Here is a 1,025,387-nt window from a genome sequence, read left to right as displayed (position 1 = left end):
TCCGAAGATTGCTTTTACTTAAATCAAGGAAAACCTTTGATTTTTCTCGGTCGTAAGTTCTGAGGAACTTTTTCCAGTGTTTTAGACCGTTGGAGGACACCCATTCCAAGTTACGGATGGAGTCTTCCAGATTCTTCAGTTGCGTAGTTCTTCAGTTGGTTCCCGTTTGGAAAACAGAACGGTTCTGGTCCAGTTAGTGGAGCGTTCGCTCTTTTTCTAGCTAGATCATTTGCTTTTTCATTGCCTTCTATCCCTTGGTGAGCAGACACCCAGAATAGGAGCACTTTATTTTCTTTGCCTAATTTGTTGAGGACAATAAATCGTACGGCTTTTTTTGTAAAATAAAAAGAATGTTTAGTAGACCCTGATTAGCCACATCCCAGAATGAAATTCCATACCGGAGATGAGACCCAAATAAACTAAAATTGACCGTCCTAGCCACTTGTGAACCCAGTTCTTCCCTAATTGCCCTAACAGCAAAGCATTCAGAAGACAACTTGCCACTTAAGGCCAGAATATGGTCTTCAAATCACAGATTTCCATCAATAATAATTCCTAGGAATCTAGTCGCATGAAGTCCTGTAAGCAAACACCCCTCGAAATGGAGATATGCGATGTCACACCTAAGCCCAACAACATGTCTCTTGGATAAATTTAAACAAAGGTGATTTGAGTTAAAATACTCTTTAATGAAGGATAAGTCCTTGCTTATGATTCCCTTAAGATGCTCAATGGCCTTAGCCTGCCATAAAATTGAAGTGTCATCTGCAAAGAGTGTGAAATGTCCAGAGATGTGCAGTTCTGTCAAATCGTTACCTAATATATAATAAGAATAAAATATCTCGAGAACGATTGCTTGCTACGATTTTTCTCAGGAGATATTTTTTTATGTAGAAAAAGCAAAAATGTATATTTTTTTACTCAGTATAACGTATAATACAGGGACGGACAAAAAGGTATTATTCCTCAAAGCAGTTAAAAAAGATGTAAGTTATGCCTCCTACAAGCAGGAGTCATATTGACATCGAAATCAAATTTTTCACATTAAAAAACCCCCCGGTACTAATTTTTATCCAAATACCGAATATAGTTCAGAAATTATAAGAAAAAAATCGAAATAAAAATGAAACTTTTACACCCTGTATCTCCGAAACGAAGCATTTTACGACATAAGTTTATACAAACTTTTTTACTTGTTTTTATGTGCAGAATATGCTGCCAAAGTTTCCGGAATACAATTCGGACCACCCTGTACAAACGATATTTATAAATAAAATGTATTTCAATATAGTGTCAGAATCATACATTAGCACTCTTTCAATTTTAAACTCTGTATAACCAAACCGCTCAATAACCTGTAAGAAATCCTGAATCACTGTAAAACGACAATGCCGATTCTCTAAAGTAAAAAATCCCAATTCTTATGATTTCGAAGCTTTTAACTGTGGTTAAAATATCATGAAATGAGCCACATCACTCTGAAGAGTCAATATTAACTTAGAGAAAACCGTAGCTGTAAGAAAGTTAGATGAAATGCATATAAATGTAGCTTAAGTATAAACCTATTCACGTAGGCCTATCTTGTACTAAAAATTTATTAGTTTTATACACTTCGAGATAATTTAATTAACTTTGTAAGATGTGTGCGAAAATCTATTTCCAAGTTGTTACATTTAATGTTATTTTTATTTCGATCCTTTATATGTTGTGTTGTGTTATCTTATCTGATTAATATAATGTATATTCCCAAAATTTGTTTTTTATTTGATGTACTTGAGTATTCCTAGCGATATTATTAGGTATAGTATTCCTAACGTCATCTTGGATTGGTTTTGATTGAACCATATTTTTATTTTTTTTTTAATTTTCATTAAAACGGTATAGAAATTTGGAAAAGTGTAAACTGAGTTAAACATTTTGAAACAAGCACAAACTTTTATAAAGAATGCATTTTTCCTAAATTGTCAATAATAAAAAGATTTTGCCCTATTACTAGCAGGAAGAAAATCCGGGGATATACTCAATATTTGTTTTGTGTGGTACTTATAAGTGGTAATTAGCACAATATAACAAATTTTGATATAGAATATCAAAAATGGAATGGCCAAATGAAGTTGTTTTAGAACTAATAGAGGAGTACAAAAATCGCTAAGGTTATATCTAGCCTTTCTCTAGGTGAAATTGCTTTTCGGTAATTGGATCACTTTTCATTATTTTTATGTCAATTAAATCTAATAACGTATTAAAATCTGTAAGTGACATCCGACAAAAGTTCTTAAATTTTCTAGAATCTTCTGTTTCAACATCGTTTAGTAAATTGTTAACACCATGAGAAACTCGATTTTTAAAAAGAGTTATGTACCACCATCTCCTCTGCAGTCGTTTTCTCTTTTGACGTTTTCAACAATTTATAAAATAACAATGAAAGACGCACAAGCAATAATTTTTCCGACATTATGAACATGAAGTGCCACACACCGATCAACACCGAACATACAAATAATCGCTAGGTCTGGACGGAAGCTGATCATGTGCTCGAGAGCAGCAGAAATCAGGAGCGAATTTGAATAAATGTTTGCTCGCGCTCGTTACTGCTCGCTCATCTAGTCTGGACGCCCCTTTAAGCTGCGTCCACATTGCTCGCGAGCAGGCCGAACGAACACGTGAAACACGAAAAACATGGCAAACAGTCGGAGCGAGGTGTTTGCGGCGCTCGCGGTGCTCCACATGCTTGCGATCTCATAAAATGTCTGTTTTGACTGTTCGGCTCTGTAGCGGTACATCAAAGAGACGCTTCGGAGCCATGCAAGCATACTTTACGGCGCTTCGAAGGGCTCGAGCTGTTTGCGTTGTTTGTTAAGTTTTTAGTTTGATTTCATTCATAGGATTCGGTATTTACTGCAGTATGATGATACTACCATGATTTATTTATTTTATTTTGTTCAGAATTACAAATATTTGTGTTTTTTTCTTGGATTAATATTATTAAATATACTTTTAATACAATATACTTTTATTTAATATGCCTATTTATCTTAATCTGATCTTTGAGACTTTAATTTATATTTTGGCATAGCCTGGTATTATTTAGGAAATGCTTTGCTTGGAAACTTTGAATAAATAACTCAAACTGGTATGTGAGTCTCTAGTTGCAAAGAATCCTAATCTTATGGCCAATCTTTATTAAACTCTTTCTTTACGGAATAACACTTCTCAAATTTGTATTTTTCCTTTCTATACGGGGGGCCAAACTAAGTTAATAATCTTTCAAAATCAAAGTAGCGAATGCATAAAAAATATTAAAAACCATTTTCTCTGTCTGTTTGTAAATCGCGTAGATGTTTACTTTCACTGTGCTGGGATCTACTTTTGAAATTATTAGACATCCAACACCGCCCTTTTTTCTCTTTGTCTCCTTCGTTTTGCAATAATGATCGCACTAGCAGCCGCTATTAAATATATTTCGGTATTATCCATGTCCGAACACGAACACTACATTTCAATGTGGACGCGGTTGCTTGCGAGCCGAAAGATCTTGAGAAACAAGAAGCACAAGCAACGCAAGCACAGTCAGAAGTAAGAGCGCGAGCAGGATGACGAGCAATGTGGACGCACCTTTATAAATAATTCTACAGTCTGTCCAAAGAGACAGGACAGATTTTGGGATAGATCATAGATCATATCAAAATATGACAGAAAATACAATTTACCTCTGGATTAAAATGACCGACAACATGCTGTCACTGTGATGTATTCTCTCAATGGAAAGACTTTGTTTCCATTTGCTGTATGTTATTCAACTAGATTACCCTCTTCCCTAGGGCAAAGATCTCAGTCTTTAATTAATATGCTTTCTGTAAGGGGTAGTTATACGCTTTGGGCATTGAGTATTCTGCTAAAATGATAATATACATGTAATATTAGAGAATTAATTATTAAATTTCCGGTATAAATCTATTACAAAAGCTAGTTAACTAAATAATGTGTAATGCTTATTTTGATTTTCATAACTACCATTCTATACCTACTATTCAATTTTTTACAAAGAACACAAGTACAAACTAAGAACTATAAAAACTAAAATCATAAGTAATAAAAAAAATTGTAAAAAAAATCAAAAATAAATATTATTTTCATTTCGAACTTTTTAATTTAGCCAATTATTTTTACAATTACCCAGTATTCACGCTTCTCTTATACCGGGTGCATCTCAAAAGTGGCTCACTCCTATAACTTTTTTATTTTTTCAGATAAAAAAACGAGGTTTGGTATGTTAGTATATGACATAAATTGGGATTGATTGACATTGACGTATTCAATAGTTTTTGGTCACTTCCTGTTTCGCCGGAAATGACTACACAACTTTTGATTATTAATGACCCTCGGTATTTTTGCCTTTATTCGATAGAAATGAACTTCTGAATAGAATTACATGTCTTATGTCAACTTTTGATATTTTAGATTTAAAACAAATTAATAATTTTAAATTTCAAATTTAGAGTGCATGGCTGTGTTAACAACTATTTTTAATCAAGGAGCCTTGAAAAAATATATTTGATCGTATAATGTTTTTTAGTGGTCTTGTACTGGACGGTTTAAAAATGCCCATTGTATTTTCATAATATCTTCATTTTTTTCAATGGAAAGAGGTGGCTCATTAGCATATTTTTAGAAATTTTTTTTTTTTTTTTAAATTATATTTTTGGTGTATTATACACTTGATATTTCGAGACAAATTGTTATGAATCGCATGTTGGCAATTTAAAATAAACCATATTCAAAAATGTCAAAAGTTGACATATGATATGTCATTCTATTCAGAGTGCCATTTTCTATCGAATAGAGTAAAAAAATTCCGAGGATGCCATTTAAAAATCAAAAGTTGTAGTCATTTCCGGTGAAACAGGAAGTGACCGAAAACAATTGAATACGTCAATCAATCCTAATTTATGTCATAAATATACTAACATACCAAATCTCGTTTTTTATTTGAAAAAATGAAAAAGTTATAGCGGCGAGACACTTTTGAGACGCACCGGGTATATAGTAGTGACAGTTCTATTTATCATTTTAATTAACAGAAAAAATGTAATTTCTGTCATTTTTTGGTTGGCGTCTGTCGAAATTTTCCCTGACCTGTTAGACAGACTCTAGCCATTATACCTTTCCATCTGCTAATCAATAAAAGTCCTATGTTGACTGAAAACCATATAATTACAACCGTTTTACTGAAAAAAACTCTGAAAGATCTTGCCTTGACACAAATTTAACCTAATAACCCGAAAAGTGTTCCATTTCCAAAACAGGTAGTAGATCAAGAACTTCTCCGTTGATATTAGAAAACGGAACACGCAGGCAGACGATTCTCTATCTAGATGAATTATATCTGGGTGATTTATGGAAAAATGTCCACTAAGAAGACCGATCTCTAACACGCAACAGTGTAAATATGCAAATTACTATAAGAGGTATTCAGGAATTAAAGTTAATTAAGCAACTGGTGAGTTTATTGAGAGTTATGCTATTTTAAAATTTATTTTTTTTTAAATTGTTTACCTTAACATGTACTATAGTATGTCCAACGACAAGATCCTTGCCAGTGATATATGCGTCTGTCATTTTAATTTCAAGTAAGTTATTTTTTTTACAAATTTTTTTTTTTTTTTTTTTTTTAATGAAATTATATATTTTATATTTTAAAATTAACTCACGGGGGGTCACTTGTATGGGAAAACAGGCAACAGTCAAATTTAAACGTGCCAGGACCAACGACAAAGAAAGCAACATCTGCCAGGCATTGGCTTTTTTGTCACTCACATTGCTTAATCATGATACCGCGGCCTTTTTGTCAACAAAGAAGCTGGCCCGGGCTGTCCTGGCAAGTGATTTAACAATTTTGCTTTTTTTAACAATATTAAATACCAATTTTTGGATGTTATTTTAATGCGATTATTCAGTTACTGGTAAGTCAGAAATTACACACAAATACTTTTTTCGTAAATACAACTAAGATGTTAAAACGTATTTTGTATTTTTTAGATTTCACTCTTGCAAAGACCCGCCGATAGAACTTGCCTGGCAGCGTACTGTTTAACTAAACGTATTATCCTGATAAATATCAAAAACCGTAAAGTACCTGTCTATAATTTATGATGAAAATGATTTTTGATTTGTTTTATATTATTTAATCTTCTTATAACCTCATAATAGTAAGATCCTTGTTTATATCGCACCGCCAGTTCAAATAACTGTATTGTCTTTAAAAAATGTTTACAAAACACCAATTATTAAAAAAACAATGTCTTTTATCTGATTTATACCTCAGAAGGATGCCAGTAATTTTTATTAAATCAACATTATATTATTTGGCCGTTAATATGTAAAAAGGAGCATATTGCCTTAACTTTAATTTTCTTTTACTTCTCCTGACAATGTTTTCTATATTCTCTATTTGAGTTAGTAAACTTTTGAAATCGGGATGTCGATATATAAAATAACATAATATATCCAAGGGTATGATTGTAAAAGTATTTTTGATGCATTTTTTGGTTATTTAATGAGTTGGCTTGTTTATTGTTTTTATTCAGCTTATTTTATGTGGTATAACCAGTTTTTTGCCTTTGATGGGCATGCATTGAGACTGATAGTGTTCAAATTGACATTAGGAATTTTAAATTAGCATATATTTTTGTCATATTAGTGTTATCATGATACAGGTAGTTGTATCATAGTGCCTTAATGCATGTTATTTACCTATTATATACTTGCAATGTATTATCAGTAAAATGGATATACATACTACTAAAAATGTCTTTTAATAGTATGTTTATATTTCCAATTCACTAGTTATTTGCAAATGTATTTTTGGAACTAATTTAAGTAATAATTGATCATCTTCTTTTTTTCAGGTTCCGGGATATTCTTTTTAATTGTTAAAAAGAATATATATATTTCAAATTATTGTAAATAATAATAGTCAGCTCTAAAAATTGATATTGTTTACTAATGTGTATTTATTTACTTATGAATTTTTCTCTGAAAATAATAAATCTTTTAATAATATCATTGATTTGCTGTGTAAAGTTAATAGACATATTTTTAAATACCATTAATTATATTAAAGTAAATAAAATATGTTTATTACTTTAAACAGTAAGTCAGTGATACTTTATAAAAATATTTTTTTTTAAATTTCCGCTCTTTTAAGTCCCGCCCCTCCAATTCCCCTCAATTTAGCTAGGACTGCCAGGCGACACCAGGTGGCGTCTGTTTCCATTTTTTAACATGAAGTCAGCATTTCTTTAATGTACCTATTCTCTGATTTAACTGATAAGTGATTACTTCAAAATATTGTGAAAAAAAAACTGTATAAAACTGCAAAAATGTAATCGAGTTATTTTATTTATTTTTTTTTTTTTTTTTTTTTTTTGTATTAACACATACCAAAAAAATTTAACGAATTAAACTATAGCATAGATCTTGTTATATCAAATTTATTAAATTTAATTATTTATATTTATATAACATAACTTATGTACAAATACAAATTTGTAATATTCCACAGGAATAAATAAATCAAACTATTTTATTGATATAATAACACTTACAAAATGTTATACCTTAAAGAGGTTGATTAATTACCTTTAATCTTAACTTTTTTAAACCAGTACCTTTTGACATTATTTTTCTGTAGTGGTATATGTTTAGTACGTCCTTGTAGCATATACGAGATGCAATTATCTACGGCGAGATGGTATACAAACTTCATTGATTGAAAGACTTTCTGCCTGGGCAGCGAGTATTAACTATAAACTGTACTATGGGTCTACAGTAGTTAATTTTCCCTCGATTTTTCCTCCACTTGCCTGCAAAAGACACAAAACACACGTAATAACACGAATCAAATTGCATCATCTACCAAAATGCAGATATTTGACATATAAGCTGACACAAAATTATAACCTATAATTTGGCAAGACTTTGACAAGCGTCAAAAATCTAAAGGCGAGTTCATACGCATCGGCATCCGTTTGTCGTTCATCGTTCCGTCAAACCAATAAAATTGAAATATGATTTGTCATTTTTTTTGAAATAAGACCAATAAACTGGTTTAAAAACAACAAGAGACGACGCGACGGGAAGACGGAGTTTATATTTAAATCCATTCATAGTTAACTTAAAAAAAAATTTATTAGAAATACAGAATTTTTTTTTGCAAAATAATTAGATTGGTATGGGAACGTCATCTGCTTTTCTTCTGTCATCGTCTGTCGAAATGAGAAAGAAAAGAAGAGAGAAGAAAAGAACTGAGAAAAAAAAGAGTATAATAATACTATCCATAGTGCTACATAGTTAGAATAATTATTATAATGAATCATTGCAAATATAAAAACAACTATTTTAGTTTTCCCTGTAAATGTAATTAATACATGTTCAATTGCTGGCCGTCTTCAATTTTTAATTCCCCTAGCCTTGAGCATAATAACGTTGCTAGCACCTTGAAAGAATTGAACCCATTTATATTTAAACTTGACATTTAATTCCAAACATCAATATTTCATTATTCTGCTATATATAATCCTGCAGAAAGATACATCATATAATTCGCAATACGAGAATTGATAATAAAGCGTATAAAATATACAGGGTCCTGCAAAAATGTGTTGCGCATACATAGTTCCTATAATAAAAAACATATTCGAAGAGATAGATGCAGAGATATTGTGTATTAAGATGTAGTTTTTGTGTCTCAAAATCCAGTCTCATAACTGGGATCGAGAAAAATAGGGCAGATAAATTTGTGCAATTTAATGGTGATGAAAATGGAACAAGCTTCCACGTCAATGTTGCCGTTTGTCGTCGCCTTTAATCATGATTTCATTGGGCATCTACTACAGTCGTTTATTTTTACGGTTTATTTTAAAGTTTGTTGTTATTTGGTTTATTTTGTTAAAACGTTCTTAATAGTAATCAGAATACCAGATAAAGTAGGAATATAAGTGAAGTGAATACCAAAGTTTTTGTGCGTTTTGTGTAGGTTGTTTATTCTGCTGGCTATAATATAATATTACTAGGATTTAAGATTAAAAAAAAATCAATATTTTTTTATTTTATTTATGAAAATTATTCGTCCATTTGCTGCCAAAGTCATTAACTAACTTTTTTCCGAACAACCAAATTCAATCACTATGTTTTGAAGCGGAGAATCGATTGCAAAGTCATTAACGATTTCGGCTATTTTATGTTTATTTTAATCATTGAATAGTTCTAAACTTAAACATCTTTATGCAATTCATCTTTAGGCGCATTTTTCTCGGAAGTAATTAAAAGTAAGTTAGTGACTTTTGGCAGCAATGGGGAAGATATGTACTTTTTTTAAGTACTAGATACTTGTTTTAGCTCCAGAGAGAGCTGTTCGATATTTCACTGGGACTAAACAGCAGAACTCATTGCCAAGAGCTTTTTTAAAAATTAAAAAAATATTAATTCTTCCTTCCTTAATTTATATTTGAATCGTTTGCCTAATACGTAGCATGTATCACTTCTTCAAGAAGGCCATCCCACACTTTCATATCCGGAACGTGTTTCCATTCCAAAAACAGGTAGTAGATCAAGAACTTCTTCGTTGATATTAGAAAACGGAACACGCAGGCAGACGATTCTCTATCTAGATGAATTATATCTGGGTGATTTATGGAAAAATGTCCATCAGAAAAATCCCGTAACACGCCAACAGCTGTAATATGCAAATTACTATAAGAGGTATTCAGGAATTAAAGTTAATTAAGCAACTGGTGAGTTTATTGAGAGTTATGCTATTTTAAAATTTATTTTTTTTTAAATTGTTTACCTTAACATGTACTATAGTATGTCCAACGACAAGATCCTTGCCAGTGATATATGCGTCTGTCATTTTAATTTCAAAGTAGTTTATTTTATTTTACAACAAAAAAAAAAAAAAAAAAAAAAAAAAAAAAAAACAGAAAATTAATATTTTATATATTTAAAATTTAACTCACGGGGGTGTCACTTGTATGGGAAAAAAGGCAACAGTCAAATTTAAACGTGCCAGGACCAAAGACAAACAAAGCAACATCTGCCAGGAATTGGCTTTCTTTGTCACTTGCTTAAATCGTGATACCGCGGCCATTTTGCTAACAAAGAAGCTGGCCGGTCTGTCCTGGCAAGTGATTAAAACATTTTGCTTTTTTAACAATATTAAACTAACCATTTGGATGTATTTATGCGATTATTCAGTTAACTGGTAAGTCAGAAAATACACACAAATACTTTATTTGTAAAATACCACCGCCCCACTCAGATGTAAACGTATTTTTGTAAATTTTTAGATTGCAACTATTGCAAAGACCCGCCGATAGAACTTGCCTTGCAGCGTACCTGTTTAACTAAACTATATTTTCCTGATAATATATAAAACACGTAGTACCTCTATAATTTAATGATGAAAAGATGATTTTGATTAGTTTTATATTATGTAAATACTTTCTAACCTCAATAATAGTAAGATCCTTGTTTTATATCGCACAGCCAGTGTCTAAAATGTATTGTCTTTAAAAAATGTTTCAAAATTTTTTTTAAATTTATTAAAAAACAATGTTCCTTTAATCTGATTACCTCAGAAGGATCAGTTAAAATTCTTATTAATTCAACATTATTTTTTTGGCCGTTAATCATAGTAAAAGGGCATATTGCGGGTAAATTTCTCCTTTTACTTCTCTCTGACAATGTTTCTATTTCTCTTTTTGAGTTAGTAAACTTTTGAACGGGATTTGTCGTATATATAAAATACTAATATATCCAAGGGTATTGATCTGATAAAAGTATTCTTTTGATGATAAAAAAGTTATAAGTTATAACTAAATTTTATTTTTTTATTCAGCTTATATTTTGTGGTATAACAGTTTTCTTTGCCTTTGGAATGGCATGCTTTGAGACTAGATAGGGTTTCATTAGATCATTAAAGGAATTTAAATTAGCATATATTTTTGTTCATTTAGTCGTGTTATCATGATACAGGTAGTTGTATCGTAGTGCCTTATGCATGTTATATACCTATTATACTTGCAATGGTATTTCATAAATGGATGATAACATCTAACTAAAATGTCTTTTTTAATTTTTTTTTTTTTTTTTTTTTTTTTTTTTTTTTTTTTTATGTATTTTGAAATAATTTAAGTAAGTTAATTGATCATTCTTTTTTTTCAGGTTCCGGGATAATCTTTTTCATTGTTAAAAGAATAATTCTTTCAATATTATGTAATTAAATAGCAGCTCTAAAAAATAATGATATTGTTTTACTAATGCTGTAATTTATTTACTATGGAATTTCTTGAAAATAATAAGTCCTTTTAATAATATATTGATTTTTTTTTTTTTTTTTTTTTTTTTTTTTTTTTTTTAATACATTAAATTATATTAAAGTATAAAAAATATGTTTTATTAACTTTAACAGTAATCAGTGATACTTATAATATTTTTTTTAAAATTTCCGCTCTTTATAGTCCGCCCCTCAATTCCCTCAATTTTTAGCTAGGACTGCAGGCCGACATACAGGTGGGTCTGTTCCATTTTTAACAGAAAGGTCAGCATTTTTTATGTACCTATTCTCTGATTTAACTGATAAGTGATTACTCAACAATATTGTGAAAAAAAAACTCTATATAAAAATGCAAAAATGTAATCGAGTTATTTTATTAAAAAAAAACGGTATTATTGTGTTATAAAATAAACAAAATAAAAATCACATACCAAAAAAATATATAAACGAACTATTTCTTACTTTCAAGCTTTTAAGAAACTCCCCGCATTTATTATTATATTTATATAACATAACTTATGTACAAATACAAATTTGTAATATTCCACAGGAATAAATAAATCAAACTATTTTATTGATATAATAACACTTACAAAATGTTATACCTTAAAGAGGTTGATTAATTACCTTTTAAATTCCCCCCTAACTTTTTTAACAGTACCTTTTGCAATTATTTTATGTTAGTGGTATATGTTTAGTACGATCCTTGTAGCAATATACGAGATGCACTTACTTATCTACGACGAGACGCGAGATGGTATACAAACTTCATTGATTGAAAGACTTTCTGCTGGGCAGCGAGTATTACTATAAATGTACTATGGGTCTAGCCAGTAGTAATTTTCCCTCGATTTTTTCCTCCACTTGCCTGCAAAAGAACAAAACACACGTATAACACGAATCAAAATGAATCATCTACCAAAATGCGATAATTTTGAACATATTAAGCTGACAAAATTTAAACCGATAATTTGGCAAGACTTTGACAAGCGTGAAAAATCTAAAGGCGAGTTAATACGCATCGCATCTTTGGCGTCATCGTTCCGTCAAACCAATAAAATGAAAATATGATTTGTCATTTTGAAATAACAATAAAACTGGTTAAAACAACAAGAGACGAACGGCGACGTAATGACGAGTATATTTAAACCATTCATATTACTTAAAAAATATCTAGAAAGTTTTTGCAAAATAATTAGATGGTAGGGACCAAATCTCTTTTTCCTTTGTCATCGTCTGTCGAAATGAGAAAGAAAAGAAGAGAGAAGAAAAGAACTGAGAAAAATAAAGAGTATAATATACAAATATAAAATAAAAAAAAAAAAAAAAAAAAAAAAAAAATTGCAAATAAAAAACAATAATTTTTAGTTTTCCCTGTAATGTAATTTAATACATTTCAATTGCTGGCCGTCTTCAATTTTTAATTCCCCTAGCCTTGAGCATAATAACGTTGCTAGCACCTTGAAAGAATTGAACCCATTTATATTTAAACTTGACATTTAATTCCAAACATCAATATTTCATTATTCTGCTATATATAATCCTGCAGAAAGATACATCATATAATTCGCAATACGAGAATTGATATAAAGCGTATATCAAATATACAGGGTCTGCAAAATGTGATGTGCGCATCATAGTTCTATAATAAAAAGCTATTCGAGAGATAGCTGAGAGATATTGTGCTATTGTGCAGTTTTTGTGTCTCAAAATCCAGTCTCATAACTGGGATCGAGAAAAATAGGGCAGATAAATTTGTGCAATTTAATGGTGATGAAAATGGAACAAGCTTCCACGTCAATGTTGCCGTTTGTTGTCCCTTAATTTCATGATTTTCAATTGGCATCTACTACAGACGTTTATTTTTACGGTTTATTTTAAAGTTTGATTGTTATTTGGTTTATTTTGTTAGAACGTTCTTAATAGTAATCAGAATACCAGATAAAGTAAGAATATAAGTGAAGTGAATACCAAGTTTTGTGCGTTTTAGTGTAGGTTGTTTATTCTGCTATAATATAATATTTACTAGAGATTTAAGATTTAAAAAAAAATTCAAATATTTTTATTTATGAAAATATATCGCCCTATTGCTGCCAAAAGTCGTTAACTAACATTTTTCCGAACAACCCAATTCAATCACTATGTTTTGAAGCGGAGAATCGATTAGAAAAGTCATTAACTACGATTTCTGGCTATTTATGTTTTATTTTAATATCGAATAGTTACTAACTATAACATCTTAATGCAATCCATCTTTAGACGCCTTTTTCTCGGAAGTAATAAAAAGTAAGTTAGTGACTTTTGGCAGCAATGGGACGATATGATACTTTTTTTAACAACTAGATATTTTTTTAAGCTCCAGAAGAGAGCTGTTCGATATTCACTGGGACTAAACAGCAGAACTCATTGCCAGAACTTTTTTAAAAAATTAAAAATATTAATTCTTCCTTCCTTATTTATATTTGAATCCGTTTGCCTAATATGTAAGCATGTATCAGCTTCTCAAGAAAGGCCATCCCACACTTATCCATTCGGGAACGCGGAGCAAGATCTTTATCTACCTACCCCACGCTCAGAGTTAGTTAAAAGTTCAATATTATATAACTCAAAAAAAATGCACAATCACCTGCCATTTGAAATCAAATCCATAACATCATCTTCTTCATTTCGCAAAGCATTGAAATCTTATTTACTAGACAAGGCATTCTACGCCGTAAATGACTTATATTTTGATAATCGAATTTGATCTTCTAAACACTGGTCTAATGTTTGCTATTACTATATTTACCAATGACATTGTGGTAAATTTATCCAGAGGTCATTGATATTTAGTATAAACTTACTAAATATTTTTGAATCTTATTTTGATTTTTTTGTTCTTTGAGATTGTAAACATTTATAAATGTTTATTTTAAACAATAAGACTGACAATGTTATTTGTATAATGTTTTGTATTCTCTTTTGTTTGTTTGTTTGTTTCCTTTGTTTGTTTACTTCACCTTTGTCTACAAATTGTAAAATTTTTTGACAATAAAGGCATTTATTTATTTATAGATCTTAATTTTCTGCATTTTATTCAGAGTGAACGTTAGTCAAACCAACTAGAAAGATTTTTTTCTACTAGTTTTGAATTCAAATATTATATTGTGTTTATTTTGAGAAAACAATGAATTCAATAATTGTTCAGTCAAGGAAAAGTTTATGTAATATTATTTTAACACTAATATCACGATCCCGTTTAAAATGTTCATGTAAATCATCTTTAAACCTACTGACAAAATCACACATTAAACATGTTTTTCTAATATTTTGTACAGGTATTATATAAACCATCACCTAAAACAGTTCTATTATTATCCCTCAATCAAGGATATTAAGATCAAATTTTCCATTCTTAAAGAGGACAAAGAAAGACACAGTCAAAGTCTATTCACCATCATTACTAATACCTGGATAACAATGCTTGCACTTGATTCTACCTCACTTCTTTGATAATTTGGTCAATTACCTTGTGCCACTTGTGCATGTCATTTTAAATGCCATGCTAAACTCTTCTTTGCACTAAAATGTATATTACAAAATTCGCAGGTAACTGCATATACTTATTTCCTCTATCTGATTCGGATGACATTTTTTAAAGTGTTTCCGAAGCACACTAGAACACACAAAACTGCGATTACATTCGCAGCAAACACTGATATTAGAAATACTGGAATTTATTTCCCTTATTTAGTAACCAAATAAATTATAGGGAATGCCATCGATGTTCATTTCCAAGATCATACGGTATATGTGTTGTTTATGTAAACCGTTCATAAAATAAGGTGACAGCAAACGGCAACATTGTTGAGTATGCGAGTTGACTAGTGGGACGTAGAAGCTAGTAAAAATGGATAGAATAGAAGAAAAAAATCACCGGTTGGCTTGAACAAGAATTTACGGTTAAAATAACAATAGCTATGTATGTAATAATACCAGAAATATGCGATTTTAGTTTACTAAAATTATAACACAAATTAATTTACCTATACACTATATTTTTTTGCTACTGGTACACTAGAATATAGGTAATAATATTTATGGACAAATATTTACATGCTATAACCGTCAAACTGGAAGACAAAGTAAATAAATACATACATTATCCGAAAATGTAGCCGTGGAAGCCTTTGCACTACATTAATTAACTAATTAATTAAGTGACTGACATTGAAACGGGTCGAGTTTCGAAAATCTCCGCTGCTGATATAACTTTTCAACCCGAGGCTTCGCACAGTAGCGTCTCTCAACATTAGCTATTTTATAGGTTATTACCTACTATAACTATTGCCCCTATAAAGAGTGAAATGGTTTCTTGTTATAAATTTTTAAAGAAATCCTGGATATTTAGCCACTGAAAGTGAGAGCTTTTTTTGTAAACACCACTATATATAGGGTTCAGAACCGGGAATTCCCGATTCTGAACCCTAACCGATTCTTTTCAGACATCAAAGAACCGGGACTCTAAATTATTAATTCCCCGTTCTTTTGGTGTTTTCGGGACTCTGTAATAATAATTAAAAACATATTTTTTGTTACGTGCGAAAGACTATTGATACTTTCTAACGGTCGAAATCAAATTCTTCTAAATAAGTAGCGATGCTCTCTCTTGCTGTTCTTGCTTCTGAAGTTATTTTGAAGTTCCTATAATTTTTATTAGCAATTAATGAAGTTTAAATACGAGGGCGGTCTGAAAAGTTTCCGACCTAACAAAGATACAAGACATTTTTTCAGAATATTTTTTTTATTTTTCAACATAGTCCCCTTGTAACTCTACACACTTTTCCCAGCGATGCTCCCATCTCTGTAACCCGTCCAAATAGTACTCGGAGTTTTTCTCTGCAAAATAGTGGTTCACGAAGGTTATTGTCTCTTCATTTGACGAAAATCTCTGTCCTCCGAGCGCAATTTTTAAATGAGAGAACAAAAAGAAGTCGCTAGGGGCTAGATCTGGTGAGTAAGGCGGATGGTCAAGCAGTTCAAACCGTAATTCGTGGATTTTCGCCATGGCAGCTGCTGAGGTGTGAGATGCCGAAATAACAGTCGAACACAACAGCCGAAATAACAGTTTTTGCTTTTTTTGGAGCCGGTTCTCCCTCTGCCGTCCACTGTTTGGACTGTATTTTTGTTTCTGGTGTATAGTGGTGTATCCAAGTTTCATCTGCAGTAATTAATAGACGCCAAACCTCGGATTTATTGACCCTAAACTGCGCCAACATAGAGTTGGAAATGTTCATACGAACACGCTTTTGGTCTAACGTGAGCAAACGCGGCACCCAACGCGCGGACAGCTTTCTCATGCCTAAATCTTGATTTAATGTGTGACAAACATAATCTTTTGAGATGTTCATAACCTCTGCTATCTTTCTCACTTTAATTCGGCGGTCGTCTAACATCATTTGGTGAACTTTGGCGATGTTATCGTCGGTTGTTGCAGTTTTTGGACGTCCCGAACGTTCATCGTCTCCCAAGCTCTTACGGCCACGTTTAAATTCAGCTGCCCAAAATTTCACTGTGGTAAATGATGGTGCAGAGTCCTCATACACAGAATCAAACTCATGTTTAATTTGTGTAGGCGTATTGCCTTTCAAAACCAGATATTTAATGACAGCTCGATACTCGATTTTGTCCATTTTCACAAAAACACTGACGTCAACTCACTCAAACGACTGTTACATAACAACTGCGAATCCAAAATGGCTGAAACTTTGGTGAATAACTGTCAACAGATGAACAATGAAAATTCACTAGCTTTTATCTACGAGTGCTGCCATCTTCACGTTGAGGTCGGAAAGTTCTCAGACCATCCTCGTATGTTATTTTATTATTCAGTATAATATTGCTGAATGTATTAGTAACTAATTTTTTGTGTTATGTTTTTATAGGAATTTAATTGAAAATGTTAAGTTTTTTTTTCTAATTTAGTTAAGTTTTTTACGAGGTTGGTCTTTTTTTTGCTGGCGTTCATTATTTGTGTTCATGGTTCATGTTTGCTTTCTCAAGACTTATTAATTTGATATTATTTTCATTTGAAATTCAATTTTTTTTATCGGTTTTACTTTTGAATCCCTTGCTTGCTAATTGACGAACTCCACAATCGTTGAACGAAAATATTTTGGTATATGGTTCTGGAAACTCTAATTAATACTACCAATTAGGGTAATTTTTTAGTATTATTAATTTATGTTTTGTGGTGTTCTAGAAAAAAATCGAAAAAGTAATAGCCATACATCACTAATCTTCACAGATGGAGAACTGGCCTAGTGTTCGGAAAATTCGAATTAAATAATACGACTAATTCGATAGTAAATTAAAACTAACAAATTCGAATTACCTTTTTCGATATAATCGAGATAAAATAGTAGTATTTTATATTATATCTGTGGTAACCGAATTACAAATGAACATAAAACATAACCTCTTATGGACGAATACGAATATTAGTAATTAGTATAGTACTATTAGTAGTATCTGAACGAACTGAAAATTCTGAACGAACTGAAAATTTTCACTTAAACTGATTTATAAAGGGAATCGACAAAGAAAGGAACGATCCGATATAGGAAAATCCAGAAATCATTGTTATTTCCTATACCACGTAGGAATAAATCAGTTTAAGTGAAAATTTTCATTTCGTTCAGAACGAAAGAATACTACTATTATTTGGTTCATTTCCATCTCACCCAAATTTCACCAAACACCTGCCGAACACTAAAATTAATTTTCTTCTTTTATCTAAATAATTATTGATTTCAACTGATAAAATAAAAAGAAATACGAACCGCACGTAAACAAGGACATACTTATATTGTTTTAGAAGAAGCTTTTATTTTAGATATGAGCTTTTCAATAGGAATTGAAACAATCATAAACTAGGCACTTTTAAATTTAAAACTTTAAATTATGGTTTAATTTATTAAACGGCTTCGGCACAGTTAATAGAATACATTGAATAAAGAATATTTTTTTTTATTTTTTATTCAGTGATAGAATATAGGTATGGCAATGTTTCAGATTTGTATAAAATAGCCCCTAGACGAGCACTAGTTGGGACGAATTTATTTTTAGGTTAAATTTATAATACTACTAAATAATTCGAATTATTAATTCGATTGTGAAATATGAATTATTACTAATTATTCGATGGTGAAAAAAATTCGATTATTCCCATCACTAAACTGGCCTCTGTGGAGCCGTCTCAGATACTGGCTTCTGTCAAAGCCCTGAGACTGTATAGATCGCGGTGGTTCCCCCCTCCCCAAATTTTTATCCTATTCTTCTTCTCTTTTCAGAGACATATTTATTGTGTGTATTCTGTTTAAGATTTGGTGTTGTTGACAATATAGTTGGTCGGGTTTTGTAAACACTGTCCTTAACATATTCCCATAAAAATCCCAGACTAGATAAAATCAAGAGCATTTAAGTATTCATTAGTGAATGCACACTACATTCACCAACTAATAGAATCGTATCAATTCTCTCTGATGTAGGATAAGTTTGCATTTTCGACAAATTTCTGAGAAATTTTTTTTGTTTTAACTGACACAAAATGATAATTAATTGTTACAGTTGGACTAATTAGATTGCTATGCTGAAGTAACGTCGGACATATCACAGCCAACTAGATTTTATGAAATAATAAAGATTTACTCAGATCAAATCATGTAAATGAAAATATCTAGGAAAACCTTTGTTTGAGGGGTAGGAAACCTTAATAGTATTTTGAAGAGATATGAATTCTCCATTGAATATCGGAATAATATACAGGGTGTTCCATTTAAAATAAAAGAGTAACGTGCTTTTAAAGATGACCAATGTTGAATATTAATTTTCTCACCCTGTATAACTTTTTGGATCAAGTTTTAATTTGATTTAAAGTACAATAGTTAATTTTAATAAATATTAAGCTATACCGGGTAAACTTCAATTTAGGTAATTTTTATTGTAATTTAAAAATTGTTCTTTATTTCTAGAAAATGCTAAATATGTCAAAAACTTTACATTTTAGTCATATACTTCTCTTATAAAACTCACCTTTATTTTTTTCGCAGAATCCGAAAATCAATTAATATATAGGGTGTTCCATTAGAAAAAACAAAACTTTGATATGTAACTTTTTTTGGACACACCCTGTAGAATTCTCTATATTTTTAAAAAGTGCTCTGAATTAATCTACATACGCTCACAAAATTTCATTTCAATACAAACTGTCGTTCTCCTTAGAGAAGCGCCACCCCTGTATTATTCAAATCTTAAGAAAATTGAAAATTAATAATAATCATTTAGGTAGCTTAATGTGCCTAGTACGGTTTAAGTCAAACTTTATTGTATAGTTTAGAAATTTTATACGTCAAAATATGCCCTTGAATACCTGAATAAAAATATGAATATTTTTCCTACAGGGAACTATGTGAAAATGAAATCAATTTATATAAATAATTATGGTATAATACTTTTGTCGTTTTCCTTTCAATCACTACCATCTTACTACAGATTTGTAGAAAGAGATGAAAATTATACATATTATATTTTATAGAATTCCATACAAATTACATTTTAACACAGTAATGGGTCATTAATTTTACAATAAAAATTAATTTTGTTTTTAATAAATTTGCAGATTCATTATAAGGATTTTAAATTTCCATAATATAGGATTAAAGAAATAATTTTTAACAGCTTTTAATAAAGAATATTAGATCATTGGTCTTAGGATAATAACACACCTAAATAGCTGCAAAGAGTTATACATTATATTTATGTGATTTGCGTTTATATTTTATTGCGACTAGACACTTTTTTTTGAGGTATTATTTATTTAAGTTGTTCTTTTTAATTATTTTTGTTTTTTGCTTCTGAGGAAAAATGATTATGCTTGCAAAGCATTTTTGGGGAGTTAAACAAATATTTTTACAAGAAAAAAACCACTGTCAAGTTTTTTCTGTTTGGATCTTACGCAATAGTAGATATTTTACAAAAAAAATAGATTTCTCTTACAGTGGCGGTATCTACATACAGTGGTGGCCAAAAGTATGGAAACTTTTTTAATTTGTCATTTATGCTGAGAAATTAAAATATGAAATAAAACGACTTATATAATCGTGACCTACAAATAATTTCCTACAAAACCTAATACATTTAAATAAAAAAATACAGCTATCAAAAAAATTAAAAATTATGAATATTTTCTTGGTCAAAAGTGTGGAAACTTAAGAAGAATGTTTATTAAAATTCAAGATAATATAAAAATTACTAATATTTAGTGGAATATCCCTTTGAATTAATTATTTCTCTACATCTTCGTGGCATCGAATCGATCAATCTCGTACAATCTTTACTGCAAATGGCCGCCCATTCAGTTTTTAGCACTTCCCATAATTCATTTTTATTTGAAATAGAATGGCTTCGAATTTTGCTATCCAAATGGTCCCATAAATTTTCTATGGGGTTAAGATCCAGAGACTGTGAGGGCCAATCCATTAGTGGAACATTATGTTCATTTAACCAATTTTGAACAAACCGAGATTTGTGCTTGGGATCATTGTCTGGCTAGAACAACCATCTGAGTGGCATTTCTTCATCAGCATGAGGCAGCATATTATTCTCCAATATGTCTTTGTACAAAAAACGGTCCAATATCCCATCAATTTTAACAAGAGGACCAACACCTGAACGAGAAAAACACCCCCATACCATTATACTCCCACCCCCATGTTTTACTGTGGGCATCTGGTACTTATGGCTGTACCGTGTACCTTTTGGTCTTCGGACATAACGTCTCCCGTCACTACCAAACAGTTGAAACTTGCTTTCGTCGCTAAACAGTACAGTATTCCATTTCTGATAAGACCAGGTGAGATGATCTTGAGCAAATTTAAAGCGGGCCATCCTATTTTTCTTTGATATTAGTGGTTTCTTCACCGCAACTCTTCCAAAAAGTCCCATGTCATCCAACCTTCTTCTCACCGTGCGTGCAGACACCGATATTCGCCTTTCACCCATTTCTCGAGAAATGTCTGTGGATGTTTTTCTTGGATCTCCCATTGATATTCTCTTCATTACTTTCATTGTCCTGTTGCACAACTTTCTTGGTCTTCCTGACTTAAAAGCTGCTGAAACGTTCCCTGTTTTATTAAATTTACGAATTATTTTCGAAACGGTGCCTTTTAAAATGTTTAAATTTTTACTTATTTGAAGTTGTTTATAACCGCTCTTGTATAATTCAACTATTTTATTTTTTAAATTCGTAGAGAAATATTTAGACTTGGGCATGATGTTTATATTTATCTGAAGCAAATCGTACCGTTTATCAGCTTAATCTAAATAATTTTAATGTATTTATTTATGGTTTCCATACTTTTGGCCACAAGAAATCTATTGTTCTCCTACAAAAACTGCTAAACAGATTTTTTTCGCTGTGTAATTTTTGGAATACTTTTATTTGCTGATAAGCTGTTCATTTATCTTCCTGAGAATTATAGCATAGCAATATTTTCTGTGATATTTTAAAAAGTAAAAAGTTTCCATACTTTTGGCCACCACTGTATATAAAATGCTAATGTTTATCTGTGTCGTCTCTACTGAAGTAACCACTTGTTCTAGAAGGTGGTTTTTTTTACTAAAAGATAGCTAATTGGCTGTTCTAAAAACTGTCGTCGCCGGATTTTTTGTTTTTTATTTAATTAAAAAAGAAAAATAAAAAGTATTTTATTTCCTGATGTCGGGGCGGATGCGCCAGGCTTCAACTAGTATCACTATATGTTTTTCAAAAAAGTAAACCGCCAAAATGATTTTATATGCATTATTAACTTACTTGTAATGCATAAACATCTCTAAATAAAATAGGAAGTTGGTATTGGTTAACAATTAGGAGTAAAAACCTTGTATTAACAGTATAACGCGTAAGTAAATATTTTGTACCTCAATTTCATATTTTCCTAAAATCAATTAGCAACATAAATAAGAAATTTTATATTTAAATAGACGCAATAAACAACAAAGCTTAAAAAATATTTTGATTTTTTCAAGACAAGTTTTTTGAATTTGTAGACTGTTTAATATGCAATTTTTTTTATTTATTTATTCATATACTCTATTATTGTTTTTTTTATAAATTTAATTACATAAAATGCATAAGAAATTAAAATACATAATGCATAAGAAATGATGAGGTAAAGAAAGTAAACATATAGGCTCATAAGAGCATGAATATTTTTAAATAGTTGTTGGTCACATAATTCACTATACAGGGTCGGCAAGGTGTGGCTTTGGGAGCCAATTTTCATGTGTAGGAAACTAATAATTATAACATCTATTTGTTGAAATATTTTATTATACCTGTCGCAAATTATCTAAATAAATAACAATGCTTCATGCAGACTGACGAAAATCGTCATCGATAGTAAATGTCTAGCTAAATGATAATTATACGCGAATTATCATTAACCATTGGATAGCGATAAATCATTTAGATAATTTTACGTCATGTTAACAATAATTTTACTGTTTTTTTACGACAAAAATTGTTAATTTTGATTTATGCACTAACTCTCGGATTTATGCACTTATACTCGGTCAGAATTCTCTATTTTATTGAGAAATATACATTTAAATATTTTCATAATAATACCCAATTTCCCTCTACCTATAGCTAATTTTCTTAATTTTTTTTCTTTTAGATCTATTAAAAATTAAGGTAATCGACAGATAAGGCAAAAAAAAGTAGAAAAATCGTATCTGTCGAGGAGCCCTGTCGTATATATAATTTTAATTAATTTTTTCTTCACATTTGTTACATTTTCAATGGTTAGAACATTTATTTAATGTCTAGTGAGGTTGTTGATGTAATAATATGGTTTTAAATAATCTGCTGTTTTTTTCACGATACAGGGTGCTACAAATTCCAAGTACTGGTAACTCGGAAAACATAATAGCCTTGTTTATATATTCTTAAAGTTGCCCAACCGACTAGACAAAATGTGCTGCCAACTGGGGGACAAATCGTGAACCTTTCGGGGCGGAGTCAAAAATATCGATTATTTTCGTTATTTTCCTCAGAGTAATGTAATAATATAGCCCAGGGTTTCTGCGAACTTTAATAGTGATCAGCTGATTAAGAAATTTAAACGAAACTTTCATTTTATTGTAAATTGTGGATTATTTTTGCCTGTTATTTTAAGAATTCTAAACCGTATTAACAAAGAAATTATTATTTTGATATGTTGGTACATTATTTATAATTTATGATAATGCTAATTGCTGTTAATTAATATTTAAAAAAAAAGTTTCATACCTATTTTAATTTGATTTAATGCAGGTTTATAAAAGAATCATTTCATTCTTAGATTATTTTATTCTAAATTGAGTGCTTTACGAATTTTATGATATTTTTTTGAAAACATGAAACTTTTTACATTTTTGATGCCAACTAATTGGCATGGTATTATTGGTATGGAAATTAGCCAAGAAAGAAAAGAATTGGCTATAACTTGTAATTTTTCGAAAAAAAAACATATTATACCTATATCGCTGAAAAGCTAAAAAAATGGCGCTTTTTATGAAGTCATGGCCAACTATGGTTACCATTTAAAAAAACATAATGTTTGTGTCATGTCAAAAATGACAGGCTTTAGAAAAAATAACAGAAAACACAAACTCATTAGGTATGTGATTATCTACAACTTTTATCTGAAATTTTTTGGCTAAAATACCGTATGATCGAATAAAAACGGCTTCAGCGATGGCTATGAAATGACGATCGATGATATTTCCCATATAATTTTACATAGATATAAAATGACAGCGATCTTCATTTCATAGCCATCGTTGACGCCGTTTTTATTCGATCATACGGTAGATTATAATGGAATTAGAGACAAAGTTTTAAAATAGCCAAAATTTGTTTTCTTCGAAATATCTAGTAAGCCTTGAATTTCTCCGAAAAATCCGAAATGCGCATATTTATGACCCCACAAAACTGCAATTTTTTCCCCATTTAACCGACTCTCTATCTCCAGTAGTTTCCGAGATACCCATAGAGAACATCGTAGGAAACTCACCCTGTATAGTATTTAGAAACTAACTATTATTATTATTTGACTAGATTAATTTGATCAATAAAACTCGATTAATTTAATTTAAAATAAATTTGATCAGATTTTTTTTTTCGTATATTCTACTACCAGGAAACCAAAATTATATGATAACGCACTTTTCAACGAAGTTGAAGGAAGATATAGTGTATCTATCACAATACTTAATAGAATTACTACAATTAGAAGAAAAACAAAAAGAAAAAATACCCAAATACCTTCACCTACTACTCATCTACAAAATAAACTAATATAATCTCTTATAAAAACACTACACAACTACTTCTTCACTACTTCAACCACTTCTACACTGAAAAATTATCAAACTTACTAATTAATCAAACAAAAAGAAAAAATAACCAAATTATCCCTTCACCTACTACTTAACTGCAAAATAATAAACTATAAAAACACTACTAAACTATTTCTGGTATTCTACACTAAACATTATAATTAAACTTAATAAAATTAATCTAATTTTACACTACAACCACTACAACTACAAAGAAATAAGAACATTTTTTAAAACTAGAAGAAACAGAACCTCGATACGTGCGACCAGTATAACAGAGCTTTCAGATGGAGCGGACCGTCCGCGACGGACCGTTCGTCGTGTTTTTTCAAGATAGCCGTCGGACGAACTCCGTCGGACGTAGCATACGCGCCCATGTGAAATTGTTCATATAAACTTTTTATTGTTAATCTAAGTATAAACTCATGGTGTTTGCTCGTAGTAGCTCGTAGTTTGCTCCGTCGCGGACGCTCCGCTCCATCTGAAAGCGCTGTAATAGATCAAGCGGACAAAGAATATAAAATACTTTAAAAATGTGCATTCAGAAAGAAAAAATATATCGAAAATTATCTAAACAAACATTTTTTTTCTTATCAGTGAAAAGCATCGGCCTCGTCGGCCTTGCGAAATTTGTCGGGTATTTACAATGGTCGAATTGTATAATTACCAGCTTTTATAGCATATCTAAAAGACAAAAAGTATCTGGTCGATTAGTAACCAATTGGCACAGTCCGAAAATTATCGATTTTTATTTTCTCTGTTTTTATTGGTCTTTCTCTTGGCCTTTCTTATCAGTGAAAAGCATCGGCCTCGTCGGCCTTGCGAAACTTGTAGGGTATTTACAATGGTCGAATTGTATAATTACCAGCTTTTATAGCATATCTAATAGACAAAAAGTATCTGGTCGATTAGTAACCAATTGGCACAGTCCGAAAATTATCGATTTTTATTTTCTCTGTTTTTATTGGTCTTTCTCTTGGCCTTTCTTATCAGTGAAAAGCATCGGCCTCGTCGGCCTTGCGAAATCTGTCGGGTATTTACAATGGTCGAATTGTATAATTACCAGCTTTTATAGCATATCTAATAGACAAAAAGTATCTGGTCGATTAGTAACCAATTGGCACAGTCCGAAAATTATCGATTTTTATTTTCTCTGTTTTTATTGGTCGCTTCAAAATTCAGAGTAACAAAAAATATTTTTCCGTAGTAAAAGACTGTGAAATACGCCCCGCCATCTGGTGCTTTACATCCATAAACGTCTTAGGTGGAGCTACTTTAAAAATTCATATACAAGGATAATAGAGACAAACATAGTTAAATTGGGGCAAAGTTGGAACGTTCACCAAAATGCCATCAAAAAAGTTTCTAAAATTTCAAGAAAATCCAAAAACGAATTACACATTTTCATAGCCGCTCTATCAAAGCTATCTGATAGCATTTTTAGATTTAGCAAATAAATAAATGTATGCACTAAATCTACCGTTTTTATCAAATATTTTCTTAACAGATTCGTTTATCTGTATTTCCTACATTTGGGCATAGATATGAATAATAGAAATATAATTAATTTTATTTATATCGCAACTACGTAACATATACATAATTTTAGAAATAATTCTCTGTAATTTAGTGTCAGGCAATTTTATTTTTTATGATTTGCTGGCAATATTTTTTTTAATATTTCCATAAAATATGCAAATAACATAAAAATTAATATCCCGCTATCGTAATTATATAATTCACATTTTTTATTACTGTAATATCGATACTTACATCCTTAAGATAATTGCAAAAAAATATTGAAAAGTGCTAAATCGTTTTAGATCATCTTCGTTATGGAATGATTCTGGAAATTACAGTATAATTTAAATTCTTAATTGTTTTACCATGCTTGCATAATATTAAAAGGAAACCATGCAGTTTTTAAAATTATTACAATAATCATAATTCCTAATAGTACTTAAAGGATATACAAGTATGTGTAATAAATATTGATATTTATATTGATTAACACTTAAACTAAAAAAAATAAGGCATATTGATGCAATCTATCACCATCCATCTGAAACCAAAAGAGGCGACCATCATGGTCTTTCTGCCCAGGAGCAAGGGGAAAGAAACCACCTACCTGCTGAGCCTTATACTGGCTCAGAGCTCCAATGCAAGGACATCGAGTTGGCGAGTCATCAATTCGAGGGAGGAGAGTCATTGTCAGGTCCTCACAATAGGAAATGACTTCAAATCCAAGGAGGCAATAGAGAAAGAGGGATATATCCTCTAATATAGTTTCGAGACAACACCAGTATCAGGTCTAAGGAGAGACCAAGTTAGAGACTTGGAGAATATAGAGACAGACCCTCCAGCCAAAAACAGAGACAGATCACAGGTACCTCAGCCGGAGCCGGAGACAAGTTCCTCGACTGTGAAAGGCACGGAGAGCCAAACCCCATTCGTCGAAGGGTATATATACCCTAGGAGGAGGGACATCTGTTGTCCGAAGAGGATGGGAAATACCTCGGAAAATATCCTGTCAATATTTTATAAAAACTACTTTTTGTTGTACGAGCCCTAACAACTATATGTTGGGACAAGGTCTTTTTTGCAATAAAAACAGTAATTTGTTAAAACGACTCAATTTATTTTGTTTATTATTCTAAATTCAAACATTAAATATGATCTAGACAATTTTTCTATATTTTTATAACTTTGCAAACAAATCACTTTTTATAATAGCTTATTTTGCCAAAATCAAGCCAAATTTGCTGGCAACTACATATATTGGGACAGCACAACAGGAAATTTGTTTAATACGGAGTTACATCACCTTTCGGCTTAACAACTGCCTGAACTCTTAATGGCATTGTATTTACCAAAGATTGACACATTTGAGGAGAAAAATTATCCCAAATTTCCTGCAGTTTTGTCCACAAATCAAAAATGGTTCGTTGAGGGTGGTTTCTCAAAAAATTGCTTCATTTTATGCCACACAGTTTCTATAACATTGAGGTCCGGAGTACTTGCAGGATAGGATAGAACTTTTATATTATTATTACCAAACCGATTTTTAGTTGATTTTGTTGAATGGCGCGATGCTCCATCTTGTTGAAAAATATAGTCTTCGTTTGGAAATAATTCTTGAGCACTAGGCAAAAGTGAGGTCTCAACTATATGTTGATATTTTTGGGCGTTAACAGTGCCATCTATAAAATTTAATTTGCCCAAACCTCTTGCTGACATGCAACCCCAAACCATAATCTCCTTAGGAAATTTAACAACCCTCTTTAAGCAATCTTTATGTAAGACTGCTTTATTTCGTATTATTCTGTTTCGATGATCTCCAACGCAAACATTAAATTTAGACCCATCGCTAAATATGACCTTATTCCAATCATTTTGTGTCCACGATAATTTAGATTTTGCCCAATTGTAGCGAATTTTCTTTTGAATTTCTGTCAGTAGCGGTTTTTCTTTGGCCTAAATAAGAATTTGTATCAATAATCTTCAGGTAATTGATTATCCACACAAAATAAAGTTTACCTTGTAAAACCCCAGACCGCATTTATGGATATATTTTCGGCAACATTCTCTTGATATATTTAACTGTTACTTCGCGAAGAGTACTTTTTCTCGCAGACTTGCAAATTTTTACTAAATTTCGTAAATCTCTCTGAGATACAACTTTAGGCCTTCCCGAACTTTTACCTCTAACGCCTACACTGGCAGATTCGCCGTATTTTTTTTATTATATTAAAGACCGTGGTTTTTGGAATACTTAAATCATCAGAAATTTTTTTTCCCGCACTGTATTGACGAATGATAATTTTGCGTAGTTTTTGATTTGTAGCTTTTTCACGGACCATTACTTTGGATTAAATTAACAAAATTGAAAATTAAAAAAATTAAAATTACTTACAGTAAGTCTCACTACTCAAAGTATCGAGACACTTACAAGCTGTCAATGCTGAAGTAAACAGTTTGCGACATTTGTGACGTTTATAGCAAAGCTGCCTATGATATTAATTATTTAAAAATACTTGTCCCGACATTTAGTTGTCAGGCAAATTTGTCCTTTTATGAACAAAATCCGCTACTGTCAATATGGATTGATTTACAAATTCATAAAAATATTGTCAAGTTGTTTAGGATATATGGCTATGTTTATATTTAAAAAATTAAACATATATTTTTCAGTCATTTTGAAAAACCAGGGCAATAATTCCAAAATATGACCTTGTTCCAACATATAGTTGTTAGGGCTCGTAGACTTTTATCTCTTTTCCCGCCTACTCTACAATTGCAATTATTACTACAAATGCAAAAAAAAATATTTTTCATTGGATATAGTAAAAACTGCGCAATTTTATGAGTCTTATTATTTTTTTCTATATTGTATAATATTTATTTTATGACACTGTCGGTATTTCTTATAACGACTTTGTTATTGTTTGTATACTGTATTGCGGATCAAATTAAAGCTGTTTCGTATTTTAAGATTCATGAAATCCGTACGTATCCATTAAATATTACCACGAATTTGCTATTTAACTTAATGCATGTGTTTTTCTCAAACCTTTTAATAAATAATAACAAGTAGTAAATACCGATAGGGTATAGAGGAGTGTCAGTATAATGACGATGAAAACGTGCTAATTGTTTGATTAAACAAAAATACGCGAGTAACTTGAATTCAGTCTAGCGAAAAAAAATAAGGCCAGACTGTTATTTCATAAACATCTTTTAAAAAAATAGTGTTTACAATTATATATTCTGTGAATTTTTTGGATACAAAATATGTTTATGTGACTTATTGACGTACATAAGTACAAATATACGTCTTTACAAACTTCTAAGTAATTCTTTACATTTTCATTACACACCTAACAGGTTTTTAGTAAAAAATATAACTAACTAATGCAACATAATGGTTTTTCTCGAAGAAGAAACAATCTCGAAGCAACTCATGACACTTTTAACTTCCCTGTATATTCGTTGTGGATAAAGCAAGAAATTTAATTATTAATGAAGATGATGAAGAGAGCATGCTATAATTTGCTATGTTATCAACATATTTACTAATTATACCTTATAGTTTATGAATTATCACTATTCAAATTTCTTCACATCTGATAAAAAGAGTAAATTATAGTATTCTTAGGTATCTATCTGGGGGATAGATCCCTAGGGATAGGAGTATTTGGGTCGAGAACTAAATACTCCGAACCAATGGGCACCTACCCCAGTATCCTTCAGGCAGAAATTTACGCTATCGAAAGATGCGTACAATTTATCTTAAATAGGAACTATCGAAAACAGGAAATTGCCATCCTATCCGATTTTTTTATTTATTTATTTCGTATGAGAAGCACAAATACAGGATATGTGAATACATTCTATAAACATACACAGAGATAAGCATATATAAACAAACAAATAGTTGTAAAAGAAAAAAGAAAGCATGCATGAGAAATATAAGGACTTAAAAATATTACAAGTATATATAAAACATATATAGTCAGGGACAAAATTTACATTAAACATTTATATTGAGGTCATTTATCCAGTCAATTGCCGAAGAAGTAGCGCATAATAAGTTCTGGATGCCCCCAGGAAAGGCTCTGGGTGGACATTCGGTCAGAATGTGTTCCATCGTTTGTCGTGGAGCGACACAGTCGCAAGCTGGTGAGTCTTCAATTCCCCATTTATGAAGCATATCACGGCATCTACCATGACCCACCCTAAAACGATTTAGACGACTCCAGGTATGACGAGGAAGGTCCATGTCCGGGAGGGCACCCGATATATCGGCAACTAAGTTCAAGTTGCGTGTTCCCAGACTGCTAGTCACAAGCTCGTTCCATTTGGAGTGCATATTGTACTGGCTTTTAAGTTCGTCGTCCATCCAGATTAGGTTGCGAGATTTGAGGCGCTTAGAAGGAGGAGGATTGATAGACAGTTGAATAGGTAAGCCGTCTTGGGTGGAAGCCTTCATCCACTCCTTTTGTGCCATAGCTGTTCTGCGAATTTGAGGGGGGGCAATATTCGCCAGGATCGGGAGCCATACTGTTGGGGTTGATCTTAATGTCCCAGTTACAACTCTCATAGCTTCATTGAGCTGCACGTTGATTTTATACGTGTGGTGACTTTTGTACCATACCGGTGGCACAGTACTCTGCCGCCGAGTAAGTTAGAGCCAGCGCGTCAGTTCTGAGTGTGTTTCCATCCGCACCCCACGAAGTTCCTGCGAGTTTACTCAAGATATTATTTCTGGATTTAATTTTCTGTCGGTTTTTGTAATGTGCTGATTATAGGATAAAGTCCTGTCCAACGTGACACCCAGATATGTTGGGCATTGGTTGTGTCTAATTCTTTCTCCCCCAAAATATACATTCAGTTCTTCTTTAGCTAACCTATTCGACAAGTGAAATGCCCCAGTTTCCGATTTTAGCGGGTTGGGCTTAAGGCACCATTTCTTGAATATGCATGCAGTATTTCAAGATCTCGCGTAAGCTGGTTGCCACCTGTTTCCAAGGACTGATGTTGTGTAGCCAGTGCCATGTCATCTGCGTATATAAATTTATGAGCCGTAGTTGGCGGGACGTCATTTGTATATACGTTGAAAAGAAGTGGAGCGAGTACTGACCCCTGTAGGAGACCATTATTAAATGTGCGAGGGGAGCTAGTTTTATCGTTCAAATATACTGTTATTCTTCTGTTGCTCAGCATGTTCTGTATGAGGTTTGTGATCTTTCTGCAGGGAATTATTTGTTGGAGCTTGTACATCATACCCTTTCTCCACACTGTGTCGTAGGCTGATGATAAATCAACGAATGCGCATGCAGTTTTCATCCCCGTCTGGAAACCTGCTTCGATGAAAGTGGAAAGAGCAAGAACTTGATCAGTGCAGTTGCGCTTGGCTCTGAAACCTGCCTGTTGTTGGATAAGAACGTCTTCGACTGATGGCGAGATTCTGTTATAAAGTAATCTCCCAAGCAGTTTATAGGTCATGCTAAGTAATGCAATGGGTCTATAGCTTGAAGAGACGTCAGCCGGTTTTCCTGGTTTAAGTGTTGCAAGGATCTTCGAATGTCTGAAAACATTGGGGATCTCGCCGGTCCGAAGGAGGTCATTAAAGAAGTCCAAGAGCCATTGTTTAGCTAAATTTCCGAGATTTTTTAGGAACTCCGGAAACACGCCATCCGGGCCAGGAGCCTTCCCCTGTTTCATTTTCTTTAAGGCGCTATTTAGGTCATCCATGGAGAAATCATGCGACCACTGAGACACGGAAGGTATTGAGCGAGATGTTGTTGTTACAGCTTTTTTAATTTCTCTGGAAAATTCCTTATCTTCTTGCTTGATCTTGGCTACCTTCTCAAGCCGGTCTGCAATTGTGTTTGGATGAATGCTTGGGGTTTTTAAGGGTGGAGGGGCAGCAGCTCCAAGGCGTCTAAGGAGGTTCCAACCCTTCCTGCTTGAGTGGGTGAAGTCTATTCCTTTGGAAGTCTCTCTCCATCTCTTCGTTCTAGCAGAATCTAAGGATATCATTTGTTGTGCAATTTGGGGATCGCCAGTGTCCTCGAATACTCTCTTAAGGTTCTCCGTGTCGTTCAACCAACATGGGATATACTCTTTACGGAAGCCTCGTGGAATGCTCTCCTTAGCTGATTTGATCAGTACCTTTACAAACTTTTTATAACTCTTCACTGTGGCAGGCAGATGCTGAATGCCTAGTTCGACTGCTTCTTGGAAAACACTCCAGTTTGCCTTTCTAAAATTCCACCGCTTGAGTTTAGCAGTTCTAATTACTGAAACTTGAACACCTACAGTGAGAAGGACTGGTCTGTGTTGACTGTTTGGAAATTTATGTAATACTTTCCGAGTGGAAGGGAGGAGAAGGTTCCGGTCGTTCCTATTAACGAAACAGAGGTCAGGATTGAAGTCCTTCTGCCATCTTGCCGAGTGGAAGGTCTTATTGTCCTTAGCATCATATAGTAGGCAGAGATTGTTACGCTCCGCCCAATCGTAAAGCGTCTCCCCATCTCTGTTATTGGTAGCGTAGCCCCAGGTAGTATGATGGCTATTAAAATCGCCTATGTAAACGCTAGGGGAAGGCTGAATTGTGATAACGTTCTCTGGCCATGTAAGACTTTTGCACTGAAACAATTTTAAGATGTGGAAGCTGCAGCTCTAGTAGCTCCAATCCAGCGGCGGAGTCAGCGGGTTCAGCGGAGAATTCAGTGATATTATTTTTCACGTATATAGCAGACCCATGGATGACGGATAGGATATAGGTTGCTATCTTAAAACCCTCTATTCTTGCTCTGTAGTTCAGTTGATCAGCATGACCGACATGGAGCTCCTGAACGCAAATAACATCTATAGACTCGCCCAAAGCTATGCGTTTTCTCAGTAAAGTAACTCAGTAACCATCAATTCGAAGTTAGTCAAAGAATGCATAGAGGAGCTCAACAAATTAGGCAGAGAAAATAAAGTCCCCCTACTCTGGGTGCCTGCTCACCAAAAGGGATAGAAGGCAATGAAAAAGCAAATGATCTAGCTAGAAAAGGAGCGAATACTACACTAACTGGACCAGAACCGTTCTGTTTTCCAAACAGGAACCAACTGAAAGCGGAGCTTAAGAATCTGGAGGAGTCCATCCGTAACTTGGAATGGGGTCCTCAAAGGGGTCTAAGACACTCGAAAAAATTAATGAGAATTTACGATCGAGAAAAATTAAAGGTTTTTCTTGATTTAAGTAAAAACAATCTTCGGATTGTCACGAGGTTTCAAACAGAACACTGTCTCCTCAACGAACACTAAAGCTGAGAAACAACGGCGAATGCAGATTCTTTGTGGAAAATCGGGAAACACCAGAACACCTTATCACTGAGTGCGTCGAGACGACGACCATTCGTGCCATGAACTTTGATACGGCTGATGTCGAGGATGGAGAGCTGGCCTCTGTGGAGCCGTCTCAGATACTGGCTTTTATTAAAGCCCAGAGACTGTATGAAGAAAGGGGAACACACAATAGATCTGTAAGGTCGCGGTGATTAACTCCCCTCCTAAACATTCTACATTCTAGAGATCTATTTTTAAAAGCAATATTTTGAGAAAAGTCAACTATGTAGTCAAGGATTGTATCTAAAAAAATATATTTTCCATAAGAATAAAATTAAAATATATATTATTCAAGTAGGAAAATAGCATTCGCCTACTGAAAGCACGCCTACATCGAACAAAGTTAATAATCTGAACTTAATCTCTAGAGAGGAAAGTCGAATTTTAACTTTAGAATGAGAGAAATATACTATTCGAGAAGATTTGATAACGAAAATATTCCGTAGAACAAAAAGTCGTGAATCATAGAGAATATTATACCAGATGTTTCTCAAAAAAGGCTATCCCTATAGCTTTTTTATTTTTGGAATAGAAAAAACAGATTTGGTGCTTTAGTTTATGGCATAAATTAGGATTGATTGACGTATTCAATTGTTTTCAGTGACTTCCTGTTTACAGCGAAAATGACTACGACTTTGACTACGACCAGGATAAAACTATTTTTTCAAGGCTCCTTCACTAAAAATTAGTGTTCTTATACAGCGATGGCACTCTACATTAAAATTTAAAATACGATGTTTTTAAGTGAAAACGTCAAAAGTTGATATATATGATATGTCATTCAATTCAATATTCATTCTATTCAGAAATAAAGTAAAGAAAAATATATTTCTAAAAAAGGGCCTTTTAACCTTTAAAAAAATTAACTTTTTAGATTGTTTTGTGATCGTATTTTATAATTTTGACCTCTGTTTGACTATTGGAATTTTCTATTATTTTGATTGTAATTGTTTTAGCTTTCTGGGCCTGATGATGGGACTTGTTTAAGTCCCGAAACATATCTCCCCCTGCTTTTTTTGAAGCATTTAAATTTAAATAAACATCTTAAAGATTGTGAGTTATTTGTCCCCTTACCCGCCTTCAGAGGTTTTACTTTGAAAAAATATATTTTTTATTTAATATGCATCACAGATCGGATATATTAACAACCAAACTTGGGTTTTCAACACTGGGTCAATATTTGTATACTTATTGTTTCTTTTTTCTATTCTTAGTTATAGTTTATTGATACTTATTAATTTTTAATATTATTTAATATTTATCTTTAGTTTTTAGAAGAATAAACAACAGCAAAATTGCCATTTCTTTTAAGCATCTTACTTAACCAAATCTATTTTTCTTTTCGACAACTTTCCGACTGAAAAATGAGAAAAGTCGGAAAGTTTTAACACCATTAAAAATAATGAAAAATTAGTTTTCTAAAGTTTTGCATAATTTAAAACAGAAACATGGTTCGGTCAAGTATTAGTTTTGTTTTCCTAAACTAGTTGAACTTAAGTTTCGGAAAATTTGTAATGATTGTTGGTTTAATAAATTATATAGAATGTTTGGGTGGTTCAGGAAGCTATATAAAAAATTGTTGTTCTATTATATATACTCTGTTTTTTTCTCAGGTAAGATTTCGACAGACGATGACAGAAGAAAAGCAGATGACGTCCCAAACCAATCTATTTATTTTACTAAAAAAAGTTTCTAAAATTTTTTAAGTTAACTATTGATGGGTTTAAATATAAATCCGTCATGCGTCGTCTCTTGTTGTTTTAACCAGTTTTATTGGTTTATTTCAAAAATGACAGATCATATTTCAATTTTATTGGTTTGACGGAACGATGAACGACGAACAGAAGCCGATGCGTACGAACCCGCCTTTAGATTTTAGACGCTTGTCAAAGTCTTGCCAAATTATAGGTTATAATTTTGTGTCAACTTATGTCAAATATCGGCGTTTTGGAAGATGATGCATTTTGATTCGTGTTATTACTTGTGTTTTGTGTCTTTTGAAGTCAAGTGGAGGAAAAATCGAGGGAAAATTAACTGTAGATCCAGAGCACAGTTTATAGTTAATGCTGCCCAGGCAGAAAGTCTTATACACCAATAAAGTTACCATCAATAACGTTTGTACACCATCTCAGTAGATAAGTGCATCTCGTATATGCTACAAGTATCGTACTACACATATACTACTTCACAATATTTTGAAGTAATCACTGATCAGTCAAATTTTAAATATATGAATTTCCTGCTATGCGTTGCAGTTGTACCAACCTATTTCTTTGTAAAATAAAATAAAACTACTTTGAAATTAAAATGACACATGTATCACTGTTTCTTCAAATGAACCCTATCACAGTTTAAGTTGTATTCTTAAAACATCGGAGCATATTAACATTATCGTTTTCATCAACCCAGAGAAAACAGCTATAAATAACACCTAGGTATTAGCACTGATTACATTAGTTAAACAGCGACTATTAAATTGCTATTACATTCATATAGGTGCTTCATTAAAATAAGATATAAACAGGTGTTCAAAATAGATGGCTAATGGATTATAATTTATTATAATACGTCCGATTTTATGTGACCAACTTTTCTTTTTTCAGACTTTTAGAAACCGATCGAGACAGACCAGATACGTTTTAATAAACATCTTGTCTGGTCCATTAACCAATAGTTTTATTGATTATAACAAGCTATTAAATTTTTATTCGCGGAACGGGAGATTAAGTGTCTTGATACTTTTGCTAGTCAGGATTATATAAATCGTTATAGATAGTGTGAGTTTATTACAAGAATTAACATACGAAAAAGAGATGTTTCTTTCTAATTGAGAAACAGGTTTGAGGTTTTAAAACTGGGATAAATATGTTGTAATTTATAAAAAAGTAGGCATTCTACATAAACATATATTATTTTGTCAATATTGGTTTATCTTTATTATCATTTTATTATCTCCAGTTAAAAAACTCAGCTACAAAGTATAGGATTCTCATAAACATATACAGGATAACAACAAAATTGTTTTTCATTGCACATTGTATGGGTCAACTTTCGTTTAGCTGAAATCAGTTATTACAAAAAAAAATGTTGTCTTTAAGAAGCTACTGTGAACCACGGAAAACACAAATTTTCCTGCGGAAATGCGTAATTTCCAAATTTCGCACTTTAGAATAACTGAAATCTGCTATAAAAAAAATACATTTTGCGTTTTATTTTTAACATTTTTGTGAATATACAGGGAATATTGTAGCTTAACAATTAGATTTTTACAAATTGTAAGTTTTGGGTTCGTTGAAGGACTATTAGAGCTACAATTTAAAAATATTTTTACAAGTTACAGAGTGTCCCAAATAAATAAAAAATATCAAAGTTTTATTTTTTTAAATGGAACACCCTGTATATTATTACATTTTCAGTTTCTACGATTAAAATAAAGGTAAATTTGATTAAGGTTTATTACACTTAAACCTTACCGTTTTTGAAATATTTTCAATTTTGCAAAATTGCAGTATAAATTTTAAGGCTTCATTTCTGCGAGGGTATCAAATTTTTTAATACTAAATATTTACTGAAGTTTATTTATTGATCAGTTATTGTGTCGCAATAATAAAAATTTTACTACCTTATACAGAGTGTCTAAATATTTATTTTAAATAATTATTAGCTTTAAACGGCAATAACTTGTTTAATTTAAATGGAACACCCTGTATATTTTATGAGAATCAGATGCACAATTTAATTGTCTACCAAATTGTATTATACCATTTTTTACCTATCTCTTAAAGTTTCCGCAGAAAATGCATTTTCTTGTAATTTAGAACTCATTTATCAATATACCCATGGAATACTGACATTTTAGATTATTTTTAAAGATGTACCAAATTTTTAAAGAGGACAGATACTAATACTGTAGATATAATTCGTTTATTTCATTAAAAAATAAAAAAGCTGTTTAAATATTTTTTGTTAAAGAGGACCAATTAATATGATTTCAGTATTCAAACTACATTAATTGACTGTTTGCGTTGATTAATAATATTTGCTCCAAATACTAGAAAACTGAATTATGTATGTGTATTAGACAGTGTGGTTAAAAGTAACACCTTAAAAATGATATTTAATTTTTTGACAAATGGTTATTTATAACAACAGAGACGTTCATTTTCATAACTTATTATTATATTGATTTTTGATTCAAATCCACATTTATTTAAAATAATCCATTAACGAACACAATTAAGTAGGTAGGTAGTTAATCAGTATTTGGGCGGAAATACTGGTGGTATATTTAATTAATGGTATGCTCTTTTATAAAGATTTAAATAGTTTTCTTTTTGCATACAAATGTGCTAGTAATATTATCGTTTTACTAAAAACGATAATATTACTAGCCTGTACATTTTGCACATTTGTTGTTTTAAAAACAATCTAAAATGTCAATATTCCATGGGTATATTGATAAATGAGGTCTAAATTATAAGAAAATGCATTTTCTACGAAAACTTGAAGGAATAGGTAAGAAGTGATATAATGATATAATACACTTTGATAGACAATTAAATTGTGCATCTGATTCTCATAAAATATGCAGGGTGTTCTATTTAAATTAACAATATCTGATCAATAAATAATCTTCAGTAAATATTTAGTATTAAAAACTTTGATACCCTAGAAGAAATAAAGCCTTAAAATTCTTACTGAAATTTCATAAAATTGAAAATATTCCAAAAACGGTAACGTTTAAGTGTAATAAACCTTAATCAAATTTACCTTTATTTTAATCGTAGAAACTAAAAATGCAATAATATACAGGGTGTTCCATTTAAAAAAATACAACTTTGAATTTTTTTATTTATTTGGGACACTCTGTATCTTGTAAAAATATTTTTAAATTGTAGCTCTAATAGTCCTTCAACGAACCCAAAACTTACAATTTGCAAAAATCTAATCGTTTATTTACAATACTCCGTGTCGTATGTGGTGAACAACCCTGTATAATATAAACATGAATATAACATGATTTGAAAACAAAATAAATACATTCAAATATGATGCCAAAGTAATAACAAGACCGCTGACTGAACAGCCACACATTTGGATTTTTTTTTGTTAGTCGTATTTAAATAATTGGATGATTTAGCGATTGATGTTGTCAATGACAGTCCGAGTGGGTGTTTAGTACTGTATTTCATTCATAGACTTAATTGCAAAATCGTGTTTTGGATGAAATAGCGGAAAGACAGCCCATGGTCATTGTACTATACTGTTTGATTTCTAATTATTGCATTTTTTCGTGAAATTATTCATTTTAATGGTAATTTTATGTATGAGAAAAAATTAAAATGTTGAATTAATATAGTACTTATGTTTTAAAAAATATATACCAAAGATTATCAATAATTATTGTTAGTCTTCTATTAAAATGAAGAAAAATATCCAAACTAAGAATAGAATCATGAAAATGTGAAGGTTATATGGAATGCCTGACTGGAAAATATAGACTTATGATTCTATGCCTAAGTATAGTACGTATAATTATTCTTATCTATAACAGTTATCAAGCTGATACTAAATGCGTGAAATGTAAGCCATAATTAACATCTCAGACAAATAATATTAATAGACAAACCTTACTGTAGAAAACAAAGGTATCCAGTATACCGGGTGGTGCATCAGCGTTGGAAACATTGGAAATCCCATGCAAATTTTGAATTCTCCAAATAATGGCACCCCTATTAATTTTACAACAAAGTCATAAATAAGTTTTTTAATTTTTCAGGTTAAATTTAAGTGTTAAAAAATCTGTCTGTAATCTCTTTCTGTAAAAAATATTTGGACATAATGAGAATATTAAAGTAAGTACGTACTCGTATGTATAAAAAGTGACTGATTTGTTAAATTTACAGCAAAAATGGGAAAATATTGTGTCTGGATCATATAGATAATATGCTATATGTATTATATCTAAAACCATACAGTGTGTTCAAAATTGTATGCCAATATAATAACGTTCTAAAATATAAAATAGTTTTTCTCCATTTTTTTTAACGAACCACCCTGTTATTATTTCTCTGTTAGATAGAGAATTAAAAATTACCATTTTTTGTATTTAAAGCATTTTAGAATTTTTAGCGGTTCCATTAAAAAAACGAAGAAAAACTATTTTATATTTCAGATAGTTTGGCATAGAATTTTGAACGCCCTGAATGGTTTAAGATTACGATATTTATAACAAAGTAAGTACAGACCAACTATAGTAAATGCCTAGTATAGTTTTAACCGAAAAAACTGTACGAACACTTAAGGAAAATATTCCAAGACTGCATAAACGGAACAGATGTACCACAAGAATGGAATGAGGCTTACCTGTCAACTATGTACAAAAAGGGAGATCGTCCTAAGTGCGAAAACTACAGGGGAATATCGGTAACAGCCACCGTGAGTAGAATATATGGAAAAATTTTGAGAAATAGAATCGAAAACGAATACCAAGAAATAGAAGCCGAAGAACAAGCAGGATTTAGAGCCGGAAGATCGACGGTGGACCACTTATTTACAGTCACTCAAGTAATAAGTAAAAAGAGCAATGTAAACCAAGAGCTACATCTTGTGTTCGTGGACCTGCAGAAGGCATACGACAGCGTTCCTCTTGTGAGACTTTGGGAAGCTATGGAAAAAACCAATATAAATGTAGAGCTAATAAAAGCAGTATAATCATTATATAAACAAACAAAAACTAGAATAAAAGTCGGCAAAAAGTTAACAACAGGATTTAATGGAACCAAAGGTCTGAAACAAGGGTGCTGTATTTCACCAACACTGTTCAAGATATATCTCGAACAAGTTCTCAAAGGTTGAAAGCAAAAATGTAGCAATATGGGAGTACCTATAGGGGATAACATGCTCTACACACTTTGCTTCGCGGACGATCAGGTGAGCATAGCACAAGATTACGATGACATAAATTATATGACACGTAAGCTTATAGAAGAATATCAGAAATGGGGACTCGAGATCAATACTAACAAAACAGAATATATGTGTATCGGAGAAGAACAACAAGATCTAATACTAGAAGAAGGGAAAAAAATTAAGTGCTGCACAAAATACAAATATTTGGGTATGCAAATCACAAATGATGGTCTGTTGGATAGAGCAATCAAAGAACGAAACCAACTTGGAAGGAATGCTATCACGGTATTGAATGGGATACTGTGGGACAGAAGCTAAACAACAAGAACAAAACTCTAATATATAATACCATCTTCAAGAGTATAACCACGTACAGCTGTGAAGTGTGGCCAATTAAGGAAACAACAAAACGAATGCTGGAAGCTACAGAGATGGATTTTTGGAGAAGTTCAGCAGGCAAATCAAGACTCGAGCATATAACTAATGAACGCATAAGAGAGATTATGGAAGTTAAACATACGATAGTGGACGACATAAAGAACAGTCAACTCATATGGTACGGGCATGTCCAAAGAATGGTAGAAATAAGAATCCCAAAGCAAATTATAAACTGGAAACCTGCAGGAAGAAGAAAACCAGGTAGACCGAGAAGAAGTTGGCAGGAAGGGATTGACACGTTTATGGAGGAAAGATCTCTCGGAGACGGTGCATGGAGAGACAGACAGGCATGGAGAGTTGGCATCGGAAGACGTAGAACGTTTTAAACCGATTAATATATGTATACGTAAAAATTAGGTTTTATTTATTATATTTTTTCTGTTTTATTAGAGATTCTTAAACTAAAACGCCAATATCGTAAAATCTTAAAAATTACGATTAAGGTATTAGTTTGTGATTTGCACTGTTAAGTTTTCTGTTCAAAACATCAAAAATATACGAAATATTATATTTTTTATAATCTCATGGTGTTTCACTGAGTAGATTTTTACCTTGTAGAACAAAATTGTGTTATCTAAAACAATAATTAATTCATAGTAGCGGTTTACAGTAAATCAGAGTTATAAAGTAATAAATATTACAAAAGGCTTGACGTTTTAGTATAATTTTAATGTTTTATTAAAGGAATTGTACGATTGTCATTTTTTGAATATATAAACGAATGGTGACAAATTAATCAGTCTCTTCTAAAAACAGTATTGTAAAAGGACGTTTATGAATAATAATATATATTATCTTGTTTCTTAAAATTACACTACGACTCAATCTTAATTTGAATTTTAACACCTCATAAATAAAAGTGTCTGTAGTTTCGTATAATATAGTAAAAATACAGTGAAATTTAGAACGCGTGCATGTTTCCTTGATTTTTTGAACATGTCTATATTTTAAAACGCTGTCTTCCTGTTTTTGTAACTATATTTGTATACAGTGAAGATGTTTATATGTTTTTCAATGTCTCTATTTGACAAGTCTCATTTCTATTACCAAACATTGTAAAATTTTAATTTAAATTATATTTTAATGTAAATTGTTAGCGCTGATATTTTCCTGTTAATAAATTTGTAAATGATTTCTTTTCAAACAAACGTATAGTCTATATGTTTGTTTGATATTAAATGTAGTAATGTGACTATTACTGGTGTTAAAATGTAACTATATAATTGTGATTTTGTGACGTCCAAGTTTAACCAAAAATGTTTTGATAAAGATTGAAACGTAAACAATGATAATGTGATTGACTTAAAACCATTTTTATTACGGACCATAAACCCAAGAACACAATCTTAGGATATCATAGAATCCCATGTAAATTTTGAAAGGATCAAATATTATCTCCGCAGGTGATTTTATGCAAAAATTGTATTAGACTTTTTTGAAGAGGCATTAAAGTTGTATTATCTAGAGTTTCGTTTTATTTGAAATAGGCATCTAAAAGTTATTAATAATAATATGCATCTAAAGATATTAGCTACAATTAAAATACCAGCAAAAATATGATTTTGTCACTGTCAAATTCAATGTCACATATTCACAAAACATCCCCCTTTAGAACTTTTTCTTTAATGGCCATAAGCGGGAGTAAAAGACCAACCGCCCGAACAAACACTAGAGGCGCCCCGGTCATCAAATGGTGTAAAAATTGCGAAAATTTAATCATCTAATTTTGACACAAGGGGTCGCGCTTAACTTTTTCAATTTTAATTCAATATTCATTGTTTTCAAACTATATTATTAGACTTTGTTGTATTTTGTGAATATATAAATGTTTTCTTAGTATAAAGTTGCATTATAGTAATTTAAATTACATTACATACATATTTAAGATTCAAATATTATGACATATATGTCAGTTGCCGTCTAAAATGTCATCTTGATAACAAAAAGTTGTTTATTGTCAAAAGTAGTTAAAATCATGTTAAAATATTAAAATTTACAAGTTATAATTAGATATTTTATATTATTTCAACAACAAACACATAATAGTACAGCGTAATGTTGATATGCAGGTCCAAAACAAAAAGTGCCGTTATATTTTTCAGTTTTCGTTGTCAGCCGCGAAAGTTTCAGTGATTTTAGTGTTGTCGGATATTTTTATTTGTGAAATAGAAATATTTCGTTTGGATTGCAAAACTAAAAGTGGAAGTTTTATTGCAATGTAAGTAAGCGGTTGTCCATTTTATATTTTACTTTTTTCATACCAACGACAAATATAAATATATTGAAATTTTATAATTCGTTTTATTTAAAAAAATGTTGGAAAACAAGCTTGTAATCCTGTAATTGACATAATTGTTATGTAATATTCCATTTCTAGTTATTAACGTAATAAGGCCGATAAACAACAAATAACGGCCGGGCTGAAGTTTGTGATCCGAGGCGATAGCCGAGGATCATAAGCAGCCAAGGCCGTTATTTGTTATCGGCCGTGTTGCGTTCTAGATTTTTCGTCATACTGCAGATTTTTTAGAGCAATAAACACTACTATTTAATAACAAATTTTATTGAACAATAACACAAGTAAGGATAAAAAATACATAATGTCTTATACTAAAATTCATTTTTCATGATAATGAACATGGAAATTAAAAGTGCACTTGTTGTTCTTAGAAATCTGTAATCCTTCCCAGGGATTTACAGATTTTATAGAAGAAGATGATGCTACTGAAGAATGGCAAATATTTGTATCCACTAAAGACACATTATTTTTTGGAGCTATCATGAAAAAAGTTGATTTGTTATTTTCATTCTTTTGGAAACTGATTTTTCTATGTAAGTTTCTGCCACTGTTGAAGACTCCCATCCTCCTAGCTCCTTTAGCGATAGTAAATCACCACCATTTTCGGCGAGCATGGTTGCTGATGATCTACGAAATGAATGCCCTGTATAACGTTCTGGATTCTCCAAGTTCAAAAATTTTGCAATTTTCTGCGGTACGCTCCCGATGGTATGTATACCGACGATTTGCTTAACACACTTGCCTTTCTTGTTTGTAACCAATGAAAAATTTTGGATTGTCAAAGTTACGAGGACGCAGGTTGATGTATTTTTGTATAAACCATAGGCATCAAACGGAAGGCCCGTTTTTGGAATAAGAAATTTCCTATCTTTCTTATTTTTAGTATTTCTTAATGAGACAAGAATATTTTCTCCGAATCTTCGAAATCATCAACTGTGAGTGACCAAAGCTCGCTGCGCCTACAAGCTCCAAGAATACCAAGCACCAATACAATTTTTCGAGTAACCAGGTGTAATCATCGGCATCCAGTAGAAAATTATTTATGTCATTCTCCGACAGAACTTTGGCTTTTTTTGGTGAATAACCTTCGTTTTGCGCCTCAGAAACATGAACAGTTTACCAAATCTATGAACAAATATAATTTAGATGAGTATGATTAAATATCGAAGAATATAATGGCTTTTTTACCTTGATATGTCGATGTTTTCATACTCTCAACGCAAGCTTCAGCATGGATATCTTTGTCCACAGTGATGTAGGAGAATACATTTCAGACATTCTTTTAGCATAAGCCAGCAATACCGCTTCATTTACGCTGTTTATACTTCTATCCTGCCGCCACTTCAAAAAATTGTCATATTCCTGCTGATATCTCTCTCTGGTTATAGTCGGAAGTATAATTTTGAGTAGCCGCAGCCGCTTCCTCCTGTATTTCCAACGGAATTTCTCGCGACATCTCGCTATGGTCTATTTTCCCAATTTTTGAAAAGTCCAACTGACAATAAATAGTCATTGTTGCAGGTGACAGACGTTACGATTACCTTAGAAACTTAACGGCCGCCGGCCGTTATGATAACGTCCGGCGGACGTTATATGCATCTTTTCCATTCTGATTTTGCTTATGTTATAATAATATAACAATATAGTATGACGAAAAATGTAATATATTACTTTACAATTAAAAAATGCAAATTTAAAAAATATATTAAAAATATATACAGGTATTAATTGAAACTTTTTGACATTTTTTTTTCATTTCTTAACATGATAGAGGAAGTTCTAAAGGGGGATGTTTTGTGCACATATTTTTTTGTTTACAAGAATTTATGTGGTTTAAAAAAGATGGTTAATATTTTTCTGAATTGTAATGATCATCTACAAAAGAATAAGTTCTTGTAACGTTTTTAGTTCGTTACATGTCTTTTTTATATATAATATATGATGTCTAGCCTATCATCACCGGATTCCCTCTCGTTCAGGCCGGATAGTTTATTTGACAGGTAATTTTTACGTTCTCTAGTCGCCAACCCTGTCATCGTTTGACACAACCCTGTTATCGCTCTGTGGAGGCGCTGTCAACATCGCTTCTGTCAACTCTCTCCGTGCTTAACTTCACTTAGCTTTGACTTTGGCTTTGACCTTCCGACTGTCACCGTCAAAAAATCCTTGCTTCGAGAAACTGCAATTATAAAAATCTTGCTGTATAATTTGAATCAGCTGCTATTTCGAAGTTACAGGTAAAAATGAGATATTATCTTTTTTGATTCGTTATTATTACTGCGTATTTTTAGGGTAGAGTTTTGGATGTCCCAACCTAACTTGTATTTGTATTTTGCTGGCACGTTGGCGTCCCTTTTCTTTTGTCCTCCTGAATGTCACATGGAAGAAAGGACATGTTTTTTTATGTCCTGTGAACGAGTGTCCCCAGTAGGAATGATTTTTCTTGCATATAAAGTGCCCCAGCGTGGATGTAGCTTGAGCCCCATGCTGCTTCGTTCCCATCCATAAGCTAGTTAGTAGTTACGGCTGTTCCAATTCATGGTGTCCTCATTCTGGCCCCTTTTGTTGTATTGGATGGCCGAGTACAGAGATGCGAGCCCACCTCACGCTGTTACTGTTTGAACTTAGTGCCAAACCTGTAGTTTCAAACCTCTGGCTTATTCTTTAAATTGTTGACTTATTCGGTATATGCTTTCCGGAGACTGAGCTGCGAACATATCTTCTTCTTCTGCTTCTTCTTTCTCAGCCTGGTTCCATCCAGTGTTGTATATAGGCCTCTTCTAGGTTTTTTCATGCTTAGCGATCTCTAGCCAATCTTATCCATTGTCTTCTCGGCACTGTCCTGACATCATCGACCCATCTTTTTTTTGGTCGGCCCATACTTCTTGTTGTTCCCCTGGGTCTCCATAGGATGACTTTTTGAGGCCATCGGTCTGGATCCTGTCTTGCCACATGTTCTATCCATTGCCACTTCAGACTTGCTACTCTTTTAACAACATGTATTAATTTTGTTTTTTGACGTATGTGGGTGTTCCGTATTTTTTCCCTAATGGTGACTCCCAGCATGATTCTTTCCATGGCTCTTTGTGCTACTCGTAGTTGTTCTGCTGTTTTTCGGAAAATTGCCATAGTCTCTAAGCCATACATAAGCACAGGTAGAATGCAGCTGTCGTAAGTTTTTTTCTTTAGGTTGATGGGCACCTTTTTATCCTTGAAAATATCGCTCATATTTCCAAATATTTAGAACATCTAACGCAGCGACAATACTATTTTCTGCAAAATGCCGTTTCAACTTGCCTGTTGAAAATCGCATTTTTGCTGGTATTTTAATTGTAGCTTCTCTGGGCCGTATTATAAATTTTACTAACTTGAAGGTAGATTTTTACAAATAACTTTTAAATGACTATTCAAAATGAAACGAAATTCTAGAAATAAATACAACTTTAACGCCTCTTCAAAAAAGTCTAATACAACTTTTGCATAAAATTATCTGGGGAGATAATACTTGATCCTTTCAAACTTTACATATGATTTCCTATGTCCCGTTTTCCGATGCACCACACGCATTTTTAGAATAAACCAAAAAAAATAGATTATTATTATTTATAATTATTAATAATTAAACCAAATTTATTAATACAAAAAATAACTAAATATAGAACTACCCAAGTAGCAAAAAGAAAGTCTAAAAGGATTGAATTATTTTATAACAGTCGAATAGCGTTGTCTTAGGACTGCTTGATTTTATTAAGCGTTTGGTTTCGACCATTCTGTTTTTTAATAAAAGTTGTCATATTAAACTATTTTCTAGTGGTTTTTACAACGTATCCTATAACACATTAAACGATAATTTCTTTTAGTATGATATAACACTTAATAAGACAATGCTATATGATAACAAACATATTATTTTATTAGATTCTTATACCCACCATGTAAGAGTTCTTTAATATTCAAACTAGTAGTCACAAGATCATATAATAGTTACTTAAACTTGTCTTATTAAAGTTGTATTACGTTGTATGATAGAATGTTTTATTGCGTTAAACTACGGTGCTGTATACAACACCAGTTATATAGCCTTATATGATAAAATTGTGATTAACAAAATAAATTCGTTGTAATATCTGCATTATAAAACTGGTAATGTATAATATAACCTCATTTTAAATTAAATGGTATACCTAGTTATTTATTTTGTTATTGTTGTTGTTGCAAAAGTAATATCTACGTACGAGTATAATCAATCACAGCTATTATGAATTCTGGGCAAAGTTTGAAAAAAGTTAACAAACGCAGTGGTCGTTATAAAGGGCATGTAAGAAAAAACTCCTCGAAATTACGGCAAATAATCCCGAGAATTCCCTGAGTTCTCAAAAGTCAAAATCTCTCAGGTTGTCTGGCTTCTTCAAAGCATTGTTGCCACGTTGATGTAAAAGTTTTACTGTAGTAATGTTTGTATTGTTTTTTTGTTGTTTTTCCAAGTCCTTAGGTTGCCGCTCACTCGTCGAGCACGCATGAAATGCATTGCGTGCATGAATCCATGAAAATCTGATCATGTTTGTTAGTTTAAATACTAATCAAATGAGATTTGGCAACATCTATTTTTCATAAATCTCAATATGTCCAAAATAGATCTATAGTGCCTGGAAATTCTGCGTAATGATAGATATTTATCCTATACCGTTTTATTTTACAACAAAGACTTATTTAAGGGATTCAGTTATAATAAAATGGTTGCATTATAATTCGCCATGTTTAAGGCAGAATTTTTGTATGGCCTATGGCCGCCATTATATGAAGCAAAATTAAAAACATCAAACTAAATTGTAAAATGTTATTTTTGAGAACTATTTTGTGATAAGATTCCCACATACAGTAATAAAGTGTTTAATTAAATTAAAAACAAGAATTTTTGAAAATTTTATTTTATTTTATTGTTTAAATTTATATGTAAATCTTAATCGAAATTAAAGCGCTTTAATTTTTTGTCAAATGTACCTGTAAAATTTTCGGCGCAACAAAAATTGTCCCTACTTTTCAAACCCTATTAATGATTTTTTATATTACATATTTGTTGTACCTTCTGACTCTACCCGCCATTTTCATTATCGAGTAAAGTCTCCTTTTTAACAATCCACATCCTCTAGATTCATTTTACGACACGCTTAAAATATAATTTGCTCCTAATATTCTTCGGCAAAAAATAAAATACTCTTATACCTCGCTAAATGATCAAATGTTTTTATTGTTCTGTTTCTTAGATGTGACCACGTAATACACAATAAAACTAGTTTTATAATAGTCATATAACGCTGTGTAAAACAGTTGCATAAGAGTTGTATACCCTTTTCATAGAACTTCTATACTACTAAACGGTTTTATAAAAATGGGCCTTTTTTGGTTGTAAAGCTATCATATTACGGTCATATAGCACGTTATATGAATTGAGGTATCCTATAAAAATTATCACATAGCTGTTTATACAGCCTTTATAAAATATAATTTGCTACTTGGGTATCTATAACTAGAAATAGAAGATATCAGCCTGAAATAGAACATTATTTTGATGAATTTTATGCAAATGTCTTTCCCACTTTACGCTCCAGTATGAACTTGCAGCATTCTCTATATTTTCTATATTCGTCTAGACAAGTTGACGACGTTCCAATTCCAAGAAAATGCAATTATTAATATTAATATTAATTTAATATTTCCACTTAATCTAAAAATGGGTCACGTGAGAAATCAAATAATACAACTAGAAACTAAGAATATAAATCATACTTCATCTACATATAATTTAAATATTTAACGAGATTAAAATCAATTCATCTGATATTGCGATTTATCAAAAAAATCTACGGATGATTAAGTTTAATAAACTTCTTAAATGTGAGTCAAGGAGTGTTAAGGTCTATTGTATTTCTTCGCCAGATGTTTCTATAATTTATTTAAGGTTTAGAACCCGTGATTTTACGTCAACTTTATTTTGCCAACAATATTTATAGTTAAGCCATAAAGATAGATTTTTTTCGATATGGACATAATAGCCTTTGTAGGATTTAGGAAATTATATCTTGATAATATAAACATTTATGCGCCCGTTAATAAGGATTATAGATGAATCACAATAGGATTGGCGCTTCAAATTTATTAAATAAAAGTTAAAAAATCGAATATAGTTCTATAATACAGGTGAATCACTTAATGCTAATGCATTATTTTAGTAAAAACTGTTAGAGAAATAAATCATCACCTAGTTAATACATAGGACATTGGGTGTAGAATGTCTTAAGCCCCATCTTCATATAACGTTTGAAATTACGTCTTACCTGTTGGTAAAGATGCAAGATCATCTAGAGAGCTGACGGAATCATATAGTTTCACAACAAAACGGTCGTATTATTAACACTGAAAGAAATATAAGTAAATTTACAAACAATAACATTACAACATCTTTAATAAGTGACTTTACTTTAAGTATAGTTTTGAATAGTTTGAAGTATAGTATTAAAAAATACAAAGTAATATAAGGTTGTCCCAATACTCCATGGACATTATTTTCGTAAAATGGTCACTCTAGTATTTACAAATTTTTTTGTCTCTTGTAAAAAATTGCCACTGCACAAAAAAAATATTTTTCCAAAGGTGACCAAAAAATGTTTTCTTTCATTTTGGTGAAAGTTAAAATCTATTTTATGACGTCATTTTTTTAAGAAAATGCCCGAAATTCGGATGCACGAAAACTGAACTTAAACGTTTTGATATTTTAACGTAACCAATTTACCTCTTTTTGTTTCCTACTACTATAATTTTTAGACCATAATAATCCTAAGCGGCAGCCTAACATAATTTGTTCTCTTAATATCTCCGGTTAGAGACAAGATAGAAAATTGCCGTTTACGCTGATATTTTGGAAATTTTGTGCTCTATTTAACTGTGCAAAGAAAAATATAGCATCCCATTTAATTTTTTATGCAAAAGCGCAATATCTGTTATGATGTCAAATAGCGCCCTCTAGCTACCACGAAAAAAAATATGGAAACAAAATTTATACTGGGAATCATTAAGGAAGAAAAGCTCTTTTAAACGAGCCCTAGTTTGTTTAAATCAGGTATCCTAAACCAGAGGTATCCTTATTTTAATAAAAGCAAGTTTAACCTTCCCCCACCACTTTATTTTATGAGATAGAGCAAAATACTCTATATCAAAAAAAATTCAAATTTCTCGATGTTTACAATAGTAATATTTAAGATACCTGTTCACCTGCATATTTTTGAGAAAAACTCTGTTTTCTGACTTTCTGCGGCTATCAGAGAAACGCCCCCTAGCGGACATTTTTCGAACTTGAAAATAATTTCCAGCTATTTCTCTTGGTCGATTTACTTATTAGAATTCTTTTCCTAAAGCTATACGATAAGTTGATTCTGAGATACAGCCGGCGCGCGGCATCCATTTTTAGTTGGCCACCCGGTACGAATAGAAAAAGACGCTCATCGTCTTACTTTGAATAAGAAGACTAAGGAAGGAGCATAATGCTATCCATGTATTCATGCATGGTGGGCGGAAAAGGCACCATAAAAGCTCTCTAGGGTGGGGATCTTTGACAGTACTTTTTGACGATTCATTTGACACATTTGAATTTGATTTGAAATTTTGTTGATTTGTCAGTCTTTATGGAGCTTATTTTATGTTATTTATTATTTATTCTACTACTGATAGTTGTATAAAGGTAGTAAATCTAGATGGAAATTGTGCCAGAACTTAAATTAACAGTGACACTATCGCGATTTATCGAAAAAGACTCTAAAATAGTTGGTTGTGTAGCGTGCGGTAGATCTCGGCAAAAATTGAGTGAAATAATGGAACAACTTTTCGCTAGTAAGTGACTATATAATATACATACGTGTAGTAAACCTCATCATTTATGAAATTCACTTAAATTAACTAAATTATATATTTTTCTCGCATTTTAGCTTTTATTTATTACTTGTCAAAGATTAGATGTCAAAGAATTTAGATACGTTAATTTGTCTTACCTGCTTCAGTAGCGTATCGGATGTTTGTGTTAATAAATACTTATTATAATTTATCTATTTTTATTAGAATTATATATTTTTATAACAATTTTAATAACTACCAACGTTTATTCACAACGTAAAATAAAACAACAAATTATTGAGTCTACCCCACGTCTACCCTACATCATAGTTTTACATTTTTTAAATAAAATTAGAACGACACTGATAAACCGGAATTTAAGTCGGCCATATTTGAGGCCCATCGCGGTGTACCTAAGATTTTTGATATGCTCCTTCCTTAGTCTTCTTATTCAAAGTCGTCTTAGTATTAAGAGTTGAAAACTTATGGACCAATTCAGGAAATACGTAAAAACCAATATGGCGTCGAAAATGATGACGTAACTGCCAAGGATCGAAAAACAAACCGTTCATATACAAAGTGCCATTGGTTAAGCTTTTTTAGGAGTCTGTAAAGATCTGTGGTAGTTTGGAATGATATTTTTTGCACCTCAATATTCATCTTATTGTGATATGAGTGTATATTTCAAAACATTTTAATGCATTATAGGTATAGATATTTAATGTATTTTTATAAAAAAATTAGCGCCGATATTTCCTTCTAACTGTTGTTTAAATGTAAGCAATTATGTTGTAAAATAACTCTGCAACTCGTAAAAACAGATATTATTATCCATATGACTTAACAAGTAAACAATTTGTAATCGAAAAACGTGCGGACAAACTAAATGGCAAATATTTTCCATTAAGTTATTATAAAGGTTAAAAGTCTATTATATAGTATAAATATATATATTTTTCTTCAAATGTCAGGACAGTAAGTACAGGGTGGATCAAATTCGAAGCTTTTAAATGGAAGCACCATTTTCTATAGCAGATAGATGAAAACTAATATCGGTGTCTGGAGCTCAATTTTCATCAAAAACATGATGGTGAAAACTGCATATCAATATCTGTTACCGTTTAGGAGTTACGGGGTGTTTTTCAAAAATGTGCATTTTTAACAAATCGCTGTAACTTTTTTGCTATGGAAAATTTTGTATTTCTATGAAAACATTTCCAAAGCACCTTTTTACGTAGAATTTAATGGTATAAGTATAATTTTTTTAAAATTAATAATTTAAGAGTTATCAACAGAAAAATTGATTTTTTATTTGGGACACCCTCTATATTTTTAATTAACCGAAAAGAATTTAAAATTACCTTTCCAAAAATATTGCACACTTGATATTTGTTATATTCCCCTTCGAAATACAGAATTTTTAAAAGTTTGCCACTTTTAACTTAGGCGAGCCCACAATAGTAGGCTTTGGGCCCCTTATTGATGATATGCCCTTAATGGAACTCGAAAACATATTTTTCCAGCAAGAAGAGGCACCGCCTCAGAACGCTGAAGTTATCAGCAAATTGAATAGCTAACCAAGATCCCAGCCGTTGGCCGTCGAGTCCACCTGACTTAGTGCCCATGGATCTAATCCTATGCATATATTTGCGGAAGAATAAAGGTTCCTTATTCTTCAGTATAATTTAGACAAGAATTAGAAATACTTAGCAGTTATAAGAGGGTATCTTTCACCCCCACTGAGTTAATGAATTCCACGAGAAATTTTCAGAAACGGCCCCGTCTGTCCATAACAGAAGATGGTCGATATTACAGAAGACGGTCCAACACCTGCAGCGAAATCTCATGTCTTGGTTTGCTATTTATTTTTATTGTTATTAGATATAGTTTAAATGTGTTGATGTTGGTTAAATATATTTTAAATTGTTATAAAATTCTGCATCTCTAATAGCAAATATTATTTTCGTTTTAATTGATGCTCACAGCTAGAATTTTTTTGCATTACAGCCGGTGCCATTCAAAGCCTACTTATTTAAAGCGGGCGAATTTTTGTATACTCTATATCTCGAAGAGGAATCGAGGAAAATATCAAGTGTTTTATATTTTTGGAAAGGTAATTTTAAATTATTTTCAATAAATTAAAAATATACAGGGTGTCCTATATAAAAAATCAAATTTTCTGTTCATAATTCTTAAATTATTAATTTTAAAAAATTATACTTAAACCATTAAATTCGACGTAAAAAGGTGCTTTGGAAATGTTTTCATAAAAATACAAAGTTTCCCATAACAAAAAAGTTACAGCGATTTGTTAAAAATGCATATTTTTGAAAAGCGCCCCGTAACTCCGAAACGATAACAGATATCGATATGCGGTTTTCACCATCATGTTTTTGACAAAAATTGAGCTCCAGACACCGATATTAGTTTTCGTCTATCTCCTATAGAAAAGGGTGTTTCCATTTAAAAGCGTCAAATTTGACCCACACTGTACATTTAGAATAAGATACATATAACTCTTGATTTTCTTACTAAACAAGCATATTCATATTACATCAAAGTGTCAAATTACTGTACTCGTTAACTTTTCAACAATTTTAAATAAATTGTGTTCAAATATCAAAACAAAAAAAAGAAAGTTAAGTGTGGCATATCCTTGTACTCAGGAGACCGAATTCTTTCAAAACCTCAAATAAAAAATGCAGGTCCGTATTTAAAAAAATTAACTTGGCTTCTGTATTTCACAAATTTTCAGCTAATTTGAAAATCTGAAAATACTATCAGATAGCCCTAATAAAGTGACTATGAAAATGTGCAATTAGTTTTTTGATTTTCTAAAAAGTAACGACAGAAAAAAATAAAATTGATTTTCAAAAAAATCCGTTTTTTCCAAAAAAACTCAGCAATCCTTGAAATTTTCAAAAGCTTTTTGATGGCATCTTGGTGAACATCCCAAAGCGCAACTTTGCGGAACCGTGTTCGTATCTATTACGGTTACCGAGATACCAATGCTCGTACCTCGAATTTGTAGCACCCTGTATAATAAAATCTTTGTTAATAAATATCGTTAATAAACTTTTATATTCGTATCACTTCCTGTGATCTATATAAAGCTCTAAACTTTAGCCTTAATTTAAATGTGTTTTTTTAATGATCATTTTAAACAATACCCATCCCAAGAACTGCTTGACAATAGAAACTGCTTTAAAAAACATTATCGAAGGGCAATTAAAGTCGCGAAAAGGGAATATAATGATAGACTTATTTCTAACTCAACAAATAAGTCCAAAAATATTTGGAAAATCGTGAATAACAACCGTGCAAACAAGCAGAAACAAAATCCCTCAATGACAATTGGTCCCGATGCATTTAATGATTTTTTCTCTAGTGTGGCGGATGTCTTGGTCGGAAATGGATAGTATTCTACACAAGATATTCCATTTCGGATTACTCATCTGCCGGATGAGGAATTCAAGTTCGGAGATGTGGGTTTTAATGAGGTCAGGGACGTAATACTTAACTTAAAAAATAAAGATTCGCGTGAGAAATTTGGGTTCAGTGTTAGGATTATAAAGATGATAAGGGAGCTTATCCTTATACCGCTAAAAAAAATAATTAATTTGTGCTTTAGGGAATGCATTTATCCATGTTGTCTCAAGGAGGCTGTTGTCGTACCGGTATTCAAAAAGGGCGACAAGAATATATCTAATTATCGTCCGATTTCACTGCTTCCTGTTTTTTAAAAAATCATTGAGAAATGTATGGCCTCAAGAATGGCGTTATTCCTTGAAGAGAATTTATTGCTGAACGACCAACAGTTCGGCTTCAGGTCCGGACGCAGCACTGTGCTGGCTATTCTGGACCTCATTCATCTTGGATGGCTTTGAGGGTAGGGAACATGTTGGCGCGGTATTTTGCGATTTAAGTAAAGCCTTCGATTGTGTGTCTCACGAGTTGCTCATTAAAAAACTCGACTATTATAAATTTAGTGAGGGTAGTGTTGCCCTTTTGAAATCCTACATGGAGGACAGAATACAGAGAGTGGTCGTTGATGGTGTGTGGTCGAACCCAAGACCTCTTAAAAATGGTGTCCCACAAGGCTCAGTACTGGGCCCTTTACTTTTTTTGATTTATATAAACAACTTACCACATATCCGACGTGACGACCACTACGTTTTATTCGCAGATGATACAGCGGTCTCGGTCAGAGGAAAAGAACTAAAAGACCTAGAGGGAGGCGCGGATGACGCTCAAGCGAGGGCGGCTGACTGGTTCCGGAAAAATAACCTAGTTTTAAATGAGGCCAAAACAAATCGTGTAATTTTTTCTTTGAGGAGTGTGCCTGAGGACTGTCGCTTCTCCAGGGAATCTGTTCCATTTTTAGGGGTTCAGTTGGACAGTGAAATGAGATGGAATGCTCATATTGAGCAACTATGCAAGAAGCTAAGAAGCGCGCTCTTCGTTCGCGTAATTTGTCAGGTACTGTTTCCTGTTGCGTATTGCGGACGGCTTACTACGCTCTTTTTCATTCTGTGATGTCCTACGCTGTTTTGGCTTGGGGTCACGCACCTCAGTGGCGCAGGGTTTTCGCGCTTCAGAGGAGGGCTGTGAGAGTTGTCGGAGGTCTGGGCTACAGGGATGATTGCAGGGAAACCTTTAAAATGTTAAATATACTTACTCTCCCAAATCTTTATATATTGGAAAATCTATTATATGTTAAAGCCAATACGAAGAAATATCCCACAAATGCTCAGCAAGGCTCTCATGACACTCGTAGGGCGGAGCACCTCAGTATCCCTATACATAGATTAGAAAGGTCTCGAGATGGACCTAGATACTGGGGTGTGAAGCTTTACAATAAACTCCCGGTGGGTATAAACTATTGTCCGATAAGGTGTTTAAGGGCAGGGTTCGTGGCTGGTTACTTGAAAATCCACTGTATGACTCGAGGGAGTTTCTTTCAAGTGATATACAAATTAATCTCACTTGATGGAAATTCCTTCTACAACAGAATGTGGGAACTGGAAACTCCCACCCTATATTTATATTACAATGTATTAACTAGAGTCTATAATTGTCATTGTATACCCATCTAATATGATGGTCTTAACTTTATGTTTACGTCAATGGTATGTGTTAAGTTAATTGTGTTTTATATATGTTTTATATTTTATATTTTGACTTATGTACGACACTATTTGTATGGTATTGACATCAATAAATTATTCGATTCTAAATCATTGAAGAACAACGTTTTCATATCATAAATACATAATTTTATTTAATAGAAAGTTTTTCTAAACTAACTTTTTAATTCATCTAGTCAAACGTATGAATAATTCGTTAGGATATTAATATAAAGTTATAAATTTGTAATAATAGTTTTCAGATGAACATTTAGCATCTGGAGAATGTAAATTTCCTTGGAAGTGTGTTATCTGATTTCAGTTAGATAAATGCTGAACGAAGAAAAAAATATCTTAAAATGCTAAATTAGCATATTAGTTACTGGAAAGACTGCGATAATTTATGCATCGGCTGACATTCTTTTTTTTTTCTTAATTAGTGTAGTTAAATTTTCAGGGTTGTTGACTTCAAACCGTTTTATTAATGATATCGATGCATCTCAAATACAGCGAGAATTTATTTTCATTTTTTTGCGTAGGTACCTTAGGTTTACTTATTTGGTGTTTTTTGGTGCGGTACTTTCTTTAAATACAGGAAAATTTGAAGGATACTTGTAATCTTTTCAAGGTTTTGGAATTTCTAAACATAATGAAAGAGAACGCATTTTGAATTACGTTTTTATCCGGAAATATAATTTCTATCCAACATTACAATGTCTTGATGTTTGATTCCTATTTGTTTGTTTTTACCAACTTTCATATGAAATACAAAATGTAAACATTCAACCATGGTAGCCAGTTTTTAAATTTTTCTAAGTACCAAAATGCCTACCTGGAGAAATAGTCGAAAAACATGGTACCACTGCTTGGCGAATTTGGATAAGCATAATTTTTTGTCAATATGCAGGGTTGTTCACCACATACGACACGGAGTATTGTAGCTAAACGATGAGATTTTTACAAATTGTAAGTCTTGGGTTCGATGAAGGACTATTAGAGGTACAATTTAAAAATAATTTTACAAGATACAGAGTGTTCTAAATAAGTAAAAAATATCAAAGTTTTTTTAAATGGAACACCCTGTATATTATTGCCTTTTTAGTTTCTACGATTAAAATAAAGGTAAATTTGATTAAGGTTTATTATACTTAAACCTTACCGTTTTTGAAATATTTTCAATTTTGTGAAATTGCAGTAAAAATTTTAAGGCTTCATTCCTCCAAGGGTACCAAAGTTTTTAATACTAAATATTTACTGAAGTTTATTTACTGATCAGTTATTGTGTTGCAATAATAAAAATAATACTACCTTATACAGAGTGTCTAAAAATTTATTTTAAATAATTATTAGCTTCAAACGGCGATAACTTCTTTAATTTAAATAGAAAGCCCTGTATATTTTAGGAGAATCAGATGCACAATTTAATTGTCTATCAAATTATATTATACCATTTTTTACCTATCTCTTTAAGTTTCCGTAGAAAATGCATTTTCTTGTAATTTAGAACTTATTTATCAATATACCCATGGACTATTGACATTTTAGATTATTTTTAAAGATGTACCAAATTTTTAAAGAGTACAGATACTAATATTGTCGATATAATTCGTTTATTTCATTAAAAAAAAAACTGTTTAAATATTTGTTAAAGAGGACCAATTAATATGATTCCAGTATTCAAACTACATTAACTGACTGTTTGCGTTGATTAATAATAATTGCTCCAAATACTAAAAAACTGAATTTTATATGGGCATTAGACAGTGTGATAAAAAGTAACACCTTAAAAAATGATATTTCATTTTTTAATAAATGCTTATTGTATACCCTGTATATTTTACGAGAATCAGATGCACAATTTAATTGTCTATCAAATTATATTATACCATTTTTTACCTATCTCTTTAAGTTTCCGTAGAAAATGCATTTTCTTGTCATTTAGAATTTATTTATTAATATACCCATGGAATATTGACATTTTAGATTATTTTTAAAGATGTACCAAATTTTTAAAGAGTACAGATATTAATATTGTGGATATAATTCGTTTATTTCATTAAAAAATAAAAAAAACTGTTTAAATATTTGTTAAAGAGGACCAATTAATATGATTCCAGTATTCAACCTACATTAACTGACTGCATTGATTAATAATAATTGTTCCAAATACTAAAAAAACTGAATTTTGTATGGGTATTAGACAGTGTGATAAAAAGTAACACCTTAAAAATGATATTTCATTTTTTAATAAATGCTTATTTATAACAATAGAGACTTTAATTTTGATAACTTATTATTATATTGATTTCTGACTCAATTCCACATTTATTTAGAATAATTTATTAACGAATACAATTAAGTATGTAATTAATTAGTATACGGGCGGAAATAATGGTGCTATATTTAATTAATGGTATACTCTTTTATAAAGATTTAAATAGTTTTCTTTTTGCATACAACATTATTGTTTTTAGCAAAACGATAATGTTACTAGAATGGCAATATATTATGTCAATATTCCATAGGTGTCAATAATAAAATGTCAATATTCCATGGGTTTGATAATATTCAATGCATTTTCTACGAAAACTTGAAGGGATAGGTAAAAATGGTGTAATACAATTTGATAGACAATTAAATTGTGCATCTGATTCTCCTAAAATATACATGGCGTTCCATTTAAATTAAACAAGTTATTGGCGTTTAAAGCTATAAATTATTTAAAATAAATTTTTAGACACTCTGTATAAGGTAGTATTATTTTTATTATTGCACCACAATAACTGATCAATAAATAAACTTCAGTAAATATTTAGTATTATAAACTTTGATACCCTTGGAGAAATGAAGCCTTAAAATTTTTACTGCAATTTCACAAAATTGAAAATATTTCAAAAACGGTAAGGTTTAAGTGTAATAAACCTTAATCAAATTTACCTTTATTTTACTCGTAGAAACTAAAAATGTAATATCTACAGGGTGTTCCATTTACCAGAAAGAATATGATGTTTTTAATGAATGGAAAGACAAAAATGGCGTATTCGTTGTAAATGAAGATGTATTGCTAAATTATTTCCACGAAAAAGTAACGAATTTAGACATTTTAGTCCATAAAGGTTGCCATGACGACCTTTACGGCCTAGGCCGAAAAAGAAACATTTTACGGACTGAAATGAGTCCGTAAAATAGCTGTTTTTGGGAGCGTATGACAAAAAATAATTAATGTAAATATAATATTATATAAACAATCAAATCATTTTCCCGGAAGATGGATTCGAAACGGTAAAGCAGTATAATGTTCAGAGAGGTTTCTGGACCCATCGTCAAGGGGCTACATTACTTGACGTCATTTGTAAAAGTGAAATCAATTCATCTCAACATTTACAATAGAGAGTATAAAATGCATTCGGAAGTATAAGACGAAAGTTCAAAGAGCTATAAATAAAATCGAACGAAAAATAAATTTGTGCAATAGGGAAAAGGTGGTAACCCTTTCGAACATGTAGAACATTAGAAACTAGTGTGTAGAAGTTGATTAATTTATAACTACGATTAATATTATGCATATTATTAGATCGCCACACTGAGATTTCAAATTCACAATAAAAAAGTAAAAACAATATCTTTAAATTTCGGACCTAGATGTTATTTATTTGAATCCAATTTGAGCCAATTGGAAGGCTCGATTTTCCTTATCCAATGTTAATTAGCGCTGATCAATATTGTTGCGATGAATATAACCAGATTAAATAATTTAAGAAACCAGAGTCGGACTTGAAATTATTGTGAATAATAATTAACTAGTGTTGTTGCTGTTAAGGTACCCAAAATAAAAAAAGTATAAAGTGTGTCATATCATTGTACTCAGGAAACCGAGTTCTTTCAAAATCTGAAATAAAGAAATCAGATCCGTATTTAAAAAAATTAAGTTGGCCTCTGTATCTTACAAATTATGAGTTTATTTGAAAATATAAAAATACTATCAGATAGCCCTAATAAGGTGGCTATGAGAATGTGCAATTAGTTTTTTGATTTTCTAAAAACTAACGACATGAAAAAATTAAATTGATTTTCAAATCCGTTTTTTCCAAAAAACTCAGCAATCCTTCAAATTTTTAAAAAAATTTTGGTGAACATCCCAATTTAACCATGTTTGTATCTATTACGGTTACCGAGATACCAATGCTCGTACTTGGAATTTGTAGCACCCTGTATATGATTACAGCAAAATGAATAAAAAGTAAATATTTTGATACCTTTAGAAGGTCTAACTTGTAGTATAATTTATTATTCCAGGCAGAAAACACTTTTTAGATGAGTTTTTTTTTGACCGGTTTTGCTAGTGGGGTCATAATTGTGGTTATTTCGGCTATAACAAATTTTTTAAAGGTACATAATGATAATTTTAGAAGATGTTCATAAAACATTTAATCACCTGTTCATAAAAAAAGTTCACCATTAATATTGCACATTATATTTTATCCTGTCATCGTATATATGTCTATTTAATATTTTGATTATGTAACGAACACTTTGTTTACTCACTTGTTTTGTCAAACTGCTTGAATCCATTTTTGCTTTTGGTCAAATCGGTGTGAGAAACTAAAGTTGAGTTATTGAATGTTATTGCACCCAACAACGCCCTGATCACACTTTTATTAACATTTGAAATTGTCACAACACAACCGGGTTCTTTTTCACTTATTTTTCCTACCCGAAACAGCGTTACATCACACACAAAACAAACCTCGTACTTGAGTGTCTTATAAGGTTTGTTCCAACCAGCATTTCGGGATCGTTTCTAAATCGTACTCGAATCGGTTTCCTTGCACTTTGTTAGCATGCGCGGACTTCGAATAGTTTCGTGACGGTGCAAAAAGTATCAACGTTGGAACGCTTTTTGGATTGTTTTCTGGACTGTCAAAAGTAGCAAGCGTGCGTGTATCGATCGGTTTTTGTTTTTGTTTAGAATTTCATAACATAACCCTATTATTTTTGTTTGCAATTTTCAATAATAATAATTATTATTCTTGAAATGGAGAATCAGAATCCAGTAATTGTTGGTAAGTGTTGTTTCAACTGTATACTCACTAACTCACTTACCTATCCTCTCTTTTATGATCCTGTTACGCGTAGTTTCCTGTAATTTCATTGCAGTGGTAGAATCTTTGAACATTATTTTATAAATAAAAAATTAATTAAAATTTCCGAACGATTTACTCCACACAAACACAAGCAAAAGTAATGCACACGTATTCGCATTCGTAAAAAATAACCAAGACAGAAGCATCAGCCGGACGCCGGACCAGAATCAGCTGTTACAAATCGATAATCCCTGCCAATATGCTTTAATGCGCAAGTCTACCCAAACAGTTCTCAATTTCGACCATGTACCGAAATTACCGTTCTGAAATCGTAACTAAACGATCCCAAGGTAAGTTAGTACGCAAATAGGATAGTCCGATAACCGTCAAATCTCGGTTGGAACACATTTAAATTATTGCGCACGAGCGTGATCGTTCGGTGACGGTTCTGCGGCGCACAGTGGAGTATTAGCATGAAAAAGGTGATCGAAATTCGAAAAAGCAAATGTGTTTAAGATTTCCCAAAAAAAGATAAATGATAAGTTAAATCATGTCTGCCATGAATGGCGTTGCTATGGGTGTGTTTAGTTACATTCATTTGTTTCAAGGAAACGTCGAAGTTGTTACTTCTCACAGATAAGAGGTAAATGGCTAAATTTTATGTTTAAAATTATAAATTGTTGTTGTTCTTGTGCTCCTTTTACGTTTATATTATTGTTTTGATTGAAAATGGCTGAGCAAGCTGCAGGTATGTATTCTACAAAAACGTAATATTAATTTTGATATTCTCTATACTAACGATTTTTTTTGCAACTAAAAGTTAGACGTTCAGAAAATTTGATTAAATTTGTGAGATTTTTATAATACTTAGAGATTTAGTTGCGCATTTCGAACAATTCGGCATATTGTCTATATACGTTTTACTTAGTAAACATTGGGCTTTCATACAGTAAAATAAAATACTGCGACTTTTTGCGACTTTGCTGATAAAATGAGAAAAACATTCTTGGTTTCCTCTAATTTGCAAATCAGTGATATACTAATACGAGGTGTAAACCGCTAAGGCATTGTTGTGTACAAAGCGATCGCATTAGTGCCATTAGCAGTATAGCACAATTTGGCATTAGTAGCGGCTTTAGTGGTATGGGCATTGGTCGCGGATTATTCGTAGCATTAGTAGTATTAGTTGCGATATTACTACTGGCATTAGTGGCATTGACCGTAGAAACACCGGAACAGTGATTTTTCTTTCCTTTTTTTTAGAATCGACGAATTATCCTTTATTTTGTTCACATTATTTCCTCTCTAATTTAAAACGGCAAAAATTTATATAAGGTCTACATAAAAAAAATTCGATCAACTATCGGTGTCAAATACCCCACTGTGCGGCGGGTTGGAACAAACCTATTGTGACAAAGCCACGATTTCAATGCGATCAACAGCAACTTACAGGGATGACGCGGCGTGGAATATATAGCGATGATTTCTGCCGTATACAGCGCTGCGGTCGGAATTTTTTGAAATCAACTAAAATGCACGAAGCCTATATGTGATGGGCAAAATAAAATCAATGTTGATCAATAAAAAAACCTGGTAGTTTTATTTTTACATAAAGGAGTCTTGAAAATTCTGAAATGACCATATAACTGTAAAGTTCTGCTCACTTTCTTTATCCACCCACTGTTTTGATATATTCAAGCATAATAAACACGTTTAATAGATAAACCTCATTATAGAAAAATAAAAATGTTAAAATTCAGCTTAATATATTAGTGGGAAAAAAGTTTTATTAGCATATTAATGATCTTTGACTGATCTAAAATATAAAAATAGTTGCTAAAATGGGAATAATATTATGCAAGATTCGTTTATCTTCAAACGACCTGCTGTGAGTTTTAGTGCCATTAAAAGCTTATTATTAGATTCGAATTAATCAAATATCTAAAAAAACAAAGAAAAAAATCTTTCTTAATTTAACGGCATGCCCAAAATATAGCTAATTATAAAAACAAAGCTAGTTTAACGAGAATATTAAGTTTCCAGTGTAGATATTATGTCAAAACAGATAAATATCAATATACTTGCTAGTTTATTCATTTCTTTTATCTTTTTTCTAATTAGTTCTTGTATATCTTTTGTAAATTATTAGTAGGAAAAATATCAATTAAGGAATATTAATGCATTAATATAATTAGAAAAAAGTTTGAAATTAAACAATATCTTAACCATCTGAGATTCGCTGATGACATAGTGACATACCTAATGACATAGACACAATTGCCAATAGTCCTGAAGAATTACAAGCAAAAAATAATGAACGAAACACAGTCAGCTATAAAATGGATCTCAAAATAAATTTAGCAAAAACTAAAGTAATGTACAATGAACTAGTGGACAGAAAAGGCATTCTAATAAATATCACAACACTGGAAATAGTAGAAAAATATATATATTTGGGACAACTAATACACAGCTCGGGATCTCTACTACCATAAATGAACAGAAAAATTAAATTAGCATGGAAAAATTTCTGGTTATTTGGTTAGCGGTGATTTCCGGTTATTTGGTTAACAGAAATTTCCTGTTATTTGGTTAAGTGATTTCCGGTTATTTGGTTAGCAGCGATTTCCTGTTATTTGGTTAACAGCGATTTCCTCTTATTTGGTTAACAGTGATTTTGGTTATTTGGTTAGCAGTGATTTCCGGTTATTTGGTTAACAGCGATTTCCTGTTATTTGGTTAATAGTTATTTCTGGTTATTTGGTTAACATCGTTTTCCTGTTATTTGGTTAACAGTGATTTCCGGTTATTTGGTTAGCAGTGATTTCCGGTTATTTGATTAGCAGTGATTTTGACAAATATGTACTACCAATAGGTAGTACGGATATCATAAGGAAACTGCAGGTCGCTCAACGCTCAATGGAACGAAATATGCTAGGAATAACCAAGAGAGACCGTAAAAGAATAGAGTGGATGACAAAAGACCCAGGTAATAGATGTCATCCACAGAGTCAAATCTAGATGGACTACAGAAATTACAGCATGGTACCCACAAGGAATTAAGAGATCTAGAAGAAGACAGAATCTGAGATGGGACCATGATATTAGGAAATTAGCAGGGATAACTTAGTCCCGCATAACCAACAATAGACAACAATGAGCCAAGAGAGTATGTAACTTACATACACAGGCTACACTATAATTGGAAATGGTCGAATAAGCTGAAAATGGTGACGATGATGAATGCATTAAAATAAATATATAAAAAAGAATTTTACTTTGTTTTAAATTATATTTTTGTTAGTTTGTCATTTTTATTGTTTATATTAATTATAAAACTCATAGTAGTCTCACATAAATATACAGTAAAAACATATAAGATAAAATTTCAAACTAGACATAGAGCAAAAACTTCAATGTTGTTACTTTTAAATGAGCAACTGGGGTGTTATATTAAATTTTGAAAACCGAAAACAGACGTATATGATTATCCAGTTCTGGTATTATGGTATGTTATAATGAATTGTTGATACAGAACCAAATAAATATTATATATCTATGGATAAAGATCTATTAATATTTAAATAAAAAAAAAGTTTTGTTTGGTTTGGTTTGGATACATTTTTTAAGCTGACAATCGCCTTAAGATCATCCTGTATAAATTAATCTATATCGTCGCTATATTCTTGGTAGATTGGAAATCTTTTCAATTTTCAGTAATATAATACCCCCATTAACAAAAAAAAATATTTCCTTCATGTTTCACGCTGAGGAATCTACAGCATCTGATTTATATTGAAAGGTGTGTTTGTGAGAGAATTACTGCATGGTGAATGAAAATTTATGTATATATAAGTATGATTATGCAGGTATCTTCTTCCCCTAGGAGATGCAAGACCTTGTCGTTGGTGGGGAAGCTCCTGGTCAGGTGCTGGGGGGAATCCCCTCTAGCACTTGGCTTGGTCTAAGAAGCATATCACTCATCGTCTTGTCCCTGACTGTAGTGTCGTGGCCAGGGAATTGCACCAAGACATATAACGATACCGGGCGGGGCTACGGACAGCCTCAACCTTGGGGCACCGGGGAGCACCCCATTGTATTTTACCCCTTACTTCTACATGCGGGGCTCTGTAGAAGTGTACCGACTGTCCCTAGCGACTCATAGGAACACTATGAGATCTGGTAATAACAGTAATAAAAACATCACCGGTGAAGCTGTGGGGAAACCCCCTAGCGATACTGGGAACAGTAACAATGAAAGTTCCAAGGGCCAAACCCAAAAAGAACTACAGGAGAGGTGGGTGACACTTGCGTGAGACCATCTTCCGCAAGTGGCATACAAGCTACCACCTCCTCCAAGGGTGGGGAGCCTACCTCCTACCTCTAAACCCAACAGGCGACACAAGCTACCGTTTCGTCTACCCGGCTTGGGTCGTAGCTCCTAAACTGTGAGGGACACGGGTCTCCGTAGGAAGTCCTGGGACTGTATGATGGGCCACCCTGTATGTAGTTCTGCTTCTGACTGATGGATGTTCTTTATGTTTTTCTAATCGATTATCTCTGGAATAAAAAAAGGAATAGTTTAATGTAATGAAATAACGCGAAAGAAATGTACTAAAAACTTATTGTTTTTAGCCTTGACGTTTGTGCAAAAAATATGAAATCGAAAACGCACACATCTTTAATTATATAAGAAATATATAATCATTCTTGTTGAAGCATCCAATAAAAGTCTGAAAAACAGATAAAGCAAAAAATTGTTTAATTGGTTGTTATATAAGAACATTTATTGTTAATATCGTTATTTTTTTAACAATGAAGAATATTATTGTTTAATAGCAGACACCAGCTTTTTACAACAAATCCACGCTTAAGCTTAATAGTACCTACCCGTGTAGTAATTATACGGTAATAAGGAATTGTTGTTTTGTCGGTGTGTATCAGCGCCGAGATAATATGCTTTAATTGCTCTTAAACATGATTGTTAATGGTTAATGATATCGATATTACCTTGTCCACAGAAAAGCCAACATCTTACATTAATTATCAGGATTTTTTTAATTTATTTTAAAATTGGAATTTTCATATATCTTATTTGATCAGAACAGGATTGACTATGCTCCCATTGAAATGCATTAAATAAATTAATTTTTAAACCAAATTTTTTATTTTAGGAGCTACAGATGCCCTATGCTAGGCCTGTTCCAAACACCGGAACACCGTTTTAACACCGGTGCGTGTTGGGCTGACAAACTGAAATTTTTATCTTTGCGGAAGAATAAAGGTTCTTATTTTAAAATTGCCTGTACGATCTAGACAAGAATTTGAAGTAGTTAGCGGTTATGCGAGGGTATCTTTCATCCCCACTGATATAATGAATTCCACGAGAAATGTTCAAAAACGGTCCCGTCTGGCCATAACAGAAGACGGTCGTGACCAAGAACGGTAAGCTAATAGGATTGTTCATCCTCATAAGACGTACGTTCGCCTCTTCCCGCGCTTCAGCTGACAGTTGTGACGTCATTGTAGCCCTTGTCAAAGCCTTCGTGGCCTTGTCATGATAGTGTGTATTATTAGTTGCCTATAGTAAACTTATAAAAATAACAGCTGAGAAATTTTGAGTTAATTATTTTGTCAATTTTAAATGTGAAGAAGGTGTCTTTAAAGTTTTTAGATCTGTAGAGTGTATAAATACGTTCATTTTTGTTGTGGATTGTGACAAAGTTCATACTAAGTGCCCACGATTTTGTTTATTAATTATTTTAAAGCAAAATATGGAAGTACTCTAGAAAGAATGCTTGCAAAAGGTGATGCTGGGAACTGCTGTTCTTAAAAATGCATTATCCGAGTATTTAATACGATTTATACAGTTAATTTTCTATACTGCATACATATAAGGTGTTTAAATAAATAAACTAAATAATGAACGTTTTGCATTCGGCAACCAATAATGCACGTGTGTGTATTATTGGTTGCCGGATAAGGACTAATAACTATGACAAGAACTACAATGACGTCACAAAGCGAGTAGTTTTCGCATGCACCTGGCGGACACTTTTGGCTGAATGAGCAGTCCTATTAGGTTAACTGTTCTTGCGCGTCGGCCACTTCTCTCCATAACTGAAGCCACTGTTCTCGAGAATTGTAGTTACTGCTTTTTAGTTGTTCAGCTGTTCGTAAAGGTGGATTTCTCGACTTCAGTGTATTCAGCTGTAAAGCAGGAAGTGTTTCATGAACATGTAGTGTTGGGTTAGCTAGATTTGGAGGTAGGATGTTACTCAGAACTGGAAGCCAGTAACTAGGTGTGCATCTGATTGTCCTTGTAATCAGCCGCATGGTGTTGTTCAGCTGTCTGTCTACGAGATTTGTGTGGTGACTGTTCAACCACACGGGTGTACAATATTCGGCCACACTGAATACCAGGCCAAGGGCGGAGATCCGAAATGTTGTTGCTTTTGCACCCCAAGAAGTACCAGAAAGTTCATGTTGTTTCGTGTTCTGATTTTACCAGCAACATTTTCTAGGTGTTTTCGAAATGAGAGTGTACGGTCTAGAGTAATCCCCAGTTATTGTGGATATTTGTTATTACGCAGAGTGGTGTTATCAAACTGACGCTTATTTCAGTATTCGCCAGCTTGTTATTAAGATAGAAGGTAGCCACTTCTGTTTAATTTGCACTGGGTTGAAGTCTCCATTTTATAAAATAGGCATTCAAGGATGCGAGATCCTTTGTAAGCGTTTCTTGGGTTTGATATAGCGATTCATGTTCAGTTGCTATGGCTATATCGTCTGCGTAACAAAATGTTCTAGATTGCGTATCTGGTAGGTCAGAGATGTATAAGTTGAATAAGAGAGGGGCGAGAACGGAGCCTTGGGGTAAGCCGTTGTTAAGTTTTTTAGGTTTACTTGTGCTTCTTCTCCCTGAAATACTAAAACTCTATATCTCGAAAAGGAATTGACGAAAATATCAAGTAGGTATGCTACATTTCTGGAAAAGTAATTTTAAATTATTTTCAATGATTTAAAAATATACAGTGTGCCCCATATAAAAAATCAAATTTTCTGTTGATAATTCTTAAATTATTAATTTAACAAAATACACTTCAATCATTAAATTCTACGTAAAAAGGTAATTTGCGAATAAATTACAACATTTTCCATAGCAAAATAGTTATAGCGATTAGTTAAAAATTCACATTTTTGAAAAACACAACGTAACTCCGAAACGATAACAGATATCGCGGTGCGGTTTTCATCATCATGTTTTTGATAAAAATTGAGCCCTAGATACCAATATTAGTTTTCGTCTATCTTCTATTTTGGATGTTTCCCTTTAAAGACGTCGAATTTGGCCCACCCTGTACAATAGCTTATTAATGTAATTTTAAAAAGCAAAATAAAAACACTAAATCACCACAATACACCAAAACCCTTTTACTTTTACACTGGACGCGCGTTTCGCTAACCATGTTAGCATCATCAGCAGATGATTATAAACTAAAGTATAATCTACAAGTTGAGCGTTTATATACTCGCTCTGTGGTCACCGAGTGGGCGTGGCAAAATCTAGCCAACCGAGTCAGAGCCAACTGAGCCAACCGAGTAGTAGGAACAAAGAACTTGAAGGACTTGGACCGTTGACTCTGTTCATACTATCTTTACATTTATTAATTCTGATGCTTTCATATGCATCTAATTGCCTGTAATTTGAGACTTGTTTAATTAATTTTAAATTATTAAGATCTATACAATGTTCATTATCAACAATATGTTCGGCAACGCAAGATTTATCCGGTCTACCATATCTTATCTCAGCTAAATGTTCTTTAAATCTAGTTAATACTGATCTTCTAGTTTGCCCAACATATTTCTGATTACAATCTTTTATTATTACAAGAAATTTCATAAATACCCGACCTTTCCAGTGGAGGTGTTTTATCTTTTGGATTACCTAATAATTGTTGTAATTTATTATTAGCACTATACACAAGTTTATAATTGACATTCTTAAAAATTCCTTTTAGACCACGGGATAACTCTCTATCAAACGGTATCGAAAAATATTTAGACGTACCTTTCTCCACTTGAAAAGTCGAATTTTCAGAAATCATTAACCTATACCTACGTTTTCTAATTAATTTATCAACTAGTGAAGGAGAATATCCATTACACTCAGCTACATTCCTAATGTAATCTCTTTCTATTTCATATCTTTCGTTGGAAAGTGGGAAACTAAGTAATCTATGAACTAAGAAATTTAAACTAGCCATTTTATGTTCAACACTATGATGTAATTCATTAGGAATATATCTGCGTGTGGTCGTATTTTTCCTATAGATATCAAATTCCAGGCAATTATTAGTATTTCTAATAACTAATACATCTAGAAATGGTAATCTGTCGTTCTCAATTTCATGCGTAAATTTAATGGAAGGAAAACGATTATTTAACTTAGAAATAAAATTATCTATGGTGTCTGAATGTGTGTCAAAAACAGCAAAAATATCATCCACATACCTAAACCATACTCTTGGAAAATACTCAAACTGATTCCTAGCCTCCACTTCAAACCTGCTCATGAATAAATTAGCGCTCATGAATAAATTAATTAAAATGGAGACAATGGATTACCCATTGCTGTACCTTCCCGCTGTTCAAAAAAGTTGTTATTAAATTGAAAACAATTTTGTTTCATACATAACGATGTAAGCTCAATATATTCACTCACAGTTTTGTTGTCGAGACCATTTGCGTTCAGTAATTCCTTTAAGTAGCCTAAAGTATGTGGAATTGGAACACTTGGGAACAACGAAGATACATCAAAGGAGACCAAAATTTCACCTTCATGCAATGTTATATCTTTAATTTTGTTAATGAATTCAATATTATTTTTAACTGAGAAAGAAGGTTCATGATCAGGTAAATTTTCGAACTCCCTTGATAACCATTTTGCCAATTGCCAAATTCTAAGTCGGAGAACCTACAACCGAAACAATTGGGCGCATAGACTTGTCCGGTTTATGAATTTTTGGCAAAGCATACAATTTTGGTAATGAGGGATTGGATACTTGCAATTTCCTCTTTAAAGAAAGATCAATAAGGGTGTTACATTCTTTTAGAGTTTTTTTAAGCCTATGGACTTTACAAAAAACTTACTTATAAGCTAACTAATGTAGAGTATGAATGTTGGTGTCTCTTTCAGAGGCCCAACTAACCTTAAAAATATTGGGCCCTAAATTACCCAAGGGTGATTAAAAATAATATAATGGCGTTTAGACTGGACTTATTATATTAGGGTGTACCCAGGATTGGTAAGTACTAGTTAGCGTAAGTCACTAGTTAAAGCAAGTAACGACGTTGGTAGTACGGAAGGTCTATGACATTTCTGGGCCCGATTGTCGATCTGCATCTCGTTCGGCCACACCACCAGCGAGCAAGATCTCGGAAACTGTCCTTGACAATCAAGTTCGCTAATTCCGCGCTATATATAATCAGATATCGAGGCAGCTGCCGCGAGAGTACCTGGGTACCAGACAGATTGGCGGCAGCGATTTTTTTGCGTTCGGCTTCTTTTCATTCATCGAACGTTTCCGCGTTTAATCTTGCGCGTGAAGGTGATTCGGGTGGTTTCGTTGCTTTCTTTGGTTTTCGAAGAGATACTGCTTTTATTGGTGATTTTATTAATTGAATTTTCTTCGCTATAATGAGGTGAGTAGCGATATTTTTATATATAATTTTTATCTTTATTTAACTCTTTTTCAATAAAAGGTTCTAAAATATATTGTTGTTAATTTCTAGATTTTTTTTTCAAAGTAAACTAAATAATTCATCAAATTCTTAATTAATGAGGAAACAAAAGCTTGGTCAGCTGAAATGACGAAAAATAGGGCATGGTCAGCTCACAACGTAGGGCAACCTTTCTTTTAGTTTTCAATTTTTAGATGGTACTTTTCTATAGGAAATAGACAAAAACTAATATCGGTGTCTGGAGTTTAATTTTTGTCAAGAACATGATGGTGAAAACAGCATATCGGTGTCCCATATAAAAAATCAAATTTTCTGTTGATAACTCTTAAATTATTAATTTTAAAAAAATTATACTTAAACCATTAAATTCTACGTAAAAATGTGCTTTGGAAATGTTTTTATAGAAATACAAAATTTTCCATAGCAAAAAAGTTACAGCGATTTGTTAAAAATGCACATTTTTGAAAAACACCCCGTAACTCCGAAACGGTAACAAATATTGATGTGCGGTTTTCACCATCATGTTTTTGATGAAAATTGAGCTCCAGACACCAATATTAGTTTTCGCCTATCTCCTATAGAAAAGGGTGTTTCCATTTAAAAGCGTCGAATTTGACCCACCCTGTACATATTTTTAAAATATATTTTTTGTTAATTTCTTCACTAGTAGTGATAATTTTATATGTTATTTTTCTTTATCTTCTTTATTTTTTCTCAAAGTAGTAACCAATTACTTGTATTTTGAAAATATATTTTTCATTTTAATTTCTAAGATAAATATTTTTTAATTAATATTATAAAATAAAGCATGGTCAGCTAACAGAGAATAGCATTTTCTATTTTTTACAGCCTGTAGTAAAAACATATGTTAGTAACAACTATAGACGTGTTTCTGGGGTCGAAATATACTAACCCTAAAAATATCGGCACTTATTTAAGACTCACCCTGTATAATAATATTTTCCATTTAATTAATTTTATTAATTAAAACTTTTATATTTAATAGTAAATATCATTAAAATTCTTGAGTTACAAATGGTGTAACTAACCCGAGTTTATTTTAATTATTTAGATTTACACAATTAATATAATTACATATTATATTAATTATTTTTAATCCCTGTTTAATTTTGTTTACTGAAACAAATATCTCGTTTTTATAACAAATGTAACATTACCATTTAAATCTCTGAATTTCCAATAAAAAAGAATCAAAATAATTGTATGGAAATATTTCATAAATTAATTCAGAATATTAATTTTTAATTAATCTAGTGTATTCCAAGTGTAAAATACAATACGGTTTTAATTTAAAAAAAAATATCAACCGAATATTACGGTTTACATTTGCATCTAAAAATAAAACGGAATTAATTAATTTATATTGGACCTCCGCTAAATCTAAACCAATGTCGATAGAATAATTTGAACGGCCAGCCGGCAGTGATCGGTCTGGCCAATAGTTAATACATGCTAATGTTATTCAAACAAGATTCTCTGGTTTCGTTAACATTGGCGGTCTTTAATTTTTAAAGTGATTTCTAATGGGAAATAAAAGTTTATAAAATTAATCTCCTACCTTTTTCGATTTCAAAAATTGTACAAGGTTTTCAAAGATATTAGTGCGATACCTGCGGGCTTAAGCTTGATTTTCATGCATCCGTTATCCGTTGATACGATGATCCGTGTGTGTTCTTACAGATCTATTGTGTGTTCCCCTTTCTTGAGTTATAAATAGTTATAACTCATCAGACAGTCTCAGGGCTTTAACAAAAAACAGTATCTGAGACGGAGGTCAGCTCTCCATGCTCGATATCAGCCGTGCCAAAGTTCATGGCACGAACGGTCGTCGCCGTCGTCTCGGCGCACTCAGTGATAAGGTGTTCTGGTGTTTCCCCATTTTCCCCACAGAATAGGCATCCGCAGTTGTTTCTCAGCTTTAGCCTACTGAGATATTCGTTGAGGAGTTCAGTATCCTGTTAGAAACACCGTGACAATCCGAAGATTGTTTTTACCTAAATCAAGGAAAACCTTTGATTTTCTCGGTAGTAAGTTCTGAAATTGTTGTCGAGTGTCTTAGACCCTTGGAGGACATCCATTCCAGGTTCCACATGGAGTCTTCCAGATTCTTCAGTTCCGCTTTCAGTTGGTTCCCGCTTGGAAAACAGAACGGTTCTGGACCAGTTAGTGGTGTGTTCGCTCCTTTTCTAGCTAGATCATGGAGCTAGAGTAGGAGGAGGATTTTATTTTCTTCGCCTAATTTGTTGAGCTTCTCTAGGCATTCTTTGATCAACTTCGATAGCGTAAATTTCTGCCTCAAGGATGCTGGGGTAGGTGTCCAATGGTTCGGAGTATTTAGTTTTCGGCCCAAATACTCCTATCCCTGTCCCTGCTTTGGTTTTGAAAGCATCAATATACCATGTTATGGTATGGTCTTTTACATGCTGAGCAAACGTTTCTTCCTTCCCAATCCTATTTATTACTCAATACTACAGTTACGTGTTTCTCAAAGTTGTAAATTCTTGGTATGTCATCCACTGGGAGTTGGAGAAGTGGAATTTTCTTTTTGAGGGTGTTCCAAGCATCTGACCTAAAAATTCTCTCAGTACTGTTTCCGTCAATGACCACTCTAATCATTGTCGCATTGACATAACTACCGACGACAATGTGCAGTGGTGTTAGGTCTAGAATGACCTCCATTGCTGCTGTTGGACATGTTCTCATTGGCGCTGTGATGCTCTAGTTTTGTGTACCAACAACTGCTCCATAGGTAATCATGGGTCTTACTATCATGGTATACAGCCAGCGCAAAATGTTAGGGGCACAGCCCCACCTATTTCCTGCCAGTTTTCTGCATATCATAAAAGTTTTTGTGGCTTTGCTGGTAATGTTCTTAATATGTCTGTTCCAAGTTTACTGTCCAGGGTTATTCCCAAATATTTAACTTCCTGTGATGGCAGTATTTCCCTTCGACAAATTGACGAAAAAAACTGTCAACTTGAATATTAATGTATAGATTATAATTATAGTCCATTTCGAAGATATATACACATATATCATGTTTAAAAATTTCTTACTATACAGAGTGTCCCAGAAATAAGTGCAAATATTTTAAGGGGTGGTAGATCTCGATAAAAATATTTTCTCTTTGTCGTTTTTCAAATAAGTCCAAAATAACGGAGTTATTTTACAAAATTTCCAAAAATGATTTTTTGCTTAAATTTTGAGAACCACTGGATCTTTTCTGGATTTTCTTTCTTGTAAATTTAATCTACTACCTATGTTGTCATATTATCAAGAAATTATGTTTTTTAAATAAAAACTAAAAACATTTCCAAAAAAATTTTCAAAAAATTTCGAATTTTCAAAAAAAAAATTTCGCGAAAAAACGTCATAGGCGTGTTTTTGGAGTTCACGTCATAGGCGTGTTTTTGGAGTTCAACTATACTACCAGTTAAAATATTTGCATTTATTTCTGGGACGCCCTGTATAACTAAATAATCAAAAAAATTATACAAAAATTTGGAAATTAAAAAAAAACGTATAATAAAATAAAATAACTAAATTAATAAGAATAGACAGAAAAATCCAAGTGATTCAGCAAAGTATACAGTTTACAGCATAGCTTGCTTATGTAGCGTATTGAATAATGCATATTTGCGATAAGATCTCAAAGTCATTTTTTAGTCCTCCGTATAATGCACCTAGGTTAAGAGTTGCATTGTGGTTGTTGAACTCGGGTTGCCAAGCCGTTTATCTGCTAAAATGTTTTGCGCTGTACAAATACATTAATAATCTATCTAACAAAGCAGCTGGGGTATTATTACAACAGCTTAAAGTGCTGTTAAAAGTAAATTTATCTAACTGAACCTAAACGTTATATCTATTTGACTCTTTCATGTGCATACATATTTAATTTCTTTTATTTTATTAATTCTCATTAGTATTTGCAGTTAATTCTTTATTACATCAACTTTAAGAATAATAAAAAAACTATCAAATGTTAAATATTAACGTTTAAATTTTTATAAATACCATTGCAGAAAATTTTCACATTAATCATAGATAATAATATTTCATCTAATTTATAAATTTTTTCTATAGCTTAACTCCCAAAATTGCCTTATGTCAATAAAAATAGTAGATAAATAGTACTTTAACCACAAGGGTAGATTAAATGATACTTTAACAAAGGCATGAGGAGAATTGATTTTATTTGATATTTGACAAAATTGCTTAACATAACCAAGACATTGTTATTATTGAAGATTTCGTTTATTCCAATAAATTCGATTTTAGATTATTTGGAAAAGACTTACCTATTCTGAGTATGTAGGCTATAATCGTATGGAGTATAAACACCCATAAACACATTGAAATGGTGCAAAAAACGATTGTTGCTAGTGCCGGACTTTGTAAGGACTGTTACAAAATAAAGAGAGTCCCTGTTCTGTTAGATCATCAGAACGAAGAGAATGCATTAAGTTAGGATAATAGTGATAAAACAGTAATTTATAAATTATTTTATTTAATTCCTTTCAATTATAAACCATTACTACATATTATATAAAATGCTAATGTTTATCTGTGTCGTCTCTACTGAAGTAACGACTTGCTCTAGAAAGTTGCTTTTTTTACTAAAAGATAGTTAATTGGCTCGTCTAAAAACTGTCGTCGCCGGATTTTTTGTTTTTCATTTAATTAAAAAAAATAAAAAGTATTTTTTTTTCCTGATGTCGTGGCGGATGCGCTAGGCTTTAACTAGTTTTTAATAAAGCTCTAAAGTAGGTAAAAAATAAATAAAACTTTTTAAATCAAACTACATATTTATTTCATTTTCAATTCGCATATCTTAATTTATTAATATTATAACAGGAACCTTATAAAACCAGTTATTCAACTCACATTTGCTTTTATTTCTTTTGTGTTACAATTTTAGTTTAATTTTTTGCACTATGTACCTTATACCGTATGATCGAAAACAAAACGGCGTCCAGTTGGCTGGGAAATGATGATCGATGATATTTCCCATATAAATTTACATATGAAATGACAGCAATCTTTATTTCATAGCCATTGCTGACGCCGTTTTTTTCGATCATACGGTACATCTCTTCTCCATGCTGTTTTTTAAGTAACTCTCTAGCTAAACCTTGCTAAAACATCTGTATTGTGGTCCTTTGAATTCCAGTTAGTTCAACTTTGTTTAGACAAGATTTTTCCTTTATTTTTTGAAGTTCCATCACTTTGAGTTCTTAAAAATAAAAGTAATATGACAAAATTGTTTTTATTTAATTTTTTTTATTAAATAATTTGTGCATATAATGTGTAAATGTAACAATTATTATAGGTACTATTCATTTATTATTATTAAGACAAAAGTATAAGTGCATTTATCTATTTTATAAAATAAAAACTCACCTTAATTACTATCATTCATGCTATCCTACCTATTTCTTTACTATGAGAAGCCCTAGAACAATTAATTTGTTATTACTAACAGTCTTATGCTATTTTTAATTTTCAATATTAATAACTTACCAGATGGTGGTTTTAGGATTTGTTTATAAATCTCTGCTTGCACTTCACCAGCTTCTTCCATATTTTCTATTATCAATTGTACTAAAATGTTAATATAATAAATATAACAGTAATATCATGTAATTAAACTATAAATTACTTACAGATTATTTTTTCTTGTTATAATTTCTTATAAATCGCATTCCATCAAGAGATCTATTGCACCACCACCAGTGCTGAAATTGAATTATCTTTCCCTTTTTCCATAAAGGTAAATGTAAATAGCCTATACCATAATAGGACTAGTTGGAGTTGAACACAAAATATATTTTAGTTGAATTTTATTGTTTTTATTTTCATTTTGACGATTTTTTGACAACTGAACAATAACCTCACTTTTTAATCTAACCATTTGAAATTCCGGGTTTCTGTCTCTGTCTGTTGTATCGACTTTTCATATTTAACCATCTCAATTTCAGATATCTTATATTGGCAACACTTTCTCTACGGAGTGTCTACCGGTCCGTAGGCGGCCGTCCTCCAAATTGTTATCTATTGGATTATTTTGTATGAAAATACCCAAATGTTATATCCTATAGATATCAGGCTCTAGATTGTTTATCTTTTAGATGGTTATTTGTTAGATAAAAGTTATTTATTTATAACTGAAGAGACCGCGCCTAAGAATAATAAAAAAAAACTATCAAATGTTAAATATTGACGTTTAAATTATAATTCTTTATTAGTTATTTATTTTTATAAATACCACTGAGATAATTTTCACATTAATCATAGTTAACAATATTTCAGTAATTTATAATTTTTTTCTATAGCAACTATTAAATTGCCTTATATCATCAAAAATAGTAGATAAAATAGTAATTTAACCACAAGCGAGGATAGGTTAAAAACTTTATTTCTTCTCGCACGTTTTTTAATTGCTTCCACTTTTGAAAATTTTTGTATTCCTTTTCATAAGTTATTTGGGATTTAAATGGAAGTAGTTTGGATATGGCTTTTGTCGCCTCAGCCTGAATATCTGTTGGTAATTTACTTATTTCGTTTTGAGCCATTTGAGCCTCCAATTCAATCAGCAATCGACACGAAAAAGAATTAAAAAATATTGACTCAAAACTGACAACTAAAGAGACAGTTTTATTTATTTGTCAAATTACATAGAAACCAACGCCAACCCAGCAAAATATTTTTTCTACTCTTAATAAATTCCTTGAAATAATAATTTCTGAATATTTTTTAAAATGTAACTCGCTATGGAAAAAAATAACGATAATGCAATTTTATCGTCGTGTATAAAAACGACGATAAAATTGCATTATCGTCTCCCGAAATTAATCTTTTCGGTCGACGATAAAATACCATTTTATCGTCTTGTATAAAAAATAACTATTTCTTTACTTTTGCAAATTTATTTAGTAGGCATTATTTCTGTTATAATTTTCAAAAAGTAAACATATTACCTAGTTGATTATAAAGTTTTTATTCTTGTCTTTTAATTTCCTCTTGGTATTTAGAATATTAACTGCGTTTATTTAAATTTGGTATAGCAGTAATGAAAACAAATTTGCTTATGCAGATTTTTAGTGACGAATAATACAAATATGCATTAGGAAAATTATATTTTGAGAATATTAAAAGCATTCCTAGGTATTCCTAGGATAAAAATATTTATATTACAGAAACGTAATATTATCAGGGCTATTCATTACCTTAATTTGCGTCCAGGGCTAAAATGTCACCCCAAAAAACATTCAAAATCACTCGACAGGTAATTAGGTCCAAAGATTTACTTAATTCCGGAATAAACGGACCTGTTACGGAATTCGGCTTTTTTAAAAACCATCCATCATTGTCACGTTTTTTGTTCTAGATGGCAATTGATTTAAAGCAGCTTTAAATTTAGTACGGGCTGCCAGGAGTGAAAAAAGAAATGGGGACAAAGTATTCAGGTTTAGAAACAGAATGTTTAAAAGTTAAAAAATAGATTTAAATATTTATCTCTATTTAAAAAACACCAGCCCTTGATTACAATACGTTACTATTATTAACGGACTAAAATATGATACTTGTAGATTTATCCGTTAGAGGAACCACCTTGTGCGTATAATTATTTTTAAGGCATCGTTGTTTAAATCTTTTTTTGTCTTTTTAGCAACATTTTTTGACAAAGTAATTCTGACTTTCTGTTATTCAAAAATTTTAACTCTTTCTTATATAGTGTTGCACAAGAGTCTTGAAAAAGTCTTGTAAGACCAAGACTCTTGCAAGAAATTCAAGACAAGACTTTCAAAATTTCTTGTCTTGAATTTCAAGACAAGACTTTAATATGCAAGAAATTTCAAGTCTTGAAAGATTTCTTGAATTCAAGATTTCTTGAAAGTTAGAAATGATACATTTTTTTAAGTGATAATTAGGTTTTTGCTTAAGTTATGACGGGTTTATACAACTTTTACATAGTCGTAATCACAATCATAGTCATAATCATAAAAGTTAAACTATCCACTTCTTATAAACCTGTTGACATCTACCATGAACTTAGCCTTTAATTATGATACCCAACTTCACTGATGTAAAAAAATGATTATGAAAATGTTCTATAAACGCACATTAAAATTGCATTGTGGTTATGACGATGATTGAGACTGTGATTATGATTACGACTTATGCAAATGTTGTATAAACCCGGCATTAATATTGACCAGTGTTCATTTTTTTTCTATCAAAGCCAGTGTTTTAGAGTTGAAATAAAATGAAGTCGAGACAACAAACCGTATATTGGTAATTGGTATTATACACAAAATTATATTGGTATAAAGGTATTATAAAAAGAAACTAACGGTAGTTGAAACTAATGGTGGGTTCGTGGAGCACGCTATTTGCGCTATTTGGTACTACTTGTCATGCACGAAATTGCCCCGCGAACAAAAAGTAGTATCAAATAGCGCAAATAGTGCACTCTAGCATGACTTTCCGTACACCCTGTGTCCAAACTTTTCCAACCAATCTTCCATAATAAAAAAATAAAATAAATACCATAAAAAATAAAAGTAACAAACGGGTAATCAAAATAGAACATAATAAACCAACAAGAATTAACAGCTTTTATTTGGTAATGGCTCCTGTTTCGTCAAACGGGCGAGTTGACGTAGTTTGTTTGCGGTCCGTTAAGAATTTTTTTGCTAAAATTAGCATAGTTGTTGTTCATTTTTCCGTACTACATTTTGTATACGAGGCTTACTAGGAAATAAAATATAGAAATATTATTACCTTTTTGTTAGAATGTAAAATTTTTCAAGACAAGAAATTTCAAGACTCTTGCAAGACAAGACAAGACTTTGCCATTCAAGAAATCTGCATGACAAGACTTTGAAAATTTCTTGTCTTGAATTTCAAGACAATACAAGAAATTTATATATATTTTCTAGACAAGAATTCTTGTCTTTTGCAACACTATTCTTATATCAATTTTATTTATCTGATGATATCTTGTTCTATTAAAAATAAAGGTGTGTTTTTTTCCATTATAGAATGCTCTATTTTACAAATTGTTATATAAGCCTACACAAATTTACTGTCATTACTCGCTGACGAGTATGTGACACGCATCAGAAGATGGTCACGCAAGGCGTTTTCTTTCTTGAGCTTTTCTGTGACTGAAAAGTTTGATACGTGATGCCATCTCTCTACTGCACTCCGGGCATTCAAAAATCTCATTGCTTTGTTGCCTTTTTACTTTTTGGTTGTCTCTGTTATCTGAATTAACAACTATTCTCCTCCATTGTTTCTCCACTATTGTGCACTGCTTCTTCCCACTTATTCTGCATGGTTATCTCGTTTAAGTTTTCCTGGGAAATATCCTTTTTAGTCGTCCACCCGGTTTCCTATTATCGTCTACAAGCTCACCGTAAAGAAGAGATTTTGGTGGGCGGTTTTCTTGCATCCTGCATACGTGACCAGCCCATTTTAAGCAGGATTTTTCGTTTTTGTGCTCAAGTCGTGATTGTAAAGAACCCTGTCTTTTAATTTCCAGAATGCTCTTGAGGCGCTGGTAATTCTGTGCTGAACTTCAGAGTCGATATTAGCCTTTTCTGAAATCAAACTTTCCTACATAAACTACAAACCTATAAACAAACAATAAATTAATTCTAAATTCAATAATTTTATATTTTTATTAAGATAAGATACACCTCTACGAAGTTATTTTTTATTGTTTAAAAGTGAATAATACCAATATGCAATGTAACTTATTTCATTAATTACAGAGGTTATACACAATCAAACATAAACACCAATAAAAGTGAATACAAAAATGTACCTAAATATATTAAGCTAAAATATTTTTTTTTATAATTTCAGGTGTTCTTCCAGTTCAGACTATTTCATTGCTGCCGTTCTAAGCTTTTCATTCCTAGCAACATGCAGGGCATGTCAGCGAACTATCTTAAGTAAGTATATTTATTTTTCATAAAATACTCTTTAAATGGGTTTGTTCGAGTCACATAAGATTTTTTTCACTAATAGGAGCAAATGGTGTAACACTAGAAGAAAAGAAGGTCATTTTGGAAAGACATAACACAATGAGACAATCAGTAGCGTTAGGACAAATTGGTGGACAACCACCAGCTTCAAATATGATGGAAATGGTATGTAATTATCTATTTGAATACTTTTTGTATTAATACTATTTGAATAATTTTTATTTGTACACATGATTCAACTGAAGAAACCGAAAACCACCAGAATATGCTATATCGTTGAAAAACAATTTTAATGTTTTTTTTTTAATTAATACACAGAGGTAATACCACAATTTAATACAATATAGACAATACTGTGTGATTGTAACTGATGATAAAGCAAATTATCAATCAAAAATGTTTTGCTAATTATAAAATAAAATAAATGCTTTTATTGTCAAAAAAATTTACAATTTGTAGTCAAAGGTAAACAATTTGTAGTCAAAGGTCCTCTGAACAAACAAAAGAGAATACAAAAGCAAGTATAAAAATTACATTGTCAGTCTTGTTTAAAATAAACATTTATAAATATTTACAATGTCAAAGAATAAAAAAATAAAAATAGGATTCAAAAATATTTAGTAAGTTTATAGTAAATATAGTAATAGCAAATATTAGACCAGTCTTTACAAGATCAAATTTGATTATCAAAATATAAGTCATTTACGGCGTAGAAAGCCTTGTCTAGTAAACTTTGCTAAATGAAGAAAATTATGTTATGGATTTGATTTCAAATGGCACATTCTTTTCGAGTTGTATAATATTGAATTTTTAACTAACTCTGAGCGTTGTGTAGGTAGATAAAGATCTTGCTCCGCGTTCCTGAGTGGATAAGTGTGAGATGGCCTTTCTTGAGAAGCTGAAACATGCTTACGTATTAGGCAAACGGATTCAAAAATAAATAAGGAGGGAAGAGTTAATATTTTAAATTTTTTAAAACAGTCCTGGCAATGAGTTCTGCTGTTCAGTCCCAGTGAATATCGAACAGCTCCCTTCTGGAGCTGTCAAATTGAGTCGCACATCACGTACCCCAGAATGGAAGAGCATACCTGAGGTGCGACTCAAAAAGTGCATAATAAACAGTTCTAGCCACTGACAAGTTAAGCTCCTTAGAAACAGATCTTAATGCAAAATAGGCAGAGCTTAATTTTTCCGACAAAGCATCGATATGCATGTCCCATTTTAGAGAATTGTCTACAACAAACCCTAAGAATTTTACAGATTTTACGACGTCAATGGTGGTATTGTTAAGTACAAAAGGCTGCAGCGAGTTTTTATACGACAAAGCTGTTGTTTTAGAAATGTTGAGACTCGAGGAGGTTCGAATCGCACCAAGATTTAATGTGAGATTTTTTGATGTGATTAAGTCATTTGATATAATCCTATGAAGTGCCGTGACGTCCTTGTTGCTCCAAGTGAAGCTAGTGTAGTCCGCAAAAAGACATATTTTACCACTGATGTTAATGTTAGCAATGTCGTTAATAAAAAGAAGAAAGAAAATAGGGCCTAATACTGAGCCTTGAGGTACTCCACATTCTATTGGCTTGCTAGAAGACAACGTGGTATCTACCCTCACAAGTTGACTTCTGTTGCTCAGATACGATTTAAACCATTCGAGAGATGTTCCTCTGAACCCATAGTGCTGCAGTTTATTAATTAGGATCTTATGATTTAGAAATAAAAAAATTAAGTTAATTCTATTACAATTTTCAGCAGAATGAAATCGTTAAAAATAAAGTTAATTAAATAAACACAATATAATAACATATTTATGAATATAATTTTTTAATTTTTTTTTCCACAGAAATGGGACGATGAATTGGCGAATCGGGCGCAATGGTGGGCATCGTCCTGTCATTCGGAGAGGCACGACAAGGGTCGGCACAACTGTAAGTACCTTTTAGTGCATTTTCCATTCCTCCTCACACCCTCCTCCCTCCTATGAATAATAGATTCGCCATTGACATATTTTAATGGAGTATTTCGGGTCGATCGCCGTGCCCATTAGTGGTATAATGGCCGGTCAAGGCATATTTTATTTAAACTAAATTAGTAAACGTATAAACAGAAAAGTTTTTATTTTTTATTGCAATCGTTATGCATTCAGCATTATCGGGAAGCGCATTATATCGTTGAAGACCGGAAGAAATTCGATATAATTTATGCTTGTTAAAGGGACACTATATCGTTTGACGTTTTATCCCAGTGGCGTACCTACATAGCTTTGTTTTTCTGGGGTAACTGGTTAATAATTTGTTGTTGATGATGAGATTATAATCTAAATAAATAAAACAAAATTGGGTTAGTTACATTTACACCAATTATAACTTAGAAACGGCTGAACTGATTATACAGGGTGTCCCAGAAATAAGTGCAGATATTTTAAGGGGTGGTAGATCTGACCAAAAGAGATATCTTTTCCCTTTACCATTTTTAAAATAAATTGAAAGTAACCGAGTTATTTAGCTTTAAAAATTAAAAAAAAAATAACAACATTTTGAGAACCGCTGGCGATAGTCGGCTATGAAGGGGTTTTCCAATGAGGTTATATACAAGGAGACGCTATGAGCCTTTAAAGTGCTTGCGAAAAATGGTAACACTAGGCGTGGTTTAAGCCAGCACCAATATGGCGGCATTAGCAGGGCCGGATTACAGAAATTTTTTGAAAAATTTTATTTTACACAATATAACGACCTCAACTATTTTAAATAAAAAATTAATTAATCAAAATCACTATAAAAAACCTACAATTTTTTCAAAAATATAAATTACAAGATTAGTTTTAATGACTATATACTATGTACATTTAGAGAGGAAACACAAAAAAATAATACACATTAAATAAATTAAATTTTATTGCTCACTAAATAACACTGTTTTGTTGCTAGTATGTCTTAAACTAATTGCCTTGTTTTTATTGATGTATCTAACAATAATAACCTTAACATTTTTAAAAAAAAAATAGAAAAAAAGCGGAAAATAATTAAACATGATTACTGATTTACCATAATTAACATTTTGATAATCATTAAAATTTAGAAATCTTAGGAAATGATTATTTATTTGAGATATTTTATTGAGATTTTCTGTCAAAACAGCTATCAGAAAAATGTTTCGAGCATAGAACACTACCTGATGTAGGTTGCCAGTTTCTCCTGTTCAAAAACTTCACCCATGCTTCTCGACGGATGAGATTTTTGAAACCTAAAAATCAGATTTAATATAATATTTATTTGATAAAAATTTTCTAAAGAGAGCAAAATTTATATACTACGTACTAAATTTAAAATGTTCTGATATAAAATTTTATTAAAATAATAAATGTTTATCAATAAATATAAGTCGTTAAGACTTTATCTGCAAAAAGTAAATTTACTTTATTGATTTTGTAATATTTATCTAAAAATTAAAGCTATACTATATAAAGTTTGTACATAGTATATGCTAGCAGATGCTAAAAAGGAATGTAAATAAATGTTTAAGTACAAAATCTTAGTGTAAAAATAGAAAAATAAACCGTAGTTAAAACAAAACTTTTAAATTTGGCCTAGCAAAATACTCTTTCCTGTCAAAAAAAATATATGTAGTAAAAATAACAGATATTGTTAAGAATTTTTTTTTACAAGAATAGAAGTCGAGGCATGTTTTAATTGCTGAATTGCCTCTAACAAAGTATTAAATAACTAAACACTTTGTCAATATAGAAACACTTAATATTTAATTAATAAACGCAGTTTATAATATGCAGTAATATATAAAACTAGTTAAATGGAAAATACGAAAATAATTTAATCAGGTCCTGTATTATGTTTACACTTACCTGTGAAATGCAATTTCAGTGGATTTCTTCCTCTCTACACGTTGTCGACTGCAACAACTACTTACAGCACATGAAGACATGTTCGGAAAGTCCAAATATTCAAATAAAAACACAAAAATAGTCTTGGAAAATTAAAAAAACACTCGCAGCAACGCACTTAACCTCAAAAACTGAACTGTCAGAATTGCCAGTACCAATATGGCGTAACTGGGTACATTTCTCGATAGCTTATGTCGCCTCCCCCCCCTCATAACCTCATTGGGGTTTTCACAAGGGTTTTCAGCTTATTCGACGCCTCAGATGAATAAACAAGTGGCACTAAAAAGTTTTTTACAATTTCCCGGAAAATGTCAAGAAAAATATAAAATTTTCAACATTTTTTTTGCAAAAAAAAACCTCATAGGCGTGTTTCTGGGGTCAAAATATACTTCCAGTTAAAATATTTGCACTTATTTCTGGGACAACCTCAAGGCCAACAGTTAGTAAGCGCCATTAAAAAATAAAGATTTCAAGCAAATGACGTCTAGGGCTTGACCTCACCAAAATTATCATCGATTTTCATTGGAACTTTCCTGAGCAGTTATTCACCTGGTATTATTTAGAACGAAATGTTTTACTGTAAAGAGTTCAGTTAGAGAAACTAACAACAAAAAATAGCGCTAATTTAATTTAACATAATAAGTATTGACAATATAATTCGGTACTGCTAGCTTAGGTATTTGAAATAAAAATTAAATACGATAATAGATCATGAAACATGTGTCGATGTTCTCCAGACAAATTAGTATAAGAATCATAATTAAATATCTGCCACCTGCTCGCTACCATTTAAAGAAAATTTTATTTGTTTTTATGTTTATATTTGCTAATTATTTTTTTATTGTCGAAATTATTTGTTTCCATGCCAGTGAAAAATATAGCCCTCCAATAATAATTTTATTAAAGGTTTGTGTGGCGAGTCCAGTTAATTTTTTAGGTAGTAAGATTAGAAAAAAAAAATATCAAAATCTCACAGGAAATGTAATAATTCCACGATAATATGATATTCATTACATTAAAAAATAATGGATAAGTTGATATTATAATACTACACCTCCACATACAATATTAGATATTATAATAAATAATATAAATTTAATGTATGTATTAGGTTTAAAAAGCCATGTGTAATAATAATTATAAACGGACATATTTATTTGCTCAATTTGCGTTATAACATTATTATTATTTTCAATGGTTTTGTTTAACATTTACGTTAAAATACTCACGGGTCGATAAACGTGTGTTTGTCTTTGTAGTTATCACTATAATTGTGTTGGTTTTATTTGATTTTGGTAACTATTTACTAATTAGTTGATCATTTACTGTGTACAGGGTGGGTCAAATTCGACGCTTTTAAATGGAAACACCCTTTTCTATTGGAGATAGACGAAAACTAATATCGGTGTCTGGAGCTCAATTTTTATCAAAAACATGATGGTGAAAACCGCTCATCAATATCTGTTACCGTTTCGAAGTTACGGGGTGTTTTTCAAAAATGTGCATTTTTAACAAATCGCTGTAACTTTTTTACTATGGAAAATTTTGTATTTCTATGAAAACATTTCCAAAGCACCTTTTAACGTAGAATTTAATGGTTTAAGTAGAATTTTTTTAAAATTAATAATTTAACAGAATAATTCAACAGAAAAATTGATTTTTTATTTGGGACGCCCTCTATATTTTTAATTAACTGAAAATAATTTAAAATTAACTTACCAAAATTATAGCACACTTGATATTTTGTTATAATCCCCTTCGAAATACAGAATTTTTAGAAGTTCGCCACTTTTAACTAGTAGGCTTAGGACCCCTTATTGATGATATGCCCTTATTGGAATTCGAAAACATATTTTTCCAGCAAGACGATGCACAACCTCTGATCGCTGAAGTTATCAGCAATTTTTTGCAGCCAATTTCAAGAATAATTGAACAGCTAACCATGATTCCAGCCGTTGGCCGTCGAGGCCGCCTGACTTAGTGCCCATGGATCTAATCCTATGAATATATTTGCGAAAGAATAAAGGTTCCTTATTCTTCCGTATAATCGAGAAAAGAATTAGAAATACTTAGCAGTTATGAGTGGGTATTTTTCACCCCCACTGAGCTAATGAATTCCGCGAGAAATGTTCAAAAACTGCCCCGTAACAGAAGACGGTTGATATGTCGAACACCTGTAGCAAAATCTCATGTCTTGGTTTGCTATTTATTTTTATTGTTATTAGATATAGTTTAAATGTGTTGATGTTGGTTAAATATATTTTAAATTGTTAGAAAATTCTGCATCTCTCATAGCAAAATATTATTTTCGTTTTAATTGATGCTCACAGCTAGAATTTTTGCATTACAGCCGATGCCGTTCAAAGCCTACTTATTTAAAGCGGGCGAATTTCTATATACTCTATATCTCGAAGAGAATCGTGCAAAATATCAAGTGTGTTATATTTTGGAAAGGTAATTTTAAATTCCTTTCAATAAATTAAAATATACAGGGTGTCCCATATAACAAATCAAATTTTCTGTTGATAATTCTTAAATTATTAATTTAAAAAAATTATTCTTAAACCATTAAATTCTACGTAAAAAGGTGCTTTGGAAATGTTTCCATAAAAATATTAAAGTTTTCCATAGCAAAAAAGTTACAGCGATTTGTTAAAAATGCATATTTTTTAAAAATACCCTGTAACTCCGAAACGGTAACAGATATCGATATGCGGTTTTCACCATCATGTTTTTGACAAAAATTGAGCTCCAGACACCGATATTAGTTTTTGTCTATCTCCTATAGAAAAGAGTGTTTCCATTTAAAAGCGTCGAATTTGACCCACCCTGTACAGGGTGAGTCTTAAATAAGTGCAAATATTTTTAGGGGTAGTATATTTCGATCCCAGAAACACGATTATGAGATTTTTTCGGCAAAAAAAAATTATAATTTAGAATTCTTTGCAAAAATTCTCTGGAATTTTGTTTAATTTTTAGTTAAAAACATAATTTTTTGATAATATGGCAACACAGGTAGTAGGTTAAATTTATAAAAAAGAAAACCCAGGAAAGATCCAGTGGTTCTTAAAATCTAAGAAAAAAATATTTTTTTTTTGGAAATGATCCAAATAATTGGAATTAAAAAAAATTTGACTTATTTGAAAAACGGCAAAGAGAAAATATGTTTCTTTTATCGAGATCTAGCAGCCCTCAAAAATATGTATTTATAGGTACTTGGTGTCACGTATGTCATGAAGAAAAACATCGAAAAGTAACGATAATTGAAAAAATTGCAAAATGTTTTGTGGCAGGTTCATTTTGATCTTAAAAATTGACCAAGGCATTTGTTGACATGAATCAAAAAGCAAACACAACTTAAACAGAGTTGGCGGCTTTAAAGTAGTGGTTAACTTCAGGAAATAGGTTAGCAATACCTTTTCTGTGAAATTCACAACATGTTTTTCTTTGACCAAGGTTTCAAAGTTGTTGTAGGTGGTCTCGTATAAGGTTTTCGACTTCTCGGGCACTAACGTAGATAGCGCAGTTTCAGCAGCTTGTTGAATATCCAAAGACTCGTCATTATCACTCATTTTTTCACAAAACTTTGTAGGAAATACGGCGACGGCGACGTTTGAACCTGACAGAACTTTGTCATTAAAAAATACATAAACAATGCCTTAGAAACCGATTACCGAACATTTAAAAAAATGTTTAAAAATAAATAAATAATAAATAGCATGAAAATCTCAAATTATCCGCTTTCCCAAAAAATCTTGTATGAAATTCGTTGTGAGAAGCCTGTTTTAAGCAGTCGACCCGACGCGTACAAAGCATTGGCCACAATTTTGCGTCCCGTCCTTAAAACACATTTATTTCGCAACTTGTTACATAAATAGCTATTTTAATGATTTGGAGAAAAGCTACTATAGTCTATAAAATGAATAACTTTGAATTTTGACCGTTAATTTTTACCAACATGGCAAATATAAAATCCCTCTATCAAAAAAGTTACTGATATTCTTTAAATTGAGTTCCTGAACGAATCAGATAGGTAACTCTTTTTACTTTCGTGAAATAGAAAAGGAAAATAATAAAACAAGTGACAGTTCTTCCTCTTCTTACAAAAATCAACACGAAATGTCATAATTATCAAAAGTAAAATGTCATCAGCTTTTGACATTTCTAAATATCAGACCAATGCCGTCTCTAATAGAACAGCCCCGGAGCGAGATTTATGGCGTCACGCGAGTTAGATACTACGGATTAATAAATATGTTGTAGAATATGTATATTTTTTTTTCGGTTAAAAAAAACGTTTCGGCTAACATTATAGTATAGTATATAATATAGTATATTATGTACTAGTTGAAGCCTGGCGCATCCGCCACGACATCAAGAAAAAAATACTTTTTATTTTTTTTAAATAAATGAAAAACAAAAAATCCGGCGACGACAGTTTTTAGAAGAGCCAATTAGCTATCTTTTAGTAAAAAAGCAACTTTCTAGAGCAAGTCGTTACTTCTGTAGGGACGACACAGATAAACATTAGCATTTTATATATGTAGATATTTCATGTAAACTATATCATTTTTAAAATACAAACCAAAAATAGGAGGAATAATTATGTTTTCGATGTATTCTACAACATATTTATTAATCCGTAGTATCTAACTAGCGTGACGTAATAAATCTCGCTCCGAGGCTGTTCTATTAGAGACGGCATTGCGTCAGCATGGCAGCACGTTGCTAACCTAATAAAATTAACACAAGGAAAGCCCGCGTGAACTGTCAAATTTAAAGTTATTCGTTTCACAGACTATAATATTGTGCTACTACAATATTTATACAGGTACAAATTTTGAACTGTACAGATATTGGCTATTCGCTTGAGCCAACAGCCAAGCTGCTTACAATTATATAATAATAATAATAATAATAATAGCTACTTTAACTACTCAACTAAATTTAAATCTCATCGTTGATCTCATCTTATGATGGAAAATCAATACTAACTAGATTTAAAGAACATATATGACTCAGATAATATAGAGTAGACAAAAAATCTTGTATGAAATTCGTTTCGAAAAGAGTGTTTTAAAAACTCGACGCATTGTCGTCGACAATTTTGCGCCCCTTGCTTAAAACACATTGATTTCGTAAACCGTTACATAAATAGCTATTTTATTCAGTCACGTCGCAAAAATTAATACTTTTGTGACGTTTGAATAAAAAGCACTTTACTGTTTTTAAAGTCTCTTTTGTACATTTTATTCGCACACAATCGTTTATAATTAAGAATAAAATTAATAAGAAGATTTATATTGCTTTATTATTATGTTGTATTGGTTTTATCTGAACAAAACGTCTACGAGCAATATCCAATTTTCCGAAACCGCAGGATAAAAAACAATCTTTATTTTCCTTTTCAGCACGTTTCCCAGTCGGTCAAAATATAGCGACAACGTGGACGACGAAACCGCCTTCTTCTTACGCCGATATTGATTCAGATTTCCCGGACGCAATCTACAAATGGTTCAACGAATACAAATTCTTTAATTTCGGAGGAATAGGCCGGGGCAAAACCGGCCATTACACCCAGGTATTTTATTTTTTCGACCCTTTTCATAGTTACGGCGCTGTAAAATCGTTTCTCGTTGCCTTTTTCATCGAAGGGGTGCGCTAATGCCGATCCGATTCGGTGAAAAAAAAACGGTTTTATAAAGCCTATCTCAATATTCTTTTATTTGTTATCGTGGTATTCACTGAAATAAAAAAGAGCAAAATAAAATATTTATCTACTAAATAAAAATAAACAGAAAAATGACATCTTAATATTTTTTTTTCATAGCAGCTGTTAAAATTGCCTTATATCTATCAAAATAGTAGATAAAATAGTACTTTAACCGCAAGAGATTAAATAATACTTTAACAGCGAGGATAGGTTAAAAACTTTATTTCTTCTCGCACGTTTTTTAATTGCTTCCATTTTTGGAAATTTTTGTATTCCTTTTCATAAGTTATTCGGGATTTAAATGGAAGTAGTATGGATATGGCGTTTGTCGCCTCAGCCTGAATATCTTTGGTAATTTACTTATTTCGTTTTGAGCCATTTCTGGCTCCAATTCAATCAGCAATCGACACGAAAGAGGATTAAAAAATATTGACTCAAAACTGACAACAAGAGCTGACAACTAAAGAGACAGCTTTATTTATTTGTCAAATTACATAGAAACCAACGCCAACCCAGCACAATATTTTTTCTACTCGTAATAAATTCCATGAAATAATAATTTCTGAATATTTTTTAAAACTTACCTTGCTATGGAAAAAATATTGTTTTATACACGACGATAAAATGGCATTATCGTCTCCCGAAATTAATTCTATCGAAAATTTTAATCTTTTCGGTCGACGATAAAATACTGAAATGTGTTCTAGGTGACGTCGTTGTTGCGTTCTTGTGACGTAACTGTTACGTTACGTTCTCAAAGACGTCCTGGTAACGTAACAACGACGTCACAGTTCCATTAAAGGAATACAATGCTCACTGGGTTGTTTTTTGGTTCATCCCAATAGAATTTGTTTTTATTTTGTTGAAAATAATCGCTTTTGAAGAAGACTATAACAATTATTGAAGAGATGGCTGCAATAACCAGGCAGCTCCACTTTTTTTCGAAAATGAGATTTTTAGTGAATTACCCTTTAAAAAAATTGGCCGATCGTTTCCTGCAACAATCAGTTCTTTCAATATAACAGTACATAAATGGCGACCTTAGTTAGAGCTTAGTTAGAGCATTAAAATGGAACTCCCTGGTTATTGGAGCCACCCCTTCAATTAATAACAATTTTACCATTAAAAGGATGTTTTTTCTTCGGACCCTAATCAACACATGTATACAGGGTGGTCCGAGCTGTATTCCGAAAATTTCGGCAGCATATTCTGCAGATAAAAATAAATAAAAAAGTTCGTATAAATGTACATCCCAAGTAGCATTTTCACGACTTGCGACCACATGTTTACTAAACACAACGTTGGATTAGTTACAAAAAATAGTTAGCTCCCTACCTTGAGTATTAAAATAAATTTAAACGTTTTTATAACGTTGTGCCGACGTTTCTGCGACGTCGAATGAACGTTGTCTTGTAACCTTTTTTGCTTAAGTGATCTTTAGGTGATTCGGACAACGTAGTTACAACGTTGGACAATATAGAGTTTTCCGACGTCAGTTTCAGGACCTATTCCAACGTTATGCAAACGTCGTCTGTTTTACTAATTCCAACGTTGTTTAGATTTCCTTATTCTTACGTTGGTAGGACGTCGAGTCACTACCTTTTGCAACTATATTGAACCATAACCTTAAATCTTAAATTTTCACTTCATTGTTCTGTTCAGTCAGACAGTTCAGTGCTGTTTTTGTTTTTATAAAAAAAAACTTAATTAAAATGGGACATAAGAAAGGTACATATAAAACTAAATTTAAATATACATCGACATATATTACCGATGTTTATCCACTCCCTCGTTTATTTAGATTATAGAGGGCGGCACAAGCTAGACTCTAAGATGACTAAATTAGGCAATCTTGCGACTAATATACTACCTGTTAAGGCCGAACTGCGACTTTATTAGTCCAGTATGCGACTACTCGAACTACTCCATCTTAATCTCCAAAACAACAAAGTGAAAGCCGCCATGTTGTTAAATAAGAAAATGTTTCATCATCCATTTTCCTAAAATAGCAATTCCTGCTTTTTGAATACATTAACTTGAAATATTTGACCCTAAAAAACACGCGGAAACAATTTTTTCGACTGCGAATAAATTATTCTCATTTTACTAAAAAAAACTTCAAATTTTTTTTTTAAAACTTCTTTAATTTTAAGGCCCATTAGTATTTTTCAAAGTAGAAACAATACATTTATCAATAAAGTTGTTTGCGTTTAACTTTTTGCTTGGGTAACGAGTTACAGAGTCGGTTAAAGTGTTTCAATAATTATGATCTTCAAACATCCTCCACACTTAAATACTTTTGTTTTATTTTCCTTCACTGCCATCTGACATATGTCTCTAACTAAATCATAAAAATAATATTTTTACTATAATTATCCCAATTTAGGAAAAAACGCGACTTAGACGCCATATTAGTTTTGTATTTCTGTGAATTAGGATTTTAAACAACGTTGCAGTTTGTACTAAATTAGGCTTCTAGCCAACCTCGGTATCCAACGTCGTTTCGACCCAAAAATTATTCTCCAAACTAGTGCAGACTAGGGTTGGCACGAGGTTGTACCGACGTTGCGCCCCGACGTTGCGCCCCTACGTTTGGTCGCGTGACACAACGTTGTCCCGACGTCCAAATGCTGCTTGGGATATGTCCTAAAATGATTAGTTTCGGAGATACGTTTCGGAGAGTGCAAAAATTTCATTTTTATTTCGATTTTTTGCAAATAATTTCTGAACTAATGTCAATATTTGGATGAAAATAGGTGTCTGGGAGTTTTTTGACATGAGAAATTTGATTTTGATGTCAATGACTCCTATTTGTAGGGGGCGATACCAAAGGGCGATACCTACATGTGTTTTAACTTTTTTGAATAGTAATAAGTTTTTTTCCGTACCTGTATAAAGCTATTGAGTGAAAAAATATACATTTCCGTGATTTTTTACGTAAAAAATGTATTTTGGTAAAAATCGTTAGGCGCAACCATTCTCAAGATATGGAAATATGGAAAATATAATGGATATCAATATATGGAAAATATAATGGAAATAATTGAAGTATTGACTAAAAATGACAAAAAATAAACATGTTGAGTAGATAGTTATTTGACTAAAATGATAAATTTGGTAACTTTTTAAGTTAATCATAAACTTTTCTTCGAAAAAATGATGATTGTTCAATTATGACAGGTATTGATAATTTCGATTCCAAATATCTCGAGAACCATTACTCATAACGACTTTTACCAAGAGACCTTTTTTATGTAGAAAACATCATAAATGTATATTTTTTTACTCAGTAGTTTTATACAGGTACGGACGAAAAGTTATTACGCTTTAAACCAGTTAAAAAATATGTAGGTGGCGCCCTCTACAAGTAGGAGTCATATAAACATCAACAATTGTTTTTTTTAAAAATAGGCTAAAAAGTCAAATAATTTAGCTAAAAACTAGTTAAAAAAATATCAATATCGGGCCACCAAAAACAAAATTTTTAAAGTTTCTGAGAATCTTATAATCAAGACTTACGAAATAACAAACTATTTCCTCAATCTTTTTATTCGAGTTTGGACATAATACAATAAAAAACTGTTTGAATCAATTTCTCAGAACTTTTCAGAGATTAACACCCTTTGAGAATTAGCACCCAATCCCGAAACGCCTACATATTATGTACTAGTTTCAAGTTCCTTTTCACTCAATATAACAAAAATAACTCGATATAACTGGGTTTCAGATGTTATGGGCCGAAACTAATTTAATTGGATGTGGCTTTGCTTTCTATTACGACCCCTCCAAAGGTTACACGAAGAACTACGTCTGTAATTACGGGCCCGGGTAAGTTTTAAACTAGATGCTTATAAAGAAGAACTTTTATAACTTGTTACAGATAAAATATCTATCTAGTTCATGGTGGGAATTTTTTCACTCCTGTAGTCCATTTCGTTTAAACCTTTGAATAAGAAGACTAAGGAAGGAGCATAATGCTATCCATGTATTCATGCATGGTGGGCGGAAAAAGCACCATAAAAGCACTCTAGGGTGGGGATCATTGACAGTTCTGTTTGACGATTCATTTGACACATTTGAATTTGATTTGAAATTTTGTGGATTTGTCAGTCTTTACGGAGCTTATTTTATGTTATTTATTATTTATTCTACTACTGATAGTTGTATAAAGGTAGTAAATCTAGATGGAAATTGTGGCAGAACTTAAATTAACAGTGACACTATCGCGATTTATCGAAAAAGATTCTAAAATAGTTGGTTGTGTAGCGTGCGGTAGATCTCGGCAAAAATTGAGTGAAATAATGGAACAACTTTTCGCTAGTAAGTGACGATAATATAATATACATACGTGTAGTAAACCGATCATTTATAAAATTCACTTAAATTAACTAAATTATATATTTTTCTTGCATGTTAGCTTTTATTTATTACTTGTCAAAGATTAGATGTCAAAGAATTTAGATACGTTCATGCCCTAGACACTCAATGGTAATTTTATAGAACTACAAATTTAGTTTCATCGCCAGACGGCGCAAAAGACATTAAAGTACAGATTTTTTTAACTACTGTCTGTGGTCTAGGTTTGTCTAGTTGACAAAATGTTGGTGATCCGTCAAGTTATTTTTAAATCATTATTTAAATAATTATTAATTCAAATATTCCTGATTTGTTGGAAAGTTCAGTGATTTCAGTGATTTGTGATTTTATTAGTTTGTGCATTCTGATATTTACAGTCGATCATCATCTTCGTGTTAGCTACTAAACTTTTTTTTATTAAAGTCATTTTGACATTGTAGAAATGATAAATTTATGAACCAAATAAAAAAAGAGTTTAATCATAAATAAGTAAGTACATAGTTGGTAATATATAGTATTTTTAGTAACAGTTAATTAGTAGTCTATAATATTTTTACTATATTATAATTTAGTTGCTAAATCAAAAAAAAAAATAGGCGCTATGTGATCTACAGTTGGTGTTTAAAATGTACATATTCATAATTTTAATTTTGTTTTAATTATATTACACTTCAATGATCTAATAAAACATAAAATGGCAGTAAAAAAGTCTATATTTATTATTTTATATTTTACAAGGAATAATTTTGCGCTTGAATAACGTTACCGTTTTAATTAGCGTTAATAAGTAACGGAACGCTAAAATTATGTTATGCCAAAACTCTCCATTAGTTTCTTCCGGATCACCAGGTGGCTCTAAATGACGGACCCATTTGTTTTATATCAGTGTCCAATCTATCTCTAGTACGTGACATTAGTCTATGGATACGTTTAATTTGACTTACCTGCTTCAGTAGCGTATCGGATGTTTGTGTTAATAAATACTTATTATAACTTATCTATTTTTATTAGAATTATATATTTTTATAACAATTTTAATAACTACCAACATTTATTCACAACGTAAAATAAAACAACGAATTATTGAGTCTACCCCACGTCATAGTTTTACATTTTTTAAATAAAATTAGAACGCCACTGATAAACCGGAATTTAAGTCGGCCATATTTGAGGCCCATCGCAGTGTACCTAAGATTTTTGATATGCTCCTTCCTTAGTTTTCTTATTTAAAGGTTTATCTTATCTAAGTAATATTTTTATTCTATGGCTATACAGGGTGCTACAAATTCGAGGTACGAGCATTGGTATCTCGGTAACCATAATACATACGAAGATGATTAAATTGGAGCAAAGTTGCCACTTTGGGATGTTCACCAAGATGCCATCAAAAAAGTTTTAAAAATGTCAAGGATTGCTGAGTTTTTTGGAAAAAAACTGATTTTTTTGAAAATCAATTTTATTTTTTCCTGTCGTTACCTTTTAGAAAATCAAAAAACTAATTGCACATTCTCATAGCTACTTAACTAGGCCTATCTGATAGTATTTTTAGATGTTCAAATTAGCTGATAATTTGTGAGATACAGACTGACTGATTTTTTTTAAATACGGACCTGCATTTTTTATTTCACTGTTTGAAAGAACTCGGTCTGCTGAGTAGAACGATGTGCTACACTTGATACTTTTCTTTTGTTTCGGACATTTGAATACTATTTATGTAAACCAATTTTAAGTCCGGCTCTGTTTTTCTTAAATATTTAATCTATTCATCGTTACAATATTGACGTGGAGTAAAACTTTGAATACGGAACCTGGATATTATTTATTTGAATCTTTCAATTGGATCTATTTTCCTCATTCAATCTTAATTAGAGCTGATCAATATTATTGCGATGAATATAATCAGATTAAATAATTTAAAAAACCAGAGTCGAACTTGAAATTATTTTAAATAATAATTAAATAGTTTGTACCAAAAACAAGTGTGGCTGTGTACTCAGGAGACCAAGTTCTTTCAAAAACTGAAATAAAAAAAACAGGTCCCTATTTAAAAAAATTAAGTTGACCTCTGTATCTCACAAATTATTAGCTAATTAGAAAATATAAAAATACTTTCAGATAGCCCTAATAAAGTGGCTATGAAAATGTGCAATTAGTTTATTGATTTTCTAAAAAGTAACGACAGGAAAAAATAAAATTGATTTTCAAAAAAAAATTTTTTTTCCTAAAAACTCAGCAATCCTTGAAATTTTTAAAACTTTTTTGATGGCATCTTGATAAGCATCCTAAAGCGCAACTTTGCCCCAATTTAACCGTCTCCGTATCTATTACGGTTTCCGAGATACCAATGCTCGTACCTCAAATTTGTAGCACCCTGTATAACGTTTGTAAAAATAAATAAAATTATTTTTTTTATTAAATTAAAAATAATATCTAACAATAACTATAGCTAAGCAGCGATCAATAATGACCGAAATAGTTGGCAAAAAATTTTAGTGTGACTTAGTATTCTAAAGAATATTATAGGAGAACTTTTTTTAATTCTGAATATAGTGTTTATTAGTTGATACTATAAAGTGACTGTCAATATAGTCAAAGGACAAAATATTGACAAAGTGTTTTATTTTTCAGTGGCAATGTTTTGGGACAACCCCCATATGAAAAGGGATATCCTAGCTGTACTGAATACGGCTTACAAGAATCAAACAGTTACTCCGGACTTTGTTGTAAGTATATCAGAAATTATAGATCGTTTTATATAAGTAAAAAATATTCTTTTCTTGCTCTATGTATTATTTATTTATATTATCATAATTATGGTGTTTTAAGAAGTTATGTTAATATGTATGATCCTTATCATCAAAGATTTTTCACTGGTATATTATCATGTCATAATAAAAACTCTAACCCAAACTACAGCTTATTCAGTATTAGCTGATTCCTAATTTGAGTATTCGCCTGTCAATCACTACTGGTATCAATCTTTCTAAACAAAGCACCAATAGAGATCAGAAAATGAGTCAAAATGAGATCAAAATATTAGAAAATAAGATAAACAAATATCTAGGTAGGTAACAGGCTTGCCCGAGAAACGGTCGGCAGGCTGGTTATTAGTGGTTATGTGCGTTTTGAATATGCAGTATACCTTCTTCTTCTTTGGGTTCCATCTCCTAATGGAGGTTGGAAATCATGATGGCAATTCTAACTTTGTTAACGGTTGCTCTGAATAACTGGTTTGAAGTCATTCCAAACCATTCTCTCAAATTCTTGAGCCATGATATTCTTCTTGTTCCTTGGCTCCTTCTGCACTTTATTTTTCCTTCTATTACGTTCTGCAGCAGGACATATTTAGATCCTCTCATTATGTGTCCAAAGTACTCAAGTTTTCTCTTTTTAAGGGTGTTAATCACCTCGTGGTCCTTCTGAATTCTGCGTCGCAGTTCTACATTTGTAACCTTGTCAGTCCATGCAATCCTCAGCATACGCCGATAAAACCATCTTTCGAATGCCTCAAGCTTCTCCATTTCGGCCTTTTTAAGTGTCCAAGCCTCTGAACCATAGAGTAGAGTTGCAAATATGTAACCCCTTAGCATTCTTAATCTAAGCTTTAAGTTGATGTCTCCACTGCAGAGACATTTTTTGAGTTTTACAAAGGCTGCTCTGGCTATTTCTATGCGAGCTTTTATTTCTGCTGATTGATCCAAGTTTTCGGTCAACCAACTACCTAGATATTTATATTTTTGTACTCCCTCCATAGGTGTATCATCTATTAGAACATTGGCAGTATACCTACTAAATAATAAAGAGAGCCTTCTTCCAAAAAACAATTGGTGAAGATAAGAATTTTCTTAATAGTAATTTTATAACAAATTAATGGCTCTGAGCAAAAATAAAAAAAACTCCCCGAATACAGTAAAATTATACTTTTTATTAGAGTATAGTATAATACTAAAAAGGCACTAACATCACAGATAACAGAGATTATACCGGGTGTTGCATCGTCGGACGGGGCATTGGAAATCCCATGTAAATTTTAATGGGGTCAATTATTGGCTTCCCTAATTATTTTCGAGAATAATTCCATTTAGGTTTATTGAAGAGCACTAAAACCCACATTCAAAAGAATAACTTTAGATATTTTTGATTAGCTCGTTTACGAGTTATCGCCGATTTCTTTTTAAATATTTCTCCTTTCTTATGGCCATGTATTTTCTTATGAGCACCAGTCAAGGTAAAAGATAACTGTCAAATGAAGTTGTCATTTCAGAAATTTACCTATTTAGTGCTTTATTATTATTGAAAACTCATTCCTACATCGGAAATCTCAAAGATGTATTTATAAATACAAATTAATATGAATTAAAGTAAAATAAAGTAATAAATTACAAGGTTAATTATAGTATTACTACAATATTCAATAACTTATTAATTTAGGTACTATTAAATTGTTAGAACTTTAGGATTTAAGATGTTAAATAAAAAATAATCTCTTCTTACATTCGCTAGTTGGTAAACTGAAATTCTATTGCATTCGGCAAAAATAGCATTTTTTAACTCGTCTAGATTTAGGTATTTTTTTATCCTTGTATATCCTGTTTTTTGAATGGCCCCAGAGAAAGAAATCATTTGGCGAAATATCAGGAGACCTTGCTGGCCAATTTACTGTATGATTTAGGCCAATAACGTTTCCGTTAAAACTATTGTCTAAATATTCCCGAACAGCCAGGCTACTATGTGCCGGGCAGCCATCCATTTGGTACCAAACTTCCTGATTTTCCCTAGCGGCATCATGTAAAGCAGGTAAAATATGATTTTCGAGTAGTTCCAAATAATGTTCTGCATTTAAATTTCGCGTAAGAAATAATGGCCCGATAAGATTGTGTCCGAATATCCCTGCCCAAACATTTACTTTCTGTGGATATTGCCTCCTTGTTTCGACAAACCTGTTTTGTTTTTCTTTGTTCCAATATCTATAATTTTGAACGTTGGGTTCATTATTTAAGGTAAACGTGCATTCGTCAGTAAAACATATGTTTTTTAAAAATTCCCTATCTGTGTTTGCTCTTTCCATCATATCAAAACAAAACGCCTGCCGCCGTATTTCGTCCCCATCTCGTAGCTCTCGGTGCTTTTCATATTTGAAGGAATTGTATTTATGTCGTTTCAAAATTCGAAACGCTGTAGTGTGATCTATTCCTATTTCATCCTCAAGTTTCCTTGTGCTGATCTTTCCATCGTTCTCTTCCACGCACAATAAAACTTCCAAGTCGGTATCATTTCTTGCATCTTCTCTTTGTTCCTGCCTTGCTTCACATCTGCAGTTATTTATTAGGGTACCTTTGGTCTCAAATCTCTGGATATTCCTTGCGATTGTAGATTTTCCAGGTATCGGTCTATTCGGATACAGAGCAGCAAACATGTCCGACACCTTTTGATAACTATTTCCTTGATAATACCATTTAATCATCAATACTTTTTCTTCGGTAGTGTAATTCATGGCTAATATTTTCGATGTAGGTATGAGTTTTTAATAATAATAATAAAGCACTAAATAGATAAATTTCTAAAATGACAACTTCATTTGACAGTTATCTTTTACCTTGACTGGTGCTCATAAGTAAATACAGGGCCATAAGAAAGGAGAAATATTTAAAAAGAAATCGGCGATAACTCGTAAATGGGCCAATCAAAAATATATAAAGTTATTCTTTTGAATGTGGGTTTTAGCGCTCTTCAATAAACCTAAATAGAATTATTCTCTAAAATAATTAGGGAAGCCAATAATTGACCCCATTAAAATTTACATGGGATTTCCTATGTCCCGCTCGACGATGCAACACCCGGTATATGTTATCTACGCTAACATATTCTAGATAGGTTATATCTAGATAATTTAGAATCACAAACGATATATATTTATAATTTATAATTATTTATAATATTAGCTACTAGAAACAATAATATTATACAAGTACAAATATTGATATATCCCATGTTTGTGATTGGCTTAAATGGATGCAATCTACGATTTGAAATTAATGTCTTTTTATTATTACATCGCTATCGATATGCACGTAGTCTGCGATTGACACGTTAATTTGAAATTGTGTCATCGACGAAGTTATTTTGCCCTTCAACCAGAAATTAAATATAGTTTTGACTTCTGTTTTATCTAGAGCCCTGTATAGTTGATGAAAGCTCTTACTCTTTTATTGATTTAAATTATACAGACTAAAGAAAATATTAGATTAATAAAAGGAATTTATAAAAAATAATATTAAATTTTAATTCAATTATTTACACAGAGTTGTTCACCACATACGACACAGAGTATTGTAGCTAAACGATGAGATTTTTACAAACTGTAAGTTTTGGGTTCGATCTCGGGTTCGATGAAGGACTATTAGAGGTACAATTTAAAAATAATTTTACAAGATACAGAGTGTCCCAAATAAGTAAAAAATATCAAAGTTGTATTTTTTTAAATGGAACACCCTGTATATTATTACATTTTTAGTTTCTACGATTAAAATAAAGGTAAATTTGATTAAGGTTTATTATACTTAAACCTTACCGTTTTTGAAATATTTTCAATTTTGTGAAACTGCAGTAAAAATTTTAAGGCTTCATTTCTCCAAGGGTATCAAAGTTTTTAATACTAAATATTTACTGAAGTTTATTTACTGATCAGTTATTGTGTTGCAATAAAAATAATACTACCTTATACAGAGTGTCTAAAAATTTATTTTAAATAATTATTAGCTTCAAACGGCAATAACTTGTTTAATTTAAATGGAACACCCTGTATATTTTACGAGAATCAGTTGCACAATTTAATTGTCTATCAAATTATATTATACCATTTTTTACCTATCTCTTTAAGTTTCCGTAGAAAATGCATTTTCTTGTAATTTAGAACTTATTTATCAATATACCCATGGACTATTGACATTTTAGATTATTTTTAAAGATGTACCAAATTTATAAAGAGTACAGATACTAATATTGTCGATATAATTCGTTTATTTCATTAAAAAATAAAAAAAAACTGTTTAAATATTTGTTAAAGAGGACCAATTAATATGATTCCAGTATTCAAACTACATTAACTGACTGTTTGCGTTGATTAATAATAATTGCTCCAAATACTAAAAAGTTGAATTTTGTATGGGCATTAGACAGTGTGATAAAAAGTAACACCTTAAAAATTATATTTCATTTTTTAATAAATGCTTATTTATAACAGAGACTTTAATTTGATAACTTATTATTATATTGATTTCTGACTCAAATCCACATTTATTTATAATAATTTATTAACGAACACAATTAAGTATGTAATTAATTAGTATATGGGCGGAAATAATGGTGTTATATTTAATTAATGGTATACTCTTTTATAAAGATTTAAATAGTTTTCTTTTTGCATACAAATGGGCTAGTAATATTATCGTTTTGCTAAAAACGATAATATTACTAGTCTGTACATTTTATACATTTGTTGCTTTAAAAACAATCTAAAATGTCAATATTCCATGGATATATTGATAAATGAGGTCTAAATTATAAGAGAATGCATTTTCTACGGAAACTTGAAGGGATAGGTAAAAAACGGTATGATACAATTTGATAGACAATTTAATTGTGCATCTGATTCTCCTAAAATATACAGGGCATTCCATTTAAATTAAAGAAGTTATTGCCGTTTGAAGCTAATAATTATTTAAAATAAATTTTTAGACACTCTATATAAGGTAGTATTATTTTTATTATTGCAACACAATAACTGATCAATAAATAGACTTCATTAAATATTTAGTATTAAAAACATTGATACCCTTGGAGAAATGAAGCTTTAAAATTTTTACTGCAATTTCACAAAATTGAAAATATTTCAAAAACGGTAAGGTTTAAGTATAATAAACCTTAATCAAATTTACCTTTATTTTAATCGTAGAAACTAAAAATGTAATAATATACAGGGTGTTCCATTTAAAAAAAATACAACTTTGATATTTTTTAATTATTTGGGACACTCTGTATCTTGTAAAAATATTTTTAAATTGTAGCTCTAATAGTTCTTCAACGAACCCCAAACTTACAATTTGTAAAAATTTCATCGTTTAGCTACAATACTCCGTGTCGTATGTGGTGAACAACCCTGTATATTCTTAAGATATTAACTTTACTAATTAAACAAAGTCAAAAGAAGTTTTATGTAAATTATTTTTTTTAAATAAATAATGCATCTTTAGTAGAAGAACAATGGTAGTCTTGAGAAAAAGTCTATTGAGACGCTTTATTGCTTAACTTGGTTATTCTGACTTGTTTCTGGTAAGTATGTTTATTATATGTGTCTTGTTTAGATCAAGGGTTTAATAAAATTGAGCTAAATAAATGTATTTTTTAAAAAATACTTGTACTACCTCAAATTCCAATATTATTTTAACGATCTAGGTATTGAGAAATATAAGAGTGCTCCCACTCGCATGATATTTAGCATTAAACATTTTTGCTTCTCTATTCTGTTCGTTATTTTTGAACCAGCCACTATCGATCGCAGAGCATTTTTAGTTTTGAATATTATTAAAAATGCTATAACAAATGTATATATTTTCTTATCTTTATATTGCTTAAAAAACAAATTTCTTATTTTGTCTACAAATTATGTTTTCCTATCACGAGATTCTATTTTTCTGGTATTCGGTTATTTGTTAATTGCATCTTTACATTACTTTGTTCTGCTATTAACAAATATAGAAATTAGGAGCTATACATTCAATTCCATAAGGTCAAGTGGAGTAAAAATGGAGACACGCCCATATTTAGGCAAAAAATGAGATATTCAAATAAAACTACTAAAAACTTATACTCAGTCAGTTTTCTTGTAAGGACCCAAGTAGCATTTTCACGACTTGCGACCACATGTTTACTAAACACAACGTTGGATTAGTTACAAAAAATAGTTAGCTCCCTACCTTGGGTATTAAAATCAATTTAAACGTTTTTATAACGTTGTGCCGACGTTGGACTAGTACTACAGCAAAGTAGAAGCTTCTGCGACGTCGAATAAACGTTGTCTTGTAACCTTTTTTGCTTAAGTGATCTTTAGGTGATTCGGACAACGTAGTTACAACGTTGGACAATATAGAGTTTTTCCGACGTCAGTTTCAGGACCTATTCCAACGTTATGCAAACGTCGTCTGTTTTACTAATTCCAACGTTGTTTAGATTTCTTTATTCTTACGTTGGTAGGACGTCGAGTCACTACCTTTTTGCAACTGTATTGAACCATAACCTTAAATCTTAAATTTTCACTTCATTGTTCTGTTCAGTCAGACAGTTCAGTGCTGTTTTTGTTTTTATAAAAAAAAAGACTTAATTAAAATGGGACATAAGAAAGGTACATATAAAACTAAATTTAAATATACATCGACATATATTACCGATAGTTTATCCACTCCCTCGTTTATTTATATTATAGAGGGCGGCACAAGCTAGACTCTAGGATGACTAAATTAGGCAATCTTGTGACTAGTATACTACCTGTTAAGGCCGAACTGCGACTTTATTAGTCCAGTATGCGACTGCTCGAACTACTCCATCTTAATCTCCAAAACAACAAAGTGAAAGCCGCCATGTTGTTAAATAAGAAAATGTTTCGTTCCTAAAATAGCAATTCCTGCTTTTTGAATACATTAACTTGAAATATTTGACCCTAAAAACACGCGGAAACAATTTTTTCGACTGCGAATAAATTATTCTCATTTTACTAAAAAAAAAAATTCAAGAAAATTTTTAAAACTTCTTTAATTTTAAGGCCCATTAGTATTTTTCAAAGTAGAAACAATACATTTATCAATAAAGTTGTTTGCGTTTAACTTTTTGCCTTGGGTAACGAGTTACAGAGTCGGTTAAAGTGTTTCAATAATTATGATCTTCAAACATCCTCCACACTTAAATACTTTTGTTTTGTTTTCCTTCACTGCCATCTGACATATGTCTCTAACTAAATCATAAAAATAATATTTTTACTATAATTATCCCAATTTAGGATAAAAACGCGACTTAGGCGCCATATTAGTTTTGTATTTCTGTGAATTAGGATTTTAAACAACGTTGCAGTTTGTACTAAATTAGGCTTCTAGCCAACGTCGGTATCCAACGTCGTTTCGACCCAAAAATTATTCTCCAAACTAGTGCAGACTAGGGTTGGCACGAGGTTGTGCCGACGTTGCGCCCCGACGTTTGGTCGCATGACACAACGTTGTCCCGACGTCCAAATGCTGCTTGGGGAATATTTAACAATAATTGTTAACAAATGATCCCTATAATTTGTTTAATGTTTGTGGTTTGGGTGAATCATGGCAAAACTTAAATTACAAATCCATTTTCTTGTGTTGAGGTTTAAAGTTTTTGAAAGTATGAAGATGAAGTAGTAAGCGTTCGAATCCTGTTGTCGCGTGCGTTTATAGATAGGTTATGGTCTAGAAAGCCCATATTCATTTAAATTAAATTCTTTTGGTATGAGAAACTGTTTTTTTGAGGAGTAAATTTGAGAAACACACAGGGCTAATAATGAGACAAAGGTAACGGTAAATATTACATGTACATTTTTAAATTTTAGTCACAACTCAGAAATAAAAAAAAATGTAAAGAAACTGTAGTTACTGAGATAAATAATGTTCTAAAAATGAACATTGCTTTAAAATTAACACTATCATATTTGAAAGGCGGGACTTCTAGAACTGTTGAGATTTTTGCTCTTTCAATAGATTTTGAGAAATATTTAGTTCATTAATTGGTATATTTGTATTTTTTTTTGTTTCATTCTTTAAGAGTAACTTTTTTTTTACAATATTGTTTTATACTTTCAGTTTATAAATGTTTTGCTGCGGTGTAATTTTACTGTATTTTGATTCGAATTGTCTGTAGCTGTTCTTTATTAGTTTAGATTTTTTTATTTCAGATCTACTAATAAAAAAGATAAATTTCTATGTCAAATTTCTGTCATTTTAGTCTCATCTTTACTTCAGCGTTTAATATAAACGATAGCAAGGCATTTAAATGCGCGTTTAAAATGTATGTTGTAAAATGCTTAGTTTTGGAGATATAGGGTGTAGAAGTTTCATTTTTATTTCGATTTTTTCGCAAAATTTATGAAGTAACGTCAATATTTGGATGAAAATTGGGGTCTGGAAGTTCAATATGACTCCTACTTGTAGAGGGCGCCACCTACATATTTTTTAACTGGTTTGAAAACTAATAACTTTTCGTCTGTACCTGTACAAAACTACTTAGTGAAAAAATATACATTTACGAAAGGTATCTTAGTAAAAAATCTTTACGAGTAATGGTTCTCCAGATATTTGGAATCGAAATCATCAATACCTATCATCATTGACATATATTAAACATGTTGACTAAATAGTTATTAGACGAAAATCATAAATTTGAAATATTTTTGTGCCAAAAGGTCAATAGAAACTGTTTTATCATCATTTTTTCGCAGAAAAATTTATGATTAATTCAAAAAATAAAAAATTCCCAAATTTATTATTTGAATCGAATAAATATCTGCTCAGTGTGTTTATTTGTTGTCAATAATGATATGTATTGACTATTTCCATTCTAAATATCTTGAGAACGGTTGCTCGTAGCGATTTTTACCAAGAGACATTTTTTACGTAAAAAGTCACGGAAATGTATGTTTTTTCACTCAGTAATTTTATACAGGTACCGACGAAAAGTTATTACTCTTCAAAACAGTTAAGACATATGTAGGTGGCGCCCCCTACAAATAGGAGTGATATTGACATCAAAATAAAATTTCTCATGTCAAAAAACTCCCAGACACCAATTTTCATCCAAATATTCACGTTACTTCAGAAATTACTGGGAAAAAATCAAAATTAAAATGAAACTTCTACATCCTGTATCTCCGAAACTAAGCAATTTATAACATACATTTACACGAACTTTTTAACTTATTTTTATCTGCAGAATATGCTGCCGAAGTTTCCGGAATACAGTTTGGATCACCCTGTATAATTACATACAAGATATTATGACTTTTAAATATTTTTATATTATTTGGAACGTTTCAAAAAAAAATTGCATGTTCTATGTTCTATTCGGAGTAAAAATTACTTTTTGTGCCGCGGCGGTATGACGTACAGCCCAAGGGCGTAGATAAGGGGGGGGGGTACTGGGGGACAGTACCCCCCCCTGACGCTTGACGAGATACGAGAATTGAAATAGTCATTGACTATGAAAGGATTTTTTTTAATTAATATCCGACATATAAGAACACTTTGTATGCTTTTAATTATGTTGATTTATCGTTTATAATATGTTCGACCTAATTAAAAGCACACAAAGTGTTCTTATTGGCCAGGACAGATTAGTGGGGTTAACTCTAATCAATATCCATAAAGATATTGAAATAAAGGTTGATGCTGTTATTGATAGGTTTTCCAAACAGCGTACTAGAAAACTTGATTTTGTTTTGTAGTTTTATTTATAGTTTTATATATTTTTTGATAGTTTAGATTTTTTTTTATAGTTTATAGAAAATTAACTAACGTCGTTGTTTCATTTTTGTGTATGTTATTTACAAATCTATATTTTAATTTTTGTGTTATGTTTTTATATCTTTTTGAAGACAAAAAAATCGCCGTCGTTTTAATTCGACAAAAAAATTCCGACGGTGATTTTTTTTGCGACTTAATCATAGTACCACCCCCATAGCATACACCTATCTACGCCCCTGGTACAGCCTCGTCAACGTACAGTCGATCAAACGTACAGCCTCGCCACAAGAAGTGTCATTTTTACTCCTAATAAAACAATATACTATTTTCAAAATATTCATAAACATATTATGAAAAATATTATAATCAATAACACAAAAGCAATTACCTAGAGCTGTATTTTTATAACCAAGTCTACTCTTCCCTGAAATAACGCCCTATTATATCCGCCGAATTTAAATTATTTAATACCGGCGCATACGTTTTGAAAATCGCTTATTTATTTTAATTCGAATTTATTGTTTCAGCAAAACCAGCCAATTACTACTTCGGCATATCAAATTTTATACTGGATCGAGTTTCGCATTAGAATAAACATTAATTAACCCAAGCGATTATTACTTGATTGTACCTAAAATGAATTTAATGTGTTGTGATTAAATTGTAGCGTAAACTGATTTCGTATCTAGGCAAGTTTAATTAACTGAGAGGAAAATTGGAGTTTTCAACGGGGGCCAGCCACTTAACTGTTAGTGGCTTTCGGTGCAAGTGCATCGGATATATATGGTAATTAAATTATACGTCTAGTTTATCTAGCAATTGAGGCAAAGCAAAAAATCAGAAACCATAGAGAAGAAATTTCACATACATTATCACCAAAAAGTTTGGACATGGGACTGTTTTTTTATCGAATTAAAATTAAAAAAATATACAGGGTTAACCCGGGACCCCATTAAGCCACACGCCACGCCACGCCACGTCATGAAGATCTGTGCCTATGTTTTTCCATTTAATTACATGTATTGCGTACACACTAAGCAACACGCCATCCCACGCCATCCCACGCCACCACACGCTATCACACGTGTGTCGTCTGTCCCAGATCTATTGTGTACACTCTTTCCCACGTCGCAACACATATCGTGGCGTCGCGTGGCGTGTGGCCTAATGGAGTCCCAGCATTATTCACCTCATTCGACACGGAGTATTATAGTCACACGTGATTCTTAGAAATTGTGAGTAATGGAATCATTAGAGGACTAATTAAAGCTACAATTTAAAATAATTTTCAAAAGGGAAGAATCAAGTAAATAACCTCTAGGGCTTAACCTCGCCAAAATTATCATATATTTTGACTCACCAGCCTTTTTTACAACGTTTTTTTTTCTAGATCGTATGGTATTTCACAATGGCCAATTTTCAATAAAATGAAAAAACTTCTATTATATATTTTGATTTTTGAAACAGATCGTCACTAATTTTTTTAGGTCTGTTATTTTTTTCTTACTTTTTTATAGCCATAGAGTAATGCCAGTTTTTCATATATCGAAAGTTCAACATTATTTTTTATGCTGAAAACATTAAAACATTGATACCATTTATTTCAAACTTTTTGATGATAATGCCTGATTGATAGATATTTGCCAATAAAAATGTATTAAGCTTTAATTTTGTCTTTAGATTTTTATACCTACATTTAAGTTTATTGTTAGTTAGTTAAATTAATATTACATGTTCGAATATAGTTTGATATGTAATTTTATTTGCATTCGTAGAATGCCACTATATGTCTCTAGTTTCTAAATTTATAGTATTATAGATTTAAGGAAAAATGTAATTGTTCTAGTTATATATTTTTATAAATAAATTATGATTAAAACTTAAGTGGTTTGTAATTATTTTTCTTTATGTAATAGGATATAAAATAAATATATATAATAAAATAAATTTCCACAAAAATATCTTATTTGCAGTAACGAGCGATACTGCTCCTAGTCTTGCGGTTTTGGTTCTGGTCTTGTACAAGAATCAAGACCAAGACCAAAACTAGAGTTTGATCTGAAAGACCAAGACCAAAACCAACCAGACTTTTAAGACTAGCAAGAGTGTTGTAGCGAGACTAAGATAAGAGTACATTCTTCTAAGACCAAGCCTTGAGTCTTGGTTTTGGTCATACATCTGTTCATCACTATTTAATTGCTAAAAAATAACAAAAGTGTTGTAAGATCAAAAAAAAATCTCAGATCAAAAAAAAAAATATCTTCGATCTGCCAAGCTTCACTCAGATAATGCACGTTAAGTAAGTAGTAGTGGGGTATTTTTTGATAGTGGAATATTAGATACAGACATCATTTTTTTTTAACTTGTAATTAAAATTATACCTATATCAATTTTAAAATATTTCCAAAGAAGGAAAACTATAAGAATGGGGACATCTATTGAAAAATTATGAAAATGTATATTATGGATTACCTACACATATATTTCAGAATGAAAGTTACTTTAGTATAAAAATCATTATAAAAGAGATTATCGATCCCACTGCTAAATTCGGTAAGCTCAATCTAGATGTCACTTCTAGTAGTATTATAATAACGTTAAGGGATATTTTTGAAAAGCAGTTAATCACATCACAAATTAACAGCTCTTGCATGGAAATCCTGCAAAATGTAGCCAATAAATTGAAAGAAGAAATGACACCCAACTGTTAATAATAACATATATTTAATTACAGGTTCGGTCTTAAATAAGTGCAAATATTTTTAAGAGTTATATATTTCGACCCCAGCAACACGATCATGAGGTTTTTTTCGCAAAAAAAATAACATTTGAATTTTTTGGATTTCTTTTTAGTTTTTAGTTAAAAAACATAACTTCCTGATAATATGGCAACATAAGTAGCAGATTAAATTTACAAGAAAGAAATCTCAGAATAGATCCAGCAGTTCTCAAAATGTAAGCGAATTTTTAGAAGTAAAATATCCCGGTTATTTTGGACTTATTTGGAAAACGGAAAGAGAAAATCTGTTTCATTTATCGAGATCTACAATTCGTAAACATATTTGCACCTATTTAAGGCTCACCCTGTATATTTAACTAAATTGTTATTTATATGCTAAACACTCTTGACATATACAATTGTCATTAATGGACATTTTTGTCTTTGTTGTGTCCCCCGCCCCTTTAATCAACTTAATTATTATTATTTTGTAAACATATTTCAATAAAATCTAACTTGTTTTAATAATTTAAACAACAATGTGTGGCTATTTGTACAAAAAGCCACACATCAAAGATGTACAGAATAAAAAAAATCGCATTTAAAAATAGGCATTTTTACACTTTTCTTTTAGAGTAATGTAATAATAGTGTGTGTAATTTTTAAGTAATAATAACTGTATTTAGTTACAAAATATAAGAACAATATTATGTAAATGTATTTCATAGATACGATATATTATGAAGGCTTCTTCAACTTTCAGTTTCATAAGGATAGGAACCAACCATGTTACCACTAGAAAAATAAATAGGAAATATAATATAGTTTTGATAGAATATCTGAAGCACAGGGCCCGAATTCTGTAACTTAGAAAACGCTAAGCGCTTTTAGACGCTCAGCGTATATGACGTTAATTTTTGCTGAGCGCGCACTTAACTAACGATTTGGGAATTCTTGTCTGACGCGCTTAGCGTCTCTACTGATTGCGCTAAGCGCTTTGAAAACGGTTGCCTTAAAGGATCGTTTTGCTTGTCGAACTGTCAGTATGCTGTCAGTGAAAATCGAAAAAATTGTGATTTCGTGCGTTATCTTGCTCTTTAGTGAAAACTACTACCTACTTGTTCTATAAATTCATAAATAAGTAATCGACAAATTACAAGTTGGTAGCTATAAATATTGTTCAAAACATCGAAAATGCTGAGAAGCGTCTTCAACATTTCCCTCGTATAATAAGAATAATGACATATCCATAGAAAAATAGGTTGACATAACTCAACAATAGGTTATAAAATTCACGTAACATTGACATTTTTCATTGTTTTAGTCACATTTGACTATTAGATACCTAGAAAATTACGATGCTGTCAATATGTGCTCAACGCGTATCCAGAAAACGATTCGCACAGCAACGAGAATACCAAAATCGACCGCTTGACGTTCCGCTTATCGCATACTTTCGCTCACCGCTTTGAAAGCGTAACGTTTTTATGTCAAAGTTACAGAATTCGGGCCCTGGTTTACATACCCTGGTCCATAATTGCATACATAATAGTAATTAAAGGCAAATTTTTCCGACGTTTTGAAGTAGGTAAAACCACAACCAATATATTGTGTAGTTGCCCAAACCACCTACAGTTTAAAAAAAATAAATTTCCTTTCAAGCTCTACTTAGTTACCAGCTAAAAAAACTAGCTATCCTTTCAAACACCGAATCTTCATTTAGAAACGATGAAAATAATGATGTAGATTGATATAATATCCTTACTTGAGTGTAATGTAAACTACCACCGCTACAGCATTTTCCATATGTGTAAGTTTTATGTTCGCTAACCCAGGATAATATTGCTTGGGTCCAATTTCCTATGCCTGTTCCAGCCCCTGTCGAATACAGGAGGAACAAATTTTGTCCAACATAGAAACGATCTGTAATAATTCATATCATATTTTTATAAACGGATAGGTATACGTAATACAAGATTTAAAATTATATATGAAAATAACTAATTTCACTTATGTTCCATCATTATAACATAAAACAAATTATTAGCTATGTTCAGTAAAATAAGACTGTGCTTTGTTGGATTTACACAATACATATATCAAACTGTTGCTGTCTTCCAACCGTGGCTCTAAATAATTATACCGTCAATAGAATACCGAGTTCTAAATAACTTACCGTCAGGCACTGTGACATGTGCAAAGACGGTAGTATTGGCTATTTCCTGTGCTGCTTCAGCAAGACGGCTATCATATTGCTAAAACACAAAAAAGATCATTGGTTTAGAAATGTAAAAATATGACGTATCTACTTATAATAATTTCTAAATTAAAAATAAACTAAAAAATATATTTCGTTTGTTTTAAATAATATTGTGATTATTTAACTTTTATTGTTTCGAAATGTAAATTATTGTTCATACCATTTTAAGGAAATTAATACCCTTTGGTTGTCCAGGAAATGTGCCATTCTTTAATTGTTCCCTGACAGCGTTATGTACATTAACTATTTCTTTCTGTTGGGCCACAGATACTCCAAAATCTGTAAATAAAGAACAAAGTATTTATGAAAGCTGATAGAAAGGGCGCGCATATGTAGATACTTTCATTACGCTAAAACATATTTGGGTGATGGTCTACAGACGACTTGCACACAAAAAATATATCTTAAACCATTAAAAAAATTAACAAATGTTTTTTTATTTTACAATAAGGCATTTAAACTCTTGTTTGAATTATATAATTTTTGAAAATTTGGGTTTACTACTTACCAAGTATCGTCCCTTTTCCTGCACCTAACTTAAAATACACAGCAATTAAAAGTATAACAACTTGTAGGTTAGCCATCTTTACTATAGGAACTAAAACTAGACTCTAAACTCCTAGAGTTTTACTTAAGCTTTTTATAAACGAAAAAGTAAATATTTTGGTGTACAAATTGGATCAAATTAATACTTAATTCTGAGAATATATAATCTCTTCACTATTGATTTCATAATATTTTTAATAAAAAATAAAGGGATTAGGTTTAATCAGTGAATTGCATCAGTTCAGTTATTGAGAAAAAATTCAGGATTCCCCAAAAGTCCTTAATTTCAATTAGAAATAAATAAATATTTCTAATGCGTACTTGTATTAATGTATTAAGTTGTTTTCCTACTTATTTTCAAAAATAGTAGTTTGACTCGATAAAGTTATATCTTTATTGAATTAAAAGAAAATGTTCAAAGTTATTACTAAAAAGTCTGTCTTACAAGTTAGGAAAAATTTTACAAGACGACATCCAAAAAATGACAGAAAATACAATTTACCTTTGACCTAAAATGACGATTTTAGGTCAGAGGGAGATTTTTTCTTAAAAAATATATAAACAAGATATCGGCTAGTATTGGTAATGCAGAGATCCATATTAGAAGACTCTAGAAATACGATGCACAAAACTCTAGACTATGACAGTTATTTAGCAGCAGAGGGTTGCCTAACCAAAAGCAGTAAAATTTTTACAGTGGCCTACAAGAAAGAAACGTACCGTTCAAATGACAATTATTGATACTTCAACAATTTTAAAATGAAAAAAATTCTTAAATTTTTTATAATACAAAAATGAAATTAATTTAGTTGTAATAAAACTACTAGGTAAATTGTTTATTGTAATACTGTATAATTGAAAAAAACGGCGTCAACGATGGCTATGAAACGAATATCGCTGTCAATTTATATGGAAAATTGTATGGGGTATGTCATCGATCGTCATTTCCATGCCAACTGGACGCCCTTTTTTATTCGATCATACGCTATTTTTATGGTCTGCCTATGTTCTACCATATATTATCCAATTTAAATCATTATAAAAGTAGAGTATCGATCCAAAGACTAAATTCGGTAAGATCAACCTAGATGTCACTTCCACTAGTATTATATACAGGATGAGTCTTAAATAAGTGTAAATATTTTTAGGCGTAATATATTTCAACCGCAGAAACTTTACAACGTTTTTTTCGCGAAAGAGAGTTTGGACTTTTCTGAAAAAAAAATTTTTTTTAGTTAAAAAATATAATTTTTTGATTGAAGAAAATACAGACAAGAACCAGTTTGTGATCCAGTGGTTCTCAAAATTTCAACAAAAAATCATTTTTTTTTATTTTCAAAGTAAAATAACTCGTTTATTATGGAATTATTAGAAAAACGATTAAGAGGAAATATGTTTCTTTTATCGATATTTACCAACCGTGAAAATATTTGCACTTATTTAAGACTAACCCTGTATAATATAAAGTCACTTTTAAACAGCATTTCTAAATTTATAACAGTTACGGATTCTAAAATATTTAACTAAATTGTTCTTTTGAAACTAAACATTCTTGAAAAATTATGCACACCAATCTCATACAGGGAATTTTATTGAATATTGTTTTAAGTTATTTTTTTTTTCATGTTTGAACTACACTTTGTCTATTGTATGTATATATATATATATATCAGTATAATCTTTATTAATTTATATTAAAATAACTAATCGCCAATAAATAACATACACTGAAAATACTTTCTTTAAATAAAATAAAAATATTAAAGAAAAGAATATACGAAAATGATGACGATGATGGCTATTTGTTTTTATTCAAGACACGTATCTATGGCAAAATATAAAAGAAACACAACGACTTATTAAAAAATACATTTATTTTTTATACTTTATTTTTATAAACTTAATTATTGTTTAGCTTAATGTGAAACGTACTTCATAGACACCAAATCAGAGCTTCTTCAACTTTCAGTTTCATAAGGATAAGAACCAACAGAGTTACCACTATGAAAATAAATAGAAAATATATAGTTTTAATTCTAATCTAAAATATATATTTACTTACCCCGGTCCATAATTGCATACATACAGATAATTATAGGCATATTTTCCTGTCGTTTTAAAGTAGCTAAAACCGCAACCAACATATTGAGTTTTTGCCCAAATGACCTACAATTTCCAAAAAAAAATCATTTCATACTCTATTTAATATCATACTAATAGTTAAAATAAGATTTGCAAGTTATTTCAAATATTCGAAATATTCTAGAGCATTTATGTTCAAAGTCGAATCTGATGATATAAATGACATTTATTTCTGATACCTCTCGATATACTGTCAGATAACAACGTATATAACATATTTGATAACGTCTACAAGTAATGCCAATGAGTAAACTGAACTAAGAATGTTTGAAATAACCAAGAACCATTTTATGTTCAAATTTAAAACGGATGAAAATGATAAAACTGATTGTCAATTTTCTTACTTGAGTGTAATGTCCAGTGCCGCTGACACAGCATTTTGCGTATGTGTAAGATTTATGTTCACTAACCCAGGATGAGATTATTGCGCTGGTCCAGTTTGCTATGCCTGATCCAGGCGCTGTGGATGCTGCGGCGAACAGATTTTGGCCAACATAAAAGCGATCTGTAATAAACGTTTGCAATTAATTATCATTAGCTTAATTTACATTTTATGGGACTATAATATGGGCGAATTCTATTGCGATTTTCTGTATTGTAGTCCTCTGATCTCTAGATTATAATATTCTTCAATCGTATCCTTTTTTCAAAGGATAATAACTTGGAGACTAAACGTTCCATACAGCCCTTTGCTAACATCTCATGTTTGCTTGGAACCTTTTGTCAAACTATCGTATTGACATAGAGTGTCTTTGGTCATGTCTTCCTTTAATTGACAGATTCGGCACATGGTTCGTCAGTCAACCCCAACAGCATTAAAGGCATATTCAGCTTGCAATGCCCTGAGTTTTGACAGTTTTGTAAGTTTATATTGAAATAAAATTTTATTATTTAATAATCAAACGTTTTTATAATTTATAATGTAACTTTTTTCATGAGGTATAATGACATGATATAATTGAGATCTACGATCATTACTGATATCTCAAAAAAAACTAAAAGTGCGTTTTTCTTGTGTTGAAAAAAAATACTTACCATCAGAAACTGCAGCGTGCTTAAAAATAGTAGTATTGGCTATTTCCTGTGCTGCTTCGGCAAGACTGCTGTCATATTTCTAAAACGTATAGGAAATAAGTAAATTTTTATTCCAATTATATGAAATGTATGAGTCATATCTATTTAAAATATAATATTAAAATAAATTATTAAACTATTTTTAGGTTTTTGAAGCAAATTTTTTTCTTGAGATATTAAAAATCGAAATAAGCAATATATATCATCATTGAAAAAAATTGAACATGAGGAATAGATAATATTTATTAGACTGAAATCATAAATTTGAAATGTTTTTGTGCCAAAGGTTCAATAAAAAGAGTTCCTATTGATTAACTAAATCTTATGGTTAATTTAAAAAAACTCTTATTATTTCAGGCAAATAACTATCTAGTCAGCATGCTTATTTTTTGTCAATGATGTCATATAGTGATAATTTATATTCCACCCTGTATATTCATACCAGTTGAAGAAGATTAACACCCTTTGGTTGGCCAGAAAGCGTGCCTTCCATTATTTGATTCCTCACGGAGTTATGAAGATCGACTATTTGTTTCTGTTCAGCAGCAGATACTCCAAAGCCTGTAAATAATAAAAAAATAGTTTCTTCATGTAACATTATTCCTTTTACTATTGATAGTATAACGATTGATAATAACTAGCCAGCTATTTTGTTGGTTAGATGTCATTTTGTAGTGTCGGTTGTGCTGTTTGTTTGCAAAAAAGCTGGCTAGTTTGAAAACAAGTATTCATTTGAACCGCAACAGTAGACTAAACAAATGAGGACCATAGTGATATATTTCTATCACATATAAACAACTACATTAAGAAATGAGTATTAAAAGTTATACTAATTTTATATGAAGAAGTGACCTACAACTTATAAAGCATTCCTACTTACCAAGTAAAGTCCCTTCTCCTGCTCCTAACTTAAAACACACAGCAATTAAAAGTATAACAACTTGTAGGTTAGCCATCTTTTCTATAGTAAACGAAGAATTCAACTATGACATCCTAAATTTTTTCGTTAGTTTTATATGAATGAATAAGTAAATATTTTGATTTTTCAATCGGATGGAATTAAATGTTCTCGGTATCAAGTTCATCGTATTTTTAATGAACAATAAAGGGATTAATTTTAATCAGTTCACTAGATCAGTTAACCTGTTGAGAGAAATACTGGATTTCCCGAAAGAGTAAAACAATTAAAAAATAAATAAATAAATATATATAGTGCGCGATAATTATATTAAAAATATTTATGTTGTTTTCATAATTGTTTTAAGAAATAGTAAAGTTAGATTTAATAAAATTAAAATAATGTTTAACTTTAATTGGAATATTTTGTTCAGAGAACTACTTATTATCCTTGATATAAATTTTTAAATAGAAAATACGTAATAATAATTTTTTTTTCAGATTGTAACTGTAAAATGTCGGAATGTCCCATTATAAGATCATCTTATATAGACATCTATAGGATATCCTCCAGACATCCTGAAATCTGTCTCAGAATAGAATATCCTATGAATATCTCTGTCGTATATCTAATGTACATCCAGCTGAGATATCCAAACATGCTCATGATAATAAAATATCCTAACAATATCGTCTAGATATTTAGGAAAAATAAATAATGTACTACTTTTTATATTACATAAAATGCAATAAACCATACAGATAGATATATATTACGTCAAGGCAACAAAATATCCTGTTGGTATCTTCTGGATAATCTAGATATTTATGAGCTCCCAGGGCAGTCCCAGCAGGGTTCGGAAGTAGTTAATTAAGACGTAATTTACCTGATTAACTACGTGTAGTTTTTCTTAAAAAAAATACGTCTTTTCCCGTTCATTAACTACATGAAAACTACGTTAATAAACTATGTATTGATATTATGAATGATTTTCCTTTGTATGAGGTGTAATAGAGATAATATGATGTAAATATTATATTTAAAGCCATATTTCTTCTGTTTTCTTAAATACATTATGTGTTTTTAAAGCTTCAACTTATTATAACCTCACCTCAAACCTTTGACATTTGAAAGTTACATATACATAGGTTACATAAACTACACCCTCTACATAAACTACATTAACTACATGAAATGTAGTTTATGTAGTTTTTAAAAGTAACATGTAGTTTTCCGAATCCTGAGTCCCAGTAATACAGAGAATTTAAAACGCCCGCGCAAAAAATGTCCCACAATTCATCTCGACAGTTGTTTGTTTTTGCATCGTGTATTATTCAGTTCTTTGATTTAGTGAAATTCGAGGTGAGTTCGGTCGTTTGTCGATATTGAATGGGCTTAAAATGACTGAAACTAACAAAACTGGTTGAGTTTGACAAAAAACCTATTATAAAAAAATAGTAAACCCTTTGCTTGAAATTGTCTATTCTAAAATATAACTCTTTTAAATAAAAATACGGATTACACGTCAGAAAATCTTCGGCTTCAGCGACATAAATTTGGACATCCCGAAGTGCCAGTTTTATAGGGATAGGAGCCGGCAATATTCCCACTAAAATTTATACGAAATTAATTATATCCAACACTTTGTATTACAAGTGTTTTTCAATTGCTTACCCTGGCCCGTAGTTACATGTATAAAACTTTTTATAAGGATATTGAGTCCCAGCCTCATAGTAGTATGTGTAGCCACAACCAACGTACCTGGTATCTGCCCAAACAACCTGCAAATACCAAAAATAACTTGTTGGCGCGGATTCGTTAATTGGATTCATTCTAAACATGATATTAGTTCATCTTAGATTAAGTTAATCAGGTTGAGATAAACTTAAATTAATTTAACTTCAGGTTAAGTTTTCTCCGATTAAGTTAGTCTGGGATTACCTAACGAAATGGACAGTAACAGTCAGTCATTAGTTATACAGTGCAAAATTGCCAGATCTGTCTAACTCTAAACCAATATGTATTGTTCGAGCTTAACCTCATTTAAGCTATACAGGGTGAGTCTTAAATAAGTGCAAATATTTTCAGGGCTGGTAGACCTTGATAAAAGAAAAATATAGATTTTATTTACCGTTTTTCAAATAAGTCGAAAATAACCGAATTATTTTACTTTGAAAATTAAAAAAAAATTATTTTTGAGAACCACTGCATCTTTTCTGGGTTTTCTTTCTGGTAAATTTGTTGCCAGATTATCAAGAAATTGTGTTTTTAACTAAAAACTAAAAAAAATCCAAAAATGTTTTCAAACTATTCCCTGTATAATAACACATTCTAGACTTTTACAGAATGAATTTAACGCTCAGTAATGTGGTCCCTAAAGATCTTGAGCAATTGGAAGTCTTATCAAAGGCTTAGAGAGTAAATAAAAAATTCATCAAAGATATCAGAATCTTTAACAGAAATTTGAACAGTTAAAAACGATGAAAAACTAACAGTCTAAATTATTAAATTATTAATAACTATTACAGTTGGGGCTTGGAAGCCTTGGTATTACTAACAACAGCAAAATAAAACACTAATTAACCACAATACAGCAAAACACTTTACTGTTGCACTGACATATATCATATAGATTATTAATGTATCATCAGCAGATTTTTAAAACATCTGTGCTGAGATTTAATTATCTGCTGATAATGCTAACATGGTTAGCGAAACGCGCGTCTAGTGCAAAAGTAAAGTGTTTTGGTGTATTGTGGTGAATTAGTAATTTATTATTTTCCAAATATCACTAAAATTGTACTTGGGTATAATGTCCGGTCTTTTCAAATCCAGCACAGCATTTATCATATTTATAAGACTTATACTCGCTAAACCATCCTGTTATTGCTGCATTCCAATCTGATGGGCCTCCAGCAGCTGTTGATGAAGTTAGATATAAATTTTGTCCAACGTAAAATCGACCTAAAAAAATAAAGCATACATACCAATGATCTAAAAAACGGCGTCAAGTTGGCTTGGAAATGAAGATCATTAATATTCCCTAAATAATTTTACATATAAAATGACAGCGATCTTCATTTCATAGCTGATGCGATTTTTGTTTTCATTCATTCTGTATTTTCTACTAAACTACAATAGATATCCTTAAAAGTTGAAGCAATAGCTTCATTCATACTACTCTTAGTTCACAAAAAAAACACTATAACAGATATCTCGACTTTTCATGATACATAAATCTTTTGTAGTATCTAATATTCTAGATTATTAAATTATTAAAATAATAAAATATACATACTGTCTTTTACAGCAACATGTTGAAAAACCATGGTATTTGATATTTTCTGGGCTTCCTCGGCAAGTTTGCTGTCATAACTCTAGAAAATTATGGTACTTCTGTCATTTTCATTCAGTAACTTTTATCACCTTGATAAAAAATATCGTAAAAAGTAAAAAAAGCAATAAAATAGCACGTATTTTATAGAAAGAAATTTGGGACAGCATATTTTTGTCCTTAATTAATTATAAGTAGGCAAGAATCAACCTATATCTGCGCTGTAAATGTTCAGGGTGTTTCAAAAAGCAGTGTAGCTATTCGAATGAAATTTTGAGGATAAAAGTTACTATAAGTGCAACATAGTTTAATGCTTAAGAAGTGTCAACATATTCCGTGGATATAGGTTCATCATCTGGACTATTTCTAAAAAAAACATATGCGCCACAAACTTTTTCTTCGAGATGGCAGATGTTTTTTGAAACACCCTGTATATTTAAGTACTAAATTTCATACTAAAAAAATATTTTTGCAGGCTTTTATGTCTTAATCGAATTTAATAAAACTACCGAATTAAATTATAAATTTTAGAAATTCATACAAAACGGCGAAGATTGATTCCTTTTGGTTGACCAGGAACAGAACCGCTGGCTATTTGTTGTCTGAAATTGTTGTGAATATTTACAATTGCGTTCTGTTCAGATTGTGACACACCAGATCCTACAATTAGAAACAATATATTTTATAAACAATTATTGTTTTATGTTTAGAGGGAAGTTTACCAAGTATAGTTCCAGCTCCTGAACCTAATTGAAAATACACAGCCATCAGAATTATAGAAATCCACATAATATGGCTCATTTTCAAAGCAACTAAAAATACTGATTTAAAGTGGGATAGATATACAGGGTGGTCCGAACTGTATTCTGGAAACTTTGGCAGCATATTCTGCAGATAAAAATAAGTAAAAAAGTTCGTATAAATGTATGTCCGAAAATGCCTAGTTTCGGAGATACAGGGTGTAGAAGTTTTATTTTTATTTCGATTTTTTCCAAATAATTTCTGAAGTAACGTCATTATTTGGATGAAAATTGGTGTCTAGGAGTTTTTATGCGTGAGAAATTTGATTTTGATGTCTATATGACTCCTATTTGTAGGGGGCGCCACCTACATATGTTTTAACTGCTTTGATAAGTAATAACTTTTCGTCCGTACCTGTATAAAACTACTGAGTGAAAAATTAACACTTCCGTGATTTTTTACGTAAAAAATGTCTCTTGGTAAAAATCGCTACGAGCAACCGTTTTCAAGATATTTAGAATGGAAGTAATCACTCCATGTCATTATACTGACAAAAAAATAAAAATGTTGAGTAGATAGTTATTTGACTAAAATGATAAATTTGTGAAATTTTAATTTTTTTAAATTAATCATAAATTTTTCTTCAAAAAAATGATGAGAAAACAGTTTCTGTTGAACTTTTGGTCAAAAACATTTCAAATTTATGATTTTAGTGTAATAACTATTTCATCAACATGTTTAATTTAACTCAATGATGACAGGTATTGATAATGTTGATTCAAAATATCTCGAGAACCGTTACTCGTAGCGATTTTTACCAAGAGACATTTTTTGCGTAAAAAATGTCGTAAATATATGATTTTTTACTCAGTAGTTCTATACATGTACGTACGAAAAGATATCACTCTTCAAACCAGTTAAAAAATATGTAGGTGGCGCCCTCTACAAGTAGGAGTCATATTGACATCAAAATCAAAATCAAAATTTTTATGTCAAAAAACTCCAGACACCAATTTTCATCCAAATGTTGACGTTACTTCAGAAATTATTGAAATATATCGCGCGAAATAAAAATGAAACTTCTACACCCTGTATCTCCGAAACTAAGCATTTTAGGACATACATTTATACGAACTTTTTTAGTTATTTTTATCTGTATAATATGCTGCCGAGGTTTCCGAAATACAGTTCGGACCACCCTGTATAGTTATTAGAGTTTATATACAATTATTAAATACACAGTTAAAAAAATTGAATGCATTCACAAGAAAAACGTTTTTTTTTGTTACAAATTACAAATTGTTACAAAGCCAAGATCTTCAACTTGAAATAATCTGTTAATTGAAAATATGTTTTTAAAGATAAACGTAACATCTTTTGTTTATATTTTAATGATATAATTTTATTAATTCCTGATTTCTAATTTTGTAAAAAAAACGACAACTAATAATAACGACTTTAAAACAAATACATAATTTATATACTTACTCGTCAAAATTTCTTGATTACTTACTCAAAATGGTTACTCAAAACTTTATTCTTAACTTATTCTGTTATTTTGGTTCTAATCTTTTTTAGTTTATTCAGTCCATAGTAATTTTGATGGTCTATACTACACAGTTGTTAACAAATTTATTATCTAATACAGAAAATGTATATGTTTTTATATAAACCATATTAGTAGATATGTCACTTGCTAAATTACAATAATGGGAGATAGATAATACAACTTCAATTATATTGTGTAGATACTTTGGTAAATATTTTTTTAACATTAGACAAAAAACTTTTAAAAACTGTCAACATTATTATTGCTATTTAGTGTAATTACCTTATCTTTATAGATAAAAACGCGTGAAAATTTTACTAAAGTGACTATGTAGAATTCCTGTAATGCAAAAAATATAACAGCACAAAAGTCAGTTACATTCTTACAAAATGTATTTTATTTAAATAAAAATAAAAGCAACACAGATCACAGTCACAGGATTATCCAAGAAGAAAAATTTCATAGACTGCAATAAAATTCGCCATCTACAGTAGGTCACGTGTTCTAAAATAATATAAGTAAATCCGTGATACAAACTAAATTTTCACATTTTTTTAATTTCTTAAAATAGTAACTTTATTGAGTTAATAAATAAGGAGCAGACTTACTAAATGTATCTTGTCCATTTTTTTAATTTGCAACCAAATGTGGCATTGCAAACTACATACACAGAGTTACAATATGATGCCAGAAACGACGTGTTAAATACATTTTATCCCATTCGAATTTAATGGTGAAAATACCTTAGACTTTCTATGTGCTCTATGTCCATTAATTGGCAGTAGACAAACAGAAGTATATGTCCTTGTGTGCTGTGGACATACTGCTGTTTGTCATTGCCAGATAGAGTTTTTTTGTAGTACAGCTATTCTATTTTTTGAATAATATAATACTATTTAAAATATAGAATAAAACTACGGCGGGATGTTGTTGGGGATACGGACCGTGGTAGCAGAAAAATAAAGAGAAATTTCACGTCTAAAGGACAGTCAAGAGTTTTTTCAATTTTTTCAGAATATTATTAATATATAATATAATATTACCTTTAGAAGATATTCCTTAGTTGAAGGGGTGGCAATAATCAGACAGCTCCATTTTAAGAAATTTTGCTAGCCAAACCAGACAGTGTAATAACTTTCCGGTTTTTGTTGCAAACTGAAAGCAAGGTAGATCCGGTAACGTTGCCATATAGGTACTGTTCCATAACGTGGCCTGATAATTGCAGGGTACGATCGGCCTATTTTTAAAGGGTATCTAACTAAAAAACTCATTTTCGCAAAAAAGTGGAGCTGGTTGCAGTGGGATTCTGTAAGCTCCGTAGCAAAACAATTTTCTGTCTAGCCTATGTTATTTGTACGATTGATGAGATGAATCACTAGACATGAAATATATTTACAGAATCAAGAATATCAAGATCAAGAATCAGAGCTGTGGAATCAAGCCCCTGATTATTGCAGCCACCCCTTCAATTGCTCTGAAACTTTAAATTCGCCATCTCTTGATAGACTTTCTCATCATCTCTATTTCTATTACAGAATTCTGCCGTTACAGTTAGGTTACAGTAGAAATCTGTTCGCAGGTTGATTAGTTTAGCCCTTGGAAGATGGCGCAAGTCGTTTCAAATTTTACTGTATTAATTATTATTATTTTGAAAGTTTACTACTTTCTTTTATGTTTTTGTTACTTAATCCAATTAGCATATAGTTAACATGTTAGTACAGACCAACTTTTAATTAAATATGTGGTAATACTTATAAACAAAAATGTTTTTCTATGTTTGCTAGCTGGTTGTTCTCTAGCCAGAACCCGCTGGCAAAAAATGCAGCTTTCATTCATTTGTTATAGTAGCTAGTAACTAGTTTCAAATAAATTATAGATATTTAAACAAAAATACATATATTTACTTAAAATGTATATAATACGAATAAAAAAACACATTCATATAAGTATAATTCGCTTCAACACAGGTTTGGACATCCCGAACTACCAGTTTTGTATGGGTATGAGCCTCCAATATTGCCACTAAAATATAATACAAAATTAATGGTATTCATTTCGTCGTATCATCCTGTATATCTTCCTTACGCTGGACCATAATTACAGACGTAGAACTTATTGTAAGGATACTTTCCGGCTTCGTAGTAGTATGCGTAACCGCAACCAACGTATTGAGTTGTGGCCCAAACAACCTGGAATTCGAAAAAAGTTTTCAAAAATTCAATATACAAATTTCTATTTAGCAAAAAGCAAAAAAAGCTGTTGATGTTTTAACGGACATATTTCCACCCTACAAAAGTAAACAGTGCTTACACGAATACATTTTTCAAATCATGACAATATGGTGAAGGTAAATATTAAATCTGGTACAAATACAGCGTCATCTGTGACTACGTTGCAAAAAAATTATTGAAAGCCTCGAAACCTATTTTTATTACTATTAAAAACAGAAAAAAATAGAATATATTATATTCATATAATATAGAGTATTTTAATATTAGTATAGTAAGTTTTATTATAGTATAGTAAGTTTTCGAGTGGGAATTATAGAGAATATCCACTAAGCAAGATTCAAAATTTAAAAATACATTCTTCCTGTTTAAAAAAATATAATTGTAGTGAAAAATATATTTGAATCACCCTGTATATATATAAACCTATATTGCCTCCATATATTATAAAAATATTGCAGTAAAAGTCAAAAACAGTAAATTAGATATTGGCGCTTTTCGAAACACTGGGCCACTGTAAATAATATAATATTGTTACGGATTCCGTGGGTCCACTAATTTAAACTCACGATAAAATACTTAACGAATTTATTTTCTCACTTTATACACAATTACTAACTTATAACACACAACAAACTAACTATTTATAAGATTCCTTCACCAAATTGTCCGATTTTCAATTTCCACGCGGTATATTCAAATGATTCAAACAAATTAGTCTAGAACGGGCCTTAATTTTCCCTTTGCTAAAGTACTGCGTGACTGTGAAGTTTTGAGAAGTTGGCCCTGGCTGTCATAAAATAACAAGTGGCTGTGCTGTGGTTATTGACAATTTAACAAAAAACTCTCAACGATAAAAAACAGTTCCTTGCAAAAGCGTGTTAGATAATAAGTTTTATTTAATTTTATGAACTATATAAACCGATATATTTTGAACCCTAGTATCGTTGGTAGTATCTCATTTTGTGTGTTGTTTTGTGTAATGTTTGATATTAGCAGAGACAACTAATACTAGTGTTGTCGTATATGGGGCTGAACACGCTGAACGTAAGTAACTTTATTATGTTCTTGATATTATTGCATTGGTGTTTTATGGTACCGTATGATCGAAAAAAAACCGGCGTTCAGTCAGCTTGGAAATGACGATCGATATACCATTGCCCGTATAAATTTACATATAAAATAACAGCGATCTTCATTTCGTAGCCATCGCTAACCCCATTTTTTTCGATCAAATTGTATTTACAACGTTTGTCTTGTTTAAGCTTCATTCAGAACCTCGTAATTAGTGGAATAAATTAGTGGTTTCAATTACACTTTATACTTTTTAGTTTACGATCATTCACAATGTCTAAAAAACACAATTAAAACTAATAGAATTTCCTAGCAACAGCTTGCGGTAGTCAGCTGTATCCATAAAGCTAGAATGCCAAATATTAAGCTTATAAAACAATCACATAACTTTTGATTTTTAACCACAACCACAATTTCTTTTGACGGATAGAAAATCAAAGGCGAAAATGACATTCCTGGCAAATTTTGAGGTATAATTAGTGGAAATGTCAAAAGTTTGTTAATTTTTTGTATTAACCTTTGTACTATCTGAAAATGACTACCCAGTGCCTTCTATTAAAAGATCAGCCCACGGGCGAGATTTATGACGTCACGCTAGTTAGATATAACGGATTAATAAATATGTTGTAGAATACATGGAAAACATAATTATTCCTCAGATTTTTGGTTTGTATTTTAAAAATGATATAGTTTACATGAAATATACATAATATACAGTTAATAACTACAACATATATACCTATTTATAGTAATAAATACTTTGGCAAATAAACTATGAACCATACAAATGCAGCAAATGTTTTACAATGTACAAATAATGTATAGGTACATAAGATAATGGGTAAAATGTAAATATATTTTAAATTTTGGGGTTTGAAAATCGATCTAATTTAACAAAAAACATTCAATATCTACTAATAGTGATGTATTATTATTTGCATTCACAAAATTTATTTGTATATTTTGCAAGTATCAATGTTCGAAAAATTATATTTACAAATAATACAATATTATCTAAAAAAAGGCGTCAGCGATGGGTATGAAATGAAGATCGCTGGCATTTTATAAATAAAATTATTCTAAAATTTTGTTTTTCTTGTGATTTTAGGTTCGGGAAAAACGCTGATTTAAGTTTTCATTTGGGTTTCATTATTTTTATTTGGTTTAAAAAACGTTTCGGCTAAATATAGCCTTCATCAGTGTTGTGTCATATGAGAAAAATAGTGTCGAATATAATCCAAAAAATTACATATACAATATAATTCACACCTCATAATGTTTACTGCAATTAATAAACTAATATAAACTTATCAAAAGATGACCACATATTTTTTAAAATTATTATTCTTAACACTAAAATTATCTACATTGACTATGGAGTACGCAGTAAACATTATGTGTGTGGTGTGAATATTTTATATGTAATTTTTTGGATTATACTCGACACTATTTTTTTCATATGACACAACACTGATGAAGGCTATAATGTTAGCCGAAACGTTTTTTTTTTAAACCAAATAAAAATAATGAAAAACCAAATGAAAACTTAATCAGCGTTTTTCCCGAACTTAAATCCCAAGAAAATCAAAAAATTTAGAATATTTAGAAACAAGGTTCAAGAATATCAAATTTTCCAAGATTGTAAAATTCTAGTTAATTATTTTATGTGTACAGTTATTTAGGGAATGTCATCGATGTTCATTTCCAAGCCAACTAGACGCCGATTTTTTTCGATGATACGGTATAATTCTTACGTAAAATGTAAATAACATTAGACCAATTAAAACAAAGAAATATGAATTTCTTAGTATTTTTCTTTGGTATTTTTAGTAACACCTTTATTCTTAAAACTTAATTTTGTATTATGCAAATATACCGATTTTATTGTTATTTTATTCATATTGTATTCAGCCATCACTTAAATATTTGATATTAATTTGGTATTATAAATAATCAACACTATTCATTAAAAATTACTGAACAAAAATATATGTTATGCTTGACAACTTGACATACATTATATATTATCAAACAAAAACACATTCTTCTTTTAAACTGTATCAGTCTTGTCTTTACAAAAATCTTTTTTTAAAATTTGAACTCAAAATAATAATCCTTTTCATGATCTTTAATACACATATTCTTTATTTTTCCCTAGATCATAATACCTACTTACGTGTTTGAATCTATCGAAGCTGAACCAACAACACTTGGAGTGGACATTCCACAATATGAATAAAATAAACATAATTGTCCAGTTTTCATTAATACCATCATGGGAGAATATTATTTTAAAACTTATTAAAGATATTTTCAATAGAATTCTCTTGATTTATAACTCGAACCCACTTTTCTTGCTCTTCCGGACACTTTAGGCTGCGTAGTGTAACTATCCTTTTCACCAGGAACACCACAAAGATGAGGCATAGCACCAAAAACACACTCCACTTAAGCTTTATTGATGAATTGTTAGAGTCTTAAAAAACATACACAAAAATCACGATGAGTACAAAATGTATGGGCACTTTTAGGTTAAATCACTTACACAACGTGTAATTTTTCAATTTTTCTATTTTTTTATGGGAAACGAGAGTGACCATATATCTGGTAGTAGTTTATGTCACTTAAACACCAAAATAATTAGTTTTTTGCACTACAATAATAAATAATTCCAAAAATCATAGAATTAAAACCAAAAATCAACTGACAAAATATGAAACGGAATCTGACCCAATATCTAAGTATGTACAGCTGATGAAGTAAACAAAAGTCCGCCCCCAGGCTGATCTTTTAAAGAACGGCAGTGGACTACCACTAATTTTGGCGTTCTGAATGCATACATTGAAATTGGAGGAACATTTAAAAGCTAACCCTAATGCCGTTTTTGTCGATGGTATATTATTAAATTAGTACAAACGCAATTCATACTTGAGTATAGTGTCCAGTCTTCTCATAACCAGCGCAGCATTTAACAAACTTATAAGACTTATATTCGTTAAACCACCCTGTTATAGCTCCGTTCCAATTTGAAGAACCACCAGCTGCCGTTGAAGACGTTTTATATAAATTTTGACCAACGGAAAATCTACCTATAAAAAAATAAATGGTATAAAATTAAACATGACTTGGTTAAAATTTTTAAAAGCGAAATGAATTTGCCACCAACAATTTGCATTTTTTTCAATTATCATTTCTTTTTGAAAATTAATGATATAATTTAATAATCACCAAAGCAGCCTTGTCATATTGAAAAATAATCAAAAAGTAATGATAATTAAAAAAATTGCAAATTAATCGTTATCAGTTCATTTCGCTTTTAAAAATTAACCAAAGCATGTATTAACATGAATGAAAAAACAAAATGCTCAGAAGTAGTAGTGGGAACTATCGAATGAATACTATCGAAACATTCGATAGTTGCAATTCATTCGAATAATTCGATAGCTAGTAAAAAACATTCGTTGAAAACTATTCGAATAAAAATTATCGAATAGATGCGTCATCTGCCTTGAAATATTGTATTCTAGTAATTCGGCAGCAAAAACCATTCATTTATAAAATTCATTCATTTATCAAATTCATTTATTCGTCAGGATCGATTATAATAAAATATTAACTGGATTTTAGTTGTCGCCCGGCGACGTAGGTTTCTTTCCGAGAAACCCGACAGCGGTCGGTGGCAATGCTATGAAAGAAGCCGGCATCTTTGATTTTTTGCGGAGTCATATAAAGATAAGGACATATTATTTTTTTTATTGAGGTGGTAGTATTTACACAGAAAATACATTATGAAGGGCGCTGTTGCCATATATTGGTATTAGTTGATATTAGCAAAGAATATTATTATGTTTGGCTTTAGTTAGTTAGCGATAGTATGTATAAATATTTTGCATTTTTTTTATTAATATTCTGTTGTTAGGTTAGGTTATGTTAGATAATAAAATATTTTGGATGTAGGAAAATGATTTTTAATGTTTTTAAGCAAAGACTGGTTTAATAAAAATAATAATAACAGTAAGAATTTGTTATACCTATAACAACAAAATTTAAAATAATTTAATATAAACATTTTTTTACGTAGTAGCAAAATATAAACAACAAATTAGATGTCAAAATTATTTATATTAGATCCTATTTAAAAATAATTGGTCTTTAAATTTTTTGTGGCAACGTTGGTTTATTAAATAATAATCATTACAGAACTAATTTGTTATATTAACAACAAACTTTAAAATCATGAAATATAAACATTTATTAATTTTCTAAGCATGCAGTGTAATGGAAGGAAAATATAAATAAAAAATTAGAAATCAAAATTATTTATATTAGGTACTTTATATTACTATTTAAAAATAATATTTACTTTTACTGGCATTTACTTTAAAAAATAAATTAAATATTTCTTCGCAAAAAACTACATGTAAGAGAATTAGCTTAAACAAAAAACAAACATTGTTAACTTTTTTTTTAAATTGGCACGTGTAAAACTTCCAATTTAATTTTCTCACCCCATAGTTTGAGTTCGAGAACCATTTACTTAACCAGATTACTTAAATATGGTTATTAAGTTCAACTAATTCGTATTATTAAAACATCTAAAATACAAATATGTATTTTTAAAATTAATTCTAAGTTCATCTCATCTCTGTTAAAAATTGCTACTTCTCAAAATTTCCCATTAAAAAATAGACCATATATACCATATAAAATAAAATAATTGAAAGATCGGGCTACGGAAAATCACAAAAATTTTGACACCTGCACACGCACACAATCGTCAATTAAAAAAAACTACTATTTTAGTATTTTAAATATTTTAATAAACGTAAAAATAGCACAGTATTTATAAGGTGAAGTTATAAAAATTTGGAAGAACTAATAATGCACTGACGCACACAAAAATCAAACGAATACTATTTCATTTATCAAAAGCATTCGATAGTCGTGGCTCAACGATAACCATTTAGTCGCACGGCGAGGTTGTCACATATGCTTTAGTATACAAATGAATGAATGATTTTATTCGAATAAAACCATTCGATAGTTGAAATCATTCATTCAGTAACCATTCGATAGTCTAATTCATTCCATAGTTCCCATCGCTACTCAGAAGTCATGGTTCTAACCCTAAAATTATATTTTAGGAAAATTTTTACAGACGAAATTATTGCACAGGGTGTTTTGAAGTTAGGGTAACAAAACAACCCCTCGATTAACCCTATACCGGGTGTTGCATCGTCGAGCGGGACATAGGAAATCCCATGTAAATTTTAATGGGGTCAATTATTGGCTTCCCTAATTATTTTAGAGAATAATTCTATTTAGGTTTATTGAAGAGCACTAAAACCCACATCCAAAAGAATAACTTTATTACAGTTGAGGATTGGAACCTTTGGTGTTACACAGCAAAATAAAAACACTAAATCACCACAATACACCAAAACACTTTTACTTTTACACTGGACGCGCGTCCAGTGTAAAAGTGTTTTGATGTATTGTGGTGATTTAGTGTTTTTATTTTGCAGAATAACTTTAGATATTTTTGATTAGCCCGTTTACGAGTTATCGCCGATTTCTTTTTAAATATTTCTCCTTTCTTATGGCCCTGTATTTACTTATGAGCACCAGTCAAGGTAAAAGATAACTGTCAAATGAAGTTGTCATTTCAGAAATTTATCTATTTAGTGCTTTATTATTATTATTAATAACTCATACCTACATCGAAAATATCAGCCATGAATTACACTACCGAAGAAAAAGTATTGATGATTAAATGGTATTATCAAGGAAATAGTTATCAAAAGGTGTCGGACATGTTTGCTGCTCTGTATCCGAATAAACCGATACCTGGAAAATGTACAATCGCAAGGAATATCCAGAGATTTGAGACCAAAGGTACCCTAATAAATAACTCCAGATGTGAAGCAAGGCAGGAACAAAGAGAAGATGCAAGAAATGATACCGACTTGGAAGTTTTATTGTGCGTGGAAGAGAACGATGGAAAGATCAGCACAAGGAAACTTGAGGATGAAATAGGAATACATCACACTACAGCGTTTCGAATTTTGAAACGACATAAATACTATTCCTCCATATGAAATACTATTTCCATATAAGACCTACGAGATGGGGACGAAATACGGCGGCAGGCGTTTTGTTTTGATATGATGGAAAGAGCAAACACGGATAAGGAATTTTTAAAAAAAACATGTTTCACTGACGAATGCACGTTTACCTTAAATAATGAACCCAATGTTCAAAATTATCGATATTGGAACAAAGAAAACCAGCACAGGTTTGTCGAAACAAGGACGCAATATCCACAGAAAGTAAATGTTTGGGCAGGGATATTCGGACACAATATTATCGGGCCATTATTTCTTACACGAAATTTAAATGCAGAATATTATTTGGAACTACTCGAAAATCATATACTACCTGCTTTACATGATGCCGCTTGGGAAAATCAGGAAGTTTGGTACCAAATGGATGGCTGCTCGGCACATAGTACAGTACATAGTACCCTGGCTGTTCGGGAATATTTAGACAATAGTTTTAACGGAAACGTTATTGGCCTAAAGCATACAGTAAATTGGCCAGCAAGGTCTCCTGATATTTCGCCAAATGATTTCTTTCTCTGGGGCCATTTAAAAAACAGGATATACAAGGATAAAAAATACCCAAATCTAGATGAGTTAAAAAATGCTATTTCTGCGGAATGCAATAGAATTTCAGTTTACCAACTAGCTAATGTAAGAAGAGAATTTTATGATGGCCTGGGTTAATTGTCCAGCAGTCGATGGAGGAATATTTGAACATCTTCTTAAATTCTAAAGTTCTAACAATTTAATAGTCCAATTTAAAAAGCTGAGTTTACGAATTAAGGTTGATATAATTATATACAACTTGCTAAAAAAATTAATGAAAATAGGGTTAAAAATAACAAAAATATAACGCTTTTTGACCAAAAATTTCTCCGTTTTTTTTGCATCTAAGTGTATATGACCGTCATAATAGATCTTTCTAGTTCTTAAACTAAAAAAATAAATATACTTACTGTCTTTAACCCCAACGTGTCGAAAAACGGTTGTATTTGCTATTTTCTGTGCTTCTAGAGCAAGTTTGTGATCATAACGCTAAAATATTACAAAAATATGAGAATTTTTTTTTTATAATTCACAACATCTAAATATTAAATCCCTTTTTAAATTAATACACTCATTTAGACGAGAAGATTTTTTTTCTTTCTAAATCCGTTATGAAACTTAAATTATATTTAATACCAATCGGCGAAGATTGATGCCTTTCGGTTGACCAGGAACAGAACCACTTGCTATTCGTTTTCTGAAATTGTTGTGAATATTGACAATTGCATTCTGCTCAGCTTGTGAGACTCCATATGCTATAATTACAAAAATATTTTTTTTTCATTTCTATTGTTTAAGTATTTTACAAAGATTACCAATTATTCTTCCAGCTCCTGATCCTAATTTAAAATATACAGCTATCAGAATTATAGTGACAAATAGATAATTCATTTTCTTGGGTAACTAAAATATAAATATATTGGCTTAAACTAATAATTAGGAATGATAAAATCAATAAAATATAGATAATTATACTTAATTTTATTAACTTGTAAATAATTGAAAAAATATATTTAGAGCAAAATGCAATTTTCAAACTTAAAATTCTAGTATTTCAAAAAACACTTTAATACTTACTAAGATATTAAAATTTCTTATTATTACAAAGCAAAACTTTTTTGGGACACTCTTATTTAGTTTTTTCTCTATAGTTAGGTATATTTTATGTATTATTTTGTATAGAGGTTTATTGGTGTTAACGATAACTTTAGTTACTTATTGAGGAAAATGTATATGCTTTTATATTAACAATTATTACTATATTACCTGGCTGATGATAACAAAAATGATAAAAATACCGCTTCAGTTATTATATTATGTAGACGTAAATAACAAGAGCCTTTTAAACAAATTAAATATTAATTTATAAGTTTATGGTAATGACCTTAAAGATAAAGACATTAGTGAAAATTTTTACTGGATGTCATTATCTAAAACGCCTTTAATACAACAAATTGCAAGGATAAAACAAAACATACAATTAGATTTCAAATATTTATTGAAATAAATCTTCGCACAGGTATAGGTATACATACAGTTGATATAAAGATATAAAATTGTCATCTACTTAAAATATATAACTTTGAAATAATCAATCAACTCAAACAGAAATTAATAAAGCTGTCCAATTTAGAGTATTTAGTATAGTATTAAGTTCATGGTAATGAGCTTATAGATAAAGATATTAGTGAAAATTATACTGATATCATTATCTAAAAAGTTTTTAATGCACAAAAGTGCAAGGGTAAAACACAACCCAAGTAGCATTTTCACGACTTGCGACCACATGTTTACTAAACACAACGTTGGATTAGTTACAAAAAATAGTTATCTCCCTACCTTGGGTATTAAAATAAATTTAAACGTTTTTATAACGTTGTGCCGACGTTGGACTAGTACTACAGCAAAGTAGAAGCTTCTGCGACGTCGAATAAACGTTGTCTTGTAACCTTTTTTGCTTAAGTGATATTTAGGTGATTCGGACAACGTAGTTACAACGTTGGACAATATTGAGTTTTCCGACGTCAGTTTCAGGACCTATTCCAACGTTATGCAAACGTCGTCTGTTTTACTAATTCCAACGTTGTTTAGATTTCCTTATTCTTACGTTGGTAGGACGTCGAGTCACTACCTTTTTGCAACTGTATTGAACCATAACCTTAAATCTTAAATTTTCACTTCTTTGTTCTGTTCAGTCAGACAGTTCAGTGCTGTTTTTGTTTTTATAAAAAAAAAACTTAATTAAAATGGAACATAAGAAAGGTACATATAAAACTAAATTTAAATATACATCGACATATATTACCGATAGTTTATCCACTCCCTCGTTTATTTAGATTATAGAGGGCGGCACAAGCTAGACTCTAGGATGACTAAATTAGGCAATCTTGCGACTAGTATACTACCTGTTAAGGCCGAACTGCGACTTTATTAGTCCAGTATGCGACTACTCGAACTACTCCATCTTAATCTCCAAAACAACAAAGTGAAAGCCGCCATGTTGTTAAATAAGAAAATGTTTCGTTCTAAAATAGCAATTCCTGCTTTTGAATACATTCACTTGAAATATTTGACCCTAAAAACACGCGGAAACAATTTTTTCGACTGCGAATAAATTATTCTCATTTTACTAAAAAAAAATTCAAGAAAATTTTTAAAACTTCTTTAATTTTAAGGCCCATTAGTATTTTTCAAAGTAGAAACAATACATTTATCAATAAAGTTGTTTGCGTTTAACTTTTTTTGCCTTGGGTAACGAGTTACAGAGTCGGTTAAAGTGTTTCAATAATTATGATCTTCAAACATCCTCCACACTTAAATACTTTTGTTTTGTTTTTCTTCACTGCCATCTGACATATCTCTCTAACTAAATCATAAAAATAATATTTTTACTATAATTATCCCAATTTAGGATAAAACGCGACTTAGACGCCATATTAGTTTTGTATTTCTATGAATTAGGATTTTAAACAACGTTGCAGTTTGTACTAAATTAGGCTTCTAGCCAACGTCGGTATCCAACGTCGTTTCGACCCAAAAATTATTCTCCAAACTAGTGCAGACTAGGGTTGGCACGAGGTTGTGCCGACGTTGCGCCCCGACGTTTGGTCGCGTGACACAACGTTGTCCCGACGTCCAAATGCTGCTTGGGAATTAAATTTCAAACATTTATTGATATAAATATTCGCATAGAGGTATACATACAGTTAAAGATATAAAAAAATGTAATTTAATTAAAAATTTAAAAACGTTTTTTTTCCAAACAGTAAGTTTTATTTTATTCTCTATCAATTTAAAATTTTACAAAGTGGAAATAGTTTTCTTGCAGTTTTACGTTTATAAATAAATAGATTGTATAATTCTTGCCGTGAGTTGCTATGAAAAAATCCACGTTGTGTTTGTCATTTCGGGCTTTGTTGATTTTCCCAAAATGATAAACCCAACGTGGACATTTTTCATAGCAATTCACGAAAAGAATTATATATAATCTATTTAAAAATTTAAATAGAAATTAATAAAAATGTCCAACTTATAAATTAATTTAAATATGTATAAAATAGCATAGTTTCATTAAATATTATTCTACATTAAATTAATAAAATATAAATTAAGCACTTATGAAAAAATTCTTAGCTACTTATATCAGCATAAATCTTCGCAGCCTGAAGATCCTGTTTGGTATGGTTGTTCGCCAATGTAGTTTCCTCTGAAAGAAGTATTCAAATTATTAAAATGTTTTTATTACTATTTCTTAATTGGCTTACGCTGGGCCATAATTACAGACATATAATTTCTTATATTTCCAAAAATCGTTTCCACTGAAATAGACGTATCCGCAACCTACATACTCTGTTTTAGCCCAAACCATCTGTAAGAAAACATATAATATGAGATACTAAAAGGCAATAATTTTTAAATTATGATTTTCAAATACTTTTTAAGACCTTGGAAATTGAAATAAAGTATTAGAAATTCTATTTAAATAATATTAAATTGTAGAAAAAATAAAAAGTAAGAAACACATTATATTAATTGGTAAAAACAAGCTTAAATAATAGAATAATAAAATTTATATAAAAATGGTAATTAAAAGTAAAAAACTATTAATACTATTTACGTCCCGTCTACACATAACCTTTATCTGCCAGTCTTATAGGGTCAGTCAAAAATTACAAAAAGCTAATATAGATATTCACATGGTAGTTTGTATATTAAATAATAATATATTGTGATAAATTTCATATTGGTGAAACATCTTAACCATTAAATGTTCGAATTAAAGAATATAAAGACAAAAACATTGAGAAAGAGAAAAACTTCTGTCTACCGTTTCTGGATGTTCTAGTCAGTAGAAGCTATGGAGCGATTAGCACTGCTGTATACTAAGGGCTGGCAAAGGTTAAGCTTGGGTCGAGATTTCCGTATGTAACAAGAGTACAATGCGTTTATAATGTACTGAACAAAGAGAGAACAGTAAATATGTTGCCAAACGTATGAAATAAACCGAGAAACTGTACACATTGCTTTGAGACGTGGAAGGGGATATAGCAGATTTGTCACTTGTGTTTAGCCCCAGCAGGCAACTATTAAGCCCGACCAATCACGTTAGAGTATTTTACCAAACACAAATGAATTAACACCCTCCAAATAACCACGATAACCAACCTGATTGGTCAAGCTTAATAGTTGCCTGCTGGGCCTAGACACTTCCGATTTGTCGCAGTTAACCGGTCGACCCAATCAGTACCTTTGTCAGTACTTAAAGTTCTAGGGAAAGGTGTACATTACATGGGTTCAGCTTCACGATTTAATTACGTCTCGTGATATTTTATTTGTTTATTTATTAACGAGTCGTTGTAATTTTCTCTATAGCATAAAAATGTTTAAGTGCAAGTTAGAAAGACTTGCATTTTTGGTAAAAATAAGTGGAATTGAGTTAGTGTTTGACAGTGATTGCGCTATTAGAACTCTGAATTCAAAAATCAATATCTCGAAATATATTAGAAATAAATGATTGTAGTTTTTTCAAAAACTTTCTTAATATTTCTGCTATATTTTCTTCGCAGACAGTATGTGAAAATCTTTATAAATAAAAAAGTTACACGATTGCTGAAAATTTCTATGCACTAACAGTAAATAGATAGATTAAACACATTGTAAAAGATCCGATCTTCAAAATAAAAAAAAAGTTTCTAAAGTGGTTTTATGATTATCGTGATTACTGACGTTTTCTCGTTATAAAAAAATGGACACCTTAACGATATCTTTATAATTCCATTTCAGATGCCGAGAAACGTATCTATAATGTCATCATCTTTTAAAAATAAGCGGTTTATGATCGTGATTTTACTTTAGCTGATAGGGAAAGGCATACCGGCAACGTCGCATTTCTCTCACTCGGACTTAATAAGATCCCTATGCGATTTACTTCCACACATGTAAATACCGACCCAAAAGTAACAGTTGCCAGCACGGTATAGAAAACCCACACATATGGGACAATATTTAAACTCTCATTCGAACCATTCTGAAGCAACCAAAAGAGGTATAATTAAAACACTATGTTATAGATCACTATATGCACTGACCAAGAATCTCAGAATCCAAGAAGACCAAGAATCAATTCAGAATGGTTAACTCACTGCAAAATCCCTAGACAATATTATATCAAATTGCAAGTCAAATGTAAAAGGAACATCGGAGAAGATCAATACCTAAGTAATATAAAATAAAACTGTCTAAATAAAACTACTCTAAGAAGTGTCCTAACAAAAACAAAACCTGGATCATCAAACCAAGAGAAAGAGTGCATTTACCACTAAAGTTAAACACTAAAAGAGACTTTTTTAATCAAATCTAATAAAAATAAATGTATTGCTCAAGTATTTGTAGAGATTAGAAATGTATGGCTATCGCTTCTTTGATCTTAATGAACATATACAGAAAGTTTGAGACTTACTTTTACCTCATTAAGTAATTGTTATCAGGTAGCTATTGTTAATAGATTCCATATTTTTCCTTTTCGTACTACGTTATGTGTAGATGAGATTAGGTTTGCTAATGGGAGTTCTTCGTCATGGTTAGTAATATAAAAATGTTTAACCAAATTTTCGATGCAGTTATTAATTACCTGAGTATAGTGCCCTGTACTTTTTGAAAATCTGCTCCCGTAAGTGTAAATTTTATGTTCATCAAACCACGCTTGAATAGCTGCTGACCAGTCTGGTTTTGGATCATATCCAGTAGAATAGGAAATATATAGATTCTGCCCAACAGCATGCCATCTGCCTAGAGAATAAGAAGTTATAGCAAAACTTTTAATTACATTAATGAATGATATTTAAAAACTTTTGCCTATCAATCATAGCCTATTTATTAGACAGCTATAGTCAACTTTCGGTCATTTACATGAAACTTTGCGTACATAGATATTCGCTTATCTATACCCTTGTTTATATACAGGGTGTTTCAAAACAAATGCGAAAAACTTCAAGGGGTGATTCCTTGTTCAAAATAAAGGGTAGTTTGCTTCATAAACGTTGAAAAAATAATGTTTTTATTTTTTATCTTGAAAATGAAAAGAGATAGACTAATGAAATTTTATGGAAGCATTACTGTTATGAAACCACCCTTTCTAGTGATAATAACGATAATAATAATCATCTAGATAATAACCTATTGCAGTAAAGTAATGTCAAATAAAATAATATTAGAAACATCCTAAAAAGTAACAGCGGCCGACTAGATTTATTCCTAAAAAAATTACAGCAGCCCACTAGATTCTTTATCAGAAAATGTTTTTTGTCCTGACATGTAATGCTATACATTTTATTTTTTAATTTCAAATCGGTGAGTTTTATCAAAAAAACACAAGAGATAAAAAAGTTTCTAAACAAACTAAACTATCCAAATTAATTTTTTTGCATGTGTTTGATAAGATTTTTCTTTAAATTTCGTTAACAAGAATGATAGGGGTAGTTTATTTCAATTTAATTGAATTATAGTTATTACCTATGTTCGTATTCGATAAGAAGGGATTTTACGAAATTCCAGATCCAAGGGGGTGAAACCACCCCTAAATATTACAACATTTTTTATTTAAAAAACGGTCAAGTTTCCGAAAAAACGCTTAAACACGTATATTTTATTTTGTCTTTTTTACACATTTTAAGATTTTTTAAAAATGTATACAGGGTGTTTCGAACTATCTGGTCATTGATAAATCACGATCCTGCTTAAAGCGCTTGACGTAAAAAGCTGATTTTTGGAAAACGAATTGACTTTAGGGTGTAGAGGTTCGATAAGAAGGGATTTTTCGAAACTCGAATTCTAAGGGGGTGAAACCACCCCTCAAATATTAGAATATTTTTTATTTAAAAACCGGTGAGTTTTTCGGAAAAAAACTCTTAAACACGTATATTTTATTTTGTTGTTTTACATATTTTAAGATTTTTTAAAAAAATTTACAGGGTGTTTCATAAAATATGACCATTGAGTAATCACGATTCTGCTTAAATTGCTTGACGTTTAAAGCTGATTTAAACGGATTGACTGTGGGGTGTAGAGGTTCGATAAGGAGGGGTTTTTCGAATCTCAAATTCCAAGAGGGTGAAAACGCCCCTAAAATATTACAATATTTGTTATTTAAAAAACGGTTAGTCTTTCGGGAAAACGCTTGGACACGCATAATTTATTTTGTTTTTTACATATTTTGAAATTTTTTTAAAAATCATACAGGGTGTTCCAAAAAGTTGGGTAATTAATTAATCACGATTCTGCTTAAACTGCTTGACGTAAAAAGCTTATTTTTGGTAAACGGATTTTTCGAAAGTCAAATCCAACGAGATGAAACTACCCCTCAAATATTACCAAGTTATATAATAATATCGCCATATTGTTTTTTGTCATGTTGACATAAATGTGAAAAATTTTTATCCAGTTTGTATGTTAATAGAAATATGTTAATGGAAATTCTTGCTTTGCTTTATCATCACCATTACAAATGATTAATTCGACGCGAACGAAGTCGCGGTACACGCTAGTCTTATGTATAAAGTTGGACTCTAAGTTCCATATTGATTGAAAACTATCGATACTGGTGGTCTAACGGCCTGCATGTGTCATAAATCAGCTGTTGTGTATTGTGTAAATAAACGAAATATTTAATAACATTGATTTTTGATTTAGATTTTGAAAAAAAAATTATGATTACTTACCATCAACTACAGTTTGATGGGCAAATATACAAGAATTCGCTATTATTTGTGCCTCAGCTGCCAGTAAGGAATCATATTTCTAAAACAAACACCCATAGTCAATATTAAAAGTATCTAACTGAATTCAGAAATTAAGACAAACCATTTTTTTCAAATTAACTCCTCTTGGTTGTCCCGGAATCTTTCCCCTGGCAATAAGTTTGCGAAGTTCATTATGCTTGTTGAGGATTAGCTTTTCGTCATCATTTGATACTTCTAAACCTACAATGGGTGACTTTATTAGCAGGTCTTAGTGAAATAATAAAAAAATACTTATTATTATCTTCTTTTAGATTTATACAGGGTTGTTCACCACATGCGACACGGAGTATTGTAGCTAAACGTTTATATTTTTAGAAATTGTAAGTTTTGGATTCGTTAAAGGACTATTAGTCCTTCAGTAAGTTTTGGATTTGGTAAAAGACTATTAGTCATTCAACGAACCTAAAACTGACAATTTGTAAAAATCTAATCGTTTAGCTACAATAGGTACTCCGTGTCGTATGTGGTGAACAGCCCTGTATATTTTAGACTTATATATTACATATCTTTAATTTTAAAATACTCTTCAATAATTCATAATCCTTAAATTTCACTAATAAATCATGCATTAGTCACTAGATGATGGAAACAAATTATTGAATAAATTAATTTACTAATTATTTCAAGCATTTTGTTATCTTTTTACAAACATGTAGCTAAATTGCAAATTCGAATAACACATGCATATTTAAGTAGGTAATTAAAATTGAAATAATGGTTTTAAACAATTAAACAATTTTAGCTTATTAAAAAGTAAATACTCCTGAAATAAAAAATAATATCTGAATATACTTTTTGGTCCTAAATATAAGATTAATATTTCTTTGGATAATATTTAATCAAATACAGATTATTTTTGTCTATATTTCATAAAAATATATTGATATTCAATGCATAGGTCAAGAAGTACTAAGTACATACCATAGATAAAAGAGGTTATAGTAGTGTGTCCCATTTTCGTGTGTTTTTGAAGGGTTTCTCGTTCACGATTTATTTTAGGCTAGCCTAAGCAAATTTATGTCTAGCATCTTTAGTTTCATAAAAAATAGTACAGTGTATAGTAGTACAATAGTACATAGGCTAAACGATAAATTATATTGAAATATAAAAATTGAAAGAAAAGAAAAAAAACACTGAACAGATATCGATAAAAATGGCTTAATGCTAGAAACAGAAAACAAAAAGAATAATCAAAATATATTTTAAATGTATAAATGTATTATTTAGTTTATTTAAATAATATAATAAATGGGCGGAATTTTGTAGCAAAAAATCAAATAAACTTGTTTCTCTATCAAAGTAATATTTATATTTCGAACTAACCTTTTTATTCGAATTTTCCGGTAAAAGGTTTTATTTCTTTGTACACTATGAACTATACAGGGTGGGTCTTAAATAAGTGCAAATATTTTTAGGGGTAGTATATTTCGACCCCAGAAACATGATTATGAGTATTTTTCGCGAAAAATAAATTGAAAATCTGGAATGTATTTTTTTGAAATTTTCAAAGTAAAATAACTCGGTTATTTTGGACTTATTTGTAAAACGGTAAAGAGAAAATATGTTTCTTTTATCGAGATCTACCAACCCTGAAAATATTTGCGTATATCCTATTATTCTATTTGCGACTCACCCTCTATAAGTAGCTCTTTATCATTACCACACAAATATTAAATTTATACCAACACAATAAGGATTGGAAAAATTGAAAATATTCTTTGGATTGGACATTGGAAAAAAGAAAATTTAATTACATGCAAATGTATAAATTATTGATCAAAAATATACTTTTTTGTTGGTCTATTCATTAAAATAAAAGCAATATTTATACTTCGCAAACTTTTTTTTTATTTAAATTTTCCGGTAAAATGTTTTATTTCTTTGTACAGTATGAACTATACAGGGCGAATGTTAAATAATTACAAATATTTTTAGGGGGAGTATTTTTCGACATAAGCACAACTATGAGTTTCTTTTTGTTGTTTCAACAAAAAATGAAAATTTGGAATTTATTGAAAAAAAAAATATTTTTTTAAATTTTTAGCTAAAAAAAATAAAATCTTCATAATATGGCAACATACTAGATGGTAGATTAAGTTTACAAGAAAGAAAACCCAGAAAAAATCCGGTGGTTCTCAAAATTTAAGCGAAGAATCAATCTTTTTTGAAATTTTCAAAGTAAAATATCTTGGTTATTTTAAACTTATTTGAAAACCGATAAAGAGAAAATATGTTTCTTTTTTCAATATCTACCAGCCCTGAAAATATTTGTACTTATTTAAGACTCACCCTGTATAAGTAGCTTTTTAATATTATCACACTAACATTAAATTTATACTAACACATTAGGATTGAAGAAATTGAAAATATTCAATCATTAAGTAATTTAACTACATACAAATCTATGTTTAGTCTATAAATTTTTGATTGGGTTTAAACAAACATACAGTGTATAAAAAACTTAACAAAACCCCAATACTCACTATATATCTTTCCACATTCTTCTGATTTGGCCAATGCTACTCCAATCAGCCCAAAGCACACTACAAAACTTAACAGTTCCATTTCAATCGGAGCCTAATGTTGGCCTAACTGAAATCTAAAATGACTTGATATACCCTTTTATACTGAATATATACAAACGTGACACAAAATTTCCAGTGACAATATCTCTCTAAAATGTATAAAATACAAATTGCTATTGTTTACAATTTTAAATAGACGTTTTACTGTGCATGTAATAATTAAACATACAGTTCTTAGAAGCGATTTTTAAAACTGATTGTATCACATTTTATTGTCTTATGTAGTTCAGAAAAAAACCTCTAAATATCAATAGCATGCAGGGTGGTTTCTTCTAACAATCGTAATATAACTATATTTGTTACAGTTAAATTATACATTTGTATCGATAATGGACTTATAATTAAGCGTTTCTTAGCAATCAAATTATTTGAAAGAAAACCAACTTCTTTACCACATGCAAATTCTTACACATACGTTTATATTTTCAGAAAGCACGTATATATAAACAAAATCGTCAACTGTTTGATAAAAATTTAGTAATTTTATTTCAGCAAATTATTGGTTAAAAATTTGCAATCAATTCATAAGAAAACATGTAGGTTTTATGGATGACTTATTTCCCACGTTAGGTTTGTGTATGATTAAAAAAAATATAATTTTATATACAGGGTCGCTGATATGTATGGGAACGTTCGATTATGGGGTAAAATATACAAGGTACCGCAAAAAGTTAAATACGAAAGTTATAAGGTTTTTAAATGTCTATTAGCTGGCAGCAAATTTAAGCATTTTTTAAAACTAAAAAAATAATTTCCAGACTTGATATAACTTCATATATACATCTATGAATTCTAACTTGATGCCAAATATTAATGTCAAATATTATTAAGTATCGCACTTACAAACAAAAGGAGATGAACCAAATATTTTTAAAAATCGTTAGTTTCGTTTGTTCTGCTTTTATGAACAATTGCGATTTAAAAACATTTGAGCTCTTGTAATATATCATACCATACCAAATAGACTAGAGGCAAAATTAGACTTCTACCAACCTAAAGAACAAGCTGGTTTCCGTTCCGAATTTGGTACCAACGATCATCTGCAGTGTTTAAAAACCTTAATAGAAAAAACCATCGAATACAATCGTCCCCTAGCACTGATATTTGCCGATTTTAAAAAAGCGTTCGATACGGTAGAATTACCGGCCATCCTAACAGCGCTACAAGAATGTAGAATCGACCATCGATATTATAACATAATAAAAAACATATATGACAATGCTACAACAACTGTAAATCTACATTCCACAACTAACCAGATAAAAATAAAAAGGGGAGCAAAAATTGTTTATTACTCTTCTTGAGCATGCATTCAAAATGCTGGCTTGGCAACAAAAAGGAATAGTTATCGATGGAGAGAGACTCAACCACCTACGCTTTGCGGATTATATCGTTATAGTGTCAGATAGTCTGGGAGAGATCAAAGACATGCTTCAAGAACTTAACGATGCATTACACGAGATTGGACTTACAATAAATTTTAACAAGACTAAGATAATGTCTAATATGGTGCCCAGCGAACACATACAAATTCACAAAAACAGAATAGAATTAGTCCACAAATATGTATACTTGGGCCATGAGATCAAAATAAGCAGAGATAATCAAACCTGTGAACTGGCTAGACGAATTACCTTGGGATGGGCGGCTTACGGAAAAATGAGGGACATCTTTAGAGCAAATATCCCAATACACCTGAAAAGAAAGGCATATAACCAATGTATCCTCCCGGTTTTGACCTATGGCGCCGAGACACTCACTCTAACAAAATCAACCGCAGAAAAATTGAGAGTGACATAAAGGCGGATGGGGAGATCTATGATTGGCCTGACTTTGAGAGATCGAGTAAGAAATGAAGAGATACGCCGACGTACGGGAGTGGATGACATTATCCAGCGAATCACAAAACAAAAGTGGAGATGGGCTGACACATTGCTAGAATGGCAGACGGGAGATGGACCAAAAGACTTATAGAGTGGAGACCAAGAGCCGACAAGCGTAGCCAAGGCAGACCTCCCACCCGATGGACCGACGACCTGAAACGAATAACAACTAACTGGATTGCAACAGCTAAAAACCGCGAGAACTGGAGACGTTTGGAGGAGGCCTATGTTCTACTATGGACGTGAAAAGGGGCTGCGTGATGATGATGATGATGATGATATATCATGCCACGTGGAATTAACTTGTCCGCAGATCTTAATTTGCGAGTAGTGAATGCTTTTAAGGAGGGTTTGAAGCCATCGGAAATCGTTAAGCAATTACGCCTTGGAAAATCAGCGGTACATTATATTTTATATATATATTTAAGAGATATAATGAGAGAGATGTCTCTATAAAAAGAAAACCAGGACGACCTAAAAAAGTTGGTCCCAATGTGATAAAAGCCATAAAATTAATTTCTTCACAAGATCCATTTTTGCCGTCAACGAAGATAAAAGCAAAACTTGAAGAAATGGGCTATCCACCAGTGAGTACAAGGACGATCCGACGTAAATTAGTTAACCACAAGTTGTTTTCCCGAAGACCCTTCCAAGAAACCATTGCTATCAAAAAAAAATTTGAAGGCCCGATTAGCATTTGCCAAGGAACATCAAAACTGGACTGTGGCACAATGGAAAAAAAATGTTTTAGTGATGAATCAAAGTTTAATTTGGTGTCATCAGATGGATTTCAACATGTAAGAAGACCTCCCAACACACGATTGCTACCAAAATACACGCGACCCACTGTAAAACACGATGTGGGCTCAATCATGGTATGGGGCTGTTTTTCTGGGTATGGGATGGGGCCTCTCCATAAAATTGAGGGCATAATGGATCGGTTTGGCTACAGAGACATTTTACAAAAGCTTTTAGTGCCTTATTTGGAGGAAAAATGCCAGTTGTACGCTACTTCCAAAATGATAACGACCCGAAACATGCCTTACAATTGGTTAAAAGGTTTTTGGAAGATGAAATGGTGCCTGTTCTCAAATGGCCATCGCAATCCCCAGAGCTGAATCCAATAGAAAATTTATGGAAAATTTTGGATCAACATATTAGGACCAAATTCTACAAAAATAAGCAAGAATTATTTGCAGCTTTGGAGGAGTCTTGGAAAAATATCGATTTTTCAATAATTGACAATCTTCTGGGATCTATGCCTAAGCGATGTCTGAAAGTAATTAAGAATAAGGGTTATTACACTAAGTACTAGTAAATTATAAGTTAATTTTTCAGTTTTTGTTAACATAAGATTTTTTTTTATTAAATATATCTACTTTTGTCCAATGGTTTTTTCAATTTAAATTTTTTGCTGCCTTATTAAAGCAAATTTAAAAAAAAACAATGCTATTTATTTTTATAGCACTGACACTAGACTTCAAGTAAATATAGCTGGAATTTTAATTTTATTAACATATTAAGAAAAACCCATTATTTTAACAAAGTTCATCCACTTATGGCCAATACTGTAAATACAAAAGCCAAAACAATAAGACTCTATATTAAATGTTGAGGCCGAGACTTAGAGTCTTTTTGCTTTGGTTTTTGTACATCTAAATTAATTAAATCGAATTTTGTTTAAGTGATATTTTCAAAAGCCAATAACTCGGAAAATGTCGGTTTAAGGTACATTGTGTGTATCTCTATTTTAGCTTGGAACTGAACGAAGAATTGAAATATGCAATAATAAAATCGTAATAATCGACCGTTTCCACACATCACCAGCGACCCTGTATAAAACTACAGCGATTTTATTTTCATGATCTGCCCTGACGCCTTTGACACTAAATATTATAGAATCAGTATATCAAAATGTGTGATTTTTCGGTAGTTTGGTATTAAATTATATAAAAAATTTATAATAAATAGTAGCTGCCATATATTGTTATTGTTCAAAATTTACTGTTGCTAATATTTAATAAAAAAACTTCTATATTTTTAACAAACTTACCACTAGCTTTTGGGTATGTATCTATCACATACTAAGCACTTTTTTACATTATTAACAGTTTTCCTAACAATCGATGATATAAGTAATGTGTCAATGAAAAATTCATGTAGGCCTATTAAAAAAACATACGCACACTACAATTTAGAAAACGTAATTTTTATGGAGTTTTTGTGTAAATACTTCACGCATGGATTGCATTTATTTTTACAATATATTTTAAGTGATCTCAGATTTTTGCTGCAAAATTACATCCACTTAATAGGTGCTATTAGTATATTTGGAATTATTTTTTTCTAGGTCACCTATAAATAAATGTAGGCTACTATACAATAGAGTAAATCATAAATTATTAAGCAACCTATATGGACAAATCTTAATAATAATAATAAAAATAATAAACCACGAACTATGACTATGAATTTAAAAAAAAAACAAAAAAGCACGAAATATAAATTTAAAAAACGTAAAACACAAATAACTGAATTATTCTTTTCCGGAATATCAGGCGCCAAGCTGGTCCCATCTTCATAGAGTATTATAGTAGTAGTAGTACTGTATTCGTCAGTTTCTATTTCCAAATCAGATATATTTGATGTATCATCTGGTTCTGATTCTGAAGGATGGACCTCTACCTCCACGAGTTCTAGTGGTCCTGGACGAATTTCATGTTGTTGAATATCATGCTCCATATACACTTTTTGTTTTTGTAGTAATAATTTATTGTTATGAGCTACGAACATTATTTTACCGGCTCTTTAGCAGTTAAGCGATTCCTTTTTTTAGTATGGATAAAAATGTAAGTACTGAAACTTCTCTCTGTGGCTGCAGATGACTGTATGTATATAGATGACTGATGTAAAGACAGCAGAGCAACAGCTAAATATTTCAACTGAGTATTTTTACACATTGCTTGCCACCAACTTAGGTAGTCTACATTTTCAACTGACATCCAAACGTAGTCGAGAGCCCATAAACCCGATTTGGCGCAATAATTTGTTACATCTGTAAAAATGGCTTATTATTGACAAACTCAGGATGATTGTTGGTGATATTGTTAATAAATTCCATAGCGGCCATAGCTATCTGCATTGTTAAGGTGCTCTCCCAGGAAACAGGGGTCCAAGAGATTCGCGGCAAAATGCATTGATTTAAGAGTCATACGTTTTCTATTTTGTAAGGCGGAGAAGCATTCTTTTTCTTCTGACTTAAGAATCGGCATACTTGATACACTTTCGTTAAATTTTTGCTCAATGTCTTGAATTTTGAAAAGAAATTTCTTGCAAAATTCGGATTTTTTGCGAATATTCGCGATTTTGGGACCAAATATTTCGGAAATTTCTGAAATTTTCTGCAAAATTCGAATGGAAATATTCGCTACCAACATCACTAGTTACAATTACTGAATTTTTTAATGCAGCCCTTTTTTGTCTGCTCTCAAAAATGGTGTGGTAGAGCAACCATTTTTAGTTTCAACAGTTGATATGTCTGTATTAGATTTTATTTAACTTGGTGTCAGTAAAAATCGATTTTTTAGATCATAAACTGAACAGAAATTATCTTGTTATTGTCACTAAATGGCGTTATTTTATAATTTGAAATTGTTATCAATTGCCATGCGAAAAAAATAGGGTTAAGTTAGTTTTAAATGACAATTGATGTAAAATCATATTAATAGTGAATACCGTGGATCGTCATTTCTAAGATAGTTTCATGCTGTTTTTTATTTGATCATACAGTATTTATATTTTTTTCACCAACAAAAAATATCAATTGTAAGTCATGTTGATTATAACTACGACGTGCAATATTTTACACACACTTCGCTTGTTTTCAATACTCAAAAGGTATCAGTAAGGTCGTTAGTCACGACAATCATAACGTGACTTTTGATAAAATTCACATTGAAAATAGTATATTTCTAGAAACTATTAAATACTACAATGTTTGTATGAATGATACATTTAATATAATACTAATAAGTTAGTTGCTTATTCGTATCTTATATAGTCCTACAGAATTACCCACGGTTGATTACATTTATTCCTATATTATATTTACATAATAATTTTTAACAAACCCCAAATCATAGACACAATGATAACAATACAATATATATATATATATATATATATATATATATATATATATATATATATATATATATATATATATATATATATATATATATATATATATATATATATATATATATATATATATATATATATATATATATATATATATATATATATATATATATATATATATATATATATATATATATATATATATATATATATATATATATATATATATATATATATATATATATATATATACAACTTACAATTCGTCGCTTTCCTATTAAAAGCGACGTCGTTGGATCCGAGTCGGTAAATCCAACGATATGTCGACGTACAAAATAACAACGTACCATTTTTATTAATTTCCCAACGTCGTTCCCACGTTGGCTTGCACGACGTACATGTACTTGAACTAGCCCGACGTCTACCCATTGTCCGAATAGGATACGTCTCACTGATAATCCCTAAAGTAACGTCCAGTTATATTTTGTTGTATTTTATGTTCATATTTATAACCTAATTTACGTATCTCTATTTATGTCCGTAAATACAATCCATTAAGTAGCATTTGCGACCTAATGAACATCATGAACATAACCTAATAAAAAGTTTTTGTAAACAAACTTAAATTTTTTATTATGCCTAAAAAACACTAAAAAGGCATTTAGGCATTCATCTACATTTTACAGAAAGAGGTCGAGGCTTTTGCAAAATAATAATAGTAGTAGTGATGTCTTGCCTCCACACGTAAATGCGTTTTATCCGGAAGAGATGCTGCATTACACTGGTGCATCTTAATTTCATTTTTTAGCTTAGGATACCAGCAGACCCCATCCTCCTCCGACATGTGAGGTTAGGCTTAAAAAAGTGGCTGCCCATTTTTTTTAACGAGAAAACAAAAACTAAAATATAGTTGCACAAATCCACAAATCACTGATACGCAAAATGCAAAGTGAGGTTACGTGGCGTACGTTGGAATTATATACGTCATAATACGATTGCCCGTCGTCCGGTTTGATGACTTCGGTCGTGTGAGACGACTAATGTTGGAGACCCGGTCGGAATTGGTATATTGGTAGTTCATATTAAGTCGGACACAGAAATCCGCCATTCTTAACACGTATCCGATTGTCAGCCATTTTAAAATCGTTTTTTTTTAAATTTATATTCACATTTCGATTTCTAGTAGAATAATATTGATAAGGTTGAGTTTGGGGGGAACCACAGTACAGTTTTATGATTAAACCAGCTAGAATATCAAAAAATATATTTTGCGAGTTACTTTTTTATAGATATTTTTATTTCATCAATCTACCTAATTTTGAAGACGCTCGTTGTTTTCCGGAGTATTTTAATCAGATATATCAAGAAAGTGACTTCCGTTGACAAAACTGATGTCTGGATTAATGATTCAGAATTATTATAATATGAAATTAGATAGGCACTCATAGTTATATTCGAGGAGTGATTATGAATCCATTTGTAATTAGGTAGTTTGGTTAGGTTTTTATGTATTCTTGTACCAAACGTAACGTAAGTGCTTAGCGACGAATTTTAAATAACTAAAATCCAACGTAATATGACGTTGGTAATTGGTAGAATTACATTCCCTATTAGGTCAGATATCGACGTCGAGGCGACCCGAATCTGCATTCCCCATTTAGGTGCAAATAAGGATCGTCAGGCGGTCGAACCGACGTTGGTACCCGACGTCGGGTTTATTGAACGCGACGTATACCCGACGTTAGATAACGTCCAAATGCTACTTGGGATGTAATACATATACAAAATACCATGTGAATGCGATAAATTTTACATTGGTGAAACATCTAGACCCTTAAATGTTCGAATTAAAGAACATAAAGATTATTTAAGAAAGGGAGATTTTCACCAATCTAAGATTTATCAGCATTCTTGGAACACAGGGTACAGAATAAATTTTAATAACACTAAAATTATAATGAAAGAATCGATAGCCTCTAAAAGAAAAATAAAAGAGGTTTTTTTAATACATTCTAATAAAAATAAATGTATTGCTCATGCATCTGTAGATGTTAGTAATGTGAATTCGATTTTAATCAATCGCTTCTTTGATTTTAAAGAATATAACATAAATAAACATAACATAAAAGTTTGGGGTTTTTTGGTTTTACCTTATTAAGTAATTTTTATCAGATAGTAATTGTTAATTTTGAAGTTTAACTTGATATAATGTCATTTTAGCAGAACGTCAACGGTTTTTGTAGACATATTTGTTTTAAAAAACTAAAGTGTTCTCGAATAGCTGAATTCAAATATTTTAAACATTTTTTTCCTTTATTCTTTGTATTTTTTTGCTTCCGACGACGGAAAGAGATAAACTTTCCGAAACGTTAAGAATTTTTTTTTGTTCGTTAGGCAAATTTGTATATCTGTAAACCCTTAGATTAAGAATAATGTAAACCTAACTTCTGACAAGTAGTTTCCGTTTGGATTAACACAGAAGTGTTAACAAAAATAACTATTTTATTTTGTAGATTTTCTTGCAGTGGCGAAATACCCATATAAGATTTTTTAGAGAGATGAATCCGCCACATAGATATAGACATTTTTAATAATAATTTTTAATCTGCTTTATACTGTAGAAATAAACATTCATTGTTAGGTCAATAATTGATAAAAAGAAAGACGTAGACACAAACGACTTTATTCAGAACAAAACTTTTTTAAATAACAATATAAACTTAAAACTAGATTAATCTTCATCGCTTTCAATAATTCTGCCTTTCTTTGGAACTGGATCTTCTCCATCTGAACCAGAATCGCCCCTGTCCCGTTTGGTAGATCTTCTTTTTTCACTGTCTTCATCTTCTTCGCTATCACTCGTCAGGGCCTTCCTAAAGCTGGTAGAAGTAGTTTCATTTCCTGTTGACACTTCATCATCATTCAAGCTTTGAAGTTTTGCATTATCATTACTTTCATCTTCGCTGTCTGAAATATTAGTCTGAATTCTTAACTTTTTCTTTGAGCGAGGAGTATCAGAATCAGATCTGTCTCTTTTGGTTGATGTTTTATCATTATTTATATCGTCTTCTTCGCTATCACTCTCAAGAGCTTTTCGAAAACTAGTTGAAGTATTTTCCTCTGTCACTGACATTTCATCATCGTTTACGTTTTGGAGAGTATTATTATCATTACTCTCATCGTCACTATCCAAAATATTACGCTGAATTCTTGATTTTTTCTTAGCTAGCTCTCCATTTTCAGAACTAACCTGCTTGTCAGTATTTCTTAACTTATCAAAAACATCATTGGGTTCAGTTGGTACCTCCCTGGGGTTTTGCTCTTCGGTACTATTTGAAGTAATAGTTCGTAGTTTATTAAAAAGATCTTCGTCTTCTGATGATTCGTCTTGTTGTAAAGCCTCAGAATCTGGCAAAATTTCAGTGTCTTCTTCAATTTCTAGTGTTTTATCTATGGCTTGTTGAATCATCTCGCAGTAATTTGTTAATTGGACGGGGGTAATATGACTTGGTATTCGCCAATAACTTTCCTGAAAAAAAAGACAAAAACATGTTGAAATCCTATATAACTGCTTAATTAGGAACAAAAATTCAAATTAACAAATCAACAAATTACAACAAATGATTGTAGTTTTTTGGGAAAATAGTAAAGAAGTAGGTAGTTAAAATAGAAATAAAATTGCAATTATTAATGATTTGTTGTGTACAATAAACAAGCTACTTTTTTAAAGTTCTATCTAATAATATAATTAATAATAATATTAAATTTTTAATAATATAATTAATAATATTAAAAGATTTTTGATTTAAAAAGTTAATTGTCGTACGTTATTCCATATTTTATAGCCAATATACCGGGTATTTTTATTGCTATTTGTTCAAACAAAAAACGAGAGTTGGTATGTATATAACATAAATCAGGAGTGAATGACGTATTCATTTATTTACGGTCACTTCCTGTTTCACCAGAAATGACTACAACTTTTGATTTTTAAATCGTATCCTCGGTATTTTTTTTTACTTTATGCAACAGTAAATGATCTCATATGTCATCTCTTGTCATTTTAGCTTTGTGTGTAGCTTAAAAAAATAGTAGGTAGTAACCGAAACTAATTGAATAGATCAATCAATCCTTATTTGTATCATATACATACCAAATTTCGCTTTTTATTTCAAAAAAAGTTATAGGCGTGACCCACTTTTGAAAAGACCCTGTATATCTTGAAGCGCGTAGCAACATCTACCAATGACGTACAAAAACATTTAACTAAAAAATCAATACAGAAAGATATCTCATTCTCGCCGTAGCTAGTACATGCGCTTATTGATAGGTGGCATCAGTGGTCTATATATTTGTAATTGTTACTGAACTACAGCCGACTCAGGTTACATATACAGTGTGGTCCAAATTGTATTCTGGAAACTTCGGCTAAAAGATAAAAACAAGAAAAAAAGTTTGTATAAATGTATGTCCTAAATTGCTTAGTTTAGGACATACAGGGTGTAGAAGTTTAATTTTTATTTCGATTTTTTCCATATAATTTCTGAACCAAGGGCAACGTAGATATTCGGATGAAAATTGGTGTCTGGAAGTTTTCTGACATAAAAAAATTTGATTTTGATGTCAATATGATTCCTACTTTTAGAGAATGCCATCTACATATCTTTTAACTGGTTTGAGGAGTAATAACTTTTCGTCTGTATCTGTATAAAATCATAGAGGACAAAATGTACATTTACGACATTTTCTGCGTAAAAAAGGTCTCTTGGTAAAAATCGCTAAGAGTAATGGTTCTCAAGATATTCCATATATCTTGAGAACCATTACTCTTAGCGATTTTTACCAAACCAAACTCAAAATTATCAATATCTGTCATCATCCACCTAAATTAAACATGTTGTCTAAATAGTTATTACAGCGCTTTCAGATCGAGCGCTTTCAACATACGCGCGGAGCGTCCGCGCGGATGTTTTTTCAATATAGCTCATCCGGACGGAGCATACGCGACCCATGTGAAATCGTTCATATAGACTCATGGTACTTGCTCGAAGTCGCGGACGCTCCGCTCCATCTGAAAACGCTGTTAGACTGAAATAATAAATTTGATTTATTAAAAGATTTGCCAAAAGTTCAACAGAAACTGTTTTTCCATAATTTAAAAAAAAATCTTCTGATTAATTTAAAAATAAAAAGTTCCCAAATTTATCATTTCAGTTAAATGCCTATCAAACGTTTATTTTTTGTCAATAATTACATGTACTCGTATTTATTAATTTAATTATACTATTTTGTCATATATAACAATGCGATTTTTACCAAGATACATTTTTTACGTATAAATGACGGAAATGTGTATTTTTTCACTAAGTAGGTTTTATACAGGTACGGATGAAAAGTTATTATGCTTCAAAACAGTTAAAACCTTTGAATAAGAAGACTATGGAAGGAGCATATCAAAAATCTTAGGTACACCGCGATGGGCCTCAAATATGGCCGACTTAAATTCCGGTTTATCAGTGTCGTTCTAATTTTATTTAAAAAATGTAAAACTATGATGTAGGGTAGACGTGGGGTAGACTCAATAATTTGTTGTTTTATTTTACGTTGTGAATAAATGTTGGTAGTTATTAAAATTGTTATAAAAATATATAATTCTAATAAAAATAGATAAGTTATAATAAGTATTTATTAACACAAACATCCGATACGCTACTGAAGCAGGTAAGTCAAATTAACGTATCTAAATTCTTTGACATCTAATCTTTGACAAGTAATAAATAAAAGCTAAAATGCAAGAAAAATATATTATTTAGATAATTTAAGTGAATTTCATAAATGATCGGTTTACTACACGTATGTATATTATATAGTCACTTACTAGCGAAAAATTGTTCCATTATTTCACTGAATTTTTGCCGAGATCTACCGCACGCTACACAACCAACTATTTTCGAGTCTTTTTCGATAAATCGCGATAATTTCACTGTTAATTTAAGTTCTGCCACAATTTCCATCTAGATTTACTACCTTTATACAACTATCAGTAGTAGAATAAATAATAAATAACATAAAATAAGCTCCGTAAAGACTGACAAATCCACAAAATTTCAAATCAAATTCAAATGTGTCAAATCGTCAAACAGAACTGTCAAGGATCCCCACCCTAGAGAGCTTTTATGGTGGCTTTTCCGCCCACCATGCATGAATACATGGATAGCATTATGCTCCTTCCTTAGTCTTCTTATTCAAAGGTTTAGGTTAAAACCCATGTAGGTGGCGCCTCCTACAAGTAGGAGTTATATTCACATCGAAATCAAATTTCTAATGACAAAAAAATACCAGACACCAATTTTTATCCAAATATCGACTATAGTTCAGAAATTATTTGGAAAAAACGAAATAAAAATAAAATTATACTCTGTATCCTCGCCTGTATCTCTGAAACGAAGCATTTTAGGACATAAATTTATAGGAACTTTTAAGATATCTTGATAAATTTATAGGAACCTTATTTTTATCTGCCGACTATAATGCCAAAGTTTCCCGAATACGATTCGGACCACCCTGTATAAGACATGACCTGTTTTTATACTTAAACATCATTGTAAAATATAAAATACTATCAAATGAATAGAAAATCTAGAATGATCCAGAATTTGTTGATATTTCAAAAATAACTGACAAAAAATATATATTTTGATAAAAATTGTATATTTATTTTCATAAAGATGAAAGCGTAATAACATAATCTTCAGAATAACACGTACCTGTTCGTCAAACGGTGGACAAATGCCTATTCCCTTGAGCATTTGTTGGATGTCTGCATTTTCCATGGCGGCCTCGGCGTAATCCATTACGGGAACTAATGGAATACCTTCGTTATTCCCGACCTCGTAATCTTCAATGGCATCGGATAAACTCTCCTTTAACCACCCGAGAGCTTCCTGCATTTCTATAAGGAGTATTAATTAATATTAAAATTTCTCGGCTGCTATATTAATATGCCTATTTAGGCGCTAAGTTTCAAATTCAAACAAATACCAGTTTAAATCTTTGGGGGTTTGAGAAACTTTTGGAATATGTTCGGGATCAAAAGTATTATTACAATATACTACAGTATGAAACACGATTAAAAACATTTATACTGATAATATGCATTTAAGTAAAATTAAATAGCTCAGGGCCCGTATTCTGTAACTTTGACATCAGAACGTTACGTTTTCAAAGCGGTGAGCGCAAGTATTCGATTAGCGAAACGCAAGGCAGTCGATTTTGGTATTCTCGTTGCCATGCGAATCGTGTTCTGGATACGCGTTGAGCACATATTGGCAACATCACAATTTCTAATGTAGGTAACAGTCAAAAGTTGATAACTGACGGATGTAACAATGAAAAATGTCAATGTTACGTGAATTTCATAACCTATTGTTGAGTTATGTCAAGCTATTTTTCTATAGATATGTCATTATTCTTATTATACGAGGGAAGTGTTGAAGACGCTTCTCAGCATTTTCGATGTTTTGAACAATATTTATAGCTGCCAAGTCTTAAATTATCAATTACTTATTGAGGAATTTATAGAAGAAGTAGTAATTTTGACTAAAGAGCAAGATAACGCACAAAATCACAATTTTTTCGATTTTCACTGACAGTTCGACAAGCAAAACGATCATTTAAGGCGACCTTTTCAAAGCGCTCAGCGCAATCAGTAAAAACGCTAAGCGCGTCAGATGAGTCAGATGAGAATACCGAAATCGTTAATTAAGTGCGCGCTCAGCGAAAATTAACGTCGTATACGCTGAGCGTCTAAAAGCGCTTAGCGTTTTCAAAGTTACAGAATACGGGCCCAGGTAATTTGAATATGTTAGCTACTCATAATATTATTATTCATTACTAGGGAATGGAAATAACTTATAAAGGATGGTCCGAACTGTATTCTGGAAACTTCGGCAGCATATTATCCAGATAAAAATAAGTAAAAAAGTTCGTATAAATGTATGTCCTAAAATGCTTAGTTTCAGAGATACAGGGTGTAAAAGTTTCAATTTTATTTCGATTTTTTCCAAATAATTTCTGAAGTAACGTCAATATTTGGATGAAAATTGGCGTCTGGGAGTTTTTTGACATGAGAAATTAGATTTTGATGTCAATATGACTCCTACTAGTAGATGGCGCAACCTACATGTGTTTCAACTGTTTTGAAGCGTAATAACTTTTTGTCCGTAGCTGTATAAAACTACCAAGCGAAAAAATATATATCTATATATTATCTCTGATTTTTTACGTAAAAAATATCTCTTTTATAAAAATTGCTACGAGCAACCGTTCTTAAGATATTTAGAATGGAAATAGTCAATACATGTCATTATTGACGAAAAATAGACACGTTGAGTAGATAGTTATTTCAGTGAAATAGTAAATTTGGGAAATTTTTATTTTTTTTAAATTAATCATAATTTTTTCTGTAAAAAATAATGGTAAAACAATTTCTGTTGAACTTTTGGTACAAAAACATATCAAATTTATGATTTCAGTCTAATAACTATTTAGTCAACATGTTTAATTTATGTCAATGATGACAGGTATTGATAATTTCGATTCCAAATATCTCGAAAACCATTACTCGTAGCGATTTTTACCAAGAAGCCTTTTTCACGTAAAAAACGTCGTAAATGCATATTTTTTTACTCATTAGCTTTATACAGGTACGGACGAAAAGTTATTACTCTTCAAACCAGTTAAAAATATGTAGGTGGCGCCCTCTACTAATAGGAGTCATATTGACAACACAACACATTTCTCATGTCAAAAAACTCCCAGACACCAATTTTCATCCAAATATTGATGTTACTTCAGAAATTATTTCGAAAAAATCGAAATAAAAATGAAACTTCTACACCCTGTATCTCCGAAACTAGACATTTTAGGACATACATTTATATGAACTTTTTAACTTAATTTATCTGCAGAATATGCTGCCGAAGTTTCCGGAATACAGTTCAGACCACCCTGTAGAAAATATATAATGCACCTTTATAAACCGTGCAAAAATTATATTAAACTTTTTTTCATATCTTTGCCAACAATAATGATATTGGACTTCCTCACACTAATGGGCCACCCGGTATAATACCTAATCATAATGCAATCAAATGGTTTTTTCGTTTTTGTTCTTTACCTGAATCAGTAATTTTGATCAACAATTCAGCAATGCGCTTCTTTGAAACTGGAGCATTAACTTTTCTTTTAGCTGCGCGATTCTTGTTACTAGATGCCGTTTTTTTCTTCTGGCGCTTTTGTGTTGGGATTGGTTTATTTTTAGATACCAGTTGAGATGATCCGTCATCTTCACTGTCACTGTGTAAGGAATCTCCGTCACTTCTATCATCTTCCAAAGCAGCTGGAAAAATCAAATCAAAAATTGGGGAGTACAAAAAAGATACAATTAAGAAAATAATTTAATAATTAACAGTAAAAATAAAAAGTCTAGAAAGCAGTGTACCAAAAGTAGAAATAACAAAAACTATAGAAGTTATGGTTATACTGCTAGATGTTTGCAGCAATAAACGTGTTACAGAGATATAGTCTGTCCTTGGTTGTACAACGAAAGAGTATCTGACAGTGAAAGTTCTTTTCTGTCATTTTTTTAATGTTGTGTGTCAAAATCTTCCCTGATTGGTTAGACAGACTTTATTTGCAGCAAAATTTATATTTTAAAACTTATTATATGATTTGTGATCAAAATAAAATAGATGTAAACATTTCACCTTAACTTTTAACATGCTTATCTCCATTTTCATCTTATTTTATTATTTACCTTTAAAAGCAAATTTTCTAAAATGGACCGAAATAGGTATTCTCCTTAAACATCGTTTTGAGCGAAGACTATAATTTCCCTATGGATTATAATCTTGAGGTAACACGGTATTTGAACTACTTTTACCCTAACAAAACTCTCGCGAGGTGTCTTTAATATTCATATACAACTTTCGAGCATCATGAAATTTTAAGCAACGCTGTTTAATAAAATTAAGATATTAAACAAAATACCGTTTTATAGCCCTCTTAAAAAGTCGCTTTCATAATAATAAAACGGGTGATATTATATGCATGATACCCCGGTAGACGTTATCATCAACATTCCGTAGTATATAATAATGTTTATATCTTTGAGACGGGTGGCGTGTAAGAAGCCATTAAACTGAGGTATCTGTAAAAAAGAGATAAGGAAGATGCTCTCATTACAGTTAGAATTCGTTATTTTAATAGATATTTACGATACAAGTTACGCGTGTGACAGTTACACAACGAGTGCGTAGCACGAGTGCTTTATGTTATGATAATAATTTCATATCCAAAATTTTAATTTGAATCACAGCAAATCAGTTAAACAAACGGAATAGGCTAATGAGTCGGCAAACGCTTCCTTGCCCACTGCGAAACAATGAAAAACCAAATAATTCCAATTGTTTGGATAAACAAACTAAGTAATGCGAAATTCACAAATAAAATTAATGACTCAATTTATAAACATACTTTCCATTTCACAAACTTTTTTAGGAATACAATCAAAATTACCGAACAATCAAAACACAGCAATAAAAATATATTCATTCGATTATGATTTCCAAACAACGGAAAAAGAATGCAATTTATACAAAGTATGAAGATATTTTCGGTATTTTCGTTAGGATAAAAAGAAAATATGACCTCTAAAAGATATTTGATGGTTCAAAAATATTATTAGGGCTCTCGTAAAGTTTAACTTCATTCTGAACTGGTCTAATAAAATATAAGTGTTCAAATAATATAAAATGTCCTAGAATCATCCTTTTTTCAGTTAATATACAGTAAGTATGTTTCCTTAACAGTCAAGTAAAGGTGAAAAAGAAGAATATATATTTATTATATTTATTTATTTATTTTTTTTTAATTTTATTTCATTTTCTTTTAATTTTTCTTACTGAATAGAAAACGAATTTCCATAGATTAAAAACTATATTTGTTTGCATTGTTCTTTAATCTACATCAATTTTATATTTACTGTATAATACACAATAGTAGGTTAGACACCTATAACTATAAAAATTAAGAGCTAAGGGATCATCTGCTTGTTGCGTGAAAAATGGTCATATTTCATTTCTTCGAATTAAGTGGACCCTTTGGGTAAGTATAACATACATCCGGCATGCTATATAGACACTATATTAAGTCTATCAAACAATGAAAACCAAATTATATTACCATGAAAACGCATTTTGATTTATAGGACTTAAATTCAACTCACAAAACATCCCCCTTTAGAACTTTTTCTTTAATGGCCATAAACGGGAGTAAAAGACCAACCGCCCGAACAAACACTAGAGGCGCCACCGGTCATCAAATGGTGTAAAAATTGCGAAAATTTAATCATCTAATTTTGACACAAGGGGTCGCGCTTAACTTTTTCAATTTTAATTCAATATTCATTGTTTTCAAACTATATTATTAGACTTTGTTGTATTTTGTGAATGTATAAATGTTTTCTTAGCATAAAGTCGCATTATAGTAATTTAAATTATATTACATACATATTTAAGATTCAAATATTATGACATATATGTCAGTTACCGTCTAAAATGTCAACTTGATAACAAAAAGTTAGTTATTGTCAAAAGTAGTTAAAATCGTGTTAAAATATTAACATTTACAAGTTATAATTATATATTTTATATTATTTCAACAACAAACACATAATAGTACAGCGTAATGTTGATATGCAGGTCCAAAACAAAAAGTGCTGTTATATTTTTCAGTTTTCGTTGTCAGCCGCGGAAGTTTCAGTGATTTCAGTGTTGTAGTATAATTTTATTTGTGAAATAGAAATATTGCGTTTGAATTGCAAAACTAAAAGTGGAAGTTTTATTGCAATGTAAGTAAGCATTTGTCCATTTTATATTTTACTTTTTTCATACCTACGACAAATATACATAGATTGAAATTTTATAATTCGTTTTATTTAAAAAATGTTGTTTGTTAACAAGCTTGTAATCCTGTAATTGACATAACTGTTATGTAATATATTCCATTTAAATGTAATATATTACTTTACAATTAAAAAAATGTAAATCTAAAAAATATATTAAAAATATATACAGCCATTAATTGAAATTTTTTGAGTGCGAACAAACACGAGAGGCGCTTTATTATTTACTTTCATTCCTTAACATGATAGACGAAGTTCTAAAGGGGGATGTTTTGTGATTCAACTATATTTTCATGTCTTTTAATTTTCTCTTAACTTAATATTTTATTCAAATTTTTATCTAAATTTGATTCCAAAACAACCTTTAATATACCAGAGATATGAAAAAACTGTTACCTGTTATATTAAAAAACAGTCCCTAAAATGAGAATAAAATTTAAATTTTAAAAGAAAAATTCCAACGACGCTAGAGAGTTCTCGTATTTTACATTTAAAATACTACAATTTATTAGGGAGGGTAAAAATAGAAAATCCTACCGAACACAATTTCAGTTTTTCATTCTTACCATCGCATAATAGTTGACTTACAGCAAAGGCAATAATAGGAACTACTCCGATTTAAAAGAGGTTTCCGAGTTAAAATCGATGATTTTGCATATGGAGCCAGTGAATCGTGCAAATTTCGTTGGCTGAACATCCGCAATCAGTCTAGCGTGCAGCTTCGCAATGTGCTTTTTCAGCAAACACCTACTTTTTGCCGAGAGAGATAGATAGGGCCCTACACAACAGGTCAGAATTTTAACTGGAAATGAACGGATGGATTTGTTTTTTTTTTCGAAAACGAGTAAAAAAGGCAGAGAGAACTGACGCTTGTCTGTAAATAATTAAAAGCTAGAGCATAGTAAGTAATAATAAAAATTAGGTAATAAACGTAATACGTCAAAATAAAACACTAACGCACTACAATACATCAAAACATTTTACTTTTACACGGGACGCGCGTTTCGTTAACTATGATCAGCAGATGATTAAAACTAAACTAATATCTACAAATAAAAAACTAAACAAATTTATACAGAGGCTCAGTTGGCACCGAGTATGCGTGGCAAACTAGCCAAGCGAGTCGAAATCAACCGAGTGTAAAACAGCGTACACACTATGCGAGAAGCAATTCGAAACATGTCAAGGTCGCATTTCGATTTATTTCCAGTTGTCTTGACCCACTTCGGTTTGCCTCGACTCTAGATCATATATATACTTACGTGGATAAATTAACGCCATAAGTTTAGCATTAAAAAATATATCCCCAACATCACGACATGCCATTTTCAAACCTTCTTTATTGCACTTATGAACGTTCAATAGGTTTGTCTTTCTCGAGGACCTGACTTTACGCATGCGCATTAAAAGTGGCACGTATTTCCAAAATAATTACAATTTATCCGGTTTAGAAAGTACAAATTATACATTGTTATGGAAACCAACTTTTCATTGTCATCGTATTGTCATAATCATATGTCATAATGTTATTTCCATTGTGTAACGACGCTTGTTTTTTGCGTTTTTTATTTTAAACATTGTATTAATTACTCTTCTATCGACCGCTTTTATATAGCCAAGGATGCAAGTGTGTTCAGTGAGAAGTTAATTTTAAGTTTGTGCAATTATATTTCTATTTTTTACTCGTTGGGTTTTAATTTTTGGGTAAATACTCGTAAAAATGACAAGAAAGTGTTTGGTGTGTTGAAATATAATATAAATGTCCCCGAATTATCTTTTCACAGGCAAGTAAAGTATTCAGTTGTTCTTTTATGTATATTAAACCACATGCATACTTTCTGGTTAGATTTCCTAAGAATATTGATATTCGTACGGAGTGGCTAATTTATTTTTTATCGAGGGGTAAACCGCAGAGGGAAAAGTGTACACCGTAATTCCTTTTACTCAAATAATCCTATCCTAATTTCTCGTAGTTCCTTCGGAATTCCTTGGAATTCCTTGGTCTTCAAGGTCAAGGTCAATCATTCAAGGTCTTCCTTAGAATTCCTTGGTACGAACTCGGTAACTCTTTCAGTCTGAATCAGCGTTGCCACCTCGGTTTGGCAGTTCCGCAATGAATTTTCTCGTGATTTTTATAAATGTCTAATGTCTCTATAAGTACTAGATCTAACAATAAAAAGTACTATTACGAGATTTACGTTTTTTAGTTAAATTTTAGGATTAATAGGGGATCATGAGGTGAAAATACTGGAAATATGTCGGCACTTACTTATTAAAATTAATTTTTCTCGGGATTTTTTAAAAATATTAGGTACCTAGTTGTATCTATAGGAAAGGAAATTAATAAAACTTCAGTTGCACGTCATAATACGATCACCAGTAAATTCCATAAGATTACGCATGGTATCATTGATGAAGTGCACCCAAAGTTGAATTAATTTCCCTATAGTATACCTAGGTATTATTCCGAGGAAATGAAAAAACAACTTTCTGAGTATAAAGTGAGTGAATAAAAAAAATCTTATGAGGGTTTCTTTAAAATGGCGAAATCAGGGAACGTTATAAGTAGATCTCTCGGGGGTGGTTCTGCCGTACTATTGGAATATATTTTAGATATATAATCGAGGGTACAATATTAAATTAAAATAATATCTAACCTGTAGATATTTGATATTAGGAAATTTTGGAAGCGATTCGAAAACGAAAAACAGATAGTAAAAAATCGCCTGCAAAACGTTTTTCTTTAAATTCAGTACTACCTATTCTAGTATTCATGGTCTACTAATGTTTGTTAATTCTTTATAAAGTTGCTTGTAATTCCTCTTAATTCCTGTGGAATTCCTCTAAATTCCTAAGGAATTCCTTGGAATTCATCGGAATTCTTACGGAAATCATTGGAATTCCTAGTAATTCCTAGGAATTCCTCGTAATTCCTTGGAATTTCTGTAGAATTCCTTCATAATGTACACCATAATTCCTCTGCGGTTTACCCCTCGTTTTTTATTTAATTTAATTTTTTTGACAGTGACCATAGATAAAAGAAAATAATCTTCTATTAAGATAGATATGAAACTTAATAGTAAAATTTTGGGTCAAAGCGCCCCTCCGTGTTCTTAGTAGAGACTACGTTTAACCCAGCACCTTCGCCTTTTCTGCTGTAAATATTTTTTATGTTTATATTTGATTTCAAAGGATTTAGATTTAAAGTTACACTGATATATTAATATATCAGAGTAACTTTAATAAAACATAAGAATATATATATTTTACAGTTTATTAAATATAAATTTTGACTACAAGGTAGAAAATAAATCACAATATTTGATAAAACTTAGAAGTATACCATTTTTACAGTTAATAAATAATAAAACTATTTCTGACTATGATATTTAAAATTTAGATCGATAGAATATTAAAAAACATACCGGTATTTGCAGACGCACGTCCAAATTCAATAAGAACCAAAATTTTTCCTGCGAAAATCGGGCTTTTTTTCCAAGAAAAGGTATTTTTTGATTTATCAACAATCATTGTCAAGTTGACAATATACAGGGTGTTTTCTAATTAGTCTAAAAAATTGTGGTGTGATTCCTCATGTGTTCTTAAAACAATTTTTATATAACCATTGGGTCTAAAGTACTTCCTTTCTGAGGGTGTTAAAAATAAAAAAAAACTCGATATTTTGCTTAACATAAATGGTACACTACTGCTTTTTTAAAGAAAATATATTTTTTTCTTGACTGGCCATCCTTTTTCAACAAAATTGATCTTTTGAGTTTTTCTTGTTCATCAAACGGTTGCCGAGAAAAAAATGAATATACTTATTAAGAGCCCTCCTTAAGCCGTTTTCTAACGATTTTTTATTTTTTAGATTAATTAGGAAACACCCTGTAAAAACCTCTAAAAACTGTGTAGTAACCTCTAAAAATTATTTTCCCTACCACTAGCGATATACCGTGTTTTTAGTGAGTACTAAATTATTTTATCAAAATTTCACCCTATAAGTTTCCAGGCAATGACAGTGACATTCAATTATTGTTCAAATATATACATTTTACAAATTAAATTTTTAAAATTAATGTTCAAATTTGACGCGTGGACGATAGGTCCTCGACAAGGATAGATAGTGTAGAAGCACCGCGTGTGCAACAAAAAAAGAACATAAATGGAAGTCGTTGATATGTTTGGGACAGTTTCCATAGTGATTTACTTATCCACGTAAGTATATATGATCTAGGACCTCTCGACCCACTTTCGATTCTTAAAAGCGCCTGAAAACTACTCGTGAGGAGAGCGAGGGGGGTATTTTTATGGCGTTTTTTGTTGCCTCGTTCAATTTTGTTTTGTTTTGTGCTGTTTCCAAAACGTGGCGGTATCTGTATCCAAGGCAAAGAATTTTTTTTTCATAAATCTCAATGAAATAAGTAAACCTAGACGTTTCTAAAACAGCTGTTGTTACGATGATATTTCGTTAATAACATCTCGTTTTATGTTATATTGATATAGTATATTCCACAGAATTAATATTTGAACACGCGTTTATTATATGTATAGTAGATATTTAGGAACAAAACTTTTCACTTAAACTGCAGGAATATAATTACAATATTTTTATAATTTAATTTTATTATAATGAATTAGTATATAAAATTGTATATGATATGTCTGTTTACGGCATTAATTTATTAATATAATAGTAGTATTAATATAATAGCAGAATAATACTGGTAACATTATCAATGTATCGGCTTGAGAAAATTATTAATTGACCCGATGTCAACAAAAGTTCCACGGACATTATTTAAAAAAGCAATGTTCTTTTACTGTTCTTAAGAGAAATCTGTAAATTATACTTTTATTAGCACCTAGCATGGTTTGATATAAATCCATTCAACTAGTATTTATTATGCAGGGATTTAGACAATTAAAACTAGAAAAACAAAACAAAATTCGTAAACTAAACTTTGCTACAGACTACAGTATAAATGTTACTTCAGCATAACCAGAAATAATAAATAATTAGACGATTTTTTAAATAGTTTTGTGTATATTTTATTCATGACGCGCACTACCGTGGATTATAATTCGATGAATGGTAGACCGCTAGTTAGTCACTGTTTTATACAGGGTGGCCCATCGAAAACGTTCCGCAAGGCATAACGGCCAGGGTAATTTTTTTTCAGAAAATTCAAAAACACGTCAATTTTTTTTTGTGAGGGCGACAACTTTTGCCCCAAAAATGATTGCAAAATCTTCAACCCTCTGAAAATGAAGTGGTACCGCAATGAAAAGGGCTTTCTATTATCTATATTTTCCCGTTTCGTTTTTGAAAATCGGTCGAGTCATTGAGAAAACATGAAAGATTGAAATTTGAAAAGTTTATTTAAACATTTATCAGAGTAAATGATGAGGAAAAATTCCTTCGACCAATTTGCCGTTTTTTCTTATTATTTCTAGATGTTTTCGCATTTTTTCATTTGTCACAAGGTTGAACGATCAGGTGCGGTAGTTGCTAGATAGCTGTTCTGTGATTTGTGCGTTGAATTTCTTCTCAATACCGTTAAACCTTTTAACAATTATGGTGTACTCACTTGCAGAAAAAGTGGAAATAATCGAACTTTATTTTAAAAATAATGAATGTGGCATGTATTCAATGAACGCCATCCTAACAAACACCTTTATGGCAAAATTGTTCGCGAGGTAGTAGAAAAATTTCGCGAGACTGGTTCCGTTAAGAATAAAAAAAGGATGCGGGAAAAATCCTCTAGTAAATAAAGCTATAGAGGTATTCGTATTAGGCCAAGTTGTCAAGTACGCTGAGTACAAGAAAATAAGGTAATGAGACCTGCGTGAATCGTACAAGCGTTCAAAGGATATTAAAAAAAGTTCCACCCGTACAAAATTCAGTTGGTACAAGAACTGAACGAAGACGTTTTAAAATAAAGTAAAATCAAGTAGTAGAGGGAGATGGGGGTTTCTGCATCAGGAGCAAGGAGCAGGAAGTGACGTCAGACGTAAATCAGGTAAGAACGGTTAAAATACGCTAATAAACAAAATTAAACAGGTTTAAACAAGAAACAACCGCTTTAAAACAGAAATAAACGCGTATGAACAAAGAATGAACAGGTCTGTTGTTTTAAGCTAAAAAGCGGATCAAAGCAGTTCAAAAGCGGTTCAAAGATGTTCAGACCTGTTTATTCTTATTTATTAGCGTATTTTAACCGTTCTTACCTGATTTACGTCTGACGTCACTTCCTGCTCCTTGCTCCTGATGCAGAAACCCCTATCTCCCTCTACTACAAGTTTATTTTTAAAATAAAGTTCGATTATTTCCAATTATTCTGCAAGTGAGTACACCATAACTGTTAAAAATTTAACGATATTGAGAAGAACTTTCACGCACAAGTCACAGAACAGCTATCTCGCAACTACCGCACCAGATCGTTCAACTTTGTGGCAAGTAAAAAAATGCGAAAACATCTAGGAATAATAAGAAAAAACAGCAAATTGGTGAAGGAATTTATCTTTATCATTTACTCTGATAAATTTTTAAATAAACTTTTCAAATTTCAATTCTTCATATTTTCTCAATGACTCGACCGATTTTCAAAAACAAAGCGGGAAAGTATAGATAATAGAAAGCCCTTTTCATTGCGGTACCACTTGACCCCCCTTCCCATTTGAAAAAAAATTGGGGGATGACACCCCCGCTCAGAGGGTTGAAGATTTTGCAATCATTTTTGGGGCAAAAGTTGTCCCCTCACAAACAAAATTGACGTGTTTTTGGATTTTTTGAAAAAAAAAAAATACCCTAGCCGTTATGCCTTGCGGAACGTTTTCGATGGGCCACCCTGTATATTTTTTACTACATATATTGTAATTAATAATATTAGACAATGATTAAAACTAAATATTCTTGTGTAACCTTAGAGGAATAGCCAATTTAATCTACCATCGGTAACTAATGCAACCTAAATGCACTGTTTTTGATTTTTCATATCAGTTTAATATAGTGCTATTACATTACACTCCATTACAAAGTAATGATATTAATTCATGCTCCATGTTTACTTATTTTTCTGAACCCACCTCAACGTTTCACCTTGATTGCCTCATGCTATTTCACAAAATAGTACTATAAATATAAGCCCGTGTTATAAAAATTAGTTCCCACGTTTCCTGAAATTGATCACGCGCCGTGATTGGTCGTTTGTTTTTTATTGTTAATCTGAGTTAACAATAAAAAACTGTGTCTGAAAATTTTATATTCTTTTTTAATCCTTCTATTCTTCTTCTTAAAGTGCCTTCTCCATTCAGTGAAGATCGGCAATAACCATGGCAAATTCCTCTCTATTTTTCGCTCTTCTCAGCAAAGTATGTGAGTCCAGGCCTGTCCAATCTCTGATGTTCTTCAGCCAGGAGCATTGCCGTCGTCCGGGTCCGCGCTTTCCCTCAATTTTACCCTCGATGATGAGCTGAAGGAATTCATACTTGCTATGTCTCATGGTATGGCCCAAATAGGCTGCTTTCCTCTTTTTTATTATGTCGAGGAGTTCTCGGTCCTTGTTCATTTGGTTTAGAACTCGTTCATTCGAGACACGGTCAGTCCATGGTATTCCCAGCATTTTGCGATATACCCACATCTCAAATGCTTCCAACTTATTCATTGCGCTTACTTTGAGTGTCCACGACTCAACCCCGTAGAGAAGTGTGGAAAGTACGTAGCACTTGACGAAGTTGTCTTTTATATGGATGTTGAGACGTTTATCGCACAGTAGGTTCCGCAATTTTAGGAAGTTTGATCTAGCCATCTCAATTCGAGCTCTGATCTCAATGTCTGGGTTTAGGTCTTCACTAATCCAACTGCCCAAATATCTAAACTTTGAGACTCTTGCTATTGGTGTCCCACTTACGACTACCTCCGTTGCCTGTCTTGCAATCCTTCTATAATTAGTGTTAATTTTTGATAAGTTTTATGTCAGAGAGAGTTTTAGTAAATGACGTCTAGAGATTGATCTGGCCAAAGTTATTATCGATCTTTTTAAACAAAAAAGAAAGAAATAATTAAATAAAAAATGATTGATAAAAAATAAACCTACCATCACATTCAAATGAAGCTAACCCCGTAAGTGCTCGTCCTATTTTGAAAGCGCAACAAAAAGCGCTTTAATGTGACGAAAAAACGCCGACTTTAAGAAAACATTTCCTCGACAGACTGTAACCCCTTTCCAAGCGGCGTTATTTATATCGGGACGCTGTTTACAGACAGCGGCGTATCGAGCGTATACGAACGCAAAAAGTTTGCCTTAATGCAGTATAGATAGACTTTGATTTACGAGCTTAATATCTGCCGATTTCCGCTGTTATGTTTTCGGTTAGGAAAGATATATGAGTCTGCGTGAAGGCCGTATCGGCACACAAGGACGCAGATGTCGTCTTGCGATAGCGAGAACATTTTTTCCACGTTGAGCGTGACCACATAATTGAGCGTCAGTATCAGGAATGTCAATTTAGCGGTCAGTGACGGGTCAGAATTTTAGTTATTTCTTGTTAATATCGTGCATCATCATGCTTTAATATATACGAGATTTCTAATTAAGATTCTCGATATAGCAATGATTTTTTTTCATAATTCAATATAATATGATACTTATGTTTTTGTATAGGATATTATTTACCCAATCATTATAGACGGTGGGTATTAAATAAGTACAAAAATACTTTAGGGGTAGTATATTTCGATCTGAAAACATTTTTTAGATTTTTTTTAGTTAAAAAACATAATTTCTTGATAATAAAGCAACATAAGTAGTACATTAAATTTACAAGAAAGAAAACCCAGAAAAAAAACCAATGGTTCCCAAAATTTAACTCAAAAAATATATTTTTTTAATTTTCAAAGTAAAATAACTCGATTATTTTGGACTTTTCGACTGATATACAGGGTGGTCCGAACTGTATTCCGGAAACTTCTGCAGATAAAAATAAGTAAAAAAAATCGTATAAATGTATGTTCTAAAATGGTTAGTTTCCTAGATACAGGGTGTAGAATATTCATTTTTATTTCGATTTATTCCAAATAATTTATGAAGTAACGTCAATATTTGGATGAAGATTGGCGTCTGGGAGTTTTTTGATATGAGAAATTTGATTTTGATGTCAATATGGCTCCTACTTGTAGAGGGCGCCACCTGCATATTTTTTAACTGGTTTGAATAGAAATAACTTTTCGTCCGTACCTGTATAAAACCACTTAGTAAAAAAATATATATTTACGACGTTACGAAAAAAGGTCTCTTGGTAAAAATTGCTACGAGTAATGGTTCTCGCGATATTTGGAATTGAAATTATCAATACCTATCATCATTGACATAAATTAAACATGTTAAGTTGGTTAGTTATTAGACTGAAATCATAAATTTGAATTTTTTTTGTGCCTAAAGTTCAATAGAAACATATATCAACATTTTCTCGAAGAAAAATTTATGAATAATTTAAAAAAATAAAAATTTCCCAAATTTAATATTTCAGTCAAATAACTATCTACTCAACGTGTTTGTTTTTTGTCAATAATGACATGTATTGACTATTTCCATTCTAAATATCTTGAGAACGGTTGCTCGTAGCGATTTTTACCAAGAGACATTTTTTACGCAAAAAGTCATGGAAATGTGTATTTTTTCACTCAGTAGTTTTATACAGGTACGGACGAAAAGTTATTACTCTTCAAAACAGTTAAAACACATGTTGGTGGCGCCCCCTGCCAATAGGAGAGGAGTCTTATTGACATCAAAATCAAATTTCTCATGTCAAGAAACTCCCAGACACCAATTTTTATCCAAATATTGACCTTACTTCAGAAATTATTTCAGAAAAAATCATAATAAAAATGAAACTTCTACACCCTGTATCTTCGAAACTAAGCCATTTTAGGACATACATTTTACTCACTTTTTTACTTTTAAAGAAATATTGAAAGAATTGGCTTCGCTATTTTGTTACTAATGTAAATAGTTTTCATACATGAAATTAATATATTAATGAGATAAAACCCTAGCTTTTTTGGACAATATTTATTAAAATTTTAAAACAATGCAGACATTTTTATAAATATCCCGAATATCTCTAATCTCTAATTTAGTCTAAAAAAGCTGAAAGAAAGAGAAGATTTTCGCTTAATGTAAACATAGTTTTACATTTGCTTTCGGACAAAAACAAATATTTCTTTACTCAACCGAATATGTCCAAAAAAGCTGCTTTGAACAAAAACAGTAAACAACTCTCACGAAAGTATGGAAATTCCAGCAAAGCTTGGCAAAATGTTTTGCCACCGACCAGCGACTCGCAAAAAATCGGGTAATAAGTGACAATAAACGGTGGGTTGGCTACATTTCAAAGCTGTTTATTCCGTTAGAGGGCAAAAAATAGCGACGCTAAAATATTTCATTTTATAAAAGGGGAGACACCGTCACAGCCTGGATGACGAAATTAACGGCACGTCGCAATTTTATTTTCGAATTATGCTGGAACTCGGCGTAATAATTTTAAATTGTACCTTGAAATATGTCGACTAATAAACTGTCAGTTACAGTATGCTAAAAATTTCGTCGCTAAAGGAACAAATTGTGTGTTCTTTAAGGGAAAAAATGTATTACACATTTACAGAGACGAATTTCTAAATCAACAATTCTTTTAGAAAAGAATATACATCGTTACAGTAAAAAATCTCAGTAATATTTAATTTCCTGCTTCTTTGATTATATCTTATTATACCGGATGCGTCTCAAAAGTGGCTCACCCCTATAACTTTTTTATTTTTTTCAGATAAAAAAAAACAAATTTCGTATGTTAATATACAGGGTGTTTCAAAACAAATGCGAAAAACTTCAGGGGTGATTCCTTGTTCAAAATAAAGGGTAGTTTGCTTTATAAACGTTGGGTCAAAAGTCAACCATTAGGGAGATATCGCGGTACAAAGATGGCGGAAAAATAATGTTTTTATTTTTTATCTTGAAAACGAAAAGAGATAGACTAATGAAATTTTACGGAAGTATTACTGTTATGAAAACACACTTTCTGGTAATTTTTTCACTTTTTAAAATGAGTGGAAGTGGTTGAAATAAACTACCCCTATCATTCATGTTAATGAAATTTAAAGAAAAATCTTATCAAACACATGCAAAAAAAAATAATTTTGATAGTCTAGTTTATTTAGAAACTTTTTTATCTCTTGTGTTTTTTTGATAAAACTCACCGATTTGAAATTAAAAAATAAAATGTAAAGCATTACATGTCAGGACAAAAAACATTTTTAGATACAGAATCTAGTGGGCAGCTGTAATTTTTTTAGGAAAAAATCTAGTCGGCCGCTGTCACTTTTTAGGATGTTTCTAATATTGTTTTATTTGACATTACCCTACTGCAATACGTTATTATCTAGATTATTATTATTGTCATTATTATCACTAGATTCTTAATCTAAAAATATTTTCAGTCCTGACATGTAATGCTTTACATTTTATTTTCTAAACAAACTAAACTATCCAAATTAATTTTTTTGCATGTGTTTGATAAGATTTTTCTTTAAATTTCGTTAACAAGAATGATAGGGGTAGTTTATTTCAACCCCTTCCACTCATTTTAAAAAAGTGAAAAAATTACCAGAAAGTGTGTTTTCATAACAGTAATGCTTCCATAAAATTTCATTAGTCTATCTCTTTTCGTTTTCAAGATAAAAAATAAAAACATTATTTTTCCGCCATCTTTGTACCGCGATATCTCCCTAATGGTTGACTTTTGACCCAACGTTTATGAAGCAAACTACCCTTTATTTTGAACAAGGAATCACCCCCTGAAGTTTTTCGCATTTGTTTTGAAACACCCTGTATAACATAAATTAGGATTTATTGACGTATTCAATTGTTTTTTTGATAGAAAATGACACTCTGAATGGAATGACATATCGTATGTCAACTTTTGACATTTTCGCATATGGTTTATTTAAAATTGTAACTTGTGATTCATACCGAGAATTTGACTCGAAATACCAAGTGTGCGGTATCAAATTATTCGTAATAAATGCTTTTTCCAAATATGCTAATGAGCCACCTAAATCTATTTTTCAACGGGTCCTTGATTAAAAATTAGTGTTTTTAACAAAGTCATGGCATTCTAAATTGAAATTTAAAATACGATTTTTTTAACAAAATGTCATAAGTTGGCGTATGATGTGTCATTCTATTCAGAGTGTCATTTTCTGCCGAATAAAGTAAAAATATACCTAGGGTGAAAAGTCGTAATCATTTCCGGTAAAACAGGAAGTGACCAAAACCAACTGAATACGTCAATCAATCCTAGTCTATGTCATTTACCAACATACGAAATCTCGTTTAATCTGAAAAAATAAAAGTTATAGGGGTGAGTCACTTTTGAAACGCACCCGGTATACTAAAAATATGTTTTATATAATATAAAATATCTACACGATTTATATTTTATTTATGTGAACATCAAAAATATCTTTAAGCAGTTTTAACAACAGACAGTAACAACATAGTCCTTATAAGATATTTCCAGACAGTAACAACACAGTCCTTATAAATTCCATATTTCATTTATAATATTTTATATTTATATTATTTTTTAATTTAAATTACCGTCACCGGAATTTTTTTTTCGGATTACGTGTGCCAAGACACTAAAATTATGTTACATAACCAATAAAACATCAGTTACAGTCAAAAATCTTAGCCACTAAAAAATTATATTATCTATTCTTTGGAAAAAAAGGCTAAACCAGCTACTTGAAAGTATCAAAATCTTCTGTTAGTAGTATATATTATGTAAACAACTTCCACGTTTAATATATTTTCTGTAAAAAATGTATACAACTAAATCCAATGTTATTAAATTTTTCACAATTTCAACGGCTACGAGTCGCATATTTTTAAATAATTTTATACACGGGTGAGTCTGTTCCGTTACTTTTTTAATTCCTTTTTTCATATTGTACCTAAACTTTCTTATATATTTTTTTGTACATCTTACGTATTATTATATTTTACAGCTATAGTATAGTATTTGTATTGTATTTGACTAAGAGTGGGTCCCAAGGGGGACCCTCCACTGAGGCCGCGAGGGCCTATTGTGGCTCAGTTTCTACAAGCTCTAATTTACAAAAGCGTCAAAGTTCATCCTCAAGACCCAGCCTCTTAATATAGGCCGTTATGTCTGAGGGCGATATGTCTCCTAGGTCTGATAGGTCTAGCATGGGTTTGCCAAACATCTCAAACCTGGTCCTGCCTCCCAGCGGGGCAGGTACACATAACGTGCTTCATTGTTTCATCATCTTCCATACAGAGTCGGCATTCGGCGTCTTCCACCAGTCCCGTCCTCTGCAGGTGAGATCTCAGCCGGCAGTGGCCCGTGTACACTGCAGTGAGCACACGCGTTCCATTCCTACCGGCCTTTAGGAGTTCTCCTTATATATAGTATAGTAAAATAAAACACTAAATCACCACAATACACCCAAAACACTTTTACTTTTACACTGGACGCGCGTTTCGCTAACCATATTAGCATCATCAGCAGATGATTATAAACTGAAGAGCTTCTTAACTCACGCATTTTCATTACCGCACTCCTTGTTTAGATGACTACCAAAGAGAAAAAAATATTTTGTAAAACCATTATTTTGCACTAAATTGGAAAAATATGTTATGAGTATCTTTTCATTTCCATAGTTGTGTACTTTTTTTTCGGTGCACCATTTTTCATACTTTGAGCACGGCTTATAAATCACACCGCAGGCCAACTCGCTTTGGCGGGAACGCCACGCGCATATCCTTGCACACGCCGCCATTATGGGTGCCAGCAACAGAAATTAACCAGTGTCGTAGTCTTTGTCATCGACATCATACAGTTACGGCAGCTTTGAGTCAGTAGCGTGCGGCTTAATTTATTTCATTCTTTTCTTGAGTGATATATTTTGTTTTTTTATTTTTGTTTATTGTGTGATATATTTGGTTTTTGTAGTTTAGTAGTACAATGGAAGTCCGAAATTCTTTTAGTTTTAATACTCAATCCTTGCCTACCTCAAAAAAAGGTCTGCCGTTTTTAATAAGATGTTTGCCAGATTTTGGCAATTTTCAGTACCCGTGTGTAATATTCGGACACAAAGTTTTTTAAATGTTCTTCTAAACTGGATGAATTTATCCTGGATGGGAATAATAATAGGTTTACAAGATATTGGAATTACAAGAATTACAGGAATTACAAGATAAAGTTGTCGTACCAGATTTTTATGAGTGCAACTGTACACTCAAATCTCGCGAAAAGCTTTTATATAATATAAAATTCTGTAATGACGTTATAAGTTCATAATAAAGGTTTTAAAGAAAAAGTTTATTTTTTTCATTTTAATGTATTTTTTTTAGTTTCTTTTTTCTTAAATTTATTTTTTACTTTTTAGTTATGCTGGTTTCTCAGTGCCACACACTTAAACTCAATCCTTTTTCTTAAATAACTTCCTATGGGCATCCTAATAATATGTATATCGATTTTCATTAAAAAAGGAGAACTTAAATAAAAACGACAGCTGTCAAATTTGATAGTTCAAATGTGAGACAAATAAAATGAAAACCGACTATGGGGTAGGGAGCATCCAATATATCGATTTTTATCAAAATCGGACAACTTTGAGATTTTTTTTACAGCTGTCAAATTTGACAGCTCAATTTTTTTTCTTTCATTAATTGATTTTATTTATTAGTTTAGACAAAAGTATTGTGTAAATAAAATTCAGTTTCAGTCAATTACAGTATTCCTGTCCTGTCATCAATATTTTATTTTCTGGGAATTTTTTTGATACGTTTTAATTCGGCCCTGACTCGGCACCCATAATGGTGTTTTCAAGGTCAAATTTAGAAATTAAATTTAAATTAGAAATTTTAAACAATGGAATTTGGGCAGAGTTAGCCTGCCGTGTGATTTATATGCCGTGCTTAGAGTGTGTATATTCATATACTTCTGTTTCGATCTTGCTGGAAGCAATCCAGAAATGGCTCTGAATGCCTCTTCTTCAATGACGGAGGGAATACTTTCCGAATCGCTCATTTTTTAAACTAGTGACATCAATATTATTTACTGTCATATTGACATTGCCATGCATGGTGTTATTTGAACAAAGGTATTAAAGTAATTGATTTTTAGGATGGCATATAATTAAGTACAATAATTTTTAAAATTCATTGTCTGTCTTTATAGTTAGATGTAGATAAAATATTGTACAATACACGCAAGTTAACTCCATTAAGATACTTGCGTGGTTACACACGTATCTTAATGATGCTGTTAACTCACTTGTATCGTAAATATCTATTATAATTTCTAACAAATGTAGAATGGAATCATCCATAGATATTACAAGAAAAAATAAAAAAAAATAAAACTTCAAGCGAGACTTCAAGTAAATTTTCGACTCCATTTATAGAACGTCCACATAAAAGCCTTCTTCATCTTGAAATACAGACGCGCCGATTTTAGAAAATTTCAAATGCAACGGAGGAACTGACGGTTTAATTTAATAAGGCGGAATAAGATATAGAAATATCGCCGTAAATAGAATGAGTTGAGTCTCTGTGGATTGTTGGCGACGCGCTGCAATATAGATTCCGGTAGCCAAATAGATATTGCGGAAGAATGGCTTTCCTGGCGGCGGAGTATAAAAGTAATATATTTCTAAAGAACGGATGGTATTTAATTAAAGAAAACGGGCGAAAAAGATTTATCTCTTTGTGTTCTTTCTATTCCGAATTTCCGTCCTTGCACCTGAGTCCTCTAGCGTAACTTTATTATGAAATAATTTTAAGGAAGCACTGCATTTAGTGACTTTTAAATGCGATTTTTCGTAGTAATTTCTATAAATTGCAGCTAGTCATAATAAATATTTTTTTTAATTAAATTCGGTAATACAGGGTGGGGGACACAAGTGTTCCGAAAAACTCCATATCAGCAGTGGGATTCTGTAAGCTCGTAATATGAAATTTCTTGCCAGTGACTCATTATTCTTATATTTTTAGGATGTATAATGGATGTAAATTGGCCGATGATATTTTAATCCCAACCAATCAAAAAATTTCTAGAAATTTATTGATTGGTTATTCGGAAACTATCATGACTCGAACGCGGTGTTCGGCTAGACTCGGCAAGACAGATGTTAAAAGGGCTTGTTATATTGATAACAATATACATAAAGGGTAAAATTTAAAAATATATCGATACATTTATTTTTGAAGAGTGTTCCATATATCGTCAATTTTTTTCATAGATTCATTGATATTCTCTTGAATATGTATAATCGAAATAAAAAGAGTGCAAATTACCTTGGGAATGATCGATAACATTCACAATATAATTTTACGTATAAAATATCATTCATCATTAATTTTAAGGTAATTTGACACTGTCTTTTCCCGGTATTTATTTACCAACACAGCTTTGAAATGAAGATCGCTGTCAGTTTATATGTAAAATCATATAAGGAATGTCATCGATCGTCATTTCCAAGCCAACTGGACGACGTTCTTTTCGGTCATATGGTATTTTCTATGGAAAACATTGATGAGTATATCGATTAATTTTATAAAATATATCGATATTTTATCGCCGTTCCTACATTCTAAATTTTATTTACAAAATGATTCAGACCATAACCAAGAATTTCAGTGTCAAAACAAATAAACTAGATGATGAAATCTATCTGTAAATAAATGCGAAAGATAAACTCATTTTATTACATACGAGGATATTAGATTTTTCTCTAGACTAGACATAACGTATAATAATATATTTTTGTCCAAATAACATTTCTATTTAAAATTCTAAAATATTTCAAAGATATAAAGTTCACCAAACTTTATATTTTCAGTTAAAAAAGATGATTTATCAAAACCGCGACGCTCAAACTCGTTGTTGTCTGGCTGAGAAAATTTAACAGCGTTTCAAAATTGCGTAGTAAATTTATTCCATAAGCCATAGTAATTTTTAGATCTTTTTTAATAAATCTCCGGCGTGTTAGTGTTTCCTCAGGAACAATTTATTGGATAAGTGATAAAATATGAGTGAAAAATATGAAAACTGTTGAGTACATTATATCACATAATCTTCACATAACAAATTTCCTGATTATTGATATAATTAATGTATATGTCGGCACAACACACTCGCCAAGGCAACCCCCCATTCATGTTAAACTGCAATTTTGGTATATTTTATTTGGAAATCACACTTAACATTCACGTTTACGATCAATATTTCTCAATGTCTAAGAACAAGTTTTTATAAAATATTTTCACTAAACAGATTGCTAAATATATCTTTATCTTCATTTCTATAAAACTCCTAATTTTGAGTATTACCTACTTAGCTATACGTGGTGCGTCTCAAAAGCGGCTGACCACTATATTGAATATGGTTTATTCGAAATTGCAACATGTGGTTCATAACAACAATTTGACTCGAAGTACCAAGTGTGTGGTACCAAATTATTCGTAAAAAAGTAACCAAATATGCTAATAAGTCGCCCTCGTTCCATTTGAAAAGATTGAGATATGATTAAAAATACGATTTGGACATCTTTTAATCGGTTAGGACAAGACACTAAAAACATTAGACGATGAAATCTATGTTTCCAAGATTCCTTGGTTCAAAATTAGTGTTTTTAACACAGCCATGTTACTCTAGATTAAAATTTAAATACAATTTTGTTTGAAGCAAAAAGGTCAAAAGACATATCATATGACAATCTATTCAGAGTGTTATTTTCTATCGAATGAAGTAGAAAAATACCAAGGGTGCCATTTAAAAATCAAAAGTTCTAGTAATTTCCGGTGAAACAGGAAGTGACCATTCAATCCTGGTTTACGTCATATAATAACATACCAAATCTCGTTTTTTATCTGAAAAAGTAAAAAAAAAATCATAGGGGTGAGCCACTTTAAGTCCAAAATAACTGAGATATTTTATTTTGAATATTAAAAAAAAAGAAATTTTCCCTAAATTTTAGAATTTTTCTTGTAAATACAGGGTTGTTCACCACATACGACACGGAGTATTGTAGCTAAACGATGAGATTTTTACAAATTGTAAGTTTTGGGTTCGTTGAAGGACTATTAGAGCTACAATTTAAAAATATTTTTACAAGATACAGAGTGTCCCAAATAAATAAAAAATATCAAAGTTGTATTTTTTTAAATGGAACACCCTGTATATTATTACATTTTTAGTTTCTACGATTAAAATAAATGTAAATTTGATTAAGGTTTATTATACTTAAACCTTACCGTTTTTGAAATATTTTCAATTTTGTGAAATTGCAGTAAAATTTTTAAAGCTTCATTTCTCCAAGGGTATCAATGTTTTTAATACTAAATATTTAATGAAGTTTATTTATTGATCAGTTATTGTGTTGCAATAATAAAAATAATACTACCTTATACAGAGTGTCTAAAAATTTATTTTAAATAATTATTAGCTTCAAACGGCAATAACTTCTTTAATTTAAATGGAATGCCCTGTATATTTTAGGAGAATCAGATGCACAATTAAATTGTCTCAAATCAAATGTCTCAATCAAATTGTATTATACCATTTTTTACCTATCCCTTCAAGTTTTCGTAGAAAATGCATTTTCTTATAATTTAGACCTCATTTATCAATATATCCATGGAATATTGACATTTTAGATTGTTTTTAAAGCAACAAATATACAAAATGTACAGACTAGTAATATTATCATTTTTAGCAAAACGATAATATTACTAGCCCATTTGTATGCAAAAAGAAAACTATTTAAATCTTTATAAAAGGGTATACCATTAATTAAATATAACACCATTATTTCCGCCCATATACTAATTAATTACATACTTAATTGTGTTCGTTAATAAATTATTATAAATAAATGTGGATTTGAGTCAGAAATCAAAATAATAATAAGTTATCAAATTAGTCTCTGTTGTTATAAATAAGCATTTATTAAAAAATGAAATATCATTTTTAAGGTGTTACTTTTATCACACTGTCTAATGCCCATACAAAATTCAGTTTTTTAGTATTTGGAGCAATTATTATTAATCAACGCAAACAGTCAGTTAATGTAGTTTGAATACTGGAATCATATTAATTGATCCTCTTTAACAAATATTTAAACAGTTTTTTTTTATTTTTTAATGAAATAAACGAATTATATCGACAATATTAGTATCTGTACTCTTTAAAAATTTGGTACATCTTTAAAAATAATCTAAAATGTCAATAGTCCATGGGTATATTGATAAATAAGTTCTAAATTACAAGAAAATGCATTTTCTACGGAAACTTAAAGAGATAGGTAAAAATGGTATAATATAATTTGATAGACAATTAAATTGTGCAACTGATTCTCGTAAAATATACAGGGTGTTCCATTTAAATTCAACAAGTTATTGCCGTTTGAAGCTAATAATTATTTAAAATAAATTTTTAGACACTCTGTATAAGGTAGTATTATTTTTATTATTGCAACACAATAACTGATCAGTAAATAAACTTCAGTAAATATTTAGTATTAAAAATTTTGATACCCTTGGAGAAATAAAGCCTTAAAATTTTTACTGCAATTTCACAAATTTGAAAATATTTCAAAAACGGTAAGGTTTAAGTATAATAAACCTTAATCAAATTTACCTTTATTTTAATCGTAGAAACTAAAAATGTAATAATATACAGGGTGTTCCATTTAAAAAAATACAACTTTGATATTTTTTATTTATTTGGGACACTCTGTATCTTGTAAAATTATTTTTAAATTGTACCTCTAATAGTCCTTCATCGAACCCAAAACTTTTGTAAAAATCTCATCGTTTAGCTACAATACTCCGTGTCGTATGTGGTGAACAACCCTGTATAATTTACTCCCTGTGTTGCCATATCATTAAGAAATAATTGTGTTTCTTATCTAAAAACTAAAAATAGTTTGAAAAAATTCCAAATTTTCAAAATATTTTTTTCGCGAAAAAAAAACCATAGACGTGTTTCTCGGGTCGAAATATACTACCGTCTATCGTCTAGACAACAAAATAGAGCAGTAATTTTTTTTATATTTCTAATTTTCAAAAGTCGCCTGCGGTTTACTTTCCGATTATCTTTCGCAGACAAACATTCGTTTTGTAACACGAATGGAAATTCTGGGATGGCCCCTAAATTTTGGCCGCCAGACAGCAGCGATTTAGTCGCGCCCCTCCATTATAAATCAAATACTTTATCGTCGGTAATTTTTTGTGCCGGTTCGCAAATAAACGAGCTTGAAAAGTAGCCAACCCCCATCTATTGTCACTTATTATCTGATTTTACGTGGAGCCACTCGGAGCTCCACCGGTAAAATGTTTTGCCAGCGAAGCTTTGTGCTATGGGAAATATATTTACCGGAATTATTTACTAGTTTGAATTGGGAAATTTTGATAGCGTCGTACTGAAATGTAGATTATTTTATATCTATATATTTTATGAGTCAGATAATTTAAATAAAATAAACCAAAGTCAGCTACGTCCCACTACGGCGGAAGACTAGATCACCGAAATTAAGCGACGTTATACGATGCGAGAGGATGGACGTGATGGAACGTAGTTACAATGTTGGGCAATAAAGAGTTTCCCGACGTCACTTTCAGGACCTATTCCAACGTTATACAAACGTCGTCTGTTTTACTAATTCCAACGTTGTTTAAATTTCCTTATTCTTACGTTGGTAGGACGTCGAGCCACTACCTTTTTGCAACTGTATTGAATCACAACCATAACCTTAAATCTTAAATTGTCACTTCATTGTTCTGTTCAGCAGACAATTCAGTGCTGTTTTTGTTTTTATAAAAAATTTAATTAAAATGGGACATATGAAAGGTACATATAAAACTAAATTTAAATATACATTGACATATTACCGATACTTTATCCACTCCCTCGTTTATTTAGAATAGAGAGCGGCACAAGCGGCACATTAGAGAGCGGCACATTAGAGAGCGGCACAAGCTAGACTCTAGGATGACTAAATTAGGCAATGTTGCGACTAGTATACTACCTGTTAAGGCTAAACTGCGACTTTATTAGTCCAGTATGCGACTACTCGAACTGCTCCACCTTAATCTCCAGAACAACAAAGTGAAAGCCGCCATGTTGTTGAATAAGAAAATGTTTCGTTCCTAATATAGCAATTCCTGCTTTTTGAATACATTAACTTGAAATATTTGACCCTAAACAACACGCGGAAACAATTTTTTCGACTGCGAATAAATTATCCTCATTTTAATAAAAAAAAAATCAAGAAATTTTTTAAAACTTCTTTAATTTTAAGGCCCATTAGTATTTTTCAAAGTAGAAACAATACATTTATCAATAAAGTTGTTTGCGTTTAACTTTTTTGCCTTGGGTAACGAGTTACAGAGTCGGTTAAAGTGTTTTAATAATTATGAGCTTCAAACATCCTCCACACTTAAATATTTTTGTTTTGTTTTCGTTTACTGCCATCTGGCATATGTCTCTAACTAAATCATAAAAATAATATTTTTACTATAATTATCCCAATTTAGGATAAAACGCGACTTAGACGCCATTTTTGTGAAGATCCTAGTCACTTCATGAAGCGTCGGATAGGTTAGCAGTCTATTTATGTTACTAGGTTAGTTTTTTTCATTAAGTGACTAGGCTCTTCATGAAAAGACGGAATACACTATGAGACTACGACATAATATACATGTGAGTAATGTCTGTATAAGTAGTAGCTGTTGGATAAATGACTGTTATTGTAATTCGAGTCCCAAAAATTAATACTTTTGTGACGTTTGGAAAAAAAACTTAATTCGATAAATCGATTTCCGTATTGTAAGACCTGAAAACTTGTTTTGTGTGGCTAAATTAAGCATTCCAGAAGGAAAGCTCCTTCAAGAACCAAACTAAAAAAGTAATTTATTTCTACGGTATAGATCGCATTTAATTAAAGAAAGTGCTCGCGCGAAGATATATTTCTTTGGAATACATTTTCAATTGCTAAATTTAAAACCTTTGCACCGGTCCTACCGTAAAGGTTTAAATTTAATGACGGCTTTGTGTTTTACTGCCGAAACAAATGGATGTGAAAACTAATCCCAAATGCGCTTACGTTTCTTTATTTTCTTTAACCATAAATAGTCGAAGGTAGTAATCTTAAAAGTTCTAGAAAAAGATGGTAAAAGGCCGAAGGTTATCTATCTAAAAGAGAGTTTTACACACAATTTTTTAATTGTATTCTATCAGTGTACAACCAGTAAACTCACAGAATATGTATTTCTTCTGCATAATCAAAATTGACACTCTAAATTTTATATAACTAAATTGTCACTCTAAATCGCTGTCTTTTTTTACATAGATGTCGTTAGAATGTTGTTAACAAAAGTTTCATCTTAAAATAAAATTTTAATCAATCACTATTGTTTATCTCCATCGTTTACCGGATTAATAATACAGATATTACAGTTCAATTACAAACAATTCATTATTTATAGAGATTTACAGTAATTTTATTAAATTATACGCATATTCTCGTTGATTATTGGTTTGCTAAAATGCGAGTTACTAACTCTAAACTCTAATTCTGAGCTGGCAAATAAGCTAAATGCTTTACCTAGACCGTTACTCAGAAGCTACAAACCTATCGATGAAAATATGCATGAAATCAAGGTTGGGACAGTATCAAGTTTATTATAGTGATTTTCTTAGCCGCGTATAGCATAGATTGTTACTCAGTGTTGCCACAGGCTGATTTTTCATTGAGGTAGATTATCACGAGATAGCAGGGTAAAATTGTCGATTTCGGCATATTGGGAACGAGCTACAGGATGACGCCCACATAGTTTCGAACCAATGGTCGCGTTCATCAGGACGTAGCGCTACTGCAGCGATCACTAATTTTCTGCTGAACGCGCCGATTAGTTGTTAGCGCTCTGGGATCAGTCGCCATTTTTTCCATCAGATTTAAAATACGCTACGCTACAGATGCATGATGGATTAAACGTCACATACGCCAAATGTCACAAAATGTTTTGGAAAACGAAAACAAAGCATTTTGTTTATTGTTCTCGGTTGACTAATCTCCTCGATTTGTGCCAAAAATGGGTGAAAACAATTTAATATGCATTACTTATGATTTTGATCTAAAAAGCACGTTCAGCAAGACGACCAATCGATCGTACATCGCTCACTGATCAACTTGTCCTGATAAACGCGACCAATGTGTCTAAATAGACTAAATCATCAGGATTTTTTTAATTATGGGTCAATTGGAACCAAACTCGACACGTGGATGGAGGTATCCCAATGGAGTCCTCAGACGGACACTCGGATAGACGGTCATTTTAATCCAAATTTTGTGAAAGTGAATCAAATTATTTATTAATTTTTAATTTATTACTTTTTCTACATTCGAAACTACACTTTCAAACATGTCTTTCAAACCCTTCAATTTAATAGCAGTTAGTAAGAAGTTTCAAATTTCAAATATGCGCACATAGTGTACACAAAATTTTTTGATACATTTTTTAAACATGTATCAAATTCTTGAAATAATAGGTATTCAAATTCTGATTATTGCACGCATACATTGTAGTTTACGTATGTATCGGCTGGCATTTATCTAGTCGATACGTTATACTAAAAATTTAGAATTCCTCTCTGGTTCGCTACAGAAACGGTATGTTAAAATTTGCAATAATGACGTACGTACAATTTGTTAAACAAAATTCCATAATTCTGGACATCATGGATTACCACTGTAATCAAATAATTGCATTAAAAAGAAATAAAGATATATGGATTAAGTAAAAAGGCAATATACAAACACACAATTGGAGTAAATTACAGTAAAGACCGTTTCTATCCTATCTTACTGAAATTAAATGCAACCGGTTCCTGTGAAAGAAATTGTTTTTTTAGTCAGTCGCTAGGAGCGCTCTGCTTTTAGAATATCTAATTTAACCGTTGAAACGGACACCTGCACAGCGCGCTATTGCAAACAATCTAAGAAATGAACTCTTTGTGTTTAGGATTTTATTTTCTTTATGCCTGCATTACTAAATTAAAGTGTCAACCTTTATTCTTTGTCCTTGATGTTTTTCTATTGTAAACCATTTCTAGCCCTAGCGAAACAAGGTATTGACAGGCTTATATAGAAACTCTCGCCAATATATACAAAGCAGCCAAAGCAAGAGTAATGGTATATGAAACAACCCCAGAGTTCCCAACTGAAAAAGGAGTACGACAGGGAGACGAGATATCCCCACAGCTGTTTACAGCAATATCAGAAGAACATTTTCGTGAACTGGACTGGACCAACAAAGGATTAAAAATAGATGGAGAATATTTCAACTATCTAAGATTCGATGATGACATAGTCCTAATTGCCAATAGTCCTGAAGATATTCATGTGTTAATAAACTAGCAAGTGGGTCTCAAAATAAATTTAGAGAAAACTAAAATGATGTACAACAAACTAGTGGAAAGAAAAGACATTCTAATAAATAAGACAACACTGGAAATAGTAGAATATATATATTTGAGACAACTAATACACAGCTCGCGATCTCTACTACCAGAAATCAACAGAAGAATTAAGTTAGCATGGAGTACTTATGGAAGAAGCTGAATCATATTCAAATTTAGAAGGCTGTATTTAAACTGCCGTTAAACGGTAGCTTACTAAAATGCCGTTAATAGGTATGACGTTGTTGACGTGATGCACTTGACGGCTTTATGAAACATAGAAATTTTATAAGGACTAACCAACTGAACTAACGCAACTAACCTCGACACTGATAAAAAAATATAAAAAACAAATATAAATTAGTAAAAACCAACCAACCCCACTAAATAACCAACTAACCAATGAATTAACACCCTCCAAATAACCACGCTAACCAACCCGCCAAATAACTACACCAATCCAACCAAAAAGAGTGAAACCAATGCAATAAGATATAAGCAATAAGCAAAAAAATATAAAAAAGTCTTGGTTGGCGTGAGATTTGAACCACGGACCATTCGCTCACGAAGCGATAGCCTCAGCCACGGAGCCACAGGTGCTCATGCAAAATGCTTATAGCCAGGCATTACTTTCCGCCGACATGAACGACGTCACAATATCTATTAACGGCGTTTTAGTAGGCTACCGTTTAACGGCTGTTTAAGAACATGGAATTTAGAATGCCACTCTATCTAAAGAAGAAAGCATTCGACCAATGTGTAGGGACATCATAAGGAAACTGCAGGTCGCACAAAGTTCAATGGAACGAAATATGTTAGGAATAACCAAGAGAGACCGTAAAAGAATAGAGTGGATACGACAAAAGACGCAGGTTATAGATGTCATCCACAGAGTTAAATCCCTCAAATTGCAATGGGCAGGACACCTGGCAAGAAGAACAGACGACAGATGGACCACAAAAATTACAGCATGGTACCTACGAGGAACTAGTAGAGAGACCTAGAGGAAAACCAAACCTGACATGGGACCAAGATATTAGAAAATTGGCAGGGATGACTTGGGCCCGCATAGCCAACAATAGACAACAGAGGGTATGTAAGGGAGGGGGGAAGCCCAGGGGAGGGTATGTGGGGGGAAGCCCAACTACAAAGGGAGTATGTAAGGGAGGCTACACCATAATTAGAAATGGTTGAATAAGCTGAAAATGATGATGATGATGACACCATTTCTCTAATGTACACGGTATCGCAGATTACTACATGCACACTAAATGAGAGATCCAATAAACCACAAGAGTTACAAAGATGATTAAATTGGAAATTACAACGCCATGATTCGAATTTTTATTGGATGTTAGTAAATTTTCAATCACACGTTTCGTTTCTGAAATACCATCATCAATTTTATTTTTTCAGATACGGTTCTAGATTTTTATTTTATTGCTTAAAACTGAAAAAGCTTATATCCTCCCAAATAGAATAATGTAGCACATGATGTGCCCACACAATTTATGATAAAGAATATCCCAACAAAAGGTAATATGTTGAGAGATGGGTATATGGATCACTTTGATTGTGTGTGAGTAAAAAACAAACCATATTTATTGAAGTGCGAAACACTATTACATTTGGGAGCTCATAAGCTTACAGTTGAGGGTTGGAACCTTTGGTGTTACACAGCAAAATAAAAACACTAAATCACCACAATACACCAAAACACTTTTACTTTTACACTGAAACGCGCGTTTCGCTAACCATGTTAGCATCATCAGCAGATGATTATAAACTAAAGTACAATCTACAAGTTGAGCGTTTATATACTGGCTCAGTGGGCACCGAGTGGGCGTGGCAAAATCTAGCCAACCGAGTCAGAGCCCACTAGAGTAGTAGGAACAAAGAACTTGAAGGAATTGGACCGTTGTCTCTGTTCATACTATCTTTACATTTATTAATAATTCTGATGCTTCCATATGCATCTAATTGCCTGTAATTTGAGACTTGTTTAATTAATTTTAAATTATTAAGATCTATACAATGTTCTTTATCAACAATTTTCAGTGTAAAAGTAAATGTGTTTTAGTGTATTGTGGTGTTTTAGTGTTTTTATTTAGCTCATAAGCTTTAAAACAAAGATAAAAAACCCATAGATTTACCAAAAATAAATTCAAGCAGAAATGAACTAAAATTATATACAAAGGTCCATATTTAAAAAAACAAAATTGATGATGGTTAACTAAGAAATGAAACAACAAATTGAAATCTAATTATATCTTTTAGTACAGCAGGAAAAGTAGCAATAGGAATGTAAAATTTGTACCAGCATAACTTTTATACTCCTTGGAGGATGAAGAGCTGTTGTTAGAGGAGGATGGGAAGTTATAGGGATGAAGAGCCACTTTTGTAAAACACCCGATATACATATTCGGACATACAAACGAAGTCATTTTTCAGCGTGTTAAAAATATCTTCGTTTAAAATAAAATAATAAAATACATTTTAACAATGCATAAATTACAACGAAAGAAGCGATAGCCTCTAAAATAAAAATAAAAGAGGTTTTTTTAATACAATCAAATAAAAATAAATGGATTGCTCATGCATCTGTAGATGTTAGTAATGTATGTCAATCGCTTCTTTGATTTTAAAGAACACAACATACGTAAAAATTAAAAACAAAGTAAAAGTAAAGATTTCAGTTAACATCTCCTTTTTGCTGCCAGGGCTAATCTGGACGGGGCCTACTTTGTTTACGCGGAATCCGAACCGCGGTCCTCGGCCATATCATGGTCAATGGCCTACCGACTTGGCAAGTGCAGCACGAGTTACTTGGAAGCAACAGCACGATAAACGATTTCGAACCGGTAACCCGTCCATTCACTAGCATCGCCTTACGTCGCTTAACTTCGGTGTTCTAATGGGAACCGGTGCGCGTGTTTCGACGTAGCTGAACTGTTGCTTAAATTAAAAACAAATTAAAGATAATTATACAGAAAGTTTGAAGCTTTTTGGTTATACCTTATTAAGTTATTGTTTTCAGGTAGTAATTGTTAATTTTGAAGTTTAACTTGATATAATGTCATTTAAACAGAACGTCAACGGTTTTTGTAGATGTATCTGTTTAAAAAAAACTAAAGTGTTCTCCATAGATAAATTAAATTTTTTTGCTTCCGACAACGGAAAGAGATAAACTTTCCGAAACGTTAAGCATTTTTTGTCCGTTAGGCAAATTTGTTTATTGGTTAAGCCACTCCTGACAATTAGTCTCCGTTGGATTAACGCAACAGTGTTTACAAAAAATAACTATTTTATTTTGTAGTTTTTATTACAGTGGCGAAATAACCATAGGATTTTTGGGAGTGTTAAAAATGTCTCTTTCTTGAATTTATTATGAGTAAAGGTACATATACCATTTGAGTCTATATATTCAAATTTGGACCAAACTTGATTCTTTTTACAGTATAGTATGACTTCCTTCCTTCATTTTTAAAGCGCGAATATAAATTCAAACTGTGTATCGGATTGTCTCTCCGCGCCACGTAAATATCGAACTTTGCGAATATCTCCGTTTCGAATTCCTTTTACGGGGAAAACTGCGAAGCTGCGCGAAGCATTTAGAAAACTGCAGCGGTGCTGCATATAAAAGATACGACTGGAGCGAGTGATTCAAAAAGGGAGCGTAACGACGACGCGCCATGGCTGAACGTTTTTTAAAAGGCTTCGGATATTAAATATAATGGAACTTTGGAGAAAGAGTAGGTATGCCGCACGTTTAACGCTCGTAATTAAATACTGAAAAGGTATTAAATGTTTTCATTTAAAATGCATATTCATAGATATTTTTCTTATTTTCTTTCTGAAATTTTTTATCTACATTTTTTGCTGTAGTAAACTGTTATTGAGAAGTAAAAAAAGTAGGAAACTAATAAAGTAGAAAACCAGGGACAATAATAAATTAGATCCAAATAACTAAAATTGTTATAAGCCACCATATTGATTATCAGTAATAAACTCTTTCGTCCTACAGATGTTTTTTGCGTAAAAGAAATTAATGCCACTTTATTTTAAGATCGAATAGCTAAAAATCTGATGCGGTGATTGTTGTGCGGAAATCGTTTCTGCATTGGCTGGAAGGAAATTAAGAGGTTACAATTTATTTGTAAATCAAAAAATGCATTTTGAAGACATATATCAAATTTCACAAAGATATCTATAATATCAATGATATTATGAAAAAACGTCGTTTTTTAGAAAATTTTAAAATGTTATGTTCTAAACATCTTAAAAATTAAGATGTTTAGAACGTACATTCATACGAAACTTTTTTTCCTCATAGGTTCAAGAATCATCCCCTTAATTATTAGCATGTTATTAAGAAACACCCCGTATAAATGCCATTCAATTTTATTTCCTAAAACTACTATGTAAAACAGAAGAAAATACCCTGTAGGTAGAATGTAGAATGTTTAAAAGGGGAAAAAATCACCGCAACCTTACAGATCTATTGTGTGTTCCCCTTTCTTGAGTTATAACGAATTATAACTCATCATACAGTCTCAGGGCTTTAACAAAAGCCAGTATCTGAGACGGCTCCACAGAGGCCAGCTCTCCATCCTCGACATCAGCCGTATCTAAGCTCCTGGCACGAAAGGTCGTCGTCTCGGCGCACTCAGTGATAAGGTGTTCTGGTGTTTCCCCATTTTCCCCACAGAATCTGCATTCGCCGTTGCTTTCAGCCTATTGAGGTGTTCGTTGAGGAGACAGTGTCCTGTTAGAAACCCCGTGACAATCCGAAGATTGTTTTTACTTAAATCAAGGAAAACCTTTGATTTTTCTCGGTCGTAGGTTCTGAGGAACTTTTTCGAGTGTCTCAGACCGTTGGAGGACACCCGTTTCAAGTTACGGATGGAGTCTTCCAGATTTTTCAGTTCCGCTTTCAGTTGGTTCCCGTTTGGAAAACAGAACGGTTCTGGTCCAGTTAGTGGAGTGTTCGCTCCTTTCCTAGCTAGATCCTTTGCTTTTTCATTGCCTTCTATCCCTTGGTGAGCAGGCACCCAGAGTAGGAGGACTTTGAGGTTACTGAGTTGATCGCGTTAAGTGCTGATTGACTATTGGATAGGTTGGCCTCCTGTAGGTAGGATCTTCGCAGTAAATACAGAATAATCTAATAAAACGGTGTCAGCGATGGCTATGAATTAAAGACTCGCTAATAGAGACATTTAAAAACCCTATAGCTTTTATATTTAACATTTTGCGGTACCTCGTATATTTTACCTAATAATCTACCATTCCCATACATAACAGTGACCCTGTATAAAAACTTTATTTATTCTCGTTTAGAAAACTGTCGACGATGCTCAGATTTATCAGCTGTCATATTCTGATAAAGGTAAAAGTCAAGTACGCACTAAAATATGAAAGCGACACCACTTAGTAAATTGATTGTACAGAAAGTTGCCACAGAATATCAAAAAGGTCGTTTTTGGAATCTACCTGTTGTCTGATATTGCCCACTTTATATACTTTGAAGTTAATAGAAATGTGTACACTTATTTCAAGCTTTTATATTATTTTTCATTGTAGTAAATAATAACTTTAAAGATTATAAGGAAATATTACAACCTATAAACACATTTTAATAATTTATTAACTATAATTCATATTATATCGTTAATATGTAATTAAAAGTAAATAAAAAAACTACAACTTTAGCCTTAAAATATATTTTAATCAACATGCATATCTGTAAAATCATGGATGGGCAAAGATCATCGAAATGCCATCTTGCTCCAGAGCCAGTATTGGGAATACCCAAATGTATGATCGGTAACTCTAGGTCAGAGAAAAGCAGACCATCGATTGGAGAAACACCCTATGAAACTGCTAATGCTCAGCAGGAATAAAAGACGAATTAGAACAGGTCTCTTGGCAGGACATACAGCTGTCAAATGCTACATGAAGAAGCTCAACCTGTATCATGGAAGTCTTTGCAATAAAGTTTTGCGATAAAAATCTTGAAACAGCAGAGCACGTCATTCCGAGGTTATGGATTGCAAGCGACACACTCTATTTGGGAAAGCAAGGCTAGAACCGGAGGAACTATACTCCCATCTTATCAAGGACCTGCACAAGCTGGTGCAGGGTACGAGGATAGTAGACTGGGTGCACACATAGAAAGGGAACAAACACAATAGGCCTTACAGGTCGCAGTGTTTCCGGCATTGGACGGCCCTGTAATAGTAAGGAAACATTATTATAAATGAGAGAGCTGGTATTGTCCGCATATTTAATCTAGATTGGAGTGATTATATACAGTGGAGACATGCTATCGATCTGTTTCGTCAATACTGAGTCACTCTGTACAGTATATAATTCTTATAATAGTATTATCTATATTAAAAAATGTATATAGAAAACATACAAAATTATACAGTTAATTCAAATTATATGAATATAATGATACATTATTCTATTCCATAAATAAATAAAAACCGTTGATGAAGTTAGCAAAACGATTTATAAGCAAGAGGTACGTGTATAAAACACAAAGGACAAAAAATAGCCTATTTTTCATTTTAAGTGAGCTTAGCAAAGTACGAAATGCGTGATAACTGCTATTAAAGAGAAGGTCGGAGCTTTTATACTGCTCACTGAAGACATTTACGAAAGCTTCTATCTTGCCTGAAATTGTGATTTTAATAATTTATTGTGTTACAGACCCGAAAAAGTAATTTAGAGCTCCCGAAAATGGAAAATAGCATTTGAAAAGGTTAAATTATTGAAGGGGTGTATTGCTTAGATGTGAGTGGGGAACAAAGGAATAACCGCTGATATCCATTAACGGTTGACAGAATTGGGTAAATTAAGTAAAAAATAACGAACGTTCTTGAAATGTGTCCATTAAATAAGTATCCCAAAAATATCTCATTTCTAATTATTGAATAATGATATGATAAATAATAAACTAGATAAAATTAATAAAGATATTTCCCAAACCTTCCAAACTCAATATTTTTATAATTACTGTTGTTATTATTTTAAATTATAACACATAGTTGTGATTTGACAATTTTTTTTTAATTAAAAAAGTTTCAAAAAAAGTCATACTATATCTACAAATTAATTTATCCAGTAGTAGGTATAAACATTTTTTTTGGTAAACTCTGTCTCAAATAGTTTCTGAAAAAAATTGGCGCCGGGAGGCACGTATAGCCGCCCATACTAAAATATGTTGAACTTGTATATGATGGAGTCGCGTCCGATGGAAGTTTGGAGTTCTCCACACGGATTTTCTCAAAAACGGACTACGGAAACACGGAATATCTCAAAAACTGCGACTTTGACTGATTTTGATGGTATTACAAATTTTGTTGCAAATATTATTGCTAATCTTAAATTGAAAACCACGTTTCGCTAGCTACTGTAATTTTGGTGTTACGATTTTTTAAAATTTTTAACCCCCTCCCATACCCCCTTACCAACCCCCCACCCCCACCAAAAACTAATGGCCAGATTCTCGGGTGCCACAGTATTTTTGTGCTAATTTGGTTAAAATCGGTTTAGTGGTTTTTGAGTTATCGTGTTACAGACGGACAGACTTTAGGTGATTTATCACCCAAATAACTCTCTTTTTTGTCGATCTTAATAGCCTACCATACCTGTTGGTATGGTCGGCTAAAAAATATTTTTTTAAAGGGTCCAATTAAATTTAAATCTAAACTAAAGTTTCAAAAAAAGTCATACTATATCTACAAATTCATTTACCCTGTAGTAGGCATAAAAAAACACTTTTGGTAAACTCTGTCTCAAATAGTTTCTGAAATAAATTAATTTTTTCTTTTTAGATATTCCTAATTCATTTCTTTGGCTTCACTTTCATTCACTCATTGTGTAAATGCGGTACTAGCAATATATTCTTATAATATATTTGAAGCAATCCATCTATATAAAATGCAATGACGAATCTAAATTGAATTTATGATAAAATCTGGCCAGTTTTCTTCGGCTCGTCCACATTGAACTCTTCAACTCTGATCCTGTGTTTGCGCTCTCCTCGATCTGTCAACGTCGCGACGAGAGACGGGAACAGCGTTCCAGGACCGCTCTAAGCTGTTTGAACTGGAAGGTATATGTTTGCCGGTCTAATAGGTTTTAGTTGTGAGCCTAACGTCGACAAGAATTATAACTCGCAGTTGCAAGAAGTTAAAGTTTAGGTGTTATGGTTTATTAACGAATATTGTGATGATTGTTTAGGAGTGAAGATAAAATTTATGTCAAATTAATTGAAAAACTTACAGTGTTATTCATAAATATCCCAGATTTTTTTATAGTACAAATTAATGTTTTTTTTGAATTGATAATTCAATGAGGTTGAGGAGAAAATGTGAACTTCAAGCCACTTTATGTTGTTGTGCTGCTAGGACAATATGAACTGCTATTCGTGATTTCATTGTTTCAACTCTTTGCATATCGTTTTTTTCTGCTAATTAAGTCTTTACACTTGGATAATGTCTGGTCTATCCAATATACCACTCACCAGACTCAAAAGATGCCTGGTAGATGCACACTTTCTTTCTGCCTTTTTCATGATGCCTGATCATTCCGGATGTTTTCTTTTACATAAAGTTCACTTTTTTTAATCAACTCTATCTAATACTTTTCAAGTGAAACTTCTTTACGCGCTTGAGAGTAATTTATTGGCCTTGAATGACGGCCGCGAGACCGCTGTGACGCGCGATCTAGCGAGAGGTACAGTGTTAGTGGCAGTGTTACCACATGCAGTGTTGCTACCCCTTTGTAAAACAATTTAACCCCGCCATCTCATGTTAATCTATCCCGATAAAAAATAAGCTTGTGGCAACGATCTGTGCCATACGCAACTAAGAAAATTACTATATAATAAACTTGATTGAACAGTAGCAACTTTGATTTCATGCATATTTTTATCGATAGGTTTATAACGTTTGCCTAATACGTAAGCATGTATCAGCTTCTCAAGAAAGACCATCTCACACTTATCCACTCAGGAACGCGTAGCAAGATCTTTATCTACCTACCCCACGCTCAGAGTTAGTTAAAAGTTCAATATTATACAACTCGAAAAAAATGCACAATCACCTGCCATTTGAAATCAAATCCATAACATCATTTTCTTCATTTCGCAAAGCATTGAACTCTTATTTACTAGACAAGGCTTTCTACGCTGTAAATGATTTATATTTTGAAAATCGAATTTGATCTTGTAAACACTGGTCTAATGTTTGCTATTGCTATATTTACTAATGACATCCTTTAGAGGTCATTAGTAAAAAGAAGTCAATGACCTTTAGAGGTCATTGATATTTACTATAAACTAGCTAAATATTTTTTAATGTTGTTTTTATTTTTTTGTTCTTTGACATTGTAAACATTTATAAATGTTTATTTTAAACAATAAGACTGACAATATTATTTGTATGTTTTGTATTATCTTTTGTTTGTTTGTTTGTTTAGTTTACCTTTGTCTACAAATTGAAACATTTTTTGACAATAAAGGCATTTATTTATTTATTTAGCTTCTGAATAATAGTCTAGGTAAAGCATCTAGCTCATTTGCCAGCTCAGAATTACAATTTAGAGTTAGTAACTCGCATTTTCATTGGAGGACACTGCCATATTTGCTTCAAACCAATAATCAACCAGAATATTCGAATAATTTAACACAATTACTGTAAATCACTATAAATAATAAAGTGTTTGTAATTGAGCTGTAATTTCTGTATTATTAATCCGGTAAATGATGGAGATAAACAATTGTGATTGATTAAAATTTTATTTTAAGATTAAACTTTTGTTAACCACATTCTGAGAATTCGAATATTGAATTGAATAATGACAAGTGACATCATCTAGACAGCGATTTAGAGTGACAATTTCGTTATGCAAAAGAAATACATATTTTATGAGCATACTGGTTGCCTAACCATTAATATTAATTGACAAATAAATCCCCAACAAGAATAATGAACAATTAAACAAAAGCAGATCACACAAAACAAATTGTTGGTTAGTAACAGTTAGTAGCAGTCAGAGATATAGATGTAGTAGTATTTTGGTTTAATGGCCACAGCTGCTAGGGCTATCCGGCCGGGTGACAGACTTATCGTTTTTAATAAAAATTAAAAAAAAACATAAAATTATAAAGCTAGAATAGTATACGGTTTTATACTAAATCTAATTTTTTTGGTTTATAAAAAGCATTCATAAAAAAATGTATATCCTACAAATCCTTCAATTTAATAGCTGTAGAGTAAGACGTTTCACTTCAAATGTGCACACATAATTTTCTTTTTTTTTAATTAGCTACGAGGCATGTTATTTAAGTAAGTACCGTTTTGCGATTCCGCCGCCGCAGCGCTACGGTCGGCGTTCCGCGCATGCGCTCTGGTTACCTACATCTCTTGTCTATGCACAGACGCCAGTACAGTCTGAGTCTTCATTGTATACGTTGTTTATTGAGTGTTTAAGATGCCTCCGACAATCGTGAGCCCCGCCGATTGTGAAGTACGGGCTGTCATACGATTTCTTAGTGCTAAGGCGTAAAACCGATAGATATTCATCGTGAGATCTATGAAGTTTACGGACAAAACATTATGAGTGATGAAATGGTAAGGAAATGGGTGAGAGCATTTAAAGATGGCCGCACAAATGTGCATGATGAAGAACGGAGTGGGCGTCCTTCGGTCGTTAATGAAGATTTGGTGCAGAAAGTGGACGAAAAGGTGAAAGAAAACAGACGCTTTACAATTTCATCATTGTGCGACTACTTTCCTCAATGTTCTCGTAGTGTTTTGTATCGCATTGTGACCGAGAACTTGAATTACCGGAAATTGTGTTCACGTTGGGTTCCGAAAATGTTGACGGATTTGCACAAAACCCAACGTTTAGGCAGTGCATTGACTTTCCTTGAGCAGTACCACAATGAAGGTGAAGATTTTTTAGACAAAATTGTTACTGGTGACGAAACATTGGTGGCCTAAGTCACACCAGAATCGAAACAACAGTCCATGGAATGGCGACATTCATCATCACCCAAAACAGTGAAGTTTAAGCAAACAATTTCTGCCCGGAAAATCATGTGCACAGTTTTTTGGGACAGAAAAGGAGTATTGCTAGTGGAGTTTCTGCCTCGTAATGAGACAATCAATGCAGCATCTTATTGTGAGACATTGAACAATCTGCGCCGTGCAATCCAAAACAAAAGACGTGGCAAGTTGAGTAAGGGTATTGTTTTGCTGCATGACAATGCCCGTCCACATGTGGCTAATCGGACCAAAGATCTCATCAAATCTTTTAAATGGGAAACTCTAGATCATCCTCCATACAGCCCTGATCTGGCGCCCAGTGACTACCATTTATTCATGCACTTGAAGAAACACCTGGGCGGTCAGCGTCTTCAAGACGATAACGAAGTCAAAACAGTTGTGATACAGTGGTTAACCAGTCAGGCGGCAGAATTTTATGAGGAGGGTATTGAAAAACTGGTGCCACGTTATGACAAGTGCCTTAATATTCACGGAAATTATGTAGAAAAGTATATCAGGCTTTCATGTAAAAATAAAATTATTGCGATATCTTTGCACGTTTTTTTTAATTCCAAAACGGTACTTACTTAAAAAACATGCCTCGTATTAAAAAGAGTATGAATTTTATAGTTAAAAAATACATAGTATATAACTTTGAACGCTCAAAATACCACTATATTGCTTCGAACACTACCATTTCATTTTTTATTCATACAGCTCTCGAGGAAAAACTTCTAAAGTAGCCGTATCCGGCAAACGATACCGATGATGTTACTTAAACGCGAAACTCAGCTGCTAGCCGCCGTTTTAATAGTAACTACGAGCCGTGATCGATTCTCCCAAGATCTAAAAGCCTCTTTTCTGGCGCTCGCTTTGGAAATCGCATTCTGTGATTAGAGCGGCCCAATTTTCTTTGAACTGCAACGAAACGGGTGGAGCGCTGCAGCATCCGTAATTATTTAAGAAACCTTTTACGATTTTCCGGGCTCATTTTATATTGATTAAACCAAACCGATGGATTTCTTTCACACAGGAAATGCTTACTTAAAAAAAAACGTTAGAAAACTGCATTAAGTAGATAATTATAAATTAAAATATTTATGTTGTAAAACAATAAAAGTACTGTTAAAAGTGGTAAACAATGGTGAATATTATGAACCAAAATATTTTCTCGGACTGCCATTGTGTTTGTAATTGAAATTTTATATTATATTTTAACTTCTATCACTAGCAGATTATAAAGGGTGAGTCCTAATAAGTAAATAAGTGCAAATATTTTCAGGGCTGGTAGATCTCGAGAAAAGAAACATATTTTATTTTTACCGTTTTTGAGATAAGTCTAAAATAACCGAGTTATTTTGCATTGAAAATTTCCAAAAAAATGATTTGCTTAAATTTTGAGAACTACTGAATCTTTTTTACTTTAGACATTGATTTTTTTTATTTTGAAGTTCGGATCTTTGACGAGATGTTTAAGTAAGAAAAATTCTATTCAAAACTTTAAAAAAACCCATCCATTTACTTTTAGTGCATTACAATTTTCAGCAATCGTGCAATTTTTTTCTCACATACTGTCTGCGAAGAAAATATAACAGAAAGATTAAGAAAATGTTTAAAAAAACTACAATCAATTATTTCTAATCGATTTTGAGATATCGATTTTTGAATTCAGAGTTTTAATAGCGCGACCACTGTCGAACACCAACTTAATTCCACTTATTTTTACCAAAAGTGCAAGTGTTTCTAACTTGCACTTAAAAATTGACAAGCTATAGGGTAAATTACAACGATTTGAAAATAAATAATGAAATAAAGTATCACGAAACGTAATTAAATCGTGAAGCTGAACGCATGATGTACACACTTTCCTAGAATTTTAAGTACTGATCATAGGTACTGATTGAGTCGACCGGTCGATCTCGACGAATCTGCTATATCCCCTTCCACGTCTCTTAGCAATGTGCACAGTTTCTCGGTTTATTTTGTACGTTTGGCAACGTTTTTGCTGTTCTTTCTTTGTTCAGTACATTATAAACGTATTGTATTCTTCTTACATACGGAAATCTCTACCCAAGACTAACCTTTGCTAGCCTTTAGTATTATATCTTAACTTCTATCACTAGCAGATTATATGATTGATATTAACACTGCCTTCGATCACTGAAGATCATAGGATAAAAACTATGAATTTCTGTAAAAGTTAATAGTAAACCTAATAAATTAAAATGGATTTGATTCAAAAAGGTTACTCTGAAATATCCATCAATACAATGAAGCCCATGAAGACTGTATCGAGCTGCAAAACAGACTCATTGACGCGTCAACCTGAGATCTTCCCCTTTGATGATTCCATATTTAAAACGTTCGTCCAAATCAAACAATATATAAAATTAACACTATTAATCTAGAACTACTCTAATAAGTATCTTGACAAAAACACGGCCTTCTTACAGTGCGTCGGCTACCTCTACCTGCTACCTCTGGCATGTGCTTGTGATGTGTGTCATCAGTATTTTACAAGTACACGGGACCTACAGTTTATCACTGAATAGGAACAAAACTATTTGATTGACTATTTTTAAATAAATAAAGCAACCGTACTGGATGGGGATAGAACCCAGTACCTCTCTCGCACCGCAGATCGACAAGAGAAAATGTTTGTCTGAAATTACAAAATTAACTCCGCCGTAGAATAGATTTTACTCCATCATAAATAGGTTACGTTACCACCAATATTTAGATAGAAACTTTATTTCAGATTAATTAAAGTTTTCTTTTAGGTCCAACTTTATTACAACAAAGAATAGTTCTGCACAAGTAGCATCAAAATTAGGTAATCGAATTAAGTAGGCGATAACGAAATTACAACCCTTCTTAATAATACACCCTTAAATCGCATTAAACCCCATTTCCGAATTACGAAATTTCAATCGGATAGGTTAAATCGTTGTAGTGTGTTATTGTATTAAGTGCTTTAACAAAATTATGGGAACGCCTTCAATCTTGGGCTCATAATTTGAAATCGGACAAAGCCCGAGCTCGATAATTCCATCTTCCGAAGAAACCGCCATTTTAGGCAGGAACGGTTATGAAATTAATTAACAATTAGTCCCGTTTCAGTAATTAAATCTCGAGAATGTCGAGAACGGTAAAATAAATTAATCTTCCTACCGACTTGAATTTTATAAATAAGATTATTATAATAAGTGATAAGTGAGTAAGATTAAAATATAAATTTATCTGAAAGAGGACTTTACATACAGGGTGTCCAAATATTCCGTGGACATAGAGCTACTACGTACTTTTAGAATCAAAATAAGTTCGTTGGGCACAATTTACCTCTATACAAAAGTTCTTCGTTTGTCCGCTAGAGAGCATCAAACTTTAAAAAAAATAAACACATTTTTTCAGATATTTTAAGAACCGCTATCCCGACATGAATGAGATTTTGGGTGTCTATGTTTTGCTAAGTGCTTTAACATTTGACTTTCACAAAAATCAAGAAAAAATACGGGAAGGGTGAAAACTACCCCCACCCCCACATAAATTTTAGTAGAAATATTTTTCAACTCAACAGACGACCGATTTTTTTTCGTAAAATGGTCCCTCTAGTATTTAATACATTTTTTGTCTCTTTTAAAAAAAAACCGGCACATCGCATAAGTGATTTGTATGTGATGAGCATTTGTATAATTTATTTTTCCAAAGAAGACCTACCAAATATACAGGGAGTTATATATAACAAGTACGTATGTTTTGAATCAAAATAAGTTAATTGCACATACTTAAAACCCTTAAGTACTAACATATTGAAATAGTCGCGTCTATACTAACAGACCGTCTGAGAGACGCATTAAAAAAAATACATATTTTGTTTGTGTCTAACAGAATTTTTTTAAGTGCAGTGAATCATTAGCATTAAAACTACAGGAAAAAGAATATCTAATGCTTATATTATGCAAACATGTTTTATATTTCTGAAATAAAAGTACTAGTTTTGGATTTTTGACATATCTTTGTTTCTCATCGAGACAGAAAAAAAAAACGAAAAGAAAATGAAAAAATATATTTATTATTATATTTAGCATATAAAAACCTACCCACTAAGCACAAAAAAAGCATAAGAAAATATAAGGAATAAAAAAATGGCAATGCCTATAGATGGGCTTGTTCCCTACACTTTTTTTGCGCATACCAAACAAATTGTTCTCTTCGCTTTCTTCGATATTAGTATACTGATCGTCCACATCCATATTTTCATCATATATAACAAAACATACACAGCTATATACCATTCATAAACATATTTTTTTACTTTCTAATTCGCCACATTCGGATTCTATGTCACTATTTTGCTATTATCGCTGCCAGTCTCTTTGCTATTATTGCTCGCCATACTTCACATGTTTTGAGCAATTAGGTGCTCGATTCTTTCCACAAATTAAGAAAAAAACTTACGTTAACGCTAACACTCCGTCTGTCAGACGGCATCGACAGTTTGAACTAAAATATTTCGAAAACTACCGACCTTCGCAAATTGCCCTGTCGGCCTTTAACTCGTTTTGGTGCGTACAGAAATTACATAGTTGGATGATAATTAGAAGCGGAGAGGAAGGGAGATGTCATATGCCCAGTTGGTCCGTTGCGTCTGTGAGACGGGGTGTTATAGTAAACGCCACGAATGTTTGGGAGCTTTGAATAAGAAGACTAAGGAAGGAGCATAATGCTATCCATGTATTCATGCATGGTGGGCGGAAAAAGCACTCTAGGGTGGGGATCCTTGACAGTTTTGTTTGACGATTCATTTGACACATTTGAATTTGATTTGAAATTTTGTGGATTTGTCAGTCTTTACGGAGCTTATTTTATGTTATTTATTATTTATTCTACTACTGATAGTTGTATAAAGGTAGTAAATCTAGATGGAAATTGTGGCAGAACTTAAATTAACAGTGACACTATCGCGATTTATTGAAAAAGATTCTAAAATAGTTGGTTGAAAAATTAAGTGAAATAATGGAACAACTTTTCGCTAGTAAGTGACTATATAATATACATACGTGTGGTAAACCGATCATTTATGAAATTCACTTAAATTAACTAAATTATATATTTTTCTTGCATTTTAGCTTTTATTTATTACTTGTCAAAGATTAGATGTCAAAGAATTTAGATACGTTAATTTGACTTACCTGCTTCAGTAGCGTATCGGATGTTTGTGTTAATAAATACTTATTATAACTTATCTATTTTTATTAGAATTATATATTTTTATAACAATTTTAATAAGTACCAACATTTATTCACAACGTAAAATAAAACAACAAATTATTGAGTCTACCCCACGTCTACCCTACATCATAGTTTTACATTTTTTAAATAAAATTAGAACGACACTGATAAACCGGAATTTAAGTCGGCCATATTTGAGGCCCATCGCGGTGTACCTAAGATTTTTGATATGCTCCTTCCTTAGTCTTCTTATTCATAGGTGTGTAACATATTTCTTTAACGAATGAACCTGTAACAGACATTTATATGCCCAGTATATTTTTGTTTAACAAACCAATCAGGAAAAATCCAAAACCTACCGTTATAGGAGGTATAAGATGATTAAACTTATATAATGACAACTACTTATCGGATAACAAATTAATTACTACTGTCAACTAGTTCAGCTACTGTCTAGGTAGAATATACCTAGAGTACGTACACCTACCTATGATGTAGGTAGATTAAAGCTTATTTTGACGTTACCTCTCACTTCGGTGTCACAAGCTGAATTTTTCAGGGATGGAAGTACAGTACATGATATGGGGACCCTTTTTCCGAAAGTAGTACAAAATTAGACCGGGTAAAAAGAGCACTATCATCAAAATCGATATATTAATACCACCGTATAGAGAAACAAATACTTATTTTTGATCCAGTACACAATAAAGTCTTCGTAGGGAATAATTTTTATAATTATTTACAAAAAACATTTCCATTAGCGCTTATGACCAAAAAGCTTTAAACATGAATAATCATTTCAATCATGAAAATTTGGTTTAAAAATAGATTTTTTAATATAACTTTCATTTAACGAAAAACGGAGGCCTAAATGAAAAAAAAGAAACAATTTAAAAGTTTCTCTATGTCTTAACAAGGTATCAAAGCAAACCCCATATTTTTTGCTTTTAAACTAATAAAGATATATCAATAAACAATTAGCGATGTAATGGTTTTTGCGCGCGCTGGCCGACTGCCGCCGCTGCGCCGAGATTTCCTATACCCTTGTATATATGACGTCATGGTGTGGCAAATGTAGCATTTTAATTCGATTTGGGCTCCCTTATATAGGATAACAGAAACATTTTCAATGTTAAAAAAAACTTACGTTAACGCTAACACTCCGTCTGTCAGACGGCATCGACAGTTTGAACTAAAATATTTCGAAAACTACCGACCTTCGCAAATTGCCCTGCCGGCCTTTAAATTATTTTGATGCGTACAGAAATTACATAGTTGGATGATAATTAGAAGCGGAGAGGAAGGGAGATGTCATATGCCCAGCTGGTCCATTGCGTCTGTGAGACGGGGTGTTATAGTAAACGCCACGAATGTTTGGGAGCGATTCATCGGTCGCTACCATGTGAACTAATCTGTTCAAGGTCACATAAAATTTAATTCCAGTGCCGTGGTGTTTCAAGTCATATAATAATCAATATATAATCTGTTGTAATTTGTTGTTTTAACTGTCAAAGTCTTGTCAAAACATATATTTGGTTATAAATATTAAATGGAATTGGACTGACCAATGGACTGACTGCACAAAAACGAATCAATCAAAAAAACGCGATATAGTATCGTCTTTGTCAATCACGCTAACCTTTTAGAATAAGTAGGAGGAGCGCAGGCAGATTATTAGACCGGGCCTTTAAAAACCTACGTCTGCGGTAAAAATTTACGTTTTTAATGTAAAAATGATAGCGCGCGTGTCGATTCTAACTTCATCAAGCGATGAATCACTCCCAAACATTCGTGGCGTTTACAATAGTACTTTAAGGTTAACCTTTATACAAAAGTGCTTCGTTGTCCGTTAGAGGGCATCAATAAAAAATAAACCCGAACGTTAATTAATTTGAAATCTATTATTTTTTTTAAGCTTTTTATGAAACTTATTGTCAAATATAATTTGTAGTACAAACATAAAATTTCATATTTTCGCCAACTAGACTATTAGAGCATAATAGATTTTATTGCTCTTCATAGCTTGATGTGGCAAAAACATTTTTGGAAGTCGGCTTCTGGAAAAAATGTAGTAAATACTCTAAGGACCCCAAGTAGCATTTGGACGTTATCTAACGTCGGGTATACGTCGCGTTCAATAAACCCGACGTCGTGTACCAACGTCGGTTCGACCGCCTGACGACCCTTATTTGCGCCTAAATGGGGAATACAGATTCGGGTCGCCTCGACGTCGGTATCTGACCTAATAGGGAATGTAATTCTACCAATTACCAACGTCATATTACGTTGGATTTTAGTCACTTAAAATTCATCGCTAAGCACTTACGTTACGTTTGGTTTCATATTCGCTACCAAGAATACATAAAAACCTAACCAAACTACCTAATTACAAATGGATTCATAATCACTCCTGGAATAGAACTATAAGTGCCTATCTAATTTCATATTATAATAATTCTGAATCATTAATCTAGACATCAGTTTTGTCAACGGAAGTCACTTTTTTGATATATCTGATTAAAATACTCCGGAAAACAACGAGCGCCTTCAAAAGTAGGTAGATTTATGAAATAAAAATATCTATAAAAAAGTAACACGCAAAATATTTTTTTTATTTTCTAGCTGGTTTAATCATAAAACTGTACTGTGGTTCCCCCCAAACTCAACCTTATCAATATTATTTTACTAGAAATCGGAATGTGAATATAAATTTTAAAAACAACAAACGATTTTAAAATGGCTGACAATCGGATACCTATTAAGAATGGCGGATTTCTGTGTCCGACTTAATATGAACTACCAATATACCAATTCCGACCGGGTTTCCAACATTAGTCGTCTCACACGACCGAAGTCATCAAACCGGACGACCGGCAATCGTATTATGACGTATATAATTCCAACGTACGCTACGTAACCTCAATTTGCGTATCAGTGATTTGTGGATTTGTGCAACTATATTTTAGTTTTTGTTTTCTCTTTAAAACAATGGGCAGCCACTTTTTTAAGATAGTATATACAAAATTTAAATGAATTGGAACCAGTACCTCACATGTGGGAGGAGGATGGGGTCTGCTGGTTTCCTAAGCTAACAAATGAAATTAAGATGCACCAGTGTAATGCAGCGTCTCTTCCGGATAAAAAGCATTCGTGGGCGGAGGGAAGACATCACTACTAGTATTATTATTTTGCAAAAGCCTCGACCTCTTTCTGTAAAATGTAGATGAATGTCTAAATGCCTTTCTAGTGTTTTTTTAGGCATAATAAAAAAAAAGTTTGTTTACAAAAACTTTTTATTAGGTTATGTTTATGATGTTTATTAGGCCGCAAATGCTACTTAATGGTTTGTATTTACGGACGTAAATAGAGATACGTAAATTAGGGTTAAAATATGAACATAAAATACAACAAAATATAATTGGACGTTACTTTAGGGATTATCAGTGAGACGTATCCTATTCGGACAACAGGTAGACGTCGGGCTAGTTCAAGTATAGGTACGTCGTGCAAGCCAACGTTGGAACGACGTTGGGAAATTAATAAAAATGGTACGTTGTTATTTTGTACGTCGACAGATTGTTGGATTTACCGACTCGGATCCAACGACGTCACTTTTAATAGGAAAGCGACGTCACCAGTCGTATCACCAGCATCCGACCTAAATTTGCACAAAGTCTGACGTCGCTTCAGGTCAGATTTAGTTCGAAGTCAGATAGATGCTACTTGGGACTATTCTACGAAAAAAAAATCTGTGGTCGGTTGAGCTAGAAAATATTTATATTAAAAATTATATAGAGGTGAGGGTAGTTTTCACCCTTCCCGTACTTTTTTTTGATTTTTGTGAAAGTCAAATAATAAGGCACTTAGCAAAACATAGACACCTAAAATCTCATTCAAATCAATCCTTAAAATATCTGAAAAAATGTGATTTTTTGAAAGTTTGATGCCTTCTAACGGACAAACGAAGCACTTTTGTATAGAGGTAAATCGTGTCCAATGCACTTATTTTTATTCCAAAAATACGTAGTAGTTTTATGTCCACGGAATTTGGGACACCCTCTATTTTAAATATACTTCCAAAGACGAAAATATAGATAATAAAAAAAACGTAACGACATTAAGCAGCGGTATAATTCATTTAGGTAAAACCGTATTGGCGCTGTGTTCTACGCTCCAATAGAGCTAACTTCGACAACGAACGTTTTTTGGGATCGATTTGTTTTTGCCGTTTTGCGCGCTTTGAAACGCAATAGTCGACAGAATAAATAATTTCGATGTTTTCGATTCCAATATTCACCCTTTTCAATAACCGCTCTGTCGTTATGTTTATGTGTACATTTGCCATCGTTACATCAGGGTATTGGCTTTGATATTGCGCTTTGGCTGGGGACCCGACCACCTCTTTTATTAAAATGCCGATTCGGCCAATTTTTATGTACGTTATGTCGCCTGAATTTGGTTTGGTGTTTTGGAGCCGCTGTATAATGTGGGAATGAAATCAAAAATAAATCGCTTGAAAATAAACAAATTGTATGGCGTTTAGTTCAAATGAAATACAATAAATTAAGATTGTCAAAGAGGGCATTTTCACTATACTAATATATAAAATCCACAAGTGACTCACTGATTAATCACGATCCTGCTCAAACCACTCAAAGTAAGAAGCTCAATTTTGGCATACAGGTTGATTCTAGGGTGTAGAGGTTCGATAAGAAGGGATTTTTCGAAATTCCAGTTCCAAGGGGGTGAAACCACCCCTCAAATATTACAATATTTTTTTATTTAAAAAACGGCCAAGTTTCCGAAAAAACGCTTAAACACGTATATTTTGTTTTGTTTTTTACATATTTTCAGATTTTTTAAAAATGTACCCAGAGTGTTTCAAAAAATCTGGTCATTGATTAATCACGATCCTGCTTAAAGCGCTTGACGTAAAAAGCTGATTTTTGGAAAACGGATTGACTTTAGGGTGTAGTGGTGCGATAAAAAGAGATTTTTCGAAACTTGAATTCTAAGGGGGTGAAACCACCCCTCAAATATTAAAATATTTTTTATTTAAATACCGGTGAGTTTTTCGGAAAAACTCTTAAACACTTTTTTAGCTCTAAACTTTAACATGTGTGTTAAACTCGCACACAGCGTTAAATTTTATGGACTTGATCCAGTTCACTTCTGAAATTAACCAACCAGAAACAGGCTATAGCTGCTTAATGTTTGAAGTGTGACCTGATTTATTTCTCTACTAGAAAAACAATATTTTATAAATGAATAAAGACGTATATATATCTTAAAATAGTAGGAAATTGGACTTGATCCATTTTAATTCTAACCACTCCAATTATTAGCCCATAATAAATTTACTTTTTTGTAATTATTAGAATGTTATTGTTTAACATCGAAAGTTATTGACCAAAAATGTACAAAGATAAAGTTTTTAGGAGCAGAAATATTGTTAATCACTAATGAATACTTAAGTACAAACGGTGCATTTCAAATACTTCAATGAGTTACTAACTCTAAAGGTAGATGCATTACCTAGACCGTTATTCAGAAGCTACAAACCTATCAATGAAAATATGCATGAAAATTCAATTCCGTTATTTTCAAAATTGACTTCCTAGCACACAACCAGTAGATACTGGTACACATCAAGGTGGGTACAGTATCAAGATTATCAGAGTGATTTTGTGTCACGGCCTTCACTTTTTACTCCCAACGCGCGTAAAGCAGTTTCACTTCAATAATTTAAGGAGGGTTCATTCTCCAAGTTGTTAGACTTTTTGAAAAGGGCAGGACTGAAGGCTGTACTCTATAAATCAGAAGGGAACTACAAAAGATCTGAAAAGGTCACAATGGAAGAGTAAAACCAAACTATTTCCATCCGGGTAATAAATAAGCTGCAATTTTGTAATATGCAAAAGTAATATATTCTATTATTGTTCGGCATCGCGCAATGGTTGCTGGCTCAAAAATAATACGCTGCATAATAAGCAAATAACCGAGGATGCATATCGCCACTACCAGAAAATATAAGGTGAAGTTTGCGAAACATCTACAACAGAGAAATTTCGTAGTCTCTAATTAGACTCCCCGCTTTCGTCGGTAAACATTAAGCGCACTGGTGAAATATAACGTTCGTTCCTGCAACGACCGACCGGCCCGGCCGGGTCGTCCCGCGTATAAATCAAATATTTTATCAGCGTGCATTTCCTACAAATGAGCAAATAAACGAGTTTGAAATGTAGCCGGGCCCTCATCGTCAGTCGCTTATCAGTTTGGCCTCGGCTTATGCCGATCGGCGGATGCACGGTTGCGTTCGTTCGTTGCCAAAAGAGAGAAGTCGGCAAGACGACGATTTATTGATTTAATCGTCGATTTCTAATTCAATTAGCGAAATAGGGGTGTGCGGTATCGAGGTCGAACATATATATCAATTACTGTTTCTTTATTTTTTTTAACTGAAATATAGTTTCTTGGAAAATATGTCATTTTTAGTGTTCTAGTGTTTAGTTTCATTCAGAACCTCGCAATTAGTGGAATAAATTAGTGGTTTCAATTACACTTTTTTCATATGTGACATGTTGTTGATCTGAATAAAACTGCACGAGGAAGAAAAATCTTATCTATATATATAAATCTCTAAGTCCTGACTCATCACTGACTCATCAACGCCCAGACCAAACCCTTGACCCTAGAAAGCTGAAATTTTGCACAGAGGTTCTTTTTATGATGTTTACGTGAGACAAGAAAGAATTTTTTAAAATTCATCCCCTAAGGGGGTAAAAAGGGGGGTGGAGTATTAAAATATTTTTTATTTAAAAAACGGTCAAGTTTTCGAAAAAACGCTTAAACACGTATATTTTATTTTCTTTTTTTTTACATATTTTGAGATTTTTTAAAAATGTATACAGGGTGTTCGAAAAATCTGGTCATTGATTAATCACGATCCTGCTTAAAGCGCTTGACGTAAAAAGCTGATTTTTGGAAAACGGATTGACTTTAGGGTTTAGAGGTTCGATAAGAAGGGATTTTTCGAAACTCTAATTCTAAGGGGGTGACACCACCCCTCAAATATTAGAATATTTTTTATTTAAAAACCGGTAAGTTTTTCGGAAAAACTCTTAAACACGTATATTTTATTTTGTTGTTTTACATATTTTAAGGTTTTTTATAAATTTATACAGGGTGTTTCATAAAATATGACCATTGAGTAATCACGATTCTGCTTAAACTGCTTGACGTTTAAAGCTGATTTTGGTAAACGGGTTGACTGTGGGGTGTAGAGGTTCGATGAGGTGGGGTTTCTGTAATCTCAAATTCCAAGAAGAAAACGCCCCTCAAATATTACAATATTTGTTATTTAAAAAACGGTTAGTCTTTCAGGAAAACGCTTGGACACGTATAATTTATTTTATTTTTTACATATTTTTAAATTTTTTAAAAAATCATACAGGGTGTTCCAAAAAGTTGATTTCATACAGACGTAAGAATGTAACAATGAACCAATTTATATCTAAAATTTCAAATATTTTCAGAGATAAAATGGTTCAAATCCAAAAAAGTATAAACAAACATTCTTAAAAATGACCACAGTTATTTTGAGCTACTTTAGTTTGCAATTATATAATTTAAAATATAATTATATAATAAAAGTTTTCTTCTCCAGCTTGTTTTATTTTAATTAAGTAACATTAAAAAATGTTAACTCTGATTTTCTCCATAATTATCTTCTAGGACTTGATCCAGTTCACTTCTGAATTCCCCAATTATACATTAATAAACTGTTCATAATACTGCTCAGTACGATACGCCGCTGGTTGAAGGACCGTCTTGCCGCTCTTCCCATCGCGCTGGACAATTTATCTTTCAAGTGGAAACCGGCTGTTTGATTGTTTGTTTTGAATGGATGTGTCATACGAGAGAAAGGTAAAATATTACAACTCGCTTTTTTTAAAAAAATCAAGTTTTATGCGATTTTTCGATTGGAGTAACCTGAAAAGACTAGGCGGCTTTCATTTTTTTTCTTTGTGCTTCTTTACCAAATATATAAAAGATTTTCTTTTAATATTTAGAACGACAAATGTTTCAATGTTACATTTAATGCCATATGTTTTTGAATTTCTATTACACGTTTTACATGATTATTTTTTTATAATATGTCAAGAAAAGTTTTGGTATATGTTCGTACATTTGCATACATCTAGAATATTACCTTAGTTTTAAAACAACTTTCTACAAGTTGCTGAATAGCCTAGAACTCGAAGGAACTTTTTAACCTTTCTGAAAGTTCAAGCACTTTGAATATATGAAATTTAGATTTTTCAGCGTATATTATATAAAAGAGTTGGATTTTTCTGAAATATATTCACTATACAGGATGTCCTAAATTCCAGTATGATTCCCAATATCAATATCTCAGAAATCAATGAAATACAGTTTTGCAAATTAAAAATATCGAAATATTTCGAAAAATGCATTTATTATTTAGAATGTGGATATGGATGTTAATAGGCATTTACTTTATTATGTATTTTTGGACAATTATTGTGCCACATCATTATACAGGGGGGTCCGAACTGTATTCCGGAAACTTCGGTAGCATATTCTGCAGATAAAAATCAGTAAAAAAGTTCGTATAAATATATTGTCCTAAAATATTTTTGAAACTGAAATTATCAATACCTGTCATCATTGACATAAATTAAACATGTTGACTAAATAGTTACTAAACTGAAATTTGAAATGTTTTTGCGCCAAAAGTCCAACACAGTTTTAAGGCCATTTTTTTCGAAAAAAAATTTATGATTAATTTAAAAATTAAATGTTCCCAAATTTGTCATTTCACTCAAATAATTATCTACTCAATATTTCTTTTTTTTATAATTTATTTTCTGTCAATAATTACATGTATTGACTATTTCCATTCTAAATATTTTGAGAACGGTTGCTCGTAGCGATTTTTAAAAAAAGACATTTTTAAGGTAAGAAATCACGGAAATGTATATTTTTACACTCAGTAGTTTTATAAAGGTACGGACAAAAAGTTATTACTCTTCAAAACCATTAAACCACATGTAGGTGGCGCCCCCTACAAATAGGAGTGATATTGACATCAAAATCAAATTTCTCATGTCAAAAAACTTCCAGACACCAATTTTCATCCAAATATTGACGTTACTTCAGAAATTATTTGGAAAAAATCGAAATAAGAATACACCCTGTATCTCCGAAATTAAGCATTTGAGGATATACATTTATACGAAATTTTTTACTTATTTTTATCTGCAGAATATGTTGCCGAAGTTTCCGTAATACAGTTTGGACCACCCTGTATTTTGGAAATTATAAGTGTTTAAATATTAAAAAAAAGTTGATGATTTTTTCAGATATCTTGGACAGTATTCGGATATATTTATTTTGCTAAATTGTAATTGGTTAGTCATAAAATTGTATAATTTGCCTTTATTTGATCTCCTTCATATCTCTTACTCTTTGCGAGATTCCATTCTTTACTCTCGAAGTTTCAACACCCTAAATACAGCACCTGAGACTTAGCTCACCATTGAAATTTAATTATTAGGTTCTATTTCAACCATTCATTTATTTTTGTAAAATGTACGATAACTACGAAAACAATTTAATACTTCTCTCATTGTATAAAATAACAAAAGTCAAATGCATTAAAAATAGAACTCCCTACATAAACCAACTTCTTAAAACTCAAAGTTATCTTTTCGAAATATTTTACTCCATTAAATACCACGTCTTCTCGTTGTACGCTTCGAAATGTTTATGTAATTTAGTTAACAAAGCAAATATTTGTAAAAGATCCTCCCAACTAAACTGCAACTTCTTTAACTATTTCAGCCAACGATCCTTGTCTATTTCAAGATGATTTTCCGTCTCTGTAGTTTACTCTCGCTCTTTCATCTCGGACTTAAATGACTGAGTAGAGCGGAAAATGAGAAAAAAGTAACGCAATAAATATTCAGACTGAACAATCAATCTCCGCTGAAGTACAATCTATTTAAAATTCGAACTTGGGTTTAGAGCTCATCGAGTAGCGAACTGATTTACTGATTAAGATGGGATAGATTTTATTGAAAGCAGTCAAGTTCAAAATAAATAGAAAACTTTTCTTCGGAGCAATGCAAAAAGTTTCCAATTTCCGACTGATTTTAAGGACAATTTTATTGCGACTTTTTTTAAAATTGTCAGAGAATTGTCAAAGTTGAACTACTGATACTCCTAATTATTCATCTGTTTAAATTCTTGTTTTATGTTGTTTATTTTATAAATTAATAACTGAAAAAAGGTCAAAATTAAATTCAAATACGATTTTCTATTTCTAGATCCAATTAACAGTAAGAGATGTACCTATACAGGGTGTCCCACTTAAGATGGATACAAGCCAATATCTTGATTGTTTGTTGAGCGATCTTTTTCATTTTTGGCATGAGGCTGTATGGCTATAAGACGCACATTTTGCCCAGGATAAGAAATGCGATACCTCATAGACGTACGTTTTAATGGGGTTTGATATTTTTGGAATCAATGGATAAATTATATTGAATCCCCCTTACCTAAAATACTTAAGTTCTAATTTTTATAAATATTGATACAGGGTGTGTCATTAAAATAAGACATTTTTATTTTTATTATTATTTTTTAAGTACTTACGACGCCACTGGATAAACAACTGGTTTATTATCAATAACCAATTATATCCAATTATTAATTAATAATCGATTTAAGTTTGGTCGAAGATGGTCGAAGATGTTGACTTTTAGTTCGTTACGGTTTTATAAATCTTTGTTTCGAGCATATTTTTCAAACTTACTAGTGATTGTTTTAAATAACTATTTTTTGGATTATTTAAAATATTCGTCAATAAAACGAATAAAAATCAAAGTTCAGATACCATTAAAAACTAGATTTTTAAATTATTTTGTGACTCTTATTCATTTGTATTAGCAAATTCAATTTAATAACAACTTTTTTGAACAGCGGGAAGGTACAACAATGGGTAATCCATTGTCTCCATTTTTGGCTAATTTATTCATGAGCAGGTTTGAAGTGGAGGCTAGGAATCAGTTTGAGTATTTTCCAAGAGTATGGTTTAGGTATGTGGATGATATTTTTGCTGTTTTTGACACACATTCAGACACCATAGATAATTTTATTTCTAAGTTAAATAATCGTTTTCCTTCCATTAAATTTACGCATGAAATTGAGAACAACGACAGATTACCATTTCTAGATGTATTAGTTATTAGAAATACTAATAATTGCCTGAATTTGATATCTATAGGAAAAATACGACCACACGCAGATATATTCCTAATGAATCACATCATAGTGTTGAACATAAAATGGCTAGTTTAAATTTCTTAGTTCATAGATTACTTAGTTTCCCACTTTCCAACGAAAGATATGAAATAGAAAGAGATTATATTAGGAATGTAGCTGAGTGTAATGGATATTCTCCTTCACTAGTTGATAAATTAATTAGAAAACGTAGGTATAGGTTAATGATTTCTGAAAATTCGACTTTTCAAGTGGAGAAAGATACATCTAAATATTTTTCGATACCGTTTGATAAAGAGTTATCCCGTGGTCTAAAAGGAATTTTTAAGAATGTCAATTATAAACTTGTGTATAGTGCTAATAATAAATTACAACAATTATTAGGTAATCCAAAGGATAAAACACCTCCACTGGAAAGGTCGGGTATTTATGAAATTTCTTGTAAAGATTGTAATCAGAAATATGTTGAGCAAACTAGAAGATCAATATTAACTAGATTTAAGGAACATTTAGCTCAGATATGGTAGACCGGATAAATCTTGCGATGCCGAACATATTGTTGATAAAGAACATTGTATAGATTCTTCAAGTCTCAAATTACAGGCAATTAGATGCATATGAAAGCATCAGAATTAATAAATGTAAAGATAGTATGAACAGAGACAACGGTCCAATTCCTTCAAGTTCTTTGTTCCTACTACTCTAGTGGCGGAAATCTAACTGTGACGCTCAGTGGGCTCTGACTCGGTTGGCTAGATTTTGCCACGCCCACCCGGTACCCACTGGGCGAGTATATAAACGCTCAACTTGTAAATTGTACTTTAGTTTATAATCATCTGCTGATGATGCTAACATGGTTAGCGAAACGCGCGTCCAGTGTAAAAGTAAAAGTGTTTTGGTGTATTGTGGTGATTTATTGTATTTATTTTGCTGTGTAACACCAAAGGACCAACCAAACCCTCAAATGTAATATCAGATTGGAAATAAATACTTTCCTAAGGGTAGTTTACTCTTGACTCGAAAAATATCAAACCCCATTAAAAAGTACGTCTATGAGGTATAGCATTTCTTACCCTGAGCAAAATGTACGTCTTATAGCCATGCAGCCTCCTGCCAAAAATGAAAAAGATCGCTCAACAAACAACTAAGATATTGGCTTGTATCCATCTTAAGTGGGACACCCTGTATGTGATGCCAATTAAACTTTTAGTTACGTAATCGAGGGTCCGATTTTTAAATTCAGTGTTACCAATCATGGACATATTCGGCGCCAGGCTAACTAACTGGAATTTAAATTTCCCGCTGGGAATTCAGGTGGTAGCTCTGCTGTAAAAAAATGTCAAGTTGTTTTGCCACATTTATTTATTTATTTCCATTTCCAGACACTGTCATTCGTTTTGACAATTTAGTTTTGTATTACGAGTTTTTGGTTTAAATGAATTATTCTGAGATAATTTAGGCTTAATTTTTTTTTCTGGCAGGCCTTGCAGTCGAACGTTGTTCCTTTTAGAACCTCTTTTGGCGTGAAGTGTAGAAGATAACTTAATAGCCGTTGCAAAAAAACTCATCGCAACCTTACTAGAATATTTTGAACGGGAAAGTGGTAGTAATGACCCTTTATGTCCCTTTAAGTGCTGTTAAGGAGGTGAGTTTTGTTTATGTAAATAATAACTGTTTATAAATTTATAATTAATTTATTTTAGTTTCCTAAAATATTTGGATTAAAAGATAATATGTAAAAGTCGGCAACGCTGTGCCGGTCAAGTTTAATCACGTCACAAAAAGTTTATTTATGATCTAACTATCAAGAGCTTTCCAATTTATATATTATATATAAATACACTTACCATATCTAACATATATCTTAGAGTAGGCCGGCTTCCAAGATCAATATCTTATGTTATTGTTAGCGTACTAATTTACCTAATTGTATGAATAATCTACACTATATATTGCATTGACTTAGCATACCCATCAGCTTAGATTTTCCCAAATCCCATCTCATATCTTAATAATATCAATTCCCATCTGCATATACATACATACGTTCCTACATACGTATAGGACTGAACGTAATCTCGATTAGACAACGAAATTAATGCATTTCTGGCCTAGTTTCTAGACTAATCACGCAAGATCTCGTCGAAGAAAACAGCTCGGAATTAATTAGGCGATAAATAAATTCAATTAAAACGGTTTTAGGATCGGCGCGCTAACGGCTGATCGCGAGAATCGTGATTCAATTTCCTGATAAGGGCTGCTAGTGACAGCAGTTAAATTATAGATTTATTGACTCCTTATTATTTTCATTTTCTTATAGCACGAGCCAGAAAAAAATGATAAACTAGATTGTTAAAACGTAAAAAAACCAATAGAAAAATAATTGAAAGAAAATATAAGAAAAGGAAACCTAAAAACAAAAAGAAAGCAGACAATTTGAATAAATTACAGTTAAAATAACTGCATTCTCTTACACAATTGACTTACGACTGACCCATAAAAAGTAATCTATAAAACCATTAATAATAAATAAAAATTGGCGCCGAGAGGCACGTATAGCCGCCCATACTAAAATATGTCAATAAAAAGTTGGTAGGCAGTTCTTTTAGTTTCAAAGTAAAGGAATTTTTCAAATTTTTTTTATCTCAAAAATTGCGACTTTGACTGATTTTGATGTTATTACAAATTTTGTTGCAAATATTATTCCTAATCTTAAACTGAAAACCGCGTTTCGCTAGCTACTGTAATTTTTGAGTTACAAGTTTCTAAAATGTTTAACCCCCTCGCTGCACCCTTACCAACACCCCATCACCACCAAAAATTAATGGCCAGATTCTCGAGTGCCACAGTATTTTTGTGCCAAATTTGGTTAAAATCGGTTTAGCGGTTTTTGAGTTATCGTGTTACAGACGGACAGACAGACAGACAGACATACAGACACCATAAAAATATTTTGTATTTAGGTCATTTATGACCCAAATAATAATAACTCATTTTGAGTGAAATTAAAAAAAACTTTTTTTGCCGATCTCAATAGCCTACCATACCTGTTGGTATGGTCGGCTAAATATCATGAAAATAATTGCAAAAAATATTCAAAAAATATTTCACTATATAGAAAAATAATAATAAAATTATATAAGGATTCTTGCCACTTAACTGCTGAAAGAGAAATTTAAATTTCTATATCAGCAGTGTTACTATATACCTATACTGCAAGAAATTTGTTTTCTATTTTAGAAAAATAATAATTTATGAAACATTTTATATTGCGAAGACGAAAACAACTTGAACCATATTTCATAAATTGTAATTATATGTGTCCAGGGCGGCTTCATTGTGGAACTTTGCTGTCTTTTAGAATAAAATGAACTTAGTTATTTATAATAATCGTTCATGACCACACTCTCATTAACAGAATCATAATATTGAAAATAGTATTGAAAAATGAAAAATCAATATTGAAAGGGAAGTTCAAGAAATGTCCTTGGATAAATTTAGGTTAGATATACAAATCCCTCGTAAAGTTTAGTGCGATCTGACTACTCTTCTTTAGGCATTTTGAAGATTGACTGAAAACGACAGGTCTTTTTCCAGAAATGTTCAGCAAATAGCACCATTGTTTAATGTGCCTAATTCTAATTAGGTACTTTGCAAAGCGACTGAAAACATACTCTTTGTAAAATTTGCCATGTTTCTGGGGTCGAAATATACTACCAGTTAAAATAAATGCGCTTATTTCTGAGACACCCTGTATATCAATTAGTTTATCTAACCTATAGGCCAATAAAAAAAAGTGTGTGCACTATGTGCGCATTTGAAGTGAAATTGCCTTTTTAATTTTTATTAAAAACGATAATTCTGTCACCCGGCCGGATAGCCCTGGCAGCTGTGGCCATTAAACGAAAATATTACTACATCTATATCTCTGACTACTACTAACCAACAATTTGTTTTGTGTGGTCTGTTTTTTTAAATGTCTTGTTTATTATTCATTATTTATAGTGATTTACAGTAATTTTATTAAATTATACGAATATTTTCGTTGATTTATTGGTTTGAAATAAATATGACAGTGTTCTCCAATGAAAATACGAGTTACTAACTCTAAATTCTAATTCTGAGCTGGAAAATGAGCTAGATGCTTTACCTAGACCGTTATTCAGAAGCTACAAACCAATCGATGAAAATATGCATGAAAATTTACTTCCTAACATACAATCAGAGGATATTGGTACATATCAACGTTGGTAGAGTATCAAGTTTATTATAGTGATTTTCTTAGCCACGCATGGCACAGATCGTTACTCAGTGTTGCCAGAAGCTTATTTTTCATCGAGGTAGATTATCACGAGTTAACGGGATTAAATTGTTTTAGAAAGGGATAGATCTACCCCGAATGGGGTGGCTGTGGCAACACTGCCGTTACCAGTTTTCCTCTCGCTAGCTCGTGCGTTGCGGCCGTCACGGCCTTGAATTTTTACTCCCAACGCGCGTAAAGAAGTTTCACTTCAAAAACGAATATTTGCTGCAATTTTTGACAAACAGAAATAATGCATTTTCTTTTTAATAAAACAGGTACTTTATTGGCGATATTCTGAGAGATATGCAGAAATACAACAGCCACAAAGGGTACATTACTTATATGAATTTCAATAAAATTCCAAACCATAGGTAGAATTTTGTACCAAAAAAGACCGAGATGTAACAATGACGTCTCTATTGAAGAACTACTCAAACATTTTCCCCGATAGAAACGAGCTCTTGACACAATTCCGAGGCAAAGGGAAACAGGCAGACGCGCATTATTTAGAAGACAAATTGTATAACGACACGAACACTCGACCGGTTTTTTGCCGCCGGACCTACAAAGCTCTAGTTGCGATTAAGTCTGGGATAGAGATTATCTGGGATAGAGATCACGAGCGATGCCTCTTTCGTTGTAAATAATTAAAATCTAATTTGCTAAAAGTGGAGTAAAAGCTGCTTTAAAAAAGTGAACAGCGCAAAAAAGCAAATCAGAGCTGGCTGTTGAAAAATGAAGTACTAAAATAGAAATCAGGGGCATTTAATTACTTAGTTATATTTATACGTATAAATGTCTCTAAATATTTTTACTGGCTAAGTATTGTTTGCATAGATTTATAGTAAAATTACTACATTCGATTTTTTATATTTTTTTCCAAGTACTTTTAGTAATTTGAATGAAATTTTGAGGGTAAAAGTTACTATAAGTGCTACGTATGTTAATGCTAAAAAAGTGTCGATAAATTCATCAGGAGAGCACGTGGGTTATCACTGGAATATTTTTCAAAAATAAAAACATGTGCGCTACTAACTTTTTTCTTTTGATATCAAAATTGTGTTGACCGTTTAATGCCAATTAAAAGTTATCTCTTGATATTTTGTCGAATTCGACCTCCTTGAAGAGATAAACGCAATTTTATTAATCACAATTAATAATAAAATTAAAATAAAAATAAAATTAATACATTACATATTATATACCTAATTTATTATTAAATAATATTACTATTAGTTATTGTTGTTACTATTAGTCCAACCTACAGCAATTTTAAATAAAAAAAAATAATGGTATTTAAGATAATTACAAAAAATATAATTTTAAAAAGTTTTAACATCCTGTAACTCTAAAACTATGCATTTCCATACCCATGTTTATAGGAACTTTTTTTCACATTTTTTGATGAGGAATCAATAAGTACTTATTTAAAACTTTTACAAGTTAATGATAATAATTTTTTTAAAGGTTGCTTAGGCTAAAATATTAAAATAATACGAATCCGTTTTGGTCATGCGTATTCTGTAAATAATTTTTATTTCTTAGTACATTTTTAAACATATCACGTACAATAGTTAACGAAGATAGCGATAATTTACGTTGATATTTCATTTTATTATAGCGCGAAGCATTATATTTTACGCCTTTCTTGACATAAACTGCTTACAGTACTGTATTAGAAAACTAGGTTGTAAACAGTTTATGCCGCCTTTAAAAAAGCCTTAATAAAGTTGGTTTATTTTTACTTTTACTACCAACGTGTATTACTGTTTTATATTTAATTCTACATTATTCTAGTCATAATATATCGGGCCGTGATACACATTTTACTGTAGAATTTTTTACATGTCTTTTAGAACGTAATTTACTGTGGTCCTTGTAAATAGATTGATATATTATTGTGTACTATTGCTTTGTTTAAAACTTGTTTTATGTTTATGTTTGAACTGGTGTGTTGTTTGACTTAGTTTTTTATACGAGCCCTAACAACTATATGTTGGGACAAGGTCATATTATGGAATTATTGCCATGGTTTTTCAAAATGACTGAAAAATATATGTTTAATTTTTTAAATATAAACATAGCCATATATCCTAAACAACTTGACAATATTTTTATGAATTTGTAAAGCAATCCATATTTACAGTAGCGGATTTTGTTCATAAAGGACAAATTTGCTGACAACTAAATGTTGGGACAAGTATTTTTAAATAATTAATATCATCATAGGCGGCTTTGCTATAAACGTCACAAATGTCGCAAACTGTTTACTTCAGCATTGACAGCTTGTAAGTGACTCGATACTTTGAGTAGTGAGATTTACTGTAAGAAAATTTAATTTTTTTAATTTTCAATTTTGTTAATTTAATCCAAAGTAATGGTCCGTGGAAAAGCTACAAATCAAAAACTACGCGAAATTATCATTCGTCAATACAGTACGGGAAAAACAATTCGAACAATTTCTGATGATTTAAGTATTTCACAAACCACGGTCTTTAATATAATAAAAAAATACAGCGAATCTGCCAATGTGGACGTTAGAGGTAAAAGTTTGGGAAGGCCAAAAGTTTGTATCTCAGAGAGATTTACGAAATTAGTAAAAATTTGCTAGTCTGCGAGAAGAAGTATTCTTCGCGAAGTAACAGATAAATGGAATACTGTAACTGGTTTAAATATATCAAGAGAATGTTGCCGAAAATATATCCACAAATGCGGTCTGGGGTTTTACAAAATAAACTTTATTTTGTGTGGATACTCAATTACCTAGATAGATTATTGATACAAATTCTTATTTAGGCCAAAGGAAAACCGCTATTGACAGAAATTCAAAAGAAAAATCGCTACAATTGGGCAAAATCTAAATTATCGTGGACACAAAATGATTGGATTAAGGTCATATTTAGCGAAGAGTCTAAATTTGATGTTTGCGTTGGAGATCATCGAAAACGAACAATACGAAATAAAGCAGAAGCCTTTCATAAAGATTGCTTAAAGAGGGTTGTTAAATTTCCTAAGGGGATTATGGTTTGGGGTTGCATGTCAGCAAGAGGTTTGGGCACTGGTAACTGTTAACGCCCAAAAATATCAACATATTCTTGAGATCTCACTTTTGCCTAGTGCTCAAGAATTGTTTCCAAACGAAGACTATATTTTCCAACAAGATGGAGCATCGTGCCATTCAGCAAGATCAACTAAAAATTGGTTCGGTAATAATAATATAAAAGTTCGATCCCATCCTTCAAGTAGTCCGGACCTTAATGTTATAGAAACTGTGTGGCATAAAATGAAGCAATATTTAAGAAACCACCCTCAACGAACAATTTTTGATTTGCGGACAAAACTGCAGGAAATTTGGGATAATTTTTCTCCTCAAATGTGCCAATCTTTGGTAAATACAATGCCATTAAGAGTTCAGGCAGTTGTTAAAGCGAAAGGTGATGTAACTCCGTATTAAACAAATTTCTTGTTGTGCTGTCCCAATATATAGTTGTCAGCAAATTTGGCTTGATTTTGTCAAAATAAGCTATTATCAAAAGTGATTTGTTTGCAAAGTTATAAAAATATAGTAAAACTGTCTAGTCTTTTTAACAAATTACTATTTTTATTGCAAAAAAAGACCTTGTCCCAACATATAGTTGTTAGGGCTCGTATGTATGTAACGTTATAATGATTTACGTTAGATTGTCTCTTTGAATGTTTTTCTGTCGTAATATTGTTTGTTAGATTTATAATAGAACTATATTAATTATAATTTAAGCACCTGTTTAATTTTATTATAGTAGGTTATTACTTTACGTTTCTGTAACATAAACTCGTAAACTGCTGACACTACTCTATCGGAAAATTAGGTCGTGAACAGTTTACTCCGCCTTTAACAAAGCGATAACTCTTTAATTAACTCCGTTTATTAGTGTTTTAGATCAAATTCCCAGATTAAGGTGATTAGATATTCATAATATATCGGAACACTGTACACAATTCACAATAGAAATTTAATACGTATTCCTTTTACAGCTTAATTTACTGTGGCCCTCCCACAGGACCGCAAGTAATACGGTTTAGTGCACGTTATAAAGCGAAAATACAGGTATGGCTTCCGACGGAACTAATTAATGTAAACTAGCTCTAATCTAGTTATCTGATTTCCGTGTGAAATAATTCGCTTGGGTTAACAGAAAATTCGATAGTTCCACCTACATAAGGGCGCAGCGAGAACCATCTGGCGTGAAAATAAAATTAAACGTGTCTTTGATTTGTCATGTAGAACGTTGCATCACTGCTCAACGAACTCCTATTTTCAAGTTGGTTTCTACGCATTTTTACTGGGTATTACCTATATTGATGGTGTAAATATTAATTTGATTAACGCAATTAAAACTAATTAAAATATAAGGAGGCTTTTCAATGGACATGAGATTTGTCAAATGTTTTAAACAACTAATGAAGTCAGATGTTGCAGGCCCTATGTGCTACTAACAGCATACTGTGATCAGAAGATCGGGTTGTTCACAAGGATCCTCATTGAAAGAAATGTAAATTTAAAGAGTTTTTATGCCCAGTAATATTAACATTTACAGCAATACAAGTATGGAAATTTCTACAATATGGCAACCACTAGTTAAATATACGATATTGTGGTCTCTAGCGGACAACCTCTCACTTCAGTGTATCTAACTTTGCCATTGCTGAATGGTTTGCTCTAGTATATAAGCTCAGTAATTATAGAAATTAAATTAGTTCATATTTGATAACAGTGACATACATCTGACCAAAACCTTGTATACATTTTCCAAATTAATGATAATGTCAGCAAGGTGCAACCAAGCAATTTTTCTACATAAGGTAGGAGGTCTGGATCTCCACAATATCGTACATTATCGTTTTTTAAATTAAAAAAAATAATGTACAATGATTTCTGTCAACTCAATTTCATAACATATATCTCAATTTGGCGTAAGCGTATTTTTTTGGTAATAATTTAGAGATTGGGACTATTCAATAATAACTACAACAATAATAAATAAATAAATGGGCCTCAAACTAGTCTAACCTCTTAGTTTTTGAGATAAAAAATAAAATATGTGTAAAATTGCCAAAAATATGATCGTGAACAAGCATTGGTAAAGTCATGAATTAAACATTTTTAAAGTCGAAATTTGGGTTATAAGTTAACGAAAGTCGATATATTCGATCTGTCTAAATAAACCGATTATATATTTCACAGGGAGAGCAAAAATATCATTTATTTCCATTTCTTACAAAATTGCTCAAATCTTTGTTATTTTAAATTCAGCCCTATGTACAGGGTGGGTCAAATTCGACGTTTTAAATGGAAACACCCTTTTCTATAGGAGATAGGCGAAAACGAATATCGGTGTCTGAGCTCAATTTTCATCAAAAACAAGATGGTGAAAACCGCATATCGATATCTGTTACCGTTTCGGAGTTACGGGGTGTTTTTCAAACATATGCATTTTTAACAAATCGCTGTAACTTTTTTGCTATGGAAAATTTTGTATTTTTATGAGAACATTTCCAAAGCACCTTTTTACGTAGAATTTAATGGTTTCAGTATAATTTTTTTAAAATTAATAATTTAAGGATTATCAACAGAAAATTTGATTTTTTATATGGGACACCCTGTATATTTTTAATTTATCTAAAAGAATTTAAAATTACCTTTCCAAAAATATAACACACTTCATATTTTGCTCGATTTCTCTTCGAGATATAGAGTATATAAAAATTCGCTCGCTTTAAATAAGTAGGCTTTGAGAGGCACCGGCTGTAATGCAAAAAAATTCTAGCTGTGAGCATCAATTAAAACGAAAATAATATTTGCTATGAGAGATGCAGAATTTTATAACAATTTAAAATATATTTACCCAATATCAACAACATTTAAACTATATCTAATAACAATAAAAATACCAAACCAAGAAATGAGATTTTGCTACAGGTGTTCAACATATCAACCGTCTTCTGTTATGGACAGACGGGGCAGTTTTTGAACATTTCTCGCGGAATTCATTAACTCAGTGGGGGTGAAAGATACCCTCTCATAACTGCTAAGTCTTTCTAATTCTTGTCTAGATTATACGGAAGAATAAGGAACCTTTATTCTTCCGCAAATATATCCATAGGATTAGATCCATGGGTACTAAGTCAGACGGCCTCGACGGTCAACGGCTGGGATCTTGGTTAGCTATTCAATTGTTCTTGAAATTGGCTGCAAAAATTTGCTGATAACTTCATCGTTCAGAGGCGGTGCGTCTTGCTGGAAAAATATGTTTTCGAGTTCCATTAAGGGCATATCATCAATAAGGGGTCCAAAGCCTACTAGTTAAAAGTGACGAACTTTTAAAAATTCTGTATTTCGAAGGGGATTATAACAAAATATCAAGTGTGCTATATTTTTGGAAAGGTAATTTTAAATTCTTTTCAGTTAATTAAAAATATAGAGGGTGTCCCAAATAAAAATTAAATTTTTCTGTTGATAACTCTTAAATTATTAATTTTAAAAAAATTATACTTAAACCATTAAATTCCACGTAAAAAGGTGCTTTGGAAATGTTTTCATAGAAATACAAAATTTTCCATAATAAAAAAGTTACAGCGATTTGTTAAAAATGCACATTTTTGAAAAACACCCCGTAACTCCGAAACGGTAACAGATATTGATGTGCGGTTTTCACCATCATGTTTTTAATGAAAATTGAGCTCCAGACACTGATATTAGTTTTCGTATAGAAAGGGTGTTTCCATTTAAAAGCGTCGAATTTGACCCACCCTGTACACTATTTCCTTAAGCAAGTTTACATCTTAAAAACGTAACGTTGCGACATACCAATCTGAATAAAGTCCTAATAAAAATGTATCCACGTTGAAGTTTCCTTGAATTACATCTAAGTTTTTAAAATCGAATTTCAAGAGCGCGTAGCTGTACTTTCATAAATCTCCCTCCTCACTTTTCCCCTTTTTTACGTTTCTACAGGAATAGCGCCGTTTTCTCCTCCTATTTAACTCAAATTAAATGCCCTATTCAATAATTTATGAGTATAAATTACATCCGGCGAAAAGTTTCTATAAAATGTCGGAACATGTCGGCCTCGTGCGTAATTTATTTCCACCCCTGAAGGGCAGGAGACGCTCCAACAATTTTTCTTAAGGGCACTTCGCTTCCCTTTTGTGCGCGGCCTATCCAGTCGTACGATAATGGTCAGAAATTATTCATTAGACTTGGCATTGATGACGGGGCAATCAGGTAAAGAAAAAGTCATCCCATGCATATGAGCCGTTTCTTTTGTGTTGGGATAAAGTTTTTTGATGGAAGCGATTTTTTAGGGAAAGGGTCAATTCTGGAGGGGAATTTTATATTAGGGTACGTTGTAACGTTTGATTAAGTATGATATATGTAGAGGCTGATACCGAGGTTTGATAACTATTATTAGGGGAAGTTTTGAAGTTATGATGATATATCGACTAGCGATATACTGGTATACTTTTTCTTAAAAATATAGACTCAGTTGATGACAAGTGAAAAATCCAACAGTTCTCGCTTGTATATCAGTCTTTCCTTTTGTATATTTATACAGACCGGACCACCGTAGTAGTAACATAGGCAGAACCGGACAAATTAGCGTATACCCGTCCGCCGGATAAAAAGCAGGCGAAAAAATGCGATAAAATAAAAATAGGTCGATATGTGATAAGAATGTTTCAGAATTTGTATTTATTCGTGTTTTAACTAGCGATGGGAACTATCGAATGAATTAGACTATCGAATGGTTACTGAATGAATGATTTCAACTATCGAATGGTTTCATTCGAATAAAATCATTCATTCATTTGTATACTAAAGCATGTGACAACCTCGCCGTGCGACTAAATGATTATCGTTAAGCCACGACTATCGAATGCTTTTTATAAATGAAATTTAGTATTCGTTTGATTTTTGTCTGCGTCAGTGCATCATTAGTCCTTCAAATTTTTATAACTTGCCTTCTAAATACTGTGCTATTTTTGCGTTTATTAAAATATTTAAAATACTAAAGTAGTAGTGTTTTTTTTTTAAATTGATGATTGTGTACGTGTGCAGGTGGTTAAAATTTTTCTGAAAATTTGTGTGATTTTCCGATCTTTCAATTACTTAATTTTATACGGTATATGGTCTATTTTTTTAATGGGAAATTTTGAGAAGTAACAATTTTTAAGAGAGATGAGGTGAACTTACAATTAATTTTAAAAATACATATGTATTTGTATTTTAGATGTTTTAGTAATATGAATTAGTTGAACTTAATAATCATATTTAAGTAATGTGGTAATGTGGTTAAGTAAATGGTTATCGAACTCAAATTTTGGGATGAGAAAATTAAATTGATTGATTAAAGTTTTACACGTGCCAATTTAAAAAAAAAAGTTAACGATATTTGTATTTTGTTTATGCTAATTCTCTTACATGTAGATTTTTGCGGAGAAATATTTCATTTATTTTTTGAAGTAAATGCCAGTAAAAGCAAATATTATTTTTAAATACTAATACAAAGTAATAAAAAGTAATACACATATATAATTTTGATTTCTAATTTTTTATTTATATTTTTCTTCTATTACACTGCATGCTTAGAAACTTAATAAATGTTTATATTTCATGATTTTAAAATTTGTTGTTAATATAACAAATTAGTTCTGTAATTATTATTATTTAATAAACCAACGTTGCCAAAAAATTTAGAGACTATTATTTTTAAACAGGATCTAATATAAATAATTTTGACTTCTAATTTGTTGTTTATATTTCGCTACTACTTAAAAAAATGTTTATATTAAATGATTTTAAATTTTGGTGTTAATAGGTATAACAAATTATTACTGTTATTATTATTTATTAAACCAGTTTTGCTTAAAAACATTAAAAATAATTTTTCTACATCCAAAATATAAAGTATTATTGCAGTGTAACAACAGAATATTAATAAAAAAATGCAAAATATATAGTCATACTATCACTAACTATAATACCAAAGAATAATATTCTTTGCTAATACCAACTAATACGAATATACGGCAACAGCGCCGTTCATAATGTATTTTCTGTGTAAATACTAGCACCTCAATAAAAAAAATAATGTGTCCTTATCTTTATCTGACTCAAAATCAAAGATGCCGGCTTTTTTCATACCATTGCCACCGACCGCTGTCGGGTTTCTAGGAAGAAACCTACGTCGCCGGGCGACAACTAAAATCCAGTTTATATTTTATTATAATCGATCCTGACGAATAAATGAATTTTACAAATGAATGAATTTTATAAATGAATGGTTTTTGCTGCCGAATTAATATATTTCAAGGCAGATGACGCATCTATTCGATATTTTTATTCGAATAGTTTTCGACGAATGTTTTCTTACTAGCTATCGAATTATTCGAATGAATTGCAACTATCGAATGTTTCGATAGTATTCATTCGATAGTTCCCACTACTAGTTTTAACAGCCAAAACGAATACGTAGATTCTCGCGACAGTTCTCGTGTAAAATTTATTTTTTAAGTAAAATAATGGATGTTTATGAGTTCGTGAGAAAATTCAAATTGCAAAATGGTATTTCCAAAATAGCGATATACAAACAATTTTTCCACAAACTTTTGTAAACAGGCCAATTCCATCTTTATCTACTATATCAAGAGTTATTAATAATTTTCAAACACATGGGTGCGTGTCCCCACAAAAACACAAAAAGCCTGATGTTGATTAATGAAGAACAGGAGTTAAAGCAAGTGTTCGTTTGTGCTACCGCGGATCAAAAAATCCCACGTTTTCAAGTAATCAAATCGCTGAGGTGCTTGCCCTGCACAATGCCCGTATTGTTCAAGGATATTTGAACAATACGTTTCCCAACCGTTTAATTAGTGGATATGGAACTATTTTGTGGCCCCCGAGATCACCAGATCTTTCTCCCAGTGATTTCTTTTTGTGGGATTATGTAAAATCCAAAGTGTATGGTCATAATAGGGCTAATAATCTGAATGAGCTTCAAGTAAAAATACGAGAGGCTTTCCAAACTATTAGCCCTAATATGTTAGCCAATGTCAGACGGGGATTTTACGACCGCCTAGGCTTCTGTCTAGCACAAGAAGGTGGTCTTTTTGAACACTTTTTTTTATTTAGAGTAATATTATAGTTTTTTTTTGGGTTTAGAGAATTTATTTATTTTTAGTTTTGGCTTGTAAACACACTCAAATAATAAATATTTAAGTATTTTTATTTTAAATGTTACCTTAAGTGAAGGTAAACACTTAAATTGAAAATAATAAATACACGGCACTCCTCGCGTCGTATTCCTAGTCTGTCACGACCGACCCGTCCAAGCACAACTGCAACTGCGTACTGCCTGACCAGCCGACTAGCTGGCAGTGACTCTCGAGTACGAACGCAAAACGGGTAAACGTAAATTCGTCCGGCACCTTGCTATGTTACTAGTAGCCTGGTCTTCTCTGTATACCTAACCTAACCAAACTAACATATTTAGATACTCTCTGTGTTGTTGTTTATGCGGACCCAAGTTATTCTCTACTAATTTCCTAATATCATGGTCTCATCTCAGGTTTGGTCTTCTTCTAGGTCTCTAAGGTTCTTCGTGGGTACCAAGCTATACAGGGTGTCCCAGAAATAAGTGCGAATAAGTATTTTAAGGGTTGGTATATGTCGATAAAAGAAACAAATTTTCTCTTTATCGTTTTTCAAATAAGTCCAAAATAACACAGTTGTACTTATTCATAACACCCTGTATAATAAAATATTATATGTTTTAATATATTTACGATGCTGTTTTGTTCTGCGTATATTTCCGCAAGTCTAATGCGAAACAACACCGCGGGGCGCCCGATTTAAACTTTTCGTATTAATCTTTGATGCATGTTCTTGAAAGCGATTCAAGAACCATTTATACATACCACTTTTACCCCAATTTCCGTGGCGCAGTTTTTGTCTCCTGCCAAAAGGAGAATCCAGCCGGCGACGGACGGAGAGCGTAGATAAAAGATAAACGATTTTGATGAAGGGCAATTCGAGCATGTCGTGTCGTTGAATTCGGCGGACCCCTTGTACGCTCTGTTCCTGACGTTGGCGACGTACAGCTTCATCTTGTTTCAGGAAACGATTTTCGGGGAGCGCAAAAAGTCAACAGGCATGTCGAGAGAGAACCATTATGCGTTTTTATACCGGGTGGTTCTGAAAAGTGGCTCTATAACTTTCTTATTTTTTCAGATAAGAAAACGAGATTTGTTATGTTAGTCTCTCTTCAATCCTTCACCCTATGTGAGAGTATGGTGACATCATGTGTTGATTAACCTCACTTCCTCGGACCAAGTTGTTCGACACTGCGCCATATGTGAGGCTTCGGGGAGGTTGTGGCCCACTAGGGTTTTGACTTGGTCTAACCACATCTTAAGTGACCTTCCACGTGGTCGTCTTCCCTCTATCTTCCTTTCCACCATCAGTCTCTCAATTGAGCTGCCACTCCTGGCAATATGGCCAAAATACCGGAGGATTGACTGATTTAATTTGGTAACCAGGCGTGTCTCAATTTTTAGTTCATTGTCTAAATTTTTCGTCCATGCTATTCGCAGCAGCCGTCGATATACCCACATCTCCAAGGCGTTTATTCTTTGCTTATCATTTTCCTTTAGTGTCCATGTTTCAGAGCTATACATAGGTATGGGGAAAATGAGGGAGTTCGCAATGCGCTGTTTAATTTTTCATGTGATTGCTGAAGTCTTCCATATCTTAATCAGCTTTATAATTGCATTCCTCACCATTGCCACTCTGCACCTGATTTCAGCCTCGCATCCTCCAAAGTATAGTCATGGAATCATGGAACCTAAATAGTTGAACTGGCTCACAACTTCGTATCCAGCCACGGATCGGACATCAGGTTGTTTGTTGCGGAAGCGATCAACAATCGTCGTCTTGGTTTTCCGTTTGTTTAGTTCCAAGCTATATTCTTCACTAATAGAGCACAGTGCAGTCATAACTTCTTGCAATTCTTGCTTTTGATATGTTACGTACAGTATTGGCCATAAGTGGATGAACTTTGTTAAAATAATGGGTTTTTCCTAATATGTTTAAAATTAAAAAATTTGAGCTATATTTACTTGAAGTCTAGTGTCAGTGCTATAAAAATAAATAGCATTGTTTTTTTAAAATGTGCTTTAATAAGGTAGCAAAAAATTTAAATTGAAAAAACTATTAGACAAAAGTAGATGAACAAAATATATATTTAATAAAAAAAATCTTATGTTAACAAAAACTGAAAAATTAACTTATAATTTACTAGTACTTAGTGTAATAACCCTTATTCTTAATTACTTTCAGACATCGCTTAGGCATGGATCCCAGAAGATTTTCAATTATAGAAAAATCGATATTTTTCCAAGACTCTTCCAAAACTGCAAATAATTCTTGCTTATTTTTGTAGAATTTGGTCCTAATGTGTTGATCCAAAATTTTCCATAAATTTTCTATTGGATTCAGGTCTGGGGATTGCGATGGCCATTTGAGAACAGTCACCATTTCATCTTCCAAAAACCTTTTAACCAATTGTGAGGCATGTTTCGGGTCGTTATCATGTTGGAAGTAGTGTACAACTGGCATTTTTCCTCCAAATAAGGCACTAAAAGGTTTTGTAAAATGTCTCTGTAGCCAAACCGATCCATTATGCCCTCAGTTTTATGGAGAGGCCCCATCCCATACCCCAGAAAAACACCCCCATACCATGATTGAGCCCCCACCATGTTTTACAGTGGGTCGCGTGTACTTTGGTAGCAATCGTGTGTTGGGAGGTCTTCTTACATGTTGAATTCCATCTGATAATACCAAATTAAACTTTGATTCATCACTAAAACAAACTTTTTCCATTGTGCCACAGTCCAGTTTTGATATTCGTTGGCAAATGCTAATCGGGCCTTCAAATTTTATTTTGATAGCAGTGGTTTCTTGGCGGGTCTTCGGGAAAACAACTTCTGGTCAACTAATTTACGTCGGATAATCGTCCTTGTACTCACTGGTGGATAGCCCATTTCTTCAAGTTTTGCTTTTATCTTCGTTGACGGCAAAAATGGATCTTGTGAAGAAATTCGTTTTATGGCTTTTATCATATTGGGACCAACTTTTTTAGGGCGTCCTGGTTTTCTTTTTATAGAGACATCTCCTCTCTCATTATATCTCTTTAAAATATAATGTACCGCTGATTTTCCAAGGCGTAATTGCTTAGCGATTTCCGATTGCTTCAAACCATCCTTAAAAGCATTCACTACTCGCAACTTAAGATCTGCAGAAAAGTTAATTCCACGTGGCATGATATATCACAAGAGCTCAAATGTTTTTAAATCGCAATTGTTCATAAAAGCAGAACAAATGAAACTAACGATTTTTAAAAATATTTGGTTGATCTACTTTTGTCCAAGACAAAAAAGCAATATTTGCCAATTCTTATCTATAAATAATAAGACTAACAGAAGAATTTATATTTGTTTGTAGTATTTTGGTGAGAATGTATTAAACTTTTAACATACAAAGGTACATAAAATAATTTTGATATTTAACACCTCAAATCTGATTTTCTTCGCAATTATTGGTATTGGTTCATCCACTTTTGGCCAATACTGTATGTTAGTATATGACATAAATTAGGATTGATCGACGTATTCATACGTCTTCATACTTTTTTTACGTGAAAAAAGAAAAGTAATAGATGGTGTTAAACGAGTGGCAAGTCTGATTTTCATTCTAATTTAATACTGATTAGTCCTTGTATAAATACTTTTAACCGATATTGAAAAAAAAATTTATGAAGTAAATAAAAAATCAAAAATCTGAACACGAAACGAAACAAAACGAAATATGATATATTTTCCAGACTTTACTAAAACTTGCTGAAAGAAAAATGCGATGAAAAATTATAGTGATTTTTTTTTTGTTTAGAATCGATAGAAGATACCTCGCTTTTCTTTTCCTTTTATATATTTCTTGTCGTCGCGGCACATTGATCTTCGTCGTCAATTGTGTCACGATTTTCTTGAAAGACCGTGATTTTTTCTGTTTCATTTTTTGGAAAATGGCGCAGAGCGTGTTCGTCGAACAAAAATCGCGAAAAAAAGCGGATTGTTGTGGTTAGGATTTTTCTATTAAATATCTTATTATAAGTGACTTTTAGTCAGTTATTCCATGATTGCAATGGTTCGGTGAAAGTGTCCTTTTATGGATACGTGAAAATTTAAAACTTACAAACTACTTAAAACCTTATTTTGTTTATTTCATAATGTAATCTAAAAGTGAGCCACTTTCATAAATTATTAAAAAAAATTAAAAATGTATGGCTATAGTTTGTAAAATATTTACATTATCCAACCAACAAGAGTAGTGTTTTTCGCTTAAAGAAATTAATGACCTGGATTAGCATTTTAAAATTATTCTGAATTTATATAACCATGAAAAAGATTGATGAATGTTTTCCAGTTAATCCAGTAAACAAAATTTGGATTTTAAATTTCAGTAGCATCAAAAATACATCGTCACAACCATTATTCAAATTAAATTCAATATATTTGTTCGAAAACAGTAATCAATTAACAATTAAAATTTCTTTCATATAGCTATCTTCATAGAACAACAAAAACATATTTTCATGTAAACGTTAACATCCTAATAGTATATCTAGTATATTCAATTTATTGTATTCTTGCTTTGGAAGATAAAATAAATAATATATACTGCAAAATCTTAAGCTTAATTTACTTAGATTGTTTGATCTATACTACTCCCCCCCCCCCCTTAATAATAATATAATATTCCCAAAACCCAAACAACCCATATATTAACTTACATTTCGTGCTCTTTTTAGATCTTTTCTTGTACACTTCTCGTTTATCTTGAATTAACCCCATCACTAGAAGTTTCTCGACCACTCTATTTTTAGGTCTTGGAACCTCGAGCTGATCCATGATGTTTCCAAGAACGTCTAAAAAATACCAACAATTTAAGACTTATTTACAATTAACACAATTAAGATTAAAATACTTATGCATTACCATTTGAATCCCGGAATAACTCAAATAATTCTTGTAAATTATTTTCTTCGTCCTGAGTCCATACCTTCGGTGGCCTGGAAGCAGCACCAGATTTCTTTTTGCCTTTATAATCAACCAATAACATAAGGTCTTTTAATTTCTTCAACACTTGTCTTCGAGATCTAGTATTATCCACTAGATTATTAGTAATCCAGTCAACAATATCTGAAAAATTTAATATACAAAATTAGTTTGAGTAAAAATGTTGTAGGATCAGTTAAAAATTGTTCAGTAATGACAGCGATATGTTTTTCTTGGTTAGACAAATTTGTGTTTAACGTGCAACAATATAACATTTTATGCCCATTGAATTTAAATCTAGTGACTATGTTAGATAAAACCAGAAGATCTAAATATATATCCGATAATAAAATAAACACTTTTATTGGTATGTTAAAAACAATAGTTTTTATTAAAAAATTACCTTCATCTTTGGGAGCTTCTTGATATTCCATAAAAAGATGCCTTAGTTCATCTTCCTGTTCATCAGTCCAATCTGATTTCAACCTAAATGAAAGATAATTAATTAAATTTAATCTTAACCATTTATAAAGTGTCATCAAACATCAATAGATATGAAAAAATTAAAATTTTTATAACTGATTTCAGATCAAGATCAAATTTCTAATTTAACATGAAATTCAAATTTTCTTTCAAAAAGGGAAAGATCAACTTCTGAACTGTATAATGATGCTTCAAAGTGGTAAAATTAGTTTTAACTTTAACTTGAAATTAATTTTAGCAAGCGAGATAGACGTTAAGAGAAAATCAATATCTTATGCATTTAATGAATCAATAGATAATTAAAATTTTAGCAGAAAAAAATAAAATTGAAATATTTATATTTTTAAGCAAATAAATGTATTTTTTCCATAGCAACTGTTAAAACTGCCTTATGTCTATCAAAAATAGTAGATAAAATAGTACTTTAACGGCAAGAGTAGATTAAATCAAAGGATTAAATGATACTTTACAGCGAGGATAGGTTAAAAACTTTATTTCTTCTCGCACGTTTTTTAATTGCTTCCATTTTTGAAAATTTTTGTATTCCTTTTCATAAGTTATTCAGGATTTAAATGGAAGTAGTTTAGATATGGCGTTTGTCGCCTCAGCCTGAATATCTGTTGGTAATTTACTTATTGCGTTTTGAGCCATTTCTGGCTCCAATTCAATCAGCAATCGACACGAAAGAGAATTAAAAAATATTGACTCAAAACTGACAACTAAAGAGACAGCTTCATTTATTTGTCAAATTACATAGAAACTATGGAGGGTTTAAAAAAGGAGGTATATCGGCAATGGGCATATTTGAAATTTCTGTCCCCACTTTTAAGTAGGTTCCTCGGTTTGACAGTAGAGGCACTGCGATCGATAGGGATACTATATTTTCATTGTTATTATACGGTTTAAGTTTGTTTTTGCTAAAATTATAGTTAATTTTTTGAACTTTTAGCAGTATAACAATGAGCATTGTGAAAAAAAAAACTATACAGTAGAAATAGTTCAGTATCTGGCTGTAGAAGTGGATATTTCAATGAAAAAAAAGCGAAGAAAGAAAAGTAACCCAAAACTTTTCAAAGCTCCTAATGTAAGTAATATGATTATTTATTTAAAAAAAATTATGATAGATGTTAAGAAAAACATTAAAATTATATATAATCAGTGTACAGATTTATTTAAAAATCATATTAATAGAGAATATAGCCCAAAATCGAACATCTGCATGACATAACCTAGAGAGCCTAAAATAATAATTTAATACTTTAATACCTACTAACATGTTATTATATATGTGCTACTAGGTGTTTAAATTACCTATTATTAAATAAGTAGATATTAATAATATATATTAACAACCATTGCTATTAAATATTATTTGAATATTATAGAAAGTGAATATTAAACATTATTTACACTTCAAAAATGTAGTTTCAAAATAACAGCTACCTCGAATAGTGAAAAAATATTTTTTTAAATTTGTTTAATAATTAGGTATATCTCTTTTACTAGGATGACTAGGATCCTAGCATCGACAAAGAAGAAAGACATCCTAACTTGCTACAGCATTGGCAAAGGACAGTTCCCCAGACAAAATACTTCGCAGATGCTTCGCAGTAGTGATGTGTTTTATGCACTTATTTAGACAAAATTAGTTGACGGAACCAAAACGGAACTATCAGTAGATAAGGGTAGATAATTTATTTTACTATTAGTAGATAATTTCTTTATTGTATATTCAGGTGTATATTACATTTATTAAATTTAGCTATTTGGAGTTAGTCAATTAATCAAAATAAAAGTTATGTATTTATATTCCTAAATAAATAAATTTAATATTTCAATGCTTTCAATGTTTCCTGTAAGCCTATTTTTTAATGCAGTTTTTTTAGAGAAGGTTTTTTACCACGTTGAGTAAGTTCTTTCTTCTTGACGACTTTTATAGCCTTTTTTCTGTAACATGTATTTCCATTTCAGTGTCCTGAGGATGGAATAAATAAATTCCGAAAGATTGACCATTAACAAAGTGTATTAATTCTAGTCCAAACCCTTCCGACTGCAACCTCACTAGTTCCTATATTTTCTTTCTCACTAGTCAGTCGATACTACTCATAGATACTACCCTTATACTACTGCCTGCCTAAATAAATATATGAAGGAATACATACAATATGATAAAATGATATGACAAATGTCAAAGATGTTCATTTCCCAGCCAACTGGACGCCGTTTTTTTCGATCATACGTTAGTCCTTGACTTATTATTTTATTTACAAACCTACCTCATACTTGTATTAATAGTAAAGTGGATGAAACTTTAAAGTGCATCAGCAAAATTATTAATAAATCACTAACACACTCACATCATAAACTATTTAATTCACATTTCTCATCAAGGAACAATTACTGTTTACATCAAATCAAAGGTTGAACTGGTGATACGTTTGTTGCTGGAACTTCTATATTTTTTGTACACCAGTTGAAGGAAACATTTACTTTAGCAGCTTATATTTTTCTTCGGCCGTGTATGCACTAAATAGAACCCCATAATAAAACATTTTTATAATAACAACTTAGGAAAAGAATATCTAAAACCGGCATCTGATATAACCTAACTAACTTTTCAAACTCAAATTTAAAGTATCGTATTCACAATTTTACCCACGCACATTGCTCAATTCGAAAAAAACACGTTTCTAAAAGCTAACTCTGGTAAAAATATGTCCAAATATTAACATGGCTCTATAATTTATAACAAAATAGTTATTCTTGCCATAAGAAGCTGTGTATTTTTAGTATCCCTATCATCACAAGCGCCCCTAACGGCGATCTTCGAACTTCATTTAGATCATGAAATCTGGACCCAAAATGTTTGCGTTCGATTCGCCTCCTCCGTTTAGACTCCATAATAGAAACCAACGCCAACCAAGCACAATATTTTTTCTACTCGTAATAAATTCCTTGAAATAATAATTTCTGAATATCTTTTAAAACGTAACTCGCTATGGAAAAAAAAATTGTTTTATACACGACGATAAAATTGCATTATCGTAAAATACCATTTTATCGTCTTGTATAAAAAATAACTGTTGTACAAAGGTAAATGGTTTTATAATATAGAGGAAAGCAAGTAAAAATAGTAAAAGTTCTGTTCATTCGTTATTTTGTAATTCTTTTATACCTAAACTAATATATCTAATTCGTATCTCCTAGGTACACTTTAAAAGTTTCTGTTTAAAGAAAAGCACTCGTTAATGTTTATGTACCTATTCCTTCTGCAAAGTTCAAAACTAGCACTCACTGTATTTCCCCAAGCTACGAAAACAGTGGAGTCATCTCCACCGTGCCTCTGAAAATATTCCTATAAAGCGATAAAACTTTGATAAGAAAAAGGGAATAAAAAATTACAAACGGTCGTTTATAATGTAGGAAGCCGCGTAAATCTACGCTTAACTTTTTTCTGTGCGATAAAGTTTCTCAAGAAATGGCCCGAAACCTTTACAGTAGCTAACTTTATTTTTCTCCCAAAAGGAAAAATCGCTTATAGTTCGCATACATTATTTACGGCAGGCATTTGACTTTGACAAAAAAATATCTTTGAAGACAAATTGTTCAAACGGCGTCTTTCATCTGCAAAGGCAAAAAATCCTTTACTGCTTTGTTCAGATCAATCCTGCCTATTCTATTCTACAATATAGTACTGGGATATAGTCAAAAAAGAATCTTAGATCATATCGTCGGCTTTATGACGAAAAGGCCTATCTCGATTTTTGGCGATTTTGAGATATCAACGTCATGACATGCCCAATGGGTCATATTTTAACATAGCGAATTTGCGCCTCTCAATATTGTACCTTTTTTCATTTTATATTAGTTTAAAAATTTGCCTCATCTCAAATACTACAATTCTTCGTTATGACGAAGAGACGTATGTTGAGATAGGGCTCTTTGTAATATCAATTATTGTTATACCAATTGTTATGCTACAAGAAAGATGGAATTTGAGATAGGTCCTTTTGTTTGAAGTTATGAAAATGCATGCGAGAGAAAATCACACCATTCTACCTAATTATTTTCTGACGGTTGCTTGAAACAAAATAAAACTTCTATCATGGCAGCAGCTCTCTTTTACAGTGTGATTTTAGAGTCTATTTTTTGCCAAAAACCATTGTTAGAATGAGCTAGACACTGCACATAGCTGTATCGGGCATGCAAAAGATTGTCCGATAATAAATGGCTGAATAAAAGGAAAATTTTTATCGAAAGCAAAATAACGAAACGAAAATTGCCCTAATGGAAAATTTCCCGAAATCATAATTTCTCTAAGAACATTTTAGAACCAAAAACTTGCCCGAAAAATACAATAATTTTCATCTCATTATCATTGTCAGGCCATTGGCATTGTCAGCCCTACCAATTTTTGGAAAATTTTATTTATTTTGCTATCATCATCCAGCATAAACACGTAGAATGGAAGTTGAATTTGTTATCATTGAACAGGGAAAACAGAAACTGTTACTCCACAGTTATTTGTATAAAAAAAACGAATGAAGAAACATGTTTTGTTTTTGTTTAGTTTGGTTTTTACTATATGGACCGTGAGTTTAAATACCCTGAATTAATGCCCTCAATTAGCTAAAAAATTACTAAAAATATATTAGTTAAAAGAATGCGTTTTTGTCTGAAAAACAATATTATTAAAATAAGCTAGATAAGAGTATTTTAATTGATTATTGTCTTTGCTTCTGGCATGAAAATTGTCTTTGTTTTCAGTTGATCTAATCTAACGCGAATAAAAGTATTTAAAAATATTTGTTGCTGATTTTTGGCGATTTTCAGATTTTTTCTTGTATGTATGTATTGTATTTTCTTGTAAGTATTCCATAATGTGAATATTGTATCATTTTTTTCTTATTAAGAACACTTTACCGTCATTTTTAAATTTATTTTACATGGGCGTATGTATACTATTCGTTCGGAAATAAATTTATTATTATTATAACAAAAAGGCCTATCTCTATTAAACAACTAAAAATAAATTATTTATTAGAATTTACGCTCAATTTATCTTCAGAACGTTTCCTCAATGTCTCCGTTTAAGTGTTAATACAAAAACACTATTAAAAAATTAAAGACTTTACATTTATTGGCCAAATAAAGTAAGTGATTTTCTTTAAATTGCTCTCCTAAAAAGTAGAAAAAATCGAGATACGCCTTTTCGTCATAAAGCCGACCATATATTCTCTACATAATCCAGATGTAATATGCGGCGTGCCCATGTCCGGTCTACTACTATCTTCAAAAATGTCCTCGGATTGACAAGAGGAACATTTTTTTGTTATCGAAATTGTGAAAAAAATGCGTTCTTCATTCAATGCGTTTGGCATTTTTGCTTATTCCCAAATGGTTAATTCCGTTTATACCTTTCCAAATTCCCATATCGTTTTACAGAAATAATACGTTAAATAACCATGAATATATGGTTGATTTAGTTGTTTTCCTAAAGTCCTAAGAAGAGAATAAGATGTTTTTCCTATGCCCTTCCTGAAGTTCTAAAAATCAAAACGCGTTTCTATGAAAATATATTTTGGTTTTCATTCTTTGATAGATTGATATTAATAGAATACTAATTAACGTCATATTTTTTTCTGTCTTAAAATGTTAAAGAAGAACCTATACATAAATATATAATAAATTTGTTTGGACGGTAGTAATAACAGTCGATAAACCAAACGAACAAAATCAGAATAGCCAACAATTTCATTTTTGATCGCTCTGTATTAGCTAATTAAAATTTTAATGTTGTTTTTAAATAGCTATAAATATTTCATCAAATATCGTAAATTGAAGAATATCAGTTAAATTGCCTCAACAAAAATTCTTTTGCAATTCGAAGAACGGAAAAATAGGAGCAAACAAAGTTTTCCTGCACAAGAGACGTTTATAAAGACAAACAAAAGAAAAAAAAAGAAAAAAGGAGAGACAGTTCATTTTATCTCTCTAAGTTGTTCTTTACTTACTTTCCATCGGACATATTGTATCCGTTCTCGATCTCGCAGCATTCCCCGCTGGACTTCCAGAACAAAGCCTCCATGAAAACTTTTTTGTTAGTTTCGGATACTTTTATGAATTGCCGCACGATGTAAGTTGCGAACTTAACCAATTCCTGAAATAGTTTTTGGGTCGGTTTTAGTAAGTGGAAATGTTTGGCGTGTTTATTGGGAACCGTAACAAAAGAGTGGTTTTATTACTCCAAGTACCTGGCCAAGTTTCGATCAAGAATGTTCGCCGAAGCTATTAACCTACTGCAATTACAATATTTTCAAAGGTTCGACATTTACTCTATATCGTAAAATTTAAGGACTATTTTTAAGGATAAATTTTTCATATAAATTAGTTTTAAATGTAAAAAGAATTTAATCAATTTTCTTTTACGATACAAAGGGCAGATACAAGATTACTTCCAGTTGCATATTGTTCACTTGCTGGTTTTAAACGGAACTAGCTGCTAATTTATTTATTTTATATAGGATCACCTATACAGGGTGCTACAAATTCTGGAATACGAACATTGGTATCTCGGTAATCGTAATAGATCCGAACATGGTTAAATTGGGGCAAAGTTGCGCTTTGGGATGTTCACCAAGATGCCATCAGAAAAGTGTTAAAACATTTTAAGGATTACTGAGTTTTTTGGAAAAACGGATTTTTTTGAAAATCAATTTTATTTGTTCCTGTCGTTACTTTTTAGAAAATTAAAAAACTAATTGCACATTCTCATAGCCACTTTATTAGGGCTATCTGTATTCAAATGTCCGAAACAAAAAAAAATAAGTGTGGCATATCATTATACCCAGGGGACTGAGTTCTTTCAAAACCTGAAATAAAAATGCAGGTCCGTATTAAAAAAAAGTTGGCCTCTGTATCTCACAAATTATCAGCTAATTTGAAAATCTAAAAATACTATCATAGTCTAAGAGCTGGCTACATAAAAAAAAACCTTATCATCGTTACATGGTTAATGTTTTGTGTGAAGTATCCTTTTCTGTAGCCATTATGAAATAGTCATGTCTGCCAGCGCGATCCCGGGGCTTAAAGCGGGGGCCTGCCAATCGAAAGAGTGAAATTTGGACACTAAAAATTTTATAGTAAAGGTATTTAAGTACACGAGGTATAATTGCGAAAATAGCTTTTATTTATTATTAAAAAACGTGGAAAATTGTTGGCAGACATTTTTCTGGTCGCTAAAATGCCGACAGACAACGCGAAAGAGGCATGAAATTTTAAAAATTATCTCGAAAATTATTAAAAATGAAATTTGAAGAATGAAAAAAAAATATGGCATACATGCATGCCGATTGGTGGAATGTCATATTTATTTATTTTAAAAGCCGTATGCAAAAGGCCAGACAAAAATATCGTGGCTAAATCAGCTGCAGACAGTTATCAAAAGCGCGATATTACTCTCTAGCCCTTTCAAGGAACGCTCGCCGCCTCATCCATTAAAGTATAGATAATTCATGTATACGATTATATTATAAATATATATTTTTTTATTATTTCAAAACAGATATCATAAATTTACTATTCTGTCTCACTATTTGTATCTGACTCATCGTACTGCAGATCCCCGCTCTCACAAACGAGTCTTCCTCTGGGTCGATATCTGCACCGTAATTTTTTTACAGACTTACAGATATTATGATTCAATTGATAAAACGGCCAGCGTTTCCTGAAAACGCTTATACAGGGTGAGTCTTAAATAAGTGAAAATACTTTTAAGGGTGATATTATATATTTCGACCCCAGGAACACGTCTGAGTTTTTTTTCGCATAAAAAGATGTAGAAAATCGTGCATTATTTTTAAGTTTTTCTGTATATTTTAGAAAACTGTTTAGAATTGCCTGCTCACTGCAAATTTACCAGCGGTATAATTATTTCTTAACCTAAATATCATGCTTACGGCTTTACTCTATGGCTATATACGACACTAAAATAATGGATGCAAGTACAGAAAAAAAACTGGTGTCTCACAAAATTATTTAAAAATAAATCAATTTCTTTTGAAATTTTCAAACTTGAATAACTCGATTATTTTCGACTTATTTGGAAAACGGTAAAAAGAAAATATGTTTCTTTTATCGAGATCTACCAGCTCTGAAAATATTTGCACTTATTCAAGATTCACCCTGTAGAGTAATATTGCGTTTTTTATAACTGTCTACCACTGATTGAGCCACGATTATTTTGTTTGTCCTTTTGCATACGGCTTTTTAAATAAATAAACATGACATTCCTCCAATCGACATGCATGTATACGATGATTTTTTTTGTCAAATTCCATGCCTCTTTCAGGTTGTATGCCGGCATTTTAGCCACGAGAAAAATATCTGTCAACAGTTTTACACGTTTCTTAATAATAAATAAAAGCTATTTTCGCAATTATAACACGTGTAATAATATTTTTAGTGTCAAAATTTCACCCTTTCGATTGGCCGCCACCACTTTAAGCCCCGGGATCGCGCTGGCAGACATGACTATTTCATAATGGCTACACAAGAGGATACTTCACACAAAAAATTAGCCATGTAACGATGATAAGGTTTTTTATGTAGCCAGCTCTCCGTCTATCAAATAGTCCTAATAAAGTGGCTAGAATGTGCAATTGATTTTTTTATTTTCAAAAAAGTAACGACAGGAAAAAATAAAATTGATTTTGAAAAAAACTCTTTTTTCCAAAAAAACTCAGCAATCTTTTTTGATGACATCTTGGTAAATATTCCAAAGCCCAACTTTGCCCCAGTATAACAATGTTCGTATCTATTACGATTATCGAGATATCAATCCTCGTACCCCGAATTTGTAGCACTCCGTATATGGTGTTATTGTTTTATAGAACATCAATATCTTAAATTCAGTTATATTTATAATATCGTTATAATAATCTTATTATAATTACAAATTTTGGGTCGGATAACAGTAGCTATTAACTGAATAATGTTTCTTCCAAAAGAATTTTTTTATTTAATATATGTTTGGTGCATTCTTCGTCGGTGCTGCCACAATCGGAGAATACTGTAAACAGCGGACTAAACAAATAAACGGATTTATATAACGAATACACGAAAAAATTATTATAATTTATTATTCAAGCTAATAAAACTTTTTAGATGAGTTCAACTACGGTAGCAAGCATAGTTTTACATACCGGTTTTATTAGTGGTGGCATAACTGGGGCTATTTCGGCTATAATGACATTTTTTAAAGGTACATAATTATAATTTTAGAAGATGTTCATAAAAATTTAAGCATTAGTTGATTAAGAGAGGTATACCATTAATATTATAATGAGCACTTTGCGGTTTCCCGCGGCGCATTTTGGCACCTTTTTCGTCCTGCCCGATGAGGGATTGGAGTGCACTTTGATGCGCAGTGCAATTCCTAACTGGTAGAGACGAGCAATCGGTGTCACATAGGATGTATTGTAAATGTGCTAACGGGACTGCGTGAAATACTTTAGTCGGACAGTTTTAATTTCTGCCGTATCGAGCGCTGCGGTCGGAATTTTTAAAATCAACTGAAATGCACCAAAATTACCATTTTGACAGTCAAAAAAAATTAACATGCAATATTTCATTAGATATGTAGAGCTCATGTAGATCATAGAGCTCAACATTATAAGACAAATTGCTTTTAACAACGGGTTTCCGCTAGGAACTATTAACAAGATTTACTATAAGTTTGTAAATAGGTACAAGATGTCTTATAATGTCATACACATTCGAAAAATTTACAGAGAGGCCCGTATAAAGATTTAACATTTTTTGGTAATATTTCACTCCAATTGGCAAAATGTTTTAAAAATCTTAATTTATCTATTTCCTTTAAAACTATTAATACATTAAAAGCAAATTTGGTTAGAAATAAAGACAAAACGGAGAGGCTCTCTAAATCGGGAGTTTATTCTTTGAATTGTGGCGACTGTCAAGCGGTCTATGTGGGGCAATCAGGTAGAAAGATTTCCACCCGAGTACAGGAACATCTGAGCATTGTCAATAAATACAGAAATTCGGATATAACTGAGACTAAATCGGCTTTTGCGAACCACTTATTAGCCACTGGTCACGAGTTTTCCATCTCAGAAAACGTTAGTGTTCTGCACGAATGCCAAAAAAATAAAAAACTTGATTTATTGGAGAAAATGGAAATAACTAGAGCTAAAAAGTCCGGTTCTTGTGTGCGTGAATGACATTTTTAATTTCGAACCAACATTAATTTTCAATAATCTGAAAGATTAATTCGGCCGTGTATTATTGTTGAGGTCTGAATCTTTACTTCAGTAGTATGGTAGCTTGGTGGCTTTGCTCTCTGGTTCCCACCCGGGAGGCCAGAGTTCAAATCCCGCTGGGCTATTCTATTTTTTATTTTATTTTTGATTTTGTTTGATTTTTTGTTCCTGTTTGTTTTTTATTGGCAAATATTTGCCGGTCATTTCAGCCTCGTCCCAGTGTTGTTTTAATTGTAAAATGTGAACGTGTATTTGGATTAATTTTAATTGTATATGTAAGTTATAACGACCTTTTTATTATTTGTTATTTATTTAGGTTCTTTCTTCTTAGGTCTGATGATGCTCGTATAGGTATGAGCGAAACACGTGTAACAGTTTCACATTGTATAAACGTTGAGACCGAGACTTTGAGTCTTTTTTCTACCTTTTTTAATGCAATATTTCGAAAACTGTTGAATGTAGATATAGACAATACACTTGTATCTTGTATACAAAGAAGAATTATATACAAATTTACGTTTATATTTGACGCTTATTTTAAACTTTTATATTCTTTGAATGTAATAGTTCTCATAACCTTCATAGAGAGCTTTTATTGAACTTTTTAGAGTCTTTAGATCTCCATATAAAAGTCAGAATTTTATTAGAAAATTCTGACGTTTATACGGAGATCAGTATTGAAAGAACGGCTTATCTCGACATTTGACCAGAAACATTCGTTTCTATAATCTGCCAAGCCCAAACCCGTCCTTATTGGCGCAACCCCGGAACCGCACGCATTACAGCTCCGCAGTCGAAGTAATAAAATTCAAACGCAAAAGCGAAAAAGATATTCAAAACTTCAATAAAGCTCGACGAAAGCGACACAAATTTAAATATTGACTGTTAAGAGAGCTCCCAGAACTGTTGACCCCAATTCAATCGAAGCAGGCAAAAAATGAGATTCCCGGTCCCGGGGCTCAGGCATTAGAAATTCTTCCGAATCGATTTAAATATGTTTTCTAGAAAAGGTTGTCGATGGAGCCGAAATATGTATTTTTTATCATAAATGAAGATAGAATGAAGAATAGAAAAGTAAAATGTGCAAAGAAAAATGTCTTTCGCACAGGGTGTCACTCTAGGAATAACAAAAAATTATATAACAATTCTTGCCATATAACTGCTGATATAGAAATTTAATTCCAGGCTGTGTTTGTCATAATGTGGATCAACCTGCTCTCACTACCGGTTTCGGAGCCCTACTCCATCATCAGGTGAGCCTAGGAATAACGTACAATAGCAAAATCTACATTTAGGTGTCTGATGAATCAAAATTTGATAGTATTTCATTACAGTGTGGTCCAGTGTACAAAAAACCTAATATATGTATGGTTTCCCCTTGAGATTTTCACTCAAATCTTTTCACAAGCTTTTATTTAACTTGGTGTATAAATATTGTACAGGGTACAGGGTACTCATTTTGGGTAATTGCATATAGATTTAATTTATAACATACTGATTTCACATCACTATGCTACTTTTATTGTGAAACTAAAGATGCTCTACCTAACGCTCTTAGTTCCTGAAATACGGAGTAAATTTCAAAATCTTTTTAAATGGAATACCCTGTATATTTTTATTTGGTTTGCCTTGTTATGAACTTTCTAAAAATATATCATACTCTAACCTATTTTCATAAACAAGGTAAAAACTTGCATTACTTAACTTTTTAAGGTTAGATTAGAAGTTAAGAGACAAATAAAGAGTTTAAAATAAAATTATTAATTAAAAATATACTTTTAAAAAAAAATTTTTAATTAAATGCTCTAAAAAGAAGAGAACAAACTTTAAATTAAATTAAATTCATCAATTTATTATACAGGGTGAGTCTTAAATAAGTGTAAATACAGTATGATCGGAAAAAATGGCGTCAGCGATGGTGATCCAAAATTCCAGATTGAAAATCTGAAATTTTTTGAAAAAAATTTTGCAAATTTTTTTAGTTTTTAGTTACAAAACACGATTTCTTGATAATATGGCAAAGTAGGTAGTAGAATAAATTTACAAGAAAGAAAATTCAGAAAAGATCCAGTGCCCAAGTAGCATTTGGACGTTATCTAACGTCGGGTATACGTCGCGTTCAATAAACCCGACGTCGGGTACCAACGTCGGTTCGACCGCCTGACGACCTTATTTGCACCTAAATGGGGAATAGAGATTCGGGTCGCCTCGACGTCGGTATCTGACCTGATAGGGAATGTAATTCTACCAATTACCAACGTCATATTACGTTGGATTTTAGTCACTTAAAATTCGTCGCTAAGCACTTACGTTACGTTTGGTTTCATATTCGCTTCCAAGAATACATAAAAACCTAACCAAACTACCTAATTACAAATGGATTTATAATCACTCCTCGAATATAACTATAAGTGCTTATCTAATTTCATATTATAATAATTCTGAATCATTAATCCAGACATCAGTTTTGTCAACGAAAATCACTTTTTTGATATATCTGATTAAAATACTCCGGAAAACAACGAGCACCTTCAAAATTAGGTAGATTTATGAAATAAAAATATCTATAAAAAAGTAACTCGCAAAATATTTTTTTAATTTTCTAGCTGGTTTAATCATAAAACTGTACAGTGGTTTCCTCCAAACTCAACCTTATCAATATTATTCTACTAGAAATCGAAATGTGAATATAAATTTTAAAAACAAAAAACGATTTTAAAATGGCTGACAATCGGATACTTGTTAAGAATGGCGGATTTCTGTGTCCGACTTAATATGAACTACCAATATACCAATTCCGACCGGGTCTCCAACATTAGTCGTCTCACACGACCGAAGTCATCAAACCGGATGACCGGCAATCGTATTATGACGTATATAATTCCAACGTACGCCACGTAACCTCACTTTGCGTATCAGTGATTTGTGGATTTGTGCAACTATATTTTAGATTTTGTTTTCTCCTTAAAAAAAAATGGGCAGCCACTTTTTAAGCCTAACCTCACATGTGGGAGGAGGACGAAGGGTCTGCTGGTTTCCTAAGCTAAAATAAAATTAAGATGCACCAGTGTAATGCAGCATCTCTTACGGATAAAAGCATTTATGGGTGGAGGCAAGACATCACTACTACTATTATTATTTTGCAAAAGCCTCGACCTCTTTCTGTAAAATGTAGATGAATGTCTAAATGCCTTTTAGTGTTTTTTAGGCATAATAAAAAAAGTTTGTTTACAAAAACTTTTTATTAGGTTATGTTCATGATGTTCATTAGATCGCAAAAATGCTACTTAATGGGTTGTATTTACGGACGTAAATAGAGATACGTAAATTAGGTTATAAATATGAACATAAAATATAACAAAATATAATTGGACGTTACTTTAGGGATTATCAGTGAGACGTATCCTATTCGGACAACGGGTAGACGTCGGGCTAGTTCAAGTATATGTACGTCGTGCAAGCCAACGTGGGAACGACGTTGGGAAATTAATAAAAATGGTACGTTGTTATTTTGTACGTCGACAGATCGTTGGATTTACCGACTCGGATCCAACGACGTCGCTTTTAAATAGGAAAGCGACGTCACCGGTCGTATCACCAGCATCCGACCTAAATTTGCACAAAGACTGGCGTCGCTTCAGGTCAGATTTAGTTCGAAGTCAGATAGATGCTACTTGGGTGGTTCTCAAAATTTAAGGAAAACATTTTTTTCGAATATTTTTTTTCGAAAGTAAAATAACTCGGTTATTTTTGACTTATTTGAAAAACGGTAAAGAGAAAATATGTTTCTTTTATCAATATCTAACAGCCCTAAAAATATTTGCACTTATTTAAGACTCACCCTGTATAACACGATTTATAATATATCAAATCTTGTCGCCAGATAAAGAAATATATAAAACTAGTTATTGCCCGCGGCCAGACACAAAATTTAACAGTAACTATTTAAAACATTTGTTTTTTAAAAAAATATAATAATTAATTAATGTCTATAATATTATTATTAGAAAATAATTCAAATAATAATACTCAAAACCTAGACTCAACTAAATGCATTACCTTATTTAAACGTATCTTTACTTACTTTGTGTTCAGGCAAATCCTTTAGCTGAAAGATCCTTTGAAAAGTCCGGAAAATACTTAACTGGAAAACCATTATGGGCATCTTGCAGTCGAAAGCAATTCGATGTAGTAATTTAACAATGCAATGGTTGGCATTGACTGTGTTCCTGTCGAATTGTCTTAACGCTAGTCCGCAAGCTCTAACAATTTTCGGGTGAGGAAGTCTAAAAGCAGTTTTATATCAAATTAAAAGAAACATATCCACGAAATTGTACATTAGTATGTCAGTTATTTACAAAGTTATCATTTCTTTCACGACGCCCTCTAAATTTTTAGTTTACTGTCTAAAAAAAATAACAGACCATTATAAACCCTTAATATTCAAAATAAACATTGCCCTAAATACGATTCGTATTTATGTAAACTATAAAAAATTGATGATGATACATTGATTTATCAATAAAGTATAAAATTCTGAATATACACACAATTTTTACAAACCTTTTAGTAAAGTCTTCAAATTTAAAATTAGTTTCATTATATACAGGACCATCTTCCTCTTCCTCGTCATCTTCTTCCTGATCTTCATCTATATAAAAAATCAACAGTATTTTTAATATGACTTTTTATCATCTCCACTGCAAATTTCTTTTTGACTATTTTAAAACTACAGTTTAATGATATTTGCATATAAAGTGAAACGAAAAAAAAATACTTACCATCTTCCCCAACGTTGACTGCCGGAGTAACATTGTTTTCTGAAAAATAAATAGGATATACTATATTATAAGTTGAATTGTTTCTGTCGTTACTTGGCTCAACTCCATAAGCTAACGAAAAATTAAATAACAGTTTATTAAATTCCGCAATATTGAAACAATTTAAATTAACAAATTATCGAAATGCTTCGCTAATACTGTAGATTTTTCAAGAAAAATATCGATAATTTGTTAATTTATATTATTTCAATATTGTGGAATTTAATAAACAGTTGTTCAATTTTCAGATTTTATATTATAAAGTTGCATTAGAACTTGCTATAATATTCTAAAGAATTTATTTTATAATAGAAATATTAAAAATGTAAACAGAACTAATGTAGCATTAATAAAAAACAATCTTTTTCCCGCGACTTCGTTTGCGTTATACCTCGAATCGTTCATGCATTGATTTCTCCTTATAGAGCTAGTGAAACTTACAAATGCATTATTTAAACTATGTTATTAACAGTTTTAGAGCTACTCGTATTTCATATGAAAGTTTGCAATTGTCGATTTTCTGAGTATTATACAAGGCGAGTCTTGAATAAGTGCAAATATTTTCAGGGCTGGCAGATCTCGATAAAAGAAACATATTTTCTTTTTTTCAATATCTCCAAAATAACCGAGTTATTTTAAAAAATTGATAAAAATATATTTTTTACTTAAATTTTGAGAACCACTGGATCTTTTTGTTTTTTTTTGTCTGGTAAATTTTATCTACTACCTATGTTACCTGTCGTATTATCAAGAAATTATGGTTTTTAACTAAAAACTAAACAAAATTCCATTTTTTTTTAAATGACACACCACTGACAATGACAAATAATTTATATACAGGTTGAGTTTCCTACGATGTTCTCTATGGGAATCTCGGAAACTACTGGAGATAGAGAGTCAGTTAAATGGGGAAAGAATTGCAGTTTTGTGGGGTCATAAATATGCGCTTTTCAGATTTTCGAAAAAGTTCATGGCTTACTAGATATTTCGAAAAAAACAAATTTTGGCTATTTTAAAAATTGTCCCTAATTGCATTATAATCTATTTTAGACAAAAAATTTTCAGATAAAAGTTGTAGATAATCACATCCCTAATGAGACTGTGTTCTCCGATTTTTTCTAAAGCCTGTCATTTTTGACATGTGACACAAACATATGTTTTTTTAAATGGAAACCATAGTTGGCCATGACTTCATAAAAAGCGCCGTTTTTTAAGCTTTTCAACGATATAAGCTATAATATGTTTCTTTCACAAAATTACTGAGTTATAACCAATTCTTATCTTTCTTGACTAATTTCACTTAGTTAACCATGGAAACAAGTTCAATCTTCGTTGCTCTCAGAAATGTGAAATTGTCACATCCAATCTTTGTAAATTAACATAAACAAAAATTGTAAATAAGAGTTTTTTTAAATGAAGAAGACCGTGTAGAATTATTGGTTCAACTTTTCTTGGCCATACAGTTTCGAGGATATGTTGACCGGTGAACGTTACCTTTTTTAGAAAACGGTTTTCAAGACATGTTAGAAAAGTTAAATTTAGATACTCGCGCATTAATACAGTGGTTCCAACATGACTTTCATTATGACGCACCAACCCCCCCCCCTACAATGAAAGAAATGTTATTTAAAAAATTATTTATATCATAATTACGTAGACTCAAGGAGGTGGACCAATTGCATGGGTTTCCTCGGTCACCTGACCTATCCATTTTAGATTTTTTTATGCGGTATGGTTAACAACAAGGTTTACAAAAAAACTTATGAATTAAGAGAGGCACTCGAAGAGGCGGAACAGGAGAAGTTTAATTAAGGCGACCGGTCGTTCTGTGACAATAGCTAGAAATTCAGTTTTAAAAAGATGCATTTATGTACTCAAAATAATTGCGGATTTTTTCAGAGTGACATTTTCTATGGAATAAAGTAAAAAAATACCGGGGGTGCTATTTAAAAATCAAAAGTTGTAGTCATTTCCGGTGAAACCGGAAGTGACCGAAAACAATTGAATACGTCAATCAATCCTAATTTATGTCATAGACTAACATACCAAATCTCGTTTTCTTAACTAAAAAAATAAAAAAAGTTATAGGGGTGGGCCACTTTTGCGACTCACCGGGTATATGTATGGATAAGATACTTTATTAAACTAAAAAGTCCTCAAAGTAGTTAGATTAAGAGATTTTTAATATTTTTTCTTTATTCTTTTTTTTTGTTTCTGACGACAGGAGGAAATATATACCCCCTAAAACGTAAAGCATTTCTTTGTGATTAGGAAAATGTGTTTACAGGTACAAAGTACAAAGTGATAAATTAGTTTCCGTTTCAATTCTAATGCAGTTGGCTTCAGGACCCAGACTTTTTCAAGAAATATTATAACTATTATTTTCTTGTAATTAAAGGGAAATTAATTTAATCACCATTATATTTAAATTAAATCCTACAGAAATACATTAAATCTCATAAAATATTTAATACAAATAACGTTGTATAGGCGGTATGGGGTGTTGCGCACCACAATGGCGGAAGCGAATGAAAATTATACGAAAAGGGAAATATCTAATAACATTCCAAATTAGAAGTTACGAGGCCAATTTCAATTTAGTAGCGGTTGGTTGCTTCATTATAAATTTCATTTTCTGGTATTAAACACCCCGCCCGGAGTAATTTGTTCATTAATTCGTTTCATATTTCATACACTTATAGAGGACTGTGGAGTCTCGGTGTGTGTCTAACTTTTAAGTCGCTCAAAATTATATTTATTTTTCAGCGAGCTCTGGTTGCGAGCACAATACCGTGACATTTCATATAAAGTTCGCTAAACAATGACAAGGATAAAGGATCTGTTTAAAATTGCAGGACTTTACTTTTAGAATATTCATTACCAAGACTAAAATTTTTAAACTGAGCGTAAGACAATAAAAATTAAATCATTTATTATTTCTAATACAACATTAATAAAAGAGAATAGAAGTCAGTCAAAAGTAACTATGATACGAAGTTATATAGAATTTTATTATATAAAATGCTTATATAATAGAAAATTTCTTTATTTCTAGACACAAAATTACATTGATGATAATTCAAGTGGCCCAATAAAGAGCAGGAAGACTTTAAAATGAAGCAAAAAGGCAGGCGGCCACTGCGAGCGAAATTAAACTAAGCTAAAAATATAGAAAGAAACGGTAACTAAACGAAAATAAGTTTCATCGGCCACTGGGAGCGATTTTTTCTTAGTAGTCAGCTAAGTAAGCTGCGTTTTCGTATTGTGTCTCTGTTATCATAGAACTAATCGCTGCAAAAAATTCGCTGGAACCTGTCACGAACTAAAACGAGCGAAACTAAACTACGATTTGAATCTTCGTTCATATATTTTCGTTTAGTTTCGCTCAAGTGGCCGCCGATATATTTAAAAGTATGGGAGTTCATTTTTACAAATCTTATCTTCGCTTGGCTTAGTTTAGTTTCGCTCGCAGTGGCCGCCTGCCTTAATAGTATATTGTTTTATCAGGAGTAAGAATGATACTTTTTGGGGCGATGCTTAGCACTACGCTTTAACCGCCTATTATTTCCTCAGGATTGTGAATCCCAAGTACTCATTTAAGGCTGAGTCGACCTAGGTACCCAAACTATTTTTATTTTAATAAAAATAGTCGGCTGATGAAACGCCGGGTGTGGGATTCGAACCCACTACCTTCAGATTGGTAGACGAGAGTCTGTATCTCTACGCCACCGGACCCCGTCGCAAAATTAATTGTTTGAAAAAAAATTAGAACGATTTTCAATATACATTACAGTGTCATATTCTGTATAGAGCGTAAGAGTCCTTCTCTATGTATTTGTAATTTATGTCATTAATTTTTCACAAGTATATAGGATCAATGGCTTATTGACGAATCCGAACGGCACTATTTTCGAGATTGTACTAAGAAAATATAATCTAGGTTTGTTTGTCATACCATCAGTATATACAGATACTACCAATGAAAATACAAGAAAAAGTTCCTATGAACATATTATGTAGTATGCAGTATAACATTAGTACACTATTTTTATACCCTATATAAACACTATAAAACCAGGAAATGTTAGCAAAATGTATGATGTTGATATAATTAAAAATGTATTGTACGAAAAAATTTGTTTCAATACACAAACACATAAAAAAGAGAACGTGTTCATCATAACATCTTACATTATGACAAAATAACGTGATACCTCTGAATTCAGTACAACAGGCATAGAATTACGAAATGAACAGATTAGCCAAATTGTTTAGTCATGTTTTTAATTAGCTTAGAAAATATAAACCTATCCGCTTAGACGTATTAGCTTAATTAAAAAGGAGTCCATTAATTTGATTAAAATGTGGTCTCTTTGTGCACTTGCTGTTATTTAGGGTTATCGCCTATACGAGTTCTACTAATAACGGGTCTATAATTATATCTAATTAGAAACCTACATAAAACTAATTAATTAGTTTATTTATTTTATTCACACACATATAATATTAATTATAATAATGACGTACAAAGATACGTATTTATCTAATTGATAAATCTAATAAAAAACTTTCAAAAAATAAAATAATAAAAATGTAAAAAAGTCGACATTACAAATTAATCTTACTGCATAGAAATTCTCGTTTTGGAAACTAAACATTTGAAAAAAATATTATACAGGGTTAGTCTTAAATAAGTGCACATATTTTCAGGGCTGATAGATCACGATAAAAGAAACATATTTTCTCTTTACCGTTTTTGAAATAAATCCAAAACAACAATTTCAAAAAAATGATTTTTTGATAAAATGTTGAGAACCACTGAATCTTTTATGGATTTTCTTTCATGTAAATTTAATCTACTACCTCTGTTGCCATATTATGAACAAATTAGGTTTTTTTAACTAAAAACTAAAACAATTTCCTAAAATATTTTTAAAAAATTTCAAATCTTTCATTTTTTTTCGCGAAAAAACTCTCATAATCTTGTTTCTGGGGTCGAAAAAAAAAATATTCGCACTTATTTAAGACTCGCCCTGTATATAAGTTATTATGTAAAAATTTACTGTTTTCTGAATTTATAGTTTTTCCAGTGTTTGTCATCAAGTTAAATATGTAGAACCAGCTGAACAAGCTAATTTTGTACCACCTAAAACTGAAGTCCTATTTTGTGGTCAACATCAACTGTCAAACCAAACCATTGTGTCTCATATTGACACTTATTTTTATCAAATCGAATGAAAATAAATAAATGATAAGTAAATGTTATAATATTTATTCTGTTTTTTGCAAGTCAAATAAAATATTCGAGCTCCGTTTTTTGCAAGTCAAATAAAATATTCGGAGCTCCATCAATAATATCAGACATTTTTTATTTCACAATTAATTTATTGCTATCAAACTCGACATTTTTATTCTGCAAAATGTGATTTAAAGGGGAAACAAAAAACCATCAGTCACCAATTTTAATTTTTTTTGACGGTAACTCGAAAACATTTCTCAGCCGCTTAATGAAAGCGACTTCTTTTTCTACGTCGCTCTTTTCGCTCTCGTGCAAATTGGAATAATTTTGACGAATCACTCCCTCTCGTTGTTTAAATTGTGTTATTTCGGTTTTAAGGGCGCGTGAGTAGAAATTACTAAATTAATTAAATTACATTCCGTCTTATCTTCTGCGTTTCTTAACAAAGGAGTTAGAGAAAGGCATGTGGTCTAATTAAAATGGTAACTGAGTTTTGCGGCTTCGTAAACATTACTATTACAAGGGAGCGTTGTTGGTTGCTGATGAGAAAACGTAGGCCTGAATGAAGCAAGATTCTCTTATTTTATTACCGCCTTTTGTACGAAAACCTTTCGGTGCGTCCACAAGGGTCGCTTATTGTGGCTTTATTATACAAACAACATTTACTCTCTTTAAATACACTACCTCTTACCGTTATATTCAATTTAATTTTGGTCAAAGAATGATTAGAAAAGCTTACAAACTATTTTCAAAAATTCCAAATCTTCAATTTTTTTTTCGCGAAAAAAACCTCATAATCGGTTTCTGGGGTCGAAAAAATATTTCTTCGCTATTCTTACCCTGTATATAAGTTTTTATGTGAAAATTCATCGTTTTGTGAATTTATAGTTGTTTTTCCAGCGTTTTTTTACTCTAATAATGAAAATCAAGTTAAATATGTAAAACCAGCTAATTTTGTACCACCAAACACTGAAGTCAATCAACACTGGTCAACATCAACTGTCAAACCAAACCATCAGACGTTTACGAAAATTATACCTTCGGTCTTTACCGTTACCCAGCGGTAAACATATGTTTTATGTCAAATATGAATCTGGTAGAATATTTTTAAAACGAACTGGTTAATATCTTAAGATTAAATTTATTATACTAATTAATATAATAATAACATAGAGAAAAGATTCCTCTGATATATAGTTAATAATTGATCAAATTTGATTTTGTGCCACAACCTTTAAGCCTATAAGCTGGATGAAAAGATGAATGAAGTAGATTCTTCATCTAATTCTCCAGTTAAATCTCTGCTGATATGTTCTTCAAAATGGTTCTGAATTTCAGTCAAATCTCCCTCAAGACCACATACAGAGCATTTCCCCTGCTCAATTTCAAATACATCCATGTCCATGGCGATTTTCAATAATGGGTCTGTGATCTCTTATTTTTTAAACGCGTTTTAAACTCTTATAGGTTAGGTTTTCTCTCATAACGGTCATTTACCGAGACCTTATCCCGATCCATAATCTATAAACCGAATCCATGCACCGGTAAATGTGTGATAAAATTAGAACAAGGAACAAAAATACCGTTATCAATTTCGAACGTAAAAAAGTTACCCGGTACCTACCGGTGCAATTTTCGTAAACGCCTGTTACGGTTATATATTTTAAAGGGGAATTAATTTTCTTATATTTATTTTAATTGATATATCTTGACAAAATGGTGAATGTGGTGATTTATTATTTTATTTATAACCTTGAAGATGGCACGTTATTAAAATATAACAGTACATTTCTTAATACATATTAATTATTTATTTATTTTCTATTTACAAGTAAAGTAAATGTGCATTAACTTTAAATCATAATTTAACTTCATATTGTTGTATTTTTAGCCAAATGTAATATTTTGTAAATAATATCTTTGACTCGATCTTGAGGTATTATTCTTCAGGTTATGGAAGGGTAAATGCATCGTGTAAAGACTTCTTATTTATCTAAAATAACGTTAATTAAAGTAATATTAATAATAACCACTTTATATACTTACTTTTGGTATTTGTTTACTTCTGTTCAAGTGGAAATATTCATTGCATTTTGTTAGTTGTTTGGTTGCTACAAAGGGAAACCATATTATATTAATTATATTATACGAAACGATGTACATACCTTTTTAATAACAATAATACCTTCAATAATTATTATTAATAAATAATCTGATTGTGATTTTTGTTTAGATTAATTAATTTGTGGTTAGGGCAGAAACGTCAAATCATCAACGGGTCTAACGGTGTTGCCAGCTTCTTGAAGTTTTCTTAAATCATATTTCACCTCATTCATATTTAGTCTCTAAATAATTAATTTTAGCATTTAACTTATTTTAATACTTTTATTTATTAATGATCTTAAACTCTTATCAATTGTATCTAGTTGTAATTGCATTTAACTTATTATTATTGTTTGATTTATTATTAAGTTTCTTTTATTATCGGATTACTCCTGCAACATTGGTACTTAACTGGTTGCGGATGTACCTAGGGATTTTATAGCTAAATTTATATCAGGAGGGGGTTTCGATATTAAAATTCCAAGCGCCCACCTGTCTGGTGATTTCCTTTTCTTTTCTTTTCGGCACGCTGGCAGTGAAGTCACGTTTTGAGTTGAAAAATCCTTTCATTTGATTTTGGGAAAGGTTAATAATTCTCTACGTTTAGTTGATATTATTTATATCATACAGCTACGGCTGGATTGAGACGAAACTAATAGCGTTGCATTTTTTGTATTATTTCCAAGGAAATCGCCCGCAGTTTGGGTAAGTTAATTTTGGTTTATTAATTATCACGTGGGACAAATTTTTATTGGGTTAATTTTAAATTAGGCACCTTGGTTTGGTTTTTCTTTTTACGCACCAACTTAATTCCACGAGGGTTTTCACGACTGGCTAGCGAGGTTCCTGTTCAAACCAATTGATCAGCTAAGGGGAAGCCACGTGGTTGGGCCTTCTGGTTGTGCGGCAGATCCTGGCGTAGGGGATTTTTTTTGGGACCCTTACGAATAAAAGCTAAGTACCAAACTCTTTATTAGCTCCCTCTCGTTCCTGCGTACTTAATAAATATTGTACCTATTTTTTTTTGTTGCTTCTGATTAGTTTTAGTAAAGACCATTTATTTAGTAATTTAAGTATCATTTATATCGTGGGTACCCCGTTTTTCATATATATTAAATTTTAGTAGAGTAGGTAATTTTTTTAGTCTAGGTTACACTAACTGGTCATCTAACGGGTAACCAGGATTATCAATTGTTGCAAATATTTAATTTATAATATAGTCATTTTAATTTCCCTATATTATTGTAATAATTATTTAAACCATTTTAAATTGTATTGTTTCAAATGATGAGCTACCCTACTCTGAATAAACGTCTGTCTTGTTAATCTGTGTTTTATTGTGTAATTACATTGAACTAAAATTTGGTGTTTTATATAGGTACAATTTTGAACCCACCTCCCAAACGGGAAGGTAGCAATACAGAGCGTCCCATTTAAAATGTAAGTTTTAGTAATATCTCGAAAATGACAGCTCCCAGTGAAAAACTAGTTACGCCACTGAATTCTACGGGAAAAACTCTTCGTGACACATGTTTCACCTTCTCGATAAGTAGCAGAGTGATGTGACAACCGCATCTTTTATCACTACTCATAAACAATTAAATCCTAAAAAATACACGAAAAAGAGACCCTATACAATATTTTACATTAATCGTATTAAATTATTTTGCCTCTTTCCTAAATTACTTTTCTATTTTTTAACTAATATTCTGGCTCCGACTGGAGCTTTTCATTAGAAAAATCTATTATAAAGTAAAGCGGGCGAAATCCTTCATCTAATTTAATCTTCGTGACGGCAATTTAGAAATATTTTCAGTTTCTTAATGAAGACGACTTCTTTTTTGCTTCTCTGGTATTACTCATTTGAAATGAAATAATTTTGAAGAATTTTCTCTTCTTTCGTAGATATTTTTCCACTGGTTCTTTTACGTTTTAAGAAAATATTAGTTACGTTGGTGAGTAAGAGTATATTTATGATATTTTGTAATAAATTTTACATAAAATATTGGGTTTTGTCACATAACTAACTCATTCATTAATTCTTTTAGAGTGTAATTAAATAAATTGTTGTCTATACTTCCTACTATACAGGGTATGAGACTTAAATATGTGAGAATATTTTCAGTGCTCGATAAAAGAAACATATTTTCTCTTTACCATTTTTCCAAAATAACCGATTTATTTTACTTTTAAAATTTAAACAAAATTTAATATTTTGCTTGAATTTTGAGAACCACTAGATTTTTTCTGGTTTCGTTCTTCTAAATTTAATCTACTTATCTAACTGCCATTACTCGCTAACGATTATTTGACCCGCATCAGAAGATGTTTACGCAAGGCGTTTTCTTTCATGAGCTTTCCTGTAACTGAAAAGCCCAATACGTGATGTTATCTCCCTTCCGCACTCCGGACATTCAAAAATCTCATCATACTGGAGACGACGACCATTCGTGCGATAAACTTTAGTACGACTATTATCGGAGATGGAGAACTAACATCCATAAAACCGTATCACATACTGGTTTTTGTGAAAGCCCTGAGACTGTATAATGAGTTAGAGCTGATGAAAGGGGAATAATAGATCTATAATCGCCGTTGATTAACTTCCTCCTCCCATAACAATATACCTTCTATATTATAATAAACAAATATTATACAGGGTTGTTCACCACATACGACACGGAGTATTGTAGCTAAACGATTATATTTTTACAAATTTGAAGTTTTGGGTTCGATGAAGGACTATTAGAGGTACAATTTAAAAATAATTTACAAGATACAGAGTGTCCCAAATAAGTAAAAAATATCAAAGTTGTATTTTTTTAAATGGAACACCCTGTATATTATTACATTTTTAGTTTCTACGATTAAAATAAAGGTAAATTTGATTAACCTTACCGTTTTTGAAATATTTTCAATTTTGTGAAATTGCAGTAAAAAAGCAAGTATCAAAGTTTTTAATACTAAATATTTACTGAAGTTTATTTATTGATCAGTTATTGTGTTGCAATAATAAAAATCATACTATCTTATACAGAGTGTCTAAAAATTTATTTTAAATAATTATTAGCTTCAAACGGCAATAACTTGTTTAATTTAAATGGAACGCCCTGTATATTTTAGGAGAATCAGATGCACAATATAATTGTCTATCAAATTGTATTATACCATTTTTACCTATCCCTTCAAGTTTTCGTAGAAAATGCATTTTCTTATAATTTAGACCTCATTCATCAATATACCCATGGAATATTGACATTTTATTATTGACACCTATGGAATATTGACATCATATATTGACATTCTAGTAATATTATCGTTTTGCTAAAAACAATAATGTTGTATGCAAAAAGAAAACTATTTAAATCTTTATAAAAGAGTATACCATTAATTAAATATAGCACCATTATTTCCGCCCATATATAATAATTAATTACATACATTAATTACATACTTAATTGTATTCGTTAATAAATTATTCTAAATAAATGTGGATTTGAGTCAGAAATCAATATAATAATAAGTTATCAAAATTAAAGTCTCTATTGTTATAAATAAGCATTTATTAAAAAATGAAATATCATTTTTAAGGTGTTACTTTTTATCACACTGTCTAATACCCATACAAAATTCAGTTTTTTTAGTATTTGGAACAATTATTATTAATCAATGCAGTCAGTTAATGTAGTTTGAATACTGGAATCATATTAATTGGCCCTCTTTAACAAATTTTTAAACAGTTTTTTTTATTTTTTAATGAAATAAACGAATTATATCCACAATATTAGTATCTGTACTCTTTAAAAATTTGGTACATCTTTAAAAATAATCTAAAATGTCAATATTCCATGGGTATATTGATAAATAAAATCTAAATTACAAGAAAATGCATTTTCTACGGAAACTTAAAGAGGTAGGTAAAAAATGGTATAATATAATTTGATAGACAATTAAATTGTGCATCTGATTCTCGTAAAATATATAGGGTGTTCCATTTAACTTAAACACGTTATTGCCGTTTGAAGGTAATAATTATTTAAAATAAATTTTTAGACACTCTGTATAAGGTAGTATTATTTTTATTATTGCAACACAATAACTGATCAATAAATAAACTTCAGTAAATATTTAGTATTAAAAGCTTTGGTACCCTTGGAGGAATGAAACCTTAAAATTTTTACTGCTATTTCACAAAATTGAAAATATTTCAAAAACGGTAAGGTTTAAGTATAATAAACCTTAATCAAACCTTTATTTTAATCGTAGAAACTAAAAATGCAATAATATACAGGGTGTTCCATTTAAAAAATACAACTTTGATATTTTTTACTTATTTGGGACAATCTGTATCTTGTAAAATTATTTTTAAATTGTACCTCTAATAGCCCTTCATCGAACCCAAGACTTACAATTTGTAAAAATCTCATCGTTTAGCTACAATACTCCGTGTCGTATGTGGTGAACAACCCTGTATATGTAAAAACTATATTAATTCAGAAATAAGTTAATTTTATATACTAATACTACTCTAAATAAACAACATATCGAAAAGACCTGCGAAGATTCCCACATTTATCATTTTGTCCCGGAGCAAAAAAGATCAGTAATTAGAAAAATACACCCCGGAAAGTGGAAGCCTCACTTAGTCGTATTAAGCCAATTCCTTTTTGCGTTCTTTTCCATCGGAGTCGAGTTGTGTTGGGAAGTCACTAAACTAATTTAAGTCTAATTATGCCTTTTTTAACGACTAGTCCGGACAAATACTTAAACGATCTTCTTCTTCGGATGTAGTTTTTAGATAACGAAGATTAATTTCGGAGTAAATCCGGCTACGAAAATGGGAATAAAAGTGTGAAACTTGGAAAGAGTGGGCGAGTTAAATTAATTTATCACACGGAATAAATGAACTAAAAATAATGTAAAAGATAACAATTTGATAAACGAAATAAAATAAATAGCTATTGGGAATGGAAAGCTAACATTATTAATATAAAAAGATAATTTATAAATAAATAAAACAAAGTTGGGTCAGATACATCCTCGGATATATCATACAAGAACAGCTGTACCGATATTTAACTAAAAATAAAAAAAAAATCCATTGTTGTCCATTGTTCCATGTTGTTTACTTAAAGTAGTATGAGTTAGTGTTTAAAGTTAACTTATTTCTGAGTTAATATAGATCTTACATATACAATACAAAAATATTGTATATTATATTCTTATAAACAAATGTTTATAAGAATATAGAAGGTAGATTGGTATGGGAAGGGGAAACTTAATCACCGCAACTTTCTAGATCTTTTGTGTTCTCCTTTCACAAGTTACAGCTCGTCATACAGTTTCAGGGCTTTCACAAAAACCAGTATGTGAGGCGGTTTTACCGATGTTAGTTTCCCATCTCCGTTATCAGTAGTACTAAACACAATTTAATTAAACTCAGAATCTGACTTGATATATAAGATAAACTAACATCTAGGTAGATACGCAGAGTTCCATGCAAAGAATCATAAACCGACAGGCTGATTATTAACAGGCTGTTGTAGTATAACCAAGAAAAAGTAACTTAAAATTTACTGTTATTCACTAATCGTAAATATTAATTTCTTATTTGTTTCAAAAATTCGGAACACAATTCTTACAAAAAGAAAGTTCGTTAACGTTATTTCATTTTAAAGAAGACAGAAAAGAGAAAAAAGAAGATAAAAAGTTGCCTTCATTAAGAAACTAGAAATAATATTTCTAAATTGTCAACCTGAGGATTAAATTAGATGAAATATGGTTCCTGGCCTTACTATAAAATAGAGTTTCCTTTTTGGTAAAACTTTTAATCATTTGTAAAAAATGTTTGTTATTATATTTTGGAATGGAAGTGTCAAAATATGGGTAACTTGTCAGCACACTTAATAATATAAATTTAAACTTTTGATAAAAATAATACAAATACTTGCATTTAAAAATGTTACAAATTCTTAGACTACTTTTGGTTGTACCTTTCGTTGTGACCTGCCACGTGTTATAATAAATAATGAAAAGACGTGCCTTTTGAAATATGAATAACTAATTCGCTTTTAAATTCTTTTATTTTATTTTCTGACTTCCCTTATACCCTAATTAGACATGCAAATACTCAAGTTATAATATACCATCGATCATTTAAGAGGATATAGCTTCGGATATATTGAAAGCAAGCTCGCAACTTGTTCAAATTGTTAACTTTTGAGAGGAAAGTTTACAGGTTAAAATGCGTCTGGTAACTTTGGGTATTGTATTAAATATAGAAGTGCAAACTTTCGAAAGTATGAGGAAGGCACCAACATCAAGAGTCAATATGTTGGTGTGTCAAACCAAAGTTTCATAACCGGAAACGAGAACTTTGTCTATCTCGGATGCATCTCACGTGTTTATAAACTTTGAAAATATATTTTTAAAACTCAAAGTACGATATGGATAAACAGTAAGTCAGTGATTCTTTGAGAATTCGTGTAGTTTACTATCGATCATCATTTTGATATACTATATCCAAAACAAAGTTTTACGTATAAAAAAACAGATTGAACTTTGCTTTATTATAAATATTTATTTTGTTATAAACTTTGATTAACTTGTTTTGTGTTCGTCAAATTTTAAAACTAAATTTTAATTCAGATTTTCTCAAATTATTAAGCTGTCATTAAGCATTTGGTTTGCAAGCAAGTTTAGCCATTTGCTGAAGATGATAATATGATTAACGAAATGTGCGTCTGGAATTATAAAAAATGTTAGGATGTATTGCGGCAAATTTGAGTAATTTAAAAATCATTCAGTCACTAATTTCACTAAAAATATTGATTACAGAATATCTATTAAAATATCAGAAAAATGTCGAAGAAAAAAATATATACAGAACATAATTTTATATAAATTAGGTTTGGTTGGTTTGAGTCAGTGTTACCCAATCGTGGGAAATATCTCGATTCGTTGGAAATTTCGAGATCAAGAAGGAAAAGGGAAAATTAAATCCAAAACACCATATTCGTCAAAAATTCCATGTTCATCTATTATTCTTTTTACATAGTTATCGCATAAAAAGAATAAGGGGGTAAAATCACACTAGCATTACCGCAACTAAATACAAATTTTCGGCAGGCATTTTTTTTTGTACCTCCTCCCCTCGAATACATGGTAAATTTTAAATATTTTAATAAAGGTGTAAATATTTCTAGGGATGGTATATTTCGATCCCTGGAACACGACTTGACACGGATTTGAGAAATGGTGGAGATTTTCAGAAACAACAGGAAATTTTGACCGCCTTCGTGGGAAATTCTATTTCAGAAGGTTGGTAATACTGTTTTAGGTTTACTACTAATAGTAATTGAGGTCCACTGTAAATCCGAGACATTATAAAACAGAAATGCAACGGAAAATAGTGGGGAAATAAAATATTCAAGCTTATAAAGATATAGAAATATATAGAAACTATTTGATTCTCTTAACAAATTAACAAAACAACTGTCAAAATTATTATTCTCAATCATTCCAAATCATTCGGTCAATCATCCAAAGTTAGCTAAGTCAGCTAGTAAAACATATATCTTCTCTTACTTAATCGTTTCCTAAAATCTTGACAAAAACCAATTATTACCTTATAACAGTTACCTAATGAGGTGTAAAGACGAAAATGCTTCAAAGTTGATGAGTTCCAAGCCACCGCACGATGGAGTATTAGCATGGAAAAGGTGATCGAAATTCGAAAAAGCAAATGTGTTTAAGATTTCTCAAAAAAAGATAAATGATAAGTTAAATCATGTCTGCCATGAATAGCGTTGCTATGGGTGTGTTTAGTTGCTTTCATTTGTTTCAACGAAACGTCAAAGTTGTTACTTCTCACAGATTAGAGGTAAATGGCTAAATTTTATGTTTAAAATTATAAATTTTTGTTGTTCTTGTGCTCCTTTTACGTTTATATTATTATTGTTTTGATTGAAATGACTCAGTAAGCTGCAGGTATGTATTCTACAAGGACATATTATTTATTTTGATATTCTCTATACTAACGATTTTTTTTGCAACTAAAAGTTAGGCGTTCAGAAAATTTGATTAAATTTGTGGCATTTTTATTATACTTAGAGATTTAGTTGCGCATTTCGAAGAATTCAGCATATTGTCTATATACGTTTTACTTAGTAAACATTGGGCTTTCATACAGTAAAATAAAATACTGCGACTTTTTGCGACTTTGCTGATAAAATGAGAAAAACATTATTGGTTTCCTCTAATTTGCAAATCAGTGATAATGCGAGGTGTAAACCGCGATGGCATTGTTGTGTACAAAGCGATCGCATTAGTGTCATTAGCAGTATAGCACAATTTGGCATTAGTAGCGGCTTTAGTGGTATGGGCATTGGTCGCGGATCAGTCGTAGCATTAGTAGTATTAGTTGCGATATTACTACTGGCATTAGTGGCATTGACCGTGGAAACACTGGAACAGTAATTTTTCATTCTTTTTTTTTTAGAATCGACGAATTATCCTATATTTTGTTCATATTATTTCCTCTTTAATTCAAAATAGCAATAATTTATATAAGGTCTACATAAAAAAAATTCGATCAACTATCGGTGTCAAATACCCCACTGTGCACCGTTTTCGTTTGGATTCTAACGCTGGCATTTTACATAAATATTTTTTATTTTTTAGATTATTATTTCAGTCTTTTATATAGGGTGACTCTTAAATAAGTACTTATATTTTCAGGGCTGGTAGATCTCGATAAAAGAAACATATTTTCTATTTACCGTTTTTCAAATAAGTCCAAAACAACCGAGTTATTTTACTTTTCCAAAAAAATATGTTTTTTTCTTAAATTTTGAGAACCACTGGTGCTTTTCTGGGTTTTCTTTATTGTAAATTTAATCAACTATCTATGTTGCCATATTATCAAGAAAGTATGTTTTTAACTAAAAACTAAAGAAATTTCCATATTTTTTTTCAAAAAATTACAAATGTACAAAACATTTTTTTCGTGAAAATAATCTCATAATTGTGTTTGGAAATACACTACGCCTAAAAATATTTACATTTATTTAACACTCTGTATATCCACTTTTTTAGATTTTTATATGTTTTAATACCCAGTCTTTTCCAGAAATAAACTCGCAACAGAGTTACATGTATTATTTACCAAACTAGATCCTGTCATAAACAACTCAAAAATAAATTAATCACAACTCTCTGTCCTATTGGACTAGCTCTTTGAATGTGTGTCATTTCCTACAAACCATCTTAAAAAATAAATGATAAATATAAAGTCAAAACCTTTAAAAAAGGGGAATTTACTAAAAAAAGAAATGCACTTAAACGAAGGTAATTCAGTTTCCCAGTCATTTACGTCATGGCGACGTCGTATTTAATAATAATAGCTCCATTTCACAAAAATGCCTTCGTTTTATTTCTACCAGCAGAAGCGATAAAAGTCGCAGGGGACTGGTTGGCCATCATGCAACTTTCTGCTGATAATTAAGTAGTTTTTTTACGGAGTAAAAAATAGACACGGCAGAATATACAATTACAGTTGATATTAATTAAGATTATCAGTAAATAAAAACGCGTGGACTATTTATGATCGTAACTCATTAGATTAATTATGCGATGGAAAATAAGATAACGTAATCTATATTTGAACTCTCAAGAGGGTATTAACTGTATACTGCTATTATTCATAATTAGGCAGAAAAAAATTGTCACGACCTCTATAAGATATTTCTAATTTTTTTTTAGATATATACCGGGTCAGGGGGTACCGGGTACTTCAACAGGAATTAACATCGATGGCAAATTGATCTCTGTTTTGCAGATGATATGTTTTTAATAACAGACTTTAATACAGGAAGCACAGAATATGCTGGATATACTAAATGATGCTTCGGAAAAAGTCGGTTTGAAAATTAACGTATCAAAGACGGAGTGGAAAATTAAACATTAATAACATACTTTTGGAACAAGTACATATACATATCGCGGTACAAAGATGGCGGAAAAATCATGTTTTTATTTTTTATCTTGAAAACGAAAAGAGATAGACTAATGAAATTTTATGGAAGCATTACTGTTATGAAAACACGCTTTCTGGTAATTTTTTCACTTTTTTAAAATGAGTGGAAGGGGTTGAAATAAACTACCCCTATCATTCTTGTTAACGAAATTTAAAGAAAAATCTTATCAAACACATGCAGAAAAATTAATTTGGATAGCTCAGTTTGTTTAGAAACTTTTTTATCTCTGGTGTTTTTTTGATAAAACTCACCGATTTGAAATTAAAAAATAAAAGGTAAGCATTACATGTCAGGACAAAAAACATTTTTAGATTAAGAATCTAGTGATAATAACGATAATAATAATCATCTAGATAATAACGTATTGCAGTAGAGTAATGTAAAATAAAATAATATTAGGAACATCCTAAAAAGTAACAGCGGCCGACTAGATTTTTTCCTAAAAAAATTACAGCAGCCCACTAGATTCTTTATCAGAAAATTTTTTTTGTCCTGACATGTAATGCTTTACATTTTATTTAATTTAAATTTCGTTAACAAAAATGATAGGGGTAGTTTATTTCAACCCCTTTCACTCATTTTAAAAAAGTGAAAAAATTACCAGAAAGTGTGTTTTCATAACAGTAATGCTTCCATAAAATTTCATTAGTCTATCTCTTTTCGTTTTCAAGATAAAAAATAAAAACATTATTTTTCCGCCATCTTTGTACCGCAATATCTCCCTAATGGTTGACTTTTGACCCAACGTTTATGAAGCAAACTACCCTTTGTTTTAAACAAGGAATCACCCCCTGAAGTTTTTCGCATTTGTTTTGAAACACCCTGTATATAAATACTTAGGACATGAGATCGGTATTAGAAGAGATAATCAGACACACGAAATTCTACCAAGAATAGGTTTGTCGTGGGCGGCATTCGGTAAACTAAACCATATACTGAGATCTGATCTTCCAATGTGTTTAAAAAGAAAGGTCTTTAACCAGTGTGTCTTGCCTGTCCTCACGTATGGAGCTGAAACACTTACTTTGACAAAAAAAGAACATACATAGAATACAGGTCATGCATCGGAAAATGGAAAGGTCCATGTTGGGAGTCAAACTTAGAGATGAAATACCCAATCATACCATACGAAATCGAACAGGAGTAAGAGATGCGGTGATATATGTCTTACATCTTAAATGGAATTGGGCAGGACATGTGGCTAGGATAACAGATGGACGGTGGACAAAAAGACTTGTGGAATGGAGACCAAGATACGAGGCCTATAGAAGCAGAGGACGACCTCATAGTCAATGGGCAGATGATATTAAGAGTGGCTGGAAACTGGATTCAATTTGCACAAAATAGAAAGAAATGGCTAGAGTTAAGGGAGGCTTTTGTTCAGCAGTGGACGGAATGAGCTAAATGATGATGATGATGATACCGGGTGGTGCATCGTCGGTGGAAATATAGGAAATGCCATGCAAATTTTGAACTGTCAAAATATTGGCTCCTAGTAAAAGTATAGTGTATAGAAGTAAAGGTAGACTCTCTGACGATTCGTGTACTTGACAAACATTTTTTATTGACATATAGGGTAGTTCCTATAATAAATAACTCAGAAATTCTGTATAGATGCCCGACGCACTATTGCCGGACCCTGTATACCAATAAAAATGTTTGCCAAGTACACGAGTCATCTGAGCGCGCCATAGGCCTTTTATAGTATAGTATAAAAATAAAAAAAATATTGTGCTTAATTTCTTATAACGACTCTGATAAAAATAAAAATTGTACGATAAAAAAAATCCATAAAAAATGCTACCGAAATTTTTATCGTGTCATGTTTTTAAAAAAAGGGAATTTTAAGAACTGTTAAAATCTTTAAAGTTTAGATATAAAAACGGCGTAAAAGAGACGATGGAGACAAAATACTCATCGAAAATAAATATTAGAAAGAAAAAAAAAAATACAAAACTTAATTAATTAATCTTAAGGAAAATAGTAACTCTAGGTTAAAACGAACCAGAGTGCGGCGGGCCGCATATGCCAGACGTCGCTAAGAAATAACACCTTTAAATGCTTTACTAACTTCATGTTAACTTGTTTGCGTCTTTTTTACAAAATATAGAAATAGTGAATTAAAAAAAATAATAAATTACTAGATTGTGGTAAGAAGTGTTCAATATTTTCTCTATTTTTTGGGAAAAATAAAAAAAATAATATCCTGTGGTCACCCTATCATAGTGGTAAAATGTCCTCTATGTCTTCAGATGCGCATGGAATATGCCGTCATCATCTAACCCTTCTGGATTGCGCACAATAAGTCAAGTTTTTTGTTTTTTATGCACATGAAATCCGTGCTCTTGCAGCTTGCGACTGGAATTGTCAGCGCCATATTGAGTCTTCTGATTTCAATAACTACAAAAATAAAACGTACTATATAAAGACAATATATTTTAGTAGAGGGAGTATTTAGGTTCTAGTTATTTTTAATAAAATAAAATCCAAATTAAAGCCTTACTATTTGGTTACCTAAAACGATTCATTTTTGAGAGTGGTGTTGCGTACCCAAAATATTCAGATATATATCAGATATAATTAGATATAAAAAAATGATATTTTTTTTTGAATAATCATGCTGAAAAATAGGTTTACAATAGTAATTCAGAGATTGCATATCATTAACATTTACAACAATCTAATCTGTAATAGACTCCCAATATAAGGTTAACGAACGTCAATCTATGTCTAATATCAGTACCGTAAAATGGGGTTACTTGGGACGTCGGGGTTACTTGGGACGCAACTTCGGTTTTTCTAATTTAACTGGCGGGAACAACGCAAATATAAATATAACCTTAATTTAATGTTTTTGTTCGTTAAAGAACAATGTGTTGATGATTTAATTAAACGAATTCGATATAAAGTGATAGTATTTTACTTATATAAAAAAAATAAGTGGGTGGTGGGAAGCAAACTAAAAATAAGTGGTCGAAAACGTTATCTGTAAGAGGCAGTCAAAAAGTAAACAGGTAAGTTCAATTACATTTCTTAGATAGTTTTTTATGTTTCATAAATAATACCAATGTCATTGCCCGCGTTTAGATAATTTTTTAGATTGTAAAATATATTTTTTTAAAAAAAGTCATGGTTTGGGGTAACTTGGGTCAACAATTTTCCCAAGTTAGCCCTTGACCCAAGTTACCCCATATTATTTAATCGATTTTGTTTTCAGTGCTCTACATGCCAAGAAAATATATTCGCAAAGTAGGCTCTAAAAAATATCATGACTTTGAAGAAAAAAATATGGAAAGTGCCATAGAAGATGTACAATCTGGAATGTCCTATAGAACAGCGGCAGACAAATGGAAGCTAACCAAATCAACTTTACAGAGAAGATGTAAAAATCAGAATTAAGAAAGATATGGAAGACGTACAGTTTTGAAAAAAGAAGAAGAAGACGAATTTATCAGAGGCAGTTTTATGAGAAAATCTACGAAAAACAACAAACATTTTGTGTTCCCAGATTTAGCTGATGATTATGATATCACAGAGGATAAAATTGTGAGAGTGCTAAAAGCAGAGAACGTGTGCATTACTAGAGGCCGCCATGCATTTAATGAATTAGAAAATACTGATTGGCTACAATAAGAAGAATGCAATAGATCTATTTTTTGTGTTTACAAAATGTCTTTTTAGTTCCTTTTGTCCTATTATCTTTATTGAAGAATTTTTACATTTTTTAATGAATAAATAAATATTTTTAATAAGTTACGCTAAATCGAGTTTTTCTTTCCTCTAAATAATTATCTCAGAAAAAAAAATTCAACTCAAGATGTGTGTTAGTGTATTTTTTTAATTTTTCTGCTGTCCCAAGTAACCCGTGAGTAGTTTAACATGCATTTTCGGTATAAAACCGTTACAGTCCCATTTAACCCCAATGCGGGGAAACTTGGGACAGTAAATATGTTAGTTTTTTTTTCTAAATATTCTTACATTAGGAGCCATTTATGATGCATTTTAGGTTAAATACATATTAAAGAAATTTTCTACACATACATTGTTGCTTTGTCTTCACAAAAACTTTTATAAATTACCACATAACTAAAAAAATTATAGTGAATTTGTCCCAAGTAACCCCATTTTACGGTACTTAAAAAATACTTTAAACAGTTTAACAACTCGATTCCCTAAGATCTATATAAAACTAAAACAACGGTACCACATGTATCAGTAGGTTTTTGCTCGGCTCAAGATACATAATAAGAATCTTTTAATACAGTCAGAATGTCGCTGGACCGATTTGTTGGCAAAGTTGCCGTCATTACCGGTACATCTTCAGGTATTGGGAGAGCCACAGCAGAAGCTTTAGTCAAGCGAGGTTTAATAGTAAGTGAAGATATTTGAATAAAAAAATTAGAAAAAGGTAATCGCTAACATTCTACTATTAGTTGCGCATACATACAATCAAAAAATCGGCCGATTAAATATATTTTGCCCAGATAAACTGCGTGATTTTTTTAGTATTAGCATTATTTATGCATAATTTTAGTTAGTCGTCCAACTAACTTGTAACTTATACAATTTAACATATATTATTTATATATGTTCAGTGGAAACAGCTTTAAACTAAAACAGATAGGATTTTAAATTTTATAGAATCTAATATACTTCTTTAACTTAAACAAAGTTACATATAAATTTTGTAATTTCATGTCAAAATTATAATTTTATGATAAAATATATTTTAAAACTTATTTTTAGTTTTAATTAATTTAGGACATCATGTTATTTATCCTATTACACTATTAGATTTCATTAATAAAAAGGCATGTTGATAATTTTTAGGTAGCTGGATTAGCCAGAAGAGTGGAGCGCGTAGAAGAGCTGGCCAAGGAGCTGAAAAACGAAAAGGGCAAACTCTACAGTTTCAAAACCGACCTGACAAAAGAGGATGAAATCATTTCAACTTTCAAGAAAATCACTGAAACTTTAGGTCCCATTCATGTCCTAATCAACAACGCTGGTGTGGGACCTGAAACTAATCTTATCGATGGAGATATAAGTAAATGGAGACAAACATTAGGTAAGTAAATCGGAGTATACCGTATACCCATATATACCCAAAAATAATTAGTCTAAAACATCCTTTTTTTCTACTTAGATACAAACGTATTGGCTTTGTGCATAGCGACGCGAGAAGCGATAGCCAGCATGAAAGCTAACAATATCAAAGGACATATCATTCATATTAACAGCACTACAGGACACTATCCCATAGAAGCCCCTGGATTGTCAGTTTATCCCGCATCAAAATACGCTGTTACAGCATTGACTGAAAGTCTAAGAAGAGAGATCAACAGGAATAAATTACCGATTAAAATTACAGTACGTATTCAATCAATAATACTTCAGATTATAGTATCTGCTGTATTTGCATTATATCTGTATATGTGTGTGAATAAGCATTAAAATCAAAATTAATTATTTCAGAGTCTTAGTCCTGGATTTGTCAAAACCGAAATAATTGAGGCAAACTTCAGCGCAAAAGGCGCAGAACGATTCAAGAACAGGCCTGGATTAGAAACTGAAGATATTGCTGACAATATAGTTTACGTGCTGTCCACTCCAGAACACGTTAATGTAAGTAAATACAGGATGAGTCTTCACCATCATTATCGTCACTTTCAGCTTATTCAACCGTTTCCAATTCCGGTGTAGCCTCGCGCACATACTCTCTTTGTAGATGGGCCCATTGTTGTCTATTGTTGGCTATGCGGGCGCAAGTTATCCCTGTTAATTTACTAATACGAGCCTTAACAACTATATGTTGGGTCAAGGTCTTTTTTGCAATAAAAATAGTAATTTGTTAAAACGACTCAATTTATTTTGTTTATTATTCTAAATTCAAACATTACAATATGATCTAGACAATTTTACTATATTTTTATAACTTTGCAAACAAATCACTTTTGATAATAGCTTATTTTGCCAAAATCAAGCCAAATTTGCTGACAACTATATATTGGGACAGCACAAGAAATTTGTTTAATACGGAGTTGCATCACATTTCGCCTTAACATCTGCCTGAACTCATAATGGAATTGTATTTACCAAAGATGGCACATTTGAGGAGAAAAATTATCCCAAATTTCCTGCAGTTTTGTCCGCAAATCAAAAATTGTGCGTTGAGGGTGGTTTCTTAAATATTGCTTCATTTTATGCCACACAGTTTCTATAACATTGAGGTCCGGACTACTTGCAGGATGGGATAGAACTTTTATATTATTATTACCGAACCAATTTTTAGTTGATTTTGCTGAATGGCACGATGCTCCATCTTGTTGAAAAATATAGTCTTCGTTTGGAAAAAATTCTTGAGCACTAGCAAAAGTATATGTTGATATTTTTGGGCGTTAACAGTGCCATCTATAAAATTTAATTTGCCCAAACCTCTTGCTGACATGCAACCCCAAACCATAATCCCCTTAGGAAATTTAACAACCCTCTTTAAGCAATCTTTATGAAAGGCTTCTGCTTTATTTCGTATTATTCTTTTTCGATGATCTCCAACACAAACATCAAATTATACTCATCGCTAAATATGATCTTATTCCAATCATTTTGTGTCCACGATAATTTAGATTTTGCCCAATTGTAGCGATTTTTCTTTTGAATTCTGTCAGTAGCGGTTTTTCTTTGGCCTAAATAAGAATTTGTATCAATAATCTTCAGGTAATTGATTATCCCCACAAACCTTGTAAAACCCCAGACCGCATTTATGGATATATTTTCGGCAACATTCTCTTGATATATTTAATCCAGTTACAGTATTCCATTTAACTGTTACTTCATGCGAAGAGTACTTCTTCTCGCAGACTTGCAAATTTTACTAAATTTCGTAAATCTCTGAGATACAACTGTTGGCCTTCCCGAACTTTTACCTCTAACGCCTACATTGGCCGATTCGCCGTATTTTTTTATTATATTAAAGACCGTGGTTTTTGGAATACTTAAATCATCAGAAATTTTTCGAATTGTTTTTCCCGTACTGTATTGACGAATGATAATTTCGCGTAGTTTTTGATTTGTAGCTTTTCCACGGACCATTACTTTGGATTAAATTAACAAAATTGAAAATTAATAATATTTTTTTAGGTAAGTGTGTGATTCACCCAAAGTGGGCACATTTTATTGATTTACAAAAAAAACTCCATTTAATTGTTTTATAGTATATTTAACAAAAAAATACAGTACAAAATAAATACGGAATACACAGTCGTTAATCTAAAAAAATTATATTATGTATAAATGTTAAAAGTTATATTGATTATCCTTTTCAAAGTACAACAGCTACAGGGTGTCCCTCTGCGAGAGGCTACTTTCACTATTATTTTAAGATTATACAGTAAAAAAAAGCTTTTTTTCTTGGTAACGTATCTTATTTTAAACCTATATTTATATTGTTATGTTATACACTGGTTAAGTAAATAGTTTTATGTACAATGGCCAACGAAACGAGCCTTTTATGTATATAGTTTGTTTTTCAATACTACTTGGAAAAGTACAATATTAATTATTATTAGTCTTCATTCTCACTGATGAAATCAATTGCCTACAAAATTACTTACAGTAAGTCTCACTACTCAAAGTATCGAGTCACTTACAAGCTGTCAATGCTTAAGTAAACAGTTTATAGCAAAGCCGCCTATGGTGATATTAATTATTTAAAAATACTTGTCCCAACATTTAGTTGTCAGGCAAATTTGTCCTTTTATGAACAAAATCCGCTACTGTAAATATGGATTGATTTACAAATTCATAAAAATATTGCCAAGTTGTTTAGGATATATGGCTACATTTATATTTAAAAAATTAAACATATATTTTTCAGTCATTTTGAAAAACCAGGGCAATAATTCCAAAATATGACCTTGTCCCAACATATAGTTGTTAGGGCTCGTATCAAGGTTCTATCTCAGGTTCGGTTTTCCTCTAGGTCTCTTAATTCCCTCGTGGGTACCATGCTGTAATTTTTATGGTACATCTATTGTCCGTTTTTCTTGCCAGGTGTCCTGCTCATTGTCATTTGAGGGATTTGGCTCTGTGGATGACATCTATTACTAACGTCTTTTGTGGTATCCACTCTATCCTTTTACGGTCTCTCTTGATTATTCCCAGCATGTTCGTTCCATAGAGCGTTGTGCGACCTGCAGTTTCCTTACGAGGTCCGTTTTAAGTGTCTTTTAAGTTTACATGCATAGATCATGACTCATGGGTGAGTCTTAAATGAGTGCAAATATTTTCAGGGTTGGTGGATCTCGATAAAAGAAACATATTTTCCCTATACTATTTTTTGAATAACCGAATTACTTTACCTTGAAAATTTAAAACATATGTATTTTTGCTTAAATTTTGAAAACCACTGGACCTTTTCTGGATTTTCTTTTTTGTAAATTCAGTCATATTGCCATGTTATCATGAAATTATGTTTTTTAACTAAAACTAAAAAAAAAAAATCCAAATTTTTTTTTCGCGGTCTGATCGAAATATACTACCCCTAAAATATTTGTACTTATTGCAGACTCACCCTGTATAAGGCTTCGTTTACACATAAGGTTTTACTTGACATGTTTTGACTGAACAGGTAAGACGTAATGTAAAACGTTATGTGTAGACAGAGCTTAAAATAATATTTAAACCAAATTTATTATAATTATAATAATCCTAATTTTATTGCTTGCTTTTTTTCAGATAAAAGAACTGACTGTTATGATCCAAGGACAACTCGGTTAACTTTATATGTGACAGAAATTGGGAACGGTTTCATATACAAAGGGTTCGAAAAATGTACGGCCAAATGTGTATGATTATTCATTAAAAACCTGGAAAATATTTCTTATAAACATGGGTTCGAATATGCATAGTTTTATTTTATTATACAGAATGTTAATTTAAAAAAAATACATTTTTTGGTAGTTATCTTGAGTACTCCGTTACTGATTTTCTTGAAATTTCTTTGTGTTATTTCTAATAAAAAGAACCTAGTTTAAATCTAATTAAATTAAAATTATTAAGACCAATGGCGTTCTAGGAGACACCTTATAGAAAATAATTGTGAAAAAAAAAATGCACGGCACTGACTTTATGGAACTTATATATTTTTTATATTAACCAACTTTGTATTGTATGCCTATCTAGCACTATTTTTGAAAAAAAATAATCCAATACAATTCAACCATAAATTAATGACATCTTTCTATTTTATCAGACCAGCTATATGGAAATGTCATTTCCTACAAACCACCTTAAAAAATAAACGAAAAATTTAAAGCCAAAGCGTTTAAAAACGGCCATATTTACTAAAAAATATGCACTTAAACGAAGGTAATTCAGTTTCCCAGTCACTTACGTCATGGTAACGTCGTACTTAATAATAATAGCTCCATTTTACAGAAATGCCTTCGTTTTAGTTCCACCACCGGAAGCGATAAAACGTCAAAAATTAGATACAGCAGATATCATATACATATACAGCAGAAAATAGATACAGATCTACAATTACAGCTGATATTAATTAAGATTATCAGTAAATATAAACGCGTGGACCAAAAAAAAAGATTATTGTAACACAATAGATTAAGTATGGGATGGAAAATAAGATAACGTAATGTATACTTGAAATCTCAAGAGGGTATTAACTGTACCGATATTGCTATTATTCTTAATTAAGCAGAAAAAAAAGTGATGTTCTTCATTCTTTATTTTTTTATACAAATTTGTTAAAGCAACAAAACACTTTTCATAGCTCAGTGTTAAAAGAAATCCCTTTATATTATATAATAAAAGTAAAAAAAAATGTGCTCTAATATCTTGCAAGGACTCTGGTACATAAAAATTCTACCACAAACAAAACGGGCAAAAAATGTTGCCGAAGTTTCTATCTTGTCAAGTTTTAAAAGAACGACATTTCAAGAACTGCTAAAATCTTTAAAGTTTAAATATAAAAACAGTGTAAAAGAAACACACTTTTTGACAGTGACGAAATAGTTGTGTAGTGTAGAAAATATTTGGGAAGGAAACAAAATCTACAAAACTTTTTAATTAATCTTGACGAAAAGAGAAATTCTTAAATGCTTAACTAACTTCATGTTGAACTTGTTTGCGTCTTATTTGCAACAAATAAAAACAATAAATATTATAGATTAAATAATGATTAAGACAATCAAGTGTGGTAAGAACAATAACATTAAATGCGGAGTCGTAAATCCAGTCTGATCAACTTGTCTGAGTAAGTTTTTGGCAAAAAATTAAAAAAATAATAATACATTAAATACCCTGTGGTTATAATATATTGTAACCATGACTTCAATACTCTCCTAGTTAGCTTTTTCAAGAACCGATACGTTTGAGACATGATGGAACAGCATCGGATTCTTAAGAGTTGTCTAGGTGTCTTTATCATCTCTCTGTTGCAATTTGTTTAATGCGTTCATGTGTTGGCGGTACGGCACACAGTGGGCAAAAATCCAGAAGTATGTTGCAAAAATTCTTTTTTTGTACGATTTCATTCAAATTTGGTAAAAACATTCTATGCTAGTAGCCCGTGAACCCAGTTAGTTTTGGCTGACTTGAGAGTGGCTGGGGGTGGTGGGGGGGATTCATAAAATGGGAAAAATCATCTATTGACTAATACAGCTACCAAGAGGCGGTAAGAATATTTTATATTTCACTAAATTTTACGATTTTTGGCAGAGCCAAGATGAAACAGACAAATATTGAGCAATTATTACTCCTCCGGCATATACAGGGTTTGTTTTATATATTGACATCCTCTGTATCTTTTTTATTCGACGTTTTCGAAAAAAGTGTCTTGAATAAAAGTTCAATGGTCTCGAATACATTTTTCAAAACAGTCTTCTTTGCATATACAGGGTGCCTTAGAAATCCAGTGCGTGGCCCAACTTTCTTATTTCAAATTAGTACCCAATTTCTTATTTGATTTTTATTTTCTCCTAAAAATCCTAACTACTTTTATGTAGCATAGCCTATACCCTTGTTTATATATTCTTCTATACCTAATTTGAAATAAGAAAGTTGAACCATGCCCAGACTTTTTGAAGCACTTTGTATATGCAAAATAGACTTTTTTTTGGCAAATTTATTCAAAACCACCTTCATTTGAGACAGTTTTCGGAAACGTCAAATAAAAAAGATAAAGGGGGTGTCAATGTATAAAAGAAAACCCTGAGTATACTAATCCAATCTATTCAAGATTGTTTGTCATTTCAATAAGTTGGGTCTCTAATAATACCAGACAATATGTGAACAATATTTATTATTATATTTTAAATAAGTAACCATATTCTGAGAATTAAACAATGACGATTTAGAAAATAACAGAACTTATACCTATTAAAAATATCTAAATTTTATTTTACCATTTACTATTTACTGATATTTTGTTTTATAACAGCTGGATGCAATGGTCACGAAGTGCACATTTTTAAATCTGAAAGAAAAATCCATTTCATTTAATTTAAAAAATTTGGTACTGTCAAAATTTGTCAATTTGTCAAAAAATGTCATTTGACATTTATGACATACCTCTTCGGAAATCTTGAGAAAAAATACGTAACTTTATATTTCAAGTTCTTCTCTAGCTACTATAATAATTAATTTATGAGAAGTGTCCACATAAAGGATCTTACTATACACATACGCATGGAGACTTACGCTTCCAATAAATTTAATGTTGCGATTTTTTGCGATTTTTTTGACTCAACTTTTCTAAGACAGAATATAGGCCACTATCAAAAAACCCTTAAATGATTATGTTCTACTTTGACCTTTACCTAGTTTTTATCCAAAAAATCAAAATAAAAGATACTTTTTTACTTACCTTGACATTAAATTTACGGCAACCGGGAATCTACGTAAAACACGTTATGACAATTTCACAATAATTATTGACAGAAGCTAAGGTCGTCCGATTCAATTGTTATAATACTGTGTCACTTGAATGCAACGCCTACTATTTAAAAAATTGTAGAAAAAAGGCAGTTATTGGACACAAATTTACTGAAAATGTAGGTTTTGCGCAAAGTTCGTTTTACAGCCCCTCGAAAGAGACTCCGAATATGTTTTTTTGTTAGTTTTATGTGATTTCCTCTTAACTAATATGTTTCCAATCTAATGTTATTGTCATAAATGCTAACTGTGGATGTTATTTTTTGCAACTTGGTTTGGACATATTGCCTACTGTGCGGCACCCAGGTTTTGCTCCCATATAATATGCTGGGGATTATAATTACTCGGTACACTGCAAGTTTCGTTTTTGTACTCAAGTCATGATTGTAGAGAACCCTGTCTTTTAATTTTCAGAATGCTCTTGAGGCACTGCTAATCCTGTGCTGGATTTCAGAGTCGATATTGGTCGTTTTCGAAACCCAGTAGTTCTTCTCCGAATTTTATAGCATTGTTGTTATCTTCCAGGGGGTGCACATGATTTTGGTATTGTCGATGTTTAGCTTAAGGCTCAAAGCCTCGTATGCCCAGGTATTGTTGTAACGTGTTTGCAACTAGAGCGCAGTCATCAGCGTTTTAAAGTTCTGTGGTGAATTTTGTACGTGTTTTTGCCCTGAGTCTTTTTAATTTGCCTAATGCAATGATGCTGTTAATCGTAGGTGCTTCAAAATTTGAAAAATTGATAGGTCATACATTATTGACTTATATTATTAGAGGCTTGTAATAATCATATCTTTTTTACCGAAAAAGGGTCCGCCATAGTCCTCCATCCATAAAGGAGTCCCCCAAGTGTCATTACTGCACATTTTTAACTTTAACCGTTGGAGGGCGACGACTTCGACAATAAGAAGGGCGACCGGGCCGCGCTGAAAGTTTCCGCACACACATAATGGCCGGCGACTTTCACGGCGCGCCGGCTTTAAATCCGGGGAACAAAGGGCCCAACTCGACGAGCCTAATTGTTAAACTGCCTGCATTAGTTTCTGCTTTCTCAACCGATTTCACGCATAGCTGGCTCGCTAAACCTTTTCGGGGCGAGTCGCCTAAACGCTATTATTTCATTAGTGCTGACTTAATGAGATTTCGGAATGGAAATAATTAATACATTTTCGAAAATGTCGTTATTAAAACTTCGACCAATGGTACATGGCAAAAAAAGGAGAGGCAACTGAAATTATGATTTAAGTTTTTAACTTTTATTATCGGTATTTATGGAAAAATATATACAGGGGTCATAAACGGTAAATATGTTTAGAGGAGGTATATTTAGATCCCACAAACAACGTTTATGTTTTTTTCGGTTTTCATTAGTAAGGTAAAATTTATTTTTTTCTGAAAAAATATCTTTCCGAGTTACTACTATTATAGTAGCAGCAATACCACCAGTTTAGGACCAATAAGGAAACCTTGGAAACAGCAGATACCATCACGTATTTGGACTGCAGCCTGATCACTGAAAATGATCACTCACGAGAGATTAGATGCCGCATAGAAAAAGAAAGATCCTATGCAATATGCACCTGAATATTGCTATAAGAACACAGGTCCTAAGGTGCTACGTATTTTCCACGCTCCTACATGGAGTGGAAGATTGGACCTTGACAGATGCTACATCTAAACACTTGGAAGCCTTTGAAATGTGGTGCTATCGCCGCATGCTCAGGATTTCATATACTTATCATGTCACAAACAACACCATAATCCAACGAATACAAAAAGAACTAAAAATTATACATAGTGTGAAAGTGAGAAAAAAAAACCTTGGGCATATGATGCATAATGATAAATACCAACTTATCCAACTAATACTGCAAAATAGATAGTAGAAGAGGTTAGGAACGCCGACGAACATCATGAAAAATATTAGACAGTGGACGGGAATGACGACCATACATTTATTCAGGGCAGCTGTCAATAGGATTGCTATTGGGCCAACATGATTGCCAACATCCATAGAGGATAGGTACTGAAAGAAGAAGTTACAATTATACCGTGTGGCCGAAAAAACGGCATCAAAACTGTCTGGGGAATGAAAATCGTTAATACTTTTGGCGAGATCAATGTCTAAACGTTATTTAGTAAAATTTGAAATAAAACTTTTTAAAAATTAACACTAATTATAGGAAAATTAAAAAAGAATAGAATGTTTCCAGACACACAAATCTATTTTCACAAAATTATCTTTTTTCAGATTTAAACTACACCATTTAAAACTCGTTTTTACTCAATATAAAAATAAATTACAACCTTCTGGCCAACTGTAAGCGCCATTAAAGAATAAATAAATAAAAGTACGAGCGAAGTAAATGACGTCTAGGGCTTGACGTCGCCAAAATTAACATCGATTGTCATTCTCAGCCGTCGTTGGTGCCCTTTTTTCAATTGTATGGTATGTAATAAACAAAACAAATATCTTGGAAAATATGATTATTTTAGTTAGAAAATGTTCAAAATACAACTAAAATACAACCATAGTACTTGTGGAACACAGTCTGCACAGCGATCTGCACGTTAAATCAATATACATATCTTTAATTTACAAAGTGTGTCTCATATTTTGTAGAATTATGATCTTCCAAACTTATGTATCAAAATAACGGCATTTCTATTCAAAATAGCTTCCCATTTGTATATGCGACCATCATATCTATATTTAATTTTGTTAAATTGAATTCTATTTCTTAAAAAAGGTCATCTGAAAATATGCTGAAAACAAGCCAAAAATATAAAATAAAAAAATCGATATTACGAAGCTGCAGTTCGTTATTTATACAAATCTAGTTTTAATTTATATTTGACAAATTATCATTATAGTTATTTAATTTATTTCTCTGAAAAATATAGATAGTCTAATTATTGCTTCCGACTATCTCCGATGTTATTTTAAAAATTAAAAATCCTATGACAATGCTTAAGACCTCATTGTTAAACTAATTCCATTAGTTTCTGCTATCCCAAACGATTTCACGCTCAGCCGATTCACTAAACCTTTTCGGGGAGTCGCGCAAATGCTATTATTTCATTAATTCTGACTTAATGAGATTTAGACACTGGAATAATGCGCTTAAAAATCGGCATCAAATCTAAGACAGATTAAGATAAATAAAAAGTTCTAGAAGATTTAATTAAGATTTCATTCAAATTTCGTTTTCAGCATTGTTTCAATAAAATGAACAAAATATAAAATCATTGTTACAGTGAGTCAGGAGAAGCAATTTGTTTTGATGAGTTTAATTTTTTGAATCGTTGCAGACTAAGAAGGAATTTTATGAAAAAGTTCTTAGTGAAAGATAAAAATTACTACGGACTAACGGACAAAAAATGCTTACAGATTCAGGAGGTATATCTCCTCATGTCCTCGAAAGCAAAAAAAAACACAAAGAACAAAGAAAATACTATTTAACATAGTCTAAGTCTATATAATATTTAACATAGTCTAAGTTCTAAGTCTAATAGTCTGAATTATTGTTGGCACTAACCGTAAGTGCAGGGCCATACAGAAAGCGTTTTTTGTGTTTTTAGCAAGAAGAGTCTTTTGCGTCTAAAACAAAATAACAAGAATATATAGGAGTGGCCCCACCAAAAGCATCTAGCGTGTCTCGCAAAAAACGCAAATAAAAACAAATCAATTTGTTTTCTGTAGCGTCTTTAGCGTTTTCTATGAGACCCCGTCATAGGCGGACGTAATATTTAATAATACATTAAAAATAAATTAACTACATAGTATGGATTTTTTTTTCATTTTTGGATATTATCTAAAAATATTTTTATGATAACATCTACTGTTTAGGAAGATTCTATTAAATTCAAAAATTTGAAGGAAATGTTTGAAAAAATGTAGTTTGAAATGTTGAAAAAGTAATAAATTAAAGGAATATTTTCTTACACGTAAAAAATAGTTTTTTTATGCGTAAAAAGTGTTTTTTTCTGCGTAAAAAAGTTTTTTTACCAGAAAAAATAAGTTAAAGCTTAAAAAAACAATTTTGTACGTGTAACAAATAGTTCTTTACACGTATTTTTTTTGGGGGGTATTTAGCAGAAACAATAAGTTTTTGACGCGTAAAAATTAGTTTTTTACGTGTACCAAATAGTTTTTTACACGTAAAAAATATTTTTTTTGGCGTAAAAAGGGTTTTTTACCAGAAACAATAAGTTTTTGATGCGTAAAAATTAGTTTTTTACGTGTGACAAATAATTTTTTACACGTAAAAAGTATTTTTTTTGCGTAAAAAAGGTTTTTTTAGCAGAAACAATAAGTTCTTGACGCGTAAAAAATAGTTTTTTACGTGTAACAAATACTTTTTTACACGTAAAAAATATTTTTTTTTGCGTAAAAAAATTTTTTACCAAAAAAATGTTTCTTTTACCAGAAACAATAAGTTTTTGACGCGTAAATAGTAGTTTTTTACGTGTAACAAATATATATTTACACGTAACAAATAGTTTTATAAGCGTAAAAAATAGTTTTTTTTTATTCGCGGAAAATAATAAAAATAGTTATTTACGTGTAACAAATGGTTTTTTACACGTAATAATTTGATTCACTTTTACAAAATTTGTATTAAAATATCAATATTTTTGATAAACACGTGAACTACTCACAAATACACGTCGCGTCACTACGTATATCTAAGCCGTTAACACGTTTCGTTACAACTAGTTCGTGTGTCAGGGCCGCGGCCGTCTCGCTAGCTCGTATGTCACTGCCTTGAATGTTTACTCCCAGCGCGCGTAAAGAAGTTTCACTCCAAAAAGTTTCATAAATCATGTCCTAAAATTGCGTTAACAACTAGTAATATATATTTCTTATATAAGATCTATTATATAAATATAATTTTTTATTATATTATATTATAATTATAACAAGTAACCACAACACTACAACATAAAAAACTATACACATATAAACTAAAATTCGTAAAATAAATGCCAAATAATAATTATTTTTATACACACCACTGCCACTGGCACTAGCAGTAGATTGTGTTGTCGACGAATATATGCCCCGGCCCGTCCACAATTCAATCCCAGCATCTTTTATCTTCCTCTCTTCAACGCTAATCGCGCCGATCTCGCCTATCTCTTTCTCACAGGATTGATTGTTGAACGGGCCGGTAGGAATCCACGAGCTTGCGACGTTACTTATTGACATCTTGATAGAAACTGCAGACCTGCCGCGTCTTTTGCGTGTTTTTACTGGACACAAATCGAAAAAAACGCTTAAAACGGTAAAATCGCAAAAAGCGCTTGAGACGCAAAAAACGCAAAACGCTAAAAACGCTTTCTGTGTGGCCGTGGGCTAAAGCTTCATTTAGAACCTCGCAATTAGTGGAATAAATTAGTGGTTTCAATTAGCGTAGAAGTTTGTTCCTTTAATTTCGATGTAAGCATTCAGAACGTCAAAATTAGTGGTAGACATTCTCAATTAGTAGAAAACGTTATCAAACCTTTAACTTTACCGCTAATTATACTTCAAAATTTGCGAGAAATGTCATTTTGGCCTTTCATTATCTTCTGTCAAGAGAAATTGTGGTTAGAAATCAAAAGTTAATTGTTTTATAAGCTAAGTGATTAGGCTTTCTCTATGGATACAACTGACTAATGCAAGCTGTTGCTAGGATATGCTATTAATTTTAATTGTGTTTTTTAAACACTGTGAATGATCGTAAACTAAAATTGCGAGGGTCTGAATAAAGCTTAAACAAAAAATTAGTAAAGATATACTGTATTATCTAGAACACTACAAATATGACTAAGACAGTAATTTAAACAGAAATCGTAATTCCTCTCAATAAACATCAATGTTCCTCGGACGCAAAATCCTTTCAAGCATCCATATGTGAAAATTTGTTTCAATAACACAACTGTCAAGTTCTCGGTTCATTATATACGATACTACATGTTCGTTTAGGTGCATAAAATCCCAAACTTGTAAATTAACACGACATAACTTGGTGAACTTGGCTCGTTACTCAATATTAAATTTGACAGTCGGTTGCGCAACTGAGAAAACCCTCAATAGTTTATTGATATTAGGTCAAAGTTAAACCTTAATTGTTTGAACTATTGCACTCGTTTTCATTGGCTAACCTAAGATTAATGGGCGCTAGAGTTAAATATAATTGGTTGGGGTATCGGCAAAATGCTGCTTCGCGATTAATTTAAAGTTAGGATTCTAGACTCCCCTAAAATGGGTTATTGCCTGGGGGAAGGTAGACGCACCCTAAATTCAAACAATTAACATGCGGACTGTAAATGTCCAACTTGTTCGTGTAAATATGGTATGTCAACATGGGTTATCAGCAAATAGTTGAATACATACTTTCTGACGGATGTTACCTATTAATACATATTTAAAAATAATACTAAAGATAATTTACAGTTTGGTTTGGTTTGTATACTTTTCTTCTAACAGTTGTATTTTTAGTCCTTTTCTTGTTGTGTCATTTCTTATTAGATTTTTTCTACTTATTCCTTTTATTTTTCATAATAACGTCATCTCCGTTGTCCTGACTCTTTGTTCTTTAACTTTTGTGGTAGTCCAGGCTTCAGTTCCCTGTAATGCTATCGGTACCGCTAATGTATTATATAATCTACTTGCGTTTCCAGCAAGTAGACAAAAAATAAACATATAATATTATATGATATAAATAATTAGATATGTAAATTCAATTAAAATAGTCAAAACGGTGGTTTCGCTCAAATAACAGTCATTCCTCAGAATACTAACAATTCGGTTAGATGCATAAACGTGAACTTGTAAACTAACAAGACAATAACTTCGTAAACTTGGTTCATTATTCATAATTAAATTAGACAGTCGGTAGTGCATCTGAGAAAACGTTTTTGAAGTTTCTTTGGTAGGTATATTAATATTAGCATTACCTAAAATTTAATTGTTTTATATATTTATATTTTACATCAAATTTATGAACAGGAAGATTATTTTGTTCCATTTATTTAATTTTTATTTATCTGTACATGAAACAGTTTAGTAGAAATACATTTCTAACTTAATAAAAGCACTTTTTCGACGTTGAAGAACAAAAATAATACAGCCACGAAATTAAAATATATACTGAATTAAAATATAGACTATAGCTAAATAGATGCACGAACTAGTCTAAGTTACCTTAGATAACTATCCTGACAATAATTACACAAAGTTTCTTGGTTTTTATTTATTAATTACAGCTTAAGGCGAAAGGACACACTATAACATCTAGTTAAAGCAATTCAAATGACTTAGTGGTCGAAACTATTAATTGTATTTGTATTGTATATTTTGAAAAACAAATAGGTATATCCTAAACTAAAACAATTTGTAAGAGGTACACAAAATTTAATGCTAGATAGCATTTTAATTGTTTACATGCCCCCCCTTTTGGGTACTTAATCTTCCCCAGACAACAACCCCTTTTATGCAAAAGATACATTAAGCTGGGCCTCTCGTAAAATATTAAATTAAGCGCAGTTTTGGGGATCTCTGTCAAATTAATATATATTAATAATAAGAAAAGCAGGTATTACTAGTCTTACTATTAGTTATAGTCAAATTCTCTAACTGTTAATCTCAGGTTAGTTAGAAGCAATAAGCCTAATATTCAACAATTAAATATTACTCTCGGTCGAATATCAAAGAAACTTTTCCTGACTGTGCAATCGGCTGTCTAATCAACAATGAATAACGAACTAAGTTTGTCAAAGCTCTGTTATATATTAGTTTACAAGTTTAGGCTTTTGTGCATCTAACCAAATCGATAATATTACCAATAATGCAGTGAGGAACTGGCAGTTGTATTAGAGAAAACATTTACCAAACGCGAAGGAATGGAGATGTTCTGTCTCTAATGATGATCTGATCTCTATGGAACTCCAGTAGGTATTGAGTGAAATTGATACATCTGCTTACAGTATTGTTTTTGCTGAATTAGCTTCTTACTTATTTAGTATTAGTACCGAGTGGCCAACTATGAATGGACGCCGGCTGTATCTCAGAAACTGCTTATCGTATAACTTTGGGAAAAAAATTCTAATAAGTAAATCGACCAAGAGAAATCGCTGGAAATTATTTTCAAGTTCGAAAAATGTCCGCTAGGTGGCGTTTCTCTGATAGCCAATCAGAAAACAGGGTTTTTCTCAAAAATACTCAGGTGAACAGTTATTTTAAATATTACTATTGTAATCATCGAGAAATTTGTAATTTTTTTGATATAGAATATTTTGCTCTATCTCATAAAATAAAGTGGTGGGGGAAGGTTAAACTTGCTTTTATTAAAATAAGGATAACTCTGGTTTGGGTTACCCGATTTAAACAAACTAGGGCTCGTTTAAAACAGCTTTTCTTCTTTAATGATCTCCACCATAAATTTTGTTTCCATACATTTTTTCGTGGTAGCTAGAGGGCGCTGTTTGACATCATAAAAATAATCGGCACACATGCACAAACTGCAATAAATACACCAACTGCATTCATGCTGATGAAATTGCAACAAATGCAATTTCATCATGATGGATCCCCTAACAATATTGGCAATTCATTTCTTAGAAATTATGGATAACTCATTTCATTCAGATAATTAAAAAAGTCCAATCATTCGCCATCCTAGAATTCCTGCCTAAACATTTACCGACTAACGGTCTTGGTGCTGACCTATTTGCATCAATGGTAGATTTGGACCAGTAGTGCATATCGTTAAGATTCGGTGCTATATGAAAAGTGACCCAAACGACATACACTTTATAATATAATGATAAATAACACAAAAACAGGTAAAACACGAAAACAAGTGAAATGAAGGACGAACTTGGATTAATAACTAATAACTGTAGATAATGCCGTTACATAAAATAAACCCCTAGTTTTCAACCATACGAAATTCGGCCGCAAAAATACGCACAAAATTCCTAGAAATTTTAATAAAATTATTGATTGTCCGACTTTCGGACATTTTAATCTGAGCTTCTTCTTGCGGTGCCTATCTTCAGGCGTTGGCGATCTCCATGACTATTTCGTGGAAGAGTTCTCTATCTTCTGCTGCAAACAGCCTCTCCACCCCCAGACCGGTCCAGCATATTTAAATATTTATGACGTTATTTTTTTAAGAAAACGCCCGAAATTCGGATGCATGAAAACTGAACTTAAACGTTTTGATATTTTGACGTAACTAATTTATCTCTTTTTGTTTCCTAGCCTACTACTATAATTTTTAGACCATATAATCCTAAGCGGCACCCTAACATGATTTGTTCTCTTAATATCTCCGGTTAGAGAGAAGATAGAAAGTTGCGGTTTGCGCTGATCTTTTGGAAATTTTGTGCTCTATTTAACTGTGCAAAAAGAAATATAGCCTCCTATTTAATTTTTTTATGCGAAAGCGCAATATCTGTTATAATGTCAAACAGCGCCCTCTAGCTACCACGAAAAAAATTATAGAAACAAAATTTATACTGGAGATCATTAAGGAAGAAAAGCTCTTTTAAACGAGCCCTAGTTTGTTTACATCGGGTAACCCAAACCAAAGTTATTCTTATTTTAACAAAAGCAAGTTTAACCTTCCCCCACCACTTTAATTTATGAGATAGAGCAAAATACTCTATATCAAAAAAATTACAAATTTCTCGATACTTACAATAGTAATATTTAAAATACCTGTCCACCTGCATATTTTTGAGAAAAACCATGTTTTCTGATTGGCTATCAGAGAAACGCCCCCTAGCGGACATTTTTCAAACTTGAAAATAATTTCCAGCGATTTCTCTTGGTCGATTTACTTATTAGAATTTTTTTCCCAAAGTTATACGATAAGTAGTTTCTAAGATACAGCCGGCGTCCATTCTTAGTTGGCCACCCGGTACATATTCATGTACATTCATACTAAATTTTACATTTTTTACTTTTAAATTTATACTAGGTGTTATTTTGGCAACATTACATATATTTATTATATTGTTGATAGTACTTTTATTGTTAATTTGTACCTATATTAGCTTCATTTATTATTAATGTATTGAATTTTTTAGTGAACACAATTGTCTTCATTATACAATCCTCATCATACAATCTTTCATCATCAGTACATGTCTCCCATCATACAATCTCAGGACTTTGACAAAAGCCATTATGTGAGACGATTTTACAGAGGTTAGTTCTCCATCTTCAAAATCAGTCGTACCCAAGTTTATGGTACGAATGGTTGTCGTCTCGAAGACTCAGTGATAAGGTGCTTTGGTATTCCTTCATTATCCCCACAGAATCTGCATTTGCAGTTATTTTTTAGCTTCAATCTACTGAAGTGTTTATTGAGAAGACAGCGTCTTGTTAAACACCCCGTGACAATACGAAGATTGTTCTTACAAAATTCAAGGAAAATCTTTGATTTTTCTCGGTTGTAAGTCCTGAGAAATTTCTTCGAGTGTCTTAGATCGTGGTAAGATAACTATTTACAAAAACGATAAAAAAATACGGAAAAACAATTCAAATTTCTCGATTCAAAAAAACTCTATTTTACAAATTTCCTTATTAGTTATAATAATTAATCTCCAGTTGAACAATAGGAATGTGTGTGTGTAGTGAGTTCAATAGTTTCAATAATTAGTTCATTTTAATTGGTTCACTTTGAAATCACGGCTTGCCCAATATCAATAATCCAATTAAAGTATTCCAGATTGCGCAACAGATTGTCTAATTTCCTAACTTAGCGAAGCGATTGTTGAGTTAGTTAACAAGTTTTGACTTTTAAAGGTTTATCTGGATCGATAATAGATATCGTCGCTAGTGAATCCAATTGTAGGTAATTGTTTCAGTTAATTGATACTTAGACGATTAATATTTTAATGAACTTACTGACGATTTAGACAATTAATAACAGTTATTGATAATAAATAGAGGAATTTTATTTGATATCTATATAGAAATTTAATTGTATATTTGACTTACTTGTAGGTATATTTACATCTATCTATATCTAGAAGATAGCTCAAGCTGGGCATTTCGTAAAATATTAAATTAAACGCCATTACTTAAAGTTTTGTAACTATTAATATCAGGTTAGACAGCACAAATAAGGCCGATAGTTGACAATTAAAGTTTGCTCTCGTCTAATATCAAAGAAACTTTTCCTACTGCGCAACCGACTGTCTAATAATTTAATAATGAATAACGACCCAAGTTTGGCAAAGCATCGTCCCATTAGTTTACAAGTTTAGGCTCTTATGCATCTAACCGAATTGATAATATCAACAATAATGCAGCGACGAGTTGGCAGTGGTATAAGGAAAAGGATTTCTCAATGCTGAAGGAATGGAGGTGTTCTGTCTCTGAGGAACTCCGGGAGTTATTGAGTGTAATTGATGTATCTGCTTATCGTATTGTTTTCACTGAATTAGCTTTTCAACTATTCTGTGTATTCTGCTCTACAAATAATTATTATGTATATGGGCGAATTGAGAATGTAATAAGATGCATATTAAACTAAGGACGCTAACGCTATCATTTTCAGTAGCGATGGGAACTATCGAATGAATTAGACTATCGAATGGTTAATGAATGAATGATTTCAACTATCGAATGGTTTTATTCGAATAAAATCATTCATTCATTTGTATACTAAAGCATATGTGACAACCTCGCCGTGCGACTAAATGGTTATCGTTGAGCCACGACTATCGAATGCTTTTGATAAATGAAATTTAGTATTCGTTTGAATTTTGTATGCGTCAGTGGCATTATTGGTTCTTCCAAATTTTTATAACTTCGCCGTATAAATACTGTGCTATTTTTGCGTTTATTAAAATAGTTAAAATACTAAAATAGTAGTTAGGTCAAAATTTTTCCAAAAATTTGTGTGGTTTTCCGTAGTCCGATCTTTCAATTATTTAATTTTATATGGTATATGGTCTATTTTTTAATGGTAAATTTTGAGAAGTAGCAATTTTTAAGAGAGATGAGATGAACTTACAATTAATTTTAAAAATACATATTTGTATTTTAGATGTTTTAATAATATGAATTAGTTGAACTTAAGAATCATATTTAAGTAATGTGGTTGTATAATCATATTTAAGTAAACGGTTATCGAACTCAAACTATGGGGTGAGAAAATTAAAATGAAAGTTTTACACGTGCCAATTTAAAAAAAAAAGTTGACGATGTTTGTATTTTGTTTATGCTAATTCTCTTACATGTAGTTTTTTGCGAAGAAATAATATTTCATTTATTTTTTAAAGTAAATGCCAGTAAAAGTAAATATAATTTTTAAATAGTAATATAAAGCACCTAATATAAATAATTTTGATTTCTAATTTTTTATTTATATTTTCCTTCCATTACACTGCATGCTTAGAAAATTAATAAATGTTTATATTTCATGATTTTAAAATTTGTTGTTAATATAACAAATTAGTTCTGTAATTATTATTAATTAATAAACCAACGTTGCCAAAAAATTATTTTTAAATAGGATCTAATATAAATAATTTTGACATCTAATTTGTTGTTTATATTTTGCTACTACTATGTAAGAAAATATTTATATTATTATTATTTATTAAACCAGTCTTTGCTAAAAAACATTAAAAATAATTTTCCTACATCCAAAATAACAAGTATTATTGCAGTGCAACAACAGAATATTAATAAAAAAAAATGCAGAATATATAGACATACTATCCCTAATTAACTAAAGCCAAACAATAATATTCTTTGCTAATATCAACTAATACCAAAATATGGCAACAGCGCCTTTCATAATGTATTTTCTGTGTAAATACTAGCACCTCAATAAAAAAAATAATGTGTCCTTATCTATATCTGACTCCGCAAAAAAAGATGCCGGCTTCTTTCATAGCATTGCCACCGACCGCTGTCGGGTTTCTCGGAAAGAAACCTACGTCGCCGGGCGACAACTAAAATTCAGTTAATATTTTATTACAATCGATCCTGACGAATGAATGAATTTCATAAATGAATGAATTTTATAAATGAATGGTTTTTGCTGCCGAATTACTAGAATACAATATTTCAAGGCAGATGACGGATCTATTCGATAATTTTTATTCGAATAGTTTTCAACGAATGTTTTCTTACTAACTATCGAATTATTCGAATGAATTGCAACTATCGAATGTTTCGATAGTATTCATTCGATAGTTCCCACTACTAATTTTCAGCGCAAAGAATGTGTCCAATTTATAGTTATTGGGGAGAATATTTCTTTTTGAATATTTTTTATTACTTCTTTATTAAGAAAATGTTATCTCCCATACTAAATAACTTAAGTAAAATATTTAATCATTTAAAAATTATTTGTACTACTTCTTCGTTGTTATTTAAATAAATACCTCATAAATTTTAAAATATTAAAACTAGAGTCAAAACCCTTTTTGTTATTTTTTCGGCTCGTCAACCCTTATAAAAATAATATTGACTCAAACTCGGAAAATAACCGACAAAAGTGAAAAAGACGATTTTTCGTGCCGGCGCAGTAAAACTAATAGAAGCTGGCCGTGAAAGCTTTTGTAAAAACTAAAAGCGAAGTAATGGCGGAAAATCTTGCTTTTTGTGCCGGAAAATGAGGCTGGAGAAAATAATACGGCCGAAACATTATTTCTCAAATGCACAGTTTTAATGCCATTAGGAAGTTTTGCTTTGTCACGTTAATGGGGATACGTATGAAAGGGAAAGAGATGGAAATAATCCTTGTTTTGAGAGTGAGTGTTCGTTAGGTCACTTTTTGCAGATTACTAGTCTTTAAGGAAAATAAATAGAGCGTCTGAGGAAATTAAGCTTGCACAGATTATTGTAAGAAAATTTGTTGTTAGTGGTTTGTTTTCTTAGAAATAAATACACACTCATTATTTTATTATTAAAAATCGCATTCATGTAGCTGTTTTATATCTACCATTAGTATTTGGAAGATACTAAACGTATATATAATATAGTACTGTCTGGTGAAGACTCAAAACGAAGTGGCGCACCCCATTCGCCTCGGTTGATTATATGAAAACGGGAAGATGTAGAATCAAAACATTTTATGGGTATATATGGGGAGACAATGTGCACAATTTAAAATTCTTTTGAAATATACAGGGTGTTTCAGAACTAAGATCCATATCAAAGTTATATTTTTTCTTATGGAACACTCACCCAGTATTTTATTTCACTTTTGGATTCTTGGGCCCAAAAAAAGGCATTTATTATAAGCGTTAAATATGTTTAAAATCTTTAGTTTTTGAGATATTTAAAGATGCATGCTACAATAGAATAGACTATTAAGACCCTGTACATTACTTTTCAGAATTAGTTCTTATGCTGAGTTTAAAGGTAGAAAAATAAACTTTATTGAAAAATAGTATTGGTTCCTTAAATCTATACAGGGCTATCAAAAGTTACGGATCTATTTTAATAATATATCTTACATAAAAACTTCGTTATTTCAAATGCAACACCCTGTATTTTTTTAAATAAATCGAAGCAGATTCAAATGCTCTTTCAAACTATATTAGGGGGTTTCCTATACCTATCTAGCCCAGATTTTGAAAAAAAAGCGATTTTTAAATAAAATTGTAATCAAGATGGCTGGTGTCGCCATGGCAATTTTCTAGTGACATTAACTGTTTTCATGACTGTTTTCAAAGTCGACATTAGTTTATGGACATTATTATTTATAATTTATAACAGTTTACTTAAATTTACCTATAATGGTTTAATACGTAAGTATTCATTTTTTTTATCAAGAAAAATAAAGCAGTATCTGCTGGCGGAACGAATAGATATGTTACTAGTGATATTATTTTGTCAGGAAAATTGCTTCTTGGCCTCAAGGGCTTATGCTCAAAGATATCCAAATAGGAATCTTCCCGATAAGCGTTTCTTTGAAAATCTTCTTGCCTTATTTCGCAGAGCTGGTAGTGTGGTTTATAAAAAATCTATTACGCAGAAACCTGTCGCTGGAAGTGAAGAAAATGAATTTGCCGTAATTGGCTCTTTTATAGAAAATCCATATATCTATCAAAGCACTACTTCTTCGTTTTTCTTGATAGAATAATAAATACATATTTAATAAATATTGTTTATTAAACTATTACAGGTAAATTAATAAAAGTAAACTGGTATAAATTTAAGTTCTTAAACCAATTTCGATTTTGAAAATAGCTACTGAATGTCACTAGAAACTTGCCATAACAACACTAGCCATCTTGATTACAATTTTATTGAAAAATCGCTTTTATTCAAAATCTGAGCCAGATAGGTATAGGAAACCCTAATATAGTTTGAAAGAACATTTAAATCTGCTTCGACTTATTTAAAAAAATACATAGTGTTGCGTTTTAAATAACAAAGTTTTTATGTAAAATAAATATTTAAAATATACCAGCAATTTTTGGTACCCCTGTATACATTTAAGGAAAGAATGGCATTTTTCTGTAAAGTTTATTTCTCTGCCTGTAAACTCAGCACAAGAACTAATTATGAAAAGTAATGTAGAGGGTGTTAATAATCTATTCTATTATAGCATACAAATTTAAATTAGCAAATAATCTTTAAATATCTCAAAAACCAAAGATTTTAAACATATTTAACCCTTGTAATAAATACCTTTTTTGGGCCCAAGAATCTAAAAATGAAATAAAATACTGGGTGTGTGTTCCACAAGAAAAAATATAACTTTGGTATGGATCTTAGTTCTGAAACAACCTGTACATTTCAAAATAATTTTAAATTGTGCACATTACCTCCCCACATATACCCATAAAATATTTTGTTTCTACATCTTGAGGTGCGCCACCCTGTATAAGGCAATTTTAACAGTTGCTATGGAAAAAAGACATAAGGCATGTTCTTTACTTTTCCTCTCATGCAATTTAACTTAACTATTGACATTCGATTATAATTTGAAGTATTGGTATATATCATAGTAATAATTTTAGTTTAATTACCGGCGTTTATGGCTTTATGAACATGCGGATATTTGCAATTACGACGAAATGCTACAGCGCTGATTACAGCCGTTCCTAGCTGTCGCACCCGACACATAGACGTACGAGTTTGGTGACCGGGGAGGGGGTAACGAGGCAGGCGGGAAATCTGTGCACGTATTGTGAAATCGAATGGCAGGAATTCGGTGACGGCACAGACACCATTTTAACCGGATGAAGAGTTTGGAAATGCGACAGCTGTGCGATTTAGTGCGGAATTCGATTCCGATAGTCAACTGAAAATATATTTTCGTATATGGTTCGGTAAATTCATATTTCTTATTATATCTAAATAAATAAATTGAAATGTGGTTTCTTGGTAAGCGCATAGTGTGGCTGTATGAAAATTTGACAATGTTATAAAAAATCTGTAAATTAATATTAGTTTTTAACAGGACACTGTCTTCTCAATGAACACCTCAATAGATTGAAGCTAAGAAAAAACGGCGAATGCAGATTCTGTGAGGAAATGGGTTAACACCTTATCACTGAGTGCACCGGCGCTGAGGCGACAACTATTCGTGCCATAAGCTTTGGTACGACTGATATTGGAGATGGAGAACTACCCTCTGGAAATCCCTCATCGATACTGGTTTTAGTCAAAGCCCTGGGACTGGATAAAGAGTTATAACCCAAGAAAGGGGGCTACAATAGGTCTGTAAGGTCGCGGTGATTAACCCCCCTCCCACTCATTCTAACTGATGTGGCGCCCGATGGCGTAGAGGTACAGGTACAGTTCTAGGCTACCAATCTAATTGGTTGAATCCCGAGCGTCGGCAGTTCATCAGCCGACTATTTTTAGTAAAACTAGTTTGAGTACCTAGGTCGACTCAACTCTAAATGAGTACTTGGAATTCACGATCCTGAGTTAATAATAGACGGTTGAAGCGTAGCGTAATGCTAGTATATTATCTTCCTTGTATACCAAACGGCTCTAGCATGGAAAGCTGTATCTTGCTACTGCTAAGGCGCGAAACGTTATATACGCTATATATTTTATTTTGTTTATATACTTTTTACAGTTTTTTTTTGCAAGTTACTATATATTTTGCAAGTTACTTTTTAGAGGCAATTAAAATATGCCGGAATAATTTGACTTTTGTAATAAATTAGTTTTATATTTACAATCTAATAAATAAAATTTTCTGTTGTATTTAGGTCAATTTAGGACAATCAAATATTTATTTAAGCAAACTAATTACATTTATTACAGAGAAACATTTTTTTTGTTATTTATCGTTCAGTCCTAATTCGGGAACGTAATTGTGTTTTTCTTTGACCTATATTCTCGTTGTTTTTTGTCTTTTTAAATTAAAGGTACGAAGTTAACTGTCAAGGGAAACGAATTTGTAAATTATGCATTATAATGGGTCACACCTTACCGATGTTAATTGTCCCGGAAATATATCACTTCTAATTTAGTTTTCTTGCAAATTTTTAATTCTAAATAACGACTCACGTCTTTGTGACAAGTTGTAGTACTGTTGGAATGAAATACTGACTAAAATGTTAGGCATTTAATTATTTGGTTTTTATTAAATAAGCTAATGAGCTATCCTCGTTCCATTTGAAAAAATTGGGATATGATTAAAAATACGATTTGGACATTTTTTAACCCCTTAGGACAAGACACTAAAAACATTAGATGATCAAATCTATTTTTCCAAGGCTCCTTGATTAAGAATTAGTGTTCTTAACATAGCCATGGCACTCTAGATTAAAATTTAAAATACGATTTTTTATTAAGCAAGAATGTCAAAAGTTGACATATGATATGTCATTCTATTCAGAATGTCATTTTCTATCGAATAAAATTAAAAAAATACCGAGGGTACCATTTAAAAATAAAAAGTTGTAGTCATTTCCGGTGAAACAGGAACTGACCAAAAACAATTGAATACGTTAATCAATCCTAATTTATGTCATATACTAACATACCAAATCTCGTTTTTTTTTTCATTTGAAAAAATAAAAAAGTTAGGGGTGAGCCACTTTTGAGACGCACCGGGTATTTATCATATCTAGAAATAATAACATCTTTAGCCATCCAGGTAGTGAAATTTCCTAAAATATGTTGTGAAAGTAAATATAAATAAAGCCAATGGAGTTGTTCTAGATTCAAAGATTTAATAATTCCATTGTTGCAATGTATTCTATGAGTTCATATCGACATTCCAAATCACGACAAACAATCAAAATTAATTTAATTCAAAGTTAAATTTGGTATTCGGGGAGGTGCAGGTACTTCTTCAACTTTGTAACGCAACGTTAACAATCGAAACGTTAACAAACCCGAAAGCGGAATTGCCGGAGGCCGTAATCAGAGCTGTAACAGTCCGTTGTAATTGCGAGTGTCCGTATGTCGGTGGCATCATAAACTCCACTAATTAAAGTAAAATTAACGTTATAGCACGGCCCTCTCTCTGTCACAGCGTGTTGTTTTATTTGACAGGGTGAGTTGTAACGCTGTCGTTTATTTAATATACCGCAACCAAGGGTGTTTTAAAAACCACATTAAACCTTTTTATAATATAATAGACTTTCGGCATTAAAAAAAAAATCTTATTCTTATCATTAATTATTTAGTAAAACAACTATTATTGCAGTAAAACGAGATGACTTGACAATTTTTGCAGAAATGTTGCGTAAGTAAAAATAAATAAAGACATGGAAGTTCGTATTTGTTTTAGTTTTAATAGAATATCGTAATTTCAAATGAGAACGGTCTGAGGTTTTTTGTCAAATACATTTTTAACTGCTTATTAAAGAATAATTATTATTTAAATTATATTTAATTACAACAATAAAACGAGGTGAAAGTTTCGACGATTGTGCCTGGAAGTGACATCAGACAAAAAACATTAAAAAAAAACAAAAAAAATATAACAGCAAAAAATTGCGTGAAAAAAATAAAATCAATGCGTCGGTTTGGGTTTCAATGTATTTTTCTTGTTTTTTTTTCTTTATTAGTGTTTTTTTTTTCTTGTTCAATATATTTTTCCCCTAATGCAACTAGCTGTCCCTCCTAGTGTGGAATAACTACTATTATTACAAATCTATATTTCTACTTTTACTATTACAAATAAGCCCTATTTATGAACTTTTAATATTAATAGTTTATTGTTTTATTAGGAATAAAAATTATGCTTTTTATATCCAGGTTGTACATTTGTACTGTACGACATTAAAGGCGAGACACCAAAAATCATTTTTATACCGAATAGAACATGTAATTTTTTTTAAAACGTCACAAATAATTTTTTTAAACAATTTCAAATGTTGCAATATAAAAAAAATCAAAGTAATACCTTGTAAGTAATTATATATTGAGAAACAATAGTTACGCTCGTTGAATTTGACACTTTATGTCAGTTTTAATACATTTTTGTGCTTAGTCGTAAAAGCGCTTTACTTTTATGGCTAGACTTAAAATGTCTTTTTTATATTGTCAATCACGTCTCAAAAATTAATACTTTCCTGACGTTTGAAAAAAAAAATATAAAGTTTTGTTTTGTTATAGTTGTTTTAATTTATGTTTTTAGTATTTTTTTTATCAGGGTTGGCATGATTTAAATCAAGTGATTTTTTAATTTTAATCATGTGATTTAAATCAAAAAAATATTTTTTTGAAACTTTATAATAAATCAAAAAATAACTGTAAAAGTTAAAAAACTGTGTCCTAGAAAACTATAAAAAATATTTCTATAACAGATATAACAGAAACATTTGAAAAATATAAAACAACAGATTGTCAGAAAATCTGTTGTTTTATATTTTTTTTGACACGGTTGTATGTTTCCAAATCCCTACCGACATTTTGATCGGCAGTAAGTGCTTTACACTTTGACATTTGATAATACATACTAATTTCATTCTCGACTTATAGAGTATTTATTTCCGAACAATAACGTATATTGTTTTATTAGGAGTAAAAACTATACTTTTTTGACGATGCTGTACCTTTGAAGGACCATCGTAAAGCTATTCCGACGTTACAGGGAGGCATAAAAAGTACATGTTTAATCCGAATAGAACATACTATTTATTTAAACATTACAACTATTTTTTTAATCAATTTCAAACATTGCAAATAATGTAAACAGTAATCGAGCAATAATTTGTACACTCGTTGAATTTGATACTTAATATGAGTTTAATAATATATTTTTGTACCTTTGTGCTTAGGCGTAACAGTGCTTTACTTTTATGTCTAGGTGTTAAAATGACGAAAATTCATACTTTTAAGACGTTTGAAAAAAAATCCTTTTGATCTGAAGCGAACGACTTTTTTTGCGGAATATATTGGTGATCGATGTGGAAAAATGATACGCCCCGTAGAATTATTAATGTTATCGGTATCGGGGTATAGATTTAGCCATTTAGGATAGGACTTTAATTGGAAATAAGTCCTAGTCATTTGGAAATCCGATTTAAATATTGTTTTGAATTAAAATCAAAAAAATCTGATTTAAATCAAAAAAATCTGATTTTTTGATTTTTTTTTAAAATCATGAGATTTTCCAACCCTCTTTTTTAAACATTATAATCTATGTAATAATGCTTAACGTTAGAACATTCTGTTTAATTTCGCTGAAAGTCTCTAATCTGCTCTATCCGAAGCTCCACTTGACATTTTCATCTCATCGGCGCGATTCGCGCAAAGGAGCTGTTAATGTATGTCGGAGATCTGCGCGATACGATCTAAAGAGGCCCTAATGATTATAGTCCCCTAATTATATGGCGGCCCTATAGAAACCTCTTGTGTGATCTACGGCAATAATATCGAAGACAGTGGGGCATTATTTCGGTTCTGACAAGGGGATTTGGAGCAGACAAGGGCGGATTAAGTTTGAAGGAGGAGAACTCCTCGTTCTCGTCTCCCCGATATTACGAACTATGGCAACATGTGCGTGGAAGGGATGTGTGGAGGATATACGAGGGGAGAATGGCTCTTTTTAGATGACGTACGATATTATCTTTTGTTGGGCTATGCTAATGTCACAAACAGGAAATGTTTGATGAAGACGTAACGGGTTGTGTAGGGCACCAGAAATTGTCTTATAAACTCTCTAGGACGTCGTTTGAGTTTGGCGTAATCTTAGATAGATATGATAGAAAATGGAAAATTGCCTTTATATTTAAGAAAAGTATAGTTCAATTTGAAATAGACCACAAAATTTTTAATGCAATTTTAGATTTAAATATCTTTTATTTTTATTCATTTTTATTATATATTATTAAATCTGTTTTTTTATCTGAAAAAATAAAAAAAATATAGGGGATGGGCTTTTTTTGAGATACGCCGGGTAGACACAAATTGAAGAAAAATTAAAATTTAAAAAGAATTCAAGAAACAAGGAACATATTTTACTGGTATATCATTTTTCTGATGTTATTAACCAAAACAGATTTTTTAAAGATACGGATTTAGGGCGTTGTTCAAGAAATACGTCTAGTATTTTTGGGAGAATTCATACACTGTTACGTGGCACATCCTGTATTTAAAAAAAATGCGCAACTAAAAGTACTGATCAAAGTGTACCAGCATTTTTTTGAACACTGCCTCAATTATTTATTATTGAATTTGCTCCTTTTGACTCATACACTCTCTTATGAGAGATTTTTATTACATTTAAAAATTATATTACAGGATATAATATTAGGCAGGTATTTTTTCGATTTTATAGCTCAAATTCAATAAGCTGTCAAGTGGAAAAGGGGAACGAATGTTTTTGACATGGACTTGTATTAAAGCCTAATCGAGCATTACAGGGATCGTTTTTTTCTTTAAGCTCTCAGAAAACACGCTTCTTTTGTTTGATCTAAAGTTAGAAATTTCATTTATTTAATTCAATATATTATTTTTTTTAAAACACGTTAAATAAATAAATTTGGGAAATACCAAGTAAAACCTGTTCTAAACATTATTCACGTTCTAAAAATTAAATCACGATTTCTGCAAACAATATTGTTTATTTCCTGGTTCTAAACCTGCGAACGCCATTTCATCTATAACATAAGGACACAAATCTACCACATTAGTGGTAATAATGTCCAAATAGTCTGACTACAATAGATTTTTTACGGTTTTGAATTATTAATACTGCTGAAGCTTTACATCAGCATGCATTAAAAACATCAATACGGGCGATAAAAAGACCATTATATTCGTTGAACAATGGTGCTTTACATACACCAAATGTGTAAAATTCGAAAAAAGCTTTTTAACAAGCTTGTTTTTCAATAAATCATTTGCTATTCATACTATATTGGAAAAAACATAAAATGTGTACGAAAAAAAGACAGAGTCATAAAAATTATTTATACAGATTTGAGACTGACATTACCAATATTTTGTATCGCTGCAATCAACTAATAACGTTACTTTAATAGCTATTATAACTGATTATTTAAAATGCTTTAATTTATTTTTCCCTTTTCAAAACAAGTCTCTAATAATTGAAATATCCCCCTTAGGAGCTAGCATTTTGTTACAATGTTAGCTCTTGACACACGAGTGGAGCTTGGAGCTTCAGTGTAAACTTTCCATCTGGTTCTATTAACTGACATTCTCTGTATTTCTGGCTATGATTTAACTGCCTCCATTAGCTGCTCATCTACAATGGTTCTTCACCATATCTCTTTTGGGCGTCCACTCTATAATATAGTTATACCTGTTAGTTCCAACTAAAAAAGTCTTTGCAATATCTGCGGTTGTCTTAGTTTATATCATATCCATCCCTTCTTCTTCAGTAGGGAACAGGATGCTCAACTTATATTGTGAAATGTGAGTCTAGAAATTAAATATACAGTAATATCCCCAAATATAAAAATCCAAATTTGTGTTCTTAAAAAGTGAAGAGAAGGAATAACTTATTTTTTGTCTATTTTTAGCGTAATGTATAAAGAAGTGCTGTTGCTCCCTATCATCGTGACGTTTTAATCGGTGATAGTAACATCGTCGGCTCAGTTAAGGGTGATGATACGTATCCATTAAGGCGATATCAGTTTATATTTACACGATTGCCTTGTAAAGCCCCGAATAAATGCCTCGAGTCGTCTGATTGCGTCGGAGCCCCAGTCGCGATTTCTCAAAACGTCGCACAGTCTAAGCAGCCGCACGGAATACAATTATCTTGATCGATTGCAGAGAATGATCCACTGTAATTTAATTGAACAGAAAACTAAATTGAGAAATGCTCTCATATTAAGAGTTCATTTCACTAGTCCGAAAAAGTAGCAAAATAAGCGTTTGGCATTTAACGTTTTATGTAAAACTGGCTAGCTATTTTTTCACACAAATGAAGAAGGAAATTAAAGATAAAGAATTATACTATATACAGTGGTGGTCAAAAGTATGGAAACTTTTTTAATTTGTCATTTATGCTGAGAAATTAAAATATGAAATAAAACGACTTATATAATCGTGACTTATAAATAATTTCCTACAAAACCTAATACATTTAAATAAAAAATTACAGCTATCAAAAAATATATAAAAAATTATGAATATTTTCTTGGTCAAAAGTATGGAAACTTAAGAAGAATGTTTATTAAAATTCAAGATAATATAAAAATTACTAATATTTGTGGAATTAATTAGTGGAATATCCCTTTGAATTAATTACTTCTCTACATCTTCGTGGCATCGAATCAGTTTTTAGCACTTCCCATAATTCATTTTTATTTGAAATAGAATGGCTTCGAATTTTGTTATCCAAATAGTCCCATAAATTTTCTATGGGGTTAAGATCCGGAGACTGTGAGGGCCAATCCATTAGTGGAACATTATGTTCATTTAACCAATTTTGAACAAACCGAGATTTGTGCTTGGGATCATTGTCTTGCTGGAACAACCATCTGAGTGGCATTTCTTCATCAGCATGAGGCAGCATATTATTCTCCAATATGTCTTTGTACAAAAAACGGTCCATTATCCCATCAATTTTAACAAGAGGACCAACACCTGAGCGAAAAAAACACCCCCATACCATTATACTCCCACCCCCCTGTTTTACTGTGGGCATCTGGTATTTATGGCTGTACCGTGTACCTTTTGGTCTTCGGACATAACGTCTCCCGTCACTACCAAACAGTTGAAACTTGCTTTCGTCGCTAAACAGTACAGTATTCCATTTCTGATAAGACCAGGTGAGATGATCTTGAGCAAATTTAAAGCGGGCCATCCTATTTTTCTTTGGTATTAGTGGTTTCTTCACCGCAACTCTTCCAAAAAGTCCCATGTCATCCAACCTTCTTCTCACCGTGCGTGCAGACACCGATATTCCCCTTTCACCCATTTCTCGAGAAATGTCTGTGGATGTTTTTTTGGATCTCCCATTGATATTCTCTTCATTACTTTCATTGTCCTGTTGCACAACTTTCTTGGTTTTCCTGACTTAAAAGCTGTTGAAACCTTCCCTGTTTTATTAAATTTACGAATTATTTTCGAAACGGTGCCTTTTAAAATGTTTAAATTTTTACTTATTTGAATTTGTTTATAACCGCTGTTGTATAATTCAATTATTTTATTTTTTAAATCCGTAGAGAAATATTTAGACTTGGGCATGATGTTTATATTTATCTGAAGCAAATCGTACCGTTTATCAGCTTAAACTAAATAATATTAATGTATTTATTTATGGTTTCCATACTTTTGGCCACAAGAAATCTATTCTTCTCCTACAAAAACTGCTAAACAGATTTTTTTCGCTGTGTAATTTTTGAAATACTTTTATTTGCTGATAAGCTGTTCATTTATATTCCTGAGAGTTTAGGCATAGCAATATTTTCTATGATATTTTAAAAAGTAAAAAGTTTCCATACTTTTGGCCACCACTGTACGTATTGTAGCACATTTTTGGACAACTTTTTTATTTTTAAGATTTTAATGGTCAAACATCGACAAAATTTTCCTTGTGTTTGGACTAAATTTTCTCGAAAATAAAAACATAATTTAAAATTCATTTACAATGCGGAAATAGATTGAAGTTTTGTGATTACAGTGATATATAATTTATATGGTTTTGTAACAAATTGCTCGCTGTTTTATGGCAAATGCTGAAGCTCTGCAAACCTTAATCGAGCCTTAATCAAAGCAAGTGTGTTTGGAATTTTGGGTGTGACTTAACACGATAGGATCGGGCTAAGCCTTTGGCAGATTTCTGAAATATAATATATTTCCTTCGGCCACATACCCGCTTTACCCGACCCCTGAGAGCGACCCGAACAGTACAGCGTAATTGACTCTTAAGGTACTTCTACAACATTGGAAATCTTGTTTTTAATGAATTATGGACTCCAATTTTTATAGATTTCTTGAGATGTTATTTTAGCGATGCATGTGGTACTGTGACCTATTAGTATACTTGAAAAAATCTGCTATTCTCTCTGATTGTTAAATTTTTCAGACATCCATTGTTCCACATTGTGACAATAATACCTGTAAATATCATTTAACCCTGTAAAAACCAATTTGAGGAGTGGCTTACATAGATTGTTAAGAGAAAAGATATACAAACGTCCTAGATTCAGAATAATAGCTAAGGCATGATAGTGCAACCTTCCAAGTTAAATTAGATGATGACCTCAAAACAGAAAAAATACCACTCGGCAAGGGCGTGAGACAAGGAGATACCATCTCTCCCAAGTTATTTACACTGGCACTGGAAAATGTCTTCAAGAAATTAGAATGGGAAAATAGAGGTCTAAACATAGATGGGGTACACCTTAGCCATCTGAGGTTCACAGACGATATTGTCTTGCTGAGCACCGACATTCAAGAACTGAACACCATGCTAAATGAGCTAAGTGACCAATCCCAGAAAATTGGCCTTAAAATGAACTTGAAGAAGACCAAGATAATGAGCAACAATATTCATAACATTACCGTAGACAACGTTATTATTGAAAACGTAGACCATTATATATATTTTGGTCATAAAATCAAGCTGGGCAAGGAAAACCAACATACGGAGATCAAACGCAGGATCCATTTGGCATGGGTAGCATTTGGAAATATGAGCGATATTTTCAAGGATAAAAAGATGCCCATGAACCTAAAGAAGTGCTTACAATAGCTGCATTCTACCTGTGCTTACGTATAGCTTAGAGACTATGGCAATTACCCGAAAAACCAGCAGAACAACTACGAGTAGTACAAAGAGCCATAGAAAGAATCATGTTGGGAGTCACCATTAGGGAAAAAATACGGAATACCCACATACGTCAAAAAACAAAATTAATAGATGTCGTTAAAAGAATGGCAAATCTGAAATGGCAATGGATAGGACATGTGGCAAGACAGGATCCAGACCGATGGGCCCAAAAAGCAATCCTATGGAGACCTAGGGGAACAACAAGAAGTGTGGGCAGACCAAAACAGAGATGGGTCGATGACGTCAGGGCAGTGGCGGGAAGACAATGGATAAGATTGGCTAGAGATCGCGAAGCATGGAAAAACCTAGAAGAGGCCTATATCCAACACTGGATGGAACCAGGCTGAGAAAGAAGAAGAAGAAGAAGAAGAAGCTAAGGCATTATTTAAATAATATCAAAATTGTGAATAGGAATGTTTAAAAGAAAGTAATATTTTCTAAAACTATGTAATAGTAAAATTTTTTTATTTTTATTAGTTAATCACTTTCAAAACTAACCAACTATATACATGAGCACGTAAAACCAGTATAGACCAACTGACCTTTCTATTATTGGAATTATAGTTTATCTAAATGAATAAAGCTAGTAAATTGTATCCGCTAAAATCCTGTTTATAAAGGGATTAAACGAAGTCTCTTTGCAGCGTCCATTTTCGAAGCATTTTCCTTTCGTTTGAAAATCAATTTTAAAATTCTGAAAAGTCTAAACATACATCCGATACGAACGGCTATGCACTCGCAAAAAAACTTAAACGCTCACAAATCTGAAAATTCACATCTGCAAAAAAAGTACAACCAAAGTTGTTTTTAATTTTGTATTTTTTGTGTTTTCCTCGTTGTTAGAAATGCTCATTTGATTGTACCAGCCTCATTGTTGTATCTCTTTTCTTGGATAATTTAATTTAAAAGAAAAATGCAAACTTTTTGGTGCTCCCGGAAAAAAAAAATCCCTAACATCTGTTTAACTCAGCTTGTAAACAAACAAATCGAAGGAACTATAAAATTATTACAGTATATTATTAAAGGCCAAAATTCCTAGCGATTTCGAAATAAATAACCCACTTTCTGTTTACGATCAAAACTTTTTTACGTTGCACTCTATTCCCTAGAAACAATTTAAAATTCTAAACGTGATGATGCAACTTAAAAGGTCTGAAAATCTTTATTAACATTGTAAATTTGAAGGAAAACAGAGAAAACTAGAATTATTTGATAAAATAATTAATAGAAAATATAGTTGCATCGATATCATGACGACTTAGTGTAATTTAAAAGATAAATATGCAATTTTTGTAATAACCATTTCTCAGAAATACCTAAGAATGAATCAGTTCTTAATTACTGCTTTAAAAATTAAAAAAACTTCACATTCCATACTTATATACAAAAATTCAGTCATTTAAAAGAAAATAATGTATCAGTTTCCCTTCCACGAAAGAGCAAACTTTCTAAATTGTGTAATTATAAGAAAAAAGAAAATAAAATTATGCTTAAAGCCCAGAATTCCCTTGTTGTTGAAGGGTCCGTTCCAACTTTCTGTTTCGCATATTTGTGGTTCTTTAAGTAACTTATTTTAAATGTACACGGAAAATTTCAAATATTCAGTACATTTTATTTAGTATAAACAGAATATTAAGTAAAATAAGCAATATATAAAATTCCAGCAGAAAAAAATAAAAAAATCCAAAAACATACAGATAGTCAATTAATAGAAATTTCTGTAATTCGATAAGTTATATATACTATAATATAGTCATTTATTTTACACTATATAGGGTGAGTCTTAAATAAGTGCAAATATTTTTAGAGGTTGTGACGATTATGACGTTTTTTTTTGCAAAAAAAAATGAAAATTTGGAATTTTTTGATTTTTTTTTAATCGATAAATATAATTTGTTGAAAATATGGCAACAAAGGTAATAGATCAAATTTACAAGAAAGAAAATCCAGAAAAGATCCAGTGGTTCTCAAAATTTTAGCAAAAAATCATATTTTTAGGAAATTCTCAAAGTAAAATAGGTATTTTGGTTATTTTAGATTTGTTTGAAAACCCAGATATTTTTATTAGCAATCAAATTAAGAACATGAAAGCTGTCGCATAGACTAAGGGTGCGATTCTGTAATATTTTGTTACACCGCTGTAAAAAGTGGTGATTAGATTTTGAATAATTATATACTTATTTTTGAAGCTATAGATAACCTTAAAATTCTTCAATGACAGTGCAGTAGATAATAGTAGAGATTATATATATAATTTTTATATCATTTGGTTTCATTATTGTAACAATATAATCATTTTAAAATGTATTTTTGATTTCGCAAAATCATACAAAAACTTATCAGCTCGATGAATTGTAAACAAAAAGTCGACAATAACTTTAATGGTTCATCTCTTCGACAAAACGCCTAAATCCCCATATTTCGAGGGAGTTTTTGCTGTCATCAATAAAACTTATTCTTCGTAATTCCGAAATAAATGGACCCCATTCGGAATAATGCCAAAACTTTTTACGTTACACTTCACTCCACAGAAACGATTTAAATGACTGAAATTCCGATACAATTCGGAGGGGCCGGAAAACAGTTATTTATTGTGAGAGTTCCAAGTAGGCGTCGATGGCCAACCCCAAAGAGCATGTGCAAATGCTCTGCAATTTCCCTAATGTTTATGGTGACTTATTTGAATTATACATATTTTATTTCAATTCATTGAAAATAAAAATATTTATCGATATTACCAAGTAGAGTGTAGAATGTTTAGGAGAGGAGTTAATCACCACGACCTTACAGATCTATTGTGTGTTCCCCTTTCTTCAGTTATAACGAGTTATAACTCATCATACAGTCTCAGGGCTTTAACAACAGCCAGTATCTAAGACAGCTCTACAGAGGCCAGCTCTCCATCCTCGACATCAGCTGTACCAAAGTTCATGGCACGAACGGTCGTAGTCTCGGTGCACTCAGTCATAAGGTGTTTTGGTGTTTCCCCATTTTCCCCACAGAATCTGCATTCGCCGTTGTTTATCAGCTTCAGCCCACTGAGGTGTTCGTTGAGGAGACAGTGTCCTGTTAGAAACCCCCTGACAATCCGAAGATTGTTTTTACTTAAATCAAGGAAAGTCTTTGATTTTTCTCGGTCGTAAGTTCGGAGGAACTTTTTCGAGTGTCTTAGATCGTTGGAGGACACCCATTACAGGTTACGGATGGAGTCTTCAAGGTTCTTCAGTTCCGCTTTCAGCTGGTTCCCGCTTGGAGAACAGAACTTTACCAAGTAAGAAAGTAAACTAGTAAAAATGTTAACAAATATTAAAGGCAACAAGGAAATTCACTTTCAAAGATCAAAATATACGAAAATAATAGGAAGTATACTCTTTAATCTTTTTATATGTTTGTGCATAACTATACAATTATGTTATAGGCACAAACATATAAAAAGTGGGACATATGTTGTTACAAAGATATGTTTAACTGATGTTTTCTCTTAGTAATAATTTCCCTGAGTAAATAACAATTACAGTAATTTTGCTGGAAAAAATAATAATAATGATAGAAACATTTATAAAAGAAAGTATTGAATCTACAGGGTTCTTCACCACATACGACACGGAGTATTGTAGCTAAACGATTAGATTTTTACAAATTGTAAGTTTTGGGTTCGTTGGAGGACTATTAGAGCTACAATTTAAAAATATTTTTACAAGATACAGAGTGTCCCAAATAAATAAAAAATATCAAAGTTGTATATTTTTAAATAGAACACCCTGTATATTATTGCATTTTTAGTTTCTACGATTAAAATAAAGGTAAATTTGATTAAGGTTTATTACACTTAAACCTTACCGTTTTTGAAATATTTTCAATTTTGCGAAATTGCAGTATAAATTGTAATGCTTCATTTCTCCGAGGATATCAAAGTTTTTAATACTAAACATTTACTGAAGTTTATTTATTGACCAGTTATTGTGTTGCAATAATAAAAATTATACTACCTTATACAGAGTGTCTAAAAATTTATTTTAAATAATTACTAGCTTTAAACGGCAATAACTTATTTACTTTAAATAGAACACCCTCTATATTTTATGAGAATCTGATGCACAATTTAATTGTCTACCAAATTGTATTATATCACTTCTTGCCTGTTCCTTCAAGTTTTCGTAGAAAATGCATTTTCTTATAATTTACACCTCATTTATCAATATACCCATGGAATATTGACATTTTAGGTTGTTTTTAAAACAACAAATGTACAAAATGTACAGGCTAGTAGTATTATAGTTTTTAGTAAAACGATAATATTACTAGCCCATTTGTATGCAAAAAAAAGACTATTTAAATCTTAATAAAAGAGTATACCATTAATTAAATATACCACCAGTATTTCCGCCCAAATACTAATTAACTACATACTTAATTGTGTTCGTTAATAAATTATTCTAAATAAATGTGGATTTGAATCAGAAATCAATATAATAATAAGTTATGAAAATGAACGTCTCTGTTGTTATAAATAAGCATTTGTCAACAAATTAAATATAATTTTGAAGGTGTTACTTTTTACCACACTGTCTAATACACATACATAATTCAGTTTTTTAGTATTTGGAGCAATTATTATTAATCAACGCAAACAGTCAATTAATGTAGTTTGAATACTGAAATCATATTAATTGGTCCTCTTTAACAAATATTTAAACAGTTTTTTTTAATTTGTTAATGAAATAAACGAACTATATCGACAATATTAGTATCTGTACTCTTTAAAAATTCTTTAAAAATCTTTAAAAATAATCTAAAATGTCAGTATTCCATGGGTATATTGATAAATGAGTTCTAAATTACAAGAAAATGCATTTTCTACGGAAACTTGAAGGGATAGGTAAAAAATGGTATAATGCAATTTGATAGACAATTAAATTGTGCATCTGATTCTCCTAAAATATACAGGGTATTCTATTTAAATTAAAGAAGTTATTGGCGTTTGAAGCTAGAAATTATTTAAAATAAATTTTTAGACACTCTGTATAAGGTAGTAAAGTTTTTATTATTGCAATACAATAACTGATCAATAAATAAATTTCAGTAAATATTTAGTATTAAAAACTTTGATATCCTCGGAGAAATGAAGCCTTAAAATTTATACTGCAATTTCACAAAATTGAAAATATTTCAAAAACGGTAAGGTTTAAGTATAATAAACCTTAATCAAATTTACCTTTATTTTAATCGTAGAAACTAAAAATGTAATAATATATAGGGTGTTCCATTTAAAAAAATACAACTTTGATATTTTTTATTTACTTGGGACACTCTGTATCTTGGAAAAATATTTTTAAATTGTAGCTCTAATAGTCCTTCAACGAAACCAAAACTTACAATTTGTAAAAACCTAGTCGTTTAGCTACAATACTCCGTGTCGTATGTGGTGAACAACCCTGTATACAAAATTTTCAGTCTATTCAAATCATAATAAACATCTTTGTGCTGACTACACTGAAGTTTCTGACTTGAAGACAACTCTAATCTCGAGATTATAATAGCCGAAGTGGTGGTAGCTCTTCGACACATTTCCTTCTCCTATGATTGCGTATCTTATTGTCTCGAGCCGATTAAACAGCTGCTCTCTAGTTGTCGTACAGTAGCGTATCATATATATTTTTTCATTTCATTCAGTAATAATATAATCCTTTTCATTAAATATTTTTATTCAAGCAATATTTATTTTTCAAAATTCTGAAAAAAAAAACATATTTCATATCTACTTCTGTAACACACATTTACAACTTTTAAACAGCACTAAATAACTAAAAAAGCAAAAAAAAACACATAAATTATATTTTATCCCCCCATCATTTATATTAAATATACAGGGTGCCCCAGAAATAAGTGAAAGTATTTGAAGGGGTGGTAGATCTCGATTAAAGAAACATATTTTCTCTTTATTGTTTATCAAATTGGCAAAAGTATTAAGGTGATACCGAAACATAGAGTTGTATTCAAAAGATTATACAACAAAATAAAGTACATATATCCTTCTTATCTTAAACATTTTTATTATAATAATTATTATTGACGGGATATTTTGTGGAACTGACAGAAATGATTCTGAATTAATATTTCAAAAAATGACAATTACAATATGGCCACCAAGCGGTAATCACTTAAATGATGATCACTTATTAATCACATCCTTCTATATAAGAAAAATATACATAGAGTTGTATAATCGAATATAATACCACAAGATGTTTCGGGATTACCGAATAATACTTTTACCTGACACGAAATGCGTTACTTGGTAACACTACGACTCTGAAGGAGGAGTAGTGTTGCCGGTATCGCACTGAGTGTCAGGCAAAAGTACCGTAGCCATCGCTGACCCGGTTTTTTTTCAATCACACGGTATTAGGTAATCCCGAAACATCGAGTTGTATTCAAAAGATGATACAACAAAATAAAGTACATATATCCTTCTTATTTATATTACTGTACAATGCCAAAAAAATGTACAATCATCTGCCTTTGAATATCAAATCGCTTTCATTCTTTCCCGCATTTCGCAAGGCTCTAAAATCATACCTACTGGAGAGAGCCCTATATGCGGTAAACGACTTTTTTGTTGATGTTTGATTATGAACAATTTTGAATTTTAAAATTTTGACCATCTCACACACTGGTCAAAGGTCAAGTATTTAATATTCTATAACTTTAAAATTATATCTATTTACTGCGTACTGTTCTAAAATTGTCCATGTATATTCTTTTTGTAATTTTAAAGACTTAAATTTTTTTGAATTGTATTATTTGTATTGTGTATTTTTTGTTGTTTGTATTTTTTTGTGATTTTGTTGTTTGTGAGTGCTTTGTCGATGAAGCTGTTTTGGCTTTTTGCACAATAAAGCGTTGTTTGTTTGTTTGTTTATCTTAAACATTTTTATTATAATAACTAGTGTGTACCAGCGACTTCGTTCGCGTCGAATTAATCATTTGTAATGGTGATGATAAAGCAAAGCAAGAGTTTCCATTAACATACAAACTGGATAAAATTTTCTCACATTTATGTCAGCATGTGAAAAAACAATACGGCGATATTATTATATAGCTAGGTAATATTTGAGGGGTAGTTTCATCTCGTTGGAATTTGACTTTCGAAAAATGCGTTTGCCAAAAATAAGCTTTTTACGTCAAGCAGTTTAATCAGAATCGTGGTTAATAAATTACCCAACTTTTAGGAACGCCCTGTATGATTTAAAAAAAAAAAAATTGAAAATATGTAAAAAACCAAATAAATTATGCTTGTCCAAGCGTTTTCCCGAAAGACTAACCGTTTTTTAAATAACAAATATTGTAATATTTGAGGGGCGTTTTCACCCTCTTGGAATTTGAGATTCGAGAAACCCCTCATTATCGAACCTCTACACCCCACAGTCAATCCGTTTGCCAAAAATCAGCTTTAAACGTCAAGCAGTTTAAGCAGAATCGTGATTACTCAATGGTCAAATTTTATGAAACACCCTGTATAAATTTATAAAAAATCTTAAAATATGTAAAACAACAAAATAAAATATACGTGTTTAAGAGTTTTTCCGAAAAACTCACCGGTTTTTCGGTTTCACATTTGAGGGTTGGTTTCACTCCCTTAGAATTCGAGTTTCGAAAAATCCCTTCTTATCGAACCCCTACACCCTAAAGTCAATCTGTTTTCCAAAAAAGCGGTTTAAGCAGGATCGTGACCAATCAATGACCAGATTTTTCGAAACACCCTGTACACATTCTTAAAAAATCTTAAAATATGTAAAAAAACAAAATAAAATATACGTGTTTAAGCGTTTTTTCGGAAACTTGACCGTTTTTAAATAAAAAATATTGTAATATTTGAGGGGTGGTTTCACCCTCTTGGAACTGGAATTTCGAAAAATCCTTTCTTATCGAACCTCTACACCCTAGAATCAACCTGTATGCCAAAATTGAGCTTCTTACGTTGAGTGGTTTGAGCAGGATCGTGATTAATCAGTATGTCAGTCACTTAAGGATTTTATATATCAGTATAGATTATGGGATATTTTGTGGAACTGACAGAAATGACTTCTGAATTAATATTTCAAAAAATGACAATTACAATATGGCCACCAAGCGATAATCACTTAAATGATTATCACTTATTAATCACATCCTTGTATATAGGAAAAATATACATAGAGTTGTATAATCGTAATAAACATATTCTTAAAGACTAGACGCCTATGCTTACTTCGAACCGGCACAATAAATAACTGTTTTCCGAGCCTTTCCAATTGTATCGAACTTTGAGTCATTTACACGGTATCCATGGAGTGAAGTGCAACGTAAAAAGTTTCAGCATTATTCCGAATGGGCCCATTTATTTCGGAATTACGAAGAATAAGTTTTATTGATGACGGCAAAAGCTTCCGTCGGAATATGGGGATTTTCGCGTTTTGTCGAAAGAATATACCAAGTTCTCCTTTTGTATACTATTTGATTGGGCAGATACTTTCTATTGTGCTTTTGTACGAGTAAAGATGTTTTAAATATAGCTACCTTGAACAAGAGGAAAAGTTTTTGTTGTCATTATACTGATAAAATGAGCTAATATCTTTTAGAAACCATTTTAAGAGATTGAGGGCTTTCCCGGTTTATTAATTTATAACTCAAAAGAAGATACTCATGCCAAAGTAATTAAGTTGGGATACTTGGTCAATTGTTTGGTTGTTCATTACGAGTTTGTATCTTATTGATTCTTTTGCCTATAACCTATTTATTGCGTTTCTCAACAGATATCTGCACATGTTAAACAATACTTATAGAATACTAAAAGAAAATCAAATTAAGCAATAATACGAAATTATATTAAATATGTATCAAGTTATAAAGAAGTTCTAAACAATAAATTAGCCTCCTAAATTATTACAGTTGAGGGTTGGAACCTTTGGTGTTCAATCAATAAGGGTGTTACATTCTTTTAGAGTTTTTTTAACGTCTTTGATCTTTCTTTAAAGAGGAAATTGCAAGTATCCAATCCCTCATGACCAAAATTGTATGCTTTGCCAAAAATTCATAAGCCGGACAAGTCTATGCGCCCAATTGTTTCGGCTGTAGGTTCTCCGACTTATAATTTGGCAAAATGGTTATCAAAGGAGTTGGAAAATTTACCTGATCATGAACCTTCTTTCTCAGTTAAAAATAATATTGAATTCATTAACAAAATTAAAGATATAACATTGCATGAAGGTGAAATTTTGGTCTCCTTTGATGTATCTTCGTTGTTCCCAAGTGCTCCAATTCCACATACTTTAGGCTATTTGAAGGAATTACTGAACGCAAATGGTCTCGACAACAAAACTGTGATTGAATATATTGAGCTTACATCGTTATGTATGAAACAAAACTGTTTTCAATTTAATAACAACTTTTTTGAACAGCGGGAAGGTACAGCAATGGGTAATCCATTGTCTCCATTTTTGGCTAATTTATTCATGAGCAGGTTTGAAGTGGAAGCTAAGAATCAGTTTAAGTATTTTCCAAGAGTATGGGTTAGGTATGTGGATGATATTTTTGTTGTTTTTGACACACATTGAGACACCATAGATAATTTTATTTCTAAGTTAAATAATCGTTTTCCTTCCATTAAATTTACGCATGAAATTGAGAACAACGACAGATTACCATTTCTAGATGTATTAGTTATTAGAAATACTAATAATTGCGTGGAATTTGATATCTATAGGAAAAATACCACACGCTGATATATTCCTAATGAATCACATCATAGTGTTGAACATAAAATGGCTAGTTTAAATTTCTTAGTTCATAGATTACTTAGTTTCCCACTTTCCAACGAAAGAAATGAAATAGAAAGAGATTACATTAGGAATGTAGCTGAGTGTAATGGATATTCTCCTTCACTAGTTGATAAATTAATTAGAAAACGTAGGTATAGCTTAATGATTTCCTGAAAATTCGACTTTTCAAGTGGAGGAAGATACGTCTAAATATTTTTCGATACCGTTTGATAGAGAGTTATCCTGTGGTCTAAAAGTAATTTTTAAGAATGTCAATTATAAACTTGTGTATAGTGCTAATAATAAATTACAACAATTATTAGGCAATACAAAGGATAAAACACCTCCACTGGAAAGGTCGGGTATTTATGAAATTTCTTGTAAGATTGTAATCAGAAATGTTGGGCAAACTAGAAGATCAATATTAACTAGATTTAAAGAACATTTAGCTCAGATAAGATATGGTAGACCGGATAAATCTTGCGTTGCCGAACATATTGTTGACAAAGAACATTGTATAGATCTTAATAATTTAAAATTAATTAAACAAGTCTCAAATTACAGGCAATTAGATGCATATGAAAGCATCAGAATTAATAAATGTAAAGATAGTATGAACAGAGACAACGGTCCAATTCCTTCAAGTTCTTTTTTCCTACTACTCTAGTGGCGGAAATCTAACTGTTACGCTCAGTTGGCTCTGACTCGGTTGGCTAGATTTTGCCACGCCCACTCGGGGCCCACTGAGCGAGTATATAAACGCTCAACTTGTAGATTGTACTTTAGTTTATAATCATCTGCTGATGATGCTAACATGGTTAGCGAAACGCGCGTCCAGTGTAAAAGTAAAAGTGTTTTGGTGTATTGTGGTGATTTAGTGTTTTTATTTTGCTCCTAAATTAGACTAAAAAGAACATATCCCCATATAACACTTTTTTTCTTAATCAAGTTTAATATAGGGTGTACCAGAAATAAGTGCAAGTATTTTAAGGGGTGGTAGATCTCGATAAAAGACTACAACATATTTTCTCTTTATCGTTTTTGAAAATTCCAAAAAAAAATATTTTTTGCTAAAATTTTGAGAACCACTGGATCTCTGCTGGGTTTTCTTTCTTGTAAATTTAACCTACTACCTATGTTGCCATATTATCAAGATATTACGTTTTTAACTAAAAACTAAAAAAAAATTGAAAATTTTTTTCAAAAAATTCCGAATTTTCCACAAAAAAAATTCGCGAAAAAAACCTCATAGGCTTGTTTCTGGGGTTGAACTATGCTACCAGTTAAAATACTTGCACTTATTTCTGAGACACCCTGTATATAAACTTGAATATAAATTAATATATCACTTGCTATAGGTACATAAATGTCCCACAAGAGGATTTATTAAAACTTTCTTATTTTCGAAACCAAAGAATGCCACAGACATAGTCTCGCCAAAAATACCTTCCTTCTAAATAATCAATATTTATTCCTTTACACCCCTGGTGTCAAATTAGCTCGTTACCGCCTTACGATTTTATTTATTGACTACAAGTTAATCCCCCATGATACCAACCCCGAAATATTAGGAGGGATATCTCCGACAGCTATTACACCACCATAACAATTTTTTTCACTTTGTTCCTCCCCAAACCGTTAAGTATGACGAGTCCTAAGCCCTTAAGTACGTTTTTGCCACCCTAAAATGTGAGGCTATAACTGAGCGGCGTCCTTAATTTTCTAAAAGACATTAAATAACTATAAAAGATAATAAAAATTCCCAGTCATCGTGAAGGGGACTCCGTAAAAATATGAACCAAACCAAACCAAACCAAATCAAAATGGTGGCATAAAGAAGATTATACAGGATGAGTTTTAAATAACAGTAACGCTGTACTGTTGTACTGTACTGTATATATAATTTATATGGTTTTGTAATAAATTAATCGCTATTTTATGGAAAATGCTGAAGTTCTGCAAACCTTTGGACGTGGCAGATTTCTGAATATATATATATATATAATATATATATATATATATATATATATATATATAATATGTAATATATATATATATATATATATGTATATATATATATATATATGTATATGTATATGTATATATATATATATATATATATGCAGTATAATATATAATATATATATTGCTATATATATATATATATGTAATAATATATATGTATATATATATATATATATATATATATATATATATATATATATTATATATATATATATATATATATATATATATATATATATATGTATATATATATATATATATATATATATATATATATATATATATATATATATATATATATATATATATATATATATATATATATATATATTCAGAAATCTGCCACGTCCAAAGGTTTGCAGAACTTCAGCATTTTCCATAAAATAGCGATTAATTTATTACAAAACCATATAAATTATATATCACTGTAATCACAAAACTTCAATCTATTTCCGTATGGTAACGGAATTTTAAATTATGTCTTTATTTTCGAGAAAATTTAGTGCAAACATAAAGAATATTTTGTTGATCTTTGACCTTCAAAATCTTAAAAAGAAAGAAGTGGATTACTGGATTCGCAAGGTAATTATGTCTGCGGAGAAAATTTTTTCTGTGAGATGTAAATATGATAGGCCCTAAAAATATGCGCCATTAAAATTTTATGTATTTTCAACAATTAATTTTAGAATAAATCGTTACTTTCAAGGTTCTAACCTAACTTTTTTTCAGCTAACTTCCTTGGTACACTTTTAAAGTTCTTAATTAGTTAATTTAACTTGTGGTAGGTAGTATTATTCATAAACGTCTGTTTATTTTTCTCAATAGTTTAGAACAATATCACAAAAAATATTTTTTGAAAACAAATTGGATAAGAAAATGGCTGCTAATGGTGTTTTTAACTATTCGTCTATGAAGTTAGGTTTTTCATAATTTTAAAAGCTTAAAGTCCGCTTTGTTTTTGTGAGGTTAAGATTTCTTTAAATTAATAACCTCAAAGGTCAAGATTTCTTGCTTAAGGTATTTTTACTTCGAGGTACAAGTTAAAAAAAAGGGCTATATTAGGTCGAAGCTCATTTCTCGAAGGCCTGACTTTTGGAGTATCGCCGGTAAAACAGAAAACTTTTATTTTCTTTGAGTGACAGTTGACAATGATATTTTATGCTAAGTTCGGTAATTACATCTTCGAGCAATTAACTTTTCACAGTAATCGTGTGTCCTAAAATGAGAATATTTATTGAGAGTCTCATGACATGTCAAATTCTTATCCTTTTGCTAGCCGATGCAATTACCGAACTGGCCTAAACTAGAACACTAACTAACTAGAAAACCAAATTAGTTTTCTTTGCTTATTATTTGTAAAAGTTTTGTGTTTTGGGATTGTGAGTGTTATTATAGAGGACTTTTTTTTTGTTGCACATAATGGACACGTTTAAGATTGTGTCGGTAATAAAAAAGAAAGGCATTGAATATTCTTTCGTTCCCCACCAGTGGGAACAAGGTAATGTGCTATGACGTAATAATCCCTCGAAAACTATTTTGGACGGAAATCACCCCGAGGAAATTAAAAAAGGTATTTTTTAACCTGCCGTACGTCTGACTTTCTTCCAAGTCAAAAAACTAAGTTACTTTTACCTTTGAAGCATAATAGCGACTTATGCGGTCGACATAAATTAAATTTTCAAGCTAATTTGAACTCCTCCAAATAAGGTCCCATTTAAAGTTATTAACAACTAAATTTTAACCTAACTTGAAAACCAAACAATGCCTTCGACCCCCGAGACAAATTTGAGGTTATAATAAAGTAACATTTGACCTACTTTAAGTCCCTGTAGTCTTAATGCCCTCAATAGGTTATAGGTAACTGGATTTTAACAATGCCAGCTAACTCCAACGTTACTACTTTTCAAAGGCATAATTTTAGGTTATTATTAACTAGTTTACGACCTCATTTTTAGATTTCTCGCACTTTATTCCCTACAAGAAATTTATTAAGTTAAATATAAGTAAAATTCAAAAATATAGTGGTTAATTTTTCGTGGTCAATGGTTTTTTCTCCTTCCTATGCTACTTGGGTTGATATACATATTTTCTCTTAGTTTTTTTGCTTAAATTTTGAGAACTGCTGGATCTTTCCTGGGTTTTCTTTCCAGACATTTAAGAAAAATCACGAAAAAAATGGTTCACTCTAAATTTCTCTATTAAGTGCATATTGCACCAAAAAAAAGGCTGTCTAATCTTGCCCGAGACAAAAATTCCTCGAGACAACTATCTGTTGTGCGCTAAGTATCATTTTTCAAGGAGACATCTATTGTGCTTGCTAATAGCATGCATTTCGATGCGGAACTGTCTGTCGAGATCTTGGCAATGTTTCTTGTTTAAAAATTACCCTCCGCAACATTGTAATGCCAATATTATGTCAGACGAAATATAAATTAAGTGTAATGGTTCGGAATAGTGAAATTCATCTCTTCGTCGACCCGATCTAAATAACAACATAAATAATTCAATATAAGAAACCTAGACGTTTAAAAAATATTACAGTTTAACAGATGTAAAAAAAACTTGATATGAAATATATTTATCGGGAATTGTTAAGAGCAGTCGTATAGATCAAAGACAGTTTTCAACTACAAAGACAAAATGTTTCGAAATAATTTCTGAACTAGTATGAATAAAAATTGGCGTCTGGGTGTTTCTTCTACTTACAGTTCGTAGTATATTACTTTAGTTTTTGCTAAATTCATTTTGAGACCCACTTTATTGCTGGCTGTATTTAGTTCATTAATTTCTGCTTGTAGTTCTTCACGACTATTGGCAATTAGGACTATGTCGTCAGCGAATTTAGATAGTTAAGATATTCTCCATATATTTTTAATCCTTTGTTGGTCCAACAAAAAAATCGCCTTTCAAAAACATGTTATAAAACTGACAGTATTATCGTTATAAATAATTTTAATGCGCAATAAACAAGCCAAGTCGCGGTGGGTGGAAAGAGAGATATATAAACAGCAAACGCCCTTCCCCAGCTACACTCACAATAAACATTTTGACACAATGGAGATAAAAATGAAAAACAGACAAAACTGCAGCGCCGCTCATATCCCGCGTCGAAATTGAAATCGAACCCCAAAGTGTTCTATTTCATTTTTCGATGGTCTCTCATATACATACGTGATTTCACACATTGTTTGGCAAGCCTGGCGCCACGCGATAAGGGACTCAATTAACATTTACCTATATAAAAGTTTTTGTTTTGCGTGATATTAAAGTGTATATTTTTCTACGCGATTGTTTAAACACCTAGACGACAAAGAATCAAATGTTTAACAAAAAGAGGTAATGCTATTAAAATAACGAATATTAGTATCGGAGATCGTCTAGGATTATACTAAAAATACATTCAAATTTCAAAGTGACTTTCTATTCGACCATATAAACAATTACATAACTTCCAAAAAATTGACAATCCAATCCAGACAAATTATGAACAACATATGTTTATCAAAAGTGTTTTTTACGTCCAATAACGTGTTACATAATCTTATATTAAAAATAATTAACTGTTTACCAGTTACCTTTCTTACCAGTTATTATCAAGAGTAATAGCTACAACATACTAAAATTCAACAATTTCTTATCCATAGATATAAATAAAATTTAAAAAATAAGTAGGTATGCCGATAATATAAATCAATTTTCTTCAAAACTCTACAATAAAATAAAATATGTATCGCCCATTTACTTCCGTGAACATTATTTTCTACAAGTTCAATATTTCCTTTTGACAGGCAGGTCTATAAATCAAGACACAAGTTCGAGTATATCGAACGTAAATGATTTATTACAAAGAGGAAAAGCATGTCGGTGTCATTGAATATATTCGTATTAAGAACTTGTACTAACATATTTCTTTATGTTTAAACAAAATATTCGTTCTATCACTCTATATAAATGGGTATTTGGCCACTGAAAGATAAATCTAAAAAAATAAAATTTTATTTTGCAAAATACCACTAAGTTAGAATCCAAACAGAACAGATGAAATATAAAAATTACAGCATGAAAAATTACAATACGAAGAATTAAGAGACCTAGAAGAAGTCCAAACCTGAGATATAAGATAACTTGAGATCGCATAGCCAACAATAGACAACAATCCGCCATCTTACAAAGAGAGTATCTAAATATATGAGGGAGGGCCACACCATAATTTGGAAATGATTAAATGAGCTGAAAATGATCATGATAATGAGGAAATAAAAGTCAAGCTATAAATCAGCAAATGGCAGTAATAAAGCAATAACAGAAATATGTTTCAGTGGCAAAATACCCAAGCTTTTTTGAGGGAAAAAAAACATTAGTGGTCCAGTAAAAAAATGTTCGAATTTGAATAGTATTATTGTCAACCAAACTAAAACATTAAAAAATGAATGAAACTATATTTTAGTAAGCCATTTTGTATTAATCTTCCATTTTTGCATCTAAGGATATAAATTTTAAGGCGTTCATTTCACCGATAGCGAGAAGCGAGAATTGCTAATTCAGACTCTCGACATTTTTGCTAAAACCTAAAACCGACAATAAACTGACAAAAAGAAAGAAATAAAAACCACCATTACAGGATTGGAACTGATTTAACCTGAGATACGAAACTACGGATTTGGAACGAGATTTAACGTTAAAAGGATTGTGCAAATGGTTTTTGAAGTCCTCTTCAAATAATATGATTCTTTGGTTGAACGGCTCTTTTGTTTTAGATTGAAAGTACGAAAACAAACCAATCGAGTCATAATTTTAATGAGTAAAAAAACAGAATTAGCTATCGCTATTGTAGTATAATAATATATAAATATATCTCTAAATTTTTGTTAATAATCATGTCCTTAAGCTTTTAGTTTCATTTCACATGGCTATCAATTTCTGGAATATCATCAATTTTCCCATGGTCACGCAAATTATTCGTATTGTTATAACGCCATCCGCAAATTCTCAACCGACACGACCATCAAGCGTCTCGTTCTCCCACGGTCCTAATTAGAGCCGTTTAAGTTTGACATAGACGCGAATTTGGCAGATGATACCTGCCTTAATTTGTCCGACGTTGCCAACCCTACGTGCCAAATAAGGGCCTTTCCTGTTTAATACGTGCCCGAAGGCACTTGGATATCAGTCAGAATTTTCGTCGTTTCAAGAACACGTCTAAAGGTGCAAGTTGCGATTGCTGTAATATTACCGTTTATTAATTTTACTTTGTAGTAACGAGTTTCTCCAGTAATCGTCAGAACAAACTAAATTGACTAAAGACTTAGTATACCTCGAGTATATTATACGTTATATGAGTCTATTATTATTTATTATATGAGTCATATTTTCAATTTTATATCGTTATAAAATGCTCTCATTCTCATACGGGCTCGACCTTTCCGAATTGGCACAAGTAGCCAATACATGAGAGTAACAATTGTATCTGTCGTTTTAATGCACACGTAAATTGTATTTTCTGTCGTTTTCTGAATGGCGTGTGTCGAAATCTTCACTGACTCGTTGGAAAATCTATCTTCATCATCACTTTCAGCTTATTCAGCCATTTCCAATTATGGTGTAGCCTCTCTCACATATTTAGATACTCTCTTTGTAGTTGGGCCCATTGTTGTCTATTGTTGGCTATGCGGGCCCAAGTTATCCCTGCTAATTTCCTAATATCATGGTCCCATCTCAGGTTCGGTCTTCTTTTAGGTCTCTTAATTTCTCGTGGGTACCATATTGTAATTTTTGTGGTTCATCTGATGTTTCTTCTTCTAACCAGTCGTCCATTTGAGGGATTTGATTCTGTGGATGACGTCTATTACCTGGATCTTTTGTATTATCACTTTATTCCCCACCTTTTTCAGTCTTTCTTGGTTATTCCCAGCATATATCGTTTCATTGAGCGTGGTGCGACCTGCAGTTTTCTTATGATGTCTGTTTTAAGTATCCAGGTTTCGCATGCATAGGTCATGACTGGTAGTATACATTAGTCGAATGTTTTCTTCTTTAGATAGAGTGGCATTCTAGATTTAAATCTGACTGAGTTTATTCCATAAGTACACCATGCTAACTTAATTCTTCAGTTGATTTCTGGTAGTAGAGATACCGAGCTATGTATTAGTTGTCCCAAATGTATATATTCTTCTGCTATTTCCAGTGTTGTGTTATTTACTAGAATGTCTTTTCTGTCCACTAGTTCGTTGTACATTACTTTAGTTTTTGATAAATTCATTTTGAGAACCACTCTATTGCTGGCTGTATTTAGTTCATTAATTTGTGTTTGTAGTTCTTCAGGACTGTTGGCAATTAGGACTGTGTCGTTAGTGAATTTTAAATGATTAAGATATTCTGCATCTATTTTTAGTCCCTTGTTGGTCCAGTCCAGTCCAGGAAATACTATATCTCATTCAATATCGGTTGAAGTACACACAACCAAACTTATATGGAATCATCCATTATTTTTCATAATTTTTGAGACGTGTGAATATTTTGTTTTTAAAAACAAAACTCCTTCCAAAGATTTTTAATGAAAAATAATCCATATAGCAATAAAAAAAATTACTCAGTTCCTAAAATAAACACAATGGTATTTTTCTGGTTTCTGAAACGAAATAAGATTTTAATTTATAATCGTCAAAAAGCAAAAACAAAAAGAAAATAGATAATTTTAATAACCCGTGTTGGCACCTCTAGCCCTTATGCAAGCTTCTATCATCGCTAGCATGTTTCTATTAAATTATCAACGTTGCCTTGCGGTATGTTTTCCCATTCTGCTAATACTGCATCAATAAGCTGTGCGAGATTTCCTGGATTGTTTCGACGTGCTCTAACCCTTCTTTTAAGCTGGTCCCACAAGTGTTCGATAGGGTTTAGATCTGGTGAATATGCAGGCCAGTCCTAAACCATGACACCTTTTATTTCAAGTCATTCTCTAGTCACTCTGCTGGTATGGGGAGGTGCATTATCATGCATGAACTTAAAATTATCCTCAATTGCAGCTCTCCAAAGCCTAACGATTGGTTTTAGCACTAAATCAACATACCTCCGACCCGTTAATATTTGTTGAAGTGGTAACAATGGAATTTTTGCTCCCAGGATAATACCTTCCCAGAACATTACAGTTCCTCCTTTATATTTTGGTACAGATTTGGCAGCCTGGAGTCTCGCTCGTCGTCTTCCCGAAGCTCTGAGACCCCGAATTCGATGACCATCTAATCTTAGGCCAATTCTAGTCTCATCCGAAAAAAGAACATTGTGTCAATTCTCAAATGTCCAGTTTTGATATTGAAGGCACCAATTTAGGCGGTCAATTTTATTTTGCCGAGATAACTGTGAAACCCGTAACTCCCTCCTACTGTACAACCCTCGATCACGAAGTCTTTTCCTAATGGTTTCAAACGTTCACACCTGTAGCTGCCAGAAGTTGTCTTAGTAGCTCTGGATGAGAAACATTGGGATTTCTTCTAGCAATTTGGCACACAAAGCGGTCTTGTTGTTCAGTTGTGACTCTTTGTCTGGGCCTATTCTTGAGAGTTTCTAGTTCCAAGTACCTTGCATATGTTTTGCGATACAACATCCTGGGTAACGCCTACTATCTCTGCTACGTCTCTTTTGGGCATTCCTTGTTCAGTAAGAGCAATAATTCTTCTCCTCTGTACATCTGTTAATTCAACATATGGATTTTTTTGATTTTTTTTTGAATCGAATGAAAATTACCGGACAATCGTGATTTTACTACTGAACACAAATTCACACGAAAATAAATCGCAGCAGTCGTTTATTCTTTATTATCATGTTTATTTCCAACAAAAAGCCGTATCTTAAAGTTGTTTACCAATTTTTTTTCATCTGCAAAAAGTCTAGTCAGAAATAAAGAGTGATTCCATATAAGTTTGGTTTAGTGTAGTTCGCTTATAGTAGTAATAATAGTAAAATAAAAGTAGTTTCTTTAGTTTAAGTATCGTTAGTGTAGGAATTTGTAAAACAAATTCGTGCACAGTTCCACTTTACAAACGTCCCTAATTAGGGCCATTTAAGTTTTTCATATAAACGCACATTTGGCAGATGATACCGGACTGTAATTTGTGCGATGTTCTCGGCGCTACGTGCTAAATAATTGGGTTAATCCCAGTCGACTACGTGCCTAAAGGTGTTTAGATATTCGTCTGAATTTTCGACGCTATTTCGGGTACACGTCCTGCAGGCGAACGCTGATTATAGGGGGCAGGAACGGAGACGACGGTGAAGAACTTCTTTCTAATTGCGCTAATTGTCGTCGGCAAGTCAACAGAGGCGGAATACGGAATGCTTTACGAATTAATTATGAAAGAGACGGTAAGCAAAAAAGAAAGAAAAGAAAAATGCGTCGTGTAGAAAAACTACAAATATACTGAAAACAAAAGTATTTAGTCACTAGTATAAATATTCCAACATCTCAAATTTATTTCAACATGTTCATGCGTATAGATCGATAGAAGACAGTACTTTATAGTTTCAGATTTTTCGTCTACCTCCGTATTCGATACATATACCAGATGTTTCTCAAAAGTGGCTCACTCCTATAACTTTTTTATTTTTTTAGGCAATAAAAGGAAATTTGGTACGCTAGTATAAGAAATAAATTGGGATTAATTAACGTATACAATTGAGGCGTCAAGTTGAAAAACCCGCCTTATTCCACAAACGTTGTTTCGAGATAATAAGCAAAAACTGTTTTAGCAAATGTTTGAAGTATTAATTTACAAAAAACGTGCCCATTGAGTGGAATCATTGTTTTGTATCTCGTTTTACTAGAAATCAAAATTATTATATAATTTTTAAACAGAAAAAACACAAAAATAATTCGGATAAGGCGGGTTTTGTTGCAGTATGATACATATGTATTGGCTATGAAATGAAGAACGTTGTCATTTTATATCTAAATTTATATGGGAAATGTCATCGATCGTCATTTCCTAGCCAAATGGACGTCGTTTTTTTTCGATCATGCGGTATTTGCATCCTAACTTGATTTATTAAATATACTATTTTATTAAAATTAAGAAAGGATTTAAAAAGACGTCAGTAGTAGTATTATACTTATGAAAAAATGCGGGATTTGTAACTGACAATAAAAAGCAAATATAAGTGGATAAGACGGATTTTGCTGCAGTAACGTAATTTGTAGTGAATTTTATATACGAATGGGCGACTTTTACTGCACTTTGGGATTATGTTTATGTAGATTTCATGGTCCCACTATTAATATATGTCATTAGGCCATTTAAAAAAATGGATAAGGCGGGTTTGGCAACTTGACTTACTAATGGTCATTTCCTGTTTTACCGGAAATTCCTGTTTTACCGGAAATTACTACAACTTTTGATTTTTAAATGGTACCCCCGGTATATTTTTACTATATGATAAAAAATTATATTCTAAATAGAATGACTTAATATATATGTCAACTTCTGACATCTTCAATTAAAAAAATAGCATTTTAAATTTCAAAAAAAAATGGAAAAAGCATTTTTTACGAATTATTTGGTACCACACACTTGGTATTTCGAGTAAAATTGTCGTTACAGTTATGGCCATGGCACTCTAGACTGATATTTAAATTGCTATTTTTTTAATTGAAAATGTTGACATATGATATGTCATTCTGTTGTCAAATGTCCTGCTCTATCAAATAAAGTAAAAAAAATGGTGCCGCAAAAAACTCGCTTGGCTAGTTTTTTGCCACACCTACTCGGAGCCAACTGAGCGAGTATGTAAATGCTCAATTTGTAGATATTAGTTTAGTCTTAATCATCTGCTGATGATGCTAACATGGTTAGCGAAACGCGCGTCCAGTGTAAGTGTTTTGATGTAAGTAAGTGTTTTAGTGTTTTATTTTGCTCAAAAGTTGTAGTCATTTCCAGTGCAACAGGAAGCGAACGAAGCTAATTGAATACGTCAATCTATCCTCATTTATATCATATACTAAAAGCTTCATTCAGAACCTCGCAATTAGTGGAATAAATTAGTAGTTTCAATTACACTTCATACTTTTTACTTTACGATCATTCAAAATGTCTAAAAAACACAATTAAAATTAATAGAATAAATAGAGAAAGCCTAAAGCTGGATTTATAAACTCGGGAGTTGGCGTTCAGTTGCAGTTGGATGTTCGCGCGTTGAGGTTCAATATTTTTGCATTTATAAACTGTCAGTTTCGGTTGTAGGTAGGTTTGGAATTGTGAAAATTTCGAACGTTTTTCTTTCGATTTAAAAATACTTTTGATATTTGTCAAAGTTCAAACACAATAATCCAAGATTACGCAAAATATAAACATTACATTAACAGAAATAATGAAACAACAATAAGGGTCATTTTCCAATGCATCGGCGTACTGTGCTTCACGTGATCGACAGGCGCTTAGTCATTGGCTGTCGCCGAACGTCGCCAGCGGTCGCCAACTGCCCGCAACTGCCGACATAAACATTGACCATCTTTGAACTCCGCTGAACGTAAAACGAACTGCCAACTTTTCGACCAACTGACTTTATAAATGCGCGCGTTCATTTCATAGCGTTGAACATTTTGAACGGCAACTGAACCTCAACTCCCGAGTTTATAAATCCAGCTTAATATTTAACTTATAAAACAATCAACTTTTGATTTCTAACCACATTTTCTCTTGACGGATGATAATCAAAAGCCAAAATGACATTCTTCGCAAATTTTGAAGTATAATTAGTGAAAAAGTCAACAGTTTGTTAACTTTTTCTACTAATTGAAAATGACTACCACTAATTTTGACCTTCGGAATGCTTACATCGAAATAAGAGGAACAAACTTCTACGTTAATTGAAACTACTAATTAATTCCACTAATTGCGAGGTTCTGAATGAAGCTTAACATACCAAATCTTGTTACGAATTTTTAACTATGGTGACACATTGAGTCATAAAAAATATCACGAAAGTTCTGATGTATGGTACAAGTAATATTTTACTATAACATACAAATCATTGCTAGTTTGGATTGACTAAACCTCTCAATTTAGTTGTCAGAATATATTTTCAACCCTTCCATAATGCATGTTGCTACCCCAGCTGGCGTTCCACCGATACAATAACAAAAATCCCTACGAGCATCCAAATCCCTTTAGACACGTAGTCAGGCGGGATTAACTCAATTATTTCGTACGTACCGTCGGCAATATCGGGCAAATTACACCAGGTATCGTGTGTGCCTCTGTGTGTCAAATTCAAATGGTTCTAATTAGGAACGTACGGAAATGAGCGATCCTACGGTTAGGGAATGGAGACAATGAAAATTTACGCTAATTTCCATAACAATAAAAATAATTTCTGTCGGCGCATAGTGTAAAATTTGTACATTTGCGTAATAATAATTACGTGACATATAGTTAGTGTTGTAAAATGTGACCCAATCAATTTAGTTAAAATTTCATGAAATAAAAAAATAGAGTCAAAAGTTTTGGCTCAGCTGGTTTCTATTTGAGATAAAAAATTAGATGATAAAATCACAGTCTTGCGCATAAATTTTATATGGAAAGTGCCCACAATCTTGGATTTTAAGATTTTTAGAAATTCGTGCGCCACAAAAAAAAAGTTATGAACAAATTTGTAGAGAATTAAATTTTCTACAACTTCTATATAATGTAAGTTTCTAGAAAAATAATAATATTGTTTTATTAGGAGTAAAAATGACACTTTTTGTAGCGAGGCTGTACGTTTGACATTACAAGCGATACACAAAAGTCATTTTTACTCCGAATAGAATACGCTATTTTTTTTTCAAACGTGCAAAAAATTTTTTAAACAATTTTAAAGGTTCCAAATAATACAAAAATTTAAAAGTAATAAGCTTCATTGAGAACCTCGTAATTAGTGGTTTCAATTAGCGTAGAAGTTTGTTCCTTTAATTTAAGCATTCAGAACGTCAAAATTAGTGGTAAAAATTTTCAATTAGTACAAAAAGTTATCAAACTTTTAACTTTTCCACTAATTATACTTTTAAATTTGCGAGAAATGTCATTTTGGTCTTTGATTATCTTCCGTCAAGAGAAATTGTGGTTAGAAATCAAAAGTTGATTGTTTTATATTATAAGCTAATGTAACGTAATTGTGAATGATCGTAAACTAAAAAGTATAAAGTGTAATTGAAACCACTAATTTATTCCACTAATTGCGAGGTTCTGAACAAAGAATGTACCTAGCTAGTAAAAGAATGGACTCTGCCATACTGAAAAATGGTCCTAGAGAAGTGGCGCCATCTATTGAGTAGGACTTGTTTTAAATGGATCGAAGCGCGGGCTTTTTAAATGAGCGTATTTATTGAATTTTACTCTAAAATAATTAAATTTGATTATTAAATCTAATTTTTTAGGCAAATTCAACAATACTAATAACAAGTATCGTTGTGATGTGTAAAAAATAAGATTTAACAGTATAATATATACAATTATTAAATAAAATTAAAGCCAAACATGTGTAAATATTATTTATTATTTAAAGTTTTTATTTATAAGTCAAATATTTAAACATCGTTTATTAAAATAAAACAAGACCAACGTAATACGCCCAAAGTTTTGTAAATGGAGTAAATATAAATAGGTACTTAAATGATGGCAAAAATAAAAAACTTACATTATATTTTTAGGGCAACAAACAAAAGGAATTGTCTAATTAAAACACATATAACAAATTATAGTTTGAAAAACGTTTTGATAATCATTTGACAATATTATGATTGGCGCTATGACAACGACAATATTTTTTGAGAATTTGACAATAGTATGACAATGGCCGTTGGAAACTATGGAAACTACAAAAAAATTCTGATTTAACGCCATCTGGCAATAACTAGTAGCAACTTCTTAACCTAAAAATTAATTGCACTACCACCTAACGCCCGAGGCTGGAACTGAAATTTCCGTGGAAACGGTGGAACCGCTTTTGCTATTTCACTTTCCCGCCCCTGGTTCTGAGTGAAGCTTAATACCTTGTAAGTAATTATATATCGATAAACTATGGTTACGATCGTCGAATTTGACACTTTATGTCAGTTTAACAATATAGTTTCATACTTTTATGCTTAGGCGCAAAGAATATACCTAGCTAGTAAAAGAATGGACTCTGCCATACTGAAAAATGGTCCTAGAGAACTGGCGCCATCTATTGAGTAGGGCTTGCTTTAAATGGATCGAAGCGCGGGCTTTTTAAACGAGCGTATTTATTGAATTTTACTCTAAAATAATTAAATTTGATTATTAAATCTAATTTTTTAGGCAAATTCAACAATACTAATAACAAGTATCGTTGTGATGTGTAAAAAATAAGATTTAACAGTATAATATATACAATTATTAAATAAAATTAAAGCCAAACATGTGTAAATATTATTTATCATTTAAAGTTTTTATTTATAAGTCAAATATTTAAACATCGTTTATTAAAATAAAACAAGACCAACGTAATACGCCCAAAGTTTTGTAAATGGAGTAAATATAAATAGGTACTTAAATGATGGCAAAAATAAAAGATTTACATTATATTTTTAGGGCCACAAACAAAAGGAATTGTCTAATTAAAACACATATAACAAATTATAGTTTGAAAAACGTTTTGATAATCATTTGACAATATTATGATTGGCGCTATGACAACGACAATATTTTTTGAGAATTTGACAATAGTATGACAATGGCCGTTGGAAACTATGGAAACTACAAAAAAATTCTGATTTAACGCCATCTGGCAATAACTAGTAGCAACTTCTTAACCTAAAAATTAATTGCACTACCACCTAACGCCCGAGGCTGGAACTGAAATTTCCGTGGAAACGGTGGAACCGCTTTTGCTATTTCACTTTCCCGCCCCTGGTTCTGAATGAAGCTTAATACCTTGTAAGTAATTATATATCGATAAACTATGGTTACGGTCGTCGAATTTGACACTTTATGTCAGTTTAACAATATAGTTTCATACTTTTATGCTCAGGCGCAAAGAATATACCTAGCTAGAAAAAGAATGGACTCTGCCATACTGAAAAATGGTCCTAGAGAACTGGCGCCATCTATTGAGTAGGGCTTGTTTTAAATGGAACGAAGCGCGGGCTTTTTAAACGAGCGTATTTATTGAATTTTACTCTAAAATAATTAAATTTGATTATTAAATCATATTTTTTTCATAAATTCAACAATACTAATAACAAGTATCGTTGTGATGTGTAAAAAATAAGATGTAACAGTATAATTTATACAACTATTAAATAAAATTAAGGCCAAACATTTGTAAATATTATTTATTATTTAAAGTTTTTATTTATAAGTCAAATATTTAAACATCGTTTATTATAATAAAACAAGACCAACGTAATACGCCCAAAGTTTTGTAAATGGAGTAAATATAAATAGGTACTTAAATGATGGCAAAAATAAAAGATTTACATTATATTTTTAGGGCCACAAACAAAAGGAATTGTCTAGTAAAAACACATATAACAAATTATAGTTTGAAAAACGTTTTGATAATCATTTTTGATATTATGATTGGCGCTATGACAACGACAATATTTTTTGAGAATTTGACAATAGTATGACAATGGCCGTTGGAAACTATGGAAACTACAAAAAAAATCTGATTAAACGCCATCTGGCAATAACTAGTAGCAACTTCTTAACCTAAAAATTAATTGCACTACCACCTAGCGCCCGAAGCTGAAACTATTTTATTTGAAATTTCCGTGGAAACGGTGGAACCGCTTTTGCTATTTCACTTTCCGGCCCCTGCTTAGGCGTAAAAGTGCTTTATTTTTACGCCTAGGCGTTAAAATGACTTTTTTATATTGTCAATCACGTCGCAATAAATAATACTTTTGTGACGTTTGAAAAAAAAATGTTTTATAATATTAGTTAGATATATCAGCAAAATACAAATACAACTACCAAATGAACATGGAAAATGTTAAACGCTTTAATTAAATTAATAATTATTGTCTGTTAAACTGATATTATTTAATTGGATGATACTATATTGAAGTTAAATAATAACAAATTAATTTTACATTTTCAGTGTTTTAATAATAATTACAACCTGAGCGATTTAATTCATTATTTGTTTTAATTCTTTATACCAATGAAATTTAAAAAACTTTAGTATCAATTAAATGAAAAAAATTATATAATAATATAATTTTTCCATTACCTTACGTAGGATTTTGGAGGTTTGAAAACGGATAAAAATAAACATATATAGAAATAAAAAAGATAATCTAAGGCTACAGACCACGGAATTCAATTTTATAATGTCCATTATTTCACGTCAGGTTCCCCCAACTGAAATCATTAATTTAATAACAAAGGGGGAATATCTGTTGGCCGACAGTTTTGACATATGAATATACGCTAATTCATATCAATAGAACATGAATTTGATTTTAGGCATAATATAGAATAAAATAAAATAACAGAGGATAAATTGTTTATATGAATATTTGCACAAAAATATATCCAAAAGCAATAGATAAACAGACCAATTCCTCATTTATCCCTCAGGATTCGGATTAATTAACCCATATCAGCAATCCCCAGTTCCCTTTATCTCAACTGACCAATTTGCCAAATTCGTAATTTTCCCTGTACTATAAATCTTTCGTATTACTATGACAATACCAGATATTTCTCCTTTATCTACCTTTTACAGGCAAACCTGAATGATTTAAAATAATAAACTAACATCTATCCAACCAGTCAGAAAATAATTTAATTCGGCAGATAACACAAAATTCAATTTGATTTACTAAAAATATATAATTTCAATTATATACTTTTAATAAAGCTTAATTCAGAACCACAAATTTATTCCACTAATTGCAAGGTTTTGAGAGAATGAAGCTTAAATTAAAATGTACAGACAACAACTGTCACAGCCGTTGGATATTTTATTTCTCAATAACCTTAATTCATTAGAAGTCTAAAACTAATTTACTGTTAAAAATAGATTAAATGATTAAAAATTATATACATTTACATTTCTAACCTTAAACATCTATATGTAATCCACAGTTCAAAACTTTCTCCATCAATTCAAAAGAAGATGGTTAAATTCTATCGAAAAGTTAGCCCCACAGAGACTAACTTTACTTTCTGTTGTTGTCCGCCCATTTTGCAATTTATTTATACATCTATATTCGGCAAAGATCCTTCTTATTGATAGACAAATAAATAATAATGATACAGGAGTCGTAAACAGTAACAGAAAAAGTTTTCCAATGGTCCGAGCCTCCAATTTCGGGAGAACTTTATAAAAGAAAAACTAATAAATCTCGAAAGTTATCCGTGCATCCCCTCTGTAGGAAAAATAGCCAAACAAACCCTAAACTATCAAACAAAAATCGACATTTTTGTTGAACCTCTGGAAATAGAGTGATTTTCGTTTGCCGTTTCTTGATGTCTTAGTGTCAAAGTTTTAAAATAAATTCACTTATCTCAGATGTTTATAGAAACCGACAAATACGGACAAATAAAACTCAGAAGTGTAAAAATGTGTTATTAAAAATGTACATGGTAGAGTACAAATAATGTTCAAAACAGATAATTAATAATTAATTTATCAAACATAGATAACATTAAAAAAAACGATTAACCTACAAGCGTAATACACACAATGAAGACGATACACAATATATATTATACAGGGTGGTCCGAACTGTATTCTGGAAACTTCATGCAGCATATTCTGCAGATAAACATAAGTAAAAAACTTCATATAAATGCATGTACTAAAATACTTAGTTTCGCAGAAACAGGGTGTAAAGTTTCATTTTTATTTCGATTTTTTCGAAATAATTTCTGAAGTAACGTCAATACTTCGATGAAAATTGGTGTCTGGGAGTTTTTTGACATGAGAAATATGATTTTGATGTCAATATGACTTCAATTTGTAGGGGGCGCCACCTACATGTGTTTTAACTATTTTGAATAGTATAATAACTTTTCGTCCGTACCTGTATAAAACTACTGGGTGAAAAAATATACAATTCCGTGAATTTTTTACGTACAAAATGTTTCTTAGTAAAAATCTCTACAAGCAACCTTTCTCAAGATATTTAGAATAAAAATAGTCAATACATGTCATTATTGACAAAAATAAACATGTCGAGTAGATAGTTATTTGACTGAAATGATAAATTTGTAAGCTTTCTATTTTTTTAAATTAATCATAAATTTTTATTTGAAAAAATGATGATAAAACAATTTTTGTTGAACTTTTGGCACAAAAATTGTTAAATTTATTTATTTCATTTCAATCTAATAACTATTTAGTCAACATGTTTATACTCTGTTTTTTTTCTCAGGTAAGATTTCGACAGACGATGACAGAAGAAAAGCAGATGACGTCCCATACCAATCTATTTATTTTACTAAAAAAAGTTTCTAGTAATTTTTAAGTTATCTATGGATGGGTTTAAATATAAATCCGTCATGCGTCGTGTCTTGTTGTTTTTAACCAGTTTTATGGTTTATTTAAAAAATGACAGATTGTATTTCAATTTTATTGGTTTGACGGAACGATGAACGACAAACGGACGCCGATGCGTATGAACTCGCCTTTAGATTTTTGTCATTTTTGACGCTTGTCAAAGTCTTGCCAAATTATAGGTTATAATTTTGTGTCAACTTTTATTAAATACCCTGCGTTTTGGAAGATGATGCATTTTGATTCGTATTATTACGTGTGTTTTGTGTCTTTTGAAGTCAAGTGGAGGAAAAATCGAGTGAAAATTAACTGTAGACCCAGAGCACAGTTTATGGTTAATACTTGCTGCCCAGGCAGAAAGTCTTATACACCAATGAAGTTGCCATCGATAAAGTTTGTATACCATTTCGTCGTAGATAAGTGCATCTCGTATATGGTAGAAGGATCAAACTAAACACATACTAAAAACTGGAGTAGCTGTAAAATATCGACATCACACGATAGGTAAATAATGGATTTTAGTACTGCAGAAAAATAATGTCAAAAGGTACTGGTTTAAAAAAATTAAGATTAAAGTTAATTAATCAACCTTTAAGGTATAAAATTTGGTAGGTGTTATTATTAATAAAATAGTTTGTTTTATTTACCTATGTTGTTTTATTTATTCCTGTGGAATATTACAAATTTGTATTTGTACATAAGTTATATTGATAAATATATTCATAAATGCGGGTAGTTTCATAAAGCTTGAAAGTAAATAATAGTTCTTTTTTATATATTTTTGGTATGTAGTGTCTTGTTCTTGTTTGTTTTGTATTAACACATACCGTTTTTATTAAATAAAATAACTCGATTACATTTTTTCAGTTGTATATAGTTTTTTTCACAATATTTTGAAGTAATCACTTGTCATCTTGTCAATCAAATTTTAAATATATCCTGCTATGCGTTCCAGTTGTACCAACTTATTTCTTTGTAAAATAAAATAAACTGCTTTGAGATTAAAATGACAGACACATCTATCACTGTCAAGGATCTTCTCGTTGGACAGACTATAATTTATGTCAATGAAGACATGTATTGATAATTTCAATTCCAAATATCTCGAGAACCATTACTCGTAGAATTTTTTCCAAGAGACTGTTTCTAAGTAAAAAACATTGTAAATGTATATTTTTTTACTCAGTAGTTCTATACAGGTAAGGACGAAAATTTATTACTCTTCAAAGCAATTAAAACACATGTAGGTGGCGCCCCCTGCAAATAGGAGTCATACTAACATCAAAATCAAATTTCTCATGTCAAAAAACTCCCAGACAGATTTTCATCTAAATATTGACGTTACTTAAGAAATTATTTGGAAAAAAATCAAAATAAAAATGAAACTTCTACACCCTGTTTCTCCGAAACTAGGTATTTTAGGACATACATTTATACGAACTTTTTTACTTAATTTTATCTGCAGAATATGCTGCCGAAGTTTCCGGAATATAGTTCGGATCACCCTGTATATATACGTCCGAAAAAATGACTAATAATCGTTTACTCCAGAAAATAAGATTGAGTTCTAAAAATAATCCAGAAAAAAACATATATCAATTATATACAAAATCAATGATTTAATATCTTAATAAAAAAAACACCTTCTATACAGTTCTTGTCTAGCTTCAAATGTGTCTCCCCTTGCCGTCCATTTTTAAACCAAAATTCTGTAGAGAATTAACCCCATTATTACTAGACAAATAAACAATATCCAAGTATCAACATCAAACAGCAACAAAAACCTTTCCCCCTGGCCAGATCCTCTCGACCTTCAGTTTCGGGTACGAACTTACCAAAAGAAAAACTAATAAATCTCCGAGAGGATCCAAAAGCGCCCCCGCGCCCCTCCTTGCCCGTCGACAAACACTCCAGCCAACTCTAAAATTACCAAACAAGCACCGAAATTGTTGCCGGTCGGTCCCCTGGAACGGTTCAAAGTTTCGAGTTCATTTTATCAAAGAGATTGTCAGTGAAGTAAATCAAGTCGCTCTCGGTTAGCAAAATTCGCTATCGGATCTAATTTAAGTTATGCCGATTAGAATGTTGTTGTTATGAATACTTTGGCAAAGTCAAGGAACGTATTTATTTAAAAAGAATTTGATTCGTTAGAAACATGACCTTTCGTACATAAATTTATAAAGAATATTGATTTTTTTTAAATAACTTTCATACAAAGTGATCGTAATGAACTAGTGGATATATTGCCTCATTTTTTAAAAAGTTTTTTATTTGTGTTCTAATTGTTTTGGACAATGTATACAGGGTGGTCCTAACTGTATTCCGGAAACTTCGGCGGCATATTTTGGAGATAGAAATAAGTAAAACAGTTCCTATAAATATATGTCCTAAAATGCTTAGTTTCGGAGATACAGGGTGTAGAAGTTTCATTTTTATTTCGATTTTTTCCAAATAATTTCTGATGTAACGTCAATATTTGGATGAAAATTGATGTCTCGGAGTATTTTAACATGCGAAATTTGATTTTGATGTCAATATGACTCCTGTTTGTAGGGGGCGCCACCTAGAACTGTTTTGAAGAGTAATAACTTTTCATACGTACCTGTATAAAACTACAGACTGAAGAAATATACATTTCCCTGATGATTTATGTAAAAAAATGTCTCTTGGTAAAAACCGCTATAAGCAACCCTTCCCAAGATATTTAGAATGGAAATAGTCAATACATGTCATTATTGACAAAAAATAAACACGTTGAGTAGACAGTAATTTGACTAAAATAATAAATTTGGGAAATTTTTCATATCTCAGTTGCTGCTTTTTCTTCTCTTGCTTCTTCTTTGACAAAAAGGGCCTTGTTAAGCCCATGTTAGCATAAATAAAAACAATTATTAGCATATTGGGAAAAGCCTAACCCAGTTGCAACACAAAACACGTTTTTTTTTTAATATTCGCGACATTAAATTTATTAGTAACATTAGTCTTCCTTTCAAGTTGTAAAGAATGGCTATATAAAGTTCGGTGAGGTCAGATAATAAAAGAATCTGAAATAAGTCGGACAAGTGTGCCCCAGAAATTTTGAACGCATATAAGAAACATTTTTTTTATTTCAAATAAAACAGTCAAAAAGTTTCACAACTCAATTTTTCAAAATGTTGAATCGATTGAAATTTTTAGTGAGGCATTTTCTAATAAAAACTTTTTATACAAGGTGTGTCATGTAACAAAACCAAACATGGCCAAAACCAACTTTCTTATTTTAAATACAACACCCTGTATATTATTCAATTTTTGGATTCTTCGGAATCTTAGACATATTTCATGTACAGTGTGTCCCATTTTCGTGTGTTTTGTGAGGTTTCTCGTTTATGAGTGGAGATAGAAAGATGCGGTTTTCACATCACTGTGCTACTTTTTTATGAAACTAAAGATCCTACAAACATATTTATACTAGTCCTCGTGTCTTTTTAAATACTGGGCGAATTTTTGAAAAGGTTGTATTTTTCAATCCCCTTCGTATCCCGGTTATCTTATAACTTATCGTTCCGTAAAGTTTTTAACGTAAAATTCAGTGGCGTAACTAGTTTTTGTGTTGGGAGCTGTCATTTTCAAAATATGAGTCAAACTTATATTTTTTTAAATTGTACACCCTGTATATATATATATATATTTTATTTGCCCTAATGAGCTGTCTAAAATTATAATATACTCTATACTATTTTTATTGATCAGTTAAAAAATGCATTATTTAACTTTTAGCACTCATACAATAATTCTACACATAGAAACTAGCGTGGAATAGCCAATAACCAAAATCTGACGTCGAGTAAATTATTTGATTGTTTCAATTATCTGGTTTAAACTAGCCGCCTGTGTTAAAGTTAAATAATACATTTAACTTATTTGTGAAAATAAGTATAGATTATATTATATTTTTAGAAAGCCCACGCGAGGCAAATAAAGTTATTAGTTCCACAGATTGGATTCCCCAGGCTCAGGTTCGTAAATGATACTTTCTATTTGGGACAGCAAGGCTAGAACCGGAAGAACTATGCTCCCAACCCTTCAAGAACTAGTAGAAGCGGGTGCAGGGTACTGGGATAGGAGACATAGAAAGATAAACACAATAGACATTACATGAACAACAAACACAAAATATAATATACTAAATACCATGTGAATGCGATAAGTTTTACATTAGTAAAACATCTAGACCCTTAAATATTCGAATTAAAGAACATAAAGATTATTTAAGAAAGATTATTTAAATCTATATTATGATCCTTAATACTTCACTTACTTCTATAATTCCATGTTTAGAATTTTTTTCTGAAAAATATACTGTGGGTTTCTTACTACTGTATATAAAATTGAAATAATTAACAAGAACGGCCTAATGTAGATCCTAGTTTTCTCATAGATAACCGACTCGTTATTTACATCTCCAATCTGTCCCATTAAATGAACAAAAATCTTTAGACAGTTCCTGTGGACCTGCAACAAATTCGAGGTTTGTTTTGATAGTTTCAACCGATGTTTGTCGAAAGGTTGAAAAAGAGAGGACATAAGAGGAGGAATTGCCAGTAGATTCACTACGAGATTTATTTGTTTTCCTTTAGAAGTTTTTCCGAAAATCGGATGGACCATAACATAACTTTTTCTCTTAGCGTCTACCGCTACTGGTGCGGATTTATTATTTATTTGTCTATCGATGAGAATATTTTCGATAGAACTTAGATGTTTAGATAAATAAATCAGGCAAATAAGTGGACAACAACAGAAAATAAAGGTATTCTCTATGATATTATGGTTTGGGTAAGTGTCTGAATACGAAAGCCAATATCCTTTATATATGGATAAAGTTTGTAGACATCCATTAATATTTATTTCCATTTTGAATTCTATATTTTGAATATCAATCTGGATGTTTCGAAACTGAAACAAAACTGAAATATTGAAAGAGAAGGCAGACAAGACATATTATCTCCTGAAATAGTAGCTGTTCGTTGTTGGTTAGAAAATTTCGATTCCAAATAAAAATCACTAAGCTATCCATTGATTTGGGTAATATATACATAAAGTTCAATAATATAAATTTTAATTTATTTGAAACATAATAAATCCTTTCTTATTACAAAAACAATTATTTTGTAGATTTATTTATTTTAAATATATTTTTTTATATTTTCTAGACCTCTTTTCCAGTAGCAAAACACATATTTTTTTAAGAAATGAACCCACCACAAGGTATTATTACATTATTTCTATTAAATCTTATACAGGGTGAGTCTTAAATAAGAGCAAATATTCAGGGTTGGTAGATCTCCACAAAAGAAACCAATTTTCTGTTTACCGTTTTTCAAATAAATCCAAAATAACCGTTATTTTACTTTGAAAAAATTGAAATTAAGAAAAGAGTTTATAGTGAGTTTTTTTTTGAAAATTTGGAAAATTCCAAATGAAATTAAAAATCTCATATGTTTCTGGGGTCGCAATATACTACCCTAAAATATTGGCACATATTTAAGAAACCCTTATTATCAATAATAAACAAAGCATAAGTTAAAACAATACCTAAACTAAAAACGTAATGTAAAACAAATACACTACTGGCAAAGGAATATTAGCAATAGGAGGTTTTCAATGCGATAAAAAAAGATGGTAAGGCTGCAAAATACACTGCAGTGCAACAGAGACGGATAAAGTGTCTTTTCCCTACCATCGTATAGGGGAAGTGATCATAGAAGTGATACGACGAGCGAGCCCCTGCGAGAGGGGGCACCGGGCGGGTCTTTAAGACGCTTGTGTGGGGGCTACCGCCTACTAATAGAACAGAATCGAAAAAATAGAAACAGGACGGACAGTGTTGCCATTCAATTAAATCGAAATTATGTTGGCTTGTCAAAATCCTAAATCTTCTAATCCCATTATCTTGCCTACTTAATGGAATATAAATAAAGTACGAAACAATTTTACGAATGTTTTCTCTAGGCACATAACTTCTTTCTAAAACGAAAAGTAACATGCAAAACTTTGATATCATTTCTAAAATAGCAAGTGCAATTCTATGAAATGGCAATACTGTACGATCTTCCTAGCAGTCGCCCCGACACAGTCGGTCGGCGGCGGCGCTTCACAAAGCCGCGGCTGTGACAAAGGAATTAGGCCGAAAAAAACTTTATAAGGAGTAGACGAACAGGGTTGCCGGGTTTGTTAGATTATAATTCCATACGAGAACAAAATTCTCGGTAGATCTTCAACAAAAATTAAAAGTACAGAAACGAAATAAAATATAATATTTAAGTCCAAAATTAGCATTCCTATGTGTCGTAATAATAGATCACTCAAATAAAATACAAATATAATAAATATAACAAGAATTAGAAATAGCTAGGTATATTATTTAATATTAAAAAAAATATTGAATTAAATAATATTAATATATTAATAAAAACATATAAAACTATAACAAGTAGGGATAGCAGTCACAAATTAGTGTAGCAGTCACTTTTTACCTTTGTACAAATTTTGATCAGTGATATCTAAAATTAATTTCATTTCAATGGGAAAGCTGTAGCAACTCTCAACTCTTTTTTCATATTAATAAATTTTTTTGACGGGAAAATCACTAAATATTGTCCGAATTTAGGTTGTTTCTTAACTTAAATTTTGTTTTTGTTTACATTTTTTGGGGGAAAATATGGGTTCAACTTTAGTAGATGAATGAAATAAAATCTTTTCAAAAGATATCAACTTCTTCGGGCATGCCGCCAATCCCGCGCCTAATAAGGAGTAATAAGGATTTTTAGGAATATCTCTGTAACTCTGCAACTAGACAGAACGATGACCTGTATGTCTGTTATTACTAAATAAAATTTAATGAAACAATAATAAAGTCAGATTATATAGATTCCAACGCGGCAGTCGCTTAATTTTTAGTCAAATAAGTCAGCTTTTTAAAAGTGCTTCTATTGTAAAAACTAAAGACGCAGTTGAATATATCGTTAGATTTTTCTTTAAATCGGTAGATCCGTAGCTTACAGACGAAACCGGTAGACCTGGCAACTCTGTGATGAACTGACGGGAGTCGGAATAGCGAGGTGCGGAAGCGCGGGAAGGGAAATAAAATAATGGCGATAAAGGGCAGGGAGATGGGTATCATGAGTGGATGGGAGGTGGCGGAATTTCCAAAATTTGTTATCTTATTGGAGTTTGTCTAAGTAGACAGTCGTAGTGGAAGTGGAAACGGGGAAGTTGTTGTCCATCTCTGTTTAAGCATAGACTTTTTATAGGCGTTTCATTCCAATGCATGTAATTCCTATGCCTAGAGATCCATTGCCGGGCCTGTATAATTTCAAAGTGGCAAACTTGTTCTATGAAAAAAGTTGCCAAGAATCAAGCGTTCAATCGATAAAGTCGAAAGAGTGTAGAAACTTCCTTCGTTGTTACTGTTTTTGTCGGCTATAAATTGAAAGCAAACATTCTCCCAAGATTCTTTTGCGAAATCTGACAAATAAAATAAATTGAATCAACGTGCAGGTTGGCTAAATGCGTTAAGAATTTAAATTGACTATTTAAACTGCAACAAAACTGAGTCAGGATAAAATAGATGTGTATTGTGCGGTGCACCTAATAAGTTTCAAGTTTCTTTCTCTCAGTTTCTAAGATTTAAATTCAAATTTGAAAACATATCAAGACAATATTCGTTAATAAATACGATTGAATATGTGGTTGGTTCCTTGTGAAACATTGTTGAAATATTAGTATTTTAATAAAACACGCTTTTACATTGTATCAAAATTTAGTAAACTTCAACTAACTACACTGTAACGATATACAGGGTGGTCCGAACTGTATTCCGGAAACTTCGGCAGCATATTCTGCCGATAAAATAAGTAAAAAAGTTCGTATAAATGTATGTCCTAAAATGCTTAGTTTCGGAGATACAGGGTATAGAAGTTTCATTTTTATTTCGATTTGTTCCAAATAATTTCTGAAGCAAGTTCAATATTTGGACGAAAATTGGTGTCTGGGAGTTCTTTGACATGAGAAATTTGATTTTGTTGTCAAGACGACTCCTATTTGTAGGGGCCGCCGCCTACATTTGTTTAAATGTTTTGAAGAGTAATAACTTTTCGTCCGTACCTGTATAAAACTTTTGAGTAAAAAAGTGTACATTTTCGTGATTTTCTGCGTAAAAAACGTCTCTTGGTAAAAATCGCTACGAGCAACCGTTTTCAAAATATTTAGAATGGAAATAGTCAATACATATTATTGACAAAAAAATAAACATGAGTATATATTTTGTATCAATTAAACTTTTAGTTAGGTAATCGATGGCGGGATTTTTAAATTCATTGTTGCCAACCATGGACATATTCAGCGGCGAGCTAACTAACTGGAATTTAAATTTCCCGCTGGGGATTCAGGTGGTAGGTAGCTCTATTGTAAAAAGTGTCAACTTGCCGTATTTATTTATTTATTTCCTGACATTGTCATTCGTTTTGACACTTTAGTTTTGTTGTAGCATTTTATTTAAAATACACATAATTTATATAAATGTACAGAATTATTTTATTTAAATGAATCAAGTTTAAGTCCTCGCACCGAGATGGCATTCCAGGTACTGCTATTATCTTTTATTTTTTTCTTCAAGTTTATTTCTGGCGAAATATTTCAGTCCGGTCGAAGTTTGTTGGTCACTTTATATTTGACGGTGTATAGTCACACTTCGTGCCTACCTCCCTCGTCATGTTGGTGGTAAAGGCTCAAACCGATAGAGCCATAGGGGTTTGTTGGCATTTTGCCAATTTGTTTGGGAAAAGCCTCTGAGCAGAGGCAAGACTTTTATTTTAAACGTAACGTTTCCTAATACCTTTTTTTTGTACAGGGTTTTATTTGATGGTACGCATTTTGTTTTATGGTAGCATTTTCTGGTGCCATTTTGTTTTTTTGTACCTGACATTTGGGCCACGTTTTGTCCCTATATTTCACACCGGGAATAACGGAGGAATCTCCTGAATCCACAGAAGTTTTCGATCCTGCCTGTGCAGAGACGTTTTTATCACAATCCAGTTCCAGTAGCAGTTCACGACAACCAGCTTGTGACCAGAACGGATAAAAAAAGGCCAGATCATTTCATTTTATATCTATTTAATTTAAGTTCATTTGAATGCATTAAGCCCTTCAGGCATATTATATATTTGATTGCTTTAGAGTTACTTTGAAATATTTTATTCATGTTATGCATATTTCTGATATCTACATAGTACGGTTTTTTTTTAATATAAAGAGTCCCTACATTTTGGTACCAAGATCGCCTGACTTAATTAATAAAATATTAATATTCAGAAGCGTGCAGATTTAACTACCATTTTGAGTGATCTATTTTGATACATACAATTTACCAACAAATATTTTCAAACATCAAATTTTTCATAGTCTTATTTTATTCTACTTAACATTTAATTATTAATTATACTTAGTTATTAGTTTATCTCAGCGTTTCATTTGTGTAATTCCTAAAATAAGTAATACCTATATTCTGAGTTGATTTCTCAGTTCTCAACTTAGAAGTTTTCGAAAGTAAATGGAAAACTGAGTGGCGCCCAGTATATTATAAAGACGTAAGTATCACAATTTAATTTTCACTAGCTTACGACCCATTGCTCACCGGCGAACAGCTCCGTCGCATAGTATTAGTTGTTTTAATATAATTTCCAAAAAAAAATTCTTATAAAAAAACATTCCACCATTTTTTTATAACTTCTAATGCTACATTGTATTACAAGTTTTTGGTTTAAATAAATAGTGTTTTGGTACCTTAAGCTTGAAAATGTTTACTAGCAGACTTTGCAGTCAAACATTGTTCTTTTGTTCATCGTTCAGCTCTTTTAGTGCGAAGTGTACAAGATAGCTCAATAGCCGTAAAAAATCATCACAGCTTTATTAGAATATTTTGAACGGCAAAGCGGTAGAAATGGTCTTTTATGTGTCTTAAGTGCTGTGAAAAAGGTGAGAATATAATAAAAATGTCAAATGTATTTTTGTTAACAATATTACACATCGCCAAAGCAACTTAGACGTCCACTATCCATGAATATTCATCGTGTTGACCGAGGCGGAACCGAAGCCTGAAAAGTGTTAGTTTCCGAAATATCGTCGGAAAGGCGGACTGGCGGCCGATCTGCATAAAAGCGACTCCGGGCCTCAGATCTAGCAATAATATTTATGCAGGTGGCTGTGCTTTTGCATAATGGAAGCCGCGATCCCCAAGGCCAATTTCCTCTGCTTTTATTTCCGTCGCCGCCATCGCCAGTGGAACGTAGACGACGCGGGATTTTTATTTTCGGAAAGAGACACGTTTGAGAGCAAAGAAAATACGGATGGGAGATACAAAAGTATTTACCGAAATATTGCTTAGATTGTCCTGTTCACTTACTTTATTGCTAGGAGTTTTTCTTGGCTGACAGATTCTTTAATTTAATAATGGATTTTTTCGAGATAGTTTGACAAGACTTGAAAATACTGTTGTATTTCCGCGAGTTCTTACTATAATCTGCCACTACGGAATATATTGCTTACCTAAAAATAAAAAAAAATAACTAATTAGATTTATAACTATGTAAAAAGAAATAAAATGTTCTACACTATCCCCGAAATGTTTTACGAGATATTTCGTGAAGCATTTCTGAAAATACTTTCAGAAGTAAACTCAAATATAAGCCCGTGTGTTATAAAAATTAGTTCCCACGTTTCCTGAAATAGATTGAGAAGTGCCCTGATTGGTTGTTTGATTTTTATTGTTAACCCATCAACATAAAACGAGATGTAATTAACGAAATATCATCGTAACAAGAGCTATTTTAGAAACGTCTAGGTTTACTTATTTCAGTGAGATTTTTTGAAAAAAATGTTCTTTGCCTCGGGTACAGATACCGCCACGTTTCCGAAACTCTCCCGAAACAACATTTATAGCTTCACAACTGCACACACCGATTTGATCAAAAGCAAAAATAGATTCAAGCAGTTCGACGAAACAAGTGAGCAAATAAAGTGTTCATTGCTGAGTAAACAAAGTAGTTCGACGAAACAAGTGAGTAAACAAAGTTATTTTTCAGCAGCCGATAAAAATTAATTAAAACGTAAACGTTTTTCGATCGCGCGCATATGTATGCATCAATATTTATAACCGACCGAATCCATACAAAGAGCGGACCGGTCAAGCGTGCTGGCAGCATCAAAGGGCGACCCCTATTGGTCAGTGAGTGCTTTTTATTGCACCATATACTAAAAATAAAAACTCGCAAATAAATGCAGATTGAACGTAAACGATATTTTAACGCTTCACATCTATTAAAAGGGAGGCCTTAAAATAAAAACTTTACGAGCTTCGGATACTAAAAAAACACATCGATGGGTTATGTGAATACGTGTATAAAGAAATAAGCCTTAATATAACACTATATTACGATAAATTTAAAATATTACCAGTTTTATATATATATATTAAGTACAAAAAATACAAATCATATCATCCCTAAAAATAGAACTACAAAAAAAATTGTCTTTCATAACTATTAAATACAGGTTTGTGTAACTATCAATACTATACAGTGTGTCCGTAAAGTAACGGATAAATTCATTTAAAATTCAACCGTTTTTTTTTGGAAAAACGCTCGGACACGTCAATCTTAATTTTTAGTGGCGCTACTTTTAAACTAATTTGCTGTTATACAGGGTGGCCCAAAAAATGATATCACGTGACACTTCAATTTTTTAAATGGAATGCCCCGTATATTTTGATGAATATCGATAGAGCTCATCGAGACGAATTCAACGATATAGGGGTTAATAGGTCTATCTTGAACCGTTTGTTTACAAAAAATAAAAAACTTTACACTATCAAAAAACATCTTAATATTTTTTTTTGACTAACTGCAGTAGGCACACGCTAAGTAAACACCAGTCTTATTGTTAGCCTTGTCACTTGAGTGTCAGAGCATTTTGTTATCAATTAAACATTCCTTTGCCTTGAAGTACAATGCCGTTATCACTTACACAAAGAATTGAAGTTTTAATGATGATTGGATATGGGGACCGAGTACGCACACAGAAAGAAGTATGCGTTTTGTTCAATAATAAATATCCTGAAATGAACATATCTCAATCAACAGTAAGTAGAATAGAAAATAAATTCCGAGAAACCGGTTCTGTTGATAATTTGTCAAAAAGCGGACGTCCTTCTGTCAGTGAGGAAGCCAAAACGAACATTTTTTTATCTTTCGAAGAAAATCCACATAATAGTGTCCGTCAGGTTGGTCGAGAATATAATGTTTCGAAAAGCTGTGTTCACAGCTTGCTAAGACTGGAGAGGTGGCACCCATACAAAATGAAGTTAGTACAGGAGTTATCCGAAGATGATCCAGATCGTAGAATGCAGTTTTGCCAAATATTGATGGATAGGTGCAATAATGATCCATTATTCGTAAAACGTATAATCTTCTCAGATGAATCTACATTTACTTTAAACGGAGAAGTCAATCGCCAAAACGTACGATATTGGTCCAACGAAAACCCTAGGTGGATGAGAGAAAGCCACACCCAATATCCTCAGAAAATCAACGTTTGGGCGGGCATTGTAGAGAATCGTATTATTGGGCCTTATTTTTTTGACGACACTCTAACTGGGATCAGGTATCTTCAATTTCTGCAGACTTATCTTATACCTACACTAAGGGGATTATTTCCAAATAGAAATAATCCTGAAATGTCACACGAAAATTTGTGGTATCAACAAGATGGCGCACCGCCACATTATGCAGTTTATGTGAGACGTTTCCTAGATCAAGTTTTTCCAGGGAAGTGGATTGGAAGGCGAGGAAGTATCGAATGGCCGCCAAGGTCACCTGACCTCACACCCCTTGATTTTTTCCTCTGGGGTCACCTGAAGAACGTCGTATTCAAAACTAAACCTGATAATCTCGAAGAACTAAAAAACAGGATTCGAAGAGAATGCGATAACATTTCTCGAGAAACTATAAGCAGGGTTCAAGAGGAATTCATTAACCGCTTAGGTTTCTGTCAAGCTCAAGAGGGATTTCAATTCGAACACTTTATTAAATAATAAGTTATTACCTTATCACCATTTCTTAGCACTGTCATTAAAATAAATCATAATTGCTGAGCGTTGCAACAGCTGTAAAGTTTTTTATTTTTTGTAAACAAACGGTTCAAGATAGACCTATTAACCCCTATATCGTTGAATTCGTCTCGATGAGCTCTATCGATATTCATTAAAATATACGGGGCATTCCATTTAAAAAATTGAAGTGTCACGTGATATCTTTTTTTTGGGCCACCCTGTATAACAGCAAATTAGTTTAAAAGTAGCGCCTCTAAAAATTAAGATTGACGTGTCCGAGCGTTTTTCCAAAAAAAAAACGGTTGAATTTTAAATGAATTTATCCGTTACTTTACGGACACACTATATAAAGCTTTAGTTTTAATAATCTTCTGATGATGCCAACCTGGTTAGCAAAACGTGCGTCCAGTGCAAAAGTAAAATGTTTTGGTGTATTGTGATGAATTAGTGATTTATCTTGTTGTTGTAACACCAAAGGTTCCAACCCCCCAACTTGTATCAGTACTTCACAAAATTAAGTTTCGTAAACATAGGCTGACTATTATAACTATTTAAAGTACAGAAAACAGATAATTTCAAAACGTAACAAATAAAAAAATGTTAGGAATATTAATATTACAGAATTATGCAGCTGAAGCGACGTTAGTCAAGAAGAGTGTTTGGATGGATGATAGTGACAGAATTCAAAAACAGCCTTGTTCGAGAACAGTATGTTATAATGTGTCCTAATTCAGTGTTTATTCGTTGTTATACATAAACTAAAATATAATTATAATTTATAAAAGGAATTAAATACTTTATACAACCTTATCTTGATAAAGCTTGGATGAATATTACAATATTAAAACGGATATACAAAATATGTTATATACTGTAAATATAGAAATATGGAGGCGACTTACGTCAGTAAAACGAAAAAATTGATCTATATTTTATTTATAGTTTTTTACTAAGAACATACAGGGCTTACTTTGTTATATTTTAAGAAAGGTTAAAGTAAAAATACTATACATAAAAACAGTTTAATTAAAAGTTATGTAATTTAACATTTCAAATTCGTATAAAAACCGATGATCTCGATAAATGCATTTCATAAGCATATTTACATAATCTGGTTATCTATGATACGCAATTACTAGTTATTAAAATCATAATTTCATTTTTAGATCCAATGAATTTATAGTTTCAAAATTATATCAAATTTAATAAATTAATGTGTAGACAGTAATTTATTAATCAAATTAAATGAATTTGATACTTCCATTATGTTTCTATTTGCACAAAATCTCAGAAAAATGTAATAATGCCATATTATGTTGTTTATGTTACAAAAAATATTTCATTTAATAATTGAAAGTTAACACACCCAAAGAACTTTGTTCTCCGCTATTACGAATATCGTATTAGCTTATTAGGCACTAAATTATTACTATTGAATTTGAACAAAAATAAACAAAAATATCACTTAAATTGGTGTTATTAATGTCTGTTCTACAGGAAATTTGATTATTTAATTCTCAATATTTTTATAGAGCCTCCTAATATTTTTATAAATATAATTTTTGAATACATTTTGATTTAGACAATTTTTAAAAAAACATGAATATACAATCGCAACCAAACCACTGGATTTTTTCTGGATTTTCTTTCTTGTAAATTTAATCTACTACCTGTGTTGCCAATTATCAAGAAGTCTTTTAACTAAAAACTAAAAATATTTCCTACAATTTTTTTGGCGAAAAAAACATCATAATCGTATTTATGGGGTCGAAATATATTACCCGTAAAAATATTTGCACAAGACTCACACTGGATAGTAAAAATAAAAATATAAAAGAGCAACGAAAAATATATTTCTAAATATAAAAATCTAATAAATTTCTCAAATGATACTAATTACACTCACTTCAGACCAGTTTGAAGACATGATTCTCACAAACTATTCATTAGTCAAACTCCCAAACTAAAAATGCTCTCTTCCGGTTAAATTTAGAGCGTTCTTATATTATTCCAGATGTTACAGTCGTAATTTGCATATTATCTATACGTCGCAACATAATTTTGAAAATTCAGCGCTCGCTACGCCGGCATCTGCGTTATTATTTCTCTTTATTTAACGGCGTAATTCTTCCCCGTAATTCAAAACTTTGCGTTAGTTCGCCTGGCTTCTTTCCTTTATATATCTATTTCGTTTAAGAATTTATTTTCTTAATTTAACTTTATAGCTGGCACGGTCGCAAAATTAGCCCCAAGTCCCATTCTGTGTCGCTTGTTCTCCAACAACTTTAAACTATCCTATTAAGGCGTTTAGCATACTAGATCTGTTTTAGTGGGGTTTAATCGTAAGTAGAATATATGTCGGGTTTTTTTCTCTGGGCAGTTGGGATAGGTCATTAAAACTTGGATTCAAATTAGTGGCTTTATATATTATGAAATAAACAGACAGTAGTATCGACTGACTAGTGAGAAAGAAAATCTAACTAGTAGGGTTGCAGTCGAAAGGATTTGAAAGAGAATTAATACCGAGGGGTAAACCGCAAAGGAATTATGGTGTACACTATGAAGGAATTCTACAGGAATCCCAAGGAATTACGAGGAATTCCAAGGAATTCCATAGGAATTACTAGGAATTCCAATTATTTCCGTAAGAATTCCAATGAATTCCAAGGAATTCCTTAGACATTTAGAGGAATTCCACAGGAATTAAGAGGAATTACAAGCAACTTTATAAAAAAAAAACGAACATTAGTAAACCATGAATACTACAATAGGTAGTACTAAATTTAAAGAAAAACGTTTTGCAGGCGATTTTTTACTATCCGTTTTTCGTTTTCGCTTCCAAAATTTCCCAATATCAAATATCTACAGGTTAGATATTCTTTTAATTTAATATTGTACCCTCGATTATATATCTAAAATATTTTCCAATAGTACGGCCGAACCACCCCCGAGAGATCTACTTATAACGTTCCCTGATTTCGCCATTTTAAAGAAACCCTCATAAGATTTTTTTATTCAGTACTCAGAAAGTGTAAAGTTGATTTTTTCATTTCCTCGGAATAATACCTAGGTATATACTATAGGGAAATTAATACAACTTTAGGTGCACTTCATCAATGATACCATGCGTAATCTTATGGAATTTACTGGTGCTCGTATTATGACGTGCAACTGAAGTTTTATTAATTTCCTTTCCTATAGATACGAATATAACTAGGTACCTATCATTTTCAAAAAATCCCGAGAAAAATTAATTTTAATAAGTAAGTGCCGACATATTTTCAGTATTTTTACCTCATGATCCCCTATTAGTCCTAAAATTTAACTAAAAAAACGTAAATCTCGTAATAGTACTTTTTATTGTTAGATCTAGTACTTATAGAGACATTAGACATTTATAAAAATCACCAGAAAATTCATAGCGGAACTGCGAAACCGAGGTGGCAACGCTGGTTCAGACTGAAAGAATTACCGAGTTCATACCAAGGAATTCCAAGAAAGACCTTGAATGATTGACCTTGACCTTGAAGACCAGGAATTCCAAGGAATTCCGAAGGAATTACGAGGAATTCTGAGGAATTATTTGAGTAAAAGGAATTACGGTGTACACTTTTCCCTCTGCGGTTTACCCCTCGATTAATACACTTTGTTAATTGTCAAGCTTTCGGAATTTATTTATTCCATCCTCAGGACATCAACGTGGTAAAAAACACCTTCATAAAAACGACATTATTTTGCAATTATGTATTGAAAACTCCACAGTAAAAACATCGCTGGGAAAAATACTTGCTCTTCTTTCTTTATTACAGTACATCTTATTGTACTGAGTATATTGACTCTTCCCTTCGTACCTACTCACGAAAAATCGGCACCTAAAGCCAGAAATTCCGAACCGATAGTATCCTTCTTAGAATTATCGACTAACTTGCTCTAAAATACGACCTTTGCTCAATATTAAATTTGTCTGCCAAATTTAAATGATCAATAACCCTAACGAGATATTTAAACAATATTGTTTTAAACAAAACAGGATTTTATTTAAATATATAACTTTATTAATATAAAACTAAATATCGTTTTAGACAATTACCAAGCCGATTAAAGCAATAAAACACGAGAAGCGGTGTTAAAACATTAATTATTGAAAACGGTTGCCGCAGAATCAGATTTTAAACGCTCGGGAATGAAAATAGAGCCATTCGTTTTAATATTCATGGTAATGGCCGCGCTAAAAGCGGAGAAAAATAGTTACGTATGCCTCGGTTGGTGATTAAACCGCTATAAAACAGATCTAATATGCTAAACAGGTTGGCAAAATGGGCTAAACTTAGTAGCGAACAAGCGACATACACCAGGGTAATGTTCTAATTTTCCGATCGCATTAGCACAAATGGAAATCTTCAAACAAAAGTTAAAATAATTAATTGTTTTTTGTATAATATATAATTTTTTTAATAAAACATCCTTTATATTAATTAGATTTCAAAATATAAGAAAAATATTACACCTAGTTTCATTATTTGAGATGTTTCTGTCAAAATATAAAGTTAAATAATAAAATAAGAAAAAATAATGACTATTTTGGTGGTATCATTATACAGGGTGTTTCAAAAAACATATTATGCCATCCCTCGTGGGAAGATTCCTCAGGTAAAAATAAGATTTATTTTTTATGTCATCATAAGTCCGATTCTGCGTCCGATTTAATTAAAGTCTTCATTTTTTTTTATTTATTATAATTTTCGTCAAAGTGCTTTTAGCAATTCGAATGAGATTTTGAAGGTAAAAGTGACTATAAGTGCTACATATTCTAATGCTAAAAAGTGTAGACAACCCACGTGTGCACGTCCCTAGTGAATTTCAAATTTCAATTTCAAAAGTACTTTATTGTTTAAAAAATATACAAATTTTTGTTAACAAAGCATAAATATTCCTAAATCTAAACCTAAAATAAAAAAAATTGTGTAAATATAAGATAGAAATACATCCATTAAAACAACAAACAGTATTCAGAAAAATAGGTGTAAACAATTAAGTAAAATAACATATACAATATACAGAATAAAGAGAAAAACAATAACGCTAAAAAGAATAAGTCAGACTAACAAGCAATTCTAGACTCTAAACACTAATATCAAGGGAGCCCCGGTAGAATTCGTCAACGCTGTAAAATGCCCTATTTATAAGTTCCCTTTTCAGTAGTCTCCTGAAGGTTTTTATGGAATTAACCAATCTTAAAGCAACCGGCAGATGATTAAAGATCTTTCGGCCCTCATATATTATAGATCTTTTGACCAATGTGCTATTTGGAAGTGGTAAGGGCAGATTCAGGGTTTGGCGGGTAACAATATTGGGTATAGGACCCTGTAGTCTGATACGATTTTTAAAAATAAGGGATGATATTTCCAGAATAAAAAGACATGGTAGTGTAAGAATTTGTTGAGCTTTGAAGTGTTGTCTACAGGATTCGTTAAGTGGTACATTTACAATAAATCGTACGGCCTTTTTTTGTAAAATAAAAAGAATGTTTAGTAGACCCTGATTAGCTACACCCCAGAATGGTATTCCATACCGTAGATGAGACTCAAACAAACTAAAATAGACCGTCCTTGCCACTTGTGAACCCAGTTCTTCCCTAATTGCCCTAACAGCAAAGCATCCAGAAGACAACTTGCCACTTAAGGCCAGAATATCGTCTTCAAATCGCAGATTTCTATCAATAATAATTCCTAGGAATCTAGTCGCAGGAATTCCTGCAAGCAAACCCCCTCGAAATGTAGATTTGCGATGTCACACCTAAGCCCAACAACATGCGTCTTGGATAAATTTAAACAAAGGTGATTTGAGTTAAACCACTCTTTAATGAAGGATAAGTCCTTGCTTATGATTCCCTTAAGATGCTCAATGTCCTTGGCCTGCCATAGTATTGAAGTGTCATCTGCAAAGAGTGTGAAATGTCCAGAGATGTGCAGTTCTGTCAAATCGTTAATATACAATAAGAATAAAATAGGCCCCAAAACAGAGCCCTGTGGTACACCGCAATATGTTGACACTTTTCATTTCTTTTTTCGTTTTAAAATATGTCGCACTTATAGTAGCTTTACCATCAAAATTTCATTCGAATCGCTAAAAGGACTTGGAAAAAAAACTTCTAATAAAAAAAATAAAATAAATAATAAATATAGAATAAATCGAGAAAAAAATAAGATTTCAAGCCCCTGTACTTAAGAAACGAAGCAGAAATAGAACTATCTTGATATATAAAAAAAAATATTTTAATGTGAATATATTTTTTGAAACACCCTGTATATTAAATGGGATAGCCACTATATTACTTAACTAATCTATGCACAAATTATATACAGATTGTTAACTGGACGGTTACTTATTGGGGAACAGAATGGCAACACTGCCTACATTCCAAATGAGTACTAAGCTAAGCTGCCGACTCGTGCCGTCGACGAGCGAGCCGAGCTTGCCATATTTCAACCATAGAGATCTTGCCGCGAGTAATAAACAAATTAACAACCTGTATATTTATAACGGCCCCTCTACACGTTGGCCAATGCATGTGCCCATATAGCTGGTCAATGCTTATGGTCAACGTGTAGAGGAGACTATTGGTCATGTTGGCAGCATTGGCTGAGTTAGCCCAAGCTTTGGAGACCGAGCTGCCTGTTGTTTTTTTAAGACACATAAAAGGGACTTGGTCTTGGCGCTGGCAGATCTGTCCAGGTCACTCAAAACACAAGGATATGCATGCTTTTTTCGTCTTGATCACTACCGATCGACAAACCAGCTGAAGGCTATTCTACATTCTTTTATTTTTTATTTCGATGTATAGGCATCCACCACCATTTTTCCATTTTCTTTTGACAACTCTGTAATAATGCACACTTAGGTAGTACATATAAGTACTAAACAAAATATCCTGATTATCCTGACGTCCATTCTGTTGATGTTGGCCTACGTCGAGATAAAGTCAACGTCCTTCCAACGTGTGGACAGATGTCCAATTCTCTGACCAATACATGGTACCAGAATACTGGCCAATGCACTGGCCAACATGTAGAGGGGCCATAATATTATTAAGGTTGACTACCAGAAAAATGAATTCTTCATAAAAAATTTGCTTCTTCTAAAATGGTAAATCCCGTTTATACTTTTCCAAATTTCAATACCGTTTTAGAGAAAATTAAGAAAAAACATGAAAAATATGGTTAAATTTTTTCAAAGTCCTAAAAATAAAAAGGCATGTTTCTATGGTAATATTCTTTTTAGCTTTCATTTCCTAACCTAACCTAACATAACATTTTTGGTGTTTTAAATAAAGAAGTACAAAATTTATTTAATTCAATGCTACAGTAAGGGTGATGATAATTATTGGAAAATACGATACTTTAGAACAACAAAGAATATGACATTAATCAAATTTAATAATAACCATCTATCATAGATAAATAAAACAAGTTTAGATTGGAAAGTGCCCATAAGGATAATGTAAACACCATTTGGCGCTATTCTTGCAACGGTCGCGACCCAAAGCTTTTGAAAATTTCGGAGCGGTTTGGCTTTTTCCTGAATTATATCGCCAAATATTATTTATTCAAATTTATTATTATTTTCTTTTAATTTTATAAATAAAATACAGTGTGTTGCATGCAAGAAACTTTATTTTTTATAAAGGCATGTATAAAATACCTATGAAACATTGGATACCGACGTTATGCTACGACCCACGATAGTTTTTGCAGTTCACAGTTCACAGCACAGCTTTTTAAGTTTTTAATGCCACTTTTCACAATTATCATGGTTTTTTTTGAAAATAAATTTAAATTAAACTTTCAAGAAATTTGGAAAATTATAAACGGGATTGACCATTTTGGAACAAGCAAAAATATTAATGAAGAATGAATTTTTCTGAAAATGTCAATAATAAAAAAGTTTTTCCTCTTGTAAAGACAATCCGGTGACATACTGTAGATATTGTCACTTTTTGATTTAGTATCAGTATATCTTGACAAAAATCGAGCTGACTGTGAAATGCCTAAAGTTAAAATCCCACAGAGTACTGTTTTGAGTTTAAATTGCTCCTTTTTAATAAGACTATAAAAAACTATTTTTTTAATTTCATAAAGACATTCTTATATTAAAGAAAGCTTTTAGTTCGAAAATTATCCTATTTCCCGAATTCTAACTAAAAAATCACAATTCCGTGAACTCATTTCCCCTTCGCAAAAGCCGTGGGCCTGGCCCTGACATAAAAGATATTCGGCATGTCAAAGAAAACGCAAGGCTTTTTGTTTTCGACCGCACGTAGCCGCCTCAAAACTGGCCGCTCGAACGAGCACCGCCGCAAACGTCGGAAGTCGAAACCAGAGCAATTTGCCACCCCGAATGTCTATTATTCATTGGATTTTGGCTTTCGGTCAGCTCCGGTAGACCGGCAAACCGGACGGTATTACCGATAGCGATTGTAACGTCTTCGATGAATATTAATACGAACTAAGACGAACCTAAGATCATCAATGGTCAAAAGAATATTGTGTTTTGTGAGTCTCTAGTGGAAAACAACTGGAGACCCTGTATAAAACAAAACATTGCTTGGTATTACTATTCATTAGATTTGAATAACAAGACAGTATTATGCAGATTATGATTGTAATATGTTTGTTGAATAATAATAGGAACTAAAACGAATATACCGGGTGTTTCTCAAAAGTGATTCATCCCTATAACATTTTTATTTTTACAGGTACAAAAAAGTTAGAATAGAACATAAGTCAAGATTGACGTATTGAACTACTTTCGATCACTTCCTGTTTCATCGGAAATTACTACAATAATTCTAAATAGAATTACATATCATATGCCAACTTCTGACCTATTCAGTTAAAAAACAGTATTTTAAATTTTGTGCCAAGGTAATAATTGTAACGACAATTTGACTCAAAATATCAAGTATGTGGTACGAAATTATTCGTATGGTACGAAATTATTCGCAAAAAATGCGTTTTCCGAATATTCTAATGAGCCACCCTTGTTCTCTTTGAAAAAATGAGATAAATTAAAAATACTTGGCATGAAGAATGTCAAAAGTTGACATATGATATGTCATTCTATACAGAGTGTCATGCTCTATCTATATATATTGCGGATTTATACGACATTCGTCATCTCCCGCTTCTTAACTTCCACAGATTTCTGTCTGTCCAGTCTTCTTCCTGAATGCTCCTTCATAGCGTCAACTACGCCCTGCTTCCATCTTTGAGGTGGTCTTCCACGTTTCCGCCTTTTGCTTGGTGTCCATAAATTAATTCTTTTTGGCCATCGGTTATCATCCATTCGTTGGAGGTGTCCGTACCAACTTAGTATTTTGCTGTCAAAGGCATCGAGAATAGTTTCTTTTTCTCCTATAATTTCTCCTATTCTCTGATTTGAGATGTGTTCCAGTCTTGAGATGCGACAACTTCGCCAAAAATCAATTTCAAAAGACAGCAACTTATTTTTCTCTAATTTGTTTAGCTCCCATGTTTCAGCGCCATAAGTGGTAATGCTAATACTAAGATACTGCTACTACTGCATAATACTAAGAAACTACAATGACTTTATATAGTAGAATTTTTGTTTTTTGGGAAATTTTGTCACTCCACAGCAGAGTTAAGTTGACCGATAACTTTTTTTCCTTGACCAACTTTATTTACAATATCTTATTGAGTGCTAGTCCCCATTTCGAATATTCCTCATGCATTTTTCTAAACATATAACTGGAGTCGTCTCTGTCTCCCGCTATTAAGACCTGGTTGTCGGCAAAGAGTATATAAAGTGTCTTTTCCTACTGGGATTCCCATTCCACGGCATTTCATCTTCCAACATTTTAGTACTTCTTCTAAATATACTTTAAATAAAGTTGGTGCTAATGAACACCCTTGTCTTAAGCCCTTATTTACAAGAAATTCTTGTGAAATATTGTTTCCAAGTTTGACTGTGCTCTGTATATAAAGTGTCTTTTCCTACTGGGATTCCCATTCCACGGCATTTCATCTTCCAACATTTTAGTACTTCTTCTAAATATACTTTAAATAAAGTTGGTGCTAATGAACACCCTTGTCTTAAGCCCTTATTTACAAGAAATTCTTGTGAAATATTGTTTACAAGTTTGACTGTGCTACTGCAATATATCAGCCAAAAAGATAAACGACGATATCACTCGAGACAAGGTAAGGCAATGTGGGTATCATTTGAGTCAACATTCAGCAAATGTAAAGATGTGAGCTACCAAAAGAGATGTTATACTGAACTGTGTAAGCCTTGTTGCCGCCCATTTCAACTTATTTAAACATTATTCTAATTTTATAATTCTGTGTACTCCTTGCTCCATTGCTCAGCACCATCATCATTAATATATTATAATATATCCAATCCTGTTATGGTAATATTTCCTATTAACATAATACATGAAAATATTTTACTTAGAAAAGTATTTTTCATAATTCGATGACTTACGATACGCAAATAGTATAGACATGAGTATATTACTTAGATAGATCCGGAATCTAGAATCTGCTTATCTATTTCTTCTAATAATACTTACCTTTATATTTTTTATATATTCTCATAATGTAGAGAGCGTAGCTATTATATTATAAGCTTTTGTTAGCAATTCTTTTTATCGTTTAAACATGTTAAATTTCAATCCTTTATAATATTCGTATATATTGGTTAGTATTATCGCGAGCCAGCGAACATTGTCCGAGTGTAACAAAATATCAACTAATAAACTATTTCGCTATTATTAGCGTATTATGTTAACTCAGTTGCATTAAACCGTATAAACAGTCCGCGTTCAACGGTATTGTTGATAGTGAAATTGCCATTGCTTTAAATCGCATTTGGTTTTATCTCTTTTCACGTTCAAATTCACGCAAATTTATATTTTATGCATAATATATATTATGTTATTTCAATATTCAATGCGGCCCTTTATTTAATACTAACTAAATTATACAAATATAGCATAGTGTCCATAGTGTTTTAAGATAAATAAAACGTGTAATATGTTACGCGAGTTTTATCAGTATAGAATTCTATAAATACATTTTAGGAGAGTTAATCAAGCTTAATAAATCAGTTATACAGGGTGTCTTAAATAAGAAAAAACTTTTTTACGGGTAGTATATTTCGACTCTAGAAACACGTTTATGAGGTTTTTCATGTTAAAAAATTTTTGGAAATGTTTTTAATTTTTAATTAAAAACATATTATCTTGAAAATATGGCAACATAGGTAGTAAATTAAATTTACAAGGAAGGAAATCCAGAAAAGATCCAGTGGTCCTTAAAATTTAAGCAAAATATCATTTTTTTTATTTTCAAAGTAAAATAACTCGGTTATTTTGGACTTATTTGAAAAACGGTAAAGAGAAAATATCTTTCTTTTGTTATGTTCGCTTTTATTTTTTTGTTGAATTCTAAAGATTCTAGAGATCTAGAGGAACAAATTAAAATACTAGATCACGGGAATCTATTCAGTCGGCAGATCCGAGATATAATACAAGGCGACGACGATGGATCCGACCATTATTGTTGATACTGTTTTTAACTTTTAGTTTGCTCTTTGAATATTTTATGAGAATGTTTCACTTTAGGTCCCTAAAATTAAGAAATATCTTATAAAACGAAGTAGATATTCTGACATTTTTGACAAAAATAAAAAGCTTGAAGTAATAAAACATGCAATTTATATTTTATATATCTAAACTAACATAAATAACATACGCAATTACACGTCTTGTTCCATTTCGTACATTATAAAAATTCTACAAATCATATTGTGAACAGTTCTGACTTATAACGAAACCCATGAGCACGAGAGGATTTCAATGTCAGTCGGAAACTAATGTGGACTAAAGACCTAGTTCAAGAAACTATTACTCTGGAGGAACTAGACCTAAGGAACTAGTTCCTCCCAAGAAATTAAAATTCCCACTTCTATCCAATGTTGATTGGTCCACACATTAAAAGAGATTAGTGACAAAGAACCTTAAGGAATGTTTTAAGCAAACCAAACCCTAAAAATGACACAAATCAACGCATTTCACGAAAATGCCATTCCACGAAAATATTTTACTTTATGAAAACACAAATTTCCTTTAATTTACCTGAACCCATAACCGAACCACCACGCTAATCCCGATCCCATTTTTTTGCCCTTCCCATCAAACTGGGAACTCTATTCAGAATTCCCGACAACGTTCGCCCGATCCCGATGACCCGAGGCCGGTGATTAGAGATTAGCGGAGGGCCTCAGGTTGTCCGTATTCATTACGCGTTATCGGCAGAGCCGCCTCGTTGCACCGACAACGTTGGCAGCCCTTCGTCGCCCCCCCGAAACCCTTTTATGTCTGCCGTCAGATATCGCAGGGTCGCGCGGCCGGCACTTCCACTAAATAGGTCCCAGATTTCGTTGGGAGCTTAAAAGCGTAGCGAGGACCGATAAGGACGATGAAAGGGATCGATTGATTGCCAAGCGGGATGATAATAAAGAGTAAGGCTTAGGTCGGTGGGCTTGTGGGATTCCCTTATTCGAATTATCTATTCTTATTATTATAGTGTAAAAAATCAAAGTCAATGTATGCTGACATAGAAAATAGAACACTGAAAAAGGTTATATTTTGTACACAAATGTAAGTTACAAAAAGATGTAAGTGATCAATATATTATTTTTTCCACGATGCACATACGGCAAAATGGTATGTTTAGCTTGACAAAAATCGAAATTACAAATATTTTTTTTCGTATGTTCATCCACTCACTGTCGTTCTTATAAAATCTGTGGACCTAATTTTAAATATAATTTTTTCCGAGTAACTATAACGGTGCAAGCGCTACCGAAAGTTGATGGAGTCCACACTTTCTGGGAAGAGCGTTAGCCTTGCACAAACGAGGAGTGCAAAAGAGTGTCATTTACACCCAGCACACAGCCATTTGAAAATTAATTATCATTATGGACAATATAGCTACAGACATGTAATACAATTAAATAACATCAATATAATAAATTTGAACTGTTTTGAATGTAGCTAAACTATATTTTAAACACACTATTTTGGGTTTATTTTTTTTATAATTTTGTTTTCATAATGAGTTATAGTAATGAGTTTCATGGAATTCCGCTTTTAATTAAATAAAATTAAAATCACTAATGTATGTTGATACAGGTATAAATAAATCAACTCTTCCAAATCTGCCCTTTTTATAAAATAGCCCTTTATTTGCAGGGAGTCATAGTGATTTCTATACCAGTCCGGTAATATCAAGAAAGGAGTTTTTTTAGTTTTAAAAAGACAGCTATTCCAAATTATGAATTTCTAAGTTTTTATAAGATTTTTTTTCATATATTATTGACAGTAGAAAAAAATTCAAATGGCTGTGCTGGGTGTAAATGACACTTTTTTGGGCTCCGCGAAAGGTGCGAACTGCATCAATTTTCGCTAACGCTCTAGTGAACTCTAGTTCAACAGAAAAACTTATAATATTTAAAATTATCCCTATAAATGTAATAAGAAAAACAATAGGTGGATAAACATACGAAAAAAAATTAATCTGGATTTTTGTCAAGCTAAACATAGCATTTTGCCGTGTGTGCAATGGTGCAAAATGTAGCTATTTTTTACACTATCTACTGTATTAAAAGTCAAAGTTTGACATTTGACATTATTAATGACGAGTTTACTAAAGATAAAAATTTGTACCTTGATTTTGTTAATCCGAATATTGTTACTAGTGCAAGTATATTTTTAAACTGTTTATTAGTCAAAATAATTTTTTATAAGATATTTTAATGGAAGATGCTCAGTACAACTTCTTGAAGTAAATCATCATCATCATCATCAGCATCATTTAGCTTATTCCGGCCACTGCTGAACAAAAGCCTCCCTTAACCTTAGCCTTTTCTTTCTATTTTGTGCCATTTGCAACCAGTTTCCAGCCACTTTCTTAATATCATCTGTCCATCGACTAGGAGGTCGTCCTCTGCTTCTATAGGCCTCGTGTCTCGGTCTCCATTGCACAAGTTTCTTTGTCCACCGTCCATCTGTCATCCTAGCCCTTACTTCTGTTCGATTTCGTATGGTATGATTGGGTATTTTATCTCTAAGTGTAACTCTCAACATGAACCTTTCCATTTTCCGTTGCATAACCTGTATTCTATGTATGTTCTTTTTTGTCAAAGTAAGTATTTCAGCTCCATACGTGAGGACAGGCAAGACACACTGGTTAAAGACCTTTCTTTTTAAACATATTGGAAGATCAGATCTCAGAATATACTTTAGTTTACCGAATGCCGTCCACGACAAACGAGTAAATACTTTCAGTAAAATTCCCAGTGACATTGCAAAATACCTGAGTATTAAAGATCCAATGGAATATACAGGATATTGTTTCCGCAGATCTTCTGCAACACTGCTTGTTGAATCTGAGGCAGACATGTTAACGCTAAAACTCCATGGCGGATGGAAGTCTTCAAATGTAGCTGAGAGTTACATTGAAGAGTTCACTTTCCAAAAAAAGCGAAATAGCTGCTAAAATCATGGAAGGTAAATCAAGCACCAGTATTGAATAACTCACAGCAACATTCCGGAAAAGATTTTTAAGTAAAGAACAAGAACCCGAGACCTCCACGAGCAGCAATGAAAATAAAATCCAAAAGACTATTGGAATTGGAAAGTTTGTCCATCAATTACCTTAACGAATTGTTCAAACTACGACATTAAAATTAAAATCAAAACTCAAAAAAAAGTTATTAAGAAAATAAAAATAATATTTGTTTATAGTGTCAGTGTTACTGGGGCAATATTCTGTGAATTACCTTAAAAACTTTTTAATAAACATTTAAATAAGAATTTCAATTCGATCGCAGAAAAAATGTTATGTGTGCAGCATGTGCAAAAAACATATTTGTTGCACTCAGCATGATTGCAGCAAAACTCATGTGTCTTGCAACAAATATGTCCTTTTTGCACTAGTTACACAAATAACTATTATGACTAATAAACGTTATAAATTTATTAATCAATATACAGTAAAATTGGTCATTTTCTCACTATTCCTACTTTAATTTTATATCTGAAATGCATTACTGGTGCTCGAGTTACCGCTAGCCAATTTTCTTCGGCTTTTACCCTTTTCGCTCGATGGAGCTCTCCGTTGGGCCGGAGAAAATATAAAAGAATATGTCCGGATATCGAACTGGAAATACCGGAAGGATAGCTCAGAAAGTCATATAAAGTTCATAAATAGAAAAATAGGATTTCAGGAGACTGCAGAAGAAAATAAAGTAATAAAGTAGCTATCGGTCAAAACAGAAGAAACTGATATAAATATATGATGAAATAACAAACACTCAAATAAATAAATAAAAATGACACTCTGATATAATGTACAGGGTGGTCGAAATTGGTCTGTTTTAACAGAGAAAACCTATTTGCTGACTAGATAGAGCAAAACCGACATAGATGTCATGGGCTCGATTTCTAAGACACATTTAATGGCGTAAACCGCCTGTTGATATTTTCACTGCCAATTGAGATACGGGGTCTTTTTGAATTTTCTACCATTTTGAAAAATGCCCATAACTTTTTTATTTTGCAGAATAATAAAATTATAGAAAAACATTCTTAAGGCACTTTTTTAAGCACAATCCAGTGGCGTAGTCAGCTTTTTTCTATGTTTGCTCTTTTTGTCAGAAATAATAAAAAATATAATTTTTTAAATGGAAATCATAGTTGGCTATGAACTTAAAAAAATGATGGCATTTAACCCATTCCAACAATATAAAGTTAGGGGTATCTATTTCTAAGAATGAGAGAAATATTAGGTTTTTTATCTTTATATCGAAGCGGGCCTTGATTTCGTGTTGACCTATTTGCCTAATTATTTCTTATCTCAATTTAATATTCTATATTATTATTTATCTGCATAATTAAAGACTTTTGAAAAGGTAAATTAACATTCTAGATTAGTATTAGAAATTACAGTTGAAATCGATACAATAAACAAACAACAAGACTAAAAAAACGTATTTTTTTGTGTGGCGAATATAGTGTTCTAAAAAAAATCCTCAAAGATGTGCAAACTGAGCACCTCCTTGTTGAATACACAACAAACATTTTTTGGGCACAGAGTTACAACGATTTATTAGGCGAACAAGTGTAATAAGTCCAAAAGCTTGCCTAGTAATCTTTTGCAATTCTTCTCTCGTCCCAATGGTTCTTCCCTTATAGATAAGGTCTTTTAATTTCCCCATAAAAAAAGTTGAAAGGAGTTAAATTACAGGACCTAGCAGGCCTAGATATGGGGGCCAAGTTATGTTCCAATCCTATCTACATTCTCCTTTTAATAGTGCAGTTGTAACCCTGGCGTTTTAATTGTAAATGGCAATACTAATATAGAATGTTGATTTACCTTTTCAAAAGTCTTTAATTATGCATTACAGTTGGGGGTTGGAACCTTTGGTGTTACACAGCAAAATAAAACACAAAACCACCATAATACACCAAAACACTTTTACTTTTACACTGGACGAGCGTTTCGCTAACCATGTTAGCATCATCAGCAACTGAAAGTTTTTAATCATCTATGGATTTAGTGTTTTATTTTATGCAGATAAATAATAAAATAGGATATTAAATTGTAATAAGAAATAATTAGGCAACTAGGTCAACACAAAATCAAAGCCCGCTTCGATACAAAGATAAAAAACGTAATATTTCTTTCATTTTCAGAAATAAATACACATAACTTTATATCGTTGGAAAGGGTTAAACGTCAGCATTTTTTTAAGTTCATAGCCAACTATGATTTCCATTTAAAAAATTATATTTTTTATTATTTCTGACAAAAAGAGCAAGTACAAACTGACTACGCCACTGGATTGTGCTTAAAAAAGTGCATTAAGAACATTTTTACAGAATTTTATTATTCCGCGAAATACAAAAGTTATGGGCAATTTTCAAAATGGTAAAAAATTAAAAAAGACCCCGTATCTCAGCCGGCAGTGAAAATATCAACAGGCGGTTTACGCCACTAAACGTGTCTCAGAAATCGAGCCCATGACATCTATGTCGGTTTTGCTCTATCTAGTCAGGAAATAAGTTTTCTCTGTTAAAACAGACCAATTTCGACCACCCTGTACAGCATTAAGAGGGCAAATTCATTATTTTTTTTTGACCTAGGAAGTTCATTAAGCAATAAATTATATAATTTTCATGATGACTGAGCTCTAGTTGCAAAAACGTTACCTACAGTAATTACAAGAAATGCTGAACACATAATATCTGGGCATATAAGACTTTGGGCCTGAAGTTGAACATCGATAAAACTAAAATCATGTGCACTCTCCCCGAAGATAAGAGAGACAACCAAAAAGTAAAGAGGCAACAAAGTAATGAGACTTTTGAATGTCTAGAGTGCGGAAGAGAGATAACATCACGTATCAGGCTTTTCAGTCACAGAAAAGCTCACGAAAGAAAATGCCTTGCGTAACCATCGTCTGATGCGTGTCAAATACTTGTCTGCGAGTAATGGCAGTAAGTAAGTAAGTAAGTATATAATTTTCAATCAAACTTTAATACATATCACCGTAAATAACATACGCTACGAAATGCCAGACTTATTTTAATACATGGAGTATTCCATTGCACCGACAACGTTGTAAAAGGACTTCCTACAAGCAAGGATTATTTCACATATTTTTTTTTCAACTCAATATTTTTTCCTATCTGTTTAAAACTTTTTGAAGGATAATGTACAAATTCTTTTTTAATGAATATGTTCTATGTTTCAACAACGGAAAACCTCTGGCATACCCTATAATTAAAATCTCGTTAATTATTGAACGAAAATCTGATCAAACCATTAAAATATTCCCCAAATTTAAACTCGCAATGCAAATTACTAAGCAACCTTAATTGAAACCGCGGTAGGTTATCCCGTTTCTCCCTCAAAACAAAACAAAATATACGCCAGTTTCTGCTTACATCCTTGCAATTTGCGCGGTTAATTCCATTTTGAAAATTCCGGCTTAAAAAGGGCCTCGGCTACGGCGAATGACCGTTGACCGGAATCGATTTTGCGCATTTTAATGCTTTTGTCTGTGTTGCGGTTTTTCAGCGAATTCAGCGAATCTCTAAATTTAGATACCAAATAGAATCCATGAATAAAATTCGATAGAGTCGATACCGTATATATTAGCATTCAATCTGACAGGTTGACTGTTATAAAATTAGATTTTGACGGAAAAATGTCGAATAATTTATAATAATGGACGCTGATTAATATCAACTCTTTCAACTCTCAATTTAAATATATCTAAAGTAAATTTCTAGTCGCATAAAATCAATTAGTTGGAAGTAGAAAGTATATATAGAATTCCACATCTATAATTAGAGACACTGCTTTAGATTGGCGTTGCTAGCACTTATTCCCATAGAAATTAACTTAATGACAACTACTGGTAAGTATATAAAAGCTTTATAATAACCGAATAATAACTATTTAATTAACTGCAGCTTTATTATGCAAATTTTAGACTTCCAGAATATATTAATTATAAGTATATTTTTTTTCTATGATTGATAATTGTTATTCTGCAGATAAATATAAAAAAAGTTCGTATGTAAATGTATATAATACTTTATTACTTTAAAATGCTTTATTTCGAAGATACAGTGTGTAGAAATTTCATTTTTCGATATTTGGATGCAAAAATGGTGTCTAGGTGTTTTTTTGGCATGATAAATTTCGATGATAGAGTTTGACTCCAACTTATAGGGAACGCCGCCTAAATAATTTAAGTGTTTTAAAAAGTAATAACTTTTCATCTGTACCTGTATTACACTACTGAGGAAAAAAATACACATTTCCGTCATTTTTTACGCAAAAAAAGAGGTCGGTCAAGTTTGCCCCTTGTACTAGAGGAAATTCAAAAAGAGATATACCACTATTTTGCACACATTTTGCACAATTTTGCACACCATAAATGATATTTTGCACACTTACCTAAGATAAACTAGATTCGGCTAATTTTGCACAATTTTGCACACCTATTTTTAAATCTTGCACACCCTCCTGACGAAAGTTATAAGGGGTTGAAAATTTAAAATTTCCCCCCCATCTGTGACTAAATTGAATTTTGTTTATATCAAACGAATCGGCTAATTTTGCAGAATTTTGCACACCTGTTTTTGAATTTTGCTCATTCTCCAGACTAAAGTTATGCGGGTTTGAAAATTTGCAATTTCCTCCCCATCTGCTATGAAATTGAATTTTGTTTATATCAAACGAATCGGCTAATTTTGCACAATTTTGCACACCTGTTTTTGAATTTTGCACATTCTCCTGACTAAAGTTATGCGGGTTTGAAAATTTGCAATTTGCATAAGTATGAGTCATATTTGAAAATGATAGATCTCAGCGACGTGGAAAACTGTACGGAACCCAGACTTCATCTTTTCGATAAGTTATAGGATAACCGAGATATGAGGGTTGTCAAAAAAAGTGCAAAATTTTCAAATTTGCCAGGTATTTCAGGAAGTAAGAGGGCTAGGACAAATCTGTGTGTAGAATCTTTAGTTTCATAAATGTTCTTCTATGCAAGCTATAAATTATCGAAAAGGTGAAATCTAAGTTCCGTGCAGTTATTCACGTCGCGTCGCTGAGATCTATCATTTTCGAAATATGACTCATACTTATGTATTTTTAAATGGGACATTTCACACACAATGGGACAAATTTCAAATATTCAATTTTATAACTTTTGTCAGGAGAGTGTGCAAAATTCGAATATAGCTGTGCAAAATTAGCCGATTCGTTTGATATACACAAAATTCAATTTCGTGACAGATGGGGGGGGGAGATTTCAAATTTTCAAACCTTCGTAACTTTAATCAGGATGGTGTGCAAAATTCAAAAACAGGTGTGCAAAATTGTGCTAAATTAACCGATTCGTTTGATATAAACAAAATCCAATTTAGTCACTGATGGGGGGGAAATTTCAAATTTTCAACCGCTTATAACTTTCGTCAGAAGGGTGTGCAAAATTCAAAAACAGGTGTGCAAAATTAGCCGAATCGATGTACATAGAAATAAATCAATTTTGCCCCCACACAAGTTTGCCCCCTGTTTAAGAAACGGCCCTGGTTTCTTTTAGGTAAGTGTGCAAAATATCATTTATGATGTGCAAAATTGTGTAAAATGTGTGCAAAAGAGTGGTATATTTATTTTTGAATTTCCTCTAATACGGGGGGCAAACTTGACCGACCTCAACAAAAGTCTCTTAGTAAAATAGCGTTCTCAAGACATTTGAAATGGAAATAATCAAAACATGGCATGACTAACAAAACATAAACACGATGACTAGATAGTTATTGGACTAAAACTTTTACTTTTTTAAAATAATTATCTAGAAAATTTTATGGCAAAATATTTTCTGTTGAACCTAGTGACAATGTTTAATTTTTGAGATGACATGTATTGATTATTTCGTTACCAAATATAAATTTTTTCACTCAGTAAAGCAAGTACGGACTAAATTTATTATAAATATTAATCGGTTTAAAATGTTCTAGGTCCTTCGATGCCATCTCTCCATGCCTGCCTGTCTCTCCATGTCTTCAAGAGCTCTGTCCCCCATAAAAGTGTCAATCCCTTCCTGCCAACTTCTTCTCGGTCTACCCGGTTTTCTTCTTCCTGCAGGTTTCCAGTTTATGATTTGCTTTGGGATTCTTATTTCTGAGAGAGACATGCCCGTACCATATGAGTTGTCTGTTCTTTATTTCGTCCACTATTGTATGTTTAACTTCCATAATATCTCTTATGCGTTTATTAATTATTTGTTCCAGTCTTGATTTGCCTGCTGCTCTCCTCCAAAAATCCATCTCTGTAGCTTCCAGCATTCGTTTTGTTGTTTCCTTAATTGGCCACACTTCACAGCTGTATGTGGTATACTCTCGATGATGATATTATATATTAGTGTTTTGTTCCTATTGTGCATGCTTCTATCCCACAGTACTAAATTTATTATAATTTTTATTAATTATATTATTACTTTTAAAAACAGTTAAAAAAAACTTGTTGAATACAAATAGAAGTTATAATAACATCAAAATCAAGGAACATCCAGGCACCATTTTTAATCCGAATATCGATGTTTATTAGATTAGAAATTATTTATAAAAAAAAAACCAAATAAAAATTAACAACGCATAACCCTGTATATGAGGCTCTCTTAGAAATAGTAAGCCACCCTGTTTGTTAATCTGAAAACTATATACCGGAATGAAAAATTATGTAACGCACTAAGCAAAAGATATGTGTTTTGCTCCATTATGAACCATACGAATATGGCTTCGATATCACACAATTCAAATTTTTTGTACCGACGGCCTTGATAGATAAATGGCTTTTTGTCTTTATATACGTGCCGTTTAACAAATGCCAGGGTCATTGTGCCAACGCAAAATAGAGCAAAGAGGAATATTTTCGGAGCTAATCCCTCAATCACTCGCGGTTTTGAAAAGATACGATCTTTAAAATCGGATGGTCGTACAGTATAATAAAATTTATTGGATTGGGGCATTTCAAACGATTTTTCCAATTCCGACGTGTAAGTTTATTTCACGCCGTTCCGGTTACCGTTCATGCATTGAAATAATATTGAAATCATAGTTAGATCATAATATTTAAATATTTTAAACTATGAAATTCTCAAGTACGAAGTTTGATGTGAAATAACGCTATTTCGGGTAATAAAAATTAAGTGAAAAAGAGCCCGAATTGCCGAAAAATGTCAACACGAAAAGGAGGGCATAATTGTCAATTTATTCAGTTTATTGATTTAAGTTTCATTAAACTAGGATTTTAGAAAAGCCGGCCTTTTAAAGATTATTGGAATAAAAACTAATAAAAATTCAAAATTTAATTTGCGATATTTCTTAAAATGCAGATAAAATATTGATTTATTATATCAGTTTTACAAGATGGGGGCTATTAAAAAGATTAAGTTTTAAAGAAACAATGTTAGAATCAAAATAAACCTAATCAGTAATTGAAAATATTGTTAATATTATAGAAACCATACACAAAGAAAAATAACTTTTATAAGTCTTAGATATAAAAAGATAATAGTAAAATAATACTTTCATTATCTATTTTGAGCTTTGTAGAATCAAAGTTAGAATAAAAATTAGGACAGATAAATTATAAGACACCAATCTTAAAACCCTAAAATAAACAACAAAAAAGACACAATCATTGGAGTAAAACGTAGTACCTACCGCAATTTTCAAGAAAAACAAAAAACTTGACAAATTTAAAAAAAATACTTTTACTTTATAAAAAAAAATCAAATCTAATCTATGTTTATTAATTTAATTAACATAAATATATTAAATTAGAAGTTTGCACAACCTGAGAACCACTTATAAATAAAATATGCAAACCAATGCTGGCATGACTACAACCAACGCTATCTCAGGAGAACACAAAGCTTTAACAAATAAGCTCAGCAGTTTTGAGAAATTTTATTCATTGGGTAATGTTAGTTAATAATAATAATAATATTGAACTAGATATAAACAATTTTCAAATATTTTATTAATTCTACATTCAGAATTTCAGTTAAAATATTCCCAAACGGTCGTTTACAAAGAAGAAATATTTTCTGAATTCTCGCAGCGTAATCTTAAGAGAACGAAAAGAGAAATAAAAAGTCCACTACACAATACCCCCCACCACCTTCCCGATCCAAAACTAACAAGAAAAACAAAAACACAACAAGATCTCTCCCTGGAAACTGGCAATCCGTATTTGCTTTGATTTTAGTTCAAGTGGCTCGAGGATAAAAAGCAGTTATCTGTTGCTGTAGTAAATTTATAGCGAGAAGGTTTATGGTATTCCGGGAGGATAAAGTCGTTATAACTTCTTTCGAAATAACAGCTTTATACATTTGTTACGTCTATATTTCGATATGGTTATATTCGGTACAAGTGGAACAATGATTTTATATTTTCTGAGACCGTTTTCTGTTTTCTTTTTTTAAGTATCTGGAATTCGTGCTTATATACATATTTTTTGGATTTTAGCTGGATAAGCTTTAGCAAGTTATGAATTTTTGCTGTGTTGACTTGGCCGGTTGAAAAATGCCCAAATCGTATTCTTAATCATATCTGATATCTGATTCTGATTCAAATGGAACAAGTGTGACTCACTAGCATATTTAGAAAAAAAAAATTTTACGAACAATTTGATACCACACACTTGGTATTTCGAGTCAAATTGTCGGTATGAATTGCATGTTACACAATTTCAAATAAACAATATGCGAAAATGTCAAAAGTTGACATATGATATATCATTCTATTCAGAGTGCCATTTTCTATCAAATAAAGCAAAAATATACCGAGGGTGCCATCTAAAAATCAAAAGTTGTAGTCATTTCCGGTGAAACTTGAAACGAATATATCGATCCTAATTTATGTCATATACTAACATACTAAATCTCTTTTTTTTGCTGAAAAATTAAAAAAGTTATAAGGGTGAGCCATTTTCGAGACGCACCCGGTATACAGTCAACATAAAATTATTATTGAGCATTGTTTATTAAAAATCTCAGATCGAGAGTTATAGCAAAGTCGGCCTGAAGATGGAGAAAAATCTCCGAAACCGGTCGTCGAATGGCTGTTCCCTTCGGTCTGATGAACTTAATGCAGGGAATAAGCATATATGTAGGGTTTTTTGGCCCCTTTTTCCGCTACTCGTATTTTTGTTTATTTATATACACCCTACCTAAGCCTTCTTAGCTCCATCTACGCTAACGTGGATGAAGCAAGCATGTTTGTCCAGTAGGCCGCTGGTTTTAATTTTGGCGGTACGATCTGTGATTGTCACAGCTGCCGCTAGATGGCGTAGATCGTCTAGCACTCTCGCCATAGTAGTACGTTTTGTACTCAAATGCTATTCTCTACTTTTCGTTGGTCAGATCGAGGGTTACAGCAAAGTCGGCCTGACGATGGAGAAAAATCTCCGAAACCGGTCGTCGAATGGCTGTTCCCTTCGGTCTGATGAACTTAATGCAGAGAATAAGCATATATGCATGGTTTTTTGGCCCCTTTTTCCGCTACTCGTATTTTTGTTTATTTATATATACCCTACCTAAGCCTTCTTAGCTCCATCTACGGTAACGTGGATGAAGGAAGCATGTAAAGAAAAATATTTACTTTTTAATAGGCGATTCTCCTTAGTTTGTATAACAGAAATACCGTAATAATCCCAATCCCAGTGCAAATATAAAGACCGATTTAATAAGATTGATTTATCACATGCGATATTCCTCTAAAGACATGTGATCCCACCACAGGCAAACCACGTGACATCCCCCGTTTACATCTGTAATAAATCAGTACTAAAGTAATTGAAATGTTTTCCCATCTTTGTGTACACACGTTGGGGGAATGTATTTGTATATACGAACGTGTTTGCGTTTATTTGATTTCCAATGACATTTGATATTTCTGTCAGTGTGTATTTGCTTCCACCTCCATATATATTTATAAAGCGCGCGGACTGAACGTTTATGCTCATTTAAATAAATCATAGTGTTTTATTTGGTTCTTGTTTAGTTGTTTGCGACGGAAAAACCTTTGATGTCGCTATTTTAGCTTGAAAAACTCGACGGAAAAATATTTTTCCATGTTTACGAGCCAGGCATCGAATGACTTTCTGGTTTTACAAAATCCTGCAAAATAATCCTTTGAAGAAGCGTAATGAACAAATACTAAAGGCTATTGGATGCCGTTCACTGTAAACAATTGGCTAAGTAACAGGACTATATTGTTATTTATTTATGCAATATCTAAAATAAAATATTATTTCAAGTAATGCTGACCTAAATATACAGGGTGGTCCAAACTGTATTCCGGAAACTTCGTCAGCATATTCTCAGATAAAAATAGGTAAAAAAGTTCGTATAAATGTACGTCCAAAAATGCGTAGTTTCGAAGATACAGGGTGTTATTTTTTTTAGTTTCATTTTTATTTCGATTTTTTCCAAATAATTTCTGAAGTAACGTCAATATTTGGATGAAAATTGGTGTCTGGAAGTTTTCTGACATGAGAAATTTGATTTTGATGTCAATTTGATGCCGATTTTAATGTGACATACTCGATAAAAAGCCGAGCGAATTTTCTACATACATTGCAGGTAGCAAATTTATACGACGCCGTATATACCGGGTGCGTCTCAAAAGTGGCTAACCCCTATAACTTTTTTATTTCCTTAGATAAAAAATGAGATTTGGTATGTTCGTATATGACATAAATTAGGATTGATTGACGTATTCAATTGTTTTCTGTCACTTCCTGTTTCACCGGAAATGACTACAACTTTTGATTTTTAAATGGCACCCTCGGTATTTTTTTACTTTATTCGATAGAAAATGACATTCTAAATAGAATGACGTATCATATGTCAACTTTTGACATATTCGCTCAAAAACAAATTGTATTTTCAATCTCAATCTAGAGTCAAATACACTTGTCTGTGTTAAAAACACTAATTTTTAATCAAGGAGCCTCGGAAAAATAGATCTGAACGTCTAATGTTTTTAGTATCTTGCTCTGGCCGGTTAAAAGATGCCCAAATCGTATTTTTGAGCATATCTCAATTTTTTCCAAATGGAACGAGAGTGGCTCATTAGCATATTTCGAAAAATAATTTTTCTACGAATTTGATACCAAACACTTGGTACTTCGAGTCAAATTGTCGTTATGAACCGAATGTTACAATTTCAAATAAACCATATGCGAAAATGTCAAAAGTTGACATGTGATATGTCATTCTATTCAGAGTTCATTTTCTACCGAATAAAGTAAAAAAATACCGAGGGTGCCATTTAAAGATCATAAGTTGTAGTCATTTCCGGTGAAACCGGAAGTGACCGAAAACAATTGAATTGGCCCGATCCGTTCGTACGTAAACTAGTCTTTTATTTAGTTTAGTTCCTCTAAGAACTGTCTAGCCCTAGCAGTCAACTATTAAGCTTGACCAATCAGGTTGGTTAGCGTGGTTATTTGAAGGGTGTTAATACATTTGGGTTTGTCAAAAACTCTAACGTGATTGGTCGGGCTTAATAGTTGCCTGCTAGGGCTAGACACAAGTGTTCCTCTAGGTCCGGATCCGATAACGTACGGCTGGCTCTCCCCACTCCTGCCTACCATCGGGCTACGCGCGCTAGCCGATCTGTCGCCGTCGCATATTATTCTATATCGGTATATATATAGGAACTAGTTCTTTGAGAAACCAGGAACTAGTTCCTTTCATTCCGGGGTCGGAATAGTTCATTGGAACTAGTTCGTTCACGAACTACACACCTCTAATCTCAATAAAAGAAACATATTTTCTCTTTATCGTTTTTCAAATAAGTCCAAAATAACAGAGTTATTTTACTTTGAAAATTTCCAAAAAAAAATGATTTTAGTATTGAAAATACTTCTGGCCGCGTTTATATGGGACCCATCTTTGAAAAAACGACATGCTAGAGGCGACATGGAGTTCAATAACCTGCCTAATCAACTTGTCAACACGTAATATAGTCACGTCGATAGCTGAATAGAGCAAGGACGTCCGAGGGCCGAAATGAGGTCTTATTAGTGTGGGCCAACTATTTTATGGATATGGATGTTTAGTCTGGGAAAGCCGATATTATTATAAAAAAGAATATGCGTCAAGGCATAGGTTGTTAGGTACAGTTGGGCTATTTTAATCTAACTCTTTCCGTATGAGAAGCAGGGGGCAAATTATACGTGAAAGAGCGGAATAACATAAATAATAAATTTAGACTAATGCAATATTTTTTCTTGGCGCGTAGGATAATGCGCACAATCGATGCATTAAAGAGAATAATTAATTACATCATTAAGTTCCAAAACATACAGAGTTGTTCACCACATACGACACGGAGTATTGTAGCTAAACGATTAAATTTTTACAAATTGTAAGTTTTGGGTTCGTTGAAGGACTATTAGAGTTACAATTTAAAAATGTTTTTACAAGATGCAGAGTGTCCCAAATAAATAAAAAATTTCAAAGTTGTATTTTTTTAAATGGAACACCCTGTATATTATTACATTTTTAGTTTCTACGATTAAAATAAAGGTAAATTTGATAAAGGTTTATTACACTTAAACCGTTTTTGAAATATTTTCAATTTTGTGAAATTGCAGGCAAAAATCAAAATTTTAAGGCTTCATTTCTCTAAGGGTATCACAGTTTTTAATACTAAATATTTACTGAAGTTTATTTATTGATCAGTTATTGTGTTGTAATAATAAAAATTATACTACCTTATACAGAGTGTCTAAAATTTTATTTTAAATAATTACTAGCTTTAAACGGCAATAACTTGTTTAATTTAAATGGAACACCCTGTATATTTTATGAGAATCAGATGCACAATTTAATTGTCTATCAAATTGTATTATACCATTTTTTTACCTATAGCTTCAAGTTTCCGCAGAAAATGCATTTTCTTTTAATTTTAAATTCATTTATCAATATACCCATGGAATACTGACATTTTAGATTATTTTTAAAGATGTACCAAATTTTTAAAGAATACAGATACTAATATCGTCGATATAATTTGTTTATTTCATTAAAAAAATAAAAAAAAAACTGTTTAAATATTTGTTAAAGAGGACCAATTAATATGATTCCAGTATTCAAACTACATGAATTGACTTTTTGCGTTGATTAATAATAATTGCTCCAAAAACTAAAAAACTGAATTTTTTATGTGTATTAGACAATGTGGTAAAAAGTAACACCTTAAAAATAATATTTCATTTTTTGACAAATGCTTATTTGTAACAACAGAGACATTCATTTTCATAACTTATTATTATATTGATTTCTGATTCAAAACCACATTTATTTAGAATAATTTATTCACGAACATAATTAAGTATGTAATTAATTAGTATTTGGGCGGAAATAATGGTGGTATATTTACTTAATGGTATACTCTTTTATGAAGATTTAAATAGTTTTCTTTTTGCATAGAAATGGGCTAGTAATATTATCATTTTGTTAAAAACGATAATATTACTAGCCTGTACATTTTGTACATTTGTTGCTTTAAAAACAATCTAAAATGTCAATATTCCATAGGTATATTGATAAATTAGCTCTAAATTATAAGAAAATGCATTTTCTACGAAAACTTGAAGGGATAGGTAAAAAGTGGTATAATACAATTTGATAGACAATTAAATTATGCATCTAATTCTCCGAAAATATACAGGGCGTTCCATTTAAATTAAACAAGTTATTGCCGTTTAAAGCTAGTAATTATTTAAAATAAAATTTTAGACACTCTGTATAAGGTAGTATATTTTTTTTATTGCAACACAATAACTGATCAATAAATAAACTTCGGTAAATATTTAGTATTAAAAACTTTGATATCCTTGGAGAAATGAAGCCTAAAAATTTTTACTGCAATTTCACAAAATTGAAAATATTTCAAAAACAGTAAGGTTTAAGTGTGATAAACCTTAATAAAATTTACCTTTATTTCAATCGTAGAATCTAAAAATAGAATAATATACAGGGTGTTCCATTTAAAAAAATACAACTATAGCATTTTTTACTTATTTGGGACACTCTGTATCATCTAAAATTATTTCTAAATTGTAGCTCTAATAGTGCTTCAACGAACCCAAAACTTAAAATTTGTAAAAATCTAATCGTTTAGCTACAATAATCCCTGTCGTATGTGGTGAACAACCCTGTATAATAATTCGGGTCTCATCGGATCTGCTGATATATTTTGATAAAATTTAGGCTATTAGGACCTATTTTTTTATATGACAATTATTTTTTTAATTAACAACTTAGGACAAAGAAAAAGCTTGCATGGTTTCCACCGCCAACGTAAAACAAATGAATTCAAGGCGGTGCCAAATATTTATTGGGATAAGTTTTTATCGTTTAAATATTGTTGTAAATGATAATTATCATTTAATTAGTGCTAACTTATTAAATTTCACAACACGGCGAAATTTTAACAAAATCGGCTAACGGATCTTTGAGATATTAATAAAAAAGGCCTATTAGAAAACACCTTGACAACCCCTGTATCTTTAAAATTATACATTTCCGGACACATGTTTATATGAACTTTTTACCTTAAAAACAGTCAAAGAATCACCTCCTGAAATTTGGCCAGATACTTAATTAACATCCTGTATTTAAAAATGGCTAGCTAGTGATTTAGTAAGCTATGTTTATTTTAATAGGAAAAAAATTCATTTCATAAAAAAATAAACAAACCCATAATACAAATACTATACACCAATTAATTAATTTTAATTGTATCTAAAGGCACTTTAATAATTGAAAAATGGACAGGAGCACTTAAAAATAACTTCATAGAGTATACCAAATATGCTAAAAATAATAATTCCAATAAAAAAACACAAATGGCACATTAAAATCTGCATTATCTGAAATCAAACTATAGCTAAACGGCTAATAAAATAATAGAGACAAGACGCCGACATCTATAACAAGATGAGCAGTTTTTAATAATTATTCCGAGTTATTATTACATACTTGTTTTACAATTATTGTAATACAATAGCATTCCTTCAAATAAATTTTGATTTAAGTATTGTTAATATAGTCATATTAATGATTATAGCCCGTACGATTTCTAAAATAAATAATCAAGAGTGTTTTTATCAGAATTATTGTATGATTAAGTAGAAATAGTTAATATTTAGTAACTTCGTAAGTGTTATATTTTAATATAATTATGAATTTAATAATTAAATAATTATCTTAAGTTTAAATTGTGGTAAACTTGTATGAGTTTCAATCATTTATATTTAAAATCTTAGGGAAGGCAATATAGATTTTAGGCAGGAGAACTCAAGAGAACGACTGTGCAATTAGTAATTAAGACTACAATTTTTTTTTACTTGCCATTTTCTTCTCGTTCACGTTGCACGTTGACTCTTCGTTGTGTCACACACAATCTGAATTTCGGATATGATGCAGAACTGATAAATTGGACCAAATATATTAATTGCAGGTAATCAAAGACATGTTTTTGTTAACTTTGCAAACATTTAAGGCATGCAATAATTTTAAAAAATTTTGACATGAGATTACTTTATAATTCTTGGAAGTCTTGGATGATAAAGATTTGAATTATTATGGGTCTGTTTTGTTTAAGAAGCTAACAAATAATTTCAAAAACTCAACTATCAAAATATAATGGTAGCAAATTTTTAAAATCATGCATAGGTATAATGTTCTATATTAATTGGGCATACTGAATGTAAACTAGGTATAGTTGCTGCAATCGATAATATATTTTGTTACTTTTTCATATCACACAACATTTTCATCATAACAAAAAACTGTCAATACCGCTACTCATATTATGGGCACCTATGACTTAAATCTGATAATGATGTTTAAAAATACATAGGTATACATACTATGAGTAGTGGTTGTGACGGGTTTTTACTAGGTATAATGAAAAGAAGCTGCAAACTAAATTATCGTGGAACTCTATTTTAATTTATTTTTATCTGCAGTAACTATTACATATTTTTTGTACGGCGAATTTAAATTTATGAATCATAAATTTACACCGTAAGTTCGAATATTGGTTAAACCTAGAAATACCCAGGTAATAGCCCGAAATATGCAAAAGAGGGAGTGAGTTTAGGTTAGATTAGAATTAGGTTTTAGTTGGTTTTGCATTAATAAAAATATAGGCCTAATTAAAATTTAACCTAAAGTGACCTTTTTTGCATATTTCGGGCTACTACGTGGGTAACTCTACGTTTAACCAATATTCAGGCTTTTACGATAACGTAATACTCATTCTGATTGGTTTAATCTGGCTCCATAATGAAACGGTGGGTTCGAGGTGCTATTGCAAATTAATGCCTCACATTTCTATAGTGTCGTGACCGTGATCGTGACCATTCATGAATCCGTACACGTTCATCTCCATCATTAATATTTTTCTTACTAAATTCTTCACTTTTATAAAAAGCCATTACGATAAAAATCAAATATCAAAATTATTTAACGTTGCGAACGGTTCACTTGTTCACTATACGTATCTGGAATATATTTGCGAATGGCAATTAGCGATACGTTAGACTGCCGGAATGCTGACGTCACGAATGTCAAATTGCTTTCCAAACAAGCTTTAGTTCTTTTATATTTCTATTGAGGTCTTTCAAATGACGTCACTAGTTAATATAAAATGTAAAAAAACAGGTGATTGCTGACCACCGCCGACTTTTGTGTCTGGTATTTTGATGGTAGGTAACTATGATGGTTGCGCATGTTGCAAAATCTGTGAATTTTTTGCTAATATTTTGAGAATCACTGGATCTTTTCTGGATTTTCTTTCTTGTAACTTTAATCTACTATCTATATTGCCATATTATCAAAAAATATTTTTTTTTAAATAAAAACTAAAAAAAAATTCCAAAAAAATTTTCAAAAAATTCCGAATTTTCAAAAAAAAATTATTTAGAAAAAACCTCATAGGCCTGTTTCTGGGGTTGAACTATTCTACCAGTTAAGTTAAAATACTTGCACTTATTTCTGGGACACCCTGTATATGGGTAAATAGTAGCGCCGCGCCGCGCCGCCTCGCGCTTATAACCTTGAAAAATTAAAGCGTGTTATCAAATCGGCTAGTTCACAGTGAAAGCAGGTAGGCACCGTCAACCAGCGTTCATCGGCGTTCTCGCTTTTACCGGAACGAAAATTTATTTATTTCTGCTTTTGCACGCGCCGACGGCGCACAGGGGTATTAAGAACTAAAAGTTGGCCAAAATTATGTTTTATGATTTTTTTGCTTTTTTGCTAGTAATATTAATTATTAATTAGAGGAGAGGTTGCTAATATGGAACCCCATTTTGTTTTTCCTACACAATATTTTTTCCTCTACTCTGAAACCCTTTCCACCGATCAAATAGGGCCATTCTGTGCAAAACCAAGCAATTGGATGAGGATGCTAGAACAAGAAAGTAATTTGTATATTATAGACGATATTTGAGCGAGGATGGGTGTTAATAGGGTAAAGACTATTTCCTTTAAGAATCTATTTAAATCAATGTTTTTTTTGGCAGTGGCAAATATTGGCAAGATTTTTGTGCATATTCCAATGCTGGAGACTTTAAGCATTGAACGGATACTAATTTCCATGCGGAATATTGCCGAATAGTCTTACACCTTATAAAAATGCCACTGATTTTTTAAATATAAAACATTATAAAAAAATAGAATAGAAGGAAACGTTTAAAAAAAAAAAAATATGGCATAAAAAAGAACAGAGCAAACAAACAAAGCTGGCTCTGTATCCATCATGACAGTTATTATGAACAATTTGCAAAAAAAGCACTACAAACAATTCCACTATTTTTATAATCTTAGAAATATTCAGAATACACTCAAGATAATTCATACTTTTAACTGAAATATATTATTTATTTGATAGTCAACTTACGACTTAAAAAAGCTGATAACTAATAAACGTGCTTACATTTAGTATTTATAGATTTGTGTATTCAGTTAAGATAAAAAATGAAAATAAAAAAATATCACTTTTGGCCAGGTTTATAGACCAAATACACCTATGTGCGGCGGGCGCGGCGTTTGAATATGGTTTGGTTAGGTTAGGTTAGTTAATCAGGTAAATTTCCTCTTAATTAACTACTTCCGAACCCTGCTCGCATCTCCGAAAAAGCCATATAACAAAACACGTGATGCACATAGGCAAAGTTACGCATCACGTGTATTGTTATATGGCTTTTTTTTGTGAGCGATATTTGAAGATGCGAGTGGTCAAGAATAGGTCCCCAGAGACGGCGCTGGTTGCCGGAAAGCAGAAACCTGCCTCCACTATGTTCGTACCCTTACTGTTACTCTAAGAAAATACTTCCAAACCAATACACTACTGTCAACTATTTCAATCATTGTTAATCGCTCCGTATTAATGATTCCTAAATTACAGTCAACGTTGACTATTATTAGACCACCCTCTATAGTAAAAAAATAAATCTAGGCCCCATTGTGCATCGAAAAGCTCTAAATCACCGGATATATAAAACCATCGGTGTAGCTGAGCCCGTCCACTGGCGTAATGTACTCGATACGTCATATTTCGAGCCGTATGTGGTTAATAAGCAAAACGGATGGGTTCCCTATTGTAATCTCCGATATCAGTACCGACATATAACCGTAGCCGAGCCAGATAAATTTCAATTTGATATACGACCGTTCGATTTTGTCGATTATGTAGTCACAAAAGGCATAATAATTTTACTATAACTTCAGAAATGGATTATGTGGTGGATTTTGCAAATATATAGCTATAAACCTGCGCGATATTCAGTGTTAACGTTACGTTATAATATCGAACGATGAAATTATACAGCCAACAAATTTCAATACAATTCAAATATATACATATATATTTTTTTTATTCGTGCGTTTTTATTTGATCTCAACTGACATTTGATATTTTTGTCGATGTACTTGTTTGTGCCATCACAAAGGAAAAATAATCCTTTTGTAATATAAGCCTAGACAGGCCGAGCTGTTGTACCCCATAAAAGAAGATGATAGATTATTTATTTTAGTTTGAGTTATTACGTTTCCAATAATAGAGCTTTTCGTTGTGTACCTAGCTACAGTAATGGACAAAAATAAGGGGACAAATTGCGTTTAATGGTTTCCTGAGTGAGGACATTAATCAAAAATGAAATGATTTCCTTTAATACAAACAAATTTTCTAGCAACAACAAAATTCATATTTAATATGGAACTTGAACCAATAATTAAAGAAAGCTGAATAGAAAGGAAATAATAAATAAATTCAAATATTCATAGAAGTTCACATAGCAAAGAAATAAAAGTCTCTTATATACTAGAAAAACCGTCCAAATTAATAGACATACTTTTACTTTTATCTCAAATAAGATTTTTCTTTGGCAGTATTGAGCGGATAAAAAATGTCAAGCCATCCTGACAGTCTGTTAATGTAATGCATGTTTACTCCACTAATTGAAATGCCTGTCTTGTATGATTGTGTAGGTACATAGGTATACCAGGAAAATGAAAAGGATTAAATATTTTGTTGACAACAACTTATATAAAACGCAGTCTAAATACAGGGTGGTCCGAACTATATTCCGGAAACTTCAGCAGTATATTCTACAGATAAAAATAAGTAAAAAAGTTCGTATAAATGTATGTCCTAAAATGCTTAGTTTCGGAGATACAGGGTGTAGAAATTTCATTTTTATGTAGATTTTTTCCAAATAATTTCTGAAGTAAAGTCAATATATGAGAGAAAATTGGTGTCTGGGAGTTTTTTGACATGAGAAATTTGATTTTGATGTCAATATGACTCCTACTAGTAGAGGGCGCCACCTATATATTTTTTAACCGGTTTGAAGAGTAATAACTTTACGTCCGTACCTGTATAAAACTACTGAGTAAAACAATATACATCTAAGACGTTTTCTACGTAAATAAGGTCTCTTGGTAAAAATCGCTACGAAAAATGGTTTTCGAGATATTTGGAATCGAAATTATCAATACCTGTCATCATTGACATTAATTAAACATGTTGACTAAATAGTTATTAGACTGAAATTATAAATTTGTAATATTTTTGTGCCAAAAGTTCAACAGAAACTGTTTTATTATCATTTTTTGCAGAAAAATTTATGATTAATTAAAAAAAATAAAAATTTCCCAAATTTATTATTTCACTGAAATAACTATCTACTCAACGTGTTTATTTTTCGTCAATAATGACATGCATTGACTATTTCCATTCTAAATATCTTAAAAACGGTTGCTCGTAGTGATTTTTACAAAGAGATATTTTTTACGTAAAAACTCACAGAGATGTATATTTTTTTACTCGGTATTTTTATACAGGTACGGATAAAAAGTTATTACGTGTCAAAACAGTTAAAACACATGTAGGTGGCGCCCTCTACTAGTAGGAGTCATATTGACATGAAAATCAAATTTCTCATGTCAAAAAACTCCCAGACACCAATTTTCATCTAAATATTGACGTTACTTCAGAAATTATTTAAATAAAATCGAAATAAAAATTAAACTTCTACACCCTGCATCTCTGAAACTAAGCATTTTAGGACCTAGATTTATAGGAACTTTTTTACTTATTTTTATCTGCAGAATATGCTGTCAAAGTTTCCGGAATACAATTCGGACCATCCTGTATAGTATATTTCTTAATGCTTGAAAGCACAGCAAGAATTATGAAATAGACTATAAGTACAGTACCGGCTAGAGATCCAACCCTGTATTCTTGTGGCAATAGAAAATACACTTGCCACTAAACCGAAACTCTTAAGAACAAAATAACTAAATCAACACAAAATTGAAAACATAAGATGAATACCAGAACATAGATGAAGACATCCATATTCTTTAGGTGATACAGACAATCAGCAAATATATCTCGTTAGAATTTCAAGGTAGTACCTTGGTCAAGAAAGCAGCCAATTTAAAAATTATTACAAACAGCAAAAATTGTATGTGTCAATTATAACCAATAATAGAAATTAAAAATGTTGCTGAATATATTTTTGATAGATTATACTTAAGAAATATAAAAAAAACTCAAAATTTAAGTGAGGATGCAGTCAATAATCACCACACAGGCTAATAAAACTACTTTTTCAAATTTGTCAAGCTATCGAGAATGTTATTCCCATCATCAGGACAGTTTGACTGAGTCAATTAGCAAAAAAAACATTCTCTGCACAAAAAGACTTTAAAACTAGAATTTCCACTGTCATATGATACTAATTTGCAAAATTTAAGTGCATCCTCACTTAAATTTCAAGTCAATAATCACCACACAGGTTAATAAAGCTACTTTTTCAAATTTGTCAAGCTTTCGAGAATTTTATTCCCATCATCAGGAGAGTTTGACTGAGTCAATTAGCAAAAAAAAACATCCTCTGCACAAAAATGCCTTAAAACTAGAATTTTCACTGTCATATCCCAAGGAGCATCAATCTAACTTCGAACTAAATCTGACCTGAAGCGATGTCAGACTTTGTCGCTTTCTATTAAAAGCGACGTCGTTGGATCCGAGTCGGTAAGTCCAACGATCTGTCGACGTACAAAATAACAACGTACCATTTTTATTAATTTCCCAACGTCATTCCTACGTTGGCTTGCACGACGTACATATACTTGAACTAGCCCGACGTCTACCCGTTGTCCGAATAGGACACGTCTCACTGATAATCCCTAAAGTAACGTCCAATTATATTTTGTTGTATTTTATGTTCATATTTATAACCTAATTTACGTATCTCTATTTACGTCCGTAAATACAACCCATTAAGTAGAATTTGGGGCCTAATGAACATCATGAACCTAATAAAAAGTTTTTGTAAACAAACTTAATTTTTTTTATTATGCCTAAAAAAACACTAAAAATGCATTTAGACATTCATCTACATTTTACAGAAAGAGGTCGAGGCTTTTGCAAAATAATAATAGTAGTTAGTAGTGATGTCATGCCTCCACCCACGAATGTTTTTTATCCGGAAGAGATGCTGCATTACACTAGTGCATCTTAATTTCTTTTTTTAGCTTAGGAAACCAGCAGACCCCATCCTTCTCCCACATGTGAGGTACTGGTTCCAATTCTTTTAAATTTTGTATATATACTATCTTAAAAAAGTGGTTGCCCATTTTTTTAAGGAGAAAACAAAAACTAAAATATAATTGCACAAATCCACAAATCACTGATACGCAAAGTGAGGTTACGCCTACGAAACCGTTGAACCGTCAACCGTCAAACATTTTTTGACAACAAACAATTGACCTATCATAGACCAATAACAGACAACGTCGGGAATCGTTTACCAGGAATACGAAAAATTATATGCGAATGCTCCTACGTATGCTCGTACGTATGCCCTATGACGACGAATGCTCCTACGTATGCCGGCCGATCGCAAATTTTACGTGGCGTACGTTGGAATTATATACGTCATAATACGATTGCCGGTCATCCGGTTTGATGACTTCGGTCGTGTGAGACAATGTTGGAGACCCGGTCGGAATTGGTATATTGGTTCATATTTTAAGGTTCATATTAAGTCGGACACAGAAATCCGCCATTCTTAACAAGTATCCGATTGTCAGCCATTTTAAAATCGTTTTTTGTTCTTAAAATTTATATTCACATTCCGATTTCTAGCAGAATAATATTGATAAGGTTGAGTTTGGGGGGAGCCGCAGTACAGTTTTATTATTAAACCAGCTAGAAAATCAAAAAACTATTTTGAGAGTTACTTTTTTGTAGATATTTTTATTTCATAAATCTACCTAATTTTGAAGGCGCTCGTTGTTTTCTGATACTCGTGAGTATTTTAATCAGATATATCAAAAAAGTGACTTCCGTTGACAAAACTGATGTCTGAATTAATGATTCAGAATTATTATATGAAATTAGGTAGGCACTTATAGTTATATTCGAGGAGTGATTATGAATCTATTTGTAATTAGGTAGTTTGGTTAGGTTTTTGTGTATTCTTGGTAGCGAATTTGAAACCAAACGCAACATAAGTGCTTAGCGACGAATTTTAAGTAACTGAAATCCAACGTAATATGACGATGGTAATTGGTAGAACTTCATTCCCTATTAGGTCAGATACCGACGTCGAGGCGACCCGAATCTGTATTCCCCATTTAGGTGCAAATAAGGGTCGTCAGGCGGTCGAACCGACGTTGGTACCCGACGTCGAGTTTATTGAACGCGACGTATACCCGACGTAAGATAACGTCCAAATACTACTTGGGATGATGCTAGTTTTAAGGCCTTTTTGTGCAGAGGATGTTTTTTTTGCTAATTGACTCAGTCAAACTGTCGTGATGATGGAAATAAAATTCTCGAAAGCTTGACAAATTTGAAAAAGTTTTATTAGCCTGTGTGGTGATTATTGACTGCATCCTCACTTAAATTTTGAGTTTTTTCTTAACTTAGTTAGTCACGACTAACCTGTTATCTTAAGATATATAAATAATTTCAGTGAATCTTTTCAAACAATATTTTTCATAAATTCAGTTAAAAATATATTCATAGGGAACAGAAAACGACATTTTTATAACATCTGTCAATCTAGTTCTATATAATTTCATCATTCAATCCATCCAATTTCCTACATCTTAGGCTAAAAGTAAACGATGTCCTTTATAGGGAAAGCGCAAATTACACTCATTTATCAGAGCTGGAGAAGGGAAGATTTGAAGGGCTTCATAAGGCTGCCGGAGAATAACCCTCAAGAAAATCGCAAGAAGGGTAAACCGAAATGGGGGTTTGGTGTGTGTGCGTGTGTATGGGTATGGGGTTGTTGTATAGTTGGAAATTGGAAAAGGGCCGACGTAAAAACGTTAAAGCAGAACTTCGTTTGAAGTAAGAAAATAAAGTTCTGGAAGAGATAGCTAAATAACGGATTTTAAAAATTCTGGAAGCTATATTTTACAATTTTTGAAGTGACACACGGCATTGAATGACGGCCGTGACGTACGAGCTAGCGACAGGAAAAGTGGTAGCGGCAGTGTTGCCACATTTATAATAATAATAATAATAATAGCTCCCGTATATAGCGTTTAACGCCTTGGGAGTAGCAAGGTACAGCTTGCCATGCTAGAGCCGTCCGGTATACAAGGAAGGTAATGTGGCTAGCACTACGCGCCAACCGCCTATTATTACCTCAGGATTGTGAATCTCAAGTACTCATTTAAGGCTGAGTCGACCTAGGTACCCAAACTTTTTTATTTTAATAAAAATAGTCGGCTGATGAAATGCCGGGTGCTTGAGATTGGTAGACGAGAGCCTGTACCTCTACGCCACCGGGCACCATCACCACACTTATACCAGCACCAGCATCACCCCATTTATAATCCAAAATAAATTTTTTATTATATCAGGGAAACTTAACTCTCTATACCGCTATTTTTAATCTTGAAAGCTATCGTACCGGAACTTTTAGTTATTTCTTTAGGTAATTTACGTGAAATATGTTTTAAGCAAAATGGGGCCCCCCCTCACAAGTTCGAAAATATTAGAATTTTGTTAAATTATTATTTTTCAAATCAATGAATTGGAACCAATGGACCCATCACAGTTAGCCTGGGCCAAGATGTCAAGAAAAAAAATATATAAACTTTGAGTACTTTATTTCTTAAATGCCGATACCACTGGCTTCAGAAAAATATAAAAATGAAAATTGCCGACGTAAAATTGGGGTCTCTACACATATTTAAAAAAAAACTTTTTCAACCAAAGTAAAAAGCGCGCAAAAAGTTTTGTTAATAATAAATAACGACCATCATCACCAAAAGGTGATCATAAGTATTAGTAAACAAGTAAAACTACAAACTAACAATTAAGGAAGTACCTCAGATTTATATTAAAGTTTTTTGAGAACAACTTAAAAGAATGATGCACCTGCTCTGAGGCTTGCTCAGAGTAAAAGCCCAATGCTTTCTGTGAAATACTAACAAAATCCACTATATGGTGAACAACAGCGTGAATTTTTGGAGTAAAACTGATTTTCGTATCTATTATGCCGGAAAATTTCAGTGTATAGGCTTCGTAATTGGTATCAATATATTTTCCAGAACAGCTGGCTACCACAGCATTGAAGGCACAAAATACCTCTATGTATTTGTTGTCTAAAAAATAAGCAAAAGGCTTAGTGTCCAAATAACAATAATAAAATAAAGTTTTGTTACAAAGTAAGTTAATTACAGTCATACCAGGATCTAGTGCTTTAAGGACGTCAACTTTTTTAAGCAAGTTTCTGGCATTATTTCCATTAAATCTGCTGTAATGGTCTAATTGTATCCCAGAACTTCTTAGCCAGCTTTCAGCAATTTTTATAAATGTTTTTAATTTTTGCTCAGACCTAGGTCTACCAACAACAAATTTTGTTATTGAATACACTGGTGAGCGCGTATTGTTTACTTTAGTTCTGGGATTAGGCCTAAACCTGACAACTTCACATATTTTACAGCTACATAAATTCTCTTTTCGATGTATTCTGACCTTAAATTTTTTGTAGTCCACAATTTTAGTCATTTTTTGTTTATCTAATTTTATATATCAGCTACCACACACAAAATTAGGCAAGCAATTGTCATCAATGCTGTCATTTGGCCATATATCCATTATTAAACCAAACAATTTACCTGTAATTTTAACATGTCGTTTAGCCTTGTTAAAACAAGTATAACATACAGCAGATCGCGACTCTTCATGGGACCGTTTTTGACAAAATGTAAAATTAGCAAAGTCGTTCACATTTTCATTAGATTTTGATTCTGACATCACAAAAAACTAAAAAAAATTTCACATTAACATATAAGCAGCCGATGCAAAACTAAATAAAACTGAACTTTTGACAGAAAACTGCGTAGTCAACTGTTTCGTGCCAATTTGTTTACGTTTGGTCGCATAGCCTATTTTGGTTAATATCTTTAATTTTCACACTAAAAGTAAAATATTATATAAAAATTAAAGAACAGACCTAAAATAAGTATTAAAAATCTATTAAATTTATTTACCAGTGTGTTCCTTTCAAACTAATTACAAGAAATAACTTTTTTTGCTTTTGCCATTGGATAAAAAATTATATATTTTTTAAAGTTGTGTGAAGACCCAGTCTCTTGTTTTCAGAAAAAGGGCGTCAACAGCGAAGGTTACGTTTAGGTGATAATGGTCCTTCAATATTCTTACCAAAACTTGTGCGCAGCTTTTAATACTGACTAAAAAAGTATATTTTTTTAAATTTGTGTAGAGACCCCAATTGTACGTCGGCGATTTTCAATTTAATATTTTTTTTAACCCAGAGGTATGAGCATTTAAAAAATATAATACTCAAACTGCATATATTTTTTTTCTTGGCATCTTGGCCCAGGCTAACTGTGCCATATGATGGACTCCGGATTCCTGAATCCTGGGTTTGTCCGTTCTCGATTTCTCATTTTGACGATTTTTGAAATATGAAATATATCGTATAAATTTCGTCATAAAAAAGGAAAATATATTCAGAGATTCAGTGGTAACAGTTCAAAACTAAAATATATTAATCCGAAATAAAATTTTAATATATGTATGACTATTTTTGTAAATACAATATTGATTTTTTTTTATTTATCACGGACTACTAATAAAAAATTATATATTTTAAATATTGCAGTAAATAGTGAAAATAAATATAAAGTAATATATATATTTAGAGAACCTCATAGCAAGACGGATCATATTTTCAAAAATATTTTTTTCGTATAAAAACAGAACTACGCCACTGTATTCTACGTAAAACGTTCTACAAGAACCAGTTTTCATCTTCTCGATATCATCCACAATAACGGAAATAAAGGGGCTGTCCCAAATTGCAACATTTTCGAAAAGACCCTGTAGCTCAGAAACGCAGAGGGTTATAAAAATTTTGTTTACAACATCTTCCGTTTGACAAAAAAGTGGGGCAGGTTTGTGCACACCGCATCCTCCTATCTTTACTAATAACAGAGATACCGTATGATTTCAACTAAAATGGGACACCCTGTACAATAATACATAGCGTCATTATTACTTAATTAAGTAGGTACCAAATACAATTAACGCAAAACACAATAAAACAATAAAAATGTGTGTTTCTAAGATATAATTAATAACTAATTCTTTTCTAAAAATCGTTCAATCTGAAAGAAGAGAAAAACGATGAAAAACTGGTAATATATTTTTACTCTGTCGCTGGAATCCTGAAGAAATTCAATTACGAGCAATTAATCACCCCGGTTTCCAGTTTTTCCTTATCAATTTTTCTAAAAAGAAAGAATACTGTAACACTGAGATTAGATTTTAACCTAAATTCGAAAAAGAACCACTTAAGGCGAAAGAAATTGCCATGTCCTAGAAGATATAATGGATCATTAATAACATGTCATTTGACACGAATTATGCAAGAGTTAGAAGAAAGATTTTGTGCCATTAAAAAATCCTAAAATTTATAGAGTTTATTAAAATGAAATATAATCATAATAATAGACAAATAACTAATAGCTGCTGCTGCAGTGATGGGGTTTATAATGGCGAGAACAAGACAAGTAGAAGCTAGTTAAAACTATTTGGCAAAATTGTTATCAAAAAAGTTCGAGAATTTACTGATGAACTATATTTGTCAGTTAAAAACAGTATTGTTTATTAATAAAATTAAAAATATAGTTAAGGAAATTTTGGTCTCTTTTGATGTATCGTCGTTATTTTCATGAGTTCAACCCATGGTACAAAGAATACAAGGTATGATCGATAGCGGCTCCAATTTCGTTCAGTTCGCGCATACCACCTGTGACGTCACCAGGAAAATAATGAATAAATAAAAAATAAAGAAAGTTGACAGGAGATCTGCATTTTTTGGGATTATGGTTAAGAATTGTTTATTTTTAAGACTTTTTAGTTCGTTTAATTTAACAATTACTAAAACCAGCAGTTCCAAAAATATATTTAAAAATAATAATTATCTATTAACATGGATTTTGACGATGGGTAAGAATACTAAATTTATTTCTATATTCGGTATAAAATTGTTTATTAGGTTTTTAGTTTGCGATGTTTATGGTAAATAATTTTCATTTTTATTGCCTCTGAATTCACATGAGGACAGAGATGAGGATGTTTATGGAAAAGTAACCACAAGAGGAATTGTTACATCATTTAAAAAATGTTGGGAAGTTTCCCATCGTCAAGTAGAAAATGCCAATGCAGATGAACGTATTGTAATTGTGATAGAAGTAATTCTAAGGGTGAAGTTTATTATAATTAGTGGAAGTAATACCAAGGGTGAAGTTTATTATAATTAGTGACCTGTGCTTCTTTTTATATGTAGATGTTTCTGGTTTTGAGAATAAATCGGTTGAACGACACCCAAAATTTAAAGGAAGTATTTGCATACCCAGAATATGCCCATCAAGGATTATATAGCTCAAATTTCCTTTAATGGTAGGCAATTATTCAATGCAAATTAACTTTTTAAGTGACTGAAATATTAAATAGTTTACAATATGGTATATCACTAAAAATATATTACTTTTAGGTACAATTAGGGCCCGATACATTTCAAAAAGTAGAATATTATTTTATATTAAATGAGGTATTGTACTAACAATCAATTTATATTAATAACGGAGATTAAAAATAACGGAATAAATAGTTCTTTCTTTTTATACTACAAAAAAATAAACTATAGAATACAACAGTATTTAAAAAAATAAATAAAAAGTTATGTCCCGGCCGAGATTCGAACTCGGCCTTCGCTTCCTAGCCCAATCCCTACGCACTGCTCCACAGTAACTTGCTTAGCGATAATTCAATGACGGTATATAAACAAAAAAACAGGTTTATAACAATATCTTGACGATTTGAACTGGCGCGCGGAGCGTGCTGACCAATAGCGCCTGTTATCACCTGTGACGTAGCGACCAACCTGCGCAATATCATACCTTGTATTCTTTGTACCATGAGTTCAACCCATTCCACATATTTTGGAAGAATTACTTAGCAAATCAGCAAAATAAAATATTAAATTACCACATTACACCAAAACACTTTTACGTTTACACTGGACGCGCATTTCGCTATAATCATATTAGCATCATCAGCAGATGATTAAAACTGGTTGCAGTGAATGCAGTGTTGCAATGATGATTATGATAATGAAGATACTTAATTTCGTAATTCATCATTGCTATATCTACACGAACTTTAAACAAAGCATACACATATGTATAGAGTTTTACATCATCAGGTACATAATAGTGATCAGATAATATTAATATTGAGAAATGTCAATTTATCTAATGAGAGTACATTATCGACCTGTCCGTTCTAAGGTCTGTTCTCATTAGTATACCCCATTAGTACATCCAGGAGTGATTTTTCGATGTTTTTCTCACAATGAAAATAAGATTTTAATGTTTTTAAAGCAAAAAAAACTGAAACTGCTAATACAGCTATTTTACTAATAGAAAGTCCGTCAATTAAGTGCATAAGTGCAGTCAATTGATCAAGCAACAGGTCATTTTACATAATCCTAAGATATGAGTAAATATACTTAGATAGTTTCGGAGATATTAATAAATAAATAAAAAAAAATATATTTTTCCTCCTTTCTTAAAAAAATAATAAATATACAAGAACTGTCCTGAAATCAAAACTATGTTAGATATTTACTTTAGATGATCTGTACTTACCTTGCTATACATAATATGGTAATAGTAAATCATACAGGATGTTCAAAATTCTACGCCAAACTTTCTAAAATATACAATAATTTGTCTTCGTTCTTTTTTTGAATAGCACTGTATATTATTTTTTCAGTAAATAGATAATTTTAAAAAAATGAACATTTTTTGTATTTAGAATATTTCAAAATTTTTAACGGTTTATTCACTATTTAACGGATATTCGCGGTTTTATGTTTCTTATGGCATTTCGACAATAAATTTTATTATAATGTAATATAATAAAATTTATAAATGTATTTTACAGTTGAAAGAGCCATAAGAAATAATGCTGCATATATCTGCAAAACCAATAAAAATTTGGATATGTTCCATTGAAAAAAATGAAAAGTTCTTTTATATTTTAGAAAGTTTGTATGATTTAAGATTACGATATTTGCAGCAAATAAGTATAGACCATCTAAAGTAAATACCTAATATAGTTTTGGTTTCAGGACAGTTCTTGTATTTGTAATATGTTTTTAAGAAAGATTGAAAGAGATATATTTTTTATTTATTTATTAATATCTTAGAATTATATAAAGTTACTAGCGTGTACCAGCTCCGAAACTAAAGTTCCAAGAAAAGTCGTAATATATCTACAAATTCATTTACCCACTAGTAGATATAAAAAGCATTTTTGGTAAACTCTGTCTCAAACAGTTTCTGAAAAATAAAATTAATTTTCTTAAAAAGGTCCGATTAAATTTATATCTCCGAAACTAAAGTTCCAAGAAAAGTCGTAATATATCTACAAATTCATTTACCCACTAGTAGTTATAAAAAGCATTTTTGGTAAACTCTGTCTCTAATAGTTTCTGAAAAATAAAATTAATTTTTTTAAAAAGGTCCGATTAAATGTATATCTCCGAAAGTAAAGTTCCAAGAAAAGTCGTAATATATCTAGAAATTCATTTACCCACTAGTAGTTATAAAAAGCATTTTTGGTAAACTCTGTCTCAAATAGTTTCTGAAAAATAAAATTAATTTTTTTAAAATGTCCGATTAAATGAATATCTCCGAAAGTAAAGTTCCAAAAAAATTCGTAATATATCTAGAAATTCATTTACCCACTAGTAGATATAAAAAGCATTTTTGGTAAACTCTGTCTCAAATAGTTTCTGAAAAATTAAATTAATTTTCTTAAAAAGTTCCGATTAAATTAATATCTCCGAAACTAAAGTTCCAAGAAAAGGCGTAATATATCTACAAATTCATTTACCCACTAGTAGTTATAAAAAGCATTTTTGGTAAACTCTGTCCCTAATAGTTTCTGAAAAATAAAATTATTTTTTTTAAAAATGTCCGATTAAATGAATATCTCCGAAAGTAAAGTTCCGAAAAAATTCGTAATATATCTACAAATTCATTTACCCACTAGTAGATATAAAAAGCAGACTTCGTTCGCGTCCAATTAATCATTTGTAATGGTGATGATAAAGCAAAGCAAGAATTTCCATTAACATATAAACTGGATAAAATTTTCTCACATTTATGTCAGCATGAGAAAATACAATATGGCGATATTATTATATAACTTGGTAATATTTGAGGGGTAGTTTCATCTCGTTGGAATTTGACTTTTGAAAAATCCGTTTGCCAAAAATAAGCTTTTTACGTCAAGCAGTTTAAGCAGAATCGTGGTTAAGAAATTACACAACTTTTTGGAACACCCTGGATGATTTTTTAAAGAATTTCAAAATAAGTAAAAAACCAAATAAATTATGCTTGTCCAAACGTTTTCCCGAAAGACTAACCGTTTTTTAAATAACAAATATTGTAATATTATTTCAGGGGCGTTTTCACCCTCTTGGAATTTGAGATTCAAGAAACCCCTCCTTATCGAACCTCTACACCCCACAGTCAATCCGTTTGCCAAAAATCAGCTTTAAACGTCAAACAGTTTAAGCAGAATCGTGATTACTCAATGGTCATATTTTATGAAACACCCTGTATAAATTTATAAAAAATCTTAAAATATGTAAAATATACGTGTTTAAGAGTTTTTTCGAAAAACTCACCGGTTTTTAAATAAAAAATATTTTAATATTTGAGGGATAGTTTCACCCCCTTAGAATTCGAGTTTCGAAAAATCCCTTCTTATCGAACCTGTACACCCTAAAGTCAATCTGTTTTCCAAAAATCAGCATTTTACGTCAAGCGCTTTGAGCAGGATCGTGATTAATTAATAACCAGATTTTTCGAAACAGCCTGTATACATTTTTAAAAAATCTTAAAATATGTAAAAAACAAAATAAAATATACGTGTTTAAGCGTTTTTTTCGAAAACTTGACCGTTTTTTAAATAAAAAATATTGTAATATTTGAGGGGTGGTTTCACCCTCTTGAAACTGGAATTTCGAAAAATCCCTTCTAATGAACCTCTACACCCTAGAATCAACCTGTATGCCAAAATTGAGCTTCTTACGTTGAGTAGTTTGAGCAGGATCGTGATTAATCAGTATGTCAGTCACTTAAGGATTTTATATATTAGTTTAGATCTGAAAGGAAGCAAAAAATGCAATAATATACAGGATGTTCCATTAAAAAAAATAATCCCAATCCAATCATACTTTTTTGAGGTTCGCACTTAAACAAAATTCAAAGCTTTTTATTCTAGGAGCTACAGATGCCCGACGCACTATTGCCAGGCCCTGTATAATATAGGTTATTGAATTCTAACTCGAATGCGATAGAACTAAAACTCAAAACAGCCTCCTTTTATAGCTAAAACCCTCTCTCACGCCCCATTTCGCAACGTATCAAAGCGTAAACTTTAGTTCTCGACCTCGTAAAATCTGCTTTTAACGATGCTAATAAGCGGTACAAGGCCCGACGACTTGCCTCGTTTCGGGACCGAAGCGATTTCGACAATGGCCCGGGCCGTCCCCTACGCTGTTGTCGTTGATTATGCCCTTTGAAGTAGATCGGACGTCCTTCAAGACGTCCCTAAATAATCGGTGACGAGGCGAAGTTCGCTTGCCGCTCTTTGAAGTAGGCCGATATCATATCGCGTCATTATATAAAAACCGTTTTAATGCTCAAAAGGACGGAAAGAAAAATAATTCTCGGTAAGCCGATTTCCGTGATATTTGGGCGATTCAAAGAACGTCCATCCTAATAGCGTTTTTTGAACGAGCTTAAATTTAACGTCAAGAAGTCCAAAAAGTTTCACTGTACGTCAGAACGGGAAATAAGGGGTTCAACTGAAAGGTCGATATCATTTAATTCCACATAAAACATACAAATCTTACAATCAATAAAATATAGATGTTGGTTACTTTTATGTATCTGCTAAGTTGCACGTTTGGTTTGGACATGTTCTGTATATGCCGGAGAATGGGTGGCCAAAAAAAGTTTTTCAATGGGCTCCCCAGGGTAGAAGAAAGAAAGGCAGACCTAGAAAATTCTGGAACGGAACGGTTAAGGAAGCAATGGAAGCTCGTAACCTTGAAGCTGATGCACTATTTCGAGACGTGTGGCGTAGGGTAACGGGAAGGCAGCAATAGGTTGTAGTTGGAAATAAGTATCAAATACTTACACCAAATCCCGTTTATGTATATATGCCTCTGCTAAGTCCGAATACAGAAAGCAGTACCATCCTTTTCACAAAAACGCGCGACGCATCTCATATCAGTTTTGACTCCCCTGTAACTAAATCATAATTTTAGTGATCAAGAGAGTTTACTATAACTGGCTATATTGCCAATATAGGTTAGGTTAGGTTGCTTAGGATCTCGTTTGATCCCTCACTCGGAAGCCTTGAGCCCATTGCGATACCCCTGTATTATTGTACAAAACTTTCCTCTCATTCTTTCTTTGCGTTAGAGCACTTCCAGCCCTTTGCAAAGTTCCCGATTTCGCTGATGTTGGCTTCTGCTGCTTCCTCTAGTCTCTCTAAAAAACTTTGCCCTAAAGTGCGTCGGTATTCCAGTGCCAGACAGTGGCACAGCAGATGCTCTATGGTTTCTTCTTCCCCTCCACATTCTCTGCAGTATTCTTCATTGGAAATCTTCCATCTCACGAGGTTTACTCCCGTGGGGCAGTTTCCAGTGATGACACCTACAATTATCCGTATTAGATTCTTTTTGTGCTCTAGTAAGTGTTTTGTCTTTTTGCTATCTACCACAGGCCAAAGTCCTCTAGCTGTCGCGCAGTCCTTACTGCTACGTCCCTTGCTGCTTAACCTTGATGGTAGTTTCTATAGCTTCCTTCAATGTGTTTATCGTCACAAGTGGTGGGTCATCTGCCACGGCCTCTCCCTCGCTTCTTGGTTGCCCACCACATTGCTGTGGCCCGGCACCCAGCACAGAGTGCCTTGATATTGCCAATACACCTAATAACAATTATACCTTATAATTTATGAATTATCACTAGTCAAATTTCTTTAATTTCGACAGTAACTCAATCATCGATCATCAAAGTTCTTTTAGGAGTTTCACAAACTTCAAATTTTAAATTTTTGTTAGCGTTGAACCTATAAACGAAGGAGTAATTGGGAAAATCGGTTGAAATCGCTTTTTTACTGCTTTGAAAGTTTTGATTTGAAAGCACTACCTTGAAAGTATTTTAATTAGTAGAGCATGTTGCCGTGCAATTTCATGCCATCATTGTTATAGAATTAAAGATATATTGATATGGTCACTATACATTTCCATGGGTAACAACTAATGGGTAACATTTCCAAGAGTTTTGAGTTTTAATCATCTGCTGATAATGCTAGTATGGTTAGCAAAACGCGCGTCCAGTGTAAAAGTAAAAGTGTTTTGGTGTATTGTGGTTTAGTGGTTTATTTTGCTGTGTAACATCAAAGGTTCCACCCCCCCCCCTTTGCAGCTTTAATTAGAAATATTTGATAAATACGATTATATTGCATCATGATTTTTATGTTATACAGAAACAATAAACAAACAATTAATTTTAAAGCATTTTTATGACGCATTACTTTTGACATTCAAACTGTTAATTTAAAAGAAAACAAATGTTATTGTGACATAAAAAGCACCTAAATAACGAACGAAAAAAATCTTAAAAACTTTATATAGCGAAAGTGAAGGGCTAATATATTCCCACGCCCTTAGGACGTTAAACGATAAATCTTAAGCCTGAGATAGAAGATTCTGTCATAATTTTTCGAGTAGTTACGCCCTTGTGCCTCGGATGTGTGTGCTCGCTGCATTTTATTTAATGCATTTTGATTTACAGCCTATTTCCCGATTCCATACGTCTTGTGTAACTTTTTTCATACAAAGGGCGGAAATAGGCTTCTGGTTCGAGTTTGGCTTAGACGGATTTCCCCGTTAAATGACGTCGGGAGAAGTTTTATGGCGAGGGAAACCGCCTTTGACAAACTTTTTATTGGAAAACTTAATGATGGAAAACTCTTTATAGCTTTACATATTTGGGTGAGTCTTAAATAAGTGCAAATATTTTCAGGGCTCGTAGATCCCGATAAAAGAAACATATTTTCTCTTTACCGTTTTTCAAATAAATCCCAAATAACCGAATTCTTTTACTTTGAAAATTTAAAAAAATTATTTTTTACTAAAATTTTGAGAACTGGACCTTTTCTGGATTTCTTCCTTGTAAATTTGATCTACTACCTGTGTTGCCATATTATCAAGAAATTAATTCTGTTAGTAAAGTAGTTGTCTTTTAGTAATAATAAATAATAATAGTAATTTTTAGACTACCTCCTTATTGACATTTTTTCTCTCCTTAACTTTGTTTAGATCCTTTTGGTCTCTTACATATTCTGTAGTCATGAAATCAACGATTTTGAGTTGAACAACTAGGAAATTAGAAAATTTAGTTTCTTCTTCTTCTTTTAGAAGGCGTATCGCCTGTTTAGTTCCGGTTTCCTCCTCGTCTAAGCAACTCTTGCGAGGTTGACTGCCAACTGTCTTGCCAACGTTTAGGTGGTCGTCCAGTAGGTCTTCTGCCATGGGGTACGTTGTTGCGAATTATTATGGCCATTCTGTCGGGGCCCATTCTATTGACATGCTGGTTCCATTCTCTTCTTCTCTGCCTTATCCATCTGACAACGTCGTTTGTTTGGCACTTTTCTCTTATGTCTACATTTCTCTGTCTGTCCCTCAATGTGTATCCAGTTATCATTCTTAAGGTCTTCATTTCAGTAGTTCGTAGGATTCTCTTTGTTACTGATGTTTCAGCTCTGGTTTCCGCACCATATGTCATCACTGGTCGTATGCAGGTTTTGTATACTCTTGACTTACATTCTGTACTCAAATGTTTGTTTTTCCATATGGGATATTTAAGATGTCCTGATATTGCGGCAGCTTTATTGGCTTGTTTCCCTACTTCTTCTTCCAGGAATCCTGAGCTTACATTACATTTTAATCCTGAAAATTACATTAGAATCGCCAAAAGTACTTTAACCCCCTGTATTTACGACAGGGCGTTACAAATTTGAGGTTCGAGCATTAGTATCTCGGAAACCGTAATAGATACGAAGATGGTTAAATTGGGGCAAATTTGCCTGCTTGGGATGTTCACTAAAATGCCATCAAAAAGGTTTTAAAAATTTTAAGGATTGCAGAGTTTTTTGGAAAAAACGGATTTTTCTGAAAATCAATTTTATTTTTTCCTGTTGTCACTTTTTAAAAAATCAAAAAACTAATTGCACATTCTCTTAGCCACTTTATTAGGGCTATCTGATAGTATTTTTAGAATTTCAAGTTCGCTGATAAATTTGTGAGATACAGAGGCCAACTTATTTTTTTAAACACGCGGACCTGCATTTTTTATTTCAGGTTTTGAAAGAACTCGGTCTCCCGAGTACAATAATATGCCACACTTCGTACTTTTTTGTTTTGGTTACCTTAAGAACAACAAAACTATTTAATCTGATTATATTCATCGCAAAAATATTGATCAGCGCTAATTAACATTGAATAAGAAAAATCGAACGAATTGAAAAATTCAAATAAATAATATCCAGGTCAGCAATTTAAAGATATTATTTTTAATTTTTTTATTGTGAATCTGAAATCTCAGTGTACGATCTAATAACATGCATTCTATTAATTGCAGTTATTATAAATAAATCAACTTCTACAAACTAGTTTCTGATGCTCGACATGTTCGAAAGGATTATCACCCTCCCTATTGCACAGATTTATTTTTCGTTCAATTTTATTTATAGCTCTTTGAACAGATACTTCCGAATGCATTTTGTACTCTTTATTGTAAATGTTCAGACGTATTGATTTCACTTTTACAAACGACAAGTAATAGCACACCATGTTGACATAAAAAGTAAATCTTATTTTTATGTGAGGGCAACGGACCAGCTACGTCGAAACACCGGTTCCCATTAGAACACCGAAGTTAAGCGACGTAAAGCGATACTAGTGGATGGACGGGTGACCGGTTCGAAACTCTGTATAGTGCTGTTGTCCAAAAAAGGCAAAAGTGTAAAATCTATTGACACACACTGCTCATTCACGCCGGTTCGAGGACGGATGAGATCGGATATCTCGTGAGTAAGAGTCGATTTAGACACTTCCCAAGTCGGCAGGCCATTGACCATGATATGGCCGAGGACCGCGGTTCGGATTCCGCGTAACCAAAGTACGCCCCGTCCAGATTAGCGCTGGAAACGGAGACTTTAACTTAAATTTTTACTTTACTTTACTTTTTTATTTTTATGTGAGGAATATGCCCACGGGAGATCACATTTTTAAAAAACACCCTGTATAATAGTTTTTAAGCTGCTTAAAAGATAAATCTCAAAAAGCGCGGTTTTAAAAACGCCCTAGGCGAGTAAATCAGTTCCTGGTATAATCCATCACAAAACCATCTTGCGCACATATGATACGTCTAGAAATAGCTGCAATATTCCCTCCCGTAGCGAAACAAAAACCATTATCTAGCCGCGCGTCAAGTTTATTTATGTAAAACTTGGCCGGAAAGACAATTCCTTTGACGAATCGGCGCGCGGCGCGGCGCACGGCAACTCCACTATTTGCATCAATTTGAATTTAAATATAAAGGAGATATACCTGGGGCGAGTGCTCCGAGAGCATTTTTTGATGAGTTCAGAAACGGAAACGATTTATATAAGACGTAATAACATCTCGGTGCAAATGGAACGCGATTTATCTTTCTCTTCATAACAAAAATACTTGAGCGTGCCAGCTGGAAAAAGTCGCAATGAGACGTCTCGGAGAAAATGGCCAATTTCGGCCGGGTTTCGAAATGGATTTAAAATCGCGCACGATGGACAGACTGGAGCGACGAGTTACGACAACTGGAGTATCACGTACTAACAAATTATGACAATTTTTTCGTAAACTTGGTAATTATATTATTCGGTAATAGTACTTTGCGTCAAAACACCAATATGTGCCTTTTAAGAATATGTTATTATTATACAAGGTGAATCCCTCGTGAGGAGATTCCTCACTTAAAAATAAGATTTATTTTTCATATCAGCACAAGTCTGATTCTGCTTTGTTTCGTAGCTACAGGGTGTTAAGTCTCAATAATATTTCGATTTATTATAATTTTCTTCCAAGTACTTTTAGTGATTCCAATGAAATTTTGAGCGTAAAATTTACCATAAGTGATGTGATACGAGACTATATTTTAATGCTAAATAAGTGTCGATAAATTTCTCAGGGACGTGCATGATAACCCATTATAACTGGAATATTTTTCAAAAAAAAACGTGTGCGCCACTTACTTTTTTCATTTTAATATCAAAATTTAGTAGGCCATTTAATGCCAATTACAAGTTATCTCTTGATATTTTGTTGAATTCGGTCTCCTTGATGAGATAAACGCAATTTTATTAATCACAATTAATAAAATTGAAATAAACATAAAATGAGTAAATTATATATTTCATCTAATTTATTATTAAATATTATTACTATTAGTCCAACTGAAACAATAAAAAAGTTATAGATGTGAGCCACTTTTGAGAAACTCCCGGTACACAATAATACTTATAATGCAATTTGTTAATTCCCTTACTTCTAAAAATAAAAATAGAACTATATTAAAGAAATTAATGAATAAATATCCAGGCTTTTTTTTAAAGAAATAAACCCACCACAATATATAGGTATAGACATTATTATTTATTATCGGGTGTATACAGGGTGGGGGAGTCTTAAATAAGTGCAAATATTTTCGGGGCTGGTAGATCTTGATAAAAGGAATGCCGTTTTTCAAATAAGTCCAAAATAACCGAGTTATTTTACCTTAAAATTTTCAAAAAAATATTTTTTGCTTAAATTTTGAGAACTGGATCTTTTCTGGGTTTTCTTTCTTGTAAATTTAATCTATTACCTACGTTGCCGTATTATCAAGAAATTATGTTTTTTAACTAAAAACCAAAAAAAATTCCCAAAAAGATTTTAAAAAATCCAAATTTTCATTTTTTTTGCGATAGAAACTTAATCGTGTTTCTGGGATCGCAATGTACCTCCCCTAAAAATATTTGCATTTATTTTAGACTGTACCATGTATATAATGTTTTTCGTCGGTTTCCTTATTTTTGCAAATAAAAATAGAAATAAATTAGTTAATAAAGAAGACCAGAACAAACTAATCAGGCCGGAAATAATTAGTAAATGTATACCCAACTCCGATCTAAAAATATTACCTCGCTAGGAATTTCGAAGACCCATCTAAAGCAAGACAAATGACGCACACAGCCAATTGTTGAGGGTCCTGTGTCGGATCGCGCCAAGTCTGAACATGGGACCACTCTCGATGATTAATATTAGGATTAAATAGATCTTTCCGTGATTGAATCGTGTTGAAGGCTAAAGAAAGGTGAGAACAATAATAAATCTAGCGGGAGCCAACATTTAAATCTCCCGCCTGCCTTTCCAGTCAGTTAATTGTCAAGAAAAATCCTGGAAAGATGAAATTGTTCGAATAAATTGTGTTGGAGTACGATTAATGAAACAAAATTATTTTTACTGAATTTCAATTACATTAGAAGGAGAGAACATGGATATACACTTAAATTTTGTTGTCTGTTGTAAATATTCTAAGTTTTCTATTTAATGAAATAATATTAAATATTTTGAGACTGGTGTGAGACTGGTAATAGTATTGTACCAATCAATTTTTTTTAGTTGTCTGTTACAGTGACAAAATAATCAGTTTTTTTTTGAGAAATACACATATGTATCTAGAATAAGCAATTTGAATATCTTAAACTGAAAACCAAATATTATGAAAAGTAGATACGTGAACCCTTTTTTAAATTAATAAAATAATATTAAATATTTTGAGACTGTTGTAAGACTGGTAGTAGTATTGTACCAATTTTTTTTAATTTTCTATTACATCAACAAAATAATCATTTTTTTTAGAAATTCATTTCACAAACACATTTCTAAAATAAGCAATATGAATATCTTAAATTGAAAACCAAATATGTAAAGAAAATGCCCCCCATGAGACCCCTTTTTTAGTCCGAATTAATATAAAAGTGGGTGTGTACATAAAATTAAAATCTTTATTTAAATAAATTAATAATTCAAACAGTTTAGTAATTATATTTCAGAAAATTTAACTGAATTATTTGCATACCTACTAAATAAAACCATACAATGAAACGTAATGAACAATTTAGAACTGCGGTAGTTATATCAATAACAGTTTTCAGCAAATATTTAACTAATAATAAACTAACGTAATTACTGGAATGCGGTTTAATACAATCGACAACGGCACGGATATTTATTTTTGTGGCTTCTGTCTGTGGACAAGAGCCAATTCAATTTCTAATAAACAATGTTCAATAATAATTTCATGTTGACCTATACCGGGTGCGTCTCAAAAGTGGCTCACCCCCATAACTATTTTAATTCGAAAATTGTTGAATTTCGGTACATTATAATCGTAATACAACAAAATGTAGTTAAATTCAACAATTTCCGAATTATATATGTATTTCCAGACTTGATATAATCTCATTTTATACATCTATAAATGCTAACTTGAAAACTTAATGTCAAATATTATTAAGTATCACAGTTTCCGCAGAATGGCATTGTTAAATGAAACCAATCCAATTGTTTAAGAGATATTTTTAAAAGTCAATAACTCGGAAACGGTTGGTTTGACGTACATTGTGTGTATTTCGACTTTTGCTTAGAATAGAGGGAAGAATCGAAATATACAATAGTATACAGGGGGTTCCACATAAAAAAAGAAACCTTGATGTGCCACGACTTTATGACCGACCCTGTATACTTAAATTTATTACCCACTAATAGATAACTTTTAATTTAACTTTTTGCGGTACCTCTTATATTTTACCTAATAATCGACTATTCCCATACATAGCAGCGACCCTGTATTATTAAAATGACACAAACGCCTGTGAAAGTTGCACTAGTGCGTAGCACGAGTTGTGTAACCACAGTATCTTAATGGAGTTAACTCGCGTGTATTGTACAATATTTTGTCTACGTCTAACTACAAAAATACAAAATGAATTTTAAAAATTATTGTACTTAACTATATACCTATCCTAAAAATCAATTACCTTAATAACTTTGTTCAAATAACACCATGCATTGTAGCATTTTCATTTTCCAAATGCTACTTTGTTTTATTATAGACGGTATTTTATTATTGTATCGATATTCTTTTTACATTTCTACAACACTTAAATTTCGGAACGCTCTCTATCGAAAATATTGGATCGTACCCTGGTGTATCGACAAGACGGGAAACGTCAAAATCGCCACCTCGGATTTGGCCGTTACCGAGGTCACTGTGCCATTTTGAGAATTAAATTTATTTGGCTGGTATTTTTCACAATATGGGAAAAATATTGTGATTTTGTTATCCTATAGATGGTTGAAGGTCCCATATAGCTTTTGATTATTGAGATTTTAATGGATCTATAGTTTTGGTAAGATTTTCTTTGACATTTCATTCGTTAGAAAAAACCTTCACATGCCTTTCTTTTAGATTCTAGTTTTTTTGATGAGAAGTGTCCAGCCCTTATTTGAGAAGAAATGTTATAGCTATTTATGTAACTAGTACCTAAAATGATGTTTTTTAGGACGAATCATTACTGTTTGCGGACGAGGCGTTAGCCGAGTCCGAAATAGATGAGTCTAAAAACATACCGTGCATTTCTTTTTTTAGGTTTTTCTACAGATTTTTCTACTACGTGTTACACTCACTATTTTGTCATACGCTTTTTACAGTTTTTTAGAACGCATATTTGCAAATTTTCCATATTTGAAATTATAATGTTTGAAAAGTTGGCTTATAAATTCATATCTTAGTAACGAGTTTGTTTATTTCATCGCATTTTGACATGTCATTCGAAATTTGTCACAAAATCACACAAATTCATCAACAATTTTAAAATGTTCCAAAATCGAACATATTGCTAATAAGGCCAAAGAAATCGTGTTGGATTTACTTCCTGTGAAGTCTCGTGCCATTTACCAGAAAGAATATGATGTTTTTAATGAATGGAAAGACAAAAATGGCGTATTCGTTGTAAATGAAGATGTATTGCTAAATTATTTCCACGAAAAAGTAAGTACCTAGGTACCTATTTAAAAAGAAGGCTTTTAAATTAAAATATTCTTAAATTACAGTCACAAACATTCAAACCATCGTCAATTTGGTCAGAAATATTCCATGCTGAGAGCAGTGTTAAGTGTTAAAGAAGATATTTATATTGACAAATTTCCAAAACTTATTGCTTTTGAAGAGAATTCGGTTGGTTACGAGCCTAAAAAGTCTAAGGTTTTGTCCATAAAAGAGATCGGTGATTTTTGGCCACGGCTGAGTGATGAAACTTATTTACTTACTAAGGTAAGTTTGCGATAATGATTTTTAAAATATATAGATGGTTTCTTATTCCATTGTATTTGATTTTAGGTAGCTCTTGTCATTGGCCTTTGTGGAGCATGTAGAAGAGAAAATTGTACTCTCTACGAGTGCAAGACATCATAGAAAAAGACAACAGCTGCCTTTTAGTTACCCTTGCGGATACAAAAACTAATATCAAAAGAGTGTTTCCGGTGGTGAACGAAGGGAACGTTGTCAATCCAGTTGAGTTGTATAGAAAATATGCTTGTCTTAGGCCAAAAAATGTACCACATGATTATGTCTTCATCTCTTATCGTAAAGGAAAATGCACCGTGCAACGAGTCGGCATTCATTCATTTGGGAAGATGCCATCGATTGTAGCAGCATTTTTAAAGTTGTCGAACCCAAACGAATATACAGGTCATTGTTTCCGACGTAGTTCTGCTACTCTTGCTGCAGATGCAGATGTGGATTTTACATCGCTGAAACGCCTAGGAGGTTGGAGGTAAAAATTTTAATATTTTCCGATCTTGTTCTAAACAACAATAATTATTTAGGTCGTCCACAGTGGCCGAAGGTTACATAGAAGAATCTATTGAGAAAAAGAAGAAAGTTTGCAAACTGCTAATGGGGGAAAAGAAAATCGCGACCACTTCCACGGATGTATTACCAAGTACATCATCGTTCGCATTTACTCCACCTCATCAGAAAGTAAATTTACCTGCCAATGGAGGAGTCGTTTCGATTGCAGATGCAAGTTTTCAAAATGCACAAAATTGTTCATTTCATTTTTATTTTTCCAAATAACTTAGCTTTTGATATTGTTAGTATTTAATAATTTAAAAATCAAATACAATGGAATAAGAAACCATCTATATATTTTAAAAATCATTATCGCAAACTTACCTTAGTAAGTAAATAAGTTTCATCACTAGCCGTGGCCAAAAAATCACCGATCTCTTTTATGGACAAAACCTTAGACTTTTTAGGCTCGTAACCAACCGAATTCCTCTTCAAAAAAGCAAAAGTTTTGGAAATTTGTCAATATAAATATCTTCTTTAACACTTAACACTGCTCTCAGCATGGAATATTTCGACCAAATTGACGATGGTTTGAATGTTTGTGACTGTAATTTAAGAATATTTTAATTTAAAGCCTCTTTAAATAGGTACCCTAGGGTACTTACTTTAAACAAATAACTTAGCTTTTGATATTGTTAGTATTTAATAATTTAATTATAAATATATGTATAATTTTATGTGATTTTGTGACAAATTTCGAATGACAAAATAAAACAACCAAATAACGAATTTAGACATTTTAGTCCATAAAGGTTGCCATGACGACCTTTACGGCCTAGGCCGAAAAAGAAACATTTTACGGACTGAAATGAGTCCGTAAAATAGCTGTTTTTGGGAGCGTATGACAAAAAATAATTATTGATTGTGTGCCTTCACAATGAGGTAAATTAATACCTTCGCAAATTTTTCGAGTTTTTTTAAATGTTAAGGTTAACTAATACCGTGCATTTCTTTTTAGGCTTTTCTACAGATTTTTCTACGTATTTTTCTCAGCATTTTTCCACGTATTTTTCTTCAAGTATTTCTAGACATTTTTCTAGACGTTTTTCTGCAAGTTGTTCTGCATATTTTTCTAGAAGTTTTTCGCCATGTTTTTCCACAAGTTTTCTTACGTGTTCAGTCACCGAAGTAATCAGTAGCAGCCTGTTCGGTTAGATTTCAGCCCTGCACCCCTCTGAGAAGAAGTTGGATGCTGTGATGTTTTTTTATCATTAAGAAGATCCTTTTTTGGTATAATTTGGTATACAAGGTCAGTATATTTTTTTTATATAGTAAACTAAAATTTTATTAATTTGATTTTAAATAATCATTAGTGTGTTAAGAAATTAACTATTCTTAACATTTTACATTTAACTGGTTAAGTACTTGCCTTCAGCATTACTTTAACCCTTAAGTTATAAAATTTGACATTTTGTTACATTTTATATTTTGTTCGCAAATTTTTCGAGTTTTTTTAAATGTTAAGGTTAACTAATACCGTGCATTTCTTTTTAGGTTTTTCTACAGATTTTTCTACGTATTTTTCTAAATGATAAATAATCTAAAAAATAAGATTAATCTAAAAAATATGATTTTAAATAATCATTAGTGTGTTAAGAAATTAACTATTCTTAACATTTTACATTTAACTGGTTAAGTACTTGCCTTCAGCATTACTTTAACCCTTAAGTTATAAAATTTGACATTTTGTTACATTTTATATTTTGTTCGCAAATTTTTCGAGTTTTTTTAAATGTTAAGGTTAACTAATACCGTGCATTTCTTTTTAGGTTTTTCTACAGATTTTTCTACGTATTTTTCTAAATGATAAATAATCTAAAAAATAAGATTAATCTAAAAAATATGATTTTAAATAATCATTAGTGTGTTAAGAAATTAACTATTCTTAACATTTTACATTTAACTGGTTAAGTACTTGCCTTCAGCATTACTTTAACCCTTAAGTTATAAAATTTGACATTTTGTTACATTTTATATTTTGTTAACGCTTTAAGTATTTGTTTTCAGCATTGCTTAAATTTTACTTGTATTTGATTATTAAAATAACTATGTTATATTGATTGATTATTCGGATTTAACATCTATTTATGTTAACCTTTTATATCATTACGATCTTTGACCTGTAAGGGCAATCTTGGATACAGCTTTTAAACTTTTTCCCTTAACTATATATAAACAAAAAGGTTCATGAATCTTCGTAATAAGTCAGTTAAAATTTAGATATTTAATATTCGAATAAAACCAAGACCATCTCTAAAAGTATTCTTTTTATATTATAATTGATTGAATAATATTTGAAAATATATAATTTGTTTTTAAACAAGTTTTAAGATAGACTTTCTTAAACATATTTCTTGTATATTAATGTACATAACTGCTGTGCCGAATAGGTACCGAATATTTCTAACAAGTAATAAATCTTATTTTTTTGGGTATTTGAATTGTTTCATTGGTTGATCCGGTCTCAAAATATTTAATAGCTATACTAATTTTAGTTTCTATTCAATTAATACACTTGTACAAATTTTCTTATTTCAGTTTGTACTATCCTTTGTAAGTATTAGCATCTTTTTGAAATAAGTGGCGCCCTTTAGTATGCAGTGTAAGGTATAGGTGGGTATCATTTTTTTAGTTAAGTGCAGAAGCAAAAGCTTGTTCCCACCGCCTCCGATATAAGAGTAGCCGTTCGCAATATTTTGACTTAAATTTTCAATAAAAGGAAAGTTTATGTCACAGCATGGCAATGTCAATGACAGTAAATAATATTGATGTCACTAGTTAAAAAATAAGCGATTCGGAAAGTATTCCCTCTGACATTGAAGAAGAGGCATTCAAAGCCATTTCTGGATTGCTTCCAGCAAGATCGAAACAGAAGTATGAATATACATACTCTAAGTATGAAAAATGCTGCACCGAAAAAAAAATGTACACAACTATGGAAATGAAAAGGTACTCATAACATATTTTTCCAATTTAGTGCAAAATAAATGTTTTACATAATATTTTTTCTCTTTGGTAGTCATCTAAACAAGGAGTGCGGTAATGAAAATGCATGAGTTAAGAAGCTCTTAACTTACTCAAAATGTGTGAGTTAAGAGCTTATTAACTCACTAACGTAGATAAATAATAATAATAATAATAATAGCTCCCGTATATAGCGTTTAACGCCTTGGAAGTAGCAAGGTACAGCTTGCCATACTAGAGCCGTTCGGTATACACGGAAGGTAATGTGGCTAGCACTACGATTCAACCGCCTATTATTACCTCGGGATTGTAAATCCCAAGTACTTATTTAAGGCTGAATCGACCTAGGTACCCAAAACAATTTTTATTTTAATAAAAATAGTCGGCTGATGAAATGCCGGGTGTGGGATTCGAGCCCACTACCTTGAGATTGGTAGACGAGAGCCTGTACCTCTACGCCACCGGGCACCTTAACGTAGATAAATATTTTTATATAATTTGCATCATTTGAGAAATTGTTTAAAAAATTATTTGTGACGTTTGAAAAAAAATAGCATGGTATATTCGGAGTAAAAATGACTTTTTGCGCCTCGCCTGTAATATCAAACGTACAGTCTCGCCACAAAAAGTATCATTTTTACTCCTAATAAAACAATTTACTATTATATTTCATTTTAAAAAGTTATTATTTTAATAAAAAATGCAAAATTAAAAAAATACAAAAGTTTTTTTTCGAATGTTCTTAACGAGGATTTATATAACATCTATAAGACAGTGTCCCAGCTACAAAAAAAAATCCCCAATTGCCTATTTCTAGAAGAAAAAGTAGAAAAAATGTCCTTTCTCTGACAGGAAAAGTCTAGAAACGTATACACGTAATTGAAATATCAACGGAAAACGAAAGTATTACGGCGAGTCCCAGCGGTAAAGCACTGACAGTTGGCTTAAATAATGGCTAGGTAACCTGCGACAGTGTCAGATGAAATATAATAAATCTAAAGCACAGAGAAAATAAGGCCTCTCAGAATAAATATACAATAACATGGTCCCATTTCGAACCAATAAGAAAGAAAAAATAGAGAGCAATTCTTTCTGTACTGTCAACGGTCGCAATTTAGCAAATAATAGTTTATTGTGTATCATAATTAACTTTTATAGTACTGTCAAACATAGAAAGATAATTGAGAATATATTTAAATAATTTACTTAAATTAAAATGATGAGTGTTAATAATCTAAAAATATATAAACAATATTGAACAGTAAGCTAACATTATAGATTTCATTGTACTATGTAACTGGAATTCGTGATAGTGACAGCGAGAGTTGTTGCGATTTATTGAAATTCTTAATAAATGCTAAAAATACTATATAAAAAATATTTTTTGCATCAGAGACCATAAAATCAGTAGCCAGTATCGCTGTCAAGAGCTCCAATAACAGATATAAAGAAGTGAAGTTAAAGTGTTATTTATTATTTACTTAGTATAACAACGTATACCCTAGAATAGAATATAGCAACGTAACCCTAGAATTCAATATATTATATATTTTAACATAATATATCGATATATGCATACCTAATTTTTAATCTTTATCTCATTCAATTGTTTTAAATAAATAAAAAAAAGTGTCAAAAATTAAGGCTACCTGGTATTCAGAGATATATCTTTTTTGAAACAACAGTCTTAATATTGTGACATCAAATTGAAAAAAAAACAACGGTCCATCATATTCTCTTGTATTATGAACCTATAATTATGTCATAAATGTATTTTTAAAGATTACTTTAGGGTTGCCAACTTTCAAAATAAAACAAAATAGAGGACGAGAGGGTAAAAAAGAGACACAGACGAAACATTTTTTGAACCTCGCCCAAATGTCTAGAATTTACTAAAAAGTTATGTAAACGCTATGCGATAGATAGTTTTTCTTACTTTCTTAAAAAATTATACTCAAACTTACTTTACCTAACCTAACAAAACTTTTTTTTTAACATAAGTAACAGTAAGTAAACATAAAATAGTTAAACATGTTCATCGCTCCAACAAATACTTTTCGTACATACATAAATATTTCTTCATTTTCTTTTCTGTACAAACGAGCATTAAAGCATTAGGCGATAGACAAATATTTTTTTCGATTTTGAGTGTGGTATGTAAAAAAGAAAAAAAAGAGGAGGTGCCCGGTGGCGTAGAGGTACAGGCTCTCGTCTACCAATCTCAAGGTAGTGGGTTCGATTCCCACACCCGGCAATACATCAGCCGACTATTTTTATTAAAATAAAAATAGTTTGGGTACCTAGATCGACTCAGCCTTAAATGAGTACTTGGGATTCAAAATCCTGAGGTAATAATAGGCGGTTGAAGCGTAGTGCTAGCCACATTACCTTCCTTGTATACCGAACGGCTCTAGTATGGCAAGCTGTACCTTGCTACTCCCAAGGCGTTAAACGCTATATACGGGAGCTATTATTATTATGTAAAAAAGAGGACTTTTTCAATACGCGAGAGAAAAGAGGAGTGGGATCAAAAAGAGGATTGTCCTCTGGAATAGAGGACGGTTGGCAACCCTAGATTACTTCAATCCTTAAAAAACCTTAGCCATCCTTGGCAAAAGACTGTTTCTATGCTATAATTAAACACAATAGGCTAACATAAGCATAGGTAATAACCAAGTGTTAAGTAGTCCATTAACCTGTTCTAAAAGTATACTGTTCTTCAGACGTCAGCCAATTATATTTATATTCTCTAAAATTCAAACATATTCTAAAATCAATTAAATATCTATAATAATCCCTTTTAATACCGTATAAATTCGCACATTCTAACCTGTAACCAGTCAACAGTGTGTCTGATACTAAACTACTGATTAGTTCACGTTTAATATCCTCCATAAACGCAGTTTACCGAAAGCAGTACTTAACTGAAACTAGTCTATATCGCTCCCGACTAAATAACTGAATCTCGCTTAATATAAACTCAGTTTAAGTTGATGTTATGCAGAGAACTGATAAAATGAGAACACGAGAACGTTAGACTGGAAGGGACGAAAATAACACACTGAGATAACTTTGAAAACTTTTCACTTTAGAATACGCAAGGTATTCTGGATGCACGAAGTCATGATTGGATTAAGCTTGAACTATGTCTTATATCTCCTACGGTAAAATTAGCAAATTTGGAACAATTTACTCGATATAGTAATCGAGGCATATGTGTCGCTTTTAAGGGCAAACTATAAAAGTTCGTTTCGAAATCTAACCTTATATAAACATTTGTTTTTGAGTAGAGGAAAATAGATATGATTGCAAGTAAAATTTATGTTTAATTCATCTAGTAAGTTTAATTCATGCGGGATAGTTACTAAAATGTAAAACTACATTCATTTATTTGAACATTAAGTACTTACTTAGTTACTGCTATTACTCGCTGACGAGTATTTGACACGTATTAGCAGATGGTTACGCAAGGTGTTTTCTTTCATGAACTTTTCTGTGACTGAAAAGCCCATTACGTCGTTGTAAACTAAGTTTACAATTCTTCTCCATTGCGTTCTATTGTGCGCTGCGCCATCCCCTCCCCCACTGATTCTAAATGCTTATCCTCTTTAAGTTTTCGTGGAAAATATCCTTGTATCTTTTAGAGTTGTCCAACTGGTTTCCTCTTACCGTCTACAAGTTCACCGTAAAGGAGAGATTTTGGTAAGCGGCTTTCTTACATCCTGCATACGTGACCAGCCCATCTTAATCAGGATTAAATAATCATGACTTCAACGACCGATACGTTTGGGACATGGTGGAACCATTTGATTTTTAAGAGTTATCTAAGGTGTATCTGTTGCAACTTGGTTAATGCGTTCATGTGCCGAAGGTACGGCACCCAGGTTTCGCTTCCATGTAAAATGGTGGGAATTATTATTACTCGGTACACTGCAGGTTTCGTTTTTGTGTTCAAACCATGATTGTAGAAAACCCTGTCTTTTAATTTTCAGAATGCTCTTGAAGGGCTGCTAATTCAGTGCTAAAATTCAGAATCGATATTGGCCTTTTTTCGATATCAAACTGTTGAGGTAATTGAATTTAACATTAAGTATTAAAAGTAGCACGTACTAAAAAGTGTACATTTTACACAGCACAGATTTAACACAATATCTTTTTGAAAAAACCTTAGTTTATTTTTAAATCAGTCAATATGTTTATGTTGGCCAAAGTAAATTAAATTTCATTATAGCCAACTGGTCTCAGTAACAATTTTCTATAATACATTTTCAAATTATAATTGTTTACCTTAAACAAAAACAGATTTCCGTACTGTTTCGGTATAACCTTAAGTGGATTTAGCAGCTGGCAATTGGATTTGAAGCGTTTATGTTTTTAAGGTGACGAGGTCCTATCAAAATATTTGCAAAGACACAGTTAGTCATTAGACAAACACTAAAACGGATGAGGGTATTGTATTCTGTTATGATAGGACTCTTAGATTTCGCCAGGGCATTTAACAGTCTCGCCATTAATTGGAAAGGTAAATTTTAAGCAGCTAAAGGGAGGGTATTTCCATCTCTAACCAAAATCGATCGATTGAGACCCTATATTATCGTGCGTAAAGTGATTATCTATTTTCAATGCAAACAGAAAATTCGCCAACGAAAATTTATATTAAATCGAATTTTCGCTGGCAGATCGAATAACATAAATATGACAATGGAAAACAGTGACAATTCGTGACAAAAATACAAGAAAATAAACGGTCTATTTTCTGTAAGTACTGTTTAACAATGTTTTTTGTACTTTTTTATAAAACTTGTAAATCAACATCATTGCAGACTGTGGGCTTTGCTTGCTGTTATAAAATCTATATCGTGAAATTTAAAGTTAAGAAGTAATAAAATAAAACACTAAATCACTACAATACACCAAAACACTTTTACACTGGACGCGCGTTTCGCTAATTACGTTCGCATCATCAGCAGATGATTAAAGCTCGTTAGTATACAGGGTTGTTCACCACATACGACACCGAGTATTGTAGCTAAACGATTAGATTTTTACAAACTATAAGTTTTGAGTTCTTTGAAGGACTATTAGAATTACAGTTTGAGTGTTCCAAATAAATAAAAAAATAAAAGTTGTATTTTTTTTAAATGGAACACCCTGTATATTATTACATCTTTAATTTCTCCGATTAAAATAAAAATATTTTCAATTTTGTGAAATTGCAGTAAAAATTTTAAGGCTTCATTTCTCCAATGGTATCAATGATCAGTTATTGTGTTGCAATAATAAAAATAATATTACCTCATACAGAGTGTATAAAAATTTATTTTAAATTATTTCTAGTTTTAAACGGCAATAACTTGTTTAATTTAAATAGAATAACCTGTATATTTTAGGAGAATCAAATGCACAATTTAATTGTCTATCAAATTGTATTATACCATTTTTTATCTATCTCTTCAAATTTTCGTAGAAAATGCATTTTCTTTACCTCATTTATATACCCGTGAAATATTGACATTTTAGACTGTTTTTAAAGCAAAAAATGTTCAAAATGTACAGGTGCTAAAAACGATAATGTTCCTAGCCCATTTGTATACAAAAAGAAAACTATTTAAATCTTTATAAAAGAGTATACCATTAATTAAATATATCACCATTATTTCCGCCCAAATATTACTTAATTACATACCTAATTGTGTTAGTTAATAGATTACTCTAAGTAAATGTGGATTTGAAACAGAAATCAATATAATAAAAAGTTATGAAAATGAACGTCTCTTTTGTTATAAAATTCGTTAAAAAATTAAATAAAATTTTTAAGTTGTTACTTTTTACCATACTCTCTAATACACACACAAAATTCAGTTTTTTAGTATTTGGAGCAATTATTATTGATCAACGCAGATAGTCAATTAATGTATAGTTTGAATACCGGAATCATATTAATTGGTCGTAAATATTTAAACAGCTCTTTTAACTTTTTTTTTAATGAAATAAACCAACTATATCGACAATATTAGTATCTGGTACTCTTTAAAAATTTGTTACATCTTTAAAAATACTAAGATGTCAATATTCCATGGGTATATTGATAAATGAGGTATAAATTATAAGAACATGCATTTTCTACAAAAACTTGAAGAGATAGGTAAAAAATTGTATGATTCAATTTGATACGACTTTAAACTGTGCATCTGATTCTCATAAAATATATAGGGTGTTCCATTTAAATTAAACAAGTTATTGCCGTTTAAAGTTAGTAATTATTTATAATCAGTTCTTAGACACTCTAGTCTAAAGTAGTATAATTTTTAATATTGCAACATAAAATATAGTAAATAGAAATACTTCAGTACAATATTTGGTTTTAAAAAGTTAAATACGCCTACAGAAATGAAACATTAAAATTATTATTGCATTTTGATAAAAACCAAAATATTTCAAAAACGGTAAAATGCGGTAAATCTTAATAAAAGTTACCTTTATTTTAATCGTAGAAACTAAAAATGTAATAATATACATACCATTTAAAAAAATACAACTTTGATACATTTAATTTCTTTATTTGGGACACTCTGTATCTTGTAAAAATATTTTTAAATTGTAGCTCTAATAGCCCAAACCTTCAACGAACCCAAAACTTACAATTTGCAAAAATCTAATCATTTAGCTACAATATTCCGTGTCGTATGCGGTGAATAACCCTGCACATCATTTATCTGAACACCCGTTAAAATATCAAACCAAACCAAAGTATGCTACTAAATAACCCCAGTAGGCAGCTATTCCTTCGTTCCTTTATTTTTAAAGCAGAAGCGCAGAAGGTTTTGCTATTGTAGCTGACAAATTAGGGTAGTTTCCGAAGAATTTTTGCCTCCCCACTTCTAATAGCCCCGCTGTTAGAGTCGACGTGTTAATCGAATAGTCGGGGGGGGGTCAGTGGGCGCTATTTGAGTCAGTGGGCGCTATTTGATGCATGTTTTATTAAGTTTCCAACAATTCGGAAAGTTCAGATATCATTTTACCCCAACGCGCGCGCAAATGACTGCGGTACAGCCAAGGGTCGTAAAATTTATCGTTACCATCAAATAAAATTAGAGACCAGTTTCTAGTATAGAAGGTTTTAATAGTTGGGTTAGTTTTTTTAATAAACTGTTTTTCATTTTGCAGCTAAAAGCTTTGAGTTCGAAAAAGATAAAGCATCGCTGGAAATGTGAAAAATGAAATGAAAAATTTGTTTATGTAAAACTGCTGACATGTTTTACTAGCCTAAATAATATGGTGGAGTAAATACCGTATGATCGAGAAAAAACGGCGTCAAAGGCGGCTGGGGAATGACTATCGATGCTATTTTTGACGAGGTCGAACTCTGCTCAAAGTTAATTAACTTTATTTTGATTTTTTTAGTTAATTAAAATTCTTCTTCTTTTCACTTTAAAGATCTTCAAAAAAATTAAATTTTAATTAAAATGAATACTAAATGTAGAAAATCTAGAAGACAATAGTAAGTTTCCGGATACAGAAATCTATATCCAAAAAATATTTTTTTCTGATAATTTGAACTATACCAGTTTTAATTAATAAAAAATCTATATTAGGTAAATCCAGTAAATCGTAATTAATACTAAATGCGTCTTTAAAAGTAAAGAAGAGAAAAATCAAAAAGGCTCTAACCTAACAATCGCCCGTCCCAGTTCCAGGCATTTCGATAACTCGTTAACAAAAATCAGATTATTCTACTGTTAAAATGTATGGATTATCCTTTTGTAATTGTCTAATACACACTAGACCCTTCAGATTTAGTAAAACTGTAGCTGTAAACCAGTTATGTGTGTTCATTACTATACATGGAAGAAGTATTGTGTTTATCAACAAGGTTAATTGTAGGCCTTTAAATTTTGCTTAATATGGTCATATTTTGTAATATTCAACTCATAATTGTTGATACTTCTGGTGGATGATGTTCAATTTTATACATGTATAAAATATAAACACACTAAATTGAAGTACTAGAAACGGTAAGGTGGGATATTTTTACGAATCTGTATTATTACTTTTTTACTTATAGAATATCTACAGCTGTGTATAACCTCTAAGAAACAAATTAAATGAACAAAACTATGTCCAAGAAATAGTCTATTGTATAGAGGATTTAAGGAAAACCTTAAAATGTTTGTACAATTTGTTCTTGAATTTCTTCTAGGTTTCTGCATCTTCGGTCAGTGAAAGTAGAAATATCATCAGCAGTTTTTTCAGTCCATAAGATTCAACATTTAAAAATACAGGGATACTTAATCATTAATTAATCTTAATTATTCTTTTTTGAGATATAGGCACTATAGGCAGCAAAATATTAGCCTTATAATCCCGGAAGCTGTGGCCAATAAATTAAATTAGCCGAACTTAAAATATCTGGACTTGTTGTGGGTTCAATTTTTTGTAGGGAGGAGTCCAGAGGAGGTGGGGTAGACAACCCTTCTTGACTCTACTATTGAACATAATAATATTACTAAAATATCGAAATTTTCAATAGAAAAAATCATAGAACTTTGCTGTGCTTACATAAAGAGTCTCAATATTTATATATTCTGCGTTTACAGATCTCCTGGAGAAAGTATAGAGGTGTTTGTGACTCAACTTGGCAGAGCCATTGACAGTGTGGGACATCGCAGAAAAATCATTATTGTAGGCGATTTTAATGTACTCTTTGGTACAAAACAAAGCGAGTCAGTGTTGGTAAATGGCATGCTGAAATCATATGGATTTCGTGCATTGGTGAGTGCTGGTACGCGCGGCGGAAACTGTATAGATAACCTATTTATTAACTTCGATGTTCTTTTTACCGATATCAAAATAATCGACAATGATCTGTCTGATCACAACTTAATAGGCTTCGGTTTGGAATGTATAGCGATACAAATAACAAGACACTGATGAGGAAATATAGACCTATCACTGAAAGAGGTAAGCAATCTTTTTTTACTTTAGTTGTACTGGTCTTTTATATCTAAAAACAACATAAATGTCAGTACTAAATGCAAACTTTTTTGTGATAAGATTCAAGAAGCTTTTGATGCTTCTTTTCCAGAAAAAATATATAAAAATAAACAATATCAGACTCTGTTTCCTTGGTTTAATGACACACTGCGGGAAATGCGAGAACGTCTGTGTTTTCTTAATGATCTTTTTAAACAATACCCATCCCAAGAACTGCTTGACAATAAAAACTGCTTTAAAAAACAGTATAGAAGGGCAATTAAAGTCGCGAAAAGGGAATATAATGTTAGACTTATTTCTAACTCAACAAATAAGTCAAAAAGTATTTGGAAAATCTTGAATAACAACCGTGCAAACAAGCAGAAACAAAATCCCTCAATGACAATTGGTCCCGATGCATTTAATGATTTTTTCTCTAGTGTGGCGGATGTCTTGGTCGGAAATGGACAGTGATCTACGCAAGATATTCCATTTCGGATTACTCATCTGCTGGATGAGGAATTCAAGTTCGGAGATGTGGGTTTTAATGAGGTCAGGGACGTAATACTTAACTTAAAAAATAAAGATTCGCGTGACAAATTTGGGTTCAGTGTTAGGATTATAAAGTGATAAGGGAACTTATCCTTATACCGCTAACAAAAATTATTAATTTGTGCTTTAGGGAATGCATTTTTCCATGTTGTCTCAAGGAGGTTGTTGTTGTACCAGTATTCAAAAAGGGGGACACGAATGATATATCTAATTATCGTCCGATTTCACTGCTTCCTGTTTTTTCAAAAATCATTGAGAAATGTATGGCCTCAAGAATGGCGTTATTCCTTGAAGAGTATTTATTGCTGAACGACCAACAGTTCGGCTTCAGGTCCGGACGCAGCGCTGTGGCGGCTATTCTGGACCTCGTGTCATTCATCTTGGATGGCTTTGAGGGTAGGAAACATGTTGGCGCGGTATTTTGCGATTTAAGTAAAGCCTTCGATTGTGTGTCTCACGAGTTGCTCATTAAAAAACTCGACTATTATAACTTTAGTGAGGGTAGTGTTGCCCTTTTGAAATCCTACATGGAGGACAGAATATAGAGGGTGGTCGTTGATGGTGTGTGGTCGAACCCAAGACCTCTTAAAAATTGTGTCCCACAAGGCTCAGTACTGGGTCCTTTACTTTTTTTGATTTATATAAACAACTTACCACATATCCGACGTGACAACCACTACGTTATGTTCGCAGATGATACAGCGGTCTCGGTCAGAGGAAAAGAACTAAAAGACCTAGAGGGAGGCGCGGATGACGCTCAAGCGAGGGCGGCTGACTGGTTCCGGAAAAATAACCTAGTTTTAAATGAGGCCAAAACAAATCGTGTAATTTTTTCTTTGAGGAGTGTGCCTGAGGACTGTCGCTTCTCCAGGGAATCTGTTCCATTTTTAGGGGTTCAGTTGGACAGTGAAATGAGATGGAATGCTCATATTGAGCAACTATGCAAGAAGCTAAGAAGCGCGCTCTTCGTTCTGCGTAATTTGTCAGGTACTGTTTCCTGTTGCGTATTGCGGACGGCTTACTACGCTCTTTTTCATTCTGTGATGTCCTACGCTGTTTTGGCTTGGGGTCACGCACCTCAGTGGCGCAGGGTTTTCGCGCTCAGAGGAGGGCTGTGAGAGTTGTCGGAGGATTGGGCTACAGGGATGATTGCAGGGAAACCTTTAAAATGTTAAATATACTTACTCTCCCAAATCTTTATATATTGGAAAATCTATTATATGTTAAAGCCAATACGGAAAAATATCCCACAAATGCTCAGGACGGCTCTCATGACACTCGTAGGGCGGAGCACCTCAGTATCCCTATACATAGATTAGAAAGGTCTCGAGATGGACCTAGATACTGGGGTGTGAAGTTTTACAAGTTTTACAACTTCCGGATGGGTATAAACTATTGTCCGATAGGGTGTTTAAGGGCAGGGTTCGTGGCTGGTTACTTGAAAATCCACTGTATGACTCGAGGGAGTTTCTTTCAAGTGATATACATATTAATCTCGCTTAATGGAAATTCCTTCTACAACAGAATGTGGGAACTGGAAACTCCCACCCTATGTTTATATTACAATGTATTAACTAGAGTATATAATTGTCATTGTATACCCATCTAATATGATGGTTTTAACTTTATGTCTTTTGTGTTAATTTTTAAGTTAATTGTGTTTTATATATGTATTTTATTTTATATTTTGACTTATGTACGCCACTATTTGTATGGTATTGACATCAATAAATTATTCTATTCTATTCTATTCTAAATGATAAATAATTGTAAATTGTTTATACATATATAAATCACTTGTTTTAAAATAAAAAATTGGCATTTTAAATTTTATATTGTATTTATTAAATGATAAAATTAAAATATTTATATACTACATGATCTACCACTGTAAGTCTTAGTTTCTTTGGTTTGGTTTACTGTTTGCCGAGTACTATGGGTATAGTTCATTAAATTAATAGATTCTTTTCTTATGATTGACATATGCATATTAACTGTTTTCTTAAGTTATGTTACAATGAAACTCACTTTATAAACATTATAATATAGGTATTTATTTTCTTTCGAATGGTATTACAAAATATTTTTTACTGTGAACCCTACTAATTAATATACTATGCCTGGTTCAAGAGTCTAAATCTGTACTTATTACATTATCATTTAATTTAATAACAAACCTAAAATATTTGTCTGCGACTTACTAAAAAAAACAATTATGATTTTCGAAAGTGATTAATACAGCTTTTTGTAAAATTATACATTACTTCTTGATGTATGTATTATATTAATTCATTTATTTACTTAAATTGTTCCAATGTGTATATTATTTCCTACAATCTACCAGTAGTTACGTTAAAAGTTAAGTATGTAAATAAATGACTTAGGAGCCTAAAATTATTGAGATTAAATAACGTAATATATAAGTAAATAAAATTGACAATACACCAATAAAATATTTTAGCAATAACCATTGATTCCTGCATGGAACTTTACTTGAACACAGCATCACCAATTTTGTTTTCATTAAATTCTCTATGCAATAGATTATTTCTTGGACACAGTTTTGTTCATTTAATTAATATGCTTCTTGGAAAACAGAAACTTAGGCATACACAGAAACAGATACTCTATAAGTAAAGAAGTAATAATAAAGGGATTCGTAAAAATAACTATCTCACCTTATTGCTTCTAGTACTTCAATTTGGTTTGTTTATATTTTATATATGTATAAATTGAACATCATCCACCAGAAGTATCAACAATTATGAGTTGAATATTGCAAAATATGACCATATTAGGCAAAATTTAAAAGCCTACAATTAATTTTGTCGATAAACACGATACTTCTTCCATCAACTAACGGATTATTTACTGGTATTAAACACACATTTTTTATTTACAGCTATAATCAATGCAATATTAGTAAATCTGAACGGTCTAGTGTGTATGAAACAATAATAATAGGCTAATCCGTACATTTTAACAACACAATAATCAAAAATGTTGTCGAAATGTCTCGGTCGGAGGCTTGTCGGACGACGAGATTTAGTTAGGTTAGAGTCTTACTGCTCTTCTTTATTTTTAAAGGCGTTTACTGCATTAAGGATGATTTAATATCGATTTTATATTGAGACTTAGACGTGCAGATCGAAACATTTGAAAAAACAATTTTTTTGGAAATAGATATGTGTATCTGGAAACTTTCTATTCTTTTCTGGTTTTTCTATATAAGGTATTAATTTTTGACAAATTTTATGTCAGTTCTCAGTAACTGACGTCTAGAGTTCTATCTCGTCAAAAATAGCATCGATAGTCATTCCCCAGCCGCCTTTGACGCCGTTTTTTCTCGATCATACGGTATAACTAATTTAATATGTTCGAAATGAAGTATCTCTTAAGTTAAAATATGTTTCATGTTTTATTTTAGTACTTTTAGAGTTTTGATATAATTTTTTTAATAGTTTACTTTTTATTAATTTGTTTTCCTTGGCTTTTCTTTTAAATTCTCAATATTTTATTTTAAAGCTTATAGTTAGTGGGTATTAATGCATTTATTATTTATTTTAGCGCCAGAATACAGGGTGAGTAAATAAATCCAAATATATATAGGTCAGGTACATAATACAAAGAATACAAGATATGATATTGCGCAGGTTGGTCACTACGTCACAGGTGATAAACGGCACCATTGGTCGGCAAACTCCGCGCGCCAATTTCAAATTGTCAAACAGATGACACCTTAATGACACAATACACGTGAAAATAATTTTTTAAATGTCAAGCTCGATGATTTGACATAACTTTTGGGGTTATGTCCTAATTCTTCTCTATTTTAGGTCTTTTTTATTGAATAATATGGATATTTTTTGTATGGCATATGACGTCACAGGTGGTGTGCGCAAACTTAACGAAATTGGAGCCGCTATCGATCATACCTTGTTTTCTTTGTACCATGGGTCAGGTAGATCTCGTTAAAAGAAACATATTTTCATTTATCGTTTTTCAAATAAGTCCCAAAATAGTCCAGTTATTTAACTTTCAAAATTTAAAAAATATAGTCTTTGCCTATATTTAGAGGATCACTGAATTTTATCTTGGCTTTCGTTCCACCCTTAAAATATTTGCACTTACTTAATACTCACCCTTTCTTAGCACCATTACTATGAAACATAAGTAATGTTTGTTGATTATGTAAATTTTTGTCTATAGCTGAAAGCGGTATTTTTTGGTATTCGTGCATTCAGCTTTACGATTTAATTACGTCTCGTGATACTTTGTGTTTTATTTGTTTATTTATTAAAGAGTCGTTATAATTTTCCCTATAGCTTGTAAATTTTTAGTGCAAGTTAGAAACACTTGCACTTTTGTTAAAAATAAGTGGAATTGAATTGGTGTTCGACAGTGGTCGCGCTATTAGAACTCTGAATTTAAAAGTCGATATCTCGAAATCCATGAGAAATAATTGATTGTAGTTTTTTCAAAAACTTTCTTAATATTTCTGCTATATTTTTTTCGCAGACAGTATGTGAAAATCTTTATAAATAAAAAAGTTACACGATTACTGAAAATTGCTATGCACTAAAAGTAAATAGACGGGTTTTTAAAAGTTTTCAATGAAAAAAAACTCCTATCGAATTTTTCTTATTTAAACATCTTTATTACAGTTGAGGGTTGGAACCTTTGGTGTTACACAGCAAAATAAAAACTTCAGTTTGAAAAACTTATAATCATCTGCTGATGATGCTAACATGGTTAGCGAAACGCGCGTCCAGTGTAAAAGTAAAAGTGTTTTGGTGTATTGTGGTGATTTAGTGTTTTTATTTTGCTTTAAACATCTTGTAAAAGATCCTACAAAATTCAAAATAAAGAAAAGTTTCAATGGCTAAACTGGTTCTTGAGTTATCGCGTGTTATATGCGACATTTTCTCGTTATAAAAAAACATGGACATCCCATATAATTTCAACACATTACAAAAACTAAAATATATTAATTAACTATTAAGTTTCAATAAAACAATCTTAGAGAGGATGGCGGATAAATTTATGCGAGAAATTAAACTGCTCATTTATCACCGTGATTTGTGGGTGCATTTTGGTTAAATTGACGATTACATTTGGGAAACGATAAATTCGTAATCAGGGGTGGCGCTGGATAAGTTTGCAAATAATTTTCCACTGTTGTGCGCATCGCTCCGCTGATTTAAATAAATTGATCCTTGTAACTGTTAAGGATTCTGCGGCGGACCCTTCCAAAATCCTTTGAGTACGAATTAATGTACTCGAGTGGTAATACAGTACAAATATTGATCATCGGCAGATTATTTCTCCTTTTTGGAATATACAGTAGATAGAATCTAGGCAAAATTATAACGAAATAAATGAATTTTAATTTTAATTAATAAACACAAAAAAATATTTAAAATATCTAACTGTAACTATTCGAGAACACTTTAGTTTTTTTTAGACAGATATGTGTATAAAAATAGTTCTATAAAATGACATATCAATTTAAACATCAAAATTAACAATTACTTAAATAGAAGAAACCAAAAAACTTCAAATTTTCTGTATGATTATTTTTTAATTTTTACGTAAAAATAATATGTTCATTTGTGTTAGAAAACGTTCTTTCTTTTTTTATTCTTTCCATAATTACCGTTGATTTTTGACAAGTCTTATGTTAATTTATAGTAAATCACGTCTAGAAATTGATCTTGCCAAAATTATTATTGATAGTCATTCCCCGGCCGTCCTTGACGCCGTTTTTTTTCGACCTTACGGTATTTAGTAATTTATGAATTTAAATATTTCTAGATCAAAAAGAAAATGTTTTATTTTCCAAAATGCAACTGAACAGGAAGGGGACACGGCATCGGAATTGTTCAAACGAGAAGCAATAAAAGGGTGATTTTAAATTAGTAACATTTTGGAGGGACCTAACTTTCAAAGCGCTGGAAAATATAGATAAATTGCGATTAGATCTCCCGTTTATAGCGTAGAGTTTTATCGCGATTTTGCCTTTGGAAGAAAATATATCAGGGTTATCTGATAATTACATGTCATTGCAGCCGCGTTAATTTTATTAAATAGGATTTTGAAATAGATTTGATAATAGTATTATCGAATCTATTTCAAACTGCTATTTAAAATGGGGTGGGTTACAAAAAATGGCAAAAGTCTATAGGATATTTTTTACTCTCTATATAAAAATATATATTGATACTTGGGAAAGAAAAATTATTAAATTGGGAATTACTTGTTGGATTCAATATGCTTTTTTTCCAATAACAAGGGGCCGTCCTCTGCCGGGAAACACTGCGACCTGTGAGACCTATTGTGTTTGTTCCCTTTCTGTACCCTGCGTCAACTTATGCAGGTGTAATATGATGGTAGAGACCACCCTAATATATAATATTGTAATATGATGGTATAGACCACCCGGTATCTAATAAATTGTTGGTTTGTTACATATATGACAATAGGCAATATGTTGCAACTATTGCATACCCAGCAGAATCTATGACCCACTCATCGGTCAATGCCTGTAATTAACATCTACATATACAGGGTGGTCCGAACTGTATTCCGGAATCTTCGGCAGCATATTCTGCAGATAAAAATAAGTAAAAAAGTTCGTATAAATGTATGTCCTAAAATGCTTAGTTACGGAGATACAGGGTGTAGAAGTTTCATTTTTATTTCGATTTCTTCCAAATAATTTCTGAAGTAAAGTCAATATTTGAATGAAAATTGGTGTCTGGGAGTTTTTTGACATGAGAAATTTGATTTTGATGTCAATATGGCTCCTACTAGTAGAGGGCGCCACCTACATATTTTTTAACCGGTTTGAAGAGTAGTAACTTTTCGTCCGTACCTGTATAAAACTACTGAGTATAAAAATATACATTTGCAACGCTTTTTACGTAAAAAAGGTCTCTTGGTAAAAATCGTGGAGTAATGGTTTTCGAGATATTTGGAATCGAAATTATTAATACCTGTCATCATTGACATTAAAACTGAAATCATAAATTTGAAATATTTTTGTGCCAAAAGTTCAACAGAAACTGTTTTATCATCATTTTTTGCAGAAAAATTTATGATTAATTTAAAAAAAAATAAAAATTTTCAAATTTATTTTTCGTCAATAATGGTATGCATTGACTATTTCCATTGTAAATATCTTAAGAACGGTTGCTCATAGCGATTTTTACAAAGATATATTTTTTACGTAGAAAGTCACAGAGATGTATATTTTTTCGCTCGGTAGTTTTATACAGATACGGACAAAAAGTTATTACGCATCAAAACAGTTAAAACACAGGTAGGTGGCGCCCTCTACTACTAGGAGTCATATTGACATTAAAATCTAATTTCTCATGTCAAAAAACTCCCAGACACCAATTTTCATCCAAATACTGACGTTACTTCGGAAATTATTTAGAAAAAATCGAAACAAAAATTAAACTTCTACACCCTGTATCTCTGAAACTAAGCATTTTAAGAACTATATTTATACAACTTTTTTATTTATTTTTATTTGCAGAATATGCTGGCGAAGTTTCCGGAATACAATTCGGACCACCCTGTATAAAATGCTAATGTTTAACTATTTCGTCTTTACTGAAGTAACGACTTGCTCTAGAAAGTTGCTTTTTTACTAAGAGATAGCTAACTAGCTCTTCTAAAAACTGTCGTCGCCGGATTTTTTGTTTTTCATTTAATAAAACAAAAAATAAAAAGTATTTTTTTTCCTGATGCAGTGGCGGATGCGCCCGGCTTCAACTAGTTATTAATAAAGATACTTTTGTCATGAATTAAGGTGTTTGATTCCTTCCCAACCAAGATTTTATAAAAGTATTACACAGGTAGTTCAGTCATTAGGGATCAAAAAAGGAGCCTGCTTGGAAAAAAGTCCGGAAGTTTTGAAACTTTGCAGGTTTATAGGTTTTGGGGTCCCTAACTAAAATCCATAAAATGCACATTTTCAGACTTGCCGCCGGCGCCGCCCTCTTGCCAAGATGGCGCCCAAAATCGGTATTTTGTGAATATCTCGAAAACTATGAGTTTTTCGCGAAAATTTGAGGAGAGCAAAATTAAACAGAATAAAATTTCCTATAAAAAAGGTTTTACGAAAATTTTCGCTAGTCAGCCGTTTAGGCCTAAAATCCCTGGAAATTTTACAATTTTGCGTAAAATATGATATATTATGGTATAGTCGATTCTCCGAAATCAAATGTCGATTAGGGTTCACTAAAACTAGTTTTAGTTTAATTTCTTCAATTTTGTCATGAAACAGTGGCGTATCATTAATTCGCTCATTAATTTATAAATAATTAATTGTCGTGCTGGACAGCATTCATTGCGAACTTTCCACCAGATTCAGCATTGGTCTCGTTGAACCAAAGATGCCGAAGAATGGGGTTGGAAGAAAACAAAAACAGGCATTACTCCAGTCACCACGTTGAAAGATCCAGCTCCAAAATCCCTATTGGCATTTTTATCCTGTAAATGCAAAACCAACAACTATGGTAAAGCCTGCAGATGCAGAAAAGCAGGATTAAAATGTTTAATGATTTTTGCATACTGCAATGGGAAATCCTGTGACGTCACTGAAGTGTCACTCGACGAATCCGATGAAGAGGAGTTGGACTTGCCTGTAGATATCCCTCTGGCGGCTGAAGATGAAGAGTTGGACGTATTGAGAGACCACCCTGATGAGCCCAGCACAGCAGACACGATCGACTTTGACGTCAGATCCGTCGGGCTTCTGCAGATAAGTTAAAATTTTTAATTTATCTAGTGGAGTAGGCCTCCGGGGAGACCACGTTAAAATAATCGCGCCATATACTTTACCTCTTGAGTGGTGTAGAAACAAGTACACATTTTCAATAATTAAAATTAATTATTCATAAATTAATGAGTGAATTCATGATACGCCACTGTTTAATGACAAAATTGAAGAAACTAAACTAAAACTAGTTTTAGTGAACCCTAATCGACATTTGATTTCGGAAAATCGACTATACATAATATATCATATTTTACGCAAAATTATCAAATTTCCAGGGATTTTGTGTCTAAACAGTTGACTTTAGCGAAAATTTTCATAAAACCTAATTTAATAGAAACCTAACCTTTTTCATAGAAAATTTTATTCTCTTTAATTTTGCTCTCCTCAAATTTTCGCGAAAAATGCATAGTTTTCGAAATATTCACAAAATACCGATTTTGGGCGACATCTTGGTAAGATGGCGGCGCCGGCGCACGGTGGAAAGACCCAATATAAAATGTTGGACATTGACTTAAAAATAAAATTTTAAATTAAATAATTTTGGTAGAAGATTTGAATTACTTAAAGTCCAGACCGTTATATTTTATCCAACATAAAAAAAATATTTTTAATTATATGTCTGTTTGAAAAATTTCAAATGAAGATATTACACTGACTTATTTATGGTATTCATTTCTTGTGAAACAACCTAGTTTTATAAAAACTGGCAAAGACATTAATAATTTTTTTTAACCATACATATTAGTGCCAACGATTATTTTCACTTTAAAATAAAAGATATATATAGTCACAAAAGTTTGGGAGAACAATTATTGTATATAAGAGGCACATAAACATTTTTTGCTGCTAAATACTATATTTAGTAGCAAAAAAATGTGTATGTAGAAAAATAAAAAAATGGCCAAAGTTGGCCAAGACTTTATATATATCACAAGGTAGATTAAGCCTTTCTAATAACGAAACTAATTTAACATCTTGCCCCAGCTTGCCCCCCTCTAAAAATTTCCATTTAATATATTACTAATACATGCTATACTAAAATCAAAACCTTTTCAATTCCAATAAATTAATTTAAAATTTTTAGAGTCAAATTATCTTTATTTTTTATAAATTTATTAATATTTAATTATTAATTGGATAAATACAAAATGACGCTAAAATCAAAACAGATACAGGGTGCTACAAATATATGGAAAACTTATAAACTATTGGAAAAAAGAAGAGAGGGTTAAAGTGCAGTGTTGAGGTTTTTGTTTGTAATAAAAATATTCTAGTGCGTTGATTTACTGTTATATTCTTTGCTTATAATAAAGTTATTGTACAGGGTGTCCCACTAAGAATAGCTCTCGGCTATATCTCGGAAAGTATTAGCCGTGAGGATTGCGGAAAAAAATATTCATAACTAAAGAGACCATGAGAAAATGCTGGAAATTATTTTCAAATTTGTAGAATGGCCGCTAGAGGGCGCAACTGCTATAAAAAAATAAGAAAATGGGGTTTTTACACAACTTTGCCTAGATAAGGGATACTATAAATAATAGCTTCATAATCTTCAGTAAATTTTGAATATTTTTTGTTAGAACCATTTTCCCCTATCTTCCAAAATAAAGTGGTGGGGGAAGGTTAGATCTGTTTTTATTTAAATATTAATAATTCCGGACTGGATGGACGGAATCCAACTAACGTTGTTAAAAGCTCGTTTAAAAGACCGTTTCTTACTCTATATTATACCATATAAACAATAATAGTAAGCTTTTGAACGTAGATGCTAGGGGGCGCTGTCTTGCAAATTAACAAACATTGCACGTTTTTTCAAAAAAAAAAATGCGATGGTATATGTAATTTTAGCTGATAGTAAAGAGTAATGAAAGCTTAAAAAGTCAGTGAAAACCGCATCTTGATATCTTCTTTCAAATCGAAGATATTAGCAAAATTATATTAAATAGGAAAATATATGTAAGCCCTTAATTACCATATTTTTATAACACGGTATCAGTAGTCTTAGATTTCAGTGGTAAAATCTAAAGCTATTTCTTTTTAAAAAGATCAAAACTAAAACATTCCACGACAGTTTGGCAAAGTTTATAAGCATTTAAAAATTGTAAGATTTTTCCAAAACATACTATATTTTTAGGTCACCCTGTAGATGGTTTGTAATGAGCCAACCACTTTCTTTCATTAAAATTTAAAATTGTCCTGTTTATACATTATTACGATATCTAAAAATCATTTTTTCGTCTTTTGGATTAAAAGTGTTGAGAAGAAAACCTCATGTCCAACCGCTCCCATAAGCTCGTTCCACTGTGCGGCGGCAAGTCTGGAAATGTGCATTTTATGGATTTTAGTTGGGGACCCCAAAACCTATAAACCTACAAAGTTGCAAAACTTTCGGACCAATATTCCAAGCAAAAATCCCCAATGACTGAACTAAGGTTCTTGATAAAATGGGAGCATAGTTTCTCCAGTTCTAGCCTAGCTTTTCCAAACAAAAAGTGTCGCTTGCGATCCAGAGCCTCGCAGTGACATATTATGTGCTCCGCTGTTTCAGGATCACTTCCTTAATACAGATTAAGCATGTTCAGGTAACACTTGTCAACCATATGTCCGGTCAAGAGACCTATTGTAATCCGCACTTTAATCCTGTTAAGCATTAGCAGTTCTTTTGTAGTTTTAGAACTAGGTCCTTGAATAAAGGCTATGTGTCTCTGTCTGTTTCTCCACATGTAGACATTCTGTTTTCCCTGATCCAGAGTTTTAGTGCTCTACGGGCCATACATTTGGGTATTCCCAGTACTGGATCAGGACTAAGAGAGGATGCCGATGATCCTTACCTAGTAAGCTCATCGGCTCTCTCGTTGCCTTGGATGCCGCGGTGGCCCCAGAATAATTTAATTTTAATCCTGTTCCTTCGTGGCAGAGCTTCCAGTTCACCCAAGCATTGTCAAATGAGTCTTGAGGATTCCTTTGGTCTCATAAACGTCCCAAGTACCATTCATGCCGATCAGAGACCAAATGGTATCAGATACCCCCTGAAAGAGTCCATTTGGACACAGACTTAATCGGTAGGCCATAAAGTAGCCACAATGTCAGCGCCATCAAGATTACCTCTGTCAGAAAAAAGTGTGACGATATTTAAAATACTTTGTATAAATGACAGTTTTTAGATTTATCATATATTCATACGGAATCTTTTTAACACCATTTCAAATCTACAGATATTATACTTCACTGCCATTATCATTAGCGATAATAAATCTAGGCTTCGAGGCCTCCGATCTATCTTTTGCAACCCCATCAGTTGTATCGCGACACAACGAGCATTTAATTCTTGCCGAAGCGTCGAGGGGCGAGAGGGGTGTGTGTCAAGTCGTTAGCGACGTAATGAACAAGATGCCACCATATATGCGCCAACGATCCATCACCCCAACGTCATTTATCATCGCCAGGTCACCAAAGAAGGTCGTATCAGTTGGCGGCGAAGAACGCCTAGATAATTTAATGGAATTTTTGGTGTCTTAGACCCCGCGCGCCGGCGACGATAAGAAAAAAGGATTAAGAAGGGAAAATTTATTTAGTGTCCGTCCGGCGAGCTATCGTGCTCAATGATTTTCGCGAACCGTGAAGCGGAATGAAATTAGAGAAAGAGGCAAAGATAAACTAAGGAGGCGTGACTTTCACACAGAGGCGGACAATATAGGCTTTTATTTTTATGTATATGTTACAGTGAAAGCCAGAAATCAGTGAATGTTAACAATAACTAAGTACACTCACCGGCACGAAAAACGGGCACCTTCAAATTTTGATGTTATAAAGTTTAATATACAGGGTGGTCCGAACTGTATTCCGGAAACTTCGGCAGCCTATTCTACAGATAAAAATATGTAAAATAGTTCGTATAAATAAAACGCCTAAAATGCTTAGTTTCGGAGATACGGGGTGTAGAAGTTCCAGTTTTATTTCTATTTTTTCCAAATAATTTAAGTAACATCAACATTTGGATGAAAATTGGTGTCTGGGAGTTTTTTCATATGAGAAATTTGATTTTGATGTCAATATATTTATACTATATACTCCTACTTGTAGAGGGCGCCACCTACATACATATTTTTAACTGGTTTGAAGAGTAATAACTTTTTGTCCGTACCTGTATATATACTAAGTAAAAAATATACATTTACGGCGTTTTTACGTAAAAAATGTTTCCTGTCAAAATTTTTCCTCGAGTAATGGTTCCCGAGATATTTGGAATCGAAATTATCAATACCTGTCATCATTGACATAAATTAAACATGTTGAATAAATAGTTATTAGACTGAAATCATAAATTTTAAATGCTTTTGTGCCAAAAGTTCAACAAAAACTATTTTATCATCATTCTTTTGAAAGAAAATTTGTGATTAATTTAAAAAAATAAAGTTAGTTTTATACAAATTCAGTCAAATAAATAATATATATTGATACGGTAAAAATGTCAAATAAACCATTTGTTTGAATAATTTTTTATTCACATTAAATAACATGTATGCCCGTGTAATAAAATTTGACTGTTTCATGGGAATTAAAGTATAGGAATTTTTTGAAAATTTATTTTTTCAGATATAATAAAAATAGATATAATATGTCAAGAAATATTAACAATTTTTGGTGGTAAAGAATCAATATATTATTTAGAATTAGGTAATTCAAAAACACTTTCAATGCTACAAAATATATAAAGATCTTTTAAAGGAGATTAGAGTATTATCTTACATATGTATGGCCCCACGTTGGACACCAAATATAATAATAAGAGACGTATCAATCAAAGACGTATCAGACTACTATACTGGACAGCGACCGTGCAAATAAGTTACCAGTTATATTTTTACCACATAAAAACAGAAATGCCGATATTCGCCAATATTTTTTGTTAAAATACATGTTATATTTCTAGTAAATTCCATGTATAAAATATTGTGTATTAATAATTAATCTGAAAAAATAAGGTAAAAATCATATTTTGTTATTATTCCTCCAACAAAAACTGCTTAACTTTCCAATTATAGTATTTTATTTGTATTGTTACAAATAAGAAATATTATTTATCTATTAATATTAATTTAAAACATCCCACTCTTCATTTTAATGATTTAACATTAATAGACGTCTCAGTTTAAAATTTCAAAACGGAAGCTCTTTGTTTAAATCAGATACACGTGTATTACCATGCAATTATAAATTCAAAATTGATTTTGAAAAATCACGATACAATCTCAGTTATCACTTGCCCCCGCCTCATCACGCAATAAATTATTCATCTCCGCTGTATTAACAGCTATCGATCACTCCTCCCCACGTTTAATGAAGCCATAAAAAATCCGAGCGAATTATTTTTAGTTGTAAGCCATCTTGGGTAACTTGCGACCCCTCAGAAACCTTATTTCATGAAAACTCATCCTGCGTCATCATAGGGACCGGATATTAAATGCTAACAAAATATGTTTTTTCGGTTTAAAGCCTTAAAAAAATTTAATCAGAATATTATCATCTTTTTATCTCAATTGGGAAACTTAGATAATTAATCAATTTTTTTCGAGTAATTATTGACTTACTTTTATTTTAATGTCTTTCATTTATATAAAAAAAAGAAAACATATACATATAAATATAAAATATTACAAATATATAAATTTCTGAACAAATTAAAAACATTGAGGAATTTTTATTAAAAGTATTCAAGTTTTTATCTAGTTATAGTACTGGGGATTATTGATTTATTGGGAAGATTTACCCGCAGCTATATTAAATTTTATAAAACATTAAAATATGTTGATATTAAATGGTAGTAGGATAAAATTTGCATTCGGGATGGAAATAAAAAATGGCGCTTGAAGTAAAACACATTTACTGGCCAATTATTTATAGAATTTGCCCGATATTAATTTATTGCATATTTCGTTTTATTTATATTTTGCCTTTTTTAAATTTTATTATTTGGCCGTTTTTTTAAATAAAAAACACAAATAATATTTTTTTATAAATTTCTATATAAATTCAAGTTCCAATATACTACTCATACAATAATAATTGATCGATGGACCTACATATATTACTACATAAATTGTGTATCTAGTTTCAAATTTAAGTAGACTTAAGATAAAAAACCACAGTTTTGAGTATTCATGTTGTCTGTCGATTAAACTGACGAAAAAAATGAATGTAAAAATATAGCAACTAGAACAACTGCAGTTTAAAATGAAATATGTTGAAAAAAGTTTCAAAAAGGACAATTTAAGAATAGAAATGTTCACAAAAAAATTAAAACGTGCCTACTTCTTATAAAATCATTCATGATGACATTAAAACTCAGTATGCAAAGATTCATAACATTCCGTAAAAGGCTTATGCCTCAAAAATCCGTGCGAAATTATCGTAATCGTTTGAATCCGCTAAACGCGGCCTGACGTCACTGCTTCGATCGGTATTTCCGCGCAAGTAAACGGTGCTGTCTGCACACTGTGGAATTTCTAACAGAACAAGCTAGAATACGACATATATCGCGTTGTGCTCGGATGTAGTTTGTATATTAAATTTGGTTTATTGTGATTAATATTTGGAGTTTATTACTAGTTGAAAAACAAAGCTACTTAGTGAGATGGAGGATGGGTTTACTTCAAAGCTATAACAAACAACACTTGGTTTTTAACAATACAAAATTATTGAGTTTTTGAGCTGTCAGAGGCCCGTATTTAAGAGGAGGGGGCAAAATTTTAATTTTTAATTATCATATCCTTATTTAATCATTATCATAAACTGAAAATTTGCATGCGTATATATAGAAGCTAAGTAGACAATGTAAAATTATCGTATTGTTGATCTGATACAGGGCCGTATTAAGGAGAAGGAGTCAAATCTTAAGTTTTACACACGTATACACGGTGTCCAGTTTAAAATGAGGTACCTACATACATGGGGAATAATGGAGATCTTCAAGACCGTTAAAGTTACTTGCAAGATTGGTTATATAGAAGAAAAGTTGCGTTTTTGTGTGTCCAAAAATAATCTAGGTCTATTGTATTTAATATTCGTATACCGTTACGTAAAGACAGGGAGAAAAAGAAAAATGTGCATTTTCTAAACACCACCATATTTTCTTTATTATTGGAGCTAAGGTCATCAAAATTTTAACATAGGGAAAAGGCAATATGGAAATTTTAAAAATTATGTCCAAAAAAGTCTAGGCGTACTACGTTGCGCATGGCCGAAGTGCACTTTTGCTTTTCCTATGGGCGCCATATTGAAATACATGGTTGAAAATATTTTTAATAGAGATTTTTAAAATGCCAAATATAAATATGGTCCTCATATGAAAAATAAAAGCTGACCTCGGCCGTGCGCAACATAGAAGGCCTAGGTTTTTTTGATATCATTTATAAAATTGCCATGTTGCCTTGCCTATATATTGAAAGTCTGATTACCTTAGCTCCAATAATAAAAAAAATATGGTGGTTTTTCAAAAATGTTCATTTTTTCTTTTTCACCTTGTATCTACGTAACGGTATGGATTTAAAATAAAATAGACATAGTTAAAATAAAATAGACATAGATTTTTTTTTGGCCACACAAATACGCAATTTTGCTTCCATTTAACCGACTTTGTATCTTCAACGGTTTCCAAGATCCCCATGTACATCATTTTAAATTGGACACCCTATAGGACCCATATTAAGCGAAAAATTTAAAAGTGAAAAAATTGATAAAAAAACTTTTTAAAAACAAGTTTAAAATTAAATGCACTTAAAAGTAGAAAATAAGAATTAAAAGCAAGGGGCGCAAAGTAACGATTTAAACTTCTGTGGATTATTTTTTGAAGTATTAATACACCCAGGGACAAAACACCACTTATTTCAACTCATTTTACTTCTTGAAAACACCAAAACAATGAAAATAAACAATACACGTTCGCGAACGTCTGCAAAAATAATGCGGCAAGTGCACGATCGCACGGACGCCATCAATCGATCAAAGCAGTGACGTCAAAAACAGGTAGCCTCGAGCCGGGTACGTTTTCTAGCCTTGCTGCATTTCTCAATTTTGTTTTGCGTTTATATGAGCAAATTATAGTTTTTAAGAAAAAATTTGAGTGCCATGTTTTTTTACTCATATGTAAATTATCTAAAGCTATCGAAATTCATTGATATTGGAAATTAGTGAACATGTCTATTGTAATATCTGTTTTATTATAAAATATTAGGTTTAGAATCCACTCGTATAGATTAGGCATCAACTAAAAGAGTTCACTTTTCACAACATCTCCCCACTTGAAACGTCAAAGGTTTTAGAATTGAGAAATAAAGATGAAAGGAAATAAAAAAATAGTATCTAGATATTTAAATTATATGCCTATTTTATCAATAGGAAAAAAATATAATAAATAGGAAAACGTAAAAATAAAATAATAGTAAAATCCGACTGTTAAATTTGTATAAAATTTCGATAATCAATATCAAAGTATAATATTATAATAATCTCAATCATCGTTATAGATATAAAGAGAAAAATTTACATTACCTTAATATTCGTTTGTCTCTATATCAAACTAGAGACTTGTCTCGGTGTAACTATCTGAACAACTCACCTATAACAAAAATGTTAATTATAAAATTTGTAAGAATCACAAAAATAATAAACATGATTTATGAAAGAATATCAAATATTCCATTGTAAATCATGTAAAAAAGTAGAAAAGTTTATTTTAAAACTAGAACAAAAAATATAAAATAAATGATAATAAAACACTGTTATTTAGTAAAAATAGTAAAAAAAAATTGTATTAAAAACTACACATTTTGTGGTGATGCTGTAAGTTTGACACACAAAAAATCATTTTTACTCCGAATAGAACATGGTATGTTGTCCAAACGCCACAAATAATTTTTTAAACAATTTTAAACGTTTCAAGTAATATAAAAAGACTTAAAAGTCATACCTTGTATAAAATAATTTTATACCGAGAAATTATGGGTACGGCTCGTTGAATTTGACACTTTATGTTAGTTTAATAATATATATTTTCGTACTTTTATGCTTAGACGTAAAAGTGCTTAATTTCTATGCCTAAGCGTTAAAATTACTTTTTTATATTGTCAATCACGTCACAAAAATTAATACTTTTGTAACGTTTGAAAAAAAAATATTTACCTGACAGTTACTCTCTATTTTATATCTCTCACTGCCCGATTTTGTATACTAATAATTGTATCCAAATGTATAAACTCAATATCTCTAAAATTTCAATAGAGTTTAAGTAACGTCAAAAGAAATACACGTATAAAGCTAAGAAGCAACATTTCTTAAGCGTAAAAAAAAGAAAAACGTCTTCATTAGAAAAGGAAACAGCCTCATTACGTCCCATTCGCCGAAAGAAACGGTCTCTAAAAGCGCAAAATTTAAAATTAAGAAAACAAGATTTATAATAATATTAGTCATTCTGTCACTTCAAACTGGATGTACGTAATATATACTGCTTAAATGGCCGTTTTAGCACTTGCATTTTTATTTTTTATTACGCAACGCGGGAGAAAATATCGCGAAGGAGCGCTTTCGTATTTAGCTTTTCGCAGACAGGTCGGGAGATCTACGAGACTGGCTGGGGATTTTATGAAATATTCATCATTTCGAAGCTCGTAAACCGACCGGTTTGGTCAGGATTTAAAAATTTAAACCGTATTTAAAATATAAATATTTTGAATATGAATTATAAAGACAAACCATAATACCTTATAAACTCACCGGCAAAAAAAACCGGCCACTAAAAACTGGTCCCAATTTCAAAGCTGGATTTCTCGCGAAACACTCATTAAATTTGGCTGGTTCTTTTTTAAATTGTAAATTAATTCCTTCTTAACGGATGCTACGTCAGAAATTTTTATTCCGAATTTACTTTGAGCATATACAGGGCACAACAATAAGACGAAGTTTTTTGCCCGAACTTTGTAACACCCTGTAGGATGCAGCAGCTGTAGTAGCTATTGCTAAATCAAATCGCATTGTAGCCTCATCTTTTGTGAGCATTTTGTTTTTTTAATCACGACGTTATCTCTTTTTATATTGGAGATACGCTACTTTAAACGAACGTCTCGGTAAAATGCTTCCCAGGCAGAAAGTTTTATGTGTAAATAGTCAAGGCGACATAGGCGAAAACGGATTTATGAGTATTTGCAATATGACAACAACGGTTACGAAATTAAAAAATGTCATTATCTATGACGGATGTTGCTCGTATTGTGTCTTTAATTAAGGATGGCCGAAGTCGACGTTATGTGTCCGATACCCAGGGTATACCTCGAACAAAAGTCCAGGATGCCTTGAATCGGTATATGGAAACGGGAAATTTCACCAGGCGAGCGGGTTCCGGAAGAAAACGGAAGACAAATTGGCAATTGACGGCCGCTTTATTGTCCTGAATACTTTACGAAATCGTAGAATTAACAGCATTTCAGAATCAACATCTGCTACAAGCCGTGCGTAGAACTCAAGTCAGCGAGAGAACAATCCGACGAAGACTAAAAGAAAACAGCTTGTCTGCGAGGAGGCCTGCCACAGGACCCCAGCTACTTCCAAGACATCGTCGAGCAAGTCTTTAGTTTGCGCATTTACATGTGAATTGGGATATTGAGCAATTTATTAAAGATTTTTTCGAGGCGTTTGTTTTAAAGCAGCGTATCTCCAATACAAACAGAGATAATGTCGTGATTAAAAAACAAAATGCTCACAAAAGATGAGGCTACAATGTGATTTGATTTAGCAATAGCTACTACAGCTGCTGCACCCTACAGGGTGTTACAAAGTTCGGGCAAAAAACTTCGTCTTATTGTTGTGCCCTGTATATGCTCAAAATCAATTCGGAATAAAAAATTTTGACGTAACATAAGTTAAGAAGGAATTAATTTACAATTTACAAAAAAATCAGCAAAATCTAATGAGTGGTTCGCGAGAAATCCAACTTTGAAATTGGGACTAGTTCTTAGCGGCCGGTTTTTTTTGCCGTTATTTTTCTAGTAAAATGTCAAGTTTCAACAGAATTGCAACATAACGTTAAATTAACACGAAAAAATCAAATTACTTTATTTTAGACTCTGGACGTATGTCTCGCTAACCATGTTATACATAATTACAGGCAAGACAAATTTCATCCATTCAATCTCTTACTTTAACAACTCCTATGCAATTCGTTTCCGAGTGGATTGTTCACTTTTTACAAACATTAAGTAATCTATTACTCGTTGGATAGCTTTGTTTAAAGTAAATTACCAATTTATATTGGATTCTGTTGGTTCCCTTTTTCAGAAATGTATTATGTGTCACGTTTAAAAAATATTACAAGTATAAAAGTTGCTAAAATTCTTAAAAAGTATAATTTTAGTATTGTTTTTCAATAAATAGAGTAAGCAAGTTCAGTTCAAATACTAAACAATTAATATCTATACAAATAAAAAGAAAATGCCGCTGAGATCCTAATAAATTATGAATGAATGGAAAATCCATATCAATATATTATTGTTATTATTATAAAATTATTATAAATTAATTAACATAACAGTAACATATTAATTATTACAATTTTCTGTACATTTGAAGTAATTCATATTCTATAAAATACATACTTATTAATTTGTAATATTTTTTCGGTTTTACATCAAAATGTTATCAAACCAACATTTTCATGTTTTTATATCTGTTGTACAGCACTAATCTTTTTTTATTTTTTAACTGAATATGAAAGCCCACTATAAAATCTTTTTTTATTTTTTAACTGAATATGAAAGCCCACTATAAAATCATTATAGAATCGTCTAACATATTTAACATTAATTTTTCTCTTCACTGGTATGTTTTACTTATGGAACCTCTGCATCAAAAAAATGTTATACAGGGTGATCCAAACTGTATTCCGGAAACTTCGGCAGCAGATAAAAATAAGTAAAAAAGTTCGTATAAACGTATGTCCTAAAATGCTTAGTTTCTGAGATACAGTGTGTAGAAGTTTAATTTTTATTTCGATTTTTTCCAAATAATTGATGAAATAACGTAAATATTTGGATGAAAATTGACGTCCAGGACTTTTTTGATAAATTTGATTTTGATGTCAATATGACTCCTACTTTTCGGATAGATCACTTTTCGTTCCAGATACCAATATTCATCCAAATATTGAGATTACTTCAAAAATTATTTGGAAAAAATTAAAATAAAAATTAAATTTCTACACCCTGTATCTCCGGTAACATTTTCGGACATATATTTATACGAACTTTTTTACTTATTCTTATCTGCAGAATATGCTGCCGAAATTTCCGGAATATAGTTCGGACCACCCTGTATAATGGTATTTACATGAGATTAATAAGAAACCTATTTTTTTCCTCGAAAAAGCAAGTCGGCTTTGTGTTAAATTAAGAATTACTTCAATTATCAGAGCCTTGATTGGCTCACAGGTAATCAGACCCTACGAACCCGAGACCCGGTCCAAACAAAGATCGCTTCCTTAAATCTAATTACACAAAAGACAAATTTGGTCCGTTCCGTCCATTACCTCGAGCGATTCGTGTTCCGAATCGGCACGAACGATACCGACCGGGTAATTTTTTCGCAGGCGACAAAGGATATTACCTCACTAAATGGAAAACACCATTATGTTAAAACAAGTCCGAAGGAAAACAAAATTACGGTAGGCCTGATTGAAATTGGAACGTGACCGTTTTACTATGCAAAGTTAAGGCAATTTGGAAAGGGTTTGTAATTTTTACAAAAACTGTATGTTTCTAGAAAAAAGTCTCTACAAAAAGATTTCGACAGATGATATAAAAAAAAGGATTAAAAAAGTCGCCTTGACTAGGATTCGAACCTGCCTTACTACGGCTCCAACGTCATAGCAGCGTAAAGTCCTAACGCTTTAACCACGCGGCCACCGAGGACTTGAAAGATTCTATGTAAAATTCTTACTTAAAAGATAAGTTTAGTGAAGGTACTTTTTTATTTATAAACATTTATTTAATTCTGTTTTTAGTATTTGTTCTTATAGCGGCAACATAGATACATTATCTGTAAAAATTTCGACTGTCTAGCTATAACGGTTCATAAGATAGACCTTTGTGACAGACGGACGGACGCGGACGGACGGACAGCGAAGTCTTAGTAATAGGGTTCCCTTTGGGTACGGAACCCTAATAAAATTTACTTAGGGATTCAAAAGACCGACAGAACTGTCGATATACCAAACCTCGCATGTTAAATTTCTGCGGCTAGATTAAAATATATTTTTTTTTAAAATTATGATATCTAGGTTTGTATGAAAGCAAAAGACATATTTCATTCAATCGATTACTACAATATTAATTTTGAATTATTTTTCTAAGTAGATACTTCGGGAGAAAATAGAAAAGTACTGTGACCTAAAATATCAGTCGTACCAGGCAAATATTGCATCTAATAGTTTTTTGATAGGTCCTGGGATGATAAGAATACCGAATCGGCCCCAGAAAGGAAACGGGCTCATAATTTCAGGAAATATTTGTACACATAAAATACTTCGATACAGCAAGTTTGAGATTTGTATCTATAACCCCGTCTGAATAAATCGAAAAATACTGAAAATCAGTAAAAAATGTTATACTCAGCGTCTTGTGAATCGAATGATCTAGCGACCGGATATGTTTTGGGGCTTTTTGGAAAAAAATAAGAGCTATATCCGTCCGCAAGAACCTAAAATAAACAAGGTTTTATTCTTAATTTTTAATCATGTTACGATAATCGTAAAAATATGAAACTATTTTTTTTGAATTCCCCATTCAATTTTCGATGAAATTATGAGCTTGGGAATTTTTTTTAAACGGTACCGCACATCGAAAAAAATTAAAAATCGATTTTTTGCTCAAAAATCGATTTTTTTCATAATCAACTATTGAAATGATAAAATATAAAACTTTTGCGATTATTGTACTAGTAAAGGCAACAAAATAAATTCGGGACGCTCATATAAAAGTAATTGTTCTTTATTCAATAACGTCATTATATTAATCTGTTAACGCAAAAATCTTATGAATTAGTGACTAGTCTTCGTCGCTATCTTTGTCAATCACAGTAGTGACATTGCCTTGATCATAAAAAAATCGATTTTTGAGCAAAAAATTGCTTTTTGAGCAAAAAATCGCTTTTTGGGCAAAAAATCGATTTTTAATTTCTTTCTATATGCGGTTCCGTTTAAAAAAAAATTCCCAAGCTCATAACTTCATCGAAAATTGAATGAGGAATTAAAAAAAATAGTTTCATATTTTTACGGTTATCGTAACATGGTTAAAAATTAAAATTAAGAATAAAACTTCTTTATTTTCTTGCTGACGGATATAGCTCTTATTTTTTTCCATAAAGCTACTATCATGCCCCAAAACATAACCGGTCGCTAGATCATTCGATTCACAAGACGCTAAGAATAACAATTTTTTACTGATTTTCGGTATTTTTCGATTTATTCAGACAGGATTATAGATCTGAAACGTTCTGTATCTAAGTATTTTATGGACACAAACATTTCTTAAAATAATGATCCCGATTTCTTTCTGGGGCCGATTCGATATTCTTATCATCCCAGTGCCTTTGTAATGCTATTATCTAGACATTCTTTTATTTCTAAATATTCATTTTTTTTTAATTTTGAGTGTCTAGGTTTGTATGAAAACAAAAGACAGATTTCATTCAATTCATTACTAAGATATTAATTTTGAACTATTTTTATAAGTGAATACTTCGAAAAAAAAATTAGAAAAGTACTGTGACTGTCACTCATACCAGTCTTTGACATATGGCATTTTGATTTATCTAGAAACAAATAATATTGCACCTAATAGTTTTTTGAAATTTGTAATGATATTATCTAGACATTCTTTTATTTCTAAATATTCAAATATTTTCTTTAAAATCTATAAAATGTTAAATCTACAGATCTCGTTGCTTTAACATCGAAATAGTTTCTACTACTATAGACTTTTAGACTACTAACTTAGTCTAAAAGAGTATTTAAAACAAGATACATATAACAATATATAATAGATATATTATAGATTATATTACAGATAATTTATATAAACTTCTATTAATATTTTTAAATATTTTATACCAGTCATTTTCCGGTGAAACAAAAATACCAAATAATTTATTCTGAATAATGCGATATTGTAATGCTTATAAAATTTGTTCAATTAAATATTAAAATTCAGTCCATTAAAATAAATACAGTACTGTTTTTAAATATTAATCCAATTAACAATATATTTAGTATATGAAAGAATTATGAGCATGTTTATTTTATAAAGTATTCTAAAATTACAAAAGTTTAATTTAAAAAGTTTGCTATCGGATAAAACGACAACGTTTCTCTCTCTCGATTAATTATTCAGAAATAATAACAAACCGTAGAACTATAAACACAACTTAAAATTACGATAGTAATAAACTATAACGATAATTACGTCAATAAATATAATAATTAATCACCAAACATAATGCAGTAACAATAGCATTTACCAAACAGATTTAAATTATAAAGCGGGCTAACTAGATATATAGGCAGTTCATTAAACAGTACAATCATGGAGTCAAAATATATAATGTAATAGTATAATTTAGCTAAAATTATATTTTGTTATTTAAAGCAAAATATTTTTCAAAAACTGTCGTAGGTACTACATGTTGCTCTAAAAATAATTTGAAACGGAAGGAATTGGTTTTAATAAATAATAGCTTAAAAGCAAGGGATGTTTTGTTCCATTTTGTTATATTGACACAACTTGAATATTTTCACGCAGTTAGAAAAGTCAGTCTCAATTATATACGCTTATATTCTACATCTAGTAATCTAATTTAAATAAACAACTAAATTAACCTTGTAGACTACATAATGTAAACATTTTTGGTTCAGAACTAATAAACAATTATTACTCATATTCCCGATTAAGATATTGGAACAAACTTATTATATTACTGTAGCTTGTAGGTAGTATGTGTGTATATATTAGTCTATAGTGTATTGTGTATAACTCATCTTCGGCAAAAGCCAGTATCTGAGACGGTTTTAGAGTTTTAGAGACCGAAATCAGTCGTACCAAAGATTATGGCACGAATGGTTACCGTATCGGCGCACTCAATGATGTAGTGTTCCGGTGTTTATCCATTTTCCTCACAGAATCTGCATTCGATGTTGTTTCTTAGCTTCAATCTACTGAGAAATTCATTAAGGAGACAGTATCCTATTAAAAAACCCTTGTCAATTCGAAGATTGTTCTTATTTTAGTTCTTATTTTGTCTGTATTGCCATCAATACTTGATAAGTCTGCAAAGTTTCAATTTAATCTGACGTCTCTGAAGTGAGTGCAAATAAAGTTACATACAAAGATAACGTTACATAATCATTTAGGTGAAACAAATAAATGCGTATTCGCACAATTATCTTGATATAAAGAATATCGAATGATATAAAACTTTATAGATTTTCAAATTAAAAATGAAAAAGTTCTATTCTTCAAACAGGTATTGAAAAAATTATTTATAAAAACAATTATATTAAAACAAATACACCTTTCTTCCCATTCTTGTGTATCAATTAGTTAAGAAAATTGCTACTTCAAAAGATTTCCAATAAATTTATATATTTATACATTCTCAAGTAAGACAAATCACATTAATCCAGTCAATCACAGAGTAGTAATAACAGACATATAAAACCCGTAAAAACACAAAGACGATAAAAAGAAAAAGATGCGAACCAATCCATCGAAAGTTAACGGTCAACCCATTAACCTCCTGCTTAAGGAAAATATTACACACTCGCACGGGCACATTCTAGTGCGCATTGGAGCGCGCACCGCCACTCTTTACTTGGCGAGACGCCTTTCAATCCCTTCGAGTGTCAGTGCACGCCAAACCACCTGATCGCGCGGTCTCGATTCTCCCCAGCTCCGCAATTCGCGAGATTACGACGCGCCGTTCTTTTCGAAAACTAAAATGTGATCCCAGAAAAAAATAATTTACTCTAAATTTACAAACGGAAAAACAATGGACTATATTTTTATACAAAATGTAATCGACAAATTTTTCGTTTGAGTAATGTGACTGGAAAAAAATGTTGCAGCTATTAATATTGCTGCTAATGTTTATGGTAACTCTAGGTACGACATGTCCTACGATGTGTACCTGTCGACATTACCCGAGAAAAACTATGCCAAAAAGCTATCTGTATTACACTGTGGTCAAGTGCCAAATGATCGATGCCAATACGACTTTAGACAATTCCACGAGAGTTTTAGAACTATCGAACTTAGACGAAGAAGGCCTAAATACCTTAGTGCAAATAATGACTGAAAGTGATTTACCCTACCTGAATAACTTAGTTCTATCGACCAGTGTTTTGGATGACTTCAAAGACTATTTTGACGTTATCGGTGAACAAATAAATTATTTATCTCTAACGTATAATAATCTAACTTCCATACCAGAACTGTCGAAAAATCTGTCAAACTTAATCTCGTTAGATCTATCTAATAATAAAATTGAATCAATTTCTCTCGGTGCATCTCTAAGGACACTGCCTAATTTGGAAGTTTTAAATTTAAGTGCAAATTGTTTAACGCAAATCAGAACTGAGAGTTTCAAACAAGTTACAAATTTAAAGCGGTTAGACCTGTCAAGAAATAATTTATCAAGTTTAGAAAACGGAACTTTTGACACGTTAGGATCTCTACAACACCTTAATTTAAGCTACAACAAAATAGAAGTTTTAAGTGAAGAAAGTTTTAGTAGACTAGGATTGTTACAGCAACTGGATGTTTCATGGAATATGCTGACTTGTGTCGCTCCCGGAAGCTTGCAGCTACCTAGCTTAACACGCCTACTGCTAGCTGGAAACCCTGGACTTGGAAAATCTCGTGAAGTGCTTGTTGGAGTAGGAGGAAAGCTTCAGTCAGTGGATGCATCTAAAACTGGTTTAAAGCAAGTACCAGCCGCTCTAACTCATTCAATTCGTACTCTAAATCTAGCAGATAATGTAATTAAATCGGTAAATTGTGGTGAACTTGATTCATATCCACTTCTCCAACTTTTAGACTTCACGTCAAATAATCTCGTTTCAATCGAAGAGGACGCTTTAGGTCGTCTAGAGTCTCTTTCAATTTTGTATCTCACTGACAACAAAATTCAAGAGGTTCCTAAAAGTTTACCGGAAGATCTAACTGTACTGCACATAAAATTCAATCGAGTTGAAAAAATACACAAAGACGATTTTGAAGGGATGACAAAACTCGAGGTGCTTTTAGTCAGCGACAACAAAATTACAGTAATAGAAGAAGGAGCCCTCCGACATCTATCTTCCCTCGCAACTCTGGACCTGTCAAGAAACCCAATAACAACCCTACACCCTGGAAGCCTCTCCGGACCACCGGCTCTACAAGTCCTCCGATTGGCCGGAATCGAAGCCGTGTCTCCCGCCGAAGACACGTCCTTTCCCCTCACCTCTCCGGATCATTTAATCACGCTCGACTTATCGGAGAGTCCAGGATTAGCGCGCCAACTTCTGGCCGATAATGCCGCCCTGGCAGCCTCCAGGGAAGTGCAGGAACTCAATCTTTCCGGCGCAGACCTCGAGTTTATCCGTTCCGATTTATTGCACTTCCTGACACAACTAAGAGTTATACATCTAAGAGGCAATTCGTTGAATTGTAGTGAGTTACAATGGTTGGCTGCGTGGATGAGGAGACAGGACGAGATAGAGTACAGGGATGTCGTTTGTGCGAATCCTCCTGACCTTTGGGGAATCAGAATTTTGGACTTACAAATTACTGAAACTGTTCAAATGAATGACAGTAAGATGTCTCTATTAGTTACTGGAATGAAATCTAGAAACGAAGACAAATCTCCTAAAGACAATAATGCAAATGAAACTGGTGTAAAAAGAGAAAGGATTTCAAAAAATATTACGGTAGAATCAACAAAAAACAAATTTAATTTAGATGGGTTAAATCGAAGAAATTCGTCTACACCTGTGGAGCTCATCAATGAAGAAAATTCGGTAATAAAGGACGTTATAACGACGACAGAATTCTCGCAAGTAAAGCCAGACGAAAGCGGTATTAATCAAGGAGGTAACGAGGCAATTTCAGACACCGGGAGCACGGAGCAGTCGACGAATGATCGAAATTACGCCGAAAACTCGCCGACGAAGAATAGTGATGAGGCGGCCGCGGCACGTAATAAAGCCAGAGCTTCGCTCAATCTCATACTCACACCCGATATATTAAATAATAACCCCGGCAGCGTTGCCAAAAGCGTTAATAATGACGGCACTAGCTCGATCGACACCAATATAACCGAGAGCACGTCACAGTGGAACGGATCGAGCGTGGAAATGTCGATGTATACAAACAGCGAACGCCAGGCCCGCTTCCTGCACCCCGGTATGCTAATATTAGCTGCGGGAATTCTGTGCGGTGCGGCTACCCTCACCATGCTCGCTGCCAGGTTTAACAGCAGGAAAAAGAGGGATAACGAGAATCTTTTTCGGGAGGATATAGAGGTGGCCAGTTTGCCGAGCGTATCGGAGCTCTGGTGACATTTGAGGGACGTTGATGAAGAACGGAAGGTTCTGTACGAGACGTCCGTTACTTAACAGATTAAACTTGACAGTGGTTTGTGATAAAACTGAATAGATGGGGATGAAATCGGGTAACCATGTTCTAAATGTTAACCTAATTTTGATCAAACAATTTCTTACAGCCTAGTTTAATAAAATTTATTAATATTATCACAAAAAAAAAATAGATATAAATATTTTCGTATTAATACAATATGCCTATAGCAGATCATAAGTTCTTTACTAAAGCTAAAAATATTTAGACTTTATTAAACCAGGCGGTTGAGTTTTAAAAAACAGATTATCTATAATTTAGATCTAAAAAATATGATTTTAAAATTTGTATCATTAAATCTAAGTAGCAACTAAAAGTATTTAATGTTGTTTAATTATATAAAAACTATCGTTCATTGGTTGAATATATACTAATTTATTATTTTAATCATTGCAATTCTCTATTTGTTGTAATTCAGCTAAATAACCGTACGATCGAAAAAAGGTCACCAAGTTAGCTTGGAAATGACAATCAATAACATTCGCCATATAATGTTACGTAAGGGTAATCTTAATTTCCAAGCCTACTCTGACACCGTCTTTTTTTCGATGATATAGTATAATATAATGTCAAAAGTTTTTGCAGCAAAATGATAGATAAAATATCAAATTCCAAATTAAAAAAATGGAGATTTAAAAATATAAAGATGTCTGTAAAACTATTTCTTTGATTACATTAAATAAAAATAAGTTATGAAAACAAACATAAGTAAAAAATCTTAATAGGATTACATGTTCAAAAAAAATTGTAGGTTGAAATGAGTTAAAAGTAAAAAGGTTCAAGACTTATTTTAAAGTTAAAAAAGCTTACAGTCTGTTTCATGTTTCAAGATAATTTATAAAATAAAATATTGCTGATTAAAAAAAATCTCCCTAAAAAAATTAATATTGCTCTTGAACGATTTTACTTCAATAACTAAAATTGTTCTGTATAGTCTAATCATTCTAAATTTATGTTCTTAAAATTGAATAAAAAAGAAAATAAATAATTAAAAAATTGATAAAACTTACCATAAATAACTAACATATCTAAAAAAATTAAAGAATTAAACTTTATTTTTTGTTAGAATTTAAACCGGATTTCATCCCACTGTGTAATAATATATATTTTGTATGACTGAATAAGTTTTGTACTTGAAATGTAAAATAATGTAAGAAATTATGAAAAATAGATAATGTTATTTGTAAATGACATAAGTATATGTATGTGAAGGTGAACCCACTAAAATAAAAATATTTCTTTGGCGATAAAAAATGTTTTTTATTATTAACCCCTACAGAAGAGTTTATAAAAATTCACACAAAAATATCTGAATGAATATAACTATCACTAAAATTTTCCTTTGTGTGACAGAAATATGAATTAATTCTAAATTCTATGTATATACACAATTAAAAGATAATTGAGAAAATCATTTGGAAACGTTTTCCATAAATATCAATAATAATTATTATTATCATAATAAAATATAAAGTATTTGTTAAAGCCATACAATTTTTTTTACTTTTCGTCACAAACGAAATTCAAATATAGTTACAGTGAGTATTTCCTAATGAGAAAAACAAATATTTCCCTCATAGGTTGGATATTTCCAGAAAACACAACATGTAAATCAGTTTCAAACTTTCCGGCTTAATTAAAAATAGAATTTAATTACATAGTAAAATACAAACGCGCTTTCAAACATTCTGTAAAAAGAAATTTCATTTAATTTTTTTTAATTAAAAATATATATAAATATATAACTCTTTTTTTAACAAAGAAATATATATTTTAAGTAATTAAAAGGTAATAATGCCTTAACAAAGAAAATACAAAAAGAAATTAAGAACAACGAATTAGTACAATGTTATTGTTCTCTATAGAAAAAAAGCTTGTTAAAGATTGTTTTTCAGAAACGTGATCCAATTTATTTGAAAAGTAAATTATAAAAAAAGTTTTTAATTGAATCAAAACAGTGTATGTAATGAAACAAAAGAAAGATAAATAAAAAAGTAAATTGGATTCTAGTAATAAAATATATTTGGACTCAATTAGATATAGCACAATTATTTTTTTTTATTTCTGTAAGTTTTCGAGGGCTTTTGGAAAAATATTTAAAAATATGAATTCTATAAACTCTTTTAAACATAATCCAAAAAACAAATAGGGGAGACTCGGGCAGCGCCGATCACCTTATATTGACCTATTATAAAATGTTTAAACTTACTTCAATCTGATCGGGATTTCAAATGTGAATAAATTAACATGTTATATACAAGTGTTAAAAACGTTAACAACAAAATAGTGAAAAATAAGGATGACAAAAATTAAAATTAAAAACTTGCGGAATATCGGTTTTGCCCAGTACCCCAGGGTAAAACGATCATATCACTATGTCACTAGGGAAAAAGCGATCAGGAATTTCAAATTACTTTTAAAGTACTTTTTTTAAATAAAACGGTTAATAAGCACAAAAACACTTTATTAGCAAACGAACAAAACTTTGGTGACTTAAATGTAAAAAATACGTAATTTTGAAACATGTAGAAACAACTTGGGTTGGGTTAATATTAGGGTTCCCAACCGTCCCGGTTTGATCGGGATTAACCAGGAATCAGAAAGTTTGTCCCGGCGAAAATTTTGCCTTGGCCGGGACCAAAAAAAATCACATTTACATATAATATATTTGAATTTCTAATATTTAATGTTTTGTTTCAATTATTTAAAAACTTAAAAATAATTGTCCCGGAATCGCCGATGCTCAAGTTGGGAACTCTAGTTAATATTAATGTCTATTTGACACAATAGTGTCTTTGCATTGGTCACAAATGTATACCCCTGTTATGTAATATGTGCATAATTTATGCGCCCAATTGCAGCAAATATTACACTGTATCCACACTTCTCGTGGACGTGAATTAGAGAATAATCCATAACATTCTAAACATTTAACATCCTCCCCTGGACATTCTTCTTTTGGTGGCTTAGGATAAATAAGCTCCTGTTTTGTTTTTTTCGTTCTAGCTTTTATTGTTTTCTCGTCAGTTTTTAGGGTTTTCTTAATTTTTATTCTTGGTCCATCGTCTATTTTTATTTTTCTTGTAACACTCTCCTTTTTTGTATTTCCTTTTTGAGAAATTTCTTCTTTAACAGGTGTAGAAGTCAAAATTTCCGACTTCTGTGACTTTCTTCTTCGTGTGTTTTGTTTAGAGTCAGCTTTTGGTACTATCAATATATCGGAAATAACGGTAATCTTTTTTTCAGGCGTCATAATATTTTTATTCATATTTGTTGGATCTTTCTCTATATTACTGGCAGATATAATTTGTAAGCCATCTGTAACCTGGACTAAATTTTCTTTCAATATTCTGGATGGTCCAGCACCATCAGTCGTTTCAGAGGCAGTACTTCTAGAGGCCACAATTTCGCTGACTTCTGTACAGTAAATATTTTTAGGTGTTTTCGTTGATTCCAATGGGTTTATTTCGGTTACGATTGAGGGTGCGAAGTGAAGGTCTGTAAAAACGGAAATATCACAATTTGTGATTCCTGTTTTTTTAAATCCACTTATGGCATTAACAGGAGTAGCGCTATTTAAATAGGCTTCGGTAAATATTGAGCCTATATCAAAAAAAGTTACTCTCTGGGCTGGATGAGCTTTTTGCCATTTATCCAGGGCTCTCTCAAAATATTTTCCGAATGGGCCGTATACAGCAACGTCCAACGGCTGGAGTTTGTGGGTCGAGTGGGGCGGAACTGACAGAATGACCACATGATTTTCGGATGCATACTGTAAAACCTTTAAGGACCGATGTGACACGTGATTGTCTAGTATAAGAAGACATTTATGCTGTTCCGTCGGTCTTACACTCGCCACAAAAAACTTCAGCCATTCTAAAAAAGCATCAGAATTAATCCAGCCATTGTCCGTTACTAACATTAATGTTCCTGGAGGGGTTCCTTCAAGATAACGGGGATTTTTCTTCTTTCGAGGAAATACTAAAGTTGGAGAAATAAATTTTCCGGTTGCTGAACAACAAAATAACGACGTTATCAGGGTACCGCGTTCAGATGACGAAATTGAGCCAACTTGCTTCTTGCCTCTTACGGATAAAACTTTTGGTGGTTTTTTAGCTGACGTCTGGATCCCCGTCTCATCGACATTATATATATTGTCCGTAGTAATATGATGCTTTTCCAAAATTTGAGACAGATTTTTAAAGAAAATTTCGACCTGAACTCTGTTGAATCCGCAAGCCCGTGCGACGCTAGTAGGTTCTGGAGTTCTTAAACTTAACTCTTGATGTCGCAGCATAAAATTAGCGTACCACTGCTCACCCGCTTCATTATTCGTAAATGGATGGTGAATATGTTTTTCCTCCGCATACTGGTAAGCTAATTTACAAAAATCTCTCTTGGTTAAACCATAGAATCGCTTATCTAATTCTTTCAGATATTCAACAAGCTCTTTTTCTTCTGCCTCGGAAAAAACTTTAGAATATCTTCCTAACTTCTTTTTTGAAGTATTTAATTTTTTGTGGTCGGCCAGAGTAGAATAGGGAATTCCATATTTTTTTGAAGCCCCCCTAATAGATATCTTCCCTTGCTTTAAGTCATTTAATGCTAAAGACATTGTCTGCTCACTCCATGAATCTCCCCTGGAAGATATTCGCTTATATTTGAAAACCATCTTTACCATGCTACAAATTAAAACCAAGCTCCAAATAAAAACATAAACGGACGATTTTGCAATGAATCTAACTATATCCAATTATTATTAAATAGGCAATTCAACAATAATAGGTAGCTAGTTAGGGCAAAACTGATCATGATCGGTTTTGCCTGATCGGTCTTGCCTAGAATTAACTAAATCTCCTTATTTTATTAAATATATGGCAACAATACTTTAGAATATAAATTTTTTAAGGTTATGTGTAAATTCTATATGAAATAAGAAGTTTAAGCTAAAAAAGTATCATTAATGTGGAAGAAAACAAGTATTTTACGTCTTGCAATAACGTTTTAAAGGAATTAAACTAATATTACTTACCAATTCAGCAAAAAACTACCGGTATTTATCAGAATATAAGCACCACTTTTAAAATGGCAATGTTGCGAAATTTAATTTTTTGCAGGGTTAGAAATATATTAGTGATCGTTATTGCCCGATATATCGGTTTTGCCCGAGTCTACCCTATTAGTTAATGTTTGAATTTTAATTCTAATTTGAGTACATGATTGATAGATAAAAAAAAACATTTTTCTTTTTTCGCGAAAAAAAATTAATTTTTTGAAAAAATTTTGAAAATTTGGAATTTTTTGAGAAAAAAAATTTGAAAGTTTTTTTTGATTTTTTTTTAAATTTTTAGTTAAAAAAACAATATATCTTCATAATAAGGCAACATAGGTAGTAGATTAAATTTACAAGAAAGAAAATCCAGAAAAGATTCAGTCAAAATTTAAGCAAAAAAATATTTCTTTTTCAAATTTTCAAACTAAAAATATATCTCCGTTATTTTGGACTGATTTAAAACACGGTAAAGAGAAAATATGATGTAAATTCGAGCCCTACAAGCCCTGAAAATATTTGCACTTATTTACAAAATAAAACCCTAAATTACCACAATACATCAAAACACTTTTACAATGGACGCGCGTTTCGCTAACCATTGGTGTATTGTGGTGATTTAGTGTTTTATTTTTCTGTTGTAACACCAAAGGTGAGACACGTCTGGTTACCAAATCAGATCAGTCGATCCTCCGATATTTTGGCCATATCGCCAGGAGTGGCACCTCAATTGAGAGACTGATGGTGGAGGGGAAGGTAGAGGGAAGACGATCACGTGGAAGGTCACCAAGAGGTGGGTAGACCAAGTCAAAACCCTAGTGGGCCATAACCTCCCCGAAGTCTCACATATGGCGCAGCATCGAACAACTTGGTCCGAGGAAGTGAGGGAAATCAACACATGATGCCACCATACTCTCACGTAGGGTGAAGGACTGAAGAGAGAGAGAGAGAGAGAACACCAAAGGTTTCAACTCCCAACTGTAATAGCACATATAGAAAAAAATCTTATATAAGACATAAAATCGTTACTTAGAGACAAATCGCAAAAAAAGTAAAATATAAGAAAAACACAAAACATATATATATAAACTATAGAAAAAAACCTACTACCGTTAGATCTAAGACATTATAATAAACAGAGAAAAGGTAAAGATATAAGTATCCTAAATAAAGTTTTCTGAAATTTATTACAACTTATTTATAACTAAATAAGTAATAATGAAAGTAATGCTTTTTATAAATTTTGAAAGTGACATTCCTTCTGCCGCATGCCGTCTGAATTTTCCAGCTTAAAGTTTTAGTGTGGCGTCGATTGTGAAACGGTCTTCGTTATAATCACTTTCTAAGAATATTTTGACTTTATTACACAAATTGAAAAGAAACGAACGAAACGTACCTATAAAGAGAAGTATAAATGCCATAAAAAATAATTTAGTGCCTACTTTTTGCCTGCCTTTTGATTAATGGTCTGGTTGTAAATAAAACACTATACAAACTACAAAGAAATAACTTCATAACTATCTCGAGATTTAGTTAATCTCTCGACAGTTAACGAAGCACTTCCCTATACATATTATTACACCACAAAATTCCGTTTGTATGTCATACAAACTCAATTTAATAAAATAGCAAGTCCAGGAAAAATCTAACCAATAATTTAGAATCATAACAGCTTCTACCCTTGACCAAATAAAGTAGCTGTTCCAATTTCGACCGACATGTTCCCTTATTCCCCGATCAACTAGTGTATCATCTACGAAATACACCAGAGGATTGAAACCGATTCATTTTCGAAGAAATAATATTTTCACGAGTAAAAATTTATGAACCACATATAAGAAATTTAGCGATCGAACCTTGAGAAGCAGCGAGAAGAAAAATAAACTTAGTTGTGTAAGTTATGTGAGTGGTTTAAAATAAGATATTTAAAGAATATACAGGGTGAGTCTTAAACAAGTTATAGAAAAAAATATTTTAGGAGTAGTATATTTTAACCCCAGAAACACGCCTATTAACCGAAACTATGTTCGTTCATGACAAAAACTCCAGGATTTTTCATTAGAAATTACAAAGAAAAAATTAATTTCGAAACATCCTGTATATATAAAAAAATGGAAATTTTACTATGACGACTTTTGAATCAGCCAAAAATATTTGATTTCGTAAGCGAGTTTAAAATAAGTTAATTAAATAAGTAATATAAATAAAATAAGTAATATTAAATAAATCAGTATTTACAGGTATTGGAGTTTTTATTTGCTTTTTACATTTCCTATTATTTTAACTCATAGTAATGCTAATTTATGCAAATACATAAATTACTAAAATCCGTTTTATAGTCTTTTATCCATCGAATTTTGCATCGAAACCATATCATTAGATATAAATTCGTACCAATGACGCTTTTTTTCGCATTCAGAGAAAATTTAAAGCCATTAAAAGCTAATTTGGAGCGAGATCGCATCACCGAAATCTGCGACCATAATATAAGTTAAATTTGAAGGCGACCGATTTAAATAAAGCACGTAAGATCTGACGGTAACTCCGGAGCAAAGGAGAAACTGCTTACATTAAACGGAACTCACATAAGAAACCGAGATGGGCGAATTTCGTGGAAAATTAAATCTTTAGGAATAACTTCGAGGAATAACTTTTATAATTAACTGGCAGGCTCGACGAGGGACTTGTTTGTTTCGTTTTAAAGTTTTACTGGACCGATCTGTGTTTTGGCGAGGTTGGTAGGAAAAACACCAAAATCTATTAGAAATTGTGTAAAGTTTGAAGTTTAGCAATTTGGCTGTCTCGTGAATTTTGCTAAAGAAAGAAGTTTTATTTCTGATTACAGTTTCTTTGTATTGTCTAAAACACAATTTATTTAAAATAATAAGTCCGGCTCTGTTTTTTTTTTAATATTTAATCTATTCATCGTTAAAATATTCATTACCTTTCAAACTCACCATGACGTGGGGTAAAACATTGAACAGAAAATCAAATGCAATAAAATAATAAAAAATATTATAAATATAAAATAAACAATTACATCATTTTTCGAGAATATGAATTGGAAATGGTAGGGCAGTATAAATAGCCAGCGAGGTTCCTGGACCTGTCGCCAAGAGGAGGGTGTAGGGGTAGCATTACTTGACGTAATTTGTAAAAGTGAAATCAATACATCTCAACATTTACGATAAAGAGTACAAAATGCATTCCGAAAGATAAGAAGAAGATCTGTTCAAAGAGCTATAAATAAAATTGAACAAAAATTAATTTGTGCAATAGGGAAGGTGGTAATCCTTTCGAACATGTAGAGTATAAGAAAATAGTTTGTAGAAGTTGATTTATTTATAATAACTATATGATTAATATGACGACCTCACACCCAAGAAAAGAAAAAAATTATATGGATATAATCTAAAGGTAAAGAAAAAAGAAACAATTAAACTATTAATACGATGCATATTATTAGATATCGTACACTGAGATTTCAAATTCACAATAAAGAAAATTAATAATAATATCTTTAAATTGCTGGCCTGGATATTATTTATTTAAATCTTTCAATTGGCCCGATTTTCCTTATTCGATGTAAATTAGCGCTGATCAGTATTGTTGCGATGAATATAATCAGATTAAATAATTTAAAAAACCAGTGTCGGACTTGAAATTATTTTAAATAATAATTAAGTGGTTTTGTTGTTGTTAAGGTACCCAAAATAAACAAAAAGTATAAAGTGTGATAATCATTTTCTTTCAAAACCTGAAATAAAAAATGCAGGTCTGTATTTAAAAAAAATTAAGTTGACCTCGGTCTCTTACAAATTATCAGCCAATTTGAAAAACTAAAAATACTGTTAGATAGACCTAACAAAGTGGCTATAAAAATGTGTAATTAGTTTTTTGATTTTCCAAAATGTAACTACAGCAAAAAAATAAAATTTATTTTCAAAAAAAAAACGTTTTTTCCGAAAAACACAGCAATCCTTGAAAATTTTAAAACTTTTTTGATGGCATCTTGGTGGACATCCCAAGGCGCAACTTTGTCCCAATTTAACCATTTTCGTATCTATTACGGTTTCCGAGATACCAATGCTCGTACCTCAAATTTGTAGCACCCTGTATATACTTAAAACTTCAAACCGACATCGACCGGTCATACATTAAGAGAAGTTACCAAAATAATTGGCAATTTAACATCAAATTATCTAAAGGGAACAAATAAAACGTCACGTTAAGAAACTTCCTGGAGCAAGAAATGAACTGTCGAAGAAAAAAAACTAAATATAGCCCATTAAAATCGCCGAAGCATAGAATGACACGTTCATAAAGCCCATCGTCGAACAGGAAGGCAATCGATAAGCAGTAAAGGTCAGGCCGATGGCTGAAACCAGGGGCTTAAGTGTTCTGCGGAGGCTCTTCGCGCCTCAGACAATACGTGCCTATAATACGGAATGCCCAGGGGGCGACGCCTGTGCACGCCTCCCGCCACTGGACACAGGGGCGTGCAGTGTGTGTGTAGGGCCGGAGATAATGATGTTTGCATATAAAGGAACCGGTAACAAAGTTTTATTTGATGGGTTGTTCAGTTTTCTGTTTGGCTTGTTTTTGAAAGGAAAAACTGTATCGGATATTGAAAGGTTAAGATAAACAACATAAAGCTGACAACTAGTATTCTTTAAAAAAGATAAAAACTATTGTTAATAATGTCTATACCTATGTGGCGGATTCATCTCTCCAAAAAATCCTATATGGGTTTTTCGCCATTGCAAGAAAATCTACAAAATAAAATAGTTATTTTTGTAAACACTTCTGCGTTAATCCCAAACGGAAACTACTTGTCAGAAGTTAGGTTTACAGGTATACAAATATGCAAACGAACAAAAAATGAATAACGTTTCGGAAAGTTTATCTCTTTCCGTCGTCGGAAGCAAAAAAAATAAAAAGAATAAAGAAAAAAACTATTTAAAATATTTAAATTCAGCTATTCGAGAACACTTTAGTTTTTTTAAATATATACGTCTACAAAAACCGTTGACGTTCTGTTAAATGACATTATATCAAGTTAAACTTCAAAATTAACAATTACTACCTGATAACAACTACTTAATATGGAAAAACCAAAAAGCCCCAATCTTTCTGTATGATTATTTTACAAATATATTATTATGTTATTGCAACTTCAGGGGGGGAAGCCAATATTTGAACAGTTCACAATTTGCATGGAATTTCTTATCTTTCCAACACCAATGCACCACCCGGTATAATATAGCCCTACAATAATAGTGTAAATATGGTTCATAGATTACATAAAATGGCAAATAAAAGTATAAACGACAATGTTAGGTCGGTATTTACATATATAGAAGTAAATCGCTTTGGCAATATTCGCGGCCAAACCAAACCAAACCAAACCACTTAATCCGACTCAATGTTACATACGCTTGAGAAATTACTTGGTCTTCTTTCATTGTTCAGTAAAAAATCTTGAAAAATAGAGTGCCTAAATGTAAAACTATTTTAAAGTTTAACATCCCATACTGAAATCTGATTAAATTCCATCACCGAGGATCAGAATAATTCAGCTTGTAGAATATTTCATTATTCTCCGCTACAGAGAATCCTACTACCTACCAGAGAATGAACGGAGAAGTATTTTTTAACAAATCTGTGCGAGACCTAATACTCATAAAAATTCTCGACAAACACTTTAACAGTTGTTGGAACGAAAAAAAGTTAATGGATATATGTATAACTTTTGAAGAACTCGGAAAAGATAAAAATGGTATTACTAGAATACTGAAATAATCGACTTATAAATAATTTATAGTAAAGTTCCCACCAGATAGATTAAATATCTCCAGGAAATGTCAGGAAGTGACATAAAAATAGAATATAAAAATCGGTTATAACCACAGCGGATGATTTAGTTTTTTGTAAGTTTAAAAATATAGTTCTAAAATTAATGTATTCGTATAATAAAAAATCAGCCAATAAAGTTAATAATTTTTTTATCATCGTAGTAAAGAATTATATATTTATTTTTGCATAATTCATATGTACATGAGACACATATCTTCAATAATAAAAAGAAAGACAACATGTGTCACCTAGTAACCAAAGAAATTTAACAATTACAAAATTAATTTCTAAAGTGTGTAATTTACAAATAAAATAATATATTTATAAAGAAAATTTCGCCTTGCTATAAATACGCCAAGCACTATTTTACCAAGCAGGAAACGCCTTTCATAAAAATGCCAAGAACACTTTAAATAAAAGAAAATTAATTAGTAAGCTCTAAAACACGAAATAAGTTAAAAACCGTAAACATATTCAACGAAAATAATTTAAAACGTTCGTTTTTAACTGTCACTTAAACCAAACACCGTTAAAAATTTAATAATTAGAAAGAAAAATATATTTTAATGTCTTCTGCATTATTAATAATTAAAAAGCAAATTTTCTCTTTTTTTCAACTCTGTAGAATAGTAACTAGATTTTAATGACTAAAAAAACAACAAAAGCTTGGATAAAAATATCTTCATTTGAAAGGAAAAAATGTTTTTTTAGCATAAATGGAAATATGAATCAATTTCGAAAAAAAATTGATTAAGAGTTTAGTTGTTTTTTGAAAGTCTCCATATATTTTTGAAAATCGACACGTACACAGAAAATTGAATTCTGAGCAATTTTTTTTATACTTTTTGTATCTTTTCCTCTAATTCTAGTTTTTAAATTTAAAAACCAATTCATACATACGGTAATCGCAAAACAATTTCCGATGCACGCCATCAATCATATCGAAATTGACACTAAAGCCTATAAACCTGACTAAATGAAATTTTAGCAAAAATGTTTAAACTAAATAAAAATAAATAAGTTACTAAAATATTAATTATTACTAGCGATGGGAACTATCGAATGAATTAGACTATCGAATGGTTACTGAATGAATGATTTCAACTATCGAATGGTTTTATTCGAATAAAATCATTCATTCATTTGTATACTAAAGCATAAGTGACAACCTCGCCGTGCGACTAAATGGTTATCGTTGCGCCACGACTATCGAATGTTTTTGTTAAATGAAATTTAGTATTCGTTTGATTTTTGTGTGCGTCAGTGCATTATTAGTTCTTCCAAATTTTTATAACTTCGCCTTGTAAATACTATGCTATTTTTGCGTTTATTAAAATATTTAAAATACTAAAATAGTAGTTTTTTTAATTGACGATTGTGTGCGAAATGGTCAAAATTTTTCCGAAAATTTGTGTGATTTTCCGTAGCCCGATCTTTCAATTATTTAATTTTATATGGTATATTATGGTTAGGTTAGATTGCATTTTTTTAATGGGAAATTTTGAGAAGTAACAATTTTTAAGAGAGATGAGATGAACTTACAATTAATTTTAAAAATACATATTTGTATTTTGGATGTTTTAATAATATGAATTAGTTGAACTTAATAATCATATTTAAGTAATGTGGTTAAGTAAATGGGGTTATTGAACTCAAATTTTGGGGTGAGAAAATTAAATTGAAAGTTTTACACGTGCCAATTTAAAAAAAAAGTTAACAATGTTTGTATTTTGTTTATGCTAATTCTCTTACATGTAGTTTTTTGCGAAGAAATATTTCATTTATTTTTTAAAGTAAATGCTAGTAAAAGTGAATATTATTTTTAAATAGTAATATAAAGTAATATAAATAATTTTGATTTCTAATTTTTTATTTATATTTTCCTTCCATTACACTGCATGCTTAGAAAATTAATAAATGTTTATATTTCATGATTTTAAAATTTGTTGTTAATATAACAAATTAGTTCTGTAACTATTATTATTTAATAAACCAACGTTGCCATTTAGAGACTATATTATTTTTAAATAGGATCTAATATAAATACTTTTGACTTCTATTTGTTGTTTATATTTTGCTACTACTTAAAAAAAATGTTTATATTATTAAATGATTTTAAATTTTGTTGTTAATAGGTATAATAAATTATTACTGTTATTATTATTTATTAAACCAGTCATTTTCCTACATCCAAAATAAAAAGTGTTATTGCAGTGTAATAACAGAATATTAATAAAAAAAATGCAACACATTAGACATACTATCCCTAACTAACTAATGCTAAAGAATAATATTCTTTGCTAATACCAACTAATACCAATATATGGCAACAGCGCCCTTCATAATGTATTTTCTGTGTAAATACTAGCACCTCAATAAAAAAAAATAATGTGTCCTTATCTTTATTTGACTCCACAAAAAGACCGCCGTCGGGTTTCTAGGAAAGAAACCTACGTCGCCGGACGACAACCAAAATCCAGTTTATATTTCATTAAAATCGATCCTGACGAATAAATGAATTTGATAAATGAATGAATTTTATAAACGAACGGTTTTTGCTGCCGAATTACTAGAATACAATATTTCAAGGCAGATGACGCATCTATTCGATAATTTTTATTCGAATAGTTTTCGATGAATGTTTTCTGACTAGCTATCGAATTATTCGAACGAATTGCAACTATCGAATGTTTCGATAGTATTCATTCGATAGTTCCCACTACTAATTATTACATTAAAAATAAAAATCTTTAGTCCATCACAATCTGGCAATCTTTACAATCGCTTATCACTCAAAGTTGATCACGTGTATCGGAAATTGTTTTGCGATTACTTTAATTATGTCAAAATACTGTGTTTTTATGATTCCTAAACAGCGTGGCATTTTACATTACAACGTGTTTATATCTCGAAATCATATTCGGAGTCTCTTTCGAGGGGCTGTAAAACGAACTTTGCGCAAAACCTACATTTTCAGTTAATTTGTGTCCAATAACTGCCTTTTTTCTACAATTTTTTAAATAGTAGGCGTTGCATTCAAGTGATACAGTATTATAACAATTGAATCGGACGACTTTAGCTTACTGTCAATAATTATTGTAAAATTGTCATAACGTGTTTTACGTAGATTCCCGGTTGCGGTAAATTTAATGTGAAGGTAAGTAAAAAAGTATCTTTTATTTTGATTTTTTGGATAAAAACTAGGTAAAGGTCTAAGCAGAACATAATCATTTAAGGTTTTTTTGATAGTGGCATATATCCTATCTTAGAAAAGTTAAGTCAAAAAAATCGCAAAAAATCGCAACATTAAATTTATTGGAAGCGTAAGCCTCAATGCGTATGTGTATAGTAACATCCTTTATGTGGATACTTCTCATAAATTAATTGTTATAGTAGGTAGAGCTAGAGAAGAACTTGAAATATAAAGTTACGTAACTTTTCTCAAGATTTCCGAAGAGGTATGTCATAAATGTTAAATGACATTTTTTGAAAAATTTTGACAGTACCTAATTTTTTAAATTAAATGAAATGGATTTTTCTTTCAGATTTAAAAATGTGCACTTCGTGACCATTGCTTCCAGCTGTTATAAAACTAAATATCAGTAAATAGTAGGTGGTAAAATAAAATTTAGATATTTTTAATAGGTATAAGTTCTGTTATTTGTAAATCGTCATTGTTTAATTCTCAGAATATTGTTACTTATTTAAAATATAATAATAAAATATTGTTCACATATTGTCTTGACACCCCTTTATCTTTTTTATTTGACGTTTCCGAAAACTGTCTCAAATGAAAGTGGTTTTGAATAAATTTGCCAAAAAAGCTATTGGGATTCATATACAAAGTGCTATCAAAAGTCTGGGCAGTGGTTCAACTATCTTATTTCAAATTAGTATGATACAAAATAAATTTCTATGCTACAAAAAAGTAGTTAGGATTTTAGGAGAAAATAAAATCAAATCGAAAAAAATTGGGTACTAATTTGAAATAAGAAAGTTGGGCCACACACAGGATTTCTAAGGCACCCTGTATATGCAAATGAAAACTGTTTTGAAAAATGTATTCGAGACCATTAAACTTATATTCAAGACACTTTTTTCGAAAACGTCGAATAAAAAAGATACAGAGGATGTCAATATATAAAACAAACCCTGTATATGGCGGAGGAGTAATAATTGCTCAATATTTGTCTGTTTCGTCTTGGCTCTGCCAAAAATCGTAAAATTTAGTGAAATGTAAAATATTCTTACCGCTGTATTAGTCAAAAGATGATTTTTCCATTTTTTGCATCCCCTCCACCACTCCCAACCACTCTCAAGTCAGCCAAAACTATAGTCTGTCCAACGAGAAGATCCTTGACAGTGATAGATGTGTCTGTCATTTTAATTTCAAAGTAGCTTATTTTATTTTACAAAGAAATAAGTTGGTACAACTGGAACGCATAGCAGGAAATATTTGAAATTTGATTGACAAGATGACAAGTGATTACTTCAAAATATTGTGAAAAAAACTGTATAAAACCGAAAAAATGTAATCGAGTTATTTTATTTAATAAAAACGGTCTCTGACGGTATGTGTTAATACAAAACAAACAAAATACAAATAGAACTATATTTGAGGTGTAAGCTTTATTTGGCACCTACAGTATTATGTCGTATGATGGATAAATATTTCGTCAGTAAATAAAATTTGTAATATTCCACAGGAATATATCTATAAACATACAGTGGTAAATAAAAGTAAAAACTATTTTACTTTAAAAATATCTCAGACCAAATTTTATACTTAAAAAGGAATATTAATTAACTTTCAAAATAAAAAGTTTTCCAAAAATTACCTTTTGACATTATTTTTCTGCAGTACTAAAATCCAATAGATTTGCCTATCGTGTGAGTGTCGATATTTTACAGCTACTCCAGTTATTTAGTATGTGTTTAGTTTGATCCTTCTACCTTATACTTCAGATGCACTTATCTCATGACGAAATCAGTATACAAACTTTATCGATGGCAACTTCATTGGTGTATAAGACTTTCTGCCTGGGCAGCGAGTATTAACCATAAACTGTGCTCTGAGTCTATAGTTAATTTTCACTCGATTTTTCCTCCACTTGACTTCAAAAGACACAAACACACGTAATAATACGAATCAAAATGCATCATCTTCCAAAACGCAGGGTATTTAACAAAAGTTGACACAAAATTATAACCTATAATTTGGCAAGACTTTGACAAGCGTCAAAAATGACAAAAATCTAAAGGCGAGTTCATACGCATCGGCGTCCGTTTGTCGTTCATCGTTCCGTCAAACCAATAAAATTGGAATACGATCTGTCATTTTTTAAATAAACCAATAAAACTGGTTAAAAACAACAAGACACGACGTATGACGACGGATTTATATTTAAACCCATCCATAGATAACATAAAAATAATTAGAAACTTTTTTTAGTAAAATAAATAGATTGGTATGGGACGTCATCTGCTTTTCTTCTGTCATCGTCTGTCGAAATCTTACCTGAGAAAAAAAAAACAGAGTATAACAGGGTTCACGGCCTACTGGCATAGAATGTTTTTACCAAATTTGAATAAAATCGTACAAAAAAAAATTTGCAACATACTTCTGGAATAAAAATACAATAAAAAAATATTTAAATTAAAAAAATAGGTCAATCCTCATAACTGTTTAGTTCATTTTGAACAACTTTTATAAAGAAACCTTTATTTGCCTTACTTTCCATTAAACAAGCCAAATTAATTAGCCGTATTTATTTAGAAATAACGGAACGAAGTACGTATTTCCCCGACTATTTACACACAGCGAGACACAACGGTAACGTTGTTTTTGTGCCGAGTGAACTGTTGCATACGAACGTGCATGCATAAATTCTAAATGAGCCCGAGCGTGTGAGGCCATCTTTCCGCCGCCCAAAACCAACGTCATTATTTCTCGAAAACCGTGCGTTAAAATCATTCTGTTACACAAACAACTTGTTACGTTTGATGTAATTAAAAAATAATTACAGGGCTATTTGTTTAGCGGGCGGACGGTTTCGCTGTTCTATTATTCATCTTTCCGGCGTGGTTTAATATATGTCATGTTTCTGGAAAAAGCTGCGATGGGATTCTATAAGTTCGTAATATGAAATTTCTTGCCAGTGACTCATTATTCTTATGATATTTCAGGATGTATAATTTTTCTCAATTTACAAAATTGGCGGACTGATATTTTCATCACAACGAAAACTATCAGGACCCGAACGCGGGGTTCGGCCAGACTCGACAAGACAGATGTTAAAAGGTCTTGCTATAGTGATGTAAAATTTAAAAATATATCGACACATTTATTTATTATTTTTGAAGAATATTTATGTGTATTTCTTTCATAGATTCATTGGTATTCCTTGAATATGTAAAATTGAAATAAAAAGAGTGCAAATTACATTGGGAATACTCGATAACATTCACAATATAATTTTACGTATAAAATATCAATAGCATTTATGAAAAATATTGATGAGTATATCGATGAATTTTATAAAATATATCGATAGTTTGTCCCCGTCCCTATATTCTAAATATTATTTACAAAATGATTCAGACCATAACCAAGAATTTCAATGTCAAAACAAAAAAAATAAACTATATTTGAGGTGTATGATGTTTTTGGCACCTACAGTATGATCGTCGTATGATGGACTAAATATTTCGTCAGAAGTAAAAAAACAAAGACAAAAAAATATATCTATAAAAACATACAGTGGTGGCCAAAAGTATGGAAACTTTTTACTTTTTAAAATATCACAGAAAATATTGCTATGCTTAAACTCTCAGGAATATAAATGAACAGCTTATCAGCAAATAAAAGTATTCCAAAAATTACACAGCGAAAAAAATCTGTTTAGCAGTTTTTGTAGGAGAACAATAGATTTCTTGTGGCCAAAAGTATGGAAACCATAAATAAGTACATTAAAATTATTTAGGTTAAGCTGATAAACGGTACGACTTGCTTCAGATAAATATAAACATTATGCCCAAATCTAAATATTTCTCTACGGATTTAAAAAATAAAATAGTTGAATTATACAAGAGCGGTTATAAACAAATTCAAGTAAGTAAAAATTTAAACATTTTAAAAGGCACCGTTTCGAAAATAATTCGTAAATTTAATAAAACAGGGAACGTTTCGGCAGCTTTTAAATCAGGAAGGCCAAGAAAGTTGTGCAACAGGACAATGAAAGTAATGAAGAGAATATCAATGGGAGATCCAAGAAAAACATCCACAGACATTTCTCGAGAAATGGGTGAAAGGGGAATATCGGTGTCTGCACGCACGGTGAGAAGGTTGGATGACATGGGACTTTTTGGAAGAGTTGCGGTGAAGAAACCACTAATATCAAAGAAAAATAGAATGGCCCGCTTTAAGTTTGCTCAAGATCATCTCACCTGGTCTTATCAGAAATGGAATACTGTACTGTTTAGCGACGAAAGCAAGTTTCAACTGTTTTGTAGTGACGGAAGACGTTATGTCCAAAGACCAAAAGGTACACGGTACAGCCATAAGTACCAGATGCCCACAGTAAAACATGGGGGTGGGAGTATAATGGTATGGGGGTGTTTTTCTCGCTCAGGTGTTGGTCCTCTTGTTAAAATTGATGGAATAATGGACCGTTTTTTGTACAAAGACATATTGGAGAATAATATGCTGCCTCATGCTGATGAAGAAATGCCACTCAGATGGTTGTTCCAGCAAGACAATGATCCCAAGCACAAATCTCGGTTTGTTCAAAATTGGTTAAATGAACATAATGTTCCACTAATGGATTGGCCCTCACAGTCTCCGGATCTTAACTCCATAGAAAATTTATGGGACCATTTGGATAGCAAAATTTGAAGCCATTCTATTTCAAATAAAAATGAATTATGGGAAGTGCTAAAAACTGAATGGGCGGCCATTTCCAGTAAAGATTGTACGAGATTGATTCGATTCGATGCCACGAAGATGTAGAGAAGTAATTAATTCAAAGGGATATTCCACTAAATATTAGTAATTTTTATATTATCTTGAATTTTAATAAACATTCTTCTTAAGTTTCCATACTTTTGACCAAGAAAATATTCATAATTTTTTATATATTTTTTGATAGCTGTAATTTTTTATTTAAATGTATTAGGTTTTGTAGGAAATTATTTGTAGGTCACGATTATATAAGTCGTTTTATTTCATATTTTAATTTCTCAGCATAAATGACAAATTAAAAAAGTTTCCATACTTTTGGCCACCACTGTATATCAAAAATACTTTATATCTATTGAACTGACAGGGTGAGTGTTAAATAAGTGCAAATATCTTTAGAGATGGTATATTTCAACCCCAGAAACATGTCTAAGTTTTTTTCGCAAAAAAATGAAAATATAGAATTTTTTGAAAATATGTTTGAAAACTTTTTTAATTTTAAGTTAAAAAGATAATATCTTCATAACATGGCAACATAGGTAATAGATTAAATTTACAAGAAAAAAATCTCAGAGAAGATCCAGAGGTTTTCAAAATGTAAGCGAAAAATAATTTCTTTTGAAATTTTCAAAGTAAAATATCTCGATTATTTTGGGTTTTAAAAACGATAAAGAGAAAATATGTTTCTTTTATCGAGATCTACCAGCCCTGAAAATATTTGAACTTATTTGAGACTCACCCTGTATAGTATACGTCTGTTAAACTGTGGATTTTCGAATAGATTGTAGTTAATAAGTAATGAGAACATAAGAATAACATTTCATCAATTTTAAAAAAATTTGAGCACCTAATTTCGCAACAATGTCCATATTTACCTTTTCATTTTGATGCATTACTCATCATTTTCCAAATCACCGTAAACTTGAGACACACTGTACAACTGGCAACTCAATTGTCGTTATTTCAGGAAAATCCGTGCTCTAAAATAATTATATTAAGCAAACAAACAATCTGTTAGTTTAAAGTGATTAAAAATGTAATTAATTAAAGCGCTGCATATGTATTTACTGAAAGAAAACAGCGGTTCCTGTGTAATTATTCATATTTTTAACATCGTTTGTTATACGTAATTGTTTGCTGAAACTTGTTGATAATTATATCTTAAATGTATGTTTTACGAAAATATTAAAAGAAAAAATAAAAGATAATAAAACAATAGAGACACGCATATTTTCAACACACTAAAAAATTAATAAATATTAATTATTTCAACCGTAATACTTTACACGCTTATTAATCACTTACTACACTTAATAATCAGACAACTGTGTATCTGCAATAGTGAGTCGTTTAGAGAAATAAAGTACCATACTAAAAATTAATTTCAAATTTTCAGAGCAATTTTTTCAATGCCTATTTCCTTAAATATCATCTTTGAATCAGTATCTATGTCATGCGTCCAATAAAGAGCTTTAAATTAATTAAATTTAATTGATATAGATATTGTAGTATACTTTATAAAATAATATTTATGTAAACACTATGTAAATCAAAAATAAAATCTTGGATAAATAAAATAATCAAGCCAAAAGAAAAAATTTCATCACTCCATAGTCATTGCTATATATCTTAAATTTTAGATGATCGCATCTAGAGAATTCATATATTACATTCACATATTATATCTCATAAAAATAAACATCGAGTAAGTTAAGGTATATACAGGGTTGTTCACCACATACGACACGGAGTATTATAGCTAAACGACTAGATTTTTACAAATTGTAAGTTTTGGGTTCCTTGAAGGACTATTAGAGCTACAATTTAAAAATATTTTTACAAGATACAGAGTGTCCCAAATAAATAAAAAATATCAAAGTTGTATTTTTTTAAATGGAACACCCTATATATTATTACATTTTTAGTTTCTACGATTAAAATAAAAGTAAATTTTATTAAGGTTTATTACACTTAAACCTTACCGTTTTTGAAATATTTTCAATTTTGTGAAATTGCAGTATAAATTTTAAAGCTTCATTTTTCCGAGGGTATCAAAGTTTTTAATACTAAATATTTACTGAAGTTTATTTATTCATCAGTTATTGTGTTGCAATAATAAAAATTATACCACCTTATACAGAGTGTCTAAAAATTTATTTTAAATAATTACTAGCTTTAAACGGCTATAACTTGTTTAATTTAAATGGAATACCCTGTATATTTTATAACAGTCAGATGCACAATTTAATTGTCTATCAAATTGTATTATACCATTTTTTACCTATCTCTTCACGCTTCCGTAGAAAATGCATTTTCTTGTAATTTAGAACTCATTTATCAATATACCCATGGAATACTGACATTTTAGATTATTTTTAAAGATGTACCAAATTTTTAAAGTGTACAGATACTAATATTGGCAATATAGTTCGTTTATTTCATTAAAAAATAAAAAAAACTGTTTAAATATTTGTTAAAGAGAACCAATTAATATGATTCCAGTATTCAAACTACATTAATTGTTTGCGTTGATTAGTAATAATTGCTACAAATCTACAAAAAAAAACTGAATTATGTATGTGTATTAGACAGTTTAGTAAAAAGTAACACCTTAACAATGATATTTAATTTTTTGACAAATGCTTATTTATAACAACAGAGACGTTCATTTTCATAACTTATTATTATATTGATTTCTGATTCAAATCCACATTTATTTAGAATAATTTATTAACGAACACAATTAAGTATATAGTTAATTAGTATTTGGGCGGAAATACTGGTGGTATATTTAATTAATGGTATACTCTGTTATAAAGCTTTAAATAGTTTTCTTTTTGCATATACAAATGGGTTAGTAATATTATCGTTTTACTAAAACGATAATATTACTAACCGGTACATTTTGTACATTTGTTGTTTTAAAACAATCTAAAATGTCAATATTCCATGGGTATATTGATAAATGAGGTCTAAATTATAAGAAAATGCATTTTCTACGAAAACTTGAAGGAATAGGTAAGAAGTGGTATAATACAATTTGATAGACAATTAAATTGTGCATCTGATTCTCATAAAATATACAGGGTGTTCTATTTAAATTAAATAAGTTATTGCCGTTTAAAGCTAGTAATTATTTAAAATAAATTTTTAGACACTCTGTATAAGGTAGTATAATTTTTATTATTGCAACACAATAACTGATCAATAAATAAACTTCAGTAAATATTTAGTATTAAAAACTTTGATATCCTCGGAGAAATGAAGCCTTAAAATTTATACAGTAATTTCGCAAAATTGAAAATATTTCAAAAACGGTAAGGTTTAAGTGTAATAAACCTTAATCAAATTTACCTTTATTTTATTCGTAGAAACTAAAAATGCAATAATATACAGAGGGTTCCATTTAAAAAAAATGCAATTTTGATATTTTTTATTTATTTGGGACACTCTGTATCTTGTAAAAATATATTTAAATTGTAGCTCTAATGGTCCTTCAACGAACCCAAAACTTACAATTTGTAAAAATCTAATCGTTTAGCTACAATACTCCGTGTCGTATGTGGTGAATAACCCTGTATAGTAAATATTAATTACAAAAATGACTAATAACATAGTGTATAAAATGCACTAATTAATTAGACGCATTTAAGGAAAAGCATTTAAATTATTCGGTTTTAGAAGACATATATTTATTTTTCTATTTTGCTTCCAGCGACGCGACGGCGGGAGATATTTTATAAGTCTTCAAAATCCCAACTAAACTATCTTTACAAAACTGAAATCGGCTTTACTCACAGGTGAAACGCAATTTGCATCGATCGATATGAAACATACTATATTCTACGTCTATTACGAAAGAACGGATCAAACGAGTCCAATTCTCGATACGTAGTTTAACTGAGATTTCAAAAATTCCAAGAAATATCTATTTATTAAAAGTAAACAATTCACGAACAACTCTTTTTGAGGTCTTTACGTAGTTCACTGACAATTTCACAGTCCAATTCTGAATAGCTCTATAACTAGACGCATATTTAACATATCAATATTAAATAATTGATCTTTGACATTTTTTTTATTTAGAATATAGAGGGTGAATCTTAAATAAGAGCAAATATTTTCAGAGCTGGTATATCTTGATAAAAGAAACATATATTTTCTCTTTACCGTTTTTCAAAAAAGTCCAAAATAACCCACTTATTTTACTTCCTTAAATTTTCAGAACCACTTAAGGTTTTTAACTAAAAACCAACAAAATTTTCAAAAAACATTTTTTTCGCAAAAAAACCTCATAATCGTGTTTTGGGGTCGAATATACTAACCCTAAAAATATTTGCATTTATTTAAGACTCACCCTGTATAATATTAAAAATAAGAGAAAGAAAAAAATATCTCGCAAATGGAAAAACTGATGATACTACATCAGAAGAAACAAAAAACACTCTTCATGGCAAGAGCATGACAATCTGAACAAAATTAGGTATCTAATCAAAATTAGGTACTCTAAAACGTATTGGAAAAAGAAAAAACATTTTAAAATTTTAAGCAATTTTCTCATTCTACTCAATTTTCTCCAGAAAAAAAAACAGTTAAGAAAGAAAACATATTCACTCGTCAAGAACTACGAAATACGAGACAACAGGTGACAAGACGAAACTCATTTACGTAAAAAATAAAAACTGTCACGATTTAATACTCGTGGAGAAAAAATAACCGGTTCAAGATTTTCTTCAGGATGAGTTTTTGTTTCTCTTTGTTTTTTGTGGGCTCGTTAACCCGAATCACGTAGACGAGGTTTTTTTTCGGTTTAGTATATATAAATTGTCTTCAGAATACTAAAAAACCTTCTTTTCCTTCTGTATCTTATTAGTATCGTTCTTTTGGAATTGAAAAATATAGAGATAAATTGGAAAAATTACCCTGATAAACTCTAATGCGAATACCACGCCAACGCAGAAATAAAATTATCTTAATCCAGAAAGGAAAATCCTCTCTTCTGAAAATAGTATTTTGCTTAAAACTACACCAAAACTTTTTATAACAAGTTTAAAAAGTAGGTATAAATTTTATGAAAAGTAAATGGTTCTGTTGTAATATCCTATTTTAATAATTTCAGCTTTTCTTAGATCAATATACAGGGTTGTTCACCACATACACGGAGTATGGTAGCTAAACGATTAGATTTTTACAAATTGTAAGTTTTGGGTTTGTTGAAGAACTATTAGAGCTAAAATTTAAAAATATTTTTACAAGATACAGAGTGTCCCAAATAAATAAAGAATATCAAAGTTGTATTTTTTTAAATGGAACACCCTGTATATTATTACATTTTTAGTTTCTACGATTAAAATAAAGATAAATTTGATAAAGGTTTATTACACTTAAACCTTACCGTTTTTGAAATATTTTCAATTTTGTGAAATTGCAGTCAAAATTTTAAGGCTTCATTTTTCCAAGGGTATCAAAGTTTTTAATACTTAATATTTACTGAAGTTTATTTATTGATCAGTTATTGTGTTGCAATAATAAAAATTATACCACCTTATACACAGTGTCTAAAATTTTATTTTAAATAATTACTAGCTTTAAACGGCAATAACTCGTTTAATTTAAATGGAACACCCTGTATATTTTATGAAAATCAGATGCATAATTTAATTGTCTATCAAATTGTATTATACCATTTTTTACCTATAGCTTCAAGTTTCCGTAGAAAATGCATTTTCTTATAATTTTAATTCATTTATCATATATATATGTGGAGATATATATACCCATGGAATACTGACATTTTAGATTATTTTCAAAGATGTACCAAATTTTTAAAGAGTACAGATACTAATATTGTCGATATAGTTTGTTTATTTCATTAAAAAATAAAAAAAAACTGTTTAAATATTTGTTAAAGAGGACCAATTAATATGATTCCAGTATTCAAACTACATTAAATGACTCTTTGCGTTGATTAATAATAATTGCTCCAAAAACTAAAAAACTGAATTTTTTATGTGTATTAGACAGTGTGGTAAAAAGTAACACCTTAAAAATAATATTTCATTTTTTGACAAATGCTTATTTGTAACAACAGAGAAATTCATTTTTATAACTTATTATTATATTGATTTCTGATTCAAATCCACATTTATTTAGAATAATTTATTCACAAACATAATTAAGTATGTAAGATTTTGAATAGTTTTTTTTGCATACAAATGGGCTAGTAATATTATCATTTTGTTAAAAACGATAATATTACTAGCCTGTACTTTTTGTACATTTGTTGCTTTAAAAACAATCTAAAATGTCAATATTCCATGGGTATATTGATAAATGAGGTCTAAATTATAAGAAAATGCATTTTCTACGAAAGCTTGAAGGGCTAGGTAAAAAGTGGTATAATACAATTTGATAGACAATTGAATTATGCATCTTATTCTCCTAAAATATACAGGGCGTTCCATTTAAATTAAACAAGTTATTGCCGTTTAAAGCTAGTAATTATTTAAAATAAAATTTTAGACACTCTGTATAAGGTAGTATAATTTTTATTATTGCAACACAATAACTGATCTATAAATAAACTTCAGTAAATATTTAGTATTAAAAACTTTCATACCCTTGGAGAAATGAAGCCATAAAATTTTGACTGCAATTTCACAAAATTGAAAATATTTCAAAAACGGTAAGGTTTAAGTGTGATAAACCTTAATAAAATTTACCTTTATTTCAATCGTAGAATCTAAAAATAGAATAATATACAGGGTGTTCCATTTAAAAAAATACAACTATAGCATTTTTTACTTATTTGGGACACTCTGTATCTTGTAAAATTATTTCTAAATTGTAGCTCTAATAGTCCTTTAACGAACCCAAAAGTTAAAATTTGTAAACATCTAATCGTTTAGCTACATTACTCCGTGTCGTATGTGGTGAACAACCCTGTATACAGTGTGACAAATGTCTATACCTATGTTGCGGATTCATCTATCCAAAAAAGTCCTATTGGTATTTCGCCACTGAAAGAAAATCTACAAAATAAAATAGTTATTTTTTGTAAACACTGGCACTGCTGCGTTAATCCAAAGGAGACTAATGGTCAGCAGTGGCTTGCTAACGAACAAATTTGCCTAACGGACAAAAAAAATGCTTAACGTTTCGGAAAGTCCTTTCCGTCGTCGGAAGCAAAAAAATACAAAGAACCAAGAAAAAATTCAACTATTCGAGAACCCTTTTTATTTTTAAAATTCAACTATTCGAGAACCCTTTTTATTTTTAAACAGATACGTCTACAAAAACCGTTGACGTTCTGTTAAAATAATAATCATTATATACAGTGTGATTAATATCAGGTTTAAAATTTTATAAGAATATGATAAACAGTGTGTCCGATACTACTGGTAAAATAATATGTTTAATTCTTTTAATTAGTGTTTTTCTTTAATTATTGCAATTTAGCATAAACCAAACCAATTCTGTTTTATCTCTGCACTAGTTTTACTAGTGTAACTCACTGTTTATCTATTCTTTTACAATTTTTCCTTTGGAATCTTATTCATTCGTCACTCCAGAACCTCTGTAAAGACAACAATAAAAAATAAAACAAAGAGAAAAGCAGTAAAACACACAACTAAAAGAGTAATTAATAATAAAAACTGGAAATCGAAGAAAGAAAGCAGTAAAAAAAGAAAATATCCCCAAAAATTGTAAAAAAATGTACCTACTAGTTATATAATTCTATCAAGATACAAATTAACAATATCTAAGCTTATAATTATTTTTAAGTATGAACAAAACTTACAAAAAATAATATATTTAAATTTAAAATACTAACATCGGATAATAATTAATTATTTACTAAAGCCTCCTTACATTAGCCTTTACAAAATAGCTCAGACAAGACCCGATTATCCTTTTGAAGTCTATTTATAATTGAAACCTATCCGCATGCTGTTTGAAAATTCAGAACAGCTTAAAACAAGGGATCTCTAGTACCATCGTTCCTAATTTAATAATGAAGACTTATCTGCTCAGTGACCATGGCAAAGTATATATTAAAATTTCGAAATCCTTGGGCTATTCGAGCAAACTTTAAGCTCTAGTATAATCTGTGGAAGCGGCACGACTTGCTCTTTATAAGCCGAGGCGTATTTTATTTTGAATTTATGATTAGGTCCCCAGACTGAAATTAGACGTTTCAAAGTTAAATTTTATTAATCGAGATTTTAGGATTAAGAACTTTAACTGGAGCAGTATCATTTCAACTCACTGCCTCTGTTTAATGCGATTTTATAAAAAAAATATTTGTATTATAACTAAAAAATCGGAAAAAAGTTTCCTTTTACAAAAAGTTGCAATTTATATCAAATATTAAAAATTTAAACACAGTTTTCTAGTTTAGTATTACATGGTCGATGTTAAAATTGTTCAATGTTGTATTGTTTTTAAATAACAGACTAATTTATATAACTATATTTCATATTTAAAGCTAACGCAAAACTCTATTTTTATATGAGTTGAATCTTTTGTTACTCTCTAATTTCTGTACGGGAAAAATCGCTGTTTTATGCAATTATATTAAACAATGCATACTAAAAATATTTAAATCTAAATTTGAGCTTTAAAAATCTAAAAGATCAGAAATTTATATACAAAATATGATGCAGTAAATTAAGACCACTAAAAATATAGGTATCAGCAAAGATTTTTCAAATATATTTAAATTAAAATACCTAAACGGCATATATTAAACTAAAATAAGTTTGCAGAACAAACTAATTTTCATTTCATTTTAATATAATTGATTTTCTTATTTTTAAGTCGTACGTGCGCAGTGTATGATCTAGCATTAGACACCAAATTTAAAATTATTTTTTTTCCTTTTATTCTTGGCTTTAGGACAGTCCGTAAATCGTAATATAAACAAGATGAAATTTAGGGAAAAATCAAATATCAGGTAAAACCAACATACAGGAAAAATACATAATAAGATACTTAACCCATATGTATATTGCAGACCCAACATTCCCACTTGTTGCGTTGAAAACAGACAAAAGATAATCACATCAAGTCTATGTTCAAGAATCCTCCGAAGAAATATGCCAAGAAATTATCCTAACACAAGCATAAGTCTAAATAAAGAATTAGTAACCACTGTAGAAAGAAAGGTAGGTTTTTTGAACAGACAAATTGATATTATATTAATGAGATTTTATATTACATTTATCGGAGACAACTCCATCCAAAGAAATTGTTGTGATGATGAGACTTATACATAAGATATTATTAGAAATTATATGTACAGTTAAGAAGTAAGCTAATTAAACGTTATTATTCAAGTTATTCAAGTAAGTTTTAGTTGTATTCCTAAAAATAAGCAAAATAAGTAAAATAAGTTACGGTGAAATTTTGAACTGTAACAATATCATATAGTCGAGAGAAACTGTGGTCTGGTTTTATCTGTACGTACAAAAGCACAAAAATGCACAAAAATACCAACTAAAGTATACATTAAAGACCCTTTTATGTCAGCTCAATAATTATTAGTCAACTAGTTTATGTAGGTATATACTTGCAAACGTTCGTTCAAAATCAAGCAAACATAATAATAATAGCTCCCGTATATAGCGTTCAACGCCTTGGAAGTAGCAAGGTACAGCTGGCCATACTAGAGCCGTTCGGTATACAAAGAAGGTAATGTGGCTAGCACTACGCTTCAACCGCCTATTATTACCTCAGGATTGTGAATCCCAAGTACTCATTTAAAGCTGAGTCGACCTAGGTACCCAAACTATTTTTATTTTAATAAAAATAGTTGGCTGATGCAATGCCGGGTGTGGGAATCGAACCCACTACCTTGAGATTGGTAGACGAGAGCCTGTACCTCTACGCCACCGGGCACCCGTGGCCGGGTGCCCGGTCTCATTTGATGTTTGCTCATCAAGCAAACATCAAATCATAAATAACAAAAATTATAATCGCTTGAAAATTGATATGAAAGCATACAACCATATATAATTACTTTGAAAATTTCCAAAAAAAAAATACTTTTTCTTAAATTTTGAGAAGCACTGGATCTTTTCTGGGTTTTGTTTCTTGCAAATTTGATCTACTCCCTATGTTGCCATATTATCAAGATATTATATTTTTTAACTAAAAACTAAGAAGAAATTCAAAAATACTTTTTTTTAAATTCCAAATTTTCAAAAAAAAAATTTTGCGGAAAAAACGTGTTTCCGGGGTCGAATTACACTACCCTTAAAATATTTGCACCTATTTAAGACTCACCCTGTACAGTACTTAAGAACATAATTTAGAATTAACAACTATTATTTCAGTTTCAAAAAGAAACTTGTAAAATAGCAATACAAAAAAAATCGTGCCCAGCAGTTTCATACATAATTTGTAGCTTTACGAATAGCACTTCTTTCAATATTTCAAAATTTCACGTTTAAATAAACCCAAAGAAGGATAGTATATTTCATATTCATTCCTTTATCCCACTGATTTTATGTAATCCAATCTACTATTCGCATTTCCTATTCACACGTATATCCTATAAAAATAAACCTCGATCAGACAAGAAGGAAAAAAATGTAACCGTCAGAAGGAAAAAACTGGCAAGGCGAACTTGATTTTATCTGCCCCATTTGTATATCCACCTGATATATTTTACGATGGAATATAAAAGTAGGTCAGATATACATACATAACTGCATGCTATGATTTTAGAAGTACGACAATGTAGGTCTTTGTGTGCTTCTTGCGAGTAATTTGCAAGTGCTTAATATAGTGTAAATATATATACTTTACATTTTATTATATAGTACTTAAAAAACAACTGAGAATTAGTGCCGTTCATATTCGGCGATAAACTGTAGGTCCCGTGTACATGTGAAACACTAATGACAGATCACAAGTACATACGAGAGGTCGCCAACGCTCTGTAGAGTACAGCACTGTAAGAAAACAAAAAGTTAATCCAGAGTGACTTAATATTTCGTAAACAATACCACTAAATAATAATAAAAGTGGTAAAGTTTAAAATATTACTAAAGAAATATATTGTATACAGGGTGGTCCTTACTGTATTCCGGAAACTTCGGCAGCATATTCTGCGCATAAAAATAGTAAAAAAGTTCGTATAAATGTATGTCCTAAATTGCTTAATTTTAGAGATACAGGGTGTAGAAGTTTCATTTTTGTTTCGATTTTTTCCAAATAATTTCTAAAGTAAGATCAATATTTGGATGAAAATTGGTGTCTGCGAGTTTTTTGACATGAGAATCATGTCAATATGACTCCCATTTGTAGCGGGCGCCACCTACATGTATTTTAACTGTTTTGAAGAGCAATAATTTTTCGACGATGATAAAACAGTTTCTGTTGAACTTTTCGCACGAAAACATTTCAAATTTATGATTTCAGTCTAATAACTATTTATTTAACATATTTAATTTACAAAAGCCAAAGCAATAAGACTCTAAGTCTCGGTCTCAACATTTAATGTGATAAAATTAAATTGTTACACGTGTTTCGCTCACACGAGCATCATCAGACAAATTTACAGAAAAGGTCACACCACACACGTTTACATCTCTTATATTAAAACAACACTAGATTAGAGTCTTATTGCTTTGGCTTTTGTATTTCAAATAAAGTCTCTTTGGGTTCAATGGACGCCTTTTTTATATTTAATTTATGTCAATGATGACAGGTATTGATAATTTCGATTCCAAATATCTCGAGAACCATTACTCGTAGCGATTTTTACCAACAGACCTTTTTACGTAAAAAAACGTTGTTGACATCAAAATCAAATTTCTCATGTCAAAATACTCCCAGACACCAATTTTCATCCAAATATAATGTTTGTTCCAACCGAACGAGAGACCCGTCCTAGAATGGTAATTTCCTATCAGTCAATTCATTTGTTAATCTTGACAAACGATCAAACTTTTCAAACAATAAGTGGCCGACTAGAAATTACCGTCCCAGGATCGGTTCTCGGTCCGGTTGAAACGAACCTATTGACGTTACTTTAGAAATTATTTGGAAAAAATCTCGCAATAAATGTGAAACTTCTACACCCTGTATCTCCGAAATTAAGCATTTTAGAACTAATATTTATAAGAACTTTTTTACTTACTTTTATTTGCAGAATATGCTGCCGAAGTTACTGGAATACAGTTCGGACCACCCTGTATACATATACAGGGTGATTCTTAAATAAGTGCAAATATTTACAGGGCTGGTAAAAGATCTCGATAAAAGAAACACATTTCCTCTTTACCGTTTTTCAAACAAGTTCAAAATAACCGACTTATTTTACTTTAAAAATTTCCAAAAAACATTTGTTGTTTAAATTTTGAGAACCACTGGATCTTTTCCGGGTTTTCTTTCTTGTAAATTTAATCTACTACGTATGTTGCCGTATGATCAAGAAATACCCCTAAAAATATTTGCACTTATTTAGGACTCACTCTGTATAGTAATTTAAAAAATAAGCACCATTTAATATTCCTGAAATATATTCACGATCGTCCAATTAATAAAGATACAATAAACAAAAAGATTCGCTTTTTTAATTATACGAGGTCCTGGCTAGATTCTCACGGAAAACAAAATGTATATTACCGAAAGCCTCTCTCTCACACTTTTGCGCTACGGCCGTTATCAGACACCACTCGGAATTGTTAAAGTATCAGTATTTATTCAGGAGATAACCATAGAATCCCACCCAGAAGGAAAATTAAGCCCTTGAATTTTGAATGCAATAACAATGGTGGCCCGGAAATTTATTAGACTCCTCGGGGCATTTCCTCTACGGCTATGTGGAGCTGGAATAGTGTAAGTGCAGATTGAAAAATTCCTTGCAAAGGTATTCTGAAGGGAGCAAATAAAGGACTTTAAGAAACGGTTTTTGTTGGATACAAAATGGCTTTCTTATATGTTAACAGTTCATTGTTGGAAAGTTGAAGATTTTTTTAATGGTATCTATTTCAAAAAGTTCTTCTTTTTATTCATATTTTTTGTTTTGTAAAAAACCTAAGTAAATTATAGTGATATCCCTATGAATAACGCTGTTTTTATTTGAGAAAAAAATCATAAATCATGTCAAGAAGTTTTATTCGGCTTGATATGATGGATAATTGGCGTGCTGTTCAGATTTCGGAAAGTTTCGTAGATTAATGCGTTCAGAGTTAACAAATTAACAATTTAATTGACATTCAATGGCAAAATACTTTGCTAACTAATACAGAAATATTTCCAAAAAAATCCTATATGGGTTTTTCGCCACTGCAAGTAAATCTACAAAATAAAATAGTTATTTTATGTAAACACTTCTGCGTTAATCCCAAACGGAAACTACTTGTCAGAAGTTAGGTTTAAAAATTACAAATTTGCCTAACGAACAAAAAAAAATGCTTAACGTTTAGGAAAGCTTATGTCTTTCCGTCGTCGGAAGCAAAAAAATACAAAGAATAAAGAAGAAAACTATTTAAAATATTTAAATTCAACTATTCAAGAACACTTTAGTTTTTTAAAACAGATACTTCTACAAAAACCGTTGACGTTCTGTTAAAATGAGATTATATCAAGTTAAACTTCAAAATTAACAATTACTACCAGAAAACAATTACTTAATAAGGTAAAACCAACAAGCCCAAACTTTCTGTATGGTTATTTTTAATTTTTATGTATGTTATGTTCTTTAAAATCAAAAAAGCGATTGCCATACATTACTAACATCTACAGATGCATGAGGAATACATTTATTTTTATTAGATTATATTAAAAAAGCCTCTTTTATTTTTCTTTTAGAGGCTATCGCTTCTTTCATTATAATTTTGGCGTTGTTAAAATTTATTCTGTGCCCTGTGTCCCATGAATCACAAATAGACAAATCTTAGATTTGTGAAAATCTCCCTTTTTTAAATAATCTTTAAATAATATAATTTTCTTTAATTCGAACATTTAAGGGTCTAGATGTTTCACCAATGTAAAATTTATCGCATTCACATGAGATATTTGGTACATTACATTTTTTGTTTGTTGTTCTGTATTCATTGGTTTAGTATGTGATAAAATGGATCTAAGTGTATTTTGTATTTTTTTTTAGAGATGAATCCGCCACATAGGTATAGACAGTTTTTACAGAAATATTATAGAATTAAAAAAAAACTCTATTTTCGGTTTTTTTAGATTTGTGATTTTTATTATTTATCAGTTATTTATTATCTTATTGTTATGATTAATTTTTACTTTTAATTTAAAATTCCATTAAACTTTTTGGTTTTTATACATGGTGTTTAAATTAATATTTTTTTTATAATTGATTATGTCTTTACTGTACATTAGCCCTCACATAATTATTAGTTTTAAAAATACATATATTTAGGTAATGGTATCCAGGGTGAGTCTTAAATAAATACAAATATTTTAGGGGTAGTATATTTCGAACCCAGAAACAGTTATGAGGTTTTTTTCGTGAAAAAAAAAATAAAAACTGGGAATTTAAAAAAAAAATGGATTTTTTTTCATTTTGTAGTTAAAAAAAACAATAAATAATATAATTTTTTGATAATATGGCAACATAGGTAGCAGATTAAATTTACAAGAAAGAAAATCCAGAAAAGATCAAATGGTTCTCAAAATTTAAGCAAAAAAATATTCTTTTTCTACAAACGTCAGCAAAAATGTAATTTTTAACGCATGCTGTCAGTGCCTAAAATGTGACATTATGTCATTGATGGTAAAAGTCATTTACTTTTAGCACTAGTGCTAAAAGTAAGTCACGTGATTTACTTTTAACACTGAAGCGATAAAACATAAACTTCATAATTAATTTGTTTTCAGAATGACATATTATGAATTATTCATTAAAGTAATAATACCGTGATATATATGAAGATAAACTTGTTTGTAGAAAAAATAGTGTATGATATGTGTGCTAAAAGTGATTTTATTTTGTTCGAAGGGATGGGAAATATCTCGGTTATTTTGGATTTATTTGAAAAACGGTAAAGAGAAAATATGTTTCTTTTACCGAGATCTAGCAGCCCTGAAAATATTTGCACTTATTTAACACTCGCCCTGTATAGATTAGTATAACAAAAAATTATAAGAAATAAAAGTAGTTTCGAAAGATGTAATAATAGACCGGGTGTGTTAGACAGATGGATCAGGTACAGAGTTTTATGTAAAAATTCAAATTTAAAAAAAAACTCCTATTATCGCTTCTCCATATACGTCTAACGTACCATGTATTGTAAATCACCCTATATATGGTTACTATAAACTGTCAAAATACAAGAACAGAAAAAATATACTTAAACCGTCGCTCCAAAATTTAGACTAATGGCTGAAAAGCAATTTAATTTTTCCGAAAGAAACTGCCAACTATTTGCAACTTTCATCGTATTAGAACTTTTCAGTAATAAAGTCTTTAGTAGGCTTGTACAAAGTAGAACAACCTACTCTACTTTGCCGTTAACTATAATTTTCTTTCTTGTATTTAAACTTTTATACCTAAAAGTTCCCTGATTTAAAAAGTTCCGTCATTATTTCCGTTTGGAAAAAAGTTTTCTTTAAGTTACTTACGTCAAAAACAAAACGGGGCAACTCCGAGTACATCCTAATATTTTAAATTAAAATTTAGTCCTAACATAAGTAAAAATTAAAAAATAGAAAACAAATTTCTTGCAGTATAGGTATAATAATAAAATTATATAAGGATTCTTGCCATTTAACTGCTTATATAGAAATTTAATTCTACGCTGTGTCTATATAAGCAGTTAAGTAGCAAAAATCCTTATATAATTTTATTATATACCTATACTGCAAGAAATTTGTTTTCTATTTTATAATTTGGCTTGCCTGAAAAAAACCCTTTTACCATCCTTTTACTATCGATAGTTGCGCCCCAGTGGTACGAAAGTACTACCATTGCACCCAGGCCGCTATCTCCCGTTCGGGACTTAATATCTAACCGACACTTTCCGACAAGTCGGAATTAACTATCTCTGAGCTGTGATTGTCATTTTGTGGATCTGCCCAAGCTCACCTGATGATGGAGTAGGGCTCCGAAACCGGTAGTGAGAGCAGGTTGATCCACATTATGACAAACACAGCGTAGAATTAAATTTCTATATAAGCAGTTAAGTGGCAAAAATCCTTATATAATTTTATTATAGTAAAAATTAAAAAATAATCCTACAGGAAGTTTGAAGCTTTTTGGTTTTACCTTATTAAGTAATTGTTATCAGGTAGTAATTGTTAATTTTGTTGTTTACATTGATATAATATCATTTTAACAGAACGTCAACGGTTTTTTAAAGACGTATCTGTATGAAAAAAACTAAAGGGTTCTTGAATAGTTGCAATTAGATATTTTAAATAGTTTTTTTTTTCTTTGTTCTTTGTGTTGTTTTTTTTGCTTCCGACGACGGGTAGAGATATACTTCCCAACGTTATGTATTTTTTGTTCGTTTGGAAAATGTGTTTATTGGTAAACCACTGCTGACAATTAGTCTCCGTCGGATTAACGCCAGCAGTGTTTTCAAAAAATAACTAATTTATTTATCTACCAGCGTGTGCACGCGGCTTCATTCGCGTCGAATTAATCATTTGTAATGGTGATGATAAAGCAAAGCAAGAATTTCCATTAACATACAAACTGGATAAAATGTTCTCACATTTATGTCAGCATGAGAAAAAAACAATATGGCGATATTATTATATAACTTGGTAATATTTGAGGGGTAGTTTCATGTCGTTGAAATTTGACTTTCGGAAAATCCGTTTGCCAAAAATAAGCTTTTTACGTCAAGCAGTTTAAGCAGAATCGTAGTTAATCAATTACCCAACTTTTTGGAAAACCCTGTATGATTTTTTAAAAAAAATTCAAAATATGTAAAAAACAAAATAAATTATGGGTGTCCAAGCGTTTTCCCGAAAGACTAACAATTTTTTAAATAACAAATTTTGTAATATTTGAGGGGCGTTTTCTTGGAATTTGAAATTCGAGAAACCCCTCCTTATCGAACATCTACACCCCATGGTCAGTCCGTTTGCCAAAAATCAGCTTTAAACGTCAAGCAGTTTAAGCAGAATCGTGATTACTCAATGGTCATATTTTATGAAACACCCTGTATAATTTTTTTAAAAATCTTAAAATATGTAAAACAACAAAATAAAATATACGTGTTTAAGGGGTTTTCCGAAAAACTCAACGGTATTTAAACAAAAAATATTCTAATATTTGAGGGGTGGTTTCACCCCCTGAGAATTCGAGTTTCGAAAAATCCATTCTTGTCGAACCTCTACACCCTAAAGTCAATCCGCTTTCCAAAAATCAGCTTTTTACGTCAGGCGCTTTAAGCAGGATCGTGATTAATCAATGACTAGATTTTTCAAAACACCCTGTATACATTTTTAAAAATTCTTAAAATATGTAAAAAACAAAATAAAATATACGTGTTTAAGCGTTTTTTCGGAAACTTGACCGTTTTTAAATAAAAAATATTGTAATATTTGAGGGGTGGTTTCACCCCCTTGGAACTGGAATTTCGAAAAATCCCTTCTTATCGAACCTCTACACCCTAGAATCAACCTCTATGCCAAAATTGAGCTTCTTACGTTGAGTGGTTTGAGCAGGATCGTGATTAATCAGTGTGTCAGTCACTTTTATTTAACAAGATTCTCGAAACATCAGAAACTTCTCAAGAATGGTACAAAAGCGTCACAATTCCTATATTTAAAAAAGGACAAAAAACTGCATCCAAAAACTATAGAGGCATAACTCTCCTCAATACAACCATGAAACTCTTCACTAATATTTTGAAAGGAAAACTTGAGGAACAAATTACGAATAAGGACGAACAACAAGGTTTTAGACGAAATCGATCTACTACAAACGCCCTATTTATCATTAAACAAATTAAAGAAAAAGCAATAGAGAGTTTAATACACCAGCCTATATCTGTTTCATCGACTTGACTAAAGCATTCGATAAAATATGCCTATCTGATATTATAAAGATATTGAAAGAGAAAAAAGTGCCTGATAATATTGTGAAAATCATCAGAAAGTTAAATATCGATAACACAATTCAAGCGAAAGCAGGGAATAATCTAACACGAGACATACCAACACCAGGAGGCATTAGACAAGGAGACAGCCTTAGTCCCTTCTTATTCAATCTCTTAATGGACATCATTATAGAAAAGGTGACCTCGATGAATATCGGTTATCCAATGGGACACAACAGAGTTAGCATGGTGTGTTACGCTGATCATGCAGCCGTTATCGCGGAGACAGAGGATGATATGCAGAGACAGCTTCATAAATTCTATCAAGTAAGCCGAGAATTAAATATTATGATTATCTCTACAGAAAAAACTAAATGCTTCTTCTTCTTAAAGTGCCTTCTCCATTCAGTGAAGATCGGCAACAACCATGGCAAATTCCTCTCTATTTTTCGCTCTTCTCAGCAAAGTATGTGAGTCCAGGCCTGTCCAATCTCTGATGTTCTTCAGCCAGGAGCATTGCCGTCATCCGGGTCCGCGCCTTCCCTCAATTTTACCCTCGATGATGAGCTGAAGGAATTCATACTTGCTATGTCTCATGATATGGCCCAAATAGGCTGCTTTCCTCTTTTTTATTATGTCGAGGAGTTCTCGGTCCTTGTTCATTTGGTTTAGAACTCGTTCATTCGAGACACGGTCAGTCCATGGTATTCTCAGCATTCTGCGATATACCCACATCTCAAATGCTTCCAACTTATTCATTGCGCTTACTTTGAGTGTCCACGACTCAACCCCGTAGAGAAGTGTGGAAAGTACGTAGCACTTGACGAAGTTGTCTTTTATATGGATGTTGAGACGTTTATCGCACAGTAGGTTCCGCAATTTTAGGAAGTTTGATCTAGCCATCTCAATTCGAGCTCTGATCTCAATGTCTGGGTTTAGGTCTTCACTAATCCAACTGCCCAAATATCTAAACTTTGAGACTCTTGCTATTGGTGTCCCACCTACGACTACCTCCGTTGCCTGTCTTGCATCTCTATTTATCACCATGACTTTTGTTTTGTTTGTATTTATCCTGAGACCCATTGAGTCGCCCACCGAGGACAGTCTATCAAGAAGTCTTTGCAGGCCCTCAGAGGTGTCTGCAATAACGACGGTATCATCAGCATATCTCATGTTGTTAATCAGCCTGCCATTCACTTTTATGCCGTCTTCTGATCCCTCAAGCGCATTTCGAAATATTAGTTCGGAGTACATATTGAAGAGCATATGGCTCAACACGCATCCTTGCCTAACTCCACGCTTGATAGGTAATGCTGTTGTTTCAGTGTCCTGTAGTTTTACTGTCGCTACTTGTGCTTAACTTTCTCTAAAGAGCCGGTAAGATGCAAACTGGTAGTAGAAAACAAAATTATTCAGCAAGTATCACAGTTCAGATACCTAGGAATAGATATGTCGTAATCATAGACAAACAGAAAAATTAAAAGACTGCCAGAAGACATACGACGCGCAGGCAAATGTACCTGTAGCGCATCTACGCAAGTGCCGAAATACGTCCATCTAGCTATCTGTGTTTCGACACTAGTCCGTTAGTCTTAGCATATTCAGAAAGAACACGCTAACCTCCAGCGTTGCCAATTTGTGGGGAATTCCCCAAATTCTGGGAATCGGAGACCGATTGGGAGTTTTGTGGGGATTTTAGCAATAGGGGGCGAAAATAAGGGGAGTTTCAACATTTTATTGCTGATTGAAAATGGCGTAAAATTTTTAGCTTTAAAAACGGAGCGAGACGATATATCTTTCCCAACTTAAAAATTATAATCTGCTTTTTACTTGTGCTTCCCTTTGCAAATGCTTCAGTTGAAAGAAAATTTAGTGACCTCAAATTATTTAATGACTACTAGGGAAGGGATTAAAAAACAAGGAGGTAATTTACAGTTTAATCTCTCTAACATATATATAATAAATATTGTATTTTTATTAAAATTATTTTTTTTTTGTTAAAATAATCATATGGGGAATTTTTGGTGAATCGGGACATTTTTCTCCCCAAATTGGCGAATTTTATTTAGATTTTTGGGTAGTTTAGAAAATTGACATTGGCAACGCCTCTAACCTCATTCTTTTGTTTGTTGTTTGTTCAAAAAGCGGCACGCGGCGTAGTACAAGGCTTGATCATTTTTTAAGAAATTTTTGATTGTTAATTTTATTTTGTGCAAACTAAACAGTGGTTTTTTATTAAAAAATAGCAGACAAAGGTAAGAAAGGTAATGTCCATGCAGAAGTTTTTATTTCACAGGCTATTCTTTCTAGAAATTATACCATCCAGCCCTCCTATTTAATTATTAAATAAAAGTGTGAAGGAGATATCAAGGGCTATTCTGTTAAAATATCATCCGGCCAGTCTAGGCCCTGTTGTGAACCAGAAGGTCTGCTAAGTTGGATGTTGGATATAGAATGGAAGGAATATCATGGCCGAGAACAAGGCATAATTGTATGTCCCTTGATGTAGGGGGGTAGGTTTGTTTCTAATAGGTAGTAAAACCAAAAATTCTACTGTGAATCTTCATATTCTAGGCCTGTAAAGATAAATAATTCCTGGAGCCATCTCGAGGTATAGTAAGTACTCAAGTCGGAGCGAATCAATTGGTAGCACGTTGAAATAAAATAATAGCCATCATAAAACTGTAAATATGGATATAACTAGTACAATGTAGCTATTTAACTGTAAGTACAATGTAGCTAGATATTTAGTAGAGTAGGGGTATTATAAATTAACACAAAATACAATAATTGGTCATTGTTTCCATTCCCATTCAATTCTTCCCATTTAATCGTTTTCCTATAAAAAAAGGAAAATTAAAATTAAGAGTGCCCTTAACCAAAAATAGTGAAATAAATGGAGATAGTCAAATTTTATATTAGCGTGTAAGACTTTGAGTATAAAAGGTGTAAAAGGATTATAAATGCTGTATTTATATCCTTTAGTATCATGATAATATAAAATTTGAGTAGGTATCTCCATTTATATCACTGTTTTTGGTTAAGGGCACTCTTAGTTTTAATTGCCTTAAAAATAATAAGTATAATAATAATTTAAATCTCCCGCTCTTTCATAGTTCGTACCTGTAGCCAAGTAGAGGGCGCTAAAAGCGCAATCTCCCAACATTTTACCACGCGATTCACCACTCTCTAAACTATTAACTTTCTCTATGGTCGTAATACCATGATCCAGAGAAAGATCTGAGAAGCAATATATCTGAGGCAAATAGTGTGGATGAACCCCTTCATGCGAAAAGACAGCAAAATTAAAATTTATAAGACCTGCATCCGACCAATAATGCACCATATGGCATAGAAATCCAAGAGGAAACAAACAAGACCAAAAGCTTGTTAAGAGTCGCTGAAATGTAGAACTTAAGAACCATAATGGGGAAGACTAGAAGAGACAGAATTGGAGACACAAATATCAGACAACAATGTGAAATACAGGACGTAGTGAGATGGGGTACGCAAAGAAAAAGACAATGGTTCGCACACGTAAAATGTATAAAAGAAAACAGGCTACCACGCATAGCTCTTGAAGGGAAACCCATTTTCTTTCGAGACAGCCTGGAAGACCTCCAAAAAGATGGAAAGACGGTTGTCAGTCCATCTCCCAAGAACTCCTACAGAGGCAGCCTTAAAATTAATAGATCGACTAGATCTTAAATGAGTAAAAAAAGAAGAAGAACTAAGGCGAAATACTCATAGGATTTTTTTGAAGAGATGAATCCGCCACAGAGTTATAGACATTATTTAGTGTGGAGGTATTTATAAGTAAGTGGTAAAGTAAGTAGTATAGTAAAGTAGAGGTGTTTTACGAAATGAAAATAAGCCGATGTGAGACAAAGTTAAACGAGGAAACACAAAATAACTCTTCAGCCCTACCTTGGCTTACTTCACTACAAGTTTATTATTGCAAAATAACAAACTCCCACCACCAGCGCTATTCCGATTTATTTGACATTACTGTATATTCATTCAATCAAAACTGAAACAAGAATGTGACCGGGAAGTTTTCTTCAAAACAGTACATGTTTACTTCGTTATCGCTATTTGATCAAGTATATTTTTATTCGATTCAGGTCGGGGCTCGGCTCCGAAAGATGCAACCCACATAAAAATTCAATGCCATAATTCTGCCGCGGCTTATTTGTAGTCAAAAACGCCCTTATCGGGGCGCCTTGTTATTTTATAATCTCGGCTATACTCGATCGTTTCGAACTGTAAAATGGTTATACAATGTAATAAAGTGTAACAAGGCGGTGAGAATAATAAAATTTCGCTGCGTATTTCGCTAGTTTTCAAGTCAATAAAAATATCCAGGCGATAACTAGTGTAGTGGTTGTAGTATGACGATATTTTTATAGTGTTCCCTTCGTGTGCAAAGTAAAACGTTATAAAGCGCAAAAGCTTTTATGGATATCGACAATAGCGAGCGGTATGGTTATGAGATTTTTCAGTTCACCGAACATTCAATTAATCGTTTTATTGATCCATAAAAAAACGTTCTTTTTTTCGTATAATAGAAATATTGGAATTTTGGAGCCAAAGTAGACGACTATTTAAAAAAATGGCGTTTACAAAATTACTATTAAAATTTCAATATTTTTTTATAAACACGTAGACTGCTCACAAAAACACGTCGCGTCACTACGCATTTCTAAGCTGTGGCTGTCCTTACTACTTTTCGTCTCGCTAGCTTGTGTCACGGCCGTCATGCTAGCTTGTGTGTCACGGCCTTGAATTTCATACCGACATTTCGTGTTTGAGCTGCCGAAACCAACTTTCTTTTTTTTAGTTACGATCTTGGATTTGACATTATACAGATATTAGGAGCTTCTAAAGTCCTAAAACAATTAATGATGCATCGCACTTACTCGAAACATTCATATTAATTATTTTTTGATAAGATGTTACGAAAAATCTATCCTACGTCTCTTTCTAACACCATGAGTGTGTGATGTCGTCTCATTCCAATACGGGAAAATCAAACACATGTTCACCCTTTGAATACATTTATTCGAATTAGCTAACCTAGTTACAAAAGATGGTATGCTATGCTTTTGTTGTTGCAATAATTAATGAAATATTAAACAAACAATTGTTGGGTAACCAGGTTGCGTTGCACAACTGATTCAGCGGTCCATACACTATCAAACAAGTTGCGCAACAAAGCGATGCGCAACGTTCCGTTGAACAACTGCCTCACTCAAACTTTTTATTAAAAGTTGTGCATTGTTTGAGAAACAATAATGTCCTCAATTGCCATTGCGTCAATTATTATCGTATATACCCTAGATGATGTCAATGATACCAAAAAACGAAAAAAAACAAAGAATTTGGATGAAAGAACTAAAGCGGCCCATACATTATCAAACAAATTGCGCAACGCAGGCTGTTGCGCAATGAGTTTCCAATGTATGGTAACGTTTGATGCGTTGCGCAAATGTTTGATAAGTTTCAAGAATGTTTGAATTCTTTTGGGCAACAGGCGTTTGCGCAGCGCGTTGTGTAGTGTATGTGTGTGTTGCGCTTCGTTGTGCAATATTTTAGTTCTTTCATCCAAATTCTTTGTTTTCTTTTTTGTTTTTTGGTATCATTGAAATCATCTAGGGTATATTCGATAATAATTGACGCAATGGCAATTGAGGACATGATTATTTCTCAAACAATGCACAACTTTTAATGAAAAGTTTGTTCAAAATTTTACTACGTACATGGGTGATACGTTGCGCATCGCTTCGTTGCGCAACTTGTTTGATAATGTATGGACCGCTGAATCAGTTGTGCAACGCAACGTTGCGCATCGCTTCGTTGCGCAATTTGTTTGATAATGTATGGGCCGCTTTAAAGTACTAAAATATTGCACAAAGAAGCGCAACACACACATACACTACACAACGCGATGCGCAAACGCCTGTTGCACAAAAGAATTCAAACATTCTTGAAACTTATCAAACAATTGCGCAACGCATCAAACGTTACCATACATTGGCAACCCGTTGCGCAGCAGCCTGTGTTGCGCAATTTGTTTGATAATGTATGGGCCGCTTAAGAAGCTCAATTTTGGCATACAGGTTGATTCTAGGTTCGATAAGTAGGGATTTTTCGAAATTCCAGTTCCAAGGGGTGAAACCACCCCTCAAATATTACAATATTTTTCATTTAAAAAACGGTCAAGTTTCCGAAAAACGCTTAAGCTGACTTTAGGGTGTAGAGGTTCGATAAGAAGGGATTTTTCGAAACTCGAATTCTAAGAAGGTGAAACCACTTTTTGGTTAGCTTTTTCGGAAAAACTCTTAAACACGTATATTTTATTTTGTTGTTTTAAATATTTTAAGATTTTTTAAAAATTTATACAGGGTATTTCATAAAATATGACCATTGAGTAATCACGATTCTGCTTAAACTGCTTGAAGTTTAAAGCTGATTTTTGGCAAACGGACTGACTGTGGGGTGTAGAGGTTCGATAAGGAGGAGTTTCTCGATTGTTTTTTCTCATGCTAAGTATAAAAAATAATAAAATAGTATTCAATTCCCAACTTTAAAAAATTAAATAGTCAAACCCTCTATTAGTAAAAATCTACACACACACACAACAAAAAAAAGTCGTTTATTCGAATTAACGAAGAGTAACTAAATTGCCAATAAAAGATAATCAAAATAGCACCTCTAAAATGTCGTTTAATTAAATTAACGAAAACAAAACATGCCGTTAAGAACAAAAATGTTGGTTTAAGAAACAAAATAATAATATATATATATATATATATATATATATATATATATATATATATATATATAATATATATATATATATATATATTTCGGAATATATCAATATATATATATACTATATATATATATATATATATATATATATATATATATATATATATATATATAAATTCGGGTCAGAACGTCCTACGATGTTGTCCGATGCCCTAACATCCACCCTGTGCGATTTTTCCCATTGATCTTCGGTCAGATTTTTCTCGCTCATCGACCTTCTTATTCCTTCCATCCATGTTTTCTTGGGACGTCCTCTCTTTCGTTTACAAGGTGGTATCCAATAAATGACTTGTTTTGGAATTCTTTAATTGTGCATTCTCTGAACGTGGCCGTACCAAATTAATTATTTTTTGTTTTATATCATTTACTATTGTTCCCTCTATTATATCTGTTGTCTAATGTCTTCATTTCTGATCTTATCCCTCCGTGAAATTCTCATTGCTCTTCTAATCGCGTCCATTTCTGTTGTCTCTAATTTTATTTCTTTCAGTGACTCGCCATGTGTAACTAGAGTAATATGTAACTAGTGTCTCGTATATATTATATTTCCTGTTTTTTTGTAATTTCAGTGCTCCATAGAATGTCATTTATGCATCTGATAACTCTTCGTGCCTGTATTACTCTGTTGTTTATTTCTCTATCGTCCGTTCCATCTCCTGTAAATATTGATCCCAGGTACCTGTAATCTTCACATGCCCTAATTTCCATATTATTGTCTAAAATAAGATTTTCTGTATTAGCTCCAATTGGAAGGTATTTTGTTTTTTCTGTATTTTTCTGTATTTACTGTGAGACCCCATTTAGCATATTCTTCAATTATTTTCCGCACCATATATTCCATGTCATCTTTGTCGTTTGCAATTATGGCCTGGTCGTCTGCAAATTGCAAGGTGTTTAGGCATATGTCATTTAGTTCTATACCCATTCCGTTACATTTTCTTTTCCATAGATGTAAGGCCTTGGCAATATAAATTTTAAATAGTGTTGGGGATATACAGCAACCCTGTCGGAGCCCTTTAGTGATAGAAATTTCCTCCCTTAGAGAGACCGTTGATCGTTTTTATTTGTGATTTTCCTCCATGGTAAAGATTTTGTACAGCTTTTATCAGAGCTGCGTTAATTCTTGATTCGTGCAATACTTCCCTTTTACAAAAATCAAATTATTTTTATAAATTAGGATATTGGTTTATCCATAAAGAGCAAAATACAAAATGAAATTAAACAAATTAAACATTATTTTTACAATCACAATCACCATCATTTTCAAACCATTTCCAATTATGGTGTAGCTTCCCTCACATATTTAGATACTTTCTTTGTAGAATTACTAAGTTTTGTAATCCGTCTATCTTGCCAGCACAGAAAGCAGATTACAATCACAATATTAACTAATAAATTTTAAAGCATATTCCAAAATATACATACCTATAATTGTATTATTTGTTTGGTAAAGAAAATTAACACTAATTAAAATTAAACGCACACTAAATAATAAATTATATAATTAGGTATAAATCCGTCTATGTAATGTTTTTTTTTTGTTTTATTATATCTATAGAACTGCGCCATTAATTTTACTAATTGGGCTGATGCTAATTATATTAATCAATTTAAAATATCAAACACAAATAATATAATAGTAGGATGAGCAGTGGCAATGCACAAAAAAACAATAAACGCATATACTGTTGGATATTATTATTAAAGCATTCTCCCCATATAGCAGTTAATAAAATTCGTGATACAAAGCATACAAACATTTGCTAAAATAACAAAGGTATATTTTTTTGCCTTTAAATATTTTGAATTCAAATATTTATAAAAATGAATTCAAATACAATAATAAAATTAAAACATAATTAAGGCAAATTAAAATTAAATCAAAATTATTAAAATTTTCATGAATATTAAACAAACTGTAATTTTATACAAAAAAAAAATCTTATTTGAAACCGATGAATATTAACATTCATTTATCTTCACTTTTATTATTCCTAGCAAAAAATAATTAACCCCGCTAAATGCTAATATTCTTTAATACACCCACAGTCGGTGTACCGCTCATAAAAAAATATTTACCATTTATTGGAGATAAACTGAAAAAGTCAACATTTCAAACAGGCAACAGCAAAAAAACGTAATAGGTTTTATGCCAAAAAAAAATGCTTTAGCAAAATGAGGGGTAATATTAAATAACGATCAAAAAAAATACGTAAAAATATAATATAATTATATTGTAAAAAAATTCAAAAATAAATTGAAAACCTGTTTACCTAGAAAGTAAAATTATATTAGTGTTCTAAGGTAGTATATCAAAAATGGAGCTTTTATATACCATTACAATTTACAAAAAATTGATGTGGAGACAAAAAAAATGCCTATATGTACAGAACATCCCAAATTTGAGCCTCGTCATTGGGACTTCGAAAACTAGAAGATATACAAAGTGTCCCAGGCTGAGCGTGCATTAGAAGTTTCCAGAGAACCACAATATCTAGATTAGATATTTTTTGCACACCATTGTTTTACAACATTATCTATCGATTAGAAATATTTTCAATATGGCGGCACTTCCGGAAATACAGGAAGTTGACAGCAACTTTCTTATTTTAAATGGGTGCCCCCGTTTTTTATTACATAATTAAATTATCTGTAAAATTTTATGAATTTTGATATTAAAGACTCTATACCTAACATTAACCGTTATTAGGAAAAAAAAATATTTAAAATTTTTGGGCGAAAAAAACTGCCTGTCTAAAAAAATTGTATAGCCTAAAAGTTAAATTTAGTGATTACTAAAGCCACTATCACATAAAGAGTAGACACATGACTATCTATTTCAAAAATTAAATTGTTCGAATGCATATAATAATGGCAGTAGCTGTCATGGAATTGACCTGTTAAAAATTATCATAAATCATTTTTTTTTTCAAATGGAACCCCCCTTTTTTTATTTCACTAGTGAAAAGGTTTTTCAATTCGTTATTTTTTGTCAATACATGTTCCTATACTTAAAATAAATCGTTTTTAAGTCATTTAAAATTTAGTTTTAAAACGTATAGTTTTCTTGATTTTATACAGGGTTGTTCACCACATACGACACGGAGTATTGTAGCTAAACGATGAGATTTTTACAAATTGTAAGTTTGGGGTTCGTTGAAGGACTATTAGAGCTACAATTTAAAAATATTTTTACAAGATACAGAGTGTCCCAAATAAATAAAAAATATCAAAGTTGTATTTTTTTAAAATGGAACACCCTGTGTCTATTATTACACTTTTAGCTTCTACGATACAAAATAGTGGTAATTTTGATTAAGGTTTATTATAATTTAAACTTACCAAGCCTTTGAAATATTTTCAACTTTGTGAAATTGCAGTAAATTTTAAAGCTTCATTTCTCCAAGGGTATCAATGTTTTTAATACTAAATATTTAATGAAGTTTATTTATTGATCAGTTATTGTGTTGCAATAATAAAAATAATACTACCTTATACAGAGTGTCTAAAAATTTATTTTAAATAATTATTAGCTTTAAACGGCAATAACTTCTTTAATTTAAATGGAAAGCCCTGCATATTTTAGGAGAATCAGATGCACAATTAAATTGTCTATCAAATTGTATTATACCATTTTTTACCTATCCCTTCAAGTTTTCGTAGAAAATGCATTTTCTTATAATTGAGACCTCATTTATCAATATATCCATGGAATATTGACATTTTAGGTTGTTTTTAAAGCAACAAATGGACAAAATGTACAGACTAGTAATATTATCGTTTTTAGCAAAACGATAATATTACTAGCCCATTTGTATGCAAAAAGAAAACTATTTAAATCTTTATAAAAGAGTATACCATTAGTTAAATATAACACCATTATTTCCGCCCATATACTAATTAATTACATACTTAATTGTGTTCGTTAATAAATTATTATAAATAAATGTGGATTTGAGTCAGAAATCAATATAATAATAAGTTATCAAATTAAAGTCTCTGTAGTTATAAATAAGCATTTATTAAAAAATGAAATATCATTTTTAAGGTGTTACTTTTTATCACACTGTCTAATGCCCATACAAAATCCAGTTTTTTAGTATTTGGAGCAATTATTATTAATCAACGCAAACAGTCAGTTAATGTAGTTTGAATACTGGAATCACAGCTGGAATCATATTAATTGATCCTCTTTAACAAATATTTAAACAGTTTTTTTTATTTTTTAATGAAATAAACGAATTATATCGACAATATTAGTATCTGTACTCTTTAAAAATTTGGTACATCTTTAAAAATAATCTAAGATGTCAATAGTCCATGGGTATATTGATAAATAAGTTCTAAATTACAAGAAAATGCATTTTCTACGGAAACTTAAAGAGATAGGTAAAAAATGGTGTAATATAATTTGGTAGACAATTAAATTGTGCATCTGATTCTCGTAAAATATACAGGGTGTTCCATTTAAATTAAACAAGTTATTGCCGTTTGAAGCTAATAATTATTTAAAATAAATTTTTAGACACTCTGTATAAGGTAGTATTATTTTTATTATTGCAACACAATAACTGCAAAATAGAAACACTAAATCACCACAATACAACAAAACACTTTTACTTTTACACTGGACGCGCGTTTCGCTAACCATGTTAGCATCATCAGCAGATGATTATAAACTTTAGTAACACCAAAGGTTCCAACCCTCAACTGTAAACACAATAACTGATCAGTAAATAAACTTCAGTAAATATTTAGTATTAAAAACTTTGATACCCTTGGAGAAATGAAGCCTTAAAATTTTTACTGCAATTTCACAAAATTTAAAATATTTCAAAAACGGTAAGGTTTAAGTATAATAAATCTTAATCAAATTTACCTTTATTTTAATCGCAGAAACTAAAAATGTAATAATATACAGGGTGTTCCATTTAAAAAAATACAACTTTGATATATTTTACTTATTTGGGACACTCTGTAACTCTAACTAATAGTCCTTCATCGAACCCAAAACTTACAATTTGTAAAAATCTAATCGTTTAGCTACAATACTCCGTGTCGTATGTGGTGAACAACCCTGTATAGCTTCCTTTGATATTAAGTGTCAAACAATCAGACAATTTATTTCCATCTGTCAGAAAACTAATTATTTTACTTACACTAAAAAATCAATTCTTTCGATATTCTTTAACAATATCAATTACACAAAATTTCCTAAAACCTTCCTGACTTCAAAATGCTCCGTGTATTTTGAGACGACTCTACAAAACGTATCTCAGTGTTTGTCATATCGGAAATAAACAGACGTCGATTTCAGATGTTACAAAACTTCAAAAGATATCGGAAAAGGAACGGTGGGCAAAAGGAATAGGAGAAAAAACGTTACACGTAAGAGATAGCAAAAGCAGGGCACGTAGCCTGCAGTTGTCGCAACGTTATAAACGTAAATAAAACGAAATGCACTACTCACCTCCCAAGTCGGCGAAGAAAATGTCCCTCAGGGCGAGAAATTCCTCCTCGGCTACCATATTATCGTTCCCAAAACTATCGTTCTCTGGCCAGACTTCCCTACGACAAAAAAGGGGATCGGTAAAATAGAAAAAAGCGCGATGCCCAACTAGCATTTATAGTGGCAGATACGTAACTGCCACTATCAAAGCCACTACAAAGTGGGCGGTTACCATCGGCGGCTACGTCGTATATTCGTAGCGGCTAAGTAACTGCGACCAAAATGGGGAAAGATTTTGAGTAGCCGGGTAGTGTCTTGGGTAGTTTTTGCCACTAAAAGAGTTACTATGATGTGTTACTATAAAGTAGCCTACTGGTGAATGCGACTTATCCGTTACGACGCTGCCTAGTCGCGGCTTCGTGGCAGCCAAGTGTTAGCCACCGACATGTGGAACTTTCGTTAAACTGTTGAACTTTATTCGCAGCGACCTCTTCATGCAATTTCACATTTCATAAAAATAAATGTCATGATGGAAAATAATTATTGAAGCCATTATTATTTTTTCGGTATTTGTTATTTACCGTGCGATTTTAACGCCTTTTTTAGGTAAATTCCAGAACGCAATCAACTTTACTGAATAAAATAGTGGGTTTATATAACAAAATTTTCGAGCGCTTCTCAAAATATTTCAAATTATTATATTATTTGCAATAGAAACTCAGGTTTGTAATTAAAAAAATAATAATAATTTGCTTGAAACCGGGGTCAAATTTTAAAATATTAGTCCACTGTCAGAAATAACAAAATAACTAAGGAAAAAAGCTTTAATCTAGGTATATTTAGCTTAAAATCGCATAATGTTTGAGCCATTTGGCTGTTCGTCTAAAAATTCATGAAAAAAATATGGCCGTTTAATCCGAAAAATACTTTATAGTTCCATATGCTTCCACAAAGTACCGGGAACAATAACATATTAGGCCAACCCTACCCATTTGGACCTTTAAAATCTTCGGATTGATAAAGTGACAATTGTAGCTATCCAAAAGCGACTTTATAGACACAATAACTTTTTTGGAACTACATGGTCAACGATTCTTTGGAACCATAAAGTGATTTTTCCAAGAAAGTTCCCTGCTCCACCAAATTGCCACTTAATTGGAGCATTGCTACACCGATCGCGGTGGTGGTGACTATACATTCCATTGGTGCCACTATGACGTTCCGCCTTGTCCTTTGAAGTTATTTTTTACTTATTGTGCATTTTCTATTATTAGTGTTTCTATATTATTCAGAGTTACATTTTTTTTATATTGTTGTTGGTCCTCAAATTAGTTCTCCTCTGATATTCAGTTTCAGATGAACTAACACTACACTCATCTACAGAAACAGCTTCAAAAATGTCTCAATCACTACCTGATTTATAATGTTCATCAGTAGGATTATAGAAATATGTAGTTTTTGTTTTTGATGTTGATGCATCGGCTCGCAGTGATTCCTTTTGTTTAATTTTTCGGTAGAAAGTACTAGAATATCTAAATTTCTTTTTATTCGCCTTAGGGATTTTACAAAATTTTAATAAAGCTTAAAAGCAAGTAAAAGAAAACACTAAAACAGAGCAGCACACGATGCAATCTGAGATAATTACATTTATTAGGGTATATTAAGTTACGGTCACTATAAAGTAGCCGGTTTTGACCCCCGTGACTTTTTAGTGGCAATGGATGAGCGACGGGTACTTTATAGTAACCTAGGACGGTAGCAGTAACCATTTTGCTACTTTCAATGCTACTGTAAATTAGAAGTAACTAGGTGTCGTGGCCGCGACTACCCCGTAACTTAAATTGTTACTATAAAGTAACCAAAAAAACTGTTATGGAGGCATTATGGTAGCATTTGTTGGTAACCCCTACTTTGAAAAGTTACTATAAAGTTTTTGGTCTTTTATGGTGTCATATTCGAAGATTCGGGTAGTTCCAGCCACTTCTTTAAATTACATGTTTGCGACTTGCAATCGGGGTGTTTATTTTCCACTTTTATGGTAGGTAGGGACTAACCGGTCACTCTCGAAATATACTTCAAAGTGACTATTCCTTATAGAGTAACATTTTAAGTGGCAGATTGGGTCTAGGAACTATACTTTAGGGGCAGTGACATTTTAAAAAGGACTGGGAACTATATTTGCTAGTTGGGTGTGGGGTGTGCATGAAATGGAGGAAAAGCTCGGAGTCGCCTAGTAAATTCGGCGAACTCGCGAATTTAAATCGATGGTTTCTGCTTATTCTCGCCAATGCGAAGAATACCAAGTATTCAATTTTTAAATATAAAAAATAGTGTTTCAAAAAACATGTACCATCCTTCGTGGGGAGATTCCTCTTGTAATAAATATAAGATTTATTTTTCATACTAACATAGGTCCAATTCTGCTTTGTTAACAAGGTATTAAAGTCTCAATAATATCCCGATTTAAGGCTGATTCATGATACACCGTGACGGGCCGGGGCCGTGCGACGGTGAAGGCACGGCCAAACATTGTCAAATGTTATTTATACTTATGCATTCATGCTAAGCCGAGCACGGGCCGAGCTTCGCCGGAACGCGTCCGTGCCCCGTCCGAGAAATGTCGGTGTACATTTTTCCTCGGATCCGCTACGGTCCGGCCCCGTTGCGGCAAACATAAATGAGTCGCCCGGGCTAAATACTTCGTTCATCTACGGGCCTATAGCGGCTGTTTTCTAGCAGTGTTGCCGCACCCAACTTTTAGCGCGTACCACATTATAAACTAAAAATGTACCACTTTGGTACAATTTTTTAAAGCACAACAAAATACATCTGCATATGACTTTAACCGGTTTGGTCGCTGTGAATTTCTTCATAAATTTCTACATAAAAAAACTTCCTGGAGAAAGACACAAATCGAGACGAAAAACATGAAATAGAAATTCAGAAAACCCAATTATAAGTATGTATAGGTTGAAGAATTCTAAGTAATTCTAATACTACACACAATACTTGGAAAACTTAAATTTTATTTAAAAAAAACGCAAATATAGAAGCATGTTAGAAACAGTAAATTTTCAAGTTTTTTCTTCGGGTTATTTAATATAGGCAACGCTATAGACATTACAACGTTTATAATACGTCGTTAATTAATGCGGATTTTCTCCGAATGGTATCGGTAAGCGCGTTTAATGCAATATCAACGACAATAATTATTAAATATCTATTCAATTTCGGTGCGCGTGGGAAATAATTATTGTACCAAATCATCCTGGATTTGAAAATGTAGTACTACTGTACCAAATAGAATTAAAAGTATCAAATTTGGTACAAATGTACCACTGCGGCAACACTGTTTTCTAGAATATAATCGGCACGGACATGATCCCCGTTGTCCACTCGGTGTAGCATATATTGAAGGCCCGGACGTGGCTCGGTGTCTACTTTACGGAACGTGCCCGGCTCGGGTACGGCCCGGTGTACCATGAATCAGCCTTTATTATAATTTTCTTCCAAGTGCTTCTAGCAATTCGAATGAAATTTTGAGGGTAAAAGTTACTAAAAGTGCGACATATTTTAATACTAAAAAAGGTCGACATATTCATATGGGTTATCACTCGAATAATTTTCTAAAAAAAATGGTCAAGTGCGAGTCGGACTCGCGCACGAAGGGTTCCGTACCATTCATTATCTATACAACATTAGACCACTATATTATTATAAACTTTTTGTCCAATTTAGCTGAAATTTTGAATGCTTCAAAATAAGTAATTTAAAAAAAAATGAAGAAGCACATCTACTAAAAATTGTATTAATCAATAATAAATATGTAAAAAGTAAAAATAAATATGTAAAATTAAAAAAAAAACGATTAAAAAAAAGTCGCCTTGACTAGGATTCGAACCTGCCTTACTACGGCTCCAACGTCATCGCAGCGTAAAGTCCTAACGCTTAAAACCACGTAATACCGAGGACTTGAAAGATCTCTATAAAATTTTACTCAAAAGATAATTTTAGTAAAAGTACTTTTTTACTTGTAAACATTTATTTAATTTGTCAGTATTTGTTCTATAGCGACAAATACAGATGCAACATCTGGTAAAATCTAACTGTCTATAGCTATAACGGTCTATGCAGATAGACCTTTTGGTTAGATTTGACGGATCAAGTGGATGAAGAAAGTCTTAGTAATAGGGTTCCCGTTTTTACCCTTTGGGTACGGAAACCTAAAAATTAACCTGCCATTTTGTAGAGGAAAAAAAAGTAACACAATGACAAATTGGACAATAATTTTCGTCTATTAGTTCCATTAATCCTAAAATTATAGAAAAAAAAATCGAATTAATTAATATGGAAATTAATAAGACATCAAATAAAGATTTTATTTTTACGAACCGTAGGTCGAAGGAATTTACTTTTTACCAGTTAATGAATTAGGTGAATTAGGCAGGTCCCAGTTATTAATTCGAAAATATAGTTTTCATCTTAGTATAATCAACACTGGCTAATTATTCTTAGTTTTATTGGGCTCTATCTTCTTATTAAAGTGCCTTCTCTATTCAGTGAAGATCGGCAACAACCATGGCAAATTCCTCTCTATTTTTCGCTCTTCTCAGCAAAGTATGTGAGTCCAGGCCTGTCCAATCTCTAATGTTCTTCAGCCAGGAGCATTGCTGCCGCCCAATCCGCGCTTTCCCTCAATTTTACCCTCGATGATGAGCTGAAGGAATTCATACTTGCTATGTCTCATGATATGGCCCAAATAGGCTGCTTTCCTCTTTTTTATTATGTCGAGGAGTTCTCGGTCCTTGTTCATTTGGTTTAGAACTCGTTCATTGGGTTCTATAATGCTCGAGAATTAATTTTTGGGAAACGATCCTGGAGAACAAATGAAAGTACGAGAGAACGAGAATAAATAAGAGCAAAAACAATCAAAATATCGAGAATCTATAATTAGCGCATGGAAAATAATTGGGATAATAATTTTGAGAACATTTAAATAAGATACGACACTGGTTTGAAAAGGACGCTCAATCGCTTTCTGAATTTAGAGCAGGCAGAATTAGTCTGGTTACTTAACTTTCCACAGATGGAATCACACATTTTTTGTATATGGAAAGGCTTTGTCGCGGCTACGTGCGAGGTCCATATGTATGCCCCACGTTGGGCGCCAAAATATCTTATCACGCATTTGCATCAAATCCTCGGAAGATTTCTTTCTTTCAAAATATAAATAGGTAGAAAAATTAACTACAATATAATTCACTTTCATTCAGTGTATTTATTATAAATAGAGAGGAGTATATATATATATATATATATATATATATATATATATATATATATATATATATATAGCAGTATAGGTATATATATATATATATATATATATATATATATATATATATATATATATATATATACTTTTATTTCATTTTTAAAAGGAAGTAAGTCCCGCATCGCAAGATAGCGGCCTGCGTGCAATGGTAGTACTTTCGTACCAACACAGCGTGAGATTAATTTCTATATTAGCAGTTCAAGGCAAGAAACTCTTATATAATTTTATTATATACCTAAAAACTGCTAGAAATTTATTTTCCATTATATAATTTCGGCTAGCCGAAAAAAGCCTTTATTTACTATCGATAGTTGTGCCTCGGTGGTACAAAAGTACTACCATTGCATGCAGATGCGGGACTTAATATCTTACCGATACTTTACGACAAATCGTGTTTATATACTCTGCGCTGTGCTCGACATATTGTGGAAACGACCCAAGCTCACCTGATGATGGGGTAGGGCCCCGAAACCGGTAGTGAGAGCAGGTTAATCCACATTATGTCGAACACAGCGTGGAATTAATTTCTATATTAGCAGTTCAAGGCAAGAAACTCTTATATAATTTTATAATATATAACTTATTATAAATACTAACCGCAATTATATCAAAATTCTAACATGGAGTTATTTTCAATATTTTAATTTACTCTCTTGAAAACATGCATGCTGCTAAGCTAGCAAATACCAGAAAATTACCACCGAGTTATCAACTAACCACAGCACAGGTCGCATATGCAGGAATTAACTCTACTAGTAATTGAGACATGCCGCTGTTATTAAGCCCTGGTAAACTTGGACGATAAATTTGAAAAGATTTAAACTTTTCCGGTTGCGAAAGATAATCCGTTTTGAAATAATGTAACGGTTGCATTATTACAGATTCCTGCAAAGGCTTCCTGCCGGTGGTAGCCGCGAAAACTTATACAAATTCCTTTTATCAACATTCCCTTTGTCGCGGAAAAAGGACTTAATGTAGATCCCGTGTTGTTTGAGAATGCAAGTCATACTTTTCCGAAGTCTGCCTTTTAAAAAAGGAAATTCGTGCAAGGATTAATTTCTGAACCAGTGGCGTCGATTTTGAGTCTTTTGGTTTAAATATTGTTCAGGATTTTTGCTATTTAAATTAGTTTTAAATTTGAGTATAGAGAGAAGAAACGATGAATTATTTGATGAAGTATTAAAAGTATCAAAAACATCTATGATACAAAATTATATTTTCATTGATGATTATATTAAGCAACAATCATCTTGACAGATTACTGTAGGTTAATATATAAAAGCATCATATTCAAAATAAGGGTTCGGCATTTAACGTTTTATGTAAAACTGGCTAGGTATTTTTACACAAATAAAGAAGGAAATTAAAGATAAAGGATTATACTTTATCCATATTGTAGGACGATTTTAGAAAACTTCTTTATTTTTAAAATTTTGATGGCCAAACATCAACAAAATATTCCTTATGTTTGGACTAAATTTTCACGAAAATAAAGATATAATTTAAAATTCCGTTACAATACGGAAATAAATTGATGTTTTGTGATTACAGTGATATATAATTTATATGGTTTTGTAACAAATTGCTCTCTATTTGATGGCAAATTCTGAAGCTCTGCAAACTTTAATCAGGCCTTAATTAAAGCACGTGTGTTTGGAATTTTGGGTGTGGCTAAATACGACAGGATCGGGCTAAGCCTTAGGCAGATTTCTGAAATATAATATATATTTCTTTTGGCTACACACCCTCCTTACCCAACCCCTGAGAGCGACCCGAAAGTACAGCGTAATAGACTCTTAAAAGTGTATATTATAATTGAAAGCACTAATTTATTTTTAAGTTTGACGTTCTGAATTTGTGTTAATATATAAAATATATTTTAAAAATAGTATAAGAACATTTCATGACATAAAATACGTTATTAAAATAGATTTCCTCAGAAACATAAAGTTCCTCTGGCGCGCATACAAATACAGAAGATATAAATCTCTTGCCTTATCTAGGGATCTACTTTATTATACATATATTCTAGAAATCTAAAATGTGTTTACTTTCATACACTACTGCTAGTATACGAGCATTGTTTAAAGTAACATGACAGCGTTGTAGGCTTTTCGGAATATAATATCAGCGAGTTAAATTAACTTTTCTTTGAGCTGGTCATATTACATGGAAACAGATGTAATATAGTAGGATATAAGATTTTATTTTTCTCGAAATGTATTATAATAAGTTTTATATAACTACGATTCTCATACTAAAACTCTATTACAATTAGAGGTGTGTAGTTCGTGAACGAACTAGTTCCAATGAACTATTCCGACCCCGGAATGAAAGGAACTAGTTCCTGGTTTCTCAAAGGACTAGTTTCTCAGGACCTATTCCGGGATCGAGACTGTGTCCGATATAGAATAATATGCGACGGTGACGGATCGGCTAGCGCGCGTAGCCCGATGGTAGGCAGGAGTGGGGAGTGCCAGACGTACGTTTCGGATCATGACCTAGAGGAACTAAACTAAATAAAAGACTAGTTTACGTACGAACGGATAGGGCCAGCGCGATCGATGCTAGGCAGGAGTGGGGAGTGCCAGCCTTATGCCGTATGTTATCGGATCCGGACCTAAAGGAACTAGAGGAAATAAATAAAAGAATAGTTTACGTATGGATCAGCCACCGCGATTGATGCTAGGCAGGCGTGGGGAGTACGAGCCGTGTGTTATCGGATCCGGACATAGAGGAACTATTAAAAGACTAGTTCACGGGAATCTATTCAGTCGGCAGATCCGAGATATAATACAAGGCGACGACGGTGGATTCAGCCTTGTCGCTCAAAGCTATTTACAGCAACATTAGAAGAAATCTTCCGTCAACTGGACTGCACTGTTCAATGTGGAGAATATCTTAACCATCTAAGATTCGCCAATAACATAGTCCTAATTGCCAGTAGTCCTGAAGAGCTACAAGCACAAATTAATGAACTAAATACATCCAGCAATAAAGTGGGTCTCAAAATGAATTTAGAAAAAACTAATGTAATGTACAAAGAACTAGTGGAAAAAAAAACAAAAAGCTTGAAGTGAGGAAAAATGCATTTTTTCGTAAAATTGTTGTAATATTTGCTCCAATTGATTTGTGATATAGTTTTTTAATTTTTTTATCTGCTATAAAACTTACCTATATGTTTACATACACAATTATACGTCTCGTTATATCTCCGTACATTATAAAAATTATACAGATCATACTGTGAAAGTTCTGACTGACAACGAAACGCATTAGCAAGCAAGGGGGATGTCAATGTTAGTCGGGAACTATTGTGAACTAAAGACCTAGTTCAAGGAACTATTCCTCTGGAGGAACTAGTACTAAGGAACTAGTTCCTCCCAAGGAACTAGAATTCCCACCTCTAATTACAATTTTAGCGATTTTTTGATATTTTAATATAAATCTTATGTAAAATCAAGTCAGTTATTCTAGTTTATGTCTCTTATCTAATTAAATTACTTTTAGATAAACCGACATTTTACATACCGACAGATATTTAAATTTTTAATTGTTTGTTTTACTGGTGGTATCCTCGGAGGATTACTGAATTAAGCCTCGGACAAAGGTATAAGCATTACTTATCGAACTAAATATCTAAACAGTCGACAGTTGAGCTTAATTTAGCTGGTAAACAATCAGAAAATGTTTGTATAGTTTATATTCTCATTTATTACAGTAATTTTGTAAAATGTGTAATTGTTTTAATTTATTCTTTGGTGAATTCATGTTACGTATTGAAATATGAATATTGTATGTTAAATTAAAAAAATATATTTTAGCACTTATTTTTAGTTTTGTGTTGCTGTTGGTAATAGTTTTGAAAATTCTGTTATTCTAAGAGCTTCCGCATATATCGGTAATACCCCTACACATATATTTGCAGCCTTTTCACTTTCGGAAAGTAAGCAGGAGCAAACAAGGTTATCTTGAGGGGAAAGTTTTATTTATGAGGCAGTCTAGCGTGCAAGCAAGGATTTTCCCTGCACTTTGTTATGTTAATTTCACTTTTTGCCGTTGCGTTTCATTGCAACATATTTAAATATTTTTAAAAAAATTCCTTATTACAGACTTATATCTACCAACTCTTCTGAATTTTTATACATTTTTGGAATCCAATGAATAGAGAACAGGGAGATACTCGAACGCTTTTAGGTGGATTCAGCTGATATCTATTTCTCTATTATTAGACCATCATGTACGTCGACCGCTGAAAAAGTACCTCAAAAAGAACCCGATATAGTTTTTATTTCGGAACGAAGTGATATAAATTAATACTATTTCGGGTAGAGTTGCCAAGCTTACGAAAGTTCCCTAGAAAAGTCCAAGACAAACTTGCGGTCTCTCGCAAAAAGTTCGGTAATGGAAAAGACAATAGGAAGTAGCTAATTCTTGCCGCTGCCGGCAGAAGTTAATTAACCTGTACAAACATACACTCGGTGTTTAACTTCAAGTTACGCCACTAAAATTTCTAATTAGTTCGGTATCAGCGCGACGCGACCATTACCTCCGATATCTCCGGTTACCCCTCGTTTACTCAGCCCGTTTGTTTACAAATACGGGGAGAAGTTTCAATGTCAAAGTTTCCTTCGTATACCCCATGTTCTTTCAAAGTTTTAAATAATAAATGGACACAGGCCTTTGAGTCGAACGGGAAAAAATACAAAATGTCTAAGTGTATTATAAAACTATATTAGTAAAAATATATATTAATAAAAAATACATTTCCAAAATCTTAAAATCGTAAAACGGTCCGCCTTTTATAGATTATAATCCACAGTGAAGCTATTTAAAAAATCGTCTAATTATTTCTTATTTTTGAATAGATTTATATCAAACCATGTTATTATTATATACAGGGTTGTTCAACACATACGACACGGAGTATTGTAGCTAAACGATTAGATTTTTACAAATTGTAACTTTTGGGTTCGTTGAAGGACTATTAGAGCTACAATTTAAAAATATTTTTACAAGATACAGAGTGTCCCAAATAAGTAAAAAATATTATAGTTGTATTTTTTTAAATGGAACACCCTGTATATTATTCTATTTTTAGATTCTACGATTAAAATAAAGGTAAATTTGATTAAGGTTTATCACACTTAAACCTTACCGTTTTTGAAATATTTTCAATTTTATGAAATTGCAGTACAAATTTTAAGGCTTCATTTCTCCAAGGGTATCAAAGTTTTTAATACTAAATATTTACTGAAGATTATTTGTTGATCAGATATTGTGTTGCAATATAAAAAAAAAAAAAAAATTAATAAAAAAAAAATTATTAATAAATTCTACTACCTTATATAGAGTGTCAAAAAATTTATATTAAATAATTACTAGCTTTAAACGGCAATAACTTGTCTAATTTAAATGGAACACCCTGTATATTTTACGTGAATCATATGCACAATTTAATTGTCTATAAAATTGTATTATACCATTTTTTACCCATCTCTTCAAGTTTTCGTAGAAAATGTATTTTCTTATAATTTAGACCTCATTAATCACTATACCCATGGAATATTGACATTTTAGATTATTTTTAAAGATGTAACAAATTTTTAAAGAGTACAGACACTAATATTGTCGATATAGTTCGCTTATTTCATTAAAAAATAAAATAAAAAACTGTTTAAATATTTTTTGTTAAAGAGGACCAATTAATATGATCCCAGTATTCAAACTACATTAATTGACTGTTTACGTTGATTAATAATAATTGCTCCAAAACTTAAAAACTGAATTTTGTGTGTGTATTAGTCGGGGGTGTCTCACTATTGGAATTACGTATATTTTCTTGGCAGTCGCTGGCAGTCATTGGCAGTCTTACGGCAGTCGCCTATAATAATTACATGGCAGTCATAGGCAGTCTTCTTCAGAGGCGTTGGCAGTCGCTTGGCGGTAAAGTGATATTTTGGCAGTACATGTACATTTTCTGCCCAAGTGAGACACCCTTTGGACACAGTGGTAAAAAGTAACACTTTATAAATTTTATTTGATTTTCTGACGAATGCTAATTTATAAAAACAGAGACGATCATTTTCAAAACTTATTATTATATTGATTTCTGAGCCAAATCCACATTTATTTAGAATATTTTATTAATTAAAACAATTTAAAAGTATGTAATTAACTAATTTTTGTTGGGAAATAATGGTGGAATATTTAATTGGTATACCCTTTTACAAAGATTTAAATAGTTTTTTGTATACCAATAGCCTTGCAATATTTACCACCTGTATATTTTGTACATTATAGTGGTAAATGAGGTCTAAATTATAAGAAAATGCATTTTCTACGAAAACTTGAAGAGATAGGTAAAAAATGGTCTAATATAATTTGATAGACAATTAAATTGTACATCTAATTCTCCTAAAATATATAGGGTGTTCCATTTAAATTACACAAGTTATTGTCGTTTAAAGCTAGTAATTATTTAATATAAATTTTTGGACACTCTGTATAAGGTAGTAAAATTTTTATTATTGCTACATAATATCTGATCAATAAATAATCTTAAGTAAATATTTAGTATTAAAAACTTTGATACCCTTGGAGAAATGAAATCTCAAAATTTTTACTGCAATTTCATAAAATTGAAAATATTTCAAAAACGGTAAGTTTTAAGTGTGATAAACCTTAATCAAATTAACCTTTATTTCAATCGTAGAATCCAAAAATAGAATAATATACAGGATGTTCCACTTAAAAAAATACAACTATAATATTTTTTAATTATTTGGGACACTCTGTATCTTGTAAAAATATTTTTAAATTATAGCTCTAATAGTCCTTCAACGAACCCAAAACTTACAATTTGTAAAAATATAATCGTTTAGATACAATACTCCGTGTCGTATGTGGTGAACAACCCTGTATAAAAGTATCTTTTATAGACATCAGGTCAATTAGTAATGTTCTCAGCTCGATATATTGATGATGTTGCCTGATGATGTTGTTTACTCATCAAGCAATACTAGTGTTATATTAATAAATTAAGGCCGCGTAAACAAACATAACATATACAATAATTTTATATACTAATTCATTATAATTAAATTAATAAATTTAATAATAAACATTTTGTAATTATATTCCTGTAGATTGAGTGAAAAGATATGTTCTTAAATATCTACTCTACATATTATAAACGCGTGTTCAAATATTAATTTTGTGGAATATATATCAACATAAAACGAGATGTAATTAACGAAATATCATCGTAACAAAACAGCTATTTTAGAAACGTCTAGGTTTACATATTTCACTGAGATTTATGAAAAAAAATCCTTTGCCTCGAGTACAGATATCGCCACGTTTTGGAAATAGATCAAAACGAACAAAATTGAACGAGGCAACAGGAAATGCCAAAAAAAATCCCCCATGCTCTCCTCACGAGTATTTTTCAGGCGCTTATAAGAATCGAAAGTAGGTTGAGGCAAACCGAAGTGGGTCAAAGCAACTGGAAATAAATCGAAATGCGACCTGGACCTGTTTCGAAGAGTTCTCCGCATAGTGTGTGCTGTTAAGAATTTTAGCGTTGAGTAAAATATATCTAAAGGGAGCCTGCACCTTTTGCTGACAAAACGTCTGATTATAGGATCTCTTGGTGAAGTCCCTAGTTATCTAGGGTCTATAGTCTCTGAAGTAACGTGGTTGACATCTATATCTATCTAGGTATTATTTCTATCTAGTATTCGATGCCTGACTGCTGGCATAATATGTACAGGGACATCATTTTAAGTGTCTCACTCGATTTATAATTTTCCTGTTTGGTATTTAAAGATAATAGAAAAATTTTCTAATGTAATTTTTCGCGAGGATGCCGATTCTCTACGCCAAAATTTTTTAAAACGTCAATTTTGACAGATACGACGCCATCTTAATTTTTTTTAAATGGAAACCCCCACATATTTTAGCATGGTCCGGTAGACATATTTTAGCTAATTTCAAAAATATATAGTTTAGTATACTTTACTCTTACCGTTTTTGGAAAACAGTGGATTTAAAAATGAATTGTTCCAGAATCATTTTAAGTGTGTCACCCAATTTAAAATTTTCCTCTTTTCTATTTTAAGAGAGTAAAAAGATATTTTAATGTGATTTTTTGCGAGGATGCCGATTTTCTACATTAAAATTTTTTAAAACGTCAATTTTGACAGATACGACGCCATCTTGATTTTTTTAAATGGAAACCCCCACATATTTTAGCATGGTCCGGTAGACATATTTTAGCTAATTTCAAAAATATATAGTTTAGTATACTTTACTCTTACCGTTTTTGGAAAACAGTGGATTTAAAAATGAATTGTTCCAGAATCATTTTAAGTGTCTCACCCAATTTAAAATTTTCCTCTTTTCTATTTTAAGATAGTAAAAAGATATTTTAATGTAATTTTTCGCGAGGATGCCGATTTTCTATATTAAAATTTTTTACGTCAATTTTGACAGATACGACGCCATCTTGATTTTTTTTAAATGGAAACCCCCACATATTTTAGCATGGTCCGGTAGACATATTTTAGCTAATTTCAAAAATATATAGTTTAGTATACTTTGCACTTACTGTTTTCGATATACAGTGCATTTAAAAATGAAATCTTTAGAATTATTTTAAGTGACTCATCCAGTTTACAATTTTCGAATTTTAAAATTCTTGAAAATGTCAAATTTGACAATTACGACGCTTAAATTTTTTTATTTATTTATACTTTGATTCTTCTTCAATATGACCTTTACATACAGGGTGATTCCGGAAACTTTGGCAGCATATTTTGCAGATAAAAGTAGGTAAAAAATTCGTATAAATGTCCTAACATGCTTAGTTTCGGAGATACAGGGTGTAGAAGTATCATTTTTATTTCGATTTTTTCCAAATAATTTGTGAAGTAACGTTAATACTTTGATGAAAATTGATGTCTGGGAGATTTTTGATATGAGAAATTTGATTTTGATGTCAATATAAATCCAATTTCTAGGGGGCGCCACATACACGTGTTTTAACTGTTTTGAAGAGTAATAACTTTTCGTCCGTACGTTTGAGTATACGTACTATAAAACTACTGAGTGAAAAAATATTCATTTATAACGATTTTTACGTAAAAAAGGTCTGTTGGTAAAAATCGCTACGAGTAATGGTTTTCGAGATATTTGGAATCGAAATTATCAATACCGGTCATCATTGACATAAATTAAACATGTAGACTAAATAGTTACTAGACTAAAATCATAAATTTTAGAATGAAATCATAAAATTTGATAGGGTTTCCATTTAAAAAAAATCAAGATGGCGTCGTATCTGTCAAAATTGACGTTGTAAAAAATTTTAATGTAGAAAATCGGCATCCTCGCGAAAAATTACATTGAAATATCTTTTTACTATCTTAAAATAGAGAAGAGGAAAATTTTAAATTGGGTGAGACACTTAAAATGATTCTGGAACAATTCATTCTTAAATCCACTGTATATCGAAAACGGTAAGTGCAAAGTATACTAAACTATATATTTTTGAAATTAGCTAAAATACGTCTACCGGACCATGCTAAAATATGTGGGGGTTTCCATTTAAAAAAAATCAAGATGGCGTCGTATCTGTCAAAATTGACGTTTTAAAAAATTTTGGTGTAGAGAATCGGCATCCTCGCAAAAAATTACATTAGGAAATCTTTCTACTATCTTTAAATACCAAACAGGAAAATTATAAATCGAGTGAGACACTTAAAATGATGTCCCTGTACATGACCCAGCAGATAAAAGACGAATACTCAAAATAAGGGAAGATAAAGCTAGATAAACTCACGAAGCTGTAATTTATACTGACAAAAACAACAAAACAAGAATCAAAAATACAGTGCATCAACCTAACATATTACAAATCTACCAATATTAACACAAACAAGGGTTAACTAATACATTAAACAAACAAAAAAGTAAACATAATAATTTCGTTGCCCCTCGTTTATTTATCCTTTCTGTTTACAAATACGAGGCGAAGTTTCAATGTCAAAGTTTCCTTTGTATCCCCATGTTCTTTCCAAGTTTTAAATAATAAATGGACGTTTGATTTCGATATGGCCCTTTGAGTCGAGCGAACGAGAAATTGGCTTTTTTCCAATGTAAATAATGGTGCATTTTTTATAATGTACTTTAGAGGGTACAGGTTAAAATGTACATGTTGATTCAACGGTTGTTGATTTTAAGGGAGGGTGGTTCTCACCTATACAGGGTGAGTCTTAAATATTTTCTCTTTACCGTTTTTCAAATAAGTCTAAATAACCGAGTTATTTTAGTTTCGAAATTTACAAAAAAAAAATATTTTTTGTTAAAATTTTGAAAACCACTGAATATTTTCTGGATATTCTTTCTTATAAATGTAATCTACCACCTATGTTGCTATATTATCAAGAAATTATGTTTTTTAACTGAAAAAATTTCCAAATTTTTTTTCAAAAAATTCGAAATTTTCCGAAAAAATTTTTTCGCGAAAAAAAAATGATAATCGTGTTTCTGGGGTCGAAATATACTAGCCCTAAAAAAAAATGTATAAGTTTACTAGCCCTAAAAAAAACCCTGTATAAGTTTCACTGAAACAGTGTGACCGACTCAGCATTACTGAATGAATAATGAACGTGAGAACACGTTTTCTGTGAAACTCATTAGTACATTGATACCTCTTCAGATATTCTTTTAGCATTAAAATATGTCACACTTACAGTAACTTTTATCCTCAAAATTTCATTCGGTAAAAGCACTTGAAGAAAATTACAATTAACTCCCTGTAGCCACAGAACAAAGCAGAATCGGATCAACCAAGTGCGTCTCAAAAGTGGTACACCCCCTATAACTTTTTTATTTTTTCAGATAATAAAACGATATTTGGTATACGAGTATTAATTAGAATTGATTGACGTATTCAATTGTCTTTGGTCACTTCCTGTTTCACCGGAAATGATTACAACTTCTGATTTTTAAATGATACCCTCGGTATTTTTTACTTTATTCGACAGAAAATTACACTCTGAATAAAATGACATATGTCAACTTTTGACATTTTCGCATATGGTTTATTTGAAATTGTATCAAGACAATTTGACTCGAAATACCAAGTGTGTGGTACCAAATTATTCGTAAAAAAATGCTTTTTCCAAATATGCTAATGAGCCACCTTTAGTCCATTGGGCAAAATTAAGATATGATTAAAAATACGATTTGAGCATCTTTTAACAGGCCAGGACAAGACACGAAAAACATTAGACGATCAAATATATTTTTCCAAGGCTACTTGATTAAAAATTAATGTTTTTAACACTCTAGATAAAAAAAAACCCATGGAAGGATTTTTTTAAGAGAAAATATGTCACATGTCATTCTATTCAGAATAGTCATTTTCTTTCGAATAAAGTAAAAATATACCGACGCGACAGTGGTAATTTATGTCACATACTAAGAAACCAAATCTCGTTTTTTCATCTGAAAAAATAAAAAAGTTATAGGGGGATGACTTTTTTATTTTTGACACTTTTTAGACACAGCCGGTATTTTGATATAAGAAATAAATCTTATTTTTACTCGTAAAATCTCCCCACTAAAGATGGCACATGTTTTTTGAAATATCCTGTATATTGGTTTCTGATCCAAATTAAAAAATGCGGATTGAAAATCGAACTATTAATAAATTCCAAAACCCAATAAGTAAGTAAAAAAATTCACATAAAATCCCAAACCAATGGTTTGTATACATATATTCAATGTTGTAAAAATTCAATCAAATCAAAGTTTCCCCTTTAAGGTCTGCACCAAAAAGAAGATTGAGAACACTACGTTTGTGTGCGGTCCTCCCTTTATCAGTTCAGATATTCCAAAAATATCTCCGTAAAAAAGAGCCCTAAAGTAAAATAACGGTTTGGCTCAAAGCGAAAAACTAATCGCGTATCAGCGAACAATCTGCACCAAATTGCTTTTACCTTTTATCCCTTTATATAAATCTCTCCCTCTTGAAAATTATAGGTCCGAATTTCCTTTTATAATAATTGTTCTACTGTAAACCGTAAAAGAGTCCAGTGTACCGGGGAACAACAAAATTATACTAGAGATGGGTCAAATAATAACGTGTCGGTTGTATCTACTCTAAAATGTTTACACGCTCGATAGCAAAGTCTGTACAATAACAGAATACATAATAGTGACAGATTTTGATCATTTCTAAGTCGTCTGTAGAAATCTTTCCTGACTCATCTATACTACAGCTATACCCCTACGCCACAGGGCACCGTTGTCTTTGTTAAGCATACCGCGCACTTATGCGCAGCGCGGCGCGGCGAAGCGCGGCGAAAAACCGTGCAACGGATTAAATTTGTGTTATATAATGCACGTCCGCTGACTCAAGCGAAGCAACCGCTTGCACCGCGCGCCGAAGCGCCGTTCGTTGCGGAGATAAAGGCTGTAAAAGTTAAATTTCTATTTCATTTTTTTTGAAAATTTTGAACATATTTGGATGAAGATTGGGGTCTGGGTATTTTGTGACATGAGAAATTCGATATCGATATCAGTATGATTATTACTTGTGGAAGGAGCAATCTAAATTTTTATGGAGTATGGTTAATAATACTTACAGTATGTTCCCAGAAGAAAAACTTCTTTATTATTGACATTTTGAGAAAAATGCATAGACAAAAAATGTTGCTTCCTCTACAATGGATTTTGTCGTTTATACTTTCAGAGAAAATTAAAGAGAACATGAAAATATAGTCCTATAAATTAAAACGCGTTTCTATGGCAATATAATCTCGTTTTCCTTCTTTGATAGACTTTTATCGATTGAATTTTAATTAACGCCATATTTCTTGCTGTTTTAAAATATTAAAAAAGCACAAAATTTATTTAGTTAGTTATCAAAAAATATGATAATTTAACAACAGCAAAAAATTTGACGTTCCATCATCTATCAAAGAATGAAATCGAAATTACGTTACCATAGAAATGCCTTCAAAAGTATTTTTAGGAATTTCCAGAGAGAACACTAATAACTAAAGTGAGAGAGACCGATCAACGATAATTTTTGAAGACTGTGTTACTGGCACGGCCTTTGGCGTCTAACCCGAACTATCTGCGCATTATCGATATAGTAGGTTGCATTCATACCTATATACTGGCGCCAAAAATTTAAAATTTGTATATTTGAACCGAATCTTAATCTTTCAAGTTTATAATAAGAAATCTTCGTAGTTTTTTTAGATTATTTTGTTGACAGCGAAAATTTATTATTAGACTTTAAAGCATTAAAACCTATAAATAAAATACTGTGTAGGAACATAATAATTTATTTAACTCCATACTCCTTGACATACTCCAACTCAAGGCTGCAATCTTCAGTATCTTTTTTTATCTAACTTGGTTGGGAGTGAACAGGGAAGCACGGTTGGGAGCTCGCACAGAGTATCAGTAGGTATCCCGTAGGTATTCAATGTTTTTGATAGTCTTTATTCTCTAAAAAGAACCTAGCAGTTGAAGAAAATAATTTGTATACTGGAAATAATACTCAGGTATAAACCTAGTCGGTCCATAGGTATCAGAAAGGAATGTGATGTTTTAAATTAAAAAATTAAATTAGCAATGTACGATTATTATGTGCACTCACTATTACTATTAGGTATGTTAAAATAATTACCGAGATAAAACTTACCTTTAAAGGAAACGTTTTGTCTGGGTCTCAACCACAAAACAAAAATTACAAAAATGCCGAATAATCGTGGAATCTGAAATAATCAATAATGACAATAATCTTCTCTTCTGACAAGTTAAAAGAACAGGCACATTCAGTCAAAAAAATTTATTACTCCAATTTGCTCCGATTATCAACAGATTTTAGTTATCTCCTTCTAGAACTAAGAAATAGAAAAAGCTACTGACAATCTAATTAATCCTGTCAAATGTTTAACTTGCAAACTTGAAAACTTCCGTTTTTGACAGCCTAAACGCTATGCGCGTCTGGGATGCGCGGTGGCAAAATAAACTTGTCTACGAAATGCTCTATTCCACAAGCCCTCTCACTTTAGTTATTAGTTTCTCTCTGGGAATTTCTTACTTTTAAGCTTAATTCAGAACCTCGCAATTAGTGGTTTCAATTAACATAGAAGTTTGTTCCTTTAATTTCAATGTAAGCATTCAGAACGTCAAAATTGGTGGTAGACATTTTCAATTAGTAGAAAAAGTTATCAAACTTTTAACTTTTCCACTAATTATACTTAAAAATTTGCGAAAAATGTCATTTTGGCCTTTGATTATCTTCCGTTAAGAGAAAGTGTGGTTAGAAACCAAAAGTTGATTGTTTTATAAGCTAAATATTAGGCTTTCTCTACGGATACAACTGACTAATGCAAGCTATGATACTAACTTAATTTAAATTGTGTTTTTTTTAAATATTGTGAATGATCAAGTATAAGGTGTAATTGAAACCACTAATTTATTCCACTAATTGCGAGGTTCTAAATGAAGCTTTAGGCAAAAATTCAACTATATTTTCATGTTTTTTTTAATTTTCTCTTGTTGTTTTGCAAAATTTGGAAAAGTATAAACCGGACTTATCATCTTAGAAGAAGCATTTTTTTATGAAGAATGCATTAATCTGAAAACATCAATAATAAAAAAGTTTTATTCCTCTTGTAAAGATAATCCGGGGACATACTGAACCGATGACATGGCCATCTGATTTGAACAAACTTTAAGGAAGATTTTTCACTGGAGAAAACCTCATCACGCTATCTAGCGCATCATTGCTCCAAAATCATCAAATTAGCCCACAGAATTTCTCATTAATTATTTTAATTCCTAATAAATGCTAAAATTTCTAATAGATTTCCAAAATCATTTGGAAAAAAAAGAATAAAATGAAACTATTTTTACACCCTGTATCTCCAAAATGAAAAATTTTAGACATAAATTTATACGGACTTTTGACTTAGTTTTATCAACAGCATATGTGGCCGAGGTTTACAGATTACATATCGGACCACCCTGTATAAAAACTGCTCTGTAATCTATTCAAAATTAAACACTCGAAATTCGCTTTATCACAATTATAACTATGTAAACCGCGAATGTATCTCTTGCCTTAATCTTGTCGGCAAAACTGGGAGGAACGTGCAACTTTATCCGCAACTTACACAACTTATGTTATGCTAACACTTGATGTGGCGGAAAACCATTCACAATACATCCCCCTGCAAACTTTGATCGCTTACTTGGCGCTTTGTAATCTGTTCCGTGTAAGCGCTAAATAAGCAAATGTAATATTTATGCGCATAAAATAACCGTAAATCTTCGAGAAATGCCCGTTTTTACCCTCGCTATTATTTACACGACTCGAAAGAATGTATTGTTTTAACATATGTGAATAATTTTGATAAAAAAGAATGGTATCTGTTAAAGAAATATTGAAATTGCTATACGAATATCAATTGTGATGGGCCATATCTTTTTACGAATATTGTATTTTTTATGATTTAAATATACCCGAATAAAAAGTTGTAAATAAATACAAAACTTAGTGATTATGTACCTGAGTTTCTGTATTTTATTTATAAGGTGTCCGACACGTAGAACACCAGACTACAGTACGTCTGTCCGTTCTGGGGCTACGGGGTATCCGTGAGAAGGGAAACGATATTCTCTCGATGTTTTTCGTAAAAAAATAGACAACGCGTTCCATCAATAAAAAATCTACAATTTTGCAAGTAGCCAATAAAATGAGTGGGCGGAGCGATTTGCGGTGACGTCTCGTCAAGTCGACGTATAAACCCAAGTAGCATTTATCTGACTTCGAACTAAATCTGACCTGAAGCGACGTCAGACTTTGTGCAAATTTAGGTCGGGTGCTGGTGATGCGACCTGTGACGTCGCTTTCCTATTAAAAGCGACGTCGCTGGATCCGAGTCGGTAAATCCAACGATCTGTCGACGTACAAAATAACAACGTACCATTTTTATTAATTTCCCAACGTCGTTCCCACGTTGGCTTGCACGACGTACATATACTTGAACTAGCCCGACGTCTACCCGTTGTCCGAATAGGATACGTCTTACTGATAATCCCTAAAGTAACGTCCAATTATATTTTGTTGTATTTTATGTTCATATTTATAACCTAATTTACCTATCTCTATTTACGTCGGTAAATACAACCCATTAAGTAGCATTTGCAAATATGCATGATGCATATCATGCATCATGAACATAACCTAATAAAAAGTTTTTGTAAACAAACTTAATTTTTTTATTATGCCTAAAAAACACTAAAAAGGCATTTAGACATTCATCTACATTTTACAGAAAGAGGTCGAGGCTTTGGCAAAATAATAATAGTAGTAGTGATGTCTTGCCTCCACCCGTAAATGCTTTTTATCCGGAAGAGATGCTGCATTACACTGGTGCATCTTAATTTCATTTTTTAGCTTAGGAAACCAGCAGACCCCATCCTCCTCTGACATGTGAGGTTAGGCTTAAAAAAGTGGCTGCCCATTTTTTTTAAGGAGAAAACAAAAACTAAAATATAGTTGCACAAATCCACAAATCACTGATAAACAAAGTGAGGTTACGTGGCGTACGTTGGAATTATATACGTCATAATACGATTGCCGGTCTTCCGGTTTGATGACTTCGGTCGTGTGAGACGACTAATGTTGGAGACCCGGTCGGAATTGGTATATTGGTAGTTCATATTAAGTCGGACTCAGAAATCCGCCATTCTTAACACGTATCCGATTGTCAGCCATTTTAAAATCGTTTTTTGTTTTTAAAATTTATATTAACATTTCGATTTCTAGTAGAATAATATCGATAAGGTTGAGTTTGGGGGGAACCACAGTACAGTTTTATGATTAAACCAGCTAGAAAATAAAAAAAAAATTGTGAGTTACTTTTTTATAGATATTTTTATTTCATAAATCTACCTAATTTTGAAAGCGCTCGTTGTTTTCCGGAGTATTTTAATCAAATATATCAAGAAAGTGACTTCCGTTGACAAAACTGATGTCTGGATTAATGATTCAGAATTACTATAATACGAAATTAGATAGGCACTTATAGTTATATTCGAGGAGTGATTATGAATCCATTTGTAATTAGGTAGTTTGGTTAGGTTTTTATGTATTCTTGGTAGCGAATATGAAACCAAAAATAACGTAAGTGCTTAGCGACGAATTTTAAGTAACTAAAATCCAACGTAATATGACGTTGGTAATTGGTAGAATTACATTCCCTATTAGGTCAGATACCGACGTCGAGGCGACCCGAATCTGTATTCCCCATTTAGGTGCAAATAAGGGTCGTCAGGCGGTCGAACCGACGTTGGTACCCGACGTCGGGTTTATTGAACGCGACGTATACCCGACGTTAGATAACGTCCAAATGCTACTTGGGAAATATATTGCTGTTTATTTAAATGTTTTTTGTCCGCATTCCTTTCATAGACACAGATCCAGCAGATGTACTGTACCTGTTTGTGATACTTGTTACTTCAGTTTTCAAAAAGATTTTCATAATATGCCTTGTGTAATAGGGTGGGTAAAAAAATCAACTATTTTTTTTTCACTTTATACTCTGAAGAAACGGTAGGTAGACGCCTCGTCAAATGCACGTAAAATGCAATAATTGTTTGTTTCAATGCACCCAAACATGCTTAGGACTAAAAAAACTAGAAAAAAAAGTTTAAAACATTTCTTTGTTCATAGAAACTCAAATTTGTACAAATTTTCACGAAACTCATAAAATAAATTGGAATTATTCGAATTATAAATCAAAAACTGTTAAAATTGTACATTGAAGTTTGAAAAGAAGAAAGAATTTATTGGGCAAGTCTACAGTAAGATTAGTCATGAGACATGACTAAAACATGACTACCCGTAGACACTCAGTGTTTCTGCCTTCCGGCTTCGTCAATACGGGAGGAATCAGCAACGATGAACTAGCGATTCTGAAAAAAAAACACTGATTGTCGACGGGTAGTCATGTTTTAGTCATGTCTCATGACTAATCTTACTGTAGACTTGCCCAATAAATTCTTTCTTCTTTTTATTATAGTCTCCACGGTAACATCTTTTGTTTATTGAAATTTGAATATATTTTAAACGGTTAATTTAATCGACTAATCAGTAGAGTTGCGCGTATCATAATGATTTTTTGTTAACGAGTTATAGAATTCATAAGAAAAAAGAAATCTGCCTTAAAATAATCAAACTTCAATCTTTAATAACTTTCGAACGGTGAGGTTTACAAAAAAATTGTAAGAGACCTGTATTTGTAAGTACCGAAAAAGTTGTAAGACCAAAAAAATTGGAAGAGAAAAATTGTAAGAATTGTAAGAATTGAAGAGAAAAATTGTAAGAAATTGTAAGAATTGTAGTTCAATTTCCAACAAATATATTGAGACGAGATATTTCAGCAAGTCAGATTTTAAAGAAAAATGATTCAGGAAGATCTTCCGCAAGTACTTGGGCCTACAACATCCTGAGCAATACACTGGCCATTGTATGAGAAGATCATCCGCTACATTACTGGCAAATGCAGTAGTGAACATGACAACGTTAAAAAGACACGGAGGAGGGCGATCTGCAACAGTTGCGAAAGGATATATCGAAGAGTCCATCAACAATAAAATATATTGCGAAAAAGATTCATGGTGCTGTAAATGTTCCAGAACCAGCCGTTGTAATGACAGAGCATATTTCAAATAGTGGAGGGACAGCGTCTGGAGGCATACAAGGTTTTACAATTTCTGAATCTACAAAAAAAATCATTTTCATTTAATGTTAATGTTAATTTAGTGTTAATATAAATAAATAATTGAATTAGTAATTTATGAATAAAGCTTAATAATTTCTATAAAATTATGTGGCTTTGAAGTTATAACACACTAGTGTCTTATAACTTCAAAAACTCACGCGTGTGTTATTATTTATTTTATATGCATGCATATGTTGGAGGACTAAAAAAACTAGAAAAAAAAGTTTAAAATATTTCTTTGTTCATAGAAACTCAAATTTGTAGAAATTTTCCCGAAACTCATAAAATAAATTGGAATTATTCGAATTATAAATCAAAAACTATTAAAATTGTACATTGAAGTTTGAAAAGAAGAAAGAATTTATTGGGCAAGTCTACAGTAAGATTAGTCATGAGACATGACTAAAACATGACTACCCGTAGACACTCAGTGTTTCTGCCCTTCCGGCTTCGTCAATACGGGAGGAATCAGCAACGATGAACTAGCGATTCTGAAAAAAAAAACAAAAAAACACTGATTGTCGACGGGTAGTCATGTTTTAGTCATGTCTCATGACTAATCTTACTGTAGACTTGCCCAATAAATTCTTTCTTCTTTTTATTATAGTCTCCACGGTAACATCTTTTGTTTATTGAAGTTTGAATATATTTTAAACGGTTAATTTAATCGACTAATCAGTAGAGTTGCGGGTATCATAATGATTTTTTGTTAACGAATTATAGAATTCATAAGAAAAAAGAAGTCTGCCTTAAAATAATCAAACTTCAATTTTTAATAACTTTCGAACGGTGAGGTTTACAAAAAAATTGTAAGAGACCTGTATTTGTAAGTACCGAAAAAGTTGTAAGACCAAAAAAATTGGAAGAGAAAAATTGTAAGAATTGTAAGAATTGAAGAGAAAAATTGTAAGAAATTGTAAGAATTGTAGTTCAATTTCCTACAAATATATTGAGACGAGATATTTCAGCAAGTCAGATTTTAAAGAAAAATGATTCAGGAAGATCTTCCGCAAGTACTTGGGCCTACAACATCCTGAGCAATACACTGGCCATTGTATGAGAAGATCATCCGCTACATTACTGGCAACTGGCAGTAGTAAACATGACAACGTTAAAAAGACACGGAGGAAGGCGATCTGCAACAGTTGCGAAAGGATATATCGAAGAGTCCATCAACAATAAAATATATTGCGAAAAAGATTCATGGTGCTGTAAATGTTCCAGAACTAGCCGTTGTAATGACAGAGCATATTTCAAGTAGTGGAGGGACTGCGTCTGGAGGCATACAAGGTTTTACAATTTCTGAATCTACAAAAAAAATCATTTTCATTTAATGTTAATGTTAATTTCAATAAATAACTGAATAATAGTAATTTATGAATAAAGCTTAATAATTTCTATAAGATGATGTGGCTTCGAAGTTATAACTCACGAGTGTGTTATTATTTATTTTATATGCATGTATACATGTGAGTAATGTCTGTATAAGTAGTGGCTATTAGATAAATAAATTTACGATACGATTACGATCCAATATACTTTTATAACACAAAAGTATAATTAGAAATATATGAATACTTTAAGCAATTTATTACCTTTCCTACACCATCGGTTCCAACTATAACAAGAAGAGTTGTTAAATTTGAAATTTTGGCTTCAAAATTTATAGTCCCCAGTTCGCCAGATAGTTTTACGGTGTAACGGCCGACCCCCGACATATTTTAACTCAATAGAACATTGGAAACTTACCTGGCGGCCCGTAACAGACCTATTCCGCTCTCGTATTCCCCATTCCGCAGCTTCCTCTGGATATTTTTCATGGCCTCGGTTCTGCAAAAGAAAAAGAAAACAAAACATAAGATGTTTAGTATGTAGGACGTGTAAAATATACATGAAGCATTACAATCGTGAAATGGCATGAACACAATATTTTATGTATACAAAAAAATCGTTTCGGTTTATTTTATGACTGTGAATAGGATTAAAGAAAAAGGTGTATAAAATATTTCGCAAAATAGAAATATTAAGAAAAAAATCACAAAAAATATTTTTTTTTCAAACGTCACAAAAGTATTAATTTTTGAGACGCGATGTTGATTAAAATTACTTTTTTATATTGCCAAAAAAAAATCATATTAATGCCTAGGCATAACAGTAAAGCACTTCTATGCCCTATGTCATTGCCTGGAAACTTATATGGTGAAATGTTGATAAAATAATTTAGTACAAACTAAAAACACGGTATGTCGCTAGTGGTAGGAAAAATAATTTTTAGAGGTTACTAGTTTATTTGGTTGCCTGTGATATGCATATACAGGGTGTTTCCTAATTAATCTAAAAAACAAAAAATCATTAGAAAACGAATTAAGGTGGGCTCTTAATAAGTATATTTATTTTTTTCTCGACAACCGTTTGATGAACAAGAAAAACTCAAAAGATCCATTTTGTTGAAAAAGGATGGCCAGTAAAGAAAAAAAATATATTTTATTATATAACTTAATTCTCCTGTTAATTTCTGGTAATAGAGATCCAGAGCTGTGTATTAGTTGCCCAAAATATATATAGTCTTCTACTATTTCCAGTGTTGTGTTATTTACTAAAATGTCTTTTCTGTCTACCAGTTCGTTATACATTACTTTAGTTTTTGCTAAATCAATTTGTGACCTACTTTATTTCTGGTTGTATTTCATTCGTTAATTTGTGCTTGTTCTTCTTCAGGACTATTGGCAATTAGGATTGTAATCAGAATCTTAAATGGTTAAGATATTCTCGTCTTTTCTCTCATAAATGTGAAGCAGTCACATCCAAACTTTGTAAATTAAAATAAACAAAAATTATAAATATGAATTTTTCAAATGAAGAAAAGCGTGTAGAATTATTGGTTGAACTTTTCTTGACCATACATTTTCGAGGATACGTTGACCGGTGAATGTTACGTTTTTTAGAGAACGGTTTTCAAGACATGTTAGAAAAGTTAAATTTAATTATAGCGAATTCTTATCTTTCTTGGCTAATTTCACTTAGATTGCATGGTATTCTTATTCTGTTATGATTTATAACTTATAAAAAGTCAGAATATATTACTAAACGGTTCTTTACAATTTACATTACACAAACTAAAACTTAAAAAAGTAATATCACTACATACACTTTAAGTTATTTTAGAAAATGTTAAAAAAATCCGCCATTGTTTTGAGCTGCATCTTTTTAAAACTGAATATCTTTGATTACTACCTTTGATTACTACCTTTGACTACTACCTATTCTCACGGAAGGACCGGTCGACTTAATTAAACTTTTCTCGTACCGCCACTTCAAGTGCCTCTCTTAATTCATAATTTCTTTTGTAAACCTTATTGTTAACTATACCGCATAAGAAATTCTAAAATGGATAGGTCAGGTGATCGAGGAGGCCCATGCAATTTTTAACATTTCTTTCATTATGGGGGTGATGTGTCATAATGAAAGTCATGTTGGAACCACTCTATTGATGTGCGAGATCTACACGCTTTTCTTCATTTGAAAAATTCATATTTACAATTTTTGTTTATTTTAATTTACAAAGTTTGGATGTGAGAGCTTCACATTTCTGAGAGCAACGGCGATTGAACTTGTTTCCATGGCTAATTAAGTAAAATTGTTTAAAAATTATAAGAATTGGCTATAATTCAGTAATTTTTCAAAGAAAAGATATTATAGCTTATATCACTAAAAAGCTTAAAAAATGGCGCCTTTTATGAAGTCATGGCCAACTATGGTTTCCATTTAAAAAAACATATGTTTGTGTCATATGTCAAAAATGACAAGCTTTAGAAAAAAATGGAGGACACAGTCTCATTAAGGATGTGATTATCTACAACTTTTATCTGAAAACTTTTTGTCTAAAATAGCTTATAATGGAATTAGGGACAATTTTTAAAAGAGCCGAAATTTGTTTTTTTCGAAATATCTAGTAAGGCATGAACTTTTTCAAAAATCTGAAAGGCGTATATTTATGACCCCACAAAACTGCAATTCTTTCCCCATTTAATCGACTCTATCTCCAGTAGTTTCCGAGATACCTATCGAAAACATCGTAGGAAACTCACCCTGTATATCGTTACACTTGCTTTAGCTTCCTTGCATATATTGGCGAGAGTTTCTATAAGACCTGCCAGGGACAAATATGAACTAAATTATCCAATTAAACGACACATTAAACGAACAGAATAAGAATATGAGAGCAAGCAAACGCGGAAAACTCTTTTAATTAACATAAAAAGCAACAAACTCATGCCAACGCGAGCACACATCAAAGCCGGGGAAAACTTATTTGACGCGACAGTTCCGCCGCAAGTACATTTAATTAAAAAACACCGAAGGAAAATTTAGCAGAATCCGAACGGCAAAAAATAAATTAATTCAGAACAAGGTCAGGCTAAACCTTTCCTTTTTTAATTAATCACATTTTAGAAAACCACCTTAATAAATAACAATGCGGTTAAAGAAAAAGCTTGTTGACTGTTCTAAAATTGAATTTAAGGCCACTTTTATAAAGTGGAATATAATTAAAGAATTTTTCAAATAAAAATAATTAATTTTTCTCAAACGCAATTAATATTAAAGGAAGTGTTATATTTAGAAAAGTATATAAATAAACTATTAATATAACGAATCATTTAATGGTGGGTTCATACAGCCAAATAAAATAAAATAAGAATAAAATAAAATAAGAAATAAGGAATTCTTATTTGTGTGCGTTCATACAGTCAAATAAAATAAAATAAGAAATATATATTTGCTCATGCGCAGTACGATGAGGCTGGATAAAAGTTAACTTTTACGATTGTTTATAGTAATTTTACTATTTATAGTATATTTATTTATTCGTTGCCTACTATATTATACATTTTACTTATGTGAAATTAAAAAATAAATTAAATCCAAACTGAAAATATTTGTAGGTTAGAATTAAGCGTGCGCAAAGCCGTTTTCACATAAAATAAAACAAGAAGTTAAAAGATAAAGACTTCTTATTTTATTTGTTATTTTATTTGGCTGTATGAACGCATGTACGGTATCCCATATAACCAACTTTCTTATTTTATTTTATTTTATTCTTATTTTATTTTATTTGGCTGTATGAACCCACCATAAGACTTTTCCTTAGAGGCTACTATTACACTATCAAATTTCTTTGTCAAAGATTTTATTTCAAAAATTATTTTATAAAGAATTTGACAATTTTATAAAAACATTGTCAAATTTTCAAAATCATTTAAAAGATATTCTTTTTTGTAGATTTCCTGCTGTAGAATACCAACCACCCGGTTGTGCCTGTCCAGATAATGCCGCGGTGCAAAATATGTACATCCAAAGCAGATTTGTTGAATTGTTTTCGGAAAGGTATTGCATAGTCAGCATCTGTCATTAGGTAAGTCCTTTTTGGCTATTATTTTTAGAACAATTTTAGTTGGTATTTGCTGGTCTTGTATAGCTATAATAAATCCTTCGGTCTCAGCTCTGAGCTCTCCATCTTTGAGAAAACGTAATGACAAATTTCGGTCAACGTCGGGGTTAGATAAGTTGGATGGATATCTTCCGTGTAAGGCTTTCCCTTTCCAGTCATCGGTTAGTTCCTCAATACCCTCAGTACCTGCAGGCAATCTTTGACTTGCTAAGTTTAAAGGTGTCAAATTCCTGTCGGCGGTCTTAATAGCTGAAAGGAGAGGATTACAGTTGAAGGTTGGAGCTTTTGGTGTTACACAGCAAAATAAAAACACTAAATCACCACTATACACCATAACAATTTTACTTTTACACTGGACGCGCGTTTCGCTAACCATGTTAGCATCATCAGCAGATGATTATAAACTAAAGCACAATCTACAAGTTGAGCGTTTATATACTCGCTCAGTGGGCACCGAGTGGGCGTGGCAAAATCTAGCCAACCGAGTCAGAGCCCACTGAGCGTAACAGTTTCCGCCACTAGAGTAGTAGGAACAAAGAACTTGAAGGAATTGGACAGTTGTCTCTGTTCATACTATCTTTATATTTATTAATTCTGATGCTTTCATATGCATCTAATTGCCTGTAAATTGAGACTTGTTTAATTAATTTTAAATTATTAAGATCTATACAATGTTCTTTATCAACAATGTTCGGCAACGCAAGATTTATCCGGTCTACCATATCTTATCTGAGCTAAATGTTCTTTAAATCTAGTTAATATTGATCTTCTAGTTTGCCCAACATATTTCTGATTACAATCTTTACAAGAAATTTCATAAATACCTGACCTTTCCAGTGGAGGTGTTTTATCCTTTGGATTGCCTAATAATTGTTGTAATTTATTATTAGCACTATACACAAGTTTATAATTGACATTCTTAAAAATTCCTTTTAGACCACGGGATAACTATCAAACGGTATCGAAAAATATTTAGACGTATCTTTCTCCACTTGAAAAGTCGAATTTTCAGAAATCATTAACCTATACCTACGTTTTCTAATTAATATATCAACTAGTGAAGGAGAATATCCATTACACTCAGCTACATTCCTAATGTAATCTCTTTCTATTTCATATCTTTCGTTGGAAAGTGGGAAACTAAGTAATCTATAAACTAAGAAATTTAAACTAGCCATTTTATGTTCAACACTATGATGTGATTCATTAGGAATATATCTGGGTGTGGTCGTATTTTTCCTATAGATATCAAATTCCAGGCAATTATTAGTATTTCTAATAACTAATACATCTAGAAATGGTAATCTGTCGTTGTTCTCAATTTTATGCGTAAATTTAATGGAAGGAAAACGATTATTTAACTTAGTTATCTATGGTGTCTGAATGTGTGTCAAAAAGAGCAAAAATATCATCCACATACCTAAACCATACTCTTGGAAAATACTCAAACTGATTCTTAGCCTCCACTTCGAACCTGCTCATGAATAAATTAGCTAAAAATGGAGACAATGGATTACCCATTGCTGTACCTTCCCGCTATTCAAAAAAGTTGTTATTAAATTGAGAACAATTTAGGCTGCTACAAGTTCCATTTACCCTTTAAGTTGTTCTGGGTTGCTCGCGTAACATTTTAAATCATCTATGTAAAGCAAGTGGAAAATCTTTACTTGGGGATTGTTCTTCACAACATAGCCATATTTGCTAGATCTAAGCATGGAGCTGAGTGGGTTTATAGCCATGCAAAACATTAATGGACTTAAGCTATCACCTTCGAATATCCCTCTTCGGACTTTTAATGGTTTGGTTTGATAGCTGCCCCCGAAGAAGTAACGAGAAAAGATGTTTGCCATTGCTGCATTAAATATTAAAGAGTTCTGACTATTGAGGTATCTATCTTGTAGATCTCCATAATTTTAAGTAGCCATGAGTGTGGTACGGAGTCGAACGCTTAATTAACGCGTATTAATAATACTTAATCTATATTTATCTAAGAAAATAAAACAACCGAACTCAATGTAATTACCCAGCTCGCTTAACAACTTTAATGTTTAAAAAATTCTAATACCTATTATAAAAAGTGTCATTTGCCTGCTAATCCTATTTAAAATATTTTTTTCCGGAAAATCGTTACGGGGTATAAAATTTAAAATTTAAATTTGGAATGAAAATATATCCGTTGGAATACAAAGCAGATTATTAACTTAAATACAGAAAATGTTAACATCTAAACGTATTTAAACGTTAAGATTATTAAAAACAGAAGTTATTTTTTCTTAATCTAAAACTTTGTGAAATATAAAAAAATATATTTTGCAAATTGTATATATTTCGTTAAAAAACTCTCTACCACATCCAAAGAGAGAGTAGATTTTTTTAAAAAAATTTTACAGCTGTTTTTATTTTTTTATTTATTTAGAGCTGTCGGTAACAGCGATCAAAATACGCCGTAGATGTATTTTGATTGCTATGGTTAGGCGTATTTTGATTACGTTGGTTAGTCTCTGGAGTAAGTTTTTTTTGTTTATAGATTGCACGCGAAATACCCGATCAATTTTGTAGAACTGTTGGTAAGGTTAGGATATATTATTATAATTTGTACGTTTTTGAAATTTAGGTTAAATTATGCTACCATTACTTAAGAACTTACTCTCCAAAGTTAAAAGTTTATAATAAAAGACAAGAAAATAACCCACGATTTAAATTTGGCGGGAACTGTGAGTTGGAGTTGGACAGTTGGACGGTACGGCTAGACACAAGTGGACACAATATACCTACAAGGCCGCAATGATTAACTTCACCCCCTCTCATACAATCTAGTGATGGGTTGTTATTTAACTATCTGTTATTTTATAACAATTATTTAGAAATAACATAACGCAACCGTTACTACTTCTAAAAAATAACAGAATAACAGAAGTCGGAGCTCTGCACCGCCACGAAATGCTATGCTGCTCGAAGCAATTCCAAAAAACAACTAGTATGGATGGAAAACATGTTATTTCGTCAACCATCGATACAGGCGGCGAGACAACGGACAACGGAGTGGGGAATGCGCAACGGCGAACGTAGCTACTTCGGTCGATGCCGTCGACGGTCGTATTGGGCTTACAACAGCTTAAAAATAATAGGATATAAAAGAAGCAGGTTTTTTGAAACAGTTGCGGGCATAACGCCTGGCGGTCGAGATAATAGGAGTGGGAAAGGAACGCTGCTGCATCGGTCGATTGTCGATGGAGGCTCGCAACGGGTTGGAAAAGCAGTCATTTTAGATACGTTGTTTTTCAACCTGTTACGAGCATAACAGGGCGGCGGTCGAGATAATCGGAGTGGGAAAGGAACGCTGCTGCATCGGTCGATTGTCGATGGAGGTTCGAAACAGGTTGGAGAATAACGCATCAGTTGTTTTAAATAGATTGTTTTTCAACCTGTTACGAGCATAACGGGCGGAGGTCGAGATATTATGGCGCTGTATGTTTCAGTACGTTATTAAGTTTCAATATTTAGGTATTTATTTATTCTGAAAAATGTTCAGAATAATATTTTAAGATTTTTTAAAAATGTATACAGGGTGTTTTGAAAAATCTGGTCATTGATTAATCACGATCCTAATTAAAGCCCTTGACAAAAAAGCTGATTTTTGGAAAACGGATTGACTTTAGGGTGTAGAGGTTCGATAAGAAGAGATTTTTCGAAACTCTAATTCTAAGGGGGTGAAACCACCCTCATACAATATTTGTTATTTAAAAAACGGTTAGTCTTTCGGGAAAACGCTTGGACACGCATAATTTATTTTTTTTTACATACTTTGAAATTTTTTAAAAAATCATACAGGGTGTTCCAAAAAATTGTGTAATTGATTAACCACGATTCTGCTTAAACTACTCGACGTTTAAAGCTTATTTTTGGCAAATGTGAGAAAATTCTATCCAGTTTGTATGTTAATAGAAATTCTTGCTTTGCTTTATCATCACCATTACAAATTATTAATTCGACGCGAACGAAGTCGCGGGTACACGCTAGTTTAAGTGTAAAATTAATTCGAACTCTAGTGTGTAGTTGGTTTACTTATGAAGAGTATACTACACATTTTCTTATACTGCTATTTTTTTACCGCAAATGGTAAAATTATAACTAAGAGCTTCTCGCCCGTCGAGTGGGATGCACCCTGGACCGGATCGAGGGGCAAGGCGTAGGTAGATCGGAATGTATACGTATAGACGAGTGGCGGAATTTTGTTTTTTTTATATCGCAATTTGTAAACAGCGCTTATTTGTAAACAACCACCGTTTTTAGAGAGGTACTTTAGTAACAATCGATATTTAGAAATGTTTTGACACCCTGGAAATACTACCACCGAGCATGTCATTGTTGCAACTTCCAACTGCGTTAATACGCCTGGCGGTGACCGCCTCATACTCTTTCAGATATTTAGCAATAAAATAAAGAAACCTGTTATTTTTAAGCTGTTATTTTAAGCTGTTTTTTTATAAATAACTATAACAGTTTCAACTGTTATCTAAAAATAACAGTTTTGCCCATCACTAATACAATCTACATCTACATCTGCAACACTAACTTGCTTAAGATTATATTTTATTACTTTATCGACAAAAATTATTTATTTATTTTTGACTTATTAAAATGTCCTATATACAGAACAAGGTCAAAAGAAATATCAATGTGAAACACAAAGTGTATTGAATTTACTCTACACATACGCTATGACAAAGAGAATGTAGACATGCCCTATCTAAAAGGGGCAATACTGGATAAAATAGAATTTAGAAAACAATTTAGTTTCCTTTGTAACCACACGGGTTCTATAATTTAATAAGCGAAGTGGTGAATGTGACATAAATCAAGAAACAGACTTTTGATAAGGGCACAAAGCAGGGAAACTCGGGCAGGACAACTTTAATACAATAAATTGGAGTTAGAATGGTCTATAATAGGGTGTAGAAATTTTCCGGAGTTTCATAGAGATTTGACGGATATAAAAATCTTGTTAAGATAAATTAATTGTTAGGTTAGCCTCATTTGAAATATTAATAACCCTAAAATACCTTTTTAAAAAGTAAAAATACGATGCGTTGCGCTATTGTTTGTGATGTTGGCGAACTCAATTTTCCTAAAATAGTTTTATACAGATGGTGAAAATACACGCAAAGATATATTTCAGTTAAATGCAACAAGGTGTTCAAAATAAATGTACAGGTTGTTAATTTGTTTATTACTCGCGGCAAGAGCTTTATGGTTGAAATATGGCAACCTCGGCCCGCTCGTCGAGAGACGACGCGACGGGACGGAGTCGGCAGCTTAGCTTAGTACTCATTTAGAATGTAGGCAGTGTTGTCATTCTGTTCTCCAATAAGTAACTGTCCAGTTAACAATCTGTATATGTATATTCAAAAATAATTTTGAATTGTGAATCTCAACATTCCCAAAACCTTTTCCATTTAACATTTCTTTTTTGTCATTGTCAAGACAACAATAAAGTAATGAACATTATTCTATCGTTGGTTCACCCTGTACAGTGCAACTCAGAAACATACACACACATAGTAATACTTCGTAAAATTTATATTTTGATTGTAAAAACCTATTTCGGTTTTAGGATTTAAAATTATGGTATTTTAAGTAGTTTTTATGTCTCGGTTAGTAGTCTAAAACAACTATGCTTTTATACATTCGTTCTTTTAGTAGTAACTATTATTTTCCTGATAGCACTTCAAAAGGAAGTAAAACCATTATTGACCATTACTAACTTAAGAATAAAAACTGTAAAGGAGTCATTTTTCCAACTCCCTTTTTTTTAACAAAGTTGTATTATATTTTTGAACGGTTTCATATCCAATTTCAGTAACCAAAGTTTTCTCGAAAGCATTTACACCTGATTTTATGCGTCTATAATAAAATATATAATTCTACTTAGTGTAGTATTGAAACTGCTTCTTATATTGGTATTGCACTAAAACTCGGGATCAGGGAAAAGCACAATGTCCACTGGAGAAACAGACAGGGGCACAGGCACAGCAAGGCTTTTATCCTTGTTTATATATTCTTAAAGTTTCTCAACCGACTAGACAAAATGTGCTGCCAACTGGAGGTCAAATCGTGAACCTTTCGGGGCGGAGTCAAAAATATCGATTATTTTCGTTATTTTCCTCAGAGTAATGTAATAATATAGCCCAGGGTTTCTGCGAACTTTAATAGTGATCAGCTGATTAAGAAATTTAAACAAAACTTTTATTTTATTGTAAATTGTGGATTATTTTTGCCTGTTATTTTAAGAATTCTAAACGGTATTAACAAAGAAATTATTATTTCGATATGTTCGTACATTATTTATAATTTATGATAATGCTAATTGCTGTTAATTAATATTTTAAAAAAAGTTACATACCTATTTTAATTTGATTTAATGCAGGTTTATAAAAGAACCATTTCATGCTTAGATTATTTTATTCTAAATTGAGTGCTTTACGAATTTTACGATATTTTTCTTTTGAAAACATAAAACTTTTTACATTTTTGATGCCAACTAATTGGCACGGTATTATTGGTATGGAAATTAGCCAAGAAAGAAAAGAATAGGCTATAACTTGCAATTTTTCGAAAAAAAAAACATATTATACCTATATCGCTGAAAAGCTTAAAAAATGGCGCTTTTTATGAAGTCATGGCTAACTATGGTTTCCATTTAAAAAAACATGTTTGTGTCGTAAGTCAAAAATGGCAGACTTTAGAAAAAAAACAGAAAACACAAACTCATTAGGTATGTGATTATCTACAACTTTTTTCTGAAAACTTTTTATCTAAAATACCGTATGATCAAATAAAAACGGCGTCAGCGATGGCTATGAAATGACGATCGATGATATTTCCCATATAATTTTACATATAAAATGACAGCCATCTTCATTTCATAGCCATCGTTGACGCCGTTTTTATTTGATCATACGGTAGATTATAATGGAATTAGAGACAAGTTTTAAAATAGCCAAAATTATTTTTTTTCTAAATATCTAGTAAGCCTGGAACTTCTCCGAAAAATCCGAAAGACGCATATTTATGACTCCACAAAACTGCAATTCTTGTTATAGTGTATCTATCACAATACTTAATAGAATTACTACAATTAGAAGAAAAACAAAAAGAAAAAATACCCAAATGCCTTCACCTACTACTCATTTACAAAATAAACGAATATAATCTCTTATAAAAACACTACACAACCACTTCTTGTATTCTACACCGAAAAAATTATCAACTAATACTAATTAATCAAACAAAAAGAAAAAATAACCAAATTATCCCTTCACCTACTACTTAACTACAAAATAAACTATAAAAACACTACTAAACTATTTCTGGTATTCTACACTAAACATTATAATTAAACTTAATACAATTAATCTAATTTTACACTACAACTACAAAGAAATAAGAACATTTTTTAAAACTAGAAGAAACAGAACTTCGGTACGTCTCCACCAGTATAATAGATCAAGCGGACAAAGAATATAAAATACTTTAAAAATATGCATTCAGAAAGAAAAAAATTCTCGAAAATTATCTAAACAAACATTTTTTTTTCTTATCAGTGAAAAACATCGGCCTCGTCGGCCTTGCGGAATTTGTCGGGTATTTACAATGGTCGAATTGTATAATTACCAGCTTTTATAGCATATGTAATAGACAAAAAGTATCTGGTCGATTAGTAACCAATTGGCACAGTCCGAAAATTATCGATTTTTATTTTTTCTGTTTTTATTGGTCGCTTCAAAACTCAGAGTAACAAAAAATATTTTTCTCTAGTAAAAGACTGTGAAATACGCCCCGCCATCTGGTGCTTTACATCCATAAACTTCTTAGGTTGAGCTACTGTAAAAATGCATATACAAGGCTTTTATCCAAGGACCTAGCTCTAAAACCGCAAAAGAACTGCTAATGCTTAGCAGGAATGAAGCGCGGATTACAACAGGCTTGACAGGACACATGGCTGTCAAGTGTTACCTGAACAAGCTCAACCTGTATCAAGGAAGTCTTTGCTGCAGACTCTGCGATAAAGATCCTGAAACAGCGGAGCACATAATATGTCACTGCGAGAGTCTGTATCGCAAGCGATACTATTTATTTGGGAAAGCTAGGCTAGAACCTGGAGGAACTATGCTCCCATCCTATCAAGGACCTGCATAAGTTAGTGCAGGGCACAGGGATAGGATTCTATATCTGCAGGGTGCAGATATAGAAAGGTCCCTTGTTATGGAAAAAAATATATTGGTATACTTATAACTACAACTTACTTTTGGTCGTCAATTGGAATATCTGAAGCTGCATCAAAAGGTGGAACGTCACAAGAGATATCCTTATTATTTTCCAATACCGATGAAATCTGAGGGGACACTTCATCCCACATACCGTCTAAATCAAGTTCTCTGGGTTGAGAAGCAACAGCTGATCGTCCTAAAAATAACAGGAGTATATTGTATTTTCTTGGATAGATATATAAAAATTTTAGTTTTTTTTCTAGTTAATAGTCAACCATAATTAAACAATAGTATATTGTTTTATTAGGAGTAAAAATGATACTTCTTGTGGAGAGGCTGTACGTTTGACATTACAGGCGAGGCACAAAAAGTCATTTTTACTCCTAATAAAACAATATACTTTTAGGCGTAAAAGTGCTTTACTTTTACGCCGCGTCGTAAAAATTAATACTTTTGTGACGTTTGAAAAAAAAGTAACTTATTTTCAAAAAGTATTTGAAGAATAATATTATTTAATAAAAAAACAATTGAAAAACATGAATCATGTCTACTGATCAAATAGTATATATAGATGGCATTCATAAAATATATGAACAAAGAAATGCACCCAAAAGGCTATAAAGTTCGTCGATTCTGAATGGAAACCTCCACTTTTCTTTTATGCACCGTAGAATGAAAAAGACACTTTGTACGAAGTTGTCTACATTTATAGTTTCCAAATATTTGCAAGTATTATCTTACTATACACATCTTCAAAAGAACTGTTTTTTATTACCCATAAAAACAATCTACCAATATTTAAACTTTTACGTCCAAAATACGACCGAAAATAATTTCTTAATTACTTTGAGTCGTTAAAGCCAACGCGAGATAATAAGATTTATTATGATCGAATTGATTCTCCGCAATTCATTATGTCAACAACGCCACGGGTAAAATTTTAATTTTCTTTATTATTTTACCTACTTGTGGCTTCCAAATTCAAATTTATTTACGGCAAACCGGTCGTCGACTGCTCGGTTCTTGAAAAGGGGAAAATTAGACCGTCGGATAAGGATGGTAACCATATATCGATGTATTAAATATATCGATATACAGGGTTGTTCACCACATACGACACGGAGTATTGTAGCTAAACGACTAGATTTTTACAAATCGTAAGTTTTGGGTTCGTTGAAGGAGTATTAGAGCTACAATTTAAAAATATTTTTACAAGATAAAAGTGTCCCAAATAAATAAAAAATATCAAAGTTGTATTTTTTTGTACTCTATACATTACTACATTTTTAGTTTCTACGATTAAAATAAAGGTAAATTTGATTAAGGTTTATTACACTTAAACCTTACCGTTTTTGAAATATTTTCAATTTTGTGAAATTGCAGTATAAATTTTAAGGCTTCATTTCTCCGAGGATATCAAAGTTTTTAATACTAAATATCTACTGAAGTTTATTTATTAATCAGTTATTGTGTTGCAATAATAAAAACATTACTACCTTATACAGAGTGTCTAAAAATTTATTTTAAATAATTACTAGCTTTAAACGGCAATAACTTGTTTAATTTAAATGGAACACCCTGTATATTTTATGAGAATCAGATGCACAATTTAATTGTCTATAAAATTGTATTATACCATTTTTTACCTATCTCTTCAAGTTTCCGTAGAAAATGCATTTTCTTGTAATTTAGAACTCATTTATCAATATGCCCATGGAATACCGACATTTTAGATTAGTTTTAAAGATGTACCAAATTTTTAAAGAGTACAGATACTAATATTGTCAATATAGTTCGTTTATTTCATTAAAAAATAAAAAAAAACTGTTTAAATATTTGTTAAAGAGGACCAGTTAATATGATTCCAATATTCAAACTACATTAATTGACTGTTTGCGTTGATTAATAATAATTGCTTCAAATACTAAAAAAGTGAATTATGTATGTGTATTAGACAGTGTGGTAAAAAGTAACACCTTAAAAATGATATTTAATTTTTTGACAAATGCTTATTTATAACAACAGAGACGTTCATTTTCATAACTTATTATTATATTGATTTCTGATTCAAATCCACATTTATTTAGAATAATTTATTAACGAACACAATTAAGTATGAAGTTAATTAATATAGACTGCTGGTATATTTAATTAATGGTATACTGTTTTATAAAGATTTAAATAGTTTTCTTTTTGGTTCTCATAAAATATACAGGGTGTTATATTTAAATTAAATAAGTTATTGCCATTTAAAGCTAGTCATTATTTAAAATAAATTTTTAGACACTCTGTATAAGGTAGTATAATTTTTATTATTGCAACACAATAACTGATCAATAAACTTCAGTAAATATTTAGTATTAAAAACTTTGATATCCTCGGAGAAATGAAGCCTTAAAATTTATACTGCAATTTCGCAAAATTGAAAATATTTCAAAAAACGGTAAGGTTTAAGTGTAATAAACCTTAATCAAATTTACCTTTATTTTAATCGTAGAAACTAAAAATGCAATAATATACAGGGTGTTCCTTTTAAAAAAAAATACAACTTTGATATTTTTTATTTATTTGGGACACTCTGTTTCAAAAAATCATGAAAATGGGGCTAAAAATAACAAAAATAATTAACACTTTAAAGTTGACGAAACATTTTTCCGTTGTGTTTTTTTTGCATCTGAGAGTACATCGATATATTTTCAAGTTGCCTCATCCCTAATCTAAGCAATTTAAATAACGAAGCGTTCCCCTAAAAAGGCCGATGGAAAATAGGCTTTACTTTGACCATTAGACGGGGCTTTACCATGTTTTGCAGCCGGCCGGACCGCAAATAGCCGAATTAAAAGACGTTCGGATAGGGCAACGTTATTTTTTATTGGATACTTCTCGACCAAACCTTTTCGACACGGCGATCGCTCGCCTTTTCCGGACATTTTCACGATTAATAGCCCCAATAAAAAACGATTAGTCCCAAGATAACTAATACTTTTTCTGTTTCAATTTTACCGCTGAACAAGGAGAAAACGCTTCCGCTACAATGGAAACGTGAAATATGCTTTATATTAAAGGGGAGCTATCAGGTTGATTTTGATATATATATGAAATATACATGGTGTCTCAAAATAACTAACTTCAAGTAATGACGAGTTAAACTAAAGAGAAAAAATTTGTACAATGCGATCGTTCGTTTCTACGGCTCGTTCTGTAATGCATTTAATTAATATTTTTGTTAAAATGATATTTACCGACTATAAACCATTAAATATCGGACTAAAAAAAAATTACTAACTTCAACTTAATGAACAGTGCTTTCCATAAAATTAATAAAATGAAAAATATACGAAATAATATACATGTACTGATTTCTTTCGAAAATCGACAACTATGAAACTATGATCCCTTCCCTGACACAAACGGTACATTATGAGACAGGAAATTGTAGAAAGAAATAAGCCCTATAACATAGGATACAACATTTTAATGAACAGTGCTTTGCGTAAAATCAATAAAATGAAAAATATACGAAATAATATACATGTACTGATTTCTTTCGAAAATCGACAACTATGAAACTATGATCCCTTCCCCGACACAAACGGTACATTGTGAGACAGGAAACTGTAGAAAGAAATAAGCCCTATAACATAGGATACAACATTTTAATAAACAGTGCTTTACATAAAATCAATAAAATGAAAAATATAAGAAATAATATACATATACTGATTTCTTTCGAAAATCGACAACTATGAAACTATGAACACTTCCCGGACACAAACCGTACATTGTGAGATAGGAAATTGTAGAGAGAAACAAGACCTATAAGATAGGATACAACATTTTAATGAACAGTGCTTTCCATAAAATCAATAAAATGAAAAATATACGAAATAATATACATGTTACTGATTTCTTTCGAAAATCGACAACTATAAAACTATGAACCCTTCCCGGACACAAACGGTACATTGTGAGACAGTAAATTGTAGAGAGGAACAAGCCCTATAACATAAGATACAACATTTTAATGAACAGTGCTTTACATAAAATCAATAAAATGAAAAATATACGGAATATACATGTACTGATTTCTTTGGAAAATCGACAACTATGAAACTATGAACACTTTCCGGACACAAACCGTACATTGTGAGATAGGAAATTGTAGAGAGAAACAAGACCTATAAGATAGGATACAACATTTTAATGAACAGTGCTTTCCATAAAATCAATAAAATGAAAAATATACGAAATAATATACATATACTGATTTCTTTCGAAAATCGACAAATATGAAACTATGAACCCTTCCCCGATACAAACGGTACATTGTGAGACAGGAAATTGTAGAAAGAAACAAGCCCTATAACATAAGATACAACATTTTAATGAACAGTGCTTTCCATAAAATCAATAAAATGAAAAATGTACGAAATAATATACATATACTGATTTCTTTCGAAAATCGACAATTATGAAACTGATCCCTTCCCCGACACAAACGGTAATGGGTTAAGATATTATGTAAATTTTGGGGAACAAATAGATGTAATTAAAATTTTGTCGCCTACCCAGTCCCACAGGCCACGAGCCGCCACTGCATTGTCCTACACATAAAAAAAACATAAAAATATCGGAATATATTCAATTATTGCGGAATACAATCTACGTTTTGAAATTTTTAGATTTTAATACTTTCCATTGAAACTATTTTAGTTTTCACCATTTGTTTCCCCTATTTCCATTTATTTAGCTTCCTATTGATTGATTCCAGCGCTTTGACGTATAATTCAAACAGCTTGATTATCCACGCCCACTTCGGTTCTGTTCATGCTGACATATGATTAGCGCCAGTAAGTTTTTAACGGAAGTGGAACATCAAATAGCACTCTGGCACATACATAATTAATTTTTAATCATCTTTTTAAATGACACTCTAGTTATGTTTTATTAGATCGATCGGTGCAAATTGCATATATGCGTGTTCCTAACAAATAATAATTGAGCAACAGGATAATACATAATTCACGTGATCTAAACATACGTAATGTTGCTTATAAATACAAAATTAAATAAAATATATTAATATATTTAATAATAAATAAAGTATTCTGTACAGAGTGTCCTATTTTCGTGCGTGTTGCAGAGTTTCTCGTTAATTATTAATTTTTCTTTAAAGAGAAAATTGCAAGTATCCAATCCCTCATTACCAAAATTGTATGCGTTGCCAAAAGTTCATAAACCGGACAAGTCTATGCGCCAATTGTTTCGGCTGTAGGTCCTCTGACTTATAATTTGGCAAAATGGTTATCAAGGGAGTTCGAAAATTTACCTAATCATGAACCTTCTTTCTCAGTTAAAAATAATATTGAATTCATTAACAAAATTAAAAATATAACATTGCATGAAGGTGAAATTTTGGTCTCCTTTGATGTATCTCCGTTGTTCCCAAGTGTTCCAATTCCACATACTTTAGGCTACTTGAAGAAATTACTGAACGCAAATGGTCTCGACAACAAAACTGTGATTGAATATATTGAGCTTACATCATTATGTATGAAACAAAATTGTTTTCAATTTAATAACAACTTTTTTGAACAGCGGGAAGGTACAGCAATGGGTAATCCATTGTCTCCATTTTTGGCTAATTTATTCATGAGCAAGTTTGAAGTGGAGGCTAAGAATCAGTTTGAGTATTTTCCAAGAGTATGGTTTAGGTATGTGGATGATATTTTTGCTGTTTTTGACACACATTCAGACACCATAGATAATTTTATTTCTAAGTTAAATAATCGTTTTCCTTCCATTAAATTTACACATGAAATTGAGAACAACGACAGATTACCATTTCTAGATGTATTAGTTATTAGAAATACTAATTATCTGCGTTAATTATTAAAAATGATAATTAACGCAGATATGTTCCTAATGAATCATATCATAGTATTGAACTTAAAATGGCTAGTTTAAATTTCTTAGTTCATAGATTACTTACTTTTCCACTTTCCAACGAAAGATATGAAATAGAAAGAGATTACATTAGGAATGTAGCTGAGTGTAATGGATATTCTCCTTCACTAGTTGATAAAATAATTAGAAAACGTAGGTATAGGTTAATGATTTCTGAAAATTCGACTTTTCAAGCGGAGAAAGATACGTCAAAATATTTTTCAATACCGTTTGATAGACAGTTATCCCGTGGTCTAAAAGGAATTTTTAAGAATGTCAATTATAAATTTGTGTATAGTACTAATAATAAATTACAACAATTATTAGGTAATCCAAAGGATAAAACACCTCTATTGGACAGGTCAGGCATTTATGAAATTTCTTGTAAAGATTGTAATCAAAAATATGTTGGGCAAACTAGAAGATCAATATTAACTAGATTTAAAGAACATTTAGCTCAGATAAGACATGGTAGACCTGATAAATCTTGCGTTGCCGAACATATTGTTGATAAAGAACATTGTATAGATCTTAATAACTTAAAATTACTTAAACAAGTCTCAAATTACAGGCAATTAGATGCATATGAAAGCATCAGAATTAATAAATGTAAAGATAGTATGAACAGAGACAACGGTCCAATTCCTTCAAGTTCTTTGTTCCTACTACTATAGTGGCGGAAATCTAACTGTTACGCTCGGTGGGTTCTGACTCGGTTGGCTAGATCTTGCCACGCCCACTCTGTGCCCACTGAGCGAGTATATAAACGCTCCAATTGTAGATTATATTCCATTATATTCGCGTCCAGTGTAAATGTAAAAGTGTTTTGGTGTATTGTGGTGATTTAGTGTTTTATTTTGCTGTGTAACACCAAAGATTCCAACCCTCAACTGTAATACATTAAAAATATCAATAACTCCGATTGACAGGGTGTTATCTAAAACCAGTAAAAAGTGTTTATTAATAACCACTTAATCAGTTGCTTTATTTCATGCGCTTGGGGAAATACTGGTTCTTCTCTCTTTGTTCAGTACATTTTAGTGTACAGGATGTCCTACTAAGAAGAGCTCTCGGCTGTATCTCGAAAAGTACTAGCCGTAGGGCCTACGGAAGGAAATATTTATAACTAAAGGAGCTATGAGAAATTGCTGGAAATTATTTTCAAGTTTGTAAAACGGCCGTTAGATGACGCAACTGCTATGGAAAATAAGCCTTATTATTTGAAGTAGTTGAAGTTGTTGGCATTTTGAAAAAGGAATCAAAAGATACAAAAAAGGCTACTAAGACTATCAGTGTTGATCTAATAACAATTTGACGTTTATACTATTACGTCAAAAGCAACTTTTTTCCATCAAGCCTATCATGACCTCACTGAATTATCGTTTCTTGTTCACTGTTATTAATATTTTAATTATTAGATATTAATACATCTGGTATTACGGTATTGCGTCGCTTTTAAAATAAACTAACTGTTTCTATCTTATTTTTTTGTTAGAATGGGCATAATCAAGAGGGCTACTGATAGCGTGTTGTAAATATAAGGTAATTAAGGGGCTTATTTTTTGGTATTTATTATAATTTTGCTAATATTTTCGGTTTGAAAGAAGATATCAAGATGCGGTTTTCGCTGACTTTTTAAGCTTTTACTACTCTTTACTATCAGCTAAAATTACATATACTATCGTATTTAATTTTTTTGAAAAAACGAGCAACGTTTGATAAATTGTAAAACAGCGCCCCTTAGCCTCTACGTTCAAAAACTTATTATTAATATTTTTATGGTATAATATAGAGTACAGTACTGAGTTACAGCCGAGAGCTATTCTTAATGGGACACCCTGTACTGAACACATTGACTATACTCTGGAAAAATTATGATCATAGAAATTAAACTAACAACAGAAAAATACCATAAATAGATTACAGTTGAGGGTTGGAACTTTGGGTGTTACACAGCAAAATAAAAACACTAAATCACCACAATACACCAAAACACTTTTACTTTTACACTGGACGCGCGTTTCGCTAACCATGTTAGCATCATCAGCAGATGATTATAAACATTTACAGATGATATTAACAGGTTATAATCATCTGCTGATGATGTTAACATGGTTAGCGGAACGCGCCTCCAGTGTAAAAGTAAAAGTGTTTTGGTGTATTGTGGTGATTTAGTGTCTTTATTTTGCAATCTATAAATAGATTGAAAATAATAAACGATTATTCAAAGCGGAAAATATTAGACATAAACAATCGCATTTAAACTAAATTTTCAATATTTCAAAACGAAAAAAGAAAACATTTAACGCAGTTCTTAAAAATTACGCCACAAACACAATTTAGTCGAATTTTAAAAGCAGTCCAACGCTAAAAAAATATAAAATAAACCATTAAAAAACCTTTTAGACTTTTCGGATGACAGAGTAAACCGAGAAAAATGTATATTTAAATATCAAATTACATTGTTTAACGCGTGAAAGAAATAACTTTCCCGAGTAAATACCGATAGATTATGGAAATCTCGATGGAAATTAATGGAAATTTTATCTCTGCTCTTCTTTTTTGCGCCCTTGTTAGGAGCATTCATTCTGTAATAACAAAAAGTAAGAGCCTTTCGGTGTATCGACGGCAACAGCTGGCGACAAGAATATTTATTCGCTTTTTCGAGTTAATTTCGTGCGAGTTTTAATGTAAATCGGCATCGAAGTCGCTTTTTTCCGTGCGATGTAAACGCGAACCGTCAAAAGATCATTAAAGGAAATACAATCTCTTGAATTAAACATTAGGCGAAAACTTAATGACGTCTGTTTCACCAACGTCAGGCTAATAATTAAATTACTGGCTTTAAATAGACGAAATTAGTAGTACTGTCTATCGAATAAAAAAGAAAAAAAATACCTTTTTAGCCGAGACGTCTATTAAACAGTTGAAGTTTTGTTAAAATTACATTTTATCAACATTTTTAAAAGAAATAAAATTTAAAAATGCAATTCGTGGGATACAGGGCACAGAATAAATTTTAATAACGTACAAAATTATAATGAAAGAAGCGATAGCCTCTAAAAGAAAAATAAAAGAGGGTTTTTTAATAGAATCTAATAAAAATAAATGTATTGCCCATGCATCTGTAGATGTTAGTAATGTATGGCAATCGCTTCTTTGGATTTAAAGAACATAACATAAATAAACATAACATACGTAAAAATTAAAAATAATCATACAGAAAGTTTGGGGTTTTTTGGTTTTACCTTAAAGTTTAACTTGATATAATGTCATTTTAACAGAACGTCAAAGGTTTTCGTAGACGTATCTGTTTTAAAAAACTAAAGTGTTCTCGAATAGTCGAATTTAAATATTTTAAATAGTTTTTTTCTTTAATCTTTGTATTTTTTTTGCTTCCGACGACGGAAAGAGTTAAGCATTTTTTTGTTCGTTAGGCACATTTGTATATCTGTAAACCTAACTTCTGACAAGTAGTTTCCGCTTGGATTAATGCAAAAGTGTTTACAAAAAATAACTATTCTATTTTGTAGATTTTCTTGCAGTGGCGAAATACCCATATAGGATTTTTTAGAGAGATTTTTAAAAGAACGTGGACGGTTTTTAACAGTCTATACCAAAAAAGACCAATTTCATTAATATTAGATTTGCCGATGACACAGTTTTTATTGCCGACTCTGATACTGGACTCCAGAGTTTAGTGGAGCGACTTGAAAGCTCCTGTAAGACATACGGTATGAAAATAAATTCCTCTAAAACCAAAGTCATGGTATTCGGAAAGAACCGAAAAAAACAATTCCCAATAAAATAGAAGGCAGTACCTTAGAACAGGTCTCCAAGTTTAAATATTTGGAGTCCTGGATAGTTCACCATGAACAACGACGTGGAAATAAAAACCAGCATAGAACAAGCCAGAAATGTATTTTTAAAAATAAAGAACGTTTTCTAGAACCTCAGATTGGACCTGGAGTTGGGAACTAGGCTCGTCAGGTGTTATGTTTGGTCAATCCTATTATACGGAGCAGAAACATGGACACTGAAAGTTCAAGATATGAATCGCCTCGAATCGTTCGAAACATGGATATATCGAAGAATCCTTAAAATTCCATAGACAGCCCATATCACAAATACCGAAGATTACAACAGAATAGGCAGAGAAAGAGCTCAATAATTGGTCAATATAATACAAATAAGAAAAACATCATATTTAAAGCATATATTGAGAAATGAAAAATACCACGTCTTACAACTAATAGTTAAGGGTAAAATTGAAGGAAAAGGAGGACTTTAATATTCCGGACCAAAAAAACTATTAACTCCACTTCATACTAAAAACATTTTCAGAAATTGCTTTAAAATAATCCACACTAACGAATAAGCTACTAGACAGCGTTCAATTTTTGTTGCACTAAAGTGATATTAGCTTACCGTTTTAAGTATCTCCACGGCAACTTTATTTCAGAAGAAAATCATATAAAATAGTTTTATTGACAACGTCGCAAATTCTATGCGAAGAACATAGATGACATACCGATGATCGATTAACTGTCAATCGAAAAAGTCATAAAATTGCTGGCTTGAGATGATGTAAATAAATATATTTTCTTAATTAAGCTTACAAAGAAGATTCGTTACATAATTGTGCTTAAATTAGGTGATTCCACGTCTATATAAGGTAATAAAGTGCTAATATGTGATGTTTTTACTGAATCCGTGTAGAAAATTTTACATATTTACTGTCCGTCGCCTGTACCTAAAATACGTTTCTTTGCCGCTTTTTAAAGATAAAACACATTCATCCAACAATTTTTTTGCTTAAAAATGTTCAATTTAAGATAACCTTGCAAAAAAATCCCAAAAAAGTGTTAAATGCGTGGGGACCTATTGTGCATCAGAGCCGCACAATGTTCGACTTCAATGTCTGCTAGTAAGAATTTTTAAGTTTAAAGTATCACAACACTGTTTATTTAAACCAAAAACTCGTAATACAAAACTAAAATGTCAAAACGAATGACAATGTCAGGAAATAAATAATTAATGTGGCACCTTGACATTTTTTACAGCAGAGCTACCACCTGAATCACAACAGGAAATTTAAATTCCAGTTAAGCTGGGTTTTCATGCATCCGTTATCCGACGATACGATGATACGATATTAATTTTATTGGTTGAATTTAAAGGCTTCGATTGGTTAACTGTTTCTAACCAATAACAAGTTAACCAATCGAAGCCTTTAAATTCAACCAATAAAATTAATATCGTATCATCGTATCGGCGGACAACGGATGCATGAAAATCGAGCTTTAGTCAGCCTAATGTGAAAATCTGAATAATGTTCATGACTTAATAATAATCAAAGTAAAACCTATGAAGGCGGGTAAGGGGACAAATAACTCACAATCTTTAAGATGTTTATTTAAATTTAAATGCTTCAAAAAATAAATCAATCTTAAATTTAAATAAACATCTTAAAGATTGTGAGTTATTTGTCCCTTTACCCGCCTTCAGAGGTTTTACTTTGATAATATGTACTCACACTGGGTTAGAGAACGTTTAGTTTTACTTAATACTAAATTTTTAGTAATTACAAAAACTTAAAAAAAGGATATGTCTATCATAATTCCATTCCTTATGATAAAATAAAAAAAATCCTCATACACATTATGCGCTGATTGAACTGCGACCATGAACGCATATTGAGTACGTGATTCGTTAGTTCATTTGGAAATTCGCCCATTGTGTTCGTGGTATTTTTTTTATGGTTCGTCCAAAAACAGGTTTTCTGCCACACACCCCAGCGCATCAACGCGTTGGCGCTTCAATTCGACCCATTGACGAATCACATCGACGAATAGTGAGTTATATCTTTAAAGAAATTAAATCATTTTTTTTTAACAAAGGACTTTAATCGGCATTTACTTTAAAAAATTTAAAATCATATTGATGTACCCTCCCGTCTATTTATACAACGCGTTGCCACAGATCGGTTTTTATCAGTCGGCGCCTGTTCGCACGAAAATCAAGATTAAAAGTGGAGGACGAGCGAACTTAATGGAATTAAAACGCTTTTCCCTCTTTATATGTAAACTTTAATAAAACGTCGGGCGGACTGGCTTTCGGAATATCGATTCGAATTCGAGTTGAGCCGTTAAGAGCCTTATAACGGTTCACGAATGAGCAGAAATTCGTAAACCCTGACGCGACAGGATTTGGACAGCAAGCGTTCTTTTTTGTACTCGTTTGTAGTGCGGCGCACTGTACTGCCAAAAATGCGCATTAAATTGGAGAGGATTATTTAGATTTTCATATGGTCTGAAGGAATTTACATGTATAAAACATAGGAGTAAATATTATTACAGATTGGTGTACCGACTTTCTTCTTAGTTGATGAGTATCTTCTTAATTAGAGGAATTGAAATATATTTTTTGTGAAAGCGTTTCGAAATTGAGAGTTTTTGATATTTATTTGAGGCTCGAAATGACATTCTTATAGGCACTAGTATCTAAAAGTGATGTAAAAAATGAAACGTTAGAAACAATAAAAATATTTTTTTTAGCGTTCTATTTCCAGTTTTGTAAATACTTTTGATTTCTTTGCCTGATAACCGGAAGCTTTTCTTTTCAATAATGCAATAAAGTTTCTGAATTTGCTAATATCTACGTTTCTGTTCAGGTAAATCATGGTGCGGAGCATCGAATATTTATTCCACAGAGTTGACGGCTTCAAGGTAGTGGATAACTTCAGGAAATGGGCTAGCAATACCTTTTCTGTGAAATTCTCTTTTGTGTTTTTCTTTGACTCAGGTTTCAAAGTTGTTGTAGGTGGTCTCGTATAAGTGTTTCGACTTCTCGGGCACTAACGTGGATAGCGCAGTTTCAGCAGCTTGTTGAATATCCATAGACTCGTCATTGTCACTCATTTTTTCACAAAACTTTGTAAGAAATACGGCGACGTTTGAACCTGACAGAATTTTAGTCATTAAACAATGCATAAACAATGCCTTAGAAACCGATTACCAGAACATTTAAAAAAAATTAAAAATAAATAATAATAGTATGAAAATTTAAAATTATCCGCTTTCACAAAAAATCTTGTATGAAATTCAAGATTGTCCAACTAGGCTTTCGCCTCATTGGACAATTTTGCGTCCCGTGCTTAAAACAGATTCATTTCGCAACTTGTTACATAAGTAGCTATTATCTACACTTTTTTAAATAAAACTAGCTTATCACGCCTTAATATGCGTTTTATTATCAAAATTTATTACGAAGCACGTAACCTAACCTATATTTTTAATACACTTATTATAAGTAAATTAGAAAACCTTCAGACTAAATCAATTTATTTCTCGGCCCGTTTTGATTAGTATCACATTACGAAGGAAAATAACGTCAATATATATAAAAAGAAATAAGGTCAATAACTCGCGTTTTCATTGGAGAACACTGTCATATTTATGTCAAACCAATAATCAACGAGAATATTGGTATAATTTAATAAAATCACTGTAAATCACTAAATAATTGTTTGTAATTGAGCTGTAATTATTTCTTAATCCGGTTAATGATGGAGATAAACAATTGTGATTGATTAAAATGTTATTTTAAGTTGAAACTCTTGTTAAAAACATTCTGAGAGTTCGAATTGGTTCGAATAATGAATTGAATAATGACAAGTGACATCTGTCTAAAAAACAGGGCGATTTAGAGCGACAATTTGGTTACGTAAAATTTAAAGTGATAATTTTGCAAAAGTAAATTCAATGAATTTACTGGTTGCCTAACGATTAACATTAATTTAATTAATTTAAAAATAAATCCCCAAAATGAATAATGAACAAAACATTTAAACAAAAACAGACCACAGACCACACAAAACAACCTGTTGGTTAGTAACAGTTAGTAGTACAGAGATATAGATGTAGTAGTATTTTGGTTTAATGGCCACAGCTGTCAGGGCTATCCGGCCAGGTGATGAATTATCGTGAATTATCGTTTTTTTTAATAAAAATTAAAAAAACATAAAATTATAAAGCTATAATAATAGTATACGGTTTTATATTAACTCATAACAATAACATGCAGTCAATAATCACCACTCAGGCTAATAAAACTACTTTTTCAAATTTGTCAAGCTTTCGAGAATTTTATTCCCATCATCAGGACAGTTTCGAAAATGTATAAATAAAAAACGGATTACGGATATACAGGGTGAGTCTCCTACGATGTTATCTTTGGGTATCTCGGAAACTACTGGAGATAGAGAGTCAGTTAAATAGGGAAAGAATTGCAGTTTTATGGGGTCATAAATAAGCGCCTTTCAAATTTTTGAAAAAGTTCATGGCTTACTAGATATTTCGAAAAAAACAAATTTTGGCTATTTTAAAAATTGTCCCTAATTCCATTATAATCTATTTTAGACAAAAAGTTTTCAGATAAAAGTTGAAGATATTCGCATCCCTAATGAGATTGTGTTCTCCGATTTTTTCTAAAGCCTGTCATTTTTGACATATGACACAAACATATGTTTTTTTAAATGGAAACCATAGTTGGCCATGACTTCATAAACAGCGTCATTTTTTAAGCTTTTCAGCGATATAAGCTATAATATGTTTCTTTCACAAAATTACTGAGTTATAGCCAATTCTTATCTTTCTTGGCTAATTTTACTTAGTTAGCCATGAAAACAAGTTCAATCGTCGTTGCTCTCAGAAATATGAAATTGTCATATTCAATCTTTGTGAATTAAAATAAACAAAAATTTTAAATAAGAGTTTTTCAAATGAAGAAAAGCGTGTAGGATTATTGGTTCAACTTTTCTTAGCCATACAGTTTCGAGGATACGTTGACCGGTGAACGTTACTTACGTTTTGTAGAGAAAGGTTTTCAAGACATGTTAGAAAAGTTAAATTTATTAATACTCGCCCATTAATAGAGTGGTTCCAACATTACTTTCATTATGACACACCAACCCCAATCCCCCCCCCACAAACACAAAATGAAAGAAATGTTAAAAATTATTTATATCATAATTATCTAGACTCAGGGATAGAAAGAGGTGGACCAAATTGCATGGGTCTCCTCGGTCACTTGACCTATCCATTTTAGATTTTTTTATGCGGTATGGTTAACAACAAGATTTACAGAAGAACTTATGCATTAAGAGAGGCACTGGAAGAGGCGGAACAGGAGAAGTTTAATTAAGTCGACCGGTCGTTCTGTGAGAATAGCTAGAAATTCAGTTTTAAAAAGATGCATTTATGTACTCAAAACAATTGCGGATTTTTTGAAAATTTTCTAAAATAACTTTATAATATAGCTTAATAATATATTTTGTCTTTTTATAAGTAATAAATCATAACAAAATTAAAACACCATTGAAAACCGTTCTCTAAAAAAAGGTAAATAACTTTCACTGGTCAACGTATCCTCGAAACTGTATGGCCAAAAAAAGTTGAACCAATAATCCTACACGCTTTTCTTCATTTGAAAAACTCTTAATTACAATTTTTGTTTATTTTAATTCAAAAAGATTGAATGTGACAATTTCATATTTCTGAGAGCAACGACGTTTGAACTTGTTTCCATGGCTAACTAAGTGAAATTAGTCAAGAAAGATAAGAATTGGCTATAACTCAGTAATTTTGTGAAAGAAATATATTATAGCTTATATCGCTGAAAAACTTAAAAATGGCGTTTTTTATGAAGTCATGGCCAACTATGGTTTCCATTTAAAAAAACATATGTTTGTGTCATATGTCAAAAATGACAGGCTTTAGAAAAAATCAGACAACACAATCTCATTAGAGATGTGATTATCTAGAACTTTTATCTGAAAACTTTTTGTCTAAAATAGATTATAATGGATTAAGGACAATTTTTAAAACAGCCAAAATTTGTTTTTTTCGAAATATCTAGTAAGCCATGAACTTTTTCAAAAATCTGAAAGGCGCATATTTATGACCCCACAAAACTGCAATTCTTTCCCCATTTAACCGACTCTCTATCTCCAGTAGTTTCCGAGATACCCATAGAGAACATCGTAGGAAACTCACCCTGTATATAAAACATTTAGAATAAAATTTCTGCCCTCCTCGTTAGTTTCTGCGATATTTTTAACTAGAACACCAAAAATAACCGACTCTATACCTTCGAACCGATTTGAATTACGTTTAAATTGCGTTTGAGCCCTTAAGAGGTCTATAACGGCTCACGAGGACATAAGAATCTATAAGCTCTGATACGACAGAATTTGGACGGGCGGCTTTCGCTTTTGATCGTCTCCTCTGCACCGAAAAAATGGGCAATAAATTGGAAAGGCTTATACTTTCAACTTGCGACGGGATTTAGCAAGGATCCTTTGAGAAATGGCATTGTTCCGAACGTAGCTAAATAAAGTTCGCTGGAAGAATTTTTAGCTGTTCTATTATAAAATATAATCGAAAAGAGATTCGTTTAAATTCCACTTGCGCTTCGTTAATTTATGAGGTAACGTTGGTATATTCAGTAAAAATTTAAAAATCTAAAATAATTATACAAGTTCTTAGGCATATAGATTCTATACTGAGACGTTACACAGATACAGTAAAAAACCTCGCTTTGAGATACATTAATTTGTCATAACAAAAAATAGTATGATTCGCATTTCCTCTTTCGAATTTTATTATGTGCTAGTCTCACAAGTTCACAGTAGAGCACTTGCCAATATTTTTGGTAAGACTTATATACAGGGTGGTCCCAACTGTATTCCGAAATCTTCGGCAGCATATTCTGCAGATAAAAATAAGTAAAAAAGTTCGTATAAAAGTATGTCCTAAAATGCTTAATTTTGGAGATATAGAGTGTAGATATTTCATTTTTATTTCGGTTTTTTCCAAATAATTTATGAAATAACGTCAATATTTGGATGTAAATAGGTGTCTGGGAGTTTTTTGACATGAGAAATTGGATTTTGATGTCAATATGGCTCCTACTTGTAGAGGGCGCAACTTACATATTTTTTAACTGGGTGGAGGAGTAATAACTTTTTGTCTGTACTTGTATAAAACCACTGAGTAAAAAATATACGTTTCTTACGTAAAAACGGTATCTTGGTAGAAATCGCTACGAGTAATGGTTCCCGAGATATTTGGAATCGAAATAAATACCTGTCATCACTGACAAATTAAGCATGTTGATTATATAGTTATTAGACAGTCATGACTGTTCAAAACAGTTAAAACATATGTAGGTGGGACCCCCTACAAATAGGAGTCATATTGACATCAAAATCAAATTTCTCATTCCAAAAAACTCTCCCAGACACAAATTTTAATTTAACAGATTTGAAGAGTAATAACTTTTCGTCCGTACCTGTATAAAACTATTAAGTAAAAAAATATACATTGGCGACGATTTCTACGTAAAAAAGGTCTCTTGGTAAAAATTGCTACGAGCAACGGTTTTCGAGATATTTGGAATCGAAATTATCAATACCTGTCATCAGTGACATAAATTAAACATGTTGACTAAATAGTTATTAGACTGAGATCATAAATTTGAAATGTTATTGTACCAAAAGTTCAACAAAAACTGTCTTATCATCATTTTTTTGCAGAAAAAAATATGATTAATTTAAAAAAATAAAAATTTCCCAAATTTATTATTTCAGTGAATCTACTCAACGCGAGACTCATCGTGTTTTTTTCGTCAATAATGGCATGTGTTGACTATTGCCATTCTAAATATCTTGAGAACGGTTACTCGGAGAGATTTTTCCAAGATTTTTTACGTAAAAAATCACAGAGATGTATGTTTTTTCCTCGGTAGTTATATATAGGTACGGACAAAAAGTTATTAAGCTTCAAAATAGTTAAAACACATGTAGGTGGCGCCCTCTACCAGTAGGAGTCATATTGACATAAAAATCAAATTTCTCATGTCATACAACTCCCAGACACCAATTTTCATCTAAATATTGACGTTACTTCAGAAATTATTTGGAAAAAATCGAAATAAAAATGAAATTTCTACACCCTGTATCTCCGGAACTAAGCATTTTAGGACATACATTTATACTTACTTGTTTATCTACTTTTATCTGCAGAATATGCTGCCGAAGTTTCCGGAATACAATTCGGACCACCCTGTATAATATAAGAGGTGGTATATTATATAAGTCTTACCAAAATATTGGCAAGTGCTCTACTGTGAACTTTTTTGCTTGCCTGTGAATTATTTGTCCTAGACTACAATTCGGACCACCCTGTATGAATAATATAAGCATAGACATCTTAATTAAACATTTCATCAACTTTTCTAGCCGTACCTTGCGAGGTATATTAATATATTTTTGGCGTCCGCCCAATACGATCAAGAATTCCAATCCGCCGACCTATATGAGAAATCGAAAATAAACCGAGCATTCTCTCTCCCATCGAGGAATTTTCGTCCTCGTGGTCCCGTTTCTCCATTGTCCACGGGGAAAAACGACGAGAAAACGGAAGACCAATGAAAAATATAAGTGCTTTAATGGATGCCCCGTATTGTCGATCCCGACCGTACATATTTCTATGGAATTCCAGTCATTAATCTTCAAGTTTTTTATTACTTAAAATCGTCAATCCTTTTAGTGACGTAAGTAACTAAAATAGGAAAGCTGACAAATAAGTTTCTTCTAATGAGACATTATTTGGTGAAATACCAAGGATTTTTTACACAACATACTCAAAAAACATACGTTAAATCATAAAATTTGTTTAAATTGATTACTTTAATGCTGGAATCCTATAAGAAAAATATCCAAAAGCTAAATGTAAAATAGTTTTTTCGTAAACAAAAAGCCCATAGATTGGATACCCGAACTAATATCTAATAATTTGTAGCAGAAAAACAAATAAACCTCGTTAACTAAGAAATAAAACGTTCGGACGAAAATAATTTATACGTTCTAATCGACCATTAGTTTCCTTCGGGCTAATAGTTTTGCGTGTTTTCCAGGCATTTAGGAAAATTTCCTCGAAAGCAGATAATATCGCTTTTCCCCTAAACGACACACAATAAATAGAACAGATAAAATGTCATCTATTTCTATAAATTAACGACAAGAAAATCGTCGGTTTTGTAGCTGGGTTTTCTCATAATTACGAAGAAAAATGGCATAATAACGTCGAAGCACACGATTTTCCCATCAGCAACTTTATATTAAAGAAAACAAAATATGAAAAGAGCTATGAATCCGTTACTTAAAGACAGCCCCAGCTTTTAAATGTTATAGAAAGGGTATATTAATTAAAAATATAAAAAAGAAAATGCCAAACTTGGAAAATTAAAAAGTGCAAGGCTGGCGTCGAGCGCAATTAACATCAAAGACTTTATATTCTGAAAGAGTTTGAATTAAAAATCAAACATCGATAATTAAAATGTTTTTTTTAAAAAAAAATAGTTCCGCAGTGAAAAAATATATTTCATATAAGAAAATTATTTAAAATGAGATATTCTACAGATTAAAATAAGTAAAAAAATTGGCGCCGGGAGGCACGTATAGCCATATACAAACTAAAATATATAGGAAACTGAAATGATACCGTCTGTTGGAAAATTCAGTGGCGCCATGCATCGGGTCGTTACACAACTTATGATACAATTTTATTTTATTTTACAGGAAACTTTACATTTTAACTACAGGTAACTATGTTATTTTGTCCACTCCAGCGCCATCTATTATCAATTTTTTGGAACGTAATTTTTTTGTACAGAAATAGGTAATTTTTCTTCTATTTCCTATTTTTTAATAAGAATAAGTTACTCTAAATGCGACATCGTTCCATTATATCGTATTGTTCTCAAACAGGTGACGTTTCATTTAGAATTAACTTATCCTCATCAAAAAATATGAAATAGAAAAAACAGCTATAGTTAATAAAATAAAAATAATTAACTGGATATGTTTAATAATAATTATTAGTAATAACTTTATAAAAAAAGTAAATAATACAAATTACACAATAAATAAAATTCCTTCTTCAGACGTAGGCTCGCACGGCACTGCTCTACTTAACTTCTTCACATAAATACAATAATAATAATAAATCAATACAATAGCATTAAATAATATAAAATACAACTAACAAAGTTTTGTCGCAAACCTATACGAAGCGCGGCGATAACACGTGAATTGGATCAACGGTATCTATGTATAAAAATGCAGACCTACATATTAAAGTGAAGTAACGCGAAGAACCAAAATACATGCAATTAATCCAATGACACCTTGGTCGCGCCGGCGCTTCGCAAAAGTTTAAAGTATGATGCGCACTTGAGTGAAGCGCGCCGAAGCCGAAGCCATGCAAAGCACTGTTTTTCGCACGCGATGAATAATTAAAGTTGTTTTAAGCTGGCCTTTTTAATTTTAGTATTATGCATAGAGAAATATTATCTATGTGACGATTTGATAAAAACATTGGATTCACAACATTAATATAAAAGTGCCTTTTATTCTGCATTTTCCCTCAATTTCTACCCAGATGTTGTCTCGTCTAAATTCATTATGATAATTTGGGTTCTTAACATAACTCTTTGTAGCTCTGTATAATCATAATGAATGTTTCACCATCTTTGATCTCAGTAATTAAATTGAATTCACAGGTTGTACGATTCCTTTGCTATGCTTGCGATCTGAAACAAATAAATACGTATAATTATGAAAAAAACCTCGAGTATGGTTTATATGATGAAAAAATCAAAAATTTGATGCCGTTGAAGGGCTCTAAAATCTCAACAGAAATTGGCTGTGACCTTTTTATCTTAGTATTTAAGCTAACACAGGCATTATTTTTCATAAGAAATACATTATGGTGCTTCATATGCCTTTTATAAGCAGGATTCAAAAACAACTGCTAATAAAGCAAATTTACATTTTTGAGTAGTATGCTCCACTTATTATATTTTTTAATTCTTACCTAAATTATAAACAACTGCCTGGATTAAATTCTTAAAAGAGGTCTTACAAGAGAAAGATCTTACCTCACTCGCAAAAACTGCATCATATGCACTCTGGAAGATTCCTGGTTTTGGGTTATCTGATCCTTTCTCTAAAATGATAGGTACAATTTAAAAAATCAAAAATAATAATTTTAATAAACCAAATTCAGTTTGGATTTGTAATACATTAACATTTTTAATAAACTTTGGAATATCTAATAATTATTGAATCAATCTCTGCCAGTTTAAAGTAGCCAGTGACATAACTTGTTTATTTGAAGCTCAATTAAAATATTTTTTGTTATAAAGTTGATATGATATTTTTTTTTAAATAATGTTGATCTTCATTACTGAATATTTTGCGATTTTAATTTGGCCCACGGTGTAGGTACCTACCCTTTTCAATTACTGCTTTTCTCAGGTAACAGTACAAGTCTAATTCCAACGAGAGTGGTCCACCAACAAGTTCTACAACAAATGTTTGTCTTTAAATACAGGGTTTGTACCTGGATCGACATCACTGGACACCAAATTACCAGTAGGTTGATCATCTGAAAGATTATTTTAATTTTATTAGATAAAAATATCTCAAAACGTTCTTTATTTAACTAAATACATATATTTACCCATATGAACTGGTGTATATAAAAAGTCACTTGGAAGAGAATTAACTTCTAAATCTCTTTTTATTCCAGGTACGTAATCTTGATTACAAAAATGTAAATCACAAACTCTATAAATTTTTTAAATATCTTGGTGTGTTGTATTTTCCATTTTAAGGTTTCGCACTTGATATCACTTTTGGAATAATGTAGGATCGTTCTTCGAGAATGTAGGTATGTCTTTTGGAAAACAAATCCATGAACGCCGGCGCCGACACAACATACTTATGAAAGGGCTCGTGAAAGGGTTTATGGTCTGATTCCATCATTTTTTTTAATAAAAAGTTTAAACAATCACTAAAATTTTAGAAAAACTTTTTTCGATTTTTGACGTTGCATATTATTTGATTAGAACTGACTTGATTTGATTTGAACTGCCTAAATATTTTCGCCTTAAGCGCGACCGGTGGTTCGTCACGGAACTAACACATTTGTGTATAACTGGTTGCGGTGAAAAAGTCCTTTCAAAGATCTCAATTTCAGTTTCCCATATATTTTAGTTTGTATATGCGTATAGCCGCCCATACTAAAATATATTATAAAAAGTTGGTAAGCAGTTCTTTTAGTTTCAAAGTAAAGGAATTTTTCCATTTTTTTTATCTCCAAAACTGCGACTTTGATTGATTTTGATGTTATTACAAATTTTGTTGCAAATATTATTCCTAATCTTAAATTGAAAACCGCGTTTCGCTAGCTACTGTAATTTTGGAGTCACAATTTTTTAAAAATTTTAACCCCCTCCCATATCCCCTTACCAACCCCCCATCCCCACCAAAAACTAATGGCCAGATTCTCGGGTGCCACAGTATTTTTGTGCCAAATTTGGTTAAAATCGGTTTAGCGGTTTTTGAGTTATCGTGTTACAGACGGATAGACAGACAGACACCATGAAAATATTTCAGTCATTTCAGTCATACAATTCGGTTCACCCTGTATATTAAACAATTATAAAAAACATTGTGGTAATTATTTTTCTTTGCACAGAATAACAAAAAGACAAAAAACCATGAATACATAAAGAAATTATGAAGTTAATTTCCATACGTTCTGTTTAAGTAACTGAGTAAATAAAAAAAAACAACGTAATTTTTCAAAAAAGAGGGTGAGTCCCCTCGCAAATCTAGAACTCGTTATTTACATAACATTCGAGTGTGGTTATGAAATTAAAAATCAACTTGACGGAGAAAATAAAAATATGACTATGTCTAAACTCCCCACCAGGGTTGGGTTCATTATTAATTACCAATTTATTACATAATTCACATATTCAGCGTACCAAAAAGATATTTTACTAGATACTATTTTATTAGACTACTCCTAAATGTTTGTAAAGATTGTAAGACTGAATCTGTCTGTCTTGTATTTCACAATGACTAAAAATATAAAGGTAATAAAAGTTTTTAAAAATAAATATTCCAACATTCTTAAAATTTAAAGCTTAAACGTATAAAAAATAAGTAAATAAATTATCAAAGTATAGATAATATCAAAAGCAACTATAGTTCTTTTAAATTCTCCCTTATAAGTATCCTTTATATCACATAAAAATATTATAATATTATGTATTATTAAAGGGTAAAATTATATTCCCATTAACGCTAATGAGGCCATAAAAGGATACTCATAATCAAACAAAGCTAAATAAACAGTGCCCTAAATTATCCATGGTAATATCAAATCATCTTGACAATAATTTATTACAGATAATTACACGCAAACATTGCAAAGTAATTGAATAATTAATAAGTTGTTTTATTAATGTATAACCTTAAAAAGGGTTTACAGGATACAGGTAATTCAAATTTGATATTTATTTGTTTTAAAATCTCATTTCTTTAGTTACATAAATATTATAAAAAAAAACAATGTTTTATTTTCCTTTTTGAAATAAAAGTGACATTTTAACACAATAAAATCATTTTTTCGCGTTTATCTTCCCAGAATACTATGACCAAAATATATTTTACAGAGACCCTCTGTTGCCGATACATCGCCTGTATTGCGTGCGTTTTAAGTGCTGTGTGTAATAAGCTATTAATCGTATATATAGGCAATATTTTAATTAATTTGAATTAATTACAGCTCTGTTTTTATTTATAACATCTAATTTTTATTTAAAAAATAATTACAGGATCGCTTTTTCCTTAAAAAGTTACAATATAAGAACTATATCATTACAGGCCTATTTAATTTACACCAATTAGTACTCGTATTTAGTTAATGTAATAAATTAAAAAACCTGCGACGTTTATACATCCCTGCCCCCCACCGTCAATAATTAATTGCGGCGGAGTGAAAAAGCAGCCACGCACCTCGGTAAATAAATTCTGATACCGCCAAAATGCCGCTAGCCGCCCAAATTTAATTTGCAATTTATATTTTATACAGGAGTCCATTGTAACGGGGCCCCGACTAGCCTCAGGTATTAATTTTAAGGGTACATATCAAAGACGTAGTAGTCGCCATCAATTGAAAGGGTCCAGACGGAGTATTTCCGAAATATGTTTGCTATGCTTTTAACAATTAAAACGTCGGTTTTATTGTGAGAAGATTGTTTACAATTCAATTTCACGGAACGGTGCAATTACAACATTACAATTGATTATACTCCATAAAAATAAAGAAAAAAAGACATCATATAAGGTATACAGGGTGGGTCTTAAATAAGGGCAAATATTTTTAAAGGTATTAGTTTCGACCCCAGAAACATAGCAATAAGGTTTATTTTCGAAAAAAAAATTCAAAATTTGGAATTCTTTGAAAATTTTTTTGGGATTTTGTTTTTAATTAAACATTATTGCTTCATAATATGGCAACATAGGTAGTAGATCAAATTTACAAGAAAGAAAACCCAGAAAAAATCCAGTGGTTCCAAAAATTTAAACACAAAATAATTTTTTTGGAAATTTTCAAAGTAAAATGACTCCAAACCAAACCTATATACTTCTAAAAATGTTTTTATATGTGCCCTCATTCCTCATTTGAGTAAAAAATGGGGAATACTGAGTTACCCTGTATTTTACGCTATAGTTGTTACCCTCCATACAATCAAAATTCACACATCCTACTCAAGATAACCTAACAAACCCAAAACTGGTAAAATCCTGCCGCTCCAAATAGCCTACAGGCTTGTTGTTATACAACCCACGACATTTTCCATGTTAGAAGATATCCCGCTTATTCTATTTTGTTAATGTTAAGTTGGCGATAAAGTTTAGTAATTCAATTGCCTGCGGAGTTAAAACTTTGTATTAGTGTTGTATCTCTTAGAATCATTAACCCAATGCCTACCGGCATTTTGTAACTTGATATTTTTGACCGTACTTTGCTATCCTATATAGCTGTCTATTAAGAGATTATAAACATCAACTAGTTCAACTGTTACTCATTATTAATAAGAACTTTTATTTCATTAACATCACCAATAAGTACAAGTTTGTTGATTAAAACATTATGTGTTAATTTTAAATCGAAATTGAAATAAAAAGTCTCAGAATCCTCATTTATATTTTTATCTTATTGGTCGTCATAAAAAGAGAAATAATAATTACACAAAAACGTTCTATAACGTGTATATCCCGTTATAATTTTATTATTTTAATAAATAGATGTCTAAAAAATGCTTAAATCTCTTTTATTTTACTCCCCTATTATATTTAGCGCCCAACGTGGGGCGTCAAAGTGACCGATTAACAGTATACGTTTCTTTAGACGGGAAGGAAGTGGTAGACACTAGAATGGCAGAAGACCGAGGAATGTTTTTATGTTATATAACCCATTTAAAATACAGGATTATTTCCGCTATTCAACGCGGTGTATTCTAGACAAACGAATAGATTGACCCCAGAAACACGATTATGATTTTTTTCGCGAAATTTTTTTTTTGGAAATTTGAGATTTTTTGAAAAAAAAATTAAAATCTGGTAATATGGCAATATAGGTTTAATTTAATAATCTAAAAACAAAATCTCAAATTTTTTTTCAAAAAATTCCAACTTTTGATTTTTTTTTAAATTCGCAAGAAAAAAAAAACAGAAAAGATCCAGTGGTTTTTTTTTCAAAGTAAAATGACTCGATTATTTTTCAGTTATTTCGGACTTACTTGAAAAAAGGTAAAAAGGAAATATTTATTTACTTATTTATAAATATGTACAATTATTATAATAAACTATAAACATATTTTCAAAAATATCCCACATAAGCTTGAGAGCTTCTTTCCTTTATCAAGATCTACCAGCGCTATAAATATTTGCACTTATTTAAGTTACAATTTAAAATTATTTCAAGGGTTCAGGGGGTCCCAAATTAACAGATTCAAACTATAATCACTTTTTTTCGTTTAATTTAATAGAACACCCTGTATTTTCTGCACGCGTCAAATGCATAATTTAGTTACTTATGGTATTAGGTAATTTTTAGCTACCACTCCAGGTTTTCGTAGAAAATCTAAGTTTTTATAATACCCATGGAACTTTAAAAAAACAGAATATATTTAATAGGAATACCACTCAAATAATATATAATAAGAAACATTAGCTTACCTTTCTTTTGTTTCTTCTTCTGCTTTCTTCTTCCTTTTGCCTGCACCATAACACAACCGTCCTTCTTCACAAACGCTTCCAGCATTCTCACAAATATATGCTGGGTCTCGATCAAATCCATCAGATACGAGTCCGACATCTTGATTTCGTCGTACGTCACCAGCAACGTCAAGACAAACTCCCTATACTCCAAGACGTAGAAGATGTTGCTTTTTATAACGTCCGATGATTCACGAACTGTCACATCTGAAGATCGGTCCATGGCGGAGAGTGTTTGAAACAGTTCTCTGTAAGCTACGACAGCTAGGTGAAGACGTCTGGACCATGATTTTAATTTCTTTTTATCGGTGGTTATCATATCAAAGTATTTTTCACTTTGTTGCTGAACATAACGGAAAGCCTGGACAGACATGGTTTCGCTAAAATCAAAATCATAATTAGCAATTGGAATTGGAAAAAATTGGTAGCATGTGTAACTTAAATTATTCGGCTTTCAATAATACCCAAGTGGCAGTTTTAGACACAAAATCGAAACAAAATCTCTGCTGAAAGACATTGCGGAACAGTTTCGTCACATTTTTGATACATATGTTTCGTAACATAAATCGCTTTTTGTTTCGAAACATTTTACCAAAATATGATTTCGCTATATAAGCTACAACAATAAAGATCTTAGTGTCACATATTTTTCGAAACTTTTAAGAAACAGATGTGGCTCACATTTACAGATTTCGTACCCGTCTTGTGTCTGAAAAGTTTCCATAATCTATTTGATATTCTGTGAAATATGAGAACATAACCTTACCTTACCTTATTGTTTGGATTTTGTTCTGCAGTTTTTGTATTTAAGCATTCTTCAAGTTTTTATGTACTATAATTAAAAAATCAGAAGGAAGAACATGTGGTGAGTACCAATACAGATATCTTTCTTATGCGATTTTATACTAATTTATTATACGCATTACAGAGATGATTTGTTTTAGGAATAAATGTAATAACAGCCACTACCCATTCCTAACAGGAGACCGAAGCAAAATGTTACCAGCAAACATTTTTACTTTTATACAATGGAATACATGTTTTTATGTTTTAATTGTGTTATAATAAGTAAATAAAAATGTTTTAATTATTTTGCCCAGAAGCTTTGATTGGCGTTAAAAGTTGACTAGTTCAAAATTTCTACACAGATAGCGCTAAATCGAAACATTTTGGAAATGAGGTTTCCATTTATTATCGGTTCGTTTTCGAAACACGAGTTTCTCTCTTTTTAGACACAAATATGATATAATGTAGATGATTTCTGTCCGACTCCATGTCAATTTTATAAAATAATGAATTAAAATTCCGCCATGTTGGCTAGTGATAGCGTTTTAAATAAAAATATATGTTTTTATCGGCTGTTGAGCTTTTCAACTCATAACAACGCGTTCTACTTACATTAATATATATTTTTATTTTCAAACCCATGATCTATAAATAAAAATAAAAATCTATATTTCAAACAAAAATATTTTGTAGCAACAAATAATGATATATAGAAGGGGCATTAAAAATGTGAAAGTTCATTATTAAATTAAACAATGAATTTGCTTTTGCCAAACATTTCTTGTGCGAAAAAACCTAAAACGAAGATCTTAAGACAAAAAAATTATGGCGAAGGTCGACATTGTTTATGGTTGTTTTCATTTTAAAATCACACACATAGACTATTTTAGTACGGTATTTTGTTTCTTCACATTTATAAACAGGGGCTGCTGAAAACGGGAACATCTTAGACACAAATTGCAGAAAATGTTTCGAAACATTTCCTCTAAAAGTTTTGATTCCGCATCGAAACATTTCAGGAAACGGCTAGAGTCACCACATTGGAAACACATGTAATAAAGCCATATAAAATATAAAGGTTTCGAAAATGTTTCCTATTTGTGGCATATCGTTTCCATTTCGCGCCAAGAAACAGAGACACGATTATTAGAAACATTACCTAAAGTGCGTCCAAAATCCTTGGGAGTATAAATACAAACCTGGTATTTTAGATAAATAATATTTCAATGTGTACTTTCTTTTTAAAATATTTTCCACTTTTTGGCTACGGATTTATGTTTTTTATTGGATTATTGGATACATGAAATTATAAACACGCTGTTATTCTATACCTAAGATTAATAGTTTTTCAAACATCCTGCAGATTTTATAAAAAATACAGAGCAAGAGTAATGAAAATATTTTGAAGTGTTCAAATCTTGCGTAGTTTATTCAACAAAGACTACCTTAAAATTCTTATTAAAACTTTCATAATTTAACTATTTTAAAAAACCAGGTATCGACTAAAATATATGTAAACACACTGTAGATAAAAGTATTGATATTTTGATTCGAATATGCGAATCTAAATAAAAGCAGTATGTGTATGTACGTCACTCTACGAAACATACTCTTCACTCATATCCATCCAAAAGCTTTTAACTTTTATTTTTCTTTTCTTGTATTTTTACACTGATGCGCTTGCTGCGGAACGTATTAAATATTTTTCCAGATTCAGCTCTATAATACTTAAGACTTTGCGCCTCGATTTTGTTGAACCATATATTTCTACGATGCTCTTAAGATTAACACATTGAATATCCTAGAAAATAATGCACCATTTCAATAATAAAGATGTATGACGTATAAAATACGTTCAACTATTGTATAGTCTATAAAATGAATAACTTTGAATTTTGACCGTTATTTTTTACCAACATGGCAAATATAAAATCTCTCTGTCCAAAAAGTTACTGATATTCTTTAAAATGAGTGCCTGAACGAATCAGATAGATAACTCTTTTTACTTTCGTGAAATAGAAAAGGAAAATAATAAAACAAGTGACAGTTCTTCCTCTTCTTGCAAAAATCAACGCGAAATGTCATAACTGACAAAAGTAAAATGTCATCAGCCTTTGACATTTCTAAATATCAGACCAACGCCGTCTCTAATAGAATAGCCTCGGAGCGAGATTTATGACGTCACGCTAGTTAGATACCGCGGATTAATAAATATGTTGTAGAATACATGGAAAACATAATTATTCCTCGTATTTTTGGTTTGTATTTTAAGAATGATATAGTTTACATGAAATATACATAATATACAGTTAATAAATGTTTTACAATATACAAATAATGAATAGGTACATAAGATAATCGGTAAAATGTAAAATATATTTTAAATTTTGGGGTTTGAAAATCGATCTAATTTAACAAAAAACATTCAATATCTACTAATAGTGATATATTATTATTTCCATTCACAAAATTTATATGTATATTTTGCAAGCATCAATGTTCGAAAAATTATATTTGCAAATAATACAATAATAGAAAAAGGCGTCAGCGATGGCTATGAAATAAAGATCGCTGTCATTTTATTTGTAAAATTATTCTAAAATTTTTGATTTCCTTGGAATTTAGGTTCGGAAAAACGCTGATTAAGTTTTTATTTGGTTTTTCATTATTTTTGTTGGTTTAAAAAAACGTTATAGCTAACGTTTATAGCCTTCATCAGTGTTGTGTCATATGAAAAAATAGTGTCGAATATAATCCAAAAAATTACATATACGAGGAACAATTATGTTTTCTATGTACTCTACAACATAATTAATCCGTAGTATCTAACTAGCGTAACGTACTAAATCTCGCTCGGAGGCTGTTCTATTAGAGACGGCATTGCATCAGCATGGCCGCAAGTTGCTAACCTAATAAAATTTACACTAGAAAAGCCCCCGGGAACTGTCAAATTCAAAGTTATTCGTTTTACAGACTATAGCTGTCGTTGAAAATAATCCATACAAAACAGAAAATTAGTAAAAAAAGATATTGCATATTTTTTTTAAATATAGTTGGATAAATAAAATAATAAATATAAATAAATGCCTTTATTGTTAAAAAATTTTTCAATTTGTAGACAAAGGTAAACTGACAAACAAAGTAAAAAAACAAGGTACACAAACAAACAAACAAAAGATAATACAAAACATTATACAAATAATATTGCCAGTCTTATTGTTAAAATAAACATTTATAAATGTTTATAATGTCAAAGAACAAAAAAATAATATTCAAAAATATTTAGCTAGTTTACAGTAAAATATCAAAGACCTCTAAATAAATTCATTTCGATGTCATTAGTAAATATAGCAATAGCAAACATTAGACCAGTGTTTACAAGATCAAATTTGATTTTCAAAATATAATTCATTTACGGCGTAGAAAGCCTTGTCTAGTAAATAAGAGTTCAATGCTTTGCGAAATGAAAAAATGATGTTATGGATTTGATTTCAAAATGGCAGGTGATTGTGCATTTTTTCGAGTTGTATAATATTGAACTTTTACCTAACTCTGAGCGTGGGGTAGGTAGATAAAGATCTTGCTCCGCGTTTCTGAGTGGATAAGTGTGAGATGGCCTTTCTTGAGAAGCTGATACATGTTTACGTATTAGGCAAACGGATTCAAATATAAATAAGGAAGGAAGAGTCAATATTTTTAATTTTTTAAAAAAGTCCCGGCAATGAGTTCTGCTGTTTAATCCCAGTGAATATCGAACAGCTCTTCTGGAGCCTAAAAATGCGGTCAAATTGAGTCGCACAACACGTACCCCAGAATGGAAGGGCATACCTGAGGTGCGACTCAAAAAGTGCATAATAAACAGTTCTAGCCACTGACAAGTTAAGCTCCTTAGAAACAGACCTTAATGCAAAACAGGCAGAGCTCAATTTTTTCGACAAAGCTTCGATATGTATGTCCCATTTCAGAGAATTGTCCACAACAAGCCCTAACTACTTTACAGATTTGACGACGTCAATGGTGGTGTTGTTAAGTACAAAAGGCTGCAACAAGTTTTTATACGACAAAGCTTTAGTATACATATAAAATTACGGGGTTCTTTTCCAAGTAGCATTTTGGACACGTTTTAGGTAATGTTTCTAATAATCGTGTCTCTGTTTCTTGACACAAAATGGAAACGGTATGCCACAAATAAAAAACATTTTCGAAACCTATATATTCTATATGGCTTTATTACATGTGTTTCCAATGTGGTGTTTCCAATCAACAAAGAAAATTGCAGAGACATTTTCTGCGGTGTGTCTCCAAAATGTTCCCGTTTTCAGCAGCCACTGTTTCTAAATATGAAGAAACAAAATACCAAACTAAAATAATCTATCTCTGTGTGTGGATTTCAAAATGAAAAGAACCAGCAATAATGACGTCCTCCGCCATAATTTTTTTGTCTTAAAATCTTTGTTTTTAGGCTTTCTCATACAAAAAATATCTGGCAAAAACAAATTCATCGTTTAATTTAATAATGTACTTTCATATTTTTAAGGCCTCTTCTATATATCATTATTTAATTTGTTGCTAGAAAATGTTTTTGTTTGAAATATAGATTTTTATTTATATTTCTATATCATGGCTCTGAAAATATAAATATATACATTAATGTAAGTAGAACGCGTTCTTATGAGTTTAAAAGCTCAGCAGCCGATAAAAAACATATATTTTTAGTTAAAAACACTATCACTAGTAGTGTTGTAAATGGAAATATTGGAAATTTCCAAATGTGTCTCGGAAATATTGGGAATATTGGAAATATTTTTAAAAATACTTAAATCTTGTCATTAACGATTCAAACCCGACGTTTATTAATATATCTTTCATATTTTATAGCCCTATAAACATTAAACTTACTATAGAACAGTTTTACAAACATATAATATGGTGAATATATTGAGTTTGAGGATTCACCTGCTTATTTGCAACCTCGCATTTCTACGGGAAAGTCCCGAGCTCGTTGGTCGTAGCGTAGGGGAATCCCTGATCGACATTCATTTTGCTGTAAAAGCATTTTGTGATATTCGAAGGGTAATTCAGAATAATCTTGCATTGTCCTCACTTAACGACAAAGAAAAATCCGAATTGTTCGAGTTTGTTGACAAAAGAGAAAAAATTGCTATTAAACCCATTCATTATGCTGCAGAATTACTAAATCCAAAATCACAAGGTTCTGAACTTGATGAAACCCAAATTCTTTCTGCCATAGAATGCATACTTAATATATCAAAAAATAAACTCAATATAAAGGAACAAGAAATAATAGATGAAATAGCAGATTACCGTTGTAGAAGTGGCAAGTTATTTGGAAATAACTTTATATGGAAAAGTAGTTTTGATAACACAGTCACCTGGTGGAAAGGACTGTGTTCTTCATCTTCATTATCACAAGTATAGGCTTCACGAATTTTGATGATGCCAGCATCTTCGGCTGCCACGAAACGCAGTTTTAGCGTTTATAGTAATATTCATTCAAAAAAGAGAAACAGGCTTACTAATGATAGAGCCGCTAAGCTACTCTATGTATCCCACAATGAAAACTTGCTGAAGAAAATAGGAAACGGCAATAGATCAATTTTTATTTCCGATACTATTGAATATTTTGAGGAAGTAGACTGGCAAGAAGATGTTATTGAGTGTGATGCTGATGACAGCGATGAAGGTATGCCTCTTGCTCGACTAGTGGGTCAAAAATTTTTTTTTTGTACAAATGTAACCTTAATTTATTTTTTAATTTGAAGAATAACTCATTTTGTGTTTTGCGATGTGATGCGATGTTCTGTTATGATTTTTATAAATAAATATTTCAGTTTTTCTTATTTTTTTAAATATTTAATATATTTTCAATGTTTCAGGAAATTTTTCCGGAAATATTTCCGAAAATATATTTCTGGAAATTTTACATCACTAATCACTAGCCAGCATGTCGGAATTTTAATTCATTATAAAATTGCAAGTACTCATTGATTTCAAAAAGGTATCTCTGAATATCAGTGTTATACATTTTAATAAAATTTAATAATAAATTAGATTAAATAAATAATTTACTAATATTAACTAAATAGTTGACGTTACTGCGAACCAATCACATCTAAATATTAAATTTTAGCCCAGAAAAACGGAGCTATAGAAATACTTCGTCATATAATTTGTTATTTAACTTCTATCCCTTCTCGCCAATCGAGCCACTTATAATTTTTTTACCTTGCAATATATCTGTCGTCTCCGCATTTACGCCATGATTGATTGGTGGTTCGTTATTATTTATCTCCGACATACTCGAGCTTTCCGCATTCGATTTTCATCTAAGACATACGTATGTTCGCGTGTCACCAGACGTTCTACCAACTTCAGATCGAAAGCTTTCCAGGGACTGTCTATTTTACATTTCAAATGCAATCTTCCATTTATTCGCTAGTTGAAATTGGAAAAATATTTTAATACACTTTATAGTAAAAGCATTCGAAATGAAAAGGCAGAAAGGGAAAATTTAAGTTGTGATGACATGGCGATTTTTATTCATGTTTTAAAAGATACAGAGTGCCCCGAATAAGTAAAAAATATTATTGTTGCATTTTTTTAAATGGAACACCCTGTATATTATTCTATTTTTAGATTCTACGATTGAAATAAAGGTAAATTTGATTAAGGTTTATCAAACTAAAACCTAACCGTTTTTGAAATATTTTCAATTTTATGAAATTGCAGTAAAAATATTAAGGCTTCATTTCTTCAAGGATATCAAAGTCTTTAATACTAATATTTACTGAAGATTATTTATTGATCAGATTTTGTATTGCAATAATAAACATTATAGTACCTTCCTTATACAGAGTGCCCAAAAATTTATATTTAATAAATTAGTAGCTTTAGACGGCAATAACTTGTTTAATTTAAATGGAACGCCCTGTATATTTTGGGTGAATCAAATACAAAATTTAATTGTCTGTCAAATTGTATTATACCATTATCTACCTATTTCTTCAAGTTTTCATAGAAAATTTATCTACTTACAATTTAGACCTCATTTACCACTTATTACAAGGGTTCTGTTAAAATGATTTTAACAGAACGTCAACGGTTTTTGTAAACGTAGCTGTTTAAAAAAAAAACTAAAGTGTTCTCGAATAGTAGAATTTTAAATATTTTAAATACTTTTTTTTCTTTATTCTTTGTATTTTTGTTTGCTTCCCACGACGGAAAGAGATAAACTTTCCGAAACTTTAAGCATTTTTTTGTTCGTTGGGCAAATTTGTTTATCTGTAAACTTAACTGCTGATAAGTAGTTTCCGATGAATTAACGAAGCAGTGTTTAGAAAAAATCACTATTTTATTTTGTAGATTTTCTTGCAGTGCACAGTAGTTCCCAGATAGGTCATTACTTAGAAATATTAATTTCAAAATGTTTGCATGAAACTGTTGCTAATACTTTTCTTATATTCCCCTGTAAACGATACATAATAAATAACAAAATCAAGTAAGCCTAGTGTAGCGCTTTTTTTAATAGAAATGTCACATTTTTGCTACTGGTATCAAGCTGACATAAACAGTTTTCAGATAACGCCAATTAATTACTTACAAAGAATATACCTAGCTAGAAAAAGAATGGACTCTGGCATACTGAAAAATGGTCCTACAGAAGTGGCGCCATCTATTGAGTAGGGTTTGTTTTAAATGGATCGAAGCGCGGGCTTTTTAAATGAGCGTATTTATTGAATTTTACTCTAAAATAATTAAATTTGATTGTTAAATCTTAATTTTTACACAAATTCAACAATACTAACAACAAGTATCGTTGTGACGTGTAAAAAATAAGACTTAACAGTATAATTTATACAATTATTAAATAAAATTAAAGCCAAACATGTGTAAATATTGTTTATTATTTAAAGTTTTTATTAAGTCAAATATTTAAACATCGTTTATTATAATAAAACAAGACCAACGTAATACGCCCAAAGTTTTGTAAATGGAGTAAATATAAATAGGTACTTAAATGATGGCAAAAATAAAAGACTTACATTATATTTTCAGGGCCACAAACAAAAGGAATTGTCTAATTAAAACACATATAACAAATTATAGTTTGAAAAACGTTTTGATAATCATTTGATAGTATTATGATCATTGCCTGGAAACTTATATGGTGAAATTGTGATAAAATAATTTAGTACTCACTAAAAACACGGTATGTCGCTAGTGGTAAGAAAAATAATTTTTAGAGGTTACTAGTTTATTTGGTTGCCTGTGATATGCATATACAGGGTGTTTCCTAATAAATCTAAAAAATAAAAAATCGTTAGAAACGGCGGGCTCTTAATAAGTATATTTATTTTTTTCTCGGCAACCGTTTGATGAACAAGAAAAACTCAAAAGATCAATTTTGTTGAAAAAGGATGGCCAGTCAAGAAAAATATATATTTCCCTTAAAAAAGCAGTAGTGTGCCATTTATGTTAAGCAAAATATCGATTTTTTCTTAATTTTTAACACCGTGTAGATCAGAAAGGAGAAGTACATTAGACCCAATGGTTATATAAAAATTGGGTAAATTGTTTTAAGAACACATGAGGAATCACACCACAATTTTTTAGACTAATTAGAAAACACCCTGTATATTGTCAACTTGACAATGATTGTTGATAAATCAAAAAATACCTTCTCTGTGAAAAAAGCCCGATTTTCGCAGAAAAAATTTTGGTTTTTATTGAATTTGGGCCGGCGTCTGCAAATACCGGTATGTTTTTTAATATTCTATCTATCTAAATTTTAAATATCATAGTCAGAAATAGTTTTATTATTTATTAACTGTAAAAATGGTATACTTATAAGTTTTATCAAATATTGTGATTTATTAGTATTTTAATAAAGCACGCTTTTAGATGTTTCAAAAAACTTTTAATAAGAGTAACTTTAACTCTACATATATGTTTCGGCTTCACCAATCCTGGCAAATCAAAATGTCACCCTTTCATAGTTTAATTCATAGATTAATAATGTTTCCACTGAGCCCAGAGAATTTTAAAAAAGAGTTAAATATTATTAAACAAATCGCCATCAACAATGGATATAAGTGTTCCCTTATTGATAATATGCTAAAGAAAAAACAAAAGAAAATATTAATGAAAAATTTTTATTCCGCTAATTCTAAAGACAATAACAATTATCGACTTTTAAACTACATTCCTAATTTAACTAACAAAATATTAAATAATCTCAATAAAATAGGATGTAAAATTATTAACGTAAATAAAAGAAATTTAGGTCAAATTTTATTAAATAATAAAGACAAAACTAATGTCAAAAATAAGTCGGGTGTATATAGAGTGGATTGCAATGATTGTGATGCCGTGTACATAGGCCAAACAGGTAGAAATTTAGATATAAGGATTAAAGAACATGTAAAGTCTATTAATAATCTCCAGCAAAGTTCTGGTCTTGCAACTCATTGTATAGTAAATAATCACAAAATTAATGAAAACTCAATTAAGTTACTACACAGAGAAACAAAAGGTAGACGCTTAAATTACATTGAACAGTTAGAAATACTAAAATCTGTTAAAAACGAAAATAATGTTAACGACCAACAAGGATTTCTAAATTCTCTCTACATTTTTTATTACCCCTATTGTAAACTCTCTGAACCACCCCCAAATATATATATATATATATATATATATATATATATATATATATATATATATATATATATATATATATATATATATATATATATATAGTTACAGTGTAGTTAGACGATTAGTTCTTAAAAAACTCTTGAAAAAGGCCTAATAAGCCGAGACATATATGTAGAGTTAAAGTTACTCTTATTAAAAGTTTTTTGAAACATCTAAAAGCGTGCTTTATTAAAATACTAATATTTCAACGATGTTTCACAAGGAACCAACCACAGCTTCAGTACAATTTATTGTGATTTACTTTCTACCTTGTAGTCAAAATTTATATTTAATAAACTGTAAAATATATAGATTCTTATGTTTTATTAAAGTTACTCTGATATACTAATATATCAGTGTAACTTTAAAATTAAATCTTATAATAACTTTTTTGAATTCAAATATAAACATGAAACACATTTACAGCAGAAAAGGCGAAGGCGCTGGGTTAAACGTAGTCTCTACTAAGAACACGGAGGGGCGCTTTGACCCAAAATTTTACTATTAAGTTTCATATCTATCTTAATAGAAGATTATTTTCTTTTATCTATGATTATGATTGGTGCTATGACAACGACAATATTTTTTTTTGAAAAAATTAACTGCACTACTACCTAGCGCCTGAGGCTGGAACTATTTTATTTGAAATTTCCGTGGAAACAGTGGAACCGCTTTTGCTATTTCACTTTCCCGCCCCTGATTACTTATATTATTAAAATTGATAAAAGCTGTTGCCTTTTCTGTAATGGACGTTCGAAAAAAAGGTAAAAACAACTGTTTTTTTTCCTTTTTGCACTTAATTAAACCTAAGTAATATTAGTTTATGGCAATTTTTTTGAAGGCAACAAAAATAGTATTTTTACATTTTTACTTGTCACTCTTTAAGACTTTTAAGTACTTTCCCTTTCAAATCCTCTTAAACGGCATGATAATACTTGTTGCTTAAAGTATATTGCATATAAATTAATTGCCACTGGCTGCCGCGAATTGCCGCCGGATCTTATACCGGGTGGTTAAAGATTGACTTTTTGTCTTAAAATAAAAGTAACTTATTTTTTTCTCTTCGTGTCAACTTATTTCGTGGACACACTGTATATCAATTGACAATAAAATTGTATTTATAAAATGAAACAACTGTCTCTTTTATTTTTTCAACATTTAAAATAAATTTGACCTCTTCAATATGAAAAAACATGTACATATGTGCAAACATAATCTGTATACCTTTCCGAATAGTTAGAACTTAAAATGCAAATCACACGAACTGGGCCCAATTTTTTTAATACATATTACATTAAGTTTTTTATACACATTTATTTAGCGTTTGTTATCAATTTCTATTAAAAAATGTGCAGTCAAGCTATATCAAGATATCTAACAGTTATGACCGCGAAAGCTAATTAAGGGGAACCACTGTGTAGTGGCAAAATACCCATACAGGATTTTTTTTGGAGGAATTACTCATAATTTTATAATAACACAACCCTCCATAACCTCTAAATTTATCGCAATTTTCATAATATACCCAGTTATCAGTAACTTCACACAAATAAACCAATACACCTTTTACTTCAATCGGTTCGCCAACTCTATTCCCCTTAGTAAACTCACCTGACTAGTTTGACTTCGAACTTGTAGCACCTGTTGAACTCCATGAAAAATCGCATCGCCCACAGGTAATAGGATTCGTCGTGAACCTGTGCCTTCGCCCGCACCAAGTTGTCCTTGACGTAATACATCAAAGTGTTGTATGAACCGTTCAAAAATTCCACGCAGAATTCCTTCAGGAACAGGCGAATGCTGAAGGCGGATCGGCGCTCCGTCTGCGACGCTTTTATCTGGCAAACGAGACAATCATTAGAATTACTCGGCCGGCAAAAATTGGAGGAAACTTCAAAGGAGAGAAATAATTAGAAAAACGGTCCTTGTGCTTAGAGTAACAAAATAAGGTATAAGCACAGAATATCTAGCTACGCAACAGAAAAATACTCGAAATGAAAGAGCTAAAATTGCACAAATAGAATACTAGATGGCGCGACAATATCATAATCAGAATATAATTAGAAATTTTGAACTTTCGGTTTTGGATCGACGGCTCGTGGACGGCCTTATAGCTCGGCTAAATATGCACAGTTGCCAGATTCAAAAAGACTTAAATTGGCATCCCATTCTTTTTATTGTGTATAATACAGTATGTGTTTCTATTCTTCTTTTCTTGTCAGATACACTTATATTAATTATTCCTTTGACTATTAAAATAGGTTTAAGTATATTATTACAAAACATATTATTACATTTTTTATATACACTACCTTATAATGTTAACTAAGAAAATACTTTTAATTACCTTTAAAATTAATAACATACAGGGCGATTGACAGTGATATTTATTAATGCAGGAACGTTAGTAATGAAATATAAGTTTAATAATAATGGAAATAATTTATTAAAATACAGTACAAAAATGTTAACTGACTAAAAAATACTATAATAACAAATTTCTTCCGTTTGCCACGTTATTTATATAGACCTAGGTAGATTTTAAAAAGTGACACAGGTACAATTAATAATATATTAGTTGGGCATAAAAGTTGCTGTCACGGCATCGAACAATAAATTAAAATTCGTAAAATAAATTAAAATTATTAATTAAACAAATCTTTATAAAGAAACGCAAGTATACCAAATTTGGGCCCAATCGAACTCCAGGAAATAATATCATAATAGTGTACTATATTATGGTACCACTCGGTATGCTTTAAGGTACCATAGTATTGCAATGTCACCGAAGATCCATAGTATACCAAATTTAAGAATAATCGAACGCCATGAAATGGTATCGTAATATGGTACTATATTAAGGTACGACTTTATATACATCATAGTTCAATCATATTATAATGTAACCGAAGATACGTAGTATACCAAGTTTGAGCCCAATCGAATGCCAGGAAATGGTATCGTAATATGGTACTATATTAAGGTACCACTTTATATACATCATAGTTCAATCATATTATAATGTAACCGAAAATACGTAGTATCCCAAGTTTAAGCCCAATCGAATGCCATGTACGTAATATAGTACTATATTATGGTACCAGTTGATATGCTTCATGGTACCATAATAATGCAATGTCATCAAATTTTTGCGTATTTACGCAAGTATATATCAAATATGAGCTCAATCGAACGCCAGGAAATGGTATTGAAATATAGCTAATAGTAAGCTATATTAAGGTACCACTTTATATGCATTATAGTACCATCATATTACCATGTAACCGAAGATACGTAGTATAACAAGTTTAAGCCCAATCGAACGCCAGGAAATGGTATCGTAATATGGTACTATATTATGGTACCTCTTATTATGCTCCATGGTACCATAATATTACAATGTCACCGAAAATACGTAGTATACCAAGTTTAAGCCCTATTGCCGCCATGTACCTAATATTGCTATATGGTACTATAGAAGGTACCACTTTATATGCTCCATGGTACCATGATATTACAATGTCACTGAAGATATAGTATACCAAGTTTAAGCCCAATCGAACGCCATGTATCGTAATATAGTACTATATTATGGTATCACTTCTGAAAAAAATGGCGTCCAGTTGGCTGGAAAAGGACGATCGATGACATTTCCCATATAAATTTACATATAAAATGACAGCGATATTCATTTCATAGCTATCGCTAACGCCGTTTTTTCCCGATTGTACGATATGAACTTGGTAACACAATCGAACGTCAGGAAGTGGTATCATAATAGTTGAACAATACTTATTATATTGTCGCCGAATTACAATGAAACAGCTCTGATTTATTTTAATATGTTTAAATGATGTAGCAAATTTGAAGGTAGGCTTTATCAGGAAGTATTACGATATGAATTACACAATGGCAACACTGCACAAAATTCTTTTAAATTTTGTTTGTAGAAAACTGCTTTCTTTTAAATTTATTGCCCTCTATTATGTAGTAGTGAAACTACCACATGAAAATATCTGATTTGGTTTGGTTTGGTTTGGGTTGGAAAAGGAGACAGGCTTTAAAAGCCTGTCTCCTTTTCCTACCTACAGTTTTATACATGTAACGAGGCTTCTGTAGCGTAGCTAGATATTCTGTGGTATAAGGTATAAAAGATCCTTTTTTATTTTTATGCCAATTAGAGTTCTTAGGATGATAATATAGAAAATACACAGAATATTAGAAGCATTTTTTAATGGCTCCCAGGCTGAGCGTGCATTGCAATTTTCTAGAGAAGTACAATATCTAAATCGGAGATTTTTTGTACATCATTGTTTCACAATGAGATTTATGGATTAAAAATATTTTCAATATGGCGACACCTCCGGAAATATCGGAATTTGACAGCAACTTTCTTATTTTAAATGGGTACCCCGTTTTATTATATATTTAAATTATCTGTAAACTTTTAAGAATTTTTATATCAAACACTCTATACCTAACATTAACGGTTTTTAAGAAAAAAATATTTACAATTTTTGGAGCAAAAAACTGCCTGTCAAAAAATTATATAGCCTAAACGTCAACTTTAATGATTACCGCAACCACTGTGACATACTTAAAGAGAAGACATGTGGCTATCTATTTCAAAAATTAAGTTGTTTCAATATCATATAATATTGGTTGTAGCTGTCGTACAATCGAGAAATTAAAAAATTATCATAAATATTTTTTAAACCCACTTTTTTATTTCACTAGTGAAAAGGTTTTTAATTCGTTACTTTTTTTTGACTATACATATTTCTACAGCTAAAATAAATCGTTTTTAAGTTATTTAAGATTTAGTTTTAAAGCGTATATTTTTCTAGATTTTAACCAGTAGCCTATGACTTGTCAAGCTATGCCAAGCGATGTAAAACTATATCTGGCCATTAGATACAGTATTGGCCATAAGTGGATGAACTTTGTTAAAATAATGGGTTTTTCCTAATCTGTTTAAAATTAAAATTTGAGCTATATTTACTTAAAGTCTAGTGTCAGTGCTATAAAAATAAATAGCATTGTTTTTTTTAAAATGTGCTTTAATAAGGTAGCAAAAAATTTAAATTGAAAAAACTATTGGACAAAATATATATTTAATGAACAAAATATATATTTAATAAAATAAAAATCTTATGTTAACAAAAACTGAAAAATTAACTTATAATTTACTAGTACTTAGTGTAATAACCCTTATTCTTAATTACTTTCAGACATCGCTTAGGCATGGATCCCAGAAGATTTTCAATTATAGGAAAATCGATATTTTTCCAAGACTCTTCCAAAGCTGCAAATAAGTCTCGCTTATTTTTGTAGAATTTGGTCCTAATGTGTTGATCCAAAATTTCCCATAAATTTTCTATTGGATTCAGGTCTGGGGATTGCGATGGCCATTTGAGAACAGTCACCATTTCATTTTCCAAAAACCTTTTAACCAATTGTGAGGCATGTTTCGGGTCGTTATCATGTTGGAAGTAGTGTACAACTGGCATTTTTTCCTCCAAATAAGGCACTAAAAGATTTTGTAAAATGTCTCTGTAGCCAAACCGATCCATTATGCCCTCAATTTTATGGAGAGGCCCCATCCCATACCCAGAAAAACACCCCCATACCATGATTGAGCCCCCACCATGTTTTACAGTGGATCGCGTGTACTTTGGTAGCAATCGGGAGGTCTTCTTACATGTTGAATTCCATCTGATGACACCAAATTAAACTTTGATTCATCACTAAAACAAACTTTTTTCTATTGTGCCACAGTCCAGTGGCAAATGCTAATCGGGCCTTCAAATTTTTTTTTGATAGCAGTGGTTTCTTGGCGGGTCTTCGGGAAAACAACTTCTGGTCAACTAATTTACGTCGGATCGTCCTTGTACTCACTGGTGGATAGCCCATTTCTTCAAGTTTTGCTTTTATCTTCGTTGACGGCAAAAATGGATCTTGTAAAGAAATTCGTTTTATGGCTTTTATCATATTGGGACCAACTTTTTTAGGTCGTTCTGGTTGTCTTTTTATAGAGACATCTCCTCTCTCATTATATCTCTTTAAAATATAATGTACCGCTGATTTTCCAAGGCGTAATTGCTTAGCGATTTCCGATTGCTTCAAACCATCCTTAAAAGCATTCACTACTCGCAACTTAAGATCTGCAGACAAGTTAATTCCACGTGGCAGGATATATCACAAGAGCTCAAATGTTTTAAAATCGCAATTGTTCATAAAAGCAGAACAAATGAAACTAACGATTTTTAAAAATATTTGGTTCATCTACTTTTGTCCAAGACAAAAAAGCAATATTTGCCAATTCTTGTCTATAAATGATAAGACTAACAGAAGAATTTATATTTGTTTGTAGTATTTTGGTGAGAATGTATTAAACTTTTAACATACAAAGGTACATAAAATAATTTTGATATTTAACACCTCAAATCTGATTTTCTTCGCAATTATTGTTATTGGTTCATCCACTTTTGGCCAATACTGTATCATTAAAATACGAGATATATTTTTTAGTCGACCATACTAATAGGTATGGTAGGCTATTAAGATCGGCAAAAAATTTTTTTTTTAATTTCACTCAAAATGTGATATTTAAATAAAGACCTAAATACAAAATATTTTCTTGGTGTCTGTCTGTCTGTCTGTAACACGATAACTCAAAAACCGCTGAACCGATTTTAACCAAATTTGGCACAAAAATACTGTGGCACCCGAGAATCTGGCCATTAGTTTTTGGTGGGGGTGGGGGGTTGGTAAGAGAGTATGGGAGGGGGTTAAAATTTTTAAAAAATCGTAACTCCAAAATTACAGTAGCTAGCAAAACGCGGTTTTCAAATTAACATTAGGAATAATATTTGCAACAAAATTTGTAATAACATCAAAATCAGTCAAAGTCGCAGTTTTCGAGATATTAACATATTTCAGTATGGGCGGCTATACGTGCCTCCCGGCGCCAATTTTTATAAATACACTTTATAAAGTTTTAGCAGCAGTATTTATAATATACGAGATACAAGTAATTAATTTTTTGACAGAAGAAAATAAACTGTTTGACACTTAATGTCAAAGGAAGCTATATAAAATCAAGAAAAAATTAGGCTTTACAACTAAATCTTATATAACCTAACCAAAGTAACGAATTGAATCACCTTTTCACTGGTGAAATAAAAAAAAAGTGGGAGTTCATTTGAAAAAAATTAGCGCCGGGAGGCACGTATAGCCGCCCATACTAAAATATTATGTTAATATCTCGAAAACTGCGACTTTGACTGATTTTGATGTTATTATAAACTAGGGTTTTCCCGCGACTACGTTCGCGTTACACCTCTAATAGTTCATGCATTGATTTAAATGATTTACTTTGTATATAGAGCTAGTGAGCCTTACAAATGCCCTATTTAAACTATGTTTTTAAGAGTTTTAGAGCTACTCGTATTTCATATGAAAGTTATCAGTTGTCGATTTTCTGGGTATTATACAGGGCAAGTTTTGAATAAGTGCAAATATTTTCAGGGCTGGTAGATCTCGATAAAAAACATATTTTCTCTTTACCGTTTTTCAAATAATTCTTTCGAATTACTTTAAAAATTTCCAAAAAAAATATTTTTTGCTTAAATTTTGAGAACCACTGCAGCTTTTCGGTTTTTTCTGTCTTGTAAATTTAATCTACTACCTATCTATGTTGTCATATTATCAAGAAATTATGGTTTTTAACTAAAAACTAAAAAAAACCAAAAGGTTTTTCAAAAAATTCCAAATTTTCAAAAAAATTTCATGAAAAACTCATAATCGTGTTTCTGGGGTCAAATATACCTACTAAATAAAAAATGAATTTCAAAAATCTCTTCTAATTCTTTTTGTAGGATTTCATTCTTCTAGACCACATAGTAAGGAATTTTCATACAACAAATTGTCCCGACATAATTTTACTCTCTAAGAGGATGAATTTCTTAAAATCGCTTTGTGTAGCTAATTCACTAATGTCGTTTAAACAAACCTTTGTTCTTACATTGATGTATCTAAAGCTGGCTGCATGAACTGATCCCTAAAATATCTAAAAACTTGATATATAATCTAACTGACAAACCACTGACAATGACAAATAATTTATTTCTGGAGGTATTGTGTGTAGGTGTTTTTCAGGTATGTTTTATTATTTTAGTCAATTTACACAAAGAAATAGCCATTCAACAATTTATAAATACTTCATAACAAATCTAGACATATATACCTTTCATTTAAAAAAAGAATCATCAAGATTGGTAAAGCAGTTTCGGCGGGATGGATGTAACAAAAAAAACATATATAAAAGCTCAAAAGCCCTTGAGCTTTTATATATGTATGGATTTTGTTGCAAATATTATTCCTAATCTTAATTTGAAAACCGCATTTCGCTAGCTACTGTAATTTTGGAGTTACGATTTTTTTAAATTTTTAACCCCCTCCTATACCCTCTTACCAACCCCCCACCCCCACCAAAAACTAATGGCCAGATTCTCGGGTGCCACAGTATTTTTGTGTCAAATTTGATTAAAATCGGTTCAGCGGTTTTTGAGTTATCGTGTTACAGACGGCAGACAGACAGACAGAGAGACAGACAGACAGACAGACACCACGAAAATATTTTGTATTTAGGTCATTTATGACCCAAATAACTCATTTTGAGTGAAATTAAAAAAACTTTTTTTTTGCCGATCCTAATAGCCTACCATACCTATTGGTATGGTCGGCTAAAAATGACTTACGATTATTTTTTAATTACTCAATTCCATGACAGCTACGGCCAATATTGTATAACATTCAAACAATTTAATTTTTGATATATAGCCACATGTCTTCTCTTTATATCACAATGGCCGTGGTAATCACTAAATCTAACATTTAGGCTATACACATTTTTTTGACAGGCAGTTTTTTTCTTCCAAAAATTTTAAATATTTTTTTCTCAAAAACGGTTAATGTTAGCCATAGAGTGTTTGATATCAAAATTCACAAAATTTCACAGAGAATTTAAGCATGTAATAAAAAATGGGGGTACTTTAGTGTAACAACCCAAATTCGTCAACAAAGTTGAAGAGGTAATATTTTGGCCAACTGTAAAACAAGAAATTTAAAAGAAAGAAAGGAACCTACGTTGTGTTAAATATTTTTTTATTGTGATTACCTCGGATGCGCCTCGACAAAGCAATATTTTGGGAAATTTGAGGAGAATAGGTTATGTAAATAAAACGCTAAATTTGGAAAAAGCCCTACTTATTTTATTAAATGAAATGAAAGGAGTGCCGTACTCTGCCTAAAATTCACATGTAAAAGAGCACGGCAGAGAAAACCATGATCACCATTCCAGAGAATCTAACTATGCTGTCCTGAACTTTAATAAAAGAGAAATAATAATATAGAAACTGTCCTCATACCTAGGTTTATAGTTTAATACATTCAAAACATGCCACATTTAAATCTTTCAAAACTGAAGAGGTTTTTGTTAGTTTAACGGATCCCCACCTGTAGGTACGAAGTCCCTTGTTGCGGAATCGACGCTAAAGTTGAAGGTTTGGTGCCAATATCTTATAATTTAATAAATTGTAAGTTATTCTATGAATTATTTTATTTATTGTTTTTGTTTGCCCTTTTGCGAGCTAAGATATTCGCCCATGCAAGGTCGAAAATTGTTAGTACACTCAACAAGGCTCTTATTCTCACAAACCACAAACATCGGCACGAAGGAACAGTAAACGATTTTATTTAGATTACGTTTAAACTGAAATTATTTACAGCATAAATAGATTCCATTAAATGCATACACATGTTATATATTGTCTTTGTCAGATCAAATAAATAAAGAAAAGCTTTAGAACAGAATTACAACAAGAAAACAAAATAATATGATTTAGTTAACATTAGTTAAATAATGACAAAACATTTACTTTACCTTTAATAACATTCTTTGTCACAAAACTTACGAACCAAAATAATATTAATGCGTCTCGAATGGTAGTCTAAAAGCTATTATCTAACAAATATCACCTCTGTTCGTCGCCTGATTTCCCTCTCCCTAGTTTGTGAATAATATTTTAAAAATCAATAATTTTGTTTATCTATACAGAGTGTCTTAAAAATGAATGTTTCGAATTTAAATAAATATTGTCTATTTTTATATAGGCGGTTCATCTCAGTACCCATTTAAAATAAGAAAGTTGCTGTCAACTTCCGGTATTTCCGGAAGTGCCGCCATATTGAAAATATTTTTAATCGATAGATGTCATTGTGAAACAATGATGTGCAAAAAATCTCCGATCTTGATCTTGTAGTTCTCCACAAACTTCTAATACACCCTCAACTTGGGACACTCTGTAGATAAAGGCTGTCCAACGAGAATCATAACTAAGTTTAATATCCAGATAAATCTTATTTTTCGTGTATTTTTTTCGAATTTCAGACGTTTTCTGAGAAAGGCAATATGGCAGCCTAAAATTCGAAAAAAGATAAGACGTTAGTGACGTAAAAGGTATTATTACCGGTAATTTTGGTAATATAGTCTGTCCAACGAGAAGATCCTTGACAGTGATAGATGTGTCTGTCATTTTAATTTCAAAGTAGTTTATTTTATTTTACAAAGAAATAAGTTGGTACAACTGGAACGCATAGAATTTGATTGACAAGATGACAAGTGATTACTTCAAAACATTGTGAAAAAAACTGTATAAAACTGAAAAAATGTAATCGAGTTATTTTATTTAATAAAAACGGTATGTGTTAATACAAAACAAACAAGACACTACATACCAAAAAAATATAAAAAAGAACTATTATTTACTTTCAAGCTTTATAAAACTACCCGCATTTATGATTATATTTATCAATATAACTTATGTATCTACAAATACAAATTTGCAATATTCCACAGGAATAAATAAAACAACATAGGTAAATAAAACAAACTATTTTAATAATAATAACACCTACCAAATTTTATACCTTAAAGGTTGATTAATTAACTTTAATCTTAATTTTTTAAACCAGTACCTTTTGACATTATTTTTCTGCAGTACTAAAATCCATTATTTACCTCTCGTGTGATGTTTATTTATTTTACAGCTACTCCAGTTTTTAGTATGTGTTTAGTTTGATCCTTCTACCATATACGAGATGCACTTATCTACGACGAAATGGTATACAAACTTTATCGATGGCAACTTCATTGGTGTATAAGACTTTCTGCCTGGGCAGCGAGTATTAACCATAAACTGTGCTCTGGGTCTACAGTTAATTTTCACTCGATTTTTCCTCCACTTGACAAAAGACACAAAACACATGTAATAATACGAATCAAAATGCATCATCTTCCAAAACGCAGGGTATTTAACAAAAGTTAACACAAAATTATAACCTATAATTTGGCAAGACTTTGACAAGCGTCAAAAATGACAAAAATCTAAAGGCGAGTTCATACGGTGTCCGTTTGTCGTTCATCGTTCCGTCAAACCAATAAAATTGAAATACGATCTGTCATTTTTTAAATAAACCAATAAAACTAGTTAAAAACAACAAGACACGGCGTATGACGGATTTATATTTAAACCCATCCATAGATAACTTAAAAATTATTAGAAACTTTTTTTAGTAAAATAAATAGATTGGTATGGGACGTCATCTGCTTTTCTTCTGTCATCGGCTGTCGAAATCTTACCTGAGAAAAAAAACAGAGTATATTACGTAGTATAACCATAAGATCGGTCACATTGGAAATATTGCTTTTTTTTCTGCTCTACTCTTATTCATTTGCCCAGCTCTTAGATAAGTATGTTGGCTGTAGATATTTTAAATTTACCATTGTCAACAGCCACAACCGAAAGAACCTTTAGTACTTATAGACTTGTTCATCGGTCAAAAAGAAACAGACTTGGAGCGCGGAAAGGACCGGAAAACTTACTTATATTGCCCATAATTAAAATTTACTAAATGGAGAAGAACATCCAAGAGGTTGTAAAAGCTACTGAGAAAGAAGTGGAAGAAAAGAAAGATATCGATTTCGAAGTAATAGACTTGACTCAGTTAATGAAAGAGAAAGAAGTACGAAATGACGATATTGAGGATGATTTACCATTATCCACTCTATTACGTACAATAACATAGGCCACCCTGACTCTGGCTAGTTAAAAAAACGTTCTTAATATTTCTACAGTGCAAGTGGCAAATAGACATTTTTATAGATATTTTTTATAAAAAGTAACAATTATCGACTTGAAATTCATATTATCAGAATGATGTTTTTTTGGTTATATTTCGAAATAAACGGATATTCCGAACATTCTCCCTTGTTATCTTTTGTTTTCGCGTAATTTTAAAATTTTCAATTATATTCTCTTTACAAAAGCGAGCAAAAAGAAAACCTACTTTTATTCGATGAAAATTGGAGCGGAAAAGAAGAAAAAAGACCAGACAAAATTAATTTCCTGGCCTGAAAATATAACGAAGTGCGTCTTGGGTTGCGCAAGACGAGGTTCAAAGGTATGAAAGATTTATGGGTCCTTTAATAGCTACGTTATTACTGTAATGCTGTTGTTTCTGTCGATTTCGGAGTTTTAACATTAAGTGCTAAGTAATGTTTAATTAATGTTTTATGTAATTTGATATGCAAGCCTACTGATAAGTTTAAACAAATAATTTAATAGAAAAAATCATCTCTAAAATCTACAACCCAAAACCAGAATTACCCGATTTTGGGTTGATCTTACTTATTATAATTATGATCTATTTATTAGTAGTTCAAAAATATAACAAAAAGAAGAACTATAATATATTTTCCGACTTCGATTTTTCATGTGCAGTAATAATTCTCGAGATTTTAAGCTGCGTCCACATTGCTCGCGAGCAGGCCAAACGAACACTTGAAACATGGCAAACAGCCGGAGCGTGATGTTCGCGGCGCTCGCGACGATCGCGGTGCTCCACGTGCTTGCCATCTCATAAAATGCCTGTTTTAACTGTTCGGCTCTGTTGCGGTACATCAAAGAGACGCTTCGGAGCCATGCGAGCATACTTTACGGCAGTTCTAAGCGCTCGAGCTGTTTGCGTTGTTTGTTAAATTTTTAGTTTGCTTTAATTCGTAGGATTAGGTATTTACTGCAGTATGATGATATTACCATGATTTTTCTTATTTTATTTTGTTCAGAATTACAAATATTTGTGTTTTGTTCTTAGATTAATAATATTAAATATACCTTTAATAAAATATTTTTATTGCCTACTTATCTTAAGCTGATCTTTGAGAACTTTATTTATCACTAGTGTGTACCCGCGACTTCGTTCGCGTCGGATTAATCATTTGTAATGGTGATGATCAAGCAAAGCAAGAATTTCCATTAACATACAAACTAAGATAAAATTTTCATACATTTATGTCAGCATGAGAAAAAACAATATGGCGATATTATTATATAACTTGGTATAATATTTGAGGGGTAGTTTCATCTCGTTGGAATTTGACTTTCGAAAAATCCGTTTGCCAAAAATAAGCTTTTTACGACAAGCAGTTTAAGCAGAATCGTGATTAATCAATTACCCAACTTTTGGAACACCCTGTATGATTTTTAAAAAATTTCAAAATATGTAAAAAACAAAATCAATTATGCGTGTCCAAGTGTTTTCCCGAAAGGCTCGCCGTATTTAAAAACAAATATTGTAATATTTGTGGGTCGTTTTTCACCTGCTTGGAATTTGAAATTCGAAACCCCCTCTTTATCGAACCTCTACACCCCACAGTCAATCCGTTTGCCAAAAATCAGCTTTAAACGCCAAGCAGTTTAAGTAGAATCGTGATTACTCAATGGTTATATTTTATGAAACACCCTGTATAAATTTTAAAAACCTTAAAATATGTAAAACAACAAAATAAAATATACATGTTTAAGAGTTTTCCGAAAAACTCACCGGTTTTAAATAAAAAATATTCTAATATTTGAGGGGTGGTTTCACCCCTTAGAATTCGAGAGTTTCGAAAAATCCCTTCTTATCGAACCTCTACACCCTAAAGTCAATCCGTTTTCCAAAAATCAGCTTTTTACGTCAAGCGCTTTAAGCAGGATCGTGATTAATCAATGACCAATTAATCAATTTTTCGAAACACCCTGTATACATTTTTAAAAAATCTTAAAATATGTAAAAAAAGAAAATAAAATATACGTGTTCAAGCGTTTTTTCGGAAACTTGACCGTTTTTTAAATAAAAATATTCTAATATTTGAGGGGCGGTTTCACCCCCTTAGAATTCGAATTTCGAAAACTCCCTTCTTATCGAACCTCTACACCCTAAAGTCAATCCGTTTTCCAAAAATCAGCTTTTTACGTCAAGCGCTTTAAGCAGGATCGTGATTAATCATTGACCAGATTTTTCGAAACACCCTGTATACATTTTTAAAAAATCTTAAAATATGTAAAAAAAGAAAATAAAATATACGTGTTTAAGCGTTTTTTCGGAAACTTGACCGTTTTTAAATAAAAAATATTCTAATATTTGAGGGCGGTTTCACCCCTTAGAATTCGAGTTTCGAAAATCCCTTCTTATCGAACCTCTACACCCTAAAGTCAATCCGTTTTCCAAAATCAGCTTTTACGTCAAGCGCTTTAAGCAGGATCGTGATTAATAAATGACCAGATTTTTCGAAACACCCTGTATACATTTTTAAAAAATCTGAAAATATGTAAAAAAGAAAATAAAATATACGTGTTTCAGCGTTTTTTCGGAAACTTGACCGTTTTTTAAATAAAAAATATTGTAATATTCCACCCCCCTTTTTACCCCCTTAGGGGATGAATTTCTAAAAATCCTTTCTTATCTTACGTAAACATCATAAAAGGAACCCCTGTGCAAAATTTCAGCTTTCTAGGGTCAAGGGTTTGGTCTGGGCGTTGATGAGTCAGTATCAGTCAGGACAGTCAGATTTATATATATAGATTTGGCATAAGCTTGGTATTATTTTTGAAATGCTTTGCTTGGAAACTTTGAATAAATAACCCAAACTGGTATGTGAGTCTCTAGTTGCAAAGAATCTTAATGCTATGGCCAATCTTTATTTAACTCTTTCTTTAACCGGAATACACTTTCTAAAAGTTGTATTTTATCTTTCTACGCGGGGGCCAACTAAGTTAATAAGTCTTTCAAAATCAGTAGCGGACATGCGATAAAAAATATTAAAAAACATTCTGTCTGTTTGTAAATCCCGTAGATGTTTACTTTCATTATGTTTCACTGGGATCTACTTTAGAAATTATTAGACATCCAACACCGCCTTTTTTTTCATCTCCTTCGTTTTGCAATAATTATCGCACTAGCAGCCGCTATTAAATATACTCCGGTATCGTCCATGTCCGAACAGCACAAACGCAAGCACTACATTACAATGTGGACGCCGTTGCTTGCAGGCCGAAAGATCTTGAAAAACACGACAAACAGGAAGCGCAAGCAACGCAAGCATAATCAGAAGGAAGAGCGCGAACAGAATCACGAGCAATGTGGACGCACCTTTACAGTTGTAGCAAAAACCTTTCACAATCTAATGTAAAATAGAATAACAATTTTATTATTAATTAGTACAAATTACTACCTAAAGTGCGTCCAACAAGTCAAAAAAGATTTCGACAGACGACATTCCAAAAAATGACAGAAAACACCATTTATCTGTGAATGAAAAGGACAGACAGTACAAACTGTTACTTTCATGGATTCCCCCGCTGGACTATATTATAGATACAGTAAATATCTCTACACATAGATCACAGTAAAGAAACATGTCATATAATGGTAAAGACATTACAATTATTGTTGAAACAGCATTTTGAAACAGCAAACACACACAGCAATATTCAAATTTAAGAGGCAGTTTGATGCTTATATTATATTCATTCCATTATTTTTTAATTGCATCAGCATATTACATTCTTTCCTGTCTAAATTCCTTTAACTCTTATAATACTCAATTGATTTTATTATTTATTGAACACTTCAGAGACAATAACAATTACTTCCGTGCTAAACGTGGTCTCGCGAATATAAGGATAATGCCAGAGCCATTGTGCCTGCAAGTTTATACACATGTATATGTGTAAATGTGCAAAGATAATCCCTTTGTATCTTCGTATAAATTGAGCGTACATAACGGAGTAGATAAGAGCGCTAAAATCGTTCCTCCAAACAGTAGACGCAATTCTAAAGGATAAACAAGTGTGAATTATTAAGCGCTGCATAAATGCATTTTGCATTACGCCCGAATTCAGGCTCTACGACAGACAGGGATTCGCTGCCAGGTACATATAACAGGCAGAATACAGGTAGGGTACGTTAAATACAATAATGCACATAATGAAAGATCACAAAAGATTTTACAATTACTGGAAGTAGGTGGGTAAACTGTTACCAGGGAAGCCAAAAAATCTATACGTCTTTTTTTAAATTAACGACGTATTCTGCATATCAACCTCCAGAAGTTTAGAAGAATCTTGCAAATCACTGTCTAAAAAGCCTGTTTCTTTCATGTCATTCCCGTGTATCTGAGCCTCTTTTTCTTGGGTTTATGGGATAATAGTTATCTAACATACTGGACCTTTCGTCATTCATTCTTCTAATATGACCATACCATTGTAATTATCTCTGAGTAATGATTTCTTTCTGACAGCTTCAAGTTTCTTTTTGTATGTTTTACTAATGGTCGAGAATTCAAAAGCATAAATAGTTATGGGCTCAACGATAGCTTTATATAAGTTATGTTTACCCAAAACTGTAGGGCATAAGCATAATAAAAAAAATCGTGTGTGCGCTCTGTGCGCACATTATTTGCGTAATTATTGGTATTGGTTCATCCACTTTTGGCCAATACTGTACATTTATACGGACTTTTTTACTTATTTTTATCTGCAGAATATGTTGCCGAAGTATCCGGAATACAGTTCAGACCACCCTGTATACTAAATTATTCAATGCAAGTTCAAAATATAGCTTCAACAATGGAGCAACTTAATCCGTGACCGGCATAAAACATTAACAAAACACAAACGATCATTCGCGCCTCCGACAAAACCCGTATCCAATCAAGAAGCATTCAATCAGGCTGCGACAAAAGACCAGGACTGTATGACGGGTACGTCGACAGGGCTCAAGCGGAAACAATACATCCACTGACCTCTTACTGGCTTTTAGCCTGGAGTAGAAATTAACTGGATCCCACCGACTCATAACTAATGAATTGCCATTCAAACACCAACAATATTGACAATGTGCTTAAGGCTGGCAGCGTGCTAAAGTGTAATGATTGATAAGTGATGGTGTCGTAGGCGTCAAAAATAATCGATGTACGGGTACAGAGTGCGACGAAAAGTTCGTAACGAATTGTATTTTTTTTGTTATTAATTTATTGATATTTTCAACATGCCAATAACAAAAAAACTGTAATGGCAGCAAATTGCAAAAATCTTCTTTAATGTAAAAAGAACTATAAAAAAGACTGAAAGTCTCGGTCTCAACGTTCTTCTTCTTCTTCTTTCTCCCTGGTTCCATCCAGTCTTGGATATAGACCTCTTCTAGGTTTTTCCATGCTTCGCGATCTCTAGCCAATCTTATCCATTGTCTTCCCGCCACTGCCCTGACGTCATCGACCCATCTCTTTTTTGGTCGGCCCACACTTCTTGTTGTTCCCCTAGGTCTCCATAGGATTACTTTTTGGGGCCATCGGTCTGGATCCTGTCTTGCCACATGTCCTATCCATTGCCACTTCAGACTTGCCACTCTTTTAACGACATCTATTAATTTTGTTTTTTGCCGTATGTGGGTATTCCGTATTTTTTCCCTAATGGTAACTCCCAACATAATTCTTTCCATGGCTCTTTGTGCTACTCGTAGTTGTTCTGCTGTTTTTCGAGTAATTGCCATAGTCTCTAAGCCATACGTAAGCACAGGTAGAATGCAGCTGTCGTAAGCCTTTTTCTTTAGGTTAATGGGCATCTTTTTATCATTGAAAATATCGCTCATATTTCCAAATGCTACACATGCCAAATGGATCCTGCGTTTGATCTCCGTATTTTGGTTTTCCTTGCCCAGCTTGATTTTATGACCTAAATATATATAATGGTCTACGTTTTCAATAATAACGTTGTCAACAGTAATGTTATGGATATTGTTGTTCATTATCTTGGTCTTCTTCAAGTTCATTTTAAGGCCAATTTTCTGGGATTGGTCATTTAGCTCATTTAGCATGGTGTTTAGTTCTTGAATGTCGGTGCTCAGCAAGACAATATCGTCTGCGAACCTCAGATGGCTATGGTTATATTTCAACGTTATATTAAATTAAATAGTGACACGTGTTTCGCTCATACGAGCATCATCAGACCCTTTGAATAAGAAGACTAAGGAAGGAGCATAATGCTATCCATGTATTCATGCATGGTGGGCAGAAAAAGGACTCTAGGGTTGGGATCCTTGACAACTCTGTTTGACGATTCATTTGGCACATTTGAATTTGATTTGAAATTTTGTGGATTTGTCAGTCTTTACGGAGCTTATTTTATGTTATTTATTATTTAGTCTACTACTGATAGTTGTATAAAGGTAGTAAATCTAGATGGAAATTGTGGCAAAACTTAAATTAACAGTGACACTATCGCGATTTATCCAAAAAGACTCTAAAATAGTTGGTTGTGTAGCGTGCGGTAGATCTCGGCAAAAATCGAGTGAAATAATGGAACAACTTTTCGCTAGTAAGTGACTATATAATATACATACGTGTAGTAAACCGATCATTTATGAAATTCACTTAAATTAACAAATTATATATTTTTCCTTGCATTTTTGCTTTTATTTACTACTTGTCAAAGATTAGATGTCAAAAAATTTAGATACGTCAATTTGACTTACCTGCTTCAGTAGCGTACCGGATGTTTATGGTTATAAATAATTATTATAACTTATCTATTTTTATTAGAATTTTATATTTTTATAACAATTTTAATAACTATCAACATTTATTCACAACGTAAAATAAAAAAAAATATCCCACGTCTACCCTACATCATAGTTTTACATTTTTTAAATAAAATTAGAACGGCACTGATAAACCGGAATTTAAGTAGGCTATATTTGAGGCCCATCGCGGTGGACCTAAGATTTTTGATATGCTCCTTCCTTAGTCTTCTTATTCAAAGATCAGACCTAACAAGAAAGAACCCAAATAAATAACAAATAATAAAAAAGTTCGTCGTAACTTACTAATACAATGAATGAAATGAAACACGTGTCATTGTTTAACTGTCACACACGTGTCACTGTTAATTTGGCGTTACAACGGCAATACATTAAAACGCTTTATTTTACCCAATTAAAAAATATCTAACTACAAAAATCACGTCCTCCTAAATTAAATAAAAATCTGACTTACAGAGGTTAATTTCCCTGTTTGTAATTAAACGTGTACCATCCAATACAAACCTGTAACGATTTTTCACTTACCGGTAGGCGATTTTTCGGTGTTTTCGGTTTGGTTTTGTCGGCGTCAAAATTTAAAGCGTCCAATTTGCTTAACGGCTTGTGATAAATAAGCTCATTGTCGCTAATTGACTTCATCGATTTTACTACGAACGTCCCTCCAAATCTCGAATGCCTGAAATAGAATTGTTTTCGGTTAAAAGCTATTTATTATATTAAGGGGATTAAGGATACGCTAAACAATTCTGTTGACAAAAATAAACTTCCATTATAGGCTTGGTGCATTCTCTGCCGGTGCTGCCACCATCGGAGAATATCGTAAACAACTAATATATAGAAATACAAGAGTTTAAATAGCCAGTACACGAAATATGTATTATTTAATTATCCTAAAAGCGTTAGGAAGTATTCGTGAAAATTCTAAAAATAAATATAAAAAAATAAATATTTTGATATCTTCAGAAGGTTTAACTTGTATTATAATTTATTATTCCAGTTTAAAAAAAATAGATGAGAAATAAATAAAAAAGTAGAAATTAAAAAGTCTAAAAACACTCATTTTATAAAAGAGTGGATGACTTCTGGGCTTCTTAAGTCAATAAATATAAAGAATAAATTATATAATAAATTAAAGCTACATCCGACAAATAAAGAATTAAAAGACAACTATAATAATTATAAGAATAAAATTAGGTCACTAATAACAACTGCAAAGAAAAATTACATAAAAAGAGAATTTAACAAAAACAAAGAGACATCTTCTTCTCTATGTAAGTGTATAAATAAAATATGTGGTAAAACACAAAAAAATAAAGATATAAATACAATTAAAACCGAAGAAGGTCACGTATATACTGATAAATTAAAGATAGCTAATGCGTTAAATGATCATTATTGTACTGTCGCAGAAAAACTAGCGGTTAAAATATCTTCAACAAATAATACCTGTGATATAAACCGTCTGGAAAACAGTCTGTATTTACGTCAAACTTGCGAAGACGAAATAATAAACATAATAAAAAATCTAAAAAATAAAAAAGCTCCTGGTTATGACAAAATTAGCTCGGATATTATTAAAATAATTTCGGGAGATATATCAAAGCCTTTAAGGTGTTTGATAAATTATTGTATCGAAAGTGGTTGTTTTCCGGACTGTCTTAAAGTAGGTGTAATTAAACCATTATATAAAGGGGGCGATAAGGAGCATATAGGCAATTATAGACCGATATCTATATTATCAGTTTTTTCTAAATTTTTTTTTTTCTAAAAAAAACAGTTATAAAAAAACGTTTTTTAAAATTCTTTCTAAAATTTAACATAATATCAAAAAATCAATTTGGTTTTTTAGAAGGCAAATCAACACAGGATGCTGTTCATGCATTGACATCATCAATCTATGATGCTCTAGACTCGGGACATCGAAGCCCGTATATATTCGCTATATTCGTAGATCTCGCTAAAGCATTTGATACGGTAAATCACAAAATACTTTTAGACAAATTAGAGAGATATGGAATACGAGGAAACAGCCTTAGTATTTTAAAAAGTTACCTTAAGAACAGATCACAATATGTTAATTTGGGAGATATTAATAGCAAGCCAGGAAGGATTGAGCATGGTGTACCACAAGGCACTGTGTTGGGTCCGTTATTATTTGTTATTTATATTAATGATCTACTTACAATTAATACAAAAGCAGAAATTTTTAGCTACGCAGACGATACAGCGATATTTTATAAATCTAACTCTTGGTCGAATTTGAAAAGATTAGCAGAGGAAGACTTTCAGACAATTAATACCTGGTTTATCAAAAACAAATTAACATTAAACTATGACAAAACCAAATATATATCCTTCTCTATTTATAAAAATAATGAACCAGATTGGGACAGATTACAAATAACCAATAATAATGTAATACCGGAATGTGATTTTATAAAATATTTAGGGGTTACAATCGACAAACATCTTAAATGGAATATTCATATTAATAATGTAACTAAAAAATTGCGAGGATTGTTGCCGAAATTTAATTATTTGAAAAGTTTTTTGGACGTCAAACAGCTTAGAATCCTGTACTCATCCCTTGTACAATCTCATTTGACATATGGAATTCTAGGGTGGGGTGGTGCGGCTGAATGTCATTTAAAGAGCTTGTATTCTGTTCAAAAATGGTTCATAAAAATTATTTACAATAAAAAGAAAACTTTCTCTTCAAACGTTCTCTTTAAGCAGGCGCATCTACTGGATATACGTCAGCTATACTGCCTAGATGTTTTAAAATTCATTTATCAGGGGAAAATATCTATTGAACATGTTGACCATGAATATGAAACTAGACATAAGGCGTTTTATCCTAGTTTATGCTCTAAAACTTTGGACAAAGATCTTCAAAGTTTTTGCACCTCGATTATATAACATCTTACCAACCTTCCTAAAGGATGTTAAAAGTTACTCTGGGTTTAAAAAAGGGATATGCAAATGGATGGTTGATCGAGGTAGAGATATATTTAATGAACTAGTTAACTTAAAATATACAAAATAAATTTTCAGTGAACATTATATATTGTCATAATTAAATTGTATTCCTTTCCACATACAAGTAATTCTATTACTTTGTGGTAACTCTTTTAACGTTTATTTCGATTCTTAAAATTTAAATTTAGTCTTAGTTAAATTGTGCTTAGATAATGTGTATTAGATATAGTAGCATATTATGTTGTATTGTACTGTACTATTTTGTATCTTGTTTTAATTTCAAGAGAAAATGTTTAATAAACGTTATTATTATTATTATTATTAGTTCAACTACGGTAGAGGATAGTTTTAATCACCGGTTTTGCTAGTGGGGCATAATTAGGGCTATTTCGGCTATATCGAAATGTTTTAAAGGTACTTAATTATGATATTAGAAGATGTTCATAAAATATTTAATCACTAGTTCATTAAAAAAAGTATACCATTAATATTGCGAATTATATTTTATCCTCTCATAGTATATTATGTCTATTTAATTTTTTGGTTATGTAACGAGCACTTTGTTTACTCACTTGTTTCGTCGAAGTGCTTGAATCCATTTTTGCTTTTGATCAAATCGGTGTGAGAAACTATGAAGCTATAAAATGTTGTTTCGGGAGAGTTAAATATTCGGGAAAGTTTACTTATTGAATGTTATTGCACCCAACAACGCCTTAATTACGCTCTCCTTTACGCGATAACATTTTTTCGGCAATTTTATTAACATTTGAAATTGTCACAACACAACACGACGCCTAGTTCGAATTCTTTTTCACTTATTTTTTACTACCCGAAACAGCGTTACATCACACAAACCTCGTACCTGAGTGTTTTATAGTCTCAATAACTGCACCAACAAAAAACTAAAATACTTAAATATTATGAAAAAACCACTATTTCAATATTATTTTAATGCGATCAACATGACGGCGCGGCGGCGTGAAATACATACTGATAATTACTCATTTCTGCCGTTGAAGCGCTGCGGTCGCAATTTGTTGAAATCAACTGAAATGCATCAAGCCTATAGAAAAAATTATAAAACTTTTCATTGTTTCGACACTTGAGTTGACTCTAACTAAAAACCAAATCAGTGGATAGAAATTTGTATCCAAAAAAATTTTATTTTTACCATAGAGTATATTATAGTATTATTTTAATCTATACATGTCTGGCAAAGGAATATCTTACATTCAGATATCTTCAAAGACGATCTTCAGTTTCGTTCTCTTCCATGTTCCTTACCTATATACAGATATTTATTTATTTAAATAAACAATATCTTTAACGGTTTTGGAGCCAAACATTCTCTATTATTCAACCACCCTATATATGTCGACCCCAAAATGTTATAATTATCCTGTGCAACAATGTAGCCTACGTACAGCGCAGCGGAAGCAACCTTTATCCATTAACATTCTTTGTTTACCAATATTTAGAACAATACCAATCGCAATACATGACATGTATCGAACATGTTGGAAAGTTCGTATTAATTAATCTAAAGTCAAGTAATTATGCGTGTAAACAAACGGTGTACCTGTCGGCAAATCATATCCCGAACAAGTTTCAAGCCGCGATTATAAACTTTGATACATTATTGACCTAAATCTGATACTCAATGTGTAAACGCTACATATTATATCCATTAAATTTAACAAGATAATATAGATATTATAACACGAAAAAATAGGCTATAAATGACTTAATTAAAAAGTAGAATTTTCGGTTAAAAAGTCAGATTATTTGATATTACATTAGTAAAAAATGGGAAATTTTAATTGAAGGATAACTTTTTTCGGACTAGATAATTTAATAAAGGATAAAAGGGATAAAAATGCAGGTCTCTATTACAAACTTTATTAGATATGAAATTGAGGAAACTGCAACTGAGTGTGATGAGACCAGGCTTTATCCTAATTTTGCGGATCCGTTTTTTAAATTCCTTTTTAAAAAACCCGCAACTAAAAAGTTAAATTACACTCAATATCTTTAAGTCCACTTGTAAAATATAATACAATTCAACAAGAATCATGTGCACCTAAGCAACGATTAGTTTTAAATATGACTCAAACTATGCGCCCAATTGTTTCGGCTGTAGGTTTTTTCGACTTATAATTTGGCAAAATGGTTATCAAAGGAGTTCGAAAATTTACCTAATCATGAGCCCTCTTTATCAGTTAAAAACAATGCAGGGTTTATCAACAAAATTAAGAACATAACATTACATGATGGTGAAATTTTGGTCTCTTTTGATGTACCTTCGTTGTTCCCTAGCGTTCCAATTCCACATACTTTGGGCTTGTAGGAATTACTGAACGCAAATGGTCTCGACGACAAAACTGTTATTGAATATATTGAGCTTACAATCGCTATGTATGATACAAAATTGTTTTCAATGGTAACGGCAATGGGTAATCCATTGTCCCCATTTTAGGCTAATCTATTCTTGAGCAGATTTGGTTGGTATTTTCCAAAAGTATGGTTTAGGGATGTGGATGATATTTTTGCTGTTTTTGACACACATTCTGACACCATAGATAATTTTATTTCTAAATTAAATAATCGTTTTCCTTCAATTAAATTTACCTATGAAATTGAGAACAACCATAGATTACCATTTTATGTATGTACTAGTTATGAGAAATACTACTAATTGCCTGGAATTTGACATCTATAGAAAAAATACCACTACATGCAGATACATTCCTAATCAGTCGTGTCATAGTGTTGAACATAAGATGGCAAGTTTAAATTTCTTAGTTCATAGATTACTTAGTTTTCCACTTACCAACGAAAGATATGAAATAGAAAGATATTACATTCGGAATGTAGCTGAGTGTAATGGATATGCTTCTTCATCAGTGGATAAAATAATTAGAAAACGTATGTATAAGTTTGCGATTGCTGAAGATTCCACTTTTCAAGTGGAGAAAGATACGTAAAAATATTTTTCAATACCGTTCGATTGAGAGTTATCTCGTGGATTAAAAAGAATTTTTAAGAATGTCAATTATAAACTTGTGTATAGTGCTGATAATAAATTACAACAATTATTAGGTAACCGTAAAGATAACACCTATACTAGAAAGGTAGGGTATTTATGAAATTTCATGTAAAAATTGTAATCAGAAATATGTTGGGCAAACAAGAAGATCAATATTAACTAGATTTAAAGAACATATAGCTCAGATAAGATATGGTAGACCGGATAAATCTTGTGTTGCTGAACATACTGTTGATAAAAAAACATTGTATAGATATTAATAATTTAAACTTAGTTAAACAAGTCTCAAATTACATTACAGGCAATTAGATGCATATGGGAGCGTCAAAATTAATAAATTTAAAGATAGTATGAACAGAGACAACGGTCCAATTCCTTCCAGTTCTCTGTTCCTACTACTCTAGTTGCGGAAATTAATTGTTACGTTCGGTGGGCTCAGACTCGGTTGGCTAGATCTTGCCACGCCCACTCGGTGCCAACTGAGCGAGTATATAAACGCTCAAATTGTAGACTTTAGTTTAGTTTTAATCATCTGCTGATGATGCTAAAAAGTAAAAGTGTTATGGTGTATTGTGGTGATTTAGTATCTTATTTTGCTGTGTAACATCAAAGGTTCCAACGGCCAACTGTAATTATTAAAAACTACCATCTTTTCCTCATATTTTTATACTCAAAACAAAAACTTATTATTTTCAAACCTTAATATTTCCAGTCTCGTGACATTATCAAGTTTTCGTCACAGCTCCCTACACAAACACAATAAATCCCCATAATCGCGTTAACCACTGTAAGGCTCACCTAGTGCCGCTGAACATTTTGCTCTTCTTCTGTCGCTCGCTGGTCTCCCTGTGCCGAATGGCCAAAAGTTCCGCCTCGTCCCGCACTTTTTCCGTTTGGCTGCGCTGCAAAGCGGCGCCGGCCAAATCGCCGGCCCTCTGTTCGCGCAGCATGAACGACAGGATTTCGAGGATATGCAGGTAATAGGCGCTCTCGCTCGACGAGCTCGTTACGTAGAGGATGATGTCGAGCATGCCGGATTGGTGGAGCGCCCAAAGTACCTGGAAAGCAGATTATAGGGTTATTTATAGAGGAAATGGGTGGGCTTGAATAGCTAAATTGTTTTAGGGAAACCGAATTATTATTATCTATACAGGGTGTTTCAAAAAACACTTGCTATCTCGTGGGGAGATTCCTCACGTAAAAATAAGATTTATTTTTCATATCAACATAGGTCCGATTCTGCTTTGTTTCGTAGCTACAGGGTGTTAAAGTCTTCATATTTTTTCGATTTATTTTAATTTTCTTCCAAGTAATTTTAGCGTTTCGAATGAAATTTTGAGGGTAAAAGTTACTATATGTAAATACGTCATATTTTAAATCTAAAAAAGTATCGACAGATTTACCAGGGACATGCGTCTGGGCTATCACTGGAATATTTTTCTACAAAAAGCATGTACGCCACTGACTTTTTTCTCTTGTTAGCGAAATAGTGTAGGCAGTTTAATGCCGAGTAAAAGTTGTCTCTTGATATTTTGTCAATTTCGACCTCCTTGTCAAGATAAACGCAATTTTATTAATTTGCCTTGATTCAACCTCCAAAAAATTTTATTATCATTAACTTACGAAAATTTTAAATAAGTACTCATTGATTCCTCATCAAAAAATATGAAAAAAAGTAGAAACCTATAAACATGGGCATGAAAATGCATAGTTTTAAAGTTACAGGATGTAAAACTTTTTTAAATTAGGTTTTTTGTAGTAATTATCTTAAATACCATTATTTTTTTATTTGAAATTGATGTATGTTGGGCTAATAGTAATAACTAATAGTAATAATATTTAATAATAAATTAGTTAAAATATATAATTTTATTATTAGTTTAATTTTATTAATTTTGATTAATAAAATTGCGTTTATCTCATCAAGGAGGCCGAATGCGACAAAATATCAAGAGATAACTTTTAATTGGCATTAAACGGCCTACACAATTTTTATATCAAAAGAAAAAGAGTCAGTGGCGCACATGTTTTATTTTTCAAAAATATTCCAGTGATAACCCATATGCACGTCCCTGATAAATTTATCGACACTTTTTTAGCATAAAAATAATATGTAGCACTTATATAAACTGTAACCCTTAAATTTCATTCAAATCACTAAAAGTACTTGCAAGAAAATTATAATAAATCGAAAGATCATTAAGACTTAAAGATAGACTTAGATAAGACTAGATTATTAAACACCCTGTAGCTACGAAACAAAGCAGAATCCGACCTATATTTATGTGATGAATAAATCTTATTTTTACGTGAGGAATCTCCCCACGAGAGATGGCACATGTTTTTTGAAACACCCTGTATGTAATCGCAATCTTATAATACTAAACTAGTAAATAATTTTGAAGAACAAAAAAAATAAAAATCAATAGTTATTATATACCAGGTATTCCTTAATGGATATGCAAATATTTAAGTTCTAAATGTCTTAACTTTTGAGATACAGGGTGGTAAAAAATACAGAAACAATTTTAATACTTTATGTCTCTAAGCGTATTTAAGTTCTTAAAAAGAAATATGTATTAAACTCTTTTATTTTCCGCATAATGTATTGCAATAATAAAGATATTACTAACTCATACAGGGTGTCTAAAATTTAACTCTAAATAATTACTAATTTTTAGCGGCAATAGCATGTTGAATTTAAATTGAACACCCTGTATAATAAAAGATATAATGGGTAGAAAATATTTTACTAAAAGCCCTTAAGGCAAATAATACAAAACATATTATTCTCGGTATAATATTTTAACCAAATAAATAATAAAACAAAGTTATCGTGCTTAGGAACGCCAAAAAAGCCTGAAAAACTTTTTCCATTATTTTTTACAAAGTTATGGAACAGATTTGGAATATATATGTATTAGTAAAAATATGAGAGCGGGTAAGAAAAACTTGGCGTTTATTTAAAAGTTTGGTTTTGGCACCACATCGGCATTATTTTGATTTAAACTTCGCAGACAGCGGCTTGTTTTTTGCCTTTTCAAACTTTCATACCGAAATCCAACATAATATAAAATAATATAAAGCTTTACGTTAATAACTGCCAAGGATAAAAGTAAATCGTTTTGGAAGTGAATAAATTTCGTTTCATTAAAATAAAGTATCACAAATAAGATAAGTGTATTAGAGAAAACCGAGGAGCAAACCCCTGGCGGTATTTATTGTACATGGTCTTGGTAATACTGGTATTTTTTTGGTAGTTTTGGTACTAATTTGGTATTATTTGGTAATAAACTGGTATTATTTGGTAATAAACTGGTTTTATTTGGTATTAAACAGGTATTTTGTTGGACACGTGGCGACGGCCGGGAATTTTGCATTGAAAATAAGCCGCCTTCGCGCTTTTTACACGATTTTTTTCGATTGTTTATAAAAACAATAAAAACGATAAAAATATGAAAATACCAATTATTTTGAAACAAATATGAAGTAAAAATAAACTTGAACCAGTATGGCAGAAATCACCGATGAACTAGCATGAGGAAAGTACAATTACTCCTACACTTCCCTTCTCTCAAAATTTTACTAATATTGCCACCTTGCCAATTTAAAAATGCAGCCCAAAAGCTGATTAAAATTATGAATTTATTAATATTTCCCTAAATTAAACATATAAAAATCTTGAAAATAAAGAGTGCCTTGATAGAATTGACAACACTCATTGAATGTTGGCATCAATTAAAGTGGTCAGAAGGTTGAGTTCTCCAGAAAAAAAAAACATCATTGAAAGAAGTTTAAATTTAAAAGATACGATTAGTAGAGGGAGATGGCCGATTCTGCATCCTCCTCCCGGCACAGAAAGTGACGGCATGTGACGTCATCAGCTAATAACGGTTAAAATACGCTAATAGACAAGAATAAACAGGTTTTGTTGTTTTAAGCTAAAAAGCAGTTCAAATCCGTTCAAAGCAGTTCAAAAGCAGTTCAAAGCGGTTCAAACCTGTTTATTCTTGTTTATTAGCGTATTTTAACTGGTCTTACCTGATTTACGTCTGACGTCACTTCCTGCGCCGGAAGGAGGATGCAGAATCGGCCATCTCCCTCTACTACGTTTTTATGTCAAGCAATAATAACATCTTCAGTGGTCCAAGTATGGAATGTCCCACAATATGGCAACCACTAATCAAAAGTGCCAATGATGGCGTCGTCAGTGGACAACCTCATCCAACTCCGTCAGAAGTAAAAGACATGCTCTAGTATATACGCCTAGTAGATTTAGGATTGATATTAGTTCATACTTGAGTAAAGTTGATTATATAGAATACAAATAAATTATTACAATTTGGTGTAAAGACTTAAAGATTAGTGAGGTACAAATAAAAAGGAAGCATGTGGCACAACAGAATCTGAGATATTAGAAATTTAAAAGAATTCGATATGTTAATGCCCTGGCGCCAAGTGCAGTGCAATTTAAAGAGCCTTCTTGGTCGATTCTTAATAAAATTCTTAATAAAATCCGGCAATACTGTATACAGTATGTCTCCGGATTGTCTTTACAAAAGGAAAAACTTTTTTATTATTAGCATTTTGAAAAAAAGCCCTAAAACTAAAAGGCGTCTATGGTAATATAATTTCGATTTCATTCTTTGATAGATCGTTATAATTTTGATTAACGTCATATTTTTTGATGTTGTTAAAATATCATATTTTCCGATAACTATTATAAGGCTATTATCACCCTTTCTGTAGCATTGAATTAAATAAATTTTGTGCTTCTTTGACATTTTAAAACAACAAAAAATATGACGTTTATTAAAATTATGTCAATAATAATCTATCAAAGAATGAAATCGAAATTATATTACCATAGAAACGCCTTTTAGTTTTTAGGACTTCAACTACATTTTCATGATTTTTTTAAATTTCTCTGAAACGGTATGGAAATTTAGAAAAGTATAAACGGGATTAACCATTTTAAAACAAGCAAAAATTTTTATGAAGAATGCATTTTTCTCAAAATGTCAATAATAATTTTTTTTTTTCCTGTGGTAAAGACAATCCGGGGACAGACTGTAGAACGTTTTGTCTCTTTCTAACATGTTTGAATGTCCATTAGGATGCCCCCTTCATTATTTTACACGATAGAAATCAGACTACAGATACAGAATAATCAGAGGTCTGTATACTTACTTGATCATGGATACTGGCATCATTATCTGGACGTCTCTCCATTGAATCAGCTGGTACATACAAAACATTTCTCACTAATATCAGTATGCGTTCAATAATAAGACTATTTTCATCTCCTCTTAAAGTGTATTCCTGTAAAGAAAATTGTCAAAATTAGTTGCCAGTTAACCCCATGCAAGATCACACTAAAAAGTATCTCATAGAAAATAAAAAAGAACAAATAATATTCACAGTTTATTAGTAATAAAAAGTATTAAAAAAAAATGATTTGTATATAAAATTAAATACATAAAAAAGACATCAAACATAAATTTATTGTTTCAGATAATTAGCTCTTAACAAACAAAGATTATTTAATAATGTTTTGACTGTATATGATTTTTTTAATCAAAGAACATACAATAAAAGCTTTATCAAAATATCTGCAATATTACCTTTTTACTACCTAAAATATTTTTATTTATTTTTGCAATTTATAGGTAAATATGATATATAAAATAACAATTTAAAAAAAAATATTCTGAAATATGAAATGTTTGTGTAAAACCTTTTAAAAACGTTTTATTGTTTTTAAACATGTATCTATAATAAATTTTATATATTTTTAGCAGTTTAATAAAAATTTTATTTTATATCATGGGCGAATTTTTAATTTATTTTTTTTACATCCTTTAATAACTATAAAAAAAATAATTAATAACTATAATATTAAAACAAATATGTATATCGTTTGTAAAATTTGTTCCGCAGAAAATAATATAATTTATCTATAATTACTATCAATTAAATAAAATGCATATCTACATATATAAAATGCAAATGTTTAACGCTCTAGAAAGTTGCTTTTTTACTAAAAGATAGCTAATTGGCTCTTCTAAAATCTGTCATCGCCGGATTTTTTGTTTTTCATTTAATTAAAAAAAAATAAAAAGTATTTTTTTTCCTGATGTGGCGGATGCACCAGGCTTCAACTAGTCCATTTATAAATACTTATTATAATAGTTTCGTAACGGTGCAGAAAGTATCAACGTTGGAACGCTTTGTGGATTGTTTTCGGGACTGTCAAAAGTGCCAAGCGTGCGTGTATCGATCGGTTTTTTGTTTTTGTTTAGAATTTCATAACATAATCCTATTATTTTTGTTTGCAATTTGCAATAGTAATAATTATTATTCTTGAAAAGGAGAATGAGAATCCAGTAATTGTTGATAAGTGTTGTTTCAACTGTATACTCACACTAACTCACTTACCTACTTATCCCCTCTTTTATGATCCTGTTACGCGTAGTTTCCTGTTATTTCATTGCAGTGGTAGAATCTTTGAACATTATTTTATAATAAAAAATTAATTAAAACGACTTACTAAACAGAAACTCACAAGCAAAAGTATAAAGCACACGTAGGTATTGGAATTCTTAAAAAATAACCAAGACAGAAATATCAGCTGGACGCCGGACCAGAATCAGCTGTTAAAAATCGATAATCCCTGCCAATATACTTGTGTCTAGCCCTAGCAGGCAACTGTTAAGCCCGACCAATCACGTTAGAGTTTTTGACAAACACAGATGAATTAACACACTCCAAATAACCACGCTAACCAACCTGAATGGTCAAGCTTAATAGTTCACTGCTAGGACTAGACACTTCTGCCAATATGCTTTAATGCGCAAGTCAACCCAAACAGTTCTCAATTTGGACAATGTTCCGAAATTACCAATGACTAAAGAATCCAAGGACAAATAACACCCGAGAGCAAATTGTGACGATGACACCAAACAGTGCCGTGGCACATATTGTTCTTAACCTAGCTGTTTGAAACAATATTTATATTTTTTGATAATTGTTTTGACTACGCCTATGGTGTATCATCCTAATTAATTACGAAAAAAACGTATTAAAATGTTAACAAAAGGTACCAAACTAGTATCGACGTATAGCACATATCAAGTACATATAGATGTTAATTGAAATTGAAGAATAATTATCGAATTCAATAAGAAAACGCTAAAAAGTTGTCTTTAACACATTTACTTTACCTTTAATAACATTCTTTGCCACAATAACCAAAATAACAGCAATGCGTCTCGAATGGTAGTCTAAAAGCTATTACCTAACATCTATTATCGCTGTTATTTATCTGATTTCCCTCTCGAATAATATTTAAAAAATCAATAATTTTATTTATGTATACAGAGTGTCTTAAAAATGAATGTTTTAAATTTATAGAAATATGTATATTTTTAAATTAGCGGTTCATTTCACTCTTTAAAAAGTATTCTACTCAATACAAACATTAAAAAATAAAGAAAAGTACGGGCCAAGTAAATTACATCTAGCTTATTTATTTAATTAAAAATAAAATTAACATCCATTGTCATTCTCCAGGACTATTTTTGGATGAAAAAAACTAATAATTATTAAATTATAACAAACATAGAAAAACAATTCATTGTACAAGACGTAATACAAAAGATTTCCGAACAAAGGATTCCAAGACTCCTTTCCTTAACAATAGAATGCTCTTAAAAAACGAAGAAAAAAAAGAAAAAAGAAACCTTAAATTCGTCCCGTAGGGTCTTTTCTTTAAGCGCTTAACTTGCGATTTAGGCTTTTAATAATGTCCCCATAAAACTTTAATTAATTTACTTTCCACGTCCTTTATCTTGCGTTCTTTATGCCTTGTTTTCGGTTTAGGTATTTGAATTATGCGTCGAAAACATCCGAAAAAAAAGAGGAATTCGACGAAATTTTACTCCTGCTACACCTCCCTAAATAAATAAAAACTGAATAAAAAACATTTTTCGTAACGCTTACAGAAATAGGTACCAAAAGTTTTTTGGTATTTTGGTTCTATTAGTTATTTGGTAGTATTAGTTTTTTGGTATCTTGGTTTTATTAGTATATTATTTTTATTTATTTACTTTTGATAATAACCTTTGAATAAGAAGACTACGGAAGGAGCATAATGCTATCCATGTATTCATGCATGGTGGGCGGAAAAAGCACCATAAAAGCACTCTAGGGTGGGGATCCTTGACAGTTCTGTTTGACGATTCATTTGACACATTTGAATTTGATTTGAAATTTTGTGGATTTGTCAGTCTTTACGGAGTTTATTTTATGTTATTTATTATTTATTCTACTACTGATAGTTGTATAAAGGTAGTAAATCTAGATGGAAATTGTGGCAGAACTTTAATTAACAGTGACACTATCGCGATTTATCGAAAAAGACTCTAAAATAGTTGGTGGTGTAGCGTGCGGTAGATCTCGGCAAAAATCGAGTGAAATAATGGAACAACTTTTCGCTAGTGACTATATAATATACATACGTGTAATAAACCGATCATTTATGAAATTCACTTAAATTAACTAAATTATATATTTTTCTTGCATTTTAGCTTTTATTTATTACTTGTCAAAGATTAGATGTCAAAGAATTTAGATACGTTTGGATACGTTAATTTGACTTACCTGCTTCAGTAGCGTATCGGATGTTTGTGGTAATAAATACTTATTATAACTTATCTATTTTTATTAGAATTATATATTTTTATAACAATTTTAATAACTACCAGCATTTATTCACAACGTAAAATAAAACAACAAATTATTGAGTCTACCCCACGTCTACCCTACATCATAGTTTTACATTTTTTAAATAAAATTAGAACGACACTGATAAACCGGAATTTAAGTCGGCCATATTTGAGGCCTATCGCGGTGTACCTAAGATTTTTGATATGCTCCTTCCTTAGTCTTCTTATTCAAAGATAATAACTAACTTTTTGTTATCAAGATGACATTTTAGACGGCAACTGACATATATGTCATAATATTTGAATCTTAAATATGTATGTAATATAATTTAAATTACTATAATGCAACTTTATACTAAGAAAACATTTATGTATACAAAATACAACAAAGTCTAATAATATAGTTTGAAAACAAAGAATATTGAATTAAAATTGTAAAAGCGCGACCCCCTGTGTCAAAATTAGATGATTAAATTTTCGCAATTTTTACACCATTTAATGACCGGTGGCACCTCTAGTGTTTGTTCGGGCGGTTGGTCATTTACTCCCGCTTATGACCATTAAAGAAAACGTTCTAAAGGGGAATGTTTTGTAACGGTTTATGTAGACCATTGTAGATGTGTCTGTCTATCGTATTTTTTTATTATTTATATTATTTCTACTTTTACAGTGACGTTGTTTTCATTTTACTAAACGGTACAATGGTAATAATTATTTTTTGTTCATTTTTCCCTATGAAGTACACAGTATTACAATACCGGGAAATTATTATTTGAAACATTCGTTCGTGCTATCCGGCACGGTCATTATTTTAAACCGAATATGTCCCATTATAGATTTATTTCTGATTAAACGGCATCGACGTCCGAGCTTTAATGGGGAAGGTCTGCTAAACATCAAAGTCGTAATCGTCCAATTTCGTGTACATTAACGAACGTCCATTGTTAATTAACGAAATCGAAATGCAATGGTTATTTATGCGAGCCGTAAAACTTGAATTTAATTTTGCATGTGTTTGTTATTGTTAATTGCAGTTTACTTGATAATGGCATACAGTCGTGAATCGGAATGTGCCATCATTAATATTCTATATTTAAGGTTTCATATTGTCCAATTCATATTTCTCTATAATACAAGCCGTATAAGCAACTCCATAATATCAATTTTATTCGATATCCACTCCACCCGTCGATCGATGCTCCGATTTAACGGTATCTTCTCACACAGCCAATTTAGTTCTTACTAAAATTAGCACATCGTCTACCAAAGCCAGGCTAGGCGCCGTGGAGGCGTAATAAACTAAACCCTAGAATTAATGCTACCTTTGCTTATTACGCTTTATGAAACATAATTAAATAGATAATGGATCGCGTTAGAATTAACATCGCCGTGAATAAAAATTTTAGGAGCATCAGCATCCCTTTAATATTTACTCGGTATTAACCTTTTACTTGCTTAGGATTTATTAAGCTTAATAAAGCTAAATCTGAATTATATAATATGCACTAGATTTTTCTTATACTAGCACAATTTTTCTTATATTAAAAATATACAGTATACACCGGAAGGTAACATGGATTTAAAAATTTAAAAATGGGAAAGAATTTTAAAGAGAAACATTTTTGTAGGCTTGTTTGTCAATGTTTATCATTGTAAATTATCGAAATTTGTAACAAAAAAATATTTACTCTCTAACTAGCCTCTACACTATGTGGAGAACTCTTCGAAGCAGGTCCAGGTCGCATTTCATCGCCCAACTTTGTTGCATTTCAGTTCATTTCCAGTTATCTTGACCCACTTCGGTTTGCCTCGACCTACTTTCGATTCTTAAAAGCACCGGAAAACTACTCGTGAGGAGAGCGTGGGGGGATTTTTTGACGTTTTTTGTTGCCTCGTTCAATTTTGTTTTGTTTTGAACTATTTCCAAAACGTAGCGGTATCTGTACCCGAGACAAAGGATTTTTTTTCATAAATCTCAGTGAAATAAGTAAATCTAGACGTTTCTAAAATAGCTGTTACGATGATATTTCGTTAATCATCTCGTTTACACCGTGGCTATTTTTTAAATAATTTAACACCATGAATTATAACCCATAAAATGCGGAGCGCCAGAACAGAGTCACTGCGTATTGCCCTGCAGTTTTACGACTTTAAGTTTTGGAAATATATTTTTTACTTTATTGTAATTAACAATGTTAGACAAGGATTAAAACGAAATATTCTCGTGTAACCTTAGAGGAATGGCCAATTTAATCTACCATCAGTAACTGTTTTCTAAATGCACTCTTTTTGATTTTTCATATCAGTTTAATGTAGTGGTATTACATTACGCTCCATGTTTACTTATTCTTCTGAAGCCACCACAACGTTTGGCCTTGACTGCTGCGTGCTATTTCACAAAATAGTACGATAAATATAAGCCCGTGTTATAAAAACTTGTTCCCACGTTTCCTGAAATAGATCGAGACGCGCCGTGATTGGTTGTTTTTTTATTGTTAATCTGGGTTAACAATAAAAAACTGAACCAATCGTGCCGTCTAATCACCGGATGCCTAAAACCCACATCGGTCCAACAGCTACACCTCCTCAGCGGGATAGCTCCACCCCACATAAGGAGACAAGTTTCCAGCATGAAAGAGAAACAGCAAGCTCTTTCCGATACCCGGCACCCGCTCTTCGGACAATACGCCGCTGGACCCAGGTTGAAATCTCGAAAAAGTTTTCTTTCTGCAGTCCAGCCACTTAATAGCAGCACGGCATCCGCAAAGAGGCTAGAGTTGTGGTCAGCAACTTCAACAACTCCAAACGATTTTGCTCTAAGGCCAAAAGAGAGCCTACCACCTGGTGCGGAACAGACATGGCCGGTGTGGAGGAGTCTGAACCGTTTGCGTACACAGGTTGGAAGATGCAAGACAAACATGAACCAGTGGGGCTACCTTGACGGACCTGTATCCTGTGAATGCGGAGAGGAACAAAATATGAGGCATCTTCTCGTATGCCCAAATCTCCCAAACATATGCAATCAGAGTGATCTGGCGGAGGGAAATACCAACGCTCTGGAGTGTACCAAGTACTGAATATCCTGTATATAACCGCTGTGTGCATATATATTTTTTGTAGTTTGTCTAATTCTGTACAAGTTTTGTTCCTATTTATGTTGATTGTTTGACTATGTTTTTTTAAATGTATGATGTACCTTTATGAAACATAATTAAATAGATAATGGATCGCGTTAGAATTAACATCGCCGTGAATAAAAAAATTTTAGAGCATCAGCATCCCTTTAATATTTACTCGGTATTAACCTTTTACTTGCTTAGGATTTATTAAGCTTAATAAAGCTAAATCTGAATTATATAATATGCACTAGATTTTTCTTATACTAGCAAAATTTTTCTTATATTAAAAATATACAGTATACACCGGAAGATAACATGGATTAAAAATGTTTTACGAAATATTTCGTAAAACATTTCGGGGATAGTGTAGAGGCTGTTCAAGAATATCCAATGTGGCCTTTATTTTCAGTGTGATTATTCTTATAGTCAAGCCAGTTACGTTTCACGATTTAAAGTGAAAAAATGTATCATCATGTCATAAGTGAGATTGACCTTGCTAATTATATTTATCTAAAATCCTATAAGCAGTAAATTATTAATAACTTACGATTTCTAAAATCTTACTGAGCCTTGTACTCAGAACAGCCCACACAGCTTCATCAGCGAAAGCCTCCTTATAGCTCTGTAGATGGCCCTCTATTTCTAGGTAGAAGTTCCGGACATACTTGTCTGTTGGTAGTTCTTCGTTCCACAGCATTAAAGCTGGTGTAGTAAGGTTTACTATTAACCTGAAACAGAAATATTTAAACTTAATTAAATATCCTATTGTAAAATCAAGAAATAATATAATGTTTATCTTGAGTTACGGTCATGTATCAGTCTCAAATTAAATAAGTACGTCAGAAGTTACAGTTAGTAGTTTATATAAAAAAACACCAAAGAAGATAACCAAAGTCTATCGACACATCATTCGTACTGCAAAATAGCATTAGCTTCGCCTTTCACTCTAGCAAAAAAAAAACTACAAACACTAAACAAAATTTATAAATGTTACATAACAACAGTTTATTCACTTCACATGCAGCTTATTCACTGCTAGCTTATCAGTTTAAATTAACAAAATTGATATTTTTGATTATGCAATTAAGACTTTTAAAACATGATCAAAGAAAAAATTAGATTTTAAAAGCGGAAACTATGATATCTATACTAGTATAAAATCCTTAAGTAACTGAGACACTGATTAATCACGATCCTGCTCAAACCACTCAACGTAAGAAGAAACTCAATTTTGGCATACAGGTTGATTCTAGAGTGTAGAGGTTCGATAAGAAGGGGTTTTTCGAAATTCCAGTTCCAAGGGGGTGAAACCACCCCTCAAATATTACAATATTTTTTATTTAAAAAACGGTCCAGTTTCCGAAAAAAACGCTTAAACACGTATATTTTATTTTGTTTTTTTACATATTTTAAGATTTTTTAAAAATGTATACAGGGTGTTTTGAAAAATCTGGTCATTGATTAATCACGATCCTGCTTAAAGCGCTTGACGTAAAAAGCTGATTTTTGGAAAACGGATTGACTTTAGGGTGTAGAAGTTCGATAAGAAGGGATTTTTCGAAACTCGAATTCTAAAGGGGTGAAACCACCCCTCAAATATTAGAATATTTATTATTTAAAAGCGGAGAGTTTTTCAGAAAAAAAACTCTTAAACACGTATATTTTATTTTGTTGTTTTACATATTTTAAGATTTTTTTTTAAATTTATACAGGGTGTTTCATAAAATATGACCATTGAGTAATCACGATTCTGCTTAAACAGATTGACGTTTAAAGCTTGTTTCATATAGACGTGAATCGCGAATTGCGAAAAGCGATTCGCCAAAAAATATTCGCAAAATTTGGACCTATTTCATACAGTCGCGAATTTTTAGGGACATTTCATTTTTGCTCCACTGAAAGTTACTAAAAAAAAATCATAACCTAAGATAACTTAATTTGTTTTTATTCGTGTTTACGATCTTTATTTTATATTTTATAGCATACAATATGAGTTTAAATTTGTTTAATGATTATGAATATTGATTATGATTGTGGGATTGGAACAGAAGATGCAAAATTGCCATTTACTTATTGTTAAAACGTAGAATAGAACGGGTTTATAGGTCATTTGGGACATGTGAAATATTTAAATTTCGTAAGCAACAAGGTGCTTATCGCAATTTAATTCAAGAAAATGAGGACAAAAGATGAGGAAAAATTTAGGAATTTTCACAGATTGTCTGTACAGGAGTTTGATAACTTGGTTGAAAAATTGTCACCATATTATATCAAAAACATATACACGAGAACCCATTTCACCTGGAGAAATGCTTTCAGTTACTTTGTACTTTGGTCTCTGCTTTGGTACTTTGTGCTCTGCTTTGTGGCAGCATCGTCAAAATAATCGATAACCGGATCACAACACCATTCTGCGCAAACGCGAACCTTAAAATCGCGCGAATATTCGCAAAAAGTTGAAAACACTTTAACTTTCCCGCCCCCCCCCCCAAATTTTAAATCTTGCGAATCGCCAAAATCTTAAAATTTCTGACACAGCGCTGCATGATCATTAAAATTGGACCAATGAGAACAGTTTCGCAAAATCGCAATTCGCGATTCGCGTCTATATGAAACAAGCTTAAAGCTGATTTTTGGCAAACGGATTGACTGTGGGGTATTCGGTAAGGAGGGATTTCTCGAATATCAAATTCCAAGAGGGTGAAAACGCCCCTCAAATATTACAACATTTGTTATTTAAAAAACGGTTAGTCTTTCGAGAAAACGCTTGGGCACCCATAATTTATTTTGTTTTTTACATATTTTGATTTTTTTTTAAAATCATACAGGGTGTTCCAAAAAGTTGGGTAATTGATTAACCACGATTCTGCTTAAACTGCTTGACGTAAAAAGCTTATTTTTGGCAAACGGATTTTTCGAAAGTCAAATTCCAACGAGATGAAACTACCCCTCAAATATTACCAAGTTATATAATAATATCGCCATATTGTTTTTTTCTCATGCTGACATAAATGTGAGAACATTTTATCCAGTTTGTATGTTAATGGAAATTCTTGCTTTGCTTTATCATCACCATTACAAATGATTAATTCGACGCGAATGAAGTCGCGGGTACACGCTAGTATTTTTATAAAAGTATACGATATTGACTACTTCATTATTTGAGGTAAGCTCCTTAATTTGGAAGATATTTAATATACTTAGTCATAAGAAAGAGAATTTCCGAGCATTTAAGTATTTGAAAGTTTTTCCATCTTAACAACTATGAAACTTTCTCCCTTTGGAGACTTATATTCAAATTTTACAACACTTCTCCAAGGCAATATCCCACATCCCCTGTCCTCGTATGTAAACAACCCCGACGTACTTAAACCTTACCGCGAGCATAACTCGTTTTAGGTAAGCGTAATAATATGTAAATCTTGAAATATGGCTTTTTCCGCCGCCACTCGGGACTAGGTATGAAGTTTGCGGTTTAAGACCTAAGTGTTGGATTTTTATAATTCCACTTTGCGTTAAATACAATTTTGAATGAATGTTTAATAAAGGGTAGGCTTAGCGCCCTGGCGTTTTCAGCACAAGCACTCTGAGAAGCTTAATTTTGAACGCTGTTATCCTATCCATATGTATACAGTCTAAACAGTCTGTTTAATTTCCAAGAAATAATTTTTATGTGGAAATTTTGTATGTAAACGTGGTAAAAAGGCGGTATTTTAATAAAATCCAACAGTATACAGAGTCGTCCGAATTGTTATTAGGGAAACTTTGGCAGCATAATCTCGAGATAAAAATAAGTAAAAATCTTCGTATAAATATACAGTACCGGCCAAAAGTGGAGAAACTTTTTAAATTTATTTGTTGCCGTTTTACAAGAACGAAAATGTTTATAAAGCATATATATTTATACATAGGATAACTGTCTCATAAAAATACACACAAGATTTTTTTGGAAAAAGCCTCTATTAAATTTTGAAAAAATTAAACTAATTTCTATGAGGACAAAAATGGAGAAACTGGTATTTTTTATACATTTGTAGTCGCTAGTCTCAGTATTTGGTTGCATATAGCCTTTACTTTTGATGACTGCTTGGCACCTTTTGGGCATAGACTCAATCAAGTTCTTTATTACGTCCCCGAATATTTCATTCCAGGCTTGTAATAGGGCAGCGAACAAAACATCATTATTTTTAAATTTGTCCCTGTTTTTACGCCTAACATCGACTTCTAGTTGATCCCATAGATTCTCTATAGGGTTCAGGTCGGGGCTTTGAGCTGGCCATTTGATCATTTCAACTTGTTCCTCGGTTAAAAATTCCTTAATAAGTTTGGCAGTGTGTTTCGGATCATTATGGTGCATAAATTTCCAGGTTAATGAGAGAGAGTATTCAGCATAAGGTATCATTGTTTTTTGCAAAATATTTAAATACATATAACGATCCATAATTCCATTTATTTGAACAAGGGGCCCGACCCCATGCCCAGAAAAATAACTCTAGACTAGAACGTTCCCACCTCCGTGTTTTATGGTGGGTATGGTGTACTTGGGATTGAATCTCATTGGCAGGACGTCTCACCCACCTAATACCATCCGAACCAAATAGATTGTACTTGCTTTCGTCCGACCAGAGTACATTTTTGTTCCAATGCAAATTGTAGTCGGGCCTGCCTATTTTTCTTAGAAATAAACGGCTTTCGGGCAGGTGTTCTGGCATTTAGTTGTGCCTGTTTCAGACGCCGTCTAATGGACCTAACAGATATTGAAATAAAGGGATATTCGTTCCTTATATCCTCCGCAGTGCAAAATGGATTTCTAAGTGAATATCTTCTTATTATTTTCTCTGTCGCCAAAGTTGTTTATTTTTTGGTCTTCCGGGCTTGGGTATACTGGCAGTTGTCCCACGATTTCTATACAAATTAATCTGTTTGCACATAACACTTTTATGTAAATTGAAGTGACTAGCAATATCAATTTGTTTAATTCTTGAATGATACTTCTCAATTATGATTTTGTTTTATTTGATCTGTCAAATTTATCCCGCGCGGCATATTTTTAACGCTCTGTGAACCCAATACCACGATCTAGACGCTTTAACAAGAGAATATCTCACAGAATGTTAAGAAGAAGATAAGGTTTCTCCACTTATGTCCGCTGGAATTTGTAAATAATTTTTTGCCTGCAAATTTATTCACACGTGTATTGTTATAAACAGGGTATCCCAGAAATAAGTGCAAGTATTTTAAAGGGTGGTAGATCTCGATAAAAGAAACTTATTTTCTCTTTATCGTTTTTCAAATAAGTCCAAAATAATGGAGTTATTTTACTTTGAAAATTTCGAAAAAAAAATTATTTTTTGCTAAAATTTTGAGAACCTTCTTCTTCATGTGCCTTCTCCTCATCGGAGGTTGGCGACCATCAATTGGAATTCCTCCCTGTCTTGAGCCAAACGGATAATTGCACTGGCCTCTCCTCCAGTCTTTTTTGCTAGTAATATTAATTATTAATTAGAGGAGAGGTTGCTAATATGGAACCCCATTTTGTTTTTCCTACACAATATTTTTTCCTCTACTCTGAAACCCTTTCCACCGATCAAATAGGGCCATTCTGTGCAAAAGCAAGCAATTGGATGAGGATGCTAGAACAAGAAAGTAATTTGTATATTATAGACGATATTTGAGCGAGGATGGGTGTTAATAGGGTAAAGACTATTTCCTTTAAGAATCTATTTAAATTAATGTTTTTTTTTGGCAGTGGCAAATATTGGCAAGATTTTTGTGCATATTCCAATGCTGGAGACTTTCAGCATTGAATGGATACTAATTTCCATGCGGAATATTGCCGAATAGTCTTACACCTTATAAAAATGCCACTCATTTTTTAAATATAAAACATTATAAAAAAATAGAATAGAAGGAAACGTTTCAAAATAAAAATATGGCATAAAACAGAATAGAGCCAACAAACAAAGCTGGCTCTGTATCCATCATGACAGTTATTATGAACAATTTGCAAAAAAAAGCACTACAAACAATTCCAGTATTTTTATAATCTTAGAAATATTCAGAATACACTCAAGATAATTCATACTTTTAATTGAAATATATTATTTATTTGATAGTCAACTTACGACTTAAAAAAGCTAATAACTAATAAACATGCTTACATTTAGTATTTATAGATTTGTGTTCAGTTAAGATAAAAAATGAAAATAAAAAAATATCACTTTTGGCCAGGTTTATAGACCAAATACACCTATGTCCGGCCCCGGCGAGGCGGGCGCGGCGTTTGAATATGGTTTGGTTAGGTTAGGTTAGTTAATCAGGTAAATTTCCTCTTAATTATCTACTTCCGAATCCTTCTCGCATCTCCGAAATAGCCATATACAATACACGAGATGCATATACGCAAAGTTACGCATCTGTGTATTGTTATATGGCTTTTTAGGAGATGCGAGATGCGAGCGATATTTGAAGATGCGAGTGGTCAAGAATAGGTCCCCAGAGACGGCGCTGGTTGCCGGAAAGCAGAAACCTGCCTCCACTATGTTCGTACCCTTAGCCACAGCAATGCGTGCAATACGTTTAATTTTTTACGTCCAGGGCTTGACCTCGCCAAAATTATCATCAATTATCATTCACCAGCTGTTTTGACGCCGTTTTTTTTCGACCGTACCTATGGTATTAAAAATATACATTGTAAATAGACCGTTAAACTCCTCAGACAGTTGAGACAAGTTTTTTTTACTGTTTTCTGTGATCTACGATAAAAATGACATTGAATGACATATCAGGGACATATTTGAATCAGAAAACCAGGCCTTTGGTCTGCTTAATTTTTTTACAAAAATGACAGATATTCTCAGGAATTCTTTTCCATAATAATAAAATGTTCACTCCATTCTACTGTACCTGTAATTTCAATGTAAGAATTCAGAACATTAAAATTAGTGGTAGACATTTTCAATTAGTAGAAAAAGTTATCAAATTTTTAACTTTTCTACTAATTGTTTCTCCTAATTATTCTTATATTATAGCTTTTGATTATCTTCCGTCAAGAAAAAAGATGGTTAGAAATCAAAAGTTGATTGTTTTATAAGCTAAATCGTGGCTAACGTCATATTCAAGGCCTGACTGTTTTGACAGTTCTACCGAAGTGGTCCAGAATTAGTAGTCGTAAACAAACCAATTGTTTTCATTAGTTTCGCAACAAATCTGTGTTTTTTACGCGTTTCTATGACCGGCGATGCCGGCTGTGTATCCGGGCTAGGGGAAAGTTGGGGAATTTATATAAAAACATAATTAATAGGCGTTAGTATTAGTGTATAGTGTTAAACCAACGTAAGTGACGTGTATTTTTATGTAAAATAGTTTTCGTTTCTTTATTTTTACTTTGTGAAATAAAAAAATCCGCGACATTGTTTTGTGCCTGTGCCTTGTAGCAGCAATTATAATAAGTCCTCAGCATCTGTCTACATTCTCTTTCCCAACAATATTAACTGTAACTTGATCACGTCCAAAACCTACAGAACATGCTGTGCCTACAATTTTTCCAAATCAACCCTCTTATGGACCCTCTGTGCATGTTCCCATAAAGAGAAAACGTCCCGATGAAAGAAAACAAGATTTGGAAATTCAGGATGAAATAAATATTGAAAAGTATTATTATTATTATTATGAAATATATATTATTATTATGAAATGGCAATATATTTTAAAGAAACTAAATGAATTTGTATTTTATTTCAGTATTTTATATAAAAAAAATAATATCTTTATCTTTTTATTTACGATTTATGGAGATGGTTACTTGATGAACATCGAACTACAAATTACTTAATGTTAATAGTTAATTCTATCTGATATCCACATTTTTTAAATATTTTAGGCAAATTTTTACAATTATTTTTAATTAAACTTTAAAATGTATTCTGCCGTTATCATATACAATACATTTTCTTAACTTGTCGATAAACGTATAGTTTTCAAATTTTTTAATATTTGGAAACTTTTTATCACAGGTATTATTACTAGTTGCTAAAAACTCGCTAACGCAATTTTAGTACACGCTTTTTATTATCTAGATTTTATTTTATTCATCTTATGCTGTAGTTTATTTCATATTAATATTCGAGCTTTAGATCTAAATTTTAATGCTATTCAATTACTTTAACGCAATAAAAAGTTAATGTTATTTTTTAATACCTTTCTGTATAATATTTTTCATATTTATATCTGGCAAAACTATCAATAACTACTATTATTTATGCAAAAACTATATGCAGTACCATATGGCACAATACAAAAGCCCGACTAGTGCGGTGACGTCACAAATTGATGTCTCTGGCCTGTATGTAATGTTGGTTATGGCTAAATATTAGGTTTTCTCTATGGATACGACTGACTAACGCAAGCTATTGCTAGGATATTCTATTAATTTTAATTGTGTTTGTTAAACATTGCGAATGATCGTTAACTAAAATGTATAAAATGTAAAGCTTCATTAGAGCCTCTCCAATTAGTGGTTTCAATTAGCATATAAGTTTGTTCCTTTTATTTCAATGTAAGCATTCACACCGTCAGAATTAGTGGTAAACATTTTCAATTAGTAGAAAAAGTTGACACTTAGTAGTGACACTTAGTAATTAGTAGAAAAAGTTGACAACTTTTATCTTTTCCACTAATTAAGCTTTAAAATTTTCGAGAAATATAATTTTGGCCTTTGATTATCTTCCGTCAAGAGAAATTGTGGTTAGAATTCAATAGTTGATTGTTTTATAAGCTAAATATTAAGATGTCTCTATAGATACAACCAGAGAGAAACTAATAACTAAAGTGAGAGGGGCTTGTGGAATAGGGCATTTCGTAGACAAGTTTATTTTGTCACCGCGCATCCCAGACGCGCATAGCGTTTGGCGGTCACAAAAGGAAGTTTTCAACTTTGCAAGTTAAACATTTGACAGGATTAATTAGATTGTCAGTAGCTTTTTCTATTTCTTAGTTCTAGAAGGAGATAACTAAAATATGTTGATAATCGGAGCAAATCGGAGTAATAAATTGTTTTTGACTGAATGTACCTGTTCTTTTAGCTTGTCAGAAGAGAAGATTATTGTCATTATTGATTATTTCAGATTCCACGATTATTCCGCATTTTGTAATTTTTGTTTTGTGGTTGAGACCCAGACAAAACGTTTCCTTTAGAGGTAAGTTTTATCTCGGTAATTATTTTAACATACCTAATAGTAATAGTGAGTGCACATAATAATCGTACATTGCTAATTTAATGTTTTTAATTTAAAACATCACATTCTTTTCTGATACCTATGGAACGACTAGGTATTATACCTGGTATTATTTCCAGTAATACAAATTATTTTCTTCAACTGCTAGGTTCTTGTTATAGAATAAAGACCATCAAAAACATTGAATACCTACAGGATACCGACTGATACTCTGTGCGAGCTCCAAACCGTGCTTCCCTGTTCACTCCCAACAAAGTTAGATAAAAAAGATACTGAAGATTGCAGCCTTGAGTTGGAGTATGGCAAGGAGTCTGGAGTTAAATAAAATTAAATTATTTTCTATTAAACAAAATACCAAATTTGTTAAGTAGGCAATTTCCTGTTGCAATTTCAAAGCCGAATAAAGAATATTCCCAGAAATTCGACTCTCCCATAAAAGAAGTTTTTTCATTCGTCATATTCGGTCGATTTCAAATAATTTTCTTCGAGAACGAGAAGTCAATTTCCTGTGTTTAAAACGTCATTTCACGAACGGTTTCCGCGCAAACCACGCACCGTTTGATACGGTCCCATTTATGGGTTTAGAGTAGGTACGTTGCAATCGAAATTTTCGAAAATTTATAGTTTTTTCTCCTCGAAGACGGTGAGGGACTCTAACTTTGCAGTTGGAAATGAATAACGGTCCAGAGAAGAGCTTTCGGGGGAGAAATTCAATTTAGTTCGTGGTCATAAAGAACCGGAAATAATGCCTGAATTTATTTTCGTTTTTCCTAGTTTCCGAAACGGTTTCTGGAGAATCTATATTTATCTTAGGCTAATAAGAAATTTGATTTTCCCAATGTTACATAAACGAAAATTTACTCCGAAAACTGTGGCCAGCAAATAAGTTATACAGGGTTGTTCATCACATACGACACGGAGTATTATAGCTAAACGATTAGATTTTTACAAGTTTTAAATTTTGGGTTCGTTGAAGGACTATTAGAGCTATAATTTAGAAATAATTTTACAAGATACAGAGTGTCCCAAATAAGTAAAAAATGCTATAGTTGTATTTTTTTAAATGGAACACCCTGTATATTATTACGTTTTTAAATTCTACGATTGAAATAAAGGTAAATTTTATTAAGGTTTATCACACTTAAACCTTACCAATTTTGAAATATTTTCAATTTTGTGAAATTGCAGTAAAAATTTTAAGGCTTCATTTCTCCAAGGGTATCAAAGTTTTTAATACTAAATATTTACTGAAGTTTATTTATTGATCAGTTATTGTGTTGCAATAATAAAAATTATACTACCTTATACAGAGTGTCTAAAATTTTATTTTAAATAATTACTAGCTTTAAACGGCAATAACTTGTTTAATTTAAATAGAACGCCCTGTATATTTTAGGAGAATCAGATGCATAATTTAATTGTCTATCAAATTGTATTATACCACTTTTTACCTATCCCTTCAAATTTTCGTAGAAAATATATTTTCTTATAATTTCGATCTTATTTATCAATATACCCATGGAATATTGACATTTTAGATTGTTTTTAAAGCAACAAATGTACAAAATGTACAGGCTAGTAATATTATAGTTTTTAACAAAATGATAATATTACTAACCCATTTGTATGCAAAAAGAAAACTATTTAAATCTTCATAAAAGAGTATACCATTAATTAAATATACCACCATTATTTCCGTCCAAATACTAATTAATTACATACTTAATTATGTTCGTGATTAAATTATTCAAAATAAATGTGGATTTGAATCAGAAATCAATATAATAATAAGTTATAAAAATGAATGTCATTTGTCAAAAAATGAAATATCATTTTTAAGGTGTTACTTTTTACCACACTGTCTAATACACATAAAAATTCAGTTTTTTAGTTTTTGGAGCAATTATTATTAATCAACGCAAACAGTCAATTAATGTAGTTTGAATACTGGAATCATATTAATTGGTCCTTTTTAACAAATATTTAAACAGTTTTATTATTTTTTAATGAAATAAACAAACTATATTGACAATATTAGTATCTGTACTCTTTAAAAATTTGGTACATCTTTAAAAATAATCTAAAATGTCAGTCTTCCATGGATATATTGATGAATGAATTTAAAATTACAAGAAAATGCATTTTCTACGGAAACTTAAAGCTATAGGTAAAAATGGTATAATACAATTTGATAGACAATTAAATTGTGCATCTGATTCTCATAAAATATACAGGGTGTTTCATTTAAATTAAACAAGTTATTGCCGTTTAAAGCTAGTAATTATTTAAAATAAAATTTTAGACACTCTGTATAAGGTAGTATAATTTTTATTATTGCAACACAATAACTGATCAATAAATAAACTTCAGTAAATATTTAGTATTAAAAACTTTGATACCCTTGGAGAAATGAAGCCTTAAAATTTTGACTACAATTTCACAAAATTGAAAATATTTCAAAAACGGTAAGGTTTAAGTGTAATAAACCTTTATCAAATTTACCTTTATTTTAATCGTAGAAACTAAAAATGTAATAATATACAGGATGTTCCATTTAAAAAAATACAACTTTGATATTTTTTATTTATTTGGGACACTCTGTACCTTGTAAAAATATTTTTAAATTGTAGCTCTAATAGTCCTTCAACGAACCCAAAACTTACAATTTGTAAAAATCTAATCGTTTAGCTACAATACTCCGTGTCGTATGTGGTGAACAACCCTGTATATCTTTAATGCAATAATCTCAAAATAAATTAGTTTTAGGAGAATATAGGCATACTCAGGCATACTTATCCTAGACTAATAAGAAATTTGATTTTCCACATACCGGGCGTCCCAATATTCCATGGACTTTAAAATAATAAACCCATTTTTTCGGATTTTTTAAGAACCGTTATTCTTATTTGAATGAGATTTTGGGTGTCTTATATTTTGCTAAGTGCTTTAACATTTGACATTCACAAAAATCAAGAAAAAATACGTGAAGAGTGAAAACTACCCCCACCCTTACATACATTTTGATGTACATATTTTCGTAGTATACAGGGTCCGGCAATAGTGCGTCGGTCATTTGTAGCTCCTAGAATAAAAACTTGAGAATTTTGTTTAAGTGCAGACCTAAAGTATGTACCAGGATGTATTTCAGGAAAATATTTTAACTTCTATAGGGTGGCTCAAAAAAGTGTGAGTGGACCTGGTTGATTTTTTTTAAATTGAACACCCTGTATATTATTGCATTTTTGGCTTCCTTTCAGATCACTTTACATAACCCTAAGATATGAATAAATATATTTCGATAGTTTCAGAGATATTAATAAATAAATAAAAAATATATATTTTTCAGTCTTTTTTAAAAAAATTATTAAAAATAGAAGAACTGTTCTGAAATCAAAACTATGTTAGGTATTTACTTTAGATGGTCTATTCTTACTTTGCTATAAATATGGTAATCGTAAATCATACAGGATGTTCAATATTCTACGCCAAACTTTCTAAAATATAAAATAATTTTTCTTTGTTTTTTTTTTAAATGGAACACCCTGTATATTATTTTTTTATTAGATGGAGAATTAAAAAATGAACATTTTTTGTATTTAAAGTATTTCAAAATTTTTAATAGTTTTCCGGATACACGCAGTATTATTTCATATGGCGCTTTCAATGGTAAAATTCGAGAGAAAAATCATTGGGTGGCTTTGATAAAAATTACTGTGGAAAATGCCATATGAAATATAAAACCGCAAATATCTGCGAAACCGTTAAAAATTTTGAAATACTCTAAATACAAAAAATGTTCATTTTTTATTTCTCCGTCTACTGAAAAAATAATATACAGGGCGTTCCATTTAAAAAAACGAAGAAAAATTATTTTATATTTTAGAAAGTTTGACGTAGAATTTTGAACATCCTGTATGATTTACGATTTTCATATTTATAGCAAAGTAAGTACAGACCATCTAAAGTAAATACCTAATATAGTTCTGATTTCAGAACAGTTCCTGTATTTTTATAATTTTTTTAAGAAGGGCTGAAAAATAGATATTTTTGATTTATTTTTGAATATCTCTGAAACTATCGAAATATATTTATTCATATCTTAGGGTTATGTAAAGTGATCTGAAAAGAAGCCAAAAATGCAATAATATACAGGGTGTTCCATTTAAAAAAAATTATCCAAGTCCACTCACACTTTTTTGAGCCACCCTATAGAAGTTAAAATATTTTCCTGAAATACATCCTGGTACATACTTTAGGTCTGCACTTAAACAAAATTCTCAAGTTTTTTATTCTATGAGCTACAGATGCCCGACGCACTATTGCCGGACCCTGTATAAACCAAACTCAACCGACAACCGATTTTTTTTTTTTTTGTAAAATAGTCCTTCCAGTAGGTATTTACTACATTTTTGTCTCTTGCAAAAAAACGCTACCGCGCGAACTTTTTGAGGAAAAAACATATTTTTCCGAAGCTGACCTAGTTGGCGAAAATATGGAATTTTATGTGAATGTCACAAATTATATTTGACAATAAGCTTCATAAAAAGCTTAAAAAATTAATAAATTTGAATTAACGTTCGGGATAATTTTTCATTGATGTCCTCTAACACACAAACGCGCTTTTATAAAAAGGTAAATTATAAGCAGTTGACTTATTTTAATTCAAAAATTACGTAGTTGTTCTATGTTCACAGAATATTGGAACTCCCTGTATATTTTATTGGCCTGCTTTGGAAAAATAAATTCTCCAAAAAATTTTTACCAGAAAAATATGCGATGTGGCATTTCTTTCTCTTTGCAAAGAGACAAAAAATATAGTAAATACTAGAAGGGTCATTTTACGAAAAGAAAATCTGTAGTCGGTGTAGTTAGATATAGTTAGCAAAGTTAGATATATTTATATCTAACTTAGATAGGAAATATAGAAAATATTTATACTAAAGTTTATGTAGGGGTGGGGGTAGTTTTCACCCTTCCCGTAATTTTTCTTGATTTTTATGAATGTCACATGTTAAAGCACTTAGCAAAACATTGACACCCAAAATTTCATTTAAATCAAAATACTTAATGGTTCTTAAAATATCTGAAAAAATGTGTGTATTTTTTTTTAAATTTGATATCCTCTAGCGGACAAAGGAAGCACTTTTGTACAGAGGTAAAACATGGAGGTAAATTATGTCCAATGACCTTATTTTGATTCCTAGAATATGAGTAGTTCTATGTCCACGGAATATTGGGACACCCTGTATACCTACCTACCTAATATAGGAAGAAAATATTCTATAGATATAGATTATACTGTCTATCCCCGGATTTTCATTGAAAAACTTTTTGTTGTTTACTTTTTTAAAAAATGCATTCCTCATAAAAGCTTCTGCTTATTCTAAAATGGTTAATCCCGTTTATACTTTTCCAAATTTCTATACCGTTTCAGAGAAAAATATGAAAATATAGTTGAAATTTCACTTGAAATATCAAAACACGTTTCTGTCAATATCATTTCGTCATTTCGTCTTCATTCTTTGATAGAAAGCATAGATGTGCATTTATCTGTGATAGAAAGTTATTTTTAATTTTGATAAACGTCATATTTTGATATATTAATTGTAATATTATTTAAATAAAAATACTATATCGAAATCTATAATCAATGTTTGAAAGACTAATTTATTTCGTATGCCATCGAATACCTACAGTAAATTCAGAAAACTAGTGATATTATTTACCTAGAAAATTATGATTTGAATCAGACCAAAAGAACAAATATCAGAATTATCTTATATAAATTACTAAGATTCTACATCCTACAATAATAATACCTTCGTGCAACAAATTCAAAACTTCTTAAACTAAACATTTCAACTGACTGTACCCACTTGAATTCTTAATGACTGGTACATCTAATATAGTAGTGTAAATAATACCTCAGTATAAATAGTTATAAATACAGTATCTTCTACAATAAACTAATAGTTACCTTAACAAAACATCAAACAGATCGGTCTCTTCCCAATAACTTTTCAACAATGGCAGCAAGTCTGTTTGTAAAACTTTTGTCTCGCCCAGCTGCCTTCGAATATCGTGGCTCTCGTCGTCTCGCCTCAGGTATCGTATTAAATCTTTCACTGTTTCTAAAGTATTGGAATCGGCATAATACTTGTTAGATTTCACATCAAAATACCCTAGGGCGTTACAAGCCGCGGCTAAATCGGCACTTAACAACGACGACATTCTTAAATCAAGACAGCTACGGTCCTTGCTTTTTGACACTTAAATATGTAACAACAATATTTATTCCTAATTTGTTAATAAAAGTATTGGTCCCATAAAAACCGTACACACAACTCGGTATTTGGAATATTTTGAGGTTATCTTGTTATCTAGTCAAAACGTCAAAAATACGCGGGAAATAATTCGTAGCATAGTTGCCGAATCGTAGAGTTAATCTTATTTAACAGAATTATTTGATTTTATTTTATAATTTATAATCCAAGAATAATAAAGGCAATAAAAAATAGAGCTAGAAAAATTAACTTTTTAGTGTTAATAATACAGCTTAGTTCCTAATCTTTTTTTTTTTGTAAAAATTTGTTTTTGTAGGTACTTTTGTTATAATTTAATATAACCAAACCAAATAAATCAGAAATAAACTCAAATAATTATATGTGATTTATTTACCAAATAAAAAGTGTTTTACTTGAAAATTTATATTTTATTTAACAACTTAAATAATGAAATAGTACTGAAATAATAGCAGTGTGTGATTTTGAGCCATAAAATTTCTCTCAATTTATTATTATTATAAATGTTATAATTTTGAATTTATTAAAAAATATATATTTTGCCAAAAAGTAGAGAATATCTTATCTACTCTTTGATTTTACTATATTTACTATTTTCAATCTGGCAACATGGCTAGTTTTCTGTAGGTACAGATGCACCCGTAAAACACGGAATCAGCTGATCCGGTACAGAAACACCGGTTTCTTAAATTATAAATATTATAGAGAAAATAAAATATTATGGATGAGATTGTAATTACCAAATGTTAATATTTTTACATCCACCTTATGAAAGAACAAAATAGTTTTAGATTACAAAGTAAAAAATCTTAAAATGTAATTTTGTTGACAATATGGCGAAGGAAATTAAAAAGTACCACTTAAAATGAACATAATATATTTCCAGGTACCATAGACACATAAGCGTAACTAGCAATTCTTCCTGGGTTGTTCTAGGGCTGAAACCAGGGGTGGGAGGGCTAGGGCTGAACCATGGGGGGGCCTAGGAATTTTGTTTTTTAAAAGATAAAGCATAATATCATTAAAAATAAATACATATTTTGAATAAAACATTTACATAAATTTCTCTATCAATAAATTTGATTATCAACCCGTGTTCATTGGATTACTTAAGTACCTACAAATTTTGTAAAAAAATAAAAACTAACACACATTTTTTGAACAGAGCAAAATAATATTAACTAAACAAAAATGGAAAATGTCATTTTTATTACTACCTACACCACAAGCAAATACTAATTAATATTTAGCCAAGAATCATCGTTCAGTTAATAAATTCAAGGCTTCTCTGGGCAGTGCCCAGCAGAATCTGGGGGGGGGCACCCCTATAGTTACGCCAATGCATAGACCTATATAACAATAGTAGAAAAAAGTTCAAATAGGTCCAAAATAACCAAGGTTTTTTTTACTTTTAAAATTTAAAAAACCTTATTCTTTGTTTAAAATTTGAAAACCGCTGGATCTTTTTCGAGTTTTTTTCTTGTAAATTTATTATAACATATTATTTATTATATTATATTGCCATATTACAGATATTACGTTTTTTAACTAAAAATTAAAAAAAAAATCCATTTTTTTTCGAAATATTTCAAAGTTTCAAAAATATTAAAAATATACTACTCAAAACAATTTTCGCATATTTGAATAAAAGTATTTATTACATATTTCTAAATGAATCATGCATTTTTCTGCCTTTCTCTTGTGAGTTTTTTTAGGATAATTAGGGTACGCACTGAATGTAATTTTTAGTCGGCCGACTATTTAATTGCAAGAGTAAAAACAATACATTCTTATGGAGCCCATTGGCCCAATATTTGATTACATTGCATAGCCTTAGGCTATGCGCTGACAGGCAATTTTTAATTGGTCGAAGTCAGGGAATTCAAGTGTCTAATTTTTCAGATTAGTATTTTTTTAGAAAATATGCGATAATTGTTTTGAGTAGTTTATTTTGCACTTACTGAAGACTCACCCCTGAATATAAATAGTAATAATAAATGGATAAAAACGAATTTATTTTGCTCCCCTCAGCTACAACCCTGACTTCCATTTAAAAAGAAAAACCAAAAAGCAGTTGTAAAAACGTAGAAGCCTCACCCTGCACTATGTCGACATAGGTAACACGTACCAGTCATAGTGGACAATGGATAATCCCGATCCTGAAGGCTTAGCATCAAGATTTACGACGTCATACGTTTTCGGTGAGGTTATAGAGGCCTGGCAGGGACCCCGATTTCTTGTCAATGGCCAACGCAAATCTCCCCTGGGACCGGGAATGTGTGTTAGTGCATTGGATCTATTACTGGTGGCCAGTGGCGTGCTGTTTTCCTAAAAAAAAATCGAGCAGGTCATTCATCGGTGATCATAATAAAATAAAAATATCCCATCAAAAACAGAACGTAAAAATACCAAGTCTCGCAATACAATTCTTCCACTATAAAAAATTGTGAGATCCCATGTAAAACCAAGTCAGTTTATTTTATTTAGTCTTTCTTTAAGCACCTATTCAACAATTTTGTTAGAAATTGTTAGTATCAATATTAGTCATCTTTCCCATGTAGCATTTTCACGACTTGCGACCAAATGTTTACTAAACACAACGTTGGATTAGTTACAAAAAATAGTTAACTTGGGTATTAAAATAAATGTAAACGTTGTTGTAACGTTGTGCCGACGTTGAACTAGTACTCTACAACGAAGTAAAAGCTTCTGCGACGTCGAATAAACGTTGTCTTGTAACCTTTTTTGCTTAAGCGATCTTTAGGTGATTCGGACAACGTAGTTACAATGTTGGGCAATAAAGAGTTTTCCGACGTCACTTTCAGGACATATTCCAACGTTATGCAAACGTCGTCTGTTTTAAAAATTCCAACATTGTTTAGATTTCCTTATTCTTACGTTGGTAGGACGTCGAGCCACTACCTTTTTGCAACTGTATTGAACCATAACCTTAAATCTTAAATTTTCACTTCATTGTTCTGTTCAGTCAGACAGTTCAGTGCTGTTTTTGTTTTTATAAAAAAAAAACTTAATTGAAATGGGACATAAGAAAGGTACATATAAAACTAAATTTAAATATACATCGACATATTACCGACACTTTATCCACTCCCTCGTTTATTTAGAATATAGAGGGCGGCACAAGTTAGACTCTAGGATGACTAAATTAGGCAATCTTGCGACTAGTATACTACCTGTTAAGGCTGAACTGCGATTTTATTAGTCCAGTATGCGACTACTCGAACTACTCCATCTTAATCTCCAAAACAACAAAGTGAAAGCCGCCATGTTGTTGAATAAGAAAATGTTTCGTTCCTAAAATAGCAATACCTGCTTTTTGGATACATTAGCTTGAAATATTTGACCCGAAACAACACGCGGAAACTTTTTTTTCGACTGGGAATAAATTACTCTCATTTTACTAAAAAAAAATTTCAAGAGATTTTTTAAAACTTCTTTAATTTTAAGGCCCATTAGTATTTTTCAAAGTAGAAACAATACATTTATCAATAAAGCTGTTTGCGTTTAACTTTTTTGCCTTGGGTAACGAGTTACAGAGTCGGTTAAAGTGTTTTAATAATTATGATCTTCAAACATCCCCCACACTTAAATACTTTTGTTTTCCTTTACTGCCATCTGGCATATGTCTCTAACTAAATCATAAAAATAATATTTTTACTATAATTATCCCAATTTAGGATAAAACGCGACTTAGACGCCATATTATTATGTTTTGTATTTCTGTGAATTAGAAATCAAACAACGTTTCAGTTTGTACTAAATTAGGCTGCGTATCCAACGTCGTTTCGACCCAAAAATTATTCTCCAAACTAGTGCAGACTAGGGTTGGCACGAGTTGTGCCGACGTTGCGCCCCGACGTTTGGTCGCGTGACACAACGTTGTTCCGACGTTCAAATGCTGCTTGGGTTATTTCTGTAATAATTATAATGACTTGGCAATTGCACGAGATGATATCCTCTATTACAAAGAGGTCTTATTAGGAGTCTTGATCATCTGCTGATGATGCTAACATAGTTGTTTTGGTGTATTGTGATGATTTAGTGTTTTATTTTGCTGTGTTAACACCAAAGGTTCCAACCCTCAACTTGAGTTTTGATCATCTGCTGATGATGCTAACATGGTTAGCGAAACGCGCGTCCAGTGTAAAAGTAATAGTATTTTGGTGTATTGTAGTGATTTAGTGTTTTATTTTGCTGTGTAACACCAAAGGTTCCAACCTCCAACAGTCTTGATTATCTGCTGATGATGCTAAAATGGTTAGCGAAACGCGCGTCCAGTGTAAATAAAGTAAAAATATTTTGGTGTATTATGGTGATTTAGTGTTTTATTTTACTGATATCCTCTGCTAATCAAAAAAATATTCTTAAGGGCACTGTTTAGATTTACTTAGTAATCAAAATGGTAAATACATAATTATTTTTTAATTATGGTGCTGTTCAATTGCCAAGTCATTAGAATTTATGAGAAATAAAGATGTCTAAAATTGATACTAACAATTTGTAACAAAATTGGTGAATAGGTACTTAAAGAGAAACTAAATAAAATAAACTAACTTCGTTTTACATGTAGAAAGTAAATCACAATATTTGATAAAACTTATAAGTATACCATTTTTATAGTTAATAAATAATAAAACTATTTCTGACTATAATATTTAAAATTTAGATAGATAGAATATTAAAAAACATACCGGTATTTGCAGACGCAGGCCCAAATTCAATAAAAACCAAAATTTTTCCTGCGAAAATCGGGCTTTTTCACAGAAAAGGTATTTTTGATTTATCAACAATCATTGTCAAGTTGACAATATACAGGGTGTTTTCTAATTAGTCTAAAAAATTGTGGTGTGATTCCTCATGTGTTCTTAAAACAATTTTTATATAACCATTAGGTCTAAAGTACTTTTTTTTCTGATCTACAGGGTGTTAAAAATAAAAAAAAAATGAATTTTTGCCGAGATCTACCGCACGCTACACAACCAACTATTTTAGAGTCTTTTTCGATAAATCGCGATAGTGTCACTGTTAATTTAAGTTCTGTCACAATTTCCATCTAGATTTACTACCTTTATACAACTATCAGTAGTAGAATAAATAATAAATAACATAAAATAAGCTCCGTAAAGGCTGACAAATCCACAAAATTTCATATCAAATTCAAATGTGTCAAATGAATCGACAAACAGAACTGTCAAGGATCCCCACCCTAGAGAGCTTTTATGGTGGCTTTTCCGCCCACCATGCTTGAATACATGGATAGTATTATGCTCCTTCCTTAGTCTTCTTATTCAAAGGTTTTTTTTAGTAAGTACTAAATTATTTTATCAAAATTTCACCATATAAGTTTCCAGGCAAACTTTGAGTGACCAAATTTTTTGACAGCGTACAATTTGACAAGCAATTCATAAACTATGAACCATAAACATAACTATGAGGTATAATTACTAGATATTTTGGTAACCTGGCCAACTATACAGTATATCTTCATGTGTAGTGAAAATTAATATTTTTGCTTTATCCACAACGAATTTACAGGGTGATCAAAAGTGCCGCTAATACCTTCGAGAAAAGGATGCTCCAGCTGTGCTCTTGTTTAGACTTTTTAGACAGAATTTCGTATATGTTACGCTCCAAAAACATTTTGAAAATAAAATTACAAACCTAATTTATAAATTCGTCACAAGAATGTTTAATAAATTATTTGTGCGCTTTATTTCGCAAACAGGTCAGCATCCCTTTTCCTTTAATTTCATCATGTTGGCAGCAGAATTTCCGAAACCGGGTCACGTGTAGCCACAGCCCTTCGCTGCGAAAGGGAACGTCTTGGTCAACAGGGGGAAAAATGCCGGGAGCGATAGACGTCTATGAATTAATATTTTATTAGATACTGACCTCTATTGTTCAATATTAAGGTATATCGCTTAGTATTTTTCAATTTCTTTCGAATAATGGTAGAATAAATTAAAATTTTAAGGGCTTTTGGTATTTTGCTATGTGCCGACGAATATCAGCAACTTATCAGCAATATTATCACAACGGTGATGAGCATTAATATGGTTTAGGCTGTATACCGTTGCAAAACCGGGCGAACCAGACCGGTAAACTACGGTAAAGAGCGGTTTTTGAAAAGGCTGTACTTAAACTGTCGTTAAACGGTAGCTTACTAAAATGCCGTTAATAGGTATGACGTCGTTGATGTGACGCACTTGACGGCTTTATGAAATATAGGAATTTTATAAGGACTAACCAATGCTATGCACCCCACCAAATAACCAACAACCACCAATAACCACCAAGCAAACAAAAATATAAAAAACAAATATAAATTAGTAAAAATCAACCAACTAACCAATGAATTAACACCCTCCAAATAATCAAGCTAAGCAACCCGCCAAATAACTAAACCAATTCAACCAAAAAGAGTGACGCCAATGCAATAAGATCACGCTATAAGCAAAAAAAATATAAAAAAAAAGTCTTGATCGGCCTGAGATTTGAACCACGGACCATTCGCTTACGAAGCGATAGCCTCAGCTACTGACCCACAGGTGCTCTTGCAAAATGCTTAAGGCTAGGCATTACTTTCCGCCGACATGAACGACGTCACAATATCTATTAACGGCATTTTAGTAGGCTACCGTTTAACGGCTGTTTAAGTACATCGTTTTGAAAAACATCGGTTCGATACGGAACGGTTTTGTAAAATACTGAAAACGTCAAATGTTGATGTTTTCTAAATTTCTATATACCTCTATTATAGCTTTTTTCGTTTTCCTGTTATTACCGATTCTGAACCGTCCTAGAACTCTGCAGCGCATGCGCAAATGAAATAATGTCTTCATATTTCCTTCTGCGCATACGCATTAGAGTTCTAGAATGGTTCAGAATCGGTAATAACAGGAAAACGAAAAAAGCTTATATCGAACATATTTCTTTAAATTCAAAACATTAATTTTAAGACACTCTGTATACATAAATAAAATTATTGATTTTAAAAATATTATTCATAAACTAGGAGAGGGAAATCAGACAAACAACAGCGATAATAGGAGTTAAGTAATAGTTTTTAGACTACGCTACGGTTCGAGACGCGTTGGTGTTATTTTGGTTTGTAAACTTTGGTTATTGACAAAGAATGATATTAAAGGTAAAGTAAAATATTCCTTATTATTTAACTAGTGTTAACTAAACTATTATTTTGTTTTCCTGTTGTAATATTCTGTTCTTAGGGTTTCCTTATTTATCTGATCTGACAAAGATAATATATAAATGTGCATGCGTATTTAATGGATTCGATTTATGCTGTGAATAATTTCTGTGGGTTATACTTCTAGCTCATTTTTTTTTCAATAACTGCAAATCCTATAAACATACAGTGGTGGCCAAAAGTATGGAAACTTTTTACTTTTTAAAATATCACAGAAAATATTGCTATGCTTAAACTCTCAGGAATATAAATGAACAGCTTATCAGCAAATAAAAGTATTCCAAAAATTACACAGCGAAAAAAATCTGTTTAGCAGTTTTTGTAGGAGAACAATAGATTTCTTGTGGCCAAAAGTATGGACACCATAAATAAATACATTAAAATTATTTAGTTTAAGCTGATAAACGATACGATTTGCTTCAGATAAATATAAACATCATGCCCAAGTCTAAATATTTCTCTACGGATTTAAAAAATAAAATAGTTGAATTATACAAGAGCGGTTATATACAAATTCAAATAAGTAAAAATTTAAACATTTTAAAAGGCACCGTTTCGAAAATAATTCATAAATTTAATAAAATAGGGAACGTTTCAACAGCTTTTAAGTCAGGAACACCAAGAAAGTTGTGCAACCAGGACAATGAAAGTAATGAAGAGAATATCAATGGGAGATCCAAGAAAAACATCCACAGACATTTCTCGAGAAATGGGTGAAAGGGGAATATCGGTGTCTGCGCGCACGGTGAGAAGAAGGTTGGATGACATGGGACTTTTTGGAAGAGTTGTGGTGAAGAAACCACTAATATGAAAGAAAAATAGGATGGCCCGCTTTAAATTTGCTCAAGATCATCTCACCTGGTCTTATCAGAAATGGAATACTGTACTGTTTAGCGACGAAAGCAAGTTTTAACTGTTTGGTAGTGACGGGAGACGTTATATCCGAAGACCAAAAGGTACACGGTACAGCCATAAGTACCAGATGCCCACAGTCAAACATGGGGGTGGGAGTATAATGGTATGGGGGTGTTTTTCTCGCTCAGGTGTTGGTCCTCTTGTTAAAATTGATGGGATAATGGACCGTTTTTTGTACAAAGACATATTGGAGAATAATATGCTGCCTCATGCTGATGAAGAAATGCCACTCAGATGGTTGTTCCAGCAAGACAATGATCCCAAGCACAAATCTCGGTTTGTTCAAAATTGGTTAAATGAACATAATGTTCCACTAATGGATTGGCCCTCACAGTCTCCGGATCTTAACCCCATAGAATCAAATAAAAATGAATTATGGGAAGTGCTAAAAATTGAATGGGCGGCCATTTCCAGTAAAGATTGTACGAGATTGATCGATTCGATGCCACGAAGATGTAGAGAAGTAATTAATTCAAAGGGATATTCCACTAAATATTAGTAATTTTTATATTATCTTGAATTTTAATAAACATTCTTCTTAAGTTTCCATACTTTTGACCAAGAAAATATTCATAATTTTTTATATATTTTTTGATAGCTGTAATTTTTTATTTAAATGTATTAGGTTTTGTAGGAAATTATTTGTAGGTCACGATCATATAAGTCGTTTTATTTCATATTTTAATTTCTCAGCATAAATGACAAATTAAAAAAGTTTCCATACTTTTGGCCACCACTGTATATTACTCTAACAATCCGCCAAAGCCTAAACTCTCATCACATTTACTTTCGCATTCCTTTTGCGTCTCAATTTAAAGCAAATTTTCTTATATTGGTTTGAGAGCGTCTTGAACGCCATATTATTTCCAGCAGCTTGCCGTCTGATCTCGTCTCATCGTCTCGCTGAAGGAGATGAGAATCAGCAAAGGTCATATACGAGGCAAGAGTTTCCAAGTCCTTTTCCCAACCGGGCCCCGGCTTTATCTTTCCAAATCTCGGATTTGAATTTGATCCTGCTATCAGGAACATTGGGATATTGCTTTTAAATAACGTCGGCGTTTCCACACTCCACTGCCAAACCTTCCTACTTTCAAACGTAGAACTATATCTTTATATTAAACTTTTCGAAAGCCGTATGAAATCCTTATGTACTTATCTACAGTTACCTAGCATTACTTTGTTTGGATAGAGTGAAGTTTTATACAGGGTTGTTCACCACATACGACACGGAGTATTGTAGCTAAACGATTAGATTTTTACAAATTGTAAGTTTTGGGTTGGTTGGAGGACTATTAGAGCTACAATTTAAAAATATTTTTACAACATACAGAGTGTCCCAAATCAATAAAAAATATCAAAGTTTTATTTTTTTAAATGGAACACCCTGTATATTATTACATTTTTAGTTTCTACGATTAAAATAAAAGTAAATTTGATTAAACCTTACCGTTTTTGAAATATTTTCAATTTTGTGAAATTGCAGTAAAAATTTCAAGGCTTCATTTCTCCAAGGGTATCAAAGTTTTTAATACTAAATATTTACTGAAGTTTAATTATTGATTAGTTATTGTGTTGCAATAATAAAAGTAATACTACTTCATACAGAGTGTCTAAAAATTTATTTTAAATAATTTCTAGCTTTAAACGGCAATAACTTGTTTAATTTAAATGGAACACCCTGTATATTTTAGGAGAATCAGATGCACAATTTTATTGTCCATCAAATTGTATTATACCATTTTTTACCTATCTCTTCAAGTTTTCGTAGAAAATGCGTTTTCTAATAATTTAGACCTCATTTATCAATATACCCATGGAATATTGACATTTTAGATTGTTTTTAAACAACAAATGTACATTACAGGTACTAAAATGGGATTGAATTTGCAATGTACCTTTTAAAAACTATTCGTACAGCTGCTTGGCAGTGGAATTCATTATTTCTGTAGAACTTTTACTACACTCTCCACTCTCCTGGTTATTTTCTGAGTTCTGTTTGTGCATTTTGAAGCCAAAATCTTCAAGAACAAGTGCCAGTTCCACCACAGGTGTATCTACTCTTTTTAAAATTATGCGATTTTTCGAAGCAAAAGTTTGTGGGCTGTTTTCAAATACTTAAGTTGAATTTATTAAGTATTCGCGGGTGTTAAGTACTGAATCTCCTGATGTTTCCTTGGGTATTTGATAAATGAGGTCTAAATTATAAGAAAATGCATTGTCTAGGAAAGCATGAAGATATTTAATAGACAATTCAATTAGGATTCTGTTTCTCGTAAAATATACAGAGTGTTCCAGTTAAATTAAACAAATTATTGCCGTTTAAAGCTATAGTCTGTCCAACGAGAAGATCCTTGACAGTGATAGATGTGTCTGTCATTTTTTTTCAAAGTAGTTTATTTTATTTTACAAAGAAATAAGTTGGTACAACTGGAACGCATAGCAGGAAATTAATATATTTAAAATTTGACTGACAAGTGATTACTTCAAAATATTGTGAAAAAAAACTGTATAAAACTGAAAAAATGTAATCGAGTTATTTTATTTAATAAAAAACGGTATGTGTTATAATACAAAACAAACAAGAACAAGACACCACATACCAAAAAAATATAAAAAAGAACTATTTCTTACTTTCAAGCTTTATGAAACTTTGAAACCCGCATTTACGATTATATTTATCAATATAACTTATGTACAAATACAAATTTGTAATATTCTACAGGAATAAATAAAACAACATAAATAAAGCAAACTATTTTATTAATAATAACATTTACCAAATTTTATACCTTAAAGGTTGATTACTTAACTTTAATCTTAATTTTTTTAAACCAGTACCTTTTGATATTATTTTTCTGCAGTACTAAAATCCATTATTTACCTATCGTGTGATGTCGATATTTTACAGCTACTCCACTTTTTAGTATGTGTTTAGTAGGTTCCTTCTACCATATTCGAGATGCACTTATCTACGACGAGATGGTATACGAACTTTATTAATGGTAACTTTATTGGTGTATAAGACTTTCTGCCTGGGCAGCGAGTATGAACCATAAACTGTGCTCTGGGTCTACAGTTAATTTTCACTTGATTTTTCCTCCACTTGACTTCAAAAGACACAAAACACACGAATCAAAATGCATCATCTTCCAAAACGCAGGGTATTTGACAAAAGTTGACACAAAATTATAACCTACAATTTGGCAAGACTTTGACAAGCGTCAAAAATCTAAAGGCGAGTTCATACGCATCGGCATCCGTTTGTCGTTCATCGTTCCGTCAAACCAATAAAATTGAAATACGATCTGTCATTTTTGAAATAAACCAATAAAACTGGTTAAAAACAACAAGAGACGACGCATGACTGATTTATATTTAAACCCATCCATAGTTAACTTAAAAATTATTAGAAACTTTTTGTAGTAAAATAAATAGATTGGTATGGGACGTCATCTGCTTTTTTTCTGTCATCGTCTGTCGAAATCTTACCTGAGAAAAGAACAGAGTATAGCAATTTTTTAAAATATTTTTTAGACACTCTGTATAAGGTAGTATTATTTTTATTATTGCAACAAAATTTAGTAAATAGAAAAAACTTCAGTACAATATTTGGGTTGAAAAACTTAAATACGTCTAGAGAAATGAAGCATTAAAATGGTTACTGTATTTTCACAAAATCGTAAATATTTCAAAACCCGTAAGATTAAAGTCACTTAATCAAATTTACCTTTATTTTAATCGTAGAAACTAAAAATATAATAAACATTTCCATATTTAAAAAAAATACATCTCTAATATTTTTTACGTATTTAGGACACTCTGTACCTTTTGAAAATAATTTTAAATTGTAGCTCTTTAGTAGTCCTCTAACAATCCCAACACTCACATTTTTTAGAAATTTAATCGTTTGGCGACAATACTCTCATCAGATATCTATTTTTATTAACCTTTATAATTAATCTAAAAAAAACGTTAAAAATATAGGAAATTTAATAAAAATAGAAGAGAAAATTAACAAGACCAGGAATACAAAAGAACCGTTCTGATTATGCCTTGCCTTTGTTAGCGTTTGCGAAGCTTTTTGAGGTAAAAATGGCAAAATTAAAGATGTAATTTTCGAGAGCTAATTCTTAAACATTTAGCGGAGCCGATTAGTCTATTCGTTCACATTTAGAGAGCTTTCTCTTATTACTAATTAGAGGAGATATGCAAATAGCCGAAAAGCTTTAATTAAGATGCTCAAAGATAATGCAGTAAAAAGCTTTACAACGTTAAGTTCCAAAAGACCGACTTGCTCCAAAAAATTAAGTCCTGAAACAGTCTTCTTGAAAATATAGTTTTTTTTGGTTTAAATAGGATTTTATCTTAATATCATTCTTGCTCTCTTTCATTTTAATATTTCCTTATAAAATAATTAACGTTTAATATTAGTCACCATCTTTAAAAAGGTTAGAAATTAAATTTGATTTATAGAAATCTACAGCAAAATAAGACACTAAATCACCACAATACACCAAAACACTTTTACACTGGACTCGCCTTTCGCTAACCATGTTAGCATCATCAGCAGATGATTAAGACTAAAAGACTTGTGAATCTTAATCATCTGCTAATGATGCTAACATGGTCAACGAAACGCCAGTCCAGTGTAAAAGTAAAAGTGTTTTGGTGTATTGTGGTGATTTAGTGTTTTATTTTGCTGTGTAACACCAAAGGTTCCAACCCCCAACTGTAATAGAAATCTACACGTAAAATTGAGTCGAACTTTTGTGAAAGACTGACTTACAAAGTTACAAGCTTCTGATGAAGAGTAGATTAATATTTTTAAAGGTGCGTACTCACTAGAGCTTTTTGGTCCGAACGAATCAAGCGAGCCGAGCGCGCACGAACAAACTCAATAAGGAAAAGATCGCGATGTTCAGAGTGCTTCTTGCGTTCGCTGTGTTCCCACGTTCAGTTGTATACAATTTGTATTCGCGCTTTGAATCTCTAGGTCACCCGAAAAAGTATATCCGAAAATGCAATAGCTCAGTCGCTGGAAATATTTAAAAAATTGACACATGCCAAAATTTTCCATGTAAATAAAAAACAAGCTGTAAAGCCTGAGTAGTCATTGGGCCAGTTGAGCCAGACAGACAGCCAAATATCCGATATGGATAAATAGGAGTGTGATGTAAATCAGGTAAGAACAGTTAAAATACGCTAATAAACAAGAATAAACAGGTTAGAACCACTTTGAACCGCTTTAAAATAGAAATAAACAACCGTTTTTGAACTGCTTTGAACCGCTTTTAGCTGAAAACAACAGACCTGTTCATTTTTTGCTCAAACCTGTTTATTTCTATTTTAAAGCGGTTCAAAGTGGTTCTAACCTGTTTATTCTTGTTTATTAGCGTATTTTAACAGTTAAAATACGCTAATAAACAAGAATAAACAGGTTAGAACCACTTTGAACCATTTTTGAACTGCTTTGAACCGCTTTTAGTTTAAAACAACAGACCTGTTCATTTTTTGCTCAAACCTGTTTATTTCTATTTTAAAGCGGTTCAAAGTGGTTCTAACCTGTTTATTCTTGTTTATTAGCGTATTTTAACTGTTCTTACCTGATTTACATCACACTCCTATTTATCCATATCGGATATTTGGCTGTCTGTCTGGCTCAAGTGGCCCAATGACTACTAGCCTGTTTTTTTTAAATAAAAATTTGACATTTTTCAAGTGATTGCTTCTTTACAGCTAGGTTAGAAATCACGTGACATTTGCCAGATCTTTCCATTAAAAAAACAAGCTTTATTGTTATATTCGTTATAATTATTTGTGTAAATGTAACTTTTCCCGTTCCAATAGATTTTTTTCCTTTCGCCTTCTCCCTTCTGAAACTTGCCAGAAGACTTTTCAATTTTTTTCTTTGCTTCTCCAGAGGCACATCCCATGATCTCATCTATCTGCCTCCACGCATCAAACTTCCAAACCAAACCAAACCAAACCAAACCTCAACAGAAAAGGCACCTAGGAGGAGAAGGAGGAGAAAGATCATCATAAGGCAAGTAAGGTAAAAAAATAATATACAATGTAGTCATATTAAAACAAACATGTTTGGGTCAAATTTCGAAAATGATTTTCGAAAAACATATTCTGCTAAATAATCCTGCTTCCTTTAGCCTTCTTTGGATATCTTAGAGCTTATACAGGGTGTCCCAGAAATAAGTGCAAGTATTTTAACTGGTTGTATAGTTCAACCCCAGAAACACGCATATGAGGTTGTTTTCGCAAAAAAAAAATGAAAATCCAAAATTTTTTGAAAAATTTTTTGGAATTTGTTTTTAGTTAAAAAACTTAATTTCTTGATAATATGGCAACATAGGTATTCGTAAATTTACAAGAAAGAAAATCCAGAAAAGATCCAGTAATTCTAAAAATTTTAGCAAAACATCTTTTCTTTTGGAAATTTTCAAAGTAAAATAAGTCCGTTATTTTGGACTTATTTGAAAAACGATAAAGAGAAAATATGATTCTTTTATCGAGATCTACCACCCCTTAAAAACTTGCACTTATTTCTGGGACACCCTGTATTGACACCAGGTAGTTCACTCAAAATTTGATTTGCCGATTTATGCGAATTAGTTAAGGCGATTTTTTTAATTCTCATTTCAATTTTTTTCGTTGTTTTCCTTGGCCGACCACTTTTTTAATAGTCTTTAAGGAATTGCGAGTTTTGAAATTGGAAATCGTTATGCTAATGAAAGACTTATGCAGATTAAACATTGTGCTTATGTCTGTTTGACGTACACCATTTCGATATGCGTGGATTATCTTTTCGCGAAGATTATCAGACAAATCTTTTTCGCGTGGCATATTTAGTAAAAGTGTAAAAATCAGAATATCAACAGTTTTCACCTTAAGCAAATAACTACTAACTATGGTCAATTTTTATGTTGGTTTCTTTATTTATGTCCCTTCAAAAATATTTGTGTCCATATCATAAATAAACACCTGATAAGATAAATTTGGAATGTGGCGAAAAATGATGGTATTGCTAAAAGGAAATATGTTTAAAACAAACATTATTTTAAATATTGGAGGTTTTTGAAATCCGACGAGTTTTAAAAAGTTTCTCTACTTTTGTCTGATAGTGTACATAGAAGGTTAACCCTTAAGATCGGAGTAGGGTATGAATACTCAATGTCGGCACGTGGTGGAGTGGTTAAGAAACTAAGAAGCAGACTAGGACAGATCTGTGTGTAGCACCTTTAGTTTCATAAAAAAAATAGCATAATGATATGAAATCACATATTTGTGTTTTTATTCATAAACGAGAAACCCTGTAAAACACGAAAATAGGACACAACATGTAGTCCTCTTGAATTTCGGGAAGGTTAATATAAGAATTTCTTGCAAATGAAGACAAAACTGAGTATCAAAATTATTTTTTATTAACTAGTTTAAATTTAGCACTACAATATTGCTTCAATTTCACAGTTTTTTATTAAAATTTGTTTTCTAGCAAATTTCAATATAGATTAATTTATTTTTGCTTATATGCACCATGCTGTTTCAACACCGTGACGTGCCCGTGTACAGTTTAATATAAATCATACCCGGCATGTGCAATATGTTGCTGCTCGTACATTCTTTTATTAATTAAGTCAGCAATAATTAAAATTTAATCAAGAATGGGGCAATTTAATTAAGCGCGCTTTTGTAGCTGTATCAAAAATAAATAAAGCGTATGTAAAAGTTGCTGCATTTTTAACTAGCGTTACGGTTAACAATGGATCGATTGATGTATTGAATTAGTCTTGTTGGAAGGGATGAAAATTACGTCAAAGTTAGCGTATGAATAACATTTTAATATGAGTTCTAAGCAGTTGGCCTTTTATGTAAACAGGCTATAACACAGTTAAATCTTTTTCTATCGAAAATTCTGAAGGAACCAGAACATTATGCAGCAACCTTCGATTATTGTTTTAAAACTATATTTTACTATAGGTTTTGAACAACAAATACAAAATATTTATATTTGTTTTACTTCACTTTGTAATACAACTATGATATAACATACCCAGGGTCAACCAGCAATGTTGAAGAAATCAATTTTTGGCCAAGTCTTTAACAATTTAAACATAATAAAGAATCTACGTTGTGTTTTTTGACTTACCTCAATTTGCATTACCAAAATTAAGGAAATTTAAGAAGAATCAAATTATATAAATGAAACACTAAACTTTTTGTAAGTATCCCTATTTATTTTAACCAATAAAAATAGAAACATCTCAGTCTGAAATTCACGAAAATGAAGAGCATTAAAGGGTGTACTTATAGGCTTGGTGCATTCTTTCGCTGGTGCTGCCTCCATCGGAGAATATCGCAAACATACATACATACATACTGCCATTACTCGCTGACGAGTATTCGACACACATCAGAAGATGGTCACGCAAGGCGTTTTCTTTCATGAGCTTTTCTGTGACTGAAAAGCCCGATACGTGATGTTATATCTGTCTACCGCACTCCGGACATTCAAAAATCTCATTGCTTTGTTGCCTCTTTACTATTTTGTTGTCGCTGTTAACGGAGTTTATAATTCTTCTCCATTGAGTTCTATTGTGAGCTGCTTCTTCCCACTCATTCTTCATCGCAAACAATTGCTATACATATATATACAAATACACGGTTTAAATAGCGAGTATATGAAAAATTTATTATATATTTTTTCTAAAAATGCTAGGAAGTATAATTTGTGAAAATTCTAAAAATAAAAATAAAAAAGTAAATATTTTTATATCTTCAGAAGCTCTAACTTGTATTATAATTTATTATTCCAACTAAATAAGGCTATACGTAAAGACACTAGAACTTACAACACGAATATGATAAAGGAATGCATAGAACAGAATTCCAATATGAAAGTACTTAGAAGTTTAGAAGGAACAGACCTGGAAGCAAAAATAAAATTTACCAACTGAAAGATTCGGAAGGCCACCTAGTCTCGACCACAACGATCAGCGAACCCACTAGACTCCAAGTCATTAATGTTAACTCCGAGGAAATTCCTGAAATAGACGTAGAAGAAATAAGGAAAGCCCTGTCCCAAATGAAAAATAACAGAACACCGGGAGAAGACAGAGTAACAACCGAAATGTTCAGATCTGGTGGACAACTTCTACTGCAGAAGATGACTGAAACTTTTAATAGATGCATTATGGAACAAAGAATACCAGAGCTATGGCAAAACGCAACAATCACTCTCATTCGCAAAAAGGGTGATAACACCAGACTCGACAATTATCGTCCCATCAGCCTGCTCTCGCACTTCTACAAAATATTCACAAAGGTGCTGACAAATCGCCTGTCAAACAAATTTGACTTCTATCAACCCCCGGAACAGGCAGGGTTTAGAAGTGGATATAGTTCTGTGGATCACCTTCAGGCAGTCCGCACTCTCATAGAGAAAAGCACCGAATACAACTTCCCTATATATGTCGCCTTTGTGGATTATGAGAAGGCTTTCGACTCTATAGAGTTACACGCCATCCTCGATGCCCTACAAAATCTGTTTCAAATCAGCTACAATGACTATCAAACTGGATGACATAAATATCACAAATAAAATTAAAATGGAAAGAGGAGTCCGACAGGGAGATACTATTTCCCCCAAACTTTTTACACTGACCCTGGAGGACGTATTTAAGAAGCTGAACTGGGACAAGAAGAGTATTAGGGTAGATGGTGGGATGCTTAACCACTTGCGCTTCGCTGATGATGTCGTTGTCCTGGCCTCATCGTTGAAAGAACTTCAAACAATGCTCGAACAACTTCACCACACATCTGCGCAAGTAGGTTTAAAAATGAATTTGTCTAAAACTAAAACCCTAAATGAAAATGAAGAGCAAGTTATTGTTAATGGACAAAGGATTGAGAACGTTAAAGAGTATATATATCTAGGTCATGCCATAAAACTCGGCAAGGAAAATCAAACAACCGAAATTTCTAGAAGGATCAAACTCGGATGGGCAGCTTTTGGTAAACTTAACTTTATATTCAAAAGCAAAATCCCAAATAGCCTAAAAAAAGACGTTTACAACAAATGCGTCTTGCCTGTCATGACCTATGGTTTGGAGACTATGACGATGACGGCACGAAGTGTGAACAGGTTGCGAGTGAGCCAAAGAGCTATGGAAAGAGCCATGATTGGTATCAGTCTTCGCGACCACATTAGAAATGAAGACATTCGCCGACAGACGAGGATAACGGACATCGTAGAGAGGATAGCTAACTCTAAATGGTCTTGGGCAGGACACTTGGCCAGACAGTCCGAGGCAAGATGGGCAAAAAGACTTCTTTGCTTGAGGCCACGCCTAGCAAAACGCCCAGTCGGCCGACCTCCTAAAAGATGGACTGATGATATCCATACCGTAGCCGGTAAGAACTGGTTGAGGAGGGCACAGAATCGAAACGAGTGGAAGAAACTGAGAGAGTCCTACATTCTGCAGTGGATGAGTAATGGCTGAGAAGAAGATTCCAGCTAAAAAAACTTTTTAGATGATTTAGTAGAGGGAGATGGCCGATTCTGCATCAGGATGAGCAATGAGTCGGAAGTGACGTCAGACGTAAATCAGCTAAGAACATGTATAATAGTCTAATAAACAATAAACAAATAAATTTGTAAGAATCAGTTAATAGTTATAATAAGCTTAGAACAAATTAAAATTTAAAACTAACAATAGTAAATACAAAAAACTACGACAGAAATTAGACTGGTGATTGGGAAGTGACTAAAAAAATGAAAACTGGGCTATTTACTCTTTTCGGTAGGAATTTACTCTGGATGAACCATCGGGTCAAGGAATTGTAATCATCTTTAGTTACAAACACAAAAATTAGCAACAAACACAAGAAAAACAAAAAATGTTTCGGTATAGAATTAAATAAAAAAATATAAAAATTAACAATAATTAAAACAGAATCACCCATATGCGTATCTCTAAATTTGCGCCATACCGGTTGGAACATTCAGTAATTGTTTACGATAAAGTTTGCAGGTTGACGTTCAAACTGTTGCAACGAATAAATATTTACTCAGGCTGCTAAAGAGCTCAGCTTTTATATAAACGCAAAATCGAAAACCTCGTTTTAATTGCAATTAAAAAAGGAAAATGTGTATCGATTTTATTATGATGGGGCATCGGCTCTTTTGAACCTTATTTGCTAAGTGTTTATTTAATCTGTCTGATGTTTTTTTTACAAATTACTATAAAATACTTAATTTGCATATATGTTTCTGTGCAAAATTTTATTCTAGTTTATTAATTTGGCAGTAATTAATTATTATTTTGGATAATTGTTTAAAACGGAAACCTTAAGAGTCCATTTCACTAGTCCAATAAGCGTTCGGCATTTAACGTTTTATGAAAAACTGGCTAGGTATTTTAAACAAATGAAGGAAATCAAAGATAAAGGGTTATAATATATCTTTCTTTATTCTTTATTTTTAAGATTTTTATGGTCAAACATAAACAAAATATTTCTTATGTTTGGACTAAATTTTCTCGAAAATAAAGATATAATTTAAAATTTCGTTACTAAAGGGAAATATATTGAAGTTTTGTGATTACAGTGATATACAATTTATATGGTTTTGTAAGAAATTACTGGCTATTTTATGGCAAATGCTGAAGCTCTGCAAACCTTAATCAAGCCTTAATCAAAGCACGTGTGTTTGGAATTTTGGGTGTAGCTGTTGATCGGGCTAAGCCTTAGTCAGGTGATAGTTTATATTATAATTAAAGCTGCAAATAATAGTCTGGCTAATGTGAAATATCCCGAAAACCCTGCCAGACTACGCACGTACTGCAACCTGACTTGTGAGTCAAAAAAAAATAATGTAGTTTTTCTCACAAATTATTTTACTGAAAACGTAGCACTATTTAAGCTATAATATATTCTCTAAACTTCGCCAATGTATGACAGAATATTTTTATACAAAATATGTAAGTTTTCAATTCATATATAAAATTAAAGATTTTTAAGTTCTCGCTTGCAATAAACTTAAGAAACTTGGAAAACAAAACAATTGTTACGTTGTTATAGGAAGTCTATAGTAAGTTTCGAGTTTTAAACAAACAAACTTGAAAATGTTTCTTGTAGATCCGCTTTTATCCTCTTCAGTTTTAATCAAATTTTCTACTTCTAGTTTAGAAGAAAAATATTAGTCGAGAAAGTACTTACCCATGCTAATTTAATTTCACTTTATATTTCAGTATTACAAGGAAATAAAATAGTGTAGTTTCCATTTTCAACTTAATTTTAAGTAAATAAGATTACTATATTTAGATATTTATAATAAAATATTAGATATTAAAATTTTGGGTCCTGGAAAATATCAGTATATCTCCAGTAAGGATAGATTTTAAAAAAAAAATAAAGTTTCAGTTTGTAGTGTAACAACCCAAATTCGTCAATAAAGTTGAAGAGGTAATATTTTGGCCAACTGTATAACAAACAATTTAAATGAAAGAAAGGAACTAACGTTGTGTTAAATACTACTTTCTTTTCCTAGAATCAATTTTAATTATTTTTTTACGTTTTCAGGTTTCTTCGTGCTATAAGACATTTTTCAAATGGAAATTCATGTATACACACTGACACATAGTGTCCCAGAAAAGCTCTTTATCAGGTTAGTAAATATGTCGTAAATTTTTAGACATTTTATGTTTACTAGATCAACAAAAGACTAGACCAACTAAATGTATTCAATTAAACTTATTCAGTAAGACTGACAAGTAAGCATCCGCCTTGACTGTGTTTGTGGAACATGCATCACACTAAAACACAAGTCCTTCGTAAAATTTCCGGACCATTTAAAAAAAATTAAAAACAAAAAACGTACCTATTTTTACTACGCCAGGTAGTTTAGTTCCAGGGGCGGTAAAATATTATTTCACTCTCCGCAATACAGAAATATAAAGTTTTTACTGCCAGTTTCTAGTAAAACGCTGAAATTCACCGAGTATAATTAAATCTTTCTCCGTTCGAATTGGCGAAACATATGACGGCTTCTGGAATTATCACTTTTTAACGCGAAAATAATTAGGCAAAATGGTACAGGCCGGGAATTTCCAGTCCGAAACAAAGGACGGGCATAAAGTGGGAGAGAGAGACGATGGCTTAATTACCTGTGCAAATTGAACAACTGCTACCGAATTCTAGTTCTTATTAAAAGGAATATACGATGTAATTAAGGAAGATAATTTATGACTACGATTATTTTTCTGGAATCAATTTTAATTATTTTTTGACGTTTTCAGGTTTCTTCGTGCTCTAAGACATTTTTCAAGAGAAAATTTATGTATACACACTGACCCATGGTGTCCCAGAACAGCTCTTTATCAGGTTAGTAAACCTTTGTAGTAAATTTTTAGACATTTCATGTTTACTAGATCAACAAAACTCTAGACCAACTGAATGTATTCAATTAAACTGCTTCAGTAAGACTGACAAGTAAGCATCCGGCTTGAGTGTGTTTGTAGAACATGCAAAATTTGGATTAAGTTTTTTAGACTCAATTTTTTAAAGAAAAAAAAGTTTTATTAACGATTATACACAAAACACTAAAAAACAAGTCCTTCATAAAATTTCTGGACCATTTTTTTTCAAAAAAAAAACAGTTTTATTAAAGCCGTAACTATTTTTACTACGCCAGGTAGTTTAGTTCCAGGGGCGGTAAAATATTATTTCACTCTCCGCAATACAGAAATATAAAGTTTTTACTGCCAGTTTCTAGTAAAACGCTGAAATTCGCCGAGTATAATTAAATCTTTCTCCGTTCGAATTGGCGAAACATATGACGGCTTCTGGAATTATCACTTTTTAACGCGAAAATAATTAGGCAAAATGGTACAGGCCGGGAATTTCCAGTCCGAAACAAAGGACGGGCATAAAGTGGGAGAGAGAGACGATGGCTTAATTACCTGTGCAAATTGAACAACTGCTACCGAATTCTAGTTCTTATTAAAAGGAATATACGATGTAATTAAGGAAGATAATTTATGACTACGATTATTTTTCTGGAATCAATTTTAATTATTTTTTGACGTTTTCAGGTTTCTTCGTGCTATAAGACATTTTTCAAGAGAAAATTTATGTATACACACTGACCCATGGTGTCCCAGAACAGCTCTTTGTCAGATTAGTAAACCTTTGTAGTAAATTTTTAGACATTTTATGTTTACTAGATCAACAAAAGACTAGACCAACTGAATGTATTCAATGAAACTGCTTCAGTAAGACTGACAAGTAAGCATCCGGCTTGAGTGTGTTTGTAGAACATGCAAAATTTGGATTAAGTTTTTTAGACCCAATCTTTTAAAGAAAAAAAAGTTTTATTAACGATTATACACAAAACACTAAAAATCAAGTCCTTCATAAAATTTCGGGACCATTTTTTCCAAAATAAAATTAAAAACAGTTTTATTAAAGCCGTAACTATTTTTACTACGCCAGGTAGTTTAGTTCCAGGGGCGGTAAAATATTATTTCACTCTCCGCAATACAGGAATATAAAGTTTTTACTGCCAGTTTCTAGTAAAACGCTGAAATTCGCCGGGTATAATTAAATCTTTCTCCGTTCGAATTGGCGAAACATATGACGGCTTCTGGAATTATCACTTTTTAACGCGAAAATAATTAGGCAAGATGGTCCAGGCCGGGAAATTCTATTCCGAAACAAAGGACGGGCATAAAGTGGGAGAGAGAGACGATGGCTTAATTACCTATGCAAATTGAACAACTGCTACCGAGTTCTAGTTCTTATTAAAAGAAATATACGATGTAATTAAGGAAGATAATTTATGACTACGATTATTTTTCTGGAATCAATTTTAATTATTTTTTGACGTTTTCAGGTTTCTTCGTCCTATAAGACATTTTTCAAGGGAAAATTTATGTATACACAGTGACCCATGGTGTCCCAGAACAGCTCTTTATCAGGTTAGTAAGCCTTTGTAGTAAATTTTTAGACATTTTATGTTTACTAGATCAACAAAAGACTAGACCAACTGAATGTATTCAATTAAACTGCTTCAGTAAGACTGACAAGTAAGCATCGGGCTTGAGTGTGTTTGTAGAACATGCAAAATTTGGATTAAGTTTTTTAGACCCAATTTTTTAAAGAAATAAAAGTTTTATTAACGATTATACACAAAACACTAAAAATCAAGTCCTTCATAAAATTTCGGGACCATTTTTTCCAAAATAAAATTATAAACAGTTTTATTAAAGCCGTAACTATTTTTACTACGCCAGGTAGTTTAGTTCTAGGGGCGGTAAAATATTATTTCACTCTCCGCAATACAGGAATATAAAGTTTTTACTGCCAGTTTCTAGTAAAACGCTGAAATTCGCCGGGTATAATTAAATCTTTCTCCGTTCGAATTGGCGAAACATATGACGGCTTCTGGAATTATCACTTTTTAACGCGAAAATAATTAGGCAAGATGGTACTGGCCGGGAAATTCTATTCCGAAACAAAGGACGGGCATAAAGTGGGAGAGAGAGACGATGGCTTAATTACCTGTGCAAATTGAACAACTGCTACCGAATTCTAGTTCTTATTAAAAGAAATATACGATGTAATTAAGGAAGATAATTTATGACTACGATTATTTTTCTGGAATCAATTTTAATTATTTTTTGACGTTTTCAGGTTTTTTCATGCTAGAAGACATTTTTCAAGGAAAAATTTATTTATACACACTGACCCATGGTGTCCCAGAACAGCTCTTTGTCAGATTAGTAAACCTTTGTAGTAAATTTTTAGACATTTTATGTTTACTAGATCAACAAAAACTAGACCAACTGAATGTATTCAATTAAACTGCTTCAGTAAGACTGACAAGTAAGCATCCGCCTTGACTGTGTTTGTAGAACATGCAAAATTTGAATTATGTTTTTTAGACTCAATTTCTTTAAAGAAAAAAAAAGTTTTATTAACGTTTATACATAAAACACTAAAAAACAAGTCCTTCATAAAATTTCGGGACCATTTTTTCCAAAATAAAATTAAAACAGTTTTATTAAAGCTATAACTATTTTTACTACGCCAGGTAGTTTAGTTCCAGGGGCGGTAAAATATTATTTCACTCTCCGCAATACAGAAATATAAAGTTTTTACTGCCAGTTTCTAGTAAAACGCTGAAATTCGCCGAGTATAATTAAATCTTTCTCCGTTCGAATTGGCGAAACATATGACGGCTTCTGGAATTATCACTTTTTAACGCGAAAATAATTAGGCAAGATGGTACAGGCCGGGAATTTCCAGTCCGAAACAAAGGACGGGCATAAAGTGGGAGAGAGAGACGATGGCTTAATTACCTGTGCAAATTGAACAACTGCTACCGCATTCTAGTTCTTATTAAAAGGAATATACGATGTAATTAAGGAAGATAATTTATGACTACGATTATTTTTCTGGAATCAATTTTAATTATTTTTTGACGTTTTCAGGTTTCTTCATGCTATAAGACATTTTTCGAGGGAAAATTTATGTATACACACTGACCCATGGTGTCCCAGAACAGCTCTTTATCAGGTTAGTAAACCTTTGTAGTAAATTTTTAGACATTTTATGTTTACTAGATCAACAAAAGACTAGACCAACTGAATATATTCAATTAAACTGCTTCAGTAAGACTGACAAATAAGCATCCGCCTTGAGTGTGTTTGTAGAACATGCAAAATTTGAATTAAGTTTATTAGACTCAATTTTTTTAAAGAAAAAAAAGTTTTATTAACGAATATACACAAAGCACTAAAAAACAAGTCCTTCATAAAATTTCGGGACCATTTTTTCCCAAATAAAATTAAAAACAGTTTTATTAAAGCTATAACTATTTTTACTACGCCAGGTAGTTTACTTCCAGGGGCGGTAAAATATTATTTCACTCTCCGCAATACAGAAATATAAAGTTTTTACTGCCAGTTTCTAGTAAAACGCTGAAATTCGCCGAGTATAATTAAATCTTTCTCCGTTCGAATTGGCGAAACATATGACGGCTTCTGGAATTATCACTTTTTAACGCGAAAATAATTAGGCAAGATGGTACAGGCCGGGAATTTCCAGTCCGAAACAAAGGACGGGGATAAAGTGGAGGAGAGAGACGATGGCTTAATTACCTGTGCAAATTGAACAACTGCTACCGAATTCTAGTTCTTATTAAAAGTAGTATATACGATGTAATTAAGGAAGATGTTGTTCCGGAATAGCTCTTTATCAGGTTAGTAAATATTTTAAAAACATTTTTTAATTATGTTAAATTTACTCAATTATTTTTAGATTATTTTTTTCAAGATTATTTTTTTTTATTAACGTTAAATTCACTCAGTATAACAAGTCAATAAAAATTTATGAACTTTTTAAACCATAATTTGCCTTCAACTCCCCTGTTTTACGACCGGGCAGGGGTCTTAATTATTTCCCCTCAATGCGGCTTATTTATTGGTTCTTGAAAATACAGCCCCCATTTTTGGTTAACACCCATCCATTTCCTTGAATGCCAATTTGCGTAGAAACTCATCAAAAGCGAGTCAGAATGGATATTAAAGTTTCCGAATGGAAAGCGTCCCTTTCATTGGAAATTAGATATATCGCCCAGGTAGAAACCGTCTTGTAAATAGCTAATATCCTGATCAATTTGTTGCAAGCCCCGCTGCAAAGGGACCAGTGCCGATCTGAAAATTAAATGGTAAAATTTTTGTGAAAACCAATTATGACAGAAATGTTGTTTGTCGGAATTCAGGGTTTATTTTTGATTTTTTTTTTGAGAAATTTATTCGTTTATGCTCTTCTATACAGGTTGTTAATTTGTTTATTACTCGCGGCAAAAGCTTTATGGTTGAAATATGGCAACCTCGGCCCGCTCGTCGTTAGACGACGCGACGCACAGTGTTTTGAAGTATAGGGGAAAGTGGACAAAAATGGGAAACTCGATTTTCACCGCCAGAAAATGTATTTACTTACATTACTAATAAAAGATAACATAATATTTTATATTTTAAACTAATTTTTATGATATAAAAGTAAATTAAAAATATGTTTTGCAAAAAATAAATTAATTATAATTTTTATAAATATGGAAAAAATCTCCTGCAGCCCAAAGGGTAATTATTTCTCATTATTAGTAAATAACAAATTAAAAACAAAACGTTCTCCAACCCAGTGTGAGTACATATCAAAGTAAAACCTCTGACGAGGGGTAGGGGACAAAAACTCACAATCTTTTAAGATGTTTATTTAAATTTAATTTGCTTCAAAAAGAGAAGGGGGGCGACATGTTTCGGGACTAACAATTCCCATCTTCAGGTCGAAGAAAGCTAAAATATACAATCAGAATAATAAACAAATTCCAATAGTCATACATAGGTCAAAATATTTAAAATACAATCATAAAACAAATTAAAAGATTAATTTTTTTTTCAAAAATGGTTAAAAAGTTATTTCTGTCACAATTATTTTGTCACAGATAACATTATGACAATCTCAGTTTGAAAAAATTAAAACAATTAAATTAAAAATATAAAGGGCAATACTTTAAGTTCAACAAAAACCGAAAAAACGAAAAAACTTCAAGAACTGTCTCACCTGGAAACGACTTTCTTCTTGTAAAAACGAATCAACTTCTTCAGAACAAACTTCTAAATGTAAACATAACTTAATTTTTTCACAAATTTTTGCCACTCTTTCACTTTTGGCATTATAGTACCATTGTTCAAAAATATCTTTTATTTTAAGTACCTACTGGACATTCTCCTAAAAAAAATCGAAAACTTAAAATATCGCAGTTTTCCGCAGAAACTGAAATAATGGTTTTAAAGTACAATACTTGGGACAACATTACACGAAAAATCTCGTCTACCATTTTATACCATTTTTTTAAAACCTTAAATAAAATTACACTACTAATTTTCATTCGGACTCGATTTGACTTTTTGTAATGGCCATGTACATAAAAGCAATGATCGAATTTAACAACAACTAATATGGAAAAAGAATGTACTTACTATAAGATGCTATAAGTGTTTTTCTCCATTTTGTGCAGCTAGGAAATATTCTTTTCGTCTACACAATATTCACCCCAATTTAATTGAAAAATGCGGTCACTTAAACACACTTCCACTGTAATAAAAATACTGATATTCAATTTTTGGTATTTGCATTGCTGCTCATTTATCAATTTTTTTCATATATTTTTGGTGATTATAGTCCTTCCTAAGGCGATAAATAATAATATTTGTATAATTGCGAAACAGGCTTTATCTGGTTTTTGTCCACAGAGCGCTACACTGTGCGACGGGACGAGTCGGCAGAAAACCCTATAAGCAAGTGCATGCGTTCTCAATAGGCAGTGTTGCCATTCTGTTCACCTATAAGTAACTGTCCAGTTAACAACCTGTATATTTATATTAACAAAGAAACATCAATTTTAGTGAGGATGCAGTCAATAATCACCACATAGGCTAATAAAACTACTTTTTAATTTGTCAAGCTTTCGAGAAATTTATTCCCATCATCAGGATAGTTTTTAAAATGTATAGAAAAAGGCATTGAAATTTTGCAATTGTATAAAAAACAAACTTACGAATTTATCCTTTTGTTTTGTTAATTGACTCATACGTCACGACTTACCGAAACTAGAGCAATAGGAACAGAGAACCGAAAGGTATAGGATCCTTGTCACTGTCCATATGATCTTTACATTTATTAATTGGATATTTGTTTAATTCATTTTAAATTATTAGTATCTACCGGGTGCGTCTGAAAGTTTTCTGATAAAAAAACGAGATTTGGGCTGTTAGTATATTATATAAATTAGGATTGATTGGGCATATTCAATCTTTTTCGGCCACTTCCTGTTTCACAAGAAATGACTACAACTTGAATGGAATTATTTTACTTTAATTGTACTTTAAATTTCAATCTTGGATACCATGGCTATGGTTAAAACACTAATTTTTAATCAAGGAGCCTTGGAAAAATAGATTTGATCGTCTAATGTCCTATATGGGCGAAATACCCATATATGATTTTTTGGAGAGTTAATATATGACATTAATGAAAAGTCAATTAGATATACTACTACATTAGTTTAAAAAATAAAACACACTTTATAATGATAACGAATTTTTTAATGCCATCAAAGAAACTAGAACGGGTATTAGTGCATCCGTTACATGCAATTTGTCTTCTAAAAATTGATATTCCCTATATTAACCCTTTATCCTTATTCTGCCCAAGTTGCATTCAATGATAAATGAAGGCAGGTCGGCAATGAACAAATAGAATAATTCAGTGAAATCGATATCGTTTAAAACTGAAATCCGTATCATTAATCAGTTTTAGTGGCCTCGCCAAGTGACAAATAGGCCATTACGGCCATTGCCCAACAACTAAAGCATTGACTGTCAGATTTAAAAGTTATTAGTCTTATTTCGATCGATCTCAAGTTTTACATATAGAAGTTTTACTGTAAACACTTTAACTTGTTTTTCATGTAAAATAAAATATTTTTAATCAGAATATTTATAATTTTTCGGAAGGAATTCTAGGTTTTCATCCACTAGGAAGAAAATTCGTCGTATTTTGCTAGTAAAACAAATTTGCTTAACAGTTACAAAATGCTCAACGTTGAAGAGGGTGTATCTCCTCCTGTCGCCAGAAGCAAAAAAATACACAGATCAAAGGAAAACTCTTTAAAATATCTAAATACAATAATTTTTAGCAAATACATTTATTATAATAACCCGGTGACTTTCTGTTAAAATGATACTACTACTTGAAATTAACTACTGCTACTTTAAAACAATTACTTAATGAGGTTTGGTTTGGTTAAGTGAGCCCCAAAATAAAGAAGGTGAAACCAAAAGTCTTTCACTTTCTGTATATGATTTTTTCATTAATTTCTTGTTTTAATTTTTATATATATATATATATATATATATATATATATAAATAAATATTATTTTAATTATATATATATATATATATATATATATACTCAGGGTTGTCGCAACTAACGTCGCATCCCCACGTCTAACCGCCACCTGTTACGATCAAGAACATCTTCCTCTTCCAAGTTACGGTCCTCCATTGCCCTTCTGATGGCCTCATTCCAAGATCTTCTAGGCCGTCCTCTTTTCCTTTTCCAGGAGGTGACCAGCTGTAGATTCGGTAGGGCCATCTTTGGTGTTCCATGCGTAGCAAGTGTCCAAACCACTTAAGGCCCCTCTGTTCGACTCTATCCACTACTGTCTGTGTGGCATCCATTTTGGCTCTGATTTCCACGTTCCTAACTCTGTCCAGTTTAGATACTCCCGCACTGCGTCTCAAATAGTCCATTTCGAGTGCATTCAAAGCTCGCTTTTGTTCAGCTTTTAAGGTCCAAGCTTCACACCCATAAGTTACTACCGACTCCACTAGGGCTCTTCCAATATGTACTTTTGTGTTTGGTCTTATGTTTTTGTCCCACCAGATGCCATTCAGTGCTCCTGTAATCTTCCGCCCTTGTTCTATTCTAGCAGATACTTCTGTTTTGTCCAGTCCCTTTCTGGTTATACGTGCCCCCAAATATTTAAACCATTCAACCTGTCTGAGCTTTGCATTGTCAGTAATAAAAATGTCAAATTTATCATCTGAATTGGTCACTAGATATTCCGTTTTATCAATGTTCACAGTAAGGCTCCAGTCCGTGTATGCCGAATTTAATCTGCTCATCATGAATTCAAGGTCGTAAGCATCTTGAGCTATGACTACCTGATCATCGGCAAAATTCATGTAACCAAACAGTCATCTCCTACAGGGACGCCCATTCCCCCACACCTCTTCGTCCAGTCCCTAAGAACCACTTCCAAATACAGATTAAATAAAAGAGGCGACAGAGAACATCCCTGTCGAAGGCCCTTGGTCATAAAAATTACCTTAGACAGTCGGTTACTGCTCTTAACATGAGCTGTGTTGTTGTTGTACAGCACCTTAATTAAATTAATGAGATATTCATCCACATCAAGTTGTTCCAGTATGTAGCATAGTTTAACCCTGGGGATGGAGTCGTAAGCTTTTTGAAGGTCTACAAAAGCTAGATGTGTATCTTCTTCACGTGAATTCCGTTTTTCTATCAGTTGTTGGATAGTAAATAGATTATCTAGACATGAACGCCCTGCAGTAAAGCCACTCTGCTCTTCACTGATTTTGTTGTAAGTAGATATTTCTAACTTATTTCTAATTATTTTTGTAAAAAGTCTGCTGAAGGTGCAATTCACACTAAGACTTCTGTAGTTATTCGGGTCTTTTCTGTTCCCTTTTTTATATATAGAAGTGATATAGGCTAACTTCCATTCATTAGGTATTTTATTCCGATCTACACACATCTGCATTTTAATTTTTACTTATGATATTTTTATTTGTTATGTTTATTAAAATCAATGAAACGATAGCCATACATTACTAATCGAAAACTAACGGATGCTTGAATAATACATTTATCTATATTTAGACTGGATTGGTTTGGTGGAGCCTGTTTTTTTAGCTTCTGAGTTTTTTCGTTACGAGGCTATCGGTTTTCTCATTATAATTTCTTGTGTCCCATGAATGTTTGACATATCTCAAATTTTCCAAAATCAAGCTCAATTTTGGCATACAGGTTGATTCTAGGGTGTACTACTAGTTGTTCTACAGGTTGATTCTAGGGTAGATTCGATAAGAAGGGATTTTTCGAAATTCCAGTTCCAAGGGGGTGAAACCACCCCTCAAATATTACAATATTTTTTATTTAAAAAACGGTCAAGTTTCCGAAAAAACGCTTAAACACGTATATTTTATTTTATTTTTTTACATATTTTAAGATTTTTTAAAAATGTATACAGAGTGTTTTGAAAAATCTGGTCATTGATTAATCACGATCCTGCTTAAAGCGCTTGACGTTAAAAGCTGATTTTTGGAAAACGGATTGACTTTAGGGTGTAGAGGTTCGATAAGAAGGGATTTTTCGAAACCCGAATTCTAAGGGGGTGAAACCACCCCTCAAATATTAGAATATTTTTTAAGTTTCCGAAAAATCACTTAAACACGTATATTTTATTTTGTTGTTTTACAAATTTTAAGATTTTCTAAAAATTTATACAGGGTGTTTCATAAAATATGATCATTGAGTAATCACGATTCTGCTTAAACTGCTTGACGTTTAAATGATTTCTGTTTTAGTTTCGATTTCAATGATTTCTGTTTTAGTTACGAAATAACAAGTTTTCTTTTCAGAAACAGTCTCATTCCAAAGATAACCATTCCAAAGACATTATTTTATCAACAGTTTAGTTCAGTTTACTAACAATTAAAATAATAGATTCATTAAAAAAGGTGTAGGAAATTATTCCCAAAAATGCGTAATATTTCATTTTCACTAGAGAATCCGCCAATAAAAAAAGAAGAAAAAATCGAATTAATCTCCATAAAACAACAAACTTGTATTTTCTCTCCGGGTTTGCATTTTGATAACCGCGTTAGTTAAAACTGATTTATTTATATCCCGATGATGTTAACTCGATTAGCAAAATGCGGTTTAAAAATGCATTGTTTCGGTGTTTTCAAATCAACATTTCTGTCTCGTTATATTTTCCGTTCATCGCTCTATTAGTGCATCAAAGCTTATCAAATATTTAAACTGAATCATAGATACATAACTTTACTAACAACTAAGGTAAAAATGTATATAAGTGAGATACTTAATAATTATTATGTTCTTTATAACATTTTGAAAAAAATATTTTTAATGATTTGGAGAAAAGATACTAACATTGTGCTACAACAATATTTATACAGGTACAAATTTTGAACTATCCAAATATTGGCAATTCGCTTGAGCCAACAACCAGGTTGCTTACAATTACTACTAATATTTGATTAAAAATTGATTAGAGCTACTTTAACCACTTAACTTTACTTAACTAACCAGGGCCGGCGGAAGGGTCGGGGCCCCTCATGCAAAGGGCGCCACGACGGACGGTAACTAAATTATTTAAAAACAGTAATCTAAACAAATAGTAATGTAAAACCAGATCAATAATTAATCGCTACCATCAATTTCCACATTAAAATATTAGCAATTACCATACCCACATAGGGAAGGGATCTAATCTGACTAAACATTATAAACACTACTATATCCTAGCAACCTTAGCACGAAAGCTTTGGGATAGTTTTGATTTCTTGTTTTCTATATGTTTTTTGGGTGCTCTATTCGAAACTGGGATTTGCGAATTCATTTTCGTGGAAGAATCTTAAACAAAATAAAATAAAAAATATAAATTTGATTTTTTCGTGGTATTTTACTTATAACTCAAAACTGACAACTTTTTGTAAATAACCCTTCTTTCTATATCTAATTCTCGTTTTTATAAATCTACAATCTTACTTACATCTTACTTACAACCTGTTTTGGGTCAAGGGCCAGCAAAATTGACAGTTTTAGACTGACCGCTCAAAATCGCACTTTTTCTACTACCCACAACCTTTATTTATTTAACGGCTGATGCCCTAACATTATATGAGGAATATATTCATTCGTAAGGAACTGAAGAGGATCCCGATATCCTTATTCTCAAAAAAAGATTATAAGTTTGCCTCATTAATTAAATTAATTTATTAATATTAGTGGGAAAAGATATCAATCTTTTAGGGGTTTTGATTGTTCCGGATTGAATATGTAGTAATACACGGAAAATGGTAGCAGAATCGTAGAATTCTCTCATTAGAGAAATTACACAAAGAAAAATTTCTCACAAAGAAATGCATCTCAAACACTGGCTGATCCTCATTTTGAAGCCGACAAAACTGTCTGATCATATACTGATTCTGCACGAAATAATTGATTGTGAAAAAGAAAGGAAAATTTTCTTAAATTCTTATAGAAAAATAATGCAACTGCTTCCAACTAAATACTAATGTTTTCAAAGATCACTTATACCAAATCGAGACTACCGAAGTTGGAATTCTATTTCTTATAACTCTATATACCGGGTGCGTCTCAAAAGTGGCTCACACCGATAACTTGTTTATTTATTCAAATGAAAAACGCGATTTGGTATGTTAGTATACTACATAAATTAGGATTAATTGACGTATTCAATAATTGTTTTTGGTCACTGCCTGTTTCACCGGAAATTACTACAACTTTTGATTTTTAAATAGCACCCTTGGTATATTTCTAATTTATGCGGTAGAAAATGGCACTTTGAATAGAATGACATATCATCGTGGATACGGTATTAAAAAAAACAACTTTTCACATTTTCACATATGATTTATTTGAAATTCTAACATGCGGTTCATAACGGCGAACAATTTGACTCGAAATACCAGGTGTGTGGTTTCAAATTATTCGTAAAAAATGTTTTTTTCCAAATTTACAAATGAGCCACCCTTGTTCCATTTGCATCTTTTAACCGGCCTGGACAAGACACGAAAAACATTAGACGATCAAATCTATTTTTCCAAGGCTTCTTCTTTAAATTAATAAATCAGTGTTTTTAACACAATCATGGCACTCTAGATTGAAATTTAAAATACGATTTTTAAGCGAAAATGTTGAATACGTCAATCAAGTCTAATTTATGTCATATACTAACATACCAAATCTCGATTTTTTTATCTAAAAAATAAAAAAGTTATGGGGGTGAGTAATTTTTGAGACGCACCCGGTGTAGAAAAAACAACACCGTAGACTAAGACTGAACGAAGAGAAGAATTTTGAAGTATCTTTAAGTAAACATTTATTGTTGAAGTATTGAAGTAGCATAAATATGCTTAGTTGTAGTTAAAGTATATTATTTAGGGAAAGAGAGAGTTACAATTCAAGGGGGGGGGGGGCGCCAAATATGGTACTCGCCCGGTCTCAATATTTCCCTCCCGCCGGCGCTGTAACTAACTAGATATAAATCTCATGTTATCTTTCATGTCAAGATGCAATTAGATGCATTCATATGCATCTGATTGATATGTCTACAAAAACCGTTGACGTTCTGCTAACATGACATTATATCAAGTTAAACTTCAATTAACAATTACTAACTGAAAACAATAATTACTTAATAAGGTAAAACCAAAAAGCTTCAAACTTTCTGTATGATTATTTTTAATTTGTTTTTAATTTTTACGTATGTTATGTTTATTAATTTTATGTTCTTTAAAATCAAAGAAGCGATTGCCATACATTACTAACATCTACAGATGCATGAGCAATACATTATTTTTTATTAAATTGTTTTAAAAAGCATTTTTTCTTTTTCTTTTAGAGGCTATCGCCTCTTTCATTATAATTTTGGCGTTGTTAAAATCTATTCTATGCCCTGTGTCTCATGAATGCTGATAAATCTTAGATTTCGCCCTTTCTTAAATAATCTTTATGTTCTTTAATTCAAACATTTAAGGGTCTAGAAGTTTCACCAATATAAAATTTATCTCATTCACATGGTATCTTGTATATTACATTTTTTGTTTGTTGTTCAATATTCATTGGTTTAGTGTGCGATAAAATGGACCCACCAAGCTAAAAACCTCACATTACATTTGCAACATTGCAGTCAATCCCCAAACAGTTTGCTTTGTAATGTTGATTTCTAAACGTTGTGTCGTGATTGATGAAACCTTGCTACAGAAACATTGTTTTTGAATAGTGATTAAAACGTTTTTTTCTGCAACATTGCAACAAAGATTCAAATGAAAGATCCGCGAAATTAATAATAGAGAACAACGGCACAAACTACTAAAACTACTGCATTCTTATATTTTTTATTTTTTATGCACGTAAAAGATTCTTTACATAGCCATCGCTGACGCTTTTTTTTCGATCACTTGTTTTTTTACGTTTTTGATGCGTTTTTGGTATCACGTTTTATGCTTTTCGAATGAGATTTTAATGAATGTAAATGTAAGTATAATTTTATTATTATGTGTGTTTTAATAATGTTTGTAGCCATGAATAAGTATAACAAATTTTGTTTAGTTTGTTTTTAAGTTAAATTTTATGCCTTAGGTTAGCTTTTAGCCAACGAAAAATTGAAGTAGATAAAACCAGGATACGAGTATATCAATCTAATGATAAAATCGATCACAAATAATATTCAGTATTATATATTCTCAATAATATTTTTTTAATGATATAATCATTTGAAATGTTTAAAATAAGGACATAAAGGGGCCTCAAAGATTACTGTCACAAGAGGTAAGTTTCTCATGGTTTTATTTATTACAACTGATTGTTTTTATTTTTACTACTTATTTGGAAATGATTGGATATAGATTTCAAAACTTTACCGAAGGGGAATTTGAAACCATGAATAAGACAATTCAACATGCGAAAACAAAATATGAAAGATCCAAAAAATCAATTAAAATATAAGTTTGCTTTTCCTTGTACATATATTTAATGTTATACTTTCCTTTTGTATTTTTGAATAAGAAATATATAATAATGTTTATACTGTACCTAATATATATTTAGTATTATTTCAGACCTTCAACTTTTAAGATTTTTTTTAGAAATTCGATTCAAGAGGTCAGAGTTGAGTAATTCCTTGTTTAATGAGCAGCCGAAAAGATCAGTTAAGTTCTCAGTACTCAGTACTTAACAGTATTTTTGATATTTTTGAAACAAGTAAGTGATAAATTTCTAGTTTTTATTTTGTTTTTCTTTTCAATTAGTTTGACAAATTCGACTTTCTTGGTAGCGATATATTTACCGAGCATTTTTAATTTTTCTAAGTCAATGGATAATAGAGATATGCATATTTTTATCAATATTGTTTATGTTTTTTTCGTCAATACAATATTAGTAAAAGTAGGTATATTATACCTATCTGAAAGTCTACAATTAATACCCATTAATGTTTCTGTTGATTATAACCTATTACTGATGTATTATTGTTAACATAAAATTGCTAATGTCGCTAATAAAATGGTTTTTTATTGCAAACATTATCTATTTTTTGCTATATTATTTTAGCAATAAGTTAGTTAATAAGTTATAACAAAATAGAAAGTTTAATGGATAATAAATTTTGAAACATAGGTACAATATAATTTTACCAATATTATATTGACGTAAAATTAACAATATTACTAATACATCTCAAATTAGTACTTTCCTGAACGTTACATTAGCAACGTTTTAATAATATTGTGTTTTTCAACCTTGCACTGCAATGTAATTTGGCGGAAGATTAAGCTACCCTGCCACCTTGCATAAACCTCCCTACAATGAAAAAAGCAATGTTACACTTTGCTTTGCGAAGTTGTGGCAATGTTCCAGCAATAAATTTTGCTTGTTGGGGATCTAAGTGTATTTTGTGTTTTGAAAGATGTTGTAGTATATTATATTGTTCATATATTTACTATTTTGCCTATACGCCTTTTTTAAACGTTCATTATATGAATGTGTTGAAAAACCACATCAAATTGTTTTTATCTATTAGGCTTTCCATTTTTTTTTAAATTTCAAATTCAAAAATATATATGTATAACCAATTGCTCCCCTCGAAAGCTCTCTTTAACCGCAATGATTTTTTGATTACACCTGCGAGTGCAAATACATAAATATCAGTATGAATTTTAATATCTCTTTGTGTTTGTTTTGTTCGACTTTATTAAACAGCGCCTATATCGTAACATATGACTCTGTATCCAAATATGGAAAAATATTTATTTTCCAAATTCATCAAATAACAAATGTAATTTTTTATAAAGGCATCAAATATTTGTTTCATTAGCAACTCCATATAAAAAAATATATTCAGAGAAGTAATAAAAACAATTTGACAGTTCTAAAATACAGTTTTTTTAATAAATTTCCAGTAATAAAAAATGGTAGAAAAGTTGAATTCTAAATAATGCTTTAACGCAATAACTAATTTTTGGGATAAATTATTGCATATCTTTGAATCACGTGATTCACAATGATTCAGTAAAATTGCTAAAAACTTAATTTTAAATGGGCGCCCCCATTTTTTATTACATGTTTACATTCTTTGTAAAATTCTATGAATATTGATGTTAAACACTCTATACCGAACATTGGCCGTTTTTGAGAAAAAAAATATTTGACATTTTTGGACGAAAAAAACTACCTGTCAAAAAAAATTGTATAGCGTACAAGTCAAAATTAGTGATTACCGTAGCCACTGTGACATAAAGAGAAGACAAGTGGCTATTTATTTCAAAAATGAAATTGTTCAAATGTTATATACCTAATAATGGCGGTGGCTGTCATGGAAATGAACGATTAAAAAATCATCATAAATCATTTTTTTTCAAATGGAAACCTACTTTTTTTATTTCACTAGTGAAAAGGTTTTTCAATTCGTTACTTTCTAACTGTACATGTTGCTATACCTAAAATAAATGGTTTTTAAGTTATTTAAGATTTAGTTTGAAAACGTATATTTTTCTTGATTTTATCTAGCTTTCTTTGACACTGAGTATCAGTTAGACAATTTATTTCCATCTGTCAGGAAACGAACTATTTGACTTTCCTATATGATAAATACTGCCTGCCCCCCCCCCTTAAGAGTTTAAAAAATGTATTTATAAAAATAATATATCGCGTATTTTCGCTCTCTAGTGATATCTCATAGTTTCATATTATTAAAAATATACCGTATAATCGAAAAAAAAAAAACAGCTCAAAGTTGGCCTGAAAATGATCGATAACATACAGCTTTTTGAACAAAGTGTCACAATATGATATGGCTAGATCACTGCCGTTCTTTAAAAGATCAGCCTGGGGGCGTACATACTTAGATATTGGGTTAGATTCCGTTTCATATTTTGTCGGTTGATTTTTGGTTTTAACTCTATGATTTTTGGTATTATTTATTATTGTAGTGCAAAAAACTAATTATTTTGGTGTTTAAGTGACATCAACTACTACCAGATATATGGTCACTCTCGGTTTCGCATAAAAAATAGAAAAATTGAAAAATTACACGTTGTGTAAGTGATTTAACCTAAAAGTGCCCATACATTTTTTACTCATCGTGATTTTTGTGTGTGTTTTTTAAGACTCTAACAATTCATCAATAAAGCTTAAGTGGAGTGTGTTTTTGGTGCTATGCCTCATCTTTGTTGTGTTCCTGGTGGAAAGGATAGTTATACTAGGCAGCCTAAAGTGTCCGGAAGAGCAAGAAAAGTGGGTACGAGTTATAAATCAAGAGAATTCTATTGAAAATATCTTTAATAAATTTAAAAATAATATTCTCCCATGATGGTATTAATGAAAACTGGACAATTGTGTTTATTTTATTCATATTGTGGAGTCTCCACTCCAAGTGTTGTTGGTTCAGCTTCGATAGATTCAAACACGTAAGTAGGTATTATGATCTAGGGAAAAATAAAGAATATGTGTATTAAAGATCATGAAAAAGATGTTCGGTCTATCTTTATAATGTCTTTGGTTGTGATGGTGTACATTTTTCCTCGGATCCGCTACGGTCCGGCCCCGTTGCGGCAAACATAAATGAGCCGCCGCGCCGCGGCTAAATACTTCGTTCGTCTACGGGCCTATAGCGACTGTTTTCTAGCAGTGTTGCCGCACCCAACTTTTAGCGCGTACCACATTATAAACTAAAAATGTACCACTTTGGTACAATTTTTTAAAGCACAACAAAATACGTCTGCAAATGACTTTAACCGGTTTGGTCGTTGTGAATTTCTTCATAAATTTCTACATAAAAAACTTCCTGGATATATTTCCATAATACAAAATTAAGTTTTAAGAATAAAGGTGTTACTCAAAATACTAAGAAATTCATATTTCTTTGTTTTAATTGGTCTAATGTTATTTACATTTTACGTAAGAATTATACCGTATCATCGAAAAAAATCGGCGTGTAGTTGGCTTGGAAATGAACATCGATGGCATTCCCTAAATAACTGTACACATAAAATAATTAACTAGAATTTTACAATCTTGGAAAATATGATATTCTTGAACCTTGTTTCTAAATATTCTAAATTTTTTGATTTTCTTGAGATTTAGGTTCGGGAAAAACGCTGATTAAGTTTTCATTTGGTTTTTCATTATTTTTATTTGGTTTAAAAAAAACGTTTCGGCTAACATTATAGCCTTCATTATGTGGTCATCTTTTGATAAGTTTATATTAGTTTATTAATTGCAGTAAACATTATGAGGTGTGAATTATATTGTATATGTAATTTTTTGGATTATATTCGACACTATTTTTCTCATATGACACAACACTGATGAAGGCTATAGTTAGCCGAAACGTTTTTTAAACCAAATAAAAAATAATGAAAACCAAATGAAAAACTTAAATCATGTTTTTCCCGAACCTAAAATCCCAAAGAAAATCAAAAATTTTAGAATAATTTTACTTATAAAATGCCAGCGATCTTCATTTCATACCCAACGCTGACGCCTTTTTTAGATAATATTGTATTATCTGTAAATATAATTTTCTCGAACATTGATACTTGCAAAATATACATATAAATTTTGTGAATGCAAATAATAATACATCACTATTAGTAGATATTGAATGTTTTTGTTAAATTAGATCGATTTTCAAACCCCAAAATTTAAAATATATTTACATTTTACCCATTATCTTATGTACCTATACATTATTTGTACATTGTAAAACATTTGCTGCATTTGTATGGTTCATAGTTTATTTGCCAAAGTATTTATTACTATAAATAGGTATATATGTTGTAGTTATTAACTGTATATTATGTATATTTCATGTAAACTATATCATTTTTAAAATACAAACCAAAAATCTGAGGAATAATTATGTTTTCCATGTATTCTACAACATATTTATTAATCCGTTATATCTAACTAGCGTGACGTCATAAATCTCGCCCGTAGGCTGATCTTTTAATAGAAGGCACTGGCTAGATCTATTGTTTTACATCACTTGACGTTTAAAGCCATAGGCTAAAATCAAGTAAAATATACGCTTTAAAACTAAATCTTAAATAACTTAAAAACGATTTATTTTAGGTATAGCAATATGTATACTCAAAAAGAAGAGAATTGAAAAGCCTTTTCACTAGTGAAATAAAAAAGGAGGGTTCCATTTGAAAAAAACGATTTATGATAATTTTTTAATCGCTCAATTCCATGGCAGCTGCGGCCATTATTACATGACATTCGAACAATTTAATTTTTGAAATAGATAACCACATGTCTTCTCTATGTAGCACAGTGGCTGTGGTAATCACCAAATTTGACGTTTAGGCTATACACAAATTTTTGACAGGCAGTTTTTTTCGTCCAAAAATTTCAAATTTTTTTTTCTCAAAAACTTGTGTCTAATATCAAAATTTTACAGAGAATTTAAGAATGTAATAAAAAATGGAGGCACCCATTTTAAATAAGAAAGTTGCTGTCAACTTCTGGTATTTCCGGAAGAGTCGCCATATTGAAAATATTTTTAATCGATGGATCTCGTGAAACAGTGATGTGCAAAAAATCTCCGATCTAGATATTGTAGTTCTCTAGAAACTTCTAATGCACGCTCAGTCTGGGACACCCTGTATAATAAGTCAGTTTATTCAATTACAAAATGTAATCTAGATTACTAAGATCCATTTCAGATACTGTCTTAGAGCGAATTGACGATAAAATTCGGATAAAGCAAGCTCAAACACTGATTAAAAGGCGTCCAAACTTCGTAAAATTCTTTATAATCGTCGTTAAGGCTTTGGGACAGAGGCAACACACAATAAACTGCCTTAAAATTGCATTCGTTCGTAAGTCTAGTTTATGGATGCAATTAACTTTCCTGGATTGGCGATACTACATCCTTTTTTATTTATAGTCGAGTATTATCGTATTACGGCGCTTTTATTTATGATTTTGCTGTTGTACTTTCTATTACGGAAATTGGTATTTAATACCCCCGATCCATCTTTTTTTTCCTTGCCGCCTTCGATATTTTTATTCGGCTTTAATATAATAAACTAGCCAATTTTACAAGATGAGCACAAATTGAATTACACAATAAGAACTTGCGGATTAAGCATAATAGAAAAGAAAAAAAATATTGATTAAATCGTATAATTTGTCATTGAAAAAGAAAATAATCTTTTGAAAATACAAAAGATGAAAATTGAATAATAGAAAATATTTTTGCGATAATAATTGGAGTTAGGTATTTTTACACAAATGAAGAAGAAATTAAAGATAAAGGATTATACTATATCCGTATTGAAGCAAATTTTTAAAGAACTTTTATTTTTAAGATTTTGATCAACAAAAAAACTTCACGTCGAATCGCGGCAACTTTGACGCAGTAACATATTATAGTGATTATGAGTTGTATTAAATCTAGTACTCATAATTGTAGGTATCATCACTGGAAACTAACCTACAGGGGTAACCTCGTGAGATGGAAGATTTTCAACAACGAATACTGCAGAGAATGCGGAGAGGAAAAAGAAACCATAGAGCACCTGTTGTGTCCGGCACCGGAATACCGATGCTTTAAAATTTTAGGACAAAGTTTTTTGAAGTAGATTCAGCAGCAGAAGCCAACATCAGCCACAACGGGAACTTTGCAAAAAGCTGGAAGTACTTTAACGCAAAAAAAGAATGAGAGGTAGATTTGGTACAATAATAAAACAGGGGTATCGCAAAGGGCCCAAGACCTCCGAGTGAGGGTTCAAACAAGATCCTAAACCTCAGTAACCTAACCTTTTTTGAAGAAATGTAATTTATTATTTTATTCGGTGATCGAAAACTATTGAATACGTCAATCAACTTTTAATTTTATCATATATAGCACCTTGGTCAAAAGATCTATAATATATGAGGGCCGAAAGGTCTTTAATCATCTGCCGGTTGCTTTAAGATTGGTTAATTCCATAAAAACCTTCCGGAGGCTACTGAAAAAAGAACTTTTAAGTAGGGCATTGAGAGACAGCAAGAGACAGCGTTGACGAATTCTACCGGGACACCCTTGATATTAGTGTTTAGAATTTAGAATTTGTTTATCTTATATTTGTTCTGTATATTGTATGTTATTTTACTTAGGTGTTTCAACCTATTTTGCTGATTGTTCAATCTTATATTTACACAAATTTGTTGTTTTTTGTTTTTATATTTACACGCATTTGTTTATTTTTCATAAAACTGTTTTTTAATGTTAAGATTGCTGGCAATAAATGTTTTAGGTTTAGATTTAGGAATATTATGCTTTGTTAACAAAAATTTATATATTTTTTGACAATAAAGTACTTTTGAATCGAATTGAATATACTCACATACCAAATATCGATTTTTTTCTAAAAAAAAATAAAAAATTTTGATAGGAAAAATTTATAATATTTTATAAAAACAATTTCAGTAATCTTCTTGATATATCGCACCAATTATGCGGCAGTTTTATGCACGTGTATATGTTTATCATTGAACACGCAGCCTTACGGCAAAAACAAATACAATAATGTGAAATATTAAATATAAATTATCCAGGAAAGCGCAATTTGTAAAACTTCCAGCGGCGCATTAATTCACGTTATTATAAATTTATTTTAGAGTTTTACTCGGTGGCACCCGTATGGCCGCCGTAATAGCGGCTTACTAAAAATTTATAGGACGGAAAACGTGTTTTTCCCATACAATAGATTTCGATTTATTCGCATCGATATTTTTTACTACAGAATGAATGATTTTATTTTGTTTTGTTTTTTTATATTACCAATAAATAATAAAGTTGTGTTTTATGTGATTACTACCCAACTAACATTTTTTGTTTTATAATGGTAATGGTTACGTTTCGATAACCTACTTAATAAAACCTAAGAGCCTATCAATTGTTCCCGAAACGTTTTCGTTACCCTTATAACACCCCTATAGCACTTAAATCAGTAGTTCCCAAACTTATTTTTCTCGTGGGCCACTTTCAAAATTTTACTGGTTTCGGTGGACCCCCTGCTGCTACATTTCTACCACATTCTTAAAGTCGCCAAAAAATAAAAATTGTGTCACTTCTGAGTTCTGTCCCTATATTCCGATATGTAAAATAAAAACGAAAAATGGTACATTTTATATCACTTTATTTATTAAAAGAATAGAATTACAAGAAAAATATTAAGGTAATATAGGTTCAGGTCATAATTTTAATTAATGGGAAGGATGTATCTGATGGAGTGTCAGCAAACGATCAATGTTTGGCTTTATTTTTGTGAGCAATAACCGCAAATCCCCCCCGCTCTGTGATGTTTAATTTGCTCCTTTTTTTTTGTTAAGAGGTTTGTAACGGCACTAAAACTCCTTTCGACAAGGTATGACGAGGGAAAAGCTATTAAAAATTTCCTTGCGATTTCCCACAGTCCAGGATATTTTTCGGGTATTTCTGCTTGCAGCCAAAATGTTGGGTAGCCTTTTCTAAATTTCACCTTCAGCTCCTCATTAGTGCTTAGCTCGAGCAGCTCCTCTTGTAATACAACATTGGCCACTTCCGTTTCATCAAATGGATTTATGATCCATGGTGGTATATCCATCGTCAGTATATCTTCAAACCTGGTTTTGAAGTCATCATGCAGAGCACTTAAATGTTGACTGTAGGTATGGATATCCTCATCAATACATTCTACCTGCGACAAGTTTGGAAATTGAGAGAATTCGCGCCGACTAATGTTTTGCTTCATAAATTTCAATTTCCCAAGAAAAGCCGAAATTATCCCCTTTGTTTTTATTAAATTCAGGCTGTCCCCTTGTAACTGCAAGTTAATATCATTAAATTTTTTAAACAAATCTGTCAAATACGCAATGTCTGCTTTGAATTTGATCAAGTTTTCTTTTAAATCTGGATCTCTACTTTCTAAGAACTCTAATATGGAATCGAAAACAGAGTAAAATCTCGTTAAGCATGCACCTTTCGACAACCAGCGTACTTCAGTATGTAAGAGCAGTCGTTGGAAGTCTTCATCATTTTCGTCGCACAATTGAGCAAATAAACGCGTATTCAATGCATTGCTTCTGATTTTGTTGACAGCTTTTATTACAAAATGAAGAGATTGGTTCAACCTGTCACTTAAATGTTTTGCCACAAGATGTTGTCGGTGGATTACGCAATGAATAGCTGTAAGTCCTGGTATAATTCTTTTGAGATGACTTATAAACCCACGATATCGCCCGACCATTGCAGGAGCTCCGTCTGTTGCCACTGAAATAATGTTTGTAAATGGGATCGATTTTTCCGTAAAAAAATTACTCAGGACATTAAATATTGATTCGCCTTTAGTGTCAGTCTCCAAAGTTCTGGCAAATAGCAATTCTTCGTGAATTTCTTCCTCAACAATAAATCGGACATATGCCAATAGTAATGCTTCATTACTGGGTAACGTTGACTCGTCCAGTTGTATAGAAAAATGAGTTTTTTGCAGATGATTGCACAAAAAGCTTTCGATATCAGAGCTCATTTCATCAATGCGTCTTTGTACAGTATTGTTACTTAATGGAATTCTTTTTAGTACGTCAAATGGAGATTTGTGCAAAACAGTTTTTAAAACCTCTTCAACAGCGGGTAAAATTAATTGTTCTCCGATAGTGTGCGGTTTTCCAGATTTTGCTATAAGTAATGAGATATTGTAAGATGCCCGCAAGCCATCATCGTTACTTTGAGATGTTGAAGCGAACATACTGTGCATGGTGGGTCTCTTTCCATATTTTTCTTTCAATGTTTGAAAATATTTTAAATCTTTACCTATTTTATCAGTATGACACCTTTTTAGATGATCTTCGAGCTTTGATGGTTTCATAGAGTCATTGCTCAAAACTTTGTTGCATAATAGGCACATGGGCAATTGTTTGTCTGCCTCTGATGGAACAAAACCATATTTCAAATAATCGATACTATATTGTCGACATTTTTTCTTTGCTGTAGCCATGTTTCGTGTCAGTTACCTTACCTGTAAAAAAAAGTTTTAGTAACCAAGTTTTTTTCTGAATATAGGTATCACACCGCAGCCTTTGTCAGCACGCGGAAATAGAATTACGGCTTGTAAAGGACCAACTAATAAACCGTTGAGACAAATACAGACGTTTTCACAAAACGGTATCAATTTTAAAGTACACATAATTTCACCTCTAATTTTTAGCAGTATAAAATAAAATTGCGTGTACTCAGTAAAGAATACCAGATCATATTTGTGTAGGAAAAATAAAAGTCGAAATCCCAAAATTGTCCATCAAAACGATAACTAACATTTTATTAAATCAATGAGTTCGACGCGCTCTGTGTATTTGCGTATTTTTGTCTATCGGCTTCATTGTTAAAAAACGTGACAAACTGGCATCGAAGTCCAAGCCCCCGCCCTTTTCCCGTTGCCCGCGCACCGCTCGCTCTTTCCGAAAAAGGAATAGTTTTGATAAAATAGTTACTTCAAAACCAATTTAAAAATGATTGTGAAATTACTGTTTTATAAAATTAGTAGTTATAAGAAAATTACAAAAATTAATTGCTCTGCAATATTGCTTATTCGGCCTTTTAGAGAGGCAGTGTTTCTCTCGTGAAAAACAATTGAATAAAACGTGCTGTGTTTGTCTTCAAATCGAAAGAGGACAATTAAAATATCTGTAAGTTACTAAGTTACCTATCTATACAGGCCGTTGTGATCAACCGACTAGTACACGTAAACAAAATACTTAAGTACTATAACAAAAAAAGGTAGGTTACTTACTTTTCTCCGGCACTAGCAAACACAGATATAAATTTTTCTCACAACTTTTTTTCCAAATTCCGCCTTTTTTTTCGAAATTCCGGAAACAAATGAATGCGTTTGCCTTTGGCATCAAATATTTATAGTGGTGATCAAGTTCATGTCTGAACAAGCATTAAGCATTGTCGGGCGGATAGCGCTTTGCAAGTCTGTACACGAAATTGTAAGTATTATCGAATACGCAAGTTTGGACAAGTAACAGTCGCTTGCCTTATTAAAAATATTATCTGCTTGAGATAGGTACTTAAAACAATGTAGGTAGGCCCTTATAAAAACTATGCTTACATTTTTGCTCTTTACTATCAAAAGCAGATAAATTTTCGTGGACCCCCATTAACATCTTATGGACCCCCATTTTTTGTTCACGCCTACGTAGACCCCCAGCAAGTCTCCCGTGGACCCCTGGGGGTCCACCTGGACCACTTTGGGAATCACTGACTTAAATGGAGAATCTTATAAAGGTAACGGTGACCGAATTTTAGTACCTTATAAAACCTTTAACGTGACCTTTGCTCTCCATTTATTGGTAACTAAGAGGTTGTCTTTACCTTTATAAACCATAAATAAGTTTTATAGCTGCAAGGAATACATTTTCGTTACCTCTTTAAAACCTTTATATTCCTTTATAGTGTTTATAAACACCAAAATAAAAAACGCCCCTTTTAAGTTCATCTCTTTCTACAACGTTTGTTTGAAATATATTCTATTTCATGTCCTTGTCATTATTATTCTGCTTGTAGTTTAAAGTTGACAGCAATGGATTTTCACTTTGATGAAAATGGCGTGTTATAATAATTATCATAACAACTTAAATATTCTGTAAGAATTCTATGAGGACTAAATTTTATTGGCACGGAAAATTTATCGAGTAATATTAACATTTTACCCTTCTTAAAACTAAAGCGCCCCCGTTTAGAACTCAAATATGATTTATTTTGTAAAAACCAAATAATTAAATTTAAGTCTCATGATTTGTTTTTTTTTGCAAATAAACTGCGCAACATTTCTTAACCCCATGCTTTTGAAAAAATACGTCTTAAAGCTTCGGTAATATTGCTTAAAATGCAATATTCTTCTTTTTTGTGTAAGTACAACAACACAAACATAAAATGGCCGCCTTATAAAAGGACGTCATGTTCGCCATTTCGCCTTTTAAAAACCTCTAGTTTTATATGGGCCTTTAAGTAATCATCAACACTTTAAAACCCCTTATAACACTTCCCTAGGTGTCATGGGAATTTTGCTCTTCCAATAAAACCTGAGGTGCTTTTGTGATACTTAATAGTTTTATAAGTTAACAAAAAGATTTTTATAGAAACTTGACCATTGACTATAACCCCACTTTTTTGTTTCAGGCGCTTTGGCTTTTGCAAAACAATTTTTAATCAAAATAATTAAAACAAAAACCCTTCAATACACTTCAAAATTGTCCAAACCACAGAAGATGGAAAATAAACACCGTCTTTGAATCTATACATTCTTCCAAAGGTCCTCTGCCCCTTCCTTCATCGGTGGCTGTGATTCAGTCGAAGTATTTGGTAATATATCTTCTTGAGAAATGTCTAAGTTTTGGTAATTTTTAGTAGTTGTGGGTGGTGTGCTTCCCAAAATATTTTCGCGGGTTTTAACGCACTTTCTATAAAAACTGCTAATGTATTTAATTTTTTCTTTCTACTTCCATCTTTGATTTACAAAAGCAAAACAGGAACATAAAACATAAACACCAATAGTGTTCTTATAAGACTTTAAACACTCTTATAAATATTAAGGTTCCTTATAGACCTCTTATAAATATCCGTTACCTTTTAATAAAACTTTAGGTTCCGAAAAATGTTACTTGGGTAGCGTGTATCTGCGACTTCGTTCGCGTCGAATTAAATCATTTGTAATGGTGATGATAAAGCAATTAAAGCAAGAATTTCCATTAACATACAAACTGGATAAAATTTTCTCACATTTATGTCAGCGTGAGAAAAAACAATATGGCGATATTATTATACAGGGTGTCTCAGATTTTAATCGGGAAAATTTAAGAGACGATAGAACTTGCAAAAATAAAACAAAAAGTTCATATCAACTTGTAAGATTTAAAGCTTCCTTTTCGAGATACAGGGTGTTAAAGTTACTTAAAAAAGAAAGAAAAATAAGATATTTGAAAAACTATTTATCAATTTTTGATATAATGACCCGTTTATAATACTTGCTATGGGACTTAATTTGATGTAATTAGATTTAAGTTTAATGGCTTGGCGGTTGTGAGACTACTGTTACACCATTTTAAAGAAAAAATAGGCTCCTACCAAGCTTTTTTTTAATATTATATTTAGATTTAGTAATTAAAAATATTATTTTTTGTCTCTTGACTTTTTGTCTATCTTGCTTACTTCTTGCGAAAAAAAAATTAAATTCATTTATTCACTCCACCCCTGAACAATAAATTAAATAATAATAGTTAGGGTTATAGACAAAAAGTCAGGAGACAAAAAATAATATTTTTAATTACTAAATCAAAAAATAATATTAAACTTCTAAAAAGCAGTGGCGTGCCTATTTTTTCCCTTTTTTAAAATAAACTAACAGTGATGTCTCACCGCCGCCCCTGGCCTTTAAACTTAAATCTAGTTACATCAAATCTTTTCCCATAGTAAGTATTATAAACGGGCCAAGTTATATCAAAATTGATTAAATAGTTTTTTTCAAATATCTTAATTTTTTTTCTTTGTAAAGTAACCTCTTTAACATTTGAGGTGTCATCTCGAAAAGGAAGACTTTCAATTTTACAAGTTGGATATGAACTTTTGTTTTTATTTTGCAAGTTCTATCGTCTATTAAATTTTCCCGGTTAAAATTGAGACACCCTGTATAACTTGGTAATATTTGAGGGGTAGTTTCATCTCGTTGGAATTTGACTTTCGAAAAATCCGTTTGCCAAAAATAAGCTTTTTACGTCAAGCAGTTTAAGCAGAATCGTGGTTAATCAATTATCCAACTTTTTGGAACACCCTGTATGATTTTTTTAAAAATTTCAAAATATGTAAAAAACAAAATAAATTCTGCATGTCCAAGCGTTTTCCCGAAAGACTAACCGTTTTTTAAATAACAAATATTGTAATATTAGAGGGGTGTTTTTACCCTCTTGGAATTTGGGATTAGAGAAACCCCTCTTTATCGAACTTCTACACCCCACAGTCAATCCGTTCGTGATTACTCAATGGTCATATTTTATGAAACACCCAATCAAAATTTTTTAAAAATCTTAAAATATGCAAAACAACAAAATAAAATATACGTGTTTAAGAGTTTTTCCGAAAAACTCACCGGTGTTCAAATAAAAAAAAATATTCTAATATTTGAGGGGTAGTTTCAACCCCTTAGAATTCGAGTTTCGAAAAATCCCTTCTTATCGAACCTCTACACCCTAAAGTCAATTCGTTTTCCAAAAATCAGCTTTTTACGTCAAGCGTTTTAAGCAGGATCGTGATTAATCAATGACCCGGTTTTTCTAATACCCTGTATACATTTTTAAAAAATCTTAAAGTATGTAAAAAAACAAAATAAAATATACGTGTTTAAGCGTTTTTTCGGAAACTTGTCCGTTTTTTAAATAAAAAAATTGTAATATTTGAGGGGTGGTTTCACCACTTTGGAACTGGAATTTCGAAAAATCCCTTCTTATCGAACCTCTACACCCTAGAATCAACTTGTATGCCAAAATTGAGCTTCTTACGTTGAGTGGTTTGAGCAGGATCGTGATTAATCAGTGAGTCAGTCACTTAAGGATTTTATATATTAACACATTAGTATAGATTTACTGGATTAAATCTTTTTAAAGATTTAAATCTTTTCCAAAAGACTTAAATCTTTTCCAAAAGACTTAAATCTTTTTCTAATGACTTAATTTTTTTTTATTTCGGAATAAAGACTTGACAACAACATGGCGGCTTTCACTTTGTTGTTTTGGAGATTAAGATGGAGTAGTTCGAGTAGTCGCATACTGGACTAGTAAAGTCGTAGTTCAGCCTTACCAGGTAGTATACTAGTCGCAAGATTGCCTAATTTAGTCATCCTAGAGTCTAGCTTGTGCCGCCCTCTATATTCTAAATAAACGAGGTAGTGGATAAAGTATCGGTAATATGTCGATGTATATTTAAATTTATTTATATGTGCCTTTCTAATGTCCCATTTTAATTAAGTTTTTTTTTATAAAAACAAAAACAGCACTGAACTGTCTGACTGAACAGAACAATGAAGTGAAAATTTAAGATTTAAGGTTATGGTTTAATACAGTTGCAAAAAGGTAGTGGCTCGACGTCCTACCAACGTAAGAATAAGGAAATCTAAACAACGTTGGAATTAGTAAAACAGACGACGTTTGCATAACGTTGGAATAGGTGCTGAAAGTGACGTCGGAAAACTCTTTATTGCCTAACGTTGTAACTCCGTTGTCCGAATCACCTAAAGATCACTTAAGCAAAAGAGGTTACAAGAGAACGTTTATTCGACGTCGCAGAAGCTTTTACTTTGTTGTAGTACTAGTTCAACGTCGGCACAACGTTACAACAACGTTTACATTTATTTTAATACCCAAGGTACAAAGCTAACTATTTTTTGTAACTAATCCAATGTTGTGTTTAGTAAACATGTGGTCGCAAGTCGTGAAAATGCTACTTGGGATTGGCTACTTAGCATTTTTTGTTTATATTATATTTATACTTGATTAGATGGGTCGTTTTGAACATGAAGGTTTGCCTATATACTCGTATACCTATTATTTAGCTGAGATAAATTCAACGAATGAAGAATAAAGAAATACATATTAAAAATATAATATTATACTGCATTTATCTATAAATCTGTACCTATGAATTTAAAAATATATATTTTATGAGCCAAAACTCCCTCAAGTAGGTACTCTACCAACACCCTAACCAAATTCTACATCCATGTCAGTATTATAATCAGCCACTTTACACATCTCAAACCGTCCGCCACAGCTGACGCATGTAATCTAAGACGAGGGCTTTGGACATTCAAGATATCACATGCAATTAAATGTTGCATTAGGGCGGCTTTATGGTTATATTTGGCTGGCCTGCAGCGATAAATTTAATTTATTATGTGTTGGGGATCGGCGAGCTGCATGTAGACACACGGAATGGGTAAGAGCACGTAGTAAATATAAACAGGAAGCTAAGAAGGCTAATATTAGGAAAATCTTTAATATTTTCGTACCTTGTTATACCGGGTGTTTTTCCAGAGTGGTTCATTTTCAGATTGGTTCATATTTCGACACATACTTGTTATTTCGAGTCAAATTGTCGTCATATTTTGTCATCGCACTCTAGATTGAAATTTGAAATACAGTTTTTAAGCAAAAATATCAAAAGTTGACATATGATATTTCACTTCGAGCCCCCTCTTTATTCCGAGTTTCAGCCCTCTAGCTCACATAGGGCTCGAGTTTACGACGCTTCGTAAACTCCGAACGTTACCACTTTTCCAGACGCTAGCTCGTGTATCACGGCCTTGAATTTTTATCCCCAAAGCGCGTGAAGGATTTTCACTTCAAAAAAGATAAAAAAAAGCAAAGACCAAGGCTGCAAGAGTCTTGCCTGCTGGGTCCTGGTCCTGGCCTTGCTCTTGGAAATCTAACGCTAGTCTTGGTTTCTGTACAAGATGAAGAACAATCTTGTTTAGGAGGGACTTAACAATCCTAAGGTTGGCATAATCTTTTCAGTGCCACCCAGCCAACTTATTGTCTACTGCATTAAAATTTTCTAATAGTACTTAATTTAGATGTTCACTTATTTTACATTCGTCGGATACTGAACTCCACTACAGTTCGAGACTTGTGATATGATCACAGCTTATTCACTACCAGCTGGTCGTGGTACAACACCTAATAGAACTTATACTAGTTTAACTATGAAAAAATATACAGTGTGTCCCCGGACTCTCTTTACAAGAGGAAAAACTTTTTTATTATTGACATTTTGAGAAAAATCCATTTTTTATAAGTAAATTTGCTTGTTCTAAAATGGTTAATCCCGTTTATACTATTCCAAATTTCTATACCGTTTTAGAGAAAATTAATAAAACATGAAAATATGGTTGAATTTTTTCCAAGTCTTAAAAATCAAAGGGCGTTTCTATGGTGATATCATTTCGTTTTCATTCTTGGATAGATTGTTGTCGATTGCATTTTAAGTAAGGTCATATTTTTTTTGCTGTTTTAATATGTTAAAGAGATCCTTTATGGGTATTTCGCCACTGCACTGCAAGAAAATCTACAAAATAAAATAGTTGTTTTTTGTAAACACTTCTGCGTTAAACCGAAACGGGCACTGCTTGTCAGAAGTTATGTTTACAGTTCTACAAATTTGCCTAACAAAGAAAAAAATGCTTAACATTTCGGAAAGTCTATCTCTTTCCGTCGTCGGAAGCAAAAAAATATATAAAGAATAAAGAAAAAAATATTTAAAATATTTAAATTCAAACTATTATGAGAACACTTTAGTTTTATTTCGCAGTGCAGTGGCGAAATACCCATAAAGGATTTTTTTTGGAGAGATAAATCCGCCACATAGGTATAGACATTTTTTATGTTAAAGAGACTCAAAATTTATTTAGTTCAATGATACGGAAAGGGTGGTAATAGTTATAGGAAAATGTGATACTTTAACAACCGCAGAAAATATGACGTTAATCAAAATTAATAATAACCATCTAACCAATAATGAAATCTAAATGATATTCCCATAGGAACGCCTTTTGATTTTTAGAACTTACAAAAAATTCAACCATATTTTCATTTTTTTTTAATTTTCTGTAAAACTGTTTTTCCCTCTTGTAAATCCGGAGACTCTGTTTGGAAAAATAACAAGAAAATAATAATAAAATTAAGGCCAATATTTTATCGCAATACTTTTTTTAACTTTTATACAGGGTGTTTTAAAACAAATGCGAAAAACTTCAGGGGGTGATTCCTTGTACAAAATAAAGGGTAGTTTGCTTCATAAACGTTGGGTCAAAAGTCAACCATTAGGGAGATATTGCGGTACAAAGATGGCGGAAAAATAATATTTTTATTTTTTATCTTGAAAACGAAAAGAGATAGACTAATAAAATTTTATGGAAGCATTACTGTTATAAAAACACACTTTCTGGTATTTTTTTCACTTTTTTAAAATGAGTGGAAGGGGTTGAAATAAACTACCCCTATCATTCTTGTTAACGAAATTTAAAAAAAAATCTTATCAAACACATGCAAAAAAATTAATTTTTAATAGTTTGGTTTGTTTAGAAACTTTTTTATCTCTTGTATTTTTTTGATAAAACTCACCGATTTGAAATTAAAAAATAAAATGTAAAGCATTACATGTGAGGACAAAAAACATTTTCTGATAAAGGAATCTAGTGGGTTGCTGTAATTTTTTTAGGAAAAAATCTAGTCGGCCGCTGTTACTTTTTAGGATGTTCCTAATATTATTTTATTTGACATTACTCTACTGCAATACATTATTATCTAGATGATTATTATTATCGTTATTATCACTAGATTCTTAATCTAAAAATGTTTTTGTCCTGACATGTAATGCTTTACATTTTATTTTTTAATTTCCAATCGGTGAGTTTTATCAAAAAAACACAAGAGGTAAAAAAGTTTCTAAACAAACTAAACTATCCAAATTAAAGCATGTGTTTGATAAGATTTTTCTTTAAATTTCGTTAACAAGAATGATAGGGGTAGTTTATTTCAACCCCTTCCACTCATTTTAAAAAAGTAAAAAAATTACCTGAAATTGTGTTTTCATAACAGTAATGCTTCCATAAAATTTCATTAGTCTATCTCTTTTAGTTTTCAAGATAAAAAATAAAAACATTATTTTTCCGCCATCTTTGTACCGCGATATCTCCCTAATGGTTGACTTTTGACCCAACGTTTATAAAGCAAACTACCCTTTATTTTGAACAAGGAATCACCCCCTAAAGTTTTTCGCATTTGTTTTGAAACACCCTGTATATTTTCAGGTCTAGGAAACTAGAGCGGAGAACACAATAACACAATGGCTCCTAAGAACAACAGAAATGCGAACACTTAGACCAATTACAGGATATACCTATATATAAGAGAAACATGTGAAATACAGGATGTAGTAAGATGGGCAAGAAACAGGAGAAGAGAGTGGAGAGACCAGTATGCCAGATGACCAGTTAGCGAAAATTGCTAAGGAGAAATTACCTCGACCGCCTGGACGACCACCTATATGATGGTATGAAAGCTGATCTTCATCGTCCCAAATGTTCCTAGGGAACCTTTGAAGAAAACACAGGACTTGGCCTTAACGTACGAAGAACAAGAAGATATATTGTCAGGTAATTTATTATAATAAGGAATAAGTAATAACAAAATACAATCGAAAATTTCAATATTTTATAAATACCATTCATTGTTCCTTTCAGTAAATATCGTTCGCTTAGCGATATTGGAAATTTCCAATAACGCCAACGATCTTATCGCCCTCCGCTGATATCTGGAATGACTCGAAAACCCATATCTCTCCAGAGTCATTCCAGAAAGAAATTAATTATTTTTCTTTTGAGAGAAAATTGCGTACAGATTGACGTTGTGCGCGCGGAGCCTCGTCTTCCATTCCATTTAATTCTCCCTCTATTCCGCTTTCTTATCAGACTGCACCAGATGACCTGCCATCCCTTTGATTTTCCTCTCCTTTCAAATCTATTATTTGTTTACGTTCTAGGGAACAGGCGGAATTAATTTTTTCCTCTTTTTTCTTTTGGTCTTTTTCCTATTTTCGTAGTTCAAAGCTTTTTTTAGTTATTTTCTATGATGTGATATTTTCATATCATATGACCTCTGTGGCAGGTTTATAGGGTTGCCACTTGTCCTTTTTTGAAAAGGACAGTCCTGTTTTAGAACAAATTGTCCTTTTGACTTAGTCCTTTTTATTTACGTATTTTTCCTGAGAAAATCATCTACAGCAACCAGCAATATTCCTTTCGTGCAAATTTAATGAGACATGTTATAGAAATTTATGTTGTAAAAAAGCACTACACGAAAAAAGTAAAGCTAAACAAGTTACACTACACAAAGTAAAGACTTTTACGCCTAAGCACCAGAGTATGGAACAGTGGCGTAACTATCGATGTGCCGTGTGTGCGAAGCACACGGGCCCGGGCCCTCGGGGGGCCCGTGCCGCATTTCCATATCTATCACATGCTATCGCGAATCAAGCAGAATCCTTCTCTTTCTGATGAGGATATATATGAAATGGGTCAGGTTTTATACCTTAAATACCCCTATGATATTGCCTATACGATTTCTTCTCAATTACTCTCCTTCAGGCAATGTTTCCCAAAATAATTTATATGAAATCAATTGCATTTTTGAACTCACTGAATTTATTTTAATTAAAAATCTGTCATCGTCTTCTAGTTTCAGCGAGATTTTAACAGCGTGTCATATTTAGCGATGGGAACTATCATATGAATTAGACTATCGAATGGTTACTGAATGAACGATTTCAACTATCGAATGGTTTTATTCGAATAAAATCATTCATTCATTTGTAAACTAAAGCATATGTGACAACCTCGCCACGACTATCGAATGTTTTTGATAAATGAAATTTAGTATTCGTTTGATTTTTGTGTGCGTCAGTGCATTATTAGTTCTTCAAATTTTTATAACTTCGCCTGGTAAATACTATCCTATTTTTGCGTTTATTAAAATATTTAAAATACTAAAATAGTAGTTTTTTTTAATTGACGATTGTGTGCGAAGTGGTCAAAAATTTTCCGAAAATTTGTGTGATTTTCCGTAGCCCGATCTTTGAATTATTTAATTTTATATGGTATATTATGGTTAGGTTAGATTGCATTTTTTTTAATCGGAAATTTTGAGAAGTAGCAATTTTTAAGAGAGCTGAGATCAACTTTAATCAACAATTAATTTTAAAAATACATATTTATATTTTAGATGTTTTAACAATATGAATTAGTTGAACTTAATAATCATATTTAAGTAATGTGGTTAAGTAAATGGTTATCGAACTCAAATTTTGGGGTGAGAAAATTAAATTGAAAGTTTTACACGTGCCAATTTTAAAAAAAAGTTAATAATGTTTGTATTTTCTTTGTGCTAATTCTCTTACATGTGGTTTTTTGCGAAGAAATATTTCATTTATTTTTTAAAGAAAATGCCAGCAAAAGTAAATATATTATTTTTAAATAGTAATATAAAGTAATAAAAAGTAATATAAATAATTTTGATTTCTAATTTTTTATTTATATTTTCCTTCCATTACACTGCAGGCTTAGAAAATTAATAAATCTTTATATTTCATGATTTTAAAATTTGTTGTTAATATAACAAATTAGTTCTGTAATTATTATTATTTAATAAACCAACGTTGCCACATAGAGACTATATTATTTTTAAATAGGATCTAATATAAATACTTTTGACTTCTATTTGTTGTTTATATTTTGCTACTACTTAAAAAAAAATGTTTATATTATTAAATGATTGTAAATTTTGTTGTTAATAGGTATAACAAATTATTACTGTTATTTTATCAAACTAAATAAAAAGATAAAATAAAAATTTTATCAATGTATTAAACCAGTCTTTGCTTAAAAACATTAAAAATACTTTTCCTACATCCAAAATTAAAAGTATTATTGCAGTGTAACAACAGAATATATTAATAAAAAAATGCAAAACATATATAGACATACTATCCCTAACTAACTAATGCTAAAGAATAATATTCTTTGCTAATACCAACTAATACAAATATATGGCAACAGCGCCCTTCATAATATATTTTCTGTGTAAATACTATAGCACCTCAATAAAAAAAATAATGTGTCCTTATCTTTATTTGACTCCGCAAAAAATCAAAGATGCCGGCTTCTTTCATAGCATTGCCACCGACCGCTGTCGGGTTTCTAGGAATGAAACCTACGTCGCCGGACGACAACTAAAATCCAGTTTATATTTTATTAAAATCGATCTTGACGAATAAATGAATTTGATAAATGAATGAATTTTATAAATGAATGGTTTTTGCTGCCGAATTACTAGAATACAATATTTCAAGGCAGATGACGCATCTATTCGATAATTTTTATTCGAATAGTTTTCAACGAATGTTTTCTTACTAGCTATCGAATTATTCGAATGAATTGCAACTATCGAATGTTTCGATAGTATTCATTCGATAGTTCCCACTACTAGTCATATTTTTCTCACCATACCTGTTTCTGGGGCCTCGGCTGAAAGATCTTTTTCCAAATTAAAGCCTGTCAAAAATTATTTAAGAAATACTGTGGGCGAAAAACGGTTATCAGCTTTGGCAATTATTTCAATAGAAAATGAAGTTGCCCGTACGATAGACATTGGTAATATTGTGTCAACTTTCGCCCATGCTAAAGCAAGGAAAAAAGAATTTCAACATGTTCATGTTCCTATTTACATTGTTTATTTTAATTTAGTTAGTTTTGTTGTTGTTTTTTGTTTTGTGTTTATTTATTTGATATTTTATATATTTTGGGTTACATATTCTGTGTTGCAGTTTATTTTAAATTAGTTAGTTTTGTTGTTTTTTATTTTGTTTTTATTTATTTGATATTTTATATGTTTTGGTTACATATTCTGTGTTGCAGTAATAAATAATACTATATAAAAATTAATTTGATAATGTTATTTCTAACCTAAAATATGAGTGCATATTATTCAGATTAGTTTATGAGTATTGAAATATGTAGGTGTAATATGGGCCCGGTAAAATTTTTGCACACAGGCCCGTGAGTCTGTTGTTACGCCACTGGTACGGATATATATTATTAAACTGACATAAAGTGTCAAATTCAGCTAGTGTATCCTTAAATTCTCGATATACAGGATGTCCCAGAAATAAGTGCAAATATTTTAACTGGTAGTATAGTTCAACCCCAGAAACACGCAAAAAAAAAGAAAATTCGAAATTTTTTAGAATTTTTTTTAGTTTTTAGTTAAAAAACATAATTTCTTGATAATATGGCAAATAGTAGATATTAGATTAAATTTACAAGAAAGAAAATCCAGAAAAGATCCAGTGATTCTCAAAATTTTAGCAAAAAATCGTTTTTTGGAAATTTTCAAAGTACTTTACAGTACTTTACAGAAAGTACTTTAAGTACTTCTTAAAGTGACTTATTTGAAAAACAACAAAGAGAAAATATATTTCTTTTATCGAGATCTATCACCTCTTAAAATATTTGCACTTATTTCTCGGACACCCTGTATAATAATTACTTACAAGGTATTATTTTCAAATCCTTTTATATTATTTGCAACGTTTGAAATTGTTTAAAAAATTATATTATTTATTCATTGACGTTTGAAAAAAATAGAGCATGTTCTATTCGGAGTAAAAATTACTTTTTATGCCTTGCCTGTAATGTCGTCAAACGTACAGCTCCGCTACAAAAACTATCATTTTTACACCTAATAAAGCAATATACTATTGTTTAGAATCGGCAACATTATTTATAACTCCTCGTTTGATCTCAAATGATAGTTTAGGCTTTATTTTTAACCATTTTGAAATTTGAATTCTTAAAAAGAGCTTTTTTTTAAAAGGGCGATTTATAATCGGCTGTTCGCAATCAAAAACTAGCCCCCCCCCCCCGTCCTTTTTCATAGTCCAATGTCATTTTTTTTACTTGAGAAAAGGTGGCAACCCTACGGGTTTATCTCATAAAAAAATTCTGTGTTTTTTACTTTTGGGTTGAATCCACAGCGTTGAATTTAAGTAAACATAAATTTTTCTTCCAAAGAATGCTGATAAAATAGTTTCTGTTCAACGTTTGGCACAAAAAACATTTCAAATTTATTATTTCAGTCTAATAACTAACATACGATAGAAAAAAACGGCGTCTATGAGACATGGCTATGAATTGAAGATCGTTGTCATAATATGTAAAATTATATGGGAAATGACAGTGATCGCCATCGCTGACGGCGTTTTTTTCGATCGTATGGCATTTAGTCAATATATTTGATTTATGTGAATGCTGGTTTGATGGTATAGATAATTTCGATTCCAAATATCTCGAGAACCATTACTCATAACTTTTTTACCAAGAGACCCTTTTTACGTATAAAATGTCGTAAATGTATTTTTTTACTCAGTAGTTTTATACAGGTACGGACGAAAAGTTATTACCCTTTAAACTAGTTAAAAAATATGCAGGAGGCGCCCTCTACAAATAGGAGTCATATTGACATCAAAATTAAATTTCTCATATCAAAAAACTCCGATACACCAATTTTCATCCAATATTGACGTTACTTCAGAAATTATTTGGGAAAAAATCGAAACAAAAACTAAACTTCTACACCCTGTATCTCTGAAACTAAGCATTTTAGGACATACATTTATACGAACTTTTTTACTTATTTTTATCTGCAAAATATGCTGCCGAAATTTCTGGAATACAGTTCGGACCACCCTGTATAAAACCTTAAAATACCTAAAAATTTTTAAGTGCCCATTTTTCGTGTCGGTGAGTATATTTTGTAAATTTCTCTGCCAGTGGTAAAAATTCCCAGAATTTTTTCAAGAAATATACAGGGTGTTGCATTTTAAAAACATGAGATTTAAAATATTGCGGTGTTGGTTACGACATAACGAATACCCTGTATAAAATAATGTAAGTTTTCCTTCGCAAATTTATTCTTTATTCTGTTGTACAGGGTGGGTCAAATTCGACGCTTTTAAATGGAAACACCCTTTTCTATAGGAGATAGACGAAAACTAGTATCGGTGTCTGGAGCTCAATTTTCATCAAAAACATGATGGTGAAAACCGCACATCAATATCTGTTACCGTTTCGGAGTTACGGGGTGTTTTTCAAAAATGTGCATTTTTAACAAATCGCTGTAACTTTTTTGTTGTGGAAAATTTTGTATTTCTATGAAAACATTTCCAAAGCATCTTTTTACGTAGAATTTAATGGTTTAACTATAATTTTTTTTTTAATTAATAATTTAAGAGTTATCAACAGGAAAATTGATTTTTTATTTGGGACACCCTCTATATTTTTAATTAGCTGACAAGAATTTAAAATTACCTTTCTAAAAATATACCACACTTGATAATTTATTATAATCCCCTTCGAAATACAGAATTTTTAAAAGTTCGCTACTTTTAACTAGTAGGCTTTGGACCTGCCCTTAATGGATATGCCCTTAATGGAACTCGAAAACATATTTTTTCAGCAAGAGGACGCACCGCCTCTGAACGCTGAAGTTATCAGCAAATTTTTGCAGCCAATTTCAAGAATAATTGAATAGCTAACCAAGATCCCAGCCGTTGGCCATCGAGGCCGCCTGACTTAGTGCCCATGGATCTAATCCTATGGATGGATATTTTGCGGAAGAATAAAGGTTCCTTATTCTTCCGTATAATCTAGACAAGAATTAGAAATACTTAGCAGTTATGAGAGGGTATCTTTCACCCCCACTGAGATAATGAATTCCGCGAAAAATGTTCAAAACGTCATAACAGTAGACGGTTGATATGTTGAACACCTGTAGCACAAATTCCTGTAGCAAAATCTCATGTTTTGGTTTGCTATTTATTTTTATTGTTATAAGATATAGTTTAAATGTGTTGATGTTGGTTAAATATATTTTAAATTGTTATAAAATTCTGCATCTCTGATAGCAAAAAATATTATTTTCGTTTTAATTGATTTTATATAAGATAAATAGAATTTTTATATACTCTATATCTCGAAAAGGAATCGAGCAAAATATAAAGTGTGTTATATTTTTGGAAAGATAATTTTAAATTATTTTCAATAAATTAAAAATATACAGGGTGTCCCATATAAAAAATCAAATTTTCTGTTGATAATTCTTAAATTATTAATTTTAAAACAAATATACTTAAACCATTAAATCCTACGTGAAAAGGTGCTGTGGAAATGTTTTCATAAAAATACAAAATTTTCCATAGCAAAAAAGTTACAGCGATTTGTTAAAAATGCATATTTTTGAAAAACACCCCGTAACTTCGAAACGGTAACAGATATCGATATGCGGTTTTCACCATCATGTTTTTGACAAAAATTTAGCTCCAGACACCGATATTAGTTTTTGTCTATCTCCTATAGAAAAGGGTGTTTCCATTTAGAAGCGTCGAATTTGACCCACCCTGTACAGGTTTTAACCAAAATTTTAAAAATAATACTTTATTATTACTTTTTTGGACACCCTGTATACGCCAATATATTTTTAGGATATTTGCACCTTTATAAACCAAGCAATCTTCATAAAAAATAACTTTTTTTATAAATTTGTTAGCAACTGGCTATCCTGTAGGAAAAAAACCAAAAGCAAAAGGAGTTTATATATTTTGATCTTAGACTAACTGAAACGGATATAGAATAAATTACATAGGAAGCTTCTTATTATACATCAGGCATCCATTTTAACCATTATATTTACAAATTGCTATTATCTGACCTTTCTTTCAGAACAAAAAAATGACATTACCAAAAACGAGCGAAAAAAACAAGCAATCTAAACATTAGTCGTAAAAAAAACTGCTTCAAAAAAGTAAATTAACCCAATGAGCGTATATTTTCCAAACACATTGGCCTACTCGGATGCTATTTGTCTCTGTTAAACTCACACAATGGCTTCAACTTTTGCTATTTTTCAAAAAAATGTCACAATATGACGATACGCTTGAACATGGGAGAGGGGCTTTATAAAATATATTAAACCATAAATTTTGTGTTGTGCTCAGGGGTTAAACATTTATAATCAGATATTTTTATATGTTTTTTTTAATTTACCATATAGGACATATTTATACAAAAATGTTTTTTATTGGACTATTACACTAGGAAAAACTTATTTATTATTAAAACTTTGAAAAAAATGCATTCTTTATAAAGAAAATTTTGTTCTAAAATGGGTAATCTGGTTTATATACTTTTTTAAGTTTCCATACCGTTTTCGCTTAACGTTTCGGAAAGTTTATCTTTCCGTCGTCGGAAGCAAAAAAAATACAAAGAATAAAGAAAAAAACTATTTAAAATATTTAAATTCAACTATTCGAGTACAAAAACCGTTGGCGTTTTGTTAAAATGACATTATATCAAGTTCAAACATCAAAATTAACAATTATTATCTGATAATAATTACTTAATAAGGTAAAACCAAAAAGCCCCAAACTTTCTGTATGATTATTTTTAATTTTTTTGTATGTTATGTTTATTTATGTTATGTTCTTTAAAATCAAAGAAGCGATTGCCATACATTACTAACATCTACAGATGCATGAGCAATACATTTATTTTTATTAGATTGTATTAAAAAAGCCTCTTTTATTTTTCATTTAGAGGCTATCGCTTCTTTCATTATAATTTTGGCGTTATTAAAATTTATTCTGTGCCCTGTGTCCCATGAATTTGTGTTCCAAAAATTTGTGAGAATCTCCCTTTCTTAAAAAATCTTTATGTTCTTTAATTCGAACATTTAATGGAGATGTTTTTGATGGGATATATCATCTAGATGTTTCACCAATGTAAAATTTATCGAATTCGCATGGTATTTTATATATTACATTTTTTGTTTGTTGTTCTGTATTCTTTGGTTTAGTATGTGATAAGATGGAACATACAATAATTGATCATCTAATATTATGTCAAAAAAGTAAAAAAAATATTTAGTTCAATGCTACAAAAACGGTAATTATAGATTTCTTTAACATTTTAAAATAGCAAAAAATATGACGTTAGTGAAAATTAATAACGATCTAAAAAAAATGAAAACGAAATCATATAATCATAGAAACGCATTTGGATTTTTGGGACTTTTAGGAAAAATTCAACTGTAATTTCCTATTTTTTTATTTTTATTTAAAACGATATGGACATTTGGAAACGTATAAATGGGATCAACCATTTTATAACAAGCAAAAACTTTATGAAGCCTGCATTTTCCTCAAAAAGAAAACGATTTTTGATGAAAAGACAAAGTTTTTTTACTTGTGGGCGAGATACAGCGTCAAAGACAGCAATAAGTTAATCACCAGTAAACCAGAAGAAATGCAAAGATGATTAAATTAGAGAAAAGTTGCACCTGGTTAACCCTCCAACATCATGCTTCAAAATCTAAAAAAATAGATTAAGCCGGTCCCACACGACTACGTGGCAAACACCTTCTAACTTTGGACACATGAATATTTATCACATCTTGTAGGAGACACACTTGGCAATTGTAATATTGTCAAAACTTGTGCCAAATGTTGGTTACAACGTTGGAACCAATGTTGGACGCATCGTGTAGGCCCGGCTTTACTTTATTTGCCTACATTTGAAAAGATCTGACGATCTGACAATAGAAACGACGAGTAGTTACACTTCGGTTTTCAGTTTCCATTGCGGCTGCGCGAAATAGAGTGTCCATCTGTCATATGAAGAAGCGAAGTTGCCACTGTTGCAATTTATCAAGTATCTCTATACACTACTGGCAAAGGAATATTAGCAATAGGAGGTTTTCAATGCGATAAAAAAAGATGGTAAGGCTGCAAAATACACTGCAGTGCAACAGAGACGGATAAAGTGTCTTTTCCCTACCGTCGTATAGGGGAAGTGATCATAGAAGTGATACGACGAGAGAGCCCCTGCGTGAGGGGGCGCCGGGCGGGTCTTTAACACGCTTGTGTGGGGGCTACCGCCTACTAATAGAACAGAATCGAAAAAATAGAAACAGGACGGACAGTGTTGCCATTCAATTAAATCGAAATTATGTTGGCTTGTCAAAATCCTAAATCTTCTAATCCCATTATCTTGCCTACTTAATGAAATATTAAATAAAGTACGAAACAATTTTAAGAATGTTTTCTCTAGGCACATAACTTCTTTCTAAAACGAAAAGTAACATGCAAAACTTTGATATCGTTTCTAAAATAGCAAGTGCAATTCTATGAAATGGCAATACTGTACGATCTTCCTAGCAGTCCCCCCGACAAAGTCGGTCGGCGGCGGCGCTTCACAAAGCCGCGGCTGTGACAAAGGAATTAGGCCGAAAAAAACTTTATAAGGAGTAGACGAACAGGATTGCCGGGTTTGTTAGATTATAATTCCATACGAGAACAAAATTCTCGGTAGATCTTCAACAAAAATTAAAAGTACAGAAACGAAATAAAATATAATATTTAAGTCCAAAATTAGCATTCCTATGTGTCGTAATTATAGATCACTCAAATAAAATACTAATATAATAAATATAACAAGAATTAGAAATAGCTAGGTATATTATTTAATATTAAAAAAAATATTGAATTAAATAATATTAATATATTAATAAAAACATATAAAACTATAACAAGTAGGGATAGCAATCACAAATTAGTGTAGCAGTCACTTTTTACCTCTGTACAAATTTTGATCAGTGATATCTAAAATTAATTTCATTTCAATGGGAAAGCTGTAGCAACTCTCAACTCTTTTTTCATATTAATATATTTTTTGACGGGAAAATCACTAAAATATTTGTCCGAATTTAGGTTGTTTCTTAACTTAAATTTTGTTTTTTGTTTACATTTTTTGGGGGAAAATATGGGTTCAACTTTAGTAGATGAATGAAATTCACAGATTTTGCAACATGCGCAACCATCATAGGCGTATTGAAAATACCAGACACAAGTTGGCGGTTGTCGAAGAAAAAAACTTTTTTTACACACCCCTTAATTTTAAATGAACTTATTCGATACTTTACGGTCACCCTTATAATGTTTACTACTGAACTGTGATATTTATTTCTTGGTTACAGAAACCATGCAATGTAAGGTCGTGGCGGTAAGCAGCAAAAATAAATTACATTAATAAAAATTAATGTAAAAAATAAAATTTGGTCACAAAAAGTTTTTATTATTTTTCTTTTTATTATTTAATCTTGACATTTAGTGATGGTGGTTTCATTATGTTGTTTCTTGCATTGGACTTTATTAATTAAAAATATAAATCTGAAACAAAATTTCTGATTTTAAGGGTAGGTAGGTACCTATAATTTTTTAATATTAATTCTGAAAAATAAGAAAGTAAACGTAATAATAATTAATATCGGTTTAAAGGTCGAAACTACCAGTTTGATTAGATTATCGATGTATACATGTATACTCTGTTTTTTTCTCAGGTAAGACAGACGATGACAAGAAAAGCAGATGACATCCCATACCAATCTATTTATTTTACTAAAAAAAGTTTCCAATCTTTTTTAAGTTAGCTATGGATGGGTTTAAATATAAATCCGTCATGCGTAGTCTCTTGTTGTTTTTAACCAGTTTTATTGGTTTATTGCAAAAATGACAGATAATATTTCAATTTTACTGGTTTGACGGAACGATGAACGACAAACGGACGCCGGATTAGGATTCTAAGCCCCTCAATTTTAATATCTTTGACCTGTGTGCCTGTCCAGAGGCCTGTCATAAAATGTTTTTGAAATACTGCGCATAAGAAACTTCTTATTTCTTATGAAAATCATTTTTATTATCTTGGCTCTCCGAGACGTTTTCCATATCCGTATAAATCAAACTATATATCCGACTATATCCGTCCAAACCAAACCAAACCAAACCAATGGTAAGTCACGGTAATATTTATTAACCATATTCACATTAGGTATTATTACTTACCTTCCTGATTTATATTTCCTGTTGTCTCTGATGGTCCTTCAAAATCTTCCAAGGTCGAAAAAGAAGTACCGATTGTAGTTACTGATAAAACTTTAGCAATTTTCTTGCGATTTCTATACGCTCGACAACGTTCGACGTTTAATTTAAGTTTTCTAGCTTTTTTTTCATATTCTGTAGTATTTAAGATTTTTTTTAACGAAGATTCAGTTAATGAACGATGATCCGTTTTGCTTATCCGCCATTTTTTAAAAGGTACCACAGACCATTTGATTCGAGTCATCACGTGAACTATTGGATTTTATATTTATATATTATATTTGCATTTTATATCCGATTCAACTTGTATCCGATGACTTCCGATCTGATTACTCCTACACTGATATAATCTGTATTACGACTTATGCTAGGTTAATTAAGGAAATTTGCGACCAATTTTGAATTAAGTTATACTGCAAAGACTAGCATGCCTATGATTTGTCGTTGTCAATTATAATTTAAAAGTAAGAATATGTAAAAATATTATTTTTATAAAGCCACAAAGGAGAATAACAAATTGATAATGATTAAATAGACCATCCAAGAGATAATGAAATTAAAAAAAAAAATTAAGTTTTAACTGTCATAATTTACTAAGAAAAAGCAGTTCTAGCATAATTCAATAGGTTCAAAATTTACACGACCATTAGTTTTTACCTTTTCGATAAGTTATGAGATCGTTGGGATACGAGAGGTGCTTAGACATTTTCATTTTCAAAAACGTCTTGTATTTCGAAAATGAATTTTACTTCGAAGTGCAAGTAAATTAGTGGATATACCTAAATAAGCCAAATAGGTATCTTTTTTTCAAGTAATGATGTTTATAAAATAGGCGAGTATTGTTTTAACAAATACTTATACGTATATTACGTCAAAGTGCAGAGACAACATTATTTTTGATGTCGACTGTAAAATAATGTGAAAATTTCGGGAGTTATAAAAAATGATATACAAATACATAAAACATGATAGAAAGTTTAGCAAATATTATATTACAATCAAAAATAACATACATGCATACATATAAATTTAAAATGTGGTAAATACAAATATGAGGTATGGGTGCAAAATATGACATGTGCATTGGTGGCTTACACACTGGATAAAATCAAAAAAATTGCTAATCAATTAAAAAATGCAATAAAGAAGTTAGCGTCTTTTTAACTTATATTAATAACAACTAAAGTATACTAAAATCAATACATTTTACAACTAGACAATTCCATAATTTCGGAGAAAAAAGAATATTATCATATGTATCGATTTAAAGTCTAAAGCACTTCGCTATTAAACTGTTAAGAAAATCAAGAAATCAAATTTAATTAACTAACCCAATCCCGTAAGGACGCAACTGAAATAAAAATTACAGAACTGTTTTTATATGAAAAAATACATCTTATAATATATAAAAAAATTGTGTACAAATACATTAAACAGAGAATACAAAATTATAAACATACATATAAGTACCATAATAAGGATAATACCTTATTGTTTACAAATACAGTGTGAGCTTACAAGACTCAGTTACGAACAAAATAAAATGAAATATTCATGAAATATAACACACACCCTATTAGCTTCACGGCTTATACAATCGAATAAATCACATAATATTTCTCTCACCTACATACTTGACTTAAAACTCAAAAAGTACTCACCAATATCTTAAACCTAACAGATTTTAATCAATTTTCAACACTTTTAACACTTCGAAGCGTATTTTAACAATATGGATCATTTTATTTACGACTTCTACCTCATTTCGGCCTTTGAACGACCTTGCCCTATTCCATATTCCTATAACGCCGGCTAAACTATCGACGTGTTGACAGGCAGGTTATCGAACCCATGCGGCTCTAGCATGTCGTTTTTTCAAAGATGGGTCCCATATAAACGCGGCCAGAAGTATTTTCAATACTAAAATAAAATCTTTTCAAAAGATATCAACTTCTTCGGGCATGTCGCCAATACCGCGCCTAATAAGGAGTAATAAGGATTTTTAGGAATATCTCTGTCACTCTGCCAGTAGACAGAACGATGACCTGTATGTGTGTTTGTACTAAATAAAATTTAATGAAAGAATAATAAAGTCAGATTATACAGATTCCAACGCGGCAGTCGCTTAATTTTTAGTCAAATAAGTCAGCTTTTTAAAAGTGCTTCTATTGTAAAAACTAAAGACGCAGTTGAACATATCGTTAGATTTTTCTTTAAATGGTAGATCGGTAGCTTACAGACGAAACCGGTAGACCTGGCAACTCTGTGATGAACTGACGGGAGTCGGAATAGCGAGGTGCGGAGGCGCGGGAAGGGAAATAAAATAATGGCGATAAATAAAGGGCAGGGAGATGGGTATCATGAGTGGATGGGAGGTGGCGGAATTTCCAAAATTTGTTATCTTATTGGAGTTTGTCTAAGTAGACAGTCGTAGTAGAAGTGGAAACGGGGAAGTTGTTGTCCATCTCTGTTTAAGCATAGACTTTTTATAGGCGTTTCATTCCAATGCATGTAATTCCTATGCCTAGAGATCCATTGCCGGGCCTGTATACTCTATTTCAAGTACCTACGCCTCAGGCAAACAATTTTCCTAAATAATTTTTTAATTATTTATTAGCTGTAAGATATTTTATGAGATTCTTATTAATTATATCGTTATATTCCAAAAAAATATTATCAATACTTAATTTCACTTCAAATTGTTAGCAGTGTATACCATATTTATAGGACCGCTTCATAATTTGGCCAGTTAGTTAGATTGTGTATCTGTCAAACACGTCAAAAGAGAGAGAAAGAAAATTTGGTCCCGCCACATCAACAGAGCCGACGGTTTCTGTCGCTACTCGTCGGTCTACGTACTCTGATTTGAAACTGAAATTTCGCCATCCCAGTGCTACTTTTCCTACTCTACAATTTGATGTTATTAGATTTTGTGTTACTCTTGTATCTGGTTTACGAGATCTATCGAGTGTGCATATCTTATATAGGACACCGTCTATAAAAATCCCATTTCTTCGGAATAGTTTTTCCAGTCACTGTATAACAAACATGCTATATAAACTTGAACAAACAACCAAACAAACTATTTATCACTATACCAACGGACTAGTGGATTTTGGTTTAGATGCCTTGGATATTTTCGTAGTACTGGTCGTAAATTTTTTAAAGGTAAAAGATATGGAGACAGCGTCATAGAAAGGCGGGACACATTTATGTCGAAAGATTGGTTTGCAAACGTGCCAGTAGGAAATCGATAATGCAGGTGAATCTAAATCGTGATTTAAAAATTTATATTGTCCCTCTGCAGCATTTTATTGCTTACATCGATCGTGAGATAAAAAAGTTTGTGTTAAAATATTTAAAATCTGAAAATACTCTCCTGTAACATTTCGGAGTGACTTATCATTATATTGAGTGACAAAACAAGGAGAATATCTATATTATGTTTATTAGAAATCGATATTAGAATGGAATTTTTGCTGGCTACCTTACCTTGCCTTGAATAAAAAATGATTAAATTTTTAGGCTTAACTCAATCATCTTTCAGTATTGACGCAGATTCCGTTTTCGTAAAAAAAGGTAGTCTCATTAAAAACAATAAAATAATATTAATTAATAAAAAATAAGAAAATATACAGTATTTTACAATTTTTTTAGCATATAGCTAAAAATAAATTATATTGTATATTCCTGACCATATTATATAGTATGTCCACAGATAATCTGTGGTATGTCCCCAGATAGTCGTTACAAGAGTAAAAACTTTTCTATTATCAGCATTTTAAGAAAAAAATGCATTCTTAGAAAGAAAATGCTTGTTCTAAAACGGTTAATTCCATTTATACTTTTCCAAATTTCCATACCGTTTTAGAGAAAATTGAAAAACACATGATTTTTTTTTAAATGTTGCTATTAAGCTGCGTCCACATAGCTCGCGAGTAGACCGAAAGAACACGTGAAGCACGAGAAACATGGCAAACAGTCGGAGCGAGATGTTCGCGGCGCTCGTGTCGCTCGCGGTGCTCCACGTACTTGCGATCTCATAAAATGCCTGTTTCATTTTTAAGCCTGGTATTATTTTTGAAATGCTTTGCTTGGAAACTTTGAATAAATAGCCCAAACTGGTATGTGAGTCTCTAGTTGCAAGGAATCTTAATGTTATGGCCAATCTTTATTTAACTCTTGCTTTAACCGGAATACACTTCCTAAAAGATGTATTTTTTCTTTCTATACGGGGGCCAACTGAGTTAATAAGTCTTTCAAAATCAGTAGCGGTCATGCGATAAAAAATATTAAAAAACATTCTGTCTGTTCGTAATTCGCGTAGATGTTTACTTTCACTGTGCTGGGATCTACTTTTGAAATTATTAAACATCCAACACGGCCATTATTCTCTTTGTCTCCTTCGTTTTGCAATAACGATCACACAAGCAGCCGCTATTAAAAATACTTCGGTATCATCCATGTCCGAACAGCACGAACGCAAGCACTACATTACAATGTGGAGGCCGTTGCTTGCGAGCCGAAAGATCTTGAGAAACACGACAAACAGGAAGCGCAAGCAACGCAAGCACAATCAGAAGCAAGAGCGCAAGCAGGATCACGGACAATGTGGACACACCTTTAGACTTGGATTAAACCAAATTAATAAAATTGCGTTTATCTCATCAAGGAGGCCGAAATCGACTATCAAGAGACAATACTATATGTTTATACTATTTCGCTACTATATGCGAAATATACAGGGTCGCTGTTATGTATGAAAACGGTCGATTATTAGGTAAAATATAGGAGGTACCGCAAAAAGTTAAATAAAAAAGTTACAGGATTTTGAAATATCTATTAGCGAGTAATAAATTTAAGTATACAGGGTCGGTCATAAAGTCGTGGCACATCAAAGTTTCATATTTTTTAAATGGAACCCCCTGTATATAATTGCATATTTCAATTCTTCCTTCAATTCTTCATCGATAAATGCTAACTTGAGAAGTAAAGTCAAATATTATTAAGTATCACAGTTTCGGCAGAATGACTTCGTTAAATTGAACTGAACATATGGAAATTAATTAAAAAAAATGTTAAAGTTAAATGTTCAAAAGTCAATAACTCGGAAACGGTTGATTTGAGGTACATTGTATGTATTTCGATTTTTGCTTAGAATTTAAGGAAGAATTGAAATATTCAATAATATACAGGGGGTTCTATTTAAAAAAATAAAACTTTGATGTGCCACGACTTTATGGCCGACCCTGTATACATAAATTTATTACTCACCAATAGACATTTTTTAAAACCCCTATAATTTTTATATTTAACTTTTTACGGTACCTTGTTTATCAAGACTCTTAATATCAGACTATTTCGCTAACTTATTCGCTAACAAGAGAAAAAAAAAGTCAGTGGCGTACATGCTTTTTTTTAGAAAAATATTCCAGTAATAACCCATGTGCACGTCCCTGGTCAATATGTCGACACTTTTTTAACTTTAAAATATGTCGCATTTATAGGCCCTCAAAATTTTATTCGAAACGCTCAAAGTACTTGGAAGAAAAATATAATAAATCGAATATACAGGGTGTTTCAAAACAAATGCGAAAAACTTCAGGGGCTGATTCCTTGTTCAAAATAAAGGGTAGTTTGCTTCATAAACGTTGGGTCAAAAGTCAACCATTAGGGAGATATCGCGGTACAAAGATGGCGGAAAAATAATGTTTTTATTTTTTATCTTGAAAACGAAAAGAGATAGACTAATGAAATTTTATGGAAGCATTACTGTTATGAAAACACACTTTCAGGTAATTTTTTTACTTTTTTAAAATTAGTGGAAGGGGTTGAAATAAACTACCCCTATCATTCTTGTTAACGAAATTTAAAGAAAAATCTTATCAAACACATGCAAATGCTTTAATTTGGATAGTCTAGTTTGTTTAGAAACTTTTTTACCTCTTGTGTTTTTTTGATAAAACTTACCGATTGGAAATTAAAAAATAAAATGTAAAGCATTACATGTCAGGACAAAAAACATTTTTAGATTAAGACTCTAGTGATAATAACGATAATAATAATCATCTAGATAATAACGTATTGCAGTAGAGTAATGTTAAATAAAATAATATTAGGAACATCCTAAAAAGTAACAGCGGCCGACTAGATTTTTTCCTAAAAAAATTACAGCAGCCCACTAGATTCTTTATCAGAAAATGTTTTTTGTCCTGACATGTAATACTTTCCTTTTATTTTTTACTTTCAAATCGGTGAGTTTTATCAAAAAAATACAAGAGATAAAAAAGTTTCTAAACAAACTAATATATCCAAATTATTTTTTTTGCATGTGTTTGATAAGATTTTTCTTTAAATTTCGTTAACAAGAATGATAGGGGTAGTTTATTTCAACCCCTTCCACTCATTTTAAAAAAGTGAAAAAATTACCAGAAAGTGTGTTTTCATAACAGTAATGCTTCCATAAAATTTTATTAGTCTATCTCTTTTCGTTTTCAAGATAAAAAATAAAAACATTATTTTTCCGCCATCTTTGTACCGCAATATCTCCCTAATGGTTGACTTTTGACCCAACGTTTATGAAGCAAACTACCCTTTATTTTGAACAAGGAATCACCCCCTGAAGTTTTTCGCATTTGTTTTGAAACACCCTGTATATTAGGACTTTAACACCCTGTAGCTACGAAACAAGGCACAATCGGACCTATGATATGAAAAATAAATTCTTATTTTTATGTGAGGAATCTCCCCACGAGGGATGCCACATGTTTTTTGAAACACCCTGTATATGTATTTAATTAAATTTATATGTATTTTTATTTAATCAAATACAAAAGGGGGTAAAATAATATGAATTTCATCAAAAGTATAGAAAAAATACACTATTTTAAAACATCTGCGTGTATCGACAAATGGTTTTCTAAACTGCAACTCAAGAGGCATCTTAGATTGGTAAGGACAAGAGGGTTTCAGACTCCCATCAATATTAATGTCCCGTTGGACGGGGGTGTTCCGCTCCTGCGACGATGTTAACCAGATAAACATGGAGGAGCAGGAAGGGAAAAAAGCATTTGTTCGGCTCGAATTGCCCTTTAAGTGGTCCATTCCGCCGTTCGCTAGTTCTCGAGGACTAATAAAATACGTCTGTGCGACAGCGCTGGCCCCTTTGTTAAAATATTTATTCCCAGTTTAGTTTATCCGGCTCGAGCTTAATTTAGGCAAATGATGGTGCTTGATTTATTCTGGTTTTCGATTCAAACGCAGCTAAAAGCTTATCTTATAAGTAATGATTTATGCCATCAAAAACATGCCAAGTCTCGCACACAATTCTTTCTACTACAAAAAGTTGTCTTGTAAAACCAAGTCAGTTTATTTTATTTAGTTTCTCTTTAAGCACATATTCAACAATTTTATTATAATTTGTTAGTATCAATATTAGTTAGGTTTATTTCTGTAATAATTATAATGACTTGTCAATTGCACTGCACCATAATCATAAAAGAATTAGCGTGTACCCGCGACTTCGTTCCCGTCGAATTAATCATTTGTAATGGTGATGATAAAGCAATGCAAGAATTTCCATTAACATACAAACTGGATACAATTTTCTCACATTTATGTCAGCATGAGAAAAAACAATCAAGAAACCCCTCCTTATCGAACCTCTACACCCCACAGTCAAACCGTTTGCCAAAAGTCAGCTTTAAACGTCAAGCAGTTTAAGCAGAATCGTGATTACTCAATATTTTATGAAACACCCTGTATTAATTTTTATAAAACAACAAAATAAAATATACGCGTTTAAGAGTTTTTCCGAAAAACTCACCGGTTTTTAAATAAAAAATATTCTAATATTTGAGGGGTGGTTTCACCCCCTTAGAATTCGAGTTTCCAAAAATCCCTTCTTATCGCACCTGTACACCCTAAAGTCAATCCGTTTTCCAAAAATTAGCTTTTTACGTCAAGCGCTTTAACAAGGATCGTGATTAATCTCAATGACCAGGTTTTTCAAAACACCCTGTATACATTTTAAAAAAATCTTAAAATATGTAAAAAAAAATAAAATATACGTGTTTAAGCGTTTTTTCGGAAACTTGGCAGTTTTTTAAATAAAAAATATTGTAATATTTGAGGGATTGTTTCACCCCCTTGGAACTGGAACTTCGAAAAATCCCTTCTTATCGAACCTCTATACCCTAGAATCAACCTGTATGCCATAATTGAGCTTCTTACGTTGAGTGGTTTGACCAGGATCGTGATTAATCAGTAAGTCAGTCATTTAAGGATTTTATACAGGGTGTCCCAGAAATAAGTGCAAATATTTTAACTGGTAGTATAGTTCAACCCCAAAAACATGCCTATGAGGTTTTTTTCGCGAAAAAAAATTTTGAAAATTCGAAATTTTTTGAAAAATTTTTGGGAATTTTTTTTAGTTTTTAGTTAAAAAACATAATTTCTTGATAATATGGCGACATAGGTATTAGATTAAATTTACAAGAAAGAAAATCCAGAAAAGATCCAGTGGTTCTCAAAATTTTAGCAAAAAATCATTTTTTTTGGAAATTTTCAAAGTAAAATAACTCCGTTATTTTGGGCTTATTTGAAAAACGATAAAGATAAAATATGTTTCTTTTATCGAGATCTACCACCCCTTAAAATATTTGCACTTATTTCTGGGACACCCTGTATATTAGTATAGATAATCTACCATCTCGATTACTAAGTAAATATCGTAAAAATAGAGTATCATATCGTGCAGTTGCCAAGCCATTATAATTTTTACAGAAATTACGGTACTAATATTGATACTAACAATTATTTATAACAAAATTGTTGAATAGGTGCTTAAAGAGAAACTAAGTAAAATAAACTGCCTTGGTTTTACATGAAATCTCCCAACTTTTTGTAGTGGAAGCATTGTATTGCGAGATTTGTATTATTTACATTCTATGTTTTTGATGGGATCTCATTTCTTTTGGGATCCTCCTACTTTTTTCTGGGGTAATACATCAATTAAAATAATATTAAAGAAGTTTGTCTAGCAACAATTCATAAACGAACTTCCAACTGGATGCTATTTTCTTCGAGCATACGGTACTATTTCTAATTGTACAAAATAAAATATTGTCAAGTTAATAGAAAATATTATCCGATTCTGGTCAAACAAACACATATGATTCATTTTATCATACATTATATCTCTTCTTCTACAAACTCATTCTACATTATATTCTATATAAAAAGTTTTTTAAGCTTTTCCATTTAATCAATTCGCACGATTCAATTTCTCAAATCTATCGCTATTATTTTTGATAAACATTCGAATGTACAACTTAGGTAATCAATGTCCATTTGTGTTTTAGACTCTTCACTGCGATCACAAGGACTTTTTGAAGCTCAAAACGAAGAAAACAAAAACTGAGTACGATAGTAAAGTATAAATAAAACAAAAGGAAAGTTCATTCAAGATAAGCTGAAACAAACTCAGCATCCAGCTAAAGCACTTCCAGCTCATCATGCTCATATTCACAAGTTATGAGCTCATGATGGGAACATCGAGACTACTCATCGACAACTCTATTGAGTAAGTAGTTGAAAAAGCAGTAATATACCATATTGGCAAGCCACAGTCTTGGGTCGGTAAAAAAAACTGCGTAGTGTTTATTACAAAACCAGTTAATTCAACATTATATTTTATGCGCTTGGAAAAACACTACTTACTCTTCTTTCTTCAGGACATCTTATTTTACTGAGCATGTTGACTGTACCCTCCGCAGACACGAAAATTGGAACCCAAAGCCAGACCTTGACGACTCTGTATACTAAAACGACGTCGATGATACTGTCGCGATCTAGCTTGGGGGTTGTTCACTAAGATCGCTTAGACCAGGATCTCTCTTTCGATTAAAATATCACATTTATATTTAATATATAGAAATATATGCCTTTTTTATATATTAAATATAAATGCACAGTGTGGATAAAAATAAAAGGAAAACAATTTCAGGAAATGCCAAAACTTGCTAAGGGTATGCTGAAAGGAGTACTTACAGGAACATCTTCATCGTCTTCACTGTCGTCTAAATAACCATTTGACTATCAACTCACTATGAACTAATATTAATAACTCATAATGCGGCTCTTTGACTTACTCCGCTACCTTCAGCATACTCGTTTTATATTCTTCTATTCCTCGTAGTCATCGCCGGTTACGTCGTCAAAATAGTTCACAATCTGATTACAATAGCCCGGCTATGACGACGAGGACATCGAACTTTGGTGACCTGCGTTTGATTATCAACTCAAGATTGTTATATTTTAATTGTTTAATTATTAATGTTATAACATATCTGGGTCGATGGCACGCAGGTAACTGATCTCCTTGGCCTAAATCAAATTGGTTTACTAGAATTATATTTTACATAATTTTTCCCAATTTGATATAAATCCAAGCTGACATCTATTTAAGTCTTGACAATACAGATAAAAAGCTACTTCTTTAGCAAAGCGCGACAAAATCTTTATTTGTAATAAATCTGAGAACTAGATAATAACAACGCTAAATCTTTTAAAAATGTATTTTTAACCACGCAAGCAACATTTGGACGTCGGGACAACGTTGTGTCACGCGACCAAACGTCGGGGCGCAACGTCAGCATAACCTCGTGCCAACACTAGTCTGCACTAGTCTGGGGTATAATTTTTGGGTCGAAACGACGTTGGATACCTACGTTGGCTAGCAGCCTAATTTAGTACAAACTGCAACGTTGTTTAAAATCCTAATTCACAGAAATACAAAACTATCATAATACGGCGTCTAAGTCGCGTTTTATCCTAAATTGGGATAATTATAGTAAAAATATTATTTTTATGATTTAATTAGAGACATATGCCAGATGGCAGTAAAGGAAAACAAAGCGAAAGTATTTAAGTGTGGAGGATGTTTGAAGATCATAATTAATAGAAACACTTTAACCAACTCTGTAACTCGTTACCCAAGGCAAAAAAAGTTAAACGCAAACAACTTTGAAAAATACTAATGGGCCTTAAAATTAAAGAAGTTTTAACAAATTTCTTGAACATTTTTTTTAGTAAAATGAGAATAATTTATTCGCAGTCGAAAAAAAAATTATTTCCGCGGAACATTTTCTTATTCAACATGGCGGCTTTCACTTTGTTGTTTTGGAGATTAAGATGGAGTAGTTCGAGTAGCTGCATACTGGACTAATAAAGTCGGAGTTCAGTCTAGAGTCTTCATCCTAGAGTCCAGCTTGTGCCGCCCTCTATATTCTATATAAACGAGGGAGTGGATAAAGTATCGGTAATATGTCGATGTATATTTAAATTTAGTTTTATATGTGCCTTTCTTACGTCCCATCTTAATTAAGTCTTTTTTATAAAAACAAAAACAGCACTGAACTGTCTGACTGAACAGAACAATGAAGTGACAATTTAAGATTTAAGGTTATGGTTCAATACAGTTGCAAAAAGGTAGTGGCTCGACGTCCTACCAACATAAGAATAAGGAAATCTAAACAACGTTGGAATTAGTAAAACAGACGACGTTTGCATAACGTTGGAATAGGTCCTGAAAGTGACGTCGGAGAACTCTTTATTGCCCAACATTGTAACTACGTTCTCCGAATCACCTAAAGATCACTTAAGCAAAAAAAGGTTACAAGACAACGTTTATTCGACGTCGCAGAAGCTTTTACTTTGTTGTAGTACTAGTTCAACATCGACACAACGTTACAACAAGGTTTACATTTATTGTAACGCCCAAGATACGGAGCTAACTATTTTTTGTAACTAATCCAACGTTGTGTTTAGTAAACATGTGGTCGCAAGTCGTGAAAATGCTACTTTGGTAATCAAATAATTGGCAAAAGCATCGTCATTTTTATTCGTGTTTTAAGTGTTTTAGTGGAAACATGCATACAAAGTTTAAATTACATAAGTTAAATTGCCCATAAAAAATTGTTTCGAACCAGAATATTACGAAAATTTAATGACACAGTCGAAAATACTTCAAACCATGATCATTAATAACTTCAGCCAGTCATTCATCCCGAAACTTTGTCAATAATCATTCAAATTTTACATACTTTACATACATTTAAAGGCATTTTGTAACTCTGCTCATAAATTACTTGTCCCTCCGTCCATTCCAACTATGTTATAGAGGTAATTTAAAACGGGAGTTGGGACAACTTTTAGAGTTATTTTCATAAAATTATGAGTTCTGAGTTGTTTTAATTAAAGTTTGTCTAGTCGGGTGAAAGCTCCTCGAACGGCTCTGAACGTAAAAGCTAGAAAAAGCACGTCAGATGGAGAAGTTTAAAGACGAATGGCAGCTTTAACATAAATTTCGAAAATAAACGATCCATTGTTTGAGTCAAACAGAATGTTAGTTTAGTTTTAATTAACAAAAATGGTAGTTCTAATTTAAAATATCAATATTTGGTTTTATTAGAACGAGTATAACTGAAATTGAAGATGAGGAAATGGCGGGAAATATTATTACGATTCTATTAACCAAACTGGAATACTTTATAAATTATTAAGTCGAAAAATACATAGTTCGATATCTAGCCAGAACGATCACTTTATTTTTTTTAATATTTATGATTGTTATTACTCTAAATAATTACTCTTACAAATATCACAGGTTATAATAGTAAATCTCTATTTGGCACTTCTCTTACAATAACCTTTTAAATAGTACCTTTTGGTACTAAAATGCTATCTGTATTGCGCAGAGAAAAGCACTTAACACAAAGAATACTGATAACATTTAATTAACCTTTATGAAGTTTGAAGTAAATAAAGTCTATACAGGTTGGATGTTCATTTTATAATATATAGGGCGCTAATTTTTTTATACCGTACCGCGTCTCAAAGGTGGCTCACCCCTATAATTTGTTTTATTTTTTCAGATAAAAAAATGAGATTTGGTAGGTTAGTATATGACATAAATTAAGATTGGTATTCAATCGTTTTTGATCATTTCCTGTTTCACCGGAAATAACTACAATTTTTGATTTTTAAGTGGTACTTTCGGTATATTTCTACTTTATTCGATAGAAAATGACACTCTGAATAGAATGACATATCATATGTCAACTTTTGACATTTTCATTTAAAAAAAATTGTATTTTAACTGTGAATATCGAGTGCTATGACTATATTAAAAACACTAATTTTAAAAACACTTATTTACCAAAAAGCCTTGAAAAAATAGTTTTGATCTTCTAATGTTTTTTGTGTCTTGTCCTGGCCGGATAAAAGATGCCCAAATGGTATTTTTAAAAATATCTATTTTTTTTTTTTCAAATGGTACAAGGGTGGCTCATTAGCATATTTGGAAAAACATTTATTTACAGATAATTTGGTACCACACACGAGGTGCATTTGAGGCGCACTCGGTATATCAAAATAGTATTTTCCTTAATGCAAAGTCTATACACATCGGGACAATTAAGAAGTGTGGTCTGGATTTTAACGTGTAAGACAGAGAATAATATAAATGACCGGTTGACAGACAGAGAGACAAAAGCGGTCGGTGATGGGCCGGTGCGACCGATACAGTGTTGCCGGTATTTACGGGTGTGGGCAAGGTAAAGCATAAGCATGGTGGGAGTACGCATTGAGAGGGGCGGTGCTTTATGTTAAGGTTCGTATTCACTATCCGAAAGAACAAAGGAATGAAATTCAATATATTTGGACAGCAAACCGAATGCATGCGGCCGTTTGCCATTCGGTTCGCTCCATCATCCGTTTCCAGTCGGTACATCAGAGACGTTCGCAAACGAATGAGAATTATAGAACCGCGCGAACAAGACTGGACGTTCGCTCGTTGGATAGTAGCATTCGTTCTTTCAAATAGTAAATACGCACCTTTATGTAGATGAAAGGGTGGGGAAAGGACATAGATCACCTGAGATCCAAATTATTTTTACATCATTCTTTTCGCCTAGCTGTTTCGGTGTGTATGTTAAGTGTTTCAAAAATGGCTATTTATACGACCGAAGAGAAGGCGCATATCGTTAAATGGTTTTACATTTCCTCAAGTGTGGAAGAGGTCATTGGGCGTTTTGTGTTCACCTTTCAAGATCACCCTGTGCCTTGTGCCACAACTGTACGCAACATTGTCCATAAATTTGAGCAAACAGGCTGCATTGCGGCGTGCAGAAATTGTGACAATAAGGAAGGCGCAGAGAAGGTGATTCCCGACAAAGAAATTAATATTTGTGCCGCGGTCGAAACAAGCGAACCTTGTTCAAGCCGAAATATAGCCGAACAAGTTGGTTGCAATGCTCGAACGCTGCCCAGGGTTTTAAAAAAGCATGGATATAAGTCCTACAAAATCAGTACCACGCAATAAATTTTTCCCGCAGATTGTAACAGACGTCTGGAGTTTTGCAAGGCTCTAAGAGAAAGAGCCGATCGGAATAATTTATTTTTGGAAAATATATTATTCTCAGATGAAAGGTCGAATTGTTTTTTGGATTTTAGGAAGATTTAACTTATTTCAAAAATATAACGTTTTTGACATATTTAACATTTTCGAAAAACAATAACAGATTTTAATTTTAATTAAAAACTTTCTAAATTACAATTTACTCTACAAGTTACCCTACCATTATTCAATAAACCCTATACAGGGTGAAGCGTGAGGCAGAATTAATACTGAACATCAGCTACTTTTGGAGTCAAGTTAGTCTTTTACTATTTCATTTAAATGAAATTCAATTACTTTTATTTTTCGTTTAGAGATTACTTGTTTTTTTCTTATTTTTTTCTTAATGGTTCATCATTAAAATTTAAATACCCATAATTTGTTTTTCTAACATCATACCTACGCGCTCTAAATTTGATATTCTCTACTTTCATAAAAGAAGTATTAGCGATATGAAAAACAAACTTGGCCGTTTATCAATAATTTCCATATTTAGCTGAGATTTTCCATAAAACTTGACTGTTTATTTGGAAAGTTTCACGCCTACATGAGAGTTAGTATTTGTCAATGTTTCGTTGTATTTTGATGTTAGCATCGTGGGAAGAGATTTCAATTACGTTACGTGGGGAATTTGATAGGCTTTAATTAAAACAAGCCATCACTGGTTGTTAATATTTCGAGGAAAGATGAATGGTTCGATTTAATTCTTCGGCTGCGTTAAATTTATTAATGTGTTAATTATAACAAATTTTGCACATCGGAAATTTCAATTAGTACGTAATAGTTGTTATGGGATATTATACCTTTTTAGAAGTTTTTACTTAACTGGCAATACGCCGAATAATTAAAATCAGTTATTTAAAACTTATTAAACCAATTACGTCACTTAACAGATTTTTTCAAAATTTTTGTATTAAATTTGACTAGATCTTTGTGGCTATGAGTGACATTCTCAGATTCTCAGAGTATACCCTGTATAAAGGGTGTTATAAAATATGATCATTGAGTAATCACGATTCTGCTTAAACTGCTTGACGTTTAAAGCTGATTTTTGGCAAACGGATTGACTGTGGGGTGTAAAGGTTCGATAAGGAGGGGTTTCTCGAATCTCAAATGCCAAGAGGGTGAAAATGCCCCTCAAATATTACAATATTTGTTATTTAAAAAACGGTTAGTCTTTCGGGAAAACGCTTGGACCCGCATAATTTATTTTGTTTTTTATATATTTTGAAATTTTTTAAAAAATCATACAGGGTGTTCCAAAAAGTTGGGTAATTCATTAACCACGATTCTGCTTAAACTGCTTGACGTAAAAAGCTTATTTTTGATAAACGGATTTTTCGAAAGTCAAATTCCAACGAGATGAAACTACCCCTCAAATATTACCAAGTTATATAATAATATCGCCATATTGTTTTTTCTCATGCTGACATAAATGTGATAAAATTTTATCCAGTTTGTATGTTAATGGAAATTCTTGCTTTGCTGTATCATCGCCATTACAAATGATTAATTCGACGCGAATGAAGTCGCGGGTATACGCTAGTCTATTATATTATATTCAAAATATTAACATACTGTTATAAAAATTATCTCTTATTAAGCACTTTCTATAAATTGATTATTCCTCTATTTAATCCTCGTAGTAGACGAGAGTCTGCCTATAATGTATTTATACTCATTTCGGGGGAGTTAGCTGTAGCAGCGATTATTTCGGAAGTATTAGGACACAAAATGGGCCGATCGAAGTTCAATTTATTTTCTCATTAATATGCTAAATGTAATTACCGGGGCAGTGAATGGGAGCGGAGCCCTGAATAGCCGTATAATAATGCGCGCGATGGGATCATGAACAAATGATGCAGCGCTGGCCGAGCGCGGCTACTTAAATCACGTGAAATTTACAGGAAATTTCGAGGGGACCGATACCGTACATACGACCGATAAATTCGGATAATCGAACGTGATTTATGCCATGCCATCTTTTAATTCAATTTTTGTTCCATGCAGTTTAACAAGGACAAAATGGAAATATAATTACATATGGGTTTTTTGTTAAAATTCTTTTACTAAAACATATTCTCATGTAAATCTTTTCCTTCTTCTTCTTCTTCGTACGTTAGGACCAAGTCCTGTGTTTTCTTCAATGGTTCCCTAAGAACAGTTAGTTGGGATGATGAAGACTATCTTATAGGTGGTCGTCCCGGCGGTCGAAGCGTGTTGGGTCTCTTCTCTTGGGCCGTTTGGCATCCTGTCCACATGGTCTCTTCACTCTCTTCTCCTGTTTCTTGCCCATCTTACTACATCCTGTACTTTACATGTTTCCCATAAGGGAAATAAGGGAGGATATAATCCTCACTTCTTTTCCCGTCATATAAGGTATAATATCCTGTAATTGATCTTAGTGTTCGCATTTCTGTTGTTCTTAGGAGCCGTTTTGTTGTGTTCTCTGCTCTATTCTCTATCGCATATGTCAAAACTGGTCTCACGCAAGCCTTATAAATTCCAACTTTGCTTTTTTGCGTCTTTGTCTAAGATGGTAACAGATGTGTGTTAAAAAAACTTTAAAAAAATGTAACAACCTTATTGATTTTTCTTTAAAGAGAAAATTGCAAGTATCCAATCCCTCATTACCAAAATTGTATGCGTTGCCAAAAATTCATAAACCGGACAAGTCTATGCGCCCAATTGTTTCGGCTGTAGGTTTTCCGACTTATAATTTGGCAAAATGGATATCAAGGTAGTTCGAAGATTTACCTAATCATGAACCTTCTTTCTCAGTTAAAAATAATATTGAATTTATTAACAAAATTAAAAATGTAACATTGCATGAAGGTGAAATTTTGGTTTCCTTTGATGTATCTTCGTTGTTCCCAAGTATTCCAATTCCACATACTATAGGCTACTTGAAGGAATTACTGAACGCAAATGGTCTCGACAACAAAACTGTTATTGAATATATTGAGCTTACATCATTATGTATGAAACAAAATTGTTTTCATTTTAATAGCAACTTTTTTGAACAGCGGGAAGGTACAGCAATGGGTAATCCATTGTCTCCATTTTTGGCTAATTTATTCACGAGCAGGTTTGAAGTGGAGGCTAAGAATCAGTTTGAGTATTTTCCAAGAGTACGGTTTAGGTATGTGGATGATATTTTTGCTGTTTTTGACACACATTCAGACACCATAGATAATTTTATTTCTAAGTTAAATAATCGTTTTCCTTCCATTAAATTTACACATGAAATTGAGGACAACGACAGATTACCATTTCTAGATGTATTTGTTATTAGAAATACTAATAATTGCCTGGAATTTGATATCTATAGGAAAAATACCACTACACGCAGATATATCCCTAATGAATCATATCATAGTATAGAACATAAAATGGCTAGTTTAAATTTTTTAATGAAATAGAATGATATTACATTAGGAATGTAGCTGAGTGTAATGGATATTCTCCTTCACTAGTTGATAAAATAATTAGAAAACGTAGGTATAGGTTAATGATTTCTGAACGACTTTTCAAGTGGAGAAAGATACGTCAAGATATTTTTCAATACCGTTTGATAGACAGTTATCCCGTGGTCTAAACGGAATTTTTAAGAATGTCAATTATAAACTTGTGTATAGTGCTAATAATAAATTATAACAATTATTAGGTAATCCAAAGGATAAAACACCTCTACTGGAAAGGTCGGGTATTTATGAAATTTCTTGTAAAGATTGTAATCAGAAATATGGTGGGCAAACTAGAAGATCAATATTAACTAGATTTAAAGAACATTTAGCTCAGATAAGATATGGTAGACCTGATAAATCTTGCGTTGCCGAACATATTGTTGATAAAGAACATTGTATAGATTTTAATAACTTAAAATTACTTAAACAAGTCTCAAATTACAGGCAATTAGATGCATATGAAAGCATCAGGATTAATAAATGTAAAGATAGTATGAACAGAGACAACGGTCCAATTCCTTCAAGATCTTTGTTCCTACTACTCTAGTGGCGGAAATCTAACTGTTACGCTCGGTGGGTTCTGACTCGGTTGGCTAGATCTTACCACGCCCACTCTGTGCCCACTGAGCGAGTATATAAACGCTCCAATTGTAGATTGTATTTTAGTGTATGATCATCTGCTGATGATGCTAACATGGTTAGCGAAACGCGCGTCCAGTGTAAAAGTAAAAGTGTTTTGGTGTATTGTGGCGATTTAGTGTTTTATTTTGCTCATATATTTATTTCGCGAAATTATATCCCTCAAATATCCTGATATTAACGATGTTTTTGTTGTTTTTGAGATTCCTAGTGCTTGTTATATTTGCCCCTAGATATTTACCTTACATTACTTGTTCTACACTCTGATCATAGATTGCGAGTTTGCATCTTCTAGGCTCTCTAGATAACGTAATTGACTTTGTTTTTTCACGGATATTTGCATGTTAAATAGTTTTGCTGTTTGTTGGAACTTATAGAGAAGCTTTTGTGAGTTATCTTCGTCTTCAGATATGACTGCATCGTCAGCATAGAATATTATTTTTATTTCTTTATCTCCCAGTCGATATCCTCTCCCAGCTTGCTTTACTTCATTTATAATTTCGTCCATTACGATGTTGAACAGGGTTGGGCTTAAGCTATCTCCTTGTCTGATTCCGGTTGTCAGAGCTATTTTTCTGCTTAGTTTATTGGCCGCTCTTACGTATGTGTAGTTCTCGGTATTCAACTCTTCGATAACTTTTATAATATTCGACTGAATTCTCCTTTTTTGCAGTAGGTTTATGACATCAGTTAATTGGACTCTATCGAATTCTTGGATAAGATCAACGAAGCACATAAAAGCTTTCTTATTAAATAATATGGCATCTATTGTGCAGACCTGTTATTTCTAAATCTTTATTGTTTTTCACAAATTCCAGTTGACATTACTTCTTCTGCTAAAATTGTAGTAAACAGTTTTTGTACGGCACTCATCAAACTGATACCCCGATAGTTGCGTGGATCTGCTTTCTTTCCTTTTTTAAAAATTGGTATAAAAATGCTTTCTTTCCATTCGGATGGTAGGTCTTGTCTGTAAGTATTTTGTTAAAGAGAATCTGTAACTCATTCCATCTAAATGATCGAGTTTCACTAATTCTGAATATTGTTGTTTTCCTCTTCTCGTCCTTAGGCTTCCAAAATACTAATAAAAAAAGCCGTACAAAAGTATATCGATTAGCAGCTATCTAGGTACAACTGGAGCAAGGAACAATACAGTGCAAGCTGCGCTAGAAGTAATTCTGGACTTGCAATCAATCGACTAGCTCGTGAAGGACTGGCCGCTAAGGGTACCCTAAGATTGAGGAAATCCAATCTGAGGAACCAGACCAATTACGGTCACTCGAGGATATTGCCAGTGATAGGGAAAACCATTGCGAACACGAATCCACATCTGCTAAATCAGAAAACGGACTATATGCTCACCAAACATGATTTTTGAAAAAAGAAAAGGATTCGCATCCCAACAAGCGTAGAATGGGAAAGCTACCAAGTAATAAACACTCAAGAGATAACAGTCTACACAGATACTTCCGTAACTTCAGGAGGCACAGGTATAGGCATCTTCTCAGAGGAACTAGACATCCGACGATCTTTAAGGCTATCGGATGGCTGTAATGTTTTACAAGCAGAGGTTTACGCCATAAAGGAAGCGCCCAGTTCAATACGAGAGAAAATCGCTGATTCACCAATAGGGGATATCGTGATGACATCGTCTCTGACAGCTTGGGAGCTTTAAAAAGCATCACCATGCAATCAGTGAGATCGAAAACTGTGATGGACTTCCAAGAAGCATTGTCCTGGCTGCGTCAAGGCGGAGCTACTCTGTGCTGGGTGCCAAGCCACAGCAATGTGGTGAGCAATTAAGAAGCACAATCAACACACTGAAGGAAGCTATAAGAACAACATCAAGACCAAGCAGCAAGAGACGTGGCAACACCGTGAGGATTCCGCTACAGCTCGAAGATTGTGGCCAGTGGTAAAAGCAAGAAGACAAAACAACTACTTCTTCTTCTTCTTTGGGTGCCATGTGCTATGCCGCACGTTGGCGATCATTCGTCTGTTTTATGGCTATAAGATGACTAGGGTGCCCTCTTCGGCTCGTCGAAATATGGTTGCGGCGTCAGGTATACCACTCCAGTTTCTTATGTTGCGAAGCCAAGAATGGTGTTTTCGGCCCGGTCCCCGTCGGCCTTCGATCTTCCCCTGCAGTATCAACCTGGGTACGGAGTATTGACGTCCACTTAATATATGTCCTAGATATGATACTTTGCGTTGTTTTACGGTATCCTTTAGTTGTCTGTCTACTCTGGCTCTTCTTAGGACTTCATCATTTGTTGCATGCTCCGTCCAGGGTATGCGCAGCAATCGGCGAAGTGTCCACATTTCGAAAGCCTCAATTCTGTTTATTGATTTTACCTTAAGTGACCAAGTCTCAGCGCCATACAACATCACATGCCACACATACGATTGAATTACCCATATCCTGGTATGTAACGGCATATTTCTATGCAGGAGTAAATTCTTTAGTTTAAAGAAGGTTGTTTTTGCACGGCCGATTCTTCTTTTAACTTCCTCATCGCAATCCCACAGTTCATTTAAGGAGGCGCCAAGATAGGTGAAATTTGTGACCCGTTCGATGTTCTCTCCATTGATGTTAAGATGAGTGTTGTACTGGTGTCTGCTGATCACCATCATTTTAGTTTTCGCAACGTTAATATGGAGCCCAGACTGTTCACCGCATTCGTTCAGTTTATTTAGCAGAATCTGGAGGTCCTCAAGGTTGTTAGCCAGAATTGCGGTGTCATCTGCATAGCGGATATTATTTATTGGGATGCCATTGACTTTAATACCCCGCGTCTCACTCTTCAAGGCCATCTGAAAGATTTTCTCAACGTAGATGTTAAACAGAATGGGTGATAGTACACATCCCTGTCGAACTCCCTTCAATACGCTGAAGGTTTCCGTTGTTCGATCACCATCAATACGGATCTCCTCCGACTGCTGCCAATACAGTTCTTTAATTATTCTGATGTCCTTGCCATCTACGCCTATCTCCTGTAATCTCTCCATCAACGGTTCGTGTTTTACGTTATCAAAGGCTCTCTGATAGTCAATAAAGCAGATGAAAACATCTTGCCTCTGATCATAACATTTCGGCACAAGTAGTTTCACAGAGAAGAGAGCTTCTCTAGTGCCAAGACCCGTGATAAAGCCGAACTGTGTGTCGCCACTCATCTCTTCACATTTTCTATATATTCTAGAATGGATGACTCGAAGAAACGCTTTAAGTGCGTGACTCATTAAGCTTATGAGTCTACGGTCTCCGCAGCAAACAACTACTAAAGCACCAAAAGAACCTAGCATGCATAATTGTAGGTGTCATCACTGGAAACTGCCCCACGGTGTTAAACCTTGTAAGATGGAAGATTTCCAACGACGACTACCGCAGAGAATGCGGAGAGCCTGAGAATGCTCTGCCATTGTCCGGCACTAGAATATCGACGCTTTAAAGCAGCAGAAGCCAACATCAGTAACATCGGAAACTTTGCAAAGAGCTTGAACTGCTTTAACGCAAAGAAAGAATGAGAAGAAAATTTTGTAAAATAATCACAATGGGTCCAAGGCCCAAGGTCTTTATTCTGGTAGGAATAAAGACAGAGAGAGAGAGAGAGAGAGAGAGAGAGTAGATATTGTTATTGCTGTTTTAGAATTAATACTTATAAATCCACGAGTAATAAAGAACAAACTTTACCTTAACGCAGCATCTTCGAACCACAACTGGTATTCGCCAAGGCGACAGCCTCAGCCCTCTGTTATTCAACACAATCATGGATCAAGTAATAAAAACCGTCAAGAATACTGGATTAGGATATCGAATGGGAATGCATAAAGTAAACATATTATGCTATGCCGATGACGCAGTACTTATTGCAGAGTCAGAGGACGACCTCCAAAGAATGCTACAAGCTTTTAACAGACAGGCAGAAAAACTTAACATGCAAATTTCCACAAATAACACCAAATGCATGACCATTACAAAGGAGCCTCTACGGTGCAAATTGTTAATAAAAAACAAAACTATTGATCAGATAATGTCATTCGAATACCTCGGATGCAAAATTACAAGCTCAGGATTCCTGGAAGAAGAAGTAAGAAAACAAGCCAATAAAGCTGCCGCAATATCAGGACATCTTAAATATCCCATATGGAAAAACAAACATTTGAGTACAGAATGTAAGTCAAGAATATACAAAACCTGCATACGACCAGTGATGACATATGGTGCGGAAACCAGAGCTGAAACATCAGTAACAAAGAGAATCCTACGAACTACTGAAATGAAGACCTTAAGAATGATAACTGGATACACATTGAGGGACAGACAGAGAAATGTAGACATAAGAGAAAAGTGCCAAACAAGCGACGTTGTCAGATGGATAAGGCAGAGAAGAAGAGAATGGAACCAGCATGTCAATAGAATGGGCCCCGACAGAATGGCCATACTAATTCGCAACAACGTACCCTATGGCAGAAGACCTGCTGGACGACCACCTAAACGTTGGCAAGACAGTTGGCAGTCAACCTCGCAAGAGTTGCTTAGACGAGGAGGAAACCGGAACTAAACAGGCGATACGCCTTTTAAAAGAAGAAGAAGAAGAAGAAATCCACGAGTTATAGTTATATATTTGAAAATAAGCATAATATATAATTATTTTTTATGTGTTTGAATTCAATTTTTCCCCTTCAAGCTAAGATCTGCATAGTATTGTGTTAGTAACTCATTATACGAACGACCCCATCAATATTAATTTATTAATAATTAATAATGATAGGTCTAATTATTTAAATTCAGACTTTTCTTTTATTTGGTTCAAAATTAAAATTAATAATATCATACAAATGCGTAATGGAAAAACGCTGTACCCATCCGTCAGCAATCAATTCTAATTACCGTTCAGTTATGCAACACTCACTGGTAAATGTATCGCGTCAAAGAATCACTAATGTAATAAATTTAACGTGAAATTTGACAGGTGATATCACAGAATGGCAAACACCTGCTAGTCCGAGACGAGTTTTTGTTTAATATTCCTGCTACGTCCTCTATCTCTCAACGGGCGTGAAAATATTTTCCAACAAAATCGTTAAATGATGAATAGCCACATAATTGCTGGAAAGTACGAAATTTGGCTTAAAATGATTGATGTTGCCTTTTAACAATTCAAGTCCTTGAATATTCTGTAAATAAATAGATTTTATTTCTTATAAATTATCTAATTATTTAGTTTACTACTACAGTGTAAGTTTTCTACGATGTTCTTTATGGGTATCTCGGAAACTACTGAAGATAGAGAGTCGGTTAAATGGGGAAAGAATTGCAGTTTTGTGGAGTCATAAATATGCGCCTTTCAGATTCTTGAAAAATTCCATGGCTTACTAGATATTTCGAAAAAAAAATTTCGGCTATTATAAAAATTGTCCTAATTCCATTATAACCTATTTTAGACAAAAAGTTAGATAAAAGTTGTACATAATCACATCCTTAATGAGACTGTGTCCTCCGTTTTTTTTCTAGTCTGTCATTTTTGACATTTGACATGTGAGACAAACGTACCCAAGTACCATCTATCTGACTTCGAACTAAATCTGACCTGAAGCGACGTCAGACTTTGTGCAAATTTAGGTCGGGTGCTGGTGATACGACTGGTGACGTCGCTTTCCTATTAAAAGTGACGTCGTTGGATCCGAGTCGGTAAATCCAACGATCTGTCGACGTACTAAATAACAACGTACCATTTTTATTAATTTCCCAACGTCATTCCAACGTTGGCTTGCACGACGTACCTATACTTGAACTGGCCCGACGTCTACCCGTTGTCCGAATAGGATACGTCTCACTGATAATCTCTAAAGTAACGTCCAATTATATTTTGTTGTATTTTATGTTCATATTTTTAACCTAATTTACGTATCTCTATTTACGTCCGTAAATACAACCCATTAAGTAGCATTTGCGGCCTAATAAACATCATGAACATAACCTAATAAAAAGTTTTTGTAAACAAACTTAATTTTTTTTTATTATGCCTAAAAAACACTAAAAAGGCATTTAGACATTCATCTACATTTTACAGAAAGAAGTCGAGGCTTTTGCAAAATAATAATAGTAGTAGTGATGTCTTCCCTCCGCCCACGAATGCTGTTTATCCGGAAGAGATGCTGCATTACACTGGTGCTCCTCCTACATGTGAGGTACTGGTTCCAATTCTTTTAAATTTTGTATATACTATCTTAAAAAAGTGGCTGCCCATTTTTTTAAAGAGAAAACAAAAACTAAAATATAGTTGCACAAATCCACAAATCACTGATACGCAAAGTGAGGTTACGTGGCGTACGTTGGAATTATATACGTCATAATACGATTGCCGGTCGTCCGGTTTGATGACTTTGGTCGTGTGAGACGACTAATGTTGGAGACCCGGTCGGAATTGGTATATTGTAAGTGACTAAAATCCAACGTAATATGACGTTGGTAATTGGTAGAATTACATTCCCTATTAGGTCAGACACCGACGTCGAGGCGACCCGAATCTGTATTCCCCATTTAGGTGCAAATAAGGGTCGTCAGGCGGTCGAACCGACGTTGGTACCCGACGTCGGGTTTATTGAACGGGACGTATACCCGACGTTAGATAACGTCCAAATGCTACTTGGGTATGTTTTTTTTTAAATGGAAACCATAGTTGGCCATGACTTCATAAAATGCGCCATTTTTTCAGCTTTTCAGCGATATAAGCTATAATATGTTTTTTTTCGAAAAATTACCGAGTTATAGCCAATTCTTATCATTTTTAAACAATTTCACTTAGTTAGCCATGGAAACAAGTTCAATCGTTGTTGCTCTCAGAAATGTGAAACTGTCACAAGGTTGTCAAAGGTTGTATGTTAAAATAAACAAAAATTGTAAGTATGAATTTTGAAAATGAAGAAAAGCGTGTAGGATTATTGGTTAAACTTTTCTTGGTCATATATTTTCGAGGATACGTTGACCGGTGAACGTTATTTATGTTTTTTAGAGAACGGTTTTCAAGACATGTTAGAAAAGTTAAATTTATACTCGCGCATCAATAGACTGGTTCCAACATGACTTTCATTATGACCCCCTCCCCCATAATGAAAGAAATGTTAAAAATTATTTATATCATAATTTTGCAAACTCTAAAAAATTATGAAAAAAGGATAAGAAAAGGTGGACCAATTGCATGGGTTTCCTCGATCACCTGACCTATCCATTTTAGATTTTTTTATGCGGTATGATTAAAAAACAAGGTTTACAAAAGAACCTATGAATTAAGAGAAACACTCGAAGAGGCGGTACGGAAGAAGTTGATTTAAGTCGACCGGTCATTCTGTGAGGTGTCATAGGTAGTTTTAATTCAGTTTTAAAAAGATGCATTTATGTATGTACTTAAAACAATGGCGGATTTTTTGAACATTTTCTAAAATAACTTAAGAGTATGCAGTGATATTATTTTTTTAAGTTTTAGTTTGTGTAATGTAAATTATAAAGAACCGTTTATATTCTGTCTTTTTATATGTCATAACAGATAAGAATACCTTACCAACTAAGTGAAATTAGTCAAGAAAGATAAGAATTGGTTTTAACTAATTTTAGCTTATATCGCTGAAAAGCGCTTTTTATGAAGTCATGGCCAACTATGGTTTCCATTTAAAAAAAATATATGTTTGTGTCATATGTCAAAAACAACAGGCTTCAGAAAAAATCGGAGAACACAAACTCATTAGGATGTGATTTTCCCATAGAGAACATCGTAGGAAACTCACCCAGTATAGTATTATAGATAGTAGTATATTAGAGCATTATCAAATCATGTCAATAATGACCTTATAGCATTGAATAACATTATGTTTATAAACAAAACCGGATAGTTATATGCTAATTACATAATTATCAGTACATAATTAGTAATAAATACATGAATTATTCATGAAACAAAATAGAACGTCCCAGATTATTTAAAAAGTTTCTTTCATAACATTAAAGCAATAAAATGTATTATAACTAACAATAGAAAAATATTATTGCTTTAGAAATTGCATGATTTTACAATAATTATCGATGAAAACAAATATATAATATTTCATATTATTACGTATTTTATTATTTATTTGAACTGCTTGCAATGGATGATACATGTGCTTAATAATCTTTTTAATGTATTATTCATTATTCGTGAAGCTATGAGGCGCATATTTTTAAAAAAATTATATGTAATCCAGGATTTAAATATTTTATGTGCTTTATTTATAACTGCATTTTTGGCTATCTATTTGACGCCGCGCGCTGTCCAGGTTACAGTTCATTTTGATCGCATTAAAATAATATTGAAATTGTGGCTTTATATTCAAGTATTTCAGTTTTTTTGCTAGTGCAGTTATTGAAACGTTATTGAATGCTACTTTTTTTATTCGCCATTGTCAGTTGCGCCCTATAGCGACCGTTCTATAAATTTAAAAATAGTTTCCAGCAATTTTTATGACCTCTTTAGTTAAAAATATATATTTTGTTTCCGCGGGCTCTATAGGGTCCGGCAATAGTGCGTAGGGCATCTGCAGCTCCTAGAATAAAAAGCTTGGGAATTTTGTTTAAGTACAAACCTTAAATATGTACGGAGATGTATATCAGGAAAATATTTTAACTTCTACAAGATGGCTCAAAAAAGTGTGAGTGGATCAGGATGAGTTTTTTTTTAAATAAATAAATAAAAAATATATATAATAATATAATATAATTTTTGAAATAAATAAAAAATATATATTTTTCAGACTTTCTTAAATAAATTATTAAAAATACAATAACTGTCCTGAAATCAAAACTATATTAGGCATTTACTTTAGATGGTCTGTAGTTATTTTGCTAAGATTACTAATCCGGATGGTATTGCTGAAGTCTGGCGAAAGTACTGCACAAAGCTTTACGAAGATGGTGAACCTTCTAATAATATTAATCGTCCCAACCAATTCGAACATGAACCGGAGATCCCTAAATCAGAAGTTGAACACGCCCTAAATCGTCTCAAAAAAAATAAAGCCCCAGGTATAGATGGTGTAGCTGCTGAGATATTAAAGTCAATAGGGCAACCGGTAATTGATGTTATTCATTTCATATGCAATCTATTTGGAAGACGGGAATTTGGCCAGACGACTGGTGCAGCTCGCTATATATACCACTATATAAAAAGGGTAATCCGGCAGACTGCAATAACTATCGAATGATTGCTTTAATTCCTCATGCATGCAAAATTCTCCTGCAGATTATTAACAACAGACTCAGGCCATATCTACTACCACAGATTGCAGAAGAACAAACTGGCTTTATGCCTGGTAAGGGTACCAGAGAACAGATAGGGAACGTACGACAGTTAATAGAAAAAGCGCGAGAATTCAACATAGAAATGTATCTCTGTTTTATCGACTATTCTAAGGCCTTCGATCTAGTCAAGTGGCAAAAACTTTGGCAAATACTCAAGGAAATGGGGGTTCCTGATCACCTTATTCTACTTATCCGACAACTATACCAACATAATTACGGACTTATAAGAATTAATGATGTCACATCAAATAGATTTCAAGCAATGAAGGGTGTCAGGCAGGGGTGTGTTCTCTCACCCCTATTGTTCAATATTTATACCGAGTACATAATGCGTGATATTCTCGATAACTGGCAAGGTGGAGTATCTGTGGGGGGAAGGAAAATCAATAATCTAAGATATGCCGACGATACACTAATCATAACATCAAGTGTGGAAGAAATGGAATTTATTATGCAACGTCTCCAAGAAACTAGTACAGAATTTGGGCTAAAACTTAATCCTAACAAAACTACTGTCATGATTGTGGACCGACAAAACAACAACCAACCTCACGTGGGAAACATAGCTGGATTTAAGGTGGTTAATAAATACTTATATCTGGGATCGCTAATCGACAACAGCGGCTCATGCGAAGGCGAAATAAGACGTAGAATTGCGCTGGCTAGAACAGCCGTAACTAAATTAACTAAGATATTATGGAAAGATACAGCCATCACTAAGAACACCAAACTAAGACTCGCTTGTTTTTCCGATTGCTACGTATGGGGCGGAAACATGGACGCTGAAGAAAAGCGATACCAGGCGAATAGATGCTTTTGAAATGTGGGCATATAGACGTCTGCTACGTATACCTTGGACAGCCCATCGTACGAATGAGTCAGTTCTCCAAGAACTAAACTCACAACTCAGCCTCTCAAAAAATAAACCGATGTTTTCTGACATATATTGGTCACATTGCTAGAGGAGAACACCCTCACTGCAGCTGCTAATAGTCGAGGGAAAGGTAGAGGGAAAGTGACCACGAGGAAGATCACCCAAGAGATGGGTTGATCAAACTAAGACCTAATCGGCCAAGGCCTTCATGAAACCGTCAGCATGGCTCAAAACAGAGCGGACTGGCACAATACGATAAAAACCGCTACAGGAACATCATAGTCACTAATCCCTCTTCAGAGAAACGGACCAAAGAGAGAGAGTTATTTTGCTGTAAATATGGTAATCGCATATCATACACGGTGTTCAAAATTCTACGCCAAACTTTCTAAAATTTAAAATAATTTTTCTTCGTTTTTTTTTTAAATGGAACACCCAGTATATTATTTTTCAATCTCTTTCTAATAAAAAAATAATAATATCCATCTAATAAAAAAATAATATACAGGGTGTTCCATTAAAAAAAAACGAAGAAAAATTAGTTTATATTTTAGAAAGTTTGGCGTAGAATTTTAAAACCATATATAATTTGTGATTTACGATATTTATAGCAAAGTAAGTACAGATCATGTAAAGTAAATACATAATATTGTTTTGATTTCAGGACAATTTATGTATTTGTATTATTTTTTTAAGGATGGTTAAAAAAATATATTTTTTTATCTATTTTTAATATCTCTGAAACTATCGAAATATATGTATTTACTCATATCTTATGATTATGTAAAGTGATCTGAAAGGAAGCCAAAAAGACAGCCCACCTTTTTGAGCCACCCTATAGAAGTTAAAATATTTTCCTGGAATACATCCCCGTACATACTTTCGGTTGGCACTTAAACAAAATCCTCAAGTTTTTTATTATAGGAGCTACAGATGCCCGACGCACTATTGCGAGTCCCTATACAGGGTTGTTCACCACATACGACACGGAGTATTGTAGCTAAACGATTAGATTTTTACAAATTGTAAGTTTTGGGTTTGTTGAAGGACTATTAGAGCTACAATTTAAAAATATTTTTACAAGATACAGAGTGTCCCAAATAAATAAAAAATATCAAAGTTGTATTTTTTTAAATGGAACACCCTGTATATCATTGCATTTTTAGTTTCTACGAATAAAATAAAGGTAAATTTGATTAAGGTTTACTACACTTAAACCTTCCCGTTTTTGAAATATTTTCAATTTTGTAAAATTGCAGTATAAATTTTAAGGCTTCATTTCTCCGAGGATATCAATGTTTTTAATACTAAATATGAAGTTTATTTTTTATTGATCAGTTATTGTGTTGCAATAATAAAAATTATACTACCTTATACAGAGTGTCTAAAAATTTATTTTAAATAATTACTAGCTTTAAACGGCTATAACTTGTTTAATTTAAATGGAATACCCTGTATATTTTATGACAGTCAGATGCACAATTTAATTGTCTATCAAATTGTATTATACTAATTTTTACCTATCCCTTCAAATTTTCGTAGAAAATGCATTTTCTTATAATTTAAACCTCATTTATCAATATTCCCATGGAATATTGACATTTTAGATTGTTTTTAAAACAACAAATGTAAAATGTACAGGCTAATAATATTATCGTTTTTAGTAAAACGATGATATTACTAGCCCATTTGTCTGCAAAATGAAAACTATTTAAATATTTATAAAAGAGTATACCGTTAATTAAATATACCACCAGTATTTCCGCCCAAATACTAATTAATCACATACTTAATTGTGTTCGTTAATAAATTATTCTAAATAAATGTGGATTTGAATCAGAAATCAATACAATAATAAGTTATGAAAATGAACATCTCTGTTGTTATAAATAAGCATTTGTCAGCAATAAGGTGTTTTAAGGGTAAGTTTTTTTTACCGCACTGTCTCACACACACTGTCACACATAAATAATTCAGTTTTTTAGTATTTGGAGCAATTATTAATCAACGCAAACAGCCAATTAATGTAGTTTGAATACTGGAATCATATTAATTGGTCCTCTTACAAATACTTAAACAGTTATTTTTTTTAATTTTTAATAAAATAAACGAACTATATTGACAATATTAGTATCTGTGCTCTTTAAAAATTTGGTACATCTTTAAAAATAATCTAAAATGTCAGTATTCCATGGGTATATTGATAAATGAGTTCTAAATTACAATAAAATGCATTTTCTACGGAAGCTTGAAGAGATAGGTAAAAAATGGTATAATACAATTTGATAGACAATTAAATTGTGCATCTGATTCTCATAAAATATACAGGGTGTTCCATTTAAATTAAACAAGTTATTGCCGTTTAAATCTAATAATTATTTGAAATAAATATTTAGACACTCTCTATAAGGTAGTAAAGTTTTTATTATTGCAACAAAATAACTGATCAATAAATAAACTTCAGTAAAACTTTAGTATTAAAAACTTTCATACCCTCGGGGAAACGAAGCCTTAAAATTTATACTGCAATTTCACAAAATTGAAAATATTTCAAAAACGGTAAGGTTTAAGTGTAATAAACCTTAATCAAATTTACCTTTATTTTTAATCCTAGAAACTAAAATGTAATAAATACAGAGTGTTCCATTTAAAAAAATACAACTTTGATATTTTTTATTTATTTGGGACACTCTGTAACTTGTAAAAATATTTTTAAATTGTAGCTCTAATAGTCCTTCAACGAACCCAAAACTGACAATTTGTAAAAATCTAATCGTTTAGCTACAATATGCCGTGTCGTATGTGGTGAACAACCCTGTATAGTTAATACTTTCCGAGATACAGCCGAGAGCTATTCCTAGTATAACACTCGGTACATATTATCAAAATAACTACATTCCTCATTATACGAATCTCTAAAGAAATAAAAATGGGCTTTAGGTAAATCGTAAGCTATCCGCATTGGCAAAAACGCTGCGTCACTTCTACTGAAGTTCCCAGCCGAGCGGCCTTTTGTTCAAGAACGAGATAAAGCGTGCATTATTGATGCAGGTTCTCTAATATATGTTGCTTTTAGAGGAACGGTGGAAGAATGTTCTTTGATGCCGGAACTTTAGCTCAAATTACCTCGAATATCGCAAAGAAAACTGGCATAATAAAAAATACAGAACTGCCATTATTATGCTCTTTTCAAAGTAAGAAAGAAAAGCTGACGTCTTATGGGACTTCCAGGGTTGGTGCTTGAATATTTTAGAAATTTACTTTAGGCAACAACGTGAGATAAACCGCCTATTTAAAAATAAACATATTGTAACGTTTTTAGTTCGTTACATGTCTTTGATTATGATATATGATGTCTGGCGTATCATCACCGGATTCCCTATCGTTCAGGCCGCATAATTTAATTGACGGCATGGCGTTTTTACGTTCTGTAGTCCACAACCCTGTTATCGTTTGACACAACCCTGTTATCGCTCTGTGGAGGCGCTGTCAACATCGCTTCTGTCAACTCTCTCACTTTTGCTTTTACCGCTCTGTAGCCTAAAGGTTGTCGCCCACTAGACCGCTGCGCGGCGCGGCGCTGGGAAGAGAATTTTTTCCAGCTGCGAAGGGACTGCGCCCACTATAGCGCGCCTTTGAAACGCGGCAACGCTATTTAGTTATAGTCGAAGTGTTTTTTACTTACTGTAGTTTAGTTTTTAAAGCAATGAGTTCAAGTACGGACGAAAGCGTATTTTTTGTGCTCTTCTAACAGAGGAACAGGAAGAGGGGGTGAGGAAAAGTTTGGACTCATACGATTAACAAAAAAAGAAAGAAGTTTGGAGAATTTTACTATCTTTTTCCAGATTTAATAAAAGACAAGATCATTTTTTTCAGTATTACAAAATATAAAGGAAACATTTTACGCACTCCTCAATTGAGGGTTTTAGAAGCAAAACACCGGGTATCTCTACTCATCATATTTTTTCAGAAGAGACAAATTACTAATACTTTTGATAATTCTTATTTATTCTGATGTGTATATTAGTTATGTGGTGAAAAAACCCTGATCTTTTTTATATATTTAGGTAATTAGAATTTAAAAATTGGAGATTGTCACTTTTGTTAAAAAGTGGAGATTGCCGGTTTTGTCTCTACACCCCTAAGTTATATAGTTTGATATTATATACTTTGATAGAAAGGCATTTCGTCCATCTGTCTCTAGTGAGGGAAGACTAAAAAAAATTATCATATTCCTTTATGAAAATCGATTTGCCTAATTTACCTTTAAAAATACAATTCTACCAGTGATACGTATCACTAGTTCTTAGTCAAAAAGCCAACTGAAAAGACTCGAATGCAAAATTATTTCCCTTGTGAGTACGCACACTGCAACGCGTCAAAACGCGGGAGACGGAAAAAAGTTGCTAGAGAAGTCTTCCGACTCCTTGACGGAAATACCGCGGCGCGCTTCTGCGCTGCGCGCTCTAATGTGCGTTGGTCCATTTAAATACATGGCAAGCAGACAAAAGAAATTTCCACATGGCGCCGCGCCGCGTCGCGCCGCGGTCTAGTGGGCGACAACCTTAACCTAACCATCCCGGCTTTTAGAAATGGTAATTATTTAAATCTTGCTGTATAATCTGAATCAGCTGCTATTTCAAAGCAACAGGTAAAGATGAGATGTTATCCTTTTAGATTCGATATTATTACTGCATATTTTTAGGGTAGAGTTTTGGATGTCCCAACTTAACCTGTATTTGTATTTCGCTGGCACGTTGGCGTCCCTTTTCTTTTGTCCTCCAGAATGTTACATGGAAGAAAGGACAGTTTCTTTGTTTATTATTGAGCCTTCGGAAGTAATTCGAGGTAGGTTTATTTTGCTTAGTAGATCTTGTTTGGTTTTAAACATGAGTTTCATATTTTTAGGGTCCAAGGTACGGACTATTTCCAAGGTTATGGTCCAGGTTACGGACATTATCGAAGGTCCTAGTAGTATCCAAGGTACGGGTAGTGTTCCCCTGTAGCGTTGTCTTATGGACGGACTGTGTCCAAGGTTATGGTTCAAGTTACGGACATTATCCAAGGTCCTAGTAGTATTCCAAGGTACGGGTAGTGTCCCCATATTGCTACAGTATGGATACAGCGTAAGCCCTATGCTGCTTCGTTCCCATTTCTCAGTCTAGTCAGTGGTTACGGCTGTATCAATTCATGGTGTCCTCACTCTGGCCCCCTTTTGTTGTATTAGACAGACAGTACAGAGATATGAGCCCACCTCACGCTGCTACTCTTCGAAACAAGATTGCCTCAAGAACAGCTAACTGTAGATTTAGGTTCTGGTTTTCAGTCGATTTTCAGTCTTAACTTAACGTACATTTTAAACGATATCGTACAGACTATATTTAGTGGTTAGATTATAAAGAACATTTATGTCGATTTAGTAGTTACAATATGATTTAGATTTTAGGTTTCATTACATTACGCCTTGTAATAGTATTACTTTTTTATAGATATTATTATTGCACTAACATCATATAAAATATATCAAATTAATTAAAGTAATGCTACATTTCATATATTCTCTTAAACGTTACATGTCTTGTATTTTATCATAGTTGTTTTCATAGATATTTAGTACAATTCTTAACACCACTTTCGTTGACATATAAGCACAATAATAATTATTAAAATTGTACAATGCTATTTACCATCACAGTTCATCATGAATAAATATAGTCAATAGTTTTAAGTAATATACAACTGTGTTTTTTTTCTCTGTACATGCCTGGCGCCCAATATTTATATTTTTTTGTTTATTGTTATTGATTAGTTTTCTCTCTAGTGAAATACCTTATCCACGACTGCTCTCCGATGAAAAGCTGCCGTTCGCAGTGGTAATGTTTTATAAAAAACGCAACACGGGAGACGGAAGACGGGACAAGAAACAGGAGAAGAGAGTTAGAGTGGAGGTTACACACCTCGACTGCCTGGACGACCACCTATAAGATGGTATGAAAGCTGGTCTTCATCATCTCAACTGTTCCTAGGGAACCCTTGAAGAAAACACAGGACTTCTAACGTACGAAGAAGAAGGAGAATAGAATTTACGGCAGACCTAGATAAGCGAAGACTTTCAAAGCTGTAGTGGGTCTACTAACAAGGTAATTTTTGTAAGCTAAATAGGCATATAAAGCTGATAGTATTGACAGACAAAGCATGTATAGATTTTGTCAGTCTGAGAGAGAAACAACAGAACTCATTTTATGTTAATGTGACACTGTGTGACAGCCTAATATAAAATGATTTCAGTTAATGTTCAGCTAAATGTGCAGTTCTTTGTATTAAGCTATGATAGGCCATTGAGAAAGAGCTATACAGAGTGCGCCTTAAATAAGTGCACATCTTTTCAGGGCTGGGATATCTCGATAAAATAAACATATTTTCTCTTTACCCTTATTCAAATAAATCCAAAATAACCGAGTTATTTTACTTTGAAAAATTCCAAAAAATGATTTTTTGTTAAAATTTTGAGAACTACTGGATCTTTTCTGAATTCCCTGTCTTGTAAATTTAATCTACTACCTATGTATGTTGCCATATTATCAACGAATTATGTTTTTTTCTAACTAAAAAAAAATTTCGCGTTTTTTTTTGTCACCATATTATCAAAATAGTATGTTTTTAATTAAAAAAATGATAAATAACAAAAAATTTTATATTTTTTGACAAAAAACCTCATAATATTTGCATTTAGTTTTGACATCCTCTATACAGGGTCCGGCAATAGTGCGTCGGGCATCTGTAGCTCCTAGAATAAAAAACTTGAGAATTTTGTTTAAGTGCAAACCTAAAGTATAGTCTGTACAACGAGAAGATCCTTGACAGTGATAGATGTGTCTGTCATTTTAATTTCAAAGTAGTTTATTTTATTTTACAAAGAAATAAGTTGGTACAACTGGAACGCATAGCGATATATTTAAAATTTGATTGACAAGATGACAAGTGATTACTTCAAAATATTGTGAAAAAAAACTGTATAAAACTGAAAAAATGTAATCGAGTTATTTTATTCAATAAAAACGGTATGTGTTAATACAAAACAAACAAGAACAAGACACTACATACCAAAAAATATAAAAAGAACTATTATTTACTTTCAAGCTTTATGAAACTAGCCGCATTTATGATTATATTTATCAATATAACTTATGTACAAATACAAATTTGTAATATTCCACAGGTATAAATAAAACAACATAGGTAAATACAACAAACTATTTAATTAATAATAACACCTACCAAATTTTTTTAACCTTAAAGGTTGATTAATTAACTTTAATCTTAATTTTTTTAAACCAGTACCTTTTGACAATATTTTCCTGCAGTACTAAAATCCATTATTTACCTATCGTGTGATGTCGATATTTTACAGCTACTCCAGTTTTTAGTATGTGTTTAGTTTGATCCTTATATACGAGATGCACTTATCTACGACGAAATGACTTATCTATCACTTATTTACACTTAGCACTTATTACTTATCTATGACAAACTTTATCGATGGCAACTTCATTGGTGTATAAGACTTTCTGTCTGGGCAGCGTGTATTAACCATAAACTGTACTCTGGGTCTACAGTTAATTTTCACTCGATTTTTCCTCCACTTGACTTCAAAAGACACAAAACACACGTAATAATACGAATCAAAATGCACCATCTTCCAAAACGCAGGGTATTTAACAAAAGTTGACACAAAATTATAACCTATAATTTGGCAAGACTTTGACAAGCGTCAAAAATGACAAAAATCTAAAGGCGAATTCATACGCATCGGCGTCCGTTTGTCGTTCATCGTTCCGTCAAACCAATAAAATTGAAATACGATCTGTCATTTTTTAAATAAACCAATAAAACTGGTTAAAAACAAGAAGACACGAGGCATGACGGATTTATATTTAAACCCATCCATAGATAACTTAAAAATTATTAGAAACTTTTTTAGTAAAATAAATAGATTGGTATGGGACGTCATCTGCTTTTCTTCTGTCATCGTCTGTCGAAATCTTACCTGAGAAAAAAAACAGAGTATATGTACCAGGATGTATTTCAGGAAAATATTTTAACTTCTATAGGGTGGCTCAAAAAAGCGCGAGTGGACCTGGATGATTTTTTTTAAATGGAATACCCTGCATATTATTGCATTTTTGGCTTCCTTTCAGATCACTTTACATTTACATAACCCGTAATATGAATAAATATATTTCGCTAGTATCAGAGATATTAAAAAATAAATCAAAAATGTATATTTTTCAGCCCTTCTTAAAAAAATTATTAAAAATACAAGAACTGTTTTGACATTAAAACTATATTAGGTATTTACTTTAGATGGTCTGTTCTTACTTTGCTATAAATATGGTAATCGTAAATCATACAGGATGTTCAATATTCTACGCCAAACTTTCTAAAATATAAAATATTTTTTCTTTGTTTTTTTAAATGGAACACCCTGTATATTATTTTTTTATTAGACGGAGAATTAAAAAATTAACATTTTTTGTATTTAGAGTATTTCAAAATTTTTAATGGTTTCGCAGATATACGCAGTATTATTTCATATGGCGCTTTCAATGGTAAAATACGAGAGAAAAATCATTGGGTGGCTTTGATAAAAATTAACTGTGGAAAATGCCATATGAAATATAAAACTGCAAATATCTGCGAAAGCGTTAAAAATTTTGAAATACTCTAAACTACAAAAATGTTTGTACACAATTCTCCGTCTATTGATAAAATAATATGCAGGGTGTTCCATTGAAAAAACGAAGAAAACTTGTTTTATATTTTAGAAAGTTTGGTGTAGAATTTTGAACATCCTGTATAATTTACGATTTTCATATTTATAGCAAAGTAAGTGCAGACTATCTAAAGTAAATACCTAATATAGTTTTGATTTCAGAACAGTTCCTGTATTTTTAATAATTTTTTTAAGAAGGGCTGAAAAATATATATTTTTGATCTATTTTTTAATATCTCTGAAACTATCGAAATATATTTATTCATATCTTAGAGTTATGTAAAGTGATCTGAAAGGAAGCCAAAAATGCAATAATATACAGGGTGTTCCATTTAAAAAAAAATCATCCAGGTCCACTCACACTTTTTTGAGCCACCCTATAGAAGTTAAAATATTTTCCTGAAATACATCCTGGTACATACTTTAGGTTTGCAATTAAACAAAATTTCTAAGTTGTTTATTATATGAGCGACAGATGCCCGACGCACTGTTGCCGGACCCTGTATATATAATTATTCCCTTGCTTTTATATCTTAATATTTTCATTATTTATGAGTAGTGCATTCTTTCATAATACTGAAAAACAGAAAATTATTTTACGTTTAATTTCTACAACACATTCATAATCCTACCAGCATATGTGTAAAGTGTTGCTAAACGTTCGAAAAAAAGAGCAAAAAACCGGGCCGTTTAAACTAAAGAATTAATTTGCCTCTACACGTGAAAAAACCATCTGGGTTACATTTTCGGCATGCTTGGCGCACCCGAAAATGCACGTAGCACTGCTCACAAAGGAAGCGTTAAATGTTCGCTCTAGATTCTAAAGCGTGCCTTTTTGCATTCCTCTTTACATAATTGTCTATAAATTTTAGACCAGCAGTTAGCGCTGGCACCACAAAGCAATAAAATATGAATATTAATTTAGTATTAGGTAGGTAAGTTGATAATTAGGAAATTCACAAACCAAAAAACTAATATACGGTAATCGCAAAACATTTTCCGATGTACGTCATCAATCATATCGAAATTGACACTAAAGTCTATAAACCTGACTAAATGAAATTTTGGTCAAAAATGTTTAAAATTGTTGTATAATTTAAGATACCGAGCAGCTCTTCATTTTAGTTTAGAGAGCAAATGATGACTTTTAAGCATAAACAGTTCTTTTAAGAACTATATTTTCGAATTTTTGTATTTCATTTCTGAAAATTGTGTGTTGAAAATATGCCGAAGCATTTAAACAGTCAAAGCAAAGAGCTTGTAGCTTTCCTGATAAACTAGTTTGAACGAGAAGGTGACAATAAAGATCCTTTATTATCCTTGACTGCAGTCAGAGAAGTAAGTTTGATTGGTAAGCACATTATACCACTTCCAAAGTTATTTCTACTTGCTTGCTTACTGAGCTGAAGGCTTGGGAGTGTTTATATAAATAAACAAAATACAAGAAGCAAAAAATTAAGGCTAAAAAAAGTTTTGCTTCTTAAAAAAAAATTTGCTTCTTGTATTTTGTTGATTTATATAAACCCTACCAAGCCTTCAGCTCCATCTACGGTAACGTGGATGAAGCAAGCATGTTTGTCCAGTAGGCCGCTGGTTTTATTTTTGGCGGTACGATCTGTGATTGTCACAGCTGCCGCTAGATGGCGTAGAGCGTCTAGCACTCGCCATAGTAGTACGTTTTGTACTCAAATGCGATTCTCTGCTTTTCGTTTGTCAGATTGACGGTTACAGCAAGGTCGACCTGACGATGGAGATAAATCTCCGAAACCGGTCGTCGAATGGCTGTTTCCTTCAGTCTGATGAGTCTGATGAACTTAATGCAGAGAATAAGCATATATGTAGGGTTTTTTTGCTTCTTGTATTTTGTTTATTTATTTCTACTTGTTTGGATTTATAGCAAGTAGCTGCTGCCTTAAATTTAAATACCTCTCCTCCAGAGAATAGGTACATTAAAGAAATGCTAACTTCATGTTAAAAAATGGAAACAGACGCCACCTGGTGTCGCCTGGCAGTACTAGCCAAATTGAGGGGAATTGGAGGGGCGGGGCTTAAAAGAGGGGAAATTTAAAAAAAAATATTTTTAAAACTTACTGTTTAAACTTAATAAACATATTTTTTATTACTTTAATATAATTTAATGTATTAAAAAATATGTCTATTAACTTTACACAGCAAATCAATGATATTATTAAAGACTTATTATTTTCAGAGAAAATTCACAGTAAATAAATTACACATTAGTAAACAATATCATTTATTTTTTAGAGCTGCGATTTATATTACAATAATATTAAACTATATATATTTTTTTAACAATGAAAAAGAATATCCCGGAACCTGAAAAAGAAAGATGATCAATTAATGACTAAAATTAGTTCAAAATACATTTTGCAAATAACTAGTGAATTGGAAAGATAAACATACTATTAAAAAGACATTTTAGTAGTATGTTATCATCTATTTACTGATAATACATTACATAAGTATATAATAGGTAAATAACATGCATAAGGCACTATGATACAACTACCTGTATCATGATAACACACTAATATGACAAAAAATATATGCTAATTTAAATTCCTTTAATGATCTAATGAAATACTATCTAGCCTCAATGCATGCCATTCCAAAGGCAAAAAAAAATGTTATACCAAATAAATATAAGCTGAATAAAACATAAACCAAGCCAACGTGCATAAACAACCAAAAAATGCATCAAAAAATACTTTTATCAGATCATACCCTTGGATATATTATGTATTTTATATATCGCACATCCCGTTCAAAAGTTTACTAACTCAAAATAGAGAATATAGAGAACATTGTCAGGAGAAGTAAAAGAAAATGTAAGTTAAGGCAATATGCTCCTTTCTGCATATTAACGGCCAAATAATATAATGTTGATTTAATAAAATTTTACTGGCATCCTTCTGAGGCATAAATCAGATTAAAAGGACATTGTTTTTTTAATAATTGTTTGTTTTGTAAACATTTTTTGAAGACAATACAGTTTTGAATGGGCTGTGAGATATAAACAAGGATCTTACTATTATTTGAGGTTAGAAAGTATTTAAATAATATAAAACATAATCAAAATCATTTTTCATCATAAATTATAGAGGTACTTACGTGTTTTGATATTATTATCAGGAAATAATACGTTTAGTTAAACAGGTACGCTGCCAGGCAAGTTCTATCAGCGGGTCTTTGCAAGAGTTGAAATCTAAAAATACAAAAATACGTTTACATCTTAGTTGTATTTACGAATAAAGTATTTGTGTGTAATTTCTGACTTACCAGTTAACTGAATAATCGCATTAAATACATCCAAATGGTAATTTAATATTGTAAAAAGCAAAATTGTTTTAAATCACTTGCCAGGACAGCCCGGCCAGCTTCTTTGTTGACAAAATGGCCGCGGTATCATGATTTAAGCAATGTGAGTGACAAAGAAAGCCAATGCCTGGCAGTTGTTGCTTTCTTTGTCGTTGGTCCTGGCACGTTTAAATTTGACTGTTGCCTGTTTTCCCATACAAGTGACACCCCCGTGCTCTCCTCTAAGTGTTAGAAACTACTGTTATTAAATAAATGAATTACTAAAATGTTAGCTATTAAATTAAAAATAAAGCGTAAAAATCTTTAAAAAATATATAATAAATATATTGTTTTCCAATTTTACATTAAGATTCATCTCACAAATCCATCACAATCTGGCAGCGCTGTCGCTATCGCTTGTCACTCAAAGTTGATCACGTGCATTGGAAATTGTTTTGCGATTACTTTAGAGCTTTTTCGAAAGCCCGAATCATCCTGTATCATTATGAATTCTATTAAACTATAGATTTTTTTTTGAAACTACTTTTTATTTAAAGAATTACAGACTTTTTCTGTTAAATAATATTTTCTGTTAAATAACACAGAATTGTAATATCAGTTTTCTGCTTTCAAAATTCAATTTGAAACACCGCATTTTTTTGTTTACATCTGATCTGTATATCTGGGGAACCCTCCTTTTGGTACAAGTAAGGTTAGCCAATTTATATTAACTGTCTGAAGGAGTAGACCTTTTGGAATGTCTTTAATGTTTTTTGCTGGTTAGGATAATTCGTATACGAATAAAAAGCGTCTGGAAATTTGATCGTAAATTCTTCTAAACCCAGAATTTTTTACATAAAACAGATATTTTAATTTTTAAAGTGTTTTACTTTTACAGAGGTATTTGAATAATAAATTTATTTATTTTTTATTTTTATTTATTATTGAACTAAAGGTCGTTTTCATTATAAATAATTAATATTTATTAATTTATTTCATACATAATTATTGTAGACCATTTTTTTAAATCATATTATTTATTTTCACATCTAATCACAGTATAAGTGTAAAAAAAGGTATTATTTAAAACAGAGATATAAACCACATAAAAAATGCATTAATAAAACAAGACTATCCACTATCTTTTATAAACATTAAACGAAATACAAACCCCAAATCATAGACAGAATACACACAATGATAACAATACACAATATATACAACCTACAATTCCATACATACGAGGCGTTTCGGAAAAAATAAAAAGGATAGGAAAACAATATAACAACGAACATCAAATATACAACGGAATACAAAATACACTTAGATCCATTTTAACACACACAAAACCAATGAACACTGGACAACAAAAAAAATGTAACATACAAAATACCATGTGAATGTGATAAATTTTATTTTGATGAAACATTAGACCCTTAAATGTTCGATTTAAATAACATAAAGATTATTTAAGAACGGGCGATTTTCACAAATCTAAGATTTGTCAGCATTCATGGGACACAGGACACAGAATAGATTTTAACAATGCAAAAATTATAATGAAAGAAGCGATAACCTCTGAAAGAAAAATAAAAGAGGCTTTTTTAATACAATCTAATAAAAATAAATGTATTGGTCATGCATCTGTAGATGTTAGTAATGTATGGCAATCGCTTCTTTGATTTTAGAGAACATAACATAAATAAACATAACATATAAGTAAAAATTTAAAACAAATTAAAAATAATCATACAGAAGCTTTTTGGTTTTACGTTATTAAGTAATTGTGATTAGGTTGTAATTGTTAATTTTGAAGTTTAACTTGATTTAATGTCATTTTATCAGAACGTCAACGGTTTTTGTAGACGTATCTGTCAAAAAAAAACTAAAATGTTCTCGAATAGTTGTATTTAGATATTTTAAATCTACAAAAAAATAATTATTTTATTTTGTAGATTTTTTTACAGTGGCGACATATCCATAGGACTTTTTTGGAGACACATAATCTATGAACAGCATTTACACAAAAATGTGCTTTGAAACAAAAAAAAATATTTTAATTTTTTTCTATCACTAATTCTATAGTTCTAGAGCATTGCACTATTACGTTATCTTCAATCCTGTTAAATTACAGTAGTAACCTCGAAAACTCTTCAATAAAGGTTGACGAAAAGCTCGAGACTACGACCTGAATACTAATTTTTCTAGAACTTTAATAAAATGTGATGAACTGCAGCTATCTTAAGACAACCAATTTGGATATTTTTCAGTCATTTTCCAGCTAAAATGTAGATTATTAAACTTCAAATTTAAAGTATTTTAATATAATTTTTGTAATATCAATAAGATCAAAGTATCTTCACGTATAACATTTTTATACGGATTTAATAAAACGGTATTATTGTATTTATTGAGTTTGTTTGCTCTATTCCTTCAAATAAGCTTCGAAATTTAATTTAGTCTAATGCACTTTCTACATTGTTATACCCTCGACAAAACTTTTAGATGTAAACCTGAATTGTTCTGGTTCGTAGGTTTTATTTTTATTAGGCTTTTCCCGATTCATTTGGTTTCTCGATTTGTTCTATTCCAAGTGAACTATTTCTCAATGTTCGAACCGATTGGTTCCTTGAATTTCTCTTAAGAAAGTTAGGGGAATCGATATAGAACTAAGCGCAAGTCTAAATTAGATTGACCTTTTTTACATAAAAAAACGTCGTGAATGTATATTTTTTAATCAGTAATTTAATACAGGTACGGACAAAAAGTTATTACTCTTCAAACCAGTTAAAAAATATGTAGGTAGCGCCCCCTACAGTAAAAGTTATATTGATATCAAAAGCAAATTTCTCATGTCAGAAAACTTCCAGACACCAATTTTCATCTAAATATTGACGTTACTTCAGAAATTATTTGGAAAAAATCAAAATAAAAACAAAACTTCTACACCCTGTATCTCCAAAACTAAGCATTTTAGGACATACATTTATACGACCTCTTTTACTTATTTTTATTTGCAAAATATGCTGCCAAAGTTTCCGGAATACAGTTCGGACCATCCTGTATAATATTATTGTGTTTAAGTTTGATTTTAAATGATACACTACGACAAAATATTTCTATTAAGTAAAAAACTTTAATGATTTTAGATTGATCAAAACTTTCTAGACATCAATTACCTAAGTATTATAATAAATTATAATACTCGATAAAAACTAAGCTATAAAATATTAAAACTGTCAACTTGGCTGAATTTATTCAATTTAAAAGTTTGAAGAAGCTAAAACTTGTTAATAAAAAATTTTGCTTTGAAATTGTAATCGGGACTACTTTTTTGTTTAATCCATTAAATATTTTTAACTTTGGTAGTTTATAATTAAGTTCCTTGAACCGTCAACCTTCTGGGAATTAAAACTTTTTCCGAAGCTAGAATCTTATATAGCTGTATTCTTAGTTTAATAAAAATAGAACAGCGGAAAGTTCACCAACTAATTGACTCTTATCCTCAGCTAAAAGAATTTTTAGCTTGTGCATTACTTTTTAGTAGAACTGTGGAGTAGAGATAAAGACATAGATGAAAAAATAGGTATCGTTTCTTAAGAATATTTGCAACATTTTGTTCTATATTTGAATTTTTACTAAAAATAATAGATAGTCTAAATTTAAAACAAGCTAAACTAAAAATATACAGGATGAGTTTTAAATAAGTGCAAGTATTTTCAGGGCTGGTAGATCTTGATAAAAAAAAAACATATTTTCTCATTACCATTTTTCAAATAAATCCAAAATAACCGAGTTTTTTTAGTTAGAAAATTAAAAAAAATGATTCTTTAAAAAAAATTTAAAAAAATTCCAAATTTTTTTTTGCAAAATAAAACTCATAATCGTGTTTCTATGGACGAAATATACTACTCCTAAAAATATTAGCACTTATTTAAGACTCACCCTGTATTGTAACTGGACTAAGGCTAATAGAGACTTCAATATATACAGGGTGAGTTGTAAATAAGTGTAAATATTTTTAGGGATAGTATATTTCGACCCCCGAAACACGATTATGAGGTTACTTTCTCGAAAATGTTTCGAAATTATTTTTGGAATTTTTTGATATTTTTTTAACTTTCAGTTGAAAACTAAAAAACTAAACCCAAAAACATAAGTTCTTGATAATATGGCAACATAGATAGTAGATTAAATTTACAAGAAAGAAAACCCAGAATAGATTCAGCCGTTTCAAAATTTAAGCAAAAAATTATTTTTAACACAATAATCGGTTATTTTGGACCTATTTGAGAAATGAAAATATGCTTCTTTTATAGAGATCTACCAGCCCTAAAAATAGTTGCATTTATTTAAGACTCACCCTGTATAATTCATAGTAATAAATCAGTTGAATCTTTTTAGAAAGTAGTTGCTCTTTAACCTAGATATGCACTATACTTGAAAATTACTAGTGCCTTTAAGTTCTTTAGCATAGTATGCACTCAAGATTTCTATCAAAGGTATAATATATAGATATAAAAGTAATAAAAAACGGCGTCCAGTTGGCTGGGAAATGACAATCGATGACTTTTCACATATAAAATGAAAGCGAGCTTCATTTCATAGGCATCGCTGACGCCGTTTTTTTCATACGGTATATAATAAAGCGTGATCAGACAACACTGTCACTCTCATTGTATTAAAGTATACGTATTCCCAGACCAGTATTAAGGTCAATGTTAGTAAAAAAGTATTAAATTTAAGTGGGCTTTTATATTTATTTAAGAGAAATATACCTCATAAAACAGAGTTAATAAAAATAAAAAAAATGTATGTTCATCTTCATAACTTGGCGGTTTATGATGTACAATTTCTTAATATCATTTTTTTTAATAAACCAAAAACTGAAATTAATAATATAGTATTATTAACTTTTATATGCTCATTGGACATATTTTCTTTTTAATTTTTTGTTATCGATGATATAAATAAATAAATTATTAAAACAGAAAATAAATATTGAACAAAATTAAAATGTTAGAGATATTTTGCTGAAAACAAACTACGTATTGACACATGCAATCTATAATATGTTATCAATTAACAAATATAATAACACAATTGTGCATTTGTTTATTGACGTAAATGTGAGGCAAATATTATGTTATTTAGGTGGTATTGTTTTAAACAGTTATATCGAGAAATTCTGATAAATGGAATATTTATAGAAAAGTTAAATTATGCTATTTAAAATTATTTGTCGATTAAGTAGCCAAACAAATTAATTTGTTATAAACTAATGAACCGATCAGAGCAATATTTGTAACTATTGCAAACCAATAAATATTTCGACAGTAATTTAATTGTGTTCTACCGTATGATCGAAAAAACATTAACATTTGAGCAGTATTTATAGTCAGATAATATTTAGTGACACTTAAAAATGTTTTTATTTATTAATACAGCAATAATCAAATTACCTCTTCTATGATAGTATTAAAATTAAAATATTGTAACGTTTTTAGTTCGTTACATGTCTTTTTTACTTATAATATATGATGTCTGGTCTATCGTCACCGGATTCCCTCTCGTTCAGGCCTGATCATTTTGTTGGTACGCTTGGCGTAATTTTTACGTTCCCTAGTCGCCAACCCTGCTATCGTTTCACTATTCTGTGGAGGCGCGCGCTGTCAACATCGCTTCTGTCAACTCTCTGTTATTTAACGGCACTTTTGGTTTGACCGTTTGGCCTGTCAGACGCCATTAGTCACAGTTTTTTTAGAAATGGTGATTATTTAAATCTTGCTGTATAATCTGAAGCAGATAGATTCGATATTATTATTGAATATTTTTAGGGTAGAGTTACGGATGTCCCAACTTGTATTTGTATTTTGCTGGCACGTTGGTGTCCCTTTTCTTTTGTCCTCCAGAATGTCACATGGAAGAAAGGACAGGTTGCTTATTATTTATTGAGCCCTGGGAAGTATTTCGAGGTAGGTTTATTTTGTTTATTAGACCTTGTTTGGTTTTAAACAAGAGTTTCATATTTTTGGGGTCCAAAGTACGGATAGTGTTTTATGTACGGACATTATCTTATGTACGGATGTCCTGTGGACGAGTGTCCCCAGTAAGAATGATTTTTTCTTACATATAAGTGCCACAGCGTGGATGTAGCTTGAGTCCCATGCTGCTTCGTTCCCAGCTATAAGCTAGTTAGTTACGGCTGTATCAATTCATGGTGTCCTCATTCTGGCCCCTTTGGTTGTGTTGGATGGCTGAGTACAGAGATGCGAGACCACCTCACGCTGTTACTGTTTAAAGCAAGATTACATAAAGAACAGCTAAGTGTAGATTTAAGTTCTAGTTTTACATTTAACATTTAAAACATTTACAGTCTTAAACAATAACGTACATCTTAAATAATATCGTACAGACTATGTTTAGTGGTTAGATTGTTAAGAACATTCATGTCGATTTAATATTTAATATAATAATTAATACTAAATATAATTTAGATCTTAGGTTTCATTGCATTACATCTTGTAATGGTATTACTTTTATAGATATTATTATCGCACTATTTTAACAGATGAATAACCAAACATAGATTCTAGAATCTTCAGGTTGCAACATCTTCGATTTAGCATCATATGGAATATATCAAATTAATTAAAGTAATTCTCTTAAACTTTACATGTCTTGTATTTTATCGTAGTTGTTTTCATTGATATTTAGTACGACTCTTACCACCACTTTCTTTGACATATAACCACTATATATTTATTAGAACTCTACAATGTCATGTACCATCTAAGAACATCATGAATAAATATAGTCATTAGTTTTAAGTAATATACAACTGTGTTTTCTTTCTCTGTACATGCCTGGCGTCCAATATTTATAATTTCGAGTTATTATTGTTAATTAGTTTCTTTCCAGTGAAATACCTTATCCATGACTGCTCTACCAACGAAAAGCTGCTGTTCGCAGTGATAATGTTTTAAAAAAACGCTACAATATATTGTGACCTCTTGTATAAAAATTTGAATTTATTTTATTTTTGTGTAAACGTTTATATTATTTTAATAACGAAATAAATGACAATTAGTTATAATAAACCATTATGAATAAAAAACAAACTGTGACCTACTATACACAAACAACATATTTATTTGTATAGTATTAACAAAACTAAAAAAATCTATATTAAGGTTATATAATTATATTAATAAGGTTATATTAAGATTACTAATTATTTACTGACCAACCAAATCGTATTTTTGCCGATAATCCTTCACACATTTTCAATTTTTCATTTTGTTTGGCTCATAAAAACACTCAAAAATTCTCTGTGAGTATTAAAAATTGTAGGGTTCCATTTCAGAATTGATTATTCGAAATTGCAATCTATTTGGAAAATCTGAAGTAACTGAACACGACGCGACGTGCTGAAATGCATAAAATTATTTTAATTTCGAAAGCAGCCTTTGTTGAATTATAAATCAGAGAGCGCGACATCTACCTTTGCCAGGCACTATCGCTTCGTTGTCACATTGTGCAAGCTAGCATAAAATCCCCTTGTATCGAAGCTTGAAAATTAATTACTAATCTGGCTTTAGTAGCAACCATTATTCGAAATGATTATGCTAAACTCTCCTTTATTATGGTAGTTCATACTCAAATTTAGTTTTTATATACGCCACAGCAAACAGTTTATACGTATTATGTTTGATGCACCTTTAACTATTAATGTTAACATCATTAGCAAATTTTGCCGTATTTGCCAAAAAAATATATACAGGGTGGTCCGAATTGTATTCCGGAAACTTCGGCAGCATATTCTGCAGATAAAAATAAGTAAAAAAGTTCGTATAAATGTATGTCCAAAAATGCTTAGTTTCGGAGATACAGGGTGTAGAAATTCCATTTTTATTTCGTTTTTTTTTTCAAATAATTTATGAAGTAACGTCAATATTTGGATGAAAATTGGTGTCTGGGAGTTTTTTACATGAAAAATTTGATTTTGATAATAATATGACTCTTACTCTACTTGTAGAGGGCGTCTACATATTTTTGGTTTGAACTGTACTGTTGTAACTGGTTTGAAGGGTACTAATTTTTCGTGTTACCTGTTGCTATTGCGTAAAAAATATACATTTACAACGTTTTCTACGTAAAAAAGGTCTGTTGATACAAATCGTTACGAGTAATGGTTTTCGAGATATTTGGAATCGAAATTATCAATATCTGTCATCATTGACATAAATTAAACATGTTAACTAAATAGTTATTAGACTGAAATAATAAATTTGAAATGTTTTTGTGTCAAAAGCTCAACAAAAACTGTTTTATCATCATTTTTTCGATGAAAAATTTATGATTAACGTAAAATAATAAAAATTTCCCAAATCTATTATTTCAGTCAAATAACTATTTACTCAACGTGTTTATTTTTTTGTTAATATTGACATGTATTGACTATTTATATTCTAAATATCTTGAGAACGGTTGCTCTTAGCGGTTTTTACCAAGAGACATTTTTTACGTAAAAAGTCACGGAAATGTATATTTTTTACTCAGTAGTTTTTTTATACAGGTACAGATAAAAAGTTATTACTCTTCAAATCAGTTAAAAATATGTAGGTGGCGTCCTCTACAAGTGGGAGTCATATTGACATGAAAATCAAGTTTCTCATGTCAAAAAACTCCCAGACACCAATTTTCATCCAAATATTGACTTTACTTCAAAAATTATTTGGAAAAAATCGAAATAAAAATGAAATGTCTACACCCTGTATCTCCGAAACTAAGCATTTTAGGAGACATACATTTATACGAACTTTTTTACTTATTTTTATCTACAGAATAATATTCTGCCGAAGTTTCCGGAATACAGTTTGGACCACTCGAAAAAACACGGCGTCCAGTTGGCTTGGAAATGAACATCTCGATGACATTCTCCATATCATTTTACATATAAAATGACAGCAATCTTCATTTCATAGGCATCGCTGACGCCGTTTTTTATTCGATCAAATTGTACTTAATTGTACTTCTTTTTAATTACCTTCAAAATATTGTTCGCGATGATGAAAAAAAATATGGTAAAATTTGAGTTCTTAATATTTACAGCGCTTTCAGACGGAGCGGACAGTACGCGCGGAGCGTCCGAAAAAATATCCGCGTAGACGCTCCGCGCGGTTGTTTTTTCAAGATAGCTCATCCGGACGGATTAGACTGATATTATTTTTAATTTTAAAATTTTAAATTGAAATAATACATATTTTTTACGTTTTTTGGTATCAATAAATGATTGCACTTGTTCATGAATATCTGGCAACATTGCCTTAACCTTAAACCTTATCAAGCCGGTTTGCTAAGATATTGACTCCAACTTCCATTTTCAATATCGGCAATTAAAGTTAGAAATTTTAATTAAAATTCAGGAAGATGAAAGCAGAAAGAATAAAATTATAAAGTTTTGATGATATTACCTTATGTAACTACTTCTGAATTGTTTTAATTTTCTTTTACTAAAACAATTAAACTAATGGCTAGTCACTAATAATGTGTATCCTAATTATTAGTATTTTAATAAAGCACGCTTTTAGATGTTTCAAAAAACTTTTAATAAGAGTAACTTTAACTCTACATATATGTTTCGGCTTGTTAGGCCTTTTTCAAGAGTTTTTTAAGAACTAATCGTCTAACTACACTGTAACTATATATATATTTGCTATGGGGGTGGGTTCAGAGAGTTTACAATAGGGGTAATAAAAAATGTGTTTAGAAATCCTGTTGGTCGTTAACATTATTTTCGTTTTTAACAGATTTTAGTATTTCTAACTGTTCAATGTAATTTAAGCGTCTACCTTTTGTTTCTCTGTGTAGTAACTTAATTGAGTTTTCATTAATTTTGTGATTATTTACTATACAATGAGTTGCAAGACCAGAACTATGCTGGAGATTATTAATAGACTTTAATTTTATTTACGTTAATAGTTTTACATCCTATTTTATTGAGATTATTTGATATTTTGTTAGTTAAATTAGGAATGTAGTTTAAAAGTCGATAATTGTTATTGTCTTTAGAATTAGCGGAATAAAAATTTTTCATTAATATTTTCTTTTGTTTTTTCTTTAGCATATTATCAATAAGGGAACACTTATATCCATTGTTGATGGCGATTTGTTTAATAATATTTAACTCTTTTTAAAAATCTCTCTGGGCTCGGTGGAAACATTACTAATCTATGAATTAAACTATGAAAGGGTGACATTTTGATTTGCCAGGATTGGTGTGATTGACTATGTATTACAGTGTCTGTGGTAGTGGGTTTTCTGTAAATATCAAATTGTAATCTATTAGACTGTTTTATAATTGTAACATCAAGAAAATTGATGGTATTAGAAATTTAGATATAAGGATTAAAGAACATGTAAAGTCTATTAATAATCTCCAGCATAGTTCTGGTCTTGAAACTCATTGTATAGTAAATAATCACAAAATTAATGAAAACTCAATTAAGTTACTACACAGAGAAACAAAAGGTAGACGCTTAAATTACATTGAACAGTTAGAAATACTAAAATCTGTTAAAAAGAAAATAATGTTAACGACCAACAAGGGATTTCTAAACACATTTTTTATTACCCCTATTGTAAACTCTCTGAACCCACCCCCATAGCAAATATATATATATAGTTACAGTGTAGTTAGACGATTAGTTCTTAAAAAACTCTTGAAAAAGGCCTAACAAGCCGAAACATATATGTAGAGTTAAAGTTACTCTTATTAAAAGTTTTTTGAAACATCTAAAAGCGTGCTTTATTAAAATACTAATATTTCAACGATGTTTCACAAGGAACCAACCACAACTTCAGTACAATGTATCCTAATTAATAATAGTTTTTTTTCTTTTTCTTAAACCTTTAAATTATATCATATATATTTTTTTTCCTTTCTTGGGTATGAGGTTTTAATTGAAAATGGAAACTTTTTTTTTATTATGCGACGTTTTGCCTCATCATGGTGGGCTTTCTCAGGCACTTTATTACGAAAACTGAATATGTTTGACGTCCAGCTTTAAATATATTGGTGTAACTTCATTGTGTTTGCATCTCAATAGGAAAATTCTTCTATTCTTTTGTCTTGCAAGTTTTCCATATAACTTTGATACGTATTTCAATTGGTTGGAACACGCTTCTCCATAACTCTCTTGAATGTCGTTAAAAAAGGTTATGGTGCAATCCTAGCAGTAATTTTCACCCTCTGCTTTTAAAAGAAAGCCCACCATGATGAGGCGAAACGTCGCATAAAAAAAAGTTTCCATTTTCAATTAAAACCTCATACCCAAGAAAGGAAAAAAAAATATATATGATCTAATTAATAATTTGCTTAACTAATTTAAATATTGTTATTGTAGGTTCCAGAAAGAAAATATTTAGGCCATAGGCAAATTAACAATCTTTATTGCACAAAACGCAATATAAAAAAATGTGTGTATTCATTAAAAATGCTTATTTATTTAAAATGCTTGTTGCATCACAACAAATCAATGCCCTATGACTAAAGTTGCATTCAGAACCTCGCAATTAGTGGTTTCAATTACACTTTATACTTTTTAGTTTACGATCATTCACAATGTCCAAAAAACACAATTAAAATTAATAGAATACCCTATCAACATAAGCGTTAGTAAGTAGTATCCTTGTATAAGAATTTTTAATGTAGCTCAACCTAAGACGTTTATGGATGTAAAGCACCAGATGGCGGGGCGTATTTCACAGTCTTTTACTACAGAAAAATATTTTTTGTTACTCTGAATTTTGAAGCGACCAATAAAAACAGAGAAAATAAAAATCGATAATTTTCGGACTGTGCCAATTGGTTACTAATCGACCAGATACTTTTTGTCTATTAGATATGCTATAAAAGCTGGTAATTATACAATTCGACCACATTGTAAATACCCGACAGATTCCGCAATTCCGAAGGCCGACGAGGCCGATGTTTTTCACTGATAAGAAAACAAAATGTTTCTTTAGATAATTTTCGAGATATTTTTTCTTTCTGAATGCACATTTTTAAAGTATTTTATATTCTTTGTCCGCTTGATCTATTATACTGGTCGCACGTATCGAAGTTCTGTTTCTTCTAGTTTTAAACAATGTTCTTATTTCTTTGTAGTTGTAGTGGTTGTAGTGTAAAATTAGATTAATTTTATTAAGTTTAATTATAATGTTTAGTGTAGAATACCAGAAATAGTTTAGTAGTGTTTTTATAGTTTATTATTTTGTAGTTAAGTAGTAGGTGAAGGGATAATTTGGTTATTTTTTCTTTTTGTTTGATTAATTAGTAAGTTTGATAATTTTTTCAGGGTAGAATACAAGAAGTAGTTGTGTAGTGTTTTTATAAGATATTATATTAGTTTATTTTGTAGATGAGGGTATTTGGGTATATTTTCTTTTTGTTTTTCTTCTAATTGTAATAATTCTATTAAGTATTGTGATAGATACACTATATCTTCCTTCAACTTCGTTGAAAAGTGCGTTATCATATAATTTTGGTTTTCTGGTAGTAGAATATACAAAAAAAAATCTGATCAAATTTATTTTAAATGAAATTAATTGAGTCTTATTAATCAAATTAATCTAGTCAAATAATAATAACAGTTAGTTTCTATTAGTTTCTAAATACTATACAGGGTGAGTTTCCTATGATCGATGTTCTCTATGGGTATCTCGGAAACTACTGGAGATAGAGAGTCGGTTAAATGGGGAAAGAATAATTGCAGTTTTGTAGGGTCATAAATATGCACCTTTCGGATTTTTCGGAGAAGTTCAAGGCTTACTAGATATTTCGAAAAAAACAAATTTTAGCTATTTTAAAACTTGTCTCTAATTCCATTATAATCTACCGTATGATCGAATAAAAACGGCGTCAACCATGGCTATGAAATGAAGATCGCTGTCATTTTATATGTAAAATTATATGGGAAATAGCATCGATTGTCATTTCATAGCCATCGCTGACGCCATTTTTATTCGATCATACGGTATTTTAGACAAAAAGTTTCAGATAAAAGTTGTAGATAATCACATACATAATGAGTTTGTGTTTTCTGTTTTTTTCCTGTCATTTTTGACATATGACCCAAACATTATGTTTTTTTAAATGGAAACCATCGTTGGCCATGACTTCATAAAAAGCGCCATTTTTTAAGCTTTTCAGCGATATAGGTATAATATGTTTTTTTCGAAAAATTACAAGTTATAGCCAATTCTTTTCTTTCTTGCCTAATTTCCATACCAATAATACCATGCCAGTTAGTTGGCACCAAAAATGTAAAAAGTTTTATGTTTTAAAAAAATGAAATGATTCTTTTATAAACCTACATTAAATCAAATTAAAATAGGTATGTAACTTTTTTTTAAATATTAACCCGTCAAAGGCGAAGTTTTTATTTTGAATTTTTTGCAATTTTTAAAATGTAATTTATGTTAATATGATCATAATTAAGACTGTTCTATGCAAAAAAACCAAAAAAATTACGCCATTTTGAAAAAAACTACAGTTACCATATGGTAACGCCAGTCCTTTAAATGTACATTTTATTCAAAATAGTAACTTATACAAAAATATTAAAGTTTTAAATGAAAACATACAATTTTAACAAATATATTGATATTTTAACTCAAATGCTTGAAAATATTGAACAAAAAAACATTTACTTGGTATGAAATATAGAAAAGCATGGGATACAAAGGCCCAAGTTGCATTTGTTGCACATAGTACGAATGCTTGAACAACAGCCTTCACCTGCGCATCTCTTTCTTTTCTTGTTTGGGGTTTCAACCACTAAATGGTTCATTCCGTCATATCTAACCTCGTCTGAAATTCTATTGAGCGACAGACTGGTTTTGAAGTTTTGGGTCGACCACCAGGCTTCGGAATGGTTCCATAACTCTGTAAATAGCACGTTGTAATCTCCCTTCGAAATTCAAGTTGCGTCAGCGGTCCACCAGACTTTTGTGAATCTGCCAGGCGTTAGTTATAGTTACGTCAACAAACCAGGTAAAAAATTGGCCACCACCATTTCTTGCTGCGAATACCTATTCTGTATCTTGACGTTTTCGTCCATGAGATCTGTACCTCCCATGTGTGCGTTATATTCACCAATTAAAAAATGGACGAGGTATCATAGAGAATTCTTTTTTGGGCAGAACTATAACGTTTTACTTGTGATACAGGTAAAATACCGTGACAGGTTGAAGCGACACTAACAACGTTGTTGTCAACCCAACGAACTACCATAATACCTGATTCTTTTCAATAGTCCCCTGTATGTCCCTCTTTCTTTTTTGCGAGAGATTTTTGTCTGACATCGGACAATTTTGGGCCATGCGGTTTTCTCGAACGGTACCGGTACCCTGATAGCCCCTTTCTTTTAGGTGTTCTAAAAGATTTAAACCAGTAAAGAGGTTATCAAAGTACAGTTCATATGGTCTCTCCTTTTCCCCTTTTAACTTGTCCAACATTGACACAAATGGTGCAGCAGCTTTTCCAAAATCCTTTTCGTATACTTCATGTCGTAAACTATTTTTTCCCTGATACAATTCGCAGTTTACTAAATATCCCGATGTTGTATTCAGTGCCCACATTTTGTACCCAAATCTGATGGGTTTACCACGAATGAACTGCTTACAAGGATGTCTACCATAGTACTTTATCATACTTTCATCATAACTCATATGCTTTTCTGGCTGATAATGTTGCAAATATTTAGCTTTCAGTTTCTCTATAAAGGGTCTAAGTTTCCACGCTTTGTCGTCCAAATTTGGTTTGGAGTTATCGGCGCAATGAAGAAAACGCATGATTTGAACAAAACGGTCCCGTCTCATGGCACCACTCACCATCGCATTGTTCACATCACCTTGTGACTCCCAATATGATTTTTTTCCTGGCAATACTACATAGCCACTTACAATTAGTATTGCTAAAAAACATTTCATTTCATTTTGGAAACCTTAGGGATCGGGTGAGTTTTTAAACAGAGCATAGCGAGATGTCTCCTCGATTAGAAAAGTAATTATTTCGTCGTCCAAAAATAGCTCAAAAGTTGAACAGGTGAAAGATCCATATATTGTTTATAATTAGGTTCTGAAAATCTCTTGTCTGCGCTTTCTTGAAGATCACCCCTAATCCAGCTGAAGTTTCTTTTAGACCTTAGAGTGTACAATGGAACCGAAGCTGAAGCACTGTACTAGGAATATCCAGCTGTTTGGGCTCTGCAGTACTATTTCGGGGTAGGATCTGGTTCTTCAGGCTCTGCATCAACGTTTCCTTTACTAAAAAATTTTACTTCGGCTCGGGCTCGCAGTTGCCGTCTACCCGAAAGATTGTCTATTGTACCTCCAGAATCCCTATCTGCGGAGTCTTCATCCGTTAGAACATTGGCATCAGGTGGTTCTGGCACACGTAAATAGCGTCAATATCTTCCGAGTAGGCCATATCTAACGCCTCTTGCAAAGAAAACCGCGCCTAAAAAACACACTCCTTAAAAAACTGATAGTGTATTAGACTGGCGTTACCATACGGTAACACCAGTAAAAAAACACCTCCTAGCCAAAAAATTCCAAGGCATGTAGTAAAACACAATATAACCACAAAAATATACATATTTATAAAATAAAATAGCATAGCAAACACTTACCACATGTCTAAAAACAAGGAATAAATACTTACTCAAAATTTATGTCCACCATTTTTCAAACCGTTGCGATATCGTCACAGTAAATTGTCGCCTTACACGTATCTGCTCACTAACAAAACCAAAACGATACTAAAATAATCATTACATGTCATTTCTTAAGCGCATACTTAGCGACATCTTGTCAAAAATTACGAAACATCTAATGCAGTGGTTAAAGAAGGACCCTATGTTTAACGTTACCATATGGTAACGCCAGTCCTTGACGGGTTAATTAACAGCCAATTAGCATTATCGTAAATTATAAATAATGTACCAACATATCGAAATAATAATTTCTTTGTTAATACGGTTTAGAATTCTTAAAATAACAGGCAAAAATAATCCACAGTTTACAATAAAATAAAAGTTTCGTTTAAATTTCTTAATCAACTGATCACTATTAAAGTTCGCAGAAACCCGGTTTATTTTATTACATTACTCTGAGGAAAATAACGAAAATAATCGATATTTTTGACTCCGCCCCGAAAGGTTCACGATTTGTCCTCCAGTTGGCAGCACATTTTGTCTAGTCGGTTGATCAACTTTAAGAATATATATACAAGGGTAGTATCCACAGAGAAAGCCTAATATTTAGCTTATAAAACCATCAATTTTTGATTTCTAACCACAATTTCTCTTGACGGAAGATAATCAAAGGCCAAAGTGACATTTCTCGCAAAGTTTGAAGTATAATTAGTGGAAAAGTTAAAAGTTTGATAACTGTTTCTATTAATTGAAGAGGTCTACCACTAATTTTAACGTTGCGAATTTTTACATTGAAATTAACGGAACAAACTCTACGCTATTGCAACCACTAATTTATTCCACTAATTACGAGGTTCTGAATGAAGCTTTTGAAATACAAAAGTAATGAAAAATAGTAGAAAATCTGGAATCTGTGATATAAATAAAGAAAACATACCAAAATAATAAAGCACAAAATTCCTTTGCTAACTTATTCTTCTACGGTATTCGCCGGAAAAAATAATATAAACCAAATTATTTTCTCGAAGCCCAACAGCGTACATCCTTTAATTTGTAACTGTTTACTTTGAAAACGACGAATCTTGCTGAATTAAGACTAAAGATATTCTCTGTAGTGGAACATATTTAACGAAGTTTACAGCGAAAATTTCAGTAGGATATATGGCGAGCTCTATTTACAAGAGAGACACTCCACCTAATTCTAACTTACGTTCCTCGTAACCAGAGACTCGACAAATAAATTAGAGGTACAGAGCGTGGTCAATGCTACGTCGTTGGTCGTCTTTGTTTTTCTCGCTTTGTTCGAAATAACAATGCAGATATCTCTCCTCCAAGTCGCTCGGGCCCTGCGCCTTTTTATTTATGTCGCGTATTTACATTTCTTTGTATTAAATTGTGTTTGCTGGAAGAGAAAATGAAGATGGGAGGAAAGATTTTGCAGAGGTTTATTTGCTTTCATCTCGGAACGACAAATTGAAAAATGCCTTCATTAGGAACTGTTATTTTCTTAAGAACAATCAAAGAACATTGCTTTTACATAATATGCGTGGACCATACTTTTGTTGACATCGGGTCAATTAATAATTTTTAAAAGCGGATATATTGATAATGTTACCAGGATTACTCATCAAGCAATACAAACATATCATATACAATTTTATATACAAATTTATTATAATAAAATTAAATCATGAAAATATTGTAATTATATTCCTGCAGTTCAGGTGAAAAGTTTTGTTCCTAAATATCTACTATATATTTATAACCTAATAAACGCGTGTTCAAATATTAATTCTGTGGCATATACAGGGTGTTTCAAAACAAATGCGAAAAACTTCAGGGGGTGATTCCTTGTTCAAAATAAAGGGTAGTTTGCTTCATAAACGTTGGGTCAAAAGTCAACCATTAGGGAGATATTGCGGTACAAAGATGGCGGAAAAATAATGTTTTTAATTTTTATCTTGAAAACGAAAGAGATAGACTAATAAAATTTATGGAAAGCATTACTGTTATGAAAAACACACTTTCTGGTAATTTTTTCACTTTTTCAAAATGAGTGGAAGGGTTGAAATAAACTACCCTATCATTCTTGTTAACGAAATTTAAAGAAAATCTTATCAAACACATGCAAAAAATTAATTTGGATAGTTTAGTTTGTTTAGAAACTTTTTATCTCTTGTATTTTTTGATAAAACTCACCGATTTGAAATTAAAAAATAAATGTAAAGCATTACATATCAGGACAAAAACATTTTCACGATAAAGAATCTAATGGGCGCTTAATTTTTTAAGAAAAATTTAGTCGGCCGCTGTTACTTTTAAGGATGTCCTAATATTATTTTATTTGACATTACTCTACTGCAATACGTTATTATCTAGATGATTATTATTATCGTTATTATCACTAGATTCTTAATCTAAAAATGTTTTTTTTCCTGACATGTAATGCTTTACATTTTATTTTTTAATTTCCAATCGGTGAGTTTTATCAAAAAAACACAAGAGGTAAAAAAGTTTCTAAACAATCTAAACTATCCAAATTAAAGCATTTGCATATGTTTGATAAGATTTTTCTTTAAATTTCGTTAACAAGAATGATAGGGGTAGTTTATTTCAACCCCTTCCACTCATTTTAAAAAAGTAAAAAAATTACCTGAAAGCGTGTTTTCATAACAGTAATGCTTCCATAAAATTTCATTAGTGTATCACTTTTCGTTTTCAAGATAAAAATAGAAACATTATTTTTCCGCCATCTTTGTACCGCGATATCTCTCTAATGGTTGACTTTTGACCCAACGTTTATAAAGCAAACTACCCTTTATTTTGAACAAGGAATCACCCCCTAAAGTTTTTCGCATTTGTTTTGAAATACCCTGTATATCAATATACCATAAAACGAGATGTACTTAACGAAATATCATCGTAACAAAAGCTATTTTAGAAACGTCTAGGTTTACTTATTTCACTGATATTTATGAAAAAAAAATCCTTTGCCTCCGGTACAGATACCGCCACGATTTGGAAATAGCTCAAAACAAAACAAAATTAAACGAGGCAACAAAAAACGCCAAAAAAATCCCCCCTCGCCCTCCTCACGAGTAGTTTTCAGGCGCTTTTAAGTATTGAAAGTAGGTCGGGACAAATGGAAGTGGATCAAGACAACTGGAAATAAATCGAAATGCGTTCAAAGTTGGGCGACGAAATGCGACCTTGGCATGTTTCGAATTTTTTCTGGCGTACTGTGTACGCTGTTTTAGAAACTATTGATAGTTTTTTGTGACTAGAAAATAGTTTTTGATACTTTTAGTTTATTTTTTTTTTGGTTTACTATAAAAAAATCAAAACATAATATAAATATATGTATATATCGATAAATAATCTCATATAGAACGAAAGGCAGTGTAATTTACTGTCATTTTACTACGATATTCTAATCAATATTTATCAAATAAATCCAGCGCAAACTATCCGAAACAGAAAATAGAGAAGAATAATGAAATTTTGAATTGCATATAGCGATCTAGAATTGTACGGCAGTCCGGACCCTAAAAGATATTTATGCGTTGCGAAAGGGTTCTTTTTTAAGCTGATTGAACAAAATCTGTCTCCCGCACGCTATAAACTGTGATTTAACCGTACATATCCATAAATTTTCATGTTTATCAGTATTGCGGCCCATAAAGTCAAATGAAGTGTTTATATCTCGACCCCGGAAGGACTGGTACGTAGGCTGGGTCAGCAAAAACGAGGACCTTTTGGGAGTCTGTCGTAATATGAAGCCTCTAATAGGGTGTAGGTATATAAAATCTAGTTGATAGATTATAAATAAATATTTTTGATATTATTTATGATAAAACAAATTCAATTATTGTGTTTTGGCTGTTGGCAGTGTTACTTATTATTCAAAAGATTCTAATATCATAATACGAAGCAATCAGCAATGAAACAGAATATATTTGTATATACCAAAAATAAAAACATTTAGTTCCAATCAGCTATTTTATACATGGGGTACAAAAAAAAAGAAAATTATTTAATTTAATATTAGAAAAAAAAAATACAAACAAAATCTAATACAATATATGACCATCCCTATTGTTTATGACAGCTCTTCGTCAGCGGGGCATACTCATATACGTATTATTTACAAATTATACTCAGGGTTCCCTATTTCCCCGTGTGCAATTTCTGTGCCGTAAGAAAAAGACAACATAGCCCAGCTCCATATTAAAACTGCATAAGTCTATTTCACCCGGATATGGATTGAACTGCGATTGCGCCAAACTCCGATTGATTGTTGTTTTAGTTCTGTTTGGATTACTTTTTATTTGTGCGCGTAAAAGAGTGGTTTCCAACTATTTTTTGATATTTTTCCAACTCCATGATAATGTGTTATAAATAATAGAAATATAAATAAAATTGAAGGTTAGGTGAAATGTCAGTCAACCACTTCCCTTTAAAAACATCGACCAATGAAAACTTTTTCAGGTGAGGCCTGCGCAGTTAAATGAATATCCGGGTGAAATAGACTTATGCAGAATTCCATATTGTTCTTTCACTGTTTGGGCTTCACTTTTTGGAGATTAGGCTGAGTATATTTGTAAATAATACGTATATGGGCATACTTGAATTGTTAACCAACAAATGTCACAACTATCTATAGTATGGTGACGCTCAGTTAACAATGAAGATGAGACAGACTTTTATTAAAGCCAAATTATCAAAATATGGTAGTCTGTCGGTGGTAACACAGGCTAAAAACTTAATAATGACATAAATTTTGATTTTATCGGTTTGTGAAATATACCATCAGCTGTAAATAAAGGTAAGCTCACCATTGTTATTTTATATTGCATTATATCTAAAAAAAGGCGTCCATTTAACCCAAAGAGACCTGGTTTGTAATATAAAAGCCAAAGCAATAAGACTCTAAGTCTCGGTCTCAACATTTAATACGGCAAAATTAAATTGTTAACGTGTGTGGTGTGACCTTATCTGTAAATTTGTCTGATGATGCTCGTATGAGATGTAGTGTGTATGTATGTGGTAGGTTTGAAATTTATTTTAATATTTTTCTTGACATTTTATTCTATTATTCTATTATAGAGCCGAATCCTATTATTTTAAATATACATAAAAAGTTGTCCCCCCCCCCATTAATGACATTAATGTAAAAGTCTAAAAACCAACACATGTACGTTAGAATTTCACTCGTAATCCTTTATTTCCAACAATATCGTATCGTTAAACGTGAAACGTCCTAAAAACAGTTAAACTTTTAACAGAGCAAGAACATTTTTGAGAAAGTTTGGATTTCCTTCAAAGTTTTGTAACAGTAAAAACTTTTTATCGACATTGAGAAGTAGAAGAAGTTAGTGCAACAAAAAAACTTACTTATACAGCTGTCCCGGTACAAGAATAAATGCACTAAACAATAGTTTTTATCTTAACAGCTGACATTTTTTATTTTTGTTTAAAACTGGCATAGTTCATTTATATAAATTATTATACCGGGTGCGTCTTAAAAATGGCTCACCACTATAAATTTCTTATTTTTTTTCAGTTAAAAAACGAGATTTGGTATGTTGGTATATATGACATAAATTAGGATTGATTGACGTATTCAATTGTTTTCGGTCACTTCCTGATTCACCGGAAATGACCACAACTTTTGATTTTTAAATGACACCCTCGGTATGATTTTACTTTATTCGATAGAAAATGACTCTCTGAATAGAAACATTATTTTTCCGCCATCTTTGTACCGCGATATCTCCCTAATGGTTGACTTTTGACCCAACGTTTATAAAGCAAACTACCCTTTATTTTGAACAAGGAATCACCCCCTAAAGTTTGACACTCTGAATAGAATGACATATATCATATGTCAACTTTTGACATTTTCGCATATGGTTTATTTGAAATTATAACTTGAGGTTCGTAACGAAAATTTGACTCGAAATACCAAATAGTAGTATCAAATTATTCGTAAAAAAATACTTTTTCCAAATATGCTAATGAGACACCCTCGTTCCATTTGAAAAAATTGAGATATGATTAAAAATACGGTTTGACCATTTTCTAACAGTCCAGGACAAGACGCTAAAATGTTCAAAGTTGACATATGATATGTCATTCTATTCAGAATATCATTTTGTATCGAATAAAGCAAAAAAATACCGATGGTGCCATTTACAAATCAAAAGTTGTAGTCATTTCCGGTGAAATAGGAAGTGACCAAAAACAATTGAATACATCAATCAATCCTGATTTATGTCATATACTAACGTACCAAGTCTCGTTATTTTATCTGAAAAAATAAAAAAGCTATAAAAGTGAGCCACTTTTTAGACGCACCCGGTATGTTATAAAAGGAAGTTCTTCACCCTTTATTGATTTAAAACCTTTAGGCGCGGTCTCTTCAGTTATAAATAAATAACTTTTATCTAACAAATAACCATCTAAAAGATAAACAATCTAGAGCCTGATATCTATAGGATATAACCATTTGGGTATTTTCATACAAAATAATCCAATAGAAAGCAATTTGGAGGACGGCCGCCTACGGACCGGTAGACACTCCGTAGAGAAAGTGTTGCCAATATAAGATATCTGAAATTGAGATGGTTATATATGAAAAGTCGATACAACAGACAGAGACAGAAACTCGGAATTTCAAATCGTTAGATTAAAAAGTGAGGTTATTGTTCAGTTGTCAAAAGATCGTCAAAATGAAAATAAAAACAATAAAATTCAACTAAAATATATTTTGTGTTCAACTCCAACTAGTCCTATTATGGTATAGGCTATTTAAATTTACCTTTATGGAAAAAGGGAAAGATAATTCAATTTCAGCAGTGGTGGTGGTGCAATAGATCTATTGATGGAATGCGATTTATAAGAAATTAAAACAAAAAAAATAATCTGTAAGTAATTTATAGTTTAATTACATGATATTACTGTTATATTTATTATATTAACATTTTAGTACAATTGATAATAGAAAATATGGAAGAAGCTGGTAAAGTGCAAGCAGAGATTTATAAACCAATCCTAAAACCACCATCTGGTAAGTTATTAATATTGAAAATTAAAAATAGCATAAGACTGTTAGTAATAACAAATATGTTGTTCTAGGGCTTCTCATAGTAAAGAAATAGGTAGGATAGCATCAATGATAGTAATTAAGGTGAGTTTTTATTTTATAAAATAGATAAATGCACTTATACTTTTGTCTTAATAATAAATGAATAGTACCTATAATAATTGTTACATTTAAACATTATATGTACCAATTATTTAATAAAAAAAATTAAATAAAAACAATTTTGTCATATTACTTTTATTTTTAAGAACTCAAAGTGATGGAACTTTAAAAAAAAAGAAAAAATAAAGGAAAAATCTTGTCTAAACAAAGTTGAACTAACTGGAATTCAAAGGACCACAATACAGATGTTTTAGCAAGGTTTAGCTAGAGAGTTACTTAAAAAACAGCATGGAGAAGATATGTAAAAAACGGCGTCAGCAATGGCTATGAAATAAAGATTGCTATCATTTCATATGTAAATTTATATGGGAAATATCATCGGCCATCATTTCCCAGCCAACTGGACGCCGTTTTTTTTTCGATCATACGGTATAAGGTACATAGTGCAAGAAATTAAACTAAAATTGTAACACAAAAGAAATAAAAGCAAATGTGAGTTGAATAACAGGTTTTATAAGGTTCCTGTTATAAGATTAATGAATTAAGATATGCGAATTAAAAATGAAATAAAGAGTTTAATTTAAAAAGTTTTATTTATTTTTTACCTACTTTAGAGCTTTATTAAAAACTAGTTGAAGCCTGGCGCATCCGCCACGAGATCAGGAAAAAAAATACTTTTTATTTTTTTTTTAATTAAATGAAAAACAAAAATCCGACGACGACAGTTTTTAGAAGAGCCATTTAGCTATCTTTTAGTAAAAAAAGCAACTTTCTAGAGCAAGGCGTTACTTCAGTAGAGACGACACAGGTAAACATTAGCATTTTATATAATATGTAGTAATGGTTTATAATTGAAAGGATTTAAATAAAATAATATATAAATTACTGTTTTATCACTATTATCCTAACTTAATGCATTCTCTTCGTTCTGATGCTCTAACAGAACAGAGACTCTCTTTATTTTGTAACAGTCCTTATAAAGTCCGGCACTAGCAACAATAGTTTTTTGCACCATTTCAATGTGTTTATTGGTGTTTATACCCCATACGTTCTAAAATGATTATAGCCTATATACAGAATAGGTAAGTCTTTTCCAAATAATCTAAAATCGAATTTATTGGAATAAACGAAATCTTCAATAATAACAATATCTTGGTTATGTTAAGCAATTTTGTCAAATATCAAATAAAATCAATATCTCCTAATGCCTTTGCTCATGCGTCAAATTTTTATCCGACAAATAAAGCACTATTTGGCAGTTCGGACGCCAGATAGGGTATCTGGGAGATAAGTTTAATTTATCTAATAGATACTGTTATCTATAGGTGAAGATACGCGTTTTTCTGCTATCCGTCAAATAAAATATATCTGGCAGATTATAACACGCTATCCGTACCTGAAAACACCGGGGGTTAGTATCTTTAAAATGCTATATAAAAATAAATATACTTTCTAATTATTAATACTATTCTTATCAAATTAATTTCAATTTAAAATTAACACAAATATTTTCTGTCCACTCGTTTCCGTTAAATCAACACGATTCAAAACACGGACCAGTAACAAATGATTCTTGTACGCTATCGATACATCAAAATGGTTTTTAGAAAAATGTGCCATTAGCTTTGAAAAATGGACATTTATATTGACTTCTGTTGTATATTCTTTGAACGTACGACGGCACAACTCAAATAGGAAACGAATAAAAATGGCCGGCCATAAAGCGGCCGACATGTTTTGGCAAAACGCAAAATTTCTATCTTAGCGCGGAATACGAATAGGGGGGAATTTTCTTTAAATCCAGTTCCCCTCCTTGAGATGTACTGTTGAAAATGGAAATTTGTGTCGTTTGTCAATCAATCACCGAGCTACAATCACACAGCAACTTCAGAAGCAATTTTCGGTTTCCCTCCTCTGTCCTATTTAACGATACCACCGACAAAAATATTTCTTGCAATTCAAGAATTTCACAAGTTCGAGGTTTCCTGTTCTTCCTAGTTCTTCCTAATTTAAATTCTTTTATTTAAGTCAATAAGCAAAGAAAATATCGTAAATAAAATAGCATTTGCAACAGAGATAGATGGAAGTATCTCTGTTACTCTCCACTTGAATACGTTTTTCTATTTCACAATGTTGGCTGACAAATTTTGTTTATAATGATATACCATACGATCTTCCTCTAAGAGACGCAAAACCTTTTCGTTGGCTGGGAATCTTCTAAACAGGTACTAGGGGGTGTCCCTCCTACAACAGGAAGATCCCAATCTATGATGGGTTATAGACTTCAAGACGAGTTATAATATACAGGGTGATCCGAACTGTATTCCGGAAACTTCGGCAGCGTATTCTGAAACTAAAAACTTCTTATAAAAATATGTCCTAAAATGCTTAGTTTCGGAGATACAGGGTGTAGAAATTTAATTTTTATTTCGATTTTTTTCAAATAATTTCTGAAGTAACGTCAATATTTGGATGAAAATTGGTGTCTGGTAGTTTTTTGACATGAGAAATTTGATTTCACTATATCACTATGACTACTATTCGTAGAGGGCACCACCTACATGTGTTTTAACTGTTTTGAAGAGTAATAACTTTTTGTCCGTACCTGTATAGAACTACTGAGTGAAAAAATATACATTTTCGTAATCTTTTAAGAAAAAAATGTCTCTTGGTAAAAGTCGTTACGCGCAACCGTTCTCAAGATATTTAGAATGGAAATGGTAAATACATGTTATTATTGACAAAAAATAAACATGTTGAGTAGATAGTTATTTGACTGAAATTATATATTTGGGAAATTTTTATTTTTTTGAATTAATCATAAAATTTTCTTCACAAAAATTATGATTCACGATGATTTGGCACAAAAACATTTCAAATTTATGATTTCAGTCTATTAACTATTTAGTCAACATATTTGGTTTATGTCGATAATGACAGGTATTGATAATTTCAATTTCAAATATCTCGAGAAATATTACTTGTAGCGATTTTTATTAACCTTTTTTACGTAAAAAACGTAGTAAATGTATATTTTTTTACTTAGTAATTATATACAGGTACGGACGAAAAGTTATTACTCTTCAAACCAGTTAAAAATATGTAGGTGGCGCCCTCTACAAGCAGAAGTCATATTGACATCAAAATCAAATTTTTCATATCAAAAAACTCCCAGACACCAAATTTCATACAAATATTGACGTTACTTCAGAAAATATTTGGAAAAAATCGAAATAAAAATGAAACTTCTACACTCTGTATCTCCAAAAGTAAGCATTTTAAGAGATACATTTATACGAACTTTTTTACTTATTTTTATCTGCAGAATGCGCTGCTGAAGTTTCCGGAATACAGTTCGGACCACCCTGTATATACAGGGTGTTTCAAAACAAATGCGAAAAACTTCAAGGGGTGATTTCTTGTTCAAAATAAAGGGTAGTTTGCTTTATAAACGTTGGGTCAAAAGTCAACCATTAGGGAGATATCGCGGTACAAAGATGGCGGAAAAATAATGTTTTTATTTTTTATCTTGAAAACGAAAAGAGATAGACTAATGAAATTTTACGGAAGCATTACTGTTATGAAAACACACTTTCTGGTAATTTTTTCACTTTTTAAAATGAGTGGAAGGGGTTGAAATAAACTACCCCTATCATTCTTGTTAATGAAATTTAAAGAAAAATCTTATCAAACACATGCAAAAAAAAATTAATTTTGATAGTTTAGTTTATTTAGAAACTTTTTTATATCTTGTGTTTTTTTGATAAAACTCACCGATTTGAAATTAAAAAATAAAATGTAAAGCATTACATGTCAGGACAAAAAATATTTTTAGATAAAGAATCTAGTGGGCAGCTGTAATTTTTTTAGGAAAAAATCTAGTCGGCCGCTGTCACTTTCTAGGATGTTTCTATTATTGTTTTATTTGACATTACCCTACTGCAATACGTTATTATCTAGATTATTATTATTATCATTATTATCACTAGATTCTTAATCTAAAAAAATTTTTAGTCCTGACATGTAATACTTTACATTTTATTTTTTAATTTCAAATTGGTGAGTTTTATAAAAAAAATACAAGAGATAAAAAAGTTTCTAAACAAACTAAACTATCCAAATTAATTTTTTTGCATGTGCTTGATAAGATTTTTCTTTAAATTTCGTTAACAAGAATGATAGGGGTAGTTTATTTCAACCCCTTCCACTCATTTTAAAAAAGTGAAAAAATTACTAGAAAGTGTGTTTTCATAACAGTAATGCTTCCATAAAATTTCATTAGTCCATCTCTTTTCGTTTTCAAGATAAAAAATAAGAACATTATTTTTCCGCCATCTTTGTACCGCGATATCTCCCTAATGGTTGACTTTTGACCCAACGTTTATGAAGCAAACTACCCTTTATTTTGAACAAGGAATCACCCCCTGAAGTTTTTCGCATTTGTTTTGAAACACCCTGTATAACTCGAGAAAGGGGGATACAATAGATCTTTAAAGTCGCAAAGTTTTATTTCAATTTTAAATAAATGGCGCCTAGAGACTGACCTTATGACCTTTTTACTTATATGTATGCATTGTAACAGTAGCATTTTACAAAAAGTAACTTCTTAATTAGATGTTTCAGTTTCTAAATACCCAGGATTTGTTCAAGAAAATGTAACTTATTATAACTTTTTCCAAACTTTTTACAGACAAAATATATTTTCCTGAAATAATTTTGCCTACTGGAGTAGTTATCATCCTAGTTAAAAACTGCGATTATACAAAGACAATTTAGCACAGCATTTTAATTATTATTTTCTCAGCTATTCCGGCCTTTTCTTCACTCGTCTTCAATAGCGAGCAGCTATTCGAAAGACGGCCGATTTTTTTTTCAGCGCCACAAATTAAAATTAACAAAGCATTCGAATTACTTTGTAATTTACTACTTCAATTTATTCGCGAAGTTTAGACTTTCCGGTCCACGGAACAATATTATCGGATTTCAAATCTCGAAAATGCTCAGAAATTTTATTAATACGGCTTTTCGCTCAGAAGAAAGTTGATTCAGATAACCGACTTTAAGCGGAAGGATAAACAAATGGAGAAATTTCATTTAGTCTTCACGAAAATGGATTTAATTCTCTACAGAAAAAGTCTGTTTAAATTGTAAATATTAATCTTATTCAATTATACTTATTGTTTTAATTTTAGGGATTTTAATGGTTAAATTAAAAATTAATATAAAAACAGAGCTTCAAAGGAATAATTTTTTTTAATTAATTTATTAATTCAAAAATATAGGATGGCGTCTCTCATACGACTTGAAGGTTCCAGGGAGAATGGTAGTTTATACAAAATATCTATACCTATTGTGGCGGATTCGTCTCGCCAAAAAATCCTATATGGGTATTTCGCCACTGCACTGCAAGAAAATCTACAATTTTTTTTTAATTACTCATATAGGATTTTTTGGTAGTTTATATTGAACAAAATACCAAAATAAGTTTTTGACACACATTCAGACACCATAGATAATTTTATTTCTAAGCTAAATAATCGTTTTCCTTCCATTAAATTTACGCATGAAATTGAGAACAACGACAGATTACCATTTCTAGATGTATTAGTTATTAGAAATACTAATAATTGCCTGGAATCTGATATCAATAGGAAAAATACCACTACACGCAGATCTATTCCTAATGAATCATATTATAGTTTTGAACATAAAATGGCTAGTTTAAATTTCTTAGTTCATAGATTACCGTAGTTTTCCACTTACCAACGAAAGATATGAAATAGAAAGAGATTACATTAGGAATGTAGCTGAGTGTAAGAAATATTCTCCTTCACTAGTTGATAAAATAATTAGAAAACGTAGGTATAGGTTAATGATTTCTGAAAATTCCACTTTTCACGTGGAGAAAGATACGTCAAAATATTTTTCAATACCGTCTAATAGAGAGTTATCCCGTGGTCTAAAAGGAATTTTTGAGAATGTCAATTATAAACTTGTGTATATCTAGTGCTAATAATAAATTACAACAATTATTAGGTAATCCAAAGGATAAAACACCTCCACTGGAAAGGTCGAGTATTTATGAAATTTCTTGTAAAAATTGTAATCAGAAATATGTTGGGCAAACTAGAAGATCAATATTAACTAAATTTAAAGAACATTTAGCTCAGATAAGATATGGTAGACCAGATAAATCTTGCGTTGCTGAACATATTCCTGATAAAGAACATTGTATAGATCTTAATAATTTAAAATTAATTAAACAAGTCTCAAATTACAGGCAATTAGATGCATATGAAAGCATCAGAATTAATAAATGTAAAGATAGTATGAACAGAGACAACGGTCCAATTCCTTCAAATTCTTTGTTCCTACTACTCTAGTGGCGGAAATCTATAACTGTTACGCTCGGTGGGCTTTGAATCTGTTGGCTAGATGTTGCCACGCCCACTCGGTACCCACTGAGCGAGTAAATAAACGCTTAAATTATACTTCTTAGATTAGTCTTAATCATCTGCTGATGATGCTAACATGGTTAGCGAAACGCGCGCCCAGTGTAAAAGTATAAGTGTTTTAGTGTATTGTGGTGATTAGTGTTTTATTTTGCTGTGTAACACCAAAGGTTCCAACCCCCAAATGTAATAGTTTATATTGACATGAAATTTTGGGAGCATATGTAGGTTAATCGAAAGCCATTTTATAAAAATATAGAGTTCTACAGGGTGTCCCCAAGAAAAGTTGCAAAATCAAAGTTGTATTTTTTGTAATGGTAATCTTCGGAGTTTAGGAAGAGAATAACGGTAAAATTCCATTAAAGAAGCATATGCCTAAAATCTAAGGTTTTTAACATTCACATTTGTGAAAATGAAGAACACATTTTAAATTTCGATAACAACTACTTATATTGTAAAAATGTTAAACTAAATTAAAATTTGGCCCGTAAGATAGTATTTTCTATTATTTTTTTACTTTATTCGATAGAAAATGACACTGAATAGAATGACATAATATCACATGTCAACTTTTGACATTTTCGCATATGGTTTATTTCAGAGAATAGGTACATTAAAGAAATGCTAACTTCGAAATACCAAGTGTACCAAATTATTCGTAAGAAAATGCTTTTTCCAAATATTCTAAATTGAGGGAATTGGAGGGGCGGGGCTTAAAAGAGGGGAAATTTTAAAAAAAATATTTTTATAAGTATCACTGACTTACTGTTTAAAGTTAATAAACATATTTTTTATTACTTTTATATAAATTAATGTATTAAAAAATATGTCTATTAACTTTATACAGCAAATCAATGATATTATTAAAGACTTATTATTTTCAGAGAAAATTCATAGTAAATAAATTACACATTATTATACTAAACAGTATCATTTATTTGTTAGAGCTGCGATTTATATTACAATAATATTGAAATATATATATTTTTTTAACAATGAAAAAGAATATCACGGAACCTGAAAAAGAAAGATGATCAATTAATGACTTAAATTAGTTCAAAATACATTTTGCAAATAACTAGTGAATTGGAAAGATAAACATACTATTAAAAAGACATTTTAGAAGTATGTTATCATCTATTTGCTGATAATACATAAGTATATAATAGGTAAATAACATGCATAAGGCACTATGATACAACTACCTGTATCATGATAACACACTAATATCACAAAAAATATATGCTAATTTAAATTCCTTTAATGATCTAATGAAACACTATCTAGCGTCAATGCATGCCATTCCAAAGGCAAAAAAAACTGTTATACCAAATAAATATAAGCTGAATAAAACATAAACCAAGCCAACGTGCATAAACAACCAAAAAATGCATCAAAAAATACTTTTATCAGATCATACCCTTGGATATATTATGTATTTTATATATTGCACATCCCGTTCAAAAGTTTACTAACTCAAAATTGAGAATATAGAGAACATTGTCAGGAGAAGTAAAAGAAAATTTAAGTTAAGGCAATATGCTCCTTTTTGCATATTAACGGCCAAATAATATAATGTTGATGTAATAAAATTTTACTTAGGTATAAATCAGATTAACAAGACATTGTTTTTTTAATAATTGTGTGTTTTGTAAACATTTTTTGAAGACAATACAGTTTTGAACGGGCTGTGCGATATAAACAAGGATCTTACTATTATTTGAGGTTAGAAAGTATTTAAATAATATAAAACATAATCAAAATCATTTTTCATCATAAATTATAGAGGTACTTACGTGTTTTGATATTATTATCAGGAAATAATACGTTTAGTTAAACAGGTACGTTGCCAGGCAAGTTCTACCGGCGGGTCTTTGCAAGAGTTGAAATCTAAAAATACAAAAATACGTTTACATCTTAGTTGTATTTACGAATAAAGTATTAGTGTGTAATTTCTGACTTACCAATTAACTGAATAATCGCATTAAATACATCCAAATGGTAATTTAATATTGTAAAAAAGCAAAATTGTTTTAAATCACTTGCCAGGACAGCCCGGCCAGCTTCTTTGTTGAAAAAATGGCCGCAGTATCATGATTTAAGCAATGTAAGTGACAAAGAAAGCCAATGCCTGGCAGATGTTGCTTTCTTTGTCGTTGGTCCTGGCACGTTTAAATTTGACTGTTGCCTGTTTTCCCATACAAGTGATACCCCCGTGGTTTATTTGAAATTGTAACATGCGGTTCATAACGACAATTTGACTCGAAATACCAAGTGTACCAAATTATTCGTAAGAAAATGCTTTTTCCAAATATTCTACTGAGACACGTTTGTTCCATTCGTAAAAATTGAGATATGATTAAAAATATGATTTAGGAATCTTTTAATCGGCCAGGACAAGACACGAGAAACATAGACGATCAAATCTATTTTTGAAAGGCTTCTTGATTAAGAATTAGTGTTTTTAACATGAAGAATATATCAAAAGTTGATGTGTGGTATGTCATTGTATTCAGTGTGTCATTTTCTATCAAAGAAAGTAGAAAGATACCGAGGGTGACATTTATACATCAAAACTTGTAGTCACTTCCGGTGAAACAGGAAGTGGCAGAAAACAATTAAATACATCAATCATTCCTAATTTATGTCATATGCTAACACACCAAATCACGTTTTTTTTATCTGAGAAGATAAAAAAAATATAGGGAGCCATTTTTCAGAAACATGAATGATGTTCCATTACAAAAAATACAAGTTTGATGTGTAATTTTTTTGGAGATACCCTGTAGAACTCTCTATATTTTGAAAAAATGCTCTAAATTTTACTTACTCTAACTATGCTCACGAAATTTGATTTCAATACAAACTGTCGTTTTCCTTTGAGCTTCCGCGTCGTATAAGAGGCGCCACCCTGTATAAGAAGTCAGGTTCTGAGTGTCATTGAAAAATGGAAATTTGAAAGAAAAGTCTTAAATTTACCCTTTTATATTTATTTGTAAATTTCTTTGGGATTATAATTTATAATGCTCTCTCATTAGTTACAATAATACTTAGTTGCATTTAATTTTGCGTATTGTTTTGTTTGAGAATTGTGCATGTTTATGTTTCTTTTGGGGCTAAATTTTTCACATTACCGGGGTCCATTAGAGGAAAATAGAAAAGAAAATATATTTCCCTTGAGCCACACTAAACTTTTAATACGGCATTGCGCTGCTAAACTTTCTAACTTCCGGAGTAGCGTATAATAATGCTATATTGGAGTAAGACTTTATTGGGGGTAATTTGATTTAGTTTTCTTTCCATAAAAAGAATCATATATTTTCATTCTGAGATGACAAAAGGCTTCAGTAGCTCTGAGTAAGCTCTGCGAAGCCTAAAATGATGAATAATCCGTAATACTTGCGAGATTTTTCATTGTTATACCACAGATTAAATAAAATAAAAGTAAAGGATGGCAGTAGCAAAAAACCTACATTAATTTTAAACTTTTTGTTGTAGTTGTGCGTAGTAAATGTGATATTATTTCTGTTTGAAGTTTTGTTATTTTCCTTTTTACTTTTTTACACGTTTTCCTATGTTGATTGGGAAATTCAAAGCCTGTGAAACATACACCAATACGATTTAATACTAACAAGCATGTATGATAGGTTTACGTTGGTACGTTATTATAACCCGATATTCGGTAGTCTGGATAAAAAAAAAATATAACTGGATTGGAGGATTGAGCTTTCAAAAATTCTGTGTTGAGATTAACAAAACAACTAGTAAACCATATTAAAAGTATCTCAAAACAATAATGCATGAATAATACAAAATTTACTTACAAGAAATAGTGTGACTGATTATTGTCATTTTAAAATTTAATTTATAAATATGCGTGTCATATTTATGGGTCATTTTATTGATTTTATGGAAAGCACTGTTCATTAAAATGTTGTATCCTATGTTATTTGTATTTGTTATTGTATTTTGTATGTATTTGTTATCCTTGTGTCTCTCTACAATTTCCTGTCTCACAATGTACCGTTTGTGTCGGGGAAGGGATCATAGTTTCATAGTTGCCTATTTTCGAAAGAAATCAGTACATGTATATTATATCGTATATTTTTCATTTTATTGATTTTACGGAAAGCACTGTTCATTAAAATGTTGTATCCTATATTATAGGGCATGTTTCTCTCTACCATTTCCTGTTTCACAATGTACCGTTTGTGTCCGGGAAGGGTTCATAGTTTCATAGTAGTCGATTTTCGAAAGAAATCAGTACATGTGTATTATTTCGTATATTTTTCATTTTATTCATTTTATGGAAAGCACTGTTCATTAAAATGTTGTATCCTATGTTATAGGGCTTGTTTCTCTCTTCAATTTCCTGTCTCACAATGTACCGTTTGTGTCGGGGAAGGGATCATAGTTTCATAATTACCTATTTTCGAAAGAAATTAGTACATGTATATTATATCGTATATTTTGTCAGTTTATTGATTTTATGGAAAGCACTGTTCATTAAAATGTTGTATCCTAAGTTATAGGGCTTGTTTCTCTCTACAATTTCCTGTCTCACAATATACCGTTTGTGTCGGGGAAGGGATCATAGTTTCATGGTTTTGTCGATTTTCAAAAGAAATCAGTACATGTATATTATTTCGTATATTTTTCATTTGATTGATTTTATCGAAAGCGCTGTTCATTAAAATGTTGTATCAATGTATTAAAAGTTATAGGGCTTGTTTCTCTCTACAATTTCCTGTCTCACAATGTAAAGTTTGTGTCGGGAAAGGGATCATAGTTTCATATATTTTACTAACATTTTTTTTTCATTATGTCATTATTTGTCATCAGCAATAATTTCCCAAGTTTATGCGTATAGGTTAAGAATCACCCTGTATATTTTATAGTAAAATTAGTACTATAGAATATAAAAACGTATGAAAAAAAAACAAAAAAGTGATGATCTAAGAACAAAATTACCTGATGATGAAGATGAAATTAATAAAATGGGAACATCTCAATATTAGAGCTTCAGAGAACAAAATCGAATCTGCAGTACATGTATGTATGTATCCGAGAAAAATCAGAGTATACGTTTTCCTTCTCGTTGCCAAATTTGCAAAGAAAATCTCATTTTCTTCGTTCCGATACGTGTCTAGCTTCCCAAACAAAGCTACTTTTCTTCTACCTTCTATTTATGGCTTTCGGTTTTCGATATTTCCTCCCGGAAAATTCTTTTAGTAAGCTTTATATGCTGTATCGAGTCTACATGTCTCATTAATGTGAGTGCCTCTCAAGATTGTTAGAGAGAAAATATTTCGAATTTATATATTATTAATATTTCCGGGTTGGGCTACTCCGAAAAGTTTTAGGTGCGTTATATTTAATAACTTTTTACTTCCGGGTTAAAAGGTATGAAATTAATTTGATATTTTATTACCTTTATCCGTCTATATTACGCGAGGAGTTAATTACATTTAGAAAATTAGTATTTGAAATTTATAAAATGTATATATTTGTCTAACCCAAGCAAATATTTGTTTCTTTTTTGCCTCTGACGATAAGGAAATACATAATTTTTAATTAATATTGTTTTGGTTAATCAAACTTGTTTATAAATTAAAAATTATAAATCCAAACCCCCAGTTTCGTACCTTTCCAAAAATGCCAAATATGCTTAAAATCGGTTTAGCGGTTTCTGAGTTATCGTGTTACAGACGGACAGACAGACACCATGAAAATATTTTGTTAGTGCGATAATGAAAATGCGTGAGTTAAGAAGCTCTTAACTCATTCAAAATGCGTGAGTTAAGAGCTTCTTAACTCACTGACGTAGATAAAATATTAAATATATTTCTGAAATCCATTAGAGAGTTTCAAAATTTATGTTTAATCCTTTCTATACCTTTCGAGGTACGCGCTACTAAATTGTTTTCTAAACTAATTGTTTTGCTTCAGTCTAGACGTTAATTTCACCCGAAAGTCCCATTTCATTAGACGTCAAATAAAACATTCTGCGGCTGAATCTCTACCCTTGGTTCTACACGTAGCGAAGTTTGGTTTCTGCTATGATTAGCAGCTTTCGCTGTCGCACATTTTCAGCGATTTATCATTAGAGACGTTTCATTTGGCTTCCACAAACATCCGAATTGAAAGTGGGAAATATTAATTATACAGAAGTTGTATAGTACAAGTTAATATTTGTATGATGTTTTTGTAACATGAGATTTTATTACATAATGTATCTGTCAAAACGTTTAATATAAATATATACAAATAAAAAAATCCTAATATAAAAGATGGGATACTTGCCAGACTATCTAAACACTGGCATAAATGTGTTTATCTACCGTCAGTGAGTTAAAAAGCTCTTAACTCACGTATTTTGAGTGAGTTAAGTAACTAACGCATTTCCTTCTTAACTCATGCATTTTCATTACCACACTCCTTGTTTAGATGACTACCAAAGAGAAAAGAATATTTTGTGAAGCATTTATTTTACACTAAATTGGAAACATATGTTATGAGTACCTTTTCATTTCCATATATACAGGTCCGGTAATAGGATATATAGGCATAGGAATTACATGCATTGGAATGAAACGCCTATAAAAAGTCTATGCTTAAACAAAGATGGACAACAACTTCCCCGTTTCCACTTCCACTACGACTGTCGAGTTAGACAAACTCCAATAAGATAACAAATTTTGGAAATTCCGCAGGGACCTGCCCTTTATCGCCATTATTTTATTTCTCTTCCCGCGCCACCGCAAAACGCCATCACGTCAGTCCATCACAGAGTTGCCAGGTCTACCTGTTTCGTCTGTAAGCTACCGATCTACCGATTTAAACAAAACGATAAATAAACGATAAATCTAACGATATGTTCAACTGCATCTTTAGTCTAATCTGACTTTATTATTGTTTATTAAATTTTATTTAGTAATCATAGGTCATCGTTCTTTCTAGTTGCAGAGTTACAAAGATATTCCTACAAATCCTTATTACTCTTTATTAGGCGCGGTATTGACGATATGCCCGAAGAAGTTGGTATCTTTAGAAAATATTTTGTTTCATTCATCTACTAAAGTTGAACCTATATTTTCTCCAAAAAAATATAAACAAAAAACAAAATCTAAGTTAAGACACAAACTGAATACGGATAAATATTTTAGTGCTTTTCCTGTCAAAAAATATATTAATATGAAAAAAGAGTTCAGAGTTGCTACAGCTTTCCCATTGAAATGAAATTAATTTTAGATATCACTGATCAAAATTTGTATAAAGGTAAAAAGTGACTGCTATCCCCACTTGTTATAGTTTTTATTAATATATTAATATTGTTTAATTCAATATATTTTTTTTAATATTAAATAATATACCTCTTCCTCAACCCGGATTCATCCACTCCTGGATATAGGTCTCTTTTCCATATCTCCCTGTTTTGTACTGTATTTAACCACCGTTTACCTGCCACTTCCCTAATGTCACGCAGGGACGTGCCCCTGCTCACGCGAGCCTTAGCTTATCTCCCAAGACCATACTGGGGAAATCACTGTCCCATCCCATTCTCATATCCAAACCTCAAAATTTTCCAATCAAAAGCGTGGCCTTGAAATTGCCAAACCTCTTAACCACGAAATGTCGAACCTTAAAACAAAACTACCCCAGGCAAGTAGAACGTATGATTCAGAATCTCGCACTGAATATAATATACCTAGCTATTTCTAATTCTTGTTATATTTATTATATTATTTGTATTTTATTAGAGTGATCGAGTATTACGACACACAGGAATGCTAATTTTGGACTTAAATATTATATTTTATTTTGTTTCTGTACTTTTGATTTTTGTTGAAGATCCACCGAGAATTTTGTTCTCGTATGGAATTATAATCTAACAAACCCGGCAACCCTGTTCGGCTACTCCTTTATAAAGTTTTTTCGGCCTAATTCCTTTGTCACCGCCGCCGCCTACCGACCGGTCGGTGTCGGGGCGACTACAAGGACGATCGTACAGTATTGCCATTTCATAGAATTGCACTTGCTATTTTAGAAATTATTTCAAAGTTCTGCATGTTACTTTTTGTTTTAGAAAGAAGTTATGTGCCTAGAGAAAACATTCTTAAAATTGTTTTGTACTTTATTTAATATTTCATTAAGTAGGCAAGATAATGGGATTAGAAGATTCGGGATTTAGGATAAGCCAACATAATTTTGATTTAACAGAATGGCAACACTGTCCTTCGTCTTTCTATTTTTTCCATTCTATTCTATTAGTAGCCGGTAGCCCCCACACAAGCGTCTTAAAGACCCGCCCCCTCACGCAGAGGCTCTCTCGTCGTATCACTTCTATGATCACTTCCCCTATACAATGGTAGGGAAAAGACACTTTATCCGTCTGTGTTGTACTGCAGTGTATTTTGCAGCCTTACCATATTCTTTTATCGCATTGAAAAGCTCCTATTGCTAATGAATTTATACTTATATTAAACTATATATATATAATATAATATAATAATTTATACTTATATTTTCAAAACATAAGCCAGTATTGATCTTTGTATTTGTTTTGAAACAAGAAAAACAAATTAAGACTTTCAATCCCAAGACTCTTTAGAAATGTATTGTTTAAATTAAAACCCGTAATTTTAAAAACTTTATTTAACAAAGTTTAATCCGACTAACGAAAACAGTATTTTAGCCAAACCAATTCCAATTCCATACCGGATTCTAAACTCTTAATCGAAAAAAATATAAAAAAGACACAACGTAAAAAAGCGGCCGAAAGTCCTTTCATAAAGATTTTTATTTCTCAATCAGTTTCAATTTGCTTTTGCCAGCCCAATAATTCCCATCCCTTTGCTCCTTCTCCGAACGCTTTCATAAAATCTAAATTTATTCAACAACTCCAGTCATGCGTAAATTTGTCTTTGAAATTTAAAACAGTCTTTAAAAACGTGCAGGGGGCGCCTTCACCAGCCCCCGTTCCAATTTATTCCTTTTGTACCGTCTTAAATTGTTTGTAATTAAAATGATAAATGTATTAAGGTTTTTAATAATTGAAATTTTAAAAGCTTCCCGAGTTAATGTCCGTGTAACGGGATAATTTTTGGGACTCCAGGCAAAGAGAAATTGATACTTTGAAATAAATAATAATTTATGGTAAAAGCAACCACTATTTTATATAAAAAAATATACTATAATATATTATAAATATAAAAATATTTATTTAAAGCGTATAAATAATTAATGAGTCTACTCTACTGTACATTACTACGTCACTGCCAAGAAACTCAGCGAACTAATCTGTCATTTCTGTACCTAGTGTGTAATCGTTTTATAGCTTACTATTATCTATTTTATTCCTCAAAATATATCTTATTGGTATATAATATGCGAACTCCAATGCAAAGATATTACGAAATCAATAATAAAATTCCTCTCTCTCCAGATCACTTCTGACAGCTGAAATATTTTAATTCTTTTTGAAATATTTAATCGCGAAATCCAATATCGATATATATTCCCGGCGGTAGGTATTCATTTCAATATAGCCGCGGTTCTACGTTTACGACTCCTACAAAGAAAGTGTGGAGTCGCATTATAATAAATTGATTCTCCCTATATTATCTCCCCCGTTCCAGCATCCTAGGGATGATAATATGTCAAAGAACGTCGATATATTGAATACGGATATTAAATAAATAAATTGATATCGGATAAATTATAATAAAAGTTGGTTCAATAACGAAAAAAAATGTAAGTAAATAAAAGGTCAAAAGAAATTCCTGTAAATTATTTTTGAGTTTAAAAGTAGGACTAATAAGGCGTTACATCATGCTGATGTTGTCATATCAAGGAGAATTCCCAAAGATATTTAAACTCGGGAGATACAATGATCCATTCATAAAACGCTCTAAAGCTTCATCACATATTGGTTTGCGAAAATCAACGAGTGCAAGAGAGAATGGATAGAGAAGGAAATAGGAGTGTCTGCTCGATGGCAACAATGTAGTTGTGTACAAAGATTAGACGTTTGAGGTCAATTTCCAGTGGCGCGCCGATCGACCGACAGTATTTTAAGGAAATTAAAATAATTGTTTAATAAATTAAAATAAAATAATAATAAAACTTACATCTTACATATTTGTCGATTGTAAAAAAAAAGTTGAGGAAGGATAGCGAAATAAAATAAAAACCGGCATAATTTTTTATTATAAGATGGCTTTTCACATAAGAGTTACGATTAAAAAATTAATAAGCGTTTTTTACTTTATTTTATTAAATAAAATATCAAATTTTAGGTGTATTAGTAAATGCAGTTTCATTATCTTGTTCCAAACCTTGTCCGTCTCCGGCGAATGAAATTCCCTCTATTAACAATAACAAAATAAAATAGTCATTTTAACCTAATAACAGAATATTTTATATATAAAATAATAAAAACGTTATTATTATATATATGAATTTTACAACTACAATAAGAAACAGTGAATAAAATTTAAAATGTGCCTTATAATTTTTATTAGTTTACAATAATTGTTCATTAATGAGGGAATAAGAAGTAAGAAAATTCAACATTTATTTACCTTAACTTTCATTTTAGGGATGTTTCAAACACAGTAAATCAGAACTGAAAATATAAGATGTATATTATACCGTATGATCGAATAAAAACGGCGTCAGCGATTGCTATGAAATGAAGATCGCTGTCATTTTATATGTAAATTTATATAGGAAATGCCATCGATCGTCATTTCCAAGCCAACTGGACGCCGTTTTTATTCGATCATACGGTATGTGTATATCTAAACAAAATTATTTGATATTATAATACACAGTCATCAGAAAAGTCTAGAGATAATTTTACAAAATCATAAATAAAATAAAATGGTGATTGTTTAGTAAACGGTTCTTAGTTTAAAATTTTTTTTTCTCTTGTTTGCGAAGGAAAATTGATATTCGTTTATAAATAATAAAAAGTGCATGTGCAAAGAATTTCAATACAATAAAATGTAAGAAAGTCATAAAATTCATGTAATAAGAACATTAATTATATGTATCTCAAAAGATGTCCATTTACATTATAACAACCAAATTTTAAAACAAAAGCCGTATAAAATTATAACGGCAACAAAAAAAGTAAGGCCACAAAATTCCATCTTTGGTACACCCCAATAAAATTTTCACAAAAGGTAGGTAATGGTTTGTCAAACCCAAGTAGGTACCTAGATTAGATTTATTCTTATAAGAAAGTACGGTTTTTCGAAAATAGATGTTGTTTATAAATTACATGCGGTTTATAGAACTTAAATTTAATTTTTAACATTCAATACCCTTTCTTAAAAGGGAAACAGAAATTGTTATTAACTTATTGGTAATTAGTATGTACCATGTACCTTTTTCCTACAAATAATTTAATTAATAAATATATCATTTAAAAAACATAATAAATATATGATTTAAAAAATAAACCTAAAAATATAATTTAGAGATCTGCTATTTTTATGTCTAGGTACGCCTCTGATCTACAGAGAGTAGGATATAGTAAGATACCTAACCCTACTTATTTGTATTTACCGGTGAAAAGTTAAATTTGGATTTAAATGATACACTCTCTTGTACACAATACATGAATGCACCATATTTTCAAAATAATGTCCACAGAAGTCCACAAAATAACGCAAAAATACTATAATACTGCAAATAAAGAATATGGAGCTTGATCGGCAGCATAGCAACATTGCAAAAGGAGAATCTAGGATTTTCCATTCATCCTCGAAATACGTTGTACTACGCCGGCATATTTCTAAAACTGACGTTGTCAAACTGCTTTTTATTATTAAAAGAAACACGACCATAATATTTTTATTCCATTATAAAATTTAAAATAGTAAAGCAGTTAAGCATTAAATGAATAAATTGACGTTAGCAAATTAATGTGGTTGATATATTACAAAAATATAACGAAATTATTTATTACTTAATAATTGGTTGTGGTATTTAATCAAATACTAATACCAATATACAGGTAAATCTGGCAAATGTTTTCGGTGTAAGAGAGATGGGAAAATAAGGATAGAATAATGGCTGATGAAAGAGAAAGGTAAACAATTGTATCTCTTGAGTTTAAATATCTTTGAGAATTCCATATTTGGATTTCTAAAGTTGTTATTGTTCTTTAATATAAAAACGGCTTCTCTCTCTTAAAATTTACTTTTTTCCAGTTATGTTCCTTGTGGACAACCACAGGTTCTAAATACTTTATTATTCTGCTGTTTGAACCAAACATGGTCTGCAATACTTGACTTCATATCTTCACCAGTATATGTTTTTTTTTTTTGTGTTTACTAAGTCGTACATTTATACAGGGTGTCCGGATATTAATGCAACAAATTTTGGTCATAGATTCTTGAAAAAAATATAGACGACCCGTATTTTTTATTTTTGGCCAGTGGCCCCCCTTTTCGGATTTACAGCCGCCTGAGTTTTGTCCCTAAAAAGAGTTTTTTTTAATATCTCAGGGCCGTGTTATACGAAAATCACTAAATTTGGTACACGTTGTTTTACCATAAAATTACATTTTTTATGCTATTAACTTTTTTTTATTTTCATCAGTGGCGTCCCTACGGTATTTACAGTGGTGGCCAAAAGTATGGAAACTTTTTTAATTTGTCATTTATGCTGAGAAATTAAAATATGAAATAAAAAGACTTATATAATCGTGACCTACAAATAATTTCCTACAAAACCTAATACATATCAAAAAATATATAAAAAATTATGAATATTTTCTTGGTCAAAAGTATGGAAACTTAAGAAGAATGTTTATTAAAATTCAAGATAATGTAAAAATTACTAATATTTAGTGGAATATCCCTTTTTTTATATATCCCTTTTGAATTAATTACTTCTCTACATCTTCGTGGCATCGAATCGATCAATCTCGTACAATCTTTACTGGAAATGCCCGCCCATTCAGTTGTTAGCACTTCCCATAATTCATTTTTATTTGAAATAGAATGGCTTCGAATTTTGCTATCCAAATGATCCCATAAATTTTCTATGGGGTTAAGATCCGGAGACTGTGAGGGCCAATCCATTAGTGGAACATTATGTTCATTTAACCAATTTTGAACAAACCGAGATTTGTGCTTGGGATCATTGTCTTGCTCGAACAACCATCTGAGTGGCATTTCTTCATCAGCATGAGGCAGTATATTATTCTCCAATATGTCTTTGTACAAAAAAACGGTCCATTATCCCATCAATTTTAACAAGAGAACCAACACCTGAGCGAGAAAAACACCCCCATACCATTATACTCCCACCCCCATGTTTTACTGTGGGCATCTGGCTGTACCGTGTACCTTTTGGTCTTCGAACATAACGTCTCCCGTCACTACCAAACAGTTGAAACTTGCTTTCGTCGCTAAACAGTACAGTATTCCATTTCTAATAAGACCAGGTGAGATGATCTTGAGCAAATTTAAAGCGGGCCATCCTATTATTCTTTGATATTAGTGGTTTCTTCACCGCAACTCTTCCAAAAAGTCCCATGTCATCCAACCTTCTTCTCACCGTGCGTGCAGATACCGATATTCCCCTTTCACCCATTTCTCGAGAAATGTCTGTGGATGTTTTTCTTGAATCTCCCATTGATATTCTCTTCATTACTTTCATTGTCCTGTTGCACAACTTTCTTGGTCTTCCTGAGTTAAAAGCTGTTGAAACGTTCCCTGTTTTATTAAATTAACGAATTATTTTCGAAACGGTGCTTTTTAAAATGTTTAAATTTTTACTTATTTGAATTTGTTTATAACCGCTCTTGTATAATTCAACTATTTTATTTTTTAAATCCGTAGAGAAATATTTAGACTTGGGCACGATTTTTATATTTATCTGAAGCAAATCGTATCGTTTATCAGCTTAAACTAAATAATTTTAATGTATTTATTTATGGTTTCCATACTTTTGGCCACAAGAAATCTATTGTTCTCCTACAAAAACTGCTAAACAGATTTTTTTCGCTGTGTAATTTTTGGAATACTTTTATTTGCTGATAAGCTGTTCATTTATATTCCTGAGAGTTTACGCATAGCAATATTTTCTGTGATATTTTAAAAAGTAAAAAGTTTCCATACTTTTGGCCACCACTGTAAATTAAATATTATTGAAGAAAAAAATGGTACGCCACTGTTTATTTTAAATAAAAATGATTTTTATATTCAGTCTATTAATTAGCGTCGTACAGTGTAGATGTGTGTTGAGTCGTAAAAATTACAACACAATTCATTTAAACCAAAAACACGTAATACAAAACTAAAGTGTCAAAACGAATGACAATGCCAGGAAATAAATAAATAAATGTGGCTACTTGACATTTTTTACAGCAGAGCTACCACCTGAATCCCCAGCGGAAAATTTAAATTCCAGTTTGTCAGCGCGGTGCCGAATATGTCCATGGTTGGCAACAATGAATTTAAAAATTGCGCCCTGGTTAAATTAGGATTTTTCCGCGGTTAAATTAAGAAAGTTGATGATAGTGTCTCGAATCCGAAACGTGAGATTGGAAAATTTAACTTATTATTATTTTATGTCTACTGTTGGTATTTGATGAGAAATGAGAATGTTTCGTTATTAGAAATTTCCATTCAAAAATCGTTATTGAAAATATCGATATGTTCAAAAATATCGATATTCTACAACATCGTTACATCTTATAAACGTACCTTGTTACGAGAGATCAGCCCTTATAAGATGAGAAGGATGAAAAACGCCATTTATTTTGCCTAAGTCTCATCGTTTAGTTGCCGGATAAAACAATCACGTTCACGATTGGGTTCTAATATTTCTTTGTTCCTTCTTTTTCCCTTTTCAGAATTATCTCTACAAATTGACGTAAGAAAAAACATTCTTTTATTAGATTTTTATATGATTGAAGTAATATGTTGCTTCTCTTATGGTTGAACTGAAATGGTTGATTGTTAATAAAAACAAATAGCTTTTCTTTATATATATATCTTTATTCGTCTAAACTAAAAGAGCAGGTTAAAGACGAGGTATTATTTTGCTTTATTATTCTTTTGTGAGACTAGTTTTATTCAAAAACAAATAGTAATTAAACTATAATACCAATTTTACCCAATTTAAAAAGAAATTATATACAAACATCCTATGCGACACGAATTTTATCAATTCCAGCTCGAAAATGAGATTTTTTTGCTCTGAAATTTGCCGTCGTTTAACTCGAAATTTACTCGGAGTTTCCATAGGAGAAACACTACGATGTGAATTGAATATTCATCAGTCAAGACGGAGCTTGTGTTGAAAACTCCAAGATTGCAATAGTTGAAAGTTTTCGCGGAGGGTAGAGAGAGGAAATTAGTCGGGAAAGTAAATAGCTCGGGCCACGTCAAGGGCATGGATTTTGTTTGATGCGTTTGACTTCCTAAAATGAAGAATATAAAATTGAGATTTATAGTAAGCATAGATAAATATAAAGTTTAAAAAAAGAAGTTAATACTTAATAGGACGATGATAGATCCACATACAAAGAAGACAAATAAAGAATTCTTCTAAAAGAACAAAACCAATATAATTACTCTTTCAGTACTGTTTTATAAAATGACTTGTATTTATTGAATGAATAACTGTAACTAGCTGTAATTTTCCTATTTACAATTTTATTAATAGTTTCTAATTTCTAAGCTCTCTTAGTGCCTTAAACCTTCGTGCATTGATCTTCAAAATGCAATTAATACTACCCCTTTTTACCAAATTTAAAAAGTAAATCTATATAAACTTCCCATGCTACACGAGTTTTATCAATTCCAGCTCGAAAATGAGATTTTTTTGCTCCCAATTTTGCCGTCGTTTAACTCGAAATTTACTCGGAGTTTACGTAGGAGAAACACTACGATGTGAATTGAATATGCATCAGTCAAGACGGAGCCTGTGTTGAAAACTCCAAGATTGCAATAGTTGAAAGTTTTCGCGGAGGGTAGAGAGAGGAAATTAGTCGGGAAAGTAAATAGCTCGGGCCAAGTCAAGGGCATGAATTTTGTTTGAAGCATGAAGCATGATGAAATATAAAGTTAAAAGAGAAGAGTTATTAAAATGCATATAAGGCGATAGAATTTGTATATGAAAAAATGGTATATTACATTATATAATAGAAAACAAATTTCTTGCAGTAGAGGTATATAATAAAAATATATAAGGATTCTTGCCACTTAACTGCTAATATAGAAATTTAATTCTACGCTGTGTTTGTCATAATGCGGATCAACCTGCTCTCACTACCGGTTTCGGAGCCCTACTCCATCATCAGGTGAGCTTGGGAGATCCACAAAATGACAACCACAGCGCAGAGATAGTTAATTCCGACTTGTCGGAAAGTATCGGTTAGATATTAAGTCCCGAACGGAAGATCGCGGCCTGCGTGCAATGGTTGTACTTTCGTACCACCGAGGCGCAACTATCGATAGTAAAAGGATGGTAAAAGGCTTTTTTTCAGGCAAGCCAAATTATAAAATAGAAAACAAATTTCTTAAAGAAAAATCCACAAAATGACAACCACAGCGCAGAGATAGTTAATTCCGACTTGTCGGAAAGTATCGGTTAGATATTAAGTCCCGAACGGGAGATAGCGGCCTGCGTGCAATGGTACTACTTTCGTACCACCGAGGCGCAACTATCGATAGTAAAAGGATGGTAAAAGGCTTTTTTTCAGGCAAGCCAAATTATAAAATAGAAAACAAATTTCTTAAAGAAAAATCCACAAAATGACAACAACAGCGCAGAGATAGTTAATTCCGACTTGTCGGAAAGTATCGGTTAGATATTAAGTCCCGAACGGGAGATAGCGGCCTGCGTGCAATGGTAGTACTTTCGTACCACCGAGGCGCAACTATCGATAGTAAAAGGATGGTAAAAGGCTTTTTTTCAGGCAAGCCAAATTATAAAATAGAAAACAAATTTCTTAAAGAAAAATCCACAAAATGACAACAACAGCGCAGAGATAGTTAATTCCGACTTGTCGGAAAGTATCGGTTAGATATTAAGTCCCGAACGGGAGATAGCGGCCTGCGTGCAATTGTAGTACTTTCGTACCACCGAGGCGCAACTATCGATAGTAAAAGGATGGTAAAAGGCTTTTTTTCAGGCAAGCCAAATTATAAAATAGAAAACAAATTTCTTAAAGAAAAATCCACAAAATGACAACCACAGCGCAGAGATAGTTAATTCCGACTTGTTGGAAAATATCGGTTAGATATTAAGTCCCGAACGGGAAATAGCGGCCTGCGTACAATGGTAGTACTTTCGTACCACCGAGACGCAACTATCGATAGTAAAAGGATGGTAAAAGGTTTTTTTCCAGGCAAGCCAAATTATAAAATAGTAATAATTTTTCTATTTTATAATTTGGTTCGGAAAAACTTTAATATCTAACTCGGATACCATTGCACGCAGGCCGACAAGTCGGAACTTAATCTACCGATACTTTCCGCTGTCGGTTGTCATGTCATTTTGGATCTCCCAAGCTCACCTGATGATGGAGTAGGGCTCCGAAACCGGTAGTGAGAGCAGGTTGATCCGGATTATGACAAACACAGCGTAGAATTAAATTTCTATATTAGCAGTTAAGTGGCAAGAATCCTTATATAATTTTATTACATTATATACTTAGCAGGAAAAAATGTAAATCTCAAAAGAGTAATGAAATCATCATATCTTTCATCATAGGTTTATTTTTTAGAAGTACACCGTTATTAAAAAATAGGTATAATACTTTGCACAACGACCAAAGAAATGTTTTGACAGATAAAATCAAAAAAATAAAAAATTACCTCAAATTTAATTTAACTGTAAATACAATTGTAGACAAACTGAGTGTGTAGACAGACAACAACTGCCTACTATCTTCTCGCTGGACACACTGTATATACAAAAAAATATATATATTAAACCAATCTTTTTTTTAAATAATGTTAATCAATATTATCCCACAATCTAAATATTGAATATCAATATAATCGGCACGCATAATTTTATATCCGTAACAATTATCACAGCCGTTTGGTATTTTAAAGTAAAGCCGCCGATAAATTTGGCGTTATTAAATTTAATACGTAGTGCCTTTCTGTTCCAGTTTTAATTAAAAATATCAGAATAATATCCGAGAACGAAATATAAATTTTACAATACGTATGTATATGTATATAAAATTTTCAATTAAAAAATGTTAAATTTAAATCCGGTCAACTGAAATAAAATAAGGCTGACATATTTTATTAAATTGAGAAGTCGTTTTTGTGCAATCTGAAATTTATTCAACAAAATAAAATTATCTAACCCTGAAAAAACAAACAAATACTGGCGGATACAGAGGGGGCCCATGGGGCCCGGGCCCCCTAAAATCTGTAAATTGGGTTAAATATTAGCCTTTTGGGTTAAAAATGGCGCCCTGAAAAGCATATTCCACATAATATTTTTATTTGGGCCCCCTAAAATAAATTCCTGTATCCGCCCCAGCAAACAAACAAATAAAGAAACAATCATAATGACATTCTTAACGGTTCAAAATATTTCTATATTATTCAGCATACAAACAAAGGATATTATAAAGAAAGTATACCGGGTGTTGCATCGTCGGACGGGACATAGGAAATCCCATGTAAATTTTAATGGGGTCAATTATTGGCTTCCCTAATTATTTTAGAGAATAATTCTATTTAGGTTTATTGAAGAGCACTAAAACCCACATTCAAAAGAATAACTTTAGATATTTTTGATTAGCTCGTTTACGAGTTATCGCCGATTTCTTTTTAAATATTTCTCCTTTCTTATGGCCCTGTATTTACTTATGAGCACCAGTCAAGGTAAAAGATAACTGTCAAATGAAGTTGTCATTTCAGAAATTTACCTATTTAGTGCTTTGTTATTATTGAAAACTCATTCCTACATCGGAAATCTTAAAGATGTATTTATAAATACAAATTAATATGAATTAAAGTAAAATAAAGTAATCAATTACAAGGTTAATTATAGTATTATTACAATATTCATAAACTTATTAATTTACGTACTATTAAATTGTTAGAACTTTAGGATTTAAGAAGATGTTCAAATATTCCTCCATCGACTGCTAGACAATAACCCAGGCGATCATAAAATTCTCTTCTTACATTCGCTAGTTGGTAAACTGAAATTTTATTGCATTCGGCAGAAATAGCATTTTTTAACTCGTCTAGATTTGGGTATTTTTTATCCTTGTATATCCTGTTTTTTAAATGGCCCCAGAGAAAGAAATCATTTGGCGAAATATCAGGAGACCTTGCTGGCCAATTTACTATATGATTTAGGCCAATAACGTTTCCGTTAAAACTATTGTCTAAATATTCCCGAACAGCCAGGGTACTATGTGCCGGGCAGCCATCCATTTGGTACCAAACTGCCTGATTTTCCCTAGCGGCATCATGTAAAGCAGGTAAAATATGATTTTCGAGTACTTCCAAATAATATTCTGCATTTAAATTTCGCGCAAGAAATAATGGCCCGATAATATTGTGTCCGAATATCCCTGCCCAAACATTTACTTTCTGTGGATATTGCGTCCTTGTTTCGACAAACCTGTGTTGGTTTTATTTGTTCCAATATCGATAATTTTGAACATTGGGTTCATTATTTAAGGTAAACGTGCATTCGTCAGTGAAACATATGTTTTTTAAAAATTCCTTATCCGTGTTTGCTCTTTCCATCATATCAAAACAAACCGCCTGCCGGCGTATTTCGTCCCCATCTCGTAGCTCTTGGTGCTTTTCATATTTGAAGGAATAGTATTTATGTCGTTTCAAAATTCGAAACGCTGTAGTGTGATCTATTCCTATTTCATCCTCAAGTTTCCTAGTGCTGATCTTTCCATCGTTCTCTTCCACGCACAATAAAACTTCCAAGTCGGTATCATTTCTTGCATCTTTTCTTTATTCCTGCCTTGCTTCACATCTGCAGTTATTTATTAGGGTACCTTTGGTCTCAAATCTCTGGATATTCCTTGCGATTGTAGATTTTCCAGGTATCGGTCTATTCGGATACAGAGCAGCAAACATGTCCGACACCTTTTGATAACCGTTTCCTTGATAATACCATTTAATCATCAATACTTTTTCTTCGGTAGTGTAATTCATGGCTAATATTTTCGATGTAGGTATGAGTTAATTTAGGTACATTATGTGTATTACGATTATGTACCTAAATTCAACCCTATCCAGATCAGCCCTGTTCAGATCAGGCTGCGTCCAGATTAGCCCTGGCAGTAAAAAGGAGACGTTAAATTTACTTACTTACTTTATTTACTCCCAGAGATAATCTAAACGATATCAAGCTTGTTTACGCAGAAACGTTACCTTGAAATCGCAGTACTAAGCAGTATGGACGATTTTTTGAGCAAGCAATTTATATGACATTTTTCACAGTGTGTTCAATTTCTTCCAGATATATTGATTTGCGTGATAAAAATTGATATTACTTCAAAAAGTAAAATCAATATCTCGGCATCAAATCTACAACTCAAACACTAACTGAAAATTCGTGTCGATGTAATGGGAAAAGTTTTTCTTAGAACTAGTATTTCACCGCAAACCAAGTTAGCTAGAAGTTCTGATGCCGCATACACAGAAGGCCAATTTGTATTTTCATTACGGTTCTCTCTCGGTCTTGCAGAACTTAATATGCTGAAATATCGCACCGAGTCCTACTTTTATTTAAATCTTCTTACCAACTTTACTAATCATTCGTCCTTTGCAGTTTCTTAATACTTCCAATCATACTTTCAGCACACACAAATACATGTTATTGGTCGAAATTATATTTTAAGAACTTTTTCAAATCTTATTTTAAATTAACTCAGTTTATAAAATATCAATAAAAAATGTGTTTAAATTTGTTCGTCAGTTTTATCTGCAATAAATACTTTTTAAATTTCTCCAAAAAGTCCTATGGGTATTTCACCACTGTGAGAAAATCTACAAAATTAAATAGTTATTTTTTGTAAACACTGCTGCGTTAAGCCAACGGAGACTAATTGTCAGCAGTGGGTTACTAATAAAAAAAAATGCGTAACGGACAAAAAATGCTCAACGTTTTGGAAAGTATATCTCTTTCCGTCGTCAGAAGCCAAAAAAATACAAAGAAAAAAACTATTGGCTGTACTTAAACTGCCGTTAAACGGTAACATACTGAAATGCCGTTAATAGGTATGACGTCGTTGATGTGACGCACTTGACGGCTTTTTAATGTTTTGGTTAAAATGCCGTCGAACGGTCGTGTACTAAAATGCCGTTAATCATTAATGCAGAGTAGGCTACTGATTAATACTTAATAATTTGTAATGTAATGTTGTCCAAAATCCGTCATGGCTTATTCTGAATAAAATTAACTTGGAACGGTGTATATGTAGGTAGACGTATATGTTGCCGTTGTAGGTTTGAAAATGTATTTGCGATAAAATGTAATATATGGCATTGGTTTTCAGGTTTTTATTGCAAATTATAAACTGACAACTTAAAAATAATACTACGTCAACTTAAAAATAATAATGCTACAGATAGCATTCTCTGCAAAACCACAGTTTTGATTTAGGTCGCTTAGTCAATCCTGCACAACAGATATGTCTCCATAGATTAGATATCGCTAGACTTACCTTATCATGTGGATATCAACAGCCTCATCAAGAACGGCATGTGATATTTTTTCGGGGAGCATTTTAAAGTCTACAGTTTCAAGAAATTTCCCACTTGTGATGTCTCTAACGATGTTACGATCCTTAACGAAGCAATTCAGGATTACATTTGGTTTTTCATGATAGGATTGTTTAGCAAATGCTACAGTACATCTTTTCTTTTTCTTTGGTAGTCCTATGACTGTTAAGTCCTGTCCTTTTGGACGTCCTCGTTTTTTATTGAAACAGGCATCTTAATTGTTGTCAAAGCGAAATCATTGACTTCAACTATTTGATGGCACTGGTTGTTGACGTCATTTAAAACTGAATCACTAATATAGGAAAGTTGATGCGCTTCATCTCGTCATTTCCTCCTCTATAACCAGCTCGTTACAAAACTCAGGTGCTTCCACAGGTGACTAACCAAGAGTTGATGTATTTCTATTATCTAATATGAGCGCTTCACTCATATTGTTTCTGTCTTGAAGGTCCGTCTCGTCACAAACCTCAGAGTGTTCCACAGAAGACTGATTTTTTACTTTCAAATACAACTGCATCATCATAAATTATATGTAGCATCTACAGCAAGAAATTCTGGAAAAGCCTTCATTGTACTTTTCATGGTTGGACTTTGAATGAAAAGTCCTCTGAAATTATTGTCTTCGTCTCGCAAAACAGCTACATTGGCACCTGAAAACAGAGTAGTTATTGGGACTAATAAGACCATAATAGAATATTTTAGTTTACCGTATTTAGCTTTAAGTATATTTAAGCAGCCATCTAAGTTTTTTTTCTTGATTGATCAGATATCTTTATATTTGTTAAATCTTGTAAAGTAACAATTTTACCAGTACTTTCTTGAACTTTTTGCTGTATCATTTTTCTATTGGCCTTCATATTCAAATAATCCTTGACGCTTTCCTTCATGTTACTGGAAAGTTTTCTTTGGCTAGGGTTATGTGCATGTAGAGCCTACAAAATATATCTTTTATGAATAAAATACTGTTCAAGCAAGAATTCTAAAAGCATACTATATGCCAACTAATCTGTAAACTTACCTTCGAAGTGACATGATTGTGCTTCATTTGAACCGATGTTACCTCGAGTGCTTTTCCATCAGACGATGCTTTGAATCTTGCATGTACTGGGCAATGTTCTTTAAATGTCCCAGACTGTCAAATTTTTTTCCCACTGCCCTTAAACTTGATTAACGGCATTTTAGTACGCGACCATTCGACGGCATTTTAACCAATGCATTAAAAAGCCGTCAAGTGCGTCACATCAACGACGTCATATCTATTAACCGCATTTCAGTAGGCTACCGTTTAACGGCAGTTTAAGTACAGCGAAAACTATTTAATATATCAAATGCAACTATTCGAGAACACTTTAGTTTTTTTAAAACAGGTACGTCTAAAAAAACTTGTTAAACTGTTCTGTTAAAATCACATTATGACGATGGAAAGAACTTTCCGAAACATTAAGCATTTTTTTGCCCGTTAGTCAAATTGTTTTATTAGTGAGCCACTGCTGACAATTAGTCTCCGTTGGATTACCGCAGCAATGTTTACAAAAAATAACTATTTAATTTTGTAGATCTTACAGTAGCCCAAATGCCCATAGGACTTTTTTGGAGAAATGAACCCATCGCAGAGGTATAGACATTTCTTACTTTTTAAATTGTTTCATACATTTGAATGATATAATATGAAGAACCCAGAGGAAAAACATGATAAGCGCCATTTTACTTATTTTACAGGAGAGCACCGTGTTCGGTTCCGTGTGGATAGAAAGTCTAATTTATTTAAACATTATATATTTTACACTAAGTAACAAAACAATAACAATTAAACTACTTAAAGAAGTATTTACAACTTATTTACTATTTATCTAAAAGGAATTTATTTTGAAATTAGCGCGGTAACTGTACGCGTCGACCGATTGTTTCTGTCCTCCTCAGGCCCGAGGCGTCGGGTTATTTTTGAGAGAAACAGGCAATCCAGATTTTACTCGAATGTTTTTAGCCGCCCAGATTATTCTGTTCGTTCTCGAACGACGGCGGGGTCTATTAGGTTTGGCCGAGTCCACACGAGTCCGCAACAATATAATTTATAACTTATTGCCCTGCAGAGGTTATACATTTTGTAGGGACCAGTTAGACCTACCATAATATTGTAAAATCATAAAAATTGGCGCTTATCAAGTTTTTCTCCTGTAACCTTCATATGTTAAAAAATTGTTAAAATACAATTTTTCATATTCTTTCAGGAAGGACTTACCTAGTAGAAGAATGGGCCAAAGAAAGCAAACGTAACAGGAGCTGGAGAATTTTGGGAAAGACCAATAGCAAGCTTATCCATTTCCTTGGGTAAATACCAGAGATATGGAAGTGGGAGAATGAGCTTCGACGAGTGCGCATCCAAATTTTTGTCGACGGCAAGATGGCAGACATCTTCCAGGTCTCGCTGTCACTTCCCCTCTTTAATTGACATCTGTTTGTTTTGTTTTGTTTTTCGTTTGTGTTGTTACCTAGTTAAAATTTATTATCTCAATTATTCTAAACACTAATTCAAAAAGGCTTGTTGTATATTCATAGTCATTCTAAGAAAGCTAATACGCCGGGAATAATGATTAGTTTTCATGTGTAAGTTTATACAACATAATCGTGTTTACAGATGATTTAAACTGTTTATTTTTAGTTTTCCTAAAGGCAATTTGTAAAAATCGTGATTGTAATTGGGAATGGTCAAAAATAAGTGTATGATGTGGCCATTTAAAGAGGATGCTTTTATTACGTGTGGAGGAAGAAGATACTTGGAATCAATGTTCGTGCTTCTGTAAAACAGTGCACTCTCATAGTGTCCATGAAAGCACAAGTTCAAGTGTACCAGAAGTATATCAAATAAGATTGGTCCTTACTTGACAAGAAGATTATTTGGAGGAAAAGAAAACATAAGATAGGGTATTTTAATCGAACAGCAAAAATTTAACACTTTTATTGTAAAGTTTGTTGTAGGTAGTTGTAGTTTTGTGCTAAATATTTCTAACATTAGCAGCAGCCGTGTTCAGAGTGTCAAGAGGAGGAGAATTCAGTTAATTAGATTTATGCACAGTTACAGGTATGAAGGCTTTTTCAAACATAGTATCGAGTTCTATAGTCAACATTTTTAGTATTCCTACAACTGTAAAAACAAGGAACATTGGACTGAAAAAATGGAAGATTTATATAGGAAGAAAGGGTATTATGCCAATAAGAAAATTAAATCTGTAGGCAGAAGTTTCTTATTTAAAAACTGTTATGGGGCATATATTAATTTGTATCTGTGCCACAAATCACTGAGAAAAATCATATAATATTCATAATTGTTAACGAGATGATATTTAAAGAGTGTTAAAAATGAGATTATTAGTCATGAAGCTTACAATGTTACTTTGTTTCAATATTACACTTTTATTCTTGTAAAATCTATGATGAAGCTCAAAAGCATTTTGCAATGGCCTTAAATTGTGAGCCAGGATTTATAGCAAAGGTATTTGATGCAATGAAACTTAATCAGGGGATTGTCAATCCCATGTTTTTAAATAGATAAAATACAGGCCAAAGTTGACAATATTACAGTTGAGAAGAAACTATTTTATCTTAAAAAAAATTTCTTAAAATTCTGAGATCATATAATCTAATTTTCTTAATAAATTAGGTATATGTATGTTGTACATACAGAATTTTGGTATGGACAAATAAGGATCGACAAGCTTCTTTTGTGCAAAAAATAAATTATTTTTTGTAGTATTAAGACAAACGATAATGTGTTTTACAAACTTACCGGTAACAGTTTTTTTTATAATAAAATATTTAGGAATAATTTGGGTTGTTTATCAATATATTAATGACTTGAATTTTGACAAATTGAATTTGTATCAAAATAATTTTACGAAATATAAAATTGATGTTCTATTACAAGACTGAGTTTTTTTTGTCGACAAAAACCAGGATAAATACTAATAATAATACCCATAATAAAATCAATGATGTTTATGTATTATGAAAATATTTGTTAGAGGACATGTTATGTAACAGTTTTTGTAACACAATTTGAAGGGACGAATAAAAAAAATAAAACAAAAACATATTTTTTCTAGGTTTATATTAAAAATACAAGGTAAGTAATCATCAAAAAATAATTATAAACAAATGTTTTTTATGAATATACAACTTGAACAAAAAGTTGTTTAGAACAATTTTTACCAAATTTGCAAAAATTTTAAATTGAAACGCGTAATTCAGTACAAGTAAAACATGAAATATTGTAAATACTTATTTAATATCATTTCGAGTATTTAACGACGAAAAGGTCATCTGTCCGTAGCGTCTTTTGTCAGAATATTCGTATATTTAGTGTATTATATACCAATATTGTACGCAGTTTTGAAACTGATAATTAAATAAATCATATTAATGTTAACTAACCATAATAAATGATAGAATTTCACTAAATTTAAATTGCCCCCCATATGGTTGAAAACAGCAAATTCATATTTGATTACTTATAGATTACCACCTATATTCAAAATGACACGGAGACCTGGAATATGGCGCCCAACTTGATTAGACCTTCTGCGCATGTTGAAGCTCATTCTCTATCCCTTCTATTTCTCTGGTAAATACTCAACTGTATTCCATTCAGAAATCTTCGCCATTCTACAATGCACGAAAGAAAAGAATAGACGAGCCTACTCATAAAGTCAGGCGGCACTTAAGGAGCTTATAATCCCAAGGACTCATCTGGAATGCCTGGATGAACTTGAAACTTTGGCAGAAAAGAACAGCATTAAATTATTCTGGGTGCGGGACCATAGCGACATCCAAGGCAATGAATAAGCCGAAAAACTAGCAAGGCATCAATCATCGGAATCCAAACTTGATCCAGAAATAGTGCTGGATATACGTAAATATATAACCCGTAGTGCCACTTCAAAACCAAACTATTCTGTACCGCTTCTTTAAAATAATAAGTAATTAACAAAAATATTCATTTGTATGCATGTTTTTTTGTTAAAACTAAAAACATTAAGTTTTTCTATTCATTTTTTTTATTTTTTTTCTCATCTACACAATTCTAACAGACCGCAATATCTTCCAGAGATAACAAATCCATTCCTTGTTTACCTCCCTTCATCTTTCATTACCCCAACCCATTTAAAGGTGTAATTAGAGATTGTGATCTTCTCACATTTCCAGAGCTCCTAGGGCGGTTTTTCTGATGAGGGGAACGTTTCTTTCCCGAGTTATCTAGGGGCGCTTTACCCAACAACGTAAAGCAGATGTAGTGCTTAAGATAGTAAACAAATTTTGTGAGGTAATCAACTTAATGTAAAGAAGGTAAAGCTATAGTAATAATAAAATAAGAAATATTTAAGCCACGTTGTTTTAAATTTTAAATAAATATATTTGCTGAACTGTTATTTTGTCTTATTTATGATCAGAAAAATAGTTATTGTTTATACGAGTACAACGACCGAAAAGATTAATTCACGAACGATGAAATCGCGTGTGAATTAATTTCGGAAGACGACAATGCAATTTTATTAATATTCAGAAATTATTATTTTAAGGAATTTATTACGAGTAGAAAAAATAGTGTGCTGGGCTGGCGTTGGTTTCTATGTAATTTGACAAATAAATAAAGCTGTCTCTTTAGTTGTCAGTTTTGAGTCAATATTTTTAGTATTGAAAATACTTCTGGCCGCGTTTATATGGGACCCATCTTTGAAAAAACGACATGCTAGAGCCGCATCGGTTCGATAACCTGCCTGTCAACACGTCGATAGTTTAGCCGGCGTTATAGGAATATGGAATAGGGCAAGGTCGTTCAAAGGCCGAAATGAGGTAGAGGTCCTAAATAAAATGATCCATAATGTTAAAATACGCTTCGAAGTGTTAAAAGTGTTGAAAATTGATTAAAATCTGTTAGGTTTAAGATATTGGTGAGTACTTTTTGAGTTTTAAGTCAAGTATGTAGGTGAGAGAAATATTATGTGATTTATTCGATTGTATAAGCCGTGAAGCTAATAGGGTGTGTGTTATATTTCATGAATATTTCATTTTATTTTGTTCGTAACTGTGAGTCTTGTAAGCTCACACTGTATTCGTAAACAATAAGGTATTATCCTTATTATGGTACTTACGCTTAATTTTATATATATGTATATAATTTTGTATTCTCTGTTTAATGTATTTGTACACAATTTTTTTATATATTTCTTAATTATCATATTATTTAACAGTATCAGAAGTAATGTTGCCTCCCATTTGTATACAGAGCGGTAAAGTTTTCAGGAAAATCAGTTTTTTTTATAATAACACTGATACTATTTTAAATATCTTTATAAAATTTAGTACACGTCTTCCATGTATCAAGATGTATTTTTTTATATAAATACAGTTCTGTAATTTTTATTTCAGTTGCGTCCTTACGAGATTGGGTTAGTTAATTAAATTTGATTTCTTGATTTTCTTAAGTGTTTGATAGCGAAGTGCTTTAGACTTTAAATCGATATATATGATAATATTTTTTTTTCTCCGAAATTATGGAATTGTCTAGTTGTAAAATTTATTGATTTTAGTATAATTTAGTTGTTATTAATATAAGTTACAAAGACGCTAACTTCTTTATTGCATTTTTTAATTGATTAGCAACTTTTTTGATTTTATCCAGTGTGTAAGCCACCAATGCACATGTTATATTTTGCACCCATACCTCATATTTGTATTTTACCACATTTTAAATTTATATGTATGCATGTATGTTATTTTTGATTGTAATATAATATTTGCTAAACTTTTTTCTATCATGTTTTATGTATTTGTATATCATTTTTTATATCTCCCGTAATTTTCACATTATTTTACAGTCGACATCAAAAATAATGTTGCCTATGCACTTTGACGTAATATAGGTATAAGTATTTGTTAAAACAATACTCGCCTATTTTATAAACATAATTACTTGAAAAAAAGATACCTATTTGGCTTATTTAGGTATATCCACTAATTTACTTGCACTTCGAAGTAAAATTCATTTTCGAAATACAAGACGTTTTTGAAAATGAAAATGTCTAAGCACCTCTCGTATCCCAACGATCTCATAACTTATCGAAAAGGTAAAAACTAATGGTCGTGTAAATTTTGAACCTATTGAATTATGCTAGAACTGCTTTTTCCTAGTAAATTATGACAGTCAAAACTTATTTTTTTTAATTTCATTATCTCTTGGATGGTCTATTTAATCATTATCAATTTATTGTTCTCCTTTGCGGCTTTATAAAAATAATATTTTTACGTATTTTTACTTTTAAATTATAATTGACAACGACAAATCATAGGCTATGCTAGTCTTTGCAGTATAACTTAATTCAAAATTGGTCGCAAATTTCCTTAATTAACCTAGCATAAGTCGTAATACAGATTATATCAGTGTAGGAGCAATCAGATCGGAAGTCATAAGTTGAATCGGATATAAAATGCAAATATAATATATAAATATAAAATCCAATAGTTCACGTGATGACTCGAATCAAGTGGTCTGTGGTACCTTTTAAAAAATGGCGGATAAGCGAAACGGTTCATTGTTCATTAACTGAATCTTCGTTAAAAAAATACTAAATACTACAGAAGATTAAAAAGAAAAAAGCTAGAAAACGTAAATTATACGTCGAACGTTGTCGAGCCTATAGAAATCGCAAGAAAATTGCTAAAGTTTTATCAGTAACTACAATCGGTACTTCTTTTTCGACCTTGGAAGATTTTGAAGGACCATCAGAGACAACAGGAAATATAAATTAGCCAACTTGTGTCTGGCAATACGCCTATGATGGTTGCGCATGTTGCAAAATCTGTGAATTTTTAATTCTCTTTCGTGTCGATTGCTTATTGAATTGGAGCCAGAAATGGCTCAAAACGAAATAAGTAAATTACCAACAGATCTTCAGGCTGAGGCGACAAACGCCATATCCAAACTACTTCCATTTAAATCCCGAATAACTTATGAAAAGGAATACAAGCATTTTCAAAAATAGAAGCAATTATAAAACGTGCGAAAAGAAATAAAGTTTTTAACCTATCCGCGCTGTTAAAGTATCATTTAATCTACCCTTGAGGTTAATGTACTATTTTATCTACTATTTTTGATAGATATAAGACAATTTTAACAGTTGCTATGAAAAAAAAAACAAAATACACTCTAACTGAAAGAGAGCCCGTCATTGAATAACCGGAAACGGAAATAATAGTTCTCCAGACGATCACAATGGTTTTTGGTGACGTATCGTGTTTTCTTTCTAGAAAATGTTTTCTTTCTAGTTTATTATTTTTATTATTGATCGTGTTGCAAAATACGCACACGAAGTACGCAATAATGGAATAATGCTGGCACGTCTGTCATTACAAATATCTTATTATAGTAGCCAAAGACAACGAAAATCGAATAACACAATACTAGTTTTTATCATTAAAATACCTCTTTATGTCTACACTATATAACACAATAAAGACGGATCCCTTTTTTTGTTGACTCTCGTCTTTTAAGCATATGTAAATTTACGGAGACAAAAACACTTGAGTGTGAAAGGTTTCGAGTTCGGGATATAAAAAGCGTAAGCAGGATAATTTCCCTTGGGTCTGACCAGCTGTCATGCCGGAAAGTAGGTTTCGGATACGTATAGCGAGTATGGGCAATTCTATAGTTTATTTAAATATTCAAAATGGTTACGTACTTTTACAGAATGTAGGTTTTTAAATAGCAATGAGAAACAATTTGAGAAGAAATAGGTACCCTCTCCAAATTGTGCGTACTATGTACAATATGTTCGAAAAAAAACAGCGTCAGCGAGAGCTTTCAAATGAAGATCGCTGTCATTTTATATGTCAGCTCGGCTTGTAACAGCTTTAGAAAATAGTATAACGTAAACATCTATAATTCCTCCTTAACGCTCGCTGCGGAAGCGCCTTCTTAGCTTCTGAAATCGATAAATCCTTTTAGTTACATCCGAATAACCTACAAGTACTAATGACTAGTTTAAATCACAAGAATTGTTTCAAGCTAGAACAGAACTGAGAAATAGGTAGACGTATATTACAGCCATACGCTGCGATAAATGTCAATAGTGCTCTTAATTTATAGTATCACAATTGTTTCTGTTGTGTTATATATAGCTCTATTTTATCGACAATTGTCGTGCCAGATGTATGAACGTCATTACTGATTTCAATTAGTTTTCGAATGGTTCAGCCATTTTATTTAATACAAGGTATTTAAAAAGTACTCTCTACTACCAGAAATCAACAGAAACACTAAGTTAGCATGGAGTACTTATGGAAAAAACTAAATCAGATTCAAATCTTGAATGCCACTCTATCTAAAGAAGAAAACATTCGATCGATGTGTACTACCAGTCACATCGATCATAAGGTAACTGCAGGTCGCACAACGCTCAATGGAAGAAAATATGTTGGGAATAACCAAGAGACACGAGAGTGGATACGACAAGAGGCCCAGGTAATAGATATCATCAACAGAGTCAAATCCCTCAAATGACAATGGACAAGGCACCTTGCAAGAAGAACGGATGACAAATGGACCACCAAAATTACATCATGTTATCCACGAGGAATTAAGAGATCTAGAAGGAGACCCAACCTGAGATGGGTCCATAATATTAGGAAATTAGCAGTTTAGCAATGAAATGTAATTGAAACCACTAATTTATTCCACTAATTGCGAGGTTCTGAATGACGCTTAACAACAGCAAAAAATATGACGGTAATCGAAATTAACAATAATCGTCTACCAAAGATGAAACCGAAATGCTATTACCATAGAAACGCCTTTTGATTTTTAGGAAATTTAACCATATTTTCATGTTTTGTTTTTATTTTTTTCTAAAAATAAAAACAAAACAGTTGCTCAGAGTTAGAGGAAATCTAGGTTGGTAGGTAAAGCTTCTGGCGGTGACTTTATAATGTTGTTAAATATTAAAATAAAAAATGATAATATTTAGACTGCAAAGATTTTAATATCGATGTTAAGTATTTGTGTAGATATGGTCAAAGATAGTAAAAAGGGCGCCACTTACTTTGTTTATGAAAAAGGTAAAGTAAGAAACCAAAAAGAAGAATATTTTGTCACAAAATATTTAGAATAAAGTAATCAACAGCAATAAGGGTCTATTATGTCAGTTGTTCATCAAGAATAAAAGTCAGAAATAAATATCTTATATGGCAGCAGAAGTCTTCCATATCAGTAAAGGAACAAACGTAAGGTCATGAATGCTATCTGTAATATACGTCCATACAAAATGAAAGTGGGTGAAATTTAAGCGGCATACAATTACTGTGTCCCATATAATGAGGAAAATGCATGTTTTTAAATAATGGTTTTAAAAAATAGTTCATATAATTACAAATTGAACAAAAAAAATCGTTGATATCGGTTAAGAAATGCCTCTAATATAAAATAATTAAATATTGTTAATTTAAATGGCCGGGCAAACGCTCTCTACCGCGCCTTGCCGCTGTGACGTCACCCGCCGTTTTTTTGGTTGAGTGGAGCCAGACGCGTGTTTATTTTACACAGTTTGCTTTTAAACGCTGTTGAATCCGAGTCAAAATTTTAGTTATTTGTGTTAATTAATACATAATTAGAGTAATTAGTGATATTTATAAATAGTAATGGATGAGCGAAAACAGAAAAAAATGGTCCAAGGCCATGAGAAGAGATGAAAAGATAAACGTTAAATTATCCTCTATTTTTACGATTTATTGTTGAGAAGATCATTTTGATGTAAGTTCATATATTTATAAACAAAAATACGAGTAGCGGAAAAAAGGGGCCAAAAAGTCATATATTTATGTATATTGTCTTACATAGGTATATGAAATTTGAACAGGGTTATTCATTATATTTTGACACCCACATACAGCTGCAAGTTTTAGAAGAAAACATTAAATAAAAAAGTTGCATGGTTTTTCATATACTCTCTTTTAAAATTAATTCTAGTTATACAGGGTGTCTCAAAAAAGGTGGTCCAGAAAATTGTAGGTATTTTTCGCTTTTCAACTGTCAATATTTCGTAAACATTTGAAGATAGGTATAGGATATTATACATGAAATATATCTAGAATATCTAGAAATTGCGAAGAATCCAAAAACATATAGGGTGTTTCACTTAAAAAAGTAACTTAATTTTGGCGTTTGCTTATGGGACACCTTGTATAATATTCTCATTACTGATAAACAATTTATTTCCTATAATTTCGTAAAAAACAATCTTTAAAAATATCAAGGGTAAGGGGGTGTCAATATATAAAAAAAACTTTCTTTTTCACGCTATGCTCTGGAGTTATTTTTCCACGTACTAAACAAATATTTTTGTCTCTTTTCACTTCTACATAACCTACAGCATTATCTCCATACGTCTCCCTAATTGATCTGAAAAATAAGTTTATAACATTGATTTATAACTACATAAAAGTTCGTAACAGTAGGTACCTACTTATACTTAAATATGCCTCAGTACTACAAAGAATAAATGTTGCATACCTCTCCGTTTTTTTCCTCGTAATTCAGCACCAATAAATTGGGAATTTGTATTTATAAAAGCAGCCAACATAAAAGCATCGACTTTTGGCAAGTTATCTGATTGTGCTTTTACAAACCCGGAATCTGCCATTACTTAAAAAATTCTCAGAACACACAACACATACAAATAATAACTGCACAAAAAAGCATGAAAAGCTCCTTCAATCAACGCTACAAGCAACAAAAATGTCTTAGTACGCCACCTAAATACGTACATAAACGGAACACGTCTGGCTGCTGCTGGCCATCGCGCGTCGACGAGAACGGCGGGTGACGTCAGACCAATAGAATATCGTTTCAATTCGCGAGGCGTCGTTTGCGTTATCCATAGTATTTTAATGGTCCGTTTTATAAAATTGTGGTATTGCTTTCAAGAAAAAAGTTTTTTTTTGCATTTATACATATTTATTCTAATAAATTGAACAGTTTCTGGCGAAAAATAAAATATATGCATCTTCCTCATTACTATATATCATATAATTACTTAGATCCATATAATTACTCTATAAATAAAAGACAGTTCTCAGAACAGATGCTTAACACAAAAAAATAACTTAGGGTCTGAAATTCAGCTTTACACAAACCAAAATATATTCAAACCATATGCTGATCCAAACCAGTAATTAAATATTAATCAAAACCTTATCAAAAAACGGGAATAACTGAAATAAAATTTAGTTAGTTATGGCGGACACACTTACGGTGATAGATTCCAGGAAAAACCCAAACAAATACGAACTATACTCTGAACTGGTTACTTTAAAAAGGTCTCCATATCTCCAGATCGGATACCCATACAATTACATTTACAAAGCGGATTCAGAGTGCTTTTTACTGAAAGATTTGTACGAACGGCGAACAACGCGTCTCCAACATATCCAAGAAGTCTCAGAAAAAAGGACTGCTTCTTGTTTTTCACCTTCCTTCTCGTATTTGTAAAACGGAAATGGAAGATAGAATGACAAGTGACATCACCATGACAAATAACGGAGAAAAGTGAACTGTAATATATGAAGTTTGGCAAGTTTGACATCTAGCAAATAGATGACGTTAGAAAAATACTAAAAATCTAAATGAAACTAAATATTAAAATTTAATTTTATTAAGAAAAGAAGAAATAAAAACGCTACACAATCTGATTTTTAATTGACTTTTCAATTAGTGACATCTTGTTCAACGTGTTTATTTAATTTTTAAAGGACCGGAACCGGAAACTATTACACGCAAAAAAGAATAACCGGAGTGCCCGTTGACAACTTGCTTTATGTTATATTCTTGACATGCCGACCGAGGACCCTTTTTTGTCCGGCCTTTGTTTTCCCCCTCCAGGGTTAAAAGGGTGGACAAACCCCAAGGAAAACGATTGGGGCTTAATCAATCACACGTCGAGCGGGCAGGATGGAACACATGGTTGCGGCAGATAAGTAATATGTGAAAATGAAAAATGTTCCCGTCATTTCTTAGGCCTCGCTTGGATTTTTAGTAAAAAGGTTCGAATAAATTGGTGTATTTGGGGCCGAAGGGCCGAGCGTTGGCTTGGAGGACGTGTCCGAAGGGGAAACAGTCCGTAATAAAGTAAAATAGTGGACATATAAGTTTATTTTGACCGGCCTAATGGATTAAGGGGTGGGGGTGGGGGGTATTCGCAATATTGAAGACGAGTATATTGGGTTACATCTGGGTGTGTTGAAATATTTACTATTTTGTGTATTTTAATGCGTTATTCCTCTATAGGCGTATTTAAGTTATTAAAACCAAATATTTTACTAAAGTTTTTCTTTAAAGTACTAAATTTTGTGTTGCAATAATAAAAATTATACTATCTTATACAGGGTGGCCCATCGAAAACGTTCCGCAAGGCATAACGGCCAGGGTAATTTTTTTTTCAGAAAATCCAAAAACACGTCAATTTTGTTTTATGAGGGTTTGTGAATCCAGTCCAGAAAAGTTTTCTCGTTATAATTCGGTTTTAATATATTCTTTTTATGATAATAATGTAATTTAATAATGAATTTATACCCTACAACCGAAGAATCATACTTCTTCAGCTAATGGTAAACTGCTGATGGACACATGTCATCCAGTTCAAAAGGACCCAGTCCAGGAAAGTTTTCTCGTTATAATTCGGTTTAAATATATTTTTTTGGTGATAATAATGTTATTTAATAATGAATTTATACCCTACAACCGAAGAATCATACTTCTTCAGCTAATGGTAAACTGCTGATGGACACATGCCATCCAGTTCAAAAGGACCCAGTCCAGGAAAGTTTTCTCGTTACAATTCGGTTTTAATATATTCCTTTGGTGATAATAATGTTATTTAATAATGAATTTTTACCCTACAACCGAAGAATCATACTTCTTCAGCTAATGGTAAACTGCTGATGGACACATGCCATCCAGTTCAAAAGGACCCAGTCCAGGAAAGTTTTCTCATTATAATTCGGTTTTAATATATTCTTTTGGTGATAATAATGTTATTTAATAATGAATTTATACCCTACAATCGAAGAATCATACTTCTTCAGCTAATGGTAAACTGCTGATGGACACATGCCATCCAGTTCAAAAGGACCCAGTCCAGGAAAGTTTTCTCGTTACAATTCGGTTTTAATATATTCTTTTGATGATAATAATGTTATTTAATAATGAATTTATACCATACAACCGAAGAATCATACTTCTTCAGCTAATGGTAAACTGCTGATGGACACATGCCATCCAGTTCAAAAGAACCCAGTCCAGGAAAGTTTTTCGTTATAATTTGGTTTTTAATATATTCTTTTGGTGATAATAATGTCATATAATAACGAATTTATATCCCCAACCGAAGAATCATACTTCTTCAGCTAATGGTGGACACATGCCATCCAGTTCAAAAGGACCCTGTCCAGGAAAGTTTTCTCGTTACAATTCGGTTTTAATATATTCTTTTGATGATAATAATGTTATTTAATAATGAATTTATACCCTACAACCGAAGAATCATACTTCTTCAGCTAATGGTAAACTGCTGATGGACACATGCCATCCAGTTCAAAAGGACCCAGTCCAGGAAAGTTTTCTCGTTATAATTTGGTTTTAATATATTCTTTTGGTGATAATAATGTTATTGAACAATGAATTTATACCCTACAACCGAAGAACCATACTTCTTCAGCTAATGGTAAACTGCTGAGGGACACATGCCATCCAGTTCAAAAGGACCCAGTCCAAGAAAGTTTTCTCATTATAATTCGGTTTTAATATATTCTTTTGGTGATAATAATGTTATTTAATAATGAATGTATACCCTACAATCGAAGAATCATACTTCTTCAGCTAATGGTAAACTGCTGAGGGACACATGCCATCCAGTTCAAAAGGACCCAGTCCAAGAAAGTTTTCTCATTATAATTCGGTTTTAATATATTCTTTTGGTGATAATAATGTTATTTAATAATGAATTTATACCCTACAACCGAAGAATCATACTTCTTCAGCTAATGGTAAACTGCTGATGGACACATGCCATCCAGTTCAAGACCCAGTCCAGGAAAGTTTTCTCGTTACAATTCGGTTTTAATATATTCTTTTGATGATAATAATGTTATTTAATAATGAATTTATACCCTACAAACCGAAGAATCATACTTCTTCAGCTAATGGTAAACTGCTGATGGACACATGCAATCCAATTCAAAAGGACCCAGTCCAGGAAAGTTTTCTCGTTATAATTTGGTTTTAATATATTCTTTTGGTGATAATAATGTTATTGAACAATGAATTTATACCCTACAACCGAAGAACCATACTTCTTCAGCTAATGGTAAACTGCTGAGGGACACATGCCATCCAGTTCAAAAGGACCCAGTCCAGGAAAGTTTTCTTGTTATAATTCGGTTTTAATATATTCTTTTGATGATAATAATGTTATTTAATAATGAATTTATACCCTACAACCGAAGAATCATACTTCTTCAGCTAATGGTAAACTGCTGATGGACACATGCCATCCAGTTCAAAAGGACCCAGTCCAGGAAAGTTTTCTCGTTATAATTTGGTTTTAATATATTCTTTTGGTGATAATAATGTTATTGAACAATGAATTTATACCCTACAACCGAAGGACCATACTTCTTCAGCTAATGGTAAACTGCTGATGGACACATATATGCCATCCAGTTCAAAAGAACCCAGTCCAGGAAAGTTTTCTCGTTATAATTCGGTTTTAATATATTCTTTGGGTGATAATAATGTTATTTAATAATGAATTTATACACTACAACCGAAGAATCATACTTATCCAGCTAATAGTAAACTGCTGATGGACACATGCCATCCAGTTCAAAAGGACCCAGTCCAGGAAAGTTTTCTCGTTATAATTCGGTTTTAATATATTCTTTTGGTGATAATAATGTTATTTAATAATGAATTTATACCCTAGAACCGAAGAATCATACTTCTTCAACTAATGGTAAAATGTGACCAATGTTCAATATTAATTTTGTCTCATCCTGTATAACTTTTTGGATCAAGTTTTAATTTGATTTAAAGTACAATGGTTAATTTAATTACATATTAGGCTATACCGGGTAAATTCTAATTTGGGTAGCTTTTATTGTAATTTAAAAATTGTTCTTTATTTCTAGAAAATGTTAAATATGTCAAAAACCTTACATTTTAGTCATATACTTTATAAACTCACATTTATTTTTCTTCCAGGGTGTTCCATAACAAAAAACACACATTTTTATATGTTACTTTTTTTGGTGACACTCTGTAGAACTCTCTATATTTTTAAAAAGTGCTCTGAATTAACCTACATATGCTCACAAAATTTCATATCAAAACAAACTTTCGTTCTCCTTGGAGCCTCCGCGGCGTATGAGAGGCCCCACCCTATATTTATGAATTTTTAACCTAACAATTTTATTATAACAACATATTTATACTATAATATTACTATTAATATGCATCTCGCCATTTGTTGATCGCATGTTGATCTTAGTCCGGCTGCAACTACATTCTATGCCATCTATTATTATCCTAATTTCCAACATTGTCATCTCGCTGCATATTGAGTTAGTCGACAATTTAACAAATATAATGTTAATTTGCAATAGCAATTACCTTCCTACCTAGTTTAGAATATAGTATATGCAACATTAGTTCTAATATAATAGAAACCATCCTGCGGTTTGGATTGTAATCGGATCCATAAATACTTAGAAGGATATATATTTCTGGATCGCTACAGCACAGTTAATATTCATTATGAGAATCCTACGGCAAATCCTACTCAGGGTGAAATTAGATCTCTAATTAGACAATAGTGCAGCGGGTTCTCCAATTAATAAATGATTACGTCTCGCCTGAATTTAATCGTATTTCCTTCACTGTCTCAGACCCTTCAATCGACGGAGAGCTTTACTGCAATTTAGGTTTTATTAAATTAAGGGTACGCTTTACATCTTTTTTAGTTTTATAAACTGTAATAAAACCTACCAACATAACTTAATAAACTAGAAACAATTAATGATGAATATACGGCAAGATACCCACTGATAAAATCTACTTTTATCCCATTACCAAAAAAACCAAACGCTTCTCAATGTGATGACCACCGGCTAATCAGCTTGATGTCGCATGTCCTCAAAGTATTCCTCCGCATAATTCATACGCGTATATACAGGGTGGCGCCTCTCATACGCCGCGGAAGATCCAAAGAGAATGGTAGTTTATATCGAAATGAAATTTTAGCAGCATATGTAGGTCAACTGAAAGCATTTTATAAAAAGATATAGAATTATACAATGTCCCCAAAAAAAGTTACACATCAAACTTGTGTTTTTTCTAATGGAACACCCTATATATATTAATTGATTTTTGGATTCTAGGAAAAAAATAAAGTTGAGTTTTATTAAAGAAGCATATACCTAAAATCTAAGGATTTTGACATATTTCACATTTTGTGAAAATGAAGAGTAAATTTTAAATTTCGACAACAGCTACCTAAATTTTAGTTGACCTTGTATAGCCTGATATTTAGTTATACTAACCATTGTATGTTAAACCAAATTGTACATTGTACAAATTGGTACATTTAATACAAAACAAAAATGGAACAATTTTAAGGCTACTTCTCTTGAACTTACGATTGAGATACGTTTGGAAAATACAAAGTTTTGCATTCCTAATTTTCGTTCTAAAAAGACATAATTGGTATCATTGAATAAATATTTCTTAAAAGGAACGAAAAGTTAGGCATCAAAACTTGTATTATTTCCTAAATTCGTTCATAAGAAGTAGTTTTATCTAGCACAAGATGTATATACGAAGCAAAATACATACGTATACACGCGGTAGTCACAACTGCAATGTGTAAACATAGTTTAAACGTAATACACAAGCACTCTGTATCCCTTACTTTGTGTATACGTAAATGCTATACTGTGGCTACATTGTGAGGCGGACGTTTAACCTTTGTGCATACGCCATTTCTATCTAGAAAGCCATATTGTTCAAATCGTCTCATCAGCTACCATTCATATCACACAATGAAATCAAAAATAAATTTAATTTTGGGAATGAAGTCTAGAGCAGTTAAACTAAGCCACTCTGATTATGTAGAGGAATCTGTGGCTCTTTTAAAAGATATTTTGATTGACAATTCTTATCCAGAAAAAATCATTAATAGGTTTTTGTAAAGATAGAAAGACATTTCTATCTAGAAAGCCATATTGTTCAAATCGTCTCATCAGCTACCATTCATATCACACAATGAAATCAAAAATAAATTTAATTTTGGGAATGAAGTCTAGAGCAGTTAAACTAAGCCACTCTGATTATGTAGAGGAATCTGTGGCTCTTTTAAAAGATATTTTGATTGACAATTCTTATCCAGAAAAAATCATTAATAGGTTTTTGTTTCATACAGCTATAGTGAACAATAATAACCAGGGACCTACAGCACAACAACTACCTAATATCACTAATACTCCTCTTGAGCCTAACCGAGTGACAGAGGATCAAAATGGACAACTTGTCAGTTATTTCTCTTTACCTTATATAGATAATCTTACATATAAACTTGCAAACGTTTTCAGACAATATAATAATATTAAAATTGCTAACAAACAAGTCAAGGCTCTCTCTAAACTCTATTCGAGAACTAAGACACCACTTCAGATAATGGAAAATTGGAATGTTGTGTACAGGTTGCAATGTAGAGATTGCGATTTGTCTTATATAGGCCAAACTTTAGAAACTTAAAAGGTCGTATCACATCTCATAAAAGTGACTGTAGAAGGGGCGTTTTGTCATGTGCATTGTCGGAACATGTTAACAATTTAGACCACAGGATAGACTGGGATGGTGCTGAGATTCTGGATAGAGCTGACTCATTTTGTAAAAGAACTTTTCTTGAAATGGTTCACATAAATTCACAAGTTAACACCATGAATAAAAGAAGTGACACCCAGAGTCTTAGTGTTATTTACGGTTACATTTTAGACTTGTACAGTGGTAAATATGGTTCATTGCGACAAGTGGCTACTCAAGGTTCTCAATAGTTATATTTTCATACTGTAGCTTGGGTGGGGTTTGATTGTTGAGTTTCTGAAAAGATTTTTATCGCTTTTTGTATTTCACCATCGCTTAATGTCATTTGAATGTTAAGATATTATTTTATACTAAAATTTGTATTACAATTCTCTCTTTTTTGAGATCTTGCTTTTCTTTTCAATTCTAAAGTAAATTCTAGTCTGGTTCTATGTAAAGAAAAACTTTTTCTTTTTACTTAAATTAATTTATCAAGTTGTCTAATGCCTGTTTTCTCAGTGTAGCATTGATGTTATATTGCGCATGGTCGATCTCGCTGATGAAACGAACCAATGTGTCAAAATATTTCTATTATATGCATAAGTTTATCCTTTTTTACTTATCAAGAGTAACATATTTTACCTTTTTTGAAACTATGGTGTTCGTTAGTGAACGATCGGCGGTGCTAACAAAAACGCACTTTACTGTAAAGAAAATTTTGAAAATTAATTCGTTTCTTTTGTCTTTTGAGTATTTACAATAAAATAATTAGATCGTTCATGTAGCAGAGTTAATTGCTATTGTATTTTAAGATTTTTGACATGCAATTTTCGTGCTTTGACTTTGTACTCACATACACGTTGTATTGTTTTTTATAAAGTTTTTGTAGTTAGTTTTCACGTGTATTTTAAAAGTTGATTTTTACTACTGCATTTGAGAAATGAGGATTCTTTTGATTGTTGAGCAATGTTGTAAACTTTACCATAATCCCACTTTGGTGAGTTGCATTTTAATAGTTTTTTACAGAATAGAAATTGTATTTAATTACTATAATTGTAGAAGAGTCCTGAAGAAGAGAACAACTGAATTCTCGAAAGCTTGACTAAACAATAAAGGGTTTTTCCTTGAACTAACGGCCTTCTTATTAGACTGCATCCCCAAGACACTGTTGAATATTTATATATATATATATATATATATATATATATATATATATATATATATATATATATATATATATATATATATATATATATATATATATATATATATATATATATATATATATATATATATATTATAATATATATTATATATATTAGGAAACGTATAAACGGGGATTATTTTAGGGACCATTTTAGAACAAACAAAACGAATTTTTTATGAAGAAAAATTTTTTCTCAATATGTCAATAATAAAAAAGTTTTTCCTCTTCAGAAGACAATCCGGGACATACTGTATATTGAAAAAATGTTAAGCGAAAACCACATTCATACATCATCAATATGTTGTGATTCTGTAAAAAAACAAGCTTAATATATTGGATTCAATTTCCATAAAACTAATAAAAAATAAAATAACCTATAAAATATTGTTTTTTTTTCTAAAAATACAGGTATGAGATGGCAAAAGATATTAGATGTCCCATTTTGGTCATATACCGGGTGCGTCCTAAAAGTGGCTCACCCCTATAACTTTTTGATTTTCTCAAATAAAAAAAGGAGATTTGGTTTGTTAGTATATGACATAAATTAGGATTGATTGACGTACTTAATTGTTTATTTTTAAATGGCAATTTGTGATTTTTAAATGGCACCCTCGGTATTTTCTTACTTTATTCGATAGAAAATTACACTCTGTATATCATATGTCAACTTTTGACATTTTCGTTTAAAACAAAATTGTATTTTAAGCGAAGTCTTAGTAATAGGGTTCCCGTTTTTATCCTTTAGGCACGGAACCCTAAAAACGTAAAAATAAAGATAAAATTAATATTTTTACATATTTGAAACATTAAAACCTATGAGCACAGGAACCATTAAGTTAAAGCATGTTTTATATCAAAAATAAAAGAAAGTTTTATTAGCTACGGGCAGCCGAATCAGTTTAGAATCTAAATGAATTATTTACTACGTAAAACTAATCTATTCTTACTGTACTTTTATTACCGGATCTCTTTACCCGGGGAAAAAGTTTTAGGAAGACGTAAAAATAAATTAAAATCTAAAAAGCATGAAAAGATCGGTCGTAAAGAAAAGACTGTCCCAGGTTGCATTTAAAATTTAGGTGTCTGCGCCCGGTAGCTCCACAACTGGATACGATCTAATTTGATATTAATTTGTCGTAAAATTCCTAGTAAACTTTTCAGACTCGGCGAAATTCCCGAAGAAAGGATTTCGTCATGTCACCTTTCATTTAATTTCCTTCGGCCGGGGTCATTCTCTTTTGCTTTTGTTACCAGATTTAGGTAATCAACTGAATTTTATGTTACCCTCTAAATATTAATGCCCCATGTATATTTCAATATGAATTAGTAGTTTAGCTTACTGGATTATAGAAAAGAATAAAACAATAAAGACCGATAGATAATTCATCTCGCCAAAAAAGTCCTTTAGGTATTTCGCCACAGTAGGAAAATCTACAAAATAAAATAGTTATTTCTTGTAAACACTGCTGCCTTATTCCAACGGAGACTAATTGTCAGCAGTGGTTTACTAATAAACAAAAATTTGCCTAACGGACAAAAAATGCTTAAAAAACTAACTATTCGAGAACAGTTTTTTTTAAACAGATACGTCTACAAAAACCGTTAAAATGACATTATATCAAGATAAACTTCAAAATTAACAATTACTACCTGATAACAATTACTTAATAAGGTAAAACCAAAAAGCTTCAAATTTTCTGTATGATTATTTTTAATTTATTTTTAATTTTTATGTATGTTATGTTCTTTAAAATCAAAGAAGCGATTGCCATACATTACTAACATCTACAGGTGCATGAGCAATACATTTATTTTTATTAGATTGTATTTAAAAAGCCTCTTTTATTTTTCTTTTAGAGGCTTTCGCTTCTTTCATTATAATTTTTGCGTTGTTAAAATCTATTCTGTGTCCTGTGTCCCATGAATGCTGACAAATCTTAGATTTATAAAAGTCGCCCTTTCTTAAATAATCTTTATGTTCTTTAATTCGAAGATTTAAGGGTCTAGATGTTTCACCAATATAGAACTTAACATATTCGCATGGTATTTTGTATATTACATTTTTTGTTTGATGGCCAGTGTTCATTAGTTTAGTGTGTGTTAAAATGGATCTAAGTGTATTTTGTATTTTGAAAGATGTTATATTGTTTTACTATCCTTATTTTTTCCGAAACGCCTCGTATGTATGGAATTGTAAGTTGTACATATTGTGTATTGTTATCATTGTGTGTATTCTGTCTAAGATTTGGGGTTTGTATTTCCTTTAATGTTTTTTCAATAAAAGATGGTGAATAGTCGTTTTTTATTAATGTATTCTTTATGTGGTTTATATTTCTGTTTAGTGAATTGTCGTCTAAATGTATTATTTATTATTTTTGCCCTAGCATATAAACTTTTTACAACACGTTTTTTACACTTATATTGTGATTAGATGTGAAATTTAAGTATCTGTCTGTATTTGTGGGTTTTTTGAAAACATCTAAAATTAGTTTATTTTGAAACTTTGACACTAAAATATCAAGAAATGGCAAACGATTATCTCTCTCTACTTCTACGGTACATTTTATGGTTGGTTCGCGAGAATTTATATAATCCAAAAATTGTTTTTTTATTTTGTATATTTTCTTACAGCTTTAAGGGTATTTTTAACAGGACACTGTTCCCTCATGAACACCTCAGTAAATTGAAGCTAAGAAACAACGGCAAATGCAGATCCGGTGGGTAAAATGGACAAACACTGAAACACAAAGTGCACCGAGACGACATACATTCGTACCATAAACTTTGGTACGACTGATATCGGAGACGAAGAAGTAACCTCTGTTAAAACGTCTCAGATACTGGCTTTTGTCAAAGCCCTGAGACTGTATGATGAGTTATAACTCAAGAAAGAGGGACACAATAGATCTATAAAGTCATGTTTAAAACTATGCATTTCTGGACCCATATTTACAGAAACTTTTTTTATTCTTTTTGATGATAAATAAGCCTATAAAATTGGACAACACATTTTTCAAACACTCTCTAATCTTTAATATTGATATTATATAAACTGACCTTACCAGGAAAATCAGAAAAATCTCGAATATACACCGAATATAATCAAATGTTACCCCTCCAATCCCCCGATATACAGGGTGGTCCGAACTGTATTCCGGAAAGTTCGGCAGCATATTCTGGAGATAAAAATAAGTTAAAAAGTTCGTATAAATGTATGTCCTAAAATGCTTAGTTTCAGAGTTACAGGGTGTAGAAGTTTCATATTTATTTTGATTTTTTCCAAATGATTTCTAAAATAACATCAATATTGGGGTGAAAGTTGGTGTCTAGGAGTTTTTTGGCATGAGAAATTTGATTTTAATGTCAATATGACTCCTATTCGTAGAGGGCGCCATCTACATGTGTTTTAACTGTTTTGAAGAGTAATAACTTTTCGTCCGTAACCTGATTTTCTACGTAACAAAAATGTCGGTAAAAATCGCTACAAGCAACCGTTCTCAAGATATTTAGAATGGAGATTGTTAATACACGTCATTATTGACAAAAAATAAACTTTAGTTATTTGAATGAAATTTTGAATAAGAAGACTAAGGAAGGAGCATATTAAAAATCTTAAGTACACCGCGATGGGCCTCAAATATAGCCGACTTAAATTCCGGTTTATCAGTGTCGTTCTAATTTTATTTAAAAAATGTAAAAGTATGTAGGGTAGACGTGGGGTAGACTCAATAATTTGTTGTTTTATTTTACGTTGTGAATAAATGTTGGTAGTTATTAAAATTGTTATAAAAATATATAATTCTAATAAAAATAGATAAGTTATAATAAGTATTTATTAACACAAACATCCGATACGCTACTGAAGCAGGTAAGTCAAATTAACGTATCTAAATTCTTTGACATCTAATCTTTGACAAGTAATAAATAAAAGCTAAAATGCAAGAAAAATATATAATTTAGTTAATTTAAGTGAATTTCATAAATGATCGGTTTACTACACGTATGTATATTATATAGTCACTTACTAGCGAAAAGTTGTTCCATTATTTCACTCAATTTTTGCCGAGATCTACCGCACGCTACACAACCAATTACTTTAGAGTCTTTTTCGATAAATCGCGATAGTGTCACTGTTAATTTAAGTTCTGCCACAATTTCCATCTAGATTTACTACCTTTATACAACTATCAGTAGTAGAATAAATAATAAATAACATAAAATAAGCTCCGTAAAGACTGACAAATCCACAAAATTTCAAATCAAATTCAAATGTGTCAAATGAATCGTCAAACAGAACTGTCAAGGATCCCCACCCTAGAGAGCTTTTATGGTGGCTTTTCCGCCCACCATGCATGAATACATGGATAGCATTATGCTCCTTCCTTAGTCTTCTTATTCAAAGGAATGAAATGATAAATTTCGGAACTTTTTATTTTTTTAAATTAATCATAAATTTTTCTTCGAAAAAATGATGATAAAACAGTTTCTATTGAACTTTTGGCACAAATTTATGATTTCAGTCTAATAACTATGTAGTCAACATGTTTAATTTATGTCAATGATGACAGGTATTGATATTTTCGATTCCAAACATCTCGAGAACCATTACTCGTAGCGATCTTTAGCAAGAGACCTTTCTTACGTAAAAAATATCGTATATAGCAGTAGTTTTATACAGATACGGACAAAAAGTTATTAGTTTTAAAACTTTTCAAACCAGTTAAAAATATGTAAGTGGGCGCCCTCTACGGCCTCTACAAGTAGGAGTCATATTGACATCAAAATCAAATTTCTCATGTAAAAAACTTCTAGACACTAATTTTCATTCAAATATTTACGTTACTTCAAAAATTATATGGAAAAAATCGAGATAAAAATGAAACTTCTATACCCTGTATCTCCGAAACTAAGCATTTTAGGAGATACATTTATACAAACTTTTTTACATATTTTTATTTTTTTGTTGGACCAGTTTTTTTCAGTTTAGACCCCCATACCATGTATTTTCAGATTTACCTGTATTTTTTGTTCTGCTATTTTTCAATATCCCTGATTTAAACACAATTTTCGGAGAGTCAAAATATTTACTTCAATTCTCTATCAAATGAAAAATAGACAAAACTAATAAGGACAGAAAATAACCTTGCTGGTATTTTTAATAATTTATAGACATTAACAGAGTTCTATCATTAATAATTAAATAATTAAATTTAATATTCGCCAGCGAGAACGTCGCGGCATTGTCACTATCTTACAAGTTCAACATTCACTCGAGGAAACGCTTATCTTCTATCAACTTCCTCGAATCGAGTGCCGAGTTGTTGGCATGTTGATATAACGTCGGTAATTCCATTTCGCCTTTTCTCTTTTGTTCTTCAAACCAACATTCAATTTAGTTAACGTTTCCATTATTTGTAAGATAATTTCTGCGGCTCCTGAACACTCCAACTTACTAGAATTCGCTATGGTTTATCCGTTCATAATGTCATGCGTAATTAATACACGGATGTGATATATTTTGTTTTATGATTAATAATTTATGTATAAATCGCTAATAATGGTACTAATTTGGCAACTAATTTAATATGAATGATGATGTAGTATTGTTTTGGTTTCTATTTAGTTCATTTATCAAATGTTATGCTTTATATGTATATTAATTCTCAGTTATCTTTGTAGGTATGAAATATTAGGCAAAGTTCTTATAAACAATTTTTTATCGGGTTGTTACTCATAATTCATAGTGTCATGATACACATTTTGTTTAAAATTTGGTAATTCTTTTGATACTTGTATATGTTACAGTGAAAGTCGGAAATTCAGTGATTGTTAACATTCACTAAGAAATGCTAGCAATTACGCATTGGACCAGTGGATGTAGTATTTTAAAGAGATTTCGCGACTTTTCCTAGAAATTTCTAACATTCACTAGTGAAAGTAACATGTACCGTAACGTATTACATTTATTTAGTTGCCAGTAAAAGTTACTCTATTGTACAGGGCGTCCCACTAAGAATAGATCTCGGCTGTATCTCGGAAAGTATTAGCCGCCGAGCCTAGAGAAAAAAATATTTATAACTAAAGGGGCTATGAGAAATTGTTGGAAATTATTTTCAAGTTTGTAAAACGGCCGCTAGATGACTCAACTGCTATGGAAAATAAGAAAATAGAATTTTTACAGAATTTTGCCTATATATATATATATATATATATATATATATATATATATATATATATATATATATATATATATATATATATATATATATATATATATATATATATATATATATATATATATATTGCCTATACTATAAATAATAGATTTATAATCTTTAGTAATTTTGGATTTTTTTGTTAGAATCATTTTTCCCTATCTGCTAAAAATAAAGTGGTGGGGAGGGTTAGATGTGTCTTTATTTAAATGTAGACAACTCTGGACTGGATGATCAGGAGTCAACAAGCAGAGACTCGTTTAAAAGAGCGTTTCTTACTCTCTATATTATACCATAAAAATAATAATAATAAGGTTTTGAACGTAGACGCTAGGGAGCGCTTTCTTACAATTTAACAAACATTGCGCGTTTTTTTTTTAATTAAATGCGATAGTACATGTAATTCTAGCTGATAGTGAAGAGTATTAAAAGCTTAAAAAGTCAGCCAAACCGCATCTTCATATCTTCTTTCAAACCGAGGATATTAGCAGAGTTTTTTTTTTAAGATTACATATAGATTTGTTATATTTTGCATTGTACTTTTATGGTTGATTTGTGCTTATGTTAGCTTCATTTATTATGAATGTTCTGAATTTTTAGTGTACACAATTGTCTTTAATTTGGGATTTCCTGTTAGACAATAAACTATTATTTATTTATTTATTTATTTATTAATATTTAATAATTAAGATGTTAATAACAGTGAACAAGAAACGATGCCTCAGTGAAGTCATGGTAGGCTCTGAAAAAAGTTGCTTTTGGCGTAATAGTATAAACGTCAAATTGTTATTAGATCAACATTTTGATAGTCTTAGCAGCTTTTTTTTATCTTTTCATTGTTTTAAATAAATAGAAATATTTTTAAGCACCACAATACACCAAAACACTTACTCTTGCACTGCGCGCGTTTTGCTAACCATGTTAGCATCATCAGCAGATGATTAAAGTTAATATGGTTAGCGAAACGGGCGTCCAGCGCAAAAGTAATAGTTTTTGGTAAATTATTTATTTTGCTGTTGTTACACCAAAATTTCCAATCCTCATTTGACATAAAATGTATAATAATAATAAAATAGAAGCAATATTTTTCTTTTTACAAGTTAATATTTTTTATTAATTAATTTCTTATTGTTAAAAGGGAACAACTAAATAGAAAAATATATTATTTAATATACAGGGTGGTCCTAATTGTATTCCGGAAATTTCGGCAGCATATTCTGCAAATAAAAGTAAGTAAAAAAGTTCGTATAAATGTATGTCCTAAAATGCTTAGTTTCGGAGATACAGGGTGTAGAAGTTTCATTTTTATTTCGATTTTTTCCTAATAATTTCTGAAGTAACGGTAATATTTGGATGAAAATTTGTGTCTGGGAGCTTTTTGACATGAGAAATTTGAATTTGATGTCAATATGACTCCTACTTGTAGAGGGCACCACCTACATATTTTTTATGCAAAAAATCACGGAAATGTATATTTTTTGACAAAAAGTTATTATTCTTTACAGTGTTAGTGTTTACAAATGTAGGTGGCGCCCTCTACCAACGGGAGTCATATTGACATCAAAATCAAATTTCTCATGTCAAAAAACTCCCAGACACCAATTTTCATCCAAATATTGAGGTTAGTTCAGAAATTATTTGGAAAAAATCGAAATAAAAATGAAACTTCTACACCCTGTATCTCCGAAACTAAGCATTTTAGGACATACATTTATACGAACTTTTTTACTTATTTTTACCTGCAGATTATGATGCCGAAGTTTCCGGAATACAGTGCGGACCACCCTGTATATAAAAGTTTTTATTTAAATATTCATACTCATGAATAAAATCTATAAAGCGTACATTCGTATACTTTCAAGAGAGCAATCAAGTGTCGTAGGATTTTAAATAGAAATAAAAAAATATCAAAGAGCATGCGAATATCTTTCATAACTGATATGTTTACTTAAAAATATATTTCTTAACCTTTGTGTTTTAACTATAGCCAAAAGTCATAAAAAAACTTTGGAACTAACTACTGTTTACCCGATAAAACAGATAGTAGTTGTATTTACAAACATATTACTTTTTGCATCTAGAACAGTTGATTCTAACGACTAAAACTGTATAATATTCAAATCAAATATTTGACTTTATGAATGAGAATAAAGCCGAGAAAAAGTTTTTTAACCAGAAAATTGCCTTAACTTAAACTGCATGCATAATGTATAAACCGTATAAACCTTAATATTATGCAAATAGCTTATATTTAGAATTTTTAAAGAAACGCCTCGCCGGATTTTTTAAAAATATATTTTCATAAATAAAATAGGATTAAAAAGTTTAGAAGAAATTTATTTTTAAAAATAAAATAGTAGTTTAAACCATGAACCTTTGAACTTTGAAAATTCATTGGAACTTTGATTTTGAATTTAATAAATTAATTAAATGCCTTTATTGTCAAAACATTTTACAATTTGTAGACAAAGGTAAAGTAAACAAACAAAAGAGAATACAAAACAAGTATACAAATTACATTGTCAGTCTGATTGTTTAAAATAAACATTTATAAATGTTTACAATGTCAAAGAATAAAAAAATAAAAATAAGATTCAAAAATATTTAGTAAGTTTATAGTAAATATAGTAATAACAAATATTACGGTGTTAGTGTTTACAAAATCAAATTCGATTATCAAAATATAAGTCATTTCCGGCGTGAAAGCCTTGTCTAGTAAATAAGATTTCAATTCTTTTCGAAATAAAGAAAATGATGTTATGGATTTGATTTCAAATGGCAGGTGATTGTGCATTTTTTTTTTCGAGATGTATAATATTGATAATAACTAACTCTGAGCGTGGGTTAGGTAGATAAAGATCTTGCTCCGCGTTCCTGAGTGGATAAGTGTGAGATGGCCTTTCTTGAGAAGCTGATACATGCCTACGAGAGAGAATCTGAAACGGATAAATAAGGAAGAAAGAGTTCATATTTAAAAAAAATCCTGGAAATGAGTTCTGCTATTTAGTCCCAGTGAATATCGAACAGCTCTATTCTGGAGCTTGAAAATGCAGTCAAATTGAGTTGTACAACACGTACCCCAGAATGGAAAGCATATCTGAGGTGCGACTCAAAAACTGCATAATAAAAAGTTTATAAGCTCCTTAGAAATAGATCTTAATGCAAAACAGGCGGAGATTATTTTTTTCGACAAAGCGTCGATATGCAAGTCCCATTTTAGAGAATTATCTACAACAAACCCTAAGAATTTTACAGCTTTTACGACGCCAATGATGGTGTTGTTAAGTACGAAAGGCTGCAGCGAGATTTTATACGACTAAGCTTTAGTTTTAGAAATGTTGCGACTCAGGAGGTTCGAATCGCACCAATATTTAATGGTGATTAAGTCATTTGATATAATCCTATGAAGTACCGTGACGTCCTTGTTGCTCCAAGTTGAAGCTAGTGTCGTCTGCAAGAAGATATATTTTACCACTGATGTTTATGTTAGCAATGTCGTTAATAAAAAGAAGAAACAAAATAGGGCCTACTACTGAGCCTTGAGGTAAATCTAGAGCTATCTATAAAATCGTTTTTAGTTCTTTAACAACTAAGTTAACGACAACTAATTTTAGGTAGTGTAATATGCGATATTTTATATTATTAACTATTAAGCTATTAAAATACAGTCTTATGCCGGAAGCCCTGCAATTTCTAAGGTGAAATTAATCTCTGACTGCTTTTCACAATTTGTAAGCTTATGATTCTCATTTTGTAACTGTTAAAAAACAGGAAAGTACCATTAGCACTAATAGTATCCCTAAAAGCGTGTTTAAAACATAAATATTCCATTTATATAGTGCACAATATTTTTATATCCATATTTTATGAACAAAAAATAATATACAGGGTTGTTCACCACATACGACACGGAGTATTGTAGCTAAACGACTAGATTTTTACAAATTGTAAGTTTTGGGTTTGTTTAAGGACTAATAGAGCTACAATTTAAAAATATTTTTACAAGATACAGAGTGTCCAAATAAGTAAAAAATATTATAGTTGTATTTTTTTAAACGGACCACCCTGTATATTATTCTATTTTTGGATTCTACGATTTAAATAAAGGTAAATTTGATTAAGGTTTATCATACTTAAACCTTACCGTTTTTGAGATATGTTCAATTTTATGAAATTGCAGTAAAAATTTTAAGGCTTAATTTCTCCAAGGGTATCAAAGTTTTTAATACTCAATATTTACTGAAGATTATTGATTGATCAGATATTGTGTTGCAATAATATAAATTTTAATATCTTATACAGAGTGTCCAAAAATTTATATTAAATAATTACTAACTTTAAACGGCAATAACTTATTTAATTTAAATGGAACACCCTGTATGTTTTACGTCAATCATATGCACAATTTAATTGTCTATCAAATTTTATTATACCATTTTTTACCTTTCTCTTCAAATTTTCCTTCCAAAATGCATTTTCTGATAATTTAGACCTCATCTATGACTATACTCTTGGAATATTGACATTTCAGATTTTTTTAAAGCAACATATATGTACAAAATATACAGGTGGTAAATATTGCAAGCCCATTGGTATACAAAAAAATAAAGTATTCTAAATAAATGTGGATTTGGCTCAGAAATCAATATAATAATAATTTATGAAAATGAACGTCTCTGTTCTTATAAATAAGCATTTGTCTAAAGTTGAACTAAAATTTATAAGGTGTTACTTTTTACCACACTATCTAATACACACACAAAATTCAGTTTTTTAGTATTTGGAGCAATTATTATTAATCAGCGTAAACAGTCAAATTAATGTAGTTTGAATATTCGGATCATATTAATTCGTCCTCTTTAACAAAAAATATTTAAACATTTTTTTTTTAATTTTTAATAAAATAAGCGAACTATATCGACTATACTAGTATCTCTACTCTGTGAAAATTTGTTACATATTTAAAAATGATCTAAAATGTCAATATTCCATGGGTATAGTGATAATGAGGTCTAAATTATAAGAAAATGCATTTTCTACGAAAATTTGAAGAGATGGGTAAAAAATGGTATAATACAGTTTGGTAGACAATTACATTGTGCATCTGATTCACGTTAAATATATAGGGTGTTCTATTTAAATTAAACAAGTTATTGTCGTTTAAAGCTAGTAATTATTTACTATAAATTTTTGGACACTCTGTATGAGGTAGTAAAATTTTTATTATTGCAACACAATATCTGATCAATAAATAATCATCAGTAAATATTTACTATTAAAAACTTAGATACCTTTGGAGAAATAAAGCCTTAAAATTTTTTCTGCAATTTCATAAAATCGAAAATATTTCAAAAACGGTAAGGTTTAAGTGTGATAAACCTTAATCAAATTTACCTTTATTTTAATCGTAGAATCTAAAAATAGAATAATATATAGGGACTTCCATTTAAAAAAATACAACTATAAAATTTTTTACTTATTTGGGACACTCTGTATCTTGTAAAAATATTTTTAAATTGTAGCTCTAATAATCCTTCAACGAACTCTAAACTTACAATTTGTAAAAATCTAATCGTTTAGCTACAATACTCCGTGTCGTATGTGGTGAACAACCCTGTATGTATGTATACAAAAATTATATTGCGTTAGTTTAATAAAAATATATATTTTTAAAAGGAAGAAATGGGGCCAAACTTCTTTCAGAAAGATAAAGTAACAATGTAAAAAAAATCTTAACAAAAAACCTAAGATCTTTAGAATTTCGTATCAGTACTGTATAGAGAAATTGAATAGACAGGAAGATATTACATCAGAGAGCTTTTGTCGGAATGTTACATATAATAAAAAATATTTTTTTATTATACATAACATTCTAATATTACCCAAAATACTTTATTAAATTATTTTATAGTAGCGAGTAGACTATTCTCTTAAAATATATAAAATTATTTGAAATTACTTTTATTTTTTTTTTACTTTTAAAAAGTAAAATAAATTTTATTTTAAGAAAAGTAATATTAGATATATGATCTAACAAATGTGAACCAAAAAAAAAACGAAATAACAAGAAATATATGTTTCCAAGATCCGTATCGTAGGCTTTATTCGTTCGATAAGACTAAGTTTTCAATGCGTAGGATGATAGAGAAATTCACAGAAAAAAAAATATAAAAACACTTTTCAATCATACCGAAACGTTTACACTTTTGCAGATATAACTTCTAATCTTGTTCAATTTGAGCTGACTCTAATAAATTGTGGTTTTATCCACCTTTATCTTTCAAATGGAAAATCTCTATGACATAAAATTGATTAAAAGATTCAACATATGTTTTTTTTTATATGACACTAATAACAGATATAAAAAATAAACTTTACTTACTTACCCCTAAATGCAAATTAATTTTATTTAGTAAGTATTTTTCAGTTCTTCAGTATTCAGTAAGTATTTATTAGTTCTTCTCGTGTAACTTTTTTCGTCATGACAAAACAAGAGGTATCAAAGCACCGAAAAATGTATATTTAAAGAGTTTTTTTTAGTAATTATTCTTAGAGCACTATAATAACTATGGATAGCGAAAAAATGAATTGTTTTGGTGTATCGTGGTGAATGTGCTATTTTTTTGCTGTTCTTCTAACACGAAAAATACAAACACTAACTCTATATTTTTAAAAACTGATGAAACATCCAATTTAAATAAATATAGACACTATCGAAAAAAAATTGTAATTTAATACAAAGAAAACAGTATTTCGCATATTCAGTAAATTCCATCCTTTGATCAAAATTAATTGCTTAATTGCCGTACTTCAAAAATCCTCCTTTTATTTATTTTTTACTTCTAGTTTCGCAATAATATCGCCACAAAAGCGAACGCTAGACACGTTAAAACAAAACGTTTTCTATTCTTCGAAGACAAACAATGATTACGAATAGAATGTTTCCCCGTTGATAAAGCCTTCAGCGGCGTAAGAAAACCAAAAGATAAAATTTCCATTTCTATTGTTAATACAAAGGCGAGCGAACCGCAGGGCTTTGTATTTTGCATAGTAAATTGCGTTAATTGCTACAACGGCAGCTGAGAAAACAAGATGCATTAGTTAACAGCAGATGCAGCTCTTCGGTAGACTGGAAAAACAGAACGTTAATTTTAAATTTCGGTTTGCTTCTTTCTATCGAACGAACTAATATAATCATTTATATGGAGTTTTCTGTTGCGGTGAATTTATTTGAATGTTTATTTTTAATTGGTTATCGGATCTTCTTTCAATGTTCGTTGTAGTTTCAGAGGTAAAAGATACAAATTAATTTTATTTAGAAAGTATATAGTTCTTCTCATGTAACTTTTTCGTCATGGCACAACAAGAGATATCAAAGCACCGAAAAATGTATATTTAAAACGCTTCTTTTTAGTAATTATTCTTAGAGTACTATAATAACTATGGTTAGGGAAACACTCATCTAGTGTATAAAGTAAATTATTTTGGAGTATTGTGGTGAATTCTCTTCTAACACGAAAGATATACTAACACTAACTGTATATTTTCAAAAACTGATGAAATACACAATTTAAATAAATATAGACACTATCGAAACAAAGATGTAATTTAATACAAAGCAAACAGTATTTCGTCCAATAAGTAAATTCCATCCTTTGATCAAAATTAATAGCCGTACTTCACAAATCCTCCTTTTTTATTTTTTTTACCTTTAGTTTCGCAATAATATCGCCACAAAAGCGAACGCTAGACACGTAAAAACAAAACGTTTTCTATTCTTCGAAGACAAACATTGATTACGAATTGAATGTTTCTCCGTTGATAAAGCCTTCAGCAGCGTAAGAAAACCGAGAGATAAAATTTCCATTTCTATTGTTAATACGAAGGCGAGCGAACCGCAGGGCTTTGTATTTTGCATAGTAAATTGCGTTAATTGCTACAACGGCAGCTGAGAAAACAAGATGCATTAGTTAACCGCAGTTGCAGCTCTTCGGCAGACTGGAAAAACAGAACGTTAATTTTAGATTTCGGTTTGCTTCTTTTTATCGAACGAACTAATAATCATTTATATGGAGTTTTCTGTTGCGGTGAATTTATTTGAATGTTTATTTTTAATTGGTTGTCGGATCTTCTTTCAATGTTCGTTGTAGTTTCAGAGGTAAAAAATACAAATTAATTTTATTTAGAAAGTATATAGTTCTTCTCATGTAACTTTTTCGTCATGGCACAACAAGAGATATCAAAGCACCGAAAAATGTATATTTAAAACGCTTTTTTTAGTAATTATTCTTAGAGTACTATAATAACTATGGATAGGGAAACACTCATCTAGTGTTTAAAGTAAATTATTTTGGAGTATTGTGGTCAATTCTCTTCTAACACGAAAGATATACTAACACTAACTGTATATTTTTAAAAACTGATGAAATACACAATTTAAATAAATACAGACACTATCGAAACAAAGTTGTAATTTACTACAAAGAAAACAGTATTTCGTCCATTCAGTAAATTTCATCCTTTGATCAAAATTAATTGCCGTACTTCAAAAAGTCTCCTTTTTATTTATTTTTTACCTCTAGTTTCGCAATAATATCGCCACAAAAGCGAACGCTAGACACGTTAAAACAAAACGTTTTCTATTCTTCGAAGACAAACAATGATTACAAATAGAATGTTTCCCCGTTGATAAAGCCTTCAGCGGCGTAAGAAAACCGAGAGATAAAATTTCCATTTCTATTGTTAATACGAAGGCGAGCGAACCGCAGGGCTTTGTATTTTGCATAGTAAATTGCGTTAATTGCTACAACGGCAGCTGAGAAAACAAGATGCATTAGTTAACCGCAGTTGCAGCTCTTCGGCAGACTGGAAAAACAGAACGTTAATTTTAGATTTCGGTTTGCTTCTTTCTATCGAACGAACTAATAATCATTTATATGGAGTTTTCTGCTGCGGTGAATTTGTTTGAATGTTTATTTTTAATTGGTTATCGAATCTTCTTTCAATGTTCGTTGTAGCTTCAGAGGTGAAAAATGCAAGTTAATTTTATTTAGTAAGTATATAGTTCTTCTCGTGTAAGTTTTTTCGTCATGGCAAAACAAGAGGTATCAAAGCACCGAAAGATGTATATTTAAAAAGGTATTTTTAGTAATTAATCTTAGGGCACTATAATAACTATGGATAGCGAAACACTCATCTAGTGTTTAAAGTAAATTATTTTGGTGTATTGTGGTGAATGCTGTTCTAACACGAAAGATATACTGACACTACCTCTATATTTTTAAAAACTGATTAAATATACAATTTAAATAAATATAGACACTATCCAAACAAAATTGTAATATAAAACAAAGAAAACAGTATTTCGTCTATTCAGCAAATTCATCCTTTGATCAAAATTAATTGCCGTACGTCACAAATCCTCCTTTTTTATTTGTTTTACCTCTAGTTTCGCAATAATATCGCCACAAAAGCGAACGCTAGACACGTTAAAACAAAACGTTTTCTATTCTTCGAAGACAAACAATGATTACGAATAGAATGTTTCTCCGTTGATAAAGCCTTCAGCAGCGTAAGAAAACCGAGAGATAAAATTTCCATTTCTATTGTTAATACGAAGGCGAGCGAACCGCAGAGCTTTGTATTTTGCATAGTAAATTGCGTTAATTGCTACAACGGCAGCTGAGAAAACAAGATGCTTTAACCGCAGATGCAGCTCTTCGGCAGACTGGAAAAACAGAACGTTAATTTTAAATTTCGGTTTGCTTCAGAGGTAAAAAATGCAAATCAATTTTATTTAGTAAGTATATAGTTCTTCTCATGTAAATTTTTTTCGTCATGGCAAAACAAGAAGTATCAAAGCATCGAAAAATGTATATTTAAAACGGTTTTTTTAGTAATTAAGCTTAAAGCACTATAATGACTATAGATAGCAAAACACTCGCATCTAGTGTTTAAAGTCAATTTTTTTGGTGTATTGTTATGAATTCTCTTCTAACACGAAAGATATACTAACACTAACTGTATATTTTTAAAAAATGATGAAATACACAATTTAAATAAATATAGACACTATCGAAACAAAGTTGTAATTTAATACAAAGAAAACAGTATTTCGTCCATTCAGTAAATTTCATCCTTTGATCAAAATTAATTGCCGTACTTCAAAAATCCTCCTTTTTATTTATTTTTTACCTCTAGTTTCGCAATAATATCGCCACAAAAGCGAACGCTAGACACGTTAAAACAAAACGTTTTCTATTCTTCGAAGACAAACAATGATTACGAATAGAATGTTTCCCCGTTGATAAAGCCTTCAGCGGCGTAAGAAAACCGAGAGATAAAATTTCCATTTCTATTGTTAATACGAAGGCGAGCGAACCGCAGGGCTTTGTATTTTGCATAGTAAATTGCGTTATTTGCTACAACGGCAGCTGAGAAAACAAGATGCATTAGTTAACCGCAGATGCAGCTCTTCGGCAGACTGGAAAAACAGAACGTTAATTTTAGATTTCTGTTTGCGTCTTTCTATCGAACAGGCTAATAATTATTTATATGGAGTTTTCTGCTGCGGTGAATTTGTTTGAATGTTTATTTTTAATTGGTTATCGAATCTTCTTTCAATGTTCGTTGTAGCTTCAGAGGTAAAAAATGCAAGTTAATTTTATTTAGTAAGTATATAGTTCTTCTCATGTAACTTTTTTCGTCATGGCAAAACAAGAGGCATCAAAGCACCGAAAGATGTATATTTAAAAAGGTTTTTTTAGTAATTAATCTTAGGGCACTATAATAACTATGGATAGCGAAACACTCATGTAGTGTTTAAAGTAAATTATTTTGGAGTATTGTGGTGAATTCTCTTCTAACACGAAAGATATACTAACACTAACTGTATATTTTTAAAAACTGATGAAATACACAATTTAAATAAATATAGACACTATCGAAACAAAGTTGTAATTTAATACAAAGAAAACAGTATTTCGTCCAATAAGTAAATTCCATCCTTTGATCAAAATTAATCGCCGTACTTCATAAATCCTCCTTTTTTATTTTTTTTACCTCTAGTTTCGCAATAATATCGCCACAAAAGCGAACGCTAGACACGTTAAAACAAAACGTTTTCTATTCTTCGAAGACAAACAATGATTACGAATAGAATGTTTCCCCGTTGATAAAGCCTTCACCGGCGTAAGAAAACCGAGAGATAAAATTTCCATTTCTATTGTTAATACGAAGGCGAGCGAACCGCAGGGCTTTGTATTTTGCATAGTAAATTGCGTTAATTGCTACAACGGCAGCTGAGAAAACAAGATGCATTAGTTAACCGCAGATGCAGCTCTTCGGCAGACAAAACAGAACGTTAATTTTAAATTTCGGTTTGCTTCTTTCTATCGAACGAACTAATAATCATTTATATGGAGTTTTCTGATGCGGTGAATTTGTTTGAATGTTTATTTTTAATTGGTTATCGAATCTTCTTTCAATGTTCGTTGTAGTTTCAGAGGTAAAAAATGCAAATTAATTTCATTTAGTAAGTATATAGTTCTTTTATAGTAACTTTTTTCGTCATGGCAAAACAAAAGGCATCAAAGACATCGAAAAATGCATATACCCCTGTACTTACCACACATTAGTAATATTTAATCAGGTCTTAATAGTACGAGAGCTAGCAACGTCGGAAAAACAAGTATTTTAAGACGTCTGGTACTTTGATATATCTTTTACTATGCTCTCTAGAACAGCATGCGGCCCGTCTGGCTGCCGGTAAACGTTGCGTTCCCTACTGCGCATTGAAAGAAGATCCTATATTTTTATTAGTCCTTTAAATTCTAGTATTGAATATAAATCGAATATGTCTCCATAGCGCAGTGCGTAGAGTTTCCGACCACGAACTGATGATTCAGAGTTCGAATCCCGGGTCAGGGCAAAAGACTTTTTTATTTTATTTTCGTTTATATTCTGTTAAATTACAAGAATTATTTAATACTTTACTATCAGAATATAAACGAAAATAAAATAAAAAAGTATTTACGCTGACCCGGATTCGAACTTTGAATCATCGGTTCGTGGTCGGAAACTCTACGCACTGCGCTATGGAGACATGTTCGATTTATATTCAATACTAGAATTTATAGGACTAAATTAATAAAAAATATAGAATCTTCTTCCGATGCGCAGTAGTGAACGCAACGGGTATCGGCAGCCAGACGGGCCGCATGCTGTTCCAGAGAGCATAGTAAAAGATATATCAAAGAGGGAGACGTCTTAAAATACTTTCTCGAAAACGTTGCTAGCTCTTAGACTATAAAGAGTTAAGGTTTTAGAAAATAAAAACTAAACATCTTTTAATAAGAAATTATTATTGATAACAAATTTTAAACTCCTCGTAAACTGAATGAATTATTAACTTAATAACAATAAAGTACAAGAACAGGATTAACAAACGAAGCAAACCTTAGAAGGGTAATCTTGTAACAATATCGCAATATCTATTAATGGCGTTTGATAAATTATTCAGTGCATTATCGAGTTTTGCAATGTTCAGCAAGTTCCTTTCATTGAAATTGCCAGAACTAGTTTCGGTTGCTTGAATTCCCACCTCTCTCCTGGATGGAATTGGACTTGCATAGCCTGAAAAGGAATCTTCAATATAGAACATAATTCTATATGTAGCGTTTTGCCTTTTTGTCTTTCTTCAATATTGTCTTAAGTTAATATTTCAAATTTATTAAAACTAAAAAGCGAAATAATTTGGTTACAAATTGCCTAAAAATCATCAAAATTCCCCCACTAGAACAAAATATAACTTTATTTTTATATAACTTTTAAGTAGACTCGGAAGCAAAAAAAAACACAACGAAGAAATTTTTGGTCAAATTTAAAAAAAAAGGTTGTTTTTTTACCTTAATTTTAAAACACCCTGTGCAATAATTTCGAGTGTAAATTTTCCTAAAATATAATTTTACAATAAGAACCATGTTTCCTGAGCATTTTGGTTTTTGGGTCATGTCAATACATGCCTTGGTTAATTTTTAAGAGCGAAATGAGCTTGCCACCAACAATTTGCAACTTTTCAATTATCATTTCTTTTTGGAGTTATTTTCTAATGTGATAAGGCGGCTTTGGTGATTATTGTGAACTATATACTACTATGAACTACCCACCATGTTCGAAGTTTGGAAAATGCTTGGTAGGAGGATTAGAGGTCGCGAAGCGGTACCAGCTTCATTAAACGAACTTCGCTTGGTTCTTAAAGAAGAATGGGAAAGCATAACGCAATATGATATATGCAGCCTCAATGACAGTATGAACGGACGTATAGAGGCACTATACAGCAGTCAAGGGAGGCAATTCAAAGTATTAGGGTATTTTATACATTTTTTTGTTCTGTTTGTATACTTGAGTATTGTATTTTTTTTAATATCGTTAGTTCTATTATCGTTATTACATTACCATACAACTAAAGTTAAAAGAGAACTCAAGGTCCTGAAGGAAGCCTGCGCTGCAGACTCCAAATATTCGATATTAAAATTGGCGAAATCACAACGGCTCTAAAAGAAATTAAATTAGGAAAAGATTTGATGGCATCCACCCAGAGTTCCTCAAACACTGTGGACCCTATACGAAGCAATGGCTGACAAAATTTTTCACGAACATCTTTCGCACAGGACATGTTCCTCACTCACTTAAGCGTACAAAAATCATTGCAAAACTAAAACCAGGGAAAACAACTGATAGGCCAGAGAACTACCGTCCCATCATCGCCCTGCTAAGTATGGTTTATAAACTGCTCGAGAGAGTGCTACTCAACGGAATCAGTCAAATAATTTTAGACAGCATTGAACAGATTGAACAAGCAGATTGAACAGCAGATAGATTGAATAAGCAGGCTTTCGCCCGCATCGTAGCTGTACAGATCGAGTCTTATCACTGACAACATTTATAGAGGCGGATTTCAAAAGAAACATGTAGTCGCTGCCGCATTTATAGACCTGACAGCAGCATATGACACCGTCTGGAGACAGGGCCTAATATATAAACTGACTCGCGTCATTCCTTGTGTAAGAATATCCAACTTCATTGACAATATGCTGTCAAATAGAACATTCTAGGTTATAATGGGGAATAACAGGAGCAAAACTATGAAATTGAATGACGGTCTTCCTCAGGGGTCGGTTCTTGCCCCCATACTCTTCAGTCTATACATCGCGGACATGCCTGCAACTGAATCACGAAAATTTGGTTATGCAGACGACTGGACATTGGCAACGGCGCACAGGAGGGTGGAGGATGCTGAAGTTGTACTTACCAGAAACATAGCAACCATTAGCGAGTATTTTAAAAAATGGAGACTCCAACCAAGTATCGTAAAAACTGAAATATCTGCCTTTCATCTTAATAATAAGATGGCAAAGTGAGAATTGCGAGTGTACATGGACAACAAACTACTCACTCACAATAAACATCCAAAATATCTCGGAGTTACTCTGGACAGGACGCTTACATTTAAAGAACACTTGACAAGAGTGACGGCAAAGTTGAGAACACGTAACAATATACTTCAAAAATTATGTGGCACAACTTGGGGCTCATCAGCATCCACTCTGAAATCCTCTGCGTTCGGTTTGGTGTATCCTGTAGCAAAATACTGTGCTCCAGTGTGGCTCAATAGCAAACACACCCGTATGGTCGATACTCAATTAAACCAAACTAGGCGCACTATATCAGGGACAATTCGACCAACACCTACAATATGGCTGCCCACTCTTAGCAACATAGCTCCTCCCAATTTGCGCCGAGAACATGCCTTGGTCAGAGAGTTTAATAATAATGAATAACCCTCAGCTGCAGGTCCACGATGACGTACCATACATCCAGGGAAATCGACTACAATCAAGACACCCTCCATTGAAGACTGCACATGAGCTGCACCAAAATAATTTTGATATAAATGAGCGATGGAGAGAGAAATGGGAAAATGAGGCAGCTCCAATGTACCATGGTCTACCGTACGTTATTCATGAAACTGCAGGATTCAACCTTCCCCGTCGAACATGGACAACTCTTAACCGCATCAGAACTAACTGCGTAAGATGTGCCGACTCTCTAAATAGGTGAGGAAAAGTCCCTTCAGCCGCATGCGACTGTGGAGCTGACAGGCAGACTGTCAAACATATACTGCAGGACTGCCTAATAAGAGCATATATGGGCAACTCAGAGGATTTCCTTATGGCTACTCAGGAGGCAATTGATTATATACAACGACTGGATATCTATTTATGAGACGAATTAGCCTATTTTTTTTGTTGTGTATGTTTTTTTTTCTTTGTTTATACATTTTTTTTTTGTTGTTTATACCATTCTGTGTCCTATAACTTTAAATACTGTGATGTAAGCCATAGGCTAAATAAAAAAATAAATATTATCGTTCTTAATGTTTATTAAAACCATGACTGTATCGTTAGTCTTTAATGTTTTTTTTTTAATTTAATACAAAATATCCAAAGCAGCGTAATATGACGTTACGATAATACTCACCAAAACTATTTCGTCATATTAAATAATTACATCAAAAAGTAATGATAATTGAAAAAATTGCAAATTGATCGTGATCAGTTCGTTTCGCTCTTAAAAATCAACCAAAGCATGTACTGACATGAATCAAAAAATAAAATACTCAGGAGCCATGATTCTGACCGTGAAATTATATTTTAGGACAATTTCCATACGAAATTATTGCACAGGGTGTTTTAAAGTTTGGGTAAAAAAAAACCTTCGATTAACCCTGTATAATAAACTAAATATTAAAGTTTATAAAAAACTTAGTTTACGAATTAAACGAATAACTTTGAATTTGACAGTTCCCGCGGGCTTTTCTAGTGTTAATTTTATTAGGTTAGCAACTTGCGGCCATGCTGACGCAATGCCGTCTCTAATAGAACAGCCTCGGAGCGAGATTTATGACGTCACGCTAGTTAGATATTACGGATTAATAAATATATTGAAAAAAATAGTGTCGAATAAAATCCAAAAAATTACATATAAAATATTCACAACCTAACCTAACACCACATAATGTTTACTGCAATTAATAAACTAATATAAACTTGTCAAAAGATGACCACATATTTTTTAAAATTATTATTCTTAACACTAAAACTATCTACATTGACTATGGCTGAAATCGTACTCCATAGTCAATGTAGATAGTTTTAGTGTTAAGAATAATAATTTAAAAAAATATGTGGTCATCTTTTGACAAGTTTATATTAGTTTATTAATTGCAGTAAACATTATGTGGTGTGTGGTGTGAATATTTTATATGTAATTTTTTACATATAATACTATTTTTTTCATATGACACAACACTGATGAAGGCTATAATGTTAGCCGAAACGTTTTTTTTTAAACCAAATAAAAATAATGAAAAACCAGTTGAAAACTTAATCAGCGTTTTTTCCGAACCTAAATCCCAAGAAAATAAAAAATTTTAGAATAATTTTACATATAAAATGACAGCAATCTTTATTTCATAGCCATCGCTGACGCCTTTTTTTCTATGATATTGTATTATCTGCAAATATAATTTTTCGAACATTGATACTTGCAAAATATACATACAAATTTTGTGAATGCAAATAATAATACATCACTATTAGTAGATATTGAATGTTTTTTGTTAAATTAGATCGATTTTCAAACCCCAAAATTTAAAATATATTTTACATTTTACCCATTATCTTATGTACCTATTCATTATTTGTATATTGCAAAACATTTGCTGCATTTGTATGATTCATAGTTTATTTGCCAAAGTATGTATATTATGTGTATTTCATGTAAACTATATCATTTTTAAAATGCAAACCAAACATACGAGGAATAATTATGTTTTCCATGTATTCTACAACATATTTATTAATCCGTAGTATCTAACTAGCGTGACGTCATAAATCTCGCTCCGAGGCTGTTCTATTAGAGACTGCATTGGTCTGATATTTAAAAATGTCAAAAGCTGATGACATTTTACTTTTGACAATTATAACATTTCGTGTTGATTTTTGCAAAAAGAGGAAGAACTGTCACTTGTTTTATTATTTTCCTTTTCTATTTCACGAAAGTAAAAAGAGTTACCTATCTGATTCGTTCAGGCACTCAATTTAAAGAATATCAGTAAATTTTTTGACAGAGGGATTTTATATTTGCCATGTTGGTAAAAAATAACGGTCAAAATTCAAAGTTATTCATTTTATAGACTATATATACAATTTACTAAAAAAATCATGAAAATAGGGCTAAAAAAGCATCTGAGTGTATAATTTTCTGTGAAAACTAATCACAATCTATTTATAAAAAAATGCTGTTTTACCATGCGGTGAATTCATCGCCGTCGTAATAACAACTCTCTGCTGATCGAACTCCCTCGGAGACATCGGCACCGTCTGATCTGGAAAGAAGAAAGAGACGTTAGGCAACTTTTAAACAAAAACAAAGCCGACAGGCGCCTTCACGATCCCTTATTACTTTTTTCCGATTGCTGCTGGTGCGGTCGCTCCACAATAACAACTTTCCGGATTCTCCCCCTCTGGCACTTTTCGGTGGTGGTGGCAACGGCGACGTGATTCTGATTCTCTCTTTTGGCAATTTGCTTTTTATTTACGTCGCGCTTTTCCTCGCTAACGATTTTTTGCTCCGTCTTCAGATCAACCTTGTCGCTACCACTGTCAATTACTTCGCCTTCTATTACGCTCGTGCCTGTTGTATCGCTCCACCCATCGGGAGTCTCTTGCTTTATGGTTATGTTGGTGTTTGAAACGTTTCTATCGTTCTCTCTATCTGCCGACTTCTGGTTTTCCTGGACAGAGTTCTAGACAAAAGAAAAATAAATCATAAACTAATAACAAAACTAATTTTTTTAAAAGAAATGTTGACTCCCAAAATGGAATCAGTACTGTAAAAGTAAACCTGAAGTATGTTCTAGGATGTATTTCAGGAAAATAATTTAACTTCTGTAGTGTGGCTCAAAGAAGTGTGAGAGGATCTGGATAATTTATTTTTTAATGGAACACCCAACCCAACAATCGGTATATTATAGCATTTTTGGCTTCCTTACAGATCACTTTATATAATCATAAGATGTGAATAAATATATTTCGATAGTTTCAGAGATATTAGGTAATAAATAAAAAAATATATATTATATATTTTTCACCCTTTCTTTAAAAAATTATTAAAAATACAAGAACTCTCCTGAAATCAAAACTATATAGGGTTTTTAAGAAAGGTAAGTAAGGACTTTAGATAGTCTTTACTTACTTTGCTATAAATATGATAAAACATAAATCATACAGGATGTTCCAAATTCTTTCTAAATATAAAATAATTTTTGTTCGTTTTTTTTAATGGAACACAATATAAGAAATGAACATTTTTTTTTATATTTAGAGTATTTCAAAAATTTTAACGGTTTCGCAGATATTCGGGGTTTTATATTTCATATGGCGTTTTCCACAGTAAATTTATTTTTATCAAAGCCATCCAGTTATTTTTCTCACGTATTTTACCGTTGAAAGAGTCATATGAAAAAATACTGCGTGTATCTGGGAAACCATTAAAAATCTTGAAATACTTTAACTACAGAAATGTTAATTTTTTAATTCTCCATCTAACAGAATAATATACAGTGTGTTCCATTAAAAAAACAAAGAAAAAATATTTTATATTTTAGTGAATTAGTAGAATTTTGAACACCTTGTATGATTTAAGATTACGATATTTATAGCAAAGTTAAGTATAGATCATCTAAAGTAAAGACCTAATATAGTTTTGATTTCAGAACAGTTCTTGTATTTGTAATAATTTTTTTAAAGAAAGTTGAAAAAGACATATTATATTTATTTATTTATCTTATTAAAAGGTATCGAAATATAATTACTTATATTTTAGGATTATGTAAAGTGATATGAAAGGAAGCCAAAAATGCAATAATATACAGGGCGTTCCATTTAAAGAAAATCATCCCGATGCACTCACACTTTTTTAAGCCATCATATAAAAGTTAAAATATTTTCCTGAACACACTCGTACATACTTAAGGTTTACACCTGAACAAAATTCCCAAGTTTTTTTTATTTTATGATCTTTCTTTTATTTTATGATATTTGATGATGGGCATCTATAGCCCGACGCACTATTGCCGGACCATGTATAGAAGCAGTATTAAAAAAGCAACTGGAATACTAAATGGCTTACCTACTCACTATGAATACTGTTTTCTAATATTGAAGCTAAAATTCACCCTTTCTGAATTGAATGATGAATAAAATAATTTAAAAAGAATAATAATAAAAAATAAACCAATTTTTTCGTGTCCTTTATATGATGATAGGTGAACAATTCTTATTCTTCTTCTTAGGTAGCCATCTCTCCAACACAACCCAACCCTTCGAAGGTTGGTGATCCAACTGACTATGATAGTGCGTGAAACTGCACCTCTGTAAATTTCAATAGATGTTCTTCCGAACCAACGACACAGATGCTTAAACCAGGAGTTTTGCCTTCTTCCCACTGTTCTCCTGCCTTCAATTTCACCTTCAATGATCAGTCTGAGTACCTCGTATCATTTACCCCTCATGGTGTGACCGACGTACTGTAGCTTCTTTTCCTTAACTGTTGATAGGAGCTCTTTATCTTTGCCCGTCCGCCTGAGCACCTCCTCACGCAAAATAGGACGATAGATACAAGTAGTTTTCCAATGTCTGATTGAGTGTCCAACTCTCAAAGTGGTAAAGAAATACTGGAAAAATGCAGTACAACGCAGCATGCATATGCGCAGTTCGAGGCTTAGATCTCGGCTGGAGAAGACAGTTTTATATAGAAGCAAACGTACGTCTAGCCTGTTCGATCTTCGCCAAAATCTCAGTCTTGGGGGGTCGCAAGCATCTTTAACGAGGGCTCCTAGATATTTTATGCACAATACTTGTTCTACCACCGTGTTTAGTCCCTTAGTTTTAGTCCCGCTGCGCTGTTTTGGAAAATACATCTTGTTTAGTTTTGTTGTTGACATTGATGTACAGTACGTCTGCTAGATCTGTGTCTATGAGAGGAATGCGGACAAAAAATATTTAAATAAACAGCAATATATTTTATACGTCGACTTGACAAGTACGTCACCGCAAATCGCTCCGCCCACTCATTTTATTGGCTACTTGCAAATTTGTCGAATTTTTATTGATGGGACGCGTCGTCTAATTTTTTACGAAAAACATCGAGAGAATATCGTTTCCCCTCTCACGGATACCCCGTAGCTACAGAACGGACAGACGTACTGTACAATCCGTACTGCATGCTATGTTCAACGCTGTAGTCAATCATGTTCTGAAAGTGTAGAATGTTGTCAGCTAATACGTACCATTCAACTCTTGGAATTGGAATTCATATTATTTTATAATTTAATATACACTATGTCCCCGCATTATCTTTACAAGAGGAAAAACTGTTTTATAATTGACATTTTCAGAAAAAGACATACTTCATAAAAAGTTTTGCTCATTGCATTTATACTTTTCCAAATTTCCATACCGTTTTTAGAGAAAATTAAAAAAACTATTGTATTATTGATTTGTCAGTCTTTACGGAGCTTATTTTATGTTATTTATTATTTATTCTACTACTGATAGTTGTATAAAGGTAGTAAATCTAGATGGAAATTGTGGCAGAACTTAAATTAACAGTGACACTATCACGATTTATCGAAAAAGACTCTAAAATAGTTGGTTGTGTAGCGTGAGGTAGACATCGGCAAAAATTGAGTGAAATAATGGAACAACTTTTCGCTAGTAAGTGACTATATAATATACATACGTGTAGTAAACCGATCATTTATGAAATTCACTTAAATTAACTAAATTATATATTTTTCTTGCATTTTAGTTTTTATTTATTACTTGTCAAAGATTAGATGTCAAAGAATTTAGATACGTTAATTTGACTTACCTGCTTCAGTAGCGTATCGGATGTTTGTGTTAATAAATACTTATTATAACTTATCTATTTTTATTAGAATTATATATTTTTATAACAATTTTAATAACTACCAACATTTATTCACAACGTAAAATAAAACAACAAATTATTGAGTCTACCCCACGTCTACCCTACATCATAGTTTTACATTTTTTAAATAAAATTAGAAGGACACTGATAAACCGGAATTTAAGTCGGCCATATTTGAGGCCCATCGCGGTGTACCTAAGATATTTGATATGCTCCTTCCTTAGTCTTCTTATTCAAAGATTATTACCCTTTCCGTAGTACTGCATCTATATAATTTTTGTGCTTCTGTCACATTTTATACCGTCAAAGAATTGACGTTAACTAAAATTCTATCAATAAAAAATTATCAAATAATAAAAACGGAATTATATTACTACAGAAACTCGTTTTGATTTTTAGGACTTCAACCATAGTATAGAAAAATTCAACCATATTTTTACGTTTTTTTAATTTTCTCGAAAACGGTCTGGAAATTTGGAAAAGTATAAACGTGATTAACCATTTTAGAATAACCAAGCATTTTTGTCAAAATGTCAGTAATAAAAAAATCCTCTTGTAAAGACAATCCAGGGAGATACTGTATTATAATTTAAAAAGCCGACTGTATGTTACCAAATAAATAATTTTTAAATGATATGCACCGGAAAACGACACGAAAGCAACTAGCAAACGATGACACGAAACTCACAAAGTATATCAAAATGTAATGCACTGTTTTTTACAAGAAGCATATATTCTATTGTAGCTAGCACATATTTCCATATACATTTCTATTATATATGATCCGGAGTATTTTACGTTAAAGTGCACTCTGCAGACATCCCGTAAATCTTAACAAGCACAGCAAAAATGGCACATATGTAAACTTATACGTGTCGTTATTGAAATTTAAAGCTGCGCAGTGTGTGTAAGGCAATGTGTATAGGACTGATACTGAAAAACAATAGCCATATATTATAATATGTTATCAAATTTATTCACAATGCTGTTTAAAAAAAACTTAAATCTTTACCATAATTTTATAAGTTACTATAGTCTATAAAATGAATAACTTTGAATTTTGACCGTTATTTTTTAGCAACATGGCAAATATAAAATCCCTCTGTCAAAAAAGTTACTGATATTCTTTAAATTGAGTGCCTGAACGTGAAATAGAAAAGGAAAATAATAAAACAAGTGACAGTTCTTCCTCTTCTTGCAAAAATCAACACGAAATGTCATAATTGACAAAAGTAAAATGTTATCAGCTTTTGACATTTCTAAATATTAGACCAATGCCGTCTCTAATACAACAGCCACGGAGCGAGATTTATGACGTCACGCTAGTTAGATACTACGGATTAATAAATATGTTGTAGAATACATGGAAAACATAATTATTCCTCGTATTTTTGGTTTGTATTTTAAAAATGATATAGTTTACATGAAATATACGTTATATACAGTTAATAAATACAATATAATATATACCTATTTATAGTAATAAATACTTTGGTAAATAAACTATGAACCATACAAATGCAGCAAATATTTTACAATATACAAATAATGAATAGGTGGTACATAAGATAATGGGTAAAATGTAAAATATATTTTAAATTTTGGGGTTTGAAAATCGATCTAATTTAACAAGAAACATTCAATATCTACTAATAGTGATGTGTAATATGATGGTAGACTTTGATGGTATTATTATTTGCATTCACAAAATTTATTTATATATTATAATGTTTACTGCAACTAATAAACTAATATAAACTTGTCAAAAGATGACCACATATTTTTTTAAATTATTATTCTTAACACAAAAACTATCCACATTGACTATGGAGTACTATTTCAGCCATATTGTAAAACATTTGCTGCATTAGTATGGTTCATAGTTTATCTGTCAAAGTATTTATTACTATAAATAGGTATATATATATTATATTTATTAACTGTATATTATGTATATTTCATGTAAACTATATCATTTTTAAAATACAAACCAAAAATACGAGGAATAATTATGTTTTCTATGTATTCTACAACATATTTATTAATCCGTAGTATCTAACTAGCGTGACGTCATAAATCTCGCTCCCAGGCTGTTCTATTAGAGACGGCATTGCGTCAGCATGGTCGCAAGTTGCTAACCTAATAAAATTAACACTAGAAAAGCCCGCGGAACTGTCAAATTCAAAGTTATTCGTTTTACAGACTATATCTACTAATTCGCTACAGACGCTACAGCTATTTTTGGTAAGGAATAAGATTTGTTACTGTTTTTATTAAATGCCATAAAATCTTATTTTTGATTATAAAAACTAAGAATTCCGGATTATTAGTGGCTTCTAATTTTATTAAAAACGTATTAAAATATAAATTATGATAAACTCATTTTTTTTTGCTGGTTTTGATTTACATAAAGTCAGTAAATGTTATTAGTTATTAAAGTTAATATACACAACCAAACTTATGTGGAATCTAATTTAACAAGAAACATTCAATATCTACTAATAGTGATGTGTAATATGATGGTAGACTTTGATGGTATTATTATTTGCATTCACAAAATTTATTTATATATTATAATGTTTACTGCAATTAATAAACTAATATAAACTTGTCAAAAGATGACCACATATTTTTTTAAATTATTATTCTTAACACAAAAACTATCCACATTGACTATGGAGTACTATTTCAGCCATATTGTAAAACATTTGCTGCATTAGTATGGTTCATAGTTTATCTGTCAAAGTATTTATTACTATAAATAGGTATATATATTATATTTATTAACTGTATATTATGTATATTTCATGTAAACTATATAATTTTTAAAATACAAACCAAAAATACGAGGAATAATTATGTTTTCTATGTATTCTACAACATATTTATTAATCCGTAGTATCTAACTAGCGTGACGTCATAAATCTCGCTCCCAGGCTGTTCTATTAGAGACGGCATTGCGTCAGCATGGTCGCAAGTTGCTAACCTAATAAAATTAACACTAGAAAAGCCCGCGGGAACTGTCAAATTCAAAGTTATTCGTTTTACAGACTATATCTACTAATTCGCTACAGACGCTACAGCTATTTTTGGTAAGGAATAAGATTTGTTACTGTTTTTATTAAATGCCATAAAATCTTACTTTTGATTATAAAAACTAAGAATTCCGGATTATTAGTGGCTTCTAATTTTATTAAAAACGTATTAAAATATAAATTATGATACACTCAATTTTTTTTGCTGGTTTTGATTTACATAAAGTCAGTAAATGTTATTAGTTATTAAAGTTAATATACACAACCAAACTTATGTGGAATCATCTATTATTTTTCATAATTTTTGAAACGTATGGTATTTTGTGTTTATGAGTAAAACTCAGTCCTTACCAAAGACTTTTAAAGAAAAATAATCCATATATCAATAAACAAAACTACTTAGTTCCCAAAATAAACACAATGGTTTTTTTGGATTCTGAAACGAAATGAGATTTAAATTTTTAATGATTAAAAAGCAAAATTGATAATTTTAACAATCTGTGTTGCCACCTCTAGCCCTTATGCAAGCTTCTATCCGCGCTAGCATGGTTCTTATTAAATGATCAACGTTGTCCTGGGGCATGATTTCCAATTCTGCTAATGTTGTATCAATAAGAGATTTCCTGGGTTATTTCGATGAGCTTTAAGCCTTCTTCCCACAAGTGCTCGATAGGGTTTAAATCTGGTGAACATGCAGGCCAGTCCAAAACTATGACACCTTCGGTTTCAAGACGTTCTCTAGTCACTGGACCGGTATGGGGAGGTGCACTATCGTGCATGAAGTTGAATGTATCCCCAATTGCAGCTCTCCAAAGCCTAATTATTGGTTCTAGCACTAAATCAACATGGACCCGACCCGTTAAAGCTTGTTGAAGTGGTAACAATAGAGTTTTTGCTCCCAGCATAAAACCTCTCCAGAACATTACAGTTCCTCCTTTATGTCTTGGTACAGATTTGGCAACCTGGAATCTCGCTCGTCTTCCTGGAGCTCTGAGAACCCGAATTCGATGGGAATCTGATCTTAGTCTTAACATTTTGTCAATTCTCAATTGTGTAGTTTTGATGTTGAAGGCACCAATTTAGCCGGTCAATTTTATTTTGTCAAGATAAATGTGGGACCCGTAACTCTCTCCTACTGTACAACCCTCGAGTACAAATCCTTTTTCTTATGGTTTCAACTAAAACGTTCACACCTGTAGTTGCCCTTAGTTGTCTTTGTAGCTCTGGTTGAGAAACATTGGGATTTCTTCTAGCAATTTGGCACACAAAGCGGTCTTGTTGTTCAGTTGTGACTCTTTGACGACTTTATCTAGGCCTCTTCTTGAGAGTTCCTAGTTCCAAGTACCTTGCATATGTTTCGATGAAACACTCTGGGTAACTCTATCTCTGCTACGTCAGAGGCTCAGATGGGCACGAAAACTGTAGCTGTTAAAACAACGCAAGGAACTCCACAAGGTGGAGTAACCTCACCTTTGCTGTAGAGCTTGGTGGTGGATGAACTACTAGACGAATTAACTCTAGCGGGAATACACTGCATTGGGTATGCAGATGACATAGTTATGATCGCTCGGGGGAAACATGAAGGCACCTTGTGTGATATTATCCAAAGAGGACTCCGTATCACTGAGAGATGGTGTAGAACTGTCGGGCTCAGTATCAACTCAGTCAAAACCGCGATAGTGCCATTCACCAGAAAGCGAAGTCTGAAAAACTTGAAAAGAATCCAACTAGATGGAAAGGAAATACTGCCAACACAGGAAGTTAAATACCTGGGAATAACCCTGGACAGTAAACTCCTGTGGAACAGGCATATTAAGAACACTACCAGCAAAGCCATAAAGGCTCTCATGATATGCAGAAAACTGGCCGGAAATAGATGGGGCTGCTCCCCTAACATTTTGCGCTGGATGTATACCATGATAGTAAGACCCATGATTACTTATGGAGCAGTTGCCTGGTACACAAAACTAGAGCAACGGACGGCAAGGCTAAACATATGCAAAGTCCAGAGACTAGCATGCGTTTGCATCACAGGAGCCATGAGAACCTGTCCAACAGCAGCAATGGAGGTCATTCTAGATCTAACACCACTGCACATTGTCATTGCATATATGCCAATGCGACAATGATTAGAATGGTCACTAACGGAATTAGTACTGGGAGAATTGTCAGATCAGGGGCTTGGAACACCCTCATAAAGGAAATACCACTCCTGCAACTCCCAGTGGACGATATGCCAAGAACCTACAACTTTGAGAAACATCTCAATGTAGTATTGGGCAATAAAAAGGATTGGAAGAGCAAAACGCTTGCCAGCAGTTAAAAGACCATACCATAACTTGGTATACTGATGCTTCCAAAACCAATACGGGAACAGGGATCGGAGTGTTTGGACCGAGAGCTAAATACTCCGAACCAATGGGCACTTACCCTAGTATCCTACAGGCAGAAATCTACGCTATCGAAAGATGCGTACAACTTATCTTAGATAGCAACTATCGGAAACAAGAAACAGCCATCTTGTCTGATAGTCAAGCAGCGTTAAAAGCGATCAACTCAGTATCGATCAATTCGAAATTGGTCAAAGAATGCATAGAGAAGCTGAATAAATTAGGCAAAGAAAACAAAGTCCTCCTACTCTGGGTGCCTGCTCACCAAGGGATAGAAGGCAATGAAAAAGCAAATAATCTAGCTAGGAAAGGAGCTAACACTCCACTAACTGGACCAGAACCGTTCTGCTTTCCAAGTGGTAACCAACTCAAGGCGGAACTCAAGAACTTGGAAGATTCCATCCGCAACCTGGAATGGAAATCTTGCAATGGTCTAAGACACTCGAAGAAGTTTCTGAGGGCTTATGATCAAGAAAAATTACAGATCTTCCTGGGTCTGAGTAAGAACAATCTTCGGATTGTCACGGGGTTTTTAACAGGACACTGTCTCCTCAATGAACACCTCAGTAGATTGAAACTAAGAAGAAACGGCGAATGCAGATTCTGTGGGGAAGATGGGGAAACACCAGTACACCTCATCACTGAGTGCGCCGAGACGACAACCATTCGTGCCATGAATTTTGGTACGACTGATATTGGAGATGGAGAACTACCCTCTATAAAACCGTCCCAGATACTGGCTTTTGTCAAAGCCCTGGGACTGTATGATGAGTTATGACTCAAGAAAGGGGGACACAATGGATCTGTAAGGTCGCAGTGATTAACCCCCCTCCCACTCATTCTAAATTCTAAAAAAAAAATCTATGCTACGTCTCTTTGGGGCATTCCTTATTCAATGAGAGCAATAATTCTTCCTCTCTATACATCTGTTCATCCAACATGGACATTTTTTATATTTTTTTGGATCGATTGAAAATTACCGGGCAATCGTGATTCAGCAGTCGTTTGTTCTTTATTATCATGTTTTATTACAACAAAAGGCCTTATGTTAAAGCTGTATAGTAATGTTTTTCCTTGGAAAAAATTTAGACAGAAATAAAGAGTGATTCCATATAAGTTTGGTTATGTGTAATTGTTTAATAGCACAAATACAGATGGCTACTAAAACAACTAAGTCAAACTGACGTATTTTTTGACGTATATTATTTTTCATATTTCTTTTTATCTGGAAACTATCGCACTCTGCAAAGTAAACCAAACCAAACCAATAAGCAAGAACTAAATTGAAATAAGCTGAAAAGCGCTATATAAAACCCAAAAAAAATCAAATCAGTTTCAAATGTGTCAATTAAAAAGACTGTCAAAAAAAACAGAACTATCAAAAGGTTCATTTATTCAATAAATCTTACCCTTTTGGATCTATCTAATTTCGATCTTCTCTTATCTGGAATCCCTGTTAAACCAGTAATATCAATCAATTCTTTCTCAATATCATTTAAAGTTCTATTATATTTCAACTTCCTTCTAGTGTGAGATTTCCATTCGGTAAACACCTAAAAACCAATAAATTTGATCATTAATTGCATAAAGTGCTATTGGTTATTGTCTAACTAACTTATAAAAATAATAAAAAAAAAATCTAGAAATTTAAAATTACGGGCTGGATGATGACACAATTATTGTGGTAAATTGATTAAAATATTGGTAACAAGAAAAAAATATTTATTTAAAATTGCACTAATTATATAGATTATATATTTATTTGTATTTCGATATATTAGGTTTATTAATTAGTATACTAATTACTGTTAAATAATTTTATGCGTAAATAATCAAATATAATAACCAATAGAAATATTTGCTAAAATCTACGATTGATAATTTAAAAGCCGATTATAAATAAAATTATATAGTGATAAAATGGTTTAATTTAATTAAGTTATTTTGCATTTAGAGTTATTTACAGGGTGGATCGAACAGTATATCGGAAACTTCGGCAGCATATTCTGCACATAAAAATAAGTAAAAAAGTTTGTATATCCTAAAATGGCTTCCTTTCGGAGATACAGGGTGTAGAAGTTTCATTTTTATTTCGATTTTTTCCCAATAACTTCTGAACTAAATTCGGTATTTGGATCAAAAATTTTATTTTGATGTCAATATTACTCCTACGCGCCAAATACATCTTTTCTAACTGTTTTGAAGAGTAATAACTTTTCGTCCGTCCCTGTATTACACTACCGAGTGAAAAAATATACATTTTCGTAATTTTTACGTAAAAAATATCTCTTGGTAAATAAAAAATAAAAAAAACGGGTTTTGTTAAATCTTTGGCACACAAACATTTCAAATTGCAGTATTCACTATTTCGATTCCAAATATCTTGAAAACCATTAATCGCGATTTTTACCAAGAGACCTTCTTAATGTAGTAAATTACGAAAATGTAGATTTTTTACTCGGCACTGTAATATAGGTACGGATGAAAAGTTATTACTCTTCAAAACAGCTTAATAATGATGTGATCAATATGTAGGTGGCGCCCCCAACAAGTAAGAGTGATACTGACACCAAAATCGAATTTTTCATGTCAAAAAATACCCAGACACTAATTTTCATCCAAATATCGGCATTAGCTCAGAAATTATTTGGATAAAATCAAAATAAAAATGAAATTTCTACACCCTGTATCTCCGAAACGAAGCATTTTTGGACATAAGTTTATGCGAACTTTTTTTACTTGTTTTTATGTGTCGAAGTTTCCAGAATATAGTTCGGACCACCCGGTATATTAAAAAAGTATGTAAAATTACACATTCTGTCATATGAACTATAAATCATCATGTTTTCAGTCATGTTTTAATTTAATTAAAAATTTAATCCAAAAAAATGTGCTAATCTAATTTACTAAAACTATAACTGTGCCCTAAATAATTAAAATAAACAAAGAACTTGACTAAAAACGTTATGATTTATATTTTCTGTTGAATGAATGTTTCTACTTCAAAAAAGTAAAAAAAAAACGTTTAAAAGGGGAACAAGATACCACACTGTTTACCCAAATAATTATATATTTGATAACATTGCAACACAGAAAACTTGGATTTATAAAAATTATGTTGTTCTCAAAATTTAGACCAAATAATTTTTTTTACTTCAATTTTTTTTCAAAGTAAAATAATTCGGACATTTTACACTTGACTTATTTGAAAAACGGTAAAGAAAAAATATTTATGTTTTTTTTTCTCTACATCTATAGTCTGTCCAACGAGAAGGTCCTTGACAGTGATAGATGTGTCTGTCATTTTAATTCAAAGTAGTTTATTTTATTTTACAAAGAAATAAGTTGGTACAACTGGAACGCATAGCAGGATATATTTAAAATTTGATTGACAAGATGACAAGTGATTACTTCAAAATATTGTGAAAAAAACTGTATAAAACTGAAAAAATGTAATCGAGTTATTTTATTTAATAAAAACGGTATGTGTTAATACAAAACAAACAAGAACAAGGCACTACATACCAAAAAAATATAAAAAATAACTATTATTTACTTTCAAGCTTTATGAAACTACCCGCATTTATGATTATATTTATCAATATAACTTATGTACAAATACAAATTTGTAATATTCCACAGGTATAAATAAAACAACATAGGTAAATACAACAACTATTTTATTAATAATAACACCTACCAAATTTTATACCTTAAAGGTGGATTAATTACCTTTAATCTTAATTTTTTTAAACCAGTACCTTTTGACATTATTTTTCTGCACCAGTACTAAAATCCATTATTTACCTATCGTGTGATGTCGATATTTTACAGCTACTCCAGTTTTTAGTATGTGTTTAGTTTGATCCTTATATACGAAATGCACTTATCTACGACGAAATGGTATACAAACTTTATCGATGGCAACTTCATTGGTGTATAAGACTTTCTGCCTGGGCAGCGTGTATTAACCATAAACTGTGCTCTGGGCCTACAGTTAATTTTCACTCGATTTTTCCTCCACTTGACTTCAAAAGACACAAAACACACGTAATAATACGAATCAAAATGCATCATCTTTCAAAATGCAGGGTATTTAACAAAAGTTGACACAAAATTATAACCAATAATTTGGCAAGACTTTGACAAGCGTCAAAAATGACAAAAATCTAAAGGCGAGTTCATACGCATCGGCGTCCGTTTGTCGTTCATCGTTCCGTCAAACCAATAAAATTGAAAACGATCTGTCATTTTTAAATAAACCAATAAAACTGGTTAAAAACAACAAGACACGACGCATGACGGATTTATATTTAAACCCATCCATAGATAACTTAAAAATTATTAGAAACTTTTTTTAGTAAAATAAATAGATTGGTATGGGACGTCATCTGCTTTTCTTCTGTCATCGTCTGTCGAAATCTTACCTGAGAAAAAAAAACAAAGTATACCAGCCCTGAAAATATCCAGTATATGTAAAAAATGTATTTTTGTTTTACAAAACATTATTGCATTAAAAATGTTGTAAATTTTTACTATTAAAGAAATAGCCAATATACAGGGTGTCTCAAAAAACATGTGCTATCTCTCGTGGGGAGATTCCTCACGTAAAAATAAAATTTATTTTTCATATCAACATAGGTCCGATTCTGCTTTGTTTCGTAGCTACAGGGTGTTAAATCCTTAATAATCTTTCGATTTATTATAATTTTCTTCCAAGTACTTTTAGTGATTCGAATGAAATTTTGAGGGTAAAATTTACTATAAGTGTTAATGCTGAAAAAGTGTCGATAAATTTATCAGGGACGTGCATATGGGTTATCACTAGATTATTTTTCAAAAAAAAAAACATGTGCGCCAATTGTGTAATACCAACTAAAAAATATTCTCCTGATATTTTGTCGAATTCGGCCTCCTTGATGATATATACGCAATTTTATTAATCACAATAAAAATAAAAATATAATTAATAAATTATATATTTTACCTAATTTGTTATTAAATATTATTATTATTAATTATTATTACTATTAGTCCAACCTCAAATAAAAAATAAATAATTAATGGTATTTAAGATAATTACAAAAACCTAATTTTAAAATTTTTTAACATCCTGTAACTATAAAACTATGCCTTTCCATACCCATATTTATAAGAACTTTTTTTTCATATTTTTTGATGAGGAATCAGTGAGTACTTATTTAAAGCTTTCGCAAGTTAATGATATTAACATTTTTTAAAGGTTGCTATTAGACTTGAATCCAGGTAAATTAATAAAATTGCGTTTATCTCATCAAGGAGGACGAAATCGACAAAATATCAAGAGACAACTTTTAATCGGTTTTAAACTGTTTACACTATTTCGCGAAAAAAGAGAAAAGAAAGTCAGTGGCGTACATGCTTCTTTTAGAAAAATATTCCAATAATAACCCATATGCACATCCCTGGTGAATATGTCGACACTTTTTTAGCTTTAAAATATGTCGCATTTATATAGTAACTTTTACCCTCAAAATTTCATTGGAATCGCTAAAAGCATTTGGAAGAAAATTAGAATAAATCGAAAAAATATTAAGAATTTAACACCCTATAGCTACGATACAAAGCAGAATCGGTCCTATATTGATATGAAAAATAAATCTTATTTTTGCATGAGGAATCTCCCCACGAGAGATAGGACATGTTTTTTGAAACACCCTGTATGCTTATTTAATACTAAAAAAACATATTTTTCATTCAATCATTTCATAATTGAAATAATAAAATGTTTCTCCAAAAAAAAATCTAGTATTTAATTTTCAATCGTAAAATAAATAAAAAAAAATTTAAAAAAATCATAAATAAATAAAATACCTTGAAGTTTTTCTAATAAAAATCGACTTATTTTTTTCCAATGTGAAGTATTCCTAGAATGTCCTTCTAATATTTAATTTTCAATAGCAAAATGAATGATATGTCAAGTGGAACAACGTTAATAAATCATCAAAACTTCATTAATCAAAAACTAATTTGTTCGACAACAATTATACGTAAATTAGAGAGTACCTTAAAGTTTTTCTAATAAAAATCGACTTACTTTTTTCCAGTGTGAAGTATCCCTAATCGGCCCTTCGCAGTCGTTAAGTTTCATTGTCATATCGTGCCAAATGTTGCTCAGCTCGCTCGTGTACTCCCTTTGAACGGCCCAGCCCATTTTCAGAATGGCGTACCTTCGGATATACTGCAGATAGATTTCGAATTGTTTCCTCGCAGTTTTCTTGTGCTTGTCCAACATCTCCATCGGTATTTCCCGTTTTTCGCGGCGAATTGTTTCAGTGAACGTAAAGACGTGAGTGACTACTTTCAGTCAGTTTCGCGATTTAATAGTTATCGTCTTGGAAACGCAATTGTTTAGATTTTTGCCAATATTGGCATAGCTTGTTTTGTCAAGCTATGCTAGATTGCACAAAATATTTTTTAATAAGCAGTCAAGTTATAATAATTACTCAATCCATTATGTCATGTGTCAAATAAAAGAATTTATCAATTTTGATTTTCATATTTATGATTCTCATTCCTAAATTCTAGAATGTAGAGGTTCAATAAGAAGGGATTTTTCGAAATTCCAGTTCCAAGCGAGTGAAACCACCCGGTTAAAAAACGGTCAAGTTTCCGAAAAAACGCTTAAACACGTATATTTTATTTTGTTTTTTTACATATTTTAAGATTTTTTAAAAATGCATACAGGGTGTTTCGAAAAAGCTGGTCATTGATTAATCACGATCCTGCTTAAAGCGCTTGACGTAAAAAGCTGATTTTTGGAAAACAGATTGACTTTAGGGTGTAGAGGTTCGATAAGAAGGGATTTTTCAAAACTCGAATTCTAAGGGGGTGAAACTATCCCTCAAATATTAAAATATTTTTTTTATTTAAAAACCGGTAAGTTTTTCGGAAAAAATCTTAAACGAGTATATTTTATTTTGTTGTTTTACATATTTTAAGATTTTTTATAAATTTATACAGGGTGTTTCATAAAATATGACCATTCAGTAATCACGAATCTGCTTAAACTGCTTGACGTTTAAAGCTGATTTTTGGCAAACGGATTGACTGTGGGGTGTAGAGGTTCGATAAGGAGGGGTTTCTCGAATCTCAAATTCCAAGAGGGTGAAAACGCCACTCAAATATTACAATATTTGTTATTTAAAAAACGGTTAGTCTTTCGGGAAAACGCTTAGACAAGCATAATTTATTTGGCTTTTTTACATATTTTGAAATTTTTTAAAAAATCATACAGGGAATTCCAAAAAGTTTGGTAATTTCTTAACCACGATTCTGCTTAAACTGCTTGACGTAAAAAGCTTATTTTTGGCAAACGGATTTTTCGAAAGTCAAATTTCAACGAGATGAAACTACCCCTCAAATATTACTTAGTTATACAGGGTTGTTCACCACATACGACACGGAGTATTGTAGCTAAACGATGAGATTTTTACAAATTGTAAGTTTGGGGTTCGTTGAAGGACTATTAGAGCTACAATTTAAAAATATTTTTACAGGATACAGAGTGTCCCAAATAAGTAAAAAATATCAAAGTTGTATTTTTTTAAATGGAACACCCTGTATATTATTACATTTTTAGTTTCTACGATTAAAATAAAAGTAAATTTGATTAAGATTTATTATACTTAAACCTTACCGTTTTTGAAATATTTTCAATTTTGTGAAATTGCAGTAAAAATTTTAAGGCTTCATTTCTTCAAAGGTATCAAAGTTTTTAATGCTAAATAATTACTGAAGTTTATTTATTGATCAGTTATTGTGTTGCAATAATAAAAATAATACTACCTTATACAGAGTGTCTAAAAATTTATTTTAAATAATTATTAGCTTCAAATGGCAATAACTTGTTTAATTTAAATGGAACGCCCTGTATATTTTACGAGAATCAGATGCACAATTTAATTGTCTATCAAATAATATTATACCATTTTTTACCTATCTCTTTAAGTTTCCGTAGAAAATGCATTTTCTTGTAATTTAGAACTTATTTATCAATATACCCATGGACTATTGACATTTTAGATTATTTTTAAAGATGTACCAAATTTTTAAAGAGTACAGATACTAATATTGTCGATATAATTCGTTTATTTCTTTAAAAAATAAAAAAACTGTTTAAATATTTGTTAAAGAGGACCAATTAATATGATTCCAGTATTCAAACTACATTAACTGACTGTTTGCGTTGATTAATAATAATTGCTCCAAATACTAAAAAACTGAATTTTGTATGGGCATTAGACAGTGTGATAAAAAGTAACACCTTAAAAATAATATTTCATTTTTTAATAAATGCTTATTTATAACAACAAAGACTTTAATTTGATAACTTATTATTATATTGATTTCTGACTCAAAAATCCACATTTATTTATAATAATTTATTAACGAACACAATTAAGTATGTCATTAATTAGTATATGGGCGGAAATAATGGTGTTTATTTAATTAATGGTATACTCTTTTATAAAGATTTAAATAGTTTTCTTTTTGCATACAAATGGGCTAGTAATATTATCGTTTTGCTAAAAACGATAATATTACTAGTCTGTACATTTTGTACATTTGTTGCTTTAAAAACAATCTAAAATGTCAATATTCCATAGATATATTGATAAATGAGGTCTAAATTATAAAAAAATGCATTTTCAACGAAAACTTGAAGGGATAGGTAAAAAATGGTATAATACAATTTGATAGACAATTTAATTGTGCATCTGATTCTCCTAAAATATACAGGGCATTCCATTTAAATTATAGAAGTTATTGCCGTTTGAAGGTAATAATTATTTAATTATTTAAAATAAATTTTTAGACACTCTGTATAAGGTAGTATTATTTTTATTATTGCAACACAATAACTGATCAATAAATAAACTTCATTAAATATTTAGTATTAAAAACATTGATACCCTTGGAGAAATGAAGCTTTAAAAATTTTACTGCAATTTCACAAAATTGAAAATATTTCAAAAACGGTAAGGTTTAAGTATAATAAACCTTAATCAAATTTACCTTTATTTTAATCGTAGAAACTAAAAATGTAATAATATACAGGGTGTTCCATTTAAAAAAATACAACTTTGATATTTTTTATTTATTTGGGACACTCTATCTTGTAAAAATATTTTTAAATTGTAGCTCTAGAGGGACACTCTATATCTTGTAAAAATATTTTTAAATTGTAGCTCTAATAGTCCTTCAACGAACCCCAAACTTACAATTTGTAAAAATCTCATCGTTTAGCTACAATACTCCGTGTCGTATGTGGTGAACAACCCTGTATAATTTATATAGTTTTGTAACAAATTGCTCGCTATTTTATCGCAAATGCTGAAGCTCTGCAAACCTTAATCAAGCCTTAATCAAAGCACGAGATTTTGGAATTTCGGACGTGGCTTAACACGACAAGATCGGCAGCCTTAAGCCTTAGGCAGATTTCTGAAATATAATATAAATTTCCTTCGGCCACACACCCGACCCCTGAGAGCGACCCGAACAGTACAGCGTAATAGACTCTTAAAGAAAGAATTTAATGAGCAGGTAAATAAATATTTTTTTAAATCAAGAAAACAAAATCTCAGGTTTCTCTAAAAAAATGGTCATTAAAGGCTCTCGGCACGTAATTGTATTTTAATTTTATACTGATTTATCTGACGCGGGAAGATTAAAAGAAAATATCGAGCAAACAAGATTTTCTAATTTAAAAACAGCGTAAAAACGGGGCATTTTTTTTGAATTTATATTGCCGGAAAATGTTCTTCTGTCTCTTAAATAATTTACGTAGACCTAAACCCAATTAAGATGAACATAAAAAACACAAGAAAAATAAAATATATAGTCCAAAAAATATTTTAATCAACATTTATTTTACAAAAAGTTACAGACAATACAGTTTACCTCTTAATTAAAGTACAGTAACAAATACAGTTGTCACTGTCATGGTCCCTTTTTGGACAGACTATACCTAATATACAGGGTGAGTCAACGATAGAGTAAAGTCCATTATCTCATTTGTTTCAAGGTTTACAAAAAAATGTTTAATATAAAAGTTATAGGGATGGTAAAGATACATATTTTAAAATTATTACAGAGTATACAAGGTGCTTCAAAAAAGTGTGGCGGCTATAACATATGTTTTTTTAAATGCAACACCCTATTCTTTATTTTATTTTTAGATTCTGCGTAAAATTCCATAACTTTTTTATATATAATGGTATATACCTAAAATTAATAGTTTTTGTAATATTTCAATTTATTTAAACAAATGTTAAATTGCGGTGTGGTAAAAAATTGTCAGTGGTTGCCGTAGGAGGGTTTTATAGAGATGAAAAATAATATATATGTAAAGAAATTTTAGTTAAATGATACAGGGTGTTCAAAATATATTTATGAATTTCAACTACTTAAAATTAAAAAATCTCAATTTTTTTAAATGGGACACTCGATATATTATCATTTTTTCTGATAGATTTTACAAAACTCTTCAACTTTTATTAAGTATCTCAAACACCTGTTTTTAATAGTTTGCGATTTATTCCCATTTTTTCTATTCTTACCCATATTTTTAAGACAATTACCCTATAAAATCATAGTTGCCATGACAAAACAAAACTATTTATTACTTACCTTTAACAAATAGCTTTATAATTAGTTACAATTGCTGGTATTAGTTGAAATTAATTAACTTTACTCAAATAAACTAAATCGCAGTAGTGAATTTCTTGGTGTATTTCTATATTATGAAAGATGACACTTGGGATTTTTCGTCAGGGCGAATAGCCACAGATTAGAGTAATACTAGATTACCTAATTGCTGAAGACTGCTGATATAGAAATTTTCTTCGACATACAGTAAAGTTTTTTCTCGTAGTAATTCTGGTTTATAACTCATTTGGTAAGCCAATATTGCTACTGCCGCGAAACCGTCCCATTACACACTGAAGATGTTTTCTAGATAATATATATCTATTCTTATAGTAGTTAGCAAAATACTATATAATATATAGTACTGAACCAAAAAATGTGGTTTTCTAGGCTTGTCCGTGTATATCAGTCACATTGACCAATTCATTTTAAGAAAATCTGTAAGTATTATCTCTACCATTTATACTTATTACAACAAATTAAACTAAAATTCGAATTTTGTTCTTAACTTGCTTAACAGACATGAAATTGTAATAATTATTACTTTTTATCATGGTGACTATGATGTTATAGCGCAATTGTATTAAAAATATGGGTAAAAATAGAAAAAATTGGAATAATTCGCAAAGTAATAAAAATAGGTATATGACATACTTAATAAAAGTTGAAGAGTTTTGTAAAATCTACCAGAAAAAATGATAATATATAGGTTGTACCATTTAAAAAAATTGAAATTTCTTGATTTTAAGTAGCTGAAATTCATAAATATATTTTGAACACCCTGTAACATCTAACTAAAATATCTTTACATAGGTCTTTTTCTATATCTATATAAAATTCTCCTACCAAATTTTAGTTGTCCAACTTCAGAATCAATGCCATTAATGACAATTTTTCATCACACTGCAATCTAACATTTGTTTAAACAAATTTAAATATAACAAAAACTACTAATTTTAGGTATATAACATTATATATAAGAAAGTTATGAAATTTTACGCAGAATCTAAAAATGAAATAAAAAAGAGTGTTGCATTTAAAAAAACATATGTTATATTCGCCACACTTTTTTGAAGCAGCCTGTATACTGTATAATAATTTTAAAATGGGTATCTCAACCATCTCTACAACTTTTATATTTAATATTTTTTTGTAAACCTCTAAACAAATGAGATAATGGACTTTACTCTATCGTTGACTCACCCTGTACAATTATTATATAAGATATAAATAATTCTTAATAATAAATTAACTACGAATTTGTAAAACTAAACTAGTCTTATTGTTATATTTACTACCAAAGTTAAACGAATAAATATAGCAGAGTCCACTGGACTAAAACGACAATTTAAAGTAACAACAAAACTTATAAATACCTAACTAAAACTCGTTTACTATATAACTTCATGTTTAAATTAAATTATAAAGCTGGGTCTAAGCGTTTTCATATGCTTTTTGTGCTTAATTTTACCCCCATTCATTATTTTTGGAGTAATTAGCATAATTTCCTTCTTTAGTTGTTAAATATTTATAGGCTTAAAATAGAGTCACCCCGTTTTTGAATAATAATATCAAATAATCATCAAGCTACATGTAAAACATACTACGTCCGAGTTTTTTTCATGTTCGACTTCTTCCAGATTTCTTCCAGAATAAGACTTATAGTTTCATTTATAAATTGTTTTCATATCCATTAAGTCTGTAAAAGCTTTATATCTGTTGAAAAAAAATGCATTGAAATTTCTTCTTTTTTCAACTTATTGTGTTTTGCTTGTAGAATGAAGATATAGAAACCAGATATAAACACAAAATGATTTATTATTAAATATTATTACAGTTTTAACATCCTGTAAGTCTAAAACTATGCATTTTTATACCCAGGTTTATAGGAACTATTTTCATGTCTTTTGATGAGGAATCAATAAGCACTTATTTAAAACTTTCGCAAGATAATGATATTATTTTTTTAAGGTTGTTGTTAGACTTGGATCAAGGCAAGTTAATAAAATTGCGTTTATCTTATCAAGGAGGCTGAAATCGATAAAATCTCAAGACACAACTTTTAATCGACATTAAATTACTTATACTATTTCGCTAACAAGAGAAAAAAGGTCAGTGACGTACATGCTTTTTTTAGAAAAATATTCCAGTGATAACCCACATGCACGTCCCTGGTGAATATGTCGATACTTTTTTAGAATTAAAATATGTCTTATAGAAAATATAATGTCTTATATTCTATATATGTCTTATATAGAATATAAATATAGTAAATTTTACCCTCAAAATTTCATTCGAAATGCTAAAAGTAATTGGAAGAAACGTATAATAAATCGAAAAAATATCAACACTTTAACACCCTGTAGCTACGAAACAAAGCAGAATCGGACCTATGTTTTCTTAAACACCCTGTTTATTTAAACGGCTGTTATATTTTTTAGATTTAAATTTTATTATTTTATAAGCCATTTTTCAATGATTAGAAGTTCCCTTGACATTACTCTATTAGCTTTTTAACTTAAAACTACTAATTGACTTTTCAATAAAATAACGACTACGAACGACTTGAAAAAAGGCAATTTAATTTTCGAATTATGGAAATAAGTAAACTATATTAATACTTTAAACGGAAAGGGCTGAGTCAAAAGCTTATTAGGAAAGCACATTTTATTAAAAAGGAAGTTTAATCTTCTCCAGAATGAGTTCGGAATTAGTTGGCTTTAAAACCGCCAATTTTGAGCGACCGGCGGATTTAAATCGAAAAATTACAGTTATCCGCCGCTTTCAACAGAAATGCCCTTATTTTCTTAAATAATTTAATATCGAATAAATTTCTCGTCTAGAACTAGACGTGCGTCAATTTCAGAAACTTATCTCGGTGTCTCAAACACTTTACTTCGATTAATACAGTAAAGACCTATATTTGATCTAATTAAAATGCAGATTAACGATTAATTTAAGGCACTAAATGTTATATGTTCTCCAAAATATATAAATTTTCTCCTAAAATATCGAAATATTGATTCTATTTTTTAAAATAAAACCATGCGGCGCCACTGACTCACGAACAAAAATATATAACCTAAAAGATAACCTTAATACAGAAAACAATAATATGTCAAAAACATGACAGATTTACTTCAGTAAACTCTTTGAGTAAACTGTTGTTGCTAAAAATATTAAGTATATTCATTTAAAATGTCAATACAAGTAGGCAAAGCGGATAAAGCAGAAAAAGGAGACAAAGCGATAGCCAGTAAACTAGACAAATCTAAGCAGACCGAAATCAAAGAAAAACTATATAATACAAAGCAAGTAGAAACATCCATAACTATACTTGATTCTCCAGAAGTCGATATAGTTCTAGAAGCCCTTCTATTTATATCAAAATATGCCGATCTTAATAAAAACAATTCAGTGTTTCTGATTAAAAAGGGATTAATACCGAAATTAACACAGAACTTATCAAAGAATATCTGCATTTTGAGACTTTCTTTGCGGTTGTTTACTGAAGTCCTAAATTTTGAAGAGGCTCTAAATGAAATTGATCAAGAAATATACGATGAAACTTTCCTTCAAATAACCGATATGTTCATCGACCACAAAGATGTCCATGTTAGACAGTACTGTATAGAGATTTTATCAAAGATTGCAGCTATGCCTCGCATAGCCGTTCTTATATTCAAAATAGATCTTCTAAGTCCTGTTTTGGAGAATATCAAATTTTCTAAGAATTCGACGGTACAATATTACACATTGTTACTGTTTTTTCGATTAATGGATATACCAGCAGCGATAAGTGCTGTTCCTGAATGCAACAACTATGACCCTAGTACTATTCTGAATCACATCAACAACGAAGATATTAAAATATCTAATTTAGTGTTAGATATTTTAGAAAAGATTACTAGTTTTAAATTATCGTTTCTACAAGATGGTTTTAAAACAGTACATTTAGTTGAAAAACTTTTAGCGATTATCATGAGGGACAGTCGTGAAGAACAGCATGAAAAAGCAATACAAATCTTACTTAACTGTATACAAAGCGAAGAAACTAGCACTTATTTCATCGAGTCAATAGAATTTTTAGAACTATGTCAATGGATAAAAACCTGCCATCCAAAGTATCTTACTCCTCTTATTGAAGTTTTTCTAAAGCTGTCAAGCGTACCCGAAATTAAGCAGATGCTTTTTGATCTGTCCGTTGAAGAATCAGTTTTATACTTTTTTAGATACTCCAATAAATTCGTTATTAACAAAACATGCCAGACTGTCTCAAATTTAACTACCCACAAATACTGTTGTGAACAAATGCTAACACCTGTTATAGCCTCCACACTTTTGGATATCCTAAATCGACAGAATGACGAAGAGGATCCATATAATGAAATTGCCCTAAAAACAATATTCCATTTTATAAGACGGTATAATCGAGCTATAGAGATTTTTATGGCAAAAGAATTCAAGCCTATACTTCTAAATTATTTCTTAGTCAAATCAAAACTAATAGCTGATGAAAGTTTTGCCATGGTGCTCGAAATAATATATAGATGCCTAGTTCATCCGTTATATCAACAAGAGTTTATATCTTCTGAACTATTCGTAGAACTGTTAACTTTGTTTAAAGAGTCTACTCCATCTGTCTCAAGTCTGTGCTGTGAGATACTAACAAGCGTACTACCTACACAAGATTTTAGAAAATGTTTCCTACAAAAAAATGGACCAAAGACGTTCTTGAATGTTATGGAGAACTGTCAAGATGTAGAATTATTAACGCAAATTTTATACTTTCTTTTCAGTTCTCTTGTCTATGAGGACGTCGCTATGGCCTTTCTGCACGGTGGCTTAATCAGAAGTTTGAGGAAATTTGATGAATTCTTAAAATCCAAAATACCGCTTATAAAAAAAGTCTTAAATATGGCTTTGGGTTATTATTTACCCATCAAATTTTTCGAAATGGGTCGACTGGAAGTAACAGAGAAACTCCCAAACAGATTTTATTTGATTAACGGACCTTGGACTGCACCGTTTCCATTTTTAGATGTCCTTGAAAATATCCATGTATCACCTTATCAGACTATATATGTCGTTGACTATTCACTCGAAGTTGTAAAAGAAAACTTACCAGAGCTTAAAAGTCAAACTTCATTGCTCATATCAAAAAGTTATTCAAAATCGTTTGAATCATCTCCGTCAATTAAAAAATCTCCAGAAAACAGCAACCTAACAATAACTTCCCACGATTCAGGTACTTTTGATATTAATTATGGAGGAATCTCATCAGATCCATACCTTCCAAGATACATTTACCATATCCAAAAATATGAAAAGTATCTTCAAGGGGACATACAAACCAGATGTCGATTTCTGGCAGAGTATATCGATACACTTCTTTGCGGTCCAAAAGAACACCTAACATTACCTCAAAAGATTCACGAGTACAAATTACAAATAGAGTGCTTAAAAAACAAACTAGGAAACAATATAATTCCAATTGGCTATCTGAGACTAGGATTTCACTGTGAAAGAGCTTTACTATTTAAAGCTTTAGCAGATAAAGTGAGTATACCTTGTTCTTTAGTCAAAGGTAATCTGAAAATATATTGGAACGAAGTAGCAGTATTTGAAGGTCTGGATACTGACGAAAAAGTAAAATTTTACGTAGTAGATTTAATCGAGGATTTAGGTAATTTAATGCCTGTAGGATCCAGAGAAGCAAATAAATATTGTAACAATAATTAACTGTGATTGTTTTATTTCTTAATTATTGTAAATAATTCTAGGAAATCTCAAATAAAAAGTGTCATAGGTTTAGTATGACCATCTAAATCACCTATTATAGCCTCAACACTTCCAGATAATCGGCAAAATATCAATGAAAATACAATATTTGTAATGTCCAAAAATAAAAGCCTTAGCAACAATATTCCACTTCCTGAGAAGGTATAATAAAGCTTTGTAAATGTTTATTACAAAAAAATTAAAACTCTAGATTATTTTTTGTTCAGTCACAATTTTTAGCCGAAGAAAGATTTCTCATGGTGTTTGAAATAATATACAGATTCGTAGTTATTCATAATTCAGTGATAACAAGAAAAATTTATATTTCTAAACTGTTTATAAAACTGTTAAATTTATTTTAAGAATTCTACTGCATCTATCTAAACTCTGTGCTGTCATATAGGAACAAACATGCTATATACAGGGTGTCCCAGAAATAAGTGCAAATATCTATATATATATATATATATATATATATATATATATATATATATATATATATATATATATATATATATATATATATATATATATATATATATATATCGGACCTTACTTACTTTTCTTGGAATTTTAGTTTCGAGATATAAATTTAAACGGACCTTTATAAGAAAATTAATATTATTTTTCAGAAACTATTTGAGACAGAGTTTACCATAAATATATATATATCTACTAGTGGGTAAATGAATTTGTAGATATATTACTTTTCTTGGAATTTTAGTTTCGGAGATATAAATTTAATCGGACCTTTTTAAGAAAATTAATTTTATTTTTCAGAAACTATTTGAGACAGAGTTTACCAAAAATGCTTTTTATATCTACTAGTGGGTAAATGAATTTGTAGATATATTACGACTTTTCTTGGAATTTTAGTTTCGGAGATATAAATTTAATCGGACCTTTTTAAGAAAATTAATTTATTTTTCAGAAACTATTTGAGACAGAGTTTACTAAAAATGCTTTTTATATCTACTAGTGGGTAAATGAATTTGTGGATATATTACGACTTTTCTTGGAACTTTAGTTTCGGAGATATACATTTAATCTGAACTATTTGAGACAGAGTTTACCATAAATGCTTTTTATATCTACTAGTGGGTTAATGAATTTGTAGATATATTACGACTTTTCTTGGAACTTTAGTTTCGGAGATATAAATTTAATCGGACCTTTTTATCGGAATCGGACGGTGGTAGATCTCGACAAAAGAAACATTTTTTCTCTTTATCGTTTTTCAAATAAGTCCAAAATAACAGATTCCAAAAAAATGATTTTTTGCTAAAATTTTGAGAACCACTGGATCTTTTCTGGATTTTCCTTCTTGTAAATTTAATAGTAATATAATAATCTAATACCTATGTTGCCATATTATCAAGAAATTATGTTTTTTGACTAAAAAATAAAAGAATTCCAAAAATTTTCTTCAAAATATTTCAAATTTTCAAAATTTGTTTTTTTCGCGAAAAAACCTCATAGGCCTGTTTCTGGGGGTAAACTATACTACCAGTTAAAATACTTGCACTTATTTCTGATACACCCTGTATATCATATATCATGATTTATATATTTATTGCTTGACAGTAGCATGATTTTTTTACTCTATAATAAAGATAATTAATAAAAAAGTACTCATTACGACACCAAGCCATCAATCCAGACCCTTCGTAATTTTGGCAAAACATCAAATTTTTCTTCGGCGCTTTTTTCTCGAAAACAATAGAGTGTTTATTGTCAAGATTCAACATTAAGCTAAACAAATAGCGAACTTCACAACAGCAGACAACGGGTGGTAAATATTGTAATCCAGTCATTAATCACGTCACAACAGCAAAAGAAAATTTAAATCATAACAAAATAAAACAATGGAGGGTGTAAATTATTGCCGGGGTGATTTATGAAGCAAAAACGTTCTCCTCGGCGCCCTGAAAGAATAGTTTCGGAAAATGGTACACTTAAAAGGGAAAATTATTGTTCACTTTTAATTTAACGCTTAATATTTCTGTAGAGGCAGTGGCGTTTCATTAAGTAATTAGGAAGGTGTGTAAACTTAATTTAAAAGAAAAAAACGTTTTTTTTTATATAGAAATATATAGTTTGGTTTTAACTCCATCTACGGTTACGGAATAATTATTTCAAAAGTGTTAGGAAGTAATTTCTGAAAATTCTAAAAATAACAATAAAAAAGTAATTTTGATATCTTCAGAAGGGTCTAACTTGTATTATAATTTATTATTCCAGCTAAAAACACTTTTTAGATGAGTTCAACTCAGGTAGCGAGCATAGTTTTACGCACCGGTTTTGCAAGTGGGGTCATAATTGTGTCAATTTCGGCTATAACGAAATTTTAGTTCAACTGGGTGCGTCTCAAAAGTGGCTCACCCCTTTAACTTTTTTATTTTTTCAGATAAAAAAACGATAATTGATATGTTAGTATATGATATAAATTAGAACTGACTGACGTATTCAATTGTTTTCGGTCTCTTCCTGTTTCACCGGAAATGGCTACAACTTTTGATTTATAAATCCTCGGTATTTTTTTCACTTTATTTGATATAAAATAACATTCTAAATAGAATGCCATATCATATGTCATCTTTTGACATTCTCGCTTAATAAAAAATTGTATTTTAAGTTTCAATCTAGAGTGCCATGGCTATGTTAAAAACACTAATTTTTAATCAAGAAACCTTGGATAAATAGATTTGATCGTAGAATGTTTTTAATGTCTTGGTCCTGACCTGTTAAAAGATGCCCAAATCGTATCTTTAACCATATCTCATTTTTTTCAAATGGATAGAGGGTGGCTCATTAGCACATTTGGAAAAAGCATTTCTTTACGAATAATTTGATACCACACCACATACTTGGTGTTTCGACTCAAATTGTCGTTATGGAGACCACATGTTACAATTTCGAATAAACCATATTCGAAAAAGTCAAAAGTTGACATATGATATGCTGATGTCATTCTATTCAGAGTGTCATTTTCTATCGAATAAAGTAAAATAAAAATCGGTAAAAAAACTTTTAAGTTAAACGGTTTTATCTTATGTGCACTGAAAACTAGAAAATAATAATAACAATTAGGTATTTTGAACTTCTAGTTCAGAAATATTTTAGTACTAGGCAGAATAGCTTTTAGGCATATTAGACTAAAATAAAAACGTGGGGCCCCTCTGAACTCCTACCTATGGCAAAGCATATCTTTATACTTTGGTAGATCATGAGCTCGGCGTTCGATGGTGAAGCCGCCACGGCTGGTTATTGATTGTCAAAATCTCCAGTTACGATTATAGTAAGTCGATGCAATCCACACTTAGTATAGAAGAAAGTATTACAGCAATAGTTAATAGGCCCCACGTTTTTATTTTAGTCTAATATGTCTAAAAGCTATATTCTGCCTAGTACTAAAATATTTCTGAGCTAGAAGTTCAAAATACATAATTGTTATTATTATTTTCTAGTTTTCAGTGCACATAAGATAAAACCGTTTAACTTAAAAGTTTTTTTACCGATTTTTTATTTTCTAGTTTTTAGTATTTAACGGAAATGCCTACCGAATATTCCTCATTCTATTTAAATCATTTAGTGCATCATTATTACATGGTTTTTTACCTGATAATTTATTACAATCTGACGCTCAGGTGTTTCTGACGCTAACAACTCTCTCTGTCTGTCGCGTTCTGATGCTAGCCTAGACTCGTGACGCTCAGGTGTTTCTGACGCTAACAACTCTCTTTGTCTCTCTCGTTGTGATGCCAGCCTAGACTCATGACGCTCAGGTGTTTCTGCCGCTAACAACTCTCTCTGTCTATCACGTTGTGATGCTAGCCTGGACTCATGACGCTCAGGTGTTTCTGTTGCTAACCGTTCTCTTCGTTTCTGTAGTCGACTATAGGTTTCATTTTCACTTTCTTTTGCACGTTTCGTTCTATACTATTCTTTCGCCTTTTCGAGCCTTCTTTTTCGTTGTGTAGCAGTTTCGTTTTTATTTTTGTTTGTTTTTTTATTTATTGTTTCCATGTTGTTCCCACGAGTAATGGACATTTTAACGGTCGACCCCCCCAGAGGTCCAGTAGAGGGGCAAGGCTATAATATACAACAAGAGGCGCCCAATCTTGAGGGGAAAACGCTTGCGACATTACATTTTAGCCACCCTAATGACCTACAGTCCTCAGCACGTTTTAACCTATTACCTTAACTTGGGTGGTAAAGCTACCGCTAACTACGTAGGTACATCTAATCACCTATTTTTTTATCTGTCCTTCTAACATCACACAATCTTGAACACAACTGTTCTGGACACGACTACTCATGCCCTCACCTAATACGCCATTTTATAACGACGTCCATCTTGGATTTTAAATTTTGTCATAATCACAGTATTCTACTAGTGTAGCCCTTTCATTTGATACCCATATTGAGGGGTTGTGGAAAATATGAAATCCGCCATTTTGTACCGGCGGCCATCTTAGATTTACAATGTTATTGATATTACTATATTGTATTGTCATCGGAACTAAAGGTGTGTACCAAATTTCAGATCAATCTGACAACAGGAAGGTACTTAAATTTCAATTTCCAATTTTGACCCAAATAAACAAACAAATAAATAAATACCGTACGGGTCGAGCTAAATAAAACCGTTTAAAAATACCGAGGGACCATTTAAAAATCAAAAGTTGTAGTTATTTTCGGTGAAACAGGAAGTGACCAAAAACAAATGAATACGTCAATCAATCCTAATTTATGTTATATACTAACATAAAAAATCTCGTTTTTTTTATCTGAAAAAATAAAAAACTTATAGGGGGTGAGACACTTTTGAGACGCATTCGACATATAGTTAATATTGCAAATTATATATTACTAGTTGAAGCCTGGCGAATCCGCCACGATATCAGGAAAAAATACTTTTTTTAATTTAAATGAAAAACAAAAAATCCGGCGACGACAATTTTTAGAAGAGCCAATTAACTATCTTAAAAAAGCAACTTTCTAGAGCAAGTCGTTACTTCAGTAGAGACGACACAGATAAACATTAGCATTTGAAATATGTAGATCCTCTCATGGTATATGTCATATTGGTTATTATGATATTTTTTTTATTATGTCACGAGCACTTTGTTTACATACTTGTTTCGTCGAACTACTTGAATCCTTTTTTGCTTTTGATCAAATCGATGTGAGAAACTATGAACCTATAAAATGTTGTTTCGGGAGAGTTTAATATCCGGGAAAGTTGAGTTATTGAATGTTATTGCACCAAACAATGCCCTAATTACGATCTCCTTTATGCGTTAACATATTTTTGGTAATTTTATTAACATTTGAAATTGTCACAACACACGATGCCTATACTCTGTTTTTTTTTCTCAGGTAAGATTTCGACAGACGATGACAGAAGAAAAGCAGATGACGTCCCATACCAATCTATTTATTTTACTAAAAAAAGTTTCTAATAATTTTTAAGTTAACTATGGATGGGTTTAAATATAAATTCGTCATGCGTCGTCACTTGTTGTTTTTAACCAGTTTTTATTGGTTTATTTCAAAAATGACAGATCGTATTTCAATTTTATTGGTTTGACTGAACGATGAACGACAAACGGACGCCGATGGGTATGAACTCGCCTTTAGATTTTTGACGTTTGTCAAAGTCTTGCCAAATTATAGGTTATAATTTTGTGACAACTTTTGTCAAATACCCTGCGTTTTGGAAGATGATGCATTTTGATTCGTGTTATTACGTGTGTTTTGTGTCTTTTGAAGTCAAGTGGAGGAAAAATCGAGTGAAAATTAACTGTAGAACCCAGAGCAGTTTATGGTTAATACACGCTGCCCAGGCAGAATGTCTTATAAAGACACACCAATACAGTTACTATCAATAAAGTTCGTATACCATCTCGTCGTAGATAAGTGCATCTCGAATATGGTAGAAAGACCATACTAAACACATACTAAAAACTGGAGTAGGTAACAAAAGGTACTGGTTTAAAAAAATTAAGTTCGTTTCTGTAGTCGACTATAGGTTTCATTTTCACTTTCTTTTGCACGTTTCGTTCTATACTTTTCTAAGATTAAAGTTAATTAATCAACCTGTGAGGTATAAAATTTGGTAAGTGTTATTATTAATAAAATAGTTTGTTTTATTTGTGTTGTTTTATTTATTCCTGCGGAATATTACAAATTTGTATTTGTACATAAGTTATATTGATAAATATAATCATAAATGCGGGAAGTTTCATAAAGCTTGAAAGTAAGAAATAGTTCTTTTTATATTTTTTGGTATGTGGTGTCTTGTTTTTGTTTGTTTTGTATTAACACATACCGTTTTTTATTAAATAAAATAACTCGATTACATTTTTTCAGTTTTATACAGTTTTTTTCACAATCTTTTGAAGTTACTTGTCAGTCAAATTTTAAATACATATATTAATTTCCTGCTATGCGTTCCAGTTGTACCAACTTATTTCTTTGTAAAATAAAATAAACTACTTTGAAATTAAAAATGACAGACACATCTATCACTGTCAAGGATCTTCTTGTTGGACAGATTTATAGTTCGGATTTTTTTCACTTATTTTTTACTATCCCAAACAGCATTACATAACACAAACCTCGTACCTGAGTATTTTATAGTCTCAATAACTGTGCCAGCAAAAAACTAAATTACTTAAATATTATGACTTATGACAAAGCTATGATTTCAATATTATTTTAATGCGATCAACATGAACTGTAACCGGGCCTGCGTGAAATACGTAGTGAAAATTTCTGATTTCTGCCGTATACAGCGCTGCGGTCGGAATTTTTTGAAATCAACAACTGAAATGCACCAAGCCTACAGACTTTAATCCTTACAATATTTAACAAATTTGCTTAACAATAGCGCATTTAATTGAATGACATAAAGTTGATGGACGTTAACAAACAAAAGCCACAATTCCAATTGTATCTAGATGCGTAGAGTAAGAGACAAAGGACATGTCGTTGATGAAACTCTAAAAACAAACTGAAGCCGATCGCTACATAATCCACGCTTTACCGTAAATTCGCAACGCAACCAAACCTACTTTTCTATCTCGATTGGAACATGCCAAACAGACAGAGTATATTGTCGTTGACGTTGCAGCAAAGGGCCCCGATGAAAACACGGATGACAAAGTAGAACGGTCCGGTGGTTATGAAGTTTGTTCTGGCGGTTTACATTAAGACAGCGTTAAAATAGAACAGGCACAACGCGGCTGCGGTTTGATATTCTCGTTTTGCCTTTGGAGATGCCACGCAGTGAGGATACTTTGTAATTGAATTGCGAATAGATGCTGGTAAGTTTAATTAAATTACGCGCGATAGAGAGAGTTTATGTTAAAGGTCTCATTGTAAATTGGCTTTGAGTGATATTCCTAATTAACGTTTCAAAGATTCTTTTCTATTCGATCTGTTTCGCCAAAATAAAATCGCTTACGCTGATATTAGAAAGCATGCGTATCTAAGATAATTCACCATCTACTAAGCATTACAAGAAGCAGTCTAGCGATGGGATATATACCAACCACATGGAGAAGAGCAAAAGTAATCTTCATACCCAAAATAGGCAAAACTGACTGGACAAATCCCAAGTCATTTAGGCCTATTAGTCTCACATCGTTCATACTAAAAACGCTGGAGAAAGTAGTTGACAACCATATTGGAGAAAATCATCTAAAGGTTAAACCACTGCATGATAGTCAGCATGCATATAGAACGGGCAGATCCACAGAAACTGCTCTGTACCAATTAACGGAGCTAATACAGACAAGTCTGGATAGCAAAGAAACAGCAATTTGTGCCTTCTTGGATATTGCGGGGGCGTTTGACAATATACCACATAAGGTGGTCAGGCGATCTCTAGAAACAAGAGGGGTGAACAGAACTATTATTCGCTGGTTTTGGGAAATGCTGTCAACACGAACAGCAGAGGCTCAGATGGGCACCAAAACTGTAGCTGTTAAAACAACGCAAGGAACTCCACAAGGTGGAGTAACCTCCCCTTTGCTGTGGAGCTTGGTGGTGGATGAACTACTAGATGAATTAACTCTAGCGGGAATACACTGCATTGGGTATGCAGATGACATAGTCATGATCGCTCGGGGGAAACATGCAGGCACCTTGTGTGATATTATCCAAAGAGGACTCCGTATCACTGAGAGATGGTGTAGGACTGTCGGGCTGAGTATCAACTCAGAAAAAACCGCGATAGTGCCATTCACCAGAAGGCGAAGTCTGAAAACCTTGAAAAGAATCCAACTAGATGGAAAGGAAATACTGCCAACACAGGAAGTTAAATACCTGGGAATAACCCTGGACAGTAAACTCCTGTGGAACAGGCATATTAAGAACACTACCAGCAAAGCCATAAAGGCTCTCATGATATGCAGAAGACTGGCGGGAAATAGATGGGGCTGCTCCCCTAACATTTTGCGCTGGATGTATACCATGATAGTAAGACCCATGATTACTTATGGAGCAGTTGCCTGGTACACAAAACTAGAGCAACGGACGGCAAGGCTAAACCTATGCAAAGTCCAGAGACTCAGACTCCAGAGACTCTGTGTTTGCATCACAGGAGCCATGAGAACCTGTCCAACAGCAGCAATGGAGGTTATTCTAGATCTAACACCACTGCACATTGTCATTGGTAGATTGCCAATGCGACAATGATTAGAATGGTCACTAACGGAATGAGTACTGGGAGAATTGTCAGATCAGGGGCTTGGAACACCCTCAAAAAGGAAATACCACTCTGCAACTCCCAGTGGACGATATGCCAAGAACGTACAACTTTGACAAACATGTCAATGTAGTATTGAGCAATAAGAAGGATTGAAGAAAAGAAACGCTTGCCCAGCAGTTAAAAGACCATACCATAACTTGGTATACTGATGCTTCCAAAACCAATACGGGAACAGGGATCGGAGTGTTTGGACCGAGAGCTAAATACTCCGAACCAATGGGCACTTACCCTAGTATCCTACAGGCAGAAATCTACGCTATCGAAAGATGCGTACAACTTATCTTAGATAGCAACTATCGGAAACAAGAAACAGCCATCTTGTCTGATAGTCAAGCAGCGTTAAAAGCGATCAACTCAGTATCGATCAATTCGAAATTGGTCAAAGAATGCATAGAGAAGCTGAATAAATTAGGCAAAGAAAACAAAGTCCTCCTACTCTGGGTGCCTGCTCACCAAGGGATAGAAGGCAATGAAAAAGCAAATAATCTAGCTAGGAAAGGAGCTAACACTCCACTAACTGGACCAGAACCGTTCTGCTTTCCAAGTGGTAACCAACTCAAGGCGGAACTCAAGAACTTGGAAGATTCCATCCGCAACCTGGAATGGAAATCTTGCAATGGTCTAAGACACTCGAAGAAGTTTCTGAGGGCTTATGATCAAGAAAAATTACAGATCTTCCTGGGTCTGAGTAAGAACAATCTTCGGATGTCACGGGGTTTTTAACGGGACACTGTCTCCTCAATGAACACCTCAGTAGATTGAAACTAAGAAGAAACGGCGAATGCAGATTCTGTGGGGAAGATGGTGAAACACCAGTACACCTCATCACTGAGTGCGCCGAGACGACAACCATTCGTGCCATGAATTTTGGTACGACTGATATTGGAGATGGAGAACTACCCTCTATAAAACCGTCCCAGATACTGGCTTTTGTCAAAGCCCTGGGACTGTATGATGAGTTATGATTCAAGAAAGGGGGACACAATGGATCTCTAAGGTCGAAGTGATTAACCCCCCTCCCACTCATTCTAAATTCTAAAAAAAAAATCTAAGATAATAATTCTTCTATACACCTTTCCTCTGACTTGAGATATCTGGAATTAAATCTAAATAATGCAATCTTTTACAGAGGCAAAAATAGTTGTTTCATAATTCCATAAAGTATGATCCGCAAGTCTTCAAATAAAATAAAAAAATGATTTTTAATCTTTTTCATTCTCGCTCCTGGAATGTTCCAATTGAAATTTCATCGATTCAGTTCTTTTACGCCTTTGCCCATTATCCATAATGCGCGATAGCAACAGCTTCCGCATAAAAGAAAATATGACGACTAACGACCCCTATGCCGCCTTTAAGACCGTTTACTTGCGAAAAACGTCGATTCAGACTTCTGTATCTGGTCGTTGGAAATGCACGGAGATAGAAAACTGTTATCTCAGCGTGACCGAGTTTTATTACGGCGCGTCGTCGTTGCAACGGCGGCGGATGCCATAGAATTTTAAAGGATACAAAACATTTCGGTAACATGAGGTTTCGCTCGTAACATTTCATAAATTATGGATTTTTCTTTTACGTCGAATTGAATTAATATTGAAACCAGGTTTATGACTCCGAGTTATTGGCGTTTGCGTGGAAAATGATTTGATAAGAGAGAACGCAATTAAACTTCATTACTTTGTACATGCATTTATGTTTCTTTGTATTAACCTTTGAATAAGAAGACTAAGGAAGGAGCATATCAAAAATCTTAGGTACACCGCGATGGGCCTCAAATATGGCCGACTTAAATTCCGGTTTATCAGTGTCGTTCTAATTTTATTTAAAAAATGTAAAATTATGATGTAGGGTAGACTCAATAATTTGTTGTTTTATTTTACGTTGTGAATAAATGTTGGTAGTTATTAAAATTGTTATAAAAATATTTTAATTCTAATAAAAATAGATAAGTTATAATAAGTATTTATTACCACAAATATCCGATACGCTACTGAAGCAGGTAAGTCAAATTAACGTATCTAAATTCTTTGACATCTAATCTTTGACAAGTAATAACTAAAAGCTAAAATGCAAGAAAAATATATAATTTAGTTAATTTAAGTGAATTTCATAAATGATCGGTTTACTACATGTATTTATATTATATAGTCACTTACTAGCGAAAAGTTGTTCCATTATTTCACTCAATTTTTGCCGAGATCTTCCGCACGCTACACAACCAACTATTTTAGAGTCTTTTTCGATAAATCGCGATAGTGTCACTGTTAATTTAAGTGCTGCCACAATTTCCATCTAGATTTACTACCTTTATATAACTATCAGTAGTAGAATAAATAATAAACAACATAAAATAAGCTCCATAAAGACTGACAAATCCACAAAATTTCAAATCAAATTCAAATGTGTCAAATGAATCGTCAAACAGAACTGTCAAGGATCCCCACCCTAGAGTGCTTTTATGGCGCTTTTTCCGCCCACCATGCATGAATACATGGATAGCATTATGCTCCTTCCTTAGTCTTCTTATTCAAAGGTATTAACCTACTATTTATCTTTTTTATTTTTTCGGATAAAAAAACGAGATTTGGTATGTTAAGACGTATTCAATGGTTTTCGGTTACTTCCTGTTTCACCGGAACTGACTACAACTTTTGATTTTTAAATGACACCCTCAATATTGTTTTACTTTATTCGATAGAAAATGATACTCTGAATCGAATGACATATATGTAAACTTTTGACATTTTCGCTCAAATACAAATTGTATTTTAAATTTGAATCTAGAGTGCCATGACTGTGAAGGAGCCTTGGAAAATAGATTTGATCGTCTAATGTTTTTCGTGTATTGTCCTGATCGGTTAAAAGATGCCCAAATCGTATTTTTAAGCATATCTCAATTTTTTCAAATGGAACGAGAGTGGCTCATTAGTATATTTGGAAGAAGCATTTTTTACGAATAATTTGATACAACAAACTTGGTATTTCGAGTCAAATTGTCGTTATGAAGCGCATGTTACAATTTCAAATAAACCAAAGAATATACCTAGCTAGAAAAAGAATGGACTCTGCCATACTGAAAAATGGTCCTACAGAAGTGGCCCCATCTATTGAGTAGGGTTTAGGTCATAGCGCCAATCATAATATTATCAAATAAATGATTATCAAAATGTTTTTCAAACTTTACTACAATTTGTTATATGTGTTTTAATTAGACAATTCCTTTTGTTTGTGGCCCTAAAAATATAATGTAAGTCTTTTATCTTTGCCATCATTTAAGTACCTATTTATATTTACTACGTTGGTCTTGTTTTATTATAATAAACGATGTTTAAATATTTGACTTATAAATAAAAACTTTATAATAAATAATATTTCACATGTTTGACTTTAATTTTATTTAATAATTGTATAAATTATACTGTTAAATCTTATTTTTTACACGTCACAACGATACTTGTTATTAGTATTGTTGAATTTGTGTAAAAAATAAGATTTAATAATGAGATTTAATTATTTTAGAGTAGAATTCAATAAATACGCTCATTTAAAAAGCCCGCGCTTCGATCCATTTAAAACAAGCCCTACTCAATAGATAGCGCCACTTCTGTAGGACCATTTTTCAGTATGGCAGAGTCCATTTTTTTTAGCTAGGTATATTCTTTGTTTTGTTCTAAAATAATTAAATTTGATTATTAAATCTTATTTTTTACACAAATTTAACAATACTAATAACAAGTATCGTTGTGATGTGTAAAAAATAAGATTTAACAGTATAATTTATACAATTATTAAATAAAATTAAAGCCAAACATGTGTAAATATTATTTATTATTTAAAGTTTTTATTTATAAGTCAAATATTTTAACATCGTTTATTATAATAAAACAAAACCAACGTAATACGCCCAAAGTTTTGTAAATGGAGTAAATGTAAATAGGTACTTAAATGATGGCAAAAATAAAAGACTTACATTATATTTTTAGGGCCACAAAAACAAAGGGAATTGTCTAATAAAACACATATAACAAATTATAGTTTGAAAAACGTTTTGATAATCATTTTTGATAATATTATGATTGGCGCGATTTTTTGAGAATTTGACAATAGTATGACAATGGCCGTTGGAAACTATGGAAACTACAAAAAAAATCTGATTGAACGCCATCTGGCAATAACTAGTACCAATTTCTTAACCTAAAAATTAATTTCACTACCAACTAGCGCCCGAGGCTGGAACTATTTTATTTGAAATTTCCGTGGAAACGGTGGAACCGCTTTTGCTATTTCACTTTCCGGCCTGAAATAAACCATATGCGAAAATGTCAAAAGTTGCCGTATGATATGTCATTCCATTCAGTGTCATTTTCTATCGAATAAAGTAAAAAAATACTGAGGGTACCATTTAAAAATCAAAAGTTGTAGTTATTTCCGGTGAAACCGGAAGTGATCGATGGAAGATATATGAAAGAACACATATGGAAGGCACTCAAATGAAGAATTAGATAAATAATACAAAAATAATAATTTGTGTCTTTATGCTGAAATACTTTTCTATATTAGGTTATTTCTTTATTAGTTTTTACTTGCTGTTTCTCTTTTAACGTTTCTTTATTAGTACAATGTAATATTAAATTTTATATATTTATAAGTAAATTTTATTGCCTTAAATAAAAGATTTTGAAAATTTTATTTTCAAAATCAATGTCGACCAGACTATACAATATTTTATTGGTGCAGTTTGGTTTGAGCAAACCAGTTTGCGCAAATTAACTGAGAGTCTAAACAGCTCTTTAGAGAAAATTAAAAAAAAAAACATGAGTAATTTAATTGAATTTTTTCTAAGTCCTCAAAATTAAAAGACACGGTAATATAATTTCGGTTTCATTCTTTAATACATGGTTTAATTAATTTTGTTTAAGGTTATATAGGGTCGATTTTGATGTTATTAAAGTAGGTATCACTATAAATGTTGTGTTTCACCTTGTTTCCCTAACATTTTAAAACAGTAAAAAATATGACGTTAATTATATTACCATAGAAACGCGTTTGGATTTTTAGGACTTTGTTTTTTATTTTCTCTAAAAAGGTATGGAAATTTAGAAAAATATAAACGGGATCAACCGTTTTAGAACAAGCAAACATTTTTATGAAGAATGTATTTTTCTTAAAATGTCAATAATAAAGAGATTTTTCCTCTTGTAAAGCCAATCCGGAGACATACTGTAGTTTGATTATTACACAGTTTAAGGAATTATACTTGCATAATTTTATTTATTTTTGTTCTTGACGGAATGGCGAAGGTTCCATTTTTACTTCATATCGCAGCACCAGCTCAGATCTTCATTCCTTTAAACGAGATAAAATTAAAATAATTATAAAGCCCTTAAAATAGCATTGTTATAGTTTCATTTAATTTTTGAATAATATATAGGCTCATACCATTCTGACAAAAAATATCAGTATGTATTTCTATCTAACAAAAGTTACTTAATGAATATATTATTTTATTAACCAAGTTATAAAACAGAATCAGTATCAGAAATAAAACAAAAAAAAAACATCATGAGTTGGTTTAAAGTATATTTCAGTCATTTTACAATTCAACTTTTGCTAACACCTCTTCCACTAATTTCTTGTCATCGGCTTCAAACCACTCACGGTAAACTTGAACAGGATCAATCATCCAATGTTTGTGGAATGTAATTGCGTCCATGGTTGCCAATCGCCCTTCTGCATAATCAGGAGGCCTTGCCTAATACAAACGTCAAAATAAAATCTTCATTTCCACACTGTCAATTTAAAGAATTCCAATACCTGATGCATTTGAGGAATATGAATAATAGTTATACCCAATTTCTCGGCGCATGCTCCTAAAATCATATCATCTGGTGAATCGGGTCTGGAACATTTACAAGAATCAGCTAACAGTTGGAGGGCGGCCTGATTTATCAGAATACCCGCACCCCCTGTCGCGTAATCAAAACCTTCTGATCCTGGGCCCCCAAAGCGATAACGCTCACCTAGCATAATAGGCTCTGTAGTGTCGTAACATCTTGTAAGACTAGCTATTCGAGAAACACTGAAATAAGTTCCATTTGATAAATAACCTGATCACAATGAACAAGCACCTTCGCCCACTTGTCAAGAATTTTATTTTTTGAAATAGGTATAAAATTTAAAATAAAAGTGCTCAAATTTAAAACTAAAAATAAAGAAAATTAGCTGTATAAGCTGTGATAATAATCTCTATAAGCTGTGATAATTTAAAAACAAAAATTGATAATAAAATTAATTAACTCTGTATTTACCTTAAAACAGTGTCATCATCTACTAAAACTAACCATGTGAATTGAGATTCTTGCAACATATCCTCCACAAATTTTAATATTGACATGGTTTTTTCACAATGCCCATGATCCGTATTTTTTACACCCAATGAAACAGTTGGCACTGATGCATCTATTACGAAGATAATACTTTGATTATAAAATGTTAATTTTGGATCACTTCTTACCTTCAACATCACTGAAATACATAATTTTTGAAGCAAACTGACCCCAAGTCTTTTTCACAGCTTTAATTCGATCTACATGAAATTTCTGACAAGTCTTTACTGCAAAGAATATTGAAGAAACATGAGTTTTACCCTGTAAAATTCACAAACTAAAAGTATATAAAAAAATATTAAAAACAAATTATTGCAACTTACACAGTTAGGTATTGCTCTCGGATATGTGGCACAGTTAGGGCCTTCCTTACTACAAAATGCATTATCATTAACAATCATGGGACCCTTGCCATCATTATAAACAAACAAAGCCAGTTCATATGCAGAATCTATATGAAAATCAGGCATTTTGTATTTCGCATTTTCCAATTGACTTTCTAATCTACAAAAACCAACATAAATAAAACCATATTAATTATATGTTCCTAATTTTTGTATTAAAATATAAGTTTGATTAATATTTTAAATAGACTAAATATCATACTAAATTAAATATATATGTGCTTACCTTTTCAATAACGGCATACTGAAAACAATGCCTGATCCTATATTAGGATATTTAAAAAATTCTGGATTTTTATAAAACCCAAAATGGTGTATAATTGATGCCTCAGTATCATGAAGTGCATTGCCAATCCAAATCTCCTAAATAATAATAATTATTAAGACTCAGATCTCGCGTACTTCTTAAATAATACCTTTTGAGCATCATAGTTCTGCAGAGTATTAATAAGTAATTTTAAAGAAACAGTACAGCGATCCTCTACAAATACAACCCATTCACAGGATTCTGCAATATTTACTATTGGTGAAATTAAAGGGAAAAATGTCCAATCTCCAGAAATGTTAAATTCTTTGGTAGTAAAATATACCTTAGGTTCTTTCTGCAAGTAATATAGTTACCTCAGTTACAATATTGGTTACAACCTCACAGTAAAATTTGGTACGATTAGAATGAGATACATCTACATAAAAAAATAACTCACCACAGATAAAACACTACTTTCTAACTGAATGGCTTCCTTAAGTGTTAGTGCATAATTAACATTAAATTGAGAGTTTTGGCTAAGTATAATAATGGTAATATTTGGAGATTCTAAAAACACACATTTTAAATATTACAACAGTACAATAATACATAAATATTACAAACCTAGAGCTACAGTAAAACAAATCACAGACATGAACACAAGGTAATGCATCATTATTAAATTCATTTCTAAATGACTTCTTATAATATATATTTTTCAAGCTGAATAAACTATTTGCTGATTAGTACTTATATTATATCTTTGGACATATTTGACTAGAATAAAAATGATGCAAAACACATCCGTGGGTTGCTAGCCCACACAAACGCATTCCCAATAATCACATTGATTTCCTAAACAAGAGAATTGTTATTAAAAAACAAGCTTGAAATAAATATCAAAGGTTGTTTATATATTACCTTACAACAACCTTTTTTCAATCATTATACAACATTTTACTCTATTAACTTTAAATTAATAGAAGATAAATCAATTCGAATGCTAAATAAAATTCAAAAAACTACAAAACAAAAACATAAACTTAACCTAACTTATTCACGTCAATGCTGTATGTTTAGTTGCCTATACTGGACGAAGTGTTTTAAAAATAAAGAAGTTGGTTGTTAAATGATAATATAGGTGGAGCAAGGGTACAAACTAATTTTAAATCCAATCCAACTTAAAGTTTTTCGAGTTAGTCGACTAAAACGCGCGAAAGTATAAAAATGCCAACATCGTTGTAATAAGCGCTCCTCGACGCGCTTTTTTTTCTCGAAATACTATTAGTAAGAAATTATGTACATCGAATATTTTTGAACCAATTAAATAAATTGTGTAATTGTTTATTCATAGTGTATGCATTTGGAAAAAAAACTTCAGAATGAAGGGCGCGTCTTTTTGCAATAGCAATTTCAGTGCGTTTTGTGTGTTGTGCGTGATATTTTTGCAATGTCTTTCTGTTTACGGTTTCAACATTGACGCTTTTAACTATGCGGTTTATGGAACAAGGGAAGAATCAATGTTTGGTTTTACTGTGGCTGTACATAAGCAAGGACATGAAAGGGGATGGTATGTAACTTATTTTTATTATTACTTTAACACGAAGATAAAAATTATTTCACTTTACTAAATTAAAAGTTAAAAATTATGCCATGAAATAAAATTACTAAAAAAATTCAATAATCATTTCAAATAATATTTCAAATTTTACTAGATTTAAAAGGAACCCTATAAAAATAAATTGTTGGTATCAAATTGAGTTACGATGTTAAGAAAATTAATTATACTGGTTATTTCATACCGTATTTGTTATTTGTTTAAGGAATACTTTAAATTGTGATGATAACCTTGGAGAAAAACTAAAAATATTATTTATATAAGCATATATCCAATATTGGAATTAGAAAATTGTTAATAAAACAATTGTTATTTTTAGAATGAATTTTATGTAACTGTCGACAATTTATTACGTCAACATACTTATATTTTTACAATAAAAAGTTTCTAATTTTAAAACAAATATTAAGTGACCATTTGGCATAGTATTATTACTTCTCAATTTTATTTTTTCCTCTGTAATAATTCTAAAATATACTATTATTTCTTTTTAAAATAAGAATACTTACCTGCCTTCAAAAATAATTAGAATATTTAATGTACTACAGGACCAGGCATTCCCTTGTTTTAATTAAAATTCATTAGTCCGAAAAAGTAGCAAAATAAGCATTCGGCTTTAACGTTTTATGTAAAACTGGCTATGTATTTTTACACAAATGAAGAAGGAAATTTAATATAAAGGATTATACTATATCCGTATTGTAGCACATTTTTAGACAGCTTTTTTATTTTTAAGATTTTTATGGGCAAACATCAACAAAATATTTCTTATGTTTGGACTAAATTTTCTCGAAACTAAAGACATAATTGAATATTCCGTTACAATACGGAAATAGATTGAAGTTTTGTGATTACAGTGATATATAATTTATATGGTTTAATGCTGAAGCTCTGCAAACCTTAATCAAGCTTTAATCAAAGCACGTGTCTTTGGAATTTTGGGTATGGCTTAACACGACAGGATCAGGGTAAGCTTTAGGCAGATTTCTGAAATATAATATATATTTCCTTCGGCCACATATCCGCTTTACCCAACCCCTGAGAGCAACCCGAACAGTACAGCGTAATAGACTCTTAATGATAAGAATATTAATAAAGCTAGCAGATTAATGTTTCAGCAGCTAGATTTTGACATTGCTCGTGATTTATGGTTCGCGAACAAGTTTTAAAAATGCTTTAATAGTCAACTTAAGGGTGCGATTGCCCTGTAAAGTGCCTAAAAGAAAATTACATTTATAAGTTACAGCACAGAGAGATCAGAAAAAATGTGCACAACAGAATTAATTAGTACAAATGTATTTATGTTCACCGACTATATTTTTATCGTAATTAAAATATAGTTTAAAACAGAGGTTAATATTTATCGAGCTGTAACCTTGACTTTACATAATAAAACGACTTTTAATATGCAATAAATTGTGGAAGTTCCTACGTGCAAAGACGATTTGGAAAAATTATCTCAGACAATAGTGCCGCCAAATTTACATATATTACATTTTTTATTTATCACTTTTGATTGTTGCAAATTGATATAAAAAACACGTATAAAAATAAATCAGTAAAACCTTATGATCGGGAAAAAGGTAGTCTAGTTGACTTTGAAATGACGATCGATGTCAGTTTACATAATATAATGGCAGATAACTAGGTAATAAATTATAAAAGTCGTTTAAACTGGGAGAATTATTTAAAATCATTCTGCGTTATTGGTCTTTTTACCAATTTTACTACCAATGCCTTATTTTTATTCTAATTTGAAAAGGTAAAAATTATGCCTTATAAAAAGACAGACTCTTACAGTTCACAATATTTTTTATTCATGAAATTTGCAATAAAGGCATTCTCGATGTGCTATACAGGATGTTTAAAAAAACTATGAGCCACCTCTCGTGGGGAGATTACTCATGTAAAAATATATCCGACTCTAGGTCCGACTCTGCTTTGTTTCGTAGCTACAGGGGGAGGGGGGGGGGGTAAATTGTTCATTTTTTTTCAACTATAAGTACATACTACATATTTTAATGCAAAAAAACAGTGTCGACATATTTATCAGAGACGTGCATATGCGTTATTATCATTGGAATATTTTTCTAAAAAAAGCATCACCGCCACTGACTTTCTTTCTCTTGTTAGCGAAATAGTGTAGACCGTTCAATGCCAATTAAAAGTTGTCGCTTGATATTTTGTCTATTTCGGCCTCTTTGATGAGAAAACACAATTTTATTAATTTATCTTAATCCAAGTCAATAGAAACCATTAAAAAATGTCAAATGCAAGTTAAATGTCATTAACTGGCCAAAGTGTTAAATAAATACTCATTGATTTCTCATCAAAAGATATAAAAAAGTTCTTATAAACATAGGTGTGGAAATGCATAGTTTTTTAGTTACAGGGTCAAACAGAGTGTTAAAACTTTGGCTGTACTTAAACTGCCGTTAAACGGTAGCTTACTAAAATACCGTTAATAGGTATGACGTCGTTGATGTGACGCACTTGACGGCTTTATGAAATATAGAACTAACCAACGCTATCCACCCCACCAAATAACCAACTTAACCTTTGAATAAGAAGACTAAGGAAGGAGCATATCAAAAATCTTAGGTACACCGCGATGGGCCTCAAATATGGCCGACTTAAATTCCGGTTTATCAGTGTCGTTATAATTTTATTTAAAAAATGTAAAACTATGATGTAGGGTAGACGTGGGGTAGACTCAATAATTTGTTGTTTTATTTTACGTTGTGAATAAATGTTGGTAGTTGTTATAAAAATATATAATTCTAATAAAAATAGATGTTATAATAAGTATTTATTAACACAAACATCCGATACGCTACTGAAGCAGGTAAGTCAAATTAACGTATCTAAATTCTTTGACATCTAATCTTTGACAAGTAATAAATAAAAGCTAAAATGCAAGAAAAATATATAATTTAGTTAATTTAAGTGAATTTCATAAATGATCGGTTTACTACACGTATGTATATTATATAGTCACTTACTAGCGAAAAGTTCCATTATTTCACTCAATTTTTGCTGAGATCTACCGCACGCTACACAACCAACTATTTTAGAGTCTTTTTCGATAAATCGCGATAGTGTCACTGTTAATTTAAGTTCTGCCACAATTTCCATCTAGATTTACTACCTTTATACAACTATCAGTAGTAGAATAAATAATAAATAACATAAAATAAGCTCCGTAAAGACTGACAAATCCACAAAATTTCAAATCAAATTCAAATGTGTCAAATGAATCGTCAAACAAACTGTCAAGGATCCCCACCCTAGAGAGCTTTTATGGTGGCTTTTCCGCCCACCATGCATGAATACATGGATAGCATTATCCTCCTTCCTTAGTCTTCTTATTCAAAGAACTTAACCAACGCAACTAACCTAGACACTGATAAAAAAAATTAAAAAACAAATATAAATTGGTAAAAAACCAACCAACCCCACCAAATAACAAACTAACCAATGAATTAACACCCTCCAAATAACCACGCTAACCAACCCGCCAAATAACTAAACCAATCCAACCAAAAAGAGTGAAACCAATGCAATAAGATCACGCTATAAGCAAAAAAAAATATAAAAAAGTCTTGGTCGGAGTGAGATTTGAACCCCGGACCATTCGCTCACGAAGCGATAGCCTCAACCACGGAGCCACAGGTGCTCTTGCAAAATGCTTATGGCCAGGTATTACATTCCGCCGACATGAACGACGTCACAATATCTATTAACGGCATTTCAGTAGGCTACCGTTTAACGACTGTTTAAGTACATCGCAAAACTTTTAAAAAATAGTTCTTTTATAATTATCTTAAATACCATTATTTTTCAATTTGAATTTGTTGTAGTTAGGACTATTCTAATAGTTATAATAACTAATAATGATAATATTTAACTATAAATTAAATAAAAGAAATAATTTATTAATTTTATTTTTATTTAAATTTTATTAACTGTGATTAATAAAAGAGTTTATCTCATGAAGGAGATATAAATCGATAAAATATCCTGATACAAGTTTAACCGGCATTAAATTGCTTATTTCTTGCTTTTTTGGATATTTTTGAGTGTCCTCCAAAAGATTCGTACAGAGGCATACTAAGGGCTGGCAAATGTTAGTTTTCGGTCGAGAAATCTCTGTAATGAACAAAGACAGAACAGTAAAAACGTTGCCAAACGTATGAAATATACTAAAAAAATTTTGCTAAAAATAAGTGGAATTGAGTTGGTGTTTTTGACAGTGGTCGCGCTATTAGAACTCAATTTTCAATTAGAATTCAAAAATTGATATCTCTAAATCCATTAGAAGTAATTGATAATAGCTTTTTTCAAAAGCTTTCTGAATATTTGAGGTGTAAAGTTGCAAAACACGTCTTATCCCACAAACGTTGTTTCGAGATACTAAGCAAAAACTGTTTTAGCAAATGTTTGAAGCGTTAATTTACAAAAAAAAACGTGTCTATTGAGTGGAATCATTGTTTTGTATCTCGTTTTTCTAGGAATAAAAATTAATATTTCATTTTTAAACAGAAAAACTTGGAAAACTAACAAACAAATACACCAGAAACTCGAAGACAATCAGATAACAGAATAGCCAAAAGAAGTCAGAAAACACTTTTCAAAAACTACCACAAAATTCAATATGTTTGGGTTGAAGTCAAAGAAATAACACAATTAAATTATAAAACCGTTAAGAAAAAAATTATAATCATGATATTTAAAAAAAATGATATAAACGTAGACGATTTCGACCAACTTACAAAATAAGAACAATGCCTTCGATACCATTCGGTTGTCGATTAAATGCGCTGAAAAAAAAATCGGATAACTAAAATTATTAAAATGTAATATGTTACACTGTTGTATATAATATATTTTAGTTAGTAAAAATTAAAATATAAAAAACAGACACATCACAAACTCTTGTATCCCTTAAAAACCTGTTTGTTTTCGATGGTAATGACCAATTCCTCGGTAATATAATTACGTACGTTCCATACGTAATCCGAAATTAAGTACTTAAGAAGTCATCGATTATGTCCGTGCAGAAAATATTTGCCCAAACGATTCGGGCGTATTGTTTGTCGTTCGGTTGGCGCAACGTAATTAGTGTGTTCCGGCGAGCAATTTGTGTGTCTCGACGAAACAATTCTGACCTCGTGCCGTTTGCTTCGTTATCGACTCTGCGATGCCGATAGCTAATTTTCGGGACGGTCGTTAATGAAATAAACGAAATTGACCGATTAGATAGAAAAATGGATGTTTTCGAACCAGTCGAGCCGTCTGTCTGGTGTGTACAGGATGTTGAAAGTGTAAGCCTTAAAGTTCGTTATGATGTTGCAATATATTGGAGCGGCAAGGTCAGAGAAATGCAATTGTTCCAATTGGATTTGTAAAGGATGGCGCCTCACTTCAGACATACACAATTCAAGGCGAACGACGCAGTTTGGTATTTTTTGACATTATAAAATTATCTATAAACCTACAAGGTATCCCCCGAAATTAAAATTACATCCAGATGAGATTTTTTAAAAGAAACACCTATGTAGAATGAATGTAGAATGTTTAGGAGAGGAGTTAATCACCGCGACCTTACAGATCTATCGTGTGTTCCCCTTTCTTGAGTTATAACGAGTTATAACTCATCATACAGTTTCAGGACTTTAACAAAAGCCAGTATCTGAGACGGCTCCACAGAGGCCAGTTCTCCATCCTCGACATCAGCCGTACCAAAGTTCATGGCACGAACGATCGTCGTCTCGGCGCACTCAGTGATAAGGTGTTCTGGTGTTTCCCCATTTTCCCCACAGAATCTGCATTCGCCGTTGTTTCTCAGCTTCAGCCTACTGAGGTGTTCGTTGAGGAGACAGTGTCCTGTTAGAAACCCCGTGACAATCCGAAGATTGTTTTTACTTAAATCAAGGAAAACCTTTGATTTTTCTCGGTCTGGTTTGGTTGGTTGCGACCGTTGGAAGACACCCATTTTAAGTTACAGATGGAGTCTTCCAGATTCTTTAGTTCCGCTTTCAGTTGGTTCCCGTTTAGGAAACAGAACGGTCCTGGTCCAGTGTTCGCTCCTTTCCTAGCTAGATCATTTGCTTTTTCATTGTCTTCTATCCCTTGGTGAGCAGGCACCCGGAGTAGGAGGACTTTATTTTCTTTGCCTAATTTGTTGAGCTTCTCTAGGCATTCTTTGGCCAGTCCGGAAAGCGACAATTTTTTTGAAGTGAAACTTTTTTACGCGCGCTGGGATTAAAAATTCAAGGCCGTGGCACGACACGCGACACAACAGTCTTAATTATGGGTAATTTAATACAGACGGTCGTTTCAATACAAATTTTGTAAAAGTGAATGAAATTATTTATTAATTTTTAATTTATAACTTTTTCAACATCTCAAACTACACTTTTTCAAACCTGTCCTTCAAGTCCTTTAATTTAATAGCTGTTAGGTTAGGTTAGTTTGGTTTTTTGGTTAGTAAGAAGTTTCACTTTAAATTAAATACCAGATACCTTATAAGTGCTGAGCAAAGGTGATGAAAGATAAAAGTCCTCTGAATGTACTTACAAACTAATGAATAACAATGATCATCAGGTATTACAGTTGTGGTCCATGCAGCAGCATATGTGGTCCATGCAGCACAATTTAAAATAGTCGAAAGCTCGGGCTGTCCACATGGAACTTCGTTAGAAAAAGCGTAAATTTAAAGAAGCCGTTTTTATATGAACCAATAATAGCATCTCTGGTAATCCCAGTTATGGAGATTTCCATCAAGTTGAAACCTGACGAGAAGAATCTCACGAGAGGAATCTCGCGTTTGGTATCTTCTTCTCTTCTTTTCAGCCATTACTCATCCACTGCAGAATGTAGGCCTCTCTCAGTTTCTTCCACTCGTTTCGATTCTGTGCTCTCCTCATCCAGTTCTTACCGGCTACGGTTTGGATATCATCAGTCCATCTTTTAGGAGGTCGGCCGACTGGGCGTTTTGCTAGGCGTGGCATCCAGCAAAGAAGTCTTTTTGCCCATCTTTCCTCGGACTGTCTGGCCAAGTGTCCTGCCCAAGACCATTTAGAGTTAGCTATCCTCTCTACGATGTCCGTTATCCTCGTCTGTCGGCGAATGTCTTCATTTTTAATGTGGTCGCGAAGACTGATACCCATCATGGCTCTTTCCATAGCTCTTTGGCTCACTCGCAACCTGTTCACACTTCGTGCCGTCATCGTCATAGTCTCCAAACCATAGGTCATGACAGGTAAGACGCATTTGTTGTAAACGTCTCTTATTAGGCTATTTGGGATTTTGCTTTTGAATATAAAGTTAAGTTTACCAAAAGCTGCCCATCCGAGTTTGATCCTTCTAGAAATTTCGGTTGTTTGATTTTCCTTGCCGAGTTTTATGGCATGACCTAGATATATATACTCTTTAACGTTCTCAATCCTTTGTCCATTAACATTAACTTGCTCTTCATTTTCATTTAGGGTTTTAGTTTTAGACAAATTCATTTTTAAACCTACTTGCGCAAATGTGTGGTGAAGTTGTTCGAGCATTGTTTGAAGTTCTTCCAACGATGAGGCCAGGACAACGACATCATCAGCGAAGCGCAAGTGGTTTTTAAGCATCCCACCATCTACCTTAATACCCTTCTTGTCCCAGTTCAGCTTCTTAAATACGTCCTGCAGGGCCAGTGTAAAAAGTTTGGGGGAAAAAGTATCTCCCTGTCGGACTCCTCTTTCCATTTTAATTTTATTTGTGATATTTGCACGTTTGGTATACCCAATTTAATTACAGTTGAATGCCGCATTGTTCTAGTATACAGGATGTCCCAGGCTGAGCATGCATTAGTGTAGTAGAGTGCCATTCTAGAAGAGAACGTTGTACTTTTACATCACTTGACGTTTAAAGTCATAAGCTACTGGTTAGAATAAAGAAAAATATACCCTTTAAAACTAAATCTTAAATAACTTAACAACGATTTATTTTAGGTATTGGATCTATAGTCAAAAAGTAACGAATTGAAAAACATTTTCATTATTAAAAAAAAGTGGGTTTTCATTTGAAAAAAATGATTTATGATAATTTTTAATAGCTCAAATCCATGAAAGCTACCGCCATTATTATATAACATTCGAACAACTCAATTTTTGAAATAGATAGTCACATGTCTTCTCTTTACATCACAGTGACTGTACTAATCAGTATATTTGACGTTTAAGCTATACCTAATTTTTTTTGACAGGTCGTCCAAAAATTTTAAATATTTTTTTCTCAAAAACGGTTAATGTTAGGTATAGAGTGTTTAACTTAAATATTCGTAGAATTTTACAAACAATTTAAGTATGTAATAAAAAATGGGGGCACCCATTTAAAATAAGAAAGTTGCTGTCAACTTCCGGTATTTCCGGAAGAGCCGCCATATTGAAAATATTCTTAATCGATAGATCTTGTTGTAAAACAATGATGTACAAAAAATCTCCGATCTAGATGTTGTAGTTCTCTAGAAACTTCTAATGCACTCTCAGCCTGGAACACCCTGCATAAGCTCAGTAGTTTTAGGATTTAGATTAATTGACGCTTAATGACGTTTAGTAATAAATCTCATTTTGATCATGATTTTGATTGATCTCACATGAGAGATTGTATAAAAATTCAAAATTTAAGACACTGTCAGTCAATGAAGAACTGAGTTTTGAATTTGGAGAGACACATAGACAAACAAATAAAAAGAGACTGACAAATCCCATGGTAAAGAGTGGGACCGCGTTCCCGTAGCGCAACTCAGAATAACAATTTTGAAACCAATTAGCAGGACCATGGCAAGACGTACGTCTTTATTGCTGTCTTTCTTTATTATGTGTGCCTTATATGAAAAAGAAAGAGATAGGTATAAAACGTATCGTAAGACATTATCGCACATTCTGGATGGCGAAAAATTTAAATTAACCATTATTAGTTGTATTCTTTCATTCTGAAACTGAAAATCCTCACTTAAACTGATTTATTCCCTATACCACGGCCACGTTAAGGGAACGTGGTGTAGGGAATAAATCAGTTTAAGTGAAAATTTGCAGTTTCTTTCAGAACGAAAGAATACTACTATTATAAGGGAAATTATAAAAAAAGCAAAAATTGTACTGTTTTATAAACATATTTATTTATACATAAAAATAAATAAACTTTTTATAATATAATAACAAAAAATAACAGTGTTTATTCCACCCACCTACCAATTTTAAATGCAAAAGAACTGACTGTTGCAGGAAACGATCGGCCAATTTTTTTAAAGGGCATTAAAAGTCTCATTTTCGAAAAACTGCCTAATTGCAATAACAAAGTGAATATCCAAGCAAAGAAGACTTTACGGGGATCATGATCCTGAACCATTTTCAAGTCCAGTTTTAATCCTAAAACAAAAGTAAAATAGGTATATTAATAAAGTTTCTGGTTACTATAAACCAGCTATAAACTACCTACCCAAAAAATGAAAAAAAATAATTGTATTAATTTGTTAAGTTAAGAGAGGTTCGAAATATTTTTGACACTACTACTTCTACTTTTTTCTTAATAAGATGATAAATATAACTACTTACTTTTATTTTACCGGGTGTTTAACATATCTATCAGAGAAAGGGGGCACCAATACATATAAAAAATAGGTGATACTGGCTCCTGCAGCAAATAAAATAACAAATAGTATAACCGAAAATTATAAGTAACAAAATATAAATACCCATTTCCATATTCATAAGTCAATAAAATGGAGAGTTTAGAAAAAAAGGTAAATCACCAAAAGAAAAATTAACAAACATGACGAATTGTCATGATGTTGTCATCTTGGTTGTCATGATGACGAAAACGAAAGGCGATTGTTCTAATTTCTGTTTAGAAATTACGTTTTATATGGCTGCTTCTTTCTCTCTTGTTATATTAGAATGAGATAGTGGGCCCAATAGACGCAATGCGCAGATCAACATAAATCGAACGAAATTTTGCGTTCTGATTTGCGCTACGGGAACGTTGTGCCTCTCTTTGCCATTTAATTTGCCAGTCTCTTTTTATTTGTTAGTCTATGGAGAGACACAAGAGTTTTGGACAGAGATTTGGAGAATAACAATTAAACAAAGTCTGAAAGATAGAGAGAGGTGGATATTAAGAATCGAAAGGCATAAAACAGCTTGATTATTAATATAAATATAATATTAATCCTATATTTTACTGAAAGGTATAAAGACATAATTGAGTTGAATTGAGTCTTGATAAGAAGTCACTCGTATTGAATTATTTTTTCTCATGTCTTCAATTCCAGCATCAACGACCTACCGACGATATTGTATTCCGTTCGCGATCTCCGCTCCTATATTCCCCGAAGGACGATCTGAAATAAATTTCCTGCGTCGGAAATTTGTCACAAAATTAGGCGGGGGCCCCGTTTTTGCCCGCCGCCGGGAATGCGTACCGACTCGGCCCTTTTTTGGTCCGGACAATAAACATGCAATTAAAATTGATACACCTGAGAAAGAGCGGCCGGCCGCTTTTTGTCGTCCCGTCCTTAAACGCGACCAGAACGAGAAAATCGCTCTCAGCACTAGCCGATTGTTTTTTTTCTTGCTGTGACTGTTTTACGATGGATTACTGAGAGTATGTAGGATCTTTTCATACCTCAATGTATACGTTTGAATAGATTGAATTAAAACAACTATTACTTTAAATACTAAATGAATGAAAAAGCAACCAAATTAATACCAACAGTTAAAACACTATGTCATTCGGCAGTCACTATACAGGGTGAGTCATAAATAAGTGCAAATATTTAAAGGGCTGGTATATTTCGACACCACGAACACGACTATGAGTTTTTTTCAGCACTTTTAGGATAATTAAATAATACATTTTTGGTATACTCGCTATTTAAATTCGTGTATTTGTATATACTAGTTGTTTACGCTATTCTCCGATGGTGGCAGCACCGACGCAGAATGCACTAAGCCTATAGAAACCAGCAGGATATTTTTCTTATTAATAAATTAGTATTAAAAACTTAAATACACGAATAAATCAATTAGACCAACATCATTTATTATGAAACCATACGTAAATATATTGATTCAAGTTAATTAGAAACAGATTAGCGTTATGAAGATTTTAAATTAATATGCTAATATACATCAGATGCAATGAATGTGGACTTGAATATTTTAGCGTAAATAATATTATGCAAATATATACATAGCTTATATTACTTTTTAAATGTCTTAAGTCTGTTATATGTTGAGATCTTTGACAGTAATACAATAAAATACTGTAAATGAACTAATAATTATTATATGAAATTTTACAAGTTTCACTGACATAAATTAATTATCTTTATTCTTCATCTTGGAGAAATAAAATTGAATAATAGGTGGGGTCTTAATTTAACAACAATTTTCAATTTTCAAAGCCAGTTATTTCTAAATAATAGTCGGTAGTACCGCGTGTGGGTGGTATTTTTGAAGTGTGAAATGAATGTAACGGATTAATGCCATTAGGAATACCAATTGTACGATTCCCTTCATAAATATTCAATAAGTCTTATTTTTCAAATAATAATCCATGCTCAATGTTATCATTATACAGAAATCTGTAGTTCTGTATGGAATGTAAATAGTTTGTTTATATTGGGAGCCGCACAAGATGAGAATTTTTCATTTTTTTCTCAATATTTCATTAGTTACAGAAAAATACCTGTTATTTTCATTCAAAACATTATATTTTTTTATGACAAACTATGTAGTTTGTTTAATAAAATGTTTTAATAATTATTATTTGAGGTTGTTTGAATGAGTTTTTCACCTCACTCATTCATTGCCTTTCAACGAGATTTAAGCTAGTATAATTTATTATATAATATGGTATGTATAATACCGAATATGGGAGAAGAACCAACACAATTTTGGACAAAGATAATGGACATTGAATCAAATTCAATGCAAAACAGGTTAGGATATGAAGCAAAAAACAAAAAGCAAAGATGGATGACGGATGAGATATTGTTGTTAATCGATGAACGTCGAAAGTACAAGAACAAAACAGATGGCATGTATAAGGATATTCAAAGACTCATAAGAACAAAGATTAGAATAGCAAAGAACGAATGGCTTAAACGTGAATGTTCAGAATTAGAACAGCTGCAAAACCAACATGACAATTTTAATCTGCATAGAAAGCTGAAGGAGACTGCTGGCATATATAAAAAATGAGATCAACTGTGACAGTCAATAATAACAACCAGATTATCCTCGAAGGCATAGAAAAGAACAATGTTTGGGAAAAGTATATAGAAGAACTTTTTGACGATGAAAGACCCTCAGCTGATATCAATAACTCACTAACCGGCCCATCCATAACTAAAGATGAGATTGAAAAAGCCATACTTAATTCGAAAAATAACAAAGCGGTTGGGCTTTATGAAATTCCTGCAGAAATACTTAAGCTGCTAGATGAAAGAGGCATTACAGCATTACATAAAGTATTCAATATTATATATGAGACAGGTCACTACCCCAAATAGTGGTTGCGTTCTACTTTTATACCCCTGCCTAAGAAGACCAATGCCAGAAAGTGTGAAGATCACAGACTTATCAGCCTGATAAGCCATACCCTAAAAATATTTCTGAAAATAATACACCAGAGAATTTACAAAAAATGTGAAAGGGACATTAAGCGATTCGCAAATGGGGTTTGGTTTGGTTTGGTTTAGTTGCAACACAAATGCTTGTCCAGAAGTGCTACGATCAGAGAGAGGATGTGTGCCTGTGTTTCATAGACTACGAAAAGGAATTCGATCGCATACAGCACCACAAATTAATGCAGCTCCTCAAAAGGCTTGATATAGATCATAAAGACATCCAATGCATTGAGAAGTTATACTGGAACCAAACAGCACCAATAAAATTGTCCAATACCATGTCCAATCCCATACAAGTTAGAAGGGGGGTGCGACAGGGTTGCGTGCTGTCTCCATTCCTATTTAATTTATACTCAGAAGCTCTTTTCCAAGAGGCTCTGGAGGACGTGGAAATGGGGGTCAAAGTTAATGGAGTGTGGATTAATAATATCCGCTATGCCGACGATACGGTCTTAATTGCAGACAATATACACGATAACAGAGCAAAGCAATGGGTTTAAACATCAACATCAAGAAAACCAAATTTATGATTATATCCAGAAACCAAGATGTGTTTATAAACTCCATCCTAACATTTAACTCAAGGCCCATAGAAAGAGTAGATAAATTTAAGTAGTGTTATGTGTGGTCGGTACGCCTTTATGGTATGGAAGGTTGGGCATTGAAAGCAGCTACCATCAACAAATTGGAGGCTTTTGAGATGTGGCTATATCGCACAATCCTGAAGATACCTTGGACGGCTAGATTGACAAATGAGGAAGTTCTCAGACGCATTGACAAAGAGCGTGAATTATTTGAATTGATTAAAAAGAAAAAGACCGCATATCTGGGGCACATAATGCGAAACACCAAATATCAATTCTTGCATTTGTTGATAGAAGACAAGATCGAAGGCCGTAGGGGTATCGGAAGGAAGAAAATGTCTTGGCTGAGGAATATTAGACAGTGGACAGGGCTACTCGATGTTCAGTCGTTAATACACACCGCCCGGAACAGAGAAGCAATGAAAAATGTTATCGCAAACATCCATTAATGGATCTGCATTAGAAGAAGAAGAAGATAATTTATTAACATTTAAATTATATTTGAGAGATGTTTAATTCATGAATTATTTTTATATAATTATAGAAACATTAAAACTAAAAAAAAATATTATCAAATTACTATTAGTGTCTCCTTGAAAAAAAATTCTGTTTTTAGCCCTTGGAAGAATAATATGCGAAATAAAAAGTTATTTTCTGTACATAACAGCGTTGAATTTAAACGGAAACCAGTCTGTCAGTGGCTTTTTACTATTAATATAAATTTTCCTCATCAATGCTTAACGTTTCAGGAGGTATACTTCCTCCCATCGTCAGAAGCGAGGAAAAGTTTGATCTTTCTTGGAACTGTGAATATTAATAATAATTAATAAACTGTATTTATCATAAACAAATAAATCTCTTCTAAGTAGAAAAGCATTTAAACAGGGTTAATCATCTACTCAAACATGAATTACTTACTTAAACACCAAGTTGCAATTGCATCATACCTACAACTGCTTTGTGTTTAAAAAATCAGCTGGAAGTTTATTACCTTTTTAGTGCTTATAATATGTTTTTATGTCTGAAATGACATCATTGTTGTTTTGTTTCTGTTTGTTGTTAATTCTAATAACAATAAAATTGCAAACAAAATAATGATTTGTATAGAGTTAATTTATTTTCTTTAATTCAGCACATTATTTTATTTAATTAATTATAATAATGCAGATTTTTTTAATATATTGCTTTTAGTCTTGTAAATAATTAAGTCAAGACAACAAATATTGTTATTGCAGCATTCTAGCGAAAATAAATATTTAATAACATTCTGTTTGAGTGTTTTGTATCAATTTGAAAGAGGATTCTGCTCCTTGGTAAAACATAATGCTGGTGAGGTGAAAAAAATACCATTACCAGTTAACCTCAATCACAATCTTAGTTACTGGCGATTATTTAACAGATAATCTGTCATCAAAGTCAGATTCTCTCATAAAAGACCCAAACAGGTTGAAGTGTCGAAAGGCCACTAGCCCAAAACAATTCAACCTTATATCTACATTTACAATCTTGGGAATTTACCTGGTCTATTTATTGATGCTATGGTCAATGAATAATTCATATCCATACATAAAGAGCATGTGATTCTTTATTCTTAAATTTTCCAACAGAGTGGACATCATTTAAAAGAACAAAAAATGATATATCTCCATCGAAAATTAGCTAAAAGAAGTTATAGTTAAGTAGAGCGTTTTATTTAATCCTAATTTTGTGAATTCTGTTATTAGTAGTGTTTTAATAAGTGAATAATTGAAGTAAGGATATAAAATCTGCAGAGTTGTTTACAACAACGGTTAAAAAAATGCAAGATATTATCTTACATATGGAGAGGAAAAAAAAACAGTAAAACCAGAGTTTAAACCAGTAAACAATTATATAATAATCTGTATATAGCGGCACAGATTATACAGACTATAATCTTTGTTTTTCGTGGTTCCAATTTTCGGAATCGGGCACTAGTTAGGTGACTAGTTTGCGCACATAGCACGCCCACTTATGGCCTCTAAAATTGTGCACAGCGCCTGACAGGCACAGTTATTACTTAGAGAGATATCGGAAAACCGAATAGCGTCATCCAGTATTTACGCGTACCTTATCATGGTTACGATATGCGCGAGTCAATTTTTAACGCAACACCCGCTAATAACGTTACCGCCTGACGTAATTTGCGGATCAATTACACCAAGCGCTATTTCTAAATAACGTTTAAAAATTGCTTAAATGGGCATGTGCGGGTATTTGACAACCGGAGCCGGCCGGCGAGATCTTTTATTTTAGGTTATGTTTGAATTGTTTTGAATTATTGCTTTAGTTTTATTAGGTAATTTGATATTTAAGTAGCTGGGATTAGTTTTAATTAAATAAATATGGCCGAAAATATGGATATAAAGAGTCTTAGGTTTACAGTAGATGACGACTTAGCCCTTATAAGAGAATTTGTTGCTTGTTGCCCTAAACCCACTGGCAGACGTTGAACAATAAAGCACTGGAAATAAGCACTTTAGCCCTTTAGTTTTAAAATACCTAGTAAACAAAACAATTTCAAAGTTTTAAATTCAAAGTTAGGTTAAGTTTAAATAGCGGATAGCGGACGCGACGCGATCAGAATTCTTTCCGATCCGATAACTATAAATGAAGAGAGTTAATACCACCTCACGTAAAGGAAATAACACCTGGCCTTATTAACGTCCATGCACGCTATTCGGTTTAGCGATATCTCTCTATTACGCTGTTTATTGTTATTTTACGCGAGTTTATTTTTGCGCACAGGAAATTTGACTCGTTTGCACATCGTCATAAAAAGCAACTTTCGTACCACGGATTAGGGACAAGATTTTTATCTGTATACTTATAGGATACCTAATCTGTGATAGCGGAAAGAACTAATAAACACAAACACTGTCATAGATAGTCTCATCATATAGTTTTTTTTTTCATGTTACTTGATTTAAGTGAAACGGATATGGATACTTAAAAGATATATTCTATTTCCGCATCCACACTTCTATTTTTTTACCCTGCACCAACTTCTGTAGGTCTTTAACAGGATGGGAGTATAGATAGTTCCTCCGGTTTTAGCCTTCCTTTCGCAAATAAAAACTGTCGCTTACGATCCAGAGCTACGCAGTGACATATGCACTTAACATTTGCAAGACATAACTGCGCATGACATTTGCAAGGTTAACAATGAAAGCCAAAGACTGGGTTTAAGCATTAATATTAAAGAAACTAAATTTATGGCGGGCAGCAGAAACAACATTCCGAACACCAGAATTTACTTAAATAGAGAAGTCATCAAGCAGATCACACATTTTAAATATTTGGGAATGCATGGTTGTCCAAACGTGGGATCCAGATCAGGAGATCAAATGCAGGATCGAGCAAGCAAGAACAACTTTTCTAAATCTTCGAAGGTTTCTCGCAGATAGGAACTTGAACTTCGGCCTTAGATACAGAATGGTGAATTACTATGTCTGATCCGTTTTGTTATATAGTGTGGAAGTATGGACACAGAAAGTAGCAACAAGAAACAAAATTGAAGCCTTCGAAATGTTGACCCTACGACGAACGATAAGAGTGTCCTGTGTCGACCGTGTGAGGAATGAAGACATTCTCAGAAGAGCTGGTCTAAAAGAACGTGAACTCTTCGAAATCATCAAGAAGAGGAAAATAGCCTATTTGGGACACATACTACGAGGAGAACGCTATCACTTTCAGTGTCTATTTCTCCAGGGGAAAATCGAGGGGGACAAAAGGGAAATAGGCCGAAGGAAGTTATCCTGGCTGAGAAATATTCGTCATTGGACAGGCATACAGGACTTCCAAGCCCTCCAAGTCGGTGCAATAAATAGAACCATCTGATGAGGAAGAAAAAGATGAACGCCTACGCAGAAATCTGCACGTCACGTTAAGAAGAAGAAAAAGCTTTGCTAATTCATCAACTTTTTTGTTGTCTTGGTCCAATACCTCAAAAAAAGCAGTGTTGACTTGGAGGAAATATTTATTGCATTATAAATCATCACTAATTAAATTTTCTTTATAAATATTCCTTTAATTTTCTGAATTCAGTCAGTGTACCCGTTGATGTCATTGATCAATGAATAAATCATACATGCATACACGCAACCAACGAAAGATTCATAATAGACTTAAATTTTCCATACAGTTCGCAAAAGCTTCCTGTCGCACCAAACCCGAAATCTGATTAATCACCACAGAATATACTAACGAAAAAGAAGCCCAAGTTCCTTGTAATAAATCGGTTCCATTTTCGTAACGCCATCTCTCGACATAGCTGACATTATAGGTTAGCCAAAGGGGTGCGGGGCCGGGGGGAATTGTAAAATACACTTTTTTATTTTAATTATTTTTATTCGCTATTTGCAATTTTATTTTTAAAACATATTATGTAAACAATCACATAATATGTCTTAAAAATAAAATTACAAACGGAAACAAAAGGAATTAAATAATCTGAAAATCTACAAAGTTTATTGATAAAAAAGTTAGGCTATGCAAATTGATAAGTATATTAAGTATAACCTCTTTGGTATAACATTGTTAAACATTAACAAATCATAACATATCAGATCATAGAACTAAAAAAAGTACTATTACATAAAAACAGGTAATACAATACTTCAAAATTAATTTTAACATAATATCAAAACCGAAAAATCAAACTGCAAACACAACCACACTTATCACAACAGAAATTAACACACACTTCCGCGGCAAATGTTCAAGAAAGACTGATCATTCATTCTGATTGGTCCTGTCCGGTCGTAGCTCACGTCGTATTGTCGGTAAGCAAAATCCCTGTCCAAAAATTTTGACGATCAGCGCCATCATCCGTCATAATTGGGAAACTTTTGCTGGAACCATTTTTAATATTTCACTTACATGGCCCTGATTAATCACCGCTCTCAAGTATTTGCGCGAATGTTGAACGCAAGACGCACCGAATAAAATGCGATGCATTCCGTACAAATTTTGGCGATGTAGTGAAGCGCGGGGCGGCCATATTTGGCGTCGTTGAATTTGCATCGGGCGCTCCTTTTGTGGGGCCGTTTGTGGCACTGGACGTTATTTTTGCCTCGAAACGTACGCCTTTTATTTACCTTTTTGCCGTGCCTCGTATAAAAATCAATAACAATCGACTAATTTTTTATGTGTGACTGCGAACAGATGGCGCGTTTGTCTATACAGGGTGTTTCAAAACAAATGCGAAAAACTTCAGGGGGTGATTCCTTGTTCAAAATAAAGGGTAGTTTGCTTTATAAACGTTGGGTCAAAAGTCAACCATTAGGGAGATATCGCGGTACAAAGATGGCGGAAAAATAATGTTTTTATTTTTTATCTTGAAAACGAAAAGAGATGGACAAATGAAATTTTACGGAAGCATTACTGTGATGAAAACACACTTTCTGGTAATTTTTTCACTTTTTTAAAATGAGTAGAAGGGGCTGAAATAAACTACCCCTATCATACTTGTTAATGAAATTTAAAGAAAAATCTTATCAAACACATGCAAAAAAAAATAATTTTGATAGTTTAGTTTATTTAGAAACTTTTTTATCTCTTGTGTTTTTTTGATAAAACTCACCGATTTGAAATTAAAAAATAAAATGTAAAGCATTACATGTCAGGAGAAAAAACATTTTTAGATAAAGAATGTAGTGGCCAGATGTAATTTATTTAGGAAAAAATCTAGTCGGCCGCTGTCACTTTTTAGGATGTTTCTAATATTTACCCTACTGCAATACGTTATTATCTAGATTATTATTATTATCATTATAATCACTAGATTCTTAATCTAAAAATATTTTTAGTCCTGACATGTAATGCTTTACATTCTATTTTTTAATTTCAAATCGGTGAGTTTAATAAAAAAAAATACAAGAGATAAAAAAGTTTCTAAACAAACTAAACTATCCAAATTAATTTTTTTGCATGTGTTTGATAAGATTTTTCTTTAAATTTCGTTAACAAGAATGATAGGGGTAGTTTATTTCAACCTCTTCCACTCATTTTAAAAAAGTGAAAAAATTACCAGAAAGTGTGTTTTCATAACAGTAATGCTTCCATAAAATTTCATTAGTCTATCTCTTTTCGTTTTCAAGATAAAAAATAAGAACATTATTTTTCCGCCATCTTTGTACCGCGATATCTCCCTAATGGTTGACTTTTGACCCAACGTTTATGAAGCAAACTACCCTTTATTTTGAACAAGGAATCACCCCCTGAAGTTTTTCGCATTTGTTTTGAAACACCCTGTATAAGACAAAGACGTGTAGAGTTTTTCCGAAACATTCTTAAAATTATCATCAACGCTGTTTACTAAAAGACGTTAAATTGGCGTGTACATATTCAATAACATTAGGGTTAGTCACATGATTTATAACTAGGAAATAATAAGAAAATACCTACTATGTTCAAATCTAGAAAGATATTGAAATATACAGGGTAGTCCGAACTGTATTCCGGAAACTTCGGCAGCATGTTCTGCTGATAAAAATAAGTAAAAAAGTTCGTATAAATGTATATTCTAAAATGCTTAGTTTCGGAGATACCGGGTGTACAAATTTCATTTTTTCTAATTAATTTCTGAAGTAGCGTTACTATTTGGATGAAAATTGGTGTGTGGGAGTTTTTTGACATGAGAAATTTGGGGGGACTTTGATGTCAATATGACTCCTATTTGCAGGGGGCGCCACCTACATGTGTTTTAACTGTTTTTAAGGGTTTTAACTTTTCCCCTGTACCTGTATAGAACTACTGAGTGGAAAAATGTACATTGCCGTTATTTTTTGCTTAAAAAATGTCTCTTGCTAAAAGCTACGAGCAACCGTTCTTAAGATATTTAGAATGGAAATAGTCAATACATGTCATTATTTACTAAGTAACTAATTACGGCAAAATAAAAACGCTAAATCACCACAATACACCAAAACACTTACTTTTACACTGGACGCGCGTTTCGCTAACCATGTTAGCATCATCAGCAGATGATTATAAACTGAAGTAATTACAGTTGAGGGTTGGAACCTTTGGTGTTACACAGCAAAGGTTATAAACTGGAGTTTATAATCATCTGCTGATGATGCTAACATGGTTAGCGAAACGCGCGTCCAGTGTAAAGGTAAAAGTGTTTTGGTGTATTGTGGTGATTTAGTGTTTTTATTTTGCTGTCTAACACCAAAGGTTCCAACCCTCAACTGTAATAACTAATTACGACTAAAAATAAACATGTTGAGTAGATAGTTATTTGATTGAAATGATAAATTTGGGAACTTTTTCTTTTTCTGAATTAATCAAAAAATTTTCTTCGAAAAAAATGAGGATAAAACAATTTCTATTGAACTTTTGGCACATAAATATTTCAAATTTATGATTTCAGTCATTTAATTTATGTCAGTGATGACATGCATTGATAATTTTGATTCAAAATATCTCGAGAACCATTACTCCTATCGATTTTGTCAAGAGACCTTTTTTGCGTAGAAAACGTCGTAAATGTATATTTTTTTACTCACTGGTTTTATACAGGTACAGACGAAAAGTTATTACTCTTCAAACTAGTTAAAAAATATGTAGGTGGCGCCCTCTACAAGTAGGAGTGATATTGACATCAAAATCAAATTTCTCATGTCAAAAAACTTCTAGACACCAATTTTCATCCAAATATTGACGTTACTTTCAGTAATTATTTGGAAAAAATCAAAATAAAAATGAAATTTCTACACCCTGGATCTCCGAAACCAAGCGTTTTAGGACATACATTTATACGAACTTTTTTACTTATTTTTATCTGCAGAATACGCTACCGAAGTTTCCGAAATACAGTTTGGTTTGGTGTTATATCGCCATTAATTAACAAGCTCCAGGTTTTCATAAACCGTTGTATAAGAAAAATGATGGGAGTGTTCTGGCCAAATACTATCAGAAACGAGGATTTATGGAGCTTAACCAACCAAAGGCAGGTGTATAACGAGATCAAACTTAGGAAATGGAGGTGGATTGGTCACACTTTAAGGCGAATCGGCAACAACATCGCTGGCAGAGCTATTGAGTGGAATCCACAATCCACAAGGCAGTAGAAGAACCGGTCGTCCAAAATACACATGGCAAAGGACAACGGTTGCCAACAACCGAACCCGCTGGAGAGCGTTTATTGAAGCCCTATGCTCCACGTAGGAGTAAAGGACAACAGAATGATCAACCTTAGCAGCAAAAAGGAGACGTTAACTTAAAATACAAAACAATTGTATTTTAAAATTTTAGTTTGTCCATAGTAAAAAAGGTGCCCGTTCCTGGTATAGAGCGATTTTCCTGCCGTCGTCGTCGCTGCGATTAAGGAAATGGGCCGACTGTCTCGAAATAGCGGATGGGCGCGGCGGCCATGGAATTGGGTCGGACGACGCGAATCGGGGTCGCGTACTTTTATTTTCTAGGTCTAATTTCCTGCAGATAGGCTAGGGAAAAGGGCGACGAGAGTCGTTGTAGAGTTAGCCTATTTAGCGTCGTCGTTCCTGGAATGGCAAGGTAATAAAGCCTGGAATGGCTGCCTCGTGCGCTAGGTAAAAGGAAATAATAGTTTTTATGCCATATACCGTATGATCAAATTAAAACGAGTTACAGTAGGCACAGAAATATCGCGTTGCTAAAGTCTGCAAGGAGAGGATACATGTCAGTAAAAGTTGCTTGTCATTTTCTTTAATTACTATACAGGATGGTCCGAACTGTATTCCGGAAACTTCGGCAGCATATTCTGCAGATAAAAATAAGTAAAAAAGTTCGTATAAATGTATATCCTAAAATGCCTAGTTTCGGAGATACAGGGTGTAGAAGTTTCATTTTTATTTGGATTTTTTCCAAATAATTTCTGAAGTAACGTAAATATTTGGATGGAAATTGGTGTCTGCGAGTTTTTTGACATGAGAAATTTGATTTTGATGGCAATATGACTCCTACTAGTAGAGGGCGCCTACTACTAGTAGGAGTCATCCTACTAGTAGTAGGCGCCCTACTTCCTAGCTTGCAAAAATTGGTCCACTTTGTGTTGTGTTTCCATGAGGTGTCCGCTTTCCAAAGACTCTCCTTTTCAAAGAATTTGGAGACTGAACATTCCATAGAGCTCCTTTCAGTGGTTTATTATTTAGAAATTATTAATTTCTGCTTGTAGTTCTTCAGGAATATTGACAATTAAGACTATGTCATGAGTGAATCTTAGATGGTTAAGATAATCTCCATCTATTTTTAATCATTTGTTGGTTCAGTTCAGTTGACGGAAGATTTCTTCTAATGTTGCTGTAAATAGCTTTGGGGATATTGCATCTCTCTGTCATACTCCTTTGCCAATTGGGAACTCTGGGTTTGTTTCATACATCTCTGTATATGTTCTATGTTATATGTAGGTATATGTCTATTCTCTTCATTTTGTTTATGCTTCATGACTCTATTGGCAAGCCTCTCATCACATTCAGATGGAATTTTGTCATTGCAGTTGCTCTAGTGTGGTATTATCAAGAAATATTTCACTTAAAACGCTCCTGAAAGCTGCCGAAGTCGTAAACTGATTTAATCTTGTTCTTCCGTCCAATCTTCTTTTTGTTGCCACTGATTCCTATCTAATAGGAAATGTAGACCAATTCCGTTTCTTTATGGCCCTCTTGCTTGATTGCTTTTCTTTAACTGTTAAGCGATTTTTTTCAAAATAAAGTCTAATTGAAGAAATTAATTTAAGTAAATATTTTAATGGCATTATTGCATTAATGGTATTTTAACTTTATTTTAACAGTATTGTCCTATCATCGAGCTAGTGCCTCTTGCTGTACAAAATTCAGTAAAGGTACCAAATATTAACTAAAGGCTATATACTTTAATAATTTAAAATACAGTAAAGGTTTATTAAACAAGCACATTTTTTAACAAACGCAAAACAATTTGATGAAAGTGATTTTCAAAGGATTAAAGTGTGTAACTAATGAAAGTTACAAATTAAAAACCTATAAATATTCATTATAAGAAAGAAGAATGGAAATGTAATAATACTCAAATTCAAAAGGATGATTCAACTAAAAAATTATTTTTTGTTTCTATAAAATGGGGTCAATCCATATGTGTCTACAACATTTTTGTTTGGATTAGGAAGGCTTGTCCCTTTAACATATAACTAACATAAAACAATTAAAGTTATTATAATTTAATATAATGAGCATACAGAGACGTTGAAAGCTACGTAAAATAATAATTGCTTTATGTCTATTCAATTTTATCTTTACTTATAATATATAAAAATATAAACTTCAACTAAATAGATAAATTCACCATTTAATTGAATGGGTATTGTTTCTACTTATATATTAAATTAATTTAGATATATACTAATTACTTTAAGGAAGGGATATACATAATTATTTAAAATAATTTGTATAAATATTTATGAGGTAAGTTAAAACAAACAACAAAATTGGTTGTAATTTTGTTGTTATCCATTACGCCTTAAAGAAAGCCTTATTTCATTATTTATAATGTCGTACTATCTTGCTCAAATCTTGGGCATAAAGAGCAGGTACACTTAGGTAATCGATGACTGTGATTATGCTTTCAAAAGTAAAAGGATTAGGTATAACTATTTAGTAAATTACTGTTTAAGTAAGGCATTACGAGTATCTGTTTGTTGAACTTTAATAGTGGTTAAGAACTGTCTATATCTCATTGTATTTATTATTATCATTAATAATTCTATTAATAGGGTTTATCATTAGCTATTTGAATATATAACATTAGTAGCTTCCTCTGTAAACATATACCACAATTACCATGTTTATATAGTGCATTATTTATTAGTACACGGATTATTGAAATAATATATTTTTTGTTTACTTTATCAGATACTAAAGATACCTAGTTATTTATTTATTCTTTCTAACCATTTTGGTGTATTGTGGTAAACTTAAAAGAGTTCATCTACAAAAAAATCTACAAAACAAAATAGTTATTTTTTGTAAACACTTCTGCATTAAACCTAAACGGACACTGCTTGTCAGAAGTTAGGTTTACAGATATACAAATATGCCTATCGAACAAAAAAAATGCTTAACGTTTCGGAAAGTTTATCTCCTTCCGTCGTCGAAAGCAAAAAAAAATACAAAGAATAAAGAAAAAAAACTGTTTCAAAAATTTAAATTCAACTATTCGAGAACACTTTAGTTTTTTAAAACAGATACGTCTACAAAAACCGTTGACGTTCTGTTAAAATGACATTATATCAAATTAAACTTCAAAATTAACAAACATACCTGATAACAATTACTTAATAAGGTAAAACTAAAAAGCCCCAAAACTTTCTGTATGATTATTTTTAATTTTTATGTATGTTATGTTCTTTAAAATCAAAGAAACGATTGCCATACATTACTAACATCTACAGATGCATGAGCAATACATTTATTTTTGTTAGATTGTATTAAAAAAGCCTTTTTTATTTTTCTTTTAGAGGCTATCGCTTCTTTCATTATAATTTTGGCGTTATTAAAATTTATTCTGTGCCCTCACAGTCGAGGAGCTACGACCCAGGCCGGGTAGACGAAACGGTAGCTTGTGTCGCCTGTTGGGTTTAGAGGTAGGAGGTAGGCTCCCGACCCTTGGAGGAGGTGGTAGCTTGTATGCCACTTGCGGAGGATGGTCTCACGCAAGTGTCAGCCACCTCTCCTGTAGTTCTCTTTGGTTTGGCCCCTTGGAACTTTCATTGTTACTGTTCCCAGTGTCGCTAGGGGGTTTCCCCACAGCTTCACCCGGTGATGTTTTTATTACTATTATTACCAGATCTCTCTAGTGTTCCTATGAGTCGCTAGGGACAGTCGGTCCACTTCTACAGAGCCTCGCATGTAGAAGTAAGAGGTAAAATACAATGGGGTGCCCCCCGGTGCCCCAAGGTTGAGGCTGTCCGTAGCCCCGCCCGGTATCGTTATATGTCTTGGTGCAATTCCCTGGCCACGACACTACAGTCAGGGACAAGACGATGAGTGAGATGCTTCTTAGACCAAGCCAAGTGCTAGAGGGGATTCCCCACAGCACCTGACCTGGAGCTTCCCCACCAACGACAAGGTCTTGCATCTCCTAGGGGAAGAAATTCTATCCTAACCTCAACTAATATCGAAAAACGACGAACGACTCAGGGTCTCACAATGAAAAATTTGTGACAAAATTATAGGTGAAAATTTGTTGAAAAGCGCTTGTTCTTTATCCCTAAACCCATTTTCGTGTTTGATCTATTCAAACAGAAATCCTATTTTTGTGTTTAAATTGTGAGTTTCTGGAATGTGTGGTGTTAGAGATTATACCTGTATCCTGTGTGCTAACTTTGATGTAAACTGTTGCTGCTAGACATAAACTGCTAGATTCCATAAAGGGTAGTATAATCTGGTATAATACCATACCATCGAAAAAAACGGCGTCAGAGGTGGCTTGGAAATGAAGATTGCTGTTATTTTGTATGTAAAATTATATGGGGAATGTCATCGATCGTAATTTTTCAAGTCAATTGAACGTCGTTTTTTTTCGATGGTACAGTATAAATTGAAAGATCTTAACTCATACAAATAGACTTCTAAATTTTGACGCAAAATTCATTGACATAATATATAGGTGTATTTTAGAGCTGTTAATAAAAATATCCAATGAATAACGTCAAAATGTGGCTAAATAAAACTAAATCGCGAACGTTTTTACTATAAACTAAGGATGAAGTAAGTATCGTCAAATAACAGTCCTCATATAATGTCCTAAAAATATTCTATAATGCTCCCAACATCATCCTTGTATTATCCTCTAAATATCCCAAATAATCGTAAAAGGCTTGCCTATGGATGTCTTAAAGATGACTTTTTTTGTCCCATCTGGATATCCCATAAATATCCTCCTCTGGTTATGGAAGATATTTGCTATATCCTTTGTGGATATCCTCAAGATATATATAGGATTGTGTTGTGTTATATGGGCCATGAATGCTGATAAGTCTTTGATTTGTGAAAATCTCCCTTTCTTAAATAATCTTTATGTTCTTTAATTCGAACATTTAAGGGTCTAGATGTTTAATCAATGTAAATTTTGTATATTTATATTTGGTATAAAATAAAAGTGTCATTTTTCAATTTTTTCTTGCATTCCAAATTGACTATAATAAATGCAAATTAAATGTCTAATGCAAGTCGATTTAAATATGCGTATAACAAGCTTAGGCATCTAAAATGAAAGGCATTCTATTGGGGTTCTAATTAGTAGTGGGAACTATCGAATGAATACTATCGAAACATTCGATAGTTGCAATTCATTCGAATAATTCGATAGCTAGTAAGAAAACATTCGTTGAAAACTATTCGAATAAAAATTATCGAATAGATGCGTCATCTGCCTTGAAATATTGTATTCTAGTAATTCGACAGCAAAAACCATTCATTTATAAAATTCATTCATTTATCAAATTCATTTATTCGTCAGGATCGATTTTAATAAAATATAAACTGGATTTTAGTTGTCGTCCGGCGACGTAGGTTTCTTTCCTAGAAACCCGACAGCGGTCGGTGGCAATGCTATGAAAGAAGCCGGCATCTTTGATTTTTTGCGGAGTCAAATAAAGATAAGGACACATTATTTTTTTTATTGAGGTGCTATAGTATTTACACAGAAAATATATTATGAAGGGCGCTGTTGCCATATATTCGTATTAGTTGGTATTAGCAAAGAATATTATTCTTTAGCATTAGTTAGTTAGGGATAGTATGTCTATATATGTTTTGCATTTTTTTATTAATATATTCTGTTGTTACACTGCAATAATACTTTTATTTTGGATGTAGGAAAATGATTTTTAATGTGTTTAAGCAAAGACTGGTTTAATACATTGATAAAATTTTTATTTTATCTTTTATTTAGTTTGATAAAATAACAGTAATAATTTGTTATACCTATTAACAACAAAATTTACAATCATTTAATAATATAAACAATTTTTTTAAGTAGTAGCAAAATATAAACAACAAATAGAAGTCAAAAGTATTTATATTAGATCCTATTTAAAAATAATATAGTCTCTATATGGCAACGTTGGTTTATTAAATAATAATAATTACAGAACTAATTTGTTATATTAACAACAAATTTTAAAATCATGAAATATAAAGATTTATTAATTTTCTAAGCCTGCAGTGTAATGGAAGGAAAATATAAATAAAAAATTAGAAATCAAAATTATTTATATTACTTTTTATTACTTTATATTACTATTTAAAAATAATATATTTACTTTTGCTGGCATTTTCTTTAAAAAATAAATGAAATATTTCTTCGCAAAAAAACCACATGTAAGAGAATTAGCACAAAGAAAATACAAACATTATTAACTTTTTAAAATTGGCACGTGTAAAACTTTCAATTTAATTTTCTCACCCCAAAATTTGAGTTCGATAACCATTTACTTAACCACATTACTTAAATATGATTATTAAGTTCAACTAATTCATATTGTTAAAACATCTAAAAAATACAAATATGTATTTTTAAAATTAATTGTAAGTTGATCTCAGCTCTCTTTAAAAATTGCTACTTCAAAAATTTCCGATTAAAAAAATGCAATCTAACCTAACCATAATATACCATATAAAATTAAATAATTCAAAGATCGGGCTACGGAAAATCACACAAATTTTCGGAAAATTTTTGACCACTTCGCACACAATCGTCAATTAAAAAAAACTACTATTTTAGTATTTTAAATATTTTAATAAACGCAAAAATAGGATAGTATTTACCAGGCGAAGTTATAAAAATTTGAAGAACTAATAATGCACTGACGCACACAAAAATCAAACGAATACTAAATTTCATTTATCAAAAACATTCGATAGTCGTGGCGCAACGATAACCATTTAGTCGCACGGCGAGGTTGTCACATATGCTTTAGTTTACAAATGAATGAATGATTTTATTCGAATAAAACCATTCGATAGTTGAAATCGTTCATTCAGTAACCATTCGATAGTCTAATTCATTCGATAGTTGCCATCGCTAGTTCTAATGCCTCAAAACTTAGTTACAATAAAAGCCGGGGTGATTAATGAACTGGGCTTGTTCCACATAACAGTTTGACGGCTTCATTTCCGTTTTATCAGCGTGAACGATTTGGCCGTTTACCATAGAAGAAAAAACAGTTTGAAAGATGATCCTCGAGTCCCATGTCACTTTAGACGTTTTGTTGTCAAATTTTACGTATTAGAATAGGGGACAGATGAAGAAGGGTTCTTATATGATCATAAAATTTAACTATTTCAATATATCCGATTATTTTATTAGTATCTAGTTAATTTTATTAAGAATTCTGTAGATAATGTTTTTAGACCTAATATTTTGGAATGTTTTGTTGAGTTCGCCACCTTTTGTTATTATCGTTTGATTTAAATTGTGTCTTATTGCCTAAACCTTCCATCAAATCTGATCGAAAGAAAAAATGACGTCATAATGACCATTCTAATGATGATCGATATCAACCGAGCCAACACACAATCACAACGAAACATAACAACAAATTGTTATTTAATTATTTTAATTATAATTGAACCTAAAATAATTGTCAACTCCATTCGATATTTTATTAAACTTTTAATTATGTAATCAAGGAAGCGATTTTTAATGTCATTGTTGCCAACCATGGACATATTCAGCGCCGGGCTGACCAACTGGCATTTAAATTTCGCGCTAGGGATTCAGTTGGTAGCTCTGCTGTAAAAAATGTCAAGTTATTTATTTATTTTCTGACATTGTCATTCGTTTTGACACTTTAGTTCTGTATATTACGAGTTTTTGGTTTAAATCTTTGAATAAGAAGACTAAGGAAGGAGCATATCAAAAATCTTAGGTACACCGCGATGGGCCTCAAATATGGCCGACTTAAATTCCGGTTTATCAGTGTCGTTCTAATTTTATTTAAAAAATGTAAAACTATGACGTGGGGTAGACTCAATAATTTGTTGTTTTATTTTACGTTGTGAATAAATGTTGGTAGTTATTAAAATTGTTATAAAAATATATAATTCTAATAAAAATAGATAAGTTATAATAAGTATTTATTAACACAAACATCCGATACGCTACTGAAGCAGGTAAGTCAAATTAACGTATCTAAATTCTTTGACATCTAATCTTTGACAAGTAATAAATAAAAGCTAAAATGCAAGAAAAATATATAATTTAGTTAGTTTAAGTGAATTTCATAAATGATCGGTTTACTACACGTATGTATATTATATAGTCACTTACTAGCGAAAAGTTGTTCCAATATTTCACTCAATTTTTGACGAGATCTAGCGCACGCTACACAACCAACTATTTTAGAGTCTTTTTCGATAAATCGCGATAGTGTCACTGTTAATTTAAGTTCTGCCACAATTTCCATCTAGATTTACTACCTTTATACAACTATCAGTAGTAGAATAAATAATAAATAACATAAAATAAGCTCCGTAAAGACTGACAAATCCACAAAATTTCAAATCACATTCAAATGTGTCAAATGAATCGTCAAACAGAACTGTCAAGGATCCCCACCCTAGAGAGCTTTTATGGTGGCTTTTCCGCCCACCATGCATGAATACATGGATAGCATTATGCTCCTTCCTTAGTCTTCTTATTCAAAGGTTTAAATAAATAGTGTTGGAAACGTTAAGCTTAATAATGTTTACTAGCAGACCTTGCAGTCGAACATTGTTCTTTTTAGAACATCTTTTAGTGCTAAGTGGTACAAGATAACCGTAACAAACTCATCACTTTATTAGAATATTTTGAACTGGAAAGCGGTAGTAATGGCCCTTTATGTCCGTTAAGTGCTGTTAAAGAGGTGAGTTTTCTTTATGTAAATAATAACTGTTTATATATTTATAATTAATTTATTTTTGTTTTCTAAAATATTTTGATTAAAAGAAAATATGTAAAAATAGGCAACGCTGTGCCGGTCAAGCTAAATCACGTGACTAAAAGTTTATTTGATATGAACTATAGGCTGCTATAGGTACATATTTCATTTTAGAACAAAGATATGATATTCATTTCCTTATAATAATAAGAAAAATATAAATTATTTATGGCATATGATTTGCTTATCAATCAATAACGGAAAAACTTTGATGTCCGCTGCCTACTTGTATTTTAAATTTGTGACTAAAGTGTGGTTTCCGAAAAGTAAACTTAATGTCTTAGTCACGTTTTAAATTTACGTATCTTATGTATCCTGTAGGTACGTACTTATTACTCACAAGGAATATATTTAGTTTTTATTTATCTTTCCTTTTACTTAAATTATAATAATTTTTAAAGAAAGAAGAATTTTTAAAAGAAAGTTGAATATTTAGGAAAATCTTAAAAAAACTGAATTTAATCTTGTTTAAAATTACTAATTTATTTATTAAAGTTAACTAATTATACAGGGTGAGTCTTAAATAAGTGCAAATATTTCTAGGGGTGGTATATTCTTAATGAACAGTGGTTTCCACAAAATCTATAAAATGAAAAATAAACAACTATGAAATTATAAACCCTTCCCCGAGACAAACGGTACATTGTGAGTCAAGAAATTGTAGAGAGAAACAAGCCCTATAACATAGGATACAACATTTTGATTAACAGTGCTTTCCATAAAACCAATAAAATGAAAAATATACGAAATAACATACATGTACTGATTTCTTTCAAAAATCGACAACTATGAAACTATGAACGCTTCACGGACACAAACGGTACATTGTGAAACAGGAAATTGTAGAGAGAAACAAGCCCTATAACATAGGATATAACATTTTAATGAACAGTGCTTTCCATAAAATCACTAAAATGAAAAATATACAAAATCGACAATTACTTGCTATACGTGCTATATTCAAATTGACCTCAGGGAACACGTGTATGAGTTTTTTTCGCAAAAAAAGAAGTCGTGCATTTGCTTTTAAATGTTTCTGTATATTTTAGAAAATTTTTTAGAACTACCTTTTTACCGCAAATTTTCCCACGGTATAATTTCTTAATTTCTGATATTACCAGGGTTACGGTACGAAAAGGAATGCAATTACAAAAAAAAACCGGTGGCTCTCAATTTTTTTTAAATAAATTTTGAAACTTGAATACCTAACTCAGTTATTTTGGACTTTGGAAAAACGGTAAATAAAAAATATGTTTCTTTTATGGAGATCGACCAGAGCGCTGAAAATATTTGCATTTATTTATGACTCACCCTGTACAACAACTAGAACAAATATTTGACTAACAAACGGACTACCATAAATTATTTTTCTTTCTACTGACAGAAATATTTCATCTAATTAAGTGACTTAAAACAACGACATCTAAAATAAGATGTCATTGACTGAAAACTGCTATACTTATGTAAATTTAAAAGAAAGACTCTTTAACCTCTTTTTCACAACGTTCTTCGCAATTCAACCAATAAATAAACCATTTTTATACCCATTTATTTGTTTAAATGTCAAATTTGACTGATATCCGAGAGCAACAGGTTTATTTTATGTATCAGTTTTATTTCAGTTTAAAGCAAAAACAAACCCTAAAGTAAATTTTCACCTAAATCAATAAATAAAGGAAACCCTATATGGATCAGACTTTACCTGTGACACTGTATGTATAATAAATATCTGACATCACTGGCACTGGTTTGTTCAGTTGCGGATACCTTTTTAGATATATCATTTCAGAAAAGCTGTAAAAAATGGACGAGCCTAACCCTAGCCTTACTTGAAACTGGAGTTTTGTTATAAATAGAGATCTGGTTTTGATAATAAAAACCACATAGGTGTGTTGTGTTTGCTCATATTTATTTATGGTTAAAAAACAGGGAATAGTATGAATTTTAAAAACAAACGGTTGGTTTCAGTTTTCAAATAAACTTTAACAAAATAATATTATTTATAAGTATAAAATTAAATTCTGTATTTGGAATATGGTAATACAAATTACGAAATAAGTATTTTTTAATAATAAAAATTGAGTTCAAAGAAAATTATTAGAATGGTCTGAAATATTCACAATATTTTATTCCAAACTTTCTTTTAATAAAACTAAAATAAAACATGATGCGAAACGTTCATGTATGCACAAAAACAAAACAAAAAGAAGAATTGGTTAGATGAGCAGCCACACTAAAATAAGCAAAAAACTAAAAAAGTCGGAAATTAATTAGCTGTTCATTTTTTACTGGCGTAATGACAGCAAATCAAGGAATGTGACATTTTACTAATAATTGTAAACATTCATTGATTTCTGTCTTAACTAATGGCAATATAATAATAATCTACAAAAGCTGATTAATAATATGAACACCTAATCTTTCCAGATAAATATCTCTCTAAGAAAATATACCTTTCTTACCTTCTTCTTTAAACAAGAAGAAAATATACCTTTCTTCTTCTGCCCATATACGTAATTCAGTCGCATTTAATAGACTTGGTACCACGCACAATGGAAATCCCTTATTTAAAATTCAACGTTAATTTAAAAGTTACATAGGTTTTAATTTAAATCAATTAAATTGAATGGAGAATGAATCTAATTTAAATCTGTAGTGATTTAAAGGATGTACTTAATCTTGCTTTGATCTACTGTAATCTGCTGGTAAATGCTAAGATGATTAGCAAAACATACGCCTAGATTGTTAAAAAACAGTGTTTTAGTATGTTGTGTTTGATTTTAGTAATTTTCTTTTTAACACCAGAGGTTCTATCATAAAGAACATAAATATACAGGGTGTGTATAAAATAAATGCAAATATTTTCGGGGATGGTAGATAAAAGAAACGTTATTTTCTCTTTACCATTTTTCAAATAAGTCAATTTCAATTTTTTTTTTTGAAAATTTGAAATTTTTCAAAAAAATTTCCTAAAAATTTCAAATTTTTTTCCGCAAAAAAAATCTCTTAATCTTATCACTTATTGAAGACACCCTGTACAGAATGTCTTAAAACTAAATGCTTTTGATATAAAAAAATATATTTATTTTTTTTCGTAGCCATTCTTGAAGTATTCTGGGTTTATAATTGGCAGAGAGATAAGATTTGGCCTTTTCATTTTTTCATCTACCTTTTTGTTACCTCTGTGATTCTCATACCCCAGTACCCATGCTAACGTAACATTGCATCTCCATATCTCAAATATAAAGAAATAATATAAATCTATTAAAATAAAATGCTTTCTTGAAAGTACGTGTTCAAAAATTAAAACGTACTTCTTTTAAAAAATAAATAAAAAAGGAAAATATATCTCCAGATGGTCACATTTGAGTTGTCAAGTCATATAATTTTTATCATTATCTTGGTCATATAGTACGATTTCTTCATGTAACCACAGTATATGATGTAACCAGAATCGTGACTAAAAATATTTATTATTAAGCAAAGACTCATATTTATTTTGACCAAACTTGTTTGCAGGTAAATGGGTAACCGCACCAGGTCAAATGTCGTAAAAAGTATGTTTGTTTGTGTATGACAAACTATTATCTCAGAATTATACATTTAACAACTGACGATGAAATCATTTATTGTGAACCGAAATTAGCAAGATCAAGTGATGCGTCACTTCCAATGAAGAACTCTTTCTTTATATAGATATAAATTGAAATGTTGTCATGCTGTGGTGATCGTAAAATATAAATAATAGAAGAGATAACGGTTTTTGTTTAATTGGGTCGTTGGCAGTAGTTTTAAGAAACGATTAGAAGAAACGTTGCTTTTATTTTAACCACGGCTAGGTATTATATACTTTTCAATTTTCGCAGCATATAAAATTCACGGTAGGTACTATAGGTACAGGGTGGGTCAAATTCGACGCTTTTAAATGGAAACACCCTTTTCTATAGGAGATAGACAAAAAATAATATCGGTGTCGGGAGCTCAATTTTCATCAAAAACATGATGGTGAAAACCGCATATCGATTATCTGTTACCGTTTCGGTAATTAATAATAATTAATAATAAAAATTAATAATTTAAGGATTATCAACAGAAAATTTTATTTTTTATATAGGACACCCTGTATATTTTTAATTTATTGAAAAGAATTTAATATTACCTTTTCAAAAATATAACACACTTGATATTTTGCTCGATTCCTCTTCGAGATATAGAGTATATAAAAATTCGCCCCCCTTAAATAAGTAGGTTTTGAACGGCACCGGCTGTAATGCAAAAAAATTGTAGCTGTGAGCATCAATTAAAACGAAAATAATATTTGCTATGAGAGATGCAGAATTTTATAACAATTTAAAATATATTTAACCAACATCAACACATTTAAACTATATCTAATAACAATAAAAATAAATAGCAAACCATAAGACATGAGATTTTGCTAGAGGTGTTAGAGACAGGGCAGTTTTTGAACATTTCTTGCGGAATTCATTAACTCAGTGGGGGTGAAAGAGACCCTTTCATAACTGCTAAGTATTTCTAATTCTTGTCTAGATTATACGGAAGAATAAGGAACCTTTATTCTTCCGCAAATATATCCATAGAATTAGATCCATGGGCACTAAGTCAGGCGGCCTCGACGGCCAACGGCTGGGATCTTGGTTAGCTATTCAATTATTCTTGAAATTGGCTGATAACTTCAGCGTTCAGAGACGGTGCGTCGTCTTGCTGGAAAAATATGTTTTCGAGTTCCATTAAGGGCATATCATCAATAAGGGGTCCAGAGCCTACTAGTTAAAAGTGGCGAACTTTTAAAAATTCTATATTTCGAAGGGGATTATAACAAAATATCAAGTGTGCTATATTTTTGGAAAGGCAATTTTAAATTCTTTTTAATTAATTAAATATAGAGGGTGTCCCGAATAAAAAATCATTTTTTCTGTTGATAACTCTTAAATTATTAATTTTTAAAAAATTATACTTAAACCATTAAATTCTACGTAAAAGGTTGCTTTGGAAATGTTTTCATAGAAATACAAAATTTTCCATAGCAAAAAAGTTACAGCGATTTGTTAAAAATGCACATTTTTGAAAAACACCCCGTAACTCCGAAGCGGTAACAGATATTGATGTGCGGTTTTCACCATCATGTTTTTGATGAAAATTAAGCTCCAGACACCGATATTAGTTTTCGTCTATCTCCTATAGAAAAGGGTGTTTCCATTTAAAAGCGTCGAATTTGACCCACCCTGTACATATGTACTATATAATCATCTTTTTTGGAAATTCTCAAAGTAAAATATCTCGGTTATTTTGGACTTATTTGAAAAACGGTAAAGAAAATATATTTCTTGCATCGTGATCTACCATCCCTGAAAATATATTTTTGCACTTATTTAAGACTCAACCTGTATACATAAATAATTATTGATGTTCAAAATATTTAGAAGCAAAAACCAGGGAGAGGGGAATCTGACAAAAAACGGAGATGATAGGCGTTAGGTAATAGTTTTAAGACGGCCGGTCAAGACGCATCGATCTTATTTTAGTTTTTAAATGTTTTGTTATTGTGATAATTAGTATTATTAAAGGTAAAGTAAATGTTTCCTTAGGTATTTAACTCGTATAAATTAAAGCATATATTTTCTTTCCTTGGGTATGTTATACTACAGTTCAAAAAAATGTTTTTTTTTGTATAAAGTGTGTTATATCAAAAATCATTCAATTTTTTCAGAGAATTTAAATCTGCAAGAAGAAATGGAAATCCATTCGATCATTTGCATGGAAAATTGAGTATACCTATTTAGATATTCACTTATCTTATGTAAAAATCGAGACTGATGACAAAAATATAGATAAATACGACGAAGAATACTCAATATTGTATAGCTGGTACCGAATAAGCTGTGTTAAAATTAACGTTAAAACCAAAGAAACATCTGGCAATTTTTTACTTCAGAGTTAAATAGGTAATTTCATTATCACTTAACTATCTTCTACTGCATTTTTGTATCCTTTACCTACTTGTGCGATCATTAATAATTCCTTAGCCACACCTGAAATAAATTTTAGGCGTTTCGTGCAAGTTTCCAATCCAATTAAAAAAAGAATCTCTCCCTGGCACTTTTCCAATGAAACTTCGAATATATGTCACCGATAAAATCCTCCTCGGTTTATAGGCTTCTGTTTTTACGTGCAGTCTCAATCTCATTTCATTCGATTAGGCGACGAATGCGAATTATAATGAGACTGTTACGTAACGCTTACAGAATAGTCGAAACGAGACAGGTTTTACAAGGTTACCAGCACACATACATAATCTTAATGTTCTTGTACAGGCGTCTTAAAAGGTCATTTCCATATTATCACAGTTATCTGTCTGCAATTTTTTTGCTAATTCTCGATGTTTTTCTTTCATATGGTACATTTTTTTCATCATTTTTAAATGCTAACGTTTTCAGTTTAACATGATAGATGAGGTAATGATAGAACCGTATGAGCGAAAAAAACGGTGTCAAAGAAGGTTGGAGGAGAGTACGGGCCAAGTTAATAATGTCTAGGGCTTGACCTCGCCAAAATTATCATCGTTTGCCAGCAGTCTTTAACGCCGTTTTTTTTTTCAATCGTATAGTATTATAAAATAAAGTAGTTAAGATCCTGAATATGTAAGGCGATGATTGAATTATGTATCAAAAAAAACTAACAATATTCACAAATATTACTTCGAAATCATCACTTTTATATTCAGTTTCCGTTTTACTCATTCAAAATATTGAGTCACAGGCAATTTGAACACCTACAGTTTTGGCGATTAGCCAACTGCCAGATAAAATAATATTTCGAAAATGTTAAAATACCGTATTTAATATATGAAATATGTATACAATCTTATGACAGTTATTTTATGTTTCCTATTAAGTTTTTGATAATAAATAAATATATGTAGGTATATATTTCGGAAAAGTTGTTTCAAATATTTATATCTGTTACAGCTAAAATATATAGTTTTTTAGAATTTTAAAATTAAACAGCAATTTTGTAAACCTTCTAAAAGCGCTGTTATTTTGGGGAAAAAAAATTGTCCATTCTGTCAAAATACCGTTATTATTTATAGCGTTAAAATGGTAGTATATGACATCCGGAGTTTAACCAAAGTTTAACCATAGTTTTTTTTATTGCAAATAATTAATCTTTATACAATTTTATGACACCCGTATTTTTTTTATTTTACTTCAATTTCATCCCATTTTTTTTAAGAATTAATCAATATTAAGAATTTCAAATTTACACTTTTGCAATATCTGACGTCACCTATCAAAAGTGTATACAAATCTAACCTCGAACCTTCGAACGCCTCGAACATCCGAACAACTTTGGTAGTGTTTAGTGCTTCGATAAAAATGGCAGTAACCTGTTAATTATAAAAATTTAAGGTTTAATTTCTAGTAGTAAAAAATATAAAAGTTAATTTAATATTGGGGTAATAAAGAATAATCCCGCACAGAAACGTATTTTTAACGATCTTAATAAAAATAGAAAAATCTAACATGATTTTAAGATATATGGTGTAAATACGGTAGCAGAGAACTAGACGCGCCATAATATTATTCTTCAGAGGCTCGCGCACTCTGTCAACTATTCAGTCAAATGCTGATAGGTGACGTCACAATTTTCTACGCGTCATTTCAAGCCAGTGAAATTTGTATTGAATTTGATTTATTATTTATTCCTTAATTGTAACTTCGTCGCATTTCTTTTTGTATTGAGGGAGTACTCTTTAATCACTTCAATTGAATTTTATATTAAAAATAACAAAAATTTACTATAGTTAAATACCGGATTGTTTTCGGTCACTTCCTGTTTCACCGGAAATTACTACAACTTTTGATTTTTAAAAGGCACTCTTGGTATTTTGTTACTTTATTCTATAGAAAATGACACTGATTAGAATGACATATCATATTATGTTAACTTTTGACATTTCGAATATGGTTTATTTGAAATTACAACATCCGATTCATAACGACAATTTGACTCGAAATACCAAGTGTGTGGTATCAAATTATTCGTAAAAAAATGCTTTTTCCAAATATACTAATGAGTCACCCTCGTTCCATTTGAAAAAATTGAGATATGATTAAAAATCAGATTTGGGCATCTTTACCGGCCAGCACAAGACACTAAAAACATTAGACAATCAGATCTAGTTTTCCAAGGCTCCTTGATTAAAAATTAGTGATTTTAACACAGCCATGGCACTCTAGATTGAAATTTAAAATACAATTTTGTTTTAAGCGAAAATGTCAAAGTTGACATATGATTGTTATTCTATTCGGAGTGTCATTTCCAACTAAGATAGGAAGCCACTTTTGAGACGCACCCGGTATATGAACTAAAATACCAGACAATGATTTATGAAATTTTGTAGACGAAGGGTCTATTACGCTGAACTTTCGGGTCGCTCTCAGCGGATGTGTGGCCGAAGGAAATATATATTATATTTCAGAAATCTGCCTAAGGCTTAGCCCTATCCTCAATGGCATAACTACAGGGGTGCGAGGGGGTGCCACCGCCCCCACCCCCCAGGTACTACTGGGCACCCCCAAAAGAAATCGTGAATCTTGGCTACGTACATATTTATTTTTATTTGCTTGTGATATAGTAAAAATTACGTTTTCTAGTTTTGTTTAGTTAATATTATTTTGTTGTGTTCAAAAAATGTGTTAATTTTTATTTTCTTTAGAAAATTTGTAGGTATTTAAGTTTGATAACCGAGTCTATGAAATTTATTGATAGAGAAATGCATGTAAACGTTTTATTCAAAAAATGTGTTTTTTAAAATTACTTTTCATTTTTAAAAAACCAAAAGCCCTAGGCCCCCCCTGGGCTCAAACTCAGGTCCCCCCCCCCAGGCCCACCCCAGGATAAATTGCTAGTTACGCTAATGCCTATCCTGTCGTGTTAAGCCACACCCAAAATTCCAAACGCACGTGCTTTGATTAAGGCTTGATTAAGGTTTGCAAAGCTTTAGCATTTGCCATAAAATAGCGACCAATTTGTTACAAAACCATATAAATTATATATCACTGTAATCACAAAACTTCAGTCTATTTCCGTATTTTAACGGAATTTTAAATTATGGCTTTACTTTCGAGAAAATTTAGTCCAAACATAAGGAATATTTTGTTGATGTTTGATCATCAAAATCTTGAAAATAAAGAAGTCTTCTGAAAACGTGCTACAATACGGATATAGTATAATCCTTTATCTTTAATTTCCTTCTTCATTTGTGTAAAAATACCTAGCCAGTTTTACATAAAACGTTAAATGCCGAACGCTTATTTTGCTAGTTTTTCGGACTAATGGAATGGACTCTTAATTGCAAACAGAAAATGCATCGATAAACATTCTGAAAATGAATGTTTTCGTGTAATTTACTCGATTTAAAAATGTCTGAAAAAATGGGGAAATGTCTATTATTTCATAAAATCCTGTTCTGATCGATGAGGGACTGGTATACGAGCCTACACTATATTTTTGCCAATTATTGAACTCGGCACAAAAACATACACGACGCGCAATATTCCTAGAAGCGTACACATATTTCTATGTTCAGTAAAACGATGAAAATGCCGTAATGACTGGTTGTTGTCCATTTCCATTTTGATTTCCTACGGCCCGCTTCTGACGAACAAGTTTAGAAAAAGTTGCGCTTTTAACAGAGTATCGACCTCCGCACCATATATACAACGCGAAAAAATATCGAACGTACTACATTTGGCATTTCTGAATACTTGCGTAAATTTAGCTTCTCCTATTAAGATATATAAAAAAATAAATTAAAGATTCATTCAGTACTAATAATTCAAAACTATTAAAATTGTTTTTAGATGTTTTCAAATTTTTAAACTGCCATTGTTACAATACTGTTTTAAATATACCGGGTACGTCTCAAAAGTGGCTCACCCCTATAACTTTTATATTTTTTCAAATAAAAAAAACGAGATTTGGTATGTTAGTATATGACATAAATTAGGATTGATTGACGTATTCAATTGGTTTTGGTCACTTCCAGTTTCACCGGAAATGACTTTTGATTTTTAAATGACACCACCGGTATGTTTTTACATTATTCAATAGAAAATGACACTCTGAATAGAATGACATATCATATGTCAATTTTTGACATTTTCGCATATGGTTTATTTGAAATTGTAACAGCGATTCATAATGACAATTTGACTCGAAATAGCAAGTGTGTGGTACCAAATTATTTGTAAAAAAATTCTTTTTCCAAATATGCTAATGAGCCACTCTTGTTCCAATTGAAAAAATTGAGATATGATTAAAAATACGATTTGGGCATCTTATAACGGGCCCGGACAAAACACGAAAATCATTAGACACTCAAAACTATTTATCCAGGATCCTTGATTAAAAATTAGTTTTTTTAATATATCCATGACACTCTAGATTGAAATTTAAAATACGACTTTTTTTACGCTAAAATGTCAAAAGCTGACTTATAATATGTCATTTATATGTCAATCAATTATAATTTATGTGATATACTGGCATACCAAATCTGTTTTTTTTTATCTAAGAAAATAAAAAAGTTATAGGGGTGAGCCACTTTTCAGACGCACCCGGTATATGCATTTACAAAAATTCATTATGTTTTACACAAGGTTTCTAATTAAAGATTTGACGACGGAATGTAAATTTACTTCCTTTTATATATACAGTGGTGGCCACAAGTATGGAAACTTTTTTAATTTGTCATTTATGCTGAGAAATTAAATTATGAAATAAAACGACTTATATAATCGTGACCTACAAATAATTTTCTACAAAACCTAATACATTTAAATAAAAAATTACAGCTATCAAAAAATATATAAAAAATTATGAATATTTTCTTGGTCAAAAGTATGGAAACTTAAGAAGAATGTTTATTAAAATTCAAGATAATCTAAAAATTACTAATATTTAGTGGAATATCCCTTTGAATTAATTACTTCTCTACATCTTCGTGGCATCGAATCGATCAATCTCGTACAATCTTTACTGGAAATGGCCGCCCATTCAGTTTTTAGCACTTCCCATAATTAATTTTTATTTGAAATAGAATGGCTTCGAATTTTGCTATCCAAATGGTCCCATAAATTTTCTATGGGGTTAAGATCCGGAGACTGTGAGGGCCAATCCATTAGTGGAACATTATGTTCATTTAACCAATTTTGAACAAACCGAGATTTGTGCTTGGGATCATTGTCTTGCTGGAGCAATCATCTGAGTGGCATTTCTTCATCAGCATGAGGCAGCATATTATTCTCCAATATGTCTTTGTACAAAAAACGGTCCATTATCCCATCAATTTTAACAAGAGGACCAACACCTGAGCGAGAAAAACACCCCCATGTTTTACTGTGGGCATCTGGGACTGTGGCTGTACCGTGTACCTTTTGGTCTTCGGACATAACGCGTCTCCCGTCACTACCAAACAGTTGAAACTTGCTTTCGTCGCTAAACAGTACAGTATTCCATTTCTGATAAGACCAGGTGAGATGATCTTGAGCAAATTTAAAGCGGGCCATCCTATTTTTCTTTGATATTAGTGATTTCTTCACCGCAACTCTTCCAAAAAGTCCCATGTCATCCAACCTTCTTCTCACCGTGCGTGCAGACACCGATATTCCCCTTTTACCCATTTCTCGAGAAATGTCTGTGGATGTTTTTCTTGGATCTCCCATTGATATTCTCTTCATTACTTTCATTGTCCTGTTGCACAACTTTCTTGGTCTACCTGACTTAAAAGCTGTTGAAACGTTCCCTGTTTTATTAAATTTACGAATTATTTTCGAAACGGTGCTTCTTAAAATGTTTAAATTTTTACTTATTTGAATTTGTTTATAACCGCTCTTGTATAATTCAACTATTTTATTTTTTAAATCCGTAGAGAAATATTTAGACTTGGGCATGATGTTTATATTTATCTGAAGCAAATCGTACCGTTTTATCAGCTTAAACTAAATAATTTTAATGTATTTATTTATGGTTTCCATACTTTTGGCCACAAGAAATCTATTGTTCTCCTACAAAAACTGCTAAACAGATTTTTTTCGCTGTGTATTTTTTTGGAATACTTTTATTTGCTGATAAGCTGTTCATTTATATTCCTGAGAGTTTAAGCATAGCAATATTTTCTGTGATATTTTAAAAAGTAAAAAGTTTCCATACTTTTGGCCACCACTGTATTTTCTACTTCCTGATACACCTTCTTGAATATTTTGCTTATATAAAATAGGACCACCTACAATTTTTATACATTTTAGAGATTACATAATACTAAATGCGATTTGTTTGTAATGGTATATACAGTTCATACCAAATAAACTTTTAGTCACCAGATTAACTTGACCGGCACAGCGTTGCCTACTTTTATACAGGGTGACAATTTGAAACCCAATAGCATTTAATATTGCCCCTCTACCGATGATAGTATGAAAATTTGGCGAAACACGTCAATTTACATATCAAGGGGGACAATTTTTTAGAGATTTGTTGTGGTGTTACTTTCAACCCCTTGACCCCCAGGGCACCTACCCCTAAAATTTTAAATAGCAACCCACAAAAAAAGCAAACACAAAAATGGTAAAAGAAATAGTCTTTTACCATTTTTGTGTTTCTTATGGAATTCTACATAAACTGCATTATTTTTTCATTAGTTTATCGAGGGTCACAGTGCAGTACCTCGTATCATTTTTGATAGGATTTTTGAGGAAATCCACAAAATATACCTAATTTTACATTAAATTATTATTTTTTTAATGAATAATTATCTTATAGAGCCGAAATATCAATGCTCTCTTACCAAATAAAATATTTTTAATTATTTTTGTGAAAATATTGCTAAAATTTTTTAAAAAAATAATAAAATTTTATTAAAAAAGTGATGTGAGGTCCTGCCTTGTGACCCTCGTTATGTAGAATTTTATAAGGAATTTACAACCGAAAACTCGTAATACAAAACTAAAGCACAAATTAACTACAACAGATGCGAAAGAACACCGAATTACGCGTTCAGGTTTCTGTGACCTTCAGAAAGAGTTCATAGACAATCCGCATCAATGTATAGTTTGGGTGAAAATAATCTGCACCAATATGTTATCGAGGCATATAATCTCACAGTAATTTAATAGCAGTTCGTAGGAGATTAGGAAAAAAAAGATATTTATAGTATAAAAAAATAATTTATTTAACAAAATTTAATTGAAGATGTGACAAAATAGTTAGTTTTCTATTGGTTCTATCGGACTTTTTTCGACTATATAAATCTATATTTTTTGTAAATTTTAATGCATAAAATATTTTCAATCTAATAAATAATTTAATGATGTAAATAAGAGGAAATTTCTCACATGGGTGGTCAAATTCTATAGTTTTCATTATATCAAACAGCCTCTGAATGTTTTCTTCAGTGCAAAACTCATCAAAATTTAATATAAATAACTTTTCCATTTCCAGTAAATAAAATGAACAAATTTTTCCACTTTCATGATCAAAGGCTTTTAAATGGGTAAATAATTTCGAGTTATCCAGAGATTCGGATTCTTTTGCAAATTTTAGACAAATATCACATTGATGTATTTGAAGACCCTTTTAATTGATGTAGTCAAACATAATTAAAGGCATTTTGAGTTAAAAACATTTCTCAGAGGCTGTTTGATATAATGAAAACTATAGAATTTGACCACCCATGTGAGAAATTTCCTCTTATTTACATCATTAAATGATTTATTAGATTGAAAATATTTGATGTATTAAAGTTTACAAATAAAGATTTATATAGTCGAAAAAAGTCTGATAGAACCAATAGAAAGGTACTATTTTGTCACATTTTTAATTAAATTTTGTTAAATAAATTAATTTTTTATACTATAGATATCTTTTTTTTCCTTATAAATAAACACATTTGTATCCAATTTTAAATAAGATATACAAATTACCAAAACTTAGAAATAACAGTTCAAAAGTTCAACAAAAATCCTACACCCGTTTTTAAAAAGAAACATATAACCACGCGCTATGTTATTCCAGCAAGCGAATACGACACAGCATAGGTTTCCGGACTAAACGACTGGTGTATTTACACCACTCAATAGGCGTGTGGGGTTTGCCGAGCGGTTTCCGATGCAGTCGCTTTCTTTCGCATCTGTTATAGGTAATTTGTGACTAAAGTGTCAAAACTAGTCAGACTAAAGTGTCAAAATTTCAGGAAGTAAACAAATAAATGTGGTAACTTGACATTTTTTACAGCAGAGCTACCACCTGAATCCCCAGCGGGAAATTTAAATTCCAGTTAATCAGCCCGGCACCGAATATGTCCATGGTTGGCAGCAATGAATTTTAAAATCGCGCTCTCGATTACGTAACTAAAAGTTTAATTGATATCAAATTTACAATAATATTTCACAAAATAACTTGTGATGTACCTATATGTGATTTAAATTTGATTCCTACTATTATATTATATGATTTTCTTTTTTACAGGGTGTTGGTTGGTGCCCCTGAGGCACAGTCTCAGTATCAAGGGAGCCAAGTAAAATCAGGAGGTGTAGTGTACAAATGTCGGCCAGAAGGAGATGATTCCTGTCAAGAAATACCTTTTGACAGGGAAGGTAAGAGTTTATTATCTATAATATTAACTAACATTATATTTTTATACCTGTACAAATGAAAAGGATAATAAATCATTTTTGAGTTTGGTTTGATCAAAATGATCAATTGTTGAGGTGTTACATAAATTTGAAGGAAGAAGGAGATATTCGAAATTTCCATAATTTATGTTTTACTGACTCTGAAGACACTTACTACATTTTTTCCATAAAATATTGTATCTACTTTTTTAATGACGTGGTTGTATATAAATTGAGATTATTGAGATTTTTTTTAATCTCAAATAACTATACAAGGTTTTCTTTTTTGACATGCTAATACTAAGGGGGTTATTCTTGGATTTATTCTAAGTAAAAAATTTCATATGGATGTATGTCTTAAACATCTTAACTTTTGAGATACAGGGTGGTAAAATTTTCTAAAATAAACGTTTCTTTAGAATAACTCCGATGTTAATAATAATCTTAATAAAATTTTATACACGTCTTATATGCATCAAAATGCATTTTTTGATTTACAAAAAAAGATTTTTGTTGTAAATCTTGTTGTTGTCTTAAATTCCAAAAACAATTTCTTAGAAAATTTTACCACATTGTAGCTCAAAACATGTTGAATCACCCTCTTAAATATTAGCATGTCGTTAACAAATGCCCTGTATAGATCTCTCGACCGAATGAAACACTTACCTACTCCGTATGGAATATACTCTTTCAACATTAATTCTCAAATATATTTTAAAAGTAAACTATTTATTCTGAACATGTATATAATTGCTGGTACAAGGAATATTGTCTTCAAATTGCTTTTCAAGGAGTTTTAAGATCGTAATCGTAAGGGAGAGCCCCAATTATGGTATTAAAATCTCTTAAGAGGCTTCTTAAGATAGCATAAGTGAAACCTTGGGCATTTATGGCAGTTAAACGACTTTTTTCTTCAAATATGCTTAAGTTTTAAATTACCCGCTATAGAAAACAAGCCTTTTTTCCGTCAGAAGAAAATATGGTTGAGTTTTAACTAACACAATGTTAATATTACCAATTACTATTTCAAGTAAATTTATGTTAGTACTATTAAATTATTAAAAAAACTATGTTTATGTGTCTTTGATATGCATACCTACATAATTTTAAAAATTAAAAGTATGTCACCATACATAATATATATATATATATATATATATATATATATATATATATATATATATATATATATATATATATATATATATATATATATATATATATATATATATATATATTTAATTAAATACATGCATGGTAGAGAAGTAGTGCCTAGCTGCCCGGTGTAAATCTTTATATTTTAAGTAGGAAGTATAGACACATACAAGGTTAAAATAAGATCTGGCTCTAAGGAATTCTAAAAGGATGTTTTTATTTCCATATAAACGGTATACTGCTAGCTTTTAAACATTATTTACCTTTGGGATATATTTAGATGTTCTTAGATGCACGTGGAGCATTAGGTAGTAAAAATATTTTTATATTTTTGAAATACAAACATTACTTGTGTATTTCCTCCGAAGGAGAATACAAAATACACAGGCAATAAAGAAAAAAAAACACGAATAAACTCAACGTTTGCATTATTTAGAAATGAATTAAATTAAAATTAATTTAAAATAAAATTTCAATAAACTAAAGACGATACTTTTAATAGAAATTCTGGTTCGGTTTGGTTGAAGCAGTGGACATAAAGGTACATTCAGGCTGAGAGCGTCGAGCGTCGCGTCGCGTTTGTGTCGCGTCCGCCCCATTGAACTCGAACCCCGACGCTCAGCGGACGCTAACGCAACGCCAATCGCGACGCTGTCTGCCTAACGGTCTAATTTAAGTTAAGCGAATTGATTCCATTTCGACACGCGGACGCGACGCAAACGCGACGCGACGCTCAACGCTCTCAGCCTGAATGTACCTTAACTCTAAAGCCAAGCCCGCACTATAGACGGGTGGAGGGAAGCTTGTCGGGTAGAGGGTGAAGGTTAATGGGTAGAGGGTAAATATACCTTGTACGCAGTAGTGGACGAAAAATTATTAAAACAATAACCAATCTAATCAAGTTCAGTTGCAAATTGTAGCTCCCGTGAGTGTCTTTAGTATCATGTCCCTTTCAAAATTTGCCAGAAGGCTTCTGCTCTGTGACAATTCTTATGTGAACTTTGTAAATATGGAAAATAAGAAGATGTGGGTGCATGAGTATAACTTGTATAGAGACCATGATGGAGAATTTTTGCGAGTTTACAAGAAAATGCGAAATTACCCTAACAAATTTTTTAATTATGCACGTATGAGTGTAAAATCGTTTGATTTTCAACACAAATTAGAAAGGACGTCTACAAACTTCAGAGAAGCAATTTCTGCGGAACAACACTTGTGCTTTACAATTTTTCTTTCATTTTTAGATCAAAACTACTTTACGCCTGGCTGAAAATATCGAACACGACTGATCCTCAAGTGGCTCGCTTGGCGAGTTGCTTTGTGGCTTAAGTTGGTGGAGGATTGCACTGCGCGCGGCTGGTTTGGTTGAAATCGCATGTTACGGAAACATACCTCGCGGGTTACTTGGAGGGTCGATACCCACTACCCTCCAAGTAACTTGCTTGCACTGCGGCCTCAGCTGAAGGATAAGGAATAATTTTATATGTATGAGTCTTGTTTGTGTGGTAAGGTTCATCAACGTAACTCATCGAATCAGAGACTTTTTGCGGTTCTACAAAAGCAATTATATTATGTTGTTCTGTGGAAAACGCTGCATTATAATCTGTTTTAAGAGTTTATTTTTTAACTATTTAATTGGGCGAGAATAACAGTGTTATGTTAGACAGGGTACCAGGGCACGAGTTTTACAAGGGTAACAAAAAGGAAAATGAAATGTCCCGTCAATTGAGTGGCTCATCAATGCTAATTATAAGCCCAGAACACTTTTGAGGCATTGCAAAAACATTCACGAGAATGGTCACAAAACGATCGGTGGCAGACCAACAAATCTCCATAATGGTAGAAAAATTCACCAGGTCACCAAGTTGCCATCTGTCAATTGTACGAGGGAAAATAAATTGTTGATATTTTGGTGAAAGTTTGAAACACCCTGTGGAGTACGTTAACAAAGCAAGGAATTTAAAAAGCATTTTATCATCTAGATGTAGCTTTTCTCAATATTTTAATTTTTTATTCATCTCAATAGCATTATTTTTTTTTGATATATTCGCTTTTGGAGAATAACATTTTTTCGTTTTTTCATGTTAAAACTATGCCTTTACTTTTAATTCTAGTTAACAGACCTATAAAATTGTGTTTATGATTGATGAAAAATCATATTATTATTGTCTTTTGGGAAATTACTCTAGCAGATATGGTTTTAAGTTCAAAAGTTGATCTCTACCATGCTCAATTAAAGCAGCAATAGCCGATACTTCAGAACTTAAAACCATCTTTACTAGAGTAAACGTCAATAAACAATAATAATATGACTTTTCAATAACAGTGACATTACAAAAAAAATAAACACTATTTTATAAGTATGTTGATGAGGGCCCAAAATCAATGCTAAAAAGGCTTTAATCGTTACTGTCTTATTCAAAAGCGTACGTCTCCAATAAAAATCAAGCTATTTAGATGAATCAAAAAATAAACTATCTGGAAAAGACGTACCTAGATGATAAAATGATGCTTAAATTCATTGCTGTCTTAACATATTCCACAGGGTGTTTCAAAGTTTCACCAAAATATCAACATTTTGTTTTCCCTGGTATAATTGAAACAGATGGAAACTTATGTTTTTAATTTAAAAAGGGATACTAAAAAGTCAAATAATTTTGCTCCAAATTGCTTAAAAAATCATCAAAATCGGCCCACTAGAACAAAATATATTAAAAAAAATGAGTGTATGAATTGAATTTGGCTCTGTTCTTAATGGTGCCATCTACTGGAAAGAATTACACAAGAAGAACTATAAAAGTACATTGATAATAGCTGTCAGATTATGCAAGACTCGATTTACAATAATATATTATTCTCGACGATAATAGAACGATAATGGCTCTCTGCAGTGGCGTGATGCCTAAAAGAGAGAAGAGTCCTCTCGCATTGTCATGCGGCCATTGTTTGTTCCTAACTGTGCCTAGCCGATATAATAAATTTAATTGCCAATTGATATGTTCAAACGCGGTTAGATGATTACAAATCTGTTGTTTTGTGCGGCGTGGCGTGGGAGACGATCCTCTGCGCTAACCTACTCTAAGTATACGTTTTGCCATTGTATTGTTTGAGTTATTCAATCCAGTCTTCAAATGGATTGATGGTATTTTGCAGATGTCTGCTTATATCTTGAAATTTCATTATCAGGAATTTTTATGTGGAGGCTAGAAAAGTTTTGTTTTTAATTTTCTGAATAAAAATATACAGGGTTATTTACCTCATTCGACAGGGATTATTGTACCCACACGATTAGATTTTTACACATTGTAAATGATCTTAAAAACTAAAGTACAGATAAGTAAGTAAGTAAGTTTTTAGTTATGGAGAGAATAGGTACATTACAGGCAACAGAGTACCATAAAATCATCAGAGCGATATGAAAGAGAATTTAGTAAACCCGAGTAAAATTTACAAAACGTCACTTTATTGGTCATTAAAATTTCAAAAGATCATTTTATTGGTCATTAAAATTTCAAAAGGTCGTTTTATTGGTCATTAAAATTTCAAAATGTCATGGTATTGGTCATTAAAATTTTAAAACGTCATTTTATTGGCCATTAAAATTTCAAAACGCCATTTTATTGGTCATTAAAATTTCAAAAGGCCGTTTTATTGGACATTAAAATTTCAAAACGTCATGTTATTGGTCATTAAAATTTCAAAAGGTCATTTTATTGGCATTAAAATTTGAAAAGGTAGTTTTATTTGTCATTGTAATTTCAGATGTTCATTGTATTGGTCACTAAAATTTCAAAACGTCATTTTATTGATCATTAAAATTTCAAAAGGTCATTTTATTCGTCATTTAAATTTCAAAGCGTCATTTTATTGGTCATTATTATTTCAAAAGGTTATTTTATTAGTCATTAAAATTTTAAAAGGTCATTTTATTGGTCATTAAAATTTGAAAAGGACGTTTTATTGGTCATCAAAATTTTCAAAAGGTCATTGTATTGGTTATTAAAATTTTAAAACGTCATTTTATTGGTCAATAAAATTTCAAAAGGACATTTTATTGGTCATTTAAATTTCAAAACGCATTATATTGATCATTAAAATTTCAAAAGGTTATTTTATTAGTCATTAAAATTTCAAAAGGTCATTTTATTGGTCATTAAAATTTCAAAAGGTCATTTTATTGGCCATTTAAATTTCAAAACGTCGTTTTATTGGTCATTAAATTTTCAAAAGGTCATTTTATTAGTCTTTAAAATTTCAAAAGGTTATTTTATTGGTCATTACAATTTCAAAAAGTTATTTTATTGGATAAAAAATTGTAAAAATTGGCCATAATTTGACTCTAAAAGAATTTCAGTCTCCCATTCTTCTCACTTATTTTAACTAATACAACGTTTCGGTAGATGTATCACTGACTGTTATCAAGTGTAAACTTTGCACATGCATTTAAAACCGCGCGGGTAGAAAGCACGGGTAAGTAACTCCCACACTCTCATTTTGGGGGCCTTCATGAGTTTATGAGATATAAAATAACTATTCTCTAACTTAATACACCCTGTACATATTTATTTCATTTTGCTCAATACAAGTAAAAAACTAAAAAGCGAATCGCCCTGTATCAGATCCTTATAAAGATCGGACGTCATCCCGGGCTTGACCCGGCGTGTTTTCTGCACAGTTCATCGCGTATGCATTCAGCGGTAGCCGAACAATAAACTGGCGTTTTTTCACGGTGTCTACAAATTTAATTCACCGCCGTAAGATATTCCGTTCTCTATATATAGAGTAAGCGTGCTGAGCGGATCTACATACAATGAGACCTTAAACGCTTCTTGAAGACCTCAATATTTCGCGGACAACTCTAAAAGTGGAAGCTAGAGTGGGCCGGAGTCGGCTTTGGAACAGCTTTAATTCTACAGATTAACGGTCTTTTTATGCATTTGGCTTTACAGTAAATGCCAGCTCCTAAACGCTTTATATTGAGGCTCTTTGAATTCACAATGCATAATATATAGTAGAAATCACACGTGTTTTTATCATTTGAACAGTTCCCATTTTGTTTATTAACGTTTTGGCTCAAATATTTTTTTCGTGATTTTTTTTATATTTGGCATAACAGTACTTATATTTAAATATTTTAGCTCAAAATACCTCAAATGGGAAGTTACGCCTGTTAGACTGTATGCTAAATAAATAAATAAATAAAATGCTATAGGTTTCCAAACTAAAAAAATACATTTTTACAGTTTCAATCGCCCTGTATATTTGATACCGCAGTCAAATTAGTTAAAAAAAGGCCCATCGGTAGAAAAAATTCCCACAGTTTTGAAAATGGTTTTAAACGATTCCTCTAGACTTGAGCTGATATGTGTCAAAAGTCCCCGAAGACAGAGCCGAAGATAGACGATGACCTCGAGGAGTGGGAAGGAGTTAAATGTCATTTTTTTCACTCTCTTCTTTTTTGCTTATATTTTGGAACCTATGACATCTACCGAATAATGCTCTATATATAAAAATAAAGCTGACAAAATTCTCTATAAAAATGATTCTATACATTTTTGTTTCCGGACTTATGGTTTCCGAACTATGCCCTACATAAATTTGGACAATAAATCAAATGGCATATTCCAAATCCGTAGAAACACATTTTTTTCATTGCACGTTTTTCGTTCAAATAGCGTTGAAGAAGTACGATATCATGATTTTTTTAAGTATTAAGTATAACTTTTAGTATATACTGTGATTTTATATATTTTAGACGTGATGCGATAAATCACTCCTTGACTGCGCAAGTTATTTGTCAAGATGGATAATGTTTTCTGTTCATTTATTTTGCTTTTATGTAATTAAAAGAATCAAAACCGCCATTATCTACATAATATATTAAAGAAACAAAATAAATAATACATTTATAAAATACAGTGAATTATTATGTTTCTGAATTAATTTTTGTGTCGGAAATAAGAAATACCTTCATAAAATTCTTCAATTCAAAAGTCTTATAATGAAAATTAAAGCACCTTATCTTTAATAACATAGATTTTTTGTAATTTAAATGTCATAATATATTATACGATATTGTACAAAATTAAAAAATAATTTGAAAGACCTACTAAATTAACAAAGTAAGCTATACATGCATTATTTTAAATAGTAAATTAAAATCAATTTTTTTATTATTGAATACAAATTACTTGTCTAAAAGGGATAATGTGAAATGCTTCGTGCTACTTAATATTACCATTATTAATATGAAAGGATAATTTAGACTTTAATTGGATTTTAAATGCAAAAATACAATATGAGAAATACTGTTAATTTTGTCAACCCTGTACCTATGAAAAAAATGCATTCAATAAATTTTGTAGAGAATTTTCTTAGCTTCAATTTTCTGTATAGGATATTTTTTCGTAAGTGTTATATTTTCCGAGATATAACCTAAAAAGTCATAAAAGTGACATTTAACCCCTCCACTCTTCTCGAGCTTATCGTCTATGTTCGGGGACTTTTAAAACATAGCAGCTCAAGTCTAAAGAAATCATTTAAAACCATTTTCAAAACTTTTTATTCCACCGATTTCTCTAATTTAACTGGGCTATGAACAATGATATATTTTAAACGTGTGCTTCATTTGCAGGCGTACTCTAAACCATAAAAGTGCAGTAAACATCAAATCAAAGGCATCAAATCTAAGAGGAAATAAAATATAAACTTTCTTGCGAATTTGAATCATTGAATCATTTATTTTATTTTATAAACAAAAAGGAATCTTGAATCGCTATTAATTTGCATCAACTCATGATTAATTAGAAAAGTCACCACAAGATGTAAAGAAATACACGCAAAATAACTTTAAACCATCTGCAAAATACCATCAATCCATTTGAAGACGGGATTGAATATCTCAAACAGTACAATAACAACACTTATACAAAACTTTATATCGGAAATAAGTTTGAATTTTAGCATATTAAAAAAAAGGATAATTTGAATATTGATTTTGTTGGACTATCAACTAATTCCAATTTATGTAGATAGTTTAAAAGAAGCAAAGAAGCTTAGTTTTCATGCGAAGTTTTGCATACATTAAAAATTTAAATTATGTTTAAAAAGAAAGGTCTTTAACCAGTGTGTCTTGTCTATCCTCACGTATGGAGCTGAAACACTTCTTCTTCTTCTTTCTCAGCCTGGTTCCATCCAGTGTTAGATATAGGCCTCTTCTAGGTTTTTCCATGCTTCGCAATCTCTAGCCAATCTTATCCATTGTCTTCCCGCCACTGCCCTGACGTCATCGACCCATCTCTTTTTGGTCGGCTCACACTTCTTGTTGTTCCCCTAGGTCTCCATAGGATTACTTTTTGGGGCCATCGGTCTGGATCCTGTCTTGCCACATGTCCTATCCATTGCCACTTCAGACTTGCCACTCTTTTAACGACATCTATTAATTTTGTTTTTTGACGTATGTGGGTATTCCGTATTTTTTCCCTAATGGTGACTCCCAACATGATTCTTTCCATGGCTCTTTGTGCTACTCGTAGTTGTTCTGCTGTTTGTGCAGTAATTGCCATAGTCTCTAAGCCATACGTAAGCTCAGGTAGAATGCAGCTGTCGTAAGCCTTTTTCTTTAGGTACATGGGCACCTTTTTATCCTTGAAAATATCGCTCATATTTCCAAATGCTACCCATGCCAAATGGATCCTGCGTTTGATCTCCGTATTTTGGTTTTCCTTGTCCAGCTTGATTTGACTTGATTTAGCTTGCCCAGCTTGATTTTTTTTTGCCCAGCTGAAACACTTACTTTGACAAAAAAGAACATACATAGAATAGAGGTCATGCAACGGAAAATGGAAAGGTCCGTGTTGGGAGTTACACTTAGGGATAAAATACCCAATCATACCAGAAGAAATCGAACAGGAGTAAGAGATGCGGTGACATCTGTCTTAAATCTTAAATGGAATTGGGCAGGACATGTGGCTAGGATAACAGATGAACAGTGGACAAAGAGACTTGTGGAATAGAGACCAAGACACGAGGCCTATAGAAGCAGAGGACGACCTCATAGTCGATGAACAGATGATATTAAGAGAGTGGCTGGAAACTGGTTTCAAGTAGCACAAAATAGAAAGAAATAGTTATAGTTGAGGGAGGCGTTGATTCAGCAGTGAACGGAAAAAGCTAAATGATGATGATGATGATGATGTTCCATACATTACCACTTAATCCGTCATACGCTTGCTCTTCTTTCTTTGTTCAATACATTTTATTATACTGAGTATAATATTGACTGTACTCTTCGTACATGCGAAAATTAGCATCCAAAGCTCTGTATGTAAAAATATTGTTTGAATAAAACGTCATATTTTATTTATATGAAAAAATCTTCTTCGTACATATGGCTATAAAAAAATTGTTATTTATCTTGTACAGTACCGCGAATCGGCGCAAAAACTTACCTAAGCAGTGGATGAAAGAGAATTATAAGCCAGACGGAGCAGGACATCTAAAAATATATAAACTAAATGTGTTTAAATCAAAACTTCTTGCAAACAGAAGACATATGTTGGGCGTTTCGAACAAATAAACTTTAGCACGGTCGTTCTTTATGCGGTAAAATTAGCATCTGAACAAGAAACTGTGTCAAAATAATCAATCAGTTAATATTCTTTACAGCTGGTGTAAAATCGGATTTAGAACAAAACGTGACAAATTTGTAGACCTGAAATAAAATAACTAAAATAATAAAGTTGTTAAACCTAAACGTCACAGTACTTAAAACTACCCAAAAATATATAGGTAAACAGAGAAATTTTAAAATCAATATATCATTAGTATTTTATTAGAGCATCATCATCACCATCATTCTCAGCTTATTCAACCATTTCCAATTATCTTCCTCGCATATTTAGATACTCTCTTTGAAGTTGAGTTTATTGTTGTCTATTGTTGGCTTCTTCTTCGGGTTCCATCTCCTAATGGAGGTTAGAAATCATCATGGCAATTCTAACTTTGTTAACGGCTGCTCTGAATAACTGGTTTGAAGTCATTCCAAACCATTCTCTCAAATTCTTGAGCCATGATGTTCTACTTCTTCCTTGGCTCCTTCTGCCCTTTATCTTTCCTTCTATTATGTTCTGCTGCAAGGCATATTTAGGTCCTCTCATCATGTGTCCAAAGTACTCAAGTTTTCTCTTTTTAAGGGTGTTAATCACCTCTTCGTCCTTGTGAATTCTGATATTTTGCTAATTGTTGGCTATGCGGGCCCAACTTATCCCTGTTAATTTCCTGTTATAATTTTAGGTTTGGTCTTCCTTTAGGTTTCTTAATTTCTCGTGGATACCATGCTGTAATTTTTCTGGTCCTTCTGTTGTCCGTCTTTCTTGCCATGTGTCCTACTCATTGACACTTGAGGGATTTGATTCTGTGGATAACATCTATTGCGTGGGTCTTTTGTCGTATCCACTCTATTCTTTTACGGTCTTTCTGCGGTCTTATTAGAGCATATTACTTTATATTTTACAATGTTGTAGTATTTTCCTTATTGCGAAAGAGTTAATCAAACAAAATTAAGTAGAGTGATCCAACGAGAAAAAATAACACAGTGACATTCGCGAGGTATCGAGTATGGGAAGATTTCCTGCAGACGACATTCAAGTAATGATAGAAAATACAATTAGGCCTAAACTAAAATGACAAATAACTGTCACTTTCATGAACCATCTCGTTGTACAGACTATAGATGACTAACTTGAAGGTAAATTGAGTTTTCTGGTGTCAGTTTTTTTAAGTCGTTTGTCGAAATATTCCCTGACGCGTTGGACAGACTTTAGCCATCTTAATGAGTAAGGTGAAGCAGCTGATTCATCCTGTTGTAGTCAAATGTAAAGGCGGTTTGGTTATATTTACTACAACACAGGTCTAAAATTACCTCTAAATAATTCTTCACTTACAGTTGAGGGTTGGAACCTTTGGTGTTAAACAGCAAAATAAAAACACTAAATCACCACAATACACCAAAACACTTTTACTTTTACACTGGACGCGCGTTTCGCTAACCATGTTAGCATCATCAGCAGATGATTATAAACTGAGTGAAATGATTATAAACTTTAGCCTAATTCTTCACTAAAATACATTGCATCTAATAATATTTACGTGAAGACTCGAATGACATTTTCAACATTTTTTTTTAATATCATTAATTATTTTCGAATGTCTTTAGTCTATTTTTATGGATCTTTACTACATGACTGTATATCAACAATTACATGAACCAGTAATATCTGCCTTTATAGATAACATCTAAAAAATCAATCGTCTAGCCGCTACCAGGTACCTATTATGTTTCAATGTTTTACAAAAAAGTTTGATTGCTTTTGTTTAATTATAATATTAAATAAATAATTTATATCACTAATTTCGAGGCTTTGGAGTTAAAAGATCAGTAAATGTGAGCTTTTAGTAGTAATTGTGTCCTGTGTGCTTTTGTTAGTAAACATGATTTGTGGCTTTTACTGTAAACATAAAAAAACACATTTTAAAAATATATTTAAATTTCTCTGTCTCATTAAATGTATAAGACGATCTGTAAAAATGTTTCCGACTCTACTAACACACATATTAAATTAAAGGAAAAAAGATATACGATAAAGCCGAACAAGCAAACAGGTACTCATTGCTTAATGAGCATTTTATTCGAAACCTGAATGAAATGCTGGCGTAGGCGCGGTCACCTCGATATGGAAAAATCGAAAGTGAGTCCCACTGTCGTTAACTATTAAATAACTTCCTACGGAGTCTCATTAACATGATTTCGACATGTTGTTTTCAGACTTTTTAACGGCCTGACGCCAACAAAAAGGATTTATGTCGGTACGCTAATACATATATCACCATATCACAAATATAAAAATGGTTTTTTAGTGTCTTCAGACTCTTCTTTGAGGCAAATTTTATAGCTTGGCAGCTTTCATTTCAAATTTAAATCGTCAAGAAAACCACTAACGAGATTGGTGTTGGTTTTATGTTGATATTTACAATAGTAATAGAGTGTACCAGCGACTTCGTTCGCGTCGAATTAATCATTTGTAATGGTGATGATAAAGCAAAGCAAGAATTTTTTATTAACATACAAACTGGATAAAATTTTCTCACATTTATGTCAGCATGAGAAAAAACAATATGGCGATATTATTATATAACTTGGAAATATTTGAGGGGTAGTTCCATCTCGTTGGAATTTGACTTTCGAAAAATCCGTTTGCTAAAAATAAGCTTTTTACGTCAAGCAGTTTAAGCAGAATCGTGGTTAAGAAATTACCCAACTTTTTGGAACACCCTGTATGATTTTTTAAAAAAATTCTAAATATGTAAGAAAACAAATAAATTATGCTTGTCCAAGCGTTTTCCCGAAAGACTAACCATTTTTTAAATAACAAATATTGTAATATTTGAGGGGCGTTTTCACCCTCTTGGAATTTGAGATTCGAAAAACCCCTCCTTATCGAACGTCTACACCCCACAGTCAATCCGTTTACCAAAAATCAGCTTTAAACGTCAAGCAGTTTAAGCAGAATCGTGATTACTCAATGGTCATATTTTATGAAACACCCTGTATAAATTTATAAAAAATCTTGAAATATGTAAAACAACAAAATAAAATATACGTGTTTAAGAGTTTTTCCGAAAAACTCACCGGTTTTTAAATAAAAAATATTTTAATATTTGAGGGATAGTTTCACCCCCTTAGAATTCGAGTTTCGAAAAATCCCTTCTTATCGAATCTCTACACCTTAAAGTCAATCTGTTTTCCAAAAATCAGCTTTTTACGTCAAGCGCTTTAAGCAGGATAGTGATTAATCAATGACCAGATTTGATCATTTTTAAAAAATCTTAAAATATGTAAAAAAAACAAAATGGAAACTTTTTTTAAATAAAAAATATTGTAATATTTGAGGGGTGGTTTCACCCTCTTGGAACTGGAATTTCGAAAAATCCCTTCTTATCGAACCTCTACACCCTAGAATCAACCTGTATGCCAAAATTGAGCTTCTTACGTTGAGTGGTTTGAGCAGGATCGTGATTAATCAGTATGCCAGTCACTTAAGGATTTTATATATTAGTATAGATTTGTGGTTGAATTGAGGCTTAATGTACAGGGTGTCCTAAATTCGAGCCTTATCATTAGGATCTCGCAAAATACAAGAGACCCTATTTGAATAGATGTAACAAAATAAATTTTATTAGAGGCATAGAATATTTTGCAGCAACAAGTTGTATACCCTGCAGAATGGTGTATCGTGCCTTTCGTCTTGTAAATGTCTGCTAGGAATTCCAGTTGCAATTCAAATACTGCTCTTATAGAGATCGAGAAAAATGTCATTGTAACATTCTTATCAATGTACTGCAGAAGTACTTACTTGTTAAGTATTTTTATATCGAAATTATAGTATCTGGAACTTTTCTACTACAAGACATTATTCAGAAAAGAGAAGAGACATTTTCAATAAATATACACATGGCCAAATTTATTGCATATAACCATATTTTTATTTTATTTTGGACCTAATATGATTCTTTTTATATTTTTGGACATATTGGCTTAGTACAGGACTAACTAATATAAAATTAAAAATCTAAGTGCAACTAGGCTGTTATTATAATTATATTTCATAATGAATGAAAATCAACAAAAACAAATTTCATTTTAAACAGGAAATATTAAAACAATTTTAATTATTTCTCGCAACTAATAGTGTGTATTGCCTCCTCGAGCCTCAGTGCAAGCTGTGAGACGACTTGGCATGCTCTCAATTAAGTTATCCAGAAGATGTTGAGGAATGGCTTCCCATGTTTCACGCGCAGCAATTTTCAATTCATTTAAATTACGGGGGGATCATTCCTTTTGAGAATATGGCGTTTTAGCAAGTCCCAAGCATGCTCGATCACATCCATATCTAGAATCTGGAATCTGGAGACATCAGTGGCCACCACAGTTTTCTTATACCGTCTTCTTCACAAAATTCACGAACCGCTAAAGTGCGATGGGGAGGATCGACCATGTAAACAAATTCATTTGTTTCGACATTCAAGCATTATCGTCCATGTAAACAAATTCATCCCCCACTGCCCCTCGAAATGGACGCACAATAGGCTCTAAAACGTCTCTAAGATATGAGGCACCTGTCATTGTGCCATCAATAAAAACAAGAGGAGTTCGAGCTCCGTGCATTATATCTGCCTACACCATAATGCCACATAATGCTTCCCCCTTGACAAGGGACACGGGGTTGAGCTGCATTCAAGCGTGTTCGTCTTCCAGATGCTCTCCAGACCAAAGTTCGTCGCGAGTCTGACACTAGGCCTATTCTTGTTTCATTATTAAACATGAAGAAATTCCAATTAGGTCAATTTGCTCTCATCTACTCAGCCCATTGTAGTCGCGTAATTTTGTGCTGTAAATTAAGCTTCGGAACACGTATAGGCCTCCTTAAATGTAATCCTCTGTCATGGAGTCTTCTTGCTATGGTCTTTCTTGAAACATTTACTCCTTCAAAGCGAGCTAACTCATTTTTAATAGCAGTACTAGAAAGCAGGGGATTGCGTCGTGCAATTAGGGATATTTGATGATCTTGCACAGCAGTAGTAACTCTCCTTCTACCTCTTCCAGACCGGTCTGTAACCTCGTTTGTCTCCCTGATTTTTTTTAGTATTCGTAAAACATCGCTTTGGTTAACCCCTACAATTTCAGCTATTGCAACTTGCCGGTAGCCCTATTGAGACAGTGTTACTATTCTGACTCTATTAAACTGTGAAATAATGTTTCTAAGCATTTTAAGGCCAAACAATGGTCAAATTTCTTCTGAAACCCAAGAGGGCACAAATCGAAATGTGCAAGAGTTTGTAATAATCTTGGGTCTGAACGATAAACATTGTTTACCATATCCATTTTAACATAAAAGTGTTTATTACAGATTATCAAAGCTATGTATAAAAAAAGATTCTATAAATTCCTTTCCGTATATTTTTAAACGATATACGCAATAATTTTGGCCATGTGTGTATTTATGTACATATATCATCCTATAGCTTTTTGATTTTAAAATGCCCCATTTTTAGAATAAAGAACTTAACACTAAACCCGCCACACGAACATAACCTCTATTTAAATGTCACTATAAAACTTGTTAAATTTAATATTCAGTGTGTCCCAATATTCCTTTGACATAAAACTACTACGTATTTTTGGGATCACAATAAGTTTATTGGGTGCAATTTACATCTATACAGGGTGAGTCTTAAATAAGTTGAAATGTTTTCAGGACTAGCAGATCTCGATAAAAGAAACATATTTTCCTTTGCCGTTTTTCAAATAAATCCAAAATAACCGAGTTATTTTACTATGAAAATTTCCAAAAAAAATGATTTTTTTGGTAAAATTTTGAGAATCGCTAGATCTTTTCTAGAATTGCTTTCTTGTAAATTTAATCCACTACCTATTTTACTAATCTACTATCTATCCGTTCCATATTATCAACAAATTATGTTTTTTAACTAAAAATTTAAAAAAAAATCAATTTTTTCAATAAATCCCAAATTGTCAAAAAAAATTTTTCGTGAAAAATTGGGATACCCTGTATATATACTATTACAACTACAATCGGAATAACACGAATGTGCATACTTCTCTACCGTAGTATTATATCGCATTGCGTTTGGGTAAGCGATACTATAGAATACTTCAGATAATTAAAACATCATTGACTATTAAATAATTTCCTGTTGCCATTAACTACCAAGCAGCTTCCTACTGCGTCTCATTAGCATTAACTCGAAATAACATTCGAGACTCGATACATTTATTTGAAGAATTTTATAGCGATTGTGCAATAACATCTACGCTACAGACAACAATCTCATTCGTAGTAGCAATGATTTAAAATATAATTAATTCTAAATTCTAGGCGCAGTAAAAACGATGAATACATTTTAAATCTTTTAGTAGTATATTCTTTATAACGGTGTATAGTAAACATACAATCACAATTATTTTTTATACAATTTAGCTCTAGCTGACCAAAAATTTTCTTACATATGATCTAAAACCACTAAAGAAAGCCAAGAAACATTATATGTACATGCTATCCCAGAAATAAGTGCAAGTATTTTAATCGGTAGTGTAGTTCGACCCCAAAAACACGTTTTTTTGCGAAAAAAATGTTGAAAATTTTATATTTTTCTTGACATTTTCCGGAAAATATTGAAAAACTTTTGAGTGCCGCTTGTTCAGTTTCCGGAAATTTGTTTATAGTGCTTCGAGAGAATGCAATGCTGCCACCTCCTACTTTATCCACATTCTGTATGTGTATAAGTTATAAGTTGACATTTTAAAATTTCTACAAAAAAATACTTAAATTAATTTTATTCACTGTAGATGTTTTAATCATTGTGGATTACTATTAAGTATAATGCAACGTCTCAACTCAAATAATGAACCTAAATAACGGAAAATTATGGCAGTTTTTCTACAGTTCAGAATCAGCGCCCTCTATTGGATATGTAAATAGTCAACGTTAACCTACATTTAAACAGATCAGCTGATGGAATTCAAAACAGTAAACCTCTAACAAAACTGAAAAAATATAGATAAATGTAAGGTAAGCTTGTAAGCTATCTAAAACCACTAATGAAAACATTATATGTATATTTGAAATAAGAAAAAATTCTGCCTATTCAACTGAAAAATCATATACAGGAAATTGTATCTAAAAATGCAACTTATATAAAAAATTTACAATTCGGGCGTTTTTTTGATTCTGACAAAACTCTAAAACTCTTAAACATATACTCTTTTTCCTAAAATCAATATTTACCGTTACACTCATATATATAATATATGCTAAAATATGTCTGAACACTTAGTACAGCAGTAAATATATAGGAGATGATCATATTATAAGACAATTAACTCATTGTGAAGTTTTTGTGATTTAAGAATTTTTTGCTATGATTTGTAATCATACATTGGAGATAAACGAATCAATTGGATGGTATTACGTATTTTAAATTGTAAAATTGGATTAAATTATTAATTTAATATATTTTTTTATTTATTTCAGGCAACCAATACATAGGAAACAGAGAAATGGACCAAAAAAGTGGGCAGTGGTTTGGAGCATCTTTGAGTGCATCAGGAAGTATAACGGGAGGACCTGTTGTGGTTAGTATTAATTCTAAATATTTTGTTTCATTTGTCTATTTTTACTTAATAACACCACTATTGACGTCGTAGACTCTGTGAAGTTCTTAGGACTTGTTGTAGACAACTCGTTAAAATGGGAGAAACTAAGCGCTGCCTGTTTTGCGCTAAGATCAGTTTCTAAGAAACTTAACTCCTCAACCTCTAGAATAGCCTATTATGCCCTTTTTGAGTCACATCTTCGTTATGCCCTTCCATTCTGGGGTACTTGCTGCGCAACAAAATTTGATCGTATTTTCAGACTTCAAAAGAGAGCAGTTCGATATTTATTGGGACTGAACAGTAGAACTGACTGCCAGAATATCTTTAAAAATTTCAAAATACTGACTCTTCCTTCTTTAGTCATTTTTGAATCCGTTTGCTTAATCCGCAAGTACATATCTGCTATTCCCGAAAGGCCATCTCATAACTATCCACTTAGGAACCCCGAGCTCAGGTACTAGTTAAAGGTTCAATACTGTACAATGGCAAAAAAATGTACAATCATCTGCCTTTCAATATCAAGTCGCTTTCATTCTTTCCCGCATTTCGCAAAGCTCTAAAATCATACTTACTGGAGAGAGCCCTATATACGGTAAACGACTTTTTTGTTGATGTTTAATTATGAACGACTGAAGAGACTAAGAGAATTTATGAAGAAATGACTTAAATTTATTTGAATTGTATTATTTGTATTGTGTATTTTTTTGTGCTTTTGTTTGTTTTGTGAGTGCTTTCTCGATGAAGCCGTTTTGGCTTTTTGTACAATAAAGCGTTGTTTATTTATTATTATTATTTTAAAAATTGCAGTTAAATTGTCCAGTGTCCAAGCTATCAATACTTATGATCATCAAAACAATGTGCAAAAATATTTTTTTTTAATAAAACAGCAAATATATCAATTTAAGATGATAAGTTAATATTAAATATTTATTTTATTAGTTCGGAGCAGATCGGCGTCACAGTGGGCTTGGAAAGGAAGATTGGTTTCGTTTTATATTTAAAATTTGATGGGGAATCATCGGTCATCATTTCCAAGCTGCCTTGACGCCGGTTTTTTCACTCATGCTGTACTAAATACACCAGAAAACTTTGTTTTTAAATTTTTAAACTCTTGACGAACGTTTTGCTAACCATGATATTCATTATCAGCAGATGGTTATCCATTATCAGCAGCTATCTGGCGATAGTGGTCTAACTTGGTTGGCAAAATGAGTGTCAAGAGTTTATAAAAAGAGAATTGGTGATTTGTCATAGATTTGCATAATTGCTTCCAATCTACATTATTATTTAATAATAGACCAGAAGGGTTTTAAGAGAAAAATTAATTTTATTTTCAAAATTAGGGCACATTAATAGTTTGTACTATTTTTTAAAGAACCTCGTACTATTTTCAAATTTATAACTAAAAATATTTCAGAAAATGTATTTCCGGTTGCTACATTGTTAAAACTAAAAATAGCATCCCATGAGAATTTTGAAAATAATCTAACTACCTTACCATATTTGAAACGAACAAAAATATACTAAAAAACATAATATGTACTTTCCAGTTGTTAAAACTAACTACCTACCTGAATTTTAAAGCTTTCTACAAAGTATAAGAAATATCGTATACTGCTAAGATAGAAGAAACTAGATTTATCGAGGCTTACCAGCGGCATTCTCTCGTAATAACACGGCTTTAGATCTTATGTCTTCGTTGTTTCCATATATGTACGCATATTCCATATTTTTTTGATTGCGAGAAATACTCGCAGATATAGTATACTTTACTAGACTTTCAAAAGCGTTACATACGCGGATCAAGCGTTTGTTTACTAATGAGCTCTCCTTTGAACCTTATTTAAATAAGGATTAGATGAAGAAAAGCTGACGGCATTAAGCAGGCAGTTGACGGTCTTAGATATTTCATATTGGAACTGGAACTGTGCAATTTCTTAGAAACTGGATTAGTGCTAATATATATGATGTGTGTGTTCTATTTTGACTTCTATATGCTTTTATATTGCTAACTAGTATTTTTTTTAATATAAATGTTTAGTTTTTCTTTTATTATATGGAATTTAGCATTAAAACAGCTAAAAATTAACAAAAAAAATGAAAAGAGTAATTAAAGGATAGAAGGACGTGAACAAAATAATAAAAGAAAGTAAAATAATACTAAGAAAATAAATTATACGAAGAAATTATAATAGATATTCCTAGAGTTTAGATTCAAATGATCTTGAATTCAAGAGGATATTATCAGTGTAGATGTTTTACTTGCAAGATCCCCAAAGCTGTTTACAGCAACACTAGAAGAAATCTTCCGTCAACTGGACTGGACTAACCAAAGACATTATAAAGATAGACCGAACATCTCATTCATAAATACTCGTTGGTAGTGTATCAAACATTCCAATGTGTCAAACAAGGACAGAAGAGACAGAGAAGTCTAAAATTTCCGACCCCGGCAACTAGGCGCATTTGGATTGTTCTAATGGCCAGTGGCGTATCGTTTTTTGGAAAGTAGGTTTTAATATTCCATAGATGTATTAAATAGTCCTTATTCTACTAAATTATAAGTCGGATACTGTTTAATAAGGATAAGTTCTTTACAATATGACAACACCGATTAGAGGCGAGGGAGCCTATTCATTCATTTATTACCTTGTAGTACGTGTCGCACGTGTGCGGTAAAGCTTTGTTGCCGCTATCTCCGCGGCTGTATTAACGCATTTTCTTAGCTTGTAGTCCTTAATTGTTTATTTTATTGACTTTTTCTGTTCAAAAACTATAAAATATGGTTCGCCAGTGCCAAATTTGCAAGAAATTTGACTTTAATAATCCATTTAAGTCTTGAAACGACTTTTGACCGGTAGGCAACTCTCAATTTACCCATTGGGAGTCAGTGGCGTTGTTGTAGAAAGGCGCTTATTTAGATAATATTTTAGTAAAATGTAAAATCTGATTTTTTTCTCTTACATTACATTATTTACTTACTTACATTGTAACAAAATCATAATTATAACCCTGTTAATAATTAATAATGTTTTTATTAAAAATATATTCCGGTTTATTCTAAAATTATCTTCAGAATCTAAAATAACATACAAGAATTTTAAAATGATATTACATTATGAAACAATATTTTTTAATATACCGGGTCGTCTCAAAAGTGGCTCAACCCTATAACTTTTTTTTATTTTTTCAGATAAAAAAACAGATTTGTATGTTAGGTATATGACATAAATTAGGATTTATTGGACGTATTCTTGTCTTAGGTCTCTTCCTGTTTCACCGAAATGATTACATCTTTTGATTTTAAAGGCACCATCGGTATATTGCTACTTTATTCGATAAAAAATTACACTCTGAATAGAATGACATATCATATGTCAACTTTTGACATTGTCGCTTAAAAACATCCTATTTTAAATTTCAATCCAGATTTTTTCAATCCACTAAGCTTTAATCAAGGAGCCTTGGAAAAATAGTTTTGATCGTCTAATAGGTTTCGTGTCTTGTCTAGGCCGGTTAAAAGATGTACAAATCGTATTTTTAATCATACATATGTCAATTTTTTCAAATGGAACAAGGGTGACTCATTAGCATATTTGGAAAAAGCATTTTTTTATGAATATATTGATACCACACACTTGGTATTTCGAGTCAAATTGTCGTTATGAACCGCGTGTTACAATTACAATTAAACCATATGCGAAAATGTCAAAAGTTGACATATGATATTTCATTCTATTCAGAGTGTCATTTTCTATCGAATAAAGTAGAAATATACCGAGGGTGCCGTTTAAAAATTAAAAGTTATAGTCATTTCCGGTGACACAGGAAGTGACCAAAAACAATTGAATGCGTCAATCAATCCTAATTTATTTCATATACTAACATACTAAATCTTGTTTTTTTATTTGAAAATATAAAAAAATTATGGGGATGAGCCACTTTTGAGCCGCACCCGGTATAATAAAGACAGTACCGAGTTAAATAAATGTAGTTTTTATTTTATCCACTTCCTATCACCTTCCTTGCTTTAATGGAACAGATTTATGTTTTCTCTAATTTACATAATAAGACATCACTTAACTAGAAAAAAAATTACAACAATCATTTTTTTTTCTCTCCCTGTCGCCGATTCTATTATATCTGTGGAATAGATCCGGTTTTGATTAATATTAGGGGTTGTAAATGTTTGACTAAAATTAATAATTTATTATTAATTTCAAAAATTACGTAATTTCGATTATAAAATTTCTTCTATAACGTGTATTTTATTATGTTTATCCTTTTCGGACTCTAAGACGTTTTTTCTAAACTTTTATGTAAAAAACCTGTCCTAAATCTTAATAAAATATAAAAACGTTTAAATACGATATATTTTTAATTTACTTATAGCTTCATTAAAATAAAAAAATTACCCGGCTATGATACGGAGAGTTCAGGTGTACTTGAGAAACGAAAGACAGTGTTGTGTTTCTCGGCAGAGTCGTCAGGGAACGACCGTTACGACAGAGACAACCTACTATCGCTCGTGTCGCACTCGTTATAACCTAAAACAATAACACAATTTAATTAAGAAATTGAGATTTATTGATATCCGGGGAAGGTTTTAAAGTAACCTTTTCTGCAAATCAAACTAAGTAGATAGGCGCAAATTTGATATGTGGCAATGTCGCCTTCTCTATCTCAGTTGGTTTTTACAGTACGTAGTCAACCTCCGAATGTTTGATCGGGTTAAAATGCATAATGTGATATCTGTTCTTCCTAAATCTATGGGACTAACAAAGTATTAAAAATAGATAGAGAATATCTTAACCAACTAAGATTCGCTGATGACGTAGTCCTAATTGTCATTAGTCCTGAAGAACTACAAGCACAAACTACCGAACTAAATACAGCCAGCAATAAAGTAGGTCTCAAAAAATGAATTTAGCAAAAACTAAAGTTATGTACAACGAACTAGTAGACAGAAAAGGTATTCTAATAAATAATATAATACTGGAAATAGTAGAAGTATCTATATATTTGGGACAACTAATACACAGCTCGAGATTCCTATTACAAGAAATCAACTGAAGAATTAAGTTAGCATGGAGTGCTTACGGAAGAAACTCAATTATATTCAAATTTAAAAGGCCACTTTATCTATGCATGCGAAACCTGGACACTTAAAACAGACACTATGAGGAAATTGATGGACGAACAATATAGTACCCACGAGGAATTAAGAGACCTAGAAGAAGACGAAACTTTTTTCCAATAACAAGAGGTCGCCCTCTGCCGGAAAGACTGCGACCTGCGAGGTCTATTGTCTCCTTTCTATATCTGCACCCATTCTCCTATCCCTGTGCCCTGCACCAACTAGCAGTTCTTTTGCGGTTTAAGAGCTAGGTCATTGGATAAAGGCATTACTGTATCTGTGCCCCTGTCTGTTTCTCCAGTGGACATTCCTACTTTTTCCTGATCCAGAGTTTTAGTGCACTACGGGCCATACATTTGGGTAATCCCAGTACTGGCTCTGGACCAAGATAGGATACCGATGATCCTTTCCTAGCTAGCTCATCGGCTTTTTTGTTACCTTCGGGGCCGCTGTGGCCCATCATCCAAAATAATTTAATTCTGTTCCTTCGTGCCAGAGCTCCCAGTTCACCTGGAAATTCCCAGATGAGTCTCGACGATACCTTTGGGCTCATAAGCGCCCCAAGTGCCGCCTGACTGTCTGAGCATATATTGATGAGCTTACCTGAAATAAGCTCTTCTATTGTTTTCTTTCGCACATTGTAAAATGGCGAAGATGGAGTACGGTTACTTAACCGTACTCCATCTTCGCAAATACTTATTTACCCAAGGAAAAGGATAAGCATAATGGTCATTCCCCAAATACTCCAGCTCCTGTTCCTTCAGCAGTCTTTGAACCGTCTGTAAACCAGGTTTGTCCATCCTGAAGGAATGTTATATCTGTCCACATTCCTCGATCCATTTTGTTCATCTCGAATGGTTTGTGGTAGTACTAGAATTTTTAGAATTTAGAATGAGTGGGAGGGGGGTTAATCACTGCGACATTACAGATCCATTGTGTCCCCCTTTCTTGAGTCATAACTCATCATACAGTATCTGGGACGGTTTTATAGAGGGTAGCTCCATCTCCAATATCAGTCGTACCAAAATTCATGGCACGAATGGTTGTCGTCTCGGCGCACTCAGTGATGAGGTGTACTGGTGTTTCCCCATCTTCCCCATAGAATCTGCATTCGCCGTTTCTTCTTAGTTTCAATCTACTGAGGTGTTCATTGAGGAGACAGTGTCCTGTTAAAAACCCCGTGACAATCCAAAGATTGTTCTTACTTAAACCCAGGAAGATCTGTGATTTTTCTTGATCATAAGCCCTCAGAAACTTCTTCGAGTGTCTTAGACCATTGCAAGATTTCCATTCCAGGTTGCGGATGGAATCTTCCAAGTTCTTGAGTTCCGCCTTGAGTTGGTTACCACTTGGAAAGCAGAACGGTTCTGGTCCAGTTAGTGGAGTGTTAGCTCCTTTCCTAGCTAGATTATTTGCTTTTTCATTGCCTTCTATCCCTTGGTGAGCAGGCACCCAGAGTAGGAGGACTTTGTTTTCTTTGCCTAATTTATTCAGCTTCTCTATGCATTCTTTGACCAATTTCGAATTGATCGATACTGAGTTGATCGCTTTTAACGCTGCTTGACTATCAGACAAGATGGCTGTTTCTTGTTTCCGATAGTTGCTATCTAAGATAAGTTGTACGCATCTTTCGATAGCGTAGATTTCTGCCTGTAGGATACTAGGGTAAGTGCCCATTGGTTCGGAGTATTTAGCTCTCGGTCCAAACACTCCGATCCCTGTTCCCGTATTGGTTTTGGAAGCATCAGTATACCAAGTTATGGTATGGTCTTTTAACTGCTGGGCAAGCGTTTCGCTCTTCCAATCCTTTTTATTGCTCAATACTACATGGAGATGTTTCTCAAAGTTGTACGTTCTTAGCATATCGTCCACTGGGAGTTGCAGGAGTGGTATTTCCTTTATGAGGGTGTTCCAAGCCCCTGATCTGACAATTCTCCCAGTACTAATTCCGTTAGTGACCATTCTAATCAATGTCGCATTGGCATATCTACCAATGACAATGTGCAGTGGTGTTAGATCTAGAATGACCTCCATTGCTGCTGTTGGACAGGTTCTCATGGCTCCTGTGATGCAAACGCATGTTAGTCTCTGGACTTTGCATAGGTTTAGCCTTGCCGTCCGTTGCTCTAGTTTTGTGTACCAGGCAACTGCTCCATAAGTAATCATGGGTCTTACTATCATGGTATACATCCAGCGCAAAATGTTAGGGGAGCAGCCCCATCTATTTCCGGCCAGTCTTCTGCATATCATGAGAGCCTTTATGGCTTTGTGGTAGTACTAAAGAGGAGTCATTTGGTCCGATCTCATTTGGAGTAGAGGTCCTTGATAGAATTCCCCATCTTTAAGAGTGTTCTATTTCCCAGTAACAACACACTTTGTTGTCGATAGAGTCCCATTCTTGCCTCCACCTAAGACGAAACTTATAATATTAGGAATATTAGGAAATTAGCAGGGATAAATTGAGCTCGCATAGCTAACAATAGACAAGAATGGGCCAAACTTCAAAGAGATTCTCTAAATATGTGATGGAGGCTACACACCATAATTGAAAATAGTTGAATAAGCTGAAAATGATGATGAGGATGATGTTGATATGAAAAATTAAATATCTTCAATGCATTGGTGGTATAATTATTAGACATAATGCATACAACTGCAACAACGCTTCATCGGAAAGCTCCGATGATAAATCCGAGCTGTGGGATATTTCGAGAGAACAAGTGAAAAAATCTGGAATCTGAACCCGCGCTATTGACCTTTCCCTCTCCCCGTCTCTCTCCCGTTCGTGCTCTCTGTTTATCTTTTTACTGCTGTGACATGCGACGAAGTCCGACATGGACCTGAATTAATTTCGTACGAGAAGCCGGGCGCTTTGTCAGTGCCGCGTATTTCGCCTCTTTTCATCATTTTTATTCGTTTTGTTCCGTTTGTTTGTTGACCGGTACAAGGCAAAGAAGAAGCTGTTGCGGAAAGATTTGTTCGATATTGGAGGCAGTTTGATTGGCAGATGAAAATACGTAATTTAATGTATTTTGTCAGCGTTATTGTTTTACGTAGAAAAAAAAGCTATTCCAAATATAACATATAATGGATGGAGTCCATTTCATATTTTTTACGCTCATGTGCCATTACCCTGAAAGCCTTCGATCAGTTGATAGTACCAGTGAGTCCTCCTACTCTGGTAGTATCTGATCACTGGCAGTAACTGATCACAAAAAATCAAACGATATAGAAAAGGAGTGAACACTTCAATAACTGAACCAGAACCGTTTTGGTTCTCAAATATAAACCAACTTAAAGCAGAACTCAAGGATCTGGGAGACTCCATCCGCAACCTGGAATAAGAGTGCTCCAACAGTCTAAGACACTTGAAGAAATTTCTCGGGTCTTACGACCGAGAAAAATAAAAGATTTCTTGGTTTAATTAAAAACAATCTTCGGATTGTCACGGAGTTTTTAACAGGACACTGTCTCCTCAATGAACGCGCAGTAGATTGAAGCTATGAAACAACGGAGAATGCAAATTTTGTGGGGAAAATGAGGAAACACCATCCAACCTCATCACTGAGTCCGTCTAGATGACCACCCGTGCCAACAAATAAATTTTATGTAACAATTTCTTTTAGTACAGTTTCTATGAACATAGAAAATTAATTTATTCCATAGATGTACACCAAACGACATGAAAAAGGACGGACATCTTACAAATCTTATTTTTTTTTTAAAGTTTAATATTTTTTGTTTTATTGCATCGATATTGATTATTTTTTAATTTTTTATTATTTACTGGTTTGGTTATAAACCTTTTGTTTCGCTTTTGAACCTTTTGTTTCGCTAAATCGATTACTAATATGGAATTTTAATAGCAAAATAAAACACTAAATCACCACGATACACCAAAACACTTTTACTTTTACACTGGACGCGCGTTTCGCTAACCATGTTAGCATCATCAGCAGATGATTATAAACAAACTGAGAATTCATTAACAAAATTAAAAATATAACATTGCATGAAGGTGAAATTTTGGTCTCCTTTGATGTATCTTCGTTGTTCCCAAGTGTTCCAATTCCATATATACTTTAGGCTACTTTAAGGAATTACTGAACGCAAATGGTCTCGACAACAAAACTGTTTGATGTATCTTCGTTGTTCCCAAGTGTTCCAATTCCATATATACTTTAGGCTACTTGAAGGAATTACTGAACGCAAATGGTCTCGACAACAAAACTGTGATTGAATATATTGAGCTTAATCATTATGTATGAAACAAATTTGTTTTCAATTTAATAACAACGTTTTTGAACAGCGGGAAGGTACAGCAATGGGTAATCCATTGTCTCCATTTTTGGCTAATTTATTCATGAGCAGGTTTGAAGTGGAGGCTAAGAATCAGTTTGAGTATTTTCCAAGAGTATGGTTTAGGTATGTGGATGATATTTTTGCTGTTTTTGACACACATTCAGACACCATAGATAATTTTATTTCTAAGTTAAATAATCGTTTTCCTTCCATTAAATTTACACATGAAATTGAGAACAACAATACCATTTCTAGATGTATTAGTTATTAGAAATACTAATAATTGCCTGGAATTTGATATCTATAGGAAAAATACCACTACACGCAGATATATTCCTAATGAATCTTATCATAGTATTGAACATAAAATGGCTAGTTTAAGCTTAGTTCATAGATTACTTAGTTTTCCACTTTCCAACGAAAGATATGAAATTATCAACAGTTATCATTAACAAAGAAAGAGATTACATTAGGAATGTAGCTGAGTGTAATGGATATTCTCCTTCACTAGTTGATAAAATAATTAGAAAACGTAGGTATAGGTTAATGATTTCTGAAAATTCGACTTTTCAAGTGGAGAAAGATACCTCAAGATATTTTTCAATACCGTTTGAGAGACAGTTATCCCGTGGTCTAAAAGTTACATAACTTTGAAACGAATGATATCGGAGATGGAGAATTAACATCTTCAAAACCGTCGCAGATACTGGCTTTTGTCAAAGCTCTGAGACCATATGATAAGTTATAACTCAAGAAAGGGGGACACAATAGATCTAGGTCCCAGTGATTAACCTCCTCTCTCTCATAAAACTCTTAAACACTCAAACAAGATATCATATGGAAACTCCCAGTAACACAAAGATGCATGGAGCAGTTCTCTTGATATAACAAAGAGAGACTCTAAGTTATTAGAGTGAATTAGACAGAGGGCTCAATTAGTAGATTTTAACTACAGATTTAAATCCTCCGTAAATGGTAATGAGCAGCACACCCAGCGAGTAAGGCTATCTACATAACATAATGGTATTCCATAGGCATAAAATTAGGGTTGCCAACTTTCAAAATTAAAAATAGAGGACGCGAGTGTAAAAAACAAGACAGGTGAAAAAATGTTTAAACTTTGCTCATATGTCAAGAATTTACCAAAAAGTTATGTAAACGTTATACGGATACGGACTTTTTTACTTTCTTAACACCATCCACCAATATTTCTTGTACGTAAGTAAATATTTGTTTTCAGTGTGAAGGAGTGGAGCTGGCAAAAGATCTGCTGTTGTCAGATTAGCAATTTTATTAAGCATTGTTTTCGATAGACAATAATTTTATATATTTTTCGAGTTCGGTGTGTAAAAAAGAGGACTTTTTCGATGCGCCAGAGAAAAGAGGACAGTACGATCGAAAAGAGGACAGTCTTCTGAAATAGAGGACGGTTGGCAACCCTATATAAAATGTCCAAGAAGACGTTCTAATGTAATATGGGACTCCGACAAAAAACAAACTAGGACAAAATGGTATTAAACAGCACAATAACGAGACACATGGATACAAATGGAACCTGAATATGCAACAGAAGCACCACCATAATTGGTGGTGTAAGAAAGCTGCATATGATGATGATTATAATTAAATGACTGAAAAGAGATTGAAAATAATCAAGAGCAAAGTTATTCTCCAACTAAAAGATACTGACTGATTATGAATTGCTAAAATTGGCATGGATCAAATAGTGATTATACACACATCAGTTTGACACAAAGTTCTTTTTCTTAAAATGTATCTCGTTTGTTGCAAGCTCTTTAACCATTACCGTACAATTCTCATTTTTGTACTATTTTATAACATGCAATAAGCCAACTAAACCATCAATTTAGACATCTAAATAATAAATTTCCATTTAACGTGTTAACAAGAGAATCATAAACAGAAAATGCTCATTAGTAGAGTAAAAAACTGTAACGAGTTATAATATACTCGCGAAACAAATGAAGTTTTTAAAGAATGAACGAACAATTTTATGTAAAATTAGTGTTTCACTTTAATATAATTTATTCACAGATTTGTTTATCAAAGTTAACTTAACATGTGTAACAAATATGATCTAAATACGAATATTACATTTTTTAATTGGTCTTTTAAAGTATAAGAACTTTTTTTCTAGAACATTCTCTTAACAAAAGCCACTTAATTATCGAAGAATATTTCTTAAGCTGTTAGTTATGCAATATTCCACTAAGTATTGAGTATACATAATTTGAGTAGGATTATTTCTCAATAACAAATCCAAACATGGAGCATAATGAGCTTGTTTCTTTTATTTTAAATATTTTTCATTGCAAAATGCATAATAGTACAATATGATCAAAACGTTTTATGATAAAAGAATGACAGAAGAATAATTCCTCTCAAAAAAAAACATTGTTTTTACTGTCAAAAGCAAAACTAAAATTGTACAGATCGTTTAGGTATGACGAGATTTTGTCAATCAAACCAAGAAACGGCAGAAAACATGTGTCAGTGCGATAGGCTCAGTGACAACGAACTACATGAAAATGTTAGTTTCCAAGTTCATAGAATTTGTGCAAAGCATATGACTGGGGACTATAATAATCTAGAGATTTACAGAGGACCAAATATATCTTCTTCTTATTCTTGCGGTGCCGTGCCTGTCTTCAGGCGTTGGCGATCTCCATGACTAAAATATCTACAAAACATATCTACAAACAAATATATCTACAAAGGTAGAACTGGAACATTTTATCAGCCACATTTTTAAAACAGTAGTTTTATAAAAACTTACTTCATAATAGGTACATTTTTACTGATTTTTAAACTTGATTATATAAACAGAAAATTAAATATTTCTTGTTTTAGACACAACGAATTTTATGTAGATAATAAAACATTTGTATTTCTTATTAGGTATCCAATGAATGCCTGATGAATAGCACTTTGGTGGTTCCTTTTTTTCGATAATAAAACGATGACAAGCGATAAATGGCCATTAATAAAATAGGAGGAAAAAAACATAAAAAGGCAAGATGATTATCCAATTTGGATCGATGACAGAAGAGTAAATGTTAAACGCATTAACCGGAACGGCCTTCCGATGTGAGACAGTCAATAAAACGTTGCAAAGATCTATACGAAGTGTTCTCGTTAAATAGAACACTTTGTTGGGGATAAATACCAGCCCTAGTAATTAAAGAAAACATCTATAAAATAAAAAATATATAAAATGACTAAAATACTTCATTTTGAGAAAAATACCACACACGCTACAGTATCAGCCTTTGAAAGAACAATCGATTATAATTTCTGTCGAGGCAACCCCTATATGTCAAAAATCAACTTAGTGTGTAAAAGGGTGCCTGTTACAATCTCCGCCATACTGGGTGTTTCTTAAAAGTGGCTTACCCTTATAACGTTTTTATTTTTTCAGATAAAATACACAATATTTGGTAGGTTAGTATATGACATAAATCACTCTTGGTTGACGTATTCAATTGTTTTTGGTCACTTCCTGTTTCACCGGAAATTACTACAACTGTTGTTTTTTAAATTATACCCTCGGTATTTTTTTATTCGATAGAAAATGACGCTTTGAATAGAATGACATATCATATGTCAACTTTTGATATTCTTGCTTTAAAAAAATGTATTTTAAATGTCAATCTAGTGCGTAATGGCTGTGTTAAAAACACAAATTTGTAATCAAGGAGCCTTGAAAAAATAGATTTGATCGTCTAATGTTTTTCGTGTCTTGTTCTGGCCGGTTAAAAGATGCCCAAAACGTATTTTTTAATCATAACTCAATTTTTTCAAATGGAGGGTTTTTACAAGGGTGGGTCATTAGCATACCTGGAATTTTTTCTAATTCAAAAGTTGACAGAGGATATGTGATTCTATTCAGAGTCTCATTTTCTATCATATGAAGCAAAAAAAAACCAAGTATGTCATTTAAATATCAAAAGTCACTTCCGGTGAAACAGAAAGTGACTGGAAATAGTTGAATGCGTCAATCAATCGTAATTTATGTCATATACTAACATACCAAATTTCGTTTTTTTAACTGAAAAAATAAAAAAGTTATAGGGGGTGAGCCACTTTTGAGAAAATCCAGGTATATTAACAATAGTTGCAGCGTTTATCATATTGAATAAATAGTTTTTGACAACATCCTTATGCGCTATAAATGTAATAGTTGTTAACTATTATTTGCATATTGGGGTTTTACCTCCTAGATACATTTCAAAATTTACAAACTCCTTATCTATGTCAACAAATAATAGTCAATGCAACCAGTATGTTAGTTCTCAAATATTCATATTTTTATTTAGATTCTAAAAATGTTAAAGGAAAAATACGTTATAGCTATTTATGTAACTAGTACCTAAAATGATGTTTTTAGGACGAATCATTACTGTTTGCGGACGAGGCGTTAGCCGAGTCCGAAATAGTAGATGAGTCCTAAAAACATAATTTAGGTACGTGTTACATACACTATTTTTGTCATACGCTTTTACAGTTTTTTAGAACGCATATTTGCAAATTTTCCATATTTGAAATTATAATGTTTGAAAAAGTTGGCTTATAAATTCATATCTTAGTAACGAGTTTGTTTATTTCATCGCATTTTGACATGTCATTCGAAATTTGTCACAAAATCACACAAATTCATCAACAATTTTAAAATGTTCCAAAATCCCGAACATATTGCTAATAAGGCCAAAGAAATCGTGTTGGATTTACTTCCTGTGAAGTCTCGTGCCATTTACCAGAAAGAATATGATGTTTTAATGAATGGAAAGACAAAAATGGCGTATTCGTTGTAAATGAAGATGTATTGCTAAATTATTTCACGAAAAAAGTAAGTACCTAGGTACCTATTTAAAAAGAGGCTTTTAAATTAAAATATTCTTAAATTACAGTCACAAACATTCAAACCATCGTCAATTTGGTCGAAATATTCCATGCTGAGAGCAGTGTTAAGTGTTAAAGAAGATATTTATATTGACAAATTTCCAAAACTTATTGCTTTTTTGAAGAGGAATTCGGTTGGTTACGAGCCTAAAAGTCTAAGGTTTTGTCCATAAAAGAGATCGGTGATTTTTGGCCACGGCTAGTGATGAAACTTATTTACTTACTAAGGTAAGTTTGCGATAATGATTTTTAAAATATATAGATGGTTTCTTATTCCATTGTATTTGATTTTAGGTAGCTCTTGTCATTGGCCTTTGTGGAGCATGTAGAAGAGAAGAATTGTACTCTCTACGAGTGCAAGACATCATAGAAAAAGACAACAGCTGCCTTTTAGTTACCCTTGCGGATACAAAAACTAATATCAAAAGAGTGTTTCCGGTGGTGAACGAAGGGAACGTTGTCAATCCAGTTGAGTTGTATAGAAAATATGCTTGTCTTAGGCCAAAAAATGTACCACATGATTATGTCTTCATCTCTTATCGTAAAGGAAAATGCACCGTGCAACGAGTCGGCATTCATTCATTTGGGAAGATGCCATCGATTGTAGCAGCATTTTTAAAGTTGTCGAACCCAAACGAATATACAGGTCATTGTTTCCGACGTAGTTCTGCTACTCTTGCTGCAGATGCAGATGTGGATTTTACATCGCTGAAACGCCTAGGAGGTTGGAGGTAAAAATTTTAATATTTTCCGATCTTGTTCTAAACAACAATAATTATTTAGGTCGTCCACAGTGGCCGAAGGTTACATAGAAGAATCTATTGAGAAAAAGAAGAAAGTTTGCAAACTGCTAATGGGGGAAAAGAAAATCGCGACCACTTCCACGGATGTATTACCAAGTACATCATCGTTCGCATTTACTCCACCTCATCAGAAAGTAAATTTACCTGCCAATGGAGGAGTCGTTTCGATTGCAGATGCAAGTTTTCAAAATGCACAAAATTGTTCATTTCATTTTTATTTTTCCAAATAACTTAGCTTTTGATATTGTTAGTATTTAATAATTTAAAAATCAAATACAATGGAATAAGAAACCATCTATATATTTTAAAAATCATTATCGCAAACTTACCTTAGTAAGTAAATAAGTTTCATCACTAGCCGTGGCCAAAAAATCACCGATCTCTTTTATGGACAAAACCTTAGACTTTTTAGGCTCGTAACCAACCGAATTCCTCTTCAAAAAAGCAATAAGTTTTGGAAATTTGTCAATATAATATCTTCTTTTTAACACTTAACACTGCTCTCAGCATGGAATATTTCGACCAAATTGACGATGGTTTGAATGTTTGTGACTGTAATTTAAGAATATTTTAATTTAAAAGCCTCTTTTAAATAGGTACCTAGGTACTTACTTTAAACAAATAACTTAGCTTTTGATATTGTTAGTATTTAATAATTTAATTATAAATATATGTATAATTTTATGTGATTTTGTGACAAATTTCGAATGACAAAATAAAACAACCAAATAACGAATTTAGACATTTTAGTCCATAAAGGTTGCCATGACGACCTTTACGGCCTAGGCCGAAAAAGAAACATTTTACGGACTGAAATGAGTCCGTAAAATAGCTGTTTTTGGGAGCGTATGACAAAAAATTTATTTATCGTAAGTAAATGTTAGTTATAATATCAGTTTTATAGTTAAATATATTATAATATTACTAAACTATGAAAGTTATAAAATGTACTAAGTATAAATATTTCTACAATATGTGAATATTATTTAACATCTTAAAAATAGTACCTGATAATTAAAATTAATATAAATATTTGGAAGCTGTAAATCACAAACATATTGAACCATCAACAAGGAATTTTTACAACATGATGAATATAATTATAAAGTTAACGCTGTAAATATATTTTTAAAATGTTGCCAAATTTGTCTAGTCATTTTCAAACATTTTTGTAATCGACTATGTTTTTGTTTTAAAATATTTTAACTAAAGAACTTTCTCAATATATGTACAGGGTTGTTCACCATACGACACGGAGTATTGTAGCTAAACGATTATTTTATTTTTGGGTTCGATGAAGGACTATTAGAGGTACAATTTAAAAATAATTTGACAAGATACAGAGTGTCCCAAATAAGTAAAAAATATCAAAGTTGTATGTTTTTAAATAGAACACCCTGTATATTATTACATTTTTAGTTTCTACGATTAAAATAAAGGTAAATTTGATTAAGGTTTATTATACTTAAACCTTACCGTTTTTGAAATATTTTCAATTTTGGGAAATTGCAGTAAAAATATTAAGGCTAAGTGTATCAAAGTTTTTAATACTAAATATTTACTGAAGTTTATTTATTGATCAGTTATTGTGTTGCAATAATAAAAATAATACTACCTTATACAGAGTGTCTAAAAATTTATTTTAAATAATTTCTAGCTTTAAACGACAATAACTTAATTTAAATGGAACACCTTGTATATTTTAGGAGAATTAGATGCACAATTTAATTGTCTATCAAATTGTATTATACCATTTTTTACCTATCCCTTCAAGTTTTCATAGAAAATGCATTTTCTTATAATTTAGACCCTATTTATCAATATACCCATGGAATATTGACATTTTAGATTGTTTTTAAAGCAACAAATGTACAAAATGTACAGGCTATTACTAGCCCATTTGTATGCAAAAAGAAAACTATTTAAATCTTTATAAAAGAGTATACCATTAATTAAATATAACACCATTATTTCCGCCCATATACTAATTAATTACATACTTAATTGTGTTCGTTAATAAATTATTCTAAATAAATGTGGATTTGAATCAGAAATCAATATAATAATAAGTTATGAAAACGAATATCTCTGTTGTTATAAATAAGCATTTGTCAAAAAATGAAATATCGGTAATATAGGTAAAAAATGGTATAATATAATTTGATAGACAATTAAATTGTGCATCTGATTCTCGTAAAATATACAAGGTGTTCCGTTTAAATTAAACAAGTTATTGCCGTTTGAAGCTAATAATTATTTAAAAAATAATATTATATAATATATATATAATAATATATATATAATATATATAAATAAATTTTTAGGCACTCTGTATAAGGTAGTATTATTTTTATTATTGCAACAAAATAACTGATCAATAAATAAACTTCAGTAAATATTTAGTATTAAAAACTTTGATACCCTTGGAGAAATGAAGCCTTAAAATTTTTACTGCAATTTCCCAAAATTGAAAATATTTCAAAAACGGTAAGGTTTAAGTATAATAAACCTTAATCAAATTTACCTTTATTTTAATCGTAGAAACTAAAAATGTAATAATATACAGGGTGTTCCATTTAAAAAAATACAACTTTGATATTTTTCACTTATTTGGGACACTCTGTATCTTGTAAAATTATTTTTAAATTGTACCTCTAATAGTCCTTCATCGAACCCAAAACTTACAATTTGTAAAAATCTCATCGTTTAGCTACAATACTCCGTGTCGTATGTGGTGAACAACCCTGTATAATCAGAATTATTAAATATCAAATATGGTGATTTCCCGCTGGGGATTCAGGTGGTAGCCCTGCTGTAAAAATGCCAAGTTGGTACATTTATTAATTTATTTCCTGACATTGTCATTCGTTTTGACTCTCTAGTTTTGTATTACGAGTTTTTGGTTTAAATGAACAGTAATAACACTAGCAAAACCGGTGATTAAAACTATGCTGGCTACCGTAGTTGAACTCTTCTAAAAAGTGTTTTTACCGGGAATAATAAATTATAATACAAGTTAGACCTTCTGAAGATACCAAAATATTTATTTTCTTATTTTTAGAATTTTCACAAATGATAATGATGCTTGCTAACACTTTTAGAATAATTAAATAATAAATTTTTCGTATGGTTGCTTTTTAAACAATTATTTTATATATACTAGTCGTTTTCGATATTCTCCGATGGTGGCAGCACCAGCGGAGAATATACCAAGCCTATAGAAATAGTAGTAAGTGGTAGGTATAATACTAAAAATTAATAATTTAGTAAAAAAATATTTAATTAGTATCCAGATATGATAGACATATTTGCTTTAAAGTGGCCATGGTAATACCAATCGTTGAGACTTCCTAAAGCTCATTTATTTATATTTTTATGCTATTTTAGAAAATATTTAGGACAACATTTCTAAAACTTAAAATTGTATAATTGAAGCCACAGAAATTTCAGCCAAAAATTGGGTCACCTAATTTGAAAAATTTTGTAGACATATTCAAAAAATCTAAATATTCTTTTTCGAAAATGTGTTTAAAGAATTTATTATATAAACTATATTTTGCGATGATTTACCTATTAGCAAGTCAGTTCGTTTATTTTGTAACCAATATCTGTTTACCTGATTTTTTTTAACCTTCTCGTTTTAAAACGTTCTAAAAATATGAATGATTTGGGGGACACAATCAGCGGTATATCCGTCGGATTTAGCAATCTGACTCAAGAAAACATTAAAGTGAATTATGATCTGGCATGGCTCCATTTTACCTTTATTATTGAGTAACAATTTCGTATTTATTTTAGAGAACCGTATCGTGAAGTTGTAAAACTGTTAAAAATGAAAACAGTGCTGTTATTAATAGCAATAATCTATTGTGGAAATTTCTTATATCGGAATATGTTGTTGCTTGGATTTTTATTTAACATTAACACAGTTATCTTCAAAAAATACTCAGCGATTTGGTTGTGATATAACATTTTATGAGAAATTATCTGCTGAATACATACTCAGTAACAAGAAAATACTGTTTTAAATATTTTGACATATGTCAAGTGTCAACTGTTATACAGAAAAATTACAGAAACACTATTTAAATCTATACTAATATATAAAATCCTTAAGTGACTGACTCACTGATTAATCACGATCCTGCTCAAACCACTCAACGTAAGAAGCTCAATTTTGACATACAGGTTGATTCTAGGGTGTAGAGATTCGATAAGAAGGGATTTTTCGAAATTCCAGTTCCAAGGGGGCGAAACCACCACTCAAATATTACAATATTTTTTATTTAAAAAACGGCCAAGTTTCCGAAAAAACGCTTAAACACGTATATTTTATTTTGTTTTTTTTACATATTTTAAGATTTTTTAAAAATGTATACAAGGTGTTTCGAAAAATCTGGTCATTGATTAATCACGATACCTACTGCTTAAAGCGCTTGATGTAAAAAGCTGATTTTTGGAAAACGGATTGACTTTAGTGTGTAGAGGTTCGATAAGAAGGGATTTTTCGAAACTCGAATTCTAAGGGGATGAAACCATCCCTCAAATATTAGAATATTTTTTATTTAAAAACCGGTGAGTTTTTCGGAAAAACTCTTAAACACGTACATTTTATTTTGTTGTTTTACATATTTTAAGATTTTTTAAAAATTTATACAGGGTGTTTCATAAAATATGACCATTGAGTAATCACGATTCTGCTTAAACTGCTTGACGTTTAAAGCGGATTTTTGGCAAACGGATTAACTGTGAGGTGTAGATATTTGATAAGGAGAGGTTTCTCGAATCTCAAATTCCAAGAGGGTTGCGAGGGGGCGTTTTCCCCTCAAATATTACAATATTTGTTATTTAAAAAACGGTTAGTCTTTCGGGAAAACGCTTGGACATGCATAATTTATTTTGTTTTTTTTTACGTATTTTGAAATTTTTTAAAAAATGATACAGGGTGTTCCAAAAAGTTGGGTAATTGATTAACCACGATTCTGCTTAAACTGCTTGACGTAAAAAGCTTATTTTTGGCAAACGGACTTTTCGAAAGTCAAATTCCAACGAGATGAAACTACCCCTCAAATATTACCAAGTTATATAATAATATCGCCATATTGTTTTTTCTAATGCTGACATAAATGTGAGAAAATTTTTTCCAGTTTGTATGTTAATGGAAATTCTTGCTTTGCTTTATCATCACCATCACAAATGATTAATTCGACGCGAACGAAGTCGCGTGTACACGCTAGTTTTCTATAATTGTTTTCAGTTTTTTTTGCAAATAAAGTCCATATTTATTTATACCGTATGATCGAATAAAAACGGCGTCAGCGATGACCATGAAATGTCGATTGATGACATTTCCCATATAATTTTACATATAAAATGACAGCGATCTTCATTTCATAGCCATCGCTGACTTCGTTTTTATTCGATCATACGGTATTTTATTTTCACTTAATATTATAGGTATATTATACAGGGTAAGTCTTAAATAAGCGTAAATATTTTTAGGGCTTGTAGATCTCGATAAAAGAAACATATTTTCTCTTTGGCGTCTTTCGAATAAGTTCAAAATAACGGAGTTATTATTTTATTATAGCTTGAAAATTTAAAAAAAATACATATATATTTTGCTTAAATTTTCACAGGATTTTTTCTGGGTTTTCGTTCTTCTAAATTTAATCTACAACCTATGTTGCTATATTATCAAGATATTATGTTTTTTTTTGCAAAAATTTAAAATCCAATTTCTTTTCGAAAAATTCAAATTTTTTAAAAGAGATTTATCATGACAGAAAACCTCATCGACATACTGCTGGGATCAAAATATACCACCACTAAAATAGTTGCAGTTATTTAAGTCTCACCCTGTATATGAAAACATATTAATGAATTTTCATATTCACTTCTTTTAATGGCTATTTTATTGCCACTTGAAACTTGAAATATATATCTCAAGTTACAGTTAGGTTTTCCTTGTAATACTTTCGGATATATAAATCTATACGAATACAATTAAGCTGTTCGAAATTTGCGTACGTGTAAAGCATTGTTGATAAACTGATTTTGCTTCGCTTGAGTTGGCGTCTAGGCCAACAACTAAATTATCGTAAATATGATATATTTCTAATTGAATTTCAATGACTAGAATCAAAATAGATAATATATGACTATATCGCTTACTGTATACTTATACCCGGTATTCACCGTACGATTACGAAAAAATGGCGTCGCAGTAATCTTTTAAATGGCAATCGATAATAAATTATATCATCGATTATATAGTTGGAAAACCAAAACCTTTTTTTATTTTGTAGATTTCTGTTCCAGTATGGCTAAAAACACAGACTTATTTGTTCTGTTAAATTTAGGCATGAAAATGTAAGGTCACGTGAATGGTTATGAGCCCGTCAACATCTTTAAACTAAAATATGCACTTGACATGCCCCTTGTCAGTATTTCTTCACCTTGCCATTTACATACAAGTAACACGCGTCAAGTTGCGTTTCAAAGCTCATGGTTCAGCTCCTAACCGATCAATCAGTAAAAAGTTAAATATTTAATTCTCACTATAAACAACAAATGTTTGTTTTATTCGGTTTTGGTTACTTGTATCAACAACTATCAAAGAGTCGGTTATATACAGGGTGTTCCTTAATGACATGCCAATATTTAATGAGGTGATTCTTGGTCTTATTCTATAGGGATGATAGCTTACCACACCATTAATTAGAGTATTTCCAACAGAAGGACACATGATAGTAACAGTGTGACAGTTGTTGTCTGAGATTTTAATTGACAGGTAAATCTAACTTTCTGTCATTTGTTTGTTTTCGTCTGTCAAAATCTTCCCCGTATTAATTTCATTCAGTTGATAGATTGGTCGATTGGTGAGGTAGATTGGGTCGATTGTAGAAACTAAATTAGCAGGTATTAAATTTTGACAATAATTTTACCAAAATTTAATAAATAATATATCCGCCTGACAAAAGTAATTATTATGGATTGTCGTTTCAAAGATGTCTGTGTTACATTTTTTCTTCAATTATAAGTAGTAAGCTAACAAAATTAGAAATGAAAAATAATTGGATTTAAATTTAGTCTGCATTCTTTTTCTTTTAATCCTCTGTATATACACACAACTTTTAAAATCTATTTATATCTAATTATGGTATATCTGGCGTTTCATATTTACCTAAAGCTATTAAGTTTTAAAAAGGAAATTATGATATTAACGATAATTATATCCGGATATTTGAAAAATACCTTTCTTTTGAAATATGTCCAAAGAAACCTGATAGGTACTTTAATTAGAAATATGTATAACAGTAAATGTAGGTACTTGTTGTTTTAAAATATTTTTGAATTTTACTTTGTATATTTTATTGAATATATTTAGGGTCATTAAAATTTTATCTAAACCTTACTCCAGTAATTTCTTCATCGTAATCTTCATAACAGAAAAATTCGATTTTTTTAATGAATAATTAAATTAAGGTTGTACTGAAAGAAATCATAAAAATATTTTAAAATTCAGCTGCTTGTAACTTGAACCTTATTCATGTCACCAAAGCAAACATCTGAAACCATAGACTTAAAATAAAATATAGACTGAGCATCTCATTCATAAATAGCTGGAACATGCGGTCAGACACTGTCTTGTTATTGTTGTGTTATTGTTTTAGGTTATAACGAGTGCGACACGAGCGATAGATAGGTTGTCTCTGTCGTAACGGTCGTTCCCTGACGACTCTGCCGAGAAACACAACACTGTCTTTCGTTTCCAAGTACACCTGAACTCTCCGTATCATAGCCGGGTAATTTTTTTATTTTAATGAAGCTATAATTAAATTAAAAATATATCGTATTTAAACTTTTTTATATTTTATTAAGATTTAGGACAGGTTTTTTTAAATAAAAGTTTAGAAAAAACGTCTTAGAGTCCAAAAGGGATAAAAATAATAAAATACACGTTATAGAAGAAATTTTATAATCGAAATTACGTAATTTTTGAAATTAATAATAAATTATTAATTTTAGTCAAACATTTACAACCCCTAATATTAATGAAAACAGGATCTATTCCACAGATATAATAGAATCGGCGACAGGGAGAGAAAAAAAAATATGATTGTTGTAATTATTTTTCTGGTTAAGTGATGTCTTATGTAAATTAGAGAAAACATAAATCTGTTCCATTAAAGCAAGGAAGGTGATAGGAAGTGGATAAAATGAAAACTACATTTATTTAACTCGGTACTGTCTTTATTATACCGGGTGCGTCCCAAAAGTGGCTCATCCCCATAATTTTTTTTATATTTTCAAATAAAAAAACAAGATTTAGTATGTTAGTATATGACATAAATTAGGATTGTTTGACGCATTCAATTGTTTTCGGTCACTTCCTGTTTCACCGGAAATGACTATAACTTTTAATTTTTAAACGGCACCCTCGGTATATTTCTACTTTATTCGATAGAAAATGACACTCTGAATAGAATGACATATCATATGTCAACTTTTGACATTTTCGCATATGGTTTAATTGTAATTGTAACACGTGGTTCATAACGACAATTTGACTCGAAATACCAAGTGTGTGGTATCAATATATTCATAAAAAAATGCTTTTTCCAAATATGCTAACGAGTCACCCTTGTTCCATTTGAAAAAATTGACATATGTATGATTAAAAATATGATTTGTACATCTTTTAATCGGCCTAGACAAGACACGAAACCCATTAGACGATCAAAACTATTTTTCCAAGGCTCCTTGATTAAAACTTAGTGTTTTTAACAACACCATGGCACCCTGGATTGAAATTTATAATACGATTTGTTTTTAAGCGACAATGTCAAAAGTTGACATATGATATGTCATTCTATTCAGAATTCTATTATCATTTTCTATCGAATAAAGTAGAAATATACCGAGGGTGCCTTTAAAAATCAAAAGATGTAATCATTTCGGTGAAACAGAAAGAGACCAAAAACAATTGAATACGTCAATAAATCCTAATTTATGTCATATACCTACTAACATACAAATCTGTTTTTTTATCTGAAAAAATAAAAAAGTTATAGCGGTGAACCACTTTTGAGACGACCCGGTATATTAAAAAATATTGTCTCATAATGTAATATCATATTAAAATTCTTGTATGTTATTTTAGATTCTGAAGATAATTTTAGAATAAACCGGAATATATTTTTAATAAAAACATTATTAATTATTAACAGGGTTATAATTATGATTTTGTTACAATGTAAGTAAGTAAATAATGTAATATAAGAGAAAAAAATCAGATTTTACATTTTACTAAAGTATTATCTAAATAAGCGCCTTTCTACAACAACGCCACTGACTCCTAATGGGTAAATTGAGAGTTGCCTACCGGTCGAAAGTCGTTTCAAGACTTAAATGGATTATTTAAGTCAAATTTCTTGCAAATTTGGCACTGACGAACCATATTTTATAGTTCTTGAACAGAAAAAGTCAATAAAATAAACACTTAAGGACTACAAGCTAAGAAAATGCGTTAATACAGCCGGGGAGATAGCGGCAACAAAGCTTTACCGCACACGTGCGACACGTACTACAAGGTAATAAATGAATGAATAGGCTCCCTCGCCTCTAATCGGTGTTGTCATATTGTAAAGAACTTATCCTTATTAAACAGTATCCGACTTATAATTTAGTAGTATAAGGACTATTTAATACATCTATGGAATATTAAAACCAACTTTATTAAACTGTACTATTAATATCTCAATATATGTGTATAACAAGAAAAAAAATATTGATAATATTAAAGACGTGACAACATAGGCTGGTTGAGGAAGGCTCGGTCGACTGTACCCAGAAGTAAACATGTGTACAAAAAAGGTTGTTTGTCCGCGTTGAAATGTAAATAGTGTAGTCTATATTTTGTTTTAAGTCTATGTCTGAAACACTGAATTTAGTCTTCTATCGGAGGTTTTGTATATATTTCTTCACATGCCGGACAAGAAACATTTGCTGGTGGCCGACTGCTTATAGTTTGGCTATTTAGTGTGATCTAATTCTGCTAAATGTCCTCATTTCTTTGTTTATTCGCTTTTGTATTTCCATTTTCTTTGATTGCCTCGTTTATTTTTATGGATCCTTTTATTCCCGTTTAAATTAGTGTATATTTTTAGCATTTTATTCTTGTTCATAATTTTAGGCAAGACAAAATATTGCTGTAACTAAGAGTTTAATTAGAATTTAGAATTTTATCCAGAAATTATGTTATACTAATAATTATGTATTCCAGACAAAATTTTGAGCTTTTTTGAACAAAACCTTTTTTTGGTTTGGTAATAAGATCTAAGTGTGATGTTTTCTAAAATTGGGGCTTTTCAATTTACTCTATTCTCAAAACTTCAGAAAATCTCTGTTGTGAAATGATATTATTCTTACCTAGACGGGCAGGTGTAGTTTAGCAAAGTACCGTATGATCGAAAATCGAAAAAAACGGTGCCAATGACTGGGGATTGATAATTATGGCAAAGTCAAGCCCAGGCGTCATTTATTATTAATTGACATAAAACTTAACGCTAATTATAGAAAGATTTAAAAAAAATGATAGAAGGTTTCCAAATATTAAAAAAAAACAGTATGTGCCAAGTAAATGATGTTAGGGCTTGACCTCGTCAAAATTATCAAGGATTGTCATTTCCCAGACGTCTTTGACGTCATTTTTTCTATCATACGGTATTACAATGACAATTGGTTTTAAATATTCATTTATGGTTAAATGACTTTCGTCCAATTATAATTTTGATGTCACTAAAAACTGAGATGGAGCGAATGCAAAGCCTTTAAATCATACGAGCTGGATCTGAGAGCAACTATAAAAGACTTAAGGATTATTGCACATCATATTTTCTGGTAAGATAATTAAAATTTAGCGAGTCATATTCTTAAAAGGTTTTAATATAAAAATCTAAATTCTAAACATCTTGAGAACGGTTGTCCGTAGCGATTTTTACCAAAAGACATTTACCTCGAAAATCACGGAACTGTATATTTTTTCACTCAGTAGTTATACAGGTAGGGACGAAAAGTTATTACTCTTCAAAACAGTTAAAACATATGTAGGTGGCGCCACCTACAAGTAGGAGTCATATTGACATCAAAATCAAATCGCTCATGTCAAAAAACTCCCAAACGCCAATTTTCATTTAAATATTGACGTTACTTCAGAAATTATTTGGAAAAAATCGAAATAAAAATGAAACTTCTACACTCTGTACCTCCGGATCTAAGGGGTAACTCCGATTTTAGGACAAATATTTATTCGAACTTTTTTACTTATTTTTATCTGCAGAATATGCTGCCGAAGTTTTCGGAATACAGTTCGGACCACCCTGTATAATAGAACATTACATTCTGAATAGACTGACGTATCATATGTCAACATTTTTAATTAAAAAACAACAGCACTTTAAATTTTAGCCCAGAGTACCATGGCTGTGTAAAAATTAATCATTTTCAATCAAGCAGCTTTGGAAAAATAGATTTGATCATCTAATGTTTTTCATGTCTCGTCCTGGTCGGTTAAAAGATGCCCAAATCGCATTTTTAATCAAAACTCATTTTTTTCAAATGGAACGAGGGTGGCTCATAAGCATATTTGGAAAAAACATTTTTTTACCAATAATTAGAGTCAAATTGTCGTCGGAATTGTAGTCATGGCACTCTAGATTGCGACTTAAATTGTTATTTTTTTTTTTAATTGAAAATGTCAAAAGTTGACATATTATGGTGTGTCATTTTATACAGAATGTCATTCTATCAAATAAAGTAAAATAATACCGAGGGTGCCATTTAAAAATCAAAAGTTGTAGTCATTTGAGGTGAACGTCAGTCAAGGATAATGAAAAGTCACTTTAAATGTCAAAATTAGAAAAAATTATATTTTTGCTATCTATATTTTACCGAACATCTTCTTTCTGTCTGGTTAAGAGGCGAAACGGAGGACGATCTGAGCCCGCTCATCTTCTAATAATTCCCACTTGGAACAATATTGGATATTAATGGGCGTCGTAGAAAGCATCACGCCGAAGTGCAAAGCGCAGCTTTTCTCACGTGATCACAATAGCCTTTATCGTTTTTTAAGGTGCGCTGCCGCCGCGGCTATCGGCAGCGGCCATCTTCCTTGCACATGCGATCCGGAACGACCTTTAGCTAGCTGGGTCTCTCTCTGTCTTATCGACCCGACCGACCTAAAAATGCACCGTGATGTTGATTCTCTATTCTTTGTTTCCCGACGATCATTGTTAGTTGATTTTTTCAAAAGGTCCCATTTTTGTACGGGATATTATTATTTCGCTGGCAGGCCTCTATTGTATTCATTCCGTTTATATTGTAAATTAATCATAAATTTCTCTTCAAAAAAATTATGATAAAACAGTTTCTGTGGAACTTTTGGCACAAAATCATTTAAAATTTATGATTTCAGACTAATAACTATTTAGTCAACATGTTTATGTCAATGATGAAGGTATTGATAATTTCGATTCCAAATATCTCGAGAACCATTACTCGTAGCAATTTTTACCTAGAGACCTTTTTTACGCAAAAAACGTCGTAAATGTATATTTTTTTTACTTAATAGTTTTATACAGGTACGGACGAAAAGTTATTACTCTTCAAACAGTGAAAAATCATGTAGGTGGCGTCGAAAGTACCGAAAGTCTAATATAAAGAATATCCTCGGTGATAAAGGTGTCATGTCACATACATCATCAATAATTTTTAGACGTGTTTTGTCGATTTACTCGAAACTTTAAAAAAGCGACATGACACCTTTATCGACTCATGTCTTCAATTATAATTATATGAATGTATACGGCCCAATTGCCTATTAATTTAAATCCATCTTTATTTTGTTCCACTAGTTTTCCCATAATCTTTATTGGATTTTCATGTCTTTAAACCGCTGCATATTAAAGTGAAGGCATCGTGTCCTTTCTTGCACATGCGACTCGTATCTTTAGTCATCTGTTTTTATGATACAGCCTAAAAATACATCGGCCATTCTTTGTTCCGACTGAAGATATTTTTATTCGTTACAAGGATTGAATACATATATAATTACAATAATTATAGGCGCCTGTTGTGTCAAAAGTAACGGGTTCTTTAAAGTGCAATGACAAGCAATGATTTAGAGATATGATTCTTCATACTAATTAGTTGGGTGTAATTTTATATAATAAGACAAATTTTATGATTAATTACTAATCATTAAATATAGTGTATATGAAATTATTATTTTATTTTTTCAAAACACAAAATACACTTAGATCCATTTTATCACATACTAAACCAATGAATACAGAACAACAAATAAAAAATGCAATATACAAAATACCATGTGAATGCGATAAATTTTATATTGGTGAAACATCTAGACCTTTAAATGTTCGAATTAAAGAACATAAAGATTATTTAAGAAAGGGAGATTTTCACAAATCTAAGATTTGTCAGCATTCATGGGATACAGGACACAGAATAAATTTTAATAACGCCAAAATTATAATGAAAGAAGCGATAGCCTCTAAAAGAAAAAAAAACTTTTTTAATACAATCTAATAAAAATAAATGTATTGCCTATGCATCTGTAGATGTTAGTAATGTATGGCAATTGCTTCTTTGATTTTAAAGAACGTAACATAAATAAACATAACATACGTAAAAATTAAAAATAATCATACAGAGAGTTTGGGGCTTTTTGGTTTTACCTTATTAAGTAATTGTTACCAAGTAGTAATTGTTAATTTTGAAGTTTAACTTGATATCATGTCATTTTAACAGAACGTCAACGGTTTTTGTAGACGTATCTGTTTTAAAAAACTAAAGTGTTCTCAAAAAACTAAAGTTTTTTTGAGAACATTTCTTTGTATTTTTTTGCTTCCAACGACGGAAAGAGATAAACTTCCCGAAACGTTAAGCATTTTTTTATTCGTTAGGCAAATTTGTATATCTGTAACCTAACTTCTGACAAATAGTTTTCGTTTGGATTAACACAGAAGCGTTTAAAAAAAATAACTATTTTATTTTGTAGACTTTCTTGCAGTGGCGAACTACCCATATATGATTTTTTGAAATTATTATTCTTTATTCATTAAAAAGTTTATATATTGTGAATCAAGCAACTTACATACTAACATAAAATTAAATTTCAATAATATTATGTATAAAAATACCAGTATAACATGCACTACTGCATGGCATGGATTTGATTTGCTCATTGCACAATATTTATTTTTAAACAATATATTGTTATGTTGCACAATAAAAAATGGAATTTGTGTTTTCAGCTATTAAATATCTAACAATATATATTTAAACGTAATATTATTTTATGTTCAATAACTCAACAAATTGATTTTAAACATATTTTATATCCATGGAACAGTAAATATTTTTATATGTTTCTTGATTAAATTCTTATATTTATAAAGGTAGGTAATCTTTTCCAAATCATTAATTTCATTGTACATCATTTTTAGTATCTTAGTTTTATTTTTTTACATTGTTTTATATATCTACAAATTAATTATGGCTAATAATATTATTAAAAACGTATCTTGCTTCTTACTATTTTCTTTTTTATATAATGATCTTATTTTATGACTTTTTTATATCAATTTCCATGTCATTAAAATGTATAGACACGGTTCATTAATGCTAATAAACATGTCACCACAAGAACATTAAATAACTGTAAACAACACAGATACTTAGTGATGAGACCATGACCATATGGAATATGCTCTTATGATGAATAAAGCTTTTGTTTTGGCATTTTTTAGAAATTTCGGTGCAATATATAGGCTGAGTCTTAAAAGCGCAAATATTTTTATTGCTGGTAGATCTCGATAACAGAAATATATTTTCTCTATGCCGTTTTTCAAGTAAGAACCAAAATAGACGAGTTATTTTAATTGAAAATACTGACTTTCTGTATTTATTATCATTTTTTCCTAAATTTTGAGAACCACTGCATTTTTTCTGTTTTTTTTTGTTTCTTTAAATTTAACTATCCTCCGACATCCGCCTCAGCTCAGCAGCTCAGCAACACTTGTATCGAGTCTACCGGCTATGTAATCAATTGAACCCAGAAGACTGGGGTTGGAAATTAATTGATAATACTTTGGAACCAATTCAAACTTCACTATTACCTGCTCCGGAAAAACTCCTTAATAGAAATTTCAGCAACTATACAAAAAGGCTGTATAGTGTGACCAACGGATCTGTAGCTACGGGGTATCGGCAGGGGAACGCAGTTGTAAACAAAACACGCCCAATTTCATTCATAAAATAGGCATGGGCGTACGGTGTTATATGAAAATAATGTGTATCATAAATATAATACTCAGATTAATAATTTTTTTCAAACAACTTTATGCAGTTTGAATCGTTACTGTTGAGTTAGCAGATAAACACTAAAGCTTTTTTATTAAAGCTCCACTTAAATATTTTGAATCATCTTATTATTGTGTTGTTAATATAATAGAAGAAATAATTACAGCTGGGGGTTGGAACCTTTAGTGTTACACAGCAAAATAAAACACTAAATCAGTACAATACACCAAAACACTTTTAATTTTACACTGGACTCATGTTTCGCTAACCATGTCTGCTATCAGCAGATGATCAAGACTGAGTCTTGAGGTATATCTATTTATATATTTGTACTAACTATATTTTTTTCTATAATACATAATTTTAGATATAACTATTTCCAGCAAAAAATCTTGAAAATAGTTAACTTTGGAAGCGTAAACAAAACATAATTTTACTCACCAGTAGATCCAATATTGCCTATTACACCAGATATGGTATCGCTCCGCCACAGTGTTGCCAGATGGAAAAAATAAAAAGTGGTATCGAGTATTTAAAAAAATGGTATTTGACTGAAAAAAAATGGTATTTTTACTTTTAAAGAGGATCTTAATATTTTTATAATTTTGATACTATGATTAACCGTGGATTAACCCCAAAAACCAAACGAACCTCAATTTGGTTTGAAAACATCGTAGCTGTTGGTTGTCACATCAGTTTTGAACTCTTGCGCAAGGCATTTAAGTTTTTTTTAACATTTTATTTATGCAAAATAATAATAAAAGAAATAGGTATAATTAATATAATAATAAGGTAATAGGAACATTTTAAATAGATAGGTAACATAAAATTATTAATAATTCAACATTAATAATCTACATATTTGGCTCTGAAAATATAGAGTAAAACCATAGACTTAGAATAAAATAGGTAAAACTTTTTCAAAAAATAATACCTATAAAAAATAATAGAGATATGAGATAGCCTAATAGAGATATTACTTCATATTTTTAGTAGATGTGGAAAACTAGATTGGTTTGCATTAAAAAGTTTAAAAAATGTAGATCGCTGGTATTCTAAAAAAATGGTAGAAAAATGGTAACGTCTTCAAAAAATGGTAGAAAAATGGAAAATGGTATACTCAAATTTTTTGCAGGTATCAAGGAAGAAAAAATGGTATAGTTATTATTTATCATTTCAATGGTATATCTGGCAACACTGCTCCGCCAGCAGTTTTTAAAGGTTAGGTCATTGTCTACCCCTATGTTTCATCCAAATAGAAAAGATATTTATAGATAATACTTGGCTATATTTTCGAATTTCGCGTATATATTTATATCTCTCTCTGCAATATAATGGGCCGCTCCATTAATATTTATCTGTTATTTTGACATTTACGCCAAAAAAATTAATTTGATTTTAATAACCCCCTAAGCGTTTCCCTGCAAAAGGAAAATTCGATTCTTCCTGCAATTTTTGCAAAAGCTTTCTAATTGTGGGGACGAGTTTGAATTCGAGATAAAATCTATTTATCAAATTCCTGACCACTTCGAAAAAGTCGTTGAGCTTTTCGACAGCAGTCTCACGTGGTCGTTTCTTTCCAGAGAGGATATCATTTTATCGGGGTTAGTTTTCAGCCTTTTTTTTATCTTCTGTGTGAATTTTTTTATAGCCGATACGCTAACTCCGGTATAAAGAAATATCCGCTCAAGTTTACGTTTAAGCGGCAACTCAAGCGAACTCTCTGTAGCTTCTTCATCGCAAACCCTATTATGAACACAAGGAAATACACCAAATGAGATTTCATCCACGTTATTATTAACTTACCTATATAAATTAGCTATTATTTCTCTTGTCTGACTATGTAGCGTCTTACCCTTAACAAATTTATTCGTTTTAAAACACAAATATACGATCAAACTTGATATTAATAATTAAAAACTACGAACGAAAAACATTATAACAAGATAACAAAACAATAAAACACAACTTAACTATCAAATATACTAAAAATATAGGAATAAAGTTTAGGATAACCGGTATAAAATAATGAAATAAAGTAATAATGATCAAAAAAATGACACCGCCACTGGATATTTCAATAGTATTCAATATTCCTACTCTTTTCAGAAGAGACCGTGAAGTTGGGGATAAAGCAAGCGAATAGGAAAGGCGTAAAAGCCATGGCAACCGCGTGGTAACAAATCCTGTGACGTACTTCGCCAATCATGTTCATTGAATAGGCGGCGATGCCGGTTGCAAATGATATCGATTGAAAAATCTTCAACTTTCATAATAAGCAGATTATACAGAATGAAAGAAATAAGTTATTAAATAAACCATATCGAACAATATGAACTACGTTAAAATTCCTTAGTAATATACGTCAGAATATATGCTAAACACATTATATATAATAAAAATATATTAAATTTATAGTTCATGTCTGGCAATTTTGCAATTTTATAGATAAACGTGGCAATGTCAATTTTTTTTTCTCGCATTCCTTCCGTAGCTTCAGATCCGCCAAACAGTAGTGCTAAATGTGGATAGCAGAAAAGTAAGATTACTTTGTTCATCAGCGTGTACTAATTGCCTAGACCAGTCTTGCTCGAATGTTGATATAAATAATGGTGACGAGGATTCATGTGATGCCACTGAAGAGATAGCTGACACACATTCATTTGAAAAATTTATGAACATGCACGAAGAAGAAGAAGAAGGAGAACAAGAAGTCGAAGAAGACATGAATGTTGAAGTGGATTTCGAAAGAAAATATCAACAGAAATCAATAACCAGAATAAAATAATTAAAAAACTCCGTTAAAAACGTGCCGAGTACACTACCTCATGAGCGGCTTGGAACTGGTAGTAGAAAACAAAATTATTGAGCAAGTACCACAGTTTAGATATCTACCATGATCCAGAGAAACACTTGTGAAGCCAAATAAACAAAGCAACGGCCATGTCAGAATGTTTGAGGCAAATAGTGTGGACAAACCCCTTCCATGGGAACAGACAGCAAAATTAAAATTTATAAGACCTGCATCAGACCAGTAATGACATATGGCATAGAAATCTGAGAGGAAACAAACAAAACCAAAAGCGTGTTAAGAGTCACTGAAATGAAGAACCTAATAATGGGGAAGACTGGAACAAATATCAGGCAACAATGTAGATTACAGGCCGTAGTGAGATGGGGTAGGCAAAGAAAAAGACAATGGTTCGCACACGTAAAACGCATGGAAGGAAACAGGCTACCACGCATAGCTCTTGAAGGGAAACCCATGGATAAGAGACAGCCGGGAAAACCTCCAAAAAGATGGAAAGACAGTTGGTAGCCCATCTCCCAAGAATTCCTACAGAGACAACTTTAATACTAACAGATCGACTAGATCTCAAATAAGAAGAAGAATTAAAACCATTTATTTTCTCCACTTCATAGAATTTTTTTATAATTCTGAGAAATTCTTCGGACAGCGTATTTCTAGAATTATTTTCTTACAATCAAATATGTAAATTAAATCACAGTTACCGCTGTTATTACACTGCCTTATCACTCCTTTTATTATAACAACCTCTTCTATTGTCATTTTATAACCTCTCGCTTTTTTTCGTCAATAATGATGCTTATAAATAACTCGCCACAAGAATATCAAATAACGACAGAAAACAATACACGAAGAGGATAAGAGCGAAGATAATTGTAAACTTATCGACAGAAATTATCCTTATCTCAGTTCCATTCATCCGACGGGGCTCGTCGTAACTTTGAAGGCTCATTTTACGGCCAAAAGGTCAATATAATTCCTGTGAAGTGCGGCCAAGAGACCGAGCCAGCTATAAAACCTAATTTATTACCGAAAAAAATTAACTTTAAATTAACATCACTTATCGTTTGTGCGTTTCCAGATTAAGTAATTTCCTGCCTCGGAACAATCTCCTATGCATGTCGAGTTTGGCGGCAAAAATTAATGATTGGGTATTTATTATACAGAACGTGTTAAAGGATCGATGTTGGAAATATTAGATGTACCGTTTAGTGTGAAAGAGGAATTTTAGACAGTGACAGCTAAAAAATATTTAATTATTGTCTGATTTAATTAAATTTATATATATTTTTTTCCTAAATATAATGATTTCAAGAAACAAAATATCTTAAAAAATGGTTTCTTTTGCCACGCCCTTTCTAATTTGAAGTTCAATAAAACACAAGTTTACTTAATCGGTAATGAGTTGCACAGAGGCCACTAGCTTTTTAATTTTAACAGCCGGGTGGTCGGGGTTCAAAGATATTAATAAAAGGGCACCACGAGATTATACTCTATGAACTCGGCAATAAAGATGTAACTATTAAGTAGACTTCAACACTAACCTCGAACTGTTGAGTGCAACTATCATGAACTTCAAATATTCTATAACTACTTGTAGTTAAGTGACCCTAACTTAACTATGAGACTAGACTGTAAATAATACTACTAAAAATATTTAAGCAATATATTGAAATATTAAAAAGTTAAATAGGATATATAAAAAGTTATTATATAAAGAAAAGAAATGAGTGAAATGTAATTGAAGGTAAATGAAAATAGATGTAAAGTGAAATGAAATTTAAATCAATAAAACTAAAAGTATGACGTCATAATCCCCCTTACTTAAACTAAGTACAAAATCCTGGGTAGATTACAAATATCAAACTAAATCTAAACAGTCTTACTCTAAGGCTTGAAATTACTCGGAAGTTCCTCCGGCTGAGCTACGGTGTATAGCTATGGGTGGCTACGACGGTGTACAGCAGCTCGATGTGATGTCACTGGAGCCCACGGATGTCAGCAGAGGTACAGATGCATGGCAGGTGTTTCAAATGATGAACATAAAAAACCCTAAATCATATTGGTTGTCTTAGAAAAGAGCCTCAATTATAGAACAAGGACTAGCACAACGTGTAGGAGTTAATACAGGTAATAAAGAAGGACTAATCAAATCTGAACTTTACCTCAACGAGGGTTTATGATGTCCAACGGGTAACTCTACACACGGGCAACAGGAACGGATGGAATTCTGGACTGTTCTGTACTACGGTCTGGATCGGTATTCTTGCTCTACAATTACGAAAAACCAAATAAGACTTAAGAAAGATAACACTCAACTAATCTTTCTACACCACGTGGGCGTAGAAAAGTCGAAAACCACTCAACAATATGAACAAAAATCAGTTGAGCATTGACTTAGAATAGGCAGAAGAATTATAGCATACCTTGGAACTATTCGGGGACTTCTTGGGCACGTGGAATCGGGATATCGGTCGGAAAAATTTGGCTATTTAATCCCTTACGGAAATTGGAGGATTCGATTTCCTTCACAAAATCAGATTTCAACCGGAAATCTCCCTCCAGGATATAGATAGAGAACTATAGATATATCTTGACTAGTCCAACTCACAAAAAGCCATAAATAAAAAATGATGTTTTCTCCTCAGCCATATTCCATATCCGGTCAATGAACGAACTAAACTCAGAAATTCCACAATTAAAAGAACGAATTGCACACTGCGATCCACATCAAAAATAACCAATTTAACTACGAAATTTTATCTGATAATTATAAAATTTCAATAACCAAAACAAAGGATAAATAAATCCAAAAACATCTTATTTGATCTGACAGTGACAAGTGACGGAGGTGATGCTCAAAGATGGTCGGCCGTTTCCAGTGACAATATTGTTGAGCTTATGGAGTGTAGAGGTAGTTGAGCTGTAGCTTGGATAATATCGCGGGGTATATTCGGTTGCATAATGGTAAAATACTAAATAAAATAATAGTTAACAATAAAATTATAGTAAACATGATGCAAAAATAATAGTTATTTGCGATAATTTATGAGCCAGCACACAGAGGTCGTAGCGAGGAAATTTGACTGTTACACTTTGGCGCCACTTTTGGTTAATATTAATATAACAAATTACTTAACGAACTTTATGCTTAGCTCTAAACGCCAGTTTCACTAAAACTTAAAAAACATTTAGCATCATCTGCAGGTTTTTAAAACTAAATTAACTAAATATTGAACATTTATATAGTAATGTTTGAACTGGGTAGGCAGAAAAATAAAACACTAATTCACCACAATACATCTAAACACTTAACTTTTGCATTGGACGCGCGTTTCGCTAGCCTTGGTAGCATCATCAGCAGATGATTAAAACTCAGTTTGTTCAATGCAAAAGTAAAGTGTTTTGTGCGTTGTGGTGAATTAGTGTTTGATTTTGCTGTTGTAACACCAAAAGTTCCAACTGTAATCTGGTAGACCCTCTGATGATAAATTATGAAATAAAATATCTTCTTGGATTGGCATTGTGTTTAATTTTTAAATTTTACACAACGTTTCAGTTAGTTCAGGCTGTTATTAAATTGCGACTAATCTCTATCCTAAAACAACTGATCTTACATAGAGCAAGGTATTTACCTATGACGGATCTGAGTGCAGAGAAGTATGGTGTTGTCTACTGAAGACGCCAGCATTGATACGTTTTATACTGCCATTACTCGCTGACGAGTATTCGACACGCATCAGAAGATGGTCACGCAAGGCGTTTTCTTTCATGAGCTTTGCTGTGACTGAAAAGCCCGATACGTAATCTTATCTGTCTACCGCAATCCAGACATTCAAAAATCTCATGCTTTGTTGCCTCTTTACTTTTTGGTTGTCGCTGTTAACTGAGTTTACAACTCTTCTCCATTGAGTTCGATTGTGAGCTGCTTCTTTTCCCACTCATTCTGCATGTTAATCCCCTTTAAGTTTTTGTCAAAAATATCCTTGTACCTTTTTAGTTGTTTATTGTTTCATCTCTTAACGTATGTTTATGTACTCTTTAAGTCGTACATTTAAAGGATATTTTGTTGCTTCAAGACGACTCACACCGTACTCACAATGTACCTGGTAGATGCACTATTTCGCTTGTTTCGATGTTTTCGATCTTGTTTTTATTAATATGCTTCTTCTAGTGTTGTTTTAGACTTAAAAACAGTTTTAATGCTATGCTGATATATGGAATCGCCAAGAGGTAGAGAGAGCATCTTCCTCAAGCTGAAGCAGCCGAACGAAGGAATTCTCCAGTAACCATAACCGAAGATAACCAACCAATATCCGAAGGAGTAACCATTTCAGCAAGAGACATTACGTTGCCTTATAATGTTATAATGTTTGCTCGATATAATGTTTTGACTATTCCTATTTTAGTAGCTTCAAAATGGTTCGACTGAAAACCATCTACTAATACCAAAGTCTACAGGGCTGTTCACCACATACGACACGGAGTATTGTAGCTAAACGATTAGATTTTTACAAATTGTAAGTTTTGAGTTCGTTGAAGGTCTATTAGAGCTACAATTTAAAAATATTTTTACAAGATACAGAGTGTCCCAAATAAGTAAAAAAATACTATAGTTGTATTTTTTTAAATGGAACACCCTGTATATTATTCTATTTTTGGATTCTACGATTGAAATAAAGGTAAATTTGATTAAGGTTTATCACACTTAAACCTTACCGTTTTTGAAATATTCTCAATTTTATGAAATTGGAGAAAAAAATTTAAGGCTTTATTTCTCCCAGGGTATCAAAGTTTTTAATACCAAATATTTACTGAAGATTATTTATTGATCAAATATTGTGTTGCAATAATAAAAATTTTACTACCTTATACAGAGTGTCCAAAAATTTATTTTAAATAATTACTAGCTATAAACGGCAATAACTTGTTTAACTATAATATTTTTTACTTATTTGGGACACTCTGTATCTTGTAAAAATATTTTTAAATTGTAGCTCTAATAGACCTTCAACGAACCCAAAACTTACAATTTGTAAAAATCTAATCGTTTAGCTACAATACTCCGTGTCGTATGTGGTGAACAACCCTGTATATTATAGAGTTTGCTAATATCATCCAGTGTGTGTCGGTTTTCTATATACAGAGGTTCTCTTAGATCCATCGTTTCTACTGACAAGAATATCCAAAAAGTCATTGTCATCATAAATTTAATGGAGTCATTTTGCTGAGATGATTAAGAAAAGAATTTTGCTGTCTATCGGTTTCATTCCAGATCTATACGAAATAAAGAGAAACATTGGATCCAGACTAGATTTCAGATATATGGTTTATTCTAAATAGGTATCCTTCAAAATATACGGGGTATCAATTCACAAGATTAACAATAAAAATATAAAGTCGCTTCCTCTTTAACTGAATCTCGTCCTTTTGATTAGCCACACAATTGCAAGTTTTTCCTACCCAGAAAAAGTTAAAGAAATTAATAATTATTGTTATACATTAAAGTATTCAATTAAAATAAGAATATGTTAACGTATATAAAAAAAGTGTGTATTTTTTATTATTAAAAAAACGATTGCCACAGATTAAATAAAAATTAATTCTTGACTTACAGCCTAGCCACATAATATTTGAGTGTCTAATAAGGATTCTATCATTTTATTTGGATAATAACATTATTACAAAAAATTATCCGGTATTGAAAGGTCCGAAGGAATTAAAAATAGAGAGAATTAGTAAGCTACAAATACTTTAATTTTTTTTTATTATTATTTATTGTAGCTTAGAAAGAAAGACATTTTAAAAATAATCTAATAACTTAGCATGTTACATAACGCAGATAAAATTCTTTCAAATTAAGGCCTTTTATCATTTACTCTCTCCAGATTAAACGGTTTCCTGTTTTTAAACAATCTCTACGAGAAATTTATCGTTTTTGCATGCTTGCCTGCCATATATCTTTTTAAAAGTATTTACGGTTTTACAGCTTGGTAGTTTTTCACACATACAGTTAAAAAAATACTCCAACCTTACCTTGATTTAATCTGGCAACGCGGCTTGTCGAAGTAAGAAATATTACCATTTTAAATAAAAATTAATCACTGCTCCGCCTGATTACATACCACATTTAACGCCTGATACCTTTTATGCCTGATTTATAGGCATGTTATTAAAAACTAAAAGCGATGTAAATATCGCCATCAACGATAACTTAATTTAACAACTTGTTTTTAAAAAATCCATTATAATTTATTATAATAATCTTTATTTTGTGTTTTAAAACGCCAAAATATTTTTTTATTGTTTATATTTGTAACTCCTATTATGGCAAACTTGGAGCTACATCATTAATAACATTATTTAATCATTAGCAGCACTGGTATAGCATTACAACTGCCAAATGTTCTAATAATTAAAATTTATTGCCCACTTCTTAATCAGGGTGTCCATTCTGCGTGAAGTTTGGACTTCTGTAGACAATTTAAGGATGAGACAATGAAGACACTCCCGCGTTAGATACCATATTTTTTTATAAATTAGGTTGACAGGTAGCTTAGACGATGTGCATCTCTTAGTGTAACTTACTGTTAAAATTGCCTTACCTATATCTATCAAAAATAGTAGATAAAATAATACTTTAACCGCAAGAGTGGATTAAATGATACTTTAACAGCGAGGATAGGTTAAAAACTTTATTTCTTCTTGCATGTTTTTTAATTGCCTCCATTTTTGAAAATTTTTGTATTTCTTTTCATAAGTTATTCGGGATTTAAATGGAATTGGTTTGGATATGGCGTTTGTCGCCTCAGCCTGAATATCTGTTGGTAATTTACTTATTTCGTTTTGAGCCATTTCTGGCTCCAATTTAATCAGCAATCGACACGAAAGAGAATTAAAAAATATTGACTCAAAACTGACAACTAAAGAGACAGCTTTATTTATTTGTCAAATTACATAGAAACCAACGCCAACCCAGCACAACATTTTTTCTACTCGTAATAAATTCCTTGAAATAATAATTTCTAAATATTTTTTAAAACGTAAATCGCTATGGAAAAAAATATTGTTGTACACACGACGATAAAATTGCATTATCGCCACCCGAAATTAAATCACTCGCGATTTCATTGCTCGTATCATCTTTTCCGTCAAAATCCCGATAAAATACTATTTTATCGTCTTGTATAAAAAATAACTATTATTTTACTCCTATCGAACTCAGAAAAACAAACAAACAAGCACTTGGCATAAAAAGTTAAATTACAATTTTTATGCTGTAAATATAAAGGTATTGAATAATTTTGTGTAAAACATATTTTTTGAAATGATGTACAGTGTGTCCCATTTTGGTTGAAATCATAGGGTATCTCCGTTATTAGTTAAGATACAAGGGTGCGGTTTGCACAAACCTGTACCACTTTTTCGTCAAACGGAAGATGCTGCAAACAAAATTTTCATAGCCCTCTTCATTTCTGAGCTACAGGGTCTTTTCGAAAATTTTGCAATTTGGGACATCCCCTGTATCTCTGTTATTGTTAAAGGTATCGAGAAGGCGAAAAATTCTTATTGTAGAACTTTTTACGTAGAATACAGTGACGTAGTCTGTTTTTCTACGAAAAAAATATTTTTGAAAATATGAACTAAAGTTATGTTTTTTTCAAATGGAAGACCCTGTATATTTATAAATCATATGATCTGTCTTGCTATGAGCTTCTCAAAAATATATATATCACTCTATATTTATTTTCACGTATAGGCCGTGATAAATAACAAAAATCAAAATGGTATTTACTAAAATAGTCATACACATATTTAAATTTAGTTGGGATTGATATATTTTACTTTTGAAATAACTGTTACCACTGAAACTGTGAATATATTTTTCTTTTTTTTATAACGGGATGGGTTTGCAAATATCTAAATCTTGAATTATTAAAGCATTTTTCAGGTGTTCGATTGTTGGTTTCCATTGTTGTAGAGCCCACGATATATTTCGTATTTCAAAAATCCCCAAAATCAGAAATCGAGAACGTCGAAATCCGGGAATCGAGGAGGCTATCAATATGTGTTCATTGGTTCCAATTCATTGATTTGAAAAATAATAATTTAACAGTATTCTAATATTTCCATAGTTATGAGGGGGAATGTTCCCCATCTTGCTGAAAGTATATTTCACGTAAATTAGCTAAAGGAATATCTAAAATTTCCGATACGATAGATTATTCTTACGCATACACGTATTCCAAGATTTACAAATAGCGGTAGAGAGTTAAGTTTCCCTAATATATAAAGAATTTATTAGCGGCTCCGAAAATAAAACAAGAGACAGAGAGCAGTATACTTTTAATAATTCTTTAGTTTCTTTTATTATCAATCACGGCCTACTAATAAATATGATCTTTTAATAAAAACTTTTAAATATTGCAGTAAATAGTGAAAATAAATATAGAGTGATATATATTTTTGAGAAGCTTAGGGCAAGACAGATCATATGATTTATAAATATACAGGGTGTTCCATTTAAAAAAACATAACTTTAGTTCATATTTTCAAAAATATTTTTTTTGGTAGAAAAACAGACTACGCCACTGTATTCTACGTAAAAAGTTCTACAATAAACAGTTTTCACCTTCTCGATAACTTTAACAATAACTGAGATACAGGAGGTGTCCCAAATTGCAAAACTTTCAAAAAGACCCTGTAGCTCGGAAACGAAGAGGGCTATGAAAATTTTGTTTACGGCCTCTTCCGTTTGACAAAAAAGTGAGACAGGTTTGTGCAAACCGCACCCTTCTATCTTCACTAATAACGGAGATACCGTATGATTTCAACCAAAATGGGACACCCTGTACATGTATATCTACAGGTAATGTGTTTTAACAGTATTTAACTGCACGTGAACTTTATAGCTTTTAAGTTTTTTTGTTTTTCGGTGCCAAACTAATTTTATATACTCTCGTAATAATGTGAATGAAATTAGGTAATCGAACTATGCAAACACTACGCACAACTGTTTGCTCGTTAGTCTGTTTAAAATAGAAATGTTTAATGAAAAATTACGGACATTGAACAGCGCGTGCAGGGTTATAACGAGTTTTAATCTTAATCGATCTTTACATAAAGCCCTAAGGCACTTTTCAAGGTTTCTGAAAATTTTGCAAAGGGCTTCTGCATCTTGAAAGGAATATTTTAAGGTTTAATTTTAATGAGTTAAATAAATAATTTTTATCAAGACATCATGGTTAGTGAAACACGCGTCCAATGCTAAAAGTAAAGTGTTTTAGTGTATTTTTTGGACTATTCTTTTGTTTCTGCTGTTGTAACATCGAAGCTTCCAAACCCAACTTATTCTCCATTAAACTTTGTGTACATCCACCACCAGGGGATGAACATAATTTTCAAAGCCAAAAAAACATAATAGTATACCACAATAGACCTAATTTCTTTCAAAATGGAGTGTTGGATTAATGATAGGGCAGGGTAGCGGGCAAATCAATGCTTGAAGAAACTGGATATTCCGTATGTTAGAGTCTTCCACAAGAAACACTAGCTTAAACAACTGTTACGTCTACACATCCATACCAGCTTGAAATCCCATCTATTTTTAACGGCATTAAAACACCTACTCTAACCAAAATACTTTTTATTTTCTCTATAAATATTCCTCTTTGATCCATTTTCAACCTATGCAACCTACAACGGTTTCTATTTTGGCTGTTCGCAGGTCTGAAAGAAATGTGTGCAACAAAAGAAATGAATTAACTGGCTCGCGAATACAACCAGCGTTCTTCCACGAACACAAAATGTTCTTTTCACGCCAAAAAAATGACTTCTTAACCTAACGGATTCACACTAGAAATACCTTAAGCCAGGAACAAGCCAATATATTTGTAATCGGTGGGATCAGAGTTATTCAATATAAAGCCACTTTACAGTTTTTCTAATTGGAGGTTATCCACTCGGTTATCCTATTATAAATTATCTGAAAAATGGACTATAGTGAAGATAAAAGAATTTTGTTTTCATTTTTAATATAATCAAAAAGTTTCATGATCATTTTTTTTTGTATGAGGACAGATTGAGGTTGGAACCTTTCGTGTTGCAACAGCAAAATAAATCACTAATTCACCACAATATACCAAAATACAATTCCGTTAACACTGCATCATCAGCAGATGATTAAAACTGATACTGAAATTTTAAAGATCTATTGTGTCCCCCTTCCTTGAGTTATAACTCATCACACAGTCTATAACCCATCATACCCCTGTTGTAGAGGGGTCAGGGTATTTCCCATCCTCATCTGACAACAGATGTTCTTCCTCCGAAGGTACACACCCTTCCACGGTTGGAGTTTGGCCCTCCGTGCCCTTCACAGTCGAGGATCTTGCCTCCGGCTGAGGTACCCGTGAGGTGGAGGATCTGTCTCCATTTTCTCCACCCTTTAACTTGGTCTCTCCTTAGACCTGATACCGGTGTTGTCCCGTATCTATAATAGAGGATATGTTCCTCTTTGCCTGTATTGCCTCCTTGCATTTGAGGTCAATTCCTATTTTGAGGACCTGACCATGACCCTCCTCCCTCGAATTGGTGTCTTTCCCCTTACTCCTCGGCAGAAAGACCGTGATGGCCGCTCCTTTAGAGATGTTTTCTCCCTTCACTGCAACCAGTTCCAGCCCTTGCCAATTTTTAAGTTTAGGTGCGATTTTCACCAACCAATTCGCCGATTCTTGAAATACACGATCTATGAGCATCATGTCCACCCGAAAGTGTATCCCCGCAAAACGCAGCCGACATTTTGTAGATCGTTGTGTTGCGATCCGATCGCTACTACTTGGTCCATTTCTTCTAAAGACGTTTACTGGTCGGTGGTCAGAGCAGCCTCTGGGAAATCTTTTGGCAGCACCGCCATGTTCACTTGTCCAGCAATAGTGGCAAAGCTGGTGATACGTCCCTGCTTGCCTCCCGGTGTTGGACGACTTTCCATCCTGGCTTTTTTCTCTCCCTGCCGGAGAAGAGGTGAGAGGTGAGAGGTTCTCGTTCCCTCTCTTGCCCTTTGATGGAGATGAGTCAGGCCGTTTCTTGGTTTCTTTACTCTCCCCTTTTCGGAGGAGTGTTTTCGCTTTTGCTTCCTCTGGAGCAAGTCCTTCGTGGAGCAATCGAATTGGTTTATTTTTTTTGTAGCATTTACTACCATCTTTGACAAAGGATTATTTTCGTGTAGGGACCTTATATCGATTAAGTTGATTGATTTTATTGTAACAGTCATTTTCATCCATTATAACAACCTTATTTATATTTATCTATAGTTTTTTAATAATCTGCATCATACAAAGAATAATCTTCATAATAATTATTCTTTGTATGATGACCAATTAAAATCAATTTTGTTTCAAGAGATAAGTCGAATGTTGAATCTATACGATTAAATTATAAAACCTTTCTGATATAGTAATTCATTTTGATCCATTTTCAACCTGGTGCAATCTAAAACGGATTCTATTCGTGCCATCGCCTCATCTCGAACTGCCATCTATATTTAACGGCATTAAATCATCCGGCCGGTCCAAAACATCCGAAACTGATCGAATAATATATAGTGAAAATCGTTTCGGGCGGCGACGTTGGCGTATGTGCGTTTCCCGCTACCGATTTCCCGAGCCCTGTCCTCCACGGTTTCGGATGTCGCCGCTCTATTTTTGGATCCACGACCGGCCCCAAAATAACGACGAACGGATTCGTTCTGTCCCGTCGACGCGTAACCCCTTTATAGCTCGCAAAAGTCAGTTATCGCACCTCGCACTGATTCATCCAGATGAATTTTCCGACCTTACGAGGTGATTTTCGCCGATCTTTAAACTTTACAACACATAAATTTTATTTCGATGGTGATTTTTGGGATAACGCTGTTGCCCAGTGTTGCCAACTCTTCGCTAATTGTCTTACTGAATTAGAGCAAAAATCCGATTACACTACTACACTCACCGGCTCGAAAAACGGGCACCTTAAAATTTTCATGTATTTTAAAGTTTTATATATTTTGTGTTCTAGTGGACCGATTTTGATGACTTTTTAACCAATTTGTAGCTAAATTATTTGACTATTTAGTATCTCTTTGTAACGTTTTTAGTTCGTTACATGTTTTTTTATATATAATATATGATGTCTGGCCTATCATCACCGGATTCCCTCTCGTTCAGGCCGGATAATTTATTTGACGCGTAATTTTTACGTTCCCTAGTCGCCAACCCTGTTACCGTTCGACACAACCCTGTTATTGCTCTGAGGAGGCGCTGTCAACATCGCTTCTGTCATCTGTCTCCGGGCTTAACCTCACTTTGTTTTGACGCTCTGTTGTATCCCAGCTTTTGGAAATGGTGATTATTTAAGTCTTGCTGTATAATTTGAATCAGCTGCTATTTCGAGGCTACAGGTAAAGATGAGTTATTACCTTTTATAGGTTCGATATTATTATTGAATATTTTTAGGGTAGAGTTACGGATGTCCCAACTTGTATTTGTGTTTTGCTGGCACGTTGGCGTCCCTTTTCTTTTGTCCTCCAGAATGTCACATGGAAGAAAGGACATGTTGTTTATTATTTATTGAGCCCTCGGAAGTATTTCGAGGTAGGTTTATTTTGTTTATTAGACCTTGTTTGGTTTTAAACAAGAGTTTCATATTTTAGGGTCCAAGGTACGGACTGCGTCCAAGGTACGGACTGTGTCCAAGGTACGGACTGTGTCCAAGGTACGGACTATTTCCAAGGCACGGGTAGTGTCTTATGTACAGACATTATCTTATGTACAGATGTCCTGTGGACGAGTGTCCCCAGTAAGAACGATTTTTTCTTACATCTAAGTGCCACAGCGTGGATGTAGCTTGAGTCCCATGCTGCTTCACTCCCATTTCTAAGCCTAGTCAGTAGCTACGGCTGTAAGGATTCATTGTGTCCTCAATCTGGCCCCTTTTGTTGTTTTGACCAACAGGATCGCCGACAGACAGTACAGAGATGCTAGACCACCTCACGCTGCTACTGTTTGAAGCAAGGTTACATAAAAGAACAGCTAAGTGTATATTTAAGTTCTAGTTTTACATTTAACATCTAAAACATTTTCAGTCTAAAACAATAACGTACATCTTAAGTAATATCGTACAGACTATGTTCAGTGGTTAGATTGTTAAGAACATTCCTGTCGATATAATCTTTAAAATATAATTTAGATCTTAGGTTTCATTGCATTACGTCTTGTAATGGTATTACTTTCATAGATATTATTGCACTATTTTAATAGATGGATAATCAAACATAGATTCTAGAATCTACAGGTTGTAACATCTTCGATTTAGCATCATATGGAATATATCAAATTAATTAAAGTAATGCTACATTTCATATTTTCTCTTAAACTTTACATGTCCTGTATTTTATCGTAGTTGTTTTCATTGATATTTAGTACGACTCTTACCACCACTTTCTTTGACATATAACCACTGTATATTTACTAGAACTCTACAATGTCATGTATCAGCAAAGAACGTCATGAATAAATATAGTCATTAGTTTTAAGTATTATACAACTGTGTTTTCTTTTTCTGTACATGCCTGGCGCCCAATATCTATATATCTTTTGTTAATTATTACTGATTAATTTTCTCTCTAGTGAAATACCTTATCCACGCAGCGTTCGCAGTGGTAGTGGTTTAAAAAACGCTACATCTTTCTAAATTAAAAGTGAAAGTTGCCATCTGTCAATTATACGATTAATTCCCTCCCAATGCAGGGCTACGTTAAATGCATTTTTTCTTACCAGCCGCAGCCGTAAATTCCCATAACTGCAAGTATAAGGACAGTTTCTGCATTTGGCAACATTCTCAATGGGCTGTTCGCATTGGGTGGCCTCATACTGATTTATATCCCATTTAACCAGGTTGGCTTTTACTCGGGAGACCCCATTTCTTATTATTATGTTGTGTTCTCCAGGTTTTCAACTATAAATGAATTTATGTTTGTGGATTTTGATGTAGGGAAGTTACTTAGCTCTAGTGATTCGACATTTACAGTTCAATATAGCTATTCTTATCAATGTGTCAGTTACTCATGGTATAAGGGAACACCATACTAAGGCAAAGGTTAATCTTGGGTCGAGATTTCCGTATGTAAGAAGAGTACAATGCGTTTATAATGTACTGAACAAAGAGAGAACAGTAAATTAAATTGCCAAACGTACGAAATAAACCGAGAAACTGTGCACATTGCTAGAGACGTGGAAGGGGATATAGCAGATTTGTCGACCGGTTGACCCAATCAGTACCAATGTCAGTACTTAAGGTTCTAGGAAAAGGTGTACATCATGCGTTCAGCTTCACAATTTAATTACGTCTCGTGATACTTTAATTATGTATTTATTAACGAGTCGTTGTAATATTCCCTATAACGTGAAAATTTTTAAGTGCAAGTTAGAAACACTTGCATTTTTGATGAAAGTGAGTGGAATTGAGTTGATGTTCGACGGTGGTCGCGCTATTAGAACTCTGAATTCAAAAATCGATATCTCGAAATCTTAGAAATAATTAATTGTATTTTTTCAAAAACTTTCTTCTTTTTATCTTTATAAATAAAAAAGTTACACGATTACTGAAAACTGCTATGCACTAAAAGTAAATGAATGGGTTGTTTAAAATTTTAGAATGGAAAAAACAACCTTATCGAATATTTCTTATGTAAACATATTGTAAATGACCCGATCTTCAAAATAAAAAAAAGCTTCAATACCTAGTGGTTCTTAAGTTATGGCGTGTTATGTGTTAAAAAGTTAAGTTTTTAAATTATCGCGATTACTGACGTTTTCTCGTTATAAAAATGGATACACTAACGATATCCTTATAATTTAATTTCAGATACTCAGAAACATACCTATCTAATGATTTTGTCTAGTTACCTTTTCGAAAAAAAGTCTTAAAAATAACCGGTTTGGCGATCGTAATTTTACTTTACTTGATAGGGAAAGACGTACCGGCAACAACACAACAGTACACTGTCGCATTTCTCTTACTCCGACTTAATAAGATCCCTATGCGATTTACTTCCACACATATAAATACCGACACAAAAGTAACAGTTGCCAGCACGGTATAGTAGGTACTTGCTTTAATAGACTTCAACTCAAACAAAATTTGGATCAACAGAATTTCAAACAGGTTGTTGTGATCTCTTACACGCATTACCCCATTGTTTCCCTATTCTTACTTTAAGTAATATAAAAAATACACATTTACACAACTAAATAATGTTTACTTCTTTTTCAGGCTTGTGCTCCAAGATACGTCTGGTACAGCAAAGAGATGAACCGAAGAGATCCCGTAGGAACGTGCTTCGTCGCTGATTCCTATTTCGAAAAATTCGAAGAATACTCACCGTGCAGAACAAGTACGTAATCTATTAAAGTAAGAGATAACACTCCTACCTGATGGCAGCTTAATACTATAGTAACGTGACACCTGCAATTTAAAGATAACTGACACGTTTAGCCAGCAGTGATAAATCCTATCTCGGTAAAATAGCAGCTTGCTAATGAATCTAGTCCCGTCCAATTAATCGACTTAATTATTTTATTAACAGTTAATGGCTTCTCGCGGGACTTCTAATATAAAATAATTTAAACTGTCACTTTCGGAGTACACTTAACACGTAAAACTTAACAGACAAATGATATCCTGTAATAAAACATGCATTGAAAGTGGTTTCTAATAGAAAATGCTTTTAAAGGCTGGCGTTAACTTACATACCTATAGAAAAACGAACCGATTGTTTATTTTATGTGCTTGTATTTTTACACCATGCTGAATGTGTATTGTTAATATTTAAGTAGCTTTTGGTAATTTGAAGACGATTTCAAAATTGTTGTTAATGGATTGTATGTGCAAATTTTGATATTATAATATACAGGGTGAGTTTCCTATATATAAATGTGAAGCTGTCACATCCAAAGTTTGTAAATTAAAATAAACAAAAATTGTAAATATGAATTTTTCAAATGAAGAAAAGCGTGTAGATACTCGCGCATCAATAGAGTGGTGACTTGACTCAACATGACTTTCATTATGACCCCCCCCCCATAATGAAAGAAATGTTAAGCATTATTTATATCATAATTATGTAGACTCAGGGATAGAAAGAGGTGGACCAATTGCATGGGCCTCCTCGATCACCTGGCCTATCCATTTTAGATTTTTTAGGCGATATGGTTAACAAAAAGGTTTACAAAAAACCTTATGAATTAAGAGAGGCACTTGAAGTGGCGGTACGAGAGAAGTTTAATTAAGTCGACTGGTCCTTCTGTGAAAATAGGTAGTAATTCTCAGTTTTAAAAAGATGCAACTCAAAACAATGACGGATTTTTTGAACATTTTCTAAAATAACTTAAAGTGTATGTAGTGATATTATTTTTTTAAGATTTAGGATTTAGTATGTGTAATGTAAATTGTAATTGTTGTAATGTTGAACCGTTTAATAAGATATTCCGACTTTCTATAAGTTAAAAATCATAACAGAATAAGAATACCATGCAATCTAAGTGCCAAAGATTAGCCAAGAAAGATAAGAATTGGCTATAACTAAATTTAACTTTTCTAACATGTCTTGAAAACCGTTCTCTAAAAAACGTAACATTCACCGGTCAACGTATCCTCGAAAATTTATGGTCAAGAAAAGTTGAACCAATAATCCTACACGCTTTTCTTCATTTGAAAAATTCATATTTACAATTTTTGTTTATTTTAATTTACAAATTTTGGATGTAACAGCTTCATATATCTGAGAGCAAAGACGATTAAACTTGTTTCCATGGCTAACTAAGTGAAATTGTTTAAAAATTATAAGAATTGGCTACTACTCAGTAATTTTTCGAAGAAAACATATTATCGCTTATATCGCCAAAAAGCTTAAAAAATGGCGCTTTTTATGAAATCATGGCCAACTATGGTTTCCATTTAAGAAAATATATGTTTGTCTCATATGTCAAAAATGACAGGCTTTAGAGAAAAACGGAGGATACAGTCTCATTAAGAATGTGATTATCTACAATTTTTATCTGAAAACTTTTTGTCTAAAACAGATTATAATGGAATTAGGGACAATTTTCAAAATAGCCGAAATCTGTTTTTTTCGAAATATCTAGTAAGCCATGAACTTTTTCAAAAATCTGAAAGGCGCATATTTATGATCCCACAAAACTGCAGTTCTTTCCCCATTTAACCGACTTTCTATCTCCAGTAGTTTCCGAGATACCCATAGAGAACATCGTAGGAAACTCACCCTGTATACATATACGGCTATACCTTTGTGGCGGTTTCATTTCTTGAAAAGAATTCTGGTTTTTTCGCCACTGGAAAGAAAATCGACAAAAAATGCTTAACGTTTCAGGATATCCCCCCTGAAACGTTAATTTCTCATCCTGCCGTCGTCAGAAGCAAGAAAAACACAAAGAACAAATAAAAAACTGTTCAAAATATCTAAACACAACTATTCAAGAACACTTTTGTTTTTTTAGCAGATGCATCTATTATAAACCATTGACGTTCTGTTTAAATGTCATAATTTTTTGGCTTGTAACAACGGGAGGAAAACATACCTTCTAAAAAGTTAACCATTTTTTGTCAATTTTCTTCTAGTGGTGAAAACCTCAAAATTCTTTTCAGGAAAGCATGGTATAGCAGTTTTTTGAGTTTTGAAGAATATAAATCTTGACATCTGTACAAGATTTTCTGTTTCTGAACTCTGAATAATTTCTGTAATAATAACTCCCATCTTTGAAAACAGTGATAAAAGACCATAAGTTGGCCAGCTGGTCCCGAATAGGCTGTGATTGAAAGCATAAGGATGCCCTTGTTAAGTTTACTATACTCACCGGCACCCTAAAAAATTGACTAAGTTTGATGATTATGATTAAGATTTTAATGAGACGGGCATTTTGGATAAAAAAAACTTTCTTAGATGTATTTCTAACATTTCATTTTTTAAATTATCCCATTATTTCTATTCTTTTATGAGCTACAGATTTTTAAGTAAAGTATGGATTTCAGAGATTCTTTTCTTGACAAAAACAATAATTTTATAATAATTTTAATAGCGTATATGTCCACCTCTCGCAGCAATAACAGTCTTCGACGTACCTATCGAATGAATAAGGGTAGTTATTCTTTCTTGATCTACATATAGCTGGATGAATATCAAGCTATAGATCAAGAAACCCCTTTAAAAGAAACCCCTTCTAAAATTGTAAAGTTTATGGTGGAATGTGATGACGATGAACAGCTCTTTTAAGTTCATCATACAAATGTTCGATTGGATTGAGGTCGAGACTACAAGGAGACCATTCCAACCTCATCCAGGTTAACTACTCAAACTTCTAACTCGTTACCCCGCGCATCGTGGGGCTTGGCATTATCAGGCATCAGTATAAACTGATTTCCAGTGAAAGGAATAAATGGATCCACAACTTCTCGGACATCCTCAATATAACGGTGGGCATTGAGAGCTCCATTTTCAACAGATTCAAGATTGTAAAAATATCAGTACTTTATTTAAAAATGTGTAGCTCATAAAAGAATAGAGATAAAAGTATAAGTCAAAAAACGAAATGTTAGGAATACATATCTAAGATCACAGGAAACTGTTTTTTATCCAAAATGCCCGTCCCATTTTTTCCACAGGGTGTTTCAAATTTATTGCAAAAAACGAAGTTTTGATTTATCCCGGTATAAACCCCTCATAACTGAAATATATAAGCCATTAAAATAATAAAAACTAATGCCATCAAATTTATCCACAAACTAATACTATAACCATAAAAATCGGATTACAAATTCAAAAGTTATAAAGCATTAAACTTAGTCAAAATTTTAGTGTGGCGGAATTATATGCCGGAGAGTTTATAAAGACTTTTTCAACTGGTGCATCTCAGCAGAGCTTTTAGCAATATTTAAGGCCATTCAACATATATTGACCTCCAGATATAAGAGATGGGTCGTGGCTACCGATTCATTGAGTTCCATTTCAAGTATCTCCTCTTTCTACTCCAACCATCCACTAGTTATGGCAATCAAAATGCTTCCAGAAGGCCAATATCAACCACTACAGCGTCATTTTCCTTTGGCTTCCGAGCCACATAGGAATTCCTGGCAATGACAGAGCTGATTACTTGGCTGCAAAAACTTCCAACCCTCATAAAACCAACCTCGTTTTCTCCGTGCAAGATCTAAAGAATTGTGGCAAACATATGATCGATAATATAATCCAACTAGAATGGGACTTAGACATGAATGATAATAAGCTTCATGAAATCAAAAGGGACTATTTTGAAAATAATGTAGTTAACTTACCTAGAAGAGATTTCGTTGTACTCATTAGAATTCGTTTAGGACACACGAAACTTACCCATGAACACCTCTTTAAAGGACAGAACCAGCCCATTTGTGAAATATGTAATCTCCAATATCCGTCAAACACATTATCTTTGAATGCCCAAAGTACGCGTTAAAACGAAGACAACACGGTATCGTGGATAACCCAGAGGTAGCCCTTTCCTTCCAAAATAACACGGCTATGTTGGATTATATAAAGGACATCGACATATATAAATATTTACGGAGAACTTTTAATTTAGACATAAATATATAAATAATGGGATAAAGTGGCGCTAAAGACTCTACAGTCGATGCGTCTTTAACACATATCTCTCTCTCTCTCAACTGGTGCATGGCTGTAACATGTTGGTTACAATTTATTATCGGTACACAATACTTCTACTTCAATATTTCTGTCAATCACAACCACGCCATCTCCTCGACCTTCCCATTAGGAGCCTCTATTGTTCTTGTCACGTCTTGACCATCGTCGGTGACTTCAATTTGAAGAAAAGTCTCTGGTGCAACGCGGTGCACGTGCGAGGCTCATCTGTCCGCCAGATGCACGAGACATTTACGCATATCCGCATCCCGTAAACTCCGCTCGAAAACGACCAGTCTTTCTGTGTTTTTTATTTTTCTTTTGCCGGCTCTGTATTTCCGACCTGTCGACTTCCCGACAAAATATTAACAACCGTCACGGACCGGGGGAATATTTGTTTTTCGAAGGGATAACTGTAATGCCGCGAGAACGGTAATAAAATAATTATATACGCCGTAAAACTCTATATATTTAGCTCATTTGATTTGCCACACATCTATATTTTTTATTCGTTTTGTAATAGTATATCGTGTTTATGTATTGGGTGCTACAAATTTGAGGTACGAGCATTGGTATCTCGGAAACCGTAATAGATACGAAGATGGTTAAATTGGGGCAAAGTTGCGTTTTGGGATGTTCATCAAGACGCCATCAAAAAAGTTGTAAAAATTTCAAGGATTGCTGAGTTTTTTAAAAAAAAAAACAGATTTTTTGCAAATCAGTTTTATTTTTTCCTGTCGTTACTTTTTAGAAAATCAAAAAACTAATTGCATATTCTCATAGCCACTTTATTAGGGTATCTGATAGTATTTTTAAATTTTCAAATTAACTGATAATTCGTGAGATACAGAGGTCAACTTAATTTTTTTAAATACAGACCTACATTTTTTGTTTCGGATATTGAAAGAACTCGGTCTCCTGAGTACAATGATATGCCACACATATTTTTTTTTGTTTCGGACATTTAAACACAATTTATTTTAAACTAATATCAAATCCTTTTTACCAAGATTTGTAGCACCCTGTATATATAAATTAAAAATAAGTTTTTATGATCATTATTAATTGAACAATAACTGCATAAAATTGTTTGGGAGGAGTATCTTTTCTTATCTATTTTGTTGGGATTTCAATTATCAGTCATCAATTAGGGTACTTTTTTGTTCTCTTTAGTTATCTTCTATTGGTCTAGGTTATTTTATAATTTGTACTTTTAAATGTAGTGTTATATAAAATAATTTACAAATTTTATTTAAAAAATTATAAAAGTAATTTTATTAATTACCAAAATAATTTTATTACATTTAAAAATTATTTTATATAAACAAGTTAAAATATATACTAGTTAAATTTAATTTTACTTTTTTTGTAGCTGACCATTATATATTTTTTGACCTATCTACAGACATCTATCTTTTCAGAATCTGGTAATAAAATATTTTAGACCTTTTTAGTTATTCTTCCTGGGATTTTTGGCCCGTTGTCTTTTTCTCGGTAATTTAATGCCCTTTACACGTCTGTCCTGTGCTACGTGTTGCTATTCTTGGTGATCTTAACGACCATTAAACAAGACAACTCAATTTTGAGACAAAACGTCAACTCATCTTCACAAACTTATCAGATCCACGAAATCCTACGTAGTTATATGACTGGATATTATCTTTTTATAATTAGTATAGATTGACGTTATTAGTAATTGTTGTAATTATAAACGGTTAGAGATTAGTCTTATTTACTATAATTATCTAATAATTAGATCCTAATTATTAGAATGCATGAAAAATTATTAATGTAAAATAAAATAATAATCTATATCTTGTAATAAGTGACTCGCTGATTAATTACGATCCTGCTTAAACCACTCAACCTAAGAAGCTCAATTTTGGCATACAGGTTGATTCTAGGGTATAGAGGTTCGATTTTTCGAAATTCCAGTTCCAAGGGGGTGAACCCACCCCTCAAATATTACAATAGGTTTTATTTAAAAAACGGTCAAGTTTCCGAAAAAACGCTTAAACATGTATATTTTATTTTGTTTTTTGCATATTTTAAGGTTTTTTAAAAATGTATACAAGGTGTTTCGAAAAATCTGGTCATTGATTAATCACGATCCTGCTTAAAGCGCTTGACGTAAAAAGCTGATTTTTGGAAAACGGATTGACTTTAAGGTTTAGAGGTTCTATAATAAGGGATTTTTCGAAACTCGAATTCTAAGGGGGTGAAGCCACCCCTCAAATATTAGAATATTTTTTATTTAAAAACCGGTGAGTTTTTCGGAAAACTTAGAAACACGTATATTTTATTTTGTTGTTTTACATATTTTAAGTAGATGGTGGGGTGTAGAGGTTCGATAAGGAGGGGTTACTCGAATCTCAAATTCCAAGAGGGTGAAAACGCCCACCAAATATTACAATATTTGTTATTTAAAAAACGGTTAGTCTTTCGGGAAAAGGCTTGGACACGCATAATTTATTTTGTTTTTTTACATATTTTGAAATTTTTTAAAAAATCATACAGGGTGTTCCAAAAAGTTGGGTAATTGACGATTCCGCTTAAAGTGCTTGACGTAAAAAGCTTATTTTTGACAAACGGATTTTTCGAAAGTTAAATTCCAACGAGATGAAACTACTCCTCAAATATTATTAATTTATACAGGGTGAGTTTCCTACGATGTTCTCTATGGGCATCTCGGAAACTACTGGAGATAGAGAGTCGGTTAAATGGGGAAAGAATTGCAGTTTTGTGGGGTCATAAATATGCGCCTTTCAGATTTTTGAAGAAGTTCATGGCTTACTAGATATTTCGAAAAAAACAAATTTTGGCTATTTTATAAATTGTCCCTAATTCCATTATAATCCATTTTAGACAAAAAGTGTTCAGATAAAAGTTGTAGATAATCACATTCCTAATGAGTTTGCGTTCTCCGATTTTTTCTAAAGCCTGTCATTTTTGACATATGACACAAACATATGTTTTTTTAAATGGAAACCATAGTTGGCTATGACTTCATAAAAAGCGCCATTTTTGAACCTTTTCAGCGATATAAGCTATAATATGTTTCTTTCACAAAATTACTGAGTTATAGCCGATTCTCATCTTTCTTGACTAATTTCACTTAGCCATGCAAACAAGTTCAATCGTCGTTGCTCTCAGAAATGTGAAATTCTGTCACATCCAATATTTGTTAACTAAAATATATATAATAACAAAAAAAAATTGCCGCCGGGGGGCACGTATACCCGCCCATACTAAAATATGTGAATATCTCGAAAACTGCTTTGACTGATTTTGATGTTATTACAAATTTTGTTGCAAATATTATTTCTAATCTTAAATTGAAAACCGCGTTTCGCTAGCTACTGTAATTTTGGAGTTACCATTTTTTAAAATTTTTAATTATAAAGATTTATAACTTATAAAAAGACAAAATATAAAACGGCTCTTTACAATTTTCACTACACAAACTAAAACTTAAAAAAATAATATCACTACGTACACTTTAAGTTATTTTAGAAAATGTTTAAAAAATCGGCAATAAAATTATTTTGAGTACATAAATGCATCTTTTTAAAACTGAATTTCTAGCTATTGTTACAGAACGACCGGTCGACTTAATTAAGCTTCTCCTGTTTCTAGAGTGCCTCTTTTAATTCATAAGTTCTTTTGTAAACCTTGTTGTTAACCATACAGCATAAAAAAATCGTAAATGGATAGGTCAGGTGACCGAGGAGACCCATGCAATTGGTCCACCTCTTTCTATCCCTGAGTCTACATAATTATGATATAAATAATTTTTAACATTTCTTTTATTGTGGGGGGGGGGGGTTGGTGTGTCATAATGAAAGTCATGTTGGAACCACTGTATTAATGCGCTAGTATCTAAATTTAACTTTTCTAACATGTCTTGAAAACCGTTCTCTAAAAAACGTAACGTTCACTGGTCAACGTATCCTCGAAACTGTATGGCCAAGAAAAGTTGAACCAATAATCCTACACGCTTTTCTTCATTTAAAAAACTCTTATTTACAATTTTTGTTTATGTTAATTTACAAAGATTGGATGTGACAATTTCACATTTCTTTGAGTAACGACGATTGAACTTGTTTCCATGGCTAACTAAGTGAAATTAGTCAAGAAAGATAAGAATTGGCTATAACTCAGTAATTTTGTGAAAGAAACATATTACAGCTTATATCGCTGAAAAGCTTAAGAAATGGCGCTTTTTATGAAGTCATGGCCAACTATGGTTTCCATTTAAAAAAAAACATATGTTTGTGTCATATGTCAAAAATGACAGGCTTTAGAAAAAATCGGAGAAGACAATCTCATTAGGGATGTGATTATCTACAACTTTTATCTGAAAACTTTTTGTCTAAAATAGATTATAATGGAATTAGGGACAATTTTTAAAATAGCCAAAATTTGTTTTTTTCGAAATATCTAGTAAGCCATGAACTTTTTCGAAAATCTGAAAAGCGCATATTTATGACCCTACAAAACTGCAAATCTTTCCCCATTTAACTGACTCTCTATCTCCAGTAGTTTCCGAGATACCCATAGGGAACATCGTATGAAACTCACCCTGTATAATAATATCGTTATATTGTTTTTTCTCCAAAATTTTATCCAGTTTGTATGTTAATGGAAATTCTTGCTTTGCTTTATCATCACCAGTACAAATGATTAATTCGACGCGAACGAAGTCGCGGGTACACGCTAGTATACTATATAAAAAAATGCATTCCTTCAGGAAAGGTTTTAAAAGCGACGCTATACAAAGAAATTCACTGAGGCCTATTTAAAACTGATTATTTATATTTACAAAGCCGTAATCCAAATAACCACACACTTTCACCATACCAATAATAAGGCACTAATTACAAGTGAAAAAAGCGCGCTTTTTAATTAACGTACTAAGAGACTAAGTGGCCGAAAGCTCATTGACTTTACGCTCGCTAAACATAGAGTCCTTTATTTCTTTCTGGCAGTGTTTACGCTCTGGGCGCTATTTCAGGCCGGAATAAGGGACTTCTGTAACTTCTAATTCAGTAAGTTAACTAACTGGCTGGCTGGCTTCTCGTTCGTACCGCGAAGAACAGTAAACAGACACCCGAACAAGGAGATGAAATATAAATTGGAAGTTGGTGAGGGTGGCTCGGCTCGCTCTATTTATTTTAGGAGGCGAAAGGCTCTCAGATTAAGTCGTTAACGGTGTCAGTATCAATAACGATTTGGAAAAAAATCGGTCCAAAAATAGCCGGGCTAATTGCCTGAGAGATTTTGAATGACGGGCTTGAACAGCTGGCTAAATTATTATTAATATTTTCTAAAAACTAGCTATTTCTATTGCAGTAGGTGTAAAACAGGGCTGTATACTTTCGCCGCTACTCTTTAACATCGTTCTGGATGTAGCACTAAATAGAGCATTTAAAGAACCACTAGGGATACAATGGGGACTCTTAAGCAGGCAAGACCTGGATTACGCAGACGATCTATGCATCTTTTCCCATTCACATTCGGATATGTCTCAAAAACTTCTTAGACTCCAAGAGGAAGCTAATAATGTCGGTCTTCAAATCAACGTGGCGAAAACCAAAGAAATGAGGTCAAATACTCCCAACAACCAAGATCTATACCTCTCCAACCGAGCCATCGAAAGAGTTGATGAATTTCAGTACCTGGGAAGTATGGTTCAGAGCGATGGGGGCACAGAGAAAGATATAGAGAAAAGGATTTTGAAGGCACAAAGAGCTTTTGGCATGCTTACACCTGTGTGGAAGTCCAGCTCTTCAATAGCAATGTCAAATCTATTTTGCTTTATGGATGCGAAACATGGAGTAAGGTTACGCGTGGTCTCATGGATCGCCTACAGGTGTTTGTTAACAAGTGTCTTCGAAGAATATTGAGAATTTTCTGGCCCAATCAAATTAACAACGAAGAACTGTGGAGAAGAACATCACAAAGTCGAATAGATATCGAAATTAAGAAAAAAAAGTGGGGCTGGATTGGGCACATTTTGCGCAGACCCCACAGAGATATCGCTAGACAGGTACTTGAGTAGAATCCACAGGGAAGACGTGCCAGGGGAAGACCAAGGAATACCTGGAGAAGAACAGTAACCTCTGAAGCCCAAGAGGTCGGGAAAACATGGGGAGAAATCAAACAGACAGCTCAGAATAGGATTAGATGCTGATTAGTATAGCGGGTGCGTCTCAAAAGTGGCTCACCCTAATAACTTTTGTATTTTTTCAGATAAAAAAACGAGAATTGGTATGTTAGTGTATGACATAAATTAGGATTGATTGACCTATTTAATTGATTTTGGTCACTTCCTGTTTCACCGGAAATGACTACAACTTCTGATTTTTAAATGGCACCCTTGGTATTTTTTTACTTTATTCGATAGAAAATGACATTCTGAATAGAATAACATATCATATGCCAACTTTTGACATTCTCGCTTAATAAAAAATCTTATTTTAAAATTCAATCTAGAGTGCCATGGCTATATTAAAAACACTAATTCTTAATCAAGGAGACTTGGAAAAATAAATTTGATCGTCTAATGTTTTTAGTGTCTTGTCCTGGCCAGTTAAAAAATGCTCAAATCGTATTTTTAATCATATCTCAATTTTTTTCAAATGGAACGAGGGTGGCTCATTAGCATATTTGGAAAAGGCATTACGAATAATTTGATACACACTTGGTATTTCAAGTCAAATTTTCGTTACGAACCGTAAGTTATAACTTCAAATAAACCCTATGCGAAAATATCAAAAGTTGACATATGATATGTCATTCAATTCAGAGTGGTATTTTCTATCGAATAAAGTAAAAAAATACTGAGGATGCCATTTAAAAATCAAAAGTTGTAGTAATTTCCGGTGAAACGGAAATTGACCGAAAACAATTGAATCCCTCAATCAATCCTAATTGATGTCATATACTAACAAACCAAATCTCGTTTTTTTAATTGAAAAAATAAAAAAGTTATAGGGGTGAGCCACTTTTCAGACAAATTATTTGTTTCTGTAGCCTCTTTGTAAATTAAAAGTTAAAGTTTCTCTCGTATAGTATACGGTAGGGGGAAAACAAAATTTTTATATTTTGGCTTAAGTTTTAAACACCCTGTGAGATGATATATCAAAGTAAATATTTAAAAAAATGCTCTATCATCAAGTTGCATCTTTTTTTGATATTTTATTTTTTGGGTCACCTCAGTAGCTTTATTTTTGTTGGAGATGTTCTCTTTTCGAAAAGACAGTAACGCTTTGCAGAAATTTTTGCATTAAAAGTATGCTTTTGCTTTTGGTCCCCATCGACACCTTTAAAATATACATAGTTTATTGTTTTTTTAATGCCACGGTCATGGAAAAGTTATCATATTATTTTTTGACAACATACAAATTAAAAAAAATAGCAACATTCAACTTCTGGATTGAAAACTATCTCTTCTTGAGTAACAGCCATCTATCTGCAATAATATGACTTTTAAATGACAGTGATATTAATTGAATAATAAACACTATTTCATAGTTTTGTTGAGACCAAAGAGAACCAAAAATGGCATGCTTTTAATGCTAAAATTGTTATTAATTGTTATAGTTTCTTTCAAAAGCAAAAATCCCCAGAATTGAGAATAGATATATATCTTGAGGATAATTTGGTCTGTATTCTCCACCCATTTACTCTTATCTTTCTCAAGTCCTCTTCTACATCCTTTTTCCATCTGCTTCTCGGTTTATCCCTCCTTCTCTTTCCACCTATTTCACGTCTCATCATCATTCTAGGAACTCTTGATTCAGCCATTCTTTCTATGTGTCCCAGCCATCTCAATCTTTGCAGCTCTTGCTACTCCCGTCGTACTTACTGCCCGATGTAGTTACTTTAATTCTTCATTTGTTCTTCTGGTCCATATGTTGTCTATCTTCTTTCCTCCAAAAATCTTTCTCAGCATTTTTCTCTCCCAAATCTCTAGCCTCGAATTTTCCGTTGCATTGAACGTCCACCTTTCACATGCATACAGCACTGTTGGTCGTATCACTGTTTAGTACATTCTGATTTTTAAGCTTCTAGAGATGTTCTTACTCTTAATAATTTTTTTGTGTGCTAAAACATCTATTTCCTGCCATTATTCTTGCCAAAGTTTCCTGAGTTACATTTGGTTTCCTTATAAATACAGTTCCTAGATATGTGAATGTATCTACTTCCTCAAACTTGTATTTTCCTATTTCTTGACATCTTTCCTTCTTAAAATCCCTATCTGATCATTCCATAAACTTAATTTTCTTCTCATTAAACACTAAGCCTACTTTTTGCGCTTGATCTTCTAGTCTTTTGGTCACCGATATCAGATCTTTCCGATCTATTGCTACGCATTGGTATGTTTTCTATAACAGAAGGCCATCTCTGTAGATTCCCGCATTTTTTATAATTTTTCTAATACTACACTAAAGAGTACTGAAAATATTTGATCTCCCTGTTTTAATCCGTTCATGATTATAAATTTTTCCGTTGTTTTCTTGTTTGCTTTGACTTCATTTATTGTCACTTGAAGTGTCAATTTTATCATCTTGGTCAGTTTCTTGCTAACCCCTAATAACACCATTTAAAAAGCATTTAAAAATAATTCAACCTTTTTAAGACCAACTGGCAGTAAGGGCATTTGACGCCGTTTTTTTCAATCGTATGTTATATTTTAACAAGTAAAATAGTTTAAAAAATAGTAAAAAAGTTTTTAGTAAGACAGGGATGTGTGCTGTCTCCTTCGTTATTTAATGTTTATACTGAGGCGGTTTTTCGGGAAGCTTCCTTTTCAACAGATTGCGGTATTCAGCGGCGAAGTCATTAACAACATTAGATTTGCCGATGACACAGTTTTTATTGCCGACTGTGATACTGGTCTCCAGAGTTTAGTGGAACAACTTGAAGGCTCCTGTAAGAAATACTGGATGAAAATCAATTCCTCTAAAACTAAAGTCATGGTATTTGGAAAGAACCAAAATGTACTAATTCCTATTAAAATAGAGGGCAATACATTATACCAGGTCTACAAGTTCAAATATTTGGGGTCCTGGTTAGTTAACACCTTGAACAACGACGTGGAAATAAAAACCAGAATAGAAAAAGCGAGAAATGCTTTTTTTAAATGAAGAACATCTTTCAGAACCCCAGATTGGACCTTGAGTTGAGAACTAGGCTCATTAAGTGTTATGTTTGGTCAATCCTATTATACGGAGCAGAAACATGGACACTGAAAGTTCAAGAGATGAATCGCCTCGAATCGTTCGAAACATGGATATATCGAAGAATGCTTAAAATTCCATGGACCATATCACAAATACCGTCTACAACAAAATAGGCAGAGAAAGAGAATTGCTTAATATCATAAAAATAAGAAAAACATCATACTTAGGGCATATATTGAGAAATGAAAAATACCACGTCTTACCAAAAAGGAAAAAGAGGTCTCGGCAGGATGAAACTATCTTCGTTGAGAAACTTTTGAAGAACGCATTAGGAAAGCCGAGAATCATGAAGATTTTGCCAATGTGATTGCCAACCTCCACGAAAGAGACTGCACGTAAAGAAGAAGAAGAAGAAGAAGTTATATTTAATATACACACACCGGAAAAATCTAGGGATATAATTTTATTAAAGTTAAAAATAAATGTTTTGAATAAACAACCACATATTTGTAGGCCGATTCTTTCTACTTTGATTGAAACAAAGTAGTCACACTAGTTATTTCTAAATTTGGGATATTTGCAGAAGTGTTTGTGCATTTTTTGTCAAATGTATAAAAAGCACCTAGCATCAATTGTTCGAATTTAACCTGTACTGGCTATGTTTTTATGATAACTGGCCAGAATTCATTCAAATAACTCTGTTTAGTATTAAACGACATTATGGAGCGTAGACATCTTAACAGACACGAAATGCTAAGGGCCATGGGTATGCTCGAAGCTGGAATGCGCCAAATTACTGTAACGTAACTAGAGCATTAAATACAACGCAAAGTGTAATATCGCGATTAAGTGCACGCTACCATGAAAGTGGTGATGTTGCTGAAAGGCACACAGGGCGACATCGCATTACTACCCCTCAGCAAGATCATTTTTTACATTTAAATGCTCGACGCCGACCGACTCTTACAGCACCAGAGCTTAGTTTAATTCTCCAGGAAACACATAATGTAACCGTTAGTCCTGACACTGTTCGCAATAGATTAAGAGAGGTCAATTTAAGAAGCAGACGCCTCTGGAGAGCTCAACCCTTAACGAGAGGAAATCGAGAGGTACGATATTTGTGGGCTCAAGATCATGTTCAGTGGTCAAATGAACAATGGGCCAATGTTCTCTTCACAGATGAGTCACGCTTTGGAATTCATCCGGATTCGAGAAGGCTTAGGGTATGGAGAGAACCGGGAAATCTTATTCGGTTGGATCATGTTCAGGAAGTGCACCCTTATCAAGGTGAAACAGTTATGGTCTGGGGAGGAGTCCAGCTAGGCCGAAAACCCGATCTCGTTTTTCTTGAAAGGTTTCTAACAGGAATCACATATCGTGATTTAATTGTTGAGCCTGTCGTGTTACCATATGCCAATTATTTTGGGAGAAACTTCATTATCATGCATGACAATGCACGGCCTCATACAGCCAGAGTGGTAAGTGAGTTTATCAATGCTCATCAATTAAACATCTTACCCTGGCCGGCACAATCTTCTGACCTCAACCCCATCGAGGACATATGAGGCGCGGTCCAAAGAAGAATTTTGAGCCTCGTGAAACTCGTAGGGATCTGGTTCGGGCCGTGAATGCAGCGTGGCAGGCTCTACCTCAAGAAGAGATCGACAACCTGATCAGGAGCATGGAGAGACGACGTAGGGCTGTAATGAACAGTAGAGGAGGCCATACCCTTTATTAAGTAAAAATGGTTTTATCTTTATAATTCACAGTTTAGAATAAAAAAAATGTGTGTATTTTTTGGGTTCAATAAAAACCAAGGTAAATTTGAAAAATCGGTAAATTTCGCATTTTTATTTCCAATACGTCCTGTAGACTATTTGTTTATTTTAATTTTATTATATCAGAAATGCAAATAATAAAATTACTGACGATGGCTGGATAAAATTGTAATATCCCTAGACTTTTCCGGTGTGTGTATGTGCGACGATATAGGTACTCACAATTTTAAAATATTTTTTTTTACTCTATACTGAAATTGAAATTGTAAATTAAATTTCATAAATAACATTTCTAAACGTGTCATTTAAAATTCTAATGAACACATAGAGATTTCAACACGAATTAAAAATTATTAACAAAATAATTAAAGAAAAAAACTAATTTAAATCTTTCGTTTCAGGTAATTGGGGATACCACAGACAAGGCTCTTGTCAGGCCGGATTCAGTGCCGCTATCAATTCAGTGAGTATTCAGAAATAGATTTTTTTCGAAAAACTATTTTTAGAGTTGTTTTCGTTAGGCCTCTCATAACTTCTCGATTACGGACATCTGCGCCCGTAGATTTAATTGGAATATTTTGATTTCGGTATTATGCTCTCCTTCGACAATACTTTGAAGATTTTGGCCCGTTAAAATATGAAAATATTTAGATTTAGTAATTTTATAGGCTGCGTGAACTAATAAGAAGACGGAATTTTTGATATATTTATGTTTTTAGCATGTAATGATGCAAGAAATCTAGAACAATAGCCTTTCTGCGTATTTTTAAAACATTTAAATTTTGCTCTTTATCGGCCCATTCTATACAGGGTGCTACAAATTCGGGATACCAGCATTGGTATCTCGTTAATAGATAGGTACGAACATGGTTAAATTCAGGCAAAGTTGCGCTTTGGGATATTCACCAAGAGGCCATAAAAGTTTTAAAAATTTCAAGGATTGCTAAGTTTTTGGAAAAAAACGGATTTTTTGAAAATCAATTTTATTTTTTCCTGTTGTTACTTTCTAGAAAATTAAAAAACTAATTACACGTTCTCATAGCCACTTTATTAAGGCTATCTGATAGTATTTTTTCAAGGTAGCTGATAATTTGTGAGATACAGAGGCCAACTTAATTTTTTTAAATACGGACCTGCATTTTTTATTTCAGGTTTACAATATGCATTCGAAAGTATAAGAAGAAAATTCAAAGAGCTATTAATGAAATTGAACGAAAAATAAATTTGTGCAATAGGGACGGTGGTAACCCTTTCGAACATGTAGAGCATTAGAAACTAGTTTGTAGAAGTTGATTTATCTGTAACTACGACTAATATTATGCATGTTATTAAATCGCACACTGAGATTCCAAATTCATACTAAAAAAAAAAGTTAAAAATAATATCTTTAAATTGCTGACCTGGATATTATTTATTTGAATCATCCAAATGGCTCGATTTTCCTTATTCAGTGTTAATTAGCGCTGATCAATATTGTTGCGATGAATAAAATCAGATTACCTAAATAATTTAAAAAACCAGAGTCGGTCTTGAAATTATTTTAATTGAAATGGAATTTGGTTTAAGTATTTATTCTCATTTCCAACTACAGCCTATTGCTGCCTTCCCGTTACCCTACGCCACACATCTCGATTTAGAGAATCATCAGCTTCTAGGTTACGAGCTTCCATTGGTTCCGTAACCGTTCCGTTCCAGGATTTTCTAGGTCTACCTCTCTTTCTTCTGCCCTGGGGAGCCCATTGAAAAACTCTTTTTGGCCACCTGTTCTCCGGCATACGCAGAACATGTCCAAACCATTTTAAGCTGGATTTTTCGATTCGATCTAGTACTGTTTCCTCCGATGCATTCATGATACGCCTGACCTCGATGTTTGTCTTTTTTTCCATCCTAGATATACCTGCACTTCTTCTAAAGTAGTCCATTTCAACAACTTGGATTTTGCGCTTCGCGTCTGCACTCAGAGTCCATAGCTCTGAACCATAGCAAAGAACTGTCTCCACCAATGTTCTTCCAAGTCTCTTTTTAGTTGTTGCAGACAAGTGTCGGTCCCACCAGAGGCTGTTAAGACATCCAATAACTTGTTTGCTCTTCTGAATTCGGGTTTGTATTTCTACTTTGCCCAAACCCTCGTTGTTGATAGTAGCACCCAGGTATTTAAATTTGTCTACTTGTTGAATCTGGACGTTATCATTAATGAAGACTTCAAAACAAGCGTTGGAATTGACAGCTAAGTATTCGGTCTTCTTTAGACTAACCTGAAGTCCCCATTTGTTGTATTCTTGATAAAGCCTCTTAGTCATGAACTCTAGATCGTATCGTCCTGCGCAATCACGACCTGATCGTCTGCAAAGCTCAGTGTAAATAGTGTGTTGTCCCCAATGGGTATTCCCATACCTTGACATTTCGTCTACCATTCCCTAAGGGCTACTTCGACCTAAGCGTTGAAGATCAGAGGAGATAAGCTGCATCCTTGTCGCAACCCTTTTGTGGTGTTAATTGGATTAGATAGCCTGTGTCCTATCTTAACGTACGATTCATTTTCTTTATATAGCTCTTTTATTATCTTAAGCAAAGGTCTATCTACTTCTAAGATCTTCAAGACTTCCCATATCTTGCTGCCGAGAATAGAGTCGTACGCTTTCTCCAAATCAATAAATGCTAGATGGACTTCTTGATCTACTGCTATCTTTTTTTTCATCACCTGCTGCAGGACAAAAAGGTTATCCGTGCAAGATTTCCCCGGTGTGAATCCGCTTTGGTCTTCCGAGATTTTGTCACCAATACTGTCCCTAAGCCTACCTTGTAGCACCTTTCCAAAAAGTCTGCTGACCGAACTGTTAATGCTTAGGCCTCTATAACAAGCGGGGTCGTTACGATTTCCCTTTTTAAAGATGGACACTATGTAAGCCACTCGCCATTCTCGGGGTAGTTTACTTTGCAGGCAGCACTGGTTAAATAGATCTGCCAGACGCCAGCGCAGTCTTTGGGTTCCACACTTTAATAATTCCGCTACAATATTACCAGGACCTGATGACCGCCCATTTTTCATTCGATTGAGACTTTGATGTACTTCTCTTTCGCTTATCATTAAAGTGCCTGCAAGGTTGTTCTCATCTTCTACTGCTTGAAATTCTGGTCGGTTTTCTGTCAGTAATTCTGCATAGTAGTTGCGCCATTTTTCTATATCCATTCTATTCAAGAGCTTTTCCGTTTGATTGGTTTTCATTTGTCGGATTGTTCTCCATACCTCAGTACTCCGTGCACCCCCTATTAGGCTTTCCACTTGCTGACACCTTCTTTCCCAAATATTTGTTTTTCCTACCTTAATGGCGGCTCTCAAAACAAAGAAAAGTATAAAGTATGACAAATCATTGTACTCGGGAGCTATTGCTATTTACTGCAATATGCTGTATGTCCGTCTGTCCGTCTGCCTGTAACACGATAACTCAAAAACCGCTAAACCGATTTTAACCAAATTTGGCACAAAAATACTGTGGCACCCGAGAATCTGGCCATTAGTTTTTGGTGGGAGTGGGGGGTTGGTAAGGGGGTAGTATAGGGGTTTAAACATTTTTAAAAATCGTAACTCTAAAATTACAGTAGCTAGCGAACCGCGGTTTTTAATTTAAGATTAGGAATAATATTTGCAACAAAATTTGTAATAACATCAAAATCAGTCAAAGTCGCAGTTTTTGAGATATTTTTGAAACTAAAAGAACTGCTTACCAACTTTGTATTAACATATTTTAGTATGGGCGCCAATTTTTTAATAGTAGGCCGTGATTGATAATAAAAATAATTATTAGAAGAATACTGCTATGTCTTGTTTTATTTTGGCAGCTACTAATATATTCTTTATATATCAGGGAAACTTAACACCCCACCGCTATTTGTAAATGTTGGAAACAATCTTACAGGAACTTTTAGATATTCCTTTAGCTAATTTACTTGAAATATGCCAGGGGCCCCATGCTCCTGGTCGCAACTTAGAAAATATGAGAATTTCATAAACAACTATTTCCCAAAGCCAAACCAAACCAAATTGCTTATTTTAATTAGATCACCTTATACTTTTTGATTTTTGAATTCTACATGAAATTCTAAACACATTTTAGTAGCCGTTTTTCAATTATTCGTTTCAATAGGAATATTCCCAGAACTTTGCGAAAAAAACGGTATGTAATTAAGTATTCTTTTCTCTGAATTCAATTCTACTTAGCTGTGTAAATCTTTATAAGGACTGTGCCTTTATATAGACTTTGAAAAACTGCCAATGTTAATGTAGGTATACGTAAAGATTTTTCCTAACATCTGACCACAACAATTGTCTTTTATTCATGAAATTTCAAGTAACTTACTAAACGCCAACTTATATGGCAAATATAATAGAAATATTCAATGCCGGTTTGATTGAACCGAACCGACGCCTTTTATGCCGATTGCCGTTAGTGTCTATTCTAAATCGTTATGTATATATTCCGTTCCCACATATCTGCATCCCATGATCTTACCTGCAATGCCCAAGATCTAAGATCAAATGCGCATACGTTTAGTTTATGCCGCATCTAATGAATACTATAATTCGGTTAATCTAAACTTTGAACTATATTTTATGCGATCTATCCTTTGAATAAGAAGACTAAGGAAGGAGCATATCAAAAATCTTAGGTACACCGCGATGGACCTCAAATATGGCCGACTTAAATTCCGGTTTATCAGTGTCGTTCTAATTTTATTTAAAAAATGTAAAACTATGATGTACTCAATAATTTGTTGTTTTATGTTACGTCGTGAATAAATGTTGGTAGTTATTAAAATTGTTATAAAAATATATAATTCTAATAAAAATAGATAAGTTATAATAAGTATTTATTAACACAAACATCCGATACGCTACTGAAGCAGGTAAGTCAAATTAACGTATCTAAATTCTTTGACATCTAATCTTTGACAAGTAATAAATAAAAGCTAAAATGCAAGAAAAATATATAATTTAGTTAATTTAAGTGAATTTCTTAAATGATCGGTTTACTACACGTATGTATATTATACAGGGTGTTTCAAAACAAATGCGAAAAACTTCAGGGGGTGATTCCTTGTTCAAAATAAATGGTAGTTTGCTTTATAAACGTTGGGTCAAAAGTCAACCATTAGGGAGATATCGCGGTACAAAGATGGCGGAAAAATAATGTTTTTATTTTTATCTTGAAAACGAAAGATAGACTAATGAAATTTTACGGAAGCATTACTGTTATGAAAACACACTTTCTGGTATTTTTTCACTTTTTAAATGAGTGGGAAGGGGTTGAAATAAACTACCCTTATCATTCTTGTTAATGAAATTTAAAGAAAAATCTTATCAAACACATGTAAAAAAAATTAATTTTGATAGTTTAGTTTATTTAGAAACTTTTTTTTTATCTCTCTTGTGTTTTTTGATAAAACTCACCGATTTGAAATTAAAAAATAAAATGTAAAGCATTACATGTCAGGACAAAAACATTTTTAGATAAAGAATCTAGTGGGCAGCTGTAATTTTTAGGAAAAATCTAGTCGGCCGCTGTCACTTTTTAGGATGTTTCTAATATTGTTTTATTTGACATTACCCTACTGCAATACGTTATTATCTAGATTATTATTATTATCATTATTATCACTAGATTCTTAATCTAAAAATATTTATAGTCCTGACATGTAATGCTTTACATTTTATTTTTTAATTTCAAATTGGTGAGTTTTATAAAAAAAATACAAGAGATAAAAAAGTTTCTAAACAAACTAAACTATCCAAATGAATTTTTTTGCATGTGTTTGATGAGATTGTTCTTTAAATTTCGTTAACAGGAATGATAGGGGTAGTTAATTTCAACCCCTTCCACTCATTTTAAAAAAGTGAAAAAATTACCAGAAAGTGTGTTTTCATAACAGTAATGCTTCCATAAAATTTCATTAGTCTATCTCTTTTCGTTTTCAAGATAAAAAATAAGAACATTATTTTTCCGCCATCTTTCTACCGCGATATCTCCCTAATGGTTGACTTTTGACCCAACGTTTATGAAGCAAACTACCCTTTATTTTGAACAAGGAATCACCCCCTGAAGTTTTTCGCATTTGTTTTGAAACACCCTGTAAAGTCACTTACTAGCGAAAAGTTGTTCCATTATTTCACTCAATTTTTGCCGAGATCTACCGCACGCTACACAACCAACTATTTTAGAATCTTTTTCGATAAATCGCGATAGTGTCACTGTTAATTTAAGTTCTGCCACAATTTCCATCTAGATTTACTACCTTTATACAACTATCAGTAGTAGAATAAATAATAAATAACATAAAATAAGCTCTGTAAAGACTGACAAATCCACAAAATTTCTAATCAAATTCAAATGTGTCAAATGAATCGTCAAACAGAACTGTCAAGGTTCCCAACCCTAGAGTGCTTTTATGGCGCTTTTTCCGCCCACCATGCATAAATACATGGATAACATTATGCTCCTTCCTTAGTCTTCTTATTCAAAGGATCTATCGATAGTTGAATATTATCTAGAGTATTTTCTGCAGATTGTAAATAGAATGATCAGGAATATGTAGGTTTCTTTGTTATGCATAACTTACTAACATATACTGAAAAAAAATCTATTGATTTTTTTAGTCAATTTATTAGTCCTGTTTCTGTAAATTTCATTTCAAACTTTATTTATTTATTTTCCTAATTATTATGTTATTTTCCTAATTTGTTCATGTTGTCTAGGCCACAGATCATACAGATTATAAACTTTGTTTTTTCTTTATTGTGTTTCGTGGTTCCAATTTTCGGAATCGGACACTAGTTAGGTTACTAGTTTGCGCACATAGCACGCCAACCAAACCACTTATGGCCTCTAAAATTGTGCACAGCGCCTGACCGGCACAATTATTAGAGAAATATCGGAAAACCGAATAGCGTCATGCAGTATTTACGCGTACCTTATCATGGTTATGATCAAGTTACGATATGCGCTAGTCAATTTTTAACGCAACACCCGCTAATAACGTTACCGCCTGACGTAATTTGCGGATCAATAATTACACCAAGCGCTGTTTCTAAATAACGTTTAAAAATTACTTAAATGGGCATGTGTAGGTATTTGACAACCGGGGCCGGCCGGCGAGAATTTTATTTTAGGTTATGTTTGAATTGTTTTGAATTATTACATTAGTTTTATTAGGTAATTTGGTATTTAAGTAGCTGGGATTAGTTTTAATTAAAAAAATATGGCCCAAAATATGGATTCCACCTCTTCCAATATTAAAGAACCTATAAAGAGGCTTAGGTTTACAGCAGATAACGACTTCTAAGAGAATTTGTTGCTTGTTGCCCTAAACCCACTGGCACACCTTGAACAATAAAGCACTGGAAATAGGCACTTTAGCCCTTTAGTTTTAAAATACCTTATAAACAAAACAATTTAAAAGTTTTAAATTAAAAGTTAGGTTAAGTTTAAATAGCGGACGCGACGCGAACAGAATCCTTTCCGATCCGATAACTATAAATGAAGAGAGTTAATACCAGCTCACGTAAAGGAAATAATACCTGGCCTTATTAACGTCCATGCACGCTATTCGGTTTAGCGATATCTCTCTATTATGCTGTTTATTGTTATTTTACGCCAGTTTATTTTTGCGCAAAGGAAATTTTACTCGTTTGCACATCGTCATAAAAAAACAATTTTCCTACCACGAATTAGGGATAAGATTTTTATCTGTATACATATAGTATACCTAATCTGTGTCTAAGCACTCTTTGACCAACTTCTAATTGATGATTACTGAGTTGATCGCTTCTAAGGCTGCTTCATTATCGGATGAGATGGTTCTTTCTAGTTTCCGCTAGTTCCTGTCTAAGATAAGTTGTACGCATCTTTCTATAGCGTAATTTTTTGCCTGACAGATGCGGGGTGAGTCTCTATTGGTTCGGAGTATTTAGTTTTTGGCCCAAATACTGTCCTGCTCTGGTTTTGAAAGCTTATGATATATTTTTTCAGTAGAAATTTTTTAGTAGAAAGTAGAAAGTTTTTTAGAATTAACTATGTAGATCATGAAATTTTCCTTGATTTCCATTTATCAATAACTTAGTAAAATTGACCTATACCAGGTGCGTCTGAAAAGTGGCTCACCCCTATAACTTTTTGATTTTTTCTGATAAAAAAATAAAAAATTAATTAAAAAAAGTTAACATATGATATGTCATTCTCCCCCGGCATACAATGTGAATCTTGAATAAGTGCAAATATTTTCAGGGCTGGTAGATCTCGATAAAAGAAACATATTTTCTCTTTACCGTTTTTCAAAATTACCGAGTTATTTACTTCCAGAAATAATATTTTTTGCTTAAATTTTGAGAAACACTGGATCTTTCCTAGGTTTTCTTTCTTGTAAATTTAATCTACTATCTATGTTGTCATATTATCATGAAATTATGTTGTTTAACTAAAAACTAAAAAAAATCCAAATTTTCATTTTTTTTTTCGTGAAAAAAACTCATAATCGTTTTTTTTTGGGGTCGAAATATACTACACTGAAAAAAAAGATCTCTCAGTCGAAATGAATATGACTTTTGACCCAAAAGATTGGCGCTTTTCAATAGGGCCAAGAACGACGTTTCTTTGCCCAAAGCATTAACTATCTTTTCATAAGCTTTAAAAAATTACTTTAGAGAATAGGAGAATCTATCTGTCCAAAGTATTTCACTCTTGACCCAAAATGAATATGCAAAGAAGTTCTTGCTACAAGAACAATAGTCTCTTTGATTCATGCAAAAATTCTTGATTGAAAAGGGACATTTCTTGATTAAAGAGACACTTTTCTTAAACCAATAGCGAATACTATTGACTCAACTAAAATTTCTAAGAGAAGTCTATACATCATATACAGCAATGAATAAAAAAACACAGGAACGAGCGTTTCGTATCTGTCACTAAAGTATGCGCGAGACAAAATCGGCCATATTGGTCCTCCGAGTATGACTCATTCTGTTGTCATTTTTTATCGCCCCAGTTCGCCAAATCAGAGGCCAAATTCGAGTGTTCCGAAAATATGGTTAGCTGTGCCGCTTGTGGCTATTCCCCTGACACCAAAACTAAAGATGATGGTGTTACATTTCACAGGTAAGAATTTTTAAGCCAATAAAAGCTTATTTTATTTAACTGCTTTGTAAAGGTTAACCTAACCTACAAAACTACAAATGACAAAGCTTGCCTAGAATCATAGGCGTAACTTAGGGTTTGTGTTTTGACTGTTTGGGTTAAACACTTGGATATTGATTATCATATTATTATAATATATTTCAGAGACAAATTTTTAACTGTACAAAACTACAAATGACAAAGCTTGCCTAGGATCATAGGCGTAACTTAGGGTTTGTGTTTTGACTGTTTGGGTTAAAAACTTGGATATTGATTATCATATTATTATAATATATTTCAGAGACAAATTTTTAACTGTACAAAACTACAAAAAGAAAATACTTTCATTATTGGGGTTTAAGGTGACCCGGGGTTAAATATGACAATAGGTATTTTCAATAATCTTTTTAAAATTATACTTTTGTTCTAGCTTTCCTAAAAATCAGACGAGAAGATCGCAATGGGTAAATTTTGTCAAAAACCCTGAGTTTATCCCCAAAAACTGTAGTGTACACACAATGTATACGAAATTAATTTTATTTAAAGGCCAATAAATTTGTATTTTTGACTTTTTATTTATTTACCTTTTCCCATCCGTTTTCCCTTTTTTTAGTTACATAATAATATGTAGGTATAATAATATTACCTATGTTCAATCACTAACTCATTTATAATCCGTTAAATATAAACAAATTAACTCTATATTAAATAACATAAAAGTAAAAATTTATTAAAACTCTAACCTGCCAAGGTTTATCATTTTTATTTTTTTTTTCGTGACTTATTCATAATTATTACTCTACGCCACTGCTACATCGAAAACAGGTCGACCACGTGGGTCGGCCATATGCAACCTCCACTTTGATCGCAGCGATGTGACGTTATGCTCGTTCCTGTGTTTTTTTATTCATTGATATACAGGCATATTATAAGGTATATTATTTTCTGATAAATTTAGGTTTTCCTGGTCTGCAGTAAGTAAAGTGATATTATTTTCCTCGATAGTAGTTATTTCTGCTTCTTCACTCCTTGGAATTTTTTGGGGTGGTTCATCACTCTACAAATTACAAAGAAATGTTACATCACGATTTCAAAGTAAAGCAAATAAATTATTAAAATTATAAGCTTTGGTCACATTTTGAATTTTTTAATACGACGACTTGAAATTCTAAAATTTTTGTAATTATTTGCATAAAAAAATCTATACCTATATTCTTATTCTATCTATAGTCACCCATGCATTATCTAAACAGGTGCATTAGGTAAATGTCTCTTACCTTCAAATATAGCAAATAAATGCTCTAATTTCCATTTTTTCAGAAACTCCTTTAAAGAATCCATATATCCTAAAATTTGTCCATAAAAAATGACAAATGCATGTTAATAACGATCACTAATTTGTTATACGATATGCGTTTAAAAAGCAAATTATGCAAAATTCCAAGTGGAAAATTCCAAGCAACAAAACCCGTGCGTACTATGATGTACGACTGATCGGACTGCCGACTGATTGTATATACCGTCCTTCGTCATCGTCTTTGCGTGTCGTTATTATTTTTCATCAAAAGAGTATTTAGCTATTGGAAAAGTGACCATGTTTCTTTAATGAAGTACTTCCTAGCGTATTTTTCTTATTATCTTAAAACAAAGTAACTTGCACTTGGTTGAATGAAAATAGATTCAAGAGAAATTTTCGAATTTTTCAAGAGAACCAGTTTTCTTGAGTTAAGAGAGTTTTTCTTCAGGCAAAACATTTTCTTTTACGCTAAAATAAATTCTCTTGCCACTAATTTTTTTTTCAAGAACGATGACGACTTTAGTTCAAGTCTATCTTTTTTATCAGTGTACCCCTATAAAAATATTTGCCCTTATTTAAGACTCACCCTGTATAAAATATTTAGTGAATATAACAAAGTTAATCAACGATATCATTTTAATGAAAAAAAGAAAGAAAAGTTAGAAAAAAAATATTCAGTCAAATAAAATAGCGGAAAAAAGAATAAAATATTAAAGTTATATGATTTTTTTTGTTAAGTTAATATTATATTCAAAAAATAGTACTTAATCCGTATGTATTCTTCAGATATTTAAATCATATAAACGTCTTGCTTTGACTCTGTATGACCATATACAGAGACGATTTGAAAACATAAAAGCAAAAGGAATTTCGACATACACTTCAATATTATGAATTCTTTAGAACAACGCAGGCAAATTTCATGATCTATAAAACATGCGCTATCTTTATTACTCTCTACATAAATAAGATTTCACGGTCTGAAGTTTTTCAATAAAATTACTTACTATCTTGCAAGGATCGGCTATAAAACTTTAAAACGGACTTTCATTATTGCACCTGTAAAGTTTTTTTGTATATGTCCAACTATTTTTGTACCAACAAGTGCAACATAACATACATTTTTATTTTAAAGATATCTATAGATAAATCAACCAATATACAGCGTATAAAATATAAAATGGAATAGTTTTACATGATATTATTTATACAGGGTGAGTTTCCTACGATGTTCTCTATGGGAATCTCGGAAACTACTGGAGATAGAGAGTCGGTTAAATGGGGAAAGAATTGCAGTTTTGTGGGGTCATAAATATGTGCCCTTCAGATTTTTGAAAAAGTTCATAGCTTACTAGATATTTCAAAAAAAACAAATTTCGGCTATTTTAAAAATTGTCCCTAATTCCATTATAAGCTATTTTAGACAAAAAGTTTTCAGATAAAAGTTGTAGATAATCACTTCCTTAATGAGACTTGTGTTCTCCGTTTTTTTCTAAAGCCTGTCATTTTTGACATATGACACAAACATAGGTTTTTTTTAAATGGAAACCATAGTTGGCCATGACTTCATAAAAAGCGCCATTTTTTAAGCTTTTTAGTGATGTAAGCTATAATATGTTTTCTTCGAAAAAGTACTGAGTTATAGCCAATTCTTATCATTTTTAAACAATTTCACTTACTTAGCCATAGAAACAAGTTTAATCGTCTTTGCTCTCATAAATGAGAAGCTGAAAAATTGTAAATGTGAATTTTTCAAATGAAGAAAAGCGTGTAGGATTATTGGTTCAACTTTTCTTGACCATACATTTTCGAGGATACGTTGACCGGTGAATGTTACGTTTTTTAGAAAACGGTTTTTAAGACATGTTAGAAAAGTTAAATTTAGTTATAGCCAATTTTTATCTTTCTTGAATAATTTCACTTAGATTGCATGGTATTCTTATTCTGTTATGATTTATAACTTATAAAAAGTCAGAATATATTACTAAACAACTTCTAATTGATGATTACTGAGTTGATCGCTTCTAAGGCTGCTTCATTATCGGATGAGATGGTTCTTTCTAGTTTCCGCTAGTTCCTGTCTAAGATAAGTTGTACGCATCTCTCGATAGCGTAATTTTTTGCCTGACAGATGCACGGTGAGTCTCTATTGGTTCGGAGTATTTAGTTTTTGGCCCAAATACTGTCCTGCTCTGGTTTTGAAAGCTTATGATATATTTTTTCAGCAGAAAGTTTTTAGTAGAAAGTAGAATGTTTTTTAGAATTAACTATGTAGATCATGAAATTTTCTTTGATTTTCATTTATCAATAACTTAGTAAAATTGACCTATACCAGGTGCGTCTGAAAAGTGGCTCATACCCTATAACTTTTTGATTTTTTCTGATAAAAAAGTAAAAAATTAATAAAAAAAAAGTTAACATATGATATGTCATTCTCCCCCGGTATACAATGTGAATCTTGAATAAGTGCAAATATTTTCAAGGCTGGTAGATCTCGATAAAAGAAACATATTTTCTCTTTACCGTTTTTCAAAATAACCGAGTTATTTACTTCCAAAAAAAATATTTTTTGCTTGAATTTTGAGAAACACTGGATCTTTTCTAGGTTTTCTTTCTTGTAAATTTAATCTACTATCTATGTTGTCATATTATCATGAAATTATGTTGTTTAACTAAAAACTAAAAAAAAATCCAAATTTTCAATTTTTTTCGCGAAAAAAACTCGCTTTTTTCAGTGTAGTATACTGAAAAAAAGGATCTCTCAGTCGAAATGAATATGACTTTTGACCCAAAAGATTGGCGCTTTTCAATAGGGCCAAGAACGACGTTTCTTTGCCCAAAGCATTAACTATCTTTTCATAAGCTTTAAAAAATTACTTTAGAGAATAGAAGAATCTATCTGTCCAAAGTATTTCACTCTTGACCCAAAATGAATATGCAAAGAAATTCTTGCTACAAGAACAATAGTCTCTTTGATTCATGATTGAAAAGGGACATTTCTTGATTAAAGAGACACTTTTCTTAAACCAATAGCGAATACTATTGACTCAACTAAAATTTATTTTGATCTAAGAGAAGTCTATACATCATACACAGGCATATTATAAGGTATATTATTTTCTGATAAATTTAGGTTTTCCTGGTCTGCAGTAAGTAAAGTGATATTATTTTCCTCGATAGTAGTTATTTCTGCTTCTTCACTCCTTGGAATTTTTTGGGGTGGTTCATCACTCTACAATTTACAAAGAAATGTTACATCACGATTTCAAAGTAAACGAAATAAATTATTAAAATTATAAGCTTTGGTCACATTTTGCATTTTCTAATACGACGACTTGAAATTCTAAAATTTTTGTAATTATTTGCATAAAAAAATCTATACCTATATTCTTATTCTATCTATAGTCACACAGGCATTATCTAAACAGGTGCATTAGGTAAATGTCTCTTACCTTCAAATATAGCAAATAAATGCTCTAATTTCCATTTTTTCAGAAACTCCTTTAAAGAATATATTCCATATATTCTAAAATTTGTCCATAGAAAATGACAAACGCATGTTAATAACGATCACTAATTTGTTATACGATATGCGTTTAAAAAGCAAATTATGCAAAATTCCAAGTGGAAAATTCCAAGCAACAAAACCCGTGCGTACTATGATGTACGACTGTAATCGGACTGCCGACTGAATGTATATACCGTCCTTCGTCATCGTCTTTGCGTGTCGTTATTATTTTTCATCAAAAGAGTATTTAGCTATTGGAAAAATGACCATGTTCTTGAATGAAGTACTTCCTAGCGTATTTTTCTTATTATCTTAAAACAAAGTAACTTGCACTTGGTTGAATGAAAATAGATTCAAGAGAAATTTTCGAATTTTTCAAGAGAACCAGTTTTCTTGAGTTAAGAGAGTTTTTCTTCAGGCAAAATATTTTCTTTTACGCTAAAATAAATTCTCTTGCCACTAATTTTTTTTTCAAGAACGATGACGACTTTAGTTCAAGTCTATCTTTTTTATCAGTGTACCCCTATAAAAATATTTGCCCTTATTTAAGACTCATCCTGTATAAAATATTTAGTGAATATAACAAAGTTAATCAACGATATCATTTTAATGAAAAAAAGAAAGAAAAATTAGAAAAAAAATATTCAGTCAAATAAAATAGCGTAAAAAAGAATAAAATATTAAAGTTATATGATTTTTTTTGTTAAGTTAATATTATATTCAAAAAATAGTACTTAATCCGTATGTATTCTTCAGATATTTAAATCATATAATCGTCTTGCTTTGACTCTGTATGACCATATACAGAGACGATTTGAAAACATAAAAGCAAAAGGAATTTCGACATACACTTCAATATTATGAATTCTTTAGAACAACGCAGGCAAATTTCATGATCTATAAAACATGTGCTATCTTTATTACTCTCTATATAAATAAGATTTCACGATCTGAAGTTTTTCAATAAAATTACTTACTATCTTGCAAGAATCGGCTATAAAACTTTAAAATGGACTTTCATTATTGCATCCGTAATTTTTTTTTGTTTATGTCCAACTATTTTTGTACCAACAAGTGCAACATAACATACATTTTTATTTTAAAGATATCTATAGATATATCAACCAATATACAGCGTATAAAATATAAAATGGAATAGTTTTACATGATATTATTTATACAGGGTGAGTTTCCTACGATGTTCTCTATGGGAATCTCGGAAACTACTGGAGATAGAGAGTCGGTTAAATGGGGAAAGAATTGCAGTTTTGTGGGGTCATAATTATGTGCCTTTCAGATTTTTGAAAAAGTTCATGGCTTACTAGATATTTCGAAAAAAACAAATTTCGGCTATTTTAAAAATTGTCCCTAATTCCATTATAAGCTATTTTAGACAAAAAGTTTTCAGATAAAAGTTGTAGATAATCACATCCTTAATGAGACCGTGTTCTCCGTTTTTTTTTCTAAAGCCTGTCATTTTGGACATATGACACAAACATAGGTTTTTTTAAATGGAAACCATAGTTGGCCATGACTTCATAAAAAGCGCCATTTTTTAAGCTTTTTACTGATAATAAGTAAGTAAGCTATAATATGTTTTCTTCGAAAAATTACTGAGTTATAGCCAATTCTTATCATTTTTAAACAATTTCACTTAGTTAGCCATGGAAACAAGTTTAATCGTCTTTGCTCTCATAAATGTGAAGCTGTCACATCCAAATATTGTAAATTAAAATAAACAAAAATTGTAAATACGAATTTTTCAAATGAAGAAAAGCGTGTAGGATTATTGGTTCAACTTTTCTTGACCATACATTTTCGAGGATACGTTGACCGGTGAATGTTACGTTTTTTAGAAAACGGTTTTTAAGACACGTTAGAAAAGTTAAATTTAGTCAATAAATAGCCAATTTTTATCTTTCTTGAATAATTTCACTTAGATTGCATGGTATTCTTATTCTGGAAATAGACACTTTATTGATGCGCGAATATCTAGTGTATCTACACGCTTTTCTTCTTTTAAAAATTTCATATTTACAATTTTTGTTTATTTTAATTTATAAACTTTGGATGTGACAGCTTCACATTTCTGAGAGCAACGGCGATTGAACTTGTTTCCATGGCTAACTAAGTGAAATTGTTTAAAAATGATAAGAAGTTTAAAAATGATAAGAATTGGCTATAACGCAGTAATTTTTCGAAGAAAACATATTTTAGCTTACATCTCTAAAAAGCTTAAAAAATGGCGCTTTTTATGAAGTTATGGCCAACTATGGTTTCCATTTAAAAAAAAACTATGTTTGTATCATATGTCCAAAATGACAGGCTTTAGAAAAATTATTATCTACAACTTTTGTCTGAAAACTTTTTGTCTAAAATAGCTTATAATGGAATTACGGACAATTTTTAAAATAGCCGAAATTTGTTTTTTTTTCGAAATATCTAGTAAGCCGTGAACTTTTTCAAAAATCAGAAAAGCGCAATATTTATGACCCCACAAAACTGCAATTCTTTCCCCATTTAAGCGACTCTCTATCTCCAGTAGTTTCAGAGATACCCATAGAGAACATCGTAGGAAACTCACCCTGTATGTAAGTACTTTCTAGTCTAGTAGGTAGATTGTTTCATTTTGGACTTTCATTTTAAAAATAAGAGATTTTTAGAGACCCATTTTTCGATGTAAACTGGTTCTTAAAAATTTCATTCAACACGTACTTATTTTTGGCTTTTGATCAGATATTTCAGGTAGTAATGGCTCTAGGCTTTAGTAGGTAAAAAAGTAAAGCTTAAAAATAAGGAGAAAGATGTTTCCATTAAGAAAAAATATTTTTTATGTCGAACTTTTACCACAATTTAAGATTATTCTAAAACACTAAACTATTATACAGGGTCCGGTAATATTGCGCCGGGCATCTGTAGCGCCTAGAATCAAAAACTTGTAAATTTTTAAAAGTATAGCCTCGCCACAAAAAGTGTCATTTTTACTCCTAATAAAACAATATACTATTTTCTGTCTTTTTTAAATATTAAAAATACAAGAAGAAAACCCAGTTATACATTAGAACCTGAAACTAAAAGGATAAATTTCCTTTTTTTCTGTTAAATTATATTAATATTTACTAGTTCACTAACTCCAAAAACTTTTTCTTTTTACCATGTTAGAGTCATGACTTCTACTGCCGGATACTGGCTATTTACAAACGGTAGCAAAAGAGAAACAAAAACATTTTTGGTTGACAGAAATCCATTAATTTTATTTCTAAATAAACATAGCACTACCCTCATAACAGATAAAGAATTCGAAGATCTTGAAAAGATCTTTCAATCATTCTTTCTTTCTCATTCTCTCTCTTTCTTGCTTTACCTACGTGTCATTGATTAGAGACAAATATTTTCATACTTTGTTGCGGACTGCTTTATCTGAGAGTTTCTGCTAATCTGCTAGATACTACATTTATAATGATATGTATAAAAGATAGACTAACCGGTATATATCGATTTGTTTCGACCTGAGATATCCGACTCACAAAATGTAAACAAACTTAATACAGGGTGCTACACTTACTTTACTTTTTCATGTCCAGAACATTCTATATTTTCTCGGCCCAATATTGAGCCACGTCCAATACTTCGGGTTTGCTTTGCCATAAATCGTCGGAGTTACAATGTGCAGGACATTTAACGCACTTTAGAAGGTGTTCCATATCTTGTATCATCCCACAGACGCATTTGTCGTCATTTGGTTGCGCAAGGCCCCATCTGATCAGATTGGTTTTTCCTGTTCTTATGCGGTTCAACATTCTCCAGGTTTTAAAGTTGAACGAGGCACCACTCGGCAGGCTTTCTGACAGAGGATAGTTTGTGGGTGGTTCATTCAGGGGGCTGCTGAGAAATCCTCGTCAGACGTGGATGACGATTGTCGAATGTTTTTTTAAACTTCTCGCTGAATTCATGTGCCTCTCTACGTGAGTTAGGTCTGTGAAAACCTGCTGCTTGGTACAGTTTATCCAGCGGAGCAGCCTTCATGCACCCTGTCACAAGTCTACAAGTTTCGTTGAGGCTTACATCGACCTTTTTGGCATGCGCCGATCTTGACCAGACAGGGCAGGCGTATTCGGCTATGGAGAAACATAGCGCTTGTGCCGTCGTTCTTAGGACATCACTTACTGTGGGTTAGTTTTCTTAATATGTTGTTCCTCGCAGCCACTTTTTGACGGTTTTTTTGCAGTGGTGTTTGTAGGTTAGAGATCTGTCGAGTGTGACTCCAAGGTACACAGGTTTATTTGTGTGTTCAAGGGTCTCTCCGTTCCAAGCGACCTTAAGTTTGCGGTTTGCTAGTCGTGTGTGAAGGTGGAATGCACAGACCTGTGTTTTGGAAGGATTTGGTTTTAAGGAGTTCGGCTCATAGTAGGCAGACATGACGTTTAAAGCGCTCTCTAACCTTGCTTCAACATCTTCAAAGGTTCTTCCTTGAGCCGTAATGCCCAGGTCATCAGCGTATACAAAGTGTTTTGTGTCTTCCGGTGCTGGTTGGTTGTTGGTGTAGATATTAAACAAAATCGGAGCCAGCACGCTTCCCTGGGCTAGGTCGTTTCTTTGGTATCTCCAGCGGCTTTTTTCCCTTCAAGGGTGACATAGAATTGACGGTTTTGCTGGAGTGATTCTATTATCTTCATTAATTGGTAGTCTTCTGTTGTGTTATATACTTTTGACAACATTTTGCGGTGGTTGACGGTGTCATAGGCAGCGGTTAGGTCGACAAGGACCAGCCCCGTAATTGCTTTGTTTTCATATCCCCTTTCTATATGCTCTGTGAGCGCTAAGACTTGATTGGTGCATGATTTACCATGTCTGAAGCCAGCCTGTTGGGAATGATTTTTGAATCGACGACGTTGCTGATTCGGTTTAGAATCAGTCTTTCATATAGTTTAAATAGATGACACAGCAGCGAGATTGGTCTGTAGCAACTTCGCAGAGTTGGGATCTTTCCCTGGTTTTAGGAGGGCAACTACTTTTGACTTTTTCCATAGCTTTGGTATCCTGAAATTCTCTCGGCAGTGGTTGAAAAGTTGTAAGAGCCATTCTTTCGTGTCTGGCCCAAAATGTTTGATTTGTTCGACGCACATATCATCGACTCCGGTAGCTTTTCCGTTTTTCAGCGTGTTTATGCCATCGTTGAGTTCCTTTATTGTAAAAGGAGAACCAAAATATCTATTTTCACTGCGGATATCTCGATGCAGTCGTGCTTTCTGACCTTTTGTCGTTTGCTTTCCATTTAGGAGGAGTTGGTGGGCTACTTGATTGGCTGTTACTTTGGATGGTTCTTGGGTTCGTTTGGGGACACCATCAAGTTTCTTGATGATGTTCCATGCTATCTTACTGCTGTGTTTCATGTCCATCCTTTCTAGGGACTCTATCCACTTTTTTTGTCTTGTCTCGCTAAGTGTGATCATCAGAGTTGTTCCGCATGTTATTGTTTCATCACTAAAGGGACCCTTGGAATATAGCTCTTCATATTTGGTTAGTATGTCCTTCGTGTTACTAGTCAGCCCTGGGATACAGTTTTGTCTACAACCTCTTGGAATATGTTTTCTTGATACTTTGCGCAGGGTGTCCACAAAGTCCGTGTAGTGATTAGGTGTAGCGTCGACCTTTTTGATTGCCTTATCCAATTCCTCGGTAAAGTCGGCCCATTTAGCCTTTCTGAAGTTGAATCTTCTACGAAAGGGTACCGTGGCAGATCTCACAGCCGAGAAAACCTGGATGCCTATAGGTCTGTGTTGGGTTTTGGGGATAGCTTCATAGACATTTTTGACACAACAGTTTTGGATGTTACTGCTGATAAAGCAGTTAGGGTGCTACAAATTCGAGGGACGTGCACTGGTATCTCGGTAACCGTAATAGATACGAACATGGTGAAATTGGGGCAAAGTTGCGCTGAGTTTAAGGATAGCTGAGTTTTTTGGAAACAACAGATTTTTTTTGAAAATCAATTTTATTTTTTCCTGTCGTTACTTTTTAGAAAATCAAAAAACTAATTACACATTCTCATAGCCACTTTATTGGAGCTATCTGTCAGTATTTTTAGATTTTTAAGTTAGCTGATAATTTGTGAGATACAGAGACCAACTTATTTTTTTTAAATACGGACCTGCATTTTTTATTTCAGGTTTTGAAAGAACTCGGTCTCCTGAGTACAATGATATGCCACACTTTAAACTTTTTTTTGTTTTGGGTACCTTAACAACAAAAAAACTATTTAATTATTATTTAAAATAATTTCAAATTTGACACTCCGTTTTTTAAATTATTTAATCTGATTATATTCATCGCAACAATATTGATCAGCGCTAATTAACAATGAATAAGGCAAATCGAGCCAATTGGAAGATTCGAATAAATAATATCCAGGTCAGCAATTTAAAGATATTATTTTTAACTTTTTTTTATTATGAATTTGAAAAACATGCATAATATTAGTCGTAGTTATTATAAATAAATCAACTTCTACAAACTAGTTTCTAATGCTCTACATGTTCGAAAGGGTCCTTGAAATTTTTAAAACTTTTTTGATGGTATCTTGGTGAACATCCCAAAGCGGCAACTTTGCCCCAATTTAACCATGTTCGTATCTACTGCGGTTACTGAGATACCAATGGTCGTACCTCGAATTTGTAGCAACCTGTATAATTATTTCTTAAGATTTGACAACGTTATTGGCGAAAGCTCAGGACCTTCATAAGAATAAAAAGTGTGTTAAATTAATAACTGTATTTATGCCAAAAGCATTTAGAAATTACATAAATATAAGTTAAAAGGGCATGATATCATAAAACATATTATCTCAAGTTCGCGAGAATCACTCCCCCGATTTGTTCGCACTTATTCATTTACATCCTGTATACACTACGAAAATAGCACTGCCAACTTGCCATGATATTGGCACCTTCATATCGTTTATATTGCTCTGAGGGTCCATATAACGAACATAAAAATAGCCATCGTGTAATTCGTAAACATGACCCACATAGTAGATTTCGAGACAACGTGAATATAGGCAAAGTTTAGGTACTGTTAGAAGTACGAAACGATTTTTTCCCATTAGCATAAATATGCAGGCGTGAAGAATGGGTAAATATTTATTTGATGCATTATGCAGGCAGATAACGTTGATTTTTTTCAAGTAGTTCTTCGATACATAGATACAAGTTCTTTGATTTAAAATGAATATGTTTCAATAGGCCGTGAGTAAAGAACAATGAATGAGTAGGTACGACCTAGCTTACGTTCCTTTGAATATCGCCTAAAACAAATACCTACTTAAAGTTTATATTGAGACCTTTTTCCTCCTAAAGCCTACTGAATAGAAAGCTATAGGCAATAAAAGATTGTTTTATTATTACTACCGCATTATTTTTGGTTATTTTATGTTCGTATAAAAAATAAATGTATTCCAAGTTGTAAAAACCGCTATATTACTGTTTTGAATTTCAATACACGTATACAGGGTGATAAGTTGAAATTTAAGATGTCAGGAATTAAAAAAGAAATATTGTTTGTGATGTGTATTGTGTATTTAAGATTTTTATACTTTTTTAAACGGTTTTATTTAGCTCGACCCGTACGGTATTTATTTATTTGTTTGTTTATTTGGGTCAAAATTAGAAACTGAAATTTAAGTACCTTCCTGTTGTCAGATTGATCTGAAATTTGGTACACACCTTTAGTTCCGATGACAATACAATATAGTAATATCAATAACATTGTAAATCTAAGACGGCCGCCGGTACAAAATGGCAGATTTCATATTTTTCCACAACCCCCTCAATATGGGTATCAAATGAAAGGGCTACACTAGTAGAATACTGTGATTATGACAAAATTTAAAATCCAAGATGGGCGTCGTTACAAAATGGCGTATTAGATGAGGGCATGAGTAGTCGTGTCCAGAACAGTTGTGTCCAAGATTGTGTGACGTTAGAAGGACAGATAAAAAAAATAGGTGATTAGATGTACTTACGTAGTTAGCGGTAGCTTTACCACCCAAGTTAAGGTAATAGGTTAAAACGTGCTGAGGACTGTATGGCATTAGGGTGGCTAAAAATGTAATGTCGCAAGCGTTTTCCCCTCAAGATTGGGCGCCTCTTGTTGTATATTATAGCCTTGCCCCTCTACTGGACCTCTGGGGGGGGGTCGACCGTTAAAATGTCCATTACTCGTGGGAACAACATGGAAACAATAAATAAAAAACAAACAAAAATAAAAACAGAAACTGCTACACAACGAAAAGAAGGCTCGAAAAGGCGAAAGAAAAGTATAGAACGAAACGTGCAAATGAAAGTGAAAATGAAACCTATAGTCGACTACAGAAACGAAGAGAACGGTTAGCAACAGAAACACCTGAGCAACATGATGCCAGGTTAATAGCACAACGTGAGAGACAAAGGCAGCTGGTAGAGTCAGAAACACCTGAGCGTCATGAGTCCAAGCTAGCATCACAACGTGACAGACAGAGAGAGTTGTTAGCGGCAGAAACACCTAAGCGTCATGAGTCTAGGCTGGCATCAGAACGCGACAGACAGAGAGAGTTGTTAGCGTCAGAAACACCTGAGCGTCAGATTGTAATAAATTATCAGGTAAAAAACCATGTAATAATGATGCACTAAATGAATTAAATAGAATGAGGAATATTCGGTAGGCATTTCCGTTAAATATTAAAAACTAGAAAATAAAAAATCGGTAAAAAAACGTTTAAGTTAAACGGTTTTATCTTATGTGCACTGAAAACTAGAAAATAATAATAACAATTAGGTATTTTGAACTTCTAGTTCAGAAATATTTTAGTACTAGGCAGAATAGCTTTTAGGCATATTAGACTAAAATAAAAACGTGGGGCCCCTCTGAAATCCTACCTATGGCAAAGCATATCTTTATACTTTGGTAGATCATGAGCTCGGCGTTCGCTGGTGAAGCCGCCACGGCTGGTTATTGATTGTCAATCACCAGTTACGATTATAGTAAGTCGATGCAATCCACACTTAGTATAGAAGAAAGTATTACAGCACTAGTTAATGGGCCCCACGTTTTTATTTTAGTCTAATATGCCTAAAAGCTATTCTGCCTAGTACTAAAATATTTCTGAACTAGAAGTTCAAAATACCTAATTGTTATTATTATTTTCTAGTTTTCAGTGCACATAAGATAAATCGTTTAACTTAAAAGTTTTTTTACCGATTTTTTGTTTTAGTTTCAGAGAAAGTCAAAATTAGTAGTTTATAATTAATTTTATTCTTAAACACCACCGATATCTCAAAAACAAATTATACGATTTTATCCTCATTTCAAAAAAAATCCTTTTGATCTGAAGCGAGCGACTTTTTTTGCGGAATATATTGGTGACCGATGAGGGAAAATGACACGCCCCGTAGAATTGTTAATGTTGTCAGTATTGGGCACAGTTATGAAGATTTAGCCATTTAGGATAGGACTTTAATTGGAATTAAGTCCTAATTATTTGGAAATCCGATTTAAATAATGTTTTCTGTTAAAATCAAAAAAATCTGATTTAAATTTAAAAAAAATCTGATTTAAATTTAAAAAAAATCTGATTTTTTTGATTTTTAAAAAAAATCATGATTTTTTCCAACCCTGGTTAGTCGTGTAGTAAGCCAATATATCCAAAAATATAAAAAGAATCATATTAGGTCCAAAATAAAATAAAAATATCGTTATATGCAACAATTTTGTATATTTACGAATCAGCTTCCTATACAAGTCTATATGGAGTTATTGCTCAATATGCATATGAGCCCCGTAACGACCACCTCCTAGCCTCTACCTGACCCGCCAGCGAAGTCAAACCTCCCCCTGATGAACAATTCAGTCCGATGCAGCCGCTAGATAAGCCATAGAGCGAAACATCGAAAAGGAAATGACAAATCGGTCTTGCCTAAGAGGTACTTGTTTCTGTGCCATTTAAACGCTAAGCACTGCCTGCCCGCGGTGTTTGCTCCATAGATATTCTTCGGATAAGCGGCCAACGTTGGCCATTGAATTTTAGATTCTCCGCGTTTCCGCGCTTGTTACGTAGAAAGTCGTTGTGGAATTTTTATACTGCTAGGAAATGTAATAGACTCTGTCCGAATGTCGCTTGTACGTCGCCTGGCATGTACCGTGTTTTTATTTTTCCATTCAGGTTCCTAAATCGCTCGGGCAGTCGCGCATCAGAGAAAAATGTCATTTTTCAAGCTAATTTATTGGAAAGACAAAAACCATGTTCATTCATTTTTTACGGCTGTAATAAATTGTATGGCGTTCGTTACTTCACATACATTATTCCCCTTAATGCATTTCTCATCGACATCTTAACGGAAGACCTTAACAACTGTAGACTGACGACCCAACAATTTTTTGTTACTTTATACAGGGTGTCCCAGAAATAAGTACAGATATTTTAACTAGTAGTATATTTCGATCCCAGAAACACGCCTATGAGGTTTTACCGCGAAAAAAGAATTTTGAAGGTATTTAAAATTTTTTTTAGTTTTTATTTAAAAAATATTATTTCTTGATAATATGGCAACATAGGTAGTAGATTGAAGTTACAAGAAAGAAAACCTAGAAAAGATACAGTGGTTCTCAAAATTTAAATAAAAAACTTCGTTTGTTGGAGGAAATTATTTCAATTACTTTTGATTGCAATAATGAGTAATAATATTAATATACATTTATACCATACTTTGGTTTGGTTTCCCTAATATGCCGAGTGTTTCTCAAAAGTGGCTCAGCCTATAAGTTTTTTATTTTTTCGGATAAAAAACAAGATTTGGTACTTTTATACACGATATAAATCAGCATTGATTGACGTATTCAATTGTTTTGGGTCACTTGACTACAACTTTTTATTTTTAAACGGTACCGGCGGTATTTTTTTCCTTTTTTTGAATAGAATGCTCGTATAGAATAACATATATTATGTCAACTTCTGACATAACCGCTTAAAAAATCGTTTTTTAAATTTCAATATATAGGGTTGTTCACCACATACGACACGGAGTATTGTAGCTAAACGATGAGATTTTTACAAATTGTAAGTTTTGGGTTCGATGAAGGACTATTAGAGGTACAATTTAAAAATAATTTTACACGATACAGAGTGTCCCAAATAAGTAAAAAATATCAAAGTTGTATTTTTTTAAATGGAACACCCTGTATATTACCTGATTAAACCCTGATTAAAATAAAGGTAAATTTGATTAAGGTTTATTATACTTAAACCTTACCGTTTTTGAAATATTTTTAATTTTGTGAAATTGCAGTAAAAATTTTAAGGCTTCATTTCTCCAAAGGTATCAAAGTTTTTAATACTAAATATTTACTGAAGTTTATTTACTGATCAGTTATTGTGTTGCAATAATAAAAATAATACTACCTTATACAGAGTGTCTAAAAATTTATTTTAAATAATTATTAGCTTCAAACGGCAATAACTTGTTTAATTTAAATGGAACACCCTGTATATTTTACGAGAATCAGATGCACAATTTAATTGTCTATCAAATTATATCATACCATTTTTTACCTATCTCTTTAAGTTTCCGTAGAAAATGTATTTTCTTGTAATTTAGAACTTATTTATCAATATACCCATGGACTATTGACATTTTAGATTATTTTTAAAGATGAACCAAATTTTTAAAGAGTACAGATACTAATATTGTCGATATAATTAGTTTATTTCATTAAAAAATAAGAAAAATTGTTTAAATATTTATTAAAGAGGATCAATTAATATGATTCCAGTATTCAAACTACATTAACAGACTATTTGCGTTGATTAATAATAATTGCTCCAAATACTAAAAAACTGAATTTTGTATGGGCATTAGACAGTGTGATAAAAAGTAACACCTTAAAAATGATATTCATTTTTTAATAAATGCTTATTTATAACTACAGAGACTTTAATTTGATAACTTATTATTATATTGATTTCTGACTCAAATCCACATTTATTTATAATAATTTAATAACGAACACAATTAAGTATGTAATTAATTAGTATATGGGCGCAAATAATGGTGTTATATTTAATTAATGGTATACTCTTTTATAAAGATTTAAATAGTTTTCTTTTTGCATACAAATGGGCTAGTAATATTATCGTTTTGCTAAAAACGATAATATTACTAGTCTGTACATTTTGTACATTTGTTGCTTTAAAAACAATCTAAAATGTCAATATTCCATTGATATATTGATAAATGAGGTCTAAATTATAAGAAAATGCATTTTATACGAAAACTTGAAGGGATAGGTAAAAAATGGTATAATACAATTTGATAGACAATTTAATTGTGCATCTGATTCTCCTAAAATATACAGGGCATTCCATTTAAATTAAAGAAGTTATTGCCGTTTGAAGCTAATAATTATTTAAAATAAATTTTAGACACTCTGTATAAGGTAGTATTATTTTTATTATTGCAACACAATAACTGATCAATAAATAAACTTCATTAAATATTTAGTATTAAAAACATTGATACCCTTGGAGAAATGAAGCTTTCAAATTTTTACTGCAATTTCACAAAATTGAAAATATTTCAAAAACGGTAAGGTTTAAGTATAATAAACCTTAATCAAATTTACCTTTATTTTAATCAGGGTTTAATCAGGTAATATACAGGGTGTTCCATTTAAAAAAATACAACTTTGATATTTTTTATTTATTTGGGACAATCTGTATCTTGTAAAGATATTTTTAAATTGTAGCTCTAATAGTCCTTCAACGAACCCCAAACTTACAATTTGTAAAAATCTCATCGTTTAGCTACAATACTCCGTGTCGTATGTGGTGAACAACCCTGTAGAGTGTCATGGCAGTGTTAAATACACTAATTTTTAATCAAGGAGCCTTGGAAAATAGATTTGATCGTCTAATGTTTTTCGTGTCTTTTCCTGGCCATTTAAAAGATACCCAAATCGTATTTTTAATTATGTTATTATAACTCAGTTTTTTTCAAATGGAACGAGGGTGGCTCATTAGCATATTTGCCAAAAGTTATTTTTCGAATAATTTGGTACCACATACTTGAAATTTCGAGTCAAATTGGCGTTATGAACACATCCATTGCACTCTAGATTGAACTTGAATTATTTTTCTAAAAGCATAAGATATATCATACTGTGATATGTCATTATATTCAGAGTGCATTTTTTTATCGAATAAAGTAAATAATACAAAGGATGTCGTGTAAAAATGGAAAATTGTAAGCATTTCCGGTGAAACAGGAAGTGGTCGAAAACAACTGAATACGTCACTCAATCCTAATTTATGTCATATACTAACATACCAAATCTCGTTTCTTTATTTGAAAAAATAAAAAGGTTATAGGGGTAAGACACTTTTGAGAAATACCCGAAAACTCCAAACCAAAACCAAAAACACCCAAAAAAAATAAAATCCAAGAGTTTAATCCAAGCTTGCAAAACTTTCTTAGTATTAACTTTATTGAAAAAATGCGGAATATTACCGAGAATACCTACTCTGAAAATCAAATGAATTATTACTGTCCTATTTCTTTTGTTTGAAATCTGCAGAAAAAAGCTTTTAAGGTTATAAATCAAAGATAAAATAGAAAGCATTAATTATACGACGTTATATTACATTTTAATAGTTCTTTGGCAATTTAGACAACTTGAATTAGAGGTCTGTCATTAACCAATTCCGAATCAATATGAGCAAAGTCATCGCAGGGATCATAATATAAAAGGATTAGATTTCCAACGATCATCCGCTTGATAATACATCGAGAAGTACAAAAATATCAATCAATACGACAATATAAAAGGAGACATTAAGGATTTTCAATACCTGCAAAAATCAAAATAAAAAATAAATTATTTATAGAAAAAATACCGTAATAAACTTACCTTTACCAACACCAGTTAAATTATGGACCTGTTCAATACCAACTTCGCTTCGCTAGCTGTGCCTTGTCAGCACGCTGATAGCAAAGAATTTGTGGAGTGGCAATAGCTCCTAAATTGAAACAAAGATAAATGTAAATAATATTGCTATACCGGGTGCGTCTCAAAAGTGGCTCACCCCCTATAACTTTTTTATTTTTTCAGAAAAAACAACGATTAACTCATGTATTCTAAAAAATATTTTTCCTGATTCGTGGAAATTTGCGCGAATAACACCTTTGCCTAAAAATGATCATATAACTTCTGTAAATGAGCTTCGGCCAATTAGTATCTTGCTTTGCTTATCTAAATTGTTGGAGAGAATTATGGGGAATCAAATACGTGACTTTTTGCAATGCAACGACATTTTACCAATAAATCAATCTGGCTTTCGAAAAGGCTATAGTGGCACAACGGCACTTTTAAACATAGTTGATGACACCAGTAAATCCTGTAACTTGAATTTGGTGCTATTAGATTATTCAAATGCCTTTGACAGAATAAGTCATAAACTACTTCTATCTATACTACATTATGTAGGCTTCTCGGAAGATGCTGTCGGTCTAATTGAAAATTATTTAAGTAATAGAATGCAATTTGTAAAAACACATTACAGGGGAGTCACCGAGGAAAGTTATTAGTTGTGAAGTTTCACAAGGATCTATCTTAGCTTTTTTCGTTTTCCTGTTATTACCGATTCTGAACCGTCCTAGAATTGTGATGCGTATGCGCAGAAGGAAATATGAAGACATCATTTCATTTGCGCATGCGCTGGAGAGTTCTAAGACGATTCAGAATCGATAATAACAGGAAAACGAACAGACCTCTTGAGACCTTTACCCCCTTTTTACAATATACAGGGTGGTCCGAACTGTATTCCGGAAACTTCGGCAGCATATTCTGCAGATAAAAATAAGTAAAAAAGATCGTATAAATGTATGTCCTGTGATTCTGTGTGTATTCTATTTACCTACCTGTGACCTGTGTTTTGTGTTGATTCCAATTTTGGTAATTATTGGGAAAAGTGTAAATCGTCCGATTTTCACCAAAATTGGTATACACACTATTTTGAGGTCGTAGATTACGAATCTGAACTTGTTTCCTGGCGGTCTCTTACCGTTTTTCAGAAAAACGGAAAATTATGTCAACATTGAATTTTTCTTAATTTCTCGTATTTTTAAGGTTTTTTCGCACATATTTTGTTAGGTATTCAATAAACAATCAGGTTTTTGCTATTTTCTGTTACTTTTTTAACCAATTCTAAGCATAATAGAGGAAAGTTTGCTAAAATAAATTTGTAAACAATCTCAAATGTTGGGTTATGCGTTTCTGACATTTAAAGCGACGTTGCCAATGCTAAACCTAAATTTAGCGCGTTTTTTTCGCCCCCTCTGGGATTACCAGATTCATGGAAAGGGAAATATTTTCCCCTACATGCGAAGGCAAAAGCCGTTAGATTCTAACAATTTTTCCAACTGTATTGGCCTTAACCATTTTTTAGGAAATAAAGAAGTAGTAGATTTTTACCAACCTAGTTCAAGTAGTACTTATGCTGATGACACCATAAAAAGGAAGAAAATCATTATTGGTAAGTCCTAGTTCTAAGTGCTTACTGAAGATAATAATATATAATTATAATCAGCCTTAACGATTTTTTAGGAAATAAAGAAGTAATAGATCTTTTTAAACCTACTTCAAGTAGTGCCCAAGACGATGACACCATAAAGAGAAAGAAAATTATTCAATCAAAAATATTTGAAAAAGAAGCTTCAGATTCGGGGAGTACAAGTTCTGAAGACGAAACATGTTCCCTTCATGACAGTGAGAGCAGTGGTGGTCCACTTTCAGTTTTAGACGACCCGGATCTGGCGGACGATAACGAATAGACTGATATAATAGTGATGATAACTAAGTACCTAATTAGGTTTAGGTTAACTTCTATTGAGTTTTTATTTACATGTTTTGTTGTTTATTTTATTTTATTTTTTTCTATGCTGACTACTTAAGAGCGATTATCCGGAGATTTTTTTTCATTTTAAGAGCAATTTGCTAGGATTTTGTTTTAATTGAGTCCTCTTTAAGTTCTAAAAAAGACTGAACGAACCTAGCTCTTATGTAGATTTAAGTTTTTTTATGTAGGCTAAAGGTTTTATGTAGGCTTAAAGTTTAAGTTATTTTGACTTCCTAATATTTTGAGAGATGTTGGTTGATTTTAAAAAGTTTATAATAAAAAATGTATTTCTATATACCTACGTATGTTCTTTTGCAAGAATTTTACATGTTACGTGTTTCACCACACACCAATTATTCACCACCTCATTTTTATAAACAATTTTTATGAATTTTTTTTCAAAATTTCATAATTTTCATGAAATTTCCAAGGTGAAATATTTAATTGTCAATATTTCAGGAAATTTATGAAATTTTCACTGAAAATTTGAAATTTTGAAATTTTCACTGAAATTTCCAAAATTTCAATCTTTCAGTGAAAATTTCATATGAAATTTCAATATAAGGTGAAAAATAAAATTTACCCATCCCTACAGGGGAGTCACCGAGGAAAGTTATTAGTTGTGAAGTTCCACAAGGATCTATCTTGAGACCTTTACCCCCTTTTTACAATATACAGGGTGGTCCGAACTGTATTCCGGAAACTTTGGCAGCATATTCTGCAGATAAAAATAAGTAAAAAAGATCGTATAAATGTATGTCCTAAAATGCTTAGTTTCGGAGATACAGGGTGTAGAAATTTCATTTTTATTTCGATATTTTCCAGATAATTTCTGAAGTAACGTCAATATTTGGATGAAAATTGGTATCTGGGAGTTTTGTGACACGAGAAATTTAATTTTGATGTTAAAATTACTCCTATTTGTAGGGGGCGCCACGTACATGTGTTTTAACTGTTTTGAAAAGTAATAACTTTTCGACCGTACCTGTACAAAACCACTGACTAAAAAAATATACATTTCCATGACTTTTTATGTAAAAATTGTCTCTTGGTAAAAATCGAGCAACCGTTCTCAAGATATTTAGAATGGAAATAGTCAATACATGTCATTACTGGCAAAAAATAAGCACATGTTGAGTATAGTTATTTGACTGAAATAATAAATTTTTATTTTAATAAATTAATCATAAGTTTTTCTGCGAAAAAATGATGATTAAACAGTTTCTTGTGAACTTTTGACACAAAAAGATTTCAAATTTATGATTTCAGTCTAATAACTATTTAGTCAGCATGTGTAATTTATGTAATGATGACAGGTATTGATAATTTCGATTCCAAATATCTCGAGAACCATTACTCGTAGCGATTTTTACCAAGAGACCCTATGTAAAAAAAGTCGTAAATGTATATTTTTTGCTCAGTAGTTTTATACAGGTACTGATGAAAAGTTATTTCTCGTGAAAACACATGTAGGTGGCGCCACCTACAAATGGGAGTCATATTGACATCAAAATCAATTTTCTCTTGCCAAAAAACACCCATCTACCAATTTTCATCCAAATATTGACGTTACTTTAGAAATTATTTGGAAAAAATCGAAATAAAAATTAAACTTCTACACCCTGTATCTCCGAAACTAAGCATTTTAGGACATACGAACTTTTTTACTTACTTTTATCTGCAGAATATGCTGCCGAAGTTTCCGGAATATAGTTCGGACCACCCTGTATATACAAGTAATATTTCTACATACTAGATAATGTAATGCACACTGCTACGCAGACGATTCACAACTTTTATTTTCGTTTAATTTCGATGATTGGACATTAGCTCAAAACGTTAATAAATGACGATTTAAATAAATTAGTACAAGTCTCAAATCATCACGGCCTGGCAATAAATCTAGATAAATCATCTGTTATATAATTGGTAAACATCGGGATTTTCTATCTGACGTAATGTCAATAAGTTTAGCTGAACAAAAATTACAATTTACTAAATCTGCCAAGAATTTGGGTTTAATTATAGATTATAATCTTCGCTTTAAGGAACATGTCTCTCAATGTATCAAAAGGTCCTTCATCTCTTTAAAAATGTTATATCCGCATAGAAAGTTACTTTCGGAAACTTTAAAGATAAAGTTAGCTGAAGTACTTGTCTTATCCCATTTCAACTACTGTGATGTTGTATATGGACCATGTCTGGAAAACATTGACATTAACAGAATCGAGAAGCTTCAAAAATAGTAGTAGGTACCCTAAAAAAGTTGAAAATGGCAACATTTCCAATATACGATATTAAATTATTTAGCGGTCTTTTTAGAAGTAAGGTGATGTTAAACCGTGTGGAATGTAAGGAAATAGTCTCTAGTTTGAGAAAAAAATACACATCATCTCAATTACATTCCCTCAAGTCATACAAAATCACCATGTCATCGAATCAGTCACATCGTCGGGATTACTAAATATACCATAAGGAGTCTTGCCCTTGCAATTATAAACTAGATATGGAAGAGGTACGATTCTAGGAGTCGGTACGGTATGATATAGGTGATTTTCCCGTATACCTTCAGTCTTCAGGTACATACTTATAAAAACATATTATTACAAGCTATACAGTGTATTCTTAAAGTCAATTACTATAAAAGAATTTTGTATACCTGCAGATAAAATTACTTCCTTAGACACGTTTACAGTGAATTTTTGGCCACTATAGACAAATTCGACTGCACTTGCCCTTTTTGTCCCGTTGATTTCGCTGATAATAATTTTTGTGACTGTAGAATTGAGCATCACATGAAAGTTTGGATTGTCTTTATGGGGCCGCACAAACGCCTTAGCCAGACTAAGACGTACGCCATCTCTAAAA

At 31.7% G+C, this 1,025,387-nt stretch overlaps 15 protein-coding genes and 3 long non-coding RNA genes across 21 annotated transcripts in view; 7 read left to right on the top strand and 11 right to left on the bottom strand.

Moving 5' to 3' along the window:
- Nucleotides 1–16,356: 16,356 nt before the first annotated feature.
- LOC115878256 (protein GVQW3-like) lies at nucleotides 16,357–17,010 on the bottom strand. Its single transcript, XM_030894681.1, has one exon. It carries the CDS (start codon nucleotides 17,008–17,010, stop codon nucleotides 16,357–16,359), a length of 654 nt encoding a protein of 217 aa, XP_030750541.1.
- A 53,889-nt stretch (nucleotides 17,011–70,899) lies between these two features.
- On the top strand, nucleotides 70,900–108,951 carry LOC115878289 (venom allergen 5 2-like). The gene is made up of 8 exons (XM_030894745.1): nucleotides 70,900–71,109; nucleotides 81,043–81,131; nucleotides 81,208–81,329; nucleotides 83,008–83,092; nucleotides 90,474–90,643; nucleotides 94,503–94,603; nucleotides 97,760–97,854; nucleotides 108,189–108,951. The coding sequence occupies exons 1-8, from the start codon at nucleotides 71,105–71,107 to the stop codon at nucleotides 108,248–108,250; spliced, it is 729 nt and encodes a 242-aa protein (XP_030750605.1). The 5' UTR covers nucleotides 70,900–71,104; the 3' UTR covers nucleotides 108,251–108,951.
- A 2,085-nt stretch (nucleotides 108,952–111,036) lies between these two features.
- Nucleotides 111,037–113,286, bottom strand: LOC115878288 (venom allergen 3-like). The gene is made up of 6 exons (XM_030894744.1): nucleotides 113,149–113,286; nucleotides 112,801–112,919; nucleotides 112,557–112,635; nucleotides 112,146–112,303; nucleotides 111,906–112,009; nucleotides 111,037–111,175 (listed from the first exon to the last, which is right to left on the bottom strand). The coding sequence occupies exons 1-6, from the start codon at nucleotides 113,222–113,224 to the stop codon at nucleotides 111,133–111,135; spliced, it is 579 nt and encodes a 192-aa protein (XP_030750604.1). The 5' UTR covers nucleotides 113,225–113,286; the 3' UTR covers nucleotides 111,037–111,132.
- A 1,756-nt stretch (nucleotides 113,287–115,042) lies between these two features.
- On the bottom strand, nucleotides 115,043–117,412 carry LOC115878287 (venom allergen 3-like). Its single transcript, XM_030894743.1, has 6 exons — nucleotides 117,283–117,412; nucleotides 116,845–116,963; nucleotides 116,364–116,442; nucleotides 115,673–115,833; nucleotides 115,249–115,352; nucleotides 115,043–115,187 (listed from the first exon to the last, which is right to left on the bottom strand). The coding sequence occupies exons 1-6, from the start codon at nucleotides 117,356–117,358 to the stop codon at nucleotides 115,145–115,147; spliced, it is 582 nt and encodes a 193-aa protein (XP_030750603.1). The 5' UTR covers nucleotides 117,359–117,412; the 3' UTR covers nucleotides 115,043–115,144.
- Nucleotides 117,413–118,763: 1,351 nt separating this feature from the next.
- On the bottom strand, nucleotides 118,764–123,121 carry LOC115878286 (CRISP/Allergen/PR-1-like). Of its 3 annotated transcripts, none has more exons than XM_030894741.1 (7): nucleotides 122,864–123,121; nucleotides 121,357–121,455; nucleotides 121,176–121,294; nucleotides 120,599–120,677; nucleotides 120,104–120,264; nucleotides 118,975–119,081; nucleotides 118,764–118,909 (listed from the first exon to the last, which is right to left on the bottom strand). In XM_030894741.1, exons 2-7 carry the CDS (start codon nucleotides 121,433–121,435, stop codon nucleotides 118,843–118,845), a joined length of 612 nt encoding a protein of 203 aa, XP_030750601.1. In that variant the 5' UTR covers nucleotides 121,436–121,455; nucleotides 122,864–123,121; the 3' UTR covers nucleotides 118,764–118,842. The 3 variants fall into 3 exon arrangements, with proteins under 3 accessions (XP_030750601.1, XP_030750600.1, XP_030750602.1); XM_030894740.1 differs by having other exon boundaries at nucleotides 121,357–121,446; nucleotides 122,864–123,120; XM_030894742.1 differs by having other exon boundaries at nucleotides 121,357–121,446; nucleotides 122,889–123,120.
- Nucleotides 123,122–124,803: 1,682 nt separating this feature from the next.
- Nucleotides 124,804–144,153, bottom strand: LOC115878255. The gene is made up of 13 exons (XM_030894680.1): nucleotides 143,654–144,153; nucleotides 141,232–141,350; nucleotides 141,090–141,168; nucleotides 139,004–139,161; nucleotides 136,638–136,741; nucleotides 136,519–136,579; nucleotides 133,951–134,088; nucleotides 133,689–133,776; nucleotides 133,510–133,628; nucleotides 133,284–133,362; nucleotides 129,155–129,315; nucleotides 125,010–125,113; nucleotides 124,804–124,946 (listed from the first exon to the last, which is right to left on the bottom strand). Exons 1-13 carry the CDS (start codon nucleotides 143,733–143,735, stop codon nucleotides 124,883–124,885), a joined length of 1,356 nt encoding a protein of 451 aa, XP_030750540.1. The 5' UTR covers nucleotides 143,736–144,153; the 3' UTR covers nucleotides 124,804–124,882.
- An 8,292-nt stretch (nucleotides 144,154–152,445) lies between these two features.
- On the bottom strand, nucleotides 152,446–621,909 carry LOC115878283 (protein timeless homolog). Its single transcript, XM_030894737.1, has 20 exons — nucleotides 621,538–621,909; nucleotides 606,872–607,052; nucleotides 599,670–599,801; nucleotides 595,278–595,537; nucleotides 588,980–589,130; nucleotides 571,082–571,308; nucleotides 558,929–559,347; nucleotides 532,855–533,014; nucleotides 520,849–520,929; nucleotides 494,965–495,062; nucleotides 248,889–248,927; nucleotides 248,671–248,758; nucleotides 248,192–248,393; nucleotides 239,839–239,984; nucleotides 233,745–233,827; nucleotides 233,282–233,485; nucleotides 233,077–233,211; nucleotides 158,957–159,178; nucleotides 156,546–156,730; nucleotides 152,446–153,307 (listed from the first exon to the last, which is right to left on the bottom strand). The coding sequence occupies exons 1-20, from the start codon at nucleotides 621,789–621,791 to the stop codon at nucleotides 152,510–152,512; spliced, it is 4,065 nt and encodes a 1,354-aa protein (XP_030750597.1). The 5' UTR covers nucleotides 621,792–621,909; the 3' UTR covers nucleotides 152,446–152,509.
- LOC115878285 (farnesol dehydrogenase-like) lies at nucleotides 270,576–275,170 on the top strand. The gene is made up of 5 exons (XM_030894739.1): nucleotides 270,576–270,677; nucleotides 271,137–271,374; nucleotides 271,453–271,676; nucleotides 271,782–271,931; nucleotides 275,043–275,170. The coding sequence occupies exons 1-5, from the start codon at nucleotides 270,576–270,578 to the stop codon at nucleotides 275,082–275,084; spliced, it is 756 nt and encodes a 251-aa protein (XP_030750599.1). The 3' UTR covers nucleotides 275,085–275,170.
- Nucleotides 443,010–446,997, top strand: LOC115878284 (protein artichoke-like). Its single transcript, XM_030894738.1, has one exon. It carries the CDS (start codon nucleotides 443,209–443,211, stop codon nucleotides 445,687–445,689), a length of 2,481 nt encoding a protein of 826 aa, XP_030750598.1. The 5' UTR covers nucleotides 443,010–443,208; the 3' UTR covers nucleotides 445,690–446,997.
- A 29,180-nt stretch (nucleotides 621,910–651,089) lies between the features above and the next one.
- Nucleotides 651,090–651,830, bottom strand: LOC115878254. The gene has a single exon (XM_030894678.1). The coding sequence runs from the start codon at nucleotides 651,828–651,830 to the stop codon at nucleotides 651,090–651,092; it is 741 nt and encodes a 246-aa protein (XP_030750538.1).
- A 5,101-nt stretch (nucleotides 651,831–656,931) lies between these two features.
- LOC115878257 lies at nucleotides 656,932–657,098 on the top strand. Its single transcript, XR_004049483.1, has 2 exons — nucleotides 656,932–656,976; nucleotides 657,082–657,098. It is a non-coding gene; the product is annotated as an uncharacterized LOC115878257 (long non-coding RNA).
- An 85,616-nt stretch (nucleotides 657,099–742,714) lies between these two features.
- Nucleotides 742,715–743,281, bottom strand: LOC115878253 (piggyBac transposable element-derived protein 3-like). Its single transcript, XM_030894677.1, has one exon. The coding sequence runs from the start codon at nucleotides 743,279–743,281 to the stop codon at nucleotides 742,715–742,717; it is 567 nt and encodes a 188-aa protein (XP_030750537.1).
- Nucleotides 743,282–780,168: 36,887 nt separating this feature from the next.
- Nucleotides 780,169–780,477, bottom strand: LOC115878258. The gene is made up of 2 exons (XR_004049484.1): nucleotides 780,367–780,477; nucleotides 780,169–780,208 (listed from the first exon to the last, which is right to left on the bottom strand). It is a non-coding gene; the product is annotated as an uncharacterized LOC115878258 (long non-coding RNA).
- Nucleotides 780,478–818,269: 37,792 nt separating this feature from the next.
- Nucleotides 818,270–838,749, bottom strand: LOC115878282. The gene is made up of 5 exons (XM_030894736.1): nucleotides 838,440–838,749; nucleotides 833,773–833,916; nucleotides 823,408–823,750; nucleotides 823,253–823,330; nucleotides 818,270–818,514 (listed from the first exon to the last, which is right to left on the bottom strand). The coding sequence occupies exons 1-5, from the start codon at nucleotides 838,641–838,643 to the stop codon at nucleotides 818,339–818,341; spliced, it is 945 nt and encodes a 314-aa protein (XP_030750596.1). The 5' UTR covers nucleotides 838,644–838,749; the 3' UTR covers nucleotides 818,270–818,338.
- Nucleotides 838,750–846,250: 7,501 nt separating this feature from the next.
- Nucleotides 846,251–848,794, top strand: LOC115878252. Its single transcript, XM_030894675.1, has 2 exons — nucleotides 846,251–846,884; nucleotides 846,951–848,794. The coding sequence occupies exons 1-2, from the start codon at nucleotides 846,251–846,253 to the stop codon at nucleotides 848,792–848,794; spliced, it is 2,478 nt and encodes an 825-aa protein (XP_030750535.1).
- A 14,380-nt stretch (nucleotides 848,795–863,174) lies between these two features.
- Nucleotides 863,175–865,711, bottom strand: LOC115878281 (beta-1,3-glucosyltransferase). 2 transcript variants are annotated; one of them, XM_030894734.1, is made up of 10 exons: nucleotides 865,568–865,711; nucleotides 865,271–865,501; nucleotides 865,104–865,213; nucleotides 864,816–865,001; nucleotides 864,626–864,762; nucleotides 864,319–864,499; nucleotides 864,124–864,256; nucleotides 863,918–864,068; nucleotides 863,424–863,688; nucleotides 863,175–863,361 (listed from the first exon to the last, which is right to left on the bottom strand). In XM_030894734.1, exons 2-10 carry the CDS (start codon nucleotides 865,332–865,334, stop codon nucleotides 863,203–863,205), a joined length of 1,386 nt encoding a protein of 461 aa, XP_030750594.1. In that variant the 5' UTR covers nucleotides 865,335–865,501; nucleotides 865,568–865,711; the 3' UTR covers nucleotides 863,175–863,202. The 2 variants fall into 2 exon arrangements, with proteins under 2 accessions (XP_030750594.1, XP_030750595.1); XM_030894735.1 differs by having other exon boundaries at nucleotides 863,177–863,361; nucleotides 863,424–863,508.
- A 130-nt stretch (nucleotides 865,712–865,841) lies between these two features.
- The window catches only part of LOC115878279 (integrin alpha-PS2), a 250,658-nt gene continuing 91,112 nt past the window's right edge, over nucleotides 865,842–1,025,387 (top strand). The window contains exons 1-5 of the mRNA XM_030894733.1: nucleotides 865,842–866,216; nucleotides 911,041–911,168; nucleotides 928,454–928,554; nucleotides 977,243–977,363; nucleotides 993,030–993,091. Coding sequence (XP_030750593.1) covers nucleotides 866,029–866,216; nucleotides 911,041–911,168; nucleotides 928,454–928,554; nucleotides 977,243–977,363; nucleotides 993,030–993,091 — 600 coding nt within the window. The 5' untranslated portion in view covers nucleotides 865,842–866,028. The remainder of the gene's footprint in view (nucleotides 866,217–911,040; nucleotides 911,169–928,453; nucleotides 928,555–977,242; nucleotides 977,364–993,029; nucleotides 993,092–1,025,387) is intronic.
- On the top strand, nucleotides 1,001,547–1,002,353 carry LOC115878280. The gene is made up of 2 exons (XR_004049489.1): nucleotides 1,001,547–1,001,774; nucleotides 1,002,223–1,002,353. It is a non-coding gene; the product is annotated as an uncharacterized LOC115878280 (long non-coding RNA).

Source organism: Sitophilus oryzae, unplaced genomic scaffold (genome assembly GCF_002938485.1).
Source record: "Sitophilus oryzae breed Bouriz unplaced genomic scaffold, Soryzae_2.0 scaffold_1507_pilon_pilon, whole genome shotgun sequence".
Lineage (NCBI taxonomy): Eukaryota > Metazoa > Arthropoda > Insecta > Coleoptera > Curculionidae > Sitophilus > Sitophilus oryzae.
The sequence above is the reverse complement of the archived record's forward strand: the minus strand, read 5'-3'. Positions and strand labels throughout refer to the sequence as shown.

Excerpts from the sequence above, each read along its gene's own strand:
- LOC115878285 (XM_030894739.1), top strand. The coding sequence starts at position 270,576 with ATGTCGCTGGACCGATTTGTTGGCAAAGTTGCCGTCATTACCGGTACA. Across the intron at positions 270,678-271,136 it reads TAGTCAAGCGAGGTTTAATA|GTAGCTGGATTAGCCAGAAG; the intron begins GTAAGTGAAGAT and ends GATAATTTTTAG. Across the intron at positions 271,677-271,781 it reads AATTACCGATTAAAATTACA|AGTCTTAGTCCTGGATTTGT; the intron begins GTACGTATTCAA and ends TAATTATTTCAG.
- LOC115878256 (XM_030894681.1), bottom strand. The coding sequence starts at position 17,010 with ATGGACAAAATCGAGTATCGAGCTGTCATTAAATATCTGGTTTTGAAA.
- LOC115878281 (XM_030894734.1), bottom strand. The coding sequence starts at position 865,334 with ATGAATTTAATAATGATGCATTACCTTGTGTTCATGTCTGTGATTTGT. Across the intron at positions 865,002-865,103 it reads AAAGTAGTGTTTTATCTGTG|AAAGAACCTAAGGTATATTT; the intron begins GTGAGTTATTTT and ends TATTACTTGCAG. Across the intron at positions 864,763-864,815 it reads AGAACTATGATGCTCAAAAG|GAGATTTGGATTGGCAATGC; the intron begins GTATTATTTAAG and ends ATTATTATTTAG.
- LOC115878287 (XM_030894743.1), bottom strand. The coding sequence starts at position 117,358 with ATGGCTAACCTACAAGTTGTTATACTTTTAATTGCTGTGTGTTTTAAG. Across the intron at positions 115,834-116,363 it reads GCACGCTGCAGTTTCTGATG|ATCGCTTTTATGTTGGCCAA; the intron begins GTAAGTATTTTT and ends CGTTTATTACAG. Across the intron at positions 115,188-115,248 it reads GTATGCAATTATGGACCGGG|TGGTAACTCTGTTGGTTCTT; the intron begins GTAAGTAAATAT and ends TTATTTTCATAG.
- LOC115878284 (XM_030894738.1), top strand. The coding sequence starts at position 443,209 with ATGTTGCAGCTATTAATATTGCTGCTAATGTTTATGGTAACTCTAGGT.
- LOC115878286 (XM_030894741.1), bottom strand. The coding sequence starts at position 121,435 with ATGAGCCATATTATGTGGATTTCTATAATTCTGATGGCTGTGTATTTT. Across the intron at positions 120,678-121,175 it reads GAATCAATCTTCGCCGTTTT|AGTTATGACAGCAAACTTGC; the intron begins GTATGAATTTCT and ends ATAATTTTCTAG. Across the intron at positions 119,082-120,103 it reads AGACCGGACATTATACCCAA|GTTGTTTGGGCAGATACCAG; the intron begins GTACAATTTTAG and ends TGGTATTTGCAG.
- LOC115878252 (XM_030894675.1), top strand. The coding sequence starts at position 846,251 with ATGTCAATACAAGTAGGCAAAGCGGATAAAGCAGAAAAAGGAGACAAA. Across the intron at positions 846,885-846,950 it reads ATGCAACAACTATGACCCTA|AAAAGATTACTAGTTTTAAA; the intron begins GTACTATTCTGA and ends TAGATATTTTAG.
- LOC115878255 (XM_030894680.1), bottom strand. The coding sequence starts at position 143,735 with ATGGAACTGTTAAGTTTTGTAGTGTGCTTTGGGCTGATTGGAGTAGCA. Across the intron at positions 136,580-136,637 it reads GTCTGTAATTATGGCCCAGC|AGGAAACTACATTGGCGAAC; the intron begins GTAAGCCAATTA and ends TACTTCTTTCAG. Across the intron at positions 129,316-133,283 it reads ACACGTTGGGGTTAAAGACA|GTAGATTTTCCGTTGGTCAA; the intron begins GTAAGTATATTT and ends ATTTTTTTATAG.
- LOC115878282 (XM_030894736.1), bottom strand. The coding sequence starts at position 838,643 with ATGGAGATGTTGGACAAGCACAAGAAAACTGCGAGGAAACAATTCGAA. Across the intron at positions 823,751-833,772 it reads AATTAGATAGATCCAAAAGG|AACTCTGTCCAGGAAAACCA; the intron begins GTAAGATTTATT and ends TCTTTTGTCTAG. Across the intron at positions 823,331-823,407 it reads CCAGCAGCAATCGGAAAAAA|ATCAGACGGTGCCGATGTCT; the intron begins GTAATAAGGGAT and ends TCTTCTTTCCAG.
- LOC115878283 (XM_030894737.1), bottom strand. The coding sequence starts at position 621,791 with ATGTCGTCGTTGTTAAGTGCCGATTTAGCCGCGGCTTGTAACGCCCTA. Across the intron at positions 520,930-532,854 it reads ATTCCAATTGACGACCAAAA|AACCGAGGCCATGAAAAATA; the intron begins GTAAGTTGTAGT and ends TTTCTTTTGCAG. Across the intron at positions 156,731-158,956 it reads GATCAAAATTACTGATTCAG|AAATGCAGGAAGCTCTCGGG; the intron begins GTAAAGAACAAA and ends TACTCCTTATAG.
- LOC115878254 (XM_030894678.1), bottom strand. The coding sequence starts at position 651,830 with ATGAATTTTGCCGATGATCAGGTAGTCATAGCTCAAGATGCTTACGAC.
- LOC115878289 (XM_030894745.1), top strand. Across the intron at positions 81,132-81,207 it reads ATGTCAGCGAACTATCTTAA|GAGCAAATGGTGTAACACTA; the intron begins GTAAGTATATTT and ends TTTCACTAATAG. Across the intron at positions 94,604-97,759 it reads GTCTGTAATTACGGGCCCGG|TGGCAATGTTTTGGGACAAC; the intron begins GTAAGTTTTAAA and ends TTTATTTTTCAG.
- LOC115878288 (XM_030894744.1), bottom strand. The coding sequence starts at position 113,224 with ATGGCTAACCTACAAGTTGTTATACTTTTAATTGCTGTGTATTTTAAG. Across the intron at positions 112,920-113,148 it reads AGGAAAAGGGACGATACTTG|ATTTTGGAGTATCTGTGGCC; the intron begins GTAAGTAGTAAA and ends CTTTATTTACAG. Across the intron at positions 112,636-112,800 it reads GTATTAATTTCCTTAAAATG|CAATATGATAGCCGTCTTGC; the intron begins GTATGAACAATA and ends TTTGTGTTTTAG.
- LOC115878253 (XM_030894677.1), bottom strand. The coding sequence starts at position 743,281 with ATGCGTTTTCTTCATTGCGCCGATAACTCCAAACCAAATTTGGACGAC.